Below are 1,153,433 nucleotides of genomic sequence, written 5' to 3' on the forward strand. Positions count from 1 at the left end.
ATTTCTAAACAAAAGAATGAGTCATATCGTTCTTGGAAATTTATTTTAGAAACATGTTGACACCTGATTCAAACCAAAACAGGGGTGAGGGGTGGTAAAGTTAATTTTTATCATGTCTAAAGACATGATAAAAATTAACAAAATTTTTTTTTTTTTTTTTTTTTTTTTCTCAGCTGTTAAGAAATTTTTCCAACCCAACTCAATCGACCGGACATCACCATGTTTTAAGAATGGACTCTCACTTATATATTTCAGCATTGCGAGTTTCACTTCACATGATTCTGTGTTTTTGAAGAAGAAACATCTTGAAATCTGGCTTTCTTCAGTCAACTTTTGTTTTTTCCAAGTCATTACACAATGAAATGTTGGGAACCTACCTCATGCATATGTAAAAAGGTTAGTAATTCTTGTCTTTTTTCAGATTTTTGATGATAACATTATCGTAATAAATAACTTGTCTTTTATGCTGAGGCAGATCAATGGGTTCATCGTCCACTTTTAAATGTTTCGTGGTTGAGTGTTCTCCCTCTTCGTCGTCATGCTTTCGTTTGAGAGACGAATTCAATTCGGCATTTTCAAACTGAAGGGGTTCTACTATATCCAAAGAAGAGGAAATATTATTTTCGGCTGAAAAGGAACTGAAATCCATTTCGGTCCGTTTCAAATGTCCAAATTCATCATTGAAACGCATAATGAGTTCCGTTTCGTGGATGGAGGTGTCGCGCATCGTTTTCAAAAATTGTCGAATGGCCGATTTCAGTTCGTTAAAGGTCGTAACAGAACCGGGAATGATTTGTACATCGGCATACTGTTTGAATTGTGTAAAAATATCGGTCGAAGATAGAAATTCTTTTTTGAATTCTACTAATATTTCAGGTTCGGAACGGTAACGGATCATGCCGTCCTCCATGTTAATATTGTGGGCCAGATGCAGATAAATCATTAAAAAGAAACCTTTATAGGAATCTTCGACGATAGAATCTTTGGTTTCGAGTAAATATTGATCCTGCATCACTTGTTCTGAGGTGAGGGATGGAGCATTTTTCGTAAACACGGCGTCAAAAGGAATTGCTACCACGCGATCATTAAATGCCTCTATATTCGGGAACGTATTGGTAGAAACCATGAGTTTGGCACTGGGAATCGCTCCTACATTTTGCTCGTATAAATTCCGAAAACTGGTGGTCGAATTACCCGTGATTTCTTTCATGAGGTTTTCGTTTAATTTTCCCGACATTTCTTCAACAGTCACTACCCGACAACAAAATAACGAAGAGGCCAGTTCGGGTTGGGCTGATAGTCCTTGACCACTCGTCGTTTGTAAATTGACGGCTCGAATACCATGACTATAGCCTCCAAAGAACTTCGAGATCATTTGAAAGAATTTACTTTTTCCATTGCGCGTGTTGCCTTTCAAAATAAAAAATTTGCGACCGTAATTGGTCGCAATGAGAAGACTGGCCAGGACATCTAAAAGATACATGAACAGATCGTATTCGAAACACGTATATTTACACATGTGCACAAAAAAATGAAGCATGCTTTGAATGAGCGGGTTGGTTTCTAGTTTGTCATGAAACTCGCGCACTTTTTCCCGCAGCGTATCCAGTAAATCGTCCGTGAGGTCGAGAAAACAGCTTTTCAGGTATTGTAGAAAAAATTTCCGGTCGGTTAATAAACGATAGATGGCTATCAAATCCGGATCGTGACGAAATTGCATCAACTCGTGTCGACTAAAATTGATGCCCAGACGTCGATCCGATAGGTAAAATTCCGGAACCGTCCCTCCTACATGACCCGTCAAGAGATTCAGAACCCCATCGTGGGTTCGAATATGCCATTTATGTCGATCCATTTGAATGATTTTACGATCAATGTTGGTTCGACTCAGAATGGACGAGACCACATAATTAATGTTGACCTGTTTCATAATGTCTGTGAAAGGACACATGTTTTTAGTTTTATCGGCAAACTGATTCCGAGCATAGGCCTGAATGGAGGACCAGATGGCATTCATCAGGTTTAGAATTTCTATCTGGTGGGGCACTTCTTGCCAGTACTCGTGGGTATTATTCCACATATAGCGTTGAGGTTTCTTGCAGGAATTGTGCATGGTAATGACGAGAATCGGAAAATATCGCTCTTGAATTCGATGAATTTGTTCCACGAGCTGATCTCCAGACACCGAATATAAAATAACGCCTTTCATGGTTTTGATAATAGCTTCCAGTTTATCTTTAAATTTGTAAATTTTAGGATTGAGATTCGAACCACAAAAGAAGATCGTGTCGAGAGTAAAATCTTGGGAAATGATATCTATAATTTTACTGTTGATTTTTTCCACAGAATCTATGAGTTCGTGAGATTCTAATATCGTACGCAAATGGGATGCGAGTGTATGGGAGGACATTCGTAAATGTTGACACAAGGCACAAAAGACAGGTAAAAAATAGTAACCTTGATTGTACTGCATAATCGTACGAAGGGGATTGGGATCGGAATGCAAACTAGGATTGTCTAACTTGAGAGCTTGATTCACCGCCTGGAATACATCGTTTTCGATGACGATAGAATTTTGACTTTCCCGGTACCATCGTTTTAGAGCCCGGTTATTCGATTCAAAGTCTGAAATCACAAACCCGTTAAACTTGATAAAGTAAAACGTTTTTAACCAATGATGACCTTCGGTTCCAAAATCCTTTCCTTTGTAAATATACATCGGGGTTTTTAGTTTATACACAAATGTAGCCACTTTTTCATCGTCGGGTCCAGCTTCCTCATCTTTGCTAATAAGCGTGGGATACGATACTCGATACAAAGGATCGTACAGTGTCACCACAGGCATCATATATTCATAAAGTTGTTTTTGAATATCCATTGGCTGGAGGTGGAGCAGTTTACGAAAAAAGGAATTGGTATTATCCTTGCGACGTTTAAATTTTGATTGAATGCCTAACAATCGCATGCTGAAAGCATTGGGATTGGTCAAATCTAAACGCCAGGTGGTTTGTTCGTCTACATAAATAATCAGCATGGGTTCGTATTTATTCGTATAGGGCTTGGAGGAATTCACAAGCGTCGCATTCGCTAAAATGTCCAACTGGAAAATAAATTCAGATGTTTCGTGATAGAACCGGGGTTGAAGTTGGCTGCAGAATTGAATATAATCATCATGAGCGATCGAGATTTCCGGCAAATGGACATGAATACCACCTCCTGGACGAACAGCCACAATAAAAGTAAAATGCTTAAGGGATAAAAAGTAAAATTTTAAGGTTGAGAGAATAACAGAATCTACATAATCGTAGAGCATAGATGAAGGAAGGGATGCATCGCATTCGGTTTTAATATCAATATCTAGGATAAGGGAATGATGGGTCGTCGAGCAAAGATCCATCGTTAAAAAAAGATTTTCGGCAGACGTTCGAGTATAAAATCGAGAAAATTGTGCGTAGTCTTTTCGGTTACAGTAAAAGATTCCTCCCGCCATCTGGTAGAAAATGTAAGCATCGTTGGGCGCATCTCCAACCGAATTAATCCTTGTTAAATAATGGAGGCTCTGCGACATGATTATATATCTTTAACTTGATTAATATTTCTTAAAAAATACAAGCAATGCTTTGTAAGTAAATATCCTATAAAATCTCCACGTGCTCCTCTAAAGAATAAATAAACTGAGCACTTTTACCTTCATAAAGTCTGTTCCTATATACTGTTGAATTCACGGCACAGAATGATTTAGAGTGAAATTCGTTTCGCACATCTTAAATAGATAAACCAGAGTTCTTTCTAGCCAGAACTCAGAAAAAAATTCTAAAGTAGATATTAAAAAAAAAAAAAAAAAAAAAAAAAAAAAAAAAAACTTTTTGTTAATTTTTATTATGTCTTTAGACATGATAAAAATTAACTACCTTCCCCTTTTGTCTGGGAATGTTGTCTCACACTTTCGGAAAATAGAACATGACTCATCCTTTCTAAAAATAGAACTCCAATAAAAGAATGGGTCAAGGTATATTTTTTAGAGAGTGAGACATCCTTCCCTGACAAAAAGAGGGGACAGTTAATTTTTATCATGTCTAAAAGACATGATAAAAATTAACAAAAAGTTTTTTTTTTTTTTTTTTTTTTTTTTTTTTTTAATATACATTTCAGATTATCTGGGAAATTTTTCCCAGCCAGCTTTTACTTTTCTAGACATAAACGTCCTTGTTTATGTCCTTGAATGACGTCATCTCTCATGTATATATAAAGCGTGTAAGTTGGCTCTGTTGACTTATTCCTTTCGAGGAAGAAGGCGAGATAAAGTAAGCTCTGTCATGGATAATGAAAAGTACTACAATGTTTCGGATTATGTGGAAGCGTATGGAAATGTTTATAGACAATATTATTTTATAGCTGTTCGTTTCAAACTACCCATCTTCCATGTCGATACTTTGAAACATTTTAGCCCGGGTCTCGTTCGAGCACCTTGCATTCTCGTGGTCAGTGAAAATCGACTCATTTTCCAAGGAGAAAATGTAGACAAAGACTATCCGTTTCCTCATGGGTCTTTAGTCTTTTGCGTGCATGGAACAAAAGAGGATCCTCGTTGGATTAACGTCTCTAGAGATACGACCGATCAGTTTTTACAAAGTTTATTTCCCTCTCGAGATTTTATCAAGGTCTCCTATGAAAATAATACCTTATTTGTTTGTTCGACCATCAATCCGTTTTCCTTGTTCTGGAAAGTACTTCCTCGCAATATGGCTTTTCGCGCCTTAAGCGATCTGACGATGACCTACATAAAAAGAGAACCTTTCCAGTTAGAGCATTGCATGCGCCTCCGATTTTTCAAACGAAATACGCACGTCTGGGAATCGTGGTCCAACTGGTATCACTATTTACATCCCATGCTCATCCTCCACTTCATACATTTAACGGGACAAGCTGCGAGTGCTCAATTGGCTGCCAAACTTCATAAATTGTTTAAACGCTCCCTTCCACCTTACCTGCATACGGATTCTATTCCATCGGACTTTTATACTTGTGAAATTACTTTTGACGACACGAAATTAACCGGTGTTTGGTTTGTCGTTTTGAATATGTCTTTAGTGACGTATGTTTCGCCCATGATTGCGTCATTCCATCATGAAACGTTCCTCGACGTGAATCGTGAACAATGTAATTATTGGCTACCGTTTTACCGAAATAATGAATTATGGACCCGAGAAGGATTTAAAATATACGTTTCCCACTTTAGAAAGAATCGTCGCTACTTGAAAGAAGTCATGATTTGGTTATCGTCCCGCTCCGAAGAAAAATATCAATATATGTTGCTCGATTTGAACAAAGTAGCCTACCTTTTAATGATTTAAAAAAAAAGCAAAACGAAAAGAATGTTACGAGAACTGGTTCGATGTCTTATTCAATACCAGTCCGATCCCACTTTTATATCTTTAAATGTCGTTGATGGTCTCAAACAAAATCTTCGAGACGACGTGATCGATGCTTTTCTCCTGAGTCGACCTTTACTCCATCTCTATCCTCAACTGTATAAAAAGAGTTCGAGCATCATCGATTTCTTGTTTCGCATTTCGGGCTTGCATTTGGAAGAGATTGTTCCGATGGAATCGCAGGACCTGGAAAACAAAATCGCTTCTTTGGAAACTCAATTGGAGGCAGATCGGAAAGCTTTTGAGAAACAAATCGAGACGCTCCAACAAGAGCACAGGAACGAAATGCGTTATTTTCTAGCGGAAAAAGAACAATATGTGAATACCGCTCGATTCGGAAAAGAGCATTCAGTCGTGGATTTGCAACGACAATTGGAACGCCTTACATGGGAGAAAGAAACCCTGCAGACTGAGTTGGAGCAGCTGAAACGGAATCACGAAACCTTACAAACTCAGTGGGAGCAATTGAAACGAGATCACGAAACCTTACAGACACAAATTCGAACGCATGAGTCTGAAAAAATACAATGGCAGAGGCAAATAGTAGAACAACAACAACAACAACAATTGAATAATAATAATATCGAGTTTCCAAACCGTTTGATGAACGAATGGCAAATGCTCCACCAACGCTACGAAACAGGACTTGAAGAATGGATGCAACGAACGGAAAGTTTAATCCGCCCTTTGCAAATGGCTTTACAAGAAACGATCGAGCAACTGAAACTTCCTCCTTCTTCTACGACTACGGTCATTGAAACTTTACCGCTCGAATCGCCTCCTTCTCAGCAGCTCATGATCGAGTCGTCGCGATCTAAGTTAGAGCAATTACAAGAAACCCTCGACCAGTTTTTAACATCGTATCAATCGGAACAAAAACAGCACGTCCAGCAATTGAACGAGGAACTGAAAGGACAATTGACCCTTTGTCAAAACGAAAAACGGATGTTGGAAAAGCAGTTGGAGCAGGGTCAGAAAGAACGAACCGACCTCCTGCAAAAATGGAAAATCGAGTCCGAAACACATTTCCAGGAAGGTATTCAACGCGTTCTTGACACGCTGCAAAAGAAAAATCCTCATATCGAGACGATTCTTCGAGACGAAATGGCTAAACAAATGAAGGAGTTCCACGAAACGCAGTTTATGACGTTTTTACAGACGATCCTTCCCCCCTCATTTTGGAAACCTTTAGGTGCGAACCAAGATTGGAAAACGTTTTTCTTCCAGCAAATTCAAACGTATATCCAGTATTTACAAAATTGGCAAACCCAGCTTTTGAACAATTAACACTTCTCGGGAATGCTTTAAATCAATCGCTAACGCCCGACAATTTAGCTCATTCCGTTCTTCACAGTCTCCCTTCTTCCTCTAAAAGCATGATGGAAGACACGACCCTCTTGCAACGATTGCACGATCTTCAACAATCGATTGAGAACCAGAACGAAGCGAAGGAGGTCCTACAACAAATCCAAGCTCAACTCCATCGGGATCGTAGCCAAGAACATAAAAAATTACAGCAGAGTCTAGAACATGAAAAACGGCAACGCGTCGCTTTGGAAAAGAAACTGGAGGTCCTGAAAACGAATTTGGTAACTCTGATACGGACTAAATGGAATGCGTATTTTGGGGCCACGGATTACGATCAGATTCTCTCGGAACTCGAAAAAGTATTCCATTTCAAAGAAAATCTAGAGAGGACCCTCGAAACGCAATTGGCGCAACTGAAAGGTCATTTTCCCGAAATACCGGTCGTTCAATTCGATAATTTGGCGTCGAGCATGATCGAATGGGCTCGACAGGTCGAGAATCACAACGATTGTGAAGTCGAGCTCCGTAAAACCAAAGAACAACTTTTCGAATTGAAACAGAAACTCGATCAAGTCGAAAGTAATTATACGTAATGTAATGAGTACCTCCTCTACGCCAAAACGAAATTGACCACGTTCCTAAAAACAATTCTTCAGAATGACCCTAGTGATCAGAGGGAAGATTGGCCGCAAGCCGTTGTCCATCAACTCCAAAACGTGATTCACGAGCATCGACAATTTCAAGATCTCGTTTATAAACAAATTGTCACGCTTCGAGCCCAGTTTCCGAACATACCGGATCCCATTGAAGAATTGGCGAAATCGGTGATTTTATATTTCGAGCAGGAACGAGACCTATATCGACGGCAGTTGGAGGAACGTCCTCACATTACCGAAGTGAAAGAACCCACTACTGTACCGGCCATTACGTATCCTACGAATCAAGTGGAGGAATTACAGCGGGAAGTGAAAGATTTACAAAACCAACTGGAAGTGTCTCGGTCTCGAAACCAAACTTTAGAAAACCAACTGGCTAAAGCTCTCGTAGCTCCGCAGGATGTAGAAATGTCCGATACTTCGAAATATAAACGAAAGCACGTATCGACGGTCGACGAAGACTATGTAAGAGGTCTGTCATTGGATTTACAAGAGGCCAAACACGCTTTAGATCGATGTTTGGACGAAAAAGCCCACTTGCAAAAGGAATTGGAACACATTAAAACCGAACCAACCCCTTCTCCCTCCGTATCGTCCGATTTCAAAATGCTCAGCGACCTGTTTTATCAATTATACGTGTCCTATTTTCGATTACGATTTGATGTCGTGTACGGAAAAACCGTTTTTTCGTCGCAGGAATATATTAGATCCGTGCTGAATAAATTGGATTTCGTGGATCGAAGCATTCGATCCAATATGACTGTGAAAGAATGGACCGATGTTTTATTGCAATACATCAAATGGGACGTACAAACTCTGACAGGAGGGTTAGATTGGCAGGGGTCGCATACAGCCTACATTAAAGATGAATTCTTAACCTATTGCATGAATCAAACGATTGAAATCATTGACCGGTACGCGAAAGAATTGAGGAAACAGACCGAGATGTTTAGAAGTCCATAAAATAATAATAAAGGGGAACTATGGAATATTCAGAGTTAATCGATCGTATTCTTGCGCACCCGATTTTAAAAGCGGGGATTGACGAAATCGTTGAAAATAACCCGAGAACGTTAAACCTCGTGAGCCGAGAATGGAAAAATATATTAGCCAACAATCCTCAGTTTCAAGATTTTCAAGCTAAAGCGATCCCGTTCCAGCATCCCGTAGAAAAAGGTTATATTCAGATTGAAAATATTAAAGATTTCAATCATCATTATAATATTCTCGTAGCGGGGTATTGGGTTCTCTGCGCTACTAATTATAAGAGGAATCTGAATGCCCATTCTTTCATATGTAAACTCTGTCCTCCTCTGGCGGACATTACCAAAGCCGTGGCTGCCGATCATTCCCAAATGCTGATTTCAGAACAATGTCGGTTCTTCATTGAAAAATGTAGACCTTCTCTCTGTAAAGCGTGTCGGCAAATGAGTCAACGAAATGATCTGAATTCTCAGATGTCTCAAAATCAATGGTGTTTACGCAAAACCAAAGTGTTTGATGGAACGACCCTTTTAAACGTGTTTCAAGAAACCCTGGACCAAGAATTTGTGAATAACGATATGTTTATTGGTATTTTAAATATTAAAATTAATTCGCGGTACTTTTACGAAACGGACGCTTTGTATTGTAGAGTAGGAGGCATTTGTAGAGATATGATTCTCTTTCAAGAAGATGCTCTGAATATGATTGAAAAACCCGTGTTTCAGTTAAATATTTTAGAACCTTCTTCGAGAAATATTATTAACGAAACAATTTCCACTACCTTCGATAAAGAGAAAATCAAAACTGAAAAGGTGGATCCAGACCAGGTTCCCATCAAAAGCAAGATCAATCCAGATTTGTGCAAACCATTCAAGAAAGAGAAGCCTAAGAAGGAGGCTGAGGATATAAAAGGCAATGAGGATCCAGTCTATTTAGGTGAGGTTTCTGCCAGTTCTATGAAGAACAAGTTTAGTAAATTTGCGTATAAACCGTACGCTCTCAGGTCTCGTCGTGATCTGGATTAGAAGTTTAAAAAAAAAAAAAAACTTTTTGTTAATTTTTATCATGTCTTTAGACATGATAAAAATTAACTACCCTCCCCTTTTTGTCTGGGAATGTTGTCTCACTCTTTCGAAAAATAAACCGTGACTCATTCTTGGAATGATTGCCATTAGAAAGGATGAGTTATAGTCTATTTTTAGAAAGTGTGAGACAACATTCCCAGACAAAAAGGGAAGGGGGTTCTTAATTTTTATCATGTCTAAAGACATGATAAAAATTAACAAAAAGTTTTTTTTTTTTTTTTTTTTGATCTAAAAAATTTTTTCCAGCCGACTCGATTAACAAGACCATCATTTTTTTTTTTCAAGAATGTGTTCTCACTTATCTATTTAAGCCATTCGAGTTTCATTTCAGATCGTTTGATGCTGTGGCCTGTGTGCAAGCTTCTACATGATGAAAACAGATTCTGTGTCAAGGTATATTGCCATTTTGTTTTTTTTTCCTTTTTTACATAATAGAAATTTTTCTGTACTGACTTTTTAACCCCCAACCAAATCAATTTTTTTCTCCAAACCTTTTCGCATTTAGCAAGTTAGGAACCGCGTATCAGAAAACTGCATGGCATTTTTCATAATGAGATTATCGGGCAAATCCTTTCTCGTCAATTGTTTATTTAAAGCCGTTTCTTTGGGATACGTGATGCATTTGGATTGATAGAGATACGAAGATCCTGTTTCTTCTCCCATCACAACAATCGGTTCAGGGTGACAAATATCTTCTAACGTATAAAACCCAACCCCTTTCTTGTACGCGACATTCGAAATGACGGTTTCGGGAACGAGGTCTAAATTGGGTAGTTTATGAAAATCGAATAAACAATGCGCCAGCAGGAAATTGTAAAAAGGAGAGAATTCCGTTTTAGGGTCGACAAAGAGACCTCCATTCGCCATGTCGCATACCTTTATCTTGTCGAAGAGCGTCGCTACATTTGAATTATTAATATAGTGGTATAAACCGCAAAGACGTTGCTGAAGCGTGCTCTTGAAATGAACCATCATTTCTTCTTGCATCTTCGTGGTATTGTTCACGCCTAAACCAATTTCGTTCGTGTTGCCAACACTTAAATTCCGTAGCAGTTCGTAATGGAAACGCCGATCAAACACATCCATGGCGTTATTGCGTTTCAAGTCGGTCGGGTCTTGAGAATACAGGTGGTTGATATAGTGCTCGATGCACGGGTTGAGTTTAAACGTGAGATCGTCCAACTGGACGTCGTGTAAATCGGGTCGGAAATGTTTATCCAGGAACTCGCGCGTCGGTAAAATGACAGTATTTTTCGGAAACGAGAAATTTTCCTTCACAATCAGGAAAGGTCCAACGACTTTGGTATGCGATTCCGATTCCATTCGATGATAATAAATTTGTAATCCATAAGGATTTCGAAGATGGTTCAGGCAGAGAATATTCCGAAACGCCGAAATATTGCCCGACCCACAAGGAATTTTTCGATTACTAAAAATACAATTGGATTCGTTCATTGTCTTGGTTTCTGAAAATCCGGCAAGGGTCAAGAGACATGCGATTTTTTAACAAGTCTGGAGGCAAAGTCGCTAAACAATTTAAACAATTCGACATTCCTGTCAAACGAGCAGGGGAGGTCGCTAAAGTCGTCGCGAAGAATAAACCCCTTCAAAAAGCTTTTGATAAAGTGTTTAGTAAGAAAGCTCTTCTGACCGCAGGAGGGGTGACGGCCGTCGCGCTCGGTTCTCAATATGTCAACCAATACATTCGGGACAATTCGGGCTGTTTTCTCTACAACGGAGGGGACATGGTTTGTAAACTTAAAGAATTGAGTTGTTGTCAACCCGAACCTGTTCACGGGATCGAATCGTGCACGGGATTTCCTATTCAGCAATGGAATGCGTGTGAAGGGTACGACAACGAGAAAGAGGATACGTGTTGTCGATTATGTGATTGTCAATATCACGATTGTACACCGACGCAAGAATTGAAATGCCGTCGACGCACGATCGGAGAAGCTTTAACGCATTTCAGTCAAGACGTGACGGGTTCCATCACGAGTGGTATTTTGGATGTTTTGGGTAATATACCGTACCTAAAACCAATCTTGTTGGGAATTATTCTTGTCATCATCGGCCTTATTATTTGGAAATTCGTATAAGAAAAGATGGATATCGTTACACTTCAATCCTTAAAGACTCCTATCGATCACCTTCTTCATCATAAATATCGTCCTCGACTGAATACCGTGGTACCTCAATATATCAAATTTCATAAATTTCCGCCCTTCACGAGCCTCGTCACGCTCGAACTGGTGCGCGATCCAGAAGTACGGGAAGCGGTGCGAGACTATATTCAAACGCTGTTTCGAGAAAAAGAGAAATACGGCTATTTGTATTTTTTGAGTGAACAAAACATCGTACTTCCATTTACAATTCAATGGAATACAGAATTGGTCGTGGATCCATTGAACTTTTTTACTATCATTACGGAAATAGATCAGATAGCCGACCAGTTTGCTCAACGGGGAGATATGACGTACGAAATAACTCGCGTTGAAATACTCTATTTTTTAGTGTTAATTGTGAATATTCAACTCAATTGGATCACGGTCGATTATTTGCTACGATGTAATCAGATGTATGATTACTTGATTGCTGCTCCTAATCGAATCTTGACCAATTCCGAAATGGAAAAGAATACAATATGATCTCCAAGTTACGAAATGCTTCTTCTTCAACCCTCCTGAGCGATCTGAAGTAAAACTTGAAATGTTTAAATAGATAAGCGAGAGCCCATTCTAGAAAGAATTTTGAGATGTCTTGCCAATCGAGTCGGCTAGGAAAAATTTATGTAGATGAAAAAAAAAAAAAAAAAAAAAAAAAAAAAAAAAAAAAACCTTTTTGTTAATTTTTATCATGTCTTAAGACATGATAAAAATTAACTCTCTCTTCTTTTTGTCTGGGAAGGATGTCTCACCGTTTGAAAAAACAAACCATAACTCATCCTTTCTCATGGCAATCATTGCAAGAATGAGTCACGATTTGTTTTTCGAAACGGTGAGACATCCTTCCCAGCCAAAAAGAAGAGAGAGTTAATTTTTATCATGTCTTAAAGACATGATAAAAATTAACAAAAAGTGGTTTTTTTTTTTTTTTTTTTTTTTTTTTTTTTTTTTAAGCTCTCAGAAATTTTTTCCAGCCAACTCGATTCACAAGACATTTCAAGATGACGTCATCGTTTCAAGAATTGTGTATATCAGTGGATAACTTTCGCACTTCTTGTAAGTTGAGTTCCTAGCTGAGCTAAGGGAATCACCATTTCTCAATCTACAGATATTTGTTTCGTTTTTTTTTCTCTTTACAACAGAACACATGGAGAGGAAACTGGTCGTTCCATAAATTCAATTCTTAACTGGACAACATCGAGAAATTTTCGAGCTTCCTGACTTAGGCGAATGACGATCGGGGACGATGAATTTCTTGGTACAATGATACCTTCTTCTTCTTCGGTTTCGACCGTTTCGGCCGAAAAGCATATTTTATGTCGAGCCAAAGTTAGAGCTAATTGAAAGAGTTTCAGATTGCCGTACCTGATTTCTGGATCCGTGGAACGATTCTGATGATAAAATTCCAGCCATGATTGAACCAGGTAAGGTAGATGAGCATAGGGTTTAGCAAGTGGAACTGGTTTTTCTTCTTCGATTTTGGTCAGACACCATAAATCATGAGGAATGGAAGCATATCGAACTCGGTGAAGCGCATGCTGACAATCGTATTCGTAACTCTCGAGAAACGTCAATTCGCTCACATCTGTGACGGGATGGAACAGACACGCTGTGTTTCTATTAGCAGGTTGTTTCGGATGAGATTCGAGCATGACATAACTTAAACATAAGAAAGCCTTTTTGTATTCAAACCCGATGATCGTCGAACAGAGTACGACCGGTTGAAGTGGATACGTGGTTCGTAAAGAATAGGAATCCAGTGCACGGTCGTGGGGATGGCTTGATATTCCATGTACCGCTGATACGGTGATCGAACATATAAAATCGTTTCCGGTTCAGAACCGTTGACGACGAGTCCAATGCATTTCCCGTTAGGATTCGATCGAGTAGCATTTTCGAACCCGATTTGAAACGGGTATTCGATCAAGAGTCCGACCTTCTCAAGCGAATTTCTCTGATCGTACGTATTCAAAATATCTTGGACAATATATTGAGGATGGTGCTGATACGTCCATTGTTTTTGAATGAGCGCCGTACTCTTATTGTACTCAATGGGAAATGGGATGGGTTTCTCAGGATTCACGGACGGTAAAAATTCAATAAAGGAAGACGGAAAAGCCGTTCGCGTTTTCAGAGGATCGTAATAAACGTCCGGTCGATCTTTCCATTCGTTGATGAAATTATGGACGAGGTCATTCTCGTGATGGACCTGGTTGGACAAAAAACAAAGACGATACTTTTTCCCTCCGTCATCTTCTGGTAAATGTAATCTGGGCCCGTTATCATCATCAAAGTAATGTCCTCCTGGGTACGGTATATCCCATTCGTCTAAATATAGAATTGTATGATTATTTTGGGAGCGGTACACGTTTTCGAACACGGGATTTTGTAAATACCGTTCGATCGTTTTAGGATCTTTCATAAAAAATGGTGTGGCGAAAAGTTTGAAAAGATTGTGGGAGGATTCCGATGAATTCGGGATCGTGGGGAAAATGACCCGTTCGTTTTCTAAAAGAAGGATCCATGATGCATTGCGTTGAAGAAAAACGGTACACGACAAGTCCGACATTTTACAATAGGCGGCTAGGGCGAGAACAAGTGGTTTCTGACTCGGGACGACTTTATCGAAATGAGCGAGTTTTCGAATCACAGAAGGTTGAAGCCGCATATGGGCTAAGGGAAAAAAAATCGTATCTTGAATCACATTGAATCCTCCTAAATGCAAGCCATGAAATTGGCTGTAAAGTGTAGCGTATTTATGAATATTCATTATCCTTTGTTTTTGAGAGGGTCGGATTAAAAAAAGAAGAAAATAGACATCTGAGAAAGTATCCGCAAGTGGAAAAGCTTACGATGAGCCGATTTTATAGTTGGCGTAGTATCCGAACTGACATTCGCTAAGGGGTCTAATAAAATCTAAAATCCATGGCTAGAGAATAGATGGGGAAAATCTTTTATGCTTCTGATAAAAACCGCTCGTTGTAAATCCAGAATCCATTGGTTAGAACAGATGCGGGAAATGTATTTGGAATTCTAATAAATAGACCAAACTGCCTTGAGTATCTGCAAGTAAAAAATCTTACGATAAGTCAATTTTATAGTTGAAGTAGAATCTTGGATCCATTAAGGATATTGATAGAACTTGTATGTAATTAGAGAGAAAGGAATGAACAAGATAAAATGAGTTATGAATCATTTCTCCGATCCGTTTTTGGATCTAATTATAAGACATTTATGCCTTTTATTCATACTATTCAGCTTTACTGTTTATTTGTCATTACATTAGTAATTTGTCTGACCATCTATATGATTTATGAAACACAGCAAGATAAACATTAGGAAAACTATGTTCCCCTTCATGGTATTTGTTTTTCAGACATATATATTATGGATTAAGTTATTTCTTTATCAATAGCGTCAGATCCTGGCACCCATTCAAAAAATCATTAATAATAATTTAATATCATTAATAAAATTTTGAAACCTTCTAGTATAAACCTTTTTATCAAATTTTTAGTAAAATAACAAAGATCCTAAAATCCTTACCTTTTAAATCTAGTGTGTCCCATAGGACAAACCGGTTTGTCCTATGGGACACACTACATTTAAAAGGTAAGGATTTTAGGATCTTTGTTATTTTACGGTCAAGGAAAATTTAAAAGTTTTATGGAATCCTTATATTTTTTTAATCAATTTACTTTTTAGGTACCAAAAAAGGATTAGATTAAAAAATATAAGACGAAGTGAAAATAATAGATAATAATTAATAATGAAGGGTAGGAGTCAAGATGGATACTGAGGAACCTACAATTTTATCTGAAAGGAAAAGAAAAAGAAAAGCATATTTGAAACATTATTGGTCACTGGAACGAGTAAAAGAAGCAAATCGATGGAGAAAACGAGAAAGGCGAAAAGATCCAAACGTTCGATTCAAAGAAAAAGAATACCAACGAATGAGACGATGGAAATGTTGGGATAACGCTCTTCCTAAACATAGACATAAGCCTGACAATACAGTATTCAAACAATGTCCGTCGATGGAGGAATGTCAAAATATTATTAAACGTATGAATATTTCGGAAGGAACACGAGCTAAGTATGAATTTTATTTTAATGAATTCTATGATTGGTATCAAAAACATGGTGACGGTATAAAATATCATTATAAAAGAGCACTAGAGATATATGAAACGTATCTGACTGAAGAAAAGAGGAAATCGTATAATAAAATAAAAAATAAAATTCTGTTTTTATACCGTTTGCTCGGTGAAAAAAAGGAGCGCTCGAAACAAATTCATATTAAAAGATGTCAAGGTCCTCTTCTTACATTAAATGATCTCAAAAAACTTAGAAAAATAGTTATAGATCGCTATGAATATGAAGAGATGGCTTTATTTATTCTTGTCATTCTTGAAACTGACTTAAAAGCAAACGAAATTTTAAAACTTCTGAACGAAACAGATCTTCGACGACATTATGCAGAAAAGAAATTGGCATCGTCCAATATATGGGATCAACGTAATCGGTTTTTGTATGAATTTTTGGCTTGGGTTATTGCCGGCCCACTTTTCCCTCGATCATTAGATGGTTGCTTAAGAAAATTAAAACGATTCTTTCAAAAGTATTTTCCGAATCGATCCTTTAGTCCTTCCTTTACCATCATTAAACGTTCTATGAAAATTGCAGGTTATCGTAAATATATACAAGAAGAAGCTAAAAAGGAGATGGAATCAGTAACACAAGAGTCTATTCTTTAAAAAACTTTCAAAAAATATAGGGATCATTGCTTTTATAGATTGAAAAAGATAACCAGATTGGATCTTCAAAAGCACTTCGTAATCTGAAGTAGAACTCAAAACACTTAGATAGGTTAAAAAAAAATAGGATAATCATTTCTTTCTAGTAAAACGAAAAATAATTAAGAAGGAAAAATCTCTTACCTTTATTGAAGCATTTGTCGTAACGTAGAAGCTGCGTTGAAAGATGTTACCTCTTCAGCAGTACAGACTGATCTGTAGGGAATGTCGGATTGTTTAAATAGATAAGTGAGAGTCTGGATAATTAAAAAACCATAAGGATCAAGTTGATTGAATTGAAAAAAAAAAAAAAAATCTCTCTTTTCGTCCGAAATTGATGTCTTCAATTTTTCGAAATTGTGAGACATCATTTTCGGACGAAAAGAGGGGTAATTTCTAATTGCACCCAATGTAAGATAGAGTCACGGTTTGTTTTTTCAAAAAATTTGAGACATTTTCAGACGTACATTTTTTAATGATCCAGTTCATTACGGATCCCGATAAAACCGAGCTATATTCCTATGCACACACTGAGGTTTTCCTTGAATCATAGCCTTTACTTGTGGAAATTGACACATGCATTCATGCTGATTGAACCCCCTATAGATAAATGTACCATTTTGACAAACGTCTTTCGCCAATTCTCCACAATCCGGTCCATTGTAAAAAGCTGGATCCGTACAATAACACGACCACTGATAGAATCCATTTTTTTCGTTAAGAATAATCATACCCCCTTTTTCAGTTTGACACGGGTAAGGATTCAGTTTGGGCATACAGAGTCCTCGAACACATTGCATTTCTTCCCCGTTTGTGCAAAGAAAATCACACGTATCCACACACCAGACTTTTTCTCGTCGACAATCTTTAAGCGGTATAGATTCGTTCATGGGGATGGAATCCGATTCTATGACAGAAGTAGGAAAGAAAAATAGAAAGAGACCAAACATCATCAAGAATATATACATTTCAGCCATCTTTTTTTTCTTTGGACAAAAAACAAAGGATAAGGATATGGAAAGACGAGTTGATCAACACGAAGAACGTCGATCATGTCGTCAAACGGCTCTTCAGTCTAAAATTAATACTTGGCGAGATGCTTGTACGGCATGCTTTAAAATCATGGATGATTGGGCCACGATCGATTTTAAAAAATTCCATTTCATATTTGAACGATGGGTCTCGATTCTCAATCGTATCTTGGAAAATCCAATTCGTCGATTGGACCGTTACGAAATGTCCATGTATTATTGTGAAGAGCCAGGAGGACCCAAAGAGGTTATTCAGTTATATATTAATGAAACCGAAACCGAGGAAGGAAAAATTCCCGTCTACGTTATTTTTAATCTTTTCGAGTTTATTAAAATTCATCGCAATTGCTGCTTAAACTATTCCACTTCGAACCAGATGCTGGTAGATCAAAACAGGGGCACGATCAATATGAACACCTATTATGCTAATCAGGTCAATGTAGATCAAACTCGATTTTATTGTAATGAAACGACATGGCAATTATTATTCATTTTTACTTTACATGCCTTGGCTCATTTAGATGTGTTTGATTTATACGATCACGCTTACTATGATACACACCAGCACGTTCGAGATTCAGTTTTCTTCCGATTATATTTCTATGGACAAGTCATTTGGGGAATATAAAGCAAAAAAAAATGTCTTATCCTTCCAAAGTTCCTATTGAGTATGTTCAAAAAGTGTTAGAAGAGAAATTAAATCGAAACGTGCGTCGTTCTGAATTGACAGGGACATGTTCGTTGGGGCACGTTTTATTCGACTTGTCTCATTTACAAAAATTTTTTCCCCGCTATAGTCCAGAAGAGTTTATAAAGTTTCGAGACGATAAATTTATAATCATTCCGGGAAATTACTGGTATGACGCTATGAGTGAAGAACCTCGTGTCCAAGACTATGTAAAACGTTTCTTAAACCGTAATAAAGTAGAAATAAATCCAAATATGCGGCGTCGATCTCAACGTCAACGTTCTAGAAGTCGATCGAGAAGTCGATCTCAAAGTCCAACGAGAGTCCGAACACGATCTCAAAGTCCAACAAGAGTCCGAAGTCGATCTCCAAGTCCAACAAGAGTCCGAAATCGATCCCGAAGTCGCTCTTCGAGTATAGATATACCCATTCGGCATTACTTGGCTCCTCTACCCAAAAAAAGAGGGAGAAAGAGAAAGTCTAAACTCAAAGCTCGTGTTGGCTACGATCAAAAGTTTATAAAAGCCCTCGAGACAAACGAATCGGGTCTGATTCTAAAACCGACTCGAGGAATGGATCGAGATTTAAATTTGCCGGGATCTATTTGTCGGGGTATTCGCCAAGTCTGTCGCTACAAGGATCCTCAAACGAAACGTTACATCAATTTTGTTCGTGACGGGAGTGAAGACGATGAGTACGTGCTGCAACTGGAATATTAACAAATGATGGGATTTTCTAACGGATTAAAAGCTAGCGGGACAAGAGCCTTCCAGTGATCCGAATAATATAAATTATAAGGATCGTAATCATATACATAAGACGGTAAAATGGCTTTATCGGTATGATTCTTCCAAGCATAATCATCTCGAAGGGACAATAATACTGATTTAGAAGTGCACGGTGACAATAAACCTTGAATCATGCGTGTTTCCAGTAAAAGAGATGAACGAGGTCCAAAATATTCGGGATCCATAATTTGATGAGTGATCTTGGCCGTTTTATAGTTATACACCCATAGTCGTATGGACTGGGGTAAATATCGAGTACTTTCGTCGTGAGTTAAGTTCAAAAATTCTCGAATGGCAGGAATGTTACTATTCAGATACATTATGAAATTATAAATTTGTTCTTCGAACATCTTGTATTTAAACATATCAAATTCAGCAAGATGGTGACTGGACAGTTTAACACGAAAACATTTTTCCGGATATTGATTTATATTAAAATCTTTAGGATCGATTTGTCGTCGAATAACCAATTTACTACTCTCGTCCGAAGTGATAAATTCCAGTTTATATGGATTGGGTTCTTCTAAATATCTTTGATTCAACTCGAAACATGGGGAGTCAAATCGTTTTACTTTCCCGTCTGATTTATAAACCTCTTTGTAATAAATATCCATGACCACATAATCCACTAAAATGGGATATTTTTTCTGTTTCAATAAATCGAGGACGAGTTGTTTATAATCCATCTTCTTGTTTATCTCGCAGAAAGCCACGTTCGAATGAGTTGACGAATAGGCTCATGGGGCATGAGTTCTTGAAAAGTATCTAAAACCTCGGCCAGACTGCGTTGTCGACTTTTACAAATCAGTTGATGCGTTACATCGTTGAAGACGACTTTCTCGGAGAGAATGCATTGACCACGACATTTCTTCTTAAAATAATCCGGATACATGAGTTTCACGTACCGAATAATGTCTCGAGTCGTTCGTCGTTTCAAGAACCGATGCCATTTCTTCTCGTTTAAAAATTCTCGATGACCGATGCGTTCTCTCTTTTCCACATTCAGAGCTCCAATATCCACGAGCACGGGATGATGGTCCGTGTACACAAAAGAACATAATTTTAAAACGGGAGCCGTTCCTCCGAGTCGATAACAAATACTACACAAGAAAACAATGAACGTGTAAAACGTTTCTGCTAAATATTCCGGTTGAAGAATGCGAGCACTATAAAGTCCAGGATTCATTTCAAAGAGACCTATTGTATATCCCGAACGTTCTCGGAAATGTGTTGCAAAAGGCAACACATACTCCGAACTCAATTGTCGATGAAGAAGGATCAAATCGAAAAAATGTTCGGGCAAGTCACAAGAGCTGCTGGCACTGTAAGATCTCCATTGCATCGAGTGGGAAGTAAACAGGCAGTGGAATCGTCTTTGATTGAAATTATTTAAAATGAGGAAACAGGCATAATCAAAATGCCAAGGACATTTGGAAGGAGCATAATAAACAATTTCTTTCACGTGTTCAATAATAGTATGAGTGGTGGATCGACTCATCTTCTTCTTTCTTTAAAAAAGAAAGATGGTGGTGGTCTGTGTCTTAGATATGGATGAGACGCTTGGATACTTTGAAGGAGAAACATTTCAAATTCGACCCAAAACCAATTTCCTGATCCAGTTTTTACGTCTTTGCAATATCGATATCATTTTGTGGAGTAAAGGTTCGGATGATTATGTCGAGCGAGTGATCAACAGTTCATTGCACGATATTGCACGATATGCGTATCGGATATTTGGCCGCACACAATGTGAAAAGTCGTGTCGAAAGTATAATATTTCAAAATGTTCGGAACATATCAGAGTCTTGTACGATTACGACATTCTTTTAATTGGGGTCGATGATAACGTCAATGAAAATATGGACGAGCGCTATGATTTAAGAATTCACGTGAAGCCGTACAAGCAGATAGATCCCCGTGATCAAGAACTGTATAAAGTCGTGGAAAAAATTACCCAATTTTGTATAGATCATCAACGAGAGTTGTAGATGAAGCGAGATAGGGTTTTTGCTATGTCAGCTGGGAACCCCATTCCGTATAGAGAAGTGAGTACGAGAAAGTTATGTGTATATAGTTCTTGAAGCAATGACGTCATTTTTAAACAAACCAATAGTAAGCCAGTTTTAAAAAATGATGATTGGGAAAAGGTCGGTTGAAAATCTGGCCGGAAAAAAATCTGTCAGGAAAAATTTACAACTTAAAAAAAAAAAAAAAAAAAAAAAAAAAACACTTTTTGTTAATTTTTATCATGTCTTCTAGACATGATAAAAATTAATGACCCCCCTTTTTTGTTTTCAATGATGTCTCAGCACCATGTTTCTAAAATACACCATGACTCACCATTTCTAAAAATAAAATTCCAAGAAAAGAATGAGTCATAGTTTATTTTTAGAAATGGTAAGACATCATTCAGAGACAAAAGGGTGGTAGTGTTAATTTTTATCATGTCTTAAGACATGATAAAAATTAACAGTTTTTTTTTTTTTTTTTTTTTTTTTTTTTTTTTTTTTTTTTTTTTTACTCTCCAGATATTTTTCTTCCAGCTCTCAGAAAATTTTTTTTTCCACTCGACTTCATCAACCAAACAAGACATTGCAAAATTCTTTCTAGAATGAATTCTCGCTTATTTATTTAAGTCATCCCATTTTCGCTTCAAATCAGTTTGTGCTGCTGAAGAGGTAACATCTCCTAAGGCCAGTAGTCTAATAACCAAGATACTACATTCTACTTTGTTCGAAAAAAAGAAATCTATTCAGTAAGAATGGATTATTCGTTGATTATCAAGAATATTCTTTCTTCTCCCATCCTTGAGAAAGCTATCGACGAATTAAAAGAACGTCAAGGTGCTCTCAACTTAATATGTCCCGACTGGGAAGATGTTTTAAATCACGATCCGCTGTACGAGACACATTGTCATCAAAAGACCGTCCGTTTCTCCTTCTTCTCGAAGTACGAGTCCAAGTTCAAGAAGAAGTCCAAGAAAACGCAGTCCGAGTCCAAGAAGGAGCAGAAGTCCAAGTCTAAGCAGGAGCAGAAGTCCAAGTCCAAGAAGAAGAAAAAGTCAGAGAAATCGTAGTCGTAGTTTAGAAATACGTCATACTAGAAGAAGAAGTCCTGTAAGAAGAAGTCGTTCGGCTTCCTTTTCATCGTCTGCATCTTCTTCTTCCTCTCCTTCCAATATGAATCGTAGAGGAACACAAAGACCCATTCGTAGAAGACCTATGAGAAAACGTCGAGGATATGTTCTTGGATCTCGAACCGTTCGTGTGGGTCCTAATCGATTGCTTCATAAATATGGTAACCATTCCATTACGTTTGTGACCGAAGGTGGAGCCCACATACGAAATAAGAAAATTCCCAATAAAGCTTGTCGATATCTATTAAGTCATTGCTCACGACGGCATCCAACAGCTCGAGATCGATTGCCACGACAAGCTCGTATTGTTTTGAGAAAGAAAAGAGCTTAAACACAACGAGTTGAAAAAGAAACAACATCCAAGCAATTCACAAAAGCCAAAAAACAATTCAACAAAATAATAAAGTTCACTTACCAAAATGTGTATATAATAGACTTTAACTGAAGATCTTTCGAGGCTGGTATCCAAAGTACAAACTGATCTGAAACCGAAACTCGAGTAATTTAAATAGTTAAGTGGAAATCCTTTTCCTGGTTTTATCGATCGAACCAACTGGGAAAAATTTCCAGAGCTGTATTAAAAAAAAAAAAACTTTTTTTAATTTTAATCATGTCTGAAGACATGATTAAAATTAACTATCCCCCCTTTTGTTCAAATGATGTTAATCTGTTGTCTCGATATGTTTCTAAAAATAGAACATGACTCATTTCTTTCTTGGAAATTTATTTTTAGAAATATGTTCGAAAAGATGAGACATCATTCCCAGACAAAAAGAAGAGAGAGTTAATTTTTATCATGTCTAAAGACATGATAAAAATTAACAAAAAGTTTTTTTTTTCCTACTACCCAACTTTTGCTTCTCCTTTCTACCTCCTCCCCCTTTCGTTTCACAGTATATAAACAGCTGGAGCTGAGACGATTTTCTCATTTCATACTGAGGACAAGATGGATCAGGAAAACACTGTAACCCTGGAGCCTTTGACATTACCCTTGAAGGATCGTCTCAAGTACGTGTTGGATGAAGTCGTGCTGGAAGAATTTAATCAATCTAATTTGTTTACGACTAAAACCACCGTTCAGTTGAGAGTTTTAAAAGGAATAGCTAATATGATGATGTTTCCGTGGACCTTGATTCAAGATTTGAAACCTCTTGTACCCGTCCATCGATACTGTTTAAATACCATTTGGCGTTTATGGATGGATGTGCAACAGCAGTTGGTACAAAATAAAACCATCTCCACGCCAGATGAATGGAATATGATCGAGAAAGTTTTATCTAAAGACTATTCTAGATCGACCGATCTAATAAGACTTTCCAACATCTTATTCAAACGACAGGAAATACCTAAGATAGAAGTGTATAAATTATTTGCCGTAGACGGATTGCTGGGCGAGGATCTGCAAAAGTATGTTTTTAATCTACAGTACGGAGGAGATGAAAAAACACCTTTAAACGAACAAGAAGCTCTAGATTTTAAAGCAGTTCATGCTCGAATCGTCCGTTGTTTATATCACGAAGTTTCCAAACAATCGGAATCTCTTCTCTACGTGGATGTGATTCGACGTACTATAGAAGAAATAATAAACACTACACCTTCTACCAGTGATGAAGTAAGCGAATGGGGTGCATTGTATTTAAAGTATCTTGGAGAGGATCTGTTTTCAAATATATTTTACGAAATTAAAGTCTGGAAGACGAAAGAATTGGAACAATACCAGGCGAAAAAGAATCAACAAGAAAATAATTCTCAAAAGAGAAAGAATGTGAGAGAGGATCCTAGAATCAAGAAGAAAAACAGAAATAATATGTCGGACCCTACTTTAGCTTCAAGTGATTATTTCGACCCTTCGATTGTCGATTTGCAACCTGTTCGTTATCCTTCTCCCAAGAGTCCACCTCCATCGGAAAAGGGGGAAGAAGATCCTATTTCTCCCGAGAGTCCACCTCCATCGGAAAGGGGAGGAGAAGATCCTGTAGAAGCTTCCTTCGAAAGACTAGAGTGTGAAGACGAAAATGTAGAAACTACAAGTAGTGAACAAGGCAAAATGAACCCCTAGAGACTCGGAACATTTTTTCCATGGCTCTTTAATGGAATATAAAGAGTGAACAGTCCAATAATACATTGAAGGTATGTGGGAGACTATATATATATATTTTTTGGAATAGATTTAAATACTTTAGATGCACAAATATTAGACGAAATGAACTTGTTTTTGTCCTTTACAAGAAGAACTACTAACCATGATAAAATGTTTTTCGAATAGCATCCTTTCCAAAATATTTTTTCATCAGGTTCCATCCTCAACTGTAAAAACTGATTTTGACAAGATTTTATAGATAAGATAGTTCATTAAAAAAATTTTTGAGAACTGGTTTTTATCGCTATTCCATACGCAACTGTAAAAACTAAAATTTATAGGATTTTATAGTTGAGACAATTTATTTTTTAATTAAAAAAACTTTTTTTGGAACTGGTTTTTGTATATGTTCCATACGCAACTGTAAATACTGAATTGAATCTCATTTTATACTTGTTACTATATAAAAAAAAGAATCCTTTTATTTTTGTTGTTAAAAAAAAGCAACAACATCGAACTTTTTTTCGATATATAGGAACAAAGCCCTTCTCCAAGATGAAATGGGATTCGTTTCAAAATAGAAATGAATATACTGTCACTTCTTACGATCTCGATCACGCTATTCGGTATGCTCAAGAAGCGACTCAACTCTATATTTACGAACAAGCTCTTCAAAGTCGGTACGCTTTTATTTTTAAACATACCACCTTCCAAATAAGAAAAGCCGACTCCAAACGGGATTACTACATACCTAAAACTCTCGATCCGGAACAATGTCACGTCGTCGAAAAATTTGTTTTTACGCAAACGGGATGTGACATGATTGCCTGCTTCCCTTTTCAAGAAAATTTAGAATCGTGTTCCCTGGAAGATGAACCGCGATGGATTCGACTCGGAACGGGGTTCAGTTTAGCTTGCCAACCCGCCTGCGATCGTTTATATTCCAACACGCAGCAGAGTATGGACGCGGAATATCGAAATGGAAAATGTGTAGCCGTAAATCTCGCCAAGAAATTATTAGCTCTCTTGCCCGAACAAGTTTTCTTTCAATCAAATCATCCTTCTCTTCCTCGTCATCATGCCGGCCTCAATCTCGTCGAGGGTCATTTACGACTCAACCAGCCTTATTGTGAAGCGTACGGTCTTGTTTTCAACGGGTCTGATTGTGTGACGACGACGGGGCAAGATATTGGCGAATTTTTCTTGGGAAGCAGTATCTATCGATCTATTTCCACTCTGCAAAAAAATCATACGTTACCACCATATCCTCCTCATCTTCCCGACTTTGTACAAAACTGGCCCAAGAAACATGTGAAACGGTCCTTGGTTCATGAATTGGCGATTGATGTAGGGATCGATATCGGATTAGAAGCCGCGCAAAAAATCCTTGAAAAACGAATGCCTAAACTCTTAACCAAATTGAGTATGCAGTCTCTTCCCATTCAATCGGCCATCCTTCAAGCCGTCGTTCGGACCCAATTAAGTACGCTCGCAACACTTTCCAGAATCACCGCGACAGGATTCTCGATTACTTCCAATGTGCTGACGGGTATAAGTATTCTGTCCGCCGTACTCGATATATTGGATCCGTTTCATTTCAATAAAGTGCTGACCGCTCGAACTCTTTACGATATCGACTGGCGATTAGACGTTCAGTTTTATCAATCGGAAACGGACCATGTTCTAGAAATCACACCCGATCTTCTATGGGACGTGTTAGAAGAAGATGCGAGCGATCGATACCTCTTCTTTGCCGAGAAAGTGCAAGAATATTTAGATGCTATCCATAAAGTACCCATGACCGATCGACCCCAAACGCGAATGTCATTTCTCCAAAAATCACGAACAGACGAAAGAACCCCGAAAAATTGGATTTATTTCACGATAATTGTTTATTTGTTAACAGGATTCACCTTCCTATTTCAACCCTACATGCATTACTTATGCGTGACCATCTTTTTCCTTTTTGTGTTTTATTTTTATCGTCATTCTAAATAAAAGCTTAAGATTTTTGGAGGGGAAAAAAACGAATGACTTGGAGGGGAAGTAACTAACCAGTGAATAAACTAAAAAATCAGTTAGTACTTACAAATTACAAGAAGATGTTTCTTCTTTCACAGCACAGAGTGATCTGAAGTGAAACTTGGAGTTTAAATAGATAAGCAAGAATCCCTTCCAGAAACAATTTTGACATGTCTGGTTTTGTGGATCAAGTCGGCTGGGGAAAAACTGTAAGAGCTGAAAAAAAATTTCTAGATTAAAAAAAAAAAAAAAAAAAAAAAAAAAAAAAAAAAAAAAAAAAAAAAAAAACTTTTGGTTAATTTTTATCATGTCTTTAGACATGATAAAAATTAACTACCTCCCCTTTTATCTGGGAATGTTGTCTCACACTTTCTAAAAATAGACCATCACTCCTTTCTAAAGAATAGAATTCCAAGAATGAGTCATGGTTTGTTTTTTCGAATGGGTGAGACATCCTTCCCAGACAAACAGAGGGGACAGTTAATTTTTATCATGTCTATAAGACATGATAAAAATTAACCAAAAGTTTTTTTTTTTTTTTTTTTTTTTTTCAGTTGTGAAAAATTTTTTCCCAGCCGACTCGATGGACAAGATACCATTTTTTAATAATGGACTCGTTTATCTATTTAAGCTTTCCAAGTTTCGTTTCAGATGAGTCCATGCTGCGGATACTGTTCTCCTGAAGATCTTTCAATAATACCTTTCTCGGATCTTTCTCGGATAAAATTCATCACCATTCGCTTTTTTAGCATAACTTAGATAGATATAGAGAAATTCCTTGTTTTTATGATCTTTCGGGTAATACTCATTTCCATTTTCGTCTCGTGCATATCGGATGTAATTCGTCTCTGGCTTTTCCCGAATTCTATCCTGTATATAATATTCTTTTCCAATGCTGGATTTAGGATAAATCTCTCCTCCCCTCGCATTGACAGCATACGTTTTCACATTTACATCCAATGAATTTAACGGGTATTCTCCTCCATTGTTTAATTTAGGATACAACTCGTCTCCGGAATTGGATTTGGCGTACCGACGAGGAAGCGCTATATATTGATGACCCCGATATTCCACAGCGTAATATTCATTTCCATGCTCGTCTTTGGCAAAAATAGGTCGATTGTCATTATCGAAATAATATAGCTCCTGTTTAGGTTTTTTAGGATCTTTTGGATATCGTTCTTTTCCAAATTCATCTATGGTGTAAACCGAAACCATGTTTTTTTCCTTTACCGATCTTGATATTTACATGAGTCACCTCCGATTATCCAGTTATCTTTTGATACATCTTTCGAATCCAGTCTTCAATCGATTAGCCCGTCGTTTTGAGATGTTCGGAATTATGAACGGTCAAATAAGCCATGTAAGCAGCTAGACCAAACGTGAGGACTAATAAAAATAAAAAGATGAGCCGGTTCGTTAAGAGGGTGACTGCGAATAGGATGATGCTGATATAAACCGTAGAGTAAAACAATATGCCTTGACCTAAATAACGATCCATTTTTTTTCTACTTTATTCCATTTGAATCAACGAGTCTGCCGAGACCGGATAGTCATCGGTCGTGACGGGCTTTTCGGTCATTTCACCCGTGTACAACAACGTCATGTCAGGATCGGGGAGGGCTTTTAATTTTCGGTCTTCCCAGTAAGCTGAACGAGGATGCGTGACGAGAATTCTAAAAAACAATTTCATGTCGCGCTCGGTCCAAATTTCATAGACTGAGGTAAGGAGGGGAATACCTTCGGGATGCTGCGTCGCATTAAAAACAGCTTCTCGTCCATCTATTTTATATCGCGCTCCATGTTCCGGTATAATACGACTCAGCTCTTGAACTTCAAGTCGAAGGGTTAATCCAGCCGGTAAAATCCCTTCATAGGCTTCTTCTTTGGGTACGCATACGTGATACCCGTACGGAGTGGCTCGAATTCCTTCTGTGGAGGAAGAAGGACAAAAGACAAAAGGTTGACGCCAATTACAAGTGGCGTATAATACGGAATCGGGAATAAATCGTCCCGATCGTATGCGATGGCCTTCACGACACGTTTCGGGAAAGCTATAAGTCGAAGCCTGTTTCACGAATCGCTGCGACCAAAATTTCAAACCTTGCCGTCGAACGCGTTTCTTTCGAATTTTTCCCTTTTCGAAAAGACACATGTGAGAAGAAGTGGGTAAATAAATAGCTGTTTTCAATTGTTTGAGGAATGGGTACGGCGTGCAGTCGGGATGAGAACAAATATTATAGCCGGAAATATAAACTTCTTCGTTGGTTTCGTCACAAGAGGTACGAGGTTCATGATCAAGAGTCGTCCAGGGCCGAATCCAATTCGCAACGATCGATAAATGATCGAATTTAAACACATCGAGATGCCGATACTGAAACGCGCCGGGGATGCGCGGTCGACATTCATTTCCGTCAAAAAATGTTTGAGGAGGACACGTTTGAATTTCCCTCCGAGCGCAATCAAAATATTGATCGCTCGTATCGCCTATCGCGAGTTTTGACAATGACGACTTATCCTCACAAGCCCATTCAACCGTATATTGATCCGACACTCGATAGCCTGGTTCTAGAACCGTACGTTTTCGGGTTGGATCACACGTGTAAGCTACAGCTCGATCCAAAGATGTTGAAAATGGATAGGACGGGAGATGTTTCGTATACTCGTGAGCGGGAACGACAGTTTCTTTTGAGCTCGGTTGAACATTTTCACAGAAAAGAGGCGGTTGACATGTTTGGGACGTTTCGTCGTACACCATCGGTAAATGGAATAAGGCATCGCCGGTCCATGTATCCCAGGAAAGAGGACAGGATATAGTGTCTCGAACCATTCCGTTTTCACAAATCGCGTAACCCGGAGAGTACAGAAAAGATCCTTTTTGGACGATGGGGAGAGGTCGTTGCGTATTATCCGGAAATCCGTCGCAGAGATCAGACACGCATCGCCGATAATGTGTCGAATATTTTTCTCCGGGCGAACATCGAATCATTTTCGGTCGATGGCCACGACACTCGATATACGTCACCTCGTCAATCGGAAAATGTTGACCGTCTTCACAGTAAGATACGAAATGTTTTCGCGAAGTGCAAGCGTCGTAGTAGAAAAATGTCTTGGGCGGACAGGCGATTCGAATCGGTTGTTCGTTCTGGCATTCGTAATAAAAACGTCGATTGGTTGGATCAGGTAAAACCGATCCGTCATGCTGATCGATGCAGGGATTGACAGGAATGCAGGTAGAAGGAGAATGTTCTTCTTGACACATGAGCACGTCTAGAACACGACCGTGCCGACATCGATAATAATAATACATCATGGACTTTTCGCGGGGTACAAAACTCTGCGATCGTAATAAAAACAGGTAGAGGTTTTTCCCCGTTGCGGGGAGCTGAGTATCATCGCGCTGTCCAAAACATTCATCTTTTTCCCAAATCCGTCCTTCCGCGAAATAATATTCGAGTGGGAGAGGAAACGTCCATGTTTTTCCCGTGGAGGTGTGAAACGAAACCTCGTTGTCGTTTGAGGTCTCGATCTGATATTGGAAACGCGTCGCTGTCGTCCGAGGAGAAGAAGGAACTTTTGGGGACGGGACCGAAAAATTATAGAAATACAAGTAGCAGTAGTATGAACCCAAAACGAATAAAAGTATGGCGAGCATCCAGCCTTTATTCATGAACGAGATGTGCCAATTATGGAAAGAGCAAAAAATTCCGAAAAAGGACGCAGCAGCGTGTTGTTCCAAACCGAATTATCGACATTTTTTTAAACAAGATCGCGCGTTGGATGAAATGTATCGTGAATCTGTATCGTGAATGTTTATCCTGTCAACAAAAAAGAAAGATCTTGGCGCGATAAAAAAGTAAGTCAGAATGGATTCGTATCGTCTAACCCGACGTTATTTTCGTCAATTGCAACGGCTTCACTTCCTCTCGCAAATGCGGCAACGCGATTGGTATCATCATATCGTCATCCAATACGTGATGGATCCCCAAAAAGGACGCCATTTCACACTCTTTCATCCGGCTATGGATACCCATACAGAAGAGTCGCTGGTTTTCTTTGGAAAACGTCGCTTGTTTCTTACGTTTATGTTGAAACGGATCGTTCACCAAGGTTTGAATGCCGAACAACGGTTACAACCGAACGCGTTATTACCTCTCAAATCGCTCGACGATCTCGTCTATGAAACACAACGCAAGGCTATTCAAAATATTTGGGAGGTCGATGCTCATTGGTATACTACGGAGAATAAAAACGATATTGCCGTGAAGAATACGGCTCCTTTCATCAAAACCGAACCTCAAGCTCTGTAATTTAAAATATCCATCGGATGGGTGAGATGATTCGGATACGACACGATTTCAATCGTATGAGGCCATTTTAGCATGTATTTATAATGTAAAAGATCGTGCCGCTTCAGCGTATCGAGCCGGATAGCTGAAATATAGGTTTTTTCTTCTTTGGTTTTCTCGTACAAATAACAAATACCTTGATCGACGAACACGTAAACGTCTTGAGGAAACAGTTGCAGAAGCGACTTGTCCTTGGAAAAGTGTCGAATCACAGTATAATGAGAACTCGTAGGGATTGGAACCGGTTCTAATTTATAAAGGAGGAAAGAAAGAAAAATGATACACCCGAGCGCGATCATTCTATGCATTGTATTTCTAGTGACTCTCTTGAATCTTTTTTATAAACCCGATCTCCGGATGCCTTCTATTCCTCCCTCATCATCATTAGCCTTACCAGAAATTTCAACCGAGACGTATTGCCCTTTCCAAATCTTTCAGTGTCCTGATAGCCATTGCGATTGTTCTCAGCTCTGTGAAACAAATCCCACGTTTTACGAAAAACTCACTCTTTCTGATAAAACATGGAATCATCTCGAACCGGGTACTTATTGTATTCCCCAAGGAATCCGGACCGCTTGTCTTTCTTCCTCAGAAATTCCTATTTTTTCGGCCTCGGGATGGCTCTGTGCTCCTCGTTCCTCTTTCACCCATCCCTGTCAACATCCAGAAGCCCGTGATCCTTCTCTCAATGTTTTAATAGATCTTCGAACCCAACAACCCGCTCAAGAAGTAGCCGATTATTACGAAACGTTAGAAGATGGATCGTTCCGATACCAATGTCAATGCCATTCTTTAGATCGACGAGGTAATCGAATGATTCAAACATCTCCGTGGGTCTGTTCTGTCGATTACTGCGTTCGAGATTTGTGGAACGTGCCCGGATTAGGATGGGACGCCGAACGACACGTCTGTGAATGTGGACCCTACGTGCATCGAGTTCTGGGCGATCTATCTTCCCCCTGTGTTTTGGAATATACACACATAGACGAAAAGCATAGGTTAACGGGAAAACGAGAATGTATGACCGACCAATCTGTTGAATTCCGACCGATTTATTGTCCAGAGAATCAGTCGGTTTTACGGTTCACAAAACGGGTCTTGCGAGGTAACACAGCATACGATTATGTCATTGTACATGGAACAAGTGTTCCTAAAATTTCGAGAGGTCAAGAATGACATCTCATTTCAAACGAATCGAGAAAAATTTTCAAACGGACCAAGAATTGAGTCGGTTTGAAAAGGAAGACGAAAGCCCCAAAGAGGAAGGATGGTCGAAGAGACAAACGTTCGCCATTCATTTACTACTGGTAACGGCGGGTCCTACGATTCTTTTCGCTTTACTGGGCAACGTATTGAAGATTCATTATTATGTCGTCTGTTTAATTCTATTATTTTACTTTGGAGCTTTGGCCTACTTGATACGATACCGATTTCAGTGGCTATTGCAAGCTTTTAAAGAAAGCCAGAAATATATTCGTTGAATATGGGACTTGAAGAGTGGATTATATAAAAAAAACTTTGAAAAAAAATGAAGAGGGAGAAGAGGAATAAAAAAGGAAGAAGCAATAATTTAACCATGGCGATGGATCCTGTACTTATTAATCTATCTCCCAAAAATTCTGAAGGTAAAGAGTTAGATTTGGAAATATGGATAAACCCCGATGATACGGATGACAAGATTATAGAAATACATCGTCATGATCGCAAAGACAAAACGAAAGAATTTGAACCCTGTTGTCAAAATCCTTTTTTAACTCCCGCTATCCTCCAACGTAGAGAAAATGAAAAGAATAAAACGATAGATAAAACATTAGAATTGACCAAAGAAGCCATCCACATGTTGAAAGAAGTATTTTCGGGAAATGGAGAATTCAGTACAATGGAATTTGATGCATCGTCCACTGAGGTAAGAGCTGATTTTAGACAGCCGACCAAAGAACCTGAAGTTGAGAAAGCAACAAGTTGTCAAGGTCGTAAACATAAGAAAAGAGTTAATAAAAAGAAATAGTACATTTAAAAAGACCTCCCCATCCTTCTATGAATTTCTTGAACAATGAACTGTTTTCACGAGACTCAATCCACATCTTTGCTGGATCTAAAGAGAATCTTGAGAGAAGACATGGCTTAAACTGTTTCCAGGAGAGTTGAAGTGCAGGCTTTTTCAACAGCACAGAGGGATCTGAAGCAACAGTTGAAATGCTGAAATATATAGAACAGAAATTCCATTCTTAAAAAAAACTGGGATGTCTTGTCAATCGAATCGGGTAGAAAAAATTCTTGGCTGAAAAAAAAAAAAAAAAAAAAAAAAAAAAACTTTTTGTTAATTTTTATCATGTCTTCTAGACATGATAAAAATTAACTCTACCCTCCTTTTTGTTTTGAATGATGTCTCACCTTTCCTAAAAATAGATTTCTAAGAATGATCATGTTTTTCTTGGAAGTCTATTGTTTACAAACATGTCTATACAACATGTTGACATCATTCAAAACGAAAAGGAGGGTAGAGTTAATTTTTATCATGTCTAAAAGACATGATAAAAATTAACAAAAAGTTTTTTTTTTTTTTTTTTTTTTTTTACTGAAGAATTTTTTCTCCTAGTTCTTAAAAATATTTTTCAACGATATCTCGATACCTCTACCTATTTTATTCCCCCCTCTCTTAGTATATAGATGGTTGAAAAAGAAATCGGAGTTCATTCTGTTTCGTAAAAAGATAGCGAACACATGGCAACGGATAACTTAGTCATTTCATGTGAAGAAGATCCCTTTGAGGATATTCCAGATACGGAACCCACTTTTTATGGACCATTTTCACCCGTTTTTAGAGTACCGAAAAAGTCTTCTCCTTCTCCAACTCATTCTCTGGAAATACTGTCTTCTCCTCCCTCGTTATCCACTCATCAGCGCTCTAGAAAGAAGAAGTCCTCACAGACCAAGCTCCACCAAAAAATTGTTGGTGTGTTGGCTGTCACCTCTGATGGATATACTCTTACGAACTGCGTCCGGTTTATAGCCAGAGACCTGAAAACACATACGAAGGAATTTATTCAGCAATTGAATGCGGATCTGGAACGACTTCATATTGAAAAACTCTACGTGGCGAATGAACCCACTCGAGAAAAAATTCATCAAAAGGTACATCTCAAGTTTTTATGGACTGTTATTTACAAACCTCAGCATCGTCAGCCACAGCAATGTCCATCTTGTCGATCGAAATCTTGTCATCGATTTATGGCCATGCTAGCGCTCCAACAATTAGTGAAATTTGCTGTTCATAAATGTATTCATTGAGTGGATAGGTAATCAAGGAATTTTTCTCTCTTTTTCCTTTTTTCAGATGATCCAGAGAAACAAATACTCTACTTCATATGGTTTAGTCAACCCTCGGACGTGGCTCAGTATCCCTTAATCAAACTAGAATTTACGGGATTAGATCAATGCATTTATACACAATATTTTTTTATAGTCGAACATCCTAAACATTTACGCCGTAATACCTACTTTGATAATTATTCTCCTTTCCAATCTCAAGCTGCTTATAGAATGGCTCTCGAACGCAATATCGGGAGTATTGATGATCGGATGGTCTATCGGGGTTACTTAATTAAAATCGAAGAGGCTCTAAAGTACCTAACACGTCAACAGGAAATGAAAAAGGACGGGAAGGATCAAGTGTTGCTATATTTTTTAGAAGGAGATAAATGGAATCCACCCGATTCTATTTGTTATTTAGAAAAGTAAAAAAAATGGAATAAGATCCCTTAGCCACCCCGCATTTCTCATTTGAAGAATCCATCCTATCTATTCTTTTTTTAAATGTCTCGGGATGTCATCCGACGCATTCTCTCCGCCAAAAAAAAACGAGTTCCTCCCACCTATCCCAAAAAGAAGAAGAAGAAGAGGAAATTTCCCATGAGTCTTTTCGAGAACCCTCGCCCCCTCTCTCTTCCTATATATAAAAGAAACCGAGAGAAAAGTTGTCTTTTCTTTTTTTTTTCCATCTCATCCTCAGGAGAAAGAGAAAACCAAATGCCATGGAGTGGTTACGGCGAGAGTCTTTTTCCCTCGCGATTCGTTTCCGTTTCGCCAAGACAATCCCCCTCACGTTTTACTTGGGTTCGGGCACGCTCTATTTTCGAGGATCGGAACTCGTGACTTGCCTTTTCCAGCAAGGGACGTGGATGAGTCCGAAAAGTCAACGGACTATTCAGCAATGGATCTCTCGAGCCCCTTTTCGCCCTTACCGATCCTTAACGACGGATCTCTGGATCGATACGTCGGACCGCCCCAGCCGGATTCTCCGCTATACTGCTTTTATCACCTTCAATTCCCTGGAAAGACTGTTCAACGATTTGGATCCAGACGCTCTCCTCTTTTCGACCTGGCTTCAGAGTGTGATGAGAGAACCTCTTCAAATCCAAGAAGATTTTCAGACCGGGGAAACTTATTTTAGTCCCGTGGAGAACAAGGTGATGGACTTTCAGTTTCAAAATTTATCGGAACTGTTTCAATGTGCTTTATGTTTTTATTCTTCTTAAAGAGTGGGTGGAAAACTAAAAATTGTAGAATAATCATAAAAAATAATTTCGTTTTTCTTTTAAAAAAAATATTGAGATAGTCCAATCTTGGGGAGGAGGTGGAAAATTCAAAACTATTATCTAAAACAGATGTGGCGATCAGTCCATTTCGATCCACGGAGGAGGATATGTGTGAGATTCTCTGATCCATAGAGGGTTTCAGGAAAAAAAAACTGCGAAAGTTTCCCCCCCCTATCTCCAAAAAATGTGTATCCAGGTTGAATGCACAGTACAGACTGATGGGAAGCCGAAACTCGAGTTTCTTAAATAGAAAAAAATGAGAGCTCCTTCTAGAAACAATTTTAGATGTCTTGTTTGGATGAGTGACTCGACTGGGAAAAATTTCTCAGCGCTGTGGAAAAAAATTTTGAGTAAAAAAAAAAAAAAAAAAAACCTTTGGTTAATTTTTCTCATGTCTATAAGACATGATAAAAATTAACTCTCTCTTCTTTTTGTCTGGGAATGATGTCTCACCGTTTCGAAAAATAGAACATATCCCATTCTTGAAATTCTATTATTTTAGAAAGGATGATGAGTGATGGTCTATTTTTCGAAACGGTGAGACATCATTCCCAGACAAAAAGAAGAGAGAGTTAATTTTTATCATGTCTATAAGACATGATAAAAATTAACAAAAAGTTTTTTTTTTTTTTTTTTTTTTTTTCAATTCAGGAAATTTTTCTCTGAGCTTTGCCAATTTTTTTTCCCAGCCAGCTCCATCCATAAAACAACACGTCTCAAAATCTTTTCTCACTTATCTATTTAAACCACTCGAATTTTTTTGCTTCCAATGAGTCCACGCATCTTGGCCTTTTTTCCACTCTGCTCTGAGAAAGATAAGGTAGATTGTTTTGGGTGGACCGTCCTGTTGACGCTTCCGATTTATATAGAGAGTTATATATAGATAGGGTCCCTCCTAACTCCCTCTATTATGACTATTAGTTTTTTTTTTCCAAGAAATATACAAAGAATGATCCACAGTTTTTTTTCCGTTAATGAAAAAACAAATATGCTTCTACCTTCCGACTTCTTTTTTAGTACCTCTTTAGGTGTCTCCTCCTTCTGGATCTTTTCCTTCTCCTCTCTTCCTCGCGAGCAGGGAATTGGAAATGCTGTTCAGGATGCAACGCTCGTAAAGACTCCATTTTCTTCCTGGAGAGGGCGTCTACTGCAAACACCGTCTTGTCATGAAATTGGAGTTGGTAGTAAAGAGGTCCGTGAATAATGTACACGGAGCGAGCTCGCAGTCGATAGGGAATCATACGATACCCGTCGGCTTCTGATTCCATTTCCCATCCATAAAGACGGATGGAAGCTTCTCCGGTTTGAAGAATATGAACCCACTCGGGTGAAACGTAAAACAGTTTTAAAAAGGTTCCAGCATCGACGGCGATCACATTTTCCCATCGCAGATAAGCGTGTAAGCGAAAGGTTCCTGCCTCCATCATCGATTGGAAAGCAAAGTGCTTGAAAATTTCGATGGACGAAAAATAATGCAGTATTTTTCCATCGTAACAGGATAAATAGCACATGGTTTCTTGGACGATTTGTTCCATACGCTCCGGGTCCCGAAACCATTCTTCGAAACGGGAGAGCGGTTCCCATTGATCAGCTACATCGAGATGACAGACGGGCGTGATTTCCACCAGGGTAGGTAGAACTGCAACGGCATCGGTCGACATTTTAGTTTTGCTCGGTTGAGAAGGAAGAACGAGAATGAACCCTGTAAGCAGAAAAACTCGGATCTATATAAATACTAGAGGAAAAAAGGCGGGGGGGGGAAGGGAAGTTCTTCCTTCCTCCCAAAGAATAAGAAAAGTGGGTGGAAAGAAAAAAATCATTTCACTCTCAGGAAAAAAAAAGAATTTTTTTTCTTGTCAACATGTTGTCTAGACATGTTTCTAAAAATAGATTTCCAACAAAGGTTCATTCTTTTCTTATAAATCTATTTTTAGAAACGAATTGACATATCCTTCAAAATAAATTTCTTTTTTTTCCCTCTCTCCAGCAGCCAACTGGATGGGCAAGCGTTTCGGGTCAGATCAGTCCGTGCTGACATTATTTTTTTTAAATACAATGGAATTAGTATAGGAATGTACTAGAAACTGACCCAAGGTTGAAAAGAAAATATCAAAATCAATACTCACTTCTTGACGATTTCTTTTTTCCAAAAACCTGTTGAAGAATTCTTGATGGGTTATCCAATCTCTAGACCTGTCTGAAGGGAATCCAATCTAAGGTGAGCGCGCATTTACCTGACGCGAAACTCGGAATATCTGCATAAATAACAAAACGTCCATTCTGAAAAACTTATCGTCTAGTCCATTGAGTTGGTTGGAGGGGGCGAAAAAATTTCTGAGTAATAAAAAAAAAAACTTTTTGTTAATTTTTATCATGTCTTATAGACATGATAAAAATTAACTGTCCCGTCTTTTTGTCAAGGAAGGATGTCTCACCGTTTCGAAAACGAAACCAAAACTCATCCTTCTCATGGCAATTATTCCAAGAATGAGTCACGGTTTGTTTTTCGAAACGGTGAGACATCCTTCCCAGACAAAAAGAAGAGAGAGTTAATTTTTATCATGTCTAGGAGACATGATAAAAATTAACAAAAAGTTTTTTTTTTTTTTTTTTTTTTTTTATCACTCAGAAATTTTTCCCAAAGCTCTGAGAATTTTTCCCAGCCGACTCAATGATCCAAACAAGACAGATCCAAATTGTTTCTAGAAGGAACTCTCCCTTCTCTATTTAAACCACTCGTGTTTCCAACTTTAGTTCAGTCTGTGCTGTGAATTCCACCTGGATACACACTTCTCCCTCTTGGAAAGAATTTCTGTGAAGGTATGCGAACATTTTTCTCAGCTCTTAGAAAAATTTTACCAGCTGACTTGATCGACGAGAGACATCTCGAACATTCTGTTATCTGCGGAAGTCGTTACATTTTCGTGCAGTCCATGCTGTGGACTCACCTGAATATCCATTGCTCCCTCCCCCTTCTGGAAAGAGTCGTAGCTTTTTTAGATCCTCGTCGCTCTTTTTACGTTTCGTTGGATATCTAGGACGAACTTTTTTACCTTATTCCTTTCAAAATCTAATATTGCGGTTGGAGAGCCGTCATGGAAAATCAGCCATGATCCTGACGAATCTAAACCGACTCCTTAAAAGCAGAGCTATGTCATGTTTGTTTTGATGACAGATTTCCAAGCTCCGAGTGATGAGAAATTTAGAAATTTTGCAGTGTTAATGGAAAGGAGGAGACAGAAACCTGGAGAATGGAAATGAAGCTGAGAAAAAATGCTAAGAGCTCAGAAAAAAAAGGCTCTTTCCAGGAGGGAGGAGAAGCGCAATTCTAGGTTGAGTGCACAGCACACACGGATCTGAAGTTGGAAACGCGAGGGGTTTAAATAGAGAAGCGAGAGTTTCTTCTAGAAACAATTTTGGATGTCTTGTTGTTTGGATCATCGAGTCGACTGGGAAAAAAAAATTCTCAGAGCTAAAAAAAAAAAAAGAAAACTTTTGGTTAATTTTTATCATGTCTTCTAGACATGATAAAAATTAACTGTCCCTCCTTTTTGTCAAGGAAGGTTGTCTCACCGTTTCTAAAAATAGATCATGACTCATTCTTGGAATAATTGCCTTGAGAAAGGGTGAGTGATGGTCTATTTTTAGAAAGGGTGAGACATCCTTCCCAGACAAAAAGAAGAGAGAGTTAATTTTTATCATGTCTTAAGACATGATAAAAATTAACCAAAAGTTTTTTTTTTTCAATCTGATCTAGAGAATTTTTTCTAACCGACTCGATCGACAAGACATGACATCACCATTGTTTCTTTTTTTTAATAATGGATTTTCACCTATCCCTTTCAACCCTCCGAATTTGGCTTTGGATCCGTGTCCTTGCTTCCACATTCAGAGCTCTTTTCTTCAACATTTCGTTGCAGGGGAAGAATCAATTCTCTCACGACGTTTAGATATTCTTTCAGAATGCTAGAAAACTCATTCAAAGAAGAAGTATCTAAGGGTGGAGTTGCCGGTTGAGGAAAATTTACGAGTCTTGGAACCGGATTATGCGAATCCGTCTGTATGCCAAACTGTAAAGGTGAACCACCCGCTTTAGGAGAGCAGATAATAGTAAGATCCATCTTTTTCCAATTTTTGATTTGAATATACTTGTTTCTTCTTACTCGGAACATTTTCCTTTTTCTTCCTCCTCATCCAGGAACTGAATTCCAGGTGGAACGGAAGCATTTGTAATAAACTGTTGTTTCTTGGTTCCACACGCCTGACATTTTCCCGTGACCATCGGCCGTCGATTTTTCGACATGCGATAGTGGACGTCGACCGTATCGGTCTTGGTTCGGCATTTCACACACCAAATGGAATACGAAACAGGTTCCGCGTCAGAATGCTCCATTGCAGTAACACACTCTTTATTATTTTCTTCTCTTTCGATAGAGAGAGAGATCTTAACCAGAAGTGTAGATATAAAATTTAGGATACGTTTCGGATCCGTCGGCTCTTTTCGCATACCCCACTTCTTCACAGAGGTATTCCGTTTGCTGATCCGCTCTTCGAGGATAAAACTCGTTTCCCCAAGCATCGCGAGCATAACGAATTCGATCGCCGGCCGTTAAACAATATTCGACTCCATCCGCCTTTTTAGGATACATTTCATGCCCCGATTCGTCTTTGGCATAAGGGAATAAAACAGACGTATAAAGCGAATACTCGTCCCCATTTTGAAATTTCGGGTAGTATTCTCGTCCAAAAGCCGTTCGGGCATACCGTCGAGGAGCTAAAATGTATTGGTTTCCGTTTAAATCTACCGCGTAATACTCATGACCGTTTTCGTCTCGAGTCAAGGTAGGATTTCCTTCAGGATCCGTAACGTATAATTCGTAATGAGGATGTTGGGGGTCGGTCGGGTATCGTTCTTTCCCCGATGCGTCTACTCGATAAACAGACATGCTTAGTTCTCGTCGCCTGCTCCTTCCTTCCTCCCACTCGAGACCCGTTGAGATGAAGGTATGAGGTTGATATCTATAAAATGGGTTGACCCTTTCAAACTATTCTATTGTTTAAAGACGCGTGGGTTAGGAAAAAAAATATTAATAAAAGCAAATATCTGAACAGTTCAACACAACGGGTGAATGGAAAAAAGGAATAGTTCTCTCTATCCAGTCACAGGATGGTTTCTTCTTCTAGAACGGCTCACACTCAACTGAAGCGAAACTCGGAACTCGAAATGTTTAAATAGATCATAGAGTCCATTCCAGAAAGAATCCGGAGATGTCTTGTCCAGCCAAGTTGACTGGGAAAAAAATTTCTGAGTTAAAAAAAAAAAAAAAAAAACTTTTGGTTAATTTTTATCATGTCTTATAGACATGATAAAAATTAACTGTCCCCTCTTTTTGTCTGGGAAGGATGTCTCACCCATTCGAAAAAAACAAACCATGACTCATTCTTGGAATTGTTGCTATTAGAAAGGGTGAGTGATTGTCTATTTTTAGAAAGAGTGAGACATCCTTCCCAGACAAAAAGGGGGTTCATTAATTTTTATCATGTCTATAAGACATGATAAAAATTAACAAAAAGTTTTTTTTTCTTTTCTTCTTCTTTTTTTTTTTTTTTTTTTTTCTTTTCAGAGTTACAGAAATTTTTTCCAGCCCACTCGATCGACAAGACGTCCCCATTTTTTATTTAAGAATGGATTCTTGTTTATTTGTGTAAGCATTCCGAGTTTCGTTTTAGATGAGTCTATGTTGTTGAAGAGGAAACATGGGTACCCTCATTTTTTTTTCCTATCTGATTTCTAAGATGAATTCAGTGAGTTCACCTTGACCTTTTCAAATTTTGTTTGTTTACTTTTAGCCCAGAGGTCGACGGATAAATCATTCTGATTTTTTATATATTTTTTGTGTCGCTCTTTCTAAGAAACCTATCTCGTTCCAAGTCTTCTCGAAGTGCTATTGGTTCGTTTCGAGACGAGGTCATTTCACACACACCCCCCCCTCCTCAAAAAGTATATGTATATAAATTAAAGGAAGTGATTTTCTATACACACACTTCACCTTTTTGAGTGGTGTCACGATGAGCCTATCCAGTAGAGAACGTCTTAGGGAAAGAATGCGTGAACAGAAACGACGCTGGCGAAGCAATTCAGCTAATCGAGAGCGAGAACGAATACTTCAAAGGGAACGTTATGCTGTTCTTAAAAAAAACTCCCGACCGCGAAAGAAATATCTTCCTCCCAAGCAGTGGGAAAGCTATACGAATTTGCAGTATAAGGATATGTGGTCCGAAGAAGCCTATCAAAAATGTATTCGACAATGTAATAAAGAGCAATACAATTTCCTGATCTACGTTCTCGTCCGTTTGTACACCTATTACGCGTTACCTGAATCAAAACGTCCCCCTCCTCTGGATATTATTGTGCAAGGATCTGCCGGAACGGGTAAATCTTTGCTGATCCAAGCTTTATACCAAACTCTGATTCGAACGCCTCTTTTTAGCGAAGTGTGCTCGGTTCTCAAACTCGCACTTAGTGCTCAAGGAGCGGTCTACATTACGGGAGATACTTTGCATCATGCCCTGCGTCTTCAAATGAACGGGACTTTTGTTCGACCTCTGACCCAAAAGACTTTAGACTATTACAGACCCCTGTATGCTCTTTTACGGATGGTGATTTTGGATGACGTTTCCACGATCGGATCCAATTTATTTTCGCGCCTCGACCAGCAACTTCGACAATTGTGTCATGTGCCGGATAAGCTGTTTGGGAATGTGCATATGATTAAATTCGGAGATTTGCAGCAGCTCCAACCGATTCGCGACACGCCCATTTTTTATTCTGAAGGGTGGTGGACGCCTCAATCCACTCTCTACTATGAACTAGTCGAATGTATGCGATTCTCTCTGGATTACGAGGAGAGACTCGATCGTTTAATGAGAAATCACATTTTAGAACCGGACGATGTGGCATTTTTTCAGTCCCGCGTTCGCAGTTTCGACGAAATTCCTCGTGAAGCTATTATTCTCTGTTTTTCGAGCAAGGATGCAGAGAAATATAATATGAAACGTCTCCAATCCCGAGGGACGTACTGTTCGTGTCCGGCTTGAGACGTGATTTATTCCGAGAGCGAAAAATTGCGGAAGAGGATGATGAAACGGAGTCGACATTTACATCGATCTCAGATGGCGAATCTCGAATCCGTCCTCCATTTACAAAATTTACAAAGAGGAGCGCGATATCAATTGACTAAAACGCTCGATAGATCCAAAGGATGGATGAATGGAGCGATTGGAACACTACACCAAATAGACCAGGATGAAGACGGAGTTGTGACGCGTGTCTGGCTGCAATTTTCGAATAGTCTAGCTCCTATCGATCGCGTCTCCATTCGTATTGACACCTGTTCGACAAAAACACTCGCATTTTATCGCGAACAGTTTCCTTTGATGTTAGCCGAAGCGATTACGGCTCATAAAGCCCAAGGAGCCACCTTTCCGTCGATCGCAATTTACATGCACGGATCTTTTAATCGATTTCAGCAATATGTCGCTTTTTCTCGAGTGACTCAACCCCAGGGATTGTATATTCTGGACCAGTTTCGTCCCCGCATGAAATTGGCGAGCAAGCAAAAATACGAGGAGGAACTGGGGCGATTGCAAAACATGTCCCGGATTCCGTATGATATATCGGCTCGAGAAGAGAACCAAGATCCGTACGAGTTTCTCATGAACCTTCTTGAATGTGGGAATCGTCTTTCCTTCCATCTTTCCAATAGAAACATCTCCCAAGAAAAAGAAGTCGTCAAACTAGAAGAAAAACCTTCTTTCCATGTAAAACCTGTTATAAAATGTCAATCTTAAATCTTTTTTTAAAAATTCAATAAAAAGAAATATTCTCCATCAAAACCCCTCCATTCTTTCAAAGCTTCACAAAACGCTCAACAATGCCCACACAATGGGAAGAGAAAAATCGATCTCAACGGTCCACACAACATGTTGACTCCTCAAAATATGTCTCTCCTAAGTGACAGGATGCTTCTTCTTCAACGGCTGACACTCATCTAAAGCCAAACTGGGAATGCTTAAATAGATAAGCGAGAGTTTATTCTTAAAAAAAATGGCGCTGTCTTGTCAATGGAGAATCGAGACGGCTGGGAAAAAATTTTGAGAGCCGGGAAAAAAAATTCTCTAACTCAAAAAAAAAAAAAAAAAAAAAAAAAAAAAAAAAAAAACTTTTGGTTAATTTTTATCATGTCTTATAGACATGATAAAAATTAACTCTACCCTCCTTTTGTATGGGAATGTTGTCTCTCCGTTTCTAAAAATAGACCAGAACCCATTCTTGGAATTTTATTCTTTTAGAAAGGATGAGTGATGGTCTATTTTTAGAAACGGTGAGACAACATTCCCAGACAAAAGGGGAAGGTAGTTAATTTTTATCATGTCTAAAGACATGATAAAAATTAACAAAAAGTTTTTTTTTTTTTTTTTTTTTTTTTTTAGAGTTAGAAAATTTTTTTTCCTGGCTCTCAAAATATTTTCCCAGCCGACTCGATTCTCCAATTGACGACACAGCGCCATTTTTTTTAAGAATGGACTCTCGTTTATCTGTTTAAGCATTTCGAGTGTCACTTCAGATGAATGTCAGCCGTTGAGGAAGAAAAACACAGATTCCCATTTTCTCATTTCCTTCAGAGAGAGAGGCCTAGATTTTCGAGACTCGATGACATTTCAAGCATTTTTTGTTTAAGCTATTCGACTTCATATTTGTCTGACGTTCAAGAGTATGATCTCTCGTGGATGGATCTCTTCCACCTCATTCTCTTTCCAGTCGATTTAGAAGGGGAAGGGGAGATTTTTTTTCCCTCATGGAGGATGTCTCCTGAATACCGTTCAAAGAGTCTATGGAGAAATTATATGGTCAGAGTCACGGATTTCCAGGGCAATCTGCTTCTCAGCTAAAAAAAGGATCTCTCTTTCCCAGTCTGTCTTCGATTGTCTCTTTAACTGTGAAACCCATCGCTTTTCCGATTTTATGGTTCTCCCAGTATAATCAGACAGTCGGTCACAAAAGTATTCGAACACCGGTACCCTATCAGAAAATGACAAGATGGCGTTTTTTTTCTCTTTCTCTCTGTGTGTCGTGTTATTCCATCCTAGGTTTTCTTCTCCCCCCCCCATCTTGGAAAAAACTGGAAAAAATTGGTCACGATCTCTTTTTGAATGGGGAGATGCCATTTTGAGAAAAAGCTGACGACCCTATCTTGGAGAATGAACATGACCGCTCTACACACCCTTTCACTCTCTCTCTCTCTCTCTTTGAATTGGGAAGCCATTTTGGGAAAAAGCAGACGACCCTATCTTGGAGAATGGAAATGAACGCCTCTCCCTCTCTCTTTGAAATGGGAAGCCATTTTGGGACCCTCTATTCTTGGGGAGGGAGAAAACTGAAGTCTGCACTTCGCTGTCTCTGAATGCGGAAAGCCATTTTGGGAAAAGTGGACCCTCTTCTTCTGATCTTGGAGAACTGGAAATGAACGCTCTACACGATCTCTCTTTGAATTCAGAAGGTATTTTGGGACCTTCTAATGTTGGAAAACTGAAATGGACGCTCTACGCATTTTCTTTTCTCTCTCTCTCTCTTTGACATGAGTAGCCGTTTTGGAGGATTCTCCACCACCATCCTAACCTTGGAAAACTGAAATGAACGCTCTACACCTTCTCTCTCTCTCTCTCTCTCTTTCTCTGAAATGGATAGCCATTTGAAAACTCCCTAACTTTGGAAAAAAACAGAAATGAACGCTCTACACCATTTCTTTGAAAATGGGGGGGGTGTCATTTTGAGACCTTCCTCCCCTAAACTTGAAAAAAAAACTGAAATGAATGCTCTACTTTCTCTCTTTGGACATGGGTAACCCTTTGGGGACCCTCTCCTCTTGGTATATAAAAAAAAGAACTGAAGTGAAGGCTCTACACAATCTCTCTTGGAATGGGATCCATATTTCGGGAAACGTGGATCACCTCATGCTGGAAAACTGAAGTGAACCACCAAGATTGGACTCTATATAATATTTTTTTTTAAATTGACATCATGACCCTCCTCCCATTTGTTATTAAAAAAATTGTTTTTTTTTGTTTTGGTTTTTATCCCATTTCCGATGTGATTTCAGAAATGCAATTCCATAACAGTTCAATTTCATTCGAGGTTAAATGATCTAAACAGTCTTTGACCCACCCATCCGTATGATTATTTTCTTCTCCTTCCTGTTGCACCAAATTTTGTAAGTCCATATAATCATTCCATACGGGAAGGGCTGGATCCTCACAAGGCTGTCTTGAAACACTTGGAGTCTCTTTGGGATGAGTGGAGGGATCTAGGATGTCTGGACCCGGCTGAAATTCTACCTCCATGATTTCTGGACCCGTTGGAACTTGTTCACCCGGCTGAAATTCTACCTCCATGATTTCTGGACCCGTTGGAACTTGTGAACCTGGCTGTGATTCTGCCTCCATGATTTCTGGACACGTTGGAACTTGTGGACCCGGCTGACATTCTACCTCTACGATGTCGGGACTTTTTGAAGCTTGTGGACCCGTCTGACATTCTACCTCTACGATGTCGGGACAGGTTGGAGGAGAAGAAGAAGAAGAAGAAGAGGATACTGGAAGATGTTCTGTCTGTGAGGAGTCCGAAAGAGGCTGCCTGTTTGAACAAGTCGGGGGAGAAGAAGAAGAAGAAGAAGAAGAAGCTTCTGGATTCTGAAGCGAATCTTGCACGCCAGGTAGGTTCCGGTAAGTCGACCGTTTTTTAAGAGGTAATTTTTTTTCTTCCTCCTCATCTTCAATTGTGATGACTTCAATTTCATTCCGTTGCCGGGTCGATTTTGTTTCGGGAAATAACGGTTTGGTCCAGCTCCTCTTATCATCTAAGGAAGGGATGGGTAAAGGTGGCGGAGGGTTTTCTTCTTCTTTTTCTTGAAACATCATCGGCGATTGGAAAGAAATCTCCTCTTTCAATTGTTTCCAAAGTGAGTACGAGCACCGATCGACGAGAAAGAGACTCTTCTGGGTTGTGACGATGAGATATTGCGTTTTCGGGGGAACGACATAGTTTTGAAAAGGTCTTAGAATATATTTCTTATATTTCATCCTGTCGCTGCCTTTAAAACTTCTTTCCTTCAGATTGGGGGACGATGATTCGTAATAGGCGAGAGGAGCGGCTGTGGTTTGAACAATATGAACTTCGTCCTCAGCCGTCGTTCTCACTCCAAACGTAAAATATCGTTTCGTGAGAAAAATATTCTTCCACCGAAAACTCGTGCGCGGATCTGTATATCGCCGGTCTGTTTGAATGGGCCGTCTCAAAGCTCGATCCATCCGATTCCAAGAGAAGGGAGATTCCTCTTTCGTTTGTTGCGATTCGAATAAATTTCTGTATATATTCTGAACGAGCAGGTTGGAGGATTCGACATCTTGGTTGAAAGAAACGATCGCTTGATGAGGTGGTAAATGCGGAATAAATGTCGCACAATGACACGCCAAAAAATTTTCAAGTTGGAGATTTGCTTTAGCGTCTTCAAAACCTCCCCGTTCGAAATCCGTTGAGTTGGAAAAACGTCTAATAGCGACATGGCTCCCAATGGAAAAGAAATGATCTAGCCCAGTACTCTCGTCTTTTTATATATCTATATAGACACACACAGACAAACATAGAGGCTCTATGACGTCCGTTTTATTTGTTTTTTTTTTGTTTCTCTCTCTCTTCTTTCCAAGACATCTTATCTCCATGACCTCTTTTTCTTTTCTTAAAAAGATGAATGTGTGTGGGAATGAGGAAGTGAAAGTAATAATTTAATAAACAAAAAATTATCCAACCATGACCTTCTTTTTTTTTTCAAAGTCAACCTTTCCAATCCAAGGACGTCCAGAGATAGAGAAAGCAGGGAGAGAGGAGGAGGAGGGAAGGGAAGGTCACACTCTCTTTCTCTCTATAAATAAAAGGGGAGAGCCCCAAAGTCGTATTTTTGTCCAAGTGGATCATGAGGAGGCATCCCCAGCTCACTACGTGTATTCCTTTCAAATATAAATATGTTGATCTTTCCTTTTATATCATCCAAGGAGTCGTTTACCTGAAAGCCTCCGATTTTTCAAAATGTGCGTGTTATTATACCGTGGGGAGTTATCAAAAGATGCGGGACGAATTTTTATCCGACGAAAACGTGTTGATGGCTCGTGACATTCCACCTTTGGATGCACAAATTTTGTTAATGAAACGAGCCAAATATTTTTACACGTCCCACTTTCTAACCGTCTCGCAAATGAATAGGATTATGGATCGTCTTGAGAAGACAAAAGGGATTCTCGTTCATTTTAGTGAATGGTTGCATAAATGTTTGCACGAACCTCTCTCGATCGAGAAGACTGGGAAGAATACCTATTATATTCTTCTCGAGGACTCTCCTCCTTCGTCTCATCATAGAGAGGCCACGACTTTTGAAAAAATCCTCGAGCAAGAAAAAATAGAATGGTGAAACAACTACCCCATCCCTCTCCCCGAGCATCAAGAGGAGCCTGTTCAGAAGAAAAAGAAAAAACCTTTCCAAAAGCCTATCCTCATCCTCCTCGATAATGATGGGGATGAGGAGAAGCCTGTTCAGATTCCTCTCCGTTTGTCAAAACCCGTCGAGGATGAAAAACCTCTCCCTTCCTCAAAACCCCTTGAGGAAGAGAGACCCCTCGAGAAGGAGAGATCTCTCCCATTGTCAAACCTCCTCGAAGATGAAAAACCTCTCCATTTATCAAGACCCCTCGAGAAGGAGGGACCTCTTCCTTTATCAAACCCCCTCGAAGATGAAAAACCTCTCCATTTATCAAGACCCCTCGAAAATGAGGGACCTCTCGATTTGTCAAAACCCCTCGAGGATAAGGGAACCAAAACTTCTCTCTCTTTCGAAGAGGAGGGACCTCACAATTTGTCAAGACCCCTCAAGAAATAGGGGAACCGAAAATCCTCTCCCTTTCTCAAGACTTCTCGAGGAGGAGGAGGAGGAGGAGAGACCGCTCCATGTCTCAAGACAGGACCCCCCTCTATCTCTTGAGGATCCGAGGGAAACGATTCCTATTGAAAAACCATCTATCGACGATCCCCAGAAAAGGTCTTCGGAGGAGATTAGACTTCCATGTAGAAAACGAATCTGCCACAATCATAATAATAATAATAATAATAATAATAATAATATACCCCTTCTCAACAACAGAATCCTACAACATTTGCAGATAAATGCATTCAAACTAATCCCTTTATAGTAACCCTTTTGATTGGAGAACCCGTGCATTAGCCTCGAAAAATAAAATGAGATTCTAGACTGTTTCTATGACCAGAATGTTAAGCCAATAGATAGGTCTAGCTCAGAATTTTTCTTTTTAAAAGAAAATAAATAAATAATCCAAAGACTATTCGTAAATATAAATGGTAAAGTCTCGAGTCGGCTGGAAAAAAATTTTCAGAGCTGAGAAAAATTCTAGAACTCAAAAAAAAAAAAAAAAACTTTTTGTTAATTTTTATCATGTCTCAGACATAATAAAAATTAACGACCCCCCTTTCCTTTTCTTCTGGGAATGTTGTCTCACTCTTTTGAAAAACAAATCGTGATTCATTCATGGAATGATTGCCATTAGCGAAAGGATGAGTCATGGTCTATTTTTAGAAAGGGTGAGACATCCTTCCCAGACAAAAAGGGAGGGTCATTAATTTTTTATCATGTCTAAGACATGATAAAAATTAAAACAATAGTTTTTTTTTTTTTTTTTTTTTTTTCATTAGAGAATTTTTATCTCAGCTCTGAGAAATTTTTTTTCTCCCAGCCGATTCGATACTTTACCATTTTATTAAGAATGATTTCTCCCTGATCTATTATTTCAAAATTCCAAGTTTCGCTTCAGAACCATCTGTGCTGTTGAAGAAGTAACATGATATATGTATTTTTTTTAATGAGTTCTGTCAAGATTGAATTGTGCAGGATCGACCTTGCGAATTTCTTCTCTGTGTCTTTAAATAATAATGATACCGAACCGCTTTTTGTAGAGCGCAATGGAAAAAACCTTTTGTATGGTTAGGACAATTCATGTGTTCGATCCCATTGTATTTGAGAATCTCTTGCGTCGATCCCGAAATGCAATAAATGGATCTTTGCAACCATTTCTCTAAAAACTGCCGTTTCATTTCTCCTCGCACCCAAATCATGGAAAAAGGTTCCGTCAACATCGTTAACACCCATGGAAAATAACTGTACGGAATTTCTCCTTCGTACCACGACAAGCCGTGATAATAATCACTCGCCCACACAGCGGTTCGTTTTTCTTTCTCGGTGAGCATTTGCCATGGAAACGGGGGTTTAAAAACAAATACCCCTCGAGAAGTACCGTCCAATGTGACGTAAGCCAATTCTTTGACAATAAAGGCTCCTTGAGAATCGTAGAAACCTTCAAAGTCGAGCACGAGTTCCATGTTTTTTATTTCTTTTTCTTTCCAAGGTGACCTTTATTATTATGATGATGGATGTGTATTCAGATACGCACGATATTATTCAAAAAACAAATATATCTATACGAATGTGACCTTTCCCAGAATTCATACGACCTGTCACGTGCAACCTTCTCTGTCTCTATATATAAAAGAGGAGACGGCGAGAGAACGCTATCCATTTTTTCCTTCAGGACACACAGCGAGAGAGAGAGAGAATTTTGTTTTCTTTTTTTCCTCAATTGAACAAGATGGACATTTTGAGTACCAAACCTCTCAAAGATTCCTACATTGTTCTGGACATGGAATACTTTCACTGTTATGATCCAAAGACGGGAGATATATGTTTCATCTTGAAAGAACTGGGCTACATCCCTTGCGATTTAACCTTATGCGGATCCATGATTTTTCTCCCTCCTGTCCATTACGATGACTTATCGTCCCGCAATCAAGCTGTGGTCAACCAGACTACAAATAACCGACACGGCCTGCAATGGACCGAGGGTCGTCTTTCCTACGAGCATCTTCCTACGATCCTGAAAATACTGACCGAAAATGTGGAGGTGATCTACGTCAATGGATACGATAAAGCCGAATTTTTCAGCAAGCTCTGCCAACGATCCGTTTACGAGTTTTACATCCCAGGGAAAACCGAGTGGCGGAACAAGTCGAAATGCACGCGACACCAATATTTCCAAAAGATGATTCATTGTGCCGAGAACAAGGTGAGAAATTTTCGATACCATTTGATGGAGGGTAGTTACGTTTTCCGGAAATTACATTGTTACCCCTCCGAGAGCAAAGCTGTCGAAGAGGAGGCGGAAGAATCTCCCCAGGAGAACTCGTGCGACGATGAGGAGGAGGAGGAGGAGGAGGATGAACTTTCTAATAATAATAATAAATGTCTAAGTTGGGATGCTTTAGAGACCCAAGAATATTGGTCTCAACCCTTATCTCACCTAGACCTGAAAGAGGATCCTCAAGTGTACTCTTTGTGGTCCTCTTCTAAAATTTGGTCTTGGAGAGAACCCTTGAATGTTCATGAATGAAATGGTATGTAAATCCCTAGAGAAAAAAAAATAGAAAAAAAAAGTTCCTTTTTTTTGTAATATGTTGATTTCTTTCCAATCCCATTTCTTTTTTATAACTCCAGCCCAATCGACGAGAAGAAGACGAATTTTCCAAGTTACACAAGACGAATCTTCCAAGTTACACAAGACGTAGAAAGATTTCACGAGGATTTATAAATCACACTCTCCCACATGATATATGTATAGAGAGAAAAAGACCTCCTGTTCTCTAGCCAATACGTCAAGACTTCCCTAAACTAAGAGAGACCATGAGTACCGAGGAAACCTTAGCAGAGCAAGTGGAAAGACTTTCAAAGAGATTAGAAGAGTTAAGACGGGATAGATTTACAGTTCCGCCGACTAAAGAGGAAACTATCATCGATTTCAACAAACCGCTGTACTTTCATCCCCAAAGAATGAGACGAGTGGACTCGCCGTTGAACAGTTCCAATGAGAAACAAAATGTCACTTATTTGAATAGCCAATTTCAACACATGAATATTTCATAAGTATTTTTTTCCCTAAAGCGTAGGGAGATCGGATCAGTAGTTTTTCCCTTTTTATCGTCGAAAAAGATTGGGAGGAAAAATCTTTCTCAGCTCTCTCAGAAAAATTTTTCAGCCTTTAAAAAAAAAAAAAAAAAAAAAAAAAACTTTTTGTTAATTTTTATCATGTCTTAGACATGATAAAAATTAACTCTACCCCCCTTTTGTCTGGGAATGTTGTCTCACACTTTCTAAAAATAGACCATCACTCCTCCTTTCCTAAAGAATAGAATTCCAAGAATGGGATCTGGTCTATTTTTAGAAACGGTGAGACCCTATTCCCAGACAAAAGGCGAGTAGAGTTAATTTTTATCATGTCTAAAGTTCAGGGTCCATCCATCTTCTTATGTGAAACGGTGACCCTGACAAGATCGAGATAAACAAGTCCTGTGAGTTGTTTTGTAATCTTGACGCGATCCAAGAAAGACTTTTTATTATTTTTTTTTTGAAATAGGCGGGGGGTGGGGAGAGAAAATGTTCTCACGACCCTCAGATATCTTTTCATAAATATATTTTTTTTATCAAAGTGTTTCTTTCATTCCGATCCTTTTAAGAGGTTGGAATGACCCTGACATTTAGATGGGGTCGCGATCCCGACAGATGTCGCGCGAGTATAAAAGTGTGTGTCCTCCGCGAGATTTCTTCATAGAACAGAAGAAGACGTGAACTGAGCTGGTAAGTCCCTTTGGTCCTATGAATATGGTTATCTATAAACTCGATTTGATTCTTAGTTTTTTTTTAATAATGATAATAATCATAACTTCATTTAAAAAGACCTTTGAAACTTCTTAACCCTTTGAAAAGAAAAATGTCTCTTTCAAGACGACGACTCTAAAACGTTTTATTGTTTCCCCCCCCCCTTTCTAGATCTTCCCTGTTATACATATATACCTTTTCGATTCTCTTTTTTGCTCCTGTTTGTGGAAGACATACCGTATTCATCGCCATGGCGTGTTCAGAAAACTTTATCATGCTCGATCTAGAGGGTTTCCAGTCCTACAACCACAAGAAGGGTGAATTTACCTACGTTTTAAAAGAATTGGGCTATGCGACAAAAGATTTTTTGACCGTGGTATCGTTGACGTTTCTCCTCCTCACCCCTTCCACCAACTGAGTGAAAAAAACCAAAAGACAAATGCCTGGCTGACAAGAAACGGCACGGACTTCGTTGGAACGAGGGTCATATTCCCTACAACCATTTAGGACGCATTCTCCAATCGCTCACTCACAGCTTCTCCAAGATTTATGTGGTGGGATGCCAGAAAGCTAAATTCTTTGCTAAAGCCTTGGATTATCAAAAACCCGTGACGGAAATTTATGTGCCAGATGGAATCATTTGGAAGTATCGGGAAAAATGTGCCCGACATCATCAAAGGATGAAATATTTCCATTGTGCCGAAAACAAAGTGCGCAACTATCGATGGCATATTATGGAAGGAGATTTTCATATCAATCACGTCTATCCAGACGGAACGGAGAAAGAGGAGAGGATTCAGGAGGAAGCAGACAATCTTCTGCAAGCTTTTGATAAGGCCTACGATCAGTTAGAGAAGGATCCGTCCCCAAAAGCGTACGATAACCTCATCCAGAAATGGGATAATCTGTCCTGTTTCCAAGTGATGGAACATCAGGATGAGCATATGCCTTTAAACTTGATGGGCTCTTCTACTTCTTCTTTGTCGTCAACTTCCTCCAATAACTCGAGGAAGACGGAGGGTTGGGGAGACATACCTGAAAATATTCCCCATTACGATCCAGCAGCCTGTTGGGACGAACCTTCCAAAGAATCTCATGAGACCCCCAAAATATCTTCAGAGGATCCAAAGACAAAATCCACTGAGTGTTGGGACGATGAACGGACGACTCATGCTCTAAAATCCACTAAGACTTTGTCCACTGAGTGTTGGGACAATGAACAGACGACCCATGCTCCAAAATCCACTGAGACTATGTCCACTGAGTGTTGGGACGATGAAACCGAAAAGACGACAGAGAATTGGGATGACCGTTCTCAAAAGTATTTGAATTGATATATACATAAACTCAGGAGAAAAAAATAAAGAAAAGATTTTTAGAAATAAGTAGGGAAAGGTTCTCCGCTTTCCCTATATTTATGAAAATGGACTGAGAAGAGAGAGAGAGAGAGACGAATCAGGAGACCAAAAAAAATCGGTCTTGGAAGGGATGAGTGCAAATGCATTCGATTCCTTCCAAGACCCATTTTTTTGGGTCCCTCTCTCATCCAATCTTGGAAAAGAACTTTGTCCTATTTTTCTAGGTCCATTCAAAAAGAAATGAATCTATCCATAAATTTTCTTAAAAGAAAAAAACAAAAAGATCCATTACCTCTTGACGGTCCAAAGTCGAGAATCTTGGAAAAAGTTATCCACTCTCTCCATCCAGTCAAGCTTCTCTGTAGAAAATCTAGTAGGTGCATCTGCATTCTTGAACACCCGGCAGTTATTATTGGACGCGAAACGCCGAATGCTGAAATAGTTAACAGTGATCCCATTCTTAAAGAAACGGGGATGTTTTATTCATCCAGTCGAGTGCGGAAAAATTTCTGAGAGCCGGAGAAAAATTTCTCTGGCTGAAAAAAAAAAAAAAAAACCCTTTTAGTCTGAAAATTGATGTCTTCAACTTTTCAAAAATTGAAGACATCAATTTTCAAATTTTCAGACTAAAAGGGGGGTATTTATTTATTTTTTATTTTTATTTTTTTTTTATTTTTTTTTTTTAATATCTAACTTTGAACCACAGAAATTTTTTCCGGCTCTCAGAAACTTTTCCCAGCCGACTCGATGTGAATAAAACTTTACTGTTTGTTAAGAATATTATTTAATGGATCGATTTCAACCTATCGAGTTTCGCTTGAGTTCAGTCGTGCTGTGGGCCCACCTGGATACAAGTTTTCCCCTTTTGGAATAGAATAAAACTTTACTGTTTTTTAAGAATGTTATTTAATGGATCGATTTCAACCTATCGAGTTTCGCTTGAGTTCCGGCCGTGCTGTGGGCAAACCTGGGTACAAGTTTTCCCCTTTTGGAATAGAATTTCCGTCAAGGTAGGCTACTTTTCCTCTTTTTGCATTTTTCATGTCATTTCATTTGTATTACAATATACTGAAAACGGGCGTTCGAACTGATTTCTAGGCTATTTCTATACAAATGGAGCTCGATCCAAGAAAGAATTGATGTCTTTTTTTTATTTTGTGGACTGCCAATTTGTATTGGAATATACTGAAAACGGGTGTTTGAGTCGGTTTTCAGTATATTTCAATACCAATAAAGCTCGGTCCAAGAAAGAAATGATGTCTTTTTTTTTATTTTGTGAACTGCCAATTTGTATTGGAATATACTGAAAACGGGTGTTTGAGTCGGTTTTCAGTATATTTCAATACAAATAGAGCTCGATCCAAGAAAGAAATGATGTCTTTTTTTTTTATTTTGTGGACTGCCAATTTGTATTGGAATATACTGAAAACGGGCGTTCACGTCGGTTTTCAGTATATTACAATACAAGTGGAGCTCGATCCAAGAAAAAAATGATGTCTTTTTTTTTATTTTGTGGACTGCCCTATTTTGTATTGGAATATACTGAAAACGGGCGTTCACGTCGGTTTTCAGTATATTACAATACAAGTGGAGCTCCATCCAAGAAAAAAATGATGTCTTTTTTTTATTTTGTGGACAGCCAATTTTGTATTGGAATATACTGAAAACGAGCGTTCACGTCGGTTTTCAGTATATTACAGTACAAATGGAGCTCCATCCAAGAAAAAAATGATGTCTTTTTTTTATGTTGTGGACTGCCTTATTTTGTATTGGAATATACTGAAAACGGGCGTTCGAGTCGGTTTTCAGTATATTCCATTACAAATGGAGCTCCATCCAAGAAAAAAATGATGTCTTTTTTTTATGTTGTGGACAGCCAATTTTGTATTGGAATATACTGAAAACGGGCGTTCACGTCGGTTTTCAGTATATTACAATACAAGTGGAGCTCCATCCAAGAAAAAAATGATGTCTTTTTTTTATTTTGTGGACAGCCAATTTTGTATTGGAATATACTGAAAACGGGCGTTCACGTCGGTTTTCAGTATATTTCAATACAAGTTGAGCTCCATCCAAGAAAAAAAAGATGTCTTTTTTTTATTTTGTGGACAGCCAATTTTGTATTGGAATATACTGAAAACGGGCGTTCACGTCGGTTTTCAGTATATTCCAATACAAGTGAAGCTCCATCCAAGAAAAAAAAGATGTCTTTTTTTTATGTTGTGGACTGCCCTATTTTGTATTGGAATATACTGAAAACGGGCGTTCGAGTCGGTTTTCAGTATATTCAAATACAAATGGAGCTCTATCCAAGAAAAAAATTGATGTCTTTTTTATGTTGTGGACAATCAATTTTGTATTGGAATATACTGAAAACGGGCGTTCGAGTCCTTTTTCCGACTATTTCTACACACATTCCACTATATTAAAATGACGTCATGGTTGAGTCCAAACAGAGTCGTCCCCGGACAGAGTCGTCTCCGGACAAAGTCGTCCCCGGACAATTTTATACCGAATTTGTATAGAGATATACTTAAAATGGGCTTGGAGGGGAGGGCGCTTTCTAGTATATTCCTACATACATTCGGTTGCATTCAAAAACAAAAAGAATGTCTTTTTGAATGGACAGGATGACTATGGAAACCGGATCTCTCTCTCTCTCTCTCTCTCCCCCAAGATTGGATGAGAGAGTGCCTCCTATTTGTATTGTAATATACTGAAAACGGGCTTTCGAGTCAATTTCTAGACTAATTCTATACAAATGGAGCTCTATTTACGAAAAAAATGATGTCTTTTTTTTATTGTGTGGACAGCCCTATTTGTATTGCAATATACTGAAAACAGGCGTTCGAGCCGGTTTCTAAACTCTTCCTATACAAATTCCACCATCTTTATAGAAATGATGTCATCGTTGAGTCTAAACAAAGTCGTCCCCGGACCATCTTGATGACCAGACATATTGCCTTTTCAACAGCCCACATTATTCTGAACAAAAACGTGGAATACTTTTATAGAAAAGAGAAGAATTGAAAGTGAAAGTCAAAAAGCAAAATGGGATCGGCTGGGAAAAATTTCTGAGAGCCGAGAAAAAATTCTGAGTCAGAAAAAAAAAAGAAAAAATATATAATATATATATTATATAATATATATATTATATACGATATATTATATAATATATATTATAAATACTTTTTGTTAATTTTTATCATGTCTTCTAGACATGATAAAAATTAACTAATCCCTTTTGTCTAGGAATGTTGTCTCACCGTTTCTAAAAAAATAGACCATGATTCATTCTTTCTAAAGAATAGAATTCCAAGAAAAGAATGGGTTCTGGTCTATTTTTAGAAACGGTGAGACAACATTCCCAGACAAAAGGGGGTACATTGAGTCTGTGCTGTAGACCCTGAACTACCTATCGGTTACCGGTAATATATCTGGAATTACCCCAAAAAGCTATCCGCTGTCGTTGGAATTGTGTTCACTGGAGGCTATTTCTTTTTTTCGCAATCTCGCTTTTAGTTTTCTCTGAGATTCTTTAGAAATGGATGAAGATGGGTAGCGTGAAGCGGGGGACACCTGGATCAGGATTCCCGATTAGGGTAGAGAGGGAGGCGTGTTGCCTTTTCAACAGCCCACAGTGTTCTGAACAGAAACGTGGAATGCTTTTATAGAAAAGAGAAGAGTTGAAAGTGAAATTAACTCACCTTCTTTTGTCTGGGTATGTTGTCTCACCGTTTCTAAAAATAGACCAGAACCCAGTCTTTTCTTGGAATTCTATTCTTTAAAAGGATGAGTCATGGTCTATTTTTAGAAAGTGGGAGACAACATTCCCAGACAAAAGGGGGTGAGTTAATTTTTATCATGTCTAGAAGACATGATAAAAATTAACAAAAAGTTTTTTTTTTTTTTTTTTACATCTCAGAATTTTTTTCTGAGCTCTGAGAAATTTTTCCTAGCCGATCCCATTTCGTTTTTCGACTTTCACTTTCAACTCTTCACTTTTCCTATCCACTGTCGTTGGAATTGTGTTCACTGGAGGCTATTTCTTTTTTTGCAATCTCGCTTTTAGTTTTCTCTGAGATTCTTTAGAAATGGCTATACAAATTTCACCATCTATATAGAAATGATGTCCAAACAAAGTCGTCCCCGGACCATCTTGATGACCGAATATGTATAGAAATAGTCTGAAAATGGGCTTGAGGGCCGGTTTCTGGACGATTCCTCTACAAATTCGGCCGCATCCAGAAAAACAAAAATACATAGTTTCTTTTTGGGTGGACAGGAGATGATAAATTTCTTTTCTCTCTCTCTCTCTCCCAATATTGGAGGAGAGAGTGGCCCAAAAAAATGGGTCTTGGAAGGAATCGAATGCATTTTGAAATGCACTCATTCCTTCCAAGACCCATTTTTTTGGTCTCCTGATTCAACTCTCCAGTCTATGGAATAGGGAAAGCGGAGAACGTTTCCCCTTCCTTAAGCGACTGGAGACCATATCGCATCATCATCATCATCATCACCGCCATCATCCTCTTTCTGATACTTTTCAACGAAGGCTTGATGTCTCTGGATGATTTTGGGGAGATGATGGATCCCGAATTGAGTGATGAAAAAGAGAGGACTCTTTTTCCTTTCTTGTTCGTCTTGCACAGTCTCTCGGAGAGGGTGATATACGTTTCCCCGTCCTCCTCAATTTTCGTCAGAGGTCTCATGAATATTTTAGACATCCAAGGGAAGAGCGACTTGTTATGCAGGGATTTCGAAGGCCGCTTCATTCGAAGTGAGGACAATCTGGTTCGGTTGACCCCATTCTTTGGAGTAGTTGTTCAGATCGCCTAGTCGAAGAAAATGGTGTCGATTAGGAAAAAAGACTTGGAGAACACTCGTCGTATGCGAGACGTTCGTAGGCAAGAGAGTCAAGATATCTTTGGCATTCCAGTACAGGAATCCTAGATCCACATACGCGTGCACGTAATAGTCATCGTTATATTCCAGTTTGAGCAGCATGGCTTTTGTATTTTTTTTTCCGTTCTCAAGGCGAAACACTCGTCTGATATGAACAAGAGCTCGCTGGCGATCCGTTTATATAGACTCCTCAGAGAGAGAGAGAGAGAGAGAGAGGGAGAGGGGAGGAGGAACAAGGTTGATGAATTCTAAAATAAAAAAAATGATAACGAAATGAGTGTTTGTGAAGGTCATAGAGAGATGATTATAGAGTTGTTTTATTTTTTATTTTCTCAAAAGAAAAAACCAAAAGGGTCCCATTCCATACGAATGGCCTTTCAGAAGGTGACGGGGTCATGTGTCTACAAAGTTGATAAACTTTAGAATAAAAAAAAAAGCTTTCATCACGTAGCTCTCGAGAAGAAAATGACAGGGGTCTCTAGGAGAAGGTCATAAGTAGTATACAAAGGATGGTTTTTTTTTTTTCCGTTCCTCTCAATCCCATGACCTTTGAAAAGGTGACGGGGTGTTCTTTAGGAAAAAAATAGAAGGTCATAGAGAGAGAGAGATAGACAAAGTTGATTTTTTTTTCCTAGAAGTCAACCGTCACGTCGCCCATCACGTGGTCTTCTCGTATATATAGAGAGGCGAGTGGAAGACAGACTCTATTTCCCAGAGAGAGAGAGACTGCTGTGCGTATCCATATTTCTACTCAAGATGATGATCCGCGTCTTATATAATGAGTTTGTGAGCATTCGCTGTTATGTGGATGACGGAAGATTGTTCTGGAACGCTACGGACATTTTGCCTCTGATTCATACTTCCAGTAAAAGAACCTGGGGCATTCTCTCCGTATTTTTCGACGAACACCACGTCTTCAGGAAAATAAAAGATCTTGAGAGTCTCGGCAGTTCTCTAGAGGGATATGTCCTCTCCAGCGAAGAAATGTTACATCTGGCCGAAAATAATCCGAAAAATAATCAGCTTCTGGCCTGGGTGTATAGCATTTTAACTCAGCCGCTGGTTCGAGTTGTACCCAATCAACCCGTTTACAGACTGCTCTATCCGGGGGAGAAATTTCCCTTCATCATCCTCTTTAATCTGGGAGTGCGCTACATACCGCCTCATCCAGGCATGACGGATTCTTCTACTTACCCTAAACAATATGCCAGCGCTTATTGCCAGACAGACCCCCGTCAAGAAAAGGTCGTCGAGACTCAAACGGATCCTCTGGTGGTCTCTTTAAATGTCACTAAAGTTATCACCTTCTAAAAAAAACAACCACCATCACCCAAAAAAATATTTGCTCCTCCTCCAATTTTTTTTTTATCTTCTCGAAAGAAAAAAAAAGAAACTTTTCCATCTAGCCTCTTTCTTTCAATCCCTCTTAAGAGAGAGAGGGAGGAGAAAAGAAAGAGAGTTCTGAGGAGGCAAAAGAAATGGGTCTGGAAGGAAACGGGTGCATTGCGAGAAAAAGAGGGTCCTCTTTTCTTTTCTCGAAATGCACCCTTTTCCTTCCAGACCCATTTTTTTTATCACTTCTTCAAACCAATCTTGGAAAGGTGGGGATACAATAAATTGTGCGTAAAGTCCATTTCGATCAAGACTGGATTTTTTTTTTTTTGAAAAGAAAACATAATGTTATATATAGATAGCTAAATCTTTATCATGATATTCTTTAAGAATTTCTTAGCCATTTGTCAAAGAAGGGGACTATAATTGAAGAATTTATGAATTTGGGAACATGTCACCCATGACAAATCTAAAATCTTGGAAGTGGATACTGGAAAGCCCCGCTCTGATTATAATTCTGAGTTCTAGCATGGGACATTTTTTTAGATCAATAAGCTAAACTATTTTTCTAGTCTCATATTCTCTCGTGACTAGGGTTTCAGATTTGGGTAGAGAGAGACACTGTTCTGAACAGAAACGTGGAATGATTTTATAGAAAAGTGAAGAGTTGAAAGTGAAAGTCGAAAAACGAAATGAGATCGGCTGGAAAAATTTCTCAGAGCTCAGAAAAAAATTCTGATATGTAAAAAAAAAAAAAAAAAAAAAAAAAAAAAAAAAAAAAAAAAACTTTTTGTTAATTTTTATCATGTCTTCTAGAAATAAATTAACTCACCCCCCTTTTGTCTGGGAATGTTGTCTCCCACTTTCTAAAAATAGACCATGACTCATCCTTTTAAAGAATAGAATCCAAGAAAAGACTGGGTTCTGGTCTATTTTTAGAAACGGTGAGACAACATACCTAGACAAATAGGGGGGTGAGTTAATTTTTATCATGTCTAGAAGACATGATAAAAATTAACAAAAAGTTTTTTTTTTTTTTTTTTACTTCTCAGAATTTTTTTCTGAGCTCTGAAAATATTTTGCCAGCCGATCTCATTTCGTTATCATTTTTTTTTTATTTTAGAATTCATCAACCTTGTTCCTCCTCCCCTCTCCCTCTCTCTCTCTCTCTGAGGAGTCTATATAAACGGATCGCCAGCGAGCTCTTGTTCATATCAGACGAGTGTTTCGCCTTGAGAACGGAAAAAAAAAATACAAAAGCCATGCTGCTCAAACTGGAATATAACGATGACTATTACGTGCACGCGTATGTGGATCTAGGATTCCTGTACTGGAATGCCAAAGATATCTTGACTCTCTTGCCTACGAACGTCTCGCATACGACGAGTGTTCTCCAAGTCTTTTTTCCTAATCGACACCATTTTCTTCGACTAGGCCATTTGGACAACTACTCCAAAGAATGGGGTCAACCGAACCAGATTTTCCTCACTTCGAATGAAGTGGCTTTCGTCGCTTCGAAATCCCTGCATAACAAGTCGCTCTTCCCTCGGATGTGTAAAATATTCATGAGACCTCTGACGAAAATTGAGGAGGACGGGGAAACGTATATCACCCTCTCCGAGAGACTGTGCAAGACGAACAAGAAAGGAAAAAGAGTCCTCTCTTTTTCATCACTCAATTCGGGATCCATCATCTCCCCAAAATCATCCAGAGACATCAAGCCTTCGTTGAAAAGTATCAGAAAGAGGATGATGGCGGTGATGATGATGATGATGATGCGATATGGTCTCCAGTCGCTTAAGGAAGGGGAAACGTTCTCCGCTTTCCCTATTCCATAGACTGGAGAGTTGAATCAGGAGACCAAAAAAATGGGTCTTGGAAGGAATGAGTGCATTTCAAAATGCATTCGATTCCTTCCAAGACCCATTTTTTTGGGCCACTCTCTCCTCCAATATTGGGAGAGAGAGAGAGAGAAAAGAAATTTATCATCTCCTGTCCACCCAAAAAGAAACTATGTATTTTTGTTTTTCTGGATGCGGCCGAATTTGTAGAGGAATCGTCCAGAAACCGGCCCTCAAGCCCATTTTCAGACTATTTCTATACATATTCGGTCATCAAGATGGTCCGGGGACGACTTTGTTTGGACATCATTTCTATATAGATGGTGAAATTTGTATAGCCATTTCTAAAGAATCTCAGAGAAAACTAAAAGCGAGATTGCAAAAAAAGAAATAGCCTCCAGTGAACACAATTCCAACGACAGTGGATAGGAAAAGTGAAGAGTTGAAAGTGAAAGTCGAAAAACGAAATGGGATCGGCTAGGAAAAATTTCTCACAGCTCAGAAAAAAATTCTGAGATGTAAAAAAAAAAAAAAAAAAAAAAAAAAAAAAAAAAAAAAAAAAACTTTTTGTTAATTTTTATCATGTCTTCTAGACATGATAAAAATTAACTCACCCCCCCTTTTGTCTGGGAATGTTGTCTCCCACTTTCTAAAAATAGACCATGACTCATCCTTTTAAAGAATAGAATTCCAAGAAAAGACTGGGTTCTGGTCTATTTTTAGAAACGGTGAGACAACATACCCAGACAGCAGGGGGTGAGTTAATTTCACTTTCAACTCTTCTCTTTTCTATAAAAGCATTCCACGTTTCTGTTCAGAACACTGTGGGCTGTTGAAAAGGCAACACGCCTCCCTCTCTACCCTAATCGGGAATCCTGATCCAGGTGTCCCCCGCTTCACGCTACCCATCTTCACCCATTTCTAAAGAATCTCAGAGAAAACTAAAAGCGAGATTGCGAAAAAAAGAAATAGCCTCCAGTGAACACAATTCCAACGACAGTGGATAGCTTTTTGGGGTCCTTCCAGATATATTACCGGTAACCGATAGGTTGTTCAGGGTCTACAGCACAGACTCAATGTACCCCCTTTTGTCTGGGAATGTTGTCTCACCGTTTCTAAAAATAGACCAGAACCCATTCTTTTCTTGGAATTCTATTCTTTAGAAAGAATGAATCATGGTCTATTTTTTTAGAAACGGTGAGACAACATTCCTAGACAAAAGGGATTAGTTAATTTTTATCATGTCTAGAAGACATGATAAAAATTAACAAAAAGTATTTATAATATATATTATATAATATATATTATATAATATATATTATATAATATATAGTATATAATATATATTATATAATATATGTTATATAATATATATTATATAATATATATATTATATAATATATGTTATATAATATATGTTATATTATATACATATTATATAATATATATATTATACATTTTTTCTTTTTTTTTCTGACTCAGAATTTTTTCTCGGCTCTCAGAAATTTTTCCCAGCCGATCCCATTTTGCTTTTTGACTTTCACTTTCAATTCTTCTCTTTTCTATAAAAGTATTCCACGTTTTTGTTCAGAATAATGTGGGCTGTTGAAAAGGCAATATGTCTGGTCATCAAGATGGTCCGGGGACGACTTTGTTTAGACTCAACGATGACATCATTTCTATATAGATGGTGGAATTTGTATAGGAAGAGTTTAGATACCGACTCGAACGCCCGTTTTCAGTATATTGCAATACAAATAGGGCTGTCCACACAATAAAAAAAAGACATCATTTTTTTCGTAAATAGAGCTCCATTTGTATAGAAATAGTCTAGAAATTGACTCGAAAGCCCGTTTTCAGTATATTACAATACAAATAGGAGGCATTCTCTCATCCAATCTTGGGGGAGAGAGAGAGAGAGATCCGGTTTCCATAGTCATCCTGTCCATTCAAAAAAACATTCTTTTTGTTTTTGAATGCAAAGGAATGTATATAGGAATATACTAGAAAGCGCCCTGCCCTCCAAGCCCATTTTAAGTATATCTCTATACAAATTCGGTATAAAATTGTCCGGGGACGACTTTGTCCGGAGACGACTCTGTCCGGGGACGACTCTGTTTGGACTCAACCATGACGTCATTTTAATATAGTGGAATGTGTGTAGAAATAGTCGGAAAAAGGACTCGAACGCCCGTTTACAGTATATTCCAATACAAAATTGATTGTCCACAACATAAAAAAAGACATCATTTTTTTCTTCGATAGAGCTCAATTTGTATTTGAATATACTGAAAACCGACTCGAACGCCCGTTTTCAGTATATTCCAATACAAAATAGGGCAGTCCACAACATAAAAAAAGACATCATTTTTTTCTTGGATGCAGCTTCACTTGTATTGGAATATACTGAAAACCGACGTGAACGCCCGTTTTCAGTATATTACAATACAAAATTGGCTCTCCACAAAATAAAAAAAAGACATCTTTTTTTTCTTGGATGGAGCTCCACTTGTATTGAAATATACTGAAAACCGACGTGAACGCCCGTTTTCAGTATATTCCAATACAAAATTGGCTGTCCACAAAATAAAAAATAGACATCATTTTTTTCTTGGATGGAGCTCCACTTGTATTGTAATATACTGAAAACCGACGTGAACGCCCGTTTTCAGTATATTCCAATACAAAATTGGCTGTCCACAACATAAAAAAAAAGACATCATTTTTTGCTTGGATGGAGCTCCACTTGTATTGTAATATACTGAAAATCGACGTGAACGCCCGTTTTCAGTATATTCCAATACAAAATAGGGCAGTCCACAAAATAAAAAAAGACATCATTTTTTTTCTTGGATCGAGCTCCACTTGTATTGTAATATACTGAAAACCAACGTGAACACCCGTTTTCAGTATATTCCAATACAAAATTGGCTGCCCACAACATATAAAAAAGACATCATTTTTTTCTTGCATCCAGCTCCATTTGTATTGGAATATACTGAAAACCGACGTGAATGCCCGTTTTCAGTATATTCCAATACAAAATTGGCTGTCCACAACATAAAAAAAAGACATCATTTTTTTCTTGGATCCAGCTCCATTTGTATTGGAATATACTGAAAACCGACGTGAATGCCCGTTTTCAGTATATTCCAATACAAAATTGGCTGTCCACAACATAAAAAAAAGACATAATTTTTTTCTTGGATCCAGCTCCATTTGTATTGTAATATACTGAAAACCGACGTGAATGCCCGTTTTCAGTATATTCCAATACAAAATTGGCTGTCCACAACATAAAAAAAAGACATCATTTTTTTCTTGGATCCAGCTCCATTTGTATTGAAATATACTGAAAACCGACGTGAATGCCCGTTTTCAGTATATTCCAATACAAAATTGGTTGTCCACAAAATAAAAAAAAGACATCATTTTTTTCTTGGATCGAGCTCCATTTGTATTGAAATATACTGAAAACCGACGTGAACGCCCGTTTTCAGTATATTCCAATACAAAATTGGCAGTCCACAAAATAAAAAAAAGAATCCATTTTTTTCTTGGATGGAGCTTCACTTGTATTGGAATATACTGAAAACCGACGTGAACGCCCGTTTTCAGTATATTACAATACAAAATTGGCTCTCCACAAAATAAAAAAAAGACATCTTTTTTTTCTTGGATGGAGCTCCACTTGTATTGAAATATACTGAAAACCGACGTGAACGCCCGTTTTCAGTATATTCCAATACAAAATTGGCTGTCCACAAAATAAAAAAAAGACATCATTTTTTTCTTGGATGGAGCTCCACTTGTATTGTAATATACTGAAAACCGACGTGAACGCCCGTTTTCAGTATATTCCAATACAAAATTGGCTGTCCACAACATAAAAAAAAAGACATCATTTTTTTCTTGGATGGAGCTCCACTTGTATTGTAATATACTGAAAACCGACGTGAACGCCCGTTTTCAGTATATTCCAATACAAAATTGGCTGTCCACAACATAAAAAAAAAGACATCATTTTTTTCTTGGATGGAGCTCCATTTGTATTGTAATATACTGAAAATCGACGTGAACGCCCGTTTTCAGTATATTCCAATACAAAATAGGGCAGTCCACAAAATAAAAAAAGACATCATTTTTTTTTCTTGGATCGAGCTCCACTTGTATTGTAATATACTGAAAACCAACGTGAACACCCGTTTTCAGTATATTCCAATACAAAATTGGCTGTCCACAACATAAAAAAAGACATCATTTTTTTCTTGGATCCAGCTCCATTTGTATTGGAATATACTGAAAACCGACGTGAATGCCCGTTTTCAGTATATTCCAATACAAAATTGGCTGTCCACAACATAAAAAAAAGACATCATTTTTTTCTTGGATCCAGCTCCATTTGTATTGGAATATACTGAAAACCGACGTGAATGCCCGTTTTCAGTATATTCCAATACAAAATTGGCTGTCCACAACATAAAAAAAAGACATAATTTTTTTCTTGGATCCAGCTCCATTTGTATTGTAATATACTGAAAACCGACGTGAATGCCCGTTTTCAGTATATTCCAATACAAAATTGGCTGTCCACAACATAAAAAAAAGACATCATTTTTTTCTTGGATCCAGCTCCATTTGTATTGAAATATACTGAAAACCGACGTGAATGCCCGTTTTCAGTATATTCCAATACAAAATTGGTTGTCCACAAAATAAAAAAAAGACATCATTTTTTTCTTGGATCGAGCTCCATTTGTATTGAAATATACTGAAAACCGACGTGAACGCCCGTTTTCAGTATATTCCAATACAAAATTGGCAGTCCACAAAATAAAAAAAAGACATCATTTTTTTCTTGGATCGAGCTCTATTTGTATTTAAATATACTGAAAACCGACTCAAACACCCGTTTTCAGTATATTCCAATACAAATTGGCAGTCCACAAAATAAAAAAAAGACATCATTTCTTTCTTGGATCGAGCTCTATTTGTATTGAAATATACTGAAAACCGACTCAAACACCCGTTTTCAGTATATTCCAATACAAATTGGCAGTTCTCAAAATAAAAAAAAAGACATCATTTCTTTCTTGGATCGAGCTCTATTTGTATTGAAATATATTGAAAACCGACTCAAACACCCGTTTTCAGTATATTCCAATACAAATTGGCAGTCCACAAAATAAAAAAAAGACATCATTTCTTTCTTGGATCGAGCTCTATTTGTATTGAAATATACTGAAAACCGACTCAAACACCTGTTTTCAGTATATTCCAATACAAATTGGCAGTTCACAAAATAAAAAAAAAGACATCATTTCTTTCTTGGACCGAGCTCTATTTGTATTGAAATATACTGAAAACCGACTCAAACACCCATTTTCAGTATATTCCAATACAAATTGGCGGTCCACAAAATAAAAAAAAGACATCATTTCTTTCTTGGATCGAGCTCCATTTGTATAGAAATAGCCTAGAAATCAGTTCGAACGCCCGTTTTCAGTATATTGTAATACAAATGAAATGACATGAAAAATGCAAAAAGAGGAAAAGTAGCCTACCTTGACGGAAATTCTATTCCAAAAGGGGAAAACTTGTATCCAGGTTTGCCCACAGCACGGCCGGAACTCAAGCGAAACTCGATAGGTTGAAATCGATCCATTAAATAACATTCTTAATAAACAGTAAAGTTTTATTCTATTCCAAAAGGGGAAAACTTGTATCCAGGTGGGCCCACAGCACGGCCGGAACTCAAGCGAAACTCGATAGGTTGAAATCGATCCATTAAATAACATTCTTAACAAACAGTAAAGTTTTATTCACATCGAGTCGGCTGGGAAAAGTTTCTGAGAGCCGGAAAAAATTTCTGTGGTTCAAAGTTAGATATTAAAAAAAAAAAATAAAAAAAAATAAAAATAAAAAATAAATAAATACCCCCCTTTTAGTCTGAAAATTTGAAAATTGATGTCTTCAATTTTTGAAAAGTTGAAGACATCAATTTTCCGACTAAAAGGGTTTTTTTTTTTTTTTTCAGCCAGAGAAATTTTTCTCCGGCTCTCAGAAATTTTTCCGCACTCGACTGGATGAATAAAACATCCCCGTTTCTTTAAGAATGGGATCACTGTTAACTATTTCAGCATTCGACGTTTCGCGTCCAATAATAACTGCCGGGTGTTCAAGAATGCAGATGCACCTACTAGATTTTCTACAGAGAAGCTTGACTGGATGGAGAGAGTGGATAACTTTTTCCAAGATTCTCGACTTTGGACCGTCAAGAGGTAATGGATCTTTTTGTTTTTTTCTTTTAAGAAAATTTATGGATAGATTCATTTCTTTTTGAATGGACCTAGAAAAATAGGACAAAGTTCTTTTCCAAGATTGGATGAGAGCGGGACCCAAAAAAATGGGTCTTGGAAGAAATCGAATGCATTTGCACTCATTCCTTCCAAGACCCATTTTTTTTGGTCTCCTGATTCGTCTCTCTCTCTTCTCAGTCCATTTCCATAAATATAGGGAAAGCGGAGAACCTTTCCCTACTTATTTCTAAAAATCTTTTCTTTATTTTTTTCTCCTGAGTTTATGTATATATCAATTCAAATACTTTTGAGAACGGTCATCCCAATTCTCTGTCGTCTTTTCGGTTTCATCGTCCCAACACTCAGTGGACATAGTCTCAGTGGATTTTGGAGCATGGGTCGTCTGTTCATTGTCCCAACACTCAGTGGACATAGTCTTAGTGGATTTTAGAGCATGAGTCGTCCGTTCATCGTCCCAACACTCAGTGGATTTTGTCTTTGGATCCTCTGAAGATATTTTGGGGGTCTCATGAGATTCTTTGGAAGGTTCGTCCCAACAGGCTGCTGGATCGTAATGGGGAATATTTTCAGGTATGTCTCCCCAACTCTCCGTCTTCCTCGAGTTATTGGAGGAAGTTGACGACAAAGAAGAAGAAGTAGAAGAGCCCATCAAGTTTAAAGGCGTATGCTCATCCGGATGTTCCATCACTTGGAAACAGGACAGATTATCCCATTTCTGGATGAGGTTATCGTACGCTTTTGGGAACGGATCCTTCTCTAACTGATCGTAGGCCTTATCAAAAGCTTGCAGAGGATTGTCTGCTTCCTCCTGAATCCTCTCCTCTTTCTCCGTTCCGTCTGGATAGAAGTGATTGATATGAAAATCTCCTTCCATAATATGCCATAGATAGTTGCGCACTTTGTTTTCGGCACAATGGAAATATTTCATCCTTTGATGATGTCGGGCACATTTTTCCCGATACTTCCAAATGATTCCATCTGGCACATAAATTTCCGTCACGGGTTTTTGATAATCCAAGGCTTTAGCAAAGAATTTAGCTTTCTGGCATCCCACCACATAAATCGTGGAGAAGCTGTGAGTGTGCGATTGGAGAATGCGTCCTAAATGGTTGTAGGGAATATGACCCTCGTTCCAACGAAGTCCGTGCAGTTTCTTGTCAGCCAGGCATTTGTCTTTTGGTTTTTTTCACTCAGTTGGTGGAAGGGGTGAGGAGGAGTAATCGTCAACGATCCCACGGTCAAAAAATCTTTTGTCGCATAGCCCAATTCTTTTAAAACGTAGGTAAATTCACCCTTCTTGTGGTTGTAGGACTGGAAACCCTCTAGATCGAGCACGATAAAGTTTTCTGAACACGCCATGGCGATGAATACGGTGATGTCTTCCACAAACAGGAGCAAAAAAGAGAATCGAAAAGGTATATATGTATAACAGGGAAGATCTAGAAAGGGGGGGGGGAAAAACAATAAAACGTTTTAGAGTCGTCGTCTTGAAAGAGACATTTTTCTTTTCAAAGGGTTAAGAAGTTTCAAAGGTCTTTTTAAATGAAGTTATGATTATTATCATTATTAAAAAAAAACTAAGAATCAAATCGAGTTTATAGATAACCATATTCATAGGACCAAAGGGACTTACCAGCTCAGTTCACGTCTTCTTCTGTTCTATGAAGAAATCTCGCGGAGGACACACACTTTTATACTCGCGCGACATCTGTCGGGATCGCGACCCCATCTAAATGTCAGGGTCATTCCAACCTCTTAAAAGGATCGGAATGAAAGAAACACTTTGATAAAAAAAATATATTTATGAAAAGATATCTGAGGGTCGTGAGAACATTTTCTCTCCCCACCCCCCGCCTATTTCAAAAAAAAATAATAAAAAGTCTTTCTTGGATCGCGTCAAGATTACAAAACAACTCACAGGACTTGTTTATCTCGATCTTGTCAGGGTCACCGTTTCACATAAGAAGATGGATGGACCCTGAACTTTAGACATGATAAAAATTAACTCTACCCGACTTTTGTCTGGGAATAGGGTCTCACCGTTTCTAAAAATAGACCAGATCCCATTCTTGGAATTCTATTCTTTAGGAAAGGAGGAGTGATGGTCTATTTTTAGAAAGTGTGAGACAACATTCCCAGACAAAAGGGGGGTAGAGTTAATTTTTATCATGTCTAAGACATGATAAAAATTAACAAAAAGTTTTTTTTTTTTTTTTTTTTTTTTTTTTTTTTTTAAAGGCTGAAAAATTTTTCTGAGAGAGCTGAGAAAGATTTTTCCTCCCAATCTTTTTCGACGATGAAAAGGGAAAAACTACTGATCCGATCTCCCTAAGCTTTAGGGAAAAAGAACAAAAAAATACTTATGAAATATTCATGTGTTGAAATTGACTATTCAAATAAGTGACATTTTGTTTCTCATTGGAACTGTTCAACGGCGAGTCCATTCGTCTCATTCTTTGGGGTAGAGGATGAAAGTACAGCGGTTTGTTGAAATCGATGATAGTTTCCTCTTTAGTCGGCGGAACTGTAAATCTATCCCGTCTTAACTCTTCTAATCTCTTTGAAAGTCTTTCCACTTGCTCTGCTAAGGTTTCCTCGGTACTCATGGTCTCTCTTAGTTTAGGGAAGTCTTGACGTATTGGCTAGAGAACAGGAGGTCTTTTTCTCTCTATACATATATCATGTGGGAGAGTGTGATTTATAAATCCTTGTGAAATCTTTCTACGTCTTGTGTAACTTGGAAGATTCGTCTTGTGTAACTTGGAAAATTCGTCTTCTTCTCGTCGATTGGGCTGGAGTTATAAAAAAGAAATGGGATTGGAAAGAAATCAACATATTACAAAAAAAGGAACTTTTTTTTTCTATTTTTTTTCTCTAGGGATTTACATACCATTTCATTCATGAACATTCAAGGGTTCTCTCCAAGACCAAATTTTAGAAGAGGACCACAAAGAGTACACTTGAGGATCCTCTTTCAGGTCTAGGTGAGATAAGGGTTGAGACCAATATTCTTGGGTCTCTAAAGCATCCCAACTTAGACATTTATTATTATTATTAGAAAGTTCATCCTCCTCCTCCTCCTCCTCCTCCTCATCGTCGCACGAGTTCTCCTGGGGAGATTCTTCCGCCTCCTCTTCGACAGCTTTGCTCTCGGAGGGGTAACAATGTAATTTCCGGAAAACGTAACTACCCTCCATCAAATGGTATCGAAAATTTCTCACCTTGTTCTCGGCACAATGAATCATCTTTTGGAAATATTGGTGTCGCGTGCATTTCGACTTGTTCCGCCACTCGGTTTTCCCTGGGATGTAAAACTCGTAAACGGATCGCTGGCAGAGCTTGCTGAAAAATTCGGCTTTATCGTATCCATTGACGTAGATCACCTCCACATTTTCGGTCAGTATTTTCAGGATCGTAGGAAGATGCTCGTAGGAAAGACGACCCTCGGTCCATTGCAGGCCGTGTCGGTTATTTGTAGTCTGGTTGACCACAGCTTGATTGCGGGACGATAAGTCATCGTAATGGACAGGAGGGAGAAAAATCATGGATCCGCATAAGGTTAAATCGCAAGGGATGTAGCCCAGTTCTTTCAAGATGAAACATATATCTCCCGTCTTTGGATCATAACAGTGAAAGTATTCCATGTCCAGAACAATGTAGGAATCTTTGAGAGGTTTGGTACTCAAAATGTCCATCTTCTTCAATTGAGGAAAAAAAGAAAACAAAATTCTCTCTCTCGCTGTGTGTCCTGAAGGAAAAAATGGATAGCGTTCTCTCGCCGTCTCCTCTTTTATATATATAGAGAGAGAAGGTTGCACGTGACAGGTCGTATGAATTCTGGGAAAGGTCACATTCGTATATATATATTTGTTTTTTGAATAATATCGTGCGTATCTCAATACACATCCATCATCATAATAATAAAGGTCACCTTGGAAAGAAAAAGAAATAAAAAACATGGAACTCGTGCTCGACTTTGAAGGTTTCTACGATTCTCAAGGAGCCTTTATTGTGAAAGAATTGGCTTACGTCACATTGGACGGTACTTCTTGAGGGGTATTTGTTTTTAAACCCCCGTTTCCATGGCAAATGCTCACCGAGAAAGAAAAACGAACTCCTGTGTGGGCGAGTGATTATAATCACGGCTTGTCGTGGTACGAAGGAGAAATTCCGTACAGTTATTTTCCATGGGTGTTAACGATGTTGACGGAACCTTTTTCCATGATTTGGGTGCGAGGAGAAATGAAACGGCAGTTTTTAGAGAAATGGTTGCAAAGATCCATTTATTGCATTTCGGGATCGACGCAAGAGATTCTCAAATACAATGGGATCGAACACATGAATTGTCCTAACCATACAAAAGGTTTTTTCCATTGCGCTCTACAAAAAGCGGTTCGGTATCATTATTATTTAAAGACACAGAGAAGAAATTCGCAAGGTCGATCCTGCACAATTCAATCTTGACAGAACTCATTAAAAAAATACATATATCATGTTACTTCTTCAACAGTACAGATGGTTCTGAAGCGAAACTTGGAATTTTGAAATAATAGATCAGGGAGAAATCATTCTTAATAAAATGGTAAAGTATCGAATCGGCTGGGAGAAAAAAAATTTCTCAGAGCTGAGATAAAAATTCTCTAATGAAAAAAAAAAAAAAAACTTTTGGTTAATTTTTATCATGTCTTAAACATGATAAAAAATTAATGACCCTCCCTTTTTGTCTGGGAAGGATGTCTCACCCTTTCTAAAAATAGACCATGACTCATCCTTTCGCTAATGGCAATCATTCCATGAATGAATCACGATTTGTTTTTCAAAAGAGTGAGACAACATTCCCAGAAGAAAAGGAAAGGGGGGTCGTTAATTTTTATCATGTCTAAGACATAATAAAAATTAACAAAAAGTTTTTTTTTTTTTTGAGTTGTAGAATTTTTCTCAGCTCTGAAAATTTTTTTCCAGCCGACTCGAGACTTTACCATTTATATTTACGAATAGTCTTTGGATTATTTATTTATTTTCTTTTAAAAAGAAAAATTCTGAGCTAGACCTATCTATTGGCTTAACATTCTGGTCATAGAAACAGTTTAGAATCTCATTTTATTTTTCGAGGCTAATGCACGGGTTCTCCAATCAAAAGGGTTACTATAAAGGGATTAGTTTGAATGCATTTATCTGCAAATGTTGTAGGATTCTGTTGTTGAGAAGGGGGTATATTATTATTATTATTATTATTATTATTATTATGATTGTGGCAGATTCGTTTTCTACATGGAAGTCTAATCTCCTCCGAAGACCTTTTCTGGGGATCGTCGATAGATGGTTTTTCAATAGGAATCGTTTCCCTCGGATCCTCAAGAGATAGAGGGGGGTCCTGTCTTGAGACATGGAGCGGTCTCTCCTCCTCCTCCTCCTCCTCGAGTAGTGTTGAGAAAGGGAGAGGATTTTCGGTTCCCTTATTCTTGAGGGGTCTTGACAAATTGAGAGGTCCCTCCTCTTCGAAAGAGAGAGAAGTTTTGGTTCCCTTATCCTCGAGGGGTTTTGACAAATCGAGAGGTCCCTCATTTTCGAGGGGTCTTGATAAATGGAGAGGTTTTTCATCTTCGAGGGGGTTTGATAAAGGAAGAGGTCCCTCCTTCTCGAGGGGTCTTGATAAATGGAGAGGTTTTTCATCTTCGAGGAGGTTTGACAATGGGAGAGATCTCTCCTTCTCGAGGGGTCTCTCTTCCTCAAGGGGTTTTGAGGAAGGGAGAGGTTTTTCATCCTCGACGGGTTTTGACAAACGGAGAGGAATCTGAACAGGCTTCTCCTCATCCCCATCATTATCGAGGAGGATGAGGATAGGCTTTTGGAAAGGTTTTTTCTTTTTCTTCTGAACAGGCTCCTCTTGATGCTCGGGGAGAGGGATGGGGTAGTTGTTCCACCATTCTATTTTTTCTTGCTCGAGGATTTTTTCAAAAGTCGTGGCCTCTCTATGATGAGACGAAGGAGGAGAGTCCTCGAGAAGAATATAATAGGTATTCTTCCCAGTCTTCTCGATCGAGAGAGGTTCGTGCAAACATTTATGCAACCATTCACTAAAATGAACGAGAATCCCTTTTGTCTTCTCAAGACGATCCATAATCCTATTCATTTGCGAGACGGTTAGAAAGTGGGACGTGTAAAAATATTTGGCTCGTTTCATTAACAAAATTTGTGCATCCAAAGGTGGAATGTCACGAGCCATCAACACGTTTTCGTCGGATAAAAATTCGTCCCGCATCTTTTGATAACTCCCCACGGTATAATAACCCGCACATTTTGAAAAATCGGAGGCTTTCAGGTAAACGACTCCTTGGATGATATAAAAGGAAAGATCAACATATTTATATTTGAAAGGAATACACGTAGTGAGCTGGGGATGCCTCCTCATGATCCACTTGGACAAAAATACGACTTTGGGGCTCTCCCCTTTTATTTATAGAGAGAAAGAGAGTGTGACCTTCCCTTCCCTCCTCCTCCTCTCTCCCTGCTTCCTCTATCTCTGGACGTCCTTGGATTGGAAAGGTTGACTTTGAGAAAAAAAAGAAGGTCATGGTTGCATAATTTTTTGTTTATTAAATTATTACTTTCACTTCCTCATTCCCACACACATTCATCTTTTTAAGAAAAGAAAAAGAGGTCATGGAGATAAGATGTCTTGGAAAGAAGAGAGAGAGAAACAAAAAAAAAACAAATAAAACGGACGTCATAGAGCCTCTATGTGTGTCTGTGTGTGCCTATATAGATATATAAAAAGACGAGAGTACTGGGCGAGATCATTTCTTTTCCATTGGGAGCCATGTCGCTATTAGACGTTTTTCCAACTCAACGGATTTCGAACGGGGAGGATTTGAAGACGCTAAAGCAAATCTCCAACTTGAAAATTTTTTTGGCGTGTCATTGTGCGACATTTATTCCGCATTTACCACCTCATCAAGCGATCGTTTCTTTCAACCAAGATGTCGAATCCTCCAACCTGCTCGTTCAGAATATATACAGAAATTTATTCGAATCGCAACAAACGAAAGAGGAATCTCCCTCCTCTTGGAATCGGATGGATCGAGCTTTGAGACGGCCCATTCAAACAGACCGGCGATATACAGATCCGCGCACGAGTTTTCGGTGGAAGAATATTTTTCTCACGAAACGATATTTTACGTTTGGAGTGAGAACGACGGCTGAGGACGAAGTTCATATAGATCAAACCACAACCGCTCCTCTCGCCTATTACGAATCATCGTCCCCCAATCTGAAGGAAAGAAGTTTTAAAGTCAGCGACAGGATGAAATATAAGAAATATATTCTAAGACCTTTTCAAAACTATGTCGTTCCCCCGAAAACGCAATATCTCATCGTCACAACCCAGAAGAGTCTCTTTCTCGTCGATCGGTGCTCGTACTCGCTTTGGAAACAATTGAAAGAGGAGATTTCTTTCCAATCGCCGATGATGTTTCAAGAAAAAGAAGAAGAAAACCCTCCGCCACCTTTACCCATCCCTTCCTTAGATGATAAGAGGAGCTGGACCAAACCGTTATTTCCCGAAACAAAATCGACCCGGCAACGGAATGAAATTGAAGTCATCACAATTGAAGATGAGGAGGAAGAAAAAAAATTACCTCTTAGAAAACGGTCGACTTACCGGAACCTACGTGGCGTGCAAGATTCGCTTCAGAATCCAGAAGCTTCTTCTTCTTCTTCTTCTTCTTCTCCCCCGACTTGTTCAAACAGGCAGCCTCTTTCGGACTCCTCACAGACAGAACCTCTTCCAGTATCCTCTTCTTCTTCTTCTTCTCCTCCTCCAACCTGTCCCGACATCGTAGAGGTAGAATGTCAGACGGGTCCACAAGCTTCAAAAAGTCCCGACATCGTAGAGGTAGAATGTCAGCCGGGTCCACAAGTTCCAACGGGTCCAGAAATCATGGAGGCAGAATCACAGCCGGGTTCACAAGTTCCAACGGGTCCAGAAATCATGGAGGTAGAATTTCAGCCGGGTAAACAAGTTCCAACGGGTCCAGAAATCATGGAGGTAGAATTGCAGCCGGGTCCAGACATCCTAGATCCCTCCACTCATCCCAAAGAGACTCCAAGTGTTTCAAGACAGCCTTGTGAGAATCCAGCCCTTCCCGTATGGAATGATTATATGGACTTACAAAATTTGGTGCAACAGGAAGGAGAAGAAAATAATCATACGGATGGGTGGGTCAATTGAACTGTTATGGAATTGCATTTCTGAAATCACATCGGAAATGGGATAAAAACCAAAACAAAAAAAACAATTTTTTAATAACAAATGGGAGGAGGGTCATGATGTCAATTTAAAAAAAATATTATATAGAGTCCAATCTTGGTGGTTCACTTCAGTTTTCCAGCATGAGGTGATCCACGTTTCCCGAAATATGGATCCCATTCCAAGAGAGATTGTGTAGAGCCTTCACTTCAGTTCTTTTTTTTTATATACCAAGAGGAGAGGGTCCCCAAAGGGTTACCCATGTCCAAAGAGAGAAAGTGTAGAGCATTCATTTCAGTTTTTTTTTTCAAGTTTAGGGGAGGGAGGTCTCAAAATGACACCCCCCCATTTTCAAAGAGAGATGGTGTAGAGCGTTCATTTCTGTTTTTTTCCAAAGTTAGGGAGTTTTCAAATGGCTACCCATTTCAGAGAAAGAGAGAGAGAGAGAGAGAAGGTGTAGAGCGTTCATTTCAGTTTTCCAAGGTTAGGATGGTGGTGGAGAATCCTCCAAAATGGCTACTCATGTCAAAGAGAGAGAGAGAGAGAGAGAAAATGCGTAGAGCGTCCATTTCAGTTTTCCAACATTAGAAGGTCCCAAAATACCTTCTGAATTCAAAGAGAGATCGTGTAGAGCGTTCATTTCCAGTTCTCCAAGATCAGAAGAAGAGGGTCCACTTTTCCCAAAATGGCTTTCCGCATTCAGAGACAGCGAAGTGCAGACTTCAGTTTTCTCCCTTCCCAAGAATAGAGGGTCCCAAAATGGCTTTCCATTTCAAAGAGAGAGGGAGAGGCGTTCATTTCCATTCTCCAAGATAGGGTCGTCTGCTTTTTTCCCAAAATGACTTCCCAATTCAAAGAGAGAGAGTGAAAGGGTGTGTAGAGCGGTCATGTTCATTCTCCAAGATAGGGTCGTCAGCTTTTTCTCAAAATGGCATCTCCCCATTCAAAAAGAGATCGTGACCAATTTTTTTCAGTTTTTTCCAAGATGGGGGGGGGGAGAAGAAAACCTAGGATGGAATAACACGACACACAGAGAGAAAGAGAAAAAAAAAACGCCATCTTGTCATTTTCTGATAGGGTACCGGTGTTCGAATACTTTTGTGACCGACTGTACAAGATCATTAATTTTAAACACGGGAGAATTCTTTGGAGTTTTTGAAAACATGACTGATCTTAATTCTAACAAATATTCTTTATAAAACCTTTTCCAAAAATGCTCTAATATTAATTGCCTATGCTTCCATCTTTTAATCAACTGAGATCTTGTAGATTCTAGTTTAGATTCAGGTGAAGGTAAAACAATCAATCTAGATCCAGTTATAAAATGAGATGGTGAAAGAGGATCAGGTTCATTTGGTTCATTGTATACATACGTTATAGGTCTAGAATTAATAACAGGTTCAACTTCAACTAAAACAGTATACAGTTCTTCATAATATAAAGAAGCTTTACCTAAGATACGTTTTAAACAAGTTTTTACAGATCTTACCAAACGTTCCCAGAATCCGCCCCACCAAGGAGCACCTTCTACAATAAATTTCCATTCAAACCCATTTTTACCAAGGAAATTTAGAACCTTTTCATCTTTACATAATTTATACAAATATTTTAATTCACGATCAGCAGTCTTAAAGGTTTTAGCATTATCAGAATATATAACTCTACAAATACCCCTACGTGCAAAAAATCTACGTAAGGCTTGAATGAAACACTCTGCACTTAAATTTGATAACAATTCTAAATGGACTCCTCGAGTCACTGCACAGGTAAACAATGAAATATACACTTTTGTACCATCCTTTAAATACAAAGGGCCAGCGAAATCTATGCCACTTACCTCAAATGGTTGAGCTTTCTCCACTCGGTCAGCTGGAAGAGGAGCCGATATCTCGTGTCCAGCTTTAGCATTATATTTTTTACAAAATCTATAATCATGTAACACAGATTTTACAAAACGTCTAGCTTTTAAAATCCAAAATTTCCCTCTTACTTGCACTAAAGTTTCATTTACACCACTATGAAGTACCTTTTCATGACAATTCAAAATAATTAAACGAGAAAAATAATTATTTGGTAATATTATAGGCTGAATTTCATCGACATCTAATGTTGATTTTACTAATCTACTTCCAACTCTTAAACAACCCTTTTCATCCATTACTGGATTTAACCCAAACAATTTGGAATTATGAGACAATGGTTTTTTACATTTAACATCATTCAGTTCTGCAAAAAAATACTCACCTTGTGATAAGATAATCCAATAACACATAGCACTACATATTTCATTTTTGGTCATAGGACCAATCACTCTATTCTGTGACTTTAAATTATTAATGAATCTAAATACATATGACGTGACTCTTAAAAGTTTACCTAAGTCACTAAAGTTTTCTATTTTTAACACAGGTTGTAAAAGTTGAACACTACTAGTAACTTGAGTCACAACTCTTTCTTCAACACTATCTACTATGTTACAATGCTCATTCACTTTAGGCCAATTTATTTCATCTTGATGAAGCCATGGAGGTCCATGCCACCACACGTAATCTACTACAAGATCACTCACTTTAACACCACGTGTGATTTTATCCGCTGGATTATCTGAGCCAGGACAATGATGCCACATGCTCGGGGATGTTTTGTCTTGAATTTCAGACACTCGATTTTGTACGAATGTTTTCCATCGCCGTGGTGAGTTTTTTATCCAATGAAGCACAATAAGAGAATCTGTCCATAAATGAATCTTAGCTTGAGGAAAATGCACACGGACTGTAGTTACAAGTCTTGCACCTAACACTGCTGCCATAAGCTCGAGTCTTGGTAAAGATAATTTTTTCAGGGAAGCCACTCTGCTCTTGGCTATCACTAAACTTGTTTCACAATATTTTAAGCTACGGAATTTCACGTACACTGCTGCTCCGTAAGCACTTTGAGATGAATCACAAAAACAATATAGTTCCAGTGTTTCAGGCGTTTCATCAACATCACGAAAATACCACCGAGGTATCTGGATATTAGGTAGATCACATAGTTGCCTATACCATTTGTTCCACTTGTCTTGCAATTCTGGTGGGATAATTTCATCCCAATCAACACCTTTCAGCCATAAATCCTGAAACAGAACTTTTGCTTGAATAACATATGGAGCAAGAAACCCAACAGGATCGAAGATTTTTGAAGCAGCTTTTAAAACACAGCGTTTTGTTTGGTCATTTGACTGGATGAAATCAATAACGTCTTTAGCATTAAAACAGAAGATATCCTTAATTGTATCCCATTGAAGTCCAAGAATCTTTGAGGGGGAATCACAGTCAGGCAATTTAAAACTAACGAAGTTGTCACTTGATTTATACTGGTTTTTTATAGTATCCGAATTAGAATTCCATTTGGTCAAAGTCATTGATGCCTTTTTCATTATATCATTGGCTTCATGATATATCTGTATAGCTTCCTCCTCCGTATCTGATCCACAAATAAAATCATCAACATACATGAAGTTTTCTAACATTTCTACAGTTCTGGGATGGATGTCTTCAAATTTCTTTATATGATGCTTAATGCAAGCGCTCAGCAAAAATGGACTTGATTTTGCTCCAAAAATTACACGACACATCCGATAAACTTGAATTCTCGGATTGCTCAAACTTGAATTCTCATCAATCCACAAAAATCGCATTGAATCCCGATCTTCAGGTGCAACAGAAATTTGTAAAAACGCTTTCTCAATATCTGACGTAAATGCAATTCAATGAAGTCGAAAATTTATTAAAACTTTCAAAAGTTCAGGAAGAAGATTTGGTCCTTGTAGTAAATTATCATTTAGAGATTCAAGATTTTTTTCCTTTGAAGAAGCATCATAAACAATGCGAAGCTTTGTAGAATTATGATCTTCACGGATGACAGCACGGTGAGGTATGTAGTAAGTTCGTCTCCCAGATGGAGTACCAAGATCGAGTTTTTCTATGATTTCTTTCTTAAGCTGATAGTCAATCACTTCTTTATATTGCGCATAAAAGTCCAAGTTTGATTTAAATTTTTCGATCAGATTTAAAAATCGTCTTTCAGCATTCTTAAAATTGTCTCTTAAAGTCACATTCTGAACTTTCCATGGAAGTCTAACTTCGTATCTATCACCCTTTTGTGTAATCGAGTTGTTAAATATTTGCAAGGCCATTTTATTTTGTTCTTCGTCAGAAATATTTTTAATTCCTATAGATTCAATATCCCAAAACGATTCGACGCTTTTTAGAAGTTTCTCTTCTACACTTATGTTTAAACACGCATCATGGATTTGAAAGTCTGATGAAGGAAATTTGCCTTGTATACACCACCCAAAGAATTTTTTCATAGCTACAGCATTTCTGTTTATCCTTTTTATTTCTTCGTTTGCTATTTTCCACATAATGTCCGCCCCGATTAAAACGGAAATATGATTCATTCCATCGGCGCCGCCGCAGTCTGTCAAAGTGACGCCGAATGTTTGGAGTTTGGATTTGATTTCTACAATCTGGTACTCGTATATCGGCATTTGTTATGACTGGTACTTCAATGACTTCGAGATTTATGGATTTTTCAGGGTCATTAATATTTCGGAGCGTAAGTTCAACTTTCTTTCGACGCCAATATTTCCCGTTCTTTTCACCGAAGGTATGCAGATTTAAAGCAGTTTCTCCTTTCCCCTGTAACTGTAATTTTCTTGATAAATCTTCTCGAATTACATAGATTTGGCTACCGCCGTCAAGAAGACATCTCACAATACAGTTCTTATTTCTGCCCTCAGCCACAGTATACACCGTTTGGAGCATAATATTAGATCCAGTTTTGGCAGAAGAATTTTGAACAATTTCCGCCGAAGTTTCGGTTTCCTTATTTTTTGCACTGGAGACAGCTGATGCAGGATTCACACACACACTTTCATGATGTTTACCGCGGCACTTTTTGCAGGAAAACTGTGTGTTCTTACAGTTGATAGCTAAATGTTTACATCCAAAACACAGAAAACATTTTCCTGTACGTTTCAAAATGTTTCGTTTCTCTTCAGAGTTCACCTCAGTACATTTATATTTCGTATGATCTTCTTTGTCACAAAATATACATTTGTATCCAATTGTTGATAAAGCTGAAGCAGTCGGAACTTTCGGTTTATAATTAGGATAAACTTTCGTGCGTTGTTCATTTTGACGAAAGTATGGTTTCTGATTCGTTTTTGCAGAGTTCATTAAACTTGCAGCTTCTCGACAGTTAACTTCCTTTTTTAAGAATTCTATAAGTTCCTTTATGTCAAATCCTGCTTCCATATTTCGACTTCGATTAAATTCCAAATTTAATTCCTCTGGAAATTTCTGCAAAATGATAGGACAGAGAATATTTCCATAACTTCCAGAAGTAACGTTTAACGATTCTAAACTTCGAATGTTGACTTCGCATTCATCATACAGCTTACGCAGTGCTTTAACATTTGAAATGTTTCCCACTGATTCAAGGGATAATAATTTATTCATATGCGAAGTGATAACAACATCTTGTCTTCCAAAACGTTCTTTCAATATTTCTACTGCGGAATCATAATTCTGGTCACTTAAAGCGAAACCGGAAATGGCAGCTAAAGCATTACCTCCAAGTAAGGATTTTAGGTACGCAAAGTTTTCAGTTTTTCTCAATCCACTATGATTATGAATTGTATTTTCGAACTGGTTCCAGAAGTCCAACCATTTACACGAATCTCCGTAATAAGTTCCGATTTGCAGACGTGGCAACTTCCCTGTTTTCGCTTCAACTGGAAGTGCAACATTAGCCGTTTCGTTCTGATGAACTGTTCTAGAAGATTCCAAATTCTTCTTCAAAAATCGTTGCATTCTTCCTCTCCATATAACAGTTTTATCCTAGTATTCTTGACTTAAGGTAACTTCATTTTCAATCTCCTCCGAAGTTACTTTCGTTTCTATTTCTGAATCTAAACTTTTCAGTTCATTGATTTTCTCAATTAACTGTTCATATAAATCCTCGATTATCTCAATTTTCTCATTTAGCGGAATATGATTTGCTACATTCGATTGGACTTTGGTTATCAGTTTCGTAGTTAATTGTCTAACAACCGATCGTTTCTTTTTCAAATTTTCAAGAACGCCCTCCATTTTCGAAATATTCAGTCTGTCGATTTTCTGGTTCGTAATAATCCCGGTTTGCAGGCACCATAAACAAAATATGAGTAAATCTCTAATAAATCAGACTGGATCGCAGTTAAAGTAATAAACAGAGGAGCGTTCTTCCACACAACGTTTATTCACGAACACCAAAGACGAACTGATACATATACATAATTGACATCACTGTTTCTTTTTACAAACAAACACTACCGCCATCTATTGGCGATCTATGGATACACAATCCTAAACTTAACACCATGCTTTCTTTCTTTTTCCACTGGCCTTGAGACTTTTTTCCTGGATTGCTATTGAACTGTCGACGTTCGCCGGCTGTTTTTGAATGCTCGGGTTTCCTTGCCCACTGATTTGCTTTGCTTCCGTAGCCGTGTGCTTGACTTTGCTGTGGTCTTGGCGCACCAAATTGGTTTCGTTGTTGATATTGGCGTCTTCTTTCAATGTCCGCCGTTCTTCTACTTTCAAACTGGATTGCTAGCTCAAATAACTTTTCCAGTGTAGTCGGATTTCTTAATTCAATAAAGTCTTGCACTTGGGGAAGTAACCTCGGCAAAATCACTTGAATTATCTTAGGATCCGGACGGTTTCCATACAAGAGTTTGAAGACGCGAATTTTTCTTAAAATAAAGCTGGAGAGATTTTCGATTCTTTGCTGATATATGCTGAAAAGTTCCGTTTCTAATTTCGCACGATCCCTTACGACAGGGAAGGCTTTTACTAGGGCAGTCTTGAAATTCTCGTAAGTACAGGTGGGACTTCCTGCTTGACCCAAGAGACTTCTGCCTATACATTTGAACCAGTTAAGCGCTTGGCCCCTCAAAGCGCTGGTAGCTAAGGTAACTTTTTGAAACTCGTGCACGGGGTAGAGCATGAAGTGGTCATCCAATTTTTCCAAAAAAAATGGTTACCGGTGAGTTTCCATTAAATGTTGCTTCTGGTTTCATCGAAGCGCGCATGGTCTGGACGATGTAACCAAATCCTTCCAGGGCGGCAGCTGGCATTTCTGGATTCTGAGTCGCTTCTGCAGGCAGCACAGGTTCTTCTTGAAACTCGGCCATGGTTATTCTTCTTCGTTGGGCGCCACTATCAGGTTCAATGTTCCGTCTTACTTTCTTTGGGAACATGCACAGACCTGACTCAGAACAGGGAGCTTAGCTATGTTCAATAACTGTGGGAAGTGGACAAGAAGGAAGGGTATACAAAACCCTTTATTTTTCACTCTTTACAATAATTTCCGTACTTCGGAATACAGAGACCAACTACTTGTGGTCTGAACGTAAGAATCTAAAAAATATAACTAAACTCTAACTTAAATTTGGAATAATCAACAAGGGCTTACGTGTAAGATTGGCCGGATATTAACAGGAAGCCGTATGTAGTACAGAGAACTGTTAACACTACAATACGTTTAAAATTATCACGAGGATTAAACCTCTGCCCTGGAAGGCAACTAGCAACTGAGTAAAACTTCTAAGGTAAGCGGCCTGCTTCGACTAACTCCTTCTTCTCTCTCGCTTGGCAAAAAGCCACAACTTAAGTACTTGGCGTTCGCCAAACAAATTTTGCATAAATAAGTTAACGCTTTTAATTCTGGCCGGAAGTAGAAAATAAGAAGTGATAGTAAAGATTTAAAATAAAATAAACGTTAGTAAAACTTAAGATCCTTACAACACAGCGAAAATGCTTTGCGAGGGAGATTCTAGATCTATCAAGTGGAAAATGCTTAGAAATTCTGGGTTAAGTGAATACATCGACGATGATCGTCGATGTATTCACTTAACCCAGAATTGGATACCCATGGTCTTCTGCGTTTAAAGGGCAGACTTCAATTCTCCGACTTTGCTTTCGAAGAAAAACACCCATGGCTGTTACCTTATAAAGATAGATACAGTGAACTAGTAATTTTTGAGTCTCATAACAAATTGCTTCATGCTGGAGTCGAAGCTACCTTAGCCGATATTAGAGAAAAGTTTTGGATCATAAAAGGACGCCAATTCGTCAAGTCCACGTTAAGTAAGTGCTTTTTGTGTAAACGATACAAGGTGCGTGCCGGTACACAGGAAACCGCTCCTTTACCACCTGATCGTGTTCTTCAATCATCTCCATTTTCTGTAACAGGGCTGGATTATGCTGGTCCCTTTTTTACAAAGGACAGCAAGAATAAACATTATCTGCTTTTGTTTACATGTGCTACAACTCGAGCTTTACATCTAGAACTTGTCCCTTCTATGAGCGTGGAGAATTTCATGCTTGCGTTTCGCAGGTTTATTTCTCGTCGTGGATTGTGCTCAACGATATATTCGGACAATGCCAAGACATTCAAATGTGCTGATCTAGAGTTGCGAAAAATTTGGAAGTGTATTCAACATCCATCTGTACAAAATTTGTTTTCTTCCCACGGTATAACATGGAAGCTTATAGTGGAAAAAGGAGCATGGTGGGGAGGGTTCTTGGAAAGGCATTTTAGAACGATCAAAACTTGTTTAAGGAAAATAGTTGGACGTTCTAGTCTCTGTTTGAATGAGCTAGAAACAGTCTTCGTAGAAATCGAAGCCATAATTAATTCAAGACCCATAACGTATGTGTACAATGACCCTTCAGAACCCTCACCGCTAACTCCTGCTCATTTTTTAATTGGTAAACGTTTACTTTCCAGTTACAAGAGTGTGCAGAGAAGACTTGATTGGGTCTAGACATTCCTTGATCAAAAGGTATAAACATCAACAAACCTTGTTAAACCACTTTTGGAATAAGTGGAGGAAGGATTACTTGCTTTCTTTAAGATCTGTGAATTTATGTCCACCTACTAAAGTGTCTGGTCACTTTAATGTTAATGACGTAGTCCTTGTACATGACGACCGTTTACCTAGGAATTTTTGGACACTAGGTAAGATAATAGAAACTTATCCTGGCAGAGATGGTCAGGTTCGCTCGTGTCTCATTAAAACTCAAACAGGTAATCTAAAGCGACCAGTACAATTGCTGTACAACCTTGAAGTGCATAATTAGTAGTAAAGAGTTACAGTGTGATAATCTGATTTGTTGTTTGCACATATGTCATTTTCAGAATATCTTTATTAATTGTTGCTAAATGTAGTTTAGTTTATATAATTATTGCGAATTTTGATTTAGTATAATGTTTCTTATTTAGTAATTACTTTATAAGTTGATTTAATGTGTTTAAACATTACTTAATTGTTATTTGTAATTTGATGTAGTTTATATAGTATTCAAATGTTGTGTTTGATTTAGAAATACTGGTTTATTTTGTATTCGGTTTGTGTGAACTTAAAGAGTTCACAGGTGGGGAGTGTTGTAAAGAGAGAAGTAGAGGGCGCTGCTTGGCAGTAGCGTAATGCATGTAAGTAGAAACGAAATGTCGTTTGATTAGGCAACATGATTTCTGTGATTAGGCAACATGAAGGATGTCCGCCTAACAATAGGACAGTTGTAAATATGTAAATATAACGAATAATAAATAGCATTAGAAAAACTGAACCATCGGATGCTTTGTGATTGCTCTTCGGGCCGCCATGGATAAATGCAGGTTCGTCATATATGTTAAATGCGCAAGAAATATATTTCCCAAACTGCTAATAAAGATATTCCACCTAATAAAAATATGATACCCGAAAGATTCTCAAATACAGAACGAAAAGGAAACTGACAAAAACTTCTACAGTAACTTCACAGAATGAAGACAAAAATAAAATTCTAAAAATTATTTTGGATCACAAAAATTTTACACATAATTTCACTGAAGAAACTTAACACATCTAATGAAAAATATATACAGTGACTCCCAAAAGTGTTCGTACACTTATAATTTTCATTGAAATAGGGTTCTATCCATTAATTTAAAGTAAACTTTCTGAATGAGATTTTAATATTAAGATCTATAATATATTCGTAACAAAATTACATGAAATATTTTTAAAATATAGTGAAACTTTATTTTTAAGAAATTAATAATCAAAAAATGATAAACATTTCATCTCACAAAAGTCTTCGTACACTGAAATATTTTTGGAGAAAATCAAAATTAGAATAATGATTTGTCGCTTTTTTTTAATTTTTACATTCTGGTGGCATTTAAAAAAACGTTTTCTTTAATTGTTTACTGTTTACTTCATAATATTCTATTTATTACTGAAAAATGGGTCGCAGTCGTAAAGAAATTACAGCATTCGAAAATTGATAATTTTTCACCATAGTAGTGGTAAATAAATTTGCAATATCAATAAGTTAGTTAATTTACCCCATTCTACAGTGCAGTATGTGATAAAACGCTTTAAAGAAGAAAATCGGATTGAAAACAAGGTAAGAAAAAGTCGACCGAGAAAGTTAACTAAACGTGATGAGAGATTTATTCTTAGAAAATTTGTAAAAAGCCCACGTTTGAGTTCTGTAAAAGTTTCTGCAGAATTTAATACAAAGTTTTCTACTTCGATTTCACCTGAAACTTTTCGACGAGTTCTCAGAGAAACTGGATTACATGGGCGTTCTGCCCATAAAAATAATTTTGTTAGTGAGAAAAATAGAAAGCTTAGGCTTTCATTCGCAAAAATCAATGATAAATACACCCGAAACGTACTGGAATAATGTCCTATTTGGTGACAAAAGCAAATTTAACATTTTTCGTTCCGATGGTCGAATAACTGTATGGAGAAGAAAAAATGAGGAACTTCATTCTAAGAACTTAGTTGGAACAGTTAAGCTAAGCATGGCGGTAGAGGTGTTCTTGTGGGGGCCATGACAGTATCAGGACTAGGTAATTTCGTATTTATTGATGGCATAATGAATCATTCTTTTTATTTAAATATTTAAGAGAAAATTTAAAATTATCAGCCCAAAATTTGGGTATTGGAAACAACTTTATTTTTAATCATGATAACGATCCTAAGTATACGGCTCTCAACGTTTGCCAGTAGTGTCTCTATAATTGTCCACAGGTTTTGAAAACACCACCTCAGTCGCCAGATTTAAACCCCATAGAACACATTTGGAAAGAGCTGGAGGTTAGAGTACGAAATCACGACATCAAAACGAAAAGCGAACTCAAAACAGCCATGATGGAAAGAATAGGGGAACATTAATACAGAAATTACAAAAAAAAAAAAAAAAAAAAAAAAAAAAAAAAAAAAAAAAACTAGTAAAATCTATTCCCAGACGTTTAAAAGCTATTGTGGATGCTAAAGGATATCCTACTAATAATAATTTAACGAAAAATGAAAATATTTACTAATATGTCAAGATTTTTTTTTGAAGTGTACGAAGACTTTTGTGAGATAAAATGTTTGTCATTTTTTGATTACAGTCAAAAGTCGTTAATCCAGACTCGTCGGGACTTCGGCGATTCTGGATTATCGCTTTTTCCGGATTATAGATCATCAGTTTAAATCTCGTAAGATAGAATGCAGAAATTCTAAAATTAAAAATATGAAACCGTAATTTATGAAATAAAGAAGAATTATGATCTAAAGGGTATCAAAATTTACAAAAAAAAAGTTTAACATTTATTTGTTTACTTTATTAAACATTTCTTTCAATGTAAGTTGTTTAAGTTTCTTCGTTTTATGTGATAATACTGTCTCTTTAATTCTATAAACAGACATAATTTCTTGTTCAGTTACAAAGTTCCGCTGTTCAAGCCCCGTAATTGCTATGCCGAGAATACCGACTAACTTGTCAATCGAAATTTTTTCGTTTCCACTACTCTCTCTGTTACCTTCTTCATGTCTTTATCCATTTTTTGCAGCAATTCCACTTTTTGTTTGATGGACATCGGAACATACTTTCGTTTTGTAGATCCTTTGGGAGCTCCAGCATCAGAAATTCTATTTGACATAATCGAAAGTTCAAGTTTACTTTTATAAAATTGCTCTTACAGTCTGCAAAAAATAATAAGCCGGATCCAGTTCGAAGAATAAAGAACAACGCAATCATCAACATTAACTGAAATAGATAATTAGATAATTTTAGCTTATACTGTCCGTTATACATAAAACGCGCACGCGAAAACGTATTCTGCACTTGCGCACACACATATGAGTAGTCGTAAAGGTCTTACGCGCACGCGTAAACGCCTATGCTCATGTGTCGACGCGGCGCATGCGCAGAAAGTTTTTAGCTTTGAAGTCCGGATTATAGATCATTCCGGATTATGGGTGTCCGAATTAACGACTTTTGACTGTATTAATTTCTTAAAAATAAATTTTTGCTATATTTTAAAAATATTTCATGTAATTTTGTTACGAATAGATTATAAATCTTATTATTAAAGTCTCATTCAGAAAGTTTACTTTTAATTAATGGATAGAGCCCTATTTCAATGAAAATCATATGTGTACTAACACTTTTGGGAGCCACTGTATTTTAACAATAGTCATTAGTACCTATTCACAGTTCCTTTTGTCCATTTTTATCATCTAAAATATCTTCTTTCAACTGCCTGTAAGTGTTTTATATGTGTCAGATGATATTTTTTTCTTATTTATATAATACTATCTCTCTCATTCTTCAGAACTTCTCTTTAATAATAAGATAATTCCGAGTTCTCATCCTTAAAATGATCAGGAACAGATGTAGAAGGTTAGAACAAGGTTTTGAACCTTTATCTCAGGTCCTCGTGATAGGCTGATGTATTCTGTGATTAATGAGTAAGTCTATTTTTCTTCATCCTCCTTGCATTACTGTCTTCCTTCACCCCCCAAGTTCAACAATACCAAATATTGTCCATATAATCAATCATTCATTGACTTTTATACTAATCAGTCAATAGATTATTACCAAACGTTTTAATGTAGATAAATATATTTTGGAGAAACTGAGTCAATCCCAAATTTGAACAGTAAGCAATATTTTCTACTATTTAATAACTAATACTAATAATAATTAACTATTTTGCTATTTAATATTTGTCAAGTTTTTTATTTTCTAATTGTTCAACCCCATGTACATTCACATGTTGTGCACTGGCCATTTTATTATGTGTAGAATTGTTTAAAATTAACTGAACATTGTAACAATCTCATCACAGTTTTTTGAATTGCTACATGCTGCTACATTTTTATTTTGGGGTTTTAATTATTAATAACATTAAATAATAGAAACCTTAAGTTTTTTTTTATACTAACTAGCTTTATATACCTGGTGTGTACCTTTAATAAGGCTTACTTGTACATTATATAAACTTGTATTTTATGCCAATCAGTCCTCCTCCCCACACATGTTGATGTCAGCATTTATTCGTATTCCTTACATTTTACAGCAATAATTCATAAGTTTGTCTTATGGATATCAGATGTGTGAAGGAATATGTGAAGAACACGTTCCCCCCCCCTTCGGGGCCGAATTTTGAAAACGTTTGAAATTGGTTTTTAGGCATTCATATTCCATACATTTTAAAGCAATAATCTTATGTACATCTGTTTCTTCCTTATATGAAAAAGCATAAAAACACGTTTTGCCCACCGAATCTTAAAAAATCGCTTCTTAAATGACATCTTCGGTGCAAAAGGATAAGTCCTAAGTTTTGATATCTGTATCTCTAATACTAGCTTTGGGCGATGATCTGTAGGTGAATAAATGAATAAATCATGAATTCTTCCTTTATGTAAAGATTTATAATAAAACATCTGAACAAATAAATATGTATACCAATTAAAAAGAAAACTATTTCAGAAAAACTAACAAAAGAAATTAATTTACACTTAGTAATGCGCACCCAGTTAACGTTTTAAACGCATGGCATTTTAAAAAAATCGGCTTTGACCACGCCGAGCTCCTTGCAGTAAACACGCTGCGCGTGAATCTGCGCAAATGATCAGGGAGGAATCGGGAGGAAACTAGTATCTGAGCGGCTAGACGCTTGTGCCACCTATCCTGCTTATCAGTACGCCCGATCAATACAGCTCGACTGTGCTTCCACGTGCTTTTCGCAATCTGAATGAATTTGCATTTTTAAAAGAATTTAAAGAAATTTACTTTCACTGATTTTATTTTTGATTTTATTCTTAGAAAATTATGATTTATTTTCGCGTAATATGCCTATTTGCCTGATTGCTGGATTCGTGATAACCGATCAAATTAAAATCATATTAGCGTATTTTACGTCAGATTTTAAAATCAGATTAATTTTGCTTAGCTTAATTTGCTTATTTTCTGACTTTGGTTACCGGATTTGAAAACACACGTAGTTACCCCCAAGCTCTCACTTCAGGTGATTGTCAGGGGCCTCGTGTGTTCTTCGCCCACACATCCGCCTGTGAAGAAGGCCGTCGTGTCAGGCTTCATTCCGGGGTGTGGGAGTCCGACATTTTTAGGGGCTGGATTTTTGGATTTTGATGCGTTTCCCTTCGCGTTGCGATGGAGAATCTAATTGATATATACAATGCGCAGCTGTGCGAATTAGATGATTTAAAGGAAAACAAGGGACACCTTTCAGACATTGAAAACAAATTCTACGGTTTTCTATTGAGTTCCTTAGACATTTTTAAAGCTCTCCATGAGCAAAATAATCAGGACAAAAAAAATGACACACAGAAAATTGCTCACACCAGACTAATAGCAGTCTTGAAGACAATGAAAGGGCTAGAAGCCCAATCAACTGAAACGCTAATTATGACGCTAGTGATACGCATGAAAAACCATTAGATGGGGACACTAGTTCTGAAGATGAAAAACAGCACAAGTATGGGGACAAAACAGTCCGTACTAAATACAACAGGGAGGGAATTAAGAAATTAAGGCTTGATACACACACTCAGATCACTTCACCTTCTATTCAAACGAATCAGACAAATGATATTATTGAAGTAATAACAAGTAACTCTGTTACACCCGATAATGATTCGAAAACTAAAAACATTAATATGGATACTACTGCCGCTTACGCGCTGATACCTGACACGCAACAACTCTAACGCAAATATTGCACAACAAACTGTCTCAGCTAATGTACAAAAACCAAACAAACTTCCCCCAGTAATACTTACTGAGTCTAAATTTACTTGGAGCAAAATTAAAGGAATATTCCATCAGCACAAATTTGATTTCATAGGTAACTGAATTCAAGGAGGAATTAAAGTCACGACCAATAGCCCGGAAACTAACAAAGGTATTGTCCGAATCTTAAAAGAACTGAAATTGGAACACCACTCCTTTGTATTGCCTCAGGATAAAAACCTGAAAGTGGTCATTAATGGACTTCTACTTACCACTGAAATAGAAGAAATCAGGACTGAATTACACGAACTTGGATACAGCATCGTTGATATTAAGCACGACGTAGAGGGGGGAAGTCACTATGCTTCCACTTTTCCTCGTTACGTTGCCAAAAATTGATAGCTCGAAACGCATATATCACGAAACTCATCTGTGCGATCTTGGCATTAAATCCGTTGAATACCGTGGTAGACAGGGCCCGATACAGTGTTATCGGTGTCAAGGCTTTAACCACACTCAATCAGGATGTAACTACGACCCCAAATGCGTTCGATGGGGACAAAAGCACACGATTAAAGAATGCCCCGATAAGGGCAATAATGAAAAACACTTATGCTATGCCAATTGCGGGCTCAGTCATACATCCAGCAATAAAGGGTGTATTAAATACCCCAAGCCACGTGCTGAAAAAGTCAAGACTTATTCAAATAGAATAATCGAAGGCAAATCATATTCTAAAGCTCTTTCACCTGAAATTTATACCGATACGATTAGTGAAGCGAAGAAAGTTTTACTAGATCTTGCTGAGCTCGTCACGGTTATTAAAAGTGCTGGCTTTCTCCAGCTCACACAACATGTTAAGGATCTAAACAAAAGCAATCAAGAAAAGAACAATACTAGTAACGGTAATGGGTCCAAATAGCATCATTCGGGAGCTAATTTTGATTATGACGTGGAATTTCGCCCCTTAAAGGCCCACAAAGGATCCATTACACTCAAATTTAGGAAGCAGAACTGTTAGCTGTGCATCTGGAATCTCAATTTTGCACAAACATCATTCATGACACTACAACAGAAAATCTAGTTCATAGCTTTCATTCCAACTTCCCAACAAATCCACGCACTGACATCATGATTCCAGCATTACCATCAGAAGTCTATGCATACTTCGAAAGAATCAAGATGAAGAAAAGTCCTGGTATAGATTCCATCACTAACTATATGATTAAAAAGTTCCCAGTCAAGACCATTTTCACTATTACTAGAATTTGCAACCTTATTTTGATATTGCAACACTTTCCTCAACCTTGGAAGATTGCGAAGATCATTCCGATCCTGAAGCCCGGAAAGCCTCCATCTAAACCAGAGTCTTATCACCCTAATCAGTTTACGCTCTCATTACTCAACATTACTCTCTTCCATCAGTAAAATCTGTGAAGCTATCCTACTCAAGAGAACCAACGACTACATAGAAAGCAACAATATCATCCGACTACACTAGTTTGGTTTTATGAAGCAACTTCCAACAACTAACCAGCTCTACCGAGTAGTAGAAACTATGTCCGAGGGAATGGCAACACGCAAGATCACTGGTGGACTATTTCTAGACATTGCTAAGGCTTTTGACCAAGTTTGGTTGGATGCTCTGACCTACAAATTACACGCCCTGGGCTTCCCAGGCTACATCATTAACATTATTAATTCTTACCTAAACGGTAGACACTTCGTCGTTCAGGTTTCTGTTACAAACTCTACAAGCCATGCCAACAAGGCTGGTTTTCCACAAGGGTCCTTACTTGGGCCCACACTTTTCGATATTTACGTGAATGATATATCATCCACACACGACGCAACATTAGCTATGTATGCAGACGACACTGCGATCCTAGCACAAAGTGCATTCGTAGGTTCAGTCATTCAACGATTACGAAACTACATCTATACATTAGAGACTTGGCTTATAAAATGGAAAATTCAAGTCAACGTGGATAAAACAATGACCATTGTGTTCACCAAAAAAAGCAAATTCAAGAAAAATCTCATTGTTAATGGCATCACTATTCCCTGGGCCAAGCAGGGTCCCTTATCTTGGGGTGATCCTCAACAAAACTCTTACATGGGCCCACACATTACATCTATTATCCAAAAGTTTCGAGTTCGTAAAGCTAAACTATACCTTTTAATTGCTCGAAACAGTGTTTTATCTATTGACAACAAGTTACTCATTTATAAATCCGTTCTCCGTTTATTATTATGTTATGTTAGTCCAGTTTGGGGCTACACCAAAAAATGTAATAGGAAAAAATTGCAGACAAGCCAAAATTCTGTTCTTAGGCAAATAGTTAAAGCGGAGTGGTATGTCAGCAACAATAGTAGTTATGAAGAACTGGGTACTACGCTTACATTATTATAAACTTGCTAGAAGCTTTCATGAAAGACAAAAAACAATTAACAACCCGGCCATTAAGATTTGAAATTTCGACTACAGTGACCTAGCAAATATAGACAGGCCCATGGCCCAACTGAATGTATATATTATATAATATTTATTATAATGCCTTTACAGTTTATGTTAATCTTCTCTTATTGTATCTGCTATGCATTCCTCTTAGTCTTACGTTCATAGAATTTATGTTTTACTTATCGGATTCAAATTACCAGTTTTCGCCTAACCTTGCCTCTATCCACACGCTCATCAGCTCGAGGACTTCTGGCTTAAATATGAATTCTAAATTCTAAATTATTCATTTTAAAAACTTTATTATAAAAAACAAATTACGTTATATCTTTTAGGTTTTTTCATCATACCATTCGCAGTTCGCAATCTGTTCTACAAGGGGTAGAACTTGTTGCTCAGGTCCCCTGGTGTACCAAACACCGTTCCATGGAGACAGAGATGGGACTTCTTTCCTGCTAGAGTTATGGGGGTGTTGGCCCATTAGAACGATCACTCATTGTGTATAATGCGATAGAGCATTTTTCCTGTTAACAAAATTCTGAAATTATGAGACTAAACATATCCAAGTGCTATGCTTTCAAGATATGCAACTGTTAATGTTTTTATGTTATTAAAATTCATTTTATTGTTAGAACTTGAGTTTGAAGTTCATTTCAGCCCTGTATTACAACGCGGGGTTTGTGTATCGGTTTCGGACACTACACCACAGCACAATTAAAGGACGGGATTCTGTTGTTATTCTGATCAAAAATAGTGCATGCATTTTAAACAACATTATTCAGCGAATTCATCAGAATTAATTTTTTAGCCTCTAGGGTTTATATTTATTTTAACTAACATTTATTTTAAGTTTAAGCTATCTTTCCTGTCAAGCCTTACTTTCCCCTGGAATTGCCAATGCCAGAGTATGTAATTTTTAGTAGAACGCGCAAAGTATTCAGATTTTTAGCAGAAGTAATTTTGAGTTAAATTGTTATATTAAAAAAATTATTATGTTGTTGTTTTAATACCATTTAACTTTGGACTTTGACTGATGGTGCCGGACAAAAATATCATAATCAAAATCAGATAATTCACATTCAAAAACTATTTCATAATATTCATATATCATTTCGACATTCTTATAAATATTCGTATAGTAAATCTATCAATCAATCAAATCAATCAATCGTATATCATATCTATCAATCAATCGTATATCATATCTATCAATCAATCGTATAGTGGTATAGTACAATTTAACTTTTAGGTTTGCGTTGTGAGTAACCTATGTAAAGGGAAAATCAATAACTCCATGTTTCTTAAACAATCGTATAGTGGTATAGTACAATTTAACTTTTTAGGTTTGCGTTGTGAGTAACCTATGTAAAGGGAAAATCAATAACTCCAAATTCAAGTAAACTCCATGTTTCTTAAAAGCCACCCGGCTCAAACAAATGGAGGGACATGACAGACCACAGAAACTACACTAAATTAAACAAATGAAACATAAAATACATATCAAACACATTTATTAATTTCTAGAATATTCAAACATATGATAACTAGGTAAACTGATCAGTCCCCTACAAATTAACCTTAAGATGTAAATTAACATATATATTATTTTAAATCTTATACTCATGTTAGGTGTACTAATTTTTTTTTTAACATTACATAACTCACAATTTAGGCGGTTGTACCGTATATTAATATAGTATCATTACTCGGTTGCAATTTAAATACAAAAGACAGAAAAAAAATTCACTCACAGGGTGAAGTTCATACATTCAACTCCTATGCCATCATCGACTGATTAATATGGAGTGCTGATAGTTCAACAGAACGTCCTACTCATTGCGTTGACCATTCGAAGAGATCGAGAATGCCATCATCGACGGATTAATACGGAGTTTTAGAGAGTTCAACAGATCGTCCCGCGTCCAAAGTTTACTCGAGCACCACATTATTCCTGCTGTCCTTTATTCACAAAATCATCGTTAATGGAGGCAGACAGTTCTTCCGAATTTTAAAGATGACTTGGTTGCAACACCATTGAAGCTGTCCTTACAATAAATAAATTCCAGAGCATGGAATGATGAAAAAAAAATCGACGCAGCTGGCACAGGCAGAATAAACAGCAATGCACACCTTAGAAGGGTCCTACACGAGTCTCTTTCATTCTGGAAGCCCCGAAACTCACCATAAGCGTAAAGCACCTTTGGAACAAAATCTAATTAGGAAGTCAAAGCCGGTAAAAACAGGAATACCGCATCAGGATGTCAGGATCACCAAGAGAATCTGCCGAACAATTCTTGGGATAAGAGAAATCGAAATTCTTCTGCTGAGCTCTATGCCTTATGCCAACGAAAATTCTCGCCAGCTAAAAGCCGAGAGAAAAATCATACCCTCTGCCGGCTGTTCACGCGGCTCGCGAGAAGCAAGACCCGAAGGGTCAAGCCCCCGCTTTTTCTCCTCTTACTCTTCTTGAAAATCAGAATCAGAAAACAGAATCAGAATGAACTCTAGCCTGGTGCAAGCACCCAGGAAATCTCGGTTTCTCCGCCTCTGTGAGTTCATAGGCTTTCAAAAAAATCATAAAATTAAATCTTACCAATCAAGAAATTTTAAGTTATCTAAAATGAGAAAATGACACACCCATGACGAATCAAACACCAGAAAATCTGACAATGAAATCCGAAAACATCTGCACATATAACGTGAGAAAAGAAATAGACCCCCCAACTAACAAGTGAAAATAAGCTTTTACGAAAATCCAATTACCAGCCACCCCCACTGTCTTGAAGTAATAAAACTGCAAACTTACAAAGCGACAGGAAAGCAACTTCCGTTTCACACGCATGAGCTAAAAGGGCGACATTGTTAGTGAAACGGCCATAAACCAGATGTGTGTCCTCGCAACCGTCTCTCGCCTTTGTTACAATTCCCACTCAAGAATAATGAGTTAAATAAAACCTTAAGAGCTTAAGAATACTTTTTTTTTCCCAGATCAAAATACACCTGAATACAAATAAAAATATTAGAATAATAATGACTTAAAACACATATTAATAATTGAAATTCTCGACATAACATATTCCCCCATGCACCAGGGAAAAAAAAATTGAGCATTTTTTTTTTCAAAACAAAACAAAACAGAATTTCAAAATAGTACCAAGTTAAGTGCCATACAAATAATCCATTCAAAACTAGTTGTCACGGAGAGCAGTGATAAAAAAAATTAAAAAATTTACTGACAAAGCATTAAGTTTAACAAATTAAATTCAAAATCTAAATGCAACTCATATAACCAATTAAACAGCAACAGGAGTGAAGTGTCATAAAAAAATCCATTTGCAAAACCAGTTAATAAAATTACACAAACAAAAAAAATCACCAGCGAGGGAAAATTACACCTTAATAATTCAGCCAGCCAACAGTGACAACAAAAAAAAAATCATAAATGAATTAAACACTGAACTGAACCAGAAGTTGAAACAAACGGAGAACACCCCTAGGAACGGAAAAGAGAAACTTGACCAAAAAAAAAATTAAGCCGAAAGAATCTAGTGTGCACCTAGAAGCAAAAAGGGAAAAAATAATTTAGACAAACTTACTTGGAAACAAGGAAATTAAAATTCGGACCAGCCGAAAAAATCCTTAAAAACAAAACACTATTGTGTCAAGAACTCGAAACCGAAACTAAAAGAAATTCACACAAATGCAGACAACTCCTAGACCAAACCAGTTGAAAATACTGAGAAAAACCTTTAACTATTCTTTTCATGAAAACAAAACCAACACTCTTCAAAAAAAAAAAAAAAAAAAATTGGAAATCAAATTCATAAGCAAGTTAGAATCAAACCAAAAAAAAATCAACTTCTGAAAAAAGCCAAAATGAATCCATCAAAACAGAACTGAAGCAGGTTACACACAGAATTTACACGTAAACAAGAAGGTGCCCAACAAAAGGTTTGCCACAATTTTTAAAGAAAACAATGCTGCCCCAATGTTCTCAAAGTCTAGATCCTGGAGAGTAATTAAAGAAGATGAAGAGTATTCATTGCACTCTAGGTAGCAATCGTAAGCATGACTACTTCACAACAAAACTACAAAACTGCAGGCACAAAAATGCAAAAGCAGACAAGAGGGAAGTGTTTACACAAAAAAAAATCTCAACTCAAAATCTCAAAATCCATAAATCTCACAAAACCCAATTCTATATTTCTCCTTAAACCACTTCAAAACAAAAACTCCTTGAAATACACTAAGCCTCAAGAGCAATCACAAATTTTTCAGTAACCACACAGTATAACCAGAAACCAGAAAAGAAAAAGTTTTTGAAAGACAACCAACTTGAAAACAGAAACTCAATATAAACTCAGTGGAGTTAATCTCTCTTAAAAATCTTAAAATCAAATCACAATTCTTCTCAAAATCTCCACAACACTAAATTCCCATAAGTAATTTCTCATTCCACGAAATCCAAGTTTAACTTCTTAAAACAAACCTTCACTTTCACTAGTATCAAAGTTTAAATTTCCAAAACACATTTCACATCCACTTTTAAATTTACTGCAACACTGCAACAAGTTCAGCCAAAGAAAAAAAATTTAAATTCAAAATCAAAACAATAAGCTATTAAGCTCAAAAATTGACAAACCAAAAAAAAAATCACTGTTAAAACCAATGTTAGACCACTCACAAATAACCTCACTATGAGTCTACCTTTAAAACTACTTGAAAAGCCAACAGTTAAGAGTAAGAATAATATCTTTTAACTACATTTCCAAAACTTCAAACAAAACCAACTCTACCTTTCCAAAAAAAAAAAAAAAAAAAAAAAAAAAAATCTTTGTTTTTCCAAAATTCACAATTCAAAATTTTGCTGTAAAATGCAAAACTCTCTATTCTACTGTCTTCACACATTCTCAGACAGCAATAAATGTTCACAGAATTCACAAACTAAGTAGAAAATTAGTTACTCAAACTCAGAAAAGCTAAACAAGAAACTTCACTCCCGCTGAAAACTAACTTCCAAAAAAAAAAATTCACTCAATCCCTAAGTAAACTATCACTGGTCCCGCGCAACTTTACAAAGCTAACCAAAATTAACTTTAAGAAACAAACATTTCAGATTTTTCCAAAAATAAATTCAAAAATAAAAATTTTAACTGAATTCTATTAGGCACAAATTCCACAAAATCTATTAACACACTTCATGAAGTTAAAAAAAAAAATTACTATATCTCGAACACAAAAATACTGCTCTGACATTAATTCAATTAATTAGAATTAGAAATCTACAAAGCAATTATTCAAAAAAGCAATTAGCAAAATCAACACATTAACATAAATGCAATTCTCACCAAAAACTTTAAACTAAAGGATAAATGGATCAAACATCTAGGTGAGCGGAAAAATTTTCATCATTTATGATCAAAACTATAATATTCATACACATAAAAAACAAAATGGAAATCAAATATAAAATAATACTCAAATAATATACACAAAAATTATTCTAGTGGTCTGCCAGTCGCGAGGTCACGGCACCATTTGTCACGTAGGAAAAAAAAAATAATATTTTTCATTTAACTTTTATCTCTTTACAACTGACTGCTTGGTGCCGCGACAAAAAAAAAAAAAAAAAAAAAAAAAAAACCCTAATTACTACTAAAAACTAAACTTTGTACTTAGTAATCAAAACTTTTATATCTAAAAGACATCAAAGAAAGATATCCTCCCTGGTGTTTTGGTAGAATCACGATTAATTATGCACATTCACAACAAAATCTTTAACAGGCTATCTCTCACTAAATTAAAACTAATTTATATCTCCAACCTGAAAACACATAAATTTCAATCTTAAATCTAGAGATAAGCTTAAACCTTGAACATTTCAAATATCACACAGAACTCTTCAAAACACCGGGGAAAGATAAATCTCCCAATTAAGAAGTCTACTCTTCAAATCAAAATAAATTCAGCAAACCGATCGTATAGTCACCAACTAAAATTAATTTTTTTCTACTACCGCAATATAATTACCCAGGTTCGGTTGAAAAACCATGTTTCCGTAAGGATCACATGGGTGACCTACAGTAAACCACAATTAATACACACACACACACAAAAAAAAAAAAAAAAACATACAATATTAAAGATAATAAACACATTTATTGAAAATTCCCACACATTATAACTTAAGGTAGCTGGCCAGACTACCCCTACAAAATCTTTTAAAGTTCCTCATAGTTTTTTTCTTTTCATAACAATCTCAATTTAAACATTATTTCATTAACTCAAAAATCATAGGGAAACACGTCACAGTTCTTAATCATTTTAAGCAGGAACTCAAGAATATTAAACTCATTTAAAAAAACCTAAGTTAGAAAAAAAAACATATTGAACATAGCACTTAAACATTAAAACAAAGATTCATTTCCTCCAATTAGATCAATTGACTTCTGACTATTAAACATTAAATAAAGATTTACTTTCTCAGCTAGACATTTGGCAAAATATTCAATTTTTATCTACTTAACATGACAACTCTTTAGTATTAAACATTTCCAAATTTAAAAGGATTATGCATCAAAATAAAACACCAATGATAATTAAAAAGTCACTCACGAAATCGGCGTACCACCTTTGAGAGACTCAGGGAGCTGCCCCGATCTAAATTTCAAATCCCGAAACAATAACTTCCAAATCTTCATCGTTGTTTTCCGGAACCGGAGCCTTTTCATAGTTCCAGTTTAAAGTTTTCAAATTCCTCCGTTAAGCAGCACTTGCACTCAATCAACTTCCCGTTTTCGAAGTTCCACTGGAGATAAGAGAAGGAGGTCGAAACTGGAGACAAAAGACCAAAGCAGACCTCAGGCGGTGACGACTTTCCATATTTCCATCTTTTCTAAAGCAAAATAGATACTCCAGCACGAACGAGCAGTTCAGACTGTTCCACAAATGGGAAAAAGAGATCTCAGCGACGAAATTGAAAATAATAGGCCGCAAGAATTGCCGCCGTCACCCCCCGTACCCAGAATTCTCGGAGATAAAAACTTAACTGTATACCGCGGTCGGGGGCCGCCGTCAAAGTAGCCAACCCCTAAGGCTCCAAAAACCTCTTAAAAGTCTTCTCTAAAAATCGCTTTTTTTTTCAAGTCCAAAAAGGCTCCCTGCCTTCCGTGCAACGGCTTAAGAAACCTCGGTTTACCCACACCAAGAAACGCCTCAAAATTACTATTGGTTCAAACAACACTAAAATTAAAAAATTTAGCCAATCTTACGAAAACTAGGACTCCGTTTCGCCAATTAAAAGAAAGGTCATAAATCGCCACTGAAATTCTCAGAAATTCAGAACTTTCTACAAGAAGACAGACCCTTTCTTTCCCACGCAACAGAAGAATGTTTCCAACCTATAACTCTGTCAAAATATCGCTGCCCCTTAGAACTATTCTCCTCTGGACGAGAAAAACACGTGTTTTCAACCCCCGCGAAAAAAGGGGAAAAATGCAGCTGGACAGTGACCTCTAACCTCCAAAGACGCCTACGCGTGAGAAACGGAAATACAACCGCGCCCTTTTAACTGTAACACATATTCAGCCAAACTTAAGGGAGTTTTGCCGTAAAGTTTAACAGTATTAAATATTAAACATTAATTTAAAATAAGCTCAATACAAATTCATTAAACACAAAAAATAATATAATAACTAAGAATACATTATGCACAGTAAAATACTACGAACTAATTATATACAACAAAAATACATAAGAATTTTCCTTAACAATTCCCCCACGGTACGGAAAAAGAAAAATTTTGAGAAACAAAATTTTTCTACACACGACTTAATAATTACACAAAAATTATGCACAACTGCAGAATATTATTACACACTTGGAAGTAGTCACGCGTCTTAGAACGCGGTTAAGTTAGTCACGTTGAGAGAGCCTCGTAGGTAGTCACTTGTTATTATTCATTTTTAGTTGTACTTTCTTATTTTTATTTAACCGCCTGGTCGGCGTAGTTTGTGAGCGTCAAGTGAACGCATCTGTAACTTCTAACGTGGAATAAAAAGGGAGTTAAACCCTTCTTAAGAGTTTGTTTACTTTCCAGTTCATAGCAGTCACTACTATTGTTGCGGGCAAGTTGGGGCCACGCAACACTACACTGGCGCCCGAACACTTTTCGAACTGAAATGGCCGAAAACTGGATGGAAGCTCCTGGACAAGTCCAACAACAAGAAATGGCGAGCCAATTGGAAGGATTTGGATACCTGGTCCAGACGATGAGAGCATCAATCAAGCCAAACGTCAATTTCGACGGAAAAAATTCGGTGACGATATTCTTAGAAGGTCTCGAAAATCATTTCCAGCTCTACCCTGTGCCTGAAAGACAAAATGTTGCCATTGCCACATCTGCACTAAGAGGACAGGCCTCACTATGGTGGAAGAATATAGGTAAATTTTTATCAGGGGAATTCGGAGGCTAACATATACCTTTGAAAATTTCAAAAAATCATTATTAAAGGCCTTCCCCATAGTGAAAGACCGAGCAAAGCTAGAATCCGAACTATATAGTTTTTATCAACGGAATATGGAAGAGTTGACGGACTTTATTCTGCGAAAAATTAAACTGACGGATATGCTGTATGGGAAGAAACCCGACGCGGAGATTATTGAAATAATCTTACCAAGATTGCTACCTGCTGTTCAAGATTACTTCGAAATTCGAAACCCAAGCACATTGCAGGAACTCTTCGAGTTGGCGGTCAAGTTCCAAAATCGCAGAATAGCGGAAAAAGCTAGAGGGGCATCGTATTCTCAAGGTCTCCGAAGGCATTCCTCAAATGAACAGACCAGAAACACAAATCGCTCTTATGAGGGAAAGAGCTATCAAGCTAACTCATCGAAGCTCGAAGGTCAAGGCCCAAAAAGGAAATTTCAAAACAAACGTTCCGCGTACCCAGAAGGCAGAAGTTGAAAGGAAAGCTTTAAACGAGTAGAAGGGCCTGAAAAGCGAGGGTCTAGACCCGGAAGTTTCGAAGAAACCCTCAAGAAGATACCTAAATACGGTCGTCGTAAAGAACTCACAGTTATCGATTATACAAGTGTTGGTTGGCGATGTACCAGTAGAAGCCCTCATTGATACAGGGGCAGAAGGTAACTTTATGAGTGATACATTTTTTAAGAAGAATTTTAATAGGTTACGATTATTTAAAAATAAAAACACAGAAATCATAGCAGCGCAAGGACAAACTTGTCAATGTATTGGCAAATTATCATTACAAATACATGTTAAAAACGAAAGCCTTAAAGCATTAATTTTTGTGGTAAAAAATTTGCAAAGTCCACTTATTTTAGGTATGGAGTTTTTAAAAGCCGCGAAGGCCAAACTGACTTTTCAGGAAAATTCTATTATGCTGGAAATGGACCGGAGGGTGGTGGAGCCAGTGGAACAACCGCAAGTCGACCTTAGCCATTTGAATGACCATGAAAGCCAAGCCATCCAGCAAGTGGTGAGTACTTTTTCGAACTTGTTTTCAGAACGGCCTGGTAACTGTCAAATTGTTACGCATGATATACAGTTAACTGCCGACAAACCCTGTAGGACTAAACCTTACCGGTATGATAAGCAGAAAGAGCAAATCATCGAAGAACACATTCAGGAAATGTTAAAGAACCAGATAATAACGCCCATAAATAAGTGAGTACGCGAGTCCAGTCGTACTATGTAGGAAAAAGAATGAGTTTCCTCCTTCGGATAAAAGGGCTTGGAGGTTTGCTATCGATTACAGAAAGCTTAACCCTCCGAGCGTTTTGAAAGAGATAAGGTATTGTTTTGTAAAGCGTCAGCAGCTTTGTCATCAAAGCTTTTCAAAAGCGTGGAAGCTTTCTGTCACTGTATCCACCGAAAGCGTTAAGCAGTTTTCTTTACCCCCCTACACATGCGGAGAATCATCCAGATGAACTCATTAGTGTCGGCTCTAAAAGTATCAATCACTGCCAGAACTTTGTCCTTCGGGAGTTTTCAAGAAGTAGAATGCTTCGAAAGCGATCTGACCTTGTAACAGTAACTGTTCGCTTTATGCTATGGATTTTGTTATCAAATGAAAATTTTGAGGAAACCTGAAAATCAACACTTTAAAAGAAAAAAAAAATATAAGTGTTTTAATTTTGTTTCCGTTCATAAACCTCCATTTTTATGTATGTATACATGTGTGTGTGTGCGTGAAATTTTATGGAAATCAATGTGCATACGGCAGTAATATCGAAATATTTTTGTGTTTCTAATACCCTTCACTTTAGTTATTGAATTTATTTCTCATATACGATTGCTTGCTAGGATAAAAGGAATACTTTCCCACTAAAACAATATGATTTTCGATAGTTCCCAAGATAGTTTACTTTTTTAAATAAAGTAAAATATCTTGGTAACTTGGAAAATTTCTTATTTTATTTGCAACTTCGGGTATTTTTGACGCAGAGTTTATTTGAAGCTACGGATTAAATAATATTTCACAATTTACTTGATATAATAACAGAACTAATTAACTAAACATGAAATAAAAGACTTGTTTATTTGCTAATCCATAATTACAGACGTCTAAGTTTTTGTCATGCAATTTTCCGCTTTTGTGAATAGCCATGAGTATGGAAAGCCGCGAGTTTATTAATTGTGCCATAATGATATTGTTTTCTTTAAACTCTAAGAAAATATCAGTATATTTTACTATTCCGCTACTTATTTTCTTTTTTTTGGGAGGGGGCTAAGAGCAAATAAACAGGTGCTCTTAGAAATTCCTGCTGGGAAAAATTATAAGAGCATTAATGAAAAAAGGCATCGGATTTTGACAGATTGATTCTTATGGTTTTATTAATCTCTATAACTTTAATTCTTTCTCTTTCTCTCTCTCTCTATATAGAATTAATCAGAGACATTAGTCTAATGCTCATAATGTTTACTTATTTTTTAAAATTTTATTTAATTTGACTATGGCAAAGCACTCGAAGGTTACCTGCCTAAGGGTAGAGATGTCTTCGTGGAGGAACTTCTGAGGGATACTGTCTCTTATACATGTTGCAAGAGGAAAAAAAAAAAAAGAAAACGCCTACGCAGTGAGCTCGTTCCCCGAAACTCGAATTCTCAGCCGAATTATCAGTGTCAGAGACTTTATTGTTCGTTCGCTGATGGACCAACGCTCTTGATGCGCTTTATTGAACTTACCGGTATTACTTTCAGTGTAGTTACCTAATGCAGACACATAAACTTTTATAAATATTTATATTTATAATTTGGTTTTCGATATAATGAACTAAGATTTCCCAGAATTCTATACATTCTTAAATTTCATTTTTCAGTATAATAATATGCAGCTACTTTTAAAGGGTGTAAATGGTGATTGTTTTGAAATGTGAAAAGAAAAAAATTATGTTTGAGCTAAAAAAAATGCAAATGATAACGAATTTTAAAATAAAATTGTATTGATCTGATCATGATTAGATTCATCTTCTTTCAGTTAGGTTATTCTCAAAAATATTGATGTGTTCAAGAATATACATGATCAAAGTGCGAATATTAGAAATTATATAAAACATGCACTGAAGTAGAAGTAAGCAATAGAAATTCAACTAATTTCAACGAATACCCGGGATAATATGATCACAATCTATTTGAATATTTAAGAAAGTCTTGCCAACAAGTTTGCTTTCTATAGGATCATATTTATTTATTATTACGTACATGTATGACTGTTAGTTTTTTATACAGAGAATTTTTTTCCCATCTAGGGTTTGCAACAAAAAAAAAAATAAAGATTTTAATTTCCGTAAAACAAAATACAAAAAAGACATTCTAAGGCAAAACTGAAGTGTAAAACCCTTTTTATTCACCAAAATGCACAATATATTTCTACGTCAACTAAAAGAAGCAAAATTAAGTTTTGTTCACATGGCTGGCTAGCTCAGTTAGAAATAAATATATAATATTTTATTCCTTCTTTCCTCTAAGAAACTAAAATTCAACGAGATACTTTTTTTTTACAAAACAAAGCGCGTAATTTATTCATTTTCAATAAAAAATAGTTTATTTCTATTTGGATATTGCAGAATATAGGAGAGGTATTTATTGCAAACATACTAGGGCTGCCATCGTGAAGGGCTTTCTAAGGGAAACTGACTTTGCACGAAACACCTATGATGCAGTCATCCCATTCTTCTATGTTCGAACCTAAATCAAACTATCGGCAAGTGTTTTATCATTCAGCTATTAGTAAGGTTCAACTAGACGAAACCAATTCAAAACTTTTATTCGCATACAGTACTAAACTCGACACCCGCAATAAGAGAATTCTAGTCTTACTATATTTCTTGTGTTCTGTAGTTAGCTAATTTTAATGCAATTAGCAGGTAATATCGATATTGGAAAAATTTTAATGTAAACTGCACTTTAGAATTTTCTTTAGCATCGTTCTAAATTTTAGTGTGAGCCAAGTTATACGAACAGATAATAGTTATATATGCCTAGGGCGTACTGACTCTCCTGGATAGCTGAAAAGAAGTCTTTTTCATCAAAGGTGCCATGTATAATACGTAGAATGACAATGCACATTGCCTTTCATTCTTATCGTCCCTCCCCTAATTTTCAACGCATGCCCTATTCTTTATTCTAGTCGTTTTACATTACCGCTTCATTTCAATATGCACCCTGTTTGAAAATACTTGATCTGTTTTTAGAAAACTTTTCTCAGTATCGTAAGAGAAAGACGTTCAACCGAATGTAAGAACGCATTTCTGTGAGTACAATTTTGTAGGAAAATCTTCTGCAAAATGCGTCAATTTTATAATAAATATGTGCATAATATATACAAAATTTAAGAACAGATTTTATAATTATACATATATATCTATATAAAACCCTAAAGGGGAGCTAGGATAGATAGGCTACTAGTCTCAAAACGGTATTTTACAGCGGATTCTATAAACGGCGAATCAACTTTTAAATTGTTTCCACCAAATATTATCGTTCTGTATTATATTTAAAGAAATTAAATAATTAAGAATCTTCATCAATATATGTCTTGAATTATTAAAAATACAGCACCTAGAGCCATCAAATTAAGAATAACGTAATCCTCCACTCGAATATGCACATTGAAAACTGGAATTTTTAAGTTCGAATTTGTTTAATTATCTCTTTCATATTTTGTAAAACTTTGACGAATCTTTGATTAGAAAACTAACAGTTTCAAAGCGAGCAGTGGTAACATTGTAATGAATAAAATGTTTTAATCTCCAGCGTGCGAGACTGTTTATCGGAAATTCTAAATATATTTTGTTTTTAAATATTTTATGATATTGCTGTTGGATTGGAATTTATGTGCTTTAATTGCGAAGAACATGGTATTTAATAAATAAAGGTAACACATAAAGCGTCAAAAAAAGTCCTTTGGGCGTAATATAAAATCTGAAAGCTTCTGGATTTTGTTTTAATGTTTTTAGTTTTATAATTCCTTTTTAAAATCCAAATGTGTGTTAGTACAGAAGGGCTATTAGTTTCGAAACGGCATTTTGCTTCGAATCACTTTAAATGCCCGAATCACTTTTCGAACTGTTGACACCAAATATTATCGCCCTGTATTTATTAAAAAAAACTAAATAATGAGAATCTACATGAACGTATGTACGTTTTTCGCATTGCGGATAAACAACGTTACCTAGAGTCATCACATTTTGGATCACATAGTCCTCCACCCAAACAAGGACACTTGGAAGCCCGAATTAGAATTTGGAATATTTTTTTATTGTCTATTTCATATTCTGTAAAACGTTACCGGATTTTTGATTAAAAAACTCAACAGTTTCAAAGCGAGCAATGGCAACACTGTAAGGAATAAAACATTTTTGTCTACAGCCTGCGAGCCTGTGTATCGGAAATTCTAATGATATGCTGTCTCTAAATATTTTTAGCCCAAAGTGACGTTAACCCAAATGCTCTCGAAACATGTATGTAAACTAAAATTCAACAAGATACTTTTTTTTTTTTTTTTTTTTACAAAACAAAACGTGTAATTTATTCATTTTCAATGAAAAAAAAAAAATGCCCGTTTGGACTAATATAAAATCTGTTTTCATTTTTTATTTATTGTTTTGGGTACTGAACCCAGTTTTATATAACTTTTCAACCAAATATTTTTCGCTAGCATTATTTTCTTATTTTTTATAAAATGTTTTAGAAAAGTATTTAAAATAAATGGATTTTATATAAACAAGTTAAAGAAAGTGCGTAACTGTCATAAGAAAAACTGAAGCAAGGAGGATAAAAAGTTTCACAGGTCGTATTTTTAAACTAATCTAATTAGCTTATTATAAGAAAAAAAATTTTTTTTCTATGATAATAATAGAAAAATAATGGGAGTAAAGATGCCTGCAGGTTTCTTTATGTAGAGTAATATATTTATATTAAAATAAATTTCATAATAGTTAATTTTAATAAAACAGAATTATATTTGCATATTTCATAAAAAGCATGTGCATATTTGTATCCTATAAAATAATTTGTTAAAATTCTACAGGGTATTTGAATGGGCTCCAGACTTGCTTGTTTGGGGGCTTGCTTGTTATTTCATAAAATAAAAACAAATATTTATATTATATACAGCAATGCCTTTAATACGTCAATTCACCAAATGCACATGATATATATATATATATGTTCTCTTTTTCGAGCTTTTATAAAAGGAGAGTTATATAAACCATTTAGTAGGAATGAAACTTTTTTACAGCTCTCAGCTGATATTCTGATGATGCATTATAATGTTGTGCTGCCGTTATTTACTTTCTTATACAACTGAATGAATTTTAAAATATTTATTCATTTTCTTGAATTTTTTTCATAGCTCTGAAATTATTTTCGATTATATTTTGGCGAAATAAATTTTGTTTTGATTTGAGAAGGAAAAATTATATTTCAAATGATTTTATCATTTATATTTTAGAATAATGCATATTTATCCGAGAACATCTTAAAAAGAGTACAAGTGGTTAAGATTTTAATGTAAGAAATTAACTGAATAAAATTAGGCTTTCAGTTATGGACTATTTCGTCTACGAATGCGAGAGAGACGTGTGAAATTTAAGTGTCTGCAAAGCGATTGTGCGAAAAAAGTGCCATTGAATATGTTGTTTCTTACCTTGCTAAAGAAAATTTAGAGAAATAAGACGGTTCCTAGCACTTATAAAAGATGCTGAAACCATCGAAAACTGCGTTTAAAAACTTAAAAATGCAACTTCTGTGTAGTTAGTGCTTGAAAGTAATATTTGAAATATCTCCTGTAAAATTTTGATTAAAATTATATATCAGTTAATCTGCGTCAGACGAGTATGGATTTCTTTTTCTAATAGCACACTGAAAAACATATTATTCATTGACATATTTCTTTTGCAGAACGAAAAGAAATTTGCTTCACACATTTGTAATAAAATGAGTCAAAAAACTGTCGTTGTGCTGAAGTCTACTTTATTTTTATTTATTTATTTGAAATTGGAACGATGGTTCTGCCCGGAACGGTGAAAAAATTGTTTAGTCGTGCAATCTTTTTGAAGCATGTGTACATTACAACTATCAGGAATCTACTACCAAAATGCACTTTAATTAAAGATAATTGCACATTGATTTAGTGAATACTATTTCTTTTTGTTATTGTATAATATCAAGAATACATTTTTAGAACTGGGAAAGAAAAGTATATTTAGAATTGAAAGAAAATATGAATTTTAGAAATTTTTCGCATTTTACAAAATATTTAAGAATTAATAAAGCAATACTGAAATAAAATATAAAAAGATATTGAAACACAAAGTAAATGGTAAGAAATGACCCAGATATAAAAGAATTTTGCTTTTTTATAATACTTATTTCATCAATTCTTTTTTATTTGTCCCCAAATTGATTTCTTAATGTATTTTTGCTCCGAAAGTGAATACCAAATCGTACGATTGGTATCATTGACAGTGACAAGAATAATATCACCACATTTGTATTAATTACAGAAATATGAGCCAGTTCCGCTTTAAAAGTTCTCAGTTGAAGCTTTACTGCTCTTAGGCACAGAACGAAGAGTATTAATTACGAGATTAACATCACTGGAAATGTAAATCACAACAGTGAGCATTGATTGTTATTGATGCCTATTAAAACATATAATATTATGATAATTATCTCAAAAGGTGATAGGCTCACCAATGGCCAAGCAGTAAAATTGCTGAACACGGGTAGTTCGGTTCGAATCCCAGCGAACGGGACGTTTTCGTGATTTTTCCATTGTGTAACATGTATAGAAGCCATTTTCTCTTAGACAGTTCTCCATGAAGGCCTCCCTACTTTGGCAGATAGCCTTCGAGCGCTTTTCAAGTAAACCAAACCAAAGAGAAATATTTCAAACGAAGCATAAATATTAAATTTTAAATAATTCTATTTTGTTCTTAGGCTGTGAAATTATTTGAGCGGACGGGAAGGAAGGATGCCATAAAATCTGCACAAGATATGAAAACTGATTTCAAGAAAGATATGAAAACTGATTTCATATAATTGGCCTTTTTAGTAAAACTCCAATCATAAGTATTAACTAATGAATTTAAAAATAAAGGGTAATCAGTACCTAATTTAACATAACTTATCAGTCCTTAGCCATAAATAACGTCCACTAGCGGCCGAGCAGTAACGTCACTGAACACTAGTAGTTTGATCTGGAATTGAGTTTTCCCACTTGTAACGTGAATACGAGTCAGTTTTCTTTAAAAAGTCTTCCAAGAAGGCATCCCTCTCCATACAGAACAGCCCACCTTTGTTTTAATTAACCGTAGTCGTAAATAACAAATTGTTTTCCCATCCAAAGACCTCCATGAAAGTTATCTATCTTTACCTGAGCATCTAATTGTGTCATTTCAAATCTTGATATAGACAAATAATCTGAAATTCTTATTTCCTTTTTCGAAATTTTTTTGCATCATCCAGATCACCATCATATGTTTTCCACCTTCGTATAATGCTTGTGATGATTTTATAAAAAGCTATTTACATTTCTTTTCTACTAACAACTATTTTTCATAATTATTTACTCTTACCTGCTGAGAATTTTACGTCCGAACCGTTTCGAAATTTGGAAATAAACACATTTTCATAACAGTAAAATATTCATAATCAAATATCGTCCGAACCCTTTTATTCGATAACACTTTCAGTAAAACGGAAGTAATTTGCTTAGGGTAAAAAATGCATCACACGATTTCATGTACTTTCAGTACTTTATTTTATCAACGTCAAAAAGCGATTTAATCAAATGCGATATTATTTGCGAATGATTTCCATATCATGCCAAGGAAGTTTATCACTAGTTCGTTTTAAACGAGAAATCAGAAGAGTCAAACGAATTTTTCTTTAAGGAAACGCACCTTGTCCACATATTTCAATAATAAAATGTCCATACTTCGCATTTACACAACTAAATGAATTTCGAACTAAATGAAATTTTTGAACAAACATATAAATGACACATTAGTTTGAAAGGGAATTACAAGATTTGAACTCTTTCCAAAATATCATTTTTATTTCAGAACAATTATTCAAAACATATATTGAAGTAACTATTTTTGTGAACTGTTATAATAGTTTTAAAAAATACAATATTTTTAATCAATGCGCACATCTAAAACAAAAATTATATCAAATTTCTCGGTTTTTACAGTCATTGTTAGATACCTGTTTAAGTACTTATTCTATGCTAAAAGAAATTATTTGTAAATTAGGTGATGCTGAATTCTTTAAAAGTTATTAAAGTTTTTCAATAATTATTCATGGGTTCCTTGCAAATTACATTTACTTTTGCAGAAGAAATTTTGCTTCGCAAATTTTTCACATACATAAAAAGGTTTGCGTTCAAGGCTTTTCAGTATTTTCCAGTTTCGGCACGAAAATCGCCCTCAGGTCGGCAGATGGTACGGCTGGATTTGATGTTTTAATTTATGACCCTCCCATTGTAACATCTTTCTCTAACGATCGCTGTTTTCCACTGCTAATTAAGCGCGACAGGAGGTCGGAGGGGACGACAGTACAGAATATTCCGTCCTCAACGATTTCGAGACGGAAAATGTAAGGCAGGAAAAATCATTTGAAACGCTTTCGGATTCATCAAAAGTTGGCAAAATAATCCGTGTGTGATGCTTTGGAAAGCCATCTTTCAGTACGAAAAATCCGTTCGTAACGCTGAGAGGGTTAATAGTGTTACTAAGTTCCCAGTTTACCCTTTGCCGGTTATAGAGGAAATTATTAGAAAGATTAAGTCTACAAGATATATGACTACGTTGGACTTAACGTCTGGCTACTATCAAATAGCTGTGAGGCCCGAAGACATACATAAAACCGCGTTTATAACAAAATCGGGCACTTATGCATTTTTACGCATGCCCTTTTGGTTGTGTGGGGCCCCGTCAACATTCCAGAGAGCTATGGACATTGTTCTAAAGCCCGTCCTAGGAAAATCGACTAGATCGACTAGATGATATAATTATAACGATGATATAATTATAACTAGATGATATAATTATAACTAGATGATATAATTATAACGAGTAGTACGTTGGAACAACATATTAAAGACTTAGAAGAAGTTTTTAAATTATTAAAAGAGGCCGGTCTTATAATTAACGCATCAAAATGCAAGTTCGCAACTAAAGAACTTAAATATCTGGGTTATAAAATTTCGCAAAAGGGTATAGAAACTCAGGATTCAAAAATAAAAGACATCAAGAATTTCCCACCTCCCAACACCGCCAAGAAACTTTCTTCTTTCCTTGGGTTATGTTCTTATTATCGGTCGTTCATAAAAGATTTTGCGAATATTGTTGAACCCTTGTTAGTAATTAAAAGAAAGAAAAGTAAATTCACGTGGACAGTAGAAGTAAATACTGCATTTGAAAGGTTAAAAGAAGCGCTCATCAATGCCCCTGTTTTGAAATTCCCGGAAGGGGACGAAAACCTGGAAATTGCAGCAGATGCGTCGGACTATGCTGTAGGTGCTGTTCTCATGCAAAATGGCCATCCTTTGGCATTTTTTAGTAAAACTTTGAACCCTACGCAAAGGAATTATACAGCTACAGAGAGAGAAACATTAGCCGTATTAATGGCTGTGCACAAATTTCGAGTTTATTTCGGCAAAGCGCCAGTAACAGTCTTTTCAGATCATGCGGCTGTTGGTAGACATTACTCGGGGAAAAACCTAACGCACAGGTTAATAAGATGGGCTTTAAAACTTCAAGAGTATAATCTCATAATTAAATATAAACCGGGTAAGGAAAACAATGTAGCTGACGCACTATCTCGTATAAAACTGGATGAAAGCAATGAACTCAAATGCTCTGTGTTGACTTCAAAAATTTTAGATTCTAGAGAAACAATTATTGCTGAATTGAAAGCTGATCCTGAATTTGGAAGTATCTATGGGTATTTGAAAGACCCCGAAAGCTTTGAACACACAGATATGGATGCGATAAGAAATAGAGCAGAAAACTATGAAATAATAGATAATTTATTATTTTATACGAAAACAACAAACGAAAATTTCGAATACAAACCAGGCATCCCAGCCTCGCTTCGATTAAGCATTTTGAAGGAATTACACGACGCGAAAACTGCGGGTCATTTAGGGGTCAGAAAGACATTAAAAATGGTACGCGAGGCGGTATATTATTGTATACCGTATAATTGCGGTGTATTCCCGCAATTGTACAAAATAATAACAGCGTATGTCAGGTCCTGCAATCAATGTCAGTTAATAAATGATATTAATTACAGCCCGGACGGGTACTTAAATAGCATTCGCGCTACATTTCCGAATGAAATTTTAGGCATAGATCGTCTTGGTCCTTTCCCCCCTGAGTGAGTTAAATAAAAATCGTTTTCTTTTAGTAATTGTAGATCCTTTTTCAAAATGGACAGAAATTGTTCCACTTAAACGCTAGTCAGCCAAAACAGTCGCAGATGCATTCTTACACAGATACATTTTAAAATACGGTGCACCGATAAAAGTCATTACGATAACGGTAAACAATTCGTTAGCCAAATATTTGAAAACATTTGCACTGGACTTGGCATACGCCATATCAAAATGGTTCCGTATAGATCACAGGCAAACATGGCAGAAAGAGTTAATAAAAATATTGTAAAATTAATTCGAAGTTATGTTAGCACACATCACAAGCGCTGGGATGGCTACATAAATGAGTTAGCTTATGCTTTAAGAACAGCAAATCACGATACTACGGGGAAAACTTCAGCAGAATTATTTTTAGGACGGAAGTTAATTACGCCACTAGATAAATTATTCTTTGTGCAACAAAGAGAGCAAGAGTTCAAACAAAAATATGTGCAAAAACTCATTGATCAGGCCGTTAAAAGCTCGGATACGGCAAAAAATAGACAGAAATTGTACAATGATAGAAAACGCCGTGAAGCAGATTTTAAAGTTGGGGATAAAGTGTTAAAGCGGAAATTTTCTTTATCAAGTGCCCCAGACAATTTTACTGCAAAGTTAGCTCCAAAATTTGAAGGCCCCTATATAATTCAGGAAATCAAGGGAGTCGTATTGTACCTTAAGAACGAGAGAGGGGAAATCTGTAAAGCAAGTCCCGACCAGGTGAAAAAATATTATAATCAAAATGATTTTGAAATCCTTAAAAGTTTCTTGCAGGACTCAAGCGCAAAAGAAGTGAAAGGTCCAGAAGTAACGTCACCCGCTCCACCACCCAAGAAGCAGAGAACAGAAGAGGAACCTAGCCCTTCTACAAGTCATGCGACGGTCCCGAAAAGAAGAAAGGAAAATGTTCAGACTCCATTTAAGAAATACAAGAAAGCAACGCCGCCGTGTAAAGAATAGGAAAAGACCAGTTACAACGTATCGCAGTAGAAATTCTGCGTCGAGGAAAACACTTCGATGGCCAGATAGTCAGGAGCAAACAAGGCCGCCGTTCACGAGAACAAAAAGACAGCAGGAGGAACGAAAAGACCACCACCAACAGAAGAAATTCAAGCATGATTCCAGACCGGAGGCCGCCAAGACCAGCCGTCCAGGGGCAAAACGGAAAAGAAAGGAACCCGACGACTACCACTCCAAGAGACCGGCGTACAGAGGGCGAAAAAGAAAAATCACCATGGACGAAACTCGAAGAACACAAAGGAGACGACTAACTTCTATGACCTCCATAACGTGGGAGCAGTTCTGCCGGAAGAGGATGTCGGAGTTCCATTCATCAAAAACTCAAAGATAAGTTAAAATCTTCTATAAATTTTTTCTTTTGTTCCGAAATGTTATGCGTAAATACGAAGTTCTATGTTTTGACGGAAGTCAATTTGTCTCGGTTGAGACTTAGTTTTGTTTTACTTTATTTAGCTAAGGCAAAAGTATTATTTCTTTAAGTATAAAATCTAAGAACAAGCAGTTCCTGTTGGTCGAAAGACTAATTCTGTTATGTTAAAACCAAAATTTGGCCGAAAGTAAAATAACTTCGTATTCTTGTATTAATGAGAAATTTAGTTTCAGTGCCGCCAGCTTGGCGAAGAAAGCGTGAAGTAAAACTTTATTTTTATCTTATTCATTTTATGGTAAAGTGTAAAAATCATATGGATTAGAATTTTGTAAATATACGTAAATACTTGAAAGTTATGTAAAAGTAGAATTTAGTCTAGAAGCATAAAATTTTAGATGCTAAAAGTAAATACTCGAAATGAATTCAAACTTAAGTATTAAACTGTAGATAAAATCATGCTTTAGAGTGAAAGCCTGCATGTCTAAAGATGAATGAGGGGGAATTTAGAATGAATGTGTTTTGTAGGGTTCTCCACCTACACTTGAATTTTAAGAATGTTAATCATAGCTCATCGAGTTTTAGTATGTCGATTAAGGTGTGTCTATTTGGTCGCTGAATTCTAACAAATCATTGTGGTTAGGGGAAGTGTTGTAATACTAAAACACGAATATTCCCGTTTGACACCACACATGGTGGAGAACCAGGGTAAAGTTAAATTCATGTTTGAATACTTGAATGAATGTGAATTATGCAGTTAATTAAGGAAAATAAAACGTTAAGAAACAAAAACTTTATCCAGTGTTAAGAAAGTGTTTCCTGGACTTCAGCAATCAATCTGCTTCCAGATGCTGAAAGGAAGAGAACAGATTGATTGCTGAAGTCCAGGAAAGGTTCCTATAAGAAGAGATGGTAAAATGATTATCTACAGAAATTTAATCTAAGTTTTGAGAAAACAGTTTGTTTTATGTAAACGAAGCTCTTGAATTTTAGTTCAGAATATGGAAACTTTTCAACAGGTCGTTTCTAGGACCTGCTTCCAAGTTTACCAAATTCTGGCAGCGGCAAATGTAGGGTTTATATTTATTTTAACTAACATTTATTTTAAGCTATCATTCCTGTCAAGCCTTACTTTCCCCTGGAATTGCCAATGCCAGAGTATGTAAATTTTAGTAGAACGCGCAAAGTATTCAAATTTTTAGCAGAAGTAATTTTGAGTTAAATAGAAGGGAAACGAGTTTGTAGGTGCGCTTTCTTGATTCACGAGCGTGAAGGTTGCTAGGGAGAAATTTAAGAACCGCGCGTTTCGCCCTGTGTGCTTGCTTCGGCAGTTAGTTGAATCTTTCAATTTTTTATTCAGAAAGTTTGCTGAAATCTCAGCTGTATCGTAGAACGCGGTTAAGTTAGTCACTTTCAGAGAGCCTCGTAGGTAGTGACTTGTTATTATTCATTTTTAGTTGTACTTTCTTATTTTTATTTAACCGCCGGGTCGGCGTAGTTTGTAAGCGTCAAGTAAACGCATCTGTAATTTCTAAAGTGGAATAGAAAGGGAGTTAAATCCTTCTTAAGAGTTTGTGTACTTTCCAGTTCATAGCAGTCACTACTATTGTTGCGGGCAAGTTGGGGCCACGCAACACCAGAAGCCAAAAACGAGATTAATATGTTAAACTCCACACGTCTTCCCAAATATAATAAAAACTTCACCATGCATAAAAGGACCGTTCCTAGGGGCCTTGCGTAGATTTGAAGAAAGGCAGGTGAATTTGATTATTATGATTATGACAAATTGATGTTTTGTTATCTACCTAGAATAGACTAGTTTTCATAGGCTCATATGAGAATAGAGGAAGAAAGTATTGTATCCATTTTTTTTATAATGAACATAAAAATATGATATATAAAAAATTCTGATAAAATACTGTTGTCGAATTTTTTGTCTTTAAATTAATGTAAATGCAGACTTTTAAAACACTATCCACGTTTCAAATTCAAATTTATATTCCATCACACTCAAATTTTCCGAAGTTAGAGAATTATTGAAGCTCTCTAGAAGTAATGCGGGGTATTAAAAATCTAGCATCCCAGTTAAATTTCAATCACCCCCCCCCAAAAAAAAACTGTTACATAAACGTTCGTTTGCTGTTGTGACTAATTTCACTAGTTTAACCTAATCAGAAAAAAGACCACGAATTTTACTGTGGAAACGAAGTGTTAGCCGCCGCCCTTTCACCGTGGCTGTTTCGCCATCGGTACGTTTCGCCGTTGGGATGTTTCGCAGTTATGACGTATTTTCCTTTACATGCCTGTATTATATCTTGCCGTATTAAACTTGTATTAAATTTATTTATTTTAATAATTCTGTCTACCTTTTGTATACTTAATAAAGGTTGCTTGTAATATTTTAGATAATTGATGCAAGTACGAGGTTTAGCAATGGGCTCGAGCACTTCATCGACACTTTGTAACTTATTTCTGTTCTCAAAGGAATATAAATTTCAATTATCACTTACTTATGATTAACGCAATTATTTTTCCGACATTTTCAGAAATGTGGATGACATTATTGTAATCAATAACTTTAACAAAATAGAAGTAACAAATATTTATTCTGCAAGCCTTAAACTAAATAAAACTCGTTTACTAGAATAAGATATTGTTTATCTTGATTTACAAATTTTATACTATAAAGGTATTAAAATGTATGATAAAAGAAAAGGTTTCACTAGAACTCCAATAACTCCAAGAAAGTTATAATTAATACAACTAATACCCACATTCTTAAGATAAAAAAGTTAGCCCTGGAGCAGGTCATGTTCAAGAAGAAATAAAATAAAAAGCAATTATTAAAATAATCTTAGAAAATCAAATTCCAAAACTCGAAATTTCACACACTTAAAAAAAAGCTGGCATTAACTTCATATTTTAGATTTAGTTGTTTACAGTGAAATGATATACACTCATGTCCATAAATTAAGGATAATTCGGAGTCACGCGGAAATCGAACTCTAAAATAAATATATCACTTGTAAAATCACTACACACATCTTCAAGAATCATATGCAAGTTTCAGGAAGTAACCAGATGACACCGATGGTACGTCACAATGACGAGAGTATAAGAGAGTGATATATAAGGAATACAGGCAAAGAAGTAAAATTGTTCGCAGGCGCTTTATAAGCATTTCAGTGCAATAACCGAATAGTTATGACACAAAGGATGCACTTGGATGATTTTTTACGTGGTAGAATTATCGGCCGTCTGGAATGTGGGCGTACCCAACTGGAGTATCAGACGAACTTGGAATTGCCCAGAGTGTCATCTCCAGGCTTTGGCAATGATTCCAAGATGATGGTAATGTGAGTAGACGTTACAGCACAGGTCGCCCCAGAGTTACAACGCCGAATGAGGACCGGTATTTGACAGTTACTGCCAAAAGAAACAGGCGGAGCACAGCCTCAGACCTGTCTCGTCAGCTCTCTTCAGCCACTGGTACGACAATTTCAAGGCACACCGTGTACAGACGCTTAGGGCAGATTGGTCTATATGCTCGAAGACCTGTCAGATGCGTTCCACTTACTGCAACTCACTGTCGCCTGCGGTTAGCCTGGAGTAGACAGCATGCACTGTGGACACCGCAACAGAGGGCTTGTGTGATGTTTTCCGGCGAGTCCAGGTTTAGCTTTCAGTCTGATTCTCGCCGAACTTTCCATATGGATAGCTCCAGGTACCCGTTATCACCAAGAAAACATCATTGAACGACACCGTAACGGTGGTGCAGGAGTGCTGGTTTGGGGTGGAATTATTCTGGGTTCCAGAACTGACCTGCATGTTCAAATTGGTACCCTGACAAGCCAAATCTATCGGAACGTCATTCTGGAACAACATGTACGTTTGTTTCGGGGCGCCATGGGCGCACAATTTGTGTTTATGGATGGCAACGCCCGTCCTCACCGTGCAAACATCGTAAGCGAATGCCTTCAATCGGAGAATATCACCCGTATGGACTGGCCAGCATTCTCATCGGACCTGAATCCAGTAGAGCACGTGTGGGACATGCTTGGCTGACGAGTTGCAGCCCGTCAACCACCTCCTACATATATACCGGAACTTCTGAGAGCATTGCTTTTTGAGTGGTGTAATATCCCCCAAGATCAGATCGATAATTTTATACTCAGCATATAATTTTATATTCAGCATATAATTTTATACTCAGCATATAAATTTATACTCAACATATTTTATACCTAGGCGTTGTACGGACTGCATTGCATCGTCTGGGAGGCATACAATGTATTAACAATCATACCAACTATGTAATATTGTTTTTTTGTAAATAAGTGTTTTTTGTAATTTGCTCCAGGGAGAAAAAATTGCTAATTTTTTTAATATTATCAAACATATAGCATCTTTTTTGCTCTTTACCTTTTGTTTAATATTATCAAACATATAGCATCTTTTTTGCTCTTTACCTTTTGTTTAATAAATAAGCTTTACAAATAAGTCAAATTTGTTTTGCTTGTAACTCTCCCTTTGCTGATTTTGCATTATCCTTAATTTATGGTATGGACATGAGTGTATTTTACCGAAACCTGAAAATAAGGTAACTTTATGAATGACTACAACGAATAATTTAATACGAATATGTAATTAATAATCTCTCTTTTCTCTTTTTATTTAGCTAGGATTTTTCGAAAGTACTATTAATTAATGGAATTAGTAGAATTCTATCCTATATTACTAAACAAAGGGCGTATTTCAACTTCTAAGACGTTTTTATAGGTCGATTACGGGAAGAATTTCGACTTTTACTTTGTTTTGGGGATCGAGAAGTGACATGTCTTAATACAACTTCTTATGCCCTTTAAACTTACTTTCCATCGATGTAATGGTGTTATCCATAATAAAATTAAAGGCAGTAACTTCGAATTATTTGATATGGTAACTGAAATTATAGTCGGACAATTCTTCGTCGTCCATTTGTTTCACTTTTTCGGCATCTTCTAGCAGGTAGTTCTTCTATAATTATATTACAGCCCATTCGTTCTAGTTTATTATTGCAATCCGTTGCAAACGATCTTGATGCGTTAAATATTAAATCGAAGTTCCTAGAAATGGCTTTTAAAGACCTTGTAGCCTCCCTAATCATATTATATGCTTGAATTTATTGTAATCCTTTCGTCTGCAATTATTTCGGATATTGAAATATTTTTAAATATACGTGAGCAGACAATATGTTTCTAAAATTTTTTTTATCCGGAACAGATTTTGCCATTTTCCTTATCTGTACATTTTGTATACAATTCGAAGATATACTTTTGAGTGAAAGTATTAATTCTACGCACGTTCCCTCACGCTTAGGCTCTCTGTTCGAGTCATCAGTGTCGATTTGATCGTTCGATTTTCTTGATCGGCACGAAATCGCTCCGGCCCACCGGTCATCTACCCGGTCGCCCGCCGGCCCTATCCGCCACTGGTTGCCACCAATGTATTGCAGCTAGAGGTGGACGCATTGCTTATAAGAACCCACTTTTGGAATGTTACCACCCCATTTTTCCTCAAAATCTGTGATATACTGTTTCTACAAGACTGGATTTCTTTGTAAAAGAGTGCAATTTTTTTTTTTTTTTTGTAATTCATGTTTGTGTTGAACTTTAGAAACATTCTATGTCGCATTCGTTAAAAAACTATTTAGGAAATATATCCTGTTTATTTCTTGTTTCTATGTTGCTTCTTTATATAATTAGATACAAAAAACATGCTGTTCCTTATCTTTTGGTGGGGGGTCGTGTATTATAAGGTATTTTCTCCCTCCTTTCCGCATGCCTTCCTAGTGTAATAGGAAGCATACTCAAGAGGTTCAGGTTTCGAGTCCCGCCGAAGGCATTGTATATTTTTCATGCTTCTGTATCAATATAAACTTATAAGGTATTTCTCCCACCTTCTTAGCGTGCCTTCGTGGTGTAGTGGTCTGCACGCTCGACGAGTATCCGAGAGGTCCGTGGTTCGATTTCGGGCGACAGCATTGCTGATTTTTCATGACTCTTGCTTTCGAAAAATACCTAGTGTCTCTAAAACCTTAAGAGTCTACAAGTGGTGCCCGAAATAAAAGGTAGTGGACGATAGTTAGTCACTGCCAGGATTTGGTGACTGAGTTGCTTCATTATTAAGCTTCCATTAAAGGAGGAAAATATGTAAGGTATTTACCCTCTCCTTTCAGCACTCCCGGTGATAGAATTGCACAATTTTCACGTCTCCTGCTAAAAAAAAAAAAAAAAACTTAATGACTCTACAGATTTTTTTTATCTCCAGCGTGCGAGACTGTGTATTGGAAATTCTAAAGATACGCCTTTTTTAAAAAAAATTTGCGATTTTGCTGTTCAATCGAACTTTATGTGACGTAACTGCAAACAGCTTGTCGTGTCTACACTCAACACTGCATCGGGAATTCGAAACATATGGTGCTTTTAAAAGTTTTGTAATTTTGCTGTCGAATTGTATACGCTGTAACTGCGAAGGATACGATGCATAAGAGCTCAGCGAGAACGTAAAACTTTGGATGATCATTAAAATCTGAGCCCTTTCAGACATTTTTTTTGAAGGGGGGGGAGGGGATAAATGTTATTTTCTTCGTAAGGTTCTTTTATTTACGGCTAAATGTTTTTCTTAAGAAGGTCAAATTTTTTTTCTGTTACTCTGTGTAGAAATAGAATTCCAAAAATGAATTTTGCTGACAACTATATTGTCATTTAAACCCCATATAGAAAATATATTTTTTCACTTTTCGCAGTTTTATAAGAAAGCAAGAATTAAAGCTTATATAAGAATGGGGCTAATATACGAATAAAAGTCCGATTTAAAATCGCATTTGCACTACAAATCTATACATAAACGACTGAGTGGAATTCTGTTTTCTAATTAGGATTTTAGACTGTTCTAAATCATTAGTGGATCTAAAGATTTTGATGTTTTGAGGAAATAAAAGGCGTTTCTTTTCCCTGTCATTCCCAAAATTGTCAAATTCATAACCAAAGATTTTTCTTGCTAGAAACGCAGAACTCTCAAAAGAAAAGTGCTTTTTTAGAGTTCTTCACTTTTATTTTCACAGAAATAGGTTTTTGTAAATGCTTTATTTCCTTATTTTCCTTGTGACAAAGAAAGCTTTGCAATTCTTTGCTTGCGAGTCTATACTGTTCCAATCAGTAAGGTCTTCTCAAGGGTTTTAATTCATTTTATCTTTCAAGGACAGTTAATCCTCTGGGAAAAGCACTTATCAGTTTATTAAGCCCTGAGGATAGTTTCATATATATTGCTCAGCCTTAGTTACCTTCTTTGGGATTGTCACTGTTGGCACTGAGATGCTCAATAGCAAGGATTGTTCTGTTTGGGATACGCAAATTCCAAAGCCTTGAATGGGATATTATTTTGTATTCAGACGAATACCCTTGCTATGACATTTACTTTTACAATGTCAAAACATTAAATTTCACACTGATTACTTATAGAGGAAAGTTGCAAAAATACCTTGTTCGATGTTATGCAAATTGTATTTCTTTCTTTGTACCGAGGAGCGGCGCAGACGCAAATTTGTTAGGTTTTTAAAGCTCGCGTTTAGAGCTTTGAGGTTGCTGTGAATTACTGGAGTTTCAACTAAGCAGAGGTTCTTCTGAGTTTGTGTTGGTAAGCCGCCCCTGAAGTCAGAGTTTGTGTGGTCTTCGCCGTTCCTCAACTAACTTACTTTGAAAGTCAATAAAGAAGTTTCGATCAACGTTATGATTCTGAGGTTTTTTGGGTTCTATACTGAAGTAATATCAAGTCAATTTACAGTCCACTATTTTTAAACAACGGAACGTACATGGTTTTTTGGTCCGTCAGCTACGGAGTCGCAGTAAATTTGGTGAGTCAGTGTGTTTTTTTTATCTTTCTTATTAGATAATGGAATTTACAACTCTTAAGACTAAAAAGCGTGTAGCTAAAGCTAAGTTAAGTAAACTGAAAGAGAAAATTACAGTGACTTACGATTCTGCTGATGTTGATCAGTTAGAACTTTTTAAATCTAGATTAAATAATTTAATGACCGAACTTTCGGATATTTTTAGTAACATATTTGTAGTGTGTGAAGAAAAAGATATTGATGTATTTATAGAAGAACAACAGGTCATACAAGATACTGTTGATGAATTAATTTTAATGCTAACCAGAATTAAGAATGTTAAAGACATTAGTGTGGAAACTAAATCTTGTGAAATAGCGAGTATACGCTTACCTAAGCTAACTCTTCCTGTATTCAGTGACAGTACTGAAGAATGGTTATCATTTTCTGATTTATTTAAAACGGCGATAGTGGATAATGACCGTTTATCAGGTGCACAAAAGCTACAATATTTAAAGGGTTCTTTAAAAGGAGATGCTTTGCGGATTGTTCAAGCTTTAACTATTTGTGACAGGAATTTCGAAATAGCGTGGCATTTATTGTGTCAAAGATTTTCACATAAGAGAGAATTACTTTCATCGTTTAAAAGAAAATCTTGTATTTATCAAATTTACAGTCTGAAATTCCTAGTCAGATATTAGCGTTAGTAAACACTGTAAGAGAGTGTGTATGTTCGTTTGAAAATCTAGGATTCAAAGTGGAGCAATTCGCGGATACTATTTTAATGTTAATAGTACAGTTTAAATTGGATTCTTCGACGAGAGGATGGTGGGAAAGAACATTAAAGAGTGAGGAAATACCAACACTTAATAATCTGCTAGAGTTCTTGAAATCTCATGCCAGAACCTTGCAAGCAGGTAAACCGCAAGGTGTTAAAAAACAAGTTACAAAAGACAAATTAACTTCATTGGCTTCAGAGATTCGCGCGCAGTGTACGTATTGTAAAGCCGGTCATTCAGTTTTTAAATGTAATAAGTTTTTAAATCTGAATGTTCAGGAACGCGTTAATTTTGTCAAGAGAAATAATGTTTGTTTTAATTGTTTGGTTTCAAATCATAAAGCTTTCGAGTGTAGAAGTACACATAAATGTAAAAAATGCTTTAAAAATCATCACACACTACTGCATTTCGAAAGAGTTCAAAATGAACCAAAGGCACGTAAAGGAGTTACGAACAGTTCGAATGAATTATCAATGACGGCTAAGCCATTTTTTCCTGGGCCAGAACTTCGCGCTCAATCGGCTGGGTCAGGGGAGAATATCGCAAGTTCTAGTCCAGTAATTAAATCTTGTGTTTCAGACTTTAATTTTCAGAGTGAAGTTTTATTATGTACAGCTGTTATTAAAGTGTTAGATTCATCGGGTGAATACCAATTGTGTAGAGCCCTCCTTGACCCTGGCAGTCAAGCAAGCCTGATTTCAGAAGATTGTGTACAAAGGCTAGGGTTAGCAAGAAGAAATGCCAAAGTTTTTATTTCATGTTTAGGGTCTTTGGATACGAAAACTAATGGAATTACGGAAATAAACTTCGTTCCGCATTTTCCGGCGAAAGTGTCATTTAAAACACCAGTATTTATCATCAATAGAATTATTGGAACTTTGCCGCATTTTACATTGGATAAGAAGTACGTTGAGGAATATAATGATTTAATGTTAGCAGATCCAACATTTTACAAAAGTGGGCCTGTTGATATACTTTTAGGCGTAGATATTGCCTTACCTCTTTTAAAGGGAGAAATAATTAAATGCGAAGAAGGTAAACCGGTAGCTTCTCGTACTGAACTAGGATGGATTATTTCAGGTAGTGTGAATAATTCAACAGAAATTAATCCTACTATCTATGTTAATAATATACAAGTGGAAATTGATCAGATGCTGTCTGACTTTCGGAAATTGGATGATGTACCTACGTTTGACATGCTTACTAAATCGGAGAGAGCATGTGAAAATTATTTCAAATCTACATATACGAGAGAGGAAAGTGGGGTATATACTGTGAAATTACCGTTTCACTCTCCGCCTTCTCAGCTTGGAGATTCCAGACAATTAGCTATGCGTAGATTCCAATCTTTAGAAAATTCACTTCTAAAAAGGCCTCAGATATATGAACAGTATAAGGATTTCATGAGGGAATATCTTGAGCTGAGACATATGGAGGGAGTGCCTGAGGGAGAGATTCTTATTGACTCTACGTATTACATGCCTTATCATGCCGTATTAAAGGAATCAAGTACTACAACTAAACTGCGAGTTGTTTTCGATGCTTCAGCTAAAACGACATAGGGTCTTTCGTTGAATGATATTTTGATGGTTGGGGCAAGAGTTCAGCAAGTGCTGTTTCCAATTCTTCTACGGTTTAGAACTTACAAAATTGCAGTATGTGCCGATGAAGAGAAGATGTTCAGACAAATTCGTGTCCACCCAGAAGATAAAAATTGGCAACGAATGCTTTGGAGGGATAGTCCTAATCAGCCTTTGAGTACATTTAGATTAGTGACAGTTACATATGGGACTGCCTGTGCGCCATATTTGTCTACTAGAGTAATGAAACAACTTGCATTAGATGAACAAGTGAGATTTCCTTTAGCATCAAAAATTGCCCTTCGTGATTTTTATGTTGATGATTTGCTTTCAGGGGCACAAAGTGAAGAGGAAGCGAATGTTCTAGTTCAGCAGTTGAATGAAATGATGAAAAGGGGTGGATTTCGCTTAAGGAAGTGGATTTCAAACAGTTCAGCTATTTTAGAGAATATTTCCGAGTGCTTACGAGAATCTAGTATTTCTCTTGAAATAAACAGTGACAAGAAAGTAAAAGTATTGGGAATTAATTGGAACAACTCTAGTGATACGTTTCATTTTTCGGTATGCATAAGTGATAAAGAGTTTACTAAGAGGACTATTTTATCAGAAGTAGCCAAAATCTTTGATCCAATGGGATGGTTAGCGCCAACAATAATATACGCGAAAATATTATTACAAGAGTTATGGAACTTACAGCTGGGTTGGGATGAACTCGTTGATAAGAGAATAAGTAGAAAATGGAAGCGTTTCTATCTAGAATTGCCCTTACTTTCAAGCTTACAATTTCCGAGGTATGTCTTGAGTCCGAGGGCAGTAGTTATAGATATCCATGCTTTCTGCGACGCTTCAGAAAAGACTTATTGTGCAGTCATCTATCTCCGAACAATCGACCTTGATTCGTCAGTCAGTCAGCCTTCTGACATCGAAAACCAGAGTAGCGCCCTTAAAAACCCAGTCTCTTCCGAGACTAGAGTTGTGTGCTGCGTTATTTTTAACCAACCTCTTACATGCAGTATTATCATGCATAGAACTGCCTATTAACAATATTTACGCATGGACCGACTCGCGGGTTACATTGGCATGGGTCTCGTCCGAACCTCGCCGTTGGCTACCCTTTGTGGCAAATCAAGTTGCAAAAATCCAGGAAGCTGTTCCAGGTATTCAATGGAATTATGTTGCTGGGAAAGAAAATCCTGCACTGTGGGACCAGAGGTTTTATTCCATCAGAGTTCCTACAATGTGAGTTATGGATGAAGGGACCGCAGTGGTTAAACGAATCCCTAATTCATGTACAGCAAAATTCAAGTGTAGAATTAGAGGGTGAGGTTATGTTGAATGAATTGAAAAAGAGTTTCAGTTCAAATGTTTCCAAATTTGAAGAGCCTAGTGTGTTTTCAAGATTTTTATCATGGTTAAAGTTATGTCGAGTGTTAGCGTGGTGTTTAAGATTTAGAAATAATTGTAGTAAGTTACCTACAGAGCGTATAAAGGGTTATTTATCTACTGAAGAATTCTGTGAAGTTATTCTATGATTGTTAGGATTGTGCAAAGAGCCGAATTTCCAGAAGAATTATTCTGTTTAGACTCTGGTAAACCCTTGAAGACATCAAGTAAATTACTGTCTTTAAGTCCTTTCTTGGATTCCGCGGGAGTAATGCGTGTAGGCGGAAGGCTCAGAAACTCTACAGTTTCGTTTCAAATAATCAGAAACATCCTATGATTTTACCTAAGAATCACAATATTACGCGTTTAATTATTAAGCATTATCATGACACGTATCTTCACGCAGGTACGCAGCTACTCACTTCTGTCATACGACATAGATTTTGGATTGTGAATGCTAGAGATATTATAAGAAAGTGTATAAACCAATGTGTTATCTGCCGTAGAGCGCAAACTGCAACTCAGCTAATGGCAGATTTACCCGCTTCAAGAGTTACTCAAAGTAGAGCTTTTTCTCGTGTAGGGATTGATTTAGCAGGACCATTTAACGTTAAATATCGTCCTGGTAGAGGAGTCAAAATCTTTAAGTGTTACGTATGTCTATTTATTTGTTTTACTACAAGAGCAATACACTTAGAATTAGTTGGAGATCTTTCAACAAAATCATTCCTCGCGACACTTAAGCGGTTTATAGCTCGTAGAGGCAAACCGTGTGAAATTCACAGTGATTGTGCAACGAATTTTATAGGAGCTAATAAAGAATTAAGGAAAGCCTTTTCTATTGTTCAACGTGATGAACAGCTACAGGGTTATATTTCTTCAGAAAATATTAAATGGTTATTTAATCCTCCCTCTGTCCCTCATTTTGGAGGGCTTTGGGAAGCGGGTATCAAGTCTATGAAACATCACTTAAAAAGATGTTTAGGAACATTTATTTTAACATACGAAGAATTTTTGACATTAATAACCCAAATTGAATCCTGTCTTAATTCTAGGCCTTTGGTACCAGCTTCAAGTGATTGTAGCGACTTGGAGGCGATAACACCAGGACACATTTTAACCGGAGCGGCTTTAAGCGCTATTCCAGAATCTAACCAAATTCAAGAAACCATGAGCTGCAGTTACCGTTGGAGGAACGTGCAAAGGTTATTTCAACATTTCTGGAATCAATGGAGCAGTGAGTATTTATCTAGATTGCAGCAGAGACCCAAGTGGTGCACGTTACAACAAGATCTGAAGATTGGTGATATGGTTCTTATTAAGAAGGAAAATCTACCTCCGCTACGTTGGAAATTAGGTAGAATTATTAAAGTGTATCCTGGTTTGGATGAGAAAGTTCGAGTGGTGAGTTTACGCACATCTAATGGTGAAATAAAACGACCTATAGCAAAGCTATACGCTTTGCCATTTAATTCCTGATTTAGAGACTTTAATTTTTATTTTTCAGGTTATGCAGTTCAACAGTTTAAATTTATTGTTTGAACCCCCTTGGGACTTCAAGGCTGGGTGTATGTTCGATGTTATGCAAATTGTATTTCTTTCTTTGTACCGAGGAGCGGCGCAGACGCAAATTTGTTAGGTTTTTAAAGCTCGCGTTTAGAGCTTTGAGGTTGCTGTGAATTACTGGAGTTTCAACTAAGCAGAGGTTCTTCTGAGTTTGTGTTGGTAAGCCGCCACTGAAGTCGGAGTTTGTGTGGTCTTCGCCGTTCCTCTAACTTACTTTGAAAGTCAATAAAGAAGTTTCGGTCAACGTTATGATTCTGAGGTTTTTTGGGTTCTATACTGAAGTAATGTCAAGTCAATTTACAGTCCACTATTTTTAAACAACGGAACGTACATACCTAATGAAAATATTACCATTTTTCAAATATTTACAATAGGTACATTAGCAATACATAACCTAAAAACATTTTGTTTCTAAATTATAGATACTGTCAAATTACTGTTGACAGGTCTGTATTGTTACACGAGCATAAGTTATTACATATTCTGAGTAAGATGTTTAACAAAGAAAATGCAAGGAATGTGCAAAGTTTCTCGCATTGATATTATGTTATAGCGAATTTATAATTATTACGATGCTATGATTTACAGTGAATTTATAGTTATCACAAAAACCAGGCAAAGATTTTTCTTTTATATCAATTTGCTCAAAAAATAAATTTTTAGTAAAATTTATTACTACCAGTACATGACTTTTGTTATAATGAGTTATGACTTTTGTTATAACGAGCATGCTACATCTCTCATTCCTTTACATACATACGCAAAAAGCCTTCAGCTGATGAGAAGTCCACTTTCATACAACAACCGCTTCGTGCAACATCTTTTCATTTAGGACGAATGTAGTCGCTAAAATGATCTCAAATTTTACCTTTAAATAACATTGGTTCCATTTTCAGAAATCGGTGAAATTTCGGAGTAAAAATGTAGCGTATAATATATACCCACATACGAAAAGAAATTTTCAATAAATAACCGTTTTCGTATTTCAATTCACTGTATAGTTTAATTATTAAATTAAATACCTACTTCCCCCATCCCGAAAGATAAAGCTTTATAACACTCTAATACCTAGCTGATATTTAGAAAATGTTTTCCTTAAAACGCGGTATTATTTGTCTAACAGAACAGTCATATTTTGTATATTTTAGCAAATCACCTTGTAAAATTCGCATGTACCTTGTTATAGTTCCACAAGTCACGCAATGGTGGTGCCTGTGTGGCCAAACGTGACACAGTGGTCACGCCCGCTTACTAGTGATATCTCCGACCAGATTCAAATTTCATTAAGAGCTGACTTCATAGAATTTTTGTTGGTTTCCTCATGTGGTATGTGCATCTGATTTATTTTTGTTAGAGACAATCTAAAAATTTATGTGGATTAAGAGCCAGATATACTTACATGTAGCTTTAAATCAATTATATTACTTTTTGCCCTATTATATTTTTACTTCTTTGTACAAAGCGAAGGAAATATTGTAATCGCAGAAAATTTCGGCTGTCACATTTCAACGAAAATATCCATTTTGACCACTCTCGAATCCATTTGAACGATGTTTCTGCTTGACATCTGTACGTAAAGACATGATAAAGGACTCTTTTTTTCCAAAACGAATTGTAAAAAGGATTTAGGACTGAACTCATTCAAAAAACTGATTCACTTTACTGAGCGAATGAAGAAAGAGTTCCAAAACACGGAGTGATAGTTCTTTTAAAATTCACTGACAGCTCTTATTGGAAGCGTACTAGGAAGAGAGATGTGTTATTCGTTCACAAACCGATTCGCTTTACTGAGCGAGTGAACACTTGATTCGCTAAAAAAAAGAGCGGAGCTCTTGTTGGAAGAGTACCAGGAAAGTTCGATTCTCACTTTGGGGAAGAAAGAATATTCCTCCCCATGTTAAAAGTGAATTTAATTTTTACTATTTCCCAACTTTTTATTTATTTAGTTATTTTTATTGTAGAATGTTATTGCTATGTAGAAAGAAGGTTTTAGAGAGTCTCAAAACTACAGTTGAAAGAAATCAGTTTTGGAGTTATTGTTTGATTGAGCCGATTCTTCCTATATCATCTTCGATTCCTTCAGCTCTACGCTCCAGCTTCATTAATAGCTCTTGATTTACTCCTCGCTCCTGCTGTTTTTCATCAAGCTTTATTGTTAGTGAACGGTGAGTCATTTAAAAAAAAGGAATTAAGTTCAGTGAGTGAACGGCTCTGATCCGATCCAATAAAACAGCAATTTATCCATCTCTAAGTTAGAGCAGAATTCAAGTAATTTCAGAAACTGGAAAAAAAAAATAGTATCGAGACGGTTAACAAATGCTGCCAAAAGCTTTCTGTTAAACTCAAGAATTCTGTACTTATATACAATAAACGATTTGCATCGTGGTGGAAGCCGACGAAAGTAGAATAGACAGTAAAGCTCGAAAAAATTAAGTAGCTAGTTGATAACTATAAAAATATACACTTTTAGCTAAATTATTAACACTAAAGATATCTAATTGAAAAAAGAAACAAGTCAATGAAAAATTTACTTCACTTGAAAGTTATGCCAAAAAGCAACCTTAGATTGGCATACATTTTTATATTAGTGTACATTCATTGGGAATTTATGGCTTATCAGTGCAGTTATATCGACGTTATAGTTCTGCACAAGAAACGCATATATTACATTCACAAAGGAGAAATAAGCAAATCTCCCATAACTAATGATAGTTGGGCATTTAATCATAATTTTGGCCTTTTGGCTTTGGTTATGCGAATATTATTCGCAAAGCTTATTTTGAGGTAATGTCACAATTTTTCGATTTTTATTGCTTTATTCTATTTATTCTTCCACTTTCATATCAGAGTATATTTTTTAAATTAAAAGAAACGCAAATGCAAAAGGAGAAGAGGATAAACGCTGAAAATACGGGATTGGCAATTCTTCTAATGTGAGTGAAATGACTAGAGCTTGACTTGGATGGTTCAGCTGGCGGCCAGCACCAAGCAAAGTTGCCATTTACATGGGTTATTGGAATGAAATTCTGAACACATAATGAAATTCTAGCTCGGGTATATTAAATGGAAATGATTTAGATAAAGTGCATGTGTGAAACCTCGTTCAGCAAGACTTTACTATATTCGAAAAGTCTACAATATCCTTCTAAAATTTCTCTTTAGTGAGTTGCATTGAATGACACACTGAAAAAATACACATATTACCCAGAAAATTGCTAGCAAATCTTTTAATCTTACCAGGTTAATAACTGTTTTTTTTTTCATATGAAAAAAAAACAGTTTTCTGACACTGTTAATTTTACATAGATCTAAGTTTACACGTTTTCCAATGCCGACATGGAATTCATTAATTACATTTTCTCGGCTTCGTTCAGCATTGAATCTTCTTCCAGTTGAGCTGCTGTTTGAACATTCATACAGTATTATTCTTTGGGCACTACTAAGGCGGTTAAACACATTTTTCGTGCCAGTTTTGTGACACCTTATTGAGATGCATGATTTACAATAATTTTTTATCAGCTGGTATAACAATATCAAACTTTTCCTATGCCTTATTGTTAGAAGTTCTTGTTTATTTTAGTTCAACAAATCTGCTGTGTCAAAGTTAATCCATGTCTACACTTTTGCAATCAGTTGTAGCTCCTAAATAAGATTTAATATTGGTATCATTAAATAAGATTTAATATTGGTAGGGTTAAAATGGTAATGCTACTAAACAAAACATAACAGACGTAAAGCGAATTATCGTTGTATCTGAAGAAACTGGACAGATTTCAAAATGTTTAAACAAACCTTTTTATTTAAACAGAACTTAGAACATAAGTGCACGTTTCTGTGTTAACAGAGTCAACCACAACTTGTGGCGATGCAACTAAAGCAACAGTCAAATACAAATTTAAGATATAGACTGCTAGCCATAGACAACATAATTAAACGTCAGACTAAGCTGTCTCAGAAACTTTAACCAGCGCATAAATTTTAAATATCGGCAGAAATAAGCCAGAAAATTAAAACTCTATGAGGGCTAGCAGGACTAAGAAACGTGTCGCGATAGGCAGAAACGAGCTCTGTCTTACAGTCCAAAATCCTTAGCTTAAATACACACTAACCTCATTTATATTCTGGTGGGGAAACGGAAAGAAGTTATAGAAAAGTCTGAAATTGTAAAATAATTGATTATTTTAATATGATACCATCATTAATGAAGATTTCTCCTCTAAATAAAAATTTTCAATGTAATAACATAAAACAGTTGCTTATCCCATTTATTGAGAATTGTGCCAGATTATATGCTCTTCCCTAAATTCATAAGAGTAATATTCCTTCCCACCCTATTGTATCAAATATAGCCACTGACTCGTACCCGTTAGCTAAATATTTAGTTTCTTGATTTTCAACTGTATTAGATAATAACATTTATACCATGAAAATTCAATAAAGTTTTAAAAAAAAGTTAAAAGACTTAATCCTAGAAATTTACTCATGGTTTCTCTTGATGTGAAATCTTTATCTCCCAATGCTCCAGTGGAGGGTGTATTAAGATGTCTAGAAACCAGACTTTGTGAATTTCATTTCTCCTGCATCAAAATTGATGAGCTAATTTCCCTTATTCAACTCTGAAACAAACGCATATTGTTTTCCAAAATAAGTATTAGAAGCAAACTGAAGGATTAGCCATGGGAAGCCCTCTTAGTCCCATCCTGGCTGATATCTATATACATTATTAGGAATCAAAATTATTTGAAACTTTAAATTTCCCGGTATGGCTCCGCTACGTAGACGATACTTTTACTCCGTTTGACGGTAATAAAGATGATTTATAAAGTTCTTTCAATAAAGAATTCCTCTGATCCTTCTATTCAGTTCACTTTTGAACTTAAGACATGCAATTCTCTTCCGTTCCTAGACATTCTGGTCACAGGTAACACATACAGCTTCAGTACTACTGTTTACAGTAAATCTTCACCGAGTTGCCTTCCATTACACTTCAAATCATGTTATCCGACTAAACAAAAGTTTTCGTTTTATTCCTTTGTTTTCCCTGCACTTCAAGTTTGCTCCTCCCACTGGCTCTTGATCAAGAACTAAATTATTTAAAAGTAGGAGCTATTGACAGGGGCTTTCACCCAACATTATTAACCAAGCAGTCGAAAAATTCTCCTCTCAATACATCAAAACGCACACTCTTGTTTTAGGAGATTATAAGAATTCTACTGTCATTCCTTTCTTTCTATAATTTGGCTATAAAATTGCACGTATTTTACAGAAATTTGACTTTCGAGTCTTTTACTCTCCCATCAATAAAATTTTGAGTTTCATACTTAAGGACCTCATTCCGGATATGAATTCCTGCATTACATGAATTACAAAATTCCTTGCCAGTGTGATTTAATTTACATCGGTCAAATTAAGAGCGCCTTCAAATTTCGCGTCAAGGAACATGAGGCTTATGTTAAGGAAAAGGAAACACAGAAATCCTCTGTTGCACAGGATTGTTGGTCCGAAAATCACACTTTCCGTTTTTCTGCAGCCAAAATGATTCAAAATAGATCTTCCATTGGTGAAGTAAATTTTCTAGAGGCGTTTCATATTCGAAAAAATCTTTCTGCTCTAGTTATCGACCCTAATTCCAATCCATCTTTGCCTTCAGCCTTTAAGGAAACTATTTTTTAGTTTCTTTGTTTCATCAATACATGGCGCCAGTAAATTAATTCCTGTCCAGCCATCCTTATCTTATCTTTTCCCTATATCTTATCTCGTTCATTTGCACTTTGGCAGTTGATGACGATAGTTCCTTAAAACCATCGAAACTAGTCCTGTAAAAATTTGCAAATATAGCGCTAATTTTTGCTGTTTAACTCCTAAATTAATATTTGTTCGGCGTGTTATTTTAATTTAAGCTATAACAGTTGATAAACAAGTATATTCGATATTGTCCTCTTAGTAATAATTCTCAATGACATTTGCTCATAAATTTCATTTATAGATTGTTGAACCTTGTTTATTTTATGTTGAATTCTAAAAGCGATATATCCTTTTGTATTCATATAATGTCCCATGTGTTTACTTTTAAAACTTTAATTCTTTCAATTTTGTTAAGTAGCCGAAACTCCAAATTGTCTCTAAATTGTGCTTTCAAAACAGAAACCTCTTTCTTGACATTTATTGAGATGTTTCTCTGTACAGTGAATCCTTTACATTTTCACTTTTATTTCTTTGTATAAGTGAAGCTTGAACAAATTGTCTATTAATGCTGTGCGCTTTTATAAGCGACAAATATGTTTTCAGTTTCACACACCACAGAAATTATTAATTTGCTATATTTTCAACATTCTGCAGATTTTGTCGAATGATCTAGTTTTCAAAATTTTCCTTCTTTTATAAAAGACTTGCTAATAATTGCTATAAGAAACGTTTATCTTGTTTATTGCTTGCGGAGTATTCTTTCAGAAAGGAATCTTTTTATAACTGATACAAATAAAAAATAATACTGATATTCAAATTCCTATTTGCCTTAATAAAATAATTTGCCTATTTGCCTTGCACTAAAACGCCGACTTATTTGAAATTAATTCAAGATTTCTAAAATTTAAAGGAAATATCAAAGTAACTCCCTAACTCTAAGTTGTAAACTAACGTTTAGGACAAGACATAAATTTTTAGGGTTAAAATAAAACACCGGGAATAAAGTTCTCGCGGAAATCATCTTCAACAAGGCTGAAGAGCTTCCGAGCGGTTTGCGGTTGTATAAAATGACGATGGAAAATATCTTTCTTGGAAAATTGTTCTGTCCTAAAATCCTAACAAGATGATGAAATGTCTATTTTATCGTCCTTCCAAGTGCCGCGATGGCAGCATTTGCACAGGTCCGCTAACGCCATCTACCGGCTTAGGATATCATTACCCTCCATCGATAGAGTGAAATGGCAATAACTCAGTTTGCAGCTAAAATAAGAAAGGCCGTAAATTTAGAACTAGAGATGAGGGGGTAGGGATTATATCCCCTTCCCTCTAAGGCCTGTTACTAGACAGAAGTGTATCACACATGCTGTTTTTCCAGAAGCACTCTTTTTTTTTATTCTTGACTTTGATGGTACTTCATCTTCTGGTTATTCATGAATTTGTTCGTCCCCTCTGGCAGAGGTGAATAAAACGTAGAACACGTGGAATGGCCTAGTAAATGATGATGGCCTCTTTCCTGCCCCTATGAAAACTAAGTGCAGTAAGTGATCACGCACAAAGTTTTTATGAACTCAATTTCGTATGACAACACCGAAGATTGCCAGCATTTCTTTTTTGTCTTAAATTTCTTTGGAACGTTACAAAAGAGGAAAGGCTATAAACGCTTTTCCTCCAATTTTTATGATCCCCAAACTACTAAAATTGAATAAATTAAGTAAAATCTAAAAAAATCTTAGATGCCGTCTTTGCAATAAACTTTCCAGTTTCAAGTAGAACAAAAGGTATCGTCGAGATCGGCTGTTCTCTTTCTTGATGTTCTTTTTAGATGTAAAGTGGCTGTAAACTTGTCGCTTATAAATGTAGTAGGACGTTTTTTATCTTTCGTATAGAGCGTCTCCACTGTATACCTTGATTACAGCAATTAATAAAGGTGTCAATAGTAAAGGTTGACCTACATGCAAGATTATTTAAAATGACTGTTCCGGTTTCAGTTTAGCATAATCCATTAGCCACGGACCCTGGATTAATTCGGCATGCATTGAATGAAATAGAAAACTTTTGACTCTAAAATGTTATAAAATAATGATGTTATTATACTTTGCGTTAGCTACGAAGAAGTTTGCTTAAATATTTTGTGAGTGGTGAATTATTAAGATTTCTGCCAATCAACGCAGTCAGTGCATATCATGTGGACTTAGTTCAGTTCATTCAGACAAACCATTTATAAATGTTATCTGCAATTCCAGCGATTTCGTCTCGCGACTTCTTCTAAAGCGTGATCTCCTGAATTGCATTTGGTGTATTAGGTTCAATAGTTGGCACGGATGACTGCCTAAATATTGGATTTTATGTCATGCATATTATTCTTTTTGCGGTATGTAATAAATTTTGTATTGATGCCTACTGTATCAATAAGCCTACGATATCTCAGAAATATATTTATCACTCCTTACATTTTGTACCATATACCTAATACGTAGCTTTAGGAACAGATTCTGTAATTTAAATAATAACATTTACATGTTTGAAATTATATCCATTAGATTATTAAAATCAAATTAATCCAAGCTGACCATCAAGACTGTTTGTCTCCGGTGAGCTACAAGTAACCGCTTATAACAATAAGGTAGTGTAGTAAATTAAAAAAAAAAAAAATTAAAACAAAAGACACCAGTGACCGTTAAGATGATCGTTAACCTTTGTTCTGTAGCTTGACGGTCATTAGTGTGCAATAAAATTATATAGAAATGCGTTTTAAATTTTTATTAGCTGCTTAATTTCTTAAGTGGTTAAAGTATAAAATAAATTCAACCACTTTCCAAATGGTAACTGTCTGAGAGCTAGTTATTTGAAAGGTCACATGGAAGATAGTTTAAAGTCTTACATTTTAAGCGAAGATATTACTTACCAAGTTATATGGAAAATAAAATCATAACAGCATAATCGGGAGCAACCAAACTGAAATGTAGTATAACATAACGCAAAAGGGCCAAAAATTTCTAACTTTAAAGTTGCAATGTTATGGCTGCGGAAATAATAACGAAAATATAGGCTGGACTATAACGGCAAGAATAGGATTATTATCATGATATTTTAAGTGTAATTGAAACAAGTCTCTGGAACATTTATAAATAAAATCTGGAATAAAAATACTCATAAATAAATATCTTTCATTTCGCATGTCATTGTATTTTTAAACGTGGAAAATAGTGTGTAAAACAGATCAATCGTTTTGAATGATCCAATATTTTGCAATATTTCTATAGCTGGAATCGTAAGCCATATTTCCTAATCAGCCAATTTCAATATTTCTGAGCTTTAAGTGATAGCTGTGTCTTTAAAGACAAGAGTGCAGTCATAAGAACTTTTTTCGGATAACTCATAGGAAAATATATGATAGTTCAAGGTAGAAATAAATATCGTATCACATTCATCAATAAAAATATGCTTTGCAGCACATTTAAATAGATATGTTTATCATAATGCATTCAGGTTATGTTATTTAAACAAGTAAGTAATATTCTTCTGAATTGTTCCTCGTAATGCTGATCAGCGGTCTTCTTATGTACTATAATCTTAACAGTATAGTAGTTGATTAATTTCATCTCTTTGTTTGATAAAAAAAAAAGGCTGCCTGAAATGGCACGGAGTTTACTGAAGCTAAGAAAATAACAAAGCTTACTCTACCACAAAGTTTGTTCTTCCCGACCAGAGATCTTTGAACATGTGAAGTCATTGTCTTATAGTGTTTTCTCAAAGCAACTTATCTCCTACTCCATTTGTATTTTCTTTTCTCCTGTAAGTCAAGTGACGTAAATGAACTCGAGGGTTATTGTCAGTTGGGAGCATTGTTGGTCTACTGATCTTGGAAACAAATAAGCAGGCTCATGAAATAATAACGCAGAAACGCTTTAGGAAATTGTACCACATGACCTTTTGACTTGAACAAAATGAAAAGATGATCTCAAATAATTCAATAATTTTTTCAAATTAATTTATTATTTGAAAGAAAGATTAGATATTTTATATTTTACATATATATTTGAAGTCGTTTTGCTAATATTAGCTACTAATATTTGCAAATCAAACTGAAAAGCACAAGTGTCCGAAAACAACTGTAAGGCACTGCCACTGAGGCACTGTATGTGCATTAATAAATGTGATTTTGTATGTTGTTACATTATTATCTGGATTTAACTTCGGGATAGTATTTCTTAAATTTGCACACATTCAGATGCACACAAACATTAATGTACCAAATTATTATAAGTTTCTTATAAAGCAGTTCTCTGCTGTGTTTTATTATTTTGAGATTTATTTCGTGATAAGGAGATATTAGGACTTCTTTTTGCCCGATTCTTGAATTGTGGAGATACTGGAAACGTCATGTTGAAAGAAAAATCTTAAAACCTTGCAGGAAAATGAGATTTGACTTTCTGACTCTATGTAACATTTCTGTTATGCTCAATCATTTTTTAGAAGCTTATTTTATGGAGACACATGTAATTGTTTTTAGCGATATGCAAACATTCCATCTCACAGATCTTACTAGAGATCCTTGATGAAATACAGCGGGTAAATCTTTGAATGGATACATTTATACCCCAGCAAGAAAGAAGAAGTCTTGAGTAATAAAGAAGGACAAAGTTAAAGACAAAAAGGAACAATTTCCACCATCGAGTTGATTACAAACCTTCCGCTGGGAAACCCAGAAACTTCTCCAACCTCGCCTCTGTTACCAAAATGATGGGAAAAAAATTCCACTACTTTCACTGCAAAAAGAAAGAGCAACAGCAAGCGAAAAAAAAGATCTTGTTTACTCTTCTCTAGGTATAGCAGTACATTTCGCTTTAAAATCAGATTTCAGTGTCTCAAAAACTCAATTTTGTTTTTATGTCTGACTTTCCGTTTGCTGGAAGCAAAAATATATCTTTTTCTAGACGACTGCATCAGCGGGCGGTTAGTTTGATATACTTCACATCGCATTATTCACGGGAAAATTGCTTTTAAATTTCGCTCTTCCTCCCTCCCCTGTGCCTTCTTCTCTCTCCACCCCCTCTCCTCTATTTCGGCACCTCGGGGCGAATTCCCGAAGAACAAAGGAGAACCGAGAGAAGATCGTTTTAACCATTCTTTCCATCGCTCTGAAAAATAAATCTCGCTTCTAATAGGTTGCAGAGTTCTTCTTTTCTTTTCTTTTTCTTCTTCTTTTTTTTTTTTTTTTTAATTCTTAAACTTTTCTTCTTTGTTTCTTGAAGTACGGATAACGTTTTCTCTCTTGACGTTTCATGATTGTTTTTACATTAAAACTGCGTTAGGCGACCTCCTAGGAATAACGTTTTAAAAACGTTTCATCACATCGTTGCTGTTTTCTAACAGAAGTGAGAAATAATGTAGCAAAAAATAAGACCAATAGAGGACGTTGAAGAAAGTAACAAACAAACGAAACGGTTCTCTATTCAACTTTTTTAAGTAAAGAAGAACTAAAAATCTGAAAAAGCAAATGAGAAAGCAGAAAGCCTGGAAAAGGAAATGAGAGAGCACATGAGAAACAGCTAGCCTTCGGAGCAGGAAAGCTAAGTAATTAATTATTTGTTTTCCCATAGAAGGCATGGAATAAAAAAAGTAATAAAATTAAGCAGGATACAGATGCCTGTCAAGACTTTTGATCATTAATGAATTTTGGGTTAATAGTTACCAACGGGCTGCTTATAGCTTTACAGAGCCAGTTAAAACCAAACAGTAAGTTTAAATAATATAGAGTGGAGGTGGAGCACAAAATGTATACTATTTGTTTTTCTATTACAAATTTATTTTTCTTCCGAATATTATAAAAGGAATGCATAATTACATATTTTATGACATGAAAGTTCAGTTTGGAGCAGAATATGTTCATCGTGACCTTCATTTTGTTTCAGAATACCTTACAAGAAACTCTTTTCATTTTCACAATCCTCTGGCATTGTTGTTTTCAAAATTTCACAGTGCAACTGTACAATAAGAGACTTCAATTGTGGCACTGTACAACTTTACAGTAACAACCTTGACTTGGGCTACATTTGCAGGCTCCTTTGCGAATACTTATCTTTCAAAAACTTCTACATAAAGAAATCGCATTGATTAATATGGGCAATGCGGGAGTCACTGACATTAATTGGATTTGACATTATTTGGACATTAAACATCTTATACGAGAAGTAAAGAACAACATTTACTGTAAGTGGGTGGGCTTCTGTGTCTTACATGAACAACTGGGTGTGTAAAGGAAGACCTGTTGCCAAACTTTTGATGGGTCGCCGTTGGGGCTTTCTCAGAATTTTTCTCTACCATAGAACTAGTGGCTTCCTTTTGCTGACGCATTTTGTGAATGGTCTGTTTGCAAGGAATCGATCTTCTATCAAGGGGGACACAAAAATGTCTTGTGTGGCCACCAAAGTTTTAGTTTCATCAAGAAATATTACAACTTTTATCTTTTATTCGACACTCACCTATCCATTATTCTCTATCTTGCATACTGCTGCTTCGAGGCAATATAGAGTCGATGTTGAAATTTCCTGACATCTGCCGAATTTTCCATCAACAAAAGTATCCAAATATGGGGTTTTTAAATCCATATTTAGTATATAATATTAAAAATTTTATTCAGTGACTGAATGGTAAGACATTTCGTGAACCAATCTGCATGTTACTAAAATAAAATTAAATCGAAAGACACTGTTTCCTGTTAAGGTTACTGGTCGCTGATGATCCGTAGGTTAATAGTCACCGCTCAGCAGAGCCCTGTGTCGTGCAATGGCAACACTTATCAAAGGTGAGTGGATATGAAAGGCATGATAGTCTAATGTAACATAGGAGACCAAACATTTTAATAAAGCTTAATTGAGTAAATTTCGGTACGTAGGTATTAGCTCGCAGTCATAAACTGTCAACAATGTGTTGGTGCCTTTTGTCGATAAAATATATTTTTAATATCAAAGGTCGAAATGAAAAGATGTTTTTGATTCCCGGAGAGTTTTATGGTCCAATAGAATTGAAATGATATCAGACAGACTGTTATCCTCCACAGATTGTAGTTGCCTCTTTATGAATTCAGCTAAATAATAACGCAACTGACTGTCTTCTAACCTATTAGCAGTTCAAAATCTAGCATTTTACGGACTGTTAACGTTATATTTCCAACGTATGTCTTCTGTCATGTTTAATTTCGTTGGCTGAGAATTGGAATCCTCGCGAGTTTTTTGGAAAAACATCACATACCTGGAAATAAGGAGATGCTTCACTTTTGTTTCCAGGCTGTCGTGCCAGCTTATCCTCTGTCAAAGCCATCAACAAAAGATGTACTGTCACTGCTCAGGTAACTCGCTATGCTACAGGTCGTGGTACATTTCCTGTCTAGTTTCGTAAACGATGCCTAAGCAATACGGACTAATGCTCTTGTAGTAGCATGGGAACTCTCGAACATTATTTGACGAGCTGCCCACTGAGATCCAACCATTACTTCAAATTTCTTAATAATAAAGATGATGACATAATCCCCTACCAACTGTATATCATCAAACAAAAGACACTCATCACACAAACCAAGTCTATTCTGAATACCTTGGCAGCACACGACTGTGTCAATGTTGTGACTTAATATCTGCTTTCGCACAGTTGCACCGTACATTTCCACAACAATTTGCAGATATTTTTTTAACATTACTCCTACTACTCTTTCGCATTCCTTGCCAAACCACACTGTGAAGCGAATTCTAAGGGGATTGTGCGACTACACCTGTCTAACTGTCAAATAGAGAGGTAAAATACTGGTGCCCCCATCTTCCATTAGTTTCGTTTCCGGGGAAATCTGGTAAGTGCCTAAAAATGCAGCAAAAATTAGCACGAGACAATCAGACGTTGTCTCTAGAACTTTAAGCAGAAAAAGGTCGCTAAAAGAAATTACTAGATGTTAATGTAGACAAGCTCTTCTTCTAGTTGGTATTAATTTCACTTTAAAAAAAGCATCCCCATTCTCCTTTAGCCGGAAAAAGCATAGACAAAAGACAACTAAGTTAATAAATAAAGCAAACAAACAATCAGATCTTTTTAGAAAAGGCCATATCAGCTTTCGCATCACCGAAGGTTTTGCGGTATATTTAAGATTGCGATTTTGAAAATATATTGGTGAGCGTTGCCAAATATACAAGTATCGAAGTTTTTGGGAACTGAACAGGAAACAAATTTGTTTAACTCTTAGAAAACCGAAGCCTTCGCCAACCTGTATGCTTAAAATACCAAAACGGCCGAAATGCCTTTCGGGATTCCCAGCAATTTCCTCCCCTCCCCATCCATTAATGCATAGAGAGGTGTGAAGATTTCAAATGACACAGCCTTTGTTCTTCCTAACAAATAAAGATAAACCACAAATAAATCGTTTTAGGATAAACTTTCTGCAATAAACTGATACAATGCGTTTAGGGACACTATACCTGCTGTTACATACCTTAAGGGAGAGAAGATAACAACATTGCAATCTTGGCCGTTTCGGGAGGTTGTGGTCGTTAGAGTGAAATGCCGTCCCGAGCGTTTTGGTTTTGAAAAGGTTAATGCTAAGTTGGATACATAGGTAGATGTGATCTCTTGCATTTCGAGAAATGACAAGATGACAGTTAATGACACTTGATTGTTATTGAGAAGTTTCCTCTTTAGTTTATTTAATTATGGCAACTTACACTGCGCAAACAAAAGAAAAATGGGACAGTTCTATATCTCCCGTTCTACTGGCCAATTGACGAAATTCAACTTGCGTTTTTCATGTCTCGAAAGCGCTACTTAGGATATGTATTAGATTTATATATAGCATTATTCTAATATGAGTATTTTGACACAAAATCGGACTTTTTCTGAAATAACGTACCAATTTTTTCCCATATTTCAATTCTACGACTCAAATTAGGACAAACTACCAAGTTTTGTAAAAATCGCGGCAGTAGTTTTTAAAAAATTAGCTCTCAAAATTTTAGCTCCTCAATGTTAATTGAGTTTGGTATATATGTATTAATCTCTGTTTTTTTTTATTAAACTTATTTGATTCATCCTTTCACATTTCGAAATTCAGGTTCATTCCAAATAAAATTCACCCATTTTTTATGATTTGTTTTAAAAATTTGTATTTTAAAAAATGTTTTATAAATTTTTCGAAAAAATTTTGAATTATAACCTATAAAAATTTTATAATCCTCTTTAGGTAGACGTGTTTTTAAGCATACCTGCAAAAAATTATTCTTTATTCAAAATTTCTGAAGATATAAGTATTTATATATTGACGCGTTTTGAAAATTGGCATATTTGTTGAAAACGATAAAACATCAGAAGTGGTTTAGACACTTTGCTAAAATTATTTGAAGGTAGGAACGATTTGACTTTTTTCCGCTCATGAACAATGTAAAAAAGATAGGAACGAGGTGCCTTTTTTTCAGCTTCGGCATAATGGAAGGGAAAGGAAAATTGGTTGCCATATTAAGAAGTTCGCCAAGTGAATTATTCTTGGCGCAAAATGAAAAAAATTGTACCAAGATAAATTTTGAATTTCTCCGTAAATTTCACACCAAATTTTATAAAATTGAATATCTAGGCATAATTTGAGTCGTAGTCCGATTTTATGTCAAAATACCTATGTTAGAACAATGCTACATATAAATCATATATATCTACATATATATCCTAAGTCGCGCGTTCGAAACATGAAAAACGCAATTTGAATTTTGTCAATCGGCCCACTAGAATGGGTGATATAGAACTGTCCTTTTTTTTGCGCAGTGTACATGAGGGCTACTGCCTAAGGGGAGTTATGCTTTCGTAGTGGACTTTCTAAAGGATATTGACTCGTATCCACGTTACACACGGGAAAAATCACGAAAGCTCCTATTCAGCCAGCCCGTTCGCCGGGATTCGAACCTCAGTCGAAACTACTAACGACTTAACCACTCGGTGGACGTTAATTTCCTGTTTTCCTATCGAAGCAAACTACCGTAACCTAATTCTTATCGCCGTTGTAAGAGTCACCAAATGAATATTTAGCCATACGTCGTCAGTTTTTAGTTCTACTGAATATTAATTTATATTCAAATTTATGCTAAAATGTAAAATAGATAAAATACCTAAATTCATCCAACAGATCTCGTATATTTTCGAAGACGTATTTTGTGCGATGCAGTATTATTGAAAATATCTCACCACACAGATGTGTTTGGTGTAAAGAAAAACTGAACAGAAATGTGCATGTATACAGAAGCACAAAATTATGTTTTTAAGAGGAGGAAGGTATAGAAATAAAGCCTCTTATATTAGCTACTGGCAAAGAAGTAAAACGGTTAAAAATCAGAGTTAAGTTCCATGGAGAACCTTCTTACTGCAGACCCATTTTTGGATCTAATTAATATAACAAAGAGCTGATGTTTTACTGGGAGGATGGTACTGAAAATGTAGTGAAAAGTTTCTCTGAATATTATTTCTACCTACGAAAATTGCAGGAGAATTTTGGACAAGGAGAAAACCAAAATATGCCTGAGCTCATGGATCTGACCAAAACACGCAATGCAGCTCGAAGAAAATACGAGTATAAGCTAACCAGAAACTCGACAAATAAAGCCGTTATGAATCGACTACTTAATGCAGTCCAACAAATAAGTAAGCACAGCTCATCTGGTCTAACTATACCGCTTAAGGGGTGTTGGAACCCCAAAATCTTCAAAAAATTGTGATTTCGGATTTTTGCATTTTCAAATTCTCGACACTTTTATCTTTCTAAAAATACCATTCTTTAATCTCTATGAAAATTAGAACTGTAAAAAAATCTAGTTTTGTCATCTACTGCTTTGATCAATGAGGATTTTTACATAAAAACGCGTTTTTCTCCTAACGTGATTTTTTTTATACTCGATGTACCTTTTCTCAGGAACAACTGCTCCCAGGTATCTAAACTTTTTATGACTTATTTATTAGGTTCCCTAATATTTACTGAAATGAGCTTTTTGTAATAAACTTAGAAAAAAAAATTAAATTTTTTTTTGTGTAAGAAAAGTGCTAAATTTTATTATGCCTAACAAAATATTCTGTAATTTACTCTAAAATTCAAAATGTTTCAAAAGCTCATTTCAGTATAATCAGATAGGTATACTTTAATTACAAAAAAAAAAAAAAAATGTCAAGCTTGTATCTACAGCAGATTTTGAGACAAGGTACATTGAAAATGCCCAATTTAACATTGTCTGTATAGGGGTTTCTGATATCCCTTAATCTTTCAACTGATAATGTAGCTATATGAAAAAGCTCTCTGTCCTATATATATAAGGACTTCAAATACTGTATTCTGCCCATTAAAGCGCCCCAAAAGTTCATCTACACAAAAACTGAGAAAGTAGAACTTTTAGCACAGCATGTGGGATCTCAATTTTGCACAAACAACATTGATGACTCAGTAACAGAACATACAATTTCCACTTTCTCCCCACGATACCTCACATCTCAGTTATAAACTACATTACTCCAGTCTTACCATCAGAGGTATTTGGCTATGTTAAGAATTTTCGAAAGAATAAAATCCCGTGGATCGATAAATTAAGCAATAAAATGACAAAAAAGTTTTTTCTGAAGTCGAATTTTAAGCTAACCAAGATTATAAACATTGTTATTAAGCGTCAATATTTTTCAAACATGTGGAAGACAGCAAAGGTTACATAAATGCTAAAACTAAAGAAACAACAAACGCGTCTGCTACCTTCCTTAAACAAGATAGGAGCTGTGATTCTAAATTGAATTTATTCCTTAAAGAACGAGAATAATATTTTCATCCTTAACCAGTTTGGGTTTCGATATCAGCTCTCTACTACGCACCAAATGTTCAGACTTTTGGAGTGTATTTCAAACAAAATGCAAAACAAGTTACTAAAGAACACTTTCTAGACATAGCTAAAGCTTTTGATGCTATTTTACTGGAAGCACTCATATACAAGATACGCTACCTGGATTTCTCAAGTTTCATCACAAGCATTATTAAATCTTACCTAAGCGGTAGACAATTAGCTGTTTGATTTAAACACGAAGTCGTACCAAAATACAAACAAAACAAAGCTATACAAAACACTATATGAATCGGTTTCCACAAGGACTCCTCCTTGGACCCACGTTATTTAACATTTATACGAACTGCATTCCACAGACAAGCAATGACCACAAAAATGCATTTCTGAGGCAACTCATACAATATTTACAAAATTACATACACACACTTAAGGCTTGTCTAATGAAGTAGTAAATACAAGTAACTCTTAAAACGTCAGTGCCAATCATATTTAAAAGGAGAAGAAAGATAAACTGTAGCTTTATGGGAATACTCTTCCCGGATCAAACAAGTCCCTTATAACGGGGTGATCCTCTCTAGTATTTTCATATGCACCCCACACATTGCATCTATTATTCAGAAGTGATCGTAAAAGTTGAATTTTTTCCTAATTGCTCGAAACAGCATTTTTTCTGTAGACAATGAACTACTCATTTACAAAGCCATCTTACGTTCCTTGTTATGTTATGCATGCCATGACTGGACGTACTCATACCGCAGTAATCAAAAGCAATTACAGGCTACACAAAGTATTACTCTTCGATAGATATGCAGCGCACCTTGGTATATACTATATTCATAACAATGAAATAGTACATAAAATAAATGTTTTACGCTTTAGAAGTATATACTACAAGTTAGCAAGAAAGTCAAAAAATCTTTCTTTTATTAATAACTATTTGGGGTACCCGGCATTGCTCGAGATATACGCAAAGTGAAGAGACGTTATTTAGTGGTATGAGGGTAGGTTTCCGAAAATCTTATGTAGACCGTGATTTTCTTCTTATTTTGGTTTTAGCAAGTTTTAATAAACCTGTTGATTTCATTTAGGTAGAAAACAAATATTATGTTTTATCCCGCCTTTTATATCAAAGCTTGAGAGACTACAGTATTTTACGTTTGTCCTTTCGGAACGTAAACCAACATACTATCTGGTGTTCCCACTTTTCAGCAAACCACAAATATGTTATGTTATGTAGAAGTGAGGGTGCCACATAATATTTACCCTAAGTAAGTAGGTATTAACTCCACATACTAAGTAGAAAACTAACAACATTCTGGCATCATTCCTCGAGTCGAAACCACAGGTAACTGGTCGTGTGAAAAAACATAGAATTCATAAGTTAATACTTGCGACACAAAGTGAGTTTCCCTGTGTCTTGTTGAAATTCTTGGCGGATGCAAACTGGATGGGAAACTGTTGTTCATAAGATATGAATTGATATCTAATCTTGTACCAGAAGAGGCGAATACGTATGTCGTGGACGCAGAGTTCAGGTTCACAGAGTGTTAGGTGTAGCCGTTTTTTTTAATATTCACTGAAATATTTATACTTAGGATGTAAATAGATGAAAATATCAGCATGATTTGCTCCGGATATCTTCACCTGCAAAAACTGTTGCTTGGGAAAGTTAAAAAGCTGGAGATGAAAACTGCTTGTAAAGCCATTCAAAATGGAAACCTAAATTTTAAAACTTTTATTTTGAGAAACATGTACAATGCTATTTTTATGTATTTAAAATGTGAATTTTAAGATTCTAATAAGACAAACCATAGGACGTTATAAGCTTTATAATTATGATCTAATTTTATAATTTAAATTCTGTGAACTATTTTGATGTAAGTTTTAAGACATTATGAGATGTTTTAAGGTTTGAGATGACAGCTTTAAGGTTTCAGTTGCTTACTTTAGATCTTGTTCCTAGTGATAGCAGTGACATCATCTTAATTAATATAATCCAAAAAGCCAGAGAGAAAAAATGTGGCGAAGAAAAAAGAAGGAAGAACAGAAAAAAAGGGCATGTGCGACGTGGACGTGTATTTGCAATCGCGTCTTGCTGTTACTTACTAGAACCAGCTCTATCAAAGTTGTATTCCAACTTAAGCAACTTGCCAGCCGACTTTTAAAATTACCAACTGGAAAATATCTGAACCAATTATTCATTAATCTATTTTATGTGTACCCTTCGATTACGTTATCTATGTTGGAAATTTAACTTTCTGTTGCGTTAATTAAAAGACGTTCATTCGTAGCACAAGCTGAGCCTTTCGTAGCACAAGTTATGCACAAGCTCAGCATAGCTCGCTGGCTGGCTAGTAGGTTCTTCAGGACGTAAACTCAAACTTCCAGTCACAGAACCCTGCAGCAGTTTATTTGTGTTTGTAGCAATTAAAATTTACAAAATTGCACTAATAATTTTACTTTATGTCAGTTTCCTTTAGCTTCATTTTAAATCCAGCCCATTCCAAAAGTAAGCAAAATCAGTTAATAATATTTAAGAAACATAGCTCTTAGCAGTTTGAACATCTAATAGTAAGCATAAAATCGTGTATAAACGCTCTGATTCTCAAAGTTTCAGTTACCGTACCATCTGTCTCTATATTGATCCAGTATTTAGCACGTGTAGTTGAAGAGTAGCCACAATTAAAGCGGTTTTAATCAATATTTTATCAATTGTCACCGAGCAGAGTAGCATTCTCTCGACAGAGAATCAAAGAAGCGTTTTTGATTGTTTTGCTTAGTAGCATGTCCATAGTTCTGACTGCTAACAGCAACAATGCATTTTGATGTTATAAAACATTTTTAATTATATCATATTAAAGTAATTTTGAATGTGTTAATTATGTTATTCTTCAAACATCTCTGTGACCTTATCATCCGTTAGGACAGATCATCAATGATTTCAAAGTTCAGCCAGCTAGTAAATAAGATTTGTAAGAGTAAATAAAGATTTGGATTATTGATCTTAGTTTAATAACATTAATGATCATTGACAATTCAATGTGAAATTTTTCGCAAAATATTTCGCTGGGCAACTCGACGTTTTTCATTTGCAAACAGTTTACTCTCCTTTTATACCTCTATTCGGAATGGGGCGATAATCATTTTGCCGCTCGGTGTAATCTTTATAAGTCTTAAATTTTGCTTCCTTGTGCCACTCTTAAATTCTACAATGTTTGTGGCCGCTAAATTCTGCTACTCATTACCTCTTCTAAATTCTAAAAGGTTTACCATCCTTAAATTTTGCTTCTGAGACCATTTTAAATTCTAAACTGTTTGCTTTCCCTAAATTATGTCGCCCAATGAGGCCGCACTAGTTGCTCCGGTCTTGGCATCGGCCCTGAATATAGTAACTCTCCTTGAGTACTTTTGAGATTTAAATAGGTAAAACGTTTGGTTATCAATAAAAGATCGAATCCAGGCGGTAGCATATTTGATTTTCTCATCTTCGAAAAATTGAAAACATCTCTACAATAGCTCTTGAACTAAAATGTGGTAGGCTTTAACTCGTCATGACCTCAGTTTGGTTGACTGGGTCTGATTATGCCTTTACCCTGCCGTCCTTTAAGTAAGGTATGGTTGAAGGAAATATTCCATTCCCCCATTCTTGCTCCTATAGCATAATTGGTAACACGGCCAATTAGTCTAGACTAAACGATGCTTGATTTCAATCTCGGCAAGGACTTGTTCCTAGAATCTTAGAACTTGACCCAAAATTCTGGGTGTAGCTATTATATTACAACTAAAGAAGACTGTATATACCTGAACATTGCAGTATGAGTATTGAAAAACCTTTAATTATTGCCATCCTACCTCATTATTTCCTATAAAATTGTTCAAAAATGTTTTAAACAAAGGGGTTGCGCAAGCAAAGCCAAGAGTGATCGACAGATCAAAAGACACTAACGAATGCCTTTTAACCAGCTCGAAAAAGTATGCCATTCAGTCGAATGTTATTGGAAGTCATCTGCTCTATCGGAACCATTAATCGTTGTGAGGTAAATGGGGTGGCGATGAGTATCACAGCCACTGGAAAGTTTCTCTCCTAACTACTCTTTCGTACTTCCTGTGACCCTGATGGCCGATAAAATGGAACGCTTATCATCATTGTTGGCCGCCAGAGGACGCTGCCAGATCTCTCCCAACTTTTTAATGGGGTTGTCATATTCTTAAAGAGGGGCGCTTTATGGAATGATCATCTGATCAGTCAACCCCACGAGCAGCCTCATCGTCGGCCGTTTACGAGAAGGTGGTAAACGATAATGTATCACCAGCGAGTCCCTCTGTGTTGAATGATGGCAATTCCCTGGTTTGAGAAGGAGTTAGTACACGGAGCTTAACGGGCAGAAAATGTAATTTACTGTTCTTTGAGGGCTTCTAAAATAAAATATGCCTAAGTTATGAGATGCATTTAAGAAAATGATCCAGTGTTTTGAAGTTTAATGGCACAAATAAGTAATTTTCAAATGTACCCGGCAAGAAAATTGCGCACAAAATCCATACAGTTTGTTTTGATTTAGTAAATAATGATCAATGATCTCATTTCAAGAAATACGTGAAGTTTTCTCCTTTAATATCCAGAACTGAGTAGTTTGATAAACTTAGAACTCAAAATATTTCATCAGATTTTAAATATTCAATACATGGAAGGCACTTGGGAATTCTTACGCGAGTTTTAGTCCTCAGCAAAATTCGAAAAGGAATTCAGTTAATAGAAAGGATACCATAAGTTATTACAAAAAAATGTGGTTTAATCTTTAAAAGAAATATTTTTCTCAAACACTATTCATTTTCAAAAAATGAAAAAAAATTCCTTTTGAAAAATTTGTGTGTTATGTATTATGTATGCAGCTAGAAAATATATAAATTTGTTATTGCACAAACGCTGCTCTTCTTTTCTTCTTCTTGTTAAAATATTAAATGTCATCACTGAAAACATAACACTACAATTCAGGACTTTCGTACCGTAAGTTTATTCCATTTAGATTACTTACATGTAATTCAATTTAACAGTATTTTGACAACATCGAGACGTTTTTTTTTGCAGCAGCATATCATTTTATTCTTTGAAGCTTTTAAAGTGCAAGACATTATTTTCCATATTTGTTTCATTTAATTCAAGAAGCAGATATGAAGTGTGACTCAAAACGTAAAATATATACTAAATAAAAGTATTTCGATGTTGGCTGAAAATAATATATAGCGTTACAAACAACTTTTTATTGATTAAGCGGATCATATAAGTATAAAAAGAAGCATTAAAAGGTTATATGTTATTTTTAAATTCTTAATTTATTACATGAATATGCAACGTGAAATTACATTTTGAAAGAAATACCGAAGACTGGTATGGCAACCATCTTTAGAATTTGTCGTTTAAAAGTTAAAGTAAAGTGACGGCGTTAAAAGGTTAGGAAGTCTAAGAATACGTCTAGCGGAAAAATCCTAATTATAATAGGATGAAATGTTTAAGATTTTAGGAAAAAAACACCGCATCAAGGGGGGGGAGGAGAATTATAAGGTTAAAAAATAGGAATCCCTGCTGTTGTTTTTCATTAATTTCCTTTTATAAAAACTGACATGTAAATTTGAAATAAAAACTAAGTGTCTTGTCCTTTGCCGAATGACAATACTCTGGCGCGTGGAAGGTAAAAGTATTTTATCTCGGCCAGCAGCAGCACAATTCTTTTGCATTGTTAGGTTAATTAAATTTGGAAGACAAATATCTTATGCTTTGCCAAGTGAACCTGAAAATGTTTAATGAAGGCGTAATCGAAAAGAAATTATGGAACATGGGCTATATGATGTCTATACTGTTTTCTATTGATTATCATTATCATTTATTAATTAGTGATTATAGGGGGAGAAAGCTATAATTTTACTTTTACGGCAGATCTCGCCTAAAAATTGCGTTCTGATTATTGTATTCGGATAGTTTTCAATTTAACATCTGAAACAAGTTTAAACAAAACATTTTGCAATAGGCCATTTGTTTAAGAATTAATGCTGAAATATAAGCTACAGGGCATAAAACCATGTATTTAAAACGAAACTTTCAAAATAACAATGTCAATCAACAGAGGAAAACTTGTTAAGATCTTATTGCAGATATTTATTGATTTTGCGGCTATTTAATAAGAAAAATGTAATTCTTAAACACGTAGTATAATATCATTTCACTAGATCACTTGGGGACTAGCTTTGCAGCAAATATTTCTTACAAGTGAAATGTCAGCTATTTAGATTTCTAAAGGCTACGGAATTTGCGTAGTTGAAGCTAAAACACATTCTTCCAGATGTTAAAAGCCAAAATTTAAAAATATAACACTAAAACCAAATTCGAACATTTTACATACTTTTTAACAAAATTGTTCTTCAAGTTCTACTGTTGTTTGAGTTTGATGAAATTAAAAAAAAAAAAAAAAAAAAAAAAAAAAAAAAAAAAAAAAAAAAAAAGAGAAAATAACTTGTTTGTAAATTGGACAGGCGAATTGCTCTACGTTACCTCACCTGTGTCTCTTATGAAGGAGGAATTATGCAAATGATTAAAGAATATTCTTTTATGTATGGTGTTCTTCATAAATATTCATATTTCTCGAAAATTATTAAAATAATTTCCGAATAAGAATAGCTGAATGCGACTGAAATGCGTTAGGGATACAGTGTAATACGCTATTGCTGATGAAGTTATAATGCATGAAGAGGTCATCTGTATTTATACCAAAATCTTAGATAGGTAAAAAGTATCTAAGGGTGAATTCAGATGAGGGTTGTGCGGTCATAAGTGGCATTAAGCTGAGCTTTGTTGTAAGACGACCAAAACCTTGCCACGAAACAGAAAGTGGTACAAGGATTTTGTCTACACCAACCTGAATGTAAATTCAATTACCTCCCGATGTGGCCCTTGAAGGGTACCAAGGAGTGCTGATCTAGGCAATTGAAGGATTCAGAAAACACCCGATCCAGACCCGTTATCACATGTTCACCTGTATGTCAACCAACAGGTGACCTGTATGCCAACCCGATTAATCTTTGAAAGCCGTCCGGGTGTCCGGCCCTGCTGTCACCTGTCACCTGTATGCCAACCTGGTGTAAAAAATCAACCAATCACAGTGAAGCAAACATGAACTGATATTCGGCCGATAATTTCATTGAGTGAGCTGCACATTTATGAAAGCCCAACTTTACCTTCTCTGAATGGCTGAGATTTATATATACCCTGTTTCATAAGTGTGGCTGAACTTACTGACTTTTATGCCACCGACTTACTGACGTTTTTCCTTGACTTACTGTTCTTTTTGCCTTTTTGCTTTTTTGTCAGTGGCAGTAGTGATGACTAGATCACCATGTGAATGCTCTCTTAAAAGCCTTGTAATCTTACTCACATTTTTATGATGGAGAATTAATTTCAGTTATGGTCATTTTTTTAGATTTTCAGGGAAATACGATTTTGGGGTTAGTTTAAAGGTCATAAATTCTTTCGTAAAGGTTTAAATCACTTAAAAGGTTTTGGTTGTATTGCTCGCAAAATTGTACGAAATGTTGATCTATCTAATTAACCATTTAGTTAAGCACCTCTTATTGTAAAAAATTAACAAGCCTTATTATCTTTTGCTATGGTTTCACTCAAAAGCATTAGAATGTTATGATTCATTTAGTTAAGCACCTGTTATTATAAAAAATTAACAAGCCTTATTATCTTTTGCTATGGTTTTACTCAAATGCATTAGAATGTTATGATTTAATACAAGATGCATAGGGCCACTTAATTACAAGTGGTGTCCCAATATTCTCTGACACATTTATTTCTCATTCAAGCTCTATTAATTTTATTTTACATTTAAGATATTTTAAGAGAACAAATGAAGGCGTAAATGTGCCAATAATGATCTGATAATCGAGTGAATCTAACACCATCGTATGAAACCAGCCTGCTCTAATTTATCGTCCCGCGTTATCGTCTGCTTATCGTCCCCAATCATCATTTCCCCGAGATGACCTGGATTAGCGACACTCCTCTTCTAAACGAGTCCTGAGCGGCGGAGACAAATTCCGGCAGATATTCTTCGCTAATTGACCGACGGACGGACCGAACGGGAAATGGACCTCGCACTTCTATCGAAACAAAAGAAAGCTACAGAAAGAAGACCCATCTGGGACGCTATTGATTGGTCGGCTGCCGCACTGATACCTTTCATTCCCCGAAGACGAGCCATAATTGCAGGCCCCTGAATGGTTGGCTCAGTTTTCGCAATTATTGGATTGCAGAACTGTGTTTCTTTGGCTAATTAGCTGTTGATTGAGGAGAGGAGATAATTCTTTGAGCACTTTGGAGATTTTCATGTAGTTTCAAAGGATTTTTTCTTTGTGTTTCTTTCGAGAAGTGTGAGAGGTGAAAAAAGTTCACCTACTAGTTTGTATTAGCTATTAATTACTGAGATATACTTAGGTGAAAGGATAAGTCAAACACCTTGAATGTAAGTGGCTTTATCGCAATATATAAAATGGTCTCGTATTATAATACAAATTCATATTTTTGAGAGCGTTTTACAAGAATAAAAGATTGACATTATAGCCTAATATGTATTAGTTTGACGCACTGTAGTCTTTCTGCAAGAAATGTAATTGAATGCTTTGAATTTCTTTAGGTAAAATAAAGTCAAAATGTTTAAATATGTTTAATGAACATTAAAATGGACACATTTCTTGATGTGATTTATAGGCATTAAGGGGTAAAAGATAAATTATTTTTCAAATGTTAGACTGAGCTTTTAAAAAGCGTAATGAGTTTCAGATGCGGGTTTAAAGAAGAACCGAAACTGAAAACCTGAGATTGCAATTTAATTCTTAAGAAGAATTTAAAATGAAAAACTTTCGAAAAATTGAATGAAGTTGTACAATTCATTTCAAGGATTATGTTTTTGTTTTTTTATTGTCTGATTGTTTATCTTTGAGAAAAAATCACTTACGTTGTGAAATGAATTATATCAACAGCTAAGCTTAATTTAACTGCCGTATCTTATCTTCGATTTACGGCATGTATTTTTATTTAGCCGAGACAGTTATGCAGATTATAAGCACGATAATATAGTTTTTTTTTTTTTTTTTTTTTTTTTTTTTTTAAAGAAGGATGTCTATCTTCAGAAGTATTGATTTTGGAAAATTTTAATTTTACAACCTGAAACTTATAACCGGAGTAGACTAATAAATTTGATGAATTTTAAATCTGTGTTAGCTTGTAAGCTGTTGACATTATATGACCAAAAAAAAAAAAAAAAAAAAAAAAAAAAGAGGGGGGGGGAAATCTTAAAGCTTTTAGATTTTTACATTACCTTCAAAGAGGCGCTTTTTTAACGTTTTGTGTATTACCTTTATTAAATATCATGTCCTTTGTACTCAACCATAAAATTCAGTTCAACAGCAATATCGCGAAATAATTTTAAAATGAGCATGTTTTTAAAATTTCCGATACACAATCTCGCGCGCTGGAGATAAAAATTTTTTTTTCCCGTACAGTGTTTGTTGCCATTGCTCGCTTTGAAGTCATTGTGTTTCTTAATCAAAAATTCGTTAAAGTGTTACAAAATACGAAATTGATAATAAAACAAATTTCAAATTCCAAATTTAGGCTTCCAGATGCCCATATTCGAGTAGAGGACTATTATTCAAAATTTGACGGCTCTAGGTACCATTGTTTTAAAATAATGCGAGACAAATACATGCATTTACGTAGTTTATTCATTATTCAATTTCTTTAAATGTAACACAACGCGATAATATTTGGTGGCAACAATTTGAAAAGTGAACCGACATTTATAGTGAACCAACGCAAAATGCCAAAACGAAATCCATAGTTCTTCAGGGCAAATTGCGCCTTTACACTAAAAAGTCTAAATGAAGTACCATTAGATGCGTATTTTCTTAAGAATGGGTTGAATAGCAGAGTTATATCATTACATAAATAATAATATATTCCTGCAAGCATGTGTTCGTGACTGTCTCTTTAATATCACTCCGAATCAGGAGTAAAAAATTTACAATTTCCCTTACAAATAACGGTATTGTAGGTCGCGCTTCTGAAAGCTTTTAAAAAAATCGGCATTAGGGCTTCGAAAATATGTTTTCCCGGAATATTTCAATATCTTCAACTTGGTGAAAATAATTGTCAGGAGGCTATCAGGCTACCAAGGCTATCAGGAGTGTATTTGCCCATATCTCGCGATCAGCTTTAGCTACTTTTGCAATTCAAAAGTTGTTGGACGATCATTAAATTATGATTAAATTATGATCGTCCAACAACATTAATCATTAATTAAAATATCAACGTGATCATTAATTAAAAGATCTATTATTTTATATAAAAACAAACATTTATATACAAAACATGTGGTTACAAATTCAATTAAACACAAAATAAACCTTAAAATTTTCGCTGTGAAAACAGCAAATAAATACATAAGTAAATAAAGCAATGCATACTATTACAACAATTCATAAAATCAGCAGTACAGTGAAATGAATTTAAATATTTACAGAAATTTAGAGCAATATGTTGCGTGACTGATTTCCTTCCCAATATTGGATTGATTTTAATTCTTTCATCAAATGTAAGTCAGTAGTTATCCATATACTTTAATTTTATCAAAATAATCTATTTTGGCAACAGAAACTTCCACACTTTACTATTTCCCTTTTTTATTGCTACTGTTAAGCTACGAGTATTTTATCAAGAAGCTTTATCATGCACATTGCCCAGCAAGTATTGCCATTCTGCGAGGAATAAGAAATTTCCATTATATTCCAGACTACTCAGCATATAGCTAGTTTTTAGAAATATCCATTCGATATCAAATAATATATTTTAACTCTCAGATTTAAATAATACACTGCTTAAAAAAGTGCATGAATTAAATTTCTTAAATATTCTTCTAAATTATTTTATTTTTAATTCATTTTCTTTCTAATACAGGAGATTTATTGTATAATATAATATATGTAATATATTTGTTAAATTATACAATTTGCATATGATTTCTAACAAATGGAATTATTATGATTAATACCACATCCAACAGATAATTTTTATAAACATATGCACCATTATTATAATTCATAAAATATATTTCTTACATCATATACTGCAAACTTCGATGCAGGATAAGTGTGCATCTGTCGCCTAAAGAAAACTGCTGTGGTATAGAGTTGAGGAATTTCATTACGAAATATTGAATTGGATTCGTTTAAAGTTATAGCGACGTTAAGAAGTCTGTAGAACAGACTTTCCATTTTTCTTTCTGCATGAGACGGCTGTCTGCTTTTGTCTACTCAGTTGTATTACCATTCTAACTGGCAAACTATTAGTACTTACAACTTCTAGCTTCTCATGTGGTAAACTATTTTTAAATTTACTTTACAAACTGTAAAAATACTTTACTTGTAGTAGCACAGCAATTTAAGACATCTTCATATAATTTAGGAAATTCAAACTTAGTAACATTTATTTATTTCATACAAACTTTTATATAAAGCATCTACAGAATTTACATAGCATTCAAACCACTAACAAAATTTCCAATGACGAATTTCCATTCATCGTTTAACTGCGAAAATATGATAATCAACAATGCTCTGAAAATATTTTTATTTCTTCTAACTTTTGCTGATTTTTTTTTACATGTTGATCTACTTCAAGTTCAACTGAAAATCTGCTTTGTCTACGATCCAAGCTAAAGATCACAGTCACAGGTCACAGTTTTAGCGTAACTCCTTCGTCATCAGTAATTCCAGATATTGAATCGAAAAGTTTAATCGAAAAGTTTAAAGTTTATTATTTATTTATAAAAGTGTTGGAGTGCCCAGAAGCCATGCGAAACAACGTACTCCAGATTATTGATCAGTAGCAGGGAAGGGGGAGTTATACAATTTTCGAGATGTAGTGTCTTCCATTTAAGTTGAAAACCTTTCGATTTAGATCGCGCTGCCTGTTCGCCTTTCCTGAAGCGCAGGGAATTCAAAAAACCTCTCGCTTTAGTTGCTATTTAATGAATCATAATCGTGATATAATAACCAGACTTGCTTTAAATCTTTTTTTTTTTTTTTTGAAATTGTCTTCTTGCTTAGATTCTTTTCTCTAATTTCATGGATGAGCAAAGAAATAGCAATGACTAAAAAACTTGGCTAAATGATAAACGAGCAAAAATTTTGTATTCACGAATAAGCCATTTTTGGTTTTATATAAAAGCTACATGTATATAAAGGATGATTGATTTTTTATTCTAATGACCCGTTACAAGTTAAGTGACAGGTGACGGGGGACGGGGACGCCTGGTGTCTAACATAGGTAAGCAGGCATGTGTCCCGCGTCCTTCCCTATTTAGAAGCAACAGCTCTCTGGAGCCACAGAAAGCTGCATCGGGAGTTTATTATGATTTAAAACATAGAGGCTACAGTGTCATACTGGAGCGGTTTCAGCTTTACATAGATAATAGAATAACATAACATTGTGATTGTACATAAATGCATATAAATATAAATAAACATAGGAGTGTAACAGAGAGAGAATGTAGGAGAAAAGCTGACAGTAATGTAAGTGAGGAAGAATAGAGGAGAGAGGAGACGTGAAGAAAGAGCATATGGATATACACTAGCAAAAGCAATATCAGTTACGCATACAATTAACACTTAGCATTAGCACGATAACGCACATAAACAGTACATACTGATTTGGGAGACATGCCCTTGATATCTCCGTTACAAGACAACTGAACATCGAATAAAATACAAAACAAAGACGAGAAAATTGACATCAGTATATCTATAAACTCAGGACTCTATATTTTTTTCGTGCAACATAACAGTAACAGTCTGCAATCATACTAATATTCCAACTGTTCTTGCTTCTTTTAACGTGTGTGAAGTGCAGTTTAAGTAATATTCTGGCTAGTGTGACTAGTTTTTTTTAATCCTTTGCGGCGTGGTGTGCCCGATCTGGGCACACCTAAAATTTTCCTTCTATACGCACAGAAAAATTGAATGGAAAAGGATTTAGAGGTTACTATAAGTTACTCTGAACCTTATTTATTTATACTAGATGGCAGCTCAACACAAACCAGTCCATATATTTTAGCCATGTTTTTGGTTTTAGGACCCTCATTTTTCAAAGAAATCTTCCAGATTTTTTTAGGATATAAAAGCAATTGTGTGAAAAGAAATTTCTATGTTATTTTTTTTGGCTGTATGTTAATCTCCTTATTCTATATTAGTTTTAAATTTTTATCTTGAAATCGTACCTAAAATCGAACGGCGAACCCGAGGTGTGCCCAGATCGGGCACACCAAGACACTAGGACAACTGAGAGACTGTATTATTTGTTTCTCCGCATCTCATCGGTCAGTTAATTGACAACAGAAAGGTGGGTCCACATCTGTGTTTCATTTCCTGTTTTTCTCTTTCTTCTTTTCTCTCTTTCTCTCAAGGGTAATTTTATCAGTTAGCTATTTGGTTTTTCACTACAGCAGTTCTCTTTTTCTATTTTGCTTTCGTTCAAAGTTTCGCTAGCGCTACGTTTAGTAGTTTTGAGTTGAGTGAGTTTAATTTTATTTCACAGTTAATAATTTCTAATTGTAGATATATTATTAGTTTTCTTTTCGGATTTTTAATTATTTTCGAAATGGATCGGAGAGGGCTGATCATTTCTGAAGCACTGAAAGTGCTACACGAATTGCTTCAGATAGTGAATCTGATACAGATCCCGGTACATGTGCAAAACATACAATATTGGGTTGTGCTTTTTTAAAGGTGGTATCACTTTCTTCGAAAAGTACCACCATGAAAAAATAGGCTAAAGTGTAAATATAAAATGTTAATATCATATACCCAAGTTACTTTTTTTTCCATTCATACGCATGTAACCATCATATAACAAAAAAAGAGCCTTTCAGGGGGTGTAGAGTAGCAGGTCTCCCCATGGCACACCCTAAGTAATGCTAAATCTGCTACGGTATTCAGAATCTAGTGTTTTTTAATTGTAGGCAAAATCTCTTACTCTTTTACGCGCTTCCCAGCAATGCTCTTTTCAGCACTCTTTTCGAAGCTCTATTCAATCAGTGTGCCCACTTCGGGCACACCCACAAAATCCAAACGATAAGTGCTATCTTCACAAAATTTTACTTGTGTATTCCTCTAGGCCTAATTAGACTGCCTACCTTTCTTTTTTATCGAAATTCCGACTTTAAAAGGAAAAGGAAAGGGAAGCGTTAAAGCAATTAAATGAATAATTAAATTTAACGCATGTTAAGCTTAAATAGGCTGAGCCTATTTAAGCTTATTATGTGTGTTTTGCATCAACTCCAAGTCCTTAGCTTGAAGGTTTTTGGTGCACATGAATTAAAGTTTTGAGCACATTAGCAAAGGAAGATCTGCCTACTTTTGTGTGCTTTGTTGTTGTTCGGGTCTTTCTGCCTACCGGCCAATTTGTGAACTTATATTATATTTGAACTTCCTTTGTAATTTTCATTGCACAGTCACGAGATCACATACTCTTCGTTATACTGTTACTGAAGTATTAGTATAAGCACATTTCGCGCTGTTCAGTAATCTTTAGATACTTTCCATATTAGTTTTCAGTGTTTGATCTGCTACACACAGGGATCACTCAAAGGTTCTCCAGCATGTCTATTTCGAGCACTGTTGGGTCTGAATAATTAAGTACAGCGAAACATCCCAATCTACAAGACTTGTTCACACACTGAGGATTATGAATAATGTGTTAGAACATCTGGATAGGTCCAAATTAAAATGAAAGTTCAACACTAAAGGTACTAAGAAATTGTAGGGCTTTTTTTAAAGTCATTCAAGACTTAACAGTACAGCAAAATCTAGTTATAGCTTCAGAGAAAGCCCATATTACATGGACGAAGGCACTGCTTGCTTTACGGTGAAGTAGTTGAGCGGAAAGTACGAGAAGCTCCAAGTAGTCTTTCCATACAGCCTCCCACTGTTGCCAACTATGAGGCACAATACTCTAGCCTCTCTTGATGAAGCCACAGAAGCTCATGGAGCATAACAATCGGCAACTATACAAGTAAAAAAAATGGTGCAAATAAAACTCACCCCATATGATGGACGGAGGAAATTACAAACGACAAGGAAAGTTTAATACCTTCAGACGTCTCTATTTGGCCATTCGTGATGAAGAACTATTGCATACTTCTGAAAACGGAGTGTGCCAGATATAACACTAGAAGCAAAGAAAAGTGCATTACAAACTGCGAAATTTGGTATAGCGTTCAAAATGACAAATGGCACTATCTGCAAAGGTACCGCCCTTAATGCAAGCATGTACTTACAAGCCCTTAATACCAACGCAGCAGTGAGAATTATTACATGTTCCCAACAATATTGGCATACGGATACCCCTTGGCATGCAGCAGTTAGGGAACAAGCGAGACACAATACATCCAGCATAGGTAACTTCAAAAGAAAATGTTTTTCTTTTGAAAATGGGCAATATAAAAAATGGAAATGGGCAATATAAAAAAAGGGCTGAATTTCAATAAAGCTTCAAGATCAGATAGAGCGGACAACACCATTATAACAGAAATGTTTGGAGCAGTTCCAAAACTTATGATTTGCTTCGGCAATCATTCCTGGGAAATGGGATATTTTCCAACTCACTTAAAGGGCGCTGAAGTGGTCCTATTCCTAAAACAAGGTTGCTCAACGAGACTGTCCGCCTCACGAAAATCGATCTGTCGTCTGTCGTCCTTAAGCTGCTTGAGACTCTTATCCAAAGAAGACTACAACATAATACATGTAGAGCTTCTAGACAAAACCACCTTCAATATGGCTTTAAAGAAGGATTTTATTAGATCATGCGTTGTATTTACTTAAAATAATCAGACAGCAATCATCCAATGATGTCTCTTGATATTAAATGGGCTTTTGATGTCCTTTGGTGGCCAGATATAATCGTCTTATTGAACCAGGGGCATTAGTAATGATGTCATTCGAATTATTAGCATTTCTCTTTCATATAGAACTTTAACAGCAATTACAAATGAAAACATCTTCAGCAGAGACGCAGTCATAAGCTGTAGAAAGGCCTCCTGCCTTCGTCTGACTTTGTGGAACGTCGTAGCGGATAAAGCGCTTAGTGTATTGAACAGTAAGTATTGAACATTTGGAATATACATATACAAAAATATGCAGATGATATCCTGATAATAGCAAGCATGAGTGCAAGGACATTAGAGTGAAGATAAGCAAAACGTTAAAATATCTTGGCAATATTTTAATAATAATAATAATTTCAGTTGGATTCCGCATATAGAATAAATACCATCTGAAATACAAAATTTCTCGGCAGTACAACACACTGCTTAGGATGACTAGAAAACCTAGATCGTATCCTTAGCAATTCTAAAAATATGGTATCACACAGTGACAGTGCCATGAAGCATCAGTTTCGCGTGCTACTTTAAAGGACATGAAATCCAAAAAAATCTCAGTCTGAAAAGTCGGATAGCCCTTTTAACCATCAGAATATATAAGACTGTGCTGACAAATGCAACACGCAATTCTTGCAGATCTCAAACCACGATATCTATTGCAGGACGAACGGGTACAGAGGCAAAAATCTGAAGATTAAGAGTAGACATCATCACACACGATGACTGCAGAATTTGAAATATATACCGATGGCTCAGACACTGCACATCCAGTGCCTTCTGCACGAAGATTGGGAATAAGTATATTTTTCAATGATCATATAAACGAAGAAAAACTTAATTCTGTCTTTCAGACAGAATTATTTGCAATTATCGAAGCTGTAAGTTAGGCTGTCAGTAAAACCTTTAGAACAGTTATAGGCACAGACAGCGCACCTAATATTGAAACTCTGAGTAGTAGCACCTCTAAAAGTGAATTGATATATTCTATTAGGGAATTTATACTCAGTAGCAATGATCTCACCATCAAGCTTACGTAAGGCACCAAGGAAGGGCCAAGATGCTGGCAAAGGCAGCAACTACATAAACTGTCGGACATGCTTCTTTCAGAACCCTCTCAAAATGATCTGCAGACCTGGAGAGTTCCACCATCGAAAAGTGCAAAAGGTCTAAGAGAAAGCTCTTAAGCTGATAATATATATATATCACACTAATAATATACAGTGGTGGCCAAAATGGTGGTCACTTTTGGAAATTTTTATGTTTTTGAACTTTGTATGCTTATACGTTACGTTTCACAAAATGCAAACTTGTATATATCATTTTAAAGATAATTTATTACTGAATTCAATACAAAACACAAAATTTAATTATGTGCAATACAAAAAAAGTTAAACGATAAATAGTTATCGATATACATTAGATAGTGATGATTGCAGTGAGCTATCAGTACTTAATAGGGTACACTTTATTTTTTATTACAGCTTCACATCGACGTTTCATTGAGCTGACAAGGGTTTTAAGCTCTCCTTTCGTGATTACATGATGCCAGGAAACAATTATAGCCTCAATTAGTTCCCTTTTATTTGATGGGCGCCTCATTCGGACAAGAGTTTTCAAACGGTGCCACAAATTTTCGATAGGATTGAGGTCAGGACTGTTTCCTGGCCATGACAACAATTTAATGCTTTTTGTACGAAACCACTCTTTCGATATTTTAACCGTGTGACAAGGAGCAGAATCCTGCTGAAAAATAAACGAAGCATTGTTGGGAAAGAGATCTCTGATTGAAGGTAGCAGTTTTGGTTCTAGAATAGTGTCAATGTATTTTCTGGCATTAAGTGTCCCATCGGTGACATGAAGGCGACCAATACCATCTGCTGACATGCATGACCAAATCATAACACTAACTGGGTTCTTCACAGTTGCTTGAATGCAGTCAGGATGTAGCTCTTCTACGTCTTACATATTTTCGTCCATCACTACCGAATAACGATATCTTAGTTTCATCACTCCATATAACTTATGACCACTGATCATCTGTCCAATTAATGTGTTCCTTTGCCCACTGAAGTCTTTTTTTTCGTTGCTGAAAATTAAGATAAGGCTTTCTTCGTGAAATTCTACCTCTCAGTCCAACATCTGTTAATCTTCTCCTGATTGTTCTTGAACTGACAGAAACACCAGCATCATTCAGATCACTTCTGATGGCCGCTGGTGACATTTTTCTATCTTGAAGACATAGTCTATTTATTCTTCTGTCATCAATAGATGTGGTGCACCTTTTTCGGCCTTTTTCTTCTTTGTTTTTTTATTGACTTTGTCTCCTGATATCGTAAACAAAACTTTCAGACTCCAGATGTAGTCATTGAACCACCCACCTGTCTTGCAATTTCAGCATAGGAAAGAACACTTTCTCGTAACACAATAATATTACATCTCTTTCTAGGTGTCCAATCTACTCGTTTATTTGATGTCATTGCTTCTTGACAAAATATTAAAAATTTTTACAAAACTTCTTACTTGTAATTGCAGTGTACAAGAAACAGGTCCTCCTTCTACAGAACAAAGCAAAATAATGAATTGTTTCAAGTGTAAACATGATGTCAGCTTCTATTGGCAGTTACTAACATTTGATTAGTTCTTAGAACAAGAACAGTGATTGACCAGGAAAGCTAGACGTTATAAACCACTTCATAACTGTGTTTTTTATTTATATTAAAGTACATATAACTTTTTTTGTATTGAAAATAATTGAATTTTGTGTTTTGTATTAAATTTAGTAATAAATTCTCTTTAAAATGATATATAAAAGTTTGCATTTCGCGAAACGTAACATTTTCTATAACCATACAAAGTTCAAAAACATAAAAATTTCCAAAAGTGTCCACAATTTTGGCCACCACTGTATATCACACTAATGCTGGTAATATATAGGATTTCCACACAGCATATCAATTATAATGCAGAACTGTCTACTGCGAAGTACATTCAGCAGTCTCATATAAAGTTTAATATAAAATGTGTATATTTTCTTTACATTGTTTAAACCATTATTTTGTAAATAGTATGTAAATATTATTGTGAATCATTATTTTGACACTTGCATATATTTCTGTAAATGTTGCTATAATACCTAGCACAATATGTGATTTTATGAAACTGATGTAAATAATTTTATAATTGTTATAGTGCAACTCTTAAGCTTATGGTTGTAGCGTTGCGCGCCTCCAACTTGCACGCAACCAAGAGGTGACTGTAAAAACTGGATAAAAGACAGAGTCTTGTTAAGGGTTTAAGTCCCTTTTTATTCAATGTAATAAATTACAAGTGCGTGCTCTTGACGCTCACAAACTGCGCCAACTCGGCGGTCAAATAAAAATAATAACCTGAAAAGAAACTAAAGACAAGACTCTAACTACGAGGCTCTCTAAAAGTAACTAACCTCACCGCGTTTTACAATACCGCTGCTAATTCAGCAAACTTAAAGATCACTTGAACGATTAACAATTCTTCCAGGCCAGCACACAGGCCGAAACGCGGGGTTCTTCAAATTCTGGCTAACTACCTCCGCGCTCGTGAAGTAAGAACAGCACACCTTGAACTCGTTTCCTTTCTATTTAACTCAGAATACTTCCGCTGATAATTTGAATCCTTGCGCGTTCTACTAAAATTTACATACTCTGGCATTGGCAGTTCCAGGGGAAAAGTAAGGCTTGACAGGAAAGGTAGTTTAAACTTAAAATAAATGTTAGTTAAAATAAATATAAACCCTACATGGTTATATAATTTACTTGTAGCAATACAGGATTCCGGTGCATTTCCTTCAAGAGCCTTGCATGCCCATGTAACTCCATCATGTGTTTAAATTATGTCGCCCATCCAACTCTCTCGGCCCTTGGCACACAAATAGTAGATTTTCTTCTCCACAAAACATGCAATAATAGTTTGGGCGTAGTAGAAAGCTTGTTGTCTTTATGGGTATAAAAGGACAGAGAGAGTTTTCATACAGGTAATGTGATTAGGAGCTACTTTTTCCTAGAACCTCTTCCACGAAGCATCCCTATTTTTAGACAGATAGTCTCTGTGTGCTTTACCATATTCAAATAACTTAATTTTGCATTGTTTCTTCCTACTTTTCAGTCTTGGGGGAAGCACTGTTATTATTGCTCAATTTAGCACCCAGAAATTTTGAAAATATGTATGGCTGTTAATTAAAAAAGCGAAATTTTATTTAATTAAATAACTTAAAGATTTGTGTTTCTACATCTTCACTAATGCCCAGTAAGATGAATTCCTTACAATCGTAACTTAGTAATACCATTTTTTAAGGCAGCCCAATCTTTTATATCTTCTTCATCCATGATAATTTCAAAGACTTTATCTGAAAGTAACTTTTAATGACTGGTTTGGTAAAAATTTTTCCCTTCAATTAGGAGAGAAACATTATATAGAGAGTTATTTGAAACAAATAGTAAGGAAAGAAACATCATATAGAGTTATTTGAAACTATGGGTAGTTTTTTCCAGCATTTTCACAAACTATGAGACGCACTGGCAATAGAATTTTATGATTCTTAGCAAGACTTTGACGTAAAATGTTTCTGATGCCAGACTGAAGAGGGCTGATTGTTTCTAGCGCTGACCACCTGCTTTTCTATCCCCCTCATATGCGAAGAATGAAAGATTATTAGAATTCATTTGATGGCCAAGAGCCGTATAAAAGTGCTTATTTTTCTCCACAAATTATCCACTTCTTGCTGTTGTTGCATAATTATATGCACGAGGAGTGATTTCGAGTTGTAAAGAATGGCACCACCTGGAACTACAAGGCAGGCGTGATTTTACATCAGCTGATAGAGCAGCCAGGACATGCTTGTTAGCTGCCCCGTGCTCCTGTACTATATGGCAGCCGAGACGCAAAACTCAGTTTTTCTCCTGTATCCTCTACATGGCTGCTTCCTCCAAGACCCCTCCTCTCCAGATCAAAGGTCCTCGGAATTTCAGATCCTCCCCACAACTGCCGGTTTTCCCAGGGAGAAGCAGTCCGTTGGGTCGTCATAAGATTATTCATCATCAGACCGAACCTCATCCCACTTAACCCCGGTACGCCGCAGGACTTTGTGGCAGTTACCCATTTAGCACTACCCAGGGAGGGGCACGTGTGACTTAGGATAATCACTGACGCGCGTTTACCTTTAACATTACCCCCAACATTACCCCCAAAATTAGTTAACCATGTACTTGTTTAAACTTCTGTTAGTTACAGACCTCTAATATAAGACCCGAATCACTGCTAAGCGACTGAAAGATATTTTACTCCTGTTTTAATAATTCGAGTTTTATCCTTGAACGATTCTTCATATGTCGCTGAGTAAGAACTGTTAAAATTATGATTGTTATTAATATATTATGCATAAAAATGATTCACTAATGATGTGATTTGGTATCAATTGCAGATATTCCAGACGAAGTATAAGTGCTTGTTTAAATTTCTGTTAACTGCAGAATTCAAACCCGAATATACAGACCCGAACTAATAGACATACCAGAATTACGACTGAACAGAAAAGAAAGTGTCGATTAATATCCTTAAATGTTTTAAATAAATAGTATTTATGAATGCTTAAAATAAATAGTGACTATTTATTTAAACATTTCTTAAAATAAATAGTTTGTAAGTAGTTTTTAAAAATGAATAGTGTTTTTAAAGTTCTTTAAATGTTTTAAATAAATAGTGTTTTATGGTACTTGTAATGAAAGATAATATGATGCAGTACAACTTTTTTTCTGTTAATTATAAAGAATGTTAAAAGTATGAGTGTATAACGTTGGAGGTTTACCAGTTTTAAATTATTTTTAAACATCATGAATCTTTTGATAGTTCTTTTTGTGGCGAAATTTTATTTTATGATTGAAGATTCAGCTAGCTTCATCGCTAAAATAACGATATAACTTTTAAAGAAAATTCCTCACGAACAAAACATTAAAAAGAAAGAGTTGAGCAGTCTGGGCAATTCATATCTTTTTCTCTCACACGATAACAAATCGGAAACTGCTGTAAGACGTCTTTATTTTGAAAACACTCTCTCTCTCCTTCTTTTTTATTGATCATAATCGCCTGTTTTCGCAGCTGTTTCATTAAAACACATAACGGAATTCTGCATTTTTATGCCATCTTCTTTAAAAAAAGTCTGCGTCCAAGGCTTTGGCGATATATTTCATAGATTTTCTTTAAAGAGAGTGAATTTGGGGAATAAAATGGAGTCATTTATTTTGGGACCATTAACGGTTTTCTGGTTGAGGCAGCTCGATTTTTAAAAGCGGCGACTTTTATTGACTTTTGATTGCTTCGCGCTTTTCGCACTGAGAGAAAGAGGTTGGACTTGAAGTCTTTTCGATGACGATAACCTTTTTTGGGAAGTCACCTTGGATATCCGCTGAATGATCTTGTTTCGGTTCATCTTCAACTTCTAAACCGCGTTTAGTACTTTGTTTTTATCATTATGCTTAAAGAGCAGCCGATGGATACAGTAAAGCACCAAATATCCGAACTTAAAGAAACGAAACCCATTCGGGTAATCCAGAAATGCGGATAATTGGGCTGCTCCTTTTTTCAATGGAAATTGGTATACTTTATTTCTTCGATTATTATATTTCGGTCGTATTGCTTATAAGATTCTACATTTCGCCCTTAATTTTTTTTTGGTAGAATAATATTAGAAACGCAAAATATTTCGTCAAAATTGTCCAAAAAATTCTTTATTTCTATAACTATTTACTATTTCAGAAAAATAAAACTCTGAAATTTAATTTAAATTTATGAATATTCTAAAACCAAACACGAATCTTTTCATTAACATGTGATATCTGCCGTGCCGTGTAATCTTTTCCAACTTCTAAATGTATGCATATTTTTCGAAGTATTTCATTAAAAAATGTTTTCTTAATTTTGTTGGGGTACGTAATATTTGTTCTGATATTCTTTCTCAAAATTTTAAAAACTCCCAAAATCCATAATGCAAAATTGTAACAGTTATAAATTTTAAAATATTTTATAAGCTATCAACGAGAAATGTTCTTATATTTTAAAATGAAACTAATTTTGAAATAAAAAAAGTCTGAAAGCTTTCAGATATTACATTACGCCCAAACAGGCGTTTTTCTAACGTTTTGTTTGTTACCTTTATTTATTAAATATCATGTTCTTCGCACTAAACCATAAAATTCAGGTCAAAAGTAATATCGCGAAATAATTTTAAAATAAGCATATTTTTAGAATTTTTGATACAGAGTCTCGAGCGTTGGAGGTATTTTTTTTTTGTTGTTGTTTTTTGTACAGTGTTGCCATTCTCCCTTTGAAATCGTTGAGATTCTTAATCAAAAATACTTTAATATCTGACAAAATCTGAAATAGATAATAAAACAAATTCCAAATTATGGCTTCCAGATGCCTATATTGTCTGGAGGATTACGTTATTCAAAATTTGATGGCCCTAGCTACAGTTTTTTTATCACAATGCGATAAACATATATACATTTATGCATATTCTTCATTATTTAATTTCTTTAAATATAATACAGGGCAGTAATAGTTGGTGGCAACAGTTTGAAAAGTGTCTCAAAGCAGAAAGTGAATTGAAGGAAAATGCCAAAACGAAATTAATAGCTCTTCTGGGCTAACGTCCTTTGGGCTTAAAAAACTTAATTAAATAATTTTCTATTTTTTTTTAAAACTTGACGCTTAATCTGTGATTTTCAGGTCTAGTATGCGTAATGGTATCAGACGAAGTGCATACCAGATCGATGGATTACCGCACAGGCGACTTGTATATAGAAATAAAGATGTTCAAAAATGGAATTTTTTATTTGCAGAAAGTGCCTTTGGTTTGCTGAAACGCTTTCAAATTTCCTTCCCGTAACACCCATGATAGCAAGACGATTTCTGAGGCAACAAATCATAAGTTATGCTTAATATTCTCAGTTCTCATGCTTGAACTTTGTGCAGCTTTCTGGTCTGAAATAATAGAAATAATAGAGAAAATAGGATAGTGCGAAACAGAAAAGAGAACAGACAAGATACTATTTAACTATATAACTTAACTGCTTTTAAAACTAAATTATCGTTTTAAATTATTTAAATTATTATTTAATTTTAAATTATCGCTTGTTAAAGAAATTATCGCTTTCCCTCTTAGCCCTCGCCGTCAGGATTTGGTCGAATGGACCTCAAGTCTTTCCTCATTCTTCCCTTAAGAATGTCAAGGAATTATCAAGTTCTCCCCTTGTTTGCTATCCTTAGTTAAGCGATTAGGAGGTCTAGATGACAACTGGAAGATCCTGTTTCGAATTCTGAGGATGACATAGTTGATTTCTCACAAGTCTCAGCTCTGAAAAATGTAAAACTCGCTATAAAATTTAATATAAATGTGTTTATTTGTGAGAACAGAATCTTCATTTAATTCATTATAAAATAATATACAATTTAATTGACGGTATTCATTAAGGCGATTCGAATTTTAAGAAGTTTCTTTGTTCTAACCTTTAGGATAGAATGAATAGCAATACTTGTTTCTTGTTTAATTATTTTCCTTAGTGTTTAGAGATTTAAAACAGGATCTCTTAATTACACTTGCATATGGGAAACATACGTATTTTCGATCCCGCTTTTGTTTGTTTATTTTATTAAGTCCAAAATCCGACACAAAATACTCTTTTATGAGTATTGTTTAATTATGCGGAACAAATTTGCATTTGATGTAAAGAACGACAAATTAAAGTTCCTTCCTGAGCAATAATGGCAATACAGTTAAAAAACAAGGGAACTTACATCCGCGTTTATATACATGCACACACACACGCATAACTGTATCTTTCCGTAAATATATGCCTTAAACTGTTGAGTCTTATGCATTAGAAAACTTTCTTATTAAAGTCAGTAGTGATGATAAACAGATAAAGCTGATATCCTTGTTAATGCACTATAATTGTTGTCTGCGGCCAATCCATTAGTGAAAAATAGACAAATGTTAGCTTTCATAATATAATTCCTTTCTGTTTACTAAGCACATAGTAGCTGAAAATGCAGACAAATGTAATTAAAGCGTAATGAGTTTTGAATGTAGACGTTATTGAAAAATTTGGGATTAATGTTTCTTGTTCAGAACAAGAGGAAGGAAATGGAACTTTGTAATTTAATTTGTGTTAAATTCTAATATTTCTGAGAATTTGTTCTGTAGAAAAATGTATTAATAGGACTGTTTATTCAAGAAGCAATCAACAAAAGAACATGATAAAAGTTTTTGTTTTCATTCTGTAATGAAATTATCATTCAAGGAATAACTTTAATCGCAATTCTCTAACGTTATATTCATAATGAATCTTATACAACAACACCAATTTTAAAACATTAATTCTTCGAACACAAATAAAGCCTTCACTTAAACATGGATAAATAGTTTTATTTCCTTATTACAATAATTTTGCTCAAAACGTCAAGTCGAACGAAACGTGAATTCAGTACTCCTTAACTGTTCAGGTTCCAATATTTTAAATTACTAGCAGCTACGGTGCCAGTCTTCCTCTGGCTTTTAAATGTACTGGGAAAATGCCTGAAGGGAACACCAAACGTTAAATTTAGAAACTGCGCAGAATTTAATCTGCAGAACAATTTCATAAAAAAAAACACGAATTAAAATAAAAAAAGTATTACATATAACAAAATTGCAATGAAATAAGCAGTATCACTTAATACAAATATTAATTATCCTAATAAATAAATTAACCAACTTCCCGTTGCCTTCTCTCAACAAACGTCCAGCATTCAAGAGAAATATTAAATTTTAAAAACTGCACAGAACTATCGCCCTAATTTTTCTAAGGGGCAACAGTGCTGATTTTAAACAGTCAGCAGTCCAGTATACAATTAAATAAAAAACTGTTTCCAAAACCACATTTCTAAAAGAATGAAACTATTCAAAATGATGCGATAAAATCGAAAAGATAAAATTAAAAAAAAAAAATCTGATTAGAATTTTGAAAAAATCGCTTCGAGGTGCACTGGTACTTGTTTAAATGCACCTCTACACCAAATTTCGTAGCTCTGGGTCTATTAGCTAACGCGCAACACGAACGAAACCCACATAGACTCTTTTTTTTATTATATGTAGAGATGACTCTTTAAGTAGTCCATTTGAAGCATTGAAATATGAATAATTAAGTAATATTTGAATTTTATTTATAAAAATTTATTTAAAAAATAATTAATAATTTATTAAAACTTTTTAAAAAAGATTTTAAAAATCCTCTTAGCATTTTACATCTTACTTTGTTATGAATTTAAGGGTACTTAATTACTAAGGAACTTAAGGATGCTTAAGTCAATTTATAATATTTTTTTAGGATAGTATAATTTCTTTTTTCTAATTTCTAAATTTTAAGTTCTGTAGAGTTATTAGGTTAATTGAAAGCAGAAGAGATGAAAAATGAGCAAAGCCCTCGCCGGGAATCGAGCCACGGACCTCTGGAATACGCGTCCAGCGTGCTGACCACTACACTAGAAATGCATGCTAAGAAGGCAGGAGAAATACCTTACAGTTTACATATATATATACACACACACCATTCTAGGATAAAATTCTTTCCTGTGTAGTTATATAATCACGATATTTATTTAAAACTCAAAGCTATACAAAACTATAAACATAAAATATGTCTTCTATGGGTGTATAAAGCCTATTTTTTGTTAAGTTCATCGTATGTTAAAATAAGATTTAAATAATTTTATTTCATATTAAGATAAGTAGTATGGGAAGGTTAAATTAGGTTATTTTGAATATGCCAATATACACTAGAGCTATCTTCTTCGGAAGAGAGATGTCTCCGCAGAGCACATTTTAAAACAAAAAGAGTAGGGATGCCTTCGTGGGAGAGTTTTTAAAACGAAGATATTTTAATATAGAACAAGAACTTAATACGTATTTTGGGGAGATTCAGAAGAGAACGTTTTGTAACATTATTATTATTTTGAAAATTCAATTTGCATTTTATTACAGTTTAATAGATTATAGTGTCTGGCAAATTCATTTGATTTTCAAACTGTTTGTTAGTAAATAACAGAAGTTAATAATTCTGCAAGCCTATTGTATTACATAAATAGGTAAATGTTAGACAGCATTAATAGCCAAAAAATGCTATTCTTTTCCAAACACTATTTTTTGTTGATTTATTTTAAGTGAATTTTTTCTTCTTTCATTTGAGTTTCCTCTCATTCGGTAGAATGCAGAATATATATGCTTGAAATTTAATGTGTCTGTTACTGATTGTAAAACTAAGCAATTTAAAAGCAATGGATTCAGTTCTTAAAAATATTATTATTATTAACCCAAAGGGGTGTTTTCACACAAGGGCTATTAATTTCGTTTTTGAATTTAGCGTTGAAACCTTTAAAAGGCTGTGTCACTTTTCAAATTGTTGCCATCAAATATTATCGCCCTGTGTTATAATCTGCATGAATGTATGTATGTTTCTCGCATTGTTATAAAACAATGGTACCTAGGGCCATCAAATTTTATAAAAAAGATATTTTTACATAATGTTGAACATTTCTCAGAAATTCTTTTTTTGTGGTCAAACGAAATATCCCAGAATTGGTTTTAAAGTTATCGGATAGAACTCAATATGGGTTTCTAAATGAAGGCTTTTCAAACGCAATTTGTCATTTTTTACAGGCATGTTATTATTCAAGACATCGCATAGTTGCTAAAAATGGCGAATTTTTAAATCAAAGGATTTAATCCATCATTGTTATCAGGCTTAATGAATTTGAAAGATGATGAGATTGAATTTCAAAATTGAAAAGAAATTTGAGTAAACCGAGACTTACTACGTTTAGGAAAAAATGATTTTTTAAAGTTCATTGGCAATGGTTCCTTTATTATATTTTCTCAATCTAAAAATTAAAAATTATAAAATAAACTAGATGTTAAAAGACTTTTGTAAGTTGAGTAACTCTCTTAATAACTGTCATAATTATTCTCTATTGTATAAGACTAAAATTAAATTGTGTCATTCCCGTATAAAAACGGAATTGTAGATTAACCCGATTTTAAAGAACAGCAGAAGTGGCAGTATAGAAATGCCATATGCATAAAAATAATTGCATTCAGTTTGCTTGGATTTTCCCTTGATAATTTAGACTTGCTGTTGTTAAGAATCGTTCAATTTTATTACATGATCATACATTTTTCCAGATTGATAAAGAGTATTAAAGTAGTTAACTTATTTTTATTGCATGTTTTGCATACTTTGTTAAAAATGCGTTATAATATGAAAGCTATAAGTTAAATTATATTATTAGTAAGCCGTCTTACGTTCATTTTTATTACTTCAATATTTCTTACAAATCTTCTATTTTGGTCGCACATTCAGTTGTTAGAGAAAAGTATTCAATCTTCGCACCTACAGTGGCTCACATTTGTTTTCGAGTATTTGCATTGTTGAAATTTGCATAGATAACTAAATATTAGAAACAGACTTGCATTAAATATTAAAGAACAGACTTCAGATTATTTTTCTGTAGCATGCTATGTTTCTCGCTAAAATATTTTTTTTTTGTTTTAAATGAAAATAAATCATAATAATTATCGTCTGTATTTGGAAATTATTTCTTGTTTCTCAAAATACATTAGTAAACATGGCAAGACTCTACGAAGTTACTACAAGTTATCTGAAGTAAACATGACAAGACTCTACAAATTAACAAGTTCTGTTAGAAATTTAACTTTTCATCATTTTGAAAAAAGAAACTGTATTCGAAATAGCCATAACAATCTTTTATGTAAAACATTCAACTATGTTTGGCATTATAAAACGATGGAAAATGCCCGGAACTGTTGAATCTGTTAGATGAGTCAATAGGGCATAGGGAAACTAAGAGTGATCATCAAGAAGGAAGTTCTTCCTCAACAAGAAATTTAGGAAACTGCTCCTCGTATTCTCCATGGTAAGCAAAGGTTTATCCTATTCGAATAATGTTATATTTGCAGACGAGTCTTTAGTTTAATACATTTGGATTCGACTGATGAATAAAACTCGAAGGCAAAACTTGAAGGGAGAAATGAATCCGGGTGGATGCATAAGGGTTTGGGAACGTTTCGCTGCGTCTGAACGTTTGGACTGCTTATTTAATAAAGTTTTATTCCAATTTAATTTTATTCTAATCTAATTTAGGACAAAAATTTTGTTTAATGTGTAATTGCAAACACTTGTGAGAGATAATAATTTACTTAACCCCACACATATGATAAATATGTTGAGGGTATGACAAAGCTAGCGGGGAAAAATACAACAAAGATTAAGTGATAGTTTTTAACGTCAAAAACTACTCAAGTAGACGAAAACAGTGTAAAGTAAGATTTTCAGCTTCGGTATGGTTTGTAGTGTTCGATATCAGATTAGAATCTGAACCACTGTCTCATTTGTAATATTATTTATGAGCTAAGTTAATTAAAGACAGATGCAAAAATCTAATCATACAGTTTAGAATTCCTGGCCGTAACTGCTATGTCTTGACGCCCATTGATACCTTTTAAATATTTATTAAATTTTTATAATAATGATGTCGGACTATCTTAGAAAAGAGAATTAAAGGAACAACAAATTAGAAACTTTTCATCATTCTCACTTCAGGATTCGCTCGCATGTGCCATGATTTAATTAGAGATGAAGATAGAAAGGAATCTACAAGATTACGTGCCCACGAAATTTCATTAATTAGAAAATTATCTGCGTTTCGGTGATCAACTATTAGAGAATTAAGTTGGTGCAGATTTGAGTTACACATGAAGAAACTACAGGAACCTCATGCAGACAAGATTCCAATCAAGACAGACATTCAACAAACAAGAACCAAGTCTGAGACAAATTACCAATACTTCGCTACTTGACCGAGAGTTGATTCTGGTTGCTAGGAAATTCAGGCAACTTTAAAGAACACGCCTGCGTTCAAATGATGTGCAGAAAAGGATGGTCAATTAAGTTTGAAATGTAAAAGATGTTACTTAATCACATGAAAGCGACATCTGTTTGAGAAGATAAGATTTTTTTAGCCCTCCTGATGATCATGAAAGCATTCGAAGAATGTTTCTTTTAAATTTATCAGTCAAAGGCTAGCCCTCTAACTTCTGATAGTGTGAATTGGCGGAATAATGTGATACTACAGAACCCTGTTTATAGAAGAGAAAAGGGCGTTAGAGGGCGACAAACCTGGTAAAACCTGGTTTTGATCAAAAGAACGCAACCTAAAGCCCTTTCTTCAGGGTGCATATCGGGTCGAAAGGTCAGCAGAAAATTTTAACTCCACTTGCATTACAACGGGAACGTCACTGTTCCGGATGAGATAATTTCTACGAAGAGTAGGCCAATGCCCACCAATAGCCAAACTTAAATATTGCAGATTTCACATATGTGACATAATTTTTCAGTTAACTTATTAAACAAACCAGTAAAGAAAACTTTGCTCAGGTCTGTCAAGGGAAGTTAGCAAAATAGAAAGTTATTTAATGTTATACCTTCTTTGGTTAAAAAATAATTCAATAGATCCCGTTAAATACTTTTTTAATCAATACTTTAATTGTATCTTGTTCCATTTTACTGCAAATATTTATTTTTAATTTGGAAGGTGTTAAATTTATGCACATTCTTGACTAGGAACTGTAAGTTTAAATGCTTTTCCACAGGACAATTTAGAATAAGTTAATGTAGAATAAAAGTGTTTAAAATCTTAATTCGAAAAATGCTTTTATCTTTAAGAAGTACCTTATCCTCTCTGAAAAGTTATTGAAAAGTTATTTAATTCAAGCAGTCACCGGACAGTTTCAAAAAAATAAATAAAAAACCCTGGGATGTGTTTCAAATAAAATGTTCATTAACTACTGCAATAATTGAAAATTTTTCCAAAAATAAAATATCCGCATTGCGCAAAAGTAAATAAAAACCGACTTTAATTAATTTTTGAATTGCAAGCATAGTTCAAAATTATCGTCTTTTAATGAAATAAAAGAACTATACTAGGAAACGTTTTTGTATCTGCATTAGGCTTCGGATATGGGAACAAAAGACAAAATTGCCTTACTGAATACTCGAGAAAAATACTGAAAATACGTCGAGGTAGCTGTAAATTTAATAAATGAAAATGTGAATATCTTTTTCTTATAAAACAAAATATTTCTCACACTTATTCGTGGGCCCACCAGCGGCCGAGCGGTAAAGTCGCTGAACACTGGTAGTTCGGTCCGAAGTTCGAATCCCGCGAACGGGCTGGCTGCATGAGTGTTTTCGTGGTTTTCCTCATGTGTAACGTGTATACGAGCCAGTTTCCCTTAGAAAGTCCTCCACGAAGGCATCCCTCCTCTTAGGCAGATAGCCCTCGAGGCTTTGCCGTAATTAAATAACCTAAACCACACTTATTCGTATGTCTAAGAATGATCACCACATCTAATAATAAATGTAATCACAAACTGACATTATTATAATGAATGTTTCGAGATAAAATTATAATATAAGTGAAATGGAAAAGTCTCAATAACTTCAAGCCAACATTATAGTTTAAGAAATAATATTGATATTTCAAAGCTTTTAATCCGGGAAATGTTAAATTATTTTTAACAGTCTTATTAGCAGTCGGATAAAAAACCGTATTCGAATACTCAAATGGAAAAATGAGGCTGTATATAAGGTAATTTTTCCCTCCTTTCCGCATGCCTTCGTGGTATAATTGGAAGCATATTAGAAGTCCAGGCTTAGAGTCCTGGCTAGGACACTGAACACTTTCACGTCTTCTGCTTCCCCCCAAAACACCTAATGCTTCTACAAGTGATGCCCGAACTAAAAAGATGGTGGAAGATAATTCTTCTCCATCAGAATCTGGCCACTGGGTCTCTTAAGGAGGAGTGCAATAGCAATATAGTTAATCTAAAGATTTATAAGGTATTTTCTCCCTCCTTTTCGCATGACTTCGCAGTGTAACTAGAAGTACACTCAACACGTATTCGGAGGCCTGACGTTCGAATTCCTCCGAGGGCAAAGCGGATTTCTTCAGTTTCCTGACTTCGAAGAAAATTTTAGATGACACTACAAGTGGCGACCGAACTAAATGGTAGCAGAAAATAATTTGTCACCACCAGGATTTGTCGACTGGTTCCCCTAATCCCCTGTTACCCTTTAAAAGGAGAGTATATAAGGTATTTTGTCCCTTATTTCAGCATGCTTTTGGGGGTGTAACTAGCATGATTGACTCGTATTCAAGAGTTCCGGCTAGGGCATTGTGTTGTTTTCCCGTTACTGCACTGATTTAACCTACTGGCTCTACAGTGTAAACTACATTGTTTTGTGAATGACATATAAGAACATCAACAACCAAACGTTTTGAATAATTTACACTCATTAGGTTTTTAGAAGCGGGAAATTTTGTAAAATCATCCCCGTCCTGACCGAGAATCTAATCCGAGATTTTCATGCTTCCTACTCAATGTAGTGACTTTTCACGGATAGACTGCCTTTGATTCCTTAGTAATTCTGTGCCATCTCCCAAAGTTTTATTTGGGCATTAAAGCAGGTTTGTTAAGTTATAGTGTAGTTTCAGAAATAATTAAGAGTTTCGACAAGGAAACATGAAAATCAACTATCCTCTTAGCAATCAAACCACGAATTATCCCCACTTATTAACTACACGGGCCATGCGTTTATGTTACAATAAGCAGTGAGAGATGCGATAATTCTTTGCGTTATTTTCTGCTTAAACGAAGATTTTTGAGTTATGCGACACAATCGACAAAATTTAAGTGGTGATGAATTATCGTGCAATCGAGGTAAGATTTCAATCATTCATTTGACTGTAGGAACAGTTTGAGGGTATGAAACGTTACAAAGCAACTGTGCTCTCATCGGGACTCGATCCATTGGTCTTTCACTTACACATACGATTATTACAAATTGCCTTGGATACAAGAATTTTGAAATATTAACAAAGTCGTTTCTCTTTATCTAATTGGAGATTTTTCACTTGTCAGCTGCATAAACTATGCATTGCAAAGCAAAGCGACTTGAAAGAATGTCATCAGTTCTTTACAAACACCGTCGAACATCAATTGAAAGATTCATGTAAGTGTTTTGGTTTAGCCTCGGTATTTCAAAAATACAATGAAAACATCTGGTCCGGACACTACATGACGTCCGTATATGACTATTGAATTATACACACTTTTTCCGCATATTATTTAAACCTATTTCCTCGAATTATTCTAACTTAATTAACCGATCTCTCAAGACACGTTGAAAATAACATTAAAAACCGCAAATTTTGAAATTAAATGTCCCGGTCAGTTTTTGTTGTATTGAAGTCAATATAATAATTTAGCTTTTCATAACGAGTTTGAAACTTTGCAAAATATAAGTATAGTTATCGGGAGATCGCATTCAAAAATTTCATTAATTGTCAAAAACTAATTTTGTTTTCAAAATTTGGCATTGCCAAAACATGAATAATTTCGTTGTTTAAGACACCTCTGTAATGGAAGCATATGAATAGGACCAGCGATTGGGAAAATGAAGGCCACATAAGGGGCTTGAGTGTATACAGGGTGTTTCAGCAAACCGGTTATAGACTTTCGGAAGAGATAGAGTATACCTAGACGATGGAAAGGCACAGGCAATGCATGGTCGGAAACGCTTTCCTAGTGCGGTAGTAGCGACACAAAACACAAGGAAGGACACGAACAGGATGACAATAATGTTTATTATGATCAATGCAGCGGAAACCAAGAAATAGGAACAAAACAGAAGATCGTCAACAAGGAAGGTGTTCGAAATTACAACCTGGACCATGATGCAGTAACCGAGCATTATGCATCTTGCATGCGTGATGCAGATCTTCCATACGCCGGAGATGTAAGGCCTGCATCACGGTCCGGGAATTTAATTTCGAAAACCTTCTTTAATGACAATCGTTGTTTGGTTTTGTTCTTATTTGTCGGTTTCTGCTGTGCTAAACATAATAAAACATATTTTGTCACATTGTTCGAGTCCTTCCTTTTTTTGTATTTTATGTGGTCACAGAATGCGTTTCCGACCATGCATTGCTATGAGAATTTTCATCGTCTGGGTGTACTCTATCTCTCTTGAAAATTTGTAACCGATTTGTTGAAGCACCCTGTATATATATATATATATATATATATATATATATATATATATATATATATTGAATCTAGAAATCTCATTTTGAAAAAACACGGATTAAATATACAGTATAATCCGTGTTTTTTTCAAAATGACTCCTTTATTCTATCCATCCGTAGAGACGTCTTGCGAAACAATAATTAAAATAGGAGTGGACAAAATGGATATTTCGCAATTGCTATACTTATACAAGGAAGTAAAAATTCTGCATAACATTCTTAAATAATATTTGTAAACAGCTTAAGTTCAAAATCACAGTTTTTAAATGAACCACGTTTAACTGATAAAGGAGATCTTGTGCTAGGCATACTAGATGGTCTTTGAATGAGTTTAAGAAACTGAGAGCACCTATTCCGAAATCCTTTGGCATCTTCGAGAAAAGTCAGAAAAAAATAAAAGGGTACCAGAACTTCTCCAACAACGTTCGAACTCTAGCATTTGGAAGAAAACTTAATAAAGGTTTACTGCTGTCGGAGTTTCGAACAATAAGCAGGAAATAAATTGCATTCCGTACTTATTGAAGTCCTCTTCCTGGAATCCACCCTCGGATGCTTCACAGTAGGGTCTTAATGAATGGAAGTATTAGTTGAACGAAAATGGCGTCTTTCCAACGCAAGAAGAGGCTGTTGTAAAAAGGGAAGAATCGTCTGAAATCGGTTTAGAACGGATGGCCGTACCACCTTTTTCCTCAATATATTTTTTTTCAGCTCTTAGAGTGTTTCGTTATTGGTTAGAGAACTTCTCATTCTTATTTTTATAAATGGAGCGTTTTCTTTATAAGAATGTACAGTAATTGAGAAGAAAGCAAGAGGAAAAAAAGAAGATCAGGTAGTTTTTTTTCTCAGCAGGTGACATTTTATTAAGGTAACTGTTATTCTTTTTTAGATTTTCTTTCTAAACTTCAGGCATTGGAAAGACGAGAAATGAAAGTGAATAGGACACCTAACGAACAGTTTAAAATTTAACAATGTCTTCTAGAAGACGATGTGTGAAGAATTTTATATTTAGATTTCTTTTCTTTTAAAAATCGTAACACATTAGAGGAGATTATTATAAAAGTTTTCTTTTATCTATGTGCCTTATATCGTTATTTAAAAAAATAATTTGTATTGTTAAAAATTTATCATACATGTATTTTGTAAAAGATGTACATGTACATTAGAAGTGAATACTTACAGTAATCAGCATTGTACGAATGTCAGAGATCATTATTTCGTGATAGTTTAGTTAAAACGTCTTTGATTCCATATTACTAAACGTTTCATTAGTTTTCTATTCGAAATTCATATCAAGAGATATTTATTTATTATTATAAAAGAATGTCAGTAGTTTAAAAAAGGTTTTATCAAATACTTGCACAGTGAAGTTTCATTGTTACTTATTTTGTAGAGGCCATGTCGTTTTGGGATCATTCACAGTAGACCCTATGTGAAAGACTGCGAAGAGAATTCTCTTTGTCTTGAAGAACAGGTGCTACAGAAAGACGGTATGAATAACTCTTTTATTTGAACTAAAGATGCACACACCTCTAAATCGGCTGAACACAGCAAAGCCGAGCCTAGAATATCAATATAATATGAAGGGTGCTTAACACCAACTAGACAACTAATTCAAACACGCAGCATAAATTTGGAACCAACTTCGCAACTACTCTTCACGAATTCCTGAAACGCAGCTGAAATACTGCTTCTGAAACGCACTTAGATTTTGCATACTAAGTCATTAAAATTTATATTCCGGCAGGAAACTGAAAGCAAGAGGAAAAACCAAGTCGAACTAAAAATAATTGGTTAGAATAAAATGTGGTCTTTACAATATTTCTCGCCAAAATTTAAATATTTGGAATAAGGTCCTTTAACGACCTTTTCGAAAATATTAAATTCTAACTTAAACGTGAAGAGTCAGCCTTTAAATATAATGCTACTAAATACTTTAAAAATTTTAACAATACAAATTTACGGAACACAAGCTGTCATCTGAAATAATATCTTTTGTGTTGACTCTCATGTGCATTCAGTGGATCTGGAAGGAAACCAACGATAGTACTAGTTTTAGATAATACATGCATTTGAAGACAATTCATGAAACTTCATTTTCATTTTCACTAGTTAAATTTTCCATTCCCTAGTTCTCCAGCATATGCGTGTACTGAAATCTTTAAACTGAAGTAAAAGGGGGTGTTTAAATAACAACTTCTGCCTCTGACCGACAACCTACATGTTAATAATCTCAGACACATTAGACTTCAACATACTTCCTATATTCAAACTCATCCTGCTGCACTTTTTCAATTTGCGTTAACTTTGTGTTCAGCCGGAGAACCTAACTATCATTTAACATTCTTAAGCTAGCTTTTAAATTTTACTCCCGCTTACTTTTACATTTCGCTAAATTTTAACTTTCAATTTCTGAATATAGTTACAACTAGTTTTACGAAATTAAAAATTACACATTCTTTACTTTCAAAAACACACATTTACATTAAGCACAGTTGAAAAATACTATATATGTATGCAGTGAAAACAACTTATAAATATATATATATATATGTCATATGTCTCTTACCTAATTCTGATGATGTAAATAAAACTCTGCTGTAATAGATTCTGTAGTAGAACGAGGTGGTTGTATCCACAATGAACAGCTAGAATTTTGATGCCGTAGAATGCTTAAATGCTGATCCACAAGGAATAAGAAATTTAGCAGCCTAGGTATATCTAATTTAACTTTTATTTCAGTAAACAATTTGTGGCCACAAACAAATTGGCATATTTATTGTGCCTATTCCAAAAAACTTACATTTTTGATAGATTTGCAGTAAAACGAAGGAGCAGACAGACAGCAGTCCAACTAAGCCAAAGCGGTGAAAGCAAGTGCGTTATATTCAAAGTGAAATCTTAATTCAGACTGAGTTCGTTTTGGTTCTCAATGCATTTTGATTGGACGGTTAATATTGCTGAAAAATTACTATTGGTTGTTTAAGTTCAATTTACATCATCATAATTACGTAATACGTAATAATAATAATAATAATAATAATACATAATTACGTAAGAATTATATGACACAGATTAGTCTTGAAATGACGCAGTGCAGAGAGGGGTTACTATTTTTAGAATTGAGAAGGGAAATTTACGTTGCTAATTTAATCTTTTACATATTCTTTTTCTTACATAAATATATATATTTAGTTTCTTACATCAAAATTAAACAAAGTTGCTAGAGGTAAATCCATTTACCTCGCCAATAGTTCTTGATACGAAAGAAAAGTTTCAGCTTCCTGCTGCAACAAATAAAACCTCACTTGATGCAAAATAATTTAGATAACGTTAACAAGCATTTTGTACATTTTTAGACGTAACAGCAATGAATGCTTGAAAATATAATTGAAAAATACTTTTTTTTTGAATTGGCGTAGTCAATCATTCGTTTATTCACGAGCTGCTGTCAAGTGGGGTATGTGATTATGGCTGCTATCTGCTGAAGTCTGGCCTTTCGTTTTTCCTCAAGCAGGGGTTTCATCTTTCTTTTCATGGCACGCTCCGCTATTCCTTCTTGACTTCCTAGGGAAGGTATCCTTCTCGAGATGGTCTTTTTCTCCCTTCGGGGCCTGTCCCCCGTTGCCTGGGGTGGAATACCGTCCGTATGCTTGTTTGTTCCCCCTTCGTCCATCCTCGTCCGCTTGACGGGAAACCTTCTTGTCTTTCACCGACTGTAGTTGATTCCTTCCCGCTGACCTCTGGTGGTTCTCTGAACGTCGTGATACCTTCCTTGAACGTTGCGGCTTCCTTTCCGCCACTTCTGATGGTACTCTTGTCATCGTGGTTGTTTCGTTTTGAGTTTGGAGCTTGCTTTCTGCTAATGGGAACTTTCCTGTTTGCTCACCCGGCCTTGAAGACTATTCTACTCTCCTTTTTTTTTGCTAACTCCTTTCCCTGGGCCCGTTTGACGTCCTCCTTTTTCCTCTTTTTTCCTGCGCTGACCTTGTGCCTCTTCTGCTACTTGGCTGAAGTCCCGATGGCTTTCATCTTAGAAGCCATATCTGGTAACTGTGTCTGGCTGCAGCTGACTGTTTTTTTCTAGGAACTTTATTTTGGTCGTGTTGAGATATTTGTAATCGCATTCTTACTGGTTAAAAGGAAGTATAGCTTTCTGTCAAGTCCGAAACATTCATTAGCTTTCAGCCAGGTCCGAGTTATTCTGAAACTTAAATCTCATTCTGTATGTTACTTTTGATTGGTTAGTTATTGTGTCTTGTTTATGATTTGTTAAACCATGATCTGTTGTAAAGTTATATATATAACCTTTGTAACCACTTATCGCTGCTTAGTATTATTCTGTTATTCTGCTTGCTTAGTATTATTCTGTTATTCTGCTTGCTTAGTATTATTCTGTTATTCTGCTTGCTTGGTATTATTCTGTTGTTCTGCTTGCTTAGTATTATTCTGTTATTCTGCTTGCTTAGTATTATTCTGTTATTCTGCTTGCTTAGTATTATTCTGTTGTTCTGCTTGCTTAGTATTATTCTGCCTGTACTTATTTATCTGTGCTATTGCTTGTACTTAGTATTATTCTGCTTGCATGTAACTCTGCGTATTACTCTGCATATCTCAGTAATAAATATTTGTTTTGCGAACCACGGCATTTTCTATGTTTAACAGCAGAGCGTGGTTCCTTCAAAAGTTAGAATTCGCTGATAGTTCCCTAATTGAACCTTCAGTGTACTAATTTATCGTTCGCGTGATTTTGATTTGGTATATTGTGAATGATGGCTTTTTCCGGAGGTGAAAGGGAAGCTTTTGGTGTAGCGCCATTTGACGGTGTTAATAACTTTACTGTTTGGTGTCGAAGAGTTCGAGCAGTATTTACGGCAAGGGAATTGGATACGTTTTTGGAAATAGAAGCAGTTGCGGACAGAGTTGCAGATGTTTTGAAATCAAAAAAGGCTTATGCCGTAATACTTGCCCTTCTAAGTGACAATGTTATTGCTTCTCTTCAACGTGAAGACACTGCATGTAAAATATGGAAGAAACTACAAGCTACGTATAGCGCTAAAGGTGCAGTGAGTCAAATTTTAACGCGTAAACGTCTAGCTACCATAAGGAAATACAAGGATGTGTCAATGAGACAGCATATCGACAGCATAATGAACCTGGTGAGTAGTTTACGCGTCTCTGGCTCTGAAGTAAGCGATTTTGATATTATTATTTACATTTTAATGTCTTTGCCAAAAGAATATGAAAATATTAAGGCATCTCTCGAAAATCAGCCAAGCAATAATTTGAGTTTAGATTTTGTTACAAGTAGACTTATTGATTGTGAATCTCTTATGTTTGATTATAAAAATGAAAATAAGTATTCTAAACCAAATACAGATAACTCTGTTTTTATTAGTGCTCGTAAAGAATTGTTTTGTACTTATTGTAAATGAAAAGGACATTCTGTTAAATTTTGTAGGAAAAAGAACTGCGTCTGTCATAACTGTGGGAAAAGTGGTCATTTCAAAAGTGAATGTTTTGATAATTCTAAAAAGCAGGCAAATTCAAATAGTAATAAGTATGCCTCCCCTGCAATATCTTTTATGGCTGGAAATCTTGTGCATGATCAATTTATTATTGATTCTGGTGCAACTTCTCATATGTCTTCTCACAAGGAATGGTTTACCTCAATTAAGCCTAAGACTGGAACTGTTAAGTGTGCGTCTAAGTCGGCGGTTTTAGAAGTGGAAGGAATTGGTGATATTTGCGGTAAAACTAAGAATGGTGTTGAAATAATGTTAAAAGATGTTCTTTACGTTCCAAAATTAAACGGACAATTAATTTCTGTTAAAAATATTGAAGCAGCAGGTTTAAGCGTAATTTTTAAAAATGAAATAGTTTATATTGAAAACAAAAACAAGCGTTTTAGATTTGGATACTTGGATAAATGCGGACAATATTTTAGTGATTTTTCACCAAATTTATTTACAGCTTTAGCAGTAAAGAATGATGATTTATGGCACAGAAGGTTAGGACACTGCTGTGATCAAAAATTAAAACTGATGAATCTTCCTGCAAAAGAATCCTTTTGTGAAGTATGTGTTCGTGCCAAACAAAGTGTTTTGCCTATAGGAAAGGGTCCCCGCATAAAAGAATCCAAACCGCTTATAACTATACGCACTGATATATGTGGTCCAATAGAACCTCAAACACTCCATGGGGAAAGGTATTTCATGACTATAATTGATGACTATTCGAGATTTATGGAAATCAGACTGCTCAAAAGAAAAAGTGACATAGCTGATGAACTCAAGCTATTCTTTAAATTGAATCCAACTGTTGCAAAACTGTGCTGTGACAATGCCAAAGAATATGTCAGTGGAGAATTGCATGAAGTTGCTAAAAGAGCAGGTGTAAAAATAGATCCTGCACCTCCCTATACACCTTTTCTAAATGGTGTTGCTGAACGAGCAAATAGAACTGTACTGGAAAAAGCTAGAGCAATGATACTTGAAGCAAAATTACCAAAATTCCTTTGGGGTGAAGCAGTACTTACGGCTGCTTACATAAATAATCGACTCCCAAATAGTTCAATTGACAATCATGTTCCTTATTTTCTGAAGTATGGTGAAAATCCTGATTTAAAAAACATGCGTGTATTTGGCTGTGATGCTAATACTCTAGTGCCACCATCGCAAAGAAAGAAACTAGATGAAAAATCTGTCAGAATGATATTTGTAGGTTATTCCACAATGGGATATCGTTTAATGATTCCGGAAACAAGACGCATCGTTTCCGGAAATGTTAAATTTAATGAAGAAAAGAAGAAAGAAGAAAATCAAAAATATATTTGCGATAGTTCTGATTTGAGTGAAAATGACAATGATGACATTAAAAATGAAGACAAATCAATTTCAGACACTGATAACGGCGAATTTAATGCTGCAAATAAGAAGGAGGAACAAAGAAAATCCTCAAGAGAAAAGAAACAGCCAGTTAGGTATCCTGATCCTGAGATTTACCAAGTACTGTTTGCACAAGACACTCTGACATTTGAAGATATTGTAAATCTACCACAAGTAGAACACGAACCATGGAAAAGAGCTATGGACGAGGAAATGAAATCTATGGAAGATAACGATGTCTGGGATCTACAAAGTTTACCCCCTGATAAAAGAGCTATTTCCTGCAAATGGGTTCTACGTAAAAAACGAGATGGAACTTACAAAGCGAGGCTTGTTGCTCGTGGCTTTATGCAAAAAGAAGGCATAGATTATACAGAAACGTTTTCTCCAGTGATTAGTATGTGCTCTTTACGTTTAATCCTGGTAATTATCAATAATGAAGGTTTGCAAACCTTTACTTTAGATGTCAAGACAGCTTTCTTGAACGGTAAGTTAGATGAAATCATCTACATGGACCAGCCAAAAGGATATGATGATATGAGTGGTAAGAAATGTAAACTTAAAAAGAGTTTATATGGTCTTAAACAGTCTCCTCGACAATGGTATCAGAAATTTCTTAATTTTGTTATTAAATTAGATTTTAAGCAATTGGACTCTGAACCATGTATTTTTATCAGAAATTTAAATTGTAAGAAAGTAATTATGGCTCTTTATGTAGATGACTTATTAATTGCAGGTTCAGATGTAAAAGAAACAAATATTATAATATCATTGTTATCAAATGAATTTAAAATGTCAAAATCTGAAAGTGTCTCGGAATTTTTGGGTATTAGACTGAAATTTGAGTCTGGTTGTTTATATTTAGATCAGAAACCATATATTGAAAAATTACTTGATAAATTTAAAATGTCTGATTGTAAAACAGCCCAAACTCCCATTCAACCAAAATCTACAGCAGCTGATTTTCAGAAAGGAAATGCATTTCATGTCCCATACAAAGAATTAATTGGATCTTTACTTTACTTAGCATATATCACAAGGCAAGATATTATTTTTGCAGTAAATTGCTTGAGCCAACTGCAGGAGCATCCTACTGATGTTGCCTGGTGTGCTCTAAAAAGAATTCTTAGGTACTTGAAAAACAGCTTAAATTTAAAATTGATATACAAAAAGGGTGATTTGGAAAGGGCAAACTTGTGTTTGTATGTAGATGCAGATTGGGGGGGGGGGAGATACTCAAGATAGGAAATTAATTACTGGTTATTTTGTAATGTTTTCAAACTGTCCTATTATGTGGTGCTGTAACAAGCAAAAGTGTATTGCACTTTCATCAACAGAAGCTGAAATAATTGCTTTATGTAAAGGTATTCAAGATGTTTTATGGATAAAAAATGTAGTAAATGAAATTTCCATTGTTAAAAATGTTTATATTTTTGAGGATAACCAATATACTATCAAAACCAATATACTATCAAAAGTATTGTTAATGAAAACTTTTCAGGTAGGTTGAAACATATAGATATAAAATTAAAGTTCACTCGTAAGACTGTTAAGAAAAATAATATTACAATTGAATATGTACAATCAGGTTTACAAATTGCATATATCTTAACTAAGGCTTTATCCAAAACAAAATTCTATGAACTGTTATCATTAGGCTGTTTAAAAATTGTGTAATTCTTTTATGTTTTGTATAATGTGCGATTAAGGGGGAGTGTTGAGATATTTGTAATCGCATTCTTACTGGTTAAAAGGAAGTATAGCTTTCTGTCAAGTCCGAAACATTCATTAGCTTTCAGCCAGGTCCGAGTTATTCTGAAACTTAAATCTCATTCTGTATGTTACTTTTGATTGGTTAGTTATTGTGTCTTGTTTATGATTTGTTAAACCATGATCTGTTGTAAAGTTATATATATAACCTTTGTAACCACTTATCGCTGCTTATACAAATTACACAGCCTGGGTTTCCCTGGCTACATCATAAACATCAGTAAGTCCTACCTAGCAGGTAGAAACTTTGTCGTTCACGTATCTGGTACAAACTCTACACCTCACCCCATCAGGGCTGGGGTCCCACAAGGGTCCCTTTTAGGACCCACATACTTCAATATCTACGTGAACGACATCCCAACATCACACGACATAACATTAGGCATGTATGCTGATGATACTGCTATCCTGTCACAAAGTGCATTTCCTGGTTCAGTTATACAACGATTACAAAAATACATACATTCACTAGAGGCTTGGCTGATCAAATGGAAAATTCAAATCAATATCAACAAAACTCAAGCAATAATGTTCACCAGAAAGCAAAAATTCAAGTCTAACCTGAAATTCTATGGAAACTCCATCCCCTGGACCAAGCAGGTCCCTTATCTAGGGGTGATCCTCAGTAAGACACTCTCATGGAACCCACACATTACAGCTAGTATACAAAAGTTTCGAGCTCGTAAAGCTAGACTCTACCCCTTAATTGCTCGAAACAGTGTTTTATCTGTCGATAACAAACTGCTCATTTATAAAACCATTATGCGTCCATTACTCTGTTATGCTTGCCCTGTCTGGGCTTATGCTTGCAATCGATATCGTGGAAAACTACAAATTGCTCAAAATATCATGCTTCGGCAGATTGTTAATGCTCCCTGGTACATCAGGAACAACCGTATTCATGAGGAACTTGGTGTATGTATGCTAAGGTCCTTTTATTATAAAATAGCAACAAAATTCCACATGAAACAAAGTATCCTAACCAACCCTGCCATTAAGATTGCAACATATGATTTTAATGATCTGAATAACAAAGACAGGCCGCTGGCCTTACTAAATATTTGGATTATGTAACTGTGTACTAGTTTATATCTCTCTTATTTATATTATACTGTTTTTCTTTATATGGTGTACTTGTACTGCTTTTATACTTACCCGTAGCTTCAATGTTATCTTACTGCTTATCTATTCTTCGGCACCAAAATCTTCACACTTCTCTGTCCATGTATTAACACATTCCTTTCCAGGACAATTTACCAGCTCGACTGCTTTCTGGCCTTGTTTATTCTAAAAGAAAAAATAAGTTCAGGCTCAATTTAAAAAAGGAAAAAAAATTTTTAAATGAATAAAAAATAAATAAATAAATAAAATATTATATAAAAAAATAAATAAAACAAAATTTAAAAATAAAAAATTACAAAAGTAATATAAAAAAGAAAAAAAAATGTTCGATATTTTTTATTTTGGCTAACTAATATGATCTACAAGGGGTAGTGCCTCTGGCACAGGCACCCTGGTGTCTCAAACACCGCTCCACTGGGAATACTTATCGCTGCTTAGTATTATTCTGTTATTCTGATTGCTTAGTATTATTCTGTTATTCCGCTTGCTTAGTATTATTCTGTTGTTCTGCTTGCTTAGTATTATTCTGTTATTCTGCTTGCTTAGTATTATTCTGTTGTTCTACTTGCTTAGTATTATTCTGTTATTCTGCTTGCTTAGTATTATTCTGTTATTCTGCTTGCTTAGTATTATTCTGCCTGTACTTATTTATCTGTGCTATTGCTTGTACTTAGTATTATTCTGCTTGCATGTAACTCTGCGTATTACTCTGCATATCTCAGTAATAAATATTTGTTTTGCGAACCACGGCATTTTCTATGTTTAACAGGTCGAAATTACTGCAACTCTGCAATAAGCCTTTAAGAAGTGTCATATCGCAACGATTGCAATATTTTTTAATCTGGTCTATATTTACTTTGGATTCTTTGCCATTGGGTTTCTACCTATTACTGTGGTTTCTCGAATACTTTCAGTAACAAAAAGCCCCTCAAATTTAGGAAACCATTTTGCAACCTTTCCTTCGGGAGCACAGGTTACGGTTTCGTTTCAACATTAATACTTTTTCGTCCTTTTACAGGTCATTCAACTTCAGCCCTGGACTTTCGCTGAGTTTTTGTTCTACCTTTTCTACCATAATGATAGCATCTTGAAAATTTAGTCTTGTTTCCGCTGATAATAGCTTGCAAGTCTTTAATTACAAAAAAGTAACTTTTAGTTGCTCACCTTTTTCCTGCACATCTAGTGGCGCTCTTCTAATATAAGTACGCCGTATCTCTTGGGCTGCAATCACTGCCGTGCCTTCGGTGTTGTATAACCTATATCGTCTGAAATACTGTCTAAAAATTTCTTTCCCCCCAAAAAAAAGATTAGATTACTGTGTGCTCCTGTGTAAATTAATGCAGTTGCTGGCATGTTGTTTGAAAGAATTTTTATTTCTGGTAACTCTAAATTTTCTTACCACCACCGTATTCTGATATATTTGGGAGGAATTTTTCTCTCCCGGGGCTGGGCCGCTGACCTCCCTTCTTTCCAGCGCCGCTCAGAAGTTTAACTGCTTTTGCTTCGTTTCTTCCTTCCGCTGTTTTTCTCCCTTTTGGTGACTGCTTTTCTTCAGCGAAAAATTTTTCTTGCGACTAAATTTTGGCTGCCGTGGTTCATCTGGCTTATGAGTGCGGAAATTTCTGTACTCTCTCCAATACCTCTGTGTGTGTGCATTATTTTCTTCTATACTATAATTTAACCACTTGAAATTTCCGCAGAATAAAATTTGTGAGGTCTTCCCTGTTCATTTGGTACTGGCTGTACAGTTCGACTTCTAACTGCACACGATTCTTTATGACTGGAAAGGCTTTCATGAGGACGATTTTGAAGTGTTGATACGTGTATGTTGGCGTGCCTGGTTCTCCAAGTAGGAATTGCCGATGCCTTTATACCAAACATTGTTCTCGGAGAATTGAAGTTGAATTAGCCACTTTTTGGATTTCGCCTACTGGGTACAAATTGAAGTGGCCCTCTACCTGGTTCATAAATGCTACAGCTGAACCGTTTCCATCAAATAGGCATTGTGGCCTCATCGAAGTTCTAATGGTGTAGACATTGTAGCCAAATCCTTCCACAGGGTTGGCTTGAGTCACAGGTGCTGTGGAAGTGGATGGGACCAGGTCAACTGTAGAGTTTTGCATTGTTCTAATCTGTTTCCGGCACCAGGTGTAGAGTCTACGTCTTTTTTGGGGGAATTGAATGTAGAAGCTACGTAAAAGACTGCGAAGAGAATTCTCAATATGTCTTGAAGAACAGGTACTACAGAAGAAGGTTTAAATAACCCTTTTATTTGAACTAAAGTAACAAGATGCATGCACTCGGTGCTCACCATTCACCACCACTCGTGGCTAAACTCGATTAAACCGAAAATAAAAATGTAAAATCACAAAAAATTAGGATGGCTAAACGACTGGCTCCTTATCTAAACCCATAAATTCGCTGCACACACCAAAGCCGAGTCTATATTAAGCCGAGCCGAATATCAGTATAATCTGAAGAGTGTCTAACACCAACTAGACAGCTAATTCAAACAAGCAACATAAACTCGGAACTAACTTTGCTACTACTCCTCACGAACTCTTGAGGCGCAGCTGAAACACTGCTTCTGGAACACACTTAGATTTTGCATACTACGTCATTAATATTTACATTCCGGCAGAAAATTGAAATCAGGGGAGAAAAAAAGTCGAACTAGAAATAATTGGTTAGAATCAAATAAGGTCCTTAAAATTTTCTGAAGAATCACGCCAAAATGTCCATTAAAAGATTTCTTTTGATAACGATGTGTTTCAAAATTTAATAAGAGTTCATTAGTAAATTTAATAAGAGTTTTATATTTTGAAACAGATTTGGCATGGTAGAAATGTATAATAAGTTCTCTTTCTTTGGTTAATTGTATAAACCAATAGTAAAAATATCTAAATCTGCGAAATATTATGAACTCATACATTAAGGGCGTAGATTCATGTATTAATTGCGAATTAATATATTAATGGGGAACTTATATACCATATTTTCATAGATCAATGGCTAACTCATACATGGAAATGGACTCATATATTAATGGCATAGATTCATATATTAATTGCGAACTCGTATATCGATGGTATATATTCACATATTAATGGCGACCTCATATACTAATGGGGAACTTATATATCCTATATTCTATATTAAATGGCGAACTCATACATGGAAATGAACTAATATATTAATTGCGAACACATATATTAATGTGGAACTTACATATACATACATTAGTGGTAAACTCATGTACGGAAATGAACTCAAATAGTAATGGCTTAGATTCCTGCATTAATAGCGAACTCACATATTAACGGGGACTTTATACATTATATATTCATACATTAATGGCAAACTCATAACGTATATGGAAATGAACTCATATATTAATAGTGTAGATTCATAATATTAATAGCGAACTCGTATATTAATGGGGAACTTGTGTGTCATTATTCATGCATTAATGACGAACTCGTATAAAGAAAAGAATTCCTATATTAATGACATAGAAACATACTAGAATTATTATTGTAAATTTGCTGTTACACTAATTAAGTCACTGTATATCAAAATAGAGTGACATGGCATTTTGTGGATGTAATTCAGTTCTATTTTCCTGATATCACATATTTAGTACAGCAAGTTTTCAAACTTTCTGAACCATTACATTACATTATGATACTATGTGTTTAATGTTTCTGCCAGCTCGCAAGTGCTGTGATTGCGTTAACAGATGTTTTATTATATCATTTATGCTGTTTAACAAATAGCCACAACTAAGAAAACATTTGACAAAGCGTAGAACATGAGATTGTTAACTTATCTTTCAGTTTCAATTAATTTGAAAGTGAGTGTTAATAACGGAGCGATTCAAAAGCAATAAAGGCAGATTTTAATAATTTAAATCTCTATATTTTGATAATATGCTTGTTTAATGCAGTTTAAAACATATTTAATTTATAATATACCATTTTATTATTTACATAACATTATTATATATTATTATATATATATTAACTATTATATGAACATTTGCAGCATTATTGCCATTAATAAAATATATTTTGAACGCTAGCTATGTAGGGAATCGTCTGCTTTTTTAATACAAAATTCAAAATTAATTATTCCTCATTTTCATTTTTTTAGACTATCTGCAATGCGAAAACTGACAGCTTAAAGAAACAAAAACCTACTACTTTTAGTACTGTTATTCTCTAACGGACAAAGCTTTTTTTCATAAGTTGTCATCTAAAACATTTTCATCCTTCCTCTTGGTTTAATTTTCAGTGTCTTGCATGAGTTCAATTGAGGAAATATTAGTTCAATATTGCGGGATTGAAACTCTTCTAGCAACGTTAGGACGTTAAGTGATATTTAAAAATTTTTAAAGCTATGTGTTTAAGAGAAAGTAGTTCCTTAATAAGCTAAAGAAAAACAGAATTTTACTTGAAATACTTCTAACCTAAATTATGTTTTAAGAAGTCATCAAAATTAAAAGAAATGTTTCTCCTTAAAAATGCTTTATAGGATTCCAAAATTATTTGCAGTTAACCAAAATAACTACACAAATATCGTGTATATATTTTATTACCTTTAATTTGGAGATGAGAAAGAATAATATACCTTCAATTTTAGGAAATCAGAAATATTGATAAGGAAAACCTTATTTTTAAATACAATGGCTGATAAATTGATCTTACATTTTACGAATGATGTAAGAGAAAAACCAAAAGTATAGAACGATACCTCTGTTTTCAAAGAAAGAAGGATAAATGAGCGTAGGTGAATTTAAATAAAGAAATCTTGCCATTGTATGAACAAGTCGTTTTCTTAAAACGAAATTTTAGAATTAAAAATATCATATTTACTGAGAATGCTAGTTAATTCCTCTCTGGATTAATTCTTCTACGAACTATTTTTACTAGATTGAAAAATTAATTCTCAGAAATTATTACTGTCCCCGCGTTTCTTTTTAAATATTAATTTTTTATATTCCAAGCAGATTAATTTTTTGTCATTATCAGGTTTTTACGAAATTATACATAGCTTTAATAAATTAATTAATAATAAATATTTGCATAATAAACAGTTTTCTGACGAATTTGAATAATTAAGCGATTGTTTTCATTTTTTTCTTTCTTGTTACTATCATCATGTTCGAAGTCTTTGTAAAGGAGATAAATGCTTCGTCAACAGGAATTTTTATGTTTACAAAAGCTTCAAGAATTTTCTACCAAGAATCATATTTTTGTGAGAGTATTTTCCCATAACGCTGCTGTTCTATGGTTGGTAAAAGGTCTGGTTGTCATTCTAAAACATGCTATTCACTGTCTCAGGTCACATTGGCTTAACTGGTTCTTGTTTTCGGGAGGGGGGACTTAGTTGGACAAAAAGGTAAGGTTAAAATAATGGTATCAAGATTAAAGGGGTAAAATCTCTTAGATTTATGTAAGAAAGCTGTTAATGAGAGACAACAAGAAGTTACTTAAAATGCTAATTTTCTAAAAAGGATAATTTTGTGAACTGCAGTGATAAAAATTCATTACTCGAGAATTTCAGCGCACTAATGCAAGTCAAATAAATTGAAGCTTTACCACGGAGTTTTATCCTTTACCACGTGACTCACATTATTCCTGGAAGTACACCCGGATAGCACTGGAAGGTTTGGAGTTTGAATCTCGGTGACAGCTTTGCTCATTTTTCATGTTTCCTGCTCCGAAGTAAATCTAATAACTTTACAGTGGCACCCGAACTAAAATGCAATGAATGCTAATTCGTTGCAGCAGGATTTGGCGATTGCGTTCGCCTCTCCAGTCACCCTTTAAGTAGGGAAAAATGTATGATATTTTCTCCTTTAATGCCCGGACAGCATCGCATGATCTGGAGTTCAAATCGTAGCTAGGACACTAGAACCAGTAGTCCCTTTAAAATCTTAATAAATTGCTGCTGAATTTTGAAGAAGGTTGTGTTAAAAGTAAAACTTCTAAGAAAATCATGACCTTTTTTTGTATAAAATACCAGTAATTGGCTTATATATGTAAAACAACAAATGTTTTAAAAATAAGAGGAAGTTAGCTAGCCTTTTAAGAGCACTGGTGACAAGAAACATTGTTTATTAGCTTTAAAACAGCACAAAAGATATTTACAGATTAACAATTTCATGTAAAACCATGAAATTAAAAAATCATTTCAGGGAGCAAGAGCTGTTTAAAGATTTGGCATCTTGCGAAAAAATAATGCCCTTATCTTTTGCTGAATTATTCTCATACGTTCGTCTTATAGGTTATGTATTTATTTAATTTGAAACAATGAAAATTATTTAAAAATAGCATTGGAAGTAGATGCATATGAAAACAGCACAAAATTCCGAATTCTCACTTAGCGTTGGTCTGGAGATACTTAAAATCAAATTTAAATTATTTTTTAATGCAGTACTAACTGTTTAACCTGGATTCAAAACATGGCAAATGGTTTGGCTGCATGATCATATTTTTAGCGTTTTCCTCATGTAGCACGAATACGGAGAAGTTTCACTTAGAAATTCGCCCATCAAAGTTCTCTCTGTTTAGGTAAATAGCCCGTGCTGGTTTTGCAGCAATCAAAACAATCCAATTATCATTCGAAGTCTCTTTACACATGCATATTTTGAATTCTCTCTAAGGAAACCATTTTAGACAAAACTCAGTCTAAGAGAATTTTGGTGTTCTAAAAATATGGTCAAGTTAGAGAGAGAATATTTAATACCGATATTTTGATTATGTGTTCAGAAACACTTGTCTTTCTATGAAATGGTCGTCTTAGGGAGGTGGTCGTATACCTGCAGAATAAAAACTTCAGATTATAGGTAATTTCAGATATGAATGCATTGAAGAAATAGATCGATGATAAAGATCCCTGAAAATTACTTGTTAATCACCAAGAGAATATACCAATTAATTACTGTATTGATGCTTTTCTTCACTATCTTTATCTTTGCTTGATAAGCAGATAAACAGGCAAATTTATACAAAGTTGCAGCGCTTACAAATATAAACAGTTACTCGAAGGGTAATAGCTGACGAGTATAAAATCAAAATTAATATATAAACCTGAAAAATAAAAAAAAAAAAAAAAATAAAAAAAAATAAAAAAAAATCTGAAAGCCTTTAGATTTTGTATATAGTGTGTTACCTTTATTCATTAAATATCCTGTTCTTCGCACTTAAAGCATAAAATTCAATTCAACAGCAATATCACAAAATAATTTAAAAAGAGCGTATCTTTAGAATTTCCGATACAAAGTTTTGCGCGCTGGAGATAAAAATGTTTTTTTCCTACAATAATTGCTATTGCTCGCTTTGAAATTGTTGAGTTTGTTAATTAAAACTTCGTTAACGTTTTACAAAATATGAAATACATAATAAAACAAATTCCAAATTTGGACTTCCAGAAGCTCATATTCGAGTGAAGGACTACGTTATTTAAAATTTGATGTCTCTAGATACTGTTATTTTTCACAGTGTGAGAAACATACATACACTGATGCAGATTCTTCAGTTTAATTTCTTTAAATATAATGCAGGACTCTAATATTTGTTGGCAAAAATTTGAGAACTGAAACACCGTTTTACCAACGCAAAATGCCAAAACGAAATTAATAGCTCCTCTGGGAAAATTGCCCCTTTGGGCTAAAAATTATCGAAATTCCTATCTCTGAAATTTTCAGCTTAATATAATAAGACATTTATACTTGAAGCTGTAATTAGATTTTAAGAAGAAATAGACTTAATACGGAAGGTACTTTGTCAAAGGTAACCGAACTCCGCAAGCAAAATTTAAAGTTGGATGTTAAATTAAATTAGGTTATGGATACTGAAGCAGATGTCGAGACACACTGGAAGGCATAAGGCATGCAGTTTCACGTAACGTACAGCAGCACTAAATGACAAAATTGGAAAATATAAAATTTCAGTTTCTTTGAAACTGAAATCTTTTGCTAAAGGAAAAACAGTAACTCCTGAGACGTTAAAAAGTGTACTTAAAAATGTTTTTAATGTAGGAGTATAATGTACATTTGAATAAACAAATGGTAAACAGACAATTCTAAGAGTACTGCGGTTTGGCAAAACTTAAGATTTTTATTTTATTTTCAAACTTAATCAGTCTCTTACCGAAGAATAATCCAAAACATTTAAACGTAATTTTCAATAATTTAAATCTTTATTATATTTTAAATTACAAATCTAACTAATATAATTAAAAATAAATTTAGTTAATAAGATTAAGAATTAAATATATGTCTAATATATAACAAGCTGATGACTATATATAAATTAACTTTTAATGTTCTAATATGTTTGCTTCTGTTTTTGAAATTGAAATGAGAGTGTAGGGGCTATGTCTTCTAAAATAAGCATCTCGTTCAGATTAATTGTGTTCTTAATGGAAATTTAATTTTAAGATTATTTGCTATTTTGTTTAACAAGATTCTTTATGGCTTAAATGGACTAATGGCTTTATTTGGATTGAGTATTAATTTTGACTTATGGTTTGAATCTAGCGAATAATTTGACGCTTACTTGGAAGTAAGAGAAAACACTCCCTTAATTTATGAAACTTGTCTTAGTTGTTGTTAATTGATAGTAGATTGGTTTATCGCTTTGATAAGTCAATTAATCTGCAATCAGTGACAATAACTACTTTTTCAATATTTAGGATTTACTTTTTTTTTTTTTTCGTTTTAAGATTTTTCATAGTAATTTTTAAACTAGAATTTGAAATTACTATTTAAAATACTAATTTAAATTCTGATTAAGAAATTTTATTTTTCATTCATGGTTTAAATTGAATTTGTGTTCTTTTAGAGATGGTATATAGATAGTTTTCTTATTATAAATTATTAATTTCATAGATATTTATAGCATTACTCTCATCGATAAATGGTGCTTCTTATAGCTAAATTGTAGGAGAGAAATAATGTGTTTTAATTTCATCAAATAGCTTTAATCTTTGTGAAACATTGTAGATTGGCTTAAGTTAAAAAATTGCTTCGCAGTACTGCAGAAAGTTCTTCTTATTAATCTATTATATTTTAGTTTTACATCGAAATGAAACAGATTTTTTGGAGGAAAAAAGCAATCAAGAAGTTTTGCTTTCTAATTGTTTATTTTAATTAAGAACTAGCCGCGTGCACCTCCAGCTGCCTAAAATAGTTATTATAAAAACTTAAAAAAATATATATTGCTTTTAATGTGACCTGGTAGTGTCATTTAACGTGTAGAGCCAATAGTTAATGACATTAGAGAGGGTAAACTGCATTTATTGATTTTAAATTGTACAGCTTGCTAATCAAAAAGAGACAGATTGAATTTGAAATAAAAATTAAATATATTACGCGTTCCTAATTGCAACATACTGAAGCGTTGGAGATAAAAGTATTTTATTTCTGGAAGTGACAGCACACTCTTTTAAATCTTTTTTAGATCTTGTAAATTAGATGAAATAGGAGAGTGCTGTCGGATGCGTCTTGGGACCATATCCCACACATTTTCTACGGGGTTAAGATCCAGCCTATGTGGTGGCCAGGAAAGTCAGACTGTTGTTATCGAACCAATTTTGAACACTTCTGGCACGATGTATAGTTGCATTATCGTCCATGAAGTATCCGTCGCCATCAGGGTAAAAATGCAGCGTTGCAAGGTGCACTTGATCTGCCAGTACATCTAGGTAGCTCATGGCTGTTTGTTTACTCTCGAGGAACACCATGTAACCACTTTCATGCCAGCAGAACATTCCGCATATCATGATACTCCCACCAGACGCTAACAGTGCAAGAAAAGCAAGATGGATTCATAGCTTCATGAAGTTCTCGCCAAAATCGACGTCTTCCATCAGTGCAAAATGAAGTGTAGTGTAATTCATCCTACCATTATTACCCGTTTCTTCAAATCCTAAAATGTCCAGTGTCTTCTTTCCCGACACCAGTGCAAACGAATTCTTGCATGCCGGGCAGAAATCATTTGTTTCCTCACAGGCACCCGAATATGCATTATTATTCTCTGCGCATAATTCGAGCTGAAATCGGTTGGGAAGAGCGTTGGTTGACGATCTGTGTTGGTTGAAGCACAGTAAAGTCCTTTTCGGACGTACAATTCGTCGAAGACGACGCCGATCATTCTCTGGAAAACTGTGCTCGAACCTCAGTTACATCTTGTAGAGAAGGACTGCGGGTTCTGATTCCAACTTTTGAAAACCTTTGACATGACGGCTTTTGAGAACCCAGTGAGATTTGCTGTCTTTGAAATCGAGGCTCTTGCTAAACGGGCACCAACAATAAGCCCTTTGTCAAATTGTTAAAGATCTGTCGTTTTTCCCATTTTTCTTCATTCATCTTGAAAAGCACTCTTACACCTTATTTATACTAGTATTCTAACCACGTGTAACCCACATCATAAAAAATTTGTATACTTTATCCATAGTACGCATTCAAATGAAAATCTCAAAGGTTTCTAATCCATTGGCCAGTGTGTGTATTACAGTTCATACATACACATGTGATATTGTAGTTTTTGCGGAAGATGAAACCAATTCACTCTTGAATGATGGTGGAGAAAACTACGGCGCAGATAACCAGAGGAAAAAATCATTATTTGGTTTAATCGTTAAAATATTTTTATTTTGAACCGGAAATAATTTTTAGGAAATGAATTTTTGCTTAAGTTGGTACCACATTAGGAATACTAAACTCGCTCCATATTTTCCGTATATGAAATGAACATTTTAAGCAGTAGAGAAGGAAGGCGAAGCAAAAGACGTGCTTTAGTCAAGCAGCGCAGGTAAGAAAAGTAACACGTACCAACAGTATTTCTATTTATAGCTGGAAAGTCTTTGTATTAATCCTGAGTTGGGTTAAACATTTTGCTGTGCAGAGAAAGTGCAGGGAAAGAATGACGTAACAGGTCGTAGAGAGACGCAAAATGGTGAAAAGCGTATCTTTGAAGCGGGGATGTGTTTAATTAAAATTTATGAATTTAAAGTTCTGTTGCCCATTGATTTAAATTAAGTTTAATAATTTTGCTTCATATTTTATATTTTGATCACATACATGCAAATTGTCCATTATTTAATAATAGCGATTATGGCATTAAAGAGCTAATTACATACTAGCGTGTATTACGATATGCATTACGTAGTTATAGTATGTATTTGTTTGGTTTATTTATTTATCTTTAACAGTGTAATTCATGGTTAATTTAATTCATGTGATTCTTATTATTTAATAATTTTAATAACCATATATATCGTTATTACAACAAATATGATATGCTGGATACCATATATATCACCTACCTTGTTTCTAACAATGAGTTTTTTCTCGCAGCAAAAAATCTTTTTTTAAGTCTTTTTCCATATTTTCTGCCTTTCTTTATTTTTAATTTCAGATACTTCCGCGTTTCTACAGAGTGCAAGCATTTCTGAAAAGAGATATGACGGGATCGAACACTAAAACAAAAATCAGTTTGCATTTTCAGAATTTGGTTTATATTGTCTTCTAGCGCAACAAGATATTTGGGACCAGCAAATAGTCTTTTTATTATATTCCCAAGGAAAAAATGTAAAACTTGCTTCTCGAAATTTTATTATATATCCTTGTTTAGGAGATATACGCTTTGCGCTTCAAGAAGTATTTTACATCTAAGCAATTCTATAAGCTGAGAAAAATAAAAGAGAAAAATTCTTTCCTAACAGCCTTATTGTTTCTTGAAGTGCTGCATATCGTTCCCTGGCCTATTTCTCCTCCCTTTTCACGGATATTTGCCATTCGAATCGAAGGAATTTTCTTTCCAATACCTTATGCAATTGAGCAGTTTTAAAGAAATCGATGTCGTAGGAAGAAACGGTTTCTTAACAACAGCTAGGATTTTATTTCTTCTTTCGTATTTATTTAAGAGGAAATTTTCGCCAACCCCCCAAAAATTGTTTTTCGTAAAATAATTGATAACGATTACAGATTTCTGAAGCTAGAAACTGTTCTTTAGTCTACAGACTAAGTAATTTATTACAGTAATCTCCCGAGATAAGTAATATCCCGCACCAAACGTATATAAATATATTTATATATATATATATATCCCCTCTGTTACCCGGCTCAGTGATCTCAGTTTCTTTACTCTTATATGATTGTAAATTGTACATTTTTTTGCTTTAAAAATGATTGAATTTTCATGTACTTATCTTCCGGTTAAGGTTTTTATGCCTTTACTAAATCTGTATGCAATATTTTTAGAATTATCAACAATTTTAAAGCTGTTTAAGTGCCGCTAAGCCTAATAATTTTTTTGATGGCGGCCATTGCTTGTTTACATTTGAAACAGCAGAATAGTGGATTTGTTGCCAATCTAGAGAAACTTAGCTTCGCAACAAAGATAACGCCTTCATTTATTATTGCTAATTAAATCGTGCTTAATCCTTTTTGGTATGTTTTCGAGGAAATAAGTGTTTAAGATTTGCTTTGTAATTTTTGATACAGATATTTTAAGTTTTTATGTATTTTTGCTTTGTCGCGAAGTGATAAATGAATTAATTGAATGAAAAATACTCAATCGTCAGCGAAAAACTGTTTCTTTTTTGTTTTGTTTGCTTAATTTCTGTTATACATCGCTCTAGCTTTATTATAGTATTTGAATAGAACATGTGGCAACGATTAGATAATTCTTTAAATGATATATATTTTCTGCATTCTGAGGTATAATATGAACGAAATATGATACTCGTTAGTGAACTAGAGTGTCGCTCTGGTAAACAAATAGAGTAAATCTTAAAGAATGCGTTTATTCTATTGTGGTTTATGCGCTGTCGGCGAAGTAGATTTAATTCAATCCAATAAGTTTAAATGAAATGCAAGAAAAATTCGTATAATTTAATATTCCGTACAAGGAAATCATGTGGTGTACACATCAGATTTTTAAAGAAGCTACAAGCATTTAAAATGTATTTTTCGAAATTTTGCCCTTTAAATTTTGGAGAAAATGTGAAAAAAATGTATTTCAACAGTTATCATTTATATATTTGCCCAAAAGAAGTATTTATTTCTAAAAAATAGGCTAGAAATGTCAGGATTGACAACTATTAATGAATTTAACTTTGGTTACATAAATGCTAAACGGGTAAAGCATATGAAAACTCGTTTTCCCTATTCGTTGCAAACAAGCGGGATCAACGTCGCTTGAACCAAAGCAAAAAGAGAAATTTTCCTGCTTGGAAAAAAAAAAAAAAACAGAAATAGTAAAAAATATTTTAAAGTATTGAAAGATAATGTAAATGTGACAAATGAAGGTAAAACATATGGTGCGGGGGAATTTTAAAAGTTTCATTGGATATAATGCATAAATTGTTTCTCCCTATAACTTTGAATCACATACCAATTTGAGATATGTTTATATTTGTCATACTTAATATTATGAGATTAAAATAGTTAAATGATACGAAAATGTTATCTAATGTTTACAAATTCATATTTAATTTTAAATGACCATGTATTAAAGGTTTGTTTGAAGAAAAACTTTAAATTCGGTTTTCACAAAACACATTTTTTGGTAGTTCCTATGTCTTGAAAATGCTCCATGCGACTCATTTTTAGTTCAAAATGAATGATATTTGGAAGAAACTATTATGTTATATGTTACAGTAGAACTGTGTATGTATTTCTAGATATGAGGTTATTAAGAAGTTTAAACTTGTGATAATGTCTAACAAAAGGTGACATTTTTCCGAAAACTGGGTTTAAGTTCACAAAATTCCTTTTTAAAAATTTTTGATTCGTCATATTCAATGACGGATACACAAAATCTTTTGTTAAGTCTTTATAACTAACTAAAAAATGAGGAAAAAATAGTGACAATTAGAGCGCAAGGAGCATTTTTAATCTTTAATTAAAATAATTAATTATTTATTTTAAAATTTTTTAATTTAAAATAAATTGAAATTTTGAACATATATTTTATAAACTGATGTTATAATAGTGTTACGAATTTGGTATTTAAAAAAGCTAATGTTAGTTCAATTAGAAATTAAATGGTTTTATTTCTCGCGCAGTGCAGCGCGTGACGAATATTAAAAGAAAGCTAAGCCGGAAAATTGAAAATACAAGAGCGCGTGCATTAAATAAATAAATATCTCTTTTTGATTTCGAGAAAGTACTGGAAAATTCTAGCGCGTGATTTTAAAATCTTATAAAAGGAGGAAAACATCTCAGTTTGTAGTAGTTGCTTAGATTGTTGTTGTTTAGAAAACTACTGTTGTTGATTGTAGCGAATTCGCGGATTAGCGTTCTTTAGCTGTTTTGAATTACGTTCTATTGACATTTGAGTAGTTAAAAGAAAACTACTGTGAGATATTGTAATACTGCATGATAATTTGAGAAAATTTAAGCATTTTTGTTGTGATAATAATAAATTTTTGTTCATTTTTCATCGGACTTGTGCATTCATTTCATAACGAACCCGTACGCACGCAACAATTTTTGGTGTCAGAAGTGGGGTATGAATGCCAATAACAAGAGCGATGGAAGAACAATTGAGACAGCTCATTAGTGCTTTTGCTGCATTCCAAGAAAAGATGGAAGCTGGCCAAGCATCATTTAAGGAAGAAATGAAATTGGGCCAGGAATCCGTTAAGGAAGAAATGAAATTGGGCCAGGAATCCGTTAAGGAAGAAATGAAATTGGGCCAGGAATTCGTTAAGGACGAAATGAAAGCCCTTCAAGCTGGTCAAGAAGAAATGAAAAGAGAAATTACTTGCATAATAGAAAATAAATTTGAAGCTATGGAAGGCAGAATTGACGCAGTTGAAAATAAAGTTGGACATATTGAAGAAAGAGTTTCTTCGGTGAAAGAAGAAATAGAAGAAAGAGTTTCTTCTGTAAAAGAACAAATTGATGAGAGAGTTTCTGCATTGCCAAAGAAATGGATACTTTAAAGAAATTCGTAGCGTCGGCAGGGAGCAGGAGTGATGATTTTAAATTCTTACCAATGCCTGCTCGTCCACCTCTGAAGCTATCCACATATGATGGGAAGACCTCCTGGCAGGTGTATAAGACACAATTTTCTATCGTGGCGGATGCGAATGGATGGGATTCCCAAGCTAAGGCCTGTCATGTCGCCGCTTCTCTAAGAGCCGACGCAGCGGATATCCTTCAGACTCTTCCCGAAAACAAAAGGTTAGATTTCGAAGCTCTGTCCGGCGCCTTGGAGTTGCGCTTTGGGGAGAAGTGTTTAAAAGACTACAGCAGGCTCCAATTAAAATCTCGTCAACAGAAGCCTACCGAAACACTTCAGGAGCTCGCCGCGGATGTTGAAAGGCTGTCCCATCTCGCCTTTTCGGAATGCCCGACAGAAACAAGGGAAATCCTGTCCTTGCAATAAATACTTTATCGACGGCATCCGAGATACTGAAATACAGAAAGCTCTACGAATGGCGGATGTAAAAGATTTAAAAAGTGCTCTAGTGTACGCCATGAAATTTGAGGCAGCCCAGCAAGCCACTCGTCGAGACCGCCACCCAGTCAGAGCTGCTCAAGTCCAGGAGCCAGGGGATCAAGTCACCGCTCGATTTGACGATTTAACTAGACAACTGAACGCCTTGAGACGGAATATTGGTGAGAAGAAACCGACCGTTAAGTGCTGGAACTGCGGTGCTGAAGGACACATACGACGAAACTGCAAAACACCCCAGGGTACTGATGTTAAGACCGCTTCTAACAAGCAGCAGGGAAACTAATTAGTGGCCATCTCGCGGGGCGGAGGTTGCCAGATAATGAAAAGCCCCCGTTTAAAGCGCTTCAGATTTCTGCAGTGAGAGGCGGCAGTAATGGACTTTTCATAATAGGACATATTAATGGAGTTCCGTGCAATATGACTATAGATACAGGAGCCAACGTCACCATCATCCGAAAAGATTTGGCTCAACAACTAGGAAACAAACTTATCTGGACGCCGCCCTGCGTTACCCTCCAGACTGTGTCCGGTGAGAAGATCGACATCGACGGAAAAGTAAATGTTAACATCACGTTTGGAAGTGCCGCTTACCATCACACGGCATATGTAGCAGAAATCACTGATTCTTGCATACTCGGATTGGACTTTCTAAGGAAATACAATTTTTCCTTGGATTTTAAAAATAACGAATTGCATTCTACATCTGAGGACATAGCGTTATTTCTCGTTAATGATGAAGAAGTTAAATCTGTCCATAAAATCATAGCACAAGACTATATTACAATACCGGCAAGAACAGAAATTTTACTTCCTGGATCCATAGCCGAAAATAGAAATTTCCGCTACGGCATCATAGAATATCCCAATAACTGTAATATCCCAAAAGGAGTATTAGTAGCCTCAACACTCGTCGACCTATCCAGAACGGTTATCCCGGTGAGAGTCGCCAATGTAACTGAAAAGTCGAGAGTTATTAAGAAAGGTGAAGTGGTTGCAACATGTACTCCAGTAACCAGCGTTGAAAAAAAGAGTAACATCCCAGAATCCGTGTCCTCAGAGAGCATTACATCGGAGTTATTGCAGAATGCACAATTAAACGATAAAGAGAAAAATGCTGCCGATCGCGTCATTAAAGATCTTCAAGTTGTTTTCTCCCGCTCGTCTTCTGACGTGGGTCGAACTAGTTTGACACAACATAGAATAGATACTGGCGATCATCCCCCGATCAAGCAACATCCAAGACGTCTACCGTTTGCTAAACAGGAAGAGGTGCGAACACTGTTAAAAGATATGGAAGAAGGCGATGTCATCGAGCCTTCAGCGAGTCCATGGGCATCTCCCATCGTTCTCGTCAGAAATAAAGACGGCTCAACAAGATTTTGCGTTGACTATCGCCGGTTGAATGAGGTTACGAAGAAAGACAGTTACCCTCTTCCTAGAATTGATGACATTCTAGACACTCTTTCTGGAAGCAAGTGGTTCTCAACACTTGATTTAAAGAGTGGGTATTGGCAGGTAGAAATCCATCCTGATGACCGAGAAAAGACGGCATTTACTACGGGACAAGGACTTTGGCAGTTCAAAGTGATGCCGTTTGGACTGTGTAATGCGCCGGCAACATTCGAACGTCTTATGGAGACTGTTTTGAAAGGCCTTTCTTACGAAGCCTGTCTGATATACCTGGACGATATCATCATCGTCGGAAAGAGTTTTGAAGAGCATCTAGAAAATCTTAGAAAGGTGCTTCAGAAACTGAAAGAGGCCAATCTGAAGCTGACTCCCGCTAAATGCAAATTGTTTCGAAAGGAAGTGACTTACCTGGGACATGTCATCTCTTCAGAAGGTGTGCGCACGGATCCTGAAAAGGTATCAGCGGTTAAATCCTGGACGCGTCCCGAAAATGTCCATCAGCTGAGAAGCTTCCTAGGGCTTTGCACCTACTATAGGAGATTCGTGAAGAACTTTTCTTCCATCGCAAGACCACTTCACAAGCTGACAGAGAGCAAGCAAAGATTCTTGTGGACAAAGGAATGCGAGGATGCATTTAACAACTTAAAGGAAGCTTTAACATCTGCTCCAATCCTGACGTATCCTCAGCTCGACAGACCATTTATTCTCGACACCGACGCGAGCAATGAAAGTGTCGGTGCTGTTTTGTCCCAAGAAATAGACGGCCAAGAACGTGTAGTAGCTTACTGGAGCAAGTGCCTGTCTAAACCGGAGAGGAATTACTGTGTCACAAGGAAAGAGTTGCTCGCCATAGTCAAAGCTGTAGAACATTTCCATCATTATCTATACGGGAGAAAATTCCTCCTCCGCACGGACCATGCCTCATTGGCGTGGCTTTTAAATTTCAAAAATCCTGAGGGTCAAATAGCCAGGTGGTACAGAGACTCCAAGAATATGACATCACTATCCGTCATCGTAAGGGATCATCACACGGAAACGCCGACGCCCTGTCTAGAAGACCTTGCCAAGAAAACTGCCGATATTGTTCCAGGGTGGAAGCGAAATACGAACTGCTGACTCCGGTCGCAAGACAAATTACAACATCAACATCGGCTGCTCGAGACCCGTGGAGTGATGATGAAGTCAGGAAAGACCAGCTAGAAGACCGCGACATTAAACCCATACTTGATTTAATAGAGTCATCAAACAGAAAACCTACATGGCAGGACATTTCTATCTGTAGTCCTACAACAAAACAATACTGGGCACTCTGGGATTAACTTCACATTCGAAACGGCGTCTTATACCGGAAATTCGAGTCGGATGATGGGAAGACGTTCCGATGGCAACTGATACTTCCGAGATCCCGGATTCCTGATGTCCTCAAAGAACTACATAACAGCCCTACAGGAGGTCACTTTGGAATTATGAAGACCTTACAGAGAGTTCGTGAGCGCTTTTACTGGAATAATGCAAAGAATGACGTGCAAAAGTGGTGCCGATCTTGCGATGCCTGTGCAGGTCGGAAAGGACCGAGGAAACGCAGCCGAGGCAGACTGCAACGTTACAACGTAGGTGCGCCTTTTGAACGTATCGCCTTTGACATCCTGGGACCTCTGCCACGAACTGCTGATGGCAACAAATACATACTCGTTGTCATTGATTACTTCACCAAGTGGCCTGAAGCTTATCCTATTCCTGATCAAGAGGCAGTCACAGTAGCTGAGGTAATGATACAGCACTGGGTTTCCAGGTTCGGAGTGCCTCTTCAGTTCCATTCCGATCAGGGAAGGAATTTTGCCTCGGCAGTAATCAAAGAACTATGCAAACTACTTGGCATTGACAAAACTCAAACGACGCCATTGCATCCCCAGTCGGACGGCATGGTAGAGAGGTTCAATCGAACCATCCTTAATAACCTCTCATTAGTGGTTTCCAGAAACCAACAGGACTGGGACAAGAAATTACCACTCTTTTTACTGGCTTACCGCAGTGCTGTCCACGAGACTACCGGCTATTCTCCATCACAGATGCTCTTCGGTCTTGACCTTCGTCTGCCTTGTGATCTATTGTTTGGCCGCCCTCCGGATGCTCCTTCATCGTCTGAGGAATATATTCAAGATCTCCAGGCCCGGTTTGAAGTGATGCACAATTTTGCACGAGAGCGAGTCAACTTGGCGACGGAGAAGATGAAGACCCGATACGACACAAGAGCTACTGAACATCAATTCCACGAAGGAGACAAGGTGTGGTTGTGGAATCCGACTCGACGGAAAGGACTTTGTCCGAAATTACAGTCACCTTGGGATGGGCCGTACACAGTCCTAAACAGGCTGAATGACGTCGTGGTTCGGATTCGTAAGTCTTCGAACTCTAAACCTAAAGTCGTTCATTACGACAGGTTAGCTCATTACTATGGCCATAGTACATAATGTAAATAATTGTAAATAGTATAAGACCATGGTCCATTTTTGTTTTTAAATGTGTATTTGATTTGTATTTGATAGCATTTGATTTGTTTTATGTATTGCATTTATTGTTCATGTTGTTTATTATTGTAATGTAATGCTTATTAATGCATTTATGCCACAGTTGTAAGTTTTGCTTCCTGTCCAGGGATTGTACTGCCCGGGACGTGCAGTCCTTGGGAAGGGGGCAGTGTTACGAATTTGGTATTTAAAAAAGCTAATGTTAGTTCAATTAGAAATTAAATGGTTTTATTTCTCGCGCAGTGCAGCGCGTGACGAATATTAAAAGAAAGCTAAGTCGGAAAATTGAAAATACAAGAGCGCGTGCATTAAATAAATAAATATCTCTTTTTGATTTCGAGAAAGTGCTGGAAAATTCTAGCGCGTGATTTTAAAATCTTATAAAAGGAGGAAAACATCTCAGTTTGTAGTAGTTGCTTAGTTTGTTGTTGTTTAGAAAACTACTGTTGTTGATTGTAGCGAATTCGCGGATTAGCGTTCTTTAGCTGTTTTGAATTACGTTCTATTGACATTTGAGTAGTTAAAAGAAAACTACTGTGAGATATTGTAATACTGCATGATAATTTGAGAAAATTTAAGCATTTTTGTTGTGATAATAATAAATTTTTGTTCATTTTTCATCGGACTTGTGCATTCATTTCATAACGAACCCGTACGCACGCAACAATATGTATATGTGTAAAATGTCTTGCTGAAAACACAAAAACTTAAAAAAAATAATTTTTAAAGTCCCCCGTCCCCTTAAGCCAAGTAATGACGAAAAATAAGGGGAAGGAAAAATTAATAACTGTGGACACTAACTGTGGACTAAGTAGACGAACTGAAGTTGTCAGCCGCTGTATGAGCAAAAAATTAGTTTAGGATGGTGAAGGAGTACTAATCTAGGTCTTTTTCTATTTACACTATCATGAAAATTATATCTGGGTAGCTCACTTACCGGGCAGAGTTGTTCGATGTGCACATGGGCGGTCTCTTGTAAACAATGTGCAACTACGGCAATGCGGCCACCGCTATGCAACGTACACTGCACGAGTGAAATTCTAGTGTTGAACAAATTAAATGGAAACATTTAAGGTAACGAACTCTTGTGTGTAAACCTGTGTTCTGCAGATCGACGATTGGCAAGCTTTTATAGTATTTTTCAATATGTAAATATAATTTACAGTTTAGTTTAGCCCATACTACGGTTTGTAATTGCACTGTAAAGAAAATTTGTTATGATAGCAATAAATAGGGATTTCCACTACTGTTTTGTAAATTTAACTCTCTTGGCTACCATCGAATGTTAAACTCTGAGTAGACGTTAAACGGATTATCATTAAATCTGGAGTATAACAGAAACTTGAGAACGGTGTAAAATGAAGAATAAAGATAGCAAAAACAGCTTACCTTTCGTGAACTCAGTAGCAGCAGTTGAGTCTCCGAAACTATTGTTGATGATGATAATATGAGAGATTTACCATAAATAATAAGACGCAGATTTAAACACAAATAACATTTATTGTACCGCAACTAAAATAATATAAGCGATAGATACATCAGTGTTAACACAAGCACATACGGAAGCTTAATAATAACTAAAGAACAAGAGGATGATGGGACACATTAATATCACGTGATTAACATAGTTGACGTGTTTGACGCCCGCGTGTCTTGGCATTTTTTAGGGTTGCCAGAAGTGAGTTAGAAAAACATTTTATTTATTTATTCTCAAATGCTTGATTGATTTACAACATAAAAGCCCCTCTATTTGAAACTAAATATGATCAACAGAAGGCACTCATGGTGCTTACCACTCCGTCATCATTTATGGTGAGAATTTAAAAGCAGTAAGTCTAATGTAAAGCTAAATTTATAAAAAAAAATAATAATAGCAGAAGTCTACACCAGCAATTTAATGCGAAGTTGGCTCATAATTTCACAGGCGTGGATTCAGCTGTCGGCAATTACAATGCAAGACAGAAGACAGAAACTCTTATCTAAAATAGCAAACTTATTTTCGCGGCCTCGAGTGGCAGAACATTTTCTGTCTTAACAGTAAAAAACCTCCCTATAAATTCACGGGAAATAATTAGCATCCTGGTGAGAAAACGGAAAGACAGAAGTGACAGTACAGATTCAAAACATAAAATTAAATTATTCAAATCAATTAAAGGAATGTCTTTAAATTCATGCATCTCATTTTACTTTCTGCAATCGTGATATTTCCAAAAAGGAGATCATGACCCACAGCTTGTTGGTTTAAAGAGAAGAGAAGACAATGACTCATACTGGTTTTGAGTTGACAAAAGAATCACGGCAAGCAATGGAGACGTGTGTACTGTAAGGATCTTAAGTTTTACTAACGTTTATTTTATTTTAAATCTTTACGATCACTTCTTATTTTCTACTTCCGGCCAGAATTAAAAGGTTTAACTTATTTATGCAAATTTGTCTGGCGAACGCCAAGTACTTAAGTTGTGGCTTTTTGCCAAGCGAAAAGAGAGGAAGGAGTTAGTAGAAGCAGGCCGCTTGCCTTAGCAGTTTTTACTCGGTTGCTGGTTGCCTTCCAGGCCAGAGGTTTAATCCTCTTCATAATTTTTAAACGTATTGTAGTGTTAACAGTTCTCTGTACTACATACAGCTCCCTGTTAATATACGGCCAATCTTCCACGTAGGCCCTTGTTTATTATTCCAAAGTTAAGTTAGAGATTAGTTAATATTTTTATATTCTTACGTTCAGACCACAAGTGGTTGGTCTCTGTATTCCGAAGTCCGGAAATTATTGTAAAGAGTGAAAAATAAAGGGTTTCGTATACCCTTCCTGTGTATCTTGTCTACTTCCCACATTTATTGAACATAGCTTTAGTAAGCTCCCTGTTCCGAGTCAGGTCATTTAATGTTCCCAAAGCAAGTAAGGAGGAACACTGAACCTGATAGTGGCCCCCGACGAAGAAGAATAACCATGGCCGAGTTTCAAGAAGCACCTGTGCTGCCTGCAGAAGCGGCTCAGAATCCAGAAATGCCAGCTGCCGCACTGGATGGATTTGGGTACATCGTCCAGACCATGCGCGCATCGATGAAACCAGAAGCAACATTTAATGGAAACTCACCGGTAACCAGTTTTTTGGAAAAATTGGAGGACCACTTCATGTTGTATCCCGTGCATGAGTTCCAGAAAGTCACCTTAGCTACCAGCGCTTTGAAGGGCCAAGCGCTTAATTGGTTCAAATCTATCGGCAGAAGCCTCTGGGGTCAAGCGGGAGATCCCACCTATACTTACGAAAATTTCAAGACTGCCTTAGTAAAAGCCTTCCCTGTCGTAAGAGATCGTGCAATATTAGCAGCGGAACTTTTCAGCATATACCAGAAACGAATTGAAAATCTCTCAAGCTTTATTTTAAGAAAAATTCACGTCTTCAAACTCTTGTATGGAAACCGTCCGGATCCTGAGATAATTCAAGTGATTTTGCCGAGGTTACTTCCCCAAGTACAAGACTTTATTGAATTAAGGAATCCTACTGCACTGGAAAAGTTATTTGAGCTAGCAATCCAGTTTGAAAGTAAAAGAACGGCGGACATTGAAAGAAGACGCCAGTATGAGCAACGAAGCTAATTTGGTGCGCCAAGAGCACAGCAAAGTCAAGAACACGGCTACGGAAGTTAAGCGAAACAGTGGGCAAGGAAACCCGAGTATCCAAAAACAACAGGCGAACGTCGACAGTTCAATAGTAAGCCACAAAAAAAGTCTGAAGGCCAGCGGAAAAAGAAGGAAGGCATGGAAAGGAAGAAACAAGATTTAAACTAAAACGGATTTCTGCTGACGGGAGGGTGCGGAAAACTGAAGGCCAAGAAAACCCCTCTTCCTTCAAGTTAAATACAGTGATGGTGAAAAATTTGACTCTTCCAAAGATTGAAGTGTTGGTGAATAACATCCCAGCCACCGCACTCCTGGATACAGGCGCGCAGTGTTCCTGTGTGGCAGAAGATTTTTTTAGGAAGTATTTTCGGAAATACCGCAAATATAATTCGGATAATACGACAGTGTTAGCTGCGCAGGGAGAAAGATGTAAGTGCATAGGAAAAATTACCGCTATACGTTCGTATCGAGGACGAACAAGTAAAAATTATGTTTTTTATAGTAAAGAATCTGCAAGCACATATTATCTTAGGAATAGATTTTCTTTCAGAGGCAGAAGCAACGCTGGATTTTAACGAAGCGTCCCTTAAGCTGACGATGAAACCAGTTCGAGAAGAAAAAACAGAACCACCAACGTTAAACCTCGACCACCTGCCTAAGGAAGAGCAACAAAAAATTCGACAAGTGGTAAGTGAATTTGCTTCGTTATTTAGTGATATTCCAGGATTTACTCAAGTTACTAACCATAGTATCGACACCGGAGATTCATTGCCAGTTCGCCACAAAGCATACCGGTATGATAAGAATAAAGAAAAAATTATAGAATGGCACATAAGCGATATGCTACGTAAAAAGATCATAACGCCCATCTCAAGTAGTTATGCTAGCCCGGTTGTTTTATGTAAGAAAAACAATGACTATCCAGTAACACATCCAAAAAGGTGGCGTTTCGCGATTGACTATCGTAAATTAAACTCCATAACTAAATATCCGGTATATCCGTTACCTATTATTGAAGAAATTCTAAGGAACATAACGTCTACCAAATGTATGACGACTTTAGACTTAACGACTGGTTATTTTCAAATAGGGGTTAGACCGGAGGGCGTGCCTAAGACTGCTTTTATAACCAAGTCTGGCACTTATGCATTCCTGCGTATGCCGTTTGGCCTTTCAGGGGCACCGGCAACATTTCAGCTATGTATGGACATTGTGTTAAGGCCTGTTCTTGGAAAGTCCACATTTTATTTAGACGATATCATTATTACTAGTGATAATCTGGACCAACATGTACAAGATTTAAGACAGTTGTTTTCTTTATTAAATGAGGCTGGTCTAAAAGTTAATGTCGAAAAGTGCAAATTTGAAGACCCTGAATTAAAATATTTAGGTTACAAAATATCTCAGAAAGGAATCGAGACAGACGAATCAAAAATAATCGCTGTACAAAAGTATCCGCCGCCAAATACGGCTAAGAAGCTCTCTTCTTTTCTAGGACATTGTTCATATTATAGGTCCTTTATAAAAGATTTTGCAGCTATTGCTGAACCATTGTTAAAATTAAAAAGGAAAAAGGCAAGATTCTCGCGGACGGCCGAAGCCAATAGTGCTTTCGAAAAATTAAAGCAAGCATTAACGCAAGCCCCTGTGTTGAAATTTCTTGAAAAGTATGAGAATATAGAAATTTCAGCGGATGCTTCGGATTATGCGGTAGGAGCGGTACTTTCGCAAAATCAGCAGCCCGTGGCATATTTTAGTCGAACTTTAAATCAAACACAAAGATATTATTCCGCGACTGAGAGAGAGGCACTTGCAGTTCTGTTAGCAGTGCAAAAGTTCCGAGTCTATTTTGGAAGAGCGCCAATAACAGTGTACTCTGATTATGCGGCGGTAACTAGATTGTACTCAGGGAAAAACTTATCCCCAAGGTTAATAAGATGGGCACTCAAGCTACAAGAATATAATCTGGTAATCAAGCATACCCCCGGAAAGGAAAATATCGTAGCAGATGCCCTATCCAGAATTAAAATAGATGAAGAAGGTAATACTGTAAAGGTGGCAATGCTCACAGCATGTACAATAAATTTCTGAGAAACTGTAATAACCGAATTGGGTAAGGATCCTGAGTTTGGAAACATTTATGAGTATTTAAAGGATCCTGAAAATTTAGCCACCAAGATATTGTGGCGATAAGAAATAGAGCGGCCCATTACGAACTAATAGATTGTCTATTATTTTATACAAACCTAGAAATTCCAACAACGAATTTCGACCTGTTATCCCAGCTAGTCTTAGATTAAATATCCTGCAGGAGCTCCATGACAGCCCTTTAGCTTCTCATGCTGGTATTCGAAAAACTATCCAACGCGTACGCGAGGCAGTCTATTTTCTAGAACTGCAAAAGTTAACATGGGCGTATGTCCAGTCCTGCCCAACATGTCAAGCAGTTAATTATATTAATTTCCGCCCGGCCGGGTTTCTAAATAGTATTAAATCCGAATTTCCAAATGAAATAATTGGCATAGATTTATTGGGCCCTTTCCCAAAAAGTCAGTTAAATAAAAGTCGGTATCTCCTTGTTATGGTTGATCATTTTAGTAAGTGGACCGAAATTGTTCCCTTAAAACGAGCCTCCGCGAAATTAGTTACTGATTCTATTTTAAATAAATATATTTTAAAATACGGGGCGCCCCTAAAAGTTATATCGGATAATGGTCCTCAATTTGTAAGTAATATATTTGAAGACATGTGCAAAAAACTGGGCATACGTCATTTAAAAATGATCCCGTATCGGCCGCAATCAAATATAGCGGAGAGGGTCAATAGAAATATAGTGAAAATTATCCGTAGTTATGTTAAAAATTTTCATAAAAGCTGGGATAACTATGTCAATGAATTTGCTTTCGCCCTTAGGACCGAAAAACATGATACAACGGGCAAAACTCCTGCTGAGTTATTTTTAGGCAGAAAGATTATAACGCCGTTAGATAAATTATTTTATGTTCAACAAAGAGCCCCAGAATTTAAAATGGGTGATATAGAAAAATTAATTAAAGAAGCAAAAAAGTACACTGAAGTAGCACAAAGAAAACAGAAGCTCTATTACGACTTGAAACGACGGGGAGTAACTTATAAAGTAGGGGATGAAGTATTAAAAATTAAGCATTCACTTTCTTCAGCACCAGAAGATAAAACCGCCAAATTTTTTCCACGATTTGAAGGACCATATGTCATAGAAAAAATACCTCACGCTGTAGTGGTGTTAAAAGCCAGGAATGGTGAAACATGCTCCGCAAACATTGACCAAATAAAACCATACTATGACCGTAATAAAATGCAAATATTTAAAGATATTTTGCAGGATCCGGCACGTCAGGCAGTGCAGGCACAAGCTCCAGACGTGGAACAACGACAAGTACAAGGGCAAGCCATTAGGAGGCAGGAGCAATTGAAAAGAAAGTTTTCCCTTTGGAAAATTGAAGGTAACAAGAAAAAGAAGCCGTTCCACCGACCAGAAAAGAGAGAGCACGACCACCCCCAGAATGAAGAAGGGAGAAGTACGGCGAATGCAAAGAGAGCCAGGAGAAATAACGGCAACTATAACCCGGCTCCCAAACGGAAGATCTACTCATCGGACAGGACTCTACGCAGCAAATGTCGCCGAATTACGGAAGGAACTCCAGCGGCGGAGGAAAAGATACAAGGAAAATTTGAACGGCCAGCAACGAGATCCAAGCAGGAACGAGAGAGAAGTGTCCCGGTTCCGCCAAGACCAGCTGCCATCATACGACCAAGATCACAGGCAGAAGCCAAAAAGAAGGTATTCAAGGGTGACAGAACTGGAGAAAAAAGAAAGCATCTAGAGGAAGGAACTGAAGGGCGAGCCCGTACAAGAAGGAGGATAAATCAAACAACTATCTGCACTACCTTTAAGCACTGGGCCCAGAAAAGAATGGCCGAATATCACAAAGATAAGTAAAATTTTATGTTACTTTGCAAACTTAAGTCAATCTTTCATTCTTACTGCAAGTGGCAGATTTCAAGAAGTTTTACCTCATGCGAGGTCTACCTTTATCGCAAAAAGGGCGAGAAATGAGTTGTTACCGATTTTGGTATTATGTTTTTTCAATTACTCGCGCGTAAAACTAAAGTTGATGTATAATAGCGTTGTGTAAAGGCTTAAATATTGTAAAAAGTTATTGTATAAATATTATTTAAAACATTCTGGCAAGAAAGAAGTTTTAGTCTGAAAGACTTTTTGAAATATATTATTTCAATGTAGAAAGAATTGGCACTTGCTTTGAAAAGAATAGAAGTTAACAACGTACTACTAATGTATGTTTTCAAATGTATAAAATTAACGGCATGTTAATATGTTCTTATATACAATGTGAACTGTAATGTTAAATGTTAAGAAATACCGTGATATGGTAAAAGTGAAAGTAATGTTAAAATTTTAAACTTATTCGTGTGACTGTAAAAAGACTAAATCGTGGTGAATATGTGTTAAAGGTTGAATGATGTAGTTAGGCTCTCTGACGCTACACTTCAGATTTAGCCACTTTCAGAATAGTACCTCAGGGTTTAGAGATGAAGATAGGGTGTCTTACAAGGTCTTGTTATGTTGAATTTTAACACGTTAGTGTTTTGATTGTAGGAGGCAGTGTTGAACACGTATACATAAACACATTCGTGTTTGGTGTTCTTTTACAACACATGTCAGAGAGCACGGGGAGAGATAATTAAAATAAAGTCATGAATGAAATAAGAATGTTAAGAGAATTATAAATATTCATGTTACTTGCCATTTAATTGTGTACCTTTTCATTAAACTAGTTTTCCTTCCAGATCTCTGGAAGGAACCAGATTTCAACTAAAAGCTCCTGTTTAGATGCAGTACAGATGAAAAGTAATTGTCCATGGAGCTGATAATGTAAAAACAAATTTTTTTCAAATTTCTAGTTTGTAGTGAGAAATGTTTGTAAAAGATTGGCCTCGCGTTAGATTCTAGAGCTAAAAGTTTTCAACAAGGTCGTTTTAGACCTCAGTTTCAAACTAATTAACTCTGGCGGGAAGTATGTAAGGATCTTAGGTTTTACTAACGTTTATTTTATTTTAAATCTTTACTATCACTTCTTATTTTCTACTTCCGGCCAGAATTAAAAGCTTTAACTTATTTATGCAAATTTGTCTGGCGAACGCCAAGTACTTAAGTTGTGGCTTTTTGCCAAGCGAAAAGAGAGGAAGGAGTTAGTAGAAGCAGGTCGCTTGCCTTAGCAGTTTTTACTCGGTTGCTGGTTGCCTTCCAGGTCAGAGGTTTAATCCTCTTCATAATTTTTAAACGTATTGTAGTGTTAACAGTTCTCTGTACTACATATGGCTCCCTGTTAATATACGGCCAATCTTCCACGTAGGCCCTTGTTTATTATTCCAAAGTTAAGTTAGAGTTTAGTTAATATTTTTATATTCTTACGTTCAGACCACAAGTGGTTGGTCTCTGTATTCCGAAGTCTGGAAATCATTGTAAAGAGTGAAAAATAAAGGGTTTCGTATACCCTTCCTGTGTATCTTGTGTACTTCCCACATTTATTGAACATAGCTTTAATAAGCTCCCTGTTCCGAGTCAGGTTCTTGAATATTCCCCAAGCCAGTAAGGAGAAACAGTGAACCTGATAGTACTACTCTCAACAATTAGAGATGGACGCGGATAGCTTCGAAGTGCAGGTCAAAGAGCTTCCTTTGAGGTACGATGATGAATTTCTTCATGGTGATCTTGTTCATTTGGAGACGTTCTAAAATTCTGATGAAACTACTATGCTGGTAACTATGCTACTATCCGCCAACTGCAGGTGTTAAATTTATGACAAACTGGAGGGCAGATGCTTTTAACGTGAAAGACATGGCACCAGCGAAATTAGAATAGATGAATTCGAACAACTAGCTGCTAGAGAATGTTAACAGCTATATGCCTTCTCATATGTTTAACTACAAGGCCATCTACTATGCCAAAATTATTGCCACTAAGACTTGTGATGTGCAGCTCCCAATACATCAGAATAGCGACTATGGAAACACAGATTACACCCAGCCTCATACATCGAGAAGTAAGTTATATAACAGCATTATCTTCCCAATTATTAACCTGCAAGGATGCCTATCGAAATGCAGAAACAAAGTAGCTGCCGCAAGACATTTCGTTTATATATAAAAGGTATTAGTTTGTTTACATTCTTTTATCTATTTCTTATACTTATGTAGATTACGTCGGAGTAAATATTTTTGCATGTTTTTCATTTTTAAAATAATTATGTGTAAATAATAAAATAATAATAATAAATATTACGTTTTATTAAAAGTTGCGCTGAAGTAATTTATAAATTCAACTTACGTAATAAATTAAGTTACGTAAAGGTTTACGGAACAGATTATTTATGTTAACTAGAGGATTACTATATAAATTATGTCACCTGGCTTTATAACCCGACTCCAGCTTTGTAACCCAACTCCGACTGGTATTCCAAGCCCTTATTTCAAAGATGACAGGACTCTGAAACTGCTGAGCTATCGAAGTCTCGACTGAAATTAATTTCAAGTGGATAATCAGTTTTGTATAGGTATGATTAGAAGAGATTAATTTCATGAGAGCATTGTCTAGATGAGAATAACGATGACAGGGGTGGCCAAATTTCGTACCAGTAAGAGCCGCTTGTTGGAACTCAGGAAAGTTCGAGAGTCACAACCAGATATTCCAAAAGCCTCAAGTCCGTATTTACATCATTTTAAGAGCTGTGAAACAGGTTTAAAATGAAAAGTAACGTCAACTATGTAAAAAAATTAGTAAATTAATTATTTCTTTTAGACCCTGAGTAGTTTTAGTTTTCTATACTTTATACATATGTTTTATTTGCATAAGAGCTGCACCACCCGCCTGTGAGGGCCACCTATAGCCACCCGTGGCATGACTTTGTTACCACCCCTGGCATCATTTGTCGCATTACATGACTTAACATGATTTTACATAATATTACATGATTTTTCCGTATTTAGCTTTTACATTTGGTACTAAGGAATATTATCATTAAACTCCCGAAGCAAGCGGCAAACTTTGGATGATTTCTGCTAATTTTTGTATTCGGGTTCACGTATTTTCCTTTTTTAATTTTCAGTTGTTATTAAATGTTACTTATTAGTCTTTTCAAAATCATCTGAATGGCTACATGAATTTGTCCTTTCGTTTTAAAATTTTAATTAAAATTATTGTTCGCTTTGAGGCTGAATAATAGCAACATATTATTCTGTTAATAAATAGGATTGGCGGTTTCCTCCAAATTAAATTATTTTGAAAAATGTGAGCTCAAAGTATAAAAAATGCATGGAACTGAAATCTGTGAACAGAGGTTTCAAGAATTAAGAGTTAAAAAGTAAGAAATGAAAGCAGATTATCACAAAGTAAAATTACGATAAAATAAAAAATAGTTGCTTTTTACTACAGCGACCGCCAAAAATCCAGTTTCGCACAAATATGGCGTCGAATATGGAATTAAAATTCACTGAGCCTTATCACTTAGAAGGGGATATTCATCTTTTATTGAAATCCAAAATTCTGTAAATTCTATGCTGCCAATTTTGCTTTCAAACTGGTGTCTCAAGATAATTCGATAGCATTCTCTTCTTCCACATAAGTAAATTTGGAAGGAGCAATAATGTTAAATTGATCTTAAAATCCATGTAAACCTATCAAACTTTTCCTTTTAAAAATATTTATCAAACTAAATAATTAGCTGTAATAAGTGACCTTCAAATATGGTTTTTACCTCTTGAGAAGGATAAAGTTCGTTTGACGTCAAAAATTGCTGCAATATTAAAAAATGATCTTTACCTGAATCTTCACTCAGTTTTCCTTTCCATAGTTTGAAGTTTTTAAATAAAAACTGATATTTTTCCCGTTGACTTCAAAAGGTGCATTTTTCCCTGCAGAGAGAGATAGAAGAAATTCAGCTTTTCAAAAATGTCACATAAATATGCAAGCTTTATTAAAAAATCAGCATCAGCAAAAGCTTCTGAATCTTTGTATCATTCCTCTTTAAGGAAAATAAAAATTTCGGTACTTTTCCATTTAGCCGGAGCAAATCTCGCCAAGCAGACGTTATCGGCGACAACATACAGTATATACATAAAAAATATTAAAAAATGTTAAGAAATTTTTATTTTGAAGGCATAAGCATTTTAATAACGTTTAAAATTTTGTAAAAAGACAATAAATTTGTAAAAAGACATTAATTTAAGGATTTACTGTGGTTTCATGGTAACACATCTTGATTCGCCGTTTCATATCACGTGACCCTAAGTGATTTCATCTCGCGTAAACTACGCTACAAAAATCTAATTCTCTTAGTAATTATCTACATTAATTTCAAGTTAAATCTTAATTTGGAATACAAGTGCAAGAATTATTTCAATTCGTACGAATAGCTTACTCAGAAATTATGTAAAACCGCAATGCTTTACTTCGCTAGTGCATTCTCATTAGAATTGATGAAGTTAACGCTTGACTTTGCCTTTTCTATATTTTCGCCTTCGGGTGAGCGGTGTGATTTCACCCTAATTGACTTAATTACCGCGAATGGCCTTAGAATAAAAATAAACTATATGGTAAAAATTGTATGTAATTGTATGCTAGTATTGAAAGAAACAATCAATCTGATAAAAAATCGCTCGACTTGTTTTGAAAATGAGGCGTAAAAGGTTACCAACAAGAATATTCCGTTTTGCATCGGTTGTACCATTTCTGGCGACTTTATCGCTTGCGCCGACAAAGTGGAAAAGTACCAAAAATTTCTTGCATTAATTCAAAGGCAGGTGATAAAACACTACCACGAGACAGCCATCCTGCATTGGTATATTACAACAAAGACGAGTGCTCGGCTCCCATATCCTCACAGAGTTTTTTAAAAAATCTTGCTTTCACTGGACGAGATTTTATAAAATTCTACTTTCGGCAGTATGTCTTGGAGAAATACGACGCAATTTTGTATTATCGCCTTTTTAAAATTTCAAATCAACATTAATATTATTGTTTACAGATGGCATCGAGCATATTAATAATTTTGCAACTTTCCTTGATGGATTTTATTTTAACATTAAATTTCTAACATTTCCTCTCACTATCTCGAAAGAAAGATCGCGTCGCCGTTTCAAAAGCAAAAAACCTGAAATTATTGAGAAACTAGAAAAGATTTTATTTTACCCTAATGTTACTGAATAAAATATTTCTTGAAAAGAAATAAGCTCAGCTCAGCGGAAGAGTAAGATATGTGCTGCTTAGCCGACAGAATGCAAAAATCAACCTATAATTTTTAACTGTTGGGTCTTCAAACAGACCATTGTAAAGGCGTCTTTGCCAAGAGTTTTTCAAGTTTCATCTTAGACATGCAAAGATTAATGGTATGTCGTGTTCAGAAAATGATACTGAACTGCGTCAAGACCTTTGCTGAAGAAGGTGTGTTAAAAATAAGTACTGCGGCAGTTTATTTTACACGATAATGCTCCACCAAATAACGTAATATAGACACCATTTGTGTAACGTTACAAGCAGTTTCCCCGAGGAAGCCTCAACGAAGGTGTTCCTCATTTTAAGCAGCTAATGTGCTTTTCCATACTTAAACAAGCAAAGTATCAGATTGGCAAACTGGGGCAAAAGAATATCCGAAAAATCAGCACTTTTCTTTATTTACCAGGAGTAATGTTTTTTTTATATATTCAAGATTCGAAATCGCAGTTAAAAAGAAAAATATTGCATTACAATAAAAGATCATATCAGCTATAAATCCATTTTCTGACTCTCTAGCTGAATAGTTAATTCTACAACATTAGAATCATAAGTTTCATATCCAAACAAAAGAGCATATTAGTAAAGAAAGAGCTTATTTAGTACATTGAAATAAACTAACATCTTGTTTGGGAATATGCATTTCTGCGTGTTTATTTCTAGACTCATCTTAGATATCTCTCATATAATTAATTAAAACTTCCTAATATTTTACATCGATGTATAATTAATTAAAATGTTCCTAACACTCGGTGGAGTTTGTTATTCTAAGTCGTCTCTCTGTAAAATGTTTTCTCGAAAAATAAATCCTAACACTCGTGAGAAAATTCTGTAACAAGGTATAAATTGCAAGTTTTATAAAAAAGAAATAAGATTATTGTACTGCTGAAGTTTAAAGCAACATAATATTTCGTATGATTGCATTACAATTTTTATCTCAACGAGCTTTATTTTCTAAATTCATAGTAATTTTAGTTTCTGTTTAGTTTGAACTCCAACTGATCTTCGAATGAGTAATTCTCGTCATTAAAGATATCATTTTATTCTTTATGCTGCAAAAACATTGGTTAAAGACATTCTGTTGTGTTAGATTGGAATGTGAATGGATTTTTAGTTATATTATTTTTCGAACGTCTAATATATAGATTACACATTTTTCTTATAATTGGATGAATATAATTTTTTTAATCATTCTCCTTTAGAATTCCTTCATTCCGTAATCAGAGTATTGTTCTTATGTTTCATACATCAATTAGAATATTTGTCTGGTTGTTACATTTTTGTTTTCAAATCTCATACGTAGTATCAAATTTGAGACAGTTAATGCTTTTGTCGCTAATATTCGATTGCAATTTTTTCTTCTGTTTATACTCATTGAATCGAATGCGAAACATAAAGCAAGACATTTAAAACATAGTGGCCATCGGCGGAAATACAGTTAATGACAGTTAAAAAAATTTACAAATAAAATTACATTTTCCACTCTAAACAAGCAATTCGGCCAGCGCACAGGAAGACTTTCTTGGTTCACAAAATTGAAAGTTTACTTTTGTTCCTACTTGGCAAAAAGACACGGAAGATGGTGCACAAACTTCCCTACTCTACTAAGATCTTCAAATGTAAACAAATGGTGTCTGTGAAAATTTCAAATATAACGCTGATTTTTGTTGTTTGACTTTTGAATTAGTCAATGGTGTCTTTTTCAAGCTAGTTCCACTTAAACAACTTTTAAGTTGTTGATAATTCTACAATTATTGCATGTGGATTAACTAAAGGCATAAAAACCTTAACCGGAACATGAGAACAATATAATTTAATAACTTTTAAAGCAAAAATGCACAATTTACCAACATATAAGAATAACAAAATTTAGTTAACCGAGCTAAGTAACGGAGTGGGTATATATATATATATATATATCATTAGTGCTGCCTTTAATACATATATATATATTATATACATATATAGTGCTGCCGATTGCAACCAAAAAGATAAGTGCACAACTGCATGTTATAGCAGCCCCATATAAAAAACTTCAACGTTCTGAAGCTGCTCATTTTCGAGTTATGCGAGATACATATATACTTACGTACAGACGTCACGAAAAAATGTTTCCTGATTCTATTTAAATCCATTTTACAATCCATTCTAAAGAAAATCTGATGTGTACACCACATGACTTCCTTGTACGAAATATTAAATTATATGCATTTTTCCCTGCCTTTTATTTAAACTTATGTCCTCCAACTTCATTAGGAAGATGTTTCTCATTCAATTAATTCAGTTCCCACTTCGCGACAAGACAAAAATACATAACAACTCAAAATATCTATATTAAATCTGAAAGATATAGAAAAACATAAAACACCAACTACGGTTAAAACAATTAAAAATTTTTTTTCCACAATTAAAATTACCGTTTCTAAACAAAAACAAGCAATTCGGCCATAAAAAAGAAGGCAGATTTCTCGATGCACAAAACTGAAAGTTTACTTTTGGTGTCACTTGGCAAAAAGATTCTAGAGGCGTAGAAACTGACTTAATTTGTTATGGACGCTGTGAGAGACAATATATGGGATAATTTAATGACTTAAATGATAATTTCAGAATGGATTAAGCATAATTTATTTAGCAATAAGAAAAAAAGATGCTATTTTGTTGTTGGGAAGCTTAGTTACTCAAATTAGCAACAAATACAGTATTAAGTTTCAAATTAAAACAAATATGGCTGCTGTGGTAAAAAGATTAGGCTTAGCTGCACTTAAACAGCTTTTAAATTGTTGATCATTCTACAACTATAGCAAGGCAGATAGCCCTCGAGTGCTTTGCCGTAATCTAATAAAACCAAACCAAACTGCAACTATAACATGTAAGTTAACTAAAGGCATAAAAACCTTAACCGAAGATATGAACAACCTAATTCAATCATTTTTTTAAAGCAAAAAATACACAATTTACAAACATATAAGAATAAAGAAACTGAGCTCACTGAGCTGAGTAAGAGAGTGGATATATATATATTTGGTGTGGCCGATTGCAACCAAAATATTAGGTGCACATCTACATGTTATAGCAGTCCTACATACAAAATGTAAATATTATGAGGCTACTCGTTTTTGAGTTATGCGAGATAGTACATACATACTAACAGACGCCACGAAAAAAGTCTCATCTGAATCCATTTAAAATTAGTTTTAATTTTTATAATTCCTTTGGAGGAAAAGAGTCCTTTATTCTGTCCTTACTTACAGATGTCACGCGAAAACATCTTTAAATTACATTTGATAGTGGTCTTTCGTTGAAATATGATACCCGAAAATTTTCGCGATTACAATATTTCCTTTTTACTTCGTACAAGGAAGTGAAAAAGAGTCCTTTATTCTGTCCGTACGTAGACATGCCACTCAAAAATATCGTTCAAATGTATTCGAGAGCGGACAAAATTCTTATTTCCATTGAAATATTATACCGGGAATTTTTCGCGCTTACAATACTTACTTTAGGGCGTACAGAGAAGTAAAATAATAAAAGATGACGTTGAAGATGTTTCTCCGCCATTTTGTAGCTTCGTGCAATTTGCTGCTCTAACCTAAGTCATACCTACAGCAGAAGATGTTTTCCTTTTCCTTTATTAGCTTTGAAATATGTGAATGCGGATCCGAAAGACGCTACTCTCCTCCCAGGACCTAGTTTTAAAGACTGGTTTGTTAAGTTTTTTTATGCTCTCGCTGAATTTACAGTCTACTCATGTGATCTTGAGCTGACTCCTGCTAACGCATCTCTTTTTATCTTTTAAACTTTATTAAGAAAACACATTTTGTCTTTTAGCTTTATTAAAAAACATTTTTGTCGTTTTAGCTTTATTAAGAAGCATCGCTTTCTTCGCATTTACGCATAAAATTCACCAGCAAAATCATAAAAGTTTGAACAGCCGCGTTTTCTAAGAATTTCCAGTTGATTGTTATTTCCAGTGGAATATGTTATAAATGTAACCATATATTTTTGTATTTTTTTATTCTTTGCTCAGTTTATCGTATTAATATTCAGTTTTCTGAAGAAGATGAATTACACAACTTTTGTATACTTTCTTAACTTATTGCTATCAAACAACGCTTTATTCGCCGTTATACTACATAAAATTCGACATTAAATCACAAACGTTTTAACAGCAGCACATATTCAAAATTCTTGATGGAGTTTTAAGTGTTGCCATTAATTCTTTTACAGACATTGTTTTCTGTTTATCATATCAATGTTCAGTTTTCTTGGTAAGATGACTTAAACAACTTTTGCCTTTTTATAATTAACTTTCTGTCTTTTTAACTTTATTTACTATACTATATCACTTTCTTTGCACCTACTACATGTAAAATTCAACAGCAGAATACCACAATATTTAAAAAAAGCCTGTCTTTAGAATTCTGGATACAGCGTTAAATGTTACCATACATTTTGTACAAACATTTTCTCTTTAAAAAAAATATACGGAGAAAAAATTTGGTAGCAATATACTTTTATTTGAAAAGTGATACAGAGAAAAAAAAGTGAGGATGGATTCTAATAACACTTCTAGTGTTGGTTGATCCAAGAGTTCAAAATCTTCCGATTATGTAATATTCTGAAATTAGGTTTAAGTAAATTCTGGCAACCTTGAGCAGTGAAATTGATTTGGTTTTTCTTCTAGGGTTGACCAACTTTGTGGTATTTGTTTACTTGAAAAGCAATTTGACAAAAACGATATGGTCGAGACTAATAGCCTAGCCTTTTTGGGCTGAAAAAAACTGCAATTTTATCTTTCAGTGCGTGTCTAAACTGTCTGTGGGTTTCAAAGTGATGTTTCAAATGTCTGATTTTCTAATATTTGATTTTTCAATCTGTGTGATTTTCTAAGCATCAGTCATAAAACAAACTACATAGTCAAGAGACAATAACGTAGTCGTAACGAATGCCTTTGTGGGGGACTATCTAACAATTTTTAGTTTCTGTTCACATTATGTATAGGCAAAATCAAAAGATGCTCATGCAGCTAGGAATTGACATTCGCCAAGAATCAAACATGGATCGAGTTCAAATCTCTTATACGCTCAACCAATAATGGGCCCACATCGTCTGAAATGACGTGATCTAACATGAATACAAGGTACGTATATTGCTTTATTTGTTAAGTTTCGTATCGCTTCTGAATTTTTTAATTCTGTACCCTATAAGATCCTATAAGAAAGTCAGTATATTTTGCTGCAGGTACTTAACCAAAATTTCATCTGTGGATTGTTTTTCATCAGTCCAATGATGCTTTATATCTGTAGTGGCAAAACTTGATTTTTTTAGCTACTAAATAAACTCCTAAGGAAAACGATCCCTATTCCTTCTTAGCCTATCTCAGAAGGGTCGGATGCTCATACACTCTTTAAGATGTTATTAGTGCAGCTATAATTCTAGCTTATTCTTTCATCGAGAGTGTCATTTGTTAGCTATACGTATTCATTTACAGTACCAACTTTACTCAACAGGATTTCTTGTCCTACTTCCATCTTTTTCATTGTCATACGATCTTCTATCTTAATTCATTCTGCCCCTGTGGAAATGGCTTTTCTGTTTACGGAGTCCATTACTCGTCTTCATTTCTCTTCCATTAGCTGCCCTGTCCATCCCTATCGTCTGTGCTCTTATTCTTCACCGGAAATCTTGTTTATCTTACAACACGTACGCTCGTGAAGAAGTCGATATGTTAAATGCGAATTTACTGTATGATCCAAGAAACCATATTTGACCACTTTTCTGTACGGAGTTTTCGGTATTCAAAAGCAATGGCGTTACTCGATTTTGATATGCTGGGTTAAAAAGTAGGGGATTTAATAAAGTGGTAACAGATTGAATTTTTAGTACTTAATATTTAGACGCAAGTGAGTCTTGAGTTAAAATCTAACGAAATAACTGTATATTCTTTCCGAGATATATTAGTGCAGCCGTGGTTAGATCAGGTTAAATGAAAATGTCACTATCTCCGCCAGGAACCCACTTAAAAGACTTTGAAAGTAAAACTGGCTCTTATTTACGTTACACATAGGAAAAACCAGGAAAACCAAACATGTTACCAGTCCATTCGGCATGGAATCGAACCCTGCTTAGACTCCCAACATTTAGCGGTCGTAACCCCTCGGCGATTGAAAGGATCAGTGAAGCTGTTTATAAGTTCTAATACAAGGAAAACCACATCTATTCTCGTACCTTCCCCTCACACCGAAGTGCTACAGATGAAGATAAAAAACTGCTAACTTCTCATTGTAAATACTATTTTATTTATTAGACATAATTACCACGTTTACATCAGTGAGAAATTATCTGTGAAGTATCTGTGAGACTTTCATAAACTATTTCGTTGCATTTTGATAATGATACAGAAAAAAAATTTAACTGTGTTTATGAAAAATATAAGAGTAGTTCTAAATCACTTAAATAGTCTTACGTTGTTAACATAAATATGACTAACGTTAAGAACAGCGGTTTCGTATTAACCTGGAATATTAACTTAACGTTAGTCAGCTTAACGTTAGTCATATTTATTTTAATAATCTAATTCAGCGGTTCTCAACCGGTGGTACGCCAGAGAAAAATAGGTGGTACGCATATAAAACAAAGTACTTTTAACTATTAAATTAAAAAATCTCATAAAGAAAAAGAACATTTAATAGAAATTTCCTGTGATCGAACTCTAACTGAAGATTCGAAAATGACACAATTGTTAACTTTTGGCTGAACCGAAAAAATTTTTTAAAGGCATTTCAAATAAAGCTATGAAATTTGTATTGCCTTTTTGCTCAACCTGTTAGTATGAACAATGATTTTTTCTATGTTAAATTTGTAATATGAATACAGGCAAAAATTAAAAGTGGATCCTAATTAACCTTTAAAGCTAAATGAAATAAGACGAGACATAAAGAAATTGAACTCTCCTAAACAGGCTCAAATTTCACACTCTTAGTTCATTCATTTTAGAATTAAAGTATTACAACTGAAATTTTGATAATTAAAACGGTAATCAATTTTTAATCTAATAGTTTTTATGTGTACATATTTAATACAAAGAGCCAATAGGTTGTGCAAATGGCAATATATATATATATATATATATATATATATAATTTATTTACTAAAGAAAAATTGATTATATCATTTTCTAATATAAATTTAGTAGAATGTATCAAAATGAGGTAACCCATAGGTAGGAAGTTAAATTCCGAAAATCGCTTTTTCTGAATTTACCTACTTGTCTACTTAATGGGTTACCGAAAAGGAACTGGAATGTATATCATGAAAAAACTTTTTAAGGGGACTTGAATTTAAATCAGGAATATCAAAATTTAAAACTTTGAAAAAGAAATTAAAAAATTAAAAAAAAAGTAATTATCGCTATTTCCCCTTAAAAAGTCAACTAATTTCTATTAGGAGGTAATATAATCAATTTTAAATAAATTATTAAATCTTACTTTGCAGCTATTGCGCAAGTATTAGAAAAACGTGTTTTCGAAATCAATGAATTTTAGATCATTCAATATATATATATATATATGTAATAATAGAATTCCATAATCAAGAATGCACTTAAAATTCTAACTGTATGTTCTTTTCATTTTTAATGGCGACGGTCTCTTATTTGAAAGTACGTGGAATTAAGTCTACAGCCCCGTAGTCAAGTTGTTTTTCCCGCCTTTTCTACACGTACAGTTATAGAATGTTCTGGAGATATTTAAAGTGAACTGGAATGGCTGACGAGGCTGACGTCATTTCTTGGAAGCCCCGCCTTTCCAGAGGCTATAAAAGGACTCGCAAAAGAATATCGGGGGCTTTTCTTTAATGTAACGATGCAGTAAACCTTAATACAAAAAGTTATTAGTAGTTCTTTTTTATTTACTCCGGAGATCTTAATTTTTGTAACTGCTATTCTCTCCTGAAATATAATAAATGGATCCTTGTTTTTTAAACTTATCGTCTGATAATTTAAGCTACGACTACATCTATGATTCTTCACCAATCTATTTATTCGGGACAAAAGCTGGTACATCACATATATGTTAATATTTCTATTGAGAAATTGAAAAATAATCATTGTAAAATGTAATGGTGGTTCTAAAGTTTTTCAGTTTTTGTTTAGATGGTACTAGGCAATCAAAAGGTTGAGAACCGCTGATCTAATTTATATATTTGGGAAATAAAATTATTTTTTAATTTACTGAATGCAGCAAAGTGATAAGAAAATTTGAAACTTTGAATTAGACTAAACATTCAAATAAATTTGGAAGCAAAATATCGTCTTTTTAAAAGATGATGATTTCCACAGAAGTTTCGGAAGATGTAACGGAATATTCCAGGATAATAAGAAACCGCTGTTCATATTTTCTTCATCACGTATCTTGCAGAGCAAGCCAGATATAGAGCAACCATGTTGTATTTTATATCTTTAAGCAAATTCAGGTACCTGCATCAAGATATGCTTTGGCTGTTTTCCTTCGGTCAGCGATTTACGAGTTGCAGATCGATGTCTTGAGTTACGGGGTGAGATTCAAGCTCCTCACCCATCTCAAGCCCTCGTTGATCATCTGATCTGCCAGGCAGGAGACATTTACGATCTTTTTTTTACGGGGTACCGGAATGTAAGAGAAAGAGATTGAGAAAGGACCCTTTTTTATCTGTTCGGAACCAGACTGCATAGGACAGCATGTTCGAGAGAGATAGTCTTAGAAAGGAGTTAAATAATTTACGGCTTGCAAAAAGCGCTTGAGCATCAGCAAAGAACAAAGTACATCTTTATGAAAACAGCATTCAATCATATTTTAGACTCAGGTGGAATTTTATGCTCAGTATTAAGTGCACAAAAGAGCACCTGAAAAACAGTTCAACTACCAAAATAGTAGGTGCAACTCTTTTCTTCATATGCATTTGCTCATAGCACAAATAACAAGTTAGGACTTGGTTAAATAAAAAGTTATTTGTTTCTTAATATTTTAGGGCTAACAAAAAAAAAAAATCAAGCTTTTTTCTGGATTTAAGGATGATATAAATGCTGAATTTTTGCTTTGAGTTCTGAGAGTTGTAAGCACGCTTCTGAGCCAATTAGCCTAAATATTCTAAGAAATTCTTTATCTTTTGCTGCATTCCAAAATCAAGAAAATTATGAATGTAATAAATTGTTTCTTTCCTTGGAGTAAATGAATCTATGTCAGCACTTCTGGAAATCAGTATACTTTTACATGAAATATATACTAATTAAATTTGCATTTTTTGCTAAGTTTTATGTACATAAAAATGTGCTATCATTTATGACAGCATTGAGGAGCATTGATTGGTAATTTGTAAATGCATAAGAATGTGTGTCGTCACTCTCTTTCAAGAGGGCATTATTAATTTATATTTAATTTCTCTGCGTTGGCAACTAATTATTCATTCGCTCTTCCATTTCCACACCGCGCTGTACTTTGCACTACTCAGAAATTACAGGAAAATGCAGACATCTTTTTATCAGTATATAATGAATATTTGAGCTCAAACATATGCATGCATAGGTTAAATAACAAGAATGCCTGTTGTAACGTTTACTAAATGGAATTATATATTTAAAGTGTGAATATACTGAAGTTTAAAATATATGAATAAGCATTTTGAAACCTAAATCAAGAGATATGCTTTTATTTCCACTTGCGAAACTGTTAATAGTCTTCAAGTTTTACTGAAGAAGAAGGCCAGATATAGAGGAAATCGTGAACTTTTATTTCAGATTCAAGAGATTAATTCTTATAGATGGAGGAAAACGTTAAAAGTAATTTAAGCCTCTTTGTAATGATTGTAAACACAAGAGAAATTACGACAAACTTTGTCCTATCAGCACAGGAAACGTTTGAACAAAAATGCGCAATTTCGGAGTTAGCAGATGCAACAAAATAGCAGTTCGAGTAACGAATAAAGGTTGAGACTTACTCCTGCTCTCAAAGAAAAGAACTTCAACTGACATGAGTAGGCGCTCAATCCCGGAACGAATTCTATTGTTTTCCGGAAGAGTCCAAGATTTGTAGTATGGTACGTGAAAGTAGGGATGAGCTAAGAGGAGAAAGAGAAAGGGATTTTGAGTATAGGGAATTTCAGTCTTTCCCTGATTGAGCGCCTACTATGAACGGGCTCTTGCTTTGTGAGGGTAGCTAGCGTTTCGTTAGTAAGTGTATTATTTATTATTCTTATTGATTGTCTGCCCCTTTTTTTACAGTTGCAATTTTCTAAAATACGTTAAGTAAATAAAAACTTTACAGTTACGTATTGTAACTTCATGTAATACTCTGTTACTTTACCGTAATAAGAGTTCGAATAAATATTAAATTTCGTTGGAATAAACAAAATTATGTAATTTCGCCAAAACGTTATGCCTTTAAGCAAATTTTAAATAAGCATACAGTTTTATATTGCAAACACGTATTTTTCTACGAAGTATTTTTTTTGTTTCATAAATTGATAAAAATTAATTTGTCCTACAACAAAATGTTCAATAACACATGGAGCATAAAAATAAGCAGTGAAACTCCTTCCACGGTTCGGGAATAAGTCAGCGAAAATATCCCTTTTTTCCGTAGTACCCACTGAAAGCTATTCCACGATCTAATTATTTCCGTTGGAAATCATTCCTGAACCTTTCCTTTCTATTCCTCTCACCTGCGTATATTGAACTCGCCCAGCTAACAATAGCAGGCGTTCCGAGATTGACGGTCTAGTACTGACATGAGCCTGGTATTTGGTATGTTCTTTACATTACTGTAGTTTGATAAGGTTTCTGCACCTTGGTAATTTCCTCTATGAGTCGTTGGGCCGACCAGCGGCCGAGCGGTAAAGTCGCTGAACACTGGTAGTTCGGTCCGAGGTTTGAATCCCGCGAGCGGGCTGGCTGCATGGGCGTTTTCGTGGTTTTCCCCATGTGTAACGTGTATACGAGCCAGTTTCCCTTAGAAAGTCCTCCACGAAGGCATCCCTCCCCTTAGGCAGATAGCCCTCGAGGCTTTGCCATAATCCCCCCCCCACACACACATTATGAGTCATTGGCTGTTTTCTTTGTAGAAGTATCATCAGAACATAAGAACACCACTGATCGTTGAAATATCACCCCAAAAGTCATCGACTGGAAGTGTTCCTTGAAAATTGGAAAATTAATTACTTTATCGATCAGAATTTTCTAAGTATTTTGGGGCTTATCGGGCACTCTTTAGTTATTCGCAGAAGAGTTATATTTTTCATTTCTTTCAAAAAAAAAAAAAAAAAAACAGTTAGGTTGAAGCTTAATGTCCTCATCAGAGCTTCTTAAAGTGACAGTACTTACGTCATTTATTCATTAATTAAAGGATTTATAATGTACATTTTAAACTACACTCATGTCCATAAATTAAGGTTAATTCGGAGTCACGCGGAAATCGAATCCTAAAATAAATATATCACCTGTAAAATCACTACACATATCTTCAAGAAACATACGCAAATTTCAGGAAGTAACCAGATGACACCGATGGTACGTCACAATGACGAGAGTGTAAGAGAGTGATATATATAAGGAATACAGGCAAAGAAGTAAAATTGTTCGCAGGCGCTTTATAAGCATTTCAGTGTAACAACCGAATAGTTATGACACAAAAGACGCATTTGGAGGATTTTTTACGTGATAGAATTATCGGCCAGCTGGAATGTGGGCGTATCCAACTGGAAGTATCAGACGAACCTGGAATTGCCCAGAGTGTCATCTCCAGGCTTTGGCAACGATTCCAGGATGATGGTAATGTGAGTAGACGTTACAGCACAGGTCGCCCCATAGTTACAACGCCGAATGAGGACCGGTATTTGGCAGTTACTGCCAAAAGAAACAGGTAGAGCACAGCCTCAGACCTGTCTCGTCAGCTCTCTTCAGCCACTGGTACGACAATTTCAAGGCAGACCGTGTACAGACGCTTAGGGCAGATTGGTCTATATGCTCGTAGACCTGTCAGATGCGTTCCACTTACTGCCACTCACTGTCGCCTGGGGTTAGCCTGGAGTAGAGAGCATGCATTATGGACACCGCAACAGTGTGCTTGTGTGATATTTTCCAACGAGTCCAGGTTTAGCTTGCGGTGTGATTCTCGCCGGACTTTCATATGGAGAGCTCCAGGTACCCGTTACCACCAAGAAAACATCATTGAACGACACCGTTACGGTGGTGCAGGAGTGCTCGTTTGGGGTGGAATTATTCTGGCTTCCAGAACTCACCTGCATGTTCAAATTGGAACCATGACAAGCCAAGTCTATCGGTACGTCATTCTGGAACAACATGTACTTTTGTTACGGGGCGCCATGGACGCACAAATTGTGTTTGTGGATGACAACGCCCGTCCTCACCGTGCAAACATCATAAGCGAATGCCTTCAATCGGAGGATATCACCCGTATGGACTGACCAGCATTCTCACCGGACTTGAATCCAGTACAGCACGTGTGGGACATGCTTGGCCGACGAGTTGCAGCCCGTCAACCTCCTCCTACATATATACCGGAACTTCTGAGAGCATTGCTTTTTGAGTGGTGTAATATCCCCCAAGATCAGATCGATAATTTGATACTCAGCTTGCCTAGGCGTTGTACGGACTGTATTGGATCGTCTGGGAGATATACAATGTATTAACAATCATACCAACCATGCAATAATTGTTTTTTGCAAATAGGTTTTTTTTTGTAATTTGCTCCAGGGAGAAAAAATCGCTAATTTTTTAATAATATCAAACATATAGCATCCGTTTTTGCTCTTTACCTTTTGTTTAATAAATATGCTTTACAAATAAGTCAAATTTGTTTTGTTTCTAACTCTTCCTTTGCCTGATTTTGCATTATCCTTAATTTATGGACATGAGTGTATTTTAAACTGTTTCATGTCATATGTACATCTATTTTAGTCTATGAATTTAAATATCTATGTATTTAAATTATTCTAAACTGTATCATGTCATATGTACATTTATTTTTAACGGGCATAATATTTTCAATGTAATTTACTGCAAACATATTAGTCTATAACTCTGTATTCATCATTATTGTAATCTGCTCTAAACTACTGTATTTGTATCATCGTATACCCCATTTTTATCATACTGTACTGTATATTTATCAACTCATAAGCTCTCTGTAACTATATGTTTGACTTCTCTTCAGGAGTTTACCCTCGTGCTGTATCATGTATTAAGTATAATCATATATCACTTATTAGAAGTCTTATGCAATAATATATATGACTTCGTATTTACATTGCATTATGTTAAATGTATCGTAATCTGCTATTTACACAAATGAAACAATTCCTTATTGCCAAGATATACTACAACTGTTTAAACTGTTTCATGTCATATGCACATCTATTTTTAACTAGCATAATATTTTCAATGTATTTTACCGCAAACATATTAGTCCATACCTTTTATTCATCATTACTGCAATCTGCTGTAAACTACTGTATTTTTGTCATCCTATACTGGATTTTTATCATACTGCACGGTATTTTTATCATATTATAATCCCTCTATAGTTATATGTTTGACTCAGGAGTTTATCCTTGCGTTGTGTCATGTATTAAGTATAATGATATATCACTTGTTAGAAGTCTTATGCAATAACACATTATCATTTCTTAACTACATCGTATTATGTTAAATGTATCGTAACCTGTTATTTACACAAATGCAACAATTTTACTGCCAAAGTATACCACAATTGTTTGTAATCAATCATTCATTTTCAATTATGTACTCACGTACTTGAATTAGTGTTGTCCTAAGGGTTCTCTAGACCATGGTGGACGTGGTGCTATACTAATTAACCGTATGGTAGAGGCATAGTGCCCACGTCCCCCGTTCCTTATCCTTATACTTATTGTCGACAAATAGCGTACAAAGAGTAAATATAAAAGTAGAATATTCTGGAAAAATCGATTCTAGGCTTTTAAGTATACATTCTCTAAAAGCTTTCAAAATGCCTTCAAGTTGATAAATCCTCAAATGCCGTCAAAAAGTGATAAAATGTATCGCAGAGGTCTGGCAAACAATTAACAAGTTACATTTCTAATGTTGCTTGGAAAACTTAATTTCAAAATGTGTTTTTCGCAGAATAAAAATTTATTAAAACTGCAAAATAAAAAGTTCATTAAAATAAAACTATTTCTTAGAAATAAAAAGTTGTGGAAAATTGAAGAAATATTAAACCAATAATAAATAATAATAAATAAATAAAATATAAAGCAGGAATATTTTAGATAAAATTAAACTATCATTTCACCTTCAGTTTCCACACTCTTTTTCTCGCTTTCAAGTGCAGTTGTAAGATTACATTTTATCAGTAATGGTACTTAGTCTTATAATGCTAAGAGACGTGAAGCAGGTTATCGCTATGCCTGAAACAACAACGAAGTCTTGAGAAAGTTAAAAATAATACATTTTTTAAACAGAATTTCGAACGCAACGGAACTCTCTTGTGCTACAACAGTCGCCGATATGCAACTAAATACAGTAGTCAAATCGAAGTTGAATGAGGAACGGTAGTCAAAGACTACACAGTTGATTACAATACTAGAAGCTGGCTCACTAACTCTACCGAAGCATCAGAATTAACCCTTAGCCTGTCGAGTGATTATCTGCGATTCTCTTTAAAACTGTCGCTAGTTTTGGACCGAACTTCCCGTAAAATGTCGCGAAAATAACCCTAAACCTCTGAAAATTATCAAGCAGTTCTTTTGTTATTTCCCATCCCTCCCAGAATTTTACTTCAATGATTCCGCTAAGTGAGATTGATTGCCATATATTGTTCAGTACCTGTGAGCTCTCAAGAGAATGGCAAAAGGCTTGCGAAACTTGAAAGTTTCCTTCCCTTAAACAATCTTATCTCTACATATCTTCTCTACATATAATAACAGAAAGAGCCTGTCTGTGTGTGCGCGCCTTTCGTTCTCGCTGCGCGTAAGCTAATAGACCCACGGCTACGAAATTTGGTACATAGGTATATCTACACAAGAGCCAGTGCACTTCGAAGCGATTTTTTCGAAATTCGAATTCGAATCTTTTTTATTTCATGTTTTGTAACGAAATCGTGTCATTTTGAAACATAATGGGCTATAGGAAAGTGAGATTTTACTCTACACACTCCATTTTCACATCGTCATGAAACGTAGGCACTTAGCTATTTTACGAACTTAAAATAAATTTCGTGTTTCAATAAATCGATTAAATACGAATTTATTTAACAAAGGGAGCTTAACACTTTTTCAATGGGATTTTTTTTTTAAAAGTTTATTTTTAAAAATGTATATATTATTTTTCTTTGATTTTTGGACACGTTAAACTTTCATCCTTGCGAATGCTTTTACAAAAAAAAATTTTGGAAAAATGATAATATTTTGTATTTTTAAAAGATTTTTTAAATGAAGCTTCCGAGTACATTTCTCACATCTCACATCTTTAAAAATGTGATTTGGGCAACAATTTTCCTGTCTTATTGTTGTCGATAGATTTTGGATGAAATCGCATCATTTTGAATAGTTTCATTCTTTTAGAAATATGGGTTTGGCAACAATTTTTCATCGTATTTCTTATGTCACTGTTTTTGAGAGATTGGCATATTTCATTGTCATTTCTATATAAATATATTTTTATTGATTTTTTTTTTTTTTTTTTTTTTTTTGGATAAAGTTGTTCTGTGTAGTAAAATTCTGCGCGGAATTTTATGTTTTTTGAGTTGCTTTCATGTCATTTTTTTGCTTATTTCACTGTTTATAAGATATTGAAAAGTTTTACGTGATTTTTGTTCTTCTACGGAAAGTTGGTTAATTTTTTAATTAGGATAATTAATATTTGTATTAAGGGATATAGCTTATTTCATTGTAATTTTTTCCCTTGAAAACATAAGATAAAATATAATTATACTTTGCTTTTCAGAATTTTTTTGTTTTTTGCATTCCTTTATTTTATTTATTGCTCATTTCACTGTTTTTAAGATATTGAAAAGTTTTGACTGATTTTTTTTAGGAAACAAAGTTATTAACCTCCTTTATACCATTTGAGTTCTTAAGATTTTGCAAAGGGAATTTGGTTAATTTATTTATTAGGATAATTAATAATTGTATTAAGGGACATTGCTTATTTCATTGTAATTTTGTTATACGTAATAACTTTTTTTATGAAGTTGTTCTGCAGAGTAAAATCCTACGCAGTTTTTAAATTTAACGTTTGGAGTTCCCTTCAGCCATTTTTCCGGTACATTTAAAAGCCAGACGAAGGCTCGCAGCGAAGCTGATAGTTTTCAAATAAATTGGTTTTAAAATTTACCCGGTTAAATTTTAAATTATTACGTTTTTTTAACCTAAGTAACCTAAATCTGTATGTCACTGATTATCACCGGAATTTCAATGCAGACTGATTAAACTGCTATTACTAAAATTATATTCTGACAAATATCTGGTGCAATTTTCATTCCTTCTGAGATATTGCTGAAACATTTCGTATTATTTCCAATTTTCTGTATTTTTGTCATTAATTAAAAATCTTTAAAACTTTCTGCATTTTCCTATATTCTTCAACTGCAGGCAACTAATAGTTATTTTAAATAATTTCTTTTTTTCCTTAATTATTACGTAGTTCTAAGAGAGTAATAAACGAAATATTTGGGTGTTTTTAAGGGTGGTAATATTAATATTAAATTTGCATTTTACTTTTTCATATACATTCAAGATATTTAGAAAGGGAATTATAACATGAAACCGTTTTCAGTGTATCATAAATTTATGAATTCAAATTAAAAATTCTTGCTTTCCTGTCCAAGAAACACTAGTAAATTTTATCTGAAATAGGAAGGATGAGACATATTAATAACAAACAAAGCAATTAATTTGGAAGTCAAAGAACAAAAATCAGCGTTATATTTTCAAATTTTCGCAGGACTAGTTTCGATGGTTTTACCGAACCATCATCTTCAGCTGCAAAAGCGCAAATGAACGAGATAAGATATAATGAAAATTAGATTGTGAAAATTTGAAAATATAACGCTGTTTTTTGTTGTTTGACTTCCAATTTAATGTTTGTTCGGCTTGTTATTGTATCTTAATTAAACAAAGCAACGTTGTTACTAATTAGCTTACAATATAATTTATTCAATATGGTATTTTTGTAAAGAAAGAGTGTTGCTGTACATTTGGTAAAGTATAAATAAGCATTTCATTTAATAATTATAAAAGTTATTAATTATTTAATAATTAATCATAAGAATATGAATAATTAAATATTTTTTCGGAGATATATTTTCCGGCGATATCTTTTTTTCTAGGGATCCCAGCATACATTTTTGAAGCATTATGCTCTAAATAAATGTCTTGTTTAAACATAGCATTTATTGTTGACAAATCTCCAACCAAAGGAAATACCTTACTAGGGAGGATATTCAAACAAAAATTTTTATTAGAATAAATATTTTCGTTATTTTAATACTAATAATAATATACAAACATTAGTCTAAGTTCACTATAGTTGAGTGAATAAGATTGCTGGATGTTGGTATTTTGTTGTTGGCAACCGAACAGTTTAGCTGCTTGTGTATTTATGATTTTCTAGATGCGTAACGTGAATTCAAGCCAATTTTATTTAGAAAATTGCCCACGAAGGTGTTCTCTTAAAGCAGATAACCCATGACTTCTTAAAAACTGTAAAATATAATCTGTGGATATTTTCCGTTATACGATAACACGAAGAAAATGATTTCCTATACGAAACATATGATCAGCGCTGTTATTGCCCGCCGTTTAATTAAATGCATCCATCTTATTCCTTACAATTAATTTTCCTTTTTCAAAGAAAGTTTGATTTCAGTAAAATGTACTATTTACAATGTGTCATTTTATTTTGCTCGTTTTTTATGCAAATATTCAAATTCAGATAGATATTGCGTAAGTTCAGAAAGCCAACTAGTCTCCAAGCGGTAAGATAGCTGAGCACCGGTAAATTCTAGCGGCTGCATGGGAGGCTTAGGGGTTTTTCATAAGTACAATTGATTGTGAATTAACAGTTTGTTCCCCCCCCCCCAAAAAAAAATCTAGTCTGAAGACTTCCTTTCCCTTAGACAAATAGGTCCTGTGTGCTTTATCATAATCCAAAATCTTAAGCGTATAAATCTTTTATCATAGCCGATGATGACGATAAAATATTTTCTATCTGATGTGTCAAGTTAGCATAATTGTATATTTCTAACGAAAATTGTTAAAAAAGATTCAAATCGGTTTTTAGCTTAAACAGTATTTTCATTATTAATTATATCACGAATTTTATCAATAGTATTCTTAGTATTAATTGCAGGCATGTATTCAAGAATATAATATACACAAAGCTGTGTCTAATGATTACGGCTAATTTTTATGTAAAATTTTATAGTATAAAAATTTAGGTTCATAGGTCAGCCATATTTGAAAGAGTACTTGTGTATTATAAGAAAAGAGAGAGAGAAATTTAAGAATAAAAAAATTTACCACGAAGTAATATAAAAATGCAATAGAATACAAAAGAGTACAATACTATTTCATGTTTTGTGGATATACTTGAAGACAGAAACATGTTTCAGCTGTATTCGTTCATCGGAGAAAAACTTTTCATATGAAGCTATTTTTTTCAAATCTTTCACTATACAAGTAATACAAAAGCAGTATAGGAATTTCTTTTCTTAATACCCAACCGAAGAGCTGAGGGGACGTACAATGATTAACATACAATGGGTGCCTTGAATTATTTTGCTTTACATGCAGTTTCCTTATATACGTAAAACAAAATAAATTTTCACCCATTCCAAGATTTCAAGAACTCACAGAGAGAGAGAGAGAGAGAGAAATATCTATAACAAATTTTATTGCTGTCTGACTTCGGGAACATCTTCCAACTCAAGCTTTCAAGCTTCAAGCTATTGAAATACGAACGCTTCTCAGAAAAGCCATTTGGACCGCATCTGCTTTGTTAAAGAAAACCTTTTGGGGGTAAAATCATCCACTTCATCGGGTTTTTCAAACAAAGCAGTCAGTGGTCCTGTTATTACCTGCTGACCTAGAGAAATTTCTCAGAAACTTTTGTTCGAAAAAAACGAATTTCATATTTTTAAGAATTTCCATTCTGACAGCAAGATTTTGTTATTTTTCATATATAGATGAAAAGAAACTAATTTGTTTTTAATAAAGAAGAAAAAATTAATAAGCTTATTTAAATTTTTTTCACAGCACCGAGTAAGGAGACGAAATTTAATTTTCTTTATAAATATTTTTCTCAGACAATACTTTAGTGTTTTTCAAATTACGAGAATAGCGCGTTAGTGCATGCATTTTCAAATCAGATTTATTTAATTAATATATATGGATATGCCGAACAAGCACACTTTCGCACAGATACACTGTATATTAGTACATACTAAAAAATGAAATAAAATTTGAAAACAAGCAATTTAAAAACTACTGTATTGAAAAATTATTGAAAATTTGTTTTTACCTCATTTTTTTTTTTTTTTCGTTATATACATTTACTTCAGTTTTTTATATGCATTTACTTAATTTATTTTCTTATATGCATTTACTTAATTTTATTTTGTTATATGCATCTGTTAGTGTTTTTGAAAATTTTTTAGATTTTTTGAGTATAGCAAAGGAAACGAGATCTATCAGCCGAAGGCAATGAATGTCTCCATGGGCGACTTTCTAAGTAAAACGTACTCATGTTCATGTTACACATAGGGGAAATCCAAAATTCAACCAGTTCGTTTGTTTTGGTTCGAATACGAGTCGAAATAGCAATAATCAGATCAATGGCCAGGAGGCCATTGATTGGGTTTGACAGATTTGAAAACCTAATAAATAGTATTTAATAAATATAATATTATTAAACGAATCGGATTTATATAAACCAAATAAAATTCTTATATCGAACACAACTAAAACTCGATATAACTTACACTGATAAACTGATGTGTAATAACACTGATAAATTAAAATACTAAATGGAATATACATTAATTCTACATAGATAATTTTTTGTAATTTATTTCGCTGGGAATGTCTGGCCGCAAAATCCTGATTATATATACCCTTATTTTAAGGTTATCACATATCTGATGGTTTGACTTTTACCTCAAAACACAAAGAATCCACAAAATTCAGTAAAATTAATAACTTTATTTCCATGTTGAAAATTCTCTGAATCTTTTCAAATATAAAAGCACACGCGCCAAGCAGTTTGCTTTAAATAAATATATGCAGCAACGAAAAGATGCGCTTTTGACAGCAACTCGTTTCAAAAATCGAAAATTTTTCTAAATGTAAGAGATTTGTCGCTTAAATTAATTTTTCATTAAACAAAAAAAAAAAAAAAAAAAAAAAAAAAAAATAGAATCGCATATTATTAAAAGAATTTTATTGATAATTCAGATTCTGAAAACAAGAACATTGTTGTAATAAAAAACAAAGAAAAAATAAACAGCATATTTCATTCAACGGGGGCCAACTTTGGCGCATGAACTTTTCAACATAAAAATATTTGAAGCATGTTATGGATAAAGGTTTATTTGATTATGGCAAAGTACTCGATGGTTATTTGCCTAAGGTGAAGGATGCCTTCGTTCGAGGACTGCCTAACGGAAATTAGCTTGCATACGTGTTACACATATGGAAAACTAAGAATATCATCCTGGCAACCAGCTCGTTTCCCGGGATTCGAACCCCGGACAGAACCACCAGTTGTTCCGTTAGACTCCGCTCAGTCCCTGGTGGGCTGTCCGATAACGGAAAAGTTCAAAATTTCATATTAGAGGAAAAGTAGTAGCATAGTATAATTCGAAGTTATTGCCATTTCAGTAAAGTGAAGAGATTTCAAGAATGTTTAATTATTTTATTTAGCTTATGACAAACTAAATAAAATAATTAAACATTCTTGGAATCGCTTCTCTTAACATACTGGTAGTTTGACCTGCATTCAAACCCCCGTGAACAAGCAGATTGCATGGGCGTTTTTATGGTTTTAACTTTTTGCAGTGCGAGATTGTTTCCCTTAGAAAATCTCTCACGAAAGCATACCTCCCCTTAGACAGATCGCCTTCACGTGCTTAATAATCTAACAAGCCAAACCAAACACAACCCGAGCGAGAATTCGTAGTCAAGGCACGTCATCATGAAAAGCTAAATAAATTGTCTCATATTCACATTAAACATGCGCAACAAACATTCGCTAAAACTGGTATGCAGGCAATCCATTCATCAGGATTTGAACCCGCTTCAAACTATTAGTATTCAACGATTTTACCGCTACTTCGTTGGCGGCCTTTTGTAGTATCTATAAGAAAAGTAATCGCAAAGACACAATCATTGCGTACCGACGGATGAACTAAGTTCGGAATTTAAAGAATAACTTTCATTCGTGCTATTGCTGTTAGCATTGACATTTGGACGGATGTTAATTTATTTTAAATACTTTTAATGTAATTAATTTATATCTTTAAATAATTGATCTTCTGACTGTAATTTTTTGTGCGCAGTATATCTAACCCTTCCGTACACTAACTGTTTTAATTTATTTACACTCCATTAATTTTAAGAGATTTTATATCGATAGATTTCTTTCCAAAAATGTTTCAAGGATTACATATTTTTTTCTTTAGATTTCAAAACATTTTGTATTTAAAATCTTAATAATAAAATTTTTAAAACAAATATTTCTAGAAATTCCTTCAGCGTATTCATTTATTCCATTTAGTTGAAGTTTCGAGTAGAATATCTTCCTTTCAACATTCATATAATTTTTATATGTCAGTTCGCCATTTCTACGGAGCATAGAGCCACACATACGAGTACAAAACTCAGGCATGCTGCACAGTTTTAACATTTAAGAACAGCACAGTTTTAACATTTAAGAATGTAAAAAGAAGAATATAACATTATAATAACGCGCATTTGAAATACGAATGCAAACAAGAAAGCTGGTTGCAACATTTCATATTGTTTCCTGACGAATCAGAAATTGTAATCATTTTTCAATACAAAAATAAAATATTTGATTCTATAACATATAAGCATAAAGGCGTCCTCCGTTACAATTCTTATTTTTTCTTGTTTCTACTAAAATTCGGCAATGTACTATAACAACGTCGGATCCTGTTTGACTTTCATTTGTATAAAGTACCACAAGGCAAACAGTTGTAAAACGATTTATCTTCTTTCGCAAACTTTTAGTCGGCACACAGATAATACATACCTGCTGTCTGACAAAGATACTTCACTCTAAGGACTTTTTCCTAAAGTGCTCTTTTCAAAGAGACTTCACACCCTATTAAGAGCTTTGTGTCAACTGACAGCCGCCTGCAGAAAGGTAGGGGAAGGAAGACCAGATCGCGTCGTCTAAACACGTCTTAAGCAATCTTCGCGAAATTCGGGCTTCGTGTATACACGTCTTAAGCATTTTTCGTGCGATTTGAAATTCGTGTAAAGACGTCTTAAGCATTTTTAAAGAAATTCCAAAAACGTTTAAACACGTCTTAAGCAGTTAAAGGGTTAAAATATCAGCAGCGAAAAAACGCAAAGCCGAATAATTGCAACTATCAGAGCTGGCAGAAAAATAACAACGTAGCGCCCACGCTATGCCAGAAACATTTTCTGTCTTAGAGTCCCAAAACCTCAATTTAAATATTTGCTACTTATTTGAACTGTGGTGAGAAGTACGAAAATAAATTATAATAAAGGTTGAAATTATGAATAATTGTTTAATTATCATAAACCTTCCTATAAGGAGAAAATACGAAGCAAGATGCGATTCATTATAACAAAAATTCATGTTAGTATAATCAGTTCCTGCTGCAAGTGTGAGATGAACTTATGAAAATAGGAAAATCATTCTACAATAGATCCAAGTAGGACAACTTTAAATCATATATTTGTAGAAATTCAAAACTAACACTGGTTTCTTGTCGCTTTAAATGGGCTGCAAAATGACTAGTGTTTTCTTTGTGAATGAAACAAGAGAGATAGGTGAACTGGCTAATGTTGGCTGAAATAAGCATCACTAATCTCTAAATATGTAGTGTTTAATGTTAACAGTCGATCACTCATGGGTCTTGAAAACATATGTCTTTTTCCTCTAAAGGTAAAATTAAGACTTTGTTGAGGAAATGAATACAATGTGCTGGAAATCGTGTAATGAGGAATTAGCTTCCCAACATCACTAATGATAAAATCAGAGTTAAAATATTTATGCAGGATTTAATTAAGATATTATTTCTGGATCGAAAATTTCATCTGAGTACTTGAACGTGGTTGATAAATCTGCATTAAAAATGGAAAGAATTTTATTGGGGTACAAAGATATAAACATACATAACATTACACACAGATATAAACATTCTGAAGGCTATTAAAATCAATTCAACGAGCTGTCAAGAGAAAGTTTTATGTAAGATATTCACAGAAATTCCATTTCTTTATCCCAGTGACTTTTAAAGAGATCACTTTATCAACACAAAGCAAGAAATTGTGTTCCAAAAAGCACCACTTCATCCCTTTAAAAAATAAAGACCGATACAGGTGTTGTATGTATTTCTTTTCACCGCATTCCTGTGAAGTTCCCTGACGTTTCAGCTATGGACTATAGCACCTTCAGTCTAGAAATGTTAAAAAATCTTCTGCATTGGAGATGTTTAGCAACCGTATAAAGCTATGGAGGCTGCAAGTCTTTCAGACATCTTTACATTATCGCTTTTTCACTTAGATTTCTTATCTGAGTATCTTAATCTTTTCTTAAGTTATCTTTTTATCTGATTATCTTAAATTAGTTAATGCTGATCTTAGTTACGATTTAATTTAAAAACTTCGAATACTGAAAAGTTGTATGAAAGCCAATAGAGTCCCAATATGCTAACGTCTACTGAGCTTTAAACTTGAGAAGTTTTGAAATATTGCAGATAGTGATGTATTTTCCCAATGTAGATTACTTCCTTTTTTACGCACACATAATACTGATAAATATTTGCATATCGAAATGTTATATGTTCTTACAGGAAAAAGGTTTTTGAGTTGTGGAAAAGATCTGATTATATGTTTGAATTCAGTAAGAGAAATGCTGTTAGGATCATTTATTTTAATGCGGCAGCTAGACAATAAGCAAACAGTTGTAGAGACATTAGGTAATTTTTGGAAACAAGCAAGATGAAAAATTAGCAACGCCTTCGCCGGGAATTGAACCACGGACCTCTGGATACCGAGCCAGTGTGCAGAACCACTACACCACGAAAGCACGCTAGGAAGGCGGGAGAAATAACTTATATACTTTCCCTTTTAAATGGCAACTGGGGTTTTTTTAGGGGACCCAATCGCCAAATCCTGGGTGAGGAGATTCATCAGGTAATAAATACCCTTTTTTAGTTCAGGCGCCAATGTAGAGACATTAGGTAAGTTTTGGAAGCAAGCAAGATGAAAAATTAGCAACGCCTTCGACGGGAATCGAACCACGGATCTCTGAATACCGGTCCAGCGTGCAGAACCACTACACCACGAAAGCACGCTACGAAGGCAGGAAAAATACAGTTTTTGTGTAATATTAATTAATTCACAATATTAGAACTTCAAAACCTTTAGAAGAATTTACGGGAACTGCGTATCAAGTATTATTAGTAAACGTGTATTGTTTTGGTATTTAGTTATCAATAACTTCCGTGAAAGTATTCAAAAAGAATTCTATGCAATAAATAATTTCAGCAAAGGTAAAGACAATAAATTGCCTCAAGAGTTTAGCAACTAAGTAAAAATCTAAGTCAGTATGTTCTTTTAATGAATAATGACAACAATAATACTAATTTTCACTCAAAATAGACAAGTACATTTATTTAACTTAAATAGTTACATCATTTAACGCGATGTCAAAAAAGTACATCAGTATATAGTGACAATTAAGTTAGTATATGAATTGTGTTCAACGTAAGTTAATAATTAAATGCTTTTAATATATAATTGTTTGGCACTAATAAATGAGCTTGTTTTCATTTACAGAAGTGAATGAAATACAATAATTATAGAACCAATTAAATTTTGAAAACAAATCTGGATTTAAAAAAATCAAAAATTCAGCAAATTGAAAACTGATTTTTTGTAGAAATAAATTAAAATATAATGTATAAAAAGTATTTTTCAGAGAGTGAAAAATCAAACAAATCAAAGAAGCTTTAATATAATAAAAATATTAAGCAAAACAAAAGTAATGTGAAATGTAATAAAGAAAAAAATAAATGAAAAGGAAAAAAGTTAGTAAAAATAGAAATAAATGTTTTTCACATGAATGCTCTCTAAAGTTAATTTACAAGTGAAATTTTAAACAAATAAAATTAATTATAAACAAAACGCATTAGTTTGAATTTTTAAAAAGAAAATGAAAAAGTAAAAATATGCACATTAAAAAGCAGTATAATGTGAAAGCTAAAAAAAGAATATACACGAGCTGACGAAACGAGATCTTGATTTATCTTTCAGTACAATAAACTTGAGTTATTAAAATAAGTGAGCAGTTTACATAAAATCAATCAGCTACATGATAGTTATTCTATTGAATGCTTGAATTTAGCAATTTTGCTTAAAAAAGTTTAATTAAAAGAAATCTCACATTGCACAAAAGTAAGACAACTTTCAGTTCATTTAATTTCTGCATGAAGGAAATAAAAATTATTTCTAGCAAAAGTATATTAAATTATAAAACTTAAAAATAAACTCAAATTTTTTTAAAATTCAGCTTTTTATTGATGGTGGTTTATTAAGAAAACTATGCATATGGAGGGATCTAGCTACGAGGTCTCTCTTCTTCAAGGAGTAAAAATATTCTGTACTGCAGACTGAAAATACATCCTTTAAATCTCGAAAAAAAATTACTAACGAAAGCAAAGAAACAATGAACGCTGAGCCATCTGTTAAAAAAAGGAAATTAAAGGAGTTTTAAAAAATTATGAAATTATGTTTAAGAAAAGAAGTGTTGGAAAATATGGACTGAAACTGAATATATTTATTATAGTTGACCACTCACTTACTGAGGAAATATTTTGTATAATTCCAAGCAAATTATTGCTGAAACAATGATTCGGGATCAATAAAATTAGGTTTGTATCTTTATATATTTCTCCCTCTCTGATGTAAAATTCTTATCTCAGATACGAATGCTCTTTTAATATGAAATTTTAATGCTTGCAATGTTTCTCAGCCTATGTTGGACCATGTTAGTTCTTTAATGGATCTAGTTTTCCAAAATTATCTATTAGTTTATTAGTATTATTAGTTTTTATTTCTTAGATATCTATTTTGCGAGACAGATGGCGCTAGAATTCTGGTTTCAATTCTATCATTTATTTCTTTTGATATTTGTTTATATGCTTTATTTTCAGTCAACAATGTACAATATTCTTTCTTTTTGAAGAACAGGAAACCCATGCAGCCATCGGAAAAACAAAGATTTCCCATAAAATCTATATTAAACAAAGACTAGACTTAAATTTCAATTACAAAATAATCTGATATTTTTCCACATATTTAAACTGCAGTTTCAAAACAACATGCATTCTAACTGAAATGCATTAAAAAAAAGATTTAAGTTTGAAATCCACGGCAACAAGTGCGTGCTACAGATTACGTTCAGAAATATGTATTCAAGACAAATGTTAATGAATGGGTGAAAATTTATTCTGAGAAGTTCAGATTTTTTTGACATTCAAGTGTTCATCAATAGATCTGAAGGATGAATTCGAAATTAAGATTTATATTTTGAGATTCAATGGCTTTGGCATTTTGATGCAGTTTATGTGAGCAAGTTCCAACAGCTAGTGTTCCTGATTTTGAAATCGATGCAGTTTCTTAGGAAGCCACATATCAAGATTTTAACTGACAGTGCTATCGTATGAATTCACCAAACCCCAACAAATAATGTACTGAGCAAAGATCAATATTTGAAGTTATTCACAAACTGAAAAGTTTATATAGAAAAAGGTCTTTGCCCATTAGCACACTTAGCAGCAGGTTCAAGAAAGTGTCAGTTAAAAGATCTGGGTTACGATTGCAATAAATGTTTCTGAGTTAATCAGAATTTTTTATCCAGTAGTCAGAATAAGTAATTTTCTACATAATCCGTAAAATTTAACAGCTTTGTACGGCGTTTAATAACAGAAAAAATACTGTGTTATAAAGTACGGATGTGGAGTATTCTTCATTTTGGAAATATTATTGTTACTTTTTAATAAATCGAATAATTTCTTTCCCTTTAATTTAAATTAAGAATCCATATTGCTTAATACTTAATCCTGGATACTAATTTTTTTTAAATGATATCCTTGAAAACTTAAAATTTGTGTTTCAAATCATTTCTGCAAATAATATTAGTATATAATTACAAATTAACTAAGATGATGAACTCAAGTTAATACACGTTCAATAATCAAAATTTATGCAGAAACCTACTGCACAAGATTGTCATCGTTTCCTTGCAATGCAGTGTAACATTAAAACAGATATAACACATTGTTTATTATTTAGCAACTCATGGATGCACTGTTTGAATTATCTTTGGACTTAAGCTTAAGAGTTTAGATATTAATTTGGTAAAATCGTATTCCTCATTTTATCCACGGAGTATATTCTTGAAGTGTGCATTAAAATTTGATTGTGTCAAAGTTTTGTAACAACTTTAAACCTTACAAAACAATGAAAACTGAATTTCAAGTTCTTATTTTTTCTTTCGTCAGCATAGGGAACATTAATTCAACCTTCAGAGGATTTGTAAGGGCTCAGCTTCATAAACTGTAGTAGAGAAGTTTCATCTCTCATTTTAAGAACGATTTCAGCGTGGGAGATATCATTCTCTTCAGTAAACAACAACTGTAGGAGATGGGTAATACATCAACCTGACTTCCGCCAGGAATGCTGCCCCAGGGGTTATCGTGAAGCCCCTACTCCCGATTCGGCTTCTAGTCGGACCGGATGTAGCTAAGACAGCTTTGACGCTTCCGTACGAATCAGGGAACTCTTTGTCCTCGGAAACATTTCCGAAGTTCGCTGCAAGAAGCATCCGCTTGGTGTTGTCTCGCTGGTGTTTCCTCTCCAAGACAATCATGTTTGGGTCCAGGATTTCCACCCGTTGCTCATTCTGTTGGTAAAGCCGAAGAGTGGTCTTCCGGAAAGTGATGGCCCTCATAACTTCTCTCAAACGAGATTTTTGGTTCTGCAAGTTGGTTGAGAAGTGCTCAGGATTCAGGGGCAGCCAGGGATTGGTCATGTTATCCGTGAAGCCTCCAGAAGAGTTATCTGCAGTCCACTGCATTGGTGTCAATTGACCTCCACGAAAAACCTGAAGAGTAGAGTAAAAACAAATTTTAACTCTTTGATAAAACAAATAAACAGCAAAAATGACTTAGTTGTATTCAGCTCTTTATAAACCTGTTATATATATATAATACGTTAGCTTATATGAATGTACTGTATCACATCTGTTAGTGGCTTAACGTCATACTCTGATAAATAAATATTAATGAAGAATCAAAAGGTTCTGTATTGTAAAGATTAATATTATATAGCGTTAAATATTTTTTACTAATTTTAATAATAATGATATAATTATTCATAACTATCAGCTGAATATATTCTTAATGACCCGTATTCCAAATTAATATCACTTAGCTTATCAATCAGTTAAATTTTAATTAATAATTTGAGATCATTTTATTTACTATTTATTTATTATATATATTTATTATACATATATTGTAAATTATTTTAATTTTGGAGATTTTTTCCCCCACAAAATTTGTCCAAAACATGAAATAACTGGAAGCGAAAGTTTGCATCTGAGCAAAATGTAAACGAAACGTGTAATAAATTGTTACAAAGAGGAGGTAAATCCTCTTAAAAGAAAAGTTCCATTGCAAACCAAAGATATCTCTGATATTCTCAGCTAAGAATATTTTTGAGTATGTTTAATTAATTTTAAGAAATTTATGTTAGGTGAAACTGCATGAACGTTTAAAAAACAAATGTCTTCGTGTTATCACAGCGGTATAGACGCAATCGTAAAAATCTCGCTCTATTGTTTAAAAAATATGTATACTGTTCATCATAATTACATTACCATGGTATGATGAAACAATTAAGCCTAAGCATTCGAAGCTTAGTGAAACAGCTAATACGGCCAGCGGGCTAATACGTTTCGAGACCCCTTCTCTAGAATATGCCATTTAACCTATAAATCAGAAATTCGATTTTATGCTGATCCCGTTTGCCCGTAGTGGTTAACATATAGGGTATCAATTTTGTATCAAATTTCAGATTCGCTAGTATAACCGTTACAGATTTTTTTCAGTATTGAAAATCATTAAATGTTTTATCTTTTATTGTCGAAAGGATTTTCTAAAACTAATATTCTAAAAATGCGTATATTTATAACATTGGGCCATCCATTGTAAACTGATCCAACTAAATTCAACGAATCTCTTGGTTTAATTGCTGAATATACAAATTATTACAGAAAATAATACAAAAACCTATAGCAGAACATAATATATTAAGCGTTAAGAAATATGAATCTTAGATGAAAGAAGATAAATTAAAAAAAACCTGTCATGGATAAAGATGATTGCTTTTGAATTTTCATTCATTGCAGTTATCTAGAACAGCGGTCGCCAACCGGTGGTCCACGGACCACTGGTGGTCCGTAAAACCTTTTTGCTGGTCCGCAGAAAAATTGGGACATTATTTACATTTTTATGAAAATTCAGTTTAAAAAATGAGGACTAACTAAACGTATTATGGAATATGGATTATACTTTTTTTTTTAGTTTTAGCTACTACTTTTAGCGAAATTCCTAGTAGGTATGGAGTCGCTAAATTCAAGCGAGTTTTTAGCCGCTTTTACAGGTGTATCTAGCGACATTTAAAAGTGAGAGTTGGCATCCATGGATATGCTGGCTGCTTTTATCAATAATAGCTTGAACTGGAATTCTCTTTCCTTTTAAATTACAAACATATGCTATTGTGGTCGGTAATAACACTGTTTTCTCCGTGTCAATAGGCATGTTGGCAGATGTCTGTGAGAAACATCTGCATTCTTGTTTATAATTGCATTACTGAAAGTTTCCGTTTTTGTTTTGTCTAACTGTTGATCGATGACGCCATTACTGAGTAAGCGATGATTATTAGGTTTACGATAACTAAAAAATTGCGGCATAAAACTGTCAGTTGATTGATAGTTCTTTGTATTTGCCGGTTTGTTCTTGCTTTTCGTGAAGTTTCTTTTCAGTGATATGGAAATGTGAAGTTTTCTGTACAAGAAGATAAAGAGTTTTGTAATTTTCATGTAATTTTGTAATGTGAACGAAATACATGTAGTTTGTTGTTTATTATTGTAAAAATGTATTTGCCTTTTTTTTCAATTCATATTAGTGGTCAGCGAAATATAAAATTATATATGTAGTGGTCCGTGGTGTTATAAGTGTTGACGACCGCTGATCTAGGAAATATTTTTCAATTGACGTATCAGTTTTTTTAGATTCCCATACACATCAGATCTGTCATCAGATCTTGGAAAAGGTTTTAACGCCAAACCTAAGGACTTTTAGTGACTTTAACTTGTTTTTGAACTATTTTTGACAAATTATCAAATAGTTTTCGAACACTCTGTGACATCCTACACTAACTAAAAGTTAACAATTATTAAAATAAACTTTAATTCTTCCATGCCTAGTTTGCTGAACAGATGATACTTCAACCATTGCTTCGTTTGGTTATATATTTATTCTTATTTTGTGCAATAAAACGGCGCAGAATGTATTGAAGAAGATAGCCTCGTGCTTGTCTTTCACGAGATGCAGTGAACAATTTTACGAATTAATCAATCTGAAATTGAATTTTGTTTAATGTATTGTTAAAATTCAAAACATAAGCTAAAATTATTTATATAGTATAAATTTATGTAACTTATAATCATTTTGTATGCAACTTAATGTTTTTTTTCCAAACACTATTCTATATTTTCATAGATTTGTGTAATTTACAACCGTTTCGCCATTAATTTTAATTTTATCGACAAAGTTACACATTATGTATTGCTATGCATAAAATGAGACCAAAATATACGTAAAATGTACGTTTAATATCAGGGAAAAAAACATACTAGCAAAATTAAGCAATATTATATAGCAATTATTACAGCAAAATAGTATTATATAGCAAATAATACAGCAAATTTAAAACACAGTGCAAAGTTGAAGAACCTACCAAACATAGTAGCATTAGGAAACTAGCTTAAATTTTGAATTAAAAGGGCATAATCTATCCAATCTAAGTTTGTTATTTTCTCTAGTTTTAACTTCTACATTAACGTGTTTCTTTTCCATCTACAGTAGTTTAAGCGTTAATGTTAGAAGCAAGATTTAACATACAAGTCAAAATAAATAAATGAATATAATTAAAGACTTTTAAAAATGGGTTTTTAAATTTTTCAACTAATTCTGATATAATCAGAATTAATATAATAATGATTTTTCTTGCTATAAATCTCAAAATAAAATTTACGTAAACATTCTTTGGACATGGAACTTTATGCATTATTGTAAAATATTTTTAGTTTTATATTTTTGTGAGGTTAAAAATCCAAAAAATACGTTTTCTTAAAATATAAATTTTCATCAAAATTATTCATTTTGAAACATCGATAAGGTGCAAAATTTGTAAAAGGATTTCACAAGTAAATGATATTAAGTAATAAAGTTAAATGAAAATTTTACACAAACTTAAAGCTTATTTTGTAAAAACCGAAAACTTTCTCTAAAACTTTGTGATTCAAAATATGCTTAGCGCTGCTTTTAAGTTTTTTTTTCATAATTCAAGACTAAACCTTAACCACGAAAAGGTAAAAGAGCTCAACCGAAAAAATATCTTTTTCACGAGCCACGGCAGAAGCTCTAGATACGGTCAAGAAAAATATTGTCTAGAGCTAGACGTAAAATCCATTGTTATTCTAGACTGGTCGATTAGCAAAACGATAGGAGCTTTGCGAAAAAGGACGCCTCATGTGACGAGATGGCTTCCCAAAGGTCTTTTTATGCAAATGAGGCTTTTTTTATAATTTTGTTGTTATCCTAGGGCAACCGGTAAGCTCTTAAAATGGCAACCAACATGGTGTTTTAAATTTGATTTTACGCTTGAAAGTGAAACTGAGGAAGAGCGTCGTTATTTTTTTTCGTTCTTTTTTCTGGTGCATAAAATTTTCCAGATTTTCGAGGATAAAAAAAACAATGTCGCGGTTAAAAGCATTTCTTAAAATTAAATTCTGCTCTGTGGAGCTTCTAAAATTTTAAAAGCAAATCAATTGTTGCATCATGTCTACTTTTTGAGCTTGTTGTAGTTTGTATGCCCTCACGTTTAATACCTTTGTGTCCCAGCTTCTGTAGTAAGGGAAAATACTTGGAGCCTGAATTCATCTTTTTTTTTCTTAATAGCTTCATAACAGGGGCCCACCAACGGCCAAGCGGTAAAGTCGCTGAACACTGGTATTTTTATCCGGGTTTCGAATCCTGGTGAATAGACTGGCTGGTGCGCGTTTTCATGGTTTTCTCCATCTGTAGTGTGTGTGTACGAGCTAGTTTCCCTTAGAAAGTCCTCCACGAAAACATCCTTTCCCTTTGGCAGATAGCTGTCGAGTGCTTTGCCAAAAAATCAAATAAACCAAACCAATCATAAAAGGTAATTAAAAACAAACTATTACGAAACTCAGCATTTAAGTCCCACAGCCGCTACCTTTTTGTTGAAAAATACTGAGTAGCCAAGTATTTATTCAACAGCTGGTTGCTGATCAATGGTTATGTCTTAAGAAATTAATTAAATAAACTAAACATTTAAATGACGATAACTGTGTTCATGTGACATACTTTATAAAGAATATGCCAAATGTGTATTTCTACAGTTCTCTATGCAGTGAAAACGCTAGTTGTAGTCTGTTAATCTAAATTAGGAAGTTACAGGTCGTAGTTAGCGTTTCCTCATTTATGACGTAACGTGTATCGTCATTACCGCATAGAGGAAATTAGGAGATTTTAGCAAATTAGAGGATTCGCTCTTGTTTACGCATCTGTCGTTGGCTTGGTTATCATTCAAGGTTTTGGAGGAATAAATGACTTTGATGTACCCAAGCGGTTAGCACGTCCAGCAAGCATCTGCAAAATCTGTGGCTCCAGACCCTGTTAGGCTACGGTTGTTCCAACCTTTAACTCTTTTTTTGCTACGAAAATCCTAAGAAATCGCTATAGTTTAGTCATGCAACTTTCAGTATTGCATTTAACAATTTGACAGGCATATTAGGCACAAAAACCTCCAAGACTTCAGTAGAAATTCGCTTAGGAATTTGTTTTCTACGACAGGATGATCCTGCTGTGAAATACGGAATAAAAATAAAAGCATACGTTTGCCTTTTCTTTATATTCAACAAAAAATAAAAAAGAGGAAGACAAGCACACCTTTACTAAAGAGTTATGAACCTAGGAGTTTTTCTGATTTCAGGAGAACTGCTTCTTTACTTTTTTTTCTTTTTGTCTAGCATTTCAAAGGCAGTCTCTTACTCATTTATGAGCCTGACAGATTAAATGGATGAGTAATGAATGACGTTGTTTATTTTTGTCTGGCTGTTTTTATTTCCTTGCCTGTTATAGAGAGAAATATAAATGTCACGCAAAACGTTGTTTGTGGGCGACTTTGTGAAATATTTATATAAAATATTTCCGAATTCGGCTATGAAATTCAATCAGAAAGATTAATTGCCTATAAATATGGACAATATATAATCAGTTCTTTCTGCTTATAACGAAAGTAACGGGGTTAGAATTAAAAATATTGTTACGTATTTTATAGATTGATAGATGATGTTAGTGTAATTATATGTGAAAGTATTGCATTTTTCTGTATAATGTAACTTGAAAAATCTATTGAGAGATGATACATATACGATATGTCGTAAAAGTATGAATACAAATGCAAGTCTATTTAACAGTGACTCGCTAATTTGATAAAGCTAACTCGCTAATTTGGCAAGATATCGCCAAGCTGGTAACGGTTTTGTCGACTAAATTCTGTCACCAGATTTGGTGAGAAATCGCCAAATCTCACCAAAATTGGCGACCGTTTGGGGACCTTTTGTTCCGGTCCCTGTATAACTGCAATGGATATTGTAACTGAATAACTGTAATTGATGTTCTGTGTAACTGTAACAGTAGTCAGCACTCATATGCCTTCCAATAATTTCGAGAAGCAGAAAGCTCTAGAAGTACCTCGGCAGCCGGGTGAAAACTATACAAAACCGGAAAGAATATCTGTCCTCACTTGTTAGCTCAGCATGAGTTCGGAATGCTCTGATGTTTCCGGATTAGTTTCACTCTTTAGATGCTCTTTGCATTACTTTTTGTTTAACGTTCTTAGTAGTTAAGTGTAACTACTGATTGTACTCGGTGATACTCTGAACACCTGTATGAGTATTTCTGTGAAACGTTGCAGAACTCTGAAGTATTTCTTTTGATAAAGTAAATTTTATCGACGTGTCATCGGACCTATGTGCATTCAATCTATTGCGAACCCGTGAGCACAAAATAATATTATACCAACTGTGGATCACTGGAATACCGGCCCAGTGTACAGACCTCTACACCACGAAAACACGCCAAGAAGGTGGGAGAAATACCTTATATACCCATCTTTTAAAGGGCGACTGGGGTTTTTTAGGGAAACCAAACGCCAAATCCTGGGTAGGGAGAAATCATCATCCACCACTCTTTTAGTTCAGGCGGCACTGTAGAGACATTAAGTATTTTTTGGAAGCCAGCAAGATGGAAAATCAGCAATCGTATTCGCCGGGAATCGAACCACAGACTTCTGGAATACCGGCCCAGTGTGCAGAGCCACTACACCACGAAGGCACGCTAGGATGGCGGGAGAAATACCTTATAAATGTTAACACACAAAATGTTAAAAAAACGCCCCTTTGGACGTAATTTCAGATTTTATTTTTATTTTTATATTGCCAGATCTTTTCTGAAATAATGAACAGCGAACGAGATGGCTTTCGATCGCCAGATATTACACCTCACTGAATTTTGATAACTTGTCAGATTTTTTTACCTCTTTACAAGAGCTTAATATCAGCGAGCTGTTGGTGGACTAATTAAGTCGAATGGTGTATAATACACAAAAGTGCAGCAAGTACGTAATACCTACAACTAGAAATTAATCCGATTGCTACAACTCTGTATCGCAGTGAAGGGAGCAGGTAATACGAATAGATTCAGAAATTATCTTCTCTAGGCTAATCTGATTTTGATGGTACTGATTGCCGAAACTCGCAAATTATTGCTGATTATTTTTGTTTCAAGTCAAGCTGCTGGCTTGATTCACAGTAAATACAAAAATAACTCTGTGTATTTGTGGTGCTACTTTGAAAGCTGGCTGCAGTATTGGGATTAGCTGCAGTTTTAAAAATACAGCATAATACCAAGTGAACCGTCCAATGCCGAAGGAGCTGAACAGATTTTTAAAATTACAGCTTAATAATCGAATGCCGCAAGTAATGTTTTTCTAAATAAATGTATGTTTCTACACATTTCAAGAAATCCTAGAACAATTAAAATCGATAATTAGTTATAATCACCTAGCATGACAAATTATATGTTAATGTAATTAAATTCTTAATGTAATCATATCCTAATAAATTTAAAATAGCTGAAAACTAAAGTTCTAATAAAATGAATCAAGTTTCCAGTGATTATTGTCTTAAGATAGCTATAAAAATGTGATTTACAAGGACAACCTCAGTTAAGTTGCTAGTGGCAATCTGATATCATATGTGAACATCTCCGTTTTCTCCTTCGATATTGGTCTTCCAAAATTTTATAATCTGCTTCCAGATGCTTCGCTTAATAGCAAAGACAATGAAAAGAGACGCAAATAACCGTCTATGTAATGAGTGTTGGTGTTTAAATTTTAGCCAAACTTGCTGAAATGGAAAGCATGTTCTTTACTACTGAGAATACTTCTTTGACTTATGTATAATAGGAAAGTTTTGACAACTAAAGTAAACGACATTCAGACACTGAACTGAACGTATGAATGCGAATGCTCTATACGAAGGCCTTTTTTGGAGAATTAAAATGTCTTTATGTTAGCTGTCAGTGGTCAACTGGAAATTTATTATTCTAATGGCTTGATGATAACTGGGCTGGCATTTGTTTAATAATCTTTCTTTAAAACTGTCAGTGATATAGCACTCGCGGCTGAGTGGTTAAGTGCCACTGAATATTGGCTGTTTATTACAGGTTTTAACACAGGCAGAGTGGCTGCAGGAAAGTTTCTCGTGATTTCCCTATTTGCCATATGAATACGAACGGATGTCCCTTAAAATGTCCTTCACGAGACATCCGTCCACTTAAGCAGATAGCCCTCGCCTGCTATGCCATGTTCAAATAGCCTTATAATAGTATAAATAAAGGGCGACAAATAACACAGAAAAACACAAAATCCGATGCCTATTACAGATTAAGATGTAAACACACGAGATCATACATACATGTGCACAACAAGTCAAATCGTATCCTATTTCTGTTTGCCTTCTGTATTTTCCTTTAAGCTTATATTACGAACAGTTATATGGTTAGACTCACTAACGTTTAAAGTTAGAAACATAAATCAGTATGTGTTATTATATCTACGTATATGTTATCATATATCTACGCATATGTTATTACAACCATAAACAGGCTTAATCATTTCGGTTTTCAATATGACATGAAAGGAAAGAAAACGACAAAGCGTTTTAAAACTCACTGAAATTCTCTGAAGAGGTTTAAAAAAAAGAGATCTTAAAATTGATTTTAGTCATAAATAAACTTGAAACTGCGCGAAAATTAATAACATACCTTAACTGGGCACGAAGGTTATTTTAGACGGTTAAAAGACACTTTTTGAGCATAAAGTACTTCGTGATAAAAATCCCAGTCCTTACCAGCAAGGCATTTTTTAATCGATGTTTCACTGAAGTCAACAAATTGCGGTTGTGTCTGAGTGCCTTGGTACTAATTGATTGAATGTAATCAATTAGCTGACATTATCACTGGTCGGAAGGTTTTTCTACGTATCGCCAACAACAAGTGCCACTGACATCCTCAACTGATTACTTTAGGAAGAGTTAAGACTCACAACCATCTGTGATTTTATCCAGGATATCTAGATAATACTATAACATAGGACAACAGGTGCTTTTGATGACATTAACCGCGATCGAAAGTCGGATACCATTAATCAAATGAGAACGATAGAAAAAATTCTACGATACCATCCAAGAAGTGTAGCTTCAAATCTGAATCATATTTAAAGAATTGGTCTTAAAGCGAAGGTAATTACTTTTCTAGTAATGTTAGATGATGGATGGTTTAAAGACATTTCTTATTCCCACCCTTAATACAAATAAATATTTCTTTAACAGGATCTTTTAATTTAAACTTTGTACATTTAGATTTGTTTGTTCTTTGTAGTTAATTTTTGTAAGGAATTAAGTATGTTTCGCCTACAATCGAAGTTAAATGATTGATACTGATCAAAGCATAATGATTTGGACTTTTACTATTTCTCACCTAAGAAAAAGATCTGGACTTTTTGATTGGGATTTGAACCCTGGAAAGTGTTTTCACATCTTCAGACAATGTTTGTTCATTGAGAAACTGGCTCGAATAATTTATCTTTGAAGACAGAATGAAGACTGATTACATAATATCAGTATTTATAGGTACCTAACCTGATTTCAAGTCATAAACCTTCTTTTGTTGTGATTATGTGTATCCTGACTAGTGTAATGACTCTGGAGGCCATTCTTACCTCTCCAAGGATTCAGCTTTTGTCTGACGTCATTGCAAAGATCTAGATCTTGGGTAAAATCTGAGATTAACTTCATTTTAAACTTAAACTGGTTGTACGTAACAGGTATCTAATGCTGAGAAATAGCTCCGGAAAAATTCCATCTAAGCGGAGAATTGGAATAATTCAAATCTGACAGCATGAATTTTGGTTCGTTTTGATACTAGTACCTATGGTCATCTGTCCTCGTGGAAGCATCAAACTGCGAATGGATTTGCAGATGTTGAGAGACAAGTGTTACTGGCTACTCATCACCAATCGCCACTCTATAAGACGTTCCAACTTCCCCTTATCGAATATCTAATCGGGAGTGATTCGTTTCTAGAACGGTACTGTAACAGCTGTATCAAATGCGTATTGAGCATTCATTAATTAAGTGCGAAACATTTTTCAACATGGCGAACTAACATGATCTCAATAAATGCAGTTTTCAGTTCTTTATATACAGATTTAAAACTTAGAGCTGCTAATTAAGAATTTTTTATCGAGGAAATACCACAAGGGATGTTTGTTTAATTAAAAAAATATAAAAGTAAATAACAAATTTTTATAGAAAACACAAAGTTCTCTCGAGAAATTTCTGCCTTGTTGAATCATTCTGAAAGTACTTCGTTAAGAAACTAACTGGTTTTCAAAGAAGAAACTGCGTAGTTAAATATGTAAAAAATTAAGAAATCACATGCATGACTAGTACATTTTCTGTCTAGGAACGAAAGCATAAATGAAGTTTTAATTATTATCATCTTTTATCCTTTAAAATCTTAGTGTACTAAAAAACCATTTAGCTGCATGCGTATAGCTGTTAAGTTTATAATTGAATTGGTAAACAGGATTACAAGTGGATGCACCAAATGCATTAAAAAGTGATATCAGTACACCTAAAATAACTACTAATTGATATCATAAAATAGTAAATATTAATTGATAATCGTATCATAATTTTAAGTTTTAGAATCCCTCTAGACGTTATATGGGCTTGAACATCAAGATGAGGATTCGTTTACGGATAAATCTTATGTTTTTAAATATCCTTTCTCTTCGTTTTTGGGTGCAATATCGGTCTAAACTCTGTGGTTAACCCTCGAGAACAATATGCAAGATAAAACGGATAAAAGGCTGATAGGTTCGGTCAGTTATTACCCATTTCTCCCGAACAAGTGTGAGGCGAATGCATTAAAAAGTTAAACATTAATTTAAGATAAAGTTAAGATTTAAATATTTTAGCTCGAAATAATCAAGAGAAACCATTAACACCTAAGACATACTAGACATAAATTTCATTCAAACAAAATGCAAACACATTTCGTTTCATTCACGGTGTTATAATAAATGAGAAAGTTACTTTATATTTACCGTCATTAATATTGTAAAATAATGGTTGAAGATAATGTTAGCAATGTTGTTAAAAGCGTGTTCATGTCTCTGAACATAAGAAACTAGTTTCTTATGCACAGAGAAACTCTGCTGTAATTAATATGTACTTCTCCAACTATATACTTTATCCGTGAAGTACACATAGTTTAATCTGATAAATAACTATGTTTCTGCAACACAGCAAGTTGAGGACGTTGGTCTGTAACACTAAAGAAAGCTTCAACTCTTGCCGTAACTAGGAAACATACTTTGCCATCAATAAAACACTTTGAGTGAGTTATGCTCCTTTTAGTGATTAATAACGAATGATGTTACTGGGAGGTTCTAATACTTTACTTCAGCAGAAAGATTGATTGAACACCTGAAACACTAGAGTTGTTGTAATTAATAGAGATAAAAGGGAAATTGTTCTTGTAAGGTTGAATTCGTTAAATGCACAGTAGATGCTTGCTACATGTGATAAAGTTTACGTAGTAAAGCAAACAGTACCTATAATTCATATTATTAAAAGTAAATATATAATTAAAGCTTGAAAACAATACTAATGCTTGCATCTAAATGAATTTTTAAATTTCGTCATTATTTCAGTACTAAACTAAGCTATTGCTATAAACTAATTTGTTTCATTCGCTATGATACTGTCGTATGAATGAAGCCGTTTTTCATACTTTATGATTTGATGATGGTATAAAGAATTATCACATTACCTCGTGTGTGGTTTCGTGGTGTATATGCTTAAAATATTCAGAAGTCAGAAGAATATCGAATATTGGATTTACAGGAAAAGCAGAATTCATCTTTCACGTTTGCTTCTCTAAAACATCTGAGTTAGACACAACATGGACTTGTTTGTACGGTCTATTTAGTCGATTAGTTAGTCTATTTAGTTAGACATACTTTTTTGCTCCACTTCATTTAAACGTATTTCCTTGAATTATTCTAACTTGAAATTGATGGGTAAATGGTATTTATCTTAATTATAAATAATACTCTCAAAACTAAAAGCTTTTCCGCTGCTTCCTCAGTGTTTAACGTCCCCAAAAGGACTTTCGAAAGACGCTTTGAGAAGCAGTGTTTTAAAGGCGATAGGAGTTGGTTACATGTTAAGCAGAGACTGCATTCCGACAATCTAAATGCATCACATTTACTTTCCGGTTTTTGTAAAAACGGTTCATAATAATAAAAAGTCTGCTACAGTTCATTTAAAGTAGGGTTTAGGAATAGTCTGCAACTGTACGTTTTCTGTCTGAGAGCGCAGAGAGTGTATAACTACAACTTGTATATTGTTCAGAAAGCTGTCTAATGAATTGAGTTAACACATCCTTTATTAAAGTAGATATCATTCGATGACCAGTCACATAATAATATTCTACAAGGAAAACAAAAACCATAAACACAGTTCACAACATGAACCGTGGATCGTAACAATAATTTATTGTAGCTAATAAAAGGAAAGGAGATGGCAAAACAATATTACTCGAGAACCACATGGCACAAAACTAAACAAAAAAGGCAAATACAAGGAACAGGGGAGATAATAACAGGGTTACGGTTCCAGCGAGTTATTACCGCATGAAAATTTAATTAACCGTTAAACGAATAAAACTGAATTACTTCTTGCAGCTACTACAGCTACTACTAATATGGAGGTCATATTAGGAAGAAACCTCCCCGGGCGCTTTCTTAAGAAGAACCAATAACCCAAAACAAACGATCATTTTTTTCAACCTTGTTTACGCTAATAGGACAATGAATATAAATGAAACTGAGTTTTACGTCAGAGAAAGCAGAAGTGCGTTTATCCGCCGATGTATAAAGGCGATAAAATTTTGTTTAGAGCGAAGCTGTCGCCTTCTTTGAGGTTAAAGAGGAGGCTTTTACTGCTTCATGTAGTAAATGGACCGAATTTTTGACCATGGTAAAGCGAGAGAAACTGTTTGCACAGCTGCCGCGTCTCGGAGGTCCGTTTTATCAAATTTAGAGCGTTAAAAATCACGGATATGGAATAATTAATTCTTGAGAAGCCAGAGGCGGTATAAAAAGTATTTTGTTAGTTAAGATTAATTTCATCAAACTGCACGGATTTGGAATCATAATTGGGGTGATTTTTTTTTCACAACACAATTTTATATGCAAAGAACAGACTGGCTTTGAACAGAATAGCAAAATATTGTTTGAATATTGTCTCAGACATTTGGCTCCTGTTTAGGACTGGAATATTCTAAGTACAAATATTTAGATCCTGTGGCATGTTTTATTAAATATGCAATCAACATACGTGCCTTCTATGAAGAGCGCTCAGAAGATTAGAAAGTTGTTCCTTATTTCCATAAATCATTTTAGGGTGCAAGTGAAGAGCATCTGCGACACACAATATCATTAACAGAAAAAAGTTGTTAAAATTATTCATTTTAAACTAAAAAGAGAAGAAAAGAATGCTTATTCAAAGGCCATTTTGAATTTCCTGAAGTTTCGAATTGTACCGTTTCTATAATTAGTAATTTGAAACCAACTCATTTAAATTAACGTATAAATAGCAAGGTATTTATGTATCCCATAGTATACCAAACGTTTTCGGTTAACTGCCTCCTTTCAAGGTATTCATTGCCCTATTTTTGTCGCAAGGACATATTAGGATTACCTTCGGCAAGGTAATGCCAGTGTCCTTTGATTGTAATCTAGAAGCACTAATTGAAAATGCGCAAAAATGTTTAAGATTTATTGTACACGTAATCCATTAAATTGTCAATTAAAACACATCATACAACATGCGACTAGACTGGATATGGTTACTGATATTTTAAGGATTGTGTTGCGATGATCCTCACAAAACATATTCCTGCCTAGAATATGCTGAGTGGTTTGTACATTGAAACAACATGCTACTTGGGCGTAGAAGGATAGCATTGCAAGTATAGACACTAATTGTTGTCTTTGTTTTAGAAAATTAGGCTGAAATTTCATTTCCTCATGGAACAAAAAATTGGAATTACATGCTACGTGGATCACTTTATGATCGGCTGACATAATTTGGTATGACTTTGAACTTTAAAGGTGCGTAGCTTTATAGTACTTATAGAACTAATTAATTAATATATTTAAATGTTTTTTCCAAGAGCGTTTAAGTTAATATGTTCTTATTATCCACTTCTTTTCTAATGTCACCTAACTACCCCTCGAACTAGCAACGCCATCCAGACCTCCTCAGCGCCACCGAATAACATCCACGTCGGGAAAGTATATTGTTTTTGTCATGAAAATTTTTAATTAATTCTATCTGAGATAAATTTTGTTAACTGAAGATGGATTTGTTTTTCAGTAACTCAACAATGTTAGATATTTTTCTCATTTCCTTTTCTGTGGCAGGGGGGCATCAAAAATTTTACACTTCTTATTTTTGAAATAAACAATATCAAGGGCTTAAGCATGTTCATTGCACTAAACCCTATCTTTAACGATTCATTTCTTAAATTAGAACCATGATTTATAGCAATCATTAAAGATCTTTTAATTTCATAGTTTGTTTCGAATGTTTTTTAGAAATTAAGATCGAAAGAACGAGTATGTAAAATGGGAATCGTATGGGGCTTTTTTCCGATGAGAGAGTTGAACTTTATTCTAATGCGATTATCCATCTGTAAAATGCTATCTAAAACTCTTTCATATTTATCTCTAAAGAAAACAAAGAAGGTTTGAGTACAGATTGTTTAGAATATGTTTGCAATTTTTTAATACATATTTTAAAAAAAAATTATAACGAAAAACATTTATTAGAAATATAATATGCAGTTAATTAATTTGCAGGATACCTTATTACTCTATTGCATCAATAGTTACTGCCGCTTTTATGTTTTGTAAACCTCAGCAAAATTTCCTTCGAAATTTAATTTTAATCTATGATGTTACCAACATCAGATCGAAAAAAAGGGCTCTGTCGTATAATTTTTTAAATCATATTAATTAAAATGCATTAAGAAATAAATCAAATCATATAAAAATAACAAATAACAAAAAGTATGAAAGCTTTCAGATTTTATATTACTTTCAAAGGGGGAGTTTTGTTTAACGTTTTGTGTATCTTAATATCACGCTCTTTTCCATAAAATTCAATAAATTCCATAAAATTCATAAAATTCAATTCCCGTAAACCATAAAATTCAATTCAACAGCAATATCGCAAAATAATTTAAAAAGAGCATATCTTTAGAATTTCTGATACACAATCTCGCCTGCTGGAGATAAAAATGCCTTTTTTTGGCGCAGTGTAGCCATTGCTCGCTTTGAAATCATCGAGTTTGTTATTAAAGTTTTAGAAAGTAGGAAATTGGCAATAAACCAAATTCCAAATTTCAAATTATAGCTTCCCAAAGCCCATACTCTGGTGGAGATGTACATTATTAAAAATGTGATGGCTTTAAGTACCGTTCTTTTATCGCAATGCGAGAAACATACAACATGCATGCAGATTTTTCATTATCTAATTTCTTTAAATATAATACAGGGCGATAATATTTGGTAGCAGCAATTTGAAAAGGGATTCAGACTATAAAAGTTTCAACTCGAAATGCCGAAACGAAATGAATAGCCCTTCTGGGCTAAAGCCCTTTGAGCTAATAATAATGAAAATGAACGCAAATAAAAATAGGAAAATTCCTAAATTTAAAAATTAACAATTCTAATTATTAATTACAAATTCTATATTATATTTAAAGTTCAATCAGTTCATGCCCAAAATCACATAGATACTATGACACTAACAATTATTCGTTTGATCAAGTAGCAAAATCCACCATAAAAACTACGCACTCATACTATACCTGTTTTGAAACCATAAGGTTTTTGATTAACCGTCTTAACAGAAATGAGCTAGAGTATTTTTTAAGTAACAATCTATTACTTATCAGCTGCTTATAAAACATAGTATTAATATGTAGATGAAATCAAGCTTGCTTCACTAAACTAATACAATTATAAAATCAAAATTAAAGTATAAAACTATCAATGGCAATATAATGACAACTCATATCAAACTCAATATTTTTTTAGAGTTCCGTTACAAATTAATTCGTTACTAAATATAAATGGCTTCTAACCAACTCTTCTTAGTAATTACAAACTCTTCTAGCACTGTGAATAAAGATGTATGAAATTTGTAGTTTTGATAGATTAAACTAAACAATTAACTATATCAAGCAGCAATACGAAAATCAGTCAAATCATGTTTCGTAAAAATTAAGCCTACAGTGTTTCTTCTTCTCGTTAGACTACTTTGAACAATTTTCTGAAGCAAGCTATTGTGCATTGAAAAGAACAGATTTAAATTTAATAACAATTTTAACAACGTAAAACAAAAGTTAGAATTACTTCATTATTTTGCATGCTGCGATTAACATTTAGATTATGCAATGTTTAATGTCGAATAATGATGAAAAATTGTAAAGAATTATTCATAATTCCGTCAAACATTTAAAGAATACATATAAAATACGCATCCGATTTTAAATATTATTTTTATTGAAATAAGAGGAAAATCATTATATTTCTAAATATATTTCATAAAAACTGGATGTTTCCAACTTGACTGACATGGTAGACATTTACATCTTATTGCAACACTTCACTTGGGCATAATATCCAGAGCTCAGGGAAGACATATTTGAATGTAAACAACGTTGATTACCTCCATCAGTAAAATATCTGTCATGCAGAACATTATCAAGGATACTTTTGACAGTATCTTCAACAAAATGTGACAATACCGCCACAAAACAGAGAATATATGCTAAAACATTCTAATCAGAATTTATCGCGGGTTTAGACAAAATACTACGCATTAATCTTGTGGTCCTCTAGTCGACCGTGATGCGCTTTTGGTACGGAGTAGTCCGTACAGATATGCTATAAAATTTAATATCCGTTGCGTAATTTAATTGTAATGCGTTGTTAAGCTGTTGCATGAAATTTTAAATAACACTGTTTTGCCACGGAATAATCAAAAAGAAGAATTTTTTCCTTACATCGTTATCGAGCTAAAGCATATATATGAAATGATAACTTTGTTTAGTGCGTTAAGTTTAGCATATTGTGATAGGCAGTCAATTTTCAATCAACAAAAGTTTGTTCTCGGAGAGTACAATATTTAGTTGGATGTTATCTGCCGTGTTCTCTCACAGTGAATGCGTGGTGAGGAGATTTAATCGATGCCATCTAGTCATCCAAACGCATTATCTAATGCCTCGAATGTTGGGGTGAAGGAAAGCTCGTTTCACACATGACAAGTAATCTTGCGCTAATGAGAATTTCCATTCCTTGCAGCATTTCAGGCATTTATAAGGGAGAACTGCAGCAGAAAGCCCTTCATGTGTTAGAGCTATAAGTAAAGGTTATTGGCATTTTTTTAAAAATTTTAAGTATAAATATATTTTCTCTATATAAAGCTACTGTTTCCTTACACAACGACAAGAATGTCGAAGAACTTAAAATTTAATTAAGGACAATAAATGTACTTTTCAAATTCTTGTTATGAATAACAAACCATTTGTCAGATATTAAAGCAAATCAATAACAGGTTGGACTTAATAGGTTGGACTGAAAGATATAATTACAGTTGTAGAGTCCAGTTAATGAACATCTGTTTGTGTACTGGAAACGCAGAAAACTACACAGGAGAAGGGTTCACGTACCCTTTATTAACTCTTTAAAATTTACAATGCGTCAACTCGACGCTAACAAATGTCGCCTCAACTGAAAGTCAGATAATTGAAACTAAAAGTTGAAATATTAACAAGTAATAAAACTAGCCTACAGGGCTCAGCGAGATCCCGTAACTTCAACCACTTTCTAAGCCAGTGACAGCAAAAGCAACGGAATCAAGCCACTTGAACCACCAATAAGCAAACATGCCTACGGCAGAGACGACAGCTAGAGCCTAACTCTTTCTTTCTCCTACCGAAACTCGGCTTTTAACTACTTCCTTCAAAATAGAAAATTTGCATTCGTTCACGCGCTACAACACTTAACTATTCTGGCACTGGCAATTAGGGGAATGAAGGCTTATAGGAAAGTTTCAAATAAAACTTTAAATTGTTAGTTAAAATAAATATAAATCCCTACACAGTATAAAGTTTCGTGTAACTTGCTTATTGTTTGTGATTGGTTACATAAGATATTTTTTGCTTTATCAAAGTTTTGTGAGTTCACGTGCTTCGAAACACATTGAAAAGTACTGTTTTATGCAGAATAAATATTCTTTCGCTTACACAGGAAAATGTCAAGCTTTACAAACTATCAACTCACAGCTAATTAGACGCTATTACTACAACTTGGGTTCAAACAAAATTTCACATATGACACTGCAATAAGAAAAAACAAATGTTATTTATTGTTTGACCATTTTAAGCATTTAACATGAAATATCGTTTCTGGAAAATACATAAAGGGTGTTTCATTCGGAGAAGAAATTCGTAACCTTTACAAATTTCTGAAATCATGAAATGGACAAAGTGCTAGAGAAAAAGATGCAATCTTTGTTTATCAAGTAGAATCACATACTCACCAAAACCAAATTCCAGATAAAGAAAGGAAATAAGTGATAAAATATAATAAAGGAAATATATTTACTGTGGAAGTTAAATAAGTAACAAACAAATTAAAATATTCGAGTGAAAAACATTTAAGTCAACAAAAGTTTCAGCAATCTGCATTTAATAAACATCTAGAAGTCTGCATAGATATCCATACCAATATATTTACACAGTTAATTGAAGACTACAGGAATATATATATATATATATATATATATATATATATATATATATATATATATATATATATTCCTGTAGTCTTTATTACAGGATATTATATGTAATTTTATTACATATATATATATATATATATATGTAATAAAATTATTTTAATGTGTAAAAGTGTTGAAACAAGTTTGAAATAAAAACATTTAAAATTTTAATCGTGTTTTTAATTTAGAAACAGGCTGCGTGTAATGACGTGGGATCATACAGTTCTGACGGGCAATTAAATAGCATACATCAACTTGAAAATATAAATAAAATTTGATAAAATGTTTTCGTTGAGATTGCTAAACTGTTTTCAGCAACAGTAATATAGCATGAAAATATTAGGTAATGTAAGAAAATTACAAGTACTTTGTTTTAATTTCTCAAAATATATTAAATACTTAAAATGCAGAGTAAAAATTCAGAATGTCAAACAGCTGAATTTTACTTTATTACTGTTAATCCGTAAATCGCATTTCTAAAATAAATTACAATTTTTACAAGCACATTTTAAAATTTACCACTTTTCAACTTTTTTTAAATATATAAAACAGCAACAGCGAAATTGTTTATGGGAGATAATAAATGACCCAAACCGTACATACGAAAGTACAGATTATTGTGTATTTAAAGAGTTTTACAAAAACAAAAGATTTTTTTAAAGTTTAGGCATAACTTTCATAGTTTTGGAATAATATTGTACCGAAGTTTAGGTTTTGGCAAAATACACTAGGCATACTTTCTGAAGGCTATAATTCCTTCGTTGAAGATTTTCAAGAGGAAAACTACTTTGCATTCAGGTATGTATGGGGAAACACCCATTGAATCAGCCCACAAGAATCTGATCTCAGGTCGTATTACCGAGTGCAATGCAACGGAAAATATTTCCGAAATCTTCGAAAAAATTTCACCTTTTCCCATATTTCGCTTAATCGAATTTAAGAGCTCTGACTTAGAGAGAAAGCGATGATTTTTAATGTATTTCGTCGAGAGCTAACATTCAATTCCACTTGAAGAAAATTTCAAAACATCCAAATTCGACTAACTGAAACAACATTTAATACCATTTTGAATATGGACCTTCGAAAATTATCCGCAAAGCTCCTTCAGTTGGTAAACTGAATTTCCTCTAAAACGTTTACAAAATTTCTATCATAAAATTAAAAAAAATTAACTAAGATATTCACATAAATTTATCTTGGGATAATGATATTTATTTAAATCCTCTTCTTTCCCATTCTTACAAAATTTTATATAATTGTTCTCATGTTTCATCACTGTTTTCCACAAAAATTCCTCTATGCTTACTTTCTTTTTGCTCTACCCATTAAATTCTCCATAAATTTCATCCTTCAGCTCTTCCCTTTGCAAAATATCATCACGCCTGTAGAAAAGGATTTATATAAGATTGTCCTCGAAATCTAGTATTAAATATCTACGGTAATATCCACAATTTTTATTAAATATCTGGCGCCATTGGAAGGTTGTTTTGTCATCTGATTTTAAACTACCATATACGTTTGGGCTTCAGTGGTGTACTATCTTTAGCCTCTTATGACAATAAGAGAAAAGAATAAAATCATATTTGTGTTTCATTATAAATGACGATACCGAAATACTAGTTGCATCTTAAAACAAATAACTAGAAGTGCTATTAAAATTTAAATAAGCAGCTACTTTGACACATGACTAGATAATTTGTGGCATCTAATACATCAGATAAAAAATCAAACGATTTTAAAGCAATACCCGCAATTCTTAACAATATTTTTCTTACTTATTACTATTTCTTCTACGACTAAATCTGATTGATTTAAATGAAAATGAATTTCACTCATGACATATCTAATTAAAAATATTAAACATTTTTATAAAATTATACTAGGTGGAGTCATTAAAATCAGTATACATTTTTCTTTTTTATAATTACCATTTTATGCGCCAAGCGAAGAATAATTTTTTTTATTCCCAGTGACTAAACAGAAAGTTACAAAGAACTAAAATCTTACAAACGGTAAAATATAAAAAGAAAAAAGCTGTTTAAAAGATTAGAATGCAGTAAAAGATTTTTTTTTCACATTTCCTTGCTTAAAATTTCTATTGTTAAAATACGCTTAGTTTTTTTAAATGCCTAAATTTGCCTAGATTACTTAACAGTTTTAGGATACTTTGTTTTAGATTTAATTGGCAACGCAGCATTGCTAACAGGGGTTATTACATTGTTTAAACATGAGACACCTGCTCGTCAGCAGTGCAAATGGACTAATTTTACATCGTTTATAACGCACGATAATAATATTAACATGTCAATTAGGGGAAAGTGCAGTCTGACTTTGAATGTAAAGGAAAATTAAAAGCACACGTTTTTCCCTACCTAGCGGTGCAATAGGTGAATCTCATCGTCTATCTTCTTAACATATTTACATTTTTGACAGCGTTGATCTTTTTACTGAACTACTTACAGACAATAGAGTAATTAATCGATTTATCAAAAAATGGAAATAGTTGTTTAAATTGAATTACCTAGCAACAAAGTTCATATTCTTTCTGATTCAATTATTTTTCATTTTTTTCCGTACTCTTAAAAGGCTTTTCCTAATAGCATTTCTAAGTTTCTGTAGTTCAATTTGCTAACTATCTGAAAAGCAGACAGTAAATAGAATAAATAATTAATATCATTCTAGTATTACACAAGCGCAAAAGAGCCAAGTAATACAGGAGAGGTACACACAGAAACGTCTGAATGCTTCCTAATATAACATGGCATGAATCTAGTACGATATAATTACGGAATTAAATATGGGCTGCATTAAAGAGATACTGAATAACTTAAAACATATAATATAAACTACATTACAGAAATCAAGATTGTACAAAATCTGATATATCATGACCAGCCTGATCACTTACACGTGAAAACGACAGAATACATTATGTAAATTAAATGTAGGTAATTATATAAAGGAAAAATCTACAAATATAAGTAGGAGCTAAAAGCGAACAAATATAATTAGGAGCTAAAAGCGTTAAGTAAGAAAATTAAAAAAAAACATTTTCAGGTAATTATCTGTTTATTAACTATTATAATATACTCACTTAAATGGTACCTTTTTTCATAGTTTTCCATATTTATATTTGTTTGTTCCCATATTTACTTACATACTGAAAGAACTTTTCCAAGAAAATAAAATAAAGTATAAAAATATATAAATGGAAAGTACATAGCAAGTTCATTTTTAAATAGCTTGCAGCAATTCTATAGCAAAGCTACTTAATATACGGCGACAGAAATATATGCTACTAATTACGGCGTAAATCTTTATAAAAATGCTCATTATATTCAGGAGCAATAACATTGCAGAATAATGCTTTCCGCTATAAATAAATATCTAAACTATACTACAATTTTTTAAATATATCTTTTCGCTCTAAATTATAACATTTAAATGTTTTATGAAAACGTAAAATTAAGATATAAATAAATAAAAATATAATTAAGTTATTTTTAAATTGTTTAAAGTAACTAAGTTATTTTTAAATTGTTTAATTAAGTACCGTATATTTAACGCACTTGTAACACAAAAAACTTTAATAACGAGCACTTTTAATGCAGAAAATACGATAGCAATTTACAGGTCAGAGTTATACGCCGGATATAAAAATAAGATTCAAAAATAAGGAAAATACAAGAATACAAAAACTAGATTTCTACATGTACCTAAATGCTCTTTAATTAAAAGAAATGACATACCTAATGAACTTAAAAATATCTGTTATCTGATAACATGAAAAGTTCGTCATTTTCGTCTTCAAGCACACCGTCGAAGTCTGTTGCATCTTCATCATCATTGCTACTCTAATTTTTCAATAAATAATCATCTTCCGTTCCACCTAGATTGTTAGATATATACATGACTTTGTTTTTACATGACTTTTGAATTAAGTCAGGTGTAACTTCATTCCATGCTTTTATTACCCACTATTCCTAGACTGGCATGACGACGCATTTGGTCTCCTTTTGTAAATGCTTTTTCACCTTTACACCCACATATTCAACTGACGTTTTAAACTTTTTTGAGAGGTTTATTGACACACATATCTAAATCCTGAACTAATGGCATTTAATTCGCCTGGAATAACTGCCATCTATGTATTACACTCTTTTAACAATTTCTTTGTATTATCCTTTAGATGGAAACTCCCATGCCCCAAACTAAAAGAATTCTCGGATTCTTTAAGGTATTACATCGCTTAACATTTCTGATCCACAGTTTCACACCATTTTAGCCCATCTATTTTTTCATGTGAACACGAACGAAAACACCATTTGGGAAATTACATTTCGGTATTGTCTTTCTTTTAAAAACAACCACGGGTTTTAATTTTGTACCGTCCGCTAAGCAGGAAAGCATTACACTATGATATGAGATTTTTCGTAACTTGTTTTTATTTTTCTTATGCGGACCTGTTTTTGTTTTCTTTTCACATCTACTTTTTTATTTGTTATCATATCAAGTATATAGAGTTTCATCCCTATTTCCAATATGTGAGGGTATTTTTTTTTCTTTCGTCGGTTAATAACGTACTTCTAGAAACTCATGAGTTTATTGCTCAAATCTTTCAGACGCCTTTGGGAAACATTTGTTTTTTTTTCTCATAGAACTAAATTATTCCATAAATCGACTACACTAATCCAAAATAGCTTTAAGAGTTTCATTTTCATTTGCGTTCTTTTTAATACACTTTAAAGTAAATAAAAGTACTCTGTTTCTAGTCAAAATTTATTTATTCTGATGGAAGAATTCATTTATTCATTTTCTAGGACCCAGTTTACAACACTCCCTTTCAGGACTGGACATTTCTCTATTCTTTTATGCAAAGTACATTTATTCTTTGGCATATTAATTTTTGTAATCTTATTTTTCTTCCACTCCACGTATGGAGCTTTCGTCAACACCAAACGTCTTTGCTGCAACACGATTTTAATTTTCTTTCGCAAACTGAATGACTTTGCATTTGAAACCAGCATTGTGCTTGTTTTGTTTGATAGGAACCATATTTAATACTAAAAAGAACACTTTGATCAACTGTATTTCAATTAAAACAAATGTGCCATATTAATGCCTTCTATGTTCCTTTCAAAATCACGGTTTGAAATGACTACAGAAAGAGAAAACAAATGACTCCTAATTCCAAGAATTATTCGATAGGAAATGCATTCTTACTCCAAATGATGTCCCCCTTTTACTCGAAACCATAGAATAACATAATTATTCTCTCAAGAATTTCCTCCACACATATATTGTTCCATTTATCACTTTTCAATATGGTATACCAGTGTTCGAAGTCCGGGATAAATCATCGAATGAATGACCTTAAAAGATAAGAGCATTGCACATATATTTTTTAATTTCTAAAGAAAAGAGTGAAAAGAGAAGATACCTAAAAATTAAAAAACTGTAATTTGAAATTGGCAATACGTGTTACACATTGGTGCGCGGTATACGTCAAAATATACGATAAATGCAATCTTAATTCAGAAAACCAATTAATGATTATATGCTGCCTTGAATTAATAATACGTCTCAGGGTTAGCAAAGATAAATTCCTTGGTAGCGCGGCAGAGTGTAATAATAAAAATCTGATGAAAGATTACATGTTTCTAAATCCAGTATTTTACCCAAGAAACTAAGGAATATTTTATCCGTTTAAACAAAAGCCTTGTGTGCTGGATACTTTCGTAGTTTCTAAAATTAATATCAAGCAAATATTGAGTTTTGCTTGTAAAATTTTATTACATTGCTGTTATGATAGAAATGGAATTTCAGTCATCTTATTAACGTTAAAGTAATATTTTATATCTCGAAATTGCGTAACAGAACCCTTATGATACAATACTAATACTTACTTGAAGATGATATACTAACATTGCTCACAGTTGAAAAAAAGTAAGCACATAGAAATTATAGATACTCTGATTATTCAATGAAGAGTTAGAGCCTAGGTTGAATTAGATATTTCAAAGGATTTTTGAAGTGAAAATGTGGCTATGTGATTATTCAATGAAGAGTTAGACTTTAGGATGAATTAGATATTTCAAAGAATTTTGGATACCGGCCCAATGTGCAGAACCACTACCCCACTCGGCGACTAGGGTTTTAGGGAACCTAGTCGCCAAATCCTGGGTGCGGAGAATCATCATGCACAACCATTTTAATTCGGGCGCCAATTGTAGAGTCATTTGGTTAATTGGAAGCAGAAAGATGAAAAATAGCAACCGCCCTCGCCGGGAACCACGGACCTCTGGAATACCAACCCAGTGTACAGAACTACTACACCACGAAGGCACGCTAGGAAAGTGGGAGAAATACCTTATACTATGATGATGCAATTCATTAATATCCATAAATGATTTGAAATGTACGTGATGTACAAAAATTCTGTGAGATATAAAAATTTACAGAAGAAAGAACTAGTAATAGGAACATGAGGTTTAAAAATCTTGGAGCAAGATTTTAAGAAAGATTATGTTTAGTTATTGATCCTTTGTTTTCACCAAACTCATTGCTAGGAAATACGTTCATTTAAATATAATAAAAATTTTTAACTTTTCTGAAACTTCTTATTCACATTTAAGTATTCTCCGGCAAAAAGATGAGGCATTTTAAAACAGACGTGCGTCCCGCTGAAAATCTTGTCACAGAAAACCGACTGAAGAACATTAAAAAAGAATGATAAATATTTCCCTAATCGAAACTTTACATCAGGTGGCTTTGTGAAAACCAGACTCAATTTTCAATCTTGTTAATGGAAGAATCTTGAATGACTCGAAAATTCTTTTCCACTGTGATTTTGGCGCTATGCTGTATAATAATAATAATAAAAAATACTTCCATTTCCCCCATCAACAAAGATCAGAATTTGGATAAGTAGTTTTCTTTTCTGTTCCTTACGACGCTGCCAACATGCGACGTCGCGAATACCGCATACTAAACGAGGGAAAAAGATGTCTGCCTCCCGTCAGATGGATTCTCACAAAAGCGTCTATCTGACGAAGAGGGAATGTTGAGAGCATCTGGGAGACGGGAAAAATATATATTCCGAGATTTCTTTGCACAGCTGTCCAAACAAAACACCTTCCGTCTCAGATATCTTTAGGCATATGTCGTTGACAGTCGACGAAAGTTAGAAGAGATGGTCTCAATCAACAGACAGTGTTTCGTTACCGGATTAACCAACCTGTCTTCTTCGTTATGAGAACAGAACAATCCCTTTCGTTCGGGGAGGGGAGAGGGGAAGGAGGAGGGGCAGAAACATTGATACTACCACCAAAGATAAGATATCGCAGAGAATAGATTAGCTGCGCTTAGTTTGGTAAAGTTTCTTTTAGTTAGTTTGGAGAAGTTTCCTTAGTTAGTATAGCAAAATCTTCAGATTCAGGAGGGATAGTGTTTGTAAGCTTTGTATATCTCAGGAGTATGGAATTAATGAATTTCTTTGAAATAGTATTTTAGTAGATTGAAAAGTCTTTCTCCCTAAAGTGTCATATTTGAAAAATTGTAGAATATTTGTCATTCGTCTTTCACATACATGATATTTTGCTCCTCTAATGCGAGAACCTAGGTAATTCGGGAAATTATAAATTTTTGTTACTATTGCTGTGATTCTAACGTTATATTAAACATATTTACAGTACAGTTAAAATAATTTTACTGTTGTAGGGAAAATAATAAATAAGGCGTTTCTTTTAGTACTCAATAGTCATTCCTGGTTTTTAGATATGTTTTATGTTTGTAATGAAATGCGATTTTTATGTAGATAAAAATTATTTTGATGATTTTTCAAACTACAAACTATTTGATTTATCACATTACGTATTCACATGTGTGCAAAAAAATAACAACAATTGAATGTTATTTTATTTATTGATTTATTTTCTTATTGCTAAAATATTTGTAGCAAATGCAGATAATTTTGATTTTTATAAACTAAATATCGCTTTTTCTATATTTTATAATTCATTAATAATATAATACAGGGAAAAATAACAATATATCAATATATGATGCTGTATGATAAAATAATATTCACATCTTCATTGAAACAGTGATAAAAGGAGGACAAAAAGAGTTTGATTTTAAAATATGTAAAAACAGTATTTAAAAATTGATTATTAACTCCTTGGAGGGTTAATAAAAATGATTAACTTCTAAGGTCACAGGGTTTTCTTTCAAAGACATTCGTAAATATCGGAATTTTCACCAATCGATAAATTCTCAAAAGTATATCCTTCATCAAAATGATAACTGAATTTATGTAAAGAGCTGTTTTACTTCGTTTTTAGTAATGTTATTTTACATAATTTGGGTAAAAAAAAAAATAGCTTCATAACACACACACACACACAAAAACAAAAAAAAACAAAAAAAAAAAAACAAAAAAAAAAAAAAAAACAAACAAAAAAAAAAAATTGATGACAAGATTTATTACTTTGATTCTTATACACAATATCGTTTGCATAAAAATGAAATTTAGTTAAATATTGTTTTTCTATAATAATAGCTAAATTTTATGGTAATGCACAGACTGGATCGCCTTTTTACATTGCTTTTTATACAATTTTATTCAAACGGTAATCTTTTAAAGTGATGTTACACTTTTAATATTTTTATTATACCATTTTGTGCTCGGACACGAAATAGAGAAGCAAACGGCTTTCGCAAATGAATTTTTTTTTATTAATTTAGTTTTAATTTTATTAAATCCTCTGTTTTTATCTGTTAACTTGAGGCTTTTAAAATGCAGCTTTTCCACTTTTTCTTAATATGAGGTGTTTACCATTGTTAAAGTTTATTATTGTAAAACTAGTGATATTTAAACCTCAGAAAAGCAGGCAACCGCAAGAAGGTAAGACGTTAAGTTCAGATGATCTTGGAAATTATCTTTCCTAATCAGTACTTCAAGGGAGATATCCAAGAATGTGGAGACAGGCTGAAAAAAAAAAAAAAAAATGAAGGAAACAACTATCCATTAAGGGTAAAAATTAAAAACTTCATTGTAACAGTAATGTTTTACATATTGTTTATTAGAAATAATGCTTATCATGCTAATTCAGAAGTCAAACAACAAAAATCAGCGTTATATTTACAAAATTTTCACAGGACTAGTTTCGATGATTTTACCGAACCACCATCTTCAGCTGCAAAACCGCAAATGAAACAGATAGGAAATAATGATTAGATAAGATAAGAAAGCCTGGACAAGAATAAGCAAGTGGCGCCATCTGTTGGTGAAACCAGAACTAAAACATAATTTCTTTAAAGGCCGAAGGCAAATTTGGATTGGAATTAGGATCGTTAACTAGAACAGAAAGATTTTTATGAATGTGAAATGCCTCTAGAAAATTCAGTTCTCCAATGGAAGATGTTTTTTGAATAATTTTGGCAGCAGAAAAACTGAAAGTGTGGTTTTCGGACCAACAATGTTGAGCAACAGAAGACTTCTGTGTTTCCTTTTTTCTAACATATGCCTCATGTTCCTTGACGCGAAATTTTAAGGCTCTCTTAGTTTGGCCAATGTAAATTAAACCACACTGGCAAGGAATCCTATAAATACCCCAGGAATTCATATCCGGAATGGGGTCCTTGAGTATGGAACTCGGAATTTTATTGATGGGAGAATAAACAACCCGAAAGTTAAATTTCTGCAAAATATGTGCAACTTTATAGCTAATTGATGGAAAGAAGGGAATGACAACAGAATTTTTATAATCTCCTAAAACAAGAGTGTGCCTTTTAGTGTGTTGAGATGTGACTTCTGAATTAGTATTTATTCGGCGTGTTATTGTGTCTTAATGCTTATCATGGTTTAATATTTTCCTTTATTGCACATCTTAAAAATATCTTATATTTTCAAACTGTCATTATTTTTATATAAATGCATAAAAGCCCCTTTAAGATACACTCAATTCTATAATAATTATGATAACTATAAATGAAAATTTGCAACCTTTTTCATTCTCCTTATCACGTGTCTTCGTAGTACATTTGCAAAGGATATCCGGCTAGCAGCGAAAGGTCCTTAGTTCGAGTCCCGGCGAAGGGAACGGAGATTTATCATTTTTCCTGCTTCTAAAAAATTCTAGGATTCTTCAAGAAGCACCCGAACTAAAAATACTTAACAATAATCCGTTACCACCAGAATTTGGCAACCCTTCATCCTCAGTCGCTCTTTAAATAGGTGAGAATGTAAGAATTTTCTTCGACCTCACCAAGTTTTCTTGGCGGTTAGTTTGCCTAGCTATCGGAAGGTATGGAATTTGAGTCTCGGCAAGGACACTGCGTTTTCTTCTCCTTTGCTGCTGTAAAACAGCATGCCTAATGGTCTCTTCAAAGTTATGTAATAAAGTTAGACTAACCAAGTGATAAATAAAAATATTGTCATGAAGTTAAGGTATATTCACCAGTGGCGGATAAAAAATTTAAATAAGAACTAATACGAAAACATTTAGACATCGAAATTTAAACCAAACAAAAGAAGGGATGCATTATCAATTATGCTAGCATAATTAAATAAAAACCTTATCAGTATAAATCAATTACATTAATGCAAAGCTTATCAATCTGGCATTAATAGTGATTAACCATTTGTTTTCAAACAGCAGCGTTTCCTAATACGGCTTCCTCAGAATTCAAATATTGCGCAATAAATCGTAGGGAAAACAGGGGCAGGTAGAGGTGAGCGAGACAACAAAATTTCGCGACTAGAAGTATAGCTACAGTTCCGTCGCACTAACTGGACAGTTGGACTCCAATATTGATGGAGAACGCCCAGGGAGGACGGATGCGAGGGTCTGTCGCGATCGCTTAAAGGTCGCAGTTTCGAGCCGTGGAGAATACAGTTTAGTTTTTCTTACTTAGAACGTTTTCCTGAACATAAATTCCCTCCTTCCCTACCATGTTCTTAATGGAAACGGGGAAGGAAGCTTAACAGTTAGCTAGCTTCAGCAGTACCTTAGTCACCTATGGCGTTACAGAAGTGCTGGCCCAAATTCTACCTGTAGCTATACTACCTTGTCGCCCAGCCGGCATAGTGGCTAGTGACTGTCATCCTGACTCTGAGTGTCCTACTGATGGGCCCGGGTTCGAATCTCGGAAAGCCGCGATGTTTGTAAGCGTATAGTGTTTACGTGGCAAATGGGCACTCAAAAAATGATCGACCTCTCGAGAAGGTAGAAGAAAAAGTGAGGGAGATTTAATAATAGACTTGCTCATCCTCTCATTTACTGCGAGACTTAAGGCTTCAGTTTATTATAAGCGTTTAGTTTTCAGGCGAATATGCAAAGCAATACTGAGTTTATGTATTCTAGAAAATATAGGCTAAAGAAAATGAATTTGAATTTCTAGTATTTAGCAATCTTAACCACTCGAAAACAGGCGAAGTCTTCAGTATAAAGAAGTAATAATGTACTTAGGCTGTACTAATATTGAATTTTGCTTAGTAATTATATAGTAATAATTACAACTATTATTATTTATCTAATACGCCCTCCGTCATTCGGCATTATACGGCAAGGGAGGAACGCCCTGTGTAGGATGTTTTAAGGAAATTAGGCTCGTATGCACGTTATTCTTATGGAAAACTTTAATTTGCCCATGTAGTCAATCAGTTTAACGGGATTCGAGCCTCGGCTGAACTACCAGTGTTGAGGGGCTTTTACTGTTTGGCAGCTGGTGGAACATCATTAGTAATGTGCGTTTTCGTGGTTTTCCCCAAGTGCCAATTACCCTTAGAAAGTCCTTCACGAAGGCTTCCTTTTCTTCATGCAGATAGCCCTCGAAGCTTTGCAGTAAATCGAACAATTCCAAAGCCGTCGTTAGTAAAAATCTTAGTTTACTTATTGCAGGGTGCCTTATTACTTGAATGCAGGATTTAACTGAAAATATTTGTCGAGTGATAATCCCATTTCTATTTCTCAGAGCTCCAATAAGCTATAGTTTAAATTTTCTTCCTTTAAAACCCCAATATTCTTTTCATTTGACTCGCAGAACCCTCTTCTTTAAGTCAGGGCAGCTTGTGAAACCTTTCCCGTTTTCCCTATAATATTAGAAACTGCATGCAACTTGAAAACTTTGGATTACTTACTAATTGCAGAAATTGTAATCTACGTATAAGTGTCATTTTCAAAGTTAAGTGCATAAACTAATTTTAAATTCAAGTTTATATTCTTTGTTAATGTAATTTGAAGCAAATGCTGGTAGAAACAATAGCATTTCCTGATTAGGAAACGCAGAAAGCGTTTTGGTTTCCTATCTATTTAAACAGAAGCGACAGATATTTATTTACATGTCTTTCAAACTACTAAGATAGCCATCAAAGCGTTATCCCTTGCCGATTATTACATCACTACATTCAATGCTCCACAACAAGGTCACTCTTTAGCTCCACGCCGGTGAAACTTAGTTGCAATAATGTCTCAAGAACGTAACATTCCACTGACAAATGGGTCTCTTCGAGTTCAGCTCACGAGGGAAATTATGGGGCAGTGCTGTCACGGAGGTAACAGTATCAGATCTGACATAATCAAGATTATTTGGCTGAATGTTGTTTACTACGTTGCTCGAGGCAGTGTTATTGGCTTTATTGCTTTTGATACATTGCACTTTAAATTAAATATATCTGTAGCTATTAGCTTAAATTTATACGAAGCTTTGGATGAACGACGGTCAGTATTTAGAATCATGGATGCTAATATCTGGCTGTAAATTTAATTTGTTATATAATTAATTTTCAAAATACGATATATACGAATATAGCGGTGAACTGTTAGAGAAAGCAGTCAGGTTTATGAGCGTAATTATGCACCGCTGATGATTATGGTTTGGTCAAAATTCGATAGTTCTAAGTTAGCTGAAATGCACCATAAGTATCATGAGAGCACATACTTTGTTGAAATATTTTTAATGTGATATAAATACAGTTTTTCGTAGGCCAACGTATATTCTTAATGAGTATTCTAACTCATATATATTTGTCAAGTTACACTGTTGACGGCTTGCTAGAACAAGCTTGGCCTTGCTACCCTGATCGGTTAGAGCTCCAGGCGGCTGTATCTTTGCCTCGAATTCAAATCTTAGAAAAGGCAGAGATGTTTTAAGTATATAGTATCTGTGCGGCATAGGGGTACTCAAAATACAACACTCAATGCAATATACAATGAACAAAATGTCCTCTCGTATGGTAGGCGAAGAGGGTTGACAGGTGCTCTCCATCAGATTTGGTGCAGCTAAGATTATAGGACTACACCTGCATGTCCAGTGGTGAATTCTTGGTACTCCGTCCCCCTTATACTTGTACTTGTACGATATGACAATCATGTCGGCGAGTAATCAAGTTTTCAAAAACTTGATTTCGAAGTAAATGCCAAACAACGTAGCTTAACCTATGTACTAAAACTTGCAGTTCAATTAAAATTTAAATATAAAATTTCTTCATGTAGAAAATTGATAATTTACAATAAATTATTCGTCTGAAATTTACGCAACTAATATTTCCATAGTTTGAGCATTTTATACATATTTGATTTTAAACAATTAAGAATTAAAGAAATATGAACTTAACGTATATGTAGCAGGCAAGGATATTATCCTTGCTTCCTACTCATATAGTTAATTATTAGATGAATGAAATAAAGGTAATATCCCTATTCATTAACTGATGAGTAGAAGTAATCGTTACTCACATTAAAAATTCTAATAACTCGTTTTGGTGTTTCATTAATTTAATCTTTATCTCCTAAAAAGTATTGAATTTTAATAATATTACGACATAATAAAGCAATTTTAATAGGCCTGAAATTTTTCGAAACGTGATACTATATTATATGACTATATTATGGAAAAAATTACTAAATGTAGTTTCTATTTTTCTGATTTTCAAAGGTTAAATAAAATAATTTAAACCGCAGTTTTGGATTAAAGAATATTAAATGCGATATTCTGGTCAAGATAATTCTATAACGTATGATTTTCATAAAAACTGCCACAATTATTTTCATTTCTCAAACTTATTGCTCATTGACCAGCATAAGCTTCCAACATTCATGCTACAGTGTCCCATCGCATGTTGAGTTTTTGTAATTTGTTATTTAGTTCAGAAATGAGAAAAAGAGAAAAAGACACATACTTTCCCGGGTATATGCTATTTATTATCTTCGGATCGATGTCGACCTCCTTCCAATGAGGTATTTTAATCGAAGCGCGAAAGCTGTTCCTAAAATTACCTTCTCTTAATTTACCAGATTGAGGGACACGGAACAACCATTACTCTCTAATCAAGAAGGATGGAGACCTTTCAGCGCGAGTTGAGCGAAAACAGTTCTGAAAGCCACTCAATAATGTTCCGGGAGATGTGATCAGTTTAAATTTTTAATGATGCACGGGATACCTCTGGATTACAAACACTTCTTTTCTTTGAAAGCTTTGCTCTAGCGAAGCCTGCCATGTCACTGAAACATGGGAAGTTCCCAAAGTGATTAATAAATAATGATTTGGATTTTGAGAAAAAAGTGTCATTTGAGTAGTGCTTAATTATGTTGTTTACATTTACGGATTACTTTCTTAATTATAATGGAAAACAAACTGTGCCAATGCTAGAGTTGGGAAGCAGAAATGTTGAAATAAACGCTCTAAGGATATAGAATTTTATTCTTGTTTAGATGATAAATACTATCCATTAAACTATCGAAGAACCCATTTATTTGAAAGGATTCAAGAGGTCCCATTTCCGATAGTAGGTGTTTTAGTATAACCAATGGCTCTCATGTAAATACTTTTTTCATACAATCATTTGTTTTTCATATAACCACAAACATAGTGCTAGATAATTTCTGTATATGTTATTTTTAAAACAGTACACACAGAAAATATTTTATATGGACATTGAATAGTTTTTAATTTTCGAAATTTCGTTTAAATCGCACAAAAAATATGCTTCTAAAATTACAGAAAAAAATTGTAAATTATTATTTATATTAAATTTACCACTTTTATGTTATTAAAAGTATGCATCGTAAATGAAATTAGTAAATTCGTGATTAAAACTAACATAATTGCATGAGTACATTCCTAAAATATGAAGCTAAAGGAACAATCATGACCATGAGTCACAAGTTTCTACATTCTGGAGTCCACTTCAGGAACACAGACAACATCAGAATTAGTCAAAATTTCCTCATAAAAAAGATAAAATGTAGTTTTCTACCGAAAACTTTCGTCGTTTTCGGAAATGTCGATGCTTTTGTTTATGATGATTACTTACGCTTGGAAAAGTCTTTTAAAAGTAGCAAATTTTAATTGATACAATAGAGCTCTCAAGTTCTTTTTCAGCTAGACACACTTAAATCAATTACATTGCAGCCGGAATTTAAACCATTAACCACCCAGTTGCTATCTCACGTACTGCCAGTTACATCACAAGAGTATGTATAGGGAAGTGATAATTCCTTATATTTTTGCCCACTTGGCCTCCGCTGTATAACCATTAGGTTCTTCGAAGTAGAATTCGGGAGAAATAATTTAGAACTTCGCTGGGAATCAAACCACGAATCTTTCGATTCTCACTTTACGTGCTACTGGTTACACAACAAGAACACACACAAAAAAGGAGATGATTCATTTTAATATAATACACGAATGAACTTAGATACAATCATCATATCTTCAACCAAGGCTTTACAATATCTTTGCATGCATTACACTAGTATCATATTCCTTCATTGCGAATTATACATATGACACCCTAAAGCATGCGAAACGAGAAATATGCGGATTGAAAAATTCAACTCTTATGCCAGTTCTTTAATGTAGGTTTTATCAATTTATTTCTTAGCTACAAATGCAACTGCAACTAACACACTCGGATAACATGCGGTATTTCAAGTCTCCAGACATCTAACCTGTATGAGAAAATTACTTACATAATTATACTTTCTATATATACCACATAATAATACCTACCAGAATAATATAAATCAATTCATTGGGCAGTATGTTTCTACAGCCCTTTGTTGTGAACGTCAAACGATTAATCTCTCATCCGAAACAAATGGTATTCATTTGTACAACACATTTGCGCCAACGTGCAGAGATCCATTTTTCTATTGCCGATATCAGAAATGGCGCAACGTTTGAAAACGAGCAATCATCAGCATCATATTTGTGAGATATTAACCTCTGAAATCCAGTGTCTTCAATGAGTATACTATGGATGCAGTAAAAGTATTATCTGCCCCCTATCATTGTTCCCTTTCGTATTCCCTGGACCCAGTCTGTATTCCTCTGGATAGTACCCCACGATATCAGTCATGTATGGTTCGTGGTTCGCCTCTATTTCTTTCCAAACTATAAGATTGTACACGCACAAGATACTTTGTACATTTGTTTTATAAAAGAATGGAGTTTAACTTATATAAAATAAAGACCGAAATTCGAAGGTTGAACAGATTTTTTTTTTCTTTTGCAACGAAATTAAAGGTATTACCAACACGAGAAATTCGAGAATATTGTAACTAATTTTGTTTCCAACATCTAGTTAAGATTTCATTGGGAATGGCCGAACCTGTCATCTGATTACACCAGGATGTTGCACAGGATTCATTATACACTGACTACCAATAAGTATTTGGACACTTGTGATAGAAAAGAAAAACTAACTTTATTCAAAATCAATAGTTGGTAGAGACTCCACGAGAGGTAATTACAGCGTGGACCCTCTGGGGCATACTTTCCACAAGTCTTTGTATGACAGCTAGTGGTATTTTATCCCCCTCGGCTTGGAGAAGACATAGAAGTTCCTTCACTGATTTTGCACGGGTAGTACACCCCTGAATTCGGCGATGCAACGCATCCCAGAGGTTCTCGATAGGGTTCAGGTCTTGGCAGGCCAGTCCATTCGATGAACTCCATTGGCATCATACCAAGCCTTGGTTAATGTCAAAACATTACAGCTGGCATTGTCGTCCTGAAAGTAACAGGGGTCCAACCCGTAAAACTGCCACAATGTATGAAGCCCATTGGCCATCCAAAATAGTGCAGTAGGCATCGGAGTTGAGCTTACCATGAATGGGGACCAAGGGTCCAGCCAGGAGAAAGACCCCCAGACCATAATTCCACCTCCTCCGAACTTGACTATTGGTACAATGCATTCTGGCAGGAGACGTTCTCCAGGTAGACGCCAGACCCAGACCCTGCCATCCGACCGGTAAAGGGTGAACCTTGATTCGTCACTCCAAAAAACCCGTTTCCACTGATCTACGGTCCAATTTCGATGTGCTTTGCACCACATTAACCGAGCAGCGTGGTTGGACTTTGTGATCAAAGGCTTATGGGCAGCAGTACGACCATGAAATCCAAGCAGATGTGCTTCCTTATGGATGGTATTCATTAAAACAATACTTCCGGATGCCTGTTGAAACTTCTCGTGGATGAGGGCCATCGGTTGGGTGCGGTTCTTCCGAATTTCTCTGGACAGCACTCGTTGGTCTCTATCTCCCAGTTTCGTTGGTCTGCCGACTCGGGGCACATTCCGACAATCACCACTCACCTTCCACTTCTTAATCACATTGGCCACTGTCGATTTTGGGTACTTCAGGTAGCTAGATATGTCCCTTAAGGATCGGCCACATTTGTGATACTCGATAATTATACCTTTCTCTAAATCAGAGAGCTCCGAACTGCGAGGCATCTTGCATGCGACTAAAGCCGATGCTGTTTCCTACATGATATATACCGGCGGAGTCCGTGACGTACCTTAGGACCGCAGATATCGTCATTTGCATAGGTGTCCAAATACTTATTGGTAGTCAGTGTAGAGGAGGCAACCGAATTACGCTGGTGACAAAGGGGAAGCTCTTACTTTAAAGTCAAATTTTACTTTAAAGTCAAAGCTCTTACTTTAAAGTCAAAGCTCTTACTTTAAAGTCAAAGTTTCGGCTCGACATTATTTAAAGTAACTCTACAGCAAAAGACACTATACACTTACGGACGTCTATATTTCCTCCCGAATTTGAACTCGGGTTCAAGATTATGGCAGCAGCATTGCCTTCTACCATGCCAACATGGTAACTAGTTAACTGATGAAAACCAAAGCCACTAACCTCATCTATGAACGAAAAGAAAACTGAAAGCAACTGAAATCAAATTCCTGAACAGCTGATGGTGACGAGGGGCTAGCAGTTTGAGCATTAACTAGAATCGAAAGAATTTTATGCATGTTGAATGTCTCCAGGAAGTCTTATTCGTGAACGGAAAACATTTTTTGGATAACGCTGGCTGAAGACAAACGAAAGATGTAACCACAATGATGAGCTAACATCGCCCATCATTCCTAGTCAAAAATTCACATTTTCCATTTCTGGTTTAAGATCGCAAATCCAATACCTCTTTATCGTCAGCTTTCCAAAATACTGTTTATTGGATGCTTTTCATTCACATTTCGATCAACAGATGGCGTGAATGGTTTCTTTATATAACATTTGGCTAAAAATGTCTCGAATTTCTTTATTTTGTTCTTACATAGGCACATACATTTTTTTCATTAATTTCTTTCTTGGAAACGAAAAAAACGGTTCTATATAACCTTCGAAAATTTACTTACATTACGCTGATTGTTTTTGGTTCTTTTTGTGATAAAAACTAAAAGGTTTTTACAATTTAAAAGATTAGAATCATCCATCTCTGATAAAGATAGAATATCCATGTTGACAGTATATCAAAGCTTAAACTATTTAAGATCAATCCTTTTCACCAAATGCGAGACATATTCAAGAAGTAAGACTTAAAGTTATATAAACGAAGTGCTTATAAAGTGTTCTTACCAATGACGTTTAAATGTTTCTAGATAACGTTTAAGGATCTTTGTTAGCAATGTTATTAAACGCGGTAAGGAAACACTTCGAAACCCATGAACAGAATGTTTATGCAGATTGAACAGGCTAGTTTTCTGAAGGCAGTTCCTCTTTCAACAGTTTCGAAACGGCTCTGAATAAACTGCCGATAAAAGCTCAGACACCTCAAATTGCGTAACCATCCGAAGCGTTTCTACTAAAGAAAAGAACTAAATACGTAATAGAATGTGAATAACCGAGCATTGTTAGAAAAAAGATCTTTCTTTTTGTTTGGCCATTCAGTTGCTTAATTAAGGTGAATTGTTACAGCAAGCTTGTGTAAATACCGAACACAGCATTAAGGAAGAAAATCTCTCTTTCAAAAGAAGAAGGAAAAAGAAAAAGAATTTTGTTTATTCGCTCGTGACTGGGGAAAGGGACGTTTTAGCCGTGTTAGCCAAGGACATCTGATGCACGTTTAATTAACTTCATTTTCTGTAATATTATTACGGTAGGATTTTAGTCTATTAATTCTACTTTTTATTGAATTCGAATAGAATTTCTTAATTTTCATCACTTGCTATTTTTGTTGAATAGACAAAGTTTTACGCAAATGGATGGACCGTTGATCTGTCGGCACGGAAGCTGCAGAGTCGGCTATCTTAACCTTGGGTTTCGCGTTTGAATCCCTGAGAAGACATGAATAATTGTAAGTGTTTAGAGATTTTTCAGCAGGAAGGCACTTAAAATACTATTGAGTCGAAATTCTTTTCGAGAGGATGTGATAGGGAAAGAATGCAGGAAACCCTTGGATTCGTTTTTCGGGATGTTCTTCGTCAAAATTTGGATGGAGCTCAGCAAGTAGAACTATCACCTACCGTCTACCAATGTCCAAATACTTGGTCAGCGTTCCATGTTAACAACCTCTTGTTCAAGATGAATTCAAGGACTTAAATCTTCTTAGATTAGGAGTATAAGAAATAATATCAACAATTATTAGGTTTTTCACAGCAGGAAACACAAAAAATTAACTGACATCTCACTCGGTTTCGAATCGTGGATCTTTTCAAACATCAAATGAACATGCTGACCAATTAAATCAGGGAGGTACAAATGGAGGAATGCAATAATTCCTTACACTTTCCCCCATTTAAGGAAAGGGACACCTTTGTGTCCACGGGTATAACCACGGAAACGCCCATGCAACCAGCCCGTTCGCCGGGATTCGAAGCCTGGACACTTTTCAGCTACTTTACCGCTCTGCCGGTGGTGAGCTTCCCTTCGCCAGAATTCGGGCCACAGATTTTCCATTTAGGGAAAGAAATTTTTAAACCCTTTTTCCTTCCATTCTCCGTATAATGCTTACATGGGTCCTTAGTATGAACGGCTGCCCTTATTTTGAAACATTATTTTTAAATCTATAGATCTCAACAGACAGATAAGAATTTCGGCCTTCGTAACTAGCAAAATTAATATCTTTTTGAACATTTCAACAATGCTTAATATAATTGAAGTAGGTTATACTTACAGTTAAAGAAGCCTTTTGATAAGAAGCTATATATTATAATTTTGGTCTTGTTTATTTAATTACGGAAAAGTATTCTTGGGCTATCTGCTTAAGGGAAGGGATACCTACGTGAGGACGTTCTAAGGAAAATTGGCTCATAGACACTTTACACATGGGGAAAACCAAAAAAACACCCAGCCTTTTTGCTGCAATTCTTAACCCTACCGAACTACCAGTGTTCAACGATTTTACCGCTCTACCGTTGTTGGGCCCATATATTGTAAGTACTGATAAGGAAATATATATAAGAAGAAGCTTTAATTTCCGAAATTATGATTGCGTAACAATGCTCCGTAGATCTGCAACAGTCCACAAAGTTAACTCTAACACTTTGCATTGCAAAAACGGATATTATTCAAGAGATAGGGATGGAATTTTAAGGCATTAAAATATTTATGAAGCACAGACTACAATAATATATATTATTGTAATTCTGTGCTACAATCTTGTAATTATTAGTTTAATTTAATTAATTATTTTTTAAATATTTCATTACATTTTATTTAATTTTTTGTTCATTATTTATTATTTTACTTATTTACTTTTTTTAACTTTTCCTGATAATCTTTTATAGGGTTTCGTTACCTCTAATATTAGAAACTGAACCCTGTTCTTGAAGTACGAAAGATACGGAAAAGAATTAGTATAAAACTGACATATTTAGCTAAAATATATCTTGAAATCTATTGTAACTTAGTAAATATTTTATCTTCTGCATTATTGTAATTATTGTTTAAATTACAGAAGAGCGCATGAAGAAAATCTTTTTTCAGAACATATTTTATTCGAAACTACATAAGGCAATTTGACTCATTTTAAAAACTACAAGAAAGTAAACATATTCTGAGTTCTCGCCTGAGTAAAATAGCAGCGATGAAAATTTATTTTCTATTTAAGAACAGATGAAACTTCTCCATCCGTAAAATAGATATTTTCATTTACTTCATTAAATTTGAATATTTCTGAGTCTTTGTAATTAGTTTTCCCATAATGCTAACCAGCCTTTCTTTATTGTTAATCTATAAATTGACATTGTTCTATAAGGGAAGATTTTGTATTGAAGAATTCATTACTTATTTTCATAATTAGGAACATTCAATCAAAGAAAAGATTCGTATTTAAGGATCTTTTGAATAATACCAATTTATTTTAAGTAAAATTAATTGTCAAGTTCTTAAGTGCTTTTACATAAAACCTATGCAAACTATTTTTAACTATTCTTCCACGAACGAAATATGCACTCGAAGCACAGCAAGTGTAGTCCATATTTAACTTGTAAAGTTTTAAGCAATTCCTTTATTTTGAACATTACTTTGCCTTCGCCTTCGAACCACGGGCCTTTCGCATACCAGCCGAGCGTGCTGACCACTACACTACGAAGGCATGCTAAGAAGGTGCGAGAAATAAATTTTAGAGCCAATTTTCAGGATAGTTTGAAACAATAGTTTTTAAATTTCTTAATCCATTTATGTAATTTTAGAGCATAAAAGTAAAATTTTTTTTTGTTTTCTCTACGTTAGAAATAAAATACGTGTACAGTAACGGAAGTCAAAACATTTGCCACTGTTATTAGTTCTACATTCTCTACATTCAGTTCGATATACCTCTACATTCATCCACAAATCTCATTTACCTAAACACAATACCCTTATATGCCCGAAGGCCACAACGGAAACGAAATATCTTGTGATATTCATTTCAAACCGCCGAAGAATCTCTGTTCCCTTTTTCTGTTGCAGATTTTTCGAGATCAATTAATAAATTTTCCGTTAGAGAATCTCATTTGACTAGTAATATTGATTTTACAAAACTTTGATTTTTCTGTATAATTGAATAATTTGTGAGCTTATAGTTGAAGGCATATTATTTTTTTACGTAACTGATAATTAAATCTAAATTATTATGGTTGATATAATTTGTAATAATCCTGCAATGCTTATTTACGAGATTTGCAGATTTCTTAGTGAATGCAGGGTACAACGGTTCATATTTCAAACGAGATTTTTTAAGCTGTATTAAAGAATAGGTTGCAGTTCACAATACGTATGTGGATCTGGAGTAATTGAGGATAACGCTTGATGAAGGATCAAAATACATTTTATACGCCAGTAAGCACTACTTCACCAGACAGTTCCAAAGACACGTTTAGAGTGGTCGAGAAACTACGACAAACACGTTGAAAGAATCAGCAACACAGCCTTCAAGCTATAACGGTGAATACAACTTCACGGCAAAGTACTAAAATACAGCTCCCGACTCGGTCGATCGTTCTCAAGGTAATCTCTAAACTCAAGACACTACTACACACTGCTGCTACTTTCTCCCAGGACAAGTAAGGTTTATATTGTTTTCCCCTACCTTTAAGAATTTTCCCGAAAAAACCGCTAAGAAAGCGTTCTAGAATGTTCTCGCTCCGTCTACGGAATATCGCCTATTGTGTCGCCAAATGGGCGATTTCGTGCCAAATCTGGCAACCCTGTCTTTCTCTTTGCTGGGAAGCTTTCTCACCACAGCAAAGCATTTTGCAACAATATATTACGTACCTAAATTTATTACTCATTATAACTGTATCGTAAAATATTTCAGCATAGAATAGTGAAGAAAAGTTCTAAATAATAGCCACGGATGTAAATGCCTAATGAATTTTACAATTCTTTTTCTCCTCAAATTCCTTTTCTTTTTGTTCTGAATAAAAAGGCATTAAATTTTAATTTATACACTATTCAGCAAGTTAATAATACTGAACATAACATAACATTGAAAAACATGAAAATGCTATAAAAACGCCTCTTCCTATGTTAAATAGAAATAATATCTAGTAATAGTATTTTACAAAAATAAATCTTTACAGTTGAATAAAATTTTATTCTCAGAAGCGTTTCAATTTTAAAAACTCTGTCACCTGTTTCTGCACATAATTGTTCAACTACAGTGGTATAAAAAATGGAAATATGATATAAAAAGAAGAATATCAAATATGAAAAACAATTTGTTTTACTTTGACTGTAATTTAAATAAACTACAATTAAGTAAAGGTTTTTATATTATAAGCTTTTATTTAAAATGAATATGATAATTAATGTCCTGAAAGGAGAGAAATAAATTATCATACGTTTTAATGAGAATAATAGATTAAAAAATACGAAAGGTTTTAGATTTTAAATTACGTCCAATGGGGCGTTTTTTAGCCCAAAGGGGCTTTGTTCCAGAACTATTGGTTTCGTTCTGCATTTTTGCGTTGAATCAGTATAAACGCCCGTTTCACTTTTCATACAGTTGTTACCAAATGTTACAGTCCTGCATTATATTTGAAGAAATTAAATAATGAAAAATCTGCATAAATGTATGTCTATTTCTCGCATTGTGATAAAACAACTGTTCATGGAGCCATCGAAATTTGAATGACTTAATCCTCCTACGAATATGGGCATACGGAAGATCAAATTTGGAATTTGTTTTATTATCGATTTCATATTTTGTAAAACTTTAACGAATTTTTGATTAAGAAACTCAAGGATTTTCAAAGCGAGCAATGGCAACTCTCTACAAGGAAAAAAAACATTTTATCTCATCTTTTTATCTTTATTTATTATTTTATATCCTTTCTATATTTTTTTTTATCTTTTATCTTTTTATCTTTACGCGAAACTGTGTATCGGAAATTCTAAAGATATGCTCATTTTAAAATTATTTTGCGACATTGCTATTGAACTGAATTTTATAGTTTAAGTGCAAAGAACAGGATAGATTATAATGATACTTGATACAAGAATCCACCTATCACAGCGAAGCAAACACAAACTGTCATTCATTCTACGATTTGGCTGAGCTGCACTTTGAAGGTCTCTAATTATATATGGATGATTCGAAGCCTAATGAGAAGCAGCGACAGGGGTAAGAACGGGCATGATTTCAAGTTGCAAGGGAATAGAAATGGAGACATTTTATTAGATATTTTAATGCTAATATTATTATGTAATCTTATTAGATTGTGTCTTTTAAAAAACAGTATTGTGATAGTTATCTGTAGTTCATTTATGACTGACTACTTTACATTTATGTTCTTACAGAAATCATATCCTTCAGAAAATAAATTATTCGTATAATTTTCCCCTCAGTTTTCGGACGATGAAATTAGAGAAAAAGGGGGAAGAGGAAATATGTTTTTTAATTACAGAACTGTGTAATATTTTTGAAAACCCATCTTGATATTTTATCAACAGTGCGATATTGAAACTATTTAATATTCTCATACAAGATGTCTTCAAATATACTCACAAAGAGCAAACTAAAAGAAAAATTTATTCTCTGACATTAAAGAGTAAAACATTGAAAGGGTTTCTTATGGGCGTAACAGTACGAGAGCCTTGAAGAAGTGAAGAGGCCTTCCTTCGTTAATTGAGTTTTTGAAACCTTTATTCACTTTCATCTGCTCTCACTCAGAAATTCAGAGTTCGGAAGTATAATATGTTAATTTAAAAACTAATTAATCAAGGATAAAGCGCCACGAACACGGAGAAGCTATTAAACTTATTAGATTTCATAACGGAATTAATTAATTTCTGGATGAGAAACCGGCGAAAAAATTAAATTATAAGCACTGTGTTAAGTTATCAAAAGAAAAAGAAGAAGAAAATAGAAAATAATCTGGAATTTCCTTCCCTTTCTTCACTATCCCACAAATTATTTCTTTTCGTTCGAGTATGTTGCTGACGCAGGTATTTTTGAACTGGCAAGAATGAAAAGAAAAATAGAAAGGAAGTGAAAATTGGACAAAAAGAATTCAGAAATTCTCAGATGAGATCATTAAAGATTTTATATGAAGCATAGGAGATTTATTACTCGAAGGTCACAAAAATGTTATTTATCATAAAATGCCGAAATTTTAAGGTCGTAATTACGTGTCTGGTAACATCTGATCCTTTAATTTTTTAAAAACATTTCCTATTACTCAGTTAGGATGTTAGAATCAAAATTATTTTGCTTACTGAATTGATTCTATTTGAAATTTCAGAAATAAAATTAATGCAGTATCACTGTATCATTCGTGGAATACATGAAAATTATTTACATTTATAATTCGAGACGAAATGTAATTTTTGACATTTATTAAAATTTGAAATATTTTATTTCTTTAGTTAAATCAGTTCTAATATGTTTGCCACTAGGGGCTCTCAAATGCAATTTTAACTTCAAAAATCAAGTTTATAGGAATAGTTCTTATTTAATATTAAATTTAATCGCTAGTGCATTTATGCTTTATCTGAAACCAAGATTTGCGGATGTAATTGGCCTTGTAAATACCAAAAATAATTTTGGAAACAATTTTTAGGAATGCATTTCGTAAATTGGAAAAAGGTATCGAGAGATTAATATATATACGAGTTACATGAGCAATGGCCTTCGTAAATCTTAAACTTAAATAACTTAAATTTTATGCAAATCGAATTTGTAAATTTCTGAAGTGCAGCTTCGTTATGATTTGAGATATGGAAAAAGATAAATGTTGAAGTCATGCAGAAGGCATATGAAGCTTGCCATCGTGACAGATTAATATATTACTTTTTACCGTAGTTGACATATGCAACCACAAATAATTTGGCACAACAGTTACTGTTCTTAAAAAACACCACACAAATTTCAGACGTAATTTTGAGAACAGCAGACCACAACAACACAAGCAAAGCTTAAAAGCAAATATGGCGTATTTCAAAATGGACCCCTAATTAAAAAATCTGATGTGTACACACTATGACTTCCTTGTACAGAATATTTAATTATACGCATTTTTTCTTGCATTTCATTTAAACTTATTGGATTGAATTAAATCTATTTCGTCGATAGCGCATAAACTACAATAGAATAAATGCATTCTTTAAAATTCACTATATTTGTTTAACATATCTACACTCTGGCGCCAGATTCACTTAACAGCGTTCTATTTCGTTCATATTATAGCTCAGAATGCACAAAATTTATATCATTTGAAAAATTATCTAATCATTGCCACATGTTCTATTCAAATACCATTATTAAAAATTATTAAAAATTGCCACTAAATCTTATTTCCTCAAAGAAATTCCAGAAAGGATTAAGCATAATTTAATTCGCAATAACAAATGAAGGCGTTATCTTTGTTGTTGCGAAGCTTAGTCTCTATAGATTGGCAACAAATATACTATTCTGCTGTTTCAAATTAAAACAAGCATGTCCGCCATGTTATTTAAAAATTAGGCTTAACAGTACTTAAACAGATTTTATATTGTTGATAATTCTACAAATATTGCTTGCAGATTTCCTAAAGGCATAATAACCTTAACCTGAAGATAAGAACAACATAATTCATTCGTTTTTAAAGCAAAAAACGCACAATTTACAAACATATAAGAATAAAGAAACTGAGATCACTGAGCCGATTAACAGAGTATATATATACATATATATATATATACTTTTGGTGCGGCCGATTGCAACCAAAATACGAGGTGTACGTCTACATGTTACAACAGTCCTATATACAAAATTTCAACGTTCTAGGGTACTCGGTTTTGAGTTATGTGAGATATGTACGTACATACGTTCGTACAGACGCCACGAAAAATTCTCTTCAGAATTCATTTTAAAGTAGTTTTATAATTTTTTTGGAGGAAAAGAGACTTTTATTCTGTCCTTACATACAGATGTCAAGCAAAAACATCGTTAAGATGATGTTTTTTAGGTTTTTTAAAAAATCTTTTAGTGTTTTCAAATTTCGAATTTTGTTTTTGTAGTTTATATAATTTAGTAGTAATTATAGTAGGTTTCTTTGCGTAACATTTTACCGTTTTGGTATTGTATAATTGTTTATACTTGGTGTTACGTGTTTACTTTGGAATTGTAGTATCAAATGAACTTTAAAGCATTAGCGAATTTTAACTTTCCTCTTCTTTGCAAATATATAAAACATAAAATATAGAAATAGAAATACTAACGGTTGATTTAGTTCATCATTTTATATTTTTTAATCAATATGCAGTAATGCTCAAAATCAATCTGCAATAATGCGCTATAAGCTACAATAACTGATGGCGATATTACGAAAGTAGATCGAAATTTTAAACCCAATACATATTAAACCTTGTATAATGAGCTGTAATAAGCTGACAATAAATAAACCATTTTTCAAAAGCACTAAATAACTGTAAATAACAAAAGAAAATATGTCTAATTAATGAAATTCAATGACTGCAAAATGCAAAAATAAAAAATAAAAAAATCTGATGTGGGCACACATGGCTTTCTTGTATGGCCTATTACATTATACACATTTTTTGCTGCATTTGAACTTATTTCCTCGAATTTCATTATAAATACAGTTCTCATTCAATTAGTTCAGTTCTTACGTCCGTGCAAAAGAAAAATACGAAAAAACTCAAAACATCTTCATTAAATTGCAAATTACAGAAGAACATAAAACACCAAATACAGATAAAACAGATGAAACAAATTACAATTAAAATTAGAGTTTCTACAGAAAAACAAGCCATTTGGCCAGCAGGTAAGAATACAGATTTTTCGGTGTACAAACTAAAAGTTTACCTTTCGGTCCTATTCGGGAAAAAGACATTGCAGTAAATGACGTAATTCACAATTCTGCTGAGTTTCAAATGCAACCATATGGCGGTTTGTTAGGCTTAACTCGCCACTTAAACTTTTAAATTGTTCGTAATTCTACAACTATTGCATGCAGATTAATTAAAGGATGCAGATTAAATAAAAACCTTAATCGGAATATAAAAAAACACATAATTCAATCACCTTTTAAAGCAAAATATGCACAATTTACCAACATAAAAAAATAAAGAGACTTAGCTCACGGAGCCAGGAACAGAGTAGGAATATATATATATATATATATATATATATGTAACGATGTAATTTTTGGCAGAAGGGAAAAACAGTTCACGTTTTAGTCATGGCTAAAAATACTGGTGCGTAGATGACTGGAAGGGTGGAGTCATAGTGGAATGATCCGATGGAATTTTAGAAGCAAGACCAGTGTAATAGTTAAATATCATTTATTTTTGAATGACGAATTTCTTAACACATATCTTCAGAACTGATAGAAGACTAGGGTTGCTAAGCGCGCCCCATAAATTTAGATATCCAATTATATTTTAAATAATGGAGAATAGCTAGCAGAGGCTGAGCGATACGCTGTCAGCAGGCAGGCGAAGGGGCGAAAGAGAGTGAGACTGCGCAATTAGTAGCTATTTATACTAGGTGTGCATGTGTACAGATAAACTGCGATTGGTTAATTTTGGGTTTTAATTCCCTTTTTCAAGCAGCATTATGTAATTTGGGAAGATCTGGAATTTGGGAAAACAGATGAACTTAGGAGAGAATATCAAATCTAGAATAGTCAATTTTAAGGTTGTCAGTTATTTCTTAACGAGCCATTGTATTTTATTATATCTTACATATTTCCTCCCCCCTTCAAAAGAAAGGTTGGGAGAAAAAGCATTAGTGTACTAGCGAAGCAAGAGAAAGTATATTTCTCATTCAAATCCATTCAGTTTTCAGTTCGCAACAAGGCAAAAATTCATAAAAACTCAAAACATCTTCATTAAATATTCTAAAATATAGAAAAACCTGAAACACCAAATACAGTTACAAACAGTTAAAAAAAATTTTTTTTTGGTTTTTCATTTAAAATTAAAGTTCAAAACAAGCAATTCGCCCAACGGAAAAGAAGGCAAACTTTTAGGTGCACAAAACTGAAAGTTACCTTTCGGTGCCACTCAGCAAAAAGTCACTGAAGTTGGTGCACCAATGACTTTATTCACTGTTTTACTAAGAGTTTTATGCGTAAACAAATGACGGCCTCGTTAGGCTCAGCAGCATTTAAACACTTGTTAATTCTACTATTATTGCTTGCAGATCAACTAAGGGCAGTAAAACTGTAACTGGAGCATATGAATTCAACCACTCGTAAAGCGAAAAATGCACAATTTACCAACATATAAGAATAAAAATCTGGGCTCACCGAGGTGGGTAAGAAAGTGGGAATATATATAATCTTAAATTCACTTAGTGCTAAATCGAGTTATTCTACTACTTGCGCAATAGCTGCAAAGTAAGTTAATAATAATTTATTTACTAAAGAAATATTGATTATATTATCTCCTAAGATTAATTTTAGTCGAATTATCTAAAAAGCGTGAATCCATAGTTAGTAAGTTTCATTCCGAAAATTGTTTTAAAGTAACTTTAATGTAAATTGTTAAAAATATTTAACGGGGACTTAACTTAAATCATGAATAACAAAATTTCAATTGTAAAAAGAAATTAAATTAAAAGCAAGTAATCATTGCCATTGATCGGAAATTAGTTGACTTTTCAAGGGGAACAAGCCAACTCCCGTTCAATGAACAATAATTAAGAAATAAATACGGAGAAATGATTAAGCATTTTCGCTAATTCAATTTTGAATAATGAATGAGTTCTTTAGTGCTCTGCATTGGTTCTTCATCCTTTCAATTCACGGAAATATTTGGCCTAACTTAAATTGCCAGTTTGGCATCGCCTTATTACTCGAGTAAAGGACGAAACACCTTCGTATTTATTTCTTAATTATTGTTCATTGAACGGGAGTTGGCTTGTTCCCCTTGAAAAGTCAACTAATTTCCGATCAATGGCAATGATTACTTGCTTTTAATTTAATTTCTTTTTACAATTGAAATTTTCTTATTCATGATTTAATTCAAGTCTCCATTAAACATTTTTAACAATTTACATTAATGTTACTTTAAAGCAATTTTCGGAATGAAACTTACTAACTATGGATTCACTCTTTTTAGATAATTCTACTAAAATTAATCTTAGGAGATAATGTAATCATTATTTCTTTAGTATATATATATATATATAATCTTTTGGTACGGTAGATAGCAACGAAAAAGAGAGATGCACAATAACATGCTATAGCAGTTCCATATACAAAATTTCGACGCTTTACGACTACTCTTTGACGAGTTATGCGAGATACAACGTAGTACATATGTACAGATGTCACGAAAAGAATTTCTTTTGAATCCATTTTACAGCCCGTTTTGGAAAAAAAAGTGTCTGTTATTCTATCCGTATGCTCAAATGTCACTAAAAAAAATACTTTTGAAATGGTTTCAAGAGCAATGAAAATGGATATATTCGTTGATAAATGGTACCCCAAATTTTTCGCGATTTCAATACACTCTTTACTTCGCACAAGGAAGTAAGAGAAAAAAGGCAACAAAAATGTATTTTATAGTCAACTCTGAGCTTTCACGTAACACGGAACACTCTGAAAGCCTAAGACTGCTTATACAACTGAGTGGAAAATAACGATTAAAAAATATAACGAAAAGAAATAGTCCCATCATGAATATTTCCTTACTCATTTACATGATGATAAATAAAAGAAAAAAGAGATTAAATCTTTTTTTTAAGTTCTTTTGAATTCCCCCCCCCCCTCTATAACAGGCTGAATGGTGATGAGTACATATTACTGTACGTATAGGCAGACAAGTATTTTACATTTCATCTTATAGCTTACAATCATTTTTGCAACTCCGTAACATTTTTTTAACGTAAAAAAGAGTTAAATAGTACCCAGCTTGCGATCAAAAGTTCGCCCATCTAAATTAAAGAGCTGGAAAACTTCAAATCTTTTGCATCAAAAAAATATTGATGAAGTGACGATTAATTATATATCATGGAAATGTAATTTAAGTGGTTGGTTATTAATCGTAAAGTTTTATAGTTGGTTTTAATTACATTTCTGATGCCCATTTATTTTGATAAATGAATTAAATTTTGTTTAATGAAGATAAAAACTTGTGGAAAAGATAATTATTGGAATTAAATATTGTAATGGACTGAAAAGAAAAATTACTTTTGCTTAAAAATGACATTAACACATAACAGTTTTTGTTAGATTTTAATTAACCAGGAGCATTTCAGGAGTAAAATTAACGCAAGATCACTTTACTTCCGAGTTGCGTTGCACTTAAAATACCTAACATCTCCTAAGCTATGTCATTTGTTTCATTTCATAGTGTAAACAGCCATCAATAGATGGTTATATTTTAAATTTGCCTCTCGAAAAATTCGTGTGGGTGTTTGTAAACATGGGAGTAAAATGTACCTGATTATTGGATGTTACTTATCAAACTGGTTTACCATAATAAAACTATCCAATAAAATTAAGGGGATTAATATCACACCTTAAGGCAGTTTTTTCTACTTTACAGTAGCTGTTCGTGATAACATGCATTTTGCTGTTATAAAAATGAACCAATTTGCTGAAGCCTGGGAATCTAAAACTGTGAACGGTAAAAACCTACTTATTTCAAATCGAACGATTTTGCAATAAAAGTGATTAAGGTAACTAAAAATATTCTCTACAAATCAGGAACGGATGTACATGAAATAGGCAAAGACTTTTAGAATGCAAGAATAATGCAGTGACTGAAATTGATACCTGTAATCACACAGATCCTCATGAGCCGGTGTTTGAAGGCTTAGAAGTTATTGTTTCTGAAGAATATAATAATTTGTCGAGTTTAATTATATTTGGTTTTGAAGCATCGACAAAGTAGGTTACCGAAACATTTTTCCAATGGCGAGTACTTGTCTATAACGCCACTGGCTTCTCCTAAGGCCAGATGTGGTGACCATTTTATTGTAGGGGCCTACGAAGGGACAGACAATTTTACATCTATGCCTTATACGGGACTCGAACCGAAGCCCTTAGGTATCGCGGTCAGAGTCCCCTAACCACTATACCATCTAGGCTGCCCACCTCTGTTATAAATAACGAAGAATTTGTATGTAAATTCCTCGCATTAAGATAATACAGCTGGAACTAGAACCACAAAATTTTGAACACGCTCAGCCCTCTATCCGACTATGTGCACCTCTAAGACTGAATTTTGAATTTCAAATGTTTTCGATTTATTTCATATTTTGCACCAAGGAAGTTACACTAGATGGTGTAAGTATGACGTCACAAAAGTGGAGCCAAGGAAATGTGAAAAATATGATGCCACGTCTTATAATGGCCGCCGTACGGCGAAGATTACGAAACATATAATTAAACAAAATTGAACTGACTTTGAGAGCAAATACCAACGTCTGTCGGCTCAGAAAAGCGTCTTTAGGCATAATTTGCATAGAATACCATTGAGAATCTCACTAATCTTTTATATTTTACGATGTATACATTTGTCTTATTTACCATTTTAAAATTTTTATGTACCTTTTTATTATATTTGAAAGAATGTTTTGACATTTTTCTGATTTTTCTATATACTAAGTAGAAAATCACTTATATTAATTTTTAAAATTAGACTCGTAGACTTATAAACGTTCATTGATGAATATATAATATGTATACATCGATTAGAATGTAAACAAAGCGAAAACCAATTAGATACGTTATACTATACAACACCGATTAGAATACAAACAAAACAAACCAAGTCCGTCTACGGAAGCGGCGAGGATAAGTCGTGAAGTCCCACCGTGACTTCACTAACATAGAGCCATGAAAAAAATGGAGCAATGGAAATGAAGCTATGAACAGAGTCGAATTTACATATAAGCTACACAAGCTATAGCTTAGAGACCCCACTTTCTTGGGAGCCCCCCCCGAAAATTAAAATATAGTATAAATAGTATTAAAATATATAATAGCAGACTTATAAAGGGCCCCATATCTCAAATAGCTTACAGCCTTATCAAGTCTAAATCATGGCTGTGGCCATGAAATCATATCGTGACTTGCAGCCATGAAGTCATATCGTGACTTCATGGCTTCACGTCGTCCATTACAGGGAAAGCCTAGTCCTCGTTTTGCACGAAATTAACGACTCAACAAACTCGGTGATTAAAACAATGTGTTGCCACTTTCGCAAATCGTAAAATATTTATGCTTTAAATTTTATTAGAAAACTTAGTGATTTTTAAAAGAAATGTGTTCCCATTCGCCAAAGCGTATGATATTTATCTTTCAAATTAAATTTAAAAATTCGGCTATTTAAAAAGGAATCTGTTGCCAATGCCCGAATTACACTCATGTCCATAAATTAAGGATAATTCGAAGTCACGCGGAAATCGAACTCTAAAATAAATATATCACCTATACATATCACTACACACATCTTCAAGAATCATATGCAAATTTCAGGAAGTAACCAGATGACACCGATGGTACGTCACAATGAAGAGAATGTAAGAGAGTGATATATAAGGAATACAGGCAAAGAAGTAAAATTGATCGCAGGCGCTTTATAAGCATTTCAGTGCAATAACCGAATAGTTATGACACAAAGGACGCATTTGGATGATTTTTTACGTGGTAGAATTATCGGCCCTCTGGAATGTTTGCGTACCCAACTGGAAGTATCAGACGAACTTGGAATTGCCCAGAGTGTCATCTCCAGGCTTTGGCAACGATTCCAAGATGATGGTAATGTGAGTAGACGTTACAGCACAGGTCGTCCGAGAGTTACAACGCCGAATGAGGACCGGTATTTGGCAGTTACTGCCAAAAGAAACAGGCGGAGCACAGCCTCAGACCTGTCTCGTCAGCTCTCTTCAGCCACTGGTACGACAATTTCAAGGCAGACCATGTACAGACGCTTAGGGCAGATTGGTCTATATGCTCGTAGACCTGTCAAATGCGTTCCACTTACGGCAACTCACTGTCGCCTGCGGTTAGCCTGGAGTAGAGAACATGCATTGTGGACACCGCAACAGTGGGCTTGTGTGATGGTTTCCTACGAGTCCAGGTTTAGCCTGCAGTCTGATTCTCGCCGGACATTCATATGGAGAGCTCCAGGTACCCGTTACCACCAAGAAAACATCATTGAACGACACCGTTACGGTGGTGCAGGAGTGCTCTTTTGGGGTGGAATTATTCTGGGTTCCAGAACTGACCTGCATGTTCAAATTGGAACCATGACAAGCCAAATCTATCGGAACGTCATTCTGGAACAACATGTACGTTTGTTTCGGTTCGCCACGGGCGCACAATTTGTGTTTATGGATGACAAAGCCCGTCCTCACCGTGCAAACATCGTACGCGAATGCCTTCAATCGGAGGATATCATCCGTATGGACTGGCCAGCATCCTCACCGGACTTGAATCCAGTAGAACACTTGTGGGATATACTTGCCGACGAGTTGCAGCCCGTCAACCTCCTCCTACATGTCTACCGGAGCTTCGGAGAGCATTGCTTTTTGAGTGGTGTAATATCCCCCAAGATCAGATCGATAATTTGATATTCAGCATGCCTAGGCATTGTACGGACTGTATTGGATTGTCTGGGAGGTATACAATGTATTAACAATCATACCAACCATGTAATATTGTTTTATTGCAAATAGGGTTTTTTTGTAATTTGCTCCAGGGAGAAAAAGTCGCTAATTTTTAAATAATATCAAACACATAGCATCTCTTTTTGCTTTTTACCTTTTGTTTAATAAATAAGCTTTACAAAGAAGTCAAATTTGTGTTGCTTCTAACTCTTCCTTTGCCTGATTTTGCATTATCCTTAATTTATGGAAATGAGTGTAGAATAAGTTTATCTCTAACGTGGGAGTGTGCTGTTTGTCAGCGAAGCGTGAGATGCTTAATTTTTCTCTCAAATTAAACTTATCTGTTATTGAGTTACAAACTAAGCAATTTAAAAGCGCTAAATACGCATTTTTATCTCTGTTATGACTAAATAATTGAAATATCTGGCATTTTCCAGGATTTATGCAGAGTGAAGAGGCTTCATCTAAGGCCAAGTTTCATAGTCTTTTAGGTGCATAGTTAAATAAATGTGTATGTGCATAAAATTAACGGTTTAAACTGCAATAAAAATGAATAAAAACGACGAGTGCTGCCATAAATTTAGTGAAATTTAATTGCAACGAGGATTCCTTTCCAGCACCATTCAAACGATTTGAAAATAGCGTGTAAAAACCATAACATGCAAGGAAAAGTTATTTTAGATGTAAAAAATAAATTTGTGTTTGTGTCTTTCAGCATGAAACGATACAAATTGAAAAATATCACGCATTATTAAACAATACAGATTTTCGTAAATCGCTCGAATCATTAATCGAAAGCTATATTCTATAAAATTGAAAAATGTAATGAAATATTCTACTCAGTATGGATGGGCAGCAACGTTGCTTTCCTTTTCGGAAATTGAAATAGTAAGAATTTAAAACAAACTTTCAGAATTCAAAAAAGAGATCTTAAAGAAATATTGCTAAATCTGCAGAAGACTGATCTTATAAAAAGAAACTGAATACTGAAACAGCTGACAAAGAAATTTTAAAGAAAAAGATCACGTGAGATTAGTTAGCTCTGCGCAAAGATCCTTATGACATGAAAGCGTTACACATCAAATTAAATTGGAACCGCACGTCAAATTAACTGGAAACTTTTAAAGGCTGATATGTAGGCAAAGAAAATTTGGAAGAGACATCTCGAAAGTGTCAATTGTGATGCTTTATTGCAAACTTAACTTGGAGAGGAAATCTAACGGCAGAAGTATAGGAAATTTTAAAAAAATGTGCTATTGTTTACGAAGCCAAATTTCTATTCTTTCCGAACTTTTCATTTACATATTTCTTTAGATCGATCATTCTTTTAAGTCATGACGTAAGAAAGTCATATGTAACGCGAAAAGGTGCCAAAGTTTACGCCAAAAATCGTTCTTAATAAAGTTAAAAAACATGAAATCAGTACTTTTAGTGCGGGTAGTATTCACCAAAATCTACGATTTTCAATGAAAGTTATGGTGGTTTTTCAAAGCTTTCGGCCCAGAAACTTGATGGCCGTAGGTCCAAAAAGAGATTAACCTCATTTCTCACGTCCTGCACATAATGGAAGATGTACAGCAAGATATAACTGCAGGTGAGAGAAGAGAAGTCCGAAGGAGCGATGTCGGGGCTATATGGTGGATGAGGCTGAAGATTCCATTCGAATTTGTACAGAGTCAAGCCGTAGAATTCAGACATATGTGGTCTTGCGTTATCTTGATGTAACATTACTGTTTTGCGACGGAACTCAGTTCGCCGTTTTTCCTTGATAGCATCGTTCACACTGAACGGCATTTTGCTGTACACCTTACTGTCGAGGGTTTTACCTTTTTCCAGATAAACTTTGTTGATAATAACCACGGCAGTTCAACCAGATACAAAGCGTGATCTTTTTGTTAGTCAAACTGCGCTTTGCGACGCTGCCGACAGGCTCACCGGGAGCAGACCAACCATCCTTTCGGATTGTGCTGTTGAATTAAATCCACGTTTCATCACAAATGACGATCCGGTCCAGGATTTTGTCGTTGCGTTGATATTCGAGCATATTAGTGCAGGGCCGAACGCGTCTGTCCTTATCTGCTTGATTCAGCTCGTGTGGTACCCAGCGATTGAACTTGTACGTCAAGTTTAAGCGATGCATAGAGAGACTAATGAATATGTCACGAACGTCTAACTCCTTAGCAAGCTATTGAGTGGTTGTAAATTGATCTTCCACAAGTTCTCACAGGCGAGCCTCATCAACATCAGTCTGCCGCCCAGATCGCTCTGCTTCATGAATGTCATAGTCCCTGTTTTTGAACTTTCGCTACCAAACCTCCACAGTGTCATATGATACAACAAATTAGTACCTAAAGTTATACACTTGATTTAGTGACATTTAGTAGCTGGCTTTTTGCAACAGAACTGGAGGTAAATAAACTTTCTAATCTTTTAGAGTCATAGTTCCATTTCAGACACCTTGCAGTTAATGATAACGATAATTTGTCAAACTTTTGACAAAATTTGATTCAACACGCCAACCTGAACCGTTAGCACAAACGATATTTGCGGTGGCGAGAAACGTTTCTCTATGACACAATCTTACTTCAAAGCATATGACATTTACGATTTTTATTAAAATAAGTTAAAAGGTTACTTTAAAATATAAAAATAGTGATTAAGATACAATAACACGCCGAACAACTCCTTGACGCGAAATTTTAAAGCTCTCTCAGTTTGGCCAATGTAAATTAGGTTTGGCCAATTAAATTTCCTTGCCACTGTCGCTTAATTTACATTGGCCAAACTAAGAGAGCCTTAAAATTTCGCGTTAAGGAACATAAGGCATATGTTAGAAAAAAAGGAACACAGAAGTCTTCTGTTGCCCAACATTGTTGGCCCGAAAATGACACTTTCAATTTTTCTGCTGCCAAAATTATTCAAAAAGCATCTTTCATTGGTGAACTGGATTTTCTAGAGATATTTCACATTCAAAAAAATCTTTCTGTTCTAGTTAACGACCCTAATTCCAATCCATCTTTGCTTTCAGCCTTTAAAGAAATTATGTTTTAATTCTAGTTTCATCAACAGATGGCACCAAGAGCTTATTTCTTGTCCAGACTTTCTTATCTTATCTAATCATTATACCTAATCTCATTCATTTGCGCTTTTGCAGCTGAGGATGATGGTTCGGTAAAACCATCAAAACTAGTTCTGTGAAAATTTGAAAATATAACGTTGATTTTTGTTGTTTGACGTCTGAATTAATATAAAAATAGTGTTTAAGGAAACACTGTTTTTATATTTTTGTGCGATGGTCTTATTTTTCTTATCGAATAGGATATAGTGAAACAAACTTCCGGCCCCTTGAATTTCGTCACAGCGAGATTTAACTAAATCTTAATGACAAGAAAGAGGCATAAGTTTTCTTTAACAGTGCAAGAAAACAATTGATGATACTTCTAATTACCTTGAATTTAAATGATAAAATAACAAATTCTCCTATTCTTTCATAAAATACTTTGAAATCGAAATGCATTGAAATATATTTTAACATTTAAATGTTTTTCATTTTAATTCATATTTGAAAACTAAACGGAAGATTTCCGAAAAAACATAGAACACGCTATGGTTTAGTTGATATTGAGGAGAGAATTCTTCCGTTGATGCTTTTATTAGTCAAGCTTAAAACGATAGATTCTTTTAGCCCGAGGAGTCGTGAAAGGACGCATATGAATGATCGGGTGCTAGACACATATCGCATGTCGTCTGCACCTGCATCACCCTCAGTCACCATCCCACGGCTGGAAGATTGAGGTATCCAGATGCGCAAGATGGCGCATGACACTTAATTCTCCCCTCGCATATGTCAAGTTTTATCGTGATTATGTTGTTCCTGCTCGAGGTAAGATCACGCATTGCCTATTTCTCTTTTCCCTTTCAGTTTGGTTGTTTACTTGAGAGTCGATGTCATACTCCCTCTACGGATTACGTCAGAGATATCTACGATATGATACCTCTGCTTACGGTTCCAAATATTAATAAGGAGTGCAGTGATTCAGAAAGTAAATGGGAATTTCCACTGCGTTCATAAAAAATATGGTGATGAATTAATACGTATTCATAGTTCAGGTTTTAATCTGTCAATGTGTTTTCACAAAAATGTGTAAATATTTTGTAAGTTTTTTCATGGAATTTTTTCAAGTTTGTTTTTTGGGAAACAAAAATGAACACATTTCGCAAAACGCAGACATGTATTTTTAATAATAAAGTAAGACTTTTATTTTCCTTATTTCAAAGTAGTTATTACATTTATTCGATTTCCAGGAAATGGAATATTTTCCGCTTAAAGCTTACATATTTCAAATTTAGCGCAAAGAAATTTACGAATGTAAAAACAAGCAAAAACGACATTTTAATTGGTGTAGGATTTAGATGTAACTCACATTTTTCCATCTTAACATTTTTAATTGATGTGTCTTTGTCTTATACGGCTTACTATTTAGAATACGCTTTCAATTTCTTTAACGCGTTTCCTTACCTTGTAAAAACGGAGGGTTTTAACTTCTTATTTATTACTCTAATTATTTTCATATTTTGATTTAATGAAAAGATACGTTAGCTGAGAGATATATTTAGCAAACATTTTTATTACCAGCATTTTTAATTTTAACTGGCTCTTTATTTACGTAATAAATAATATCATTATTAATTTTTAAATTTGTTTTATTTTAATGAAGATGTTTCATTATTACACTCATGTGCATAAATTAAGGATAATTCGGAGTCACGTGGAAATCGAACTCTAAAATAAATATATAACCTGTAAAATCACTACACGCATCTTCAAGAATCATATGCAAATTTCAGGAAGTAACCAGATGACACCGATGGTACGTCACAATGACGAGAGGAGAGTGTAAGAGAGTGATATATAAGGAATACAGGTAAAGACGTAAAATTGTTCGCAGGAGCTTTATAAGCATTTCAGTGCAATAACCGAATAGTTATGACACAAAGGACGCATTTGGATGATTTTTTACGTGGTAGAATTATCGGCCGTCTGGAATGTGGGCGTACCCAACTGGAAGTATCAGACGAACTTGGAATTGCCCAGAGTGTCATCTTCAGGCTTTGGCAACGATTCCAGGATGATGGTAATTTGAGTAGACGTTACAGCACAGGTCATCCGAGAGTTACAACGCCGAATGAGGACCGGTATTTGGCAGTTACTGCCAAAAGAAACAGGCAGAGCATAGCCTCAAACCTGTCTCGTCAGCTCTCTTCAGCCACTGGTACGACAATTTCAAGGCAGATCATGTACAGACGCTTAGGGCAGATTGGTCTATATGCTCGTAGACCTGTCAGATGCGTTCCACTTACTGCAACTCACTGTCGCCTGCGGTTAGCCTGGAGTAGAGAGCATGCATTGTGGACACCGCAACAGTGGGCTTGTGTGATGTTTTCCGACGAGTCCAGGTTTAGCCTGCAGTCTGATTCTCGCCGGACATTCATATGGAGAGCTCCAGGTACCCGTTACCACCAAGAAAACATCATTGTACGACAAAACAAAAACAAGTACCTGGTTCAGATTATTGGTGTCATAAGAACTTGTTTTTGTTTTATGTCCGACAATTCGGAACATATTTTGGTACACTGAACCTCGGACCCGTTCAATTAATTATGTCCAGTCGCTTAGGACATAATTAATTGAATTCCCCAAAAGTGATTTACACGAAGTATTACATCTAAGTTAACTGAACCAATTTATTAATCCAGAAACTGGATTACCTAAAATAGCTGTCAGTTTGATGGAATTGAGACTAGAGCACCTCTGAAAAATTCTTAAACAGGATAAAACCTTTTTTTCTCAGTTTATACACCAAAGATAACCTTCCAACACAATGTTTTCACGAACGTTCGGAATATAGAAATACAGGCCATTAATATTTCTTAAAATATTTATTTAATTGGTTTATTTAATTAAAAAATTACCAAAAATAATATTCATATTTTAATCACTCAGTTACAGAACAGTTACAATTTTTACTCCGTGACGATATTTAAAGAACCAACACAAAAAATAATTGCTTTATTTATAAAGTCCTTCTGAAAATCATACCATCAGGCAAGTATCATATGTGTTTATACGTCTTCGTCAATGAATTTTCTATTAAAGCTGAGTTTTTTTCATGTGAAAAGCGAGTTGATTATTCATATCAGCTTGAGAACAATGGAAGTTTTCTTATTTTATTCGTCTCATGAGAAATAACCATTTAAAGAAACTGAAGTTAATTTATAATTAAATAACTACACATGTAGTTTTTTAAGGACTGATTGTAATAATATATACTCATAATGAAAATAAAATGTGCACAATGGAAACAACATTTCTGAAATAATTATAATAGTGAATGGAATCTCTGGCTAAGTATATGCTTGAGTGCTGGCAGAGTTCCATTTTGTGAGATGTTTAAAATTTACCATTTTGCCAGAAAAAAATTTCGAAATTATTTTCAAATTCATTCATAAATAATTTATTTCCGTATCAGCAAAACCATTTCAAAGTAAAATGTATTCCTATATTTATCATCGATTGTTTTTGTCTACTGTAATTATAAAATTAATGAATGATGAAATACTAGCATTTATGACTGTTTAATTATGCAAATATAAATAAATAATCTTTAAATATTACACATTTTAAATAAAACTCGGTTTATTTTGAAGCTGGATAACACAGATCCCCTTTTTTCAAGAACTAAAACATTTTACAACTTGAGTGAAGAAAGTGAGCACATAGATAAAGAAATGAATGGGCTAAACTGAGACGGAATGCATATCTTGACTTCTGTATAGGAAACATAATCAAAAGAAGATAGCTAATTTATTAGGTTTTTTGAAAGGGTTAGGAAAAACTGGACTGCTGTTAATGTAACATAGAAACAAGCATCCTAATTTAGTACTATACCTGAGGTGAGTCACTGAAGCAGCAAAATATCACAAAATTCTATGCGATAAACATTATGCTACCGAAGTAAGTCTTTGGCAGTACATTTGTAAATAGGTTATGTGAAGATTCTGGTAATGGTCATGAGAATGATGACAATGGTAGAGAGGCAATGGTGGCCATTGTGTATAGAAGACGTGCTGGTGCTAGTGTCTGTAGACATTTAACAAAAATTTTAGCTCTACAGTTCCATACAGGTACCATCTGAGGACTATATTTGACAACAAACTATGTAGAGTTGGTAGCCCTATTATCTATACCTGTATTTATTTAACTAAAAATAACACACTGCAGTTCTAGGTAGATATCATGTAAGAACTACACTTGATGATTACTGATTTAACTAGAAGAGCAGTAAAATTTTATACAAGTAGTATATGAGGGCTATTTAATAACCATTTAAAGAAACTGATGACCTGATGACCAACTGTATGGAGTTAGTAGCCTTCTAGCTGATACTATACGTATGCGTAAAAATAACGTAAAAATAACACAACAGTTTTAGTTAGATAGCACTTTAAGGACTACAGCTGATGACCAATGGTGTACAGTGGATGACCTTAGTGCTAAGACGATTTCGTGTTCAACTAAAACCAGGCAAAATTCATAAATTTGCAAGAATTCAAATAAGCGTTATTAATTAATTGAAAAAAAATATGGATAACTTTAGCAAGCAAGACTTTAAACTAAAATTCTAATTACGGCACAAATATCATCACTTCTTAAAGATTATTTTATTATTATTGTTATTATTATTATTATTTTTAACCACGAATACAGCATTTGTTTTCCCTAATGCAAAATTTTAATGTTGGTTTAATTTGGGTTCGAACAGTATAAGTCAGACTATACTGACAAGGAATATCATAGATTTTCCAAGAATTAAAAATCAAAGGCAGAGTCTTTAAAGCAATCATACATTTTATTTTGTAACTCCCGCCTAAGGGAGCTAATATTTTTGGTGAGCGTTCAGTAAAAGCAGGGGTTCCAACGACATACACTCTTTTGCAAAAACATTGAAGCACCAACATGGACGTTTGCGATCGTGACGAAATTTCATATGCAAAAGCATCTTGATGGAACATGCAAATGAACAAAGTTTCAAGGCAAATGAACAGGAATTGTGATCATAGTGTGCATCTCTAATGCGCAGTTCGCAAAGTATAAAACCAGTAACAGAGGTGGAAAATTTAGGTTTTTTTGTTGCTGCCATTGTAATTTCATAAAAAAGCAACTAAAGATGCCATTACGACGATATCGAAAACCTTACAGACAACTAAACGACTTCGAAAGTGGTCGCATTGCAGGTTTGCGTGAAGCTGGGTAGCCATAATGCCGCCATCTGCAGCGTACAGACACTGCTGTGCAAAGATGTTGGCATCAATGGTTGCTACAAGGAAACTGCCGACGAAATGAAGGTTCTGGATGGCCAAGGAGTACAAATGCAAGGCAAGATAGGATGATTGTTCGCCAGGCCCGAACCGCCCGAAGGGTATCATTGTCGACTATTTGACGCAATACAGCCACGTCTATACCTCTCTTGGTACCGTCCACCATCTAACGGTGCTTGCCTGAGGCGAGGTTTACCCTCACAGAGGCCTTTAAGACCTTTGCCTTTGACCCCACGACATCTACGGAGTCGTCTGGAGTGGTGTCGTAGTCGATCATCATGGGTGGCATCAGAGAGGCATCTTATAGTGTTCAGCGATGAATCCCGCTTCATCCTTGAAGCAGATGACCACCGTGTTCGTGTCTGGAGAGGACGAGGCCAGCGGTCCCAAATAGCCTTTGCTTTATAAAGGCATACAGCCATAACCCCTGGTCTGATGGTTTGGGGCACTATTTCTCATGACAGCAGGTCATCTTTAGTCACCCTCCGTACATCTTTAACAGCTCTACGATATGTTGACACCATCCTGCAGCTGGTTGCATTATCCTTCATGGCACGTCATCCGGGGTTATTTTTCAACAAGATAATGCCACATCACATATCGCTCGCATATCTCGAGTGTCTCCATGCGATTGATACTCTTCCTTGGCTAGCAAGGTCACCAGACCTTTCATCAATCGAGAATGTCTGGAGCATGATGGCCGCCAGATTCGGGTACCACAAAATATCGCAGATCTGGAGCGACAACTGATGATTGATTGGCAGAATGTATCGCAGGATGACATTAGGAACCTCTAGCACTCCTTGTCTAGACGAATTCAAACATGCATTGCCGCCAGGGGCGGTTTGACCAACTACAAATTTGGACACTCAACAGGTGATTGTGAGCCGTAAACAGGTACTATGACCTTGATTTTTTTAATCATTTTATTATCTGTGTATGTGCTATACACATACTCAATTTCATCAAAAACAACCACTTCCTTCATGTTGCTTCGACTTTCTTGCAAAAGAGTGTATTTTTAGTGTTTTCATAATGATGTCTGTCTCTGCGTCTGTATGTATGTGACAAATTTTGTCTCTCGCTTCATTGTTAAGGGAGGTAAAGTTTTTAGCCAAGAAATTCGACATTGATTTTATAAGTGAATACGCACGAGTTCGCTTAAAAGGGTCTACACAACACATATTTATTATTTAACAATGAGATTTTTTTATCCGTGCGTGTGACGATTTTTTTGTACACGATATCTCTTATGCGAAATTTTGAAAAAATTCCTATTTTCCATATTTATGTTTTCTGAATTTATGTAAAGAAATTTTGTGTAAAATTGGACACCTGAAGTGGTACTTTATAGGAAATCGTTAGCAGGTTTTAATGGAAAACTGGAGTGGTACTTTACTTAAAGCTTTTAAATGTTTTTAATGAAAAACTATATTAAAATATAATACAGAAACTTTCGATTTTAATATTTGGGACTTTTATATGGATGGGAACAATATATTAGATTATGGATAAATTGATAAAACAGAAGAGATACTTTACTTGAACAGACATTTGTAAAAAAATATATTATGAGATAATCCGTTTTTAAAATTGGTATTTAAAACAGATATGTGGTTGCATATTACATTTTATTAAATACATCTTTAGAATTATACTAAATGTGAACAGAATGAGCTCACTATGAAGATGAACTCTCGTTATTCCCTAATAATGTGTCTGTTTCACTTAATTTTGTGTCCGTAGAGAATCAATCACATTTCAAATAAAAGGATATTCTCACCACATATTATTCAAAACTTTAAAGATTTTGTGATTTTATTGTTGCTTTGTAACTGGCATGAGAACCAAAACAGGGATTTTCAATTTATAAAACTAAATGATACTTAAAACTATCAGTCATCTTATTAAGAAAACTGAACACTGATATCATAAAATGAGAAAAAACTGAAAAAGAAATGTATGGCAACATTTGGGCGGGAATTCTGAAGAAGTGCTGGTTTCGATTGTCATGTTATTGATTTGCTCATCCGCATGTGAACGGATTTGCACATCAACACATATAGCTATCATTTTCTATTGCATGGAAGAATACTGTTTCAGCCAAGCAACGTTGCCATTTTTCTATGAGTTCTTTTTGTTGTTCGTTCCAAATTCCAACGGTACTTAATAACAAATCGGGATATTTTTTGCTTTAGTTTTAAAGTCGGCGCTTGTGGAATTGGCCGGGAGTGGAAGAAACTGCGTAAAATTTATAGCATGTAGAATTTTGCAGCGAAACCTCTAAAAAGAACAACACAGAGAAGAGGTTTACGCGATGTAGAGTCTTTGAAATTCTCCGTTGTTTTCTTAAGCGAAAACAGATCGCCTGAAGAAGAGAACAAGGCAAAAAACTGCAGAAAAATTTGGAGAAGAATATGAGTGTTTTACTGTATCACGTAATGATTACTTACTTATTTAAATCTGTATTACAATTTTATAAAGTATGTTTTCTTTTCCTATGCTGATAATGTTTTCCGAGTGACGATAAATATCATTTTGCTTCATTTGTTTGGCAACGTTTTTAAAAATCAGTAGCGAAAAGCAAGAACTTGCATCGATTAAGGAACTTTTGTCTTTTCGTCTGCAAAAAAATCGCCAAACTGCGCCAAGTTGGTTTCGCTAACTCGTACGTACAAAAACCATAATGTATCTTAAAAATATGCCTTTACATTAGTGAATAGTTTACATTATTAATATTTTCTAAAGGGAAAACTTTTTTTAAGTTTGTATAACACGAATAACACTGCAAAGGATCTAACTCATTACAGAAAAAAACTTTCCATTTTATTTCATGTTTCTAGAAGGTCCGGGTTTAGAGAAGTTGAGTATCTGTAAAGAGCACAGGGTTATTATTAAGGTTATTTAGGGATGGAAGTAGTTGAATAAGATAATAAAACTCGATATCAAATTTTGAACCCATTATTCATTTCCCGATATTCGGCTCCATTGTGCTCAGAACTTCAGAGCCATTAATCACTGGGTTTCGGAGCCAAACTTTAAAAGCTGACCTAAATAATGGAGTATTTCCTATCTTATGCAGAAACAGCTGCGTCGACAAGTTAACTATACTTTTCCCACGTTAACAGCAATTTTAAATTTTCATTAAGCTATCCTTAAGATATAATAATTAAAGAAAGAAATATGACAGCTTTCAGATTTTACATTAAGCCCAAAGGGACGCTTTTTTTAACATTTTTAGCGTTAACTTTATTTATTAAATATCATGTTCTTCTCACATAAATCATAATATTCAATTCAACAGCAATATTGCAAAATAATTTTAAAATGAGCATATCTTTAGAATTTACGGTACACAGACTCGCGCACTGGAGGTATTTTTTTTTGCCATACTGTGTTGCAATTGCTTGTTTTTTATTGCACTTCTTAATCAAAAATTCGTTAAGGTGTTACAAAATATGAAATCGATAATAAAGCAAATTCCAGATTCCACATTTGGGCTTCCAGATGCCCATATTCGACTGGAGACGTATGTTATTAAAATTTGATGGCTCTAGGTACCGTTGCCTTATCGCAATGCGAGAAACATACCTACATTAACTCATATTATTTTATTTCTCCCGCCTTCCTATCATGCCTTCGTGGTGTGGTTATCTGCACGCTGGGCGCGTATTCCAGAGGTCCTAGGTTCGATTCCCAGCGAAGGAGTTTCTCATTTTTCATCTTGCCTGCTTCCAAAATTCGTAATGTGTCAGCAGTTTAATTGCTTTAAATATAATACAGGGCGGTAATACTAATACAGGACGATAATTCAAATTAGGGCTTTCACACACCCATATTCTATGAGAGATTACGTTATTCAAAATTTGATGACTCTAGGTACCGTTTTTTTTATCACAATGCGAGAAGCATACATACATTTATGCAAATTCTTCATTATTTAATTTCTTTAAATATAACATAGGGCGATAATATTTTGTGGCAGCATTTTGAAAAGTGATACGGACATTTACAGTGAATCGACGTAAAATGCCAAAATGAAATTAATAGCTCTTCTGAGATAACGCTCCTTTGGGCTAATAAACGTTACGTTATTTTCTTCAAACGTCAGCGTGTCAACGAATGGAAATACATTTCGCAATATATTAAGCTAGTTAACACTCCAATGCTTAATTGCGTCTTCAAATTCTGCTTTACGTTACATGAACAAAGCAGTTCTGTTTTGTCTCTTTCTACAGCTTTTGTATTGACGATGGATTTAAAAGAAGGTTTCTTCACTAGGTGAACGTAGCCGCACATTTTGGTATTCAGACTCATACTTCTGTTTAAGTTGTAGAGACATTAGGTATATTTTGGAAGCAAGAGAGAGACTAAAGAATCTGCAACCGCCTTCGCCGGGAATCGAACCACGGACCTCTGGAATACCGGCCCAGTGTGCAGAACCACTACACCACGAAGGTACGCTAGGAAAGCGGGAGAATTACCTTATATACTCCCCTTTTTAAAGGGCGACTAAAGTTTTAGGGGACCTAGTCGCCAAATCTTGGGTGTGGAGAATCATCATCCACAACCCTTTTAGTTCGGGCGCCACTGTGGAGTCATTAGGTTAATTGGAAGCAGAAAAGATGAAAAATCTGCAACCGCCTTCGCTGGGAATCGAACCACGGACTTCTGGAATACTCACCCAGTGTGCAGAACCACTACACCAAGAAAGGTACGCTAGGAAAGCGGGAGAAATACCTTATACAGTATTTAGTGTACAAATACAAAATTTTTTATTGCTACGCTCAATCTAGTGATGCTCACATACTTTTGGACTACTCTATCATTCCGGAATCGGAAGTTCAAATTAAAAAATAAGTCTCTGAGAACATTAAGGCTCTCAATAACTGAAGTGGAAATGTGCCCTAGAAAATAATATTCTAATTATCAAAAAATTCTTTATAATAATAGTAGGATGTTCTTGATAATTAAAATAAGAGGTTTATTTAAGTTCTGAGAAATTTTAATCACTTACCCGAGGTGGTGTTTTTACTTCCTTGTACGAAGTAAAAGAAGTAATGCAATCGCGAAAAATTTCAGGAATCATATTTGAACGGAAATATGCATTCTGACTGCTCTCCGATCCATTTGAACAATTTTTTGAGTGACATCTCTAAGTATACTGACAGATTAAATAACTCTTTTTTCCAAAACGGATTGTAAAATGTGTTTCATATGGATTCAGGAGGGATTAACGCGCAAGCTGGGTCAAATTTTAATACCGGCGTGACAAGCCAAATGTCAAGAATGGTCAAATTTTAATACCGGCGTGACAAGCCAAATGTCAAGAATGGTCAAATTTTAATACCGGCGTGACAAGCCAAATGTCAAGAATGGTCAAATTTTAATACCGGCGTGACAAGCCAAATGTCAAGAATAACGCAACGCCTCGGACAGACGACAATTGAAGAGATTCAATTAGTACAGCTGACGAAACAAGCTCTAATTCACCAATATAAAACTTTCCTTCAAACACTCTTTCTTTCTACCTGATTTGAATATGTGCGACCTAAAATAAGCATTATGGCTGGAAACCGAAAAGCGAGAATGGTAGTAAAGGTACTGAACGTAAAATAACTGGTTAGTTAAAAATAGATAAATTCTTACAACGTACAAAAATTGAATCTTGAGAAACATAAGATAAAAGAAAGATCTTATCTATCATCGACTAGCAATAACCTCTGTTTCTCTCAAAACTGATGCTATCGAACCTGAAAATAATAACGTATCCAAAAAAACATTTTATCGAGTTGTTAATAAATTACATTCGTTATGCTACGATTTCGTTGCCCAAATCACTCATCATAAGCAAGGTTTTAAATATAAATTTTATTATTTGATTGGATTAATTTATGCTTTTTTGTATGTATCTCCATTTAAAGGAAATAATATTCTGCATAGTTTTTGAAATAGGGATGTAACATTAATTTTGTGAGTAAATGCCTTTTTCAATTCCTACAGATTGCACATAGTATGGGGAAGAGAAAAAGACTGAATTAATTAAATAATTAAATGCAGTTCGTTGTCTGGAATTAAATAAAATCATTTCACTTGATTACCTTTCCAACACACTTTCCGATTAAACTGGAAATAGAAGAAATTAACCAGAAAAGACAATTAAGCAATTCCATTAATACATTTTTCACGCTGAGGTTACTGTTCTTTACTTCGGACACAGAAAGTAAAGCTAGTTAAATCTTTTTCTAGATTTCGAGAAGAACCGAAAAAATTCCCTTATCTTTTTTTCCGTGTAAGGAAAATTAAAACATAAAAAATCGACTTATTTCAAATAGAGTGGTGATTTAAAATGCTTTCGTTTAAACATTTAATACTGATATATTCTCAATAAAGCGTTTTTATACATATACCTGATTTATATTCTAAAATTTGAGTTAAAAATAAAAAAAAAAGTTTCTTTTTATGTGATTTTTTTACTCTATAAAAACGAAAACAAAGATATTTATCATTTTTTTATTCCTGTTTAAAAACTTAAGAGCAAATAAGTGTTTAAATGGATTGCATTTGATTATTCTTGCTAAACCGTCTAACTCGTTTTCTGCCTCAAGAATATTTTAAGAATGGTTTTTGGTTTATTAGATTACGGCAAAGCACTCGAGGGCTATCTGCCTTAAGGGAGGGATGCCTTCGTGGAGGACATTTTAAGGAAAACTGGCTCCTATACAAGTTACACATGGGGAAAACCAAGAAAACACCCATGCAGCCAGCCCGTTCGCGGGATTCGAACCTCGGACAGAACTAGCAGCGTTCAGCGACGTTACGTCTCGGCCGCTGGTGGGCATTTTAAGAACGTCTCCTAACGTTTTTTCAAAGGGGCTTGGTAACTTTCGAGTGATTTTTTTTATTTAAGAATTTTCACCCATTTTTTATTACCAAACGTTTTTACTATGTAAAATGATTTCAAGTTAAAAAAGCTTTTTTTTTTTTGGTATTTTTATAAAATTTAATTGGATACAAATTTAAAAATTCAAATATTTTCTTTTTTCTAAAGTTTTTAAGGTTTTGGTCCTTGTTCTTTCATATAATTTTTAGAAAGTTCTTCACACATTTCAGGATCAATTTTCCAATCAATGTATTAATTTTTTAGGAATAATAAAAAGCATATTTCTATGTAAAATCTTTGATAAAATACATATTTCAATTGCATTTTTGTTTCCTATATTTTTATAAAATATTTTCTCCCTCCTTTTAACATACTTTCATGGTGTAACGGTAGCACTCTCGACGCCTATTCGGGAGGTCCAGGTTCGAGTCCTTGCGAGGGCTTTGCTCATTATTTTATGTTCCTGATTCAAAATAACCTAATTATCTACATTGGCGCCCGAACTTCAAGGTGGTAGATAATAATTCGTCACTACCAGAATTTGATGCCAGGGTCTTCTGATCTCCACTCGTCCTTTAAAGGGAGGTTATATAAGATATTTTTTTCCTTCTCCGAGCATGCCTTCGAGGTGTAACGTTAGCACCCTTGGCGCGTATTTGAGAGGTCCAGGGTTGAGTTCCAGCGAGGGCAATGTATATTCTTTATGTTTCCAGCATCAAAAAAACCTAATGATTCTACAGTGGAGCCCGAACTAAAAAACGGTGATGTCTAATAATTTGTTACACCAGGATTTGGCGATTGGGTTCCCTAAACCCCAGTTGCTCTTTAACAGGAAGAGTATATAAGTCATTTTCTTCCTCCTTTCAACATGCTTCGTGGTGTAACGGTAGCATACTCGGCACGTATTCGAGATTCCGGGCGAGAGCATTGCTCATTTTTAATGTTCCTGCTTCAAAATAATCAAATTACATTTTTTTAATATATTGCAAAATTCATTCTTTTTTTTATTAAGAATTTTTACAGTGAAATTTGAAGATTTTAAATTTATCCGTTAAATGAAATTATATCCAAAAGTTGTTTCAAACTAAATAAATAAATTAATAAAGAATAAAAACTACAATAAATAAAAACTAATAAAGAATAAACTAAAAAAAGAAATCTAAATCTAGTTTTGAAAAAAACTGCTTTAACACATTATATTAATTATTTTTTTTTCTTATTACGTGCTCCGCCCTTAGGTACTACGCGGAAAGAGAGGGATACCCCCTGCAGGTATTTTTAAGGGAAACTGGCTCGTATGCATGTTACACATGGGGAAAATCACGAAAACGCCCAAACTTGGTGAAAAACTTTTGATTATAAGTGAACTAAATAAAATTTTATAAAAACTAATAGGAACTTATATTTTCTCCCTTCTTTCAGCATGCCTTTGTGGCATAACCATAGCACACTTGGCGCGATTTCGAGAGGTCCAGGTTGGAATCCTGGTGAGAGCATTGCTCATTTTTCACGTCTCCAGCATAAAAAGAACAAAGGACTCTATAAACTAACATAATAAAAGTGGTTTAAGATTCTGAAATTAAACTGAAACGTAGAAACTCGAATTATTTAACTAGAATACAGTATATTTCAATACAATCATTAATAATATTACAATATATATATATAATCATTTATAATATTACACAATATATATTTATAATATTACACAATATATATTTATAATATTACACAATATATATTTATAATATTACACAATATATATATATATATATATATATATATATATACAATACCTGACAATTTTTCAAAAGCATTTAATATTATTCAGAAAGAAAAGAATAGAGCATTTTTGAAAATACTTTTCTTACATCGTTTATTACATATTTTGTCTGTAAAATAATACATTTGAAAACATAATACGATATGTTTTGATATATTTATTTCATGATACTATATAACATACATACTTAAGTGACTATACTTTTGAAAAATTTACGTTAGCAAAATTATTAAATCGCATCATTTCGTAAGCTATATTTTAGTAATTTGCTTTCATAATAAAAAAAGCGTTCAGCTTACTTTGATACAGTACGATACATTTTTATACATGCCTTTACAATATTACGTTATACACCCAATAATATTCCTATGGCTGGAAAGTTGCATTTTAATGTAATCTATCAAGAATAAGTGAAGAATTTTGAAAATGTTTACCACTAAAATATGTCTTTCCGGCCATATATTACGAATTTTGGCTTCAGATAAAGACAGTGCAGGTTATTTTAATGGGATATGAATATGTATTTAGATATATTTTCGTTTATAATTTGTTACTGTATATCTAAACGATAATTCCATTTGTAGATTTGTTAAAATGCATTTGGTTATGCCTTTTATTACAGAACTTGAACTTCAGAATAATAATGTTTTGGAATATTTTATCTAAATATGGCTATTTTGATACAATGGTTTATAAGTTTACGTTACTAAATGGTAATATTTAGAAACTGTTATCTATTAAAAGTTCCTTTCTTACGCGATATATTACACAAGTATAATCACTTGCGCATATAACAGTTTCTTCCCATCAAAATGTATTAAGCTTAGGAAAACTCAAAAGCCGCTGCAAGCATTTAGAGCAGCTTATTATTTGCAATTCTAACTATTTATTATAAAATCTAAAAATGGAATGGAAAATATTTCTCAAAGTTCCCGAGCAATGCATATCCCGAGACAACATCATTTCTGTTAAGTATTTACTTAAAACCGCTCGACCGGAAGAATTAAGCTCAACTAATTCTTCAACGGAAACAATTTACTGCCGTGAATATAGTGGAACATAACCAACCACCAACATTCACGCAAAGCGTGAAATGAAAATGGCGATCTTTCCGTTGCGTCTTCTTTCGGAAAAGGGACCAAGCGGAAAATTTAAATTCATTTAAACTCGAATGAATGCTAGCGAATAAAACTGGGCTTCGGATCCGCAACTATAAAAGACAGACTCAACTCTATTTACATAAACATTTTCTGGGGATTTCGAAAGCTCTTTAAAAAGGAAGGGAGTGCTGTCCATCTAATTCTTCTCCTCATTCTGCAGCAAATTCCGCATAGTAAATAAATTCTTTTAGGAATTTTTCCAGGGATGTGAAAAAGGAAAAAAAGGTTTTATTTCCTAAGCTTTAAAACTGTAGTTTCCGCAGATAAAAACAAAGTGCTTTTTCCCATTATTGGCTTTAAAATGAAATGCGTTTTTGAAAGTAAAATATTCTGTCGAATTTTTTCGAAGACATTTCGAGAATAAATGTTCAACGTTCAATAAGAATTCGTGCTTGGAATTATTTATGTAAGAATAAGATTGTTGGAGAGTAGGAAAATGCCTTTCTACTGTGTTCTAATTACTGATTATTAAAGCAATAATCAATAGTGCTAAACGAAGAGTTTATTTTTTATGTATTACGTAAGAAAAGGTTACAGAACTATGAAATTTAGTACGCAGATTCTTTAAGAAGTTCCTCTACTTAAAGAGTTAAAAAATTATTTAAATACTTAAATAACCGAATTCAAGATATTTTTGATTTCACTATCTGAATTTTGTGTAGGGATAGGACTTAGGCCGCTTAACTTGCAGAAAAAAAGTACTGCAAACTTTAGACGGAAGCGATACAACTAAAAATAATGCTCAATTCAATCTTAAGTCACCCTAACCTTTTCTTTTTCTCAGTATTAGGTTGACTTAAGGTTTTGTTCAGTTTTTAGCTTTTAGTCTTCCCGAAGCACTAATTTATGATGGAATAATACCTCAGTATGCATGTGTTCCCGTCATTTGCCATTGCTGTTTCTTAACGCTACAGTTAAATATTTATTCTACCTCAAAATTATGGAGAATAATTATTTTAACTTTAATAACTTTCGTATCTGTCTTAGCATTTTAACTTAAAACCGCTTCAAGTGTTTAAATGGACCCTGAATTCAAAGATCTGGTGCCGATTTATTTAAATTTTTTCGGTTATTATAATATCGTAATATTTCTGTTATTGGAGTTCGGTATAGTTTTGGAAAAATGTCGGACATTGGAACTGATAACTGTGTAGATAGATGATAAAAGAAATGTATCCCCTGATGGTTAGTTTAATTTTATCATTAGACATGCTAAGACAGTCTAATCTAAGTTGTTTCTCATCCAAAGAGAAATCACTATTCCAACATAATTATAGTGATTTCTCATTAAACATTAAATTATGTGTGCACTTTAGATAGAGAGAAGTAAACATTTTAGACTTTCATTTGCAGAGAGAAGTAAACGAGTAACAGTCAGCGATAGTTGTCAAATGTTCTCTTTCGAACTGAAGAATTTTGCTTTTCAAGTACATTAACTAATCTGCGTCCTGTTGGGATCTAATCGAAGTACAGAAAAAGTAATAGGATAACCGATTTAATAACATAAACTCGGTAATACTGACAATGTTAATATTAACACAGTAATACTGACAGTGCTTTTAAAAGCATTTGTTAGATGTGTTAGAGATTATGTAACATGGATGAATTATAAATTGTATGAGGTGAAGATCGAAGAAACAGAAACATACGCGTTTGCTGTGGTGATTAAACAATGCACAGTTTCAGTTTAAAAAATATATCTAAGAATTAATGACTTATTAGAATACTTCTAAAAATGGCAGTTTGGGGGGGGAATAAATTAAAGATCGTAAAGCTTGTCGGCTTGAAGGACTTGCCAAGAGGAGAGGGCAAGTGCTTGTGCTGCATGATGTAACGTAACAAGAAGCAAAATTATTTAAATTTCGAATATTTCTAGTGTCATTATCAGACTCGCAACTTGCTGATCAGCGGCCGGGCTGAGAAATTTTAATTCAAACGTCAACGAACGGTCTATCTGTATGGGGTTTCGTGGCTTTTCTCATGTACAATAGGAATAAGAGACAGTTTCCTTTAAAACATCTTACGCTAAGGTATCCCTTACCATAAGCAGATAGCAGTGATGAGTTTGACATAATACAACTAAATTAATCATAATAAGTTCCCAATAACGGCAATATTGTTTTAATTTATCTTTTGTCACTTTCCATTGCAATGTGTTCCTTAGATTCTGTTTATAATGAACTGAAAGCCTTAAACTTTCTTTGCTTCCACAATTTGTTTGTAGGGGGATTTCAGTTCCAGAAGAAGTAACTGATTTAATGTCTTTCAAGCACTAACTACCGTTCTTTTAGCTTATTTCTCCTTAACTAAAAGGGACTGAGTTAATGATTTCGCCATCCATTGCACAAATTCACTAATAATATATACGCCTGCTTGTGAAAGTACAATGGAGCCAACTTAACTCCAACATTTTCTATTCCCATTGACTAACGGAAAAGAGTGATTTAGTGCCCATTAAGAATGTGCTTAGGACACTAACTATGGGCTTTAATTTCCTGTTCCAGCCTATTTTTCCTAAAGATTTTTTTAAGCTTACTCTCTTATTCTTCTAATTCAGGTTAGTGCTTTACTGAATTCTTTCAAATTTTGAAAAGATTAAACATTATAGAATTTTGTAATTTAAAAAACAATATTTTCAGAACTTTAAGCCGCCAATAATACTTATTATTATCTCCTTTTAAAATTAATGAAATACAACACTAAAAAATGCTTATTATGAATGTTGTTTGAAACATTTATTCAGTTTCGCGATACTATTTATGTTCTCATGCAAAATAACGATTAGAAGTTAGGTTAAGGACGAGTCAATAAGGACATTAAACCCGTTGTCCCGAAAGGGGTAAGACACTATTTTATTAAGCAAATAACTTTGGGTGCTAAATAGCTTGAGATACATTTGTACGTGGTATTCTACTCGAATGGTTTTGAATCAAATAATAAAGTCAAATTAAAAAAAATATCCGGTTACTTGCAGATGACCGCCTGGTTTAGGGGATAAAAAAATATAGATAATAAGATATGGGATAATAAGAACTCTGTAAATTAAGCTGCCACGAATGCTGATTGGATGTGGCCTGGCTATTAATGTTTAAAATTAATGTATGATTAGGAACAGCATGAATTATAAACAAATAGCTAAGTTTATTGCATTTTATTTTCCAGCTATCGAAATGCGACGCTATGAGCAACGTTTTGAAACCAAAACTTAGCAATCATGAATCAGAACTAGTTGCCATTCAGGATAAAGAAATTTAAATATAAATATGAACTACTTGTTGCCATTCAGCATAAAAGAAATATAAATATGAATATTAACAAAATATTAAAGTTAATTTTATAAAACAATTAAACGCATGAACAAATATATGAAATAAAAAATAATTATTTCTCATTCAATAACTGGGCCACTACACTACTCCCCCACCAGTAACTAAGTTACGTTACGAAGATGGAGAAATAGGTAGTAACTAGTATTGCAGTGTTAACCACTATCAGAATAATTTAGTCAGTCCTTGAATCTAACAGGTTAAACGTATAGTTCTGCCTGTGCGAGAATGTTTTTGATTTACACCAGAATTTGAGTTCGGTCTCTGCAAGTTACTGTAGTCAGGTTGTATCAACTGGGAATTTTCCTCAGCTAAAATATATGCTGGTTTTAAGCGATCCAGGGATACATTAACATGTTTCCCTTTTCTGCTTAATAACAGGAAATGGTCCTTCATAAGGAGGTTCCAGAGGTTTTTTTTACCCGATCTATTCGCTGAAACACATGAGAACAAGTTTTTAAGTCTTTATGTACAAACATCCGTTCAGATAAATTTTTACGAATTAATCTAGGTCCAACAACTTCCATCTGTTTCAGAAGTTTATTAGCAAAAGTCTCCGATGATGTCTAGATACTTGGTTCGCTGAAAAACTCTCCAGGAAGTCTGAGACTCTGGCCATAAACTACTTGCGCAATAGAATGATTTGTATCTGCTTGAATAGCAGTACGCAAACCCAAAAGTACTGTTGGTAACGTGTCCGTCCAAGATATGTTGTTATGGGCTTTTAAGTCTGTTTTTAATGTTCGATGAAGGCGCTCAACTTTGCCATTACACGAGGAGTTTTAAATTGGGATCCACGATCACTAATGAGTTTACTTGGCGTTCCGAAACGCACAATCCAGTTGCTATAAAAGGCTCTTGCGACATTCTCAGCGGAAATATTTTCTAAAGGAATTGCTTCCATCTAATTCGAAAATCTATCTATGCAAGTAAGACAATAAATATTCCCTTTAGATGTGCGAAGTGGTCCACTGAGATCAATATGGATGACAGAAAATCTTCCTGGTGGTACTTCAAACTCACCTATTGCTTCCTACTTATTCAAATATATATATTTATTTCACTGTAATAATTAAACAGTAGTATTTTTGAGGCATTGTTATTAATATTTATTACCATCTTTATTCATTACACTAGAAATTAATTATGTATATAAAAAAAACCGAAACGGTAATAACTTAAAATTCTTTGTTACGTATGTCGAAGAATGCTATCTCATCTATAAAGCTATTTATTAAAGTAAAAACCACGTCACTTCAAAATATTTATATGCTTTATTTTAAACGGGGTTCAGAGAAAAATTAGAACTGAATTTGTAAAAGTTTCGGTGAAATGAAAATATTTAGTGACAATTCGGAAATATTTAATAATAATAATAATAATAATAATAATAATAATAATAATAATAAAATCACTTCTCTTGATGAAGAAAAAGTGTTTCTTTTAATCAGTGTTACATATGCCTCTTTTTTCAATGTCTGCCAATAGTATATATTTACATTTACCCTTTAAAGTGCCGTTTAATTAGAATTCTGATCTTACATAGCTCACTCCACGAGAATACAAATAAACAAGTCTTCTGATTTAAAAATAAGCCTTTGTTAACAATTGTAAAAATTGTAGCTAAAAACTTGCTAAAATTCAATACTTTATTTAAAAAAAATCCGAAATAATGTTCTGTTTGTTAATCTGCTCATAGATGTGAATGAAATATTTAATCCACTCGTAGAGAGAGATCAAAAATCTATGCTGAGTAATTTGACTTGTAGAGTCATTAAGTTATTTTTTTGAAGCAGTAGTACATGAAAAATGTGCAATGCTCTCGGCGGGACTCGAGCCTCGACCTCTCGAATATGCACCAAGTGTGCTACCGTCACACCACGAAGGCATACAGAAAGGAGATAAAAAAATGCCCTGAAAATGCAGAAAGCCTGAGACGTTTAAACAGTGACTGGGCATTGGGGGACCCAATCTCCAAATCCTGGTGGTGAAGAATCATCATCCACCACCTTTTAGATCGGGCACCTCTGTAGAGTCATTGTGATTTTTGATGTTAGAGATGTGAAAAATGAGCAATGCCCTCTCTAGGACTCGTAGCTAGAACTCTCGAATACGCGCCGAGTGTAGTATCCTTATATCAAGAAGGCATACCAGAAGGAGGAAGAAATATACTCCCTCTTTTAAAGGGTGACTGGGGATTAGGGGATCAAGTTGCCAAATCCTGGTGGTAAAGAGTCATCATCCACCACACTTTGTTTAATTCGGGCGTCACTATAGAGTCATTAGGATTTTTTTTTGAAGTAGCAAACACGAAAAATGAGCAATGCCTTCACCGGGACTCGAACCTGAACCTGTCTAATACGCGATGAGTGTGCTACCATTACACCACGAAGGCATGCAGAAGGGAGGGAGTAAATACCTTATACACTGTTAAATAAGGATGTGCGATGGGATTAACATTGGCCCAAACAGGGCAGGGGTGTGAAAGTAAGTTAAACAAAACCATTTATATACATCATTTTCTTTACTACTGTTTGTTACATTAGTTAAAGGGAAGGATCGGTTTTTATTATAAAATAATACACATATTTTTTGTTTGAGGATCTACTTAAACTCTATAAAGAAAAATTTTATTTACTTATTTTACTAATAATGCTAAATAATTCCCTAACTTAAATTGAACATCACTAAAAATTAAGATAGTTTTTTATTTTCATTTTTCTGAAACAGACTTCTGAGTGTGACACCTAAATATGAGAAGGCAAAAACAGTAAGTACTATTGAATATATTTTTCTTAAATGCAATAACATGCCATATATGAATCCATAACGTAAGTTGATAGAATAATTTTTAAAACATAATATTTTTCAGAAAGTGATCTTACATTGTGTGTGGGAATCATTCAAGGTTAGCGAGAAAAAACATAGTTGAACATGTTTTATTATGGTAATTTGTAAAGAATTCATCACAAAAAATTAAAATTCAACATTAAACACAGTTAAATTTGTTGCAGTAAAACATACGAAGTACACTGCCCTTAAAAGGAAAAAAGGAATGACTTCATGGAGAAATTAGTTATGAAATTAATTCGAATTCAAGTTATACATATTACAGACGGAAAGAAAAATGTCAGATTTGTGAGATTTACGTTCGAATTTAAACAGGAAATTTGGTGAAAACTTCCTCGGCATAGGATTAACATTAATATTTCGGAGGCGAGAGAAGGTATATGACAGAAACGAAGCAACAAGGCTAATAATTAGTACACTAGTAAAAAATTTATTAAAAACATATTTACAATGAATTTTACTTTTAGAAACCAAATCGCATTCTGGGACCGTGTTGAAATACATTATTTTTACATCAAAATTACCATTAAACTGGTCTGTGTTTTTATGTATTTTATTATACATACACATACGTTCTTAGTATAATATTTTTATTGTATCGTTTTGTTTAATTTACATCATTATTTTACAGATTTCGTTTAATTGAATTAGTACGCTACTTCTTCCATAAAAAAGGAAAAAGAATGAGGGAAAGAGAAAAAAGAAGAAAATACGATAAAAGAAGGAAAAAAGAAAGAAAATTAAATAAAGGGGCATAAAGAAAAAGGAAAATATAACTTCTGTTAAAAAAACAAAAACTGCTTCTCTTTCGAAACATTTTTGAGGAACTGACAGACAATCGAGGTCCGTTTTACTATATAATATTGAGATGTGATTTATTTCTCATATTTCAGAAACCTGCAAAACATATCCCTAATTTGAAGTTTTATTTGGATTTTGGAACAAGATTACTTTACAGTGCGTTTCGTGAAATTCTAAGGAGAAAAAAAAGCAAATGAATATCTGAAAGGTTTCGGAATTTGTATTACGTCCTAAGGGGTGTTTTTTAACATTTTGTGTGTTATTTGTATTTATTAAACATCATGTTCTTCGCACTTAAACTATAAAATTCAATTCAAGAGCAAGATCGCAAAATAATTTTAAATTGAGAAAATTTTTAGAATTTCCGATACACAGTCTCACGCGCTGGAGATAAAAATGTTTTTTTCGATACAACGTTGCCATAGCTCTCTTTGAAATCCTTGAATTTGTTAATCAAAAATTCGTTAAGTGTTTTATGCAATATTAAAATTACAATAAAACGAATTGATTATACCGTCAAAAGGTATCGTGTTCATAAAATCCACAGTGCTTTTAATACATTTTCGCAAATTCTCTCTCTTTATGGAGTAGTAATAAACGCTTTCTAATAAATAAAACAAAAATGCATGACCAGCAGAATAGTTCTAAAACTAAGTGCTCTAAAAGCATCTGATGAGACCTAAAGCTTTTAGGTTCTCTTAAAATTAATACATACAAGTTTGATCTTCAGTGGGAGAATAAAATAATTCTTCCAATAAAAGATCAACGCTTTCTCATGAATTTTTAACAAATAATGAAAGGACAGTTTTCTAGACTTTTACGATATCTTTTATTGAAATCGTTAAAGAAAAGTCGAATATAATAAGAATATTGAAAAGTTTTTTTTTCGCATCAAATATCTGGTAATCTGATTGTTGAGTAGTTTTATAGATGTTTACCACTTAGTGGTTACTTAGTGGCATTTTTAGAAAATTGTATTACATAAAAAAGGAACATAAACTGCAAATAAAAATACAGATAAAGTGCTTCAGCTTTATCTCGAAAATAAAAATAGAGAGAGATCTTAACGAACTGCAGTTGGCTAAAGTTTTTATTTTATAACTGATTATAAATTAGGAGCTTCAGAATGCATTTCCTATAAAATTATATGTTTAGTGTAATAGCATCATCTTTATTTGAATCATAATTTTATTTCGAGGAGTTAGAGTATTATACTCGCACTTTTGTAAATATATTTTCATTTATTTATTCATAATTTTGTTTTTTGCGTCATTTGCAGTTTTGAGTATTTTTTAATTATTTGTATTTTAATATATTATTTGCAGTTTGCTTTCTTTAACCGTGAAGTTGTGACACTCTTTTTTTATAGTTTATTTAATGTATTATTTTGAATTCCTTTTACTAGGTCAACTAATTTTAAATTGCATAGATAATGCAAAGAGAATAGAAGGTATGGGAAGAATTGCCTAAGTAATATTGCCAACTTTGTGAGTTTCGGCGAAACTGACAATGTTCTCGAAGTTTCCCGAAGCACTTTCGTAGCCGTAGAAAGAATTCTCTTGGAGCTTAAAGAAGAGCTTATTTTCGCTTTTAAGTACAAATATACATACATGAAGCTAAGAGCTGCCGTCAGATGGTTAGTTCAGTAAGTTAGTCAAAAGTCATATGATTTTACTAATATCCTGCATGGTGATTAATGTTTTAACTTTTGCTGTACAAACAACGTTTTGTTTTATGATATTCATCGCACGGTAAAGAGAATTTCGCCCTGAAAACATAGCTCGTAATAGCATATGCTTTCCTTGGAGAGAGAGATTTTTAATAAACCTACTAGCAAAATTTTACAGTTATTGTTACTGCAAAGATTATTAATGTTTCATACCGAAAAACAATTCATCAGAACCAAAGCAAGAACAAACCTTAGCATACCCTCCCGAAATTTCGAACTGATCTTTTCAACGAGGATTAAAGACATTAAAAATATTGTTGTGTCCTACAGCTTCGTAGATTTGGAGTAATTGGTGATAACGCTTGATGAAGAATCAAAAACACAATTTATTCGCCAGTAAACACTGTTACACAAGACAGTTCGTAAGAAACGTTCGCAATCCTCCAAAAACTACGATAAACACGCTAAAACAATCAGCAACACTGCTATGACGGTGAAGCCAGCTTTATGACAAAGCACTAAAGTACAGCTTCCGACTCGGTCGTTCGTTCTCGAGCTAATTTTTAAACTGAAAACAGTACTGCACACTACTGTTACTTTCTCCCAGGACAGGCAAGGTATATATAGCTTTAACTTTCGAGAATATTCCCGAGAAACCCGCTAAGAATGCGTTCTAGAATGTTCTCGCTCCGTCTGTAGCATATCGCCAATTTTGTCTCCAAATATCGTCGAAAGGGTGGTTTCGTGACAAATGTGGCAACCCTGCCTTTTCTGCCAAACCTAACCCCGCTTTGCGGAGAAGGTATCTCATTGCAGTTGGTTTTTCGCAATTCTCATTGTAGCTGGGTATTCCAGCGTAAAAAACCGTTTAAATTATGTAATGTATGGCATTATAAATATCTATTAGTAACGGCAAAAATGATGAAAATGATTGTAGTTATCAAACAGACATTTTGCAAATTAAATGTATTTTAAATTATATGAATTAGATGCTTGACGAAAATAAAATTAAAGTATAGGGGCATTGCATTTCATTTATTGTTTTAAAAAAACTCAGTCAGTTAAGCACTAGGGCAATGATGAAATCTGTAAGATTATTTTCTGTTGTGAGCGAGCTGTAGGTCATTTTGTTCTCTCAGACCGAGAAAATGGAAATAAAAAATGCAGAGTTGCAAACCTTCTTTTAACAAGAAGAAGCAGTTACCGTCTTTGGAATCATGTGAGAGACGAGTTGAATCGTTGATTTAGGCAAGAGAGATATAAGCACACCACTCACTATATGCACTGAATTTCCCCATTAGACGTGTTTCTACGGGCCTTGCCAGAAATGAGATGTACTATGAAAAGTCTGCTGTTCTTGATACCGCAAGGGAAGAATCACACAAGTAACAGTAAATCGTTACACTAGTTTGTTATGCCAGAGGTATGAGCAGAATATGAAAACTTCTATGACATTTGGTAGTTCTGCCATTGTTTCCTATGAGAAGTTAGTTTATTCATTTCGATGTAATTTTTTTTTTGTTGTTGTTGTATTATTGAATCAAATAAAAGCACTTCCATTATTTCAGAAAATGCATAATTACGGTAATGAAATCGCCCCATTTTTCCAGAAAATACTGCATTGAATGTTTCATGAAATTGGTAGGTTATTTCAATAAAAGTTAGCCAAAAGATATTAAGACAGAGACAGATACAGGTTGAAGCTACGACAACACCTCTCTGATACCACATGTGATTGAAGTATTGCTGAATTTAGCTAACTGTTAAGCTGCCGCACCAATTTTGAGATAAAAAGTCTCAAGGGACAGTCCGAGGGCTTCCAAACCCACATCTCTACCACTAACATCTCAAGATGACTTTCGCCTCACCGTCTATTTTGAACGTCTCCTTGCCACACGCTATATGCTTACAAAAAGCCATGCCTTCTCGGCGATTTGAATGCGGACCTCAGTCAGCAAGGTCAGGGCAGTGAGCAAAATCAGTCACTACACCGGCTGAGCGGTATAAGGCAATGACACTACCATGATCCGCTGTTCAATTTCACGATATTTGGATAGATAACTGAAATAAAATTGAACGAAGGCACAACAGTAACCATGGAGGCCATTAGGCCATTGATCAATAATAATCTATGCGTTAACTTTTGCCGATATGTGGTTATGTAATAGTTTTTCTAATTGTTACATTACAAGGGGTTTAAACTGTATCACAGTATGAATGGTAACACAATACAACAGCAGGCTCCAAAAACGTAGATTTCTCCCAAGGACTTTTCTAACATCGAAATGTTATGGCGTGATTTTTTATTGAGTTAAAAGGACATATTTACTCTCTTATTTTCCTCCTCATGTATTCCCGCCGCTTTTTCTGCAGATCTTCTACAGTTTTCTCATTTATAGAAGCAGTGTTCAAGGTATGGACAAACAGCAAAGTATGCTGTGAAGGTAAAACGTGCAATACTCAAAGTAACACGTTTAATTAAGTCCTTTAAAATACACAGTAAAGTAATCGTAGTGCGTCTATTTATACGTGCATTTCAATGTAAGAACGCTTCTTTTGAATACTTCATTCAAAAATAATATCAACTATATAAATTTCGTTGATCTGGTTTCAAGGAGTTCATCGATTGAAAAGGTAAAATTAACAAAAGAAGGAAAATACGCGAGTAACTACGATGCTACTTCAAGCTTCCTTGAAGGTGAATTTCCACTTCTCGTTAAACAATCTAACCTTTCACTCATGAAATTAAGCACAGGTGAGTATACTTATGTAATTAAAAAGGTACTCAGGTAAATATATTAGGAAAATTGCACAGGTACAGGTAGAAGTGGAAGAGGCACTCGAATTTTACGATTGGTCGTACAGGTATAGTTCTGCTACAATCAGCTATGCAGTTCCGCTCAAATTTTGAGGGAGAATATATGGGAAGTCAATATGAGGATCCCCCATCCGTCTTCTTATAACAACCTCTCAAGAGGAATTTCGGTACGCCGTGTGTTTTGATTGCCCCCTTGCCGCCTAGATACTATAGGCTTACAAACATCCATTCCTTCTCCGGGATTCAAGTCCAGGCCCATCGGCATGGTAGTCAGTGTCACTAACTACTATATAGTCTGGGTGGTGTAAAAATAACGTAACAAATATTTTACAACTTTTATAGCCAAAGATGGAAGCATTAATTTTTAAAAAGAATTGAAAAATAAGCATCGGTAGCGATGGAAATTTGAGTAAAGCTTATTAAATAACAAAGGAATTTGTCAAAAAGTAATCATATATATATATATATATATTATTCGAAAACAATGTTTAACGCCACTATTGATTACTACTTTAATGAAATAACTCATACATTTAATGATTTTTGCCCTCGGTCAGTTTCGTATAAACATAATGGAAAGGGAAAGAGACTGAGGCCATTGTTTTATTCTTTTAGCAACAAATATAATAAATGGAAGCGAAATGCGCTGTCACATCTAAGTGCTTGCTCTATTAGCGTTGATGCTGTTGTTTACTTACTCTGCAGAGATTGGAATAATGCCAAGAAGACAGTTCTACAGGAGATGACTTGGTAAACAAGAGAAACCTAACCTAAGACTTTAAAGTTTTTGTAACTTTCCTCTTTAAACTTGACATATACAGGGTTGCCAATATAAAATATACAGCTACGGTTTAAGGGAAATGCTACAACATTAAATGATTTTAGTCGCTGTAATTTGTAATTCGGTAATCGAATTGTAATACTGTGTTTTTCAGGAATGGGGACTGGCGTCTGCTAAATTGCATTTTGAATCACGGTCGCCATAACAACCAAACGGTATGAATGTTTCTGACGTTCTAGAAAAGACTAAACAAATTTAAACGCATTTTCATGCTTTTTTTACAATAAAAGCTAAAAATTAATATGAAGAGTGTAATCACTATTAGAAAACGCGTAATCTGGAGCAGTACGTTTCGTCAAACGCAAATAAAGATATTTTGTAAGAAAACAATGCGATAAATCTAGTTTATAGGAAAAGTTTTAAGTATCTTAATGAACAACTATTTAAATTATATAAATATTTTATATGAACAACTATTTTAATTATATAACTATTTTATTAAGTATACAACTATTTTATATTATTTATTATTTATTGACTATACAATTGTTTTATAGGAAAATAGTCGTCTTAGTCTAATTCGTGTAAATAACATCGGTGGGTTCCAAAAGTACTCTTTTGGGAAGAGTTTATTATCATTTTCGATAAATGGAAAATCTAATGATAATGATGAACTTACGTAACAGCATATAAGGTGTAATTGCTTCGTATGTTTCTTTATAAATGTATATGTCTCCTATTCTTTTATTTAATGTTTTCATAGCACATTTTATTATTTGGATCTAGTTTATTAAATCTCCTAGAAATCGAAGTAGAAATTGATATAGTTCTTTGCGCAGTAGAAGTATTAGGATATTTTCTTTGGAGAAATTTTCGTTTCCATGATGGCCTAGGGCCACCAAAACTTACATTAACGCGGTATTTTTTCCCTCTTTCCGCATGCCTTCTTGGTGTAATGGTAGGACATTCGGTGCGTATTGGATAGATCCAGGTTCGAGCTCCGACAAGGGCATTGCTCTTTTTTCATGTCTCCTGCTTCAAGGAAACCTAACGATTCGACAGTGGCGCCCGAACTAAAAGGTGATAGGCAATAATTCGTCACCAGGGGAATTTGGTGATTGGGTACCCTAATCCCCAGTCGCCCTTTAAAAGGTGGTATTTTCTCCCTTTTTTCAGCGTGCCTTCGGTGTATAACGGTATCACACTCCGCGCGTAGTCGTGAGATTCAAGTTTCATGCCTACAACTGCAAAATAACCTAATGACTATACAAACATTCAAATATTGCTTCCACGTTTTTGTTTCGCTTTGTAGCAATATGCTTTTAATCCAAGCACTTTTGAATACCTCTTATTTTGTTGCAAGTGTCATTACTGAGTATACAACTAGTAAAAGAAATATCTGACGTTTCTGACGAAACCATACATTATGAATAATTCTTCTGCCTGTGCATCTTTATTTACGGCAAATATAAAAGCATAATCTTCCTAAAATATTTTTAACAACATACCGCCTGCAAGCTTTTTTCAGTTTTTTATACATATCATAACAGGAGTTTCATTCATTTCTTTTTCTTTAATAATTTTGTCGTAATTTGTATTTCTTTGGCCGATGTTTATTAAAATCTCTCATATATCAAAACAGAAATACAAAAGAATTATTTTGATGCGGAACGTTTACGTAATTTTCAAAAGAAGCTTTTTTTGCGAAATTAGAGCATGATTGGTTGGATCGTTTCTTCGAAGAAACTCTTTTATTTTAAACATTATTACCCTTTTATCTTGAAGATGAGTTTGAAGCGCTTTGTTCTTTTCCTTTACCGTAAACAAAAAGAAATATTTTAGTGGCACTTAGAATTTTATCTTATTGTTTCAGTTATAAATTAAAAAATTCAGAATTCTTGGAATAATTCTTCGTTCCAGAAGAATAAACGATTGAATTTTATTTAAATTGTGTTTATACAATGAGTTTTGTTTCTGCAAATTTCAATATCATTATCGCAAAACGCTTCAAGGAGAATATTTCATGAATATTAATGACGACATTGCAGAGAATCACTCCCACTACGTCTTTCCGAATCACAGAGAAAGAATAAATTCTCTCTCATTTTTGAACGCAACGTAATAACAAAATGAAATATATGAAGGATGAAAATTAATGCAGAATATTACTTAAGAAATACCGTTTGGTGCTACGTAAATTGGAAAAAAATATACTAAATACAAAATTAAGCATAACAATAAAATATTTTAAATTACATAGCATAAAATAAATGAATCAATGCGACAATAATCTCATAACACAGATCATAATTAGGATATATATTAACTATATCACAGTTTTACATTTATTCCTTTTCCCCCTTCTGCTAATTGCAATAATTAAATTTCCACTCCGCCTGAGACCTGAAACCATAGCTTTCCAATTCGCTTTGTCACTTTATATTAACGATTAGTAACTGAGTGAACAGAATATGGTTACAGAAATCTGTATCTGAGTAGAACGAAAGGCATGAAATCCTGTGAAATTCGCATCGGAAGTGAGTACAAGCTTCAAAATTCGTATTATTTTAATATATTTTATTACTTTATCATTTGTTGTTATCTCCTATAAAGAAAATAGAATTACATTGCTTAAGTAAATGTCTTTTTAGTTGGAAAAAAGGACGTTATTGATGTCACTGCGCGAAAATTTCTTATCTGTTCTCAGATGAAAATTATGCACCTTTACTAAATAGAAAACCATTGATATTTTACTTCAATAAGTTCTTTCATTTTTTTTACACATTTTTAGAACCATTTAGGTAAAGAGCTTAAAAAAAGCAAATATTTTGCAGCAAAAGTTTCAGACAATAGCTTGTTATTTCACGTGAGAATATTGTCTGCTACTTTTAAATCCAATTTTCTTTCAAAATGTCGCGTACTAAAAAAACATCTGTGGATTGAAAAAGGCATTTTTGCCCTTTCGGAATAGAAATATTTCTATTCTATAGCTTACAAACGTTGGGAAATATATGATATTAAAATTTCTAATTGAAAAATAAGCAACATTATTAATCGAAAATTAGAAACCTATTAATCATCACTTCTACGTAAAACGAAGACTCCAAACGAATACCCGAAAAAGGTACATACTCATGTGAGTGTGTTTAAAGTGAGATTGTTAAAAATAAGAGAAAATAAGCGGACACAGAAATAATCAATATCAGAAATAATATTTTTTTTTTTTTTTTTTTTTTTTTTTTTTTTTTTTTACAGTTTAAAAACAAAGTCCGAAAACTTTCAAATTTTATATTACGCCCAAAGCGGGGATTCTTCAAGGGGGATTCAAAACGGGATCTGAAAATTAATAAAGATATTCAAAGTCATTGGACGCAAAATACCGTTCCGTGCATGAAGATGCACGTAATGTTAATGTTAATGGAACGCTTTGAAATTGTTTGCTAATGAAAAATTCAATAAAGTTTTACAACATATGAAAAAGATAATAAAACAAATTCCAAATTTGGGCTTTCAGATGATCCCCATAGTTGAATGGAGGACTACGTTATTCAAAATTTGATAGTTCTAGGTATCGTTGTTTATTTACAATGCGAGACACATACATACATTCATGCAGATTCTTCATTATTTAATTTCTTTAAATATAATGCAGGTCTGTCATATTTGGAGGAAACGATATGAAACGTGAAACGCCGTTTTATAGTCAACCCAAACGAAATTAATAACCCTTTTGAGCAAATTGCCTCTTTGGGATAATAAATTAATAAACCTACATTTGTAATTTAAAAACGCTAAAAACATAATGTTTACCAGCTACTGCCGAGACATGAGGATCAACGTAGAAAGAATTGTAGAACCCTGTATGAAAACTATTCAGCAGGAAACAAAAAATAGAAATACATTATGACCCTTGATTGTTAATGGGTTTACCTAAATAACTGAAACAAAAAGAAGGTTTACTTTTTATAGAAAATGAAGAAGAAAAATTTACAGATATAATTCGGTGAATTTATGATTCTCTTAATATGGGAAATTAAAAGTACGAAGAGTACGAAAAAATGTTGAAATCAACTCAGTATACTATCAAGGAATAAGTGTTACACCTGACATTTATAGAAAAAATTCAGTTGTTTATCCCAATGAGTTTTAAAGAGTGAAATTTCATCAAGATTAAGCAACAAGTCAGACTTCGAAAAGTACCGCTGCATTCTTGGGAAAAATAAGGATTGGTACAGGTATTGCTTATATTCGTCTTCAAGGTTTCCTGCGAAGTTCTCTGACACTTCACCTAAAGATTGTGGTTTTGATCAGTTGAAAAGAACTCTTTCTAAGTGCAACCCCCCCCCCCCACTATTGATGGATTCTGGGAAGTAGTGGAAGAAGAATGGAAATGAATACCCATGGATATTTTATTTAAAGGCCTTCTATCATGGAAATCACGATGCAGACTTATAGCCCAGAAAAAAAGCTATGAGATCGAACATTAAAAAAATATTCTTTACGCCAAACGTCTGAAACCTTGATGATAATCAGACGACATTTTATTCCGTCTAGTTCTAAATATAGTAAACGTAAACTCAAATGAAGTTTTAAAATAAAAGCTATTTGTTAACATATCAAATTGGCAGTTACATAAAACTGATTATTATAACAGGAAACAACCCAGCAGCTTACGAATACTATCGAACGTGAGATTAAAATGCGAAATTAAAGTATTAAACACAATTAGCACGTGATTAAATAATGATTAAATAAGTCCTATCAGGATTCGCGCTGCAAATGCGGCTAACCGAAACTAAAGCCAATAAATTAATTCAAGAAGCAGAGGACTTTCTTGATGGAAACAAACTAAGAAATCTTAATTTCCTTTAAATAACATACATTCATATAATATTCTAATTGCAATTTATAAAATCTTTTAAAGCAATAAGAAATATCACTGCTAAATTATGCCTTACTCAATTATTTTACGTAATTGTATCTATTTCTGGAATTAGCAGACTGTTCAAGGCTTTTAAAGGCACCTCTCACCGTCGGTATGTGAAAATTTTCTTAATATTACACGCAGGATTTAATTTTTAAAATTAGAAATACCTAACTGGAATTATTAGCTGGAACTAATATAATGCCGTCAAGAACGGGAACAATAATGGATAAAGCAATAAATAATTACTAATTAAATAAGATAGAAAGAGATAAAAATATTAATAAATTAAGTTAATAATAATTAAGCAAATAATGAACTAATATAATATCATAAAATTAAATTAAAATAAAATTAAAACAGTTAAGTGAAAGCATTAAATAAATGAAAGACACCTTTATAATAACAAAGTATGGTACAGGGGATTAAAATAAGTGTTTTGTTTTCCTCTTTTCCATTTAACTTTCTGGCCTAAAGTATAGCCATTGCGAAAAATTTCCATTATTAGATTTCAACAGATATCCTTTTTTCAATTTTCCCGAATCCATTTTGACTATTGTTTGGCGTGACGTCTGCACGGGCAGAATAAAGGACTCTTTATTTCAAAACTGATTATAAAGTGAATTCATAATGGGAATCTTTTTCTTGACGCTTGTACGTACGTAAGCATGTACCTCGCATTACTCAAAAACGACTATCTATTAGAGCGTGGAAATTTTATGTATGGGACTGCTATAATATATGCTTTTGCATTTTTAATTGCAATTCTGCAATACCAAAAGTATACATATATCCACCCAATTACGCGGCTTAGACGTCCTTATCACGCTTTTATTTTCGCAATCATTGGTCATTGTTATATACTCCTAATTACAGAAGCGTTTTAAACTACGAAAATATTCATGTTTCGCCGATGTGAAATTTTTTAAAAAGTTTATTTTTGGCAAATAACGAAATCTAATTTTTAATGCGTTCTCCCGGTTCCTAAATTTATGTTTCGGAGAGTTTTATACTCTCTGTGAGGAAGTAAAGCTATAAGAAGTTTGCTTTCATTACTACAAAAACTGACCGGGGTATTTAACTTCAAAGTTTGCAATTTTTGATGTCATTTTAAACTTTTCTCTAGGGATCGGTTAATTAAGTCGGTTAACTAAGTAAACTGAGTAGTTCTTTTTGTATCTTGTATTAATGTCAGTTTTAATGACTTCTAAACTAGATTCTCCATTAATAATTTCTTTTTATTTTGCAGTTCAGGTGTTCAACGGAGTCTTTCTTATTTAAAGGGTCAGTGCACTTTGCTTAAAATTACAGTTTTACTCAAAAAACTTATATATACCGAAACCGGACATCGGTCTTGATCAGAGAGAGAGAGACGTTTCATATCTAAAGACAGATACTAATATATTAGTATATATATTGTTATATGTTGTTATAACACATTTAAATTGTTAAATTCGTACTTTACAACTAACTGTAGCAAAAGAAACTCTTTTTCGCCTCATAAACTGTTAATTAGCTTGTTTTTTTTTGCATTATTTCATTTGCGTTCGTATTCCTTGCTTTTTTATTTTATATATTACTGTATATAGCTTTTAAGTTTCGCCCTTTTTAAGCAATTTTTATTTTTCAGAGGACTATGAAAATCTAAACATCAGTTGAATTAACCCGTTTAAAAGCCTCTCTGTTTCATTGCAGTCACGCTTTAAATTTCTAAAACAAAATCATTATTGTTCGAAATTTTCCAAGAAGCTCCGAAATATCTTTAAAGTTCTTTAAAAATCTTAAAATATCTTTAAAATAACCCAGCTTTAAATAAACAAAACTAAACAACCTTAAGCTTTAAAATGTACATTAGGATGTAAACGTCGAAGCAGAAAACTCGCCTTTACATAATAATAAATGTTGTAATAATAATGCTCAAACCGTAACAGCGAATGGTGCCAAATTTCCGCTACGAACGACCACTGTCAAGAGGTAAGCGTAACACATGCAGATAGGGAAAGATTTTGGATTACTCTTTCACGTTGCAGGACGATAGGAAGAAAAAGGGTTTTCCCTGTGACCTTGAAAAATGTTTTATTTTTTCATCACCGGCATTTAGAAGCGAAATACACAGGATTGCGGAAATGCATTTTGTTTTAAATTTCTGATTCTAAATGAAATAGGAGCTATATATTTAAGACGAAGTAATTAATACGAATTTTACTGTAAGAGTGAGATAAAAAGTAATAATTTCTTTTTCACAGTTTCATATTTATAAGCATGGCCCGCAAGTATCGTATGCCCTAAGACTGACCAGAAATGACTATCGTATGACTCCCTGAGCAGAAATAGTGGTAAAGTCAAAAAAAGGTAACTAGTGAACATAAAACCTGATAAACCTAACGTTTTTTTTTTTTTAAACAGAATATCTACTTTGAATGTTAAACTGTAATCCGAATGCAGAGATAAGATGGAAATTTTCTTTAAATTTATTGATTTTATATCATTCTTACTTACAGTAAGCTATTATAGTAATATAAAACTGTTATTTTTTCGGTAAAGTATTAAGAATTATGATGTAAATACAAGCATGATAACTGATAGTCATGATAGCAAGAAATAAATATGAAAAGGAAGTACATCAAAAGCAGCTAAGGAAAATAAAATAAATTATCCATCAAAAAGTTAAAAGGTACAACGAAACAACATACCCTAGCGTGAAAAAAAGGAGTGATCTTAATCGTTTTTTGTTTATCGAAAAGTATAACTGAATTAAATTGGTGTTTTTTTAAGAAAATTATAGTAAGAAGAGGCTTGATTTATTTTGGAAATTTCTAAATATATTCATGAATTTTTTCACAAATTAAATCCCATTATTATTTATTCTTCAGTTATCTTTATCAGTCTGTTTAGATATTAAAGATAGTTTTTTTAATGCTTTACAAAATAATTTATTGGATATTCAGAAGCGCTGTAAATTGAATTTTTTTTTCCAGGACATTTTCAACTCCGCGATCGATTGCAGCTATGAAAAAAATAAAAATCAAGAATATTCTAATTTGATATAGAGGAATAAGTTTATTTTTAAATTCTTTGCCATTCTGCAAATAGAGAAAAAATATACATGCTAAATTTTAGTCGTTTCCAAACGGAATGAATTTAATCCTATGTTGTCGAAAGTGTATTTTCTGCACATATATATTTCAACGGTGGAATACATTATTTCTTTTCCTTTATTGAGGACTTGAAAAAATAACATTTTTAAAAGATAGGTCGAAATGTCTTTTAAACTTTTAAACAATTTGATTGTAATGCTCTACGAGTTGTAAAGCTAGAGATGGTGTAGATATATTTTCTTCTTTTTTTCTCATTCTTTTTTGTTTTCTTTCTGTTTTTCCATTTCGTAATCAAGCGTATTTAGAGCTTAAGAGAATAAGACAAAAAATCTACTATCTTAAAATCAAATTAGCTTTTTGAAGATATTTTTAATAGGCATCATTTTTCTATTTTTTCATCATTCGTTTTTTCTAAGTTATTATTTCCAATGTTCTTAAATAAAACATTTAGATTACTTAAAAGGATTAGAAGGCGTAAACACATGAATATAATTCTGATGTCATTCGATAGAAAATGTTCCCTTTTGATCTAATTGGATACTTTCAAGAGATCATGTACTTTCTTCAATGTACACATTATTAGAATGTGTGTGTATGTATATAAAGAGATGACATATATAATATATATATATATAGATAGATAGAGAGAGAGAGAGTGTATCCCTAAAATTTTTAAATTTTGTTCCCTTTCATGTCTTTGTGGATTTAGTTCAAAATTTCTTACTATTATATATATATAAATATAGTACATAACATTTTTACTTAAAATTTAAAGGAAAATAAAGACCGAAAAATTTCGTCTATATTGCTACTTAGACCAAAAATACACTAAGTATTGGAAGGCACTTCTTTGTAGTAGAATGTGCTTGTAACATTTAAAGTCTACCACCACAGGCATATCCGAAGCAAGACAGAGATGAAAATCATATCTAGGCCTAGAGGATGCGAGACCTTAGTTCGACGGATTTCGACAGGAGCAAGCTCCTTCGTCAAGTTCTTATCCGAGCCTCGGACAGGCGTAATCCCACTAGATTACGCGGGATCTCCAGTGTCATGCTAGAGAGTTAGCAATGCGAGTTGGAAAAATCAGTGCTCAATGTAATCGATGCTGATTATCGTACCGAAGAGCTCACCGTATCCCAGAGAAAGCCTAGATGTTTGTAAATATACAGTACCTGGGCGGCATGAGGGCAGTGAAAATATACGGCGACCAGAAAGTCCTCAATCGGCTTAGGAATAAGGGATAAGGAGTGGGGATATACGGTCTCTTTACTAGAGATATTCCTTATATTCAAGGCTTATGCAACAAAAAGTGCAGTCTTGCATTCCTTGGCACTATAGGATTCGTGGGTTTGTTCTTATTAGGTCAGACAACTAAGATTAGTCACAACGTAATAATCAATAATATACATTGCAATTGATTTTAGTTACTTCACTCTTTACCGTTAACATATTTAATATGCGTAAACCATCATTTATCCCCACGAAAGAAAAAATGTTTGAAACTCTGTAATAGAAAATACTTATTTTGATTATTACTATTATTATTATTATCATTATTTTTTGAGATAGGAAACTTCTAACTTCTTTGTTCCGCCACCAGAAGCGTTTAATTTTACTAATTGCTCGCGCATAGCTATTTTCCTGTGGGTAGACTGCATTTCCGCAAACCTAAGAATAAATTATCGAAATTAAAGGACTTTTATAAGGATGTGAAAAGAGATCTTGCGTGTACATGCACATCGCCTGTTTAGCACTGAAGTTTTAAAACAAATATTTATATAAACTGAATTTAACCGATTGGAGGCATGTGATTCTCTAGTTAAACGAAAACTCAGAATTATCTTTTCAGGTTTAAAAAATTTTAACACGCGCAGCATTAGTGGCACGGTAATTTGGCATCTGGTATTCTTACCTAATCCAAGCGCTGAGAAGCATGAAGTGCACTGTTTTTAATTAGAGCATATATTCTATTCAGCTGGTCCTCCTGATCCGCACTTTAATTTTGTGGAATTACGTTGATAAAGACAGTGATAAATCTTCCAGAATGAATTTAATCTAACTAAAGCTTAGTAGATACGGCAAAGGGGCCTGAAGGCCAAATGAATTAATGTATGAAGAGACTTTTTTTGACTGTTACTGAAGAATAGAGCAACATATGGGAATCGTTATATGATGAAAAATATACGCGTTTAATCCCCCCCGGGGGTCGACGTAGAGAACTCTGCGAAGCTACTGGCTAGGATCTGTACCTAGGCAGTCTCGACCACGGGGGTATAAAATTTATGAACTTGGTGGTTCTGAAGGCTCTGGGAAAGGTCACTTATTGGCCGGCCTCGGAGTCTGGCACGTCCTAGCGCGGCGTGGTACTAGTAGCCCGGGGGTCCTCCCCCGGGTTCGCTGGGTAATGTCCCGCTGCAACGGGCTCGCCTAAGCGACTGGTAGGAGCATTAGACGACCGGTACTGCCTGGTGTCTTATCCAGGTGGTGCGCTGCTCCCTTGGAGGGTAATAGTGGAGGTTGAACCTCCACGACGTGCCCAAAGGGGGAGTGGACCTGTGGTGTGATTATGTTCACGGGGCAGGGAAGCCTAAATTATTAATACGCGTTTAATAATGTATTTGGGAAACTATGAATTATGCATTGAAGTAGTATAACAACAAATTAAAACTGTTAGCAGTGAAGAATCTGGTACTTTTTCAGCTCTTCCATCGATTTAGATATTCCAATTAACGAGCATTACAAATAAGCAGTTTTATATATTTTTGAAATTTCGAATGATAGAAATACAGCATTTATTTATAAATAAAAAAATACTAGAAATGTGGTAGCGTTTGTCATTTGTACAAGGGATTCCAACGAAAAGATGTTATATTAACGAATCATCAAATAGTTGAAGTCTGTATTCTTCGAAATAGACAGATAACCTCGTGTGCTGTGCTGTAATCAAATAAAATAACCTGTTTTATTCAAAAATTTGTAAGATTCCTGTGGTTACTGTTATCAACGGTAAAGCGTTGGCATGTGATTCCTGGGAGTATGATTCTAGTCCTTCACACCGTATGACAGCAAATAAGTTATATTTTCAACATTTCAACATTTTGACGCTCATAGTAAAATTGCGTTCATAAAGTAAAAAAGTAAAGATTTCTTAAAGTCCAAAGTTATGGTGCACGCAGAACCAACAGGAAAATGTGGACGGAGCACCAGAATGTCGCTTACGAATTTACAAGTTTTGCTCTTTTGCAGTACATTTCTAGCACATCTTCCATCACGAGGAACAGAGCGCCCCACCTCCGGAACCAGCTCAACAGGGAATCCGCTAACACGGTGCGTAGCGTTCTCACCTTTCTCCTACTGCGTGGCCCCTCCATGTTGGTCAATGTCACGCATTTTGCACTTAAGGGCTGAATCAAAACAGAGATGGCTGCAAAAAGGCAGTGGCATTCAACTTCGAAAATGTTTGGACATTTTCAGTGTAAGCCACCATTTATTTTCTGTGAATCAATTATCTAAACATGATATAAAAATGAAAATGGATGGTTAATAAAATAGAGGAGAGATTTTTGAAAGACTAAGGAAACTACCTCATAATTATATTATAGAAAGGAAGAAACAAAGAACGCGGAAGCCAGCTCTATGCTCAAGGATATTAAATTTAGAAGAAATCCTCACTGTGCTGCTGTTCTCGTTGATACTAAGAAGACTTTAATTCATATAGGAATTAATAAACGGCCAGAAGGTTTAGAAATTTCAAAGTGTATCTCTTAGCTGAGCTTTAAAATTGAGAAATAAAAAGTTCCCAATAGCGCATGCATATACTTCCTAACAATTATTTTAAAAGCCCATCAAATGTATGCAAGTAAACCATTATAAAAAGGTAGCTAATTAATTATAGCAAAGAGCTTAAAGATTGCCAGCGTAGGTGGAACGATACATTGACGTAAGACTTCCAAAGTGCGTGGCATTTACGTGAAGGGAAAATTATGAACTCACGAGCAGCCATTCTTCGGGAAACTTGCATTTGTATGTAGTTTTTTGCCATTCGACAGCTGGTTGTCTTATTGTTGAAAAATAACATATTTTAAGAAATTTGTGAAATAGGTATTCAATGCCATAATCTTTTAAAAATATTTTTTGAATTTAAAAAGATTCATTTTGCACAAACGCACTAAAATGACTGGTTTACTCGACATGTTGATTGATAGCAGTACGGAATTTTATTTTTTTTTAATAATCGGCAGGCATTCAAAAACAATTAATGAACAAAACGTATTATACCAACAATGGTAATAAGTACTTAATTAGCAAAAATATAATACAGTCTACCCAGTTATGCCACTAAGATACATCAACAACAAGAGAAATGGAAATCATATAATTACTGAAATTACCAAAAGAACTGGCAATGATATATACTCTGACTAGATTCCACAGACGTTCGATGACTACTGAAATACTTAGATTCGCTCAGTACGGGTGTCAGTGAAAAAAATGCCTCTTAAAAGAGTACCTTGAGAATATTTTTTTCTCAGCCTTTTGTATGTTATTCATAATCATGCAATGTTTTCTGATGTCAATTTCTTGAAAGCACGTACATACACACATACTCATAAGTACACGCACAAAATAAATAAATAAATAAATAACTACATAAATAAGTATATAAAAATATCAATAAGTATATATATATAAATATAAATAAATAAAAATAAATAAATAAATAAAAATAAATAATAAATAAAATCTAAAAGCTTTCATATTTTATATTACGCCTAAGAGGAAGTTTTTTTCACGAAGGATTCAAAACGGGATTTGAAAAGAGATATAGACATTCAAAGTCATTCGACGCAAAATACCGTTAGACATTGTAACGTCTTTGCATTGTTACTCTACCAACATAATACCAGTTAGAAATGTGAAGAAGCCTAGCGTATAAAATATCCGTGTTTGAAGATGCACGCGATGTTAGTGTTAATGGAACGGTTTCATATCGTTGAATTTGCTAATCAAAAATTCGTTAAAATTTTACAAAATATTCAAAATTTCTCTTCAATTGCCTATATTCGAGTGGAGTTATTCAAAATTGAATGTCTTTATGTACGGTTGTTTTTTCCACAATGCGAGATACATTCACTCAGATTCTTCATTACATAATTTCGTTAAATATAATGCAGAGCTGTAGTATTTGGTGGCAGCTGTTTGAAAAGTGAAACTCCGTTTTATAGCGAACCAACGCAAAATGGCAAAACGAAATTAATAGCCCTTCTGGCCTAACGCCCTTTGGGCTAATAAATAAAAATTTAAATAAATAAATAAATAAATGATATAAATAAATCAATAAGTTAAAATGTAAGTAAATAAAAATATAAATGAATAAATAAAAACTAATAAATATAAAGTAAACATTCAAACATAATTGCCATCCAATTCCGTAAATAATCAGTTTGAATCCCACAAGCATGTTTGTGCTCATCGTTTTGTTACCCAATGTTAGACATGTTATGTCAAATATATATAATGTCAGATACATTTGTTACCCAATGTCAGAATAAATATCGATTTATTAATTTTCGCTTTCGCAGAAATAATAGCTGCTGACTTTCTGCAGCTGCGTTTTTATAAATTCATCTTATTTTTGTTTACATCCTCGGCTAAATGTGGGCGAAAAGTGAGTACCTTGTGTTAAACATACATAACATTCGTAACATAAAAATCGTACATGAATATATCAAATTCTTCAGCTCGTCTCCCAGAGCATTTATAGACTATTTTTTAAGGTTACAATGCAAAAGGCCGGGACCATGAGCACGGAGATCAGACTCTGTTCAATCCCCAGCGTCCAGTTACGTGCTAATATAGCAACAGAAGTTCGGTCTTCTTTTGTACAATGACACATGTAACATCGTAAAGCCGCGCTGTAAACACTGGACCATATTTCTTTCTGTGAAGAAAAAAAGGTGGAAGAAAAAAGGGTTAACGCGAAAAAAATCGAAAAATTTTCCCTCTTTTATTTTCTTCCAGCTTTGACGGTGTCCCCCGGGTCCTTTATCCGGGTAACAGAAAATAAATAAATAAATAAAATTCCCAGGAAATAGAATTTTCTCTTTGGGATTTTGGGATTTATTGCTCTGACCTTTCTTCCAAACCGGAGGGAAAGGAGGTGAGAGTACATATATATTTTTCCTTTCTAGCGATGTGCATTTTTTCGGGAAGAATTGAAAAGGAAATTCTCTTGTTTAGAAGGAAAAGGAGGCTCGTCCATCCGTCCACCGGTTAATGTACAAAGCGAAAGTGTTCTTTCGAGGAAAAGCCCTAAGTTGCATTCTCGAATTCGCTAGGAGAATTAAAGTGACATTCCTTTCCTTTAAGGTAAGTGTTATTGAAGTCTGACAAACAAAAGAAATTTCTCTTAGCTGTCTACCATTAGTAAGGAACACTGTTTGAGAAAATAGATGAAATGGTATAACACAGTATAAGAAGTATAAGTTCTAAGTAGCCTTAATATGCATGCGCAAGTGTTTAAGAATTCGTGTATTTTCTAATAAATTCGGTACATACTCATTTTAGAAGTATGTAATCCTAAATATGTACGCGTACTTCATTCAGAAAAATTTGAGAGAGTTTTTACACCCGATGTATCTTTTAACGAGAAAAGATTACGAGTTAAGCACTTTTTTCCAGTTAGGTTAGCAGTTACTCAAGAAATAAATAGCACTGTTAATTTACGACGCTATCTCCCGAAGGGAAAAGTTTCATTCAGATTTATTTAATTTTTTCTGTCACTTTAGCACATATCTATCAGGAGAACCTTATATTTTTAAACTTAAAGAGTATATATACAAGATAACTTCATATAAGTAAAGATTCCTGGATGGAACTGGAATATCGGATCTAGAGAGCAAACGGCACAAACAATTTGTATCAAACATAAAGAACAAACTACAATCCTCTTCCTTGAACTCAGAATGTTTGTACATTTCATGTGTTGAAAAATGGTTCAAACTTTCATTTATTTTGTCTCTTTGATTTTTGAGAATGTGGGTGATATCGAATTGATATTACCTGAAAACACTGTTGATAGTTTACGTTTAGTATATCGTTAAGTCAGCATTCATTTCAGCTACAGCTGACAGGAATAATCATCAGCTTCAAATTTAATAACCAATGATTATTTACCGTCAGTGTTTCAAAAATAAATTTAATGTGTAGTTGGCCTATTGTGCAACCTCGGAAACACAGAATAGAGGTTATTTGTGCAGAAATGTATCACAAAAAGTGTTGTTGTATAATAGAGACTGATTTCTGTCCATTATGTTTCGGAATGACGTCTACATGAAAAAAGAATCATAACAACTGAAGCATATATTAAATATGGATGGAGATGAAGAAATTTTGGGTTTTTAAAATTTAAAAGATATCTATGATGCACAGGATATTCGAAGAAAAGTCTTTCTAATGTCCAGATAGATAAAATTTTGTCTGGTAAATAAATTGTAAAATGTTTTGTAACTGTATGAAAATAAATGTAGCACGACGCTTTGCTTTTATTTGCGGAAGAAAAATTAAAAAAAAAATATGTGACATGTCATTTCAAGAATAGGACACTAATAACTCAATCCAGTTATTTCTTTTAATCTTAGGTTGTTTTTTCTTGGAATACATGGAAATTATTTTAGAGTTTATACGGTATTTTATTCCTGGTTTCCGCATGATTTCGACGGGTAACTGGAAGCCCGCTCGACTCGCATTCGGAAGATTCGGAGTTCGAATCATGGCATTTCGGATTTCTTAACTTTCCTTGCTTTGAACAAAATTCTCAATGACTGTACAAGTGGCGCCCGAACTAAAAAGACGGTAGACGATAATTCGTCATCACCAGGATTTGGTGACTGGGTCTTCTATTCCTCAGTCGCTCTTTAAAAGGGGGAGAACTAAGATATTTTCTTCCTCCTTTCGACATGCCTTCGTGCTGTAATTGGAAGCACGTTCGAAACGTGTTCGAGAGGTGCGAAGATGGAATCCCGCTGAGGGTATTGCACATTTTTCACGTTCCTGCATCTGTTTCCCTACTGTCTTTTACAGTCTCTTATTTCTCTCTTATAGCAGCGATAATTCAGTAAAATTTAAAAAAAAAGAAAGATTGGAAAATATAAAACCGACTCTTTTATTTCTCTGTTACAATTTTCTATACGGGCTTTATTCCAGAACATTAAGCATAAAGTCTGCGTTTCACATCGATTGACTAAATACTAGTAAGTACTAGTATTTAGCCTTTTTCTGCTAGTCTCAGAAGAATTATCACATTTTATACTTTGAGAGTAATGCTTAAGGTAAAACCAACGCAACGCAAATATAAAAGCAAAATTAAAAAATTAAAAGTTCCATATTGAACATGAATTAGCTAAACTTTACAAATTAGAAGATAGTATATTTCTTAAGTAAAAATTCTTTAGAAGGGGAAATTTTACTTCAATTCTAAAAGGTCACTTCCGGAAGGAATCTGACCAGCACAAACGAATTGGAGTACTTTGGATAGGGTAAAAGACATGGGTGTAAAGATCCTTTCGTCGAAGTATTTACTGAGGAAACCCGAATCGCACTCATATTGCCCACCGGGATAATGGAAAACGCATGCACCTTCAGCAGGTTCTTTGGATTTGAACATGGATAGAACTACCAGTGTTTAGAAGTCTTATGATTCCGCGACTGGCGGGTTGACTAATCCAAGCTCTCATTATACACACTATACCCTAAATATGAAAGTTTAAACTTCACAAAGCTGTAACTAATCACAATAACAGGGAAGCCAAAGCAACAGCTGTTATGTCAAGTCATAACTTTCTTGCATTCAAGAGCAGGGTTCAAAATTTACATTAAAGTACTACCTAAATAAAAAGTTGATATTAAAGGAGCAAAATCTTGCACGAGATTCATACATATATTTCATTAAATTATATCAATAAGTTTAATTTATTACAGCTGCCAACATAATCTAAAACTGATTTGACCAACTTGTTTGTTTTTTATGTTCAAAATTAACCGCGAGTTATACATAGATTTTTCGAAACCTAACACAGTTAAAAGTCCTGGGCTAGTCAATTCCAAGAAAAGTAGAAACGAAATGTAATGTAGAACTAAATAACTTTAATAACAATACTTTGCTCATGCTTCTATGATAATATATCCATCAGAAAATACAGAAATAAAGCGATATGGAAGTCGTAAATCCGTAAGAGTTATCTAAAATGTATAGACAACCTATGTCTGTCTACCTGTTAGCTTTAATGGTAAAAGTGACTCTGCATGCTACGTATTTGCATGGTATACGTATTTGAAGTAAATTTATTCAATAAAGATACTTCGTAAAATATGTGTTCAATAAAAAAAATACGTATGCGTGCTTAAAATATACATGCATTTAATAATAGCTCTATAGTAAACAACGAGTAAACTAAAATGACGAAATTTACTTCGCTAAAAATATTAATCAAAAGGGAAATTATACGAACATTTTTAATTGTTTAACATTTTTGTATTTGTTATGCGACGCTAACACATCGTCTATGAAAACTGTCTGCGAAACTATCTGTGCAGTCGCTAAGTGTTACCATGGTTACCAGTTTTTTCTTCACCGTTGTTATTGTTAAGAATAAATGGAAAAATAGTTGCTCTAAAGATTTGAAGTTGTATTTAATTGTTTATTACGACTACAAGTTTTATATATTAATAAACACAGAAGCACAAACCGATGGTCTACTAAACATTTCTGTGATCAACTAACGAATCGAGAAAAAGTTGTTCGTTATCCCTAGTCCAGGATATTGATCCTACTTAGTCCATAATAGTGCTTGTTCTGCTATAAAAGCGAAAACAAGGGTCTATTTATTTTCACTAATACACTATTAAGAAACAATGAACTTCATCTCAACAGAATAAGGGAAGGCATTAATAAAACAAAACACAATTTCTAAAATTAATAAGAAGACAAATTCTTGATATATTAAACTATTAATCTTCATCAAATGTTTCTACCTTCGAAATAAAAATCGACTCATATGAATTTATAAAAAATTCAAACCAAATTCTCTTTTGTATCTTTCTTATTTTGAAAAAAGAGGTCAGATTGAGTGTTTAGTGAAGGAGGCATGTCCAATTGCTATTCAAAAATTCTCTGACGTCTAATTGCTATTCAAAAATTCTCTGACGCAGAATGATTTACAATTATTCATCATCGGATATGCATTGACTGCAATTTCAGAAGCATAGTTGTGGACATATTTCTGACACATCTGATGCTATTTTTGTCATATAATATGAAAAATACTGCGCTTGTTGGAAACATTCCACTCATGTGAGGAATTAGTTAGTTGAATTAAATTCAGCTCATGGATTCCATGTAATGTAAAATGAAATGTAATGTAGAACTAAATAACTTTAATAACACTATTGTACTCGTGCTGCTATGATATACATCGAAAAATACGGAACTTATGGCAGAAATAAAGCGACATAGAAGTCGTACATCCGTAAGACACATCTAAAATGTATAGACCTAGGTCTGAACCGTGTTAGTGATTCTGCATGCATTATAAACGATATACGCATTTGAAGTAAACTTATTGAATACAGACACTTCGTATAAATATGTGTTCATTAAAATAATTACACATGTCTGTTTAAAATATACATGCTTTTAATAATAGCTCTATATCAAAAAACGGGTGCCTTCGAAGTCCCTCGAAATTTTCGAAGGTCCATGCCTAACAAACCGAGGGTGTTATTAGCTATTATATGCTTATTATGTATAATTCTTGAGGTACAGGCTATGCGAATGATTGAGTATCATTTATTTGATAGATATTGTTTAATATGTGGCAAGTGTAATCTCAAGGTCTGATATATTTCAAGTAATATGCCCAATATCATCTCTTCGGTCCATATCGAGCTGATAAAAGCTTTTTGTTCCAGTTCTACACTTGACAAGGTCCAGCGTAACACGTGCTATTCGGCAGGCAGAGATATTCAGCCATTCTGCGTGATTCGGAAAGATCCCTGTCTTAAAGTATGCCTTGAAGTATGTCTTGTATTGAAGTATACTTACATGATAGTTTGAGTACAAAATTATGAGAAGGGCACATGGATTTACATTTCAGCGCGTGAGACAAATTATAAACAAGCATAGTGCATACGACAGAAATACAAACAAGTATGAGAGCAGTTTGTCTGTAACCATGCTTATAACAAAGCACAGCATACTGTTATTGCTTTCTATCCGATGACGGATAGCTGGTAATTGTCGAATGTTCGATAATATTTATACATAAGGAATGAGCTTTATTACGGTAGTTCTCATTTTATCATATTTCTTGTCGGAGTTACTTGCTTTAACTTTTTCTGCGGAAGGTAATGTAGCCTTTTTATTCCAACGAGCATATCCACTTTATAGAGACAAGATTAAAGTGGACAATGCGAAAAAACTAAAAATACATACTTGTAAATTCCCGAGATTTCTGACTTAGGATATACGCGGTTTATAACATACCAATTCAAACTGTAGATATAAAAGATTTAACAAATGATGAGAGAATTGCAGCGAATAAATAAATTGGAATTCACTTATGGATTAGTTCAAATGTCTAACTAAATATTTCTTTAAAATTATGACTAATTTCGAGAATTTTTAAGACTCCATTCAAAAACAATTGAACAGCAGGTGATATGTAGATGTGCGTTACGTTTGAACCCAATTAGCAGTTACTCGCATCTTTGAATCTAATGAGGCAATTTAAATTCACGAAAGCTTCTATCTGCATAAAATCTAATGAATGATTTTTGTTTCATTAAATGTTTTAAGATAAATCCTTGTTTGGGGATCTTTAACCATTATTGTTCGCATGAAGATCCAAAGAATTCTATCACTTTGAGCAAACATGAAGAATGATGACATACATGGAATAGCATTGGAATGTCGTTTGTTTATGTTTAATGATATTTTAATTCATTGTAGAATATATATTATATGAATTAGATTCCTGTTGTGGATTTGTTAAAAGCATTATTTTGAAGTTAAGCTGGTTCTGACATGGATTATAATTTTTGTATAACATTTTGATTTGTTCACTATATAATTACCATAAGTTTAGATGTACACATGCAATTGTCTCATTACACGAAATAACGTAAACGTGCTGGTTAAAAATGCACTTTTAGGTCAAAAAGTTTAGTTTTCTTGCTTTATTTAAACCAAAAAGAAAAATTCAGAAATTTAAATTAAATATCTTTAATTTAGCTTTATATGATAAACGTAGCTTGAGTAATAAATATGACTTCTTTGTGGGAAGATATGAAATCTGCGTGCTTAAATTTCCATTGAATGGGAATTAAAGTGCAAAATTTCTTTAAGAAAATGAAGAACAAAGATCTGATTTCGACAAATGGTTGTTTCCAAGTTCAACATAATAGATCACTTTATGGAATCATTTCAAAACGACCCTGCTTACAATGTACAAATATAATAAACTCTGCTACCCCGATAATACATTCATTTAAAATAGGACCTCGCTAATGGTAAATATGGAAGGCCTTTTATTCCATATGCTGTAAATCAGTAATCCTTTCGACGTAAACTAAACATTTAAAATGATCCTTCAGGTAGGTAAATTTCAAGTAAGATTAGCCCTGGATATTGTGTGAATTGGTCTGTAATCTATCTAGTGTCTTAGAAGCGAGAATTAATATGTGTGTCCTGGACTTATGGGACACCTTATACAAAAGTTTGCTTCCTTGTTCGAGTTAAAATTGAAAGGACAGTTTTGAAAGCTGTTACATTTATAATTAAGTTTTACTGACAGTCAGTTTTATGTTAATTTCGCTCTTGAATGTCTTGGTTCGTGACGTCACTCATTCCGATCTTATGGAAATTATCCGTCAAGCGGCTTAGTTTAAAAATAGCAAGGAATCTTAACCAAAAGCACAGTAGAATGATTGCCGTTGCATTTCCACTTGCTGTAAGGATCCACCCACAAAGGTTAGAATGGCCGAGTCGAGTTTGGTAAGCGTTAGAAAGCAAGTGGGGGTTTTTCAGTCCCCTCCAACCGTATTACAACTCTGAAGAAATTCTGCAACCTATAGGTTAGCCATCAGGCGGTGTAGGTAAAAATCGATGGCAAAGTTTCGCTATTTATTTTGCTGTTTACATTTCTTTGTATTATCACGAGCAGAAGGTTAATAAAGCCTTTGTTATATTTCACCTTGAGTTTTAGAAGCGATTTTACTTTGTGTTTCATAAGAGAGGTGATATCATATCCTTAATAGAGGCAGTAACTTGCTGACCATCAAAGTTAACTTACGGTTAGCCGTTATTCTAGATAACACTTTGAGATGCAGTTAGTTAAACACTGATGAAGAAGTTACAAAGGTAAGTTATTAAGTTATGCACAATTACAGATTGTATGTAACGTAATGATTATAAGGCCACCAGATATTGAAACAGCTATTTCTTTGAAAAACAAATCTTGAGGAAATTTCAGTCTATAAAAGGATTTGCATTTTATTCACGTATTTGAGATAACAAGCGGTTTAAATTGGGACCTTCAACCAATTCTTAGAAAGGCATAATTCCCGGTATTTAAAGCGTAAAAATAGTATAATGCTTATAGGTAGACAATTAACTTACAAGTGTTAAAGCAAGCTTTTAAGCTCATTTATAAGCTTCATTTCCCCAGAACATTTTCTTTCTGTTTCACGAGAAGTAATTGTGATGCGTTTGAAGTCGGCTTCGCGATCGACAGTTGCTAGGAAATGAATCGATCATTTATAACTATACTTTTTCCGGCACTGATGGCAATTCATTTTCGCTCTTAAATGCCGCACTCATTTTTCTTTCAGTCCCATCCATCATGCTGCCCCTACATGTCATTTCAAAATATTTTTTTTTCTGAAATGACCATTGTATTTTATGAGCAAACAGAGAGTAACTGAAACACATATTTTATAAACTGACATTAAGAAGAATAGATGATGTAAATAGTTTAAACCAAAATTTTTATTAAGTATATAATTATCTTTTTATTTTGTATAATCCATATGAAATATGATAATTCTGCTTACTTTTTGATTTTAACGGTTCACTGAAATATTTTTCCTAATTAAAAGAAACTGAATACAATATTGCGTTAGTTTTCGATCTTTATTTTGTTTCGAGAGAAATAAAATGAGTCGACATAAAGCGTTTATATGTTAATGAATTAAATTATGTTGATAAATAGGAAGAGGTGAATGTTGCAAATGTAGAAATGCATTTACATTTGTGCGGAAAATTAGAGAATTTGCAAATTACATCTATTTTCAGGAAAAATAATAAACCAAAGATATTAATTATGCAAATATTCAGAGTCGAATATGTAAGCGTAAACTTGCACGTCTGTGAAGCTGTGATTGTGGAAGGGATGTATATATATAGAGAGAGAATAATTGCATAACTCAGGTACAGCAGGTATTAGGTACCTCCATAATGAAATAACCACCACTTCTGGCGTTAGTAGTTGCGAAAGCTTAAAAAATGGCTAGTGTCCGCCATAAAAAAATTGTCAAAGGAATGGATCCTATTCGATATCTTTGCGAGGAAAAAATTAACACAGCTAATCAGCAGTTTAGTCACTTATATCCAATCTTAAGTAACAGTTTCAATTTATCCATTCAGCCATCCTATTTAGCTGTTTTATACACTCAGTTCTTGTTTGCTAGATGTAGAAATGCACTGAAATGTTTTTGTAAACTTAAGTCTAAGGTTAAATTTTGTTTTATTTTAAAATTTCGAGTAAATTACTAAATGCAAAGCATGCCAGTTTTTATGAAAGTTGTTTTAATGTATTTCAGAAACTGCTAAACGTTGAAAATTTAATATTGATGAATCGCGACTAGGGAAACAAGAACGCAATTTAATTAACAAACAGAACTAAATTTAAATATACTTTTCCAAACATTTTATTGTTTGAATATAAATAAATAAATAGAAGAAGAAAATATTTATTCTCTTTCATATTCGCGTTCATATAGACGATGAGATACATTTTAAATAAATCCGGGAGTATAAATAAATGTCTAGCTAACCTATAAACTCTGTGCTGATAGACAGTTGTTTATTTTAGCAAACTCTCTCTTTTTTACAAGCAGTAAATTTTTCCGCGGATGGTGACTGAAGCGGTGAATTCACGTCACGTCACAGTTTGCGTTCGACGTGACGGTTGCATTTGGTATCTCCGGAGACGTTGCGTCCAGTGCTGGAGCTAAACTGAAGGTGATAGATAACGCGACGACGCAGGCACAAGTAAGCGCAGAAAGACAAGTTCGGACACGCTTATCCACTCCTAATATGATTAATCAGAATCATAATCAAATAATCGACGAATCGAAGGCTGGTGATTACTCAAGCGGTAATGACATCAGAACAGGAGACGTCATCGACGATTTCAAACACGACTTAATTCCTTCTTTCGCTTCGACGAAATCAAATTTTGCAAGTGCCGTTCCTTCCTCTTCATTTCCTTTTTTGAAGGGATTTAGGAGGGAAAAAATGCGGACTCATTTCCCACAAGTGTTTTGCAGGGATTTATGACAATTTTTTTCTTTCTAATTCTTTGGTTTCATTCTAAGATTTCCTGCGGCTAATTCGATTTAACGACTTACTGCTGATGAAAAAATTATTTTTCACGAATGTATTTTTTTTTTCTTGAATGCAGTGGAATAGATACTATTTAAATATTCACGTAACTAATTTCCCGTCAGATTTCATTTTCAAACATGCCAATTAAGATAATGTATTAATATGTTTGGATACAAATTTAGGAAGAATAAAGGACAGTAACACATCTAAGAAAAAAAATTATATTGCCAAATTTCGAAGTTCTTGGAAAGAACTACTCATAAAAGATAATTAATGAGATTATTTTATTTTATTCTTTAATGCTATTTGAAATATTTAGAACCTAGTCTCTTCCGTTTCTTCGTCATAGAGTGCGAAGTTATATTATTGTATTACATGATAGCCCGTTGATTTTTGCTTTAATCATCCACGAGTATCAACAATCGCTTTCCATGCACCCGATGGAATATGAACCGGGGTTGAATTCGCAGGGTTCAGCGATTAAAGTCTAACAAACATGTCATTAGACTCTACGCAAGCCGTCCGACCGGCATAGTAGTTGGTGACTCTTACACCCATACTGAAGGACCTGGGTTCGAATCTCGGGAAAGGCATGGATGTTTATAAATGTATAGTGTCTACGCGACATGGGGCACACAAGATATGCGACGAGCGTAAATTCATATCGAGAAGTTGTTGGTAGAGAAAGAGGGGTGGGAGATCCTCGGAAGCGTTCTCCGGGGTGATCTCCTTCAAAATTAGAGGCAGATTGAATCAAAGTCGTACTGTCACCCGTATGCTGCCCAAAGCTCTTGCCAAAGACAAGCGAAATCTTGTCTCCTTTCCGCGATAAATTTTGTAGAATTGTTCTGATTTCATCCAAGCGAGATTAGTCGCAACACCACAGTGTACACAAGCATTGTTCTCAGATAACTGTTAACCTGTTCACGACGTAAACACTTTAATCGATTCCTTCTTTAAGCAGCCGAGAAAAATCAAACTCCTATGATCATCATAACGTGTTTTGTATCATCGGTGAGGAGCAGAAATCTACAAGAAATGATTCTTCGTAATCCCTCCAAACTTTAAGTTTTAATGAAACTATCATAAGAACAAAATTTCTATTTGGTGATAACCGTAGAATGAACCCAAAATGATATTTCTGCGGAAGGCTTGTTCTGTGGGAAACTAAGACTGATGTGATTTGAAAACATGAACGTTTTTTTTTAATTGAGGAAGAGGAGAACGGAAATTATTGCAATCACGATGAAGCAGTGAATATGAATTATAAAGAAGCAGTGAATTAGTGATTCTGGAGCTAACTTTTACACATGCCATAAATAGCAAAATGAAAATTCTGAATCTCCTGAAAGAGAGCCAACTTAGTTCCTTCTTTCAAGACGAGTCGTATCACTTAATTCTCCATGCGCTAACGCCATTGCCGTAACTCCATCTCCATCAACATCTTCCGATCAATGTTAACCTACGTTCTTATTTAAAAATGCCCATTTCAGTGAGCAAGATACTATTGCAAGCTAACGGCTGTCTCTTTAGATAACCACTTTGGATGAGCAGGAAAAAATTGATACTTTGGATGAGCAGAATTATTTATAACAATAATCATAACAGCTGCTTTGGATGAGCAGGTGTTATAATTATTGTTATCAATAATCATAACACCGCACAATAAATAGCTATAAATAACTCAAGGAGAACGGGGATATTAAGCGGTTCGTCCACAGTACACGAAACATATCATTAAGTATCAAAATTACTCACAAAGTAAACTCTAAATCGCAATTCAACTGACTCTTGAATCGCTAATTATCACAACTGATTAACAGCTAACTCTTCTTCTCGCCTTTCGGATCTACCTTTATATGGCGTCTGACGGGCTTCTGGAAGCTTCGAGAAAAATCGGATCTTAGGACTCTAATAATATGTTTTCCTGAATTTTTCAAATGTTTACGAGTTGGCGAGAAATAACCAAAGTGGCAACAAAAATGGTCGCTGAGCACCGTTATGAGCATTTTTGCTTGTATCCCAACATTTTAAAATTTGCGCATTTAATGTGTGATTATCTTAAATTAGAAAAAGCGAAAAGAAAAAAGTGAGTGGCGTGCATGTACTCAGCTGAGTTTACCAGGTCAAAGGGAATAGTCCCTTCTCCCCTGTCTTCTCGCAATGTCAAATACAGGCCAAATGTTTCCATATCTGTATGCGGTGTGCTTATCGCATCAAGTGGAAGTGTCCGCTTTAGCACTATATTTGGCGCAATTTATTATTGCATTTTAGGCATTATTAATGATTAACAACGTTTTACAAAAGTATTGTGTAAAGTGATTTTTTTTTATTAATTCCATGTCTTGATTTATTTTGTTAGCGCAAAGTTTGAATTATGTTATTAAAACACTGTAAAATAATTGCTTGCCCTTGTTTAATCTTTATTTAATATTTCTTATTAGCTCTTAATGGCGTATTTGTCTCAAAATGGGAATTTCTTTGGTTCATTATAAATGGCTCACCGCGTTACAAACTATTATTGTTCGACCGTCTCATTCGCGATCATGAGTGCAAACACGCATGCGCCATTCGGACCGAATTATTCTCAAAATAGGGCAGAAAAATGGGAAATTACTTTCCCTCGAGCATATCTCTTTCCAGAGAAGAGAAGACTTTCACGTGACCTTTCAACGTCGCAGCAAGTAATAACGCCCCTTTTGGACGAGTCCAAGTGTTTTGGCAGAATGCCAGCCAGGGTTGCGTTTGAGACGGTCGAAATATACCAGTAAATATTATCGCTCTATATTATTTCTAAAGAATTAAATAATGAAGAATTTGAATGTATTTATGTATGTTTGTTTCTCTCCCTGTGAAAAATGACGTTACCAGGAACACCAAATTTTGAATACTGTAATCCTCCCATTCTCATTTTCACGAATTTCATGCCGTGGCGAGTTTCAGGAGTTCACTTATTCGATTTTCTAAGGAATTGGGCCTAACTAGTACTTAAAGAGAATAAAAAAAGTCCATTAAATTTCTTTCTGTAAGCAGCTATGCTTTAATGATTAGATTTAGTGAAAATTATCGCTATTAGCTTCCTTCTAGAAACTATATCGGAATTAGTCAAAAACAGAGTATTGAAACTTTGTCGATGCAGAATGAACTGATTAATTTTATTTCTAAAACCTAAAAGAAATGAATTATAATAAAATACCACAAGGAAATCGTCGTTGTTTCAGGGTCAGAACACGTTTTTAACGGGTTTTATTTTTAAAAATTTCTTTATATTAATAGGAAGGAAATAATGACTTAAGATGTGCATCTATCAACAGTATTATCGAAGTATCCTGATAGAGGAGATCCTCATTAACTGCTGCTTTCTTGAATTGATAAATATAAACTTCTCATTTGCCTTGCTTCTCATTTCCTTCTCATTTCATTGCTTCTCATTTGCCTTCTCATTTGTTTTCCTAAAGCGCTGAGGTTTATTAGATTATTGATATTGCTAAACGAGCCAACTAAAAAGTTATTGAATTTCTTATTTCTACGTAATTTCTGCTAAATTTCTAATTATTTTAGCGAAATAACTCAGAAGGATAAAACCCCCTATTTAGAATGAATAACACTTAATTTCATGTTTCCGTAAATTATTCTTCCATATAATTTAAAATATAAGCATTTAAGATTTAAATGTCTAGATTATATAGAATTATATTTATCTCATTATGGTTTAATGTTAAATTCATAATAATAAGGTACGATATTAATATGTCAAGAAAATAAATGCATACTTAAGTATGCAAAATCCGACTTTAGACTGACGTTTAATCTCGTACAAATTCGTTTAATGAACTTAACCGTACGCGAATTTCGAGAGAAAATGACCAGTGTTTCTCTTTTCCAAGCGGCAATAATGCTCTGCGTCATCTATATTGCAAAATATATAAATAAATACTTAAATATATGAAATAAATTTTTTTCGGTCTTCAGAACGATGAAACATTTGATAAATAGGGTTAAACAAATGCTCACTGTGTCAATGATTAGCGTTCAACCTGCTATACAACTCGTTTACTTATTTCAAAACCAAATTTTGATTTATTCTTTTGGAAAGCAATGCAGTATTCGTAACAATAAATACACAAAGAAAGATAACATGTTAGTTTAATTTGTTAAACTATTTCTTGGGAACTAAGTAGCTGATTCAAAATCCAGTAAAACTAAAGTCAAAATTTCAAATTATTCTTGGATTAATTTACTTTGAAACTAAATACACTGCATAAAATCTTGTGTGCATATATTCCATGTATTAATATATATTTTTTACTGTTGTGATTAAGATCAAGTATAATGAAAAATATTTCCCTTTCTATACGCAACTTAGAAAATATTTCTGTGAAAAGAATTTACATTTGCAATATCAAAAATAAAAAATAATTTTTCATTACTCTTATTTTTCATCGGGCTTTTAGAAAGGAATTCCAGAAATTACTTTTGACACAGAAATATTTCTTCTTTTTGTTGCATGAGAGGTTGGCAACATTTCCCTCTGAATAATACAAAACTGGAAAATATGCGATGACTTTTTTTTTTTAATGAAACGCATCTCTCATAATAATGGCCTTCTTTGAACCGTGCTCGCATTTAATTTATAACATATTACATACGTGCGTCTACAAAATAGAACTGAATGTTTTCAAGCAATCGAAGAAATAACCAAACGATAAACTAATCGCAATGATTACTTTGAACATCTAAACTTGCTGTATGCGAAATATGCATTTTTTTTAAAGAAAGAACTTAAAATGAAAAAGTTTTATTTGAATTTTTAAATTCAGTTTTTATGAAATGAATACTGAACAGCTAAAAGAATTATCATTTATTTTTGTAATTTAGCTGTTATAAAGAATATGTTGTCATTATGTAGCAAATAAGTAGCTGTTTTTAATACTTTCTTTTAATCAGCAGGTTTGGCGCATGTGGATTATTTTTGGTCCTCTAAAATGAAATGCTTTCTTAAAAAGCACCAATTTAAGACGAATTCAGAAAAACAGAAAGAATTTTAAAAACATTCGAATTCATGACTTCTACAAATATTCTCAGAGACTGTATAAATGTGTCTTAATATGTAAAGCAGCAAAAGAACTTATGTAATAAAAAAAACTGTGGTAGTTTGCTTCTTTAAAAAATTATATATATATAATTTTTATATTAGTTTATTTATAAAAGTTCAAAAAGTACATGAAAACATTATTTATATATTTGCAGCATTACCAGTATTTGAGGAATCTGATTCGAAAAAAATGTCAAACAAAGTCCTAAAAAATAACCATTAAGTTTAAACATAAGTAATAGAAATGAGAAAAACCTCTAGTTTGAAAAATTTATATTATAAATTTCTGATTCATCTGAGAAAAATTGATCTTAAAAAAATCTTTGAAATTAAAATATATATATATATATATATATATATATATATATATAAAAGTAATAAAAAGTCATTGATATATTTCATGCCTGGTAAGTTTTTAGTGTTAAACAAAATTAAAATTCAACCGTAAAAAGAGTTTAAAGATGTTTTGGTGTTTGCATCTGAATTTGGTTTTTGACTGTAATATGGTATAAGTACAAAAAATCGAAAAAGTAGAAATTATTTTTGACAGAAGTACATATAAATAAATCTTTCAATGTCTATATTGCTACATAATGTTACATCCAATAAATAATCGTCAAATAACGTCAAATGGGTAAGACAGCAGAAAGCTGGAAGCTTGAATTGGGTTCGATCCGAGACGAACGAGCTGGCTACATAGTTTGTTTTCCTGCTTTTTATCATGTGAATACCAGTCAATTAACCTTGGAAAATACTCCACGAAGATATCTCTTATCCTTGGCTAGATAGCTCTGCTAGATAGCTAGATAAATACAGAAGAAGCTTTGCCATGTTCAAAATCTTAAAACTATGTCGTCAACTACTCGTACATCAGGTTTTATTTGCGATGCAGAGGTCACTGTATACAAATAGTTGAATTATAAATTTTGCATTGAATTTACAGAGCTACTACAATTACTTTCGAATTTGAAAACAAGTATTTTTAGAAATATTGTACAGTGGCTCACAAAAACGATCGCACAATTTTAATTTTTGTAGACTTTAATAAACATAAAAAACAAAATAAATTAAAACCAAAAAGGCTTTTATTTTGATTATATATAAATTCATCGTTTCTTTATACTGTAAAATACAGTTTCGTAAAGATGAATATTGAATTCAAAAATCAATACTGTTTGTTTAGTGAGAAAAACTATTTTTACAAAAGTAATCGGACACTTAGTATGCTTTGGATCATTATCCTTGCAGAATTTAAAACTATTTAAAATTATTTTGTATATTAAGTTTTTGTGCTATCGAACCCAAATTTCATTTCAAGATGTCAAGGTACATATACTGATACCATCTATAAACTCTATATTATCAACACCAGAAATGTGCCATAGGTTCCCATACTATAACTCCTCCTCCACCTTATTTAAGTCTTGGTAGTACATTTTCCATTTGAAATTCTTCTTTGAGTTTTCTCCACACTTGTCCATCTGAGCCGAAGTTGTTAAATTTGCTATCACCAGCAAATACCACTTTTCTCGAGTAGTCGGATGTATTGTGTTTCAAATGATTTTGATTAGTTTTAATATTTCTTAGAGTAAAGCGTTTCTTTCCATCAACTTAAACTTAGATTGTCTTCCAGGTTTTCTTTTGTTTTGAATACGCTTCTGTTTATATAACGCTTAATAATATCAAAAACTGTAAAATTACTTTAATTAAGTAAGTAGGCAATTTTTCTAATAGATTTTCTTTTTTTATGCAAATCAATAACTAATCTGCGGTTTTTTAACAATGTTTCCTTTCGTGACCGAACCATTGCAAAAAAACATTAAAAGAACGATTATTTTCTGAAATAAAAAAAATCATAAAAGCAAATGGCGTTTTTAGATTTTTGCCTATAGCTTCCTTATCTAAACTAATTACATATAATTTTGTCTTTTATTTATTGCAGATAAATATAATTATAAATTATGAAAATGTCCGATTGATTTTGTGGTATGTTGTTTTTTTCATTTTAGCGTAAAACGTGACTTTTAAACTGACTATTTATTTTTTCAAATTTATTTAGTACAAAGAGGGAGCTAAGAAAACATGTATTCAAAGAGGAAATATTCTTTATTATATTACTTCAAAGCCTTTCTCCAATTACTTAAAAAAATTGTAGTGGCCGACCATTTTCGTGAGACAGTGTATAAGCTTCGTTAAGTTTCCTTCAAAAACTACACGTATTCTACGCATGTTCCATTTTTTCTATGACACACATTCAAGCAGTCTTCACGTTTTTGTAGTATTCCCTCGTTAATTGCCACTGCAGCGATAGCGATCAGTTCTCTAAATACTATCATTCTTCTTAGATATAACGATATGTATAAAACCCAGTTCTTAACGTAATCTAAAAGTAAAAACTCACATGGAGTTACTCCGGCAGACCCCACAGGCCATGCTCTGAACGTTATGGAATGATATCGACTGATGCTTGAATGCTTGTCATGTGACTGACAAAGTAAAAGACAACATTGGGAGTATATTAAGGAACCTTTGCGATTTTCCTGCACGTTTTTATGAATCAGTTATTATTATATTTGTAATAAGACAGAGTATTTAAAAATAAGATACGTAATCTGTAATGTACATTACGAAAAAACGAATCCTTTTATGATTCTGCTAATGCAAATGTGCAAAGAGATTAAGTGTTCATCGGAGCAGGAAATATGAAAAATCAGGCCTTCCCTTCTGGATTCGAAGACTGAACATCCGGTATGTCAGCCGGACATGATTTTCCATACATCATGAAAGCACGCGGTAAGAAAGGTGAAAATTCCTTTGCAAAATAAGAGTGATAACAAAATTTTGTTAAAAGGTCCAAATAAAATTTCATACTGTTCGAATTATTTAGTTATTTGTAGTCTCAGTTATTGCGCATATTTGTTGTTTTCTGTATGTAAATATCAGAAGCTACAGATAAGAACGTCCGAAGATTTGTGTTATAATCTACACAAAAGAGATCATTTCAGTCAAAGACTTTCAGATTTATATGATTTCCAGGATAAATATCCCAGCTATCAGTAGCATTTTCTACTCCGACAACAAACTTGCATTTCGGTCGGAGAACTATAACAATCTCGGCACATGGTTACGACAGGGGTTGGAACCAAACTCCATCAAACCCTATGTTCTCATTTGGACAAATCGATGTCCCTGCGTGGGTAAAAGTTTTCGATTCCATCTCGAGGCAGAAAAATTTCGCAGACGACATCATCATACGGCCGTCATCCATTACAAAAGGGATAGAATACTGGGGCGCTGCCTCTGCAACTGCGGGACGGGACCCTATCGAAAAACCTCATTATTTTACGAAGCGGATCGAAGGCATTTTGTTGTCGTCCGAAAAGAGTAGGCGAATGAAAACAAACGAGTGGCCCGTGATAAATCACCGGCCGATGCTCTCCTGCTTGCATTGTCGGATGTATTTACTGGAGGCTCGGAATATACCCGGTATTTCGAAGTATTGGAAATCGATGCGCTCGGCGAAAAAGAAAATCTCAGCTGCCAGGTTGAGTGCATATCATGTTAGAATTTGAGAAAAATAGCATTATTCCACCCGAGTTGCAGTGATTGGACAGTACCTGAGACATTATTAGCCGCGATATACGAAATGTACATCTGAAACAATGCAATGATGGTTTTGAAATTCTTGCAGAGAAAGTCTGGAGCGAATGTGGCGTTAATGACTTTAAAACTGGGAACTAAATTTGAATCTTATTATTACTCAAAGCATTAAAATAAGTATTACTAGAGAAATATTTTCATTTGAAAGCTGTAGCTAAATAAAATATTATAGATTTAACAGCTAAAAGAAGACACATATTTTTGCTAAAAAAATAGTAATCTTTGTTCTTCTGCAACACGTGGCTTCTAATACACGTAGCAAAACTGATTTTTCCTTTTACAGAAATTTCAAATTTCTTTTTATCTCTAATGACCATTTAAATATTATTCAGAAATTAAGGAGCTGGCAAAAATCATAGTTTTGTTAGCTCTGCCACAGCAAATATCTTGACATTTAGTTTTATCCACCAATTTCGTTTGGCAATACGATTTGTTATTTTATATAGGGGTATATTTGAAGATCGCTCTTCATGTGACGAGAGATTTGGTTCTAGATATATGAACCAAAGACGTGCACGTGTTGCAGTATAGATGACAAAAATTCATTTAATCAGTATTTGGGTTGCACGTCGTATCACAAGCGTGTTGGCATAGAGAATATTTAAAATCTTCTGGTTTCAATGCAGTTTAAACATTTCTCATGCATACAGATACATTAAGGCCTTTTTGCCATAAATGCAGAAGAAGACGGTTGGGTCGAATTTTCCATAAATCGAACTGAAGTTTGATATACAGACCAGAAAATTAGTATTAAATTTTGTTTTGATAAGAACTGATTCTGTTACCTAAAACGTTTCTCTGATTGTTTCAGTTTCGGCTTATCGAAATTAAATTGTAGATACTTTGTCCTAAGTATGCAGAATAAAAATTTAAGAGTGGTTTATTAGATAAAAACCTTAATTTAAAGACAACTGTTAAGCCTTAATCTTTAACTTTAATTTAGATAAAACATTTAATTTCAATAGCACTGTTAAGCCTAAATCTGTAACTTTCATTCAGATAAACATTTTTATTTAGATAGAACTGTTAAGCCTTAATCTTTAATGAGCTTCAATTTAGATAAAAATTTTAAATTAGATAGAACTTTTAAGCCTTAATCTTATTAAATTTAACTACCTCATTACAAACGTGATGTTGAAGTTATTGTTGGTGAAATAGGATCTGCACTGAATCACTGAGAGAAATAATGAAATATCTTCGAACTCAAATGCAATTATCTGTTGAAATTTCAAATGGTACTTTTCTAAAGGCTAGTTTGTAACCAAAGCCGTGTCTGAACATGCCTGAAAGATTATTCTTGTGTGAAATAATTAAGCTTACCTGAGAGTTTGATTCACTAGGAAAAGGAATATTTCGCCATTTGTTTTCTCTATAAAAATTGTTGTGCGATAAAACCTATTTTACTCTGATTACGTTTTGTTTTCTTGAGACCTACGGCTTCTTTTTAACTTTGCAACCCTTTCACAGTTTTAGCAGTAATTGGGACACAGTTTAATCTGATTAATTTGAAATCAGCTCACAAGAATTTTTTTTCTTCGATTTCTTATCGATTTTCAGATGAAAATTTGATTGCAAAATTTCGATATTCCTTTCTTTCGAATAGTTCTTTTCTTGTTTAAGTGACAACTTAAAAATTACCAAAGTATATTGTACAGCAAACAATGAACATTGAAGGGTTTTGGCAATCTTAAGTTTTCCTTACTTAATAAAAAACGCGATTTGATGCCAATGTTGAACATCAAGTTCTTTATGTTTGAGTACTTTCTATAAGGACTACTTTAACTTTCAAAATTCTCAACTAACTATCGCAGCACGATAATGAAATTTCTATTGAAACAAACTAGTTTGGGAGTTTTAAGAAAGTTCGTTTTTTAAACAAAATTTTAACAATGATTGCTTATTTTAATAAATTATTGTTTAATTTAGATTAAAATAATACACTGTATGATGATTATTGGAGAAATTAAACAACACAAATTAGCGTAACGTTTGCATCCCTAGTTTCGATGGTTTAAGTATAGAGCCATCGAAACTAGTGTTGCAAATTTACAAGCATTACGCTGGTTCTTGTTATTTAACTTCAACAATAACAGTTGGTTGTTTGGTTTTACTTTTTTAAAATTGCAACAACTTCAAAAGAAAGCCTTATTTGTATGCAGATAAACATTTCAGTATCTGATTACTACTTTTAAGGATATCTTAAATCACTTTGGCCAAAGCTGTAGTTTGGAGTTAATAATTTTTATATTTAAAAACACTTTGCGATTGTTTTTCATAATCAGTTTGTTCTAGTAGTATTTATTCAGTTCTATTAGCTAATTATTATTGAGGTTCAGAGTGAAAAGAGAGAATAAATTCTAATTTTAATGCATGTATATATATGTATGTCTTACAAAGTTCTAATTAATTTACGTTTCCTTGGTTACTAGAGCTTTAGTGAAGAGTCTAGCGATTATTCGCTGGTACTTATTACAACTATAAGGATAAAGTACAAAGAAGTTTTAAAATACCCTTTTATTCACTCAAAGAAATAATAACAGTCTGCCCATTTCTGGCTTACAGGAAACCCTCCACTTGGGTTTTAACTTGAGATGGAAGATAAGGAACTAAACTAATTCTAACTAACTGAACTTGTGCAAAGATAACTAACCGAGTCGGCCCGTAATAAAATCTCACCGACGAATACTAACAGGCACGTAAGACTACAAATGAACGTAGTAAGATAGGCGTAAAGTAACGACGTTGCCCGAAGGCAGAACACGCTCTATCGAGACCTTGTGAGCCCTTCTACGGAAAGTGACTGGACTTTCCATTGAATAGTGGTGCTACTTCATTTACATAGAACATAATACTAAGATTTTATTCTAATAGGGAGTTACAGGTGAAAAACAAGAATTTAAAAAAAAAGGGTTGCAAAATTAAAAATATTAAAAAAATTAAAGTAATCTATTAATTAAAAAATTAAAATAATCTCTACAGTCTTTTAATTTTTAAAGTATATTTTCAAGCTTATGATATACATTCACTCTCTTTGACTGAAATGCAAAATTTTGTACGACCCATTTTCTTGAAAACCCTTCATTCATTTAAAGCAAATGACTACGTTGCGCGAGTTCGTTTTTTGGATGACTAATTTTTAATACCAAAACTATAAAGCTTATCTAGGAAGGGAAAATATAGTTTTAAAAGGGATTTCATGAATAAACAAACGAGAATTTGTATTATGATTATGGACACTTATACAATTTGTAAATACAGTAGTCATTCTGAGACTGAGAATGATAAAATTACGTGCATGAAATCGGAGCTATTCAAATCAAAAAATTTGGAGAAAAACGTAATTTATTTTTGTTTCATTCCCAATTTTCAATTGTCAGTAATAACGTTCTACAATTTACACATCAATGGAAAAGAGAATATTATAAAATAAACAAACACTATAAAATTTTTTAACTGAACGTTATAACAATTAAAACCAGAGAACAGTTGAACACGTAAAACGTACTGCTTCAGAAAACAAAACATAATCGTGGAGTTCATCGATGCATTACTGAAAACATCTGAAGCTATGCTTCTTTCTGTATTTTATTGAAATCTGCACTAACTTCATTAACATATCTTCCAGCACAATCTGTTTCCCTTTAAGGTAAGAGAACTAGAAGTGCATGACATAATCTAAAACGTATTCTGCCCTGAACGTAATCAATCAATGTATGGGTCGGCCCTGTTTCGTTCGACATATTTTTTTGCTACACTGCATAATCTGAGCTGATCATACTTGCAAATAAGATACAAGTGTAAGCTCGGTTCTTTATAAACTTCTTTTATGAGACTTTTGCTTACTTTTATTTTAAATCCTTCACAAGCAACTTCGTTACTGGTAAAATCTGTTCTTTCCCTTTTGCGCAAGACAGGCGGAGAATTTACTGAGCACTAGGAAACGATAATTAGTGTAGGTAATATTTCTCAAATTTGTGGATTTGCTGGAAGGAAAGATTCAAATTATCAACTATTTAAAACTAAAGATCTAAGTATAGATTGATGAACCTTCTATTTTTGTATTCCATTATGCTTAACTTCTTAGAAGTGTGCAGAGATTAATACACATTTTGACAAATAAACTGATTTAAGATGTTTATGGTAATGATTTAGAAATATTTAGCATTATTTCTAAATTAAAATATTAATGAATATAACTAAATACCATCTGCTTTAAAAATAGTATATAAAAATATGTATGATAATTAACATTTGGATTTATCAGAAGTGAAATGTAGTTTAATAACACATATATTATTAAAAACTTTAATTATTAAGAATTGCACATAGCGTTTTAAAATCTTATTAAACAGTTAGTTAGTAGTTAACAGTAGTTATTTTAAACAAGGCAGTTACAATTTAAAAGGACCCACAATTTCTTCTAAATCATAACTGTAACAGTATTCTGAGGAGGTAACTTGTTTCTCACAGAAAGTCAAAATTTAATAACCTAGATATAATGATTTCGCAGTGTTTGAAAGACATTGCAAGTTGATATTTCTCCAATGAACAAATTATAGAGAATTTTACAGCATTAGCTTTAGAAACTTTGTTGGAAACAATGTCATTTCCGTTCCTTTTTTCATTAATGACTATATGATGAAATAGATAAATATATGCTATTTGACTTGAAGTCAAATCGCGGCTAACAGGACAATTACATGGGCAGTTTTAAGGGTGTTTATCTTACGCATGCGAATGAATACATCAGTACAAGACGGTTTCTAAGTCCTCTACGAAGGCCTTCCTTAAGAAATTTTGTGCATTTGGCCATAATGTAGCAAATAAATAGATAAAACTTTCTCTAATTCTGGCAAATCTGATGCTCTGATGTATCACTTAAATATTGTTTACATATAACGTATGAGTGCGTTCTTTCTCGCATTTAAAAAGTATTTTCGAAGACTGGACTCCATTAGCATGCATCTTGATAGGATATCTTAATTGACACAAATTATCAAGATTTTGGGAGACATTTTTATTTATCAAAAATTGGAAACATTTCTCAGGAAATAATAGATAATTCGTACCGAACAGAAACCATTATATAGGACAATATAAGCCTCTATCACTGATATTAACTGGAAAAAAGTTAATAAATATCCGCCCAACGCAGATAGTGGTTAGCGACGCTGACTACCATAGAGAAGGGCCCGAGTTCGAATCCCGGAGAATGAGTGGATGTTTGTAAATGAATAGTGTCTGTGCAGCATGGGGGCACTCTCAATATGTGGTGGGTCGAAAGTCCTCTCTAGAGGTTGTGGTAGAGGAAGAGAGGTGGGAGATCCTCGGACCCGTCCCCCCCGGGGTACCCTCCATCAAAATTGGGGATGGAAATGAGCTGCATCCCTTGCTACGATGAATTTCATGAGCTTGTTCTGATGTTACTGTTGGATAAGTGAGATAAGTCACAACAACAATAATATTTATAAATTTTTAATTTTCTCCGTCTGATATTTCGTTTTTCATGCCCGGTATTACGAATTTATCGTTTTCAACATCATGACAAATGAATTTGAATTAAAAAGGACGCACCGAGAAGGAAATTCCGATCTTTTTTTTAATACTATTCGCTATTTAGTATTGCAGGCAAAAATTTCAACGCTATATGATATACATTTCTTAAATTTTGAATTTTACCTTTAGGTGACAAATTGTATTTACCATCAGCCATAAACTGTAGGCGAAAGCAACAAATTTTACTTTGGAAATGTTTACTATTTGAAGACGCCAAATAGTTGCAAAACTCGTATCATGAGAACAGGAATCGAAGACATATTTACAAACTTACTTTTATTTGAATGTACCACTAGTTACTAAATAAGATTTATTTAATTATATTATAATCCGCTTTGCGTAATTGGATAATAATCAACTGGACAACATTTGAAAAGAAAATTTCTGTTGGCGAAGAAATATGCGAAAGTTTAGAGAAAAATGGATAAAGTATTAAAAGAAATTATGTTTCTAAAAGTAAAAAAACATATATATATATATTTCCATGTTCAGTTTAAATTTGTAATTTTAGTAGACGTTACTGAATATTTTCATAGGAAAATAAGTAAGGAATATATTCAGAAGCGAGAAATAGCAACGGAAAATGAGAATACTGTCAGTCTTCAGCAAACAGGATACTTCCCCCTCTGAAACACAGACCAAGTGTTCGAAAACTTTTGCAAGACTAGACAAATGGCAGTCGTACCGTGAGAGAAGCCTCCAGATAAAGTGAGCAAGTATTTGCGAAGAGAAGTTGCCGATGCCCGAAAGAATATTTATGCATGTTAAGCCACATTATTTACTTGGTTCATAAAACATGAGAAGAACCGAACGGAATAGAGAGTATTCCCCTCCTAGTCCAAAAAGGATCAGGAAGTATTTAGATTGTCAACAAGAGGATGAGAATAAAAGCTGCTAATGCATGCTGGGAATTCTTTCATCCGTATACTTCGGAATAGGATTTCTGGAGAGAGAAGAGGCGCACTTAAATCAAGAATGAGACAGTGACCCAGGCTTTTCTTCTGCTTGTCAAACTTGCCGGAGCAGATCCAACCATTTAGAGTCTAAGAAAGCGTTCCAGACATGGCAAATACAATACTTATGCTTGTCGGGAATGTATATGTTGGTTTATAAGTAAGAAATGAAATATATGTATAATAAATATAAAAAATGAGGCTAATTTCCTGCGCCGTGATGATGCAAAGAATCGAAGTCGGAGGTATGAAACAAATGATTACAAACTATGTTTATTACTTACATTAATGGCATAAATAACAGTAAAATTATTATGAAATATTTGCGTTGATGCTGAACATTGTTTACCTTCTGTATTCATTGATTTCACGGGAAGGATATTGTTATTTATTATGGTTTCCGTATTGTTTTACACTTTTGTTTAGCTTGGTTTCTCCATTTGTCTGAATGAAATTTTAAAATTAATTTTTCCTTCTTTATTACAAAGATTTTTTTTGAAATGTTTGACACAAATCTATCGATGTGCATAAAGACAAAAGTCTGTTTGATTGTTTACTAATAACGCACTCACTGCTATAGATATCGTCAGCAAACCTTCTACAATTCCTTTCCGCGTCCCGGAAAAGGTCGACGTCCACTTTGTTCTAAAAAAAGTAGCTAAACTCAGAGACATTAATTAAACACTCGGAAAAAAGACAATTTTAGCCTTCATTTTTCTGAGTGGCAACAACCTCGCAAGCGGGAGATGAAAATCTGCTTTATTTCGAAAGCTGTTGTCACTGCTCGCTTTCAAATCCTAGAGTTTGTTAACAAAGAATTTCTAAATTTTACGATGAAATAAAAACAGCATTGCCAAACATTAAATACATTATTACCGATTACAAAAGTTCGTGGAAAGCCATTTCGACTATTAATTATTAATATTACAAGCTAGGCCATTTTCGTACGACTTTAATCAGCCGAAATATTAATTAAAAACTCTGAAAGCGCTAATTTTCGCACTCATCTTTCCGAGTGGCAACAGTCTCGCGCGTTGGTGATAAAATGCTTTATTTCGAAATGTGTTGCTACTGCTCGCTTTCAAATAGTAGAATTTGTCAATCAAAAATTTGTAAGTTTTACAAAATGTATACATTTTGTAATTTGCTAATTTTGAAAATTGCTCTTTTCGACTGAGCTCCTCATCGCTTAGTGGAGAAGATGCAGGACTCGAATCCCGAAGGTCCCGGTTTCGAAACCCATCAAAGGCATGATGCCTGAGTTTTTATGTAAATTTCCTTCTTATTAATCTGTTTTTTTTATGTTCCAGCACGTTCATCAGCTGTATATAAGTAGTTCCTCATTCAGTTCGGAATAATACGTCTTTAGTTTAGACTTGAGTACTCGACTGTTCATTTGTACGATCCCTTCATCTACGCGACTAAAATGTGTAAATCATCTAAGCGAGAAAAATGTGTGTTTGTTTGTTTGTTCGTATTATTGATTTCTGATCAATTTTGATAATGTTATTTTCACATTTAATTGACGAAAATCGAATATAGGTGAAATATCGGATGGAACTTTAGCTTTTACGACCATTTGATTAAAAAGACAAAAATCATTAAAAACTGCGTGCCACTGTTGCTGATATAATGAGAGAAAATTAGCTTATTTTTCTATCGAAGTTTTTTTTTATGTAGGTTCCATATCGCATCAGATTGAAAAATGTATAACTATAAATCGTATTTTTTGCATCATTATTAGAGAAGGATTACAGTTGTATCGTGCTCTCTCTTGTTAGCATTACTCTCAATCTAACGTGATTGGAATCGGGTTTTGTGTGTTTGTTTGTTCGCGACACACTCTGTCACTACCATAGCTATCGTCACCAAACTTTCTACAGTTCTTTTCTGGGTCCTGAGAAAGATCGACGTCCACTTTTTTCTAAAGAACAAAATTCAATCGTTCCCTTGTTACAGGCAGTCTATGGAACTGACCAATAGGATTGCAGAATTGCAAAACACTCAATTAATTGGACGCGAAGGCAGCCGAAGGGCATGCGCTAGCATTCACACATTTTACCTATATTTCATCTGTGTTTTCCCTGCCGGAATGGATAAAATCTTGTAAAATTGCATTTTTGCCAATATTTTAGAAATGTAAAAATCTTCTGTTTCTTTGATTTTGAATTGAGAAATTTTTGCCTATCACTATCAATATAATATATATGCACGCACAAATACAGAAAGGAAAGAACATATAATTGCAGGAACATTTTGAAGGAATGTGGGCTGAAATTGAAACGAACAATTGAAGATTCTAATACCAAAAGTTATGGAGGAAATAAAATTAAAAGCACACATTTTCATCGATTTCTAATTTGTTTTGAAACAGCAATATTCAAAGCTGAATTTGCATCGACTGTTTAAAGTAATTTCGATTATGATCTATTAAACGTGACCACAGAACATCAATTACTTTTTCAAATTGTATTATTGATTTTTGATAAATTATGATCAATTTTTTGCCACATTTAATCCACTAAAATCGACTATAGGTGGAATACGCTAGCTTTTTTTTTTTTGAAAAGAATCGAATTTTCACTTCATTGAAATAAACTGCGGGAAGATGAAATTTTCTCTCAGTATGAAATGAATAGAAACGAGAAAGGTTTACTGATATAGCAAAAGAAACATGCAAAAATATTGTGAATAATAAATATTGTAAATAAATTTCAGAATAACTTAATTATACATGTCTCATAGCTAATGAATAAATAGCAGCTTGAATACTTTATATATTGCAATTTGAGAAATAAATTCATTTATTATAGGTATATATATATATATATATATATATATTAAGATAAAACTTCCCATTATAAATGGCAGTTAAATGCTCTTTTAAATGTGCAAAGTTTGATATGCTTCGGTGCGCTTTTTAATCACAATGTCAAATATAGGATACCAAATAATTAATATTTTAATTAGAAGAAACATCTTCTGTCAGCATAATTAATTTCCTCCTTAACTACTACTTTTTCTTTAACTAAATTTAAAAACTGAAAGTATGGGAATTAAAAATTTAACTAGTAATTTAATATAATTATTTATGTTCTTTCATTTTTCCCTAATTACATTCTTTTTAAATGTATTATTACAAGCTAGGCAAACAATTTAATTTAATAAGCAATTTGAATTGCTTATGGTAAGTGGAAGAATTCACTTGTCAAAATGTTAACAGAAGAAATTCAGTTAAAATGTATTAAGCATATAAAAAGAAGCATATTCCTTTAGAAGTTAATGCTGCAGTTACCATTAGAAACCATTTTCATGCTGAAAGGTTTTATATTCACTATTTTGCTTTCAGACTAAACTTCTTTTAAACTCACATTTAAACATAAATAAATTTCACAATATTTTTACGAATGGGGCAAGTCTTTATATTTGATTATTTACATAGTATTCAAATGTAAATATTAAAGCTGATTAAATTGCATAATGTTTACGTATTATGATTGTTATAGTAAATACAATATAGAAGTATTATCAAATTAAATTTATGTGAGTTCCACTGTTTTAAAAATGCTTCATGGATGCATTTTAAGTTAATTTAGGAAAATACATAAAGCTAAAATAGTACTGCTACTAATTTTGTATACACGTAAGTGATTTTAGTGGAATTATATTTAAATTGTACTATCTAGAGCATAAAGTAACATGAAAGCCCTCAGAAAGTGAAGCATATCCGGAAAAGTAGGATTACAAAAGTAAGACCATTTAACATTTAACAGTGGCTATCTCGCCACTAGCGATAGCTTTGTTGCCAAATTTGGCGAGAAATCGCCTAGAATTACCACGTTTGGGGACCATTTGGCGACATTGTGGTCCGAGCCCTGTGTAACTGCATCCGCGACTCAGTAACTGTAGGTGTTACTGTAATGCCTTCTAGAAGTTTTGAGAAATCGAAGGTACTGGAAAGTTCTCGGTGTAGGGAAAAAACTAAATATGACCAGAGGAAGCGTTAGTTTTTTAGCTGAATTTAAAGTTTACTAATAACGTTTATTTTATTTAATTTACTGTACTGTCTTATTTTCCGCTTCCGACCAGAATTAAATGTGTTAACTTGGTTATGCAAATTGTACTTGCTAACGCCCAAGAATTTAAGTTGTGGCTTTTTGCTAAGAGTTAGAGGGAAGGAAAGTGAGTCGCCTTGCCACTGCATTCCGCACGAGGTTTCAATCAGCTGCTGTCTGCCTTTGAGGCGAAAAGTTTAGCCCTCTTGATATTTAAAACCTATCGTAGTTTCGGCAGTGTGCGTAGTACATATGTAATAATTTAAAAGGCCAGTCTTAGAGTTAGTCAATTGTATAAAGCACTCGAAGTTAACTCTTATGTTTAGTTAGTTAGTAGTTTTTATATTTTTACGTTCAGACCACAAGTGGTTGGTCTTTGTATCCTGAAGTGCGGGAGAACCTGTAATATCGTGGACAATAAAGGGTAAAGTTAACCCTTCCTGCTTGTGTCTTCCATTCCACACATATCTGAACATAGCTTGAGTAAGCTCCCTGTTCCTAGTCAGGACAAGCAATATTCTCGAAACAATTTAAAAGACATACAAGTCCTGACAGTTCGAAGTCGTAATTGCTGACTGTACTATGTCATACTAAGAAAAACTGTAATTTTGTGTGAAAAGTTTCAGAATTGTAGAGTGTTTTAAGTAAAATAAATTTCATTAGGCTATCATCGGCTCTGTGCGCATTCACTCCATTATAAATAAGTATGCGAGAACCATTGTTTAAAATATGTATCAACAATTTGCATTAAATCAAATTATTCTTGTAAAATGTAAGCAGCAGACCGATAACCGAATACAGAATGTATAACAGTATAATTTAGTAACAATTTCAAGTTTTGTGTTTAAAAGTAAGAAACATGCACAGAAAAAATCATTAAAAAAAGTACACATTGTATCTCAATTGTTAAAACTTTCCGTTAAATTTCATAAGCGAAATGCGATTATATAATGAAAGTTTTTTTTTAGTTCTAAAAGATTCGTATGACTTAAGTAAAACCATGAGAAACGTCGTGCTTTCCGAGGTACGAGATTCTCCTCTGCTACAGAATTCCTGGAAGAACAGATGTTCTGAACCACCTGATGAAAACTTTTGAAACTTAATTGATGAAATTCAGAGAGCAGTCATAAGCAGGGTATACTCAGAAACCAAATTAATATATATTTGCTTTACACATTGAAATTATTCAGCTAAAGTATATGTATTTTACTTTTAATTCCAGTTGCAGCTTCATACTTAGAATTGTTATATAAAGTTTTCTTTACATTCTCTAAAAATAATTTCAGAATAACAAAGTTTTTTTATCTTTCAACATGAGTTATCTTTATAAGATGTATTAAATGTTGCTCTAGTAATATCGTGTCTTCATTTAGATTCGAACTTTACAAGATAAATATTTCAGTAAAATATCATATGTTACCCGGTAATGTGTTACCCAGTAGTGCAATGTTGCCTAAATAGATTGCACGTAACAGAAGTAATATCCTAAATTATCAATCATTAGAAGCCAACAATAAACGCTCCTCACATATTAGATATGCCGAAGCCTGTCATTTTTTGGATTGTAAATATTCTTATGTTGCTGAAAAATGTATATTTTATATTGAGAACTACGTATATGTGCGAAAGCATGTGGTATAATTTACTCGCATGTAATAGCAAAATAAAATTAAAAGATAGCTTATGGAAAAATGGAAAGCATGGTAAAATGGGTCAAAACAATAAATTATATATGGATGATATGGTTATAAATGCAAAGCGCCTTAAAACAGGCCATCAAGAAAGGGAAGCACGCGCTATTGTTTAATATCCGAACATAAATATCTTTAATTTATGTTAAAATACAAAACACTTTTCAGTTTTAGCTATTTACCAAGTAAAATGGGCAGTGACAAATGAGTTGGGCAGTGACAGTGCACGAAAACGAGCAGTGACAATAAGTGTAAATCCAAATGAAAAATTGGGGCAAGGAAAATGTGTAAAACTGGGTTTACTGCATGATTCATATTGTAGCAAGAAAGCAGACTGTAAAGGTTAGATGTAGAACTTGTAGTATAGTATAAATTTTTCGTAACTTAAAAATAACCATTTTTAAGTTAATGAGGAGTATTATGTCTCCATTTGACAGTAGTTTTGATGGATACTGATAGAAAATTCAGAAAATGCTGAATATTTTTATGCAATTTTAATATCGGAATTTTTGAATTTATAGATGTTCTTCAGAAAATTGCCAAATTTCGTCGAAAAATCAAGTCAAATCGCTTTTCACACTTGTGCTGATTATTGAATTTTTCTTTATAAATGTGAAATCATACAATTTTGAGGATTTAATAATAAATTTTACAATAACAATAAAGTTAATTTAAACCTAAGCTGACGAGTCTTTTTCTTTCGCCCGTTAACAGCAGTTTATGGTAATATATAAGACCCACTAGTAGCCGAATGGTAAAATTCCTACACACTGGTAGTCCGATCCGTAGTTGGTTGCGTGGACATTTTAGTGGCTTTTCTTATATTTAACGTGCATAGGAGCTAGTTTCCTTAAAACGTCCTCCACGAAGGCATCCCTCCCCTTAGATAATCCTACAGAGCTTTGTGTAATTAAATAAACCAAATGTTAATATATGTATAATATATTTTAATTAAGTATAATTCGAATCGGGCAAGACTATCAAAACGAAACAAACGAACTAAAATGCACTTCAGCTATCATACTTTGACATATAGTCGACGGAGTTGATTAAAACCGTTCTTCTAAACAGTACATTTAGACTCACATCTGACAATAAATTGAGCAAATCTTTAATTTCTTAAGAAAATGAAGAGCATTATAGTTGGTGAAATTTTCTGTGATGATGAAAATCAGATAGAAATTTTAATAGAAAGTTTCATTTGCAAAACATACAGAAATTGGCTCGACAACGCCAGTTTAAAATCATTGAGAAAATAAATAAATAAAAATAATAGATTCAAAAATACTTGCATAAATTTTAGAGAATGACATTATATTAGAGATGTATGAAAACGGGCCTCTGACAATAAATTGAGCAGTTCTTTGATTTCTTAAGAAAATGAAGATTATTATAGTTGGTGAAATTTTCTATGATGATGAATATGAGATAGAAATTTTAATAGAAAGTTTCAATTGCGAAACATATAGGAATTGGCTCGATAACGCCAGTTTAAAGTTCATTGAGAAAATAAATAAATAAAAATAATAAATTCAAAAATACTTGCAAAAATTGTAGAGAATGGCATTATATTAGAGAAGCTCTAATTCTTTAATGTGTTGGAAGAAAGAAATTTTAATAATTAAAAAAATTAGTTAATATTCAAATTTGATTAACTAGTTGATTTTAATTAAAACGATACACACAGGAGTCAGCTGCCAAAGAAAGAGATACTATTATCGATAACTTCCTAATAAAAACATACTCTTATTTACATCATGTATATAAAAATGCGAAAACATACAGGTAGTAATAGGCCGAGGTTCTAATGCGAGATGAACTAGATCTTAAACTGTCGGCCAACTAGTGAGCTCTGATATTTAAAGAATGTTATGTCAAAAGTCAAGCACTGATATTCTTTACTCCGAGTTTCCATGTGCAACAGACGCAGGGTAAATCTGCTATTTTAAATGAGCGGTTTTGTGGTTGCTTGTTCTCTTACCTCTCCGTTTCTTGTGTATGAAGATCTCGTGGATGTTTGCTTGGTTTCTTGAATTATGGCAAAGCATTCGAGGGCTACCTGCCTAAAGGGATGAATGTCTCCTTGAAAAACTTTCTAAGGGAAATTGGCTTGTATACACGTTACACATTCGGAAAGCCACGAAACGGCCATGCAGCCAGCCTGTTTGTGAAATTCGCCCCTCGAACCGAACTACCAGTATTCAGCGACTTCAGTATGCCTCTCGGCCGCTGGTAGGCCTTTGATGAATGTAGGCGGGGAAAAGTTGTGTGGCGACTTTTTCCTGGCGGGATTTCCTTAACAAGTGTTTTAGTACTTTTTAGTGCTTCTTCATGCAATTATGGTTTTTGCTTTTCACAAGTTAACTTCATCAACAATCGTCCACCACGAAGTATTCATTCCTAATCGAACGCTTTGCTAGGATAAAGAAAATTTCCGAAACCTCAGGAGGACACTACAGGTAGAGGAGTAAGATATAGACAATTAAGCAGTGTAATTTAGCGGAATAAGAGCTAGACATTTTTCATCCTTACAAAGTCCTACTAGCTGATTCTCCAGGCACATCTTTGATAAGTAATTAATGACTTTCACGGTGCATTTGGAAGATATTTCTTTCCTGTGTTTCATTCTGGTGCAAAGAACTCGTGAGTGTTATTCATGAAATTTATATTTGCGATGGTTTCTGTGTTACTGAACATGCAGTTAATTCTTACTTCTAAAGCTACAGCTCTGAATAAATATTAATTCGCATGTGAAAGACGGTATATTTTTCATACTAATACACAGGCTAAGTTAAAGATTATCCGCTCTCAAATTTGGTTTATTATGACACTCAAAGTAAAATCTATTTCTCGTCATTTTGGATTCTTGCGTCACAAAGCAACCAAAGACAATATTTATCAGATAACAATAATATCTTAATACTGCTATAAAGTTATTTTTTAATGTTTTGATAACTGCCGGCAGCATATTTTTGAACACTATGATTGATAAATCATTTATAAAATTAGATATATATATTTCAAAGTAAATGGCTAATTTTGAATTTAGATAAGAATTTATTTGAATTATTTATTTATTATTCCATCGCTTGCATGAAAACAAAATATTTATTCTAATGGTATTTTGGAATTAATACTTTTTAGAAACTCCGTATCATGTTCCATTTTTAGAACGTGTTTTCTCAATTACTTTTTAAGCGATTTTGTGTTTAAAGGGAAAATAAAAGTATCGATGAATGATTTTAGCTTTGTTTCTTAATAATTCACGTGCGGAAATATTTGCTCTTGAATTTTAAACATACTTAAGAACGAATTCAGTGAATTACTAAGAACTGAATGAAATAATTAAATTTTGCAAGCGTTAATTGAAACTAACAGTTGTGATAAAAAAATCTAAGAATGTTTGTTTACTTAGCACTATTAGAAAGGATATTAAAAATTAACCCAAAGTTCATAACATTGTTTATTATTTGTAAAAGTTACCTTCTCATAATTTAAATAAGACGATACAAACACTTTAAGAATTTATTTAAAAATCATACACATTTTGCAACTTCTGAAATTATAAATTCAATATCGTATTCTTACACACAAGAGTTTAAGCATCTTGCCATAGTACAACATGAAAAGCACAGTTGTCGAAGTATGTTGTTTAACAGAGAAACGAGAAAAAAAATTCAACACACCAATGGGAATTTTTAATTCAACTGCAAAACCCTAGCAGTCTTTTATTAAAAAAGAATTTATGAAGTTTTACACTTTCTAATTAAATTTTAGATTGTAAGATATTAAATTTTCAACGGACACATATTAAATGAAAATATTATTGTAAAAATCAGATCAGAGTAATTAATAATAATAATAATAAATAACAACGATAAATCTCATCTTTCTTTTTCCTGTACAAAATACTTGACTTAAAATCATTCGAGTCATTTTTTATGACACAAAGAAAAGGAAAAGATTGTACAACTGATTACTGATTATGTATCAACCACACGATGTTTTCATGGCGTATCAAAGAGAATTGTGAATGTATTATTGATCTCTTAATATTTTGATACCTCTCAATAACAATAAGCTATCTCTGTTTGAACAATGATAATTGATTAGAATGATATATACTATATATATATATATATATATATTAGTTTTGGTCACTTAAACTCCTCAATATCCTCTCATAAAAATAAATCATAATTCAAGCAGTCACGAAATTATGTAGACTCCCGTAACGATCCTATACCGACGGACATTTCTTTCGGACTTGGGAATACTAATTAAGAGCGTAATGCTGAAAATGGTTTTAAAATTATAAGTCTAATATATAATAAATTAAATGCATTATTAATTATATCATTTAGAGATTCTGTAGCAATCCCAAAGGCCAATGAGACGCTAGCACCACGGAACTGAAGCTAGAAGACGGGAATCTCAAAGTAGCGTACTTCATATCTGTGCTAATAGATGGTAACAAAAACATACAACAATATATCAAGAAGCATGCCAACTATCAGCAGAGACCGACATAATATGCTATAGTCAAATATGTAAACTATTAAAAACCAGTTTAAATATTTAAATTGCCCGCTTTTGCAAGCAATATAATTTAAAAATTAAATAGGTAACGGTATGACAACATGCTGAAAACTGACCATTTGCCAGCCCATGTCTTAGAGAAATATTCGCAAATTTTGGAAAGAGTCCGCTAAATATGTTTCTTATGTAAAGCTGCTCGTGCAGTACGATATAGAGCTAAGAAATCCTTGATTAATTTCAAAAGTGCTGCGAATGACTATCATTTCGAGATGATATATTAAAAATCAGCTGCATTTTAAATTGCGCAACTTAAACAAATCATTAAAATTAAGATGAAGATTTAAATTATTTAAAACTAGGTTTATTACTATTAAGTTACTTGCTTTGTTAAAAATTACAGTTTGAAAGATAAATTAACATATTTTAATCCGAATGACAACGCTCTGGAACTTGTACCCGAGGACGCATGAAGATAATTTTAAGACTTTATATCTCGTGCAAGGAAACACTTATGAAATTGCATGGATAATAAATGTCTGCTGGAAAAACGTTTAGTCATTTAATGTAACTGCGAAAAATTTGGAAATCCACTGCACAACAGATATTTTTCACGTCTATAATTATGCATTTGTTTTTAAGTTTCCTAGATTCAGTTTCAGACTCTTTGGTTCTTTTTTTATAATTTATCACACGCATATTACTTCATTTTATTAGAGCACGTCTTAAAAATTTCCGAATTAGTAACAGTATATTAAACTGCGAGCCAAAAATGGATGAAATGTGTTCGATAAACGTTAGAAAAAATTGAATTGGGGAAATAAAATCATAAATAAGCACACTCAGCTGCTAAAAACACGAGAAAACTTTCTCAATAATCTTGATATTCTTTTTTTTTCTAAAACTGCCGGCATTTCTTTCCGAACAGCTCTCAGTAAATTATTGTAGATGCGTTGAAGAATGTTTGCTCAACTGTCTTGCGACTCTAAATCACTGTGTTGACGCGATAAAAGGAGGAAAAGGCTAAGAAAAAGAATGCAGCAAGCAGCAGCGCTGCCAGCTGAAAGAAAGTAAAGACGAGATTAAAAAAACAGCAAACAAGAGAACGAAATAAACCTTTACAAAGATGGTGTCTTGAAGTGAAAGTGAAAAAAGATATAGTTGGAAAATAGAAAGCACTTAACTTTATCTGTGGGCAGCTGCTCTCATTTCCTCTGAGAAATAAACTAAATTTAAAAAAGAAGAAGAGAAAAGAAAGCTAGTAAAAAAGTTGCAACAATAGCGCTAGGTCTAAAGAGCGCGGGAGAGAGAAAAAAAAATGGAAATTTATCGTCTGCTTTCTTTTGGGTAATCAAGGTTCTCTCCATTGCCATATGCAGATCAGGAATTTTGTTGGAAATAGGCGAAGAAAAAACGTCGAAGTGTAGCTTTTTTATTTGCTTACTTTTTTAAATATAAAAAGATGTATTTGCATCTGAAATTGCATAGAAAGCTCGCAAAAAATGACTGTATTATATTACTTTCATCGGAAATTTGAATGTCTTTAGAAAATATTTATTTACTCTTTACAAAAGAATAATGATATAGATTAAATACGTTCTGCATAGAATTATTATATACATTAAAATTTTCTTGGCTACTTGTTAGTTTAAAAACCTATTTCTAGAACGTACAACTACAAAACAAATGGGATATAGTTTATTAACAAATAATAATAATGAAAAAATATTAATCCTCCTCAGATTCCTGTTCGACAACATAAACTTTAATATTCGTAACAGCAAACATGTGATAAAAACTTCTGAAATTTAATGCATAGCCTCTGGAAATGGCTGATATGAAGGAAGTATAGGATACTTAATTTTGCTAGTTACTTTTTCTGTAAATGAATAAATTCTGGAAATTTTCAAATTTTCTACTATTTTGTATTTCATTGAAGATATTTCCTCAAGGGAACACGATCGGCGATGTTCGATAGGGTTGGCTTCAGGCATATATGACAGTGCGACGATTTTCGGAGGGCGCCAGCTAAAGCGTTCTCACAACTGAAAACTAAATAAAAGCATACTTCACTTTAAATTATTAACATGCTTAATTTATAAGTAGAACCAATAGTGAAAATCCTTAGAGCTCCAAACATGTAAGAGAACAAACAGCCCAGTGTTTAATACCTGTTTTTATGCACATACTCTAAAGTATTGGTAAGAGGTGATCTTCGTAAGAAGTTTCATTGTAAAAGCCATTAAACAAATTCAATTTAAATGACAGTAATTAAAAAAACTGAAAGCTTTCAGATTTTATATTATGCCCAAATTAGCGTAGTAGTTTAGTAGCCCATAGTTTATATTATGCGTTTTTTTCATTTACTACATACGTATACACGTTTCAAGAACATTTGAGCTAATGTTCCTCGGGTTAAAGATATTTTAAAACAGCCTATCTTTAGAATATCCGATAGACAGTCTCGCGCGCTGGAGATAAAAATATTTTTTTCCCTACAGTGTTGTCATTGCTCGCTTTGAAATCATTGAATGTGTTAACCAAAAATTCGTTACAGTTTTACAAAGTATGAAATACACAATAAAACAAATTCGAAATCCAAAATTCCAGCTTCCAGGAGTTCATATTCGGGTGGGGGACTATGTTATTTAAAATTTGATGGTTCTAGCTACCGTCATTTTTTCACAATGCAAAAAACATGCACACATTCATGCAAATTCTTCATTATTTAATTTCTTCAAATATAATACCGGGCGATAATATTTAGTGGCAACAATTCGAAAAGTTATTCAATTTTTTTACAGCGATTCAACGCAAAATTCCCGTTTTGAGACTAATAGCCCTTCCTGGCTAATGTTATATAGAAGTTTCGACACCAAGGTTAAATAGCTTTACTTCAAGGTACCATTGTTAAATAAGAAACTCCTATATGTTAAATGTTAAATATGAACCTATTTGCAGTGAAAGGTTTCTACTTCCTCTTAGGGAGGAAACTAAACTCTTAAGAATTTGCTAATTACCCAAACTTTTAATGATCGTATAGTGAAACGTTAAAGCATTTTGCGTTGTGAAAAAATGCATCCCGGGACCGCGCCGTGAGAGGATCGAAAACATAAGAAAAACATATACAAGATATATAGGAAAAACATATTAAATATATAAAGAAAACATACTGTAATAGGTTTCCAGATTAAATATCAGTTTATTCAATTACATCACAATGAAAAAAATCTTAACCTCATCTGAGAGTCTAAGGAGGAGTCATCAATTTGTCATTTACCCTTTTTTTTCATTTAAATTCATATAAAAAAAAACTTAAGGTTTGTCTGGTAATTTAAAAGGGGAAAGGGAAACAATTCAAAGCCTGAGAATTAATTTAAGATTCGACGCTGTTTTTACTTTCCAAGAAAAAGTTATTAAAAACCCACTCAAAGTTCAGACACAAAAAAAAAAAAAAAAAAAAAAAAAAAAAAAAAGCACTTAACTTGGTTGGACATCTTGAAGTGGAGGACTCGTATTTTAATAAGCGTTGACGTCGGCCGGGCTCATCTTTACACTGGTACGTTATTTTACCACTGTAGAACAGAAACAGGAGCACTGCTGCCCAGGACGGCTATCCGCTTGGTCTTGAAAGTCTAAGGTCAACACGCAGGTAACTCGTTCAAATTTCGCCTCTTTTCCAGAACGCGGCAAGGGAGCGTGTTTGCAGCTTCCGGCCAGAAACGTTTTTTCTAGGCAATTACGGCTCGCCTGTTCTTACTCATCCCAAGAGCAAGCTTCACGAGTAACGTCCAAAGTAAGTTCCACCCGCCAGTCAGTAAGTCTCGCCTCTTAACCAAAACGCGGCCGGGGAGCATATGGCCGGGGAAACCATGGAGGTAGGAAAGGGAGGAGGGGCCATTCCGCGCTAGAAGTGAAGCACTGCTTTGAAGCTTGGGTCACCAGACGGGGTGTTTTTGTTTACATTCAGAAGCTCGCTTGACAAAATTCTGATAGTATTTCGACACACGACAGTTCCATAGAAATCGAAAAAGGGACACTCTCGCATGAAAGAAGCATTCATAGTGTGATGGATAATAGCAATTTGTATAGTTTACTGACATTTACGCAAAAATCACATCTTGGTTATTTTTCGATAACTAACAACAGCGATTTTGATTATGAATTTGTTTTATAAAATTCTAAGCTGTTGCACTACAAAAATATAGATTTTAAGAAAATTGCTAAAAGAGATCTGCCAAAATTTATTTTCTAGAAGATTTGAAAAGTTTGAAACTTGATGGCTAAATGTAAATATAAAATTATGTATGTTAAAATATTTGTAATTAGGCACATAGGTCAGATTAAGTTTTTATTAAATAGAGTAACGCATGCAAGGGCTATCTGCCTAAAAAGAGAGATGCCATCGTGGGGGAATTTTGAAGAAAAACTGAGTGGGTATTAAAAATAATACTTATAATTTTCATTCAAATTATATTCATATATATTTTTTATGTAAAACTTTCGGGTGTATGCTAAATTAGTGTAAATTACTTTACACGAAAAATATAGTGAATGCACAGAAATTAAAGATTTGCACACGCCGGAAATGATAAATAGGAAATATGTATGGGTATTTATGCATGTGCTTGCAAAAAGCATGTATCTGCCTTTGACAAAATACTTAAATATTCATTAAATTATTTATAAATGTATTTGAAATGAAGAATTTATTCACTTATAAACAACTGTGAAAGTACTGTGAAGAAATCTAATGATTAAATGTATCTAATTTATAATGATTATAAATGTTATCTAAATATATAATAACCTTAATATTGGATTGTAAACATAAATTGAAATCCTGTTGACAAATACGTTATAAAACTATTTAAGCAAGAATTGTTCGTATTGGAAAGCAATCTGTTAAAAGGTATTGTAAAGCAAATGCTATGAGATGCGCACTTAAGAACGTAATAAAGAGTTTTGGAATATGTATTGTTGAAATGAAGGGTAAAAAAAATCTGATAAGTATAATTAAAAGAATTATTCCTTTTACATTTTATAATAACTCAGTTACAAGTTTTAAATAATACTAAAAAAAAAAAAAAAAAAAAAAAAAAAAATTATTTCCTTTTTAGAAATGTTCAGAGAAAGTCAAATACTATTTTCCTAATAATTCTCTAATTTAAAATGAACCGAATAGAGCATTAATTATAAATTGACTTATATTTTTCGATTTAAAAGAAGCCAAAAAATCATGTCATTGTTATGTAGAGAAATTATCTGATAGCGTTATAAAAAAATTAGGTGAATGATTTTATGATTTATGGAAATTTAAATTTTATTTTGATTCTGAATTATTTAATTTAAGGCTTTAATTTTGGGGAAAAACAGATGCTTCTGGAAATATTATTTAGTTTAAAAGAGTATTGTTTATTTTCCTCTATTTGTAAATCTTGTACAAACTTTTATTCATTGTGAAAGAAGCAGGGAAAGGGAGGCAATTTTCGCCAAGTCATGATTTCGCGCGCTTTAGAATGTTCGAGAAAGAATTTTCATTGTTAGTTGACCTTAAGAGAGGAAAGTACGTGACGGAAAGGTCAAAGGTTGCTACTTGTCTTTCAATGTAAGTCATTCAGGTTTTTGGCGATTGAGGGTCCGGTTGTTGGCTAAGTGAAGAAGGGCGCGCATGCGCGATCACCTTTTTTTCCGCATTCTGGAGTTGAAAACGAAGATTTTGCCATAATTAAGGGGGCGATAAGTGAAGCCATAGTGGGAGCCCGTTTTGGGAAGGAGACGAAGGAAATTCGAGTTGGATAGACAGACTTACTCTGGACTCGCTTAGGACTCTCTGACTGACTCGCTGATTTTCGGGCTTGCTGGACAAAATGTAATTACGAAGCGGGATGTTTTCCGGCGGGGAGCGGCAAATATGCTCCCCGGCCGCGTTTGGTTAAGAGGCGAGACACACTTACTCTTGACTCGCTTAGGCACTCACTGCTTGGATTCGCTGACTTTCGGGCTTGACGGACTTGTTGACGGAGACTGAGAAAAAACTTGTGGGTGTTGCGAAGGAGAAAGGAAAAGATTTAGTCGGCATCGAGCAGTGCTTCCGGCGGGGAGCGGCAATTATGCTCCCCGGCCGCGGGTTTTCTCAAAAATGCGAAGAAAAAAAAAACTGTTGAGCGAATAACAAAAAAATTAACAGAGACTTAAGTCTCTATCTGTATCGGCAAAAGTCAGGACGATGTCCTCTGAACTCCGACTTGAAAACAGAAGGAATTATGTCACCTTAGTCAACTGGAAGCCTGCGTTAGCCGTTCTCTAAAATGCCTAGCTTAATTGTCTACGTTTTCCTTGGTGGAGCTGAGAGTCTAGGCAGACAGTCGTGCGGTGTAAGCTGTTCTCTTGCTTCCAGTGGGAATAATTTTCTTCTATGGAAACCAGTAGCAGGCGTAAGATTTGACGGTATAGCTGATGTAATTTATTGTCGTGCCGTTCGAGTTTCTGGCTTGCGGATTTGCCAAGTGACGTAAGGATAGAGCTAAGATATGAGCTCTCCTCCACTTCAAGATGTCCACCAACCAGATAAGTTATATATTTTTTTGTGTGTTTATTCGATCCTCTCACGACGAAACTTTCTTCATAACATTGGTGCCGTGACCTCTGCTTAGTGAAGGATCGAATCAGTAATTGATTTTGAATTTACCTATTTTTAGTAATTTACTGTTTTAATGAAGTTGTTAATACAAGAGGATAAATTTTGAAAATCTTTGTGAATTTCAGGAATTTAGGACTTTAACGTTAGGCAATCAGAATTGAACTTTAAAGTTAGGAAAAATATATATTTTTAATGTAGGAGAATAGGTACTGTACATTCTTACTGTTGAAAATCCTTGAGTGTTTCTAGATGTGTATTTTTGATTTTCGACGTACTGATTTATGATACAAGATGGAAAATGAATTATTTCACGATAATCCTATGCTATTTGTATATCCTTGTAACAAGTTTCGAGTGCTTGTCTTTAAAAACTGGACTCATTTTTTGAGCACTTCTAAGAGAAAGAGATTAAAGACTCTAATTATTTTACTGAATGAGACAAGCCATAGCTATGCGTAGCTAGAAATTTTTTTTGTGTTTTTGCTACTTATTTAACCTAGAATCTTGTGAAATGTGTAATTGTGAGGGGTAACGTTAGAGAAATATTGATTTTTTTGAATTAATTGAATAATATTTTGTGAAATGTATGTAATGTTTTCATGATTATCTAGTTTACCAAGTATCTTATTATTTTTTTGATTACATTGTTTTGATATGATTCCAGTATATTGTGTAATGTGTTAGAAAATTTAATTTAGTATTGAGCAATGAATTTTATAAGTTTCTGAAGGCATAATGATACAAATGAACGAGTAAAAATTGTAGATTGTTTTTCAATTGCCAAATTCTGTTTTAAGGTTAACATGGGTTAGATTTGAATTTTTGCCTGAGATCAGCAATAGTGATGTTTGCATATTTAAATTTTTTTTTGGATTGAATTCTTCAGCTTGAGTGAAGTTCTAATTAGTTAATGAGTCAGAGTAATTGAGATTAGTTATCTTCTGAGTTTAAGTTTGTGAAGAGTTGTCATGTGAGAATTGTTTAAACAGTAGAAATAGAGTTAGTCTTGTGAATTGTAGAAAGTGAATTTTAATGAGAATTTTGTGACAACGGGAATTTGTTTTGTGAAAATGTTTGAAATAAGTTTGAGAAGATTAGTTACTTATGCTCTGTACTCATGTGTGGGAATTTTCTGTTAATTACAAGTAGTTAGTCTTGAATTTACTAGTGAATCGTAATAGATTTGATTTGAGTTATTGAATTTTCTTTCTTGGTTGGACTTGTTGCTGATTTTGGGGTTAATTCTTGTTTTGGCTTAAGTTTTGTATTTGAATTGGTAGTATCAAGATAGTTGTATCAGGTTTTGTTTTGTTTCTGGTGGTTTCTGCCAAGGTCCGTAAAATGTAAGTTCTCTGATGTTTAGTTTCTGTGGAAGAATTGAGATTTCTGTGGTCATAGGAAAATAGTAGAATTTGAGTTATGGATTTGATTGTGAGATTTTTAGGGATTTTGATTTCTGAGTATTTTTTTAGTTTAGCACTTTTGAGAACTTTGCATTTGTTGCTTGCAGTTAGGTCTTGCGTGAAGTTGTAATGTCCTGAAAGCTCGTTTTCTTGTAAATACTTGCACTTCATGGTGGCACTTGACCTCTTACACCGGGAGAAACAGGAACTTGTTATCTGAGAAAACTATTGTTGTATCTTTTTTCATTGTGTTGGTTCAGACTGGCAACGTTTCAGTCAGCGCACTTTTCTTTCCGAGATAAGAGATCTTATGTTCTCTTTCAACGTGTCTGGAGGTTTGCTTGATACGTAAAGTTTGAGTCTGTCATTCATAATACAGCGCTTTTCTCAGCTTACATGGACGCGGTAAAGAGTTACTTTGTTTCTTTTGTCTGGGTGGAGGTGTTGCTGAAGGCTGCTACTTAGGTTACTATACAACGTTTTGGAAGAGTCTGATGCAGAATAGATCTCAGTTTTTGCCTAAATTGGGGGGTTTCTTTTGAACACTTTTTTTTTGATTTGTGATATTTTATTTAGTGTTCTAGTAACGTGCTTCAGTCCAGCTTTGATTGATTTCTTTGACTAGGTTGAATTTTTTTTCTCGTGGACTTAAGGGATTTTTAGAATTACTGGATTTTTTTTTGGTGTTGTCTTACTAAGGGGACTTAAGTTTGGTGTTGTTACTCACTAGTGTTTACCGTGAGGTTTGAAATTTGTAGCGACACTTCACTCTTGCTGGTTGATTTTTTTTTGGCTTGATTTGAATTACAGTGAAATATTTTTGACTTGATATGGTTTAACGTAATGATTATGTGTGTATTTGTTTAGGTATTGCAGTTTAAATTTTTTTTTTGTTTAAGTGTCACGGATCTCATTGCTCATTTGAATTATGTGCGAAATTTTTACAGTTTAATTGTATTTTCATTTTATGTGTATATGTGTATCTTGGTAGTATTTGTAAATTTTTGGCCAAACGTTATTTTGTATATGCATTAGGTTGTATTATTACTATTATTTTTGTGTGTCTTGGATAAAATTCTAATTGGTATTTGCACAGCGTATTCTGGATGCTATTTTCGGAATTGATTTTGGTTGGATTGAATTTTTGGACAATCACGTTTTCTTTCTTTCTGATTTTTTTGTGTGGGGTATTTTCGGCTGGTTCCGAGGTTCCTTGTGTTGTAACGTTCTTTTCTTTTCTAATGCTTGGCCCTGATCAGGCCGCTTTTGTTCTTAGACGTGATTGTTTGGGATTCATTCCTGGAAGTTATTCAATTTCGTAGTACTTAAGGGGATCTTTACTCTTTTTTTTGAATACGTTCATGTGACATATTTTATCTGGAAGTGTTTGAATTATTAGTGTGTTTATCTTCTCAGGAATGTATTTTATGTATTTGCGGCGCGTTAATTATCTTATTTTTATTTATTTCATTTTTTTTTGTGGTGTGAGCAATTGGATTAGATTATTTCCTTCTTCGGGTGTGAGTATCCGAACACATTCAGTGGCTTATCTATCGTAAGGGAAAAATTGAAAGATAAAGTCTCCTTCAACTTTGAAAGAGTGATTGTTCTTCCTTGGTCGAAGGTGAGACGTAGGAGGGTGAAATCTGGTTTCTTTTAAGGTCAAGTTCCTCTACGAAGGAGTATTGTGGTGCTGAGTTCACATTCCGGGGTTGGTTGCTTTCATTTTCTCGCGTTGAAGGCTGCAGGGGGGAGTTGTTAACACAATGATTTCTAACTACAGGGTTTTCCCTCGCTTGCATTGACAACTCCGTACTCATTTAATGTACTCCATGATTGTGCTCAGCAGAAATTGTCGCAATAGTAGAATGTGCTCGAACTCAGGTGAAATTGTTTACATTAATGGACTGAAAAGGAATGAATAGATAAATAAACGTTCAGAAATGTGGCCACACAGAGACTGCAACACTAGTGTGATGTAATGAACTGAAAAAAAAAAGAGAAATTCTTTTTGTCATTATTGATTGACCTTAGACATATTTTGTTTGTGATTAACGCCTTATTTTTATTTTTATTTTTGTATGTGTTCTGAGTATTTCTAGGTTTGATTAAGTGATTTAATTGATGTTTTTGATTAATTGTTTTTGATGATCTTCCTTGAGTATTTTAATTAGTAATTGCTTTGATTAATCTTGTTGTTTTACTTGCACATTTTGGACTTGAAATTTAATGTGTCAGTAACGTCACTGTACCAAGGAGTCGTGTGAAATATTGTTACATTATGTTATCCTTTAGCCTTATTGCACAGTATGAGTCATGGTATTTCAAGAAGTGTCTGTCTGCTAAATTTTGGTAAACCAAAATTTAATTCCTTAGGGGAAAGGAATGTTATGTAGAGAAATTATCTGATAGCGTTATAAAAAAATTAGGTGAATGATTTTATGATTTATGGAAATTTAAATTTTATTTTGATTCTGAATTATTTAATTTAAGGCTTTAATTTTGGGGAAAAACAGATGCTTCTGGAAATATTATTTAGTTTAAAAGAGTATTGTTTATTTTCCTCTATTTGTAAATCTTGTACAAACTTTTATTCATTGTGAAAGAAGCAGGGAAAGGGAGGCAATTTTCGCCAAGTCATGATTTCGCGCGCTTTAGAATGTTCGAGAAAGAATTTTCATTGTTAGTTGACCTTAAGAGAGGAAAGTACGTGACGGAAAGGTCAAAGGTTGCTACTTGTCTTTCAATGTAAGTCATTCAGGTTTTTGGCGATTGAGGGTCCGGTTGTTGGCTAAGTGAAGAAGGGCGCGCATGCGCGATCACCTTTTTTTCCGCATTCTGGAGTTGAAAACGAAGATTTTGCCATAATTAAGGGGGCGATAAGTGAAGCCATAGTGGGAGCCCGTTTTGGGAAGGAGACGAAGGAAATTCGAGTTGGATAGACAGACTTACTCTGGACTCGCTTAGGACTCTCTGACTGACTCGCTGATTTTCGGGCTTGCTGGACAAAATGTAATTACGAAGCGGGATGTTTTCCGGCGGGGAGCGGCAAATATGCTCCCCGGCCGCGTTTGGTTAAGAGGCGGGACACACTTACTCTGGACTCGCTTAGGCACTCTCTGACTGTCTCGCTGATTTTCGGGTTTGCTGGACTTGTGGACGTTGCTCTTGAAAACTGGCTTGGAGAAAATTGGAGTTGGATTCACTCCCTTACTGACTGGTGGGTGGAATTTACTTGGGACGTTACCCGTGAAGCTTGCTCTTGGGATGAGTAAGAACAGGCGAGCCGTAATTTCCTAGCAACAACGTTTCTGACCTGAGGCTGAAAAACCCTCTTCCTTGCGGCGTGCTGGTAAAGAGGCGAAATTTGAACGAGTTACCTGCGTGTTGACATAGGACTTTCAGGACCAAGCGGATAGCCGTCCTGGGCAGCAGTGCTCCTGTTTCTGTTCTACAGTAGTGAAGTGGAGTCTACATTTTTAGAACCAGTGTCAAGATGAGCCCGGCCGACATCAACGCTGGATAAGAAAAGAGTCCTCCGCTTCAAGATGTCCCTTCAAGATAAGTTTTATTTTTTTTGGTGTGTTTGAACTTTAGGCAAGCTTTTCAAAAACGTCCTTAACAGAAAAAAAAAAACAACGTCAAATCTAAAATTTAACTCTCAGGCCTTAAATTGTTTCCCTTTCCTTTCTTTTAAATCACCAGACAAACCTTAAGATTTTTTTTATGAATTTAAATGAACAGACTCTCAGATGAGGTTAAGATTTTTCTTATTGTGTTGTAATTGAATAAAACTGATATTTAATCTGGAACCTCTTACAGTATGTTTTCTTTATATATTTAATATGAATTTTTCCTTTATATCTTGTATATGTTTTATGTTTTCGATCCTCTCACGGCGCGGTCCCGGAATGCATTTTTTTCACAACGCAAAAATGCTGTACACGTTTCACTATACTATCACTCCCTTTAACGGCAAGTAGTTTCATATTTAACATTTAACAATATAGGAATTTCAGATATAACATGGTACCTAGAAGTAAAACTATTTAACCTTGGTGTCGAAACTTTCTTTATAACATCATATAAAAAATCATGTCTAATTTAAAATGAACCGAATAGAGCATTAATTGTAAATTGACTTATATTTTTCGATTTAAAAAAAGCCAAAAAATCATGTCATATTTAAGAAAGTATTTTAGGAAGAAGCTCTATAAATAGAAAAGAAATAATGCATAATTTTAATATTAATAATACAATAAACTTCGAATTAAAAAATAAAATCGAATTACCTTAATTTTTTTTCTAATGTAATTAACGAAAACTTGTGAAAATATTTCATTCAAATTAAACCATTCTGAGAAAACTGTCCTGTGAAAAAGTATAGCATTTAATTCCGTTCAGAATGAAATGTTGTTTAAAAATATGTTGTTTTCACATACTTAGGACTCTGAAGTGTTGTAGAAAAAGAAAATATATACATTTATATGTATATTTGCGACGTAATTACAAAATATTTACACCCGAACGCGTCAAATCCCATAGAACTCAATGGTAAATGACCCAATGTTTTGGTCACCACGTAGGGATCGCCTGTGCTTCAGAGCAGGGTACGGAGAAACTTGTTTAGGGCGACTCCTTCTTACTTCCTACCTCCATGCGGGAAACATCTCTCGTCGTGAATTACATCTTGCCTCTCTCTTTCAAGCCCGTTTTCAAGAGTAACCTCCAAAAGTCCAGCAAGCCCGTAAGTAGGAGAGTCCAACTCGAATTTCCTTCGTCTCCTTCACAAACGCGGGCTCCCACTATGGCTTCACTTATCGCCCCCTTAATTTAGACAAAATTTGCGTTTTCAACCCCTGAATGCGGAAATAAGGGTGAACGCGCATGCGCGCCCTTCTTCACTTAGCCAACAACCGGACCCTCAATCGCCAAAAAACCTGAATGACTTACATTGAAAGACAAGTAACAACCTTTGACCTTTCTGTCACGTACTTCCTCTCTTAAGGTCAACTAACAATGAAATTTCTTCTAGAACATTCTAAAGGACAAAGCGCGCGAAATCATGACTTGGCAAAAATTGCCTCCCTTTCCCTGCTTCTTTCACAATGAATCAAAGCTTGTACAAAATTTGCAAATAACAGAAAATAAATAATATTCTTTTAAACTAAATAATATTCCCAGAAGCATCTGTTTTTCCCCAAAATTAAAGCCTTAAAATAAATAATTCATAATCAAATAAAAATTAAAATTTCCATAAATTAGAAAATCATTCACCTAGTTTTTATACCGCTATCAGACAAATTCTCTACACAACACTAACACTCCTTTGGGTTAATAATTCATTTTTTCCTTTTAAACACATTTGGCATATTAAAGCAGCACGCTATCCATCATCGTTTGAATTCAAATTTCCTTTTGAAATCAGACTTACCGATTAAACGATCCTAACGGCTTTGTTCTCCTTTTGTATCATCATATATCATTGACAAGTTTCTTTTTTGTTCACTGAAATTTGTCGTTTTCGAATGCCGGATCTGTATCTGGAATTGCGATTCCAGATACAGATCCGGCATTCCATGGAGAAACATTTTAATGTCAAATTGTGCTGGGAAGGGGAAACCTTTTCAATCTCCAGACATTTCTATCCCCATATGGTTTATGTGCAATGGTTTATATATACTTAGATAGCCTTCGAGGCCTTTTGGGGAGAACATAGGAAACTTAAATTACTCGTAGCAGTACATAAATATGATAGTTATTAACATTTCTTAGATGCTCTCCGTTTAGGAAATAAACAAATAAGAAATTTTAATGATGAAAAGCCTTCGGACAAGGCTTAAAATCAATACTTCTCTCATATAGCAATACCTGGTGCTCATAGAGCAAAACTCCGAGAGTGGAAAGTGAAAATAACTTCTTCGAAGTTTCCATGTTGAGGCATTAGAATTATTCGATGTCAGGAAACTAAACAAATCCGCAATGCCTTCCTCGGGATTTGAACTTCAAGCCTTTCATATAGGCATTGAACGTTCTGTCAGTTACACATTGAAGACGTTCAGAAAAGAAAGAGAGAAAATCTCTTATATACTCCTGTTTTGAAGAGCAAATTGGGATGAGGGGAATCCAGTTGTGAAATCCTCGTGGTAACAAGCACCACTGTACGGAGCATTTCAGAGTTCTTCGAAGTCAGAAAACTGAAGAAATTCACAATGCTCTCGCCAGGTTTAGAACTCCGGACCTCTCGAATACACGTCAAGCGTGCTTCCAGATACACCACGAAGGCATGCAGACAGAAAGCATAAAATACCTTATAATGTTAAAAAATCTTAAAGGAAGAATTAAAATCAAAGATACCGACTAAAGGATAATTCATGAAATATTGCATTTTGATTATTTTAAACATAGAATAGCAATCGTTGGTTAAATGATTACAGCAAATTACGCAAACATTATCTGCCTTTGGTGGGATTATACAGCGCATTTTAGGCAAAACAGGTTTACATAGGGAAAACCTCAGGAAACTTCATCCAGCGCTTTGCTTACCCAAAACTGAAATCTTGACAAATTACCAATGTTTAGACGTATTTACTACTCGGTCTTTGTTGGGTAATAACTTAAAACACCTAAAATAACAGAATAATAAATAAAAATGAATTAATAATAAAATAATAGTAAAAATGCAAAACGAAATAATAAAGAATTATGCACTTCTTTCGAGCATGCTTTTGCCGTAAAAGTAAGCAACATATCCTCTTAGCAGTTGAAAGATCCGTGGTTCGACAGACAAGGAGACAACTGATTTTTATCTTTTAAATCTGAAAATTCCCAATGATCTCTGACAATTCTAAATTTATGTTGATAACACAAAACGTATAACAAAATGATTATAAGTGTTGACATGAACAAGAAAAAGGCATGGGTGTTACCTGGTTTTAACCGAAATCTCCTAAAATTTTCTAATGGATCACTTAATGCACTTACTCTAAGAGCGGTTTTCACTTTGGTATAGATTTATGATAAAAAACGATATTTCAGATTAGTCGCTACATTGATTTTACAGTAGAAAATTAGATAGCATTACAACTATTTTTTTTAATAAATAATCAAAGGAGAAAAACATGTCCTGTGTTAAATCATCAGATTTTAAAGGCTCGCAATTACGTAATCGTTCGTGACATCTTTGAGAAAGAATTTTGTTGAAAATGCTTTATTAGACAAATTACGTATTATGCATATATAATTATGAGAAACCTCTTACACTTTCAAAATTCTTTAAAAAAAGGGCGAAAACGTCTTTTATTGATTATTAAAAATCATTAAACATTTTTGTTTCGACTTTGTTCATTGATGAAAATATTTCAAACATTCTTCTGAGTGAATTTATGTATTATGTAATATGTTTACAAATGTTTTGTTTAGCTGAATGGTTTAAGTCAATTCCACGAACTTAGGTTTTCAGAAAAACATTCAGGTTTGGTCCAGTTATCAGGTTCAATGTTCCGCCTTACTTTCTTTGGGAACATGCAAGGACCTGACTCGGAACAGAGAGCTTACTAAAGCTATGTTCAATAACTGTGGGAAGTAGACAAGATACACAGGAAGGGTATACAAAACCCTTTATTTTTCACTCTTTACAATAATTTCCGTACTTCGGAATACAGAGACCAACTACTTGTGGTCTGAACGTAAGAATATAAAAATATAACTAATCTCTAACTTAAATTTGGAATAATAAACGTGGAAGATTGGCCGTATATTAACAGGAAGCCGTATGTAGTACAGAGAACTGTGAACACTACGATACGTTTAAAAATTATCACGAGGATTAAACCTCTGGCCTGGAAGGCAACTAGCAACTGAGTAAAACTTCTAAGGTAAGCGGCCTGCTTCGACTAACTCCTTCCTCTCTCTCGCTTGGCAAAAAGCCACAACTTAAGTACTTGGCGTTCGCCAGACGAATTTTGCATAAATAAGTTAACGCTTTTAATTCTGGCCGGAAGTAGAAAATAAGAAGTGATAGTAAAGATTTAAAATAAAATAAGCGTTAATAAAACTTAAGATCCTTACACAGTAACCACGTGATTTAATGTCACATAAGCATAATATTAGATGTTAACTATCTATGTCACTTTTAGTTTATTTGGTTGAAAAAAAATTTACCGTCCCCAAAATAATAGTTAGAAAATCTTAAGGAGGTATGATGAAGGGTGACGATAGAAAGGTTTTGTTTGCTAACTGACGGTAAAATGCTTTCATTCTGTCTAGAAAGAAGTATGATGTTCTTAACTCAGATATCCCTTTGAATAACCAAGATAAAATATTACTTTTACTTTTTAGTAGAAGATAATTGTATAAACATATCCCGGACAAATCCTTCTCACGTTGTATTCCAACTGGAGTTGACGTGCATTGTCATAATTAACTATAAGCAATCGATTTGTCTTCAATGAACATTCTTTGCTTTGAATTGCCAGTTTTATAATAATACATGTCATTTAGTTAAATATTTAATTAATGATATTACAAGATCTTAAAGTAAACCTTTAAAAAATTAATCTGACAACATATCCCAGAAGCCTTCTAAATTGGCGAATATCTGTTTCTAGAAAGGGAATTGGCGGAAAAACATAGTGGGACATTAAGAAAAATTGCTCTCTGTAGTGTTGTTTCTTGAAAACAAGCGAGGAATTTATTCGTTTTGTTACCAAACAATTATAAATGGTTATTTATCAAAGTAATTAATACATATTAATGGAATTGTTAATTGAATTAATGGGCTCATTATGTTTACGACTGATAATGACCACCTGCACGGGATAGATGAAATGCCCGACACACTAGTATGGGAAGATACAGAATGCATGCCATGATCTGCAGATTCGTTTGACCCAAAATCCCGTAAAGCAAGCTTGGAATGTGCTGGGTAGACACTGCTCAAATACGCAACCCTCTTTGAACAGTATACGAGTTCAAAATTGCTGTGAGAGATGACTGGAACAGAATCTCCCAAGATTTTCTCAAGAGTTTTAACAGATGCTAAATATTCTTCAGTGTCACAGAATTTCTCACTTCATACTAATGGATTCGTATATGTCCTTATTTTGAGAAAAACTAGCAGTTTTAGTAACTCCTGAAAATAGCTCTAAGAGTGTACTTTATTTTTTTGTTTATCTTATTTTGCAATGTGGCGATTTCTGTACCATTTTGCATAAGCACGGTACTTCAAAACCTTTAATATATATGAACCAGCTACCATTTCTTTAAACGATGCACAATTTTACAACGAAAAATGGCTCTGTTCCTTACCAAATATCAAACTGTATATATTTTGACGCAAATATCTTTACATCTTATAATTGGCTAATTGTAAAATTTCTATCGCTTCGTTTTGTTTACACTGTCGTCTGCATCTAGAATATAATCTATTGTTTACAATAGAATTTGTAGTGACAAAATGACACATTTCTGTGGGTTTGCTTTAAGATGTTCGGATTCCTGTAACCTAAACTCTGTGGAATCTAATTACAATTAATCTAATTGCAATAATTACGTTAATCTAATTACAATGACCATTAACTTCTTTTCCCGGGTTATAGAGATGGAAAGGATATTTTCATGCAGACAAAGATTTAATAACATTTAACATTAAAACTTTAATGAGTCTCTTCTTGAGCATTACAAATTAAAAATATAAAGATAACAGTTTACTTGACGAAACTAAAATTCGCATTTCAAAGATAATCATACAAGGAACCACAATTTACTACTTTTTTTTTTTTTTTTTTTATCAAACTTGCCATAAAATCTTTAGCTTACCGATTTGGACAGGAATTTTCTCGTCATTACTTATTCCACCATGAATACTTCCACTCAGGAGGACTTAGACATCCGATTATATGACATCGGTCGGTAGCCTGCAGTTGTCTTTTGTTAATATGTAACAAAAGACAACTGCAGGCTACCGACAGATTGACCGAACAACCGGTTTTAGTTACCTGTTTAAATCCCTACGTTGTTTTCAAAATCTGCATGAAACTCTGGAGGGAATAGGCTTGTGACTGAGTCGAAGTGATAGAACAATATCCAGATTGTCACGCACTTGCATTGGAAACCTCTATATTTCTGTTTTTAATTTTGTTCAAACAAGAACATATTTTTATAATAAATCGCGATTTTTTATTTATGAAATTTTGCATTTAATATTGCAAAAACAAAATTAAAAATAAATCTTTTCAAGGATATTTAATTTTAATCAAAAGTGCAGATTTAATAAGCTGTAAGAATAGGCACTATTTGAGTGTAATCCAAAGTTTAAATATAAGACGCTCTTTACATTTTAGGATCAATTGCAAGAAATAAAATTGCAGGTGAATAATTATTTTGTCACGCAGAAATCCGAGGTAGAGAAGTTTTTTCTATTTTCCTACCTTCAGAATTTCTTTAAAATAATGGTGCCGTTAGCTGTGGCCCAAAGACAAAATAAAAGCAAACGAAAGAAATACATTATTATCTATTTGTTTACATCAGCAAATTTTCGGGTATGCTATTACATCATTATATTGAATACAGACCTAAACTTAAATCATACAGCTAGATGAGACTGTTATAATTAGTGGTAGTTATACATTTACGTATAAGTATTATTTATTGCAATAAACCGTTAACTATATACTTTATAATATACTTTATTTGGTAATTCTTATATGCAATATGATAATTAAATTATCTTATTTCGCATTTTCACTTTAAAAATATATTGTTGCGTTCTACGGGTTCGTGGATATGGAGTAATTGATGATAACACTTGATGAAGAATCAAAATGCAATTTATTCTCCAGTAAGTACTATTTCACGTGACAATTCCAAAGACACATTTACACTCGTTGAAATACTGAGACAAAACACGCTGAAACAATCAGCATCACAGCCTTCAAGCTACAATGGTGAAGACAACATCAAGACAAAGCACTAAAGTGCAGTTCCTGACTCAGTTCAGTCACTCTCAAACTAATCTCTGAACTCTGCTACTGAACTAATCATACTCAAGATACTCCGCGTACAGGCAGTATATATATAGCGTATGTGTAGCATTCTCGGGAAATAGAGGATAATTCATTCTAGAATGTTCTCGGTCCGTCTATGGTATATCGCCAATTTTGTCGCCAAATGAGAGATTTCGCGCAAAATCTGGCAACTGTGCCTTTTCTTGCCACTTTCTGGCAACCCTGAATCCACGTTGCGGGAAAGTTATCTCAGCGCATAGCCGCTAGACATTTCGCAACATTATTTCATAAGACTGTACCACAAAAATATAGCAAACGAAGTTATTACAAACTTATTTTCGATTAAAATATGGTATTGTTTATAATAATTCTGACCCAGTTAATTGACATAAATGTAATTTAACTTCATGGTACAAATTAATTAATTTCTGTAAATGACTGAGTAATTAAAGGGCGAAGCAATGATAGTTTACATTTGTTTTGGCATCAAGAGGCTAGAAAGGATAATTGAGGGTTTTTTTTTTTTAATTTTTATGTTTGTGTAACTTAAACATAAATCAGTTTATCTAGGAAAGTACTCCAATCAGCTATTGTTTTCCTTCGGCAAATACCTCTTACATACTTCGTGATATAAATTATTATAATAAACCATTATAACTATGATTAACTATTTAAAATTATATCGTGTAGGAAAATTCTTCAAATTGATACTGTAGCTTATTTATGAATAATGCTGTCGCTTAGATATATAGCGATCAAATATATGTCGCTCAAATACAGATTATAAACTGTTCTGATAATTTTGGTAATTAGTTTACTCATTTAAAAATAATCCCCCTCTCCAATTTTAAAAGAATTTGCGAGATTTGAATAAAACCTAGCAATTTAGTAAGGATTAATGTATTTTATGCACTATTACTTAACATCATGACAGTTTAAGATGTTCTCAAAGAAAGGAGGTAGTTCATGGCATTGTGCAGTCTTCATAAATATGAAGGTAAATTAGAGTTTCTGAGCCACTGCTGATTAACGACCAGTAAGGTTTGGAATGCTTTTCATACAGAGAACCACATCGTTCTCAAACTTAAAATTACTAAACAGTTATATTTCTTTTTTGATTGATGATAGCGTAAGGAGGGTTTATAAAGATAGAACTAAAAATATTTCAGTACCGTGTCATTAAAACTGGTGATAGTAATTTCTGACATATTGTATGAACCATAGCGAAGAAAAAAGAACACTTACATTCATTCAAATAGGTTTCAATAATGTATTCAATAACGATTTGAAGCCAAATCTTACTTAAATATATGAATCAGTAAAAGACGTTTAATTTTAATCTCTTGTTTACTATTCTGACACCGCAAACGTGTGTTTAATTGTAAGGATCTTAAGTTTTACTAACGTTTATTTTATTTTAAATCTTTACTATCACTTCTTATTTTCTACTTCCGACCAGAATTATAAACGTTAATGTATTTATGCAAAGTTTGTCTGGCGAACGCCAAGTATTTAAGTTGTGGCTTTTTGCCAAGCGAGAGAGAGGAAGCAGTTAGTCGAAGCAGGCCGCTTACCTTAGAAGTTTTACTCAGTTGCTGGTTGCCTTCCAGGCCAGAGGTTTTAATCCTCTTGATAATTTTTAAACGTATTGTAGTGTTCACAGTTCTCTGTACTACATACGGCTTCCTGTTAATATAAGGCCAATCTTCCACGTTTATTATTTTAAAGTTAAATTAGAGTTTAGTTTTATTTTTTATATTTTTACGTTTAGACCACAAGTAGTGGGTCTGTGTATTCCGAAGTACGGAAGTTACTGTAAATAGAGAAAAATAAAGGGTTTTGTATACCCTTCTTGTGTATCCTGTCTACTTCCCACAGTGATTGAACATAGCTTTAGTAAGCTCTCTGTTCCGAGTCAGGTCCTTGCATGTTCCCGAAGAAAGTAAGACGGAACATTGAACCTGATAGTGGCGCCCAACGAAGAAGAATAACCATGGCCGAGTTTCAAGAAGAACCTGTGCTGCCTGCAGAAGCGGCTCAGAATCCAGAAATGCCAGCTGCCGCCCTGGAAGGATTTGGTTACATCGTCCAGACCATGCGCGCTTCGATGAAACCAGAAGCAACATTTAATGGAAACTCACCGGTAACCAGTTTTTTGGAAAAATTGGATGACCACTTCATGCTCTACCCCATGCACGAATTTCAAAAAGTTACCTTAGCTACCAGCGCTTTGAGGGACCAAGCGCTTAATTGGTTCAAATGTATAGGCAGAAGTCTCTTGGGTCAAGCAGGAAGTCCCACCTATACTTACGAGAATTTCAAGACTGCCCTAGTAAAAGCCTTCCCTGTTGTAAGGGATCGTGCGAAATTAGAAACGGAACTTTTTAGTATATATCAACAAAGAATCGAAAATTTCTCAAGCTTTATTTTAAGAAAAATTCACGTCTTCAAACTCTTGTATGGAAACCGTCCGGATCTTGAGATAATTCAAGTGATTTTGCCGAGGTTACTGCCCCAAGTGCAAGACTTTATTGAATTAAGAAATCCGACTACACTGGAAAAGTTATTTGAGCTAGCAGTCCAGTTTGAAAGTAGAAGAACGGCGGACGTTGAAAGAAGACGCCAATATCAACAGCGAAACCAATTTGGTGCGCCAAGACTACAGCAAACTCAAGCAGACGGCTACGGAAGCAAAGCGAATCAGTGGGCAAGGAAACCCGAGCATTCATAAACAGCCGGCGAAGGTCGACAGTTCAATAGCAATACAGGAAAAAAGTCTCAAGGCCAGTGGAAAAAGAAGGAAAGCACGGAAATGAAAAATAAGTTAAACTAAAACGGATTTCTGCTGACGGGAGGGTGCGGAAATCCGAAGGCCAAGAAACCCCTCTTCCTTCAAGTTAAATACAGGAATGGTGAAAAATTTGACTCTTCCGAAGATTGAAGTGTTGGTGAATAATATCGCAGCCACCGCACTCCTGAATACAGGCGCGCAGTTTTCCTGTGTGGCAGAAGAATTTTTTAGGAAGTATTTTCGTAAATATCGTATATATAATTCGGATAATATGACAGTGTTAGCGGCGCAAGGAGAAAAATGTAAGTGTATAGGTAAATTACCGCTGTATGTCCGTATCAAGGACGAACAAGTAAAGGTGATGTTTTTCATAGTAAAGAATCTGCAAGCACAGGAATAGATTTTCTTTCAGAGGCACAAGCAACGCTGGATTTTAATGAAGCGTCCCTTAAGCTGACGATGAAACCAGTTCGTGCAGAAAAGGCTGAACCGCCGATGTTAAATCTTGACCACCTGCCTAATGACGAGCAAGGAAGAATCCGAAAAGTGGTAAGTGAATTTGCTTCGTGATTTAGTGATATTCCAGGATTTACTCAGGTTAATAATCATAGTATTGACACCGAAGATTCAATGCCAGTTCGCCACAAAGCATACCGGTATGATAAGAATAAGGAAAAAATTATAGAATGGCATATCACCGATATGCTACGTAAAAAGATCATAACGCCCATCTCAAGTAGTTATGCTAGCCCGGTGGTTTAATGTAAGAAAAATAATGACTATCCTTTGACACATCCAAAAAGGTGGAGATTCGCAATTGACTACCGTAAATTAAACTCCATAACTAAATATTCGGTATATCCGTTACCTATTATTGAAGAAATTCTAAGGAACATAACATCCACCAAATATATGACGACTTTAGACTTAACGACTGGTTATTTTCAAATAGGGTTTAGGCTTGAGGACGTGCCTAAGACTGCTTTTATAACCAAATCTGGCACTTATGCATTTTTGCGTATGCCGTTTGGCCTTTCAGGGGCGCCGGCAACATTTCAGCGATGTATGGACATTGTGTTAAGACCTGTTCTTGGAAAGTCCACATTTATCTATTTAGACGATATCATTATTACTAGTGATAATCTCGACCAACATATACAGGATTTAAGACAGGTGTTTTCTTTATTAAATGAGGCCGGTCTAAAAGTTAATGTCGAAAAGTGCAAATTTGCAGCCCCTGAATTAAAATATTTAGGTTACAAGATATCTCAGAAAAGAATAGAGAAAGACGAATCAAAAATAATCGCTGTACAAAAGTATCCGACTCCAAACACGGCAAAGAAGCTCTCTTCTTTTCTAGGACTTTGTTCATATTATAGGTCCTTTATAAAAGATTTTGCAGCTATGGCTGAACCATTGTTAAAATTAAAAAGGAAAAAGGCAAGATTCTTGTGGACGGCCGAAGCCAATAGTGCTTTCGAAAAATTAAAACAAGCATTAACGCAAGCCCCTGTGTTGAAATTTCCTGAAAAGGATGAGAATTTAGAAATTTCAGCGGATGCTTCGGATTATGCGGTAGGAGCGGTACTTTCGCAAAATCAACAGCCCGTGGCATTTTTTAGCCGAACTTTAAATCAAACACAAAGAAACTATTCCGCGACCGAGAGAGAGGCACTTGCAGTTCTGTTAGCAGTGCAAAAGTTCCGAGTCTATTTTGGAAAGGCGCCAATAACAGTGTACTCTGATCATGCGGCGGTAACTAGATTGTACTCAGGGAAAAACTTATCCCCAAGGTTAATAAGATGGGCACTCAAGCTACAAGAATATAATCTGGTAATCAAGCACACCCCTGGAAAGGAAAATATCGTAGCAGATGCCCTATCCAGAATTAAAATAGATGAAGAAGGTAATACCGTAAAGGTGGCAATGCTCACAGCATGTACAATAAATTCCCGAGAAACTGTAATAACCGAGCTGGGTATGGATCCTGAGTTTGGAAGCATTTATGAGTATTTAAAGGATCCTGAAAATTTTAGCCACCAAGATATTGTGGCGATAAGAAATAGGGCGGCCCATTACGAACTAATAGATGGTCTATTATTCTATACAAAAACTACGAATTCCAACAACGAATTTGGACCTGTTATCCCAGCTAGTCTTAGATTAAATATCCTGCAGGAGCTCCATGACAGCCCTTTAGCTTCTCATGCTAGTATTCGAAAAAATATCCAACGCGTACGCGAGGCAGTCTATTTTCTAGAACTGCAAAAGTTAACATGGGCGTATGTCCAGTCCTGCCCAACATGTCAAGCAGTTAATTATATTAATTTCCGCCCGGCCGGGTTTCTAAATAGTATTAAATCCGAATTTCCAAATGAAATAATTGGCATCGATTTATTGGGCCCTTTCCCAAAAAGTCAGTTAAATAAAAGTCGCTATCTCCTTGTTATGGTTGATCATTTTAGTAAATGGACCGAAATTGTTCCCTTAAAACGAGCTTTCGCGAAATTAGCTACTGATTCTATTTTAAATAAATATATTTTAAAATACGGGGCGCCCCTAAAAGTCATATCGGATAATGGTCCTCAATTTGTAAGTAATGTATTTGAAGACATGTGCCAAAAACTGGGCATACGTCATTTAAAAATGGTCCCGTATCGGCCGCAATCAAATATAGCGGAACGGGTCAATAGAAATATAGTGAAAATTATCCGTAGTTATGTTAAAATTTTTCACAAAAGCTGGGATAACTATGTCAATGAATTTGCTTTCGCCCTTAGGACCGCAAAACATGATACAACGGGCAAAACTCCTGCTGAGTTATTTTTAGGCAGAAAGATTATAACGCCGTTAGATAAATTATTTTATGTGCAACAAAGAGCCCCAGAATTTAAAATGGGTGATATATAAAAACTAATTAAGGAAGCAAAGAAGAATACTGAAGTAGCACAGAGAAAAAAAAACTATATTATGACTTGAAACGACGGGGAGTAACTTATAAAGTAGGGGATGAAGTTTTAAAAATTAAGCATTCACTTTATTCAGCACCAGAAGATAAAACTGCCAAATTTTTTCTACGATTTGAAGGACCATATGTCATAGAAAAAATAACTCACGCTGTAGTAGTGTTAAAAGCTAGAAATGGTGAAACCTGCTCCGCAAACATTGATCAAATCAAACCCTACTATGATCGTAATAAAATGAAAATTTTCAAAGATCTTTTGCAGGATCCGACACGGCAGACACCGCAGGCACAAGCTCCAGAGGTGGAAAAACGACCAAGTACAAGGGCAAGCCATTAAGAGGCAGGAGCAAGTGAAAAGAAAGTTTCCCCGCGGGAAAATTGAAGGTAGCAAGAAAAAGAAGCCGTTCCACCGTCCAGAAAAGAGAGCTCACGAACACCCCCAGAATGAAGAAGGGAGAAGGACGACGTATGTAAAGAGAGCCAGGAGAAATGACGACAACTATAACCCGGCTCTAAAACGGAAGATCTACTCATCCGACAGAACTCTCCGCGGCAAATGTCGCCGAACTGCGGAAGGGCCATCAGCGGCGGAGGAAAAGTTACAAGGAAAATTTGAACGGCCAGCAACGAGGTCCAAGCAGGAACACGAAAGAAGTTTCCCGGTTCCGCCAAGACCAGCTGCCATCAAACGGCCAAGACCACAGGCGGAGGCGAAAAAGAAGGTATTCAAGGGTGACCGAATTGGAGAAAAAAGAAAGCATCTAGAGGAAGGCACTGAAGGGCGAGCCCGTACAAGAAGGAGGATAAATCAAACAACAATCTGCACTACCTTTCAGGACTGGGCCCAGAAAAGAATGTCCGAATATCACAAAGATAAGTAAAATTTTATGTTACTTTGCAAACTTAAGTTAATCTTTCATTCTTACTGCATGTGGCAGATTTCAAGAAGTTTTACCTCATGCGAGGTCTACCTTTATCACCAAAAGGGCGAGAAATGAGTTGTTACCGATTTTGGTATTATGTTTTTCAATTACTCGCGCGTAAAACTAAAGTTGATGTACAATAGCGATGTGTAAATACTTAAATATTGTAAAAGTTATTGTATAAATTTTATTTAAAACTTTCTTGCAAGAAAGAAGTTTTAGTCTGAAAGACTTTTTGAAATGTAGTATTTCAATGTAGAAGAATTGGCACTTGCTTTGAAAAGAATAGAAGTTAACAATGTACTATTAATGTATGTTTTCAAATGCGTAAAATTAATGGCATGTTAATATGTTCTTATATACAATGTGAACTGTTATTTTAAATGTTAAGAAATACCGTGATATGGTAAAAGTGAAAGTAATGCCAAAAAGTTTAAACTTATTCGTGTGACTGTAAAAAGACCAAATTATGGTGAATATGTGTTAAAGGTTGAATGAATGTAGTTAGGCTCTCTGACGCTACACTTCAGATTTAGCCATTTTCAGAATAGTACCTCAGGGTTTAGAATTGAAGTTAGGGTGTGTTACGAGGTCTTGGTATGTTGAATTTTAACACGTTAGTGTTTTAATTGTAGGAGGAAGTGTTGAACACGTATACATAAACACATTCGTGTTTGGTGTTCTTTTACAACACATGTCAGAGAGCACGGGGAGAGATAATTAAAATAGTCATGAATGAAATAAGAATGTTAAGAGAAATATAAATATGCATGTTACTTGCCATTTCACTGTGTAACATTTCATTAAACTAGTTTTCCTTCCAGATCTCTGGAAGGAACCAGATTTGAATAAAAGCTCCTGTTTAGATGCAGTACAGATGAAAAATTCCGTGTCCTTGGAGCTGCTATTGTAAAAACAAATTTCTTTTTTTTTTTTAATTTCTAGTTTCTAGCGAGAAATGTTTGTAAAAGATTGGCATCGCGTTAGATTCTAGAGCTAAAAGTTTTCAACAAGGTCGTTTTAGACCTCAGTTTCAAACTAATTAACTCTGGCGGGAAGTGTGTAAAGATCTTAAGTTTTACTAACGTTTATTTTATTTTAAATCTTTACTATCACTTCTTATTTTCTACTTCCGGCCAGAATTATAAGCTTTAACTTATTTATGCCAAATTTGTCTGGCGAACGCCAAGTACTTAAGTTGTGGCTTTTTGCCAAGCGAGAGAGAAGAAGCAGTTAGTCGAAGCAGGCCACTTACCTTAGTAGTTTTACTCAGTTGCTGGTTGCCTTCCAGGCCAGAGGTTTTAATCCTCTTGATAATTTTTAAACGTATTGTAGTGTTCACAGTTCTCTGTACTACATACGGCTTCCTGTTAATATAAGGCCAATCTTCCACGTTTATTATTTTAAAGTTAAATTAGAGTTTAGTTTTATTTTTTATATTTTTACGTTTAGACCACAAATAGTGGGTCTGTGTATTCCGATTCGTGTGTGTGTGTGATTATGGCAAAGCCTCGAGGGCTATCTGCCTAAGAGGAGGGATGCCTTCGTGGAGGACTTTCTAAGGGAAACTGGCTCGTATACACGTTACACATGGGGAAAACCACGAAAACGCCCATGCAGCCAGCCCGTTCGCGGGATTCGAACCTCGGACCGAACTACCAGTGTTCAGCGACTTTACCGCTCGGCCGCTGGTGGGCCTGTGTATTCCGAAGTACGGAAGTTATTGTAAATAGAGAAAAATAAAGGGTTTTGTATACCCTTCTTGTGTATCCTCTCTACTTTCCACAGTGATTGAACATAGCTTTAGTAAGCTCTCTGTTCCGAGTCAGGTCCTTGCATGTTCCCGAAGAAAGTAAGACGGAACATTGAACCTGATATAATATTTACAAATATCCATACTCTGTTCTGTTCATGTTTATTTGCAACAGAACAGCATATAAGGACATAGTCTCAGTTATTATAAATGTTGAGAACGTTGTGAAGGAAGATTTTTAAATTATATTTCTAACTGTAACAGTTCATTTGTACCAAAGTAAAAAACTGAGAGATTTAAATACTAAATATTATGTTTCTAATAATTTTATCTTTTCTTTTCTCATAATGTTGTCTTCTTGGTGTAATTCATAACGTACTGAAAAGTTTAATTATCATTTAAATAATTAATGCAATAACTAAAAGACACATCTACTGCCATGTATTATGTAACAGAATGTTTACTCGTAACTTAACAAGTTGTTTTTTTTTTTTTTGCGTTTTCACTTTGGCAAATCTACGTTTACATTTACCAATAGATCTGATATCTCTTGGAGATACCGGCGAGTTTGTAAGGATTCCATTCCATAATTACCTTAACTTGTACCCTACTGAGACTGTCAGGCGACTTATCGTCCCATTTATTGCAGTAATTCGCCTCAGTGTCAGGAAAAGGTTTAAATAAATCTTTTTACTTAAAGTTTGCGCGGTTTGGGCAACACATGCAACGCGTGGTTTGGACTTACAAATAATCTCCAATGCTTGAGGAATTTTAGGTTTTGTAATACGAGCATTTAAATTTTAAATTAATACTGAAGATTTGCAAATGCGCATCTTAATAAGGATTGGCTCAGTTCTAACTCCTTGCACCACTAGCCAGGCTGGCAAAAATCTGATGTTGGATAACGAAAATCTCAGGGTTGTTGAAGAAATAACAAAACAGTCAGCGATGTTGCCAGATCTATTTGTATACCTTTCAGAAATTCTGTTCTTATATGTACGCATCTCATTTATGTTCTAGTGAGAGAAGCTTTAGGTGTAATCAGCTCAATATCTGTGAATTCAAACTCAGATAGTTTTCCACAAAAAGGCACTCTGAACTCTGGCCAGTGCCTATGCCCGACAAAAGGATGCATCCATCCAAGTTACTTAGGATACTCGTTAGGATAAGACAAGCAAAGAAAACAAAAAAGAGCCTAATTTTTTAAATTAACATTGCTTTCTGCATTCTATCACATAAAAGCCTGAGGTTAATTGCATATGCTTCACATTCACGTTACTTATAAATCCAGCATCGGTAGTCATGTTTAGTTTTCGATTTTTCTTATTCTTGACAATTCCTCGAAAGATTTTGCTCAGTGCCATTCTTAGTCTCTAGTTTAATAACATAATTAAAATTTTCGGTGATTAATGTTTCCATCATCATTTTATAATATAAGACAGAAAATATTTTGTTAAATATTCACCTGCCAACGTTTCAGATTAGAAATATTAGAAAAATGCTACTTAAATTAGCATTATTATTTAAACAAATCATCATTATTTATTATAATTAAAAGTTCTGGAGCGCCTTTGATTTTTTTCAAGTTTACTGACATGAACGCGAAAGAATTTAAAAATGTAAAATAATTAGTTAGCAATTACTACGTGACATCTTAAATATTAGATTTATTAATGCAACTCTCTAGAGAATAAACTTTAAGGGAAGCATTTTTGAATTAGATGAATTTCTTCTACTTCAAAAAAACTCTTCTAAGATCTGAATTATTACTAAGCATAATTTAATTAATTGAATTTTCGGCATATTACCTCAGAAATATATGCCAAAAAATATACCGATGTTTTTTCTTTCTGATATATTTACATTTCCCGCTTACAAGAGGCTAATGAAACAAAAAATCCGAAATAAATAACAGAAAAAAAGTAAAAAACTTAATTGTAACAGAATTTGATTATTGAATTAAGTGGTCAATGATCTTGGCTCGTTGAAAAAATATACATGTTATTTAAAGTAAGTTATTTCAATGTAGCTAATTTGTTGCATGGCTAATTTTATGTGGCCATTTTAGCCTACATTTACAGTATTTAGATTTTCAGTAACTGGTTCTCATATATATAGGCAACGATGTTCGCAAAACCTTATTGTGAGATTTTACTACATATTATCCAAAAATCTCTTGAACTTTCAAGAAAAGATTTTTAAACATTACATTGTGACAAAAATATCCTAGAATGTATACTGCAATTTCTTTTCTCCATAAATGCTATTCCTAAAAGAGTTAGACATTCTTAGCTGACAAATCTCGTGCATGTCAAAGACGTCAGTGCTACAAAAGGCAGGTTTTATTTTTATTAGCTAACATTTCCTGCATTTGAAAGATGCGCAGGAAACATATAAAAAAGAAGAAAAAATTCCCATTTTTCAGTGGATGTTTTCAAGAAAGTGCAGCTTCGACATGAACGGCTTTTCAGAATAAATTTCATTTTGAGTCACTCCTTCGAAAATTCTAATGTGCGACAGACATGTTGTCTTTTATCTTGCTGAAAAAAGAACGACTTTAGTTGGTCTACGGTTACTTGCGTTAAAGCATAGTTATATCATAAAGCAAAATATTGTTGCAATTTATGTAGATATTTAAGCGTTACTTGTTTGTATTTAACTGTATACTGATTTCTATATGTGTTTTATACTATTGGCATAAGAATGTATTTACTTATTTATTTGCATGCATATGTTTGTGGTAATTTTATTTTTATTTATTGTACATATAAGGATAATATATAACTGGCGAACATTTACGGCATCTATACCTACATATTTCATTTATTCTTTTGTATGTCTTCTAACGGTTTTGCTGATTGTGGTTTGAGTAATATAGAACTATTTTTAAAATTTGTTACACCATTAAGGAGCCTTCAAGTAAACTAAAACTTACAAGAAATGCAAAACGAGTTACGAGTTATATTTGTAAGTTGAGCATCTCACATAAAAAATATCGTGTTAGCCATATAAAGAGAGGACCATAGTGAAATGTTACAAAGTAGTATTTCATAATCTGGCAGTTGTAAATGTTTCATGAAAAATAACTATGCATCGTCGATCATAAATGCTTCATTTTATTTCATTTTTATTTCATCAGCAACTTGCTTCATTTTAAGCAAGTTATTTCATTTGAACAGGGTCAAATGAACGGTCTACCAGAAGAATCTTGCTCTCCTGAAAATACAGTTCATCTGGAGCATAAGGCCATATCTGTGATGCAAGTGTGGAAGTAGCAAGTTCAAGAATACCGGTTATGTCGCCAAATGGGCAATGTACAACGAAGTGTTACATAAGCACAGGATGAATGACACGTCATCTGCATGACAGTAGGGAAGAGCGCAGCTTAACCTTGACAGTTGTCGCAGCTTTGGATTACTATTACATAGGTTTGCCACTGTCAGCTTGAAAAGTTCGCCGGCATCAGCTGCTCCGTAACGCAAGCGTTTCTTCGCGCATGATTTTCCTGGCTCAAAACCCTGAACCGCTGCATCTGCAAATAATGCTTAAAAAACACAGCCACTGACATGCTGTTTTGTAGCAGATCGTCTTTTCCAGTTAATCATGCTTCAATTTGGAGTGATGATCGAATGTATGTTACACTTTATACGGATGAGCGCCATTTTTCTGAGAGTTTTACTCAGTGTTACACTAGAGGATTGCCAAGCACGGTGGTCTGGGGCGCCAGTGATGAGAGGGATGATCTCCTCTGCAAAGAACTAAAGGTAATTTTATCAGCAGCCATCACATCTGGAAGGCTCGGAAGCTAAAGGTCATACACTTCACTCAATGCATTCCTGGAGGTGTGTCTGAACAATACTTATTCATATGTTGTTGGCAATGTTTGCGATTTCCTCTCAGCATGTCAAATAATACATCTGTCCTGGTTACCCATTCATTAGACATATCGTCTATCTTTAAGATTTCTTATAGCGGGAACTCGTTCACGATTCTTGTTCCACAAGTCAACGCGAATCAGCTTTGGGCTCGGATAGAAGCAATTTAGAATGCTATGCCATGTTACATTGCATCAAATATGTATTCGAAACCTGTCTGAATTAATACCACGGGGAATAGGAACTCTTATTGTAACGCATACTGATTTTGAGTGCTTAATATTCTTGTATTACTTTGCAAATATAATTGCGTCTTTATGATTTTACGAGTCGTATGAGGAAACAATTTCATTCAACTCTGACATTATAGTGTCATAAGTTTCATAAACATTAGCATATGTAATTAACCGACTGCTGCATTTATGCGTGTATATTTCCTTCACTATTTTGTTTCACTTGGAGCTCTTAGTGAGAAGACATTTGTATTTAAAACTTTACAGATGTTCGGAGACATTTGCAAGAAACGCCAAGCCTTGGCAACATATATTTTAAGCCAAATTAGCGATATTCGGAGATTTAAGATTATCATGAAGATATTACGGACATTTTCTGAATAACTGTTTTCGACAATCTAGAAGATTTCCTGTAGTACTTCCTCTTTTCAAACAGGACTTACTTTACAGACTGATATGCTGTTTCAATACGTAAATTTGCATTGTGTTTACATTTATGCACAAATGAAAATAATGTCAAGTGGGTTTGAATTTAAAACAACTAGTGAAAGCCTGGATAGCTTTCTCTAATAGATAATAGAACGAAAGCAAATTAAAGTAGTTAAAAAAAACAAAAATAAATATCTAAATTAATTTCTAACGAAGCAACTAAAAGGACAAAATTGATAATAATCCTCTCAGGAAACGAAGATTTTGTTTTAAAAAGTTGGATTATTTTTAACTTTAAAATATTATAATAAGCTACGTTAGAAAGTCTGAAAAATAAATTACTTTGAAAGATTATTTTTTGATATATCTATCGTGAAAAGATCGGAAGTCTGTAATAGTTTAATCACATGCAAAGACATGTGAAAAATATACCTTTAAATTAATAAATAAAATATATTTTACCAAAATTTTTAAATCAAATCCATGGAAGTTTGTAATATCATCTCCAATTCATAATAGTTTCAAGAAATCGAAATGGGTAGAAAGAGACAAAAATCAATTGCGATATTTGACCCAAGCAAAACCAGTGCGTGAACACTATTCACGTTTCAAATATTAACAGTATGATGCAAATATTGGAGATATCTGAAAACAAAACGTATGCAATCATTTACAAACTTTTAATAAACACATTCGTTAAATGGGTTTTCAGAGTAAGTGATTATTCAGATAAAATATTTTTCTTACGCAATTTTTTATCTCGCATTTTTATTTCCTATATTTAACACACACTCTTAAAACAATTTACAACAAACCTCTGCTTAATCTAAAACGATGCTGAATATTTTCCTCTAGATTTCACAGAAAATTAAATCTCAGAACTCATTAAAATAACCAACTGAAAATTTACGCATCACGAAATACCATACTTGTGGTCTATACATAACGTCTGGCTATTTTAAGTGAGTTTCATGCACACGTGGTTTGCTAGTGGAAGGTTTGCAACTCAAATAGTTTTCGATTTCGTGGTGGCAACCTTTGAGCCGCTAAAGTTCGAGGGCACTCGGAAAGCTCCATCTATTGGAATTCTTCCCTTCCATGCTCTCCTTCTTCCCTACGAAAAGGGAGAGGGGGCGATGTGGCGAGTGAAGTCAGGAATTCATAAAATGGAAAATTCCACAACGCGCACCGATTGATGATGTCGTTAGCGTTGGAGATACAGTCGCCGGAAGCAAATCAACGTTGAAGACGACACCTCTTGCTCGAATGTTCGAATATGCGGAGAATTTGCTTTGTGAGTAAGTAAAGTACTGACAGTAAAAATGGATTTACAAGGCCTTTGCATATACGCTACGAGATCAAATATCTGCCAAATTTACTCTGCGTGAACATTTGACATTTGATAATGATATTTCAAATTGTAATATTTTGTTATACTTTTATTTCCTAACTAAGTATTCCACAATAAAGTCTGCATAACGGTGAAAGCAAACTAGTCGTTCAGAAACTTTGGATAAAGTACAAGTACAAAAGATGTCATTTATTCACAGACGTTTGGAATAAATTTCATACTTCACGTAAAAATGATTTTTTTTTTTTTGGAGAGGCGAGAGGGTTAATGAAAATTTCAGATTGCAGTGTAATATCCCCCCTTAAATAAGAATTTATAGTTATACTAAAAAACTCAGGAATATTGAAAAGCGTTAAAATGTTAAAAAACATGTAAGTATTTAATTTCTTTTTTTAAATAAAAAAGTATTTAATGTTGTTTTAAAAGCTCATTCCATTTTGGTTAGGTTATTTAAATATGATAAATAAAGGAGTTAATGCTGCATTCTGAACCCACTTTAATGGGGAATCAAGTAACAACGCATGCAGCTTTTAATTTCGGAACCTCTCGTGTAAATATGTAATAACTTCCTTCTACAAAACTGTTTTAAATGACGTAAATAATCATATTTTGGCATAAATCAATTAAGAAAAAGTCGTGTTTGCAAATTTATAAAAGAATAAAACAGAAAACGGTTCATTTCCGTACAGCAAAATTTAATCGAGATAGTTTATTTTAAAATCTAGGATTTTCCCATCTTTTTTACTTTACTTGAAGGATAAATTAAATTATAATAGCTCGACGTATATTTTCTCCTTTTATAGCCATTCATTTTATAGCCATATTATCTCCAATTTACTATTGTTAAATACTGTTAGTTCAAAGGGGCAATTTACCCTGAAGGCCTATTAATTTCATTTTGGCATTTTGCGTTGAAAACTATAAACTGCGAATCACTTTTCAAATTGTTGCCACTAAATATTACTGCCCTGTATTATATTTAGAGAAATTAAATAATGAAGAATTTGCATAAATGTATGTATGTTTCAAGCATTTTTATAAAACAAAGGTACTAGAGCCATCAAAATTTGAATAACCTAATCTTCCATAGAATATGGGCGTGAAACTTTTTATCTCCATCGCGCGAGACGCTGTATCGGAAATTCTAAAAAATATGCTCATTTTAAAATTATATTGCGAATTGTTATTGAACTGAATCTTATAGTTTGAGTACGTAGAATATGATATTTAATAAATAAAAGTACATAACAAAATATTAAAAAAGTCCCTTTGGACGTAATTTAAAATCCGAAACCTTTCAGAATTTTTTTATTTATTTAATTTACACTTTTGCCACTTTTTATATGCCTAATGTGTTTTTAGAATTTTTTTAGAAGCATAATCTAAAGGCCATACTGCCTGTCCTCCAAAGATACTCTTCACTCGTAATTTATGCAAATAATCTTATGAATAAGCTATAAACCAATATTAAGGCTTGCTATTATTTTGTAGAACGTAAGAAATAAAACGCAAAAGTTTGACTCCCATACTACAAAAACGGACTAAGATTTTAATTTCAAAATTTAAGATTTTTGACCACTTTTAAATTTGAATTTAAAGGTCAGTTAATAAATATTAGAATTATTCGAAGTCGGTTTTTTCCCAGGTAATGCCATTTAATGATAATCTTATGAGATTGATCAAAGTCTTTAAATTTGTTACATGTAACAGGCCAAAAGAATCTTCCCTTAAGTAATTTATAAGTTTACAAAGACTAAAAATACGCTATTAATATTGTTATGAAGTTTTATTATTTTAGAATAATAACCTAATACTCGAATTGGGCAAATAATGTTATTAGTTTTTTCTACGTTCCCATACGGAAGCCTGCCATTGTTTTCTAGACCACGAACTGTATAAGATTCTGTGAATAAGATTTTCTTTTTCGAGAAAGTTGTATTGATCAAAACTTTTCACAACTGTCTGCATAGTAATGTTTGACATTTACTCTACTAATATTAGAAAACTTTGCACAAACTGATATGTTATTCTCAGTTACGGTCACGTTCTAGTCGTCAACTTTTAACAACATGAAAATTTATTTTAAAGCTTATGCACTAAGCTCTCCATATCTATTATTACTTTGTCTCTTCAGACGTTTGAAGCAGAATAATGGGTTGTTGTTGTACTATGCCAAAGAGAATTTTGTATTTGAATACGTTTGGTAATGTTTAAGAGTTGAGTGTGAACTTTTTTTTTTTGTTATTACCTGCTCGGAAACAAGCTTAGGTTTTTTGCAATTTAATTTTCATACTTGGCAACACTTTCTTTTCCTTCTGTTGGTGTTTGCATTACATTAAACCTATTTTTTGAAAACCTGATTTTCAGGAAAAATATTACTATAGTAATTTTATGAAATTTTCTATAAATATTCTATGAAATATTATGAATTAAACGGAATAAATGTTTAGATTTATGTACATAATTAAAATTGGTTTAGATAATTTCGTAAATGGAAAGAGAGAAATTCCTCGAAAAATAGCTAATGCGTGTACTCAAACACGTATATTTAACAGACATTTTACTTTATCATTTAGATTTTAGTGCATTTAAATCCTTTAATAAATATAAGTGACAAAAATAAAAGTAAAATATTGAGAAATGTTTTTGTGGGAACCTATCTAATAATCCTGAAATTTTACATATTTGTAACCCAAAATGTAAGAAAAACTAATTTTGTTTTGATAACATATTTATCATTTCTATCAGTTTAAGCAGTATTCTGCTAAATAATACCAATAAATTATCATAAAAATAAAAAGATTTATTTTTACTATTTTCCTAAATTTTGGTGTCGAACAGAATCGAATACCTTACATATAAATTTATAAAAAATATATAAATATATAATTTAATATAATGTTAAATATTCAGATATACCGGTCAGTTTGTGTACTATGAGTGAAGAACTTAGTGTTTTATTTTGTAGAATAAGTACATTACTGAATATAAGTATGAAGACGTAATATAAGTTTACTGAACACAAGTATGAAGACAAGGGCATATTAAAAGTTATTTCCTTAATTTTTACAAAATTAATTGTTAAATTAAAATTACCACATGTTTTTCTATTTTTAAAGCATTTATATTAGTGTATATATATGCTCAGGAAGAGCTGAGAAACTAAAGGCCACATAAAATGTTTTATGGACACGCCGTATGTGTTCAGCAATACATTTTGACATGTGTGTTTAGTAAATTTATGTCTCACACTTTGGTGATAAATGATAGATTTTCTGCTTGCCCAGTTGGTAATACATTGTTTAAGCTGGACAAGAGTTTAGTACATACTGAAAACCATAACACTTCTTTGAGCGTTAAGAGATATTTTACAGAAATTAATTTTCCGACGTATAAATACTTAAAAAACAGTCTGAAAAATCACCGCACATGTCATAACCATGTTTAATGAAATAAATGGGCTACAAGAACTGTCTTGGAGTGATCATCCTTAGAGAAGAATAAGAAACTTGTCCTAAATAGATTGTGAAAATACTTTTTTTGATGGAATATTTATTGATAATTTTAGATATTTGATTATGTTATAAACTTTTGCATTTGCAGTTTGTTTTTCATTTTAATTCTTTAAGATCCTCTGCTCTTATTTACTTGTCTCAGAAATAAAAGCAAATGCTAGCGTAAGCTGCCATTCTGCATATTTAGAGCCCGACTAAAAGGAATTCTACAGTTATTTATTTCGCGTAGGATACTCCTAGAGAACGGGCTAGAAATCCCGGAGAACGGGCTGGCTATCTAGCAGTTTCTGTGGATTCCTCCATGTGTAACAAGAAAATATTAGTTCCTCTAGAATTACCCCCACGAAGGTCCACGAAGGTATTCCTCTTCATAGGCATAAAACCCTTGAATTACCTTGCCTTATCAATTAATCAAACGTAACAATTTTACGCATCAATATATGTGTTATTCTGTGTGTTAAAATATTTTCTCTTCAAGGACTAAAGTAAATTAATAATAAATAAAAAATCTGAAAGCTTTCAGATTACATCCAAAGGGACTTTTTTTAACGTTTTGTGCGTTACCTGTATTTATTAAATATAATGTTCTTCACACTTAAACCACATAAAATTCAATTCAGTAGCACTATCAAAAAACATTTAAAAACAAAAACAACATATCTTAAGAATTTCAAAGCGACAGTCTCGCGCGCTGGAGACGAAAATGGATTTTCTGTGCAGTAGTGACATTGTTGGCTTTGAAATAGTTGAGTTTATTAATTAAAAATTTGCTATTTTTTAAATTATGAAATAGATAATAAAAAAAATCCGAAATTCGAAATTCGGGCTTGCAGGCGCCCATGTTCGGGTGAAGGATTACATTATTCAAAATTTGATGGTTCTAGGTACTGTTTCTTTTTCACACATGCATACGTTCATGAAAATCTTCATTATTTAATTTCAAATATAATAAGGGCGATAATATTTCGTGGCAACAATTTAAAAAATGATATGCCATTTATGATGAATCGACACAGAATGCCATTTCGAGACTAATAGCCCTTCTGGGGTAACGCTCCTTTGAGCTAAAAATAAAAAAGAATTAAAATTAAAAAGTAAAAAAAATAAATAAATATATATAGATTTAAAATAAAATAAAAATTAATTAATGTAAAAAAAACAAAATTAAATGCAATAATTGAATGCATATGTAAAATAAAAATTGTATCTACATATATATATATTTCATTTTGTTTTTCTCATATTTATGAGATGCGGTGAATGCATATAATATGAAGCTCAATATTTTGAACAACTAAGTTCAATAAATTCAAGTCTCTAAACAACTAATAAAATGTATTTCATTTATATCTTACTTTTGCAGTTTGCTCTATGAAAGTTTGATCTTTTTGAAACGTCCTGAAAGTTGTTTTTCAAAAGAAAAAAGGGAAAATACATTTTATATTAATTATGAATGAAATAATGGATTAAACTTTCAATATTGCTGAGGAAATATTTATTTTCGTAAATGACGTAACTTTTCCTTCGCATTTATATTTAACGCACATATATTCCTTTAAATTATTTTAGCAAAGCTCCAAGCTTCTGCGGAGAGGCATATTTAAAAAAAGTATCTTACTGTTAATAATAAATATCTTTCTTTCAGAAAGTGAAACAACAAAATATATCAACCATTTTACTTATGAACTGGAAAATCTCAAAAGCATAGAATCATACAAAAAATTTTTAATTCTTTCTGTTTCTTATGAATCTCAGGGGAAAGCACGAATACCCTTGAAAAATAGCTACGAAGATTGGTTGAAGACTTGACAAAAAAGCAAAAGATTCTATTCTTGTTAGGCAACTATAATGCGCACGCAGATGTCGAAAACCTAGAATGAAATTAGATAATTTGGCTTTTCGATGAATGTACTTTCGATCCTGTAATTTACAGAATACAGTGTGATCAGCAGCTTGAAGCACAAAACAAGTTGTTTTAAGCATTTTGGAGAAGAAAGAAAACTGGCAGTTTATGACTGTCTTTATGACTGTTTATGTCCCTTCTTCATGGAATGCTATCTCTAGAAATGTCTTGGTAACTTGCTACAGAATAAAGTAACCGAAACTGTTTTCGTCTTTGATCTAGCAAAGAGCGTTGAAGAAGAGAAACAGGGAAGGTTTGTTTATAAGTGGCTAGGATAAAGGACATTTAAGAAATTTTCAGAATGTGACATTGACATTTCTATGATGTTTTCTAAGCATATGATGACTGTGTTGTGACATAAAAAGATTCGAGCGATGAAGCTATTGTGACAAAAATTTAAATGAAAAAACAATGCTGATATCGGAGCATAACTGATAACATATCCCGATTTAAGTGAGTGGTAAATGCTGCCTTTAAGTTTCGTTCTGTTTCTTGTGCCCCAGTTTCCAACGCATATTCATATCTACGGATTTTATTTTGGTAAATTATTTGTAACATGATATGTTAATTAAAAGCAGTACATCATCATTAAGTTTTGAAATTTCTTCCATTTTAACTAGAATAAGTGAGATTACAGATAATATAATCTTAACTTCCCTGCACACAGGGGTTCGTGATTTTATTTCTTTATCATTTGAAATTCGAAATGTTAGAATACTGACTTCATGCATCAAATAAATCTAGATATCAAAGTGTAGGAGAATAGATTGAACATATCGAAAATATTTTCTTTCTATACAAGCGACAAATGGAAAAAAGAAAAGAAAAAAATTAACGAAATTTATTAGATTATCTTAAATTGAAATATCTATCTCTCAAATATTTTGCAGAAGTTTTTAGAATAGAATTTTGAATAAATGTGTTTATTTGAAGTTTCTTTCTATATACAGTAAACATCCAAACTTCTTTTTTGGGGAATTTGCATTTCAAGGAATAAAATATTTGGAATATTTTTATAAAAACAATAGAAAGTTTCAAAATAAAACAAATTGTCTTTTAAATTGCGTTTGCCGCAAAGATGAAACTTGAAGAAAGAATTTAAAGTCGCAGCAAATGTAAAGACTATTATTATATAGTTTTAATTGACTGCTGTCATGGCAAATTTAGTCCACTATATAAGCAGAAATTTCAATTAAAATTTTTAACGTAATATTATTCTTCAGTTTCTAATGTAATACTAAAATTTATCACGAACTGATATCATTATGTGAAACGCGTAATTTTGAAACTTTACTAAAAATTCAGACAGCTCTTTGTTTAATGGAAAATATTTATTAATAATTTTAAACTGCATTCACACTAAAAGAATGAAGAATATTTAATTGTACTTACATATAATGTGTAAATTAAACATAAAAATTCAGAATTCCGAAACTGAAGCATATATACAGCTTGCCATTAAAATTGCAACACCATGAAGGAAAGAAAATACAAAAAACATAATTAATGTACATAAACAGTATGGCATGACGACAAAATAATAAAATTTGAAAGCAGTTTAGGGGTTTACAGGAGTGCGAAATTAGTAGAAACAGCTGCCAGCCCTGGCAGCTAAAACGGCCCTTAGTCTGTTAGGCATGGAGTCGAACTGGGCTTGGATGACAGAAACGGGCAACTCATCCTGCCTTAAGTCTATGCCACACTTCATCAAACGTATTAGCTGGAGAGGGGTAGCGGGCCAGTCTCTCAGCAACTAATGACCAGATGTTTTCATAGGGTGACAGAGCTGGAGACCGTGCAAACCAGAGCAGCAATCGAATACCCTGTGTATCGAGGAAGGTACGAACAAGGCGTGCAACATGTCGTCTTGCATTATCTTGTTGGAAGATGGCGTTTGGCAGGCCTTGAAAATGGGGCACAACCACTGGACCTAAAATGTTAGAAATGTACCGATTTGCGTTCAAATTATCGCGATCCGAACTAGAGATGGACATGTCGTGTACCCAATGCCTGCCCAAACCAGCACGGGGGTGGAGGATGCAGGGCCCCTATGCCGATATCGAATGCAATCAGACGACGTGTAATCTCCTCGGAGCTTTGAGACACGTATACGGCCATCAGAATACTACACGCAAAACCGAAACTCATCGGAAAAGACGACATTGTGCCACTTCTGTATCCAACTATGTCGCTCGGCGGACCGGAGTCACCGTTTCTCTCTACGCTGCACTGTCAAGGGAAGCCAAAGTAATGGTCGCCGTGCTGATTGTCCACGCTGCTGCAAACGTCGACGCACTGTACGAGCGGATTGAGGGTGCTGCAAAAATGTCTATTTCCTGACTAATGGGCCGCGATATGGTTGTTCGGCTTTGCAGGGCTGACCTCACAATATGTCTGTCCTCTCGGGCGTTAGTCATGGGAAAGCGTTGAAATCCTGCATGCCGTTCAGTATAAACCTCAGCAACTCACTGATTCCATATTCGCATGACAGTGGTTGGATGTCGGCCAGTGCGACGGGCGATATAACGGAACGATAATCCACACTCTCGAGCAACGACCCTGCCTCTATCGAATTCCGACACTAGCTGGTAAGCATTTCTTACTGTTATTTGAGGCATAACACGATATTTTGCGAAAACGCCGACCTTACAAAGCGCTTTCGGAATGAGAAATCCACTACACAACTTTTCTTTTATGCAGTACTTCAGATATCGTTACTCCCTCCTGCCTCGCAGGAATGCGCTTGAAATACTAATTTGCATAACCCAACCTCTTCTTTCCTTTCGTGTGATTTTAACTTTCCTCATATCATTCATTCCTGGAGTTGCAATTTTAATGGCCAGCAGTGTATTATTGAAATACATGTTATCAGAATATCATGCACATATTTTGCTTCTCAGTTTGCTTAAAAAGACGCTATGAAAACATTTAGAAAACCTGTACAACTACGAAATTCCAAAATGTCACTTGAACAAACCAGAATTTCGTCAGAGAAGTCAGTTACAAATTTACCTTGCAAGATATTTCAATTAGATCATATTATCACTACTTCATTTTTGAAAGGAAGGTATATAAATCGAAATGTACCGAAATGTTTACCAAGCATTGCTTAAATAAAACTAAAAAAGAAAATGTATAATTCGAAGTAAGAAAATCGCTTTTAAAATATTGCCATTTAAATAAAATTAATAAAAGTAATTAAGCAGATAATTGCAATTTATAAATTACTACTTTATACAAAGCAACACTAGATTACTATATTTATAGTAGCAAGATGTAAATTTCAATTCTGTTTATTAATTTTACTTCCATTAATTTAAGCGTTGTTAAATGCGTAGTTGTTATAGAAATTCTAAGTTATAATAGTTGCCATTCAAATGTCTCAATAATCTAAATTGCTCTTATTGCTTAAATAGGAATTCTTCAATTTTAGTGCTAGTAATATTTTAGTGCATATAAATATAAAAAATTCCAAAGGGAAAATTTATTTAAAGAAGCACCAGTTCCAGAAGAAAAGCACGAATTAAAATTTAATTCTATGAATCATTTTACATCTTTACCAAAAAAAAAAAAAATCTACATATTCTGCTTTTAAAAAATACAAATTTGTTTCCTCGATATGAATTCCTTTTTCCTATAACTGTACTCATTATTATAATAAAAATCTCATTTGGCGTCCACGGTTGTGGTTTAGCTTTGTTCGTAAAATGAAAGAAAAAAAAGAATCAAGTAAATCAAATGTAGCCATTTGACTAGATTAGAAAAAAGAAATATATAAAAAAACAGTTTCTTTCTTAGAGCGGTTTTTGCTCGAGAAGACACGTACTGAAGTGCGAATTCTTCGTAGTAAAAGTAGAAAATTCTTGTCAAGTTACAATACTCAGAACTCCGATTCTCAAATCTGAAGGAGCTTTTCACCATATTCTTTTTCGTAATATTCGCATACAGAAATCTTCAGCAATTTCTTGTTAGCGTATATCTTATTGTCTGCTTTTTTGCAGTTTTTGAAAAAGTTGAAGCAAGGAAAAATGTTCTGATTTAATTGACGCCTCCAGGAAAACCTTGCAAACGCACAGAGGATTTTTATTGGTAATAAGCTAAGTTTTACCTATCGTTGTAGTTTGTTCTGCTAACATTTCTTATTCTCATAACTGGTATTAAGGAGAAAAAATCATATTTGTTTTTCTTCTTGTATATTTATGGAACATAACAATGAAGCCTTTTTTAATTTTTAATTATCGACTAAAATGAGTTATTAGGTGAGGATTCTTAATTCACACACGCTGCTTACACAATAGTGCATCTCAAAACATATACTCCATTGGGAACAAGAGATAATTTTAGTCACAATTAAAATTAAAAAAATATATTCGACCTGTTTAGTAGCGAAGCCGAAAAATGCTAAGTTATAAAGTTTGATAAGCTAGTACGAAGTTAAACCTATGAATTTATTATGTTTATAAACCTATGATTAAAATTATTAAAAATGTTAATATTAAAAACAAATCTGAGAGCTTTCAGAGTTTATATTATACCCAAAGGGACATTTTTTTCATTTATACTCACATACACGTTTTGAGAGCTTTTGGGGTATCTCCCTTTGTGGTAAAAATATTCAAAAACAGCATATTTTTAGAATTTCCGATAGCCGGTCTCTGTGCTGGAGATAATGTTTTATTCAGTACAGTGTTGCCACTGCTCGTTTTGAAATAGCTGACTTTGTTAATCAAAAATTCGTTGGCGATAATATATTGTAGCAACAATTTGAAAAGTGATTCGGACATTTAATGTGATTCGACACAAAATGCAGTTTTGAGACTAATAGCTTTTCTGGGCTATGCTCATTCGGGCTAAAAAATGAATAGGTAAGCACTGTTCTTAAAATTTCTCATTTGTTACATCAAAACCGCATGATACTGTAAAATAAACGAGAACTTTTCTATTCTGCGAAACTAATTTAACGTATTTAAAGGAGAAAAGGGAAAATTATGATAATGAATTTTGTATTGTTGTTTCCTTATTCGGAAAGGATATAGGAAATATGATGTGACGATAACATCACATTAATTTAATTTAAATCTGGAATTCCAACAGGTATTTAACAGGCGATATCCGAATGCTAAACTACTTGTATATCATTTGTTAAATATCTGTGGAATTCCAACAGGTATTTAACAGGCGATATCCGAATGCTAAACTACTTGTATATCATTTGTTAAATATCTGTGGAATTCCAAATCTAAATTAAATTAACAAGTCATCTTCCCAGATTCAGATTTTTCTTTTATCATAGATGAACTTGCGGCCGAAGGCTTTATGAGTCCTGCAGCTGAGACCCGCTAAACTTCACAGTTCATTTAGCTGAAATGTTTTTATTTCGAAGCCAGAAAAGAATAATTTGATCCATTTTTAATTTTGAGCAAAGAAATTTGACTTGAAATGAATAAATAAACAAACACAAACTGTAAGATAAAATCAGTACTCAGTTCGAAAACATTCAAAAAAATGAGAGAAGTGTGGAATTTTCTTCTTGTAATTAATTTGCAAGCTTCAGTAATTAAGAAAATATGTTTCCAAAGAAAGTAAATAATTCTGTGCTAAATGTGTAACATACAGTGTCACAAACATGTTTTATTAATTACAACAATGTAGAAAAAGCTCATAAAATTATCATTTGGCTATATTATAAATTAACTGTATTTTTATTTATTCCAGTTAGAAAAATAATTAAGCTAAAGACTTAAATTATTAAAAAGGGTTTTATCGTTCTTAAATCGCTCAGTTTTCTAAGCAATCTCAGTTAAATGCGAAAGTAAAGTAAAATATTTTATATTTGTTTCAAAGCTACATTTTGCGAAATGCACGAGACGCTATGGAAATTAAATTAAAGATTTTATGTTTGATGCAGCGGCAACGCCGATAAAAGTGCGTAAATGATGACGGGTTCGTAACGTAAGCACCGTAATTGTCCAAAACTTTCGTACAGCCTTCACTGAGGATATTTTTAACGTCAAAAGTTTTAACGAAATATTTTACATAAATACTATGAAAAATGTTTGTAAATATTGTATTTTTAATCATTTATATGAACTATTATAGAATATATAGTTTTCAAGCAGCTCGTTTTTTCTCAACAATATACTTGAAAGGTAAGATATTAAACAAAGATAAAAACTGTTAAATGTGCCCTGTTAGTTATTATAATAACACCATAAGGGAAGCAGCAAAATGCTCCTGTAATAGATGAAGCCCAAGATATAAAAAAAGGATTAGCCCTGCAGCGTGTTTGCAAGTAAAAATGAGCGACTATAACGCCGCCAAGCATCAGTATGAAGAACTGAAAACGGATCATGGAACATGATGAAACGGATCAAACATGATCTCTATGAAACGGATCCCAAATTTTCCGTTTTATAGAGATCATGTTTTTACTTGGCAGGACCTAAAATCAGATCCTTTAAGTTACACTTGAATACGCTTTCAACAGAATCACGGATTTAATATATTCCACCATCTTTTGCTGATTATTTGATTGCGAGAAAAAGGGCTTCTCTTTTTGTTTCCTCATCATCTCTGTCTACCCACAGGAAATTGTTGCGGTCAGACATGCACACGTGATCGTGATTTTATAGCGTTAATTGAAAGAGCAAGTACATCGCGCATTCATGACTTTATTTATAATTTTTTCGTACCTTCAATACTGGAATTGTTTTTCTTCTAGTTTATTTGACTAGAAATGTGGAACATGTCTTGTGTAAGGTGACGGAACATACAGCAGCATGTATCCAAATATAATCTTGAGAGAATAATAGCGTAACATTACTGCATATTACCATACTGCCATAATGTTTCTTGTTTTTACGAAATCGATCACTGCCATGTGAATATGGATCTAGGAAGGATAGACAGAGAGATATGCAGGTTCAGAAAGGCTTAGTGGCACCGAAGACTGAAAGGACGGACATCTTGTGCGAATTGCTTTCGGGGACTGTGTAATCACACGAAACACCTTAACACAGGAAATATAGTACATACATAGCAAAAAATGTCAGATATATGTTTGTATGTCCGCTCGGCGTTCACTGTGCGCGACAAGCGTCAGCCGTTACTTTGCTAACATTTAACGGCTCAGCAAGGAGTCTACACTACACTGGTATGTTCAACGGCTACACTGGAGCAATTAAAGGTACGATTGAATACAAATCCTGTTCGCATCTGGTACGCATATTTGTCACTCATACCAATCAGGTCTATGTTACAGATGGGTTTAATACCTGTATTTGAGTACCACCCTAGAGACATCCAATCATATAGCAACATAGTGATACAGGTCGCTTTCAATGATCGACACTCCACAGATACATAGTAGCTTGCAGTTTTGCTATAGTTGACGTTGTCATTAGGCCTTTTCCTGAGTTCATTAGGTTTGGTGTGGTTTAGTTATAGCCAGCTTAATCATTAGATCTTTTCCCGATTGAACACGTGTGTATTCTGGTAAAAGAAAGACTATCAAAGATTATACTAGATTAAGTACGGCAACGAATTATTTGCTTGGATCTCAATATTCCAAAATATCATCTACGACGCTATGCCTCATCTTATAGAAGCATTGCCTTTGCTCACAACAGCTGCATTTGGGTACTAGTCATAGAATATTCTGTTTTCAAATATCTTATCTTTAAATAAGATGATTTTTATATTATAAGAGATCTGTAAAAAACTCGTGCTATTTTATGTCCTTGTTGGTGATGCAATTTTAATGGCTAGCAGTCTACAAGTATTTTTTTTTAATTACTCAATTTATTACAAGCTTTTATTTAGTTCGCTCATAATGCTTATTGCATGGCTAAAGCATTGTCATCGATTTTTTACCTACTTTCTAATAAGTTACCGAATTAAAACATTTTAAGCTCCCAGTTCGTGAATGAGAGTGCAATGTGGTGAAGCGAATTTTTCAAAATTCGATTTAGAGGTTTTTAACATTAATGTTTAAAAGACGTTTAGCATATATCTTCGTTTAACCAACAAACTAGAAATTTCAGAGATTTAGTTTTTGATAATAAATTTCAGAAATTTGTTTCACCGTCAGATAGAATGGAAAAGAATCTTTTACATGAAATGTGCATCGAATTTTAACATAATTTTTTTTATCTTTCTGCAAATTTTCGAAAACGGTACGAATTTTTCGACTGTTTTGACGTTGATGATTTTAAATATTTCAAGATCTAAAAATGTACCGGTTTCAAAATTTTGAACTTATAAGTGTTTATAAAACAAACTCTTAAACAAGAATAATAAAAAATATTAATTAGGCGTTTTTCTAGATTTTTTGAAAATAGGCTACAATACTGGTTCCTCAGCTTCAAGGTAATGAGTCTATTACGCCACAATACAACGGGCGACGTTCGATGTTACAGCGGTAAATACTATCATTTGGTGTAATATTATGTTCTTTGATGAAGCATTAAAATTCTAACATCCAAATACATACTTGTTATAAAGATTCAAAGATTATAAAACTCTTTCCCCCTTTTTAAAATAAGAATGTTAAAAATATTAATTATGCTAATTTCCAGAATATTTTTAAACTACTTGCTGTTTTATAAGCTTTAGTTTAACTCGCTCATGATATTTGTCACGATAACTCTAACTTTGTGATCGATTTTTAAAATATTCCCTACTAAGCTATGTACAAATATTGCACCCACACTTGATGTGGATGACACGATACAAAGAGCTGTGCAGATATTTTTGCAAAATTTGAATCAAATATTTTAAAATTTAATGTTGAAACGATTTTTTATACATATCTACTTTTAATAATTAAACAAACGCTAAGAACTTTACTGTTTGCAATACTGGATAGAGCAAGAAGTCCTTTTAAATGAAGCTGATGTGGGGTTTTGATGTAATTTCTGACATGCGGTAAAATTTCTGTGGATCTTTCTGTGGTAAAATTGCTCTATTTGTTTCCATTATTTGAAGCAGTGACCATACGTTGTAGACAAATGATTTCAAATTGAAATATTGGATTGATAACTTGTTGAGTATAGAAAATGAACATGTAAATAATTTAAAAATAAGCTTCTGTTTAAAGCCCGTAAAATCATTAATGAGCTATGATAAAGTAACACAATAATTTATCACATAGTTTAAAGGGAACAAGAGATTAAATAATTCCCTTTACAGAATTCATCTACAGTTTTATATCTCGAATAATAAAAACGTGGAAGCCTAAAAATCGAAATCAAATAATTGCATAGTACTGTACAAAGCTTTTAACTTTATAAATTTGTTAAAAGTGTCTTACGATTTTGTTATTTGTATTATAAAATTGTATATGAATTCTGTAAAGAGAATTAGCTAAGCACTTGTTCCCATTAAAATACAATACGTGATAAATGATTTTTCTCCTTTTAGTTCATTAATGATTTTATGAAATTTAAATGAAAGGTTACTTAGTAAAAGCTCTTTTTCACATTTTTTAACTGCTCCGATAAAAAATCCCTTTCATAATTAAAAAAAAAAGATATCTGATGTGGCTTATAAATCACATGATTTCAATGTGCGTCCTATTGAATTTTAAATATTTTTGTTGCACTTCATTTAAACATAACTCCCCGAGTTATTTAAAGCTTAATTAGCCAATCACTGAGGGTAAGCTCAAAATGACATCAAAAACTGAAAAGTTTAAAATTTAATATTACAGTCAATTTTTTTCTTGTCAGAGTCAAACTTCTTGAATTTTTATATTTTCGTAACGTGTATAAAATTTTCTCAAAATAAGCACAGGAACGGGCAGACCATATTAAAGGTTAAATTTTCCTGTTTCTCGAAAATTAATTTTTTTGATTTGACATAGCCAAAACATGAATGTTTTTGTCATTTAAAATACTTCTGTATCTGAAGACATACAAGTATGATTATAACCAAAGATTGCGAAAATAAAGGCCGGGTAAGGACTCTCAAGCAGGTATAGGGGGGTTGAGTATATACATATGTATGTATATAAATATGTATATACATATCCTCTGCCGATTGCCATAAAAAAGGGCATGCACAGCTAGATGCTATAGCAGTCTCATATACAAGATTTCAATGTCTACGGGTAATCGTTTCTCAATTATGCGAGATACATTCGCATGTATATACACACAGACGTCACGAAAACAGCCATTTTGAAATAAGGAGTGCTTTATTCTATCCACGGCTACGGACGTTACGCAAAAGATAACCAAAATAGATATTTCCGTTGAAATTTGATATGCGAAATTTTTCCCGATTGCAATACATCCTTTACCTCATACAATGAAGTATAAAGTAAGACTATCCTTTTTGGTGCATTTAGTTTTTATTGCCTGTTTGTCTGTTCATCCAAGCGATGACTTTTTCAATCATTGTTTTCACTGTTAAATATACAGGTGATAGGTGATCGAAGCTCCGGACAGCTGCGCGGCTTGCATAGAATAATCGTGTATCGTCCGGATCTCTCAATTATCTAAGCTACACTCCAAAATCAAGATATTACATGGCCATTACAAGGGCAAAGTATCAGATTTTTCTGCATGCGTTGCATAACGTAGAATATATACAAGTAAGTACAGGTAACAGATATGAAGATAATACATTCCATGCTATTTTTGATGAAATAACATTATTTTAAAAAGTCATTGTGGCGGAAATTTTGATTTACTCTGAAAACATATCAAAAATAACTTTGTTAATTAAACATTACATGCTAACACATTGCATTCTGGTTAAATCGCATGTTAACAAATGTCTACACATACTGGTTATACTATACATTTATAATACCACTGCTGTTGCATTTATAATACCACTGGTGTTGACCACTGCACTGCATTAAAAGCACATTTACAAAACACATTGCTACACTTAATGCACTATATATTACGTGCTACATGTTATGTTGAAAACTGCTCTTGGCAATTCTACATATATTCGGAGTAATGTAACTGATTATATTGTTAAATATACAGAAAATACATATTGTTCCTACGTTAGTCTAAATGCATAGTCATCCAGTATCCTATAAACTGTTTAGCTATTCCACGTGGGCCAGGCCTACCAGTGGTCAAGCGGTAATGTCGCTGAACATTTCTAGTTCGGTCCAAGGTTCGAATTCCACGAACGGGCTGGCTGCATGGGCGGTTTTGTAATTTTCCCCATTCGTAATGTGTACACAAGACAATTTCCTTTAGAACGTCCTCCACGAAGGTATTCCTACCCTTAAGCAGATAACACTGCAGGCTTTGCCGTAATCCCATAAATCAACCACCTGGGGTTGATTTCTATCGGTAATCCGTACTTATAAACCATATTAAACTTTAAAAGAGCTTTGGACGATCTTTAAAATCTGAACACTTTCAATTTTGCATTTTCGTTTTTATTATTTCTATTGTAGCCACCCCACAGTGCCTGCTGCGCAATGCTTGGCAAATTCCCACATTTCTAAAATATGTCCTCCTAGCAAAAAAGGTTGCAGGCGCTTGACGAAGAATATTAAAATGGGGGTTTAACGAAATGCCATCCGAAAAGGAAAACCGCAGGTTACATATATTTATAAATATTCTAGTAAAAGTTGCAGAATAACTGCAAAGGAACTATTAACAGTCGAATATAACCTAATTTTGAATTTATTTATTTTATTTTTTCTGTGACATGGTATGTACAAATAATCACGTTTTCGTTTCTGCACATTTCTTAAATTATGTGTTACTGAATAATGCGTGAAACACGCGTCATTCGTTTCCTCATAAATTTGTATACGTTTTTGTCATTATGCGAATGACTAATTATTCCCGCGTTTATCTGTGACCGTAATTATTTTCGAGTCTTTAAAACTGTATTAAAGCAATAGAATTATATTTTCCCTTTTTAAATGCTACCATAATTATTTTCAAATTACTGAAGAGAAATTGAAAGCGTTTAAATCATTTTTATCTTTGGAATGAGCAGCTGCCACGAGAATTACGACTCATTTTCATGTCAAAATTTCGACAGGAACTGTTATCGAATTTCCTAATTGTTATTTGTGTCATTCGCGTGAGATAACTGGCGATTTAGCGAGATGAGTTTTGTTCTTCCATTAAATAAGGAACTTTTATAAAATCATTTAGCTCTTTTCCCGGCCGATCACGCATTAACTATTAATTTATTATTTTCTAGCTCAAATGTCTGCGATATTATTTTCTCAACAAAAGTTATTCTAGTTTCTTAGTTGGGCAAACGTTGTTAAATTGCCAAGAATTACCTGGAATAAAAGTTGTTTTAAAATATTATTTTTGCTGGATAGTTGATAAATACAAAAAACAAGTTGTGAGTAATAAAAACAGATCAGCATCTCAGGTTTAAAATCAAATTAAGATGCTTCGTTACTTTAACTGTAACCTTATGTTAAATAATAATTTTTAACAAACACTTGGTAGCATTAAATGTAATTTTGAATATTATAAAGTGTAAGATATTTACAAAAGTGCGCAAATCTTAATTGTACAAAATTACAAAAACTTGGAAAATAATGGCCCACTGCTAACTCGTAATTACCTTTACTTTAAAACTATTTATAATCTCTCGAAGTTTAAAACAAATGCACTAAATACATAAAATGAAAAGTAATCACGCAAATGCACAACTAACTGACAGTAACATTTTTTTCACACCAACAGTTCTATGCCTAGATACGTATTTTATTTTTTAAAATAATCGTGCCTATGTTAAAAAAAAGTTATCAGTTGCGTATATGGTAAATTACATATATGTTAAATTATATCATTTAGATATATTATAAAATAAATAAATAAATAAATAAAAACAGTATTTTTTGTCACTTTGATACCGTTTAATATTTTAAAGAATTTCGCATTGATTAAATTTCAAATTTAATCAATTTGAAATTCTTAAAAAGTAAAGTAAATTAAATATCTTATGCTTTACCAAATCGAAATCTCTGCGAATTTTCTATTTGGGGAAGGATTGCTATTGGGAAGCAGCGTAGAAGATAAATATCAACGCTATTCTGTTTCGCTTCAATGGAAGAATTTTACAAATTGTGTCGATGATAAATGTATGTTATAACATAATGAACTTGGTAACATAATGAACATAATGTATAACATAATGAAATTGGAGGTCCTCTATTTTGACTAAACTGAGCTGAAAAATTTTCTAACATCAAAATGCTGCTTTTAAATTAAAAAATGCTCTGTGAAAGTACTACTAATATTTTTCAATATAAAAAATTAAAAATTTATCTGCATTCGCATGATGTGAACTGCAAATCTATTGTCACAGTGACGATATTTTTACAATTAAACTAGATAACGTTTCTGTTCTTGGCTTGTATGAAAGGAATGAAAAACACAATCCAAAATTTATTTAATCCTTAACAAGCATAAAAGGTATTGAGATTTTGATCTGTTTGAAATTTTTTCCGTTTAACTAAGCAATTCGGGAAAACTATGAGGTTTAATAACAGTAATATGCGATACAGAAAACACCAGAAGTACAGAAAAGTATTCATGTTTTATGTTATAACCTAAACAATGCTGTTAAAAAGAATACATCAAAGAAACACAGTATGCAGAAAGAAAAACAAGACATGCAAAGTATACGGAAAACAAGAAATATAACAATACAGGATATGCATTTCTGTAGGAAGGGAAATGCAAGAACATATTTAGGTTTAATATTGTTTCTAAATAAAAATTTTCAAAGATGTAATAACAACAAAGAAAAAGTACGTGCCTTGAATTTGCTTGCCCGAGACAAATCATATTAAGGAAAACAGGTGCAGTAAATAATACTTGTAGTTAATGCATTATGCAATATGAAAGTTTCGAAACTGCTTATAGCTTGAAAAATAAACCAACAGGTTTAACCAAGAAATATACAGAAGAAAGGAATTTGATATAGTTCATCAAAAATATTCAAAGCATTTTTTCAATAGAAGTTTCTAAAAATCTAAGAATCTGTATGGAGGTTTATTCAAAATTACACTGATATCGTTCATCATAAAAGTTTTTCCCGAAAAGAACTTATGCCCCAGTTCTTAATCTCATAAATAATTTAAGTGTTTGCAGTTAGAAACATTTAATCAACTAAATTTATTTCTATCGAAGGCGTCCTGAAGCTTGTAAAAGTTTGAGAAAACTTTACTGAAAATTTTAACAGAAATTAGTTAATTAATATCGGAGTGAAAAATATAATTCATAAAACACGAAATTAGCGTAAAACGTTGTAAATATATGGCATGAAGTTTTAAAACGCGAATGTAGAGTAACAGGTACTAAATAAATAAAATTTAGAAGAAAGAAAGAAAATGATCTCATCTTATCGCACCAGAGTGCTTTATTGCTGTTAAATTTCACCATTAAATCAGATTAAATTTAATTACAATTCAATTAATAAATTTAATTCATTTTTTTTTGAAAAATTTAATTAATAAATGTTATTTCAAATTTTTGGATAGCGCTTGTTGATTAAATTGGTAAAATATAAGTTCGGAAAATATTTTTATTAAAATTAAAACTATTTTTTATGACGACATTCTTTTGATGATTCCTGATCATGGAAATGAGGTTTATTTAACTTCACACTATTCATAATTTTCTTTACGTTATTAAAAAATTTTATGAGCTAGGCATTAAATTTTTATGTAATCGTGTTTTATTTTTTAAATAGCAACATATGTATTATTAATTTTAGGAAGAACCTCATACAATAAGCTTCCCGATTAACCTTTCAATTTCCGATTCATTTTCAGGAAAGCAACAAATTCATCTGTGCACAGATACATTTCATTGCTCGATCATTGAATTATTCGGATAAATGTTATGCATGATTAATCCTTAAGAAAAGCTAACGATAAGAAAAAGAAAATAGTAAAAAAGAATACATTTTAGTTCAAGAGCTTTACTCTTGGTGAACGAAATTAAATTAACGATATCGAATAAAATGCCTCCTTGCTGTTTTGTTAACTCTTTCCTTTCGCAGTAAATTTAAGTTTGATCTCTCTAAACACTACATAGTCAAACTTCATTAGGAATGCTTTTGTCGCCAAATTTAAAACCTGGAAGGCTTCGAAAGAAATTCCATCGTCGCGTTTTGCGCTCGAGGAAACGGACTAAATAAAATAAAACTGCCTTCGTTACTCAGTAAATTTTAACAGTATAATCAAATTTTACAGACTTCTCCCGCTTTATGAAGCCATTCTTCAAAAAACAAACTTTAATTAAATTCGCGCGCGCTGCAGTTTCCTCCGGGAGGAATTTTAACGTTTTCTTTCTCAACACTCTCCAACTTTTAGAAATTCAGTCACACGCTATGTTATTTATTGCACATTTGTCTTTGGTAACCCGGAATCTTTAGTTTACATTGCGTGCAAATGTGGTATCTATCTCTTTCTCTTTCTTATATACACAAAAAAGAAAAACTCTTTTCGGAGAGAGAATGACACATACAACAAGCGCAGAACAATACCGTTTTCCTTCAGTTGCAAATTATTCATCTATCTTTACTGTCTCAAGCTGTACTAAATTAAAGGCGTTAGTTTTGTTCGTAGACTAGAGATTTTTATATATTACAGCAAAATCGCTTTCAGCGAGTTGGGTACAGAAATCTATCTAATGAACAAGATATATAATTTATTCAAGGTCACTGTCGTTGGGTAATATTGTTTTGCAAATTGTTACATGGCTAGTAGAGCTATATTTGCACAGTTAACGCTACAGTCAAAATCACTGCTTCTTATAGACATAAATTAAATATTCTCGCTGCAACTCTCAGGGACATTAAAAAGTGCAAACAGTATTCAAACAATTCGGTCTTTTTATTTAGTTAGTTTTCTCGATATGGATTGCACCTAAGCTGCAAACGTTTTGAACACATCATACGTTCATCTACATTTGGCCTCCTCTACGTTCTTCTATTCAGTAAAACATAAAACGTTTCTGAAAGATTAGCAGATCATAGAAAGAATAGCATACTAAAACGTTAGTTTTATATTACTTTGCTCCGTAGTAAAATAATCTCTATAAAACTGATGGATATTCTTACCTAGATATCATTTACTTTGAAACTGGCTTTGGAACGACACATCACCCACAGACTATTTCCAAATATATTATTATATAAAACGTTCACACTATGGACCTTTATCATAGTTAATTGTTATTATAATTGGTTATAACTGCATTTTATTTATTATTCTGCGTAACACACAGTAGTTAAGAAATTGCTGTTCTTCAGAGAGTGTTTAGATATGAACTCTATCGAATAGCATCTGTCGCTTCACATGATCTGAGGGACTTGGAAATTGTCCATTGATCATATCTAATGGAATTCTTCATACCAATGGTCTGTTGTAAAGTTGCGGAATCGTTCTGCAAACCGGCCTTTGCTGGCCAGAAAAAAGGCTTTTACAAGAATCTCTGGAATTATGGTACGCCTTCCCTTAAGAAAACTAGATTTTACCTTAATAGAAGCACTCATTACCTTAAAGTGCCGCATAAAAAGACGACGGAACCTTTAAGCAGGAGCTCCATTATGCAGAGAAAATTTTAGATTATATTTTTAATTGAGTCGCCCAGGCAGGAAAGTGGTTAGTGACTACCGAACTGAAAGGCCCAGGTTCTACTTTAAAAAGCATGAATGTAAATTGTCTGCTCTTCATAGGAGGAAACGGTGGTTCACCTGTTAGGAGCCTCCACAATAACATGACCAACGTTTCTGGCCTTAGTAAGGGACAACGCCTATGATGGCTACTGCCCATCACTGGGAAAAACATTTAATTAATAAAACAAATGAAAATCTTTTTAAATATGAGTATATCGACGTAAAATTTTGCTTTTTTCTAGTTTAAAACTAAGGAAAACAGAGGGTGACTTGCCAGCGTTAAACAGAAACACAATGGGTCAAAAAACAAACTTAGATTAGAGTAGCGTTTAAATAACATCTAGCCGATTTCGAAGAATAACTGATAAGGCAACTGACGAAATCTTACTACTTTGATAGAAAAGAATACAAAGGGATCGTACAGAAAATTAACACAGCGCCATTGATTGAACAAAAAGCTAAAGGCAAAATACAATATTAGAATTTTGAAAATGTTAAAAGAAAACAGATATGAACTTAAAATTATTCTGAATCATCATTTAATAGTTAGTTACCTAATTAATTAACTAATGTTATTTAATACTAATTACGTATATGATTACAAAGGCTTCAAGAAAAATCTTTTTCAGTTGTTGCCGGAATTTTATCAAAAATTTTAACAGAACCAAACTCAGAAAAAGACGAAATATGAATAACGATTGGCATTTTATGTTCTTCTCTTTTTTGGATATAGTATAATGATTTCTTAACACAGAATTTTAACACTCTTTTAGTTTGGCCGCGAATCGTACTGCAAGATGTGCTATAAAATCGGAAAGACTGTTATTAAGGAATGAATTCCTATTTTTTTGACAGAAATTGAAATCTGAGAACTCGAAAAATTTATTAACGGTAAAAATCTAACGTGGACACCACATGACGTATATGGCCTATTAAATTATAAATATTTTTTGCTGCACTTCATTTCAACTTATTTCCTCGAATTTCTTTAGAGATACATTTCTCATTAAATCAATTCAGTTCTCAATTCGCGGCATGGCAAAAATACTTAAAAACTTGTAGGATTAGTTTAATTTTCTATTAGTTATTTTTATTTTGGAACAAGCCTTTCCTTTACCTTGAAGTTTCTCACCCACATTTCCCTGCTGGAATTAGTTTTCAGGATTGCAATTTATGTAAATAAGGTAGAAACAGGTATTTAAGTTAACATTTGAGTGACTTCAGTAGGAGAGCATGTTCTGCCTTAGGCTATGTTGTTACTATTAGCCTAAGTTTGCTTTCCTACGGCTGTCCCTAATATGTGCCTGCTGGTATATACCGGTGAGCCTTTAGTAAGGACAACTATGCGAGTTGATTCTGTGTAGCTTCGACGGATTTATTCAGTTTATTATTAGTTAACTTTATATTTCCTATTTTGAGTTATAGCCCAAGTGGAGGCTTCTTGTACGCCCAAGAGGGGCCATCTGCTAATTCATTTTGAGTTAGAATATAAGGATATGTTAACCCTTCTTTGGATTTGCTACGCACAAGAATTCAGCGAATAGCCGCTATGCAGTTCTTCAGTATTCTAGCTTGGGACTGGACTCTATTTCAGCTGGGATATTACAAACACGAAAAATTCCAAAATACAAAAAAACATAAAACACGAAATTCAGTTTAAAAAGTTTAAAAAATTGTGCAATTAAAATTAGAATTTTTATGCAAAAATAAGCAATTTAGCAAATTGGTAGAAAGACAAACGTTTTGGTGCACTAACATTAAAATAGTTTGTGGCCCCACTGGGCAAAAAGACACTGAAGTCGATGCACAAACGTACTTAATTCACTATACTACGAAGAGTTTAAAATGTAAACAAATAGCCGACACGTTAGGCTTGTCACCACAATTCTACAACTAATGTACGCATATTGAGTAAGGTATAAAACCCTTAAACGAAGCCTGAGAATAAAATAATTCAATCACGTTGGAAGCAAAAAAATGCCAAATTTACCAACATATAAGAATGAAAAACAGAGTTCACGAGCCGCGTAAGGAAGTATATATATACTGGCTCGTGAACTCTGTTTTTCATTCACCTGTACGAAAAGCATATATATATATATATATATATATATATATATATATATATATATGCTTTTTGTACAGGTGATTGCAGTAAGAAAGGAGGGTGAATAACTAGATAATATAGCAGTCTCATATACAAAACTTCAGATATCTACGGCTAATTGTTTATGAGTTATGCGAGATGCATCTATACGTATAGTCCAAGTCTGTATAGACGTCAGGAAAAAAAGACATCCCTTCTGAATCAATTTTAAATCCGTTTTGGGAAAAAGAGTGCTTTATTCTCTCCGTACATACAGATGCCATGCATAAATATCCTTCAAATGGCTTCGAAAGTAGATAAAATAGATATTTTCGTCGAAATGTGATACCTTAAATTTTTCTCGAGTATAATACTTCTTTTACTTCGTACAAGGATGTACCATAGGACCCGTGTTCAAATCCCGGAGAAGGCGTGGATATATGTTGCCTGTCCCTTCACAGGAGGTATCAGTAATCGCCTAATAAAATGACCTTGTCTCTGTGATAAAATAACCACTGCTTCCGCGATCTTTAGTAGTCGTAAAAGCCTAAAATATCTAATGCCCGCTATGAGGAAAATAACAACAACAACAGGTCCGTACAAGGAAGTAACATGGGAAAGCGAGAGAGAATTATGACTGCTTTGATATGAAAGATAACCACAATAACTTTCTTAAATTAGTTACAGCAGGATTTCTTATGTTCTCATGAAGAAGGGGGATGTGTTAGTTCGCCATTAAATCGATAGAATTTTATTTAAAATATGCACTTGACCTAAATCTACTTTTTGCTTAATTTTTTAACATTTAAAACATTGTAGAGACATTAGGTATTTTTTGGAAAAGCCGGAGAGATGAAAAATGTACAATCGCCTTCGCCGGGAATCGAACCGCGAATCTCCGGATACCGGCCCAACGTGCAGAGCCACTACACCACGAAGGCACGGTAGGAAGGCGGGAAAAATACCTTATAACTTAAACTTACGGATTCATAACATTTATTGTTAATTTCGGGAAAACGTTCAAGGAAAACAAGTAAACAGAAAACGAAAAATTAATTTATTAAAAAGTGCAGAAATTTATTTCTACATTTTTCATTCTTCAGAGAAACATTTGCCAAACAAATATTTCAGAAGACTAAAAATAGACTTTTTCAGTCTTCAGAGCTTTTGTTATGATTTAAATCTTTGCCGAAATCTCTGTTTAAATTTGGATGTGTTCAAATTTGGAAAACGTCCTCATGTAAATAATAACCCTAATTGGTTCAAACTGGAGTATCGTATTTGTGACGAGAAAAGTATACATATATATCCTTGAAACTTTAGTTGTTACGAAAGCTGGTAGATTTTTGATTTTGGGTATTACATTGCACATTTTTTTCACACTAATTTTATCTGAACATTGAGCAATTAATTATGAACTCTTAATAAAAATATACATTTACTTGTCATTTAAAATTTAAGTCTCATATTCACATTCATCAATGTGATGAAAATATTCAATACGTCGTCATCTGCTTGCATTAAAGTGCGATCGAACATAACATAATATAAAATATCAACTATTTCATAGGCGGAAGAAGTGTTGGGAACAAATTCTAAAGAACCGAGTTCTCCAAAATTTCGTTTCCGGGCATCGGATTTTGAAGGGGAAAAAGTGAGAGTGGCGGAGCAGGAAGAAGAAGTTCACGCAAAGAATCACTTCAAAAGTTTATTCCTCGTATTTACTGAAGTTCCACAATGTTTGATTTCGGGAGAAAAGTATGGAATTTTAATTCAACGCTGCAAGCACGATTGAAACTGAAGTTCGTCGTCGTCCGTGATGCATTTGTTCACGTCACTTGCTATTTGAGAGCTTCATTCTCGTGGGAAATCGCTGCAGGAACGAATCTGGTAAATATTTGAAAAGCAAAGTAGAATGTTTGAGTTTAGACTTTGAATTCCATATTTGGACTCACGCATATAACCTGATTATCAGCATAATCTGCAGAAAGTTATTGTTGTAAATTTAACATAATTGTGTAGGAAAAATGAAAGAAATCAAAAAAAGATACATAAGCATATCCAATCCACATTTTGTTAAGAGTTTCATCATTATATTACGAGTAATTTTTGTTTTTAATGCTCAGCACAATATCAGTTAGGAAACTTTAATAGTACTTTTGTAAGATAGGTAACTACTACTTTACATAAAAAACTTCCGCTACCTGCACCTCTATTATAAGAATCACTAAAAATATCCTGAAAATATTATTAATATGATTTCTGTTCATTTTAATTCAGATGAGAGCGTCTGTAAGTTGCATGTTTACATCACTCTATTTTCTGAAGTACATATGCGGCACAAATTACACCATAAAAATGAAAACGTTCGAAATAATATTAATAATAATAATTTTACAATGATTCATGCATAATAATTATAATAATGCTTCCTGGTTTTTGTAATAATAATAAGATTAGTAAGTAATAATAGTAATAATAATAACAGTAAGTAATAATAATGATAGGATAGGAATAATAATAATATTCAGATGTTCTTGTGTTTTTTTAAAGCAATATACATATAAATACACACTCTTGCCCCCCTCTCCCCAACAGAAGAAGTACCCTTAAAAATAATCTGATCATCTCGAACTTTTGTATGCAAATTATTTCATACCAAGTATGCAATGATTAAATTTTCAAGGCTAATGAATGTTAACTTCGGTCATAGCTCGCGTTTCTACTGCTCAGCTACCATTACATAAAATAGGTAATAGTTACAGACGGTTTATCTTTACTCGTTGTCGGCGTTGCAGTTTCCTGGCGACACATTCAATAATGACGTTACTATGTTGTCGAAGACTTTATAGACAACTGGACGACTTTGAAAAATTTCGCACAGTAGGGATACATTGATGAGGACTAATCATATCGAGCAACAGAAGCAACAGCTAATCATAACTACACGTACAGAAACGGCTGCTGCAAGATACTAATCGGCAGAATCAAGGCTCAGAAAGCAAAGGTGAAGCGAATGCCAATGAGATCGGATGATTGTGCTACAGGCTCTTCCATACCACCACCAAATTCCATATGACCAAATTCCATATTTTCGCTCGGCGGAGTTTCGCTCGCTGAGGCGGGATTGCGGTCACAACGGCCCGTAAAGCATCTGCTTTGATACATGAATGGTCATCTACAATACAACATCGGCAGAGTCATCTAGAGTGGTATCATAGGCTACCATCATGGCTGCCAGATGAATAGTATTGCATAATCCTCAGCGATAAATCCCTCTTCAGTCTCAGAGCAGATGGCCGTCAAATCCGTGTGTGGAGTGCTAGGGCCAGCCGTTCCTCTCACCCTTTATTTTACAAAGACACACAGCTATTACTCTGGCGTGACGGTAGGAGGCGCTATGTCTAACGATACCAAGTTAACTCTATTCAACCTACATACAACTTTAACAGCGCAGCGACATGTTAATGAAATTTTGCGGCTTTTTGCGGTACACTTCATAGCACGTCATCATGAAGCCATTTTCCAACATGATAATGCTAGGCACCATATAATTTCCATATCACTGGACTGTTTTCGAATATTTTGGTACCATCTTTTTGCCGGCAAAGTCACCAGGCCTTTTCACCAGTCGAACATGTATGGCATATGGTAGGTTATCACATTCGAGCAGCCCAGACTGTCGCAGATTTGAAACAAGAATAGAATGCCTGGCAGAATGTATCGCAGAATCAAATTAATTTCGCTTCTTACCAGAATGTTTACAAGCATGCATCGCCGCCAAGAAATGTTACTGTTTATTATTATTAACTTTCAATGTGCAGTAACTAGCCACTATGGCCTATGGCCTTGAACCTTTACTCATTTCATTATCTGCGTATGAGATTTACGCATACTTAATTTCAATAAAACCAGCTACTTTCTCCATAATGCTTACTTTTATTCATTCATTTATTTTTGTAAAAGTGTATATATGATATAATTTGAATGTTGTAAACAGAGAAGTGCACAAAAAGAAATTGCAATCATTGCGCAATCATTAATTTTATTTATTTTTATTTATTTACTATTTAATCTTCGTATAATCTTTTCACCAAGTCTCACAATGTATATGCAGCTTTGAAATTTGATTTATCCTGTTTCACTTCTCCCATTCCCATTCCCACGCATTTCATACCTTCGCTATTCATTTCGGTAAAAAATTGGAGGCTTACTTGTTGATTATTAGTAAGAAATTTTTGGGTGGAACCAGAGAAACAAAAAATCCAAAAGGAACACTAAGAGACTATCACAAATTAAAGTTATTATTTTAATTTATATGATTCTTATCTTACATAATAATCCAATTGTAATCTGATGACGATGATAGCAATGATGAGCAATCATAATGGAGTACAAACAAAAGGGGCATTTGCTTCTCTGAATTCAAATAAAATGTGTGTTTCTGCATTGATACATGAATGGTATATATTTATAATATTAATGCCTGATAAGTTCCTATATTTACGCAATACTATATTTTGTAAATTACTTCCTTTGATTATGAAGCAAAGTAAGAAAATTACAAATTAATATAGCACATGGATTATATACATTTGCTGTGCAACCAAACGCACTTGAGAAAAGCGAAAGTTGATCATAAAGTAAAATTAAAAAATCTGATGTGTACACCACATGACTTCTTTGTACGGAATATTAAATTATAAGCACTTTTTCCTGCATTTCATTTAAACTTATTGAATTGAATTAAATCTACTTCGTCGATAACGCATAAACCGCAATAGAATAAATGCACTTTTTAAAATTTACTATATTTATTTACCATAGCGATACTCTGGCGTTAGGTTCATTTAACAGTGTTACATCTCATTTATTTTATAACTCAGACTGAAAAAAAAATATCACCTAAAGCATTTTCCAGTCGTTGCCATATGTTCTATTCAAATACTATAATAAATCTAAAACGATATATAAAAGAAAGTGAACAAATCAAAAATAAACAGTTTTTCACAGACGATTTAGCACTGCTTACCTAATACGCATGCGCTATTCATAAACATTCTGCTCTGTTCGAAACAGACTGGCGACAGTATTTTCTGCTAAAATGAAACACCTATTTCCTCTAATTTCATTAGAGATGCATTTTTCGTTCAATTAATTCAGTTCTCACCTCGCGGGAAGGCAAAGATAATAAAAACACAAACTATCTTCATTAAAATTTTAGATACACATATAGAAGAACATAAGATATAGAAAAACATAAAACACCAAATACAGTTTAAAAAATTAAAATTAAAATTACAGTTTCTACGCAGAAACAAGCAATTCGGCCAGAGGGCAAAAAGACAGATTTTTCGATGCACAAAACTGAACGTTTACTTTTGCTCTCATTCGGCAAAAAGACAAAGGAGGCGTAGAAACTGATTTACTTTCTTACGGACTCTATGCTGAGTCAATATATGAGATAATTTAATAACTTAAATGATAACTCCAGAAAGGATTAAGCACAATTTAATTCGCAATAATAAAAAGAAGACGTTACTTTGTTGTTGCGAAGCTTAGTTTCTCTAGATTGGCAACAAATCCACTATTCTGCCTATTTCAAATGTAAATAAATATGGCTGCTATGTTAAAAAAATTAGGCTCAGACGTACATAAACAACTTTTAAGTCGTTAATAATTCTACAACCATAACATGCAAGTTCACTAATGGCATAAAAACCTTAACCGGAAGATAAGAACAAACAATTCAACCATTTTTTAAGAGAAAAATGCACAATTTACAAACACATGAGAATACAGAAATTGAGCTCACTGAGCCGAGTAACAGAGTGCATATATATATATATTTATATATATTTACAAAATAGTTCTTTTGAAAGCAAAACGCAAACATGCCTAGTTATTTTCGATTTATATGATTATTTGAAATTTATTAATTATAAATTTCAATTTCTGGTTTTTGTGAAATATTAGTTCTAAATTTCTTACTTTATGTCTTAAATACTTATTACTTTAATTATATATATATTTATATAGTTTTGGTGCAGCAGATGTCAACCAAAAAGGGAGGTGCTCATTTACATATTATAGTAGTCCCACATAGAAAATTTCAACGTTCTGAGGCTATTCAGCTTTGAGTTATGCGAGATACATGTATACATACGTATGTGCGCACGGGCACGTACGTACAGACACTACGAAAGAAACTCTTTTGAATCCATTTTAAATCAGTTTTATGATTCGTTTGGGGAAAAAGCGTGCTTTATTCTGTCCTTACGTAGCGATCTCACGCAAAAACATCATTAAATTGCATTCGATAGCGGTCAAAATAAATATTTTCGTTGAAGTAGGAAACCAAATTTTTCGCGATTACAATACTTCATTTTTAGTTCGTTCAAGGAAGTAAAAAGGATTAGATGCGTGTGAAACAGTAAAAAATGCATTGGTTTCTAAACCAATTGTCAGTGAAAATAAATATGCAAACATGCGTAAATAAATTAACTGTTCCAGGTTTCTTAGTTCCAGTATTTTTCATTTAACTATTTGATCACTTTAACAACGAATCCTTAAGCAATTATAGAATACTGTTCAGTCCCTTGTAATCGCGCAACTGCTTGCATTCGAAATATATCACTGTTATGTATAAAACGAATGTAAATGTACAAAACTAACTATTCAGGATATTTGCAACGAAAGAAATTATTTATTATTATTTTATTGTTATTTTGATATCGACATTTAGGGTTATTGCGTTACGTTGTCATCTATCGGTGAAAATGGTGAACTAGTATTTTTTTTAACTCTAGCAAAACATTTTTCCTTTCCTCGAGTTACATTGTCATGCAATTCGTAGTCTCTTAAATCAGTATGTTGATTTTTATAAATTTACGCAATATTAGAATATCTTTATGCCGTCCATAACGCGTTTCCGGATTAATTCGAGAATGCTACTTTTTTAAGTTAAAGAAGTTTATTTTTATTGCAATAAAATTTGAAATATCTTCAGAGAATATTCAATGATTTAAAATGAATGCTTAGTGGTTAAGGTCATAGTTATTCGATGGAAGAAACGTTGAATTTTTTTTCCCATTGGTAGAAAACGTGTAGTTCATTGCAATGAGTCATCGCTCATCATTCATTACCATTCGTTTGGTAACAGAACGTCGTCTGCAGAACGGAAGATAAAACTACAGTTGGTGTTTTGGGAGGCTGTCTACTTAAATTCTATAAATTATTATTAAGCTAAAGATGCTTATTTAAACATGCGATCTTTCAATACAGCCTTCGATTTAATTTATCCTTAACTGCTCAAAGAAAATTTCATTTATCATTTACATTGCTATTGCGCTATGTTGCATTCACAACAAAGATTCGATTGTAGAAAAGCACTATACTTTAGAGAGTCCTCCACGTAAGCAGATAACTCTCGAGTGCTTTGTTATAATCAAATAAACCAACCAAACCACTATTTAATACTAATTCGATGATATATTTGATTTAACTTCTGCTTGTTTGGTTCCACAGGAAATGTATCATGTAGATGGGAAGCGATCCTACATTAAACGTTTTAAGTGATATTTTTATTGCGTAGCAAATGAAACATGAAAGAACTGGAAAAATGCTGAATGAAAAAAAAAAAAAAACTTTAATCATGATTTAATATATGTAATGTTTCAAATTAAATCAACACGGATTTTCGATTAAATAATAACTTTTAATAGTTCTTAAGCACTCATTTGTTCTTAAATCCCTGAACACAGGGTAAATCAGTGAACATAAAGCATATGGAATTAATAATTTTAGTGATGTAATTACAAGCGCGTTTTCCCCAACAAAGAACAAAAGTAAAAAAGATTAAAAACTGATAACTTACTAAACAAAGCGGCGATGCTGATTATGCGAAAGTTACGAGTTTTATTCGGGTCACAGAAAAGTCTTTGAAGAACTGCTCTAAAGCAATGCCCCCTCCCCCACTGAAAAATATCATTCTTTCTTTCTTCTCTGTGCACATACGTATACATCCGTTCTATTGCTTTTCATGTTGAATCAGAGATATCCTTTGTCCAAGAAAAGTTTGGATCAGTGCTTGAATATAAATATTTAGATAAAGCAAGTTTCTTTTGGGAAATACAAAGTTGCATCATCTATCTTTCCCTAACGAAACACTGCTTGCAACAAATATCGTTTTGCATTTCAGGAAGGGAGTTTGACAAAAGGGTTTTAAGCACAGGTTCCCTGCAGTCCGTACCAGAATTCTTCCTTCTTACATTTGTTGATGTTAGAAGGAGTTGCAAAACCATCCCTTTCCCCCCAAAAACGTTTTTTGTCGATTATCAACTTGTTTTTTGAGGAAAGGGACAAATAAAGAAATCTGCTGTGGGTTTCTGAAAACTTGCATTCGAAAATTATTTTAAAAAACGAAAGATTAGATCAGTTTAATTGGATAGAAACATGGTTTTTAAAACAGAAACCAGAAAATATACTTCCTACCCATTATCACTCTCAAGTGCACTATTTAGAGAATCTGGCTACGTTTTATTTAAAATACATGTAATATAATTCATATGTGCTAAATTTTAAGCTTTCCATTCCCTGACGAAACACTTTTAAATATGCAGTTTCCTCTAAAAACATGCAGCGAGGTTGATATTCATGGGTCGACACTGGAACAACCCAACAATCATTTATCTCTCTCATCGCCGATAATGTTGAGCAAAGTACACCGCAGTTTGCAGACCAATATTGCACCCGTGAGGAGGAGAGATATACAACTATAAAAATCCTTTCCTTCTCCGGGACTCGAATCCGAGTTCAGCAATGTGACAGATGGCACCTCTATCCAACTTCCGGAATAGATATGCCCATACTGCAAATATGTCTGCCATCTTTTTTAAGAATGCTTTTCAATAAATCTTACCTAATGTTATAGCATAAAGAATTCCAAGCCCTCCAATCGCTATAAGCAAATTACATTGACCGCTAACGGACCGAAAGAACTAGGTTCGAAGCCCAGCTGAGGCTTGGATGTTTGTGATCCTTATGTATGTTTGAAGTTAAATTCAAGTCAAATTTGTCAGCAAGATATTCTTCTGCTATTTATTTGCACAGGTTGAAAAAAATGAGATACTCCACTAACATTCTTCGTGGTATTTTGGGTGCAAATTCAGAAACCGCATTCGATGCTCCTGGGCTATAAAGAATGAGTCAGACTAAAAATACGTATTTGTTCCTTTTAAACCTTTCCAGCAGCGGAAACTAAATCTTGCTTTACGTAGTAATTAGACTGGAGTAACAGATACGGTCCACAATCATGGCGGCTACCTTGAATTTATAAATACTTATTGTAACGTATTTGCGTTGCTACGCTACCAATATAATTCCACTAAGAAATATAAATTACCGCATACGATTATCCGCAAAGAATATCTGCAGAGGATGTATTATAAATGAAAAAAAAAATGAAAAGGTTTTCTTGTATTTTTTGTGGTGCCAGCTTTTTTTTAAAGGATTGCGATTCTTATGTAATAGAGCTACGCTACTTAATTTGCATTAATTGGAAAATTTTCAGTTTTACTGTTTTTCATGAGGAGACAATAAAAGGTTCTGCACGTTATTTTTTATGTATAGAATTATTAAATTAACTCGAAGCAATTCGCAAAATTATTTTTATAGTTTTTAAATTAGTCAGGAAACCTCTTTCTCCATTGCAGTGCTTTTCTTCGTGAATATAAGGAAGACCACTTCTGCGCATACAAGGCTCAATTTATGAGGCATGCTGATGCTGAGGGCAACACAATATGTTTCATTTTAGATTCAAAGAATACAAGTTTATTTGACGATACTGGCTATAGTTTATAGAGTCATTAGGTTACTTCGATGCAGGAACGTGAAAAATGTGCAATGCCCTCTCCGGGATTCGAACTCCAGATCTCCGGAACGCGTCAAGGTTGCCTTCAGTTACACAACGAAGCATGCGGAAAAGTGGAAGTAAATAACTTATAAGATTTTTAAGTCATTTTTATTAATTTGAAGAAACTTAAGCTGCATTTCTAATATATTTTGAAGTAAAATACTCGTACACTTAAACATAACATAACTGGTTATTCATGCGGAGACATATGCTCTTCAAAATCCGTTTCCACATGTACGCCATTAAAAACCGCACGTGTGCCTACGCATTCTGTATCACTGAAGTATGGGCTGGTTACACACCCGAAAACATAAACATGAAACATAACAAAAATGTACGGTTGTCCATGAATGCCCTATTTCTCCATCGCTCTCTGCTGGCATTAAATCTTCCTTTCCCAAATTCATTTCCCTTATTTTGATAGTATGGTAATTAAGCTTGGCTCTATTCAGACCTTAATTATTACGCAAAGTTTTAACAATGAGAACTTTAAGTACATTACTACTATTGTTATATTGTACTAGAATCTTAAATTGTATAAACTTCTAAGTACTTAAATTAATTATACGTAGAAACTCTTGTGCTGTGTCTAAATTTCCACTTGTTTTTAACCCATTAACTCAATTCACTCAACCTATGTATCAACTATGTTATTGATTATATTTAATTTAGTAGAATGTGCACATATGAATTACAGTCCTACGTAAGTTGTCTGCCAAACGTATTTAAAAGTTTTAGCACTTGGAGTATATTAGTATATTTTTTATGCTTTATTCAGTAATTTGCAGATCTGTGTTCAACAATAATACTTATTTAAATGTTAATTGGAGAACGTTTAAGCTGACTCTGGATTATCGTAGATTCTTTGTGATTCATTCTTGACGAATTACTCAAGTAAAAATTTAATTCTTTTGATTGGGACCAATAAAATAGTGTTCATAAAGAATGGAAATAAAATATAAGGGACTTACTCGAAACGACTCTCTCCTTGTGATGTTTGTCTCTAAATGCATAAGGTTTATTTTAACTAACCCATCATTTCATATGTTTAGACCCGTCCTTCATTTTCACCGTTTTGTTTAACTTATCAAAATATGAAAATGAGATGAATTTTAAATAGGAATAAGAATTTAAATTTACTAGAGAGTTTTTCATCTTCAGTTGTCGTGCTAAAGTTATTCTGGTACTGCCCCTGGCTAAAAACTGAATTTAAAACTTTCACTTGAAAGTATGTAGTGTTATATTAATCTACTCAGTTCATTATGATTTAGATCTTTACTGTCACTTCTTCTTTCCGTTTGCCTATCAGAATGCAAATCAGGTTAAGCGTATTTACAGTTAGGTTTTCAGATTGTAATCAGAGCGTATTTCTGCCTCTAGCTCCTTCGCGCCGACTGTCACGTATACGTGCCAGCAACGAACACACTTATCTACCGGCCGACACGCAGGCGTGCCAGAGTATTGTTGCGTTTACTACCGACTGTCACGTATTTGTGCCAGTACCTTGGAACGTTTTTCAAACTATAATTTCTGCCACAAGATGGCACTGTATGTCCATATGGTTTCAGATACATGTACATTAGACCTTCTACTCGAAATGAGAGAAGCATGACTCACATACACGTGTTTTTGATTATATAAACAAACGGGGAACTAAATGTTTCCGAATGGGGTGATTTATGACGTCTCTTTAAATCGCACTTTATTCGCATGTGGTAGTTGTTTATTGTAAGTAGAAGTTTTATATGCGCTAAAGCGTTGAGTATTTCGGTTTACAGTTCAGTTTTTAGAAAATAATTAGATCTTGTTAGACGTGAATTCTTTCTGTTTTTACCGTTTCAATGTCGAAGCGTCGAAAATGTTTAACAGAGCATGAAATAGCAGAAATGATGCAAAATATTTCAGATATTGATTCTGAAATTCTGATATTCTGATACTGATTCTGAAAGATTAACTGAAAGACATTTTCCAAAACTTTGTTGAGAAGATACTGAGAAGAGAATGAGACGACGATGCTTCGTTTGTTCACATTCCCGAAAAAATCCTCCAAAACGGCAAATGAGTTATTACGAGTTCAAGGAATGTAACGTAGGACTGTGTGTAGATCCCTGTTTTAAAATTTTTCATACGAAAAGAGAATGTTAAGTAATATATTAATTTTCAGATGTATAATGTTAAAAGTCATAAAATGGTGAGTAATTAAAATAAAATGTGCAAAATATTCATTTAAACAAGAAATAAGGTAATTAAAGTATATATATATATAAATATCTATAAAGCATAAGCCGTTTAAATACTCTATAGAGCATTATTAAACAATGCGTTGATACTTCGGAAATTTCATGGATTTAGGCTTAGTAGCAAAAAAGCCCCCGGCTCTGGAGAGACGCTCGCGGAAGACACTGCCGGCCTCCGCGATAAGCGCGCGTTTTCGCTACCCGGCTCGAAGAGGCTAGAGGCCATGTTACTGTACTATCTCTCGAGCCAACTCTGATAAGATTAAATTATTTGGCTCTGTGTTAGAGTAGCCGACAATTAAACTGTTTCGCCGGTGAGAAGTTTCAGCCAACTTCGTGTTGTGTACCCTTAGTTTTAAATCTTGAAATTTTTTACATATTTAATATACTTTAAGTTACATCATCACAAGTGGTTTGCCGATTCTGTCAAGCTCGAAACGTGCATTTATGTTTCAGTTCTGATTTACTAGAAAAGTTTATTAAACTTTCTTTAGACTTTACAATTCTTTTCACACACAGCGATAATTCGCTCCATAATTGTAGTTTGGACTTAGTTTATGCTAAGCAACTCTCGATGTAGTTTAATTCATTATTTTCTGGCAATCTAGCTAGAAGCGGAAAATAATTCTTTTAGTTATTTTAATTATGTGCTTAGAGTTTAAGTTAAAATAAATACATTGTTTTTTTTTTTTTTTTTTTTTTTTGACTGTTGTATTTAGTTAGTGCCACTCTGAGCGGTATATAAATGAACCTAGCTGCTGTACCGTTGAGCTCGGGTTTGAATCAAAGGAATGCATGGGTGTTTGTAGGTGTATATTATCTGTGCGGCAAGGAGGCACTCAAAATACACAGCGAGCCGAAAGTTCTCTGGAGTGATTGCTGGTATGGAAAAAATTGGTCGGGAGACCCTCAAACTCCCTCCCTCCCGAAGTCCATCCTAATTCCTGTGGAAGTTAATAGCTAGTGCGGCGGAACTACCTTTGAACTACCAAATGTGCAGAACTGCTGTGTAGCCCCATTTATACCTGCATTTAGTTAGTACTATAATTATGGAATTTGACACAATGATATGGAATCCGTGACACGATGATACGGAATTTGCAATTAGCATTTTTGCAGTTTTGGAGTTGTAACATGAATACAAGTGTTTATATGAAGATTTTTCGGATCGCCGTTTTTCGGCAATATAGTCTACGTAAAATGTTTTGCTTATTTATGGTTAATTTAAAATTTTTTAATTTTTAGAAGCGTTTAAGTAAAAATTTATAATTCTATCTGTATTTTGAAACAACAATTAAGTTTAAAAGTATCTGAGTTTATTACAAAACTTTAAAGACAATTCGAAAACCAAGCCTGACAGTGGCCCTAAACCCTTTGTAAAGACTTATGTATAATGTAAATCTAAGCAAATTTTGAAGACTCTATACTAGACTCATACATCCAAATGAAAGCTCTGTGTAGAAACATTACTATATGTAACTCTTAACTCGCTTTTAAGTATTAACAAAATGTACTTTAACATATTTTTTGCATATAAAATATAAAAAAAAATATATTACATATCAAGCAGTTTTACTACACACATTTCTTCGTTATTCCAATCTAAAAGTTTCCAACGATCTGAAAATCGCATCATGTACAGAGCGAAAAATTGAAAGCAAATGTTTTTCTGCGCAATATCAATTCGAATTTTATTTAGATGAAAATAAATTTCACTTGAAGACATAGATGTTTACTTTACATAAAATTCTCTTTGCCAATATTAATTCGCAGTATTCTGTCGTCCGATATACATGTACTCAAAAAAATGAAGTAGATAATCTTGCAATATTTTTTACAAATGCATGCAATTTCAAACGTGTTATATCACTTGAAATTACTTTTTCGTCAAATTTTATTTTGCAAGATTATGTAAAAGCTACATCTTTACGATCAAAAAAAGGAGAAAAATTTTGGATAACTTTATACCCCTGAACGTTACACGAAAATGTGCCAATTATAAATGCACAAATATCCTGTAAAAGATCCTCCCCGGAACGTGTATTACAAAACAATCAGATGAAGTCACCTAAAATAACGAGTAGATTTTTAATATTTTACTATAAAAATTAACATTATTTCAGCCCATTAAATAGAAACGTAATTGCTAGAACCTTTATTTATTTCGTTAACTTTATCCTAAAGTTCATAAATAATACGAAAATTACTAATTAAATTTAAAAATTCACAAGAAATATATCTGAAATTACAAAAATTGAAAGTAATATATAGTGTAACCCGAAGAAATAAATATTGATTCTACTCCTGGGATACTTACCTTTATTTAACCATTTAGAAAAAACGCAGGAATTTCGTAAGTATGAAGAAATATCAAATTTATAAACACTTTCTGTAATCGATTTCAAGTGCTTTCATTTAACATGCTTATCTCAAGTGATTTTGAGTTCTATGAATTAGTGAAGAGAAATGTTAACAATACCATAGCAACAAGATTCAGCGTACATTGGATAAATTTGCAACCCTGGTTGTTAAGGTTAAATAAAAATTTCTTCTTCAGCCTCAAGAGTGAAAAATGACTCTCATTAAAGTTTTTTTTCAGCTTTTTATTTTAGTTAATATTAATCGAGAGAAATCTTTAAATATGACTGACAGCTAAAATAAAATTTTGCCACTGTGTTGCCACTTAAGAAAACTAAAGTTCCTGAGATTAAATAACTTGCTGTATCTATTATTTTCTCATTCATTAATTTTCATATCTTAATTGAAAATTGTTACATCAAAAATGTTCCGTTTATATAAGTATTGATAAAAATCATGCAGCGTGAGGGATATTTGTACTAATTTAATGCGGCTGCCAAGTAGCGTTAACATAATCTCTAATGAAGAAATGTATGAAGTGTTGTTCTCCAAGATAGTACAGTGAGTGCTTCTGTATAGATGTAATTAAAATTTTGCCTGATTATTTGGCACGATGTCGCAACTTCTACAAAAGTGGTGTGACCAAATCAGCATGAGTTTCTTTGAGCGAAAACCAATTCTTGTTGGACCACCATTTCCTAAATTTCTCACCCACTTATTTTGCTGTTTTCTTTTATCGAACTAGTGCTGCGAATTCTTTTTTTTTTTTTTTTTTTTTTGACAAACATTCGAAACGAGACGCGGCAAATTAATAACAGATGCATTCTGTCAATGTTCCTTGAAGTGTCAATTGCCGTGGAGAAAGCATTTGTGTACTATGGATTTTTGATGGTGATTAGATAACATTTTAAGTAGAACTGCCCAACAAGCATTTTCAGTGAATTTAGTGAACGTAACATTAAGAATTTCTGGATCTTATATTGTTGCAATTTTATAGCACTTTATAAATCTTCTAAAACAGAAATGTCATAACTTCATAAAAATAAAATGTCTGAAAGTGTAATGAAGAAAATACTCACTCTACCACTGAATACGTCATAACTGTCCTTTAATCCAATCTCGTCACCGTAAAACACAGAATTACATCCGGGCAGTGCCATCAATAGATAAAAAGCAGCCATGTGGAACTTTGGCTCTATCCTAGAAGCTAATCGAAAGGTATCCGAACTCCCCATATGCCACATAGGCATGGGAAAGTGCTTTGGCCATTTGGATACCTTTTTTAATCCAGTAACTTCATCAGCCATTTCTTTTCCATTACCTACGAGAATAGGATAGTCCAGGAGATCCACGTACTTCAGAAGATCTTTTTGAATTGTCAAATCTACAGCGAGGCTTTCGGCAAACTTTGCGGAAACGATGAGGACTTTCCTTGCTATCCGGTGCATCCAAAGGGAAGAAGGAGGTGTGTCTAAGACAGTCCTCCATTTGCGGATGATTAAAAGCAAGTCCTGGAGATTGAGAACGTGCATTTTGTCCATATGTTTCATATAGAATCCATCTACTCCTGTCTCAAGCCAATAGCTGAGAGCTTTTTGATATTCTTGCTGTACCATGGAGTTCGACCAATTTAGGACATAATGTCCACCGAAGGTCCTTTGCGTTAATTCCCAGTCTTCCGGAGGTGGCCCTTCAGAACTTTCCATTTCTGGTGGATCCTGAAAAATATGGGATAGGTTAGAAGTTTGTCCAATGCATGACCTGTCAAACGTTTTAACGTGGATCATGTAATATTATTAAAAATATTTAAAAGTGCGAGATGTACGAAAACCAAAACGAAAATTACAGAAGATATAAATCTTCGAAAATAAACGGAGACTGAGGAAGGCGGCATTATGAGATTGGTATTAAGGCTAATGGCTAACTGTAAATAACTGTAAAAATTATCTTTTTTTTATATTAAAGCATATTTTCCATGTTTAATTTTTTAAAATCCATTTCTAATAGTTTTGCATTTTTATGTGTTGTGAAAAATAAGCAAATTAATTACCTCTAAAATTTCAGTGCATGGTTTGAAGTTCAATATCTGTTAAAATTATATGGAAAGAACACTCCCGCTAGTTCCGCGCTAGTCCGCCTTTCTCCCGCTAGTTCCGTGCAAAATTTTTTAATGTCCTCTTACACGAAAAGAGTGTATTACTTTATGTTAGAATCTTAGTTTTTCGAACTTACATATAGCCTAAAGAACAAAACCGTATATTATGAATTTTATTTACCAATTTTGATCCTTATACGTCTGCTAGATGTTTTGAGAAAATACATCCAAAGTACTTAATAACAATTGTAGAGAAAATTTTTTAGAAACTTCCAAGTTCTTTGAAAGTGTCTCTTTTCCGTTTCCAAGTTTCTCTCAAGTGGCGACAGGTTTTATTTTCGCCATTTAAGAGCCATGAATACTGAAATCTTCAGTTAAGTCTTGCTTGAATTTCAGTGCCTATTTTTGGAACTCGGAGTGTTCTTTGAATAGCACATAGTCTGGCAGGCATTTTAATCAAACGAGTGCAACAATTTTGCGCAAAGAAATCATTCTAACAATTCCAAAATATAAAAGGATGCACTAATACTAAAAGCATTTAGAGATTATTTTTCTCTTTTTAAACTGTGCTACATTCCGTTACGTTATGCTAACGAGACATTATCATGCCCTCCCTGGCGAATATTGTATTCACGAGGTATAAATTTAATTTAACATCGAAGGCACTTGGCAAGTTGTTAGTTGTCAAAGGTGTTGCTATTCGACTTTCCATATAGTAGTCAGTTTACGCGCAATTAGTACAAATGTTTTAACGTTATGTATAAAGCATTGCTGTGCAGAAGAATTTCAAGGGAATGTAATATTTTTTATATACTACAAAGCTGCAAAATGATTTGTAACTTTATTGGTCTTGCTTATCACATTCATTCGTTACAAAGTTATGTGTATAAGAGGCTATATTTAAAGACTCTAGCACAGGTGAGAAAGATGTAGGAAATTTTAAAACTTTAGAATAAAAATTTAAAGACTTTAGAATTTAAAACTTAAGATTAAATTTAAGGACTTTAGAAGAGGCTCGAAAATTTACTAAAAGATTCTAACAACTGATTTAATTCCTATTACTGAATGGTATCCTTACATAGTTCCGTGAAGGACTCCCTGCCCTTAGGCAGATAGCCCTCAAGTACTTTGCCGTAACCAAATAAAGAAATCAAACTTTACAATGGCTCCCATCCCTAGAATTTTTAGATTCTATAAGTAAGGTAAACGGTAACTAGGAGTTTAAAGCATTTATGGTAGAGATAAGTTAGATTTAAAATCAATTTATATGAACAGAGTGAAGAATAATGAGAAAACTAAGCTAGTCGTCGATCAAAATTAAATTCAGTATTGTTTTAAATAATTACGGGAGACTATTATTGTGCTGCCAAAAAGCGAATTGTTTTCATTATTTGTATATTAATTCGTGAAAAGTTTACTTTTGTCATCAAATTAGGTTCTGTTTAAATATTTATTAGTCCAAAGGGCCTTTTTCCCTAAAGGACTATTGTTTTCGTTTTGCGAATTTGCGTTGGTTCACTATGAATGTACGTTTCACTTTTCAAACTGTTGCCACCAAATATTATAGTCCTGCATTATATTTGAAAAAAATTAAATAATGAAGAATCTGCATAAATGTATGTATGTTTCTCGCATTGTGATAAAACATAGATACATAGAGCCATCGAATTTTGAATGACGTATTCCTACTGCGAATATGGCCATATGGAAGCTCAAACTTGAAATTTGGAATTTGTTTTATTATAAATTTCATATTTTGAAAACCTTTAACGAATTTGTGTTCATCAATCTCAAGGATTTCAAATCGAGAAATGGCAACGTTGTACAGAAAAAAAAATTTTATCTCCAGTGCGAGAGACTCTGTATCTGAAATTCTAAAGGCTATGCTCAATTTAAAACTATTTTGTGATATTGCTCTTGAACTAAATTTTATGGTTTAAGTGCGAAAAAAATGTGATATTTAATAAATAAAGGTAACTGACAAAATGTTAAAAAACGCCCCTTTGGACGTAATTAAAATCTGAAACTTTTCAGAATTTTATCTTTCTTTTGTTGTTTAGTTAAATTATTATATCTGAAGTGATAATAACTTAAAAGAGAATAAAAATGTTGTAGGTAGTCAGCAATAGTAGTTGTGCAGTCAGTATTTGTGGATTGTCTGTAAGCATTAGCAAAAAGTTCATTTTTGAAGCGTCTAATGTTTACAGAAATTATTTGACCGATGTTATACTATTAATCTTAATACTCGGAAGGCTTTCCTTACATCAGAATTTATACGTAATTCACCAGTTTAATCTTTACATTCTTCAAATAGTTTATACATGATGTGTTTGGACTTATTTTAGAAAGCCCCTGGCAGATATCTTCTATCATCTTCTTCTCTTTGAAGAAAAGAAATCTGTGCCTTATTGTGTTAGAAATCAACAGAAGTATTAAAACTCTGTGCCGAACTAACAACAGATTGCTTTTTTGCCTAAATTTTAACGGGTGAGTAGAATGAAACTCAACTAGTTTATTAACTTACTAAATTATGCGGTGACATTTACCAGTCATTTGGGATTTCTTAAAATTTATTTTGATCTTATCTGTAGAATTTACTTCCGTTTGAAAAATTCATTCTGAAAGATTTTGATAAAATTAACTGAGTTGTTGAACACGATAAGTGATGTGTTTTCCTCTGTTTTCGTATAAATGGACGAGACTTTGACTATTCGATCAAAATGCCCGAGTGATAACATTAACTGTGATCATATTGAGCGACATCTACTATAAAGGTACTAGTTACCGCAAAATGTCTTGCCAAACTTGGGGGAAAATGGAACTGAAATTCTTGAAATGCTAAGGCAAGTATATGAAGTGTTTACGATACAGTTATTAGCATTACACAAATAAGTTAAGTGTTTGTAAGAAGATCGGGAAGACGTGATTGGTGATCACCAATCACGTCTCCCCATCAGGTGAGTAAACCTTCCAGTGAATCAACTATGGAAATACGTTAATTTATTTATATACTTAAAGTTTTAACTTTAAGAAAACGTTCTATTATGGAATGGAAGAGGAATTTTGTGAAAGTTTTGAAACAGATTATGCATTTCAATATCCGTTGAATTAGAAGTGCTTTTATGGAGATCCCTTTGAAAACATAAATTTTATCTATTTTTAACTGAAAGATGTTAGAGAACAAAACTGTAAACATTGAAAACATCTCATCGTCCGTTCATTTCTCTGTATGTGATGACACTAACGCGATACTGAAAAGTGAAAACACGATCAGTGTGTTCATTACTTTTATTGCAAGTTTTGCTTCGTGAAAAGTATGTAATGCCGTTAACGGATTTTTTATAAAACTGTTTATTTGCGCTCCGTTGAGATAGGGAACAAAATGGAGTTACGAATTGCTAAGTAATTTGTATTCGAGCCTAAAAGGAATCTAAAAGAAATTCATAGAATTTTGATACTGGAGTCTACGATGTAGCGTCAGCATTATTCAAGAGAGTTAGACATTTCAACGGAGGTGAGAACTCGTGACTGATAATGTGAAAGAAGAATAGCTTTCAACTGCTGTCATTGACGAAAACGTTGCCCGTATGTTGCTTTGCGTGCAGTTTGATTAAATGTAACTGGAACGATATTTGAAGGTTAAGTTTGTACACACAAAACATGTGTCCACAACTTTTAATATCGAATCTGCGATGAGAAAACTATGTGCACAAATAGCCACAAAATGTTTACAAAGCCCGAAACTGAAGAAATCAAGAAGGCTGTGATTTTTCGAATCGTGATGCTTTCAATAAAGAGATTGTAGCTGGATGGATATATAATGACTGAATCTTGGGTTTGCAAATGCGATTTGACATTGAAGTCGCAGAGCAAAGAGCGAAAGATGAAAGGAAAACCGGGAACACATGAATTCCCAAAAAGGTAAATCCAAGATAAAAATCATTGCCAATTTTTTATATTCTTGGAATTGTGTACCATGCATTCTTCTCAAAAGAGCAATTTCTAAATGCACCTATGAATACCTTAAGAAGTCTACGAGATCGTACACGATGTATCTGACTCGCAGTTATTCAGAGGACGTTCGTCGATTTTGTATTATGATAATGCTCTATCGCATACGATGTTATTGTTTCATAAATTATTGGTAAGTCGTATTTCAGTCTCCTTGTCTGACTGGATTATTTGATTATTGCAAAGCAAACAACGCTATCTGCTAAGGATAATTATGCCTTCATGGAAGCAATATGATCGAATATCCTTCCCTTTTAGCCTACTCCAACATCCTGCGGCCTTTTAATGTATCCAAAAATTAAAATCCAGTTTCAAAGGCGGAATTTTGTGAACGAGAAGTGAGAAACCTCAGGACTAGTAAGATGAAGCAATCGAAGCAGCTATCAAATTTAGACCTGCAGCGCCGCTTCCAATAACTGAAACTACATTACCGAAAATGAATGTGGTTATTTCGAAGATGACCATATTAGTCAAATTAAGATTTTGTGTTAAGTCAAATAGTCATTAATTCAAAAAAAGATTTTGTTTTAATTTAAATAAAGATTATGTGTATTCTGCTGACGAACTTTCTGAAAACCAGTCAACAAAATCACTGTAAATGATCTTACACGATCTACACGGTCGTGGTGAACTTACACAGGTCGAGCAAAAGAGGAAGTTCGTTATGTCTTTTCAGACGTCCTTTAGGTGAGCAGAAATATTAGGAATCAGGGAACATAAACGAGATTCACGGTGGCCCCAATGAACTGAACGAGATACTTCTTTCCAAAAATCTTTTAATGTCATTACAATCTTCTTTGTCTTACTTTGTACATAGTTCTGATAATCAGCCGGTATTGCAGATATTTGAGAGACAAATGTTTTTTAACTATCCTGCTAGAAGTAATAAAAAACACTTTATTTCTAGATTATTTCTTCTTGTATGTTTAAACTTGATAAGTGTCTAAAAACCTTAGGACACTGGATAAGTGTCTACAAAAATTTAGGCAAAAATGAATCTCCTGCTGGCTTTCCATTTGATCAAAAGCTAATACAAACTGACATTTGTATACATATCTTTTATAGTTTCCGCATAATTAAGTTCTTGTGGAGGTGATAAATCACAAACGGCAGTTAATTCATAGCAGCCAACAGATATATAAGTACGGAAAGTTAGCTTTTATGCTGTTAACTACTTATCTCGTAACTTTGCATTAATATCTGAATTGTTACATCGCTTTGCACTGTAGAGCTTTAAACTCGAACGTTTAAAATTTTCGAATACTAGAAACAAATTAATTTTACTTGAATTAAATACTATGTCTTAAGTTGCATCGGAAGTGATCCTCGATGAGTTGACGTGGCGGAAAGAGAGGTAGATTGGGCAGAAAAGCGAAAACTCCTCCTTTAATTCTTGATGACATTATGAGTACATCAGGTGGCAACGATGCAGGAGGAAAATATCGATGACAAATGATCTTCTCCGCCCTACATTCTATGGAGGCTCGTCCACGGTTGTCAAAGAGCTATGATGATTTATTGGTAGAACATGACCAGCAGGATGTAGATTCTATTGCAATCGTTGATCTTCGTTGAGGTATTGGAGTTCAATGTATGAAATGGAAAATTAGCATAAAAGTGTCAAATTTCTTGTTCATGGCAAGTTTAAAAATGTTATACTGCCGTTTGGTCACAATGTAAGCATTATCTTCCATTATTACCAAAATGGAAAATTATTGACGTCTTTATAACATTCTAATTCAATTCTTCGGTAGTTTGTAATGCTATATTTTAATGTAAAATTGTTAAGAGCATTTACACCCCACTTTTTCAACTTTTCTACTTCCTCAAAAGCTATCGAATTCAAATTTCGTACACACATTCTTTGTGGATTACAATGCATTGCGATGTGGTCAAAATTCTGTTTAATGTGTTTTAATTTAATGTTTAAATCATTTTTATCACATATCTTCGTTTAACGAACAAATTAAAACTCCAAGAAATATACCTTTTGCCCCATAAGATAGAGTGGAAAAATATTTTAAGCGAAATTTTTATTAAGTTTTTAAAGTCACTTATGATGTTTTGGCGAATTTTCGAAAATTTCTATATTTTGGGTTCTACTGTTTGACGTTTACGGTTTCAAAATTTTCAACATTTGATATGGTATCGGTTAAAAAAGTTTTAACTTTTCACATACTATAAAAGAAACTGTGTGCCCTCTTTTAAAACAGAATAATACTAAAAAATAATGTTGTCATTTTCTACATTAAAACAAAGTATGCTACAGTGTATCACAGAATCATTTCTTCCTTCGGTATTGCTGCAAAACGTATTTAAAAATTATGATCCTATTGCATCACAAAGTTATCTACTGTTTACTTTAGAATTTCTTATACTTCATTAGTTTATGTACATTTTTCTCGGCATTTTATTTTAAAAGTTAATTTTCTCAATTTTATTGGAGTATGTAAAATTGAATTAAATGCAAAGAAAGAATTATACATAAGTATAATTTTCATGGGATTTCTATGAACATCCAAAAATGTATCTATTATCAAGATTTTAAATTTTCAAAGGTCATGAAAGAAACGATTTCGGAAGGCGCACAAATTGTTGATCTAAAGAATCTGATAAAGAATAGTAATATTTTCAAAACTGAACTTGAGTTAGTGAAACATATAATGCACATAACCACTTATGAAAGGCAATAAAATGTGGTGAACCGATCTTTTCGAAATTTAGATTATTTTAAATTTGATGTTGAAACAATATTTCGCACATATCTTCATTTAACGAACAAAATACCTCATGATTTTGATACTTGCATCATTCTGTAGAGAAGAAAAAAATATTTTAGTTGAAGTTTGTAGGAGATTCTTATGTTTTGGTTGGCATATTTGCTGGATGCTTTTAGTCATCTTACGGTAACAATTGTTCGAAGTGAAACAACGATTATGCATTGCTAAAAAAGTATTTTTCAGTTTAATAAATTGATTGATAAAATGCGGAGACTGAAAAGACGAAAATAAAATAAGAATATATAAATTAAACTTTTATTTAAAACTTAATGAACTAAAAGTAGAAAAATTCATCAAAATGGGAGAAAAATATTAAATAATTCTCTTTCAAAAATTTATTTACAATTTTATGTCATGAATAATAAAAACTTGGGAGCCTAAATAGCAAAATGTAGTAAAAGAATAAATAGTACTCTCAAAAGCATAGCCATTAAATTTATATAATTATCAAGGGCGTTCCACGCTTCATTATTCATGATGCAAAATTGTTAGATGAATTTTATAAAGAAAATTATTTAATCTCTTGCTCCCCTTAAACTAAATGACAGTTTATTTTGGCCACTTTAAGTTTCTTATTTATTTTATGAGTTTCAAATAAAAGCTTAATTTTAAAAACATTTCTTTATATATTTTTACGTTATATTATGACATTTATCATATGTATGGGGTCTTACAAACTGCCATTTTTCAGAAGTGTTGTCGCTTGGAATTCCGTATGAGATCTTTGATTTAGCATTCAGTTGAAACAATGCAATGATTTATCAATCGGGAGATTAAGCCCACCAGCGGCCGAGCGGTAAAGACGCTGAACACTGGTAGTTCGGTCTGAGGTTCGAATCCCGCGAACGGGCTGGCTGCATGGGCGTTTTCGTGGTTTTCCCCATGTGTAACGTGTATACGAGCCAGTTTCCCTTAGAAAGTCCTCCACGAAAAGCATCCCTCCCTTTAGGCAGATAGCCCTCGTGTGCTTTGCCATAATTAAATACACCAAACACGAATCGGGAGATTAAAAACAAATACGAGTGATTCTTAGTAAATAATTTTCATTTGTAATGATGTCCTTAATAAATGTGATAGCTCCTTCACTTTATAATATGAAACATTTATAATAAGTAATTTTTGCTAACATTCTAGCTATTAATATGATGAATAAACGAAATTCCTGATGTCACTGCATTGCGTATTCCGGTATAGAGTTATTATTTGCGCGTTTCCTAACTATCAGTGTGACGGATGAGATTTCACAGCGTTCGAGAATATTATAATAAACTGCAGTTTCTTATACAGTTTTTCTTTTTTTTTTTTGAAAGCACATATTCGTAATTCTAAGCTGTGATATCTCATGCGGTGAAGGAAAAGCTTTTCGAATACCAGAGTATATTATAGCAGAAAAGATTTTTTTTCTTACTCATAACATTACACAATTAAATTGCACACAAACTGACTATTTTCAAAATTTTGAAGATTTGTGGATCTTGTATTTAAGGATGGCATTTTAAATTTGTTTTTATTTAAGATTTTCTACTTAGGTTTACTGATGTTTGAGAAAGTTGCTTTTTACGTCTTGTCGAGAGCAAAATCACTTTAGAATGCACAGTTTTCCATGTTCTGTTACACGCATCTTTATTTCATGGTTTTATTCTATATTGTATTTTAAGCATGCGAAACTTCTCAATATTTGATTAGACTTGGAATAACTCTATATTTAGGATCTAACCGTTATCAAAAACGAACAAGATACTTTCAACAGAATATTGAATTGTTCAATATTCTCTTCGTAGCGGATAAATTTATGTGAGCCTTCTACTGCTATAAAATTTAAAGCCTTGCAATTTAGCCTTGCAATATTCAGCACATGAATAACTTAAGAACATATAATATTTCACACTTGACAAGGTGATAGAACCCAATTTCGCAGAGAACTGAGGGCCTTTCCGAAACCCAAAACGTGGAAGAGTAACTGAAAGAAAGTTGCGTAAAATACAACATCTGAACGAAAGGTTGTGAAAATTAAATATCGATCGCGAAACGTTGAGAAGAGGTAAAAAGGATATAAAATGTTTTGCAGTTTTTTAAAGAAAATTTCCTTTTTAGAACTTATGCAAGAATATCTTCATTTAAATAAATTCCGACTAGCAAAATTCGCTTTCAGGTACATAATAGAAATGAACATATATGTAAAACTCTCTCCTACTCAGAACTGAATAAAGGATCTTATCGTTGCACTCATCCGATTATGACCAAATTTAAGTTTAGGGAGAAATTTGGATCGATTTCAAGTCATTATTATCTCAAACTCTAATTGACGTTTTATCAGATCGATGCAGTGTTTAGCGAAAATGGTTCTTAGGCTGATAAGTTATAGTCTAAGTACTAATTTAAGGTAAATAATGGGAATTTTTGTAATCAAAGATAATCGTGGAATGGAGGCACCTTAAAATATGTCGGTTTATAAGTGTATCTGAGAAATTGGTTGCAGATATGGACAGCTAAGAAATATTCGAATTACATCCTTAGGTACCGATCTAAATTGCGATGAAACTGGGCAGAAGTGTTATGACAGTCACGCGTTTCCATACCCTTTGTTATTTACGAAGTTTTTCGCTTGGATTAAAGCACCGAAACGAGGTAAATATAAGGCAATAACGGAAGTTATATGAGAATAGTAACTTACTTCTAAGTTGAATATGTGAAAACAGATTCCCAGCGCCGAGCAGAGAGATCTTTCAAATGACGGTTGTGGTTCTATTATTAAAGAGCGTCCGCTGAAATATGGGGCATTAAACACTGAGAACCCCATATATGCAACGTTTCTCTTTGTCAAAAGAACACAGTGACGAAGATAGTTATAAGAATAATGGAGCATGAACTCCACCTCGAGTTAGAATATACAGTTAAAACACTAAAGTAATCCAAATAATATCGTCAAGATTCTCGAGATTATTCTTCAAGTATAAATTATTCTAAACCCGTTGTAAACTTTTATAAAGGGGTGAGTAACATCAACCGATCAAGCACAATAAAAATTCTAGGGTTTAACTCCCAGCAGAATACTAGGTTATATTGAATATGAATGGTAAATTTATTATTTGTAGTACTTTGGGTCCAGTGAAAGTACAGCGCAAAAATTCTTCAAATTCTTCGAATAGGGCTGGGAAGAAAAGATCAGCTATTTTCTCATTGTTTGATACTAGTACTATTTCATAGCGAATCGATGAATTTAATCATACAATTAGCAGGCTTTATATGATGAAGCTCAATGGATTATAATAGTTCAAAACAACTTCGATGAGATATTGATCTCTGCATAGACCTTTCAGAAACATCAATAAATTGTTAATCCGTAATTAGATTTCTCTGTACAGGTCAAAGGGTAGTCAATTCACTATTTCGGCCCACCAGTGGCCGAGCGATAAAGTCCCTGAACACTGGTTGTTCGGTCTGAGGTTAGAAACCAGCTGGCTGTATGGGCGTTTCCGGGGTTTTGTGTAACGCGTTAATACGAGCCAGTTTCCCTTAGAAAGTCCTACACTTCCGTGTAGTGCCTTAGGGAGCACGTAAATAATAGAAATAATAATTCACTATTTCAGGAACCATTAAGAAAAGGTTCATTTCTATAACATGTGTTATTCTTCTTGCGTCGATTTGTTCCTTTTTGTATTGGATGTGTAATGTATTTTATGTTCTTTGCGTATGAACAAGAAACATTTTCCAGTTTAATGATTTAAGATTTTATCGCTCGATTAACAATGAAATATCTCTTCAAAATATGAACCGCAAATGAAGGTTAATGGCGCTGCATTTGTTTCCTACATACTGCGTCAAATAGTAAGCTTGTGATGTTCCTTAATGTACAGTTCAAAATTTAAACAATACAAAATTGTCTAAGAAATGGAGGGGAAAAAACACTGCGATTAAATACATAAGGTACATTGCGATTAAATAATATCTCGCTTATGATTCTGCAACTCAGAGTAATTATTAATGAAGTCACCATTTATAAATAAATGCATCATATTCTAATCAGCGCTGCTTTATGATGGAGTAAGCCCTTGTTAATTGAGATTCTATTAAGCCAGACAAAATCCAGATGATATTAATTGAAACTAACCGTTAATAATAAAATTAGGTTACAGATGAACAGGTTAAGTGGAAAATAAAATTCCAGTATTGCGTCGTGCCCCTGTGTCCGCTCGAGCATGAAACCATTGAAATATAAATACGACACAAACAAAATATTAGTAAACAACATACGAAGGTGACCAAGTGATAAATAATACATTATATAAAAATTAGCAAAATTAATTGAAATAATAATAAATTTATGTAAAAAATAGTACTTGGCATAATACTAAGCCACATATTCCTGAATAGACTAGTGCAAAATGTACTGTAAAATATTACATATATTACTGTTGTCCATACAACATTAAGGGATCTGTCACTTTAGCCTAATCCCCAACAGATTAGTAACAATTAAGGAATACTTTTTATTTTAAGCAGTACAATGTATTGTTTCAAAGAGTGATATAAAGGTTTATGCCTTTTTACTTCCTTGTACGAAGTACAGGAAGTATTGCAATCGCGAAAACTTTCGGGCAAAATTTTTCAACGAAAATATCCCTTTTGACCGCTCTCGAATCCATTTAAACGATATTTTTTGCATGACATTTGTACGTACGACAGAATAAAGGGCTTGTTTTCCAAAACTGTTTGTAAAATGGATTTAGATAGGATTTTTGTTACGTCTATTTGTACGTACGCATGCATATATATCTCACGTAACTCAAAAATAATAAGATGTAGAACGTTAACATTTTCTATATAGGACTGCTTTAACTACTAGTTAGGCGCCTCCCTTTTTTGTTGTAATCGGCCGCACCAAAAGTATATGAATGGACACTCACTCTGCTACCCTATTTGGTGAGCTGCGTACTTTTATTTTTATATATTGATAAATTTTCCATTTTTGCTTTAAATTTAAAAGAGATTGAATTAGTATGTTGTTCTTAGGTTTTGCTTAAGGTTTTTACGTCTTTAGTTAAGCTGTATGGAATACTTGTAGAATCAACAATTTAAAAGGCCTAGCGTGTCGGCTCTTCATTTACATTTAAAACTCTTATTAGTATAATGAAATAAATCAGTTTGTGCACCAAATAAAACGTCTTTTTACCCCGTGGAATCAGAAATTAACTTTAATTTTTACGCAGCGAAAATTTTGTCTTTCTGTCTGTTGGCCGAATTGCTTGTTTTGGTGTAGAAACTCTAATTTTAATAGTACAAATTATTTTCCTTTAACTGTTTTAAACTGTATTTGATGTTTTACCTTTTTCTGTATTTTACAATTTTAATGAAAATGTTTTGAGTTTTTATATATTTTTGCTTTGCCTTGAAATATCGCCTTGTTGTTTCTTAAAATGTCAAGCAGTAAAATTTTATCCATGCTAATTAAGTTACTTGCAATTTTTTTCCTTCTTACGTATACTGTACATAAGTAGTTGCATTAGCTCTTTGTTAAGTCTTGTCATTCCCATATCTAGCAGGGATAAAAATCAACAAACCATTTTTAAGATTTATTGTACAGCAGTTAACGTTTATGTCACATTATTGAGAAAAACTTACAGTCTGACAGAAACAGGAACAGAAAACACTTTGTCTTCCAAGGAAAATTTCACTGTCTCAGATATTTGAAGATACTGTGTGTCAGGTACCTGCACTGAGTGAAAAACTGCAAAATAAAACGTGCTGCTCGTTGAAAAAAAATAATTGTCTTGCAAAATGTTGTGAAGGAGTTTAATATAGAACAAGTTGTAGAGTAATTATGTCTTTCTTTTGAAGCATTAGACGTGAAAAATGTGCAGTTCTCTCCCAGGGACTCCAACCTGGACCTCTCGAATATGCGCCGAGCGTGCAACCGTTACATTGCGAAAGCATACTGGAAGGGAAGTTGAAAATACCTTATATACTCCTCCTTTTAAAGAGCGACTGTGGATTAGGGGACGCAATCTCCAAATCCTTGTGGTGGCAAATTACTGTCCACCACCTTTTAGTCTGGGCGCCACTGTTGAGTCATTAGGTTCTTTTGAAGTAGGAGTATATGAAAAATTATCAATGCCTTCGTCGGGACTCGAACCTGGAGTTCTCAAATATGCGCCTTGTGTGCTACCCTTATATCACAAAGGCATGCTCGAAGGAGGTAGAAAATAAATTCCTGTTATGACCATAAGACCAACTTGTTTGGTTAGGTATGTCGGGCTGCGTCCGCTTCTGGCACCTTATAAGATTTTTTGTGTGTGTGTGTTTGGTGGTTACCTTTTGTCTAAATGTTTCTATTTATCTTTTTCCTTCACTTTTATACTTTTAATTATTATTAACACATGATCCTTTTCATTTAGTTATTTTATGTTTTACTTATTTTTCTTTGTTGAATTGGACGTGGCCTGTTATAACCATAAGGTACCTTGTGGAAAATAACTCTTCTGCAGATAGGTGGATAAAGTTTATTGACTTTTATAAAGCAAGTTCTGATTGAACATTTATGATTAAGAAGGTAATAAAATATTTTGCACAAGATTCGTTACGAGCAGTACATATTATGAAGCTGTTAAGCATCGGACAATACTGAAAGAGTCTAAACTAGGGATTGAAAGGAATCGGATAATACATGGGATTCATACTTAAACTCTTTCTCCTGTCTGAGAGCACTACAAGAAAACAAAAGTCAACAACATTTCTTTCTTACGTGGCAGGGGTTATAGAAACTAGCTAGCAAACTGAAAATTCCATTTTGATCCCCGGAGAGAACACTTTGCTATTTTACATTCCCAGTTCCAAAAACATAACCCTTTCTACAACTCCACGATATGGACCATCATAAAACTGCTTTAATATTGCTTCCAACTGAAAACAACTATTAGCAAATCTTAAGATGAAAACATACTTGGAGTATAGAAACATTATATAACAAACTTGGAGAGGTGGTGGAGCATACTAAAACATGCCATTTTTTTTATAGGAATGTAGGGTCCAAAGTGACGGGTTAAGGCAGGAACGAAGAAAAAAATCGACACGAGAGGAAAATGTGTTAATGTACAAAATCAACGCAAAGTACTTCTTTGTAGCAATAAATCGTCACAATAAATGTTTAAATTTGCGACTACTTAGCAGTAATGCATGCTTGGCAACGTCGCAGAAGGGATTGAGACATTTTGAAAAACGACAGGTATTTCGGGCACTCTTGCAGCCGCAATGGATAGTCGTGCAACGAGGTCCTCCAGTGAGTCAACGAGAGTCTCGTAAATGATGATCTTCAGATGGCTCCATAAAAAAATTCCAAGATGGATAAATCTGGCGAACGAAGTGGCAATCGAACGGGTCCACCACGGCCAATCCATCGGCCCGGAAATGTCCCATCCGAGTAATTGCGGACCCCCACTTTGTTATGGGCTGGAATCATGCTGGAACCCCATGCGATCACGAACGACAGCTGGAACATCCTGCAGCAATTCCGGTAGCATCTCTTGCAGAAAAATATGGTAACATAAGCCATTTGTACACGCAGGTAAGAGGTATGAGCCTAAGAGGTAGTCGTTAACAGTACCCGCCCACACATTCACGGAGAAGCGTGTTTGGAATGCACTTGGACGTGTGCCGTGTGGTTTATGAGTTGCCCACACGTACATGTTGCAGCACCATACATGAGATGCATGTTTTCCCTGTGCATAAACTCACCCATCACGCTCGACATCAGAGTTGCGAATGATCCTCTGATGCATCGGATCGTGGTTTTTCCTGCTCACTACCGCCCTCTACCGCTGCATTGCCAGCCAATCACTGCTGTAGTTCATATTACTGTAAGTGTTCCCTTTTTTGAGCATTTATTGTGAATACTGTATTGCTGCAAAGAAGCACTTTGCGTTGATTTTGTACATAAACACATTTTCCTCTCGCGTCGTTTTTTCGTGTTCCTGCCTTAACCCGTGACTTTAGACCCTACATTCCTATTAAAAAATGGCATGTTTTAGTATGCTCCACCACCTCTCCAAGTTTGTCCCATGATCTATGAAACACCCAGTATAAAAACGCATTTTTCTTACTTTGAAAGTTGTGTTATTGTGACTTATCTCACTTACAGTATGTTATGATACTGTAAGTGATATGTCAGTAACATCATAACAAGCCTACTAAATTCATCGTGGCAAGGAGTGCAAGATTGCTCCTGTCGTTGGCAAGAGGCTTGAGTACGACTTCGCTCAGTTCCGCCCCCAATTTTGATGGAGAGCACGTCGGGAAGGACAGGTCCGAGGGTCTTCCACCCTCTTCTTCTACCAGCAATCTCTGGAGAAGACTTCGCCATATATTTAGAATGCTCCCATGCCTCAAAGACACTACACATTTACAAATATCCATGCATTCACCGGGATTCGAACCCGAACCCTTAACCTGTGTACCGCTTTAGGACGCTTTAAAAGTAAATACACATATAGGTGTACTATAAAAAGTTTATATCTGATGTACGTTTTACTCACTTACAATACAATGCAGTAGAGCAAGGAAAAGAAGAACATACTGTCGAAGATATGTTACTCGGACATGAGAAGAGAGATGACTGTGTGTTCAGTGTTAGAAGAATAGAAAATTTATTTATAGTCTTAACTGAAGACATAGTATTGTTTATCACTGTTTGTTAACAAAAGTTTTGTTATAATTATTTAAGAAAAACAATTTCCCTCTTGCAATTGCAAAACCATATGCTTCATTAACATTATACAAAAATCATATAAGAAGGATTACTCTATAGAAGAACATACTTCAAGGAAATTTTTTAGAAGTTGTTTACAATTTTTGAAATATGAAACGGAATATCCAAGCTAAAAACGTACTCTAAGGATTATTAAAAATTGTAATTAGAATTTTGTTTATATACTTCAATATATCTACAAATCTTTAAACATTTTATGCTAGCAAGTGATATCAACCACTCATATTATTGTAAAATCAAGAATAATTGAATTCTGAAATCAGCAACCTCGAGCATATAAAAATAAATCTCTCTTATTATGTGACAAAATCCGTTTTGACCAGTGTAATCACCATTTCAGCGTCTTGGATTTAATTAAAAATCTGACATTTAAAACTGAAAAATGAATTAATGTTTCACAGGAGCTTTGCTTTAGATACAGATACATTAAAACATTCAGAAAATACTCTACATATTACAAAAGCTGAATTTCAGCGATGCCCATCAATGCATTTCTTGAGAAATGTCAAAGAAAAAAGCAAGCTTTCTTATAAAGGAATACTGACATAATTTAATTTCGTTGGAAGTCTGGAAATGCTGCCATTTCTTGATACCGAAACTTTCAAGAATTCGGAGAAGAGAAAGAGCAATCTAAGGCTATGATTCTTCTAAAAAAATAAGGTATTAAAAAAAGTGAATGGTAAAAAGAATAGAGAAAAATTTCTCTTCGTCTTTAAATAAAGATGTCACTCTAAGCAAAAGCGATCAAAATGATAAAACAGAGCTAAAATATTCTACGGCAGAACACTCTGAGACGTGCCATTTTAATTTACACTCCAGTGTTCGGGTAAAAATTTGCATAGCGTACATCGCACAAGAAAATATCGAAAAAGAAAAGTGGTGTGGAAGTTAACGTGAAATACGGCGCACTATTTATTTTTTATTTATTATTCCTTTTTAAAATTCCTATCGTATGTCGAGGAGATTTTAATTTAAGGATTTAATTAACAGTTAATTATGCACTTTGCTGAAGAAAAGACCAAAAAACCATACTTCACGATTCTTACTTTTTCATTTATTAAAAGCCTTCTTTTTATGGAAGCTACTTTCATTAAGAACGTTTGGATGTGCCCATTAATGAATGGATGCCGAGACAAAAGACGATATTAAGTGGAGAATAAAGAACACTTTGACAGCTACGAAAGTCTTTTAGAAGGAAATTCCCAGTTTCAGGAGATTATTGTAATAGTGTACCATTATATCATGGAAGGAACTGATGCAATTAACGCGACCAAATTTGATTATATTAATGAGACTGAATAGAAACAATATCCGTCATATTCTCCAGACAAAAGGGGGTTCAGGGCGAATGCTGTTCGGTTTCGGATCTGAAAGTCATTTCAAATAAATGATGTCATAAATTTCACCGCGTAATCGAGAGTGAGGTTTATGGCTATGATCATTATAATTAATCTTAATAGAAATAAACCTAAAAGAAAGTTTATAAAGAAATAATATCGATTAGGAAAATAAAGAAAAGATATCGAATAATAAAACAAGTATATATACCCCAAAAATTAAATTAATAAACAAAAGCAAAAACTTAGTTGTTTAAAAATGAAAACGCAAGCCTATGTACACCTATCGTAAATATAACTCAAAATTTAAATTGAAACGATAAAATTTTAAATAAAGCTCCTAAAACGTTCGATTTAAACCATCAAATCTTTGAATGCATTTAAAACAAGGGTTAAAAGAGTATATATTAAATTAAGATAAGATTTCAATTAATTTCAAAATTCCTCCCCCCCCCCCCGATGATGTGGCATTGAAATTGATTGAATTCCTCTTTTATTTTTTTTCATTTGCTTTCAATTTCATTAATTCTTTTAAGTGGGAATTTGCTTGTTTGAAATGTTTTGGTTTTAAAAATTTTAAATTCTTTTTTGCATTTATATGATTATTTGGAATTTATTAATTATGAATTTCAATTTCTGGTCTTTGTGAAATATTAGTGCTAAATTTCTTACTTTATATCTTTATATACATATATATCTTTCCAAACAGCAAATTCTTCCATGTAACTCTTCTCTAATATATAACTCTTGAGATAAAATTCTTCCTCAGAGGTTTAACATACAATAATCCTTGAGAAATGGAAGCTTGTCTTTTTATCCTATTAGCATTGTTACAACAAAAATATCCTCTACAAATGGCTTGTTAAATTCTGCATCTTTCAAAAAGGAATCAAAATCTTCACGATATCAGTCGAAATTTCAAGGAAAGTATAGTAAGTCAAGACCAATCTGTTTTTTACATTGTTTAATGCTTAAAATCTGGGTTACTCTGTTTCCTGTTTCAAGATTCAAAGGAAAGCGATGTTTATCCAGGATCAACGTGTATGACTTTAATTATACTAAAACTTTAAAAACATTTGTGTATAAATTTGCTATTGAACTGTCTGTCGCAGTATGTCGAAATACCAAATAAGGATCACACACAGTTACTAGTGCTATTCAACCATTAAGTTATGTCAAACGATCGAAAAAATTCAACGATTGTGCTAAAAAAGCAAAAACTGCATTAAAAATCTCAAATCGCATAGAATTCATTAAAAGATGTTTTTCCTCTATCCGAGAGTAGAAACAGTGAAATCCTGAGAATTTTAGTTTATGCAAAATGCAAAATTTTACATCTTGGCTGCCAATGAATGAACGGTTGTCGCTACAGCGCATCTAATTTGCGCAATTGGCAGGATATTTAAGAGAAGAAATTACGATTCCAGTTTATAAATTCTTCACGAATTTCCTTCCGTGTACTCTAGTAGACAGTAACTCTAGTAGACTAACTCGCATACAGGTGCACGAACGATATGCGCAGATGTCAGAATTTGAGAGAGGTCGTGTAGTTGCGCTCTAAGAAGGCGGTTGGTCTTATCGGCGAATAGCTCGACATTTGAGCAGGAGCGATGCCACTATTAGACAATGTTGGCAGGAATGGGTGAACCATGGCCGCACACAGCGTCAAGAAGGAAGCGGTAGGCCTAGAGAAACGACAGAACGTGAAGACCGAGCAATCGTCAGAGCGGCACTCACAGCCGCAGATGCATCGTTATTATCGATTGTACGTGCAACTAGTGCTTCAGTGACCGCAAGGACCGTTCATAAACGGCTCACAGAAAGGGAGCTGAGGTCACGGCGTCCCTTGCGCCGACTACCATTGACCGCTGAGCAACGTCCCCGTTTACAGTGGTGTCGGGCTCATTCGCACTGGAATGTCACTGACTGGAGTAGAATAGTCTTCAGTGATGAGTCCCGCTTTGAACTGAGCCCCTATGACCAACGAAGGCGAGTCTGGAGACGCCCCGGACAGCGGTGTGATACCAACAAGACTGTATTCCGGCTGACAGGCCAACAACCAGGAGTGATGATCTGGGGTGCCATTTCATTTCATAGTAGGACTCCTTTGGTTGTCATCTGTCGCAACCTTACAGCACAGTGGTAGGTCGACGAAGTTCTAAGGCCCGTAGTGTTGCGCTTGATGTTACGCCACCCTGGGCTTACATTTCAGCAAGATAATGCCGGCCCCCACACTGCACATGTTTCTACTGCTTGCCTTAGTGCTTGCTGAACATTACCTTGGCCAGCAAGGTCGCCGGATCTCTGTCCTATGGAGCACATTTGGAGCATTATGGTCAGGGCCCTCCAACCAGCTCGGGATGTTGACGATCTAACGTGCCATTTGGTCAGAATTTGGCACGATTTCCCTCAGAAAGACATCCGCAACTTCTATGAATCGATGCTAAGCGAATAATTGCTTGCATAAGGGCCAGAGGTGGACAAACGCGTTTCTGACTTTTTCACTTTATGAATCTCTATCACTTCAATAAATCATCCAATTTTTCTCAAACTAAAATCATTTGTTTTTATGTACATGTATATTACTTCTACCGATTTTCGTCCCATTCGGATAACTCGTTCTTGGTGCGTCGTTTTTTTTTTTTTTTTTTTTTTTGTCTAAGCGTGTATATGAATATTATTTCAACATTAAATTTTAATTATATTTTGTCTAATTATATTTTGAAATAAAATATAATTAGACAAAATATAATAAAGTCTTAATTATATTTTGTGAAAAAAAAACCCTCATCACTGCGTCTGCAAAACGTAAGCTGGACAGCTCAACAGGGAACACATTCTTAGCGGTTTTCTCGGAAATGTTCTCAAAGGTAGGTTAAAGCTATAAAATAACCTGCCTGTCCTGAGAGATAGAAGTACTTTGGATTGTGTAATGTAGTAACGTCTGAAGTTCGTAGAAGGATGTATTGAGTTAAGAGATTACTTTGAGAGAGATCGATCAAATGCGGAGTTATAATTTAGTGTTTTGTTGTGAAGTTGTATTCACCGTTATAGCCTCAAGGCTGTGTTGCTGATTGTTTCAGCGTGTTTATAATAATTTTTCGACGACTGTAAATGAATCTTTATAACTGTCCCGTGTAATAATGGAGAAAAAAAAATTGTTTTAATTCTTCATCATGCATTGTAATCAATTACTCCAAATCCACGAATAAGTAGAATGCGACAATATTTGTAATTTTTTTAAATAAAAAATCGCCCAAACAATACGTGTCTATCATTCTTGTTTTAAAATAAGACAAAGAGTTTGTTTTCTTATTTGTGAAAAGTTCAAAATGATGTATCTAATACATTTTTATTAGCGAAATTTTAAAATCTCATGCGTTAAAATGGATAAAAATTGCATTTAAAGGATTTTTTCTTGCTTTAGCTGATGGTGCATGCAGTATATATTTAGATTGTTCGTTAAATGAAGATATGGGCGAAATTTCGTTCAAAAATTTAATTAAAAAATAAATGGAATTTCGAAAAAATTGCTTCACCATATTGCATCGTTACCCACAAAGAGTGCGCGTACAAAATTTAAGTTCGATAGTTTAAAAATCGATGAAAAACTTCCGACCATAGAGACCAATATAATGAGTATATAATGAGTGAACTAAAGAAAATTTTATAAAAGGATCTCGTCAATGGAAAATGAACTGTACTCATTCCACCTTGTATTTCTAAAAATAGTTCTGTCTTTCAATATCTTTATTAAAAGATCATTCTCATCTTCTCTATAAACATTTTCAGTCCATTTTGCGATTAATTTTCGATGATTTGATTCCTTTTATACTTTTTTCTACTTATTTTTCTTTGGGAGGTGTATTTTATGTTTTTTTTACAGTATTTTATTTTCTTGCCAATGCCGAAGCCAAAAATCGAATATATGGGTTATTAAGAAGAAATAAAAAATTAAGAATGCTGCTGGATGAAATTTTTGCATTTAAGAAGAATATAATGGAAAAGGTAAAGTTAGAAATACATTACACGACGAACGGTTTACTGACTAGTATTTCTGAAAGTGATATAAAAGATAAAGTTTGGTTATGTGTCATTTATCGAGATTATGTTGACTGTATTGTTTAAAGATGAAAATAAATTAACAAAATAATAATAATAAATAAAAAAATTCTGAAGCTTTCAGATTTTATATTAACCCTAAGGGGTGTTTTTCTAACTTTTTGTATTACCTTTATTTATTAAATGTCACGTTCTTCGCTTTTAAACCGCAGAATTCAATTAAACAGCAGTATCACCAAAAAAAGAAACTTTGTGCATAAAAATACCATGCTAGAAGATGCGCGCGATGTTAATGTTAACGGAACGCTTTGAATTAGTTGAGTTTGTTAATCAAAAATTCGTTAAAGTTTCACAAAATATGAAATAAGTAATAAAATAAATTCCAAATTTAAGCTTGTTGATGCCCATATTCGAGTGAAAGACTAAGTTAATTATTCGAGTGAAAGATCTAAGTTAATCAAAATTAGATGGTTGTAGGTACTGTTGTGTTTTCACTATGCGAGAAGCATACATAAATTCACACAGATTCTTCATTATTTTAATTTCTTTAAATATAATGCAGTGCTCTAATATTTAGTGGCAACAATTTGAAAAGTGATTCAGACTTTTATACCGAACCAACGCAAAATGCCAAAACGAAATAATAGCCCTTCTGAGATAACGCTCATTTGGGCTTATAAATAAATAAATAAACTCAATATTTAAAATAACTTTTAAACGATAATATTTTAATCAAATTACCAGGACGGACAGTCATTTCAGAGCAGTTTTCAAATAGAACTAAATCTTGCTATAGATTACGTAGTTCATTTTTGAAGTAAGATGCGTTTGTGTCTATCATTTGAAATTTTGCTTGTGCTTTAGAGAGTGCGCTTGCATAAGCTCTGAGCATTTTTCGAGTAGAATCCAGAACTACTTACACTCATCAGTGTCTGTCTGCACGCTTTATAGTATGATTAATAACGTCTAAAAAACTTAATGCCTCGTCAACTGTGAAATACGATCAGTCACCCGGTATTGAACAGGAAGAAACATGAAAGTTAATTATTGTTGTAGAAGATACGATAGTAATGCAATGAGGAAATCCGAAGAGCGAACATGTGCGACAGTGTGCAAGAAATGTTATTCAAGGTCTAACTTCGTCATCAGTCTATGGTGAATAGAAAGTAACCATGAATAACTGCTATTATTTTTGGTGGCAGAGTTCTATGAGGAGGACATCCCAAACTCCCTTTCCGTGACGATACATGTTTAAAACCACAAGGGAATGACATGGAAAAATCGGAAATTATTAGTAAGTGCAGATTTTTTTTTTATCTTTATAACAAAGCTTATCTTACTTAAAAAATAGCTCTCGTATTCTCTGAAGGGGGATCGAAAAACTTTAACTGACTACATTCCAGTCTGCATTCAAGAAACTACGCTCTCCTTCGTAAAGGTCGACAGAAAAGGTCCATACTCATGATCCATATGAATCGATTGCTCAACGTTTCATACGCTTTTTGTACGTTTGTATGGACAAATTATTCTTTGATCTTTGCTAAAAGGTTGTATAAATATGGACTCATAAGTAGTTCTCCTCACAATTGTCCAAATGAATAAAGATAACTGTACTTGCCTGGTAGATAACTGTACTAAACGAGCTGACAGCATAACATTATCAATGTCCACCATATGTATAGCAAATACGGGCCAATTTATCCCAATCGGACTTCCACAAAACATATATTCTAAGGCAGTTAGCCTCTAAGGAAATTTTCTGTATTAAACATTCCAAATTTCCCATGCGACCACTGAAATGTGGAAGATTTGCAAGTAATGAAACTGGATTAAATTTTTAAAATATAACGCCCCTATTTACATAATTTTGAATGCGATGTCTTTATCAATAATTAATAAATTTTAGTCAATTAAAATGAGAAAATAATCGTATTTAATTCTGAAGCTTTTATAAGAAAAAGTAAATTTCATTTTGTTAAATTTCAATTGAAAAAGAAATAAATGACGCATTCAGGCTAGTTAAAGAAATTCATCGTTAAATTTTATTAAGAAATATGTTTCATGTTTCATTTTAAGAATGTAAAAGTATTTGCTAATTATATAAACTTTGTTAAAACGATAACCGCAAAGATAATTTCTTCAGTTGCAATTACAATAAAGATGTATTTAGCAAATACCGAAAACTAAGGTCAGTTTATCCCGTGGTTTGAATATCCAGATAGGCTTAAACATATCTTTATCTGGAGCCTTTTGTTCTGTTTCTTTTTAATGTAAAAGGACGAATCAGATAGCAAAAGTAACGGAAAATAATTTTATTTTACTTCATGCCATATAACCCATAATCGTCCTTTGGTCGTTTCAAGGTCCTTCGTTTGCTTATTTTGTTCAATCTGATTTTCCCTCTGCCGAACTTGTTTGACTTCCGAACGACAAAAATGCGTCAGTATATTTAATTTCAAAATTTGCAATTTTTGAAGTTATTTTCAACTTGCCTTGACGGATCGATTCATTGAGTTGAATAATTTGAGGAAATAAATGAAGTGCAGCAAAATATGTGTATAATTTAAAAAGCCGTAAAAGGAAGTTATGTGGTGTCCACATCAAATTTTTAAAGTTTTTATACGTGTGTTTGGAGGCTTCCAAATATTTTCTCAAATAACTTAATGCTAGTTTATTTTTCACTTTAAGACATTTTGGCTTGTAAGAGGTTTTTTACATATACGTTCGACCCTCTTTAAGAAAACGAGACTATGCCATGCGAAGTAAGACCTTTAACTATCAACATATGCGAATGCAACTAATAACTACAACTAAATATTGTAAAATGCGCAAAACAAATTTTTCTGCTTTCTATTTCTACATTTCTCCTAAGAGTTTTCATTTCACATTTTACTTGCAATCGTTAGTTTGAAATGTGTGTTAGTAACTGCAAGAAGAAAAATCTAGCCTCACTTTGATACTGTTTCGGATTTTCGGATAGCAAAAATAAATACCTTATCGTCCGACGCAAAGCAGAATTCTCTTTAAAATTGGAGACTGGTCCCTTATCTGTCCTACCGGCTATTTTAAATTAGATAAATCTTCTTTTCTTCCGGTGTAATCCTTTTCGGAGTAAGGAGTGAATTCTGATGGAAAGACGAACCATTCTCTGGAGCTTATTTTTGTTCGTTATATAGTGCTGATAGAAGCTAGCTCGGAATTTCTTTCAGCTTTTCGTTCCAAAAGGAGATAGATTATCAGATTAGGTATAGTGGCAATTTGAGTGCGTCGTTTACTCCGTGATGATGTATTCGAAAAATATCAATAGGTACAAAAGGAATGTAAAGAAGGACAGTTGAAATTATTCAGATTTCACATACTGATGATAAAGTGCACGTGAGGTCGAATTCTGTTCCACCGATTCGATGTTTATAAAGGAAGAGTCCAGTTATTTGTATTTTCTCATAATTACTACTGCTTCTCTTGCTACTACTACAGCAAACACAAACGTTCAGCAGCTTACCCACTACTCTCATTCGAGGTATCTAAAACTAACTTTCAGCAGCTCTTTTACACTGTCATCCCATGTATCTCGAACCATAAACAAAGCGCTATGCAAACCGATGTACAGAGTATCCATAAATTGTTCCCCAGATAACAGATCAAAACATTCCCAAAATAATTTCAAACACAAGTCTTGCGATAATAATCGTTGATGGAAATAGTTTTAATGGCACACATTGTTCTCGTAATTAATAAAGCTCTACATTGGCCCAGGGGGGCCCAAGAGCGATGCGCAGTGCAGGGAGAAAGTTATGCCACATACGCATGACGTCATGTGGGTGACAGCGTTAGTTCTTGGCGTTTGTTTACTTTCGTTGCATCAACAGTTTGATTTGATTTCTGTTGTTAATTTGCTATTATACCTAGGCGGAAGTGGCAAATTGTGCTATAGCGTTGTGTCAAAATTATACACGTTAATACGTTATATGGCGGAAAACACTCTTTACAACCAGATAAAATAACTATTTTTTTAATGAATTTATGTAGTTTTCATACAAAACTGAAAACTGTGATGTAATTTTACATTTATTTTTCATTTTACTGCTATTTTACATTTAAATTGAAAAATTTCTCATTTTAAATCATTTTTTATCATAATCTTCATTTTGTGTATGAGACTTACATCGTAGTGAGATATTTAAACTCAGTGTCATGTTTACCAATACTGAGTACCTGAATGATTAGTTAATAAATTCGCGTATCCAACTTCATTCACATGTTTTGGTTACTTTCTTTACATCCCAAACGTAATTCTATGTATTGAAGCAGCGTCTGGGTTAAGCTTTGCGAACTAAGTAAACTGATACATGCCTCACCGTGAGGAAAGAACAATTTCTCGACCACACTATGATGCAAACATCGAATGAGTGAGTGACATATTTCCTTCAGTGTTATTTAACTAATGCATACAGGTATGTGTGATGTAATTTAATTGATATAACTTACACATGCTTGAACCTGAAGGAAAACAAATCTATGTATAATGCTAGAATACAAATAGCGAAAGAGTAAGATATTCTGTTTAGTGTTATTTAACTGCTGCATATGTTTTAATTTTGATTCCATATAACTTGTTTTTAATTATAAGAGAAAGAAAAATAATTCAATATTGAACACATATTTCGAGTATAACAAAAGTATTTTAAGAAACAACCTGATAAAAATACATTAGTAATTAAAAATATTTAATTTGTGTACAGGCTGAATTGAAATTAAGATGTGGCGGTGTATTTAATTATGGCAAAGTACACTAGGGTTATCTGCGTAATAGGTGTGATGTCTTCGTGGAGGACTTTCTCAGGGAAACTGGCTCGTATACACGTTACGCATGTGGAAAACCACGAAAACACACATGCAGCCAGCCCGTTCGCGGGATTCGGACCGAACTACCAGTGTTCAGCGACTTTACCGCTCAGCCGCTGGTGGGCCGAAACTAAGATGTAGGGCAAGTTTATTATTATTATTATTGTGCGTATATGTGTAAGAAAATGTATTTTAATTGTTCCATTTTTAATGTATGGAAGGAAGAATAGGATGCCAATATCGAAGATTATTTACTATAGCAAATAATCACGTCAGGATAAATGTTATATAGAAATCTTGGCAGTGTAAGGGATTATAAGAGTACTTCTAGATTATACTGAAAATATACGCACTTCCGCTAAAATCTGAAGTGAATCAGTATGAAGTGACTTTTCACTTTATAATGAATGCGATAAGTATACTATTTAAATGTATAAATGACGGATATTAAGAAATTTGTAGAATTTTATGGTATTTAAATATGAATTTGTTAAGTCAAATCTTTTTATATATACTTTTGCTTGAGATATGTAATTTAAACTGAAAATGACGATCATATATTTCTCATGGAAAGTCAAAGTTCATTTGTATTAAAAAAAGTGCATGAGCAATGAAAATAAATAGAATAATACTTTTTGATTATGTTTTTACCATGGTCTTAGCAGTTATGCCATCATGTGTTCTGTTCAACAAGATTTATTTAGTGCAAACAATACTACGAAAAAATATTGAAAAATACCTTGTTTTACAATATTTATTTCCCTTAATTAACTTAAATATCGTTTTTAATTTTCTAATACTTTCCTTTACGAAAAGAATTTAATGTTTACAATTATTTTCAGCATTCGTACGAATTCTGTGCATAAAATAAACATTTTCTTTAACAAAATACTTAATCGGAAAGTATATACCCGGTATTTCCGGTGTATCTACCACATATAAAATGATCATTTTGCTTTAGTTTACATTTTTTCCATTACCAAAATCATGTAGCAGACGCGTCGGCCGATGTTTCTTGTCTCCCGGGTGACGTCACTACCAGCAACCAATGGCACGCTTTTTCCGTTCCTGGCCTAACCTTAGTATATTAAAGAACCTTGATATTAAAGAACCTTGACATTGGCCCATTAAGTACCTCTCACGGTTTCAAGGCTATTGAGGTATTCTTTGCGCGCGTTGCGGATCATATCCATTGTAAATGCTTCCGCTGCCTCCGTTTCCTATTCCAGTTCTACTAAGTCAATTGTCTTCTTTCTCGTAGAAATCCAAAGCAATGGTTTCCATCCAAACGGAAAATTTCATTTGTCAAAATTAATTGTAAGAAAAACGCTTTCTTGCCAATGAAGAACTGGCTAGTCATATAATCGTACGCGATTCCCAAGAAGGACATTAATTGAATCTACTAACACAGTGCCCATATGAAGGTGAGAACAATACGCATTAGAAATTTTTTAAATTGTCATCAGTTTCGTAAACTGCTTTCTGCGATAAAGTATTATAATACAGTATCATCAACGCATAATTTTTCAACAAGTTACTTTATTTATATTGAACATTTATATTTATTTTACCGTTGTTCTTTAGAATTACCCTTGACCATTCTATGGCACATATGTTGCACTTGCCATTACTGTATTTTCTGGGGAACATCTATAATATACTTAAAAGAAGGTAGGTTAGGTTCTTCCAAACTATTATCTAGAAAACACAGTGAACTACGCTGCTTAACACACTATTAATTTTGGTACATGCACACTTCTGACATCCACGTCGTACCTATTGGGGACTATTGGATTAGTTGCACGTTACGTAACTGGGCATATTCATCTCATGCTAGCTGAAAACTGAAGAATGGGTTAAACGTACTTCGTACACACAGCTTTATAACACGTTAAATAGAGGTTTCGATCCTACAGAAGCTTTAACGGCCTTCGAATTTCTAGTATAAGCGATACGATAATGTACGCCATACTTATACAGCCGATTTTTCCATACATATCGTGATAAACTTTGAAAATACTCCCCGCATTGATTTTGGTAAAGATTTTTATAGTGGGAAAATGATTTTCCCTGATCGATGACTAACGATGTTTCCTTATAGAGCATCGATAGCAAGGCTTCAAACGAATATTTTAATTATATAAACATTATTAATTAACATTGATTTGAGACACTGGTAAATTGAGAAGTCAAATTTTAAGAAGCTTAAATTGAAAGTTCTTGAAATTTCAAATCTGGATGCTATAATTAATAACTTCCTTGTTCAAAGTAAAGGAAGCCCTGAAATCGCGAAAATTTCGGGTATTCATATTTCAACGATAATATCCAATTTGACCGCTGTTGAACCAGGTTTGAATGATTTTCTTTGTGACATCTGTACGCACGGACAGAATAAAGAAACAATTTTTCCAAAACGGATGGTAAAATGGAATTCAAATGCACTCAGAAGCAATTTTTAAGTGACGTATATATGTACATGCGTATGTATATATGTACCTCGCATAACTAAAAAACAGTTAGCCGTAGAGCGCTGAAATTTTGTTTATGAGATTGCTATAATATCTAATTTATACCTTCATTTTTTATTTGCAGACCTCTGTACCAAACATGCACACACATATATATACTATATGTATATGTCATTATTTTAAAATGCTATGATGAAGGCACTGGAACTTTTAACAGCTTTCAATATTGCGTCATGGCTGAGAAGATAGTAGCGGCTAAAAACAGGACTGAGTGGAAAGCGTGATGACGCATCCAGCGCAACAGAACTTGAAAAATCACAATCATTATTTTGTAAATATATCAAACCATTCTTTTGCAGACAAGATATTTCTTAATTATAGTTCAATACAATAAGTTCCATTCTAAAGTATGACGTCATCTTAGGCAAATAAGCAACAGCGTCTTGCCAGCAGAGAAGCCTAAGCGAAAGAGAACGCAGCAGTTCAAAGGAAAAAAGGAGGGAGTCGATAGTTTATGTTCGAGTTAGGAGAGTTTTCGTTTGGAGAGTTTCGTTTACAATTGTTTTGATTGGACAAGTGGTATCTGCATTAAAACGTTACGTAACGTAGAAAGATATCGAATCCGGGAGAACAGATGAATTTACGGGGAGAACAAAAAATCTAGAATCGTCAATTTTGAGGTAGCCAATTATTAAAGCAACTATCGTATTTTTTTACATTTTACATATCTATATATCCACGCTCCTTACCCGTTCGGTGAAGTCTCTCTGTTTATCCTTATATTTTGATAAGTTGTTTATTTTTCTTTAAAACTGATTGAATTATATTGTTCTTATGTTCCTTTTACAACTTTTAGTTAATCCTTATGCAATCAAAAATATAAAAGTGTAAGTGCAGCAAAGCCTAACATGGCGCAAATTTGTTTACATTTGAAACTCTTAGTAGTATACAGAATTAAGTCATTTGGTGCATCAACCTCAGTTTCACTCTGACCATTAATTCCAAAACTTGAATTTTTGGTGTATCGAAACGTTCCGCCTGTTGGCCAAATTTTTTGTTTTTGAGTACAAATTGTAATTTTAAGGGCAAATTTTTTTTTAAAATCGGTTTAAATGTATTCGATATTTTAGTATTTTTATATTATTTTACACTTTTTAAAGAAAATGTTTTGAGTTTTTATGTATTGAGTATTATGTATTATTTTTATGTATCGGAATGAGAAAGGAATTAATTGGATGAGAAGTATATCTCTAATGAAATTCGAGGAAATAAGATTAAATAATGTGCAGCCAAAAAAAAAAAAAAAAAAAAAAAAAAAGTGTATAATTTAACAGGCCGTACAAGGAAGTCATGTGGTGTCCTCATCAGATTCTTTCTAAATGATAGCAAGAAAATATTTTCCTGATCAACTGTGATTTCAATATTTTAACCACATACAGTTCAAATTCTTTGACAACTCAAATAGAAAGAAATTAAATCACAAAAAAACATGTTTGAACTTAATTGAAATTAGCATTTATGAAATAAAGATGAATTCACATACCTTAGATCTATTGGCGGATGCATAAAAGTGCTCATAGCCGGGAATTCCTCTCTGCCAATGCAGAGCCCATGTATGTTGGTCGCTAGTTATGGTAGGATTCAGGTCCAGTACAACCCTTATTCCCTTGCGATGAGCTTCGAGGACAAGCTGCCGGAAATCATCCATTCTGCCTAAATGAGGATCGGCGCTCCTCAAGTCGATAATATGCTCGAACTCGAGAGGATAGTCCAAAGCGCTGAAGACGGAATTGAGCCGGATCGCTGTGACCCCTAGATCATGGATGTAATCGAGTCGACGAATGATACCCTGTAGGAATAAAAAAAGTACATTTATTGAATATTAAGAAGATTACGTGTACCCCCAACGACTATTCCTTGAATGTTCAGGCTTAGACACGTGACTCTAGCTCAAGAAATGATACAAACATGTATAAATCTAATCACAAGACACCGCTAGATAAAGCACAGGAAATCTGTTTTTACGCAGGGCCACTACGAGGAAGATTCCAATTACAACACAGACACTTTCTAAAAATGATCTGTATAAAAAGAACATTTCAAAGACCTAAGTACGTTGGAGTTTTCAGGGTTGGAATTTCTTTGGAATTTTTGAAGATTTAAAAGACTGAATGAGTTCGTGCTAATTAAAACAATGATTCTTTTACACGGCTTCATTTTTCATAATGATCAGTACCTAACTTTAACAATTAACGGTCATTATCTCCCACGAACGCAAGCCTTTTCTCAAATTGGAGCAGATCGAGAACAGTCTTGAAGCTTTATCAAGGACACAAACTAATGCGTAACATGCAAAAATGGCTTCTAAACCAAAACATTCAGAACTATAAATCACCTTCACTCAATGTTAAAACAAGGAAATTTTAGAATCGTAATAAAAGTTTAATTTCATAAAATTCAGAACTTTAAATTTCAACATTTCTGCAAATAGAGACTTGAAATCCAAACTTTTTTTAAAGTAATGTGAAATGTATCTTTGAGAAATTTCTATTTGAAATTTAAGCATACGTGAATGCTCGTAACAATCATCCAAACAGTTCATTCAGGGATGCTTGACTAATTTTAATTGTAAGAGGATGGAACCTTTTTGTTTAACTTCTTAGCCTATGAAGAACATTTCGGGTTTACACTTCTCTTATCACTCTATCTATAAAATATCTGTCTCGTATATTTTTATTTAAATATTGTTACGGTTTTTGTGTTTAGTTTGTTCAGTAGAATTGTAATTAAATTGTTTCATTTTCCCGTGCAATGCTGCGCGCGACGAGTTGTAAGAGAAAGCTACGCCGATAAAGAAAAAAATACAGGAGCACGCGCATTTAATAAATAAGTATCTCGTAATCGTACTGTTTTGCTATTCGAGAAAACACCAGAATGTTCTCATGCGTGATTAAAAAGCTTATAAAAGCCGGATTAAAACATCTCAGTTCACTTGTTTACTTAGTGCTGTTATTGATTATAGTAAATTCGCGGTGAAATTGGATTAGCTCTCTCTGATATTGCGATATTGTACGGATATCTCTGAGAAAATCTCAGCATTTTGTTTTATTTCTTGGGATAAGAATAAATTCTATTCACTTTTCATCGGACTTCGGCATTCAATTTATTATGAACCCGTACGCACGCAACAGTACGTATATTCTCATGAAGGAACTTAAGACTAAGGATATTTTAAAATTTTTATTTTAATGCTTTGCAATATAGATGATATTATACTGAAAACATTTTTATTCATTACGGACATTAAAGTTCTGAGATCAATTAGAACATCAACTATTCCACCATCTCTATTATTTTTGTTTTCCAATGGCGGGTACTTGCCTATAATGGCATTGGCCACTCATAAGGCCGAATATTGTGACCATTTTATTATGGAGGTAACTAATAAGGCGATCACCGTTACCTCCTATGAAGGGACAGATAATTTTACATCCATGCCTTTTCCGCGATTCGAATCCGGACCCTTCGGTTACGCAGTCAGGCTCCCCTATCCACTATACCGTCTAAGCGGCCCATCTCTGTTATAAATAATTAAGAATCTGCATGTAAATTCCTCGCATTAAGGTAAACAGCGGCAACTAGAACTACAAAATTCTGGATCAGTTGGCAAGAGGATTTAGTGGGTTCGTCCGGAACGATAAAGATACAGAGATTTCTTGCTGTAAGAAAATGCGCTCCTTACACGTCTCGAGTTGCGGTGCAACATCTAGCGGAAAACATATGCCAATTTTTTAACCGTCTTCCATATTCGCCTGGTCTGGCGTCAAGTGACTTTCTTTTATTCCCGAAAAATCAAATTTCACATGAAGGGTCAACGCTATCAAGACGTAACCGACATTCAAGCTACAGCAATACATATTGAATAACATCCCAAACAAGGACTTTTATGATAGTTTCATATGGCGGGATGAAAGTTCTGTGCGTTATAATCTACTGGGAGGACTATGTAGAACCACCTGAATCATTAAAACCTTCATCTTTTAACACATGCTCAGAAAGTTTTGAACAAAGAGTGTAAATCTATAACATGGCTTCTAATAATAGTATTTAATGATTGTACCTGAAAGTCTCCATAACCGTCTGAGTCCGTGTCTTGGAAAGAAGCTGGAAAAATCTCATAGAATGTGGCGTCATTGAACCAGAGTTGGTCGTCTGCATCAAGATGCGAGATAGGCATCTTTGTCGGGGTGAAGACGGAGACGATGATGCTGAAGATGACGGCAGTCATGCAGATGAAGGTGGTGAAAAAGCATGCTTTACGGAAGGAATTCCACGATCGCCAGCAAGTCGGCAACCGAGATACTGGTGAGCGAGACGAAGACATCTGTCGGTGGATGGGTCTGTAATTGGGAAGGCGGCCGGACTTGAACCTGTAAATGCAATTAACTTACGTATTTAAATACCTGGAAATATTTTATATTAAAAAACATACAGAACCCGGCTATAAAGCTACAGCAAGAATTTAACAGCTCATAGAGAGATGTTTTAATATTTTTGTTATATAATTTAGATTTTTCAGTTAATATGTTCAGCACCGTTCTCTTCACTTTCCCGTAAACTTTCGCATAATAAGCTCTTCTAGCTCTTCACTTAATTATTGTAATTTTTGGATTCATACCGATAAAAAGCCAAGACATTATTTTGACCCGCTGCGTCAACATAAAGGGACCCAGATGGTAGCTATTTTCCTGTTCCAGAATAAAGGTGTTGGAATCACAGCACCGGTTTCTGAATTTAATGTTTCCACAGATTTGACGCTTTGAGGAATTGCTGCGAAAGTGGCTTTGGCGTGAGCTGAACAGACTTTATCCAGGTAACCAGCACCGTTGTGATAGGGACACATAAGATATTTAGAAAAGAGGACTGAAGTTTAATTTTCTGTATTAGTTCTAAACACTCACTTTCAAATACTAATGTTTACTCTATGGGAACCGTATAAAATGTTACACTTCATATTTAAGGAACCTTTTTCCCCGTTGTTGGAGCTCTGAAAAATTGTAACTCTGGTTTGAGAACTTTTATAATAGGAAAGATGGGATTAGGATCAATATTTAAGAAAGCATAAGATGCTCGATTGAGACTTAAGAGCAGGCATTCAAATACATGCTCATCTTTCTGTGATTGACTGAAATTAAGAATTTAATTTCTAAAGCATTTGCCAGCATTGATTGGTTCTTATAATGTTAACTTAAGTCTTCACAATTATTATGCTTATGTCAGTAGTGATATTTCAGCTATAACAGTTAGCTGCCCTAAACCATGCACTCACCTGCTGCAGCGAAATACCATAGTGCACTCTCTGAGCAGGCCAGATGTCCATTGCACATCCTGTTCTTGCGTAACTGTCGATGTCACCAGAACTCCGGATTGAGCGTTGTTCAGAAACGGTGGCCCGCATGGTGTCTGGTGTAACCTCATATCAAGCGTGAGGTACTGGTTGGGGTAGATGGCTCTGGACAAGCGAGCCTTCTTCTGTAGGTCTTCTAACGTGGGCAAAGAAGATGTCATGATGACAGCCGTTTGATTGTTCGCTTTGTCAATTGTCTTTAAAAACATGCGCTAACTTCGGATGATTCTGGAAATTCAACATTTTAAAGAATAATATCGTTTTCCTGCAAAGAAAAAAACACAGTTACTTTTGAAATAAATTTCGATTAATTAAAGAAATAAATAGAACGCAGTTCATTTGCAGTGTTACGAAATGTACAGGTGAGGTAAGATGGCTTCCCCGCAAAGCAGTTTTAGACTCCATCCGTCCATGGTATAACGCCAAATTTGTCACCAAATGGGCGATTTTTCGCCAAATGTGGCAACACTGCCTTTCCTTGCCATTTTACGGCAACCCTAAAACTGCTTTGCGGGGAAGCCATCTTACCGCGGCTGTACATTTCGTAACAATATAATCCGTAGACAGAGCATGAATCTTGAAACAGAGAAGAATTCAGTATCAGCTAAGGATTTGTGCCACAGAAATCTAAATATAGGTTTAATCAGAATAAAATGTAATTTAGTCAAGTATTTCAATAAAATTTTTAAACTAAAGAACTAGGTCAGGTTGCATATTTAGACATGCAAACGTTATTCATATCTTGTAATCAGGTTCAAATCGCCCAAGCTTTATCTTTAACCTTTTACTACGTATCATGTTAAAATGATGTATGAATGATTTTAAATATCATATAATTACATAATAAGGATATGACATCATCGTCAGCTATTAAAACATGCGTCAGCTATTAAAAACTAAGCATATAAATAGCTCTGATAAATATCTTTTAAAAAGTTACCTGTGTGACATATACTTCTAATAATAGCTAAAATGATCAGAATAGATTATTGTATTTAACCGATACAATAAATACAAATTTAAAAGAAGACTTTGCAACGAAATATTAAAAGAAAATATGCACCAAAATTCAGAGTATGCCATTAAAGGTTAAGTCATCTCCCTGTTCCAGTAGATACATGCTGCTTACTACATGCTAAAATACGATCACAAATTTAAATCTGAATCAGAGATACAATTTTTATAAACTAAATTGTAAGTATTTTATAATACATCTCTGATAGTGTTTTATGGCTAATATTCCATAAGCGGGATAAGGCGCCAAATTACTTTGGCCTTCAAAATTTGGCGAATTTTTTGGGCGGCAATGAAAGTACTGAGATGTGATTTTTAAACACAAACAGAATAGTAACTTTTAAGTTTTGCAGTAGTGAAACGCCGTTATTTTATGTAAACATAATGGTAAAATGAGATGATGCAATACTAGATGAGTAAAACAAAGTCCAACAGCTTTGCAAGTAAAAATATAATCCTATCTATGTAATTCATCATAGAATAGTAGAATGAACAATTCTTGTAAATAATTATTGAGTACATAAATATACACACTTATCAGATCAGAGAAATGGGAAGTGAGTTTTAAATGTAAACAGAATAGCAAATTTTTGTTTACAGTGGTGAACAGCGATTATTATGTGCAAACATAATAAATAGTAAATGAAATTGATTAAATGATAAAACAACGTCGTGGAATTCAACATACTAAACAACTTTCGTTCAAAACCTTTAAATATTCTACATATTTCCATTGCCACATGCAAGAAACAAAACAAAAAAAAATAACTAAATAAAATTAAATAAAAACATTCAGAACTTCACGTCATCTGAAATCAAACGTTCTCTCACCAACAACAGCTTAACCTTCTGCAAATATTTACATAAATATAATGTTAAATATATATATAATATTAAACAGTAAAACTTTTAAAAACAAACAAAGTATTTCGAAATTAAATTTAAAAAAATCTGGCTACTCTCAATTCGCATGACTTTGGTAAGAAATAAATATTATAATAATTATTGTTATTATATTAATAAGAAATTGACTTTGGTAAGAAATAAACAGTATAATAATTATTGTTATTACATTAATAATAGGTATCAGTTCCGGGGTCTTGCTGAAGATAATCTCGAAGTCCATGACTAAGGAGGTTAAAATTTTGCAAGTGTGTATTACATAATAGTTATGAGAGCAGAAATATACTGGAATATATATTCCGCTGCATATCCCTGCCTATATCAGATTAATCTCTTATAGCGAACTAAGACATACTTTCGCACAAAATGATCATTTCGATAAGTTTTTAAGGACATACATTTTAGTAACTTTATAACTGTTGAACTATTAGACTAGAAGAGAAACACGCTAATGTGACAATCAAAATCGTAAAAAACAACCTTATATTTAGCGTAGGTATAATGAAACACTCAATCGATTTCGAGGGCAGCTAAAGGTCCCTCCTCATCAGGAGAAAGAAATACATAGAAAGAAGGAAATAGGAATCACAGAAACACGTGGTGCTTATCAGCACTGCACGTGGATATAACTAGATTTTTAATCAGAGTTGCACTGGCCACCTACTTTTACTGAGCCAGGCTGTCTGATCAAGCATAAAGAAATATTAGCGAAATTAAAATAGGGAGCGAGGGGCAAATGCACATTACGCTCAAAATCTGAACTTCAAATAATGGAAAGCAACCACTGAACGGATTTTTATACCCTCTGGTAGTACCAAGTGCGAGGAGGTAACGTCATCTATCGGCAAAAATAATTGAATTAAGACAGTAGAATTTTAAAGGCATTAGGAAGGACTGGATTGGACTTCAAATCATTAACTAAACTTTCTAAATCTTTGTGAATGTGAAAAGCCTCAAGAAAATCCAATTCGCCTATGGATGAAGCCTTTTGGATGATTTTTGCAGACCCAAAATCAAAATTATGGTTAAAAGTCCGGCTATGATACGCTATTGAAGACTTGTTAATTTCCCCTTTTTTGACATAAGATTCATGTTCCTTGATACGAAACTTCAACGCTCTTTTTGTTTGGCCAATATATCTTAAACCACACTGACATGATATACTATAAATTCCCCAAGAATTCAAGACAGAAACGCAATCTTTTAGAATCGAAGGGTGAATTTTATTAATAGGGGAGAAACCGACTTGAAAATTGAATTTCTGGAGAATCCGTGCAATTTTATAGCTAACAGAAGGATAAAATGGAAGCACGACAAGGTCATTGATATGATTTCTAACAGTGGAATGTCTTCTTTGATGGGAATCTGAAAATTTTTTGACGGCTTTATCAATAATCACGGGAGAAAATCCACGGTCAATCGCAACTGCTCTCAAATAATTAAGTTCATTGGTAAGCAAAGGTTCAGAGGAACAAACTTTTAGCGCGCAGAAAACATAATAGTAAAAAGAAGCCATTTTTTGCTTAACAGGGTGGCATGACTTGGCATGGGGTGGTAAACAAACTGCAAAGGGTTTACGGTACACAGTGGTGCTAAAATCGGTTTCATTGCGGATTATAAGAATATCGAGGAAGGGGAGGGAATTGTTGGATTCAATTTCAAGAGTGAATTGGATGGCTGGATCAATTGAATTCATAATAGATAGAATCTCGGATAAATCCTCTTTATAACCGTCAAAAAGTGCGAAAGTGTCGTCAACATACCGAATCCAAAGACGAAAAGATAATTTATCAAATAATTTCATCTCAAAATAGTGCATATAAATGTCAGCAAGTACCGGACTGAGAGGATTACCCATAGCCAATCCTTCAACTTGACGAAAATATGCATTTTGGAAAACAAAGTGGGTTTGACTTAGAGAAACTTTAGTAAGCGAAACCAACTCATTAATTTCAGTATGTGTGAAGTGAAATTCCCGAAGCCTAGTTTCAAAACAATTTAGTGCTCCTTCGACCGGAACATTAGTAAACAATGATTTGACATCAAATGAAACCATAATGGAACGAAGTGGGGAAATATTTTTAAGTTTATCAATGACTTCAACAGAATTTTTTACAGTGTGAATATTGTTATCAAGTAGAGGAGAAAATCTGGAAACTAAATATTTGGCCAAAGGATATGAAGCAGTACCTATGTTGGAAACAATTGGTCGAAAAGGAATACCGGTTTTGTGGACTTTTGGAAGAGCATAAAGTCTAGCGCAATTAGTAATAGGCGGAATAAGTGATTTCTTCAACTGAGTTGGCAGAAGGTGGGAAGATTTAATAGCACTTTTTACTTTCATGAGGTCCGAAGTTGAAGGATCTTTAGGGATCGAGCAGTATGGGCCTTCATTTATCAATTTAGAGACTCCAGTAATATATGTGTGTTTGTCCATAACAACGATCTGTCCGCCCTTATCAGCTTTAGAGATAATGATATTAGTATCAGAATGAATTTCACGTAAGATCTCATTTTCCTTTTTGCTAAGATTAGAACCCAAAGATTTATTGTTAAAATTAACGTTATGAGTAATTAGGTGGCGGATTGTATCCTTCTGCGTTTCCGAAATTTTGGAGAATTTAAAGGCTTTCTCTATAGGGGCGATGATTTGAGGAATTGAAGGTTTAGATGTCTTTGAAAAGTTGAAATTATATTTTAATACTTTTAACTGATCCTCCGAAAGATTCCTATTGGAGATATTAACGATGGAGTTAACGTTTACAGTGGGAAGATCAGCTAGATAATATAATTGGGACTATCCGACTGGTGTGTGAGTTTTTGGAATTTAGAAATGAGCACATTTTTATGCCGTTGACAAACGGTATCGGTTCTAGACCAGGATGTATGTTCAAATGAGGAAAAATTTTCAGTGGAATTAGCAATTTTTAAATGGAGGTAATATAATTCAAATTCAATTTTAGATAAACGTTTGCGTGTGTCCCTTATAATGTGACGAAGAAGTGCCAATTTGAATTTATGCAAAATTTTTGAAACGTGAACGGAAGCTTTAAGGCTACATTTCACATGTATAAATTTGGGAATGAAATTTCGATTAATTAATTGCATTTAAGTAGAAACTGTAGATGATTTAACTTCGCTAATATTTCTTTATGCTTGATCAGACAGCCTGGCTCAGTAAAAGTAGGCGGCCAGTGCAACTCTGATTAAAAATCTAGTTATATCCACGTGCAGTGCTGATAAGCACCACGTGTTTCTGTGATTCCTATTTTCTTCTTTCTATGTATTTCTTTCTCCTGATGAGGAGGGACCTTTAGCTGCCCTCGAAATCGATTGAGTGTTTCATTATACCTACGCTAAATATAAGGTTGTTTTTTACGATTTTGATTGTCACATTAGCGTGTTTCTCTTCTAGTCTAGTTTGTGCTATCAACCGGCATTTTCGAGAATATTTTACTGTTTATTGTTTTACCACGTGCACCATTTTATTTGCTTCTTTCCACGTGGCCATCATTTTTTCGGATTTGGTTTATGCTATCAACCGGCATTTTCGAGGTAATTCTATATTTTTTCGGTTTACCACGTGCACGATTTTGACTTTCGTTGCTTCTTTCCACGTGGCTATTGGTTTTCAGTATTGGATGTTTCTCTCCTTTTGGAATGTTTTTGTCATTTGTTGATGAAAATTGTCTTCATTATTTATTGGTGTTTTTTTCAGGTTATAAGTAATTACTTGTTTGGACTTTCGGAATTACATTTCTTTTGTTCACTTGTTTCTTGCTTGTGCCCTTTTCACAATATGTCCACTGACAGGAACCGATTTTGTAAGTTACGCCTTAAGCGTACGAAATTCTTGAATCATCTACAGTTTCTACTTAAATGCAAACATCAAAATTTCATTCCCAAATTTATACATGTGAAATGTAGCCTTAAAGCTTCCGTTCACGTTTCAAAAATTTTGCATAAATTCAAATTGGCACTTCTTCGTCACATTATAAGGGACACACGCAAACGTTTATCTAAAATTGAATTTGAATTATATTACCTCCATTTAAAAATTGCTAATTCCACTGAAAATTTTTCCTCATTTGAACATACATCCTGGTCTAGAACCGATACCGTTTGTCAACGGCATAAAAATGTGCTCATTTCTAAATTCCAAAAACTCACACACCAGTCGGATAGTCCCAATTATATTATCTAGCTGATCTTCCCACTGTAAACGTTAACTCCATCGTTAATATCTCCAATAGGAATCTTTCGGAGGATCAGTTAAAAGTATTAAAATATAATTTCAACTTTTCAAAGACATCTAAACCTTCAATTCCTCAAATCATCGCCCCTATAGAGAAAGCCTTTAAATTCTCCAAAATTTCGGAAACGCAGAAGGATACAATCCGCCACCTAATTACTCATAACGTTAATTTTAACAATAAATCTTTGGGTTCTAATCTTAGCAAAAAGGAAAATGAGATCTTACGTGAAATTCATTCTGATACTAATATCATTATCTCTAAAGCTGATAAGGGCGGACAGATCGTTGTTATGGACAAACACACATATATTACTGGAGTCTCTAAATTGATAAATGAAGGCCCATACTGCTCGATCCCTAAAGATCCTTCAACTTCGGACCTCATGAAAGTAAAAAGTGCTATTAAATCTTCCCACCTTCTGCCAACTCAGTTGAAGAAATCACTTATTCCGCCTATTACTAATTGCGCTAGACTTTATGCTCTTCCAAAAGTCCACAAAACCGGTATTCCTTTTCGACCAATTGTTTCCAACATAGGTACTGCTTCATATCCTTTGGCCAAATATTTAGTTTCCAGATTTTCTCCTCTACTTGATAACAATATTCACACTGTAAAAAATTCTGTTGAAGTCATTGATAAACTTAAAAATATTTCCCCACTTCGTTCCATTATGGTTTCATTTGATGTCAAATCATTGTTTACTAATGTTCCGGTCGAAGGAGCACTAAATTGTTTTGAAACTAGGCTTCGGGAATTTTACTTCACACATACTGAAATTAATGAGTTGGTTTCGCTTACTAAAGTTTCTCTAAGTCAAACCCACTTTGTTTTCCAAAATGCATATTTTCGTCAAGTTGAAGGATTGGCTATGGGTAATCCTCTCAGTCCGGTACTTGCTGACATTTATATGCACTATTTTGAGATGAAATTATTTGATAAATTATCTTTTCGTCTTTGGATTCGGTATGTTGACGACACTTTCGCACTTTTTGACGGTTATAAAGAGGATTTATCCGAGATTCTATCTATTATGAATTCAATTGATCCAGCCATCCAATTCACTCTTGAAATTGAATCCAACAATTCCCTCCCCTTCCTCGATATTCTTATAATCCGCAATGAAACCGATTTTAGCACCACTGTGTACCGTAAACCCTTTGCAGTTTGTTTACCACCCCATGCCAAGTCATGCCACCCTGTTAAGCAAAAAAATGGCTTCTTTTTACTATTATGTTTTCTGCGCGCTAAAAGTTTGTTCTTCTGAACCTTTGCTTACCAATGAACTTAATTATTTGAGAGCAGTTGCGATTGACCGTGGATTTTCTCCCGTGATTATTGATAAAGCCGTCAAAAAATTTTCAGATTCCCATCAAAGAAGACATTCCACTGTTAGAAATAATATCAATGACCTTGCCGTGCTTCCATTTTATCCTTCTGTTAGCTATAAAATTGCACGGATTCTCCAGAAATTCAATTTTCAAGTCGGTTTCTCCCCTATTAATAAAATTCACCCTTCGATTCTAAAAGATTGCGTTTCTGTCTTGAATTCTTGGGGAATTTATAGTATATCATGTCAGTGTGGTTTAAGATATATTGGCCAAACAAAAAGAGTGTTGAAGTTTCGTATCAAGGAACATGAATCTTATGTCAAAAAAGGGGAAATTAACAAGTCTTCAATAGCGTATCATAGCTGGACTTTTAACCATAATTTTGATTTTGGGTCTGCAAAAATCATTCAAAAGGCTTCTTCCATAGGCGAATTGGATTTTCTTGAGGCTTTTCACATTCACAAAGATTTAGAAAGTTTAGTTAATGATTTGAAGTCCAATCCAGTCCTTCCTAATGCCTTTAAAATTCTACTGTCTTAATTCAATTATTTTTGCCGATAGATGGCGTTACCTCCTCGCACTTGGTACTACCAGAGGGTATAAAAATCCGTTCAGTGGTTGCTTTCCATTATTTGAAGTTCAGATTTTGAGCGTAATGTGCATTTGCCCCTCGCTCCCTATTTTAACTTCGCTAATATTTCTTTATGCTTGATCAGACAGCCTGGCTCAGTAAAAGTAGGCGGCCAGTGCAACTCTGATTAAAAATCTAGTTATATCCACGTGCAGTGCTGATAAGCACCACGTGTTTCTGTGATTCCTATTTTCTTCTTTCTATGTATTTCTTTCTCCTGATGAGGAGGGACCTTTAGCTGCCCTCGAAATCGATTGAGTGTTTCATTATACCTACGCTAAATATAAGGTTGTTTTTTACGATTTTGATTGTTGAACTATTCTTACAAAATATGCCTACCTATCAAATGTGGGAAAAATTGCTGTTTTATCGGATCAGAAGCATTTGTTGAACCTAATCAGTCTTTTTATGACTCACTCATTATTAACAATAATCTTAAGGAATAAGATTGGAAACGGGAATGATGTAAAAGGATTAAGAAGTGATGGGAAAAGCGATGTACAAGGGTTAAAAAAAGAGCAAAAAGAATAGATCAAAAAGTGGAATCTGGAGATTCGACACAATCGATCCATTTGTTCCCTAGATTGACTTATTTCAAATATAGTGCTAAAATTCCCTAAAACATTCCTTTTACATAGAACTAACAAAAAAAATTATCGAATGAAAAGTTTTTCAGAAAGTTAAGAATTGATGAAAATTAAACATTTATAGCACAGGCGGAGAAATTTATTCTCCCCTAAAATGTCATTGAACTTACTTTCAACAAGACACGAAAAATCTAGTACTCCGTTTGGTCAAATCATTGTTAGCTCGTCCAGTGAAGTGAATCATTCGATTCTTTGAGTTCGAAAGCGAATCACCCATCCCTACTATTTACCAGTATTTTACGTACCAGGAGTAGATAAAAACGTTTTGTTGAATTTTAGTGCATGTATTCTTTTGTTGTCGGGGACATATCTGTCTATTTGAAATGACTTGCTCATAAAACAAATAAAAATGTAATATAAATTTTTGCCCAGTCCTGGTAGTTGAAATTAAAGGTATAATGTGTAGCTCGAAAACACTAAGTAAACTTGACAATAATATCAATAAATTAGGTCGGTTTCAAACTCAAATTGCACGCGAGCCAAATCCGTGATCTGAAGGTAAGCTGACCGGTGCAGATAACTAAATTTTAAAATTTCCTATTATATATTTATCCAAATAACGAAAAAAAAACTCAAAAAGTTGGTTTTGCAAGAAATTTATGCTGGTCGCAATGTGTAATTTAAAAGCACTGACAGCTGAATATTAAAATTTTCAGATTGACATCTATTCAAAGAATTGTACTGAATTGAAGTAACCACTAAATAAGTTACTTTTAATGTAAACTAAAGGGAAATACACGGAAACTTCTAATGAAGGACAAAACTTGAAAATAAATAGTGATAACCTATTCCCTTTCTTTTATTTATTAGATTTTACTATGAGGTATACGGGAAAATTAATATTTGTACTGTAGTGTTTTCCTTATTCTGCATAACAAATTTATTTTAAGATTGATACCTGTATTGAACTTCTCAACTTCCTCTCAACCTTTCTCGACAGGATGTAAATTGAAAGTTAAGTGAAGTGGGCATTTAAATGGGTGCATCCCTGAGTTTATTCAGATGTACAGCTTGCAGCTTTGCGGCGGCAACGACAAACGGAACGGAGTTCATTCAGAGCGTGTTTTCGCTAGCTAGCGCAAGTTTCGTTGTTACGCTAGCAAGCCTCTTAGACATTTCATCATCACGCCTGTTAGATTTTTGTGAGTCAACGTGTTAGGCGTAACTTACGTGCTATCTAGCACTACTTATTTTAGATTTTGACTTGAATTAAATTCTACGTTTTTCGTTTCACCTCAAGTTTGACGGTGCCATTGTACCGCACGAAGATCGTGCCTTTCTGTTAACTATTTCGATTTTAATAAAGGGTTACTTTCCGCCTTCTTCTGTGCTGGTATTTATTCTGTGCGAGAATTCGCCAGGTTCATTGTAGAACATACTTTACTGGTATGTGGAAAAACAGAGAATGACCCTACAGTACGTAAATAATTATAAACTTTGTTTCTTACTACGTCTTTCAGCAACAACACTTCATGCCGTTACGATTTTCATAAAGTTTGTAATCTTAAAAAGAGAATTATTAGAAAGTATCTTCATAACAAACTGTAGATACTCATCGGAAGTGAGGTACTTTTGATAGGTTTATATTAATTTTCAACTAGGAAAAGAAAAGCTGTTCACATGTAAATGCATTCTAAAAAAACGCGATTATTCTTATTGCAAAAATTCATAACTAAGGATGTTTATTTTTTGGCAAGTACTGATAAAAGTTAATCAAATTTTTATCAAGCCTTTGAATAAGAATTTAAGCTACAGAGTAAGTTAATTAGCTCCATTTCTAGATTTTCTGGACAATTATTCACGTTCGTTTTTTGTAATGAAATCAAAAATGTACTATTGGATTCTAAACCATTAAAATCTTGAACTTTTTCTTCAAATTCTTATTTTAAAAACTCTAATTAGTTTACTGGAAATGTACTATAGAGCCACACAAATTTGCTTCGGGTGCCGCATACGAACCGCGGGTCGACAACTGAATAAGCTGATCTGTCTTCAATCGATCCCCACTATAACAAAATCCAAGGGACCTCGGAAGGTTTTGGTATAACCGGTATTTCGCTGTATTCGATCCGAGAAGGAAAATGAATTATTTTGCAGAAAGGTGTAAAAACTGAAATATGGAAAAAGGTGAATAACATTGTGCCATCTATCAAAAGAAGTTAATAACAAACCTAATTAAGAATCATATTAAGATTTAATTACAATTATTATTACATACAGTCATTTAATATGTTCGTTGTTCTTTACCAGTTTCACTACCAGTTAATAAGTTTTCACAATAAGTTACTTAGTATAAATATCGTTGTTTTGATATTTCCCTAAAATTACCTATTTATGCCTATGAATAATTATTTTCTCCGCAGCAATATAAAACACTCAAAATGAATAATAAAAATACTACCGAATTTACTTTTAACTTTTACTTAGCTTCTGTATACAAAAATTATCTGTGATTTTTTGCTGACGTGATGCAGATTGCAAGAAAATTTCATTCGCAGTTGTAGAGCAAAGATTCAGTAACCTCTAAAAAGAATATCCTATCTCTTACATTCTGCAAAACCCTTATTCGAAGGACATAAGTTAAAAAGAAATTATACTGAAACAAAACAGAAAGATAAGGATCAAAATTTAATTCTCTAAAAGAGAATCAATTGTATAGCAGGAAGGTTACATGATTAACAACTTCGTCCTTCCCTAAATAGGAAAAATTTTTAAATTTTCATTGCTTTATCAGCCTTGAGTAAGAGCTCTGTCTGAAAAGAAATGAATATATCAAGTGATAAAAATTATATATAGTAATGAAATGTTCAACTTGGGGGCTAGTGATTGGCTTCAAATGGTAAGACATAAAAACGGAGCAAAATGTGAGGTCGATGCCAGGATTGTGGAGGTTGGGGGATATTAATGTTTACTTTGACTCAAAATACTATGTTTAAAAATCCAAAAATAAATGTAAAGGAATATCAAGTTAGGCTTCAAAAATATTTCTTAGAAGAAGGCTCATATTACACGGACAAAATTGATACTTAAACATCACAAAAATTCATTTTATTTAGTTCATCGGTCATAAACACCATATGCTGTTCTGATATATACTTATTGCACCACCTTTTTCCTAAAATCAGTTCATATTTGTCTTGCAGAGCCTTGTCTGGAACACTAAGATAAGTGGGGATGAAGATAAAAGAAAAGTAACATAAAAGTGTTTTCGTTTACGGATGGGATGTGAATTCTAATATCCTAAACGTGGATGACTTTAAGGGTTAGTAATTTTTCCGTTGAAACTTGCAGAGATTTCTGGACAAAATATGGAAAAAAAATAAAAAATGTTTTTATCAAAGATATCATCTATAGAGTTCGTTTCATCCATCCGATTTCCATACATTCGGAGTTTCGCTATAGGACTATAAAATAACAGTAAATATTAAGTGTATGATAATATAAAATTCTCTGTAACGAGTTCATAGTTTGCAAAGAAACAGCGAGCTTTGGTAATGCATCAGATAAGAGTTCAATTTCTGAGTCCTCAGCTGTGTATCAATCTTGTTTTGGTTAATATTTCTGTATATGTTACACAAAGAACGGGGGCGAAGTTTTGTAATTTAATTTTTGTGGCAAGATGTAGCTTTTAATAAACGTTTCAGTTAAGGTTTACCTCTTGGCTGTATTCTTGGAATTTTAGACTTTCATTTCAGTACAAAGACGAGAGTTTACGGAAGACAAAGTGATTAAACAGCAGTAACTTAATAATTAATTAAGTTTACCATTGCACCCTCACACAAACATTTTGTGACAAATGACTTAAAATATGCGAATATAGCTACGTAGTGTACACATCTTGATGAATCCTTTCCGGTCAAATTATCTGAACGTATATTCCTTCGCCTTCACTTTTTCCACAGACAAATCACGTGTCCACCCCATCCAGGCTTGAGATGAGAACTCCGAATTTCCTCTACACGTGTAATTTATCACGCCAGGCACTTTTATTGTAAGGAGATGGAAAGAGGTCCGGAGTTTAAGTCTTTCCAAAAGATCCATTCGTCATGTGGAATACACTGCTCTCCTCCCCTATGTCTGCCCCTTGGAATTTATGCAGCTACAAGACATTTTCCAACCCTTGAAAGAATTACATTACCGAGCTCAAGGAACACGAGATCGTTTGGTTAAAGTCCAGCACGCTTTGATAATAAATCCAGGGTGTACTTGAGAAACTAAAAACACGATTAAAGTCATTTATCTTCGGTTGATCAGCAATTTCGCTGGAGAGGATTTAGTGGAGTTTGGCATTTAAGTAATATTATTAATTATTAATGCGAATTTAAAACTAACTAAAAACAGAAAATTATTGCTAAAGGATCAAAGTAAATATTTGAATATTCTGAAGCAACCATACATTTGATAATTTATAAGATGAATGATGAATTTAAAATATGAAATCATTAAAATGACATGCATATACAAATATGTTGGAAGCTTACTGATTACTAAGCATTAAAGCATTTCCCTATTATATTGTTGCTTTAAAGAATTTTCTTGTTTGGGCTAAAATGTACAGTGTTCAAGAATATATTTCATGAATCAATATCAAATATTGAATTTGACTGTGCACAGTTAAAACACGAATAAAATTATTTAAGGGGACTCATACACCTTAAAAACCATGAGATCTTCGAATATGTGACTGTTGCAAGAATTGTGATAACTTATTTCTTTTAAAAGAAATTACTTCAAACCTTTTACAGCTGACTTCATAATATAGCTGCTTTTTGAAATAGTAATCAGAAAATTTGTGCTGCCACAAATATTTTTATAATTTAATGCTCTTTGTGACAAAATGTTTCGTCATGTTTCCACCTTGCGCGCACAGTTTAAAGCATTCTGTTGCATAATTTAATTCCATATTTAATATAAAGCTTTTATAACATTTGGAAATTACTGTGAACCAAAAATTCTAAGAATTTCATGTTAAATATTTATTTTATTTGGAGTTGAGTTTATAAAATATATTTTATTAAAAAAGTCTGTAATGTTTTCTTCCATAAAATTTTTTAATATTAAAATATTCATCAGATTTTAGATTCAGTTAGAACATACTACCCATATAAAAAATTCCATGAAATTTCAAGTATGTACCATTAGCCATTTTTAAAATATCACGCGCGCAAGGTGGAAACATGACGAAAAATTTTGTCACAAAGCGGATTAAATTACAAAAATATTTGTGGCAACACAAACTTACTAGTTTCCAAAGCAGCTATATTATGTAGTCAGCTGTAAAAAGTTGGAATTAATTGTTTTTAAAATAAGTATAATATCCCAATTATTGCAACAGTCACATATTCGAAGATCATAAGGGGTTTAAGGTGTATGAGCCCCCTTAATTCATTCAGCTTTATAAATTTGCTCAATAACTCAATTATTCTTGATTAGAGTTAATTTTTAAAATATCAAGAATTTTGTTTAGCTATAAAGGTACTAAACGTTGTTTATAATTTGCTCTAACAGACATTTAAGGAAACTTTTGGTTTCTTTTAAAATTCTTGGTGCATTATAGAGATTAGATTTCAAAAATGTCCAAACGAAAGAAACTCATTAATTAAAAGCTATGCGTCAACTAGATATGAGTGTTACTAAATGAAAGCGGATTTCCTGAGTTAGAAGCCCTTCCGTGTTTCCGATAAATTACCATCTTTTCATATAAACAGTAAGCTTTGGGAATAACTTTATATAAAAATATTTAAAGTTATTTCTAAATACGAGGAAAACATAAAAGTAATTATAATAATCGAATAAATAGATATAAGAAATGAAGTTTGCACCAAAAAATGATTAGAAAAAGGGAATCTTTCAAGCCGATAAAAATATATAGTTGACATTTTCAGAATAGGGGACGCTGTACCAAAGCAACTGTAAATTCATATCAAAGTACAATCCTGCAAATAATATCGAATAGTTTCTGTTATTAACGCAGAGACTGGGCTGGATTACGTTTATGCTATGAATGAATGAATTTTTGCAAATGTAGAAATATATTTTCATTATTTGTCTGTCAGTGATTGTAACAGTCATTGTGATACAGTGCCTTTGCCAGTGATAGCAGAACAAGATGCTTTTCACCCTTCATTTAAAAAATTCACTTCCTTGGGATTAATTTTCGGGCAAACCACATCCTGTTGTTCCAATTTCTTTGATTATTCATAATTCTGAAACTAATTTTATGAAATTGTGCACCACTTTATTGAATAGAACCTTGAATAGGTGGACCTGGATTATTCGAACTGAGTAAAGTGGAAAATGGAAGTATTTTGATATTATTCTCAAGACCTGTTGTGATATTCCAAAGTAAGATTTAGGTTTTTATAGGTAGTGAGGTAAGAACAGAGACTCTTGAAAAGAAAATGGACTTTTGAGCGACTGAATAAATGTTATTAGGTTGGACAGATTCTGGAGTTCATAAAGTGCTTATATGACCTTACTGCAAAGAACTTTCAAACTTCAGCCTTAATACATAATACAGCCTTAATAATACCAAAAAGAAATAAACTATGCTTAAATAGAAGCGATATGAAACCAATTATTAATAAATTCTAATAAAACACTAGGGTTCTAATAAAACACTAGGAAGACTAGGCGTTTCGAAACCAGGAAAGTCGGCCAGTGACTTTATGATCAAGCTTTACTTAATCAAATCTCAAAATTTTCAATCTTCGAAGAATGTGACTTTATAGATGTTGAAGTTAACATTCTTTTCAGATCGAATTTGCTGAAGAACGTTTAAAGATTGAGAGTATCGACGTTGATTGAGATACGGAGTTCTGACCTATTGTGAAAGTGAGGAAAGTTATCATGACAAATGTTTCCGAAACTGTTGACGACAGTGAAAATTGAGCGAGATGAAAGAAATGTTATTGAAACGGGTCCAGCTGATGTCGAAGAACGCAATAATTTTTCAGCTTAGTAGGAAATGGTATGAAACTTCAGCTTGCTGGGAAATGGTATGAAAATCAAGCTGAATTCAAAGGATTCATTGACTCGATAAACTATGTGTAATTGGCATAAGACTTCAGAGAAACAAATTTGCATGACCTCCTATTTTGAGCCTCGCAGTAATTTTCATTTTTATGTTTGAATTGAGTGCACTGATTCACTACTTTGACAAATATGTTTAAAAATGTAACTGGGTACTTAATTCATTTTTTAATTATAATTAGATAATCAAAAACAACTATTGCCGTGATGAACATTTTTAATGTCGGTTTTTGGAAACTCGATCATAGGAACACTTCAGGTTTAAAATAATTTATATAATCAATGTTCTGTCGTATTGAACTAATATAATTCAACATAATTACATATAGTAGTTTAAAGATCACTTATTCTTTAAATTCTTAAGCTGAAAATTAACATATTCATTATTATTATTATTATATGCAAAGAAACGCTATTTACACCATTTCATTACCTATTCTCTATGATATCTTAAGCCTAAGAAACTCAGACCATATGTAGTCGTGTCATATTTTATATGTAGGATACTTTTCTTTACGTTACTCATTATTAAGGGGTGGATCGCAAAGCAATTATTTGTTGATCGCCTCTGTTAAGTTACGTTTATTAAGAAACTATAGCAAACTCTTTCCAGTGACATGGAGGCCCACCAGCGGCCGAACGGTAAAGTCGCTGAACACTGGTAGTTCGGTCCGAGGTTCGAATCCCGCGAACGGGCGGGCTGCATGGGCGTTTTCGTGGTTTTCCCGATGTGTAACGTGTATACGAGCCAGTTTCCCTTAGAAAGTCCTCCACGAAGGCATCCCTCTAGGCAGATAGCCCTAGTGTGCTTTGCCATAACTAAATAAACCAAACCAAACCTTGCGAATTACCGTAAGGAATACAAGGTCGTTTTGTGTATGAGATCCATTCAAATCCGGAAATAAACATATTGATTTGGTTGAATGCTTTCAAACTTCAGTAATATCCCATTCTCAGGACTAGAAAAAATTGACCTTTTATAACAAAATGGCTGTTTACCTAATGTTATTAGAATAATCCCTTTTCGGTACGAATGAGCAAACCATAGAAAAATTATGAGTAAAAATCCTAATTAAACATTAAATACGTATTTCAAAGCATTCATATGACGAAATGAAAATATAATAAATTATGTTATCACGAAAATTAATCTTTCATTCATAGGAAAAGTAATGGTTATTCTTTATCAATTTGATAAAATATTCAAAATGTCTAAGGTTGTTTTTGCATCAGAAAATAAAACCCATATTATCCTAAATTTCTTGCTTGGTTCGTGTTTTTCTAAGACCTATTCTTGCATTGAATTTCAGAAGTTCTATTATCAGTTTCTTTCCTGAAACATACACATGCGAGGAAAAAAAGTGCAAATGAAATTCTCTGAAATCGCCGTGAAATACGAAAAACATTTCTTCCCTACTTCGAAAATGGCGACGAGATTACCGTAGAAGATGCCATGAGACTTAGAAAATACGTATACATTCCTCCCTAGGGCAATGAGTATTCATATTTGTTCGTCTTCTTTACAGACTGATGCTATCTGATTCGACAGATTTCTATGAGAAATCTACTTGCAGTGTACAGTAAAAATATGGACAAAGAAGAAATAGCTTTCCTGCGTAGAAAATGACATTGACTGACCGCAAGTTTTAATGGGAGAATTTAGCTGGAATACCTACCTCATGTGACTTAGTAACCAATAACCAGTACATGGAAATGAAACCGAAATTCTTTGGGATAAAATAACTGACCTAGTATCCTATCAAGTAAGTGACCTGCTAACGAGATTTAACTCCAATTGTATTTTTCATCTAAATGATTGATGAGATTGTCTACCTTCTTCATAGGAGGTAACGGCGGCCGCGTATTTAGTAAAACAATCATTGCTACTAAACTTAGTAGTGGCGAAAGCCCTAAATGGCTAGTGCTCGCTATACAAAAAAGCATTCTTCGCTCCTTCAGCGAATGGTATTTCTTGTCACATTTAATTTTCACATTTTTTATTTAATTTCCCTGTTGGATAAGTTTATGAGCTTCCCATTTTAATGCTTGAAACTGCATTTTGGCAAGATGAAATTGTGAAAACCGTTCACCGTACATTTCCTGCAAGGAGAATCCTATGTCAAAATTTATAGTCATTGAAATATGATTGTTTTAAGTGGATAAGTTTATAAATTTGAAAACGTTTGAATTATGTTTTTAAATATTGGTAAAAAATACATTTTGCTATATTTCACGAGAAGATAAAATACAAAATTAAATGAGTAAATATGTGGTAAACCTTTTAACTCTATCATATAAATAATACGTATTATTATTCCTTAATAAGTACACTTCGAGGAAATAATGTATGTTTGACTATTGCACCGTAATTTCAAAAACTGCAAATTTTAGGAAATTAAGTCATGAATTCTTTTCTGAATCTTGTTTAATTAAACTAGATGAAGACATTAAATTCATTCTGCGGCATTTTCATCGGTTTCGAAATAAGCCTTATGATAAACTACGAAAAGAAAGCATGTTACTTTAAAAATGTATGCATGGCATTTTCGTTTTGAGAAATATTGGACTTATGAAATCAGAAAAGCTGATCGGGCATATCTGTATGAGTATTACATCCCGTTTGAAAACGTGCATAACGTCTAAAACGTACATTGTGTATATTATATTGCGTCTGAAACCGTTATAGAGTTTCGCTTTCTCACGATCTAAAGTAATTAAAACAGTTTAAACCTTTTAAAATTGAATTAATTTTAATGGGTTTAACTTTATTGAATTTCGTCTTCTTTGGTAGCATAAACGAGAGCTCTAAGATCTAAAGTGACTTATCACTGTGTCTTTGAAACTTACGATAGAAACATATGAAGGGTGTCAAAGACTATTTTATTTAACTCAAATAAAAATTGTGTGCTTACAGATCAGCCAGCATTTATGGCTTAAATCAAAAGTAATCAATTTGACTAAACTAAGTAAACTTTAGTCGAGCCGCCCAACCAGTGTAGTGGTTAGCGTTGCTGACTGCCGTGCCAAAGTGCCTGGGGTTCGAATCCCGTAGAAGACATGGATGTTTGTAAATGTATAATGTCGGTGCGGCATGGCAGCACTCTAAATATACGGCGAGCCGAAAGCCCTTTCGTGTGGTTTAGTGGAAGGGAAGAAGGGTGAGAGACCCTCGGACTCTTCCCCCCCCCAGGTGCTCTCCATCACAATAGGGGGTGGGACTAAGCCAAATCGCACTGTCACCTGTTACGTACTCAAGGATGTTGCCATCGACAAGTGTAATCTTTCGCTCCTTGCCACAAAGAATTTCGTGGGCTTGGGCTGACTACATGTGATAAGTGAGAATAAGCAACAACAACAAGTTAGCCGAAAGGCTATACAGACACGAAACGAGCAAGTTGACTAAAATCAGTGTAGAAAGCCTAATGACGAGAACAACGCAGTAGAATACTGTTCTCATAGGAACCAATTAGCAAGCGTGGCCTTTAGCACGCGAAAATCGTTCTGATTCTACCGTCAAAAGCCTTCCCTTAAATACTATCTCCTCTCTACCATGTCTGAAAACACGCGAACTAAAAATTTGCATTCTGACAGGAAAATGGAAAGCCAGAAAGACAGCAAAGCAATTTAACATGAAATAATTGGTTAGTGAGACTGAATAAATGCATATAGGGTAACATAATTCTTATTGAGTTTGTTTTATTTTAAATATGGCAAACCACCCGTGAACTATCTGCCTAAGGATGCTTTCGTGGAGGACTTTTTAAGGGAAACTGGCTCGTACACACGTAACACATGGGGTAAGCCAAGAAAAAGCCCATGCAGTCAGCACGTTAGCCGGGAGTCGAACTCCGGACCGAACTACCAGTGTTTAGCGACTTTTACCGCTCGGCCGCTAGTATATAATTCTTATGAATTAATGCAGAAATATTTTATAAAGTTATTTGTTCAAATGGTAGTATTTACGTTTACTTCATGAAGTTCAATAGCATAAAAGCTATCAAATTTCCTTTTTAATTGAAAAGGAATCAAATAACATCTGAAATAAAAACACTAAAGTTTTAATACTTTCAATACTCTGAGCTAAAAAAGCTGAAAGCTGAAACTGTTTATTAGCTCAAGTTTTATGTTTAATTAAAGAATTAAACTCCAGCCACGGTTTGTGATGGGCTGTACGCTGTTAAAGTAATCATTTAAAAAAATTGTGTACTTTCTGCTATACTGGTATAATTTTGCGGGAAACAGTTTTTATTCTAACCAAAATGTCGATTGGGATTGACGGTACCCATTGAATCGAATTGTACTTGGAGACATTTGACAAAGGTTGGGACCATAATTAAATTTCTGAAAACTAATTAAAATTTAAATTAATAAAACAAGAATCCAACAAATAAAATTTTAAATTTAACTTAAAAACTACACTAATTAATCCATTCCTTTTTATATTTTTAGTTTTCCAAAGGAAATTCCAAAAAGTAGTACATTAGCATCACGTATTCACACAGCAAGTTTAATCCTCGTTGTTGAAGCGTCTTTGGCGAAGTATTTCTGGATGCATCATGTTAGAGAAATTTTAGTAAATAAGAGCACTCGATCATCTTCCGCAGTTGTCGTTACCATGTTATGAGGTAATCCTGAAGGCAAAAATGGCCTTGAAATGCCTATTTTAAAACAACAGACTATCAAATGCCTTTCACAGTCGCCATTGTCTTTTAGCGTACTTTTATTTTGACAGTATATCTAGATTTACAGCACCACATCAGACCATGAATTAACCACCATAGTGATTATCAACTCGTGGGTCTTCATTCATGAATAGTCCTAGTGGTCAACGGTGACTTTCTGTTTACTTCATTTCAATAATCTATTTAATAAACATAATTTAAGTGCAGCTATTTCATAACATGTCGAATGATAATTTTATGAAAATTGCTGCTATATTATAATTAAAAACGTTTTCTTGTAATGACATTCCGTATCAAATATGAAATCTTTTTATTTAAAATTAAATACATTGCCTCGTGTATTTAAAGTTAGACATGCTTTAATTTCTTCATTATGTGGTAATAGTTGCGTATGATTATATGAGAAGCTAACATTTCCTTAATAGTTTATTTCTAAAATTTAGAAAACTTTTTTCTGGAACATTTGATTCAAGTAACGTTCAATCAAGTTACAGTATCTATCAAGATATTCTTTCCGCTCTGGGTTAAAAACTGAAGGATCTGAATCTGCTCTTTGACCTTTCACAAAACGCTTTTAATAAAAATAACAGTTCAAGTTACTCACAACTTTCGCAAGTTCCTTCCAACACTCCTGCAACTTTTGTTTATGCTGCTCTTTTTACCAAAAAATGATAAGCTGACAGATTTCCTTCTCGCTGTCTGGCGAACGATAGCTTTCGGCAGATACCGTCGACACTAACTAACAACAAACACTCTTTCCTGGAGATAACCGCCACAACCATATCAAAAGAAAATCTTTCTATTTAGGCATCGCAGTGGGGGGAGGCACTACCCTCCCTTCTGCAATGAACGCCATTAATCACATTTTAGGCATTAATTATAATCCGGAACAGCTCTAATGAGGAAACGAGGGCGTTAATTGTTGGCTGTTGTCATTTTTGTGGTCCGGGACCGCTTCCTTCGCTCATCAGGGGGAGGTACATTCTGAGCTGTAAAAGATTATCTCTCCGGGGACACTGTTTAGTTGTTGCGTGGGGGTTGTCAGGAGTATATGTGGAATAGGAGTGAAAAATTACCGCAGGGTTCTGAGTTGGGACGTTCCGAGCTACGTTTCAGCTACCTCAAATGTATGAAAGTAAATAACTAATCAATCCGCCTCTGAATGACGAGGAATTTTATTGTTCTTTATTTGTATATTTATTACGTTTTAATGCATTTATTACATTTTGCTTATTGAGTCCCAAATTCAATAGTAAGTCAAATAAAAGCATTTCTACTTTCTAATTTTCGAATAATAAAACATAATCAGTTGTTGATTTATATTAAAATATAAGTGATGCGTGTTGCTCTCTTATTTCCAGGGTTCTTAATCTTTTATTGCGTTCAATTTGTTATTAAGTTATAGACTTTTTCAGTCATCTTCTTCGAAGGTCTTTCGTATGTAATTAATATGCTAGAACGCTAACTTCTACTTTTAAATAATGAAAAACCTGTATTTATGCTTGTATACTTTTATATTCCTCGCACTGTAGGAAAACGGCACGTAGAGTTATAAGGTATTTCTCCCGCCTCTTAGCATGCCTTCGTAGTGTAGTGGTCAGCGTATTCGAGAGGCCCGTGATGCGAGTCCAGGCGAAGGCGTTGCTCATTTTTCATCTCTCTGGCTTCGAAATAACCTAATAGATCTACAGTGGGGCCCGAACTAAAAGGGTGGTGGATGATGATTCTCCACACCCAGGATTTGGCGACTAGTTCTTCTAATTACCAGTCGCCCTTGACAAAAGGGGGAGTATATAAGGTATTTATTCCGCCTTCTTAGCATGCCTACCTAGTGTAGTGAGCACGCTCGGCGCGTATTCGAGAGCCCGTGGTTCGAGTCCCGGCGAAGGCGTTTCTCATTTTTCATCCCTTCGGCTACGAAAAAAACCTAATGTCTGTACAGATTCACGAGATTTTGAATATATGTTGCCTTTCACAGAACATGTGCATCTCGAAGACCAGTTTTTTTTAAATTTCGAAATTTTTAGCCCAAAGCAGCGTCCCGAAACGGCATTTTGTATCGGATCAATATAAACAGAGTATCACTTTTTAAATTTGTTGGAGATCCGTTCGCGGTTACGCTGAGCAGAAAGGGCGAACTGTATAATTGCGGAAGTTTCCTGCCTAAAAAAGGAGACGAGGGGGGACAAGGAGAGACGAACAAGTAGTCTGTCTTCCCGATTCAAAGGGTCCTGATGTCTGACCTCCGTGCTATGCCTATCTGATAAAGTTTGTCGATGTGGCCAGCCCCTGTGATTTTCTCAAGCGTGGTTCAGAAACATGATGCAAGCAGTCCTACTAAGGAACAGTTTTTGGAAGCAAGAATCTACTCAAGCTATCTGGATTATCCATCAACATCGCCAAATACCTGCCCATATGAAAAGGACTGTTAAGCAGGATCAATTCATAGTGTACCAATCTAGTGCATTTTGTACGTTATCCATCGTATAAGTCCATTAATGTGTCAAAGCCTGACACGTATGTTCATCTATATTGTTAAATCTTAAGGATAGAAGACGCTGATTAAATTTTATGTTTAATTATTCAACTTGGTGCATTTTATACTTCTGGAGCAGAGAACCTTGGTGCTACACCCACCACTACGCAAGACTCTGAAGGTTCTTCAAAGAGCACACAAACAAATACATAAAACTTACACAAAAATCTTCAAATGTAATAAAATTATTGCCACCAAATATTATTGCCTCACATTATACTTAAAGGAATTGAGTAAAAGGAAAAGAAAATCTGCATGAATGTATGTATGTTTCTCCCACTGTAAAAAAAAAAAAAAAAAAAAAAGACGTTACCTAGAACCACCAAATTTTTAATAACGTAATTGTCTTCTAAAACATAGGAACCTGAAAACTCCAATTTTGAATTTGTTTTATTATCTGTTTCATATTTTGTAAAACTTAAACGAATTTTTGATTAACGAACTCAACGATTTCAAAGCGAGCAATGGCAACACACTGTACGAAAAGAAATCATTTTTATCTCCATTGCAAGATACTGTCAATCAGACATTCTAAAGATATGCTGTTTTTAAATATTTTGAGATATTGCTGTTGAGTTGAATTTTATGTTTTTTATGTGCGAAGAAAATGTTATTTAATAAATAAAGATAACACAAAAAACGTTAAGAAAAGGACCCTTTGTGTGTAATATAAAATCTGAAAGCTTGTATATATATATATATGTGTGTGTGTGTGTTTTTGGTATTTATTTATTTATATTTTTTCATTTACTTCATATTTTGTATAAAATGAATGAAGTTTTGATTAAACTCAGTAGTTTGAAAGCAAGCAGTGGCAACAAGAGTTCGAAATAAGACATTTTTATCTCCAGCTGACCAGACTGTTGCCATTCTGCAAAAAGTAAGATATTTATCGTTCAGTTTTAATCAACAAACTGGACTGTAGCAGTGTATTACCATAACCCGAAATAAAATATTTTCATCTTTCACACGCCGGTGTGTTGCCATTCAGAAAAGTTTAAGTTATTTAACTTTGGAATTTAATATGTTTGTTACTGAGCAGAAAACCAAGCGATTTAAAAAAGCAATTCTTAAGAATAATTTTTCAACATTTTAACCTGGTTGATTTAAATAAAAATGTATGCAAAACATGTGATATCTAATTAGAAAAGCTAAGCATTTTTATGAAATTACACTAGCGGAACTCATTAATATTATATATTTTTTATGGAAACTATTTGAGAAAAAATAAAAGAAATTCCAAATTCTAAATTTGGGCTTCCAGATGTCGATATTCGGGTGGAAACATACGTTATTTAAAAGTGGATGGCCCTAGGTACCGTTGTTTTATCATAATGCGAGAAACATACATACATTTATGCAGATTTTTCATTATTTTAATTTCTTTAAATACAATACAGGCTATAATATTTGGTGGTAACTATTTGAAAAGTGACTCGGATATTTATAGTGACCCAACGCAAAATGCTAAAACGAAAATAATAGTCCTTCAGGGCAAATTGCCCATTTGGACTAAAAATACTCGAATAAATAAATGGGTCAACTTTTTTATGCCTCAATAAAAAAAAACAACCGTTCGGAAAATTATAGTTTCGGTAATCTCTGGGATCTGGATAATCGCAGTTCCAGGCATCTAGAATCCGAGTAATTGGCCTTCTATTACACCTAGAAGTTAATTTAGACGCTGAACTGAAGAGATGTGTAGAGCGTAATCACTGGACAGCACATAATTCAACTTCTAATAGGGTTTTTCCAACAACTGAAGTCTTTACTACTTTATTAGGTCCCTAATAAAGAATAAAGAAGTCAACAAATCCCTAATAAAGAAGTCAACAACTAACTTTATTAGGGACTTGTTATAGTTTGAGAAACTTGTAAACGAGCCAGATAGCCAAGAAAATCGAAATAACACGGTATGGATATGTTGTGAATGGTATGGCTCATGAACGAACACGAAAGATGCTAGTAGATTTTTATCGTATGCCATGACAAAATATAAACTAGTCTGTTGCAAAAACTTTCTAATTTTGCACTTTAGTGTTAATACAATGTTAATAAGCATAACAGTTAACTTTCATTTTATACAGGAAGTGATATAAAACAAATTCTCTTGAAAAAGAAGACGCGTACGATATCGATAAATATAGTATCGATAACTATAGTACGTTATTATAAATATAATACATTTTCTTTTCTTTTAGTGTTCTAGCCTTCGGATTAAGTTCTGGCGACTAAGTGTTATTATATTTGAATCGTATTATCAGATTCATGAGTTCTGGCTTCGGGTAATATTTAACTGTCCATCAGCGTCCAACTAAGCTTAATTTAATGAGTCTTCAGACGCACGACAATTTCCGGGTTTCATTTATATTTCTAAGGCACCGTTTGATCAGGTTCAAACTTTGCGATTAATCAAGCAATGTGGATGACGGCGAACATAATATTTTCATGATTTGCTCACGTATCCCTTGTTTGAGTACTCTGCTTGCAAATGCTTAAACGGCAACAGATTTTATATTCGAAAGCATACGATTATTAGAAACAGTTACTCTCAGTGGAATTTTAATGTCTTGGAAAATTTAATATCACTTTTACAGTATTTTTAATTTTAAAGGCAAGAGTAATATTTGCAAGAAAAGAAAACTTGTAAGGTCTAAATTCCAAAGTATGATAATAGGCATCGTGAAAGCGGAATCTCGGTAGATTTGCAAGATTATATAATTTTGAATCATTAAATAGAGCTCTATTTCTTCGTTTATGGAATGGAAATGCCCACAGAAGATTCAATTTAATCTTCGAAGCTAGTATCTCGCAAATTTATTATGTAGGTTCCTGCTATTCATAACTAAATGCTTCTGCATTCTCTGCAGTATTTGTCTACAAAGGCTGGTAAAACGTGATGCAGATACTGCTTTTCAGTTTTAAAGTTATAAATGCATATTCGCATATTATTTGGAAGCACAAGAAGAAATGAGAAATAATTTTACTTTCGCATTTCATATTTTTGAAATAATTGACAAATTTTTGCCTAAAAAATAAGAAGAAAATTTAAGCATTCGAAATGCAAAATGAGTACAAAAATTAATGCTACTTATAGTACTTAATAGAATGTTGAACTTATAGAGTTAACTAATAAATGTTACTATTTGACTAATATTATTAAAAAGCTACATCTCGAATTATTCATAAAGTCTAAAAAAATAGAAAAAAGGAAGAAACTGCATGACGTTATCTGGTTAGTTATTAAATTACAAAATTATTTTTTACACCTTTGTTAATCAGATGTTCTTTTTGTGACAGTTAAACCTTGCTTTGTTGCACTTAATTTGTCTTCTTAAGTGTCATTAACCGTTTCATATACAAGTGCAGTTAAATTTATTAGTTAATTAAAAATATGAAATTAAAAATTAAACATATTCCTCATTACGTCTTGCGTTCCCAGACCATTATTCGAATATACATTTACAACTTTTAAAGCCTGAAAAACGAATGTCTGCGATGTTATCGTTGGGCGATGATTTGCAGTTGTATTTATTTTCGAAGGCGATGCTTTTGATGCGTTTCATTTTCAACGCCGGTGTTTTGTACCTCGAAGTTTTAGAATTGTAATCTTTTCTCAATGCCTTTTTTTGTTCCACGATGTTTCTTTCGACGATATTTTCCCCTTGCATTGTTTTCTTAGCGAACGTTTCATCTGCGATGTTTTTGGCAGACATGAATCGTATCATACCTTCTACTAAAACGACATTTTGTAGCTCAGATTTGAAACATTCCATTAAAATGGCTTCCAGTTATGTCGAACATTTTTAACGTTTTGTCTTTCAATCTTCATCGTTCATCTTCAACTTAGCAAGTATCTTCATCGTTTTTTAGCCTGTCAGTTTTAATGTAATTTTAAGATTTTTAAAAGTTCTGTTTCAGTTACATTTATTCAGATACAAATAGTAACTGGTCACTATTGGCTTTCCTTTCACGATGAAAATTTTTTTTTTACTTTTGGTCGGATGGCCTATATACGAGATGATCTGGCAAATTTTACTGCATAAACTCTTTCTACAGTTATCTAGTGACAAACTGCGGCTAGAAAACTACGCTTGGAATACAAAATAGGCGACATATCAATATCATTCTTCCGTTACTCATAAACCAAATTTAAAGAAAAGGACATGGTTGACTACTTTCAGGTCAATGAACACTTTCTCTGCCCATGAAGCTTAAATATGGAAATGAACAGAAAAGATGTCTCGAATATTTTAAGATGATATATGACCTGTAGCGCTCTCAACAAAAGAAAATGCAGCTATAGTCGTAGAATTCGATAATCTACTGCAAACATGTTTCAGGCAGAAAGTCTTTTTATGCTGCTTTTTGTATCCGTTAATGCACAGTATCATTCTACTGACAAATGTGGAAATCAATGATTGATGATGCTGTGGTACTTTAAGAATTTATCTCCTTGCCACAGGCTGCGCATAATATAATTATCATAGACCTTAAAGCTATAATCTAAAGGAATTTATTTAGCTGTAACTTCATATGTTTATCCAGAAGGCATAATTACGTTTCTTTTCATTTTAAAATTTTTAAATACGTATACGAAAAAGTACCAAACGATTCATTTTTTCCCTGCGTATTAACCGCGGCTGAGCTGAATATCTGCTTGGTGATAAATTTCGACAATTATTGTGAGATAGGGATTACAATAAAGGATTATGAAATTTGTTTGCTTAGTAGCCATGGTACACAGTAACATAATCGTACTTTCGGTTTTTATCGCAGTATAAATAACAGCTGAATCTAAATTGATGAAAAATATAAAAAAACATATTTTTGTAATACTTCATAACCACCATATGAACATTCGAAAATTGATACCTATGCGATACATTTCATGTTTAAATTATAAAAATCATTAACTTAATCAACGTTTCTTTCTTCAAATCTTACTTAATAATTCACAATTTTTAACAATTTCTGCAAATTCTAACTGAATTATCAATCCTTGAACTTACCCACGTTTCAGATTATTTAAGTTATGAGTCGTATATCACGTAAATTTATATTAACGTATGTAAACTTTCATTTTCAGTCTCCTCATTGATATTCTAAGCAAAATTCTTGCAAAGTAAATGCGTCAGTTCTTGAAGGATGCAAGCATATTTTATGAAAGGGAAATGCATTTTCATTAGCTACTGAGCCAAACAAGTATGTGATGAATAGACGTATCTTCCCAAGGTTTCCATATATGCAAAGTTTCCTACACTTTGATTTTACTCTGAAATCAAAGTGTAGGAATGTCTGAATGTCAAGTGTAGTAGTGTCTGAATTGGCGTAACTTTAGTGTTTATAGCTATCAGGATTTTGAGTTAGGAAACCGAAGAAATGAGCAATTCTCTCGCTTAATACTAATTCTGGATCTGTCGATGCCACCTTTGTTTGATTCTAATTACACCCCGAAAGCACGCAGGAAGAAAATACCTTACATTCTCTCTCACTTAAAGAGAAACTGAGAAGGCGAAGACGAGTCTCCAAATCCTGGCGGCACGAATAATTGTCTTTCCCGTGTTTGTTCAACCACCATTGTAGAGTTAGAATTTTTTGAAGCAGGAAACATGAAGATTAAGCTACGCCTTTACCATGATTGGAAGTCCGGATCTTCTGATGATAGACGAATGTGCTTTCTAAAACCCCCCAAAAGCATTCGCTAAGGAGCGAGTAAATATTTTACAACTGTCGGGAAAATTCATTCATTTAGCCAGCTGAAGTTGGTTCAGAATTGTGCATCGAAGATATACTAAACGTTATTAAAACAACAGCAGAACAGATGAAGCCAAGACGCTGAAAGAAGACAGAATACAATTTGTACAAAATCTGCAATGGTTACTATGTAAAAAAACATAGAGATTCATTTATTTTTCTTATTATTTTTCTTATGATAAAAGTTTAATACAAAGATAAATTTGTGTGACCAAGGAAGTTAAATTTCTCAGTATCTGGAAGAATGCTTCGGATAAGCTGATGATTTTGCCATAAAATTTAGAAAGTTTAGTTTGATTTCTTGGGCTCATATATCTCTTTCAATAGACCTGAATATTTCTTCCCCAAATACTGTGGAAGAATCAGAGAATGTTTCAACATCTCAGGTCCTTACCCTGAAAGGATATATTTGTAATGATGCCTCATATTACTAAGACAAAAGCGATAAATTCAATACCATTGAACTTTGGCTGTTTCTCAGAATGACGCCAAACTAAGAGACGAAAGTTGCGCTTATGAAAACGTTTGACGGATACGGGATTCATAATTCTAATGTGTGCCGATGTGGACAGAGCTTATCTTGTAACTTTATGATGACTGGAAAATCTGAAATGTTATTAAGCTTAAAAAATGTCAAAAGTCCGCCTATGTTCTGTAAAGCCAACCTACGCGACCGTCATGGATGAATTCAGAATTGTTTGAAAACGAGTTGGGAAACTGACTGCCAAAATCAGCCAAAATGCAAAGGAATCTGCGCAAAGAGTAAATGCTTATTTTGGGCAACAATTAATCACATCTGAAAAAATAATTAAAACGCCTTTCATAACAATAATCTATAAAAATATAATTTATGTCTCTCGGTGGTATTACACGCTTCACTGCCGCGCAATAAGTCAGGAAAATACAAGCATAGAGAAAGGTTGACAAATTCAAACTGTCTTAACAAACATTTCTGAAAAATAAATAAATAAATAAATAAATAAAACATAACCGTGAACGGCATAGGTCTAAATCACGCATAAAGCTACTTTCAATGCAAGATATCCACAAAAGTTTTTTTTTTTTTTCTTTTAATTCACTGGTTGAAAATAAGAAAACACTTTTGACTGCGATAACTGAAATCAGGATTTAGAATATCAGAAAATTTAACACTTTCCTACAAAACCAAACCGATGAGTTAAGTCTTTTAGACTATTACTATATAGAGACATTAAGTATTTTTTGGAAGCAGGCAAGCTCAAAAATATGCAACGCCTTCGTCGGGAATCGAACCGCGGATTTCTCAATTACGCGCTGAGCGTGCAGACTACTACACCAGGAAAGTTCGCTTAGAAGGTGGGAGAAATACCTTATAACCATTATGTAGCGATAGATAAATAGGTGCGGTAATATTTACCATCTTCGCTTTATGCGACCGTCATTTCCAGACAATGTTGGTCTTCTGTAGAGGTTGGAGTCTTAGAAAGGTGTTGTTCAGTACAGATACGTATTTATGGTCTTTGAAATACGAGAAATTTTTAAACTTGGAAGCGTAAGGACATGTCACTTGGTTAGGTTATTTAATTACGGCAAAGCCTCGACTCGGCAAAGCCTGCCTAAGGGGAAGGATGCCTTCGTGGAGGACTTTCTAAGGGAAACTGGCTCGTATAAACGTTACACATGGGAAAACCACGAAAACAGCCATGCAGCCAGCCCGTTCGCGGGATTCGAACCTCGGACCGAATTACCAGTGTTCAGCGACTTTACCGCTCGGCCGCTGGTAGGCCTCCATGTCGCTTGGAGAGAGTTTGCTATCAGTTGCTATTAGGGAATCATTCAGGTAATTATCATCAATTTAGACAGAAAATATTCACTATCTAAAGTCAGTACAAGCTGGTGCTGACTTTAAATAGTGAATGTAAATGTTCTGAAATAAAATAGCACGCTTTTCATTTAGACATTATCTGGGTGAGATACTGCTCTGGAAACCTAACGACCTCTAAATCTGATGGCAATGGGGTTTTACTTTGTTATTCATATTTTACTTGCCGGACAGAAATTGTCTTAAAAAAGCAGAATGCTAAAATCGCAAATATAAGGCTTATAATAAATCCAATTTTAGAGAAAAACTATCTAAGTCCTCATAAACCATAAGAAACTATTTGATCGTTTGCATTGGGATAACTTGGTCACTCGAAGAAGAGAGATGCCAAATTCAAATCCAAACAGAAATTGCACCTTTCCATTGTTAACCTTACTTCCTAATACTTCGTAACCTTATTAATATGCACAGAACGTAATATTTTAGAAAAACAGAGGTTTCTAAAATATCCAAGATTGAAAAGACGTAAGTTTGAGGATTCACGTTCTGCTAGATGTCGAGTGTTCAGTCATACTTGTATGAATCCAATTCATTTTACCTTTGATATTTTACAATAATATCGTGTGCGCAACGTTAAAATGAATCACCGCTTTTGTAATATTAACAATAAACGATTTGCTTTGGAAACATTTGCATTTCTATTTCAAAAAATTCATTTTTTTCAGTACAGCAATCAATACAAGAATAGGAGAATAGGAGAAACAAGCTGATTTCTTATTTATAACGCTTGTTTTTATGCAAAAGAAGAAAAAAGTGCCACGTGTTAAAAAAAATTTAATAACAGCAACAAATTTGCATAAAAAGATAGACTTTCCTCTCATTCATTCCCTCTCGACTCTCTTTCTTTTCTTCCACATACGTTAAGGGAAAGGAACTTGCATTTGCATAAGCCAACTATTGGCCCTCCTCATCCATCATAGCCTGGGTGACAGATGAAACTCCTTCCAGAGTTTTTCTTTTCGACGAAAGAGAAAAAGAGTAGTTTTATTATAGCTGCATAAACGTTTTTTTAACATCTAACTACACAGTGATAGAATTACAATAATCATGAAAAATTTCAGAATTTTCCAAGTCTGAGGAAATAAGTATTGTGGCTATTTCTAAGCAATAAATTTCAGAGATATTAATATGCATGATTTGATATATAAGAAATTGAAAGTAGCAAAATATACCTCAATAAGAAAGAAAAGTGATCAGAACTGTCAAACATTAGAATATACCATTATTTTATAAACTTTAATAATAATTCTAAGATAATTTTATTTAAGATTATTATTAAGATTTAAGAAATATTTTCTGCTATTGACTCTCACTCTCAGCGAAGGCTGATCTTAAAGCATGGTCCTGAAGCAAGAAACCCGAGAAGAACGTTTGAGAAAGAAGAATGTTTTGAAATGGTGGGTGTCTTTGCTAAATGGAGACGCTTGAAGCAATCAGTGTAAAATACCTCTTGGGAGTCAGAATCAAATGGCATAGAAGGATTGAAGACCCTAGTATTCTAACCCCAGAAATGGTATCGGTCGAAACCGCGACGGAGACCTCCAATTTATTATTAATCCTGAAGTTTTTCTATGCGATGACTCGATATATGCAATAATAACTATCAGATATGGTATAAAACGTGTGAAAAAATATTTATGAGATCAGGATTTTCTCGCCATTTTGTCACTCAATAGAACTGCGGAACACCTGAACAGTACGCTTATATCGAAACTTTAAATCTGAGAGCTTGCACCCGTTATTCAAGGCCAGAATGCACTTCTCCATAAAGGGGATTATAATGTCAGTATCGAACAACATTCAGGTTCCTCGGTTATGCCTGACTGAAATGAAAACATAGAGAGTTGCTCCTACGAAATTATTCGAAGGCAATGTTGCATCCAAAACAGAAGGTGAAAGTTTTGAGGATACATGGAAATACCGAGGAGAGTGCACGAAGTGAAGTCAGTTTCAAATTGAAGATTAAGAGAGAAAATCATTGGAATTTGAGTCGAAAATTATAAAAAAGCTATTTAAAGGCTTCCTTAATTTATTGTTTGTATTGCCATTTTCAATGAAAACTCAGATTTCGAATCTCAAGAAAACTTTCAGATAATGCAGGAAATCTAAAACTCCTGCAAGAGTTTCAGATATTTTACTGCTCTTTTAAATGGCACTTTTAGCATTTCACATGTGTTTTGTTTTGCGTGCGTATCAAATCATTACGTAACTTTGAACCATCTACAACAAAGGCTCCATCGGTGGCCGAGTGGTTAAGACCGCTGAATATTGGTAGATCGACCTGTCATGGGTTCGATAGCAGGACAACATGCTGGCTACATGGTTGGGTTACACGATTGTACCCATATATAACCTGAATACCAGCCAACTTCCCTCAAAAAATCGTTTACGAAAGCCATCCTTCCTGTTAAGCAGATAGCTCATTGTGACTTTGCAGTGTTCAAATAACCCAACTTCACGTAATATCTACAACAATTAACGATTTGTATTAGTTTTGGTATTGCTATTTGATGTTATACTGCGGATTAAGTCATTGATTTAACGTGATCTAAATTCCATCAAAAACATGTAATGTACAAGACCGCAAATTTATTACACAGAAGATCAACACGTCTGGGAAGATGTTGCCTTATGTAGCGATACCTTACCGATGACTTATCTTGATGCCAGAATGTCTGAATGGAATAAAATTTCAAGGAAACTTTTCCCATCATGCCAGAGGAATGTCTAGTTCTACAAAATCAACTATAGTTACAGGTCGCCTGCTTCTGGGAAAATTTTGAAAAAAAACCGCAAATAGTTGTCTCAATTTCCTGCTTGTCTTCTTTAATAGTGTAATAATTATTGATCTTTCGCCATGCCTCATTCTTGAACTGACGGAAAAATCTCCAAGTTGTTGTACTGAGCTTTATCTGATAAAGACAATACGTTAAATACCGAATTATCGATGCTTGCGGTTTCCAGGCGGCTTGGCACTGAAGATATAGAGCGCAGAATAATTAAAACTTGGAAAGAAGTATAATCCCATCTATATGCCTGCTTGTCAATTTAATTTGGAACTCACATAATAGTTTCATGAGAGAATGTGTTTCACATTTTGCGCTTTAGAATGATTCCTTACTTTTAGATATCATTTTACAAATATTACTTGGAATAAAAAATAGTTCATATACTCATATTATTCTATAATAGTTCATATATATCATTATACAATTAACAATAGTTCATATATTATTCTAAATAAATGTTTATATATTTAGAAATATTTAAATTTTATGTGAGGTCTTTTGGCTACATCTAAATTCCATACTATTAAAGCTCGTTTTTAGCTGGTGCCATTCTCAAAAATCTAAAACATTATTCATTCTTTTCGACTCCGATTTTATTTCTATATAGGATTTAAAATATGCAAACGAGTTTGTTTTTTCTCAAAGCGTTTTTCCCTTAACATTCGCATGGAATAGTTTGAAATATTATATTCGAAGTTCGAAGAAATTTTAAATTAAATGAGATCGAAACTTCTAAAACTCCTGAACTTAAGAATTTGGAAAAGTAATCATAAAGATAAATTTGCAATTCAAAATAGCTTTCAGTTAGTCTGAATTGCGAATTGAAAGAGGAATCAGAGCAAAAATATTATGTGTTTGTTATAACTAAAAAAAAGCAAATGTATGAAACTCATGCCATGAAATCTCTTCGAAAGGGTAAACATCTTGTTATGAGCAGTAATAAGTTATAAAAATAAAATGGAGGAAGAAAAGTAGAAAAGAGAGGGAAGAAAGGAAAATGTGTAATCTAATCATACATGTAAACCTAAAAAGACCTGAAAGACATGAAAAATGTTTCAGTTATATAAAACAAAAAGCTGTCGTAATATTCTTGATAAGTACGATTAAAAATAAAACAAGAGTGGGCCCATAAGAAAACTGCAACAGAAAGTAAAAAAAAAGTAGGCAAAATGGAAATGGCATATGCCATAAGGAGTACATTTAATATATTTAATTTTTGTTTGAGAATTTTCATTTTAGATCAGCTATTCTTGGCACTTCACAATTTAATTTATTAACACATATGAGCAGGTATTACAATACATAAATAGTTATATTTTACTTTTTAATGTCTTCGATAAAAAATATGTTTTTATTGATTTTATTTTACACATTTTAGCCTACAGAAGAAGATAAAATATTCAAGAAAGAAAATCACTGCCCCCAGACAAAAGGAAATGTTTTGTTCTAATTAGCATAATAATAAAATCTCCATGACATCACTTTTTTCAAGGTCTTTCTTTAGATCCGATGCGTTTATCATTACATTAAACTGACTTAAATTTACTTTTGATTAAGAAATCCGATCCGATTTCAGTGTTATTTAAAGTACTTGGGATGCTAGCAATGAAAGTTTAAATAGTTTGATTTAAGCATTTGTCATCGTCAGTAATGCACTGAACGTTTTTCGAATAAAAAAATTTTAATTTTTTTAAATAAAAAAAATCTTTTACTTAAAACTCATAAAATAGTTAGTGAACTCAAAGGATAAAATAATTTATAGTATAATTTAATGGAAACAAGGAACTGAATAGTTCATTTTACAAAATTAATCTACAATTTTATATCACGAATAAGAAAAGCTTGAGACATATTTGATAAAATTATAAAGAAAATGGCTTATATTTTTAATATGCAGTGACTGCCGCTACTAACCCACTGATTAATAGATTAAGCTATTTATTGAGTTCAAATTTCGAGAACCAAAATGAATGTATACAAATCTCTAGAAAAACCACCGTTTATTAAACTTACCTTCGCCGCTTACAAAACTCAAACTGGCGAAAGCCTGATTATTCAGATCCGAAATAAACTGTTTGTGGCTGATAAAAGCTGTTTGTAGTTCATTCTTTTATCTTTCAGTTGTGCAGAGCACGGCTCTAGCTGACATTTCGGCTTGTATAGTTAGAAACATCCTTCGGTGTTGGTTATACTTCCATAGTTCCTGTCAGACATTGTTTGAAATTCTCCTTGTCCAGACTAGAGCTGACAGCAACAAAATACCTTTATCTAAGCAGTCCTGCAAAGGCACTGGAAACACATTCTTTGATTATAAATGAATGAGCGTTTACCAGGATTAAAGAATAGATAATGCTTACGTGAATACTAAATCCGTTTCTCGAACACCAGCTAACAGGGGATCAATGTGCATGCACACTGTTAAATATTTGCATAATCGTCTGTAGTAACGGCAACTGCCGTCAATAAAAGGTGGTGCTTTTCTTGGTAGCGGCGCTGCTCATTTTCAGTTCGAAGCATTGCAGACCTGCTCAGAGGAGATTTGAGCGGATGATGGTTTCCAATCCAGTCCAGTCCAGTCTGGGTTCCTGTCCAATCCAGTTCCAGTCAGGCGTTTTTGTTCAACTTAAATGGTGAGTTATGCCAGAGGGACCAGACGGATGTTTGTCCTTATAAGATGTGTTCTTTTCCTCAGTCGCCGAATAGCTGACAGTTCAAAGCATTACTAGGAATTTGAATGTGCTGTTATTTTTCCACCTAAGATGTTAAGTTTGTTCAAGATGTTAAGTTATCATCATTTTGGAAATTTTAGTTGAATAAACCTTTAAGTTTGGACAAGGTTTGTGTTCTTCAGAAAGTCAAGATTCGAAGTCAGATATATAAAATAACATTAACATAGGTTTTAACATAAAGAAACAACACACACATTAAGTTTGCAGAGTGTTCTCAAGAATTATCTTGAAATGCCTGATTACATTATCGTACATTATTTATCTTTGTTAAAGGAAAGTAAGGATTGATTACCCCCATAATAAACATAAACTGTCAGGTCGACTTGGCAAAGGTGCAGGGTTTGATCATATAACTGGAAGAAACATTTTTATTTGCTGTGTGCGTGACTAGTCACATGTTGAAATGTCCAAATGAAATGATTTAGGTCTGAAAGAAATGGATACATCGCTGAAAGATTATGGGTAAATACAGTCAAACAGAAGCAGTTTTAACATAGGGGTTTCTCAAACAGCATTCTGCAGTTAACCTTAACCAAAGAAATAATAAAACTGATAAAGAACTAGTAAAAAATGTATATGTCTCAAGTAAGCGCAAAAGGGATGGAAAATGGAGAGATTTTGAAAGCGCTCTTCTAGAATGGTTTAAGCTATGATAATAGAAATTATTTCAGTTCTCGAGCTCTGTTGACCACAAAATCTGTAGAATTCGCTAAAATACGGGGTGAAAATTTTATGGCAACTTATGGATGGCTCACAAGATGGAAAAAGAAAAATAACACTGTTTATCGGAAACTACATGGTGAGAAGGAAGAGAAAATCCATCATTCGACTGAAAAATTGATAAAAAATGTTTTATCCGGGCTTGTAAAAGAATACAAACCGCATGAAACTTATAACACAGGTGAAACAGGCCTGCTTTACAAAGTATTACAGGCTCCAGTATAAATGTTTAAATTCGAAACAGCAGTTGGTTTTAAGAAATTAAAAGAACAAGCTACTGTACTATTAACATGCAGTATGGATGCAACAATTGAAAAGACGCCAGTGGTTACTGGAAAGAGTAAAAAACCTCGATAGTTAAGAATTTACATTTAATTTAGATTAAACTCATGGATGATAAAAAATATTTTTACTCACTCCCTTTTGAAATAGAATAGAGAAACTGAAAACGAAAACATAGTAGCTTTACTGCAAGTTCATTGTGCTGGACATCCCTCCGATATCGTTCTGAAAAACATTAAATTAGTATTTCTTCCTAAAAACACGAATTCTATCATCCAGCCACTAGACCAAGGTATTACAAAACCTTCAAAATGTAATTACATAAAACATGCAGCGTTCAAAAAAAGATAAAACAAAATTTAATCTTGTGAAAATGCAAGCATTTCGACGGAGCTAACTAAGTCGGTAGAGGCTGTGTATATTATTGTGAACGCCTACGAAGCAGTCTTCAAGACATAGATAGAAATTGCTTGGAAATTAGAAAATATTGTTTTCATTCAGAAGAAGCCACAGAGGAATTTCAAATTATTTCTAATATTAGTGACATTATTGAGCGTAATTACAAAGATTCGGATTTAGAAAACGTCGCAACTGAAAATAATTTTGAGACCATGTGAAGAAAGAACTGCGAAACTGAAACTGACAGTGAAAGTGGTACGGAAGAAAATGACTACATGTCAACCTCAGCTGAATCGAGAAAAGCAGTGTAAACTTTAAGAACTCTTAAACTGACAAGTGGAGCTAGATAAGAAAAGCTAGCAACAGTTTTAAGAACTTAAAAATAATATTAAAAGGCTGTTGACCAAAAATTCGAAGCACATACGGATAGAACAGTTCTTTGTAAAAAGTTAAAAATTTGATCAATTATGTTGTAGGGTTTCCCTTAGTTCAGTTATTCAATTTTTTTTTTTTTTTACCTTTCCCGAACTCCTCAGCTTAACTTTGCATTTCCTCGCCAGGATGATAATTTAAAGTTAATTGAAGTGAGGATTTATACGGGTGGATCTTGTAGGTTTATTCAGAGCGGGTTTTCGCTAGCCAGTGCACGTTACGCGTCTGTCCTTGCTGTTACGTGGAGTTGTTAATACGCCTTTTTGGTCATTTAAATAATTATCACGCCGGGTAGATTGTCGAGGGAACCTAGTTAACCTTAATTTAAAGTGCTCGTCCAGCACTATTCTTTACACTTGAATTTATTGTATTATGATTCTGAAGTTCCACCACAAGTTGTCGGTGTTATGTTAAAGCACGAAGTACACTGCAGGATTTATTAAGATGCAGGAGGCTGGGGGAAGGACAGTTCTATATCTCCCGTTCTACTGGGCAGATTGACGAAATTCGAATTGGGTTTTCCATGTCTAGAAAGTGCGACTTGGGATATGTATTAAATTTATATATAGCGTTGTTCTAATATAGGTATTTTGACACAAAATCGAACTTTTCCTGAAATGATATACGAATATTTTTCCATATTTCGATTCTACGACTCAAAGTATGCCAAACTGTCAAGTGTAAAAATCACACGAGTAGTTTTTTAAAAATTAGCCCTCAAAATTTTAGCTCCTTAATGTTAATTGATATATATTTATAAATATTTATAAATATTTATAAATATGTTTGGTATATATTTATAAATATCTCTTTTTTTATTAAATTTATCCGATTCTTCCTTTCACATTTCGAAATTTAGATTCATTTCAAATAACATTCGCCCATTTTTATGATTTATTTTTAAAATTTGTATTTTTAAATATTTTTTATAAATTTTTCGAAAAACAATTTGAATTAAAATCTAAATTAAAATCTAAAAAAATCTTAAAAAAAAATCTAAATTAAAATCTAAAAAAAATTTTTTTCCATCATCTTAAAATAGATGTATTTCTAAGCATACCTGCAAAAAATTAGAACTTTTATTCTAAATTTCCGAAGATATACATTAATTAATATATTGGCGGGTTTTGAAATTTGGCATATTTGTTGAAAGCGATATAACATTAAATGTGGTTTAAACGCTTTGTTAAAAAAATTTGAAAGTAGAAATGATATGACTTTTTTTTTCCGGTCATGCACAATGTAAAAAGGTAGGAAGGAGGTGCCTTTTTCCTGCTCCTGCATAATGGAAGGGAAAGGAAAATTGGTTACCTTATATTAAAAAGTTAGCCAAGTGAATTATTCTTGGCGCAAACTGAAAAAAAAAATTCTTTTAAAAATAAATTTTTGAATTTCTCCGTAAATGTCGCATCAAAGTTTACAAAATGTAATATCTAGGCATAATTTGAGTCGTAGAATTGAAATATGGAAAAAAATGGTATTTCATTTCAGAAAAAAATGGTATTTCATTTCAGAAAAAGCCCGATTCTGTGTCAAAATACCTATATTAGAACAATACTACATATATTCCTAAGTCTAATACATATTCTAAGTCGCGCTTTCGGGACAAGAAGGATTGCGTCAATCGGCCCAGTAGAACGGGAGATATTTAGAACTGTCCCTTTTTTTTTCTTTTCTCCCGCAGTGTGCATGCCCTTCTATTCTTAGTTGGGAAAAAAATATATATATATATTCACCTTCTTTCTGCGCTGGTATTATTTCACGCCTGTGCAAGAAGTCGGCAGGTTCCTTAGTACGATCTAGTTTATGGGGCCAAAGACACTAAGATCCTATAATGTTATAATTTATATAAAAATTTAATAAAAAATAAATTTCCAAGTTTCTCGAATTTCCAAAATAGTTCAATTTTAGCATTAAATTTTAATTCATAATTTAAGTATTAATTGCTAGATTAATTGTTAGTTATTAGCTTACTAAATAAGTTCAAAATTGATACTAAAATTTTCAATACCGAAATTGTCGATTTTTTAACTCCACCGCTTAATAAACTCAAACATGCTTGGAACGGAAGTGATTTTAATAAGCGGTGGATACTGTATTTCGCTACTTAAGCAGCCGCCCTTTTATTATTTCTGGTATTACACTGTACATAAATTTTGTGAACAGAATTATTTAATCATTTGTTCCCATTAAACTGTATAACTTACTGTTCTTTTTTTAGTTCATTAATTATTTTATGAGTTTTAAGTACAAGCTTATTCTATTAAAACTTATTTTTTGTCTTTTTATGCTTATTACCGATAAAATTATTCATTTGAAAACCTATTTTTCAAAAACGAATAATTGCTCTTTTATTTTGAACAATTTTGGTATGTCAATTGGTAATAAAAATGAAGCGATTTCTCCAGGAGATAAAAAATTACTTTCAGACTGCGTATCAAATTTATTTAAAATATTTTTGTCTCGCTCTGTTTGATAATGAAAAGTTTTAGTTTGTTCGCTAAAGGAAGACACGTGAGGTCAAAACGTTTCAAAATTATGTTTTAAATAATATAAATCAAATTTTGAAACATTGCGCTTCACCACACGACATCCACAAACAGTGTATTATGCAAAATTGGAGCTCGATAATTTATCAAAAAATAGTAGTAAATTTGACGGCACACCTTTGTCCATGAGTGACAAACTTCCAACTTCAAATTACTAATACTTCAAAGAGTTTACCGTTAAAGTTTCAAAAAGTTTTAATAAAATATTTCAAAAATTAAAATATGCAAGAAAACAGGTAAAATAGTTTGACATAATGACACGATAACACCGCCTTGAAAATGAAGAACTGATATTTCGAAATTTATTTCATGTAGAATCAAATTTTAAAAAAAGTGCTCAATTGATACCTTTTTATTATTCTTATTTCGAAAGAGGGTAAAGAACTTGTTTTAGAGCCTTGAATTTGTTTCATAGCCTTTTATAATCAGCGAAAATTTCAGTATTCTGTAGTTGATACACTTTGGAATAATTGAAATGTTATATTTGAAATTTCTATATTTTAAATCTTATAATTCCGGATTTAACTAGTGTTAGTGGACAAAAGTCGAGCAAAATACACAAATTCGTTAACAAAGGCAAAATTAAAAATTTATACATATATAATTTTAAACATTCATTCCCTAGCCGCCCAGACGGTTATAGTGACCAGGAAAGACGACTGCGATACCAAAGGGCCCGGGTTCGAATCCCGGAGAAAACATGGTTGTAACTGTTCGTCCCTTCAATAGGAAGCAAATGTGGCCCACCTATTAGGTGCCACTATAATAAAGTGACCACAACGTCTGGTCTTAGTAGTGGCCAAGCCGAAGTCGCCTGAGGAACCGCCATTGGGAAAAAAACGATATGTTCCCTATCTGTCCGATGGTGTAAACAGCAAAGTTCTGAGAATTTTCTTTTGTTCGTTAAATAAAAATAATAAAAATATGTGAGAAAAATCATTGCAAAATTAAATTTAAAAAAAATCTGAATGGAATTTCGAAGCAATCGATTTATCCCCCTGCATTGCCATCCAGAAGAAACGTGTGAGCAAAATTTGATCTCAGTAACTTCACAGAATGTTGTTTAAAAATCGATGACAAACTTTGACCATAGCGGCAAACCCCAAAAGTGAGCTAAATAAAAGCTTGTAATAAAAACAGATTCTATCAATATTTCTTATGTAGCTGTGGCAGATTATTTTAGTCATTGTTTTTTCAGTTTCAGTTTTCATTCATTTTGTAAATGTTTGTGTCAACGAAATGTGTTTAGTCAAATGTAGGCACAGTAGTCTATTTAAAAATTATTCATGTAAATAATTTAGATATCTATGCTAAATGCATTCATCCTGTTTTAAATATATTTAAATGTTTTTATAAGTCATTAGTTTTTAAATGGGTAATTTATGTACATGTTAGTCAGTTTAACAAACTAAACTATTGCATACGCGTTACATTTCTAACTTTTGCGCCATGAGCGCTTATGTAGCGAAACTCTCATTAATAGAAATACTAAAACATTTACAGCCGTTTCGACTTCCGAAACCCAAGCATCATAAAAACCACCTCACACTCAATAAACTAAGCATTTACTACCAGCTTTTCATTTCCTCGGTATTGCAGTGGATGTGTCACGTGACCTATACCTGCTGCAGAAAATGCTGTGGATAATACGAGCGGCCATATTAAGCTATAAACGATCCACGCTAAGACGAAAGAGTGTTTCCGAATAGTATATAACAGAGCAGTGGTTACGAAGTAGACGGATCAAGGCTATATCTGAGTACAGGATAACTACGTCATTGTTTTAGTGCCTATTTCAGAACGTAATAAATGGTGTTATGATAACAAAGCTGCATTTAACGGGCCATATGATAGCTGTACTTTTATGCTTACGAATGACGTCATCATAGGTAGGGTAAGACTTATTAACACTTCATATTTATTATTTATCTCTATGTGAATTTCCTTTGCAAATAATTCAGAATTCTTTAATATACATTTTTTTTTTCAGAAGAGATAAAATGATAATTAGTGGCAAAATGATAAGGGCTCTGTTTTTCAGTCTGAGTTGCTTTGCTGCCAAACGGATTCAAAATTCTTGTAGTGACTCAATGCGCGTTTTAATATGTAGTGATTCGTTTTTTTTTTTACAATAATTACTGCAGAAAATTAGTGTTTTAGAGAAACTTGCTGTTAAATTTCAGGTTATTATTAAGACCTTGGAAGATTTTGATGTCGGCATTTATTTTCCTTACGTCTGTGGACCCTGCGGAAATTTTGGCAATGAGAGAGTCGATACTTCGTGGTATACTTTGACTAACACTAGGAATTGAAATTAGACTTAACAATGAAGGAAATACACAATGAGCAAATGAAGTTTCAAGATATAAATTTTTCAGCCACTCTTAGGGAAAATGTCGAACGATAAGCAACAATAACTTTGCAAGCCTATATCCATAATGGCTTAAATATCGTCTGCCACGTTGTTTCAGATTTAAACAGAATTTTGTGTTTGATTTTTGTACACGATATCTGCTCTTAAAAATTCAGGCAATGAAATAATCAGCAACTACAACAGTGCGTTTTGAACGATGTAACTGTCATCAGACAAGTTCAAGGAAAAGTATTAGTTCTCTCATGAATCCTACTTATTCACCAGCTTTGACGCCTGTGAAACATTTTTATTCTGTATAACGGAGACTCAGTTTAAAGAGTAAATCGACAATATTTCCAAAATTAAGAAAACTTTAACAAGTGAATGTAGGCAGAAATATTCTAGAAGAAGCATTTATATTAAAGTGTTCATAATGAATAGTATTAAAATCAATAGATATGAAAGGTTAAGAAGTGATAAAATGTGTGTGTGTGATTATGGCAAAGCTTCGAGGGCTATCTGCCTAAGGGGAGGGATGCCTTCGTGGAGGACTTTCTAAGGGAAACTGGCTCATATACACGTTACACATGGTGAAAACCACGAAAACGGCTGTGCAGCCAGTCCGTTCGCGGGATTCGAACCTCGGACCGAACTACCGGTGTTCAGCGACTTTACCGCTCGGCCACTGGTTGGCAAGCGATAAAATGAAAAGGTTAAAATAATATTAAGAAAAGCAACAAACTTGTGTTTTGCGTAGATTTTAGGCAATGACTCTATGAATTTCAAAAGCAAACACATGCAGGACCCACTTTATCACGAACACAGAAATCTGTAAGAAAGCGAAAGCCACAGTTATATTAATACCCGAAAATTCTCTTCTATCTGAGAAAAGTAGTATCTGGTAATAAAAGATTCAGAAATTTGTTTAAAAATTAAAATTAAACTGATTTTAATTAATAACGCGTTAAGTTAATCTTAATTACATTAAATCAAATAGTAAATAGACAATTAATTAAGTTGTTATTTTGAAATAGTATTATTTATTCGAATGAAAGGTTGTTCCAACAGTATGTTGTTAAATGGGTTCTCAATTTAGCTGAGATTGCTTTATACGAAGTATATTCTCCATTTAAATTTACTCCAAAACTTTATTTAACATTCAGCTGCAGTGAAATGGGAAAGGGATTTTATAAATTCAAAATCTTGTTTTGGTAATTCCCTTACGCTATTTTGCAACTTTGTGAGGTTTTTAAATGGTTAGAACACAACATATTACTATCGTTTGTATTCTAAATATTTAGAAACATCAGTTGGAATTTATATTCTAATCCTTTATCATAACATTCCACATTTAATAAAAAAAATTAATCCATTTTGTTTGGCAAGCACTTTTTTAAATCTCAAATTTGGGAAAAATTGAAAATATTTACTTTCGCACTTTCTTTCAAAATATATTTGTAAGAACCTTTAAAGTCTGAAATGATGTATGCTTTACTCGCTTCCATAAAACATTTTAAGCTGTCTTCTAAAAATATTTCCAATCTTCGTTTTGTGTTTATAAGGGACAAAACATTTCTTCCTATAGGCGAAAGAAAAATATCTTTAAATACCGAATTTAATCGCGTTAGCAGAAGCAGATTTCTGTACATATTTATTTTTCAAATTTCAAATTTACATTATTTTTTAAACTTTCTCCATGTAAATACCACAATCCTACGTATTTACTGTCCCATAATTTAAAACATATGATAAAAATTTCGCATTTCTTTACCTCTAGATTCTCATCCACAGAATTCTTTGACTTGAAAAATAATACTGAAATGAAACTAACCGGTCCTTCTTTTTCTGCTCTTTTTTCATGGGGGAGGGAAACCAGTCTCAAGAGAGGCCGTACATTACGACAATTGAATTATCGCATATCTTGGGAATCCTCTTTCCTACACCATTGGTTTTTAGCCCTCTAGTTGGAATTCCTTATTCCCATTCCTTCATTTGATTGCCACCATTTTGCCCTTTCGTTCTTCCTTTTGTAACAATGGCATTGCGAATGAGAGAATGAAAAAGACAGAGGTGAAGGTATATCACCAGAGATCGGGAAAGATGGAGAACAGATGAGTAAATAAAAGGAATCGGTGCTAATGTAGAAAAATGAATCCGATTCCTATGAAGAAAAGAAGAAAAGAGAAGATTCTATAAAAAAAAAACTCTTTAACCTCAAGAAATGAAGCACAATGAGAATTCGATTTCAATATTTTTAAAATTCAAAATAAATAGAGACTGTTAAAATGACTAACAAAAGACTTAGCCAGTAATATCTTCTTTTACTTCAGTGTGCACAGAGCGATAATGTTTTTATCTTAATTTTTCTAAAAATATAAATGTGCTGTTTTCATGTTTCCTGTTTTGGCATTCTAGTGGTAGAATGTCATGTCTTAGCTTTCGAATGTGTTTTAGAAAAAATGTGTTTTCTTAATTCCTTTTTTAAATTTATTAAACATGCAAAATTACTAGCAAGTGAAAAGTTTAAGAATTTGTAGCAAATAAATTAAGTAACTAATATTCAAATTCGAAGAGTCTACTACGGTTTTTAAAGTAGGAAATACGAGAAATCAGTTGTTTTACCGTGATTCGAACTCCGTATCTTCCGATGCTAGCTGAATTGTACTGCTAACATTTCAAAGGCAAATTTTTTTTTATATTCTGTCACAATTAAAGGATGCAAACCTGGAGATCTTGCGATTTCCATTCCACGTGTTACCACTCAAAGTACGAAAGCACGCACTGAACAAGTTGAAAATTCCTTAGAAATTTATTAACCTGCAAGAGATGTAAATTTAATTATTCGTTTTCAAACTGTCTCATATGTTTAATGTATCCACCTTTGATGGTTATGGTAAATATTTACGCAACATCGAAAAGATTTACTTCGACATACTGGAAAACTAGTTTATGCCACAGTTAAATGGAAACAGGGATAATAAACTCTTTCAAAATGATGGTAGTCCGGCTCTTTACCACAAAGACAATTTTGAAAATGTTTTACAAGAATATCTTATGACAGTTTACCTCAAAGAAAGAAACCATTATCAAGAGGACCGCAATTATAATAGGAATGGGACTCGCTAATGTGGTGGCTACCGCAGTCTTTGGATTGAGTCCTATGTGCCATTTTCTAGTGCGGACTGAGCAAGAACATAGTTGTGGTGCTTCCACTTCCAGCTAATATCCAGGATCTTGGAAACAGCATTCTTCTTAGCGACCATCATGATCACTCAGTCGTGATCCACTGCCATGCAAGTGGGACGAAGAATTGGGTTATCACATTAGTGCATGAGAAAATATCAGCTAATATGAGCGTATTTAAAAACGCAACAATGTACACTCACTTCCAAAAGTTAAGCACGATGATGTAAAATGAAAAAAAAAAAAAAAAAAAAATCAACAAATACTGCTTCGATTGACACAAAATTCGGCAGGAAAGTAGAATATATATTTATGCATAAAACAAAATCAATAATTATATACAGAAATGAAAGCAGTATTAAATTTTTGTAAATTATCAGGTAATGACATACTAGAGACTTAAACAGAATTATGTATAAAGTGGAAATAAAATAAACAGCATAAAATGAAAAAAAGAGGACATTAATAGGGTATGTGATCCCCCTCATCTATATACAAAGTTTACACCTTGTGATCATGCTTTCAATTAGGTGGTCAACCACCGCAGAATTAAGCAATCGCTATTCTTCTTGTAGAGCACCTTCCAGCTCAATAAGAGTGGCTGGAGGTGAAAAACGTGAAGATACAGCACGGCCGAGAGCATCCCAAAGATTTTCAATGGAATTAAGGTCGGGCAAATATGCTGGCCACGCCATACGCGCAATCCCTTCACTCGCCAGGTAATCATCGACGATGTCAGCTCTATGGAGACGTGCGTTATCGTCCATTAAAACAAAAGTAGGGCCAACTGCTGCAGCGTACAATCTCACAATGGGTTCTAGGACTTCACTCGATACCGGAAAGCCGTCAAAGAACCCCGTTTAAAGATGTGCAGGTCGGTGCGGTATCCTAATGAAATCCCTGCCCACACCATAATGCTTCCGCCTCGGAATGCATGATGTCCGGTGATGTTTTGGGACTGATTGCGTGTTCGTTGTTTACGCTATATATATATCCTTCTACGCTTGTCATCTGGCTCCAGAGAAAATCTTGACTCATCAGTAAACATGACATTACCCCAGTCAGACACATTCCAACTGACATGTTCCCGGCACCACTGTAATCGTGCCCCTCTTGATAGAGGAACACAAACTCGAGGTACTTGGGCGTACAGTCCACATATATGTAATCTTCAGCGTACAGTAGCTGCAGATATCGCTTTACCAATGGACGCTGTAACCATACATGTCACACGTGTGGACGTCGCTCTGCGATTCCGCTCGGCTACAGTAGCAATATATCGATCTTCCGCGGGGTTTGTAACCCTTGGGCGACCGACTACGGGCTTTCAGATAACTGTTTGTGTGATTTGGAGTTTACAAAAATTTTAAACACCTTCTATCAGCACTTAAATCAACTTCTGTGACCCTTCATAAATCTGGCTTCTTATAAGACTGCCTTTTTTGCATATTTCTTGACATGAAAGCGCGATTGGCTATTACCTAACATATTTGCATACTTCCATCTACCTCTGCAGCGAATTGCATCCTCTTCAATTTTGATTGGCTTCCGGAAGTTAGCATTTTTCTCTCCGTGCTTAACTTTTGGAAGTGAATGTATCTATAACAATGTATATACATATAAAACAAAACTTCCAGAGTATGCCTCGTTTTAGTACAACAATGTTATAGACTGCATGTTATTGCTATAATCTCTTAAAAAGGTAGAAAATGTTCGCAATGTATATTTTGGATTTTCCCTCCTATTTGAAACTTAATTTTGTCGTATTGGCTTTTGGTAATCTATGCGCATTGCATTATATACATATATATTACATTATATATTAAATATACACATTAATACTTTGCGTTATTCTAACGATTATGCCTAATATATAGACTGTTCAAAAGGGGCTATAGACTTTACTTGTTTAAATATAATATATACTAAATCGATACTTGCTATTAAAATAATTCAAAAACTAAAATCAAGATTTTTATATAAGACATTGCAGCATTAGGGGGAAGTTTCTAAGTAAAAACTTAATTTACCTGTTTTTGAATACACAAAAAATTCCAGTCCGACTAGTTATGTCTTCACGAATTCAGCAGGTGCGCTGAAAGTTAATAGCAAATGCTGTTTCGCCCAATGCGTGACTATTTATCACCGAAATGAACAATTTGGGATTTATAAGTTTTCCTTAAAGTTTGAGGAAATCTGGAATCGGGACAGTTGTGGGAGAAATACTGTAGGGCTCGCACAAGATGAACAATTTATAAACTTTCTATAGTTTTAGTTCTGTTTGTATTTCTGACTACGGTTGTCTTCTGATCTGCCATTGGAAATAAAAAAGAAATTTCGTGAAATTCTATTCGAAACAGTTTAGACACTGACTAGCGATCAAAGCCAGTAAACTTGTTTTTTGGCATTTCTGCGAGTGTGCGTAAAGATAAAGAAACCTTTTGCGTTTAATTTATTAAACAATAATGAACGTTTTATTAAATGAACTAGAACCTTCTGAGAAGAACTTGAGGACCAGCGGATATATGTTTTTCTTCCCCCGCGAATGTTCTTCAACCAGAAACGTACATGCCTTACCTGAGATTTGAATCGAAGACCATCTGCGCGGAAGCCACCTCTTCTTTACATCTTAAAGATCCGGCAACGATCGAATTATACATAATGTAGCAACAGTCTCACTACCGTGCATATTATACACAAGACACAAAAAATAAAAATCGTCATTAATCAAATATATGTAAATCATCTCGCTTTTACGCTTATCTAATTCTGATATTCTCCACTAGTATCCAAATTTATTTGCTCAGAATAATTAAGATCATATCAAAGTGCTATCAGCATTAGTTAATTAATTTTAAATTCGATACAGCTGAATGTGATGTTAAGAATATTTAATAATCAGAGAAGCTCTGGCGTTTGATATAACTGATACAGTATTTATGTCTTAAATTACGGTCACTGATATAATAACTAGGTTTGTGACTGCTATATATATATATCTATCTAATTGGAAAATATACTAACATACGGCAAGCTCTATTGAAATTCGTAACATACATGCTGTTTATGAATACATTCATCGTATGCATTGAATTTTGGATTAAATTCTCTTTCAACTTAACATGCGTAACATTTGTACTTAGGCATGTCATGTATTCTAATGTAAACGCTCAAAATTGCAAATAGGGTCCTTTCGAACTATGCCTGCATTTATGGTATATGTGTTTACCGTTCTCCTGTATTTATTAATATAAACTATCCGTTTAATAAATTAGAACGCGGATGAGAAGTTCATGTATAACGCGGTTCCTGTATAACGCGCTGTTCCAGATTTCCGAAATAAAACTAAGAAACTTAGTGCACATATCTTAGTATCTGTTAGTATTTCTTTGAATAAATAATATGATATTTTAACCGTTCTCTGGACTTTATAGTTACACATGTGAACTTAGCGATGAGTCGCTACACAGTTCAATAGGTTCCTTTTCGTTCAGCATAGACGAAGAAGTTAGGAATGTTATAGCACATGGATGCTAACACATAATGAGACACATTCTAAGAATGTAAGTTCAAAACAGTCATTTATGCACCACCTAAGAACGAGATTTTAAAGTTTTGTATTCGAAAGGGGACTCTGATTTGCCATAACTCGAATGGCAACTAAATTTACTTCAGTTTTTTTTTAATTGGATTTCACGGACTTTCTTGACTTTTAAAAGTAGAAACGATTAGAAGACTGTTTTTATAGGCTATCGGTCGAGAGTTATAAATGTTCAGTTATGGTGCTGCAACTTGCAGTGTTATATTAAAAAGTGAAATAATTTGCCAAGTGCCTCTAAAACGCGGTAAAGCCTCATTATGAAGAGCATCCATGCTTCAAAGCAATTTTGTTCTTTTTCGTTTATTTATGTTTAAAAAATATTGGTCATTTTTGAAAGTAGTCGTCAATGCAGAACGGTCCTTACGTTCGTGGACATTGTTGAAGTTTTGGAATAGCAGAGCTAGCCACGGAACTTTGCACTGATTTAAAATTCCGTATTCCTGTTTCTCATTGGGAGCGCTTTCACAGAAATGATGCTCTCTGTATATGGAACAGAGAATATCTGACCTTATCAAAAACACAATAGACTAAACTTTTTTTTTCACAGAATAAAAGTTTCCAACATTTTTTAGCTCGATTTTTGACTGAACATGGTAATTTTAAGAGCTAGAACTTGCTTCAAGTGCTTTGTGCAGCTGCACTAGCGGCAATGAAGGTGTTAAGCTTCGTGACTGCGTTCGTCATTTCCAGCAGAGGAAGATACTTCAAGCAACTTACCGCATACTTTCTTGGTATAATTAGAAAGCACATCCGGCTAGCAATCGGAAACTTCGGAGTTAGAATCTCGGAAAGAGTATCGCTGTTCTGTCATGTTTTCTGAACCCAAAAATTAAGAAATATTCTGCAAACTGCGTCCGAACAAAAATGTGGGGCATATTAATTTGTCACGACTTGGTTTGGCGACTGGATTCCCTTCTCCCAATGGTCCTTTAAGTGAAAGCGAATACAAGGACTTTTCTGCTTCCTTACCGCGTTATTTCACTGTGTGATTGAAACACATATTCGGGTAGCAATCGGAAGGCCCGAGGTTCAAATCCCGATGAGGCACTGTTAATTTCTCAAGTTACCTAGTCCAAAATTTTAGAAAGGATTTAGAAATATTTCATCACAAGTATCTGTTGTGACCATTTCCATTCAATATTACTTTAAAAAAAGGACTCATCATAGTAATTTTAGATTGCAGCAAAGCATTAGAAGGTTAAGGCTGATGAGGGAAAGGATGCTTTTGTGGAGAACCTCTCAAAAACGTAGCATAAAAACAACACCGTTATAAGGACAGATTACACGAATTACATTTTGAGAAAACAGAACTATTTTGAGAAATATTTCAACGAATTAATTTCAAAACTATGACATTCTTAAATTTATTGTCAGATAAAATTAGAAGGAAGCATTCATAGAACTAAGATTTCGACACGTTGCAATATTTCCTGTGCATTTTGATATTACTACTCTCTATTTTCGAATTCTTGAGAATATACAGAGAATATATTATTTTCCCTTTTTATTTGGAGTTCACCATTCAAGAAAAAAATAGCGTTCCCTTTCTATAACTTTTAAAGATTTCTTTCCGCTTTCGACATTGAATTCCAAGTATTGGTCTTCTGATCAAGCTCCAAAACCTACCATCATAAAAAACAAGTTTTCCACATTTTTTGCGTCTTTTTTTCCGTTCATAGAATTCGTTCTATTTTTATTCCTTTTACATTCCTAAGGGTCAAAAATGTTTCTTTCCCCCTTCTAAGAAACGAGATCTTAACGTTTTGGCCAGACTCCAAAATCGTATACGTCATAATAATTCATTTAGGGTGTCTTCTCTTTTCCCTTTTTTTCCTTGCTGTTATTTATGATATGATGTTTTATGCCTGGTGGAATGAAAAGCAACATCTTGCGGAAACTCCCATTTTTCAAAATACTGGGGCTATTTGTTAAGTGCTTTTCCGGCAAAATGCCCCGGCGAAACACAGCTCCAAATATTGCCGTGGGATAGACGTTTAATGGTTGAGGCACATCCTAATAAAGATAGATTCTTCTCGATGGTTCGCGGAGGTGTTTACAGTTTAGCTAAGCCGAGACGCTTAGATGTTATTAAAATTAAGGGCTATACCTGCGAAGTGTAAACATTGCAATTTTAAGAATATTCGAACCTTCCCCTACGCTAGGCAGTTCATGCGTGGAATGTTGTGTTTAATAAGTATCTGCTTGTAGCAGGTGTAGCTTCCGCTTGTTAGTCCGTAAAATATACGGCTCAGTAAAACCGATTTAAGAGGTGGTAAGAAATTTGTATTGTTAAATTTCTGGGAAGCTGTGATATTGAAAAGATACGAGATTATTCAGCTAACATATAGAAAATGAAAAAAGAAGTTTATGCTAGCAAAGTTCAATATGCATAATATTTGGATGAAAAAAGCAAATAAAGCTCTAATGAACATCTACACATTAACTAACAAGTATTCAAAATTAATCATAGAACCAGGAGAATATTATACCTTCAGAGATTAAGACACTTCTTACTATTCTCTGTACTTGCCTGAGCAGCCACAGCTCGCTCCAATCGAATTTTATTACAGAGATTCCAAAATAAGGTAATCAGAATTATTACACGTGCTCCTTGGTTCTTCATAATGATATTAAAATTAATCCAATAGATTCGGAAATCCTGAGATATTTACATAATTTCAGTCGCAACAAATATGAGAATGACATCATCAGACAACTAGGAAGCTAGGATTATATTGTGGAACAACAGCACAAACGTCCGCGCACCATTCCTCACAACTGTGGATGTAAATATTTTGCATTGTAAATATTTTCATTGTTATTTTTCTTACTAAAAACCTGACAGAACAGGTATAGACTTTGATCACGAAACCTGACAGAGCTTATGGACTTTGTTTTTCTTTCATATATTTATTTAAACCTGGTAGAGCAGGTATAGCTTGTACCTACATAACCTGCCAAAGCATCTTGAGCTCTAAGGTAAAATAACACGCCAAACAATTATTAATCTCATCTCAACACATCGAAAGGCACAATCTTATTTTGAGGAGATTGTAAAAATTCTGTTGTCATTCCTTACTTTCCATCAATTAACTATAAAACTGCACATATTTTACAGAAATTTAACTTTCGGGTCTTTTATTCTGCTATCAATAAAAGTCCGAGTTCCATACTGAAGGACACCATTCCGGATATGAATTCCTGGGGTATTTATAGGGTACCTTGCCAGTGTGGTTTAATTTACATTGGTCAAACTAGGACAGCCTTAAAATTTCGGGTTAAAAAACATGAGGCATATGTTAGGAAAAAGGAAACACAGAAGTCCTCTGTTGCCGAGCATTATTGGTCTGAAAATCACACTTTCAATTTTTCTGCAACCAAAATTATTCAAAAAACATCTTCCATTGTTGAATTAGATTTTACAGATGCGTTTCACATTAAAAAAATGTTTCTATTCTAGTAAATGAACCTAATTCCTATCCATCTTTACCTTCAGCCTTTAAGGAAATTATGCTTTAGTTAACTTGTTTCCTCAATAGATGGCGCCAGTATCTTAACTGATGTCCAGCCATTATTATCTTATCACTATATCTTATCTCGTTCATTTGCACTTTGGTAGCTGAGGATGATGCTTCAGTAAAACTATGGAAACTAGTCCTGTGAAAATTTGCAAATATAACGCTGATTTTTGTTGTTTGACTTCTAAGTTAATATCTTGGACTTTGCTTTTGCAGTAGAACATTCACATCCGAACGTTGATAATAACGGCTCCATCTGAAACCTGAAACAATTATATTTTAAACTGTCATCTTTTATCGTATATTCAGTTACGAAACTTCAAGAAATGCCTTTTAAATTGCTATACTGTATGATGATAATAAAGGTTTTCCTGGGTTTAGGCTGCGAAATCCTGATTTTCGTGATAGTATGTGATATTACATCGTTTTCATAATTAAACGCAAACTATAATGTTACTTAGAAAAAAATTTCAAGTAACTAGATTATACACGTTTCTAAAATCAAAAAATTAAAAATCATATTATGTCGAAGAAATTATTTAGTTTTTCATTTCTGGCAACATTTCTTTATATCCAGTTTCGTTAATTTACATCCAGTTTCGTTAATCGGCTTTAATTAATTGCATACTATTCTCATTGTTCCATTATTTAGCTAATTGGAAAATTTTCATTACATATTTAGTCGGTACTACGCCAGAGCTTTTCGAAACTCTATAAAGACGACTAGAAAAAAGTTTCATTAGGCATGAGCGTTATTTATTCAGTTGACAAACATGTTACCGCTGGAGCAAATAATTAAAACCGGGCGATAAGCTAGCTCGATAAGCGCAGTATAAGTTGAAGTCAAGAACATAATTGAAATCTTTACATTCACGATTCTTTTTAACTTTCCTTAGATTTGTTTATGCGACGAGAATAAATTAATGTATACATGAGGTATTCTTTTTCTAATACATTCAGGTTTCCATTGCAGTTTTGTTGACGTTGTTGTTGATATAGAAATTTACAAATTCCATACTGGTAACGGCGCTTTTATACGGACATAAACATTACAACTGCTTCAGAGCTTTTAACTACGTAAAAACAGTTTTCTTAAAAGCATATTGGTTTAGGTTCTAATTTGATTTTGATGTTAATTCGACTTCTTGCTTTCTCGAGAGAAAATTTTCATTACCTTGCTGCTTATGTTTACTTTTTGTGTCTCAGAAATTTTAACTATTTTACGCGTTTAGAAATAACAGATTAACATAACTCATTTCACTGTTATTTATTTTGCATTGGCGTTTAATTAAGAGAGGCCGAACAAAATGGAGCTTTCATCTCCGATTTGAATAATAAAAATAAATCGAATATATTGACCTGATTTAAATTCTGCATCGTGGCATAGTGCGGAAAAAATAGTTACAAATACCGCCACGAGAGGGCGTTGCATTAATAAATTACGTATTTAGCCATATCTTTAAAAAGTGTTACAGTTTTACAAATTTTATTACAACAAAGTATAATCCATATAAGAACACACATGAAATGGAGATTTTAAGATCAGGTAAAATTCTTGGATTGTTACGACTTACTAGATGTTTGAAATACTCCCAAAGCCAAAATTCGCATGGATTGAGGTCTGGGGACCGGGAAGCCCACATATTACGACAATGCCTGCTGATGGCACGTTCGTTTTCAAAATAACGTTTAAACCATTCGTGCTACACAATGGAATGTGTAGAAGAGCTCTATTTTCAAAACAGATTGTGCATGCAAAGCATTAACGAGCTTGCAGAACCGAATAATTTCATTCTCTAACAACGATGCATATCGCGGCCCGTGATGGAGCATGTCACAGGACCTGTAGAATTTAATTTCTGGAAGTAGCACGTGCCGAGAATAAATGATGCAGAAAATCCTCACCATACCGTCACTTTTGGTGACTGTAACAGAACCTCTAAGATGGACCTCTGATTCTCTGGTTTCCAAATGCGGCAGTTGTGAGTATTTCACTGCACCAACCAAATGAAAATACGCTTCGTTTGTCCAAAAGATATTCCAAAGACGTTCTGAATCTATCTCAGAGCGAGTAACAAACTGAAGAGAGAACCAGAGTAGAGCGTTAAAATCATGAGAAAGCAACTGCTGTACTAGTGAAAGTTTGTAAGGATAATATCGAAGGATATACCGTAAGATATGATATACAATTGTACGTGGCTTATTCAACGATTCTTCTACACGCCAAATACTAGTGCTAGCCTGGAAGTTTGAAACTGTGTCCTCCACCACCTGAAGAGAAACCTCCTGTATTGCTCCTGCAGAAACGAGTTTCTTACTCTTCCAGGATTAACACGAAACGATCTTGTGTCTTCTAATTTCGCTGTCATTTTTCGCAGGTTTTAACGTTTATTGAACATTTTTGAATTCCCTTCAAAGTCCAAAATTTCCGTAGAATTTACTGCTGAATTACTGTTTTAGTAAAAGTATTTTACTAACAACGCGCAATCTCGTAAGCTTATCATCATTGTGAGCAGCAACCATATTGAAAAGAAAATCTCAGCAAATAATTCCAAGTTTTCAAACTGCTGCTGCGTGTCGTGGACAAAGATTTGATTTTTACGACAGGTTTTTCAAAGTAAAACGCTCTCTGGTTAAGAAATGTTTATAACTAATTTTTTTCTTCACTGAAAAACATTCCCATCTCTTTATTAAGTATGCGACAAAATTTAAGAATTTTCAGTTGACTGATTTCGTCTGTGGACGGCTTTGAAACAGGCTTCCTAAATTCCGGACACCCTGTATACTGTATATTTCATTTTCTATCAAACTAGTGATCATCTCAGTAGTTTTTAACAGAAAATGAAATTTAACTATGGCAAATAGTCTTCATTTATATAAAGTCACTATAAAATATCCACGGGGAATTCAAGTATTTCATTTTTAATAGTATTACAGACACAATAAAAGATAAATGAAAGTATAGGAATCTTACAAAGTTTCCCTCACACGCTACGAATGTCCTCTGTGCTGCTTGTTGGTCACAGAAGAGTCTCAGCATAATCGAGTTAGGACGTTACCTTTCTAAGATGAGTTCAGTCAGTGGACAAAACAGAAACCTTGATGCGTTCTCAAGGTTCTCTTCAGTGTTGCTGGCACTAGGGTTATATACAAAAACTACTCTTATTGTACCCCAAAAGAAATCAGGCGTAGAGTGTTAGATTAGGAGACATACATGACTACGTTACAAAAGCTATGGAGGGAATTAGATTTAGGCTTGAATGTATGGCATTTTACCAATATAGCACAAATAGAACATCTGAACGTTTGAAAGAACGACAAGCCTCTAAAAGCACAATATTTTTAACACTGCAGAGACAAAAGTGCTTGCTCAGTTTTGGGATTCCTTTAACATATTGTGTGATGCCTCCAAAATGCAGTGTTTTGTAACCCAGTGACTCATTTACAGTTGTTATTTTAAATCCATTTAATAGGCACTGGAACGAAGACAAAATCTTTAATATTCGTTATTCGGTTTTATGACGTACACATTGCACAGTATTGTTATCGTATTTCCGTGCATTTAATTGGCCTAGCCTCAGGATTCCTATTGGAGATATTACTTCTTAGGAAGTGTTTCAGCAAATAGTTCCATGCAACTGAAAATTATTTGGTAAACAAATCCAGGGCTACGAAATGTTTATTTAAAATATTAAGTACGTACATTTCAGTGGAAAAATAAATTCAGTAAGCAGTTATAGTTTCCAATTCAATGATGAGTGAATATATTCGTAAATTTCATCCCTTAAGCAGAAACCCGGGAAAATGTAAAAATCAATATGAATTTATATGGAATCAAGAATAATGCATACAGTATTCAACGTTTAACGAATAAAGAATAAGAGATGAGCAGTATTTACAAATGAAAAGATATACATTTCTGTACCATAAAATAGATAGAAAGTTTTATTTTTAAGTTCAAAAAGTAATTAATGATGCAACAAGTAAATTCTATTACGGAAGCGAGTTGGTATTAGAAACATTACTTATTTATTAGGTTATCTACAGAAAGATTTATATTTATAATATAAATGCAATAAGGACAATGTATCATCGAAAAAAAGCTTTGTGCTGCCACTCTGCAAAGAGTTAGGAATTAATAGGAAATATGTTTATTGCTTTTACTTAACTTGGTCTGTTAAGCAACGGCAGTGATAACTTAAAAGTTAAATTAAAAATCTTATGTCATATCGAATGGCAATAGTTTAAGAAATGGCAGTTTTTCTAGACCACATAAAAATAAAATTAAAGTTTTTTTTTTCCTTATCAAATGATAGCCTTTTCCACGCCGCCTGGATATTAAATGCTTTTCAAGGATATGCCAAATAGCACACCTTATAATAAATAAGTATTATTATTTACAACCTTAGTGAATAGTTTTCCATAATGAATTACATTTAAATAAAACTTTCATCAGATATATTTTAATAAACAAAAATAAAATATTTTATAAATATAAACGTTTTACTTTTGTTTTATTTAATAAAATATGAAGCGAAATATCAAATAAAGCAAAATAGGTAGGTATAACTTCCAAATAGGTGCACCTTTTTCTTTAAATACGCTTCTAATTTTTAAATGGCAAGAATAAAAGAACATATATAAATGTTATATTCATAAAAATAAGTTTGTTGTTTGGAATAAAAGTAGCAAGTGATTAAAGTTAAAAAATTTAGATATTTCAGAACTGAGTAGTAATTTTGAAAAATAACAAAATGTTTTTCACTAACTGTTCTTGAAGACTAGATAAGAAATTTACTGTTCGAATTCAAGTTCTTTTATCTCTACCTGTAACGGAAAAAGTCGCTGAAAACGAAATTCAACAGATAAAATAGAATAATTTTCTTCCAAACAATATGATTTATGAAAATGATCCAGCGTATTTATTTATTTATTTATTTCAAGTAAATCCTCGAATGGTAATTTATAAATCTCATCCCGAGGTAAAAATCGTCTGAAAATGTTTTTGCGAAATGAAATAGGACAAGAGTATTTTTCTTTCAAAATGGCAACCCTCCAGGGGTGAAAAAAGTTTCAAATTTTAGCCCATCCTGTGAAGTCTATTTTATTATATTTCTCCTACTCTTAAGATCAGAGAGAGGAAAGAAAAAATTGTGCCTTGGCGGCGCTTAGCGAAAGGTGGCCGAAGTCATCCATCTGACGTCACCTGCCGGATGTGACGTCGTTTGTAATGTCCTCTGGCGTTAAATCGGAAGAAGATGATTTTTTCTCCCTTATCTGCCAAACAACATTTTCGTAATGGGATTCAGATTTTAGAAAGATCTTTTCGTGATTCTCAGTCACCCCTCCCTCACCTCCGACAATGTCCGAAAAAAAAAGCGCATCAACAAAAAAAATGATTTTCTGCTTCTGAATATCGAATTTTTCGAAGTATATTTAACTTTCTATTGCGAGCTTCATATAAAAAACTTTTCAGAGTAGGGAAAGCGATTTTTATAACAAATACGTCAGCTTGTGAAAAGAATGGAATGAAGCTTTTTTTTTCCGAAAGCGTAAGCAATTTTATTACAGCCCGAATCATGGTTCTATTGGTATAAAATTTGTTGTTGCTGGTGCGAGTGAGCTGTCTTTCGCTAAACGGTTAAATTCGAGAAAAAAAAATTAGATGGAGAAGATAGGTTTGAATGTTGTTCCTTGTTTGGTGTGCGGATGAATTTTTTTTAGTAATACTCTATTAAATCAATTAAATACTCTATTAAAAGAATCAAACCCTTTGAAATGACGGATTTTGAATTTCCTCTCAGATTATATCTCAGATTTGTTTTCGGACACTTGCGTTTTTCGGTTTCTTTTGCAAATATATCTAATAGTCACTAAACATTAACAAAATCGCTTTATTTTTTTCTTTCACATGTACTTATTAATCATTTAGTTTAAAACCTGCTTGTTTTGTAAAAAGGTATTCAAAATGTTTTTGATTAAAAACATGTTTATTCTAAACGTTGTGAAATTGAACTCACATGAGTACTCGGACACTTTGAATAAAGGTTTATATTTAATACGTGAATGGTGAATCCAAAGAAAAAAAAAAGGTTACAAGCATCAGCATTTGAAATGTAATTATTGTGGAGAGAGTACTTAATCCCCAGTATAGGCAAATGGCACTAGGTGTCTAGCAACGGTTCTGAGGGTAGGTAGAGTAGTTTGCAGAGGCGTCAGAACGATTGAAATGGCAAGACGTTTAGAAATGTGGCCTCGCGTGGAGGTGCGAACCGTGATTCTTCATCGTTATCAAGTATATGGAGGGGGGGTATACCGTTTACTGTCGATCGTTATTGTGCCACTTAGACAAAGTTACATGAAACTATCCGACACAGGCGCCCTTGCATGTTGAATGATGGTATCATCCTCCTGCATCTTCCTCAAAATTAAGTGAGAATTCTGGAGCCCAGGTTTAGCACCCTGTTGACTATTTTCTTTCCTCATTTGGCTAAGTCGAAGGAACATTTATCTGGAATAAGGTTATTATTTTCAGACAGGGAAATGAAAACAGCCATTGAGAATGGTGCAGGGACGTGTTTTCTACAAAGCCGGAATAAACAAGATTGTCTTGCGTTCAGATGAATTACTAAATAGATTTGGTGATTATGTGGGAACATGATAGGCAAGTAAGTATCCCTCTTGATTCCCTTTTGTATTTTTTGTCTTATCTTAATAAAGAATTTTTACTACCCTTTTAACCCATTTTTTTTGTATCCACCCTCGTAAAATCACGAAACTCACGGGATATTCAATATTTTGTTGGATATTCTTTAGCTAAAACTACACTTTACATGCACTTTTTTAGGGACTCAGTAAACGTTTCGTGTAAGAACGTTCTACTTTATACTGTTCCTCTGTAGGAATTGCTTTCAGTACAGCTTTCGAAGAAATGTCATGTTTCCATATTCTTTCTCCAACTCACTCTATATGTGTTCCATAGGATTTAAGTCAGAAGAATATGGATAAGTTTCGATAGCTTCAGAAGAGTTGTATAATAGCCAAATGCGAAAATTTAGGCCTATATGTTTACGATCGTTGTTCCGATGACGCTTGGCTGTATTTTGCATTCCAAGTTTTAGCGTAGGCACTTTTAGGTTTTCGCTAAGAATATTTATATATTTATCATAATCCGTGTCGTATAACGGAATAGTGGTTAGTGCTTCGGAATACGATACCGAAGGTAGTCCAAGTTCGAATCCCGCAAAAGGTATGGCTGCTGCATAGTGTCTTTGATACATAATGACACTCTAAATATACAGCGAGCCGAAAGGGCTCACGGTGGGAGATCGTCAGACTCGTACCTCCCGTACTTTCTCTCGAAATTCGGGCGGAACTGAGCAGAAGACGTGTATTGTACTTAAGGCTTATGCTAAACGACAGGCGCAAGAATTGCTCTTCCTTGCTCCGATAATGTTTGTGGGTTTGTTTCAAGGGGACTCATACACCTTAAAACCCACAAAATCTCGATTTTGTGACTGTTGCAAGAATTGGGATAACTTATGTATTGTAAAAGGAATTACTTCCAAGTTTGTACAGCTGACTACATAATATAGCTGCTCTCTGAAATAGTAATAAGAAAGTTTGTGTTGCCACAAATATTTTTATAATTTAATACGCTTTGTGACACAATTTTTCGTCATGTTTCCACCTTGCGCGCACTGTTTAAAACATTCAGTTGCATTTTAATTCCATATTTAATATATAGCTTTTATAACATTTGGAAATTACTATAAACTAAAAATTCTACGAATTTCATGTTAAATTTTTATTTTATTTGGAGTTGAATTTATAAAATGTATTTTATTAAAAAATTTGTAATGTTTTCGTGCATAAAATTTTTTAATATTAACATATTCATCAGATTTTTGGTTCAGTTAGAAAATAGTGCCCATATAAAGAATTCTTTTGAATTTCAAGTATGTATCATGAGCCATTTTTAAAATATCATGCGCGCGAGGTGAAAACATGGCGAACTTTTTTATCACAAAACGGATTAAATTACAAAAATATTTGTGGCAACACAAACTTTCTGATTACTAGTCCTCAAAGAAGCTATATTACTTAGACAACTGTAAAAAGTTTGAAGTAATTGATTTTAAAATAAATAAAATATCCCAATTCTTGCAACAGCACATATTCGAAGATCATGAGGGGTTTAATCATGAGGGAGCGTGAGGGATCATGAGTTAATCATGAGGGGTTTAATCATGAGGGAGCGTGAATGATCATGAGTTAATCATGATTAATCATGAGTTAATCATGAAGGATCATGACGGAGCCTCCTTAAATATGTTAGCCAAATGAGGTAAAAAATCAACAACATGCAGATCCAATATTACTTTCGATCGGCATTAAATTCCTTATTTTAAAGGCAGCGAAACATTCCCCAAAGCAAGAGGAGGGGGGCTTCCACCATCTTGCTTAACATTAGGCAATATAGAGTTTTAAATTAGTTTCAAAATTCGGATTTTGTCACTAATTAATTTGTCTGAGGGCCTCAATTATATATGAAAATTTGACTTATATAGCATTTTTAAGTATATAGCATCGTTCCAATGTGCTAAAATTTTGCTTATCATAAATTGTGCGAACGTCAAGCGTATTTTCCTTGTTTTTGTTTTGAGAAGCATTTTGAAAAGCAATTTCTTTCTCATCGTATACATGTCCCTCTTCTAAAAGTTTCAGGATTAGCTTTTATTGCAAACCGTTTTTAATCTGCTGAACGTTTCATGTTTAGCTGTTTAATTTTTCGTAGAATAAATCTGCGATTCCTTGTTACCTTTGAATGTGTTCCAGAATCAACTGCATTTTCAACTGTTCTATGCAGTTTGCATTGCTTTATTACATCAAAGGTAGTTAAACGCTTTACATCAAGTATTTTTTGGATATTTCGAATACTTTTGTCATGTTTAAAATGACGAATTATTTACTTTCTAACATAATTGTTCATTAATTTGTAGCGTCTTGCCATGTTCCCTTCAGACGCATAATTATTAATATATTTTGCTAAATAAGTAATTATTTCCAAATGCAAAAATTAATTCTTGTGACGCATTTTCATTTTAAAGAAAAATTTCTAGCATAAAGATTTGTCTACCAAAAAATCTGAACAAAAATTTGGAGTGTACGATTTATTATGCGAGTTACAGATAAACACTTTCTGAGGAAATTATTTTATTACAACGATTATTTTCATGACATTCATTTTACGATAAGCAATGTATTAAACAGAGAAAATATAAAATGTTAGAAAAAATTGAAGGCTCTGTTTTAATATTTAGTACAAGATCTACGCGTGTAAATCTCAAAAATACCAGGTTCCGAAAATTAATGGGTGTCACTGTAGTCCAAACTGCGTTAATTTTTACTTAGAAAACTGTTTATATCTTAAATTTATTCTACGTAATTTGAAAAATCTGCGTAAAGTATCCTTACGATATAAATACACAAATAAATAAAATAAAAAACAAAATAATGACGCGTTTAACAAATTCATAGTTCGTTATATCGTATAACGTACAATGACAGAATATCGCATAATTGACGATAAATCGCTGAACGGCGCCAACTTAATGACAGAAAGTGTTTCCTTGCTCGTTTGGTGGATGTCCTTACCTTCACTTTTAACTAGAGTGCTCGTAAACTGATTCAAAGAACCGATTGACTTTACTGATTAAGCAAACAGTGATTTCATAAAGGAGCGGTAGCTCAAGACCAAGAGAAACACGCCGACGTGGAAAATAAAACAGGCAAATCGTCAACCTTGTATTCGGCGTAGATTTTGTAAAATCCCAATCAATTTCGAGAGCAAAACGGGTTTTTCCTTCATCAGGAGCAAACAATTCTGCGAAAACTGTGAAGAAGCGGTAGCTCCTTTACAGTTCAAGCTCTAGAGTGGAATCGATTCCCGTTTTAGAGGAGATGGGAATGTTTCGCTTTCCATGTTAAAAGTGAGTTGATTTTTTATGATTTCCCAAATTTTCTTCCATTTTTTCATTCCACTATTTTATTGTTAATTGTATGTAGGAAGAAGGTTGGTCCTAGAGAATTTCAGAACTACAATTGGAAGAAATGAGTCCATGGAGTAAGCGATTCAATTAATCCCTTCTCCCAGTCTCCTTAATCGTTCGGTTCTTTCCGCCCGTTGCTCCATCTTCGTACGCCTCTCTTGATTCCCTCCTTGATCCCAATATTTATCAAGTTTATTGTTCATGAACACTGAGTCGTGAAAAAGAATCGATTTATTTCAGTGAGCAAACTGTTCTGAGCTGGCGGTTCTGAGCCGCGTTAAAGAGCGCCTTTGCTCAGCTTTAGTTCTAACTGAGCTATATTTAAAATTCAAATATCGATCGATTCAGAATTATAGCACATCTATAAAATGATAGATGAAATAAATACTTATAAACACAATAAATTGTCACTATTCGATAATCAAAAATTCTTAGAAAAATTATTGCGTTAAAATGATAAATAGATAAATAAATAAATTTATGACTATATAAAAACACGCAAAACCTAAATTACAAACAAGTAAACAAAAGTACTTAGAATAATATGTGGGCTTAGGAAATATTTTAACTGCATTAATTGCGCAAAAAATACCATATTTTCTGGAGTACATTTCCTCCTAGTTTTTTAGTGCTAAAAATTATTCCCGTAATTTTTCCCTTTCTTTGTTGTACATAGTTTTAGCTTCTGAGGGCTAGTTCATTTAAACTGTAAACTGTTTGCAAACTGTATTCCTTCGATAATAATTTTTTTAATCAGGGTATTCAATTCATATTTGAATTTTCAGATTAGCATTTCATAGAATAAATTTTCTGTCGAATTTATTATTTGAAGCTCATTTCGTGCAGAATTTTCGTTAAAACAGGACGGAGCAAGTTTTCTCCCACTTAAGACACTTTCGGAACATGTGATTTCACCTTACTTTTAGTATTTACCTTCCAGCTCATTGCTGCTGATGTGGTTCTTCCCCGAAATCTGGTTTTCCCTTTTTCTTTCTTCCTCTTCCTTGCGGTCAAGACTCATTCATATGAGGTACCTCTGGAGCTTTGCAAGGTAGCTGAGCCGCAACACGACTTGTCAGACAAAGTTATCGTCAGATCTTGTAATGTTAATATTACTGTGTATTGTTACTGGCATTTACGTTTCTTTAAAGAAATAATGTTGTAATAGTTACCGATAGTTTATCCATGATTATCCATTTTCATTTGTTATGTTCATGTTGTAACTGCCGCCTTTAGAAATTAAACTACTCTCTTAATTTTTCTTTTCCGAAATTCTGATGATAAAATTGGATTAAAAAAAGAGGGAAAATGTGTGAGGAAATACGTATTATCACTGTTAGACATTACCTTAAAAATATAATAAGTGTTAAATAGTGCATGTATTACTTATGAACTTCCCAATTCATCACACTGATCAATAATGCATTGTGACCAGCTTTGAAAATAAAGCTCTTATCCTAAAGGAAACTTTTCTTAGGACTGGCGATTCGTGATTCCACGGGTATGGTTAATAGTTTGGTAGCTAAATGTTACACGAAAATTACGTCTGTATTTATAATTTCTCATACCAAAGTACACCTATTAATTCATTTAAATTATTATAATTATCTTTTTCATGCTAAATTTACATGTTTTAGAATTTCAAAAAGAAGAGACATTTTATTATTAAGAGAAATCTTATTTTATTTCTTTTTGGTCTCATTTCTTTACCCAGACTACTCAGAATGCATAATTATTCTTCTGTTAAATTAATGAATATTTATATCAAGCCATTCCTCCTTCGCTGGATTTTCAATATCAGCAAAGCAATGTAGCAGACTTTCTCTTAAAGCTATTAAAGAAACTAATACAAACTCTAATTGCAAATTATCATTTATACGGAATCGCTGGACCGATCCATAAAATGATTGACTCCGAAATTATGAGAGCAAAAATGAGATTCTTTTCTCCCTTACGCTTACGTCACTCTTTTAATTGTTAGTCGCATTCCAAAGAACGCCTTGATTACGAGCCCACATTTTGCAGAATATCGCAACTTGATTAAATTTCTGCATCACCGTTAATGAAAGGTATATTTTTTTTTTTTACTCTTGACAGCAAAGAGCTTGAGACCCAAATGAATATTCACTTCCGTAATATTGGTGCTTTTATTAGCTGTCCGAACTTTGACAACGATTTGCAAAGCAGACGATAAAACTTTTCTCTGGAAAATCGAAGCGTAATGCCATGTTGGATTTTTATTTTCTTTCACATATTCGGTTTTTGAAATAAATGATATTTTATCGATCGCTTGGGGAATCTGGATTTATCGCTTTCGTCAGGGGGTGACTTTCGACGGCTATTTATAAACTCGCGTTAGCATAAAGAACGCATTTTGAAAAGATGACTACATTTTTTAGAATTCTTGAAATTCTCTCTCGCAATGCGTCACTGAGAGATTTACGTTTGTCCATAATATCAAAATAATCTCGCCCCTGAAAGTCATCTTAAAATCGAGAAAACTCTTCTCAGAAATGCATATAAAGACATTTTTCTGTTTCTGAAATATGAGAAGATCTCAAAAAATCATTTTAAGAATCTCAAAATGTAATATATAAAAAGTTCAGCAAATGTGCTCATATATTTCAATTTTGCTTCTTGCTTATACATTTCTACGTTAGGATGCCAAATAATATCAAAACCGTATGTTTCTGGGAACCTCCGCTGATTGATCTAAATACTGAACGGCTTCTAGAAGGTTTTATTTTTCTGTTTGTTTTTTCAATTCAAATCTTGAAATTAACTTTAACCCCCTTCATTGACTCAACTTTCTTAAAACTTTTCACACATACCTATTTGCAATAACAATACAACACTTCACACGAAATGTTTGAAAATTTGGTACATATTTTTTATTTATTGCGGAATGTTTCTCCCATCTTATCATAATAATAAAGTACGATAATTTAATGATCAGTCTTATTATTTCAAAATTCTTCCGCTTATACCATCCAATAGATGAAAAATATAATTTCTTAAAGATTTTAAAGCAATTGGCCAAACTTTCTGGATTTTCGTTTTTTTTTTTTTTTTTTTTTTTTTTTTTTTTTTTCTGAAATACATACGCGATTATGAATTGCCTGAGCAGTTCTTAACAAAAATGGAAATTTGCCTCAAAATAATTAATTATTCATTGTAGCAGGAAACGGGGGTGTAATCAAATTTCTAAATCCAATAAAAATTTAAATGAATTGAACATGATCTTAACCATCGAAAGATTTTTCGAAAAAGATGATGTAATTCCTTAGTACTCTAAGAAAAAAAACTTTTTTAGATTCATTGGCCGTGGTTTTTATCTTTTATTAATTCCTAGTAGTCTGCCAACTAATTACGTAATATCCAATAACGTTATTTTCGAAATCTTTGAAAAATGTAATGTTTGAATAGTTGTCCCAGGTTGTGGGACAATCCTGCATTTCAATATAGTACCTTGCTAACGGATATATCCCATAGAAAGTCTCGCATTTTGAAGATACCGTTTACGTGAATTTTGTTAGTACCCGTCGATTAGGTCATGAAGATGATTTTTTGTAAACACAAGCTCATAAGTCTGCTAAAATTTAATGCACTATCCACTGCATCTTGTATCTTGTTAATGATAACCACTAGCGGAATGAAATTCTGTAATTAGACACATTGATCCTTTGGTCCTTTGGAAGTGCCGTTATCTATTTAATTTACTGCACTGTAGCAATCATTTTTTCCATATCACATCCATTCCATCGACTGCCATTTACTCGTTGGATAGGTGTAAACACAGATACTTTTCTGATACCTGTATGATCCATAATATGCTTTCGAGTGAAGCTTCTGTCGTTTTGGATTATTTTCTCAATGACTGATGAATTTTCATAAATTGTGACTAATGAATTAACTGAATGTAGCTGATCATTTTTAGGGTAGCAGACACCCTCCCGAAACTTCAGAAGCCAAGGTTCATTGCTTTGACCCCATAGACTGGCAACAGCTTACTGTGATTCTTTGTTGCCCATGGATTTGTAAAGCAGTTGAGTACGCTCACTACACGTTTGCGTAAGTAGGGTCTCAAGCTGATCATCCATGGTGGCTTTCTTAATAGTGCATATTACTATGCGTTACTTTATGACAGACATGTACATATCGAACAATAAAATAACTGTTTTCTTGGTATATGTTTTAAGAAATTCGAGTTCACGGAAATAATTTGCAAATTTCCGTTTGTTTCTGGATTTCAGTTTCTTTGTTTATCTAATTTTTGGATAACGAACGGACAGTGAAATCAAATCATCCGAAGAATTGAAATAATAAAGATAATCTTTTGAAAATCTTTGAAGATAATCTTTTGAAAACATAAAAGCATGCGAACATGGGAAAGAAAGCTTAACTCAGTAAAGAAAAATATTTTAACAACAGATATTGTCGTATTATCTTGTTGCAGATTGCTGAATGAAATATAATGTTTAGAAATACATGAAATACTTCGAAAATTAAACAGTTGTCCGAATATAAAACTGCAAGTGAGCAAAATGCAGCGAAATTTATCTAATAATCAAAACCACTGCGTTTTTTTTAAATAACCCTAGTGGTTATAAATATACCTCAAGAATAAATATAGTGTTTTATTTCTTTACACAGCCATCTGAAAAATTGTGAAACATTTGCTGTGCGTTGAGAGGTGTAAATGTTGTCAAAATCACTTTGAAAATGGCTGTGAGAAATTAACAGTAAAGAAAACATATAGAGATATTATTACAATTTATGTATTATTACAGAATTACAGAATGTAACTATTTATATGTGAATCGTATTAAGATTTTTATGCAGATGATTATGCATAGTTAATAACACCAAAAAAAACTTCCAGAAGGTTTTATATCATATATCACACTGGAAATATATTTTATTATTTACACGAATGTGATAAACTTTAATAACATTTCCTAAGGAAATCTGTTCAAAATGTTTACTGCTTTCAGTTCACGGATTTCACTTTGTATCAAAATGGAATACATTACCAGCTGAAAATAATGTTTAATAAAAGCCTTGTAGCAATAGACCCAATGAAGTAAATGTACAGCTAGGTCTTGAATAATCAAGCATTTTATTTCTTGAATAAGTGGACAGGTCTTCACATTACGTTACTCGTGTATGAAATAATGTCACAGCATTTATTTCTCTGTCATTTGTCTTTGTGATTTGAAACAGCTCTTTTTAAAAATACATATTTATAAAATAGAAAGCTAATTGTTATATTTTATAATAGTAATTTAAATAAACTGTAAGGTATTTTCACCCTCTTTTCTGCATGTCTTCGTGGGACAACGATAGCACACTCGGCTCGTATTCGAGAAGGTCAGGTTCGAATCTCGGCAAAGGCATTGCTCATGTTTCGTGTTTTCCTGCATCAAAATAACCTAATGGCTCTAAATTGGCGCCTGAACTAAAAAGGTGGTTGGGAATAATTTCTCACCCCCAGATTTCGAGATTGAATCCCCTAATCCCCAGTCGCCATTTAAAAGGGGGAGTATGTAAGGTATTTTCTCCTTCCTTCCAGCATGCCTTTTTGGTGTAAGGGTAGCACACTCGGCTCGTATTCGAGAGGTACAGGTTTGAGTCCCGGCAAGAGTATTACTCATTTTTCCTGTCTCCTGCTCAAAAATAACCTAATGCCTCTACAAACTTATCGTAACTTCTTAGCTTAATTGTTTTAGGTTGTCAGCGGAAAGCAACATGCAAAAATTAGAATGAACCTTTTTTTTTAATTTTACGATTTAATGAGTTTTTAACTTTTGATATACTTTATTATAACTTTTTGACACTTTAACGGTGAACTCTTCGAAGCGTTAGATTTCAAGTTTTCAAATTGCAATTTCATAATCAAGTATTAAAGATTGCTTTCGGTGAACGAATTTGCTATGCCTTTGAAGAATACTTTTTTCTATTACGGATATTGAATTGAATAAATTCTTACGGATAAATCTTTTCCAACTTAAAGTATGAGTTACAGATGATTACCAGTGTGAAATTCAAAGGCTAACTTATTAAAAAGTGCTTCATGGGTCAGAAATAATTTTGATTTAAATGGCAAAATACTAACTACATAGTTAAAAAAAACTGAAATTTATATTCACGAAATTTATGTCAATGATCTGGATATGAAGAAATATAATATGACATTTTATTTCAAATGTCGTTAGAAAAGGTATAAATCGCTTATTTATTATATATTCGCTTATTTTAAAATTGAACGATAATCAATTAGTACAACAAAGACCGTTCTTGATAGTCCGAAATTCCTGGAAAAGATCATAGTGAGATATTTGAACGATAATGGAAATTACATGCAAACACTCGCGACGGGTTAATAAATTAAATTGGCATTATTTATTTTTCCCGCTTCTTCATTTTAGACAGGAAGATTATTCTCGTTCCTCTTAGCCTTCATTACGGAAGAGAACAACTGTTTAAAGAGAGGAAGAATTGATTGATTCTTCAGAATAAATCAGTCCTTAATTTTAATAAATATTTCCGCGTGCTATAGAATAAATTGCGACTGCTCATAAATTATCACTCAGACTGCCTTCCATTTGGAAGACGAATCCACTTCATTTCAGCTTCAAACGAACTGCCGCTGAAATGCTTTCGTCACTAATCATTTACTGTCCCGCTCATTATGGGCGCTGAAATATAAGTCTGGCGTGGAAACAGAGTCCCTCTGAGTACACGAGTTCCACTTTCCTGAAAATAGTCCAGCAGCCCCGTGCTAATCAACGAAACGACCCTCAATTTAATTTCTCGCCCCTACGGGAATCGAATCAGAGGGCGTAGCGGAGTTGAGTCGACATTCCCCTGAGTCCAATAACTGTTGATTGTCCCGGGAACTGAAGTTATTTCCCGGCAGAAACTTGGCAACAATCAAATCCCGAGAAATTAGCTACACGTGGAATTTTTGCGTCACACAAATCGCAAGGCCGCAGGACACATTGCCTTTTGACCCAGGGAAACTAACTGTTTATTTTGAAATTCGACCCATGTACAAAATAGGATGGAAGGATTTGTGGTGGAGGTGGTTGGTGGTGGGGGTGCACATGGGCGGCGTGAGTGTGGGTAGATAGATTGCGAGTGGTTGCGTCACGTACATGGTGGTTTCCTGAACCAGATTGAATTCTGTCAGGAACGGCAGATTAGTAATTAGCGTTTGCGGTGTTGGCAAATAAGATTACGCATCTGCTATATTTCGCAATGGAGCACATAGAGTTGGATGCAGTTGCGTTGCGCGGATTCTCTAAGCCATTAACCCATATTAAGCGTTGACGATAGAAATTAGAAATGTTTCAGTGTAATACAACCATAAGAATATATTTTCTTTTTTATGCACAATCCTCGTGAATATTACTGTTTAAATTATGCCCAACAATCATAACAGCGCAAATAATTTACTTTGTTACAATGTAATATATTGACAATCCTTTATGTATCGTGGTAAGAATAGATTATCAATACACACACATTAAATACAAATAATTAAAAGAAAATTTAAATACCTTACAAAGAAAAATGTGCCAGATATTTCGTCATACTCAAAAATTAACATTTACCACATTTTAGATCTTACTTAGTTTTCTTCCATCTCTTTGAAGAAAGGACTCATTACTGATAAATTGTGCACATACATGAATACTGAAGCCGTTAATCTTTAAAGATAAAATATTTTATGTAATCGCTGTTAATATATGTTATACGTTTTAACGTGAATTAATTAATTTTGAGAATATTTATTATGCAAGCTGCTCATAATAATTTATAATAATTAATATTTGGTGCCTTTTTATATTTAATACCTTATTTATAATCTTAAACACTGCAAATTCCTTAGGCTTTCTAGAGAAAGCAGTCTCATTAAAACAACTCCTGCCTTTGCTGAGAATCGAAACATGTTTTAGCTGCTATTTGGATGTGTTGCTGAGTAACCACAATGATAAAAAAGAGGAATGACATTAATTCCTTACATTCAAAGGGATGGGATAAACGCTGAGAAGTAGTGCAACAAAAAATGGTGAAATCAAAGTGCTAGAGAGTTGATGTCTAACCACACTTCGCGGGCCAATAGAAAGTTATGAGCATACGAGAATATTAAGTCTTGGGAAATCAGCAGTGCTGCGCTCGAGAATCGAACTATGGGCGTTCCAACTATAAGATGAATATGCTGATCGTTGCATTTCGAAAACTTAGTCGGAAAATGCCTTTGATTTCTAATTTAGATGAAAGCACTGATTCTTTCTCTACTCTTTAGTAGCATGCAAAGTGACTGTAAAAACTTTTGCCGTTATGAAATCAAAGTCATCAATGAAATTATATAAAAAAATTCTGATGTGGACACGACATGACTTCCTTGCACGGTCTATTAAATTATACACAGATTTTGTTGCTCTTCAGTTAAACTTCTTTCCTCAAGTTACTCTAATTTATCAAATTAGACATCAAGGCAAGTTAAAATGGCACTCCCTCAAGACAAGTTGAAAATGACATCAAAATTTGGTAATCTGTAAATTAAATTCTCAATCAATTTGTAAACTTCTTACATTTTTATTTTTTCATAATGAGCATAAAACTTTCCCAAACATAAGTATGGGGACTGGGAGACCATGTTAAAAATTAAATTTCGCTATTTATCGAAAATAATTTTAAGCACAAAGAGTCAATTGGCCCTGGAGGGCTATTAATTTGGCATTTTGCGTCGTGCACTATAAAACGGTGTTTCACTTTTCAAATTTTGGCCACCAAATATTACAACCCTGCATTATATATAGAGATTAAATAATAAAGAATCTGCGTGAATGTATATATGTTTCTCGCATTGTGGTAAAGCAACGGTACTTAGAGACATAAAATTTTGAATAACGTAGTCCGCCAATCGAAAATGGGCATTTAGAAGCCCAAATTTGGAATATGGAATTTATTTTTTTACCTATTTCAAATTTTAACTCAGAGAGATTTTCAAATTAACAAACTTAGAGATTTCAAAGCGAGCAATGGCGACACTGTACGAAAAAAATAAGCGTTTTTATCTTCAGCGCTCGAGACTTGTAGTATCGAAAATTCTGAAGATATACTTTTTTTTAAATATTTTGAGAAACTGCTGTTCAAATGAATTAAAGCTAAGGCACAAAACGTTAGACATTAAAAAACGTTTTGTAGTGGCAACATTAATTAATGCTTTTATGTAATTATCAACATTTGCTGAGTTTAACATAAACTAAAAGTTGTTTATAACTCCATTTAATCTGAGTTAGTGTTCCATTGTAATTGTTTCTCAAGTTTAAACAAGTTTCTTATTCTTTAAAAGCTTATGCTATATTTCTGTTTTACAAACACACTATACACACACACACACACACATATATATATATATAATGTATGAAAGTTATAGAAATATGAATATGCTGTTTTAACGGCTAAGAAGGAGTACATTGAATTATAAAATTTCGGCTGTTTTTATTTCGATTCTTAAATCTTCCTGCAACGCCTGTACGAAACGTTTCAAGGTGAAAAAAGTCGTCATTTATAACTCAGATATTAAGACTGAGCTGAGGCCACTACTGTTGCAGACAAATTGGTACTCATAAGCCCTTTTGGCTATCAAATTCTCACGATGCTTTCAACAGGCAGAAAAGCAAAAGAAGGATATGAGGAGTATTCGGTGGTTTAGCTAATTGGAATGACATTTATTTCGGTTTCTGTTGTTAAATTTCTTTTATAAAAATTGGTCATTAAACGTTTTTTAGGGACTATTTGATGGAAATTTGGCTGTTGGCCTGATTACGTATTTTCTTTGGATGAGGAATTTTGATACTGTGCCCGATGTGATTCTTCTGCTTGACATTTTATTACGCAGTGAAGTCACTTCATACTTTATTTTTTAGTTTATTTCAAATAGTTATTTATTTACGTTCTTCAAAATGACTATTAAACGGCTTGTCTGTTTATGGGGATTATTTATAATACTCAATCATGTTTCTATGAAAATTGAAAATTTAAAGTTTTTGTATAGTGCTATAAAATACTTAAAGATTTGTACTGGCTCTGAATCCCTCTGAAAATTTTTGGCATATAATAGGTATGAAAATTCTGCTAAGAAATCTGCTACTGAGATTTAACTGCAACAAAGCATTGCCAGGATTTTACATGAAACTGGCAGGATTATATTCAGAAGTTGATGTCTCCTATAGCGGACCGCTGAGCAAAAAAATTACAAAAAATTTAAAATTATCTTATTGTGTATTTTAAGTACGAAATAAAGAACAAATAAACTTTAAAAAAAGGAAACACTATGCATTAATGGTATCGCACAATCCTTAATTCAAAAATAAAAGGGTCCCAAAGTATGGGTGGTGAAAGTATTGACTATAATGCACTCCAATAATGAAAACGACATATGTTGACCCTGAAAGCAAAAGGAAGCACATGTCGCAATCCGAAGAATGATGATGGTCAGATGATTACAATAAAATTGGTTGCAAGTGGGAGTGAAGGAGAAATATGAATATCTCAAACATGATTCCCGACACTATTCGGGCGTATTGGAATTTGAAAATTTGATTTGGAAATTTCTTTAAAATGACAAGATCTGGTAAAAGATGCGAGTTGTTGTCTCGATGCAAAGACGATTAGATGCCTTAAAAAGGTGAGATAGAGTTAAATCTATTGCTTTTGTTACATCTTTTGTCGCTGGTGAGTATTCTGTAAGTGACTAGGAAAAAAGAGGAATAAGATCGAGTGATTTTGTAGTAAACTTGATAATAAAGGTGAGCTCGATTTTCGATCTACTCTCTAAAGAAACCGAGGTTAGAGAAATTAGATGATGCTTTGTTGCTATAGTTTAATCAAGAGCGTAGCAAGTTAAAGACAGTCAGTGGACCAATATTAAAAGAAAACGCTGTCCTGCTTCATCGGAAAATGGGTAGAGACAGACGATAGTGTTGAGGCAAGCGAAGGGTAGCCTCACAGATGGAAGTAAAGAAAGGGAATTCATATGCTCTCTAATTCGAGAGAAAAATTATCAGCCGATTGTGAAGCCACAACATAATTCAAAGAAAAATGGAAAGCTGTTACTATCGAAAAGACTTTATCTGTTAAACAAGTTTATAATATAGATGAAAATAGTTTATATTACACATTGCTTTTAGAAAAAATATTATCATCTAGAAAAGAAGCCGCTCCACCAGGCTAAAAAAATATAAAAACAGAGTGAATTTGTCTGCACGTGGCAATGCCTCTGGATCCCATAAACTCCCTTTAATGCTTGCTGGCAAATCAGCAAAGCCAACAGCATTTAAAACTATTAACTTCAAGTCCCTGCTGGTGCAGAAAGCATTGCTTTTATTGAGCAATGCTCCTTCTCATTCTAATGAAGATGAATTAAAAGTGGGTGATAAATTCTGATTTAAGCGTCACCAGTCTTTCGAAAGCGATTAAAATAAGGAAGCTATTTATTTATACGATAACTGAGTCATGGTCAGACGTTACCGAATCTACAATAATAAAAATCTCGGAGGAAACTTTGTTTACCATGTGAAAGATTCACACAAGGAGAGGCCGTCACCGCAGTTGAAGAGATAGAGTTTCCTACTAACAACTTTGTATCGTCACTCGAATGTCTTAGTGAATACCACGATGTTGATGTTGAAGACTTGCAGCGATGCTTGACCGCTGACAGGGATCTTCAGCAAGAAACTTTGGCAGATGATATTTGATATTTAAAAATCTTTATTAATGCATTATCGAATATGTATATATGAATACATGAAAAATGAGAATTAAAACTACAAACTTCGAATAATAATACTCGTATAATGCTTCTGTAGATCTGTTTTAACAGAAAGGGCGAAATCAGCATGGATTAAAATAACTGCAATAATACATTATCTGGTTTTCTGCAATTATTAATGAAGACTATTTACCGCTAATTTCTAACTTGTCTCTACGATTAATTAATTAGTCTCTACAAACTTTCTTCTCTAAGTCTACAATAATAAAACGTTTTTTAGGAAGTGACTATGCAAAGATTTCAGCATCGACTGAGATTTGAACCTGAGAAACTGTAATCATCAGTGTGCAATTTACGAATAAGCCAAAGAAGCTAGTCTTTAGTCTCTAGGCAAGAAATATGAATGCTCGCCAACCAAGTGCATCGTCATATTTTACCGTTCTGCTTCGAACGAGCTGTGGCTAAATCACACGTAGTTAAGTATTACATGATTTCTTTAAATCTTTTATCTTAGTTGAGGCCTGTACCTTAATTTATCTTAATCTATTAACTAACTCATTACATGCAGACCAACATAAAGTCATGATTTTAAGGCCATTATCATTGCATATCTTCCAAAGTGTTCGTCAAGCGTCTGCACTCTCTCAGTCACAGGAAAGTTTAGGAAACAAGTAAAGGATTTTTGGCAGATAGCATAACGTTCACATGTATGCAATACAGTTACGAGTAAAAATAAAGGATGTAATTGTTACATGTAATTAGTAAGATATGCATTAGTTTCAAAAATGCGTGTAGAACATGTTTTGCACTCATTTGTAATGTTATATCTAACAAATATATTCATAAATATTATATAGAATATTATATATCTGTCAGCTAGAATAGGAATAAGACACATTGGCACCGTGTTGCATCAGAACTTATCGCGCTTGACCTGCTGGATACGCATTTACACTATAATAGCCCAGGGACATCCATGAAAATGTCATATCATTCCAGTGGATTTTTCCATAGGCCTTAGAAGATGTCATTGCATAAGAGCTCTATCACGTGCAGAAAATCTGTCACGATTTGTTGCCATATAATATTTCTCTTTTGTGGTTCTGTGAGAAACTCCTCCAAACTAGGACGATGAAATTAGGTGATGAGATATACAAATATAACGGACTTTACTCTATGTAGTAAACAAATAGATATACATCAGCTAGGCATTATAAATAGTTTATTAATGGAACAACCGCTTTATGCTGGCTACAATTTCTTTAAAATAGAATAGAACAGTCAAACTGTTCCCTCAAAAGCAAACCATGTGAACATCTCTTATATCACCCAATAGTTAATTTTAAAAATACGTAAGGATGGATAATTTAAACACATGTTCTAATATTAAATCTTACTATTACATTTCAAGAATAATGTAAGCTTCAGATTTGCGTTAAAAGAAATATTCCAAAACCCGTGAGTAAATAATTTCTAAAAAATGATTTGCTTGAAAGTTTTACCTCCTTAAGAATTTGGAGGTCAAATGAAGGTTTATGTGCATCCGTGTCTTGTGAACGGGGCTTATAACGGGAAAAGTTGGAATTTATCTTAATCTATTAACGGGAAAAGTTGGAATTTATCTTAATCTATTAACCAGCTTGTATTTAAAAGGACACCGCATTTCTAATATTAATATAATATTGTAATGTAAATCCTTTACTTTATCTAGAAAAGAAATAAAAGAAATAGCAATTATTGAATTGAAACTTTCGGAAGTTCTTACAGTTTTTTCTTAAAATAACTTTGTGTAATATCATTTTATTTAACTTTCTACAATTCAACTTTTATTTTAATAGCAGCTCATTATTCTCGAGTTTTACTTTGCAATCAATTTGAAGATTTAAATTATTAAATAATATTATGTCTTTCTGATGTGTTCATGCCAATTTAAAACCCTTTTTAAATTTTATGCTGCAACCTGAAACAGTTATTCACATTCATGACTAATAAATTAATTATTATTCAATGCGTGGAGGAAATATAACTCTTCATTTTTAAATTATTCTGCTTTAGCGTGTTTAATTTCATGACTTTGTGTATGATTAATTTTTTTTTGTCGCGTTTCATATCCTCTGAGACATCACAGATGGCGAGTCACACACAGATGCCTACGAAATTATTTATGCTAATACGAAGCTAAGATCTTCATTATAAGTATTCGCACTTTGCGAAATTCGCACTTTAAAGACTTCCAGAATTTGAATTTCAAATTCGAATGCAAAATATAATAACCTGTAAATTTTTGATGACAAGCGAAATAATGGTTAAAATAAATATACAAAATATATTATTTCGTAATATTTAATTAAAGTTCGTAATATTTAACTAAAGTTAAGTAAATTTATGAATCTGTAATTTTTTAATGCAAATGTATTCAAAAATTTATTCTAGAACTTTGCATCTAACTTAAATATTTAACATGTTGGCGATGGTTAACCAGAGATATATTTTCGGTCTCAGTGCATATGCTTTTAAAATATTTACAGTTAATTAATTGAAATATAGAACACAAGATCCAATAAAAATGTCACTTTGAATTTGTAACTTTTGTATAAATACCAATTTTGAAAACTGAATAGTTCGATGTTCATAGTTTTAATTTTTGTATAAATACCAATTTTGAAAACTGAATAGTTCGATGTTCATAGTTTTAATTCTCATATTTAATTCCAAAAAATAATTTATGGCATAAATTATATGCTCAGATCTTTACTTTTTATACAATGGTTATTACATGGTTTTAAATGGGTTATAAAAAAGATGTTGTGGCAGTACTCATTAAGCTAATTACATTACCTAATATCGTAGATTAGTTTTAGTTTTAATAAAAAATACTTTAGTATTTCGCCTGGAGCATGATAATTACAGTCGACTTTGTAACAAAAAACCAAACCAAAGCGCCGAAACATTTGCACACCTAGGTGCTTGAAACTGCCATTCCCCCTTCAAGGGTTTATTCATAGGAATGAACAAATGAGAGTTTACATAGTTGTCAACTTTTCCGGATTGCTAGGAGATTCTGAGGTTTTTCAACACAACTTCCGGTAGATCAAAGAACCTTACCTTAAACTGTTAGCCTAATAAGGAAAATGTTTTCCAGTAATAAATGAAATTTATTAAATTAACGAAAATTAGATTTTGTACATTTCATTTCTCCTACCTTTAGTAATTTTCAGTACAGTTTTTCTTGTTAAATTTCATTCGATCTGAACCATCTCAATCTACTATAGACATTTTTGCAACTTTTTATGAAAATCCCCTAATACGTAATAAGTTAATACCTGTACTTAAATTAAAAGTAACACCTCGAATAATAATTATTAGAAGTGCGAACAACAGTAATTAGAGTTAATGTTTACAATTTTTAGTATAGTTTCGAAGGTTCTGTAATAAAACCTTCGAAACTAGGGCTGCAAATTCTAAAACTTAATGCTGATTACTGTTGCTTAAATTTCTAATAATACATATTTATTTTTTTTTCATCAGTAGACACAATACATCATTAAGTTTATCTAGTACCCAGGCACATTAGTACATTAGTACCCAGGCAGTTATTACATTAGTACCCAGGCAGCATCGGAATTGTTATAACCGTGTTCTTAAAGCGCACATTTCAACTTAAAGGTCTGGTACATTTTGCAACGTTCCAGCATGTACTATGAAATACCTTTTATATGACGTTCTAAAAATGTTATAACCGTGTTTTTAGGACGTACATTTCAACATATATCCTAGTACTTTCTGAAACGATCCTGTATAGTATGAGCTATACATTCTCTATGGCGTGCTAAAGTGGATGTTACAACCATGCTTCTAGGATGTACATTTCAACATATAACACAGATACCTTTTGAAATTCCTAGTTATTAAGTTAGTTCTATCTCGCGTGCTAAATAAGGGCAAACCTTTTGGATATATATTACAACCTTGCCTTTGGATATATATTTCAATGTGTAGCACTGGGACTTTTCGAAACGTGTTCAGTATGAGCTGTAAAGTATGTGTTACTCACTTTACATTTCGACCAATTACCTGACTTTCAGACAACTATCAAATTATTTGTTTTGCACAAATATCTTAGTCAATATTTTTTTTATTTTGCTGCGGTATTGATTAGAGAAAACATATTTATTAAACAATATACTCGTATATGTATGTTAGATAAAAATATGTAAATCAAAATTTTAACTTATATTTGCAATCGCTTCTTAATTCTTCATTTTAATTTGTGTATTTCCTCTTTCCGTTCCAAAAATGGCAGTTGCTTATGATAAATTATTTTGGACTGTCATTTCTATATTAATCCATATCATATGATTTTGCACAATCCCGAAGCGTAAATGGCTTTACCTACTAAACCTTAATGAAACGAACTAAATTTAATTATATAGAAATCGAAGCTAATATTTATTCTGAGTCAAGAGTTGTCCCCAACGCATAGTATTTCGCTTTTACTACACGGCCTAAGTAGATTGTTGCTGTGCTGCTCTCTTCTTACTACAGCGATGCATAAAATGTAAATGTTATGGATGTGATTAATGTGTCAAGTAATTTGAGGACTCAGATGTTTGAATCAAATAAAAATGAATATTCTGAACCTTTCATGCGTAAGCTCACAGAGTGGTCTTTCAGTAGTCTGAGCTAAATTCTGAACTCAACTCTTAATTAAACGCAACTGATGTTTTCTCGGTCGTACATAGTTTTCCCCTGGTCACCGAGAAATTTCCAGTACCTTCGGTTTCTCGAAATTGCTAAGGGCATACACCGAATACAGTTTAGTTATATACGAATCGGAAATCTTAATAAATAGCTTGTTTTGCTTTGTGGAAAAAAGTATTATATGCGATTGTAGTATCAATTATTACTAAATGAATTATAATCAAATTTAATTCTGAACCTTTCACAACTGTAAGCTTCTACGATTTTGTGCTTCCAGATCTATTATCCACGACAGTTCCCAATTATTACATATATGTGCATTAATTATAAATTTTATTTTCATAGCCTTTAAAAGTATTTTGATAAATAAACGTTTTCTTTCACTACTCAGGAATTTCTTGTATAAGAGTGTAAGAGAATTAAAAAACGAAACTAACCAAACTGAAGGGAAAGAAACTCCCTTCTTTTCAATTCGAATGGCATTTCGTTTGTTACATACTTGAATTTTTATTGCTAATACAGTATTAAACAACTTTCGCTATTATAAAAAGTATATGAACGTAAAATTTAGAATAGCTAATTAAATATTAATATAATTTTATAAGAATCATATTAGAAATAATTTAATAAACTGAAGCATGCGTTTTAAATGAATTTAAAGCGCAGTGAGAAAACGTTCTGTGAGTTCCTGGATTTTGCGCAAGAAATTCTCGATTTTTAAAGTTTTAGACTTGGAAGCTATTAAGCTAATTATGTTTAAAATGAAGTATAAAAACCGTTTCTGCAAGAAATTAGAACCTAAATTTCATCAGCACATTTATATGCTTTCAAATATCATAGAGTACAACGAAAACATTAATGTGCTATTGGAATGGCTTTTAAAACTCTTTTATATTTAATTAATAACTTAGCTAAAATATATATGTAAAACTTTTTCAATGACTCGAATTTAGCTAAAAGCAATAAAATGAAATAAATATTTACCGCGATATTTATAATTGTTTGCAACGAAGAATAAAATCGTGTGGCTACTAACAATGACTGAATTTAAATCACAGTTATGAAAGAAAAAAAATCAAGCTTATTGAATATTGTCATTTTTCATTTTATATTATCACTTCTGGTCATTTCTATATTGTCACTTTTGTTGTTATTATAAAACAATGTTAAGGTTCCATCCACTATTCACTATCGGCATATAATGGGCAACCAACAATTTTTAGTCCCATATAACCAAGAATATTAGGATAGCCAAGAAAATTATCGTGTTGACAAGAAAGAAATTTGATATTTTAAAATGAAAAAAAAACTCATTTTTTTCTACATAAAAAATTAACTTTAATCAGTCAAATAGCTTCCATTCTGTTCGATAACCTTTTGTCGTCTTTCTGGTAAATTCGTGATTTCTCGCTCTCAGAACTTCTGGTTTTCATCTTAAAAAAGCTCAGCCTAGTGCGAATATTAAATGGAATGTTTACTATTTAGGAAGTTCGTTGAATTTCGAAATAAATGATAATTCGATGGTTTAAGGTCGAGGCTGTATCGTGATGCGACAATACTTCCCAACGAAGCTCCAGTAATTTCGTGTGAGTTGCTTTGAAGATGTGTGAAACCTCGGATTGCCGTAGTGGAACACGATTCCTTTGCGATTCGTTAATTCTAGCCTTTTCTCTTTAATTACGTGCTCCAGTTTCATATGTTGTGTGCAGTAACATCTGACTTGATCGTTTGGTTGCCTCGATGTAGCTCAAAATATACAGCACCTTTGTAAACCCACCGTATTGACAGCATAATCAGTACAGAATTTACGGATAAGCTACACAAGCTATAACTTAGGGCCCTCCTTTTCTTGTGGGAACCTCCAAAAATTTAAATATAGTATAACAGACTTATAAAGGGCCCCATATCTCAAATAGCTTAGTGCCTTATTAAGTCTAGATCCGGCTCTGAGCATAATCGTTTCTAAAGCAATTTATTAGCATTCGATATGATTTGTGCTGATTTACCATGCTTGGACCATGGTCTTTTTCGATTAATGGTTAATGTAACCGATCCATTTTTTATCACCAGTGATAATTCGTTTCAAGAAAGTGTCAATTGGATTACGTTTGAAATGCGCATCTCAAATATTGATTCGTTAAGTGAACTTCTTTCAGTTCATGTAAAACCCGAATACCGAGCTCCTTAACGAGTCCAAGACATCTTATGTGATCTTCAATTGTTATTACGTAATACATTTGACCTTTTTGAAATCTCTTTCACAGTTATGTAAATGATCGATTCAATTATGGCTTTCATTTTGTCATAATGAACTTCAGAACGTTGGCCATCTTCAAGTGAAAAATTCCAGAACGAAAGTTTTAAAAAAAATTCTGACAACTGCGTTATGTTAAGCAATCAACACCATAAATTTAGCACATATCTTTGTGAACATCAGACGTTTTCTTGCTTTTGTGAAAATGAAAAAGTAAAATATGTCGAAAATATTTATTTTTGCTCCCACGTTAAAATATATCGTAAACTAAGAGTTGTAAACAAAAATAAACGGAATTTGTTTCTACATCAACCTAAAAATATCAGATGCCAAATTAGAAAGAAAATAAAAATAAGACTGATCTAAAAATAATAAAACGAACATAACGCTATCTATTTGTACAAACCGAAATTACTTTCTTGCGAACACAGTATTTTTCATCTTTTTAATGTATTTCACTAAAGAGTTTCTCAACAAGAATTTTACATTTTGCATATTTAATTTTATATCTCTTTGCTAATTGCACATGAAAAAAATAAAGAAAAGAATTCCTCTGAATGCAGTGAAATTATCCATTCAGCGCAGCAAAAAAGCACATGTAATATCATCTTAGTTTCATAGACTTCCGAACTTACAGGCATAAAATTCAAAATCTGCTGGTAGAAGATTACATTAAATTTACTTAAATTATAAGTATTTCTCCCACCTTCTTAGCATGCCTTCGTGGTGTAGTGGTCAGCATGCTCGACGCGCATTCGAGAGGTTCGAGTCTCGGCTAGAGCACTGCTCATTTTTCATGACTCTTGCTTCAAAATAAACTCAAAGTATCTACAAAATTACTGTTGTGATTCATTAATCCCATTTCATCGTTCTTAAAATCCAGAAACGTATAACAATGTAGGATTGAAACATTTGATATAGATACCTATCATTGTTATGAACTACACTGTAGGTAAAAACAGAACTTTTTAAAAAACCTTGAAAATTCCGTAATTTGCATCTATGACCCTCACTGCGCCCCCCTTCCAAAAAACTTCATTTGGAAGAATATTGCTTAATATAACTGATGGTATAAAGATCAAAATTCTGGGATGATGTATTTCATTGTTAAGCAAGAATACCTGGAATACTTACAGAACTTCAGTACTAAACATGAAAAAATCTGAACCACATTTTAAAAAATAAAAAAGTTATGGAATATTGCATTGTCGTCATAAATGTGTATACGTGACAAATTTCACCATAATCGGCTCTGCAAAAAAAGATTAAAAATTAATTTCAATAGCTGACTTAAATATATAAACAAACAGATAAAGTTAAATAATGCCACGTTATGGCTCATATATGTATACATACCTATAAAATAAGATAAACAGGCATATCTGCATCAATATTTTAAGTTAAAGTTAATTCTCAGAAGTACAACTCGTTTAATTTTCTTCATTGGTTTTGGACGAATTCTTATTTTCATATTTACCTAGAATACTAAATTTCAAAAACACAGACGCTACATAAAATTAAGTAAACATTTATTAATACTACGTCTTGAAGGGACAACAAAAATTTAACAAAGCCCGTGTACCGCTACTTGTAAGGCCCTAGAAATGCAAATGTTGAATTATATTCATCTAAACGAATGACTTTTATGTCTAAATATTACAGTTGCAGCTACCCGCAGATTCCTGGTGTTTTGGCAAGCATTGCCAAAGTTTTATTTTAAGTTACAAGTTTTTTCTTTAAACTCCATTTAATTTTAATTAATCAGGAAAGACAAGAAATAGAAATAACTGGAAAAGATTAGCATAAAAATAATGCATTAATTGAAACAATACTCAAAACGTAAGTCCCAAACTATATGGTAAATAAAATAAATACTTAAACAAAACATTTAAGCTTTTTTACACTATTGATCAAACAAGGAGGGATAACAATTCCAACTAGCTTAGAACACTAAACAGTTAATAACGTTGCCGCACTGAACACCATATCCAGTTAAGACACACAGAATTAATTCTGGCACTGGGAATTCAATGTAGAGAAACAAGTTTCTTATAATAAATGTAAGCAGCTGACAGACACTAGATACTGACATAAACTTTTTTCTCCCTTCAAGAAAAATAAACTTAACGACTTAATCTTTCTTTGAAGCGAAAATCTTTTCTTAAGCCTTTTCAAAAGATCCCGACGTGGCGCACTTTGGATTCCAAGTCTCAAAAATGTCTCCAACGCTTAAAAGAACACAAGATAACAATGTCAGCTGACAAGGAACATCTTCCTCCGGGGTCCAACCTAAGCGCATGAGTAATCCTTGAAGAGAAAACTTGAATGCATTTTGCTTTTTCCGATGCAGTTGAAGAGTTTGGCTTCCTTAGCTTTTAAACGAAACAGCCGGGAGGGCTTTTGTGGGATTATTGTGAACGTGAAATGAAGGATTACATCGTGCTTGTCTGAAATCTATTTGCGGATTAAAAATTCCGTGGAACGCGGCCCCAAATTAAATAATTTTTCGTCCACAGTTTGTAAAGTATAGAAGAGTTTCGAATTATGTATTCTGCTACACTCGGCGTGTACCGCTCCAAAATGAAGGGGATATTCCAGTTGGAAAAGCAGGTAGTAAACTTTGTGATCGCGATCGTTCGTGCAGCGGAAAAGATTTAGGAATTCTCGCATTCCATATGCAAATATTTAATGGGAAACAAGGCATAAAGCAGTATGCATCGTTTATCTCAAAACCACGGAATGAAATTATTTAGATGTTTAAAAATAAATGAATGTGCTTGGTTGAGAAGAGTTTCTTAAATCAAAGTATTTTTACTATACATATACTTTAAAAAAAGGAATTGAAAATATAAAGAATCAAAGAAATTAAGTAAAAAATTAAATAGGTATAATAACATCTCTTGCACTCGAATGCATCCGTCTTTGGTTAAGTGCACTGGCACGAACAAAAACTTTTCAAATTCATTTTCAATGGACGAAAACTTCTGTTTTATCAGGTGTAGTATTTAGGTATTTTTCGGCATAATCAATGCTAAGCCAAACGGCACAAAATTAAAGGCCTGAAAGTTTGGCAAACATTTAAAATTAAAGTTGAAACATTTAAAATTGAAAGTTGTACAAGGTTACAGTACCACATAATTTTAAGAATAATTCGATAAGAACTTTGCTGCAGAAACTCACATGGACCTATTAATATCGAACACCAATTTTCTAATGGAAAGTAAAATGTTGGTAATTTAAGAAAAAAAAAATTAAACTCTTTACAAAAAGAATTTTAAAGGCTCTGTTCTTTTTTGAAAGTAAAAGGAACAGAAAAATATCAAAATCATAATATTGCAATTTGAAAAAAATTAAAAGCTATTACGGAAGCCGGGAAGATTTAAACCTAAACGCTTTTGCGCCAGGATTTGAATATATGACATTAGAAATAAGTAATTTTTATAGGCAAAAATAATGCTACTGATGTTCATAAAAATGATCTATCAGATCAATATATTAAAAATTATGCACAGTTAAAGTTATATCACGTTTGTAGATTATTAAAACAAAGTTAAATTGAAGGTGACAGTCAAGGGCCTTGATTTCCTGTTACCTACAGTTTAATAAACATTTGTGGTCGATATGTAGATCATGGATATAAGGCAGGTTAAATCCCAGACTTTTGTACTAAATAGATGATACGTTGCTAATTTTGTAACTGATTTACATCTCTCATAGTGTTTGAGATGAAATAGTTCCGAATTTTGCCGGCAGAGGAAGAGCTGTGCCTACATGTTTTTTTCACCTGAGACAAAGAAATAAATGCATTTTTCTGTATTTTGTACTTTTTTGGTTGGTGGGGGGGAAAGAGATAAATGCTTATCTCTTTATCTCTCTCTCTCTATATATATATATACAATATGTTTGCAAGCATATTACTATAAGAAGTTTAAGATTACAGTAATATGTATATAAGCATATCGTAATCTTTACAAAATTGATTTCTTAAAAAATTTAACGGTGTCAAAATATGAATCTTTATATTACTGAAAACATTTATGTTGTTGGAAGTGCATGTCTGCGACCAACGGTTAGATACTAAAGGCGGATAAGAAATTTTATGAACACATTATATATATATATGCATATATGCAATACGTATTAACTATGTCCGAGAAATTTTATGCATATTAAAATTATATAATTTAAATTATAATACAATAATTCCTGCAACAATATTTACTTATAGCTTGATGTATTCTGAAAAATGAAACATATATAATGATTTACAATTTTGAAATGAAAAGTATCATTTTTAAAATTAACAAATAGCATGATAATTCATGACTGTTCTCAATAGAATTCTAGGTAGACAGTAAGAGACTAACGTTAATTAAAAGCAACTTTCGCGTTGAAATCATTCGGATTTTCTCAAATTATCCAAACATATTTCCATCGCTGTTTGGAAGTCTTTTAAAAACAATCATGTCTTTAAAGTAACATTTAATGGTGATGTCTCTGAAATATGTATAACTTTAAAACAAGTACGTATACGTAAAATTTTACAATACAGCATATACAATTTTAAAAATGTAAGTATACTCGTAGTTTTAAAATTAAGGAATGAACAACCGTAACATAAGTACGATTTTGAATCTAACGAAATTTAATGATGCTTCATATTTTTAACTCAACTTCCATTTGTTAAATTTTGAGAATATGATAGGAGTTTGTTCCTAATTTTTATTCGCAATAATGGACAAATTTCCAGTTTCTTGTCCAAATGAATTCGATTTATGTTTTTAAATCTTAATCAGCAGCTCATCGCTCTCATCTGTACTCTTTGTTCACGTTTCAGTCTTTCTGAAGCTGTATTTTTAAGAACTGCTTTTATAAAATATAGTATCGGTTTCTTTTAAATACATTTTTATATCGATAATCTTAGAATCAAGGGAAAAAAAGTAGATTTTTTAAAATATGTTCTTTTGTAATAAAATCAATTATATTAGAATTAATCAGAATGGTCTATTTTTAATTTTCCACAGAATAATCAAAATTTTAAATCTCCTTTTGTATTGCTTTGAAATTAAAAAATTCATTTTATTGTTTCATATAACAGAATAACACAAAAGAATCGAAGTTATGTTTTTTACCTTATATTTTAATTCCAGTCAACAAAGAATGAGACACATCAATCTGCCGATTCGTTTAATCGGTACAACAGTACACGTCTACTTCAGAAATAACTACAAATGAAATCATACGTATTGTTCTCGCATTAATTAAACATGAACACTAGAAGACAAACCATGCCATCAGGTAGCGGACTTTGGGAAGCTTGTTATGGTGAAGTAGGAGGCAAACTAATTTTTGCGATTTATAATACCCGTTTGTTTGTGCTTTTTGTTAGATCTGTCTTCTATCGTTTGGAACTGTGCATAGCTTTTGTTGTTTCTGTTGCTTTCATGCCAGAATTCAACTTGTTGAATTCAATTTGTAAATAAAATTATTAGTATATTTTAATTAAGAGATTAAAAATCACAAGCCATGCTTTTAACGAATGGTTAAAAATGCACGAAGAATGATGCGTTTTTCCGAATAAGTCTAGAATTATATACGTTTGCGGCGTTGTGCGTAGTATGATAAAAATGTATATTTTATTTGTAATAATCTCATTTCTCCCCTCCAAGGCTACAAACTTTATAAGATTCGAAACGCCCTCATGTGTGAAGGTGTAGTTAGAAACGAGGAAATTTATAATTATTTATATATAAACATATGTAACGTTTCTGTATCTGTAGCAGAAAAAGTTAATTAAATTTATTTATAAAATTTAATTAAATTGATTAGATTTATTTATAAAAGAAAGAGAATAAGCTGTCATTATTTAATCTGAATTTTTGTACTACTTTGAAAGTTCACATGATTTATTTCATTTAGGTTGTGTTTCAAAAGTAAGTTATTTGGCAGTTAATTTTGAATTAACACTAACTAGCTTAAATTGTTTGAAATTAATAACAGTATAAAAGCTTAGTATATAGCCATCAATATGCTTAAATTATAAAATGTAGCCAACAAAAATTTCTTGCATCAACCTTTAAATTTCAGTACAGAAAATAAATACAAATTTGAACTTTTCCTTTAACTTATTATTATTGCATTCATGTATGTTTTGATTAATACTTAAGAGTAACTGCAATTTATAATTTAGTTAATTGCCTCCCCTCCCACACTTCTTTTTTTCATGTAGGCTTGTCAATTGTTTTGAAAACGGGCATTCGATACGCATGTAAGTTTGTTTTGAGACTACTGGTTGATGCGCAAATATCTCGAAAAGAAAATTTTATTTTCATAAAAAGCACTTAGTACAGTATTTTATAATATTTTAGCTGTTAAATCGATAGCCTCGCAGTGGGAAAAGTAAAAGTAACTGAGTGTTAAGTTGGGTTGATAGAGATAAGAAGTGCCACTCAGACGGTATACTGGTTAGCGGAGCCTACTGCAATGACGAAGGGCCAGCGTTCGAATCCCGAAGACATGGATGTTTGCAAATGTAATAAGTGTCTTTGCAGCATGGGGCACTTTAAATACATGGCAAGGCGAAAGTCCTCTCAAGAGGCTGGTGGTAAGGAAAGAAATGTGGGAGTATCTCGGACAACTCCCCCCCCCCGAGGTTGCTCTTCATCAAATTTCGGGCGAAGCTCAGCGAAGTCCTATTGTCACCTGTATGGTGCTCAAGGTTCTTGCCAACGAGAGGCGCAGTCTTGTATTCCTTGCCAAGATGAATTTCGTGCTGTTGTTCTGATATTACTATCAAACAAGTGAGATAAGTCACAATAACAGTTAAGTCATCAAACATTATTTTCTCGTACTTTAAATAACTGATAAGCGAAAATTAAAAAGTGATGATTCGTTTCGAAAATTTTCTTCTTTCTCTCTCTTTTTTTTAAGCATTAGCACTCTTTTTAATTGGTTAGTAAGGTTAGGAAATGTTACGGCATTTGCTGATTCAGTGTCCTTCCAGGGTAATAATTGACCTTGGAAACCGTACTGAAGTTTATGGCGTAGAAGTCCATTATTGTAATCTAACCTTAAATCGACCCATTCAAATGTATGCACTTCAAGTCTGGGTCATAACTACAAATGATGAAAATCGATACCTTCTAATATAAGATTTTGTAAATGATGCTAAATGCTCCATGATCCATAAAACGTTCAGAGAACTCAGTGTAACCTGAACTCATGATCGTACCTTAACAGCAGCTCAAAATTTGTTTAAAACCTGAAAATGTTTAAGGCATCTAATTAGTATGGTTGATAGCCATTCGATGCTAGGATTTCTTTAATACTATCTAGACATTCGACATCCGTCACCTTGCGAGATGTAGCCTATCTCAATAACTTTGTACATATTGTAAGTACTTTTCCTTGACTTACTTTTCCTATTTTTATGATGCTCATTTATTTTTTTCATTGTTCTGTTTTCTGTGTCTTTAATTTTTTATCGTAGTTCGAGTTCTTATTTTGGATAGTTCTAATTTTGTTTACGATTTTTTTCTTAACATCGTTTTAAATATTTCATTAGCTTATTCCTCTCGATAAAAGGTTTCAGGTGTTTTGCATTATATGCTCAAGCGGTCAATTTACTTCATAAATTACTCTTCAGCTCGCCAACAGAATCCGCCAGATAGCTCACAAGCCCCGCTGGAACAGTTTAATTAGTAGTTTTCACCTTATCAATGGTACACCTTGTATACTTACTCTGGCAATTAACCGCCGACATCTCAGGACACGTTATCCAGGATGTGAGGCAAATTTGATAAACTACAGAATTATCAGATTCAGTGTTCAGTTATCATGCAAATGTGCACGTATGCATTCCCTGCGTTTATCGGAGTCTGTTTTCTGAAGCAAACGCTGACTGGTCACCGAGGTCTCTACGTATCCAAACAAAGGACTCCTCGTTTGATCGGCATTTCATCACCGAATAGGTATCCACGAACCAAGGTTACTGTGCTGAAGGTTTGGTCTTCTATGACGTCAAAGTAGCCCTCGCTTGCTTTGCCATAATCAGAAAAACATTGCGTGACATCACTGACTTCTGATCTGCTTAGAAGCAATTACTTTCTATTCGTGATTTCTCCCACTTGTGTAAGTGATGTAAGCGCTGCAAAAACCCTAACTTCATTTGCCTACTGCTTTTGGGGTACGAACAATTTTTGAGACACTAGAGTTGTCCTCCGAGATTTTTTTTTTTTTTTTTTGCACTATTTGACACAAGTGTCCACTTGAGGTAAACTGTATGGAATCCAAATCGCAAATATGTTTCCCACTTTTAAATGATCTTTCAATTAACTTCATTCGAATTCTTTAAATGTTTAAAAATGCTTCAGTGTTATCATGCCAAACATGACTATGTAAAAAGACCATTTTTATTATGCAACAGCAATATTGTCTAGCGCCCCAAGCGTGTAACTTAACTTACACGAACTTAACATTCAAAGTCTAAGCTGAAAGTCTTCAAACTAATTAAAAATTATTACTTTGAATAATGCTTCAGTACCAAAAGTCTAATTCATTCCACCAATTGACACTGTTATATCAAATGTTTTGAAGTCGTCCTGAATCATGGTTCCGATTGAAATCCATGTTTTACAGCTATTTTTAGCTTCAAAAGGAAGAGGTAAAATTATAAGAGTACACTGTAAAAAAAAACCTCGAAGTTTACAGACAAAAGTCTTGTATAGTTACAGAAATGCGAACAATTACGAAGGAAATACCTGTAACGAACACAGAACCAAACGAAACTGTAAACTCTACAGGAGATTTTCAAGAAGTTTTGCTTGGATTTTGTCCGTAGCGTGTGATCACGTGGCTTAAAACGGCTGAGAGAGAAGACCCAATCAGGAAGAAGGTGGAAAAACAGCGTCTTAGCGGGAGAGTTCAATGATAGTCGCCATGTTAGCCATTATTTTTGCTATGGTCGAGGTAAGTTCGAAATAGTGTTTGACGTGTATTTTACTAATTTTATGTAATGTGTTTGTTATGTTCTTTACACTATCTATAATTAAATTCTTTTAATGTTTTGCTTGTAATTCTAATGCTCCTAAATAAACCTGTGTTGAATTATTGTTAGAGTTCAAATCACAGAGCTTGTGTTCCATTTAGTAAAATAACAACTTTTATTCGTTACATCTGCAGGTGTCTGCAGTTAAACTGCTCATATTTATAAACAGAAACAAATTTGTTAATATGTTAGTTTAAAAACAAATAAGCTTAATATTAATGTTCTATCTATAGTCTAATAATTTCTCATGTTAAATATTTATGTATCTTTTAAAACATATCGCGTTAGAATATTCATATTTTTCATTTTGTTGACAGATGTAACATTATTATTCCATACATGTTATCATTAATCCCAGCATGAACTGCTTTAGAATATTTTTCAGAGCATTATTACACTATGTATGTTATTATTAATCTCAACGAAAAAGAAAAAATAAATGTAATATATTTAAAAAATTCGACAAAATAACTTAACATACATTAAAAATAGAATATCATTTCATTAATACATGCGATAAGTTCGCCTTAAAAGATTATATAGTCGGATAGCAATTACATATTTGTAAAAGTATTCAATGTATATTATTTTTTGTGTTAAAGATAGTTTTAATCCAGGACAGTCTTTACCAACTTATAAAGCATCTATTAAGTTACATTATAACCAACATTTACAAAAGGCAATCGAAATGCCGTGACTTTGACATATTTTTAACTATGATGTAACATACTAGGAACATTAAAGAAAAAAAATTCTATTTTTTCCTTTATGCTTGTTGAAAAGTAAAATATTAATAAAATGGTACAACATTCATTCTAGTACTTACAATGTAAATTTACATATAAATTTACTATAAATTTTGGTGCAAAGTTCATTATAAAATGCATTTGCTAATATTTAATAGTTATAGCATTCAATATCAAATCATGGAAATATTAGTAATGATACGTCAGTTGCATATATTAATTTCAATACTCAGCTCAATGCCAAATTTCTTCTATATCTGAGATAACATGTATTTTTTGAAAATAATTATTTTGTGTCATCTTTTCATTTAAAAATCTCTTTCAGATATATTTTAATGTGAATTATTTTCAAAATTATCCTCATTAGAATGAATGTTGTTCTCTTTATTATGTTTGAAACTGCCGTTACGCTAAAAAATATATTCAGAAAACTATTTATTGCTGAATGTTTAAAATAAGTTCTACTGCTCCTTTTTGACAAAGAGTATCCATTTGAATTGCAGTTGGTTTTAATTAATCGTTGGTTGTATTTTTAAGAACTACTTGATAAAATTCAACAAATTAGTTCAATCTATGAGTTCATCTGAAAAACCTAAAATTTTTATTCCAATTCTGTCATGTGTATATATTTCAAGAATGAAAAAGAATTACAAATTCACTATCCAACAATACTGAGTAATATGTTGTTGATATAGCCAAACTTAAAATGACCCATTTTAAAACCAGATTAAATAAATCATCGCGTATTTTCGGTCATCGAATTTCTTTGGCGTTAAAAGTGTCATAGATTTAGTAAATCCAAGGGTCAAGGTAAGCTCAAATATTTTTTTTCATAGTTCATATTTGCTAAGTTATAAATTTTGCTGATGCAAAAGTTATGTAACTTATGCAAACATATGCTTAGAGTATTTGAACTAGTGTTGAAAAATCACTGGAATTTAAAATGTAATTGACAGTATGCCTTAAAGCTTGTTTTGGTAAAAGCATATTTATGGGTGCCCCTTGGCAAAATTTGGCGATTTTTGGCAGTACATGGATACCGAGTTTGTGCAATTCTTTGACCATGTTATTTTGGCTTGTGTAGCGACGATTTGTGTGCCAAAAACCACCGCTACACGAAGACAGATTGCACATACTCGGTATCCATGTACACATCGACCTATTTTCACTTAAAAAAAATCTGTGAATTGTACAAACTTGGCATCGCGCACTCCCTTGACTTTATCCATGTACACATCGACCTATTTTCACTTAAGAAAACATCAGAGAATTGCACAAACTTGCGCTCCCTTGATAATACAGGGAGCACTCTTCAATATACTCTAACTGCTGTTTTTCATAAATTAAAACATTTTAGGCATTTAAGATATCTTCCTGTAAGTTACAACTTAATGAATGACTCTTAAGCATAAAAATTTCAAATTTTTATGCTTAAGAGTAGAAGGAGTTATACACTTTTTAAATAACAGTGTCAGAAAAATATACTTTTTAAAATATGTAAACCATTGTTTGAAGTATAGAAAAACCTTCCTTAGCAACTATACCTCTTTAAGTGATTATGTCAAGTATTCTGGTGATACAAACATTGATATTAATTATCACTGAGAATCATGCTTTGTGAAGTAACCACCTCCATTAAATATCAAAATTGTACAAAATTATGGAAAAGTTATAGAGTGGTTTTACTGTATACTTAAAGTATATCATATCACTGTTAGATATTGATGATGTAAAAGATATTATCTAATCATAAATATTTCAAGCATTAAATAGCTTAGTGTAAGTCAATAAGTTTTCAGATTCTGACTTTGTACCCTGTCTTTCACTATGTAATATTTTTCTAGCAACTGTGTTAAGTACCAGTAAGTAAGTTTGTCTTAAATACCACTTAATGTAATCAGGTATCATCTGTTCTGTCTGTAAAACTTAATCGTAATAAGTGAACAAATGAATATCTGTAAAACTAAAGATGACACTCTATGTAAAAAATACAAGTATTAAAATGTCTATGAGAGGAACATTTAAAATATTAAATCCATGATCAATTTTTGTGACATCTAAGATAGAAAATACCCAAACTGACTAGTTAATTCAGAGGAATTAACTACATGCATTCATGTAGTTAATTCCTCTGATGTTACATGCATTCCTCTGATGTTACAGTACTCTGTAATTCCTCTGATGTTACATGCATTCATCCTTGCATGTAACATCATTGTTCATGTGTTTGTTAATTGTGTAAGTATTGAAGTTCATGCATTAATTGTTGATAACTATATTATTGGCCTTATATATATATACTTGCATTTTAAAATTTTGTATATTTTGCCAGTGAGCTAAGTATTAAATGCTGTTACGTATAAGTTCATATTATGTGGAAAAGTAGTTTTTTTTTAGTAGTAACACTTTCTGAGAATTTTTTAATGTTGATCATCAAGCTTAAAACATATGGCTGAAATTACCAGTATTAACCATAATTTAATTATTCTCCTGTTTCAGCGTTTCTTAAACTTTTTTCGAATAGAGATTATGTGAATTATCATAATTTGTGAATCACCTTGCTACTGTTCCCTTCGAAAGCAATTTTTTAGCATATATTACTACTAGTACATTTATATTTTAATATATAATTAAAATCCGTTATATTTCATAATTAAGTCCATTGAAGAAAAGTTATATTTCTAATATTTCAAGATTATTAATGAGAAGGATGATTTGTAATTCTTGCATGGCTCTTCTATATTTGGATATATGATGGTAAGACCACAGTCTTAGTGGATATATGATAGTATATTTGGATATATGGTGGTAAGTACCACAGTTATAGTGCTTTAAATCCATCTTTTACTGCTAAGACTGAGTGGGAAGTCTGTAAGTAGGGTAACCAATAATAAATTTCATAAAATGTCTATCTTACGAGAAAAGGTGATAGATGATTGTCATATGTAACTTTTTAAACTCTGAGATTTTTCAACTAAATTTTTTTGTCTCCTTTGGAAACTTCGGAGGACCATGAGGGCAAGCTGTATGATCCACAGATTGAGAAGTGCTACCTTAATACATTTCAATTTCTAGAGAAATTAATCTTAAAAAAAATCTGATTATTATTAAAACTACTTTACAGATTTATTTTATATTACAAATAAATATAGTAAATATCTAATAAACCTCAAATTATTTTCTGCAATATTTCTGAATTATTTAAATTTGTACTGTTTTTGCTTCAAAAATGGATGATACATGCAATTTATGATTTCATGAAAGGACCAAAAGGAATCTTGTTTGCAATTTAATTATTTAATTTAAAAAAAGATTTAAATCATTTGGAATATGTGCAAGTGCATGCAATTATTATGAAGAGATTCTAAATTAAAATGTCACATAACAAATTTAGAATATGTTATGTACTTCTAACGAATGTGATTTTTTCTTTATTTAGGAGCCATGCTTTGAATCCTAAGAAGAAGAGGACTGCACCTTCACAACTAGTTAATTAAAAATAACAATAATATAAATTTTACCTATTTTTTATTTTATTTTCCTTTTGGATAGTTTTCAAATAAAAATAAACCTATTTTTGTTTCTATATTCTGTGTATTGGAATAAAGAGTCGAAATCCATTGCAATATCCAATATTTTCAAAATATGATATTTTTTGAAATAAAATATATGATTATGGAATATTACGTTAAAATGAAATGGTTCCTTATGTAACCTGTATGTTACCACTAAAAGGCTTCATCGAATACTTGTAAAGTAATGAGCAAATACTAAGTTAATATCTTGTGTGAATGAATATTATCTTACAGAATTTTTGATTCCATAAAAATCTATCTAAAAATATAATTTTGTTGAATGAAGATTTAAACATTTTTCCCGAAGATTTAAAAAGTCGTTTGAAATAATGATAACAAAAACATTAATCTGAACCATTTAATAAATGAATAGAAAATTTTGAGAACAATTAAATCATCCACAGGAATTTTGAAATAATCATCGTATTTTTGACATCAGTTAAAGAAAGAAAATCTGAGTCATTTTGATTATAGTGATAAATTAGTTCCATTAATAGTAGGATAGAAAATTAAAATTTTAAGGAGCCATTATGCATTATCAATTTTTCATTAAAAAATTTTTAGTTTATTACTACTATCATATCAATTATTAATGCTGAATTCTTTATCTTCAGTTTTTACATTCTTTTCTTAATTTTCTAGGCATAGCAGAGAAAAATATAATTATAGGATCAAGGCATTTCCAAATACATTATATTTTCTTCCTTAAATTTTTAAGATCATTCTATATTCATCATGTATTATAGACACAGTATCAGGGGATTCTGTTCAATTTTTCAGTTAAAATTTGGGACGAAGTTGTGAAGTCATACCTACATTAAATGCTTGAATTGATTATTTGAAATATGACAAAGCAAGAGAGGGCCATCTGTCCAAGGAAAGGAATATTTTAAGGAAAACTTCATGTTACACAAACATTTACACAGGCAGCCCATTCTCTAGGATTTAAATCTAGAGCCAAATGCTAGCGTTCAGCTTACTGTCTGGCTGCCTGTAGGCAATAAATGTTTTAGTAGAAGGAATACTTGAAAAATTAAATTTAGGACTAACTAATTCTTCAATTTTGTATTCAATGAGAAGAATGTAATTTATTAATAAAGTTTTAAATCTGGGAAAATACCTGTACAACTGTCCGATTAATTAATCTATTATTTCAATTAATGGTCAGTAGCAGAAGAGATTAAAAAGCATTTATGCCTAAAAGAATTATATGTTGTAATTAAAATGAATAATGCAATTAAGCATGAAAATAATTTTGGATAACTTGTGATAACTGAATTTAAGTTCATTGTTGAGTTACATAAGTAATTTTTTTTAGAATTTGAAAAAATATTTAGAATTGTTTATTGAAACAATTTCATTAAAATATTTTTTTACTGTAATCATATCCAATTGCAGTCTCTTTAGATTACACTGTTGGGTATAAGGAGAATGATTTGGTTTAGTTTACTTAAGTATGGCAAAGCACACTAGGACTATCTGTCTAAGTGGAGAAATGCCTTTGTGGAGGACTTTCGAAGGGAAACTGACTTATATACATGTTACACATGGAGAAAACCATGAAAATACCCATACAACCAGCCCATTCGCGGGATTTGAACCTCGGACCGAACTACCAGTGTTCAGCGGGGGAATTCTAGAACATTACTAATTTATTGCCAAAACACCATTAAGTCTAATACACAAGTTTTTTTTCCAGCTATTTCGTGATACATATGTAACTTTGAGATGTCTTAAAATTCAATAAAGGAAAGTAATGCAGATGTAAGAAAAACATAAAATTTGAGCTTCTTTTTAACATTGGAAATATTTTGAAAGAAAATGTTGTATATCTTTTAGAAAATCTAAGGTATTTTTCCTTAAAAAAAAAAAACTTAATATTTAAAGTTACATAACTTCCCTTTCCCCACAAATAAATAAATGCAGCATATTTTGTTACAAGCAGTAGCTGTAGACATTTCACATAAAACATATGTTCTACATGTGTAATTATTTATAGTAATATTACAATCAAAATATTTAATATTTAGGAATACATCATTTTTGTATTTTGTATAAGACAAATATGTTCTATATGCATAATTATTTGGAAGAACTTTTAAGTAAATTATCTGCAACTTTTACATATATATCCTTTAAAATTTCACATGAAAATACATGTTCTTACATAATCACTTGCAATAACCTTACAAGCAGAACACTAGTAATCTACAAATATTCCCTTTAGTAATTCACATTCAAAAATTACGATCTACTTACACTATTATTTCGTGTAATCTTTACAGATGTTTACATTGGTAAATCACATATGAAAAACATGTTATACTTACACGATAATTTCCTGTAACATTACAGATCAAAGATCTGTAACCTTTACAGGCATATGCTTCGGTAATCAACATACAAAAACTTTGTTATGCCTACAGAATAACTTCCTGTAATATCACATGTCAAACATCTGTAACCATTACAGGTATAATCTCTGTAAAGTTACTAAGAAAATTCCTGTTTTGATTACTCAAATAATCCATGGCATCCCAGTTTCCACGACTTTTCTTAGTAACTTTACAGATTTTTTTTTACAGTGTACTGCTCTTTTTTTTTTCTCAATCATTGTCAGAAAAAAGCTACAAAAATGCCCTATATTCCGAAACCTGCTGTTCTTAGTATTGCAAGATTATATAAACTTAAATTCTATAAATCTCATGAAGAAGCTCAAAATTTAATTTCTGTTATAACCTATTATCTTAACCTGTTTTCTTTTAACCTGGTTATTCAGAAATAACCAGGATAAAGAATATATTCCTCTTTTTGAGTCGTTTGTGTTGTCTTTGGGTGCTTCTTTTATATGTCTGATTCTTATAATTTCTTCTACAATGAATCCCATTTTAGATATAACCCACTTGAAAAATATCTTACATATCTCCAGTTTCGTGAGAGCTTCAAAAATTGAAATATTAGAGAATGCGTATTCTACAGAAAATTGGAAACCACGTCACTTGAAAGATATTTTTTGTACGTTCTGAAAGAATGTCACCAACCTGAAAAATCTGAAATTCTTTACCATAAAAAAAGTACTGGAGCAATTATTTATGGAATTGAATTCTGAGGCTTATAACTAACTACTCATATATTTATTTCTTTGTAAACAAAATATGAATAAACTGAAATAATGTCAGTCTTTTCAAATGCCTTTTTATTATAAAATCAAATTACTTTTCCGTAAAAAAAGTATAATGTTCTTACCTTTTCCGCTGCTGAAGTTTAGAGATCATTAAACGTCTGTTTCTGCTACTTTGACACAAACGTATTTACTTCCGAAATAAGTTTATGACAAGAGCTGAGTTTCTTAAAAATGTAATCCAAAAATAAAATTACTAAAATGACACCATTTTCTGCGTTTCACATTTTAAATGTGATTAAACTCTAAACAAACGTATTAAATTGTGCATCAAAGAAGATAAAAATTCCGCGATATGTGGGACAAGTCATTTGATGACATGCAATTTAAATTGTGGTGGAAGAATCTTAATACATCCACTTATTTAAATTCATATTAATTTCTTTATTTTGTTATTTCGTCGGTGGTATTTATCTACGCGATGCTCTAAAGCTCGGCGAACCATGAACATGTTACGCAATGTTTTATAGACTTGCATATTTTTCAGAGTATATCCGTGTGTCTTTATACAGCTTTCATTTTGGAAACTGTTAGGCGTAAAAATGTACTACCAGTTATAAAAATGTTTTAAATGGTGCAAATATTTATGTTTTGCCATTTTTAAATAAATAAATATCAGTTTACAGGAACTTTTATAAGGTTTCCCTTTAGCTATATTTACTATATGTATATTCATTCTGAAGAAAGAAATACAAAAATGGGACTGGAGTGCTAAAAACGTGTGGCTCCCGTTCTGATCCGGCCCACCAGTGGCCGAGAGGTAAAGTCCCTCAACACGGGCAGTTCGGCCCGAGGTTCGAATCTCGCGAACGGGCTGGCCGGATGAGCGTTTTCGTGGTTTTACCCATGCGTAAAATGTATACTAACCAGATTCCCTTAGTAAATCCTCCACGAAGGCATACCTCTCCTTAGGCAGATAGCCCTCGAGTGCTTTGCCGTAATCAAATAAACCAAATCAAAAGCAACCCATTCCGCTCCCTTACTACAAAAATGAACAGAGATAAGTTTAAACCTGCACGTGATGCTTTGAGAAGTGCTAACAAAATAAATGAAATATATAGATCTATACTGTCGATTTCCGCTTGGGAATCTAGGTTCTTGTAGATCGTCGTTTTGAGAATCAAAACACAAAAATACCACTGGATATTTACACGCTGATCTTTATTTACTTGCATATCACAGAATACAGCATCAAAATGAATTATTTATTATAGGATCATTTATTTACCCATGTATCACAAATTACAGCATCAGAAAAACATATTTTTGGCTATATACATATCAGTGAAACTAAACTAGACTAACTTTTTCTCAGTCTCCAATTCTATTCTTTTTAAACTGAATATCGCGAGAGCTTGAACATGCTTTGCTCATGAAACATATATAAAAAAATAAATAATATTTCCCTCTTCTTGCAATTTTTCTTGAGAAATGGCAACATTGTAAAATAATGTCATGGTATTTCAAGACTTTCTTTTTATGCTTTTATCTGCGTTTATCTTTTCAGACCAAAAGTTCTCGCAGGAAGAACTTCACATATACTTAAGTAAAATTGAAATTTTTGTTTAGAAAAAAAATATTTGATGTGAATGCAATAAGTGACATTCATTGATATGCAGGCTGTCATAAAAAGGTTTGACAAAGTTTTTAAAAAATATTTTAGATATTCTAGTAATAAATTGTCGTATTCTAAGAAATGATTACAGGCTTCAACAACTGGCATATAACCAACTCGTGACATGAAGACATTTCTTTCATGTCACGAGTTGGTTATATGCCAGTTGTTGAATTCATTTTTGTAGTAAAACGAAAAGTAATTTTAGTCAACGAATTTTTTGTATAAATTATGATTGCACAAAAAATAACTGCTGCTGATAAAACTGCGTACAAATATTATTGGCGTACTTTTCGCATATGAAAATTGACAAATTATGTTAAAGTGCTTTCAGCATACCAAATGTAACAAAATTATAAATTAAACAATGTAACAAACTAGTAAAACACAAAGAAATATCACTAAAACACATTAAGCGGGAAAAACTCAGCCTCAAATAACTTTAATTTATTATTAATCTAAGCTATAAGACTTTCTTATAAGCTTAAAAGTCATAAGCTACAAGTCTATCTTATAAGTTTAAAGCCATAAACTACAAGTATATCTTATAAGCTTAAAGCCATAAGGTATAAGTCTATCTTATAAGCTATAAGACTTTTTAGCCATATAAATTCCAATAGTATTCCAACCTTTGAAATTAAATATCTTCAAGTTTTGTAATTAATTAGAATTAAGGTTTTTTTTTTCTATTTCGCAGAGTGAGTGTAAACCTAAGTATAACTTTAGAAATCAAGCGGGAGCATAAAAATTAAATTTCGTAAATGTAATAAAATTGATCTATTTAGATTTAGAAATGTTAAAAAGTAAATTTTTGCATCATTTTAATACATTTTAGCAATTGGAAATATCTGTCTGGAAGAAATGCTTCGGAAAATAAAAGCTGCATACAGAATTTTATGAAGTTTAGTGAATAGAAACTTTCAAAAATCTCGCAAAATGTACTAAGTTTTGCGATTACACGAGGTTGGAAACCACTGAGATAGAAGCAGGTCCAATAAGAATAACTGTAGTTAAAATACCATCAAAATAAAATGATTAAAAAATCTCTAATTTTATACATTGAGATTATATATTAGAGATTTAGTAAATTTTGAGCTTTTATCGTTCAAATGTTTCCTGTTGAAGTTTTCTAAAGATGGTTTGCTATATTATGCTGCCGTATCATTTCTTATTCAAGTGGCCTGAGAAGTGTTGCCATTGCGCAATACATAAGATTTATAACTCACTCTCCAGAATTTCTGGACAGTAGCTTTTATCCTCAGTATTGCCGTTCGGAGACATATTAGATCTCAAATTTATCTTTCAATTTATGACTGCATCGTTTGATCGATTTACATGCAATAAAAGTTTTCCTTAATAAGTCAAATTTTTGTTTTTATTTTTTTATAAAATAAATTAAATAATAATATAAAATCATGCATGTCATATATTCCGAATCATGCATTTGATTTATAATATATTGCATTGATAATTATGAGGCGTTAATAACGGGTATTTCTAGCATCAGGAATTACATATCATAGCATGGAAATGGTTTGGTTTTTAATAACTTCCTCATCTAGTGTATGACACATATAATACTGTTATGAATTTTGTTTAATGTAACATGCAAAGTCTGAAGGGAGTGATGCTCTACCGGAAAAATAACGTTTCATAGGCAAGTCTATTTAACATTGAGACTCATGGCTATCCCGCTAAACTAGTGAGATATCGTCATGTTGGGGATAGATTTGGCGACAGTTTTTTGTCACCAAATTTGGAGAGAAATCGCCAAGTCTCACCAAACTTGGTGACCATTCAACGTTATTTGGTCCAGTCGCTGTATAACTGTAATTAGTACTGTAATTGAGTAACTGTAATTGATCCTTATATGCAAATGTAACCCTATTCGGTATATATGACTTTAACTGTATGTGCCTTCCAGTAATTTCGAGAAATCGAAGGTACTGGAAATTTCCCGGCGGGTTAGGGAAAACTGTATAAGATCGGAGAGAGCATCAGTTCTCAATTTGCCAGTTCAGAGTAGACATCGGAGTATTGAAAGATCTCCGTTTGAGCTTCGCTCTTTAGATGCGTTTTGCATTGCATTGTGCTTAATAGTCTTAGAAGTCTGAAGTGGTAACTACTGATTGTGCTCTATTATACTGAGAACAGCCGTACGAATACTTTTGCAGAAAGTTCCAGAACTGTAAAATGTGCTTTTTGGAAAAATAAATTCTATCAAGCTATCGTCGGGTCTGTGCGCATTCAGTCCATCACAAATCGTCACTGACGCAATAATATATAATACATCTAACGGATAAATTTTACAAAATGTTTCATCACAACCAAATTTACAAAAAAAAAAAACACGTCATTTACAAAAGATATTTCGAAAGAAATATGTTACATGCTCTGGTACAGAAAAAAATGTAAAGTGAATCGTAAACGGTTATGGACTCATTAAAGAAACTGATTCGAGGTCCCATTTCGGTGATAGTAAGAAAGTTAGAGCTGCGCAAAGTGACTATTTCAAAGAAAATGATAGTCAAATTTTTGTAAGTAAATTTTGGTTTGTACTTTTTTGCCAACAGAGTTACTCCAGAAATATTTTGATGCAAACTAGCAAAGTACCAATGTGGGAAGTCGCAGTAAATTCATCAAGAGCATTAAAGCACTGCTTAATTAAAGGTGGCGGTAGAGGGTAAGCGGTGAGTTTTGTGTAGAAATACACAATACGACAGCAAAGTTTTGGATCTAAAGTTCGCATAAAATCAACTTTTGGATTACTGACTAATGCATCCATTACTGTTTTGTAAATATCTTGAATTATAAAAAAATAACGATCTTTGTGATGAGACTTTACTTGAGGCACAAAAAAAAAAAAAAAAAAAAAAGAATCTACAGGTGCCAAATAAGGGAAATGATTGAAAATTGTTATTATTTTCTTTGTTAGAAATTGCTTCGAGAGAAGGAAATTGTACGATGGCACATTGCCATTCAACAGAAACCAGTTATTCGATCCAGATTTTTCAGGCCTAAAATGTGAATTTTATTTAGAAGTCTGCCCATTTTATTTTCATAAAATACGGAGTTCAGCGTCTGTTTCTCAAGAACAAATCCCACGTGAATTATCCCGCTCCAGTCAAAGAAAGGTTCACCAAGAAGGTTTTTATTCGCAATTCCTAAGGTGTTCTTTATTGTGATGAACTTTCTCCAGCCCAAACAGATGACTATCGTTTACCTCCGTTCATGTTGCATTATTTGTTGTTTTTATTTATTTTTTTTGTTTTGTTTTGTGTACTTAATAATAAACTTTTATCATTATTGTTTGCTTAGCTTATGGCTTCATGACAATGGTTAAAAGCAAGTTATTAACTCCATAGAAAATTCTGTCCAAAGCAGAAGAAATTTTAAGGAAAACAAGTTGAGGTAAGATGGTAGTAAAGGCTTCAGTTTTCGTTTGGCAAGTTTTTCTCGAACGTATTAATAAATTCATTTTTCAAACCTTGTAGATGTGCTATATACATGCCAAGGTGTAAAAGATGATAAATGGATAGTAACCAAATGTAATGTAACATAAGGTAATTCTCCAAAAATTTGAAAAAGGCCTCTAACGTCAAAACCTTTTATTTAAATAACAGTGTAGTGTCCAGGTGGGTTAACTTCTGTCTGGATATAGCAGGAAACTACACAGAAGAAGGGTTCAAACCCTTTATTAACTCTTTAGAATTTACACTGCGTCAACTCGACACTAAAGAACTTCGCCTCTACTTGGGCGGTAACTGAAAAGCAGGTAATTGAAAATGAAAAGTTGAAATGCTTAACAAATGCTAAAATAACCTACGGGGCTCAGCGAGATCCCGAACTTCAATCCCCTTCTAAGCTAGTGGCAGTAGGGCAATGCAACTAAGCCACTTGAACCAGCAGTAAGCAAAAGTACCTACGGCAGAGACGGCAGCTAGCGCCCAACTCTCCCACTTCTCTTCTAAAAACTCCGTATTTAAACTTTTCCTCCTCAAGGTAGAATTTGCATTCTTCCACGCGCGCTACCAAATTTAACTATTCTGGCCGTGACAATTAGGGGAATGAAGGCTTATAGAAAAGTCTGAACTAAAATTTAAATTATTAATTAAAATAAATATAAATCCCTACAACAGTTTAAGTAAATTTGAAAAAAATATACTGTCTTGAATAATGAGATTTCGATTAGTTTGCTATCAAAATTCAGAAAATCTTCATCGAACACAAACCAAATAACTTCCTGTTAAAAAAAATGAACAAAAATAAGTATAAAACTGAAAACTCTTCAGAGAATTCCGGCCTTACAAGATTATATTTATCCTTTTCATAAAGTCACCCTAACATACTACAATTATTATAAGCACACACATTGAAAAATCGTTGAAAATATGCGATAACCGAATAATACTCAACCTTTGATTACCTACATGAAATCGGAACTGGGACGAAAGAACAAAAAAAAAAAAAAAAAAAGAGTCCTCTAGCTAATCCCTGAGGAACAGCCGAGGGAGGGAAGGAAGTCAAAAAGAACAATTTGATCTCTGTGCTGAGATTCCAAAAAACAATAAAAATGGCGACCTTAGAAGAAATTGGATCGTCTCTTCAAAGAGAATTCCTTTTTTTTTTATTTTCTCTTGAAATTTTGGTTTCTTCAAGTACTTGTCCATTTCAACGGAAGGAAGCATCGTAGGAGAATAAGTTTGTTTTTACAAGTTCAAAACGGGAGTTTGAACTTCCGTCTCCTTCCCTCCGTTTTTTTTTTATTTTCGATCGCTTTTTCCCTGGATATGGACAAACCATTATTTGTTTTTTTCGATAGTCATTGTTTTCCTAAGTGATAGAGCAAAATTTTTCAAGTTTCGAATTGAATTCGATTAAATGTAGCTATGCGGATGTATTCCATGCGAATTTCAACTGCTTTTAAAAGAATAATAAAAACAAAAATTTTAGAATTATAAGAAATTCTCAACATGTTCTTATTATTTCCAAAACTTAAAGTTGTGATTGTTTATTATCAAGAATTTAAATTGATTATAAAATGCTCTTTCATTCAAGGTTTTATTTTTAGAAGTTTTATTATTTATTTTATTTTACTCATAAGAATTATTTTAAATGTATTTCAAAACAAAAAAGAAAGCAAACTAAAACAAAAATTAAAAAATCTGCAAGTATTCATATTTTAACGGTCGACCAAAAGACTTGTTAAGGCTTTTTACAGCCTCGTTGGGCTCCCAGTATACCAGTCTGCTGGTGCAGTCATTCCTACTAACCCTTTTTTTTTGTCTTTTTAGCTTATTAAATATATTATTATTATATAAGTTCATATTCTGACGTTGACGCGATTGCATCTGACTTTATTCTATGTCAAAAACTTTGTCAGCATAAGTTTTTGTTTCCTGGTTTGGCAACAAAAACATTATTTACAGATTGGTTTTGCTGGGTAATTGAATATGATTTATAGTAAAAATTATAATGATAATATGATTAATAATAAATTCAGTATAATTTATAATAAATTTACAATATGATTTTATTCATATCAAAATGTTTTCTTGTGTTTTATAGGCCGTTGTTTTCTCACAATGCGAGAAACATGCATACTATTTATTCTTTAATGTTTATAAAATCTATTAAGGGCAATAACATTTTGGTGGCAACCATTTGTAAAATGATACGCCACTTATAGAGATTCAAAGCAAAATGCCTTTTCAAGATTAATGTCTGTTTTGGGATCAAAACAAACAAACAAAAAGACTGGGATCTTGAAAACTTCAGATTAGAATCTAACGCATCGAAGAAAAATATACCACTATTTTTTTTAATTACGAAGTTAAAAGTAAAATAATACAAAAATTATGCCAGTTATCTAGCTAATTTTCTTAACAAGTGTCTAGCTAATTTCTAAAAGTAAAAATAATATTTCCTACTAGCAACTGACAAACTAGTAAAATTTAAACTGAATTGTAAATTTAAACTCTTCATTTCTTCTTTTACATCTTTTGTCAAATAAAGGAAAAATGTTAAAATATTTAAAAAACGTACAAAGAACTGTTTTTTGTTACAAAAGTACCGCAAAAAATTCATTCTGATAGCTCAGTTACGTTACATACGACATTAAAAATTATCTTTCCTAATAGCAATAAAATCTTCAAGATATTTATAAAATTAACAGTCGGATGTCTTAAATATTAAACGCCTTTTAACTTCCATTCCATTAGATAGACTATTTTTATAAAGAATTTTAAATTAATTAATGCATTTTCTACATTTAAGCCACTCAAATTTTAATTAAGAACATATTGATTAAATTTAGGGGATTTTATGCTTGCTTATTTGCTGAATGGCAACACTCAAAGATTTCGCAATGTGCAGTTATGAGTCGAAAATAAACTTATGCTCTTAATAATCTGATGTACAAACTAACAATTCTACATATTAACAAAATTTTAATGCTATATGGCTTTTTTTCCCTTGAGCGTTACTTGAATTATTACGTAATGATAATTGAAATTAGACCATTAATTGCATCTCTTTTCTTAATTTACACCGATATTACAGAATTTCTATTTTAGTTGAAATCAGTTAACTATATTAAGGAAGTTTTGTTGTTTTATCTTCGTTAACCTTTGGATTTTATTGAGATTTTAAAACATATCCTTTTGTTTCTCACGATTAGGCTGCTTTTTTCCATTAAGCTATAGGGTTGTTATTGACAACAGTTCTGGAAACTACTGTTACGAATTTTGTACTTATGTAGGTAACTTTAGTAGAATTATAAGTAAAATTGTTGTATTTTTCTGTGCAATATAGCGTGAGAAAAATTTATAGAGAAAACTATGCCGGAAAATTATGAATACAGGAGCAAGTGCATTTAACGTTGAGTAAATGGGTACCTCGGTAATTTATTTTAGTCCAGTCCCTGTATCGCCGTGACAAGTATTGTAATTTAATAAATGTAATTGACCGCTCTGTTAGCTGCAACCGTAATCCCATACTATTATTGCTTTCCAGTAATTTCGAGAAGCAGAAGCTACTAGAAAAATCTCGGCAGCCGGTTTAAAACTATAAAGGCCAGAGAAAGAGCATCTGAGTTCATTTGCTTAGTTATTATTGTTGCGAGCTGTTTAGTTCGCATGAACTGAGATATCCGAGTTAGTTTACTCTTTAGATACGCTTTGCATTGCATTGTGTTTAACTTTTTAGTAGTTTGAAGTATAATTCATGATTATACTGTGTGATACTGCGAACACTTGTACGAGTATTTCTGTGAAAAATTCCAGAGTTCTGAAATATTTCTTTTGATAAAAATAATTTTCTATTAATCTTTTATCGGACTTCTGCATTTATTCTATTACGAATCCGTGCAACACTACTATGAAACTTTCTTAAAAGCGTATAAATTGCCGAAATGGAAATCAGTTTCATATAAATACCGCCTCATGAAGCTCAAAAGTTCGCCCTTGACGACGGAACATTTTTTGAGGCAGATCGTGTTCCAGATTAATGTAAAAAGAGTGCAGGTATATATTAGGAACTAAACAATGTTTACAAATTTTTACTAATATTTTACAGGAAAGAAATGAGAACATAATTTGTGAAAAAGATTATACCAAACTACCGGGCATTCAAAACTTCGCACATATACAAAGATTTCAAAATGGTTATTAATGGCAAATTGTTTCAATGATTCCTGTAGTGTTACAAGTAATGTATAGCTTAATATCAGTCACAGGTAATGCTATTAGCCTTAAAATCATTTATTTGGGGCAAGATGGAATTTCGACCAAGCAGAAAGAATATTAGTCACTGAGCTTTACCTTGTTCTCCGTTCTTATGGAAACGTTGTTGAGGCGTTTAAAGAGACTTTTTCTTGATGTTCGTGTACCTAACAAGGTAAGGTTTTTCCGCTTGGTTTCGAGAAGCATCCTTGATTGCTCACAGTAATGGTCTTAGCAAAGGTTTGCTATATTTGTTATTAAGGACGTTATTTCCTAACAAGTACTAAAATTATCAAGAAGCGTAAGACTCTCTATTTCGTACTAATAAACAACAAAACTGGTAAATTTTAAAATAAAATTTAATATGGCCTATGATTGGCAATAGCTCATCGATTATCAGAGCTGCAGATTTACTTATTTAGTTTCTTCTTTTCATGACGATTTGAATTAACTATTTCATAGAAAGAACATGACATTGCTTAAGAATTTAAAGTGAAAAATATAGATAGTGTTCAGTTTAAACGTTTATTGGACGTTTAAAATATAATGAGTGGTAAATTTAAAAATTTACTGCATTTTTAAGAGCATATAGCTTTATTTGCAATAATTCTTCAACTGCCACATCTTTCCATTATAACTAAGAGACTGATAAACGGGTTTTAATGAAGGGAATGAACCTGAATGTTTTGTCAATCTTTTGTGAAGAGCAGGATACCATTGCTACATTATGCGCCGTGTCTCGGAGTGTTGTTTTGTAAAAACTTTTCATTTTACAGCAGTGCTTTCTTTTCATATGAGGCATGGATTCAACGAAGCAGATATGCTATGTCCAAAATTATTAAACAATCTGCTCTGAAATCTTGCATTTGTTTAACAATTTCTTTTTTTCAATCTTTTTCTTTTTTTCTTTTTCTTTACCTGTGTGTGTATTGCAAAAATATCGTTTGAATAGCCATGTCAAATTGATGAATCTTTCAAGCAAGCAGGGACCCTGATTAACCATGACACTCTCTGATGTCTCACCGTCTTGTTGCAGAAGTATGAATATTATTCCTGAGTACAGCAAGACGGTGTGGGAAATCACCAACTGTAGATTCCACTATATAGAAGCTGTGGCGATAGAATGGTAACTTACTATAACCGCAAAAACCTCCACTTCTTACAGTTTAAATTACCTTGCGTAAGAACGTATGAAACAAACTATGTTCATAAACCATGGAAGAACTGTAACTGAGCATTTCTTATGTTACTAGATGTCGAGTTCAGTGACGAAGATTTTTTTTTTGTTTTAAAACACGTACAGTGTTTGTGGCTAACATTTTAGATTTAGTTACATTAGTTCCGAAAACGATACTATTAGTGAAGATAAAGTGTTGGTTTGGGTGAATGTAAAAAATTTTGTTCCACCACACTCGCAAGATAAGGACGAAATAGTTGGACATATACTGGAAAGAGGAAGAGAGAACAAGGAGAAGAGACGGAAAAGAGAACGAGGTGATAAAGATTGCAGACTTTTATAAGACTTGGCGAGAAATGTTTATCTATGTCAGCAGGTCCGGATTTAGATTTGACGAGATCCTAAGCTATTTGAAATATGGGGCCCTTTATGAGGGATATGAGTCAATTTTTTGGGGGGAAGGCAAGAAAATGGGGGCCCTAAGCTATAACTTCTTTAGCTTATACGTAAATCCGGCACTGTACGTCAGTACATGATTCACTGTATATGTAACGAGTTTTTAAAACTGTAAATTAAAAAAAGCCTGTTTCTCAATATATAAATAAAACCTTACAACAGTATTTATGATTAGTATATTTTGAAATGTATGATCTACTTAACAAATGTGTTATGTATTAAACGTTATATTTTTTTTAAGCTTAAGTTGTTTTGCTTATTTCAGTTTTGATTTGTAATTGATGTTCTAATTTTTTTTGTTGTTTAAAGTGGGTTGTAAGTTTAAATTGTAACTTTTGTAAACTTTAAGTTTTGGTTAGGTTGCTTTTAAAAGTTCTGAGTTGAAGTTGTTAATTTTAATTTGAGTTTAGGGACTTAGATTTTTGTTTTTGTTCTAGTTGTTTTACCCTTAAGGTTGTTTAACTTTTAACTTTAATTTTTTTTTTATTTTAAAACTTTGTTGTTGCACCTTTGTGTGTTAATTTTTTTTTCTTAACTTTGAGTAATTTAATTGGTATCCCTCTTTCTTTTAACGTTAAACGAATACATACTTTCTGACTGGCGGCAGAAGAAAAATAATTTGATTCTATTTGTATTCTCAATTGGTGGCTGAGGAAACAATTATTACAGTGCTGACATTTTTATTATGTATTATAATGTGTAATTAGTAGCTTCATTTTTTTTAATTTACCAAAGACATTTTGTATTAACTTAGTTCAGAGATTTTCACCCCTTGCCCTCTTTCCTTCAGCGGAAATTCTTGTCAGCAGTTGTACTGCACCCAAAATTCCTTTCTGCTAAGCGTTCCACCATGTGTGTGTGTGGGGGGGGAAGGTGCTTGATAGTTTTACCATCTGGGTTTCACGAAAAAGGGACCCTGTTTTGCTGGACCAGGCTAGCAGGGTGATGTTCTACAGCATACTTATGGTGGGGGAAAATATACGTTGAGACAGAAGATCTGCATTATCGACTGGGACCCTGGAGCGAGGCTAGTTTCTTCCCCCTTGTTTCCGCCTGCAGTTGTGATGACACATTGGTGTGGCCTTGGAAGTTGAACGATGGAATGGATGGAATGGAGAGAAACGGCTCCTTTTGGTAGTCGGAAAACCCCTTTCCCGTGAAGATCCAGAGTGAGGGTTGCCTTTTTTGGCTTCCTGCTAGTCACCATCTACGCCAAGTTTTCAAAAACCGCGCCAGCTACTAAAACGGCTGCGCAGTGTTTTCGAGAGCTTTTTTTCGGGAGACGGGGACAGTGACGAAGACGACTGAAGAGAGACGAAAAAAAAAAAAAAGGAAATTTCACGAGAACTTATAAAATGTCAACTTGGACGAGCAGCTCGGAGGTGAGCCTCATCTTAGACGTAGCAACGTAAATTAACCAACACCGAAGAGAGGCTGCAACACCTATATTTCTAAAATCCTAAAATTTACGCTGTCATGATGGCCTGTGGAGGGAAGACCTGTGTCCTGCTGGTTGGAAGCAGTAATAGGAGGGAAGCCTGGCCTCCGAACCAATAGCTTGGTTGAGTCTCGTCAATCTAACCCCCCTTTTTTTTTCTAATTTCAAATACTCTCCCAAGTTTTCCTTGAGATCATAATATTCTCCTTCGCCGTTCGCTATTAAGTACTCTAACCAAACTCAAATATATGAAGGATCATTAATATGTTAAAGAAGGGTATGTCATCCTTTTCTGTTGTTTTCACATTAGTTCTTTAATTGATCCAGCCACCACGTTTTATTGTAATGTTTAGTGAGGTCGTGACTCTCTTTTTATGTTTTGTATTCATAATATTTTCCTACCTTAAATAAACGTAAGTTGATTTTATTCTCCTGTTTTGTATTTATTGTAATTATCTTTTACACTGGACCTTAAACATAGAATGGGTTTTGTTTAACACAACGCAACATCTTGGAATTTAAAATTGTTTACTTATCTTGCATTTGTTTCACTATGACTGCTCACAATACTTAGTATGTTATTGTTACATTATTGATTTGATATGTTCAGTTAAGTGACTTATACACACAGTTACCTACCGCATAGCTCAATGAACTTTTGCTCTAGTTGTTTCACAGATATGGTGTTCATTTGTAATTATTAAGTATGAATTTATGTTGTTTATATAACAAATGCAATGTCTTTTTGAAGCTTTAACTATAATTGTATTAGTGGGTATCCTAATAAAAAACGGGTATAGTTAAAAGTAGTTTTGCGGTATATATCCCTTGACTTAACATATTGAGTTTAAGAAATTGTCATGTGGAAAAAGAACATGAAATAAAACAAACTTAAGTGATTACAAAGTTAAAATTGCTTGGCTTCTTACCGCCGAATTTAGAGAAGAGATAAATTAATTGAATTTGGAAGTAAGTCGCGGGAAAGAGAAAAAGGAAAATATTTTACAGTGTATCAAAATCAAATTTGGAAGAAAATTTAATTTTCTATAAAAAAAGTGGATATAAAAAAGATTTCAGTGTGTAATCTGTGGAGGTAAATATTGAAAAAATAGAAAACTGGAAGATAATAATAAAGAAATCTGTTTTGAAATTTATCAAACAGAATTGTTTCGTGTTAAGCTTTTATTCTTTTTCTTTTAAAATTACTTTTGAAAAATCAAGGATTTTAGATAAAGAAATGATTTATAAGTATTGATTAGGATTCCAAAGGAAAATTGTTTAAAGAAATTCTAGAAGAATGAAAAAATACTAAATATTTCTTTACCAGGTATGTAATAATGTTAGGCATATCTTTTACTAATTACGATAATACCTTTCAATTTATATCAAATGAAATTACTATTGAGATGAAATTAGATAATAATTAAAATATTAAAAAATTAATTTTGTTATTTAAAATGCTCTCAGTTTTTAAACAATTTTGCATTAATTAAAGTTAAAAAAATTAATTAGAAATCTTGCGTTTCGCCGAATGGCAAAACTTTGAAAAATGATTAAGTGCAAGATGCGTTGAAAGTTAAATAAATATTTTATAGTAAAGACTATGGATGAAAGCATTTGCTAAGGACAGTGAATGCTATGCATAACTAGCGTAACGTAATTTAATGTAACGGTCTTAAAATTTTGAAAAGATGTTGTTGAGGGACAAAAATTAAGCACTTTGTACGTTACGGGAAAAGTTTTGAAATATCTGCTATTTCGAATATCTGCAAATTTATCATTCTTCCTTTCACATATCTTTTTATGAATTTATGTTACGTTACATTACTCTAGAGCAGTGATTCTCAATCTTTTCGAAGCTGCCGCCTCCTAAAGTTGGTTTCAGTTTATACGGAACGCAAAAATCAAGCTCCTTAACGAGTCCAAAACATCTTATGCGTTCTCCAATTGTTGTGTGTGATACGTGTAACCTTTTCGCAATCTCTCGATTATTACAAAATATGACGATTCGATTCAATTGTAGCTTTAATTTTGTCACCATCAACTTCAGAAAGTCGACCAGAACGCTGGTGATCTTCTAGTGAAAAGTCTCCAGAACAAAATGTTTTAAACCAGTTTTGACACATGCGTTCTGTTAAGTAATAAGCGTCATAAATTTCATATATTTCTTTTGAACCTCAGCGGATTTCTTGCCTTTATGAAAATAAAAAATTAAAGTATGTCGAAAATGTTTATTTTCATCCCTTGTTAAAACTGACTTTAAACTAACTCAATATTTTGAATTTCTCTGATTTACGTAAAAAAACATAAAAATGTTTTATTACAAATGTCAGTTGTTGTATATATATAACTAGATTTCTGAAAATGAAGATATAGTTAATTCTACTTAAATATTCTTTCCGTGTATTTCGAATAAAACCTGAGCATGTTTTAAAATTACAATGCGTATAAATACTGTAATAAATAAATGCGTCTATATATAAGGCTCAATACAAATGTACGATCAAGTTATTTAGTATTTCATTGAAAATAAAATGCTAAATAATTTTTATAGTTTTAGGTTAATAAAAAGAGAGTTGTATGTAAAAGATATTAAAAATATTTATCTATTAGGGTTGCAAATACAATATTTCGGTCGAAACAAGCACTTGATATGAATATTCTATACTGTATATAAAGCTAGTTTTCAAGAGAGATGTGTTTAAACCTTAGGGAGAGTAATATAATCTTAAATATTTGATATGAGATACGTTTTTCAGAAATACAAATTGAGGAACAAAGGTACATATATACTTTACTGAAATGAATATTAATATTAAAATATAAAACACATCGAATTCTGTACATTATTTGCATATTTTACAGGAAAGTATGCTAAGCATGAAACATTATGCAGGGATTTGAAATTATCTTTTTATATAAATATTTTAAAGCTATTTGATAAATTTAGAATATTTTATCTGTTACATAATGTAACATAATAGTAATAGTTATGTAGTATTAGCACGTGATTACTGATTTTTAGAAAAAAGGCAATGTTCATGCTATAAATACGCGTCGAAAGAAGCTGTAAAACTTAATTTCCTCTTTTTAGAAAATCAGGTTTATATTACGACTGCAAAAAATTCGAAACTCTTATATAATGATTTCTTTTATTATTTCAGAGAACTAGTGATAGCTATTCTATGTTTTCGGATTCGCAGAAACTTGTATTCACAGAGCTAAAAATTCTTTAATTCAAAATATATTCACCTTCGAAGTAGAATATCTTAAAACAATATAATGATGTAAATGATATTTGATCATTTTCATTTTTTACACAGATCCCCTGTTTTCATTTTAAGTAAAGACAAAAGTAAACGATTGAAGTTCATACACTTCTGTTTAATATTACAATTAATTTCGAAGTTTCAGTTTTGATGCAGACGATAGTGAATACGTAGAAAAATTTGAGATTATCATGGAAAAGGTGTCAGAATTTCTCCATTAAGAAAATAATGGAAATATATGTTAAGGAACTATTCGCCAATTCAATTAACAAAAGTGAAAATATTATTCAGATCTGTAGATTTTAAGATGACTGTTTAAAATTAATAAATATACTGTTTCAGTTTGAATGATAAACAAAAGATCTCATGCCATTTAGATTAGCATTAGTTTCTGATTTTGATCAGATGCTATTTTTATTTCAAAGCGAAATAAAGATTATTAAAAAAAGTCTTTTTTTTTAATAATTCTTGTAAAATGTTTCTTTTATGCTTCTGAAATTGTATGTTAACATAAATAGCAAACTGCCTTTATAATTATTGCAGCGTTTTAGATACTAATATTCGCGGAAAGAAGCTTTATTATCAGCCACATGGTTGTAAAATAAACCTCGCAAATTAAAGATTTTATATGATTCTCTTGCATTAAAATCTGCATTAATTATAATTTTCAGTTGTAAATTTCATAGAAAATTAAATTTCTTATAATATTTATTGTTTGTTGAAGTGATAATTTAATTTCTTTAATTAAAATTTCCATTTCGTATTACAAATGTATGTTTTCCGAGCATTCGCAAGCCGAAGTATTCTTTAGTTTCCTATATTTATAATTTAGTATAATTTTTAACATTACATACACAAATAAAAAATCGTAATATTACATTATTAAGTATTTAATCCATTATCCTCATATTTCCTTACTTACGCCGTTTAATTGAATTGCGCTCACATAGGGGCGAGGTTTTGTAAATAAGACTGCTAAATATTGATAGTTTCACCGAGATCTAAATCACAGTCAAGGTGTGGCTCTTTCTGATGCTGGTATTACTGACCTGACTATGAGACAGTGACGTTACACAACCTTATAGTAGAGCAAATTTGGCAAGATCTATATAAAAATATTCCTTTTTTAGGCAGGTCCTGTCAAGCGGGCTGGCTGCTGGGTCTTTTTGTGGGTTTTCCTGTTCATAACATGAATACGAGCCAGTTTTTCTTAAAATTTCTTCACGAAGGCATACTTTCCATAAGGTATGTAGTTTTTCGCGAGCTTTGTCATGATAAAATGAACAGACAAGTTTATTTGACAGTCATAGTGGGTTTTGCATATCAGATAAACTAGTTTAACCTTGAGCTTTCACTAACGCGGAAGCAGAAGCTTGGATACCTACACATTAACAAAATGACCCAAGCAGCCCTATCCCCATTGCTAGATGTTCATCCCACCCTTCGCATTTCCTAAAAATGCACATGCATTTATTTTAGTTTATCATTGAATGAGTTTTAAAAATTTAACAAAAAAGATATAAAAGTGTTAATACTATGTATCAAAGCTTGAATAAATAGAGTTTTTTATATTCATAAAATAAATCTATAAATACTTAACAGGTAAATAAAAAGCTGACTGCATTCTACTCCCTGAATGAATGAAATTCCCCTCTGGTTGAGAGCCCCTGCATTAAAACTTACATCATATGTTGGGTTCTATATTTTTACTCTAAAACATAGAAGACACGTTGCTTTTAGAAACAATGTGAATGAAAATGCATTTATAAAATTGTTTTTGCAGGTTTCTATATTTCTACATACATTATCTGTCAGCAAGATGAACAGTCGGTGCATCGATTACTTAAATCGATATTGCCTTGCACTTTAAAAAACACCGTGGATATTACAGGGTAACGCCAATATTGAACAAAGAAAATTCAAAATTTTTGCATGTCTGCGTATTGTCTGGTGGTTAAAAAATAAAATAATCTAATATTAATACATATTTAACGCATTTAATCGACATATGGAAATTTCCATCCCTTTTTACATTTTATACTACTTTGGCGTTAAGAACATTTCTAAAACTGTCCGAAATTTAAGACAAAACAAATCTCAGTCTGCTTATTTTTCAATAAGCAGACTGAGATTTGTATGTGTTTTCAGTAATATGTGTAACTTAATATATGTGTTTTCAGTCTGCAATAATAAATCATTGCATAATTACCAGCTTTGTACTGACATTTGTACAAGCAAGATAAGTATAACGGCTTTTCGGGTTGTAAAAGAATGCGGTAAAACTACTGTCATTATTTTTCTACACTCATTTACACTCATCCTTGAATGTGGTGCTTTAATGTTCGCCGCATATAGATAGTAACGATGTTGGTTGAAATCTCAGTACCATCATATATTTTGCTGATTTCCTGTTATTATTGCTTGCTAATCTCTCTTGTCTGACCTAATAAGAACAAGCCCACGAATTTTATCGGGGCAAGAGATAAAAGACTACGCTTGCTTCCTGAGGGGGGGGGGGAAGACGAGTCCGAAGGTATCCCTTTCCACATCCTCTAGCACGAAGCCACTCCAGAAGACTTTAGTTTCGCCGCATATTGAGTGTCCTTATGTCGCACAGACACTATGTATTTACAAACATCCATGTCTTATCCAGGATTGGAACTCGGGCCCTTTAGCTCGGCAATCACCGTCACTAACTACTATTCCGTTTTGGCGGTGCTCATTTTCATGTAAAATAATTTAATATCATGGGACATGATAACTCATGTTCGGCCCAAGTTTTAAGCATTTCCATTAAACATTACTAAATGATTTTGTAACGAAATATGTAGCATATGGCATTAGAAACATCTTTAATTAATTATTTAATTCTAGTAATGTTTTTCATTTCTAACTGAATGCAACATGAATTCAGTAATATTAAAATACATCAATTAAATATATTAAAAATATTATTAATTATTAAAGGCCTTGACTGTTTTTTTACAGTGTAGAGTCTTCCAGTATGTTTCGAAATCATGCACTGTAGACCCCAGCTGAAAAGACTGAGTAGCGAATTTTCGCTATGCCTTTGCAGAGCAGATGACTGCAGAAGAAGGTTTAAATAACCTTTTTATTTGAACTTAACGAAAAATGCACTCGCTCGGTTCTTACAACCTATCGCCACTTGTGGCTAAGTAACTTAACAGAAAACTAAGTTGTAAGTTTACAATAAAGCAACATTGGCTACACGACTGGCTCCTTATCTATCTAAACCGCTTCGTCGGCTGCACACAGCACAGATGACCCTAGAATATTAGTATAATTTAAAGAGTGGCTAAACGCCAACTATTCACATACAAGGTTACTTCAAACACGCGACATAAATTCGTAACTAATTCTCCTACTACAAACTCTTAACACAGCTTGCTTAAATACTGATTCCGATCAGCTTGCCCAATATAATACGAATTTTCCAGTAAAAAACAGTAAATTTCCATACCTTCATTGCCCTTCTGGTTAAGAAGTACCATGCCATCCATAATTTTGTGCCACAAATATTTTTGGTGGGATCTATTGATGACGGAATTAAGTCCCTCTAGATTTTGTAATTCATTTCAATATTCACAAAGATAAGAATCACTTCGGAGGTAGAATCATCTTCGAGAACATATAACCCACACGGATTTCCTGCGAAACCTGCTTTCTGTTGAGGTCAACTTAATATTTTATACTTTGGAATTTAAACGGATGCTATTTTTTCTACATATAAGCCATACGGTCGAAATTTATTTAATATTTTTCAGAAGCATAAAAAACGTACTGTACTGAATATACATTATAAGGTATCATAGTATCTCTCAGGGCATGCTTTTACGGGGTAAAACAATTACTATGGTCAGCTTGTCGCTGATAATCCGTAGATTGACTCAAAGTAAGGACATGGCTGGTTTTGTTTTCCGCTAGGAATTACATTGGATCCTGATTGATCTCTACCATAGTGCCTGAGCTGAAATGTGATGGCGATAAATTGTCACTACCTGGATTTGGTCGACTGGGGCTCATGCTTCTCTTAGACTCCCTTTCTGTAGGAGAGAATGTAAGCATTCTTGCCCTTTTGTAAGCTATTGCAGTGTACGCGATTAGCTGGTGAGGTTGGTAAACTGCGAGATCCATGACTCGAATCACAACAAAGGTTGCAACTGATTTTTCATTTTCTGAAAAATGTAAATGTCTTTATAATGTCAAAAAAATAAATCATATTTTTTAATGTCTTTTTTTACTGCAGTTCTCGGGCTTTCGCTGCGAATCTGTCTATGTTCTGAACTCGTTTTGCTGAACCCTTTTAATAACTCTGGAACAGCACACTGGATAATGTTAACTACATAGTGGTGAAATTTCTTAAGCTCGTCAGCAGTGACACAGATACTTAAGATTGAGCTCAACGCCTTTTTAAGTCATCAGTGCCCTGCTGGTTAAGCTGTAATAATAAGTAACAGACCAAAAGCAAATGTATTTTTACATCAGCTACTTCATAGCCTATCCTCTTGTTAACCAGTCAAAAATGTCAAAGCTTTAACTGTGCCATTGTAAAATTACGTCAAAAAAGTTATTAATGTCTAGATATAAATCCTGCATCCCATGATCTGTTTCACATTAATCATGATTCAAAGGTGCCTTCTTAAAACTCCAGTAATGATGCTTATTTACTCCCCTAGATATAATGTATTCTGTCCACTACCCTTTATTTCTGCTTTTACTGCGATATAACGCGTAACTGTTACTTTGCTGGCATGCGCTCATCACGAGACATCTCGATTTTGCAGAATACTCTTTCGGTAACCTTTGCGAGTTAATACGTTATAAATCAATTTTAAAGCTAGTCAAAGGTTCATTAGCAGCAAGAAGGTATCATAAAATGGATTTCTTTTATACAAGATTTTCCAAATACAAAATTAAAATAAAACACAGTTTTTTTTGTTCCCCCCCCCAATGGCAGAGTGTGAACAATTACAAATGTAACCTAGTCCATTAATCTATACAAGGCCAGATGTGGTGGTCTCTTTATTATGGAGGCACCTAATAGGTAGGCCACGATCGCCTTTCCTATGAAGGGACGGACAGTTACAACGATGCCTTCTCCGGGATTCGAACCCAGGCCCTTCGGCATCGCAGTCAGCTTGCCTGACCACTATACCGATTGGGCAGCGAAATTAAGCACAGTTCTAGAGCAATTTTTTATTAGGATATATAGTTTTCAAACGCTGTTCTCTGCATAAATAAAACTTTTCATTCTTGATCACAATTATTTTTACCCTAAAGAATAATTAGGCTTAAAACACGATTTTGTGTTAATTCACTTTAAATGGCGTCTACCATAAATACGTGTTTTCATAAGAATAGCTTTCAAATTTAATCTTTATATTATTAATTAGCAAACTAGACTATTTAAAAGCAACAGATGCAGTTCTTAAGATTGTATTTCTTATAATTTTTAATTTGATTGCTTAAAATAAAATATCTCTAATTCTTGATATATCTAATTAAAAACATTTAATATTTTTATATAATTTATAATTTTTTCACTTTTCAAATATGCAGAATATAAACATTCCCACGCTAGTCGAAGTGATATTCATCTAGTATCCTATCAAATATTTCGTTATTCCACCAGGCCGTCTGTGCTGATAATCTCTCCTGATAAACTCTGTTAAACTTTAACAGTCTTATAGGGTAACTGTTAAAACTTAAAACCTTTCCATTCTTTTTCTTCTGGGACAATCAGTGCCACCGTAGTTTTGAATGAAAATGAAAACTTAGTACGGAAGGTTTTCGAATTTAGAGAGAAACTGAGCAGTAGAATTGAGTAGTCACTGAAACTTCAGGGAAAGGCAAAAGGCCCAGCGCCGACTCACGGGAGATAGACTTTTCAAGTAATGAAATATGTTTTTTTTTATTTCTTCACAGCCTTTTGGCATTTTACTTTTAAAATTTCTTTTTTAAATTCTAAATAAGAAATTGGATAAAACATATCGTTATCCTCACCAGTTTTCTGAAAAATAAGTTTGGCAGTCAACAGTTAATTTTAACGCGTATGGTTCAAAAACTTAAGCGGCACTATAATAGGTGTTTTCCCAAAATTTGCAAGTTGAACACTGGCTCTCTTTTTATTTAAGTACAGACATATTCCAACTCATAAACTATTTTGTTCCACCGAACTAATATCTGCATTTCGATATAAGTATTACTGCAATTATCACTGCCGAACATATTATGAGTAAGTATTGTCATAAAATTTCTGATACTTATTGTTTGGTATACATAATATTTTATTTCAGCATGAAATATGCTTCGAACTGCATGCATAATATATTTTATAATCCAGGTAAATTTTCAAACTTTTAATTCTATCTTGACTTTTTCTTTTCCCTTTATTATCGCTAAACAGAATCTTTACTAAGCTGAATATACAAACGTGTTTGTAGAAGAATTATTCGGCACACTTTCACCCATTCATTTTGACTTTTACAAAGCACGTAGGGTTTAGCACACGCAAGATTTACTTCTGTTTCACATCTGAGGGAACAATTGTTTACTAAAAGCTATGTAACGTATGTACTTGTACTTGGGAAAATAATGCTTTTGAGGAAACAGTGAAAGCAGTCACGCAAGGGAATCTTCCTCAGGTCACGGATGTAAATTCTCAAACACAGCTGCAGAGGTCAAAGATTTTATAAACTCTGATGGAAAAGAGTTTTAAAGAAAAAAGTTAATTTCCTTAAAAATATATTTTAATTTTGGGTGCAATATCTAAGTCACGTTGTGAAACGCTAAAGTTGTTTTATGCCGAATCACATTATTCTAAATTTTGGTTTTTCAGGTTGTACATATGCGTCCTCGTTTAGCAAATAAGATTCCTATTGGAAAACTTGTATTACAGTCCAGGAATTTATGGTAATTATTTTTTCATGTTCTTAATCCTTTTAACTACTTAACAGCATATTAAAGCAAACAGTGTTAATAACTGGTTAATCTAGATAAAATGTCTGTATCTGCACGAAATTCAAATTGGATTGAAGTTGTTATCATTAGAGAAACGTTTTCTTATTTTCTACTCACAGTGTCCTTGAAATGCATAACTAACTACAAAATGGCATCCTACGAGTTAATATAAGTTAGAAATGTCCTGTCAAATGCAAACATTTAGTTTATAATTCACCAGGTAAGTTGGGCAACATATATATAATAAAATATTCCTGTTCTGTATTGCGGGGTAAATGAAGCATGTATGATGAAAAATAAAAAATGAGGTAAGTAGTTGGAGTCAGAATCACCAGCAAGTGTTAGAGAAATAACGTTAAAATACAGTCATACACGAGTAACAGAAAGCTGTTTGTAATAATTCAAAACGAATTGCATGGTACAACAGATTGGTGTACACGCTTAAAATGTGAAAGGAATGTTGCAATACTATGAGAAGGAAATGTAAAAGATAGAATATGCTGAATTTAATTAGTGTTTGAAACTCATACCTGCACAAAACTCAGGATTGTTTTCTTGTTTCCTTCTCCAAATGGACTAGGGTGGTGATTATGAGGGTTAGTATATCGTATTTTAAGTTACCCTATCTTAAAGGTCTTGTGTTAATGGAGTTGGAAGTTTTCAAGTCTTGCATCAGTTTCAATGAAACAATTGCGACAAGTCCAATACTTCCTGCTGAAGGTATATCCTTCCTTGAGTTTTGTGATGACCCGTGATAATAGAAGATTTTAGAGTCACACAGAGTACCCATCAAGTAGACTGTGCCGTACCCATTAATAGTTTGCGCACTGAAATCTGGTTATCACACACCGTTCGATAAAGTATTTGTTAATTAAGAGTCAGACATGGTTGGGTAATGGAAAACATTTCAAAACGTGTTGTTTCTGTATATGGTGAGCAAAATCCTAATGAACTCAGCACATTAAATTTTAGAGGATACTTTAAGTTTCTAACAGGTATAATTAGCTTAAACATGCTTTACTGTGTATTGTCGTTTTCCATCTACCTTACCAGAATGAATTTTTAGTATCGCGTTTCAGGCAAATGAGTTAGAAGGAGTATTTAAGGGGCGTTCAACTTACTTCGAGAGAGAGTGCTTAGAGAGTCCTTAGTGGCCCGTGTTTGCCTTCTGGCTAATTCGTTCTTGAATTTACTTCGCTCGGCTGCTGATAATCGCCGGCTAGGTTAATTTGATGGCCAACTACGTTAGGTATTTGTGCCCAGGTTCATCTAAGCCTATTTAGTTTAGTATTAGATTAGTTTATTACTTTCTTATCTTGATTGGTTTTCCTGAAAGCCTGAGAAGGGGCCATCTGTTATTTATTTCTTTGAGTGAATAAAAGGATATTTTAACCTTTCTCAAGACTCTTTCATACGTACTTGAACTCAGCGATAATTCTCTAATTGGTTCACTAGGTTTATAAGGCATTTCTCCTGCCTTCTTGACATGCCTTAGTGGTGTCGTGGTCTGCACGCTGGGTGCGCATTCCAGAGGTCCGTGATTCGATTCCCGGCGAAGGCGTTTGCTCATTTTTCATCTTGTCAGCTTCCTAAAAATACCTAATGATTCTACAGGTTCCTCGACATTTTAAGATAGACAAAGTACTGAGGAACATTACAAAGTAACCTGTGCGGTCTGTATTTGCTATCTAAATGTGCTGCAATCTTCGCTTACAGAGGAGATATATAATATATGACTTTGTCTTCACGGTTGTTAGTAAGCAGTCGGCTACTGAAAATGATTTCTTCCTTCATTTGTGAATACATCCTTTTTTCTTGCTCATCGCTACAGCATCTTTGAAAGTTTACAGAGATTGTGATATAGGATCCTCAACACCTTCCAAAAATCTATCTGCAGTAGGGTACCGTGTCATGTCTTACACTTGAGATACTGCATCTTCAAATGTAGCAAAAGCTGCTTTTTTAACAGTCCTTAGCCTTTAATTTTCGTCTGGCTACCTTACCTGATACCACGAATTAATAATAAACTTGTGTCTTTAGTCTTGAAACACAGTAAATAATCGCCATAAGTTTCAAGGAGGCTCGCTTTTATTGCTTTTGGGTGAGGATGAATCTTACCTTCAACCTCATTTATCAGTTCATCATTTCTAAATTGTCCTTCTTTTATACTGTTTTCGCAAGTTCTACATCGTCTCTAGGTCTGCTAGTTTAGTACAAATTCTAGCATACAAAATTAGTCTATCGTCCCATCTTTTCACTCAAAATATTCAAGTTTCATTTACCATCTGCAGATGTAGCAAGGAGAGTAGTAGTGAGATCACCCATGAGCTAGTGGGTCCGTTGACCACGTATCTCACTGACGTTCATTAATACCATTTACATGGCCTAGGTATACTCGGCATTCATAAAACGTACAGTTTCGAATACATGGCGTTTATATTAGGGAATCAGCGCACAGTTAGAAGGACGTTTTTTGCGTTTTTCACCGACAGCCAAAGAGTAAAGAGAGCTTCTCAGCGCACTTTAAAGGCGTCGCTGATTGATCGAATTTTACATTTAATGCGTGAGTTTTGTAGGAAATTTTGTCTGCTATAAATTTGTATAGAGTGGTGATCTTTGAAAACGCTTAGTTTTTGAGTTGTACCCAAAATTCTGAAAAATATGCCAAAATTTTGGGGTTTTTTCTCGATTTTCATTATGAAACTGGTCTCCGGTGAGATCTCAAATCTAAAATCCGTATTCAGCACCACAAAAATATATATAACCAGTGAGGAAAAAAACTTCTATAAACTTGTTTCTTCAGCAAAACCTTCATTGGCTTAATTGGCTACGTAGCTGTTAACTACGTAGTATAACGTGCTTTCGTTCAGTGAGATAATTCTTCTACTGTATCATACGCCTGCCTGGAAGTCTTATCTGTCAACCGCGTTGGAAATCAAAGGTTTATAGAACTTTTATTATCGGAACTTGTTTTTTTCGTGTTGTAACTAAACTGGCAAAATACGTTCCTCCTCGACATGTGTTCAAAGCACATAACTTGACCATAAAATGACTTCATGGAATCTGTTGACTCACCATTAAAAGGCATGCAAAAATATTTTCAGTGAAAGCATTTACATTATGTACTTTAGTTCATAACCATTATTATATTAATCCTAATTCATCTGACTCCTGTTTAACCTTCGTGAAGACCTTTGTTTTACACTTAATTACAAGTCAAAATTTTGTACAGATAAAATTTACTATACAACTAACTTAAAATGTTTATTAAAAGCTACATCTTCTAAATACAAAATTATTTAACACAACCTCTACAGTGATACTTTCAGTGTCTTAGCAATACAAACATTTAAATATGTACAACATTACAAATCGGTTCAATTCCTGGTCAGCCCGACTCTCATTTGCAGATGGGACGTTGAAATTGTTGGACGGTGTGTTTCGTAGCTCCGCTTAATGACCTTGCATTTTTGGACTCTTGGTGGGTATGATTATTTTTGTACACTGCAGTCTTAGTGCTATTATTTTATAATTTCGTGAAGCAATATTTCTACTCTGTGTGAGTTCGTCGATATAGAGGGAAAAGATTTTTCCTCTTTAAAAGCTATGGATTCTGAGGCTGCTGGGGTTCATCGCCTCGTGATCGGGCTGCCTGATGAAATTTATGGCTATGTAAATCTAATTGCAGAAGAAAAAATCGGCATGAACGTATTACTAAGGAAACGTATGCCCTTGAGGACTTCGTTAATGCTACGCATTAATGTGAGAGAGAAAATGGATTTAAATGCTGCAGAAAACGTGTGTGTTAAGGTTCTAAAACTGTTAATTACTAAAGAGGATTAACAGCATGTTCGGATGGATATGCAGAGAACACGTGAAACTTCCAAAAGACTTATTGGGATTTTTAAAGGAAGGTAAAAGTTAATCTTTTGGTGCTTCAAATCCTAAATTTACGAATTGTTCTCTGAATGATCTCATAAAGCTAAAAATTATTAATGATGATAAACATGGCAGGTTCTAATGTTGCATGTAACTGCGGTTCAAATAATTATGTCGAAAATGAATGTATAAGTGATCCCAAAAGTTATCCTTTTAAACCTAAAAGACGTTTCAAGAAAATTACTAAGAGGGCAATTATTGATTCGCACGATGCGGATGAATTTATGCAGCCCAAAAATATGGCTAGACTATCAAAGTTAATCGAATGTATTGCTGATTTACCTAAAAGCAATAAATTTGATACTCTGACAGTTAATACCACTAATGTATACAATGTTTCTGATGATGCTGTAGAAATCAAAACAGGGCTTGAAAACGATTGTGTAAATGTTCCACCTTATAAAATTAGACCGATTATGGTTAAATATGATATGAAATTTTCACACTTCATGAAAATCTTAAGCAACAATACGAAGTGTGATTTTGCTGGCAAAGTAAATAGTGAATGCCTTAAGGTATTTCCCAAAACCCGAAGAGGATTATAAGGACATTACCAGATATTTATGTTAAGAAAATTAAGCGCTGCGTCATTACCCGAAACCTTGAGCGACCAATAAAGGTTGTCCTTAGTGGACTTCCATATGACTGCCCTGTAGATGATATTAAAGAAGAATTAATAAACAAAAGTTACAAAATTCGCTGTGTGGTCCAAATGCATTTTAGGATCAAAACCAGAGTGTCTATGCCATTGTTTGAAGTATAATTAATTAACATTCCTGGGGTCGAACACATTTACAAAATAACTAAATTCATGAATTTTTATGTTTCTGCTACATCATGCACTGAAAGGAGGTGTTGTGCAGTATCATAACTACCAGGCACATCAACTATTCTTCCGATATGTGTAAGCTTAAACCTAGATGTATTATATGTTCGGAGGTATTTGAAGCTGAAATTTCTACGGCTAAGGGCCTTGAAATTATGCATTGTTGTAACTATCTTCAAGAAGGACGCACCGAGAACTATCGCGGCTGCCCCAACTTCCCTGCAGCTAAACTTCCTGAAAGTGGTGTCGTACAATCCACTGCTGAAAATTCTGGAAACGTTTCTGGTAATAGTATTGTGAACATTTTTTCTAATGTAGCACGTGGTGTATCTTACGCTAATGTTGTTCAAAATATGTAACCTGGAGCAAACAACGTCTTGATCCCGGTCTAGATGCCTTTACTGATGTTGTTAAACTTTTAAAATAATTATGTGATTTGTTCAAAGATCGTTCATTTAGTATACAATGTATTAGTATTTTTAAGAAAATGGTTACTAAAATGAGAGTTACAGGCTATGAAAATTCTATTGACTAGCGTTTTATACTAATTTCATTATGTGAAGAAATTTTTAGCTCTGCCAATGATATTAACAATATACAATTAGGGCAAGTAAATCTTTTTTCTAGCAATAAAATTCAAACCACTCCTTGAATTTTATTAGATTTCAGAACTACGTCAATTGGCTCGATAGCCTTTTAATATCTGTGATAAAACTAGAATCGAATCTGTGACCCTTCTCACGAAAGGTTTCATTTAAACATAGTCGATATTCATTTTCGTACTATTTTTTAATCTTTTGGACTTCTTCTGTGAAATCTTAATTTTATTCATCAATTCTTAGAAATCATATTAAATTATTTGTCATATATAATTAGGAATCTAACGTTGTTCGATTAGGAGTAGGGTCTTGTAGCCTAGGTACCCTGGTTGAGTACACCAATTTACTCGTAAAGTGCGGATCTACCTACTCGCGACCATGCATAATTGGTTAAAATAATAAATTAGAAAGCAGTAGGAAATTTAAATAAAAATCACTCACTAAAATCATATTAGCATTTAAGTTGGGAAACTCGAGAAATAATTCTGGAATTCTGGAGCGTTACCAAACCTCTCTAAATAACAAATTTACTCGTTATTTAAATTCATTCTGGTGAAGATTGAGGGAAGAAGTATAAATTATTGGAAAGAATTAATATGAAAGTAAGTTGTCACTTAAAAATAAAGCTTACGTCATGAAAAAAATGAAATTTTAATTATTAAATTAATTGAAAATTAAATTTATTAACTGAACCTTTTATTAACTTTTTATTATCAACAGCAACAAAATTTAGCACATTGTACAAGACTGTCAGAAATAACTTTTGTAATACACTTCGTAGGTAATGACATGAAGTAATTACTGAAATTAAAAACTAAATATATTTAACTATGCAGTTTATGATATTCCCTTGCACAGTATTGTCAATAGTATAGCAGCATAATTCGAATTTTAATTTAGTTTTATTTATTATCTCTGCAGAATCAATATGGCGTACTCAGACGGAAAGGAAAATTAAAGTAAACAAATCTTTTTGGTTTAGTTATAGATTGTTAATCTAAATAGTTTTTGTCATATTTTCTTGAGAATATCTTCTTATACAATTACTTTTATACACAAGTAACACATTTAATTTATAACGTTTTTCTAGCCTTAAGCATCGATTATCTTTTGCTTCTTTCTCCGGTAGGAGTGTAAACTTATAGTTAGCATTTCTTCTCAAATTATGTCAACAAGCATTTCCAAATTTGTAATTAAAAATTCATTTATGCTGGCGTAAGGTAATATTATCGTCCCCTTTCTATTATGCATTAGTGAAGTATTCTTTTCATTTTCTATATCATAAGCATGTGACGTATTCTTAAGTTGCTACGTTTTTCTAGAAGCACTTGAAGCGATTATTGCTAATTAATGCTTCTTGCATCGTGCTTAAATATCGCAAGATACCATAGCACATTTTAATTTTCTTTTCTTTACAACCTTCGGGGATTATTACGCAAGATGTTCTGGCATATTTCGTAAAACTGCCCATTTACATTTTTTGGAACGCATTTGTTTTAACACGTATTTAAAGTTAAATGATATCATTATTTAATTTATTATTTCTAAACTTTATTAATATTTCAGATGCGTACTAAATCTTTTAAGAACAATTTGCACGTAATATGTATGTAAACTGCTTTCAATAAATAGATTAATAAATACAAGAGATATGTGACAAATTGAATAATACTGAATAATAACTGAATACTGAGATTAAGTTTTATGGAAAAAAGCCGAGATGCGCCTCTATAGAAAAGTATCATCTATATTACCTCTGGAAAATGAGGGAAGGTTTCAGATTTTAAAAGTCAATCAAAAGGGTTTGTTAAGGTTTTCTACTCTCTAGCTAGCAGTATACCAGTCAGCTCTTCCACTCACTGCTGATAACTCATTATTTTGTCTTTCTAGCTTTATTATTAAGAATATTTTTCTTTGCAATGAAACCACATGCAGTTCAACAACAAAATCAAAAAAAAAAAAAATTAAAGCTGCATTGCAGTATATGTTAAGAATTCCCGATGCAGGTTCAAGTGTTAAATGTATATCGCTTTAAAACATTTTGTGATATTTCAATTGAATTGTACGTGGTGTAAGTGCTCAGAAAAGGATGCTTAATAATAATGCTTAATAAAACGACAAAAAAGAAATGGTTTAGCAGGAATCAGTGCAACAGCAGACTGGCAGAGGGCGAGCTCAGAGAGAGCATAAAAAAACTTAGCAAACTCTTTTGATGGACCGTTAAAATCTCAAACCTTTCAGATTTTTTTTTAAGTCCTTTCTAAGTGCATCATATAAATATTCAGCTTTTTTTGGTTAGATGGCTAAGAGGAAGAATTTTTTCTGCCTTTTCAATATTAACATTTTACGTGTTAACTTTATTATACTGCAAAAATATCACGTTATTTAATATAACGTTCTTCGCAGTTACGCCATATATAATTCAATTTAACAGGAAAATCACAAAATATTTAAAGCAGCGTATCTTTAGAATTCCTCATACAGCGTTAGACGTTGCCATACATACTTTTATATTCGATATATTACTTCTTTAAAAACTGGTGTTTAGAGTGGCCGGTCACATAAAATAGTTATCATAAATAAGAAAAGTTTATACTGGTTTTAGTCCAGCTAATGTAATTTCACAGAAAAATTGAACATTTCTAATTAAACATCTCATGATTTTAATACATCTGTAGTTATCTTACATTTATCTGAAGGGCACAGTCTCACTCTCTGAAAGTAAAAAAGTTTTATTTCGAAGAGTATTTACGTTGCTCGCTTACAAATCGTTGAGTTTGTTAATTAAAATTCATTAAAATTTTGCAAAATATAAAGAAAAATAATAGAAGGAATTCGAAATTCAAAATTCGGGCTTCCAGGTGCAAATACTTGAGTGGAGATTACATAATTCAAAATTTGATGGCTCTAGATACCTTCGTTTTCTCACAATGCGGAACGTACTAAAAGCATGCAGATTCTTCATTATTTAATTTCTTTCATAATAATACTCGGTGATGGTATTTGTTGACAACAGATTCAAAAGTTGTACGCCGATTATACTGAACGGACGCAAAATCCCATTTCGAGACTAATAGCCACTTTTGGGATTAAAAACTGTATCAGACAAATGGTACTGTGGAAACGATATGATACACGCCGGATGAGCCAAGGATTCAATTCTAGCTATGTCATAGGTATCTAAATGTTATCTATAAATAGTAACTGCATTCAGCCAGAGAATATCGTTCTTTGATTCAGCTTCCGAGAGCTTACTTTGAATCTGTCCCGGTAATCCATTCCAATCAAATTTTCGTTTTGATTTCTCATCAAATCAATTTCTATTTCTCGAAAATTCAAGCAACGTATGAACTTATCTTTTTTAATAACTGCATTTGACAACAATCTCATTTCACTATTCCACAAAAATATTTCCGTATAAATTTGTTATTCTTCTTGTTTTAAGATTTTAAAGCTTCTTCTCGTTCTGCCAGTGGCCGACTGGTTAAAGACCGCTGAAAGCTGGAAGTTTAGCTTGCATTCCAACTAAGCGGGTTCCAAGAATTTTCAGTCCGAATTCCCTTTTGACTATTGCAACGGACATCGTCCAAAAACGCCATAAGTCTGGTTTTGAAGTTCCCTCTCTCTTGTAGATCATATTGTAGACAAGTATTCAATCCGCCATGCTATTACTACAGGTGTATCATAAGGGTCACTCTTAGGGACCAATCTATTCAATATTTATTATTTTTATGAAAGACATTCCTAGTCCTTTATTCACCTCAGCTCAATATCTTTATGCCTTTTCATTCATAAATTTATTAAGAAGAAAAAGCTCGCGATTTTTGTGAGGTCGTTCCAAAAATTAACATTCTTATTCAAGCATACTGTTTTTTTATAATGTATTCATAAACCCTGAACTTATATTTCGGCAATCAATTCCGAAACTTTACAGTTTTTTTTTAAATTTATTTTTAATTTTACTTAGGTGCAGCATTATGCCAGGCACCTCGTTGTCGAACATCGTTTGATCATGGAACTTCCCTCTTCTTTTCCATCTTTAATCTTACGTTCGCACGCGTGAATGAACGTTACAAGAAACGCCTGGTAACTTTTCGTCCCCCGACGATTCGGCGATACAGTTTTCTCCAGCACGTCCTGTAACTTCATATAATGGTTTATTTCATATTATTATCATACCCGTGATTATTTTCATACCCGTGAACAAGATCGATCAAGCAGTACATTTTGTTAATAAATAGCTGTACATTTTTCATTCTTGGCAAGTCGTACAGTATTCTGCAAGCATGACCTTGAAATTTAATTAGTGACTTTGGCGATGTTTCAAGATTTTCTTCCTTTCATGTTCTATTCTTCAGTGACGCCCTCGCGTATGTCATTATGTGACTGGTGTTATCTAGGTTCCTTGTGATCAAATATGTATCTAAATTCCTACTATAGCATTAATGTTCTGAATAAATCCGCGTTTCACAGGTGAAGATGTTATGCGTTCTTTTTAGGTATTACACATTTTTTGGTAACTCAATATTTATCTTTTATTCAATTTTAAGTTGTAGAGGCACACCAAAATCAAATCTTTATATTCTTTTCATTCACAGTTATTGAGACAGCAGTTCAGAAAAATAATTAAATATATATCTCTTATCTATATTAGTTAACTGACATTTTGCTACCGTGACCCTTACATTTACAACAGTAACGTTAATTTGCAGCCAGTTTATCTTAAAAGGCACTTCATAAGGAGTCCCTAACAGTCTAACAGTTTCTATGTGCTTTGTTATATTCAAATAAGCACCCATCTTTCTTATTTCGTCTCATTTTATACTTTGGAAAAGTATGAAAAAAATAAAATCTGAAAGCTCTTAGATTTTATATTACGCCCAAAAGACTTTTTTAACGTTTTATGTGTTACCTTTATTTATTGAATATTATGTTCTTCGCACTTAAGCCACATAAAATTCAATTCAACAGCAATATCATAAAATACTTAAAAACAGCATATGTTTAGAATTTCCGACAGACAGTCTCGATTGATAAAAATGTTCTGTACAGTATTGTCATTGCTCGCTTTAAAATCGTTGAGTTTGTTAATCAAAAATTCGTTAAAGTTTTACAAAATGTGACTTAGGTAATAAAACAAATTCGAAATTCAAAATTCGGGCTTCCAAGTGCCCATGTTCGGGTGGAGGATTTCGTAATTCAAACTTTGATGGCTGTAGGTACTGTCGTTTTTTCACAGTGCGAGAAACATACCTATATTCATGCGCATTATTTATTATTTAATTTCTTTTAAAATAATACAGAGCGATAATATTTGGTAGCATATTCCATTCAACGCAAAATCCCGTTTCGAGACTAATAGCCCTTCTGAGCTAACGCTCCTTTGGCTAGATTAATTTTGTAAAATGTATTGGCTTCTATTCGTGTTAAGTATGATCAGAGCTCTCTTAAGGAAATCAATACGACTTGAAAAAATTTATTTATGTTTGCCATCTTGATGCATTTAATGCCAGATTGGCAGTATACGTTTTTTATTTTTGCGTAAAATAAAATACTCATTGTAACATTCTTTTGTCTCTCCTGTAGTCAATATTCACTAAAAAGAAAGTAGCAATGAAACCCTCACCAGACTCCTGCCTGTTTGAAAAGTAGATTACGTTTTGGAATAAAAAAATAAACAAAGTATAGGAAACAAATTTTATTATATACAGATGAAAGCCACACTCAAATACTACTTTTCTACATAGTCACCATACAAATTAAGGCATTTATCGTAGCGATGTACGAGCTTGGAAATTCCTTCGTCGAAAAATTCGGCCGCCTGCGCCTTCAACCACTTCGTTACCTCTTCTTGCAGCTGTGCGTCGTCATCAAAACGCTGCATAGCCAGCCACTTCTTCATTGCTGGGAATAGGTGGAAGTCGCTCGGTGCCAGGTCGGGACTGTACGGCGGATGAGGAAACAACTCCCACTTAAAAGATTCAAGAACTTTACGAGTGACATTTGCCGTGTGGGGCCGGGCGTTGTCGTGAATCAACAAGATCTTAGAGCTCAACATTCCTCTGCGCTTGTTTTGAATTGCTCTTCTGAGTTTTTGGAGAGTTTGGCAATACCTTTGAGAGTTTATTGTAGTGCCTCTTTCCAGGAAGTCCACCAAAATTACACCTTTTCTGTCCCAAAAAACAGTCGCCATCATCTTCCTTGCCGACATTGTTTGCATGCATTTCTTGGGTTTTTGGGGAGAACTTGTGTGCCCCCACTGCATTGATTGCAATTTCGTTTCACAGTTCACATGTTTCACCCATGTTTCGTCACCAGTAACGATGCGATCGAGTAAAGAGTCACCATCCTTATGGTAAGCGTCCAAAAAGTTCAACGCTGCAGCCATTCGCTGATTTTTGTGGTCCTCTGTCAAGATTTTTGGAATCCATCTTGCACAAAACTTGTGGTAACCAAGCTTTTCGCTGATGATTTCGTGCAACAAACTTCGCGAAATTTGTGGAAAACTCAAAGAAAGTTCCGTTATTGTGAAATTTCGATTTTCACGGACTTTAGCATCGACTTTTTCGAGAAGTTCGGCGGTCACTATGCTGGGTCTCCCACTTCGATCTTCGTCGTGAACATTGGTTCGGCCATTTTGAAATCTTATGACCCACTGACGCACTCCACCTTCAGTGATAATGTTGTCCCCATACACTTCACGAAGCTGCCGATAGATTTCTATCGGTTTACAGTTTTTTGCAGTCAGAAACCTTATTACTGAGCGCACCTCGCAGCTCGCGGGATTTTCAATTAACGCAGACATTTCAAACCGTCACAGTATCTGAACGGAGCACAGCACGAACCTCTCACTAGCACGGCTAGATGCAGACTGAGCTGCGCAACGCTCTGACCCCAAGATGGCCGCGCTAGCCCCGCCCCTAGCGGACACAGACGGAAACGTAATCTATTTCCTGGATGGCCCTCGTACATAAATGTGTCTTTTTAAATGTTCGTCACATATATTTACATAGATAATTATCTGTTAGCCCAAGAAATTGTATATAAACGTGAGGCTAAATTATTTATGTATCTAAGCATAGTACGTAAATTGTCTTATAAAACGTATTTGAATATTTTAGAAAACAACAAAGCAAGTATTATTTATTAACTGGTTTGGATACTTTGTAAAATACCTATGAACGTAATTAAAACATTTTATTTTGTAACAAAAGAAAGTATTAACGGTGCTTATTTTAATATTAAAGTTCTATTTGCGCAGCACGAGAGTTTTAAGCAAGATAAGATCTTTGCGAATTAAGGATTAGTATAGCAAACAGCAACAGCAACATGAGAAAATGTTTGCCAAATACCTCAAGGGGGATGTACTTAAAGATTATTTCAATGCTTGTGAATCTGTGTCTTTAAATAAAAATTCTATCCATTATATTAATCCTAATTTCCTCCTTGAGGATTCTAATCACTTTTATGCTACGCAACTTTTGGGTTTAATTTCGCTTACATGTTAATGCTTTCTAATTTCCCCGTAAGGGCTTTTATATGCGTACATTTAGAAACTCTTTTTCAGCCATTCATTAGCAGCTCATCTAATGATTCATATTAAAGCGTCTTAATTTCATTTTGAGGGCAGATTTAAGGACATTATACACTAATTAATATTTTCTAGCTTTTTGAATTTTTATAGTATGATATTTTTTGTTTCCATAATTTACCTCAAAAGTCTAATTATGTGTCAATTGTTTTGTTTTTCATTAAGAAATCTTTTAGTTACTCACATTAAGTCGTTATTCTCTAGTAAGGATGGAAACGTGTGGTACATTTACATCGCTGCAGAATTACATAATTGAAATTTATTGTAATATAATGTAAGTTTAGTATGCTGTTTTGCGAAGTAAAGGAAATAGGCATATTCGTTTACTGCGATAGATTTCTTGCTTTCGCAGATCATTCTTTTAAATAAGTGGCCCACTAGTAGGCAAGCGGTTAAGACCGCTGAATGCTTTGAGCTTGATCCTAGGTAAACGGGGCTGGCTGAGTAGTTGGTTTTCGTGGTTTTTCTCATGCGGGAGTACAAGCGAGTTTCCTTTACATCCACGAAGGCATCTCTCTCCCCATACACACCTTGTGTACTTTTCTATATTAGCATAACTTAACCTAATCTTTGACCAGACATCTATAAAAAGTTATTAACACTTGAAATCAGTTGTATTAACCCATTAGCCGCTGGTGTTGCGTTGACGCAACGGTCAAAATAAATGCGTATATATATAAAACTACCTAAGATATTTTATACCCCCAGATGATTTTGTTTAGGGAATATTATGAAGATTATTTCTGTAAAAAATATTTGCCTTCAACAATCATTTTGTTTATAATAATTAATCTCATACTTTAAGCAAAATTTTCGACCGGGTATTTTTGCTGAAAATATTTAACGAAAGAATCGCCGTCTTTATGAGTGATCTATTTTTAGTCAAGGTCACCGTTTATCAGAACGTTACAGGAGTCAGATGTTTATATTTGTGTTGGGAAAGAAGGGAAAACAGGTGTTGCGTTGACGCAACGTCAGCAGGATACGGGTAGTCAACCTCCTTTTTTGCTCATTCCTTTCGATGTTCTGGTTCATGTTCTGGTTGTTTAAAAATGCCTAGAACGAGGTATCTTACATTAGAAGGAGCCCTTCAAAAATTTTTTGATGAAGAAACAGATGATGATAATGTTAATAATGACCAGAATGAAACTGATATTGTTGTTGTTTCCCCAGAAATTGCAGAGGTAAGTGACGAAGAAAAAAGGAATGGCAATGTTTTAAATAATGATAATGATATTTTACCAAATGATACAGCTGAGGAAGTTGAAATTCACGTAAGAAGTGAGTTTCAGCCTTCTGAAAGCAGATATAGTCATACTAAAATTTTAAAATGCAGAAGACTGAAATCTTGAAGTGGATAAAAAAGGAACTGTTAGTTATGTCTCAGGAAGAACATGAAGAAAGAGATAGAAGAGAAATTATAAAAGACAAAACACAAGGTAAAACTAGTCCACAGATTTTCGATTTTCTTTTTGGTTTAGACATTTACTCTCTTCTCGTTGAACAGACAAATATATACGCTCAGGAAAAAAAAAAAAAAAAAAGCCCAGAATTCATTGCATCTGAAGCCTATATGAGAGGATTTATTGGAATATTATTGCTTACATGATATCATTCTTTACCTCAAGAAAAAAATGTATTGGTCTTTTGATAAGGACATTTCTGTTCCTGTTGTACGAGAATTGATATCACGTTTGCAGTACAGAAATATGAAGCAGAATTTGCATTTGACAATACTAATAAATTATGAGACCGTATCTAAACTTACTAGATATCACCACTTTTTACTGCTGGAAATATAAAGTCTCTTTTAGATTTCAGACGCGAGAATGCATTATTCCTTTTGAAAAATCCTATTGAGAGTGTAGAATTAGACAGAAATAGATCAGCAACAGGAAGACCTAGTCAATTTAGCATTCAAAAACCATTGCATGGAGATGTTAGACATTTTATCGTAAAGTCCGTTGATAACAAAAGACTGTTGTAAAGAGTACCATAGCCAGACCGTTTATAGATGCAAAGTATGTAATGTAGCTAGCTTTACATCATGATTGTAATCAAGCTTTTCTTGCTTGAATCTTTCAAATGAAATAACCTGTATTTGTAAAAGATATACAATGTATATTTTAAAATTAAATTAATTACAAGTAAAAAGATTTGTAGATTTATAAAACGTTATACAGCAAAAAAGCAATCCTGCGCTCCACTCAAAATAAACATCACACGAGTACAATCCTACTCACTAAACATCCGTAGTCTTATTCCGCTGACGTTGCGCGAACGCAACACTCGCTTTTTCCACAAGTAAGAGCAGTTTTTTTATTTTCAATGTAAATTTATGTTATAAATGCTTAATTTAATATTCGTTATTATTTTCATGAGAAAAGAAACATTCCTTGTAGTTTTGGCGGTTAATGGGTTAATCATATTTTAAACATTTTAAAGTGTTAAAATGCTTTAAATTTTTATTCCACATTATATATGTTTCTTTAGAAAAATGCGGAATTATTTCATATGGTGTTAGATAAAATTATGTGCTTTGTTGTTGCAAATTGTTATAACTGTTAATCGTTCTTACGTCTTATTGCAACCACCTCAGTAGAAGCCGCCAAATTCTTCATAATATGCCAAACTCCAGCAACTATGCTGATAACAATCATTTAGTCAAGCAACATCGCCTTTTTTGTATGCGTTCTTTTTATTGTACTCCAAGTTCCGACGGTTTTTATAAAAATATCGTGATATTTCTCGCCTTAAACGTAATATACTCTTTTTGAATAAATATGCCAGAAATTAGGGTAACCGCAATAAAATTCCTGCATGTATATTTAATTATACCGCAAAATCTCTAGCGGGGACAATAAGGAGATGCGTTTGGTAAATAGCCAGTGCTGCTGAGGTTTGCTTGATGCTGAGTCATGCAGTTCTCTGATGCTTTTAAACTGAAAACATATTTCTGTGTGCTTGGAGATAACTAGCGAAAAAAAAATTGCATACAGATTTGGTAAAGAAAGTAAGCCTTTTATTTTTTGCAATATATCACGTAATCTTTATTTAATAATTAAAATTTATGTTTTAAATTGCTAAAATAGATTTTCTTTTCCTATGTTAATAATGTATGCCGACTTACCATACATATCGATAATTTGGAAATATTTTTAAAATAATTTACGAACACCATCAGCTTGCACTCGATGAGCAATTTTTAACCTTTCATCGTAAAAAATCGCGGAATTGCGCCAAGGTAGTTGCATTAATATGTAAGTACCCTATCAGTGTTTGTAAGTCTGATATGATGATTCTTGTTGTGTTCTAAATTTTTTTAAGTATTTAGTTATATATTTTATGTAATAGTATTATTATACGAGTATACCTGTATTTAACTGAACTTATGACAATTTATTCTTCGTATAAGTGGTTATTTCCTGTGTTACACAGTTTTGAAGCGATGGACGTTTCATTGTGAGGATGGTAGGAGCTGGAAATGGAGATACGGAAGGAAACCCTCCTTACAAGATCTTAGGAAAAAGTTTTTTGTCGCCATATTGGCCCCATTTAGCGACTTCTTCACAACCTCTAACATTTTTAAAGTTTTTCAGAAAGTGTATTTTCGAGATCTTGCGGCATTTTTACTTCCTTGTACGAAGTAAAAAGGAAGTATTGTAATCGTGAAAAGCTTCAGGCAGCACATTTCAACGAAAATATCCACTTTGACCGCTTTTGAATGCAATTTAACGATGTTTTTACGTGAAATCTGTACGTAAGGACAGAATAAAAGGCTCTTTTCCTCCAAAAAAACAAAAAAACTGCTTTAAAATGAATTCTGAAGAGAATTTTTTGTAGCGTCTGTACGAACGTACGCATAACTCAAAAACGAGTAGCCTCAGAACGTTGAAATTTTGTATATAAGACTACTATAACATGTAGATGTGCACCTCGTATTTTGGTTTCAATCGACCGCGCCAAACGTATATAAATATATTTATAAATATATCCACTCTGTTACCGGGCTCGGTGATCTCATTTTCTTTAATCTTATATGTTTGTAAATTGTACATTTTTTGCTTTAAAATGATTGAATTATGTTGTTTTATCTTCCGGTTAAGGGTTTCATGCCTTTAGTAAATCTGTATGCAATAATTTTAGAATTATCAACAATTTTAAAATTGTTTAAGTGCCGCTAAGCCTAATTTCATGGCGGCCATTGCTCTTGTTTACATTTGAAACAGCTGAGTTGCGGATTTATTGCCAATCTAAAAAAACTTAGCTTCGCAACAACAAAGATAACGCTTTCATTTATTATTTAAATCATGTTTAATCCTTTCTGGAATTTTTTCTAGGAAATAAGCGTTTAAGATTTACTTCGTAATTTTTAATACAGATATTTTGAGTTTTTATGTATTTTTGCCTTGTCGCGAAGTGAAAACTGAATGAATTGAATGCGAAATACTCAATCGTCTGTGAAAAACTGCTTCTTTTTTTGTTTTGTTTGCTTAATTTCTTTTATACATCGTTCTAGCTTTATTATAGTATTTGAATAGAACATGTGGCAACGATTAGATAATTCTTTAAATGGTATACATTTGTGCATTCTGAGTTATAATATGTGTGCTAGCAAGCCGGCATCTACCTTCAGACGATATCCTTTCAAGAATCGTCATCGTATCGTCCAAGCCCTTGGTGGCAGTTGTTGGACCGGTTTTTTTTCTCTTCGGCTGCTGGCGTTCGAGGGTGTAGGACGGGCTTCGGTCTGTCCTCTCCCTGGCCAGTATGATGTGCCATTTTTTCCTGCTTCGCTTTGCTGTTCCTTCGATGCTGTCTGCCATAGATGAAAATCCTTTTAGTGAGATTTTTACATGAAGATTCAAGAAAATAATTACTCCTGTTTCCTGTACATCATTGCAGAAAATAATTTTTTTGAGCTTCTACCTCCTTTCCAGAACTCTTCGCGCGCACGTGTTTGTGAGATCTGAAACTTCCTGATTTAAAGAAGAAAATGCAGAAATACCAGAATTGATCAAGTATGCTTAATGACTGCCATCAAATTCTGATTGTTCCTTTTACACCAAGACTTTGTTTCGAGCGGATCAAGAAAGATTGACTTTATTCTCAGTGCAATGTTAACTCTAGTGGTGCGCATCACTCGTGCTTGATGTTCAAACTTATTCGTCTGTCTGGTAGATAAAGTTATTTATATTAATGCTTATTTCAATATCAAAGATGAAAAATAAAATATAATTGATTTGGTAACATACAGTTGTCATACTCTGGGGTAAGTACTTTATTTTGCTATTCTCTGTGGGTCACATATTTTATCCCTGTCATTCGGGTTATTGCGGAAACAACGTGATGTACTCTTAATCATTGTTATAATTTCTTTGCTGATAATTACATAAGGAATTAAAATATATAAATATTTTTACTGCTACAAATATCTTCACTACTTATAGCTTTTCTCAATTAATATTTTCACCACATATGGTGCCATAATTATTTTTACTACACATACTAATATTTTTACTACATATGGTGCCGTGACAAAAGAAATAACTTAAAATCATTTAGTTCAGGTTGAGAATTCAAATAAAATGTGTGACCTATAGTATATTTGCTACACATATGATTTATATTGTTGAAAATTTATGATAAATGATAGGTAATATGCCATGAAAGAGTAATTCTACTTTGGATAATTCAAAAAATTCAATTTCATATGTATTGTTATATATATGTGCATATTTAAAGAAAGTTTTAAGATATTTGAATCAAAAGCTGATTTCAGTAATTTCATTGGATTGTGGTATGTTATGATAAAATAATGTGCAGCAGTATTAGAATCCAGAAGTGTTAATGATCAATGTACTTATATTGCATCACTAATTTGATATATGCATGGTTGAAGTTACAGGAGATCCTAATTAATTACTAAAATAAAAAAAAATATAAAAAAAATTACCTTAACTTTGCTATCTACTCTTATATGCATGTTTGGTAAATGTATATGTAAATTATCAGAGAGAGTGCTAAGTGTTTGTGTAAAATAATGTAGATCTCAATAACATTAAAATAGATATAGCAGATTGTAAGGTAATGCAACATAAGTAACTATATTTCTTCATCCATGTCAAAGCTTAAAGGTAGATCTAACACTGGTATGGCAACTTCCCTAGCTTCTGCTCTGCCCACATTTAGTGGCAACTTATCTGAAAATGTAAATTTCTTTCTTGATCAAATAAATAGTGTTGCTAAATTAGAAAAATGGTCAGAGGAAAAGAAAATAATCATTCTGAAAATAAACTGTAGGGATAAAGCTCTAGAATTCCTAATTAATGAACCAAGAGTGGCTAAGGAAAATAAATTTGAAAATTTAGAAAAATTATTAAAGAATAAATTTGCACGAGTTGAATCCTTTCAGGACATTCTACAGCAATTCTCAAACATTTCTCAAAAGTGTAACCAATCTGTTAGGGAATTAGCTGACGAGATTACTACAACAGCGACAAAATACATAAATGAAGATTCGGTTGAGGATTCTAGTTTACATAACTTAAAAGAGAAAATGAAGCTCACTAAATTTCTTGAGGCCCTCAGAACAGACATTAGGATTGAAGTTAAGAAATTGGGTCCATCTTCCTTTGATAAGGCTGTAGAATTGGCAAGTAATATAGAAAATGCATTGAATGATGAGCAAACATATTTGAACGATGAGCAAACATATTTGAACAGTATAAATGTTGAGCAAAATTTAGAGATTAATAATCTTCTCAAAGAAAGACTTGAACAGAATAAGATTATTCAGGAGCTGACAGATAAAGTAAATCAACTTTCTCAAAATAAGCCTATAAACACATCTTATACAAGAATAAATCACAATGCTTCTACATCTCAAAATTCTAGCAACTTTAATAGTGTATCTTGTCATATATGTAGCAAAAGACACTTAACAACAGATTGTTGGTATTTTCCTAGGCAAGACCAGCATAATTTTAGAAACAACACATTCAGGGGACACAGACAATTTCGAAACACTTGGCGGAGGAACTATCATCCTTACAGAAATATTAGTCAATACAAAAAAGGTCAGAATAAGCATTTAAACTAGCTAAGGATTCTTGCCAGATATATTACAACAAAAATTTTAGACCCCTTGCAAGAATCCGCAGAGACTGGGGTTATAAAGAACAGCTGTATAGACATCATAATCCAAGAAAGATCCAAAGTAACAGCAATAATGTCCAACACAAGTTTGCAAAAAATAAAAGATGTAATAATAGAAACTCAATCAAATTGTTGATGTCTTCTAACTCAGAAAATTCTAATTATCTGCCAATAATCAAACTTAAAATTGGTTCTCAGACTTATGAAGCTCTTCTTGATACTGGTGCTAATTTATCTTTAGTCCAACCAGATGTTATTGAGGAAATTAAACAATTCACTAAAGTTGAATTTGTTTCTCGGATGGTAAGAATAAAAACTATTGAAGATTCATGCATCCCTTACATGTCTGCAGTTAATTTAAAATTCAAAATTCAAAGTAAATGGTTCACTAATTTATTTTATGTCACCCAAAACAATTGGAATTCTACTTATCAGATAATCCTAGGTTATGACTTCATTCAAAGTAACAAAATTTTGTTAGATTCCATAAATAAGAAACTCATAGTAGATAATACTCATTTGGACTTTGAAGAAAATTATCCCAATAAAAAATTAAGCAACTCAGTTAATGTAAGAAGAAAAAATTGTAATTTAAACTCATTAAGAATGGTTTCTAATATACGAGTAACTGTCCAGCCAGGTCAATCTCAAATCATTTCTTTAGCTGTTCCTGAAGCTTTAAAACAATTCAAAGAAATTCTGCTTTCTCCAAAGCCATCAAAAAATAAATTCCATATCAATGAATCTTTACATATAGTTGATTGTCACAACCACATTCAAACTATTGTTGAAAACAACACCAATGAGAAATTAATTCTTAGGAAGAATTCTGTTATTGGAACTGCTGTGCCATTTCACTTTGAGGATATTGTTAGTCCCAAAAATCATGAGACTTTCCAAATCAACACACTAAATCTGCAAGAAGTAATTAAACTTAGAAAAGAGGAACTAAATGTATCAGACTTTTAACTAGATCATTTAAATGAACAAGCAAAAAATGAAATGATAGAATTGCTAATGAATAACTGTGCTGTGTTTTCAAAATCATATAATACTTTAGGATCTACTGATAAAGTTGTACCAGAATTTAAACTTCTTCACAATTTCCCAATTCAAACTAGACCGTACCCTATTCCTAAAATTGCAAAACAGTATGCTCAACAAGAAATTGCAAAATTATTAGAAGCAGGCATAATAGAACCCTCTTCTTCAAGTTATAGTTTTCCTGTAATATTTGTTAGGAAAAAGAATTTACCTGGTGAAGATAAAAATGCACCAAAATTTCGTATGGTTGTAGATTATCGTCTATTAAACTGTATCACAGAATCGTACAAAATTTGTTTACCAAAAATTTCTGAGATTTTGCATAACATTGCTGGTAGGAAATTGTATTGTGTACTGGATTTGAAGTCAGCCTTTTTCCAGATCAATTTGCAGGACTCTGATAAAGAAAAGTTGGCATTTTGCACCGAACTGGGTAATTTTCATCCTTGTAGACTTCCCTTTGGAGCTCGCAATAGCACTTCCTATTTCCATACATTAATTTCAAAATGTTTAAATGACATTAAAGGTAGTAATGTTCAATTTTTTCTAGACGACATTATTATTGCAGCTGATAGTATGAGTGAGTTAAAAGTAATTCTTCAAAAAGTGTTTGACAGATTAAAATCATTTAATTTAACTCTAGATCCAGCTAAAGTGCAGCTCTGTAAGTCTGAAATAACTTATTTGGGTTTCAATATTTCACAAGCAGGTTTTTCTCCTTCTGAAGAAAATATTTCAAAGGTTACAAGATTTCCTATTCCAAAGGATGTAAAACAAGTTCAGGCTTTTCTTGGCATGATGAACTATTTTAGACATTTAATCCATAATTTTGCTGAGATCACTCAGCCAATAGTACACTTAACTAAAAGACATGTTCCCTTTGTTTGGAATCAAGATTGCCAAGATGCTTTTGATAAATTACAATCAATAATGTTGGACAAACCAACTATAAGGAACATTGATGATAATCATGAGATATTTTTGATCACTGATGCTTCTAAAGTAGCTATGTGTGGTATTCTGTTACAAAAGATTGATGATAAATTCTTTCCTGTAGAATTTTATTCGAAACTTCTCACTCCTGCTGAGTCTAGATACCCATCGATCAGGCGTGAGCTTTATGCTATTTTTTCTTCTGTTAAGCATTTTCATGAACATTTATATGGCAAAAAATTTACTATTTTAACTGATGCTAGACCACTCACTTTTCATATGCAGCTGGATAAGCAGCCTGACATTGTTGCCAGATGGTTCTTGTATTTGCAAGATTTTGATTACTCTCTAAAACATATACCTGGTTTTTTCAATCCTGCAGATTTTCTTTCTAGAGTTCCTGAAGCATCTCATAGTGTAAACAATATTAACTTATTTCATTCAGATAATAATCAGCTAAGCATCCAAAACATAGTTAATCACCAAAGAAATGACAAAAATATTAAGGATATCTTAAGCCAAATTAACAATAATAAAGCTGATATTTGTGGAAAATATTTTATTGATAAAAAAAAATGGTGTAGTAATGATAAAATTAAGACCTAGAGCACATCATTTAAAGACAAGGCATTTAGAAAATAAAATTCTACTTCCAAATTCTTTAGTAAAACCTTGTTTAGAGATTGCTCATGCTCCGCATTTTGGTACTAGTAAAACTTATGAATTCATTAAGAAAAAGTATTTCTGGAAGGGCATGTTTTTAGATACAAAAAACTTTTGTGAAAAATGTCAACAGTGTTTGGAGAATAAACCAAGGTCATGTAAAACAATTACAAGCAATATAAAAAAATCTGATTTAGCACCTGGAGAAATGTTAGCAATTGACATTGTGGGTAAATTGCCCAGATCACATGATGGCAAATTTTTCATTCTATTATTGATCATTATTCAAGATATTTAGAAGCTATTCCTCTGGCAAATATTACATCTGCTACAATAATAAGGTGTATGAATCTTTATTTTTCAAAATTTGGTATTCCAAAAGTAATTTTATCTGATAATGCTTCAAATTTTTGTTCAGCTGAATTTGAAAAATTTCTAAAAGATCTCAATATTGAACACCGAAAAAGCTCCATTTATTATCCACAGTCTAATGGAATCATAGAAAGAGTTCATCGAACTATGAAAGAAAGCATAGCTTCTTTATCCAATAAGGTAATCGAATGGTCAGATAGATTAGCTTTTTTCAAACTATATTACAACAATTCTAAACACATAGTGACAGGTTTTACTCCTGCACAGTTATTTTTTGGGCGAGAACTCAATACACCTCTAGATACAAATAATGAACCGGCAATGGTAGATAATCCTTCACAATACTTGTTACGTCAGAGAGAACACATTAAAGCAACTAGAGAATTAGTGAAACAAAACGAAGAAAAATATTTTCGGTCTCAAAATAAAGTCGTTAAAGGCAGAGAACCACCAAAATTTAATAGTGGAGATGAGGTATTTTTAAAGGCTTTACTACCACCTCATGCTTTTCAGCCAAAATTCAATGGACCTTTCAAAATAATAAAAATTTTTCGAAATAAAAACTACTTAATTCAAAACATCGAAGACAACAAAACTACAAAAATTCATTGTAGCAAATTATTTAAAAGAGTTGATCCAAGGTTCAATTTGATTAATTAGGAACATTTATTTCATCGCGCTTGTTTTTCTTGTTCACTAAGTTGGAAAAAATAAATAAATAGAAAACATACACACATTTGTAAGTGTTAGGAAATTAGTGGATTTATTTCCAACAAAAGAATTTTTTTTTAGATTTCTTGATCAGTGTGGATGTCGGTTGGCCACCTTCACTCACACGTTTGGTTGGCTGCAGGCTGGTCCGGGTTGACTAATGTCATGGAATTTACAAAAAAAAAAAAAAAAAAAAGTGTGCAGTACACTTAGTGATCATTACAAGTAACGAGCTAGACATGAAAATTGTGCTACTAAAACAAGCTTGAGTAGTAAAATATATATACATATATAAAAATAATAAAAAGAGGAAGAAGAAAATAATTGTGTTAAAAAAAATGAAATTGTAGAGTAATTGGTCCAGATGAATTTAGTAATTTCAAGGGCAAATTGATGTCATCCAGAAGAATTTATAGAATCTGTATAATTAGAAACTTGTCAAGAAAATGATCATTAATGCAGAGTTGTGTTTAACAGTGAAAATGTATGAATGTAAAAATAGGCATTAGCTTACAATTTCCATTTACAAAGAGAAAATTGTAACTTGACTACAGATTGTAATGAAAGTGTATGCTGTAATTATATGAGTAACTTGTATGATATGTATTAGTTATTAATTTTTGATTGTACTTCATGTGTGTAGCACTTATCCCAGACAGTGAAATTATGATAAAATAATTTTTGACTATTTTTCATTTGATTTAACTATTATACCAGATCATACATGGAATGAGTGTTGTGCGTCAGTAAATTTATCGTGCAATGAACTGTGTTTCGGTGAAATTTATCATACAGTGCTCAGCGTCAGTGAAGTGCAGTGTTCATGCGGTGATCTGTGCTTTTTCTTTGGCCGGAGGGAATGTGCTAGCAAGCCGGCATCTACCTTCAGACGATATCCTTTCAAGAATCGTCATCGTATCGTCCAAGCCCTTGGTGGCAGTTGTTGGACCGGTTTTTTTTCTCTTCGGCTGCTGGCGTTCGAGGGTGTAGGACGGGCTTCGGTCTGTCCTCTCCCTGGCCAATATGATGTGCCATTTTTTCCTGCTTCGCTTTGCTGTTCCTTCGATGCTGTCTGCCATAGATGAAAATCCTTTTAGTGAGATTTTTACATGAAGATTCAAGAAAATAATTACTCCTGTTTCCTGTACATCATTGCAGAAAATAATTTTTTTGAGCTTCTACCTCCTTTCCAGAACTCTTCGCGCGCACGTGTTTGTGAGATCTGAAACTTCCTGATTTAAAGAATAAAATGCAGAAATACCAGAATTGATCAAGTATGCTTAATGACTGCCATCAAATTCTGATTGTTTCTTTTACACCAAGACTTTGTTTCGAGCGGATCAAGAAAGATTGACTTTATTCTCAGTGCAATGTTAACTCTAGTGATGCGCATCACTCGTGCTTGATGTTCAAACTTATTCGTCTGTCTGGTAGATAAAGTTATTTATATTAATGCTTATTTCAATATCAAAGATGAAAAATAAAATATAATTGATTTGGTAACATACAGTTGTCATACTCTGGGGTAAGTACTTTATTTTGCTATTCTCTGTGGGTCACATATTTTATCCCTGTCATTCGGGTTATTGCGGAAACAACGTGATGTACTCTTAATCATTGTTATAATTTCTTCGCTGATAATTACATAAGGAATTAAAATATATAAATATTTTTACTGCTACAAATATCTGCACTACTTATAGCTTTTCTCAATTAATATTTTCACTACATATGGTGCCATAATTATTTTTACTACACATACTAATATTTTTACTACAATATGAACGAAATATAATACTGTTAAGTGAACCTAGCGCCAGAATGTCGCTATGGTAAACAAAGTGAATTTTAAAGAATGCATTTAATCTGTTGTGGTTTATGCGCTGTCTACAAAGTAGGTTTAATTCAATCTCATAAGTTTAAATGAAATGCAAGAAAAAATGCGTATAATTTAATATTCAGTACAAGGAAGTCATGTGGTGTATACATCAGATTTTTGTTTCTCAGAGCTTCCAGAAATGCTCATCCTATAAATATCCGTTGAACTAGAGCGACAGTCAATATCAGATTTGAAAACTGGGGAAAAAGTATCGCAACTTTAAAATTCGACAAAATGGCACATAATGAAGATGCGATGAAAATGTAGAACGTGTTCGAGGGATATAAGAAATTCAAAAATGAGTGACATGACGTGAAAGATAATTTCAGAAGCCGATAATCAGAAACAGATATAACAGGGGGAGTAATATTAGCAGAATGCGAAAGCGATATGTACGGAAAACGAATAAGTATGACGCTTCTTTTTTTTTTAAGGCCAAAAATCTTCCTCATTCACCTAAACTTGATCCCTATTATTTCTGATTCTTTTTAAAATTAAAAGCTGTGACAAAGGGACGATCTTCTTTTAATACCTGAACTCATATATCAGTTTCCAACGGAATGCAAGGTAGGAACAAAACAGTATTGTGGAAAATACGCTCCAAGTGTGTTTTTATGGATAAGCCGTCTAAGCCTTTATGTATAGATACATGCACATAGGAAGCATTTTGTTAAAGATAAAATCCAGTAGTGTTCATAAGTGTTTTTTAAAAAGTGCATTTTGAGAATTAAAGTTTTACTTCTTATGTTAGATAATGAAATTCAAAAACTGCAAAAGGTGAAAAACAAAAAGTAAAAACCTACATTGCACAATCAATCACGAATACATTGTTTTCATTTTAAAATACTATTTTAATGTATATGTAACGTTGTATATGTGGCTTATAAAATTAATTTCTTAAAAACATTTCTGAGGTTCCAGTGGTTGCCCTTGTTCGCTTGTATCCATGCAGGTGTCGCCCTAATGGTATGTGGTTAGTGATGCTGATTGCAGTACCAGTGGTCTCATGTTCGAATTCGGATAAAGCATGAATGTTCCTAAGTATGTAGTGTCTATGCGGCAAGACAGCGCTCAAAATACTCTTTGAGCCGAACATCTGCTTCAGAGATTGGGGGAAAAGAAAAGGGGTGGAGTAATTTCGGCCTGACTTCCGGGGTTTCCTTCCTTGAAACTGGAGCAGAAGCTTAACAGTTATCATTTGATGCATTGCTACTTTAGTCTTTGCCGGCTTCAGCATGAAATTTATCGTGTTGTTTCTGGCATCTCAGAAAATACCCGGGTAAGTTAATCACAAATACAAAACCATGAGAAACTTTCCTGCAAGAATGTCCAAAATATAAGAACAATAGGAGACCTTAGTCGCACGGACTTAGCTTGGAAAATGGCTGCCGGGGGAAACTTGATGAGAGAGAATTGAATTGCAGCCATCCTAGTTAGCAAGCTAGACGATACCTAATATGCCTACGGGTGCGCGAAAGTACCGGCTTGCTTCAACCTGTGGCTGTATGTATGTATGTTCTTCGCATTGTAAAAAACGGGGACATGTAGAACCATCAAATTTTGAATACAAGTAGAGGTCCACCTGAACATGTGCACCTCAAAGTTCGAATTTTGAGTACCGAGTTAGTTTTTATTTCATATTTTACTGGAAATGAATGAATTTTTAATTTACAAATTCAGTGATTTAAACACAATTGTTGACACTTGGTAAGGTGTATGATATTTATCTTTTAAATTTAATCAGAAAACTCGGCGATTTAAAAGAAATGTGTTGCCACTCGTCAAAAAGTCTTTCAAAACAGGCCAACAAACTCGAAGATTTAAAAGGACGTATAACCGCCCGAAATAAAATATACTTTTATCTTCCCTCTGCAAGTGTGATGCTGCTTAGGAAAGCCTAAGCTGTTTTTTCTTTTAAGTTTAGTCTGCCTGATATTAATTAGTTATTTAGTAACTATTTAGACTATAATTATATTTTTTCTGTTTTTATAATAACTATTTTAGGTAGTTCGCCTCACAAGGAGCTAGTTATTAGTTAAGACCACAGCGGTATTAATACGGGAAAGAAAAGAAGTTAGTGAATGACGATTTGGCAGCATTACGTCATTAGAAAAAGGTGGATAGAGAAGCCTAAGCTATAAAGAAGCTTTAAAGAATATAATTTTGCACAATATAAGTTTAATGAAAAAAAGTCTTCTTACCATTTATATTATTTATGTACAATTCCAAATATTTCTCCATCTGTCGCTTGTATTACAACAAAAGCAGAACCTTCGAAGATAAAACAACTTGCACTTATATTTTAGGTATAAAGAAACTCTTTGCTCCCCAAGCTATCGAAATTGATTAGATTTTTAAAACTTTTACCACTGAGTTATCAAAGTCAATTAAATTTAAAAATTATTAAGATCAAATTTCAGGAAAGATATAAAATTACTTAAGGAGCAGAAATTATGTGAAACAAAGACTTATCTTATGTCAGTTTCTATCTGATGATGATATTAGGTGATTTAATCTTGATGACATGGTTTAGAAACTTTGTGTTTAAAGATATACTGTAAGGATCTTAAGTTTTACTAACGTTTATTTTATTTTAAAACTGTACTATCTTTTCTTATTTTCCACTTCCGGCCAGAATTAATTGCTTTAACTTGTTTATGCAAACTGTACTTGCTAAATCCCAAGTATTTAAATTGTGGCTTATTGCCAAGAGTTAGAGAGGAGAAGTGAGCCGCCTGGCCACTGCATTCGGTACGATTTTTCAATTAGCTGCTGTCCGCCTTTAAGGCCAGATGTCTAGTCCTCTTGATATTTAAAACTTATTGTAATTTCGGCAGTTTGCGTACTACATACGTAATCTTTTAAAAAGGCCAGTCTTAGTGTTTCGGCATTTGTAAACTAATTCAAAGTTAGCTCTTAGTTAGAATTAGTTAGTAGTTTTATTTTGTTACGTTCAGACCACAAGTGGTTGGTCTCTGTATCCCGAAGTACGGAAGCACCTGTAATCTTATAGAGAATAAAGGATTCAGTACACCCGTCCTGCTGGTGTTGTCCATTCCACACATTTGAACATAGCTTGAGTAAGCTCCCTGTTCCTATTCAGGACACGTAATGTTACAATAGCAGATCAAAAAGACATAAAAGTCCTGACAATACTACTTCGTAACTCGTTTTTTTTTAAATAGAAACGTTAAAGTAATAGCAGAATATTCAGTTTACTAACAGTTATATTTTCTCACAAATTCATTTATGTTTTTATTGTTGTTGTTGTGACTTATCTCACTTGTCTGACAGTAACATCATAACAACCCCAGGTGACAGTACGACGTACAAGCATACAGGTGACAGTACGACTTCCCTCAGTTCGACCCCCAATTTTGATGGAGAGCTCACAGGGGGGAACCGGTCCGAGGATCTCCCACGCCTCTTTCCCTACCATGAACCTATCGAGAGGCCAAAAGTTAGAGAGAGAGGAGAGATTATATATATTTAGAGTGCCCCCATGCCGCAAAGGCACTATGCATTTACAATCACAAATACCTTTTTCGGGATTCGAATTCGGGCTCTTCGTACCGCAGTAGGCTCCTCTAACCACTATACCGTCTGGGCAGCTATTCATTTCTGTAAATCTGCTAACTAATTCCCCGCATATTTTATTGTTTCTTCTCTTAAGTTTCTATAACAAAAAATTAATTTATCCATTTTCTGATTTTGATTTATGGATAAACTAAGTTGCATTAATGAAACATTCACATACCAATTCCTGACTGAAGTTGAATTTTCTTTTAACCGCATATTTAATTAAATTTTATAAATGTAAAGAGAAGTATCTTTGACATAGATTCCATTTAAAGATGTAAAGCATTCAATTTATATCTTTTAAGATGAAACGTTTCTTTTTTGTTCATGAAAGAAGAGAAAGAAAAAGAATCAACGACGAAACATTGGATTCTTTACCAGGCTGTTAGCAGCCGAGGATTAAAAACCTTTCTTCCAGCATGCAGAACCTTCATAATAACTGCCAAAGCCCAAAAGAGATTTCTTTCTTTGCTTTTATTTAATCTGAGAGCCGAACGAGAAGAAAGAGATAAGTGCTGAGAATTTTCATTTTTCTGATCGACATTTTTTTAATGTCTGCCTCGCGATATATCGAGGAAATTGAATTAGACAAGAATGTTTGTTTCGCATTGGACAGACCTTTTTTTATTATTGTCATCGACAAGGATGTAATAACATCTTTATTTTATTCCCTCTTGATATATTGTCGAAACTGCTCAGAATGACGCAGAATCATCGAAGTCCATCAAGAAACAATAATAACTAAATAATGAGGATTTCGAAACTTGGAGACTTTACAATTAATCGAGTTATAAAAACTAATCAGACAGATCTAGAACTTTAGTGGTACATCATTCTCACAGTCACGGACTTCTTCAGAAACATTTTTTTTTTTAAGATGCCGGAAAAGGTTTAAATCTCCGCTGGTGTTGTTTTGACACCGAAGCACGCATACGACTTTAATTCTTCCGTAGAACTTTTTTTCGGATACTAATAATATTCAATGATTATTTTGTCTTATATAATATATTAATATACATATACATGTCTGGGTGTTATGAGGAAAATTTATTAACAAATTAAACTTAATTGGAACAAACTGGCAATAGTTCTTTAAAATCCTAATTTTAATCCTAATACAACCCCCTTTAGCGTATCTAAACTGCGTTATTGACGTCAATTATTCCCTGCAAAGAATTGCAGGGAATTACATTGTTGTAAACTCTTGCCGGATCATTGTACAGAAATCAAACAAAGGAAACGCGATTATATTTAACTCCGACTGCTTAGTACTTCACTTTATCTTCGGCTGCTGCCTGAATAATACGCATTTCTTGCTTCGCTGAGATTCTTCTCTATTGTTCAAAACTTTAAATGCTTTTTATATAAATTGTGGGGTGCAGTTTGCTGTAGGAACTAAGAATATGTCATAAGAAACTAAGATGTAATTGAAAAAAATGTTTCAAGAGTGTCTAAGAATAAATTGTATGTTGATCTCGGCATAGATGCCTGCAACTCTATCATTTCATCTACTACGCTGTAGCTTCAAGCTATATCTCTCGTTCAACCATCTGTTATGACTAAATAGGTGATTGATTTCATCTTCTCTAGCCAACTATCTACTAAGTTTTATCGATGTAATAGCAATCTCTCTCTCTCTCTATATATATATATATGTATGTATGTATGTAATATTTTAGAAAGTGGTTTCGTCATTAATGTGTAAGACATGCGTAGATGTGCTGCAAATACATGCGTACGTATGCCGCAGTCAAATGTTACCAGTCCTGCCGATTGAACACATTTTGTTTCTAGACATAACAGTTCTTTAGAAGCACATTCGGATTAGGATTTACATCTAGCATATATTAATGACTAACGAAAGAGAAGACAAGCGGCGACATCTGAACAGGAAGTAAGCAAGAGTAGTCATGTGAGACATTCATAAAGAAAGCCTGGGATAAAAGTAAAAAAATTATGATTCGCGAAATGAGTTTCAGTTTGTTTTACTTAATTAGATTAAGCGTTTATGTAAGTATCTTCATCAGTAGAGCTATGTAATAATTATGTGATATAGATTAATTTTTAAGTAATATAGTTTAGAAAGATATGCTGTATGCAGTTACTATTTTTAGCACAGATACGAGAATTAGACAGGGTGAAATGGGGAGTTAAAAGGGAAATGGAGTGCAAATTAAAGTTAATTTTGATTTACGTATTTTTATCTTACATATTCATAAATCAATATATAGTAAAAGATTTTATCTTACATATTCGTAAAGTAATATAAGGAAATCGCAGAAACATGTAAATTTCATATTAGTATAATTCAGTCTGTGATATTTCATATTAGCATAATGTAATTCAGTCTGTGTGCAATATACTTCTTTAGCAATATGGAGAGTATCTATTAAGGTAAGGGTTTTGTGAATGTATCGGAAGTAATGTTAAGATTGCTGAACGAGTGTAGTTATGTTTTGGAACAAGATCAGATACATTGCAATTCTTAGAATTTAGAGTAGAGAGTATTAGTAATTCATAATTTACAATATTTAGTATTCTTGTGGCATATGTGATGATTCTAATTTCTGTCAACTGTATTCAGCTGTATTACACTCACTCATGGAAACGCAAAAAGGAAGAAAAGTGTATAAAAGGTAGAGGTCCCACTCTTATGACCACATCTCATATAACTTCTTGATAAATTTGTTCATAACGGAACATGGTTCTTTCCTACATACGAAATATAAGCCAAAAATATATATGGTTATGTAGGGAGAAAGAAAACCCCGAGCATTATATATTTTGCTGTCAACTCACAAAAGAAAACCACTGCAAACCCAGGCAGCCAATCACACCAGATGATATCAGATATATCCTGAGTGTGGAGTAATAGAGGAAAAAATCTTGAAATTTGTAATACAGCTCATGACATACGACAGAACAGAAATATGCCAAAACTGTTGAAATGAGATTATTTCATCATAAATTAATATCAGTTACAATAAGGAGTAGTGTTATATGTATTATTCCATTAGTTGTACTAATGAATTATGTTTCTAATAGTACTTTTATTATGCGGAATCCTTTCATAAATCATTATGACTTCTAGAAGTGTTTCTTTTGATTGCCATGATGTTACATTAAACATTTGCATACAATGTCTAATTCTAAAGTAGATTAATGATTATGCTTTTGGATAAGAATATAACAAGAGATATTAGCTGGTTATTATGTTTTTGACATAAAGACCAATTGCTCAAATTAAATTAAATGCATATTCAATTTAGCGATAAATTTCTGTCCGTAATAGCATTTCTAGCTTCTGTCCAAAATGACAATATCGTTGTCTGCACCACAATACGAACCATTTTTCATACACTCTTTTCATCTACAATTTTCAATACTTTTTATTCGTAATGACTGTCTTCCATAAAGATCCAGCCGATCATTTCTTCTGTTTGTGAGCCTAATGTGCTTTTTATTAATAGCCGTGCTCTTAGGAGCAAATGATACCTTTTTCTTTCTAATTTTAATGCTTTGTGGCAATGAATGCGTTTAATAAATGTTTCCGAACAATTTCGCAGGAAAAAGCTCCGAAGTATATGGAAACAGAAGTCCCGTTCTCTATGTCGCGACAGCTCAAAAGCTGACTTTGTGAGTGTATTCTTTTGCCCGGAAAAGGAAAGCTTAGATTTCAAGAAAAGAAATTATTCCAACTGCTTTTTTGCTTACTTATTAATTAGCGACAAAAGACTGATTGAGCGAACTGTTCTTTTTTCACGCTATTGACGTTGCCCACTGGCATATATCAATACGCATTAATAAAAACAGAATTCATTCGTTAAATTAAAATTATTTTGAAAGAAATAGACCTTGCTTTAAGGAAATATTTTATGTAAGTTTATCTCTTGAGTTTAAGAATGAAAATGATTCTTAAGGAAAATTACATGATACTCAGTTTCTATTCTAAATTCGATTTTAACAACTCAGAGACAAACATTATTTAGCTTTCAAAACTTAATATCAATTTACATAAAAAATGAAAACGTTTAGGACAGGTCAAGAAGTGGTATTTTCAGTTTTCATTAATTCTTTAGAAAGTAGGGAAACAGAAGTATTCAAGATATAACGTATTTCAAAAGTAATCGGCCACTAATAATTTTTCATAAACATAATCAAATCAAAAGACTACGACAAGGAAACGAAATTCTCTTTAGCGTTTAATTTTCTAGATAGTTCAGAATTTTATATGCATTTAAAAATATTAAAGTATAATATATATAAAGTTAACAACTCAGAGACAAACATTATTTAGCTTTCAAAACTTGATATCAATTTACATAAAAAATGAAAACTTTTAGGCCAGGTCAAGAAGTGGTATTTTCAGTTTTCATTAATTCTTTAGAAAGTAGGGAAACAGAAGTATTCAAGATATAACGTATTTCAAAAGTAATCGGCCACTAATAATTTTTCATAAACATAATCAAATCAAAAGACTACGACAAGGAAACGAAATTCTCTTTAGCGTTTAATTTTCTAGATAGTTCAGAATTTTATATGCATTTAAAAATATTAAAGTATAAATTGATGAATATCTATAATATGCTTTAAGGTACAAAAAAATGATCAGAAAAGAGATGAGATACTCATTATTCCATCAACTAAAGATAAATAAATATTTTTAGAAAGGTGTCTGATCTTTTTTGGATTAACGGATTTGGATCTTTGAAATGTAATTATTTTCTTAAATGCATTGAATTACATTTTCCCCTTTATGTTTTGCTTTATTTTGCTTCATAGCCATCTTGTTTTCCTATTATCAGTTATTGTTTTGATGAAATTTATATTACATTTCTTTCCAAATATTTTCAGTAACGTTTAAGCTTGTAGACTGAGAACATATTATTTAGATTACAGAGCGTGTAGAGTCGGACATCTCACCTAAACAGAGCCGTAATACTTTCATGGTGGATGCACTTTAAAACGTGCTTCTGTCATCAAAGTAAATAATTATATTATAACATAGTAATTATAAAAAGCCTCGAATATCTGTGCGCTTTTGTCACACCAGTAGACGAATGCTTTAACACTCTGAATACTGATAGTTGACTTGGCATGGGTTCGAACCCAGATAAACGGGCTAGATGCGTGTTTAGCTTTCGCGCTTTTCCCACACTTAAAGTGAATACCAGCTAGCTTCCTTCAGATTGTCCTCCACGCAGACATATTTCCTCTTAGGTGCATAACGTCCCCCGTAAATTTTCAGTATTCAAATAGCCTAGACCTAATTGCAGAAAGAGAGTAATTAATTTCGAGAGTGCACCGCTTTGAAGAGAAGGGTATACTTTGGAAAAAAAACCTGATTCGCTAGAGATTATGAAAAACACAGGCGGGAGTTACTAGGACACCCTGCGGACATTGATCTGAATGCTGACATCTTTCTTAATTACTTGTCTCCACGCAGGGCGGCAATCTCACTGTGTGCATAGATGGATCCAAGACTACAAAAGGTACAGGAAGTGCCTTTGTTATTGAGGATGGAGTGATCTTGCATGAGTAAAGATGACTGAACGAATTCAACTCAATGTATCAGGCTGGATTAGCTGCACTAAAGGCAGCCTTTCTATATGTGAGAAATAATTAAGACAGAAAAATAGCCATTTTTAGTGATTCTGCCTCCAGCCTGAAGGCCATAAGAGGACATAAAAGTCGGAGTCCACAAGTACACACAATTCGCTTGCTCCTTCAGCAGCCACAAGCAATCCGCCCCAGTCTTCATTGGTTCCCAGCACACGTTGAGATCCAAGGCAATGAAGAAACAGACAGGGCAGTGAAGTCAGCAGCAAAGGATGTGGCTCCACTTGAACATCCAGTGGTGTAACTTCCCATCTCCCAATTTAAAAGAGTCACACACCAGCAAGCCATTGCACAATGGCAACAGAGGTGGGAAACAGCAACAAAGGGCAGACGAACATATGAATTTTTTCCGAAAGTGGGGGAAGCACTTCGAGTCAGCATTGATAAAAAAACCCTCTTCTTCACAGGCCATGACCCTTTTGAATCTTATCTACATCGCTTCCACTTAAGTGAAATAGATACTGTGGAGAAGTAGGTGACTTGGATCAGTAAGCCTCATTACACAAAGTATCATTAGTGGTATAACAACCTACTTCAGTTGTATCTGCATTTTCAATTCATTCAATTGTACCTGTACGATAATGCTGTGAGGCAAATTTTATAGCCGTAGGGTCAGCAGTCCTCTTCTGCAGCGTAAAACGTAAAAGTGTTCGAATAGCATAACCTGTCTTCGTTTGCTTTCATATGAGTTCAAAGGTTGCAGTATCCATATACGTTGCTCTAAAAAAACGCTAATTTTATCTTTTATACGCATGATAATACACTGATACGGCAGTTGCAGAAAATTCTGTGGTAAAAATAACATGGGGTTATTTTTTCTACTAATTATGCTAACTATTAATTACACTGCACTGCTTTATATTAATGCTTTATTAAGCTGAAAAATATCATTAAGAAGTACAGGTAGGTTTTTTTAAATATTTTATATATTACATTTTATATATTACATACATACTGTATGTATTTGTATTTAATGCAGAAAATAAATAAAAAATCGTACTGGAAATCTTAACGAAACCACAGCGTGGACTGGTAGCGAAACACGATTTGATTGAAATGAAAGTAATAACTCTTACGAAAGGTACATTATGTTATGAGAAAATGTAAAAGAAATTAAATCGGTGCCACTGAAGAAATTTAAAATAAACAAAACCAAAATATCTCAATTTTTTGTTCCGCAGCATGTATGAAATGTTTTGTAAATAACCATAAAAATAATTTAATATTTTTAAGCTTAAGATAGTTCTTAAGGAAGTCATTACAAAACTTTTGAAAGATTGTGTTGTTTTCATTTCGCTAAACTACTATGTTTTTAGTACTGATGTGCACTGCAAGTTTTCCATTTTCGGAAGTATAAGATCATTAGCTTTTCCTCTATGTGGCCTCGTGACTAGTCAAATCTTGTACTGGCAGTCAGCGAAACATAAGACATTTATTTTTTTTAGAATTTAAACCACCCGTTGAACAATCTGAGCTATAATTTCCACATTATTCATTAAAATATTTCAAAACGTTTTATGATTTACTGTACTGTACCATACCAATGCCTGTCAGTATGTAAGTCTCACCTGTGTCTAACAGCTTTGATTGTCATCAATGCCATTTGGTTTAATTTTATTTTACCAACCTATCTAAATTTACTCCACCGTTTCACAGCTGTAATTCTTAGCCCATGGCGTTAAACAGTGATCTTGACGATCTCAGTTAACATTTGTAAATTTGTGAAGTTTAGTTCAGGTGTTAATTCTTTCATATACCTTCTTTTGATCCATCAGCTGTCACTATAATATGAATTAGTTTGAATTTAAACAGTGAGTACTGTTGCAATCAGCAGATAACGCACATAAACCTGTATGAGGGTTCTGGTTTCAGATTTATTTCATTACGGCAAAGCAAACTACGGTTATCTGCCTTAGGGAAGGATGCCTTCGCGAAGAACGTTCTAAGAAACTGGCAACTGGCTCGTATACACGTTACACATGGGGAACACCACCAAAACACCCATGCAGCCAGCCCGCACTCTTGGAATCGAACCCAAGTCGGAACTACCAGTGTTCAGAAACTTAACTGCTCGGCGCTGTTGTGCCTGCCTCACGGTTCTTCACACCCATCTATAGCCATGTACGTAGTGAATCTATTTATGCAAATAGTGAGTGAAGTTTGTATTTGTTACCAAGTAAAGCTAGAATCCATGTTAGTCGGGGTCTACATATTTTGCTTCAATGCTAGTTCATGTTTTGTGCATGTTTAAGTGTTAAAAATTAAATGCTTGTGTTGCTAAAGTTTTCACATCTGTAATTTTTACTGCTAAGTTGAAACTTCGTAGGGGTAAGGAAGGCTTAACTTGGTGAAGTTAAATAATTAATAGAGAGATCCATTAACTGATGCAATTTTAAGAATATTAATCTACGTCAGCTGACACATTTTGTGTCAGCTGACGTACGATTATTACTGATTACGTCATTACGTCAATTGACACAGTTGACGCAATTATTATTACGTCAACTGGCACATTTTGTGAGCATTTACAACATCGTTTTAATTAACAAAAATATTTGTAAATATATATATAAAATACCAGTAGAGAAATCATTTGTTATTCTACAAAGATTTTATGGAAAGCACCAGATGCCTTTCTTTACATATTCGATATAGAATAGAACTTTAAAATTACTTTAGATTAATTCTTTGGCAATGTCGATTTTGTTATAATTTCAGAAAATAAATTAAATGTAGAATTGCTAGTGACGAAAGAAGATTAAAGAAATGATTTCAGTACTATTTCTACTAAAATAACTTATTAATATTTAAAATATTTTAAGATGGGCATTTCAACTTCTGTTTTACGTACACTATGCTGTAAAATTAAAGATAAAGCAAGGATAAAAACCTTCCTTACCAATGTAAAATTATAATGTGAAGAAATGAAATAACTAATTTTGGAAATTTTATGCGTAATGTTACACATTTTTTACATCCCTCTTTTCTGAAACTGTTTGTCCGTAGCAAGAAGTCCTCTTTCTTAATCAGTTTTATACAAAAACTGAATATAACTGACAACAATTTCTTTAATTCAGAAACGGTAAAAGAATTGCAAGAACCTTCTACAAAGTAAGGAAAAAAAAGTGTAGGAAAATTGTTCTTTAAAACTCTTACGTATTTCAGAAATGCAATTTAACAACAGCTGCTCATAAGTGCGGAACTTTTCAGTTTGAAGATTCCCCGTTTAATTAAATTTTGAAGAGACAGCGTTCGTTCTTTCCTCTGGCTTCCAATTCGCAGAAAAATCGTAACCAAATGGTACGATTTTACTTTGTTGAACAGGATGGAGATATCCAATTAAATTTCAGTGAGGCTTTTTAATAATTATTATTATTTATTAAATTACACATCACGTGAAAAATCACATGGAAAAAGCTGATTTAAAGAAAACTAACCTGTGTCCAGTCGTCTGCATTCAAAATAAGAAGACATACTGTTAAATATCCCATAAGACAATAAAATTTATGGCAATATTTATAACAAAAATTATTTTTTCTTGACTAATAGCAACAGCATTTTGTTTACATTTAAACTCGCCAATATGTTGGGCAGAGTTAAGAAATTCTGAGCGAGAAGCTTACTATAATCTAATAATTATCTGCTAACGTAGTATACGGTGTTAAAGATATATTTTGTTGATTACAAGTGTACTGCAAAATTTTCAATTGGATACAAAGAAAATTAAATGCATTTTAATTCATATTAATTAGATGTATCTTCAGAAATAAAGATTTAAATTTTAGAAATTGCGTTTATTTTTTTATAAATAGTTCGCTTTTGTAAGTTGTTAGTTAAAGTTGTGGGACAGTACATTAAAAATATTGTGTTTATATAAGTTATAAGCTGTGAGGTAATACATTAAAGATATAAGAACACCATTCCTGACAACAAGGAAACATTCCAAAAAAAAAAATAAAATTTTTAAGCCACATCGACGATAAGTTGAAAATACTTGTATTACGTCTTGTATAGCAGTATTAGTTTCTAAGTCATGTGTGATAAATAGCATCAAAGCGTAAAACAATGACCTAAACAGTTTAGAAAGATTTCATTAAAGATGTTTTCACGTACAAGAAGGAAAGCTCATTTTCGATTTGCAAAATTTCAAAAATTGATTCCTTAAAGCAAAAAGGCCCCACCAGCAGCGAGCGGTAAAGTCGCTGAACGCTGGTAGTTCGGTCCGAGGTTCGAATCTCGCGAACGGACTGGCCGCATGGGCATTTTTGTAGTTTTCCCCATGTGTAACGTGTATACGAGCCCGTTTCCCGTAGAAGGTCCTCGATGAAGACATCCCTGTCCCTTTGGCAAATAGCCTCGAGGTTTTGCCGTAATCACATAAACCAAACCAAACCAAACCAAACATTAAAGTAAAAACTGGCATGGTCTATGCATGATCAACATTCGATTTAAATTGCATAGACTTAATAACAACTTTAATTATCCATGATCTGTATATATTTTTTTAATATGTTTATAAAAGCCAAATGTATCAAATTACGTAATATTTTGTTGAAGATTTCGTAGAAATTTCGTTAAGAATATTCCCAGATGAACAGGACGCTATTGACACATTACTGAAATGATTATTGAGCTTATAATATAACATGATAAATAGTAAAGGAGAAAAACAGAGATAAAGAAAGTTTTCCTTATAACGCATGAAATATAACAAGTGCCAAATTTATATCGTAGATCAAGGTCTAAAGCAATCACTGAACGAGATCTTAATACAGTCAGTCACACGTTTCTGTACTGTAACTGAGTAACTGATTAGCTGATCCAGTGCAGCAGATACCTTTAAGTTTCTCCAAGCATCCAGAAAAAAATTCTAGGTTTTTAAAAATACATTTTCTTGAAACTTTCAGAATATCAGCAAATTAGTAAAAAATCGCCAAAATGTAATTGGAATGATTCTAGTCAAACTTTAACTTACATTTGAGCTACTTTACCAATTCTAACATCGAGAATTGATTGAGAATTTTTAGATCTGCAACATAATACATTAAATAAACATTTAATAATACAGTAGATGGCTATAAATTCAATTAAACAAACAAACAACAACATAAAAAAACACGAATTATTAAATGCATAAAAAATTATTAAATATAAATATGTAAAATAACTGTACCTTAAAACGCACTTTATAAATATATAAAAAGTGCATAACACTACAAAATTACGTCCATCAAATAAACGCAAATATTTGCATATATTTACGACATCGTAGTATAACAAACACTTGTTGCTTATTAGAATGATGCCGAAAACGTTCATAAAATTTTTAGTTACATGTATTGAAAAGTAAGTGCCTTTTAAATTATAAGACTGGTTTAGTAGTAGTGTGGTAGTAGTAGAGTGGGTATACAAATATACCTACTATGTTACCCGGCATGTGAGTTTAGTTTTTCTATTCTAATATGTTGGTAAATTGTGCATTTTTTGTTTTAAAAGTGATTGAATTATGTTGTTCGTGTGGTTCGGTTCAGGGTTTTATGCCCTTAGGTAATCTGCATGCAGTAGTTGTAAAATTTTCAACAATTTAAGAGTTGTTTCAGTGGAACTAGGTCTAATGAAGCCATTGTTTGTTTACATTTGAAACTATTAATAGAATAGTGAATTCAGTTTGTGCACCAACTTCAGTGTCTTTTTGCCGAGTGGGACCAAAAGGAAACTTTCAATATTGTGCACCGAAAAATCTGTCTTCCTGCGTGCTGGTCGAATTATTTGTTTTTTCGTTGAAACTCTGATTTTAATTGTAAAAATTGTTTTCTTAACTGTATTTGGTGCTTTATATTTTTTCGTATTTTACAATTTTTAATTATGATGTTTTGAGGTTTTATGTAAATTTGCCTTACCACGAAAGGAGAAAATTAATTGAATGAGAAATATGTCTGTAAAGATATTAGAGAAAATACGTTTAAATGAAATGCAACAAAAATGTGTATAATTTAATAGCCCGTACAAGGAGGTCATGTGGTCACATCGGATATTTTTTATAAAAGCCACACGTTTTTCGGTGATTGGAAAGATACAGCAAAAAAAAAAAAAAATAAATAAATAAAAAAAAAAAGCAAACATTCTTATACTTCATAGATTGGCAACACTGTATTCTCGAGTTTCTACTCTTTATTTTATAAAAGATTGAATTTGACTGGCAATTAAAAACCATAAAAAAACATACAAGTAAATAAAAAAATAAAAAAGCTTATGCATCTTCGTCTGGCAACAGAGTACTCTAATGTTTCTGTTCTTCTTCGATATGACTAAATGTAAGCATAATATAATATATTTGCATCGGATATGGCTAACTGGAAAAATACCGTTTCTTCGAATTACTAAGTTCTTTATAAATTTCTTTCCAAAAGCAGAATTAAAAAAAGAAACACACATTCAGATATGTTAATACCCATAGTCATCATCCACAATATGGCAAACGTGATAAAATTGGCTATTTGTTTTGCCTTACCATGAAGCGAGAAATTGGCTAATTTGTCATTTAAAATGTCAGTGGTAATTTTTCAATTACCACTGACATTTTATTTTAAAATATATTATATGCAAAGGTATGCAATAAAACAATTTGCATTCATTTTTTCTATTGCACCTTGAAAAGGACTTTCTGTGCCTAATGGTAACAATGCGAAGTAATAAAGTAAAATGCTTTAAATATGTTTATTTATTTATTTGTGTATATAGTTCGGGGTGATTTACAGAGGAATTCCTGCCTTACCGAATATGGAGTTTGTCGGTTATTTCTCATGCATAAATTTATGATATGTATGATAGATGGTATATAGTCTATATGAGTTCATGATCTATACTATATTTATGATACAAATGGAATTTATGATTGGAAGAAAGAAAATTTTGAGCTCTGCTGAAATGCGAAATTACACAGTCGCTTAAAAGAAAAAGAATATTTTATACCTAAAAACATGGCAGCTTTCTCTGAAAGAAGAACCCCATTTAAAAGGAACTTAACATCAATTACTACATTCTACTTAAAACCATAAAATAGGAACAAATATATATCTTTTTTCGTTCGTTTCGTGAAATATATATTTCCATTAAAACAAAACATCCGTTTAATCTGAAGCTGTACTGCTTTCGTTTCTAATTAGCAATTAGTTTTTAAACTTTAGAACTGTTCATAAAATTAATTTAGAATGAGTATAGTATATTCCATTCATTTCAAGTACAGAGTTATAAAGAGAATGAAACCGAATGTAAACGAGATGGAAGCTTGACAAGTAGGGTTGTTTCATAAAATGGGACTTAAATTCTATTTAAATTGAAATCTTAAATTACTTTTAATGCGCTAAGTCACTATTGCAAGGTATAACGTTTCTCATTTAAGCTTTACCAATTAACTATACCTCAGAAATATTGTTTTTATTTTTAATGTAAAAACGTATATCTTGGCATTAGAATCCTTTTTCATTAGCATTAGGTATACTTTACATATAATGTATTTTATGGGGATATGGCAAATAAATAAATTGCGTCGAATACTGGGAAGTGTTCATATATACCTATATCAGAATCTATATCACTCTGATCTATATCGATACTGAAACAGTAATTGACTTTTAAAGTAGGATACCGTAATAGCATATTGAAGGAAGAAATGAAGTGAAAATAGAATACAATTAAAAATTGTTTTTATTTAAAAGAGATATAATAATTAATGCCCTAAAAGGAGAAAAATAATTTAACATATAGTTTAACGGAAATAATAGATTAAATAATTCATCATCTACAATTTTGAACCACGAATAATAAAAGCGTGGAGCACCTACTAATTTAATTGTATTGCCAAATGTGTAAGATATTAGTGTTTAATTTTTCATGAGCGTCCCACGATTTTAGTGATCGCGATATAAAATTGTGGATGAATTCTGTAAGAAGAATTAGTTAATATATTATTACTATTTAACTATATGATAAATTGTTTTCTCCTTTTAATGCATTATCAAATCCATTTTAAATACAAGTTTATTGTATAAAAATCGTTTTGTAGTGTATTTTATTTACTGCTTTTTAGTCTCAATTACATGTTATCAATAAAAAACAAATTACAGATAATGAATATCGCAGTTCGTCATCAAGGGCCCAAGATAGCAAACTTCATTTAAAAGTGCCAAAATGGCAATCTCAAAAGCAATTTTTCCACGAGGAAAAGCTTTTTTCCCCCTTTGCTTCAATATAATATACCAGCACATTCTTCAAAAAATAGAGAAAATCTCTCAATAGTTTTTATCTTTTTTTAAAGAGAGCGGAAATTTCGTTTTATAGTCTGTAAAAATTTCAAAAATTGTATATCCGATACATTTTTAGATGTTAAAAATTTTAAATTACAAACGTGAAATAGTCTGAAAACAACCAAACAGTTTTAAAAAATTCGCAAAAATTTCAGAAATTATGTCACAATTTTCATGAAAGTTTCACGGAAAAATATTTTTTCCGATATTCGATGGCGCAAATAGAAAATGTCTGAGTTGCTTCGTTTATTCAATATACGAAGACATAAAAGAAAAATTGAATAGACATTAAATAAACAATATAAATTGAATTTTGGAAAAAATTCTCTTCACCACACTACACTGTCATCGACCAAGAGTATGCGTACAAAATTTGAACTATAGTTTATCAAGAAGTATGTTAAAAATCGATGACAAAATTCCACTCAATGTAAAACTCCAAGAGTGAACTATATAAAAGCTTATGAAATGAGACGAAAGTATAACATGTTATGCTTTAAAATATATGTTTACACGAATTTACTTCCCTTATTGATGCAAAGATTTGAGAGTTCAGTTGACGCTCTTTATAAAGATTGGTCATTTAACCCTTTAACTGTCAAGTTATTTTCATGATTTGGGTACACAAATTGTCAAATTTTTTTATTGCAAAAACCAAATGTTTAGTACAAAATAAAATATTCTTAAGTAGTTAAAAATTGATATTTTGACGTACATGGGTAAAATTTTTAAAGTTTTGTAGCCACTGCATATTTGCTTTGAGGCGGCTGCCACTCAACATGGCAGTTGCAAAGTTCACTTCTGGTGGAGCATTATTTTCTAAAAATGAAAAAACAATTAATTATTTTCTAAAACATAAATAAATATAAGTGAGTACCTATTAGTAGTTCAGTAATTCAGTCTTGTGTGGTACAACTGGAAACACTTTTCCAAGCACAAACCAACTCCACAATCACTACACCAGAATCGTGATTCCTTCCTTATCTTTTCCCCATTTTTATCCTTTTTCGAACAACACACTTTGCACTGTCTTGTAGGCTCACGTTTCGCAGGAGTAAGAGGAAAATGGGATATAAAATGTCGTTCAGTAAGACGGGCAGGGTTATCTATTGTAGGTGGTCTGCCAACATTCTTTTGTTCAGAAGCTGCATCATCATATTTATGTAAAAGCTCTTCTACAACTTGCATTCAAAATTCTAAAAATGTAATACGTTTCCCAACTACATTTTTATAGAGCAAATATGAGTTCCAGAGTACCTTGTCTAGTAAATGTAAAAATATCTTTTTATAATATTTTTTCTGACGTTTTCGGATTGTTGGATGAAAGGATATTTCCTGATCACAGCGATCTACACCACCCATAGTTAGACCGTAATTAGAAACAATCTTCGGCTTGAGTATATCTCCATTTTTTATTTTTGAGGCTGACCATGGAAGTATCATGAATACACACATCCTTCACCTTCGGTTGAAGAATCTAAATCATCTATATAACGTTTCAAAGAACTGGAGGCTATTTTACAACAAAAAGACCCCATGCACTTTGAACCAAATAACCTCTAACCTTTGAAATCTTCAGTAAAGTGCTGTCATCTATTGAACTGAGCGCACATTAACTTTTTCCGAGATACAGACGGGTTTGACAAAGATATGAAGCCAAAATAAACGTCTCCCGATATATATTCGGGTATAACAATACGATGCACTCAAAAAAATTACCCCGAGTAATACTCGGGCGTGACATTTTCGAACACCAGTGCTGTACCCGAGATTATCTCGGGCATGACAGTTAAAAGGTTAATAACTGTTTCAATACTATCAGTGGCACAAAAAGTCCCCAGTTGATATGACCAGTATAATAAATACAGTTTCATTAAAGCAACAGCTCGTTGTTACGTGCTTTTTCGTTACCACGTGAGAGATCGTTTTTGTTATAATGCCCCTCAGCCGACTTAGGCTCGACTATTACTAAGGCCATAAGTGCTGGTTACTTTATTATGGAAGCATTTTATAGGTGGGCCACCTTTGCCAACTATGAACGGACAGACGGTTATGAAGGGATGGACTCGGGGATTCGAAGCGGGGCCCTTTGGTATCGCAGTCGGCTTCCCTAACCACTACACCGTCTGCGTGGAAATTCCTTATGAAGAATGTAGCTCTAAACATTAGAATCAAATTAGTATTAATTAGTATTTTAGAATCAAAAGGTCTTTATCCACATTAGAGGATCATCAAGGTTTTCACCAATCACGAACAATAAACAAAGCCTACCGCGAAATAAAAAGTAATTTATATTGTTTGTTTTTCTTGGCATACAAAGACCTCAGGAATTATTTATCCTTAGAAATCTCCCAAACTAGCTTCAAACCCTATACTCAGGAATATCAGCAGCAGTAAATATTTAATAAAAGCTAAAAGAAGAGCATGATAGCTGCTTAATGAAAACTGATGGGGACATTGTTGAGTGTCAACATGAATTCCTACGCCGAAAAGATAAATGAAGATTAAGAAGGAAATGTAGACGTGAATAGATTCCAGGTATCTGCTCCTGAATAAAAACGTCCAAGCTTATGGTTCGCCAGTAACGTTTTCGCATGATATATAAATAAAGCAAAATGTATATTGTCTCTGGATGAAAATGTCGTATCACTTTAAGCCCCTGTTTCTGTTTCAAAGTTTTAAAATCCTATTTGCGGTATAACTTCGATGCAACTGAGGAATTTTTAAGTACCTATCATATCATATCTACGATATATCATGCCATATCTGCGATATATATCTACTCTTAAAGCACTGTGGATCTAAATTAATAAATTAATTCAGTTATTTTTTATAAAGAATATTTTTGATTTAACGCAAAAAACATACTGGATATGTCATGGTTGAAGTAAATAATTTGTTTTTGCACACAATGCCCTAGGTCATTATGTACAGATTGTCAGTTATCTACTGCTAAGAAACCTGAAATATCGACAGCATTCTAACAGGATTCCAACCGCGAATCACCGACTTGCTAACTGAATGTGCTAATTTATCGATCATACCGCTAGAGAATCGAGGAAAAATGGGACAGTTCTTTACATACTAAACCCAGTGGTGAGAAATTAATTTACCCCACGTTTTGTCATTCAAGCAACACTGCAAGGCTATTAACAGTTTCAGAACCAAAAAACAGAAGAAATCAAATGTGCAGTCGCCGGAATTGGAATCATAAATCTTCCACTGGCAAATAAATGTGCTAATCACTTATACTGCAAGGGCGCTAGAGGCGAATAACATAATAACTTATGGTTCTGCACTTTATCTTGTAGGGTTGTTTTGATCAATAATAGCCTAACAATTTTACATATCAGAAAATGACAAATTTGTAGAAAAAATAGCGAAATTTTGCGAAATTTGTACAGTCAAGGATTAATATTCAAGCCTTTTCTCTCGCAGATAGGATGTGCTAAATATGAAAAAGCGCCTTAAATAATTTGAAAGTTCATAATTAAGCATTACTCTGTGCATTTTTAGAATTGAAGCTTATATTTTTATCGGCTCAACGTCAAAATCACTATTCTACAAAACCAATGTTTTAAAGAAAACGCATTTAAAGCGTTGGCCCAGCTTCTTGATAACAATTTTAATATATTTACCCCATAAAATATACATCATTTTCTTTTAATATAAGGAAAACTATCGAAATTGTTATAGGAAATAGATATTATAATAAGCAGAAAGAGATACAGATTCGCAGTTATAATTTGGTGTCGATGCATTATAACTTAATCAAATTCTAGAAGCCAATTACATAAGACTACGAGACTTACTCCATTTATAGGGCGGATACACTTTGATTCATTATATTTTCATACTTCTGATATATACTTATATTTCATACATACTGATTTCCTTCGTAACGATCGTTCACCATTGTCCATCACCTACTCTAGGGTAGTAATTATCAGGTTTCCTGGAAGAAGAAAGGTGCATATTCAAATGTTCCCTCGACGAAATTCGAAGTACAGATCTTCCAATTAACTAGTTCATCATATAAAATACACTGTCCTCTAAAAGGTAAGGAACAGCATGTTTTTTGTATCTAATTTGAGAATGAAGCAACATAGAAACAAGAAATTTACAGGACATGATCACTAAACAGTTCTTTAATGAGTGCAACATAGAATATTTCTAAAGTTCAACACAAACACGAATTACAACAAAAGATTTAACTCTTAGCAAAGAACTCCAATCTTGGAGAAACAGTATATCACAGTTTTTTGAGGAAAAGTATGGTAATATTACAAAAATGGGTTCTAATAAGGAGTGTGTCCACCCCTACCTGCAATACATTGACGGATGCTGTCAATTATTTTATCTGTCAATGAGATGGGAAGTAACGAATAGGCACGGAGTAATCCTTGTTCAAGCACATCTAGCAACCTTGTAGAAAGACTTAAAGCAGCAACCTAAAGTAGTCCCAAAGATGCTCTATTGAAGTCAGGCTGGGGATGGAGCTGGCTATTCCATTCGCTCCATGCCGTGACCCTCAAGATATTCTTCAGCTACCCGAGCTCGGCACGGTCGCGCATTGTTGTCCATCAGAAGAAATCCAGGACCAATAGGAGCGGCATATAGGCGTACATACCGATCAAGGATCTCGTCTCGATATCTCACACCGATCAAAGTTCCTCTATGGAACACGTGCACGTGACTATTGAGAGAGATCCCAGTCCACACCATTGTTCCACTCCCTCTATAACAGTATCTTTCCACAATGCGGGATTGTTGTATCTGGTACATTGTTCCCTCCAGATCAGCTGACGACTTGAATCACTCTCCAACGGGAACCTGGACTCGTCTGTGAAGAGAACAGACGCCCATTGTTGACTGGTCCAGGAGACGTGTTCTCAACGTGCACGGGCACTTCTGTGTCCTCGGATCAAGGAGATACAAATAACTGGTTTTGCCTACAGACCTGTATTGTGCAGGCGTCTGCTTACTGTAGTAGCTGAGATTCTTGCTCCTGTTGCAACTAAATGATCTGCCACGAGTTGAGGCACAGTAATTTTACTCCTTCTTCAGGCCAAAAAAGTCTTCTCCCGCAGGTGTTGTAACTCTAGGTCTGCCTGGGACATGTCTTATAGAAAACTTCAAACTGATTCCATAGTCGGTAGACCACACTACGAGAGACATTGAGACATCTAGCAGCATCAGCTTGCGACATCCCCATTTCCATCCATTTAATCACTCGCCATTTCAACGAATCTGGAAAAAGACTTCTCCTAGACATTGATAGACTCTCCTGGATATTGTCTAACAAACTGTAGTAACAATTGAAGATCAAAGCTCGTGAACAAAAATTACGATTTTTGCATTTTTCTCCATCTCATATATAAATATTCATTTCTATAAAATAAAAGCGGTAGCTATAATTTTCGCACATATTTTCTTAAACTTCGTTACTGTCATGCATATGAACTGTGAATTTAAACGTTACTGACATTTTTGTAATGGTGAGATTTGAAAAACATGCTGTTCCTTAACTTTTGGAGGGCAGTGTACTTTGAGCACAAGAACAGGCGCAAGGATGCGCGATAATTCTTTCGAAATGTTGTTAGTCGGAGTAGATGAAAAATAAAAGCATAAGGTGAGTAACAATATTTTTTAGAACTTAAAAAAGAATCACTTATAAGGAATATCTTGTTTTTCAAAGCTTAACAAAGAATGCACAGAACAGTAGTAACCCCAATTGTTCATTTTGAAACTCTTTTGCATTTGTGGAGGGGTTTCATAGTAAATTATCAGTTTTGTTCAACAAAATTAACTGTTTTAGCAGTAATATTTAAGGCTATCTAAATTAAATGGTAATAATAAAAAACAATTCGATTCATTTTTATTTTTCTGCTGTTGGAGAACATTTAGTCTAACTCCATTATTTTCGGCATTCTTATTGCATTATTTTCAGCAATTTCATTCCATTGCTAGTTCAAAATAGCTGTTAGTCCGAAACATGATTTTGTGTTATTTCACGTTTCCTTTAAGTTTGTTGCCATTCAGACAAACGTAAAATATTATCCTTTATTCTTTCAAATTTAATTTGTTTGCTACTGATAAACAAGCTAAACAATTTAAAATAATACACGGAATTCTGAAAATATTGTTTTTTTACTTTTTAATCAGATTCAAATAAAACTTCCTTTATCTATATCTAATTAAGTATATATATGCTTATATTTAACCTTGTTGTATGTAATTAGAAGGACTAAATATTTTCATAAAATTACATTATATATTTTTTCACTTTCTAAATATACAGATATAGCGTTCCTGTGTTAGTCAGTCTAAATGTAATTTCATCTAATATGCTATAAAATGTTTCGTTATTCCACCTGGGACATTTCTATCGATAATCTCTGCTGATAAACTGTATTAAACTCCCAAAGAGTCCTTTTGGGTGATCGTTAAAATTAGAACCCCTTCAGACTTTAGAAAAATAATATTACTATTCCTTTATTTCTCTTACTTTCAGCAGTTGTATTTTTTGTAAATACTTGATAAGAAGAAACGAAAAACATATACCCGTTAACTTCTTTTTTATTGTTTCAGATCATAGATATTTAGAATAAACTTTGCTGAAGCTTATGTGAAATACTACATCGGTACTCCATCCATTGCCTGTGTTTACATATTCTAAGGAAATAGCTGCTAAGATCTTTTAAGAAATTTATTTTGCATAAAAAATTCCTTAACCTAATACACATCTCAACAAAAAAAGTGTATTAGATTAAAATGCATGGCAAGAACTATTCTCGCTTTGTCCTTGAGTCAAAGCAGATGCTACGGACATAAAAGGACTTATCGCCTGCTTTGATATCTTCCAGACTCACAATCTCCAGAGGAAAATCTTTAAATATCTTTTTTTTTTCCTGTTTAGACTCCCTTCTTCTGCTCCAATAGTTTTCAATTTCTGTTCCTGTTTGTTTTCCTGATTCCTCCCTTATGTTCAAATTCCTTCTTTTTCTGTCGATTCCTTTGTTTTTGTTAAGAGTCGCTTAAACGTAACTTCTCAGCACAAAAGGTTTATGTCCCTTCCCGTTTCATCGTGTGGAGTGGTGAATCCATTTGTTTTGTTCTTAAAGATTATATCTGTAACTTGGGACTTATACTGAGGTATTATGGTGTCCTTTAATTAGTAGGATTAGTTTTAGCTATTTCTGTCATGGAATGACTTTTGGTCAACCAGTTTCGCGCAATTGTATCGGAATATTTATTTCTGTACTATATTACTTGTATTTGATATACCGTCAAGTATTATGCTAATAAATACAATTTTATTTGCATTACTAATATTACCTGAATACTATAACATTTGATAATGAATGCTTCCTTAATTATAGTGGAAAAATTCACATCTTGCCATTCTGTTTTATACGAATACGCAAATATAAGAGAAAAATCGAAGATATCAGATTAGACAACTGACACACAGGTGCTTTAAAAGCAATTTAAGATAATTTGACAATTCGATTTGAAGAATAGATAAGATCTAAAATGAATAATAATAACGCTAGCAGTATGAGATTTTACCTCTATAATAAGCTTCCTACTGAGTTATAACTTTCAATACTTATTTCAAGTTTTCTAGTTGTTTTGCTGTTGTTTCGTCTTAACTTGAATTTGGATAGCCTATTGGTGAGCTGCCATCGTTATTTTTAATCGATTACACCCCCATGCTGAATTTTCAGATTTATGTGGTAAGTAACTTAAGGTTAATTTTAATGAGTATTTACGGTGAGATACTTAAAGTAGAGATTCCGTCTAGAATTTCAATTATTTTTGTATTATTACAAAACAAGCCTTTAACACTTTAAATTTTAGTGAGCGTTCAGCAGTAAAATCAACAAATCAAAATTTATAAAACTAAAACTTGAAGCAAACCCTCCATATTCTATTCTGAAATAGTACATTGCTTCCTCAAGGAAGGTAATGGACTTGTTGTCTCGTGGGATTCTGGCAAAATTTGTGATTTCTTCGATTTTAGTATTTTATCTTTATTTAAAAAAAGTTGTCTAATATTTCCAGCTTGTTTGGATTTCAGCGAATAACGACAACTCAGAATTATTACATTTTTATTTAGTTTATATATTCTGTGTATATAAGTTTCAATATATCTTCTATTATAAAAATAATTCGACTTAATAGTTCATTTAATTTTTAATACGTAATTCAGGCACTAGTAAATATTTTTCATTTTAATAATGTCCGTTAGAATTTTTAACTGCGTCCTACGTTTTGTATAGGAAAATACTCTGATTTATAGAATCTTTCAAATTTTAATTTAATAAAGTACCAACAAACTCCTTTATTGACTATACTGCATATGCATAATAAATTACAGACGAATGATCTGAAAAAGAACTTCTTATCCTACGAATAATAATTAAAATTTTATACTTTAAAAACTGTAAAAGTTGAATATTTTTGTACAAACTAATAAAATTAAAAACATTGATAATCCTATTTTACTTACACTATTGCGTTAAATTTTCACTTCTAACAATGAACTTAATTTTATCACTAATAAATAATTATTTGTTATAAAGCGATTTACTTACGTTCAGTTTTTAAAAAGAGAAATGTTTCTAATGCAATTAAATAAGATTACGAATTGTACTAGGTATAAATCATTAAAATAAAAAACTAGGATTTAGTGTTTTGCATTTTAAGTTAATTACGAATTAAAAAAATAACTGAGATTAAGATAATTGCTACACTGACAAGCTGTACATAAGTCTTCTACAAAAGACAATTAAACAGAAGATGTAAAAGCCTAGAAGAAAAATGGGCAACCAATTATTTTTTCAGAATGTTAATCAGTTAACTGTGTTTTTGCTTTTAATTTTCAACTAAGCGGAAACTTACAGTTTTAAGGAATGGCAACTTTATTTCTTTATCTCAGAAGTGGGATAAAAAAATAAAGAGAAAAAAGAGAGATAAATAAATCATCTTTGCCCAACGCGTTTCCATAGAAACGATTGATTTGTTCATGAATTTTAAATAACTTTCTTCAACTCAGTTTTAAAAAGTTTATTTCATTTACAAATCCAGTTTCTTTTTGTAAATAGCAATAAAAGCTTTAAAAAACATCCATTAAATCCAATTTCATTTAGTTAGCATTTCCATTCCCGTTCAATATGGTTTAAGTTCATATTAATAAACTTTTGATGCATCAGTATGTCCAGTGAAATACTGTAAATTACGTTGCTGAATGGTCATTATGTACCATATTCACAAAAGTCTGTACACGGTCTTTACTTTGCAATGATACGTCCAATTACATGCCATGATACGTCCAATTAGCAATGTTACGTCCAATTGCAATGATACGTCCAATTACAAAAATGTTTTAAATGACGCAAAAATTCGTGTTTTTACATTTTTAACATTCATTTGAAAGTTTTGTAAAAGTTAAGAAATATAACTTTTCATACATTTCTTCGTTCCTTATATTTATATTTTTAAAAATGTTATGCTCATTATAAAAGGGAAAACAAACAAAAAAAAAATTACCTTCGTAAGCAAAAAATTGATCGAGGTATTTATTTACAAAACTTGCGAATTTTAACGGAATTTTCGGTTTATTAACAAATAAATAAAAACAATTCATTCTTGATTTTTTTCCTCCCTTAAATACCATTCAGTGCTATTCTTTTGTAATTTAATAGTGTCTTTAATTTATAATTTTGCTACATTTAGCCTGCCGGAAGAATTTTCATTTATATAATTTAAAGATGTTTACGGTTCCAATTTCAAATTAAGACAATTTAAAGTCTTCGAAAGGTGTAATAATACGTTGTTTATATTCTCATGAAGTTTTAATACTTAAGAATCATAATCTGGTAATAAAACAAAAATGTATTAAAGTACAGGTATTTTGCATTTCTTATGAATGAAAATTATATTAGTTGGCTCCGAGCCATTGAAGCCCGCCAGTGTTTTCTATAACATGAATTCCATCAAGAATCTGCGAATATAATCTCAGTTTTGAAATCATATATAACGATTATTATTTTTCAAAATAATCGATAACAGATTTCATAGTATACTGCTAGCCACAGTAAATGCAACACCCTGAAGGAAGCATGCAAATAAAATGAAATTTACAATATGCTTTAGCGGAGGTGAGATATGCAAATGATTAGAATTATTGCGAAGACGCACATGACGCCCGCCTGTGGCGACACTTCAAAGTGCTATTTAAGGCTTGAAGTTTTCGACGATTTCAATTTCGGCAATTGTGTTTTTCTCGTGTTTTTTCAAAAAAAAAAAAAAAAAAAAAAAAGATCAGTTATGCTTCGCAAGTAAACAGCGATCATCGTTTGATCAAGTATCTGAGTTCGACAGAAGAAGGATAGTGGCCTATTGAGAGTGTGGATTATCTTTCAAGGAAATCGGTAGTCGTGTTGGACGAAACCAAACAACTGTAATGCGGATATGAGATCGCTGGTACAGGAGGGTACGGCAGACTGACGTGGACGTGTTCGATCGCATCCACCTCAGTGCACCACTTCACGTGATGACAGGAACATTGTGCGCATGGCAGTAATGGATTGCTCAGTCACATCACGAATCATAGCACAGCACATTCAGTGTGTAACGCATCATCCAGTGTCTGCGCGTATCCATTCGACGCCGTTTACAGCAGAGTGGTCTGTCCGCTAGACGTCCATTGCTTCGTCTACCTTTGACGAAGAGCCACAGACGTCTCTGCCTTGGGGTCTGCTGTACCCCAAAAACACATCCAAAGTCTCTTTGAATCAATGCCGAGGCTTGTGGCAGCGGTGATCTCCAACAATGGGCGGCTACTCTGGCTACTGAACAAGTCTATAAATTTAATTATTTGATACTTGGTCAACATGTTACCTACTAAATAAATTTTGTTGTGATATTTCCTATCTTTCTTGCTGTTGCAATTTTGGTGGCCAGCAGTGTAATACCAAAGAAATGTTAGTAACTTAATCCCTTAACATCAGAAATGTTTTTCTAGATTGACATTTTATATTTAGTTGTGTACAAATGCAAACATTTCTTCTTCAAATTGTGCACGGCTTCTGATTATGATCCCTGAGTTTCGTATTAAAAATCTTGTTCAATTTTTGTCCTGCGCTGGTCACACATTTGGCGTTTTATTTTTTAAAAACGAGCATAATGTTTTCCCAAATGTAAGTATAGGGACCGTTAAAACGCATAAATATTTATGTCTCGTAAATTTTGTAAAATTGATTTATTTAAATTTAAAAATGCCAAACCATGAACATCTGAGGACTTTAAATATTGTTGTAGTTTGAGTATATGTCTAAGAACTAATTCTGTGGATTAGGAACAAAAGCTGGATTAGGAACTTTATGGATAAGGTATATTTTTTCAGGTAATAAATCATAGCGTTAAGTTTATGCTCTTAAATAGGCATAGTGACTTTACTGAATACATATATAAGAGCGTACAAAGGTTTTACAATACCTCATTTATTGATTTGAACTGAGATGTTTAAAGTGACAGAATATACTTCAGTTGTAGCAATATATGCATGGATATTGCAACTAATTCTTCCTTAGCTGGATACAGTACGTTCTTGCTTACCACGATGCAAACGTTCTTCTACAGCAAAGCATACTTAAGATATACTGCGGATCTAATCATGGATAGCCTTTTGCAGTTCCTCGTTGTTGGCAAGTGGTCAACCATTGCATAGTCTGACGAACGATTCCTGGTACATCATGTTTTGTCTGCGGATCATATGGCCTGTGGGATATCACAGCAAAAATTTTGCGCATATTCAAATCTGCATAGACTATGGAGTTTTCTGCTAATATTTGTTTCACTTTGAAGGTAATACTTCAATTTGTCAGAATCAAGTTTGACATTTGCTGTACTGCGGCTGGTGCATATTTCACTTCTGGTGCATTTCTTTTCTACTCTTGCTCTACACTTTTATATCCCATGTCGAAGTTCCAAATCCAATTACATACAAAGGTTCTCACCAGAAGCTTGCTCGCTCACCCCATATAGTCACTAGGTGCTTGCAAATTTGTGCTACTTTAGCGTGCTTCTTCCCCCCCTCCCCACCAAGAAAACAGTGCTGACCACTTTTGACCGTATGAATCACACTATATTGCACCACGTATACACTCTTCCACGGTTTTTCGGAAACTTCACTTCATGATTCACTATTGCTCTCGTGCTGTAGTTGGACGAGCCGTGTTACAGTAGGATATTGAACTACCTGAAACTACATAGGCTTGACTTTCAGCTGCTTGCTACACTGGAGCAGTAGCTCAAGTCCAAACCGTTATCGAACGTTTTAATAAATAATCGATATGCTTTTGTATAACTAAATGCGTCGTATATAAACATAACGAAGCAAACAGTGGAAAATAACTAAGATTTTTTATAAATCTATTTCGTTTCTCATTCTAATATAGGGTAATCACCTGTACCTTTTTTGCAGTATAAATTCTTCTGAAATACGTGATTTTTAATGATGACACGTTATCAGCGGTTTCGTTTTCGTTCGTAAAATAATTTTTGAGACTGACATATTATTAATGCATTCATTATGCTTCTTACTGCTTTTTGCCCATATCAACCTAAATCCAGGTTCTGTTTTTAGAACTGATCCATAACTTCCATTCCTCGTGCAAAATTTCGATTGAGGACATCTGTAAGGATTTTTGGTACTTCTCGGTTGAATAATCATTATCTTGACGTTTAATCCGAATTTTTAGCCCTCCCGAGTTTCCAACGTTCTCGTTGCAAGGCTATAAGAAATTATAGTATCCCATCTTTGCATGCTATTATGGTGTAACTTGTACAATGCCCAGTTAACACAAAGATCTGAGGTTCAAATCCGCTGAGGTGAAGTTACGTTTTTGAGTTTCCCTTATACTTTAAGGGTATCCCTTATACTTTAAGTATTTATACTTTAAGTTTTCATTTGAAAGATAGATATTTTATATCAACCTAAATCCAGGTTCTGTTTTTAGATATATATACGTAATACATCCACTCTGTTACTAGGCTTCGTGAGCTCAGTTTTTTAATTCCTATATGTTGGTAAATTGTGCATTTTTGGCTTTAAAAATGATGGAATTATGTTGTTCTTATCTTCCGATTAAGGTTTTTATGCCTTTAGTTAATCTGCATGCGATAATTGTAGAATTATCAACAATTTAAAAGTTGATTAAGTGCGGCTAAGCCTAATTTTTTACCATAGCAGCCATATGTGTTTACATTTGAAACTTAGCAGAATAGTTAATTAAGTCTTTCTGCACCTTCAGTGTCTTTTTGCTGAGTGAGACTAAAAGGAAACTTTCAGTTTTGCGCACCGAAAAATATGCCTTCTTTCCTGCTGGCCGAATTGCCTGTTTTTGCGAAGGAACTCTAATTTTAATTGCAAAAATTGCTTTTTTAATTATTTGGATTTGGTGTTTATATTTTCTGTATTTGGTATTTATATAATCCAAATTTTGGTGTTTATATAATCTGTATTTGGTGTTTTATATTTTTCTGTATCTTTCAAAGTTTAATAAATATATTTTTAGCTTTTAGCTTTTCTTGCCTTACCTCGAAGTGAAATTTGAGGAAATGAGTTTAAATGAAATGCAGGAAAAATGCGTATAATTCAATATTCCGTACAGGGAAGTCATGTAGTGAATAAACCAGATATTTTGATAAAGATGATAGTGCACATGTTCAGACACATTCCGCATCCAGAGTGTATTTATTGCTCATATGGGATCGACACTTGTTTCACAGAATGGAGTAATATGGAATTTTGTATTGTACTGGATTATGGCAAAGTGAGTGAGAACTATTTCTGCCTAAGAAAAAGTATAATTTCATGGAGGACTTTCCAATGAAACAGAGGCTCTATTCAGGCGACATATGGGGTTAAACGAAAGCTTCTATGCGGCCAATCCATTCGCTAAGATTTCAAACTTGATCGAACTATTATAGCATTCAGCGATTTTCCCACTCGATCAATGATAAGCGTAGTAGACTAGAAATTTGGCTGTTTATAATTTATGTAGAATATTACGGCTATAATAATTTATAACTGTAAGTAACAGAAGAAGCATTCGTTAGTCAAGACTGATAACTCCAGATAACTAATCTAGAGGAACGACTAAAACTGGATATGATTTCAATGAATAGATGTATTGGGTCACGCAAGTCGCAGTCTCTAGGAGTGCAGTGTTCAATATCATTCAGAAACATCATTTAATATATCATTAATTATTTCCAAATAGTAAACACGCTTTGTGTTTTAATATGAAAGGCCCTCAAAATTTCAAATGAGATGGACCCAGACCCACTATCTAATAAAAGCACCATTCCATGCACTTCTTTATCCCCCCAAACAGACATGATTACTACCATCGGAAGAAGCAAAATAATCTGAATATCATTGCAACCAAATAACGGTAACTTTTACTGCATTGCATTGAATATGAAATTTAAATTTTCAAAATTTAGAAAGTCAAAGCATTCATCCTCTGAAACCAAATTCAAAAGAATTTTCGTTGTCTTCTGTGATTCAAAAGGAATTGCGTCCAACTGGGAAAGTATTACTGTTACGTTTTGCTTCACTGCTCTGGCATGTCTGTGTCAGAGACATTTCAGAAAGAATTTCAGGCTAGTCTATCAAGGAGAATGCAGCTGATTACTTTTTCAAGAAAATTCCCTTTGGAACAAGGCTGTCATCGTTTACGAGTTTACGGCTAAAAATAAATTTGCATTTTTTTCAACTTTTGCCATGGTTAGTTTTGTGTGACAGTATAATGTTTAATTAAGACACAATAACACGCTGAATAAATACTAATTCAGAAGTCAAACAACAAAAATCAGCGTTATACCTATAAAATTTTCACAGGACTAGTTTCGATGGTTTTACCGAACCATCATCTTCAGCTGCAAAACCGTTCATTTGCCGTTTTGCAGCTGAAGATGATGGTTCGGTAAAACCATCGAAACTAGTCCTGTGAAAATTTTATAGGTATAACGCTGATTTTTGTTGTTTGACTTCTGAATTAGTATAATGTTTCTCCCCCTAAATCAAAGCGTTTTTTAAAAGACTATTTTCATTGTTAGTCGCCACCCAAAAATGTGGCGTCAATTTTAAATTTTTCTCATTGTTGTGATCGTGCAAAGTATACGTTGTAAAGTTAGGTACTTTGAGTAAATTAAGAATGATAAATCAAAATATAGAATCCTACCATCCATTTATCCCAATATGAGATATTTCTACTAATGATTTGAGTATTAATGTTATTTTTGCCATAGAAAAGTGTCAAATATTATTATGAAATGGCTGTTGTTTGTAAATGGCTTGAAGTAGAAAGTGGTTCCAAGTTATACATTGGTGAAAATATATCCAGTGAACCCGTTTGCCAGTAGCTGGGCCCGACGTAAGGTATTTGACATTTTCATATATAACCTGCAAGGCATTCAGGAGTAGGATTTATTTAAATGACCAATTTCTACATGTCAGTTCTTTCACTGAAGTCTTTGGGTAATTAATGCTTCAGAATAATATTGCCATGCCTAAGTATTAAATCGTAAAGATTACACACATAATACGTAACTATCTCTATTTAGTAAAATGGACTTACCTTTTACGTACTTATGTATACATTTTCTGTATGACTTTACTCAGCGCAGTTCTCTAACGATGAAAATGACGTATTATTTTACAAAGTTATTAGTTTAAGTAAATTTTGAACTATCAGCTATCGTTAATCGAGTCCAAGATATTCCTACTGAAAAATTAAAGAAACGGCCAATATATTACACTAACTTATGGAAAGAACGTCTTTAGCTGCTCGTAATGTTTATAATTAAAACTTATAAAAACTATATAAAAAATACAGGACTTTCTTTGTCACGTCTCTTATTTCGTCTATTCGTCTCTTATATCTTCTAAGTTGTGATTTAATTTTATGCGACAATATAATAATAAGTCTGTCTTTCCTTACTTTATAAAAAGGTCAGAGCTATTTTAAGTCACTCATTGGTGGAAAAATGTTCAAGTTAAGATGTTTTTAAAATTTATAAATGACGACGAAAGGATTAAAGCCAAAGAAGATTAAGCAGCATTTCCTCCTTCCAGGAAAAGTATAAAAACAAAATTCTTCCTGAATTCCTGAAGAAACTAGTTTAATATCAAGTCAAGCACATACTGCTGTTGCATCTTTTACATGGAAATTTTAAACATATTATATATATATATGTGTGTGTGTGTGTGTGATGTACCAGCTTTTGTCCAAAATAAATAGACTGATGAAGAATCATAGATGTAGTTGTAACTTAAATTATCAGACGATAAGCTTAAAAAACAGGATCCATTTATTGTTATTCAGGAGAAATAGCAGCTACAAAATCAGATATCCGGAATAAATAAAAAAGAATTACTAATAACGTTTTGTATAAAGTTTACTGCATCGTGACATTTAAGAAAAAAACCCCGATATTCCTTTGCGAGTCCTTTTATAGCCTCTAGAAAGGCGGAGCTTCCAAGAAATGACGTCAGCCCCGCCAGCCAATCCAGTTCGCTTTAATTATTTCCAGAACCTTCTATAACTGTACGTGTAGAAAAAGCGGAAAAAACAACTTGACCACGGGGCTGTGGATTTAATTCTACGTACTTTCAAATAAGAGACCGTCGCCATTAAAAATGAAAAGAACATACAGTTAGAATTTTAAGTGTATTCTTGACTTATAATTTTTTATTATTACATATATATATATATATATATATTATATGCACCTGCTGCTGTCCTACTGCCTGAAAATTTTCTACTCTTGTTTTGTTTTAACGCAAACTTTATAATGAAGAATTTTTGCCTCCAAAGACATCGAAAAAATTTTAGTTCTTTGCAAAATTTCTTGAATTAAATGTCATTTCTAAATTTAACACGCTTAAGATAAAAATGTGTAATAATACACTCAAAAAAAGAATATATCTCTTTAGAAAAAGAAATAGAAATTAAAAAATAAAAAAGTTGAATTTGCAATTTCTAACGATGTTATATTTAATTGAAAACTTTGTTTGCTGGTGAAAGTAAAATATAAAAATTGACTAAGACAGCAGGGCAAGGGAAAATGATACCTGGCTCAAATATGAGCTGGCTAATTTTACTGTATTTATTTAACTTCACATAAATGATGGAAAAAAAGTGTTCATGAATAGGACCCTGGAAACTAAGAATTAATTAAGGAAGAAAGAAAAAGCTGGCCAATATTATAGAAACTTTCAGAAAAATATGAGATATTTTCATCAGTTATATTTCAGGATGCCAGTTTTGGAGAATAAGGTTCAAACAAAGGTAACTCATTTTTGCACAGGTTAGGACTTTTGAAACAAATATTCTCTCAGTTTGCTCGAACCACAGTAATTATATTCTTATCGGTTACTGAGCCTAGGGAGAACGAGCGTTATCTACACAATCTACATCTTATCGAAATAAACTGTCAACATTACCTTAGTTGCATGTTTAGCTGTCCATCATGTTTTGGATTTTTTGGAAATATGGGACTTCATTTTGAGTCGGTTGCTTTCCCTCAGAATTGTATTTAACTCATTATTAAGACATGAATTAATGGTGCCTTAATGAGGCTACATCTTAAAGGGACATGAATTATTAAGACATGAATTAATGGTGCCTTAATGAGGCTACATCTTAAAGGGACATGAATTATTAAGACATGAATTAATGGTGCCTTAATGAGGCTACATCTTAAAGGGACATGAATTATTAAGACATGAATTAATGGTGCCTTAATGAGGCTACATCTTAAAGGGACATGAATTATTAAGACATGAATTAATGGTGCCTTAATGAGGCTACATCTTAAAGGGACATGAATTATTAAGACATGAATTAATGGTGCCTTAATGAGGCTACATCTTAAAGGGACATGAATTATTAAGACATGAATTAATGGTGCCTTAATGAGGCTACATCTTAAAGGGACATGAATTATTAAGACATGAATTAATGGTGCCTTAATGAGGCTACATCTTAAAGGGACATGAATTATTAAGACATGAATTAATGGTGCCTTAATGAGGCTACATCTTAAAGGGACATGAATTATTAAGACATGAATTAATGGTGCCTTAATGAGGCTACATCTTAAAGGGACATGAATTATTAAGACATGAATTAATGGTGCCTTAATGAGGCTACATCTTAAAGGGACATGAATTATTAAGACATGAATTAATGGTGCCTTAATGAGGCTACATCTTAAAGGGACATGAATTATTAAGACATGAATTAATGGTGCCTTAATGAGGCTACATCTTAAAGGGACATGAATTATTAAGACATGAATTAATGGTGCCTTAATGAGGCTACATCTTAAAGGGACATGAATTATTAAGACATGAATTAATGGTGCCTTAATGAGGCTACATCTTAAAGGGACATGAATTATTAAGACATGAATTAATGGTGCCTTAATGAGGCTACATCTTAAAGGGACATGAATTATTAAGACATGAATTAATGGTGCCTTAATGAGGCTACATCTTAAAGGGACATGAATTATTAAGACATGAATTAATGGTGCCTTAATGAGGCTACATCTTAAAGGGCGTTAAAGTATTGCAACTAAAAGTTCTAATAGCTAAGTACGCTCTGAGATGAAGGCATGAGTATTATATTTAATTTATTGATTTATGGCAAAATACACTAAAGCTAGCCACCATAGGGAAAAATGCCTTCATGGAGGACATTTTAAGAGAACTTCATATTCCCTTTGCAGGAGAGGAAAATCATGATAAACTCACGAAGTCGCCCATTCGCCGGCGTTCAATCCTGGATCGAAAAACGTGTTCAGCTATCATATCTATTCGGCCACGATGTATGCACTCTGGTTACTTATAAGGCATTGTTTATATATTTTGGCGTTTAAACTAAACGTCCATTTCTTATTTCATGATTTCCCGTTCCGAAAGCGCTCTGAAAGTTTACCAATCGACTTTAAGTCTTTTCCAACTCAGCTCCGGACTGCTCGAGATGGATTACTGTAACCATTAAGCACCTGGTTAGAAATTTAGGATCGTTCCTTTATAGACGAATCTTAAAAGCTACTGTCAACCCGAAGTCAACCGGAAGCCAAAATAACCGGCTCCAAAATTTTTCTTAAATATTTCTTGTTCAGTTAAGTTCTACGCAATTTGATATAATGAGATCATAATTGAATAAGCTAGTTTAAAAGTAGAATAAAGAAATGGTAGACATGCGTAGTAAATTTTGTTTCACTCTACCACCTTATTTCCCTAATCTGATATTTAAAATTTAGCTTATGACTGATAAAACTGAATTCAAATACTGAATTCAATATCAGAAGGAGGTTACTTCTCACAAGTTTTAAAATGGGAATTAATGCTTAGCACACGTTCTTTAAACTTTAAAAGTAATAGAAATAAAAACAAGAATTTGATTAAGAAAACTACTAAATGCTTCATGTACTATTCATAAAAGAAATTCTCAAAATTCTCGACTAATGAACACATTTCAGTTGGCGTAGTAACTATTCGAACACCTTTATATCTCATGAACCAAGAAATATACTTATTTGGAGACCCACTTCCGTTACCAACCGAAAATTCACAATTAAAATTAGACGTCAGTGTTACCTCATTTACCTAATACCTGTGACGTTGGAACGCCGCCATGGAGTTGGAAACCCTTTTAATCTCCTGTAACAGTTTACCGCTGGCACGAATCTATCTCATTAAACTTCAAGCTCTCTCAACCAGAAAGCTTCCCTTTTCTCCTGGACGCAAAGGAAAACTCGAATTAATTGGGAGAATATGGGTATACTGTCTTTCCAAAGGACACGGAAAGAGCGGTGCTCGACTAAAAGTAGGGCGAAAATGATATTCATATAAATAAAAAAAATTCGTTGGAGTCCATGTTGATCACCATTAATGATGTTTGTTAATGAGAAAATAAAAGTCTAAAAATAGTAGTGTTTTTAGCATGGAGGCATAAATAAATATTTATTAGGCGTGTAGAGCTTTTAAGTTAAAAGTTACAGATGTCTATCATAATTAATTAATCTATCATAATTACAACGAGTAATAACAAAATGGAAGCATATTTTAAGATTTCCTGTACTTTTCTGTACAAACTAAAACGTTTCATGTAAAATATTCCAAACTGTACTTTTCACAGAGCTAAAACGTTTCATGTAAAATATTCCGAAAATAATCAATTCAAATCTTCAATTTCATTCAGAATATAAATTTATTAAAATTTTAAAGAATTTTATTTTACATGAAGTGCATAAAACGTTCCTTCATCTACCGAAATGAAGACTTAGGGCATCACTTCCCTCACATCTTGTTTGTCATATAAAGACCTGTACCTTTGAGTACCTTTTCCTTTGAGTTTTGTATCTTTCCCTGCATGTTGTCTGGCGCCAATCAGTCAGAATGTGATTTTGGTATCCTGACTGCGTTCTGCACTCCAGAATCACGTCATCATTTGAACGCCAAAATCACATCAGAAGTACAAACACTGTTAGCCATTATCAATCCATATAAATGACTCAGTTGAATATTAAGCAAATACGGCCAGTACCACACATACTAGATCCGGTAAATGTTTCCGTCAATTTCCCACTGTTTCAAATTGGTCTAATTGAGGAAGGAAATGCACAAAAAAAATCTGATGTAGCCAGCATCTGACTTACCGTCAGTTCCAAGCTTTAAATAACAACGAGATTTAACTAAAATATCAAGTGAGACTTCACTTAAAGCTCAGTGTTACTTAAAACATAGAACTGGTTGTTCGTTTGGAAATAAAAGTTTATAGGTGTACAAACTTTATGGCTCAATAGTAATCATAAATACTCCACATTCTTACTATCCTCTTATCCCATACAATGGAAAATGATAACTATATGTGCTCATGTGCACATCTGTTTTTATGGTTTCATTTGAAAATTTCGAGTAGATCATTGTATATCCTCTGGTCATGTAGTGCTCCGGATTCACAAATAAGTGATTTAATAATCACACAATTTTTAAAAGCAGCATATCTTTAGAATTCCCGACAGAGTGTTAAGTGAAGTGTTACCATACACTTTTTCCTCAGTCTTTTCTCGGTTCATGATACCAATGTTTAGTTTTCTTAATAAGATGGCAACATTTGTATTTGTCCTTTTAGCTTGTAAAGACACTAGGTATTTAGAAGCAGGAGACATGAAAATTAAGCAATGCCTTCGCCGAGACTCAAACCACGGACCTCTCGATTGCGTGTCGAGCGTGCTGACTATTACACCTTGAAGCCATGCTAAGAAGGCGGGAGAAATACCTTATATAATCCCTTTTTTAAAGGGCGACTGGGATTTTGGGGACGCAGTCGCCAAATACTGGTAGGGAAGAATCATCATTCACTACCGTTTGGTTCGGGCGCCACTGTAAAAGAATTAGGTATTTGGAAGCAGGAGACATGAAAAATGAGCAACGCCTTCGCGGAGACTCGAACCACGGACTTCTCGAATACCCCTCGAGCGTGCTGACCAATATACCACGAAAGCATGCTAAGAAGGCGGGAGAAATGCCTTATAAACTTTATTTATTGAACATAGCTTTCTTCGCACTGATGCCAACACTGATACCACACTGCCTTCGCACTGATGCCACAAAATTTAACAACAAGGACACAAAATTTTTAAGTAGTTTATCTTAAAAGTTCCCAATAGAATGTTCAATATTGACATACATTTTTTCAAAATTAGCTGTAGCATTTATATTCGTTATATTATTTCTTTAATACAACAATTAAAATATAAATGGTCTTTCTCAAAAATAATACACAGTGATAAAATCTAGTGGCAATATCCTTTGATTTCAAAAGTTATTCGACGCATGAATGAAACAGATACAGAGTTGAGGAGTGAGGCTAATTACATTTAATTGTCTCATAACGAAAGCTGGTCTTCCTAATGAACTTATTCTCGTAGAATTTAGGATAATTCCAATAATATATCTAGTGTTTATGTAGTAATGAATTCTCAATCATAAACATGTTTTAAATATCAATCTGAGAGGTTATTTATTATTTTATAAGGTATTTCTCCCGCCTTCTTAGCATGCCTTCGTGGTGTAATGGCCAACACACTCGGCGCGTATCCAGAGGTCCGTGGTTCGAGTCCCGTTGAGGGCATCGCTAATTTTTCTTGTCTCCAGCTTCAAAATAAGCTAATGTCTCCACAATCTCATTATATTGTTTTTCACAAAACTCTCTTCAGAGCTAGTCATGTATCTTTTCCAATTTATCAGTTTAAGCTAAAATTTAATATATTTATCCCGTCCATATAAGTCTCTTAATACTAAAACTGGAAACCTTTAGATAGAATTTTAATACGGATTTTCACTAGAAAGTGTTATGGACTTCAAATAAAATACCATTTTCCGTTGCCCATTAAAACCTGCTATGGGCTTCATGCAAATTACCTTTGTCTGTTATCCAATTTTACCCCAATTATAATTAACCCTTTCTATGAATTAAAAAAACTTAATACGGAAAATGCAAATTCCTGAAAATTTCATGTAAGAGTTATGGAATTCATATAAAGAGTTATCAAATTTCGTTACACACATGGACACATGCAGACAGATATCATATCAATTGGTTCCAGAAATACTCCCGGAGTTTTCTAATAGCAAAATGCAGTTGTTACCTTGAAATACCTTTATTAGAAATAATATTTAAAAGTACACGTTTTTAATTCATTTTTGATTTCCTAAAAATTGCAGTATAGTTACCTGCACATTCTTCTTCTTTTATTTATTCATATTTATTTATTTTTGGATAGCTATTACATCCTTTAAAATCGGGAAAGGTAAGGAACTCAACGGTGCCCTTGCCCCTCCCCGAATTCGACACTCTAGTTTTCCGACTGCTAACTAGACGGACTATCAGTTACATGGCTGCATGGCCACAGCACATAAGGCGGAAGGAAAAAAAATTAAAGTGTGTTACTTATATTTCTTAATAATAGAATCCATTTCACATTTTTCCTATTCACTATTATTCAACTATTAACAGCTGTAAACACTATTGCTCAACCGAGATATCAGTCAACGCCGAGTCTCTTTAGAGCTCTCCCCACCTAACGTCCAGGATACCTGGCTGAGCTCAAAAATGGACTCTCCGAACCTAGATACATACATGTACAACGGAGAACCACAGAAAGAAACTGAAATTATGTGTCCTACTGCATAAGTTTAAAAACACATAAAGATAAAATGCACAGGAAAAAAAATGATTGTAGAAAGTGAGAAAGAAGATATTTTATGTATTAAAATTTTGCGTATGCGTGCGCGTGTGTACTATTGTTTTAGAATTAATTTTTATTTTGCTCAGATTTAATTTGTACTGAAATTTTAAAAACGATGTGAGTCCGGACTCAGAGAAACGAGACTGTGCGAGATTTTGCCGTATTACATCATCACAAACAAGCATTATTCTCATTCGAATCATCTACTCTACATCTTATCATTTTCATTGCAAAATTAAACAACGCCATTAATTTAATCTATAAACTACTTTTATAAACTACAAACGAGAAGGACGCCTAATGTTATAATACCATTTTCCAACTTATAAAAAAAGAGAGTATTTTAGTAGAAACATCATGTCTAATCTAATTATATAAAACTAGAAATATAGTTAAATATCAAAAGATTTGGATTCTATACGTATGTTGTTCTATAAATACTTCAATGAATATATACTATTTCAGCGACTAGCTGTTCACGACCTTTTTTTCTTTATGAATCAAATTACTCTTTTGGTAAGCAAAAAACGAAATTAAAAATGCAAACGAAGCAAAACATGTAGCCATGGCTCATTTATTAAACCCATGTTCGGTATAATAAAATGACATATTAATAAATTCCAGAGCTCATTTCGTAGTGAGGGTCTTTAATTATCCCCGTTAATAAAAGATTATATGCAGAAATGCAATGTTCCCCTTAATATTAGCAAGACTTGGGTTTTGGTTAAAAGTAAAACAAAAATAAAAAAAAAATGCTTGAAATAAAAATTTCGCTAACGAAATGGAAGCAACTAACATTTATATAGATAAGCAAAGTTTCGACGCAGCTTAATTTCATATGTACTCATATTATTTATTAATCAGATTGCAGACATAAATCTTATCCGAATTCAAGATACATCCTATTATACTTGCAGACAGCCTAATATCAGATTTTATTTTAGTTATTTTTGATATTTTAATTAATTTCCTTCCGACTGTGAAAGCAACAGTGGCGCAGTTTTTTTTAACGTTGCCGAAGATCGAGTAAATGAAAATGTTTATGTAAATGAAATTTAATATTCTGCATAAAATTAAGGACTTCATTCAAGAAATATAATGATATAATTTTAATAAAAGTAAACAAAAATAATAGGATTAGTAAAATTTAGCAAATACAGAACCAAGCTACATATTTTTGACTTGCCAGTACCTGAATCTTCTTATTTTTGCTTCATCGTACGTTAAGTTACATTACATTACAATAAGCCACCAAGGCAATTTAGCATTACCATGGCCAGGCAAACTAATTCTTTGATGTGGATTTGATGCACACAAGTAAGACGAATCGAACAGCCATATCAAAAACTTTAAATCAAGCGTCAGGTTGCATTAAGTAATAATCAATCTTCCTTCAGATGCGCCTAGAACTCCACAAATAGAAAATGAATAGAATGACGTAATGCAATTCCCATTTTTTGCCTAAAGTACTCTTATGGTACGATTCTTGTTTGGTGCACTTCGAAGCCACAGAATGAGTCTTATATTAAGTATCGTCATTCCAGTTAGACACCTTACGTTACGTAATGGTATATCACTGAACCTCCCCCCTTTAATCTATAATAGTACTCAAATTGAAGAAAATTTTCACATCTCATCGATTATCTCCAGCACTGATGAACAGAATCCATAGCTTGATGTAATGTAAAAAATATGCTTGACGTAATGTAATGGTGCACATTGTGGATAAGGCCTTCCGTTGCAGGAATATTTAAAACAGAAGACAGAGGAGACTAATAGGAAGTATGTTACTCTTTAATTGTCATAAAGATCTCAAAATATGATTTCGTACTTGAAATTAAGAAATTTATAAGTCCTTGCTGCAGTCGGTTTCACTCCTGCATCCCTGCTGCGTGCTTATTTCTTACGTTTTACAAGTCGAACAGACCTGTAATTCCAGTTATGTTTTAAATTTTCTTTTCAACCTGTAATAATTTTTTAAATTATCTATTTAATTTATAATCATTTCAGACGTTATCTGCATGTATGTACGCATGTTATTTGCTTATACGTGGCTTGGATAGCTCTTCCATTTTGCATTGTTGCTCTTTTAATAGCAAAAAGTGTTATTAAATACAATTAACATTCGTTTCAAAAAATTAATACGAAATGCATAGAGCTTTTAAATAATTTACTTTGTTCGAGGTAAATTGTTAGGAGAAATGGATACTCCGACACTTAATAAAAGAATGTTAAAATAGGATGTTTGTCAAAATACGATAAGAAAGTAATAATATAAAAATATCTGGCCGTCAGCGCCACTGGAAAGAAGGATCACCGTATTCTCAGCATGTAATTCTCCGAAAAGGAAGATATACGTGAATAGATTTCGTCCCAACAAAGACATGTCAAAAGATTAGTCGATAACTGACAGCTGTTTCTGAAGGAACGTTGTGTAGCATACTTATGAACATGAGTCATCAAATTCAATAACGCAGAAATGCTAGCAAGAAATGTTTTTTTGCTCAGAATAATACGATTCTGCAAGAACTGAATCACATAACAAAAAGAGTTCTATGAGTGCAAGAGTGTAAAAATAACTTTTCGGCTGAGTATGGAATATCCTACGTGCATATGGTACAAAAATTCAGTAATTACATTATAAGGAATCTGCACAATCTATTTAAGTTAAGAAGAAATTGCGTTTTCTGCAGCGTGAGGTTGTAAAATTAAAATAATAATAACTAAACACTGGGATAAAGAAGCAGTTTTGAAGAATTTAAATGATGAATCCAATAATTACATTAAAACTTATGTATCGAGTACTACACTTTCAGAATCGTGACCTCTTTCGTGAAGAAATACTAGGTTTTCTGACTTAATATTATATTAATATTTGCTAATAATACTGTAAATACAATAAATTATTTAAATAAAATTATAAAGAAACTTTAATGAACAAAAGTGAATTTCTAACTGATTGGTCAAGATTACTGCGGACGGATTGCAAATAATAAAGTTTTAAACAATTTTCAATCTATCTTGGCTTTTCTGAAAGATATATTATATTAGCTCTCCTGCATAAGTTTATAGTAGTTCTTCGACGACTGTAAACATGATTTTCGAGCTGTCCTGAGAACACTGGCTAATAAATTGTGTTTTCATTCTTCATCAAATGCTGTCATCGTTATTCACTCCAAATCCACGAACTCGTACATAAAGAAAAACGTAACAATATAATAATGCACGTTTCCCTCACTCACAGCCGGCTGACACTTCATAAAAATGTCTCTGAATGTTTAGACGTTCTTACAAGCATAACATTGCTTAAACATGCAGGTAAAGAGTAAAATACAATAAAAATTGAAATAAACTGCAAGAAAATTTTCATGTTGAATACTGAAGTAAATACAAATGTGAATGTTGAAGTATATATAATTGCACAGCAGTAAATTCGAAATTATAATCTGTGGATTTTTAATTAAAACTAAACAGCTGGATTATTTTTTTATTCCAGTCGAAGGAATGTAGTTAATGGTGATGATTTTCAGATTATCATCACAATTTAGTCAAAATATATGAAACTAAATCATTTATATATAACTCTTAAACAAATTTCTCATTCATAAATTTTATCTTACTGGATATCTTCAGAAAAAAGAGTAGTTCTTAATATGGAAATCTTGCCTCGTAAGTATTTCAAAATATGACTTAAACCGTCTTCAAACCGAAGTTAAATTAAGTTAAAAAAAGGTAAATTCATTGATTTTAAAGAAAATATAAAAATGTAATTCAGTTTATATGAAATATACAAGCGTAGTATTTTCGCAAATGAAAAATCGGCTCATGCTTCTGTAAAAAGGATGCAAAATGTGTCGCTTAAAATTAGGATTTGTATAATAATCCTGCATGGAATACTCGTATACATGTACATACTGACAAGAAAGAAACGTTAAACAAGCATTACATATTGAAATAACCAATGATGTCTTTGCTTAGACAGCATAAATTGAATTTTAAGAAACTGCATTCATAACACTTTTAAACAAGTTACATTCATGAGATTAGACTTCTTAAGACATTACAATAATTAATATTATTGAGATTAATTACCTGTTAAATAACGTGCGAAAGGACTTTGTAAAGCTGTTTAGCGACTCAAACTTAAAACTTGAGTTTTCACAAAAACCCTTGATGAATTCTAGATTTCTCAATATTTCTTAAAATTGCATTAAATGTTCTTTTCTCATTTACCACCACATATTTTTATAAAACTACTTCTTCAGCTTTAACACTTATCAAAACCAAATATCGTTCAATGACGAAACATGATAAAGATGTATTTTGTCCAGCAGGTGTTAAATATATCGCACCAACATTTAATTTGTAATGCAGCAGAAGACGAGCATATCTGTCTTATTAGAAGTTTCTTTAATTTTTTGATTAAAATAAATCCTAAAATACTTCTTTTTATGTCTATTGTTTACCAAAGAAATAAATTATTTACGAAAGGATATTTATTTTTAAATTTTTATTTTATATTTAATATCTGAAATCTCAGTGATAAAAATGGGTCGCGACTGAGAAGAGTTTAAGAAGCCCTGGAATAGAATATTCCTCAAATAGAATATAGCTAAAATTCATGTCGAAATACTTATTACTCAAACATAAAATGAATAAATATAGATATCGTATCACACTTCGAATAAGAAATGAAACAAACTAATAAATTATAAGTAAGTTATTTCTGACATGAAAATGCAGCCAAGATATCATAAAGCTACACTATAAGTATTGTTGCAAGATATCGGCTTCATATTAACATAACGAAAATACCATACTGAATTCAGAACTATATTATTTTATTTGACTTTCATCAAAATTTATATCAGCGTTTCAGTTAAAAATTCTGACAATTGCTCTATTTGACGTGCTAATATTAAATTGAATGCTAATATTTAGCTATATACGCTAATATTTAATTTAAATGCTGAGTGGAAAATATGTCACGCTATTTTAACTTATTCGATTACAACATAATTTAGCTTTGCCAGGAAAGTTACAGAAATTGATACCATCTGATCATATTTGGCTTTTGTGTACACTGAAATATTAAAACTATGATTATGATTTTTAAATAGCTATGTCGTTCACAAAGCTACTTGAGCAAGTTTGATCACGAATCAGTTTTGCAACTTTTGGTAAACTTGGCATATATATTCAAATGCAAATTTATATTTATAAATTGATTTACTTAAACAAACAATAAAAGTTCATGTTACTTACATTATGACCATTCATCCAGTTTTCATAATCGGCATTAAAATTCTTTTCCCATTCCAAAAAATAATCTGAAAGACAAAAAAAATGGCAATGTGAGTAGCTATACATTTTTTAGACTAAGAAATTAAAGTAATTGGACTGTATTTGTATCTTTAAGATGTAGCATCAGAAGGTGTGTTCCATTCCTCCGTATAAGATTATGACAGCCCTCTGCTTAATTTAGCATTGCTCGACATTACCTATTCATTGGAGTATCAACAGTTTCCTCTTTCTTTCCACCTTTTCCGATCATCAGTCGTTACAGAACGTTTTAAATACAGTTTCGTTTTCTGACATCTTGACAAAAAATAGTCACAGATCTTGAGGTCGAAGCTTTATATGTCACTGTGGCATGAAATGATGCCACTTCCAAATAAACGTTAAGCAGTTGCTAGAAACTGTTGGACAGTAGTGTAAGTGGAAAATCAACTACTGGCTATCATCAACTGTTACAAGTTGAGGATAACTTCAAATACTCCTCAACTATTTGCATCTGTTTTACTTTTGTCCGATGACACATAATTTCACACCGTAATGCTATTTTTCTGCGTGGAGGTCAAACAAAGAGAATGTACTGACCACTTTCTTCAGCAACTGATGACTTGGAAAGGAGGAATAAAGAGGAACCCGTTGTTACATTGAGCAATGCTGAATTACTATCAAATAACTGCCAGACCCATGTATAGATAGAACATATTTTTCTGATATTATTTTCAAGACATAAATGATCATAGTTTACAATAAGAAACGGTAAATCTTACACAATACATTTTATCAGTCAGAATCTTTGTAATAGAGTTAATTCGTTCATCGGACGCAATTCAAATTTTCTCCGTTTACTTTCGCCAAACAATGTTTAAGAACGAAATAGTATTAACAGTTTCTAAATCGTTTAATTCTTTAGTTTTTTAGTAAATTGGGAGCTAATATGATTACTGCATTTGTGGCATATTGGACAGAATAAGCCATACTCAAAGTTAAATTTCATTAGAGATATAGTTGTGTATTTAAGTAAAACTTACGTTCAAATGAACATAACTCCAATACTGGAGAAGCGTTAGGACTTTCAGCAAACTTTCAACCAACTTTGCGAATTTATTTTAAGCACATGTAAAGCAATTTAATCAGAAACTGATAGGCATTATAATGCTGTTACACCATTAGTTCTTTGTATTGTTATGCAACCAAGTATAAAAGTCGAAAAGTAAAGTAGCCTAAAATTGTTGCCAAATACGTTGGTTATTTCTGATATAATTAATGATAATTTCATTAAGTCAAATAAATTTAGCATCGTGTTCGGGTTTATGTAATGGTAATTATATTTGACAGATTTTTGTTGATTAGATTTATAATTTGGTTTGACAAATTGTGGAGAAAAGAAAATTATGTGACACATAGTGAAGACAAATGCTAAAGTGAGTATTGTCTGTAAAACGGTGTGGTATTTATTACTAAATTTAACGAGTTGTTAATAATTTCAGCCTTTACTTTAAATTCTCCTTTCCGTTTCCTCACTTGAACCATGAAGAAGTTTAGAGAGTATTTAAGCTGAGGATTTTGGATATCAAGACAGAGCGTGTTTCTTCCCTCTTGGCCACGTTAATTAGTTCTACCATTACTGATAAATTTATAATTGTTCAGCTTTCTGATATATTCTGCCGACATTTAAATTGATACGCCGGTTAAAGTTTGGAGCCAATTTAGATTTAAATTTAACTGTGTAGTCTCTGACAACTAGACTACGTTGAGTCTAACTTGAGTTGGATAGTTCTTTTAGTTACATCTCCACAAGTGACGGTTAATGTTGTAAGCACAAGAAATGCATTTGTGCTTAAAGTGTGTTTAAATAAAAAGCTTTATTTTAAAACCTCTCCAAGACATTGTAGTTAATTTCAAGCACAGTACTAAGGTTTATAAATATTTTATGCTTCCAAAGAAGTCAAACTATTCCAAAGCAAAGGTAATTCTGCAACTCATTGCAACCATACTCAACGTAATTCTGGTAATTCTGTGAGCAAAGGTAATTCAGCAACTCATTCCAAAGCAAAGGTAATTCTGTAAGCAAAACTTCAAAAGTTTATTCTATTGGTTATAGTTATTTTTAACCATACTTCGTAAAAGTTTTATTTTAGAAGCCTTATTTTCTTCGAATATGAAAAATCTTTTAACATAAATCTCCTCCTGCTTAACTGCCCATATATACGGTACAACGTCAACTGTATGTTCTAACGCGACTAGAAGAAGAAAGTTTCCAAAGGCTTCACGAGATCCGGCTGATATAACTGTTACAACCCAGAGTAAAATCTCATGATTATTTCAGCTGATTAGGAGATCATTGCAATCAATATGTTACTCAAATTTAAAGGTAACGCCTGAAATCGGTTCGAATTATGCATAACTTGGATGTTTGCCTTTAAACATTTATATACATTATTCTTTTATATTTTAATCTTGTCATGCATATTAGGATATAAAGTTCGCAATTTTTTTAAAATTTAATATCTTTTGTTTTCTTATTTAACCGAATCCTAACGCCTTTCTCTTCTCATTTTCGAAAATTCTTGAGGATTCTTTTCATTTCAGAAATACTTTTGATCGGGCAAAAACTATCTTTCATCACTTTTGTATGAGAATATTAAATCGCAGACAAGGTTTATTCTTTTCATTAAAATATAAAATCTTGTCCTGGCGAAATAAAATCAGTATAAAAGGTTATGCTTTGAAAATTCAGTACGAGAAACATGGAAAGAAATTAGAAACAGCGTTAGTAAAATTTAACACTACGCGAAACATAAGATACGTAGCTTAACATTTACAAGTCCGGGCGACTACAGAAGTTTCTCATGGTATTGCCATTCAACGAGATGTAAGAAATTTACTTTCAAATTAAATCGATATGTTCTTAATAACAAATTGGGTGAGCAACAGACAAACGTCCTAATAGTTAAAATCTTTATTTTATGTTTCAAATGTAATGAATCTAATTCTAAAAATGAAAGTACTTATAATTTGCAATGTTTCCAAACGATAATTTCTGTGAACATTTCCGTATTTGCTGTAATTAGCAAACGATGTTTTCACGTCTTATGTTACATAACTGGAAAAGAATCGTTCATTTATTCAATTTTTATGATGCATTACGTTTTGAATTCTTTTAATACTTTTTAATATTATTTTTGAGCAGTTATACTATAACCTTAAGACTTTATTTAATTTTCTTGTTATACTTATTTTTGAAACTAACATTTATACATTTGGTTTCCTAATTCATTTTTTCAGCCTTGATTTGCTTACGTTCTCTGCAAACACATTGTGGTAGAATTCTGACTTTTCAGTCTCCAATAAACATAATATGATATCTAGAATTGTTATTCATCTCAGAAATCTGTTTGTTCTCTATTATGCTCGTTGCATATGCATCATTTTCTACAAATGTTTGAATAATGTTTGAATAAATTTACTATATGCGTATATATTTTTAACTTCAAAATACTGTTGCTAAGCTATATGTAAAAACCATTGAAAATTCCTCAAGAAAAGCTTAAACATCCAAATTGCTAAGCAATAACTAAGAATGATAAGGTATCCACTATTCGACGATAGAAAATATCTTTTCCTTTTGAGTGCACATAAAAGCCTTGCAATATAAAATGCATTTGGCGAAAATACCCATGCAAATACATATTTAAATATCCAGGTGTATGTATATTGTATATCCATTGGAACGAAATATTTCAGTGATGTAAACGAACAGAAATATTATGCAAACACTGACTGTATATATTATGTTGCAGTGGTTTGACTCCAAAATTATTCCCATACGGATGCTCAGATTTCTCAAAAATAACAACAAAAAAAAAAAAAAAAAAAAAAATAATTTCAGTGTATCATTCCAATTTTATACGAGCTATCCATGTTATTAATGCACAGAAAGAAGATTTTTTTTTTTACTTTTTTAATATGTTACAGAAGGGAATGTAAAAGAGGTTCTTTACGTCTCCAGTTTCTTGTCCTTTCGTTTGTTTGTTTGTATGTTTGTTTTGTCGCTTATGGAAAAAAATAATAAAGCTAGAGAACTCTTTGAATTTCAGACGTTCGGGAACGGGAGAAGCGAGGAAATGTGCATATAATACATTTTCTACTATGCTGGTTAGGTTAAGTTATTTTTTGCTTTTCTTTAAATAGACATTCGCTGTAAAAAATTAAGTTTAACGCATATTGCGAGTGAAAAATATCAATTAATTTCAGTCTGAAAAATTCAGATAATAATCTAACACGGGCAAATAATCTAGCATCAACATTTTAAAAGTTAAAAACTTTAAAAAAGATTAAGAAATATAAAAATGCTAAAAATTAAAACAAAATCTATCTCATCTTCATACGTAGATTTCGTTTAAATATCTGTAACCATTTTAAGTTAAATAGCTACCATAGGCTACTAGTTCAATAATTATTCTTTCAAAATTTAAGGATATAGAACAAAGTAAATCTCATGCTTGAAATGAGCTGTTAGAAAAGGGAAAGCCAAATGGCAGAAAGAAATTTCGCCACGATACTGATTCACTGTAATTTAAGATCGCATGGAGACTTGAGCTCTTATTTAACAGAACAAGCTTAATTATTCTTGATGAGATATGCGTTAATTTCACTGGAATGCTAACTCACGAAGCTTGTAACTAATATTTGTCTCAAGTGAAATTAATTTCGATTTCAGCAGGACAACGAATCTACGAGCTGAAAACAATAAGAACCGCGAGGAATTTATCACTGAAATTAAAAAAAAAAAAAAAAAAAAAATTCAGAAAATTGATAAAATTAAAAAAAAAAAAAAAATGCCGCTTCATTTGTGTGTGCTGATTTCATTTTAATGCATGAACTAAGTCGTTAAGATATTCTTAACAGATTAAAAATTAATCCCTCAGAAATTAGAAATAAAGAGCATATTACCTTATATTTAAAACGAACTGTTCAAAATAACATTGTGAAGTGCAGAATAAAATTTACTATGATATTGTTTCATTGAAAATCAACTATACGTGGAGACCTGTTAATGTAGACAAATTATTTATTCAAGAGATAGCGCTGCTTTATTTCAGCGGATTGCTTACGCATGCGGTTTGGAGTAATTATCGAATCCCAATAATTTCTTTTTGCCAGTACACCAAATCCGCAAAGTGAAAGGGAAAAACACCTCAAGGGATTTCCTTTCTAGGTTTATAATAAGAAATAATGGTTTGGAAAACTGCAGCTGAAAATGCATTTTACAGTCTGACAAACATTGGTTTTTATTAAAACGTTTAAACAGGTATGGAGTTCCTTAAAAAGGTTAAACTTAACAAGATATCTGCAGAAGGAACAATTTATTTATGTACACTGGTGTGCAAAAATTAAGGACGAAGTCGAAAAATTAGCATATCAGCTGAACGAAGAGGCAGAGCGGACAGAAAGACCAATCAGGAGATTAAGTAAGGTGATGTACGGTAGCACATGCGCAGATATGCAGGTAGACGTAATAGGGGAGTGTCTGAGTAGTATAAAGCATGTCGTCGGTGTGAGATCAGTATTTCTGGCAAAGAGATTGCGCGCCGTATAGCAGTTAAAATCACACCGAGTTGCGAGAAATGGCGAATAATCAATCTGTTACACGACATCTGGATGCTTTTACCCGAGGTCGAATCATTGGGAAGTTGGAGGAAGGCCGCAGTGTGACAAGTGTGGCTGCAGAGTTCGGAATTGCTCACACCATCGTTTCACGACTTTGGAGACAATTTCAAACTACAGGAACATCCATCCGGGGGTTTAGTAGTGGTCGTCCACGAGGAACAGGCCAGAAGAAACAGGCGACAGACAGCGGGAGAAATCGCTAGACACACGACACAGGCGACTGAACGACCGATATCGCGTTTTACCGTGGCCAGAAGACTGCACGGTGGTGGTCTGTTTGCACAACGCCCTGTACGGTGTGTACCTCTAACGCCTGCCCATCGGAGAAGGCGTTCTCTGTGGTGCCGGGAACACCGGAATTGGAGAGACAATGAATGGGGACGAGTACTGTTTACAGATGAGAGCAGAATTAGTCTGAGTAGCGATTCTCATCGCATACTCATCTGGAGAGAGCGGGGAAGCCGCAATCATCCCTCGAACATCATTGAAAGGGACAGGTATGGAGGTGGCGGTGTTCTCGTTTGGGGGGGGGCATCATGCTTGGTAGTCGTACAGACCTTCACATCTTCGACGCAGGTTCAGTCAACGGGACCCGTTATTGTAACGAGATTCTTCTTCCATATGTGAGTCTTTTTATAGTCGCTATGGGTCCGCAGTTCCTTTTCATGGACGATAGTGTACCATGTCATCGAACAAAGTTATATTGAAAAAACCGTCTCGTCCTTAATTTTTGCACACCAGTGTGAGTTGAGTTGGTTTTTCAGCAACTGGCGAATCGCAAAGCACTGAGAATTCGTGTAACACAAAGCCAAACCAAGACATAATTATAAATCATTTTGCTAGCTAACTAACTGAGCTCAGTAGGCTTTTACGCTAAATTAATCTGCATGCCTCCAGAGCGAGCGAGTAAGTCATGCTTTCGTCGAGCCTTTTCGAGGTAAAATGGGCTCATATTTACGTTACACTTAAGGAAAACCACGAAAATACTTACACATAGTGCTAGGATGCAGGGGAGCTGGTGCAATCCATTTGTTAAATTTGGATATAATTATATACAGTCCTCGCCCCCTTTTCTTTTCCTACTTATTCAAAGAAAAATACATGTTACTCACTGAACTTCGTACGTTGGTCTGAACATCGATGAACAATGTTTCTGTGTGACAAGGAGAGCTTTCTGACTGTACAATATATTTTACATTTAGCCAGCTTGTACCGAATAAATTTATTCGCTGTTCTATGCATATAATTTCTGCAATATTTTGTAATGCTGATACTTTTGTAAATTAAAATTTTATTTTATTTTTTAAAGGTATTTTCTTGTTTATTTACAATTATTTGTATTTTCTGTTTTCTAAGAAAAGAAACATTGACTTAGATTTTGATACCTTTGTTTTCATATGATAAAGTACGAGCCCTTTGTTAAAATTTTCATTGATGACAGCTTACACAGCTAGCCCATTCAACCGGTTTGAAACTGGAATGAATTACCAAGTTGATCATTCCATTCATTGGTCTTATCGACTTGAATACACTGAATTGGAGTAAATAGGGAAATATCTTTTGTAAATATAAAAGAGATAATAAACGCATTTCTAAACAATAGTTTTAAAATAAAATTTTGTGGCTCTTTGAACTCCTTTTAAAAGCAAGCTTCTGTATTAATCATAAATATAAGTATATATATTGAAAATGAAGGGAATAATATATATGCACCTGTAAATAACGAGAATACGTGTTCCTTATGTATGCAATAGAGCTTGAAAATATATTTAAAACGATACTTAAATATTTTTTCTTCAAATAAATATCTTCCGTTCTACTGGGCCGATTAACAAAATTCAACTTGCATTTTTTATGTCTCGAAAACGCTACTTAGGATATGTATTAGATTTATATATAGCATTGTTCTAATATAGGTATTTTGACACAAAATCGGACTTTTCTGAAATAACATACCAAATGTTTTTCATATTTCAATTCTATGACTCAAATTACGCCAAACTACCAAGTTTTGAGAAAATCGCATGAGTAGTTTTTAAAAAATTAGCTCTCAAAAATTTAGCTCTTCAATGTTAATTGAGTTTGGTATATATTTATTAATCTCCCTTTTTTTTATTAAACTTATTTTATTCTTCCTTTCACATTTCGAAATTCGGGTTCATTCCAAATAAAATTCACCCATTGTTTATGATATATTTTTAAAATTTGTATTTTAAAATAATTTTTATAAATTTTTCAAAATTTTTTTAAATTATAATCTATAAAATTTTTACCATCATCTTAAAGCAGACGTATTTTTAAGCATATCTGCCAAAAATTTCAATTTTTTATTCAAAATTTCCGAAGATATACTTGAATTATATACGGCGCGTTTTGAAATTTGGCATATTTTTGTTGAAAGCGATAAAATATCAAATGTGGTTTAGACACTTTGCTAAAATTATTTGAAAGTAGGAACGATGTGACTTTTTTTCCGCTCATGCATAATGTAAAGAGGTAGGAACGAGGTGCCTTTTTTTCCGCTCCCGCATAATGGAAGGGAAATTGATTGCCATACATTAAGAAGTTCGTCAAGTGAATTATTCTTGGTGCAAACTAAAAAAAAATTGTGTAAGAGAAATTTTTGTATTTCACCGCAAATTTCGCACCAAATTTTAGAAAATTTAATATCTAGGGACAATTTGAGTCGTAGAATCGATATCTGGAAAATAAATTGGTATGTTATTTCAGAAAATGTCAGATTTTGTGTCAAAATACCTATGTTAGAACAACGCTATATATAAATCTAATATATATCCCAAGTCGCGCTTTCGAGACATGAAAAACGCAATTTGAATTTTGTCAATCGGCCCAGTAGAACGGGAGATATAGAACTGTCCCATTTTTCTAATGCGCAGTGTACATGCGCACACACATACACATACACATACACACACATACATGTAACACACACATTTATTCATAACATAAGAACTAAAAATAATTAAATGTTTACATGGCATATTAATTTTCTAATTAACCAAAAAGCAGCCGTTCGCAATGTTTTTGCAATTTGAAAAAAGATCCTTAGATGTAAAAAGGTTGGAAGCCATTTTAGTTAAGACTAATTCTCAGATATTCAAATACTTCGTATTCTTATAACATGGCATTTGAGTACAAAACTTAATATTTACAATTATATTCATTGATGTAACAAATATGTGTCTTTCTACTCGTGTACCGTTGAAAAAGATGTATTTCAGTGATAGTTATCATGTAATAATTCATTTTCATAGTATAAAATTACATACATTCAAAAAATTCTTTTTTTTTTTTTTTTTTTTTGTGTGTGTGTGTGTGTGTGTGTAATTTTCTGTTTACAAAACTGAATGCACAGAAGTTAGAAGTTTAAACGGCCCCCTACATTATTGCACAATTCCGAAGCCCGCAGACCCCTCTGTTTCTAGTTCCCCGTGTTTTCTTTACGGCTTGACTGCATATGATCAACATTCCTTGGAAGTATGTTTCTACGACCAACGTTTGCGAAAATAAAGGACGGATACTACACGGTGTATATTCTCTGCATCGGTGTCCGCCAAAAACATCGCTGACGAAAATGTCGCGGAGAAGACAACTCAAGGCGAAAACGTCGTGATAAAAAATATCGTGGGAGAAAATAAAGCAAAGAGAAAACATAACAGTTCTAAAACATCGTGGTACAAAATATCGTGGTCGAAAATACAGCGGTTCAAAAACTTCGCTGTTTAAAAACGTCGTCATCGAAAATATCGTGGTAAAAAATAAAGCATCTATAAATCATCGCATGACGATAACATCGCACACATGTGTTTTCAGGTTTTTGAAAGTTGTAAATGCATTTTCGCATAATGATTTGGGAACGCAAGAAGGAAAGCGGGATTCTTTTACTTTCACACTTCACATTTTTGAATGAACTAATAAATCTTTGCTGAAAAAGGAAGGAAACTTAAAAATTGAAAATGAGTAGAAAATTAATGCAACTTATAGAACTTAATAGAATTTAAATTTACATAGTTAATTAATAAAGATTAATAATAAATTGACCTTTTTATAAAGTTTTACTGATATCTTTTTATCAAAAATACAGTCTAAAAATACTTGGAAAGAAAGAAGAAAAGGAAGATAAATAACTGCGTAAGGTAACTTCTATAAAAATTTTAGTTAATTATCAAATGGTTTTCTTTCACGTTTGCTAATTTGACAATCTGATGCTGTTTTAAAGAAAATTACATTTTGTTTTGTTTCCGTTTATTCTTAACATGTCGTCAATATTTTCATGTATATTGAACAATAATGTTGGATGTGGATTTGTTAGTCATGATGAAAGTCAGTTACATAATATGTCAGTATGGGATTTGAAAAACGCATGTGTGCGATGTTATCGTCATGCGTTGATTTGTAGGTACTTTATATTTTACGACGATATTTTCGACGACGATGTCTTTAAACGACGGAATTTTTAAACCGCTTTGTTTTCTCCCACGATGTTTTGTACCACGACGTTTTCGTCTTGCGTTGTTTTCTCCGCGACGTTTTCGTCTGCGATGTTTTCGGCTGAAATCCTCTGCATCTGTTGGCATGGCATTGTCCTTCCTGTAAATGCTGGTGCAGAGTGGTGTTTGGTGTTTAAAAATGGTCGTGGAAAAAATAACTAAAATTAAAAGAAACAAAAAATCAAGACTCTAGTATAGACAGTGTATCCATACTTCTTAAAAACATGAAATTTTCTTCGAACAGAAATTAAAAATATGTCAAACTTTCAGATACACACGTTTATTTAATATGAAGATCACGTGTTCGAAACGTACTTTAATGGCACTCTCAAAGCAGTAGTCGAGCAACTATGTATTTGCATCAATTTTGTAAAAAACATTAACAGAAAAATACTTTTCTCTTCAAGTTTATCGAACAAGCATAGAGCCACGATATTCATACTCAATGCAGCGCGCATAGGTCCTTGAATGCAAGCAGAAGATTTGACAGCAAATTCTGCGTGAAGTCAATAAAACTTCCGAAGTTTTGTATCAAAGCGAGATGCATTTCCATCTCTAGGTAAGTGGCGTGTGTATGAAAACAATATTTCCTTTCCATTGCTTCTTCTGCTGGGGCAGAAATGTATCTGAAAATATTTTCCACTCCAGGTACTTTTATTATTCTGTTTGTATCTACCGAGAGAATTGAATAAGTTCCCTAGTTTCGGAAAATAACCAAATATTATTCATGGATTTCACTCCGCTGGCTCTTCCCTCCAAAATCCAGGTTATGTACTGGAGAGGAGGATGGTGTGCTTCTTATTTTATGTTTCAGAAATGCTTCCTTTTTCCATGGTAAGTAGAAGGAAATGTAATAATTTTGAAAATAATGTTCAGATTCATAGAAATGGAAACACGATTTTTTTTTATTTCAATAAAGTTTATTTACGTAATATGCAAGGGAATATGTTATTCTGTTATCAGGTAAATCCAACATAGCTAGAGAATTATTACGTATTTGACTGGATTTAGGCTCCTAAGACATTGATAGCTGAATCAATGTTTTATTTCCATATTATAAAGAGAAAACGAAGTTTGCTGTACGTTTATTAAAATTATCAGAAGGAAAGATTACACATTTATAATGGATTTCTATATTTCATTTCATTTTAAAATGTTTCAGTCAGTTTTGAAGCTGTCACAACTCCAATAAAAATCCGATTTGAAATATTCATAATATGCGATGTCCTTCCTCGCGTTTTTATGTTGTTTATATTCCCACGGTTTTTTAATTTTTTTACGTGATTCCTTTTAGGCAGTGTTTTGCAATTATTTTGCGTTTTAAATAAAAGACCTTTTGAAATCTTCTGGGAGTGTATAGATCTTACTATTAATGTTTAAAATATGAATGAATATTTTTCAGCAGAATTTCGTTGAAACTATAATTTATACTCAGATTATATTCAGTTCATTGCTTCAGGTTTCAATCCTACTTTAGCAACTTTTTTAGCAACAACAGCAACACTTTGCATAAATGTTATTAAAAATAAATGCTAATTATCTAGGATAATTTCTTGCGAGTTACAGGGGCTGCTTGGAATACTCAGATATGAAAGGCATGAAAAAGGCAGTCGTGCTTTCTGACCATGATGGAACTTTCAGCCTTACCTTTGAATGATACAAATGAAATTTAACTTTTGTATGCTACTTCACTAAAAGGATCGAACAATGAAACCAGTCAAAAATTTCTAAAGCCAATAATTTATCATAAATTTTAAACAATAAGTATGTGCCTAAAGATAAAGGTAATTTCGTTAATGTTTTAAAAAATGGAAGATTATTCACTCAAAAACCACTTAATTGGACGTCGTCGATTACGTCGAATTACTGCAGAAGAATTTTGATTTTTGAAATTTTCTGCTTCAATGATGACCGAACATATACGAGGACACACACAGGTAAGTTACACGCAGCTTTCCATTTCTGTTGTAGTTGAGATAGCTTAGCATGTGAATAGATATACCAAATTCAAGGCTTCATGACACTGGGTGCTTATTCCAAATAACTGATATCCAATAATTGATCCTATATAATTAGATAACTTAACTTTCGCAAAAGCTAACCATTTCTTTCTTATCGAGTTCACTTAATAACAGTTAAGCAAGGGCACGTATAAATTTCAGAATGGTAAATCTGTATTAAAACCGCTGCTATATGTTATACGAAAGTTTTAGGAAAAGAGAAATACATATAATGGAAATAACTGCATTTATTGCACTGTGGTGTATATAACTGGAAAGAAGAATTCAAAATGTTGTGTTGACCGAAAAGATTGACACAAAGAAAAATTGGTCTCTTCTGATTTGCATGCCCAAATTACGGAAACGGAAGAAGTAGGTGACATCAGTGATGATTTCGAACAATGAAATGAGATAACAGTGTCATCTAGACATAGTCATAGCTATAAATGGTGCTCGCATAGAGGTGTACGAAAATGTTTTGTGTTCCTACCAGCTATGTAAACCACAAACAGTAAACATATTGACTTCAAATATATGTGTGATTCTTTTTATTTCTTCTTTCCCGGACATTATGTAGTTTTTAAAAGAGTCTCAACGAGTAATTGAGAAAAGTGAGAAAATAAAAATACAGAATAATTCCAGCTTCTAAAAAATCAATCGAATTCAAAATAAATTCTTACATTATAACAAATTATAGGCAGCATACAATTACACTCAAATTTTAATCTTTACAAGTAGGACTTTAAATATATTCCATAAAATATGTTTTTAAGTCATAAAATGACATTAAGAATTTATCAATGGCGAAAAGAAACTGTTTCAAGCCTCATAAATTTAGAAAGACAGATATCTTAAAAATCTGAAGTTAGGTCCAGCTATGCTTAGTCGTTAGATGCCCATTGTTCTGGTCCTTTTTTTTATCATCCACCATCCTTCAACCTTGCAAACGGAATTTTATTTTCCAAAATTATTGTAGTGTCATTTTTCACCTTCGGTTTTTATCCCTCGAAAATATATATCTCTCCTCCCTTCTCTCCGAGGCGGACAAAGAACCACCTCTAGGGGCGTTTGGAGTTGGTTAGGAAGAGAATGATTTCCAGAGTTCTATGCGATCAGTTATCCGGTCATGAAATATTAATGGTCGGTTGTATTTCTTATTAAAGCGAGCTGTCTCGAATGTGGAGTTGGGAAGATTAAAAACAAAATAAAATCTGGCAAAATGAGAAAGCGCGTGGGAAAGCGGCTGGGCGAGACGTAATGATAGATGTGTCGCTATGGCAACATTTTTAAATGGAGATCGGGTCTTAGAGGGTTAATAAAAAATCCACTCTAGTGTTAGAATGAAAAGAACTTCCTCTCAGTTGGAGAAAGTATTTAAAAAGTTGCGCGAGAGATATTGCGATTTCAGGAAGCTGAAGTTCTTTGGATCAGGAAGCAAAACTGCAGTTATTATCAATATATTCACCATCTTTAAAGCTAATTTGAAATACATGATTGAATTTGTTCTTTAAATGTTAGCATGTTTACCAAACGTTTTCAGTCATTTCTCTGTAAATACGGTACTTATATCAGATTGTTTCAATTGCTGCAATGCACACGAGTGCTATCTACATAAACTCCATTTAAATTTTGATCAGCAGCATATCTGAGAGAGGAATTTGCGTCTTTCGTCTCTCGCTCACCCTGCGTCCAAATTATCAAGAGATATTTCATATCGACGGCTTTTAAATCCCCCAGACATGTAAAGACCCTATAAATGCAAATGCTCACGATATTTCTGGGGTCTGAACCCAAAAACCTCAGCGTTGACAACAATGTCCACCAACCATTATACACGCTGCGACTACTCCATATGTGAGGAGCTTTCTTATATGTAGTCAATCATTTAACTTTGTGAATACTAGTTACACATCCAGTGAACCTCATCAAAACTGCTGGTCTTTTCATCTGAGGTAAAATACATCAATCATATTGCATTTAAGTGGTAAGTGCATTAAGTGGTAAGGTATTTCTCCCGCTTTCCTAGCGTGTCTTCCTGGTGTAGTGGTCAGCACACTGAGCCGGTATTTCAGAGGTCAGTGGTTCGATTCCAGGCGAAGGCGTTGCTAATTTTTCAATCCCTCTTGCTTCCAAAAAATCCTAAAGTTTCTACAGTGGCGCCCTAACTAAAAGGGTGTTAGATGAGGTTTCTCCACACCCAGGATTTGGCGATTGGGTCCCCTGAAAATTCCAGTCGCCCTTTAAAAAGGGGAGTATGCAAGGTATTTCTACCACTTTCCTAGCGTGCCTTCGTAGTGTAGTGGTTCTGCACGCCGGGCCGAGAGGTCCGTGGTTCGATTCACGGAAAGGGGTTGCTAATGTTTCATCTCTCCGGCCTCCAAAAAAATTTTAATGTATCTACAAAGTATTAAAAAAGGTAAAGCTTTTAGCCACACATGCAAATAAAATGTAAAATGAATGCGACATATTCAACGAAATACACCGGTCTTTCTACGTCTAGGTATTAAAATGAAGTATAATAAAGAAAGGAATTTTTAAACCAAACCGTTATGCTTTGCGAAGAGCAGATATTCATTCCATTAGTAATTTTAATATCCTCTTTGAAGGCATATTCGGTACTCAAAATTTACTTTCGTATATGAATACTCTTTCATTTCATTCTTTGCTACAACAGAAAAATTCATTATTCTTGGTCTGAAAAGATAGATGTTTTTAGCAGACTTTACGAATTATAATTTTTTGGAAGTACCTTTTGTACTTTTTGCTTAAAATTTATGCAGCTTACATTTGTAACCATTCAGAAGCTTTAAAATTGGTACAGAACAGCAACTTTTAATTGGAGAATAATTTGAAATGAATTTGATCAATTTCAAGGGTGAACGTATGTACGTCCCGCTTCTTTAAAAATGGATTAAAAAGGCTTGATTTAGTTTATTATAGCAAAGCACACTAGGGTCAGAAATCTGCTTCAGAAAGATTCTCATGCGCTGTGCTTGAATCTGTTTAGACACCGACTGGCTTCGTTATCAATGCTGAAAAGTTTTATCAGTACTCATTTACAAGCGTAATGAGATTGACATTCCTCGCACTTCATGTTTCTTGACGATATCATATTTTATTCCTCAATTTCTTTCTTTCATTTAAAGGTGTCATATATAAATAATTCTCTAATATGTTTTTAGACATAAAGTACCTCGTATACATTCGGCAGATGCAATTCCTCAAAGTTTCAAATTCAAAAGCTTTTACTTTCTACTTCATTTACACTTAAAGCCTTTTATTTTCGTATTATGAAAAGGTTTTATTATCCTCTGCCAATAATATAATTTTGTAATTCTAATAATGTTGTATTATGTAGCTGAGAAATGTTTGTATTATGTAGCTGAGATATAGACTTAGTGTCTGAAGAAGGAATAACTTTTGAGCATATTTTAAAGAAGTCGGGCCATGTAATTGTCAGTCAAAGGAAGGATAAAATACTTCAGTTCCTTATTTCACATGAAAATTTATTCACTAAAATGTTTTCACGAGCACTTTATTTCCTAGTTCAGGAACTCTATTTTAATTAGAAAACACATATTTTACAAGTCACATTAAGTGATAAGAAAAAAAAAAGAATTCAAAAAGCAAAAAGAATTTATTTTGCCTGTTTATATGTATGGTTTTGCATATAAACAGGTCAGTATTCAAATTTATTATACCACTTAACTATGATTACTTTCATCAGTGGCTGCATTCAAATCTTAAAATCAGACTGAAGCTTTTATCAGTTACAAAAACGTTTAACCCAGTGCTTAGTTAAATTAAATTAATTTAGTTAATTTAACATTTTCTGGTTTCAAAGAAAAACTAATTACATAATTTTAAACTGAAATTATCTTTGAGTAGTCTTGCAACCAGACGAAATGCGAAGATACTGACGAGGAACAAAAATGTACCAATTTCTCAATGTTTTGTACTACCAATCACTTCTTGGAGAGCTGTCACATATGTATTATTTATTATTTTCTAACTTCTTAGTCTCCTGTTTTTTAGATTTATTGAACATTCAGTGAATCTTGAAATGCATCCCTCTCATTCGTTAACTCCTGAAAATTTTATACATATCGTCGTCGAAGTGGAGCGCAGAGAAAGATAAATATCATTTTATCCCATTTGGGCTTCCAAAATACAGCTCTTAAACGACTTCTCAACGCAAATTGCACTTTTCCAAACTTTTCCTCGCTCTGAACCATTTTCTTTGATCCCGAAAGATGAATTCGTTCTAGCCGCCATTTTGTGAGTGGCAGCCATGGCTTGCGAACCTTAACAGCTGCCATTAATATTTCATGGTGAGGGTGTTCTTTTTTTCCTTCTGGAATCGGCTGCCTCTTTATTGTGATGGTGATTGTTATAAACCGAAGGAGGAATTTTTTACTTGTTTTTACTTAATTTTTTTTAACTTTCTGGAGAAATATGGATGAAACGCGACAGGAAAGAGATGAAATCGTCATTTCGTGAATGAAATTATACTTTCCCAGTCGATAGTTTGCGGATGGAAAAAGATTACTCCGGGAAATGTCTCGTTTTCCCCTCATTCCACTTTTTTCCCTGCTACGATGAAGAGAGTGGTTTTATTTCTACTGTTTTCTCCAAAGCCACAAATTTAATGCCAGTTATAAACTTATGTGACTTTTTGTTGGAAAAGAGATAAAATGATGAAATGAATAATGCGTACATATTTTTCTACTTCGTTCAGTATAAATGTATAAATAATTGGAAATTGATTTATGAACCAGTCGTTGAAGAATCATATTTATAAATTAAGAATAAATTTCTCAGAAGAACTGAACTCCGTATTATCCGTATTCCAAATATTATCCAGAATACTTGCTAGTCTTCCTAGGGCAAGTTGTTACTGCGTGTTTGCTACTACGTGTTTTTAATCTTTTCCCTGTTGAGTGGATTAATAATATATATTGACAATGTGATAATTTAGAAGAATACGTTTCCATGTAAAATTGCAAATAGTATTTTGTAAATATATAATCTAACAACATCAAGATAAAAGCGAAAAGAACTTCATATAGATTTATTGCGCTTTGCTTCTTCTAAGAGTCAATATTTCACCTCAACAAAGGCACTAAAGGATTGTGGTAATTATATGCTATTCCACCCAAAGTATTTTTTATCTTTTAAAATGCAGGATAGCTGCAATTAGATACTTTCTGCTAGACTTTTGATAACTTCATGTTGTTTTCTCGGGCGGCTGAGTTTTTAAATAATAAACTGCTACTTTTGCTTTAACTATAAAGAACAATTATGTTAACTGAATAACCTTTGTTCATTTAAAATACTATAAAAATGTCTCAATCACATGACATTAAACGTGGATTTGACCAACAACGATAAGTAGAGGCTATTCGAAATTTATCATTAATAGAATATCCTGGGTTAGTTTTAATACTTGAATTTTACTATACATGCATAATTATCAATAATGCAAGAGCCATTGCATTTACAAAATTTCAGGTTATAAATTTTCACTTACAACGAATTTTTAGGGAGGGAAACGTCTTTTTTGCTTTTGCATAACTGAAGCGATATCTGTTATACAAGGTTTCTAAATAATTTGAAGGACTTGTGTCTCAGGGGAAGGATGCTTTCAGAGAGTTTTTGTAAAAAATATGGTATTAAAAATATGGTTTTGTAATAAATATGGCATTTGCATTATATTCGGATAGAAATCATGTAAAAGCGGTCTATGAGTTAAGGAAAACGGAACATGACACGAACTACGAAGTCTTCTAAACTTTAATCAATTGTTAACAAATAGCACGGATTGAATTTCGACTAAGTCCACAACTTTCTTAAGATTATGTTAGTAAAACGAGAATATATGAGCTATAGAAGCAATTATTTAAGTCAAACAATGAATCTAAACCGGGGTCAAAACATTAATTGTACAATAATGTATTCTTATCAGAGGTAATATTAATGACGAAAATTCTGTTTCTGTGACTCAAAATGCAGCAGCATCTTCACGCTGCAAGAATTCTGATCAAACTTCAAGAGAGAAAGGAAAATCAAATCGAGTTTAGAATCGAACAAAGAAGCATAACAAACGTGCAGTTATCTTCGCCTTTTACAGCAAGCTATATAGCAAAATCGATTTTACACACTGGCAAGTTTTGCAGATCCAATTTTCAGATACCCGATAGAAGAAGAATGTTACTTCTGAATTCTTTTCAGAACCGTTTGCCAAAAGTAATTATTACTAACTACAGACGAAATTTAGACCGCGCAAAACAAAACTCTAAGGAAATTTGAATGAAATTAGAAAAACAAAGATGAAATTAATTCTGAAAAATGAAAAATGTTAAAATTTTCATAAAATCTTCATTGATTAAATCCCGGAAGCATTATTTTACGTTGGCACGTTTTCGAAATAGTACTTAGAACTGTAAGAAAAGTGTTAAAAAGGAACTTCTGAATCAATTCAAAAGATGTCTACTTAATTTAACTTGACAAGTTTACAATAATTCTTTTCTAATAGTCTTCTGAGTTAATTCCTTCTTTTATTTGTTGATTCCTTGAAAATTGTGTAAAACAAAGAGAAATTAAAATTAAATATAGGTGTCATGTACTTCGATACGAATCATGCGGACGTAGTTTGAACTTAATAATAACAAAACTGCCGTGAAAAGACGATAGATTAGACTGAATGTTACTTTACAGATGTAGCCAATAATATATGTGCTGAAACAATGAAGAACATTGACTTTCAAATTCAGAAAATTTCGTCTCATAAACAAGCTACTAATCTCACTACGATTCTAAATAAAGTCTCACTGAAATATTGCTTTAAAACTTTCTGTCTTTGATACAGCTCCTAAAAGGTTTATATCAATTGAACAAATTGGAAATAGAAGAGATGAAAGTCCTTAAAGTGCACATTACAAAAAAACTGACATTTCTACATGTTAAGAAACTGGGAGATAAAGAAAGGTTTTTCAGTCTTGCCCGGTATTTCGACAAATTGCGCAACTAAAGATAAGACTTCATTTATTGTCACATTTTTAGATTGCAAAATACAGCCATCGTAAAAACTCACTTCTATTCGACTAAGTTCAAATCTCTCATGGTAATGCTATGCGAATTACTTTTACCTATCAATTATTCTAGTGTTTTGTAAGGTCTTTACAAGAGGATTCAATCCCACTGAGTCATTATTTTAAGGTTTAGAGATGTTTTTCCGAGCATATCGGCTTATTTTCTGGTCTTCATTGGATCGAATCTGATACTTCATTACTTCGTCAGTATTTACATTTCTGATGAGCATGGAAAAAATTTCTCGATTTCGCTCTGCATACAGATAGTTAGATATTTTTCTCTATTAAGAAATAAAGAAGATGTAATAATAATAAAAATAATGTAACTAATAATAATTATGATGATTGTAATGTGCGCATATTTGTTCTTCGCAATACGGAAAAGCATCTAGAGCCACCGAAGTTTGAACACAAGTAATCCTCTACCACAGCATGTGCACCTCGAAGCCTAAATTCTGAATTTCGAACTTTTCTTTCTTTATGTATATTTTGTGCTAATTTAATGAATTCTTAATAGACAAATTCAGAAATTCAAAACATATTTGTTGTTACTTGGCAAAATGCAAAATATTTTGTATCAAATATAATCCTAAAAATCAGTGATTAAAAAGAAATGTATTTTCACTACCCAAAATAAAATATTTCTGCGTCAATACAATGTGCTGTCATTCATAAGCGTAAGCTGTTTAATTTTCATTTCAAATTTAATTTGTTATTAATAAACCAAACCTCTTTGGGTCTAGGCTGAAGGTGCCGCTACCAAGCTGCGGCTGGCCTTCGAACATGGGGGGGGGGCGGCTTGAACATATCTTGGTAGTACATTTAAACATCACACTCGCATAGCAATACTCGGCAGTGGGTACTTAAGCCCGGCTATCGAGGTTCGTAATGGGGCCGTCTTATCGGAACAGAGAGGTGAGAGATTTACAGCCAGTCATAGGGCTTGGGACCCGATAATTCCAAGCCTATGTTATTAACAAACCAAGCTATGCAAAGAACAAGCAATGAACACAATTCTTCATCTCTTCTATTATTAACTACAAACTTGACCAGTGAAATTACACTAACTAGACTCATTAAATTCATTAAATGTATTTTATTATGTTAACTATATTAGGCGATTGTTAGCTAAAGCGGCTAGTTTTAATTTGTCTTTTAATGCGCCTATCTTTTCATATTCACGCACTTTTATGTTAAAGGTATTACATAAATAGTATACTTTGTATTATTTGTATAAAAGCGATATTATATATTTTATGCTGCATAATATCTGTCTTTTAATACGCTACGACTATTGTGAGACACATTTAATGTCGTGAGGTTTAAGTTTACTAAATAATATGCATATTTGATTTTACTAATTGAGTATATTTTCGTAGTTCTGCTTCACTAGCCATCATTCAAATTTATAAAACTAAAATTCATAAAATATCATACTAAACTATCTTAGTTAATATTAAAGTGCTGTTTCATAAAACTGAACATTTTCTTTTATATCGGTATTAAATTTTTCCATAGCAAATCATTAATATATCCTTGTCGACGTCCGCAACAAAGATACAATTGTTTCGTTTTTGCTGGCTGGTTTTATGCTTTTCATAAACCACACTCTGTCATAAACATTGCAAACATGTCCAAATTCATATCTTTTTAGTTTTTGATAAAATACCGGGCATTCAACTGATCAGCTTTCTCTTTTTTTTTACAGTCACCGTTAAAGGATCTTTCCACTATAATATGGTAAAGGTGCACTTAAATTTGAAATTTTATTATTGCCAGCAGTAGAAGACGTTGAAGTACCTTGATTTATTTGAAACCTAACAACTTCAGTCGATTTTATTTTCTTATTAATTTCATCATATCGTTTGTTGCGTTCTTTCAATTTTACAGCTAAACGTTCTTTATCTTCTTCTTTCAATACATTTTTCTTTACTTTTTCTGCTTGTTTCTTGCGCTGTATTCTTAGTGAATCTTTATTTTTTGGTCTTTTATATTTATTTTTGCACTAACAAAATCAGTACGTCCCTCCCACAACCGCTAGCGGTCGACTCCAACATAGAACTGAACGGTGAATTCGTGATCGCCCTCTTGTGACGTCATGAAAATATTGTGCGTTTTTTCCTAACTATGAGACTCTATTGTAGGTGAACCACAATTCCAGTTTTCAAAGTTTTTTTTTTTTGTATTTTGTATATTGTATAATAGTAAATATCAAATAAGCCATAAACGAAAACTATTGCTTTTGGAATATTGAGATGTAAGCTTTCTACTAAGATATGTTTTGCTTCTTAATATATATATATATATATTTTTTTTTGTCTATGAAATATTTGCGCAAATTTATGCAGAAAACGAGGTAAGATTTATAAATTTTTCTTATGCTCAGAACGTCATTGGAAAACGTAGTCCTACGTTAAGCTAACTAGTGGAATCAAGTAAAATTAGTTGGTAATTCAGATATCGCCCTTAAAGGAAATTCATTTCAGTAAAATAACTTAATCTATTAAATTAATCAAAATTACGAATTTCGCAAAGGAAAATCGTTAAAAGGAGAGAATATTTTTATCGTAATTCGTTTGTTAAATGAAATCAGAAATAAAAATTCGTCCATGTAAATCTATTATCTCACATTCAAATACTTATTCAATGAGTTACATTCCGCAAAAGAAAAATATGGTCACGTGGTTTAAGGACAAAATCCACATGTGCTATGTTTACAATGGAGTCGATAGCAGATATTCCGCTGAAAATAATTGATTTTTCGAATTTAGAAATTTAGGGCTATTGCGAGAAATTAAAAAATACTCTTGGAAATGATTTTTCTTTCCTTGATGTCAACAAGAAGGGTCGATTGTTATTCAAGGGAAAACATGTGAACAATATTTGCTTCAAAGTAATGCCGGATAGCACGGTACTTATAACAAGCTGTGTTAAGGCCGAAATGAAGAAATCAATTAATTATGAAGCATCTGTGCAAATTTATGCAGAAAACGAGGTAAAGTTTATAAATTTTTCTTATGCATGATGCTTACTAGTATTAATAATGTTTTCATTAAGAATATTAAGTGTATATCAGTTAATTGAAAACTCAGTTAATTGAAAAATATTCCCGCGACCTTGAATAACGTTTTCCAAACTTTTAAATGTAAGTGTAATAATAGTATATTCATAGTTCATGAATAGTTGTTCTAAATTTGAAATAGCCGAATTTGTGAAAGATCTGTTTAACTGCAAAAACATAAATACAAAGCCAATTTTCTCTTATTAATATTAATTAGTGTCATAGAATATTTTATGCCTCTAAAATTTTATTAATTTCATCAGGATATGTTGTAATATTTTAGCTGTCGTAATCGATTTTTAATGAATACACATATATATCAGAATGTTAAATTTTTTAATACCTTCCATGGTGGATATTAAGGATATCAAAAGCTGTAATATTAGAAGCATCAGTAATACTTAAACATTTTAATATAAAAGGATGCTTTTATAAGAATTCATAATTAATTCTAAATTTTTATGGGAGATTGCTGAGATTTTTAGTTTAAATACTAAATTAGCATGTATATTTAGTCCTTAAAAACCAGTCGTTGTCTCAGTCCATAGTTTGAGATAACATGTGCCTTAGGTACGTATATGCATTAGAATTACACTAGTTTATTTTCTATGGTAGGTCTTTTCAATAAATACACTTGAAAATCTTTTTGAGCTACATGATTTTAAAATAACAAATTCTGCACATAAATTATGTAACATACAAACTTAAAAATAACTTAATTTATTTTTTGAATATTTAAAACGTATACAGATAGTAATTTTTTATTACTTATTATTATAAAAGGAAGAAAAATGTATTATGAAAAATTATTAATTTCACAGCTATTACTGCAGTGAACTCTTGCACAAATCTCTATATTTTTCTTTTTGACATTTACATTATTGTATATAAAATGTGTTAATTAGCAGTTTATACTATCAATAGGATAATAGTCAGTTGCTAAAAATTAAATTTTAAGTTGTATAAAATTATATATTAATTCTGAAAGGCGCAGAACATTGGCATTGTTATTCTTACATGATTTAAAGGCAAACTTCATTTACAGTGTTCCGAAAATTTGACTATTTTTCATAAACCAACTATTTATATTTACTGTTCTGCTTGTTAAGCTGATAAAATTATGACTTAAAAATATTTATAGATTCAGTGTAGAAGAGCAATTTATGTAAACATGATTTTATGTATTCATTTTTACATTTTTTATAAACGAATTAATTATGAGGTCAAGGAAAGAATTCATAAATAAATACTGACAATCAAAACACGGTAAAGCAGCGAACAAAAGACTGATGAAGATAACAGTAACATATGAGAGTTACCAAAATTATACTTACCAAATGAATGAACAGTTAATTAATGGATGAAATAATAAATAAAGATGAAAATCAAATTTCATAACTAATTAAAAATAAATAAAGTTTCCGAATTTTCAACACATCTACCACAGAATAAACATGTTTGTTTACATTAGCAATTCTTACATCACGTGACCTCCGACGTCACCGGAATGTATCGCATTAGAAGTAAACTAACTTCGAATAACTACAGGAAAAACATATTAAATTTATTAGAAAACTACTTCAGCATTTAAGATATTTATACATATTCCTATATTAAAGACTATAACAGGAAATGTCGAGCGAAAGAATAATCAGTTAAAACAGTATTACATCCTTTTCCTCCTGAGATATCAGCTTAGCTATAGTAAATAATACATTTTATAACTTTGAGAAAAATCCCCCATGTCATCTTATATAGTTATTCCAATACTCGTAACCAAGTCTAAAAGACTAATTGAAAATTCACGAACTTATATCGTATGTTTGCTAATTGCAAACATACCATATTTCATCACGTTAAATATTCATATTTGTTTGTGTCTGCGTGTTCAGCAACATGCGCATTTTCAAACTGTTAAATATTCATATTCATCTCGGGCTTTAAAAGAAGAGCAGAAAATTTCGAAGAAGTTCTTTACATAGTTACATATCTATGTTCACAACAAATTTAATTGTTCAGTATTGCTTATAAAAAAGGAATGCGTAAAAAATACCAAACTGGGTACCAAGTTTTGTTATCATTTAATAAAAATAAAGAGAAAAAGACATACAATGGATAGTCAAAGTCATTCAGAAATGCTCTACAAAACAGACCTATGGTTACAATTTAGAAATTTGCTAAGCATGTCAGTAACTTGGATAACTTCTTCTTACCAGATTTGAATGTTCTTTGGTAAACGTTACGATAAGTTAACTACATAATATTATTTGTGATGATGTTTATACGTTCCTGTGTAAAATTATTGTACTGACATGACGTGCCAGCATAAAAAAAACTGCGTTGTCGATTCAGATCACGAGAATTCAATAATGATCATTCGTTTTTTAGTACTCTTTGGATTGATTAGAAAATTGTTAAATGTATCATGTCGCATGACAGCAGGAAGGAACTGAGTGGGAAACATTATTTAGCATGAATGTTCAGCAACTTTATTATAACAGTAGCTCTCAAGAAAGAACTGCTTTAGCAGAAGTTGTGCCTTAACCGTTACTTATTTAAAATGAGAATTAACTTTTTGTATCAAGGGTTTCATGATCTATGATCAAAGACGAAGAACGTTTCTCTTGGTAATGAATACATCAAAATTAAAGTAAACTTCATCATTAAATTATGTTATCTTTAAGTCATCCGCCTGATTACTATATCAGAAATTAGTTTAAACATCATTGCAATAAACTCTGCACATGTTCTTCTTAAGGCTTATTTTAAAAATTGAAGAATTCGAATTTTGTTATTTGCAAAAATAATTCACGTTTTATGAAAAGTTTCATGAACACCTGCTTTTAAACGGCAATCTTCTGAAGACACTTTTATTGATATTTACTTACTCATGATATTTCTAATCAATCCGGTCCCCTTAACTCTCGTCCGCTCCAAAGCCTTTCGCAAACTTGGATCAGCAAAGTTCAAATTTAGATTTAATGGATTATGATAATGCACATTAAGGCAAAATGCTTACTTGGGAGGAACATTCTATGAAGACTTTCTAATGGATCAGATTCGTATGCACGTTACACATGGGAAAAACCACAATATTCCCATACAGATAACCCATTTGCATGGCTTTGAACTCGAGTTAAACTATTGAGTTGAACGATCTTATTCGCTCTGCTAATACAGGTACTTTGGTTGAACGTGAACTTGAATGAAGCTTTGAAAGTGGCAAATGATTTTAGAATCTACTCTTAAATTGGGCGTAGAGAAACCGTTTTGTATTTTTGAGCAGTTAGATTTTTTTCTAAGGAACTAACAATTCTGGACAACCAAAATTCTCTTCGAATTGCTTCTAAAGTGTCGAATATATTTCATCCTTTCAGGTCAAATTAAACTGAGAGATATTGAATGTTTTAAGCATTACTTGTTTTAATTTTACTTGTTTCATTTTTCAAAGAAAAGATAATACAAGTATGCTCCCACCAAATCAAACAAATATGAAGAATACAATTGATTGAAACTCATTAACCTTAGTGGTATTTCCGTCGCCTTTAAGTAAATAAAAGCACACAGATCAAAAGTGAAGAGGATATTTTGCTATTAAAACTCTATCTGCTATTATCACACCAGAGCTTTTTCCTTCATTCCACTGCAAATTGTGAGCCAAATTTTGCTTTATTGAGTAACTGTTACCTCCAACGTACTAGAATAGTTTCGGTGACATCTTTAAGTACATATTATACGTATAAAAGTATCTTAAAATAAGGCCATTTTATTCATGAAAAAATAATTCAGTTATAAAATATCAAACCCGTTTTGAGTATTACAATCAAACAATCAAAATAAGTTTTTTTTTTACGACATCTTTAAGTAATGTGGTGTTTCGAAGTTAAATACTTGGCCAGTTGGTGGGCTAAAACGGAAAATGTATTTGCTGCCATACTGTTAAAACCTCTATTACTTTTTATCGTAGCATATGAGTGTTTTCCTTAAAAATTTCTAACATCAAGTGATTCATATAATACTTCTACATATTTCTATCAGCCGTATATGAGTTGAAACCTTTAAAATACAGGAAGCAAACAAAGGAAGGAAATGAAATTTCGCAACTAGGGAATTATTAAAATAATCTCCAGTGCAATTCCGGCCCTATTATTTAACGTAGTTAGTTAAAATTCTCAAGTGGCAGCACTGGCGAGAGGTAATCCATCAACCACGTCCCTTCAGGTACTCCCGCTGCATTATTCGGAGTTAGAAATACCTCTGTGGCAAGCTTTTGACGCTTGGATATCGAAGGGAGATCGGTATGGCCCCATTTGCATAGACATGGCTTCCAACTTCCCCTGCTCAAAGCATACTAATGAAGAGAGATAACTATGTGTAAGAAGAGAAATTTGGTTCACGTTGAGCAAGTAAACTTTTAACAAAGTTTCATTATTCTGATTACTTAGTGATAATGAAATGGAATGTCATTAACGAGATACAAAAATGACTGAGATTATTCTTATTTAAAACAAAACTAACTTGGAATAACGAATTGTTTACCCAGCCAAGCAATTATGGAAAAGGTATAATACTTGCAATCTTCTCTTCGAACTCAGTTTTCAGTTTAATATTTAAAAGAATAATAATATTACAGGCAAAAGAATTAATTAATTCCAAATATTTCTTAACAGTTTAAAATCTATGAGTGGAAGTCACAATTGAAAATATGAAATAATCTGCGAATTATCAAAGCATCTTAAAACTATATTAAATATATATCACTTAAATGTCACCTAAAATATCTTAAATAAATAAATAAACTAAGCATATATTGCTTCATATGTAATCATACAATAGATTAAAAGTGTATCTAAATCTGTTCCAGCTATCAGAATTTGAAATAACCGAGAGTATTCTAAAAAATCAATTTTATGGTTATTTACTGAAAGGGAAATAAAAATAAATAAAAATCTGAAAAGATTTATATTTCAAAGTCGCACCAAAGGGTTTGTTCAGGTTTCTTATGATCTCGCTGAGCTTCCAATTTACCAGTTCTCTGCGACTGAGATCTGCTAATGCAACATTTTTGTCTTTTTAGCATTATTATTACATATCTTTATACTTGCGCAACATGAAGTTCGATAGTGAAGTCAAAATTGTTTGTTTTCTAGTCATGATATCAGTGTACGATTTTCTTAGTAAGAAGACTTACACAAAGTTTTGTCTTTTAACGTTTATTTACGAAACAGCACTTCTTTGCCACATAAAACTCTGCTACAAAATCAGAAAACATTTCAAAAAGTATCTTAATATTAGAAAAAGCGAAGAGGGAAAAAAAGGTGTTTCGTGGACGCACTCAATAAAGGTTGCCACAATACCGCAACATCGTAGGTGAGTAAAATTAGCCTCAGTTGGAGTTTTATCGCCCTTTCGGTGGTTTTTAATTCAAAAGGTGCCAAATCTGCAATTATATCCAATAAAATTGAAATGGTTTTAAGTATCGGATATTTTTTCCCTGTTGAATAAAACTTTCTCTCAGAACCTCAGATCTAAAATTAATGTACCGGGAGAAATTATTAAAATGCGCGAAATAGTCTAATTTTATAGTTGAAGTTTTAAATCATAGAGTTAATTATCAAATTTATATTTAATGATTTTTTTAATTTTTATTTTTAATATACATTAAAATAATTCGTATGTAATAAACAAAATTTAAATTTTAGAGTTTATTAAATTTATCAAACACTTTACTTCGTAATATAGTATTTATAATATATAATTTATTGTAAATATCGTAGTGATATGAATTAATTAGTTAGGAATATCTGATCAATGTTTATTAATGTTTAACAGTATTTTTATCCGAAACATGGTATACAGCGAAGTTTTCGATTAATTTCATGAGTTAATTCCTTTTGCTAACATTACTGCTTGTTGTTGGTAGAAGGTGTAATTATATTGCAAAGTTATACATTGAAAGTAACAGACCCATCATTAAGCTTTATTTAATATTATTTATTTATTGCTTAATTTCCTTTCTTCTTCTTTGTGTGTAATCTTTACACCAAGTCTCAAAATGTGTCTACAGCTTTAGTGTTGGATTTATTCTCTGCTTTCTTATTTTTCCATTCTTATTACTATGCAATTCATATCGTGAAGAATTTCAAGCGTACGCTTATTCGATTTATTAGAGAATAGGTATCGTATTATTATCTTTCGAATTTCCGATATAGCGTTAAGTGCTCTCAATACATATTTTTTTTTATTATTATTCACTGTGTTTTCCTTTAAAGAAGACATGCGGGGATAATATTTGGTGGCAAAATCCTTTAATTTGAAAAGTGATACGGACAAAAATGTGAGAGCCAAACTAATAACACATTTGGTGCTAAAAATACCCTCAATTCGATTAACGATCTCTATTTACCAAGTCATAATTTTCAGAGAACAAAGCAAAAATAAATCAGTTCAATACGATAGAGCCACAGTAGACTAAATAATGAAACGAAACTGAATTAAATGCGAGAAATCGTTAAATTCTGTGAATTACAGCTAAATTCATGACAACGTCATTGAAAACTTAAACAATCCAAACTATTGGTAAGTACCAATTTAAATGCTTTATTTTCTACAAAGCAAAACAAAGCAACCAAACTTAGTTATAGTTTATGGGTTGCTTGCCGTAACTATAAATTGTTTTATTCCCCGTGCAGTGCAGCGCTTGACGAATATTATGAGAAAGCTAAGCCGGAAAAATTAAAAGTACAAGAGCAAGTGCATTTAACATTTAATAAATAAATTTAACATCCATATATAATAGAAAACGGAAATATGCAACCGGCAAAAACCGTCAACGATGAAAATCTTTGTATCTTTATTATATGCAGCTTAAGTGTCTGTTTGTCGCCGATAGTTTATTGGTTGCTTCCGTAACTGTACTAGCCAATGGGGTGAAGCTGCCACGGCGCAGGGTTGCCGTTTCAATTGAGACGTAGACAACTTTCTGTAAAACTTGCCTTTGCTATGACCATCAATAAGTCTCAGAGCCAAATGCTTAAGCGTGTTGGCATTTTTTTACCTGAGCCTGCATTTGGACACGGTCAACTTTTGTTGCCTGTTCAAGAGTTCGTGAGAAAAACGGACGTAAAATTAAAAATAATGGATGGTCCTCTGCAAGGCGGGCTTAAAAATGATGGAAAGATCTACACAAGAAATGTTGTGTACAAAGAGATCTTTGACATCTGAATTAACATTTTATTATTTAAATCACCTTTATTTATTGAGCTAGCGGTGGCTCTTAAGAAATGTACCGCCTATGGTTTCCTTCATTGCACTCTACTTTAAAAAATTAAGCAAGTAGAAGGGAAAACCCCGTGGGGCAGTAAGCAAAGAGGCGTCCTAGCCGCCTGCTCTGGGTAATTCAGCTTGAATTAGCAGACACCTTTGCACAAATCATTTTAATTACAATTTTTAATATCTAGAACAGCGGTCATTTCGTATGACCGCCGGGCCTTTTAGTATATATATATAATTAAATAACCAAAACACAAACATTTATTCAATGAAAACAGAAATGTATCTGAACATAACAATACAAAATCTAAATTCAAGCATTCGTATTTACAATTCGAAATTGACGTAACACATCCGCTTTACAGTAATTTTAAAATACACAAATTTGGTATATTTTAAAACAATACAAAAGCAGAAATGTTTGGAGTTACGAAAAGTATAAAAAAAATTAAAAAATTGTAATTAATTTACTAATATACCTAATCATTTTAAGGTTTTTTAGTTTACGATTGTTTGAAGTAGAAAGCTGTTCACGTTTTATATAATTGTTTACACAAATATACTCAAATGTTCTCAGTATTTTCATGACAACGGTAAAAAGGGTCATAACTGATAGATTTCATTGCTAAGTACCGTAAACAATTAAAATAAATTTTAAAACGAGAAACGATAACTAAACGTTAAATTTATCGTTTCTGAAAACGCGTTTCATATTCCTTGACAAAATCAATAATTTATTTATATTTAATGACTTTTCTTTGAACACATCACATAGAAATTTTAAACAATGCACTAGATCACTATGATCATATTAAAACTAAAATGTTCCTTATGCATTCACATTAGAGTAATATCACTTTAAAGAAAGATCATCAATTGCTACAGAGTTAATTCGTTAAATAAACATTTAATTACAACTTTCCCCAACATGTTTGAATGGAAATTTCTTGTACATTTCACTCGCAGCGTTCATTCACTCTTCAAAATGTCCTATGCAATTGTATGGAATGCTTAATTATTTAATACTCTTGCACATCATGATGCAAATCAAACCGAGCTTGCAAACTCATTTCCGGAAAAATGCACTTCTTTAACTTCGGCTAAAACGCGCTCAAAGAATTTTTTTTTAAAAACCGCAAGTGCACTTTAGCATCTTTCGGAAATTGATAAGCATTGAAGTCTTATATTTTCCCAACATAATTGAATTTTCAGTTCGGCACACAACAATGATGAAGGTTTAATAACGCAGTACATCTACAAAATTAACAAGCATCAAGAACTTACAATCATCTCGCCGTCAGCTTCAAAAATGACCAGACAGAAACAATAGTCAGAGGAATGATATTTTCAAGTTCATTAACGAGTGTCACAGCTTTTTCATTACACACTTTCCGATTGAGTTTAATTGCCTTTTTCGACACAACGATTCCAAAATGATTTCGGAGGTGTTTAGTAAAATGCGAAATGGTACAATTAGATTTGTGGTTTGCACATAGTACATGTTTAGAATACTGTCAGTTTCAAAGTACTTCCCCTGATTACATATTCATTAATTTAGACGGTGTCATTATTTCTGGAACACATGTTTAAGAAAGCTGTTTGATTGTCTATTTCGGCTATTCAGTAGGCTGCTAGTGATGTCGAAAAATGTTGACCTCTTCAACGTTGCTTCCTACATTCGAGTACATTTAAGACTGTTCTCGTCACGTTGGTAACGCTCAGCTATTGAATATTTGGTAACAATCAGCTATTAACGTTGCAGCAGTTACTGTCGCTCATTCGTTATGATAGTTAAAGTTGTAATTCCCATGCCGATGTTTTGGGTCCAAATTCCAAAGAAGAAAATGTTTGCTGTATTTACACTAATTAGCAATATTTGTCTGTCCAAAAATCTCTCGAGAGAATCTCTGACCACAGATATCCCTTGGAGTGTCTCGGTCTAAAATGAAATGGTGCTGAAAATATATATCACTGTTAGTTTTGGTGTCCATAGTCTTTCGGAAACTATCAAATGCTCTCATTTGCTTGTTCATAATGATTATATTCTATTGGATTGCCATAAACAACGGATACAGCTGCCACAATAAGCAATGTCAGTACCGGAAACAATTTAGTGTTACATTATTTTAACGCATTATGTTAAATTAAGTAATGAAACTTCAGTACTGCTGCTTATTAATCTCAAACCCAGTGTAGAGATAAAACGAATTTACAAGTACGCTTCACTAATTTCATAATAATTGGCAATAATAATATAACTCTTGGCAAAAATAAAAATTCTTTAATTTATTTACATGAATGAAACTTAGAATAATAATTTTTTCTAAAGAGATAAAAACTCGTAAAAATTTTAAACATATGAATCCAAATTTACTGAAATGTATATATCTCAAGGAAAATGAGGAGAAATGATACACTTTTCATTTGGAATACCGATGTAATTTATTCAAATCTCTGCCATTACCAGGAATTCCCACGATGTAGTTTGAGAGAAGAATTAGAAACATGAGCTAATCTCTGATAATAAGTTTGGGACACCATTTTAAAACTGAGAACTAATTCTTTTCGGAAATCTTCTTATTGGATAGAAGCAGTTAATCGACTATCTTTACAAAATGAGAAAATTTTAAAAGTTTGACTTATCAGATTTCATTGTTTTGTTTGTGGAATGAGAAAAGAGCAGGAAGTTTCCTGGTAAAGAATGTCTGCTGTAGAATTCTTGTGGGACACTTTTCGTGATATCACAGTTGAATTTAATTCATTCCTTGCTGCATCCATTCATGTTATTCAAGGTTATGAAGATCTAAACTCCGTATCTGAAGTAAAATGTTATAATTTAGCTTTTATTCTGAAAGAAGAATTCTATTCCAAGAGGATACGGAGGAATGTTTAAACACATAAATATTCTAAACTTCTTCAAAACAGTTTATTTAATATTAATTTTCTAGTAACATGGTAATAAATCTTTATTTTTTCTTGTCTCTTCAAACTGCATTTCGAAATAAAATTCTCAACATGTCTGAATTTTCTTCCAAACGAAATATTTGGTAACTTTAAAAAAATAGGACATTAAAAGGAAATGTTAAAATTATTTTTGTCATAAAACTGCATTGAAGATTTGCTTTATTTGCTCAAAATTGAAAAAAAAAATACCTGATCATTCAGATGGATTTTAGAGCACATTGGAATAGAAGTTTAATATTTGACTATTCTGGAGATTATAGATGTTAAAAATTTTAGTTAACATATAAAAGTAAAAGCACTTTGTTTTAAATTTAAAATCGTTTCGGTTCGTTTGTTTAACATTGCTTTCTATCTTTGTTTTCCAATCCAACATTTCGTAAAACCGATAGACTGTACATTCAACTAATTTAGCATTTATTGATAAAATGCATTTAAACGTTGTTACAGCTAAACACCTCTAGCTAATTTACATATACGTATTTACACATAGCATAAGAATGAAATTCACGCATTAGAATTAAATATTATTAATGAATTGATAAAATAATTGAGAAATATTATTAATGCACGAGAATTTAATAATATGAGAGATATTCACGCGTGTAGAGCTGGGTGGGAATCAATTCTCTATTAAAAATGTATATAACTTTTTCATTCTAATTAAACAGCATTTTTTGTGCTTATAGTGGTAGAATTTATTACATGACAAGGTTGTCCCTCAAAGTTTAGAATGGAAGGGTATGTACAAGTAGTTCAAGAAATGCTTACTCGAAGTCTTCAGAAATCCCATCATTTCACGAAAGTGGTTTAACCCAAGCTGTTCTGAAAAAAAAAATGATTTATATTTTTTAGCACAGAGACTACATTATTGCCACAAATTATCAGTGGAAGCTTGTATTTTCAGTTGGAGTATGGGTAGAAGATGCTTGCTTGATATGAAGACTGGCTCGATATTTTCGGCAATATCATGTAGACAGATGAAGCCAGGCAGATTAAGCCAGTATAATTAAGAGAAGCAAATTAGCTAAATTCTTGAAACCGTTCCGCTAAAGTATCTAAAGAAATCTATAGTAAATATCCCAAATACTTACGAATCTACTGGATAATGTTGGTGCTTATGTTCAATTTCAGTAATGCTAACAAACTCTGCAACTGTAAAGAAATATATTTTTTGTTTCTTATTAAGGCTTTCTTATTAACTTATTAAGGGGTTAAAAGGTTATAAGTAGTTTTTATTAGGGAGTTAATTATTATCGCCCACAATAAAACACACACACACATATATATATATATATATATATATATATGTATATATGTATATATTTATATACACATACACATACATATATACCACAGGTGTCCAAAATTTAATTATGTTTTCAACGTCACCTGTGGTACCTCTGGATACGATGAAAATAATCCCTAAAAGTATCCGAGGTGACACCAAAGGCGCACAGTAACAACAAAAGACACTAAGTGTACAACGATGCTTTATACGATTATATATAAAAGTCAATTAAAGTGTATCACTGGCCAATGATACAGACGAATCACAGACATAGATTAAATAACGATAAGAAGTGGCCTTCAATAAAGGTATTGTCATCTCGAGTAGCGATTCGTGAGCGTACCTCAAATGTATCTTATGCTATGACATTATAAATTTCTTTCATTTTTAAATTTAAATAGCTACCTTTATATGTAAATACATCGTAAAGCATCAGCCTAGATTTGTCGTCCCAGGCTTGTTCAATCCCATGCTTGTCGTTCCAGGCTTGTGCGTCCAGGCTTGTTATTTAGGAACGAGGAGCTCAATTGATGCGGGTTATGGTCTTACTTCCCATAACCATATTTATCAGCCTTATTGGAATAGGATGTCGCATTAGAGGCCACGTAGATAAGCATGAGGCCAATGACGCTTAAAAGCAGATATATGTAAGGCAAGATCATCTCAATGCAGTTGCGCTTATCGGTTGTAGTATCAGCTTCAATGATCTGTGGTTCCTCACGCTCGTCTAGCAAAGGTTGAGAAAACCTGGGCCTTCATATCAAACTGTTTTGAATAATGTAGTTGGTAACATCGTGAACTTCTGGTCAGATAAACTGTTCTTCAGAATCACTACTAAGGCTAAAAACTCCTATTTGCGATCAGTACTTTACGTCACTGCACTATTGTCCAGTCCTTATGTTCTTCGCTTAGAGTAAGTGGTGACACCAATGAACTAATATTAGAAGAAGATTCCATACTAGCTTCCAAGTAAACAGCCCACGTCTGCAGAGTGGTTTGGTCACAATAATCTGCAATATCTGGTGGCTAGACAGCTTATTTGCAGCGGCTTTCATAATCTGGTGCCCATTTCTTCCGCTCTATGAGACTAAATATTCGGCACCACTAAATACGTTTTTATGTTAATTAACTCAGTTGTCTTATTATTGATGCCAACAGAATGCAAATTACATGAACTGTAAATACGCGATCAGCTCTTGAATGGAAGAAGAGCTTCTGGCAGCAAAGGCTGATCACCTGATTGTCGTTGCAAGTTGCTTCGCGTTCCTGCTAATAAAACGTAATTTATCAGCTTCCGCAAGTTGCGTTTGCTTTGCCACTAAAGCCGAGCCAAGTTTAAAAAATAATTATTGAATTTATATTTGACTTTTGAATGCACATTCTGAATAACCAACGAACAGTAGTTTTTATTTCATTTATACTTTTAAGTCTGTGTAACTGTCAGGTTGATCATGTTGATAAAATAGTTTTTATTTTAAACTTACCCATTAAGTTGAAATACTTTATTTATAAGGAAGGCAGGACGATACGTCGTCGGGTAGTCTTTACGATTTTCACAGTTTGGCACTTTAAAGATTGAAGAATTATATAAATTAGTGTTGCTGTTCTTGGGTGATTCCCACTACTTTTTCAAACACCTTCGATTCTCCTAGCATTCACATCTGATATTAAGGGCAATAATAGACTCAGTAGGCACCATATCAGACTATGCAATTCTTTTGTTTCTACTTATATTATACTTCATAATGTTAAATTGTCCTAAACATTGTAGAGAAGGTCTTCTAAACATTTCTTACTACCCACTTTATTGTTTTCAATTGAACGTATGTAATGATCGTGCTTACCGATAGGAAATTTAGAGAGATTCATGTGATTTTAAACATCGCAATGAAAATTCTCATGATTTTCCGATGCATATTCGTAAAAATATTTCGCTGAATAACTATGGGTTACAAATTATTATTAACCAAAATATACAAATTCTACGTAAGATACAGTAGGCAAAGACATTTTACTTCAGAAAAGAAATAAAATTTATATTTAAAATTGAAGCACACTACAAATACATGAATAATATTTTGCCTTTTCAGATGCGAAACTGTATATTAGTAACTGTGTATTACCAATTATAATACTGTATATTACCAATTATAATACTGTATATTACCAATTATAATAACATGTTTGAAAAATTTGGCTTATAGGAGAACAGACCAAATATCTCACTGGTTTTACCCACCTTTCAGAAACTATATACTTATATTCAAATAAAAGTTAGGTAATAACATTCGCTGAAGGATAAGTTGAAATGTAAATTTCATAATCATATGTGTTCATTATCTATGCTTTGTGAAGCGAAAACGTGAAAAGAATTTCCTGATTTTACAAGTCTTGAATTACAGTTTATATAAGGTAAGTTTGCATTTTTTATAAAGATGCACATATCTAGGCAGATACGAAAACCTCGCATAAAAGGAACACATATAAAAATTTCAAGAACGCAGAATCATCGATCATGAAACAACTTAGTAAAAACAAGATGGAACGTGAAACATTAATAACTGCTTTTCCTCGAATACTTCATGTTCAGCGTTAAAAGAATATTATGCAATTTCATCTTTTGAGGAAGTTAAAATCCCTTTGAACTCCAGACGCGAAAAACTGGAAAACATAGCAGAAAAGAAGTATATCGATTTTTTTTCCTTTAAAGGAAGGGGTACATGTCGAATGAGAGCAATGTGAACAGAAAATGATATACGCTATAGAAAATGAAGAAATACAATTTTTTCATATATGGAATGCATTCCGGTGGCAAGTGGATGATTTACATGATTTACAATTTTTTATTTTTCTTTTTCCTTTGTTTTATGTGTGCGTATACAAAACAGTGATTCCAATGATTTAAACATTATTAGAATATTAGATTATAGTAAAACGCAAAGAGTTATTTTTGCATGAAAGAAAGGAATGTCTTTTCGAAGTATTTCCTTAGGTAAACTGGCTTGTATTATGTTACATATGTGGGAAAAGTACGAAAGCGCCACTTTTTTCGCCAAATCAAAAGCTGTGTGTTTAACTATCTTTGTGTAGCAGTTTTGTCCACCCGTCTGCTGATAAACTAATGATTTAAAGTGAAATGATTTTTTCACTTTACCTTAAATCATTGGTCCACTAATAGAAATTAACTGTATATTAAATGTAAAGGTTATATATTCTCTGTGATTCAATATTACGTTATGCTCCTTCAATGGACAAGCGGATAACACCACATAAAAAATGTTACAATGAAAAGCTTGGCGACTCTGGATGTTCTTTGAACTGTATTGCTGATTATATTGGTGTCCTGAAATAGAGTAGGACAACTCTACAACTAGCTTGACGGGAGAGAAGGAAAAGAAAGATTCGAGGAGAAGAACAGAAATACTTATTCGAGGAGAAGGACAGAATATATCCTATCTGATTCAATATTATGTTATGCTTCTTCAATAGACAAGCGGATAACACCACTGACCAAAAATGTTACAATGAAAGGCTCTGGATATTCTTTGGACTGTATTGCTGATTATATTGGTGTCTTGAAATAAAGTAGGACAACCGTACAACTAGCTTGACGGGAGAGAAGGAAAAGAAAGATTCGAGGAGAAGGACAGAAACGCACCAAGAGTGAAGGAAGCAAATGGAGGTATCTGCCGAAAACATCGCATACGAAAACGCCACGAAGAAAACAAGGCAATGCGTAAAGGGTCGCAGAAGAAAATGATCAACTTGATTAGTAGTTAGTTTCCGTTTAAAAAATCACACAATTTTTCCAAAAAAAACATCTTATGAGACAAATAATCTTCCAATGCTTCAGCATTTTAATCAACCTAGACCAATTGTTCAACAACAAAAATAGAGGAAGCAGTAAGTTTAATTAATTACTTATATTACCGTATGGAATTTTAACATTTTATTTGAAATTTTAAATAGTTTGTCCTACATGCCAAATAAATATATTAACTGAAAGGAGGAAAGAAAAGCTAAGCATCTCTGAGTGACTTTTTATATTACAAGACATCTACGTATCATAAAATCATTAAATTTTAATAAATTATGATTAGTCCGCAGGAGTGCTTTAAGAAGGAAGCATTTCTGATATTAAAGATTTTGCTTTCTACAAATGAAACACAGTTTGAAGAAACTATTAAAATTAATATTCAGATTAATTGTTCAGATATTTCAACACAACATGTATTGAAGATGTATCAGCAAACATCTTCATTCGGAAGTATTTGTTAAAATGAAAATTAAATTATTTACACTTTTACATATCAAAGTAGTAAGTTAATATGTAAGTTTGACATGTAAATTATTCAGTTAACATTTAAATTTTCAGACACACTTATGTCGCGAAAAATAGAAAACTAAGAACATTAAGAATTTAAAAGCAGTACATGAGAAAAGTTATTCTTGTTCGAAATTAGTCTTTTAATGTATCTTCAACGCACCGTCGAGCAAAACGGATACTGGGGATGTTACCATTCCATAAAATATAAGATTTTTAATTTATTTTTCGGAGTAAATTAATATGTTATTTATTAATGTTATCCGTACACCTTCAAATACCATGTCTTTAATCGTAAAACTTTTATCTTTCAATTTGCGTTTTGTTAATTACTAATGTATTTTGAGTGAATATTAAAAAACATTTTAAATTATTTTTAGCTTGAGAAAATGGAGGGGAATACCTCAAAATTTGTAATTACATTACACATTGTAACTCGAAAGCGAATTAGTATGCAAGATGATTCCAAAACATCTGATACTGTTGTAGATATAAGTAGAGGGGAGCGAAATAAACACATTTTATTATAACGGAATGTGTATGCCGAAATGAAGCGCATAGGTGATAAAAAGTTATGTTTAGGGATAGGTAAAAGCATTATGCGGTGTTAAGGTCATTTCCGGGCGTATTTCGAGCAGTATGCATCACTTGCGGACACGCATTTTATCAGTGAGCTTGAGGCTGAAACGGAGCAGCTAATCAAAACAGATATACAGAGATTTCCGAAAGTCTCCATCGAGCAGTTGCTCCATTTCCGTCTGCAACCCCATAGATAAAATGTATTTATTGCATATACCTCTACCTCCCTTTGCATTTTTTAATCCCCTATAATGACATTTTGTAAATTTGAAAGCGTATTTGATTGAATTATTTAGATTATGAAAAGCACACTCAGGCTATCGGCTTAAAGAGAAAAATGACTTCGTGGAGGACGATTTATTGGATAAATGGCTCGTATTCACAATATACTACATGGGTAAAGACATCCCGTTAGCGAGGATTTAAAACCAGTTCAAACTACTAACAATTTGGGGCTTTGCCCTCTCGGCCATTGGGATCTAAATTTGAGAGTAATTGTAATGGCTTCCTGTAGGTAGCAGGTTATGTGTGTGATTAACACGTTTTCACTTTAGAAGCAGTAGCAGTTAGAAAAAATTTCTGTTAAAAAATTCTAAATTAACAAATAATACTTCTATATTAAAAACTATACAAAATAGAAAGTAACAACTGTATTATCCTGCGGGTACTAATATACTAGGTTTGAGGCATGATGTTTTAAGCAATCAAAATGTATACGCATACGAGACGCCCGCAGGAGAAAAAAACATTTAGAAAAAAATGTTTTCAGCACAATTGTTGCGCTTACATATATATTTTATTTCGTTATATACGTACCATGGTTTTACTGTTGTTATGCTGTATTGAAGCATTAAAATGCTTACATTCCAGAAGTTCCGGTCAAATGAAGTTTTAGAGACAGGATTTTATATTTGTCGTTTATCTTCATATTTGTTGCAAAATTTTCAGTGCATTTATTTCAAATTCAGTTATTTTTAAGCTTTCAAGATACCGTTAAGAATTTCCAAATACATATCAGGACTGACAATCCTGTAAAACGAATACCCAAGTAGCACACGACGTTGCAAACTGGTCCGAGAGATTGCAAAGTGGTTGTGGTAACTTTTACGACGTCTTTACAACGTTGCGAAGACGCAAAATATTTGACGTTGCATCTTGGCAATTTGTCGACATCGCTGAAACATCATGATATGACCGCTTTTAGACGTGGTCGTTTTAGTATTTTTTTTTTTTTTTTTTTTTTAGTTCATCAGCATTACTTTTAAAATGAAAAGAGACTAAATCTGCCCTTTCAAGAATATGCAGTCTGCATAAGATTTACTTTGCAATGTTTCATTACTTTTTCATCTAAATATATTAATATAAGGTAGATTGATCTAATGAAATGTAAATTTAATATAAATACTTTTGATTTATTAAATTTAATTAATACTAAAAATACGTGCTAAATAATTGTTTAAAATTTTGTTAAAATAATTAATCCTTAAAATAATTTTCTAAATATTATAGCAAACTATTTAAAAATGAAACTAATCTATAAATTAAGTTATTAATTTATACATTTTATATACTTTAAAAAGTCATATTTCCAAAATCAATGCAAATCACATATTAGCAATTATTTCACTACTGAAATATGACTTTATTTCTTATTTTTGAAGTAAGGACGAATTCACGGCTGTCCAATATATATGGCGGAAAACTCATCTACAGTCAGTAGAATCAAACCTGTACATTATTTACTGGGTGCTTATATAAACGAACATCTCTAGTTTTGCGCGCTTTAGCTAGCTGCCAAATTCGAACAACTGCGCAATTAATTCAGATTCTAGCAATTCTTTCAAGTAATTTGGTAAAGATGCCATCTGTAGGGCGTTTGAAAAGACTGACTGAATGTTTGAAATTGAATCAAACAATGACTGATAAAAATAATATTGCTTATATTAAAAGTAAATGTAATGTACTGTCGATCAAAGAACGCATTGTGAATATTCTCATTGTCCTGTATTACTTACTTCAACTGCCTTCAAAGCGAGTGAAATTATCATGAGAATGCTGAATTTGTGCTTATTTTGTGTGCGAATATCTGCTCTACAAGAAATGCTACAATGCTAATTGTGAATCTAGTGTTCATGAAATAGTGTCGCTGTGGTCTATAGTGGTCTGTGGAATATAGTGTTTGTAAAATAGTGTCTCTGTGGTCTATAGTGGTCTATGGCATACAGTCTTCGTGAAACAGTGTCTCTGTGGTTCGTGAAATAGTGTCTCTGTTGAAATAGTGTCTGTCTCCAATCACAGTGGTTCCAGCGGTGCAATATTTAGATACACTTATTAGCTTTGCGCTTTGGTTATAACGTCCTAAGCGTTATATCGCATATCATTCATATCAAATGATTATTCGATGTCCATATTTTAAAGTTGGCTTTCAGAATTAATTCATATAATTTCAAAAATAACATACAACGTTAAGCCACTTTCTGGTTTTGCTGAAAATGCAATGAATACAGAAGCAACAACAATTCAAGCTGTTATGGTATGTTTATTATTTTCAAAATACAAAGAAATTATTTTGTGTGTGTGTGTGTGATTATGGCAAAAGCTCGAGGGCTATCTGCCTAAGAGGAGGGATGCCTTCGCGGAGGACTTTCTAAGGAAAACTGGCTCGTATACACGTTACACATAGGGAAAACCACGAAAACGCCCATGCAGCCAGCCCGTTCGCGGGATTCGAAATAAATTATTGGACTGGTACCAGTACTTAATATGACTGCTGAAGATGAATTAGACATATGTATAATATAAGCAATTAATTAATTATTAAAATTAATAATATTGCATATTCTATAGTATATTGTCTTTTGTACAGTATGCAGAAAAGTTTAATGATTTTAAACAGTGTATGAAATGTATGATCGAAAAACTAGTGTTAAGGAAACATTAGCATTTCTATGAAGTATTGTAATCTATAAATTGTGTAATATTAAAAAACACTAAATATTTTTTATTGATTGCAAATTGCAGTTTTATTACGTTTTATTTGGTATCTGTTCTTTCAAACACTGTTCAGTTCGCGTTTTTCTAAATATTGCCGTTATGTATGTTTATTAGATTATCTCAATAAATGTGAATATTGAAAATTAGGGTTTATTTTTTTTATTAAATTTAAGTATATTCTATTTTCTTCGCTTACTTTTTATGTGCTTGTGATAACAAAGAAATTCATAATAAATAGAAACAAGAAGTTTCATTGTGTGCTATTTAACGAAGAGCTTACCTTAACGTACTTAGCTTACTATCGTGTACTGTATTATTTCAATTATTTCTGTCCAGTAACAAAAGGGAAGTTATTGATTATAAAAAGTGCATGAAATAATCATTGTAATCTACCACTATTCTAAAATGTAGAAACTAAAAATAAGTAAATACATTGACATATGATCAAGAACAAACATTTACATATGATAAAGAAATGCTGTTAAGAAACATCAGCATTACTAGTAAATATTGCAATCCATAATTATTGCACTTTTAATTGCTTATTATTTAAAAAACATAAATATTTTTTTATTAATTGGAAACTTTAGTTCTGTTACCTTCCTTCTCCTATTTATACTTTCAAACACTACTCGTTCATGTTTTTTCTTAAATAGTGCTGTCATGTATGTTGTTTGTTAGGTTATTATTTCATTTTAGATACGAATATGGGAAATTATTAGATTTAGGTATATTTTTGATCACATTTATTAACTACTTTATACTGTCTTTCATTTGCATATCTTGGAGATATAGAAGTTAATGGTTATATTTTTTACTGTGAAACGCGAATAAATTTATACTTGAGTTCAGATAAAATACTGATTATGTTACTTTAAGAACCGCTTCCTAATTTATCATGACAGGGGCAATTTTCAATGTCTCTGAGATTTAACAGAAATAAATGTGATAATGCTGTTATCAGTAACGCTCTTTTGTTTACCCACATATATATATCTTTATTTTTATTTATGTCTAATTGAGTTTTATTTACTTAAAACCTACTATTAATGTTATATATTTATAATAAACACTTTCGTTATTACTCTCACTTAAAAAAATGATGAATTCTTAAATAATCGTAACTTAGAATTTAATTTATTTAAAAAATATAGTTTAAAGTACTGAAAATAATTAAGGATGTTATTAATTATGCATATTTAGTTTAAAGAGAAAAAATTGTATTATCTTCTGGTTTTCAGGAAATGATAAATATTTAAACTTTAGATAAATACAAGAAATACAAAATTTTAAAAAAGAAGAAAAATACATTAATTATTATACTTATTTTTCTGCATAAATCAATATGTAACACAAGGACATAATAACGACATTTTCACAACTGTTGCGAAAAGGTGGACTTGTACGAACATTTAGGCGTCTTTAAGACGTCGTGATACGATGCTTTCACAACCAAAATATCAACTGCGAAAGACACAATAACCACGTCTATGCGACAAAAACCTCATCTGCAAAGACGTAATAAAGACGTCTTTGCAACTGTTACAAAACAGTGGAGCTTCGCAGACATCTGGGCTTCTTAAAGACGGCATATTGCAACGTTTTTGCAACGACATCCGCGACGAGTTTTCAACGTCGTTACGACGTTGCTGTGCTACTTGGGTATTTACTTTTTTGTTCACTTTATTAAAATTCCATTAATATATTTTTTCAACAAAACCTTTACCAGAGATCGGATATTAAATTAATAAAAATATATAAGACAAAAATCTTCTTATCACATTTGTATAGTAGTTGTCAATTCTTATTCGTTCAATTATTGATCATTACACGTTTCCCCGCCTTTAAATTTTTTACTTCCAAAATTTTTAATAAAACGATTTGTATCAAATCGGTTTTTTTCCTAGATACACTACCTTACTTCATCCGAAGAAATATGACTGTAATAAATAATTTATGATGACTTAATTTTTTATAACGTTAAGTAATACAACGAAGAAAGAAAACACAGGACTTTGCCCAAATACTATATAGCTGCCAGACACTTAATCGGATTATCATAAAACCAATCAGGTTATAAGCTGTGATTTAAATATTTCCTTTAAAGTTAACTTTTAGTTTACAGATATTTTTTAGTTACAGAATCCAATATAAAAATAAAAAAAAAAAAAACTAAAGAATAATTATACAAATAAATATTTTGCTGAATTAGCAGGAATTTTTTCAGAGATAGTAATGTTTTACAACCAGGAGGCATATCAAATCAAAAAGAAAAGAACTGTAATTCAGATTCTAAATTACAGAAAACTAAATTTTCAGGAAACTTGAGATTTAGGAAAAATTGAGGAAAAAATTTACGAATTTAGATATCAAATATTCAAAACAGATATATTAACGGAAACTGACGTTTTAAATGTGTACGTAGTCCACGAGCGGCCGAGCAGTAAAATTGCTCAAAGCTGGTAGTTTGACCTGAATTCAAGTTCCGGCAAACAGACTGGCTGCATGGAAGTTTTCATCATGTTATGGATTTTACCTCTTATCTCGGTGGATGAATGCACGCAAGAGAAGTTTGTCGTTTTCGTCACTTTTGCTTCGGAAAATGCTTAACAGACATATCGAGGAATGATTCCTTTCTTTAGCCTGTTAACTTCTTTAATATTTGTCCACCATGAAGACTATATTCCTCATTGAACACTTTGCTAGGTTCAATAAAATTCCGGAAAATTCAGGAAGAAGCCAAGTTCTTTTTTTGCGTCATTTTGTACTTTGAGACAAGAGGTCGAGGATCAACGTTCGATCGACTAAGCAGTGTGTTTCGATTAAATGTTTCATCTCTACCAAGTACCATATAATTCTACAAGCATGTCATCGATAAATAATTAATGTGATGCTTTGAGATGCTTTCTGTATTCTCGGTCTTATTCTTCAGCGGCGAGCTCGCAAGTGTCATTCAAGACATTAGTGTTTTGTCATGGTTTTCTATGTGACTGATGATGTGCTTAATTCCTACAGCAAAATTAAGATAATGAATAAATGTCAGGTTTACACGTGAAAGATGTTACATTTTTGGCACTATTATAACGGTAAATTGAGGTATATTTATAATCAGATTTGGGTTATTAAGGCACTCCAAGTAAGATATAATTTATCTTTTTTGCGGGTTATTGTACTACAAAGCAAGCACAGATAAAATAATATATATATTTCAACATAGATAATATTTTGAATATTGGAAGCAACTTATTTACTTATACATGTTGAACGTGGCTAGGAGCCAGTTTTTTTTCAAAGCTTTCTAGAATGCATTCGTTTCTTTAGGGGATACCCTCATGCGTGTCTCTTTAATAAAAAAAAACATGCATATTTGTTCTTTAGCAATAAGAAGCTACGAATTCAAATATATTTAATTTGCAACATATTCAACTTATACGTTTTTATGAACATTTGCATTATGACTGCAATTAATAAAAGATAATTCTAATGTCATATATTATGTAACTGGCAGTGAACGTTATTCTAAGCGGAGGAAATATATGCCACTATAAAATTTAAAACTAATCAAAAGTGCAACCGCTAACTGGCGAAAATTCTGACTTGATTTCAAGAGCGATCAGACACACAGGCCATCTTCTTTAAGAACAAAGCCTTTTTTTCCAAAGATGGAAGGAGAAACTACATACCATATTTATTCAGAAATAAATTCGCTGATGAAAGCGAAAACAGACATAAGTAATACAACAGTGATATTAGAGCTTTGAAAACACAGAATAAGATAAACCTTAGTTTTTGAAATTTGTGGGATAATTTTTATTTTTTATTTTATTTTAATTTATTATGTCATTTTTGTTTATTTATTTATTGATATTTTCAAATGTAAACCCTTTTCGCGGTGTTAGACTGTTAGCAGAAGTTTTCAGATTTCAGATTATAATTATTCCCGAAAATAAGAACTTTTCATCATCAAAATGCTCCTTTATTATCTATTTCTCAATAAATTTTGATTTGCCCGACAAAGCTTAGTTAAAAACACACTAATTAAAATATTTAAGTAATCCTTTAAAGAACATCTGAACTTTTATAAATGTAGCAATGGAAATTAAAGCATACAAAAATATGAACCACAGTTTTCATTATCAATTACGTAAAAACCTAATACATTTCGGAGTAATATTATAGTTTGAAATCAAACCAACGCTGTCAGTCCATATTTTAAATCCTTGCTCTTATACTCGGCCAATATTGAATGAACTGCGAAACATATTTAGTAAACTACAGACACATATAATCGCCGTGTCTCTAATCTGATGCTGGTATTCAGCCAATATGCTTTGATAGTTATCGAGTAAAGAGAATCGTAGCTTTGACCTTTCGTGAATTAGGACGAAAGGAGAATTGATGTCTTACCAGAACTGTGATTTAGAGTGATGTTCACAAATTATGACATTGTTGTCGCCTGGTACAAATTTGCATTTTGAGAGCTGCTTTTGAGTGGATGATTTAGCTGCGTATTATTATAGCTACGCTGTCTCCAGAGGTAAAATATCTGTTTGTTCCTTGAATGGTATTAATTTTAAATTGGACTCAATTCTAGAGAACATGTCTATAAGAATTTCCTTTAATTTTACCTTTTATTTGTACTAAAATGTCTGTTATAGTATAAATACTGTATGAATGTTTCAGGTGTTTATACAACCCTTGCCTTTTATTCGTCTAAAAAATAAATAAAGTCTATTTAGTCAAGGTTTTATTCCATTTAAAATGGTATTCTATATTATAAAGATCTAAACTGAAAAATATAGAAAATCAATAGAATTGATAAAAAAAAAAAAACTATATGAGGCTAAAAATCTGGTCTAATATTTTTAATAAAATGCTCTAATATTGATTTTAAAAAAGAAAGCAAAACTAAATAGTTCTTGCAACAAAGTATTCGGAGTGGGATTCGTCAAAACCAAAGTTACAATAGCAAAAAACAAATATTTTGTAGACAAGCCCGTAATTCACGGTGTTTAAAAATGTATTTTATTGACTTCAATGAAAATGTAAATGTTTAGATAATTTACGGTTATGGGTATTACAAACTGGATTATGAATAATACACGTTATTAGATATATAACGAAAGCTTTGCAAAAGTCTTCTGCACTAAGGCATGTGATTCATGGCGTTAGAAACATCTTATGTCATAATTGTACGTAATATAAATTTATGTTATAATGTCATAATTGTACATAATATAAATTTAATTTATTTTAAGTTACTTTAGTGACATATATGATATAAAATAAAATAAAGATTAAAATGAATAAAAGATGCATTTATTGACCTCTAAGTATTTTTAAGAAACTGAAATATTCTAGCTGACTAGAACCTCGTAGAACTGTATAACGATTATTCGATAAGTTCTTGTCGCGTAAATAACAACTCCGAAGAAGGATTAAAGTACTCTTTTATTTGAACTTCAGATAATCACAACTGGCCTTTCTTGGGCGCACAGGAAGCCAACAATTTCGGCTTGAAATTAAAACAGAAACTGTAAGATTAAACCAAGGCGAGTAAACAGTCTAAGTTGCACAGACTTGTTATCTTGTAGTTGACTTTTATCTAAAAATCACTGGCATAGACTAATAACAGGCACTTAATAAGCACGGCCGTGAACTAGCAAGCTTGTAGCAACAACGTGGCCGAAGGGCAGAACACGCTCTAATTGAAGTACCTCACATGTCAGCTTAAATAGTAGTTCTTTCTCTATTTTACGTAAGAAGTGAAACTGAATATTCATGCAGATTCTTCATTATTTAATTTCTTTAAATGTAATACAGGGTGATAATATTTGGGTGCAACAATTTAAAATGTGATACACCGTTTATTGTGAACCGACACAAAATGCCGTTTCGAGACTAGCCCTGCTGGTCTAACGCTCTTTTGGGCTGAGAAAAATAAAGTAAAACCTCTACAAAATAATAAAGGAATTAAAGCTGGCCAATAATGTCTGATGTTTGGAGGATGAGAACCCTCAGGTGGAGTGAATTAAAGACACCAAGTATTTATAATAATAGCAAAGTCTCCTATGGATGACAAATGGCATGGTGGTGTAACGCAATAAAGGCAAGGTAACTGGATTATTTTTGGCACAAGGTTTGAAACCTAGCTCTAAGCTTAAATGCAATGCTCAATAACTCCAAAACGGTTAATACGACTTTTAATAAAATATATTTCAGTATCCTTTGAGATGCAATATCGAATTATGAAAAACTAATCAATGCATTATTTCAGAAAAACCTCTGATTTTGTATGGAAACGGCATCTCAGCAGAATATAAATCTAATACCCCAAGTCAGTACTCTCGAATTCTACTCTCTAATCTAAATGTAAATCTAATACCCGAAATCAGTACTCTTGAATTAGCCGCCTGCGGGCCGCATTCAGGTCTCGAAGCAATTTTACACTGTCCGCGAACAATTTTTCCATAAAATAACTAGAATTTTCCTGACATTAATAATTGTAAGAAGAATTTGAAGAAAAGGTTTAGATTTTAATAATTTACAGTTTAATTTTACATTATTTTCACAAGATTAAAAATTAACTCGTGTAACGCCAAACGAATACGACAAATGGAGTTAATTAATTTACACTGTGATGTAATTCTTATTTAAAAATCTGAAGATACGGATTTGATCAATCGATTTTTCGTACTTATCAAAAGATGAATATAATAAGTTAGCAATTTTTGCACAATCAAGTGATAAACACAATAAATTATCAATGTTTGCGCAATCAAAATATAAATATAATAAGTTATCAATTTTTGCACAATTTTTGCAATAGAATAATTGCTTTGTTTGACAGGACATTTATATGTGAACGGCTTTTCCCGCAGTTGAAAATTAAAACGTTTTGGAAAGAAATTTGATTGACTAATGAGCTTCTATAACTGATCATGAAGATAAGTTTAGTAATTTCTATCCGAGGTTACACATTTTATCAAAATCAAAGGTATTAAAGTAAGAAATAAAGTTTATAATCATTTACATGCGAATATAGTATATATATGCATTTTTCTGAATGCGTAGAAAAACAAATCTGATTTGTACACTATATGACATCTTCGTACGGCCTATTAAATTATACGCAATTTTTGATGCCTTTCATTTAGACTTATTTCCTCGAATTTCATTACAGATGTATTTCTCATTCAATTAATTCAGTTCTCAAATCACGGCAAAGCAGTAATAAATAAAATCTCAAAACATCTTCATTGAAAATTGTGAAATACATAAAACGTATAACACCAAATACAGTTAAAAAAGTTTAAAAATTTTTTACAATTAAAGTTTGATTTACTACGCAAAAACAAGCAATTCTGCAGCGTGCAAGACGGCAGAATTTTCGTCGCACAAAACTGAAAATTTACTTTTGGTCCCACTCGTCAAAAAGATATTGAAGGTGCAGAACCTGACTTTATTCACTATTATACTGAGTTTCAAATGCAAACAAATGGCTATTCATTAGACTTAACTCGCCACTTAAAGTTTTAAATTGTCGATAATTCTACAAATATTGCATGCAGATTAACTAAAGGCATAAAAACCTTAATCGGACATAACTACATAATTCAATCACTTTGAAAGCAAACATTGCTCAATTTACCATCATATAAGTATAAAACCTAAGCTCACCGCGCCAAGTGGAATGGGAATATATATACATATGTACGATTGGTGCAGCCGATTGCAATGAAAAAGGGTGGTGCATAACGGCTTGTTACATCAGTCCATGCAAAAAAAATTCAGCGTTCTACTCTTTCTTGAGTCATGCAAGATACAGACATGAAAAAAAAAATCTCTTCTGAATCTATTTTAAATCCTTTTTTACAATCCATTTCGTCAAAATCAGTCCTTTATTCTGTCCGTACGTACAGATGTGGAGCAAAAATATCGTTTAAATGGTTTCGAGAGCGATTGAAATGGATATTTTTGTTGAAATATGAAATTTGAAATTTGTCGCTTTTACAGTACTTCCTTTACTTTATACAAGAAGGTAATTAATAAATAAAATAAATATAATTAGGTTGCTATTATTTATTCTTAAGTTTTGTCCTACTCGGAACGTTTTCTTTTCGTGTGTAATTTAACGTATTTAGTCGTTAATTCAGCACATTATATTTATGTGAAATAAATTCAGTTTGGAAATTGAATATTCAACTGACAGTCCATTTGAATTACAAATGTAACCAACAGAAATTTCATTCAGGTACCAGTCATTTAGATTTCAGTCAGAAAACATATAAAAATATGAACTTTCATTTTGAGTAATTATTATTACTATACATATGATTTTATAAATAATTAGTAAATAAAATCTTTAGCTAAAAAATTTATTTTACGTTTCTTTAAAGTAAAAAAAAAAAAAAGTCCGGCCCATTACTGATCTCAGATCGCTTATTCGGCAAGCATGCAATTTCAGTTTGAGACCACTACACTAAATCACCTTTCCGAGACACAACAATATGAAAATGAAACTTTGTCAATCAGACAATCAAACTCGGAGATATAAAACTGCTTTTGTGTGTATGTTCCATCTGTTTAATGTAAATATGGATTCTAAAAGTTTATATAGATGGCAGTTGTTAAAATGCCATATGACAAGAGAGCCTGTGCATTTTAAATTTAAATTGCGGCCCAATTCAGCCTTGTAAGCTGAATTGCCAATTCAGTTGTATGGAAATTTCCATACATTTCTAAAGACTGTATACTCTTTCTTCTTTCGAGAGTCTAAATTCCATTTTTTAAATGTATCGAAAGGCCTTATTAAAGAGAAATACTAATATTACGTCTCTGTGTAAGTGTTCTTTAAAATGTTCTTATTATTGATAAAGATTATTTTTTCCTTGCAGATTAATATCTTATTCCCGAGTCTTATTTCTTTGGTAAATGTTGTGTTTTCTGGATTTACAAAATTTTACTGACTGATCGCTATTCAGTAAAACATCGGAAAGGGAATAAATACACTTCTGAATATCCTAGTCGATGAATATTTTCCGGCAATTATGTTATCTGCTATGAAAAGGAATCTTAAGATGATTAGCGTTTTATGAAAGTAGACTTTCCTCGAGAGATGGATATATTTAATTCCATTGTCTCTCTGATAATGGTGGCGAAGCTGCTAGCATGTTCATGTTCCTCCGTTATAGGAATCAAATATTAGTCTTATAGACAATAAGTGCCTTCTTAATAAGAAATCGTCGAATATTTTTCAAATTTAATGAAACGAGAGAAATGGACTTTAATTATTTTATTGAGAAAAATATCGACATTGCTTGTTACATCGATGAAACGTTTTCAGATTCACTTTCCTTTGCTTGTTAATTCCATAAATCTCAATGCAGTATACCCAGGGAGTTTCACAAATACATTGAAACTTATCTTTATAAATTATTATCACAGAATATTTCTGCAAATTCTAACAATTATCAAGCTTCTTTAAACCCAGCAGTCTTGCTAATGACATGCGATTAGCAAGACTTAGGCATTTTAATTGAATGGTTGATGATTTGATTTGATAAAGTTAAAATGTTTCTGGAAATATTATTTCAGATTTATTCTCATGAATATATGTATTAATAGCATTAATTTTTAAAACATTCTCACATTCTTCAGGGTACGCTGTAGTACTGTAAGTAGTAATTATATACAGATAGCACTGAAAGATCCGCGATTTTAATCTCTGGTAGTACACCGTTGATTAACCAAATTTTCTGATCGAAATGTCTACGGTCCCTAGGGTGTCGTGCGAACTGCAAATATCATAGACAATTCGCCATCGCTTGGATTCAGTAAACTGGTTCCCATACCTCTCTCAAATCGTCCTTTAATTGGGGGATAATATAAAGAATTATTTTATTCTCTTACCTATATTTGTGAGTGAATATTATGTTCACATAACACTAAAAGATCCTTGATTCGAATCCTGCATAGTTGATTTTCCTTCTGCAAAAAACCTAATATGTATGAATTTTGTCCTTTTTCGTCACAGATGTAATGTCCTGAGATTGTGAAAGTTATCAATTGTTGCATAAATAAATAAAAGTTGCGGAAAACAAATATTAACCATCAGTTTGAGTTTCATCTACAGAATCTCTGATACTGTTGGTCATTAATGTCAAACTATGGTCGAACTATTGAACTATTAATAAACAGACATAATGTCTTAATGTCCACACTATTAATGTCATAAATATGTCATAATGACCAGACTATTAATAAAAGATTAGTCTCTCAAGACAAGCAACAAATTCATCCTTTTCTAGGATGAGAAAATTTTGGTTGTTACTTCGAAGACAGTCGCATCCGTGGTGGTCTAAGGCTACTTTACCGGCATTTTAGCAGGTTATTGCAGTTAATAAGACCTCCACACATATAATGCCGTAAGGTATTAGTACTGTCAATGGACAGCAAACACGGTGCAAAATCAGTTAACGTATAGATAAAAGGAATTTCTGATTATTGTGTTGATTACCATGCCTACGTAGAGCATGGGGGAACTATGAAGCAAGATGAGACATTCTGATATTCGGAGAAGCTTGCGAAAATTCAAGATAGTCTTCAAAGTTTTCAATGTTATCTTATAGTATGACTGAACTTAGAGAGATCTCAATCTGTTTTTAATACATTTTTTTGATACTAAACCTAAGGACGATCTTACTTTTCTCAATCTTCGTAATGCCTTTTCTTTTCGATGGCACTGAAAGGAGCAGCAAAACGGTATGTGTAAACCATTATTTGCTATCTATTTGAACTTTGGTTTTTTTTTTTTATCTATTTGACTACATTTAATACGTTTGATTGCATTAATTTAATATTCTTTATCATTCCAGTTTTTCTAACTTAAGTGAAATATGTGAAGATAAGAAGCCGTCCCAAAAAATAAACATTTTAATACATAAAAAAATCTATATCTATTCATTATGAGACATTTTTCCTAAGGTCGGCTTTAAGAAAGGAGGTATGTAAATGGAATGTTTCACACCAAAACATGTGGACGCTTCATGGTCATTTCCGCAATGACCTCAAAAAGGCCATTGCGGAAATCACCTCTTATTGTTACAAAGCCAGATTCGTAAAATTTTACAAACATACCAATGGCGTTTTCACACAGCTGTCTAGACAGTTTTCATTATTAAAGGGAAAGACAGTTCGTTCTACTTTAAAAGAATTAAACAAAATTGAAAACCATTTTGAAAAACCCATGCTACGATATTATTTATCCATTATATTTTATACTTCCCGTGTCCATCGAATAGAATTGTGTTATAAGGCATTTTCCCTCTTTTCCGTAGACCTTCTTGGTGTAATTGGAAGCATAATCCGTACGTATTCGAGAGGTTCAGGGTTCGTGTCATGGCGAGCGCAAAACACATTTTTTACGTCTCCTCATCAAAATAACCCAATAAATCTACAGCGTAATTTTCGTCAGCTGTATAAAAATCTTCTTTTTGAAAGCAAAACATGTCCATATATTATGTGTTGGATTTATTGACATTGTAACATTGATCGATTAATAATCTTTCTATCATTTTATCTTCCTATACCTAGATTTCAGATTTTCTTTCAATAGTTTGATAATTGTATAAAACAAAACCTAGATCACGGTACATAAATTTCTCTATACGCTTAACCAAATAAATAAGTCATTCCTAAGAAACAAAAAGTAATTTCATCAATACACAGATGAATTTTGAAAGTATGCATTAATATGTCTTATGGGACAAGATTTATCTGTAGTTACAACAGGAAAGTTTTTTGTAAATCCGTAACAGCTAAATTAATAAAATAATAGCAAGTAGGATCTACATGAAATTTATTATTAATTTCAAGTAATTGTTAGTTCCAGACGAAAGGAAGATACTTCAAACGAATTTAATACAAACTGAGCAGGATCTCGGAACCAACTCATCTTATACTTACAGGGATTCCCTTTATGCTAAATTGTGTCTAAAAATAATTTCTTCCGAGATTACATAGCGGTATGTGTAGTAATTCATAACCCTTTCATGAAAGTAAGTTTGCAAAAGCGCCTCGTTACTTATTTGCAAAGCATTTAAGACATACTGCACGCTTACGCTCATTTTAATTGCTCGAAGGCGTTCACATCCGGTGTTTATGAAAAGCCCCCTAATTACAAGAATTAGGAAATTCTTGAGCAATCACTGAGGATATCCCCTCTTGTCTGAAAGTGAACACTCGAACGCAAGCTTCCCCCATTCCCTCTTAACGAACAAATTACACGTCAAGAACAGGTTCGAAGAAAAGAACGCTTTATTTTGAGGCGTGTAATTAGCTTTCCCTATACTTGGTCCACAAAGCTCATCGACGAGTGGAGCACTCACAGCATCTTTTGGACGTGGCGGATCTTCGATCGAGGCAAGTAAACGCTCATAAGGGTATTAGAGTAAGCAATGATTTGCAAAGTATCATCAATTGTCTTAAAAAATGACAAAATGTATACTTGGAAGCTTCAAAATAGTTTTATTTATTGAGCTATTTACTTCAGCGATAATTAATTAATTAAACTACTCAGAAAATGAGATAAAACTCTATTATGGATGATTATCTCATAAGGTTTACTTGTCATGATACTGTTTTATGAAGAGACCAATGTTTGTTTCGTAAAAATGTAGTTCAATCCTCTTCATTTCCCCCCGGGGGGTCGATGTAGAGAACTCTGCGAAGCTACTGGCTAGGATCTGTACCTAGGCAGTCTCGGCCACGGGGGTATAAAATTTATGAACTTGGTGGTTCTGAAGGCTCTGGGAAAGGTCACTTATTGGCCGGCCCTGGAGTCTGGCACGTCCTAGCGCGGCGTGGTTCTTGTAAACCGGGGGTCTCCCCCGGGGTCGCTGGGTAATGTCCCGCTGCGACGGGCTCGCCCAAGCGACTGGTAGGAGCATTAGACGACCGGTGCTGTCTGGGGCCTGTCCCCAGGTGGTGCGCTGCTCTTCTGGAGGGTAATAGTGGAGGTTGAACCTCCACGACGTGCCCAAAGGGAGAGTAGACCTGTAGTGGGATTAAGTTCCCGGAGCAGGGCAGCCCAAATCCTAATCCTCTTCATTTCTGCTGAACTTTTTATAAAATAGCTTTAAAAGGTTCAAGAATAAATGCAACGAGTAATTCAAATTGTATGGTGAAACTTTATTACTGAAATAATATACACTCCTAGCGAATCCTAGCGAAAAATACTTCATTAAATATCTGGAAATCTTTCTTTATTGCCGTAAATGCAAGCTTTGGTGAAATTTATTGATAAAACAGGTCAGGCTGGAAAATAAAATTCCATAAAAGTCAGCAAACTGCACAAAGAAATATAAAGCTCGGTATACATAGCACTAAAGTTAAGAAGTAAAAGAAAGATAATAAGTCGGAGCAGAAACTTAAGAGAAGCACTTTTATTACAGGAAAAAATCTGATGTGGACACAACATGACTTTCTTGTGAAGCCTATTAAATTATGTACAAATTTTTGCTGTACTTCATTTAAACTTAATTAATTGAATTTCATTAGAGATACATTTCTCATACACCAACTCAGTTCTCTCTTCGCAATAAAGCAAAAATACATAAAAACTTAAAGCGTTTTCATAAAAAATGTTAAACTATCGAAACCAAACACCAAATGCAGTTAAAAACACAATTTTTGCAATTAAAATTAGTGTCTACGCAAAATCAATGATTTCAGTCAGCAATAAGAAAGACTAAAAATTTTCGGCGCTCAAAAATTTAAAGCTAACTTTCGGTTTCACTGGGCAATACCAAATCCTAGCGAATGAAGTTGGTGCACTAATTGACTTAATTTATTATATTGCTAAAAGTCTCAAATTTAAATACATAGCCGCCGTATTAGGCCTAGAGCCACTTACACTTTCAAAATCTTGATAATTTTACAACTATTGCATGCAAAATAACTACAGGCATAAAAATTTTAACCGGAGGATAAGGACAAAATAATTCATATATATATATATATATAGTTGTCAATTGCAACAAAAAGGGAGGTGCACAACTAGATGTTATAGCAATCCCATATACAAAATTTCAATGTTCTACAGCAAATCATTTTTGAGTTATGCGAGATACATACCTATTTAAGTACATACAGACGTCACAAAAAATCCCTTTTTAATCCATGTTAAATCAATTACCAATCTGTTTTGGAAGAAAGTGCCTTTTATTCTGTCCATATTTATGCCATGCAAAAATCATTGCTCAAATGGATTGGAGAGCGGCCAAAATGGATATTTTTGTTAAAATATGATATTAAAAGTTTTTCGTGATTATAGTACTTCCTTTACTTCTTACAAGAATGTAGAACGTAACAATTTTATTTGAAACAAGGAACCGTACTTTAGATGTTTAAAGGAAACACTAGACAACAAATTTGCAAACGGGGAACTATTGGTCATTAAATACCATATACCGTTAAACAATTTACCTTAGCAGAGAAAAATGAAAATATTTCAAAATACAAATTTACGAAAGAAATCAAATAAGATAAAAAGAGATTAAGACAAGGAGATAGCATTTATTAAAAACTCCCTGGAGATGTTTAAATCTAAAAATGGGAAAAGAAGTTATTCAATAACAATCTCAATAAGAGATAATAATTATTAAATTAATCATAAAAACTTCGCACGAAAATAACAAAAAGTGGATGTATATAATTCTTTAAAATGAAAAAAAAAAAAAAATGGCAAAGAAAATAAAAGGTATTTTTATATACCTCTGTCATATTTACTTGTATCATTTACTCGCATTATTTTTGCCACCCAAACGAAAACTTATTTTTAAGCCTAAAAAGTTGTATATAGTCGATTTTAATTATGCTTGTAAGTTTGATTAATGCTTTATAACTGTTTCATATGTCACAATAAGTTTCATTTTTCATCTCTTCTGCTTTCAAAAAATACCTAATGTCTCTAAAAGTATTAGAAGAAAGTTTAATTGTTTGATGAAACCTGTTTCAGGGATATAGTTGGGACATGCTATTCTCGCATTTATCGCTATATTTCATCAATAGAAACGAAACATTTCCTCATTAATTGTGAGATATAATTTTAAAAAGGCTCAATTTATACTAGACTTTTATTAAATCAAAGCATTTTCTGTTTCAAACCAAATACAAAGTAAAAACTCAACACTGTTTTAAATTTTTAGAAATACGGTTTTATCTCACTAATTGTAATTGTCTTGCAAACAGCATGGGGGGACTAAGCAAAAAGCTTTATTTTCTATGATTTTTCGTGTAAGGCAATAATTAAGTGCAATGTTTCGTTTATTTTTTTAATCTGCCTGCCAATTAGTTTTCATTATGAGCAAATCTAAGTTTTTATTTTTCTAAAATTTGAGCAAAAAAGATTTTTTTTAAATAGATTGGCTGAATGGAATTATTAAGAATCTAAGTTTTCGTTTTTGAGACCAGCTCAGTCTTGATTCATAATTGGCTGCAGCCCGTCACATGACTCCGTAAGTCAGATATTTTTGATTAATGCATCATTCGTTAATCATATTATGCATTTAATGGTTTCCTTAATGGCTGTCTCTCCTTCCCTGCAGGCTTCGAGTTTTTGTCTCATTTTCCTTTTGTCTTTTCTCATTAGTCAAAATGCTTCCCAGTCTTTCTCTGGAAATAAGTAACAGTAAAAAATGAGACTAATAATCATTTTCATGGAACATGAAAACAGAGCCAGAAGAACCATTAAAAGAGTCGTAGAAAGCGCCGAACGAAAGACAGAGCGTGATTTGTCGTAAAGTCAAGAAGCTAGAACAAATAAAAGAGTGAAAATACAGATGGAACTTACTATGTTAAACTATCAAATTTACCCATTAATACTGTTCACGAAGCTACCCGAATATGCCTCGTAATTCGGAATATTTCTGCTGTGCAACTGAACCATTTTAGACTTCTTTCTCTCCCCTAATTTCAAATAAACTACTCCATGTGTGGTTGTAGGAAACTGTATGCGACACCATTGCGCTCGAATCCTAATCCGGAATGTCGCGCGGTACGTTTATGACTGTTGTGTCTGTCTCATGATGGTATCTAACACTAACAGTTTGAAGTGTGGTATATATTTGAGGAGTTAGGGTTGAAATCACTATGATTTCCTTTTTCTTCACTGATTTGCATCAGAACCGATACAAAATTCGGCTCAGTCTAGACCAGGGGTTCTCAACTAGTGATACGCGTAGTGGTACGCAAAGAAGCAACGTATTTTTAACTATTAAATTCAAAAATTGAAACCCCAACATCCTGATTGAGATTTTTCTCTAACACTCGTAAATTTATGCGATCTGAGCTTTGTTCAAGAGTGGTGTTGGTAAGAGTACTTTGTAGTGGTGGTAATAAAGGTTTTCAATTTTTGTTTAGATGGTACGCGTTAGTCAAAAAGTTGAGAACAGCTGGTCTGGACACTAACGGTGTTCAAGACTGATGACAAATTACATACACATTTTGCTTTGCTATAAAAAAACTATCTCCTTGGAAATTTGTTTGTAATTCCAACTATATTTTTGAAGGTCTAAATTATCGTCTGCTATTTGACAGTTTTGTTGCATGCAAAATAATGCTTTTATTAAGTTCTTTCCGAAAAAAATGTTATTCGTATCTAATTGTTAAAAAGGCTGTGAAAGCCATGGTTTCTCGATATTTAAAGCCTACATAGGTAATACTGTCAAGATGAAAGGAGAAAGAAGTCAAAGTTTGGCATCAAGGGGGAAAATTGTTATAAATAGATAACCCAAGAATGAAATGGAATGTTTCGAATGTTGAAAAGGTAAAATTTTAAACGTTAAAAATAAAATCCGTAAATTCAAACGACCGTTGCAAAATCATTGCAGTGCTCAGTGTCAAGCGTAAACAAGGTGATTAATGCACTGATTTGTATCTCAAAAAGGCAAAAAACAAGAAGTGCATCGCCTTTCTCCACGCTGCAGAATTCTGTTAAGATAAACACTTACTTATCCGAATAAAAATTAAAACAAATGTTATTACAGAAGATGAATCTTCGGTGTATGACTGCAATAGAAAGTGATACATGTATTATCATCAAAGAAAAGAAAAAAGATCTTAAAACATGGTTCACGGAATCTAACGAATGTTTTCTAAAGGCATTTATGACTGTTGCTGATTTTTCATATAATGGCAAATTAAAAATAAAGAGAATAAAGCAAATCAACCCCACATATTATCAGGATCATATTCTATACCCAGTGTTCAAATATGAAATGCAGTATCATCAATCAGTAGAATTGCGTTAAGACGAAGCACGTACTTACTCGTTAAAATCCACTGTTTATTTACTAGAAAAAAATGAAAACAGAGACAGATATCGTATCCCTTCACTCATATCCCTATTAAATTTCCTGTGGATTTTTGCACTTTTGGACTTTTAAAAAGTGGATTGTCCAAATATCCACATACAATCCTCCTTGAACATTGGAAAGCTGTTCAAGAGCAATGCGATAAAATACCTCTTCCAACAGTACAAGTGGCTTTATTGTCCTGGACATTGCGTTGAAGAAAGATAGTTATCAACTAGAACATTTAAAACACAAATATTTTAGGTAAAATAATACCGTAAATACAATGAAAATCGTCTAAAATATGTTCTAACAGCCCCTTTAGAATTTCTGCGCCGATCAGAAAACACCGAAGGCAAGTGAAGTGAAATGCACAACACTTTCATCACCCATTCTTTAAGGTGTTTCCAATTAAAAATGGAAAAGATAGAGAAGGATAGTAATATTGTCCCTACTGCTACGAAATTTTATAGTCAGCAGTAACACATCACCGGAATCATTCATATTTATTCATGGGAATATGTATAACTTAGTCGTTTGTTTATATACTAAATAACACAGGGGCAGTTATATTGTCTCTACTGCTACACAATTCTACGGTCAGCGGTAACACACCACCTGAATCGTTGATATTCATTCATAGGAATATATATCGTTTATACTCGTTTGTTTATATAAATATGTGCCAACAACAATAAAGGTAAATTTTTATCAGAAGATATAACGCCATTAACGATTTTAAATACTTGTGTAGCTTGTACACATATTGTGATATTCTACCGTAATATGAAACATGGTAAAACTATAATTCTTTTATAAAAGAATTGCATGCACGAGTTTCAGCATTAGTTCCAACAGTAAAACTAGAACGCCGCAAATGATAAATTAAGAAGCTCTTATTAACTGTCGTTAATAGAAAAGTCAATAAAGTAATTACACTTTTACTAGTTAATGCGATTTTGTACTCAGCTTAAGCACTTAAGTTATTTTTTTAGTTTAAGTGATCGAAAATTTATAATGTATGTATACATTTAACGTTTAATTGAGTAACGTTTTAGATATACTGTTATGTTTTAAGTGTATTGTGTATAAGTATATTTATTGATATGTTATATACTGTATACTTTGTGTATACATCATATTGTCATACGAATACTATAGGACGTATACTCTGTAAATATACGTATACCTATACTCTGTAAACACAAAAAACTATTGAATATGAGCAGAATTTTTGACAGCTCCATACTAATGAATAAATCTGTTATTAGTAATATTCTCTCGATAGAGCGTTCTTTAATTTCTCTAAGAAGGGCTGCACCTTCTTAGGGAAATTAAAGAACGCTGGTATTCTGTCATCTCCATGTAGTGGATAACGTGGAATTATTGCCTGGGTACCCCTCTTGGACATCAGGTATCCTGCTCTTCGTCACTTGTCATCTATCACCTGCTGTTTGAGATATAATCAAAAACTTTGAAAAACTGCAGTGACAAATAATGAATCTTTTCTAACAAAGGTTCAATCTAGCAAGACTTCATTGGTTGGGATGTATTTTTAACTTTCCTGATTCAAATCGATCTACAGATTTAAAGTGCTGAGAAGCGGAACGGAAAGAAGAAGCCATATAATCCTTTTCCTCTGCCGTCCGTTTCCAAATAATCCAGCTATCCCATTTGATGGTTGGTTTATGGAAAAGCATCTATCCGAACAAACATCTGGAGGATGTTCACCAAGACTAGAGAACGTTAGAGAAACACTTCTAAATGCATCCAAAGTTGGTACCAAAGTATAACGCCAAAGGAGAAGACAAGTTCACAAATAATTATTATACAAGAATTTTACTAAAGCAAGTATTCTGGCCATTTGTAATATACGTTCTCTCTTTTACACTAACTTTCGTTGCTTCGATAAGTATGATGGTTACCCGGTAAGAATCCCATATAAAGTTTGGATGTTTGTAAACGCACAGTGTTTTTGCGGAATAGAGGCACTTAAAAGACTTAGCAAACCGGAAGTGTTCTCGAGTGTTAGTAGAAGAACAACACTAAAGCACACTACTTTTCAAGGTAACCGGCATCATTCGCGTCTTAGGTAGAAATTTCAGATTGAACTGCATGCCAGTTTTAGCAATATTAATGACAAAACTTTATTTTCGCGTGAGATTCGCTTTCATTTAAACGATGTGTTCATTTTATCAGACACGCAAGTGGTCAACACTCTTCATTAGAAAGCTGTTCTGCGTTATTTGAATTTGCATTTGATAAAGTTGACCATTTTTTTGTAGAAATACATGAATCCTTTTCATTTGAAGTAACCATCAATATGTTACTTTGCCAGTTACTAACATTAAGCTACGTTAGTCATATACACTGGTATCTGCAATGTCAATTCTGAATGTTTTTGACCGCTTCTACAAATGTTAACAAATGATAACTAGTGATATTGATTATTATTATTATTATTATTATTATTATTATTATTATTATTATTATTATTATTATTATTATTATTATTTTCCAAAAATGTCATCTGCTTGCAAAAGAAATAATTAGAATTCTTTTCTCGGATTTTATACAACTTATGCCACTTGGTAATGTTCGAAGACTGAACAAAGATAAAGCAATAAATGTTCTTTATATTATTCTATTATTCAAGCTTAATTAGTTTTTTTCACTAGTTTTTTTTTTCTTTGCGTGTGTGTGTGAAGCCAGAAAACGGGAAGAATCAGCGATGCTTTGGTCAGGATTCAAATGCTGGACTTCCGATTGCCAGCCAGAAGTGCTTTTAAGTACATCACCGGAGCAAGCGAGAAGAAAAGTGAAATTTCCGTACAAATTTACCGTATCGATCAAACATGGCATTCCGTGTCTATGTCCACGTCTTTGAAGTCAAATTTAAAAAAAAAAAAAGAGACTATTTCAGAAATTAAGGAGGAACATGCCAAATTAAATTGTATTTCCAGGAACAGAATTTTAATAGGGTATTCATATGCTTTATGAAGATCTCTTAAACATTAAATGGAAGAATTATCATGGGCCCAAAATGGTAAAAGCCGTTTTCCCTCCAACCGTCAATTTTTTATACGTTCAGTTCTAAAACGTTACTATGTGCAATGTACATAGAGTATATGTATGCATTGATGCAAATAAGTTCGGAAAGAGGTCATGTGTTTTGAATGCAGTGGAAATCTATTTTGAAACTTTTGAATTTATAAAAATCTTAATAATAAGTACAGGTACAATCTTAATAATAAGATTCTCTCAGGTATTTTATCACTTGCGATGGACATTTCGGCTTGATACTGGATACAAAAATTTCATGAAATGCTGATTTTTGAAAACAGCGTTTGTAAGTATTGACAACAGAGCCATAACAGTAATAAATCTGCATTCCGACGTGCACATTTATCCAAGAGGATAAGTAAAAATAATGCAGAGAATTTCTTTTCGTGTTATGTACTGCTGGGAATTATTTTCTTCTTCATATTACCTCTAGAATTCGATCTGTAGATTCTTTCTTTCTAAAAGTATATTCGAATAATTTTATCGGAAAAACTTTTATATAAAATATGTTTCCAATACGTGCACGTAAAACACTTGAGCTATGAATGTCATAAATTATTTTTCTGAATGTCTTATTATTACGTATTTCTATTTTATCGCTCTGAGGGTGTACTCAAGGACGAGACAAGAGGATTTGAGCAACCAATAAATTTTCTCGAATATGCTAATAAGTGCTTAGATAGAACTGCTTTCTCTCTCGTAAATTTTACTGGTATTAGGCTCAGTATGTCGTTTCGTTTGTAATAAAATTGTAAAGTTAGTATATTTTACAGCCGTCTCAATTGAAACTTTAATCGGTACGAGACTTGTATATATTTCTATTCTCATAAGCATTTATCGTTTGATCAAATCCGCACGATAAATTTTTTAAAGTAATTTTGCTTTAATACTAAGTGAAATTTAAACATCAAAATATCGTGTAAACGAGGAAACGGCAACAAAAGTTCACGATTTCGATACGAATAAAAGATCAAAGCAGTTACAAACCATGAGAAAAGTGTGCAATGTATATATTTGAATGTTAAAAAAAGGCCATAAAATATGCTTTTGTATTTGCTTTGTTTTTAAATTTTTTTAAGGTTAGAAGTATTCTTTCTGTCTTTAGTATAATATTTTGCAGACCTTGAACTTATAGGCAACAAATAGTCTTATCAAGAACTCACCTCCTGAAAGCTGTGTTTAAAACATTCAAGGAGTTTAAAAGTCGCATTATTGTTGCTGTAGTCGCTGAAAAAGAACTGAATAGAGCAAGAGATTAGCTGAAATAATCGTTTCATCATATTGCTCATGTAGAATGCGCTCTCAAAAATGTTATTTGCCAAAATGGATGTCTCAGACCCACTTAAATACCGTATGTTACTATTGAACTTGTTCATGGGTAAATTCTCCTTTCTACTGCATCTTTACATATATCTAATTTGTTAACGACATATAGGGATTTAAACTTAAAAATGGGTTTAAATTATATTTTAGTTGCTTGGTTTATTAAGAAGTTGGTATTAGAAAGATGAATTGAAGATTTTATCGCACTGAATGGTTATCTACATTCTGCACAAAAAGGGGGGCGACAGTTCTTTATCTCGCGTCCTACTAGGTCGATTGACGAAATTTAATTTGCGTTTTCATGTCTCGATATTACGACTTAGGATACATATTAATTATACATTATTAATATATATTAATTATACATTATTAATATATATTAATTATACATTATTAATATATATCCTAAGTCGCAATCCTATGTTCTCACATAAGCATTTTGACACAAAATCGGACTTTTTCTCACATGACATACATATTTTTTAACATTTTGATTTTATGACTCAAACTATGCCTAAATATAAAATTTTGTAAAATTTATTGCAAATTTTAAAAATTTATCTTGGCGCACTTTTACAGTTCGAATTACACTCTGAGATATTCTTAATTAATGGTAACTATTTTCCTTTCCCTTTCATTGCGGGAAAAAGGTACATCGTTCATTCATTCAAATAATTTTAACAAAGCGCGTAAGCCGCATTCGTCGTTATTATCACTTGGAATAAATATTCCAAACTTCAAAGCGCGCCAATGTACAAATTCACATGTACCTTGAAAAATTTTGAATAAAAACTCTAATTTTTTGCAGGTGTACATAGAAATGCATCCACTTTAAGCTAATGAATGATAAATGCTATAGATTATAATTCAAAATTGTTTCAAAAAATTTATAAAAGTTACTAAAAATACAAATTTAAAAAATAAATTTGAAACCATTTGCGAATTTCGATCGAATTGAATTTCGATCTTTGAAAGAAAGAATCAAGTAAGTGTCATAAAAATAGATATTAAGAATTAGGTACCAAATTTAATTAACTCTGAGGAGCTAAAATTTTGAAAGCTCATTTTTTTAAAAATCTACTCGTGCGCCTTTTTATAAAACTTGGCACTCTGGCATAATTTGAGTCGTAGAATCGAAATATGGAAAAAGAAATCAGCGTGTCGTTCAGAAAAATTCCCGATTTTGTGTTAAAAAACTTCTGTTAGAACAGTGTTATATAAGTCACTTTCGAAAACATAAAAAACGCAAATTAAATTTTTATCAATCGCCCTAGTAGATTGAGAGATAACAGAACAGGCCCTTTTTTATGCAGAGTGAAGCAGTAATTGTGTCTTTGCAACGATATAGAACATGTATTGGTTTATGTTCTACGCAATCTCAGCACTAGTTCAGCTAAGTGAATAATAAATGGATGGAATGTCAAGTCCAAAAGGTTTAAAAATTTAGATCTGAAGACGTTCCTAGCTTAACAAAGCAAACAACTCAGCATACCATAGAGATGTGAAGTCGTTTCAAGATTTAACACAGAAGAACACTGAATATGGAATGCTAATTCTCCACAAACTGTTAGTAGCGTGATACTCGGCGATCAAGAAATTGTACTAGAGTATTTTACTTTAAATCAGGAACTTCAAGGCCTCTCTTACTTCATCTGCAATCGCAACACGTGTTGTCACCACCGTAAAGCGCTTATTTTCTTCACTTAAGACTGTAGTTCAAATCAGCCTTCAATCGTTTACTTTTCAAGAAACGAAACACACTAAACGGAAATGAAGTGGAAAAAAATCAAATAGAGAACTGCAGAATCCGCTGCAACTGTTGTTACATTGTTACAAGACAAGTACGGCCGAGAAAAATGACTTTGTAGGGCTTCTCTTAAAGTAACGGACTACACGGATTATGATCTATCGAAACTGACCAAATCGCGTTCTTTTTGTTAACGAAAGCCTCGGTTGGAAAAAGCTACATTTTCTGAAGTATTGTGTTAAAATGCTTCATGGTCAGGATTCAAATGTTTCAACCCTCATTACACTAACGTTTTGAAACATAGAAATCCTATGAGAGAAAACAAATGTGCATTAAATCTTTCTTAAGCTTAAACATGAGTAATCCATACAAAATATCTTACTTAGTTGTGAGAATAAAAGTCATCTCCCTGGTGGTGAGAAATATCCAGAATTCTCGCAAAAAATAAGGAATGTCTGCAGCTTCCTAAACATCTTATTCCTGCATCAAACTTTTAGACTGTTCTAACACGTTGATATATTACTAGCGAAGATAAGCAATTCCCTCCTAACAAAGCGCTTGGGGCATGAAAAATGTGAAAGAAGAGCAAGTTGACCGTATGAAAAATGGGAAGGATATAACAACGAGCTGGAAAGCTTTGTCTGCTGTCAAAAACAAAAATTAATATAAATCGCATAAAATACCTCACAGTTTGGCACGTTTTGGAAAATCGTTTTATTTTCTTAGACTAAAAGATATGTCAAAGGCACATATGAAATTGTTGTTTTGTTTTTAGTTAATTTAAAAGCTCATTTAAAAATAATGAAGTAAACTACATCAACGGATGTATGTTTTATATCGAAGGGTAGAAACGCAGGCTTTATTATAATTATTTATTTATTTTGGACATTTAGCCTAGGTATAATTTTAAAGTATCAGTGCGTTCACAGAAAAATTCTGTAAAAACGAAATGTTATTTTGATTTTAGAAATCTTCCGTCTTCAAAGTTTGTACCGTTCCATATTACATTCCGCTGTTCTGCAGCTTTGGTTCACAGGCTTTCCAGGTATAGCTGTTACATGAAACATCGCACTTTCACATAATGATGACTGTCAATAAATAGGTCCCCGTTGATCAAGGGTCTTGATGTTTATATGTATCCTATGCTTCAAAAATATACTGCGCTGCTCAGTATTAATAACCTCTGAATTGATTAGTGGACGAATGATTGATATAGTGGTGTCCATATCGAAGGACCTGGGATCGAATCTTGGAGAACGCTCGAATATTTTTGTAAGTGCGGCATGGGGGCACTTAAAATAAACGACTAGCGGAAATGTCCTTTCGAGAAGTTTGGTAGTAGAAGAAGATGCGCGAAAACTCTTAAACGCGCACTCCGCGGGATTCTTCTTCAAAACTGGGACGGAATTGGATAATGTCCCGCTGTCATTTGTAAGGTACCCAAGGTCTATACCAGCGATGGATGCAATCCGGCATTCCTCGAAACGATAAAATTCTTGTGCTTCTTCAGATGCTACTGCCATACAAGTGACATAAGTTAAAGACAGCAGTGAAGAGATTCAGCATAAAAATCAGCGCAAATACCTCAAATATTAAACAAAATTCTCTCCGAGGGCAATTTCGTCAATTTCATTCTACTTTTATTGAAAGGTTGTCACTACAATGAACACAATGGGAACTGCGGATAAAAGTGCCTCGTGCTAAATATTTCTGCTCGTCGAAATGTTATTAAAATATGATTACCAACTTTATCATCAAATTTCGCCTAACATATAGAAAATGCGCAATTACTCTCTTAACGTACTTTGCTTCCGCATTGAACAAAAACTCCTTTCATTCTTTTAAGCAATAATTATTTGACTTCGTTTCCGATTAGCAAATAGTTTGGTATATGATCTTTAATTCCTTTTAGAATTCTCTGAAAAGAAAGCATACGAGCTAAATCAAATCTGGAAGAATATTATCTACTCTGTAAGAAAAATAATATATATATATATTTCTAAATATATGAATAAAAGAAAAATTACTTTTCCAGTCACATTTACTATGCCATCATTCGTAGAATAGCCCACCAGCGGCCGAGCGGTAAAGTCGCTGAACACTGGTAGTTCGGTCCGAGGTTCGAATCCCGCGAACGGGCTGGCTGCACGGGTGTTTTCGTGGTTTTCCCCATGTGTAACGTGTATACGAGCCAGTTTCCCTTAGAAAGTCCTCCACGAAGGCATCCCTCCCTTTAGGCAGATAGCCCTCGAGGCTTTGCCATAATCACACACACACATTCGTAGAATAAAAATATGCTAAAACATTATTGCTACCGAAAAGCCGTCGTGTCGAAGGATAGTTATATCAAGCCCAAGCAAAACAAGAAATATTGCAACAACTTTTAAATTAATGCTATTCTGAGGTCAAATTGGCTAATTCAAAAAGGCAAACTATTATGCTTCACTTGCATATATCTGTATGTATATATATATATATATATATATACATTCAGATATTCTTTTACTCAAAACATATTGATTTCAATATATATCATTATAATAAGCATCATTTTAGACAGAAAATCTATTATAGTCATATCCTTTAGTATTTCACCTATGGAAAATATATTCTGCATACATAATTACATAATGGGATATTAGAAGGAAATAACCTGAAATTTTCACAGATACAACGATTGGAATTTTACAGAAGAAAAGTATCTTCTAGTCACATAATAACTTGCTGTAATAATACAGGCAAATAACCTGTAACAGTTGCAGATATATCTGTTGAGATTTTACATGAGAAAAACATGTTCTTTTTACATGAAGAATTATGAGAGATTTATTTTCCATCTAAATAAAAGTGATGACTCACTCTGGCGTTTAGCCAATTCTTTTACTGCAAAGATGAGCAATACCGGTCTTCTCAACAGTGTTACAAACGATATGATTCCAGAAGTAAGGTATGTAATTAATGTTTCTAGAATAGTTCATAACCAAAATAGTATTACAAACAACAAAATTAAAAATTCGTTGAGAAAGCAAGAAAATATTCATTTCGCATGTATCATTATTTCAAATAATCAGCAAATAGCCTTAATTCTACTGCAATTCAATAAAATAGTAATTGTAAAAAAAAAAAAAAAAAAAAAAAACAGTAATCCAGAATAAAAACAAAAAGCTGCAAACGAAATTGCGACTAGCATGGATACACAAAACTTTAAAAATATACAAAACAGTAACAGTTAATAAGAAAACTTTTTATTATGTGTCAAAGCTTAATAAAATAGTTTAACATTAAATATTTAATATGTTTCAAATATTTTTATAAAAGTAAAATTAAAAAAAAAATCTGAAAGCTTCTAGAATTTACTATATTACACCCAATGGGGCGCTTTTCCTCATTTACACACTCATGCACGTTTCGAGAGCATTTAAATTCTTTACTTACTTATTAATTTCTTTAAATACAGGGCGATAATATTTGGTGACAACAATTTGAAAAGTGATTTAGCTGTCTTAACGATTCGACGCAGAATGCCGTTTTGATACTAATAATCGCTTTGGACTAACGCCCTGTTCGAGTAATAAGTAATAAAATGTTTTAATCATAAAAGTTTTTAAAAATTCGAATTTGACCTTCGTATTCAGAACAACTCATCACGTGATATTGTTCTGTTTTAAAGCAATAACAAACGAGCCAGGAAGCGTATAAGAACTGAGTGATGCATTCATTATTCTTGCTTTTATTATTGTCATTTATTGTTGTTCTTCAACACCAATATGTTTCAAAAGGTTTCAAATATTTAAGAAAAGATTTTTAAGAAAAATAGGCATAGACCGAGGTAAACAACTTTAAATTCAGCAAAAAAAGAAACAAATTCGACCTAATCTTAGCGCTCGCAAATCATCTCCATTCTTCAACTACTCGTGTTGCCACCAAAAAAACTGTAAATTAAACTTTTACTTATGTATTAAAAAAATAAATTCAAGAACATGATATAATTTATCATGTTTTGCGTGATTAAAATTCCCTTCGTTCTAAACGACATACTTTAAAAAATAAAACAAAAATTTACGTTTTTATTTTTTTCCGAAACAATTTTAATTAAATTCATAAAATTGCAGGGAACGTTAAGTTTCAGTTAAAAAGAAAACGAATGCCATCGTTACACGTTAAACACGTACGCTATTTAATTCTTCGCTTTCTAAGATGCATTATATACAGCACCTAGTAAAATGCACTTAATGAGTTTACGGAAGCACCCTCTTTAATGTAATTAAATATAGCATTGTATTAATCACACTCATAACCGAATTACCTCGTGAACAGCAATGAAGGCAATTGTGTGCAAGCTGTTTGTAAAGAAAATGAAAATAACAAAAATGTTGAAAAAAGAGTACTTTAAATATTTAATAGTTTTACGCTTTTTTAATGGGAGAGCACCTTTTGTTCATCGTTTGGTGGGTATCAAGAAGAAAGCCAGAATTATTATTTATCCAAGAAAAGTTTTATTTTATTCTTTTTTGGTGTATTATTTAACTTTATTTCTATTTCTGTTTAGTTTCAACTCCATATTTGTTATCTCCTTTTCCTCTCGTCTTCCATTTTTTCCTCATTTTTTTCCCTTCAGTTGTTCGTGTTTCACATTTCTTTACACTGACCTTATTTGAGTTTGCATTTGCTCAATATTGTTTTTTATATTTTTCTTTCAAGACCTCCATTTTTTTTTCCTAAAAGTTTCACCATCGTTATTTTCCAGTGGGATTTTGTGTTAGCTGTTCACTTCAAGGCTTAAAGGGATTTCTGGTTACAATTTTGGTTTTGGTAGTCTTAAGTCACCGATCATAGATATATATGGGCCTTGCTTTTTGCTTTTGAGCCATTTATCTGAATCCAATAACTCATAACGGATTATTCATATAATTTTCAGTTCAGATAATTATCGCATTGAATCATGAAACGAATTAATATCATGTATGAAAATTAGACTTTGCAGAAGGAAGTACAAATTCCAAATGTTTCAAATGTGTCCATTATTAGCAAACCTGTAACCCTATAAAACTAACCAAATCTCTAAATTTTTAAATTATAAAGAATCTATATATTTGTATGTAATATTTTGGCAGTCGGGTACTCACATAAAGCTTAGCATGAAATGATTAATCAGAAGAAGTTAGTTGTTTTGATTCCATATCTTTATTCAGTTCAAATGGCAAATCATTATTCTTTTAGATTCTCCAAGATTACATACGCGATAGTAATTTAGACTTAGGATTAAATTTACTGAGTCATACTATTCAAAGAAAGAAAGACGCGAAAAGCGGCAGTAAAGTTCTTAAACAGCAGGAGGAGGCGCGAACTCTTCATTCATAGTAGCGATTACGTAACATGCCAGAATGTTCCCGAAAGTACTTGTCTAGGGGGAAGAAAGATCCTGAAATTGCGGAAAGTTAATTAGACGTTGCCTGTTCACGTAGAGCAAATCCGTCGTGTTTTTTATATATCCATGTGTTCCTCGTATTGTGGAAAAATGGCGGCACTTATAGCCACCAAATTTTTAACACCCATAGTTCCTGCAACCGAACATGTATACCTCGAAGTCCGAATTGTGAATATCGAATATTTTTCCTTTATCTTATGTGAACGTTTTGTGTGAACGTAATCATATTTATTCATATTATTTAAAATAAATGTGTTGCCATTAGGTAAAAAGAAGTTTAAATTCCTTTTAAATTCAACCAACAAACTCGGCGACTAAAAAGGAATGTGTTTCTACATATGGAAATAAAAAATTCTTCTACACGCCAGTGTTTAAATCTTCTACACGCCAGTGTGTTGGCATTCATCAAAATGTTATATAATCTCTCTGTTATTGATTAACAGGGAGGCGATTTAAAAACAAAAAAACGGAGTCATATAAAAATTTGAAGATCGCCATGTTTGCGATATGAAAATATGCATGTGTGCATTACTATCACATGTTGGCAAATTCTTGCCTTAAATTTCTGTAGAACTCGAAATATCTAAACTAATTAGCTGCATAGGACATTCGCTTATTCACCACAATACACTTAACAAAATACAATTTTTTGACTCGTTGCTGTAATTTGATGATCCTTCGCCAACTTGGCGAAATTTTGGAAGCTTCGAGAAAAAGCATTTTTGGAATTCTAGAAAAAAATTTTCTGGACGTTCCCAATATAATGCTTTCCTTTCATATTTCAGCAAGGTAGAATACCTACTGTATTCTAGCGTGAACCAGTTCCATAATTCTTGTGACAGCTGTTCTACTGAACTTAATGCGTCATTGATTACAGCTTTGCTCTGTAAGCGATTATGTGCTTAATGCACATAATCATGTGCTTAATGCACAAATCTCGAAAGTTTATAATAAGCTATTTTACCTGCTTATTATAAACTTTCGAGCTGCTATTCTTCTCCTTTCCTCGATTTATTATGTAAAGAGATAAAAGCAATTACACTAGTATTGCGCAGTATATATTTATAACACATAACAATAGCGCAATTATTTCGTCTCATAAGCTTCGATGAACGAAAAGTGTCTTTCTTGCAATCAGCCCAACATTCCGTTGATTGGCTAATTCCAGTATGAGGGTATTAAATAGTATTTAAAGTCAAAAAGAGGAAAAAAATAAATTTAAAGAATGATTTCCATTTTAGTGACAAAAACCTTACACATCGCATTTAAAAAAAGTTCAAAAGGTCAACATTTTTTTATAAAAATTTTAATGCACATACTAAGTGATAGTTAAATATTACTGTGGGTAGAGCTAACTAACAAACAGCCTGGAAAGACATACTTTTATTATTTTTAGTTATACAAACCACCTAATCAGATTACACTTGACAAAAGAATGAAGGAAACATCTTGCATTAACTCCGGAAAAAGTTTCTTTACAATAATAGCAAACAAAGCAAAAAGTTTATAAATTTTGATTGATTATGGACGGGGAACGTAAAAAGGCGCCATGAATATCAATTTATCTTCGATACCGAATAGGAAGATAAGGAAAGAAAGTAAGCTTTTTAATATTAACATTTTGAAAAGGAAAAAATTGTATAGATACGAATCCTTAACAAAAGCCTGAATATCTAGGATAATTCATTCTTTTAAACAGCACCAAAATAACTGTATTATAAGCTGAGTGTAAAGCACAGTATTATATATATTAGCATGAACATTATAAGGCTATAAGAAAGACAGGAAAATTTCTAATATCCTATTAACATAAATTGTAAAAAATTGCCATTTAATCCTTCACATTGTGTCTACTAACTGAAAGGTTTTTTTAGGTAAACTCCTAGGAAACGATAACGCATCACACTATTTTTATTTCTTTGTATAAAGTAAGTACTGTAATTGTTAAAATTTTCGGGTTTTAAATTTTGATGAAAATATTCATTTTGATCGTTCCCGAATCGGTTTTAACTCTTTTTGTGTGTAGGTGTGACCATTGTGCGAACGGACAAAATAAAAGTCTATTTCAGTGCGGATTATATATAACATGGATTCAAAATAATTTTTTCGTGACATCTGTACGTATGTATGTCTTCCGTATATCTAGAAAGCGGTTGGCCATAGAATGTTGAAATGTTGCATATGGTACTGCTATAGCATCTAGTTATGCATGTTTCTGATGTTTAATCATGAAAACGTTCTGCTTTCAGATCTCAACGGAAATATCTATTTCGACTGTTTCGGTATCCATTTTGACTAGTTCCATCTTAACGTCTATACGTATGTCGCATAACTCAAAAACGGTTCGCCGTAAAATGTTGAATTTATATTGGGGACTGTGATAAAATTTAGTTTCACATGTCTCTCTTTGATTGTAATTGCCGGGGCCAAAGGAGCACATTAATGGAAGGGGCTTTAAATAAAGTAAAAACATTAAACAAATGTAAATTAAAAATTTTATACACTTCCTGTGTTTTGCTTTTGTTTTCGTTTTGTGGATAGTTACATCATAATACTTTAAAAACATAATAATAATATATATATAAAAGACATTTATTTAAAAGAGTAAGAAAAGGACATTTACTCTAATATTTCAGGTAAGATTGTTGTATTGCATAACTATTGTAAATTAGTATAACTATTTGATGTTAATCAAAAATACTACTTTAACAATTGTGCAGCTATCTGCTTTCTTAAGAACTGGAGTTTTGTATCTTACTTGTAAATGAAATAAATTTAAATGAAGTGCAGCAAAAATGTATATAATTTAAAAGGCGTACAAGAAATATCATGTAGCGTTCAGATCAGGGTTTTTAACACAGGCAAAGTTATTGCTAAACTAAAATGTAAAATTTTTTCCCATCGAATAATAAAATTTAGTTAACCGAAAATTATCCTTTGTAGAAAAATAACATCTGCAGATCGAAAATGAAATATACTACAATAGACCTTCGATTATTTGAATTTTGCTAATTCGAAATTTATTGCACGTTTTACATAATGATTCCCAGTAGCAAAATTTATTAATGATGCTCGCTAATGTTTTCAATAAATCGAATTTCTTTAACTCAACATTTGATGATAAGCGAAAATTTTTCCGAATAACGCTGAAATTATTATATGTCAAAAGAGATGTACTGTTTCCAGTTGAATTCTAATATTTCGTTCTATTAAAAAATCTGCAGATACTCTCCTATTTTACAATTCACAGAAGAGAGGAAGGGATAGAAAACCAGACTTTGACAAATATTGTCTTTATACGAAACATAAGGACTTTAATTTATCTTCCACGCGCATTCGCGCTTGTTGCTATTCAGCAAGGCATAACATTTTTAATAGAGCTCTGAGATTTAATCATTTAATCAGTTTGTTTTAGATTAACTACTTGAAAGACTAAAAAGCTGCGAATGCTCTTCTTAAATAATTTACATTTCAATTTACGTTTTTTAAAAAAAGTAACAATTTATATTTCAGTTTACGTTTAATTACTATTATAATTTATATATTAGTCATAATACACATTTCGGTTAAAACATGCCAAGCTGATATAAATTAAAAAAAACTTAAACTTTTGTCAATTCAAATGATATATTTTGTAATTAATAAAATGTGTTTTTAGTCGTATATTACATAAGTTTCACAGAATGTTTTAAACAAATTTGACCATGTTTTACTTTTATTTATTTAAAAATTTTTAATCAAACACTTCACTTTAATATGAAATTTTCAGTTTCAAATAAATACTTACACTTCGCTTCATACTCTTATTAATTTAATATAAAATTTTCATTTTGCGATTTTGTTTTAGGACAACTGGATTTATTTTGTAGAAAGCGGGTTTGGAAAAGCAGCAATATTTCCATACGGTTTTAAATGTTGCAACAACATTAATACTGCGACTACTGTCTGTTGAGTCAGGTTATGACAAAGGACTACTGCATTGAGAACTTAATTTGCCTTAGAAGCAAAGCCGGACTTCTTGACAACGTAAAACGGTCATAAAATAATCAGGTGTAATCAAGCAAAAGATGTGAAGTATGGCATTTTCCAGTCTTCTTCAGCTTCCAGAACAGGCGCGTGAAACGGAGACGATATTGGAAGTTTTAGACTGACAAAAGCAATGCATTCATGAATTCTAATACCATTGCATGTTAAGACGCATTTTTGTCAAGTGGCATGGAAGTCGGTACCATGCAAAATATAAGTATACTCAGTCGTTATTAAAGAAGTGTTGTTAACCTCTAAAACGCAGTGTTGCCAAATAATTTGTAATACGTATACAGGGCAATTATTATTGACGGAAAAAGGGTAAAAGTCGCAGATAAGAGCTTTGTATGTGAATGATTCCTTAGACGGAACAATAAATATCCTTTGAAATATTTGACTGGAAGGATACTATACCGACACCTTGTAACACCGAACAAATTGAGACAATATAATGTCTTTTGAAATAGGTGGCACAGCAGAACACAAAGTGGCATGACTTTGTCGCCATCATATATACGTATCAAATATAATACGGAATGCACTATGAGACTCATTAACGCCAGAATGTCTCGGACTTCATAGAAATATTACACTTACCTATCTTTAGCTGCAAATATTGCCGTTTTGAGCTCTCCCTTATACGGTCTGTTCTGGAGTTTACATGAATTGTGAAATACCAAAATTTGCACTTGTTGATTTATTCAAATGCTTGGTCAATTCCCTGGAATTTTTGTGGCCATTGCTTCAGAGAAGATTGAAAACTTCCCTTATCATTTATCTAGGCTTTTATTTATTTTTAACTAAGCGTTGAAAGATTGCATCAAATACAATTTTTGGTCCATGTAAACGGTTATTGACAAAAAGAATTTTATTTCACGCTTAACTATAGAGCTATAACGTAGGTACTACAGGGATGAATCTGAAAACGTGGCCAAAACTTAAGGTGTAATGGAAGGCGAGAGTCTTCATTGAATGTGTGGTCGGAATGCAAAGAGCGAACCGCTAGGTGTCATTGTAAATAAATGGTATAAAAAGGGTCGGTCCTCGCACCCAACGTCATTTTCTACCGTGGATTGATGAGAGAATTGTTGGTTATACGAACTACGAAATTTCCAGGGCGATGGATTGGTCGAGGCGGTGGCATAGCTTGGCTACCAAGACCACGGGATCTCTCGTATTTGGACTTTTTCCTGTTGGGCATATGACAAACCTAATCTACGAGTGCCCCATTGAAACAAATATAGATCCAGTCGCCAGGATCGCCGTTGTCGCCAGCGATATTCGAGAAATGCCTGATGTCTTCGCAAATGTGCATCAATCCCCTATTCCGCAGGTGTGAAGCCTACATTACAGTTTGCGAAAGGTACATTGAGCAATTTCTCCGAGCATCTTCTGTTATTAAAATGTTTTCTGAAATGTCTCCTCGCATTCTTTTGTTAATACCTTAAATGTGACAGATTAAAACTACCCTTTAACTTCTCACCACTCGCGTTCCGATCATTTCTATGGCGAATATTACTGGTATAGGTGCTTTTTCTTACCCCTAAAGTTTTGTCCACTTGTTCAAATTCACAGTGTACATCTTATAATGCTGTAACTTAGGTAATTTCAGTACTTCTTTGCATATTCCTTGGAAAATTTCTCTATTATAATATCGTTGTGTATATTTTACTCAAAGATTTAATCTAGAATGTTTAACTAGGTATCAACAGTTCACTAACTAATCATACTAGATCCAAAGCAGAGTGCAGGCTTGAATGTCAATGGAATGTGGCATGTATGTTATAAATCGCTAGCTTGTGAAATCCGACGTTATATTTACTGTCACGAATAATGAAATATGACAGAATTGTTTGCGAAATACGCATTGAATTGTTAGAGAGGATTATTAGTGTATTATAAATTTGATTAATTCCTATAATTTCTGTATTTAAACGATGATATTCAAAATAAATACTTTCAAAATCTTTGTCAATAGGAAGCACAAAATAAATAAAGGCATAAATTGAAAATAAAATTTTAAACTTCACTGTTTAAGTTTTATAATTACATTGATTTTAAGCAATTTTGTTATCTAACACTGTCTTCTTCTGAATTAATAAATACTTTAAAACGTGAAAGAAGCAAAACGAGCGAAGTGGAAATATTTTGTTACGAATAAATGAGCTTAGCTAAATAGGTATTTATTCTTCATAAGATTTATTTTGTTATTTACATAATTTATTTTTTCATTTTTTGTGGCTACCGTTGCCTTTTTCAAAACTATTGCTTTGCATATTTATGAAGTAATAAAATATGAAATTGAAATGTTCAAATTATTAAATTATCTTCTATGAATATGAAACCAAACTTTCAGTAAATATTAAACATCCTTCGACATTTTTAATAAAAAAGAAAAATAAGAGGGTGCATCGGTCATAAACGCTTCGACAAATATTAGAATACAAACCGTGTCAGGACTTGTATGTCTTTTAATTTGTTTCGAGAATATTGCGTGTCCTGACTAGGAACAGGGAGCTTACTCAAGCTATGTTCAAATATGTGTGGAATGGAAGGCACAAGCAGGAAGTGTTAACTTTACCCTTTATTGTTCACGATATTACAGGTTCTCCCGCACTTCAGGATACAAAGACCAACCACTTGTGGTCTGAACGTAAAAATATAAAAACTACTAACTAACTAAAAATAAGAGTTAACTTCGAGTACTTTACACAATTGACTAACACTAAGACTGGCCTTTCAAATTATTACGTATGTAGTACCTACACTGCCGAAACTACGATAGGTTTTAAATATCAAGAGGACTAAACCTCTGGCCTTAAAGGCAGACAGCAGCTTATTGAAAACTCGTGCGGAATACAGTGGCAAGGTGGCTTACTTTCCCTCTCTACCTAACTCTTGGCGAAAAGCTACAACTTAAATACTCGGGCGTTATCAAATGCAATTTGCATAAATCAATTAAGGCGTTTATTCTGAACGGAAGTAGAAAATAAGAAGTAGAAAATAAGAAATAGTTTTAAAATAAAATGAACGTTAGTAAACTTAAGATCCTTACAATCGAACGACGAGACCAAAATTATAGGTTCTTAAATGATTACAAACTTACGTTACCACCTCTGCAATGCAGCCTGAGATACATTTCATTTTTTCATATGTTTCTGTTTATATAATTCACGTAAAAAAAACAATATAAATCTAAGCGGCGGAGCTTTTAAAATTAAAATATTATGCGAGTTTTTAATTTTATTCAGAGGCAAAGATTTTGTTTTGTGAACGGGCAATGATTTTTAACATTTTAATCTTTTTAAATGCTTTTAACATAACTTCGAGGCAATTATAAAATTTTGTATTTGTTTTCTTGTTAATTTATTTTTATTAAATTTATGCAAGGTGAGTAAATTTTTGCTCTTGTTTCTCTACACCTTTAACTTTAAATAATAACTAATATCACTTAAATTAAAGTAGTTTAACTTTAATAAATTAAATTTCTAAAGAGATATGATTGAAAGTGCATATTACAGTCAGAATACTGATGCATTTTTACTCGTAGGTTTGAAATGAATTTACAAATACGCTTTATATCTATGTCGTTTATACACTTTTTCATACGTAAATTTATATGTATACGTAAATGTTACGTACGTACTATTTCGTACGTATACGTAAATTTTCAACAGCAATTTTGATGAAAGCATATTGTCAAGAGCGATCTATAGATATCTACCAAAATATTTTCGCTCATCTTTTATTCCTAATAAAACTTTGCAATTTCGGTTTATTCATAGCACAGAATATATTCTACACAGTTACACAGCTATGTAGAACGTTATCTGACTCTCAGATGGAGACGCTGAATTTTAAACTAAACTAAGGTAGTAGAGACATGAGGTATTTTTTTGAAAACAGGGATTGGAAACAGGAGAAATGAGCAAGGGCTCCGCCGAGAATCGAACCACGGACCTCTGGAATATGCGCCCAGCTTGCAGACCACCACACCAAAAAGGCATGCCAAGAAGGGGGAGAAATACCTTATAATGTGACCAGATTTCCAAGTTATTTTTAACAAATAAATTATTTTATTGTTATTGTAATGGAGGTGGTATGTAGATCAATATAAATCAAAATAAATAATTTTTGTTTTATTTTTAATAAGGTTATATAGTATTTTTCTTAAAAAATAAAGAATAAATCAAAACGCAGGGTTCATTTTTAAACAAATTAACAAATTTGTAACCTTTCTAAATTAGTTTGACGAAGTAGCCTTATATTTCTCTGAAGCATGCTTAGAATATTTTTTTTTTACCTTCTTCTAAATGTCCGTGCAATTTTCATTAAAATTTATTTTTCTGATTAACATATCTTTCAAAGTATTTACTTTAATCTGCGTCTTATCACTAGTCCATAAACTGTTCAGAATGCTAAACACTCGCTCAGTTGCAGCATTAGTACCAGGAAGACAAAAGAAAACCTGGCAACTTTAAAACATTTGAACAAGGAATCTGGTTCTTACTAGCTTACTAAAATATGCAGTTATTTCCGTCCACCTCTGAACTGTACACATCTTATTTTCTGACAATTCTGGTAGATGTTTTTTCAGTGATGTATTATTTAAAGTAAACATATATATCAATTTCTAATAATTTGGGATTTAGTATAATTTTATTAATTAACAAAAAGACTGTTTCAACTTGACTCGAAGAAAGAATTTCATTTCATATCATCCAGCTGTATATTTCCATATCTTGAAATACTCTTTTTGTCCATTTCTCCAAATAAGTAACAGCAGTCTGATAAAATGAAACAATAGCTTCTCGAAATTCAGTAACTTTGTATGGTGACACGTCTGCATTCTATTCACGTTTTTCTAGAGTTTCATTAACATTTATTGGAGTAGAGTTATTCTTTGTTTTGCTCAATAATGAAGCTTTCAGAACATCTGTTGATGCAATTACATCAAATATAAACTCAATTTGATTTAAAATTTTTGTAATAATTTTATGACATATTGAAGCTTAAGTGTCAGTAAAATGTAGTCAACCTTCTGCCACTGGGTTTTCAAAGAATTTTTAAATAAGCGTGGAGCACATTTCTAGAAATTGAAAATAAACTTTCAGTGGTAAAAACATTCGGCGTACCCTTTCAATGGCGGGAAGTAATGTTAACCGTCTTGTTTGTGAAACTCTAGTATCACTGAAAAATCGGTTTCTAGAAGTTGCAGAAATGTTTTGATGTTTCTAGTCTTACAGTGTAATATTATATCTTGTGCCAATCGCCAGTTGATATAGAAATAGACATTTCTATATCATCACCTCATGTTCTTTAGTGTTGTGGATAACGTTTGCTGCACATTTGACTCCAGTTAAACCATGGTTAAGGATTCGTTTCAGTTTAAGAAAAGAAAATATTTTCTCCACGTCTATCAGCTTCTCCAAAGTTAGAATTCGTATTATCGGCACAAAGACCAATAGCCTTTTCTTTTAAATTATTTTCTTCAAGACAGCTAGTTAAGATTTGCTGACAATATCAGGATTTAAATTATAAAAATTTTACTTAAACTCCAGAACTCCTAACTACAAATCTAACAAGTATTGGAAAAATTTTGATTTCTTGTGATTGCACGCATCAGTTAAGATTGAAGCAAATAAACATTTTTCCAAATCTTTCATTTTTAAAGCTCTTAAAGCATAAGGTATGAAAACATTTAGTATTATTGCTGTTTTCGTGGTTTACGCACATGTAAATTTAGGCTCAAATGCCAATTGAAGCACCTTGGATGGACAATCCATAGATCTAAAGCTATGGTTGTGGCAAATATTATGGTATGCAAAAGTGCCACCTACTTCAGTTAATTCTTCTTACTTATCACCCTTTTCTCCTCTTTGAAGAAATTCTTTAATGACAAGCTAGATGCAGCAGGAATTTGTCAGTTTTAGTCGAAAGGAGCTTTGTCCCTGAAGGTCTATTGTTTTCGTTTTGCGATTTTGCGTTGAATCACTATAAATGTCCGTTTCACTTTTCAAACTGTTAGAGTCCTGCATTATATTTGAAGAGATTAAATAATGAAAAATCTGCATAAATGTATGTATATTTCTAGAATTGTGATAAAACAACGATACATAGACCCATTGAATTTTGAATGACGTAATCCTACTGCGAATATGGGCATTTGGAAGCCCAAATTTGAAATTTGGAATTTGTTTTATGATCTATCTCATATTTTGTGAAACTTTAATGAATTTTTGAGTAACAAACTGAACGATTTGAAAGCGAGCGATGGCAACAGTCTACGGGGGGGGGAACCTTTTTATTTCCAGCGCGCGGAACTGTGTATCGGAAATTCTGAAGATAGGTTCATTTTAAAATTATTTTGGGACATTGCTATTGAACTGAAATTTATGGTTTAAGTGTGAAGAACATGATGTTTAATAAATAAAGATAACACACAAAACGTTAAAAAAACGGCCCTTTGGACGTAATTTAAAATCTGAAAATCTTCAGATTTTTTTTAATATTTATTATTATTTATATGAATTTTAATACCTGTACGTCCACCATGACTTATTGAAAACTTTGAAGATCATATATTGCACCGTACATCGGTCGCTTGTAGTTTTTTTAAATAAACGGGTACTCCTTTTGTAGGTCTTCGTTAAATGTACCCTTTTTTTTATTAAATTCCTACTGTTAGCTCACATTCACTCAATATCTTGTTCAAATTTTCGGATGACACTTCATGTTAATGCAGTTTTGTCACAAATGTACTGAACGCCTGTATGCTTGTTTTTTTAACAGAAAATATATTATAAAGGAAAAGCAGTATTTACAGGTACAAGCTACTTTCACTACGCAACCAATTTTTGGGCGTCTTCTTTGCATTGTGAGAGATCTTATTTAAGCAAGAGCTGGGTTCTGGCTAGGCCAAAAAGTATGGAGATAGGTATCATGTCTTAGCAGGCCCAAAATCATCATACAATTCCTCATATTTCTTTTTTGTAAATTCCTACTACTAATTAGTTCACACACCTCTTATATCTTGTTCTAATTTTTAATTTTTATATTATTATTTATTAATCGTTAATAAAATATTTTTTTCATCCATTCAAGTTCAAATACATTTTATTTAAACTTGCAATGGATGACACTTGATGTTAATACAGAGTTTTTACATATTAAAGTCAATTCCTACTTATTTATTCCTGTTTATAGGAACTAAAGATATGCTTTTTTTAAAATATATTATAAGACTTACAAATAATAACCGCTTATTATGAATTCTCACGTGCTGTAAAAATTAATTTTATAACAACTTTTAAATTGTAGTACATGACTGCGATAAATGGGATTGTAAATATTTAACAAAAATAAGTGGCAACAGTAAGAAAGAGGTTTAAAGCTTTTTATAGTGTATGGGATTAAAGAATTCTAGTTGGATGAAGCGTATGTAATGTCTCATTATGTAGCGAAAATTCTTCCCATATTTCTATGTTGACCTAAGTAGGAATTGACTTTAAAATTTTTTTCATATTACTTGTTTTGTATCCATTACTAAAAAGATAATGGTAAAATTAATAATAAATTAAACTGCAGTAAACATACCCTTAGCACACATGTAATGTACCGTTGATAAATAAAATATATATGTCGTTGCAAAAGGGAAAACGTCATTACACCTCATCGTTTCGGTAGATTTTTTAAAGCTTTTTTAACCGTATGCAAAATCAGAATGATGATGGAATAAAAATTTTACAATCTAAACTTGACAAAAGGAAGATAATTTATATCTACAATGAAATTTCAGCAAACGATAAAATAATTATTTTTACATGTCGTGTAATAATGTGTAAGGGAATGATATATACTAACGCATTGTTGCGTGGCGTACGGAATCGCAATAGATTGAATGCACGCACAAGTCCGATAAAAAGTTAATAAAATTTATTCTTATCACAAGAAATATAACAAAACGTTGGATTTTCCCTCAAATATATTCGTACAATATCAAAATGTCACGCAATATAATCAGTAGCAGTATTTTAAACTACTAAAACGTTAAACAGAACGCATTTCAAAGCGAAGAGAAAGTTAATCCGATCAATAAAATTACAGCAGCTAAGTAAACAATAACTGAGATGAGATGTTTCTCTCCGGCTTTTTAAAGCTTTTTAATCGGTCGTGAGAAAGTTCTGGTAATTTCTGAGTCTCGAGATTTATATAAAGCAAAAGAGTAGAATTAGGGTTACAGTGAACACAGTAGTCAACTACATTTATTCAATTTAAATATAAATTACGAGATATCTATTTATTAAATGTTAAATGCGCGTGCTCCTGTATTTTTACTTTATCGGCGTAGCTTTCTATTAAAATATGTCTCGTGCTGCATTACACGAAGATATAAAACAGTTTTAATTATAACTCTATTAAAATAGCTAACTAAATACAAAATCCGTAGCAGTATTTAATGCACCGTTGATAATTAAAAAATATATGCGTATATTATAAATTCAAATCACAATCGAATATGAATTAAATATTGCAGTGCTGTCTGTAAATGAAAGTCTGAACTGCAAGTGTGAGCTGTTAGCAGAAATTTGTCTTACGGGGGGCTGGGGAGAGAACTACATGATGAGAAATATAGAATTCCCTACTGCAATGTTTCTAAGGTAAACGCTAGCGTCCGGTATGGCGCGCGCCTCTTAACTTACACTTGCATTCTTAGTGTGCAATCTGTGCTACTCAAGTAAATATACGCATTTAAACTTTACCTTCTCACATTACTGTCCGAAAATCGGGACCAAAAAACGAATTATAAGAAATCGGGACAGGAACCGAAAATTCGGGACGTATGGTCACCTTAACTAAACACACCCTCGTGTTGCCATTCTATGTTAAAGGAGTAAAAGCAATAATTAAATGGAGTTAAAGTAAACAAATATGCATTCTCAACAATGAAATTCTTTTTTAACATATGAAATTCTTTTTACAAATATTCTAGATTAAATTATCAGATTTCATCGCAAGAACCTTAATGTAATATACACGCACACACACACAAGATTGCCAATGTTTTATCTTTCCTTTTACGACAGTTTTTGGAAATTTCTGTCCATTATGTCAGTTTATAACCCTAAAATATGAAATTGCGGTAGATACATATATTTGAGAAATAAGCTTTCGCGATCAGGGTTTTACCTTTTTACTATTGCAAAGCTGACAGTTTCATGCATTTCAAAATAGTTATGGCAGAAAATTTCATGGACGGGATGACGAAACAGAAAAATCCTTTTTCTTGCACATAGTCAAGAAGATAGGGGGAAAAAATAAGCAAATTTAGTCTTCCGGATATGCAGCGCCATCTATATAAAATACAAAATTCTTCCGCTATTTTGAACTTTATTGACCGCATCACACATTCACGGACGAAAAGGAAATAGAGAAATACAGGCGTTAGAAAGAAGGAAAACGTCCTCTCGTGTTTCGCATTTTCTACGTTTTTGGGTGAGGTCATCTGTCTGAAAAAACGAATGTGACCTTTTTTATACTTCTCCCATGCATTCGGGTAAATGTAGTGAGAAAGAATGCTTGTCAATAGACACTGCATTCTGCCACAGAAAATGTTCTCCGAATAGCAGTTACTTCTTTGGGGTTGCTATAATTCTCCAAACCTAGCTTCTAACAGGAAAAAAAAAATATCCATTCTGCTTCCAACCTGGAATCATTCTCAGAATATTTTGTTCGGTATAATAAAAAAGAAAGAAACTCTCTTGATCATAGAAAGATGCGCTTTATTGGTCGGAAAATCTATTTATGACGTAAAGAAAATTCGAAGCATATTGCTAAAATATACTAAAATTAGTTTTTTTTTTATGTAGTAAGCTACTGAAGAAAATGTTTCGAACTGTTATTTCTTTCATTTTGGATCGTAAAATGTATCATTTTGGACATTGTAGCTCGCGCAATTTCGTCTTTCGACTTCACTTACACATATGTCTTCTAAAGAAATTGCTACTAATCAAACGGATGACGTATAGTTCGGTAGTGTTTTCTTTATTCTTAAAAACAAAGAAAAATTGTAAATTGCGCACGACCATGTTCTCGATATTCTATGCACTTATGAGGCGAATGTTAATAAAAATGTCATGAAATAAATTATAAGAAATTCATATGCAGGTTATTATTCTTTCATTAAACTATGCAAATTGTTGTGGAAAAACAGAAAATTGCTCTTTTAGTACTTTTTTGGGGAGGGTGACCTGCTTTTTGAATCTTTTTGCAATTTTAAAATTACTAAACGCTTCATAAAGCTCCGCTTCTATGTTTGTTCGTTAACTGGTAAAATTTTGTGAATCAAATCTTTATAAATTACGTAGTACGAATAACAATTTGGGTATAATAAAGTTTTTGTTCATAAACAGGCAAAAATAAAATCGAGGGACACATTATAAAAACTGCATTGCGGCATTAACCGAAATCTGAAGAAAAATGGAAATACCACTATAGAAAAAAAGAGATATACGAGAATGATTACATTCTATCTGCTTAAATATCTATCTGACATTTTTCAATTAAAATCTGTCATTGTTGTATCCTTGACAATCATATGTTGTGTTACATATGATCAACGTTATGATGACAGCTAAATTTAGTTTTTGCATTTTAATGGATTTAACTAAAACCTTGTAGTTAAAAAGATTACTTTGTATATCCTAATTAATATTTAGTGATATTTTAACAATGCAATAACAATTCAAATTTGAGATATTAATATATACATACTATTTGGTATTTTACGTAACACAGTTTATTATAATGTTAAAAGCTACCTATTGGCTCTTTTATAAGATCAAATAATAATATAAGATCTTTGTATAAATTCACATAATAATAAAAGATTTTTGTATAAGATCAAATAATAATATGCGATCTTCGTATAAGATCAAATAATAATATAATATCTTTGTATAACATCAAATAACGCAAATTAGAACTCTAGGAAACATAATGCCCATCTTAACTAAGGGCATGATTTAAGAAAATAAAAGTCATTAAATTACTAATTTATAATAATATGCATTTACATTTGCAAGCAATATGTATTGATAAGAGGCACATTGAATTATATGACTAGGTCAGAAAGACAGAACATCAATAGTTGTGATTAGCACCAAAAGGAGTTAAGCTCTTTGGAGACAATGTAGTTATATTTGGGGCATATCTCCAGGGCCGGATTTGGACTTGATGAGGTCCTAAGGTATTTAAAATATGGGACCCTTTATAAATGTGTTATACTATATTTTAAATTTCATTCGATAAGCCACACTACAGTCGGAACTGATGGGCACATTACTACAGAATGTCACTGCAGTGTTTTTGCAGTTGCGGTTTTACGTTTGCACACGTAGAAGGATAAGTGAGGCAGATTTATGAGGAGCTACACATAAATATCAGAGTACAGCCAATAAAATATTACTATTCAAGGATGATGAAGCTGCGATTAAGGTAGAATTATACCGTCATATTCATAGAGATCATTTTATATGACTATTAGTAGCTGTTGTCTCTATATGGTGCTCACGGTCACGCATCTTGTCGCCTCTAAATATTTAATAAAGCAATAATAACATAATTTATTTCGATGTGGCCATCACTCATGCTGAAGTCATCGATGCCGTGTGATAACAGCAGAAAGTTTAAGCATTTTGATACCTTGATGACGCATTCAAATGTTTAGTCTCGATTGGGACCATTACGAGATCACGACAGAAGCCATCTATGGGTAAAAATTCTTCTAATTTTTTCCTATGGGGAGAAAGGATAAAAATCAGGAGAAACCGTCTCTTGCAAGCTTAGAAAAATGCATATGCACGAGTAGATGATAGCTAGTTACATTTTTGTCATTGCATAAAATGTTTAGTTGACGAAGTCTCAACAAAAGGGTTAAGGTTGCCGTGATCAGTAATTATTTCGAACTTAAAAATACTTTTAAAAAATTGTCTGTCGAGAACATGGCGGGCAAAATTAACATAAGAGGAAACATCGTCGTACAAAATAGCACGAGAGAATAAAGCAAGAAGAACTTAAAGTTCTAATAAAATATCATAGTTTGAAACAAAATAGTATAATATACAGCAGTTAAAAAACATCGAACATCATCGTGGATATATCGTGGCATACAAAGCATCTACAAATAAGTGAACCATGATAACATCTCAGACACGTGTTTTTACACTTAAAAGGTTTAAATGCGTGTTCGCACTGCTAATACAAATTTATAAATAATAAAATTTAATAGATAAAAAAGCATAAATGCAAAATTCTTGTATTGGTATTCTATTGCTTTTAAGTTTCTAAATACTTAAGGTTCCTTCTTGCTTTTCAGTACCAATTTATTAGTTAATTCAAAATATGAAATTTAGGGACAAAAGTATGCCTCATTCTTTTTTCCGCTCATAAATCATTATGAGAACATGCAATGAAAACTTTTAAAGTCTGGAAACGCATGTCATGCTAAGATTTGCTTTTTATTTTAACCACAATATGTGTTCTTAGACTCTGTTTTAAAACTGCAAAGTTTTTGAACAGCTTTATTTTTCCTATGACGATGTTTTAGAAGTGTAATGTTTTCCCCTTGTTTTTTCCTTTCGCTCCCGCGGTGTCTTGAATGGCTATCTTTCCCGTTCAAGACATGTTGTTTGCTCCTTCATATTTGGCCCACCGGTCCGAGGTTCGAATCCGAGGTCCTCGGTCCGAGGTTCGAATCCCGCGAACGGGCTGGCTGAAGTGCGTTTTCGTGGTTTTCCCCATGTGTAACGTGTATACGAGCCAGTTTCGCTAAGAAAGTCCTCCACGAAGGCATCCCTCACCTTAGGCATATAGCCCTCGAGGCTTTGCCATAATCACACACACAACAACAACACAACAACACCTCCTTCATATTTTAGCCTGCAACCGAAAACATATTAATTTGGGAACAATTGATGGCTTTAAAAAATCTCTCCTTAATTTTACTTGGATGTTTGAACGAAAAAAACTGTCTACTTAGCAAACTGCATTCTTTTTTTCTACTTCTCTCTTTTGTTCTTTTTTAAAAATAACTCTCTATGGAGCAGCCTATTTCCGTTATACATTAAATAACACATTTATATTCTACAGAAGTTTCATTACATTCAATGTTTGTTTCTGTCTATCAGCGCAACTGTAAATTATTCAGTAGCACCAACTTCAATCAGATAATGAACGCTTTATGACAATTCTCAGCCTTTTAAGCATATTCATAAATTTTCATAGTAAGAATTAGTTATTTATCTCCTCCGTGTGGACGCATATTTAACGAAATAAATTAACGCTGAACTTTAATCAGAAGTTTATCTTCCTGTTATGTTCGGGAGATGGCGCTCGAAACCAAGTCCTACACCACTCTAATATAATTAATCGAATTAGGGTTTCTGCAGTTCCAATTTTCATAAGTTCCTTCAAAGCGAAAAGTACTTTCCATGAAGGAAATCTTTGTTATTTTATTTTCATTAAAACTAACTTCATTAGTTTTAATGAAGTCATTATATTTTTTCCAACAAAGGGAAAGTTCCCTTTTACATCTCAATAAAGAATCTGTCAAAAATTAAATGAAACCGCTCTACTAAGAGTTGTCTTAATAAGAAAATTTTAAGTGGAGATGTGTAATACAAGATCTGGAGAAAAGTAATTTTGAATAAAATACGAGAAGCATTAGTATTGTAATTTCTCCAGAAAATGATACTTTTACTCAGCTAAGGTGGAACAATGTGAACAGAATTCTGTGACTTAAAGATACTAATTCAGATGATTTTAAAACTTATTTAATATCCTAATGATACTTTGTGGGAAATGTTTCGCCTTCAAATGAATGCAATTAAAAACGATTGCATAAATGTATTTGTTTTAATACGATAATTAAGATTTCCAGTAACTATAATACTGTAGAAGCATCTATATAATTTCAAACCAAAATTACAATTTTCGTTTCTTTAGGGTGGTAGAAAGCTTACTTTTATAAAAGCACTTTGTTCAAAATGTTGTCTGTAAATACTTATAGAAAAATTCTATTTTATATGTAAAATATTATCGAACAGTCAGTTTCGAAGTAACATCCGACAGCAACACGCATACTTCGCCAGCATTTTCTTGCCATTCTTGGAAAATCTGCAGAATATCTTCTTAGGTGTCAATCATAGACTGGCCGTCGCCCCATTCTGGAGAGACTGAATATCATGAAATAGTTGCGCTTGTAGAACCATCTTGTAAACAGAGCACAGTAGAGTAAGAAATCTGGCAAATAAGGTAACAATGATTTGACAGGAATGTGCTTTCATGAAAGGCGTCCAAGCTTCTTCGCTCAAATCCGCTTATTTGAAGATAGAACATTGCATCCAGTAATCAAAATTGGCTGCGTAAATTCGTCTGCATTGCAACATGATGTATCCTGTTCTGGATGATTTCATTTAATAGTTTTCTCCTATTAGTTTTCTCCTTACTCTATTCTATAACCAGATTCAATTTCTGCAAGTGTCATGCATATGACATGATTTTTCCACGAAACATTTTGAACTAAATTTTACGTAGTTTTCAAACTGTCCTTCACATTTCGATTGCCCTTCCTTTCGAGGATCATTATTGATGCATTATATTATACAAGGCTCATTACAAATCTTTTGAAAATTATTTCGCTTTCTTCTAGTTTACTTAAATCTAGTCTTTTATTTATTTCGGAAATGCTTAGTTTTACATATTGCATTTATCTTTCGTACACATACAAGCACAATACACACAGTATCCTCATTTGTATTTTCCGGAAATAAAAGTGTATTAATAATCTTTGAAATTATTAAATCGCGTGTCAAAGACTTCCCGACTTCGGGAGCATGCCTGCGTCTTGATCTGTCGAATGTGCAACAGATATTTGCTTATGTTTTGCGTTGTTGTAAATTTTGTGCATTTATTTTAACTGTTAAATAATTTTGCACCTTTTCGTGCTGTTATAAATTTGTGAATATTTCTTTTGCATTCATTCCAAAAAGTGCATAATATAAAAATACAGGTAGTTAATAAGGTGAGAGAAATGAAAATATTGGACAACAAAATTCACCGAACCTGCGAGCATACTCAGATTCAATACCTCATTTAGATTCAAGACCTCATTTATTTAGAGTATAATTCGTTTACGGAAACCTGGTTTTAGTCACAAATACGGCAACATTTCGTTGCATTTCGCATTTTATAATTTGTATCTCAGTAGTAGAGAGGAGAAGCTAGCGAAAATTTCATGAATCACTCACTCCCTTTACAGATATTTACAAACAATACTTATCGCCACTGACGCGAAATGAGCAGCAAGTCTTTGGTCATTTTATTCTTAAAGAATGAGATCTGTAAAACTGACATTTGCCATCTGTTGAATACTGAGGTGTTTTATCCCAGAATTTGTCTCATATAATGCACAAACCTTCTATTCTGCACCACAATAGATTCGTAGATGTGGTTAGGCTTTTTTTCAAATCAGAAGAATTACTCGCAATAACAAAGTTATAACAAAGTTACCTGTAATAGTAATTTAAGTATATTTACTCTTATTTTTTTCGTATATTCTGTTTTCGTTTTAAGTTGCTGAACCATAATTCTATTTTCAACTCTTAAACTGAAAGGTTTTGAAAGCAATAAATATTTTCAGAAACTTTGCAAAGCAAATGTGTTAATGTTTGAAATTCTGAATAAAGTTTGCGACCTAAAAGAATTTAAATTTAATAAAAGAATGTGATTTATGCTTTAATATCATGTTTCTTCATCCGTAACAAATACTTCCTTACCAATGGCAACAAAAACGTGATTTTGTAATTTAACGCAGCATGCAATGATGGGAAAGTGCATTTCATCAGCTCTTACGGAAGAACACTAAAAAGCTATTACTTCAGCGAATGGACATCTGGTAAATCACAAAAAAAGTAAAACTTCCAGCATCCTCTATAAACAAACTTTCCTCGAAACGAAAAAAAAAAAAAAGAAAAAAAAACGTAAAACGAACAAAACTCTTTAAACAGATAAATAAAACGTCAAGAATACGCCATAGCGATTAGTCCAAACGCCAAAATTCCTACTTTGTCTCTGCTTTTTTTATTCTTTTCTATTATGTTATTCTTGTATCTGAAGTGAGGTGAAGTGACGAGAAATATTGCATGGCACGCCATCTAGAGGATAATGGCGTCGTTTCGAAGCAATTTGACTCCTTTTGTTTATACAAAATTCCGTTTTCCTTCTTGGAAAACGGAAAAATAAAAAGATTCTCTGTTTTGTAAAGAGTTATGAAGTTAATGATGATCACATTTTCAGGGTAAGATGGAGGGCGGAGCAAGTGGAAGGAGCAGGATCGTTGAAGGGTGCATTTAGTGCCTGCCGCTTTCGATGCACATCTAAGGAACGTCGTCGGAAATTTGAATGGATGTGTTTACCGAACCGAAATATGATTGTTCTTTCTTTGATGAGTTTTATCTCAAGAATATTTCATCGAGGAGGGGTTGATAGGCTGGAATGGACATCTAGTTCTTCTGCATGGTCGTAAAGAGAAATTTCGATTTTCTGAAGAAAATGTCAGTTCGTTTTAGTTTTGCTTTGTGGAAGATTATTAGGAAGATATATATCAAATTTTGAAATGAATGAAGGCTAAAAACTAAATACTTAGTCTATTTTATGTCAAATGTTGATATGAATAGATTTCGTATTAAATATTTAATCATACAGAGACAAAATATTATTATTTTATGTTCAAATCGTTGTCTTTTAAATTCGCCCTAATATTAAGTTTGAATACGTCATTACTTCAAGTCGGAAACTTGTACGAGTGTAACATAGTCTACTCTGTATACCGCGATTCATACCTTAATTTATAATGCAGCGAACATACCAAGTAACATAACTGTGTAAATGTGGGCCAAAGATTTGGATACCTGTTACAAAAAAAGTATATCCTTGATAATGAACTACTGTGGCACAGTTATTTTGATATTCTTTGTCACTACAAAATCTATTATCATAAGTACAAAAGCAAGAGTAAAAAGGAAAAAACAGTCATTTTGTTAATAAAAAGTCGTAATTCTTCAAGCTAGAGGGTGATCAAGATTCAATTAGAAATTAAGCCCTCTAGTTTGAAGAATTACGACTTTTTATTAACAAAATGACTGTTTTTTCCTTTTTACTCTTACTTTTGTGGCCATGTAGAGTAGTTTTAGCTGAATTAACCATTTTCACTTTTAGAAACAATTTTTTCTTCAAACAACTTGACTGACGCCATTTTGAAATCTTTCCAACGTGTTTCCGAGTTTTCCAACCCCTTCGAAAATTAGGGACGAGTTACAGCTTACGGACAATCTAATCGTATTGGCTGATGCCCAAAGACATTGCTCGCCCTACTTACGTCACACGACGAGTGGGATGACGCTGAAGGACACAGATGGGAATTACAACCCCTTTTCAACTTAGTTTTACGAGGGAAAGCTCTGTCTGCATAGCCACAGGTCAGTTTTTTCTGTTTCTTTTACTAACAACTTTTTTCTTGGTCTTAGCAAGACCCACTGTGTTTGTTTTCATTTAAATTTAAATTTAATTGCAGATTTCTAAATTTTATAAAGGTATAATTCTTTAAGCTTGCAGGTCCAGCCCGTAAGTTATTGTATATTTAGGACTAATAGCAGACTGCTATTTATTTTTATTTTTATTTTTATCTTGATTTTTGATGTAATCGGAATTGTTTTTACATATTTTAACACCTTAATGTGTCAATTTGTGCGGACGCCTAGGAAAATTGTAACAGAGAATTGAGACTAATAAATTTTCTAAGACACTTTGTCTATTTAATTAAAAAATTTTGTAGCGGAAAAGTTTCAATTGTCTGTTTCGGCGAAACGCGTAATGGAGTTAGCTTGATTCGACGTTCAATTAGAAATTTCCCTTGAAAAGCCAGATTGGACTTCGAATTCAGCTAATTTACCATTTTCCGCTTTATATTTTTATCTGATTATGTTTGTTTTATGTTTTAACTTGTTCCATCGTTTGATTTTCATATGTTTTAACTTTTCAAGTGTCACATCGATAGGTATTTTACTGTATTTTTTGCCATTACTAGTTTTACACGCTTAGTATTTTACTGTGTTTAATTTCTCGTGTAGCATAATTTCTCACCCTTCAATGACATAGTTTTTTTTAAAATGTGTTGAACTTTTCTTGGAGCCACAGCTTCTGGTAACTTTTCGGCGAGCTTTCTACTATTTCTAATATAATTAATTTTGCAGCATATTGCGCAAAAAATTATCTAGACCAAATTGGTCATACAATATTGTACTAACTACCTTACTTGTTAATATATATATATATATAGTGCCACTTGGAAGTCCGCAATTTTCTAGGTATTGCATTGCATCCATGATTTTATTAGCATTATCTATTAGTGAGCCAAAATAAAGTCACGAAAAGCAGTTTTAATTCTATGCTGCTATCATCAAATTTCATTGTTGCAAGAATACAATTTGAAAGAAAATTCATGCTTTTCATTTGCTATGATCCAGATACTTTTCTTCAAATCGTAGTGTAGGAACTCCTAGTATTCTGGTCTTAGAAGTCATATCCCTTGATCTACAGCCTTGATTGGAGCTCCTAAGAATTCTATCATCAGGTGTCGAATATTGTTCCTGTAATCAGCGATTTGTAGTAACAGTTTGATAAGGAGGGTCTGTCTTAGGTTGCTAGCGGTGTGGAGTTATTGAGGTTGATAATTACTCCAAGATCTTCATGCAGGAGGGGAGACAAATAAATAGGCAAGAAAAATAAATCGTTTACTAGAAACATTCTGTTCAAAATACTGTTGATATCATTTTATAATTAGGAAAGCTATCTCAGCTCCTATTTAGTTCATTCAACCCCTTTCTGTTTGCGCAGAATATCACTAGCTATCGGTTTAATGACATACACAGTGACTTACAAAGTAACTTATTTGATTTTCCAATGACAATTACCCCGAACGTTTCAGGGGTGATCAACTGTGTAAGCAAACCAACAAGTTCAGTGTAGCAGTTCTCAAACACTGGCTACCTCCAGAGCATAGGGTTGAAAGCTGCGTCCACCGCAATATTTGAAACATGAACTGATAAACATAATAATTTATGAGGTGATAGGTCGTCGTGTTATGAGGGACGTTCCTGGTATATGATGTGCATGTCGTACATCAGTGAAACTTGCTTGAGCACTATGCCTCTTTGAAGCCTGGTACACACGTCTACGACTCCTATATTCTGCACCTCACGATGCGGTCATATTTGGCAAGCAGAGAACGGGTTTTTGGATCGCTAGCGAGTAGAGTTCAGGACACTAATGGTTGAGATGTTTGCGAGAGAAATGGCTTAAAATCCTCATTATTTTTGTGAAAATACTGATGACGGAAGTGACGCAGAAGAACTGAATAGAGAACATGTTTCCAACACCTACTGATTAAGTTGATAATAGGAATTGTTTATTCTGTCGGAACAGGGTAAACAATTCCCTTGAAAGCAGCTGCCTGAAAATACAATGAAATCTGAATAAAATATGACAAATTGTAACAGTCCTTGAAACAAATGTCACAGCGGAACACAAAATAGCACGATATTGTCAGCAAATATACATCAAATTCCATGCGACATGGAACTTCCACTTCATTACTTGTATCGAGATATTTTAAATCCAAGAGGAATCTTTTTCAAATTCCCAATCGCTTCTTCCACTTCGTACTTAAATTTTACTGTGTGAAAATTTAGAATGTTTAATGGTATTATACATGAGTCTATTGGCGTTATCAACTACTTGTGGGGGCACGCATCATCTTTGCTCTCAAACCACCTCCCATAACATTATCATGCAGTAAAGTGATGTATATGAAGACACCTGGAAATTTAAAATAGAGTACGTGATCTCTGTTGACGAAAAGCCTGAATACTTTACATTGCGCTCCTCAATTTATAACTGCAGATACCTGCGGACTCGCGCGTCTTTTTTATGCACTGCTCGAGTGAGTGAGTGCGCCGTTGAGATAACTTCCGACCACGGACGTGAACCAAACAGAACTGTATGCCATTCCAGTGGGAAAATCTACTATCTCTCGATACGTGGACAAATCAATAATAATAACCTAACACTATATAAATAATCCTAAAATTTGGGGCTCTATAATTACTGAGTACAATTTCTATAGTACATACATTACATTGGAAGATAATTTGTGTGCGGATGCCTATTACCATTAGGCATCCTTACTAGTGATTCTACACACGCCATTGAAAAATATAAGTAAAATCAGCTAACTTACTAAATCAATATGTTACTTCAGAGACACGTTGCAAAATAATACAGAATGGTACAATATAATGTTGAGAATATAATGTAAAAGCATATAAATGCATGAAACAAATATAAGCAGATAGATTCAAAATATTATTGTGATCTACAATTGAAACCAATTCGTTAGGAACCAATTCTTAACAGATTTGCGTATATTATCTGCTATATACTATGCTGCTGATTATTCTAATACAGTAACTTCTTGTACAGAAGGAACTGAAAATTACTATATAACTAATAATAATTTTTGCCAAAGATCCAGTTCACAGGGGACTAATTCTACCTTATGTAAAGGTAAGGAATGAATTGTACATACTAAAAGTTGCATTTTGCTAATACTTCCTGATAGTTCAAGAGTTTTGCTAAAATTCTTAATAGTAAGAAGGCAAAAAGGTGCGTATATTATATAATAATAAACATATACTACATATTATGGTAATAGACACAAGAAACGACTACATTCAGAGCTGAAGTCTGCATAAGCATATGAATCTAATACAGTTATATGCTATTATATTAAGTGAATATGTTGAGAACAACAAAGGTTTGCATATACGCATTGGGACAAGTTATATACAAAACAGAATGTGAATGCTGAATGTGAGGAGTAAAACCTGAATGCTAGAATATAATACTCTGTGCTGTGTTTACTACACATCTATGTGTTTCTAATTCTCCTTGCTTTTATAATACAATAACATGCGTGCACAGTAGAGATGGAGTAAACACAAAATATAAATACCTATGGAATAATTATAACCTATGGTAGGAATTTCATAGGAAACTATTACTAATTTACTAACCAATATAAGGTGAATAAGAATTTAAGCACTATAGGAACATTTGACCTTCTTTATAGTTAATATTTATACCATAATGCAAGCTCTAGACATAAAAAATATGTAAATTCTTTTAAAAAAAGAAAGGAAAAAAAGTCTATTTGCGTACGAATTTGAAATTATAACTTTCTACCCATCGGTTTGTTCACTTACTTAAAACACCCTTGAAAGTTTCGATGCGATAGTGTTTTCATTCCATCCATTTTTTATACAGCTCGTTTCCTAGTGGGGCATCATATCTTTCCTCATTGAAAATTTGTTGAAATTACTGACCATGGTATTTCACATATTCAGTTTAACAACTTTCTATTCAAAATCTAACACAAGGTATAGTAACTTGCCACATACAATTATGTCATCATTTATATAAACGTGCACATGTACATGTACATACCGAATATGAAAGCTGGAAAGAGTACTAATGGAATACAGATATTCACTCTATATATAATTTTACGAATATTGTTATATAGAAAAAAATAAGTCATTAAAATTACATTTAAATTAACTACTTTTTGGTGCGGCGACATAAAAAAAACTCTAACTAAAACTAAACTAAGTACTTACTACTACTACTTTCAGAATCTAACTCTTAACACTTTATATCAAAGAACGAGTAAGATTCATCCCTGGTGTTTTGTTAGAATCAAAGATTATTTATCAAAACCAAAATGCGCAAAGGCATTTCCACAACAAAATCACTAACACACTATCTCTCACTAAAATAAAGCTAATTGAGATCTTCAACCTAAAAACACATAAATTTTATTACAAATCTAAAGATAGCCATAAGCCCAATGCCTTTAAAATACAGTACAGAACTCTTCAAAACACCAGGGTAAAATAAATCTCACACCAAAGAAGTCTAAACACAAAATCAAAAATAAATTAATTAGACCTATCGTACAGTCACAACTCTTAAAACTGATTTTCTACTACCGCAATAGGATTACCCATATTCGATTAAATAACCATGGATCACATGGGTGACCTATAGTAGACCACAATTAAAACTCAAAAGAAACATACCATAATTAAATCAATAAACACATTTACTAAATATTCCAAATATTATAATTTAAGATACCTGGCTAGACTACCCCTACAAAATGTTATATATTAATTGTTATTATTTTCAAGCTTTATTTGCTTACTTAATTCAGTTTTGATCAGCAATTGAAGTTATTAATTTTTGTTTTAATTGTTTAAAGTTGGTTGTAAGTTTAAACTGTAACTTTTGTAAACTTTAAATTTAGGTCTGGTTGCTTTAAAAGTTTTCTGAAGTTGAAGGTGTTCAATTTTTTAATTTGAGTTTAGGGACTTAAGTTTTTTGGGTTCTATATTTTGTTGTTTTGACCCTTAAGGCTGTTTAACTTTTAGCTTTAATTACTCGTATTTTAAAGCCTTGTTGCTGCACTTTTGGTGTGTTAACTTTTTTAAATTTTATTTGAGGTAACTTAATTTTTACTTCTCTTTCTATTAAAGTTTATCGAATTCATATTTTCTGACTGGTGGTAAAATAAATCAATTATTTGTAATTGAAACTCAGTCTGGATAATGAGTGTGTATACTTAATTTCTTCTGAAGAAACAATTTATATTGTGTTGACATTTTAATGAACTTAATTGTTAAATAATAGTTTAATTTTTAAATTTGTTTTTGGTGTTGAAAATGATTCACTGGCGCTGAAATTTATTTCCTTCCAAAACTATCGGTTTAGAGTTCGTTCTCAGAATCTGGGGATTGCTGCACCCCGAAATTATTTTGCCAAGCGTTTCACCACACGTTCTTATTTACATAAATGGGACCCTGGTTTCTCTGACATTTCTAGCATTGAATTGTTCTGCGGGGAGTTTGGTGACGGGGTAGAAAAGTCGTCGGATAGGGAGCTCGGCATAGTGGAGTTGCACCCCGCGCGAGGCTAGTGCTTTCCCCTTTCCATCAGCAGAGAGGAGGTTGACCGAGCGGAGTGGCCTTGAAGGCTGCATTGTTGAACCGCGATAGTTGACGTCTTCTGGTAGTCGGGAAACCCCTTCCCGTGAAGATTTCAATGTTCCTTAGTTTAAGGTTGCCGTGCTTGGTGTTCTTCTGATCATCATACATCGCCAATTTTTTTCAAGATCTCGCCGAGTGCAAAAGTTGCTGTGCGGTTGGGACGAGAGACGGAGCTGCAGCGACGAAATGCTACCTACTTCTATCCTCTGCATGGCAGACCCCAGAGAGCTTCAGAGAAATCGGACGGACATCTAAGTTGAGGACTTGCTGAATAAAAAGTCCTGAGCCTTGATCCACGCAGAAATGGCCTCTTGAAGGTTAGACCTTCGGAACCATCCTGAGGGAACAGCTGCCTTGGACGGAAAATTGGAGCCAGACCTCGTCATTGATGTTATCTTTTTGTTGATTTTATTTATTTATTTATTTATTTATTTGCTTACCCCTTTCTTTTCATTTCAACAGATATGCTGAAAGCCCGATTGGTAATGAAGTCGATAACCCTCTGCCTAGAACAAACTATAATATATTTCAAGGTTCTGTGTGAATAGATTTATTTTACTCTTGTAAGGTTGTGGGGTCCCCGCTTGCTATTGCTAAAGGTATGTATTTTTTTTCTTCTAGCGGTACTTCTGCGAAGTATGTTAACTAGCCACCTCTTAATAATTGCAATGAATATTGTGATTATCATGACGCTATCAGTATTGTAACCCAATCACTTTATCACCAAAATAAATGTTAGTTTGATATTACTTACCTTGTATTGTATTTAATTTTATTTAAATTTTTACACTGGATCTATATTCTCTATTTACTGGGTTTAATTTGCTAATTTATGACAGAACGCAACTCCTTTTATATTTGTATACTTGTCTTGTTATAATATGTGGTCACATGAATTACTCTTGAAATATAGTTACTGATATTGAACATCAATGTACCAATCAAAATCGTAAAAACAACCTTGTATTTAGCGTAAGTATATTGAAGCTAAATACAAGGTTGTTTTTACGATTTTGATTGTCACATTAGCGTGTTTCTCTTCTAGTCTATCTACTGCAGCCGCCTAAAATGTTATTATATATATATATATATATATATACTATATATAATTTAAATGAATCAACTTTATGTAATTTCACGGGTTTAGATAGTAATCAGTAAAACTGAATAAATAAATAGCTTTTAAATAGGTTAGTTTATAAATTAATAACAATGAATTAATAACAATAAATTAATAATAATGAATAAATATCAAACAAAAACTAAATACTATCTTAACACTTCCCATAGTAACAAAACACTACCGCAAAGAAGATAAAAATAATTTAATTTGGGCAGTGGCGAAACATTTTTCTTAAATCCTTGAGTTTTTTAATTAAATTCGAAAGCTAAATATATTGCGTTTTGCTTAGTGGCAACACACATCTGTCAAATCACTGAATTTTCTAATTAAATTTAAAACATAAATGTGTTACGCTTTTTTAGGTGGAAATACGAAGCTTTTATATGCTTTAGTTTTTAATGGAAAAATTTCTTAACTTTTCCCAAAATACAAAATAAATAAAAACTAAATTTGAAATTTAAATTTTGCGTTTGGAAGTTGGAAGTTTGTTCATTTGGGCCGAAAAATTGTATGTGTTCAAAATTTAGTGACTTTAGGTGCTGCTGTTTTTTTCATAGTGATATCAAATTTGAAATACTAATATATTGAGTTTTGCAGAGTTGCAACACATTTCCGGTATTTATCTGAGTTTTCTTAATAAATTTCAAACTTAAATATCTTACAATTTCCATAATGGAAAAACGAGGATCTTACATGGCTCAGTGTTTAATCAAAAGTTCATTAAATTTACACGAAAGACGAAGATTACACATTTTCAAAATTTGTTGGCTCTAGATAGCGTCGTTGCGAGGAATATAGAGACATACAACCCTACATAAATATTCTTCATTATTCAATCGAACAAACTATCAAAAAAAAAAAAAAAGAATTACTAAGGCTTTCCTTCGATAATTTTAAACTTCATTTCAAAATATCAGTAGATTTACATAATAAAAGTGCGGTTTTAAAGAATGATAGGCATATCATAATTCCTTCTTTGCAGTTTTCTACTTATTTTCTGGCTCTTCTACGTTCTAAAAAATGATAATCTTAATCCAAGATACTGAATTAAATTTTCTTATGAAATATTACATTAATTTCGTATCCACAGATCTTATTTCTCATAAATTTTGAGAAAAAAAGCTGATGCTTTGTGTTTTTTTACTGATGCAGAATTTTTAACTTGGCGCTTGTACCTAATATATCAGATTATTATAATAAACGCATTTTGATTAACAAATATGATAAATAATGCTAAATTTTATATTAGGAAACATACAGCCATGGATTATTTTTAAAATTTTACACAATACGATATTACATTACATGGGACATCTTGGATGGTCGTTCAGATCTTTATTCACTTTAAAATCTGCCACACTAGAGTGAAAAATTTATGAATTCGAACTAAACAAACGATTTCATCATCTTTTCATTAGTTCCGTTTCATCATTCACCTAACAGAATTTGCTATTGGTAAGTGAAAATTAAGAACAGACTGAGGAATTTCTAATCATTTGTGTTTTTTAAAGAAGCTGAGATATTAAAATGTTAGAATAACTTAAATCATAAATAAAAGTTACTGAAGAATTTAAGGAGATAACTTTTCAGACATTGTTTGTTGCATTTCAATGTAGAAAAAGTAGATAGAAACGTCACATTTTATTTATTATTGACGATTTTGTTTACAGTCGGAGTATCGTCCAATCACTTTTGTGCGAATTTCTTATCTAGTAATTATGTTTTGAGTTAAATCGATTTTTCTTGGAAAACGCATTTATTATTAAAAGAAAGACTATAGAATGTTTACTTTAAATAAAAACAAACTTTATAATTTCAGTTTAAATGCATTTGAAATTTTGACTTTCGTACTACACATCTATGCATCTAAGTTGAAACTCAAGTACTCTTGTTGGGGGAACAAAGCTATTGTGAACAGATCTCACGGACCCTTATAACTTTCGAACATCTGATATATTGCAGACAGAGGAAACCTCCATTTAATAGACATTATAATAAATACTAAAAACATTTGTATAGAATAAGAATATATAAGGTTCCTATTATTTTAAATAACCAATTATTTTATAATTCCGATCTGTACTATAACTTCAGTATTCCCTTTCTCTACCGGAATCTAAATTAGTTCGATGGTATGTAAAATAAGATTTTCGGATTTAAGACAGAGCGTGTTTCTGCCTCTAGTACCCACATTATTAGGTTACTAGGTTTAGTTAAGATTTCATTCTTTGGCTTACTTTATAGTAGCGGATATTAAAATTGTTAAGTCGGTAATAAGTTTTGAGACAGAGTTGCCTTAAATCAGTTGTGTAACTCTTGGCTACTAAGTTTAAATTTGAATTTACTTTAAGTTACATCTCCACAAGTGGTTGGCTGATTTATAACATGAGTTTTGCATTTATGCTGTAGTTCTGTTGAATAAAAAGTCTTGTTTTAAAACCTTCTTAAGACTTTGTAGATCTGTTCGAACGAAGAGATAATTCGCTCCAAGTTTGCTAAGAGTTTCCCTTTTGCTACCAAATCAAGTCAAACTTTATAAGTCAAATAATCACTCAAACGAGCACACCAAATAGCTTGTTCATTACTGCTTCTTTTGAATCTTTAAATGATTTAATGTAGAGCACAAATTATACGAGGAAACCCGTTTGGAAAGTGCTCATCTACAGCTAAGACATAAATGAACAATATAAATGAATTCAGTAATAAATAGTGCATGTTAAGTGTTTTATTAATGTGGATATTTTAAAATAACAATATGCAAGAAAACTATATAGATATTTGCACCTCATAATACCATCTTCTTCCTAAATGTAAAGGAAAACAACAAAACAAAAATTTAAGAAAAATACTAACTAAAACTGAACTCGAAAGGGGAGATTACATTTAAAATAGTTTAACAAATTATATTATTTTCTACCTTATTCTACTGTCAATGCTATTTACTGTGATAATCTCTTTCTTATTCTATATGAAGATAAGCTTACATTAGAATATTCAATATGTAATCTAATTTACAAAATTATCTTTTGAATTACCTGAATACAGCTGAATGTCTATTGTTTTGCTTTTTGTTTTTATAAAATTGCTTTTTTTTCAAGAAATATCTGTAAACAATTATGTAACGGTGGTTTTAAAAATCAAGTCTTAATTACGTCCCTGTTATAAACACCTGCTTTAAAACGAAATACAGACATTTTTAAAAGTAATTTCAAGACTAATTAGAATCAATTACCTCAAAAAATGCCTTTTTTCCTTTCGCGATAAATGACCATTATTTGTTCTTCAATTTGTAATTATACTTCACGAGCAAATTTCTTTTATTTGGTTGAATACTTAGTTTTTTCACAGATCGAAATCTTTATTTTCTACTAAAACAATACGTTGTCGAGAATAAATGAGATAACAAAAGCTTCTTCGAAAGCGTTGCCACTCAATTTTAATTAATTTCCGAAAAACGAAACAAATTCCAAGATGTAAGTAAGCGCACGGAACATCGAATCTTTTCAGACACAACTTTTTCTTTTGAAACTTTAGAATTGCAATTCCATTACACTTTGTAACGCGAAAAAAATAAAACAAAAGAACAAGAAAAACATTTTTTACGGCAGGGGTAAATGCGGTCCAGGTTTTCTTTCCCTATTGATTGAGCTCTTAAAGGACCAGCACAGCTGCAACCAATCTCACCAACTCACTTCAACACATAAAACAACGCTCTCATCAGTGCAACAACTCAACTCTGTCCGACGATCGCTGTGCCCTCTTTTGATGTTTTCTTTCGTTACTTTAGCGCAGAGTTGATCTTTTCTTCTATAGTTACCAGAAAGAGAGATCCATTATGGGAAGTGGCAAAAGAGTACATAAGCTTTCCTGTAAGAGTTATTTATAATACATTCTCACTGAGATATTAGCTGCCAAGTTTACCGGTTTTATGGCGGAATTATTCATATCGCGTAAAACATGCAACGGAAAACACGATTTTCACAAGCAATTTTCTGTTCTTTTAAAATTTATTTCTTGGCATACGTATTATTTTGATACATGTAAACAGTAAGTGTGGTTTTTATTTACATTTATTATTCTTTGTTTATTTCTACTAGGTGTTATTATTTTTATTTGTTTTATACTAGCTGTAACTACCTTTAGACATTAATTCCGGAATATAAATTTGACTAAAACTATTACTGGAAATTAGGCAGCATTTCTAACAAAAGTGTCAGAAAATTGATTTCGCAATTGAATTTGGAGGTTAATTAAATATATCCATTTAAACCATTTTAGCATTTGTATAATTTTTGATCTCATTCTCTTGCAAACGTAACTTGAACAATAATGTCATTTTCCATTCTAAAAGCAAAGAGCATTTCTTAAACCTTACTTTGTTTAAATTTTATAGGTGACAGAATTTTATAAATAATCTTTTAAAAATTATTTTGAGATGAATGAATTCCTGAAGATGCTACTGAAAAGTTGAGGCGTAGTATTGCATTGTAATTCATATGCACTAGCACTCTAATTCTGAAGTTTCATTACTGAAACGATTAATTTTATGTTTATGAAATCTGGAAAACATGCAATTAATTTTCAGATAAATTTTATTTATAATATCGAAAATCACGTTCTAAACCCTGGGTGTCATGATTATGTTTATATTCGAGGCAAATATGATAAAAATCATGAATAAAAATTCGATTCCCTGTTCAGAAGTAGTAAAGTATTAAAAACTCGAGTAAAATCATATAAATTATGGTTTTAATCCTAGTATACTGTCCAGTACGGATTTGACATCTTTTGGCGACATTATGATGAGCAGTGTTTATAATGAGCTAAATGGATGTAAGACTTATGTAATTCTGTTTTCACCGATTTATGCTCTAGTTATTTTTTGGGACATAATTTGCAACTAGTCGTTCTACATGGGGTAGGGTTCTCGTAACTCAGGCACCCTGGTGCTACACTATTTGCCCTTCGTGTTCGTGTTCATTTTGGTGTTGGCGGCAATGTCCAAAATCGCGCCACGGCCGTATCGTATACTAGAATTTTACCTAATTATGCTATAATAACAACATTATAATGTTGTTATTATAGTATGCCTATAATAGCAACATTATAATGTTGCTATTATAGTATGCCTATAATAGCAACATTATCTTTTAATACGAGCGTTTTCAAACAGTAAGTACTTAACAGTGTTTTTAAAAATTCTTTTTCAAAAACGGATTGTAAAATTTATTTAAAATGGATTTTTTCGTGATTTCAGTACGTACGTATGTTTCTCGCGCAACTCAAGAACGATTAGCCACAGAACGTTGAAATTTTGCATTTCGTATGAATGTAGCATCTAATTCTGCACTTCTCTTTTTTTACTGCAATCGAGAGTACCAAAAGTACATACAGGGTGATCAGAAAAGTGGGCAAAATTTAGCGGGGTGATAGAACGCAGCTATACGAGCGATATTTGTAATAGAATGTATGGTCGGAACGCAAGCGGCGAGAAGTTAAAAGGTAGTTGTCCACTGTTAAGTTTAAAGAATTAACACAAGGATGAGAGATGATACTTCAGAAAGCATTTTAGTTACAGGAATGTAACTGATGCATATTCTGAAAGAAATTGCCCCAAAGACCTTCCGCCAGCTGCAATGCAGAGTTCTCAACTGCAGGATTGAAAGCGACACCAGACATCTCCTGAGTATCGCTAGCAACAACGAGCCTGGCGACTAGATTCATACTCGTTTCAACTGGGCACTCGTAGATCAAGCTTTTCATATGGCCCCACAGAAAAAAGTCCAAACGCGAGAGGTCCAATGATCATGCGACTCTCTGGCATATTGCTCAGGATCCGGCAATATTCTGAAAAATACACTTTTGAGGTACTATCAAGAATTTTTCTGGAAGTCCTCAGTAGTTATTAAACTTTCCGAAAATTATTTAAGGATTTGAGACCCTGTCAAAATGTTGGTCACCTCGAAGTCGCGACTTGCACAGTTCCATATATCTATTTTTGTCGTCTTAAATATGGTCTTAAGTTTTATATAAAAGGCCACGAAAAGCCATCGGTTCGTTGAGAGTAACGCAGCAAGAATGATGAATATAATAACAAATCAAAAATAATAATTTTTCTATAATACGAGGTTTCGTTTAAAACACATAAAATAATTAATTTATGAAAGATAAATGAAATGTAATTTATCTTATACTTTAATGAGAACAAGAGATTAAATGATTCTCTTTATTTATTACCAATAATAAGAGTGTGAGGTGCACTTGATAAATTTATAAAGAGAATGGGTAGTATTTTTGACTATGCAATTAATTTATTCGATTTCGTTATTTAGGCACCCAAGCTTTTATTATTCATGAAATAAAATTGTTGAGGAATTTTGTAAAGAGAATTACTTAATTTTTCGCTCCTATTAAACTAAGTGATAAATTATTTTCTCCTTTTAGTTCGTTCAATATTTTATCAGTCTTAAACCAAGGTATATTTTATAAAAAATTTTTTAATATGTTTAAAAATTGTTAGTATCAATGACACTCCATCAATCAAATTATTTAAGTGAAAGAAAATGTTTCAATAATAACTAATAACGCTTTTTATTTCTAACAGTTCTGCTAGACGGTTATTTAAAAAATTTACTATTTTTGACAACAAAAAAAAAAAAAAAAAAAAAATTAAAAAGGAAATTCTCATAAAAAATGCATTACAAGTTTTTTTTTCACTGTCCGATGCTGAAAACTATAAAATTCAGAGAGTTTTAGTTTGTTCATTAAACGAAAGTATGTGCAAAAAATCATTTCGACAATAAAGTTTAAAAAAGTCTCTTTACGACATTATATTGTCATCAACAATGTACGTATGTGCAAACTGCCAACTGAATAGCTTTTAAAAGAGTAGTTTACATAGTTTTAACCCCAATCACAGATACCATAAGCGAAAGTTAATAAAAGCTTATAAATTCGTGGGTAGTTAAATAAAGCTCTAAAATGTAGCCTGATTAATATTTTTTCACCATTCTTGTCTTAAAAGAGGGTGAAAAGTTTCTTTCATAACTTATAAAAATTTCAAATATTTATAAAAGATACATTTTTTAGAGTTATAAGTTCAAAGTCGACTACTCTAGAAGCGAAATGCTGATAAAACTGCATATGAGCTTATGAAATCGAAATAATTAAAAATGACGCAGTATATTTTATTGTTTCCCTGCAATGCCTGTGCCCACCAGCGCCCCAGCTGTTAAGTCGTTAAACGCTGGTAGCTCGATTCGATGTTCGTATCCCGTTCGTATCAAACGGGCTAATTGCATGGGCTTTCCGCGATTTTACCCATGTGTAACGTGTTATACGAGCCAATTTTCCTTAGAAAGTCTTTCACGAATGCCTCCCTTTCCCTAGGCAAGATAGCCCATGTATGCTTTACCGTAATCAAATAACCAAACCAACCCAGCAATGCCTAAGCAAGAAGCGATTGCAGCATATTCAAACAAATTAAAGAATCGCCCAGTTAATATTTTCTTGTTTTAAAACTTGAAGCGTTAGTTTTATAATCCATGAAATGTTAAAAATTTTCTAATTGATACATATCTGGATGTTGAAGTTTTAAAATCGTGTATGTCAAATAGTCGAAAAAATAGAGTCATTTTTGAAAATTCGTCAAAAAGTCAAAGAAAATGAAGTTAAAAACTTAGCACGAATTTCATTTGGAAGATTTTTTTCTGCTGTATTCAATGGTGCAAACCGTAATATTCTATGAAATTATTCCTTAAACGAATTTTTTGCGGAAAACTGTTTAAAAGTTAAATTAAAAAATCTGATGTGGAAACCATATGACTTCCTTTTAGAGTCTATTAAATGATGCACATTTTCTGATGCATTTCATTTAAACTTATTTCCTCGAATTATTCTTACTTAATTAATCGATCTCTGAAGGCAAATTGAAAATGGCATTCAAAATAAATTTTGAAACTTAATATCCCATTCCAGTTTTGTCTTAAGGGAGTCAAATTCCTTATATATATATATTTTTTTGTTTCATGAATAATTTCCGAAATATAAGTGCAGAAACCAGAAGAAGAAACCAGTCTAACCGCATTAAAAGTTAGATTTCTTTATTTGTCAAAAATAATTTTTTTTAAACTTAACTTTCCAAAACATGAATATTTTCATTACTTAAAACACTTTTTTAATTGAAAGTGTATGACTACAACCAAGAATTGCGAAAATAAAGGTAGGGGAAGGATTTTTTATCCGGGTAGGGCGGGGGGTATAAATATACATATATACAATTTTGGTATTGGCGAGAAAGGGAGGTGCACAATTAGATAGTAAGCAGTCCCATATACAAAATTTCAAACTTCTATGACTAATCGTTATTGAGTTATAGAAGATGCATACGTAAATACGTACTGACGTCACGAGAAATTCCATTTTAAAATCCGTTTTGGAAAGAAATGTTCTTTATTCCGTCTATAGGTACAGAAGTCATGCCAAACAATATAGTTTCAAATGGATTCGGGAACGGTCAAAACGGATATTTCCATTGAAATATGATACCTGAAATTTTTCTCAAATAAAATTACTTATACGTACAAAGAAGTAAAAAATCTAAATAGACTTCTGAAAAATCTCTTCAGCACATATCACTGTCATCCATAAAGTGTGGGTATATAAAATTTGACCTCACTAGCTGATAAACAATTGAATTAAATTCGGTGACAAAATTTAACAGTAGTGACAACATTAAAAGATGTTTGGAAATGAGTCTGTCAAAAAGAAAAATAATTCGATTACTAAAAAACTCCTAGGATAAAGATGGTTTTACGACCCAGAGGAAGACCGCACACCCCACCAAATTAAGCAAATATTCTTTTACCTAGATATTAGCAATAAATTTAATGTACTTAGCGATTCCAACAAGATTAGACATGGTTATTTGTGACACTGACGATGTTAGTACAAATATTGATAATGGAAAGTCAGATAAGGTATGGCCAAAGTTATCAGAATGAAACCGATTATGGTTATTCTCCCTATTGAATTCAGTGAATTAAAAATTAAAAATGTTGTCTGATACCTCCTCTCAGTTTACAGCAGGCATCTCTGAGATTTTCTTAAAGTTATCCTCGCCAGCCTTGACAATCATCGGAACATAACTTCTTACTTTTTAAAATGATGTTCATGGTGGTGTACGAGATAAAAGTTAAACCACTGAAAGTAACTATCAAGGGGTTATCCTCTGATTTTCAGTTGACGAGATCAAGGCGGAACTTCTCAAGGAAGGATTTAGCATTTTCAAATGATTAAATATTAGGACCCGAGTTCCTATGCCATTATTTTAAGTGCAGCTGGAAAATGAGCCAGACTCTGAATAAATTTAGGATGTTGTAAAATTAATGTATTTTATTGCATCAGTAGAACCATACAAGTTCAAAGGTGGCGCAGCCCAGTGCTACAATTCTCAGTTTTTTTTAGCATTCCTCGGACGAGTGCAAAATTGTTCCGAGAAACGTGCACTGCCACACAAAAGATCTGACTGACAGAAATGGATTCAAAAGCTCATTTGTTGCATTGTAGGGCCGCCGGGTTTTTGAAATGCTCCAAAAACCTTCCAAAATGAGAAAAAAGCTTTCAGGTGAACCTCAAAATCCAGGATCAGTTGGTAACCCTGCAGTAAAGTAGGTAAAGAATGTTGCGGAAGAAATTTCGGCAAATACACCTAAAGTTCGTGCATCTAAAGAGGAGAAGAACCCCGATGTCGTCAAAAAATGAAAACAGCTCGGACAGCCCTGATGCTACCTTTGCTGACATATATAAAGTGCTTGCTAAAATTAAGATGCTACTTACAGAATATTGCATCATTAAAATTATTTGGGGAAATCGATGCAGCCCCAAATCCAATAGACACAATCTTTGTGCTGATAAATATTTTTGAAGAATTTATTCGGTAGACGGACAACTAGTAGCACTTACTTGATTTTTGTTTCATCAACGGAAAGTTGGTTAATTTTTTTATTAGGATAATTAATATTTGTATTAAGGGATATAGCTTATTTCATTGTAATTTTTTTCTCTTGAAAATATAAGGTAAAATATCATTAAATATACTTTGTTTTCAGAATTTTTTGTTTTTTATATTCTTTTATGTTATTTATTGCTCATTTCACTGTTTTAAAGATATTGAAACATTTTGAGTGATTGTTTTTAGGAAACAAAGTTCTTAACCTCCTTTATACCATTTGTATTCTTAAGATTTTGCAAAGGGAAGTTAATTAATTTATTTATTAGGATAATTAATATTTATATTAAGGGATACTGCTTTGTATCATCAAGTTAAATGGCTGCGATGTGACTGCTGACACATTTTCTCAGAAGATTTATAAAGTATCATAACATTTCAGTATTTCAGAAAAAGAATCATTCAAACTATCGAGTAAGAAACTGTTAAAAAATTTTTGGAACTTTGGAATTTTTAATTTTATTATAGAATTTTTATATAATTTTCTATGTAGTTATGGTGGTGGTTAAGAAGGGAGATATAAATTATGCTTTAACAAATGTTTAATGCACATCTCATGCAATCAGTTTGCTAAAAATTCAAGATGTATATGCTTTTCTGGAGATACATCAGAGCTCTATGCAAGGGAGGGTTGGAATCTGAACAAGGAGAAAAACCTTACGCAGCCATCGGTCCCAGGTGTGTCTTTTAGGCATTTTTCCGGTACGTTCAAAAGCCAGACGAAGGCTGGCTGCATAGCGGCTAGTAAGTTATAAAAAAGGAAGAATCACATAATGAAAACTGGGAGAATAAAAAACATTAAATTAAAAATTTAAAAAAAAAATCTGAAAGGTTTCAGATTTTAAATTACGTCCAAAGGGCCGTTTTTTAACGTTTTGTGTGTTACCTTTATTTAATAAATATCGTGTTCTTCGTTTCGGGACAAAAGTTTCAGTATTTGATTAGAATTTAGTTTTCAATTTTTAAAAAGAATTAAGAGATAAATGATAACGACCTAATACCACCGTATTTATTTCACGTGTTATGTTAAAAATCATCCCTGCCATTTTCACTTTTCATAAAGTAAATAATGATTTATGCGATGAATATTCTTAGCTCGGGGAAGAAAACATTAATATTTACTTAAATGAAATATATTCAAATCTTCGCATAATACTCTACGCTTTCTCGGTGAAGGTTTAAAAAATCAATGACAAAAATCGTAAAGAATGAAAGCTTTTCCACCCAATAGCGCACAAGAAACGAGACCGAATTATCATTTCGAAGTTTTTTATTTCTCCAACAGAACAACAGACGATTTAAGAAAGAAACATTAAAAGTAAATTTTCAATTGTGGCAATTTGCATAATCACGTTCGGTAGAATAAAAATAAGTAAGATATTATTGAAATATTTAAAAACGAAATGCTAAGCGCAAATAGCGCGTAGACATTGCTTTTGTAGAAACCTTGTTTTTAAGAGCATGTTTTCAAGTTAGAGAAAAAATAAAGAAAAAGGAAAGAAATACTCTTTTTCCCGCATGACCATTAAAGTATTCTTTTTTATCTTTTTTCTATTAAATGGCGATTTTTTTACCGTTTTATTCGTCTAGCACCGTAAATGATAATTTGCTTCCTCGGAATCTATGAGCTTTAAAATTTGCGCCCTGCTTAATTCGTTTTGCATTTTCACGAAAATATTAAAGTATTAAATTACGTATCGTTGGCAACATAATTTGGAAGCAAATTTTTCTTTTTTTTATTTAGGAACGAAAACCTTTTTATCAGAAAATTTAAAAGCTTTAAAAATGGAACAAGATATTAATAAGGAAAAACAATTTCTTAAGATGTTTTGAAAGCTTTAATGTTGAAGTTATTTGAAAATGCTAATTACGAAAAACATACCTTTAATTTGCGTGATGTTTTCATTTTGTTGTCAATTTTATCTTGCATTTTTTTCTTGAGAAGATTTTAATGGCTTTATTAATTCGTAGGGAATTTTATCATACTCATCTATTATATAAATGAATATAAATATGTTGCATCAAGGAATGTAATAGAAGATAGTAGATTCATGTTTAATGATTATAATAATAGAACAAAAATTCAAAAAATTGTAAATCGTCTGTATTACAAATTAAATGCATTTTACTCACTTACATAAACTATTAAAACTAATATAAAGATTTAAATCAGCCGGCATGTCAAATATCATCATTTTGCAAAACATACCTTTGTTTAAACTTATATTCCACGGAGCAGCCTGAAAAAGAGCCCATTCTCAGAATCCTGCTTTCGGCATAAGACTTTAATTTGTATTCGAAATTTAATTAGCGGTAATTACTTAACAAAGAAGAAGAAATGGACTTTTAAACAATTTAAATGTTTATTTCATTTTTATCTGTAAGAAATATTTGGTACAATTCTCGTAGGCAAGCGATTCAGTGGAACAAATTCTATAACTACGCCTTGAGCAATTAAAATTAAGCTTTTCCGTTATTAAATACCTGCAGGAAACTTGATGAGGCGTTGATTTGTCCCGGAATAAGGTAAGAAACTTTTTTCGGGAGAGAGTGGTTAATTTTAGTAAAATGCTCATTTCCTTTTATTACTGATTCAATATTCAGTGTGTATCACATTTATAAGGCTATTTTACTTTTAGGCTGTATCTGGTGTATAATTATAGTGAATAATGTAGGACGTCAACTGAATTACCCATTTTTATAATTTTTCTCTTAACCCATTAACGACTAACGTTGCGTTTTCGCAACGTCAAACGTTAATCGAAGCATTTTTTTCGTCTTCTGTGTAGTGATGTTTTTCTTTAACGTCTTTTATATTGTAGATAAAACATCATTGCATATGGGCAACAAAAGGCTGTTTCTCTTACCCTAAAAATATTTATAAAAAATGATTGCCTTGGTACTTTTTTGCAAATATTTTTCCTTTACGTTTGAGTAGATCTCAGAGAAAGCGCAACCAATCGAATAATTTTATAAAGACATGCTAGTCTTTTAGAAACATTATACTGTACTATAATGGCGTCAAAAGGTAAAGTTATTATTTTACTTTTGTTGATATGAGTATGCATTTTTTAAAATGTTGCGAGAACGCAACATCAGTTCAAAACACTGTCTTTGTGAGTTGTATAGATTCTCATAGATAGTGATATTTTCTTTTACAGTTACCACAAAACAATTCCAAAATAATGAGTATCCGAGATAACAGCATTTAACGCTGAATGAATCATTCTAACTTTTGACGGATTTGATAAAACAGAAAAACTGGTCAAGTTTCGTTTCTGTTTTTCTAGGTACTACCGTTTTTCGCATCGTGGAAAAACGGTAGTACCTAGAGCCATTAAATTTCGAATTAGATAATCCTCCACCCGAATACGGGCACTTAGATGCCCGAATTTTGAATTTCGAATTTGTTTTATTACCTATTTCATATTCTGTAAAACTTATTGAATGTTTGATTAACAAACTCAACTATTTTAAAGAGAGCAATGACAACACTGTACGGAAAAAGCATTTTATCTCCAACGCTGACACTGATTATTGAAAATTCTAAAGATATGCTGCTAATAGATATTTTTAGCTCAAAGGAGCACTGACCCAAATGCTCTCGCAACGTGCATGTGATATATGTAAATGAAAAAAAGTTTCTTTGGGCGTAATATAAAATCTGAAAGTTTTAAAATATTACTTTATTTTTTTTAATTTTTAATTATTTATTTTTACGCGATGTTCCAAACAGCAAAACTCTGGTAATTTTAGTCTAATGAGCGTTAGCCCAGAGGGGCTGTTAGTCTCAAAACGGCATTTTGCGCTGAATCACTTTAAATGTCACAATCAGTTTTCAGATTGTCGGCATCAAATATTATCAAATATTATCGCCCCTTACTGTATTTAAAGAAACTATATAGTGAAGAATATGTTTCTCGCATTGTGGAAAAACAACGGTACCCAGAGTCATAAAATTTTAATAACATAATCTTATACCCAAGCATGGGCACCTGGAAGCCCGCATTTTGGAATTAATTTTATTCTCTGTTTCATATTCTGTAAAAGTTTAACGAATTTTTGATTAAAGTACTCAAAATTTCAAATCGAGCTGCGGCAACACTGTAGGAAATAAAACAGTTTTTATCTCCAGCGTGCGAGACTCTCTACGGAAATTCTAAAGATACGCTATATTTAAATATATTACCACAATGCGGCGTTAGACCAAATGCTCTCGTACTGTTAATGTAAGAGAAAAAGACGTCCGTTTGGACGTAATATAAAATCTGAAAGCTTTCAGCGTTTATTATTTTTTAGCTTCTTTCTAAACGAAGGTATTTGTGAAAAATAGTTTCAACATTAAATGTTAAAACATTTGCATCGCATTGTCATCCAGAAAGAGTCTATGCGGAAAATTTGAGCTTAATAGCTTATCAGGAAGCACTTGTTTAAAAGTCGACATCAAACGTTTGATTGTCAGCGACCGAGCGGTAAAATCTCTGGACACTGGTATTTTAGTCTGAGCTTCGAATCCCTCGAACGGGCTGGTTGCATGGCGTTTTCATGGTGTTCCCCCATATGTAACGTGTTAATACGGACCAGTTTACCTTAGAACGTCTTCCACGAAGGTATGGTTTCCTTTCGTGTAGTGCCTTAGGGCAGAACAGGTAAATAATAATTATAAACTTTAGACCATACTGACAAATATGATGATTGAGTTTACCCATAAATGACCGCATTACTTTTCATTCGAAGGAAATGAACAAAGATAATTTTTGCTGTATTAATGCTATTTAAGAGATAACATCGCACGCATGCGTTTTTCAGGTTTTAAAAGCTGTAAATGCATTTTCGCATAATAATTTAGTATCGCAAGGAGGAAAGAAGGTAAAAACGTTAACGCACTTTAAGAATAAACGGAAACAAAACAAGACATAATTTTCAACAAAATAATAATAATAATAATAATAATAATAATAATAACAGATTAACAAACGTGAAAGAAAATAAGTTGATAATTAACTACGCAACTTGTGTACAGGTAACCTAATACAGTAATTTATCTTCCTTTTTCTAAAAATTTTTAGACTGTAATTTTGATGAAAAATTATCAGCAAGACTTTATACAAAACTTAATAATATTTATAATTAACTATGTAAATTTAAAATTAAGTGATGTAAGTTGCATTAATTTTCTTTCCATTTTCAGTTTTTAAATGCTCAAGTTTCCTTCTTACTTTTTCAGCAAAAAGTTATTAGTTCATTCAGAAATATGAAATAAAGAAGTAAAAATATCCCTTTTTGCCTCTTGCGTTCCCAAATCATTATGAGAAAATACACATACTTTTAAAAACTGAAAAACGCATGTGTGCGATGTTATCGTCATGCGATGATTTGTAGGTACCTTATTTTTTTACCACGATATTTTCGACGATGATGTTTTTAAACTGCGAAATTTTAAAACTGCTTTCTTTTCGACCACGATGATTTTTCTCTTTGCTTTTTTTTTCTCCCACGATGTTTTGTACTAAGACGTTTTCGCTTTGCGTTGTTTTCTCCGCGACGTTTTTGTCCGCGATGTTTATGCCGCTATTTTTTGGGGCAGACACCATTAAAATGATACAAGTTCTCTTCACAGGAATACAAAACACTCTCAAAATGATCTGATTTTCCTTTGAGAAAAATTTTGCTTGAATGTCTACGAGAATAAGGTATCATTTTCTCATCTATAGAAAGATGTGTTGAAATAAGTAAAAAAAAAAAAAAAAAAAAAAAAAAAAAAACTCATACAGCTTGAAATTGGCATTTAAAATATTTAAACAGAAACGAAACTTGACCAGTTTTTCTGTTTTATCAAATCCGTCATAAGTTAGAATGATTCATTCAGCGTTAAATGCTGTTGTCTCGGATAAAACATAAATTCCTTATTGATTATTTTATTTCCTTAAATATAATACAGAGCGATAATATTCGGTGGTAACAATTTAAAAAGTTTCGTCGTTTATAGTGAAGTTCCACAATATGCCGTTTTGAGACTAATAGATCTTCTGGGCTACTTAGTGCCGCTTTGGACTAAAAAAATTCTTAATAAAAAATAAGAACTAAATTAGAAAAAATAAATAAAATAAAATAATTTTTGTGCAGAGAAAGTTTTAACATATTTTTTAACCAGACTGCATAAATAAGCACGACAAAAAATGCCATTAAAAGAATATTTATTAATAAAATATTATTGTTGCGTTGAATATAATAAAATGATATATAATTTAGCATAGTTACTGGTAATAAATAAATCTCCATGTCTAATAGATTCGCGAAAGCACAAAAAAAATATTCTCGGCAAATATTTACGGAAATACTTCCTTATCATCATTTGTAGGATGTATAACAATAAACTAACAAATGAAATTAATTATATGCATACGTTATTAAATAACGTATCTCTTTCATACTCTTCTAATGACTCGAATTCGTCATTAAATGATTATCATAAATTTCGAAATAAATTGAAAAAGAAAACAATCTGAAAACTTTCAGATTTTACATTACGTCCAAAGGGGCGTTTTTTTAACATTTTGCATGTTACCTTTATTTATTAAATATCAGGTTCTTCGCATTTAAGCCATAAAATTCAGTTCAAGAACAATATCGCAAAATAATTTTAAATTGAGCATATCTTTAGAATTTTCGATACATAGTCTCACCCGCTGGAGATAAAAATGTTTTTCTGTACAACGTTGCCATTTCTCGCTTTGAAATCCTTGAGTTTGTTAATCAAAAATTTGTTTAACCTTTACAAAATATGAAATCGATAATAAAACAAATTCCAAATTTCATATTTGGGCTTCCAGACGCCCATATTCGCAGTAGGATTACGTCATTCAAAATTTCATGGCTCTAGGTACCGTTGTTTTAACACAATACGAGAAATATATATACATTTATGTATCTTTATTGTTTAATTTCTTGAAATATGATACAGGGTAATAATATTTGGTGGCAACAGCTTGAAAAGTGACACAGCCATTTATAGTGTTTCGACGCCAAATCGCAAAACGAAAATAATAGTCCCTCAGGGTCAAAGGCCCTTTGGGCTAATAAAATTTGTATATATTTTTTTAATAATTTCTGATTTCTTTGGCTATTTTTCGAACAGCATTCATTTTTTTGGACGACTTTTATTTATAACACCCAAAACTGCATCTTTTATAGTGCTATAAACTTTTACAGATTTTGTATATACGTATGTAAAACTCTTCTCTCTATTTTGAAAGGAGAATGATGAAATGATAATAATTTTACAATTTCCTACCTTTAAAAAGTGTTTTGCAGTATCGGTTATTCAATTTCACTTTCATGAAGTCATTAAATTAAACTATTTTTCCTGTTTCAATTATGAAAAAAAATTATGTATGCATTAATCTCAGTCTCTTGCTGCAAAGAAGAATTATTTGAAAAAATATTATTCAAGGCACTATTAAAATCACCTGCCATTTTATAATATTATTTTATTTATTGTTTATCTGAAAATAATTCAATTTTAAGACTGATTAGCGTTTTAAATTACTTTTAACGAAATCTATAGCGTCATTTAAAATTTTTTTCCCATTTCCTAAGTTTATATATATTTTCTCAGCATTTCGTTCTAAATTTTATTTTTAAAATTTTTCCGTGGTACGTAATACTATATTCGGATATGGGGCTTAATATTTGACATCCCTAAATGTATTTGTTAAGAAGATTTGAAATTTTCAAAGCGTATAAAAAAACACGTCACTCTCTTTTAAAACAAGAATAATAAAAACATTTTAATTATGTGATTTTCCAGAGTTTTTTTATCAACTAACTTTTTTTCTAAGCTTTTATTTAATTTGTTATGGTGTTTCTAAAAGCGGTCAAAAGTTCTAAACTTCGATTTTTAAACTGTTTCCCTGATAAGCTACGGAACTGAAAATTTGATACACACACTTGTAAATGAATAATACAAATTGGCTCAAAAGAGCTGTTAATCTCGAAATGGGAATTTGTCTCAAATCACTATAAATGCTTCGCTTCACTTTTCATTCGAGTCTGTTCCCATTCGGCATCAGTGTAAGATAGTTGACCTTCAGATTGCATCTCTCTGTTGTTGGATTAGCAAACTAAGCTATTTGAAAGCAATTGAAGCAGTTCTGAAGAATTTTCCTTTCTTACGTTTAATTAGATTGATTTAAGTAATAAAAATACATTTAATTCATGATGTAGCTAATTAAAAATATCCGATATTTTCATAGTATGACGTTATGTGTTCTTTTATTGTTTATCTCCTATTTGGTAAAACTTTAACCAGTTAACTGTGGGGCCTTCGTTTAAGAGTGCGCACCGTTTTGTGTCGCCAGATTCCAGCCATGACGAGTATATTCGTCAATCACAGAGTAAGTTGCGCTGGTAAGATATTGGATGAAAAAGATGGGTTTATTTTATAAAATTGAAAATTTTATTACTAATATTTACTTATTTGGTTAACATAAGCATATTTTACATGCATATTAAACTAAAAACGCAATAAATTAAATTAAATATTATACATATAAAAGTAAGAATTTAAATTCCTGCTGTGGAGTGATATTTAGCGGAACAGAGTACTATACACAATGGGACTTCGCAAATCGAATACTAGTAACGCGATTTCTTTCTGATCTTACGTTTGTAGCAAGGCGAACACATTCGCGTACGTTTTTTTTTTTTTTTTTTTTTTTTTTTTTTTTTTTTTTCCGATGTTCCGGGTATATAATCCGGAACATGATTCCCGCCTAATTTGCTTATATTATAAATGGTCGAGATTGTATCGATTTTTTTCTTTTAATTGGATATATCGCAAAAGTGTCTTCAATAAATTGGAGCAAAAAGTTGATATGCGATAACGTTCCATTATCTTTTTTAATATAATATGAATGCATTCAGAAACATAATGTCTAAGAAATGGAGAAATATCTTTTTGCATTACCTTTTGAGTCGTTTTCTTGCTGTGGAGTACACTATGATAATTCTATCGCTCATATCCACTCCACCCATTTTTTATTATAATCAATCACTAGCTCCGGTTTCTTTGCTATTATTTTTCTTTTCTCTGTTTCTATTGCGTTTCTTTATACGCGCGTTGCTTACACAGTTTTATACGCATGACGAGTATACTCGTCAATACACAAAATCATACCGCTTCCCCATGACAAGTATACTCGTCAGTGGCAATACTGTTATCTCCAGCATTCGAAACAGTCAGTCGTAAATTCTAAAAGTATGCTGCTTTTAAATAATTTTGGATTTTACAGCTGAGTTGAATTTTATGTTGCGTAACTGCGAAAAACGTAATATATAAAAAAAACTTTGACATACAAAACGTTAATAACAGAAAGAAAAACAAGGTTTTGTAGACCATCTTACTAAGAAAAGTGAACATTGATATGATGAACTGAGAAAAGACTGAAAAAAAAGAATTGAACAATGTATGCCAATACTTCACACTGCTCGGGAATTCTAAAAATATAAAATATTTTGCTGTGCTGCTTTTAAAAGTTTTGTGATTTTGCTCTGAGGCTGTATGTGGAGTTAAGCGCGAAGAAAATGTTATTTAATAATAAAGCTTAAAAGACAAAAAAAAAAAAAAAAAACAGTGGTTAACAGGAGTGAGTGAAACAGCAGACTAGTGATCTAGATTTTGAACTCAGCGAGAGATGAACAAAACCTTCAGAGATTCTTTTGGATGATAATTAAAATCTGAAACCTAACAGATTTTTGTTTTTATTATTTAAACTATGATTTATATTTCTTATAATATTTTTCTATAACAACAATATCTTTCTATAACAACTGTTTTTTGCATTATATAGATTGAAAAAAAAGTGTTTTAAATGAAATTAAAATGTAATTTTTCATTTTCTGGCAAATCGCTGGATTTTTTTCAATTATTTAACGTAACATAATTGTTGGAAGTAAGAGAATTACTATTGAATGTTATTGAATGTTGAAAAGAGATTTTTCAATGCAATAATTTGATTGATAAGGTATAATTTATATTAAAAACATAAAAATATAATTTATTTAAAATTCATAAAATTATGAATGAACTAAAAGAAGAAAAATAATTTTCATATACTGGAATCAAAGGATCACAGGGTATTAAACAATTCTCTTTACAAAAGTCAATTACAATTTTATATGAGTAATAATTAAAGTGTGGGCGCCTGAATAACAAAACTTATTAACGGAATTCCATTGTCTAAAATAAAAGCCATTATCTTTATATGTTTAACGAGGGCTCTTTTATTTTTTGTGATTAGCCACGCTTTTATTATTTGTGATTAGAAATTGTAAATGAATTTTATCAAGAGACTTATTTAATTTTTTTCCCGTCAAATTATATAATGAATTATAATTCTCTTTTTATTCGTTAATTATTTTATAAGTTCTAACTAAAAGCTTATTGTACGAAAACTTAAAACATTTTTTTTATTCTTTATGATGTTAGAAATTCTGTCACATAGGTGCTACCGAACATTATACTGTGAAACAACAAAACTATGTTCACAAAAAAAAAAAAAAAAACTTTTTGTAGTGAAAGCTTTGAAGAAAAATAACAAGAACAAAAGAAAATTCTACGCATCAGCTCCGGTGGCTAAACAAATAAACAAACAACAAAAAAATGAAATTTAATCGTCTGAAGAAAATTTGAGAACAAACAAACGCTCATTTAAGAATATCTTATAAAAGAACTAATAAGTACTTAAAAGGAAATCTGATAACTACATTTGGAGGCATTTCTTTTAAGAATTGTAGTGCTCTAGGTTCTTCTCAACGTTACTCTGTATGCATTTTACACATGTGACTACTCTGTAAAAATTGTTATTGTAGAAATCATAAGAGCTTTAGTTTATATTCCGAGTTGCATAGTAATAACTTCCGAGTGGCATAGCTTCCAGAGTGATTACATTCAAGGTGCCATAAGATTATTGACTTGCTTTTAATATATCTAATTAATGTCAATATTGAAATTTATAAAATAATGCCCCCAACGCCGTATCTTACGTATCTCATTGCAAAGTCGTTTTGCTTCATCCTGAACTAAATCTCGTAAAGTGGTATTACATTTTACGATATATAGGTAACCACTTGACAGCTAAAACATTAAGATTTCGAAAATAAAATAATTCAGAAGAACATGAGAATGTTACTAAAGCATATTTAATACACGGATGAATTTAATGTAGGTCGTCCGAATTCATATCATAAACAAATAGTAAAATAAAAGATGTTTTTATATGATAAGCTTTTATTTAAAACTCCTAAAATAATTAATGAATTGAAAGTAGAAAATCTATTTTGTAGTTTAATGGAAACAATGATTAAATAATTCTCTTTGAAAGTTGCCTTAAAATTTTATCACGAATAATAAAAGCGTGGAGCGTTTTTGGTACATTTCAAGATAATGCATTATGCTTTTTGAAAATAAAGTTATTTTATGCAATTCAGTTATTTGATGTCGTTATTTAGGTGGCCACGCTTTTTTATTCGTGATATAATATTGTTTAAAGAAATTGTATAAAGAAAATTTCATAATCTCTTGTTCCCATTAAATATACAATTAATTATTTTCAGAGTTTTGAATAAAAGATAATTTATAAAAAGCCTTTTTTATTTCTTTTTCATCTTTTCTTCTCAACGATATGTTATCAAGTAAATTATGAACTGAAAGATCTCTTTCGGCAATGAACAATAAGTTCCAACAATTCTGTCATGTGAAATCGAAAAAGCAGATAAGTGATTTTGCATAAATTACGTGAAAAAATGCATATCAATTTAATTTAAACGATTTTCTTTTAGTCTATCCGAGGGTGCAAAAAAATGGAATTCTTAGATTTGCTTCTTGAATGAGTAAAAAATCGTTTTACACTAAATTTAAAAAGATCTATATCGATACTTGTATTATCTTCCACAAAGAGCGTGTGTGCAATATATGAACTCCGATAGCTTATCAGGAAGTAGTTTCTATAACAACCTTTTTACTGTAGCTACAACACCAGAAGTGAAATAAATAAAGCTAGTATAAGATCAAGAGAAGCCCGAAAGTTAATGTCATAAGATAAAAAAATCACATAACCGTGAGCCCATTGTGCATTACATACACATTAATTTCATTATCAACACTTCCCAAAATTTTTAAGATATATATATATATATATTTACATTTCACTCATATAAAGCTTGTGATTAAAAATTTTTATAAATTTCTCAAAATTGGGCAACTATTAAAAGAAACAGCACGCATTTTCTTTTTATTTACCACCCATCACACCTTTTTGATAAATATGGAAATATTGTTCCTCTTTTAGTTAAAGCTGTTCTTGAATTTCTCTAGCTTACCGTTTGTTCGTTAACGATAAATTTAAATATCTTGGAATTTCAATCTTTACGCTATCGCTGTAGAGACATTAGGTAGTTTTTGGAAGTAGTAGAAGTGAAAAATGAGCAACACTTTCGGCGTGAATCGAACCATAGACCTCTGGAATACGCGCCCAGCTTGCAGACCACCACCCTACAAAGGCATGCTAAGAAGGCGGGAGAAACACCTTTAGCGTTGTGTATAAGATAAACGTCTAACTGAAATTCTTTAGAAGTTCTTAAAATGACTTACCGAATTGAATACTCGCTATTTCATCAAAATCTCGATACATTTCTCTAAAGTGTAGATATTAATAATGGAATATATTTTAATCAAAATTTTAATCCTTTATTATAAGCAGCGCCAAGCTTTCAAAGGACGACAAGATTGAATTTCTATATCAAGCAGAAATTTAAATCATTTGAATGTAATCTTACACAATCAGATAGAACAGAAGACCTTAAAAAATAAATGACATCACACTTTTAATTTTTGGCTTTCCTGATTAAAAGAATCATTTTCCTTCGTACTCGGGAATGAATTTATCCTTAACCTTTTTACCCAATTCCATAGACTATTACTATGAAATAAAATATATAAAATACTTTAGAAATGGAGAAGATTTATTGAAACGGACTCAAAAATCTTTTTAGCTATTGTAATATTCTCTACGATATACGACTGAAAAATTCAAGGAGTGTCCATATAAGAAGTATATTTGAATATAAACGGAATTTCAAAGAAAATAAGGGATGATATATAGATAATACTGATAATGGTAAGTGATCGTAATGATTATTAGAAAGCTTAAAACTTCCTTCGGCAATTTTCATTAAAAATCGACATTGTTATTAACGTCATGATTTTATGTCACACACATAATCAAGAATTTTATAGTAGTAAAGATTATTTTTATTTTTTGTTCGCTTAACTAAAATGGTGTAGTTTAAATTTTTTCGATATTTTATTTAACTAACAGTATACGTACTACGATATTTTCTTATAATACAAAACACACTTCATATGCAAATGACAAACAAGAATAACTATAAAGCATAAATTCCAAGACATTAGTCATTTGGAACGCTAATTTCTTTTGCTTAAACAAAGATTCGAATATCTTACACCGCAAAGTATAAATAATCTTTTTATGCTAATTTGTTTTTTCCTGGAATCTTTAAAGCCAGACAACCCGGAATTCATAATTCGTAAACCATTTGATTCGGAACAAAAAATATCATTAAATGACATAAAAAATCGCCTTGCTTAGTAAAACCCTCTAAAGAAAAATTTATTTCTTCAAATAAGGGAGATTTTTCGCGCAAAATCTTTTTATGTTCTGAGCCTTTTAAAATAAGCGGTAATTCCTTTCTGCGCCTAAATCCCTCTATTAAAAAGAGTTATCGATGGAAAAACTACCTCAGAAGAAAAATCTTTTCATTCGTGTAGAACAGAGAAATTAGCCTATAGAGTAGAAAAATTTGTAATCTGAAAAAAAAAGTACAGCGGAATAAAGATAGTGGTTATGCATGAAAAGGATCACTTTGAATGTACTGTGTTAGTTATTCTGTCAATATCTCTTTTGCCTTCGAAAATTTTCGGCTATAGTATTTTTGAGAAAATATCCATTTTGACCTCTCTCATTTCTATTTGAACGATGTTTTTGCGTTGCATCTGTACGTATGGACACAACAAAGAACTCTTTTTCTCAAAACGATTGTAAAATGGATTTGAAATAGATTTAGAAGAGATTTTTTTCCGTGACATGTATACGTACGTACATATGTATGTATCTCGCATAATTGAAAAACAAGTAGCCTAAATAACTTCCTTAAACTAAAAAAAAGAAAAAAAAACGTCCGAGTAGGACAAAACTTGACAATAAATAATAGAAACGCGTTATATTTCTTTTTTCCTTGTCCGAAGTAATGGAAGTATTGTAATCGCGAAAAAATTCAGGTACCCTATTGCAACAAAAATATTAATTTGAACCCCTCTCGAAACCATTTAAACGATGTTTTTGCGTGACATCTGTACGTAAGGACAGAATAAAGGAACCTTTTTTCCTAAACGGATTATAAAATCGATTTAAAATGCATTCACAAGAGATTGTTTCCTGACGTCTGTACGTACGTATGTATGTATCTAACAAAAGTAAAAAATTAGTGGCTTCAGAATGTTGAGATTTTGTATATGGAATTGCTGTAACATTTAGATATGCCCCTCCCTTTTTGGTTGAAAATGGCAACACCAAATGTATATATATATATATATATATAATTTACTTCCTAAACAGTATTGATTAATTGATTATATTATCTCCTAAGTTTAATTAAAGTAGAATTATTTTAAAAGTGTGCATCCATACTGGTAAGTTATATTTTGAAAGATGTTTTGAAGTAATTTGAAAGCAAAATGTTAATAATGTTTTAACGGGGACTGGAGTTAAATCATTACGAAGAATAATATATCAATTGTAAAAGGAAAAATTAAAACATGTAATTATTGTCATTGATCGGAAATTAATTGACTTTTCAAGGGGAACAAACCAACTCCCGTTCAATGAACAATAATAGATAAAAATACGTAAATATGAAAGTGTTTCGTCTTTACTCGAGTTATAAGTTAAAGCCAAACCGGCAATTCTAGTCAGGCCAAAAATTTCCGCGAATAGTTGCTACTCAAAGAACTTATTCTCATGAAGCATTTTAGTCAATTCAATTTGGAGTAAAAATCAATTACTGTAGAGAAATCCTGTAAAACTCGAGTAACCGTCCCCGACACTATCATCTTTATGTATTTGAGTACTATATTATTTGTAGAAATTAAACATTGGAAACTGTCATTATGAAATCGAATTCAAAGTAAAGTTGAAATAAACATAGAAGATTATAAAAAAGATAAATAATGCAAACTTTGTAAACACAAATCAAAGAAAACATAAAAATAATATAAAAATAATATAGAAAATAATATAAATAAGATCATTGAATGTACATGAAGATATAAAGGCCAGAAAGGTATTAAGTAACTTACATTCTTTCTAGTGGGGGAGTTGGCAAAGTGTTCTCTTCGTGTCTGACTCAGAAGTGTAGGGTGTCCGAAAATTCTTAGCGGCAGTAGGGGCTTTGAATAATATCAGTCCGTAAGACTTGGGTGAAGTAATTTATGGTAGTGGGTGGGACTTGGAATTCTTGAGGGATGTATTTTGTGGAGTTCTTATCTGAGAGAGACCGTCTGTTAAGATTTTTTTGAAAATACTAGTGAATGGAAATTAATTAATTTCTGGCTAATTGTCGTGTCGCAATGATTAAGAATTTAAGAAAGGAAAAAGGCATTTTCGCTATAGTGGGTATATATATATATATATATATATACCCACTCTGTTACAAGGCTCGTTGAGCTAAAATGTTCCGGTTAAGGATTTTATGCCTTTAGTTAATCTGCATGCAATAGCTGTAAACTTATCAACAATTTAAAATTTGCTTAAGTTCCACTAAGCCTACCGAAGCTGCCATTTGTTTACATTCAAACTTGGTAGCACAGTGAATCAAGTCGGCTTTCTGTACCAACTTCAGTGTCATTTTGCCAGTGCGGCCAAAAGTTTTGTGCACCGAAATATCTGTCTTTCCGCCTAATTTTATTAATTTAAAATCCAATTTTAATTGTAAAAATTGTTCTTTAACGGTTTTTAGCTCTCTGGTGTTTTAGATTGTTCTGTATTTTACAATTTTAATAAAGATGTTTTGAGTTTTTATGAATTTTGTCCTTGCTGTGAAGTGAAAATTGAATTGATTCAATGGGAAATATAGCTGTAATGAAATTTGGGGAAATAAGTTTAAATGAAAGGCAGCAAAAAAATGTGCTTAGTTTAATAGGTCGTACAAGAAAGTCATGTTTTGTCTACATCAGATTGTTATTATACTAGACTGACTACACAGGTAACCATACAAAGTTAATACTTTTTTACAACAGAAAAAGTGTTATGTTTTATTTAGTGTTTAAATTTTGAAATACAGTCTATTGTTACATATAAGTTGTTTGTAATCATATCCAGAATAAACTGAGTATACGACAGAAGAGTATTTATTCCAAATTTCTTTGCGTAATCATACTTCAAATGGTAGCTCACGATTTATAGAAATACGAAACGAAATTTTTCGTGAAAGAATCAAAATAAATAAATAACTTGCTTTAATCCTTTTTTTTTCTTTTTGTTAAAATTTCCTTTACAAAAAGAATTATTATCACATTTTTGCGGTCTTTGTCAATGTTTCGTAACTGAAGCACAGAAAATGCAAAACTTTTTGCGAATATTAAAAAAATAGCTACTATATGATAGCTATAAAAATTTTACATCATCGCATTTTGCAGTTCAAAAATGTTTTAAAAAATTGCTTTACAATTTACGGTTAAATAAAAGAGTCTCTCATCTGGAATATTAGTTAACTAGAACTTTATATTAAACTTAATTACCTTTCTTTGCTTCAAGCAGAGTGAACAAGAAAACCATTTTACATTTGTTAAAAGTTAGAAAGTTAATACTACATACGCTATGCATCATTACCACCGAGTGTGTTCAAACGTTGAGATAAGTCTTCTCAAACTATATTTAGTAAGTCAAAGAAAAAAAAATAAATGGGAGATTAAGAAAACTGAAAGCAATAGAAATTAGTATTTTAACCACATCACTGAATTGAGTTTGAGCCGATATTATTTGTGGAGAGTAGGAAAATCAGAGCAGCAGACTTCTCAGGAAATGAACGAAAAATAGCCAGTATTTCAGTATTTGTCTTGTTTAATTTAATAGGGCAAATTACATGGAGATTTATACCTAAAGGAAACACTGCCGTCATGAAATACTTTCTAAAGAAAATTTGCGTTTAACTTGGAGGCAACAACCGAAGCACCCACGTTGGGATTTTATTCAGAGCTCAAACAACATTGGTTAGCTATGTTATCCATCGATGACTTGTAGAATTTTTAACTGCGCCGAGCGCGACGCTGAGCACAAATAAGCATGCGCCATTCAGACCGATTTATTCACGAAATAGAAAGGATGAACATGACTCATATGTAGCAGGGACTTTTTTTTGCTCTTATTTTTCCCTTATTGCCTAATAAGCATATATTTAAGGAGGAAGAAAATTACTTTTAAAAAATCTAAAATATATCATTTGTAATTAATTCTTTGATTAAAGAGTGTTTACTTTTTGGGGGTTTATATATATATATATATATATATATATATATGGCTGACGAGGCTGACGTCATTTCTTGGAAGTTCCGCCTTTCCAGAGATTATAAAAGGACTCGCAAAGGAATATAGGGTCTTTTCTTTAATGTAACGATGCAGTAAACTTCACACAAAAAGTTATTAGTAATTCTTTTTTATTTACTCCGGAAATATGATTTTTGTAATTGCTATTTCTCCTGACCAATAATAAATGGATCCTGTTTTTAAACTTATTGTCTGATAATTTAAGCTACGACTACATCTATGATTCTTCACCAATTTATTTATTACCAAAGCTGGTACATCACATGTGTTATATATATATATATATTTTTTAAAAATATATGAATGTTTTATAGCTTATTTTTGCTATATATACACAATTTTATGATGAAGGGTAAAAAATAACTATAATTTTATAACAATTTTTATTACAATTAATTTATTATTATTATCTTGTACTGTATAATTTTCATGACAATGAATTCTGTACATTAATATATACTGAAAACGTTTTTAAAATTATTAGTTATAATGATCATATGATAATAAATCATTGTTTAATTAATTATAGTTTTTAATTAATTATTATTATTATAATTATTATATTTCCTTTTGATTCGGGGACTGAAATGCATTATTATAATTTGAAAACTTATTGAATATTATTTAATAAACTTTAAAAAAGTTATGTTAGGAAAATCGCAGTAGTGGCAAATGTCACGTTAAATCAACCACGATCAGGGAAGACCACTTTCAACGGTAAATTCTCTTTTTCCCCAGAACAGCAGTTATGTTGTGTTCTCATCCTGAGACATGTAATTAACACCCCTTATTGATGACCCTAAATGTTCAGCAGAATGCCAACCAAGGTTAATTAAGAGGCGTGTGTGTTGTGTTTGATATGGTTGACTTATGCTATGATGTGAAAGGAATTTTCTTCAACGCTTTCAATTACCATCACTACAATTATGAATCTCAAAGATCCTATCTGTTATTTGGTTTTCATTTTCGAAACGAGCATTGAAAATATCATACCTTGGCGATCCACAGAAATCTACTACTACTGCTATTAGTACTACTAAAACTGCTACTACTACTACTACCACTGCTACTACTACTACTAATAATAATAATTGTAATAATAATAATAATAATTTCCATCATAAAATAATGAAGAATCTTTATGGATGTACGTTCTTAGCGCTGTAGAAAAACTGTGGCACTTGAAAGAGCATCAGATTTTGAATCTCCAGAAGTCCTCCACAAAAGCATTAACCTTCAGTCCAGAAGAGCATGAACTCCTGGAAACCCGAATTTTGAATTTGTTTTTGATTTATTTTATATTTTCTGTAAACTTATGAAAATTATGATAAACAATCTCTGCTACTTAAAAACGTTGTGCTTCTACTTACCAAAGAATAAAATAATTATCTGTAAAATTTAATCAACAAATTCAATAATTTAGAAACCTGGTGTTGCCAATGTCCGAAATGAAATATATTTACCTTCGATACGCAAGTGTTTTGTCATTCAGGAAAGCGTATGGTATTTAACTTTTCGTTTAAATTTAACTGTCTATTATTGATGAACGAATTAAATAATAAACGCAGTTCTTTATCTTTATTATCATTAATTACTAGCTGGAGCTTTGAAATTATCTGAAACAGACTCACAAAATTCATTATATATATATACATATTTTTTTACGATAAATATTTCAGACTGGTAGGTTGCGCGAGTGGCTAATAATCAAAACAGGAATTCAACTCAAAAAGAGAAGAAGTTAAGAAACTTGTAATCCTAAAATATCAGAATAATATCTCAATATATTAATCAAAGCAATTATTTAAAAAACTGAAAAGTATAAAAAATATAAATTACGACATGCTTACAAATTTTTGTTTTTATTTATAATATGTTACGTATGTTGCGTTTATGTATACCTATCTACTATATTCATACCCGCAAGAATCATCATATTAGAATGAGGTGTGAGAAAATGGCAAACTATCATTCTTCTCTAATGACAAAGACGTTTAGCAAACGGCAGTAGTTTTTAACCTAATTTTGCAAGTTCCAGAACACCATTTACTGGGATTAAGCTGTAGCACGCAGAATCTATCATATACGGGAGATGGTCCATACTTTGCTGCGTAACATTAACTTGACAACACTTGGTAAGGAAAAAGTGACACATTTCCGCAAGTCGGTTATGAGTTTGCTTAAGGAGGTTACCTTACTTATTTTATCAATCAACGAACAGTTACATATTAAATAATATCGAAAACATATTAAATAATATTCAATACATTTAACATTTTAAAGAGAAGAAGCTTTACTTCTAATATTGCTTTTAAAAACTGAAAGAACGAAAATAACAATCTGATAGGTTTCAGATTTTACATTATGCCCAAAGATGCGTTTTTTTAAACTGTTTTTAATTATCTTTATTTATTAAATATCATGTACTTAAACCATAAAATTCAGTTCAACAGCAATATCGCAGAAGAATTTTAAAATGAGCCTATCTTTAGAATTTCTGATACACAGGCTCGCGCACTGGAGATAAAAATGTTTTCTCTGTACAATGTTGCCATTGCTCGCTTTGAAATCCTTGAGGTTTTTAATCAAAATTCATTAAAGTTTTACAAAATATGAAATCGATAATAAAGCAAATTATAAATTTCAAACTTGGGCTTTCAGATGCCCATATTCGCAGCAGGATCACGTCATTCAAAATTCGATGGCTCTAGGTACCGTTGTGTTATCACAATGCAACAAGCATACATACATTTATGCATATTCTTCGTTATTTAATTTCTTTGATACAGGGCTATAATATTTGGTGGCAACAGTTTGAAAAATGAACCGACACTTAAAGTTTTCAACGCAAAATATCCAAATTAAATTAATATCCCTTCTGGGCTAACGCCCTTTGGGCTAATAAAAAAGTCTGACAGGTTTCAGATTTTAACAATCGCTCCAACGGGATTTGTTAATTGTTTACACACTTTCATGTCCCTAGATTTTATTAAATTTGAAAGTGTTATTTGCAATCGTTGTGATTTTTCTATATACTAAGTTGCAAATCTTTTATGTTAAGTATTAAAACCAGAACGGGAGACTTGAACGTTCAATAATGAACAGCTAACATGTAGATACGCTGGATGCAAAGACAACCAACCAGAAGCCCGTCTAGGACAGCGGCCATGATAACTCGTGACGTCATACCATGATGCTTCATGGCTTCATTTTCATTTCACAGGACGTACGCGGGAGGCTTACTCTATTTATTCTAACCTCCTATGGTTTATTAGTACAGATTATAGATAGAGATGACCTAAGTGGAACAGCGAAACATTTTACAAGATATTAGATTAGTATGCATTTAGACTAACATGGAGTCATTATACTTGTATATCTCTGGTATATTTAAAAAGGGAAATAATATGTAATGTAATTCTGTAAAATTATTTAACGCTTTTAATTAGATATCTCCTGAATTAAATGCATTTTAATTTAAATCAATGAGATTAAAAAGTAAAAAAATAGTATTTTTAAGAACTGTATCTATTGTTTTTAAATTGTTTAGTTTGTTAATTAATAACAGGCCAATTAAATATGAAAGAATAATATCTCGCATATTTCCGAATGGCAGCAGACTCGAATGAAAATTGAAATGACAAATTAACAGAGGACCACGCAAAAACGCATTTTGAAACATATAACTCTTTTAGACTAATAATTCATTAAGGAATTACACATTGGGCAAATTTGAAAGATATATCAAACATTTGGCCCACCATCGGCCGAGCGGTAAAGCCCCTGAACACTGGTAGTTCGGTCCAAAGTTCGAATCCTACGAATGGGCTGGCAGCATTGGCTATTTCGTGGTTTTTCCCATTTGTAACGTATTAGTTCGAGCCACTTCCCCTTACAAAGTCCTCCACGAAGGCATCTCTTCCTTCCTTGTAGTGTCTTAGGGCGGAACATGTAAATAATAATAATAATAATAATAATAATAATAATAATATATCAAACGTTTTATCTCTTGTCGTATTGTAGCACATTTAGAACTGGCCTTCTGCAAGATACAGTAAATAACAGAATGGCAAAGCGTACCAAAAAAAGCGGATGATATATTCATTTTATGTAACGCGACGTAGGAATCTAAGCACTACAGAACGTTTCTGCTAAAGACACTTCCGATGTCAAAATTCCACATTCGTTTGCTTTATATGTACAGATTAATGCTTTCACTAAGAGTCAATTTATCTAATGTGTTGTTCATTTTTCATGTAATTCTTTCTAGCACCTTCTACCCCTCACGTCAGTCTTTAACAGAAAGCAAATAATTTGAGAAAGATCTGTAGTTTAGGATGCATATCGTTACACCATCCAGTACAGCATATCCAATTGCATTCAGAATAGTCTATTTCCTTAGAATAGGCACTTTAAATCCAATTTTTCAGGTACAACTTTCGTTGAAATCATGGGGCTCGCCCGCGACCGAGCAGTAAAGTCGTTGAATACTAGTAGTTTTGTTCGAGGCTCGAATCCTGCGAACGGGCTGGCTGCATGGTCGATTTCGTGGTTTTCCCCGTCTGTAACGTGTATACGAGCCAGTGTCCCTTAGAAAGTTCTGCATGAGGGCATCCTTCCCTTAGGCAAATAAGCCTGGAGGCTTTGCCTAATCACATAAAACCGAAACCATCGTCGTAATCATGGTGCACATCTGCGGAGGACTCACAAGTGTCTTATTTTTTGTTTCTTTCATTTTCGTTTACCCTGTTTCCATTCCTATAAAGAATACGAATAAAGGCGGACTTAAATACAGTATTAAATAAGATAGGGGAAAATACATACTGAGCGGGTTGGAAGATACACATTATGATCGAAAATGAGGAAAGGCTTATTTTAAAGTAAAATATTATATACTGAGAAACCTAAACGAAATGCTGTTTTTGTGAATGAAGTTTTATCTCTGAGAGAACAGGATTGAAATCTCCATAAAGTGGAAGCGAGTTGTTTAGTACTTGATTATTAAGGAGTATCAGCAACCCCCATAGCGCCAATGTTAAATTGGCCATTTTCGATTTACCCTTGCTCAAAATCTGCTGTAGATAACGCTTGAAATCTTTTATTTAATTAAAGCATACCTATCTGATTATACTGAAATGAGCTTTTGAAACAATTTTTAATTTTAGAGTAATTTACAGAATATTTTGTTAGGCATAGTAAAATTTAGCACTTTCTCACACACAAAAAAAAATTAATTTTTTTTTCCTACGTTTATCACAAAAAGCTCATTTCAGTAAACATTAGGAAGCCTAATAAATAAGCCATAAAAATTTAGATACCTGCCAGCAGTATTCCTGAGAAAAGGTACATCGAGTATAAAAAAATCACGTTAGGAGATAAACGCATTTTTATGTAAAAAAATCACGTTAGGAGAAAAACGTATTTTTATGTAACGATAAAAACCTCATTGATAAAAGCAGTCGATGACAAATTAAAACTAGATTTTTTACAGTTCTAATTTACATAGAGATTAAAGAATGGTATTTTTAAAAAGATAAAAGTGCAGACAATTTGGAAATGCAAAAATCCGAAATCACAATTTTTGGAAGATTTTGGGGTTCCAACACTCCTTAAACTCTTTGTTGCAATTGTTTAAATGTCTGAGTTAGTGAAACCCCGCTACCAATACTAGTGGTGAGAAATATTTGTCACCATAACACAGTTAAACTTTAATTTATGTTTTATATTTTACCTGTGTTGTTGTAGTTAGAATTTTCTTATTACTTTGAAGTAAGAAGTTTTAACAAGTATAATTAGAATTTTAATGTGGTATATATGCATTAATGTGGTATATATGCACCTTGTATATATGCAGAAATAGGAATTTTACTTTTAGTGGAATTTAGAAGTTAAACATGAGAATTCATATTCAATGCGGAATATAAAAATAAATACGTTATCTTTCTTCTCCTGTTCACAGTGTTCATAATTTTAATTTTCCAAATATGTAAACATATTTAGCATAATCCAGCCAAAATTTTCCATTTCAGCGAAATTCGTTTAGTGAATGTTGAGGAGAATTTATGCAAAGCCTTCTCATGAATAAAATCCATTTCAAACTCGGAATTCTTGAGATTAAAAAGTCTAGATGATGAATGTAGACCTAAGTATGCAATTCTGTAAGTAATGCAGATGAAATCTTTTTAATTTTTAAAAATTTTTATCGTATTAATATGTTTAAATTCCTTTTAAAAAGTTTTAGTCTTCTTCAAAATAATAATGCGATATTTCGAGATACATATCTTCAATTTATGCCAGAATATTTTTTTTTTCTTTTTTTTCCTCCGAAGCGGAAGTTAATATTGTTACGAAATGTACAGGCGCGGTGAGATAGCCTTTCCTCAAAGCAGGTTTAGGGATGCCATAAAATGGCAAGGGAAGGCAGGCTTGCCACATTTGGGGCGAAATCGCCCATTTGGCGATCGCCAAATCGGCGATATGCCATGGACGGATAGAGAACCTTCTGGAACGAATTCTTACCGGTTTAGCCCAGAATGTTCTCGAACACAAGCCGAAAGCTATATAAAACCTGATGGTCCTCAGTCAGTTAGTGTGCCTCGTAGAGAGGGCAAATCGGAGTGACTCGTCTTCGAGAGTGCACGATAGTTAGTATCGAGTTGTTGTCTCGGCTAGCGAGTCAATCCGTGCAGAGTCGATCGAGTTGACAGTCGGGAAGCGAGTGCCGAGTGGGTCGCCGAGTGCACCGAAAGGGTCTCGTAGTGTATCGCGATTAGTGCATCGTCGAGAGAGCGTGTTGAGCTCCGGAAACGACTGAACCGAAGAGTCGGGAGCTGTGCTCCGTCTGTCGTCGACTGCATCACGAGTTGTAGCGTGGAGAGTCTCGAGAGTACGTGGAGTTCCGAGAACGACCAAGCAGAGTCGGGAGCTGTACTCTAGTGCTTTCCCGTGAAGCTGTCTCCACCGTGATAGCCTGGTAACCAGGAGGCTGTGTCGCTGATCGTGTCAGCGTGTTTATAGTAGTTCATGGACGACTGTAAAAGCGTGTTTTGGAGCTTTCCTGACAATACTGGCAAATAAAGTGTGTTTCCGTACTTCATCAAGTAGTATTGTCGTTATTCACTCCAAATTCTCACGAACCCCGTACAAACGTGAAGAAAGAAAATAATGTAACAACTGGTGTGAGAAGAAAAACGTAACAATATATATTATGACTGCGTATTTAATTCAAAAAAAAATTTTTTTTTGGGGTGTTTTTCGCTAAGTTCCACGTTTGGGATATTTTAACAAAGTTCTGACATAGATGTAAAAAGAGAAAAAAGAAACCTTTAAAATTAAACAGCTTTGCCATTGTTGATTTTAAAGGAATTCTGTACGAATTTCTAGACGATCGGATACCAATTCAGCTTTTCTAAATAACAAGAACATTCTGATTAATGGTTTTTTAATAGCTTTTATATAAATCTAGCTTTGTAGATTGTAGTGTCATTAGGTTATTTTGAAGCAGGAAATACGAAAAAATGAGCAATGCCCGCGCCGGGACTCGAAAGTGGAGCTCTGGAATACGCGCCGAGTATGCTAACCGTTATCGGACTGGACGGAAACTGGACGGAAGGAGAAAATACCGTATAAATAAATAAGCAACAACTAATGACGTAATTTATAGATAAAACCAAGGGAAGAGAGAAAAGAATTCTGCGATTAGGTTATTACATACTTCAAGAAAGATAAGTCGTAAATGAAAGATATTAACTCTTATGTACTCCCATATTTATTCGTCAAAACTTTTGGTTTCTATTGAACTCAGTTATTTGAAATCGGTTGCCCTTGATAGAATATTTTCTAGTAATGTCATTTATAACTCGTTCAGAAATTTTTCATCATCTTGCCATCAAAGGAAACATTTCATATAAGAGAAGTAATATTAGTAACTTTTTCGCCATTTCATTTCATCCTTCTGTCCGTTATAATATTGCACGGGTTCTTCAAAATTTTAAATTTTAGATTATTTACCCACTATCCATGAAATCCATTATTCGATTCGTTAATTCTATCACTTGGAATAACTGTACTCTTGGGGAATTTCTAGTATATCTACTCACTATGACGTATCATATATCAACTAAACCGAAATAGCATTAAAATTTCGCTTCAAGGAACACGAATCGCCCGAAAAACGAAAAATAAGCAAATCTTCAGTCCTTGAAGACATGTGGAAATTTAATCACTATTTTGACTTTGGGAAAATAATCCTTACAAAGTCTTGAAAAGGGTGAACTGGATTATCTTGAAGCTTGACATATTTGCAAACGTTTTTCTTCTTAGTTAATGGCACTAATTTCAATCCATCCCTATCTAATACTTTTAGAATTCTAATATCTTAAATGCTTTGCGTTTCATTACTATTTTCATCGATAGATGCCGTTCCGTTAGCGTTCACTTTAATACATCTATGGCTTCTGATATAAATACCCCCCGCATTTTGCAGGGAACTTTCTTCTTTTGAAGAGGAGGGACCTCTCTACGATTTTCTTTGTTACATCAAGACTTACTTGACGAAACAAATATACTGCTATTTTTTATTTTAATCAGCTAATATTTCTTTGCTTTCATTTTCTTAACTACTCCAGAAACAAAACGTAATTCTATAATATTAATAGCTATTGGCCTTGTTCAGTAGTGATTAAGAGTTGCCAACAGGAGGCGCTGCTAGCGCGTTATACTCTCGACCTACGTAATTTGAATTGAGTATTCTTTTCTTTTGTGTACTTAATGTAACACATCTTACAGCTTTGTGGTTGAGAATTTGAAATGTTTTGGACCCAGATCTTTCCTCTACAGCAACAAAATGATTAATAAATGTATAATAAAGTAAATATCTTTGTGATGATAATCTTCGTTGTTAAATACAAATTCAACCAGCTCCTGAGTACAGTTCAGGCCTTTCACAATATTCGTACCCAGGAAAAATGTAATAAAAATTCGTAGTTTCGTGATCATTTTTATTCACAAAGTAAGCATTCGAAGAAAATCTTCTGTCTTAACGATGTAGAATAATAATGTGAAAGCTAGATAATGTACTCCAGTAAATAATAAAAGTAATGCTCCTGGTAATAGTATTTTGAATTCGAATTATCAGTAGCATTTTATTCAACAACCAGCATGATATTTACGCTTGATGATTCTCATTACGTATAATTTATATAATAATAATAATAATTAATGTATAATTAAGTTCATTGCTGTTAGTTTGCTCGTGTTAGTCTATTTTTCTCATTAAGTACGACTACAGTTGTTTATAATGTTATATAACTTCCTTCGAAAAACTCTGAAAATACATTGCGGAAGCAAGAAATTTATTTCGAGTCGCATTGATACTATACATTAATATTTATTAAGCATAGCTTCATACCAGTAACTTTGTTCTTGAATGCACAGGGCAAATCGGAGAAGAAAAAATCGTAATCTGTATTGCAAACATGGATAAGTTTACTACAAAATTTTTTTTAATATTTTTTTAATGTAAACGAAGGGTGAAAAGAAAACCAAATACTTCGCTTTTCTACTTGAAGAAACATAATATTTACCACTACCAGTTCATGAATCTGAATCTAAATTGTTGAATAAAATAAAAAAAGAAATTTAAACGAATTTCAATTTGTAAAGTTCTGCATGTTTTCATGTGTGCAGTTATAAACGCAAAGCAGTGTAAAGAAAAAAAATCCAAATATTAAAAATCTTTTGAAGATATCACCTTATGAAAAAATCTTGATGTATGCACTTTATGAATTCCTTGTAAGGCCTATTAAATTATGCACATTTTTTTTTTTTTTTTTTTTTTTGCTACACTTCATTTAAACAATAAGTTTCCCTGAATTCCAATGGAGATATATTTCTCATTCAGTGAATGCAGTTCTCCCTTCTCGGCAAACGCAAATATACATAAAAACTTCAATAAAAATTGTGTATATTGTGTATATGTAAGTACCTAAAAATACTAAAACACCAAATACAGTTAAAAGAAACTATTTTGCAGTTAAAATTAGAATTCCTACGCCAAAACAAGCTATTCAACCAACGGGTAGAAAGAAAAAATTGTGGTGCACAAAAACTTAAAATTAACATTCCGCCCCTCTGGGCAAAAAGACATGAAAGTTTCTGCACCGATTGACTTAATTCAGTATATTGCTATTAAGAGTTTTAAATGTAGGTAAATAGTCTACATTAGTAAATAAATAGCCTACATTAGTCTATCTGCCACTTACGCTTTGAAATTGTCGATAATTCTACAACTATTGCATGCTTATTAACTAAAGGCATAAAAACCTTAACCGGAACTTAAGAAGAACATAATTTAATAACTTTGCAATGTTTATTTTAATTTTCTAGCAGTTAATTTTGATTAAAAGTTATTTTCCTGTCTTTCCTTAGTTTCAGCTTACAACTTCGGCCAGACGTATTTTCAGAAACGCGGTTGAATGAAAATGAGGAGAATAGGTATTTAACTGTGAAGTTCTACTGACTTCGTTAGAAAGCCAGAGATTCTGATGACCGCGCGTTAGCCTTTTGGCGATACTCTCTCACAAGCTATTATTATGCTCGGCCATAGTTTAGGCCCTTGATAGCTTCACCGTTAGATAGCGTTAAGGGGCCAACTTTGTTTGAATCTTGATAGCTTCGGCTATATCTTTTTAGTTAAGTTTAGTTAATTGCTTATCATTCCTGAGTTCAAGCCGAAACGGAGTCTTCATTGTAACTCCAAGAAGGAGTCGCTTGCGATTCGCTTATCAGTTCTCAATGTTCCAAACACATTGCAGTACATTCAAAGTTTGAAACTTTACAGTGGCGCCCAAACTAAAAGGGTGGTGGATGATGATTCTCCCCACCCAGAAATTGGCGATTGGGTCCCCTAAAAACCCCAGTCGCCCTTTAAAAGGGGGGTATATAAGGTGTTTCTCCCGCCTTCTTGGCATGCCTTCGTGGTGTGATTGTCTGCAACCTGGGCGCGTATTCTAGAGGTCTCCGGTTCGATTCCCGGCGAAGGCGTTGCAAATTTTTTACTTGTCCTGCTCCTAATTACTCTACAACTTTAAAAGCAAAAAATGTACAATTTACCAACATATAAGAATATAAAACAGAACTCACCAAAATGGATAAGAGGGTGGATATGGATGTATGCAATATGATTAATTGGAGTAACCTGCAACGACTGGCGATGGTTCTGCGCTTTATGATTGAGAAAGACTCTACTGCGTAGTTCAGAAGATGGCATTCGAGGGAGAAACTGGCAGACAGACGTAGCCAAAATGAGTATAGTTTTTATTTCTGGACAAGAACTAATTACTTAAATTTTCGTCACACATGACCATGGGCGCAAAATATCCACCCCACAATTTTATACTTTTAGATAACGGTATAGATAGTAACATGACAAAGAAAAGGGAGCGAAATAGCGCATTCATTACAAGTCAGCCGAAGAGAAAATGCGCAGTTATCCAATATGGAATATCACCAAGAGATGGTTTCGGTTAGAAAGTTTCAGTTCCCAAAGTTTTTAGTTTCGACTTAGCCATGTCACCAGCGCTACGCAAGGCATGCAAGTTAGATTGACATCGAAATAAAGAGGTCCAGAAAAGTTATTACAATTAAGGACGATTTCTAATTTAAATATTTATTTTGGTTTACATATATATTTATGTATGTATAAACGTTTGGTGCAGCCGATTGCTACAGAAAAGGAAAGCGCAAAACTAGATTTTATAGCAGTCTCATATACAAAATTTCAATGTTCTACGAATAATCGTTTTTGAGTTTTGCGCGATACACCCATACGTACGTACGCATAGACGTCACGAAAATATCCCTTCTGAATGACCTTAAATCCATTTTAAAATCCTTTTTGAAAAAAAAAAAAAGTTCTATATTCTGTCTGTACGTATATATGCCACGCAAAAAAATTGTTCAAATGGTTCAACAGCGATTAAAATAGATATTGATTGGTCAAAAATATGATACGCAAAATTTTTCGCCGTTATAATACTTGCTTTATTTTGTGCAAGGAAGTAAAAATCGTAATATATATACATATATTTAAATAGATATTTATATATAGATTGCAAGCCTTTATATATATATGTGTGTGTGTGTGTGTGTGTGTGTGTAAGAAAAATAAAGAATATGCACAAGATTAAATTAGCAGCGTAAATTAATTTCCCTTCTCTATTCTAAAAAAAAGCAACATCTATTTGCACTGCGTCATTTCGAGAAAAATGTATGTCATATGACTCTTACGTAATTCTGGTGATGTAAATTGAAGTAAAACTCAAGCAGCCAATAATAGTTTTACAACAATATTAAGTATCCAATCAAGATGCTTTGAGAACCAAAAGTAACTCAGTCTGACTTCAGATTTCATCCTGAACATTACGCACTTGCTTCCTATGCTTTGGCCTGGCTGCACTGGCAGTCTGTCTGCTCTTTCCTTCTTATTGTAAATTTATCTAAAATGTAAAATCTCTTAGAATAGCCACAATTAATGTGCCAACTTGATTGTCGCCGTAACATGTTTGCTAAAATAAAAAATGAAGATTTAAATCTGCATTCGCCTCCAACTTCCTAGTCATTATGGGTCAGCACTACTACACCATCCAAATTCCTACTCCTGAATATATTACATATATACATCTATATACAAAAGCTTGAAGTATAAGTTTCTGCGAAATTTCATCATAATCCGTAATAAATAAATACTGTTTTTATTTATTATATGCAATTTCATATTTTTGAACAAGATTAAATATTATTAAAAAAATAACGCGTTATAGCTTTTATTCCATCATCTGTATACACAAATTATTTTCTTTGATTGAAATTCTAGTAAAGAAAATTAAATTTCTTCTTAGTTTTATCTTGAATGACTCCAAGCTTTGAACATGACTGATTTAAAAAAGACAAAATAAGTAAAAACTCTACAAATCCAAAATGAGAATGCTTGTAAAGCCTGAAAAGAAAACGGAATATAATATTGCAGGAAATTTCAGAATATTTTTCCTATGTATTCGCAGCATGCTAAAAAGAAAATGGAATGGAATTTCGAAGCAAATTGCGCAATATGTTTTCCTATGTAATCGAAACATGATTCTCAGAAAGTCAATACATTATTCTTGGAAATGACGACACGCAGGCTTAGACTACCATGCCAATCTATCATAACGAATAAAAAGTAATAAAAGTTGAAATCAACTAACTATAGTGAAAACCAAAAGCTAACTATCAGACTAACCCTATGGAATCCAATAGCTAACTATGATGATAGATGTCCTACAAATGAATTCCTGAATTTGGAGAAATAACAAAATCAAAAAGAAGTAACGAAGTATTTTTAAATTCTATCTGCTATTTTCCTTAGTGAATTTCTTAAATTAAATATCAGATGTCGCATTCTTTTCTCGTCTGCTTGGGCTAAAACACCTGCTCCCCAAATATAAAAAAAAGTTAATATCGATCACTAATTTACTAAACGAAAAAAATGTTTTATTAGAAGAGAAATGTTATTTTTTCCAGCTGCATATACGATGGAATAATACTAATGGTTATAATACTTTATTATAATGACTGAACGATTTTTCATATTTCTTGTTTTATTAACACAGCAAACTTACATTAATAAAAGGCGTTGCTGTGCACATTAAGAATTAATTTTGTTAAGGAAGGTTTTTCACTTATCAATATATAAAGGCAAAAAGGCATTTACTAGCTAAGAATTCTACTTATATTCATATACAGAGGAATTCAAAAAATCTGGAAAAACTATAAAAGGGAATACGTAGAGGGGACCGAGAAAAGCAGGTTTTGTAATGGAATGTGTATGCAGAAGAAATAGCGCTGTGAGATGATAGAGATATGTGTTGGGAAGTCCTTTTCTGCTGGCGTAAATCCAAAATCCCTATACGACTTTTCGAGCAAGCTATAAAGATACCTGAACACAGACTCACCTGCATGCATTTGATATATGCAGCTGAGGCTAAAATATAATACGTACTTGATAAGAGGTATAGAGAATATTTCCTCTATATATCCATCGAGCAGCTACTTTGTTTTCGTCCGCAGTTCCATGGATAAAATACATACTGACGAGTTAGGCATTTGCGCTGAGGCATTCCGCTGTAGATTTGCAAGGAAAAAGACGATTTATGCCAACAGAACACGTTTGTCTACTGCTCAAGAGCGCATTTTACCATAACCTGGCATTTCCGCACATACATGCTATTTCAAAATCTACATATTTCGTTCCCACTATCTGCGTTTGCATTTTTACTAGACATTTTTTAATCACCTTGTATGTGTATGCACTCGCAAACTTGAAGTTGATCCGTATTTCTAATACGATAATTAATTCTGAATTTTTTATATTCTAGAAGAATTTCTTAACTTGAATAGTACCTTGATGAAATAATACCTTAATTCCATTAAGGTATTATTTCATCTAATTGACGAATTTTAATTAAATATTTTCTTTCATTTTACATCTCTTTGTCTAAAGAAAATATTTCTTGCACTAATTTAACTATAAACGCAAGTCACAAACTAAGCTGGAAAAACAATGGATTGGACTGTATGATTATGGCGAAGCAGCCCTAGAGATATCTACCTATAGGAAGAGGGGATATTGAGGATTGTTTTAGAAGGGAAACAGAATTCAAACCGATGTTGGATTATCACAAATTACAATACAGAAAATATTTCGTTCCGAAGAATATAAAACTGTAACGTTCTATCGAAACACTGGTACCATAAGCCGCTTTGAAATCAAGCGATAATTTAGCTACATAAAACAACAGTTGAATTTGAAAACAATAAGTTGCCAAATTATTTCTTTCTGACGTTTTAATTATTTTTCTTAATTCTTTTAAAATTTAAAACCAAAGTATATATACTTAAACAGCTTCCGTAACTTAGATTCTTTTTACTCTGCTAAGTATTTTCTTTTCCACGTCCTAGACTTCCTTCGTTATTTATAATACATTTTGTAAGACTTTTTGAAGAATTGCAGACGCTATTGAAAAGCGCTATTTTACTCATCTAAAAACATCCTTTTCTGTAAAATAAAATTTAATGAGCAGAGTCGTCTCAATCGTTATAATAGCCAAGTACTTTTAGACCAAGAATAAGCAGAACGAACGAACATTTGTCGCATTTAACTCGGGCTATGATTTTACTCCGCAACACTTTTTTTGACTTTGAAGGGGAAGTAATTACAACTCGTTAACTGGGAGTGAAGTAAAAAGCATAAAAAAGAACCGGGGCAGTAGATTTCAGTTTAGCAGTTGTGTTGAGATAAAATATTCCTGGCGCCATCCGTGTAAAAAGGCTGGTGCTTGTAATTTTATTTATTTTTCTCCCTCCTCGAATTGTGAAAACGAAAGCATCTACAAAGATCAGGATACTTAAGAATCCCAAGAGATTTGCGTGAAACATTTACTCTGTAATACCTTAAACCATTTACCCAAACTTTCCGCTTTAGAGGAGTGGAAAGAAAACTGTAGAGCATCGTAATCTGTTAGAAACACATATACAATAACTATACTTGAGAGCAAAAATGAATAGTCGTTATAATTCAGGGAATTTAAAGGAAGCCCTTAAGCATACGTTAGTTAAAAATCAAGCCTCTTATCCTGTAATTTTCTAGGAATCAAGTCAACAAGCAAATAATTTTAATAAATTTGAATAAATGTTTTATACGTACACAAATCTCACTCATTTCTAAAATTCTTAGAACTTCAGAAATCATGCTTCTTCAACTTTCAGCAGCGGAAGTGCACATATTTCTGGACTTTACCTATTTCCTGCTAGTTCACTGTACCAAAGAAGAATTCTCTAAAAATATATATTATAAAACTTTTACAAAATAGTCTTTTATTTAAAACTCAGATCATTAATAATAAATTAAAAGGAGAAAAATACTGTGTCATATAGCTTATTGGTAAGAAGAAATCTTCTCTTTACAAAATTCATCTATAGTTTCAAATTGCGAATAATAAAAGCATGGGGCGCCCTTGATAAATTTATAAAGTTAATGGCTTATATTTTTGAATATGCAGTTCGACTATTTGATTTGGTTATTATGATGCCCTCGCTTTTATTATTAAGATTTTAAGATATTTACAGAATCAATCTTAACACGTAATGAATGTAACATATTTACAGAACCAATTTTTGCCACAACTTGGAGCTATTTAAGAACCTACTCGTATGACATTTCTTCCATCAGGACGTTTTTTACTTGCATTTACTTGCATCAGGACTTTTTTACTTGCATCAGGACGTTTTTTACCAGCATTTACGTAGGTCATGGACACTGAAGTGGCAGTTTTACACTGTCACACCTACCGCAACCAACCAACCCAACAGGACGGCGCATACTACATAGCCGGCCTAGTGCCTCAAGAAGTTCTTAAGTCGTAACAGGCAAATGTCACAAAAAAATGGAACACTGTTGACATAAGCAGCAAACTTTCCATTACAATAAAGCAGTGAAAATGGAAAGAAGAGTGAACTTTTTCTTTTCACCTTAATCAGTTCTTCAATGGCCACTGACTATTTTTGAATACTTCTAATAAAACTAGCACGTCTGATTACTATAATCCTGAATATACCTTAAGTTGGCGCTTTCACTTAATACGCCCCACTGATAAACACTATAAAACTACTATGTTATATGTGCTACCCACATAGCAAAACGATTAAAATTGCGCAGGAAATCTCCCAGAATTGTATTACATTACAATTACCACCTCATGTACATATACTAGCATAACCGTAATAGTGGTTAGTAATCACAGTGGGTGAATAATATCTGTTTCTTTTTCAGCCTCAATAACAATTAGTAAATTGCATAGTAACGACTGTCTGTAATAATTTCTATTAGTCAATGTCTATGGGATTGTATGCATTGAGTATTTACCGATAATACGACGTAAGTAAACGCAACATCATATGAATATAATTCAGTATCACTATAAGGTATTTCTCCTGCTTTCCATCAACATCATATGAATATAATTCAGAATCACCATAAGGTATTTCTCCTGCTTTCCTGGCATGCCTTCGTGGTGTAGTGGTCCTGCACGCTGGGCCGGTATTCTAGAGGTCCGTGGTTCCATTCCCGGCGAAGGCGGTTGCTAATTTTTCATCTCTTCGTCTTTTTCAATTAACTTAATAACGTACAGCAATAACCTAATAACCAGCCTAATAAACTAATAACCAACTAACCTACAGCACTACTGATAAGAAAGAATGTGGGCATATAATTAATGTATTATAGCTTTCAGCGTACTAAAACTTCGTATGCTTTCATACCTAGATTATGTTTATGCATATAAATTATGCAATAATAATAAAAAATAAATATGAATATTATTCAACATTTTAGTTATTCACCCGTAGTGTGCCGGAACAATAAAATTCAGAATCGTCCCGAATACTGGCACCAAATGTAACTCCAAGTAACATTATGCAGAAGCTTCCAGTACTACCCGCCTGACCTGCGCTGCCAGGCCTACAGGCTATGACAGGATAGCAACAGCATCTCAACTGGTTTTGACAGAAAGTTATAACAATATGAAGAATAGCTTCTGTACATTAAAATAAACTAACCAATTAATGTATATACCCATTTTGGCAATTAAGTTAACTATGGGGATACTACCCCTTCAGCTGGGATCTTCCGTATGAAGAGGAAGACAGAGTTCAACGGAAATCAATCGTGCTGTAACCCTAAGCCTTGCCGACCTACTACCAGATTCCCGAGAAGTGACCTTCCAACGAATCACGTAGGATTTAGAGATGCATGAATCATCGCCTAATGAAGAACTACACTCATGTCCATAAATTGAGGATAATACAAAATCAGGAAAAGGAAAAGTTAGAAGCAAACCAAATTTGACTTATTTGTAAAGCTTATTTATCAAACAAAAGGTAAAGAGCCAAAAAAGATGCTATATGTTTGATATTATTAAAAAAAAATTAGCGACTTTTTCTCCCTGGAGCAAATTAGAAAAAAAAAACAATATTACATGATTGGTATGATTGTTAATACATTGTATGTCTCCCAGACGATGCAATACAGTCCGTACAACGCCTAGGCATGCTGAGTACCAAATTATCGATCTGATCTTGGGGAATATTACACCACTCAAAAAGCAATGCTCTCCGAAGTTCCGGTAGACATGTAGGAGAAGGTTGACGGGCTGCAACTCGTCGGCCAAGCATGCCCCACACGTGCTCTACTGGATTCAAGTTCGGTGAGAATGCTGGCCAGTCCATACGGGTGATATCCTCCGATTGAAGACATTCGCTTACGATGTTTGCACGGTGAGGATGGGCGTTGTCATCCATAAACACAAATAGTGCGCCCATGGCGCCCCGAAACAAACATACATGTTGTTCCAGAATGACGTCCCGATAGATTTGGCTTGTCATGGTTAAAATTTGTACATGCAGGTCAGTTCTGGAACCCAGAATAATTCCACCCCAAACAAGCACTCCTGCACCACCGTAACGGTGTCGTTCAATGATGTTTTCTTGGTGGTAACGGGTACCTGGAGCTCTCCATATGAAAGTCAGGCGAGAATCAGACTGCAAGCTAAACCTGGACTCGTCGGAAAACATAACACAAGCCCACTGTTGCGGTGTCCAAAATGCATGCTCTCTACTCCAGGCTAACCGCAGGCGACAGTGAGTTGCAGTACGTGGAACGCATCTGACGGGTCTACGAGCATATAGACCAATCTGCCCTAATCGTCTGTACACGGTCTGCCTTGAAATTGTCGTACTAGTGGCTGAAGAGATCTGACGAGATAGGTCTGAGGCTGTGCTCCGCCCGTTTCTTTTGGCAGTAACTACCAAATACCGGTTCTCATTCGGCGTTGTAACTCTGGAGCGACCTATGGCGTAACGTCTTCTCACATTACCATCATCTTGGAATCGTTGCCAAAGCCTGGAGATGACACTGGGGGCAATTCCAAGTTCGTCTGATACTTTCAGTTGGATACGCCCACGTTCCAGACGGCCGATAATTCTACCACGTAAAAAATCATTCAAATGCGTCCTTTGCGTCATAACTATTCGGTTATTGCACTGAAATGCTTATAAAGCGCCTGCGAACAATTTTACTTCTTTGCCTGTATTCCTTATCTATCACTCTTTTACACTCTCGTAATTGTGACGTACCATCGGTGTCATCTGGTTACTTCCTGAAATTTGCATATGATTCTTGAAGATGTGTGTAGTGATTTTACAGGTGATATATTTATTTTAGAGTTCGATTTCCGCATTACTCCGAATTATCCTTAATTTATGGACATGAGTGTATCACGCTACCTGCCTGGATAGGGAACAAATAGGAGCTCGATTCTTGAATAGTATACCTCCAGAGCTAAACTTACAAATGCCCGCCAGTACAATAAACAACTCCGAAAGGAGGTTTTAGTAAAGTAGAGTAAGAAGCAACTGAGTTCTAGTTCTTTACAGCACGGAATAGTTGTTAAAACAACTGATACAAGGGTCAATGCAAGTAAAGCAAGCGTATAATTCAAACTATTACATAACTAAGTGGTTGTTAATATCTTTTTAAGAGGTTTTGGTAAGACTCGGTGTTGATCAAGTTATGACTCCGTGTTACTGAAAATAATCAACTTTATTGACAGGAACTTATTCGTTAAAAATACAGAAGGTACTACAGGATAATCTAACTTCTCAGAATAAATGATAAAGAAGACTTGACGTCAGCTGGTGGCGCACGCAACTGAGCATGAGATAATCGCATCATAGTTACCAGGCAAAATTTTAGACAAACATCAGTAACTATAGCGTTTGCGTAAAATCCAAAAAGATTTCCCTACGGTTAAATACAAAAAGTATACTGAAAGTTCTCTCAGCGACAGACTAAGATAGCTTTCCCAACATTACTTTCCTGAATATGGTAAGCATTTTGAGGAGCAAACATTAGTATTAATCAAAGCATTTCTATGACAGTCACATCCGCTGAAGATGAAAATCTTCCGCAACCGAGTGGATGTCTTACACAAGAACTAGAAGAAAAATCATTGGTGCATTGTGAAGAATAATTTAGAGAAATATCGTTTTCTGTCAAGCTCGTTTTAAAAAATTAGATCTTAAGTTTAACATTTTTTTTTTTTTTTTTGCTTATTTTTAACTCGAAAATACTTATTTTTCAAGTAATACGTGTCAGATGACTCATGTTAAGTTAAAGATTTAGACGTAGTGAAATGTTTTATCACATATCTCAAGCGATTAAGCACATTTCAGATCTTGTATATCCAAAATATAAAACAAATTACTCTTTCTCACAAATGCAGTGAAACTATAAAACGAAATTAGGCAACCCAGGAGGCGCCATTTTAATGTGACTCATATTCCGAGGCAAGAGCATCTCGTAATTCAACCGAGCGCAGTTTCTCACCTCTAATGAACGCAGCGAAAGAGGTTGATAAATTGTTATGGATGGGCGGGTAGGCATTTTTATGCAGTATATTATGAAGTAAGCAGTTTATGCTCGCTTTATCTTTGACTGGAGAACTAGTGAAAATCTTCAGAGAAACAAGTTCCTTGTTATAATACCATTCATTTAGAAAAGGCCCATAATTTATAGCTACGAGAAGCTGCATAACTTTTTATTTTGTTGTAGCTCAAACAATGTTGTTTCATAATAACGCTCTTTTGTTAACTGTATAATGCATGCAGAAATGTATATGATGTTAAATTATTGAATAAATCAGAGAGTAAAATTTTTTATTATCAGTCTTACGCACGATACCGACATCTGGAACAAGTTGAAAAAAGGAAGAAAATCAAAACATTTAGTACTGAGGTACCTAATATATGGAAAAAGACGTATATTTTTATTATTACAATAATTCTGTAAATATTAAGAATTGCAACTACGCATATTGTAAATTAAATTTCGCATAAATTATATCATTTAGCGATGCTATTAAAATAAAATAAAGAATAGATTTATTACAAATACAGCTCACTGTCACTGTTTTTAAATAGCTTACCTTTGTGAAGCAATTACAATTTGAAACTTATAATAAAGATCTTACGTAATTTTAAATGACAGCACTCTGGAAACTGGCTGCTGTTAATTTACATAAAACAAAATTACATATCCTGCTCAAAAGCAAAAACAAAACTAAAAAAAAAAAAAAAAAAAAAAACTTTCAAAGGTTACATGGCTGATAAATGGCAGAGTAGCAGAACAAAACATAGAAATAAACACAGTTTTTTTTTTAATTTACTACAATAGAAATCTAGAAATTTAAATACTGACTTAAAATACTTACTAAAAGTTTTCTTCTCTTAATTCATAGCTTTAATTAAATATCTTTTCTTTGCTGATGATATATGAAAAACCTTTTCAAATAATATAAATATACATATATATATAATAAAATACGACGTCTACGTTAACAAAAATTTGGCAACATTCAAATTGACTATTCTAAATTTACGTTCTTCCTCTAAATTCATGCTTCTTCCCCAAATTCGAGATCATTCCAAATTACGTGACACTGCTTGAAAAAGGTAAATAACACTACAATTAACCAATCACGACTTAGCTTCACAATTGTACCTACGTAGTATAAACACTGCTTCAAGCAGCTACGCCTTCCTTTATTCCCGACTTCTGCCATGCAAAGAACTCTGTGCCGCTTATGCTTTTCTGCCTGAAATGACGTCCTATCTTTTTACCTGTGTATATAAAAATTTGTTGTATTCCGCATCGATTGGAAAGTAATTTGTCTGCCAAAGAGATGACTTGAGATGTGTAAAAATAAAATGATGACTCCTCAATTCAGTTTTGGTAGCTGCTTCATCAAGCCTTCACCCACCAGCCACTACGACTGCATCAAAATATTATATATATATGTGCGCATATAGATATATATATGTGTGTGTATGTAAGTTAAAAATAAAGCAAGATTATAATTTAAACTAGTTGTTACCTCTTAATTTCCCCTCTCTATTATTTTAAAAATCGTAATAATTGGACCGCCTCATTTCTAGATCAATCCCTTTTGCATGGTTTGCGTAACGCTGATGACGTAGGTCATTTGAAACATGAACTCAAAATTTTGAGAATTGAAACCTTTCTAACCTAAACCAAAACCTTCTCTTAGTAAGCTTCCATACTGGATAATCGCTCACTTTAGCTTCTCTCTATGTGTTGCTTAGACGCAATTTCGCTGTACTCTCTTCCTATCGCAACAGTATCGAAAATGTAACTGTTCTGGACACAGGCACAATTAGGGTGTCAAATAAATTTTGGCCGCAAATGTGAATTTAAATAAAAATTGAATTTAATCCGCTTCGACTACCAAGTCTCCTAGTCATTATGGATTTATCATTCTACGCAATCAGAATGCCTCTTCAATGACCTCTACGTGCTTCGCATTCGGTATTTTCTGCGTTTCTACTTTTCAGTGTACCTACATCAGCATTTCTAAATTTGTTTGTTTATTCTAATTTGTATATATATATACAATACACGAGTAATGTTCGGAATTTTCCTAATTAACCATTTTTAGAGAAGATGAAACTATTAGTCATTTAATCTTTTCGTAACGTGTCACGAGAATGTTGCCAAGCTTGCATAACAAGTGGCGAATAATATTACACCTGGAAGACATGGGAATAAACAATTAAATACATCCATATCGTCTCTGATATTCGAAACCAGGACTAGCGATAGGGCAACCGGTCCATATGACCACCATAACAAAACAAACCTTGACAAAACAAAAATACAAACTATCAAATTTCGTAAGGGTCCCTTGAAAGAAAATTTTACCGTCAAACCGATAACAAGCTAATTAAAAAATAAATCCCTTTTAAATATAGAAGACTTGAAATGAGTGCATTACAGTTCTTAGAAAATAAAATAAAAAATAATATTTAAATAAACCTGTAAAATACATCAAAAGCATTTGAAATCAAAAAAAGAATTAGAAATATCATGTTTTTAAATGTAGGTTACCTAAAATTACTCAAGACAATATTTTTTTTCGAGAGGGAGGGTTGATTTAAATACACTTGTAGTTTTCACATTTACCCAGCTCTATCAAATCTAGTTAATAATTTGAATTGCAATCCAGTTTTTGTCAACAAGGCACTTAAAATCCTTCAACATTTTAAGTTCTTCATTCCCATACTTCTTTATTATTATGTATTTACATATTCTATTTGCACAATACAGTGTACGCTGCACAAAATATTTGCCGTTCGAAGAAGAGAAACCTATGCGAATATCTCTCTTAAAATAAAAAGATTTTCTCTCTAAAACATTAAACGACATAAAATCTATTTTTTTTCTAAATACACATTTATAACTTCCTTATTTTTCTTCTGCATATATCTTTGAATGGTAATACATTGCGTGATTACTGAATTTTATTCATGAATTTGTCATAATGTATCGCATAATTTTCACTTTTAATGCATTAAAAAGTTTTCATAAGAAGTTAAGTTGAATTGAATGGCTTACCAGTGGGGGAGAAAATAGGACCTATGAGCTACAGCAGTTCTTTTTCAGTTATGTTTCTGGGCACATTGCTGACTACGTTGGATTTCGGTGTATTTCCAACTCATATCATCAGTACGACATAATGTTGTTAAAAAGGTCTGTGCGATAGCATCCTCTCTAAAGCAGTTACTCTTAGCAGTTTCAATAATCATTTAGAAATCAAACAGACAGAATCCAAAAAATATGAAGGAGAAACATGCCTTTTTGCAAGTAGATAAAACTGAATCTTCGACTGGTTGACACGAACTTGATACTTAGTTTTTCTTACATGGAGAGAGGTTGAATTAAAATTAAATTTTACATTACTGTAAATTACCAAAACCTGCGATTATAATATTAAGATTTTCATTAAGAAAAAGAAAGATGTTAAACCTAGAACATTGGTTAAAAGGTAAAATTTCTAATCATTGAGCTTAGCTTTGAAGAACACTAAAAACATTCTGAAGCTTTACTTTATGAAGTCTTTTTACCCGGATAGATGCAGGTTTAATACCATGACAAACAAGATTTAGATAGGAACCTGTGTCTGAAAATGCAGACGATGACCGCTACAGAGCACAAGTGTAGAATGGAAGAAATAAAGTAAGTTCAAAGAGGTGTTAACACGACTTTTATTGCACAGGTTAAATCACAAAAGATGTTCAAATTTCCTCAAAGCATATTTCACAACGTCGACGCATGGATTCACGGATCCGTTCAAAAGGGGTAGATCCAAAATGCGTCCAAAATCGTGCCGTCGCTTCCACGATATTGGCGAGGAGATCTATGAAAGATGTTATGGTTGTCTCGAATACAAGAGACTATGCATCTCCACAGGTAGGTAGAAATCCAAGGGAGTCAGGTCGGGGGATTGAGGTGGCCATGCGACTGGTACTCAGAACCATACAAATAATGCATATTGGCCAGTTCTGAGTTAGTAAACCGATTTATCCTTCTCATGCAACGTCCTTGCCTGAAATAATCCCGCTTCCCATTCTCCCATAAATCTGCGAATATTGCCCTCAAGGTGTTGCAGTTTGCATTTTCGGACAGCAGTTCCTATGTAAATATTGTTTGTTATAGTATGACAGATCAATATGTTGAGCTTGGCAACGGCCTTTTGAGATACCCCGTATAAATGACCAATTATTTTGCGCAGTGCTTCTCTGGATAAGAAACTGGGGCAACATTTTCCCCATTCTTGTTGCTGACTCGTGGTTATAACTAGTCATCAGCTGTCGATGATTCATTTGTTATTTTTAATGAATCCTCGATAGCTGATGTAACATTGTAACTTCTAATGATCCTGAGGTCTTCCATTGTATCCTCTAATGATCTTGAGGTCTTAATCCTGAGGTTACAATGGGACATCTGGCCGATGTTCCATTACAATCTCTAAAGACATAACAAAGTTTCCTGATTACAGTTCTTTTCTATTATTTCCTCGATGAATCGTAATAAGCATTTCTAACAAACTTAATCATAATCAGCATACGCAATGTCAAATAATTAGTTTCCCATAAGTTTTATAGAATTACATGGGCTTTAACATATGGTGTTTAGAAAAGGTGGTTACAGGTTTTATTTCCTTAAATATTTTTTCTAAACATTCATTTCTAGAAACGTAAAGCTTCTTGGAATAAGGTAATGTGGTTTTGGAGAAAACCTTCAGTGTTGTGGATGGAAGGATTCGCTGAATATGAAAGCTGTCTTCTTATATCTCAATGTCAATTATCTTAAGTTTTACTAACAAATAAGCTTAATTTAAACACTATGTTATCTTCTCTTTGATTCACGTCAGATATTTTCACTCAGACTATGAAGTTAAGCCAGTGAATTCATGTGTAAGAAGCTTAAATATGGCGTAACTGCAAATGATGGCTTATTATGGGAAGTTTCACCCTATTGTTCGTATATACTAGCGCCGATCTAGTTATCTGCTTTGGAAAGAATTTATATTGACCGTAGGTTGCCTCGAATTCCGCTATCATTCGAAGCTGTTAAGCCCCCGCTTTTTTAACAGTTATTAGATGGAGTTAAAACTTGTTTTAGAAAAATGTATTTCGATATTTGAATGTTTCAAAGTAGATCGCTTTATTTTTACCAGCTATTGCTGATAAATAATCGAATAATTAGTTTCGTAAACACTCGTTATTTTGTAAAAGTGCCAAGAGTGGCGAAATAATGCTAGCTGAATTTTAATTTTTACTGTGCTTCTTTTAACCGTGTTTATGTAAGTTGATTTTGGTCAGAGAGACAGCTTGCCACAATTAGAAAGTAACTCTGACCGAAGTACCTTTGCGTGAATACACTTTCGAACATATATTTTAAGCGTTAGTTTCATGCTTAAATCTCCGTTTCAAAATTCTTCATTTTCTATGCACATCAAAGAACTAATTATGCACAACTCTTCGAGTTTTATGCGTAATGTGTGGTGCGTTTCGCATTTAACTCGTTACAGCATAATGAATGCTTTCCTAGGTAGAATTTTTGAGGGGGTCCTTATATTAAGTTAGGTTGTTTATTCATAGAGTAATATTACCTTGAGTGTTAAAACTGTTCTCATAAACTGTCTACCTCATTTATAAGAATATAAGACGCAATAAGAAGTGCGTATCTAGAATCAAAATCTACAAAACTCACTTTTTGAATCCTGTATGTAAAAAAATGCACGGGACTTAAGCAGAAAACGCTTCTTCAATAGTGGGTTTTAAAATTATGTAATAGTATCTAAGTCATAACATTTATTTTGTCAATTAAAAGAGAAAATTTAAATGAACTTTAAAGTTGACTTTGGTTAATTAATTTTTCTTTCGCTTTTTACTAGCAAATACAAATTTCCAAGAATCTGATAACATTATTATTTGGTATTTTACATTGAAAAATAACCTGATATTCCAGGTATTTATTCTTTTTGTGGGGATGCTATTATTTTCACTTACCTTTATCTTCATTTCTGAATAACAGTTTTCAACATTTTTGCTTTTTTATATCATTAGTGTAATGAACAGAAATATTTTCTAACATCAAGTACTTTGTGGATTGCAACATTTGCAAGTTTATGTTTTGCTTATACTATTGCCTTCATCAACAGTACAATCTAACTTTAAAAATTAAATACGTTATTACTATAGAGATTCCAATTTTCTATGTATATATTTTATTTGTAGCATTTCGAGTTAAACATATTTTATTGAAATAATTAATATTTACATTTCTGCACTGGGTGATGGAACTGAAAAAATGAAAATGCAAACGACTGTGCAAATTCAAAGTGTACTGCTTAAAAAAACTCAAGACAAAACTTACTGAATGAAATAAGTTAAACGTGCAAATAATGAAAAGCAATATTCGATTTTTTACGAAGTATTATCATTTAGGAAGAATAAACATTAAAATAATGAATTGCAGCTGAAAGTAAAGCTTCTTTTTTCCCTAGTTTCTAAATAAAGCAGTTAAACAATAGCAAGTACTAATCTCCCTTCCCCAAACTTCGGTTATAATTCTTACTACTTCGGAAACTTTTAAGAGCTTTCAATCCACTTACAGGCAAAGAAGACAGTTAAATTTAATGTAAATATCAGACCTTATATTCACTGTCCATTAATCTTGGCAAAAGAGGAAACGATGGAGGGACTTGAACTGATAGCGAAATCAAGAGTGTATTTAATTCGAACAACGTCTGGCGAAACTGTTCTCCGTTAAGCACCCCATTATGCAAAAACTATAAAAATTACCCCTCAACTAAGGAAAGAAGAAGAACGAAAAGAAACCATTTCTCGGGCTCAGTTCCAAAGCTCATTATTTCCCGCTATTACGAGAAAAAGACTGTAATTCTGGATTTACAGTAGGCTTAAACCGCTACTATTAAACGGGCGGTTACTGATCCTCCAGTAATCCCGCCGGATTACAGTTTGGAACATAACACACTTCCATTCGTCTTCATTAATAGCGAGAAGAGCGGCAGCCAATCGGAAGGCGAATATAAGTCACGTGTTTAATGGCCGTCTTCGAGACAAAGTCAAGCCGGGAAGAGAAATCGTTTGATGCGACGTAAGGATTGTTTTGTTCTCTTTTATCTTGTAGTCCTAAGAAGTCGCTTTATCAGGGTAAATAATTGCTTTTCCACTTATATTTATTGTAACGGCTTCCTGGGAGGTGAAAAATACCGTGTGGGTTGTCATACGGTTGAATCGCTCTTAATCTATCTTCTTTCCTGCGGACGTGAATTGCACTACAATCAGTGTGAAACATTTCTGATCTAATAGAAGAAAATTAAAATCGAAAGTAGAGAAAAACTGGTCTACAGAAAAAGGACAGATAATTATTATTTTAGAAGTATTTCATATTAGCTTAAAACATTTCTGATTTGAAACAATGAATATTAAAAAAAATCAAAATAAAATAAAATAAAGCCCTATTTGGAGGCTCTAACATCTTACATGGTCTTCACATGCCATTGCTTAGCTTAAAAACGTCACGACAAGGTGTTGCGCTGCGAAAGAAATCATTTACTATAGTGTGTAAATTAAATGGGACAAAGTAATTTTTTCTCAGAATTGTTAGTTGGTTGCCAGCTGGCATCAGCAGGTCCCTCAAAGAGTTTTATTTGCCCTAATGTCATCTGGATGTCTATTTCCGACTACTTAGAACTGGTTTAGACAATATATTAGGATCATTATACAATTTTTATGTCTGTTTCTGGGAAAAGGGGAAGTTACTTTCGTATATTTGTGAAATATATTTTGTATTCGTGTTCATTTTAGCTTACTAAAATGGATAAAATGCATAGAAATAGAGCAAAGACTATTGCACTTAACAGTCACATAGCTATGATTGTAAGCAATATTGCTTTCATGGCTATTGTTGTAAAATCGAGTACTTCTCGAATTTGGAAAAGACGCAATGAAACTGATTTTTTTTTTCTCTAGACAGCAAGGGTAAATCTGAAAGGATAACTAGCAAAGACCTTAAAAGAGATCTCTTATCTATTGGTGTTGATATTCCTTCTTCAAATGTGCGACGCAGACTTCTCACTGCCAGTCGGAAGGCTAGAAAGACAATTAAAAAACAACTTTGGATACGTCACGTAAAGCAAAAACGATTATTATGGGCAAAGAGATACAAATCTTGGACCATAAATGACAGAAAAAGCTCCTTTTCAGCAATTAGACACATTTATTTGTTTATGGTTTCACATATAAAATTGTTAAAAAAGCAAGGGTGAATCAATAAGAGCTTATCATAGACAATAAACTGTAAAATACCCTCAAAAACAAATGTTTTGGGTTTTTTTCATTGCAGATATCACTTGAAGTCTAATTCCTGTTAATGGATTGATGAATTCATCGAAGTATGTGGACATTTTAAAATGCAGGGGTTGTTTCATTTTTGAACACCTTTCCAAGGACATTTCAGCATGGCTTACCCCATGCCCCAATTCGAAATCTGTCAGACGATTCCTGGTGGAAAATAGAATTATTATGCTATATCGCACTGGAAATTCACCGGGCTTAAATCCTATCGAAAATTTGTGGCACATTCTCAAGGTATGTACATGTTAACAAAATGGTTTAGAGGAAAAAACAATTCATGATTAAGAACGTTATAAAAGTGTGGTTCCATGACAAACAAGTAGAAGGTATACGTACAAGATTAGTAGAGTCAATGCCTAAGCGCATTCTAAAAATCATTTCCGCTAAAGGAAGGTATATTTCTTCTCAATCGTATTATTATCACTTTATATGGAGGTATGCATATAAATTATATAAAAAAAGCGCTTTCAAACAGGGTTATCAAAAACAGCGATTAATCTGCACACTACAGTTTAGGATATCTACCTAGAAGGGTGGGTGCCTTCGGGTTCAAATCATTGAATTTGCTAATCAAAAATTCGTTAAAGTTTTACAGAATATGAAATAGGTAAAAAAGAATTTCGAAATTCGGGCTTCCGAATGCCCATGTTCGGATGGAGAACTACGTTTTTCAAAATTTGATGGCTCTAGGTATTGTTGTTTTTTCGCAGTGAGAAAAACGTGCATACATTCAATACAGATTCTTCATTACTTAATTCTTTAAATAGAATACAGTGATTTGATTACTAACAAATGATAATATTTGGTGGCAACAATTTTAAAAGTAATATGCTTTTACAATTATTCAACACAAAATTTCGTTTCGAGGCTAATATCCCATTCGGAACTAACGTCCCTTTTAAACTAAGAGATCCGAAGTTCAAAATTAGGGCTTCCAGGTGCACATGTTCGAGTGGAGGACAATGTTATTCAAAATTTGATGGCTCTATGCAGATTCTTTCTTATTTAATTTCTTTAAAAATAATACAGGGCGTTAATACTTGATGGTAACAATTTGAAAAGAGGTATGTCATTTACAGTAAATCAGTGTATGGCTATAGTAATCAAACGCCAAATCGCATTTCGAAACTAGAGGACTAATAATGTATTCAGGTTTCGGGCTTCAATTTAAATATGTTCGAATAGAAGACGATATGCTGAAACACATGTGAAATTTGCTAGGAGCAAAATGCTACAGGGCAAGGCTATTTAACATTAAGTAAATGGGAATTTCGCTAAATTGGCGAAAATCTTAGTAGTTTGAAGTGTAACTACTGATTGTGTTGGGAAGAAAAGACCTGTACGAGTATTTTTATGGAAAGTTTGAGAACTATAAAGGGTTCCTTTTGGTGAAATAAATTTTATCAAGCTATTATTGGCTCTGTGTGCATTCAATACTATTACGAACCAATACGTTATATATCTTCTGTTTATTTAAAAAACAGTGAAAGAATACGTAATGTAATTTTATAAACATATTGAATATTTTTCATTAGATAGATCATGATGAATGAAATGCATTTTTTATTTAAATCAATCGGGTTAAACAGTAAAAAAATAATATTTTTAAGAAATTCACCTGTTGGATTTTTATTTAGTTTAATCATTAAAAGCAGACAGATTAAATACGAAAGAATAATATCTTACATTTTTCCAAATGGCAACAGACCGGTGTGAAATGCATTCAAGTGTAACAAAGCAAAATCGTGTTTCTAGACTAAACAGCCTTTTTGAGCTAAAGAGAGATATTTTTACTACATCCTGTATATAATATCTATACCGCTTTACTATTACAATTACTATTAATAATAAAAAGAAACTTATTCTAATATCTTCTGTTGACTTGCATACAAATATTTGCATATAACTATAATAATAAACCTTTAATAAATGCCGCTCTTACGTATTTCAATCTATGAAATTAATTTGCTTTTACCGAGTCCACATTTTTATCAAACACTGAAACTATTACTCCTTTGTATAATCTAGCATCCAATCTCTAGACTTCATAGACTGATGACATCAATTTAGGAAACTTTTAATTAAAATTTCCTTCAGAGTTTCAACAGTGTTTCCATTTTGTAAAATGATTACAAGTTCACAGCAATTCAGTTGAATGAGGGGTAAAACTTTGCTCGAGGGCTTTTATACATACCCTGTATTAAATAACTCTGTTCCTAAATAAGAGGTATATAAAGTCTGCGCACAGACTGAAATTGATTTTTATTAGCTTACTAATGCAAAGTTATATAATTAAAGGATGGCTTTATAAATGCAGAACAGATATATGTTGCTAAAAGCTTATCGAGTTTACGACTGCATAAATGTAAGGAGGGGATAGAATAATTATTTTCTTCTCGCGGTATGTTTTAAAGCATTAGAAATGAGTCTATGGTAAGATATGTTATTATCGGGGATTTAAACTTAATTGAAGGTACAGTTGAATTGTTTTAAGCTCTTTGATGATTGAACAAATGTTTTGTTTTTGTGTTGAAATACATGGTAGAAAATAATGTTATATTTTAAGTAAACATCTGCGTTAAATTGGATTGTATTTTGTTGATTACCATTTTCGACATTAGAAATTACTTTAGGGAAAAATTAAAAAAAAAAAAAGTTGGAAAGTACGTTGTATTTCTTTATCATGCATTTGTCTTCATGCATTCCGCAAATACTATGATTGTGCGAAACGTAAGATCTCAAATTTATCCCAGATGCGGTCTGAAAAATTATCAGTTTTTTGCGTACTCCCATTCGATACGGCGTAAGATGCTTGTTTTGTTTTTCAAATTATACTCCTTAACAAAATAAGCAGCTTAAAAGCACTAAATGTATTTAAAAATTTTAATCTTTGTTTTATAACTATAAGACATCTTATATAATGTAAATTTTATTTAAAATACATACTTCCTTATGACTAAAGAATTATTAGCCTTTTTGCCATTACTAAAATTAATAAAAATATTTTTTTAACACTACACATTATGCACATCGGAACAGAACCGCTTGGTTTTAAACATTGCATACTGACCACAAAGAAAGTTTTGGGTTACAGCACAAAGTCTAATTTTAATTTTTGTTTAGCTGTAGAAGTTTTATGTTTATTAACACATTAATTCGTATTATTTTTATGTACTATCGGTTCTACTTTTCTCAGCTTCCACCATGATGCTAAAGTACTTAAAATATATCAGACCAAAGATAGGAGAATTCTCAAAATTAACACAGCATCGAGACAAAATTCCCAATCTTCTTTCATCTGCTATTGTTTCGAATATTTACTTCGTAGAACTCTGTCATGGCTTTTAAAGCAAAGTTTTATTGAGCGGGTGACGTCCCATTCGGGCTATAGGCTAGCAGACCTATTACATATCCGTATCCGTAGTTAGGAGAAAGCTTTTATTGACCGTCTCATTAACAGTTTCGCCCAACATCTAAACGGACTTAAATCCACTTTTGTTAGTGTTTGCTCGCATGGATCAAGGGGCTGAGACAAAACTTATAAGAGCAGCCTGGCTTGTGAGTACAGTATTTTAACTACTTAAGTTTCACCTTAGTCTTTATGTTCTGTTAATCCCGCAAGTAGCGGCGACCCATCGGTTGTAATGTGGAGCTCGTTAAACTAAAGATCTAATAAAAAAGGTTTATCCAATACCTTTTTCTAACTTGATGTTACTTTATTGAATGATTAAGACTGGGTAATAAGTCCCCTGACTCTCTCCACGGAGCCAGACAAAATAATTAGATTATTAGATTCAATATGACCTGTAAGAATTGTAAGAATTGGAGGCTCCCTTCAGCCCACCTGGACACAAGTGCCCCCATAGCTCAAAAGAAGGGGCCCCGTATCTCCACAAACGAGGGCAGCCAGTAACCCAGCCACCCCCAAACAACAAACAAAAATACTAAATCAAAAGTAAATAAGCACATCTAACACAAAATTACAGACTAACAAACAAACAAAAAAAAATCCATAAACACAAATTCACAACATAGAACACCACAGATATCCAAAACCCATATAAACACAAAATTCAATTTTAACAGAAGATTCCAACTAGCGTCCTATTTTCATTCATAAACTTCATTAGGGCAATAGAATATGATTTAAAAACTTTAAAATTAATGACACTCACATTAAAATCAGTAATGTTAAAAATCTGTCTAATAGGGGCTGTTAAACTACAATCAACCACGAAATGCCTAGCATCACCATCAACATGACAACTATTACATAATTTATTTTCCTGCAGATTAAATCGGTTGAAATAGAACGGAAACCTACCATGTACAGTTAAAACCTGATTAACATCAATGTTGTTCATACATTTCATTTTATTTGTGATTTTAATTAGTTCCATAAATCCTTTGTTTTTAGGTGAAGAGAACCACTGTATTTTCCATTTGTTAACGTAATATTTTTTCATTCTTCGACTTGCAATTCTCTTCGAACCTGTTACTTCAATATCCATTGCACTGACATTTGCGACCGCCTGCTTGGCCAGGCTGTCGGCCCTCTCATTACCAATAAAGCCTAAATGGGCTTTAACCCAATGTAGCTTAATATTTAAATATGAACTCAAAGTTTCTAAATGACTCTTAATTTCGACAATTAATGGATTGAAATTTTCTGGGCGGGAAAGCGCATGGAGAAGTGACAGGCAGTCAGTGTAAATATTTACAGACGTGGGTATAAACAAGGTATTTTTAATCCATAATACTTGTTTGAACGCTTTACTTTCTGCCTGGAAAACTGAATTATATATGTTCAACTTGAACATTCTATAATCCACCTCAGTTCCATATTAAAAAACAACAAAAGCAGCTCCTACGCTCCCTCCGACCCCAGAAACATCTGTATAAATATCAAACACATCAACAGTTGGATTACATTTATCAAAAACAAACCAATTCTATTGGAAGGATGTATTAAACGAATATTAAGTTTTTCAAAAACATTCTTTGTAATTAAATAATCTTCATACATTTTTCAACTCCATTCGTCCAGTTCTAAATAAAAATTTCTCATAAAAAATTCGTATAAAATTGAGAGAGGAGGCAGCCCAGCCAACACAAAGACGGCCTCAGTAGACACCGCTCTAAATCATCGGATTAAAGCTAACCCCAAGCTCTCTGAATACTGTCTAACTTAATAACTATAATAACTGTCTATCTGAATCCGTAATCTAACCAGTTCCCCTGCCCTGAATCCCTAGGCTCCAATTTCGTACATGATGATTGGAAGCACTACATTTAAGTAAATCTTCTTCAGAATGGAGAATTTCGAGGCTAAAATCTCAGCTGAAACGGTTCTTCTATAATTTAATAAAATCAGATCAGTTCGACTTTGTACCAACTTAAAATATTCTATAAAATTTAATTTGTTATCAATGATAACGCCAAGATATTTCATATTATCTACAAATTTGATTCTTTTGCCTTGATATTTCAATATGACCTGTATATAGTTCGTAATTTCACAGGAGCTGTAAATATGAGCACAGAAATGTCGAAACTATGTAAATAAATTATGCTGATCATGAATTACGGAATATTGAAATTTAGCGGGTTCCAGCACAAAATTTTGTCTCCAGTTTGGAGACATTTTGTGATATCTATATTACTATTTTCTACTTCTTTCTAGATGTTTTTTCTAAACTATATTTTTGCCAGCTTAACGATATTTTGTAAGGTTTTGTATAACATATATTTGAAGGCTAAGAAAATAATAGCTTAAAATATTCAGTCAGTCCTCTCTCCTATGGGCAAAAGTATTTAAAAATGACAATGCCATGAGTTACTTGGAAAATGTTCTACCATGTAGCAGACTACGTGCTGTCGGGTTTACATGCCCAATAATTTTACATTTTTTTCAGGGAGCGAATACGTTCTGTTGTTAAACAGAAAATGCTATATCCGCTGATTGAGCTGATTTTCACAGAAGAGGACTGTTCTCCTACATTTGTAAATTTGGTGCTGAAAACTTTAACAGAAATTCAAATTTTCTTCTTTATCTGATCAATACTTATTCGCAGAAGGTTTGATCTTAAACAAAATTAGGCAGTAAGTATTTCATAATAAGTACTTTTCTGATAGAAAATTTGGTTACATTTCCCTCTTTTTTTTTTTTTTTTTTTTTTTGCAGTATCACCACCGCATATGTTTACTTTATAAATCTTTTTTACACTTTAGTAAATTTTATTTCTAAAGCTAAATCGATGTCTTCTTCATTGGATCGATTTCGGCTAACTGAAACTGACACAACAGAACAACATTCTAAACCGTATGAATTAAAAATGCAGAAAAGAACGTAAAAATCAAAATGCATGAGTATTTCTATGCCTGTGATTTGTTTTTTATGTTGTCTTTTTGTTTTTCTTTGTCATCTAATTATCATTACAGAGCCTTGGTTTAAAAAACGCCTCTCTCTTCAGGTTTGCCTTTTATTTTTAACTGTTACATTTGAGAAAACATTTCAAATTTTGTTTTATTCTATACATAGACACAGTGCAAAAAAAGCAAAAAAGCAACTGAATAAAATCTTTACGGTGCATGACATTTCATATCATACTTATCGTTCAGTAAAACATATCGAAATCGTTTTTAACAATATTACTGTAAGTTGAATAATATTTTATTCAATATTACATTTTTATTACAACATTAAGCATTTTTAAATAGAACATAAGAGGAATTCCTCGTAGGCAAATGGTTTCACTTTATTACTAATAAGAATGTTTTGTACTGTAGTCTTTTTAAATATGTTCTCATATTAATAAAAGTCTTTTGCTGCATTTCCTGTTTACTATGAACTTGCATTCGCTTTTTCAAAATCTTCAATCCATAAGCTGAAGTAATATCTTCAAAAATTCATTGAAAGAATTTATATTGAATTTTCAAAATCTTGCTTCAGTTTGTCGGTTTCTCTTTGATCAGTTTGTTTATGCCATTATATATAGTTACGACATTTTCCAAGTCAAATCTAATTCGAAAGCTTTGATCAGAAATGACACTTCTTACGAACAAGGATTTATCCGTTTATTTCTTACATTCTTGTGTTTTCAAAACTAATTAAATTATTAGATTTTTGAAAAGGGCCATCTGATCCATGTAAATTAAAATATATTATGGAAAGAAGTAATTTGGATTTTTTGAAGTCTTATTAATCAAAGTCACAACAAAAACTGCTTTAAAAACGGAATTATGTGTACATAAAACTGCATTATAGATATTTTGGTGTGGTGGGGTGTTGGTGTGGTGTATTTAATTATGGCAAAGCACACGAGGGCTATCTGCCTAAAGGGAGGGATGCCTTTCGTGGAGGACTTTCTAAGGGAAACTGGCTCGTATACACGTTACACATGGGGAAAACCACGAAAACGCCCATGCAGCCAGCCCGTTCGCGGGATTCGAACCTCAGACCGAACTACCAGTGTTCAGCGTCTTTACCGCTCGGCCGCTGGTGGGCTATAGATATTTCGGAATTGCAAAGGAATAATACATACTCAAAAGGTAGATAATTTTTTGATATTGCTACTCAGAAATATAAATTTTGTTTAAGATAGATCTGTCTCCAACATTTTGAAGTGCATTCTATTATTATTTGAAGGATAATTATACAGAAAAAGTGTTTGGTTCGGTAGGACTCATCGAAATTCCCCCGTAACAAAATAAAACACGATTTTTCTTTCTTATTTTCTTTATGGTAACAAATAATATCCACCATATGAAATTTAAGGTAATTATTGTATACAGGACGTGACATTCTTATACATTAAACATACTCCTGCGTACATAAGCTATGTTTCTGAAAAACATATAAGCCACGTGCTTTCTTTGTCAATTATTACATATTAAAATACTTAACTTAGATCAGTGTTTCTCAACTGGATTTACTCCAAAGACCGGTAAAATAAAATATTTCTGTGCGTTCTCGCGGACCGGTAAGTTTAATAATTCGACCCAGTGGCCCAAATTTTCACATAAATAAATACTAAACTAGTAAACTATTGCTATTATAATGTAGGTGATATTTTAATATCGGTTGTCGCCTGATGGCACTTTGAAGTTTGGAGAGATAGCTGGATATTTCACAGACCGGTAAATATTTCTTGCGGACCGGCAGTTGAGAAACCCTGACTTAGATCATTATAAAAAATCATATTTTAAAAATTAAAAAATATATTTCAGAAATCATTCATTTTTATATTTAGTAGAAGTTTTAAAGCTCAAATATTATAACTTCCTATATGAAGAAAATAAAATTTTTATTTAAAATTATCCTTTCAAAACCTAACTGCGACATAACCTCAAACGTAAACGACTAAGCGTTCGCGCATTACCCAATCACCAGAACTAGACGTAACTTAGAATAGAAAGACAATATGCCAGTATCTTTAAAAATTGTACATGAAATATAAATGTGGTTTCGGTACTGGGAAATGTGTAATGAAGAATTAGTACTTTATGTTTAAATATTGCAATTTTGAATACTAAGATATAAGAGTGCTTTTAATACATGAAAATCAAGACTGTGTTTTTAGACTGCTATTCTTTAACGGTTACAAATTGTTAAATAATTTGCAGTGTTTTTAAACTTTTCTTGGTAAATAAAAAACATGAGAATAATACCATCCATCCTTTAATAAAGAGAACTACATAAAAATTTTCATCACTTATTGCCTTTTATTATTAGAAGTATATTCTTCAATTCCAAACTTTTGTATGAAATGAACTTTATACAAATCTCGCATTTGATTACAAAAGTAAGCAGAAACCGTGAGTGATCACAATAGATGAATTTCAACTTAACTTTGTAAATGTCGAACTTGAAATTGAGAACTCTCGTTTATTTCCATTACGTTTTCACAGGAGCGAAAAGTAACACAGAACTTCAATCCTTTAAAAGCAGGGTTTGGAGAACACAGCAAAGCTTTCAGACTTGAAACTTTTCTTCTTGGAGGACAGTTAGACATCCATTCAGTCTTCGAAGAATACGCGTGAGCAACAGATACATCCGGAGATCCTCGCAAATGAAAGAATGGGGATTTCCAAAAATTGGCTGGTCTTAACTCTTCCAAAGCTCTTTTTCTGCCCTTCATGTTTGCTTAGGATTCATTAGTGGGATGAGATTAGTTTCTGTTCATTTTTCCTTTTGCTGGCAAATGAGACTTACGGTAAGAAATAACATCAAAGAATTTTTTTTTCTTAGAGGTTTTGTTTACTTTTAGTACAAACACTTTACATTTTATCAATTAAAGTGCAGTGTTACTAAATTTACATCTGTTCCGTTTTCTGTAAACGAAACTTGCAAATCAAATTTCTGATACACTCGTCTAGCTGAAAGTTTGAAAAATACGTACACTTGACTAATTTAGTATCTTATAAGATTGTTATTGACATTAAAACATTTTGAAAACAAAATGTAAAACGGATACAAGATGGATATCTATTAATATATTCTCTTCTATCGACTACGTATTCTAGATTATATATTAAAGTACTTTTCACATATCAAATAATTAAACAATAGTAATTTAGTTCAAAGTTTTGTTGTTTGAAAAGCCTAGCTATGCAGCATTTTCATAGCTTTTTTATGATGCCATTACCTGAATGACTATCAGGAAAACTGGCTGATAAATCTTTTGGTTCGCATCAAAATCCCTGATTAAATATATATATATATATATATATATATGGGAGTTATCAATATCCAATGCCGAATTAGAATACCAGATGACGTCATTAGTACAGCCCAGCGCAGTAAGAATCAGACAGCGTTGAGACCTGGTCGAGAGCGGAGGGCAGACGTGAGCAGACGGCTCACGCGTCTTCAAGAGTTTATGAATTTAGATTGTGCTTTTGATGTTATGCCTTTAGCTGTGATAATTTTAGATTATCATACTATTTAAAGCTATTCTCGAATGTTTGTGTAAAAGGACTGCATCATTATGTTAATCCTGCATACCGTTAACTTCATCTTTATTTACTTTTCTTATTGACTTTAATTTCTTTCTATTAAATAAACCATTTAAATATTACTTCATGCTCTCATGCTGTGAATTAAGTCAAGTTCTACAAAAGGTAAAATCCTAGTATACGGTGCAGCCTTGGCGCGATTTTGAAAATTATCGCCAACACCAAAAATGACCCAAAGAACGTCTATGTATATACTATACACTATCACTACATACTATATAACTATGTATAACTATATACATTCTTTGAATGACCCGTTTACTACTCATCGTATATGTTTCGTTTTTACTGCTCATCATAAAGTCGCCAAAAGTAGCCAAATCCCTTATGCACTGGATACTAGGATTAAGCCCTACAAAAAATCTTGGCGACCAATCGTGCGGCCTCGAATTCCAAAATGTGCGAGTAGTAGAACTGTGCTTTGAACTGTGAACTGAGGGAACTGTTGTCACGATTTATTGGATTACTCGTATAAAGTATGGATTACCCAATTGACGACAATCATCTGTCGGGTGAGTACAAAACTTTCTTTCCAATATGAAGTTAGTAGAAATTCCAGAATTGGAAGCAGCTTTAAAGAACCGTAAAAGTTCTGAAATCAAAAGTTTGCATAAGCTTATTTTTAATACTGATGGAGATCGAAACAACCGGAAATGATTACGTGAATTTTCTGGCTTTATATTTAAACCAGATTCTGAAGAATATAATAAGAAAATAGATGCAGTGCAGAATAGTTTTACTTTGAATGAGTTAATTAAAGTTTGCAATGAATTGTGCATAAATTCAGAAGGTTTAAAAACGGAAGTTGTAACCCGAATTGTCTCTTTCCTATGTTATTTATCTGTATTATTTGAAAATATTTTGCATGAAGAAACTAGTGATATTGAAGATGAAACTATTAATAAAATTTCTGAAGTAATGCTTGATGATAATCAAAGAGACAATCCTGGTTTTAATGAGTCTCAAGTAAACAACAGTATGCAGCTTTCAATTCAAGATCATTTTAAACCTCATCTTAGTTTTTCGGATATTGAAAGTATTGTTAATCCTTTTTCTGGTAATTCATACTAAAACGTTGATAAATGGATTGATGAATTTGAAGATGTTATAAATTCTTTGAAATTAAGTGATTTGCATAAATTAGGTTTTGCTAAAAGATCATTAAAAGGTAAAGCGAAACTATTTATTCAGAGTGAACCTAAAATTAATGACTGGTGTAAGTTAAAAAAGCTTTTGAAATCTGAATATGGTAAAACTTTTAATTCTGCTGAATTGCATGAAATGTTATGTAAACGTAAATTGATGCCTAATGAATCTTTAGATGAGTATTTTTTGAGAATGAAAGAAATGTGTTCGCGAGGTAACATTGAAGATGCTTCATTAATTAAATATGTTATTGATGGTAATCCCGATTCTGTAGTGAGGAAAACTATACTATATGGTTGCGAAACAATAGCTGAATTTAAACAAAGGCTTAAAATTTATGATAAAATGAGATCGGACAATGATAAGTTTAAAAATCCGAAAACGAAAGTAGACACTCAAGTTAAAGATAGAAGTAAGCTTTCGTCATCAAACCGAAATCAATCTAACGTTAATAAGGTCAAATGCTTTTAATTGCCAGGAATTTGAGCATTATTCTAAGCATTGTATAAACAAATCAAAGGGTGTAAAATGTATTAAATGTAAGAAGTTCGGGCATTATTCAACGGACTGTCCAGAGCGGAACCCCGAGACACAACAAGCAGCTTTATTACAACGAATTTCCGACAAGGATAGAATTATGAAGACTTTAGAAATAAATAATCATTTAGTTGATAGTTTAGTTGACACTGGTTCAGATGTAACGATATGCAGCGTAGAGTTACACAAGCAGATTGGTTCTCCTAATTTAAATTGTAGCGATATCATATTAAACGGAATTGAATCAAAGCAAACGTACCCCATCGGCTTTTCCATTTCTGATATTTCAATTGATGGTTTTTTACTTCGTACGAAAATTTATGTTGTTAAGTCATTATGTAATCAAATTGTATTAGGTTTGGATGTACTGAATCATTTAACTTTTCCTTTACCGAGAATGGCCTTCAAATAATTTCTCATCGGAATAAAAGTAATGTAAACTTGATAACTGCTGAGTCATCTCGAAATTCTAACGTTCGTTGCGTTATGGGAAATTTGAATATTGCTGTGTCATTGAAGAATGTTTATGATCTTTCTCAGTCGTCTGACGTCTCCGTTAATGTAAACAAAAGTCCCGAAAGCGGAAGTAGTAGCTCGAGGTTTAATTACCTTTCACATCTGGTGAATGTTATTTCTGTCAACGAGATTGATTTATCGCATATTTCAAATGCAGAACATATAGAAAGACTGTGTAATTTAATTAATTCGTACCAGCCTCGGAAAAATAGACAATCTGACTTCAAGATGCAAATAAATTTATGCGATGATATTCCTGTCTGTCAAAATAGAAGATACATGTCTTTCGCGGAACAAAAAGTTGTTGACGATCAAATTAAGGAATGGTTGAAAGAGGGCATAATAAAGCCTAGCAATTCTAATTATTCGGCGCCTATTGTTTTGTGTAACAAGCGTGATAATTCGAAACGTTTATGCATAGACTATCGGAAATTAAATAAGAAGATTATTCAAGACAAATTTCCACTGCCTTTAATTCCGGAAGTACTTGATCGCTTAGAACAGTCAAAAGTCTTCACGACACTAGATTTGAAAAATGGCTTTTTCCATGTGGACATAGATGAAAATTGCACCAAATATACCGCATTTGTAACACATAATGGTATCTACGAATTTCTTAAAGCTCCTTTTGGTTTATGTATTAGTCCAAATGTTTTTCAAAGATATATTTATTCAGTATTTCGTGACTTGTTAAATGAAGGTGTACTAATTATTTATATGGATGATATAGTCATACCGGCTAATGATGAAGCTGAATGTTTAGACAAATTAGAAAGATTATTCAAAACTGCTTCGGAATATGGATTACAAATAAATTTCAAAATGTGCCAATTCTTAAAACGTAAAATTGAATTTTTGGGACATGTAATTGAAAACGGAAATATTCGACCATCGCCTTCCAAAACTGTTGCTGTTCGAAACTTTCCACAGCCGCGTAACTGTAAACAACTACAAAGCTTTTTAGGACTAACGGGATATTTTCGTAAATTCATTCCTCAGTATGCTAAAATAACTAAACCTCTTAGTGACTTGCTTAGAAAAGGTATTGGTTTTAAGTTCGATTTCGAACAACAGGAAGCTTTTTGCAGATTGAAAGAAATTCTCTCTCAGGCACCTGTTCTACATATATTTAGGCAAGGATATCCATTAGAACTTCATACTGATGCTAGTAGTCAAGGCTTTGGTGCGGTATTACTCGAATTGTCTGATGATGGTAATTATCACCCAATCCAGTATGTGAGTAAGAAGACTTCACCGCAGCAAGAGAAACTCTGTAGATACGAATTAGAAGCCCTTGCAGTAATAGAAGCTCTGAAGAAATTTCGAAACTATTTGTTAGGGACTAAATTCAAAATTGTAACTGATTGTAGTGCTTTTCAGAAAACTTTAGATAAGAAAGATTTAACTCCTAAGATTGCAAGATGGGCAATGTTTATTGAAGAATTCGATTGTGAAATTGTACATCGTTCAGGAAGCCAAATGAAATTTAAGTAGAAATTTAAGTAGAAATGCTCTAATTTTAACATCATACACATACGATGTAACTGAGAAGATTCGGTTAGTACAATAACAGAATGAAGATGAACATGTGAAGTTAATCAAGAATTTAGTTGAGAAGGGAGAAGAAAATGGATTCTTCGTGAGAAATGATATTTTGTACAAATTTGAAAATGGTAAAGATCTTCTAGTAGTGCCAGAATTCCTACAGAATGAAATCATACAGAAGGTACATAAAAAAGGTCACTTTGCTGTAGATAAAATTGTGAATGCTGTAGAGCAAGAATTCTATATTCCCAGACTGAAATGCAAAGTTGAAAAAGTAATTGCTAACTGTATAGAATGTACACTGTACAACAAGAAGCAAGGAAAAGCAGAAGGATTTCTTCATCCTGTACCGAAAGAAAACGTTCCCTTGAGTACGTATCACATCGACTTTATTGGACCTCTTCCATCGACGAACAAGAGATACCAACACATTCTAACTGTTGTCGACGCTTTTACGAAATTTACTTGGTTCTATCCAGTGAAATCACCAACTACGCAAGAAGTTATTTCAAAATTGCAGCAACAACAGACTGTATTTGGAAATCCAACCAGAATCATTTCAGATCGAGGTAGTGCCTTTACATCGAAAGAATTTTCAGCTTATTGTACTGAAGAAGGAATAGAACATGTCAAAATTACTACCGGTATTCCAAGAGGTAACGGACAAATTGAGCGAATTCATAGAATTTTGATTCCTGTTTTGTCAAAATTATCACATGAAGATTCAACGAAATGGTTTAAGTATGTCCAGAGGATAATCAACAGTACGACTACGAGAAGTACGAAATATTCACCGTTTGAGCTTCTCATAGGCACGAAAATGAAGAATAAAGAAAATTTGAGAATTAGTGAAATATTGAATGAAGAATATTTAAAGCAATTGATGCAAGAACGTGATGAGATGAGAGAAGATGCTAAAAACAACATTTTGAAGATACAAGAAGAGAACCGTAAACAATTCAACAAAAAACGTAAGAAACCGAAACTATACAAGATTGGCGACTTGGTAGCCATTCAGAGAACTCAATATGGGACTGGTTTGAAACTACGACCTAAGTTTCATGGACCGTATAAAATCATAGCTGTTCGATCAAATGACAGATATGAAGTCGAGAAAGTAGGATGCCATGAAGGACCGAATTTGACATCTACTGCGGCTGACCATATGAAGCCATGGTCAAATTGATTTGATGTTTGTAACATCTCAAAACCTAAGGACCTGATACTCTTTTTTCTTTTTTTATTATCTTTGCAGGTACATGATAGTGATGTCCATTCAACAGACATCGAGGACGATGCCTCTTCAGGCTGGCCGAAGCTGTGGGAGTTATCAACATCCAATGCCGAATTAGAATACCAGATGACGTCATTAGTACATCCCAGCGCAGTAAGAATCATCCCAGACAGCGTTGAGAGCTGGTCGAGAGCGGAGGGCAGACGTGAGCAGATGGCTCACGCGTCTTCAAGAGTTTATGAATTTAGATTGTGCTTTTGATGTTATGCCTTTAGCTGTGATGATTTTAGATTATCATACTATTTAAAGCTATGCTCGAATGTTTGTGTAAAAGGACTGCATCATTATGTTAATCCTGCATACCGTTAACTTCATCTTTATTTACTTTTCTTATTGACTTTTATTTCTTTCTATTAAATAAACCATTTAAATATTACTTCGTGCTCTCATGCTGTGAATTAAGTCAAATTCTACACACACACACATATATATATATATGTGTGTGTAGAATATATATATATACAAAACTTTTGGAAAAACAATATAAACATGCCTAGTATTTTCGCGCATTAAGCTACAGGAAAATTATCATTAAAGAAATAAAGTAAGAAATTTAGAACTAATATTTCACAAATACCAAAAATTGAAATTCATAATTAATACGTATCATATAAACTTATAAATGCAACAAAGAACTTAGAAAACGTTAAAACCCAAACTTTTTAAACATCCTATTTAAAAAAATTAATGAAATTTAAAGAAAAATGAACAAAAACAGGAGAGAAATTCAATTAACTTCAATGCCACTGCGTCGGGGGGGGGAGGAACATTGAAATAGCTCTTCTACAGAAATCCTTACTTTTCTATACACAGGATTAATCGATGAATCATTGCAATGTATTTAATTATAATATATATATCATTTTATGCGGAAATAAGGCCTTTTAAATCTCTCGAAATGTCTTCTTTGTCGTAATTTGCGACATTTTTTTTGTGCGTATACATCCAAGCATGTATTAGCAAAGATTCAGGGAATAGATTTGATTTATTATGAAATTATATCAATCGCATTGATGTTCGGGTTCTTAGTAAAGCAAAAAAAAAGTTTCATAAAAAATCTTTAGAGATAATCATAATGACATAGCAGATTGAAACTAAACAAAATAACTTGATTTTAAAATTTTTATTAGCCCAATTCTGATGATGATGTGTTTAAATTTGAAACATGGGTAAGGAAAGAAAACGGGCTTTATAAAAAGTGTATTTATGGAGTATTATTCTCTCGAAAGAGAATAACATCTTATATTCAGGAAGAGCGAACTTAGACTGCTGACTTCTGCCTGAATAGCTGTATTAAATTAGATCTGCTAGTATATTGTCTAGTCAACGCATGAGCTGACTGCTTACAGTTGCTGAGCTGCCTGCGTACCTGTGTATTTTAAAAGATTTTCAATACATATTTTCAACTATTCTGCGTTCGGAGAAGATTTTGGATAAATCTTTGTAATATTTGCGTTACTGAAGAATAATGATCTGTGACTGTTAACAATCGTAATCTATAATGTTTTATTTAAACTATGCGACAAACAAGGCATACAAATTTGCCTAAATTTTAATTTTAATGCTACCAAACTTCACCCCAAGAATTGCAATTTTAAGTATCTCTAATATAAGAAATAGTTACATCAATGTTTACAACTCAACAAGATATATCAGATCACCCAGTCGATATTAAATGGCATCCTTTCACCCACCTGCATTTGTAGCGAAATGTTTATAACCGAATATTTGCACATTGAAATCGTTTGAGTTAGAACAGTATTTATACAGAGCATTTTGTAGCAAAATATTTGTAGAGTGAACACATAATCCTTCTCTCCCTTTCTGTTTGCGCAATAAATATTTCATTCGCAGAGATTGTGAAAATAATCTAGTATTTCAAAATCGTCCTAGTGTACTCATTTCGGGCAGTGAAATGCACTTTCATGCGAATTAAATCATGTAAGGCTTTTGGGGTTTTTACACCGCTTTCCTTAATACGTTTTTAACTGTTATTTTATTATAAGACTGAGTACAAATGTAAAACAGTTACAAAAATAAAACTTCAAGAAACAAATGGCGACATTAAAAGTACTAATAACAGCTCTAATAAAATAAACTGGTTAAACAAATTTTTGTTAATTTTAATTGCCAACTTAAATGAAGAAACATAGATCAATATTTGGCCTTCCTTTTTATTTATTTTCATAATGTTTAACTATGATTATTTTTCGAAGCATATTTTGCCTTCTGAATACATAGCAACTTTTATCTAATGAAGTAACCCATTCGTGTTCCGGAAACAAAGTGTTATATTTAAAAATAAATGACAAAACATAAATATGAAACAAACACCTGAAGAATACAAAAAAACATAAAAAAATAAATTATAATATTTTTGTTTGATTACAAAGTTACAGCAACGAATGCGCAATTTTATTTTTAAAAAATTTAATTTTAACCGATTCGTTTGGCAACGCCGATTCATAATTTCTTGACAGACCCCCCCCCCCCCCAATCTGTCACCATTAATGTCGTTATTTCAGTTTTCTTAGTTCACTCTTAGTTGTAATACTTGTTCATTGGTGCAAAAAGAATTCAGTAGCGATAAAAATTACCTTTAGCATTTTTACCGGTACTCGGTTCGAATTATAAATGACAGCAAATATTTTTAAGCATGAAATTTATTATAAATAAGAAGGAAAGTAGCTGGAGTACCGATTTAGATGCCTGTATTCGTCTTAGATGACTAACTACACTCATGTCCATAAATTAAGGATAATGCAAAATCAGGCAAAGGAAGAGTTAAAAGCAAAACAAATTTGACTTATTTGTAAAGCTTATTTATTAAACAAAAGGTAAAGTGCAAAAAAAGATGATATATATTTGATATTATTTAAAAAATTAGCGATTTTTCTCCCTGGAGCAAATTACAAAAAAAAAATATTTATAAAAAACCAATATTACATGGTTGGTATGATTGTTAATACATTGTATGTCTCCCAGACGATGCAATACAGACCGTACAACGCCTAGGCATGCTGAGTATCAAATTATCTATCTGATCTTGGGGGATATTACACCACTCAAAAAGCAATGCTCTCTGAAGTTCCGGTAGACATGTAGGAGGAGGTTGACGGGCTGGAACTCGTCGGCCAAGCATGTCCCACACGTGCTCTACTGGATTCAAGTCCGGTGAGAATGCTGGCCAGTCTATACGGGTCATACCCTCCGATTGATGGCATTCGCTTACGATGTTTGCACGATGAGGACAGGCGTTGTCATCCATAAACACAAATTGTGCACCCGTGGCGCCTCGAAACAAACGTACATGTTGTTCCAGAATGACGTCCCGATAGATTTGGCTTGTCATGGTTCCAATTTGAACATGCATGTCAGTTCTGAAACCCAGAATAATTCCACTCCAAACGAGCACTCCTGCACCACCGTAACGGTGTCGTTCAATGATGGTTTCTTGGTGGTATCGAGTACCTGGAGCTCTCCATATGAAAGTACGGCGAGAATCAGACTGCAAGCTAAACCTGGACTCGTCGGAAAACATCACACAAGCCCACTGTTGCGGTGTCCACAATGCATGCTCTCTGCTCCAGGCTAACCGCAGGCAACAGTGAGTTGCAGTAAGTGGAACGCATCTGACGGGTCTACGAGCATATAGACCAATCTGCCCTAATCGTCTGTACACAGTCTGCCTTGAAATTGTCGTACCAGTGACTGAAGAGAGCTGACGAGACAGGTCTAAGGCTCTACTCCGCCTGTTTCTTTCGGCAGTAACTGCCAAATACCTGTCCTCATTCGGCGTTGTAACTCTGGGGCGACCTGTGCTGTAACGTCTACTCACATTACCATCATCTTAGAATCATTGCCAAAACCTGGAGATGACACTCTGGGCAATTCCAAGTTCGTCTGATACTTCCAGTTGGGTACGCCCACATTCCAGACGGCCGATAATTCTACCACGTAAAAAATCAACCAAACGCGTCCTTTGTGTCATAACTATTCGGTTATTGCACTGAAATGCTTATAAAGCGCCTGCGAACAATTTTACATCTTTGCCTGTATTCCTTATATATCACTCTCTTATACTTTCGTCATTGTGACGTACCATCGGTGTCATCTGTTTACTTCCTGAAATTTGCATATGATTCTTGAAGATGTGTGTAGTGATTTTACAGGTGATATATTACAGGTGATATATTTATTTTAGAGTTCGATTTCCGCGTGACTCCAAATTATCCTTAATTTATGGGCGTGTGTGTATAAGACAGACTTTAATAAATTGACGTTACAACTTTAGCATCAGGGAAACCATTAATATCGAAGAGAAAAATAAAGTTTATTCAGTTATGTTTGTTTTTAGTATAATTACAATTATAATTTTAAATTTTGTGTTTAAAGTTTAAAGCATACTTTAGTTATTTTCTAAATAAAATTTATTTTATTATTCACAGACACACACACAAAAAAGACTATTTTAAAATGAAAATGCCACTGACCAAGAAACGTCTTCTTAATATACATATTTTGGCTGATTCTAACCCGCAGCAAAAAAAGATTGCCTAAGCCTGACCTATTTTTATACTTTTTATTACTTGATATAAGCTAATTTAATTACTTGATATAAGCTTTTTTATTACTTGATATTAATTTATGGATAAGAAAAGAAATAAGAAATGTTTGCACTTTTTATGTTATTGGTATATATTTTTAATTACCATTAGTAATGTGTAATTAGGTTTTACCATGCACAGGAATGCTGTTGCCCAATCCGGATAGTGCTTATTGACGTTGACTACCATACCAAAAGGCCCGAGTTAGAATTCTGGAAAATGCAATGATATTTGTAAATGTATAGTGTGTTTGCGGCATGGCGAATTCTAAATATATGGCGAGCCGAATGTCCTCTCCTGTATTTTGATGGTAGGGAAAGAGGAGGTAAAACCTCGGATCCACCTCCAGGGGGTCTCTTCCTCAAAAGTGTGGGGGGATCTCAGGAAAATCGTAATGTCAAGTATGTGGTGCTGAAGGTTCTTGCCAACCATAGATGTAATCTTGTACTCCTTGCCGCGATGAGCTTTATGCCGCCCAAACGGGATAATGGTTTATGACTCTGATTACTATACGGAAGGGCCCGGGTTCTAAGATCCCGCAGAAGGCATGAAAATGTGTAAACCCATAAATGTCCTTGCGGCATGTTGGCACTCTAAATATATGGCGAGCCGAAAGCACTCTCGTGTGGATTGATGGTGGGGAAGAAAGTTGGGAGTTCCTCGGACCCAAACCCCAAGGTGCCTCCCTCAAAATTGCGATGGAAGTGAGCAAAATCATATTGCCACTTAAGTGGTGTCCATTACTCTTGCCAATGGCAGGCGCTATCGTTCACTCCTTTCGGCGCTGAATTTTGTTTAATTGTTCTGATGTCAGACAAAAGAGATTAGCCACAACAAGAATAGTGGTGCTGGTGAAATAAGAAAGTTTTACATGAAATCCTATTTTTACATAATTTATAACTATTCTCTAAAACTCTGAAACAAATATTCAGTCATACAAAGTATCTTTTCATAAAACTAAGTACCATAAATATGAAAAAAGACGAATTGTCCAAAATAGGGTAGATGGCTGTGGTTCGTAAAGCATGGCGTTTGTTATGATTTTATGTTCCCTTTGTCCTTCCATAAAGTAAATGCATAAACATGAATAGTTTGACAAGTACAACTGCATGAAAGGTCATAAAAACATTAATAGCACCAATATTATTAGACTGAATAACAAAGCAGCTTTCCTGAATCCTACGAAATGCAATTTCTATTTACTTCTATACTAATCAAATTAAATATTTTACCATTGTTCGCAACACTTGTTGCCGCCTGTTGACCTGCATCAAGTTATAGTTTTAAATTTAGCTATAAAATAGCCAATACTATGATGCAATAGCATAGAAAGCATAAAAATATTAATTCCTAGATTCGTTAATCTAAACTATTCTGTCAAACAAATAGCAATTTATTTTTGTCAGTCAGACACAGCACTTTACTAAAATTAATTAAAAAACATTCGGGACAGTGAAACTCTCACTTTTATGTTCGTTATCTTAGCTCAATTTTCCTACAGTTAATGTATATTTCACAATTCTATAAACTCTTTATCTATGCAAAATTAATATTTGATTTAATAATCATCCAGGGAAAGTAAAATTTTCCCTTTACAGAAGAACAAAAGAAGGAGCGTTCTGAGTTGTCCTAAAATTATCAAAAGGAACTGACAGGTGATTAAATTCCTTTCCAAACCCCACCTCCTTTCATCGGAGAATGAAATTCCATGGCCAGAGCTCCCTGCTATTATCGAAATCGTTTAAGTTATCCGTACTAATGACGGTCATCTAGTTAAAGATAGGCAAGCCGAATGGAATTAGTGAGATTCCAAAATGTTCGCTATTAAGGAGGTTGAAGTGGTTCGATCCCTGTTGGAATAAATTGAGCTTCCGGAACAGGAACGTCTTATTAAACATCTTCCCAGCCTCCTTCCACCACTTTGTCTTACAGCTTTACGGAAAACTGCTGGACAGCATGTTGGGTGGGACTGGTAATTGCTTCCTGTTTCTGTCTTTTTGGAAATGGACTACTTTCGCTTGAAGAGGAAGAAATGGCGTAGAAAATTTTCAAACGTTGTTCATCGCTGGCAGCCATTTTGGAGTTAGATCCCATAGGAAGTTCTTCTCTGGTTGGATGGGCACGAATCAAATGCTCTGTTGAGTAATGAAATGTACCTTGCAGTGAAGCTCTTTAAAGCTAAACTGATTCATACTTATTAGTTTAAATATATTTAACGAAAAAGTTTCGACCGAAAAATCCGTTAGACATCCGATGAAGTTTGGTGCAATTATGAAGATCAAATTTATGTACCCTTCCTCTATAAGATTATGCCCCGCCCTCTCAAGAGTTATGTACAACTTGCCTCTGCCTTTGCCCGTCAAAATGATAATTTTTTAAAGAGCTTTATAATTTAAATTACTTAGTTATAATTAAAAGATTTATTTTGAAATGCTTATGATTAGTGATATAATCATCGTATACAATAAATAAGTGTAATAATTGCATGAATAATGAATCATTAATGAGATCTCGTTAGGAATGTACACTCTGTATAAAAAATAATAAAAGTAAAAAAGGGGCAGTTACTAATCCAAACTTGTAACATATACTAATCCAAACTTGTATATATCATCAACATCAATTTGATTCCTTTCAGTGGTTCAAGTTTGTATATAATAGGCGATAACAGGCTCAGTTTAAAACACAACAGCTACAAATTTATTTATGAGTTACTGAAATAGAACATAATATTCTTTTGCCGCTAGTTGTTAGGGCTGGCAACTCCCTTACAAACATTCTCATAGTTAAGTACATGTCATTACGGTTCAAATTCTAATCCTACACTGAAGAAAAGGCAAGGTAATCGCCATCTATAAAATATATATAACTTATATATCGCAACATATATAACCCATTTACTATATATCAGATTGATGAAATTTAACTTGTATTTTTCATGTCTCGAAAGCGCGACTTGGGATATATATTAGATTTATATATAGCTTGCTATATATATAATATATAATTATGTATAACATAATTATTTTGACAAAAAATCGGACGTTTTCTGAAATGACATACCCACGTTTTCCTTATTTCGATTCTAGGACTCGTATTATGCCCAAATATAAAATTTTGTAAAATTTGGTGAGAAAGTTAACCGAGAAATTCAAAATTTATCTTCACTCAATTATTTTAGGTTGCGCGGAGAAAAATTCACTTGGCGAAATTCTTAATTTATAGCAACCTATTTCACTTTAATTTTTTTATTGCGCACGAGAGGAAAAAAAGGTGCAGCGTTTATTCTTTCAAATTATTTTAACAAAGTGCGTAAACCACATTTAACGTTATTATCGCTTGTAACAAATTTCAAAACAGGCCAATATATGTATTCACTTATATCTTTGGAAATTTCGAATAAAAAGCTCTGATTTTTTGCAGGTGTGCCTAGAACTATATCTAGTTTAAGATGATGGCAAAAATGTTACATAAGATAGTTCAAAAATGTTTCGGGAAAATTTATAAAAATCGCTAAAATATACATATTAAACATCAGAAAATATCTGCGAATTTTATTAGGTTTGAACCTAAATTTCGAATTGTGAAAGAAGGAATCAATTACGTTTAATAAAAAAGAGATATCAATAGATATATACCTAAGTCTATTAACATTAAGGAGCTAAAATTTTGAGAGCAAATTGTTTTAAAATCTATTTTTGAGATTTTTACAAAACTTGGCACTTTGGCTTAATTTGAATAGTAGAATCAAAATATGAAAAAAAAAGGTATGTCTTTTCAGGAAAAGTAGTATATTGTTTCAAAATATCTATGTTAGGAACAATGCTGTATGTAAATGTAATATTATACACTGAGTCGTAATTTCGAGACATGGAAAACGCAAGTAAAATTTCCTCAAGTGGCCTAGTAGAACGAGAGATATAGAACTGTCCCCCTCCCCTTTTTGTGCAAAGTGTACTTGATGTACTTGTGTAGTGATAAATATGAGTATATTGCATAAGGAAAACAACAGAATGCATAATTGTTATAAAACGGAATATATTAATTTTTAAATTATTTTTATATTAAATACTTAAATCTAATTCTAACGATATTACGCTTGGTTCATTTTTCATTTTTTAAATTTTCGAGATAAATATCATCTTACATTCGGTAAATTAACCCCACTATTTAACTTTTATAAAACGAAGTGCTTTATTTAAACATTTTAAATAACAGTGTTAATTGTTAAAGGCACGATGCATTCAACTTATCCCTGCTTAGAACGCTTTAGCATATCTGCAAGCATAACCTGTAATAATCTATCTGGTCAGAATTTCATTTTTCTAACATCAGAATTGTTTTTATAAGAAAATGTCCAAGATTCTTTGGAACGTGATTTCGCCTTTCGCTAGCCTGTACTTTTCAAGTGCTTCTACTACGCGAGAGATAAGATTTATTAATTTATCTCCCACATTGTTTCAGGAGATCAAAATATCTTTAGTTTATCTTTCAGATTTAGCGAGTTTACAGTTTAAATAACAGAAATCTAATTTTATTTAAATATAATCTTATTTACAGTGTAACACCAGTTATCCGGAATCGTGATAATACGTGAAATTCCATTTATCCGGATGACTTGTTTCTCTTTTCAGGCAAATATCTTAAAACTGGTTTTAGTTTATTTAGAAGCTTATGATATTTTTGTTTGTTTAAATAACATGTAAAATGTAAATCTGTACATGTGCTTTCTTTCTAAAACATTGTTAAAATAACTCAGATCGGCACTTGCAGATTCGACTGCAGTTTTCAGGAAATATGTACTTTGTGTACAATAATGAGAAAACATTTACTTAGTATAAATATACCTCCGAGTACTTTTATACCCCATGAATTACTGTGTAATTAAAATACGCTCTTTTTCTTAAACAGACTAAACATACTACGTGTGTCCTCATCTCTCACCAAGCAAGAAACTCTTATTTCGCGCTACTCATTAAATTAATTTTATTTTGCATCACGAATAAAACTTGCTTTATTTTGTAGAAATCCCTATAATTTATTAGCCTAAATGGCAAACTTGCCCAAAAGGACTATTAATATCATTTTGGCATATTGTGTCTTCCACTATAGTAAAACAAGGTTCCGCTTTTCAAATTCTTGCCACCACATTTTATCGCCTTGTATTATATTTAAAGAAATTAAATAATGAAGAATCAGAATAAATGTATGTATATTTCCCTCACTGTGAAAAACCAACGATACCTAGAGATATCAAATTTTGAATAACGCAATCCTCCACTCGAATATGGGCATCTGGAAGCCTAAATTTGGTATTTAGAACTTGTTTTATTATCTATTTCATATTTTATAATACTTTAACGAATTTTTGATTAACAAACTTAACGAATTCAAAGCGAGCAATGAAAACACTGAATGGAACCAAATAGAAAAAAAAAAAAAAAAATACCTGCAGCGCGTGAGACTGTGTATCGGAAATTCCAAAGATAAACTCATTTTAAAATTATTTTGCGATATTGCTGTTGAACTGAATTTTATGGTTTAAGTGCAAAGAGTATGAAAGATAACAAGCAAAAAAATTTATTTAAAAAACGTCTAAAAATATTTAAAAAACGTCTCTTTAGGCGAAATTTAAAATCTAAAAGCTTTCCGATTTTTTTAAAATATTTTTTATCTTTCATATTTACAAAAACTTATTTTAATGCTTTTCATTTAATTTATTTGACTTCATGAAATATTAAAAATAAAAACCAATATTAATTAGTTTAGTGTGTAATCGTTGCGTAAAAAATACGAAAAATTAAATTTAAAATTCCTTTGGATGGGTTACAATTAGTCTTTAACTTGTAGGAGAGAAAGAGTAGCTCAATTATTCTGATATTTTTAAACTCTGGATATGTTGCTCTATCCTGCAAGTGAGAATATTTTGTTACACTGCTGTCACATTTATCTTCATATTGTTTTTATCTTAGTGATACGTAAGTCAAATGCCTGCAACAAATATAATGCTACGAATACTTTAATATTTATTTGTAAATCCTTTAATTAAAGATTATTTAATTTAGATTTAAATACTAACACAGTTGTCTCTGAAAAGAAAAACACAATATTGGAAAATAATGAAGCTATAGTTTTTACAAAAATTTGAAAATAATTTTCAAGCCAAATTTTCTAGAACTGCAAATTGATCGACTTTAGACTAACATAATTCAATCATTCTGAGTCACATGTAAAGATCTAAACAAGATTATGAAAAGGAGAGATGTGCTCTCCGCGTATAAATTTGCTCTCTCAGCTGAGCTATTTACTTACCAATTGCACACAGGTAATAGAAACTTAATTCAATCAATTTCAATTGATTTAGTTTAATTAAGACACAATAACACGCCGAATAAATACTAATTCAGAAGTCAAACAACAAAAATCAGCGTTATATTTACAAAATTTTCACAGGACTAGTTTCGATGGTTTTACCGATGAAAATGGTGGTTCGGTAAAACCATCGAAACTAGTCCTGTGAAAATTTTGTAAATATAACGCTGATTTTTGTTGTTTGACTTCTGAATTAGTGATTTAGTTTAATCAAATTTGCGTTTGCTAATTCATCTGACACTAGATGTATCATCATAAGATCACCGAAGAGAAAATAGCCATAAATGTCGTTTGTAAAGCTTTTAATTTACGTATCGTGTGCATGTATAAATAACAATTTGCTTTTATTGCACTTTTAATACAGTAATAATACAAATTCATGTCAGCTTTCAAGTTTTATTTTGAAATGTGTTCTTCACGATAGTATTTAACTACAATTAGTTCATAATAATAGGAAAGTGAATAATGTGAATTCGTTTATGTTAAATAAAGAATAAATAAATATGAAAAACTATCAACTCGTTATTCATAATAATAGGAAAGTGAATAATGTGAACTCATTCATAGTAAATAAAAAATAAGTAAATATGAACACTATCAACTCATTAACAAACAAGAACTATGCATGTTTTAGACAAATTTGCATGAAAATGCCTTCTAAAATAGTCCTTATCTGCACTTTCAGTTTCCTTACATAAATTGCCGTATTCCTTGAAATATTATTCATACTAAGCTTAGTCGTAACACACCTGCTCTATGTACTTAACTAAACAACAGTGTAGCCAGCACGTGATCAATGCCTACATTCTAACTACAGCCATTTTTCATCTCTTTAAGTGCCTCGTTAAAGATCTGCTTCAGAATTTCATTAGCTGCTGCAGACAAGGTATCCGGCTAGAGTTTCCGGAACTGTTAAGGGGCTCATCATCCGGGAACGCTCACTTCCTGAGGCTGGGAAAAGTAAGTTTTCCGACGGGATTACTTTAATACGCATAACATTCGTAAACTGTTCCAGAAAATACTTTCAAACGTGCGTACTTTTTTTATCAACCAAAAATTAACCAACAACAGTCAACCAAAAATAAAAATAAAAGCGTCTCGGAGTTTCTTTGTGGGTACTGTATAGACGACAGTAGCGTCTTATCTTTAAATAAAGCAACTATTTCAGTAGCTTTTGTTTTCTTTGCTATTAAATATCCAAAATAAGCTTATTCGGCTATGTTTGGAAAACAAAACACAATAACAATTCTTTAGAAAGCGTTGCTCTCTGTAATTTGTAGAATCATTAGCAATAATGCATATAAATAGTTTTACTAAAATGGAGTGTTACTGTTTGCATTTAGCGTTTTTGCCTATCACAAATTCTGTTAGTATGCCGGACTGCAACAATCCTCTGTTAATTTTTTCTTGCTTTATTTTGTTTTAAACAAAAACCTCAAAGATAATCTTTTTTCAAAAAAGAAGAATTTAAAAAAAGAGAGATTAATAAATATATACCAAACTCAATTAACAATGAGGTGCTAAAATTTTGAGATCTAATTTTTTAAAACTAGTCGTGCGATTTTTACAAAGCGTGGTAGTTTGGCGTAATTTGAGTCGTAGAATGGAAATATGGAAAACAACTGGTATGTTATTTCAGAAAAAGTCCGATTTTGTGTCAAGCTCCCTATATTAGAACAATGCTATATATATATATATATATATATATATATATATATATCTGATACATATCCTAAATCGCGCTTTCGAGGCATGAAAAACGCGAGTTGAATTTTGTCAATCGGCCCAATAGAACGGGAGATATATTACTAACTCAAGCACCAAAAGTATTCTATTAAAAAAAAAAATGCCAAAAATAAATAAATAAATAAATTTGAAAAATTTTAGATTTTAAATTACGTCCAAAGGGGCGTTTTTTAACGTTTTGTGTGTCACCTTTATTTATTAAATATCATGTGCAACGTACTCAAACTATAAAATTCAGTTCAACAGCAACATCGCAAGTTAATTTTTAAATGAGCATATCTATAGAATTTCCGATACAGAGTCTCGCGCGCTGAAGATAATTTTTTTTCGTACAGTGTTGCTACTGCTTGCTTTGAAATCGTTTAGTTTTTTAATCAAAAATTCGTTCAAGTGTTACAAAATCTGAAATCGATAATAAAACAAATTTCAAATTAAAATTAGGGCTTCCGCATGCCCATATTCAATGGAAGATTACCGTTATTCAAATTTTGATAGCTCTAGGCACCGTTGTTTTATCACAATGAGAGAAACACACATACATTTATGCAGATTCTTCTTTATTCAATTTCTTCAAATAAAAGACAGGGCGATAATATATGGTGAGAACGATTTGAAAAGTGATACAACCTTTTAAAATTTTCAACGCAAAATGCCAAAACAAAATTAATCGTTCTTCAGGCAAATTGTCTCTTAACTAATAAATAAACCTGAAATAAAATTTTAAAATTTTTTAATGAATTCGCAACTTTAATCTTCGTATTACATTCTAAGCCCTCAAGGATATTTAGTTTTGCTTAGATGCTGAATGCAAAGTAAAGGTTTGATTCAAAGTCTACGTCAAATTTAACTTAGTTTTTGGCCTAATTTAAAATTTTAGACTGATGAGTTTCTCATCCACTTGACTTCAAAAAAGAGTTTACCATGAAAAATTTAAGAAATTTAAAATACATTAAAAATTAAAAAAAAAGAAACAAATATACACGCACTTCGTTACTCTTCTTAAAACAATATGATATACTGCTGCCAATTCATGCAACAAAATTGTTACTTGGGAAAGAAACAGGAAAAAAAGAGTAAAACCTAACTTTAATATTTTCTGCTAATTTTGTATTTATTTCTGAAAGCGCATTTTTTTCCTGTAACTGTATTTTTGAAAGTGTAAATTATCGTCTGCTATTTGACAATTTTGTTTTCATGCAAAATGGTGCTTTTAAAGAAGAAATGTAGGGAAGGCTACGTTTGTGTTCTTTCCGAAGAAAATTATTCATATTTAGTTATTAAAAAATGCTGTGAAAGCCATGATTTTTCGGTATTTAAAGCAACGATAGATAATAATGTCAATTAGGAAGGGGGGGAAGTCAAAGTTTGGCTTCAAGGAAAAAAATTGTTCAAGATACGCATCCAAAGGAAAAGCGGAGTGTTGCGAATGTGACAAAGATGAGAACTTTAATATTGAAAGAAAATTTTCAACGTCAAAAGGCAGCTGCATATTCACTAAAATGCTTAGTGTCAACTATAAACAAAGTGATTAATGCTGATTTGAATCTTAAAAAGGCGAAAAAACGTATTGTGCGTCGTCTTTCTCCACAATATATCTCCGAACGCAGAACGAACTGAGATTTCTCTATCAGAAACAATTTGGACAAAAATAGAAAAATATCGTCACAATACATGAATCTTGACTTTATTTAAATGAACTCAATAAAAAGAGATCCATTTATTATCATCAAAGGGAAGAAGAAATATTAGAACAGGGTTCAAAGAATCTGAAGAAAGTTTTTCAAAGGTATTTATGATTGTTGCTGGTTTTTGATATAACAACAAATAAAAATTAAACTGTTAAGAAACTGTTAAGGTTAACTCCACATATTATCCGGAACATATTATATACTCAATTTTCCAAATATGAAATACCTTTTATTTATCCACAGTGCCGTCAATCAGTAGAACTGCATCAAGACAAAGCAAGCATCTACACTTCAGTCTACTGTTAATTTCCTGGAAAAAACGGAACAAGAAACTGGTATCAAGGTCCTGTTCATATCCATATAAATGTCCTGTTCTGTCAACAATTTATTTTTACGCTTTTGGACTCGTTTGTGTCTCATCCCAAATAACACACACTATGATAAATTCGCTGGTTCTTACTTTATTAATTTTCATGATTAATTACAATTAACTCATAGCTGTGATCAGCCCTCGTACACCGTGGATGGCAATTCTCAAACTCGTCTGAACATAACATTACAGATGCACATGCGCGGATTACATTACAGGTGCGCAGGCGCGTACAGTACTTTTAGAAAGCAAGTTGCCCAGACGTCGACATACAACCCTCCTTGGACTTTGGAAAGGCGTCTAAGAGGAATGGGATATAATATCCCTTCCGCTTCAAAAAAAAGCTATATTGTCTTAGAATAAGGTGTAGAGTAGTAGAAATTAGAAATTAAGGTGTAGAATGATAACAAAGATTGAGGGTAATCAAACGGACTATTTAAAACACAAAAACGTTCGGTAAAATGTTTCTGTAAATACAATTAAACTTGTCTAAATAAATGTGCGAATAGCCTTAGTAAACTCAAAAATATCAAAATAATAATGAAAGTTAATTCAGAAGTCAAACAACAAAAAACAAGAATATTCTTGTTCAGGCTTTCTTATCTTATCTAATCATTATTTCCTATCTTGTTCATTTGCGGTTTTGCAGCTGAAGATGATGGTTCGGTAAAACCATCGAAACTAGTCCTGTGAAAATTTTGTAGGTATAACGCTGATTTTTGTTGTTTGACTTCTGAATTAGTATTTATTCGGCGTGTTATTGTGTCTTAATTATAGAAGCCCCAAACAGGCTTACATTTTGCTTTCTTTTTTGCACGTGGTGTGGCCGCCATTTTGTGATTGTAGGAGTTTCGGTGAGTACATTTTTGCAATTTTCAAGTTATGTTTATGTTTTGTACATTTGGATATTGTGCTTTGCTTGTCTGATTTCATGCATTTTGCTTACAAACGTTTTGTTTTCTATTAATTTCACTGAGGAATTTTTCTGCTGTTTTGTGTGTACTTTATTATTGCTCAGTTAATTTAGCTTGATTTTCTGCATTGTTTATCATGCCTTCATCCGTTAATCGTTTCACTAAATTACGCCTGAAACGGCAAAAATTCCTGAATCATCTTCACTTTTTACTTAAATGTAAATGTAAAAAATTGATCCCCAATTTTATTCAAATCAAATCTAATCAAAAACCTTCGAGTCGCGTTTCAAGAATTCTGTTAAATTGCAAGCTTGCCTTACTTCGGTCCGTGATAAGGGATACACGTCAACAATTGTCCAAAATTGAACATGAACTCTATAAGCTTCATCTGGAACATGTTAAATCATATCCAAAATTCACTGCCCTTGAACAAAAGTCTTGGTCTAGAACGGAGAATGCAGTTAACCGTCATAAAAACACCCTTGCAGTTAAATTCGAAAAACTTCTTTTACAGTCTTCCAGTTCAAGTAGTTCAAAAAATCTTCCCATTGTAAACATCAAGCCAATAGTTAATATTTCTAATGTTAGTCTTTCAGAAGAACAAGAGAGAATTCTAAAATATAATTTTAACTTCTCACAAACTTGTAAACCCTCGATTCCAAAAATATTGGCTCCTATCGAAAAAGCTTTCAAGTTCAGTAAAGTTTCAGATTCACAGAAAGAAATGATTAGGCATCTTATCGCTCATAATGTGAAATTTAATAATAAACCTTTGAAACCAAATCTAACTGCGAGAGAAAGAGCTACAATGCGCGAGATTCATTCTAACCCGGATATTGTCATTTCAAAGGCCGACAAAGGTGGCCAGATAGTCGTCATGGATAAGAACACTTACATCGATGGTGTCACTAAACTCTTAAACGAAGGACCATATAATCCGATCCCTAAAGATCCTTCACCTTCGGACTTATCCAAAATAAAAACTGCGATCAAATCTTCGCAAATCATTTCAAGCAACTTAAAACATTCGCTTATCCCATCTGTTGCGAATTGTGCCAGATTATATGCTCTTCCCAAAATTCATAAAAGTGGTATTCCTTTCCGCCCTATTGTATCAAATTTAGGTACTGCCTCGTATCCATTAGCTAAATATTTAGTTTCTAGATTTTCCACTCTATTAGACAATAACATTTACACCATAAAAAATTCAATAGAGTTTGTAAAAAAGGTTAAAAACATTTCTCCTCGCAATTTACTCATGGTTTCTTTTGATGTAAAATCGTTATTCACCAATGTCCCAGTGGAGGGTGCATTAAGATGTCTAGAAACCAGACTTCGCGAATTTCATTTCTCTTGCATCGAAATTGATGAGCTAATTTCTCTCACTCAACTCTGTTTGAAACAAACACATTTTGTTTTCCAAAATAAATATTACAAGCAAACTGAGGGATTAGCCATGGGAAGCCCCCTTAGTCCCATCCTGGCTGATATCTACATGCATTATTATGAATCAAAATTGTTTGAAACTTTAAACTTCCCGGCATGGTTCCGCTACGTAGACGATACTTTTACCCTGTTTGAAGGTAATGATTTAAATAGAGTTCTTTCAACAATGAATTCTATTGATCCTGCTATTCAGTTCACTTTTGAACTTGAGACTTGCAATTCTCTTCCGTTTCTCGACATTCTGGTCACACGTAACATATCCAACTTCAGTACTACAGTTTACCGTAAACCTTCATCGGTTTGCCTTCCACCACACTTTAAATCATGTCATCCGACTAAACAAAAGTTAGCTTCATGTTATTCCTATGTTTTCCGTGCTCTTCAAGTTTGCTCCTCCAAACTAGCCCTTGATGAAGAACTAAATTATTTAAAAGCAATAGCTATTGACAGGGGCTTTTCACCCAACATTATTAATCAAGCAGTTAAAAAAATCTCATCTCAACACACTAAAAGCCACACTCTTATTTTAGGAGATTATAAAAATTCTGTTGTCATTCCCTTCTTTCCATCAATTATAAAGTTGCACATATTTTGCAGAAATTTAACTTTCGGGTTGTTTACTCTCCCATCAATAAAATTCCAACTTCTATACTCAAGGACCCCATTCCGGATATGAATTCCTGGGGTATTTATAGGATTCCTTGCCAGTGCGGTTTAATTTACATTGGCCAAACTAAGAGAGCCTTAAAATTTCGCGTCAAAGAACATGCCTGATCATCCAGATCACATGTCTTTAACAAAAGCCTGAATAACTGGAATAATTCATTCTTTTAAACAGCACCAAAATAACTGTATTATAAGCTGAGTGTAAAGCACAGTATTATATATATTAGCATGAACATTATAAGGCTATAAGAAAGACAGGAAAATTTCTAATACCCTATTAACATAAATTGTAAAAAATTGCCATTTAATCCTTCACATTGTGTCTACTAACTGAAAGGTTTTTTAGGTAAATTCCTAGGAAACGATAATGCACCACACTATTTTTATTTCTTTGTATAAAGTAAAGGAAGTACTGTAATTGTTAAAATTTTCAGGTTTTAAATTTTGATGAAAATATTCATTTTGATCGTTCCCGAATCGGTTTTAACTCTTTTTGTGTGTGTGTGTGTGTGTGTGACCATTGTGCGAACGGACAGAATAAAAGTCTATTTCAGTGCGGATTATATATAACATGGATTCAAAACCATTTTTTCGTGACATCTGTACGTACTTACAGGGGTTGGACAAAAATATGGAAACACCTTTAAAAAAACATGTTTCTTTGCTTAATATGGTGTAGGAAACCCGTTGGCATCCCAAACAGGGATGTTGTTGCTCAACATTGTTGGTCCGAAAATCACACTTTCAATTTTTCTGCTGCCAAAATTATTCAAAAAACATCTTCCATTGGAGAACTGGATTTTCTAGAGGCATTTCACATTCATAAAAATCTTTCTGTTCTAGTTAACGATCCTAATTCCAATCCAAATTTGCCTTCGGCTTTTAGAGAAATTATGTTTTAGTTCTGGTTTCGCCAACAGATGGCGCCACTTGCTTATTCTTGTCCAGGCTTTCTTATCTTATCTAAACATTATTTCCTATCTTGTTCATTTGCGGTTTTGCAGCTGAAGATGATGGTTCGGTAAAACCATCGAAACTAGTCCTGTGAAAATTTTGTAAATTAACGCTGATTTTTGTTGTTTGACTTCTGAATTAATGTTTAGAATGCTTAAGGAAGACGTACAGCTGCTTTCAATCTTCGTCTTCAGAGCCTTACCACACTTGCAACTGTTTTGCAAGAGCAGTGGCTCTCACTCCTACGCAACTGATTAACTGCATAATTGACAGCATCGCACATCGCTGTATGTGTTGTATTGCGGCTAGGGGAGATCATACTCCATAGTGAAGGCGATTTTTTTATACCAAACTGACACATCCAATTTGTTCATTTTATACATATGCTCATTTCTATAACACCATAATTATCTGGTAATTTCTTTTCATGTTATTTTATACCTTACTATGTGTCGTACACTGTGGGTCAGTTTCATTAAATTCCATATGTAACTTTTCGAGTAATCTCATCATTTTAGTGATTTTTCCTTAATTAATGATAACCAGTATATTACCACTTTTACATCATTAGTACAAATGTCTAATGCAAGTAGTATACATTATGCCATTATTATAATTAATAAATAATGCGCGGAACCACAAATTGTTTACCTCAGCTAAAAACACTTTTAAAGAGTATTAAGCTCAATAAGCTACAAAAAAAATTTTAAATGATGCATATAAATCGGTGCAATTTTTTGGGGGGATAAATGTCGAACATCTGACATGGTTACAATTTCTCATTATATCCGAGATAGAATTGGTTCATATTATCTTGAATAATAGAGAATATATTGTTATGGGATTAATAGCAAATATGATAAAATGCTTATCAGTTTTTTGAACTGCTTAAATGTTAAATAAACATTCTTTCAATTTTTCTGTACATCAATAAATTCCACAAATTCAGACTGAATTTAACATCAATTTATTCCGTACCAAAAAAATGCACTAGTTTCTTCAGCGTTTTAGAAAGGAATTTAGAAAAAAATTTAATATTAAACTCGTGATTGTTTTGGTATAACAGACGGAAGATCATAAACTTACTCTTCTTTATACTTATACCAGGGAGTAGAAAAATAAGGTGAGGGAGGATTAATGGACAAGAGATATTTCCAATCCGTGCTCATTCGGGAATATTATCGTCAAGACCGTTTTGGGAAAAGGCTCATTTTGGGATATCGCCCTATGAGATGTGCATCGATGTCACTCTACTTATGAAATTGTGTCCTAAATGGAAACAATATAAAAGTAACCTTTAGTGATTGTTGCGATTGCTTAAGTTACGACTCTTAATTTATCATTTGCATGCCTTGCCGGTGGTTGGTGACATGAAGAAGGTGTATTATTTTCCAATTAACATGTAGAATTCTGTCCTGCAAAGCTAAGTCTTTATATTCAATCATGTCTCTTAAATTGATGGTTAGAAAGAAGGGAGAGAAACCTGGAAGCAGCGAAGTTTTGCCACCGTGCAAAACATAATATTTAATCAATCTGTTATTAATTAACAAACTGAGAGATCTGAAAGCAATAGACGTTCTTAATAATTTATTTTGCTTCTTTAAATAATACATTTAGTGGATATAAGTCAAAACACATTTAATTTATAATACATACAAATGATAATTTTCATGAAAATGCGAAATGTTTTTGGTAATTAGTAAAAGATCTTTCTAATCCCATATATAGATCAACAGCATCTTTATCAGTTATTAGAAGAGATCTTTCTAATCCCATCTAATAATTACTAAAGAGAGTTAAAAATTATGAATTTTTAAAAATTAAATATGTTTATTGCCTGATCATCCAGATTACATTTCATGAGATTTAACTACAAGAATGGGTGTAATACGTATAAAATTTTGTATGCATTAAACCAGAGTGAATGCTAATTTTTGCTCATTTTTAATTAATTATACTTAGTGGGTCAGAATCACATGCATCTTTCGCTCGATCATCTGCGAGTCCAGGCTTTCAATATACATTTATCAGATGGAAATTCCAGAAGAAATATTTTCAAACGTCTAAGCAGCTAACCTCGGTAACGTTTGCTCAATCTACTCATTGCGAAACAGGCAGATTTTGTGATCTTTAGACTGGCAACAGTTAGTTTAGAAGGCAATTAGAACATTTATGTAAATGAGAACAACTTCCTCGATTGGAACAAAAAAAGTCGTGCAGTGAGACAGTGAGAGGAACAACTTCTTCTTTCAAATGTCACAAAGAATTATATATTTCTGTAAAACCAGTATTAAGTAATCAACGACGTAAAGAGGATATTTTCCTCTGGCTTCTTAAAGTAATTATTATAAAAAGGAAAATTGTATAATTGTTTTAATGCTCATTAATAGTAGATATGAAGAACTATTTCAAATCGCTTACTTTGTTAATCAATAACAGAACGACTGTATTTGGAAGAAAAATTAAAGGTTTAAAGCTATCCTAAATGGCAACACTCTGTCGCATACAAGATTAATCATTTTATTTTATTTACAACAATGCGGTTAGAATAGGTGAAATAAGCATGTTTTCACTAAAGTGAAACCAAGGAAGTACAGCGTTCAGCCATGATAGGTCGTGTCATCATACATGGCTTCATTTTGACAGCACTGGACATGCACGAGAGGCTTACTTTATATATTCGTACCCCTTGATGTACAACAACAATATTTTTTTTTTTAAATCACAGTGTTTGTTGGTTCAGTTATCCTATGCTTTGCCGAGTGGCAACATGTTTCTTTTAAATCACGCTGAGTTTTCTGATTAAATTTGAAACATCAAGATATTGCTCTTTGTCACTGGCAATAAGCTAATTTTGAATGTTTTGTCTCTTAAACAAAAATTCATTCCGGGTACACAAAATATGAAACAATTGAAAAAACAAAAATGAAATAATAATAATAAAAAATATGAAAGGTTTTAGATTTTAAATTACGTCCAAAGGGGCGTTTTTTTTAACGTTTTGTGCCTTACCTTTATTTATTAAATATCATGTTCTACGTACTCAAACTATAAAATTTAAAATGAGCATATCTTTAGAATTTCCGATGCACAGTTCCGCGCGCTGGAGATAAAAAGGTTTTTTTCCCCAGTAGAGTGTTGCTATTGCTCTCTTTTGAATCGTTGAGTTTGTTACTCAAAAATTCGTTAACGTTTTACAAAATATTAAATCGATCATTAAACCAATTCCAAATTCAAGTTGGGGCTTTCACGTGCCCATATTCGATGGAAGATTACGTTATTCAAATTTCAATGTCTCTAGATACCGTTGTTTTATCACAATGCGAGAAACATACATACATTCATGCAGATTCTTCGTTATTTAATTTCTTTAAATATGATACAGAGCGATAATATTTGGTGGCAACAATTTGAAAAAAGATTCTCCGTTTATAGTTTTCATCGCAAATGCCAAAACGAAATTAATTGTCCTTCAGGGCAAACTGACCCTTTGTACTAAACAGAAATTTGAAATTCAAAATTCGAGCTTTTATGTGTATAGTTTCGGATGAAGGACCAGGTGTGTTTATTGTTTGATGGCTGTTGATGCTGCAGTTTTTCCACAATGTGTGAAACAAATAAAGAAACACGAGTAAAAGATTCTTCATTATTTAATAATAAAGAAGAAAAATTCAAAGGTAGCCTAAGATAGAATTTCACCTGCTGGTTAAAGAATTTCTGATGCAATAAAAAGAAACTGCTTTTGCATCTGCCCTTTTGCTTTCAAGAACAAAAAAATAACAATAATGTGGAACTTGCATTTATATCTCTATACAGGGTGAACCTGAAAAAGTGAGCAAAACTTTAGTGGGTAATAGAAGGCAGCTATACGAGTAATATCTTTCACAGAATATATGGTCGGAACGCAAGCGGTGAGAAGTTAAAGGATACTTTTCCACTATCACCTTTAAATAATTAACACAAGAATGAGAGGAGATACTGCAGAGAACATTTTATTAACAGGAATGTAAGTAACAGAACACGCTTATAGATATTGCTCAAAAGACCTTCCGTCAGCTGTAATGCAGACTTCACACATGCGGCATAGAGATTGAAGCACATCTGCGGGACACCAGGCATTTCCTGAATATCACCAGCAACAATGGCGATCCTAGCTACTAGATCCATATTGTTTTCAAAGGGACACACATCGATTAGGTTTGCCATATGGCCCCACAGGAAAAAGTCCAAACACGGGGGATCCGGTAATCTTGGTCGCCAAGCTATGGAACCCCTTCGACCAATTGATCGCCCTGGAAATATCGTGGTTTGTATAAGCAGCAATCCTCTTGCCAACCCCCTGTAGAAAATGTTGTTGGATGCTAAGACTGACCCTTTTTATACCATTTATTTAAAAAGCCACTTAGCGGCTCGCCATTTGCGTTAAACTACTAAAAGTAGAAACTAGAAACCTTCTGTTAGCCAATGAATGAACATCTTCTATGTAGCATTACGAAATGTCATTGTTTTAAAAATTAAAACATGCTTAATGAGTAATTGGGACACATGTATATGATTTTTATACTGTGTTCGGATCCTGAAGAGAAAGGTCTGGATTTAAGGAAGTTTTGGAATCGTAGTCACATGCAGAGTAAAATAAACTAAGCAAAGTAATGTAATTTTGTTTGTTGTCCTTGCAAAAGGAAACGTCATTTTAAATGCACCCGATCGTTAGGCATCTTAGTCATTTATCGATCATTTTTGCGAATTATGTGTACATATGTGCTTTTTCAATTATTTAAAATCTATGTTTAATGAAATGGTTTTAATTTATAATACAAGCAACCTATATTTGCTTAATTCACGCAAACTTAAAAGGTATACAATACACAGGAAGGAATTATCTTAGTTAAGAGCATTCATGGATATGCTTATTCCCCGTAGTATACACTTTTCTTTTTTTAAATGCAGTTTCATACTTGCATGACTTTAAAAAGTAATTCTTTTCCTCTTCTCTTTTTTTCACTTTCAAGTATTAAATGAAGCCACGTACAGCATAAATAGTAACAAACATATATCTGCAACAAGAAAAGGACTGACGGATATCCTAAAAAGAAAAACTAGAAAGCAAAATAATCGTTAGTTTTATATCACGGAATTATTCTATGGACTTCTTGTATACGAATCCATATGAGTTTGATTAACTTTGTATATATACAGAACATAACTCCATAACTCTCAATCCTTCATTTCCTCAGTTCATTATGTATCAACTTACCTCGTGGGCATGAGATGAACCTAACGCGAGGTAAGCACTGCATCGTTTCATATCCTCCAACCATTAATAGATTGATGGAACCGTTAGCACGCAAGAAGCATATTCTGACGTATTCGTAACGTGGTATTAAATGATTGGGAAGGGCTTTCGTGAAGCCTCGAAGAATGCCAAATTCTCCAGAGCTCCGGTTTCGATTAGGCTTACATGACACAGAGGATAAGAGATTAACTGTTGCAACCGAATAAATTGAAAAAAGAAACAAGAGCTTTAGATTTACGCGATTTAACTGACGCGGTTTTTTAAACATTGCTGGCAATATTCTCATGACATTCGTATTCAAACAAATAAAAACAGAACAGTAGAAAAGGAGGTTAACGCATTATTGTAAAACGAATTCCATTAAGTAGAGGGACCCTCTAAACGGCGCGATGGTTTGGATCCGTCATGAAGACCCGTATTCAAACAGCTTTAATGAGCTAAATGTGTATATTTACTTACTTTAGTGTCTATTTCATAAACTTATATTCATTTATTCATTAATATGACATTTATATTATTACAGAAAGTAAGAAAAAATCTCATAACCGAATAAAGCCGGCTATGAAGCTCAGAGGCTCATTTTCCAAATTCCAGAGAGAATGAAGAATGGCCGTGTAATAGCTGTTTACAACATAATTCGCAAAACTTGCGCAATGTACAAACTTAGATACCTCGAGGCATTACTAAATTTTTAAAAAGCGAATTAATGTTTTACGAACTCATATTGGCAAATGTTCTGGCCTGTTCGAGCTACTAAATGTATTAAATCTAATACGCATTTCCAATACGGCCTCTGAGGAAAAAATAGTCAATTTATAAATATATAATGTGAAAAAATCTTTTAAATGTACCTAAAAGATTTAAATGTAAAAAAGCTAAGAAATTATCGTTAGTTATATCTCAAATAAGTTATGTTTCGTTGTTCGCTACATTTACTTTGCAACAGGCTTCGATACTGTACTTTAGTGCTCTTCATGACTGTTGATCTACAGAACAAGCCGTACTAGGTTATGAGGTTTATTTAATTTAAATAATAGTTATTTGATGTTTGGAATCATTACTGTCACTTCTCTCTTTCAGTTTTCCCTCAAGAATGCAAATTAGTTGGAGTGCGTTTAAGTAAGGGTTTTAAATCATTAATTCAGAGCGTTTTCTGTCACTGGATGGCCACGTTACTAGTTTTGATATCTTAGGTAAAAGTTCCTGTCTTCGGCTTTGCTGCCTGCAGATATTTAAATTCACGAGGGTAAATTCCAAGTCAACACAGCGATTAAATTGCTCTGTGCAACCTTTGAAGGTATTTAAATTTTTGAATTTCCACTGAGAGTTTCTTGCTATAAATGCCGGCAGACTTGCAATCACCAGGATTGTCTTCTGTTTATCTTATTGAGTTTGAAATTAAGAATCTTGTACATCCTTCGAAAGTTTCTACACTTATTTTTAGATTTATTGATAAGTCCCTTTACGTCTATCAAAGGATTGGTCACAATTTACAATAATGAAAGACCTTATAAGGTCTGTACTCTAGATTCTGGATATCATGAAACTTTTTATCATATACGACATTGTTTGCTGTTTCGGAAAAAATAAATTTATTGGTAAATAAGAGCACCATCAGAAGCTATCCAAAGGTACTGGATCAGAATGAGATTTCGATTCATCACAACAGATCTAAATTAGTGTCAGTCTTTTGTTCCAGACACTGGAGAAACACTCATTTACGTCTTACTCGCATACATTTTCCACGACCTGTATCTGTACCAGAAACAAAAGCATCTGCAATGTATCCATTTACTACTTGAATAAAATGCAGCTTAATTATATACTTATTTGAATTTGATACACTAATTAAATTTCGAAAATATTTAATTTATTGAAGTCTGGTTACGGATCCTGAACTTTTGCTGCTTTTCTGAGAGTTACTTTTCCTGTACTGTTACGAAACACAGACTAAGATGTGTTTAACATTTAGACTTTTAGTGTATTTAAAATTTCAGATAGTGATCCAGACATAGAACATAGCAGAACGTGATACTTCTAAAAAGCGTGAATACTAGGAAAGCTGTCTTTTTGTCACACCGAGAGCACTTCTCATAGTGGCCAGTACTTCTGAGAATATGTAAAGAAAGTTTCGTTTAAAATCTTTTATCTCTAGCAACTACCTCTACATAAAATCAAAATCGTCTGGAAGCGTGGTGGTTGTTTCAGATAGGCCCACGATATTTCCAAAGTTCTGCAGAGTGTCTGAAAAGTCCTTACCTATTTAAGAGCATCATAGTGGTGTAAATATAAAATTAAAATGGCCATGGACGCCTCACCGCATTTATTACCATGCCGCAAAACACCCTTGCAATTTAGCATTACTACCAGCAGTGTCAATCCATTTCTGCAAACGTGTGGGTACATGATCCCCATTTTTTAAGAAATGAAAGGGTACTTCATTCAAAACAGGAGACATCGTTCCTTAAGCTCATGCAAAGCTGTGGAACGGTCTTGTACACTTCTGCTTTTGCATAATTCTGCAGTAAAAGTCACGAATTGTCACAATTCACAAACGTTCTCCTCTGATCTTCGCATTCATCACGGAATTCTATGCTTTGTACCTTACTGCAGTTTTAGCTCTCTTTTCCTTGCCAAGAACAAGAAGGCTCTTCAATTACTTAAAATAAAAATGGTAAATAATAAGATTTTGTTGTGTCATAATCGTCTTAAAATTATGTTACAACATTACATGCTTTCTTCCTAAAATAGCTCTTGACTTACGAAGACATCCTGTAAATTATGTAGGAAATGGCTTCCTATAAGTTTACCTATATAAGAATAACTCATTCTGTATAGCTCTTTAACCTGCGAGCGCCGCACTGGGTCTAATGGACCCACGTGAATAAATAAACATTTCCTCAAAGTAGCTTATTTTACGCAAGTTATTGAGGTTTCGTATAGTTGTGTCTTAAGTCGACTTCTTGTATGTTTCCGAAGTTTTATCACTGGGGCTTTGAGTTTGATCGAATCGGTTCTTTTAGACCCAGCGCGCCTATTCGTATTACTATTACATAGTTGATTTGTGACAGTATAGAAAGAGGTAAACATGTCGAGTAATCTATCTTACAACGAAGAAATGTTGCAAAAGTTATTAGATGTATCAACTGGTGAAGAATGTATTGAAGAAAATGAGGATTGAAGTGATCATGAATTTTTAGTTCACATGATACTGATTAAGAAACTGATATAGATCCTGAAAACAAAAGTGAGAATGACATAAATTGTTTTATTGGAAAAAAAATATCGAAAGCGGAAAAAAAAACGAAAAAAGAAAAGATGCGATATCTGCCCAGCGAAAAAGCACGTAAAAAGAAAGCGCGCTTTGCAGAATGTGAAAAATATTTGTATTTGGATATGCTATTTTTTCCCTAAGCTAATATATATTACGATTTTCTTCTCCTTTAAGAAATTTTATTTCATAAAAGCATTTGGAGAAATTGAAAATTTTAAATGCGCGTATTTTTTAAATTTGATCATAAAATTTATGATTGGCATAGATGTAGCAGTTTTGCTGAAGATTTACAATATTTTCTTCAAAAAATAAGAAATGATCGTTTGGACCCAGTGCGCGCGCACGTGCTCCTGGGTTAGAATAAAATTATCTGCATGACTAATCTATAAGGCTCGTTCAAGCCGAAAACAAAATCTAAATTTCATCATCGTTTCGTATCTCGTTTTAGAACTAATCGCTTAAATACAGATCTATGAGCCAATGGAACTGTTATTTAAACCTTAAAGAGTAAAAAACAGTGTCCCAAGTGAAGCATTTCAGCGATTTATCCACATCTGTCACACAAAAATTATAGATGTCGTAATACCCGCGTCATTTCATCAGAATATTGCGAGAAATTACATCCTGTATTCTTCCTGAAACTGAGCCTTGCCTGCACTTTTCAGATTATGCAGAAGATGTGCGGCTCAGCTTTGAAAACAGCAAATTGTGAAAACAGCGATATCAGAAAATCAAAAAATTTTGTTATGTTTGAGGTTACGATATTGCGTCTACAGAAGGTCGCTATCAGGAGTGAAGTGTCAAAGAAAGGAATTTTCTATCACAATTTCTTCGGTATATCATTAACGTGGAAGCTGCCACAGTCCTTAGAATTTTCTGTTTTCTATTTCTATAAAAATCCAAATAAAATTATTCGTTGCAGTAATATGCAGCAACATCCACTACGAAAATACAGTTATCACGTTGTTACAAAAATATTTTAGTGACCAGGCTATGCGTCGCATCAAGTAACTATCAATGATCCTCAGATATAACCAAATCTTGTAGGTTATCTTAAAAATGCTTACAGGAAAAATTTAGGATCCTCGCAGAGCTTACGGACAATATTTAAGAGGATTCGAAACATATCCAGTCGCACACTTTGTAAAAGCAACCAGAAAAAAGGGATGTTTAGAAATATTCTTCAATTTTAATTTGTTCACGTTCATGTTTTCACATTGTTCCGTAAAATTTACATAATTTTACCTTATGTGAATATCTTAAACGGCACATCCTGGTTTGTTTATTCGACATGTTTCGCCACTAAACATTCTAAATATACAATTAATATTAAGTGTATTCTGTTAAGTATTACCCTATAATAACCCACTAATTACTGGTGGAGGTGGTGGTGGGGACAATCCTAAAAAGTTTAATTTATTTTTAAACGTTTTCTTGACAATAAGGGGCTAGAGATCATGGGATAGTGCACTAAAGCAATCAATCATAGTACTACTCTATGAACTCCTTTTGTTACAGGTTCAAATCCCGGTTTTATCAAATAAATAAAGAATCCTGAAACACTTATCAATTAGCCTCCACTTGCTTCGTCTCTGAACTTGCACCGCCTCAATCGCAATCCAGCTGCGCGCACCGCGTGCGGGCTTGTTGCGCGATGCTGTTGCGCCTCCTGTCGCTGAACCCTCCCGTTTCACACTACTTGCGTGTGAGTTGGTTCTTAATTTTGTTCAGGTATACAGAGCTGAATGGCCTGTCCGGAAATGCTGCGTCACTGTTATCTTAGTCTCCTTACCCTGGGGATCGAAACGATATCTGCTGTACAGAAATTATATATTGAACTGCGGATACAAAAATTAAGTTGCACACTCGCTGCTGATATTTTTATGTGTTTCCGGGAGTGATGATATTTTTTATATGTTTTCCTGCTACGGTTCCAATTCCTATTATCATTTTCCCGTTAGAATGACGGGTTATCTTTGGGTTAATTTCACAATATGCAGTTATTAACATCAGTTACAAAAGACGATTTTTTTCATAAAAGATCATTCATAAACTGAAAAATAACAAATTAGTTAAACTAATTTAAATGAGACAGTTAAATATAGTAATCAACGAAAGGTTAAGAAATTATTTTCTGACAAATTCCTGCATTAAATATACACATGTTTCTACGGATAATGCATCATTTGTTCATGCGAGTAACGTTTCAGAATTCACCTAGTGAAACAGAACTTAAATAGGAAAATAAAATTAAAAATTTTTAACAATAATAACAAAGGAATCATTTTCCTGTTCTAAAAATGAACAAAGAAATTGTTTCCAATTACATTCCCTAGGAAACTTTAGCTCACTTAAATTACTAAATTTATTCTAGATCACAAAAGAACAGCTAATGAAGTTTCTTCTTTCCGAAGTGTCAACACTGAGCTGACGAGGAAGCTATGGAGATAAAAAACGAAAGTAATAATGAAGGAAGGAGAACTTAGACGATCGAAGCTGGCAACAGTCATAAAAGCAGGCGATTCCTTTTTGATTAAGTTTAGGGTAAACTTTTTCCTTTCTCTAACACCGCTGCCTCTAAAAGATAAGCATAAATTGAAAAGCCGTTAATGTATGACCTACAAAAGTCCTCCCAAGTAATTCCGAAAATAATTCCACTGGACATAGAATTGGGTGTTAATGAGTTTCCGTTAAAAGCCGAGATGCTAATAAGCTTCTTTTTATTTAGCTTTCCCAATAATAAATTAATTTTAAAACAATATCAAGCGTTCTTCTTAGCAGGATAATTTTTTCTGAGAAATTTTTGAGAACAGTTAGCTTATTTAAGCAGTTTTGAACATCGGTTTTTAATTTTGGTTACGGTAATTACAGTTCTTTACAGGATATAAAATCCAAATTAAATTTGTTTTTGCAGAAGGTAATAGCAACGTCGAGGGAAACAGTGAAGACATTTTCAAGAAAGAATAACTGCTGACACTACTGTTTCACAGAATAAAATGCAATAATTAATAAGCTTTTAAACATCGCTCTTGTGTTTCAGCTTTTAATTATCATCGCATAAATTAATTTAACGCTTCTCTAAATAAAAAGATTATTTTTAAATATTTACAAAAAGCAAAAATTATAATTTTTTAACAGACGCTTCAAATTGAATATTTATTATTCCCTACCAAACATCTGATAATATAAGAGGGATTTTTCTAAATATCTTAAGCACATTTCTATTGGACCTTGTTTAGTAAGATTTCAAAAGAACTTTTTTTTTATGTCTTTTCTGTTTTGCCCATTATTCATCTGCACATGATATTCCGTAGTAATTTAAGTTAAGAAAGAATAATTTCTGCTTTAAATTAGTCTCATTTATTCCAGTTATACTTTTTCTGTCACTTCAGCATTTAAATTAATGCTAATTATTGGATAATTTGATAGGGAGGTGATAGCGATACTAAACTGTTAAAAATTGTCAAAAATTGCAAGATAGTCGTAAGTTTTAAAATAAATCTGTTAATTAGCAGCGAATGATTTATGTTTCCGACAGCTTCAGTTTAAAAAAATCTTTTTTAAAAATTTTCTTTCGAGAAATTATAGAGGAAGCAAAGAATATGCTTTCAGTCTTCTAAATTAAATATTTATTCCAAACATTACCTTTAACAAGAATTTTTAATTACATTGCAACTGAGAACAAATATGTACGCTGTATAATATAGCACGCTGTATAATGGTGCTTAAAAAAAGTGGTTACAGTCTTATTGCGTTTAATATGGCCCCCCTGGGCATTTCCTACCAACTGCAAAATTTTGCAAATTAAAGTAATTAAAGTAATGAACGTGAAATTAATTTGATCATTGTGCTCGGTAGATTTTTCTAAATATAAAACGCAACGTTTTATATATATCTTATAGAAAAGAAAATATATTCTTAAATTGTTCATTAATTATTTAAATAGAAAATATTCCAAACTTCTACGTGCAAAATTCAAACTTTCACAGAGATATTTGAAAGCGAGTTTACTGGCTTAGATGACTTAATCTAGGACATGATTGGTCGTCGTTTCTTTGCTCCATCCCAGCCATTATCGGAGGACGAACTATGGAGGAGGGCTCAGAGCAAATGGACTTCCATCCCTCAGGGCACTACCCGCACACTAACTGACTCTCTACCTCACAGGGTTGCAGTTTGCATCGTCGCGAGAAGTGGCGATTGCCATCTTACTGATTCTTGTATATTTCAGCACTGTATAAATTTATCGTTCTATAAAAAACATGTCATAATTGCATATACATGCTCTGTCTGTGTATCAGTTGACATCACATTCTACCAATATTTCATGGTGTTGCATTTTCTATATCGGGCAGTGTATGTAATATATCTAAACTGGGATATATATACTTTTATCACAGAAAATTTAGAAGACAAAATCAACTCTGAATTATTATTTTACATTGAAGAGAGCATTTTAAAATGCGTTTTAAATAGAAAAACAATCAGAAGCTATAACATGAAATTATGGACATAATGCTTTAAATGATATTCAGTTATAATGATAATAACGCTAGAAAATGTAATATATTATTTAAAAATTATCTACTTGCTTGATTAAAAAGAATGTCATGTCTGGCTCAGGTATCTCAGTAAATAAAAATAGTTTCGGCGCGAGTAGCAGGTAATATAGCTGAATTCGAAACCACGACCTGATTTTAAGTGTTCCGGTATAGTTATAAGATATTTCTCCCGCCTTCTTAGCATGCCTTCGTGGTGTAGTGATCTGCATGCTGGGTGCGTATTCCAGAGGTTCATGATTCGATTCCCGGCGAAGGCGTTGCTCATTTTTCATCTCTCTTGCTTCCGAAATAACCTAATGTATCTACATACTTAAACATCTTTAAGACGATTGTCTTAATTTCGAAACTTTTTTTTCTTCTCTGAATCTCATCACGTTAGAAAATACCAATATAGATAACTTTTAGAACTTTCAGAAAAATTAATTAAATAAGTAGGTGCATGTTTCAAGAGTAACAATTGTTATACATTGTTTATATTTTCCCCATATGTCATGTTATATGAATTCTAGAACACTCGGATGCCGTTTAAAATAGTGTCAAATTAATTCTAAAAATTAAGGTTTCTGATTTAATGATTGCTTGTAAAACTGGAAGGCGAAGTAGACATTTAAAGATAGTTTTCACAAAAGAATCATCTAAATATCCAATAGGTTAAATTTCCTGAATATACGCTTCATATAAAATAAAAGATTCTTCAAAAGCGTCTTCTAAGACGAGTTTGAACATATTATAATGGTTAACTGCTAAATTTAAATACGTTAGTTAATTCAATTAATTTATGATGGATAAGGGCGTTTATTCCTTTCGCAAACAAGATAAGCTTCTGTAGACAAGATAAACAATAAAAATAAGAAGAAAGAAATTCAATGCGGATATCGAAGCACTGATGCAAATAATACTCTTTACACTGCCTCGAATTTCCAAGCAAACACGTTTCCGATATATTCTTTACCCGTATGAACGTTTCCTGGGAAAGCATAAAGCAGACGATTTTGCCGGAGAACTTGGTGAGCTGTTTGCAAACATGTCATTGTTGGGGAGATTCGAATCCCAAAAAGCCCCTAACAAACAAATAAAGGATGCATTTTCGTAACTAGATTCTAGATCTGAAAATTGGTTGCGAAATTCAAGAATCTAAGATGCTGACGTCTTTGATGTCTTTAGCGTGTTATTCGGAGCGGCATTTTCTTCAGAAACACTAGCGCTATTCAGAAAGCGGAAATTTGAATAGAACTTCTCTGATGCAGATGATTACTTTTAAAATATGAAATTGTATTTCTTTATTGATCAAGATGAATAAAGGATTATATTTCGGTTGAACAAACTTATAAGAGGATTACATTTCAAATACACAGCTAATACACAAGAATATTAGCTATCTTTGGAAAACGAAATATGGAAATAAAAACGGTCTCTTCGGATGCGAGCAGGAATGAACCAATTACAACACGAAAGCATCTAAGGAAAGATGTGGTAGTTATAAAATGCAGTTATTAAAAGGCGATTGAAGGAAAGGCACAGGACCCACTCAACCAAATAAGGTAGAGGCGACAAGTTATCGTCCACCATGTTTTTAACTAATATGCCACTGACTACTAAGTTTGTTCGAAATATGAAAAATTTCAGCTAGTCTTCCACTGCCGGTATTTTAACGACGAATCCACCATTATATTATCAGATGTTTGGTAGGGAATAATAAATATTCAATTTGAAGCGTCTGTTAAAAAATTATAATTTTTGCTTTTTGTAAATATTTAAAAATAATCTTTTTATTTAGAGAAGCGTTAAAGCTCTCAGGATATAAGCAAATGTTAATGCCAACATTTGCTTATATCCTGAGAGCATGCATGGGAAAATGAGATAATTCCTTGCAGTCGCGATTGAAGAGTTAATTTAGTTTCTCATCGTATTTTATTTTTATGATCTAAAGTAAAAAAAAAAAAAACGTTTTAACATTTGAAACAATTCAATTCTGAAATGTGCAGATTAAAAAAACTTTCACATTATATTCTTAACACATGAACCTGGATTTTCCCGCATCTACTTTTTCCAGCTTTTATAATTAAATCTTAATCGGTAAATAAAACGAAAACTTGATTCGGATAAAAAGGAAGAAAGAAAAGAAAAAAAAAAATCTAAAAGTTTTTCAGAATTTATATTGCGCCCAACAGAATTGAGAAAACAGAATTATTTTCTTGGCAATGTTTCAAAAGGCTTGGAAAGCGAATCAAAAATTATATTTTAAATTTTTTAGCAAAAAGAGATAATGTGATTTCAAATTAAAAAAATTCCTTCTAACATTGAAACAATGGTGTATTCTTTCCTCTGTAGTTTTTGATTAAGCTGATTTACGTAAGACGTAACGTCTACCATGAAATAAAATTTTTAGACGAACTGATCTTTCATTAATTCTGGATGATAAACATCCTTTTCAAGTAGAAATGCTTTAATTTCTGTTAATAAGGACGTGAAACGTTTCCTCTTGATAACCAACGTACGTTGTTACGCAGCAACAGATCTGCGTATTCACTCTCCATTTCAACCAAAAATTCTTAAACTAGCTATGATTAAGAGCTTACTTTTAATGGAAGTGATAATCTTAATCAACAATACCATAACTTTGCAAATTTCTTCTGAAAATATCTGCGCACAAAGCGCATCTTGATGAATGATGTAAGGGTAAGTAATATATCGTAATTGATAAATAAGTCATTCTACTGAAATGAGTACAATGGCTCATTTATCAGTACATCAGTAAAAATCTTACTAGAATCAGTACAATGGCAATTTTAACTTAATGCACCAAATAACATAAAAAAATTTCGCGTCTAAATACCTGAATAGTTTTTAGACATTTCTAATTGGAAGTTTTTTCATATTGTATGCAACTCAGATATCGACTATGTATTTTGTGTTGCCTAAATGCAGTTGCTAGAAATATCTATGCTCCAGACACTGGAAGAAACTTTCAAATCAAAACTGTAGAAGCCAAAAATCCTGATATTTTGAAAGCAAACTTCATTTGTATGTTATTTTGCTCCTTATTCAAGTTAAAATTGCTATTAAATGGTATATTAATTCAAAGTCTTTCATTAGTTTAAATTTGGCATATGACAATTACAATGACAGCACAATTTGATGTGTAATCAGTACAATCAAAACGCTAAAACCGTACAAAAAATTTCCTAGGGATAATATTGGCGGATATGTTTTCAGTTGTTTTCATGCTTGTGTAAAATTTGACGGCCTTTGTGTTGTATTTTCAAGATTTTCTTGCTTTTACGTGCACACTCTTGCATGTGCTAGTTTGTGGAAAGCCACACTCAAGGAAAAAAAGACCCAAGGTTTGCTGACCACTGTCTTAAATGATTCATTTTGTTACATTTATTATAATTATTATTATTGTTGATGCAGATTTTACATGTTACTTACTTTCTGATAAAAGTATTGTTTTCAAAATGATGGAAGCCTGTGCTGTATGCAAAATTTCTGGTACGTTTTCTCCCGCCCTCTTGGCATGCCTTCGTGGTGTAGTGGTCAGCACACTCGACGCGTATTCGAAAGGTCCGTGGTTCGAGTCCCGGCGAAGGCACTGCTCATTTTTCTCATCTCCCACTTCCTCCCCCCAAAAAAACCTAATGTCTCTACAGTGGCGCCCGATTTAAAAAAGGGTAGTGGATGATGATTTGTCGCCCCCAGGATTTGGCGACTGTGTCCCCTAATCTCCAGTCGCCTTTTAAAGGGGGAGGATATAAGGTATTTCCCCCGTTTTCTTCGTGTAGTGGTCGGCCCGCACGTCGCGTATTCGAGAGGTCCGTGGTGCGAGTCCCGGCGAGGGCATTGCTCATTCTTCTCATCTGCTGCTTCCAAAAAAACCTAATGTCTCTACAGGGTCATCGTATCATCAAATATTGTAGGTGGACTTTCTGCAAAAATTGGAATTTCTTGTCACTTTTGTGGTGAACTGTCATCCACTCAAACCCCAACTATACTAGGTAAACAAACAAAACAAAACAAAACAAAAAAAAAAAAAAATCACGGAAATAAATTCCAGGTTTATTTATGCTATACGTGTTCTAGTTCAAGGACTATCAGGTGCAAAAATATTTTGAGCAATAACTTGTATGTCCTCACCTAATACACTCAAAGCTTACAACTCAATGAATAAACACATAAATGATGCTTCTTTCATGGTCTCTAGAAAAAGCATTTCTTTTGCTGTTAAAGAAGAAATTAAGTGTAATAATGATAATTCAGATTTAACTGTCAGTGGCGATGGTAACTGGAAGATGCGTGGCCTTACTTCTTTAGTTGGAGTGTGTATAGTATCTTCATTTTGCAGAGGTGACAATTATTCAAGGGGGGTGCAAGATTTCGAGAACATTCCAGTAAATGTCGCAAAAACCACTGTGGTTCTGTAGCAATGATGGAGGTTGTTAGGATGAAGCGAATATTTCATCGTTCCAGTGTTGTACATAATGTACGGTGTACACAGTATGCTGGTGATGGTGATGCGAAAATATTTACTGCTGTTTAGCTATCAGAACCTTACAGCAGAGATTTGGCTATTGGTAAAATTGAATATATATGACACATTCAGAAAAAGAATGGGCACTAGATCGTGAAAACGAAAGCAAGAAATGACAGGGAAGAAACTTAGTGACGGCAAAACTCTTAGTGGAAAAGGCCACCTTACGGATCATATATTAAACAACTAATTTCCAATTTATTATGGAAATTCCATTAGAAAACATTGCAATTTTGTAAAAGATATGCAAAAGGCAGTGTGGGCAATATTTTAACTTAAGCGTTCAACCAATGTGGGACCTACTAATATTTTTTGCCCAACAGGTTACGATTCGTAGTGTACATACCAAAAAGCGAGTGCGGGTGGAAATGTGAAATCGCACAAACGTAAAAATTCAATTCCACCACCTATAATGGATGCTATCAGATACATTTAAAGACCTTAGCATGTCATTATTACTAAAACCTTGCTTAGGAGGATATACACAAAGTCTAAATGAATCGTTGAATGCTTTGATTTGGAAATTGTGTCCTGAAAATTCCGGGTGTGGTTATAATATTGTGAAGACATCCGTGAATGAGGCAGTTGTTACATACAACGATGGACAAGCTGGGCGATTGCATACTGTGAATGCACTTGGATACCGAACTGGTGATAATGCAGTCAGGTTTGCTCACACTCATCAGCGTCGTATTCAGTCAGCCGATCAGTCACATCTCTACAATATATACTAGCAGAACAAGAAAACGTAACAGCTGTTGAAGCACAGGAAGGAATGATGTCTGCAGCTGGACAGTTTTAAACTTTACAGTTGTTTGAAAGAATATGTACTAAAAATTTTGAAACTTTAATCTTTAAAACCATTTTTCTCAAAATGGGGATTTTCATAACTGCGCGCACCCTTTAAAAATGTATTATAGCTGATTTAAAGGTACAGGGTAAATACATGATAATATTGCTGAAAAAAATGCACCTAACGTTTTCTTTGAAAAATTATTTTTTAAGTATTTCAATTTTTATATGATATTTCTGTTTTCTAAAATCTGATTGTGATGGTGTTAATATCCTTTGATATTTTAAAATTTAAATAGGTCAAGAATTAAACCTAATAATCTTTCATTACAAAATTGTAAAAATTATTAGCGTAACTAAATTTGTATTACTATTTGCGCGCAGTGCTTCGGTACAAATTCTAAATTTTCAGAAAACACAGTTTCTGTTTTCTTTATAAAACAAATTCCTACGCACTGTTAATAAAATAAATCAAGAAACATTATCATCTATGCATAAAGATATAACACGGAAAATTTCATATATTTATGAGCATAACAATCTGACTTATTAAAACTCGAAAATCAGCCAAAATTCTCATTTTTTGCATGGCGCAAAAGAGATGACTCCCATTAAATGAAAACAGTAACTCTTTTTTGAGATTTCAGTAATTAGAATAACAAATTACCTCAGTAGAGAGATAAAAGAGGTTATTCTTTCAACTGAAGGAACTTATGTTTTGCTTTGGTTACAGTATTTCGTAATTCTTAAGAATATAATGCAGAAGGATAACGAGAATTACATATTTTCATCTCTACATCAATTGTTAAACAGATAAAAGGAGAAGATAAACATGTCAAAGTAGGATGCCATTTTACTTGAAGTTTGATATAAAAACTGTTCAGCAGTTAAAACTGTAAACATCTAATGGCGCAGAATCGGATGAATGAGGTGAGTTGAGTTGAGTTGAGAGCAGAATCTGGACACCCGTGCGGCTTACTAAGACTATTCGGGTCTAGTCCAGGTACCGCAACTATCCGGGGCAACACCTCATGGGGCCTATAAGGGCATACATTGATCCTGTATACATGCTTACATAGTTCATAACATATGCTTATAGTTACATAGTTCATAATATATGCTTACATAGTTACAAAGGTCATAGTACATGCTTATATACAAGTAGTTCATAATACATAGATTTTTCATAATACTTGCTTACATAGTTCATACATATACATGCTTACATAGTACATAGTTCATACATATACATGCTTACATAGTACATAGTTCATACATATACATGCTTACATAGTACATAGTTGCTTACATAGTACATAATATATTGAGCCTGTTACATAATACGTACATAGTTCATAGTGGAGGAAAGGAGGTTCATGATGGAGAATCGGATGAATGTAGGAACGGTAGGAAATTCTGTCCTTAATTACATATATCTACCACCTTCGCAGTTTTCTTTCCTAGGCTCAAACGATAATATATGGCTTTATTTTATTTAATAGACAAACTTTTCATTATATCATTCATGCTTAATATAATGTGGTATTATTTTAAGTACCACTAAGACATATCATGGAACAATTCGTAATTCATAACGTAGACATAAAGAGCTACAAGAAACCGTCTGCGGCATTATACCTAATGCCATTTAGAGTTCAGTCATTAGCAATTACGTCCTTCAGACATGGAGGCTAAATATTCTGCTTTGACTTCTTATGAGCTGCCACTGATCGAGTTGCGATTAAATTCATATCGTGTGCTAGAGGAGCTTTTTATATCACCGTTAGCCTTTGCTTTTAGTCAGTATTTCCCCTAAATGCTGCATGTAATGCGTTACAACATTCATTCGAAAATTCTATTGCTAAACGCATGTCACCATGGATACCGCAAAACATTCAGCTCCAACAATGTTTTTTACCATGTTGCTGATAAAATTACTTCAAAAATAACCAATAAAATTTCGAATTTATCAGTGTTGAGAATGATATCATGAACATGCTATACAATATACACTTCCCGTTTCATGTATTTTTGTCACACATTCATGGTTTTACGGACTAAGTGTGTTTGACATTGAAATGAATAGACTAAAATGTTTTACACTCATAAAAACGAAAAATGAAAACTTATACTAGCTTTTTGAATGTTTAAAAAAGAAAGATATTTCCACAACACCGTTTTCATAGTAATGATGTTTATGTCTGACACGTATTAACAAGGCTATTGATATGTGACTAAAAAATAAATCAGTTTTAATTCAAAATCAAACAGTCTGCGAAACTCAGTTTATTATTAAAAAGCAAATCTAATTTCAAAGAAATATTATCCGTTAATGAACTTGGAATAATAGCTTATTTATGATTATAGCCGTAACTGAATTGAAGTATTTCGCTAAATAATATAACACAGCTTTCTGGATCAATAATCTGCATACTTGACATTCATTTAGATTTAGAAGATAAAACACAGGACTTCTAATTGTCAACTTGCAGTCTCCAAACATTGTATCGATCCCCAGTCCACTCGCTCAGGTTTATCGACATCCTGGATAGTTTCATCGAATCTTGGATGTCAATGTCATTCTCGCGCAGCGAAGTTTCATTTATCACTAACACTTGAAAGATGTGGTGTTGCGTTCAATTTGAGACGAACGTGACGTCTAAAACAAAGCGGGAAACTGTTTCTAATGCACTAGTCATAATTTCTTACATTTATTTGCCAAACCGTAACAATGCATTGAAGTATGTAACTTATGTAACAATCTGAAACATTTGAAAGCACCATAAACCGTTCTCTCTAGATCTTTCATATTCATCGCGCGTTGAAATTTAAAAATAACGTTTTAGTGGTGACATCCGAGAAATGAATAGCTGACTAAAAGCAGCCCATCGCGATTAGTTAACTAAATGCCGCCCAAACTCATAAGTGGTTAATGTTGACTGCTGTACCAAAGACCCCATGTTCAAATCCCGGAGAAGGTATGGATAAGATTGTCTCTGTCTTCATAGAAATTAACGGTGGCCGATTATTAGGTGCTACTACAATAAAATGACCACAGGTTTCGGCCTTAGTAGTGGCGAAAGCTTATGATGGCTAGTACCCGCATTAAAAAGAAAAAGAAGGTTAACTACGTTTTCGCAAGTTATCAGAGATTAGGGATTCGCGTAGCAACACTATTATTTTCACAGATTATTTCATCTTGAAATATTAAAAATTCATTTTGCCTTTATTGAAAAAATTTATTGTTTTATAACGTAATAAAATTGTAGCAACTGCATGAACGATTTTCTTTCAGAAGTTATTTCTGACTGCAACGGGCAAATATTTAAATACCCTTTACACTTAGTTGCGTGTGCAACAGTGTTTAATTTGAGTAACAAGCGAAATAAATGTGTTGTACTACATACGGACATGAAAATTAGAACAGATGAATTTAGAGAAATTTCGTACTCTTAATTCCTACAATCTTTCAATGTTGTTTTACCACCAAATTAGTGGATTTTAAAGCCATTAAATTACCCTATTGGAAAACTAAATATATCTGAACGCCTTTGCCATATTTGAGTAGTATAGATCTGTTAGAATAATGTGCAGATACCACTAAGGTATTTTGAAACAGGAAGCATACGAAATCAAACCAGCCTTCGCCTGGATACTTGCCAGAGTGTTCCCAATTTCTGGCTGGATGTGCTACCCACACACTTACACCATAAGAACACGTATGGGGTAAGGTAGAGTTTTTTTCATTCTTGTCCACTTAAGAGACGACTAGAGTGAAACACGAAACTCAATTGATTATTGGCTCCCACATTTTAGTTCTTCATGGAATACCCATCACTTTGAATCATGAAACGAGAAAAAATCAGCTGTGCTTTCGCCTTGATTTGATTTATGGATCTTCCAACTGCCAGCTGAAAGTTTACTTACAGTACAAAAGAATGAAAGGGAAGATTTAATCAATTGTTAATAAACAAATTTAACAAGTGTCAATGCTGTGAGATCTGTAACAAGTGTAGTGTGTCGAAGTTTAATTATTTTGAGTGAAAGATTTCTTATTGTTACTTACCCATTATATTTAATTACACGAATAAGAAAGAATAAGTTTTAATGAAATATCTAAAAACTATTAGCTGCAATTTCACTTCTTAATTAAAATTACCTTTCATTTAAGTTACTTTTCATTTTTAAGTCATTTATGATTTGAGGGCCGAGTGGATAAAATCTCTAAATACTCGTAGTTCGTTGCGGTTGTTCCGTAGTTCACGATTTTCTGGTTGCCGGTTGAATAGAATACATGAAAAGGGTTTCTTGTATTTCCACATATCTTACGTAAATACTACTATACTTTGCTATTTTAAAACCGACACTTCAAGGTTATAGATACCTTCCCGCCATTTGCGATCGCAGCGAGTATCGTCATCAATTGCAGAGGGAATTAGGAACTTTTAGCAAATTAGGCAATTTGACAGTTTTTGTCAATTTTCTTTCCGACTGTTATGAGTCGTGTTCTGAGGAGAGAAAATGGCTTCTTAAGTGCCCATTCTAAGACAATCTAAACCTGCACAATCGAGTCTAATTTGGATTTCTGTTTTGGGTACTTTTCTGTTATCGGGACCGGATTCAGGAATGTATGTACGTATGTATGCACGTGTATTTGTGCGTATATGCATGTATATACACACACATACATACGCAAGTGCTTCAAAAGGGATTAAATTATGTTGTTCTTATGTTCCGATTAATATTTTTATGCCTTTAGTTAATCTGCATGCAATAGTCGTAGAATTATCAACAATTTAAAATTATTAATATAATTTTAAATTGTTGATAATTAAATTAATTAATTAAGGCTGCGATTAAGCCTTAACGGAACAGTACATCTGAACTTTAGCAGAAGAATGAGTTAAGTCTGTTTTGTAGCTTCAAGGGTCTTTTTGCCGAGTGGGATAAAAAGTAAATTTTCAGTGTTTTGCACCGAAAAATCTGCCTTCTTGCCATTTGGCAAATTGCTTGTTTTTGCTTAGAAACTCTAATTTTAATTGTAAAATTTGTTTTTTTTTTTAACTGTCTTACCTTTTTCTATATTTTCCAATTTTTAATGAATATATTTTGAGTTTTATGGGTTTTTGCCTTGCCGCGAAGGCAGAACTGAATTAATTGAATGAGAGATTTATTTCTGCTGAAATTCGAGGATATAAGTTTAAATGAAATGCAGCAAAATCTGAGTAAAATTTAATAGGCTGTGCAATTAAATATGGTGTTCACATCAGATTTTTTGTTTAAACGCATACTGTAAAAGACGCAAAAGAGTAATGTCTTCTTAAATATGGTCTAATATAATACTCTGAGGCATAGAAATATTAATAAAATATTTCTTGAGGCAAAGATACTCAATAGAAGATAATATGCTCGTAAATAAATTTAGGTGTCAGCAATCACTGAGATGTGCGATGCATAAAAAATGATACAATTTGATTACTCGTTCATGTTAGCTAGAGCACAAAATGTATTTCTTAATCTTATCACACAGTTTTTGATTTATTAATTTTATGAAGCAAGATACGTTGAAAAAAATTTCGTTTTTTATATATTCAATTATCTTTGTAAGGCTAACTTAGCAAATTCATCAAAAATTAAATAAATAAGTAATTCAATGGATAAAATATAAAGCATCCTTACTAATTAAGACAACCGTCAACAACTCAAGTCAGCATTATTTATGCAAAATATTTTCTTCCCTACTTGCTCATTCGTTTCTTCATTAACGTTTTTTAATTATGGCATTAAGTTCCCAAGAGATGTCTCTCTAATTAATTAACGACTAGAATCATTGCCTTACATCTACTTTTTTCAGTTTCAGCGTCACAAAAAGAGGAAAGAACACTATCACAAAGTTACGTAAATATTTATTCATATTTCATTGCCTTACACTGATATTTTACTTATTTTGTATTAGTTATTTTTCATCTAGTATATAATTCTGTTATCATTTTTACTTCCTTGTACGAAGTGAAAAGGAAGTATTGTAATCGTGAAAAGTTTAACCCAATGTCAGTTATCACTTGAATCGAAGCGTGGTCAGACATCTTATTATCCATCCGCTCTAATAGATAATAGCGCTAATAGATAAGCAAAAGGAAAGAAAGCCAGCTAACGCCGGAATGACCACATTTGACGACTTGGGCGTGATACAAATGCATATCCCCGCCTACCTGTGGGCACACGAGGAACAACATTATACGCCTCAATGCATGGCGCTACGCCCTATAGTGGTCCCAACTCCGCCCACTAAGGCCGCATCTCCCAACGCAACAATAAACTACATCAACACACATAGTTCGTAACCACGTCCACAACACGGCTCAATCGCATAGTTTCGCATTGCATTAAAAATGCTGGGACGGGAGTGCTGACAGTTTGAGGTCCACTCAGACTTTTGCCGCATGAAACAGTTATGAATATCAGAAGCTATCTCGTAGGCGCACTTTTGTAATGCTACTAAGGTAACGGACTTAAAAAAAAAATGCTCCAAGTCTGACACTTAAGGTTATTCATCACCTTCATGGACACTGCGCCCTGTAGCACCGAACGTCTCATCTATGCTAATAGATGGTAACATGAGCAGTTGCAAAGGAAGTGAGCTAACGCAGGGGAGTCAACACAACAGAGCAAAAATAAGGTAATAATTGTGCCCTCAACCGAGATTTTAATGATGGGTCTTCAGATTGCGGCCCAGACGAGTTAACATAACGAGAATACACACGGGGAGATGCGCTAATTCCTTATAAATCTAAAATAAATGAAACATTTTTTTGCACTTCGGCCTGAAGTTATAAATTAAAATGTCAACCTAAGCTTAACATTCGTTTATTGTGGCCGGATAATGCAACTGGGTAAAAATTATTTACAAATAAATATCAATGTATAGGCTTTGAATCTGGTTGCTAGACTAATGCATCTTCTAAAGTAATTACATGCAAACTCAAAAGTAGAAACTCACCAACAAGTACATTCAAGTCCAGCTGGTAGAAGTTACACACGTTTGGCTCAAAGTTGCCATCCCCCGATCATTTAACTTAAATTTTTGTTTGTTATTTAAACTCACTTAATTTGCATTTCTGGTAGAGTTGACGCAAAGTAGAAATGTTGGAAAGAAATATTAATAATGCAAAGAGTATGTTAATTAAAATAATTTAACAAACCATGAAAACATTTCTTTCTGTCTTCTGCATTCTAAATATTTCAGAATAATCTAAAGCAAAATTTTTGCAGATTCCATTCAATTTGGACAAGGTGTAAAATATAATATTACCGTTGTAATTTTGTAGCTGCAACGCTAATATGCAACGATTCGACTCCTTTATGACTCTATAGATTTTTCCATATGCTGAAATACGGCAAAAGGAAAGCATGATAGAAAACAGATTTATAAGATTTTGTGTAGTGAAAATATGAAAAGGAGTTGAAGGAGCACATTTTTATTAAGAAAATAACATGAGTAAAATTAAACCAATTTAGTTATGTTATAAATCATTTTAAGGAATTATGCGAATTTTTATATTATTCCGTGTTATATTTATCTTACCAGTCAGACATGAATATATTTTTGAGAAAGTGGTTTTTATTATTCCTGCTTGAACGTAGACTATGAAAACTAAAATAAACTGTAAAAAACACTTTTGAATTAAAATCTTCAAAATGCTGTTTTTAATGATATGCAGATATTAATCATCACTGAAATATTTTATTATTTCTAGGCGTTTTCTTTTCGTTCTGTTATGCCAGAATTAAAATTAATTCTTTTTTTAATTTCAGAAACTTTACTTCATATTTAAAAGGAATTTATTATTGTGAGTAATCATTTCATATAAAATTTAAATATTAAAGTTTCAGGTATTAAAATTAGAAAAAGCACGAACAATATGTATTCTGGTTCGATAAAACGTTTTTTGCCCTTAATTAGAAATTAAATTATTACAAAATTTCAGATAGTAGAACATTATAATTAATTTATAGATTGTCAGTTAAACTTTATATTTCAATAAACATTTCGTTAAAAAATTAAAAACTTCTGAATTTTAAATTTAAATTCCTATTACATTTTCATAAATACATAATTAATAAAGATGTTATCTGATACTGCAAATCTTCCCCGAATGATACTCCAAGATCTTTTAGAATGAGATTTGTATAGCTTTGATGTCTTCACGTGAAACTTATGCCATTTATGAATCACCTTCGAGGGGGAAAAACATCGGTCAAGAGTTCATTTACTAAGTTCCTTACAGAGCTCTTGCTTACGATTACTGTTGAATGGCATAGCTTTCTTTAATATCGGAACCTATTTCGCAATGCGCAATTAGAGAAATTGTAACTTTGAATAACAATGTATTTCTCTAGAACAATATACAGAATCCATATAAATTTATCCTGGGTTTCAATAATAGCATTATAGGAATTTTTTCTGTCTTCATTTAAAATTTAGTCTCAATACTAACACAAACCTAAAGGGCTAATTCCCGTTATTCTTAAAGTCATGTAGAATTATGACTAATAACAGAATAGTTAGTAAGCAGATAAATTTAGTAAGGAAAAGCTAAAATTTTATTTGCCACTACTATGGGGGATATAATTTAAAATTAGACTTCAATGCAGCACCACAACTTGCAGAACCTGGCAAATAAATTTATTTCCAAAAACCAAGTTTTGTCTTCCTTATTTATAGTATTACTCTTTATAACGCGACACGGAAATTTTTATCTCCTGAGGAGAGAAATCGGTCTGTCACTTCGAAATGGATACATTTTTTATGAAAGTTTTTCTAGTCTAAGCATCATTTAATTATGTTTTAATTTCTTTGTGTTAAAAAATAAACCAAAGAAAACGTTAAATTCTTTATAAAATATTATGTTATTTGCAAAGGTTTGTTTGTAAAATGCTTTGAAATTCCAGATTTAAGTACACATTTTGTGCAGTTTTGGTATGGTATTTTCTTATATATTGGGCAAAGATGCACCTACTATGCTTTAATTGTGTATCTCGGTTTCCTCTACCGATCTGATGTAAGGTTTCAAGAAGAATGCCCTGCATAGCGATTTGAAAATAAATTTACCTTCACAATTTTTGCATTAAGACTAACTTATTATTATTATTAATTAATTATGCATTACTCTTCAGGAGTAAATCTAAGGAGCTGAACTAAAACAGTTGCAATCTATTAAAAAATAAGTAAATTACACAAAAATATGTTTAAACAATGCCAAAGAAAAAAAATGAAGGCACTTGTTTACTTTCACGCCTCTCGTTATTAAATTACATCTATTCATTGCCCAGCATTGGCAACACGCTTTCGCGTTGTCGTCCTTCAAATATGGTTGCTAGAAAATGTAAAAGTATTTAAAGTATTTACTTTCTTATGACACTTCTTAACTCAAAAATATACAAAAGAATTTAATGTAGAAAAAGGTACTGCAGTCTGTTTAAGGTACTCACAGTTTAAGGTAACAGCTCAAACTGCATTATTTAAATACTCTTTCAAAAATTAAAAAAAAAAATATTAAAAAAAATAAAATCTGAAAGCTTTCGGATTTTATATATACACGTTTCGAGACGCATACACGTTTCTAGAGCATTTGAACTAACGCCACTTTGGTGTAAAAATATTTAAAAACAGCATATCTGTAGAATTTCTGACACGTACTCTCACGCTGGAGATCAAAATATTTTATTCCTTACGGTATTGTCACTGCTTACTTTGAAATTGTTGAGATTTTTAATCAAAAATTCATTAAACGAGAAATTCGAACTTCCAGGAGCCCATGTTCAGATGGAGGACTATGTTATTCAAAATTTAATGGCTCTAGGTATCATTATTTTTTCACATTGTGTGAAATATACCTACATTCGTTTAGATTCTTCATTATTTAGCTTCTTTAAATATAATATAGGGCGATAATATTTGATGGCAACAACTTGAAAAGTGACACGGTCGTTTATAGTGATTTGACGCAAAATGCCGTTTCGGAACTAGTAGCTCTTCAGAGCTAACGCCCAGAAGGCTAAAATTTAAAAAAAAAATAAAAATTATAGTATTGAGAAGATCTCATCAATCTGCGCAATATATTTTTCATGTGCAGGTTTCAGTTAAATATCTAAAACAATTTATCAAACTAAGTATTTACGATGTGCTCACTGATTAAGAAATTAGTTTTCTAGAAGTTCAAAGTACAGAATATAAAATTTTGTATTTAATACAAACTGTTCAAAGTAGCAAGCGAAAAAGCAGAAAACGATTGCTATGACATTACTTCTTCATAATTTAACAGCAAACCTCCCCTCCCCCTAAAAAAGTATTTAAACCATAGAGTAAACTTTTTAATTTGTTTCCCTGGATCACTTGCGTACAGAGTTTGCAATAAATAGTTTTCTGAAGTGAAATGGCATTACTCTTTGTTTAAAAAAAACGCCGAATCTGCAATCAAAAAAGTAATTAATACCTGAAATAGGTTTTCTCCAATCTGTTTAATATATAAAACAAAATATAATCTAAAAGAAAGTAAAATAAAAATATCGGAATAATCAATGGTAATTTTAACTAGCATAAAATTCAAGTTTTGAAAGATGATGTTATCATTTTTTCTTGCTGTGTTCTTACATTATAGTCTTCCCACATTATTTTCTTGTATTTTTTTTTTTTTTTTTTTTTTTTAACTTTACGTACATGACTTGCATCAAATTACCGGTTGTAAAACATCAGTCAACATCCTACAAACTGGTTATTGAATGCTCTGTATGATGCATAACTCTAAACCTTTCATAAAAAGATTATTGTAAAAATTAAAAGGAAAAGATATCTTTTAAATATTTAAAAAAATATGATGTGTAAATATTTAAATTGTGTAAACATGCGATACATATAGAATTCAAATTCAAAACTGTTCACCAATGTTAAAGTTAAAAAATTTATAAATGATTTCTTACTCATATTTTCTTAAAAATGACTTTTATTAAAAATAATCTGAATAATATTTTTATAAAATTAATTATCCTTCTCTTTAATAAAATATTTTCACGTTGCTTAATTTCACTTTTCGAATTTGTATTTTTAAATTTCGGGTTTAATAAATCATTTTCAATGATTAATCTTCTGTGAAAATAATTTTTTGTGGAGGGAAAATTAATTTCATATTTTAATTTTCTTTACTTCCATACGTAACTCTGTTTTTAATGTTAGTGAAGCAATAAAAACATCTTTATAATTTTAGAGCCAAATAACTTCGAAACATATTTTATACAAACAACTGAAAACTGTGCAATGTATTTATTTTATAGTGAACGAAGTAAAATGCCAAAACTAAATTAATAGTAGCCATTCTGGGAAAATTGCCCCTTTGGGCTAAAAAAAGGCGCTCTTCAAAGGTTGCTCTTGATAAAATAATGCAATCGTTTTATTTTTAAATCATCATTTAGAAATCAAACGTTGACATTAATTATTATAAATTTCTCAAACTCTGTATCTGAAATATACTTAAAGGAAAAAAAAGTTTTCAAAAAATACTAGTTTTCCAGTTTTTGTACCTGAAATATGATCGAAGGAATTCCTTATTTAATATGTGAAGCATGTGTGGTAGTATGTAGGGGAAATAATATAATGCTGAAATTTTTATGCCTATTGGCTGTATTTATTTAAACCGTAAAATTTCATTCGGATTTTGTATGATGTGCTGAAGATCAACATATTCAAGAAAATGTTCTCTCAGCTTTTCTGGAATCGATCGATCGATTCGTTAGAATTCGGCACTTGAAATAATCTGAAAGTGTTTCTCCCACCGTGAAGTTTAAACAATCATACACATTTCAACGATTTGTTGTTCTCACGTAGGTATTAACTTACCTGAGAAGAAAAGTGAATATGTCATATCTATAATTTTTATTTTTGAAAATAAAAAGCAAGCTTCTAACGAGTCAGACATAGAATGCTAAAATTTTGCAGTTAACAGAAAGTGTAAGGAAAGGTGTCTTCCCTTTTTCGCGAAATCATCAAACTTCTTTACTTCCCTTCCACAAAGGGGTTACATAGTGGGGGGCCGAGTAGACCTTGACCTCTCCCGAAATGTAGGAAATCAAAAAATTTTTAGATTTAAGAAGAATAATTTTTAAAAGAAATAATTGGAAAATATTTGCGATCTCAGATGTTTGCATGAATGAAGCTAATATTGTATTTAAAAGGAATTATTATTTAATAAAAGTCAAAGAGAGAGATGTTCATACTTCGCGATGATTTTCGAAAGGAAGTAAAAGATTATTTTCTAAAGTTAAAAAAAATATTCTTCCAAAATTCTGCATAAAGGTAAGTTATAATAAAATCTTTCAGAATAAATATTCGTTATAAAACCACTTTGTTTCTACTAAAATGACGATTTCTTTGGTCTTAGTGGCGCTTTTGTAGCTTTTAATTCTTTCAGTTTATGCAAACCAATAAACTACATTTTCCTTATTTTTATTCTAAATTCGATACTGATAATCTTTACAAAGGGCTAAAGGTTTTTTTTCCTTTTAGTTCCAATAATGTCAAAAACATCCATATTAATTAATATAAGATGTGAAAATAACAGCTGTTATTGTAGCAGAATTACAAATGGAATGAAACTAAAGAGTTTGAGAGGAGTCTAAACTAAGACACGTCTTCAATCTAACGAAGACTAACTTCGTCTTCAATCTAACGAACGTCTAAGACACGTCTTCAATCTAACGAAATCGGAGAGTAGAGCTCACCAAACTCTCCGATTTCGTGGGAACAGGAATAATTTTGAAAAACGCGGAAAGAGAAATCGCGGAAACAGAACTAATTCGTAAGGAAATACATATGCCAATTCCTCATTTAAAAAATCATAATGCAGTGAAATCTCTTACTGCTCTATCTCCCTAAAACGCCCACCTCTGAATGTGATCAGTATTTCCTCCAAACCAAATATCAGAATTGAACGATAACATTCTAGGACGATCACTTCCATAGAAGACCAAATTTTTCTGTGTCCGTAAGTGGTAGTTTTAGAGAAGATTCACAATTAGTTGGTCAAAGAAGTTCAGAGATAAATCATTTTAGACTCGCAATAAAATCAACTTATATATTCAACAGCTTTCTTTTGTCGCATAAATGTACAAACGCTGACTAAGAAGTTTTAAGTATAAAACGATATTAAAAGCTGTTGGGAATGCGTCTGAACATGCAGTTGGAAAGCCAAGACCTTCAGCATTTGATTACAAAAAGCAGAAGCATTTGCAGTCAGTTACTTAAAGACAGACATTTAAGGGTTCTTACAACCCTATTTGAGGGAGGGTGGGTTCGTAACGCTTCTTATCAACAGTGCACCTCTTCAAGATCCATTTCTGTGCGGTGAGTGGGCGGCATTGCTTTACGCAGAGGAATCTGTGAGAGAGTCTTCCATCAATTCCATCAAGCTGCCGGTCGCTTCTCTATATACAAGATGGTCTGAGCAGATCTACGTGACACATCTAACTTATGCACATGCAGGTATGCAGAAAGGGGTAATAAAGTATGGCTTACAAAAGGGGGAAAATGAAAAGAAAAACTAATTAGTACTTAACGAGAACACTGAGTTAGACTAGTAAGATATCAAAGTATTGTCTCAATTGACTAGCATGCAGTTCTGTGCTCACTATACAAGAAACAAATCAAAAATTTTCCAAATAAATGTTTCTGACTTGAACTTAAATTATTGCTAAAATGTGAATACTATTGCATGTAAACAAGTAAAATTAGGTAATGTTCTTTTACATGATCAGTGCTATTAGCCACTAAAATTAATCTGTTTGTTACATCAATGAAAGATCTGGGATTTGAGGTGTTAAAGGCAGATTTTACTGATTGCGTACTCGTTAATGGATTTTTCAGTCCTCTGCAATCCAACTAGAAAACTTTCTAGCAAATTACAAATTTTCTATTTATATGATCAGTATAACACATCTGACAGCAAGGCTGAGGATAGTTTACGTAACTAATTTATTGTAAAAATCACCAATTTTGAGTTATTCAATTTAATTCTAATGCTGATACATTGTTGTTCACTACCACAAAGCGCATAAAATGATAGCTACTCAGCAATTAAAGGAATGGTGTTTTCATTCTTCGTCGCAACTTGATAAACAATTAAGAAACATTATTCTGAACAGTTACTTTCAAGCAACATTTGATAGCTGGAGACTAGTTAAAGGAAGGTTGTATTTAACATTATATAGCATTCTTTAAGTGGCGCTTTACTATGGTCAAATCGCAAGTACTACAAAGCGTTAAAAACCAATTTAAAAACATGGTTTGATAAAATGGAAATCAGTATTTTATTAATCTCAAGAGCTTGAATGCTAAATTTTGAGGCAAGAAACATTATTGTGTAGACGAAATTCCCTTCTTCCCGATATTCAGGCCTTAAATGATGATAGAAATATTTCAGAATCAAAATGTATTAGAAACCTAATCAAATGACCACGTATGTCTTTCGCACAAATGCCCTAGTTGTCCTAGAAGACAATGAACATCGTTTTGAGATTTGATTTCAGTTAACGAATGTTTGGATTTCAGAGTTTTTTAATTTACCGAATTAGGGTTATATGGGAATATTATGTCATCTTTAATGTTATTATGCAGGAAGATGCGGCTTCTTTCGAAAGCAGCAACTATACTTTCTAACTAGTTTAGATAGGATCGCATACAGTTCCCATAGATATGATCTGTACCCTCTAATTTAATCTTTTATTCAGGTTTTCATGAGTGAACCTTTTCCATGCTCATTCTTAATTAATAAGCATCAAGAATACTTTCCCTTTCATACGACATCTCGTTTTCAAACTGTAGATTCAAATGTAACCTCTGATTGAAATCTTTGAAATATGTTTGGGTGTGATATGTTTATTTCTACAAGAATAGCTTCACTTCAACTAAATCTTTAACAAAAGGTTATTTAGTTAAATGTCGGTCCGATGATGTATTGAATAGGTAAAACTCTATCTTACGTCTTGAAAAGACATGAAGACATGCAATAGTTAACAAATTAAAAATTTATTTCAATAGCTTTTGCATTATAAGCTTGCTGTAAACTTTAATGATTGGTACATAAAGCCAGTCATGCACTTATCCATAAAGATATTTATGAAGCAAGGAAAAATAAACGTTAACTAGTACAAACTGATGTATTCAACATATGTTAAGATTTGTCGATTCTCATGAGCAAGTGCATATTGAGAGCATAAATAGCTGCTTCGCGTTCATTAAATAGCGCCGGCAGCATAACAAATTGTTATTCTGCGGCCTTGTTTTCAGACGAATATTTGATTTCTAACTAGTAAACTTTTCAAAGCGCAGGTTTATTTCAGTTTTGACAACACAAACTACCACTGCATAGTAAATGATTTCGCCGACGTAAAGATTGGAGTTTAAAGTGAGCGAGATATTTGGCTTCAGGGTTTCAATGTTTAACTTAGAATTCTATGCAATCAGACATAGTCAACCAGAGGGGAATGATCGGTAAGATGTAACGGTTTAAGATTTATTCGTCACATATTTATTAAAGTAAACTGTTAATTTGAAAATAAATAGACATTTTAATTATTAGCGTAAATGAAATAGATGAAGATACTTATGAATCTGCTCAGAATATTCGATATAATATTTACTCATTTAGATTATTTTTAATCATCTGAATTTTTCCTAATCATACTTGCTAGTGGAATCCTTGGAAAGGCCAGCATGTGAAACTAACATCCTAAATGTTAGAAACACTTTGAACAATAAAAATTCGTTACACAGTTTTTGAATAATTTCGATAAAGAATAAAAATTGGCAAATGTTTTGGAATAAACATTTCTGGCCATAACTTATCGTCAGTTACTTTTATTCTTCTTTCAAAATGTTCTTTGTAAACAAGCTGTAGAATAAAGCATATGCTTTGAGCTTTCCGAATAGATATATTCCTATTTTATATTTCAAAAGCTGTGTAATGTATTTTATTAAAACTTCTAAGAATAAGGTGAGCAATTAATTAATCGGAAAGGGAAAACCCGACGATCATTACTTCTATATAAAAAAACTGGAAATGAATAGCAAACAAGGTACGTACACTTTGTAATGTTTCTTCAGTTTAATCTTTGGTAACAAGAGAAAATACGCCGACTTAAAAAATTTATTGCAAAGTCTACAAATGCAGTCTGTAGTAACGTAAATAAAGTAACAAACCAAGATACACAAATGCATTTTAGACTATAGACAATTTTATGCATTTTCCCTTTTTTATGCATTTTTAACTCTATATATTTTAAACCATAGATAACATTACACATTTTCCCTATTTTTATGCATTTTTTAACTTTTTGTATTTTACATTTTGGACAACTTTATGCATTTTTTCTGTTCGATGAATCTGGCAAAATTTTCACCACGGTTGTCTCCAAATGCAATCAGCTACAAGGTCTATCAATATATTTGCGAGGCAATGAGTATTTTAAATGTCAGAATTCTTAATTCGCATAAATTTCTAATTTATAATGAGGTCTTCAGTCTCATACTTATCATAATTAATTTGTAAAGTTCATTTCTAGATTTTGCTGATTCGAGAGTATTGAGTTTGAATCCTTACTACACTAGTATACAGTATTATTTTCGATCTTGAATATATTCCTGCACGGCGAGGTTCACGTGCGATTCCAGCATCATGTATGTGATACGCATTCTGTAATCATGCATGCGATAGGTTCTAATACTGTGAGGATCATGTATCTGCAGAAAATTGGATATTGAGATTAGTAATTATATATGCCATCATTTCATAGCCTTGATTTATTTATTTATTTATTTATTTTTTTTCAGGTACTTCGTTTTTAAATTTAGCCAACTTCCTTCGATCAATGACCGATATAAGACATTGTATATGATTTACTTGACATCGCTGTTCTTCTTTATGCAGACATGAATTCTGAGCTTTTTCAATGTTAAGCTAACAAATCTGATTGCTTAGAATATTCGACTTGGGAAATTATTCTGTTTCAGAGATATTACTATGACATTCTAACCTTTTAAATTTCATTAGAGAGTTTCATTTGGAGCTATTTGATTTTTACGCTTGCTAGTTAATGCCGGTAGCAATTAATACAGAAAATATGTTCATTTTGTTTTACACTTCTGTTCTTTTTTCGTAACATATATTTAATTTGCATAAATATGTTCTAAGCTGAATAGTCCATTAGTCTTCTAATGCGTCGTTTTATACTCAATCATTTCAAGCTCAATCACTTATCAATACAAACGGATTTACACGATGCTTCGCCAATAAATTTTGTAAAAATATTTCAAAATGTACTTAATGATTTATGCTTATGCATGTAAATATATTGACAGAAGTTAAAAATAGTCGTTGATAATGCACACAAAATTACACAGTCTTCATATACTACCGTCGAATGCTCTCTAGATATATATTTTATGTTTAATATGGTATATACATTTAAAATAAGCGGAAGAAATCCATATGATATCAAAATTAAAACTACATTCGTTCAACAGTAGTAAGAAAATTCAGCATACTTTATACACCGATTTTATACCAAATCATAAAAACATATTCAAATTGAATGAAAATATAAAAAAACGCAGAATATACTTAACTAGTTTAGCATATAGCTTACTATTATTGTTGATTTTTACTTGTAAATAATCAAAGTTGTTTTTTTCTCTTTTAACACATTTCATTGCAACTAATTTTGCTTATGTTAAAGTTTTCACGGAACCACAGTATTTAAGTAGCTTTTTAGCGTGCGTCCAAAAATCATCTTTTAATTTCCTTAATTTTGCAGCATAATGCGCAAAATGTTTGACCACATAGGTCTTTTATCGTTTGTTCTTTCTACTTTACTTTAAATTATGCATATATATATATATATATAAAGTGTATGATAAAATCGGTGTATAAAGTATGCTGAATTTACTTACTACTGTTGAACGAAAGTGGTTTTAATTTTGATATCATATGGATGTCTTCCGCTTATTTTAAATGTATATACAGACTGTAAAAAGTTCTGTATGCGTATATATGTGATGTACCAGCTTTAGTCGTAACTTAAATTATCAGACGATAAGTTTTTTTTTTAAAAAACAGGATCTATTTATTATTATTCAGGAGAAATAGCAGTTACAAAATCAGATATCCGGAGTAAATAAAAAGAATTACTAATAACTTTTTGTATGAAGTTTACTGCATCATGACATTTAAAAAAAAGCCCCCGAAATTCTTTTGCGAGTCCTTTTATAGCCTCTGGAAAGGCGGAGCTTCCAAGAAATGACGTCAGTCTCGTCAGCCAATCCAGTTTGCTTTAAATATTTCTATTCTACATTCTATAATTGTACGTGTAGAAAAGGCGGGAAAATTAACTTGACTACGGGGCTGTGGATTTAATTCCACGTACTTTCAAATAAGAGAAAGTCGCCATTAAAAATGAAAAAAACATACAGTTAGAAATTTAAGTGTATTCTTGACTCTGGAATTTTATTATTACATATATATATCTTCATATATATATATATATATATATATACATCTATATGGTTGCACACACACACATATATATGTAAGATATAACAAAATACTATGGCTATGTTAAGAAATACTTGGCAACCTCAAAATTACCTATTCTATATTTGGCGTTCTCCCAAATTCGAGATCATTCCAAATTACATAACACTCCTTGAAAAAGGTACAAAAACCTAAAATTAACCAATCACAGCTTAGCTTTACTTATGCATCTACATAGTATAAATACATACAATCGCAAGCAATTACGCGCCCCTCTTTTTTCCTGACTTCTGCCATGCAAACTTCTCCTCGCTGCTTATGCTTTCCTGCTTATGTCGTACTTTTAAAATTTTGATTTGACATGTATATGATATGACATGTATAAAAATAAAGATGGTAATTCTTCAATTCAGTTATGTTAACGCCTTCTTCATGCCTTCACCTACGTACTTAAAATATCAAATAATGTTTCAGTATCTCATAACTACTTGCACTCAAACAGTGCAGTCGCCTGCGTGTGCTACTGTATGTCGCATGGTATATGGTCTGCCTACTTTTCATTAAGCATTGTTATGTTTTTCACAAAGGGTCCAGCCATTGCAATGCAATGTAATGAATTAATAATCTTTTTAAAGTTTACAAGGTATTTCTCCACCTTACTAGCATGTCTTCGTGGTGTAAAGGTAAGCACACTCTACGTGTATTCGACAGGTTCGAGTCCCGGCAAAGGCATTGCTCATTTTTTATGTCTTCTCCTTCCTCCCCCCCCAAAAAAAAACGGCGTCCGAACTAAAAAAGGTTGTAGATGATGATTCTTCACCACCAGGATTTGGCGACTGGGTCCCCTAATCCCCAGTCGTCCTTTAAAAGGGGAAGTATATAAGGTATTTCTTCCGCCTTCTTAACATGCCTTCGTGGTGTAGTGGTCAGCACGCTCGGGGCATATTTGAGAGGCCCGTGGTTCGAGTCTCGCCTAGGGCATTGCTAATTTTTTTATCTCTCCTATTTTAAAAAAATACCTAATGTGTCTACAAGTTGATAAATTAATTCTTTGATTTTATTCTGACATACTATTTGTTTTTTGATATAATTTAATTTATCATCGACCTTGATTGTGTGGCATCAGTTGTACATTATGTAAAGATTTTGAATTTTAACATTTGGTTCCTTTCTGTTAACGGGCGCCAGTTAACGCCAAGCATAAACGTTGGTGCCCAGAAAAGCGAAATTTAGATTAATGAAGAGATCAGTGATCATGAGGAGAACAACTCACGCCGCGATCTATTTTCGCTTGAAAAACCTTAGTGAGTTTCAGTATCGCACGCAACATTGGCTTTACCCAGATTAAAAAACAAGCTTTGGAGCTATATTTGAAGCTTTGGTATACATATTAGGCGACTGGCGTCCCTTTAAAGGAAAAGTACCATTTTTGCAAAACTCTGAAATTCTTTCTGTAGTAAAAGTTCCTTCATATAAAAGGTATACTTTAGGAAGCCGCATTCCAAAACTAAATACGCTCATCTATTTTTAGTATACTTATACCTAATCCCCGAAAATTGTCATTGATGAAAGTTCTGATGTTATGAAACGAAACATTTTTGATTGAGTAATTCATTTATAAAAAGTACTTTCTGGCGGGCACAGTTTTTACTCAGAGACGAGTATACAAATTTAAGATCCGTATATTTCTGACTGAAATCCATCACGTAACCAAAATTTTATTCTCTTGAAGACTCACTTTTCAAGAAAGCGATAAGTTTATCGGCTAGTCATCTTTTGAACAAGTTGTTACTGGATATCAAACTCTGCAATCGTTTTGAAAAAGTGCGAGCAGCTCTTATTCCATTCCGCATAAAAACGATTCTGCTTAATTAAAGTTAAAATGGCAAAAGGATAAATAAATTAACTAAATTACGCATTTCACACAGTTAGTTAGTTAGTTTTCTTTATTAAAGTTTCCCTCAAGTGATAGTGTTTTTTTCCTAAGAATATTTTCCATTGAGTCATTAGAAGTTTTTAAACTAGGATAATTAATTTCCATTAAAAGTTGATTAACTTAAACCTAGATAAAAAAAATCATTATTCTGAAACACTTTGGGAAGAGCTGTGAGAATTAAGACGAATATTCTTATTAATTAGGAAAAAGTACATTCTTCAGAGGGTGATCACACTCAAAAGGGCATTTAAAAAATTTGAGCCGCAACAAAAATTTGTTTTTGGAGCTCCCTCGACTTTTGTGACATGCATATTTGACATTTTTCACTTATTACGAGAACCGGTATAGTCGATACGTAATCAGATTTTTTTTTTTTAAGAGAAACTTTTATTTATTGCGTTATAATTTTGGTGACATAGTTTGTTCTTTTTTCAACTTTCGAAAAAAAGTCGAACTTTTTTTTTTTACTTTGTACTCTTTATATACTTAACATAACATTGTCATCATACCAAAGCTATGGATCTGGAAAACTGTTCTTTGCTTGCGTAAAAGCGTTTCTAAAAGTTTGGTAACATTTTGGTACTGAGAAAAATCAAGTCGCTTTTCTGCTCAGTTCTTATATATTTATCCCATAGAAAACTCGTACTCATTTCTTTGATCATGATTAAAAAATAAAATATCATATAAAATGCATGTAACAAAATCTTCAAAATATGCCAAACCAGAAATGAGAATCAACAGGAAAAGTGAAGATAACGCGGAATATTTTGCATGGTGTCGGACGGTGTGTTAAATAGTTCTTACGGGCATTTCCAAGTGATATTTAAGATTTTTCGATAGGCATTTGCCAGTTGAGTAAACCCTACCGCTAAATGACGTCCAAATAATTATTTTGCAGTGGAGTACATGATATAGGGCTTACAAAGGATCATTTTTATTGCTGTTAATTACACTGACACTCTTAAGCATCTTTGAAAAATTTCCTTAGCCCCCTACAAAATTTCGAAATTTGTCCTACGTATATCTTTTAAAATCTTTCAAATTTTCTCACTACATACAATATGAATTTCAAATTTGAACGATAAATTCATTGTCTTTTGCCTGAAGACTGGCAGTTTGCCAGGTCGCATGTATGAACGTCTTGCAAACTGGCAAACAGCTCCCAGTTTTGAAGATTTTATGCCATATGAAAATTAATGTAGCTATAGTTACATGATGCAGAAAATGGCAAGAATGTAGTAGTGGTCACCAAACCGTAGATCGGGAGCCGCGGTAGTTTCAAGAGCTTGTATAAGTTTTTTTTTCTTTTAAGTTAATATTTAAAATTACTATAATAAATGTTTAGGTTTATAACAAATTCCACCTATAAGTAAAACCGGATATGAGATATTTCAAACGCCATAGGTTTAAAAATTTCTCAAATAGGCACACTTACTAAGAAGGAAAGCTATTTATAACATTATGATATTCAATAACATTATGTTATTCAATAACTTCAATTCAACTATATTCAATAACATAATGTTATTCGAAAACTTCAATTCAACAATATTTAATTGCATAAAGTTATTCAGTGACTTATAATAAAATAATGTTATTCAATAACTTGTAATTAAATAATGTTATTCAATAACATTATCATAATTAGTGAAAAAATAGAATTTACCAGAACATCAAAAAGAGACAACTTAAATGTTTTTATATTAGTGTATTATAAATTTATTATTATTTATTATTATCATTGAAAATATAAACTATTACAGTTTATATTATTATTGAAATATAAATGAATCGGCTGCGCTGAATATTATTTAGTGACATTATTTTGTGAATTAATCCTTCTTAGTGAACGCATACACCTTACAGCAATTCCACAATTTGTTGGGTTTAAAATTCAGTAATTGTGAGATTTATGAAGATTGGAACATATATTAATAGATTTGTACTGATTCAATTATCTAAAATTAATATAACCGTTGCGTTACCTTACACTCTATGTATGTCACCTGAATCCCTGCCACATCACCAGAAAATCTTGTAAAAATCTTCGAAAACTTTCATCTTTCTTTCATCCTTCTCTTTTTTTCAGAAACTTTCATTTTTTCTAAAAGCTACAGCGAAGTGATTGATCGCATCGTGGCATATACATTATCTGTAGCTCGATAGTCAGATGGCTAGAGTTTAATCAGATAACTGAGATTAAAAGCATTTTTTATCTTTGCAGAAAAAGTACTTGCGAAATAAAATTTTGATCTGCATATCTTTTAAACTTACTAAAGCAGTAAAACTTAACGAAATTACATATTCTAAATACCATGGAATTAAACTTAAGAACTGCGAATTTCATATCCGGTAAAATTGTGTGTACGTCCTTTCAGTTTTATTTAGAACCTTGAAAACCAGACATGTTTATAAGGAAAAACCTTCTTATTCTTATGCAATAAAGTACTGTAATTCATAAATAATACAATGTGTAGTAACGAAAACAAAATAAAATAAAAAAATTGAATAAAAGCTTGCAAAATCGAAATTATCCAGCTGTATCGTGAACTATAACGAAAGGAAATAGAAGATTATACAAATATATTATGAAACATTTGGAAGGTAATACCTTTCAAATTTGCATCGTAATTTCCTTACTAGAAAAGAAAATTGAATCCTATATTCTTCCGAAAAGTATCGCTTCAGCTGCAAAATTTGTACAGCCTTTTATGGCACAATAAAAGGAATCCAGTTTGGGTTTGAAAAGCGATTCGAACAAAAGCATTATTTTATTCTGCTTATTATTTGAATTTTCGTCATTCAATGCGAATTTGTTCCAAAACAGACATAGCAGAAACAGATTTGAATGAGAAATCGTTGGTAACTTCTTTCCAATGAATATGTTCTTTAAAATGCTAAAGTTATTTAAACTTATATTTAATGCTTTACTAGCTGCATGAATTTCTACCTTTATGTGGCCAGTTATCTAAATTTAAGAAGCACACGTGTAGTTCTTTAGCAAACTTAAAACTTCAAAGCAGCTGACCTTCTTACTAATTTTAATTTATTTTGGAGGTTTCTAAAGTCAACAAACTGGCTTTAGATAATTACAAATTTGCTTTTGGACCTTCCTGTAATCTCTAGCTTATGCACTGAGGGTTACAAATTTCGGACTGCATGAAAAGCTAATAAATTCTTGCCTGATGAGATTGGAAACTTTTTTTCTGTTTTAATCTATTTAATTCAATTTATTGCTGTTATTTGTGAATCTCTTTTTATCTCAACACATTCTTTTGGATGCTATCACCACTTCCTTGTAAATTTTGTCAGTATCCTCCAGGCGTCTGTTTACTCAGAGTGTTTCAAAATATCAGTCTGATTATGAAATCTCTAGAGTAATCACTTACACACAAGCCCATTGTTTGAAAGAATCCAATAATATACACTCTCTGATCATGATTACTTTGGTTCCGTGACATCTTTAAGTAAAATGCTACAAAATTTAAATTTATAACAGTATGTACGGTCTCAGTATGGAAAAATGTCAAGGAGTCAACTCTTCCAAACTCGAATAAGTCAGTAAAAATTTTCATTCTCATAACTATCCAAATTACCCATAATTAAAATGTTTAGAGACTTCTTAGAAAACGTTTACATAACATTAGCAAATAATGGCTTAAGTTATATAACAGTACCTAAGTGCTATATATTTCCAAACCGTGATTGTATTTATTGGAAATTTTCAACAGCCTGTAAAAATTGCATTGAAGTCTTAACAGATCGTATTATGACGTATGTATTTTTAGCACCCTGTCATCATACCTAACAACATTTAATATCCATTGCAAAATTCAGTTTTTCATGCTTTTTTATCGATTGAATTGTAGAACGGTCATTCCAACTCTTTCTTAAGATTATATTAAATATGTATTTAAAGAGGAATTTGCCTTTTCCAGAAGAATCTAATCTGATTTGTCACCATTTTATTGGCCGTTTATTTATACAACTATACACTTAAAATATTTTATATATTACTTCATAAACCCTTGCGAATAATATTATAATTTAACACTTATGTGTTGTTGTTGTGACTAATTTCACTTATCTGACCTGATCAGAACAAGACCACGAAATTCATCGCAGCAAGGACGACAAAATTACGTCTGTCTTTGGCAACCTCCTTGGACACCAAATAGGTGACAGTACGATTTTCCTCAGTTCCATCTTTTTTTAGAGACAGCACCCTGGAAGGTGAGTCCGTCCACCCCTCTTCCCTTACCAATCCACGCGACAGGACGTCCGGCTCGCCATATATTTAGAGTGCCCTCAAGTCGCACATGCACTATCCATTTACAAACATCCATGCCTTGTCCGAGATTCGAATGCGGGTACAGTAGTCAGAAGTGTCCCGTTTGAAATGCAATTTACACGCTGTCAACGTAAATAATTTCGATAGCATATAAAAAAATTCCTTGATTTTGAAAAAAAAAAAAAAAAAAAAAACATAATTATCTCTATTTTCGTTTACATTATTTAAGACTTCACTTTTTCGCCCACTATTTTTGCATCACTTGATAGATGCCTGCTCAAAAATTTCTCGCTTTTTTCACTGATAAGATAAAGGGCAGAGTTGAACCCAGTCCATCAGCTTGATTATTTTATGCTTTAAAGTGGATGGCGTTAAGAAATTTTGTAGCTCCGAAAGAGCTTATATAAATATATATTTTTATTAAAGTTCATATTTTTTCGCTCTCTCTGTAAAATTAAGAAATCTCAGTTCCGTAGTCTTAGCTTTGACGTGGCTCTATCTTCATTATTGAAATTCTTTTATGATAATGTAATAGATAATTTCAACATTCTTTTATTCATGTATTTAGCTTCTTTAATAAGAAGAGAATTCTAATATATTGCGTATACCTTGGGAAAGGAAATTTGTATTCACGTTTTGAATGGATATTATATAATTGAACTGTGTTTAACTTTCAGTAAACGCTCAGAGAGGTCAGAGAGCTCTCAACAGCTGAAAAATTAAATATTTCTCGTAGTAGCATATTATTAAAAGATAGGTTACTTTCATTAAATTAAGCAATTTTTTCGGGAAAAAATATTTTAAATAAGTATTAATTACGAACGGTTCATTATTGAAAAATCATTCTGGTAACATTTACGCAATTATCTTGCTTTCCTTACGACGGAATACCTTAAGCAAAATGTACATAGGGTGAACATCATTGACATTATTGTTAAAGGTCGTATGTGAAAAAAATGTCCATTTGTTTTAATGATATCCTCAACAGCAATTAATAACATTTATTACTTGCTGATTAATAATATTTGTTACTTGCTGCCCTATATGCAATGTAAGTTATAATAATTTAATGTAATAATTTCAGCCCACTCTTCTGCACCCTTCCTCAATACATTGCGTATAGGGCAGAAAAGTGGTCGTGAGTAGCAAGAGAGGTAAATGTATTGTAATTAAAGCCCTTATAGACTTATTTTGGTTTTGTATCTCCTAAAACATCGTATTATTGATACACAACCTATTGCAATATTAACAATAGATGTTCATTTTCATAAATTAGTGACACATGTAATAAATGTGTAATATTTAATATTTAATCTAACTTATATACAAAATACCTAATGATATTTCATTGCAAATTACTGCTTAAAAGTTGGTGAGTTGTCAGTCTGTTTATAATAAACTTACATATCAAAGATTGAGATTCAGTTGAAATTATTTTGTTATTTCTAATGCGATAGGATTAAAGACAAAATTTCACTAATTAAAAAATTTATTATTTTTCGACAATATTTGATGGCAGTCGGGTGACTTGCCTAAATGCGTAAAAAGGTATCAGCCTCTGAATGAGAAAATTGCTGAACACTAATAGTTCGACCCGAGATCAAATCTCGGCAACAGGCTAGTTTCATAGGAGTTATGAGATTTTTGTTCATGTATAATGCGAATGTGAGCCAGTTCGCTAGGATTGGATTGGATTATTTAATTATGGAAAAACATACGAGGGCTATCTGCCTAAAGTGAGGGATGCCTTCGTGGAGGACTTTCTAAGGGAAACTGGCTCGTATACACATTACACATAGGGAAAACCATGAAAACGGCCATGCAGCCAGCCCGTTCGCGGGATTCGAACCTCAGACCGAACTACCAGTGTTCAGCGTCTTTACCGCTCGGCCGCTGGTGTGCCCCAGTTCGTTAGGAAACGACCTTATCAAAGACATCCTTTTTCGTAGGCAGATAGCCACTTTGTTCTTTGCCATAATCCAATCTAATCTAACTAAAATGTTGAAATAACAAACTAAATGCCTTTAATAAGGTTTTTGGCCTTGTCATTTTTCTATTAATTACCTAATCACTGTAAAACGGATTAACTTAGGGTGACAGCAGAATTCAACTCGGACTCTGACCAACATAATTATTGTTCCAAACAGACGTCTATCTCGGAGCAAGCAATAACTAGTGACAAAGAAACTCTTCAGACAACATAAACTATAATTAATTTTCGCTAGCATTTCAATTTTTTTTTTTTTTTGAGCGAGCTCTATATTTTTATAACTTTGGTCTCTGAGTAAAAACACATGATGTCAGAAATGGAAAGCTAGCTCTCTTTTAGACATAATTACTAATAAAACTTAAAATAACTCTCACAAATATATTATGCACATAAAATAATATATAAGTTTTCAGATTTTAACACTCGCACAAAAGGTTTTGGTAAATTTTTCTGTTCCCCCTGAGCTGACTGTCTACTAGTTTGCTGTTGCACTAATTCTTGCTAACCCTGTATATTCTTCTATCTCTTCAGCTTTATTACTGAGCGTCGTTTTCTTCTCGCATCACATACTGTTGAATGACAAAATTTTTAAAAGCTGCATAGTAGCATATGTTTAGAATTCTCGATGCAGTGTTAAGTGAAGACATACATTTTTATATTCATTTCAGTCTTTTATCAGTTCATGATATCAATATTCAGTTGCTTTAGTAAGATGGTTAACAAACAATTTTTGTCTTTTTATTATTATAATTTTAAATATTTACTAAATACAACGTACTTCGCCCTTATGCGATATAAAATTCAATTCAACAGCAAAATTACAAAACATTTAAAACCAGCAGTATTTTAGAATTCTCAATAGAGTGTTAGAGGTTGACATACATATTTTTATATTCGATATACCGTTTCTTTAAAAATTAAGCTGCTCGCGTGGCCAGCATTCTGAAATTGTTATCATAAAAAAGGAAAAGTATATGATGATTTAAACGAATCCAGTTAGTGTAATTTCATGAAAATATTCAAAATTTCTAGAAAGACATTTCATGACTTTAATGCATGTTTATTGAAATAAGTTACATTAAAAAGGTCGAAAAAATGTTCATAAGAACTTTGGTTATTTTTTCGAAATCGTTTAGTTTAATATTCGATAATGTTCCAGATTACATTGGAAAGTATCTTAGGCTTTACTGAATGGCAGCACAGACGCGTTAAAAATAAAAGTATTTTATTTCCTGCCGCGGTAACACATCGTTTTCATATAGCCGAATTGGTTAATTAAAACTGAAAGATACATTTACATTTTTCCGAATGGCAACAGTCTCAGAGAGAAATGTTTAATTCCGCATAGTGTTGTCACTGCTCGCTTTCAAATCGCTCAGATTTTTAGTCATAATTCATTAAAGTTTTACAAAATATGAAATACAAAATTAGAAATTCAAAATTCAGGCTTCCAGGTGCACATGTCAGGTGGAGGTTCAAGTTATTCAAAATTTGATGACTCTAGGCACCGTCTTTTATAAACAGTACGAGGAACATGCATTCAGGCAGATTCTTTATTATTTAATGTTTTTAAGAGTAATACAGGGCGATAATATACGGTGGCAAAAAGTTGAAAAGTGATACGCCGTTTATAGTGAATTAATCGAAAATTCCATTTCGAGTCACTTTGCAATCGTCCCGACCGCAGTATTCATAATAGTTCCTTTTGAGCTAAAAAGAGCATGCATTATGCAAGAATATGTACATGCTCCTTTACCAATAATTTGTTTAAAACAATAAAAGAACTTCTCCTACAAAGATGGAAACAGTTACATCTCGAAAATCCAAGGATTTAAAATAAATAGTAGCATTATTAAAAATATTATTCTAGAACTAATAATACACTCAAAGAATTATATATGATAAACAGCATCGTTAAAGACTAAAAAATCTATAAACTAGCGGACGTAGCACAAATTCAGTTTCAAACTCTGGAGGCAAATGGAGAAAATTATTCATATTTTCTAAAGATAATTTCTTAATATTTTAACATTTGAATCCTTTGAATACTTTTAACAGTTTCCGATTAATCCGCGTTAGGCTTCCCATAATTTTTTTTTTTTTTTTTTTTTTTTTTATTATTCATTTTATCTGGGACAGAAAATATGTCTACATATTTGTTAGGCAATGTTTGAGCTAATATTACAAAAAATGCCAAAAATATATTTTATACATTCATGAAAGTTAGAAGCACACATTTTGAGTTCTCTGTCATCATAACTCTTACCGTGTCAAATTCTAGTCAAGTTAATCATTTTCACAAAGGTGTCATACGGAATAGTCATCATTTAAAAGATCCAATTTTCTAATAAATCATTACTATTGTTGCGTTCTACGGGTTTGTGGATTTGGAATAATTGACGATAACACTTGATGAAGAATCTAAATACAATTTCTTCGCCAGTAATACACATGAGAGTTCCAAAGACACGTTTAACGTTGTCGAAAATCTACGATAAACACGTTGAAACAATCAGCAACACAGCCTTCAGGCTACAACGGTGAAGACAGCTACACCGAAAAATACTCAAGTACAGCTCCCGACTCGGATCGGTCGCCTTCAAGCTAATCTCTGAACTCAAAACACTACTAATGAACTCAGCATACTACTGAATTCAAGGTATTACTCTATTCGCGTACATGCAGGATATATATATATATATATATATAGCTTTATCCTATCTTCCCTGCCTAACATTTCCGAGAAAAACCGCCAAGAATGCGTTCTAGAATGTTCTCGCTCCGTTTATGGCATATCGCCGATTTTGTCGCCAAATGGGCGATTTCTAGCGAAATCTGACAAACCTACCTTTCATGGTCACTTTATGACATCACTAACATAGCTATCTCACCGCAGCTGGTCATTGCGCAACACTATGCTGACGCCGTAAAGTTTAATACAATCACCTTCATATGATTAGTAAACAACGCGGAGAAGCTATCTCACCGCAGCTGGGCTTTACGCAGCACTATGTTTACGCCGTAAAGTTTAATATAATCACCTTCATATGATTAGTGAACAACAGCATCACGCTCCGTGACATAACATGCGTAAAACCAATTTGCAGGTGTTCAAAAGAAGAAACAGCTGTTGTAATTTTACAGCTACACAAAAGCACGTGATTTTATAAATGGGAAACAATTTACAACTGCCAAAAAGAAAACAAAAGAAAGATCAGTTAGTCCGACTTAAGCATCATCACAACCATCGAAAACAGTCAGAAAATTTGGAATTATTTTTCTTCGCAAGGCAAATAATCATTTACAATAAATGTAAGTGAAGTGATTTTAATATTAACTTATCTTATTTTAATAAAGATTGAATAATTAATAAAAAGTACAATATTGTTAGAATTTTTTTAATATTTGTATTTATTTGTTCATAGTGTGGATTTTATGCAATTTTACCTTGTTGTTAGTTCAAAGGGATTTGAGTCCCGAAAGACTATTACTTTCGTTTTGGCATTTTGCGTCGGACTCCCATAAATGTCAGTTCATTTTTCAAACTGTTACCGGCAAATATTAGAGTCCTGCATTATATTTGAAGAAATTAAATAATGAAAAATCTGCATACATGTATGCGTATTTCTCGCACAGTGATAAAACAACGGTATCTAGAGCCTTCCAATTTTGAATGACGTAATCCTACTGCAAATATGGGCATCGAAAATCCCAAATTTGAAATTTGGAATTTGTTTAATTATCGATTTCATGTTTTGTAAAACTTTACCGAATTTTTGAGTAACAAACTCAACGATTTAAAAGTGAGCAATGGCAACACTTTACGCGAAAAAAAAAAAAAAAAAAAAAAAAAAAAAAACTTTTGATCTCCAGCGCGTCGAACTGTGTATAGGAAATTCTAAAGATAGGCTCATTTTAAAATTATTTTGCAACATTGCTATTGAACTAAATTTTATAGTTTAAGTGCAATAATGAACTTAGCATACATGATATTTAATAACATGATATTTAATAAATAAAGGTAACACACAAAACGTTAAAAAATCGCTCCTTTGAACGTAATTTAAAATATGAAAAATTTCAGATTTTTTTTAAAATTCTTATTACCATTATTTTTAGTCCATCAACGGTAGGTCCCGAGAGGTAAACGTCGCTGAACATTGATAGTTCGGTCCGAGGTTCGAATCCCGCGAACGGGCTGGCTGCATGGGCGTTTTCGTGATTTTCCCCCATGTGTAACGTGTATACGAGCCAATGTGTAACGCGTATACGAGCCATTTTCCCTTAGAAAGTCCTCCCCGAAGGCATCCATCCCTTTAATCAGATAGCTCTCGTGTGCTTTGCCATAATTGAATAATCCAATCCAATCCAATCCACGAAGGCATCTCTCCTCTTAAGCAGATAGCCCTCGATGCTTTGTTATAATCACGGATGCCAAACCAATCACTATTTTTATATATTTGTATACTTATTTTTGGTATTTTGTGTTGCATTTTTTTAATTTAGTGTTTATTTAATTTTGAAATTTGTGGTACAAACATAAAGTGCAATATTATGAAATACTTCATGTTATATTATGTTGTATATGCTTTTAATTCCAATTGGATTGACATTCAAATTGTAATTATTAGCTTACGTAAAATTGGGGGTATGGGCAGATGTCCTTTTAAGCACGTGATATTTCGCGATTTCAGCCAAGAGTGGGACAGTCTGGAAGTTTCCGAAAAATGCCGTTTCGAAGCGATTTTCTCGGAACTTAAAAACATGAGTATCCTGTTTTTGAGTAACCTATACGAGTGGGTGTCATCTGAATGGTTCAAAAGTTCAGTTCAAGGTCCGCGAGTATATTGAGTTTCTGTTCGGTGATTATAGTTTTCGAATTCGCTACGAGAGCGATTTTGCTGATGTACGATATCTCTTTGGGGTTAAGCAGAAAATCAACAGATCAACATTTTCCCTCTTTTAGCTATTTTTAATTGTTTACCTCGTCTATAAATCTGCTGTTGTTTTGAATAAAGTTGTAAGTCTTTCTGTTCATCTAGCCTAGTTATTTAAAGAAATTGCTACGATCTCACAAGACAAAAAATACGCTTATTACCGGTATAATGTAAAACACAAATTTCAATAACAAACAAACAAATTTCGAGGAGCAACTATATCAGTTTCTTCTACAATAGAATAAAATCGCAGTTAAAATCCCTTAAAAATAGGCAATGACCTACGTCTGAAAATTTGCTGTCAAGTATGTCAGAAAATTTTGCATGTGAAGATAAGCAATACTTGTGTATTCATCTTATTACATCAGAATAAGCATTTTGCTATTTAGACTTTTTGATATAGCAGGATTATATAAAAAGTTCGGTTTTATATTTAAAAATCGCTCCCAGACGATAATAATTTTTTTTCATCTGCCCTCTCTCCAAGCTGAGTCTACCTTTATTAAATTTTAATTTTATTTTATGAAATTTTGAAACATTATCTGAAGTTTAGTACAAATAATTAAACAAATGCAGTCTGCATCTTCGTATTTAAATACGTTGTAAATGTATTTACAAAATCTGAAACGCTTGTAAATAATTTTAATATAAATTGTCTAAAATAACTTGCTTAAAGTTGTTTCATTAATATGTATAAGGAATAATTCAAGCCTTCGCAGTATTAATGTATAAAAGATGTTTTCCCAAAAGTTTGAGAAACAATAGCATTATTCCAAACAATTTCTGTCTAAAAAACCAGAAACATATAAACAACAAAGTGTAATCTATAATGAGAAAAAAAAAAAAAAAAAAAAAAAAAAAAACCCAAAAAATATTGAAAACGCCTGAAGAATAGAATTCAGTGAATTTAATGTGATGCAGCTATTGCACTTTTATGCAGCCCGAATTAGGACGAAGTCACATTAATTATTCCTTATCTGCTCACATGTGAGCAGAAAACATTTGATCATTGTCATGAAATGCTATATCTTTATTATGCTTTGCACAATACATTAGAGGTTTGTGCTATACATAATGTGTTAAAGGGGAATATAAATTTTGTTATTCAATTATTCCATTACTTTAGCAAATTACTGCAGTTTTTTTTCCCCAAAACTGCTTCATTCTTAGTATGAAAAATATAATAAAAATAATTTCATGGAATTAATATAAATTAAAATTAAAATTCCGTAAAGAAGTAATGAATTGTGGGGTTAAACGTGATATGGGTTAGTCTAAATAACATCTAACAGACGTGAAGAGAATTATAGCTATGCCTGAACTAACTACATGGGACATGCGACAGAGGACGTGGGCACTACCCTTCTACCAATACGGTTAATCGTATAGCGCCACGTCCATCTTTATCTAGATATCCATACGTAGTCATTGTGCTAATACGCTAAGACATAAACATACATACATATTTGGTACTTAATACTGTGTTAAAGCTACAGCTATTCTGTGGTGTTGGCAGTTGGTGCCAGGCACTGAATTACTATTCGTCTAAATGGCTGACTAAGTATGGCACAGGTCTGTGTCAAGGTCGGCCAGTTTATCCATTAAAAGCCCTAGTTTTCTAACCAAGTGCCTCTATTTTATCAAAAACTTACAGAAGGCTTGTCGATTGGTCGACGGAAGGTTGATGTGTAACCCTTCTGTAAGGGGACAGGAGGTCAGGTAAATGCTCCGGAGAGCCAGTCTGTGCACAGGCGTACTGGCTACTGTGACGTATTCCGTGTTTGTTAAAGCACTCGGGAAATGGTCCGTGACCCGTGATGTATCTAACCAATTGCATGGTTGTAAAAGTTTTTGTTGTGTCCACGTAGCTGTTATGGTAATGAGTCCGTCGGTCGCTATCGCTGAAAGGTTTCAAAAACCTTTTTGTTTGAAGAGAAATTAAAATATAAACGCATATTTGTGTTAACAATATCAGTCACGGCTCATAATGGTGTAACTGAACAGAAACGTCAGATCCAAGTTGAACGTCGTACAGTAGTCAAAGACTGCGCAATTAAATTTTACTCATAGCTGGCTCAATAATCCTAACCGGAGCTCAAAATCAAGGTGTCGGCAACGATGTAATGCAAATCCGAATAATCCGAGGCGCCCAGGTACAATGGTTAGTGGAGTCTACTGTGGTACCGAAAAACCCGAGTTTGAATCCCAGAGAGTGCATGGATGTTTTTAAATGCATGCGGTATGGGGGAGAACACTCTAAATATATGGCAAGCCGAAAGTCATGCAGTTCGGTGATATGGGAGAGACGGGTGGGAGACTCTCGGATCACACTCCGTGGCTGCTCTCCTTCAAAACGTGGGTGGCAGGAGAAACCCAACCTCCTTGAGGCTTTGGCAACCATTCTTCCATGAAATACATGAGCAAAATGACAACAACAACAACAGCAGAGCTAGCAGGAACTAAAGGTTTCATGCACGCGCATGCCAGAAACAAGCTCTGTCTTAAAATCCAGCGACCTTAATTGAAATATTAGCTATCGCATTTACATTCCGGTGAGGAATAAAAAAAGAAGAAGTTCAAGTACAGATCCAGATCATGATAACTGGTTAGTTTTAAATAATAATCTTAAAAATTCAAGAAATCGCGTAACACTGTGACAGTTATCTAACACTGTTCAATCAAGCTATTTATAATTTTTACTGAAAGTTACAGTATATATATATATATATGTATTTAACTACATTTGTTGCAAGCATAAATTTCTTTCTTCTGAAAAGAGACAGTACACATATTTCAGCTTTACTGACATAATATATTTGATTTGCAAATATAAAAGCAAGAATGCAAGTTTTAAAAATAATGACTATTACTTTTATCATTTTATGGCATATTTGTTTCCTGAAAGTTTCACATTTACAAATACAATGTTAAATAAATAAGTTAATTACTTTTGTTGCATGCATGCATTTTGTTGCATTGTTGCTTTTGTTGCATGCAAAAATGTTTTTTGCACGTACGTTACTTATTCATTATCAATCATAATTAACACTTCATGATATAACATCATTTCTGAACATAAAACATTATTTTACGTTCAAATATAGCGACTTTTATCACAGTATTAAATAAAAACTTTTCTTGCTTGAAATAATTGTTATTTTAAAATATTAGTATAGAAAACATTAGTTTCGAAGATAATTCAAAAGATAGCAAAGTTAAATTACTATCGAAATGGTAGTCTTGCACCCATACTTCCAGTTTTAGAAATGGGTTAACTATGGTACTTAAGTTATACATATACACATGAAAATTAAATTTAAAAAATAAATGCTTCTTTGGAGGAATTATTTTACCAGAAATCACATTAATAAGTTTTTTTTTAGATTATACGAATATTACTATTTGCAAACATGCACTTTAGATATCGGAATGTAATATACAAAAATTGCTTTTCGCTTTAAAAAGAAAAGCATTGGTTTCAAACTGCCACTCACAGAAATAATAATACCAAAATTCCCTTTTTAATTAAATTCAGTTTTATACGGCCCACAATATCGATATTTTTTTAATGAAAACAGCTTAAATAATAGAAACAGGAATTTCGTTTCAGGTCAAATTCTGCATACCAATGCAAACCAATACCAATGGTTAACTATGGTACTTACCGTTTAAAAGTTGAGATATAATTTATAACAAATCTTTCTAACAGATCTAAATGTCACAATTTTTAGGAAAGTGTGCCTCATCAGTAAAATTACCATAGTTTGGAAGGCTATCTTATTCGATTCATTTCTTAAATCAGAAATAGTACTCTACGTGCCACTATTAAAAAGTTATTTAAGCTGCAGAAATTTTTAAATAACTTTTTCTCACACAATGAATAATAAAGTATCATACGCATTTCATTTCATGAAAACATGTATTTAAGTTAATAAAAAATTTTGAATTTAAATATATTTTATAATTAACATTTAAATTAATAGAAAAAAATGCCTAGGAAAGGTTTCTGTTTAGGAAAATTTTTTATATTCATTAATTTAAAATTTATATTTTTTAACTCTGAAAGTATATTTTGTTTTACATAATTTTTAGTGCACAAAGAGATCCTAAAAAACGATATCAAAAGAATGTTTTCGCTAAGCTAAGCATTAGACATTATTTTTGTGAATAGTATTCGCTAATATAAATGCAATTCATTTTGAGCGAAAAGAACGCAAACGAAATATACAAATTTCATGCCAGAAATAAGAAAGTAGTTTATGCAGTGCATTATCCATTAATCAATAATTCAGGAATTAAAAATCATCTAAAACTTCAGAGTCACATATAGTAGTAACCGGAATATAAAATAGCAATGTGTTAAGCCATTCTGTATATTATAAAATGTAATCTAGATTTACTTATAAGATAACCTCACGCGTATGATCTCGTTGTTGTGACGGTGTTCTTCAAAACACAAAATTAAAAGATAAACATATCTTGAAGTGAAACTTAGTACGCATTTTTAAATGCTAAACTTAATACGTAAGCCGAATACGGTGTCAAAAATCTTATTTTCAGTAGAAAAAAATATTCGCATTCTATTTGAATAATTATGATATTTTGCTTACGACATCTTTGCCAATAAGGCAATAATTTTTCATCCAAGCATTTTTTCCTGTAATGTTGTCGCTGTTTCCCATCAGCTTCCCTTCAATATCTCAAATATGAGATTTTTCCTTTCATTATTTATAAAACAGTGTACCAGAATATCAATATATTTCAAATTTCCTATCCTCCATGCAAAATGAAATCAAGCTTACCTTTCTCGGAAGTAACTTTAGTGATTCCAGGCAAATTCAAGTCCAGGCAGCGGTGCTGCACGAGTGTCCATTTAAATCCTTCCGAGCACACCGCAAGCGATAAGAAAATAATATTCCGCACTCTCGAGACTTAGAGCGGATGGTGGAGATAAGAGCGCAGCGGATCCGTCAGAAAACGGGATGCGACTGAATCCGCGGAGGCCCAAGAGAAAGATGCAACGCGCCGCCGCCGCTTGGCCAATCGGTATGGTTGGGGGCGCCCCCTCATTCGATTCTTTCTTCCATCTATTCCTATTCCCCCTCCGTTTTGCTCCCCAAGGTCGTCGTTTGGACTTCGTGGAGTTATTGGAACGGGTCAGGAAAACTTGCCCACGTTGCGAAACAAAGTTCTGTTATTAAAACGATCCTTAAGCACCTTTTGATCCAATACCCCTAAGGTATAAACCCCGCAATTCATACCTGTTCCAGTCGTGTTGAAATCAGACATAAACCTCGCGCTGTAAGCTTGAAGATCTTAGCTTTAGTTCATTGAAAGGACCATTTTCGTTTTATTGCTCAATACTGAAAAGTGCCGGATCAAACATTCGAACTTATAAGGTACCATTTTTATTGGGTAATAATAATCAGGGTATGCTGTGTCATCAAAAGAGGATGTTATTATTTTGAAAGTATATTATTCAAAATACTTCGAAGTAATTCGAATGTAAAAGACTAAATATACGAAGAATACTTCCTAGTTACATCTGAATACCTTAGTAGATTCAGAGGTTCCTCAATCTATTTCACAATAAACTTCAGATATAGTATGTTCGTCCTGCGGTCTCAAATCGAATTCTAAACCTAACGCTCTAAATTCTAAATTCTTTGTATTATTAATATATTTGGTGGAGTCTTTAATGTCCTTTGAATCTTTCTTACAATCTTTCGTAGTTTTGGACCAGGCTTATGAAATTGTTACAATTTATCCAGTCCTAAACTATGGGGAATCACATTCCACCGAACATGCCTTTAGCAGAACGGACGCCTTTCTGAAACGTATTCATTTAATTTTACTGTAGAGTTATTAGGTTATTTTAAGCAAGAGTACATGAAAAATGAGCAACGCCCTCTCCGGGACTCGAACCCCGGACCTCTCGAATACTCGCCGAGTGTGCTGACCACTACACCACGAAGGCATGCTAAGAACGCGGGAGAAATACCTTATATACTCCCCCTTTTAAAGGGCAAATGGAGATTAGGAGACACAATCGCCAAATCTTGATAATGGAGAATCATCATCCATCACCTTTTTTAGTTCGGGCGCCACTGTACCTCCCGATATGCGCCAAATGGGATGACCACTACACCACGAAAGCATGCTAAGAAGACACGAGAAATACTTTATAGTACATTTACTTAATGTATAACTTTTCTGAACCTTGTTTACGTTATATTCGGAGAAAACCATGAAATTTGAAATTTCAGACTTTTAGAGAGATTTCAGTTCAGACCAGTTCAGTACTTAACATTCGTGTCCACGCAGGCTCTAATGGATACACATGTCTTAAAAAATGCCATATAATAATTAGATGAGGATATAAAAAATAGACAGTGTAAGTGGTTCATGATATAAATTTAAAAATGTTAAATGGTGCAAATGTTATAAATGGTAATTCTTGCTAAAATATTTCGTAGCTAAATATATTTATCTTTTGCCATATACGAAAAAAGGTTAAGCAAATCTGCAGCAAGTTTACGGAAAATAAATTACCGGGCTGCATAAAATTGCTTCAGGGCCGCATGCCATCCATATGCGCCTCCCTTCGTTGACTGTTTTTAAGTCTAATTCTTCGTAGCCTCATGCGTTTCAAAAGAATATACAGAACAGAGAGAATACTGGTTGGACATCTAACGACACAATATATGCGACCGACACAATATATTTCGCTTCTGCGTCTTTTCTTGGCAGCTGAATGGATGGCTGCATATAATGATTTCCTCATCTCATGCTCTAGTAACATAATCAAAACCGAAATAACTTGCAGATTCCTCCACGAAGCCATTATTTCCATGCAGGAAAACTCTGTTTTTTAAACGTAACTAAATAACAGTTAAAACATAAACTAGTTCTGTTAAAATATTATTTTTTTTGTAAAGTTCCTTTACTTTCATTAACCAGATATTTTATGTTTTTAATCTTTACTGTCACTTCTCCCTTCCGCTTTTCCAAAATTAATATTATTATCGCGAGCATTTATAGTGAGATTTTTAGATTGTAACTCGGAGAGTATTTTGCCTCTGGAGACTGCGTTGCTAGATTGATAAATAAAAATTTTAATCTTTGGCTTTGCATTATAATCGCCGAGATTGAATCTGCACGCCGGCTAGATAATTGAGACAACATCGCGTTAAATTGATTTGTGTAGCCCTCGGCTGTTGGATTACTTGAATTTAAATGTATAGTTGATTGTTCATTTCAGCTATCTTGCCACAGGTGGTTGGCTGATTAGTAAGTGCTGCCAGGTCTGCTTTCTGTTCTTCTTAGTTTTGAATAAAAGTATCTCTTACACCCTTGTCAAGTTTCAGTTGTTATTTTAGACTTGGAGACAAAGTCTTAATATTTGTCAAGAGTGGACACTTTGCATGATTAAAAAACATACCAGACTCTACATATTTATTAAATGCTGATCTCCGATTCAACTTCTATTAGTTAACATTTATCTTTATAAACTATTGCTAACATTCTGCAGCTCTTATTTCGGTGTTATTTTACCTTTAAATCGTCCATGAAAGCCGGTAAACGTTTCTTTAAATTTCTGTTTCAGTGTAAACTGGAAAAAGGATAGATATTTCCTGTTTCTACTAATGCAAAAGTATACAATTTCTCATCGTCCATTTTGGCACAAATGCATTATTAATATTTCAAAAGTCTACGTACATGTTTCGAAATCTCTTCTGAAGCAGCAATAAATGTGCAAAGTATTCGAAAAATATAATACTGTCTTAAAATTTTCTACGTTTCTTTAAAGATCGGGAAAAATATATTTTGCTGGAAGAGAATTTTTTTATTAAAGGAAGTGACATAGTTTATCGATATGCAGAAATACATATTTTTGAATATTTATGAAATCATTATATCGGATACAAATATTTGCTTTCAAAGTTCATCTTGTGAAATCACACGGAAATAAACATTATTATAAATCAGAAGAAACTTTATTTTCTATCATTGAAATTAATTTCCGTCCATTGATGTGTCTAAGTTTCTTAGTGATTTATTACCGACTTCATTTAGCAATGTTTTTTATTAAAATATGCTATTGCAGTATACTAACAAGATGATAAAATGTAACCTTTTAACATCATCCATTTTGGCACAAATGCATTATTAATATTTCAAAAGTCTAGATACATGTTTCAAAATCTCTTCTGAAGCAGCAATAAACTACACAAGGAAGCTCTAATTAATTGCCCACATGGAAAGCTCTAATTAATTTACCCTTTCTTACTCTACCAAAGATCGCTAAAAATATTCAGGCCTTCATTATGGGTATTTAGACCTAAATTAAGCTACCTATGTAACGGATCGTCTTATTCTTAATGTGTGTTCATATGGCATAGCGCTTAGCACATCCAGCTAATATATGGAAGACATTACCATTGATGATCGAACAGGCTCCTGAAAAGAAAGAGTCATGCCCAGATATCACTAATGCATGTCGTGGGAGTAGAAAAAGACTTCAAGTTCTCGGTGTAAAAAACTAAAAGATTTTGCTAACTTCAGTTATCAAAATGTGTTTACGACGAAAGCTAAGGAATTCATTCTTGCCTTCTCGCGTTCTTTCTTGAGGTTCGAGATATAATGTATAAAAGTAAGTCATGTAACGTTCAAAAGAAAAATGAAAGAGTTATAAGGTATTTCTCCCGCTTTCTTAGCGTGTCTTTGTGGTGTGGTGGTCTGCTCGCTGGCCGTGTATCCAGAGGTTCGCGATTCGATTCTCGGTGAAAGCGTTGCTCATTCTTCAAGTCTCTTGCTTCCAAATATCCTAATAGCTCTACAGAGTTATAAAGTCTTAACTTTCACAAAGAAAGGGAGAAAACTTTGAATGAAAAAGAGTGTCGGTCTTTCTGACATGTATGAAATCAAACCGACAAAAGCTTCCGGCTAAAAGCTTTAATTTCATCCAAGCTAAACTTCTCCGGGATGAGTTGCAACATTTGTTAAGAGTCAAACCAAAACGCATTGTAATCACCACAGAACAATTTATCATGTTGCAGGAAGGAAGGATGAAAATATCTTCAGATATCCACGGAAGCTTATTGGAAAGTCTTCGTCGTGAGGTAGAGGCGGTGATAGTAATGAATGGTTAAACTTGCAGCGTACTGATACTATTATAAGTTAATCACGTTCTAATGGTATCTAGTTATTAACTGCCACGTACCATCACTTCAGCGCAGTTCACAAACTGCGGTTAAACTGTCGCTGTGAGGATAAAATTGACGGATATGTTCTAATTTCATCACAAGAGGAAGATATAATGGTTTGCATAGAGGAGAATTAATTTTAAAATCATAAACTGAAATGTTGATGATAGTCAAATCTTAATAATTTAATAATTTTAAATTTCGCTTAAATAGTTTTTAGAGACATTAGATTATTATGAAACAGGAGACATGGAAAATTAGCAATGCCCTCATCAGGACTCGAACCTGGACCTCTCGAATTGGCGCAGAGTGTGGTAACCATTACACCACGAAGGCATGCTGGAATAAGAGAGAAAATCTTTTCACATTTGAATGTTTTTATGTTCTACATAACTCGTATGTGCAATTATGTATTTCCTTTGCTTTATTGACAGTATTCAATATTGGTATATTTGATGGATCGTGTTTCAGATTGAGAAAATACAAATTTATAACTTTTATGTGTTATATGGTAATCATAATTATGAGCGGTAATGCAATGTTTTACTTATTCCTCCAAACTTGACTGACAATGTAATGTTGTTAGAGCAAATAATTTTCTACTGTGATAAGAAAACCAAATCATCGTTATTTTTACAGCGCTATTATTTAAAATAAAATAATTTTGTTATTTAAAGTTAGGCAAGAGAATGGAACTTAGTCTGACGTAGATTTTGAGCAAAATTCTACTAATTTCGAGGGCAATCAAGAACAGATCCCTCTTACTCACGGACGTCTAAGATTTTTAATTCCTTGGGAATTCGCAGTTTCTCTTTTCAATACAGTCTGACCTATATCGGCCAATCAGAGTTTAAAAAGTATTAAACCTTCGTTTCAAGGAAGGTAAATCTTATATTCGAGATGAAGAAATAAATAAATTTTTGAAAGATAGTCATAGCTGGGCACTTAATCATAATTTCAGCTGCGAACGTTTTCCATAAAGCTTCTTTGTTGAACTAAATTTCTTTAAACTTTTCCCATTTAGAATTGTGAACAGTACCATGAAGGAATTATGCAAATTAAACTAAACTTGCAGGAAATGTAACGTGAGGTAAGACATGCAACTGATTAGAATTAAAAAGCAATTGCGCATGCGTAGAATGAGAATCGGCCGCATGTTCCAGGTATATAAAGGACTAAAATTGCGTTGAAATCTGTTTATCATCCCCTGTCTGCGGTAAACGTTTAATTAGTTCTCAGTATGCCTCGTCAACAGCGGAAAAGGCCGTACCGTCAGTATGCGCGAAGCTGGACTTTCGTATCGAGAAATCGCAGCTGGCACGCAGCGTAATGTCGCAACAGTGATGCCTGTTTGGAAAAAATGGACAGAGGAGAATCAAACAAGGCAAAATCCTGGCAGTGTGGTACGCAAAACCACAATGGTACAGGACGACAGACACCACACCGCATGACTGGGACGGATTGTACAACGTGTGTTAGCACAACAATGAAGCACGGCTACAAGTGTTGTATAGCTCCACGGTTCGTCGGCGTCTGTTGTAGCATGAACTGCGCGCCACGGTTCCTCTACGTTGGATCCCCCTGTCGCTGAATCACAAATGCCTCCGACTTCAATAATCAAGGCAATGCGTGGCGTGCCCTGTGGCAGTTTATTTTAGCATTCCTCGGACGAGTGCAAACTTGTTCCGAGAAACGTGCACTGCCACACAAAAGCTCTGACTGACACGGGGAAGGTCTGCTTCCACAGATTGTTATCCAGCGTCATACCGCACAAACGCCTGCAATCATGGTATGGGGAGCTATTTGATACAAATTTCGATTCCATCTAGTGCAAATCTCGGGCAACCTTAACAGTGATCTCTACATAAGAGAAGTTGAAGAGTCAGTGGTCCTGCCCATTCTTCGCATTTCAGACGCTGTATTTCAACAGGATTTTGCCTATTCCCATGTTTCTCAAACTGCACAAGCCTTCTTTAGGGCACAACAATTTTCACTTCTTCCATGGCCTGCTTTTTCCACGGATATGTCGTCCATTGAGTATGTATAGGAATTTATCGGTCAGCGACTCGCTCGTACAGCTAGTGGGGCACACACCAAGACTGAACTTTGGCGTCAAGTCGAAGCCATATGGAATGCCATTCCCCAGAATTACATTCAGAACCTGTATAATTCAATGCCACGACGTGTCCAGGCTCTCATCGCTTAGCGTGGCGGACACACAAAGTACTGATTCTGATGTTATTTAATTTTTTAGTCTTGTAAATTGGATCGTTTATTTGTACCACTACCTGTAATATGTGTAATATATTTCATTCATTGTCGACAATTCCTTCATGGTGTTGCATTTTTCATAAGCATTATTGTACCGTCATAGTTTTCCCCGTTTCTTTACCTATTTTCCTCAACAGACTACGTTAATTTTCTCTCTGCTTTACCTATAACTTTCGAAATAAAATGGTTGCCAGATTTCCTATCTTTTCAAAAACATTTTTCTCCTGATAAAGAAATAATTGTGTTTGATAGCTCTCCATCGATTGAGGCGTATTTAAAAATAATGCTCAAAACTAAGGCTTCGTCTCTTCCCAGTTTTAAATTTGAGTCTCTTTCAATTAGTTTTACTATATTTGCATGGCAATACAAAATATTTACTATTTTTGCATGGCAATACACATAGAATGTTTTGAAGCAAAAACATGTGTGCAATATCTCCAACACAGAATCTCAAAAAAGTATTATTTTTGTTTAGTTTAATTATTAAGTTTTGATGGATACTCACTGGGAATTAAAAAATATCGCATCAGTTATCAAATGTTTTTAAAACTCTTTCAAACATGTTACTGATAGAGGAAATTTATGGACAGTTTTACAGCAAGATAAAGAACAAAACGATCAAGCGAACATATTTAAAAAGATGTCAGATTTTTTTCTTTCCTAGGCAAGGAAAAAACTCTCTCCTATTGATGCATGAAGTGAACAAGTTTCTTCCAGACGACATAAAAAGGTTTCTACATCGACGACATTTCAGAAGAACTGTGGGTAAATGGATTATTTTGAAGTGTGGGTGTAGAAGCGAATCAAATCCGAAAGTAATAGCTCCTTTTGATTTCCTCGAAAATGTAGTGATTTCTCATTGGAAAGGAGATTTAAAAGGACTTCTCTCATCCACCTGTGGCCGAGTGGAGGAGATCGCCTAGCACTGGTAGATCAGCCAGGAACCTAATATCAGGAAATTGACTGGCTCCATGGGAAGTTTGTTAATTTACCCAAACATAAAGGAAATAACATCCAGTTTCCTTCAAAAAAGCATCCAGGAAAGCATCCTTTTCTCAGGTAGATAACTCTTGTATGTTTTATGTTAATCAATTAATCTAATTGTGAAAGGATTTAAGTTAATTAACCCAGTTATCTTATTATTTTCGCTAGCTGCATGGGCGTTTTCATGGTTTTCGCCATGTGTAACTTAGAAATCGCACCACAAAAGCATCCTTTCCCTTAGACAGGTAGCATAGGGAGGGGGTGCCTAAGGCATTCCTCCCCTTCGTGCACTTCGCGATGATGAATTGAAAACCAAACTTATCATTTTGGCTGCTTTACTTTCACCTCAAATTCATGAACTCACACCAGAATGCAAATTAGTTAAACTATAAATAATATGGGCAAAGTTCTTGAGTTTCGATACAGAGCACTTGCAAATGTAGGCTGACCGTCGCTTTGATTAGCTTTCTTGCTGATTGAATTTAATTCATCTGTTTTAGCTGTGGCTAACCATTTTTGCTTCGTAAACTTCATAGCCGAGCCGAAGTTTAGTACGACCTATAGATTCTGTGTTTCGCATTCAATTTAATTTCAGCTTGCTTTCTGAATTACTCGTATTTATTTAAGTCTGTTGCTATTTAGGTTTTGAGTTTATGCAATGTCAGTGGCATGCATAATAATAAATAGCTTTCATTCTGAACCTTTTCTTAAAGCTGTAATACCTTACTTAGTTCGAAGACAGACGAGACGATAAGTCGTCTGACAATCTCAAAGTTCATACTTGATAATATTTTATGTAAGCGGAAACATTAAAATCTAACCTAACAAAGGAGCTTGAGAATCCTTGCGAAGTACTGTTGTCATTCGGAAAGAAAAGAGTATGTAAAAGCAGAGTCAAAGATTTTCAGTATGGGCAACAATTTTAAAAATCCAGTTTATGTTCGGTTAATAATTACATAAATATATGTAATAACTAGGATTTGAAAGTTAAAATACAAAATTGTAATTCACATATTTTGGTATTTATAATTTCCTCGCATACAACATTGAGTAAGCGACATTTATGAAGTTCAAACAATTGTAAGAAACAAGTTAAATATAGCGTATAATTTCAGCGCCTTTTTAAGGTAGTATTTTCATGTGAAAATTAAACAATCGAACAACTCAAGAGTACTTCAAACAGAACCCAAACTGCAGCTTTTGATACAAAATGATGCAGTAAAGTAACGAAAATCAAATGAAAGATAATATATTAAAAATGTGCATAATTAGAAATGCGGCTGTGGCAGCATTATAGTTTTTGTTAGCCTTGGTAGCTTTCCTTCACGTTTAACACTTTCGGACCTGCTGGGGGCGTTTGCCACCTTCATATGTAGAGGTGTACTTTATCAGTAGTATGATATGACAAGCAGTAGTTTAGAACGAAGAATGAGATTTTTACAATTGGCTGCAGCAATCGCAGAAACTTTAGCATTTGTTGGATTCGCTGTCAACCCGCCATCAAGATGAGGTAAACAGCAATCGGGTACCCCTAATCCTAGGAATTCCCTCATTTCACCAAAACGTCAGCAACCTCACGTAAGCCATGACATGATGTAAAATATGACAACTTGAGATGTGACGTGTATAACGTAAGGTATGACGACACTGGACTCTGGCCATTACATAAAGATGGGAACGAACAGCGTTATAAACTGGAAACTTGAGGAAGACAGTTTCAGATTCGAGTGTGAAAATGCAACGTACCGCTAAACGTTAGTAACACTGTAATCTATGTTTATGCTTTATAAATTTTTTGCTTGAGACTTGATGGTGGCAATTGCTACGACATCCTAGTTTCAAGACATTTAACTAAGTACCCAAAACTAAATCTACGTATTAAATGTATGTTACTGAGGTACAACGAGGGAGATTACACTGATACATTCTGAAACAGTCTTCAATACTCTGACAAAGATTTAAGAGTTCTGAATACTTTTTTAAGAGTTTGCAAAATTTATTTAATTTTTAACAAGTTATTTTATGCCAGGAATCTTTACTGTCATTTTTCTTTTCCGCTTTTCCACCAGAATACAAAGTTTGCATGTATTTAACGCTTTCACAGTGAAGTGGATCAAAATGCCCGTGCATTCAGACGTCGGTAGATCGCCCAAATTTTTACCTGCGTCCGTTTTCTGCCTGGTGCTTTCTCCCATCGCGTTAATGCATGTCTCACTGGTTTCGGGAGTTGTTAAATGACATTTCAATCATTCTTTTGAGGCGACTAAATGTACCTGTCTTATTTAAATGCACCTTCCCTCTCCTTTGTTTTTGGACCAAAGTTTAGCTGTTGATTATCACAGCTGCAATCCTATCCTAAAGGAAAAGTGCACACAATGAGGGAAACGGCACAAATATCCCCAGGAGTAGTATTTGCTTCACTTAAGTATTTGCTTCACTTAAGTTGGTTAGCTTGAAGACTACGTTACTAGGTTTGCTATTCTAGATAAAAGTTTCTGTCTTCGGCGTGGCATTACATCTTCCCCATAGTCAAATGTACGCTGGTAAAGTCCGAGCAAGCTTCGCGGTTAAATTGCTCTCTGTAGTCTTTGGCTATTAGATAATTAACTTTACATTTGAATTTCTACTTTGAATTCTCGCCATAAATAGTAGCGGATTGGTAAGCACGAGATATGCCTTCTTTTCACCTATTTTAATTTAAAATAAAGGGTATTTTACACCTTTCGGAAGTCTATGTTGTATTTGAAATAGCGAAAGTCGCGTTGCATCTATCAAAGGTTTGGACACAGTTTACAGTAGCGAAAGACTATAATCCTCATAGGTTTTCCCATTTTGCCGGTTTACCGCCTACTGTTGCGATTAAAGCGACCACATAGCCTCCAGGTCCGAGATGCTTTATCTTATTTTTACGAGATTACTAAAAGTGTAGGAGGTATACTGATGCAAAAAAATTAGAAAATATCGCAGAAATTTCTCTTCAAAATACATCAAATGGATTTGGAGTTTTTGGTAAAGGTTTTATTATTAACAAGAGAATAACCTAAATTGTGATATCTCAGCTAGGTAAAAATTTATGATTAAAATTTGCCAAAGCTCTGCGAAAACGTATGTAAGGAGAGAAAAAAAGAATACGGATAGAGCACTTCATACTGAAATATTGACTGACCAGCGCATAGCTCAGATTTCAAGACCCTTGAACAGGTATAGAATTTTAAAGATTTCCATGAATTCAAGACTATCAAAAAAAATTCTTTTGGGAGACAAAAGAAAAACCCGAGATTAACTTCAGAAAGAAAGTATTAAATGTAATCAGCTTAACGCTAAAATAATTCCGTGTTTTGATTTCAAACGAAGCAAACCTATGTAATTTTGTAAAAAGATTAATTTTTCTTCTGTTCGTGCTAACATTTCTAAAATAAACAATGCACTTTTGTTCTAGGGAGATGAATTCACGTATTCGTTACTAAATAGTGTATATTTCGCATTATCTTTAAAACAATCGCTAAAAAAGGAAAAGCTGTTTTTATTTTATTTTCTTTCTTTTAATAATTGTGCATTACAGGCTTTAACATAGGCATAATTTTAATAGCGTTATATATAATATGCATAGTTTTAATGCGTTATTTTGTACGTCTTTGTATTTTTCATTAGTTTTTATTTCTATCATTTTTCTACTAAAAGTAATATGGGTACGACACAGCCGTGGTAAAAAGCGGTGGCAAATTTGAATTTTACCATGTTGGCTTGAGACCGACAATGACCCGAAAAGAAAAGAATATTGAAATTTTGATTCTGATGTACATTAATAACCTAAAATTGACGAACCCATCTACAGTACCAAAAAGGGAACGCGAAAACACACATGCACTTGTGAAACACATATTTATTCAGAACATTTTAGTAGAATTTTTGATACATATTATGACACAAGAGACCTAGATAACACCAGTTACATAACGATATTCGCAATTTCGTCGTAGAACAATAGGATATTGAAGGAAGTGAAATTTTAAAACACCGCAAAAGTCAGTAATTAAATTTCGACGTCATGCTTGCAGATTACTGTAGGAATTCGTACGAATGAAAAATGTACAACTATTTTTAAACATATGTACAAGCGCTGCTTGGTCGAGCTTGCTCGCAGGTATGAAAATAAGCTATTATATGAAGAAACACGAGGACCTGCTAAAAAAAAATGCATCGGCGTGGGACGAAGAAGAGTCAATGAAGTACTGCAGTACCTGTAGACGTTTTAATTTGCTACATAAATTGGGTGAGTAAGGCTAAGCTTGTCTTCTCGTAGGAACATAATATCAGGTAAATACACATTTATAAATTCCCGAAACTTATTGAATTTGCGGGACAAACCATTTGCATTCCATGCAAAAACACATAAAGATTGATATAAAAAACTATTCGTTATCAATATTGTTTAGTGAACTGAAAACGTTTACAAAAATTGAGAAAAGCGTGAAGAGTGTGTCGACAGAATTTTCTGTACCTGCAGCTCTGGTATTCTAGTTACAAATTTTCAACAATATAAAAAAGGGGTAAGCCGTTTTCAGTTCATCAACGAATTTCATAATATTTCTAAGAGCAACGAAAAACATGCCCAATATTGGCTCAGTGTTGATATCTCATTAGTATCATTTACATTTGTCGGAACATTACTTTTTACAATATTAGCATATGAGATACCAGGAGAAGCGGTAGATACGTTGATTTTAAGTCTAATTTGAGGTTGTATAACTTGTTCATTAGAGGTTTTAAAATTGTTTTCGAGGGGTTTGAAAGGGAATTCCGCACATTCATGATAATTTGTGGTATGTCTTGTTTGGCCCCAATTGCAACACTTCACTGTTTCTAATCTTTTAGCATTACAAATTTCCGACCTGTGCTGACAGGCACATTTCACACAACGGAGTGTCAATTTACACACTTCAGAAGCGTTATCGAAATGCTGACAATTGTGGCATTGTACCATTCCTCATTTCGCTTTATGCGACTCTACAGTAACATTAAAATACATAATACGTTTTACTTAGTATATCCATTCAACGCCCGTTTTTAATCTGCATCAGCTGAAGAATAGGCATTGGGAGCCTTAGATTTTAATTTGTACATCTGGGCCACCTCCTTGACTTTAAAACCTAAATTATTGATTTTTTTTTCAATCCCGTTCGTTGACAAATCAATCGGAAGGCTTTTAAAAAGCAACAACCTTAATCGGTCTTTCAAATTTTTGTGTGACGGCATAGTAATCAATTAAATTATCATCAAGATATATTATATTATCAAGTAATCAATTAAATTATCATCAAGATATATTATATTATCAAGTAATCAATTAAATTATCATCAAGATATATTATATTATCAAGTAATCAATTAAATTATCATCAAGATATATTATATTATCAAGTAATCAATTAAATTATCATCAAGATATATTATATTATCAAGTAATCAATTAAATTATCATCAAGATATATTATATTATCAAGTAATCAATTAAATTATCATCAAGATATATTATATTATCAAGTAATCAATTAAATTATCATCAAGATATATTATATTATCAAGTAATCAATTAAATTATCATCAAGATATATTATATTATCAAGTAATCAATTAAATTATCATCAAGATATATTATATTATCAAGTAATCAATTAAATTATCATCAAGATATATTATATTATCAAGTAATCAATTAAATTATCATCAAGATATATTATATTATCAAGTAATCAATTAAATTATCATCAAGATATATTATATTATCAAGTAATCAATTAAATTATCATCAAGATATATTATATTATCAAGTAATCAATTAAATTATCATCAAGATATATTATATTATCAAGTAATCAATTAAATTATCATCAAGATATATTATATTATCAAGTAATCAATTAAATTATCATCAAGATATATTATATTATCAAGTAATCAATTAAATTATCATCAAGATATATTATATTATCAAGTAATCAATTAAATTATCATCAAGATATATTATATTATCAAGTAATCAATTAAATTATCATCAAGATATATTATATTATCAAGTAATATTTCGATGGTCATCTTCATTTTTTGGAAAGACTTTTAGGAAGTCTTTATTTACACCAGGAGTAAAATTAGCATCTGTATAATTTTAAATATATTCAGAAAATGAGTATACTTAACAGCTGGCTGAACCATTATGGGCATTATTTTGGGTTGTTGAATGGATAAATTATTATCAGCTTACCCCGTCTGGGCATCCATGCTTTCAGTATGCGAATTTGCATTAGCATTATTATCACTGACATTATTAATAGAGAACTAACTAAATTTGTTAGTAGTGGATATATCGAAAATGACCCTTATGAACTTCATTTGTCTGGCCAGAATTTTCGGTAAATAAAACCATCTGCATCCTAAGAATCATTGATAGATCTTTCTATATATAACTTTTGAACCTTTATGATTTTTACCTAATCCGCTAGTGCTAGGTACGATAGATAAGTCAACTTTATCCAATGTATAGAATTATTCTTTTCAACATGTAGTGAACCACCAGGGGCCTTATTATTAACACATATATTTTCAAATAATTTAGAATTCACATAAGCACAAATAACTTTATCACTACCGGCTGTAAGTAACTCGCGCCTACCTTGATTTAGATTCTTTTTTGTTGTTGCTCGATTTCATAAAAACGTCTTTGTGTATTCAGTTGCTCCTGAGGCATGTGGGTATTCACTTACAAGCGAACATGTCCTTCACCCACGATGTCTTCAGCACGAAAAAAAAAAAAAAAAAAAAAAAAAAAAAAAGAGGGAAAGGGAATTGTTACTTACCAAACACCAGGGTGCTTGGGTACGAGATCCTACCCCTAATCGAATTAAACTGAAAGTTACGAATTAGATTATGACAATAACTTAAATCAATTATCTTAAATAATAATCAAATATTAATAATATTTAAATGAATTTAGAATACTATAAATGAAAGAAAGGGAAAACGAAAGCTAATGAGCTGGTGCATAATTCATAAGGTAAATACTAATCACCCAATGCCAGTAAGTAACAATATATTTACACAAAAGATAATATAAGAACAAATACAAATAGAAATAAAACACTAATGTGCAAATGCAACATGAAATTTACAATAAATTCAGAGATAATATGTTATGCATTTATTTTCTATCACAATGCTGCGGTTTAAAATTGTCATAAGCCTTTTTTTGTTAATCATACTATTGTAAATATAGTTGTAGATTCTGATTTTTTCATTTGAACATGGAATGTTCTGGCCAAGTGATAATAGTAGTATGGAGTTGTACAATATTCAGTTCCTCATAGATAACATTGTTTCGCACATAGCAAAGTGCGTTGAAATTTGACGTAGAACAGAGTTCTATGCTTTTTGTATCTGTTTTCTGTTTGTTAGATAAGAATAAATCCATGCTGGAAAGGCATAACATAGCATGGGATGTAAAATGGATTTATAAATGAGTAACTTGTAATCTACAGACAAAATGCTGTTTCGAGCAATTAAGAGGTAGAGTTCAGCTTTACGTACTTAATTCTGAATAATAACATGTATGTGTGGAGACCATGTAAGGGAATTTGTGAGGATCACCCCAACAGAAATGACTTTCTTAGCCCAGGGCAGAGTATTTCCATAAAACGAAAAATGTTCATCGATGGTTTTCTTCCTGTTGAACATTGCTGCGAAGGTTTTATCAACATTTAATTTGGACTTTCCTTTGTTTTATCCAAGTCTGTAGTGCTTGTATGTGGTTTTGAAGGTACTGAATGACATTGAAGGTACTGAATTAGAAATGCATTTTGTGCAGGGATCGTTGTATCATCATTGTACATTGTAAATGTGGTGCCCGGTGTGCAAGGAATTCTGTTCAGATAAAAGTTAAATAATACGGCTCCCACTAGGTACCTCTGTAGTACGCGTGATAAAATAGCCCAGCTGGTAGAATATGCGTTTGAAATGTGAACGATAAAGATAGGTAAAACTTATCTATGTGTTCAGTGTAATCTGGGAAGCCCAGATTGTGTATTTTGTAATTTAAATCATCTCTCCAAACGCGACTGAAGGCTTTGGCTATGTCGATAAATAGGCCTCCTGTGCATTTCTTGTTTTGTAGGTCTTCAGAAATATGTTTGAAATTTGATTAGATGTTACATATGATCATCAAAAACCCTATACAGCTGATGGGATGTAGATAAATTACTCCGAAAGCCAAAAGCCAAACTGCTGCAAGATGAAGGTGTCGTTTTCATCTACATGTTTCCTTATTCTCGCCAGGATCACTGCATCCATCAGTTGGGAGAAAAGAGCAGATGAAAAGATCAATAAAAAAACAGCAAGGCTAAAACACTACAGGGTTCCTCCTCTCCCCCCCCCGCCAAAAAAAGTTAAACTCAAATTTAGAATTTCGCAATTTAAAGAAATTCTGCTATAAATCATTTTGGGATAATAGAAAAAAGACAGTGAAACTTCGCAGTTTCAAAACGACGTTCGATGTACACTGCTCAAAAAAAAAAAAAAAAAAAAAAAAAAAAAAAAAAAAAAAAATGGGACAGTCCTATATCTCCCGATCTACTGGGCCGATTGACAAAATTCCAATTGCGTTCTTCATGTCTCGAAAGCGCGACTTAGGATATATATTAGATTTATATATAGCACTATTCTAACATAGGTATTTTGACACAAAATCGGACTTTTTCTGAAATAACATACCAATTTTTTTACATATTTCGATTCTACGACTCAAATTACTCCTAAATATGAAATTTTGTAAAATTTGGAGCGAAATTTACGGAGAAATTCACAAATTTATGTTGGCACTTTTTTGTCAGTTTGCGCCAAGAATACTTCACTTGGCGAACTTCTTAATATATGGCAACCTAGTTTCCTTTCCCGTGAGAGGAAAAAAAGTCACCATCGTTCCTTTTTTCCAAATAATATTCTTTATATTATATTTTTAATTATAACTTATTATTTTAAGTAATTTTTTCTTTTTCGAATTTCATTTTAATTGTTTAAGTTGCACTATTTTTTTTCGAATACTGTTTTAAAAATTTCTATTTACCTATTCGAACTGCGTAAATAAAGGTGCAGCGTTTATTTTTTTTCAAATAGTTTTCTTTATATATATTTTTCGTCATAGTTATTATTTTAGGTAATTTTTAAATTTTTATACTTTTATTTTAATTGTTTGTGTTGCATTGTCTCTTCAGATAATTGTTTTAAAATTTTCTATTTATTCCTTCGAACTCATTTTAAATATATTTATTAATATCAATTTTCCAGAAATTGATTTTATTTATTTGAACTGCGTTTCTTTCGGAAGAATACTTTGTAACCCAGACTACGATGAGTTTGAAAACTGCATACTATATTAAAAGAGAAAATACAGTAAAGCACAGTTTTACACGCCTTTCAATGTTCCGTTCAGAAAAGATATATATAAATAAGAGAGATGTATAACCGACATTTTAACTTAGGATGACTTGCATACACTGCTTTAAACAGTTTCATCATTGTGCCCATTGCTTCACACAATTTTATCCTACATCTGGTTTCTTAAAATGTTATTCATAAGATATTCTAGTCAAATATTTTATTTTTGAAATCGCAAGAATCAAATATCATAACATTGAAAAGTTTTAAATTAAAAAAAATACAAATACTAAATTTTACGAAAAAATTTATTTTTCTTCTCTTTTTCTTTAAGCATTCTGAAAAAATATTAAAAAGTATCCAACTTTTCGAAACATTTTGGTATTTCTGATAATCATTTTAAATAAAGTTATCGCCTTCCATTTCATAAAGCCCACAAACGGCCGAGCGGTAAAGACGCTGATCACTGGTATTTCGGTCCGAGGTTCGGATCCCGCGAACGGGCTGGTTGCATGGGTGTTTCCGTGGTTTTCCCGATGTGTAACGTGTATACGAACCAGTTTCCCTTAGAAAGTCCTCCACGAAGGCATCCCTCCCTTTAGGCAGATAGCCCTCGTGTCCTTTGCCATAATTAAATAATCCAATCCAATCCTTAATTAAATATAATTGATTTGTAACTTCTACTAGAACTGACGTTAAGAATTGAAGTGCAAATAAATAATATCGTGTGCAATCTTGATTAATATAAAATTAAAAATATTTGCACAGAAAAATATTTGCATTCAGACAGGAAGTTTTCTGAAATATTTGCAATTACTTTATAAGAAGGATTTATTAATAACCGTAATAATTACTTATTATATTACTGATGATTAGGAATCAGTTCTTGACAATTACATTCTAAATTAGAATTTTAAGAATTATTAGAATTTTAAATTAGAATAATGAAAATACGCTACGCACAAAAATACATTTTTTGATAAAAAATGAGTTGATTTTTTATGTTTTAAAACTTCTTGAATTCATTTAATAAACATCGTATCCTCGTTGTTAATTGAATTCAGAATGTTGGGTGTCGTTTATATAATTATTCTTACTTGTCCACGGAATCTGCTGACTTATCCAGCGATTAAGTAGCTGCAGATCATTTCTACATAACCATTGAACTTCCATTAATTCAGTCTCTAGAGGGTTGTATATTTATATCATAATTTGACTTTTATAAAAATGATTATTCTAAATCTTATGTTTCTATAAAAATATACTGCGCTTTAAAAATATGGATGATAGTACCAGCCGCTCTTTCAGCCACTTCAAAAGCATCAGTTTGTTTAGAAATATATTGTGCAGTTAATGTCATAAAATTCAAATAAACATCAAACGAAAATTGTCAGTTTTAGACAATTCGATTTAAACGAAGTAAAGTAGCAGACGATAAAGCGCCGAAGGTAAAAATTTACTCTTACAAAAATTTACTCTTATTTAAAAAAAAAAAAAAAAAAAAAAAAGATAGAGAGAAATTAAAAAAATATTAAAAAAATTATTTAAAAAAATAGCTTTTCATATAGTATTAATAAATATTTACTACGCATCATTGAGGGAAAAAATGTCATATAATTAATTCTCCGTAAAATTTTACTTGAAATTTAAGGTCAAAAATAGCTGTGGCAATACAGTGTAACAAAAATCCATAGACCACATTTGGCGTTATTATCGCTCAAAAAAAAAGATGCCAAATTTCAAAACGCGAAAATATGTAAATTTGTGTATGTCTTAGAAAATTTTGAATAAAAAAGTCTAATTTTTTGCAGATATGCTTAAAAATATACCTACTTTAAGATGATGGTAAAAATTTTATAGGTTATAATTCAAAATTTTTTTCGAAAAATTTATAAAAATTATTTAAAAATAGAAATTTAAAAAATAAAACACAAAAAATGGGTAAATTTTATTTGGAATGAACCTAAATTTCGAAATGTGAGAGAAAAAATCAAAAAAGTTTAATAAAAAAAGAGATATAAATAAATATTTGCCAAATTCAAGTAACATTGAGGAGCTAAAATTTTGAGAGCTAATATTTCAAAAACTACTCGTACGATTTTTACAAAACTTGGTATTTTGGCATTATTTGAGTCGTAGAATCGAAATATGAAAAAAATTGATATGTTATTTCAGAAAAAGTCCGATTTTGTGTCAAAATACCTATGTTAGAATAGTGCTATATATAAATCTAATATATATCCTAAGTCGCGCTTTCGAGACATGAAGAACGCAATTTGAATTTCGTGAATCGCCCCAGTAGAACGGGAGATATAGCACTGTCCTTTTTTTTTTTTTTTTTTTTTTTTCTTTTTTTTGAGCAATGTACCTTGATACAATTAAAAAAGAATTATAAAGCATGGGAGGTACATGCATTTTGCGCATCGAAGAGGTTAAATGAGTTTATAGAAATGCTCCCCTTTTTTCTTTGTTTCATACCATGTTATTTTGTATGAGTTCTTTTAAAAATTGTAATTTCTTATAAATTTACTTTATTTAAAATTATTACAATTTTTTAATATATATTGGTAAAGTTGATGTTATCTCCTTCCCCTACCACCAAACTACTCGAGAGAACTTTCGGCTGAACAGTATTTTAAATGCCCGCATGCTGCACAGATACTATACACTTACAAACATTCGTGTTTTCTCCAAGACTTGAACCCGGACTCATTAACCACTGTACCTATCAAAGCGGCCTACTTCATACGCAGGTAGTTTCTCGGCGGGCACTTGGAAACAATCAATTAGACTTCTTCAGCTGAATCGAAGAACGAATTTTCTAAATATGGCACTACTGTTTATAGAATCATTCTTACATCTGCTCGATTTTACCTTTTTATTTCTATTATTCTCTCCTTTAATGGTAAATTTCTTAGAGCGTTTTCTGCTAAGCTTTCAAAAAACAGTCGTTTTTAAAATGTAAACAACACTAATAAGGACGATATTCTAATGTAGTAAAGCTTGAAATAGGGAAAAAACATACTGCAATTTATTTTCAATGTCTGTCTCATATTTTACCATTGCGAGGAACATCAAACCATTTCAATAAGATGAACGTTTCTGACAGATAGCGTTTTACAAACCTAAACATTTTTTATCGGTTACTATGTTTCTCATAAAGCATATTTATCTTAATTGTCAGATTTATTTCATATTAAGTAAAAGGGTTTCATGAAATATTATTGCATTAGAAGCCACATTTCGATTTATTTTACAAAGAAAACCGAAAGCAACTCATTCAAATAAGTCTGATACATTATTTCATCGGAAAAAATATATCAGACCTTAGAAATAATCTTTTCTACGCTTTCCTAAATCTGGTATTATTTCCCAAGCGATTGCTCTATAATATAAAAGAAGACAGCCCGTGATGAAAATATTTATTGTGGCAGTCTTTTGCTACTTAAGGAAAGAAGTCATTAAATAAATGCGAAAATGTTTGAATTTTTTTCCCAATTTAAAGCGCAGCTTATATACTGAAAGCTTTGTAAAATTACTTCATTAAAATCTTTTGAGGAAGTCTAAGAATTTTGATTAGATGTTGCATATGATCATCAAAAAGTATTTTGAAGAATAACATTCTGGATGTTTGCTCGTGTCGGTATCGGTATGTAATCTCTAGTCCATAATGTTTTGAAATGTTATAGAGCATATCGGCTTATACGTTGAAGGTTTTATTTCACTTTGTTTACCATGCGATGAGTCAATTTAACTCTCGTAGGAAGGTTTTTCTACATATTGCTGTATATAATAAATAATACATAATATATATTTAAACTATATTTTGGACAGCTTTAGTAAAGAACTACCAACTTATGTGTACAAAATTTTGAAGTACAAATTAATAAAATATTAATAAACTTGAAATTAATTTGTTAACAGAAAATAAAATAATATTGATTAGCTCACACCTTTCTACATTTTTACAGACTTTTCTAAGTTCATCACATCACTATTCAGTTTTCTTAGCAAAAGGGCTTATACCCTTTACTAACTCAATAATTTACAATGCGTTAACTCGATGCTAACAAACTACGCCTCTGCTTGGGCGGTAACTGAAATCAAAGAATTAACTAAAGATTTGAAGATATATACAAGTCGTAGAACTAAATAAACTACAGTACTAAATAAAATACAGGGGTCAGCTAATTTCCGCTTCTTAAACCCGCGTCGGAACTAGTGGCAGCAAGTATAAATACAGTTTATACTACGAAAACCCGCAATAATTCTGGGAGCAGACCCTTGTGCAACAGAGCGGACGGCAATAGCCTAACTCTCTCTCCCTCTTTCCTAACTGAACCTCGGAATTTAAATTCTTTCTTCGAGGTAGAATTTGCATTTCTTCACGCGCGCTACCAAATTTAAATATTCTGGCATTCACAATTAGGGGAATGAAGGCTTTTAGGAAAGAATAACAAATTAAATAAAATTGGTTATTTAAAATAAATATAAATCACTAAATATTGTTCAATTTTTCAGTATTAACTTTGTTTACTATATAACACACTTCCCACTTACGTCACACAAAATTCAATTCAGTAACAAAACTACAAAATATTGAAAAACAACATAATTTTAGAATTTCCGTTAGAGCATCAGAAGTAGTCATACATACATATTTTTATATTCGCTATATTATTTTTTTAAAAACAAGCAGTCTGAAACAGTTATCATAAAAAAAGAAAAGCATACAATGATTTTATTGAATCAAGCTAGCGTAATGTGATAAAAATATGGAATATATCTGGTTAAGCAGCTCATAAATTTAATACATTTTTTGTTTAAATCAATCATATTATATTGAAAAGGAGGGAAAAAGTATTAAGAATTGAGATTACATAATAACCTTTCAGATTGAAAGTATTTCAGATTTTACTGAACGGCAACAATCTGGCACGTGAGAGATAAAGATATTTTATTTCTGGCAGTGGAAACACATTGCTTTCATAGAGCCGAAACTTGTTAATGTGAAAAAATATAACGAACTTACATTTTACCAAATGGCAACAATCCGGCGGGTTTGAAATAGTGTTTTATTCGGAACAGTATTTCCAATGATCGTTTTCGAGTCGGGGAGTTTCTTAATGCAAAATTTATTAAAGTTTCACAAAATATGAAATAAATAATAAAACAAATTCGAAGTTCAATATTCGGACTTCCAGGTGCACATGTTCGGTTGGAAGACTACGTTATTCAGAATTTAATTACTGCAGGTGCCGTCGTTTTTTTACAATTCGATGAATATACATACATACATGCAGATTTTTCATTATTTAATTTTTTAAAAATAATACAGGGTAATAACATTTGGTGGCATCATTTTGAAAAATGATACTCCGTTTAAAGTAAACCAACAGAAAAATCTATTTCTAGAATAACAGTAATGTTACAAATTGAAAATTTTTCAAATATTATTTTCCAACTGTCGATAGTTTGAATTAGTTTTTTCCAGTGTTAAAGGTAAACAATTTAAACAATATACTTAACTACTGTTTTGTTTCACATCAAACTACATAAGAAAATGATTTCCACAAGAACGTGTTTGCATTTATAAATTAAATTCATGCATTACTGAAGCTATTATCAATGCATTCCAAAAATCAAAGTCAATGCATTCCATAAGTTACAATCAAGTAAATACTAAGTGTATAAACATATATTCGCTTATATAGATAACATCAAGCTCTGAAACCCCGTGAAGCTCCAGAACGAATGTGCAAGAACGCTACTAGCATAATAGATCACAGCATATTAACACATTAACACCAAGTCGGGCTACATTACCTGGCAGCTTCTAGAGAGCGCCTTAACATGATTCACAGCCTCCCTCGGACGACTGTGCCGGCGGGGCGCCAACCCACCGAACAGCCCGCAGGGACTTAAACGCCATGTCAGTCACCTAAGAGCATAATAACACACTAAACGCCATGTCAGTCACCGATGACTGAAGCCATATTTTACGTTCAAGCATCCTCAGTCACCGGTGACTAGACTGACTTTCTTTGACTTCACCAGTGATTGACAGTATACTTTCCTCAAGTCGCACCAGTCACAGTTTACTGATGATTTACAATTTAAAAAATTATGTTCTTTTACAAAATCCTATGCAGATTTCCAGCCTCCAGTATACTGGTGAGTACTGGCTCATTTTATATATTTCATAGCATTTACATTTGAAATCTATTCAGCCAATCAGATGTCATCTCATGCATACGTGACAAACTAGTCATACCTTCTTCTACATCTGCGAATTTGTTTAATTGCAATCACACTATCTGAGGTGCCCGTATAGACAACTACTTTCGACAGCCGGAATACGTCATACGGAACAACAATAATTGCGGCAATCAGCGAAAGTTCGAGAAACATTTTGGAAGACGCATGCAGGTTTGAAGTTGAACAGGTTATGTCATTAATATGTTTTAACATTACATTAAAAAGCACACATCATTACAATGAATATTTGATTTAGGAAAAAAAAATGCAGTTTCTGCAATGATTTATTATTATCATTAAAAATAAGTGTACTTAAATGTAAGAAAGAAAATTAGTATTTAGTTTCACACATTTTTTATCAGAATTTTGTACAACAACATTTTGCTTGCAATGACAATATGACATCGATTTTCACGGAGACACTCAAAGACTTTATTTACATCATCAAAGACTGCAATATAAAAGTTTAGTTATACTATTGTTTCTGTTAAATCTATTATTCTGCGGTTGCTTCTAACTAGGCAATTTCTTTAAACGACACCATGATTTTTGAATGGCCTAGATTAAAACTGTTGTCCAGTGGCGTAGCTAGGGTGGAGCAAGGGGGGACATCCGTCCCCGGGCGCAGCATCCAAAGGGCGCCAAATTGATGACACACCTTTCAGAATGCAATGTTATCCATTCTTGAAACACAGAAAGGGGCGCAAAATCTTTAGGTGTCCCCGGGCCCTTAAAACCTTAGCTACGCCTCTGTTGTTGTCTGTTTATTCTAACAGCGCAATACTATTTTCCTGAAGTCACATTTTTGCACTTATTTAAAGATGACGAGGTACAAAGTTTTGATGAAATATGAAAGTGTGATCGTGTTGAAATATGTCATGAATCTCAGAGATTCCTCCTATACATAGTTTAATGTCATACATCTCCACAGCGTAACAGTAAAGTCCTTTGCTTTAGAATAGACACTTCATTTCGTTCCTAATAAAACTTCGCTCATAACCACGGCAACGACTGTTGCAGACAAAAAGATAGAATCCTGTAATTTGCTAAAATTCCCTGTGCGCAGTGATGATGAAAACACGATCGTATGAAGAAAAACGATCCTAAATGAGGGAAGGATATCTATGATGTTGAGATGCTTATTATAAAGTAGGAGAATATTACCAGATACCATTATGTGTTGTGTACGAAGAGGGCAAGTCTTCGTTAATTCTTCTTTTGATCATTTCATTCTATTTGTGTTCCGTCACTAAAATATGCAGATCATCTACATTCGTCACTCCAGATAAGATTATTTCCTTGTTTTTTGAACAATTAATATGCTTTCTAACCTATTCTAATTTCTTTTAAACATTTATACCTAAATCTTATCCTTAAATATGTTATGCTATTTCCTTCTAAAGTTTAAAACATATGGTTTTAATTCCTGTACCTTAGCATTTTGTTATTGCTGTTTTCTTAAATGTTTCTGCTCTATTTTCTTACCATTTTGTCCTAAGTGTTATTTTCTTCATGTGCAAAAATTGCTGTTGACTTTACACTAAGTAACTAGCCAAGGTTTTCAATAGGTGACTAGCCAAACTAGCAGAAAATGTTCAGTGCCCCTCACCATGACTCGAACTCTAGACTTTCTTTTTCCTACCACGAAGTGACGCATATGAAGGGAAAACAAGCTCACATTATACATATTTTGCGGCATTGCGACATCTGACTGGCTTTCCGTTTTAAGCTTAAGGAATACCCTGTGCTTCCGTAAGCCAGTTTTCTTTTCCTTTTCCAATTTTTATTTAGCAAAACCTTTTACGTATTAAACATAACTCGCGACGATAAACTACATTGTGATTTATGTGTAATGTAAGGTTTTTCGGTGATATATAATTTGTGCATTTTTACTTCCTTGTACGAAGTAAAAAGGAAGTATTATAATCGCGAAAAGTTTCAGGCAGCATATTTCAACCAAAATATCCATTTTGACCGCTATCGAATGCAATTTAATGATGTTTTTGCGTGATATCTGTATGTAAAGACAGAATAAAATACTCTTTTCCTTCAAAAAACTATAAAACTGCTTTAAAATTAATTCTGAAGAGAATTTTTCGTGGCGTCTGTACGAACGTATGTACGTACGTTCGTGCGTACGTACGTATCTCGCATAACTCAAAAACGAGTAGCCTCAGAACATTGAAATTTTGTATATAGGACTGCTATAACATGTAGATGTGCATCTTGTATTTTGGTTGTAATCGGCCGCACCAAACGTATATAAATATATTTATATATATATCCACTCTGTTACCCGGCTCAGTGATCTCAGTTTCTTTACTCTCATATGTTTGTAAATTGCACATTTTTTTCTTTAAAAATGATTGAATTACATTGTTTTTATCTTCCGGTTAAGGATTTTATGCCTTTAGTAAATCTGTGTGCAATATTTTTAGAATTATCAGCAATTTTAAAGTTGTTTAATTGTCGCTAAGCCTGTTTTTAATGGCGGCCATTGATGTTTACATTTGAAACAGGAGACTAGTGGATTTGTTGCCAATCTAGAGAAACATAGCTTCGCAACAACAAAGATAACGCATTCATTTATTATTGCCAATTAAATCATGATTAATTCTTTCTGGAATTTTTTCAAGGAAATAAGCGTTTGAAATTTACTTCGTAATTTTTAATATAGATATTTTGAGTTTTTATGTATTTTTGCCTTCTCGCGAAGTAAGAACAGAATTAATTAAATGAGAAATACTCAATCGTCTGTGAAAAACTGTTTCTTTTTTGTTTTATTTGCTTAATTTCTTTTATACATAGTTCTAGCTTTATTATAGTATTTGAACAGAACATGTGGCAACGATTAGATAATTCTTTAAATGATATACATTTTGTGCATTCTGAGTTATAATATGAACGAAATATAAATACTGTTAAGTAAACCTAGCGCCAGAGTGTCGCTATGGTAAACAAAGTGAATTTTAAAGAATGCATTTATTCTATTGTGGTTTATGCGCTGTCGGCGAAGTAGTTTTAATTCAATCTAATAAGTTTAAATAAAATGCAAGAAAAATTGCGTATTATTTAATATTCCGTACAAGGAAGTCATGTGGTGTACACATCAGATTTTTTTGAAAAAAATGAAGTTATAGGCAATCAAATTTTACAAACACAAATTTTACAAATAAATTTCAATGATTCGTTTTACTAAAATAGATAACTTACGTATCTTTCAGTTACTGAAGCAGCATTCTTCTTTAATACGAAATTTTAATGTCTGAAATTTTTATGATGTTTTAATTGTTAAACTATATTTTGGTTAATAAATAATATTAAAAGTGCGTATTTTGATACACATAAATAAAACAGTTGGTAAGAATACAAAACACAACAAAGGAAGTAGAAATGGATCATTTTGAAAATGTAGCTATGCCATTTAATTGTCATACAAATATATATAATCAAAGCACGTAGAAAGAAGTCAAGTTTGTTTTAGTTTGATTACGGCAAAGCACTCTATCGTTATTTGCCTTAAGGGAGGTGTGCCTTAGTGGAGAGCTTTCTAAAGGAAACTGGCTCCTATACACATTAGACAGTGAGAAGTTAAGTAGGATATAAACTGTTTAGAGCATTCAGACTAAGCGATACAGGATTCAAAATCGAATTTTAATGTGTTGTTGCAAAGTTAAATCTAATTAGCTATTCAACTATCACTTGGTATTACTTGTACCTGTATTCATATGAATTTTTGTATTTTGACGCTCCATACGTCTAAATGCCGGTGATGCAGACAAGAAATAAAAATTAACAAAAAGTTTATTGAATGCTACGGTTCATGTTACAATTACAATTTAACAGAACTAGGCATCCTACCTTACAGAGTTTCGAAATCCAAACATTTAAATAAAAATTTTAACTTTCGCCTCAAATACTGTAGTTTCTAACCTATGGGTTTAAAATATCAAATTACACACCACAATGCAGATTGACACATAGATAAACGTCTCAGGAGTGAAACGCTTTCTGGTGGGTTTTCAGAACTGCAAATTCAATTTCCAGATTTAATAATTATTTAAACTCAACCTAATTAACATTCTGATGATGACAAACAGAAGAAATGGTAGAAAAGAAATAATAAAAATAGTTTTTTTAATTAAAACACATCTTTCATTGTCTGTAAATAATGTAATGAATTTAGTTAAAATACACGAATATTGGACATACGTAAGTTTTAGGTGTTAAATAAACTTAAAGGTATTAATACTAAAATATGAAAATTGTTTTCCAACATTTATCTTAACAGTACAGTAACAACTTTAAATAATGCTAACACCTCCTAAACACCAAATTTCAAACAGTACTAACACAATGTTTAAACACAACATAAAGATTTTTCTCGAGAAACAAAATGTAAATTTCATTACATTCCTAGTTCTCATTTCGAGGAAATTGTAATAGTTGGAAATTAAATATACAGCGAATCATTTAATCTAAAGCGTTATCAGGTGCATTAAGGGTATTAATCAGAAACTACTGGAGAGGTATTTTTACAATGAGACTGTGTTTCTCGAGTTAAGCAAGTATTTTATTGCATTATTCAATCGAGAAACAGCCGCCTAATGATTTAAGTCGCAGGTTCTTAATGTATTGCATCTTGCTCGCTAATCAATTCTCTTATTTTAAGTTGTTTAATTAAAATTTTGGTTAATAAAGGGATTTTTCAAGAAACCTAGCTTTCCTCTTTAAAAGCACTTACCATGAAATATTTTAATTATCATGGCTTAATTAAATTATATCAGAAGGTAATGATGTGTAAAACCAAGAAGAAATGAAGTTTACCGAAAAACAGTCCAAAGCAGTTTTGCATTATGATGCGAAATTTTGATTTGAATGAATTTGAAATTGACCCTTATGACATGAAATAAAGTGTAAATTTTGTAATTTAGAGAGATGTAATAAAGTATAAAGCTGCAAATTTCCCTCTGCAGGCATATAAAAATTTGGTATCATGACCTGATTACTGCTACAGATAGCTTGACTTAGTATCGCAAATTATGAATGACACCAAAATCAGCATATAAATCTTCAAAAACTTCCTTTATAAAAAATATTCAAAGAAAGCGTTGGAAGCTCTTTAAAGAAAGCACTGCCTAAAGCTCTAGGCTGTTTTATTTGAGTTCTGTGTACAGCCCAGTTGGTATTTGAACCCATAACTACACTGTTGGCTAACTAAAATGCAACACCATGGAAAGCATGAGATATAAAATCCGTATTTACCGGACAAATAATATAACATATATGGGCAAATTAATTAATAATGCAGCTTCGTTCGACCTGCGTGGCATGAAGAAATGAGCATTTTACTTAATTAGACTGAATGAGGTTTAATTAGGCTTAATTATTTAATTTATTTAATGAGACTGTTAGTAACAGCTGTGACAACTCTTAACACTGAAAGAAAGTGGCATCGAATTGCGCTGGTGGTATGATAGTCCATGCTGTTTGTGTACGTTGTCAAAGTTCATCTGGCAAAGCCATTGCTGGTGAATACTAGGCCACTTGTTTTCCATTCATCAGCTAGACGTATCGAAAATGCAAGTAGGAAAAAGCAGATGGTAGGCAGTGTAGAATTATCCAACATTTACTGGCATGTGCGGCCTGAAATACGCTGTGCTTAAGGCTGTAAAGTTATCCTATCGGGCTTTGCTTGGAGTACAGCTGGTGCTCGAATCCAAATTCGCTTGCCAAAGCTACTTTAAGCTACAGAAGGCGACAACCAGCTTCAGCTTCGATAATTTCAAATTTGTGAGAGTTGTGAAGCAATTTCACCCACAACCTTGGTTTGACCTCATCTTGATCACGTATGCCTTCGTAGTCTAAGAAATCTGAGTTAATACTAAATGCTTATTTTTCTCCTCATTTAGCTTCTTTAAGAAATTATATGCGATTATAAAAATACTTTAAAGTGAGCTGAGGAAGAGATTTAAAAATATATTTATTGAGCGTTATTAAGTCCACAAGTGGCCGAATGATTAAAGTCCTAGCTGTTTAACTTGAGTTCGAGGTCGGTAAACGTGCTAGCTGCATAAATGTTTTCGTAACTTTTCCCAAGTATAGCATGAATATATGTCAGTATATTTTAGAAAGGCCTCCGCGAACGCAGTGCTTATGTGCTTTGTCGTATCCAAATAAAGAAAAGAAAGTTAACCTGCATTTTTAAGCACTCTGAAAAACTGAGCAAAAGGTTTTCACTATTATAAGAAATAATTTTTATAAGTTATGTTAAAATGGACTGAAATGGCAGTTAAAAGTGTTTATTTAATTTCAGAAATTGATCGAAGTGAATTTAAGCGAAGGATGATGGTCTTCTAGTGAACGGTTTGCCTGTATTAAAAATATCAGTTTTACTGTAATTTCTGCGACCTGCTATGTAAACACGTACATATCATTGTTAATTTTGATTTTTTGCGTAATTCTATGAAAGATAACTTTTGATGTAAGTGTAAATTAAACAAAGAGGTATTTATTCACTGCTGAAGTGATTTGGTGATTATATGTTCACCAGCTTCAGCTTCGATAATTTCAGCTGAAAACTGACAATTCCAAAATAAAATTTTAATTTTGATTATTTTAGTTAAATTGTGCAACAAAGTAGGTTGAGGATCTTAATTTTTAAGTTATTTGGAAGTTACAGCTCACTGTTTAACAGCAAAGATGTTTATGGCTTCAGCATCGTGCAGAAATGTACATTTCTGCACGATGCTGAAGCCATAAACATAAATGTACCAAAAATACAAGAAACATGTTAAAATATAATTTTTGTTTCGTATTCTTTTTACAGCTTGTTAGACTTGAATTCAAATCAAAGAAAAAAAGGGTATTAAATCGAGGTCAATAAAACTTATAAAAGAAAAATGACATAGTGCCTTTGCTACATCACATCTTACTGCAGTTACCATGATGAATTACTTTAAAGCCTTGCATGGAACACGATTTAAAATATGAGAAGTACACACAGAAAAGGAGCATTTCACCATCAAGAACGTTTATATGCGGAATATAATTAACGAAGTAACAACTTGGCTCCGTTATTGTAATAGAAACATTCTGGAAGTCATCTGGGTTTGAAAGGATTCTACCTATGCGTTTAGAAATTAAAATTAATAAAAGGATAATTCTTCAGTATTCCGTTGGGTATTTATGGCTCTGAAGTTAAATGGATTTCAAACAATGCATAGCATTGCCATTTCATGTACTTAAAGGCAAAACTTAATTGCTTCTTCTATTTCTATAAAATATATTGATTTTAATTAAAAAATGACTCTTTCATTTTGTACCTTGTTTCCTATTCTTCCAATATACATCCAAACTGAAATCAGATACATTAAAAGTTAGCAGAAATTTTCATGTATAATGAATGTGGAAGGCAACCTTCTGTACGGAATTTTCCGGCCGTAACGCTGAGAGGGTTAAGAAAAATGGTATAATAATTCACTGTTTCGAAATCCAATATTAATAATGATAAAACATGATTCGACTTATTGAGGCGAGATTAGCAAACCAATTACCTAATCCCAGAGATTTATAAATAAAAAACAGAAATATAAATTCAAGGCTCATACATCGTATATAAACCCCACGATTTTTAATTAATTGAGGTCTACCAGCGGCCGAGAGGTAAAAGTCGCCGAAAACTGATAGTCCCGTTCTTGGTTCGAAACGCGGCAAACGGGTTGGCTGCATGGTCGTTTTATCTATCTGCAACGTGTAGGCGACTCAGTTTCCTTTAGAAAGTCCTCCACGAAGGCATCTCTCTCCCTAGGCACATAGACCTCGAATGTTTTGCCATAATCAAATAATCAAAATTAAATCAATTGTAATTAATTAAACCAACGTGCGTTTTAATAACAATAATCTTCTCCATTGTGTTTTCGAATAATAATAAATCCATCTTTTATATCCGTAAGGAATCCGTTTACCTGGAGAAATTATTTTCTTAATGAAATGGCTGAATTTTCATTACGAGTTTTATATTTGAACTGTTCATGTTTTATCCTAACCCGTTCTACGAAAAAAATCAGAAATGATGTTGTCAAAGTAATATTTTTCCTACAAAATTAAAACTTTTTTGGTGCTTTACGTTTGCTGCTAAGAGAATATTTGAAAAGTTGTCTATCTTCATCTGCATATGCTTCACAATTCCAACTATTACGCCAACGGAATGGGTGCAATGTGTTCTTTGAGCTCAGCGAAAGACATCGAATTTGTCGCTGTGAAAATCCCCGCGTGGGGAAAATCCGGTTAATGACGTCGGAGATAATTGCGCTCGGTAAATCTCTTGCAATGAGGAAAATTCCATTCATGCCACGCCAAGATTCCGCTTATAATACTACTCTTATTAATTCGCCGGATTCTCAATACTTTTAGCAGTTTCTTGATTGAAATTTCTTTATTTTCCATTAGTCTTATTTACGTTAATGTATAATTCTAGTTACACAATACAATTAATTAACCATAATTGTTAGTGTTTAATAATACAATGGATTAATTGTTTATTTTCTGTCCGTATAATAAAATATTTAAATGGAAAAAAGCGAAACATACTAATTTGAAGTTTAAGAATGAGAACAAATGTATAAACTTACATCTCCGGATTACTTTTCTTCGTAGCGTGATGTTTTTCAGCTTGCTTTAGATGCATTTCGCTGTTTTTCCAGTAACTGTGATAGTAATGAACCTTATCATTGGTGCACAATACAACATTCTAATTGAAAAGAGAATTCTAATTATACAGCTTCTTAGATTAATAATATAAATACATTTAATGCGAAATCTTCCGTAAGATGACAATTACCGCTCCAGATGATTTTATTCTTCTGCATTAGTGATTCCCTTATATAGATTTTATTCAAAATCTTTATTCTGAAAAATAATGCCCCCCCCCCAATTGGGATAGTGATTAGCGATTGTAACTAGCTTACCGAAGGGCTAAGTTTTGAATCCCGAAAAACGCATAGATGCTTGTAAATGTATAGTATCTGTGGTGCATAGGGGCACTCATAATATGCGGCGAGCCGAAAGTCCTCTCGAGAGGTTGGTAGTAAGGGAGGAAGGGTGGGAGACCCTCGGACCTGTAGGCTTGCTCTGATTTCAGACAAGAGAGACGATTCACAGCAACAACAACAAATACTGGGTATTTTCAGAGATAGCCTTCTAAGAAGATAATTGCCACTATAATTATCACTCCTTATTGAAAAGACATTAAAATGTAAAGTTCATCAGGAATGTCAAAATCTCTGCAAAACCCAAAATCTGCAATTTCTTATGTGATGTCCAAACAGATATCAGTCATATATATGACCTGAGATTATTTAGGGCTATCTAATAACTATTTAGGAAGGATTTTTGAATGACCTTTTGAATAATGTTCACTTATACTTAAATTACTCTTAATTACTTAAATTACTGGTTTCCAAAAGTTAAGAACGCAATGCTAATTAGCAGCATAGCTGAAAATTGTTGCGGATGAAGATAGTATTATGCAAAGATCATAAAGTTACAACCAGTCACGATTGACTGTTTGAATATTCTTTAGGCAGTCGATGAAGAGTCTGAGGAGGTTCATTTAAATCCTCGAAATCTTTATAACTTAACAATGCGACAAAGTAATAACCTTGTGTCTCGCGTATTTTAACCAAGGTTCTGTCGATTTCGAGGGCGCCAGGTACGGGTCTGTCTTCATCAGGAGTAAAGAAATTCTGCAATGAAGGGAGGAGGCACAAACGGAAAAAAGCAAACTAAAGCGAGCGAAAACATAGCGCCATCTGTACGCAGAAATTGTAACAATGTAAAAAATTAAATTAATAAAAATTTAGAAACTCTAGGCGCGACCGCGTTGGCATTAATCGCATTTTTGTATTAACGTTGCGAATATATAAGGCATGGAGAAACAAGAAGGGGAAATTACTCGATAAGTATATAAATATTGACGTGGGTTGTATGTATAAAGGGCTAAAATATGACTTAAGAAAGAACTTTCTGCTTCCTCACTACATGCCTCTGTGATGTAATTGGTAGCACGCTCGGCTGGCAGCTAAGAGATTGGAAGTTCGGATCCCAAAAAGAGCATAGCTGATTTATCACTTCTCTCGCTTCACTCTGAATAGATGTGCAGAATAGGAGGAAGCATTCCATGCTTCATACTGTATTAATAAGATCTTGTGTCGTTAATAATAGATTTGTACTGGTAATATGACAATAAAAACAGCTACTTCTTATAAATGCCTTTTTCCCATTTAAAAAAAACAGAACACCTTTCTGAAAAGTTGTGGCATTTTTAAGACAATTTCAAAAGTATGCTAGATCTAAGTTATGTAGAATTTCACATTTCATGAGTAATATTGTTTTACAGAACAGGATTATTAATATCAAGTTTGAGAGACCCTAAAAAGCGTCGTTCATTTAACTATACGCAAACCTATTGTTGTTTTGTCATATACGAAATGAAATAGGAATCTTTTGGGATTTATAATGCGACCAAAATGTGTATGTACAGTGTTTTCTTAATATCAGTATATCGAAATTGATGAAATGGCTGCTGTATCACAATATTTGTCAATACGATAATTTTGTTAAAGATGTTACGTTAGAAGCAAGTGTACCCGCAAATCAGTTTAGTCCCTTTAGATAACATTGTCACTGTCTTGGATGTGGTAATAATATATGTTCAAAAGCAGGTATGGTAAGAAACTGACATGTTTCCTTCAACACATCTAACAGAATAAATGTAAGCAATGGATCGACTGCTAAATTTCTCATTTAGCTCCAAAATTATAGCCATTTGTAATGGTATCAATCATTTGAATAACCTCGTGTGCAATAAAAATTTGTCATTTTAGTTAGCCTACTTCAGATTAGAGATATTAGTCCATTATTTTCTATCAAATATTACAAAGGACACATGCAGTGCTTATTCAAAAGGAACAGGCTTAAAAGTAAGAAAAAAAATCTTCTTTAAACTCATATAATAGTTGCAAAAGATATACCCATAAAATCTCAACCGCAGAAGACGGTGAAAAACCCTGTTAACCAGAATATTTACTGAAAACGAAACAGCCGAGCGTCAGCCGATCTAACTCGTCAATGAGTGCAACGTAGATGAAAGCCTCTTTCTCGAGTGTTTTCGGATTACCATAAATTGTGAATGGTTTGTACTGCAGCGGAAAGATTTTATCTCCGGATGTGGGATGGCACGGGAAGGAGAGAAGTGTTTGTTTTGGGGCAGATTAATCTTTACTCTCAGAGTTTCTTTTCAGGGCGGAGAAAGAGGATAATGAAATATTGTGGCAGACAAGGAAATACACAATTTCTTTATGTTGTTTCATTCACTTCCGATAATTCCTTAACGTGTTCTCGTAGTGATAATTTTGTTCAAGCATCTTGAATTAGCTTAACTGCAAGCATCCTCTCCTCCACTCCAAAAATATTAATTTAAAAAAGAGGACGAAGACTGGTAAGCAGACAACAGAAAACATTTCTCCCGGCAGAAAGATGAATCTCCAACTGTGTTAGTTTTCCCAATGGTCGATGCGATGAATAAATCCTCCGTTAGAAAAACTAACAAATGAAATAAAATATACCGAAAAGTAACAGCAACGAATTATAGCTATAGGTAATAAGAACTTGAGATATGGAAAATTTTTTAAAATGCAATGAAATATGAAATCTAGAACATAATAAGCAGATTTTCTTTCATACTTTAAAGACTGTTAGGAGCATTTTGCAAAAAGCTTTCTCAAAACTATGCAACATTATGAACAAAGGCATTTATCAGCTTCCATCTTCAATAACGGAAATCAGCTTCCATCTTCAGTAACGGAAATCAGCGTCCATCTTCAATAACGGAACTAGGTAGGTAGATCCAAAATTTTCGAACCTTCACGTCGTCTGACAATAAATTTTTCTGGCGGACGTAAGGTGGCAGTACTAAATGAATTACTGTATACCTTGGGTTATCTGCGTTCTCTTTTTTTTTGGCTCTTTGTTGAATGAAGTAATGTGTTAAGTTGCTCTAAATTGTCTAAAGTATGTTCTCTGATTAAATGTTTGACTAAAGACACCTTAATTCAAAAGAAATTAAACAACGTTTTGATCATGTGTACGAGGATTCGTAACCTTGTTGACCTACAGTGAAAGAAAGTGTAAGATAGTTTTCCATGGACTGAGAACTCCTGGGAGATTATTTTTGTGAAGATCGACCTTTGGAGGCATTAACAACAGAAATGTTGTTTCTGTCAGGAAAGAAATACTGAATGATAAGAAATCAAGTAAATAACAGAAAGATTGGATTTATCTAAAATAACTGTTTTGCGCATTTTATATTGTTGCGTGCGTACGGGTTCGTTATGAAATGAATGCACAAGTCCGATGAAAAATGAACAAAAATTTATTATTATCACAACAAAAATGCTTAAATCTTCTCAAATTATCATGCAGTATTACAATATCTCACAGTAGTTATCTTTTAACTACTCAAATGTCCAATAGAACGTAATTCAAAACAGCTAAAGAACGCTAATCCGCGAATTCGCTACAATCAACAAGAGCAGTTTTCTAAACAACAACAAACTAAGCAACTACTACGAACTGAGATGTTTTCCTTCTTTTATAAGATTTTAAAAATCACGCGCTAGAATTTTCCAGTACTTTCTCGAAATCAAAAAGAGATATTCATTTATTTAATGCACGCGCTCTTGTATTTTCAATTTTCCGGCTTAGCTTTGTTTAATATTCGTCAGTAGAGGTAAAATGACAGTTCTGGCTCGGGATCTTAGGGATCTGGAGTTGAGGTAGCTCCCGAGAAGGAAGGCTCAGCCGTGGAAGGGACGCTTATCTGAAAATGGGGACAGGGAGCCTTATCAGGAAGTGGATGCGAGTAGAGTTGTTGCTACGTCACAGAAAAAGGACGTGTGCTTAGATTATTTTCTTTTTTAATTTGGTGATTTAGGTATTTAGTAGTTATATGATAATTTGTAAACTTGCTTATTTATATTGAGTTCTTAAAAACGTATATCAAGTAGGTGTTTTAAGTGACTGATACAGTTATTTTCTAGAAACAGATATAAAATAAAATGTTTCCTTCACAGTCTTTGGAAAATAATTATTTTCTTACTTGTATTTATTCTATGACTGAATATCTGCAAAATTGCTACATGTCATCACAATTTAATAAGAGATTATATTTTACTGATTTATCGGAGGTGATTTCCCTTCGTTAATAAATTTTTAGCCTTAGTGTTTTTCTTCGTATTCCAACTGTTTTACTACGTATATGATGATTATCTCCTAGTTACCCTGAACGAGGATTATTTTCGAATTTAATGATTGAATGATCCTATACACTCAGAATTTTACCTTATTTCTTAAATCTTCTGTTCATAATATCACATATACTTTCCGTAATCTTCATTGCATTACTCATTCTTATTCCTAAATTCATTTTACCCAGAGTTTTTTCAGACTTGTTAACCAATACTTTTAACTTATCCGTTATATTTTATGAGTGTAATTACTAAAACACGCATTTTCGTGTATTATATTATTCAATGTTAGATGTAATTTTTAACTTTTTCGTTCTTTTCAACGTTAGCGATCTTCAACATATTCTGTATTTTAACTTATTTCATACATTTTCTAATCATATAGATGACTTGTATTTAATTTTAGATGTAACATAACATTTCTAGCTTTTTTTGTACATTTTAACCTTCACACTATTTAATATACTTAAAGTTTTAACCAGTTTATATTTTCACACTGTATACATGACTTTTACTTGATTTCTCTCATACATTTTAACCTCCATGATTTCCAATATAGTCCTAATTTTAACATAATTCCTGCATTTTCATATCATATACCTGACGTTTATTTAATTTTATGTGTAAATTTTAAATTATTTTCTATTTTTTCACGTTTTTAGTTTCCAACATACTCTGAGTTTTAACTAATTTGCTATATTTTCACACTACGTACATGACTTTTACTTCATTTCTCTCATACATTTTAACCTTCATAATTTCCAATATAGTCCTAATTTTAACCTAATTGCTATATTTTCACATGATATACCTGACTTTTATTTAATTTTAGGTGTACATTTTAACTTCTTTTCTATATTTTAATGTTTTTAGTTTCCAATATACTCTGAATTTTAACTAATTTGCTATATTTATACATGACTTTCATTTAATTTATAGCTACTTTCATACGTTTTAAACTTCGTAATTTCAAATATACTTTACATTTTAGTTTAATTCCTATATTTTCTGACCATATATATGAGCTTTATTTCATTTTCGATGCAATTTTTTTCATACATTTTAAACCTTCGTAAATTTTAAATTTTAAACTTTAATTTTAAACTTGCTTATTACATTTTTTCTACCATATACCTAACTTATTTAATTCTAGATGTAAATTTTAACTCCTTTTCTGTTTTTTTTTTTTTTTTTTTATTGTTTTTAGTTTCCAACATACTAAGAATTTTAACTAATTTCTTATATTTTCACATGACTTTCATATGTTTTTGCACTTCTAATTTCAAACAGGCTCTTAATTTTAGCTTAATTCCTCTATTTTCTTGCCATGTATATGAGCTTTATTCAATTTTAGATATTATTTTTAACATGTTTCGTACATTTTATACCTTCGTAATTTTTAAAGTACTCTAATTTTGAACTTGTTTATTACATTTTCCTACCATACGTATGAACTTTAGTTAATTTCAGATGTAATTTTCATAATTTTCTGGCACTGGGTTTCTTTCTAGTTTCCAACATACTCTAAAGTTTAACTCTGTTTTATAATTTTTGATTGTAATTGCGCTTGTGATTTTACTATTTCAGCTAAATTAACACGCTTAAATTTCTTAAACATAGAGATTGATTTCAATTAAGCATTTTATTTTACAACCTTTAACTGTTATTCATATCCAATTCGTTGAATAGCCCTTACTTAGTCCATATTTTATAGTACTATTTTAATTTGCCAATTCTACAATTTATCATTCTGTAGTACTCTTACCATGACTTATCTTACTACTTTACTTCATTATTAACTTCATTCGCATTTTCAAATTTCCTGCGTATTCAGGCATTTCCTTTTAATTCTTAATACCCTTTATATCTGAATATATGTTTTTAAGCTCTTCAGTGTTACCAATGTTCAGTTTTGAATCTTGATTATCATTAAGCTAGTTTGATAGATTCCGAATTTTTAGAATGAAATCTCAACTTTCATCCATAATTTTAGACCCATATTCATTCTTTCATGTATTCGTACAAAATTCTTTCTTATTATTTTTAACGCTCAGTGCCTCTTAATTCAGTAATTTGTACTAATTGAATGCATTCTACATCACTTTAAATGTTTCGACTATGCAAATTTTCATTTTATTACATTTTCCTACACTAAGTATGGATATTTCTGCCTTCATGAATGATTTTCATGTGAAATTGACGATTATTTAGGTTACATATCCAAAAGAAAGTCCTAATATATTTCCAGTTTTGAATAAGAAATGAAGGACAATCGATTTTACCCATTGGCTACAATTTCATCTCTTGAAAGTTTGTTTTATTGGTATACATTTATTTCTAACACATAGTGTTAACACATTTTTTTTTTTTTTTGTAACTTAGTCCAGTTCCAACTTAATTTCCCTAGACAATATCATATATAGTCTATTTTGTTAATTTCTTAGACTGAAATGTTCTTTTCGCAAATGTCAGTTTGCATTAATTTATTTACCAATTTATTTTCTTATGAATGAAATCTTGTAAAACACTACCATACCTTTACACAACATATATCATTATCAATATACCTATATTTACAGAAGGAACCAAAGAGAGAAAGAGTAAGAGACATTTTACGCAAATCTCCACTATAATTTCGAATAGTTTAACCTTCTTCATCACAAATACAGAACTTTCTTCGTACAATACGTATCATAGTTAAACATGCCTTACTAATACACATTTGATGAGGAATAACGCCTTTTCAATTCAAAATTACACCCAAATAAGTGTTATGTTTTCTTATAATTGTACATATATGTTTGCATTGTAAGAACTTTCTATCCATTTTTGAGAACTGTAATTTGCTAAATATTACCTCTTTCTGAGAGAAAAACTCCAAACACCATATAAATCATTTAACTTTTCCTGTAGTATTACCACACTAGAGAATAACTATCTTAGAACTATTTTCTTAATATTAAGAACTAAATATGAAATAGCATTTTTCACTGTAGAATATTTAAGGTTTTACCTAAATGAGGATATAAACTTTACCGAATTTAAGTTATTTATCCAGAATTCCCAACAAATGTTTAGAAAATGTGTTGATAGAAAGCAATATATTTACCTATATTTACCTAAGGTCATAACTAAGGCTATAACAGATTTGTATCAGCTCCAGATTTACTATCAGTGAGAAAAACCTGAAGTTCACTTTATCTACCCTTGTCAGTATACACAAAAATGTCATGAATCATTCTGTAGTACAATTAGCATTTTACATACATTTAATACTAAATAATTTTAATTAACTTTCAATTAGGATTTTTAAAAGAAAAGCATATTTATGCGACATATTATTAAATTACTCCCAAGCGTTGTTGAGGAAAATGCAATTAAATGTCCACATACACATTAAAAAAATCCTACTCATTAGGAACAGTAAAATCTTACCAATACTTTAAACGAAATGTAAAATATTGTAATGCATTAATATAAAACCTCAGTAACAAATCATTTCCTATAAGCTGTATACGATTAAAAAGACTTTTCTTATAACTTACCAACTTTTAAGAAGTAAGAGTAAGGTAATGAACAACGTTTTTAGAAATTTTCCTTTATTTTCTAAATCTACCCTTTTGTAGTAACGAGAAAATTCAGTCATACTCCTATTTTATTTTTATATAGGCATGCGCATTTCTTCTAACAGACACAAATCTGAAAATATATCACTTTTTCAAAGATTTAGCTTTAGACTTACTTTCATCGCAGAAGGAAAATAATTTTACTTAAAAAACAGCATATCTTCTACTCAAAGAACTTGAAACAATCACGATCACATCTATATGTAGCATTCAGTGATTTAGTTTGAAACCAAATTTTGATATTGTTTAATCATTCAAGCAACAATTTTCATCTTCAAGTTAAATTTTATACGACTGAAACAGATTTTTCAATGGCTTTCATGCTCACATTGTGTAAAAGACTTCTAGTTTTGACTATTTTAATTTCTAATATTGAGAAATACATTGATTATTTTCAGAAAACGTCATTTCACAATCATACTTTACCACTCTGAAACTTTTGAATAACACTTTCTACCATAACGACAACCAGATACTACATTATTTTTTTACAAAAACATGAATATTTTTTTTTTCTAAATCCTCTTCTAGAAATACTAATAAATTCTGCTATAGAAAGAAGATTCAATTCCTATTATAACTCTATATACTATTTCCAAAGAGAAAAGACACTCTAGATGATAACATATCACCCATTAATTTTTAAAAATTTAGAACAATTTCAATAAGGCAAATTATCTACAGAGTTTCCAAATACGGATATATTTCTGAAAGAAACTGCCTAACATACCGCTCATTTACTTCTAAACCATTTAAGTAAAACCAATCAATTCATAAAATATTTGAATTTTCCATAAGGTTTAGTACATCTATACAGTTATTTAATTCATGAACTACTAAATTTTAAAAATAATAAGAGTGAAAACATCACTATTTCAGAATTTAGGAAGAGATCTTCAATAATGAGAGTGAACATATACCGAGCTTCATACAAAATTTTTATCGTTTCATACCAAACATTTCACTATTTCGTAGATTCTAATAACATAGCCCAATCGTTTTCAAAGAATATATATCATTTCACATTAATTAGAGAGTGCCATACGAGTTTAATTGCAGGTGCTTACTGAATGACACTAAAAATTTCAAGGAAAAAATCAAATATTTTTCATCTTTCATGAAAATCTGTGAATAACAATAATATTTCATAAGAGCTAGAAGACTTAGTGCATTGAAACAGTATCAAAAATAGAAAACTATTTTAGATATTCTTATGTAAAGTTATATCCGAAGTTATACCAATTCAGTAGAACTTGAAGACCAACCGAATGTACTACATGATTTTACACATTTCTCGTATTTTTTCCCGAAAATAGAAGTTTATATTTTTCATACGCAAACTATTACAACGAATTAATGACATTTTATACTGCACAAATCTATTTTAAGTTCCATATTCGAAGCACAGCATCCATAAATTTCACATAATACTACAGTTACACAATACAAATTATAAGAAAAGCTGAATAATCTATATTACATACAGAACAGAGACTACAATACTCAAGGACCTACTTAAAGAATACTTGAAACTTTTCAAAATTTTATATAATTCTATGCATATTTCATATATTAAGCACATTTCACGTTTTTAGAAATGTAGCATCACGCTTCCCAAGACAATGGCCAATGTATCCAACCTTATGAAAGTGAATCATCTAAAATAAGAAGGGGTAGTTTTATTATCTTCAACCGGTTAACAAGTGATTAGGAAAATGACCACTTCTTTTATTATCTTCAACTACTTTTTTATTATCTTCAACCGGTAAACAAGTGATTAGGAAAGTGACGCCTTTTAAACTACCACTACTAGGATATGTAACATATCCTAAACATATCCTAGTAGTGGTAGTTTAAAAGGCGTCACTTTCCTAATCACTTGTTTACCGGTTGAAGATAATAAAAAAGTAGTTGAAGATAATAAAAGAAGTGGTCATTTTCCTAATCACTTGTTAACCGGTTGAAGATAATAAAACTACCCCTTCTTATTTTAGATGATTCACTTTCATAAGGTTGGATACATTGGCCATTGTCTTGGGAAGCGTGATGCTACATTTCTAAAAACGTGAAATGTGCTTAATATATGAAATATGCATAGAATTATATAAAATTTTGAAAAGTTTCAAGTATTCTTTAAGTAGGTCCTTGAGTATTGTAGTCTCTGTTCTGTATGTAATATAGATTATTTAGCTTTTCTTATAATTTGTATTGTGTAACTGTAGTATTATGTGAAATTTATGGATGCTGTGCTTCGAATATGGAACTTAAAATAGATTTGTGCAGTATAAAATGTCATTAATTCGTTGTAATAGTTTGCGTATGAAAAATATAAACTTCTATTTTCGGGAAAAAATACGAGAGATGTGTAAAATCATGTAGTACATTCGGTTGGTCTTCAAGTTCTACTGAATTGGTATAACTTCGGATATAACTTTACATAAGAATATCTAAAATAGTTTTCTATTTTTGATACTGTTTCAATGCACTAAGTCTTCTAGCTCTTATGAAATATTATTGTTATTCACAGATTTTCATGAAAGATGAAAAATATTTGATTTTTTCCTTGAAATTTTTAGTGTCATTCAGTAAGCACCTGCAATTAAACTCGTATGGCACTCTCTAATTAATGTGAAATGATATATATTCTTTGAAAACGATTGGGCTATGTTATTAGAATCTACGAAATAGTGAAATGTTTGGTATGAAACGATAAAAATTTTGTATGAAGCTCGGTATATGTTCACTCTCATTATTGAAGATCTCTTCCTAAATTCTGAAATAGTGATGTTTTCACTCTTATTATTTTTAAAATTTAGTAGTTCATGAATTAAATAACTGTATAGATGTACTAAACCTTATGGAAAATTCAAATATTTTATGAATTGATTGGTTTTACTTAAATGGTTTAGAAGTAAATGAGCGGTATGTTAGGCAGTTTCTTTCAGAAATATATCCGTATTTGGAAACTCTGTAGATAATTTGCCTTATTGAAATTGTTCTAAATTTTTAAAAATTAATGGGTGATATGTTATCATCTAGAGTGTCTTTTCTCTTTGGAAATAGTATATAGAGTTATAATAGGAATTGAATCTTCTTTCTATAGCAGAATTTATTAGTATTTCTAGAAGAGGATTTAGAAAAAAAAAATATTCATGTTTTTGTAAAAAAATAATGTAGTATCTGGTTGTCGTTATGGTAGAAAGTGTTATTCAAAAGTTTCAGAGTGGTAAAGTATGATTGTGAAATGACGTTTTCTGAAAATAATCAATGTATTTCTCAATATTAGAAATTAAAATAGTCAAAACTAGAAGTCTTTTACACAATGTGAGCATGAAAGCCATTGAAAAATCTGTTTCAGTCGTATAAAATTTAACTCGAAGATGAAAATTGTTGCTTGAATGATTAAACAATATCAAAATTTGGTTTCAAACTAAATCACTGAGTGCTACATATAGATGTGATCGTGATTGTTTCAAGTTCTTTGAGTAGAAGATATGCTGTTTTTTAAGTAAAATTATTTTCCTTCTGCGATGAAAGTAAGTCTAAAGCTAAATCTTTGAAAAAGTGATATATTTTCAGATTTGTGTCTGTTAGAAGAAATGCGCATGCCTATATAAAAATAAAATAGGAGTATGACTGAATTTTCTCGTTACTACAAAAGGGTAGATTTAGAAAATAAAGGAAAATTTCTAAAAACGTTGTTCATTACCTTACTCTTACTTCTTAAAAGTTGGTAAGTTATAAGAAAAGTCTTTTTAATCGTATACAGCTTATAGGAAATGATTTGTTACTGAGGTTTTATATTAATGCATTACAATATTTTACATTTCGTTTAAAGTATTGGTAAGATTTTACTGTTCCTAATGAGTAGGATTTTCTTAATGTGTATGTGGACATTTAATTGCATTTTCCTCAACAACGCTTGGGAGTAATTTAATAATATGTCGCATAAATATGCTTTTCTTTTAAAAATCCTAATTGAAAGTTAATTAAAATTATTTAGTATTAAATGTATGTAAAATGCTAATTGTACTACAGAATGATTCATGACATTTTTGTGTATACTGACAAGGGTAGATAAAGTGAACTTCAGGTTTTTCTCACTGATAGTAAATCTGGAGCCGATACAAATCTGTTATAGCCTTAGTTATGACCTTAGGTAAATATAGGTAAATATATTGCTTTCTATCAACACATTTTCTAAACATTTGTTGGGAATTCTGGATAAATAACTTAAATTCGGTAAAGTTTATATCCTCATTTAGGTAAAACCTTAAATATTCTACAGTGAAAAATGCTATTTCATATTTAGTTCTTAATATTAAGAAAATAGTTCTAAGATAGTTATTCTCTAGTGTGGTAATACTACAGGAAAAGTTAAATGATTTATATGGTGTTTGGAGTTTTTCTCTCAGAAAGAGGTAATATTTAGCAAATTACAGTTCTCAAAAATGGATAGAAAGTTCTTACAATGCAAACATATATGTACAATTATAAGAAAACATAACACTTATTTGGGTGTAATTTTGAATTGAAAAGGCGTTATTCCTCATCAAATGTGTATTAGTAAGGCATGTTTAAGTATGATACGTATTGTACGAAGAAAGTTCTGTATTTGTGATGAAGAAGGTTAAACTATTCGAAATTATAGTGGAGATTTGCGTAAAATGTCTCTTACTCTTTCTCTCTTTGGTTCCTTCTGTAAATATAGGTATATTGATAATGATATATGTTGTGTAAAGGTATGGTAGTGTTTTACAAGATTTCATTCATAAGAAAATAAATTGGTAAATAAATTAATGCAAACTGACATTTGCGAAAAGAACATTTTAGTCTAAGAAATTAAAAAAATAGACTATATATGATATTGTCTAGGGAAATTATATTTGGAACTGGACTAAGTTAAAAAAAAAAATGTGTTAACACTATGTGTTAGAAATAAATGTATACCAATAAAACAAACTTTCAAGAGATGAAATTGTAGCCAATGGGTAAAATCGATTGTCCTTCATTTCTTATTCAAAACTGGAAATATATTAGGACTTTCCTTTGGATATGTAACCTAAATAATCGTCAATTTCACATGAAAATCATTCATGAAGGCAGAAATATCCATACTTAGTGTAGGAAAATGTAATAAAATGAAAATTTGCATAGTCGAAACATTTAAAGTGATGTAGAATGCATTCAATTAGTACAAATTACTGAATAAAGAGGTACTGAGTGTTAAAAATAATAAGAAAGAATTTTGTACGAATACATGAAAGAATGAATCTGGGTCTAAAATTATGGATGAAAGTTGAGATTTCATTCTAAAAATTCGGAATCTATCAAACTAGCTTAATGATAATCAAGATTCAAAACTGAACATTGGTAACACTGAAGAGCTTAAAAACATATATTCAGATATAAAGGGTATTAAGAATTAAAAGGAAATGCCTGAATACGCAGGAAATTTGAAAATGCGAATGAAGTTAATAATGAAGTAAAGTAGTAGGATAAGTCATGGTAAGAGTACTACAGAATGATAAATTGTAGAATTGGCAAATTAAAATAGTACTATAAAATATGGACTAAGTAAGGGCTATTCAACGAATTGGATATGAATAACAGTTAAAGGTTGTAAAATAAAATGCTTAATTGAAATCAATCTCTATGTTTAAGAAATTTAAGCGTGTTAATTTAGCTGAAATAGTAAAATCACAAGCGCAATTACAATCAAAAATTATAAAACAGAGTTAAACTTTAGAGTATGTTGGAAACTAGAAAGAAACCCAGTGCCAGAAAATTATGAAAATTACATCTGAAATTAACTAAAGTTCATACGTATGGTAGGAAAATGTAATAAACAAGTTCAAAATTAGAGTACTTTAAAAATTACGAAGGTATAAAATGTACGAAACATGTTAAAAATAATATCTAAAATTGAATAAAGCTCATATACATGGCAAGAAAATAGAGGAATTAAGCTAAACTTAAGAGCCTGTTTGAAATTAGAAGTGCAAAAACATATGAAAGTCATGTGAAAATATAAGAAATTAGTTAAAATTCTTAGTATGTTGGAAACTAAAAACAATAAAAAAAAAAAAAAACAGAAAAGGAGTTAAAATTTACATCTAGAATTAAATAAGTTAGGTATATGGTAGAAAAAATGTAATAAGCAAGTTTAAAATTAAAGTTTAAAATTTAAAATTTACGAAGGTTTAAAATGTATGAAAAAAATTGCATCGAAAATGAAATAAAGCTCATATATATGGTCAGAAAATATAGGAATTAAACTAAAATGTAAAGTATATTTGAAATTACGAAGTTTAAAACGTATGAAAGTAGCTATAAATTAAATGAAAGTCATGTATAAATATAGCAAATTAGTTAAAATTCAGAGTATATTGGAAACTAAAAACATTAAAATATAGAAAAGAAGTTAAAATGTACACCTAAAATTAAATAAAAGTCAGGTATATCATGTGAAAATATAGCAATTAGGTTAAAATTAGGACTATATTGGAAATTATGAAGGTTAAAATGTATGAGAGAAATGAAGTAAAAGTCATGTACGTAGTGTGAAAATATAGCAAATTAGTTAAAACTCAGAGTATGTTGGAAACTAAAAACGTGAAAAAATAGAAAATAATTTAAAATTTACACATAAAATTAAATAAACGTCAGGTATATGATATGAAAATGCAGGAATTATGTTAAAATTAGGACTATATTGGAAATCATGGAGGTTAAAATGTATGAGAGAAATCAAGTAAAAGTCATGTATACAGTGTGAAAATATAAACTGGTTAAAACTTTAAGTATATTAAATAGTGTGAAGGTTAAAATGTACAAAAAAAGCTAGAAATGTTATGTTACATCTAAAATTAAATACAAGTCATCTATATGATTAGAAAATGTATGAAATAAGTTAAAATACAGAATATGTTGAAGATCGCTAACGTTGAAAAGAACGAAAAAGTTAAAAATTACATCTAACATTGAATAATATAATACACGAAAATGCGTGTTTTAGTAATTACACTCATAAAATATAACGGATAAGTTAAAAGTATTGGTTAACAAGTCTGAAAAAACTCTGGGTAAAATGAATTTAGGAATAAGAATGAGTAATGCAATGAAGATTACGGAAAGTATATGTGATATTATGAACAGAAGATTTAAGAAATAAGGTAAAATTCTGAGTGTATAGGATCATTCAATCATTAAATTCGAAAATAATCCTCGTTCAGGGTAACTAGGAGATAATCATCATATACGTAGTAAAACAGTTGGAATACGAAGAAAAACACTAAGGCTAAAAATTTATTAACGAAGGGAAATCACCTCCGATAAATCAGTAAAATATAATCTCTTATTAAATTGTGATGACATGTAGCAATTTTGCAGATATTCAGTCATAGAATAAATACAAGTAAGAAAATAATTATTTTCCAAAGACTGTGAAGGAAACATTTTATTTTATATCTGTTTCTAGAAAATAACTGTATCAGTCACTTAAAACACCTACTTGATATACGTTTTTAAGAACTCAATATAAATAAGCAAGTTTACAAATTATCATATAACTACTAAATACCTAAATCACCAAATTAAAAAAGAAAATAATCTAAGCACACGTATTTTTCTGTGACGTAGCAACAACTGTACTCGCATCCACTTCCTGATAAGGCTCCCTGTCCCCATTTTCAGATAAGCGTCCCTTCCACGGCTGAGCCTTCCTTCTCGGGAGCTCCCTCAACTCCAGATCCCTAAGATCCCGAGCCAGAACTGTCATTTTGCCTCTACTTTCGACACGCGCTGCACTGCGCGAGAAATAAAACCATTTAGTTTATAATTGAACTAACATTAGCTTTTTAAATACCAAATTCGTAACACTGCCCCCTTCCCAAGGACTGCACGTCCCGGGCAGTACAATCCCTGGACAGGAAGCCAAAATTACAACTGGGGCGTAAATGCATTAATAAGCATTACATTACAATAATAAACAACATGAAAAATAAATGCAATAGATAACTTAAACAAATGCTATCAAATACAAATCAAATACTAAATGCAAATCAAATACTAAATACAAATCAAATCAAATACACATTTAAAAACAAAAAGGACCATGGTCTTACACTATTTACAATTATTTACATTAGGTACTATGGCCATAGTAATGAGCTAACCTGTCGTAATGAACGACTTTAGGTTTAGAGTTCGAAGACTTACGAATCCGAACCACGACGTCATTCAGCCTGTTTAGGGCTGTGTACGGGCCATCCCAAGGTGACTGTAATTTCGGACAAAGTCCTTTCCGTCAAGTCGGATTCCACAAACACAGCTTGTCTCCTTCGTGGAATTGATGTTCAGTAGCTCTTGTGTCGTATCGGGTCTTCATCTTCTCCGTCGCCAAGTTGACTCGCTCTCGTGCAAAGTTGTGCATCACTTCAAACCGGGCCTGGAGATCTTGAATATATTCCTTAGACGATGAAGGAGCATCCGGAGGGCGGCCAAACAATAGATCACAAGGCAGACGAAGATCACGACCGAAGAGCATTTGTGATGGAGAATAGCCGGTAGTCTCGTGGACAGACTGCGGTAAGCCAGTAAAAAGAATGGTAATTTCTTGTCTCAGTCCTGTTGGTTTCTGGAAACCACTAATGAGAGATTATTAAGAATGGTTCGATTGAACCTCTTTACCATGCCGTCCGACTGGGGATGCAATGGCGTCGTTTGAGTTTTGTCAATGCCGAGTAGTTTGCATACTTCTTTGATTACTGCCGAGGCAAAATTCCTTCCCTGATCGGAATGGAACTGAAGAGGCACTCCGAACCTGGAAATCCAGTGCTGTATCATTACCTCAGCTACTGTGACAGCCTCCTGATCAGGAACAGGGTACGCTTCAGGCCACTTGGTGAAGTAATCAATGACAACGAGTATGTATTTGTTGCCATCAGCAGTTCGTGGCAGAGGTCCCGAGATGTCAAAGGCGATACGTTCAAAAGGCGCCCCTACGTTGTAACGTTGCAGCTTGCCTCGGCTACGTTTTCTCGGTCCTTTTCTACCTGCACAGGCATCGCAAGATCGGCACCACTTTTGCACGTCATTCTTTGCATTATTCCAGGAAAAGCGCTTACGAACTCTCTGTAAGGTCTTCATTATTCCAAAGTGACCTCCCGTAGGGCTGTTATGTAGTTCTTTAAGGACATCAGGAATGCGGGATCATGGAAATATCAGCTGCCATCGGAACGTCTTCCCATCATCCGATTCGAATTTCCGGTATAAGACGCCGTTTCGAATGTGAAGTGAATCCCAGAGTGCCCAATACTGTTTGGTTGTAGGACTACAGATAGAAATGTCCTGCCAGTTAGGTTTTCTGGTTGATGACTCCATTAAATCAATTATGGGTTTAGTGTCGCGGTCTTCCATGTGGTCTTTCCTGGCTTCATCATCATTCAACGGTTCTCGATCAGCCGATGTTGATGTTGTAATTTGTCTTGCGACCGGAGTCAGCAGCTCGTATTTCGCTTCCACCCTGGAACAATATCGGCAGCATTCTTGGCAAGGTCTTCTAGAGAGGGCGTCGGCGTTTCCGTGTAATGATCCCTTACGATGACGGATAGTGATGTCATATTCTTGGAGTCTCTGTATCCACCTGGCTATTTGACCCTCAGGATTCTTGAAATTTAAAAGCCAGGTCAATGATGCATGATCGGTGCGGAGCAGGAATTTTCTGCCGTATAGATAGTGATGGAACTGTTCTACAGCTTTAACTATGGCGAGCAACACTTTCCTGGTGACACAATAATTCCTCTCCGGTTTAGACAGACACTTGCTCCAGTACACCACAGCACGTTCTTGGCCGTCTATTTCTTGGGACAAAACAGCACCGACACTTTCATTGCTCGCGTCGGTGTCGAGAATAAATGGTCGGTCGAGCTGAGGATACGTCAGGATTGGAGCAGATGTTAAAGCCTCCTTTAAGTTGTTAAATGCATCCTCGCATTCTTTTGTCCACAAGAATCTTTGCTTGCTCTCTGTCAGCTTGTGAAGGGGTCTTGCGATGGAAGAAAAGTCCTTCACGAATCACCTATAGTAGGTGCAAAGCCCTAGGAAGCTTCTCAGCTGTTGGACATTTTCGGGACTTTTCGAGGATTTAACCGCTGATACCTTTTCAGGATCCTTGCGCACACCTTCTGCAGAGATGACATGTTCCAGGTAAGTCACTTCCTTTCAGAACAATTTGCATTTAGCGGGACTCAGCTTCAGATTGGCTTCTTTCAGTTTCTGAAGCACCTTCCTAAGATTTTCTAAATGTTCTTCAAAACTTTTTCCGGCGATGATGATGTCGTCCAGGTATATCAGGCAAGCTTCGTAGGAAAGGCCTTTCAAAACAGTCTCCATAAGACCTTCGAATGTTGCCGGCGCATTACACATTCCAAACGGCATCACCTTGAATTGCCAGAGCCCTTGTCCCGTAGTAAATGCCGTCTTTTCTCGGTCTTCAGGCTGTATTTCTACCTGCCAATACCCACTCTTTAAATCAAGTGTTGAGAACCACTTGCTCCCAGAGAGAGTGTCTAGAATGTCGTCAATTCTAGGAAGAGGGTAACTGTCTTTCTTCGTAACCTCATTCAACCGGCGATAGTCGACGCAAAATCTTGTTGAGCCGTCTTTCTTTCTGACTAGAACGATGGGAGATGCCCATGGACTTACTGAAGGCTCGGTGACATCGCCTTCTTCCATATCTTTTAACAGTGTTCGCAGCTCTTCCTGTTTAGCAAACGGTAGACGTCTTGGATGTTGCTTGCTCGGGGGACGATCGCCGGTATCGATTCTATGTTTTGTCAAACTAGCTCGACCGACGTAGGAAGACGAGCGGGAGAAAACAACTTGAAGATCTTTAATGACGCGATCGGCAGCATTCCTCTCTTTATCGTTTAATTGCGCATTCTGTAGTAACTCCGATGTAATGCTCTCTGAGGACACGGACTCTTGGATGTTACTCTTTCTTTCAACGCTGGTTACTGGAGTACATGCTGCAACCACTTCTCCTTTCTTAATAACTCTCACCTTCTCAGTTACATTGGCGACTCTTACCGGGATAACCGTTCTGCATAGGTCGACGAGTGTTGAGGCTACTAGTACTCATTTTGGTCTATTACAGTTATTGGGATATTCTATGATGCCGTAGCGGAAATTTCTGTTTTCGGCTATGGATGCAGGAAGTAAATTTCTGTTCTTGCCGGTATTGTGATATTGTCTTGTGCTATGATTTTATGAACAGATTTAACTTCTTCATCATTAACTCCAAATAACGCTATGTCCTCAGATGTAGAATGCAATTCGTTATTTTTAAAGTCCAAGGAAAAATTGTATTTCCTTAGAAAGTCCAATCCGAGTATGCAAGAATCAGTGATCTCTGCTACATATGCCGTGTGATGGTAAGCGGCACTTCCAAACGTGATGTTAACATTTACTTTTCCTTCGATGTCGATCTTCTCACCGGACACAGTCTGCAGGGTAACGCAGGGCGACGTCCAGGTAAGTTTGCTTCCCAGTTGTTCAGACAAATCTTTTCGGATGATGGTAACGTTGGCTCCTGTATCTATCGTCATATTGCAGGGAACTCCATTAATATGTCCTATTATAAAAAGTCCATTACTGCCGCCTCTCACTGCAGAAATCTGAAGCGCTTTAAACTGGGGCTTTTCATTATCTGGCAACCTCCGCTCCGCGAGATGGCCTCTAATTAGTTTCCCTGCTGTTTGTTAGGAGCGGTCTTAACATCAGTACCCTGGGGTGTTCTGCAGTTTCGTCCTATGTGTCCTTCAGCACCGCAGTTCCAGCACTTTACGGTCTGTTTCTTGTCACCAATATTCCGTCTCAAGGCGTTAAGTTGTCTAGTTAAATCGTCTAAACGAGCAGTGACTTGATCCCCTGGCTCCTGGACTTGAGCAGCTCTGACTGGATGGCGGTCTTGACGGGTGGCTTGCTGGGCTGCCTCGAATTTCATGGCATACACTAAAGCGCTTTTCAGATCTTTAACATCCGCCATTCGCAGTGCTTTCTGTATTTCAGGGTCCCGGATGCCATCGATGAAATATTGCAGGGACAGGATTTCCCTTGTTTCTGTCGGGCACTCCGAAAAGGCGTGATGTGACAGCCTTTCAACATCCGTGGCGAGCTCCTGAAGTGTTTCGGTGAGCTTCTGTTGACGGGATTTTAATTGGAGCCTGCTGTAGTCTTTTAAACATTTCTCCCCGAAGCGCAGCTCCAAGGCGCCGGACAGAGCTTCGAAATCTAACCTTTTGTTTTCGGGAAGAGTCTGAAGGATATCCGCTGCGTCGGCTCTTAAAGAAGCGGCGAGATGACAGGCCTTAGCTTGGGAATCCCATCCATTCGCATCTGCCACGATAGAAAATTGTGTCTTATACACCTGCCAAGAGGTCGTCCCATCCTATGTCGATAGCTTCAGAGAGGGACGAGCAAGCATGGGCTGAAATTTTAAACCATCCGAAGTGCTCCCTGCCGTCGCTACGAGTTTCTTTAAAGTGTCAACTTCTTTGGCTACGACAGCAGAAACTCTGTCTTCGATTTGTTGTTCAATATGTCCTTGGACGGCAAAAACTCTGTCTTCGATTTGTTGTTCAATATGTACTTGGACGGCAGAAACTCTTTCTTCAATTTGTTGTTGGAAGGCCGAAACTCTTCCTTCGACTCGTCGCTCCACAGCCGACACTCTATTGTCTATTTCATCTTTGACAGAAGAAACCTTTTCTTTAATTTGCCCGACTTTATTTTCGACAGCTCCTATTCTGTCTTCCATAGCCTCAAATTTACTTTCTATTACGCAGTTTATTTCTCTTTTCATTTCGTCTTGAGCTGCTTCAATCTTTACTTTTACAGCTTTTATGTCTTCTTTAAAAGTTACTTGACCAGCTTCCAACTTTTCGTGAACGGCTTCCATTTCCTTTTTAACGGATCTCATCTCTCCTTTAACGGAATCTTGGCCCAATTTCATTTCTTCCTTAATTTCTTCTTTAAATGAGGCAAAGGCTGATATTAACTGCTTTAATTGCTCTTCCATCGCTCTTGTTATTGGCATTCAAATCCCACTTCTGACACCAAAAATTGTTGCGTGCGTACGGGTTCGTTATGAAATGAATGCACAAGTCAATGAAAAATGAACAAAAATTTATTATTATCACAACAAAAATGCTTAAATTTTCTCAAATTATCATGCAGTATTACAATATCTCACAGTAGTTATCTTTTAACTACTCACATTTCCAATAGAACGTAATTCAAAACAGCTAAAGAACGCTAATCCGCGAATTCGCTACAATCAACAACAGAAGTTTTCTAAACAACAAACTAAGCAACTACTACGAACTGAGATGTTTTCCTCCTTTTATAAGATTTTAAAAATCACGCGCTAGAATTTTCCAGTACTTTCTTGAAATCAAAAAGAGATATCTATTTATTTAATGCACGCGCTCTTGTATTTTCAATTTTCCGGCTTAGCTTTCTTTTAATTTTCGTCACGCGCTGCACTGCGCGAGAAATAAAACCATTTAGTTTATAACTGAACTAACATTAGCTTTCTAAATACCAAATTCGTAACAATATGAACACTTTGACAGTAATAAAGTTCTCTGCAAGTGGGCATCCCAATTCCTTTCAACAATTCATAAAGAGCAACTTATCATTTGCTGTGAGCAGTTATTGTGAGCCTCCACGTAGACAATTCATTTCGAATTCGAGTTGACCATGGCACCTTTCTGAGTTTTCGGACTATTCCGAAGGGAAATTATTGTGCAACTAGTAAGTAACATGTCAAGTTAGCAACTAGAAGATGCTTGGATTGAATCTCAACGAGTGTGCAGATTATTTTTTTCTATTTCTGATCCGAATAAAATTTAAAACGCATTCTACATTGCTGGAAGAATTAAAATGCTACAGTTGATAATTCCTCATCATTTGCATTTACTCGAACTGGGTCTCGTGCCTTTTCACTGTTGCTTAATTGGGGCAGAATGAAAGTAATTATCCGATTTCTTCTCTTCGTAGAAAACAACTAATATTCTCTACATTTTTACCAATTTATTTGTATAATTGTTATTAAAGATCATATCATTATTAAAAACAAATTTTCAAGACTAATAAGTTTCCTGATTTTTTTATCTTTATTTCTTATTAACAGGCCGAAACATTACATTCATGCTTATGATATATCAAAAATATTTTCGTGTAATATACGTTTTCCAGAAAAATCAGAGATTTTCCTTTTGACTTATGAATGCAATACCACCTGCACATGCAAGCATCTTTCACCCTTCCAACTACTACACTTTAATGAGTCTGAATCCAATAATCTTTGGATAATACAGCCTTGATTATAGGATTCAAAGGAGTTATGATGACCATAGCTTAAAAGTCAAGCGAAAATTTGGCAAGTATAAAAATGTAAGAAGCTTTGCAAGTCCGAAGTCATTTCTACAGAAGTAAATACGAAGTTAATTGTGGCATGTCTGATCTTACAGCAATGACAAAATCTAACGTTTTGTTCCTTAAAGTATTATATGTATGAATTAAGGATTATTAATTTAATCCATTGTACTTTCAGAGAAGATTCAGCCATCCCTCTCTATATATAGCACGCCCTTTCTTCAGTTGCTCTAACAACAAAATCTGAGCTATTGTGGTTACAATGTTTATTGACGTTTTGATATTTTGAGAATGCAATTTTTATATTTTATTTTCTTACATACATTCAAGTACACAGAAAAACTTGAGAATGTCTAACTGAACTACAACATACAAGAACATATCAGAACTATGATAATACCAGTATGATTGAAAAGTCCTGTTTCGCTTCGGCTATGAGATTCCTTCTACTCACTTGCAATTAAACATTAACGTGAGAATTGTTTGCATACACACAAAGGTTTAAACCTAAAACATAAATTACGTTCTAGCCAGCCATACAATTATACAACCCGCCAAATACCTGCAAGAAACATTTTGTACGTAATAGCATATAGCATTCGAAATTCGAATGGACGATAATGTCCATGCTGTTGTGGACTATTATCTATAGACTGTATATATTAACCGTTATCTATATTCAAAAGCTTTAGGTACTAAGGTAATAAGGTATTCTCCCTGGGTAATAAGATATAAGAACTCGAAGGGCTTAAAATTATTTTTGGGATAATATCCATTTAACTAAGATCTAATTGCTAACAATTTAAATTACATATATTGATTCTGTACCTCAAGATTCTGTACCTGTATTAAGATCTCATTGGAAGTGCAGTTAAGGCTGCTGGCTGCATGTGCTCGTTCCTGGTTTCCATATATGTAATGTGATTAAGACTCATTTTCACTTTAGAAAGTGCTCCACGAAAGCAACCTGAAACTTGACTTTATGCAATTAGCCCTCGTATGCTCTTCCATAATGAATCAAACCAAAACAAATCTCTACATAAATTAAATATATACTACACTGACAAAATGATGATTCCATGACGGAGGTCGCCAAATTAGTACAGGAATATAACTGATATTCTAAGCAATCGTTATGAAAATCTACATTCACAACCTAGAGGTTAGCTTAGATTTTGAGGATTAGTAAAGTTAGTTAATCTTCATAGTCCTCCTTTTAACATATAAATTTATTTAAATGTATAACGCTAATTTTTATATTTGCTTTAATAGGTAATTAATTTAATTTACATAATAAATTAATAGTATTCAACTAATAAATTTTGTCAATAATTGTAATTAACAAAACCCATTTCTATATCAGTATTTTGCGGATCTCGATGCAGAATCGTTTGTGTTTCTAAAGTATTGATACATTTTAACATACTCTTAGAACACAAACTTCTAATTAAAGGAATAAATAACTCTTTTAAACTTCCATGCAATTACATACAAGATTCCGGCTAATGCAATTGTAGAGGATGAAATCTTCTTGACAATTCGTACGATTTAATTTAAGCTTCGGATCAATGGCAAATTGAACAGACAAGTGTTCTTTATTCTGTCTTTCGAAGAAACCCTTTAATTCGTTTTAAGTGCAGGCTTCTAATTCACATTTCACAACCCTTCTAATTTTAAGGAGAATCGTGCAATTAACCGTACGATAAAATACTGAAGACATTAAATCTAACTTAGATCGGTGCGGAAGTCATTATAAAGTGGTACTGTAATTAGTTGATTTTAATGTATGACTATAATTTCCAGTTAATTGATTTTACGCTAGGGCAGAATATGTTACGTAAAAAAGAAAATTATTTTCAAACTTTGAGTAAAAAAGAGGAATTCCGAAATATTTCAATGACCTTGTAATTAAAATATTTATGAGAGTAATATTATTACACATTTTACCTTTTGAAAGAAGCTATGCTGTTTAAACTTGTAACGATTATTAAGATATTCGCAGCGGCAGACAAAACAAAACAAAGAGTAAACTGCGCCCACGCCGGTATTCGAAGCATGAATTTTGCAGCTGCTTACAAGAGCAAGAATGGGAGAATATGCAATTTTCTTACATTTCCCCCTCACAAAGAACAGACATGAGACTGACCAAATCCAGGTTGATAACGAATTACATCGCCCACCGCGTTGTTTCCACTTCAAAGAAAGATTTTTCGAATTGGAAAATATGAGAAATCAACGTTGTCCTCACCAGAGTTCGAATTATAAATCTTTCACTTGCTAGTTGACCACTCTAACTACTTAACCGCAGATACTGCCACAGATTGTATATATTATCTTCATAACAACAGTTATTCCTAGTTCGGCATGTTAATTAATTGTAGATGCTGTTAGTTTGGCATAGTAACAACCTTAGCCACAAATACTGCTAGTTCGACGTGCAAACTATTTTTAACTAAAGATATTTTATTTCGGCAAACTGCCTTTTTTTAATGATGAGGACAAACATGAAGAAATGCAGTAACGTTTTGCACGATTTGCAAAAAATAATTTGCCATAGGAAATATAACGCAAGCCGTTGGTAATAGGTGCTGAATAAAATCTTGCGTTTAACATCGAAATTATAAATATACTTATTAATATATTAAAGTTCACCAATTATGATAAATTCGCGCTTCTTATTAATAAAAGGCGATAAGTAAACATTTCTAAAATGGGCATTTTTAGGAATTTATATTATACTTTTTAGGAATTTATATGAACGCAAAGAAATCACATGTACGTATACTTACAGATTTCTTTTATTTATTATGATTTTTTTATTATCGTATAATGCGATATTTTGACATCCTTAAATTGTCTCTCCGCGTTTTAACAGCTGTTGTGAAATGTCAGTATTATGTTAACTAAGTCATATTTCATATTTAGAAGAAAGAGAACTATTTAGTTTTATGGCATTCACATAGGATGGATCATCATGCATGCTGCTTCTCACTCTCAGCTTTTAACAAATTTCTTGTAAAGCAGTGGTAAGAATTGCTATAGAGATCTCTACATCAGAAATCCTGTTATCATGGATCTATTTAAACCGACCACACGTTACTGTCATCTAACATCTCTGACAGTTGAAAAACAGCTGGCATGCATTTCGATGTCCATAAAGAAATAATATTCTAGTTCATCTTAGTTTTTCTTTAAGTAGTGCTTCATAATGATGTTATACCAAATTAAGCTTTAAATATCAGGTTTTATTTTTATTATTCTTTAGTATAAATTCGTATTCTTGCTTACGTATTTTGTAGTCTTTTAATATAACAATAGCATTATATTAAGGGCTTCATAATACGGAACCTACTTAATGACCCTTATCGCAGGATACTTTCTTATCATAATATATTATTTAAAAAAGTAATTTCAGGTTTACGCTCAAATCAAACGCTATACTTTTTCAAGAATTTGTGTGCAAAATGTGGTGGGTGTTTAGGAATAAATTCTGTATTCATGGACAAACATCAAGATCCCTGCGGTAGTAATTTAGATTTTCAAATCCTTGTGTAAGGAATCTGAATGTTGTTAGAAAAGATTTTTCAGATGGAACACTAACTCAAAAACCAAAGGCAGATTATATATACACTAGGTTCAAATTATGGGGAATGTATTTCGTACGAAAAATAGTTATGTTCTTAAACTGTACATTTAAAAATATAACACTGATTCATAAAAATAATGTGAGCCCTCATATATAGTATATAGAAAAGATTTACCAAAGTCGGGTTTCCTTTATATTATTGAAGCTGTATGAATTTTGTATTGTATGTATAGTGTCTTTTGTTTGTTAATACTGTTCTAATTTTGTACGTTTTTTTCCCAGCTTTCATTTTTATTGTTGATATTATGTGAATATTGTATTATGAATACGTTTAGTGAATAATAACATTAAAAATGTAAATGTAACATGAAAAGAGTCAAGTGTGAAGATTCACCAGAAAAATAAGTTTACAGGCAAGTCCATTTAACAGAGATAAATGTCTATCTTGCTAAGTTGACAAGGTAGCGCCAAGCTGGCGGTGGTTTTTGGATCCTTGTATAACTACAACCGGTCTGATCTCTACAAGTAACTGTAACCATATCCGGCCTTCTGTAACTGTAACTATGTATGCTTTCCAGAAATTTCAAGAAATCGAAGGTATCTGTACGAGTGCACGAGTTTGTGATATTTTCAGAATTGCAAAATGTTTCCTTTGAGAAAATAAATTTTATCAAGCCATCATCAGTTCTATGCATTCAATCCATTAAGAACTCTTATGCAAACAACAACATGTATGTGCTAAATATAGTTTTAAAAAGACTAAAATTATAAAAATACCCATGTATTTTTTAAATTACGGTCGACAGTAATAACTTCTACTTGCGTAGATGCTTTTATTAGCGTAAGGGGCAGCATACAGCCTGTGAGCCATAAGTTGGTAGTCAGTGGATAAGAGTAGTGCTGACCTGTGAGAGTGGTGGTTCACATGAATAATAATATATAAACAATTCCGGGGTACAAGTTCATATAGTCTTCAGTCGCTGTTCCATGGAACGGTGGAGCTCAGTGTAATCTCTCTACATTTAGTCAAAATCAAAATACAAAAAAGTTTTCAAATATCTCCTAAACTTCAAAATTGTATCTTGGAAATAACGAATAAAATTATATCTTGAATTTCTATACTTATCAATCTTTAAAACAACTTGAAATCGATCCTTTTTAGGAATAAAATTATATCGACGCAACATGTATTCAATATGGGTAAAATTTCAGTGTATTCTTAAAAAGTTACTTTTCTGAGAATTTTAAAGTTCTCCCTTACAAATTATAAGTTTAAGGTTACTCTGAGCCTTCAAAATTTATTTCGAGTTTTTGCTTATCAAACTTTATAAATTTTCTAAAAAATGAATTTTTTAATGCTTACGAAAGTAACTTATGTAAATTTCTGCCTAGACACTTTCCTTTGTAATGTTTACTGCATTTTATCATAAGAAAAATTACATAGAAATGTAGTATATTCAGGTAATAATTATATGATTGTTATATTATCACACTTACAGGTTTCAGCTAAGGCAGATTTTGCATTCTATAAGCATTTCTCTGATAATAAGACATTATTTAAGGATACGTAACTATTGGACAACGATTTTTAGATTATTATAGTTTAGTTACAGTATAGAAATCCTTTACCAAATTGCTCATCGATTACACGAAACCACGGCTGATTTTGTATTCTTATTCATATTTACATTTGGTATAATCTGTGAATAGTTCCCTAGTCTAAGCTTACAAATGTTCATTGAAATTCACAGGGGGATCAAATTACTAAGCGAAATTTCCCTAAACTCAAATCACCTGGAACCTAATTACCTCGGAGCAAATTACATACTTGGATCCAAAACATCTAGAGCCCAATTACCGATGACATTTACGTTGGAAATGCAATAACTTCTAATCTTCGCATGCTTAATGCGATACTCATACTAAGCTGGATGTAAGCCATTCCCATAATTCTTATATTGGATGAATAATATTTTTCGCATTTTGTATTTTTGTTATCTGTTACATTGTTTACTTTTATTGTGCATTTCTAGAGAGCAGTTTAAGTAAGAATTAAAGTGTATACTCTGAAATATATAATACTCTGAAAATTTTGCTTAGTCTAATACATACTCTACGAAATGTAATAAAACATAAGAATGATAATTAAATTATTCCAGTTTATATAAAAGTAAAGATAGATGTTCCCTTATTGAAAATACCTCTAAGGTTAAAGGACTTATATAGCTAATAACCGTATTTTTAATCTCTGTCTTTCCCAAGTCAAGAAATATGCCCACGCTATCGATACTGAAATTACCAACTCCAAATTTCAGACCGAGTGTTAAAGGTACAAATCCGCTGTAATCCATGAAAATTTGTACTTATCTTCCTTATGCGGAATAAAGGCACATAAAATATCAAAGCAGAAAGTCCTCTTGAAGAGTTAATAGCACGACAGAAGGAGTAAAATTCTTAAGCCACTAAGGTATGAGGTGTAAAATTCTTAAGCCTTGATTGTATTGCATCTTTGCGTTTTAGGAGGAATTCTACCAATAGACCTGAATGTACAAAGGAAGACTGCCATAGTGAAGTTGAAGAAACATGTAACACTATGGAATAAGACGCAGATGTCGTTGGAATACAAGAAATACACTTGCATCCATCTTGCCACCCTTCTGAGTTTGACATAATTGTTGACTGCAGTTATCCCACCGCACTCCAAAGCAAATGATGGTTATAATGACTGTTAAAAAGGAGCAGCAGGAACAGAAACCGATGTGTAATGAATGACGATCAAGTCCAAACCTGGGTAAAGAAGCTTCAATCCAGTAATTTAGCGTTTCAGGCTGGATTCGCATTCTTAAAAGAAGCTCTGAGTTTATTCTTAGTAATGGCAAGTACAAAGTGATTTACACAAATTCTTTCTCAAGTCTGAAGGCCATTTAGGTTTGGTGCAGCAGTCACCCACTGTTTAAAGCAATTAAAAATCAGCTGATTTTGCTTCTGAGAAGTCTGAGAACAAAGGTTCAATAGATATTGGTCACACAGTGGGGTCTTGGGCAATTAAACAGTCGAGAAGACTGTGAACAGCAGAGTTAAGGAGAGACATTGAACCGTTCACTGAATCTACGCTGCCTCATATCTTAAAGTCACACTCAACACTGAATTTTCTAATCAATGTCAAAACTATTGGAACATTTCCCATTACAAGCGGAAGTTTCCACATCCCGTTTCCTAATGCCTCAATTAGTGTCTGTCCGCAGTTTTCTCAATACCTAAAAGGGGCACAGCCCATATATTTCCTTCTTGCATTGTTTGAACTCAGAAATAGTGACCTTTGCATCTGTGGTAGCATTGGTGAAACTGATCACTATTTGTTCGATTGAGCATATACAAATAACTATCATTTTAAAAGACTCTATATAATCCACAAACAAATATGAGTCAAGAACACCAACAAAAATAAATATGAGCTCAATCGCAAGTCAGTCATTGTCAGCTATACCCTTACAAAGACATTGCACTGGGATTAGTAAGACTATAGCTGACAATTTCGAATAGTTTTCTACTACTTCCTTCCCTCCTTTCCCCAAATTAGGTATATACATTCGCATTTTCTTACGTATTTTCCCTCTTTGTATCGAGAATTTCTGTCCCTTTACATTCATTTTATATCCTTCCGCTTTAGTATATCTCTCTATTACATAATTTACATAATTTTATAATTTTTCACTTACGCAATAATCTAAAGCTTTGTTTTATGAATTGTCTCGTTAAATGTGTTTCTTCTATTAATGTTTTGCTGACGAATTATATTCATATGGAAATATTTGTGTAAATACGATCATGTGAACATTTCATGACGGCGATAGTATATCTGTGTATATTGTATTGAATATTTTCTTTATTTCCGCCCATGTGGATAATGTAATGCACATAATTAAGTTGTTAGTGCACACTGCATGTTCTCCTTCTTTTCTAGACCTCTTACCATACCTGGCCGACAAGTTTCCATTTTTAGATACACATATTTGGTTTGCATCTCTAGGGCAGACCTGGCGGATATGTCCCAAGCATAAAGTTATAAGATATTCACGATAATGGGGCTTTCGGCCGAATAAATATACCCAGTGGATTGCTGCTCATTATTGGTGAAAACGAAAAATGGCCTAATGGTTTAAGATCTCTAACGCTAAATACTGGTAGTTCCAGCCGGTTTAATTCACAGAGAATGGACTCCCTGTATGTGCGTTTTCGTGGTTTATCCGAAGCGAAACATGAGTACAAAAGAGTTTTCCTGAAAAGATTTCCCCGAACGCCTTTCTTTCCTTCTTTACGCTGTAAGGATCTTAAGTTTTACTACTTAGGATCTTAGGTTTTACGTTTATTTTATTTTAAATCTTTACTATCACTTCTTATTTTCTACTTCCAGCCAGAATTAAAAGCTTTAACTTATTTATGCAAATTTGTCTTGCGAACGCCAAGTACTTAAGTTGTGGCATTTTGCCAAGCGAGAGAGAGAGGAAGGAGTTAGTAGAAGCAGGCCGCTTGCCTTAGCAGTTTTACTCGGGTGCTGGTTGCCTTCTAGGCCAGAGGTTTAATCCTCTTGATAATTTTATACGTATCGTAGTGTTCACAGTTCTCTGTACTATATACGGCTTTTCTGTTAATATACGGCAATCTTCGAGTAGACACTTGTTTATTAATCCAAAGTTAGTTTAGTTAGAATTTAGTTAATATTTTTATATTCTTACGTTCAGACCACAAGTGGTTGGTCTCTGTATTCCGAAGTCCGAAAATCATTGTAAAGAGAGAAAAATAAAGGGTTTCGCATACCCTTCCTGTGTATCTTGTCTACTTCCCACATTTATTGAACATAGCTTTAGTAAGCTCCCTGTTCCGAGTCAGGTCATTTAAATGTTCCCCAATCAAGCAAGGAGGAACACTGTACCTGATAGTGGAGCCCGACGAAGAAGAAAAACCATGGCCGAGTTTCAAGAAAAACCTGTGCTGCCTGCAAAAGCGGCTCAGAATCCAGAAATGCCAGTTGCCGCCCTGGAAGGATTTGGTTACATCGTCCAGACCATGCGCGCATCGATGAAACCAGAAGCAATATTTAATGGAAACTCACCGGTAACCAGTGTTTTGGAAAAATTGGAGGACCACTTCATGATGTATCCCGTGCACGAGTTCCAGAAAGTCACCTTAGCTAAAAGCGCTTTGAGGGACCAAGCGCTTAATTGGTTCAAATGTATAGGCAGAAGTCTCTTGGGTCAAGCGGGAAGTCCCACCTATACTTACGAAAATTTCAAGACTGCCCTAGTAAAAGCCTTCCCTGTCGTAAGGGATCGTGCGAAATTAGAAACGGAACTTTTCAGCATATATCAGCAACGAATCGAAAATCTCTTCACCTTTATTTTAAGAAAAATTCATGTCTTCAAACTCTTGTATGGAAACCGTCCGGATCCTGAGATAATTCAAGTGATTTTGCCGAGGTTCCTTTCCCAAGTACAAAACTTTATTGAATTCAGGAATCCGACTACACTGGAAAAGTTATTTGAGATAGCAATCCAGTTTGAAAGTAGAAGAACGGCGGACATTGAAAGAAGACGCCAATCTGAGCAACGAAACCAATTTGGTGCGCCAGACCACAGCAAAGTCAAGCACACGTCTACGGAAGCAAAGCGAATCAGTGGGTAAGGAAACCCGAGCATCCAAAAACGGCCGGCGAACGTCGACAGTTCAATAGCAATCCAGGAAAAAAGTCTGAAGGGCAGTGGAAAAAGAAGGAAAGCATGGAAAGGGAAAAACAAGATTTAAACTAAATCGGATTTCTGCTGACGGGAGGGTGCGTAAATCCGAAGGCCAAGAAAACCCCTCTTCCTTCAAGTTAAATACAGTGATGGTGAAAAATTTGACTCTTCCAAAGATTGAAGTGTTGGTGAATAACATCCCAGCCACCGCACTCCTGGATACAGGCGCGCAGTGTTCCTGTGTGGCAGAAGATTTTTTTAGGAAGTATTTTCGGAAATACCGCAAATATAATTCGGATAATACGACAGTGTTAGCTGCGCAGGGAGAAAGATGTAAGTGCATAGGAAAAATTACCGCTATACGTTCGTATCGAGGACGAACAAGTAAAAATTATGTTTTTTATAGTAAAGAATCTGCAAGCACATATTATCTTAGGAATAGATTTTCTTTCAGAGGCAGAAGCAACACTGGATTTTAACGAAGCATCAATTAAGCTGAAGATGAAACCAGTTCGAGAAGAGAAAACAGAACCACCAATGTTAAACCTTGAACACCTGCCTAAGGAAGAGCAACAAAAAATCCGACAAGTGGTAAGTGAATTTGCTTCGTTATTTAGTGATATTCCACGATTAACTCAAGTTACTAACCATAGTATCGACACCGGAGATTCACTGCCAGTTCGCCACAAACCTACCGGTATGATAAGAATAAAGAAAAAATTATAGAGTGGCACATTAGAGATATGTTACGTAAAATGATCATAACGCCCATCTCAAGTAGTTATGCTAGTCCGGTGGTTTTATGTAAGAAAAACAATGACTATCCAGTAACACATCCAAAAAGGTGACGTTTTGCGATTGACTATCGTAAATTAAACTCCTTGACTAAATATCCGGTATATCCGTTACCTATTATTGAAGAAATTCTAAGGAATATAACGTCTACCAAATACATGACGACTGGTTATTTTCAAATAGGGGTTAGACCGGAAGACGTGCCTAAGACTGCTTTTATAACCAAGTCTGGCACTTATGCATTCCTGCGTATGCCGTTTGGCCTTTCAGGGGCACCGGCAACATTTCAGCGATGTATGGACATTGTCCTAAGGCCTGTTCTTGGAAAGTCCACATTTATCTATTTAGACGATAGCATTATTACTAGTGATAATCTGGACCAACATGTACAGGATTTAAGACAGGTGTTTTCATTATTAAATGAGGCCGGTCTAAAAGTTAATGTCGAAAAGTGCAAATTTGCAGCCCCTGAATTAAAATACTTAGGTTACAAAATATCTCAGAAAGGAATCGAGACAGACGAATCAAAAATAATCGCTGTGCAAAAGTATCCGCCGCCAAATACGGCGAAGAAGCTCTCTTCTTTTCTAGGACTTTGTTCATATTATAGGTCCTTTATAAAAGATTTTGCAGCTATTGCTGAACCATTGTTAAAATTAAAAAGGAAAGAGGCAAGATTCTCTTGGACGGCCAATAGTGCTTTCGAAAAATTAAAGCAAGCATTAACGGAAGCCCCGGTTTTGAAATTTCCTGAAAAGGATGAAAATTTAGAAATTTCAGCGGATGCTTCGGATTATGCGGTAGGAGCGGTACTTTCGCAAAATCAGCAGCCCGTGGCATTTTTTAGCATTCTTTAAATCAAACACAAAGAAATTATTCCGCGACCGAGAGAGAGGCACTTGCAGTTCTGTTAGCAGTGCAAAAGTTCCGAGTCTATTTTTTTAAGGGCGCCAATAACAGTGTATTCTGATCATGCGGCGGTAACTAGATTGTACTCAGGGAAAAACTTATCCCCAAGGTTAATAAGATGGGCACTCAAGTTACAAGAGTATAAATTGTTAATCAAGCACACCCCCGGAAAGGAAAATATCGTAGTAGATGCCCTATCCAGAATAAAAATAGATGAAGAAGGTAATACTGTAAAGGTGGCAATGCTCACAGCATCTACAATAAATTCCCGAGAAACTGTAATAACCGAACTGGGCAAGGATCCTGAGTTTGGAAACATTTATGAGTATTTAAAGGATCCTGAAAATTTTAGCCACCAAGATATTGTGGCGATAAGAAATAGGGCGGCCCATTACGAACTAATAGATGGTCTATTATTTTATACAAAAACTACAAATTCCAACAACGAATTTCGACCTGTTATCCCAGCTAGTCTTAGATTAAATATCCTGCAGGAGTTACACGACAGCCCATTAGCTTCTCATGCTGGTATTCGAAAAACTATCCAACGCGTACGCGAGGCAGTTTTTTTTCCTGAACTGCAAAAGTTAACAAGGGCGTATGTCCAGTCCTGCCCAACATGTCAAGCAGTTAATTATATTAATTTCCGCCCGGCCGGGTTTCTAAAAAGTATTAAATCCGAATTTCCAAATGAAATAACTGGGATCGATTTATTGGGCCCTTTCCCAAAAAGTCAGTTAAATAAAAGTCGCTATCTCCTTGTTATGGTTGATCATTTTAGTAAGTGGACCGAAATTGTTCCCTTAAAACGAGCCTCCGCGAAATTAGTTACTGATTCTATTTTAAATAAATATATTTTAAAATACGGGGCGCCACTAAAAGTTATATCGGATAATGGTCCTCAATTTGTAAGTAATATATTTGAAGACATGTGCCAAAAACTGGGCATACGTCATTTAAAAATGGTCCCGTATCGGCCGCAATCAAATATAGCGGAACGGGTCAATACAAATATAGTGAAAGTTATCCGTAATTATATTAAAAATTTTCATAAAAGCTGGGATAACTATGTCAATGAATTAGCTTTCGCCCTTAGGACAGCAAAACATGATACAACGGGCAAAACTCCTGCTGAGTTATTTTTAGGCAGAAAGATTATAACGCCGTTAGATAAATTATTTTATGTTCAACAAAGAGCCCAGAATTTAAAATGGGTGATATAGAAAAATTAATTAAAGAAGCAAAAAAGAACACTGAAGTAGCACAGAGAAACCAAAAACTTTATTACGATTTGAAACGACGGGGAGTAACTTATAAAGTAGGAGATGAAGTATTAAAAATTAAGCATTCACTTTCTTCAGCACCAGAAGATTAAACCGCCAAATTTTTTCCACAATTTTAAGGACCATATGTCATAGAAAAATGACTCACGCTGTGGTGGTGTTAAAATCCAGGAATGGTGAAACATGCTCCGCAAACATTGACCAGATAAAACCCTACTATGACCGTAATAAAATGCAAATATTTAAAGATCTTTTGCAGGATCCGGCACGGCAGGCACGGCAGGCACTGTAGGCACAAGCTCCAGAGGTGGAACAGCGACAAGCACAAGGGCAAGCCATTAGGAGGCAGGAGCAATTGAAAAGAAAGTTTCCCGTTTGGAAAATTGAAGGTAACAAGAAAAGAGAGCGCACGACCACCCCCAGTATGAAGAAGGGAGAAGTACGACGAATGCAAAGAGAACCAGGAGAAATAACGGCAACTATAACCCGGCTCCCAAACGGAAGATCTACCCATCGGACAGGACTCTACGCAGCAAATGTCGACGAATTGCGGAAGGAACACCAGCGGCGGAGGCAAAGATACAAGGAAAATTTGAACGGCCAGCAACGTGATCCAAGCAGGAACGAGAGAGAAGTGTCCCGTTTCCGCCAAGACCAGCTGCCGTCAAACGGACAAGACCACAGGCAGAGGCGAAAAAGAAGGTCTTCAAGGGTGACCGAACTGGAGCGAAAAGAAAGCTCATAGAGGAAGGAACTGAAGGGCGAGCCCGCACAAGAAGGAAGGTAAACCAAACGCTAATCTTTGCTACCTTCCAGGACTGGGCAGAAAAAAGAATGTCCGAATATCACAAAGAAAAGTAAAATTTTATGTTACTTTGCAACCTTAAGTTAATTTTTCATTCTTACTGCAAGTGGCAGAATTAAAGACGTTTTACCTCATGTGAGGTCTATCTTTATCGCCAAAAAGACGAGAAATGAGTGTTTACCTATTTTGGTATTATGTTTTGCAATTACTCGCGAGTAAAACTAAAATTAATATATAATAGGAATGTGTAAATACTTGAATATTGTAAAAGTTATTGTATAAATTTTATTTAAAACATTCTGGCAAGAAAGAAGTTTTAGTCTGAAAGACTTTTGAAATGTAGTATTTCAATGTAGAAGAATTGGCACTTGCTCTGAAAAGAATAGAAGTTAAGAATGTACTACTAATGTATGTTTTAAAATGCGTAAAATTAACGGCATGTTAATATGTCCTTATATACAATGTGAACTGTTATTTTAAAAGTTAAGAAATACTGAGATATGTTAAAAGTGAAAGTAATGCCAAAAATTTTAACTTATTGGTGTGACTGTAAAAAGAGCAAATTATTGTGAATATGTGTTAAAGGTTGAATGAATGTAGTTAGGCTCTCTGACGCTACACTTCAGAGTTAGCCAATTTCAGAATAGTACATCAGGGCTTAGAGATGAATATAAGGTGTGTTATGAGGTCTTGTTATGTTGAATTTTAACACGTTACTGTTTTGATTGCAGGCGGTAGTGTTGAACACTTGTACATAGACACGCTCGTGTTTGGTGTTTTCCTTTACAACACATGTCAGAGAGCACGGGGAGATAATTAAATAACGTCATGAATGAAATAAGAATGTTAAAAGAGAAATATAAGTGTTCATGTTACTTGCCATTTAATTGTGTAACATTTCATTAAACTAGTTTTCCTTCCAGATCTCTGGAAGGAACCAGGTTTCAACTGAGAAACTCCTGTTTAGATGCAGTACAGATGAAAAGTAATTGTCCATGGAATTGATAATGTAAAAAACGAATTTTTTTTTAAATTTATAGTTTCTAGTGAGAACTGTTTGTAAAAGATTGGCCTCGCGTTAGATTCTAGAGCTAAAAGTTTTCAACAAGGTCGTTTTAGACCTCAGTTTCAAACTAATTAACTCTGGCGGGAAGTATGTAAGGATCTTAAGTTTTACTAACGTTTATTTTATTTTAAATCTTTATTATCACTTCTTATTTTCTACTTCCGGCCAGAATTAATTTGTCTTGCGAACGGCAAGTACTTAAGTTGTGGCTTTTTGCCAAGCGAGAGAGAGAGGAAGGAATTAGTAGAAGCAGGCCGCTTGCCTTAGCAGTTTTACTCGGTTGCTGGTTGCCTTCTAGGCCAGAGGTTTAATCCTCTTGATAATTTTAAACGTATCGTAGTGTTAACAGTTCTCTGTACTACATACGGCCTTTCTGTTTGTATACGGCCAATCTTCGAGTAGACACTTGTTTAGTAATCCAAAGTTAGTTTAGTTAGAATTTAGTTAATATTTTTATATTCTTCCGTTCAGACGGCAAGTGGTTGGTCCCTGTATTCCGAAGTCCGGAAATCATTGTAAAGAGAGAAAAATAAAGGGTTTCGTATACCCTTCCTGTGTATCTTGTCTACTTCCCACATTTATTGAACATAGCTTTAGTAAGCTCCCTGTTCCGAGTCAGGTCATTTAAATGTTCCCCAAACAAGTAAGGAGGAACACTGAACCTGATAACGCAAACAGGCCATCCCTTCTTTGTAGTATCCAAACCTACTTAGTCTTCTTTTGAGTATATGTTTATTTTGAATTTGAACTCTAATTATAATGCATTTTGTGTTTTGATTTGCATTTTATGCTTTGTAGTACGCATTTTTTTGTATGTGGCTTATTCAACATTTAAACAACTGATTTTATTGTCCTAATTATGCATCTGAGGTAACCTTTTCTACAATCTAATATTTTAATGCTTGATTTTGCTCTCTGTTCTGATCACTTAAGGTTATTAAAGGTTATATAGAAGAACCTTATTCCATGAACTTCTCGTGTTCAGTGAAATAACGTCACACAAGGAGGAATAGTCATAGAGTAGTATATTTATAAACCCAGAACTAGCTTGACAAAATGCAAACTGTGCTGGACTATGCCTCAGAACTACTATCTCTGAAATCGTACAGCTTATGAGTTGTTGCTATCTGAAGCGGCTAACAAGAGTAATGAAGAATGGGAAAATGATGACTCATCATTGGGCCTTACGTCCAATGTAGGTCATTGATGCTCCTGACAGCCGAAGAAAGAGCATTAATGGAAACGGCCACAAGATAACAGTCCAACAAATCATTGATAAGTTTAATATGGGCGAGATCGGAAATATTTCATAACATAGTGTTCATAGAACTCTGTGCATGGATCTGCATAGCCATAGACTAGTTGGGCTGCAATGCTATCTATACTTGATGAAAAGTACCTCATGAGCATAAAATAATATACGCTTAGCTGTAGTGCTTAGAAAAATGTCGGCGGGTCCCACAAATTCACCTTCTTGGTGCATCAATAGAAACTTTTACAAATATAAGCTGATTATCGTAGGAACTACGGCAGCTGGGTGCATTACGTGACAGATGAAAACCAGAGGAAGAGATATGAGACCAAAGGTGGCATTTCTATTAGAAATTTTACTGCATATCATTACAGTAAAATAATCCTTGACAATTATCTATATCTGAATGTTGTTTGGAATAAAGTTCACTTATTCATACCAAGTACGTTCCCTACTAGTAACTGCCATTACCAAGAGACAACTTTCCATATCTGACAGCTAAGGAACATGACAAGGATTTTTTAATTTTATTTCTTTATTTTAAAACTTTAAGTATATACGGATGTGCACTGAACAGAACATCTGGAAATAGAATGGAGGAGTAGGCTCACTTGATATCGCCACTGCCCCTTTAAATGTGCTTCACAGGGGCCACTTGCAGTGAAGCTTTACCCGAGGACTAGGACAAGTATGTCTCATGTATGTTTGCTGTATTAAATACAGCTCTAAGATATTTAGTTTACTGTGGAGATTTAAAATTTGCAACTTAATACAGAACAATATGGCAGACCCTGTTGATTTGTTTTTCTGTTCCTTGGTGATTGAATTGTTTGCTAAATGACTTCAAAACATAAGAAAATAGCTTCCATATACCACATAAGTACGTTAAGCTGTTACTACCACATAAGCAAATTTACCCAACGCCTCTTCAACAAATCGGCCACTTGGAGGTGGTCTTTGTAGCGAGCAAAAATGTAGAATAAGAATTCTCCAACAGGAGAATTGTTGCTTGAGAATTTCCTAGTTTCAAGGGGGGGGGTATGGTCAGACTTTTATTTATCTGTTAAGCACTTAGTATTAGGTTATCAATATTTTCCATATTTTCTCCTGCTATTTATATTATCTTAATTTATAAAACACATTCTAGTTTTGTAAAGGAGAAGGGAGAGTGATCATCTAGTAGTGGTGAAAGGGGTACATAAAGTTAAAAATATTGAGAACAAGAGAGGCAGAGTACCCTTTAATATGCTAAAGAGAGAGCTAATGGGTTGGCCTTTTAATTTAGGGAAGGTGGTCGTAATGCAATGGCTACGGGTTATGTATATTTCTTTACACCTATGTGTGGATAATATGTGCGGCAGAGAAACGGGCGATTTTGAAACCTCCGCCAGTGATACAAATTTATTCACAGCGATAAAGTAATAAATGATGAATTTACAATGCTTGCAATTTATAAGCAATGCTCCTGAACAACATATTGCACAAGCACGTCACAATACAAAATGTTCATCACTTGAAAATGACATCACATAGGTGGCCCCCATTTTCCTTCGGACATATTCCAAGTCTTTTACGGTAGTTGTTTCAGCCACCAGAGCTCTCTGCCTGTCTGTTAGATATTATTTCGCAATGCGCAGATTGTATGCGTAGTTCGCATTTTGTTCTTGCATTCTTAAAACCGATCATTGTAACTCTGTCGTTTTTACTTTGTGCTGTGTTGTGTTCGAAAGTTAAAACCGCCGAATAAAGGTTAAATTTACAGTCCACTCGCATTGATGTATTCTTAGGTTTATTAAAAGTTAAGATACCGCTTCGCTACATTATTTGGTCGTCATACGCCGGAGCTTCGAGAAAAACCCGCGCTTGTGAATAAGAATTCTACGTGTCCGTAATGGAGTTGATAATGCAATTTCGGTTTAGAATTCTCAAGACTTACGGAATGCATACAATGTTCGAGGTGAGTGAAATAGCTAACGCATTTTAATTGCATTTGAGATTTCCTTATTGCTACTATTGTTGTGTTTAAAGCATTAGTAAAATCGAGAATTTAGAATATTTTCAAAATGTCAGATATAGAAAAAAAAACGAAAGAAAATTTTGAAAACACAGTTAACTAAATTCATTGAGAGAATAGATTATGATAACTTAGATAATGCTGAAGCTGAATTAATCTTAGAAAAATGTAAAATTTTTAAGGAAGATTTTAAATCTCTATTTAGAGAAATTTATACAAATTGTGATGATGAAAAGATAGACACTTTCGTTGACGAAGAACAGTCGATTTTAGAGAAAATTGAGGAGGTTCACTTAAAAATTATTCGTAAGTTAAAGATTTACAAGGTAGTAAATGCAAATGGCGACAAACCTGTCGTACCTGAATCAATCTCTGAAAGTTTAAAGTTACCAAAATTATCTTTACCCACATTTAGCGGAAATTTAACTGAATGGATAACATTTAAAGATTTATTTAACGCTAGTGTTCGCAACAATCCAAATCTTTCTGGAGCTCAAAAATTACAATATTTAAAGAGTTCTTTGAAAAATGATGCTTATCGCATTATTCAGTCAATTCCCATAGCTGATCAAAATTTCAGTATTGCTTGGAATTTACTAGAAGAGAGATTTTCTAATAAGAGAGAACAGATATTTGCTTTTATTAAAAGAATTCTTAACGTTTCACAATTACAAACGGAATCTGCATCCTCGATATTAAGTTTAGTAGATAACGTAAACGAAATAACTCGCTCATTGGAAATATTAGATCAAAGGATAGATAATTTCAGTGATACTTTGTTGTTGTATATTATTTTGCAAAAACTTGACGTTTCGACAAAGTTGTGGTGGGAGCGTCAATTAAAAAAAGATGAAATACCAAAGTTGAATGACTTGATAGAATTTTTGAAGAATTACGCTAGAACATTACAGAACAGTAAACCTTTAGTTAGTAAAACGCATAAATCAGATAAACCAGTGTATAATAGGGTTACTTCTCTGATTTCTAATTCTACCTGCTTATTTTGTAAAGAAGATCATTTTTTATACAGGTGTTCTAATTTTTTAAATTTACCAGTGCAAAAACGAATAGAGTTTGTTAAGACTAATAAACTTTGTTTTAATTGCTTGTCTAATGTCCATAAAGTTAAAATGTGTAAGAGTGCAAACACCTGCAAGCATTGTTTTAAGCATCATCATAGCATTTTGCATTTAGAAAATAATTTCAAACCAAAAAATGCATCTAGATTCCCTTCACCGGAAGCACAAGTGTTTGTTCCGAAATCGCAAATTAAACCAGAAAACAACTTGAGTGAGGTTTCTCCAACTGTTTGTGCAAACAACTATGAAAATAAACATTTTGGAGCTCATGCTAATGGTAAACGTAGTCATGTACTTTTGTGTACTGCTTTAATTAAGGTTCAAAACTCAAACCAGGAATTCATAAATTGTAGATGTTTACTAGATTCAGGTAGTGAAAAATCATTCATTCGTCGGAAAACAGCTATCAATTTAGGATTGAGCATAAAGGATTCGAAGATATTAGTGTCATGCTTAGGTACTTTCAATACAACTACTACTGGAGAAGTTGACTTGTTGTTTACACCTCATTTTAATACTAATTACAGAATTTCAACATCCGCTTACATAATAGACAAAATTACAGGAAACATTCCAAGTGTAACTTTACCTTTGAATTTATATGAAAATTTCCAGGATTTAACTTTAGCAGATCCTACATTTCATGAATCGGGAGAAATTGATATTTTACTTGGAGTTAATGTATTCCTTACTTTAATAAATGGCGAGGTAATTAAAAGGGGCAAAAATCTTCCATTTGCATGTTGTTCTAAGTTAGGATGGATAATTGCTGGAACTACACATTTTGAATTCCCAAACCGTAAGCAGGTTTCAGTCAATACGCTAAACGTAAACACGGAGGAATTAGTTAAATCATTTTGGGATTTGGAACAAATTCCCACATCGAAACCTTTAACTAAAGAGGAAAGATTGTGTGAAAATCATTTCGTGGAAAATCACGTGCGTAGTGAAAAGGGTCGTTACTCAGTAAAACTGCCATTCAAGCCTAAAAGAAATGAGTTGGGTAATTCCAGACCATCAGCCTTTCGCAAGTTTCTTAGTCTGGAACAAAAATTAATAAAAACTCCTGAAGTATATCAACAGTATAAAGACTTCATGTCCGAATATTTATCACTTGGACACATGGAAGAATTATCCGATGATAATCCAGATAAAGTAAATTTTCATTATTATATACCTCATCATCACGTGCTAAAAGAATCCAGTCTTACCACAAAATTACGCGTCGTTTTCAATGCTAGTGCCAAAACTACATCAGGGATATCGCTTAATGACACGCTAATGAATGGTCCCAAGGTACAAGACGACTTATTTACTATTCTTTTGAGGTTTAGATGCTATCCCATAGCCATTACTAGTGACTTATTGAAAATGTATCGACAAGTTCAAATTCATGATGAAGATCGCGATTACCAAAAGATATTTTGGAGAGATGATCCATCGAAGCCGATTAAAACTTACAGGTTGTGCACAGTTACGTACGGCACTACTTCCGCTTCATACCTGGCTACTCGCGTACTCAAACAACTAACAATTGACGAAGGAACTAAATTCCCAAAGGCAGCTGAAATAATATTACACAATTGTTATATTGATGATGTCCTATTTGGTTCAGACACAGTAGAAAACGCAGTAGAGTTAATTTCCCAACTGAGTGAACTTTTACAAAAAGGTGGCTTTCAATTGCATAAATGGTGTACTAATGATCGCTCGATTTTGGAAACTGCTTTGAGTGCTCGGAACTCAAATTCTTCATGTGCAGTAGTTGATACTAAATCAATAAAATTATTGGGTTTGGAGTGGTATCCAACGCAAGACGAGTTTACTTGCCACTTTGGAAATTTCGAAAACAGAGAGTGTTCTACTAAAAGAATAATTTTATCTTCTATTTCGAAAATCTTTGATCCACTTGGTTGGTTAGCACCTTTTATAGTTGCAGCAAAAATCTTGCTTCGAGACATATGGAAATTACAAATCTCGTGGGATGATCCCTTGCCAGATGAAATCAATCAAAGATGGAAAATCTATTGTGAAGATATCGCAAATCTTGAATGCATTCATATTCCTAGGAGAGTATTATTGCCCAAATCTACAAATGTAGAACTTCATTGTTTCTGTGACGCATCAGAGAAAGCTTACGCCGCAGTGATTTATTTAAAGTCTTCAAATCATTCTTCAATTTCGGTGCAGCTACTAACATCAAAAACTCGCGTAGCTCCCCTGAAAGTAATCTCTATTCCTCGTTTAGAACTCTGCTCTGCAGTTCTATTAGTGCATTTGGTTCAAGCTGTGCAGAATTCATTGCAAATTCATGTTGACAGTATTTACGCATGGAGTGATTCAATGATAGTTTTGTCCTGGATACAATCAGAACCAACACGCTGGCAAACATTTGTAGCCAACCGCGTTTCAGAAATTCAATCAGTCTTACCTTCATCGCATTGGAATCACATAAAAGGAAAGGAGAATACAGCTGATTGCGCATCAAGAGGTCTTTTGCCTTCAGAGCTTTCTACTCATGACTTGTGGTGGACAGGTCCTCAGTGGCTTAATTCAAATAATATTCCATTCTCTATCAACTTACCATTTTCAGAAGAGTCTTTTAGGGAACAACGGAAAAATATTTCTTGTTCAATTGGAACAGTCGCTTCGCAAATTCCAGTCCTTAATGAAGTTTCATCATTTTTGAAACTTAAAAGAATCATCGCATGGTGTTTTCGGTTTGCGAATAATTCAGCTAAATCTACCGCAACAAGACTTAAGGGTTACCTTAAAACCGAAGAATTGCAATACGCTAGAAATGCAATTGTTAGAGTAGTTCAAATGGATGAGTTTTTTAATGAATATAATCTTCTGAAAAAGAATCAACCGTTAAACTCAAATAGTAAGATCCTTTCTTTGAACCCGTTTATCGATAAGAATGGACTTATACGCGTTGGAGGAAGATTAAGACAATCCAACATCGCGCAGGACAGAAAATATCCTATTTTGTTGCCCAAGAAACATCACATAACACAGATTATAGTGAATCATTTTCATATATTCCATCTTCATGCAGGCCCCCTGCTATTGCTATCAGTAATTAGAAGAGAATATTGGATAATCCACGCTAGGTCAGTTGTAAGACAACAGATTTGGAAATGTGTGAAATGTCATCGTGTACGAGCTAAAACATCTACCCAGATAATGTCTGATTTACCATCGTCTAGAGTCGTTCCGTCAAAGGTTTTCTCCAAAGTTGGAATTGACTACGCCGGGCCATTTCAAGTGAAGCCCAGGCAAGGTCGAGGAGTAAAACCAATGAAATGCTACATTTGTGTATTCGTGTGTTTTACTACAAGAGCTATACATATTGAATTAGTAGGTAATCTTACATCAGAATCATTTATTGCCGCTTTAATGCGCTTTGTGTCTCGAAGAGGAAAACCAGGAACTTTTTCCTAGCTCAGATAATATTGTGCGTATCGTGAAGATCAAAACCGCTAACGGAGTTTTCAAAAGGCCAATTCACAAACTTAGTGTTTTGCCTATCAATGATTAAGTTTTTTTCCTAAAGCATTATAACTTTGTACTTTGCTTTAGCTATATAAGTTCCTGAATTGTATCAAGGCTTCTGTGCATCTGTTTTGAGAACAATTTAGTTTCATTGCATAATTACATATTATGTTTTCTTGTGAATATTTTGATGATACATTTTTGCATAATTTAATATTGTTATGATAATTTCATTTTGTAAAAGCTATTTATTTTGAAACGATGTTTCAACGCCGGGCGGAATGTTTCAGCCACCAGAGCTCTCTGCCTGTCTGTTAGATATTATTTCGCAATGCGCAGATTGTATGCGTAGTTCGCATTTTGTTCTTGCATTCTTAAAACCGATCATTGTAACTCTGTCGTTTTTACTTTGTGCTGTGTTGTGTTCGAAAGTTAAAACCGCCGAATAAAGGTTAAATTTACAGTCCACTCGCATTGATGTATTCTTAGGTTTATTAATTTAAAGTTAAGATACCGCTTCGCTACAGTAGTTAGACATCCCATCTTGCAGGATCCCTGGAATTCGATTAACTTCAGGCTGAATTCGATTCTTCAGTTCCTTGATGGTGTGTGGTGGGTCATACCAGAAGGTCTCAGAGACCCCCAAAGGAAAAAATTACACGCTAAGAGGTCCGGGGACCTTGGAAGCTAGAAAATGTCTTCGTTCTTAAGATGGGATGACCACGAAATATGTTCTGTAGCGAGTTAATGGATATCCGCGAGGTATGGTATGTGTCCCCGTCTCGTTAGAAGAAAGACTCATTTCCATTTTCCTCCATGATTCTTTCTGAGCTCTTCGAATACTGTCGACAGTGCCAAGACTCCAGAAGTCAGTAACTTCATGAAATTCATATTGATAGAATTGAGAGGGTATAGAGTATCGAAATTGATGCTCAGTATTAAAAGTATTCGGAATAAATAAAATAATAATTCTTTAAAAGTATGTGCTTTTTTTAGCTTTTTACTAGTCATAAATTAAGAAGGATTAATTTGTATAAAAACATAAAATAGCCATTTTGCAGATGCAACAAACGCTAATGTCGAATTTATTTTACAATAACAAAAAAGTTATACAAAATAAAAGACGAATAAGACACACGAAAGAATTTATTTTATCACGCAAACATCCGAATATATCTAAGCATTATTTGATGGGAGGGAAAAAATAAATAAAACATCGAAGCTTGGAAATTATTTTCCTGCCTGTTCCTGAATCTGGTATTATTTCCCATGTGGCTGTTTGTAATATAACAGGAAAAACCACGTGATGAAAATATTTATTGTGGCAGTTGTCCGCTTCTGAGGGAAATGTCTTTAAATCAATAAAAAAGCATTTACTATGTTCCAAATTTGAAACTATAAAATTTTATAAACTGTACTGTAAAATTTCATAAAACCCTTTTCATTAAAATCTTAAAAAAATCCAAACGTCTGAATTAGATGCTGCATAAAATGATAAAAGTGCATTTTGAATAATACAAATTTAGTAGTTGTTTCATATATGCATCAATACGTTATTTGTAATCCAGGCTATTTTGAAATATTATATAATATATATTCTTATATCTGTGAAAGTGTTTTTTGTATTTTATATTGTAAACCTTATGATAAAGAAGCTCCAACGATCATAGAAATGTTTGTAAGGTTTTATTTTCATTAACTAGTTTCCTTATTATTTTGACTTTCTATGAATTCTTTAGTTAACCTCCCACAAAAGCGAAAATTTAGTAAAGGGTAAAGAAGCTCCCAGGTCAAGAATTTCTCAAAAAGCGTTTAGAAGAATAGACTGGCCGTCAGTCTGCTTTAGAGGTTTTGCTATTGCACTTTAGCTTACGGATAAAAGGTTTCTTTAACTACGATTTCTTCGTGAGCACTTGACAGGGATGAGTCACGAGACTTGCTAGACTAGACGTGCTAGTTTTGTACTTAGAGCTTCGATTTAATTTGAACATACGTGCATCTACTTGCAAGCTAGTGGAGCTTTTGTTCTTTCAAATTTTCCGTTTGTGTAATAGAAATGTCTATGCATTAAGAAATAGTTTTAAGTTACACTTTTAACTTGCTTTTTGTTACTTCTAGTTAGAAGGCAAGCAGGACGGAAAGGTCATATGACAGTCGTTTACGGTTACATTGGGTACCCGGTATTTTAAATTAGTGCAAAAGTATTACTTTACATTTAGGAAATATAACCGGTAGATTTGTATTATACATAAAAGAATCCCAACCGGTATAGTAATTACCATCGCTGACTGCCGTAACGAAGGTCCAGGGTTCGAATCCCAGAGAAGGCAGGGATGTTTGTAAATTTATAGTGTCCGAGCAGCACTGGAGCACTCTAAAATTTTGGCGAGCCGAAAGTTCTCTCGAGAGGTTGTGTCGCTAAAGAGGTGAAGGAAACCCTCAGACCCGTCCCCTGGGCTGCTCTCCATCAAAACTGGGGTGGGGGCTGAACTGAGCTAAATTGCTTTGACACGTGTATGGAGCTCAAGGCTGTTGCCAACGGCAGGCGAAATCTTGCGCTCCTTGCCACAAGGAATTTCATGGGCTTGGGGCTGACTGTCGATCGGACAAGTGAGCATTAGTAACAACAAACAGCAACAAAGAACGCTACATGCATTTAGAGAAAACTGATAATTATTCTTTGCTATATTTTCTATTCTGAATTATATGAAATGAAATAAAAATAAGGTAGCTTGTACTTTGCTAACATTTTCCTTACACGATTTCGGTTTTACGAGAAAACTAAATTAGTACCAAATTTCGTTAACCGAAAGAAAGTCGTTTTTAAGAAAAATGGGGAAAAGCGAAAAAAATATTTAGGAGAGATTTTACAGAGATATTAAATAGCTTTAAGATTGAAATTCACAGCACTATAACTAATGTTCGAAACAAATACTTATTTCTTATATGCTTTATCCAGTTTCTCGTTCTCTGAACAGTATTTTGCATCCTTATTTCTAACCTAAGAGGGCCTGTTTTACAGTTAACTCTATATTATTAGTACCATAGGTGCTATTACTTTCGATCCTCAGTGATGCTAAATAAATAAAGTTAAAAGTAAATTATCTGTAATGCCGGATATTTTGAAATATTATGTAATATACCTTCTTATATTTTTAAATATATCCTCTTAGACCTGCTAAATAAAGTTTAAAAAAAACTTTATTAAAAGACAAAAAAAAAAAAAAAAAAGTTGCGAAAGACATCCCACTAAATGATGTCTCGACCGAATCACTTTCCAAATGTTGCCATCCAGTGTTATCACTATGTGTTAATCTTAAAAATATAATGCAGTGAATGTAAAAAAACGTATAATTTCCATGGGTAATATCTTAGAAATAATATAAAAATATATAAAAAAAAAAGAATGTATGGCAACTCTACCTGAAATTCGAGAGCTAATTTTAAATATTTTGGGATTTTTTCTGTTAAGTTTATGTGGCGTAAATGCGAAGAAAAGGATAAAATGATGCTTAATAAATGAAGTAAAATAATAATAATAATAAACAAAAACAGAAAAGTTGCGAATGACATCCTACAAAGTGTTGCATCATTCTCTCGTTCGGAGAAGGAATTGAGTAATCATGTCTCTCTTTCAACTGGGGGAGTGAATGGAGAGGAATCACGTGACTTCTCCTGAGAGCAGTTTTTGACTCTTATTTTTTATCTGGATTTTATTTACGAAAATGTATTTTCTATTTTATGGTGGGGCAACGAAAGAAGCCAGAATGACAATTGGTATCTGCAAAAGATGGGTGCAATGTGATTGGTGCAACTGGAATAATGTATATGTTGTCCGGCATTCGTAACAAATCTGTTGTTTATTTTGTTGAAATTTAAAGTGCGATGTTTTGGAACTCTAACCTCGTAAAGAAATTAAAAGTATCGGGTTATATACTACTACTTAGAACTTTTTAATCATTTACTCAGGACACGGGAAATTAAAATTTGCATGTAAAGTTGGGTTTCAAGAAAACTGAACATTGATTTAGTGAATTGAGAAAAGACCGAAAAATAAGAGAAATTAATAGCAACACTTAACACTGCATTGGGAATGTTAAACAAATGCTGCTTTTAAAACGTTTGTGATTTTGTAATTGAATTTAATGTAGCGTATATAGGATGAAAACGATGTTTAGTAATAAAGTTAAAAAGATAAAAAAAAGTATTATTAGCTGAAATGAGTCCAAGAGCAAACTGGTAAACTGCGAGCTCATTGGAAGCACAGAAAGCCTTTATAAACCCTCTTAAAAGTCTGAAAACTTTCAGATTTTCGTTTTTTTCTTTTCTTTTTTTTTTTTTTTTTTCTTTTTTTTTTTAAATTTCAAATAATTGTCAAATGCAGAACTTAAATTTCGATCAGGAATGTACTAAAATATATATTCATCGTTTTAGCGTTTTAGCTTAACTTGATAAGACCAATGTAAATATAAGGCTCTCTCAGTCAACCAGCGACTCACTCATTTCAACCAATCAATAAAACTTGTTCGAAATATTAAGTTTCTTTATTTTATTCCACCGACAGAGCAGCTGATGAACGTGGAGATGATGCTTATCAGCCTGTTTAAGACCGAAAAGTCAGTCATCTGCTAGCGATTCTTATTTTGTTCGCAAGTCCGGATGAATGGAGCTATCTTAACAGCAAAGAGCAAAGTACATTGAAAGGAGTGAAGTTAGCCGTGCGGCTAAAGCAGTTTGCTTTGATTGTGCAACTGTTAGGGTGAAGAGGGCAATACATGTGCTGTTCTTATGGTTTTAGTTTAAAACCTGTGCTGTCTTTTTGTGTATTCTCAAAATACTACACTGTCGCAAACATACTCTTATACTCGTTTCAAAAAGATATATGGCAATAAACTACTGCACATATACGACTAAAATAATACTGCACAATATCTAATACAATTCATAACATAAGTACTTAAAAATATTGTGCAGTGCCAAAATATTGGTGCACCAGTACGAGTTCATACATATAGCGGTATGATAAAATTATAATATTATGATACAATATTATATTCCAATACTAATGCCCTTTGCAAATCTGTTGTACATATTTTACTACTATGCGGAATTTACATCGGAGATAGAAGTTCAAGCAGTACTTGAAGAGACATCTATTGTCCTGTTATACCATTATCTTGAAATAATACGCACATTATGCATTTTCAAGTTCATGGCATTTCCTTTTACTGCCCTTAAATATGGCAGGATGACGCCTAGTTATTTATATCGACTGGAGATTCCAAAAGATATTTTGCATTCCTGAATACGTCTGAGCTCGTATTTATTGCAACAGATGTTATTTGCCCATACATATTTCTTTTCAGCTGACGGAATGTGGAGATGATAACCACTTGTTTATAGGCAGTCAAAAATATAATGATCATGGTCTCTAACCTCTCCACATCTGAACTGCTCATTGTCCCGAAAGCCAGAACAAAGAAATAGTTTATATATGAGCTATATTCCGTCAGGAATGGTGTTACGTCAGAAATACCACTGAGTAATTTATCTGTGATCTTGTGAAGGTAATTATATAATCTCCTCACAGTGCCGTTGTTAGCCCAGGAACTTCGCCACTGATCCATCAAGAGGACCCTAGTGGTCGTTTTTGTGTCCAACTTTGGTCATTGTATGTACAGTATTCGCGCGACTTCGTCTGCGTTTTCATTGCTGTGTACTCCAGTGTATGCACGGATCCATTGTAACTTTGGTCTGATATTTGCCGGCAAGGAGAGCAGCATTCTCTGAATCTCCTTACTAAGGTGTTCCAATTTTTCCAATCCCGTACAGAATGCAGACTTGACGCGAAGACAGAATATATAGTTAATTCGTGACTAAATAGAATGCTGTAGTAAACTGCTGTTCTAAGTGATCTAACCTCAGCCTGGAACACTGTATTGACAGAATTTAGTTTTCGTGCCCAGGTTGCAGACTCTCTTTTACACAGACTCTGAGAATTCGAGGTATCATGCAAATAATGATTAGGGAATTGGCTAAATAACCCCCACATCAAAGTAATAGTCGAATTTATATGTATAAAAATTACAATAGTAAACTAAGAGAAATGTTTAAGCAAAACCTGGTACCATATGACAAAACCAAAAGAAAAAAACTTGTAAAACCAGGCAGCCAATCCAAACCAGAAAATATTAAATGCATTCTGGTGTGAGGCAATCAACACAAAAAGTTTCGAAAATTATGATGCAGCTCCTGACATATGACAGAACAAAAATATGCCAAATTTAATGAAATTAAATATTTATAAATGCATACAATTTGATCCCATGTGAAACGGATAAAAGTATACATATGAACAACAAAATATAAATATACACTAAGGCATTGTCAAAATATTAATTGGTATTTAAAAATAAAATAGCTAGTACTATATAAATAAAATGCATGACGGAGAATGCCAACATGGAGAGGCCGCTCTGTAGAAGAAAGATTAAGAATGCTGCACACGATATAATCTGTAATGGATTACTTATTGAGTTGGAACCCGAGGCGGGGTGCGGTATGCCCCGTGATGCTACAGCATATGTGCTACAACAGTAGTGCGACGGAACAAAATCTGAAACTTCAGAGGCGAAGTTTCGGTGCTCCGTCCATTTTACTTGTCCCTGTCGTCAGATGAAAAGATATAAATATTAATGCTAATTTTTATCTCTACTTGTAATTGTTCTGTGTGTGAAACAACATATAACGAAGACAGATGACAGGTGAGAGCAGGTCCAGACACCCGGGCGGCTTGCATAGACTAATCGAGCATCGTCCGGATCCATCAGCTACCTAAAGCTATACTCCGAAATCAAGACATTACAGGATTATACAAGGACAAAGTATCAGATCTTTCTGCATGCGTTTCATAATGTAGAATACGCAAAATACAGGAAACAGATCTGAAGACACTATACATTCCATATTAACTTTTGATGGGATCACATTATTTTAAAAGCTCATTGTTGCAAAAATTTTACTTTACCCTGAAAACATACCAAAACTAATTTTCTAAATAAACATTCTCATGACTAACTTTGTAAATAAACATTCTCATAACTAATTTTGTAAATAAACATTCTCATGACTCAGTTTGTAAATAAACATTCTCATGACTAACTTTGTAAATAAACATTCTCATGACTCATTTTTGTAAATAAACATTCTCATGACTGACTTTGTAAATAAACATTCTCATGACTCATTTTGTAAATAAACATTCTCATGACTAACTTTGTAAATAAACATTCTCATAACTAATTTTGTAAATAAACATTCTCATGACTCAGTTTGTAAATAAACATTCTCATGACTAACTTTGTAAATAAACATTCTCATGACTGACTTTGTAAATAAACATTCTCATGACTCATTTTGTAAATAAACATTCTCATGACTAACTTTGTAAATAAACATTCTCATAACTAATTTTGTAAATAAACATTCTCATGACTCATTTTGTAAATAAACATTCTCATGACTAACTTTGTAAATAAACATTCTCATGACTCATTTTGTAAATAAACATTCTCATGACTAACTTTGTAAATAAACATTCTCATGACTAACTTTGTAAATATACATTCTCATGACTAACTTTGTAAATAAACATTCTCATGACTAACTTTGTAAATAAACGTCCTCATTCATGTAACGAAGACAGCTTGTTGCATATTTTCCATGCCATTCGACTAGAGAGCCTGTGTTCTGGCAAGATCCTAAGCATATAAAATGTGGAAGGGCGAGGGAGCCTAAAAATATATCTTTAAATATTTTATTCTTGTAATTTTTTGCTTTTTATAAATTTTGTTGTAATATAGGGAGAAACATTCTTGCACTATTATTCCACTGAATCATCACATAAGAAAAAAAGAATTTGAGAAAAGAACGTTTAATTTCTGCGTTGTCCAATTATTATTAAAAAAATTAAAAGACCCAAACGAAATAGATTTCCTCAAACATAGAATGGAATTTATATATTCAATTTGTATTCGTCAGACTTTCCGTTTTTCACATACACACATGCATGAGTCTTCATATCATATCACACAAACTGAAGATTTCGATAGACAATTTAAACTTGGTTGATAATTCATCTCATTTTGAAAAGATAAATTGGGCTAATTTTTTAAACAATTTAACTGTTATAAAAAAATCTATTAAATAACGTACATTTGATTTAAAAAAGAATTAATTTCGACACATAATTTCATAAATAATTTTATACTCCTATTCCTCTAAAAATAAGAAAGCGAAACGTCTCATCTCTTGCGGCAGCCGAAAATTAGACCTCTTAGACTAAGCAAATATAAATTATAATACCGTTTTCGAAATGCGCACTTTCGAAAACTTGCCATTTGTTTGTGCTGAGTGGCTCCGGAGAGGTTTTTCCTGATTTCAGAGAAACGGACTGAAAAAAAAGTTTGCTTTTTTGATGCAAGAGAATGTATCTCAAGCTGCTACAAAAACGAGCTGGAGTTAGCATCATCCCTAAAGAACTCAGCTGCAAAAAATTCAGAAATCCGAGAGAAACATTTCTCAACAAAAGATATCCGCAGTCGCATTAAGCATACCTTTAGAGAAGAACAGCAAAAAGCGGAGAATTCATACTCTGCTTTAATCCTACGCAAACGAGCCATCAAAAGGTTCGTCCTCCGACCCAGCAGCTAAATTATTTTATCTGAAAGTTCAAAGTTTACCGTGTTGAAAAAGGATTTTTGAAGATTTGCTATTTAGGTATTCCTTTTATTTTTTCAAATCTAACATGCACAAGAGCACACTCAAAATCAATAACGGTTTTAGGTACAATCAATTTTTCAAATAATATTTGCAGGTAAAAGACAAACTTTAAATTTAAATAAATTGTTTAAAAAGAAATGAAATCAGAACCATACAAAATCTACTAAAGTTCTGTTTATATTCATTATTAGTAGGAACGTTAAAACTAGACTGTGACCTCGAAAAGAATCGAAAGCTGATTGCGTGCACTATTATTGTACTATAAAGACATATAGGTGAAGCGTCTTTTATTACATTTTTCTGTCCATCTTAGGGTGACTTCGTTAACACCTATTCAGTCAACTCTAGGTAGTGACCAGCCGTCCTTTCCCGCGTTTAGTTCGTACACCCGTTTTTAATTTCTTTTTAGGCCGTCATTATAAATTCATTAGGTTTTTTTAAACATGAATTCCTGAAATATCAAATCTGCAATCGCTGGGTATTAAAACTGGTTTAGGCCGAAAATATCGCGGACAAAATCGTTGTAAAAAAATAACGCAAGGGGAATCAATCAGCATATAAGAAGAAAACATTGCACCGCGGTATAAATCATCGTCGAGATAAATAAAGGTGTTCTAAATCTGCAGAGTTTTAAAGCATCGTCATTAAAAGTTTTAAATGCATGCTTGGACTACTAATTCCGCTTTTTAAAAATATGTACTACTAATTCGACTTCAAAAAGAAATTATTACTAATCCAACTTTGCACCACAAGATTTATTAAAATTAGCTATATAATTTTAAAAATCTAACAACTTCTATATGTAGAATTAATTTTTAGCTAATGCCTATTTTGAAAGCTTTTCGATTTTTTAGTAAATGTTTTTAGTTAATTCAAAAATGCAAATATAGAGGTAAAAGTATTCCTGTTTCCTTCTCGCGTTCACGAATCATTTTGCAAACGTATTTAAAGCCGTTAAAGTCTACAAACACATGTCTGCAAAGATTTGTAAGCACTTTATTTCTTAGCACGATCTTTTCCACGAAGATGTTTCAAAACTGCGAAGCATTTTAACCGCTTTATTTTCTAAGACGATGCTTTTTATCACAGTGTTTGTTTTCAAGCTGTAATGTTTTCTTCTTGATCTCTGTTCTCTCGGGATTTGTCCCTTTCTGTTATTCTTTTCGTAACGTTTTCGTCTGCGATTTTTTTGCCGCGACGTTTTCACCTGTATCCTTCAAACTGAGATTTCCAGCTGCTATTTGAATCTGCTGTTGCTATATTCAGAAGGAGTTGCTACATTCGGAAGGATGCACAGGAAGAATAATGCCTTGTGATACTACGAGTATAACTTACCGATCTTAAATAAAAGTTGCGACAATTTAGTTATTGTTTAAACAGTTTGGATTTTTAATTTGCATCTTTTCTATTCCATCTGACTTGCTCACGCAGCTCATTCTCTCTAGATGGATATGTAAATTTCTGAGACGAGCATAGGAAGTTATGTGCAACCGCAGAGTTACCTGATATCTCATGTCTGAGCTTGTCTGAAGTTGGCTGCTACCTGAAGAACGTCAGTCCGATTCTGGGCCTACGTCCTGCGCAGCAAGCTGGAGGTTGCAGCCATGAAAAATTAGCAGTTAGTAATTATTAATGTTTAAATTCTAGCCAATGTAGCTGATTCCAGGGAAGTGCTGTGCAAAACAGTAAACTGCGGTTAGAAGCTTAGCTCTTTACATTTAGAATTGTTCCTCTTACAGTATGACTGAAGTGTAAATTTTAGCACAATCAGGTGGATTGTTATCTGTATTTTTATGGTAATTCTCAGTTGAATTTTATTGTGTTCTTGTCTGTATGAACCTGTAAATATCATTTCTATCACAGTAAAGGAAACACAATGGCACCTAGATGAAAATATAAAGAATATATCATGATTCTTTCAAAATATAAGGAATATTTCACCTAGATGAAAATCTAAAGTGAATAAACTCACTTTCACTCACTTTTCAAATCTCACAGACAAGGTCACAAGGAAATATTTTTTTAATGTCTCTTTACATAATTATATTACTGATAACCAGTTTAAAGAATAGTTAGTAGTTCGTATCGTAATCAGTTTTTTATGCTTATTATTTATCCAAGCAAAGACGTTTTCGATATATTTTTTTCTTGCGTAAATAGCCTAATAAATTTATTGAAATATAAATGCCTAATTAGAGTTTTTAGCGCATAGCAAATTTTTTAACTTATTACTTTATAAGGTATTTCTCCTGCCTTGGCATGCCTTCGTGGTGTGGTGGTCTGTACGCTGGGCGCGTATTCCAGAGTTCCGTGGTTCGTTTCCCGAAGAACGCGTTGTTCATTTCCCATCTTTCCTGCTTCCAAAAAAATACCTAATGTCTCAACTTAATATTTACATTATTACATTATTAATATTTACGTTATTACAACTTAATATTTTAACTTCGTAATCAATAATGCAATATATTTGGTAGCATTATTAGCACTTGCATAAGTTCCAGAGTTTGTTTATTCTACCACTAATCATGTTATTTCTAAGAAAATTCTATTCATTGCATACAATATTACTTCTTCATACAAAGCAAATAATCTCAACTTATGCGTCCTTTCGATCACATGAATTTCCTAGCTATCTTTCAGTGTATCTACAAGTTCCCAGTTTTGGAAGAAAGACGCAATTTCTCAAAAATAGCGTCAGATTGGTAAGAAGCTGTGTAAAGTTAATTAAAAAAAATTATTTACTTTTACGTAACAAAAATAAAACCAAAAACATTAGAAGCAATTTGATGTATGTAAGCATGAAAAGAACTTGCTCATTAATTACTTGCGGATAACATACAAATACAACTTTCCTTTTCAAAAAAAAAAAAAGAAACACAATTTTTTTTCTAACCAAATACTCGGGTTATTTGTATGTGATTATGGCAAAGCCACAAGGGCTATCTGCCTAAAGGGAGGGATGCCTTCGTGGAGGGTTTTCTAAGGGAAACTGGCTCGTATACACGTTACACATGGGGGAAACCACGAAAACGCCCATGCAAGCAGCCCGTTTGCGGGATTCGAACCTCGTACCGAACTACCAGTGTTCAGCGACCTTACCGCTCGGCCGTTGGTTGGCCAAACATTCGGTTCAAAAAAGAGTTAAAATATTCTTATGACGCCAGTTTTTTTCCGCCCACCTTTGTTTAGTAACGACTAGGTAAAATGTTCAATATTTTGCATATAATATGCATAAATAGAAGAAATTGCTACGTACGGTTGATTAACACATTATTTCTCATGTTAAAATCTTTCCTGCTCTTCTGTTGCTTTGTGTACTCCAACAGAATATGCAAATGGAGTGAGTTTCATATAGAAAGGAGTTCAAGACTTTGGAGAGTATTTGGCAACATCCGATTGCTCATATGAAAGCTCCTTATTAACCGCTTCAGCGCTGTTGCTACCAGCTGACGCGTCTATTTGTAATGGTAGCTAGTTGGTTAGGCTTTAAATTCAGATGATGACCTGTAAATATCTTGAATTATAGTATCTGAACAGTCAAAAGTAGTGAAAGTTAATTCTGTTAATAGACTCAGTTTAATTTCCATTTGAAATTCAAATAAATCTCTTGCTTTAGGGATCTCCTAACTTTTATATTTTTTGAACAATCTAGATTATCGGTGAGGTGACGGGCTTTTTTATTTTTTGATGTTAAGTTCATAGAATGACATAATTAATAATATACAGAATGTACAAAAATGGATTTTAAAATTATAATTTGAAGCTATAAAAACTAATGATTATATTCTTGTGCAAAATATATAATTACTAAATAGAACAAACAACATTTTGAAATCTTTGGCACTGCATTTCACCGGCCATTGCTTCATAATTAGGAGAATATGGTAATATTCCTGCTCGTAAACGATAATCAATGTGTTCATCTTTAGTCGAAATTTGTGTTTTGAGTTTGTACACTCATCGTTGAAAACAATTACATTTGGCATTTTAAAATTTTGAACAAATAACCTTGTCAACGGGATGCCGATACCACACCTTCAAACTGACACGATCCCTAGCAAACCGGGATGTCTGCTAAGCCCATTTAAAATTATTAATAAATTTCTCTAACCCCTCTAATTAATTAGTAATTGTAATAAAATTTACATAACATTTTATTAAAAACTTAAATAATTATTTTATCGGCGCTGAACAGCAGCGTACATATGTAAAACCATTGGCGGGGACAAAGTAATCCGCAGGGATAATTTTGGGGACGCTTAACTTAGTTAATTTATAATATATTCATTCCTGTATTTACTTTGTTAAAAGGTAGGAAGTATCGGTAATTCGTCTAATAGTCTAGAACAGCGATTCTCAACAGGTGGTACGAGTACCATTGGTGGTACACAAGAGAAAAATAGATGGTACGCAAAGAAACAAAGAACGAGTATTTTTAACAATTAAATTCAAAAATTTCCTGAAGAAGAAGAACAATTGAAAGAAATTTCCTGTGATCGAACTCTAACTGAAGATTTCAAAAATAGCACACTTGTTAGCTTTCCATTGAACCGAAAAGAAGAATTTAAAGGCATTTCAAATAAAGCTAATGCCTTCGTGTAAGATTCTCTTAAAAAATGTCTCATGTTCATGTTTTATAAGGAAAAAAAACGAAAAATCCTATTCGGCCAGACCTTCCACAATTATTTCGAAGCCGGACCGGGTTCAACAACCTTACTGACTTAACCACTTCTAGACTGATTAATTCAAGAAAATAAACATACTGTAAAGAAAGTTAGTAACACAGCATGTTAACACAATTGCGAAACCAAAATGCAAGATCGTTTAGAAGCACCACAAGACAAGAAAGGTGCGAAAATAAAGAATAATAAAAGTATTTAATAAATGTCTAATAGTGAAGCCATAAGGAATCATGGCTATCCATTAATGTAAACATACATATCTGCATGAATACATTCGGCCATTCTCAAATCAAACGTAAGCCCACACATAAGCGCCTTCAAACCCAGTTTCTACTTACTGAAACAACGTTATTCTCTAAAATAAATTCTATGTAAAACGATTCAGTGGGCTATCATTTGGAATATTCAAAATACACACAGCAAGAGTGTACAAAAGCCAGATATTGGAGTGCAACGAATCTACCGACTTAATGCGTCCGTTTCACGAACCCGGGTTTCGTATTATTACAATTAAGAAATCTTCGGGATCTGTGCTGAATTGCGCGCATATTTCGACAAATCGTGTGTGTCACTTAGCAACTATGATGAAGATCTGCTATGAAATTTAACAAACAGGTTGCACAACCTCGGAGGGAAAGAGAGGTTCCTTAAATTCCTTTCTTCTGTGATAATTAACTACGGTGAGTTCTGAGAATAGTTATAATCTGGAGACATAATTCATGAAGATGGCGAAAAGCAATTTTCTATCTGGTAATTTGTTTTGTCTTGGTATTGGCGACACACTTCGGTAAGGAATTTAATATTAATGATAGAAGTGTAAAAAGTGCTAAATCTTCAGCAGGTACGGTAAAATAAAAATATATATGTTTAAATTCTATTGCAGACTAATAATAAATAAATTTTGCTGAAAATAAAAACCTAAAATTTTAAATGTAGCATTAAAAAGAATTTCAAAAAGAGTTCTCAAACTTAAACAATAAACAGACTAAAACAAATTCTATAAAATAATTCTAAATGAAATGTTTAACATATCCTTATAAATTAACTTATTGCCATTACATCTGATCGATATTTTCCCAAGTTGTTGCCTTCAAATAAGAACGGCAGACGAATTTTGCGGAAACTACTCCGATATAATTTTGCGAAAAGTAGAGCTTTTTAAATATAAATTTACTCGATAATCGTCAATGGGTGAACAACATAACTTACGTCCGCAACAACATACACAGCTGCCAGTAATGAATATTGAATTCAATGCAGATTTTGCGTCTGCGTTATTGCCATTTTAAGCATATCCGCATCAATAATTTAAGCCAATAACATATATAATGTTTCACTTATTAGCTGTCCCAGAATTCGCTCCTAACTAATTAAATTCTGCTATCATAATAAAAACTGCTATTTATGTCGACACCTTTTTATTTGTATTACTTACCTCGAAGAAAACCGTTTCGAGATGTATACTGTTTTAATGAAATTTGGTGTCCTAGTAAAATAGAACATATGACCACTCGAGCGACAGTCCTGATTTATGATTATCATGAGTTATACATACATAATATTGATACTTAATAGTTCTAATTTATGATTATTTACTACGAACCGTTTCCAATGGTTATAGTGTTCTGGTTTACAGGGTAATTTATAGGTATAGCGAAACAGTGAAGTTTATTCTGCATCATCAGTTATGCTGCTCAGTTATACTGCTCATCAGTTATCCAACGAGATCTCTTATCAAGTATCCTGTAGGTTCCAATAATGCCAGATTGATGAAGGGAAGTAGTAAGTAAATTTGATATACGATGCAAGCACTATGGTACAAAATGGCAGGGTTTTTAAATGATTTATTATTTACATTACATGACTTTTTTGGACTAATTCAACAAATTTCCATAATTTGTAAGAAAACGTGTGCAGCCTACTTAACATCAGATTTGTTAAAATCTTATTATTCACATTAACATTACGAACATTAATATTTACTTTTTTTAGAAATGTCTTTAACCGAATCGTCTTTTTAAAACTTCTAGAGCGTTACGTTTTACGTTAGGACAACCTGCCATGATTCTACCATTCATGAATGATGATGTTTCCTCTGCACCAAACATTGCAATACTCCAGACCACTACAACCATTTGTCATCCTTGACCACTACCTTTGATGATGACCACCATCCTTCGGTTTATCTTTATTTTTAAACCTATTTAAACTTACAGCATCGTAATAATTTTGATTTACCTATTGATGTAAACTTGTAAACATTTGGAACTCCAAAACTCTGGTCTGTGGATTGACGCTCATATGATCCTTAATCTGTAAGTAATACCTTACCTTGAAAGACACTTATAGGCATTCTGGCAGACGATAATTTCTATGCTTTGATTTAATTTTAATTTTAATATTTAGTTGACAGGGCCTGTCATTGCCAGTCGAGGTTAGTGGTGACCTACAAACTCATTATCATTTGGACGTCAACTCATAAATCATCGCCTCGTAGCTGTGCAGTACATTTAGATCGCACAGGCTAGAGATGATGAACTTTAACCACTGAATTACCAGTGGCCAACCACCTTGATGGTCACTATTGAGATTTAATACGCTGGTCGCACTGGTAACCTTCAGCATGTGAGTTACTGGTACCCCACACCAGTGATCAATCAACCGGTAAGCTACAGGAGGGGAATGACATTCGTAATTATCGTCGGTTTAAATTCCAAATCCTTCCAACTGATGCATTTTTATTGATAATATGTCCACTTAGTCATTTTTTAACATTTACAACATTATTTTTATTATTGAAAGACATTTCTTAATTATTATTTCGTATAATACGAATGTAATACAGAACGATTTTTTGAATAAAGAGCTGTTTGAATATATGCGGACTTCCATGACCTTCTAAAGTAGTTCAATATCCTAAAAGGTTGTAGGGATATCCTTATTATTTTTCATTAACCAGTTACTTTATGTTTTCAATTTTTAATGTCAATTGTTATTTCCTTTTCTCTACCAGAATGTAAATAAGGTATTAACAAAGGTAAATAAGGTAAACAGTATTTAAAGGAAGGTTTCAGAAGTTTGATTCACATCGGTTGTAGGGATATCCTTATTATTTTTCATTAACCAGTTACTTTATGTTTTCAATTTTTAATGTCAATTGTTATTTCCTTTTCTCTACCAGAATGTAAATAAGGTATTAACAAAGGTAAATAAGGTAAACAGTATTTAAAGGAAGGTTTCAGAAGTTTGATTCACATCGGTTTCTGCCTGCATGCGCGCACCGCACCTTTCTCCACAGTTCTAACAGTTTGAATTTCTTGGCTTTGTATTATTTGCTACTAATAATTGAATATCTACGCCGGTTAGGTTCTTGAGCCAACTTTGCATTAAACTGATTTTTGTAATATTTGACTTCTAGCTTATTTCAATTTAAATGTACATTTTTCTGTTACTTTAAGTAATCTCGCCATTAATGCTGGCTGAATGTGTAAGCACTAGGTGTGTCTTTTTGCTCATCTTTAGTCATAATAAAAGGGAACATCCTTCTCAAATCTCTGTAGTTAATTTTATACTTAGATAGTTCGAAACTAAACTCTAGATAGACTGTCAACCTACTTCGAATTAGGGTCCCGTTTATGATATCTATGAAAACCAAATTTTATAAGATAAACGAAACATCTTTTGAGAAGAAGATTGGCAACACTTTTGTGTTTTTCACTTGACAAGAGTTTGCGCAACATGAAAAAAATTAACACATGGAGGGATGTTTCAAAGATTATAACAAGTATATACTGTAACAAATGCATCCGAATTTCAACTTAACTAGGAGACCTTGTATCTAATTACTTAGATACAAGGTCTCCTAGTTAATTACTTAGATACAAGGCGTAATTCCTTCACGTACCTTCGTTTTCGATTGAGTATCATAATAATTCTCTCTGATAATGCTTACTTTGGGAAAATTCCCTGAAGTTTAAATTACACCTGACTAGAAAATGGAATTTAATTATTTCAGAAGTTCCTCGTCTGCAATGCCTCGTTGGTTGAAGTACTTAGCTTTATCGAGGGAGATATGCTTTCAGTAACTTCCGCGCAAGTTTCATGAAACAAATGCATTATATGATGATCCCGAATTGAAATTCATATTTAAATGATGACTTACGATTTCGTTCCACATATATGCAAGCCGTAAATGCGAGAGCTTAATCGGAAATGCTTTCTGCAATCATAATGCGGCATATTTGCATAAATAAATAATTATTTTATAAAGATTTGAATGTATAGTTCTCGTCGATGGAAAATTCGATATTATTTTATACTAGACATGCTTTTCGAAATGCTTTTGCGTTATGAATATTGTTTGATGTGTAATAAATAGCACATCATTTAACTTTTACTACTGTAAACAGACACTGCGGATAGTATATTATGAATATCACTGCTTTTTGCGTATTTTCGTTTCATTTTTTTTATTAAGAAAGTTGTAATCTCGTATTATTTCCTGAATTTTTGAATTTTCACATAGAATTTTATTTCTATATTGTACTAAAGTGGTTTGAAGTTTGTCTTACATTACTCGCAAAATATTTTCTGGGATTAAAAAAAAAAGCTTTTGAAACTGCTTATTCTTTTCAATTTACGATGACATTCTGTCAGCGGTAAAAAGTCACTTCAGCTGGAAATTTTCACAACATTTTGTAAGGGTCTCTTTTTATATTATGAGTATCACAGTGAGAACAAGTAGGTAACATTCTAAGACTGTTCAACTGCAAAATTTCAGACTCTGATTTCTGTATTCGCTGTCACCTGCATTCAGGGAAAAAGAAATGGTTATAGTGAAATGTTTTGTAATAGAATACAAATAACACAAAATGTATTTTGGATGTGTGCAAATGCTATATCTGTCTCATAGATGCAAACTGTGATCGGATGAATTATGCCAACGATGGCCTTCAGTGTCTAAAATTTTTACCAATAGAAACAACACCAAAAAAAAAAAAAATCTGAAAGCTTTCAGATTTTATATTACGCCCGAGGGGACTATTTTTTCATTTGCAGACACATACACGATTCGAGAGCATTTTGGCTGAGCCACTTTGTGTTAAAAATATTTAAAAACATCATATATTTAGAATTTCCGATATAGAGTCTCGCGCGCTGGAGATAAAAATGTTTTGTTCTCTACAGTGTTGCCACAGTTCGCTTTGAAATCTTTTTTTTAGTTAAAATTTCATTAAAGTTTCACCAAATATGAAATAGACAATAAAACAAATTCCATATTCGGGCTTCCCAAATGTTCGGTGGAAGACTATGTTATTCAAAATTCGAAGAAAATCCTGAACTATTTCGTAATCATATCCGTTGTCCACAAACTAAGGAAATGTGATTATACAACAGTCGAAAGTCGGATGCGGAGACCTGAGTCGTCACGAAATTCCATTAGTGTATTCTTAACAACCTTCTGCGAAGCAATGAGAAGAAACAGTCAATATTTGCGGTTTCTTGTAAAGAAGTTATCAATTTTTGAAACGAATTGTAATGCAAGATGAGAAATGCTTACTCTACCACAATGTTAGCACTAAGGACAGTGTGTGGAATGTGTCAGGCAGTGTGTTAAGCCAATAACATCAAAAGTAGTTCTTTGCAATTTTAAAGATAATTGAATACTTTTAATGATTTTTTGCCATGCTTCTACTGGTTTTTATTATTTTAAAAATTCTGTGTAATTAATTTATATTTAAAAGTACAGTCATTGTATAGCTGTCAAACTTGAAACCATTAAAATAGAAGAATTAATAGTTTCAAACTGGAGGTCGTAATTCGGATGATACATTTTCATCTAAATTTTAGAAAATGCAATAAAAATCAGGCTTCAAAATATATTTCAGCAAAACTTTTGAATGCCAGAATTATTATATGAGTTTTATTTTATAACGTTTCGAATTTTTTTAAAGAAAATTTGAAGCTTGTATGTTACGCAAATGATTTTAGATACGTTTTGTTTTACTGATTATTTCCCTGATATAATATTTAAGGCGACTTGCTGAAAATTATAACTATAACCTATTTACTTTTCATTTCGTCACATTATTCTGTAAAAATTTGAAACATTAATGAAAGATATTACATTATGCTGAATAGCAATAGCTTCGTTTTTTTCTCTTGGCCATCAATATTTGACACCGATTTCTTGGATATGATTAAGGCAACTAGCAAATGAAAGAGAAATAAAGAAGGTACGTTGGGCAATTTTATAGTTTTTAAAATAATAATATCAATAGCAGTACCAAAAATATAACATCACAAATACTACACGAAATAAGGTTTTGCTTACAAAAACAAAATAAATCAAATAAATAAATTAATAAAACTTACTTATTTACTTTCCAGTACTAAATAATAAAATTACAAACTAAATTTCGATTCAAAAGGAAGAAATATTTAGTTATACTAAGATCACTTTCATTTTTATACTGTCAACTGCACTATTTCAAAATCCTTGAATTTATAGACATACTGTCATTTTTGTGTTTTATGTGTTGTTTATTTAACATTCTTCAAATGAATGCTTTTTATTTCCTTCTTTTCAAAGTAGAGAGTTTTCATATATGCTTGATAAATAAAAGCAGCTTTCAATGAAACGTAAGATACAGAACTATTTACTGTTAGAAGATCGTTTGCATTACATGTACAGGTTTAAATGTTGAATTTGATAATGGAGGATTACTTTTTGCTACTTTGAGAGTTCTGTAAAGCTATATACATCGAAAACTATTTAACGAATAAATTAAAATTTTCGCAGTTATTTAATGAAAGATTTATTTAAATATACGCTTTTATGCATCGCATTTTAAATAAAATAAGAGTGAGTTATCTTTAAGTTAAACAAAATTAGCTACTATTTCAACAAATTTCACATGAATTTTTATAGTAATATATCCGGAAAATATTCTTCTAACTATAAAATGAAATAATGGAAAACAGGATTGTTTCATCGAATAAGTATATCAGAAAACATCAAGTCTTGCACTAATGCATTCTTTCCTAATTCTCTGTTGTCAGATGTATGATCTTATTTTCTAGCAAAGGAAATTCCATATTTACATAAAACTGAGTTTTGAAATGCCTATTCCTTCTCATATAATAATAGAATTCGGCTGTGTAACTACTTGGTGCACATTTCAGCTCTTAGTTTTGTAGTTTGATGGTAGAAAAATAATTGTAACCAATATCTGCCAAGAAATAAGAGTATGCACTTTATTTCTTTATTTAATTTTTTCTCTTGTAAGTAGAAATACAAGAACATGTGATATCTTTTATTTACATTTCACGAGGAGATTTTTCTCAGCTTTTAAAGTATTATTATTCTTTTACACGATTTTACTTAACCCGGTTTCTTTGTTTGTTAGTTTCGTTACTTTGGGTTGCATCTCGAAATTAATTTTAGACCATCTTTTAAAGGTCCGAAGGTTTTTGTTACATTTTTCTAAAAGTGAACTCATTGTTTTCAAAATTTGAATTATCTTGTATTGATTATCATGGTTAACTTGCATTTTAACTATTTGTTACAAAAACTAAAATGTAGTGGATGGTAAGTCATCACTATCTCTAGTTGATAGACTGGATCTCGTGCTTTTCCTCAGTCACTCTTTAATCGAAGAAGAATATAAGGAATTATATAACATTTTCTCTTGTGTATTCTCGTAATATAAGTAATTAAGCATGTCCAGCTTGTATTATAAGTAGTGTCGTTCAAACTCTGGAGGTCCTATTCTAAATTTTGAAAAGATAAAATGGTTTAGCATAATAACATCTAAAATCATGAAAGATTAAATATTTTGTCTAAAAATGATTGTTAGATATTTTATGCAATTCGAAAATGTCTTAACGTCAAAATTTTAAAATAATGTTAAATATGAACGAAAAAACTTTCATTTCGAAGACTATTTGTAGACCTATGCGATGATGTAAGGATCGAAATTTGGCAAAGATTTATTTAGAAATAAACAAGGATTTATGAGACACATTCAATATTAAAAAACATATCTATATAGAATATGAAAGTATTCCATTTAACGTTTTATATTTCATCGCAAATATTTTGATGCAAAACATTTCAACAAAATCGGACCTTTAAAAGATGGTCTAAAATTAATTTCGAGATGCAACCCAAAGTAACGAAACTAACAAACAAAGAAACCGGGTTAAGTAAAATCGTGTAAAAGAATAATAATACTTTAAAAGCTGAGAAAAATCTCCTCGTGAAATGTAAATAAAAGATATCACATGTTCTTGTATTTTATTCTTTCCAAAATTAAAATAATTTTATTCCAGTTTAGAAAAAAACTCAATTCTGAACAGATTCCCTCTTTAAAGTGTCTCTAAAATGGGAAAGAATAGACAAATTCTTATAAGCAACAAGAAAGAAATGCAATGCTAAAAGAGAATTGGGAAAACAAAAATCAAAGAATTGTTTCTCAATACAAACTGCTTAAATTATTCAAAATATATATATATTGCATTTGTCCTTCTTAAACTGATTTCCCTAATCGATTCCAAGAAATGCATTCCAATGAAGCATTTTGTTTATAACGACTATAAAAATCGGTATCGTCTGAGTCCAGTCATTTAAAATACTGTTTCAGAAAATGCTTCGGAAATACGCCGACTAATTCAACATTCTCTGCCATCTGAAAAGGGAATACTGCATAGTACTAACTCCATGCTCCAAGATCCGATAACTGATTGCCTCGCTTAATAATGCGTGATCCCTTAAGCATTCAAGGGATGGTCTCCAAGGCGTGCAGTATGCTCTAATTAACTAGCGAGTTATGTGATGAACTGCATCTATTCGCATCAGCACAGTTAAGGAAGGAATAGAGTTTATAATATTTGCAAACTCGGGCTGAGAAAACAAGTGATGTTGCTAGATCGGCAATTGATACAGCAAAACAGTCGATGTTCCTCTGCCTTGAAGGACTCTATTCGTGAAAGGTATTTCACGCAATAAAGTTATTTCAGAGATTTTTGCCTTCAGTCAGTTGCCAGAAGAATGCAATCACAATAGGAGGCAAATGAATAATAGTGCCACCCAGACTGTATAGTGGTTAACCAGACTGTATAGTGGTTAACCAGACTGTATAGTGGTTAACCAGACTGTATAGTGGTTAGAGGATCCGATAGCGATACCGAAGTGCCCGGGTTCGAATCCCCGAGAAGACATGGATGTTTAATTATCTGTCCCTTCCTAGGAGGTAAGGGTGGTCGCCTACTAGGTGCCTCCACAATAAAATGGCTACCACTTCTGGCCTTAGGTGTGGCCAGTGCTGATGAGGCAAGTGTTCGACATTCAATTTAAAAAAAAAAAAAAAAAAAAAGAATAATGATATATTTTACATCACACTCAATATGATCAGTTTACAGCGAAACCTAAATGTCTGTTTTCCTGGTTACGAAATTATCCTTGAAATATTACACCTTGTCTCTCCCCTAAAGAAAGAAATGAAAGAATGTCTTCTGTTTCGATTAGTATCCTCAGAATATAGCCAATTTTAGTTCTTCTTGCTCAATATAGAACAAATGAAATTAAATACAACTCAAATAACATACTATTTAAAGCTTCACAATTTATTATGAAATGAATATTATACAAATTTATGCAGGTGAATCGTGATATGGATACCATTAGATACAGGTGAATCACTTCCAGAGTGGCTCACGAATTGGTACAAAATAACAACGTACACTTTGGGCACAAAATAACAAGGTACACTTTGGGTACAAAATAGCAAGTTTGTCACTGTTTTTCTGACACAAAGTGCTCAGACAAAATACATAAGAAAGCAAAATTAAAATGTTATCTTGCTTTTTACAGTGTTAGGCATAAGAGATTTATTAGTCCAAAAAGGCAATTTTCCCAGTAGGACTGTTAATTTTATTTTGGCATTTTGCATCGATTCACGATAAGCGTTGTTTCACTTTTCAAATTGTTGCCACCAAATATTATCGCCCTGTATATATTTAAAGAAATTAAATAATGAAGAATCTGCATAAGTGCATGCATATTTCTCACACTGTGATAAAACAACGGTACGTAGAGCCATCGAAATTGAATAACACAATCTTCCATAGAACATGGGCATGTGAAAGCCCTAATTTGAATTTGAAATTTGTTTTATTATCGATTTCATATTTTGGAACACTTCAACGAGTTTTTGATTAACAAACTCAACGATTTCAAAGCGAGTAATAGCAGCACTGTACGAAAAAATAAATTTATCTCCAATTCGGCGAGACTGTACATCGGAAATCCTAAAGATATGCTCCTTTTAAAATTACTTTGCGGTATTGCTGTTGAACTGAATTTTATGCTTTAAGTGCGAAGAACGTGATATTTAATAAATAAAGGTAACACACACAAAGGGGTGTTAAAATAACACCCCTTTGGACGTAATTTAAAATTTGAAACCTTTAATTTTTTTTCTACAAGTTTATTCAGGTATATATTTTTGGAAAAAATTTTCATCATAAAATCATTGCTTGAGGATTTTATCAGTATGCCAAGGAGACTTCACCTCAAACCTCCCATCTGGTCTACGCCGGTGTTCCGCAAAGGGTCCATCCTAGACTCGTTCTTATACCTGATGTACGCACACGATTTTTTAAAATTCCCAGACAAGTAGAAAGCCATGCTACGCAAACGATACGACAGTTGTCATCCATTCCAGCTTACGTAACCATGCGCAGGAAAGACTTCAGACCACAATTCCAGACACTGAGCTGTGGCGTAACAACTAGAAGACGAAAATTAAACTTGAATAATAACAAATCCTCGCAATAAAGGAAGTACAAAGCCAGAGACACTTTAAAGAGTAAAGTTATTCTTTTTGGAAAACAAGTTCCTATAGTTAACTCGCCACATATTTAGGAGTCAGCATAAACTGATTCTTTATATTATCAACATATGTTAATAATTTACGGAATTATTCGGAAGCTTCTTTTTACTTGTCTCAAATACCTCAATAGTAAGTCTTGCCCATTCCGATTTTTGCCTGCACCTCACTTGTCTGTACAAGGGCAAATGATCTGAAGTAAAAAAGAAAGTAATCTGAAGGGATTGCATGTTCTTGAAAACAAATTTCTGAGAATAATCATTGAAGCTCCGTACTTTAACCGGAATAAAAACCTGCTTAACGACCTGAAAATTATAACTGCTAAAGATTACCTTAACAAACTTAACAAAAATTTGTATTCAAAAGCTAGAGTCAACATTACAGCAAATTGCGTACAAAATTATTCTGGAAGACGTTTGTCCATTACATCGCATCTCATGAGACAATCGGATTTATTTGTTTAAAAGAGCGCATACCTTCACATCTTCATGTAAATAGATTGCAAATCATACAGTTCATTGCAATGTACATATTTCATCAATGTTACTACATTATTAGTTATTTCTTTACCGTATTATTTTGCAGTTAGGTTAACAACGCATTAGTTTCTTCATGATAAATTATATCTAATTAGACACATAGTTGCCAACTTGAGCCATCGCACCTGCGTCACGGCCCTGTCTGCGTGACCGAAGATTTACTACTTCTCTCCTCATCACCTCTTCCCAGCCGCCACATTTCCAGACTTGCACTGCATCTCCAATTTTTATAAAGTGTCTTAAACTTATTTTTCTCTCATTCCCAAATTCTTTTGTTCCGGGAAGCATCATTATGTAAAACTACAATATAATGATCCACTTGGAATTCTCTTAGGTTTTTTGGAAAGGGTTACAAAAGTAATATAATTTTCAGTATATCTAGTGCAGTGTCGCAACAAAATGATGGAGTATCATCTGACACAGAGGAATGGGCTTTACCATCCTCCAAAATATGTGGCTCCTGTTTAGATTATTGCCAAGATGGCTAGAAAGTTTCAAATGTCGCTAAGAGTCTGTAGGGTTTTGGTAGTATCTCTTGCAGCTTACAGTAACAACAGATTGACGATGGTTCTCTGCGGTATATCCTGGGCAGACTTTACTGTGTAGTTAGAAAGAGGGCATTCAGCAGAAAGACTTGTAGACAGACGTGTTCAAATTGAATGTAAATTTTATTGGTAGATACGAACTAATTATCAAACATGTTTTACATTACACATGATCATGGGCAAAAGACGCATGCCACAATTTTATATAGAGCATCAAATTTTAGTTAATGGTACAGTTAGTAGCACGACAAAGCAAACGGAGTTGCACCCTGAGAGAGGTATTTAGAAATGTGGTCATCCCTAAAATATTATACGACGTCGGAGCTTGGGGCTGCCGGGCAGAGGAGGTACTTAGGAATAGAATGAAACTAAACACCCTGCAAAGAGACTGGATGGTTGTCATTACAAGAGCCTTCAGAACCATTTTGACTGATGTTGCCTGCGTCCTTGCGGATGTTTCGCTCCCTCGATTTTATGGAAATTATACTCCAAAAATTTTCTATTAGCTAATACAATTATTATAGATACTGAAATTGGACGAAAAGTATTCACGAGTAAGACCTTTCAACAAGAGAATGAGGCTATTATTCACCAGTGACACGATTTTTTTTTATGATCTTGATTTTCCTTCTCGTGGCGAAACAGACGTTTTTACAGGTGGTTCTAGACTTGATGGGAGAGTGGATAGCGACGTGGTAATTTATTTTCATGAAATGGAGATAGACAATGTGAGAATAACACTTAAACCAATGAATTCGATTTATTAACGAATACGCATTGACAGAAGCTTTGAATTGGATTAATAAAAAATTAACAGTTCCATGTTTTATAAATATTTATACTGATGCGCTATCTGTGCTACAGACACTCGCCCAATCAGATCATATAGATTGACTGATTAATGAAATAAAAGACTTGTTTAAAAAAGCTGAAACAAAACATATTGTTAAATTACACTGGGGGAAAGCACATAGTAAAATTGTCGGAAATGAAATGGCTGATACCCTTGCTAAAATGGCAGCAGTTGGGGATGGGACCGATAATTTTGATATCCAAGATTTTTTTTTTTTTAATTTTTTTTTAAGACCGTTGCTGAAATGGAAAACTAGATTTATACAGAATGGAATTTTTGCTGGGAGTCGTCTAATAAGAAAAATAGTTAATGAAAAATATAAAACAGGAAGATGAATATTATAAATAATGTTATCATAAATCAGGTGCTGACTAATCATGGGCATTTTCTGGCTTATTTTAATCCATTCCATCTACAGAATAATGATAAATGCTTCATATGAGACAAGTTTGGGGATCTCAGGCACTTCGTCGATGAATGTACGCTTACCCGGAGTGCAAGAGAGAAATATAGAAAGAATTTTAAGGAAAATCTTTAAGGGAACTATTCAAATTTGAAAGATTTTGCAGAGACAATAATGAAAATTATAAAGATAGAATTGGAATTTGGCACTCAGACTCAGATTTTGGAATTTTTTGTATTTTCTTATACTTATTTTATTTTCTGGCCAGTCCCATTTTTTGATCATACGGCCAGCTTGTACCAGGTAGCAGGATCGGAGCTGTGCCCTTATAATAGTAATGATATATACATAGACACACCCATATATATATAATTGAAATTGAAAGCTAATAAGTACTGTGCTGTAAGATCTATTTGGTCTTAAAAAATTTTTGCGCAATATGCTGCAAAAATTATGAAATAATAGGAAGAAAATTGTAGTGAGCTCGCCAAAAAGTTACCAGGAGCTGTGGCTCCGAGAAATATTTCAACGCAGTATTTTTTAAAATAATGACATTGAAGGGTGAAAAAATTAGCCTACATGCGAAATAAAAAGCAGTATATAAAAAACTGTTAAGATCAATCGTTGGAAACATATGAATGGCAAAAAATACAGTAAAAACCTATCGATGTGATAAGTGAAAAGTTAACACATATAAAAAACTGATCGACGGAACAAGTTAAAACAAAATTAAAACATATGAAAAATATAAAATTACAAAAATTATAAAAATTACAAAGCGGAAAATGGTAAATTAGCCTAACTCGACCTCACACCTGGCTTTTCAAGGGAAATTTCAGTTGGACGTCGAACCAAGCTAACACCATTACGCGTTTCGCCGAAACAGACAATTGAAGCTCTTGTGTGACGAAAAAAATTTTTAATTAATATGAATTGTCCCAAAAAATCTTTTGGAGCTTCACTTCTCTGTTCCAATTTCCCGTTGCGTCCGCAAAAAATGACACAATAAGGTGTAAAAAAATGTAAATGCAACTCCAAGTGTAGCTAAAATTAAAATAGACATAAAATAAATAGCTGTCTGCTATTAGTCAAACTATACAATAACATTCGGGCTGGACCTGCAAGCTTAAATAATTTAAACTTTATAAATTTTATAGTACTGAAATTAAATTCTAATGAAAACAAACGCTGTGAGTCTTGCTAAGACCAACTAAAAAAAAAGCACAACGGGAAATTGCAAGAAATACTAGGGCAAAATATGGAAAAACCAAAAAGCAAAAAAATTACATTTTTTGTTGCATCGCCATCATAGGTTAGTGCAATGCAAGATGTAAATAAATTAAATAGCCTTTTTATTTAAACTAGAAAGACACAAATTAAATTTTAAATTTTAAAAGCAATCCTAGGAAAAAATAATCTGTGTCTTTAACAGTCCAATCCCTATAGGTCCTTTTGCACTTTTACTTTTCCCAGTCCCACAGTACGTGAGAGAATAAAAAGAGGGCTCTCTATACCTATTACACATGCAAAAAGAACATTTGGAATAGAATGTTTTCAAAGGAAACTAAACCACAAACACTAAAAATTCGTATGACACCATTTCTAAAAACAAAATTCCATATTGAAAATTATTTTCAATGTTTGCAGCTCTAAAAAAGGTACTTTTTTGAGCTCAAATGGCTTGTTAAAGAAAAAAAAGTCTTAAAAGATGTATATTATAATCATGAAACAGGTTACTGTTGGCGTGAAAGAACTGCAGAGGGAAAACAATGTAACTCAAAAAGAAATTGAAAACTTCTGACATCAACAAGATGTTTATATAAAATATAAGCCGCTCATTAAAAATTTTTGAAGGAGAAGAATGTATGTTCCTAGCACTGACTATCAATGTCTAGCAGAGATAAGTTTTACAGCCGTTTAATAAATATAACGAAGGAACGAATTATCTATTAACCGTAATTGACTGTTTTAGTAAATATGCATAGGATATACTATTAATCAGGAAAACAGAAAATTAAGTTGCAAATGCATTTAAAAAGACTTTAAAAAATTAATTTTCATAAGGTTTCAGGCAGATAAAGGTACAGAGTTTAACAACAAAAACACTCAACAGTTCTTTAAAGATTGGTTTACCACAGAAAATATAGAAATTAAATGTGCTATAGTCGAAAGATTTAACAAGACTTTGAATGTAAAGGTTACAAAATATTTGGATGCAAATGGAACTAAAACATATATAGATGTGCTAAATAAATTATTTATAAGTTATGATATTTCATAACATCGATTGATAAAAATTATATTTGTGGAAACTTCTGATTAACATAATGTAATTGTAGTTTATAAGAATTTACATAAGCCTATAGAAAATAAAAAATCCTAAATTTAAATTAGGCTATACCATTTAAATTTCTAAATTTAAATTTGCTTCTTTTAGTGGCTATGACCATAAATTTACAGGTGAGATTTTTATTATTTCTTAAGTTTTACGCACGGATCCTCCTATTTATAGCTTAAAGAGGAAATTTCAACCACGTTTTATGAAAAAAGACGAAATATGATGATAGAAAAGATGAAATTTATAAAATTGAAAAATTTATAAAGAGAAAAGGCAATAAACTCTTTGTTACTCTTTTTTAAGTGGAAAGGTCATCCAGAAAGTTTTAGGGCCCACTAGCGGCCGAGCGTTAAAGCCACTAAACACTGGTAGTTCGTTCCGAGGTTCAAATCCTGCGAACGGGCTGGTTGTATAGGCGTTTTCTTAATTTTTCTCCTGTGGAACGTGTATACGAGCCAGTTTCCCTTAGGGAATCCTTCACGAAGGCATCCGTCCCCATAGGCAGATAGCCCTCTAGGCCTTGCCGTAATCACAATCACATATCCAGAAAGTTTTAATACATGGACTAATGAAAAAAAAATTAAAATATTTTACATATAAAAAATTATTTTAAATTGCTACAGAATGCTTGAAAGATGTTACAGATTGAAATGAGGTGTTCAAATATCAATTTCTTTCAAAACCTTTCATAATTAATTATATTGATAAAATAAAATAAATTATATTGATAAAATAAAATAAATTATATTGATAAAATAAAATTAATTATACTGTTAAAATATTAATTATATTGATAAAATGACACGTTGTGGCATCTAAAAATAGACTTTCCAGAAGAAGTCATTGGTGTTATCTTCAGAAAAATGATTTTAAAGCATTTATCTAAAACTAGCAGCGTCGCTGCCAGCCTTCGCCTGGCTTTTAAATGTACCGGGAAAATGGCTGAGGGGAACACCAAACGTTAAATTTAAAAACTGCGTAGAATTTTACTCTTCAGAAAAACTTCATTAAAAAAAGTTATTACGTATAACAAAATTACAATGAAATAAGCAATATCCCTTAATACAAATATTAATTATCCTAATAAATAAATTAACCAACTTCCCTTTCCAAAATCTTAAGAACTCAAATCGTATAAAGGAGGTTAAGAACTTTGTTTCCTAAAAAAAATCACTCAACTTTATAAAGACATCAATAAAAATGTATTATATATATATATATAAATGACAATGAAGTATGTCAATCTCTTAAAAACAGTGACATAAGAAATACGATGAAACATTGTTGCCAAACCCATATTTCTAAAAAAATGAAACTATTAAAAATGATGCGATTTCATCAAAAATCTATCAACAACAATAAGAAAGGAAAATTGTTGCCAAAATCACATTTTTAAAGATGTGAGAAGTGTACTCGGAAGCTTCATTTAAAAAAAATTTAAAAATACAAAATATTATCATTTTTTCAAAATTCTTTTTGTAAAAGGAGTCGCAAGGATGAAAGTTTAACCTGTCCAAAAATCAAAGAAAAATAAACTGTACGCTTTTAAAAATATTTTTTTAGAAAAAATCCCGTTGAAAAGGTGCTAAACTCAATTTTTTAAATAAATTCGTATTTAATCGATTTATTGAAACAAATTTATTTTAAGTTCGTAAAATAATTAAGTGTCTACGTTTCATGACGATGTGAACATGAAGTGTGTAGGGTAAAATCTCGCTTTCCTATAGCCCATTATGTCTCAAAATGACACGATTTCGTCACAAAACAAAATAAAAAAAATTCTAATTCGAATCTCGAAAACATCGCTTCGAGGTGCACTGGCTCTTGTCTAGATGCACCTATGTACCAAATTTCGTAGCCGTGGGTCTATTAGCTTACTCGCAGCGCGAACAAAAGACACACACACACACACACAAACAGACTCTTTCTTTTATTATATATAGAGATTGTTCAAAAATCTATTACTTTTAATTTATTTTTTAATCATTTGTTCCACTTTTATACATTTTATAATTCGATTTTTAAGTATATTTTTTCTACCTTCATCTAGGTTTATGCATTTTTTAATTAAATTCTTATATATATTTTTTATCTTCATCCATTTAAAATTTTTTTTCATAATATGTGCGCTCCATATTTTTAATGAAGGGCGTTCTATTTTCTACTATTTTTTTAATCGTTCATAGATTTTTAATTAGAAGAATGTGATTTCTGCACGTCATTTTTTTAAAATTTTTTGTCATCGTGTTGTTTGAGAATCTGGAAATCGTAAAAAGTGCTGATTGAAGTTCATTATGCTTGTCCTCATTTAATACATTTTTCATTTATCGTCCTTTTTGCTCTTTTTATTAGAAAATATGAAATTTGAAAGTTTGATTTGATAAATAAAGAGAAAATTTCAAAAGTTAACAAAATCTTTAATTTTTAACCATTGTAAACGCAATATTTTCATTTTTAAAGCTTGTTTTATTAAAAAATTTGAGGTGTCTGAACTCTGTTATTAGCCTCTTGATTTAGTTTGTAAAGAATTTAAGCATGCATTACGATATAAAATGCGTCATTTAAATGTACAACGATTTTCTTTCCGAGAACCTTCTGAACACACTTTGTCAAATGCAAGTTACTTTTGCATTGTTTGAATTATGTATAGTAGAGAAAGCCTCAGATTTTATTTGAGGGCGGTAGTTCAGATTTCTTTTTTTTTGGGGGGGGTCTGCTCCCTCACCCCATACGAGAGAATATAAATAAACTTAAACTTTCAGGTTTTCAGTTTATGTTTTGAAAGAGTTGAGTATTCAGGAGGAAATGAACATTTTAATTTAAATGCTGTAATTAAAAAAAGCAGATGAAAAAATAATTAAGTTAAAGGAATATTTAGGGCTGGCTTGCATTTTTAGTAAGGTGAATTTCCAATTGCCTATTATTATTTTAAAAAATTATAAATGAACAGTAAACAAGTTGCAAGTGCAAGTTTAGTGCAAGTGCAAGTTTAATTTTAAAATGTTTCTTCCTAAAGTTGATCAAAATGAATTCTTTTTGCAGTATTATAAAAAATAGGGTATTATTTACATCCTAAAATTTAGTGAGTCGGAATTAAATAAAGGTATGTAATAGAGGGCTTTAGAAACATATTTCGTTAATTTGAAGTATGCATTTTCTATGAAATTTATTAGTAATGTTTGTAAAATAATACTTTTGGAATATTATTAATTAATAATAATGTTCATAAAGTTTGCCAGTTGAATATACCACAAATTAAATAAATTAAAATTATATCATCTAAATAGATTATTGAAAAGAGTTAAAGCAATTTTACAGTTGATGCCGTAGGGCACTAATGACCGGTTGACGGTCACTGAGATAGAGTGATACACTAAACCTAGATACATTTTAAAAATAAAATTCAATCGAAAATCACCTGCATCTTTCATGACAACTGGCCTATTGGTTTGACCTTCAACCCGCAGTTTGATATTCAAGCCTGAAGTAACAGGATGTGACTGAAGTAACAGAAGCCACTGAAGTAACAGGATAAATCAAATTTTGATAGCCTTTTATTATTAAAGCAAAGGATAGCAGCTCTAGTCAAAGCTTTGGTCAAAAGTCACTTACGTGATGAGAGTTAAATTGTTGGTTGATCAACCTCTAACTTATCACTGTGTTGTGATATTGCTTGTTAAGACTAATATAATCTGAAGAACACCAGTGAGCGTCACGAGCAATGGTTATTAGTGATCTGTTATGTGACAGTTACAGTGTAACATTTCAGTGTTTTGTGCAGTGCCGATGTTGCCAGTCGAGCTTTTGAGAAATGCATGGTAGCTTAACATAACTACAAAATAAAGTAACATAACGTTAAAAGAAATTTTGGAAAGTCTACTCTAAGAAAATTTCTAAAATAGACAAGAAAAGGCAAAAAATCAAATAAATTCAAATTGTGAGTATTTTTATTTTTGCATAGGAAATTGAAATGTGTATCTTTGCGACATTAGATAAAGTAATTTATTTAAGGTTTAGTAAATGTCCTTACGAATGTACTAATGTTGGACAAAAAGTTTTGCAATTATAATTTTCCCTTTCAATTGACATATTGAGAATTGTTCTCAGCTTTAAGATGAATAACACAGAAATAAAATGCTTCGCAGTCCATAAGTCATATTCTCTGTTCCTCATGATCTTTCGGCTAAAGTATCTCTTGAAATTCGAATATAACGTTTCCATACTATACTCCAGAATTCGATAAATCGCAGCTGGAGCCTTTGAACAGCTTGATGGGAACATGGAATGACCCACTTTCGAATCATTCCATTGTTTCGAAGTCGCCAGAGCTTCTCTATAGCATTCCGTGCTCCGAACTTCAATGGTACTTCCAGTGTGCAGGTGTAGCCTCCTCGTAGCCCCCTTTCTCGCATTCCATCGATGCCCCCGCATTCTTGGAGGGAATTCCCGTTCCTCTACTCGCTTGGTATTGTGCTCTCTTCGATTAATCGATTTCATAGCTGCGAAAAACCAATAGAGGACTTCGGTATCGAAAATACAGAAACCCAGGCAACCGGCTTTCCAGGTATTCAACCCTTTTGATAGCTGCAGAGAGAAGATCTGTTTCTGGAGGGTGACCATCGTCGTGAGAATAAAAGAGAAGTTGGAAAGCAGCCAGAGTATGATGATATGTAAATATAAAGTCTTGGAAGGAAAGAAATACCTTCCCTGGGGTAGGAGAAAATTTCTAGTATCGATTTTAGAGTTAGATTTCATTACTCACTCCATTACTGGCAGATATGATGGAAAGCTTAATGATATTTCCTTCTTTGTATAACTTGAAAAAGATAATGCAAAATTATTTTGAGTTAACGAAACGTTATGCTTCTAGGAATTTGTCATATTTTAAAAGCAAATGAACAAAATCAACGTAAAAATTAGCGCTTGTAAATACAAAAGTTACTGCTATCAGCATTTCGTTCAAACTCGTTCCAACTTTAACAAAACGCCAACTTTATTACTACTTTGCGCATTCCACTTTTATTATTACTTAGAGAAAAATAAAATGTTTGTACGGAAGCAAACACAGGGAGCTTAGAATAAGTTTTATTATATTTCCGGTAGGAGTGGATTAGAAGCTTATAGTTTTATTTTCGACCAAGGCCTCCAATTTTCGAAGTTACATACAATAGCTTTTGCATGTTCTGTAAGCAATAACTATGTATTAATAAAATGTATTATGTATTAATAAAATTGAAGTCAATAATACATTTTACGATTAGTTGGGATAACATTTTAAGTTGATTCCATTCATTTGTTTACTATACATAATGAACAATGATATGTCCTTACTAAAATTGTTGTCTTATTTACTCTTCCATTTCTCCATCCCTCTTTCTAGAATTTAAAAATTGATTAGAAGTGCGTAAATATAGCTACAGGGTGAACCGTAATATCTACCAAAGACTTGGCCATTGAATTTCATTCCATAGCTCCAAAGATTGCACGAGCAGAAAACTATGTCTCAGGGGTCAAGTTATTTTAGAGCGAGTCGTAGTTTTCCTTCCTTTTAGATAGACAGAATTCTTTATATTTTCAGCATTTGACTTTTTAGGAAGTAAAATGGCATTTGCTTGTCCCTTCTACAGAAATCGAACTTCATAAAAATGTGAACAAAAAAAAATTATAAAAATTTTCAGATTTTATATTACACATAAACACGTTCCGAGAGAATTTGAGCCAACACCACATTGTGCTAATATTATTTAAAAACAGAATAACTTTAGAATTTCCGATAGGTAGTATCGGGCGCTGGAAGAAAAAATAATTTATTCTCTACAGTGTTGCCTCTGCTCGCTTTGCAATCGTACAGTTTTAAATCCAAAATTCGTAAAACTTTTACAAAGTATGAAATAGACAATAAAACCAATTCGAAATACCAAATTCGGGCTCCCAGGTTTCCATGTTCGGGTGGAGGACTTTGTTATTCAAATTTTGAAGACTTTAGGTAACGTTGTTTGTTCACAATGCGAGAAACATACATATATTCGTGTAGCTTCTTAATTATGTAGTTTCTTTAAATATAATACAAGGCGATAATATTTGTTGGCAGCAATTTGAAAAGTGATTCGAAGCAAAAGGCCACTTCAAGACTAATAGCCTTTCTGGGAGAACGCGCATTTGGGCTTATAAGTACGAAAATATAATGGCTGTTAAAAGTAAAGGCGTCAAAAATTTTGAACAAGCACTTATGTTACAACACTTGTAAGGATCTTAAGTTTTACTAACGTTTATTTTATTTTAAATCTTTACTATCACTTCTTATTTTCTACTTCCGGCCAGAATTATAAGCGTGAAGGTTTTTATGCAAAGTTTGTCTGGCGAACGCCAAGTATTTAAGTTGTGGCCTTTTGCCAAGCGAGAGAGAGGAAGCAGTTGAGTCAAAGCAGGCCGCTTACCTTAGAAGTTACGCAGTTGCTGTTTGCCTTCCAGGCCAGAGGTTTTTATCCTCTTGATAAATTAAACGTATTGTAGTGTTCACAGTCTCTGTGCTACATACGCTTCCTGTTATTATAAGGCCAATCTTCCACGTGTATTATTCTAAAGTTAAATTAGAGTTTAGTTTTATTTTTATACTTTTACGTTAGACCCCAAGTGGCGGGTCAGTGTATTCCGAAGTACGGAAGTTATTGTATGTAGAGAAAAATAAAGGGTTTTGTATACCCTTCGTCTGTATCCTGTCTACTTACCACAATTAGTGAACATAGCTTTAGTAAGCTCTCTGTTCCGAGTCAGGAGTCAGGTCCTTGTATGTTCCCGAAGAAGGTTAGAAGGAACATTGAACCTGATAGTGCCGCCCAACGAAGAAGAATAACCATGGCCGAGTTTCAAGAAGAACCTGTGCTGCCTGCAGAAACGGCTCAGAATCCAGAAATGCCAGCTGCCGCCCTGGAAGGATTTGGTTACATCGTCCAGACCATGCGCGCTTCGATGAAACCAGAAGCAACATTTAACGGAAACTCACCGGTAACCAGTTTTTTGGAAAAATTGGATGACCACTTCATGGCTCTACCCCGTGCACGAGTTTCAAAAAGTTACCTTAGCTACCAGCGCTTTGAGGGGCCAAGCGCTTAACTGGTTCAAATGTATAGGCAGAAGTCTCTTGGGTCAAGCAGGAAGTCCCACCTATACTTACGAAAATTTCAAGACTGCCCTACTAAAAGCCTTCCCTGTTGTAAGGGATCGTGCGAAATTAGAAACGGAACTTTTCAGTATATATCAACAAAGAATCGAAAACCTCTCGAGCTTTATTTTAAGAAAAATTCACGTTTTCAAACTCTTGTATGGAAACCGTCCGGATCCTGAAATAATTCAAGTGATTTTGCCGAGGTTACTGCCCCAAGTGCAAGACTTTATTGAATTAAGAAATCCGACTACACTGGAAAAGTTATTTGAGCTAGCAATTCAGTTTGAAAGTAGAAGAACGGCGGACGTCGAAAGAAGACGCCAGTATCAACAGCGAAACCAATTTGGTACGCCAAGACTACAGCAAACTCAAGCACATGGCTACGGAGAAAAAGCGAATCAGTGGGCAAGGAAACCCGAGCATTCAAAAACAGCCGGCGAACGTCGACAGTTCAATAGCAACCCAGGAAAAAAGTCTCAAGGCCAGGGGAAAAAGAAGGAAAGGAAAAATAATTTAAACTAAAACGGATTTCTGCTGACGAGAGGGTGCGGAAATCCGAAGGCCACGAAAACCCCTCTTCCTACAAGTTAAATACAGTAATGGTGAAAAATTTGACTCTTCCGAAGATTGAAGTCTTGGTGAATAATATCCCAGCCACCGCACTCCTGGATACCGGCGCGCAGTGTTCCTGTGTGGCAGAAGAGTTTTTTAGGAAGTATTTTCGCAAATACCGCATATATAATGCGGATAATACGACAGTGTTAGCGGCGCAAGGACAAAAATGTAAGTGCGTAGGTAAAGTACCTTTGTATATCCGTATCAAGAACGAACAAATAAAGGTGTGTTTTTTATAGTAAAAAATCTGCAAGGACATTTAATTTTAGGAATAGATTTTCTTTCAGAAGCCCAAGCTACGCTGGATTTTAATGAAGCGTCCCTTAAGTTGACAATGAAACCAGTTCGTACTGAAAACGCTGAACCGCCGATGTTAAAACTTGACCACCTGCCTAATGACGAGCAAGATAGAATCCGACAAATGGTAAGTGAATTTGCTTCGTTATTTAGTGATATTCCAGGATTTACTTAGGTTACTAACCATAGTATTGACACCGGAGATGCAATGCCAGTTCGCCAAAAACCATACCGGTATGATAAGAATAAGGAAAAAATTACAGAATGGCATATTACCGATATGCTACGTAAAAAGATCATAACGCCCATCTCAAGTAGTTATGCTAGCCTGGTGGTTTTATGTAAGAAAAATAATGATTATCCTTTGGAGCATCCAAAAAGGTGGAGGTTCGCTATTGATTACCGTAAATTAAATTCCATAACGAAATATCCGGTATATCCGTTACCGATCATAGAAGAAATTTTAAGGAACATAAAATCAACCAAATTTATGACGACTTTAGACTTAACGACTGGTTATTTTCAAATAGGTGTGAGGCCTGAGGACGTGCCTAAGACTGCTTTTATAACCAAGTCTGGCACTTATGCATTTTTGCGTATGCCGTTTGGCCTTTCAGGGGCCCCGGCAGCATTTCAGCGATGCATGGACATTGTGTTAAGACCTGTTCTTGGAAAGTCCACATTTATCTATTTAGACGATATCATTATTACTAGTGATAATCTCGACCAACATGTACAGGATTTAAGACAGGTGTTTTCTTTATTAAATGAGGCCGGTCTAAAAGTTAATGTCGAAAAGTGCAAATTTGCAGCCCCTGAATTAAAATATTTAGGTTACAAAATATCTCAAAAAGGGATCGAGACAGATGAATCAAAAATAATCGCTGTACAAAAGTATCCGATTCCAAACACGGCAAAGAAGCTCTCTTCTTTTCTAGGACTTTGTTCATATTATAGGTCCTTTATAAAAGATTTTGCGGCTATCGCTGAGCCATTGTTAAAATTAAAAAAGAAAAAAGGCAAGATTCTCGTGGACGGCCGAAGCCAATAGTGCTTTCGAAAAATTAAAACAAGCATTAACGCAAGCCCCTGTGTTGAAATTTCCTGAAAAGAATGAGAATTTAGAAATTTCAGCGGATGCTTCGGATTATGCGGTAGGAGCGGTACCTTCGCAAAATCAGCAGCCCGTGGCATTTTTTAGCCGAACTTTAAATCAAACACAAAGAAACTATTCCGCGACCGAGAGAGAGGCACTTGCAGTTCTGTTAGCAGTGCAAAAGTTCCGAGTCTATTTTGGAAAGGCGCCGATAACAGTATACTCTGATCATGTGGCGGTAACTAGATTGTACTCAGGGAAAAATTTATCCCCAAGGTTAATAAGATGGGCACTCAAGCTGCAAGAATATAATCTGGTAATCAAGCATACCCCTGGAAAGGAAAATATTGTAGCAGATGCCCTATCAAGGATTAAAATAGACGAACAAGGCAATACCGTAAAGATGGCAATGCTTACAGCATGTACAATAAATTCCCGAGAAACTGTAATAACCGAACTGGGTAAGGATCCTGAGTTTGGAAGCATTTATGAGTATTTGAAGGATCCTGAAAATTTTAGCCACCAAGATATAGTGGCGATAAGAAATAGGGCGGCCCATTACGAACTAATAGATGGTCTATTATTTTATACAAAAACTACGAATTCCAACAACGAATTTCGACCTCTTATCCCAGCTTGTCTTAGATTAAATATCCTGCAGGAGCTCCATGACAGCCCTTTAGCTTCTCATGCTGGTATTCGAAAAACTATCCAACGCGTACGCGAGGCAGTCTACATTCCTGAACTGCAAAAGTTAACAAGGCCGTATGTCCAGTCCTGCCCAACATGTCAAGCCGTTAATTATATTAATTTTTGCCCGGCCGGGTTTCTAAATAGCATTAAATCCGAATTTCCAAATGAAATAATTGGCATCGATTTATTGGGCCCTTTCCCAAAAAGTCAGTTAAATAAAAGTCGCTATCTCCTTGTTATGGTTGATCATTTTAGTAAATGGACCGAAATTGTTCCCTTAAAACGAGCTTTCGCGAAATTAGTTACTGATTCTATTTTAAATAAATATATTTTAAAATACGGGGCGCCCCTAAAAGTTATATCGGATAATGGTCCTCAATTTGTAAGTAATATATTTGAAGACATGTGCCAAAAACTGGGCATACGTCATTTAAAAATGGTCCCGTATCGGCCGCAATCAAATATAGCGGAACGGGTCAATAGAAATATAGTGAAAATTATTCGTAGTTATGTTAAAAATTTTCATAAAAGCTGGGATAACTATGTCAATGAATTTGCTTTCGCCCTTAGGACCGCAAAACATGATACAACGGGCAAAACTCCTGCTGAGTTATTTCTAGGCAGAAAGATTATAACACCGTTAGATAAATTATTTTATGTGCAACAAAGAGCCCCAGAATTTAAAATGGGTGATATAGAAAAATTAATTAAAGAAGCAAAAAAGAATACGGAAGTAGCACAAAGAAAACAGAAGTTATATTATGATTTGAAACGACGGGGAGTAACTTATAAAGTAGGGGATGAAGTTTTAAAAATTAAGTATTCACTTTCTTCAGCACCAGAAGATAAAACTGCCAAATTTTTTCCACGATTTGAAGGACCATATGTTATAGAAAAAATAACTCATGCTGTTGTAGTGTTAAAAGCCAGAAATGGTGAAACCTGTTCCGCAAACATTGATCAAATCAAGCCCTACTTCGATCGTAATAAAATGCAAATCTTTTCAGATCTTTTGCAGGATCCGGCACGGCAGACACCGCAGGTACAAGCTCCAGAGGTGGAAAAACGACAAGTACAAGGGCAGGACAATAAGAGACAGAAGCAAGTGAAAAGAAAATTGCCCCGCGGAAAAATTGAAGGTAACAAGAAAAGAAGCCGTTCCACCGTCCAGAAAAGAGAGTTCACGAACACCCCCAGAATGAAGAAGGGAGAAGGACGACGTATGTAAAGAGAACCAGTAGAAATGACGGCAACTATAACCCGGCTCTAAAACGGAAGATCGACTCATCCGACAGGACTCTCCGCAGTAAATGTAGCCGAACTGCGGAAGGGCCATCAGCGGCGGAGGAAAAGTTACAAGGAAAATTTGAACGGCCAACAACGAGGTCCAAGCAGGAACACGAAGGAAGAAGTTTCCCGGTTCCGCCAAGACCAGCTGCCATCAAACGGCCAAGACCACAAGCAGAGGAGAAAAGGAAGGTATTCAAGGGTGGCCGAACTGGTGAGAAAAGGAAGCTTCCAGAGGAAAGCACTGAAGGGCGAGCCCGTACAAGAAGGAGGATAAATCAAACTACTATCTGCAATACCTTTAAAGACTGGGCCCAGAAAAGGATGTCCGAATATTACAAAGATAAGTAAAATTTTATGTTACTTTGCAAACTTAAGTTAATCTTTCATTCTTAATGCAAGTGGCAGATTTCAAGAAGTTTTACCTCATGCGAGGTCTACATTTATCGCCAAAAGGGCGAGAAATGAGTTGTGACCGATTTTCTTATTATGTTTTTCAATTACTCGCGCGTAAAACTAAAGTTGATGTATAATAGCGTTGTGTAAAGACTTAAATATTGTAAAAAGTTATTGTATAAATTTTATTTAAAACATTCTAGCAAGAGAGAAGTTTTAGTCTGAAAGACTTTTTGAAATGTATTATTTCAATGTAGAAAGAATTGGCACTTGCTTTGAAAAGAATAGAAGTTAACAATGTACTACTAATGTATGTTTTCAAATGTGTAAAATTAACGGCATGTTGATATGTTCTTATATACAATGTGAACTGTTATTTTAAATGTTAAGAAATACCGTGATATGGTAAAAGTGAAAGTAATGTTAAAAATTTGTTATTCGTGTGACTGTAAAGACTAAATCATGGCGAATATGTGTTAAAGGTTGAATGATGTAGTTAGGCTCTCTGACGCTACACTTTAGAGTTAGCCACTTTTAGAATAGTACCTCAGGGTTTAGAGTTGAAATTAGGGTGTGTTAAGAGGTCTCGTTATGTTGAATTTTAACACGTTAGTGTTTTGATTGTAGGAGGAAGTGTGGCACACGTAGACAGAAACACATTCGTGTTTGGTGTTCTTTTTCAACACATGTCAGAGAGCACGGGGAGAGATAATTAAAATAGTCATGAATGAAATAAGAATGTTAAGAGAAGTATAATTGTATATGTTACTTGCCATTTCATTGTGTAACATTTCATTGAACTAGTTTTCCTTCCAGATCTCTGGAAGGAACCAGAATTGAATGAAAGCTCCTGTTTAGATGCAGTACAGATGAAAAACATTTTTGTATCCTGGGAGCTGCTATTGTAACAAATTTCTTTCTTTTAAATTTCTACTTTCTAGCGAAGTTATGTTTGTAAAAGATTGGCCTCGCGTTAGATTCTAGAGCTAAAAGTTTTCAACAAGGTCGTTTTAGACCTCAGTTTCAAACTAATTAACTCTGGCGGGAAGTATGTAAGGATCTTAAGTTTTACTAACGTTTATTTTATTTTAAATCTTTACTATCACTTCTTATTTTCTACTTCCGGCCAGAATTATAAGCGTGAAGGTTTTTATGCAAAGTTTGTCTGGCGAACGCCAAGTATTTAAGTTGTGGCCTTTTGCCAAGCGAGAGAGAGGAAGCAGTTGAGTCAAAGCAGGCCGCTTACCTTAGAAGTTACGCAGTTGCTGTTTGCCTTCCAGGCCAGAGGTTTTTATCCTCTTGATAAATTAAACGTATTGTAGTGTTCACAGTCTCTGTGCTACATACGCTTCCTGTTATTATAAGGCCAATCTTCCACGTGTATTATTCTAAAGTTAAATTAGAGTTTAGTTTTATTTTTATACTTTTACGTTAGACCCCAAGTGGCGGGTCAGTGTATTCCGAAGTACGGAAGTTATTGTATATAGAGAAAAATAAAGGGTTTTGTATACCCTTCGTCTGTATCCTGTCTACTTACCACAATTAGTGAACATAGCTTTAGTAAGCTCTCTGTTCCGAGTCAGGTCCTTGTATGTTCCAGAAGAAGGTTAGAAGGAACATTGAACCTGATACACTTAACAAAAAAGATAGCTAATCATTTCTTGGGAATGGGAGTCACAGTGACTTCCACGCCGCCAGGCCATTTCATTTTAACTTTGAAGAAGATAAATTCTTTAACTTTCTAAGAAGATTACGAGAATTTAAGTTTAGTCGATTAGGTTTACAGGGAAAAACACAGAACGGAAATGCAGGGAAAGGTTCCTCCAGTGGTAAAGAGAAATTGCTCGATTTTTAAAAAAGCAACTCGCTGTAACTGTCAATTTATTGGTTATTTATTACCCTGCAAGATGTTAAAGAATACTGTTGGTTTGTTGAATAGTTTGCGCAAGTGTAGGCTGTAGAAATTTAATTTTAACATAGTAAAATCTTGTTCAAACTCGTAAAAATTCAACCAAAGCAAAATAGAGTAAAATTGACGCTAAGACTAACTTGAAACTGTACATAATTTTACACCCAAAAATTAAAAATTATGTTTTTATTCCTATATTATTCAAGTCGTTTTCCACTATTATCAATGAAGTGATAATAAAATAACTAAAAGTTACAGAAAATTGTGAAAACGAGAAAAGCTTGGCAATAAGACATCCTTGTCATTCAATCGTGCCTTTCGTTTAAATCGAGAACTTCGAATTAAGGTTTCAATGGGCTTCTTGCCGTCAAATAGATCAAGGATAATGGGACAGCATCCTCAGGGTACCTTATTTGTTCTGATTCTCTTTTTTCTCTTCACCTTTTGAACAGTTTTACCAGCAGCTACAAATTAATAAACGAAACCCTATTGACTGCCAGTTCGCTTAGAAATACGTAAGATGATATACGATTTGCTTATTTACACGGATCTATAGAAATTCATGGATTCTATAGAAATGGAAAAGCTGATTTCTTAGCTAAAGATGCCTTAAATTTATCCATAGATATCAATATTAGCATTCCAAAGAGTTATTAGAAATCCTTTCATTATAAGAAGATTTTATCTAAGTAAAATAAGGACTACATTTCAGGTTGTTGTGCTGAGGACACGAAAAAGTTCTTTCCTTCTATTTAAAATAGTTTGCATTCCGAGTCTTTCTTCTCTATTAATTTTAAAGTTTCTCTGTTTTATCTAGTCATGGTAAATTTGCAAGTTACCTGTTTCGTTTCAATCTAAGATCAAACAATTTATGCGAATTTTTTAAAAAAAGCACCTAAAGATGTTGAACATTTGATTTTTTATGTCCTACATTTCATGGCCTTAGATTAGGCTTGCAGAAGGATTTGAAAATGTTCGGCGTGACTTGGCTAGTGAACTTATCTGTTTTCGTCAAGTCCAGGCTACTGTTCTCTGTTTTTGTTCGTTTCATTTATGCATTCAATATTTAATGTTTTAGTTAACTTATTTCTGAAAGCCTCGTGTTATGCGCCTGTGGTGGACGGGGAGATTGTATGTGTTTAAAAAAATGGGCTAAACTTTACATCTTATGAATCCAAGAGACTAATGTCTTACAACTATTCACCAACAAAACTCACATTACAACAAGCAATTAAAAATGAACTATAAAAAATATCAAATTTACATTTTCACATACTAGATCTCAGATAAATAACTAGAACAGTTGATCAGTTGATAAAAACGAATGCATGCATTTTAAGAAGAAAATGCGTTATTTCCGGATATATCATTTATTGCATATTCATTTATTATTATTGATTGATTGATTTATAAGTTATTCCATATTCCATAATTGGAAAAAAGCAACAGATATACTTATACCTATATACAAACGACAAACGTATAACTACTTACGAATGCGCAATCTAAATAATGTGGTAAAAACTATTTTGTAACCGTGGTTTTCTTTCTGTTTATTTATTTGTACGACTGACATTTGTAAAAATTTAGTTGTTGGAAAATTCAGATAAATTACTCCTTTTTGTTTTAAATAGAATTTAATAAGGAATCTTTAAGACTGGAATAAAGCATGTTTATCGCTGTGAAATGTTACTAAAACAACAGAAATAATGCCAGGATTCGAAATAACTTCAGCAAAAATTTTTTAGACAAAGAAAGATTACTCCATTACAAAGAAAGATTACTACAGTGGTAAACGCGTGATAAAATTTCGAAAATGAAAGTATATTCATTTGAAGATAATTTTATTGTTATTATACGCTAGCTGGACGTTGCCCGGATTTTGAGCGGAGCAAAGATGATTCATTTAGATGGACAGAGCAGCTTTATGAAATCTCAGATAGACATTGATTTTGCTCATATTTTGGTTCAAGATGAATTGTGCAAAATTATATCAAGTTCCAACAAAACTGTAGAACAGTGTAAAACTAACACGATGCCATGTAACGTTTTAGTAAGAACAGATACTTGCTTTTTTTTATCGGATATGTCGTTTTCCGGAAAGTCACCATCCGCTTTGGCTATTTTTACACCGTTTTGGAAATCTTCGCAAAAACTGATACACACCGCATTTAAATATTGCTTAAAACGTTTTACACTTTTCCTAAAGAGTAAGTGAATACGGCGTCATCTAACTGATTTAGTGAGAACTGATAGCGAGAACACAACAATGGCGACGTGAAACTAAGATGAATGAAGTGATTTCAAAATTAAAACTGCTGAAATATAATAACATTTAATTTTTGTTATAAAACAATTAAATTTCTTGATTAGCAGGCATGGCTTTCACAGATAGCGGTATTGTAACAAAGAAGACGTGAACGTAACGCGGGTATAGTATAAGAGAAGATAAGTATCGTTAGCGCACTGTTTTAATATAAATGCTCTGAGTATGCATCTCATTTGGTGATATTTTGAAATCTTATGTAGAAAGTTACATTCCTCTTGTTTTAAATGTCATCAAAATTTCATCAAGATCGGAATAAAATTGTAAATTTGTATGAGTTACAAACAAACAAACGGACACTCATATATATATATGTGTGTGTGTGTGTGTATATATACAGATAATTAAAGTGAATTCAGCGAATTTAATTTCACTGGTTTAGCCAGTAATTAATAATAACTGAAATGAATCTACGTTTATTGCTTTTAAATTGCTTAGTTTGTTATTAATGAAAGAATAAATTTGAAAGAAAAATTATTTTATGCTTTGCTGAACAACAAAACACTGCCGAGTGGGAGATAAGGATATTTTAATTCAAGCAGTGGCAACACATTTTTTTAACAGAGACGGTTAAAGTAGCGGTTGGCTACTAATTGCCGCCTAGCCATTGACTCGATTTCGACTTCGAACACATTTTTTTTTTTTTTTTTTTTCAAAACGCTGGATTTGTTTATCAAATTCGGAAAACATATAACTGTACAGCGTTTTTCTGAGTAGCTTCTTTTATACCGCTGAAATTTTCCATTAAATTTGAAACATATTGTTCTGAAATTTTGAAAATGGCAAAGCAAAATGGCAAAGCAAAAGTATTTAGATCGCTATATTTTTTATCGATAGCTCATTGCATTCGCTCTCTCTCTCTCTCTCTCTTTATATATATATAAAGCGTGAAGCCTGTGAATTGGCTTTTTTTTATTATTTTATTTATACGGTGACCTTCCTTTTGTTTTGAAGGTCAAGTTTGGAACATTTCAAGATCGGAATAAAACTGTAGATTGGCATGAATTACACGCAAGGGAACGTACACTCTTCTTTATAGTATATATAGATGTTTGCTATATTCCTTTCTATTTAAAAGCATGGTTTGGATAACAGAAAGTTTTTTTCAATCCAAAAATGTATGTTCTGGCCAACAAACTCATTGTTCTAACAGAACAATTATGAGGAAATATGTGTTTTCATGAAAAACGCAATTGTGTCACAATGGCGGATATCAAAATATCTTTTGTATAGAACAGATGAGAGTTGTGAGATTATTTCAATACGTCATTCAGATATAGAAGCGTTTAGAGACAAAGATATTTAAAAGTCACATAATCTTCTAATTTGTGCGGCCAAGATCATAAATAACGAGCAAAACAATGAACGAAAGATCTGATTCAGTGACGAGGCTCACTTCTAGTCGTATGGTCCAAATAATAAATAAAAATGGCTATACCAAAGATTGAGAGTGAACGCTGTAAAGTTGCAGTCTCACTTCACTCACAATAAGTTATCATATAAAATATAATATATTAATAACTGACCTACTATGCACAGATGATATGCAGAGTTGTCGAGAAATCAAGAATCTCCACCTGAGATTCGCGGTTCCGATATGATTAATCGATCCTTATTAATGCAAGGTAATTTCTGTCTTCAAAACAATGGATGATGTTTTTGCTTTGGTTGAAAAAATACTTGTGGAATAATAGTTAGTTAGATACTTAAACATTCACTAGAAATGGTATCAAATGGCTGATATACAATATAAATCTTGATATACACTGGTGAAATAAATTAAGAGAATTTGCATATTTTATTGAATTGCATGGAAAGAACTGAACTGAAGGAAAAACCACTGTGTCTAGATAAAAATGCAAATCTTGTATGGCAAATACGTAAGCGTACACGTGTGTATAGGCGGAGCCAGCAGAAAAACAGACTTTATAAGCGCGTGGAGGGTAAGACGAATTGCGTTCGCTAGCACATCTCGGCGAATTTCTTGGTGTTATCATGCAGCAATAAGTTAAATTCACATCGGAATAGTAAAAATGAGTAACCAAAAAACGTTTAGATGATGGAATAAGCTGACGAATTGTGGGGAGGCTAGAGGCAGGCCATTCACAAGTCCAGATATGCAAAGAGTTTAATTTAACGCCCAGCGTCCTGTGTAACCTATGAAAACAGTTCCAGGTTACTGGATCCATTGAGCGAAAGCCTGGGCGAGGTCGTCTAAGAGCCACAACAGCCAGAGAAGATCGCTATTTGTCCATTTTAGCGAGGCATAACAGAGAGGCTACAGCTTCTCAGCTCTCTCGGGACCTGTACACAGCCACGGGAACCCATGTCACAAGGGTGACTATTTCCAAAAGACTGAATGAGAGAGGGTTGTTTGTTGTTTGCCAGAAGACCGGCTGTTTGCGCTCCGCTCACGTATACGGACAGGAGAGTTCGATTAGTATGGTGCAGGCAGCATAGTGATAGGATTACGGAGTAATGGGTGACCGTTCTGTATATCGACGAGTCCTGTTTTAGCCTAAACACCGTTTCTTACCGTACTTTCATATGGAGAGAGCCAGGGACTCGCTACCTACCCTCCAATGTCCGCGAAATCAACAATTATGGCGGTGACGGTGTAATGGTCTGGGCAGGCATCATGTCGGATGGCCGCACACCTCTCCACGTCTTTTACAGAGGCTCTGTGACTGATGTGAGGTATAGGGATGAGGTCTTGGAGCCCTACGTTCACCTTTTCCGGGGGGCAGTGAACCTCGAGTTCATTTTACAGGACGATAACGCGAGGCCACATAGAGCTCTTCTGGTTGACGAATTTCTCGAGAGTGAAGATATTCGCCGGATGGATTGGCCAGCCAGGTCCCCAGACCTCAACCATATAGAGCATGCCTGGGACGCTCTGGGGAGAACATCGCACTTCCCAACTCCCCTTCCAGAACCATCCAAGATTTGGATACAGCGTTGCTGAATGAGTGAGACCAATTGCCACAGATACTGATAAACTGCCTTATTTCCAGTATGACATCATGCTGCGAGGCCTGTATGGCTGTAAGTGGAGACCATACCCTCTATTAACCCATTTCTTTTGTGTCTTCTGCAACCGCTGTTTCAGACCATCAGACTCCCATGAGTCTTACAGACGAACATGTGTGTTTATATACCTGTTGAACATTTATTTTGCTTGTATTATATCAACCTATAATCTTACTAAATTTTATTAAAATCTGTCCAGTGGTCCTGGAGATCGTAGAACAAATTTGAAAATGTTCTTAATTTCTTTCACCAGTGTACTTAAACACTGCATACAATTTTTACAGGTATGCCAAAGCTCACTCGAGCAAATAAAACAGCCAGTTACTTCTGTTCTTTATAATTTTTGGCGCAGTAAATATTATAATCAGAGCTTAAAACTCAAGCCTGCGCAACCATAACGGCAGAAAGCAAACATTTAAAAAATTGTACAGCAAAACATTTTTTATTTTCTAAATTAAATTACACTAATATGATTTACTTGCATTTTTTGGTTTTGAAATCGCACCCTTTTAGTTTCTATCATGATATTTCAGCCAATCATTATATCGCCATAAAAAAGAAAAACTTGTGTTAACTAACAGCAGGAGAACACGCATTTGAACCTGGAAATTACCATGACTTCTCTCACCTCTTTTCTCTGAACAGATGAAACGAAAGTAATGGATCGATACTCTATTGAGTCGCTATCACAAATTGAATCTGTCTCCGAAAATACGTCCTGATAAAGGAATGAATCTAACAGATTAAAAAAGTCCATTCAGAATATTTTTGACTTTCTTTTGATGGGCCAATTCCATTCCCTTTTTACGTAGATAGCTGTTCCGAAATTATGTTCAAAACGGAAAAAAAAAATTTCATTCCAGGCAAACATTTTTATCAGTTTTGTATTTCATCTTTAGTTGCATTCAACATAGTTGTATAATTACTAATGTGCTATAGGAATACAACTACATACGTTTAATAATTTATAGCTGTAATTGTTCAAGAGAAAGGAAGGAAATTGTCTGAAGAATGAAACATAACTCAATCGCATTGTTAACGATAAAAGAGTACAAGTTTAACGAATTTCGGGAGGCTTTCACTGATAATTCCCCAAAGTACTTTGTCAGCGGAAGTCTCAGATTGAAAATCTCGAAATTAGAGGAAAGCATTTAAGAAACGTTCTCACTAATGTACGTTTGGTGATATTATCATTGCGATCTTTCATATAATTGAAACTGAATCATTTCAATTTCTGCTGTAAAGTTTTAATGAGAGAGAAATACAGTGAATGAGAAGGGTTTTAGCTTGGTTTCGTTCATTCAGTTATGGAACACGCGAGAGCTACCTGCCTAACTGTGAATGAGAAAATATCTACTTAACGTATTATACCCTCCATACTACTTGTCACATAGTTTGGTCCGAATCGCATGCATGTTTATGATCCTGATCAGAACTGAGACAAATGGAAATTAACTACAAAAAACTTATTATAATTATAAATAATGTTTATGTATCTTCGCTTTCATAATGCTGAGAAAATATGAGCTAGCAAAAAAATATGAAAATAATGCTTAGTTCCTTATTTTGATGAGAACAAAAGTTATATTCAAAAATTAATAGCATCAATATCGAACTGCAAGCCGAGGATAAATTACTTCCGTCAAAACGTTTTAAGAAGAAAAGAACTGCTATAATTCTCATCTGAGTTTCCTATAGTTTAAATAAAAGAAGAGAATTATAATTAAGTACTTTACGCCCATTAATGAAATCGAAAGAATATTGAAAATATCCCAAGATGACACTTTTCGAAATATTTAAAAAAATGCTCAATTTTAGTTGACCATTTCAATAATCAGATATGAATGAGTATTAATTCTGTTGAACTAAGCAGGTAACAATTTTAGATTAACATAGATAATGAAATGCGTAGATTTCTATATACATATTAGTATAATATATAATGAATATAAAATACATATTAGATAAAAAATAAATTAGTAAACTCTGTTTAAAGAGAGTTTTGAAATGTGATTTCCATGGGCCTCATCCAGAAGGTTATAGAATTTTGCCGTGCCCTTTCCGAGCACTTAAGCTCACTACAGGCCCACTCCCCCTTTGGGCACGTCGTGGAGGTTCAACCTCCACTATTACCCTCCAGGAGAGCAGCGCACCACCTGGAGACAGGCCCCAGGCAGCACCGGTCGCTTGGGCGAGCCCGTCGCAGCGGGACATTACCCAACGACCCCGGGGGTTACCCCCCGGGTTACTAGTACCATGCCGCGTACGACGTGCCAGACTCCGGGGCCGGCCAATAAGTGACCTTTCCCAGAGCCTTCAGAACCACCAAGTTCATAAATTTTATACCCCCGTGGCCGAGACTGCCTAGGTACAGATCCTAGCCAGTAGCTTCGCAGAATTCTCTACGTCGACCCCCGGGGGCATCCAGAAGGTTGGAAAAGCAATTCTCATACTTTAAAGCATGGAATGATTTATGTATATATATTCGATTTATATAGACCTAACATATTTTTATTGACACAAAGTTGAGCTTTTTCTTAAACAAAAACAATTTTTTGCACAAATTAGTTCTACCCGTTATAGGCTTAAGTTGCACACAGTATATATCAAAATACATTTACGTATGCCTTTGATAGCATCATTATCGAACTGCAAATCAATTACGCTTGCTTTCCCATTAATTACACATGAATTACAAATACTAAAAGAATTGTAATTCAATACAGTTTTAATTTATAAAAAATTCTTGAAATTTAAATCAAAACAATGTGTGACAGTTACTCTCCTCTACCATTAGAAACGTCAGATTATCTAAAAATAACTCAAATTAATTTAAAATAATTGTTGTTAATGATAAATACCATGAAAATAAAACTGAGTGTTATTTTTAAGGATATAGTCAGAAATCGGGCCTCATTAATTAGTACATAGCAAATATATAGCTTTTACTGGCATATTTTTATATAATCCTATGATATTTGTAATTAGGACAAAGACCTAAAATTTCTAAAAGCATTTTACCACTTCATATTATGGTAAACAGTCCTAAAGCTAAACTAAGCTTATTAAATGGATTACAAAAGCCCATTGGACGAATGGGCGCGCAACAAAAGCCCCCAAAATAACCCCACACGACAAATACTCACGCTAGTTAAAGCGTACATTAATAAAAGCCCACGCAGATAAAATACCACATTGAAAAAAGCCCACACTGATAAAAGCCCATATTGATATAAGCCCACACTGACAAAAACCCACACCGATGTATATGCTACGTTGAAATTAATATTTTTTCCCTTTTTTTTTTATTGTACGAAACAGATTCATGAAAAAAGAAAAATAAAAAATAAATTAATTGTATTAAATTAATAACAAATAATTAGACAATAAATTAAAGTTAGAGAACCCATTTTATTTTAGGCTCCGGCTGAATTAAAAGCCTATATGTATCTGGAAAAGATAGTCAACCAAAATAAAAATAATTTAGTTAAAAACACACATTTATGTGTAACTTTGTTATTATATTTACACGGCAAAGGAAATATCCCTCGTATAAGTCGATAGGGGGGAGGTGAAATTGAATGCTAGCCACACTACTTCTTTTAATTCTACAAAATTATAAGGAGCATGCATGTAAATTTTCATCATGTTCCCACCGTTTCAACTATGAGTCCACCGTTGAAAGAAAAATAATCTTTTACGTTAAAAATAAACAGTTCATTTTACTTCAGCATGGTTATTTGTATACAGCAACTTTTAGTGGAATAGTATTTAGAAATTAAATTTCATTGAAATTTAGCTTCTAAAAATGATAATGGCTCCAACCAAGAGGTCATTGAGAAGAAAAATTAGGCACTTAGTTTATTAAATGCTTTAAAACATAGACTAAAATTCCAAAATGGAAAAAAAACTCATGTTTGGTTTATGCCAAAGGGGAAAATTTAGACTGTATTTATACAATTAATTTATTTTCTAAGTACACATTTTAATCACTACAAGAAAGCATAGATCACCCAAAAGGTCACGGATGAACAAATTGTTTCATGTTTGAAAATTTCACAAAATACATTAAGAGCACAGAAAAAGGATATTGCCTGATTTCAAATTGTAAAGAAAGGAAGGTAACGAAAATACTTTTAAAATGCTTCGAGAAAAGATTAACTTTTCTTTATAAAACTTCAAGAAAATTGAGTACGTGCTTCTATAAATACAGTATTTTAAAGACTTGGTGATTTTGTTGTAGAATTTTATATGGAATAAATACGAAGAAAGCGATGTTTATTAATAAACTTAAATAGACAAAAAATGTTATGTTAGCAAAAGTGAATCCAACAGCAGATTGATAAACTTCAAACTCTGTCAAAGCATAAAGAATCTTATCAAACCTGCTAGTGCGACGCTAAAATCGGAAGCCTTTCAGATTTAAAAGAGAAAAATTATTTTATTAGCCTCAGTCTAAACGGGATTTGGGGGGGGGAGTATCACTTTAAATACTTGAATCACTTTCAAAATTGTTGCCAGGAAATATTATCGCCCTGTATTACTTTAAAGAAATTAAATAATGAAAACTCTGCATAAATGTATTTATGTTTCTCGCACTGTGAATGAACGACGGTACCTAGGACCATCAAAGTTTGAATAACCTATTCCTCCATCCAAACCTGTGCATCTGGAAGCCCAAATATTGTATTTCGAATTTCATATTTCATATTTTGTAAAACTTTACTGAATTTTTAACAAACGATTTGAAAGTGAGCAATGGCAACAAGCTTCTTTTAAAAGTGCTGAGTTGGCAAAACTGTACGCATTAAAGCATTGTTTTCTCCAGCGCGTGAGACTGTGTATCGAAATTCTAAACATATGCTGTTTTTAAATACTTTGTGATTTTGCTAATCAATTAAATTTTATATAGCGTAAATGTGAAGAACATGGAATAAGTTTAACACACAAAACGTTAATAATAAAATGACACACACACATACACACACCAAAAAAAAAATGTAAACCGTCATACTAAGAAAAATTTACATTGATCTGATAAACTAAGATAAGACTGAGAAAATTGAAAAATGTGTCCCAGCACTTAACACTTGAATACCTGCTGCTCCTATGATTTTTCTGTTGAATTGCATGTGACGTAATAATGATAATGCTTAATAATAAAGCAAAAAAGTTAAAAAGAGTGAATGCAACAGCACGAGTGAATGCAACAGCAGAATGGTAGACTGCGAACTCAACGAGAGCGTAGAAAAGCTTAACAAACCCTTTTGGACGACCGTTAAAATCTGAACCCCTTCAGATTTTTTAAGTTTTTCTTTTTATGTATTATACTCGTAACTCTTCCTAGTATGCTTCAGTTACAAGAACTTATTTCCAAAGCGGCCTTCAATGAATGCATTTTATATTGTATAGTTTCGTGGAAAGTGCAAGAAATATTTATTAACTATTTTCTGAAACCTGTTATATTTCTCTTCCATAAAGCGATTTGTTTCCTGTGTCTAGAAATATTGATTTCTTTGCTCAGAATATGCCACATTAAGTGCGAGAGAAAGATTAAATGGGATTGAAACTGCACAGTAAGAGGAAGAAAGGCGTTTAGATTTATGCTACTTATATTTAGTTGCGAAGCGCTGAAGCTTACCTTTACTACTCTTTATAAGCCTTTCAATTTTTTTTTTCGTCTAAGAGGAAATTGAGTAGAGAACTGTTCTCACAGAAAAGCTATTTGTATGAAAATAAACTGCAAAATTCTGAAGAAAAATACGCTTTAGCTAAAATTTTGAAAAGCAAACAGCCTCCATAAAACGGATCTAGCCGTCTACGCGCAGAAATGAGGTTGTGTTTAGATAAGCAATATTTTTTTTTAAAAGGAACTTTATTCTACATTTCTATATATCACAAGCCAGAATTTTATAAGCCCATGAGATTTGATTGGTTACCTTTTGACGGCGAGACAAATTGATAGTAGTAATTTTGGAAGTATTTCACACTAAACCATTTCTTTCTGCTTTTTAAATTAATGATAAAATGCTATAAATTTACAAAACTGACTTTTAAATCTCAAAAGGTATAATCATGCCCGGGTAAATTGTTTCACAACAAAGAAAATAATCTAGAAGCAGTTCTACGCGAATGTTGCGATTATACTAAACATAAGATCTTTAAAATCAAGCAGAAAAACACCTTAGTTTGGCAAAGATTTCGTATGAAATCCGTTGGATTTCAATGAGCATCATACACAGATTCCTCATCTTCAGGAGGGGAAAACTTTGTAAAAGTTGATGATGAATGCCATAAATTGCTTTGATAATTTGCTGGCTTTCAGCAGAAGATATTTTTCCCTGTTCTTACCAGTTTCTTTAACCTTCAAGTAATAACCTTCAAACTGACGGATATAGGAAACCACGTAATAAACTGGATTTAATATCACTTACAATTTTAACACTAGAACTACCAATAACCGTCAGTTTGACGAATTTGTAGTTTTTTTTTTATCGGTGTAAAAATACGTTACGGTAGCTTTAGTGTTAATAGACTTACCAGAGCTTGTATAATCGCACCTTCTTAGCTAACATAAAGTTAAAATGATCTTACGATCTAACCTGGCGAATTTACGCACAAGAGTAAAAAAAGAATACCAGCATAGAAGAGAGGTAAAATAACCCTTTATTTATCCGTCAAACTCTTAACATAAAATGCACGCACTGCGGGCTTACAAAAACACCGACGACCTGCGGTTGAACTTAAGAATTGTTCATAATAAGTTCAAAGAAGATAGTGCTGAACTAACAATTTAATTTAAGGCTAACGAGGCTGACTCAAAAACCTATCATCCGGCGATGTTTAACGGCCGAAAGGCGTATCAGAAACTCTGCGTAACATCAAGTACAAACTAGTAACGTACGTCGCTAGCTAGAGAAATCACGCTCTGAATAAACTACAAGATTCATCCGTTCGTCCGTCGTCGTAAATTTACGTTTGCATCCTGGCGAGGAAATGCGAGGGGAAATTGAGGAGTTCAGAAAAGATAACAAAAATTTGAATAATTCATTAATTGAACTAAGGGCAACCCTACAAGCTTATATCAGAGCAATCTTTGATGATACTAAAGCAGTTCAGTATCTTTTCTTGAATTACTCATTATGTCTATACAAGGGTATTTCTTCAGAATAAAGCAGAACCAGTTCTTTCCCCTAATTCTATAATGACATTGCTAATAATAATCTAATATTCATTGTCTCTACTCAAACTAACTGAAACGCTTTCTAAAACATCTAGACATATTGACTAGAACTCAGCGAATGCAGATCTTTCCTTAGTCTTCAAGCTAAGGCTTTACGTTTTCGCTTTAGGCACGTACGATTGATAATAATACTTGATCAGGCGTGACATATGCCTTGCTCTAGCGATCTACGGTGCGTTGATTCTAGGTGCGAATTTATCGAAAGATATTTCGGTTGAATTATAATTTTTATTTCGTGTCTACAGTCATTACTTTTACATTAGTCACCAGAATTTCATAAAAAACCCGGTTTGTTACGAAACTAATTTACCCATCATTTTGACGAGTACCTGTAGGGAAAGTAATAAATCCTACAGAACTCTGAAATGTATGTACATTGACTACCAATAAGTATTTGGACACCTGTGATAGAACAGAAAAACTAACTTTATTCAAAATGAATAGTTGGTAGAGATTCCACGAGAGGTAATTACAGCGTGGACCCTCTGGGGCATACTTTGCATAAGTCTTTATATGACAGCTAGTGGTATTTTCTTCCACTCGGCTTTGAGAAGACATAGAAGTTCCTTTCCCGATTTTGCACGGGTAGTGCACCCCTGAGTTCGGCGATGCAACACGTCCCAGAGGTTCTCGATAGGGTTCAGGTCTGGACTCTGAGCAGGCCAGTCCATTCGATGAACTCCATTAGCACCATACCAAGCCTTGGTTAACGTCGAAACATGACAACTGGCTTTTTTGTCCTGAAAGTAACAGGGGTCCAACCCGTAAAACTGCCACAACGTAGGAAGCACGTTGTCATCCAAAATAGTGCAGTAGGCATCGGAGTTGAGCTTACCATGAACGGGGACCAAGGGTCCCATCCCATACCAGGAGAAACACACCCAGACCATCATTCCACCTACGCAGAACTTGAATGTTGGCACAATGCATTCTGGCAGGAGACGTTCTCCAGGTAGACGCCAGACCCAGACCCTGCCATCCGAACGGTAAAGGGTGAACCTTGATTCTTCACTCCAAAGAATCCGTTTCCACTGATCTACGGTCCAATTTCGATGTGCTTTGCACAACACTAACCGAGCAGCACGGTTGGACTTTGTGATCAAAGGCTTATAGGCAGCAGCATGAAACCCAAGCAGATGTGCTTCCTAACGGATGGTATTCAATGAAACAATACTCCCGGATGCCTGTTGAAACTCCTCGCGGATGAGGGCCATCGGTTGGGTGCGGTTCTTCCGAATTTCTCTGGACAGCACTCGTCGGTCTCTATCTCCCAGTTTCGTTGGTCTGCCGACTCGTGGCACATTCCGACAATCATCGCTCACCTTCCACTTCTTAATCACATAGGCCACTGTAGATTTTGGGTACCTCAGATCGCTAGATATGTCCCTTAAGGATCGGCCACATTTGTGATACCAGATAATTATACCTTCCTCGAAATCAGAGAGCTCCGAACTGCGAGGCATCTTACATGCCACTAAAGCCGATGCTGTTTCCTACACGATATATACCGGCGGAGTCCGTGACGTACCTTAGGACCGCAGATATCGTCATTTGCATAGGTGTCCAAATAACTTATTGGTAGTCAGTGCATTTGGTATTGTATCGGGTATGTATTCCTCTCATTATATCGATAATTGTCAGCATAAATTAGAAAATTATTAAAACAATGGTTTTTATAATTTTACTGATAAATTCCGAAATCTGTTAAAATGACGGATCCCGTGAACTCTGTGTTAAAACATTCCATGATGGGCCTCGCATATAAAGAAACCTAAGTGATGTTCTCCAGGTGAGAAGTATGTAAGTGAAAAAAAGGGAAATATGGTACTTTGTAGGAGTTGTCATGACTGGGAAAGGCTGTGCTGGCATAAGAACACTTCAAACAGGTTGTTAATCAAGACAGCTGCATGTTGGTTGTCATAAAACTAGAAAATCAAAGCAATGCATTTAAAAATGTAGCGTACTTGCCACATCTATTGATGTCTGTGAAAATGTCTTATAGTGAAAGTAATTTTAGAATTTGATGAGAAAGACCAGACGACCTGTCTCAGCCAATGGTCATTTTGAAATCTCAAATTCAGTACTTACAATCTGCTTCAGATAATTTTTACTAAGTACAGGGCGGGCTGAAATTTTTGCAGTGGCGAACTGGTTTTAGATCAACACTATATTTTGCAAAGAACTAATATTTTGCAAAGAAATTTTGATAGTCCCGAAAGGTTTTTGTAACTAGTACTTTGCACAAATCTCTTAGGAGAGTGAACAGGACAGAAGTCATCATGAGTAGGGATTTCAGGAGCGAGGAAGTTTTGCAAATTTCTCTTAAAGGACTGTACTGCAAGGGTGAATTTATATATTTCACATGTATTGCTGGAGTCCAATGGGCATTTTGCGAAGTTACCAAATGTTCGCATTTACTCTTGATGCAGGTAGGCTTTGCGTCTCTTGGGAGTTTGCAGGTATAGGAGTTTAGATGATCCGGAAAGCAGTATAAATATCTTGGCTTATTATTACAGCTTGTCTGTACATAGACCAAGCGCTAACATTTGTAGCAGATTTTTGCCTTTTTCCCGGTCTGTATTTCCTGGTATTCATTTTCTTAGAATTTTGTATTTCCTGGTATTCAGAAGGGATTTTTCATAATGAATCCAATCGCTTTGAGTGGCACTATTCAGTTTCACAAAGAAGAGCGCAGGTTGATCTTTTCGTCAGTAGTATTTCTGGAAAATTGCTTCATGCTTAGCCACCCGGTAACCCTTGTCGATAAGTTCTTTCCTTACGGAGTCTGGAGAAGAGCAGCTAGAGTCTTTTCTTTGGTTTCTAAGTCATCGAAATGGAACAAACGTCATCGCGCTATTGAATGTCGATTTGCCTTTGATGTCCATTTTAGTGACAGATGACATAAATTACTTTCTATGCAACTTTGGGTCTCGGGCGATTATAGGCGGTTTTTCTTCCGCAGGAGTAGGGATGTTTTAAGCTAGGCCGTCTTTTAGTGGGTTTTGAGTTCTGTCCTCTTCGTCCTTTCATTAGGATCATACGCTACTACAAATGCCTGGAGTTCGGTCACTATAGCAGGAACTGTAAAAACACTCCAATTTGCGCGAAGTGTGGTAACGGCCACCTGACACAGGAATGTAGCTCGGAAAAAGTGAGTTGCACTAATTGCTGCAGTAGTAATTCTTTCAGCACAGATCATCCAGCTACTTCAGGCTCCTGCCCCAGTGTATGGAGCCCATTTCGAGAGCCTGAGAAAGACCACTGCTAAGAACTAAGCCAAGATGATACTAACTAAACACATATCATGTCTTCGATTTTTTACAGTGTAACTTGCAGAAGTGCTATGCAGCAACCATAAACACGCTGCAAGTAATGACACACACTGCTGCCAATGTCGGAATCTTTCAAGAGCCCTACGTTTACAAAGGAGCGATTCCCACTGTTCCAACATACAGCAGAATTTTTTCTTAAAGAATCAGCTAGTTGCGATTATTATAGTGGCCTTCTATCCCCTCTCCTAATGAAAGTCACGCAGCATACAGTCTCCATCACACTAGACACTAGTAATTACAACATTGATATTATTGCTGTGTATCCTACCCCCGAGCGAAAATATTACCTCCTTATTAAAAGAACTTAACTTTCTAACTGGGGCATCACACTGTATCATAACAGGATACTTTAACGCCACCAGTCAACTATGGGGTGCTGACTCGAAAAACCGAAAGGGAATTGTGGTACTAGAATTCTTGAACAGTAAACATTTCATTGTCATCAACTCTCAAGACTCACCGCCTACCTTTGAAACACCTAGAGCTCGAGGGTGGCCAGATCTGACAATATCAACTCCCAATACAACTCCGTACATACAAGAATGGAAAGTGAGTGACCTGCCGTCACTCAGTGATCACAAAATTATTACTTACAGGCTGGATACTCCTATAAACTACATAATAAAGAAAAGATTCAATACGGCATTTGGAGGACATTCTGTTTTACGGGAACACATTCGAGCACATGTAGAGAAATTTATCAAAGATTTCAACAACTGCCAGGACAGAAACTCCTTAGATAATCTCTACGACTTACTAGTTACACAAATAGTACAAGCTGCTCACAAAGCATATCGTTTGAAATCTGTAAAGGCAAGACATTCCATATCCTGGTGGTCACCAGAGCTTAACACAGAGAGAAGCAGTGTTCGAGCACTTCGCAGAAAAGCACAATCCACGGTAGATCCATATCTACGGCAACTCAAAATGATAACATACAACAAAGCCAGACCTTTGTATAAAAGAAAAATTAAAGAGTCCAAGTTAATCTCATGGAGAACTTGCTGTAGTACTGTCACCAAAGCCTTTGGACCTGCTCAAAAGGTGACATATAACAAGATGTTTCGTCCTACGACCCTTACGCCTATGATGAATAGCACTACCTCATCTAAGATCGAAGTGATCAGTGAGATCATGAATGCAGTTTTTCCTGATCATGATGAAGAGGATTTCTTAGAGGAGCAAGAGGAAGCGAGAAAAACCTACAGTATGAAGTTTCGCCAAGTTACCAGAAGAAACGAACCCCCTCCTACGCAAATGAATGTGGATAACATCATACGTACTCTGGCACCCAAAAACGCTCCAGGTCCGGATGGAACTGATAACATCATAATTAGAGAGATACACCGGGAATTCCCAAAACTATTCTTCGCTGTCATTTCAGCTTGCTGGAAACATCAGCACTTTCCTAAAAATATGAAGTTGAGAGAAGTGGGGTTATTCCTAAAATCTATCAAAACTCCGGCAGAACCTTCATCTTACAGACCAGTCTGTCTACTGCCAGCGCTCGGTGAGGTATTGCAAAGAGTAATTCTTTCCAGGCTGGACTTCTTCCTGCAAAGGAACAACGCTCTGCATCCCAATCAATATGGATTCCGAATGGGCAACTCAACTGAGCATGCCGTAAAAGAATTAATGGCCACTATCCAAGAGAACAAGGATAACAATTTGCACTCACTGGCAATAGCCATTGACATCAAGGGAGCTTTGACTCCTTTTGGTGGCCAGACGTAATAGATTTCCTGCACAACATGGCCTGCCCAACAGCCAATAATACCATCCTTCGTTCGTACCTTCAAGATCGAAGTGTACAAGTAACATCAGACAGCGACATTTATCTCAAAAATGCTTTTAGAGGGTGCCCACGGGGGTCATGCCTTGGACCAACCCTGTGGAATATAGTGGCAAACTCGGCATTTCTTCAGTTCGAGAGCGTAGAATATGCTCGAATCATAGCCTATGCGGACGATTTTATGCTAGTTCTGGCAGGAAGGAGCAACCTCGAAGTGGGATCTCAGTACTGTCTTGATCTGTTCTCTCCATGGGCGAGCGCAGATTTCGGTTTCAGATATCGGCAGAGAAAACTAAAGCTTTACTCATGTAAGCACGATTGTATATTATTTAATTGTATGTTATTTATTGACAAAATATCTATTGAGAAATGGCAACAGCTAATTTCTGGATGTCGTTCTCTTTTATAATTTTAAAAATATACTTTCAGATGATGTACGCTTCAAATGTTTAACGGTACGATGCAGTAAGTACGTTATGTTATGTACGTTTACGAATACGTTACGTATAGATTTATCTTTAAATAAATGTTTGTCTTTACGTATAGATTTATCTTTAAATAAATGTTTGTCTTTTACAACCGTTTTACGAGTGATTAATTTATTTATTTACAAAAGGAAGTTAACACTCATAGGACGCAGCAGGCAGCTTAGACACAACTTAAGCATTAAACTCCATGGGATACCGGTTAAATGTTCCCCCCCGATTGAAATATCTTGGGCTATTACTTGGCAACAGACTTTCCTGGATGCCACATGTCCGGAATCTTAACACTAGAATTAGCATCCTAAGCAACAACATGAGACTCATGACTTCACATAAATGGGGTATACCATCTAAGCTACTGAAAATTTGGCATAGAACCATTACAGAAAGAGTAATAACTTGCAGAGCAGCAATTTGGGTGGTGAACTTACCTCTCACATGAGAAGATCTCTTCTCTCTATTCAGAGACAGCAGCTACTTAAACTATGTAGGGCCTACCGTACCACGTCAAAACTAGCCCTACAAATACTGGCAGAAATTCTTCCCCTAGATTTGATAGTAGAAAGGGAGGCAGTTATCGTAAGGGTTACCAGGCTGGGTCAAACTTCAACACTCTGGGGTCATAGTTATCACCACTTGGACTACGAGGAGCAAATCATCTACAATAACTTTTATCCAGCAGCTTTAAATCTCACCTACGGTATCAGAGTAAACGACCAACCAAATCAGAACAACAGCAATAACCTTCTCACAAATGGCTATAAATCGGAGAACGGCACAGCCAGCACCTTCTGTAGACTGGAAAATGAAGTTGTAACATTCGAGTGGAAAAGGAAACTAGGCTTGAACAACTCGTATATCAAGCAGAGCTTCTAGCTATCAGTGCTGCGATATGCGAAAACATGTCAACAGGAGAAATTCTCCATACTCAGTGATTCGGCATCAAGTATCGCAGGTCAAAACAGCCGGAGTTCTTTGGTATATCGAATTCAGAAACAGCTTCTGGAAATGCCTATTTCCAAAAGACCCACTTTAAAATGAGTTCCCTCTCACACAGGAATTCAAGGCAATGAAGCCGCTGACTTACTGGCCAAGCAGGCAGCCAACATCAGGGATATATTAGAAGTATCAACTTGTAAGGATCTTAAGTTTTAGTAACGTTTATTTTATTTTAAATTTTTACTATCACTTCTTATTTTCTACTTCCGGCCAGAATTATATGCGTTAACGTATTTATGCAAAGTTTGTCTGGCGAGCGCCAAGTATTTAAGTTGTGGCTTTTTGCCAAGCGAGAGAGAGGAAGCAGTTAGTCGAAGCAGGCCGCTTACCTTAGAAGTTTTACTCACTTGCTGGTTGCCTTCCAGGCCAGAGGTTTAATCCTCTTGATATTTTAAACGTATTGTAGTGTTAACAGTTCTCTGTACTAAATACGGCTTCCTGTTAATATAAGGCCAATCTTCCATGTTTATTAGTTTAAAGTTAAATTAGAGTTTAGTTATATTTTTATATTCTTACGTTTAGACCACAAGTAGTGGGTCTTTGTATTCCGAAGTACCGAAATTATTGTAAATAGAGAAAAATAAAGGGTTTTGTATACCCTTCTTATGTATCCTGTCTACTTCCCACAGTTATTGAACATAGCTTTAGTAAGCTCTCTGTTCCGAGTCAGGTCCTTGCATGTTCCCGAAGAAAGTAAGACGGAATATTGAACCTGATAGTGGCGCCCAACGAAGAAGAATAACCATGGCCGAGTTTCAAGAAGAACCTGTGCTGCCTGCAGAAGCGGCTCAGAATCCAGAAATGCCAGCTGCCGCCCTGGAAGGATTTGGTTACATCGTCCAGACCATGCGCGCTTCGATGAAACCAGAAGCAATATTTAATGGAACCTCACCGGTAACCAGTTTTTTGGAAAAATTAAATGACCACTTCATGCTCTACCCCGTGCACGAATTTCAAAAAGTTACCTTAGCTACCAGCGCTTTGAGGGGCCAAGCGCTTAACTGGTTCAAATGTATAGGCAGAAGTCTCTTGGGTCAAGTAGGAAGTCACACCTATCTATACTTACGAAAATTTCAAGACTGCCCTACTAAAAGCCTTCCCTGTTGTAAGGGATCGTGCGAAATTAGAAACGGAACTTTTCAGTATATATCAGCAAAGAATCGAAAATCTCTCAAGCTTTATTTTAAGAAAAATTCACGTTTTCAAACTCTTGTATGGAAACCGTCCGGATCCTGAGATAATTCAAGTGATTTTGCCGAGGTTTCTGCCCCAAGTGCAAGACTTTATTGAATTAAGAAATCCGACTACACTGGAAAAGTTATTTAAGCTAGCAATCCAGTTTGAAAGTAGAAGAACGGCGGACATTGAAAGAAGACGCCAATCTGAGCAACGAAACCAATTTGGTGCGACAGACCACAGCAAAGTCAAGCACACGGCTACGGAAGCAAAGCGAATCAGTGGGCAAGGAAACCCGAGCATTCAAAAACAGCCGGCGAACGTCGACAGTTCAATAGGAATCCAGGAAAAAAGTCTCAATGCCAGTGGAAAAAGAAGGAAAGCACGGAAATGAAAAATAATTTAAACTAAAACGGATTTCTGCTGACGGAAGGGTGCGGAAATCCGAAGGCCACGAAATCCCCTCTTCCTTCAAGTTAAATACAGTAATGGTGAAAAATTTGACTCTTCCGAAGATTGAAGTGTTGGTGAATAATATCCCAGCCACCGCACTCCTGGATACAGGCGCGCAGTGTTCCTGTGTGGCAGAAGATTTTTTTAGGAAGTATTTTCGGAAATACCGCATATATAATTCGGATAATACGACAGTGTTAGCGGCGCAAGGAGAAAAATGTAAGTGTATAGGTAAATTACCGCTGTATGTCCGTATCAAGGACGAACAAGTAAAGGTTATGTTTTTCATAGTAAAGAATCTGCAAGCACATATTATTTTAGGAATAGATTTTCTTTCAGAGCAACGCTGGATTTTAATGAAGCGTCCCTTAAGCTGACGATGAAACCAGTTCGTGGATAAAAGGCTGAACCGCCGATGTTAAATCTTGACCACCTGCCTAATGACGAGCAACGAAGAATCCGACAAGTGGTAAGTGAATTTGCTTCGTTATTTAGTGATATTCCAGGATTTACTCAGGTTACTAACCATAGTATTGACACCGGAGATTCAATGCCAGTTCGCCACAAAGCATACCGGTATGATAAGAATAAGGAAAAAATTATAGAATGGCATATCACCGATATGCTACGTAAAAAGATCATAACGCCCATCTCAAGTAGTTATGCTAGTCCGGTGGTTTTATGTAAGAAAAACAATGACTATCCAGTAACACATCCAAAAAGGTGACGTTTTGCGATTGACTATCGTAAATTAAACTCCTTGACTAAATATCCGGTATATCCGTTACCTATTATTGAAGAAATTCTAAGGAACATAACGTCTACCAAATACATGACGACTTTAGACTTAACGACTGGTTATTTTCAAATAGGGGTTAGGCCTGAGGACGTGCCTAAGACTGCTTTTATAACCAAGTCTGGCACTTATGCATTTTTGCGTATGCCGTTTGGCCTTTCAGGGGCACCGGCAACATTTCAGCGATGTATGGACATTGTGTTAAGGCCTGTTATTGGAAAGTCCATATTTATCTATTTAGACGATATCATTATTACTAGTGATAATCTCGACCAACATGTACAGGATTTAAGACAGGTGTTTGCTTTACTAAATGAGGCCGGTCTAAAAGTTAATGTCGAAAAGTGCAAATTTGCAGCCCCTGAATTAAAATATTTAGGTTACAAAATATCTCAGAAAGGAATCGAGACAGACGAATCAAAAATAATCGCTGTACAAAAGTATCCGACTCCGAACACGGCAAAGAAGCTCTCTTCTTTTCTAGGACTTTGTTCATATTATAAGTCCTTTATAAAAGATTTTGCAGCTATTGCTGATCCATTGTTAAAATTAAAAAGGAAAAAGGCAAGATTCTCGTGGACGGCCGAAACCAATAGTGCTTTCGAAAAATTAAAACAAGCATTAACACAAGCCCCTGTGTTGAAATTTCCTGAAAAGGATGAGAATTTAGAAATTTCAGCGGATGCTTCGGATTATGTTTTTAGGTTTGTGTTAAAAATTGTAGTAGAATATTAGTACACTGGCACGTTGCATGTTCTCTTTTCAGTTGTCTCAATTTCCAGTTATATTGTAAATCAAACAAACGAAAACAGGGAAAAACTCCCTGCTGATTTTGGAGTAGAATACTATACCCATCGCGCCGATGGGACAGCAAAAGTGAGAGAACCAACAACATATAATTTAAAAGCAATGGCTGGAACAAATTCAAAAGGAACGTAACGCCATTTGTCGAAGAAAACTTTAATGAAACGTAAAAAAAAAATCATTTGATTTCTGAAGCATTAAGAACCTGAAGAACTTGGAATTAAAGTCATCATTAATTAAACCTTTACTAACCTTATTGGTTAACTAACCTTGCATCATTAACTGTCCTTATTGGTATCGTTGTTAACGATGCTGGGCGCTGTATATTTGGATTTGGGCCCTAATTCCTGCGAACTTTGAGCGTTTATAAGTATCTGTGCACCACGGAAACACTTAAAATACTATCGAGCCGAGAATCTTTTCTAAAGTTTTGGTGACAGGACAAAAAAGACTGCAGAGCCTCGATTCTAAGCCCCGATGTTATACATGAAATATACAGAAATTGCTATGGGCACTATTTACATGGTTAATAAATGTTCTTTTAAAGAACAGCTATGAAGTAGCTATGACTTTTCAAGCTACTGAGGGCCGGATATTACCTGGCTGAGCGGTGGCATTGTAAAGTGCAGTATTTTAAAAATCACAATAAGGGAGATAACAGTACCAAAATTGTTTGATTTGTTTCTTAAAATGTTCGTAAAAATACAGGCAGTTCATCCAAAACACTTTGAAGGTCAGTTGCGGTGCATTAGTTGACGAAAATAGCGTTCATTAAATCCGGCGTCCGCTAGAGCCGCAACGAAGGATGATACTTTGATACTATTGTTATTATTCTAGCACGGCCACAGCCGTCTTTTTCCAAGAAGCAAAGTTAAGTGAACGAGAATGTAACGCCCTCTATCCACAGAATCTTATGCCGGAAATAAAGAGATAAACAACTCTTCGATACCTAATCTGGAAGTCTAATCGCAATTTTCATTTTGATCTGCAAAAATTATTCAAAACGATTCTTCACTTGGTGAACTGTCATTTACTTGAAACTTAACATAGTCATAAAAATTTATCTTGAGTTAATGATTTTGTTCCAATCCAGTCCTCCCTAACGCTTCTAAAATTCTATTAACTTATCATGTTCGGTGGACAGATGGCTGTACCTTTTCGGTCGCTTCATTTTGCTTTTGGTATAAACACGGGCGCGGAATTCTTCGTTGCAAAATTTCTTTACTCCTGATAAAGGAGGATCAGTACATGTTTGCCCCGCGAAATCAACATTGTCTTGGTAAAAATATAAGCCGCACGCAACGTTGCTGCTTACAACGTTTACTTTGGTGTGTTTCTCAAACAAGTTGATAAATTTTGATAGATTTTGAAATTAACTTGTACGTCAACACTAGCCTTTTCCCCTCATTTCATTCAAAAATTGAACACAAATTTGCAAATATTTGCCGATATGGTAGTATACTATTCTCTTGCAGGCTGCATATTCGATTATTCGCAGAAAAGGTAAGCATTGTTAAGATGCAACTAAATTCTACATCAGTTTCGAAACTGAATGTCTCAATAAAACATAATCTTTCGACATATTCCACCATGGTTAGTGCAATACTGTAAATCTTAAGTAACGTGATAGGTTTTATTTGAAGAAATTATTAAATTGTTTGCAAGAAGCAGAAAAGCGATACATTTAAGAAAATTAAAACAACAAAATTACATGGTTTATATTGTAGATTGTTTTAAATCAGTAATATTCCAGTATTTTATTTTAAAGACTGTAATCCTGCAATTGTTTTACCGTTTTTTATTTACATTTCATACATGTTGAGTTACGGTAACAAAGAAAATTGTCTTCCTATTATATTTTCTTCTTAAAGAAAAAGTTGTTTTAACTAACTAACTTTAGGATAAAATCATGCAGCAAGCTGCATTTAGTTGAAATTTTGAAAAGTTAAAAATTACTTTCTAAGATTAAAATCAAATGCCTCTGATCTCTGTGTATTTTTACACACTGACTACAGCTTTTTAAAACTTTCTCGAACCCGAATTTGTATTCCTGGCGGTTTTTGAATAACAGTAAGAAAGATAAACGCTGCTTTAATATTAAGAGTTTTAAACTAATATAAAATTTGAAGTTTGGGTTTAATGAAAACCATATTTCAGACTATAATTGTATTTTCAGACCTATATTTTTTAAGAGTTTAAGTATATGTATTTAAAGTCGATTAATGGAGTACCCATAATGTTACGATTTTGTATAAGTAATTTTAGTGAAATTATATATAATTTTTTAATATCTGTTGTATAACGTAATCTGAAAAGATTCAAGAGCGTGAAGCTCCGCCGGAAAATAAGGTTGCAGGAGCATGTCCATTTTTGGGGGAAAATCCCCCAAAGTGACCAAACTTAGCCAAATTTGGCGACATTTTCATTTAAATAGAAAATGTAAACTAATCTAATACTAAATAAAATTAATCAGCCGAAGCTGAACAGGATCAACTCATGGAGTTGGCCCTTATGGAACGATAACCGGCGTATACTGGCAGGCACGTATTACGTACGGCTGTAGAATAGCAATCTTAAAACTCATACCAACAACGTGGCCAAAAGGCTACTTAAGTAACTCAGACCTTCAGCTTAAATACTCATTTCCACCTTATTTGCATAAATGGTAATCCTGAAACCTCATTCTGGCAGGGAAACGTAGGTGGGAAATTAAAATGTATAGGAAAGGCTTTTTCCAAAATAAAAATAACTTTTAGAATTTTAAAATAAAATCCTACAGATTATTCCATGAAAAATAAAAATTTGGATTCCAAATTTGGCCCATTAGATGTTTTAAGATGGTGTATTCGATACACACGCAATTTGAGTTTGAGACCACTATTCTATTGGACGTTAATAAAACTAAACTACCCAAAGTTTTAAGTTAAAGAATTTAATGTATTTTAAAGATTTTTATTATGATTTACTTACTTTTATTATGATTTTATTTTACTTACTTTTATTATGATTACTTACTTTTATTATGATTACTTATTTTTATTATGATTTACTTACTTTTTACTATGATTTTATTATGATTATGAAGATTCGATGCTGGGAAATCTACAAGCTTAATTTTCAGTAGCCAAGATTCGAACGTCCAATTTCTACTCTTAACGTATTAACCGTCCGAGGAGAATCATAAATGTTTAACTGAAATAACTTCACGTAAAGATTTGTAACTCTGCTAAAAATATTGGGCTTGGTAACAACAAATTATTTGATACTAGCTTAACGAAGAAATTTATTACTACAGAAAATTGTTCTGAACAAAACTGCTACAGTCATTTTGATTTATTGTAAATAAAGAAAGAAAAGAAGAAGAAGTGCAGCGATGCGTCAAAGTGTGAGGCAGGTCAGCCAGTTTACGACAGAAATTCTTCAGCGCTCCAAGTCACAGGTAGCAAATTTTTCGAAGCGACATCTTATCCCAGATAAGAGGAAAGGCTGGAGATCCGGCAGTCAATATGTTCCGCTCCACGAAACAGGAACCGCAATATTTTTGTGACTCGGCCTCCGCTGGCCAATATCTCAGCCGCGCTTCAGAAGACATCTCTCGATGACAGCCCAAATATTATTTCTGGAAGAAGACATTTATCGTCTCTCCTGGACGCTCGAATCGGTTCGCAAAATGTCATCTTTTGTATCCGATGGACATAGGGTTTCCTCCTGCTGTCCTGTAGTATACAAGAAGTCTTACTTTGGTTTTCCAATACAAATGTTTATCTTATCTATCAGTGGATGATATTTGCCGGCCACATATAATGTTGAGATTGTTTGTAATGCTTCGATTAAATAGATACCAAGAAATAGCTTTCTTTACAATGGCAAACTGTCAGATATAAAAAGAAATAATAAATCCTTACTATGGTAGAATTGCTAACAGTAATATCTCCATTATGTTAAGAAAGCTGTGATGAATGAATCTTGCGAATTATGTTCAGAAAGCCATGATAAGTGAAGTTGTACGTGAATTTAAAAATAAATGTAATTTTGCATGTTCCTGAACATAAGATTTTTGCACATAAGCTTTTGTGTTTATATTATTAGAGATGTGTGTTATAAAGCGTGTGTGCATAACATATTTGGATAAGAATAACTGATGGTCACAATTTAGAATGTGATAGACACCAGTGTATCAAAAAAACTGATTTCATATGTTTGTTTACGGCCAGTTCTTCGAGACAATAGATTATGAAACTGTGAATAAGTATTAGTTAAAATTTTAATCAAATCTCCCTAGTGATTTCTCTTCTGAAATCAAAATTATATATCTTTTTTTCATTTTTAATGAATATTTTTGTTATTATTTCACCAATAATGTTAAAATAGAAATTAAATTTTGCAATTTTTATATTAAATAAGTTGAAAAGCACAAACTATTACTTATATTTAAACCGATATGCATATTTATTTCATCGTAAGATATTAAAAATGATCATTGTAAAAAAATAACATGGATCCACAGCCTACTTCGTGACTGCCAAAACAAAGAGAAAAACGCATATTACATTGATATATTTAATATATTACATTTTTTAAAGAGTTTCTTTTGTTTTTACGCACCATTTGCAGTGCAAGCTCTTGAATTATCTCTGTGACAGATGTTAAAAGCATTTGTATGTTTTGTGTTACTCTGCGCTAAAAATTGTGTATACGAGTTCTTCCTGCTTAAGTGAAAATATTACGATAGAAAGGCTGACTATTTTCTGACTCATGTGACAAATTAATTCTGTTCTAATTAATTTGCCACATGAGTCAGAAAATGTTCAATCAAGTCTTTAGAATTCTAGCATTTACTTTTTTGCTTTAGCATTTACCGCGATTTTCTATTTAATCTACCGTTTCCTGATAATATTCTAGCAGGTATTTTACCGACCTTTGGCCATAAAATTTCAATTTATCATTTCTTTGTTTCTTAAAATCCGTTAATGTCCTAACGCGATTTTCTCTAGGTGTTACACAGATTTACTTCTACCTACATATATTCAAGAATATTGCGAAAAGAAAATCTATTTTTTAAATTTTTAGTGCGTTTTACTATTTCCATAAAAAGAAATATATATATATATATATTATTTGCAGGTCATTTAAAAAATTTGCAAAACACTTCTCCCCCCTCCTCAGATCTTTAATAATTAATGTGGATTACATATATTATTCGTTTGTTCCCTGTTTTTTTAAAACTTAAAATATAGAATATTTAATACATATACAGCCGTAAGAGTACCCTAGCTCAATAATTTTTACATATTTTACGCTAAATAGGAGTGATACCGATCAGACAAGTTCATGCATATTTACGCTCGTACTTATTCTACCATAAACATTATGCATATATAATTGTTATGGATTCATAATAATTCAGTTTAACAATAATAAATAATTATTATTAAATAATTGTACAATAATTAATTTCAAAAAAGTTTATTTCCCAACATTTCCTATAATTTCATAAATTTATATCAACACTTCTTTGTGAACGTAACACTGTTTAGATATACCGTTCAATATTATCTGAGAAAGAGATACAATATGTATGGTAAAATAAAGTATTTTTTGTAAAAAAAAAAATAATTAATATTTAGTACTGATGTAGTATGCGATCTACCGCTTTTATTAAGTTATTTATTTCTTGGATCGCACCATTAAACGTTATTTTTAAACATGAAAATAAATACAAATAATTAAGATTATATAAATGAAAATAATTTATTTTAGTAATATATGAACGTTTTTATTCCATTAAATTTTAATTAATTCCAATTTTATGAGCCATATACATTACGAATGCCATGCAACTTGACCCAAAATATAGTAATAATTTTTTAATGGATCTCCACCATGATTTTGCGAGATAACGGTGATTAAGTCATAAAAAATTTCCAATATATTTGTCGGTGAATATCACTCCTACATTACACTATTAGCATCATTTGACATCATCATTAACTTCAAAATCCTCCAACTCTATCCAGTTATTTAAATATTAGTGCTACTTGCAGGGTTGACAAAATTTTTTAGCGGTTTCTAATCAACCAGCCTCTTATAAAACGGCCATTAGTCACTCATGATAACAATAAGTAACTAATCAAAGTTATAGACACTTCATTAAAAATATTTTAGTTAACTAATCAGCATATTTACACACACACAGGTTACGACTAATTTGTTCTAAATAGCTTTTCCTAAGATAGACAATTAAAGCGAATTTAGGTAATAATTGAAAAGAACAGACTAATTAGTTTAAAATTAGCTGTTTTATAAAATTCCAAGGAATTTTAAAATCTTTGCAAATGAAAATATAATAGTTAGTATTGTTGCGTGCGTACAGGTTCGTTATGAATTGAAGGGGTCCTTCACGAATCTCCTATAGTAGGTGCAAAGGCCTAGGAAGCTTCTCAGCTGATGGACATTTTCGGGACGTTTCCAGGATTTAACCGCTGATACCTTTTCAGGATCCGTGCGTGCATCTTCTGCAGAGATGACATGTCCCAGATAAGTCACTTCCTTTCGGAACACTTTGCATTTAGCGGGACTCAGCTTCAGATTGGCTTCTTTCAGTTTCTGAAGCACCTTCCTAAGATTTTCTAAATGTTCTTCAAAACTCTTTCCGACGATGATGATGTCGTCCAGGTATATCAGGCAGGCTTCGTAGGAAAGGCCTTTCAAAAGAGTCTCCATAAGACGTTCGAATGTTGCCGGCGCATTACACAGTCCAAACGGCATCACTTTGAACTGCCAAAGTCCTTGTCCCGTAGTAAATGCCGTCTTTTCTCGTTCATCAGGATGGATTTCTACCTGCCAATACCCACTCTTTAAATCAAGTGTAGAGAACCACTTGCTTCCAGAAAGAGTGTCTAGAATGTCATCAATTCTAGGAAGAGGGTAACTGTCTTTCTTCGTAACCTCATTCAACCGGCGATAGTCAACGCAAAATCTTGTTGAGCCGTCTTTCTTTCTGACGAGAACGATGGGAGATGCCCATGGACTCGCTGAAGGCTCGATGACATCGCCTTCTTCCATATCTTTTAACAGTGTTCGCACCTCTTTCTGTTTAGCAAACGGTAGACGTCTTGGATGTTGCTGGATTGGGAGATGATCGCCGGTATCTATTCTATGTTGTGTCAAACTAGTTCGAACCACGTCAGAAAACGAGCGGGAGAAAACAACTTGAAGATCTTTAATGACGCGATCGGCAGCATTTCTCTCTTTATCGTTTAATTGTGCATTCCGCAATAACTCCGATGTAATGCTCTCTGAGGACACGGATTCTGGGATGTTACTCTTTCTTTCAACTCTGGTTACTGGAGTACATGTTGCAACCACTTCACCTTTCTTAATAACTCTCGACTTTTCAGTTACATTGGCAACTCTCACCGGGATAACCGTTCTGGATAGGTCGACGAGTGTTGAGGCTACTAGTACTCCTTTTGGGCTATTACAGTTATTGGGATATTCTATGATGCCGTAGCGGAAATTCCTGTTTTCGGCTATGGATGCAGGAAGTAAAATTTCTGTTCTTGCCGGTATTGTGATATTGTCTTGTGCTATGATTGTATGGACAGATTTAACTTCTTTATCATTAACTAGAAATAACGCTATGTCCTCAGATGTAGAATGCAATTCGTTATTTTTAAAATCCAAGGAACAGTTGTATTTCCTTAGAATACGTCAGGATTGGAGCAGATGTTAAAGCTTCCTTTAAGTTGTTAAATGCATCCTCGCATTCTTTTGTCCACAAAAACGTTTGCTTGCTCTCTGTCAGCTTGTGAAGGGGTCTTGCGATGGAAGAAATGTCCTTCACGAATCTCCTATAGTAGGTGCAAAGCCCTAGGAAGCTTCTCAGCTGATGGACATTTTAAATCCGAGTATGCAAGTCCAATCCGAGTATGCAAGTCCAATCCGAGTATGCAAGAATCAGTGATCTCTGCTACATATGCCGTTTGCTGGTAAGCGGCACTTCCAAACGTGATGTTAACATTTACTTTTCCGTCGATGTCGATCTTCTCACCGGACACAGTCTGGAGGGTAACGCAGGGCGGCGTCCAGATAAGTTTGTTTCCTAGTTGTTGAGCCAAATCTTTTCGGATGATGGCAACGTTGGCTCCTGTATCTATAGTCATATTGCACGGAACTCCATTAATATATCCTATTACGAAAACTCCATTACTGCCGCCTCTCACTGCAGAAATCTGAAGCGCTTTAAACGGGGGATTTTCATTATCTGAAAACCTCCGCCCCGCGAGATGGCCACTAATTAGTTTCCCTGCTGCTTGTTAGCAGCGGTCTTAACATCCGTACCCTGGGGTGTTCTGCAGTTTCGTCGTATGTGTCCTACAGCACCGCAGTTCCAGCACTTAACGGTCGGTTTCTTCTCACCAATATTCCGTCTCAAGGTGTTCAGTTGTCTAGTTAAATCGTCTAGACGAGCGGTGACTTGATCCCCTGGCTCCTGGACTTGAGCAGCTCTGACTGGGTGGCGGTATTGACGAGTGGCTTGCTGGGCTGCCTCAAATTTCATGGCGTACAGTAGAGCGCTTTTTAAATCTTTTACATCCGCCATTCGTAGAGCTTTCTGTATTTCAGTATCCCGGATGTCGTCGATAAAGTATTGCAAGGATAGGATTTCCCTTGTTTCTGTCGGGCATTCCGAAAAGGCGAGATGGGACAGCCTTTCAACATCCGTGGCGAGCTCCTGAAGTGTTTCGGTAGGCTTCTGTTGACGAGATTTTAATTGGAGCCTGCTGTAGTCTTTTAAACACTTCTCCCCAAAGCGCAACTCCAAGGCGCCGGACAGAGCTTCGAAATCTAACCTTTTGTTTTCGGGAAGAGTCTGAAGGATACCCGCTGCATCGGCTCTTAAAGAAGCAGCGAAATGACAGGCCTTATCTTGGGAATCCCATCCATTCGCATCCGCCACGATAGAAAATTGTGTCTTATACACCTGCCAGGAGGTCTTCCCATTATATGTGGATAGCTTCAGAGGGGGACGAGCAGGCATCGGTAAGAATTTAAAATCATCACTCTTGCTCCCTGCCGACGCTACGAATTTCTTTAAAGTATCCATTTCTTTGGCAACTGCAGAAACTCTCTTATCAATTTGTTGTTCGATTTGTTGTTTAACGGAACAAACTCTTCCTTCTATTTCTTCTTTGACTGAATCAACTCTGTAACCTATTTGTTGTTCCACGGCCGAAACTCTGTCTTCTATTTGCTCTTTCACAGAAAAAACGTTTTCTTTAATTTGTCCAACTTTAATTTCGACCGCGTCTATTCTGCCTTCTATAGCCTCAAATTTATTTCCTATTACGCAGGTAATTTCTCTTTTCATTTCGTCCTGACCTGCTTTCATCTCATCTTTAAGGGATTTCATCTCTTCCTTAACGGATTCCTGGCCCAATTTCATTTCCTCTTTAATTTCTTCTTTAAAAGATGTTTGGCCAGCTTCCATCTTTTCTTGGAACGCAGTAAAAGCAGTAATGACCTGTCTCAATTGTTCTTCCATCCCTCTTGTTATTGGCATTCAAATCCCACTTCTGACACCAAAAATTGTTGCGTGCGTACAGGTTCGTTAAGAAATGAATGCACAAGTCCGATGAAAAATGAACAAAAATTTATTATTATCACAACAAAAAATGCTTAAATTTTCTCAAATTATCATGCAGTATTACAATATATCACAGTAGTTATCTTTTAACTACTCAAATGTCCAATAGAACGTAATTCAAAGCAGCTAAAGAACGCTAATCCGCGAATTCGCTACAGTCAACAAGAACAGTTTTCTAAGCAACAACAAACTAAGCAACTACTACAAACTGAGATGTTTTCCTCCTTTTATAAGATTTTGAAATCACGCGCTAGAATTTTCCAGTGTTTTCTCGAAATCAAAAAGAGATATTTATTTATTTAATGCACGCGCTCTTGTATTTTCAATTTTCCTGCTTAGCTTTCTTTTAATATTCGTCACGCGTTGCACTGCGCGAGAAATAAAACCATTTAATTTATAATTGAACTAACATTAGCTTTTTAAATACCAAATTCGTAAAAGAAGCTAAAGCGTTTTTGAAAAAAAAAATGGGACAAAATATAGAAATTCATTAAAATTATATTTGGTAATCTGTTTCTGGCAAGTGTTCTTTACATGTTTGGCGTTTTGTAAATGGACTACGAAAGTGAGATAAAAAGGGATGGAAAAGAATTCATTTGCTTCCGAGAAAATGTTGCAATATTTAATCCTACATGAAAAATAAAAATAGCTCGCGTATATACGTAAATCATAACCACTGATAGCGTAAAATGAATTTTAAATCTATTTATAGCATAAATGAAACACATTAATAAGCTCGGAAGATATATTTCCTAGAAAAGTGATATTATTCTCGGATTAGTGTTACATATGTTGAATCTGTCTCTGTAAAACTAGCATGAGAAAGACTTCACGAAACTTTGAATTGTATTGCAGAAATTTTTATAAAGACTTCTCGTCATGCTTCTTTTGATGTATCGTTCTTCATTTTCCCGTTTAGCTTTTGTGCGAGTATTAATAATGTTTCCAATTGGACTGGGAACTTTCCATTTCGTTTTTGCTGTTACGTTTTAAAAACGTTATTGAAGTCTTTCTCAAACAAGTCACCGCGACTATTAGGAAACTAAGGTGAGTGCTCTATGTCTGACAACATTTCTGGCATTTATATTTACGTTTTTATAGTGAACTGGTATTTACTTTACATCTTTCCTTTGTACCTCATTTTTTCACGAGGGTGGCTCATTCCGGAATTTATGTAAACAGCTGCCTTGTCAAGTGTAACGTTTCCTTCTCTGTTCTGGACTGGGCTTGGTTTTGGCTTAGTTTATTTGATTGTGACAAAGCACGCGAGGACTGTCTCCTGAGGGGAGGAAAGCTTTCATGGAAGACTTTCTAAGGGAAACAGTTTCGTATACAAGTAATATATGGGGGGAAATGACTTCATGGGATTCGAACCTCAGACCGTATTACCAGTGTTCAGCCTTTATCGCTCGGCTGCTGATAGGCCTGATGGATTTTGAATTAAACATTATAAAATAAGTATAGCTTCGTGATGGTGTGTTCACTTGTTGCGATATAAGCGAAACTTCCAGCCTCTAATATTATCAGATTAAATTATTTTAATTTATTGCAATCTGTAGAAAGATTGCTTTTGATGAGATCTAGGTGAATTATAACCTTCTGTAGTATATTTTAATTTAATGATAACTTTATGTTGTAACCCTCTCGGCGTTATGGACAGAAAATTCCGTACAGAAGGGTGGCTTTCGTATTCATTACACATGAAAATATCTGCCAGGTTTTAATTTATCCAATTCGGGTGGGATGTATATTGGAAGAAAAGGAATCAAGGTACAAAGTGTGAAAGTCTTTTTTAACTATAATAAAAAATACCGTTTATTCATGAAATTTGAAGAACTTTGATATTTCAGGGCTACACTTGTGATGTTCGGAGGGCCCTTCTCAAGTGGTGAGGTAATATAAATTTACAATTAACTTAATTCTGTGTTTGTTTGATTTAGAGATTCTTTTAGTGAAAACTTAGTAGGAGAAGAATTCTTTTGTTGATAGTATTTGAGCATTTTACGTTAAACCCAAAGAAGGTATTATAATCTTAATAATTTGTTTTTCATTTAAATACATTTTTTGTTAGCATAGTGCCTCTTAAGCTATCTTAATTCTCAGCCCTCTTTTTAGCCATCGATTAAATATAGAATAAAGCTATGAAGATCAATATTTTCTCATAAATAATTTATTTCGTTAGTATTTAATATACATCTGAAAAGTAGTAGTTTTAGAATGGGTTTCAAGTATAGAAAAATAAATGAAAGAAAACCACTTTTTTATGCGAGAGATGTTCTTGCTTTTAGCTGCAAATTAAACTGAGTCTCGATGAAATATTTGATACAGTTTGACGTAAAACTGCAAAATCAACTCTTCTTTGCTATCATACACACCTGCTTGAACGTTTATTTACCGACTATCGCTCAAACTAGAAGATCAATACAACAGTGGATAGGGTGTAGAAGACCCTTTTATTGAACACAATTATTTACAAACAGCACGAACTTACGTGCCTACACTGTCACCAACCACTTATGGTGAGGAACATAAAGGTAATGTTACAAGCTAAATTTAAAGGTAAACTAATACTTAAGACTAAACAATTTAATTTAACCTAACAGGTTGACTCAGAAACCTACACCGACGAGATACTAATTTCGGCGTCAAGAATGCGAAGCCGAGATTCAAAATTTAAACATACCATTTCATTTCAAAAACCGAATATTTGTACGATATAAATCGGCATTTTCATCATACTTCACACGGTCAGGCTTTTTATACTTTCGCTTCAGCTGCTGAAAAGGTACAAATACAAATTTTCGTTTATATTGCAGGAAGCGCTGACATCAGACATACTGATTAAAAACATACTCGTAATATAAAAAAGGATGCATGATCAGTGATAAAAAAATCAGGTAGCCAATGAACTCTATTTTTTTTTCATGCAGTTACAGTTAAAAATTTTAAATTATTCGTTCAATATTTCAATTATGGGTGAATCTTAATTATGCATTTTTCAGCATAAACTCCCAGTGTTCAGTTCTAACATAACACGCACACCCCCCCCAAAAAAAAAAGAAAGCTTTCAGATTTTACATTATCCCCAAAGGGGCATTTTTTTAATGTTTCGTGTGTTACCTTTATTCATTAAGTATCATGTCCTTCACAAGTAAACCATAAAATTCAGTTCAACAGCAATATCGCAAAATAATTTTAAAATTACCATATCTTTAGAATTTCCGATACACAGTCTCACGGGCTAGAGATAAAAATATTTTTTTTTTCATACAGCGTTGCCATTGCTCGCTTTGAAATCGTTGCTTTTGTTAATCAAAAATTACTTAAAGTGTTCCAAAATATGAAATCGATAATAAAACAATTTCCAAATTTGGGCTTCCAGATGCCCATATTCGGGTGGAAACGCACGTTTTTCAAAACTGGATGGCTCTAGATACCGTTGTTTTATCAGAATGCGAGAAACATATATACATTTATGCAGATTCTTCATTATTTAATTTCTGTAAATATAATATAGGGCGATAATATTTGGTGGCAACAATTTGAAAAGGGAACCGACATTTATTGCGAATCAAAGCAAAATACCAAAACGAAATTAATAGACCTTCTCGGCTACCTTTTGGACTAAAATAAAAAAATAGATTTACAATAAAAAATGTTTCACTCACTAACATTATAAATGTAAATTTAAACTCAATTAAAATATACCAAATAAACATTTAATATTTTATCAGTTAAACATAACTCTTATCTGCTTTTAGAAAGAGGCGTCGCCAATAATAGATAATAAAAAATCGTCTTGAAGACTAAGATGAGTAAATAACGACCACGACTTGCGCAGTGTCTTCTAGGCATTAAAGCCTTTAACGCTTTAAAAAGAATCAATGCAGCATGTATATATTGGAATGCAACATTCGGTAAATGCAACGCAAATATGTGCAACCTTTTTTTACGAGTTTTGTACATATAAGGATAATTTTAGTGAAATTATATGTGAAATTGTTGTGTTTTCCTATATCAGGTAACATGAAAATCTAGACGCAGGATGCTCTGCCGGAAAAATAGGAATACAGGGCCAAGTCGTTTTCTGAGTAAACGGCTCTCTGGCTAAATTGGCGAAATATCGCCAAGCAGGCAACGGTTTTAATGACTAATTTGGCAAGAAATCTCGAAAAGTTACCAAACTGGAGGCCGTTTGGTGACCCTTGGGTCCGATCCCTGTATCACTATAATAGGTAGCGTAATTGAATAAATGCAATTGGCTACTATATTAGTTGTAACCACATCTAACTCTCATAGCCTCCTAGTATTTTTGATAAGCAGAAAGTGCTAGAAATTTCTCGGTGCCCGGGTGAAAAACTATATAATGTCGGAGAGAGCATCTGCCCTCGGGAGTTGTTGTCAGTTCAGAGCGACTTCGGAATACTGAAAGCTTCGCCTTTTAGATGCACTTTGCTTGCGTTGTGTTTAACGTTGTAGTCACTTGGTATTTACGAAGGAGGAGCCATGAGAAAATGTACAATGCCCTCACCGGGACTCTAACCTTGACCTCTCGAATACGCTCCGAGTGTGCTACCGTTACACCACGAAGACATGAAGAAAGGAGGGAGAAAATACATTATATATTCCCCTGTTTAAGGGGCGACTGGGGATTAAAGGCCCGATCGCCAAATCCTGGTGGTGAAGAAACATCATCCACCAGCTTTTAGTTCGGGCGCCACTGTTGGATCATTAGGTTATTTCCATGCAGGATGGGTGAAAAATGAGCAATGCCCTTCCTGGGATTCGAACCTAGAGCTCTCGTATACGCGCCGAGTGTGCTACTGCTACGCAATGAAGACATGTAGAAAGGAGGGAGAACATACCTTATAACGTTCTTATTAAGTTGAAATGTAACTATTGATTGTACTCCGTGTTACTGTGAACACCTGTACGAGTATTTCTGTGGAAAGTTCCAGAACTCTGAAGTTTTTTTTTTTTTTTTTTTTTTTTTTTTTTTTTATTTTTTTTTTTTATAAAATAAATTTTATCAACCTATCCTTGGACCTGTGCGCGTTGAATTTACTACGAACCCGTAAGCACGCAGCAGTATGTTGAAATAGGAAGTCCGTGTTGCTAATAAATAACAGAACAGTATAACTATTATAACCTGCTAAGAGAGCCTGGGTAGTAAATAAAACAGAAGGAACAAAACGCTTGTCTTCCAAATATACTTCTAATTATGGAAGAATAAAACTGTACCTCTTCCCTAAAACAGCCACTTATGGAAGTAGCAAGTGTTTCGGAAAATAGAAATAACAACGTTACTAAACATAGTATTCCTAAGATGATAACCCCTAGGTATTCCAAAATCATCTAAAACTGCAGCATCATCTCAGAAAAGATTCACTCTATTTTATGTCTAAAAATTCCTTTATCTTTAATGAAATTTTAGCTCTGAAAAAGAGATTTTTAATTATTCATAATAATGAAAATTCAGTTTATTATTTAAATTTCAATACATCTTACTGTAGTCCCATGAGGATGTAAATAAATTTATTACTTAGATTATTTGTTTAAATAGCATTTTCCTTCCTAATTAAATGATTATTTTGTATTCGTAAAATGTATTAAAGGATTATGGTGTTATTTACATGTTATACTGTAATAAGCATATTGTTATTCCATTACAAAAAGTAATTTTTACATTTTATTAAAATAAGATATCTCATGTGAAAGCAAATATTTTCTGTACACGATATTTTTCTCAATTGGAATGGTATTGAAATGCTTATTTAATTTAAAATTAAATATGTTTTATGTGACATCGTTCTATTTTCTAAATTGTTGTTAGATGTCTGATTTCATGTGACAGTAAACATTTGCTACGTACGATATTTTTAAACTGTAGATATATCCGAGAGCTATGAATTTTGCCTCAAATCAGAAAATTCTTTTCTAAAAAGCCTAGTTAAAATCACATATGGTCGAAAATTATTATGTTTCAGAGAAAAAGCTCATTATGTTATTTGACTACATTGTAAATTTCATCATATTACTTTATTATTTCGAAAAATACTAAGCTTACAATATACACTTGAAATTTAATTTTTCTTCAGTTATTTAAAATTTACAATCACATAAATAAACTGATTGAGAATTCCCATAAACCTGTCTTTACTTATACTGCACACTTAAGTGCACTTCAGCTCTAAATAAACGGAGCAAAATCGATTAATAAATTTGTTAAAAAAGCGTAAATTTATTCTTTAACGCATTTACATTTGGAAATTTTGTTTCTCAAAATTTCAATTCGATATCTAATCCATAAAATAACCTCTTTAGTTATTAATTAAGGAATGATAAAATGCATTATGAAGAAATAATTTAACAGTTTTAAATATATAATTCATTCAAGAAATTATTATATCTTGCTTTAAGTGATTTAGAAAGATTTGATTTCCATTCATATCATAAAAACATGAAACTGCTGGCGTAACTATGGCAACAGAAGGAAAGACAGGGATCCTAATAAGAAAAACTGAATTCGCTCCTAAAAATTTAAAACCACAAGCATTTCAAATAAATCAGCATTAAGAGATACATTTCTTGTACATTTCAATTTTACTTACTACATGCATTAATGCGTTAAAAAAGAGCGCTGTCAGGTTTAAATTCCATATCGTTGAAATGTTTTATAAATCTTCAATCTACGTTAATCATCGTTAGAGGTACTGCAATTAATCGATAGTAACTATCATTTATAACGTCACGTGAATTACATTAAACTCCGAGAGTATGGCATACAAATAATTTTCGCTGGAATTGTAATTCAAGATAACAAATGAACTTCTGTAAATTTGCAGAAATTTTATAAAGGTAAATATATTTTATAATATTAGACTTCAAAGTATTTAAATAGAAGTTTTTTATGAATAAAAGTATGTTTTATACTGATTGATAAATAAAAAGTTGCGTGAATGATTTATTTTAGTATTTACTGGCTAGATTAACGTATGAATTTTCTTAAATTGCATAACGTATTATTTTTTGTATTTCATGGGCGCTTATTTTCTGCTTTTTTGCAGTTGCAAAATTGATTAAAAAGAAAGCCCTTAAAATGAGAAGACAACGATACTCTTATACTTTAACCACTCGAGATGATATGGTCGTGCCACCAGACCCAGATGAGTCAAGCATTCTGTCTAATCAGTATTCGTTTCAAGATCCTCTTCTGTCTCAAATTCTATCACCCGAACCAGATTCTGTTGTTCCGTATTACTTGTATCCATACCCTTTATTCCCAGTACCTGCAGATCAGTACCAAAGCGTAGCAAGCTTGTACAATTCTAATTTATCTCTAAGTCCATATGATAATTATGCTTATTTCAACGGTGGGTTCCCACAATATGATTATGTGAGCTCAACTCGAATTTTTGATGGAGGTTATGGTGATCAGTTGACACCGAAAGATGAATATGTTGATGAAGAATTTGTATATGATGGTTTAGAAGATTTTCCGCAGGAGCTTCCATCTTCTCATCCGATAGTTACAAATTATGGGGCAGTAACAATACTTTTGAGGCATTTAGTGAGAATTGATATTTCAGCTGACAAAGCATTGTATGTGACGAACCCTCCTTCTGGTAGCATTGCTGCTTTCAATGGAACAACTGATAAAAGTTGCATCATTCATCCCAACGGTCGTGTATTACAGGAAGGTTCTGATATTCATATCAGCACTTTAAATAGGCAAGCTAAAGTTTGCAGAAAAGGGATAATATTTACTTCTAGTGATCATTGCTTATCGTACTTAGTGGATGCTTCAGGTACCAAAACTACAGCTGAGAAATTTAGGGACTTGAGCACTGATTTCAGCGTTGAAGTGTTTTATAGCGATCTTCTCTCTCATAATCCTATAGATGAGTGCTACAAAATAGCAACAGAATCTCTTCATAAGTGCTATAAAAATGGTGATGAAGTCTGGATTGTGGGCGGATTTCGCATTAAACAAGATCAATGGGGAGATGTGAAAGTGTCTCATAATTACGGTCGTCTAGTACTCAAGGCATCTCCCACGAATGGTCAAATGTCAATTAAAACTCCTTCAGTAGAGATGCGTGTCAGCCGTTATCCAAATAATTATCTTCTTGTGCGGAGGTATGAACAAGAAGTGACTGCCAGTTTGCGAGGTTTTATAGCTCAGAATGGAACTCAAAAAGCTGGCTTTAATAGTTATGGTCGTGTTGTTCTCTTTTGATACATGTTTATTATGATCTTGTCCACTTAGATAATTCAAATAAATGCAAGTAAAAGGCAAAAGCTTAAATATGCAGCTAAAATATTCCAAGATAAAAGGCCTTATTTAAAAACTACTTAAGATACCGGGAATCACATGTATCCCTTTGAGAATATTCTGTTCCTTAGGCGACAGAGGCAAGTTTTGACCTCGCGTTTAAATAATTATTGCATTTAAGAAAAGAAGCCCAATGTTAGTTTAACACATATACTAATTACTGTTGTGTAAATATCTTTTGGTATGATCAAACTAAACACTTCTAATGGCTTGTAAAATTTAATGTACCCAATGCAAATTTAGTTAAATATAGTTGAAGAAATATAGATCCAATCATGTGAAATGCTCAAATAGATTTGATTTTATAAAATGCAGAAAATATATATCAATCCATGAAGAAATCGAGTAAAGCATTAAAATCAAAAATACAGATTTAACACCTGGAACTTAATCCTTTGCCTCACATCTGTATATCTGTAATTGAACCATTGCAATTATTTAAACTTTGCGCAAAGGTCTGACAGTTTCTTTTTTTTTTTTTTTTTTTTTTTTTTTTTTTGGCAAAATAAACTAAATTCCCTATAATAGATATACAGGTTATTTTGGTTATTTTGATTCCTACCATTCAGATTAATAATACCTCTTTTTATATCGCATTTTAAAGTTTAATTCACCTTGAAATGACAATTTTAATTAATATCTATTGCTATAGATTTATTTTTGCATTTATAGTATTTACAAACATATCCTGTTGAATAAGTGTTAAGTAATGTATAATGTTTATTTTTATAATTACTTTGTTATTTGCATTGTATAATTTAACATTGGATTTAATTTCTGAACTATTTAAAGTTGAAATTTCATAATGGGTTTATAATATTATAATATTATTAAATTACACAATATATTTATAAAACATAATCAGAAAATACATTTATTTATTTTATAATTTATACTGTTATTCTATTTCGAACGCAGAAACTATTATGGTAGACCAAAAAAGTTTCCATCTTTGATAACGAAATGAGTTTCTGTTAGTCTTAAATGATAATTTTCCAGTCATCTTTCTAGTTTTTTTTAACCCTTAGATGTAAAATCAACTTGAAATTTCCATCACTGGATGCTGCTTTAAATGCAAATAATCCATTTAGTTATCGTTTCCTTCAAAACTATTATTGTATAATACAAAAAATATTAAGATGTGAATCAGAAAAAGAAAATTTGGCTGCACAAATGAAATATTTTTTAAATCATTTTAACATATTCCCCCATTATTCTACAGAACATAAATTACGTTTTCATATGATTATATTTCCATTTTTGCATTTCTCCTGTAAGGTATCATCAGTTTTTGAAGTTTTTTCATTTATTTTCTTTGCAAATATCAAATAGTTGGTGTATTTATTTTTATTTATGCATTACTGCGGTGTTTACTGTGTTATGTTAGCGTTAAAATATAGCTCTGAAAAGACGCAAAATAAAAACTTTTGCATGTCAGAAAACATGTTTTGTTTATCTTTAAATATTTTATCGCAGACATACTTACCCTCTACTACAGATATACAAAGTGTTTATACATTTTAAAACAATTTCAGAACCACTTAAATGATGTTTAAAATATAAATTGCATTTTTTAAATGTTTGATTTGATGGCCTTTTCCCTGTACTATTAGTCTGCATCGTGAGTTTCATGATAGAAGGGCTTCTCATAAAATTTCCAGGGGTATTGGTTTCCATTCCTCTCCCACTACTTTACAAATTCCATCAGTCGTAGTTGGTTTGCGCCTTATAAAGAACTCTTTTCAAGAGTCTAAAGGCTCAGTAGTCCGTAAGTTAACGTCGGGGAACTTTGCAGGAATATATTGAAAAGATATATATGAAATACCTGTACCAGCCTTCATTTTTTCAACCAATGCTGTGGTACGTTTTGAGGTAGGATTTGTTACTTTGTCTTGATAAAATTTCACTGTTTGAAAGTCATTAGAAAGTGAAATCTCTTCTATATATATCGGCTGTAAAACGCTCTCTTCATAGTACGCTGAGTTGATTTTAACAATTTTTCCACTCATCTGATGTTTTATTTTCCATCGTAAGGGAACTACGACAATCATAAACTCCTTACTGAAACGTTTTGCATTGATGGAAACAAGTTTGTACATTTTTGTTCTCTTTGTTTTCGAAAATAAGTAGACTTTTTTATTGGGTCATTTAGGTAAAACCATGCTTCCTCAAGGATCAAAATTTATTTCTAATTATCTTCTGCTAAATAGCTTTTCATACAGAGTTCTAAAAATTATTCTATGAGTTATTATGAGTTGAACTACATGCCTCGACAAAAGTTGGTGAACGTCATTTCTTTAGCTTTTTTTGAAGTTGTAAATCTTGGTTTAATAATCTGTTACTGTTACAGATATATTTAAAGATTTTACAATTGATTTCTATGTCGTCGGATTTTTTTTTCTTTTTGGTTATCAATGGTTTAATTTTAGAAACGATGCCTTTTTCGGGAATTTGTGTGGAATCTTTTTTCCATGTAGAAGTAAGCATTAGCGATTTTTTTCTTCCCGATTAATAATGTTGCTTACATAGAAATTTTGATGCCATGCATTTCACGGCGTTTTTGAATTATGATTTAGGAATATTTCTCTTCGGAAAGAAGAATGAATTATAAAATATTTAAAATATCCCCCTTATTCAGATAGCATTGCTCATTTTAAATAATAAGCTGCTGCCAGAAATGTTTATTAGAAATCATTTGCCTTTTTAATTCTCTGTCAAAATTGTTCTAAAATGTGTATACACTCTCTGTTTATAAGAAGGCAGTTCATTCAATTCCTGCGGTACATTTTTTAAAGCTTGGGAATGATTAAATATTAATCTTTGCACTGAAACTTCAAGGTAGCTGCAACATAATGAGTATACACTTAGTCGAATATCAGCACTACTCTTCGAAGCAGTGTTGAGGATTGGAGCTTTGAGAAGTGCATCACTTGTAATATTTTTTAATGCAACAGAAAGTCTGGAACTTTTCATCTTTTAAGACGCTATCAATCTAGGAAAGAAGAAAACGTTTAAAGGAACAACATGAAGAGATTACTTGGGCTAGAATTTTGAGTTTCTACAGAATCAAATGGCCGGACATTTTCTGGTTAACTTTCATTGGTATTCACTGAATATAATCCGTTATTTAACAGTCTCTTCACTGCGAATTTAGCACATATGGGGCGATCCATATTTCACTGGGATAGAACGCATGGATCGCTGGAAACATCATATTTTTCCGGGATTTAATCCCTGACAGAAAAGTTACCGGTCAGGACTGCTTGATCAAGCTGCTGTGACATATTGATCCAAAAGTATTATAAAGTGTATTATAAAGTATTATTTTTGTATTATAAAGTGATACTTTCACACAATATTTAGATACATTTTGCTAAACTTTACATGAAAACGAATAAAAGATTTACATATTAACAAAAGCTATTTATAACTACATTAAACTTTCTAATGCGAAGATGCAATTGTTTTTATGCGGTAATACTTCATCATACTGGAGTTCGAAATGAGTACTTCCTACCATTAAAGTTATTTCCAAATGGTCATCTTTTAATAATGATCTAAACTGTTGTTTTACATACCTCATTTCCAAACATTCCTTTTAGCATCGGTAAGTACGGATATCCAAATACGGATATCCATCTCCGTGTATATGATATTAATTGAACGTACTTTTATTTCGAATCATATTTATAAAATTGAACTGGATCTTTCCCTTTAACATATTATCATATTGCAAATTAATCACTTCTAATTGATGGATCTCCTCAAACATACAATCAAATGGATTTTGAAACATGGAAATACCTTTTCACCTTGCATCAAGATATACAAAATGCTATTGGAACTGTAGTATCAGTTCATAAAATATATTCTGCGCTGACGTTTATGTGAATGGGTATTTTTCTTATATTCGAAATGTTTTACAACATTTAAAATCCTGAAATTTGTTTCATGTTATTTGCGTTTCAAGCAATGCAAATTTTCGGGGATATGCTTTTACGATATAATACATTTCACTTATAAGTGATTGGGTATTGTTTTCCCACGTAATTTTAAACTGAATTCGTTGAGGATCGAATTGTGGATCGATTTGCCAGGACGTTGTGGCAAATGATATTTTCCATAGCCATTCGGTATATGATAATAAAAGTTGTGAGCAATTTTCTCATTTAAAACAATTCTATGACTTCTCTCAGTTCAAAGAATCTCAACAAGAGTTTCCCATAACTAAGGTAATCAATAGCTGTATAATTAAGACGTTTCAGCATATTCAGCTTCAGTCTTTAATAAAAATTCACAAAACTGGAGATAGTTAAGTCTAGTAGAGCGAATGAAATTTACTACTGGTAAAAATGGTTGAATAACACATGACAGATTGGTGTTTTTCTCCCAAAGAGCTTGCTCGGGAAAAATGCAATGAATTTAGAGGTTTTAAACATTTAGCATCTTCACAAACCATAACAATTTATACAACTAATCTTTTCCTAGTTCTACATATATTTTTCCCCATTAGTTATGACAAATGTTAACAGATTCCACTGCAAATTGTTGCAAATTGGATTGTCTTAGAGTTTTCTCGACTTCCTTGATGATATCTTCATTCGTAGGTTTTCCAAGCAGAGTGTTCACAGTAGCTAATTGTTCACTCTATTCAAATTCAGCATTCCACCTCAAATAAACACCAGCAATTCGGCAATACCAGTGATATCTGTCGACTCACTAAGAGCCAACGAAAACCATTTAAAAGTTTTTGCCTTTCTTTTAAATTAACTCTTAATATGCCTCACGGTGTCCTCAAGTCAGCAGTTGTTCTCGCCGAAAGACTGACTGAACGAGACATACACTTTTTCTGGGCACATTTTTTCGTCTGCCACAAATAAACGTGATTTAATTAATTATCGGTAAACGGTTTTCCTATCGTGGTTAATAAAACAGCTATTCGTAAGCTGACTTTAATTACTGTTTCTTTAACATTTTTTTTTTATTTTTACGGATTGCGCTGTTATAAGGCCTTCAGATTTAATTTTAAAGTTTTAATGATCGTTCATTTTCTCTGAAATTTGAATACAGCGTCGTGTGCTTAGTTTGGTAAGGACGGCGTATATTGTTGTGCGCTTTTCGAACAGCTACAATGTTACTGCGTATTAAACATAAAATTTTGTCATTTAATTCTATGATAAAATAATTGGCATTCCATTCTGATTTAGAAGCACGACATTGTAGGTCTACTTTTCTCTTCTTATTTGATTTTGAGAAGGACATGCTAATGAATAAAATAAAATAACAATTTTAAAAAAAGATCTGAAAGCTTTCAGATTTTAAATTAGGCGCAGTCTTGCGCGCTGGAGATATTTTTTTTCCCATACAGTTTTGCCATTGCTTTGAAATTGTTGAGTTTGCTATTTAAAAATTCGTTAAAGTTTTACAAAATAGGAAATATATAGTAAAGCAAATTCCAAATTTCAAATTTGGGATTCCAAATGCCCATATTCTGGTGGAGACCCACATTTTTACACAAATTACCTTGATAGATACTGGGCACACCGCTATAGCAAAATTGTCAACACGCTCTACGTGCCATCGTTTTTCCAAAGTGCGAGGAATACATATGTATAGGTTCTCTATTACATGATCTTTAAGTAATATATTTCTATAACATTTGTTGGCAACAGTTTGAAAAATGATTCGAACAAAAGGTGAGTTTCGACACTAGTACTGAAAAAAATCAAATGATATTTTAGAAAACGACAGACTTTGGTAAATAACTTTAGTAATTCTGAAAAGTCTTCAGCTGCCAAAGAATTGTCGGATCAATATGAAAGATGTGAAACAAATGAATTCAAAAAAATAGGCACAAAGAAATAAAATGCGAAAAGAAATTATAAGGTATTTTCACACTCTTTACCTCAAGCCTTCAATGTGCAATTTGGAAGCACATCCCACTAATAATCTGCAAGTTTGAAGTTCGAATTCCCGCGAAAGCGCTGCACATTTCTCCTGTTTCATGAATTCAAAAACAATCTAAGCGGATTCTACAAGTGGCACCCATACTTAACTGGAGGACGATAATCCATTACCCCCACAATTTGGACAATGGGCCCTCTTTTCCAGCTGTTCCTTAAGTTGGGGTGACTGTAAGGATTTTCCTCCTCCATACCGAATGCCTCCGTGGTGTAACTGGAAAGCACATCTTACTAGAAACTGAAAAGTACGTATTTCGTGTTCTGGTGAAGACAGTGTACATTTTGTTCAAGTCTCCAGCTTTGAAAAGCCTAATGATTCTACAAAGTTAAAATAAAAGCAATTAAAAAAAGGAAATCTTGTTAGTCATTACAAACGTTAAATAACAGTGAAATTCAGTTAAAGAATTAAAAAGGGTCTTAAAATTTACATATTTGCTCATATTTTTTCTTTTGTGTAATTTTGCATTAAGTAACTTACTTTGGCAATAAATATATCGCATTCTTTTATCAAACATTATAGGAATGATTGTGTATTTCATCTTCTGATAAACAAATTCGGAAGGAATCTTATTTATTTTAGAATTTCAGAAATATTATTTAATTAAATTAAGTGTTGTTTGTTTTGATAAAAATTTACTCATGGAACCTGAATAAATTCTTTGCTCAAAACTGGAATTATTGTCGCAATAATTTTAATTTAGAATATGCGAATACATCATTTCTGTCCGACACATTTTAATGAAACAAAGCTAAGGAACTCAGATATCATATTATTTCAATTTTACAAACCTTTTTGGTTTGTTTTCATTTCGTTGAACACAAGTCATCCTTTAATACAATTCAGTTATCTAGGTAACTCCAATTATTTTCGCAATTCCAAGAACCAGTGTAATGAAATATAGAAACAAATCGCAGAGCTGAAAATTTACTATTTCTGTATTAGAAATGGAAATAATACAATTTTCCGCCTTTCAGATATCAATTTATTTCGAAAACAGATCCTAGCCTGAGGTCTAAAGATGTCAAAACTATTTGTATCCGATTCTTATTCCGTCTTAGCATTTAATTAAGCTTTCTGAACTTAAGTAGATTATATGGGACGTTTAAAATTGTGTAATTGGAAGACTTGGACTCTTAAACAACGCTTTTAGCCATACTTTAAAAATAAATTTTAAAAATCCCAGGAATATTTTAGTGGGGTAAATCTAAATTATATTAAGACAAATGATTCCTGCTATTTTCCAAATCGCGATTTCATGTTTATTTGTAATTATGGATTTTCTGTTCTGTTGAAATATTTTAAAAGAAGATTTGAAGATTAATTGGATTATAATGTGCTGTAAAAAGCGGTTTAGTGAGTGTTTTGAATTTTTGTCTCGATCTGGATTCGAAACCTGTATCTTATAAAAGTAATCAAATACTATTAATCATGTAGTGGTGAATTGTGTGATGTAGTATTTACATAAACACAAGGATTTAAAAATATTTTTTAAATAAGTTTTGCAGAGCCATTAGGTTATTTCGAAGCAGGTGACATAAAAAATGAGCAATGACCTCGCCGGGACTCAAATCTCGGACCTCTCGAACACGCGCCGAACGTGCTGATCATTACACCACGAAGGCATCAGAAATACCTTATATACTCCCCCTTTTAAATGATGACTGGAAATTAGGACACCCAATGCCAAATCCTGATGGTATAAAATCATCATCCACCCTATGTTTTAGTTCGGGGGCCACTGTAGAGTCAGTTTTAGAATTTTGAGGCAAGGAAATTGAAGATGCCCTCATCGAAACTCCAACCTCTCGAATACGCGCTGACCATTGTACCACTAAGGCATGTTATGAAGGCGGGATAAGTACCTTAGAGTGTAACTGAAATCCATAGGAAGTTCTTAGCTGCCGGTTGCATTAGGCAGAATACTCTTGTAGGGTTTATATTTATTTTAACTAACATTTATTTAAAGTTTAAGCTATCTTTCCTGTCAAGCCTTTACTTTCCCCTGGAATTGCCAATGCCAGAGTATGTAAATTTTAGTAGAACGCGCAGAGTATTCAAATTTTTAGCAGAAGTAATTTGAGTTAAATAGAAGGCAAACGAGTTTGTAAAGAGTGCTTCTTGATTCACGAGCGTGAAGGTTGCTTGGTAGAAGTTTAAGGATCGCGCGTTTCGGCCTGTGTGCCTTCTTCGGCAGTTAGTTGAATTCTATCAACGTCTTAATCAGAAAGTTTGCTGAATCTCAACTGTATCTTAGAGCGCGGTTAAGATAGTTACAATTATAGAGCCTCGTAGATAGTGACTTCGTTAGTTATGCATCCTGTTATTTATTTTTAGTTGTACTTTTCTATTTTTGGTTACACCGCCGGGTCGGCGTACTTTGTGAGCGTCAAGTGAACGCAACTGTAAGTTCTAAAGTGAAATTAAAAGGGATTAAACCCTTCTTATGAGTTTGTGTATTTTCCAGTTCATAGCAGTCACTACTACTGTTGCGGACAAGTTGGGGCCACGCAACATCACACTCTCAACAAAGCAAACATACACACAAACCCACAAACAGCTTGGAATCTTTCAGATTCTAAAAAGCGGCACACTATTAATTGTAGATACGTATGATATGTACTTGTAAATTAAATAGCTATTGAAAATAATCCAAATTCTATGCTAAATTCTTTCGGAATGTAAATGAACAAAATCATAAAAAGTATTTATGCTTCTCTTTCAGAGAAAGTAACACTGGCTCGTATTTAAATTTTAAATACAAATCTCTGGTAATATTCTTGATCATACATGCTTAAAAGAAAGTATTTGATTTGCAAATAATAGTTGACTTTGCATGAAAATTGTCAAAGAGAAATTTAAGCGACTATCTTCTAATTATTCTTATATACTAGCCCCTTCCACGGACATGCGACTAGAATATTACTTTAACCATAAAAAATTAATAGTTGACTTTGCATGAAAATTGTCAAAGAGAAATTTAAGCGACTATCTTCTAATTATTCTTATATACTAGCCCCTTCCACGGACATGCGCCTAGAATATTACTTTAACCATAAAAAAATACATTATGATTTTAATGAGTTCAGCTAGTGTAATTTTATGGCTTGAGATAGTGATTAATAATGACAGAGTCGACGAACCGCATTTATTGCTTTTAAATCGCTTGTCTGTTAAACAATAACAGACAGATTAAATCTGAAAGAAAAATTAAGTAACTTATACTTTGGCAAATAGCGATAGACTGACGCGTGAAAGATTTTAATAATAATAATAAGGCTTAATAATAGTAATAAAAAACAGAAGACACATGGAAAGTAACAGGGATGAAAAGGGCAATAAAAATGCAATATACGAAAAACAAATTATAAATTAAAAAAATTAATTTAATGAATCAAAAAGAAAGCAATTATTTGTGAAATGTAATATATATATATATATGTAAGATGAAAAAAAAAGTAAATCAAAATTATAATTTAAATTAACATTAGCCCCTTTTTTAATTTCAGTGCTTCCCCTCTCTAAAAATAGCAATAACGTCTCCTATACGGCGTCACCTCTAGATTATGACTTTCACATAAATATGACGATACAGCTAATTCGGAGCGTAGCTCAAAATTTCGAGAACCGATACCTTTCAATAAACTGTCACATTGGATAACTGTGCAATTTGCTTCTACCTTTGTTTTCGCTGAATCTTTGCATCGCTGAGTCTTTGCAAATGTAAAGACTACTAAACTAAAGATAACTACTGTGAGATATTGTAATACTGCATGATAATTTGAGAAAATTTAAGCATTTTTGTTGTGATAATAATAAATTTTTGTTCATTTTTCATCGGACTTGTGCATTCATTTCATAACGAACCCGTACGCACGCAACAATTTTTGGTGTCAGAAGTGGGGTTTGAATGCCAATAACAAGAGCGATGGAAGAACAATTCAGGCAAATGATGACTGCATTTGCTGCTTTCCAAGAAAAGATGGAAGGGGCCGTCAACTCCGTTAAGGAAGAAATGAAATTGGGCCAAGAATCCGTTAAGGAAGAAATGAAATTGGGCCAGGAATCCGTTAAGGAAGATATGAAATTGGGCCAAGATTCCGTTAAAGGAGAGATGAGATCCGTTAAAAAGGAAATGGAAGCCGTTCACGAAAAGTTGGAAGCTGGTCAAGTAACTTTTAAAGAAGACATAAAAGCTGTACAAGAAAAGATTAAAGCAGGTCAAGTCGAAATGAGAAGAGAAATAACCTGCGTAATAGAAAGTAAATTTGAGGCTATGGAAGACAGAATAGGAGCTGTCGAAAATAAAGTCGGGCAAATTGAAGAAAAGGTTCCTTCTGTCAAAGATGAAATAGAAGATAGAGTGTCGGCTGTGGAGCAATGAGTCGAAGGAAGAGTTTCGGCCTTCCAACAACAAATTGAAGAAAGAGTTTCTGCCGTCGAACAACAAATTGATGATAGGGTTTCTGCTGCCGTCGCCAAAGAAGTTGACAGCCTAAAGAAACGCATAGCGACGGTAGGAAACAATTCTGTAGGTTTCAAATTTTTATCGATGCCTGCTCGTTCCGTTCTGAAACTATCTACATATGATGGGAAGACCTCCTGGCATAGGACAAAATTTTCTATCGTTGCGGATGCGAATGGATGGGATTCCCAAGCTAAGGCCTGTCATCTCGCCGCTTCTCTGAGAGCAGACGCAGCGGATATCCTGAAGACGCTTCCCGAAAATCAAAGGCTAGATTTCGAAGCTCTGTCCGGCGCCTTGGAGCTGCGCTTCGGGGAGAAATGTTTAAAAGACTACAGCAGGCTGAAATCTCGTCAACAGAAGCTCACCGAAACGCTTCAGGAGCTCGCCACGGATGTTGAAAGGCTGTCACATCACGCCTTTTCGGAGTGCCCGACAGAAACAAGGGAAATCCTGTCCCTGCAATATATCATCGATGGCATCCGGGATCCTGAAATACAGAAAGCACTGCGAATGGCGGATGTTAAAGATCTGAAAAGCGCTTTAGTGTATGCCATGAAATTCGAGGCAGCCCAGCAAGCCACCCGTCGAGACCGCAATCCAGTCAGAGCTGCTCAAGTCCAGGAGCCAGGGGATCAAGTCACTGCTCGTCTAGACGATTTAACTAGACAACTGAACGCCTTGAGACAGAATATTGGTGACAAGAAACCGACCGTAAAGTGCTGGAACTGCGGTGCTGAAGGACACATACGACGAAACTGCAGAACACCCCAGGGCACGGATGTTAAAACCGCTCTTAACAAACAGCAGGGAAACTAATTAGTGGCCATCTCGCGGGGCGGGGGTTGCCAGATAATGAAAAGCCCCAGTTTAAAGCGCTTCAGATTTCTGCAGTGAGAGGCGGCAGTAATGGACTTTTCATAATAGGACATATTAATGGAGTTCTCTGCAATATGACGATAGATACAGGAGCCAACGTTACCATCATGCGAAAAGATTTGGCTCAACAACTGGAAAGCAAACTTATCTGGACGCAGCCCTGCGTTACCCTACAGATTGCGTCCGGTGAGAAGATCAACATCGATGGAAAAGTAAATGCTAACATCACGTTTGGAAGTGCCGCTTACCATCACACGGCATATGTAGCAGAGATCACTGATTCTTGCATACTCGGATTGGACTTTCTAAGGAAATACAATTTTTCCTTGGACTTTAAAAATAACGAATTGCATTCTATATCTGAGGACATAGCGTTATTTGGAGTCAATGATGAAGTTAAATCTGTCCATAAAATCATAGCACAAGACAATATCACAATATCGGCAAGAACAGAAATTTTACTTCCTGGATCCATAGCCGAAAACAGAAATTTCCGCTACGGCATCATAGAATATCCCAATAACTGTAATAGCCCAAAAGGAGTACTAGTAGCCTCAACACTCGTCGACCTATCCAGAACGGTTATCCCGGTGAGAGTCGCCAATGTAACTGAGAAGGCGAGAGTTATTAAGATAGGTGAAGTGGTTGCAACATGTACTCCAGTAACCACCGTTGAAAGAAAGAGTAACATCCAAGAATCCGTGCCTTCAGAAAGCATTACATCAGAATTACTTCAGAATGCGCAATTAAACGATGAAGAGAAGAATGCTGCCGATCGCGTCGTTAAAGATCTTCAAGTTGTTTTCTCCCGCTTGTATTCTGACGTGGGTCGAACTAGTTTGATACAACATAGAATAGATACCGGTGATCATCCCCCGATCAAGCAACATCCAAGACGTCTACCATTTGCTAAACAGGAAGAGGTGCGAACACTGTTAAAAGATATAGAAGAAGGCGATGTCATCGAGCCTTCAGTAAGTCCATGGGCATCTCCCATCGTCCTAGTCAGAAAGAAAAACGGCTCAACAAGATTTTGCGTCGACTATCGCCGGTTGAATGAGGTTACGAAGAAAGACAGTTACCCTCTTCCTAGAATTGACGACATTCTAGACACTCTTTCTGGAAGCAAGTGGTTCTCAACACTTGATTTAAAGAGTGGGTATTGGCAGGTAGAAATACAGCCTGAAGACCGAGAAAAGACGGCATTTACTACGGGACAAGGGCTTTGGCAATTCAAGGTGATGCCGTTTGGACTGTGTAATGCGCCGGCAACTTTCGAACGTCTTATGGAAACTGTTTTGAAAGGCCTTTCCTACGAAGCCTGCCTCATATACCTGGACGACATCATCATCGTCGGAAAGAGTTTTGAAGAACATTTAGAAAATCTTAGGAAGGTGCTTCAGAAACTGAAAGAAGCCAATCTGAAGCTGAGTCCCGCTAAATGCAAATTGTTCCGAAGGGAAGTGACTTACCTGGGACATGTCATCTCTGCAGAAGGTGTGCGCACGGATCCTGAAAAGGTATCAGCCGTTAAATCCTGGAAACGTCCCGAAAATGTCCATCAGCTGAGAAGCTTCCTAGGGCTTTGCACCTACTATAGGAAATTCGTGAAGGACTTTTCTTCCATCGCAAGACCCCTACACAAGCTGACAGAGAGCAACCAGAAGTTCTTGTGGACAAAAGAATGCGAGGATGCATTTAACAACTTAAAGGAGGCTTTAACATCTGCTCCAATCCTGACGTATCCTCAGCTTGACCGACCATTTATTCTCGACACCGACGCGAGTAATGAAAGTGTTGGTGCTGTTTTGACCCAAGAAATAGACGGCCAAGAACGTGTAGTGGCATACTGGAGCAAGTGCCTGTCTAAACCGGAAGAGGAATTATTGTGTCACCAGGAAAGAGTTGCTCGCCATAGTCAAAGCTGTAGAACAGTTCCATCACTATCTATACTGCAGAAAATTCCTGCTCCGCACCGATCATGCATCATTGACCTGGCTTTTAAATTTCAAGAATCCTGAGGGTCAAATAGCCAGGTGGATACAGAGACTCCAAGAATATGACATCACTATCCGTCATCGTAAGGGATCATCACACGGAAACGCCGACGCCCTGTCTAGAAGACCTTGCCAAGAAAGCTGCCGATATTGTTCCAGGGTGGAAGCGAAATACGAGCTGCTGACTCCGGTCGCAAGACAAATTACAACATCAACATCGGCTGATCGAGAACCGTGGAGTGATGATGAAGTCAGGAAAGACCAGCTGGAAGACCGCGACATTAAACCCATAATTGATTTAATGGAGTCATCAAACAGAAAACCTACCTGGCAGGACATTTCTATCTGTAGTCCTACAACCAAACAATATTGGGCACTCTGGGATTCACTTCACATTCGAAACGGCGTCTTATACCGGAAATTCGAATCGGATGATGGGAAAACGTTCCGATGGCAACTTATACTTCCAAGATCCCGCATTCCTGATGTCCTTAAAGAGTTACATAGCACCCCTACTGGAGGTCACTTTGGAATAATGAAGACCTTGCAGAGAGTTCGTGAGCGCTTTTACTGGAATAATGCAAAGGATGACGTGCAAAAGTGGTGCCGATCTTGCGATGCCTGTGCAGGTCGGAAAGGACCGAGGAGACGCAGCCGAGGCAAGCTGCAACGTTACAACGTAGGGGCGCCTTTTGAACGTATCGCCTTTGACATCCTGGGACCTCTGCCACGAACTGCTTATGGCAACAAATACATACTCGTTGTCATTGATTACTTCACCAAGTGGCCTGAAGCTTATCCTATTCCTGATCAAGAGGCTGTAACAGTAACTGAGGTAATGATACAGCACTGGATTTCCAGGTTCGGAGTGCCTCTTCAGTTCCATTCCGATCAGGGAAGGAATTTTGCCTCGGCAGTAATCAAAGAACTATGCAAACTACTCGGCATTGACAAAACTCAAACGACGCCATTGCATCCCCAGTCGGACGGCATGGTAGAGAGGTTCAATCGAACCATCCTTAATAACCTCTCATTGGTGGTTTCTAGAAACCAACAGGACTGGGACAAGAAATTACCACTCTTTTTACTGGCTTACCGCAGTGCTGTCCACGAGACTACCGGCTATTCTCCATCACAGATGCTCTTCGGTCGTGACCTTCGTCTGCCTTGTGATCTATTGTTTGGCCGCCCTCCGGATGCTCCTTCATCGTCTGAGGAATATATTCAAGATCTCCAGGCCCGGTTTGAAGTAATGCACAACTTTGCACGAGAGCGAGTCAACTTGGCGACGGAGAAGATGAAGACCCGATACGACACAAGAGCTACTGAACATCAATTCCACGAAGGAGACAAGCTGTGTTTGTGGAATCCGACTCGACGGAAAGGACTTTGTCCGAAATTACAGTCACCTTGGGATGGCCCGTACACAGCCCTAAACAGGCTGAATGACGTCGTGGTTCGGATTCGTAAGTCTTCGAACTCTAAACCTAAAGTCGTTCATTACGACAGGTTAGCTCATTACTATGGCCATAGTACCTAATGTAAATAATTGTAAATAGTGTAAGACCATGGTCCTTTTTGTTTTTAAATGTGTATTTGATTTGATTTGTATTTAGTATTTGATTTGCATTTAGTATTTGATTTGTATTTAGTATTTGATTTGTATTTAGTATTTGTTTTGTATTTAGTATTTGATAGCATTTGATTTGTTTAAGTTAGTTATTGCATTTATTGTTTATATTGTTTGATATTGTAATGTAATGTTTATGCCTCAGTTGCATTTATGCCACAGTTGTAAGTTTAGCTTCCTGTCCAGGGATTGTACTGCCCGGGACGTGCAGTCCTTGGGAAGGGGGCAGTGTTACGAATTTGGTATTTAAAAAGCTAATGTTAGTTCAATTAAAATTAAATGGTTTTATTTCTCGCGCAGTGCAGCGCGTGACGAAAATTAAAAGAAAGCTAAGCCGGAAAATTGAAAATACAAGAGCGCGTGCATTAAATAAATAGATATCTCTTTTTGATTTCAAGAAAGTACTGGAAAATTCTAGCGCGTGATTTTTAAAATCTTATAAAAGGAGGAAAACATCTCAGTTTGTAGTAGTTGCTTAGTTTGTTGTTGTTTAGAAAACTACTGTTGTTGATTGTAGCGAATTCGCGGATTAGCGTTCCTTAGCTGTTTTGAATTACGTTCTATTGGACATTTGAGTAGTTAAAAGATAACTACTGTGAGATATTGTAATACTGCATGATAATTTGAGAAAATTTAAGCATTTTTGTTGTGATAATAATAAATTTTTGTTCATTTTTCATCGGACTTGTGCATTCATTTCATAACGAACCCGTACGCACGCAACAATATTCTTGAAAACGCACAGTTAGTGGACTAATCAAAATGCTTATTGAAATAAAAATGAATTTTTAAATTACCTCGTCTGCCGGATTCGCTCTTCATTATGAATCAACATCTTCAACTCTCTACGCTAACAATATTTCTACTACAACATTGCATACGTATATATATAGATAGATATTCATATTGATTTACGTATAAGAAGAAAAGAAATCGATTATTGCATATATAGCATAAATATAACATACTATGGTAAAAATTAGATTCATATTAGAACATCATTTTAAGTATATGAAACAGGGAAAACAAATTTTATCATTTTATAATTAGCTTAAAAATCTAGTAATTATATTTATATAATTAATATAAAATTATCATGTTATATGTATCTCCATCATTGGAAGTTCTGGCGTTCTGTTCTCCACAAAAAATAACTTATCCAGCCGAGTAATTAGCTTTCGGCCTAAGAATAATTCCGCTGGAGATTTTTCCTTTGCATTTTGCCTAGGTGTTCTTAATGCGTAAGCTTTCCATAAAATAAAATCTTTCAACTCCTCGACTTTAAATTGGACTTTACTAAATGGCTCTGACTCGAGTTTAGCCGTATCTTTTAAAATGGGTAATGCTTTAATGAGAACATTTTTAAAGTTCATAAATGTGCAGCTATCGCTTCCTGTCTAACCTAACACAAACTTTCCAGTGCATTTGTACCATGTGGATGCTTGGCTTCTAAATGCAGCAGTGGCGATAGTGACTTTTTTTTCCCCTCTGGCACATGATACACCAAAAAGTGGGGAATCAATTGCTCAAGAAAGTTCATTACAGAGTTTTCCCATCAAATGTGACTGCCGCTTTCGTGGTAGACCTTATTGTATCAATAACAAATCAAAATCTGTCTATGGGATTAGCTGCATTCGGCGGAACTTGCGGTGTTGAGTGGGACAAATTAAATCTTGGAGTTTCTTGTGACATGAAGTTTCAGAGTTATGGTCTAATTTTATATCACATTTATTGTGACATAAAATTAGACCATATCTCTAAAAAAATGTTGGTGAATTTTCCCTGTGTCTTGTAAGTACCACAGAAACAGGTTAAAGGTGTAAATGACCCTTTATTTAATTTAAATAAATTTTAACAATCGACACCACTGGTGCTTACAGAAGCCAATAGTTTTGGCTATATTCAAATATAATGGATGAACTAAGATTAAAGAAATAGAGTGTGGCCTAACGGTTTCACAGTATAACTAAACTCCAGGCAGGCTCTGACCGAAGTCCGACAAAAGATCATATGAGAATTCAACATCATCTGCTTTAGTACAATGGCGTAAAGAAATGATTATGCCAGTATAGCGAAGTTTAATGTAAAAAGTTTTACACGCAAATAAAAATACAGACACGAATTCCTTTAAAGCAAATCTAGTCTGCATTTTACAACTTTTTTGCTTAATAAACGTGCAAACCAAAGATAAATATTGTCCATTATTTTATTTTAGGTTGATATACGTGTCTTACGTACGTTGCTAATTCATATTCATTATCATCATCCTAACCCAAAGGGAAGCGCATTAATGGTTAGAAAATGATCGGTTAGCATGTAAAGGGAAACTAAATATTTATACTGCACTTCAAAAATATTGCGAGATTAAAAATCTTTTGAGTAAGTTGAAACTTTGGTTGTAAATTTAATTCATATGATATCTTTTGATATGTATATATAAAGAATACTGTAGTTAGTAAGTCACTCTTTATGTAACCAAAGAACATTTTTAGATTAAAAGGTTGTTTCATACTATATTAAACCTCCTTTAAAGTTATCAAAATTAGATAATTTAAATCACTTTCAAAACAAATTATGTTTTTAAGCATTAATTTTTTTTACCTGTGAATTTTCGCATTTGAAACCTGTTATTTGACACTAATTTCCGTCTTACACAAAGGTACCTTTTAAAATGAACATTCCAAAACTAACCCTAGGTCGGTTTCAGCAAGATTTGCAAACGATCCCTAAAAGATTTTATTCATGATTATTTTGAAACATTTTGATCAGCTAAAGGAGGAACAGTTTGGCAGTTTGCACGTTTAACAAGTCTTGCAAAATCAAGACGTTCTTTATCATCATACTTTATAAAAGGTCGATGCAAAAATTCGCGTTTTGCATATTTTTACTGAAAGGTATCATGATGTCATAGAACCAATAGTTTCAAAGTCTAAAAATACACCTTGTTTGATTCACTTCTTAAACTTAAACTGTGAGCCTGCGGCCAATATCTCAATATATTTCATTTCTGCCATTTCATTTATAATCATGTATATATTATATATTTCATTATTACTCTCAGATTTCATAGTGCTATATCTTTTTCAAGCATTTTCACTGTGACGCAAAATTTCCTAATCAGAGTGTGTCAATGCAATTTTCTGAAAGCGGTAAGTGTTGTTATAATGAAAGCACGAATATTAAATGCTTTACAGAACAATATCTATAACAGGGCAGAACTATTATTTTCTGAATAAAGGCATATGAGTGTGATTATAATTTTTCGAGCATAGAGTTAAAGAGTTTCATGGAGTAAATCATAAACTTTACATACAATGAACTACTTTTAATTTTTCTATTCAACCCGCGTTCGAAAAGTGTACCCTGTTAGCACTATTTCTCTCCTACTATCTTGCCATTCCGTAGAGTGTGACGTTCGTTTTCTCTTTCCCAGGTAAACGATCATTATTCATAAGACGAACCATCTGCATCCACCTAAAGGCTTAGAAGTTACCTTTTTTCTTGCTTGCAACATATCGAAAGCCCTTTCTGCTCTTGGGGAGAACTTGATTCCATCTTATCCCCCATTGGCGAACTTTGGTGCTTTATTCATGTGATCATTCCTGCCATCCATTCTCTGGAATAGCCTCAAGAAAGATCTAATACCAGATTCATCGATCTTGATGCGAAGTGGGCAGTTATAAACCTAGTCATAATTATTTTTCAAAATGGAGAAAGTGGAAGAAAATTTACACCATTTGTGTAAATGCTGTTACGAAGAAGTGGGAAAGACTGTAGAATTTTTGGAGATAGATTTATCCTAATACGTATCTGGATGAAGTCAATATTTTAAAAACATATTAGAATCTAGATATAGTATTTATATTCAAGTATTTATATTCAAAATGGGATCAACTAATATGTGCAATCTTAGGTTTTTCAGAAGCGTTTCAGCTGGAAAACTATTGATTTCTTATACAGTATATTTTAGAATTTAATATGGAGATTATGAAGATGTGAGGATTTTTTTAAATTGTATAGTTATAGTTGTGCATTTTAATTACAAAGCCGTACACGTTTCTAATAAGCATGCTTGAAGTTCACAATATATTTTTAACAATGCGAATTTCAGACAATTAAGGTCTTCTAAAAAATAATGGAAGTTTAATGATTCGTAAACTTTGCTGGGTTTCTAGGTTAAATTTACTATGAGCCGCCTAGACGGTATAGTGGTTAAGCGAGCCTAGTGAGGTATCAAAGGACTCGGGTTCAAATCCCGGAAAAGGCATGGATGTAAATTGTCTCTCGCGTAATGGAAGGAAATGGTGGCCGCCGATTAGGTGCCTCCATAATAAAATGAACACTGTTTCCGGCATTAGAAGCCGCGAAAGCCTGAAAATGGTTCGTGCCCGTCGTAAAAGAAATATATTGATATAACTATATATTATGTTATTAAAAGTAATATCGCTATAAATTATTTTATCAAAAGGATACCCCTCTACATTATGTTATCAAAAGAATTTTGAATAAGCAAACATGTTCTGGCGCCGGTATCTTTAATCGAATAAAGTAGCTTACTTCAACGCTATTACTAAAGGTATAATTAACTGATAAAGTATGGAACATCTAACAACTAATAATTAAAACATTAAGATCCAAATTAAGGTTATTTAAACGTTCTGATTAAATTTATAATGTTTTAATTTTCTAATACTTATAGTTTTGCTTACTGTCGTCTTACTCATTTTTCGAAATCCTCTTTGTTATTTACTTAAAGTTCAATGTTTCGTAATTACTATAAGGTTGAAGACTCCTATTCACACACAAAAAAAAATATTATACAATATATGAGGAGTCGCATTTATTGATTCTAGTGCCGTTATATTTGCAGAAATGCGAAGTAAATGAAATTTTGGATTTGTCACGATACGTGAAGTTTTCAGCGAAATCTTTCTGCTCGGCAAATTTTCATGAAAAACTATTATGCATTATTAAACAGTTATACGGAAATTGTTTGAATATTTTAGAAAGATATTGTTAAATAAAACAAAATAACGTAAAACAATCCAAAAAGTAATATGTTAGCGAACTGCTGTATTAAAAATTGGCTTTTTTTTCTACTCTTTGCTTCGCCCATTGTTTTTCCAATAAATTTGTTATTCCTTCTAGCACTTTTGCATTTTCCTCTGTTCTGCAAGAAAAGAGGCACTTAAGTCAAATTGCTCTCGAATTGGTAATGTTTTATTTAAAATAAGCCAATTTTTTGCTTAGCTTTAAGATTGTTGCAGCTTGATAAGGAAGTAATTGAAAATCGGTCTGCTTTTTAAACATTAATTACAATTAAAAATCCTATGAATTCTATGAATTAATTTTAGAATTGAGTACTTTAAGACGTACCATAATTTATTGAGAATTTTAGTAGTTAGTATTACCAGAAAAATTAGAATTTTGTCATTTTCAAGCTTCTTTGTTATTACAAATGACAATATTTTATTACTTTTGTAGTTGATTATTAGTAAGTAGTTGTTTATTAATTTGTTGCTGGTTGGTATTATTTTACTTTGTAATAGTATTTTATTATTCTTTAGTTAGTTAAAGTACTGGACTTTATTTGTTTCCTTTCAAACTGATTATTCGACAGAATGGTGACATTAAGCAGAACAAGAAGATTTTACCAGACAACAACCTTCATTCAGTGCTTTAAGAAGAACGAACCTAGAGAAAACTCATTGATGCAATATCTTCAAACAACCAACTGTGTTCATTAAGACACTCAACTATTGAATTTACAACTAACCTTCTTGAAATTTCTGTCATATCTTCGAAATCAAATTTATATCTTCTTGCAAACATTACGCTTCGTTTTATATTTGGCAAAGGAAACGCAAAGAGAACACAAAAAAAAGAAGTTCCATTTGATCAACTGAGTTACAGATTGAAATTTTCTGGAATTGGTTATTCATGAAACGTACGCTTCGCTCAAGCAATCGAATAGAAGTTTGGCTAAAGCGGAAGTACATCGATTCGGTAAGAAGACATTGATTCAAATAACCGAAATGGAAGAATGAATTTCATTGCAAGAATATCCTGGAATAAATCTAAAAATAAAATTAGCTTGAGCAAATAGATTTCAATTATATGTGTCGGAAAATTTAATTTAATGCCAGACAATACGAAAAGTTTAATCAATTTCTTCAAATATTGCTATGAACTTTATTCTTTACATAAGAATTTCATTGGTATTTCTTTAAAGATATAAATGATTGAGAAGCGAGTAGATTTTATCTTATAGAAACTGAAATTTTAGAATTCTTATATGATTCCAGTGAATAAAAGCGTTGTAGAGAAATAAAAATTATAATGAAAATTTGATTATCAGTCATTTTTAGCCATCAGTTTGAAGTGACTATCAGGCACTGAAGAAATCGATGTAACAAACGAATTCACCTAAAAGAAGAATAAAAAAATTAAAGAACTGTACTTTAAAATAAGTCATGTTGTATGCTATAAAATAAGTCATGTATTTCTTTTGCATCCCAATTTGGAGTAAAATATTAAAATATTATTTCAAAGAATATCTTGGTCTCCCAAGTGAAAACCACATTTACATGAATTTCTGTATCTTCGAACACTATCCGAGATACGTAAGGATAAAAGAGACGATTTATAAAAAGACGTTATTATGAAGTGCCTTTAAAATTTTAGAAAAATATATTTACGTTAAAATTCCAGTGTAAGTTAAAAATTATGTAAGTAATACCTTCACGAGTAATTTATTTGTCAGTTTTCAACACTTTACGTAGCAGATAGACTGTAGGATGCATAATTTATATATAATTTTCTAGCTGCGGTAAAAGCTACGGTAGAAGTACAGTATCACATTTTCTTAAAACTACAAACTAAAGCCACCTAAAAAAGAAGACAACTGATATTTATCTAAAGAATGTTCATTTTGTTTTTTATTGCATTGTTGTAACTAATTTTCCCATTCTGAAGCTTAATCATAATTACGTCCACGAATTGAGAAATCCATTGATTAAACAACTTTCAGGTCACAGTAAAAGTTTGCTCCATTTAATACCGTTTATGCACAGAACACCTCAGTGGGGCGAACCCAGGGATCTCTAATCTTTTCCCCTAACACTAACATCTTACGGAATCTTTCGACATGAAGGCACTTCAAGCGTCCCCATGCTAAAAAGACGTCATACACTTACAAACTCGATGCCTTCCCTGCGATTCTATCTTGGGCTCCGCGATATGGCTGCTACTAACTACTTTACTGGCAAGAGTGGCATATTTTTGCTGTACATAATGGTATGGTTAACAATGTGAATGATTTTCATTTCCAATCTTAATATTTATCTTCAGTATACTAAAATATATCTTCTTCATCGACTGCTGTTATATGGATGTGACGGATGTTGTTCCTATTATTTATTTACATTGTAGGTTTATTATGGTAATTTTAAACAGTTATTTTATGTTCCAAATCTGTATTGTCACTTTTCGTTTTCCATTTTCCTGCCAGAATGCAAATTAGCTCGCGTGTGTTTAAGTGAGGGTTTGAGATTCATTACACAGGGCGTTTTCCGTCTGCAGAAGCCCGCGTTACTACCTGTAATTCTAAGATGAGAGTTATTGTCTTCGGCTTTGCTTTTTCTTGCCCAAAGTGCCGTCACACAGGTGTAAACTTAAGAGCCAACATCCACGTTTAAATTACTCTACGTAGCCTTTGGCTAATAGATACTTTAACTTAGATTTAATTTTAAATTCTACCCTGATTTGACGCCATAGATGCTAGCTTATTTATAAGAAACAATTGTGCCTTCTGTTCATCTTACATATTTTTTTAAAAAAGAGTCTTTTACATCCGTCTTGCGATTTTGTTTCATATTTGACATAGCGATAAGTCACCTAAAGTCCAGTGAGTTTTTTCCATGGGTTACATTTAAGTACAGGCAACCGTCCTATAACTCTTAACCATCAAAGCGAGGTTAGGTTAGTCATAGAAATAAAAAATGTTACTAAACTGTCTACAACGCTATTATTTTCATTGCCTTTTAATTCACATACATCATTTCAAAGATTTCATACTTCGAATATTTATCTATTCAGCAAAAATCGTGAGAAATAATAACAAAATGAGAGCTAAAATGCAGTCGTCCGTACCACACCCAAGCCCAAAAATCTCCAATTGATGTTTTAGATTGTGACGAGAGAAAGAATGTATAGTTAAATAAATAAGAGAATTAGATAATACTTCAAAGTAGTGATGTCGAATATAAAATCTTTAAATACGTTTTTTGATTGCAACGAATTTTCAGATTTGTGGTTATTATATTTATGATGCGTATATTTCTCATTTCCCTGCATTACGAAACTCAATTTACATGTATAATGTAAATTATACATGTCTTCTCGAAATAACTACAAAAAATTATGTTGTATATAAAGTTTTAAAAATGTTTCATACTGTTGCATGCATACGGGTTCGTAATAGATTGAATGCTCACAGAACCGATGATAAATTAATAAAATTTATTTAGCAAAAGGAATACTTTACAGTTCCGGAACTATCCACAAAACTACTCGTACAGCTCTTCTCAGTATAACAGAGCACAATCAGTCGTTACACTTCAAACTGCTAAGAACGTTAAACACAACGCAAAGAAAAGCGCATCTAAAAGCCAAAGCTCAGACGGAGATACCTCAATACTTCGCCGTCGACTCTGGACTGAGAAAGTTGAGAGTATACATGCTCTCTCCGGGCTTGTATAGTTTACATTCGGCCTCCGAGAAATCTCTAGTACCTTCCACTTCTCGAAATAACTGTAAGGCATATACGGTAAAGTCACATTTAATGGTCGGATATGATTACATTTACATCTAGGGATCAATTACAGTACCAATTATTGTTATATAGGGACCGGACTAAAATTTCGCGAAATGTTTGGCGACTTTTGAAGATTTCTTGCCAAATATGATGACTATCTCAATTAGCGGGTAACGATATCTATCGTTAACTGAAAGTTACATTTAACACGAAAGATGTTAAAAAAACACAGGAAACGGAATAATCCTTATTGTAACTGACATAACTAATATTAATAATTTCCTGCATTTTCAAGAAGTTTAATCTGAAGAATAAATTAATTAGGTTGTGTACATTAAATAAATTTAAAGTTCTCTCTTGCTTTCCAAAGCGTACGCGCATATTCTCTTTTTCTCTTGTCCTTGCCAACATTTCTTTTTATTTCATGATGCCCATGTTGTTTTCCTTGTCTACTTTCTTCATTCGATAGAAATCAATATACAAAAGAAAAATTATGAATGAGCACTCGATTTATATTTAAGCAAAGTACTTTAATAGATGTAGTCATATTTATGTATTCCGTGTTATGCTCAGTTACGTTACACATTGCTGTGAATAAAAACAAATCCCAAATACCATATTACCACTAGCAATCACATCAATTAGCATGAAGTTTCCTTTTCCGCCTTGTACATGCTGTAGCTAGTTTGATTTCATTCTACTGATAGCAATATTTTCATCGTTAAGCAATGTGCAGATTGCTTATAGACAGGGGTCGCTTTTTCCGCAATTCGATTAATTTACGCTCGGATAAATACGATTTTACAACATTTCTGATTATTGTGCTTTGTTATCCATCGATTTTATTTTAAAAAATTGTTGAGAATTCATTGCTTAGAGTGATCGAAGCCTAACGAAATTTTCAACTAAACTTCAAAATACTCCGTGTTCTTCTATGCAGATTTTATACTCAAGCAAAACACCATGCGAATACTAATACGACTGGGAAACAAGAAAATGAAAATATACCAGCTTAATAAAAAATATGATTTATCGCTTTCGCATAAAGGTTCACACACTGTTTAAACAAATCGATCTGAAATATCGACAATCATTGTCTTAGTGATTTGGAATTCATTTTCGTATTAGTGAACGAACGTCAATCTGTGACATTAATAAAATTAAAAGATGAAGAGTTTTACGAATATCATCTTTGTTTCCCGATAAGAATTGATTGCACACACGTACACGATTATGTGGTCGGAAACAATTCTTATCGCTTCAACCAGAATTTAACCCAAATCTAATTCTCTCCGTTAACTGTCTATCGTTCAATATCTTTATCTAGGAATGCTTGCTTTAAAGCCCATCAATTGCCATTGCAGCCTCGCCGGCCGTTATCATGGCCGTTATCAATGGTGAAATTTGTCAAATTTGATTGTTATATCTTAATTTTGAAACGCTGGAATTCCTGCAATTTCAGCGAATCTTCTAGACTTTTGTGTTTAATACACAGACGCTAATTTTGATGTCGGTACAATTCGTCATTTGAATTGTGTCCCTTCAATTTAATTATATTTTGCTAATCTGTGAGCCAATGACTAGGCAAATGACTCATTGCAATGTTAACAACCTTGTTTGCCCAACTAGAGGAAATGATGGAGTATACTGTATATTTGCATAATAATGCCCTAAATTTAGGGCACTGCTCTAAATTGATGACTTATGGTTAACCGTGGGTGACCGTCAGCCCACTGGCCACCGATTCTTTGCACTTTAGGCTTAGAAATGTCATTATCGCAGTCCTTTCAGAATAACAGACTGTTGCGCTACTCTACGTTAAATTTTTTGGCAGTTACTAACCATTTTATTTAACACGTCTTACGACTGCGTTATTGTCAATATAAACTTAAATTACTTTCTACAAGCACGTGTCTTGTATCCAATTGAAAACATTATGCAGCTAGTCAAAGTTCATGTGTGTTCTTAGTACGCAATACTTAGCCAGACATCTAGATGTCAGATAGATGTTACGACATGTGTTATAAATAGAACTAGTTGTAGCGACATGTTTTATTTGTATAAAAATGTCTGAAAGTCAGCGAAAGTTACCGAATTAATGTGCCCACTATGTTCGCAAAATATTTAAGAAATGATATAACTTTAACTATAGCATAAAATTTATTTTAATATTATGAATGTACGATAGAAGTAGAAAGAAATAAAAAGATGATAATTTTGTTCCTTACTAACTCAGTGGTTATGTAAATTTCTATATTGCTCTTTAGCAACACCATGAACTCAGAGTATACATATCAGTCAGCTGTTTCGTTATTCATGCATTTTGCACAGTTTCTGTGGCTTTATGTAAAATTTATGAATTTTGTATTAAAATAGGTAATAAAATTAGTATTTTGTACAAAATATGTAATAAAATATGTAAAAATGTAATAGTAATAAAACGAATTTTGCAAAAAAAATATGTAATATAAATAAAAACATATATGAGTAATGAAACGGATTGTTAGTTAGTGAAACCTATTGATAATTACGGTTTTCAATACTAGTGCCTATTGGCAGTGAAGACTGAAGTAGGAATCATTACGAAATTTAAAACCGTGGAAACAAATTCAATAAAAGAAACGGAGACAAAGTAAATTGTATTGCTTCTGAAATTAGTCATATTATCCTACAAAAAGTTTCAAGTGAAGCTGACTCTGCTGGATAGTCACCAAATGCTGGCAAAATGTCAGATGCAGGAAACTGAAATGAAATTGCTATTAAAAGGGTTCCAGGCCCATTCATGCAAAATAATTATTCTGCAAGAGCTTAGGGTATCAAAGAAAGTACGATGTGTATTATGGAAGACGAAGACGACGAATACGGGAAATATTTTCACTGTTTTTGGAACCACACGTTAACAAAATATTAATGAATTATCTTAATCTGTGTTCTTTTGGACTATTTTCTATTATTAACCAGTTTCCAGCGATAAATTGTTGAAGAGTTTTTTGGAGGAGGGAAGGGGGTTAAAGACAAACACACGAAGATAATATTTCTAAATGGAGTTATATCTTCGTTGAATACTTATTTCGCGAAACTGGTTCCTATTCCTGTTACACATGGGAAAAACACGCAACTTCCGTGCAACCAGCCCGTTTGCTGAAATGTGAACCAAGTCGACCTACCAGCGATTTTACCACTCAACCGTTGATGAGACCAGTTGCTGAGGAAAATGCACACATTCTAATTTTAGTTGTGCATGTTCTAATTTTAGAATGTCTGCATTTATATTGCACACATTCTAAAATTTAATCAGATTTCTTTATTTTCCCGCTGCAAATTTACTACATCAGTGACTTGTTCTCGTCTCGAAAAGTGCTTGTATAAACTGGTCGTTACATTCCTTAATGGTTGTATTTGGAAATAAACAATTATTTCACGGCTCCTTGCTCAACATCCATTTTAATGTATTTCTGATGCCAACAAACAGTTTCCTTAAAATACTGAAAAATTTTGAATCAAAACTCCTTCTTTCTGCAAGGCATTACAGCATATCTACAGCCACCATTTTATATTCAGCCACTGAGCTACCCAAATTTGTGTGCAAGGTATACAACACAGAATAATGCTTGAAGCTACATTTGAACGTTACGTTCATGATATACTTTCCGTTCTTTCTTTCGAAACCTCTCTTCTTTTTCCAGTAATAAGAGTAAGAATTATGCCCAAGTTAGGGTTCAAAGGAAAGTTAGTAAAAGAGATATGAATATAATTAGCACAGCGATCGCATGAGGATCACTGGTAACCCACATTCGGTAATTTCAGAAGAGCCTTAGGGGTCATAGGAGGTTGGCAAAGTAACTGGTCTGTGAGCTATTGTTCAACGCTGCCGGTCACATTGTGTGTTTCACTATATAAAGTGACCGACGTGGCCTTTCTGCATATTGCTGCCATTCGGGTCCGACAATATTATTTGAAAGAAACACAATCTATGCTCATTTGTTGAAGAATCTGTGTAAAAGGAATTATGAATAATAAATAAATAATTATAATAAAATAATTATTTAATAAAAATAAGTAATAATATAACAAAATAAAATAAAACATGAATAATTGAAAATAGTAATAAAAACAATTGTGACTAACCTTATTGGTAACGATGAGCGGAAGCACGTGTGTGAAAGGAATCGTAGTATAATCCTGAAAAGTAATAGCCATTTTTAACTAATTTATATAAAATTCTATAGCGATCAATGTGTTAGATTAACAGTATTATCTGTTCTGAGGGTAACGAAACCATAACCCTAGTAAAACAGTGCATTGATATCATCATGAAAATACTTTTGACATCGAGTGTATTTTCTTCTCCAACCTATTTACACGCGTTCGACAGCTGAATTTTAATTTCTGTTTCGATTACATTAGATTTATAAATATGATCTGTAATTCTCAAAGCTTTTTCAAAGCTTCATTTTGGTTGTCTTCCACTTTTTGTACCTTACAGTTTCGCGTTAATTGCATCGTAAAAGTGTTAATACTTGCATTAGCACGAATCAACTGCCGCTTTCAATAGAGATTATGACCGCACACTGCTTACTTTGTGTTGCAATCAAATGAAAATTCAATTGCATAAAGTTCTTAAAATGCCGGAAAAACTAAGAACACTCGAGCACGACTGACAGCAGTAATCAGATCAAGCATAAGCATTATTATAAAAGTACGTGGGTAATCGTAGCTTGATATATTGTTTCTGATAGGCTGTGCGGAAAAGTCATTTATTGTTCTTAATTGGTTATGACTATTAGACGCTTTCATATACTTCTGTGTAGATTGTGAAGAAGTATCACATTATCTTCAGAAGCAATATATTACATCTGCGAGAAACATAATCATTTTTAACCCATCTTCAACATACTTTCCACATATCCAGTTATAAGAGAACTGTCATTGGACAAACCATAATATATTTAATTTATCTTTCAAATTTAAGCAGTCTGTTAGTCATAAACATATTGATATATGTAATAGTAATAAAGCATATTTTAATAATTTAAATCTTCCTTTCTTACTTCCTTGTACGAAGTAAAAAGGAAATATTGTAATCGCGAAGAGTTTCAGGCAGCATAATCGAATGCAATTTAACGATGTTTTTGCGTGATATCTGTACGTAAGGACAGAATAAAAGACTCTTTTCCTCCAAAAAAATTATAAAACTGCTTTAAAATGAATTCTGAAGAGAATGTTTCGTGGCGTCCGTACGAACGTATGTACGTACGTATCTCGTATAACTCAAAAACCTGACGTTGAAACTTTGTATATAGGACTGCTATAACATGTAGATGTGCACCTCGTATTTTGGTTGCAATCGGCCGCACCAAACGTATATTTATATATATATATATATATATCTTCTCTGTTACCCGGCTCAGTTATCTCAGTTTCTTTACTCTTATATGTTTGTAAATTGTACATTTTTTGCTTTAAAAATTATTAATTATGTTGTTTTTATATTCTGGTTAAGGTTTTTATGCCTTTAGTAAATCTGTATGGAATATTCTTAGAATTATCAACAATTTTAAAGTTGTTTACGTGCCGCTAAGCATTTTTTTTTTTTTTTTTTGATGGCGGCCGTTGATTGTTTACATTTGAAACAGCAGATTAGTGGATTTGTTGCCAATCTAGAGAAACTTAGCTTCGCAACAACAAAGATAACGTCTTCATTTATTATTGCTAATTAAATCATGCATAATCCTTTCTGGAATTTTTTTCGAGGAAATAAGTGTTTAAGATTTACTTTGTAATTTTTAATACAGATATTTTGAGTTTTTATGTGTTTTTGCCTTCTCGCAAAGTGAGAACTGAATTAATTGAATGAGAAATACTCAATCGTCTGTGAAAAACTGTTTCTTTTTTGTTTTGTTTGCTTAATCTCTTTTATGCATCGTTCTAGCTTTATTATAGTATTTGAATAGAACATGTGGCAACGATTAGATAATTCTATTCTTTAAATGATGTCAATTTTGTGCATTATGAGTTATAATATGAACGAAATATAATACTGTTAAGTGAATCTAGCGTCAGAGTGTAGCTATGGTAAACAAATACTAGAGGGAATTTTAAAGAATGCATTTATTCTATTGTGGTTTAAGCGCTGTCGAAGAAGTAGATTTAATTAAATCCAATAAGTTTAAATGAAATGCAAGAAAAAATGCCTGTATTTTAATATTCCGTACAAGGAAGTCATGTGGTGTACACATCAGATTTTTTCTTTTTAATAACATACTTAACTGATATGATTTAAAATAATTTAATTTACATTGAATTCAACAAAAACATATTTAAGAAATTCTGCAGCTTTTGTTAAGAATGGATAGACTGGTAATCTTTATAAACCTCCTTTTTTCATTTAGCAACAATATTTATTTATTTAGGCAATTGTTATGACACATATCATTAGAACAGTTGTTTAGATGCAGATGCAGCTGCAGTTACAATTTATGCCACAGCTTCTATGTTGTTAATAAAAAATTTTCTTAATGTCATATGTTATGTGACTTATTAACATTTGCTTTTTAGGATCTATATTTATTAATTTCTTAATTATTTTCTCAATTTTTTATTGCAATTTTAAACAGTAAACTCTCTTCAAGGTTTTAAATTAAATTATGAAATTTCCAAATTGCGACCTAAATAAATTTATTGATTTAGATAAAGTAATTCGTCGCATAATATGCTTTTTTCATTTGTCTTCCAGTATTAATTTAAAGAAGGAAACAAATCCCTCATTTATATTTTTATAATAAAAAATAATTATACTCGGAGCGATAGAAGTTATTGATTGCAATAGCGTAATTAAAAGCAGTAAAAAGAAATGCCAAATCTAATGCCTGATTTAGATATACACTCGCCAAAGATTAAACTGCAGCATCATGAAGGTATGAGCGTGGCGATATGAAAACAACAGGATCGGTAGATGTCAGAGACGTATGCAAATGATTAAACTCGCTTGTACATCTGGCAAACGTACACCCAATTTCTGATTATAAAAGCCAGTAGCTGGTTCGATGAGTATATACTATCAATAATAGATTTTTGTAATGGAACTATTGAAGAATGGTAGAAAATCCTCGGATACATCAGAGAGCTGAATATTACTAGCAGTTACCATCTGAGGAACAAGAACTTATCTTAGAACTGCACGAGCTTGGTTTGTGAATGCGCGCAATTGCCAGTCATGTTGGACGGGGCGTTATGTACAATTCAGCGATATGTGGCAAGATGGAAGTAGGACCATATGAGAACAAGGCAAACAAGTAATGTATATTCCAGGTGCACGTCAAATCTGTCTCCTGCGAAACCATCCGTAACTGGTTACATGAAACAGGAATGTGCGTCTGGCTTGGTATCGACCTTATTGTCAATAGGAAGAACGAATGGCCTCAGGTATTGTTTTCAGAGGAATACCGATTTTGTTTATGGAGGATTGACGGACGTGGCCATGTGTAGCGGCTTCCCGGAGAGCGGAAGCATCCGATCGCCCCCCACCAGGCTTCATGGACGGGGACGGCATCATGTTCGGACAGCGGAAAACCTTGTGCATATTATGGCAGTTTAACATCGGGCCGGTAACACAAGTTGTTATGCCTGTAGTTCAGCCACTTGTGCAGATCACCCCTTGGCACGTTATCATGTCGCAAGTTACACTCTGAATAGCCTCAATGGAACTGAGATCTTTTCCTGGCCAAGAAAGAGCCTCACCCGATCTCTTTCTCATCTAGCATGTATGGACTGCACTGCAGGCGCATCCCGTAGAGCAACGGAGAGCTGCAGTGGACTCGACTTGGCAAAGAATATCTCAGGAGATCATTAATAGTCTCGTAGACCGTATGCCTCGCCATTTAGAGGCCTGTATAGCTGCTCGCGGTGGCCACAGTAAGATGATGAATAAAAAGTTTGATTTTTCACATCTTCTATTTCTTTAAACATCTACGTATATGTTATTTCTACCAATCCTGTTATTTTCACGTCGTTACGCTTATTCTTTCATAGTGCTGCAGTTTCACATTTGACGTGTTCTAAACAAGTCAAAGGGAAAAAAAAATATTGTGACATTTTGCTTATTTTCCTCAAGAAACGCAATTTGAGATATTCCCCCCTTTTCCAACTGGCGATTCAGTTATAAAATTCGTTTCAGTAGGACGTTAAAAGAAATTCATGGAAACTGTTATTTAGCGATAACAATTCTACTGCGCTTTTCTTTCAGCAAAAAAAAAAAATGCAATAAAATAATTTAAGCACCAAAGCACTCTGCGGAACGGAAAGTGATTAAAAAGGCAATAATGAAAAAGAGGTGTATAGTAATTGTTTTTAAATAAAAACTTTCTAGGCATTATGCAGATATCAAAGAATTATTTGTCTTCAAATTGCATAAACATATAAGTTATCTATCTAGATAAACACAGAATTTCCCAAAATGTTTGGAGACGTAAAATAGGACATATATTATTTGTTTAAAGTGTAAACTCTTGAAAGAGTTTTTATCGTTATCATTTTACAAAGGGATGTCCAAATATGCTGTCATTACGTCAAACATTATCATTCAAATCCTAGCGTTGAAACGTAAAACAACTATAAAAGCCTATATTTGTTTCTCAACTTCTCAGACGCATTAAATTTCATACTTCGGAGAAGTTTTATGTCTCATTTCTTTTTTTATTACATTGTTTTGTACGACGAATCTTTCAATGCAAAGTTTTACACCTGTTTCATTTTCCCGTGATATTTTATGCAGTATTATTATTGTGGTTTCCTATGCTATGTTTTATTTTGCGATGCTGCCATCTTATGGAAACAGTTGAAAAAAAGAATACCATGGGTGGCAGCAGGTTGATAAAATTTTCTTAATAATAACTAAACCAATGTGAATAGGAAGGAATTTTTTGAAATAAATAAAGTTCTACAGCAAGGTAAACAATTATAAATAACTCAATGAGAATAGCCGAGATAAAAAAAAATTCGCTTTAATTCTCGAACAATAACACAAATCCGAAATAATTAACAAGTAACCAAATTAACCCAAATTAACCAACAAAGCAATGTGTAAAGCAATAATTAACGGGAGTACCGGATAACTGAGTTACTAGCCCACTGATTCACTTAAGCTCAAACACTGCCAATATCTCCAAGTAATTCTGAACGTTTCAACAGAACACAACGTTCCAACGACTTCCGCTTACCGTAAACTTCCAGAATGTCGACGAGCCGGAAAAAAATTCCAGGATGGCGCCAATTTCACGACAACGCGTTAGAAATGCTTCTTCCCATTTCTCCGGGTATACCTTTTCAATTCAAATGTCTCTCGATTCGGAATTTCAGGATTTATACCATAATACACGAGTACATAATCCCTCGAACAAAATTAATGGTATCAAATTCGACTAATAAAAAATATTTGATCATATTACTACATAAAATACGGTAGGTAGATAAATAGCCAATAAAAAAGATGCCATGTTACAAAAATGCATAAAACCTAGATACACCTACATATATTTAATTTTATTTCGTCGTCTACTAAAAGACATCCGAAATTATAGCTGTTAAGACGTATAGAATTGTGTACAAAACCAAGATTGTTTAAATAAATATAAATGTTTCATAAATTCACGGTAAGTTTTCATTCTACTTTATAAGGTATTTCTCCCGCCTTCTTAGCACGCCTTCGTGGTGTAACGGTCAGCACACTCGATGCGTATTCGAGAGGTCCGTGGTTCGAGTCCCGGTGATGGTATTGCTCATTTTCCAAGTCTCCTGCTTCAAGATGACCTAATGTCTCTACAACGTTTTTAATAAAATCACATGTTCTAATGTTAAACAGAAACAAAAAAAAAATATCAATAAAATCACAAGTTCTTACACACAACTATGAATCACAACTAAGATGTTAGAGAGATTTCTGGTACCAAAGGTCGTCGCAGAAAAGGAAGCAGCTGTAAAGTTTGTGAAGTTTTCATACATTGCTTTAAGAACCGAAGAACAAAATATTTTAATTAAATCAAATTGCAATTCTAATTCATTTTTTCTGATTTCATGATTAAAATTTCAAACATGAATTTAATTATAAGCCATTTTGTCACATATATTCTATTTAACCATATTTAACAGAATCAAATATGTTAGAACATTCGAAGTGTTCAGAAGGTACGAAATGCAATTCTAAACTGCCCAAAAAATTACATCTGTAACCATACTTGCATCTCATCACAAGCTTAGAGACAGGTAATTGTTATCATTTGCTTTTACACTTTTCATTTAATAAAATTAAATTTAAAGAAATATTTAGATTTCTCTAGCAGGAATTATCTTTAAGTTTCATAAGAAATTAAAAGTGTGTGATGTCAGCACATCTATTTCATTTTCCAATCTATCTTTTTCCGTCGAATGACGTATTCGTTGTTTAAACGCAGATATTTCAAAAAAGAAAACGCAGATTTTTCCTATTTTACAAAAATACTATTTCTTGCAGTATAAGATTTGGTCATACATCATCTGAAAGTAAAAGAAAGAAACTGTTTATTGACATATATGTTACTTAAGAGCAGTTGTTTTTTCTCTCTGGAATGCTCGAAATGCGTCATAACCGTTACATTGTTAAAATGAGCATGGCAGAACTAAATTTCGCATTCATACACTGTTTCAAGCTATGGGAAGTGCACACAGAGATTACCAGGCAGAAATGTTTTATTTTTCACTCTTATGCTGTAGAGAAATTAGTTATTTTTGGAAGCAGGCAAGATGAAAAATGAGCAAACGCCTTCGCCCGGAATCGAACCACGGACTTCTGGAATATCGGCCCAGCGTGCAGAACCACTACACCACGAAGGCACGCTAAGAAGGCGGGAGAAATACCTTATATACCGCCCTTTTAAAGGGCGACTGAGGTTTTTAGAGAACCCAATCGCCAAATCCTGGGTGAGGAGAATCATTAACCAACACTGTTTTAGTTCGAGAGCCACTGTAAAGACATTAGGTATATTTGGAAGCAGGTAAGATGAAAAATGAGCAAGCGCCTTTGCCGTGAATCGAACCACGGACCTCTGGAATATCGGCCCAGCGTGCAGAACCACTACACCACGAAGGCACACTAGGAAGGCGGGAGAAACACCTTATAATGTGACGTATACCACGACAAATAAAACCTACAACCTTGGCCAAAAATATAAGACTTCTATAATACCGTATTTGTTTTAAACTAGTTCTTATTTAAAGAAAGCCCAAATGTTTTATGTATGGAATATAAACAATATTTATTACCAATTTTAATATTTGATACTTTTAATTTTAATTAGAGCTACAACTCTCCTTCTCATATTAATTGCTAGTTTACCACACAAATCCACATTTATACCATTGCAAACTTGTTCTAGAGCACTTCTAAAGACCATTTTGGATGTTACTGTGTATTGGCATAGCTTCAAAAACACCAACAGCTTTCTATCAGGATAATATCTGGAAACTATAATACCCACTCTAAAACAACAATAATATTATGTTGAATCCGCTGAAGTCGCCGATTGGTGGTATGGTCCGTTATCTTGCTGAAATTGGACGCAATACATATTTTTAACACTGAATAATTTACAAAAAATGGTTCAAGAGTAGTTTCAATAGCATTATTATATTTTTCGCTATCCACGTGACTTTCACAAATGTATATTTTGCTTACACCGCTTACTGACATGCAACCGATATGATAATAACGCCTTTTCCAGTTTTATAGTGGGATTTATTTTCATACAGAATGGACTGGTTGTACTAAAACACCTAAAAGTCAAGAAAAAAGTTATTCGTTTTGAGCAATTAGTCAGTTACTCAAAACATTTTGAGCATGTCTGAAAGATTCTTTGTGTGTGAAATAGAAGCAAAATATAGCTTACTCGAAAGTTTGATTCATCAGAGAAATAAAATATTTGAATAAACAATAATAAGTATAAAAAATAATACACAAGACTTATCTTGCCTTGACGTTTGAGAACGAACGCACTTTATCAAATAGTAGCTGGAATTTTCTAGGAGTTAGTATACACAGTAGTCCAAGACATTTTAACTGGAACCTTTAATGGTTTTTACTTGAATGATTTCTACACACTACGAGAATGGACGAGAGGAACATGAATATTTTCAAAAAATTTGTCGCAATATAAAAAAATAAAAAATGTTCTTTCCTCTTTATAACGTCGTACACATCTTACGTTTTACGTTTTCATGGCGGCTTCGTCTGCTTTCTTTTTTACTTCCTTCTACGAAATAAAAAGGAAGTATTGTAATCCCGAAAAACTTTAGGCCTCATATTTCAACGAAAATATCCATTTTGACCGGTATCGAAGGCAATTTAAAGATATTTTTGCGTGACATCCGTACGTAAGAACGGAATAAAGGACGTAAGAACGGAATAAAATAAATTCTGAAGAGAAATTTTCGTGGCGTCTGTACGTACGTATTTACGTATCTCGCATAACTCAAAAACGATTAGCCTCAGAACGTTGAAATTTTGTACATAGGATCGCTATAGCATGTAGATGTACACCTCGTATTTTGGTTGCAATCGACGGCACCAAAAGTATATATATATATATATATATGTGTGTGTGTGTGTGTGTATGTGTGTAAAATATAAAATAATACGATGGCTGTGCTCTTCGCAAACACGCAACCTTCAATTAATTTTCTGCAATTCAGGATCTTCCTCCTAGACAAGTACCTTCTAGAATTTGCTAACCTATTACGTAACCGCTATTATAAATACTGAGTACGCGCCATTGCTTCCTAATATCGCTGCTACAAGACTCCGCGCTGCTCTGTCCATCTTTCTATCCTTTGTTAGAATTAATTATGACACAGAAAGTTTAAATTCAATCCTACTCAGTTAAAATCACTATGGATATGTAATTTAGAGAGTTTCCTATAAAATGGAAACGATCTCTTAATTGGATTAAATAAAAATGGGCAATTAAAGGCTAAATCAATTCATGTCGTCTTTAGATATCGACTTACCACTATGCTAAAGAAATGCCTGAACTTTGATGCCAAGCTTCACCACGACTGCCGAAATATCATACACACACACACACATATATATATATATATATCCACTCTGTTACTCGGCTTGGTAATCTTAGTTTCTTTATTCTTATATGTTTGTAAACTGTACACTTTTTGCTTTAAAAATGATCGAATTATGTTGTTCTTATGCTCCGGTTAACGCTTTTATGCTTTTAATAAATCTGCATGCAATATTTTTAGAATTATTAACAATTTAGAAGTTTTTTAAATGCCGAGTAGCCTAATTATTTTTGGCTATGTTTGTTTACATTTGTAACAGCAGAATAGTAGATTTGTTGCCAATCTAGAGAAAGAAATCTTCGCAAAAACAAAGATAACGCCTTCTTTTATTATTGTGAATTAAATCATGCTTAATCCATTCTGGAATTTATTCGAGGATATAAGTGTTTAAAATTTAGATCATAATTTTCAATAGAGATATTTTGAGTTTTTATGTATTTTTGCCTTGCCGTGAAGTGAAAACTGAATTAATTGAATGAGAAATACTGAATCCGTCTGTGAAAAACTTTTTTTTTTTTTTTTTTTTTTGTTGTTTGCTTACTTTTTTTATACATCGTTTTAGATTTATTATAGTATTTGAATAGAATATGTGGCAACGATTAGATAATTCTTAAGATGATATAAATTTTGTGGAGAGTTAAAAAATGAAGAAAATGTAACGTTGTTAAGTGAACGTAGGGCCAAAGTGTCGCTATGGTAAACAAATATAGTGAAATTTAAAAAATGCACTTATTCTATTTTGGTTTATGCGCTATCGACGAAATAAATTTAATTCAATTAAGTTGAAATGAAATACGCGATAAAAATCATATGATGTACACATCAGATTTTTTCACAAGGCATTTCCTCAAACAGCGTGCAGCGCCATCTGTCAGTCGTGACAGATGACATCTTATGGTAATAAGTATAAAAATAGTATCTTAAAGAAGAAATTTTGTAAATTCTTTGTGCCCGTTTTAATTTCATTTAATTACTTTGTTTTTTCTGAGAGCCTCAGCTTATTTTTAACATTGCAAAGGTTTGAGCTAGTTGCTACGAATGTCTTTCTGACAGTTTTGACAATAATTGGGAGCTGTTTTTCCCCATTTCTTTTCTGTTCAAATGTGAACTTGTTTTCTTAAAACATTTTAAAGTATGCTGTATAGCAATTTAAATAGTTATCATGAACTGTTACAATAATGCATAAGAGAAAAAAGTGCTATAAGTCCGTCTATAAATACTCTGTTTTTTTACTACAAATGCGCGCTTATGTATGCTATATATATTTACAATTTGCACCATGTATTCGTTAAAATACCAAAGAAAAATTATTTTTCTAAATGGTCTCATTAGACTACCAAGGATCTGAAGTTCTTTGTTGGTCTTCTAGGAAAAGTACTTTTCCTTTCAATTTTTTTTTTTTTTTTAAATTTGAACAGCAACAGGAAATAGCTTTTGACATTTCAGAAATGATTTCATTTTTCTGTCAGCAATGATAACATGAAGAGTGAAACTAAAAGGAAACAAATTTTTAGTTACTTTTAGTATTTGATCTCAAAATTTTAGTTCTTTTTGTTCACACTAAAGCTTACAGTAACAATCTTCATTTTCAAACGCAGCATATCTTGTGGTGTATATTATAATACTATGATTTGAAAATATGTTTCAACATAGTTTTGCTTGGCTGAGTAGATTTTGGATTGGTTCTTAGTTAAAGTAATAACCTTACAAATTGCGTTGCCTCACAAAATGATATCATCTGTCAAGTAAAATGGCTCTATGGAATGCCCGAAGAGGATAGAAAAAATATGGACAAGCAACAGGAACCTGTGCTTTTAATTATAAACTAATTTTTCCAATAATAAAAAATCGATCTTTATAATATCGGTAGAACTGTATTTGCATTTTGTCATTATTTTGTATTTACACCAGTAGAACCTTACTTGTGTAACTGGCTTTAAGTTGAGTCCTAAATCCCTTTCAGCTTAAGTTTTCAAATTTAAATGCTTACGTATTTGGGAATCCGACTCGTTTGTGTGACCAGATTGGAAACTTCATATTCTTTCCGTGTCAGTGAGCAAGTGCGGCCTCTAAACAACAATAAAAAGTTATGATCTACTTGCAATATCTAAATTGAATTGTAAATTTAAATAGTACGTTCCCATACGAAATGGTAAAATTTACACACTCACTGCGCAACAGCTGCTTTTTACGGCCTTGTGGAAATAACGGAGTGGATTACTTTGTCGATGTTAAAGTCCATTGGAATGCATTTCGAGTTGCATTCTGGACGCATGTCTTTGTACCATTCTAACATAAAACGTGTCCGGCTAGATTTAAAGCTGTGTCTGCGTTTGGATTTGTTTTGTTTTTCAAATACCGCGGAGTTGCTTCAGAAAAGCTACTCGGGTCGTCATAAACTTGTTTATCTCGAAGCTTATCTACAAATGTTATCTTTCAGAATCTTTTTTCTTTTCCTCATTTTTCCTCCAACTGCTTTTCTTTTTTATTGTTTTTGATGGAAGGAAGACAGTTTAAACAGTTTTCGTTTGGTAAACATTTTTTTAAAAAACTGATTTTATTCGGAAAAGAATGGAGTTTGTTTTCCGGAGGCTTTTATAAGAGGAAAAGAAAAGAAAAATAATCATGCCGAAGAAAATAAAAACTCACCGAAGTTTCTTTGATTGAGTTGGAAACAGGAGCTAGTAGTTTTGTTTTTATCAGTCATTAAAAATGAATGGATAGACGCTATGCGGAAATAAAACTTAAGAAATGCCAAAAGGTTAGACAGAAATTCAATGGTAATGGTATTATTTATTAATTCATATATTATATACAGCAGCGCACACTGTTTTAATTTTGTTCATTATTAGATATCGCATTAAATTGCTATGTACTTGAACCTTGCAAATAAATATCATGTTTGACAGTTGCAATTAGTTTTTATTTGTGATCTTCCTATAGTTTAAGTGGGATGTTTTAAGATAACACTAAATTTAACAAAATATTCATGATAAAAGGTGAACATGTTCAAGGAGAGATGTAATATACTATTGTAACGTCATTTTTGCCCATATAAACTCAACTAGAAACAGAAACGGTGATTTGTAAATGTTACAGCCATCTCACGTACATTCCGGAATTCAGTATTCCGTCGATGTCAAAACATTCCTGATGCAGAATACTTTCTTTATTATAGGTTAATGTTACACATACGCAGACGTTTCCATCTCTAGTCAGTTATATCTATGTTAGATATACAGGGTGGACGAGAATTAACTCCTTATTAAAAATTGTTTATAACATTTTAAATTACTTAATTTTCATGGAATCAAAAACAGTTTTGTTCTTTACAATGATAGAATTTATAACATGACATCACATCATATTTTATTACATCATCAATTTATTACATCATCTCATATGTTATTGCAAGTAAATGGCGGACCATGGTACAACTTCTAATTTTTTCGTGAGCTGGCTTAGCTGGGATTCTGGTACGAAGTATGGCGTTCCGTGGTACAAGCACAGAAATGGTTGCGAAGTGTTAAAGCACCTCATTTCTAGGTAAATGCAAAGATCGTAAGAAACTGCTACTCGAAGCTAATGGACATAAGTTCTGTATCAGATGTTGGGAGATGCAATCGCCCTTTAACACCCATGGCAGAGGTAAATGTGCAAGTGGTTCAAGAAATATTCACTGGAAGTCCTCAGAAATCACAAAAACAAGCATCTCTCGACACTTAGTCTAACCCGACACTTAGTCTGAAACAGGATCGTACCCTGATGCCAGCTGAACCTGCCCACGCATAGTTAGACATAACGCCATCGTCTACCACTTGTAAACTGTGGAGAATATTTCATATTTTTCTTAATATTTCATATGGCAACAATTTCATTTACAATAGTAAACAACCTGACCATCATAAAATTTAATTATAAAAGATTTTAGAGTTCTTTTACTTTTCATATCTTTACACCAGAACAGAATACACTTATGAATTTATTTTAAATTATTAACTATTTCGTGAACAGAAAAGGAATCGATTATTGAGATTAGATGATTTGATTATTTAAATACGAATGATTTATGAACACTTAGGGCCTGGATTTTGAATTTTTAATGAAAAATATAAAATATACATTCTTACACATGCGTATGATTATCCAAATTAGAATGAGAATTAAGTCGAATTAAAAGGAACATTGTTTATTCTTGGCAAATCGTTTACCAACCCTACTTACTGAGTTTTAAACGGAGCCATATGTATTGTTTCAGGCTTTTTATTCTAAAAATCCACCTGAGTTTTAATGCAGGAAGTCCGCTTTTTAATCTTGTAAATCTACGAGAAAATGTGTGCATTTTTAATTCACAAATGTAACTGTTTTATGTTCATCACCCTCTTAATAAATATAATTCACAAATGTTGCCATATTTGGCCACACTGGCAATAAATATAATCGCATGTAGCGAAATATCACCATTTTAATTTTTTTCCAACTTTCTAGGCAAGTCTAAAACTGTAAACATGTAAGATTAAAGGATAATTTCTGGATAGCTTCCCCTTCCATTAAATTCCCGGAATAAATGAGCACGTTGCTTTGCTGAGATATACTTGCTTAACTTATCCTCAGTTCTGTTAAAGGGACCATGCTATTTCAATGTAAGATATGGACGTGACTTTATCGTTCAATGGGATATTTGCAGCACATGTTTTCTAAAATTTTTCTTTTAGAAGTTTTGCCTTGTATCACGCATTTCCAAACACGTGATTAAATATTTCCATTCATATTTATGGAACATTTTCCAAAAATATCTTTACATCTATTGAAGATATTTCCCAGTCTGCTGAAGATATCATATTCAATGTAAAGTTTCAATAAAAGCCACATTTTTCTACATTAAAAAAATCAAATGCATAGCTCGCAAGAAGCCATAATATCTACTCTTTATATGTATGAAATACTCAGTAAAAATCGTTGCAATGTTTATGACAAAATAAATAAGAAATAAAATCTTAGTTCAGGTAATAATAAAAGCGGCTTAGTGAGGTAAAGCATGGCTAGTCTAAAAGTGAAGGAAATGATTAAAGTGAAGTCTGAAAACTTGAGATTGCAAACTACCTCGGACAAGAATTTGATATTAAATATTTCGAATAAACCAGGATATATAAAACGTTTTAAAAGGGAAAAATAATTCAAATATTTCGCTTCGCCTTACAAATAAAACCTTTTTTCAAACAAATTTATTATAAATTTCTTCATAATAACTATATTTTACTTTTAATACAAGGGGTAAAAATAAGGTTAGATATTTCTTATTGCGTCAATTATTTTATTTATGATATTCATGATATAAAACAAATAATATAATCCAAATAAAACGATTTTTTAAATGACTTAATAAAACGATACTTTCAGCAATCACTTTTATAATATGGAAGATAAGATTTTACTCGTGTGTTGGCAACACTGCCTGTTTGTATTGAACGCGATTTTATCGAAAATAAAGGCGTTTAGTTGCGTGTGTTCCGGTTGGTAATATATTTGAATGCACACAGAACGGATGACAGCTTGACAGTTTATTTTCTCAAAAGAAACACATTACAGTTCTGGAACGTTCCACAAAAGTTTTCGCACGCTCTTCTCAATATAACAGAGCACAATCAATAGTTACCATTTCAAACTACTAAGAATACTTTGTACAATACAATGCAAAACGGTGTCCGCCAATAACATCGCGGCAAAAACATCGTGGACGAAAACGTCGCGGAGAAAACAACGCAAGGCGAAAACGTCGTGCTACAAAACATCGTGGGAGAAAACATCGCAGTTCTAAAACATCGTGGCACAAAACATCGTCGTCGAAAATAAAGCGGTTCAAAAACATTGCAGTTTAAAAACATCGTCGTCGAAAATATCGTGGTAAAAAATAAAGTATCTACAAATCATCGCATGACGATAACATCGCAGACATGCTTTTTTCAGGTTTTAATAACTGTAAATGGATATTCCCATAATGATTTGTGAGCGCAAGGTGTAAAGAAGGATAAATTTTACTTTCACATTTTTTATTAACTAATAAATTTTTGCTAAAAGCGTAAGAAGGAGACTTAAGCATAGAAAATTAAATGTAACTTATAGATTATACTTTTCATGAAATATTACCAGTAAAAACTTTATAAAAATGATTTATTAATGGCCTTTCTTAGTTAACTATGTCGGTTTAAAATTCTATTAAGTGCTATAAGTTGCATTAATTTTCTATGCTTAAGTTTCCTTTTTATTTTCTCAGCAAAAATTTATTAATTAATAAAAAATAAGAAAGTAAAAATTATCCTTCTTTCCATCTTGCGCTCACAAATCATTATGGGAATATCCATTTACACTTATTAAAGCATGCCTGAAAAAAGCATGTCTGCGATGTTATCATCATGCGATGATTTGTAGATACTTTATTTTTTACCACGATATTTTCGACGACGATGTTTTTAAACTGCGAAGTTTTTGAACCGCTTTATTTTCGACGACGGTGTTTTGTACCACGATGTTTTAGAACTGCGATGTTTTCTCTTTGCGATGGTTTCTCCCACGATGTTTTGTAGCACGACGTTTGCGCCTTGCGTTGTTTTCTCCGCGACGTTTTCGTCCACGATGTTTTTGCCGCGATGTTTTCGGCTGTAACCTGCAAAACGCATTTAAAGAGCTAAGGTGGTTTGTCTCTCAATACTCCAATGTCCGCTCTGATTCAAAAACTGAGAGCTACTAAGATACTAAATTGTCAAATAGTGGATTTCTATGGTAGGTATAATGTGTTTTCTGTGGTCCCTGTGGTAGTACTTCCCAGTAGCATTGAGAGAACTCCCGAAGGACTGGTTTTGTGGAGAATTCAAGTGGATCCTGCCAGGAGGTCGTCAGGAGGAAGCTAGAAGAGAAAAGAGAAGATAAAACTGGTCGCCCTGTAACGGCGGTAGAAGTGAAGATGGTATTGGTATTATTCAATAATGGCAAAGCACACGAGGGCTATCTGCCTAAAGAGAGGGATGCCTTCGTAGAGGACTTTATAAAGGAAACAGTCTCGTATACACGTTACACATGGGGGAAAACCACGAAAACGCCCATGCAGCCAGCCCGTTCGCGGGATTCGAACCTCGGACCGAACTACCAGTGTTCAGCGTCTTTACCGCTCGGCCGCTGGTGGGCAGAAGTGAAGATGAGCAGTGGAAAAGATGAGAAAGCTTCTTGAAAGTGCATGTAGAAACTGAAGTCGCGTAAGTGGAGCCATCTCTTGTCAGTAGTGAAAAGAAACTGAGAACTGATGCTCTCTCTGGTCTTACATAGTTTACCTCCAGCAAAATCCGAGTATGCGGTTAAAGTTACATATGAAGGCTTGATACGTTATAGTTACATATAGGGATCAATTATAGTTATTCATTTACATTATCAATATTCTCTTACAAACACCGGATCCAATTTTCGCTAAGTTAGGCGACGTTTGACGATTTCTCACCAAATCTGATGCTAAAAATTAGTCACCAAAACCATTGCTAATTTCGTGATATCTTGCCAATTTAGCGAGAATTAAAATTTTTTTTCAATTTTAGATTTTAGTCCTCTACTCTTAATGTTTTTGCCAGAGCTTCGCTCTCTTCAGACTTTCCATTTTAGATAGACGTGAACCTGTAATTTTAATTTTCAGCCAGACTTTCCATGTCAAATTAAACAAAAGTTACTGCAGTTTCCTATGTAAAGGCTCTAAAATTATTTACATGTATACAAAATTCATAACAATGTAACACTTTTTAAGTGCTAAAGAATTACATTTTAGCAATGTTACTAATTATAGTAATGTTGTTGTTCTAAACTGTTTGCAAGAATATTTAGAACTATAAAATGAATTGTAAAATGGCTTGTTTTCATTAACATTCATGGTTTTATTCTTGATTTCAGCATAAAATAAACCTTTGAAATTGAAGCATAACCTCAACAATACATAATTTTAATATCTCACCTCTTATAAAACAAGTAACAATAGCTCAACATAATTCATACAACAACAGTTCATAATAATCAAGCCTTTTACAATATAATGACCCCAAAATAAGCGAGAATGTATATTTTGTGTTACTGTTAGGTTACAATGAGTTTATTGAACTATTTATTATGATTTACGTTAAGTGATGCTGGATCACTCAAATTGGCCAGATAGTTTATTCCTGTAATGACTCTTATCTTTACTTGCCTGGGATCTTATTTACTTACTCGAATGAAAATCGATACATAGATCTTGAATAATCGGAGTCTAGTGTTCTATTGTGCTAAACTACGCAGCTACATTATCGTACTATACGGTACCAAATGTCTTACTGCAAGGAATCTGATGATAGTAATTAATTTGTTATCCTATGTTATATCAAATACTGTATGCTTAGGTTTCTAATCACAGTATCTACAGTATATATAATGGATACGCACAGCATCAAAACCACGTAAAACTTCGAATGTGGCACAGGGCCGGCACTGCAAAGGATCTATAAATCAGTCTTCTGGCACAGGATCGAATCGCAGCTCAAAAATAGGTTTTTGTACTGTTTCCGATATGGATTTTACGCCTTAAAAACAATAATTTAATCAATTATTAACTCTTTTGATTATGTGCTTTTGTCAATTATAAATGTTATATCTTGTTAATTATAAAGTGTTAATTATTAATAATTAATAATTTTCCCAATTTTGTTAATTATAAATGTTATGCAATATATTGATATCAATTGTATGGCGATATCGATTCTATGTAGATGCTACACCAGAGTCAAACAGTCATTGGCTGTAGCGACAAAATAAATGTCCATTAATACTCTTATTCATTGCCACAAAATTATTATAATTTCTTTTTTTTAATATCACAATTATCGTATCAGTATTAGTGTAGGCTGTGCACCTATATCAGTTCTACGGCGTGTCGACAATGCGTAGTGTCGATTGTACTCATTGTCGATCCTGTATCGATCTGGAGAAGGAGGCAACAATAACCCTTGTATAAAGAATACGAAATTAAGTCGAACTATGAGACACACTTTTAATAAGCATAGTATGCCCATGAAGTCTACGAGGTGTTTGGCATTAAGTTCTTCAAAAGCAGATGTCCAGCTCGTGTTTCATTCAAGGCGTCTCCAGACGAAGATTCCCAAATTTACATATGTATAGACGGCTTTCAAATCCAAAACGGTACCGTACTGATTATGTGGATCAAAATGCAATTCTTGAATCGGATTGGATGAAGCAATTGTGTTCTGCAAACATTGCTTTTCAAGCAGAATTGATAGCAATAAAGGAAGCTTTTAAATTTGCCAAGCAGACAGAGAAACAAATAGCTATCCTTACAAACAGCGAATCAAGGCTGAACACAGTATCTTGTAACTCTTAAGCTGCTGTAGGTTTAGAAATCAGCAAACAGTTACTTCATTTTTCTTCATATTATGCACTCAGTTTAACATGGATACGCGCGCAGGTTGGAATTCCAAGAATAAAGAACCAGACAGATTACCAAAATTATCAGCAGAAACCAAAATATATCCTTATATTTACTTACCTGCAAATCCAGGTTCACGCCTAAAGAGAATTTTACACAGTGTGTTTACACATTTTTAAAAGGATTTCAATTAAAAATTTTAAAAAAGCAAATGATTTTGAATGGCAACATCTTGTTAGTTGAAATGAGAAATACTGATTTTGTTACTTTTTTCTACTTTATTCATCTTTCAAAATGTCGCAAAATGTGCTGCGGATTCAAGGATACATTTTTGCGCTTTCTAAAGACAAATATCTCTATTCCATAATTTAAAAATGTTGTGGAATGCATGATATTAAAATTTCTAAGTACAAAATAAGCAACATTAACAATCGGAAAAGGAAAAACAATAAATTTTTACTTCTACTTGGAAAGAAGCTGCCAAACAAATACCCGATAAAGGTACGTAACGTTTCTAGTGTTTGTAAAATTAAATCATTGGTAATAAGAAAAACTTCGCTAACGTAGAAATAAATTGCAGCCTTTAGGTACATCTCTAGCAACAAACAAAATAATAAACTAAGATTTACAACTTAAAGGTAAAAAACATAAGATTCACCAACTTTTGCCGAGGCATGTGCCTCAACAGTGAACAATTTATAGACTCATGTATGGAAACTCTTTAGTAGGAGATAAATTGAAATACATTGTGACTCGAGATGAAGCACCGGTTTACCTAAAAAATGACTGCAAGAAAAAAAATGGCTTTATTGTTGAAAACGATGAGAAAAAATTTACATACCTGGTTCCGACAATGCAAAAAAAAAATGTTTAGGGATCTATGATTGTCGCAGAATTTTCCTACAATGGGAAATAAAAAAAAAGAGTGCGGAAAAATTTTTAAATTAACTTATTTTTATATCAAGAGAAAGTTGTACGTTCGATATTGACAGAAGAAATTCCATTTCTTTATCCCAACGACTTTAAAAGATTAAAAACAAAGAGTCAAGGTCATACTTCGAAAAGAGCCACTTATTCTTTCACTTTGTTCACAACTTCTTAGAAATTTGATTATATTATTTGTAATATGTAATATGAGCAAGAAGCTGTGATATAGGATTATGTATTTACAAATATGTAAAATATAATTTTTTGTTTGATATACTAATCTGTAGTAAAAAGACTACATCTGTGCTTTGTAATCTGCATAGTTGAAACAAATGTAGATAGTAACAAAAAATAAAAAAGGGTGAATTAATTGGAATGTCCAGAACTGTTAACTTAACTTACTTTAATAAAGTGAATTTTATATCTAGTATTCTGATACATAAAATACACATGTAGGTTGTAATAACGAATATTCCGGTATGTAATTTTTTAATGCTGACAGCAAAAAGTTAAATAGGGCTCCACAGAGGATGTGTCAGGTGAGTGTAATATATAGTAAATAATGTAGGTAGTTTTAGTAAGAAATATACTATATAATATGCATAACAAGCAGAATGTGTAAGCAATGTCTATAAAATGTAGTATTAAGGTATTTCTTCAATAATGCGAATTTTTTTTTTCATTTGAACGAAATGTCGAAAAGCATCAACTTGCTATAAAAGCAGATAGTAATTCTAACTTGCTCTTTATTCTTAGTCCAAAAGTTTTGAGGAGAGCAGTACGATTTTAAAGGTTACATTTTCAAAAATGAATAGGAGTGACAAAGAGCATTTCAGCACATTCCAGGTTTATTCAGCTTTATGAGATCAATTAAATAATTATTAATAGGCATATAAATACAGTGTGTGGTGATCTGGCAATAAGGAAAGATTAATGTCAACCGTGGTTTCAGAAAATCTGAGCGAGCTGGTGAAAATCTACAGCTGGTTTTCCTCTTTCCTGCTTCGGGATACTGAATCTCTCTACGATTTAATATCAGTAATGTAATATGTATTCTGGTAATATGAAAGTATACTTTTTCATAAGAAGGATAAGAGAAATGAGAATATTGGTAAGGGAAGCGAAAATTTTGCATAAACGTAAGAACTAAAACCATTATTTCTAACAATCAAAATTCTGATGTCTGTATATAACACGTAGTGTGTCTTGTTAAACACTTATAAAGGAAAATAAAATTAAAAATTATTCTTATCATTTAGCTTTATAACAGAGCTCTGTAACCACTGTAGAGCATTCTATGCATCTTGAATATAATGATTTTGTTACAAATGCCGTTGTGTTGCAGGAACGTCCTTTGGTGTGATCTTACAGATGACAAAGCAATAAAATTTATAGATCCCAACTGCCTATCCTCTGGTTTACTGTACTGTACTATACCCCCGGGGGATCGACATAGAGAACTCTGCGAAGCTACTGGCTAGGATCTGGACTTTGGCAGTCTCCGCCCCGTTGGTATAAAATTTATGAACTTGGTGGTTCTGAAGGCCCTGGGAAAGGTCACTTATTGGCCGGCTTCGGGGTCTGGCACGTCCTTACGCGGCATGGTTCTAGTAGCCCGGGGGGTACTGTCCCCGGTTTCGCTGGATAATGTTCCGCTACGACGTGCATCCCGAGCGACTGGCAGGTAGCAAATCAAACGACCAGTGCTGCCTGGCAGAAAGCCAGGTGGTGTGCCGCTCTCCTGGAGGGTCAATAACCTGGCTTTCTGCCAGGCAGCACTGGTCGTTTGATTTGCTCTCCTGGAGGGGCAATAACGGAGGATGAACCTCTGCGACTTGTCCTAAAGAGAGAGGAGACCTGTAATGTTGTTAAGTCGAACGAGGCAGGGAAGCCAATAAATTGCTAGTACTGTACCATACACTCTAATAAATCAGAAAAGAGATCATTGATTTTACGCAGTCTCAATTCCGTGCGGCATTTTCTATTTTTAAGCGCAGAAGGTTTTTTTCTTTAATTTAGGTTATTTAAATATGGGAAAGTTTAAGATAGCTATCTTATCAAGCGAGATACTTTCGTGGAGGACTTTCTAAGGGAAACTGGCTCCTAATCACGTTACATGTAAATGTAACAACGAAAATAAATTATGCAACCATTTCGGTCTCCTGAGATCGAAGTGTCGAACTCCGAGTGTTCAGCGGTCTTAACCATTCAGACACTGGTGGGAAATTTCCGTGTTAATTTACAATGAAAAGATTTATTAGAAGTAAAGCAATGAGAAATTGGAATTCGATTTTAAATCCATTTAACTTACCTATTAAATCTAAATTAAACGGCAGCCAATTACAAACATTTAATAATTAAATATTCAGAAAATATAATAAACTAATATCTGAGACAAAAGGTGTTATGTGTGAATTTACTGATATTAATTATACTGGATGACTCTAAACACATTTAAACAAGGCTAGTACTTAGCTAATAAGATCCTTCCTTCTCTCGCTAGCTTAAGATTTAGAGTATGCCTTGCTTAAAGTAATGAAGTGTACTTAAGGGAGTGAGGCTACTTTCTCAGCAGATGTGGATGTTCAGACGATAATCGGAACCTATCATCGCTCCTTCCCTTCCCCGGGCAACCCACTTAGGAACACCTGCAGCTAAGTCTACTATCAAGTCAATGAGCGAGCAGTCGGGTTCATCATCGATTCAAGAACAATCGATTATTTCCTCGGGGCGAAAAAATGTTATTTTCCCCCCTTACGTCCTATCGTTCTTTCGCATCGTATCAGTCCCCACTTCCGGTCGTTTAATCTTTCTAGAAAAATAGGTTCGTTGTTTTTTTTTTGGGGGGGGGATTGTGAAAGTTAAGTCTTTTTATTTCAGGTGGGTATATAAGTTTCAAAGGAAACAAAACGAGTGGGAAACAAATAATAAGGTATACCTTTGTTTCCTTGATATAAAATTCCTTAAATCCGATGGGAAAAAATGGAAAACGGTAGGATTACACGCTGCCTCCAAAAAGCCAGGGAAACAATGGAGAGAAAGAACATCATTCTTGAAATATATATCACGGTGGGAGAAAGGAATGTTTAATATGTATTCCTCTTTTCAAAATATATTTTTATTTGTAGCTGACAGAAAGACTTTTTCATGTTTGAAAGGAGAACTATAGGTTTAGTTTTTATTAAAGGATTTCTTTTTCAGCGAAGAAACTGGAAGCAGATCAATGCTCAAAAATATATTTACAATTTCCAAAAGGAAAATTCACATTATAAAGAACAGAACGAAGAAATGATAGATAAAAGAAATGGATGAGGAGCAAGAAGAGAGGAAGGCATAGTATTTTATGCCCTCGATTTATGTTTCAGCATTTTAGAACCTCTCTAGGGCAATGGAAATGCACATGTTTTTCATAACAACTTTATGTGAGCAAGCCATGCACAGAGCTTCACGAATCAAATTTAATTATACGTAAAAATTAAGATATATTTCGGGCAAATGGCACGATGCAAATCTTAATCCTAAGTTCACATTCAAAATACAGAGGTTGCTACTTTTTTGAAAATTTTGATTACATAAATTAAAGAATCATGAAAAAAAGATATTTGCAAGAAATTCTACGCTGAGGGATGAATTCATATCTATTGCAATTAAAATTTTTACAAGCTCAAAATTGTTGGTATAAATAAACTTTGGATAGAAAACTACTTTTACACCTGCAAAAAAATATTCTTAAGAAGTTTCAATATGAAAACGACATAGAAATCGTGGAATCAAGATATCTAAACGCATGATAAAAGTAATACCCGTTCACATGAAAAAACTGAAAAACTGACCTCATTTGCTTTTTACAGGAAGTTAAACACCAGAGGTTTGTCCAAAACTGTGCATAGTTCAAATAGCAGAAATTGCCTCTAAACACGTAATTGCAAACGAAAATCCACTTACTCAATAAATAATACCATTAGCTTTTAAAATGTCTTTTTTACACTAATAAAACAAAATAAATAAACATTTAATTTAAAAATAACAAAGCATTTCAGGCTTCTTTCGAGACACGCGGCAGAGTGAAAGTAGGCTACAGAGTTCCTTGAAAGCAGTTAATGCCTAAGAAAATGGCAATTTGTCGCAACGGTGGATGAAATATTATACAAGCATAAGTTTCTCGAAACAGGAAATGTGAAAGTATGCAAACCGGGCCTCGAACTCCGAACCTTCTGATTACTAGAGGAACGAGATTTCCGTTTACATCCCAAAGGTACGCTGCAATTAGGAAGAAAATCCTTACAGTCTCCTCCTTCTCCCCCTTAAAGCATGAATGGAGGAGGAGGAGATAAACCCGCCTACTACTAACGGTGGCGAATCATCATCTACCATCTTTTAGTTTGAACGCCGCTCGTAGAGTTATTACGTTTGTAGAAGCAGGAAATGTGAAAAAAAAAGGCAATGTCCTCGCTCGGATCCGAACACTAAACCTTTCAGTTGCTAGCCAGACGTTTTTTTGCATGTACACTACGAAGGCACGCGGTAAGGAGAAAGAAAAACCTTATAATATATCTATACGAGCTTGTTATCCGCCCCCGCTTTGCTGGGCACACTATCTATTTGAATGTGAACCAAGACTTCTTATATGGACGAAATGGCTAATTGACAATTAATTAAATTTTTTTAAAAATTTAAAGTCGGGAAATATAGTGCCGGTCAGTGAATCTGTCATACGCAGATTCCCACATTCCCCAGAAGGAACTGTGTATTGGGATACGTCCCCCATTATTTAACGTGGCGGGATCCCCTATAGGTCTACACCACGAAAAATTGCCAACACAAAACTAAGTTTCATATATATTTAATTGTTATCATAAGTTTCATGAAAATAAACGTTATTATCTTTTTCATCAATTTTTTAATCAATTATAATTATTTGTCCTTGGTTTTTTTTATCTATGGCAATTTTTATAAATAACAACAACATTTTTATTTTCCATCACAATAATTTATTTCTCTTAATAATAACATTTATTTTCATGAGACTCATGATAACAGTTAAATATAAATGTTATTATTAACCTTATCATTTAAATGTTGTTTGTATTCATTACATACATGCAAGTTACTTACCAATTTAATAATTTTAAAGGAAAATGCATTAATTGGCAAGATTGTATTTCATATCTAGTTTTGGCAACAATAAAAGTAAGTTTCGAACTTGGATTTGAAAACCAAATATGTGAGAAACTTCTATTGTGTGACAAAAATTCATTTTGGACAAGGTTTACGTAAAATCCGTTCTTAGTGCCCGTCTACATCTTGGAATGAGTAACTATGCAAAATTCCAAGTCAATCAGGTGTATAGTTCCGGAGATCTCGTGATACGTCAGTGGTGTTTCGGAATTATTGCACTAGGAAGGGAAAAATGTAATATTGAAAAATAACAAGGAAAATTTCGAAAACGTGTTTCGAAAATCGAAATTAAATTTTGGTGAAGAATTTATGAGATTTTTATTCAGGCAAAAATTAAAAATCTGGAAGAAAAGAAAGATATGTAAAAATAAAATCTCGATATCGAAACAATATTTTTACTTTTTTGTCTAAAAATTCACATTTCTTTATCCACATGACGTAAATCGAAAAGATCTCCATCAAGACAATCTACAGCATTTACTAATAAATTTCTGTTAAATATAAAAAAATAAAATATTACTAGGATAAAATATGTATTATTTTCTTGTATTTCACGGTTGTTCTGATGTCGCATCGATGGATACTAGCTGTTAAAAAGAGCCCCGACCAAAGCTAGTTGATGAATTACAGACAGCAGCACAAGGAGAAATGAGAAACAGTTAATGAATGCTCTTTATCATGGAAATCAAGGGTTAGACTGATTAACAGTTAACAGAAAAGCTTACTGGATTGATGACTTGTAGAAATAATATTTCTACCACAATTAATTTTTTTCCTGCATTGAATTAGTTCAAAACATTTACAAACACTTTTAATAGTTTTAAGAGTTTTCTGTTTATAAGAGGGTTTGGATTTTGTTGGCAGGACGTCAAAGTTGTAGTTGCAGTGCCCCTTCTGTTGATGGTTTGAATGAAGCGATCTGTAGCATGAAAAATCTCTGCAACAAATGCAGAATCTTGCAGGAAGCGGTTTCTTAACATTTGATACCCAGTCGTAGTCGTAGGAGCTTAAATCCGGCGAATTTAAAAGACTTTAAAACATTATCCAGTCCTAATTAACGGACTTATCAATCCCACTTTTGCGGCATAGTCCTGGAGAGGATATGAGGCTTCTTCAGGAAGTATGTCTATTCGTGATGTGTGACCCCTGGTTTTCCATAAACCATCGCCGCTAACCACAACATTTGAAGAACCCGTTTGTGAACTTCTTCGCAAACAGCATTTTTCATAGATTGTCGTGTCACATTACTTGAGCACGACATAAACTTCTTTACTGTAGCATTGTATGCTTTTTTCGATACTGAATGTGGAAGATCCATGATACCTCAAAATAGTTTCATTGCCGAGTACCCATTCCAATTTTTTGCATGGCATAAGCATAACATATGCTAATTTCAGCACAGTTGTTCTTCTTACCAATCATTGCTCTCCTTACCAATCATTGTTCTTCTTACCAATCATTGTTCTTCTTACCAATCATTTTTTAACTTTTAAATGCACGCAGTTTTATACAATTTCCAAAATTTAAAAGAAATTTAGAACTTAGTCCACACACAACTTCTTTGATAGTGACACCACTGCCACATGTTTTGCAGCACAATTCCTTTTCGAAAAAGGAAATCATTACACTCACGTCCAAGATCCTAAAATCTTTAAAATCATCATTAGTTTCATTTTCCAACTGCTTATTAGAAAGTTGTATTTTCTTTGCAGAAGCACCCAGTTGTGCAGTAGACGACTAACAATGCCTTCGTGTGGGGATATTACCAGTAAATTTTCTCTTTTTATTTTTACTGCCAGATGATAGTTTTGGCGTCAGTCTACCCTTCTATCCTATTCATATTAATCTTAGGAATGACTTTTCAATATAAATATTTAATTATATTATTAAATGAAGGGAAATATATCTAGAAATCTCTCACAGAATATAGAACACGTTGTAAAATTTGCAAGCAAAACAAACTGAATGAATCAGTGAAAGTTAAAGTTAATATATTGCTTTCTTCTTCTAGAAAGAGCAGTGAGAATTAAATAATTATTAAATATATCTATTTCCAAGCCATTACAAGAAAAAAAAATGTTAGATTGCTTTTATAAACGGAATTTCTCACCACCCTTCACGAGCGCAGCTGTAAATATCCAGCTGTCAAAAAACGGTAAACAAATGCCTCGATCCTGACCTTTTTGTTCTAGTAGGAATTTTTTATGCGGTTTGTTTTAAAATGCTCCTTTTAGTTACCTCTTTAATATAAAACAATAAAAAATTGATTTTTTTTATCCACAAAGGGTTACTGACCCCTTAAAAAGTTACAAGTAGAATTTGATGAAACTGACCCACAGTATACAACACATAGTAAGGTATAAAATAACATGAAAAGAATTTTTCAGATAATTGGGATGTTAAAGTAATTAAGCATATTGTTGCGTTCTACGTGTTCATGGATTTGCAGTGATTGACGACAAATCAAAATACAATTTATTCGCCAGTATTTCACTGGACAGTTCCCAAAGACGTGGTGCAGTCGTCGAAAAACTACGACAAAGAAGCTAAAACAATCAGCAACACAGTCTTCAAACTATCAAGCTATAACGGTGAAGACAGCTCCAGGCAAAACACTAAATACAGCTCCTGACTCGGTCGATAGCTCCTGGAGCTTAACGCACTCAAAGTACTCTTCACGATAAAACTCAAGATACACTCGATGATGCACTCTGCTACTCCTCAACCTTTAAGAATTCGTTCTAGAACGTTCTCGCTCCGTCTATGGCAAATCGTCAAATGTCGCGCAAAATATAACAACCCTGCCTACCCTTGTCATTATCTGGCAAACCTAAATCCGCTTTGCAAAGAAGCTATCTTACCGCGGTTGGGCAATTCGTAACACTATGTATAAAGTGAACAAATCAGATGTGTCAGATTGGTATAAGGAAATTACCTACAGTATGGTGTATGATCTCCCTAAAAGCAATACAACACATACAACGATGTGGGATGCTGTAAATAATGCAGTCTGTAGGTTCCATAGGAAGTGGGAGCCATTTCTCTTGCAAAGCAGTTGCAAGCGTGGCAAGGGTCTGAAGAGGAGAACCGACAGCAGCTATGCGTCTTCCTAAAGCATCCCAAACATACTCGATAGGATCAGGTCCGGTGATCGAGCTGTCCACTCCATGCGCTGATTGCCCACCAGCGGCCGAGCGGTAAAGACGCTGAAAACGGGTAGTTCGGTCCAACGTTCGAATTCCGCAAACGGGCTGGCTGCCTGGGCGTTTTCGTGGTTTTTCCCATGTGTAACGTGTATACGAGCCAGTTTCCCTTAGAAAGTCCTCTACGAAGGCATCCCTCCCTTTAGGCAGAGAGCCCTCGTGTGCTTTGCCATAATTGAATAATCACAATCCCTAATCCCAAATGCTGATTTGTTTGCTGTTGAAAATAATCACCCCTGTGAGGTCTAGCTTTGTTATCCTGATGCAGGAAATTATCACTCATTACCTCGGTATAAGAGCACACATATGCACCCAGGGTGTCATCTCTATAGGTTCATGGTTCTACGTGGAAAGACATGGAGACACGAGTCCACCCAAAGTGTTACTACCACAAGCAAAAACAATGCCTCCTCCTTTAACTTATATTATGAACAATGGATTCTTTTCTTTCAAACTAAATGAGTGCACCGTAGAGAGAAGAATAAAATCTCATGAAAGTTGGCGGTCAGAAGTTTTATAGTCATATTATTCTTGAAGTAGGAACACTGGAGATGCTAGAAATGCAAAAATAGCTACATGAAGATATAAAACAATTCTGCTTGGAGCTCTACAGTCCCCAAACCTAGTTCTTACACTGTATCATTAGGCTGGATTAAATACGGACTGGTAAGTCAGAGCTGAAACTGAAGCGCCAGTCGAGAAAATATGATATCATTATGCGTCACAATAGAAACCCAAATTTCCCAAGAGCCTCAGAAGTTTGAGGGCTATGGTCATTCTCAGGTACGACTGTGTTGACCTATTTCAAAAAGAAATTGTTGAGAAGAACATACTTCCAAAATAATAAACAACAGAATGACAGAAAGTTCAAAAATCTTTAAATCAAATTTTCACAGTGCTTTGGTTTCTAATCCACGGATTCCTTCTTTAATCAGTATACGCCAAAAGCATCGTTATTCGAATGAAGCAAAACGTTTTGTTTAATTCAAGCATTCTTAGCTACAGTAGAGCCATTTAAAAACTCTTCACATCAGTGTTATTTGAAATATTTTAAGAAATCCAAATCCTCACTCTCTGAAGTAAATGCCATTTCAATTTTAAACCCTAACTGCTTAATATGAATTTTGATACTTTTTAAAACTTGATATTTCTCATGGAACAAGGGAATGTTTTTTCTTGTTCAGATAAAACATTCCCTTGTTTCATGAACTGACAGAGATTTTGCAAGACACCTAAAATTACTATCTTCTTCCTAATCTGGTTCTCATCTTTCCTTTTATTCCAATACATTCTCTTGCTTTTTCCTTATACTAAACATCGGTCTTCTTAAGACATATCGTATATCCTTAACTTTTATATTCCCTAGAAATATTTGTTCCAAATTCCTGTCTAACTATATCCCCAAGATTTACCAATTTTAATTATTGTCAGAGCAGATGCGCATCTGGCCATAAAGCTTATCGAGAATTTACCAGTTAGTTATCTTCTTTTATTTGTTACACTATCGTCTGGCAGGGTGTTTCTGGAATAAGTCAGGAATTTACTATCATTCTTGGAATGCCTTTGACGACACCAGAATGAATTATGGATCGTTGAAAATAAGAAGGAATGCCCTTATATATATTTGCTGTTCCTAAAAGGTTTTCGATTTTACTTACCTGCTGAACTTGGGAATATTTGATGCTAGACTTGATTTACTATATTTTTGCGAACTTTCCTCTGTGTAAAGAATTCGTGTACAGGATTTGATTCATATTTACACATAAGAAAAGTTCGCGTTGCTATATTATATTCTTCAAGATTCGGCTAAGTAATTCGAATAAAACTCCAATTCAGCTACGACTTTTGAAGCCTGAAAAAGAATGATTGTTCAGATAAAATATTCTCTTGAGACATTTTATATTTTCTGCGAATTTACACGGAAATGTGGTTCAAAATAATTTTATGATTCTAAAATTACAGTTTTCAATTATTTTATGAAGGCCAGTGCTTGTAAAAGTAGTTTCTTCTAAAACAAGGTCTTTCAAAAAAGATCTGATTTTTACTATTGGGGATGCACATATTATTGGGTATCCTTAGAAGCTTTTTAAAATTTTATTGCTTGGGTGAAAAATTATGAAGATTTAATCTGTAGAGATATAGATAAAATCTGCCTAGAGTTTTCGCCCTGTATTATTTGGCATCTCTATTGCATGGATTATTATATGGTATTTTGTAACGTGTTATTTCCTGGTTTTATTTACCGACTTGTACAAAATCATTCCCATTTACAATTAATCACTATTAATCAGTATTGTATAAGTATTAATACCAGTAAAAGTATTGTATGAGTATTAATATCAGTATTGCATGAATATTAATAATAGTAAAGTATTGTATGAGTATTAATATCAGTATTGCATTAATATCAGAAAAGTATTGTATGAGTATTAATATTAGTAAAGTATTGTATATGCATATTGCTCATGCATATATTGCATGAGCAATGTAACAGTTTTACATCAGTAACGTATTGTATCAGTATTATATGAGCCTTGTATCAGTAGTGTATCAGTTATATTTCATCAGTTATGTACAAATAATGTAACAGTAAAACATTGATCTGCGATATTTTAATTCGCAATATTTTGAGTCTCTGTAACGGATTATTTCGTGGATTTATTTACCGACTTGTGCAAAATTATTCCTATTTAATCAGTATTAATAATCAGTGTTATATCAATGAATCAGCACTGTAGCAGTATTAACCAGTATTAATATCAGTATCAGTATTATATCAGCCTTTTATCGGTTCTGCATGTGTCATATTTACATCAGTAATGTACCAGTAATGTATCTTGAATATTAATCTGTAACTTGTTATTTTGTATGTCTTGCCGTGTACGTTGAATACCCTTCAGGCGGCATTATGTATTTTGAAGGGGTGCTATAGATAGTGGTGGACGTGGTGCTATACTGATTAACCGTTTGGTAAAGAGATAGTGCCCACGTCCTCCGTTCTCTTTCTCTCTCTCACTCACTCACACTGCAAAGTGTATTATAACTATTCAATGCTTTTTCAGTCGAATTGTTGGTTACATGTACGTAATTTATTTTTTAAACATTTCCTTATTTTTGAAAACTCTGGAAATTCTTCTTATTGTCGTTTTAAAAATATCTTCATTTTTTGGAAGCCGAATTTACCTCGCACTAATTCATCGTTTAATTTAGATATCATAGAAGCTTTCTAATTTTCTGCTTAGCAGTCTCAGGAATGATACAAATTCTACTCCGTTCGTATTGAAGGCATAGAAAACCTTATCTAGAGTCATTTTTCTTCTTTTGATCAATCAAGAAAAATTCCCGTTCAGCACTCTAACCTCTATTGCGTCCACACGTAATAGCAATATTTATTAGCGTTGGAACGATAGCGCTTCAGTGAACCAGCAATCAATGATAAATATTCATTTATTTGGGGAAATTATTACGTTGAATTTCATTTGTTTGTCTTTTAATACTGACAGAAAGATGATCAATATTATATTACTGAAATATTTATGAATTACCATTTATTTAATTCTTGACTTATTTTTTAATTTAAGTGAGTATGTTTTTTTCCCTCTGATACAAAACAAAATCAAACTTCTTTAAATACAAGTGATAAATTTATCAAGAGTTTCTTATCCTTATGTGGATATTTGAATATTTGGAAAGTGAAGTATATCCGTTTGATTGAGTTTTGTATGCTGCTTTCTTTAAATGCTATGTTTTACCATCTGTAACTGGAAAAACGTATTTACATGCCATTAACAGAAAATCTTATTTTGAAAAAAATATAAATATTCGAATATAATAATAATAATAACAGTTTGAGGTATGTTCTTTCATTGCAATTCTTGTTTTATCACAACAATAGTATTCAATCTTGACTATTGTTAGTTGTAGTTCATATTAATTTCATGAAAATGCTTACTGTCTTAAGTGACAGAAGGTTATTTTTCTTGCGGAGTTCTGGAAGGACGCATTGAAGTAATATAATCGTTCTTTTATGAAAATAAAATAATAATAATAATAAAAAAAACATTGTCTACTGTCACTGCATTATAAAAATAAAGGAAGACTCATTCTATAGAAATAATCTTCGGTAAATTTAGAAAAAAGGAAATTGCTCATTTCAAATTCACTGAACATTGGATTCTGCTTTACTCAGATTCTGGGAAAGTATGCGATACATGGAAGTAGTTTTTGTATCACTTAAGTTGCCTTTAGCCGTATGAAATACCTAAAAGTGGCAGCATCTCTTAAATAACCGAGTTCCTGATCAACGGCTGACTTGGCGAAAGAAACATTAAATGCAAGTGAAAGAAAACAAAATAGAAAGAAATTAACTTTGTTTCACAGAATGACAGGATTCGTCACTCAAGGATGTGAAGAAATTGTAATTGCTGATATGCTGTAAGGCAAGCCCTTTCACAGAAAATTGAACTCCTTAACGTGATATACCGCACGTTTTATTGAAAGTGATTGCGATAGATGGCGATATTTTTCATTCTATGTTATTAAGAAATCGGGTAAAAGCTTGTTGCTGTTATACTGCAGACTGTAATGCAAAACTACAATCGGAAAGACGTATTAATTTCCTGTTATCTGCCTTGTTTAGTCCAATTTTAGATATAAGATATTTTCTTCCACCTTCCAGTACACCTTCGTGCTGAAATTAGAAGCTTACTCGATGCGTATTTGAGAAGTTCAAGGTTCGATTCCCGGCGAGGGCACTGCATATTTTTCACGTCTTCTGTTTCAAAATAACCTAATGGTTTTACAGCGGTGAAAAAGTGGTGGACGATAATTCTTCACCACCGGGGTATGACGACTGTGTCCCCTAATCCCCAGTTGCTCTTTACAAGGGGAAGTACATGAGGTATTTTCTTTCTCCTTTCCGCATGGCTTGGTGGCATAACTGGAAGTATACTCGATGTGTATTCGAGAGGTCTAGCGTTCGAGTCCAGGCGAGAATATTACATATTTTTCACGCCTCCTGCTTCAAAGTAGCCTAATGAAAAACCATTTGTTATATCTAATTCAAGCGTCGGCAGTCCTTTTTTGGTTGCGGGTCAAAATCAGCCAAAATGTTCTTATTACGGAGTTTTGGGTCAGTGGTATTTTTCTTTTAGAACAGTCTTTATGGGTGAAAAATAAGATAAGTTTTATTAATAAAATAATTACAATAAGCTTTAAACTTTAAACATAAATTTAAAATTATAAATTTAATTAATATAAAAACAAACATAACTGAATGGCGTTTATTTTCCTTTTCGATATCAATAGTCTCCCTGATGCTGAACTTGTAATATCAATTTAGTTGAATGCGACTCATACTATTTAGTCATCTTAAGACAAGTACAAGCGTCTCAATTTTCGATAGGTAAGCTGCTTCTGTTCTTACTTAAAACAAATTTCATGTGTGAAATTATTTGTACGCATTTATAAGTTAAGCGGAATGCTGGAAAAATGACAGTTTTTTTTTTTTTTTTTTTTTAAGCCAATTTTTTGGAACTATGGGTAACGGATCGGCGTTGCTAAATTTATTTATTTATCCTTGAAATTATATTGCAAGTTTTAAGAGTGCATGTTTTTTATTGCAACTTCATAATCAATAAAAATTGATTCTGCTATTATTTATTTTCAGTTTATTTTTTTATGTATTCTTTCAAGTGCTCATTTAATATTTATGCTTTATAATTTTTTTTTTATGTATTGCACTTTACTTTATCAAGTGGATCCCTTCAAATTATAAAAAAATCACTCGGTGACCCGGGTGTTGAGGAGGGAGGGCCTGATCCACTTCCACTCCTATCCAATTTCTTTGTCTAATTGCATATTATATATTATTCATGACTCGTGGAATAACTAAATAACAATCTGCTGTATTTAATACGCAATTTGATAAAGAAATTGGATAGGAGTAGAATTAGACGCAGCTAAATAGCTATTTATTGTACGTAGCTCTTATTATTTATCACTGCTTGTTTTCTTTTGTGATTGAAATCGAGACAAAGAAACTGGAAAATTGTGAATTTAGTAAAAACAAAATAATACTCAAGGGGCATACATTTAACCGATATTCTTCCTTTAGTGAAGATAGGCAACATATTTGCCGAACATTTCAGGTCAATATATATGTTTTACATACCCATCCAAATTTTTTAGCTTCTAAATAATACGCACTATGAATACTTGTATGTTATATTAAAGATATACTGTACCATAATTTGATAGTGTAGGAGTGGCAGCCCCAATTCCACCAATCATGAGAAATTTTCTATATTTGCAGAATACAAACGATCTGATCAAACTGCAATCGATAACTAAAGAAGCCCAGAAACTTGAAAGAGTTCTGTAAACACAGACAATTAGCTAATGGGGGAAAAAGTATATACTGTTTCGCAGTAACTAATACAGCATAAGTACACTGTTTCTGATAGGTATGCTTATCTCCCTTAATAGCTAAACTAACAGTTATTAATAATATCATAAGCGTCTAACTAAACATAGGTTAAAGGCAAGCATTATGACAGAGCAAAGAAAAACATAAACATTAATCATCTGCTTTCACTCGTAAATAACTCTGCTATAAATAGCTATTTATTACATGTAGCTCGTACCATTTATCACGACTTGTATCTTTTGAGAGAAATATTACTGAGGGAGGAAATCGTCGATTTCCGAGACACGAAGTTTTCTGAATATGGAAATTGAACACAAACAAAAATGCTGCGATTGAAAAAAACGACCCACATATCAAGCGTTATTTATGATGTATAAGGTGGAATCTTAAGTATTTAAAAAAGTAGCGGAAGTTACGTTGGAAGAAAGATGACTTGTAAATGTTTATGATGTATGTGATAGAGTGTTTCAAAGTAAGTTAATGGTTGTATCTCTTTATTTACTATTCTTGAATTCTTGATACATCCAGTACAACTGTTTTCAAAAAACGAAAAGAAATGTACCATATATACATTTAAAAAAAACGTATATTAGTTTGTGAATAGAACAGTTAATTTTAATTTAGATGTAGCAAAATGTCATTTCAAAATTACTCAGATTTATGTAATTTAATTAGAGCTTGTACCTGCGAAGTTAGTTTAGCATTTATTCATGAGAAAGTAAAACACAATATTTCTACGGAAGCTTATTTACGTATCCAATCTGCATTGCATTACGTGCTACAGGTTTTCTTAGATATCCTTCAACTATTAGACAGAGGGCTAGGTAATTTAAATACTAGGCCAGATCGGAAAAAACTTCAAACTTTATTTAACCTTGTGAGTCCTATTTAAAAAGTTTTACTAATAGTTATTTTAGTTTTTGAGGCTTTCCTCAGTTCTCTTATTTCTCCTCGCGTTTCATCGCCAGTATGTAAATGAAGTAAGTGAAAGATAGTATTTAAATTATTGGAAGGAAAATGTTAGACAAAGCGTGATTTCACCAGTGTAAGCACAAGTTTGCTAGCTTTTCTCCAGGTGTTAACCTTAGTAGCGCTACGCATTCTGGCTGTCTAGTTAGTGTATTGCCGGTGTAGGTTTCTGAGTCAGCCTGCTAGATTAAATTGAATTGTAAAATCTAGCGCTACATTTTACATTTAAATTTATTGTTAAATTCATTTTTAAGTTTTCACCGCAAGTGGTCGGTGCTGTTTTGTAAGGACATAAGTCCGTGTCTTCTGTTAAATAGTTTGTGATAAATAAAAGGGTCTTTTACCCAGTTTCCTCGTTCGTGTTCATGTTCACGCCTGTGCGAGAATTGGTAAGGTTTAACACTGAAATAGATCTAGTTACCAATTTGTGATAGCGAAGCGTACTAGATCTCACAACCTTACGATGATTAACAAGGCTTACAGATAAGACAATAATCCACAAATAATTAAAAGAAAACATAGAGATAAATCATTTCAATATTCGAGGATTAATACAGATCACAAAATCGCTCCAGTCTAAAAAATATTCATCAAGAAATAAATTAAGTACTATTAAAGTTCTCCAAACTCACAGCTCTGAGTTGAAATTCCTAAAAATGCAATGAAGTCTGATATTTATAATATTGCTCTAAACGAAAAGAAAATATTACTGGAAACCTTTAAAGGCGTTGCTTCGCGAACGCTAGGGTCCGATAGAGGGGTTTCTACCTATATCGTCGGTACATAAGCTATGCTTGCAATGTCATTCAACCCAGAATCAAATGATCAATGAAATAATAAAATAAAATTAATAAAAAAAGTTTTTATAGAATAAGCTTTTATTTAAAATGAATATGATAATTAATGCACTAAAAGGAGAAAAATAGTTTAATCATATAATTTAATGTAAATAATATTATTTATAGAATCCATCCGTAATTTTATATCGCGAATGATAAAAGCGTGCGGCGCCCATGACAAATTTTAAAAGATAATGGCTTTAATTGCATTTGCCAATGAAATTAAATGAATAGAAAATTTTGAAAGCTAATTACTTATAATTTTCACAGTGCAATTAAATCAATTGATTTCGTTATTTAGGCGCCCCAGACTTTTATTATTCAAGATATATAATTGTAGATGAATTCTGTAAGCAGAGTTATTTAATCCATTATTTCCATTAAACTACATAATAAATCACTTTCCTCTTTCTAGTGCATTAATTATCATATCTATCCTAAAAAAATGCTCATTCTGAAAAACGTTTTTTAATTGTGTTTTAATTTCTGTGTTTCGGTCTTAATTACGTATTGATAAGTGATGAAATTTTAGACATTATTAAAACACAAGCAGTAAACTATAAGAAAATTATAAAGAAAAATATTTGAATGTTATTCAGGGAACAAAAAATTCATTTCGGAAACTGCGTGTAATAATAATATTACAGCAAGTATGTTACTTAAATCTAACATTAAATAACCAATATCGTCAATTCGTCATCAGGTGCGCCAAAATAGCAAACTTCGTCATAAGCGCGCCAAGATGGCAAACTCAAAAGCAACTTTTTCTGCGAGAAACACTTTTTCTCTCTTCTTTTCAGACTGTAACACATTTAAAAAAATGTGTAGAAAATATCTCAATTAATATTTCTCTATCCTTCTTGTTTTCAAAGAGGACGAAAATATTGTTTTGTAATTTGTGAAAAGTTGAAAACTTTACCTCCGATACATTTTTAAACGTTGAGTTTTAAAATCATAAATGTCAAATAATATAAAAAAATCGAACGATCTTCAAAGCTTTGCCTCAAATTCAGAAATTAAATTACAATTTTCATGGAAGGTTTATTGTAAAGATTTTTTCCCTCTGTTTCGAATTGTGCAAACAATACACTTCTGGTGCATTTAAAT

The 1,153,433-nt window shown here is 33.5% G+C and overlaps 2 protein-coding genes across 5 annotated transcripts; one reads left to right on the top strand and one right to left on the bottom strand.

The window, feature by feature from the left end:
• Window positions 1–246,813: 246,813 nt before the first annotated feature.
• Window positions 246,814–929,027, bottom strand: LOC118182751 (maltase A2-like). 4 transcript variants are annotated; one of them, XM_085814804.1, is made up of 9 exons: window positions 928,837–929,027; window positions 869,727–869,810; window positions 684,377–684,441; window positions 491,270–491,612; window positions 490,061–490,370; window positions 487,484–487,789; window positions 456,661–457,299; window positions 277,968–278,078; window positions 246,814–250,327 (listed from the first exon to the last, which is right to left on the bottom strand). In XM_085814804.1, exons 4-9 carry the CDS (start codon window positions 491,554–491,556, stop codon window positions 249,845–249,847), a joined length of 2,136 nt encoding a protein of 711 aa, XP_085670930.1. In that variant the 5' UTR covers window positions 491,557–491,612; window positions 684,377–684,441; window positions 869,727–869,810; window positions 928,837–929,027; the 3' UTR covers window positions 246,814–249,844. The 4 variants fall into 4 exon arrangements, with proteins under 4 accessions (XP_085670930.1, XP_085670929.1, XP_085670931.1 ...); XM_085814803.1 differs by lacking the exon at window positions 869,727–869,810; XM_085814805.1 differs by lacking the exons at window positions 869,727–869,810; window positions 928,837–929,027 and adding an exon at window positions 826,879–827,011.
• Window positions 929,028–1,086,918: 157,891 nt separating this feature from the next.
• LOC118188705 (uncharacterized) lies at window positions 1,086,919–1,089,156 on the top strand. The gene is made up of 2 exons (XM_035359200.2): window positions 1,086,919–1,087,004; window positions 1,087,214–1,089,156. Exon 2 carries the CDS (start codon window positions 1,087,246–1,087,248, stop codon window positions 1,088,383–1,088,385), a length of 1,140 nt encoding a protein of 379 aa, XP_035215091.2. The 5' UTR covers window positions 1,086,919–1,087,004; window positions 1,087,214–1,087,245; the 3' UTR covers window positions 1,088,386–1,089,156.
• Window positions 1,089,157–1,153,433: the final 64,277 nt, after the last annotated feature.

The sequence above is a fragment of the Stegodyphus dumicola genome, chromosome 4 (assembly GCF_044657685.1).
Source record: "Stegodyphus dumicola isolate Sdum_Otavi_A_Nest chromosome 4, ASM4465768v1".
Lineage (NCBI taxonomy): Eukaryota > Metazoa > Arthropoda > Arachnida > Araneae > Eresidae > Stegodyphus > Stegodyphus dumicola.

Bases quoted from the DNA above. Each gene is read 5' to 3' on its own strand.
- LOC118182751 (XM_085814803.1), bottom strand. From the start codon at position 491,556: ATGTTTTTAAAGACAATTGACAAAGCGAACAATCAAACGGCTGTCATC. The intron at 487,790-490,060 runs GTACAATCATTA...TTATTCCTACAG, and splicing joins ACGGTTATGGAGACTTTCAG to GGTATCATTCGTCGACTCGA. The intron at 278,079-456,660 runs GTGAGTATTTTC...TTTTTTTTTCAG, and splicing joins ATGACGTATTCAGTGGTAGA to CCTGTCTCCACATTCTTGGA.
- LOC118188705 (XM_035359200.2), top strand. From the start codon at position 1,087,246: ATGAGAAGACAACGATACTCTTATACTTTAACCACTCGAGATGATATG.